Here is a 1,153,433-nt window from a genome sequence, read left to right as displayed (position 1 = left end):
AGATCTTATTCTTATTCTATCACTTATTCTAACTTTTAATCATGTCACCTTTTATTAAAAAAACATTTTCTTTCCATCCTACCCAATTTCTAATCATGTCACCTCCCTATAAATAAATAAAGAGAAAGCATATCGAAACAACAACCGAAACGAAAAATCATCTATCCATCAGTGAAGGGGCCTGCTTCACTACTTTAATTGCTGTGTTATTGTTTTTTAACTTCCTTCCCAAATTCCTCTGCTGGATCTCTATCTCTGTCAGACTCTGCTTCTTGCCTGTTCAGTCTGGGTATTTCTCCCACCTCTACCCTCTTCCACTGCCTAGTTCCCAAAATTTCTGCCCAGGCCCCTATCTCCTTTTCAAATGTCTCTTCTAACTCTCTTAATACATTTTCCTCCTGATTTAATTCATCAATCACTGTTATTTCCATTGTTCCATCACCACTTCATACAGTTCTTGATGCCTTCTGCAGGCTTTAGTACCTGCAGAAGGCATCAAATCAAGTCTGATAAAGAGCAGTCCATATGAATGCCATCTTTTTGGAACTCCAATTGAAGTCACCTGCAATAGTGGACACAGAAGGATACAGAAGGATACAGAAGACAAGGAAGAGATAAAAGGCAATTCAGAAAGTCAAAGTTCAAAGCCTTTATTGTCATTGTACGTCATGTATACAATGAAAATCCATTAGGGGAGAGGTTTTGTTTCTCCTGATCAAATTAAGATCAAGAGCTGACAATTTTTTTTTCCACAGATACTATTTATTACATAATTACTTACCCAAATCCAAGAAACTTATTTCCTCCCTCCCTCCCTTCCCTGTCAACTTTATACAACTGTAGTTTGTAGCAGGCAGATTTAAGCAGCAAAAAGATGTAAGGTTTGGGTTTTCTGCATTTTACACTTCAACTGGAGTCATTTGCCTTTGTAGCGGGTTTTTTTTCCCTCTCCAAAATTCATTCAACTGCTGGAAATACAAGAGCAGAATTATGCCAACAATGGATTAAAAAAACACTGGAAGTAAGAGAATAAAATGCTCACCTCAAAGTATCCTTGCCAACTAATAGTTTTAAATTTTAAACTGGCCTAATAGTTTTAAATTTTAACTGGGGTTTTAATTGGGGTTTTATTATTATTTTAGGGTTTTTAAATTTTAAATTTTTATATCTCGGCCATTTTGTAATATGCTTTGTTTTTAAATTTTTGTTTTAATTGTATATACTTTGAGTTTTTATCTTGGCTGTACACCGCCCTGAGTCCTTCGGGAGAAGGGCGGTATAAAAATCTAAACAAATAAATAAATAAAATAAATAATAGATATGATATAATGAGGGTCAAACTGAATTTGTATTCTGAACTTTGAAAAAGATAAAGTTGCAGAAAAATTCTATAATTTAATTAAAAGAACATCTAAGGAACCTGAAGAAAAGAGCTAAAATTTCCAACAAGCCAATCCTAAACACTGTAAGCTGAACAACAAATGTATAATTTAACAGAAATAAGCTCTAGAGTTAATCATTTCCACATAGTAGAATGGAGTTGTTTATTGTAAACAACTGTGGTTAATTTCATCACATTCACCTGATTTTAACATGAAGAATACTTTTCTTCAATATTCTTGAAGAACATCAACAACATTTTAGAGAAAGAAGGCAGGATCTTCAAAACAACTTCAATTTCCTACTTCTTTAACTAAAAGAGTTGTAAATTTGGGCCCAGTTTTATAGGTGCCTTGACACCTATAGGTGATCTTTCATGACATGACCAAAATTCCAGTCTCAATTGGGGTTGAGGACCCTCTGTATGAGGCACAGACAAAATCAGGGGCAGAAGTAGCTGTCCCATTCCATCCTCATCTGTGGTGGGTGGCTACTGGTTCGGACCGGTTCGCGAGAACCATTGGCAAAAATTTGGCCAAGTGCACAGAACCGGTAATGATGGCCGGCTGGCCATGCCCCTGAACTGGTTCCGCGGTCACCCCATCTGCCATGTTCATCACTACCATGTTCTTCGCACACGTGCATCCCATTGCCTTCCAAGTCCAGTGGGATGTGCATGTGCGAAGAACATGGCGACGAAGGCAGCAGCTTTTTCTGCCGGTACTTTTTGGCAGCCTGCAGAGAAAATGGCTGGCAAAAAAGTCTTTTCAGAATCTGCTTTGCCAGCTGCTTTCCAGCAGGGGTGGCTGGCTGGGGACCGCTGAAAACTCAGGTCAGCTTGCCTTCCAGACTCTGGACCAGCCACAGAAGGTAAGAAGGCTGGCGGGAGAGCGGGGGAGGGAGAACTGGTGGAGGGGTGATACCAGTGGCGGGTGGACTGATTTGCGTGGGGAGGGAGGGAAGAGCATGGGGATCGTGGCACCAGAGCTCTTTCCCTGCCTTTCCCCAAGACAGCATGACTTGCCAGAGAGGCAGACCGGTGCTGTGAGATGCCCTCAAGGGGATTTAGAAGCTAGTGTCAAAGGTTCGCCTCCAGTCCCTTAAGTCATGTGCCATGGTTTAGCAAACTATAAAGGCTAATTTTGTGTAATGTGTGAAGCCTAGGCCAAACAAGCCCCAAGGCTGTTTAGCGAGTAAATCCAATACACCACATGCTATTTCTGAAGATGAACATGGAAAACCACCCTATATTCTTGTGAACACCTGATGAGACTACAACCAGCTTACTTTTCTGAAAAGTATAAATCTTTCCCCACCCCAGATTTCCTTCTCCAAAATCCACAGATATATGTTGCTATGGTGATTCTTAACCATCCAAGTCATGGTTGTCCCAAAAGTGCTTTTCCAAAAGGCAACTGAACTTTTTTGGTTGTTTTCTTGGAAATGTTTTGCTTCTCGTCCAAGAATTGAAGAAGCTTCTTAGATGAAAAACAAACCATTTTCAAAAAAAGAACAAAACAAAGAAAGTCCAGTTGCCTTTTGGATCCACAGATTTATGCTTGATTTCACCATAATCCCTGGGCAAAGCTCTAAATTATAGTGAAGGGAATAATAGATAGAAACTTGTTATTCTATAGACATTTGTTCTTCTGTAATATGTACAGTATATGTTATGCTGCTGTAAAAGTATTTCCTTTTAATTGTTAAGCATTTGTAAGAACATATGCCTGCAATCAATTGCATCCTTCCTGCATTAAGATCTAAATCCTCCATAAATCCTTTTTCTTTTTCCATAAAATGCCACTCTGTTTCCTCCAGGAATTGGCACGTATCTCTTGGCTCACCTATCTCAAAATATCAGAACAATCCACACATCTTTTGTACAGTTAATAGGAGACCAAGTGGCTAATTAGGAAGACAAAAGGAGGAAAAGATAATGAAAGATAAACACTGCAGGAAGATGTATACCGGAAGTTATATTATATGACTGACTTTTACAATGTATGACTAGAGTAATAAGAATACTAAAAAGACTTTTGTGGGTATAAGAGAAGACACCGCTTCATCTCATGATTTGTAGAATTTTCTTTCCATGTCTCTTGTAAATGTGTTTGGAATTTCTTACCCACAACTTTAACTTTGATCAAAGAATAAAGTCTGTTTTATTTGGTTTTCAAGCCTCCATTTAGGTTCATTTTTGGCTTAAGTGTATTGCCAGACTTTACAATAGGAGTCTGTCTTAAACTAGGAACAAATTTAGGGCAGATGTAATTTTAGGAGTGGACATTTCTCTATTCGAAAAACGTGAATGCCAAATTGAGTATGAAGTCAAGAGGAGTTAATTCCAATATGTGTAAATATCATCCTCTGCTTCCAATCAGATGAAAATAAGTATGATTCTTTGATTTCATTGGGATTTCTGCTCCAATATAATGATCATAGGGGTTCACCTAGACAATGCAGTCATTCAGAAGAAACGTGCCCTCAGTTTATTGAGGTTATTCTGAAGAAAATATATTTAGGAATGTTAATTGTGGCAGAGATGTTGCTATATAACCTTTTTATTTTTTTAAAAAATAGCAAAGAATGTGGACTAAAGCAGACAATTACCCATGTTGTTCAGAATTTCTTGCCTTGTCTGCTCTAATATCTTGAATATTGCATAAAAAATAATATATAAACACATACAGTATATGAGTAAATATAAGGAGGTATAAGCATATATGTATATAGGAAGAAGAAAAGAAAAACAATAGGACAGGAATGGTAGGCACGTTTGTGCGCCTATGCACACCCCTTATGGTCCTCTTAGGAATGGGGTGAGGTCAATAGTAGAGAGCTTTTGGTTAAAGCTTTTAGGATTATTGGAAGAGACCACAGAGTCAGGCAAAGTATTCCAAGCACTGATGATTCTGTTACAGAAGTCATATTTTCTGCAATCTAGATTAAAGCGGTTGACATTAAGTTTAAATCTATTGGTTGCTCTAGTATTATTGCAATTGAAGCTGAAGTAGTCTTTAACAGGAAGGACATTACAATAGATGATTCTGTGAGTTAAACTTAGGTCTTGTCGAAGGCGACGGAGTTCCAAGTTTTCTAAACCTAGGATTTCAAGTCTATCTATCATCTATCTATCTTATCTATCTATCTATCTATCTATCTATCTATCTATCTATCTATCTATCTATCTATCTATCTATCTATCATCTATCTATCTATCTATCTATCTATCTATTTTCATTCCAAGATGGTGCCGCCAAAGGCTGCCTCAGTGAAATGCTCTCTAATGGTTTCTTTATTTTTAATTATTCTCTGCAACTCACTATGGATTTCTTACTCATGAGACCATCTGCTAAAAATTAAGCAACATTTCTTTAAGGAGCAGCTTTCTGTGATCTCACCGCCCTCTCCCATCTTTACAAACATGGAGGAGATTCTAACACGAGAATAAGCAATTTCCCCAGAGCCATGGATTACCAAAAAAACCAAATGGAAGAAGCGAAAAAAGAGAGGTAAAAGGGTGGAGATTTTAAACAGTTTAAAGGAATAGAAGAAATAAAACTTCTCTGCCTTCAATTTTCCTAACCAACATACGTTCACTTGCTAATAAGATGGATGAAATACTCCTCTTAAACAGATACAATTCTGACTTTTACAATTCAGCAGCCCTATGCTTCTCTGAAATCTGGTTAAATGAATCAATTGATGATAGCAGCCTGCATATCCCAGGGTTTCAGATTCAACGATCAGACAGAATTGCAAAAACATCTGGTAAAAAAAAGGGAGGAGGCTTATGCTTATATATCAACAACAGCTGGTCTCAGATTATAACTATTATATATAAGTTCTGTGATGAAAACTTAAAGACATTAATTATCAACTGCAAACCACACTATTCGCCTCGTGAATTTTCCTCATTTCTACTAATTGCTGTTTATGTCCCACCACAAGCCTGTGTAAACAAGGCATTACAAACTCTAGCTGACCAAATTATGGTGGCTGAAGCCAAATACCCTGATTCACTGGCCATTATTTTGGGAGATCTAAACAAGGCAAACTTAAGGAAAGAGCTACCAAAATACTTTCAGCATATCAATTGTCCCACTAGAGGCAAGAATACTTTAAACCATTGCTACACAACACTAAAAGATGCTTATCAGTCCTTACCATGAGCAGCTGTGGGACAGACACTCTGATCATTGCATGATTCACTTTGTACCTGCTTACAGGCAAAGACTTAAAACCACAAAATCAACAATTAAATCAATAAAGACCTGGACAGAGGAGGCAAAGTTAAAGCTACAGGCCTGCCTTGACTGCACTGATTGGAATGTTTTTGAAAGTACCTCTGCAGACTTAGATGAACTCACAGAAACTGTAACGTCATATGTCAGCTTTTGTGAAGACCTATGTGTACCCACCAGGAACTTGTGAATATACAGCAACAAGAAACCTTGGTTCACAGCTAAAATTAAGCAGCTACATCATTCCAAAGAGAAAGCCTACAGAAAAGGTGATAAAATGCTGTACAGTCAGGGCAGAAATGTATTAACAAGGGAGATCAGAGCAGCAACAAGAAGCTACTCTGAAAAGCTAAAGAATCAGTTCTCAACAAATGAACCAGCAAACATGTGGAAAACTCTTAAAAATATCACCGGCTACGGCAAACCTCCTTCCCAGGCTGAAGGAAATCAACAACTGGCAGATTACCTGAACATGTTTTACTGCAGGTTTGAAAGCACCTACAGCCACCTATCTCCACAACCCCCATCTCAGACACACCAACAACAGCCAAGCCTCCTACAGCTGACCCCATCCCATTAGGTTCACAATCCCTAGTGATCACAGAAAAGGAAGTGTAAGACCTATTTCACAGAAAAAGCCAGGAAAAGCTCCAGGCCCAGACAAGATAACTCCTTCTTGTTTAAAAGTCTGTGCTGACCAATTGGCCCTCATCTTCACCTGTATCTTCAATAAATCATTAGAGATTTTTGTTCCTTCTTGCTTCAAAAGTACTACTATCATTCCAGTGCCGAAGAAGCCCACCACCAAGGAACTGAATGACTACAGACCAGTTGCTCTAACATATGTAGTCATGAAAACTTTTGAAAGGCTAGTGCTGTCCCACTTGAAAACCATCACGGATCCACTGTTAGACCCCTTGCAATTTGCATACTGAGGAAATAGATCAATAGATGATGCTGTTAATATAGCTCTGCACTATATCCTACAACATCTTGAATTGCCAAAGACCTACGCAAGAGTCCTCTTTGTAGACTTTAGTTCAGCATTCAATACTATCATTCCAGACACTCTTCTAACTAAGCTAAACCAGCTACAGGTATCTGAACACAATTGTAAGTGGATCATAAGCTTCCTAACAAACAGGAAGCAGCAGGTGAAACTAAGCAGAATCACATCAGATACATGTACAATTAGCATAGGCCCCCCCAAGGCTGTGTGCTCTCCCCACTTCTCTTCTCTCTGTATACCAATGACCACATCTCTAACAATCCATCTGTTAAACTATGGAAGTTCGCAGATGACACAACAGTGATCGGTCTCATTCGAGACAATGATGAATCCGCAAACAGATGTGAGGTTGAACAACTAGCCTCATGGTGCAACTGGAACAATCTGAAACAGAACTCACTCAAAACTGTAGAAATGGTGTTAAACCCTTCCATACTTCCACCTCTAGACAACACAGTATCAACAGTAGAGACCTTCAAATTTCTAGGTTCTACCACTTTGCAAGATCTAAAATGGATGCCTAACGTCAAAAACGTCATCAAAAAAGCACAACAAAGAATGTTCTTTCTGCGCCAACTCAGAAAGCTCAAACTGCGCAAGGAGCTGCTGATTCAGTTCTACAGAGGAATTATTGAGTCTGTCATATGCACCTCTATAACTGTCTGGTTTGGTTCTGCAACCCAACAAGAGAGACACAGACTTCAGAGGATAATTAGAACTGCAGAAAAAACAATTGCTACCAAACTGCCTTCCATTGAGGACCTGTATACTGCATGAGTCAAAAAGAGGGTTGTGAAAATATTTACAGACCCCTCACATCCTGGACATAAACTGTTTCAACTCCTTCCCTCAAAACGACACTACAGAGCACTGCACACCAGAACAACTAGACACAAGAACAGTTTCTTCCCGAACGCCATCATTCTGCTAAACAAATAACAAGTAACTTTTATTGCAACTTTGGTCACTGTTGTTGTATTTGACATATCTAGTTTCTTAAAGAAATTTCTCTACAAGACCATGCAAAGTTCTATTTCCTTTCTTCTCTTGGAGTTTATCTTTACTATCAATCCTTAAATGTTAAATATTCCCTCAATTACAATTTCATTAACTAGAATAATCAGATACTTAAATATTTAGATAGTATAATTGGTATAATTAGTTAATAATATAGTAATATATTAATATATAATTAATTACTATAGTATAGTTGTATAATAATGTAATAATACCTTAGAATTCTTGATGATCTTTTCTTTTCTTTTATGTACACTGAGAGCATATGCACCATGTACACTAAGAGCATATGCACCATGTAAGTGTGTCCAATCACACTTAGTCAATAAAAAATTCTATTCTGTTCTGTTCTATTCTATTCTGTTCTGTTCTGTTCTATTCTATTCTATTCTATTCTATTCTATTCTATTCTATTCTATTCTATTCTATTCTATTCTATTCTATTCTATTCTATTCTATCCTATCCTATTCTATTCTTTTTTTTGTCACAACAGTATACGCAAACGTTGACATAAAAACAACAACACATTATATAAACATATATATAGGCTAAAATATGTATAAAATATAAAATATAGGCTAAAATATGTATATATATAAGCAAAAGTATTAATTTGATAGAATGAAAGGGAACAATAGGACAGGAACGGTAGGCACTTTTGTGTCTTATGCATGTCCCTTATAGTCCTCTTAGGAATGGGGTGAGGTCAATAGTGGACAATTTTTGGTTGAAGATTTTGGGATTTTGAGAAGAGACCACAGAATCAGGTAGTGAGTTCCAAGCGTTAACAACTCTGTTACAGAAGTCATATTTTCTGGAATCAAGATTGAAGCGTTAAATTAAGTTTGAATCTATTGTTTGCTCTTGTATTATTGCGGCTGAAGCTGAAGTAGTTTTTAACAGGAAGGATATTGCAATAGATGATTTGGTGTGTTAAACACAAAATTCTATTCTATTCTATTCTATTCTATTCTATTCTATTCTATTCTATTCTATTCTATTCTATTCTTCTATCTTATATTATTATTATTATTATTATTATTATTATTATTATTATTATTATTATTATTATTATTATTATTATATTCTTCTATCTATCTATCTATCTATCTATCTATCTATCTATCTATCTATCTATCTATCTATCTATCTATCTATCTATCTATCTATCTATCTATCCATCCCCCTATCTATCTATCTGTCTGTCTGTCTAGCCAGCCAGCCAGCCAGCCAGCCAGCCAGCCAGCCAGCCAGCCAGCCAGCCAGCCAGCCAGCTATCTAGCTATCATTGTCTATCTGTCTATTCCTCTATCATCTCTCTATCTGTCTATCATCTGTCTATCCCTCTATCAGGGGTGAAATGCTCCCGGTTCAGACCGGATTGGGCAATCCAATAGCGATGGGGGTGGGTAGTTCAGAGAACCGGTAGCAAAAATCCCTGCCCACCCAATCGCCCGGTCCCCACTTGCTTACTTGGCAGCTTGCTGCTTCTTTCAGGCTTGCTCGCTTTTCCTGCCTTGCTTCGGCTGCATCAGCTAGCAACTCAATCTGCCTGCCTTTTCCCTTCAATTGGGTAAGTAACTGGACCGGGGGGGGGGGAGCTTTAAAAAAATAGTTAATTGGGGTTTTTTGGGGGGAGTTTTATTTTTTTTAGACATAGCAATTTAAAGTTAAAGAAGTTTTAAATTTAACTGCTTTTATCTAAAAATATAAATAAAATTAATAAAATATTTGTGCAACTTTCTGAGATTTGGTGTGTTTCCGTAGTGTTTCACTCTAACTACACAAACACACAAAATCTCACAAAACTGTATGTGGCATTTTGTGTGTATGTGTGAGTCAGTTGTGTTGTGTTGTGTTGTGTGTGTGTAAAGTGTGAAAGTTGGTTTTTGGTACCTCTTATTGTTTTGTGTTCTTTATTATTTTTATTTATTGATATTGGCCATGCCCACCTGGTCACCTGACCACAAAGCCATGCCCACCAATTAAGCCACGCCCACAGAACCAGTAGGGAAAATTTTTAGATTCCACCCCGCCTACCTACCTACCTATCTATCAACTATGATCTATTTTGTAGGCCTTAGCACAGGGGTGAAATGTAAAATTTGTTACTATCGGTTCTGTGGGCTTGGTGGGGGGTGGGGGGGTATGGCCAACTTCTGCTGAAGAGGTTGTAAAAAAATGCTTTTAAAAGCCTGTGATGATTAGGCAACTCAGCTGGGATCGCCAGAGGGAAAAAAGCTTTTAAAGGGTTCTGACAATCCCAGCTGAGTTGGCTGATCGCCAGAACCTTTTAAAAGCATTTTTTTACAACCTCTTCAGCCAAAGAGTTTGTAGAAAAAATGCTTTTAAAGGGTTCTGACAATCCCAGCTGAGCTGCGCGATCATCAGAGGCTTTTTTTTTTACTTTTAAAAGCATTTTTTCAGCCAAAGAAAAAATGCTTTTAAAAGTAAAAAAACCAAAACTCTGATGACGCGTGGCTCAGCTGGGGTGTGGGGGAGGGATTTTTGCTACTGGTTTTCCGAACTACCCGCCACCATCGCTACTGGATCAGATGATCCAGTCTGAACCGGGAGCATTTCATCCCTGCCTTAGCATCATATTTACTTGATTCTGTTCCTAGCTGGTATCATTTCAACTTGCTGTGCCTTTGACTTGATTAGATGGAGTGGAAGCTTCTTGGCCTTAATTCTGTTCTGCCAGGATGGAATAGAGCTCCCACCTTTGCTTTCTTTTTCATCTGAAGTACTGTCCATTTATTCAGCAATATTTTGATGTTGAAAATTCAAATAATTCTCAATGGATACCACAAAGAGACAGAACAGGGGGATATAACTGAATTTGTTTAACTAAGATCTTGCCATGCAAATTAGTAGACCTTTAATAGTCCTCTCCAAATTAGCTGAAAGCCTATAAGATCACAGGAGAGATTGATTGACTGGCATATTTAAAGGTCAACAAGTTATTTTAGGGATCCTTTAATCTCTTCTCCTCCATTATTATTTGATCTTGTTTTTCTATCTCAATATTTTAATAATTTAATAATCCTTTGGTCCTGTGATCATACACTTCTGTGTATTATCTACTATTGTCGGTTGCTTTGTGATGATTTTCCTGCACCTGAATTTTCTATCAGTAGTCTAAAGATTTCAGCAATTTCCCCTTTGCTATATAGTAAAGATTTGGTCTGTAATCTGCAGTGAAATGTTTATCCTTTATATCAACTGGTCTCAGATGTTGCCTGTGTTGCCAATACTATTTGATTTAATACATAGATCCTTAAATATTCTTCGAATCAAGAAGGAATTGTGTTAGGAAGGGTCTAATCAACATTGTTGAATAGTTTGCATTTTGCAGAAAGCCAGAAAAGTTGAACAGAGATGCTCTCCATAATATAGTACAATTATAGTTGTACTATAGTACAATTCTTGACTTCAGATCATCTTTGAACAGCTTCCAACAACTAGAGTATAACTATATTAAATACAATTAAATTATTATTATTATTTTTTTTTGCAAAATTTTTATTTTTCCATAATAATTCCCACAATTTGACCAGTGTACAATACAATCATTTATCCAACAATCAGTCCTATACTCAAATTATACTCAATCAGGGCTGCTCGACTGCCACTCCCCCCTTTAATCCTTTCTTCCCTTCTCATCCTTCTTAAACTTCCCCCACCACCTTCTCCTCGCTTTCCTACTTCCCCTCCTCTTTCCCACTTCTCACTACCATCCTTTCTAACCCTCTATCTTCTCCTTCTTCTCCTCCTCCTATCTTTCTTCTCCTCCTTCTTTCCTCCCTACGTAGCTGCCTACGTACTTTCTTCCTTCTTTACTCCTCTTTCCTTACCCTTTCCCTTCGGGAGTGTTTGCCGAGCAGTCCCGACATTACACCATTCCAACTTGTTTAATTCTACCATTATTCCTGTACAATGGCAACCAATCAATTTATAGTCTTCCCCTTCCCCGCCTCATTCCCCCCCCCCCCCGAGACTTCCCAGAACAGAATACAGGGTATTGTAACTAACAAACATAATCTAAAATATAACATAAAACATATTCCATTTCACACCATCACACTATCAATTCCCTTCTTTCTTAAACTAATACATAATAATTCCTAACTTCACTCAAAAACTAATTGATATTTTAATCTGATACTTATTTTGAATATAATCAATCCACTTCCTCCATTCCAATATATATTTTTCTTGTGTACAGTCTTTCAAGTAGGCAGAAATTTTGCCATTTCTGCTAAATTTGATACTTTACTAATCCATTCTCCAATTGTAGGTAAGTCTTCTTTCTTCCAATATTGTGCAATCAATAATCTTGCAGCAGTTATTAAATTCAGAATCAGTTTTGTCTCTATAACAGTGCAATCTGAGATTATTCCTAATAAAAAGAACTGTGGAACAAACTTGATCTTCTTTTTCAAAATGTTCTGCATAATCCACCATATTTTAATCCAAAAGGCTTTAACTTTTTTGCAAGTCCACCATATATGATAATAGGTAGCATCCTCACAATCACATCTCCAACATTTTGCTTTCACATTTGGATACATACATGACAGTTTTTTAGGATCTAAATGCCATCTATAAAACATTTTATAAAAATTTTCTCTTAAATTTTGTGCTTGCGTGAATTTAACATTCCTCACCCAAATTATTTAATAATAATATTTTAATAATTTAATAATCCTTTGGTCCTGTGATCATACACTTCTGTGTATTATCTACTATTGTCGGTTGCTTTGTGATGATTTTCCTGCACCTGAATTTTCTATCAGTAGTCTAAAGATTTCAGCAATTTCCCCTTTGCTGTATAGTAAAGATTTGGTCTGTAATCTGCAGTGAAATGTTTATCCTTTATATCAACTGGTCTCAGATGTTGCCTGTGTTGCCAATACTATTTGATTTAATATATAGATCCTTAAATATTCTTCGAATCAAGAAGGAATTGTGTTAGGAAGGGTCTAATCAACATTGTTGAATAGTTTGCATTTTGCAGAAAGCCAGAAAAGTTGAACAGAGATGCTCTCCATAATATAGTACAATTATAGTTGTACTATAGTACAATTCTTGACTTCAGATCATCTTTGAACAGCTTCCAACAACTAGAGTATAACTACATTAAATACAATTAAATTATTTTTATTGATTGATTAATAAAATTTATATATCAGCCCAACTCACATAAAACAACTCTGGCCAATACATAACCATTCAATAAAACAAATTAAAAAACAACAGATATAAAAACCCACCTTAAAAGAAATATCATAAAAATGAATATACAAACCCAAGCCAAAAAGAAGATTAAAAATGGTCACTTCAGCAATAGAGCCATCTAAGTATGTCTGGTTCAATGGGGATCCCAGCTGATCACATAACCAGATCTTGAAGGACTTCCAGAGCCTTAGAAGAGATGGAGCTAATCTGTTAATTAATAACATTATATTAAATTAAACTTACTTCCATTTTTAATTAAGAGAATGATGTCATTAAATATACAGTATATAGTCTGAGTGGATTAGATCATGGAGACGATAGTTATTTTATTTAACTTTTTTTAGTTGGTTGATTGCCTGGTGGGTTCTTACATGCAAATACTTTTTTCTCTCCTTTATATGCTGCAGTCAGGAGGGAGGGAGGGAGGGAGGGAGGGAGGGAGGGAGGGAAATGGGAAGACAGGTAGGTAGGTAAGTAGGTAGGTAGGTAGGTAGGAAGGAAAGAGGGGAGGGAGGGAAATGGGAATGGGAAGGCAGGCAAGAAAGAAGGAAGGAAGGAAGGAAGGAAGGAAGGAAGGAAGGAAGGAAGGAAGGAAGAAAAGAGGGGAGGGAGGGAAATGGGAATGGGAAGACAGGCAGGTAGGTAGGTAGGAAGGAAGGAAGGAAAGAGGGGAGGGAGGGAATTGGGAATGGGAAGACAGGTAAGTATGTAGGTAGGTAGGGGGAGGGAGGAAGGAAAGAGGGGAGGGAGGGAAATGGGAATGGGAAGGTAGGTAGGTAGGTAGGTAGGTAAGAAGGAAGGAAGGAAGGAAGGAAGGAAGGAAGGAAGGAAGGAAGGAAGGAAGGAAGGAAGGAGCGAGCGGAGGGAAATTGGAATGGGAAGACAGGTAAGTAGGTAGATAGGTAGGAAGAAAGGAAGAAAGGAAGAAAGGAAGTGTAAGGTCCAAAAATGCCAAACAAGAAACTTAAACAAAGGCTTGAGTAAAATAGCATTTAATCTTGATCAAGCTTAAATGGTTAGCTGTTCCAAACACATACAAGATACATGCACGGAAGAACTACAAACAAGAGAGGGAATCCGAATCCCTTTTATATTCTTTAGGAACGTCATAAACATTCAATTCTGGCATCTTTGATTTGTGTATTCTGGAATTTGGTTTGTATATCTCTTGAAACAGGGTAGAGCCTCTTAATGAGCATCATTTAGCGTTATCTCTTCCCTGATCATCTTCTTTGTGTTCACACTTGGCTATTTAGTCCCCTGGAGGCTATTTAGCCCTCTGGAGTGGAGGGAACTCAAAAGATCAAAAATGAGATACGTTCTTAGGCAGGATGGAGAGACAGAGTTTGACAAATGCCAGATATTTTCACAAGAGATCAAATGGTGGGACATATAGTTTGACAAATGCCAGATACTTTCACAAGAGAACCCAATAACAGTCCAGGAAATGACATGCTTGTGTTATAACTACAAAGGGCATAATATATATGTCAGTGTCACAGGAAACAAACATTTATAGCATGCAGGTATACAAAGACATCATATATCATACATATATATGTTGCAAGAAACAATCAGCAAGTTTCTAATAATTCCAGTATTTCAGTATATCTATTCCTGTACAGAAGGAATAGAAGGAAGGAAGGAAGGAAGGAAGGAAGGAAGGAAGGAAGGAAGGAAAGAAGGAAAGAGCGGAAGGAAATTGGAATGGGAAGACAGGTAAGTAGGTAGGTAGGTAGGAAGGAAGGAAAGAGGGGAGGGGGGAAATGGGAATGGGAAGCCAGGTATTAGGAAGGAAGGAAGGAAGGAAGGAAGGAAGGAAGGAAGGAAGGAAGGAAATCATCCATCTTCTTTTATTTGCCTGTTAAACTATACAATCAGAGTAGAAGAAAATATGCTTCTACATTACATTTAAAGACTGTAAACCACAGCACATCTGATCTGGGGCAATATTATCCCATCTCTTTTCTTTATAATTATTCATGACATTATTTGATTTCAGAATGACCTTTTGGGTTTTATTGTTTTGTCTGAAATATACCTAAATTTGGGTGATTGATTCTCTCCCCCCCTCTTGTGTAATAATGTGTTGCGAGAGCTTTCTCTGTGATATATGACCCTGTCTGCAAGTTTTTTTCCATGCTCCTCTTGTGGTAATTTGCTAGTCATTATGACTGAGTATCCACTATAGATGAAAGCTCATTCTGAAAATATTCCCATTTCTTTATGAAAAAATTATGATGCACCACAATGATTGAAAAAGAAAACAATGCCAGTTTTTGTTTCTTTTTAAGATTCCAATATGTTAAAGTGCACCTTCTTGTTAAAAATTATATGTTGGTTGGGAATGAAAATTTATCCTGGGCATTTGCTAGTGATCTTTGCAAGGTCACATGAAATAGCTTAGAATAAGAGAAATCACTCTAAAATAAAATACTGAGTTAAAAGAATCCCCTCTGATCCCCTCCATCAGGACTCCTTTTTTCAGCATTTATAGAGAGACTGAATTGATGGTTGCTTGCTTGCTTGCTTACAGAGAGAGACTTAGTGACTGGAGCTAATAGCAGTGGGCAGGGCAGCTCAAAGTCTAACACAATTAAGCTGTAGAAAGACATGATAATATAATTGAAATTATCTATGAGCAAATATTTTACAAGAGCTAAGGACCAAATAGAATATTATGATAAAAGAGTCTGACAGAACACAATGTGCTATTAAGAAGATGAAAAGTAGGAGAAAATTGATAATGAAGTCCAGACATACCAGTCAGGCAGCTGATGTTGGATGTCAAGGAAGAAAGGACAGATGGAATGAAGGGAGGGAGGGACGGAGGGAGGGAGAGACAGAGACACAGAGAGAGATGGAGATGTTGTGGCAGAACAAATGAATAGCTATTTAACTTATAACATTATTGTAAAAAAGGCCCCCACCCAGTGGGGGGTGGAATCCAAAATTTTTTTACTACCGGTTCTGTGGGCGTGGCTTGGTGGGTGTGGTGTGGCTTCATGGGCGTAACTTGGTGGGCATGGCAGGGGAAGAATGTAGCAAAATCTCCATTCCCACCCCACTCTGTACACTGAGAGCATATGCACCAAGACAAATTCCTTGTCTGTCCAATCACACTTGGCCAATAAAAAATTCTATTCTATTCTATTCTACTCCAGAGGAAGGATACTGCAAAATCCTATTCTGTCCCCATTCCTGGGGGAAGGGTATAGCAAAATCTCCATTCCCACCCCACTCTGGGCCAGCCAGAGGTGCTATTTGCTGGTTCTCTGAACTACTCAAAAGTTCTGCTACTGGTTCTCCAGAAGCAGTGTAGGGTTTCCTGCCTGGGCAGGGGGATTGACTAGAAGACCTCCAAGGTCCCTTCCAACTCTGTTGTTGTTGTTGTTGTTGTTGTTGTTGTTGTTGTTGTTGTTATTATTATTATTATTATTATTATTATTATTACCTGTCAGAACCTGCTGAATAGCACCCCTGCCCCCACCAGTACATCAGTTCTAGTTTACCATATTTAAATAAATAAGATAACATTGAAAAGCCAGTGGGAAAACTGAGCCCAATGTCTAAAATTATTTTACCTGCAAAAATTGCTCACTCTCTGAAAGATTACATTAATTGAATGACTCATTATGGGGTGAAGTGCTCCTGGTTAGGACCGGATTGGGCAATCCAGTAGCAATGGGGGTGGGTAGTTTGGAGAACCGGTAGCAAAAATCCCTGCCCCCCCCCACCCATGCCCACCCAATCGCCCGGTCCCCATTTGCCTGCTTGACAGCTTGTTGCTTCTTTGGGGCTCACTTGCTTTTCCTGCCTTGGTTCGGCTGCTTCAACTAGCAACTCAATCTGCCTGCCTGCAATCCATCTCATTGGTGAGCAACTCAATCTGTCTGCCTTGTCCCTTCAATTGGGTAAGTAACTGGGGGGGAGAGCTTTAAATAATTGTTAATTGGTTTTTTTTAAAAGAGTTTTATTTATTTTTTAGACATAGCAATTTAAAATTAAGGAAGCTTTAAATTTAGCTGCTTTTATCTAAAAATATAAATAAAATAAAATAAAATAATAAAATAAAATATTTGTGCAGCTTTCTGAGATTTGGTGTGTTTCTGTAGTGTTTCACTCTAACTACAAAAACACACAAAATCTCACAAAGCTCTTTGTGGCATTTTGTTTGTGTGTGTGTGTGTGTGTGTGTGTGAGAGAGAGAGAGAGAGCTGTGTTGTGTGGTGTTATGTGTGTGTAAAGTGTGAAAGTTGGTTTTTGAGCTTTTTGTGGCTGTGTGAGGTTCCTGCTTGTTGCAGGGGCCATTTTGGGTGAAGTGCAGCTGCTTTTACACTGTGTGTGAGTCAGTTTGTTGTGCTATGTGGTGTGTGTGTAAAGTGTGAAAGTTGGTTTTTGGTACTTCTTATTGTTTTGTGTAATTTGTTTATTATTTTTATTATTTATTGTTATTGGCCATGCCCACTTGGTCACCTGACCACCAAGCCACACTCACCAATTAAGCCATGCCCACAGAACTGGTAGGGAAAATTTTTAGATTTCATCCCCGCTCATGCCTATAATTACTTGCAGCCATCTGTGAAAATAAAGGGCCTTTTCTGCAGTGGCCCCTACTCTGTAGAATACCCTCTCTTTGGAAATTAGAATTGCCCCAGTCCTTAGCCTTTCACAAGGCTTTAAAAACCTGGCTGTGTATCAAAGTTTGGGATGCTGTATGAGTCAAGGGCCCCATTTCCTGGCTTTATTGTTAACTGGCCAAGTAGCTTGCCCAAGTAGCATAGCCTGATTTAGCATGAGCAGCTGATTCGCGGTTGGCTTTGCCTCCCAGAATATCGCCTATCAGCTGTTCCAGACTACGGGGATTGCCACAGCCCAAAGCTGCTGCCTGTTGCCGTCTCCACACATGCCATTTTCGGCCTCCATTTGTCCCGTTTTGGCCTTCATATGCCTTATTTTCAGCCCATTCCAGATGGCGGGGATAGGCGGCAGTAATTCCTGCTGCCTGGAACAGACCAAAAATGGGGTACGCGGAAGCCAAAAATGGGACACGCGGAGGCCAAACTGGGGCGTGAGGAGGCAGAGATTGGCTGTACCAGTGATGGACGGTGATGGCGCGATGGGTGGTCCCCACAGTCTGGAACAGCTGATAAGCGGTATTCCGGGAGGCAGATCCAAGCACCAATCAACTGCTTGTGCTAAATCAGGCTGAGCTGAAGCTGACCAGGCTGTTTGCTGCAAGGAGAGGCAGATTTTGTTTCTTGTTTTCCAGAGCGTTTTATAATCTGAAAAAATATGTAATTCCCTTCATTACAGTTTCTTTGAAATATACTTTCCTTGATTGTACCATCTTTGCAAGGCCTCCTCTTAGATGGGCATTTCCTGTCCTTCCTGACACTAGTGATTGCTGAGACAAGATAAATCCAATTATTTACATTTTTGGATTGGAGGTAGGAGAAGGGCAGCATTATAATCTTCCCGAGACTGAACAGAAACTCAACATTTGGCTAAGAACTCTCCAATCAACACTTGACCACTGCTCAGCAGTGCAGAAGATGAAGTTTTAATTATCCAGTTCCCATTTCATCTGTGGGTCAGAGGTTGCCAGCCTCACTTAACTGTCCATCCCAGTTTCAACTTCTGAACCAGTTGGAAATGTACACCCTCAACAGTGCTCAATCATCCAATCTGTTCCTCGCAATTTTTCACACAATGCAGCATTAATGCTTTTACAATCATTTACCTATGGCCTGGTTGTTATTTAAGAAAACAGTAATTAGATATGTTGGGATAATTAATGGTATGCCTGCTATAGGTAGCATGAGACTAATACGTTTTTAAGGCACCAGGCATTAAGGCAGTCAGAGCCAAACAGATCCAGTTCAACCCTCCCAGCTAAGAGTTTACTTTCTAATTTCATTAAATTAAAAACAAAAAAATCTTTCTTCAAAGGCAATGGGTGTTTTGATGTGGGAATAACAGGAGTGTAATTAGCATGTTCCTAGTGAAATTGGTGTCAAAATTTGAAGGCCATTATTTTCGGATAAGTCTATAAAACTAACAAGACCTTAAGTTCTTTATTTCCAGTTTACAGCAGTTTCTCCTTCTTCCTTTTCTTTTCCTATCTCCATCTTCTCCTTCTCCTTCTCTGTCTCCATTCCCTCCTCCTTACAAAGAATATTAATTTTGGCAGGTCTAACTTATCTCACCAGCAGGGCATTGCAAGTGATAGTAGATATTTCCTAGAGGCAATCTAAAACATAAAGGGCAGTGCCCACAGTTTGACTCAACTTAGCCCTTTGCAATCCATAATTAACATCCTTGTTAATGTATCCAATTGATGTCAGGCAAAATCTAAACATGAGGGCAGTGTGGTCAGGAATGTTCCTTAGAAGATTATTGTCAAGGCCGGCTATGCTATTGTTTCTAAATTAAACATTAATGTCATTAAAGGATTCTCCCATTGGCTTCATAAATGTTGCTTTATACTGAAAATTATCTGAAGCAGGAATCAAAAATGATCTCAGCCTATTGGATTACATTAGCTTTGCTTATCCATGCTTATTTTGAAGAGAAAGGGGGGGAAAAGGAATAGGTAATTAAAAAAAAAAAGCCCTGGGGCACTAATAGTTTATTTCTATAGCCAGAAATCTTTCTTTTCACAGATGACTGCAAGTAATTATAGGTATGAATCACTCAATTAATATAGTCCTTCAATGGGTGAGCAATTGTGCACGTAAAAGAATTTTAGACTTCAGGCTCAATTATCCAGTGGTGGCTTTTGGTTTATTTAAATAGGGTAATCCGGAACTGGTCTATTTGGGGTGGGGTCTTTATTTTTATAATAATTTTATTAAATTTATCGAGGTATAAAATATTCTAAAAAGTTAAAATAGTGGGGACATGGGAGAGGAAAGGGGAAAGAGGAAAAAGAAAAGAAACTCACTGACTTCCAACTCTTTTTAGCGCAGTAGAAGAACTGCGGTGGTGCAGTGGTTAGAGTGCAGTACTGCAGGCTATTTCTGCTGGCTGCCTGCAATTTGGCAGTTCGAATCCGAGGCTCAAGGTAGATTCAGTCTTCCATCCTTCCGAGGTTGGTAAAATGACGAGCCAGATTGTTGGGGGCAATAGGCTGACTCTGTAAATTGCTTAGAGAGGGCTGTAAAGCACTGTGAAGTGACATATAAGTCTAAATGCTATTGCTATTAACAGTACAGCCTCAACTTTTTACTTTTTATATACTTATATGTACTGGCCATTTCTTTAACAACAAACCTAGCTAATCAGCAAAACCCAAAGTCAAATTTTCGTGGTTTTTTTCCATCTCAAGCACAAAATCTAGAAGTGGTTTCCAAAAAGAAATACATCTGAATGTTTCTTTCTTTAATAAAAGCAGTCCATTTAGCCCTCTCTGCTAGTTCCGTCTATTTTTCCATCCATCCATCCATTGGGGGAATTCAAGTATCTTTCCATTTTTGTGCATGAAGCATTCTTGCTGCTGTCAACTTATATAACAGCAAAGTTTCAGGTTCCCCTCCCGCCCCCCAAGTTCTCTGTCCATTAAGGCTAAAAGAAAAGTCTTTGGTTTGGGGGTATAGTCTTTTTGCCCACAAATCTAGCTGTACTAGCACCATTAGAAATGAAGACACAGGCCTGTCTTCATTTGTTCAGGTCCAGTGGTGGGATTCAAATAATTTAACAACCGGTTCTCTGCCCTAATGACTGGCTGGGTGGGTGTGGCCATGGTAGGCATGGCCAGGTAGTGTGACAGGCAGCACTCAGCCTCTCAGGGGGGTCCCTGAGAGCAAAAACGGGTCATAGGGGAGCACACTTCACCCACCCGTGCCCCATATTGGGCCTAGTAGGCCTCCCTACAGTCCCCTGGGAGTAAAAACGGACCATGTGGAGGCTGTGCCACATACCCCCATGCCCCATTTTGGGCATAGTAGGCCTCCCTGCACTTATCTGGGAGCCAAAATGAGGCATGTGGGGACTTCTGGAAGGGGAGGGGAGGGGCCAGCCAGCAATTTAATAACTGGCTTAGCAGAAATAGTGCAAACTGGTTGAATCCCATCACTGTTCAGATCTCTGTAGGATAAATGAGACCAGTCTTCACAAATGAAGTATGAAATACATAAACTGAAATCTTTGTGCTCTTCCCTTGACCAAGGATTCCTATGCATGTTAAACTCAAGAATTCTGACCAAGATTTTCTTAACTTTGTTCTCATCATGCACAGATCCAAAACTCAGCAAGGAATATTTTAAAAAAAGAAATTGGATTCTTCTTCTTTTTTTGTGTGTGTGATTTCCTACAGCTATATTGTCTCACTTACTTTGGCCATGTCATGTGGGGGAATTCATGGAAAAAGCAACTATGTTTGGAAGAATTAGCGGTAAAAGGAAACCAGTCTGCCAAAAAAATCTCAGCGGCTGAACACCATCAAAGCTGACAGCAGCCAGAGCATAAAGCAATTCAAAGAAGTGAGGCAAGGTCAGAAGAGGTGGAGAAAACTGACCCATAGAATCGCCAAGAATCAGACATGATTGAATGGATATCTTCATCATCGTCATCATCATCACATCTATATTTAATAGTGTTTCCCTAATTCAGTTGTTCAGAAAACAGTGATGCCAATTTAGTGGCACCATTTGAAGAAAAATTGGAGCTATTTAACAGTGAAGGCTAAATGAAAATTTTTCCAAAGCTTGCAATGATTTCTAGCCGATCAAAGATACATGTATTTGCAGTCTGCAGGAACAAATGACCCAGCCAAAAGGAAAACCATCTGGGGAATGTAAAATATATATTTCGGGAGCTTCTGCAAGATGAAGGCCTAGAATTTTCCAGAAGAATGGTGGAAACAAAAGCAGAATATTCATCTCAATGAAGAAAATCAGCGGATGCCAATCAAAAGAGATTAAACTAGATGAATTCACCTTGGTCATGGAGGGTTGCATTTCAATTAACTCTTCCTTCCAGCCTGAGACATAGGATGTATTTAGGATGGCAGAACAAAATAAGTTATTTAAAATTTCAGAAAATGGAAACTTTATTTATGATGGAGTTTTAAGACATTGGGACTTTTGAAGGGATTAGAGTTAGGAGGTCATCTCAGCTAAGCATTGCATCTATTTTTAATACTTTCTGATTAGGAAAGTGCATAATAATAACACATTCATTTGTAATAGCATAAAAATGGATGTTTTTCAAAAAAGACAAAAGTGTAATAGTGCACTGATGATGTTACCCAGATGTGTAATGGAAAGTCTGAAGAAAACAATCAAGCTCAGAGAGCACCAAAGACCCCTCTTTTCAATCATAAGCTACAAATATTTTCCTCTACTAAGACAATAGAATTATTTTTTTATTATTTGAGAAAGAAAAGAGATTCAGGGTTTTTTCACTATATCATTTATGTGTGATAGGTATGAATCCAAACTACAGATTTGACAAGAATACTCTAATATACTTACTGACAATACTTTAAGTGGCAGTTCTAAATTTTTCTAGGAGTTTTATGCAAGATGAGCTTCCTGCCCAAAAGTTGAACTTCAATAGTATACCGACACAGAAAAGGAAAATTGTCTGTAGCACAGCTCTCTCAAATCCCACCTTAGAATAAAATTATAGGAGAGAAATAAGGTCACATCCCTTGTAAAACGGCAATGAACATTACCCAGATAAAAAAATCCAGCCAGAGGGCAAAAAAAGTATTTGTTGAAGAATAATTCAGGTGAACAATCATTCTGGGGATAAAGGAGAGAATTGTAATATAGGCCTCAAATGTATTTAAAAGAGGATTGAGTGACAATTTTAAAACAACTCACCAATTAGTTCTTCTAATCATCTGACAGGCTGTACCTTTGGCAAGTATGGCATGCTGCAAATGAAAACACCCTTCAGATATGTAGTATTTGCTAAGTGTGGTTTTGCTGAGCAATGTATCATAACATTGGTGGTCCTCCAGATAGTATAAAGCAGAGCATTAAAAAAAATATTCCTAATATATCCTTATGCCACTGTCCAAGAAGTTAGGTGAATATGTATTTTTTTTTAAAAAAACATTTTTTTGTGCATAATACAGATATTTTTTAAAGAAACCCAACCATAATAATCAGAATAATGAAACTTATTCACAGTTTGATCTTTGGGGAAGTGAAGAATGGGGTTAATATATTTTAAGAGCATCTTTAAAAATGCCTCTGTAGTTAGATGAATTTTGGAATCAATAGCAAAATATAAGCTACAATCAGGCTCCTGTTGTTACTAACTATTTGTATTCAGGGGTGGTTTTGGGAACAAATCAACCCCTCCTTCTCACTTTTATCTTTAACAAAATGTACCCCGGGATTCTTCTGAGATTGTTATTTTTTCCACTGAATGAACTTTTATCTTTGTTTCCAAGCAGGGCCTCACTTATTTAAAGCTCTTTATTTTATTAAAGCTGTGCATAATTCTTAACACTATGGTGGTGCTCTGGCAACTGAGCATAATCTGTAATTATAATAGCAACATTATGCTGTGTGTGTGTTTTTTTAAAAAGTATTTCCATTATGGGATTGGGGTTTGGCAAGCTCCCCTTATCTTTTAATTCCCTCTTGCATTTATCTTAAGTTTTGCTAACACACTGAGACATTTCAGATGTTTTAAAACGGGGGCTCTGTAGACAGGCAGGGAGTTTGAGAGGCAGGGAAAGAAGAATCTATCAATACAGTGAGATGGTAAAGCCTCCATGGAGTATTTTTTATGAAGCCTCTTTTCAGTAGCTATCGGAATTCATTTTGACCCATGGTCAACTCATCAAGGCAATTTGGGAAGGATGAAGTCATTCAGAGGCACTCAACTCATTCAGAGATTTCCACTGAAGTGCTCTGGGGCTTTCACTTACAATGATGTCCATTAGCACTCCAAAGGACATTAACAAGACTGGGAAAATCAAGACCCATGACTCCTTTGGATTCACTCTCCAGATCTCCTATTTCTGTAGGCAGGAAAAGTCTTAGTACCATAGAATTACAGAGTTGGAAGGAACCTTGGAGGCCCTGCCATGTAACATTTCAGACCATATAACATATCAGACAAATGGGTATCTGGTGTCTTTTTAAATGCCTCCAGTGATGGAGCACCCACAATGTATGGAGTAGTATTTGATGTTGTGAAGCAAGTTAAGTGAAGCCCATTTGCTATCAGAAACTGGAAATACAGGCAGAAGATCATTAAGCCTAGAGTGTTTAAAAAACACACAATTGAAAGGCATAAAGGTTCCCTCCAGGGGTGCTATTCAGCAGGTTCTGACAGGTTCTGGAGAACTGGTAGCCGAAATTTTGAGTAGTTCAGAGAATCGGCAAATACCACCTCTGGCTGGCCCCAGAGTGGGGTGGGAATGGAGATTTTGCAATATCCTTCCCTCAGGAATGGGGATTTTGCAGTATCCTTCCCCTGGAGTGGGGTGGGAATGGAGATTTTGCAGTATCCTTTCCCTGCCACGCCTACCAAGCCACACCCACCAAGGCACACCATGCCCACCAAGCCATGCCACAGAACCGATAGTAAAAAAAATTAAATTCCACCACTGGTTCGCTCCTACACCAACAAGGGATTCTATTAAAAATGGCATCTCCATTATGATTCATTCTCTTGTCCATATTGCTGAGACATGTGATAATGTTGCAAACATCAGCTAAGTGGTCCTCCATCTTACAGAAGAAGGAGATTTAACCTGACCACCGAAGGATAACCACATGGCACACATAACCATTTCACAAAGCCCTTGAGGAGCACATTTGTTGCACTCGTTAGGGCAGGGACAGGTCTTTGCCAAACTCGATCTGGCTCAAGCCTACCAACAATTACTGGTCGACAATGGAACGGCCGAAGCGCAAACGATTGTCACACATCGGGGCACTTTTAAATGCACTCAACTTCAGTTCGGAGTTAGTGTAGCCCCCGGGTTATTCCAAAACCTAATGGAACGACTCCTACAAGGTATACCAGGAGTAGTTCCATATTTCGATGATGTACTGGTATCAGCAGAAAACTTGGAAGAATTAGGGGTCAAATTGCGGAAGGTTTTGGGCATTTTCAGGTCTGCGGGGCTTAAGGTTAAACTCAACAAATGCCAGATAGGAGTTGAATCTGTAGAATTCTTGGGTTACTGGATAGATAAGGAAGGCATCCACCCAACGGAGAGCAAAGTGCGAGCCATTAGAAGAGCTCTAATCCCAAAAAACAAAACAGAATTACAAGCATTTTTGAGGCTTGTAAACTTCTATGCGGTATTTTTAAAAGATAAGGCAACGGTAGCCGAACCGCTACATAAACTGCTAGCGAAAAAAGCTGTGTAGACTTGGGGCAGGGTTGAGGCTAAGGCATTTGAAGGAGTTAAGGATCTCTTGTCCAGCGAGAGCCTTCTTATTCAGTACAATGGGACATTGCCACTAGTACTAGTTTGTGATGCATCACCCTACAGGGTAGGGGCTGTCCTCAGCCACAGGTTACCGAATGGTTCAGAAGCTCCTATCGCATATTTTTCCCGCATGATGTCTGCAGTGGAAAGGAACTATAGCCAACTAGACCGGGAAGCCCTGGCTATAGTTTCGGGGGTTAAAAAATTCCATGAATACCTGTTTGGGCGGCAATTTGAAATATTCACAGACCACAGACCTTTATTGGGACTATTGGCGGGGGACCGTCCAACACCGGTTGCATTATCACCCAGGCTGACCCGTTGGACTATTTTCCTGGCAGCATATTCTTACAAACTGTCTCACCGACCGGGCAAGGATTTGGGACATGCGGATGCTTTAAGTAGATGCCCGTTGCCAGAGACTATTGAAGACCCGACCCCAGGGACACCCGTCTTGTTGATTGACTTTTTGGACTCTGGCCCAGTCACATCTGCGGAAGTGACTAGGGCATCTTACAAAGACATTGTCGTAAGAACTGTGATCGGTTGGGTGCAGAGGAGATGGCCCGCTGCACCGGGGGATCGTTTCAAAGAGTTTACAAAAAAGCGTTCGGAACTGTCGGTACAAGGGGGTTGTCTGTTATGGGGGGATAGAGTGGTTATTCCGGAGAAATTACGAGGGCATGTGTTGGAACTATTGCATGTGGGCCACCCAGGGATTGTGAGGATGAAAAGCCTAGCGAGAAGTTACGTGTGGTGGCCACAAATGCATGCGAAAAAGAAGAGCTTGTGGGGTTTTTTAGAGAGGGAATTTTTAAGGGGTGGGAGGGTAGGGGCGGGTAATGGGGGTAACCCGTCGGGTAGGGGGCCAGTTCCTGCACATGCTCGCGGCGGTTTTTTACTATCAGGTTCGGAGGTTATGGGGGAGGAGTTTGTTCCTATCTGTGAGGGTGGTCCTATCGACACGGTAAGTGGGAGGGACAGGTATGGCGGAAGCGAGGGGTCATATCAAGTTCCGGGAGCGCGTGCTCGATGTCTCAAAGCGATCACGCGCTCCGACCCCTTGGACTTTTCCCATTCCCCGGATGGTCAGGATCCTCAGAGCCTGGGCCTTCGGTTGATGTTGTGCAATGCTCGGTCCGTGGTGAACAAAGCCCCCCTTGTTTGTGATCTTATACAGGGGGGTTCCGCGGACCTTATGGGCATTACGAAGACCTGGTTGGGCACTGAAGGGGGCGTGCCCCTTGTTGAGATGTGCCCGCCGGGTTTCCATGCATTCCATCAGCCGAGGGCCCAGGGTAGGGGTGGGGGGGTGGCGGTTGTGATTAGAGAGAGTCTAGAGCCGAGGGAGACCACTGTACCTCAGATTGCCGGGTGTGAATCCCTCTTTGTGAGATGGGGTCGTAGGTGTCAGATGGGCTTGCTGATCACGTACCTGGCTCCTTGCTGCGTGACAGCTGCCCTGCCCGAGCTCCTGGAGATGCTGGCTGGGGTGGCAGTTGAGACCCCCAGACTCTTAGTCATGGGGGACTTTAACTTGCCATCTTCCGGCTCATCATTGACGGCAGCTCGGGAGTTCACGGCTTCCATGACGGCCTTGGATCTGACCCAAGTAGTTGATGGCCCTACTCACATTGGGGGTGGCACTCTGGACCTGATTTTTCTCTCTGGTCAGTGGTTGAGAGATCTGGACTTAAAGGAAATAGTCATCGAACCTTTGTCATGGTCAGATCACTCTCTTCTTCGCCTAGACTTTCTGACCGCCATTCACCACCGCAGGGAGGCGGAGCCGACACGTTGGTTCCGCCCCAGGCGCCTGATGGACCCTGACGGGTTCCGGACGGAGCTTGGGCCGTTTCCTGAGGGTCTGGCTCACGGCTCGGCTGAGGAACTTGTGGCGGCCTGGGAACGGGCCGCGGCGGGGGCCTTAGACCGTGTCGTGCCTTTGCGGCCTCTGACCCGGCACAGGTCCCAACCGGTTCCTTGGTTCTCCGAGGAGCTGAGAGGGATGAAGCGCCGGAGAAGACGCCTAGAGAGTTCCTGGAGGTCTAGCCGTTTGGAAGCTGATCGGACACTAGTGAAGTCCTATACTAGGACTTACCTAGTGGCATTGAGGGAAGCGAGGCGTAGCTACGCCTCCTCCCTCATTGCATCGGCAGATAACCGCCCAGCCGCCCTGTTTCAGGTGACTCGCTCCCTCCTACACCAGGGGGAGCGGGATGACCCGTTGCAGGGACGTGCTGAGGAGTTTAACGGTTATCTATACGATAAAATCGTTCAGCTTCGGGATGGGTTGGACCAAGATTGCGGTGATGCGGGTGAGATGCTCGAGGGTGGTCTTGGCGATATTGTTTGGGATGAGTTTGACCCTGTGGCTCCGGAGGACATGGACAGGTTGCTGGGTAGGCTGAATGCCACCACATGTTTACTGGACCCGTGCCCCTCCTGGCTGGTGCTGGCCACTCGGGAGGTCACACGAGGCTGGCTCCAGGCGATTACGATCGCTTCTTTGGTGGAGGGTGTCTTCCCGGCCGCCTTGAAAGAGGCGGTGGTGAGGCCCCTCCTTAAGAAGCCTTCCCTGGACCCGGCTGTTTTAGGTAACTATCGTCCGGTCTCCAACCTTCGCTTTGCGGCGAAGGTTGTAGAGAGTATGGTGGCATATCAGTTTCCCTTGCACCTGGATGAAACTGTCTATCTAGACCCGTTCCAGTCCGGTTTCCGGCCCGGTTACAGCACGGAGACGGCTTTGGTCGCGTTGGTGGATGATCTCTGGAGGGCCAGGGATAGGGGTTGCTCCTCTGCCCTGGTCCTATTAGACCTCTCAGCGGCTTTCGATACCATCGACCATGGTATCCTGCTGCGCCGGTTGGAGGGATTGGGAGTGGGAGGCACCGTTTATCGGTGGTTCTCCTCCTATCTCTCCGACCGGTCGCAGTCTGTGTTGACAGGGGGGCAGAGGTCGGCTCCGAGGCGCCTCACTTGTGGGGTGCCGCAGGGGTCGATCCTCTCGCCCCTTCTGTTTAACATCTACATGAAGCCGCTGGGTGAGATCATCAGTGGTTTCGGTGTGAAGTACCAGCTGTATGCGGATGACACCCAGCTGTACTTTTCTACACGGGACCACCCCAACGAAGCTATCGAAGTGCTGTCCCGGTGTCTGGAGGCCGTACGGGTCTGGATGGGGAGAAACAGGCTCAAGCTCAATCCCGCCAAGACAGAGTGGCTGTGGATGCTGGCATCCCGGTACAGTCAGCTTAATCCGCAGCTGACCATCGGTGGCGAGTCATTGGCCCCGATGGAGAGGGTCCGCAACTTAGGCGTCCTCCTGGACGAACGGCTGTCTCTAGAAGACCATTTGACGGCCGTCTCCAAGAGAGCGTTCTACCAGGTTCGCCTGGTACGCCAGTTGCACCCCTTTCTGGACCGGGATGCCCTATGCACGGTCACTCACGCACTCGTGACGTCTCGCCTGGATTACTGCAATGCTCTCTACATGGGGCTCCCCTTGAAGGGCATCCGGAGGCTGCAGTTAGTCCAGAATGCAGCTGCGCGGGTGATAGATGGAGCCCCTCGTGGCTCCCGTATAACACCCATCCTGCGCAGACTGCACTGGCTACCTGTGGCCTTCCGGGTGCGCTTCAAGGTCTTGGTGACCACCTTTAAAGCGCTCCATGGCATTGGGCCGGGTTATTTACGGGACCGCCTACTGCTACCGAATACCTCTCACCGACCCGTGCGCTCTCACAGAGAGGGTCTCCTCAGGGTGCCGTCAGCAATGTCGTCTGGCGACGCCCAGGGGAAGGGCCTTCTCTGTGGGGGCTCCCACCCTTTGGAACGAACTACCCCCCGGACTCCGTCAGCTTCCGGACCTTCGGACCTTCCGCCGCGGGCTTAAAACATACTTATTTAATTGTGCAGGACTGAGCTAGATTTTAAATTTCTGGGTTTTAATTGGGTTTTATTTGTATATTTTAATTAACGGGCTTTAAAATAAGTTTTTTAATTGTTTTTATTCTGTATTTATATGTTTTTAAGCGCCTGTGAACCACCCTGAGTCCTTCGGGAGATAGGGCGGTATATAAATATGATTAAATAAATAAATAAATAATAAATAAAGACATTAGCGACCGGGTAGGGAAATGCCAAGCATGTCAAGAATCAAGGCCACTACCCCCAACAGCCCCCATTAGGGATTGGGAGAAATCCCAGGGTCCTTGGTCCAGGATCCACATAGATTTTGCCCGGCCGTTCCATGAGCAGACCTTCTTAATTGTGGTAGATGCCTACTCGAAGTGGTTAGAAATTTTACTCATGAAAACCACAACAGCGGAAGTGGTGATCACAGTCTTGAGGCATCTATTTGTGACACACGGGTTGCCTGACACTATAGTGTCCGATAACGCCCCACAGTTCACGGCCACCCAGTTTGAGGGGTACTTGGCAGAAGAGGGCATCCGACATGTCCTCTCGGCACCTTTCCACCTGGCGATGAATGGACTTGCAGAACGTTTTGTACGCAGTGCCAAGGAGGCGCTATCTAGAATTAGCCCAGGAGATTGGCAATCCAAAATTGATACCTTCCTGGCAGTTCAACATAGAACTCCCTGTGTGACCACCGGCCGCAGCCCATTAGAGTTATTAATGGGTAGAAGACTCCGGTGCCCCCTAGATCGGTTAAACCCAACATACTCCCCTGATGGGTACCAAAGCACAAAGGGAAGAACCAGAACAATGACAACAGGTGAACCAGTATGGGCACATAACTATAGTGAGGGCCCAGCGTGGCTTAAGGGAACAATTGTAGGAGTGACGGGCCCAAAGTCATACATAGTGGACATGGGGGATGGCCGAGTATGGAGTATGGAGTATGGAGACGCCACATAGATCAATTACGAAAAAGAATACAAAACAATCCAGAAACCAAACAGCCAGATCTGTTGTGACCCAGGTTCCTGGACCCAGACTCCTGGACTCGGATGATTCAGAAAGTGAGGGAGAAGACCTGGCAAGCCCTGCTTCTCTTGAGCCCTCTCCCTCCCTGGCACCCACTCAAAGGGAGGAGGAGGGGCCGGCAAGGCCTGATTCTCTGGAGCCTTCTTCTGATTTGGCAACGCCCCAAGAACAGTTTTGGAGTGATGCAAGGCTGCGGAGGCATGACCGACGCGCGCAGCAGAAACAGCGTTGGGAGGAAGCCAAGTCATGATTGTCATGCAGTGACATCTGCAGAGACTATAAATAGGAGGCGGGACTTCCTGGTTTTTTGTCTTGGACAAAGCAATGAATTTGGGCGGGCAAACTATCAATGGAGGGAAGAATATATTCGTGAGTAATTCTGGCCTTATCTATAATTTCCTCGTTATCTCCAGAAACTTGGCAGGCCCGTGGGTAGACGTGGCCAGGACATGTATCTATGTAAATAAAAGGAGAAAAGGAGGCCTCTGACTGACTCTTTGCTGGGAGTATTGGGGGAGGGAAACAGAACAAGATCAATATTTGAACCAACAGCTAACTCAACCCCAAGGTGATTGGAGGACTTAGCTGAGTCTGAAGAAGTCCAGCGACGCCAACCGGCTCCTCCAGAGGACAGCAGGGATGACTCTGCCAATAATCCAGGGCTGGATGGCCCAGAGAAGGAGCTGGGAGGAAAAACAGTCCCTCCAACCAGCTCAACCCACTCCCAGGGAATGAATTGTGCAGGTCAGAAAGAGTTAGGAGACGCCCTGTCTACCTGCGTGACTACGTGGAAAAATAATATGCAAAAACACTATGTAAATATGGTGAAATGTGTTCTGGGAGGGGAGGAGTGTAATGTATTTGAATTTCAGGAGGGAAATTTGGGCGGGAAAATGCACGTTGCTGATTGGCTGATGCCTCAGCCAAAATCCTATTTAAAGAGGGGTTTTTGCCTGTTGGTTTTTGCTGGGATCACAATAAACCAAAGAGCTGTTGTCACTTGTATCATCTCCTGCCTCTTCATTGCCCAAACTTAACAATGATAATCTCTGCAGGTTCTGGGTCTGCCAAAGAAAATGTTGCTCCTTGGCTTTCTTATATGGCAAATACTGGTGTGTGTGTGTGTGTGTGTGAATGGTGTGGTAGATCCCCCATCTTGACCTAAATAAGTAGCCAAGGAGGTTGAACACCTTCTTAAACTCTCTTCCTATTAAATCTCTTCTGAGGTGGTTGATGTTGTTTTGGGCTTTAATCCCTCAATTCTCAATATATTTAATAAGACCAGGTTTATTCTTTCATGCTATCAGCTTAAAGCTGATGACATATTCTTAGGTGGAAGCTTACTGCTGAATTTTTTATGTATCTACGTATTTGAGGTGGGAAGGCTATGAGGGCCTTGAGGTTGGTTTTAGCATCTGTCTCTGTAGCTGCCTATCATCCTGTGCCATCTTGTTGCCTCTGAATATATTTAGGTAGTAACAGTCCTCACCCACAGCATCACTTCAGTAATGGGTGGCCCTTTCTTGAACAGACTAAGCTTGCCAAATTGCTATGACAACTTTTCTGACACTCCACAAAATCTAGTGATAGAATAGAATAGAATTCTTTTATTGGCCAAGTGTGATTGGACACACAAGGAATTTGTCTTTGGTGTATATGCTCTCAGTGTACATAAGGAGAATAAAATACATTCATCAAGAATAAAAAGATACAACACTTAGTGATAGCCAAGGTTACTAATAAGCTATCAAATTGTACTAGGAAACAAGTAAAAACAATATAAATAGAAAGATACAAGTCCATGGTTATAGTAATAAGTGGGGAGATATAGATACTAGTAAGGAAGAGAAGAATAATAGTAATACAGTCTTAGTAAATTATTCAACAGTGTTATGGAAATTAATTGTTAAGCAGAGTGATGGCATTCCGGAAAAAACTGCCCTTGTGTCTAGTTGTTCTGATGTGCAGTGCTCTATAGCATCGTTTTGAGGGTAGAAGTTGAAACAATTTATGTCCAGGATGCAAGTGGTCTGTTGTTCTGTTTCCCTTCCCCCAATACTCCCAGCAAAGAGTCCGTCAGAGGCCTTCCTTTTTTTTCCCCTTTTATTTACATAGATACATGTCCTGGCCACGTCTACCCATGGGCCTGCCAAGTTTCTGGAGATAACGAGGAAATTATAGATAAGGCCAGAATTACTCACGAATATATTCTTCCCTCCATGAAATAGTTAGCTCGCGCCAAATTCATTGCTTTGTCCGAGACAAAAAACCAGGAAGTCCCGCCTCCTATTTATAGTCTCTGCAGATGTCACTGCATGACAATTATGACTTGGCTTTGTCCCAACTCTTCCGCTGCTGCGCGCGATCAAGCCTTCGTAATCTTGCGTCCCTCCAAAACTGTTCTTGGGGCGTTGCCAAATCAGAAGAAGGCCGGGAGAATCAGGCTGCGGCCGGCCCTCCCTTGTGTGGGTGCCAGGGAGGAAGAGGGCACAAGAGAAACAGGGCTTGCCAGGTCTTCTCCCTCATTTTCTGAATCATCCGAGTCCAGGAGTCTGGGTCCAGGAACCTGGGTCACAACATTATCCTCACCGCAGGGCCCTTCCCCGGGCTGACGATCGGGATGCGGTCGGGCTGGGTTCTGCTCATGGAAGGCCTGCACCAGGTCAGGGCATGAACGCCGGAGGCATCTACCCAGGAGAAATCAGTCCCGTATCCCTTCCACGCGATCAAATATTGGAACGACCCTTTAGCCAGCGAGAGTCTCGCTGTGGACTTCAGATTCCTCCGACCCGTCCTCGGCGACAGTGACGGGTGCTGTTGGGCACCGAAGGGGACTCGGTGTGGCCTCAGGAACCAGAAGGGACCGGTGAAAACGGGTGGATCCGCATGGATCGTGGCAGGGTCAGTCGGTAGGCTACCGGGTTGATGACTGCCTCGACAGGAACGGGCCGGCGAATCGGTGGTCCAACTTCTTTACCGGCGGTCGGACGGGAGGTGTTTGGTGGAGAGCCACACCGGTCTCCAACTGCCAGCGGGCGTTGTTCGCCGGGAGCGGTCAGCGGACCGTTGTAGTCCTCCTTTGCCCGATTCAGCTGCTGGCGTACCAACTGTTGGACCGCATGCAATTCCGTCAGGAAGGTCTGCGTTCGGGAACAGGAGAGTCCGGTGGTGCCAGAGGAAGAGCCGCGGATGGTACCCCACATTGGCAAAGAACGGGTCATCTGAGTAGAGGTGTGCTGAGAGTTGTTAAAAGCAAACTCCGCCAGAGACAGGTAGTCGGCCCAGTTGTCCTGTTGCTGGTTGATGAAGCAACGGAGATACTGTTCCAGTATACCGATGACCTTCTCTGTACCCCCGTCGGTCTCCGGATGGTGCGATGACGACAGACATACCTGCACCTCCAACGCGGCCATCAGGCTCTTCCAGAAGCGGGCTGTGAACTGAACTCCGCGGTCCGAAACCACCCTGTCCGGTAGACCATGGGCGGAAGATGTGCTGCAGAAAGAGACGGGCTGCGGCGGCTGTGGGCAGTCCGCGGCATGGGATGAAGTGTGCCATCTTGGTGAGCATGTCCACCACCACCAGCACCGTGGTGAACCCAGAGGACGGCGGCAGGTCTGTCAGGAAATCCATAGAGATCGCCCCCCAGGGTCTGTCGGGTGTCGGCAAGGGTTGGAGGAGCCCGGGAGGGGCCCCCGTGGCGGTCTTGGCTTGCCGGCACGGTACGCAGGATGTCACGAGGCATGTATATCATGCCGCACTGGGCCACCAAAAGGTCCGTGTCACCAGGTGGAGGTCTTGAAGAACCCAAAATGTCCTGCTGCAGGGTTGTCGTGGCACTGGGTCATGACGAGGGCTCGGAGTGGTCCTGTGGGCACATATAATCGCCCGAAACTTGAGTAAGTCCTCCTCCAAGGTCCAAGGAGACGTGGGGCCCACCTCCGCTCTCCTTTGCTGCGACCAGGCGTCCTGGCGCTGCGCCTCGCACCTGGGCCCGCAAGTCCACTGGCTCCGTGCTGCGGCCAAGGCTTCTGCCGGCAGCACTGTCCGTGGAGGAAGGGGGTCCTTGGCGCAGAGGTACTCTGGCTTGCGGACAGGGCATCCGCCCTCGGTTGTGACCGCTGGGAATGTAGGTCACGCGGAAGTTGAACCGGGCAAAACAACGACCACGGATCTGCCGCTGGTTTAACTTCCGAGCTGTGGTGAGGTGCTCGAGATTCCGATGGTCCGTTCGGACCTCCACCTGATGTCGGGCCCCCTCCAGATGGTGTCGCCAAGCCTCGAATGCAGCCTTGATAGCCAGCAACTCTTTTTCCCAGATAGTGTAGTTGCGCTCGGAATGGTTGAGTTTCCGGAGTAGTAAGCGCGGGAAAAGTGTGCCACCATTAAATCGGAGCCTGTAGCAGCACCGCTCCCAGAGCCACATTGGACGCGTCGTTTCCACCACAAAAGGCCGGGCGGGTCGGGATGCCTCAGGACGGGTTCCGTGACGAAGGCTTTCTTGAGGGCTGTGAATGCTTCTTGCTGCGGGGGACCCCACCGGAATGCAACCTTCTTCCTGAGGAGCTGGGTAAGTGGAGCTGTCAGTGTGGCGAAGCCCGGGATGAAGGTCCGGTAGTAGTTGGCGAAGCCCAGTAGGCGCTGAACATCCTTCACCCGACGAGGGGCTTCCCAGCTACACAAAGCTTCTACTTTACATGGGTCCATGGCTATGCCCTCGGCGAGATGATATGCCGAGGAATTCTATGGAAGTCCGGAAGAAGACGCATTTCTCCAGCCGCATTGAGTTGTTGCTCCATAGCGTTGCAGAACCAGACTGGCGTGTCGAAGGTGGCTTTCCTGGACCGGGATGCCCTATGCACGGTCACTCACGCACTCGTGACGTCTCGCCTGGATTACTGCAATGCTCTCTACATGGGGCTCCCTTGAAGGGCATCCGACATGTCCTCTCGGCACCTTTCCACCTGGCGATGAATGGACTTGCAGAACGTTTTGTACGCAGTGCCAAGGAGGCGCTATCTAGAATTAGCCCAGGAGATTGGCAATCCAAAATTGATACCTTCCTGGCAGTTCAACATAGAACTCCCTGTGTGACCACCGGCCGCAGCCCATTAGAGTTATTAATGGGTAGAAGACTCCGGTGCCCCCTAGATCAGTTAAACCCAACATACTCCCCTGATGGGTACCAAAGCACAAAGGAAGAACCAGAACAATGACAACAGGTGAACCGGTATGGGCACATAACTATAGTGAGGGCCCAGCGTGGCTTAAGGGAACAATTGTAGGAGTGACGGGCCCAAAGTCATACATAGTGGACATGGGGATGGCCGAGTATGGAGTATGGAGTATGGAGTATGGAGTATGGAGTATGGAGTATGGAGTATGGAGACGCCACATAGATCAATTACGAAAAAGAATACAAAACAATCCAGAAACCAAACAGCCAGATCTGTTGTGACCCAGGTTCCTGGACCCAGACTCCTGGACTCGGATGATTCAGAAAGTGAGGGAGAAGACCTGGCAAGCCCTGCTTCTCTTGAGCCCTCTCCTCCCTGGCACCCACTCAAAGGGAGGAGGAGGGGCAGCAAGGCCTGATTCTCTGGAGCCTTCTTCTGATTTGGCAACGCCCCAAGAACAGTTTTGGAGTGATGCAAGGCTGCGGAGGCATGACCAACGCGCGCAGCAGAAACAGCGTTGGGAGGAAGCCAAGTCATGATTGTCATGCAGTGACATCTGCAGAGACTATAAATAGGAGCAAAACGTCAGCATGAGTCAGAATGCAGCTGCGGGTGATAGATGGAGCCCTCGTGGCTCCCGTATAACACCCATCCTGCGCAGACTGCACTGGCTACCTGTGGCCTTCGGGTGCGCTTCAAGGTCTTGGTGACCACCTTTAAAGCGCTCCATGGCATTGGGCGGGTTATTTACGGGACCGCCTACTGCTACCGAATACCTCTCACCGACCCGTGCGCTCTCACAGAGAGGTCTCCTCAGGGTGCCGTCAGCAATGTCGTCTGGCGGCGCCCAGGGAAGGGCCTTCTCTGTGGGGGCTCCCCTTGAAGGGCATCCGACATGTCCTCTCGGCACCTTTCCACCTGGCGATGAATGGACTTGCAGAACGTTTTGTACGCAGTGCCAAGGAGGCGCTATCTAGAATTAGCCCAGGAGATTGGCAATCCAAAATTGATACCTTCCTGGCAGTTCAACATAGAACTCCCTGTGTGACCACCGGCCGCAGCCCATTAGAGTTATTAATGGGTAGAAGACTCCGGTGCCCCCTAGATCGGTTAAACCCAACATACTCCCCTGATGGGTACCAAAGCACAAAGGGAAGAACCAGAACAATGACAACAGGTGAACCAGTATGGGCACATAACTATAGTGAGGGCCCAGCGTGGCTTAAGGGAACAATTGTAGGAGTGACGGGCCCAAAGTCATACATAGTGGACATGGGGGATGGCCGAGTATGGAGTATGGAGTATGGAGACGCCACATAGATCAATTACGAAAAAGAATACAAAACAATCCAGAAACCAAACAGCCAGATCTGTTGTGACCCAGGTTCCTGGACCCAGACTCCTGGACTCGGATGATTCAGAAAGTGAGGGAGAAGACCTGGCAAGCCCTGCTTCTCTTGAGCCCTCTCCCTCCCTGGCACCCACTCAAAGGGAGGAGGAGGGGCCGGCAAGGCCTGATTCTCTGGAGCCTTCTTCTGATTTGGCAACGCCCCAAGAACAGTTTTGGAGTGATGCAAGGCTGCGGAGGCGTGACCGGCGCGCGCAGCAGAAACAGCGTTGGGAGGAAGCCAAGTCATGATTGTCATGCAGTGACATCTGCAGAGACTATAAATAGGAGGCGGGACTTCCTGGTTTTTTGTCTTGGACAAAGCAATGAATTTGGGCGGGCAAACTATCAATGGAGGGAAGAATATATTCGTGAGTAATTCTGGCCTTATCTATAATTTCCTCGTTATCTCCAGAAACTTGGCAGGCCCGTGGGTAGACGTGGCCAGGACATGTATCTATGTAAATAAAAGGAGAAAAGGAGGCCTCTGACTGACTCTTTGCTGGGAGTATTGGGGGAGGGAAACAGAACAAGATCAATATTTGAACCAACAGCTAACTCAACCCCAAGGTGATTGGAGGACTTAGCTGAGTCTGAAGAAGTCCAGCGACGCCAACCGGCTCCTCCAGAGGACAGCAGGGATGACTCTGCCAATAATCCAGGGCTGGATGGCCCAGAGAAGGAGCTGGGAGGAAAAACAGTCCCTCCAACCAGCTCAACCCACTCCCAGGGAATGAATTGTGCAGGTCAGAAAGAGTTAGGAGACGCCCTGTCTACCTGCGTGACTACGTGGAAAAATAATATGCAAAAACACTATGTAAATATGGTGAAATGTGTTCTGGGAGGGGAGGAGTGTAATGTATTTGAATTTCAGGAGGGAAATTTGGGCGGGAAAATGCACATTGCTGATTGGCTGATGCCTCAGCCAAAATCCTATTTAAAGAGGGGTTTTTGCCTGTTGGTTTTTGCTGGGATCACAATAAACCAAAGAGCTGTTGTCACTTGTATCATCTCCTGCCTCTTCATTGCCCAAACTTAACAATGATAATCTCTGCAGGTTCTGGGTCTGCCAAAGAAAATGTTGCTCCTTGGCTTTCTTATATGGCAAATACTGGTGTGTGTGTGTGTGTGTGTGTGTGAATGGTGTGGTAGATCCCCCATCTTGACCTAAATAAGTAGCCAAGGAGGTTGAACACCTTCTTAAACTCTCTTCCTATTAAATCTCTTCTGAGGTGGTTGACGTTGTTTTGGGCTTTAATCCCTCAATTCTCAATATATTTAATAAGACCAGGTTTATTCTTTCATGCTATCAGCTTAAAGCTGATGACATATTCTTAGGTGGAAGCTTACTGCTGAATTTTTTATGTATCTACGTATTTGAGGTGGGAAGGCTATGAGGGCCTTGAGGTTGGTTTTAGCATCTGTCTCTGTAGCTGCCTATCATCCTGTGCCATCTTGTTGCCTCTGAATATATTTAGGTAGTAACAGTCCTCACCCACAGCATCACTTCAGTAATGGGTGGCCCTTTCTTGAACAGACTAAGCTTGCCAAATTGCTATGACAACTTTTCTGACACTCCACAAAATCTAGTGATAGAATAGAATAGAATTCTTTTATTGGCCAAGTGTGATTGGACACACAAGGAATTTGTCTTTGGTGTATATGCTCTCAGTGTACATAAGGAGAATAAAATACATTCATCAAGAATAAAAAGATACAACACTTAGTGATAGCCAAGGTTACTAATAAGCTATCAAATTGTACTAGGAAACAAGTAAAAACAATATAAATAGAAAGATACAAGTCCATGGTTATAGTAATAAGTGGGGAGATATAGATACTAGTAAGGAAGAGAAGAATAATAGTAATACAGTCTTAGTAAATTATTCAACAGTGTTATGGAAATTAATTGTTAAGCAGAGTGATGGCATTCCGGAAAAAACTGCCCTTGTGTCTAGTTGTTCTGATGTGCAGTGCTCTATAGCATCGTTTTGAGGGTAGAAGTTGAAACAATTTATGTCCAGGATGCAAGTGGTCTGTAGATATTTTCACAGCCCTCATTTTGACTTGTGCAGTATACAGATCCTCAGTGGAAGGCAAGTTGGTAGCAATTATTTTTTCTGCAGTTCTAATTATCCGTTGAAGTCTGTGTCGGTCTTGTTTGGTTGCAGAGCCAAACCAGACAGTTATAGAGGTGCAGATGACAGACTCAATATTTCTTCTGTAGAACTGAATCAGCAACTCAGATCTACAGAGGAATGATAGTGATGATAAGAGACCTGGGGCAAATCAAAGATTCTTCTGAATTGTCCCAGGTAACTTAACAGGAAAAAATGATACCCATTGCTTTTGAACAGGTTTAAAATATATTAACCTTTAGGCTGAGGCAAGCTTTAACTGTGGACAGCTTCAGCATAACTTAGTTTTGTTGCTGGATAGTTGGGAGGCTGTTGCACTCAACCATCTTGAAAGAAGTCAAGAGATGAAAAAGTAAATAAAATTGAAAGATGTATTCACATTTAATAAACATTTAAGAAGTTATGGACAGGTGTTATAGCATTATATGGGCACAGATATGTGCTGTGAAGTGCCTTTTTAGAATCCAATCCAAATTGGTGCATCACCCTAATTGCTGATTTTAGTGCCCTAATTCTCAAGGAGGCTATTTAAGAGAGCTGTAAAACTTTTTCAGAAAACGTTAAATGTTCTCTTCAGCATCTTCCTGGTCCATCAATGGCTTCCACAGATGAGGAGTATAAAGCGATCTCTGAAATAGCTGCGTTCCAGCCCATTAAGTTCTACCTAGAGTATAATCCAGATTCTGGGTGGAAATCTGTAGGAGTTCAAGATTCACAAGTACTTGTCTCAATTTGCATAGCTAATAAGGCACAGAGACTCATTTGTCTCTTTTTTTAATCAAGGGCAAAAAAAAAAGTTGCAAGAACATTGTGTGGTAAAGGAGAGCATCCAAGTACTCCTTGACTTACAACCATTCATTTAGTGGGTGTTCGAAATTACAACAGCACTGAAAAAAGTGATTTATGACCAGTCCTCATAGTTATGGCACCCTAGGTCACATAATCAAAATCCAGGAGTTTAGCAATAGACATGGATTTATGACAGTGGCAGCATCCTGGTGTCATATGATCATCGTTTGTGACCTTCCCATCTCACGTCTCATAAGCAAAGTCTTTGAAACTCTTTTCTTCCTCCCTTCTGTGTTTTCTTTTTTCTTTTTTATGGAGAATTCATTTACAGAACCAGTTGAATGGTATAAAGTCCACTGGTATCACGTGGTCTATGAAGGTGCCTCCTTTCCTGTTTTGTCCAACTTTTTAATCTCAGCAAGAAGATTCCCTTCCAGCTCTCCCTGCCTGGAGGAAGTTCATGAAGGACTATTTTGGCTTTGGGCAACTTGAAGACATCATCCAGATGTTGCCTCCTCTGGCTCATTCCTTCCCTTCATCCCAGACATTTTTGCATCAATCTACATACTGGCCAAAATTGTGGAAACCTTTTGGGAAAAGTGTATTTTCTAAAACTAGCTAATAACACCACTTTTTTTTTTTTGAGTAGTACCATGAAATTATATATCAATAGAAAGATAATTTAATCAAGAATGTAATGCAATAACTGAAGGATTTGCTATTAGAATAGCAGTTACAGGGTAAAGAAGAAAAGTGAAACATGTAGAAAAAACGAGATATACAAAAATTATCACCATAGAAAAACCAAGATATAAAAAAATTATCACCATGTCAGTTAATACTTAGTTGGGTAACCTTTAGCATGAATTATGGCCTTACAATGTCTTCCCATGGAATGAACCAAGTCTTTTAGTTCTACAGCTGTTATAATGTAAAACCAAGATTGAATGATTGCTTCTATTAACTGGGTTTTATTATGGATCGCTTCTGACTAACAAGTTTCTTTAGTCGGCTCCATAGATTTTCAATTGGGCTAAGGTCTGGGCTATTCCCAGGCCATTCCAGCAGTGGAATATGAATTTTGAAACTCCAAGAAAAGTGTATTAGCCATTAAACCTCAAAAATACACTTTTCCCAAAAGGTTTCTACAATTTTGGCCACTACTGTATTTAAGAAAAGAGTAAAGGGGATCTATGGTTCAGATGAAGCTAAAGATTAAAAAGTGAATATAAAGATTTGGAGATGATGCAGATAAACACAAGAACCAACCCACATGGGTTCCACAGGGCAGAGTAGAAGTTAGGAATAAAGGCTAATAAGGAAAAGAAAAGGGAAGTTGAGTTCGAGATACATTCCCTTCGATGCTTATATTTTCCTTCTTGCCATTTAGTGGGCATTTCACGAGCTATCTGTAAATCTTGCTTCAAAACAGCATCTTTATTCAAAATAAGGCAGGGGAATATAAATTATGCTCCCTGGATTGAATTGTTCACAGCATACATGCCAATCAACGGTGATGATATTCATTTAGCTGCTGGTAATTAATCTTTAGCAAAATGGAGTTCTGTAGTAAATCTTAATTATGACCAGATGTGTTTCAATACAGACTTTCAACCCTTCAATTGCCCAATATGGCCTCGCTTGCTTTTTGAATATAGATCATTAATTAACTCAGTAAATAATCACAGGCATACTTTAAGCATAATGAGGGATCTATTAACTCTGCTCAAAATTCTGCGGGCAGGAGAAATTGGTGGGAAAGCAAACAGTTCTTAGCACAGGAAGAAGCATCAGCGGGTGTCCCGTAGCTGCTTTCTAGTGGGTTTCAAAAGTTATGAGTCAGTGCATTGCAACTGCTTTTTTCATTGGCAGGTCAAAGATACAGCAATGGGTCTAGAATACTTTGTGTGAATTAGAACCCCTCATTTCAACCCCGAGATACAAATATTCTCCATTATTGGTTGTTGCTGTTTTTTAATCTTTATGGATGCCCAGCACTGAAGGAGGTGTTATTATCAAACAGAAGTCCATGTAAATGCATTTCCAGACTGCAATTAGATCTGGTCAAGGAGAAATAAGTAGGATATCTTGGGAAGCCATGATCAGTAAGCCAAGCAGATGGTTGTTCTATAGACCATTTCCTCATATGGTTCTGTGGAAATTTTCCCTCACTGGAAATTAAGAACCTCCAAGAAAATTTGAGGAAAATTTTTAATGGTACACACATTGTATATTTCATTTACACAAGAAACTGATTCCATTTCATTCTTTTTATGTTGTTCTCAATAGCCACATTATTTCTTACATTATCGCTGCACTACTTCCCTCCTCCTCCTTCTCCTCCTTTTCCTCCTCCTCCTCCCCCTCCCCCCTCCGCCTCCTCTCTATAAAGTGATCTCACCTTCCAATGCTATTTATGGTGTGATCTATAATTTCCGAGAGCTGCTAATCTCTTTAAATCTTCCTTGACAGACACAAAAGGCTTTCTAGAGATTGTTTTCCATACCTAATAATTTCACCTGTGGCCTTTCATGTGTTGCAAAGTCACAACTTCTAGGTTTTTCACTGACCATATTTGCTGGGGTGGCTAGGAGCTGTTATTTCAGCAGCACTTGGAGACTATGGAACTTAACCTTCCAGTGAAACATGTAAGTAGTCCTATAGATCTGTTTCAGCAAATCAGCTGTCTCTTTGATTTCAATGGAAGATTATGCAGAGTCAAAGTTATTCCTGGACAAAACTCTGTTTCTGGATGTCCATCAAGCATTTATTAAAAATCTCGTCACACAAGAGAAAGTTGGGGCCTCCGTGGCTCAGCAGACTTAGTCTGTCTGTTATTAACACAGCTGCTTGCAATTACTGCAAGTTCAAGTCCCACCAGGCCCAAGGTTGACTCAGCCTTCCATCCTTTATAAGGTAGGTAAAATGAGGACCCAGATTGTTGGGGGCAATAAAAGTTGACTTTGTATATAATATACAAATGGATGAAAACTATTGCTTAACACAGTGTAAGCCGCCCTGAGTCTTCGGAGAAGGGCGGGATATAAATTAAAAAAAAAAGTGATGAGGGTCAAAACTAAAATAAAGAAGGTGACATTGACAGTAAGTCTGTTGATCTCAAGGGTCAACGAGTTAAGAGGAAGATTAGATTAAACCCAGATTTAGAAAAGTGAAGGGAAGGGCAGTGCAGGCTATCTCAAATGTACAAGAAAGATTTTCAAGGAAGAGTTACAAAATGAGACCAGTAAGGAGAGAAAACCAACATTGAGAAGACAATTCTTCCAAGTGTGCAATCCACAGGGCTTACAGACCTTTGAAATGCTTTGTCCAAGTTTGCCTTTAAGGTTAGTTTAGCTCCAGAGTTCACTTCTTTATGAATTCTGATGGTCATAATTCGGTCACTGACAGTTGAGAAGGTTTCCACTGCTCTAGCAAGTTTCTTGCTTACACAGTAAACACCTCTCACCATTTGTTTTCTTGGTATCATATTCTGAAAATAGACAGCAAACTCCTCAGATTGGAAAAGGCCATTGTCTCACCAGTGTAGCTCACTGACACCAAAGAGGTCAGTTTCCAACATGATCATCTCATATTTGTCATTATCTAATTTACCTTGAAGCAGTGGTGGGATTCAGCCAGTTCACACCACTTCGGGAGAACTGGTTGTTAACTTTTTGAGCAGTTTAGTGAACTGGTTGTCGGAAGAAATCATTAGGGCAGAGAACCGGTTGATATATTATTTGAATCCCACCACTGCCTTGAAGGGACACAGTGGCTCAGTGGCTAAGGCTCTGAGCTTGTTGATCAGAAGGTTGACAGTTCAATGGTTCAGATCCCTAGTACCACGTAATGGGGTGAGCTCCCATTACTTGTCCCAGCTTCTGCCAACCTAGCAGTTTGAAAACACGTAAAAAATGCAAGTAGAAAAATAGGGACCACTTTGGTGGGAAGGTAACAGTGCTCTGTGTGCCTTTGGCATTGAGTCATGCTGGCCACTTGACCATGGAGCTGTCTTTGGACAGTGCTGGCTCCTTGGCTTAGAAACAGAGATGAGCACTGCCCCCTAGAGGCAGAAACAACTAGCAGGCATGTGTTGGGGAATCTTTACTTTTACTTTTACCTAATTTACCCTGACTCATTCCTCTGATATTCCATGTGGCTATCTGATGTGATAGCTTGGTCCATATAATCATCATGAGTTGGACACAACTGATTATCATCATCATCATCATCATCAATTTACAGAAATATATAGATCATAATCCAGTTAAGCATGCCTCTGCTTGATCTATTGGCCTTTTCCAAATTTGTATTTAAATGGACCTCTGAAATGACTCCTCTTCCCTGGCTCTTTGCAGGGCAATTACCCAAGACAGAAGAAGCTCTGATACTACTTTTAGTGCAAAATTGTGGGGCAGATGTTAGCATCTTGTCAGAACTGATAGGCCATTGCTGTTCAGAATTGCTTTTTTAAAAAACTGGTGGTCTCGTTCACCTTTCCAATTGCTAAAGGAGCCCCATTAGAATTTGTTCAGCATCTGAATTTTCATCTGGATGCAAACCGTATATATTTTTAAAGAGGGTTAGTATATTACAATGGAAATCTGGCATGTCCATTAAATGTTAACATGCTATTAATTTTATCTGCAGCTCCCAGAAATATCTGAATGTGGTTTGGATGAGTATGTTACAATACTGTTGCTTTTTTAGATGAGTCTCCCTTTTTTTTATGGCCACATAATCATATTACGAAGTCACATTGTGAGGTTAATTCATTTATTTCTGGCAGGATATGTAAAGCAGGGGAAATGAGAATATTGCTGCTGGGAAGGAGAGACTGCCTGTGACAATGGGTATAAGGAAATCAGTGGATAATGAGAACACCGAAACTTGGCTAATGATGGAAGAAGTGAAACATATACAGAAATATGTATATGTGGTCTTTTTTATTGATGAATCCTGATAAGGAGGGAAAAGGATGAATTAGACTCTGTGTGATGAACATAAGAGATGGAGCTGAATGTAGGTGTAATGTTTCTTGGCTTTGAAATTTGATCTTTTGCAGGTAGAAATCCACAAATGATGTACATGTTGATGCAGGTACTAAACAATAGCATCTGTGTATTACACAGAGATTCTCAGTCATCCAGGTCATGGTTATCCAAAAATGTGCTTTTTCAAAAGGAAACTGGACTTTGTTTTTCCTTTAAGACATTTTGCTTCTCATCCAAGAAGTCTCTTCAGTTCTGAAGACCAAATTTCAGTTCTGAAGAAGCTTCTTGGATGTCAGAACTGAAGAAGCTGCTTGAATGAGAAGCAAAATGTCTTTGAGCAACAAACAAAAGTCCAGGTGCCTTTCGAAAATCACTTTTGGGATAAAGATTCTAACTTGATCATTTCCAATTTAGATAATAGGTAACATTGCAACATAGTATTGCAATTTAAATCTGTGCAACATAATCCCATTGTGAAGGGTCATCTCACAATGAAACCATGTGGTTTGGCAAATACCATTTCCTTTTAAAATATGCAGATGAAATGCTATTAAAAGTAGGGCAGGTGGGAAGAGAAAAGGCTGATTCCTCTGTGGAAAGACAGATGTTGCTCCCCATTTGAACTGGTACCTGTTTTTACCTAGTGACTCTCCCTCTACTATTTTTCTTCAACTGGATTACTTGTCTTTGAAAGCATTAACTCTTTACCTGAGTAACTTTCACCACATCAATTTTCAAATAGGCTGTCTTTAAAGTTGAAAGGGAGCCCTGATTATTGCAAATCATGTCTTGAAAAAGTCTTGAATCTGAGACTTTCAGTTCAAAGTTTGTGTTGAAGTTGACCATTTCACTAAGAGATATGAGGAAATATTATTTCTGTGATGTGTGCTAAATTTTAATCTTGGCTCCTTAATAGAGAAATCAGATTTACTTGGAGAGTGGAAAAGAGCTGCGCTGTTTTGTGTAAATGGGTTAATCTGCTCTAAAAACAGTGCTTTGCCAGCTGTCCTTTTAAACATTAATGAGACAGTCACTTTCTTTAATCTGGGGAGAAAGTGAGCAGTTGGCTTTTGACCCCCAAAAACTGCATGGTTATTTTTAAGGGGTGTGGGGGAAGAAATATTGCAAACTCTAAACCTTGGAATATTGCATCTAAAACTTGGAATATTGCATCCAGTTTTGGTCGCCACGATGTAAAAAAGATGTTGAGACTCTAGAAAGAGTGCAGAGAAGAGCAACAAAGATGATTAGGGGACTGGAGGCTAAAAAAGATGAAGAACGGTTGCAGGAACTGGGTATGTCTAGTTTAATAAAAAGAAGGATTAGGGGAGACATGATAGCTGTGTTCCAATATCTCAGGGGTTGCCACAAAGAAGAGGGAGTCGGGCTGTTCTCCAAAGTACCTGAGGGTAGAACAAGAAGCAATGGGTGGAAACTGATCAAAGAAAGAAGCAACTTAGAACTAAGGAGAAATTTCCTGACAGAACAATTAATAAGTGGAACGACTTGCCTGCAGAAGTTGTGAATGCTCCAACACTGGAAATTTTTAAGAAAATGTTGGATAACCATCTGACTGAGATGGTGTAGGGTTTCCTGCCTGGGCAGGAGGTTGGACTAGAAGGCCTCCAAGGTCCCTTCCAACTCTGTTGTTATATGTTATATGTTATCCTCAATTCATGGAGTTTTTAAAAAAGAGATGCAGCTTAGCTTCTTTCTAGATATCATTGTTAGGCAGGAATTCTCAGGGCATAACTGAGGGGTTTGGTTGTTATAGGAAGTTTAAGTAAATACTTATACTTGCAAAAACTGCCTGAGCAATTTCCATGAGTTACTTACTCTGTTTCCTCAAAAATAGGACCCAAGTGGAAAATAAATCTTAGCATGATTTTTCGGGATGCTTGCAATATAAGCCCTATCCCCAAAATAAGCCCCAGTTAAGATTGTCAGCCAGATGGATACATTTAGTTTCCCCAAAATAAGACCTAACCAGAAAATAAGCCCTAATATGTCTTTTGGAGCAAAAAGTAATATAAAGACCCGGTTTTCTTTTCAGGGAAACATGGTAGCAAAGTTTAGAAAGCTCTTATCCTTGTGAAATTTGAAGAACTCGTTACAAGAAAGAAGAGTAGTTCAATGTTTACTGTGATAGCTAAACACCATATTCTCACAAGTACCTGTTCCTTTTTCAGGGAAAAAAAAGGGATATGGGAGTCTCCCTTGGAGGTTTTTAATTTAATTAATTAAGGAATCAGGTAAATTGGAATTTTATTTCATTACTCCAAAAAGAGATTTGGACTATCTCATCTAGTCCAAATAGAGAGTAATTGTTCTGGTAAATTCAGGCAACGTGTCCATGAGTTGACTCTGCCCATGTGTCTTATTGTACATTACTTTAATAACCTGTCTCATTTGTATTAAAGCAAAGTAGCAAAACATTTGTAAAAAATAAAACAAAAATATGGAGAACTCAATAAAACGAGGTGCAAAAATAGCAAATTTCTGTCAGAGAATTAAAAATAAAATTCCTGAGATTGAATGACCACATATAAAACTATGATTTTTCCTGTCTAATGGACTATGGTGATGTCTAGTTTTACTTGCTGTATTTTGAAATATATATAATAGAGTTTGAAAAAGAACAGAAAGGCAGCCAAAACAATCAAGGGTGTCTAATACCTTCCAGAGAAGATAGCATAAAAATAACCATCTGGGTTAATATTAGTGAGAGAATAACAAGTGTGTGTAAGTGAGTCATTGATGACAATTCATATAATGATGCTGAATAAAATGAGTTTTAGGATATCTATGGAGATTCTCTATTATTTGGATCAGGATTGAACTTTCTTGTTTTTTTTCCTTTGAAAACTTTTGCTTCTTCAGTTCTAACTGATCAAGAAAGTCCAACTGCCTTTTGGAAAAAGCACCTTTAGAAGTTTTAAGGTAGTCATAATAGTGCATTTTGTCAGGGTTCCAATGGATGTCCTAATTAAAACATGAGCCTGGAGCCAAGTTTCAAAAGAAATCCAGTTATTTATTAGGAGTAACATATCAGCACATACCCAAGTGAAGTCAGCTCTGTCCTACGTAATTTATGGCCCAACTATGACCATGTTTCCCCCCTCGTCCCAGGGTTTATCATAAATCACATTCTGCATTGCTGGTTCCCGTAACCTGGAATGTGCAGTATGGAATGTGCTTCTGGTTGTGACTGCCATGCTGTTCCATCAGTCTCCCCCCCTGCCCCATAGCAACTCGAGATCAGGCCTGGAATGCTTTATGAGACGCATTTGTTCAACAGAACACAGCACTGATCTATAGATATCATTACCTCAACACACAATGAAGACCACCAAGTTGGAGGTCTTTAAAATGGAAGAGCTTCAAGATGGAAAGGCTAGTCAGTCCTTAAGGATTAAGTGCTTTTTCTGAGTTACCTACAGTAACTTAAAAGCATCTCTGATGCTTTTCTCTATATCCTCTCATCTTCCTGGGTGACCTTAATCAACCTTTTATTAACTGGATAACAAATGAATGTACAACTGTACCCATCCATCATACAGAACCCTCAACCAACCAACGTTCAACCAACCAACCTCCAACCACCCATCTTACAGAACCACCAACCATCCACTGTTCAACCAACCTTCGTTCAAACAACCATTGTTCAACCAACCAACTTCCAACCACCTGTACAAAACCTCCAACCATCCAATGTTCAACCATTAATTGTTCAACCAACCATTGCTCAACCAACCATCCTTCAATTTTTATTTATTTTATTTATTTTATTTGATTTTTATACCGTCCTTCTCCCGAAGGACTCAGGGTGGTGTACAGGCATAATAAAAACCAACAATACAATATACAAGTTTAAAATACGATTTAAAAAACTTATTTAAATTAGCCCAGTGATTAAAATTTACCATACTAAAACCCCATTTAAAATTAATAAAATTTAACATTAAAATCCCGATTTAAGCCAGCCCCGCGCGGATAAAAAGATGAGTCTTGAGTTCGCGACGAAATGTCCGAAGGTCAGGTATTTGGCGTAAACCCGGGGGAAGCTCGTTCCAGAGTGTGGGAGCCCCCACAGAGAAGGCCCTTCCCCTGGGGGCCGCCAGCCGACATTGTTTGGCGGACGGCACCCTGAGAAGTCCCTCTCTGTGGGAGCGTACGGGTCGGTGGGAGGCGTGTGGTAACAGCAGGCGGTCCCGTAAGTACCCAGGTCCTAAGCCATGGAGCGCTTTAAAGGTCATAACCAACACCTTAAAGTGCACCCGGAAGGCCACAGGCAGCCAGTGCAGTCTGCGCAGGAGCGGTGTTACATGGGAGCTACGCGTAGCTCCCTCTATAACCCGCGCAGCTGCATTCTGGACTAACTGAAGCCTCCGAGCGCACTTCAAGGGGAGCCCCATGTAGAGAGCATTACAGTAATCCAAGCGAGAGGTAACGAGCGCATGAGTGACTGTGCATAAGGCATCCCGATCAAGGAAGGGGCGCAACTGCCGAACCAGGCGAACCTGGTGGAAGGCCCTCCTGGAGACGGCCGTCAAATGATCTTCAAACGACAGCCGTTCATCCAGAAGGACACCCAAGTTGCGCACCCTATCCCTTCAATCACCCATCGTACATATCCTCCAACCATTCAATGCTCAACCATCCATTGTTCAACCAACTGTTGAACAACCATCCAACCTCCAATCACCCGTCGTACATAACCCCCAACCAACTATCATTCAAAACTAGGTATGCATGCCCCTTACTTCTACACCAAATACTGCAGATCTTAAATGCAAATTGATAAATGCAAGAAGCATTGTAAACAAATTGCCTGAATTTATCCTCTTGTTAAACAATGGTACATTTGATATTATATTTGTTTGCGAAACATGGCTGAACTCATCCCTCCCTGACTCCATTATTTCAAACAAAGAGTATCAAGTTTTTCGATCAGATTGTGAAACCCGCAGAGGATTTGGAGTGGCTATCTTTTACAAAAAGTCACTGAATCTAAAAAATATTCAAGTTGCACATAAACTTTCTCTTCCTGAAACTATTGTATGCGACCTGTCCCTTAACATCACAGTTCGATTCCTACTATGCTACAGAGCCTCTGACTATGACATTGCTCATGCAAACATGTTAACCACACTGCTAACATGGGCTACCTCTTGCCCATATCCTCTCATCTTCCTGGGTGACCTTAATCAACCTTTTATTAACTGGATAACAAATGAATGTACAACTGTACCCATCCATACTACACTATACAACGCTCTTATAAACCTAGGTCTTGAACAGCTAGTAACTAACAGTACAAGACTCAACAACTGCCTTGACCTCATCTTCTGTAACAACACAAACTCAACTTATGGACTACAAATAAAAGAACCCTTTTTCAACAGCGACCACAGCATGATAGACTTTTGTCTCAATATACACCCTTACATAAATCGTCATAATAATAGTGTTCCAAACTACAATTTCAAAAAAGTCAACTATGACCTTATAAACAATGACCTCTCATCTCTTGACTGGCAAAATCTGTTCTCAACCTGTATCACTGATGAAGATCACTATAGAATTTTCCTACTTGAAGTCAATAGAGTCATTAAACTTTACATACCACAAACCACCACCAAAATAAAAAAAAAACCAAATTACCCATATCAATAAAAAAGCTTCAATCCAAAAAACAATCCCTCTGGAGAAGAAACAAAAAGGGCTATGTAGCAAATTTCAAAAACCGCTACAGAAATATCTGCAACCAAATAAAAACTGAATGCACCAATTACCACACCAAGCAAGAAGAAGACCTTCTTCGCACAAATTCCAATCGTGCTTTTTATAATTTTGTGAACAACAAACTTAAAGACTCGAGATCCAACCCACCACTAAAAGAATATAGAGCATTATATTCTTTGCTCTATATATCATCAACCAATCCATTATCCTCCACCTAGAAACAAACAACCTACTCTCTAATAAACAATTTGGTTTCAGAAAAAAAATATCATGTAACTTACAACTTCTTCAATGCAAAAACATATGGACTACAAATCTTGATCAGGGCAAATCAATAGATGCAATCTACATAGACTTCTGTAAAGCTTTTGACTCAGTAGTACATGAGAATTCTCCTAAAACTAAAATCCTACAGCATTTCAGGACTCCTCCACAATTGGATAACAGCTTTCCTGTCAAACAGACAACAAGTGGTGAAAATTGGCAATGTTCTATCAAATCCTGTTCCTGTCAAAAGTGGCATTCTTCAAGGCAGCGTTCTTGGACCAACACTCTTCATATTATACATTAATGATCTCTGTGACCATATTAAAAGTAATAGTGTTCTCTTTGCTGACGGTGTCAAACTATTTAACACCACCAACAATACAACTACTCTTCAAAAAGACCTTGACTTTGTATCTGAATGGTCTAAAACTTGGCAACTCCAAATCTCAACCAGCAAATGCTCAGTCTTACACATTGGAAAAAAGAACCTAAACACTAAATACAAGCTTGATGGACATTACCTTACAGATGATCCCCACCCTGTTAAAGACCTTGAAGTTTTCATATCCAATGATCTAAGTGCCAAAGCCCACTGCAACTACATCACAAAAAAAGCTTTAATAGTTGTAAACCTAATCTTGCGTAGCTTCTTCTCCAAAAACACTACACTACTAACTAGAGCATATAAAACATTTGCTAGACCAATTCTTGAATACAGCTTGACTGTCTGGAACCCATACCACATTTCTGACATCAATACAATTGAATGTGTCCAGAAATACTTTACAAGGAGAGTTCTCCACTCCTCTGAATACAACAAAATACCTTATGCCACCAGACTTGAAATCCTGGGTTTTGAATATTTAGAACTATGCCGCCTTTGACATGACCTGAGTTTAACTCATAGAATCATCTATTACAATGTCCTTCCTGTCGAAGACTACTTCAGCTTCAATCACAACAATACAAGAGCAAACAATAGATTTAAGCTTAGTGTTAACCGCTCCAATCTTGATTGCAGAAAATATATGACTTCAGTAACAGAGTTGTTAATGCTTGGAATAAACTACCTGACTCTGTGGTCTCTTCCCAAAATTCCCAAAGCTTCAACCAAAAACTGTCTACTATTGACCTCACCCCATTTCTACGAGGTCTTTAAGGGGCATGCATAAGAGCACAAGCGTGCCTACCGTTCCTGTCTTATTGTTTCCTTTTGTTATATCCAATTAATATAATTATTACATACTCATACTCATATACCGTATATACTCGAGTATAAGCCGAGTTTTTCAGCACATTTTTTGTGCTGAAAAACGTCCCCTCGGCTTATACTCGGGTCTATACGGCTTATACTCGAGTTTTTGTTTTTTTTTAAGCCCCTCGGCTTATACTCGAGTATATACGGCTTATACTCGAGTTTTTTTCTTCTTCTTTTTTTCACATTTTACGGGAGGGAAGCCCTGCCGGTGCAGTGAGAGGGCGGGGCGGGGGAGCCGCCAGCCTTCTCAGCTGAGGGAGGGAGGGTTTCCCCAACCGGTAGGTGCCTCATTTCCCACCCTCGGCTTATACTCGAGTCCCCAGTTTACCCCAGTTTTTGGGGTAAAATTGGGGACCTCGGCTTATACTCGGATCGGCTTATATTCGAGTATATACGGTATATGCTTATATATTGTATAGTATTACATGCTTATGCTTATATATACTGTGTCAAAAAAATAAAAACAACAACAACAAGAAAACTTCCAAATCTTTGCAGAGGAACCCCAGCAGGAGAAGAATATATTTTAATTGCAGTGTTCCTTACCTTCTACTTTCTCCTTGGGACAACTCCAGAAGCATCTGGTTGCCTGCTATGGGAAAGAAGAGGCTGGGGTAGAATGACCCATGGTCTGATCTGGCTAAGTTTTAAAGATGTTACCTTTTCTTTGGGACCACCATCAAAATATCTCTGCACTCCATCATATTGTTTTAGAATTGTTAGGAGATTTTAGGGAGGGTGAATGTCAGTCTAGATCTTTTAAATGAAATGGGGGAGAAGAATGAATGCATCACATTGTACAAATTGCTGTTCTTTTCTTTACACATTGAACAAATATATTCCTGGAACCTTGGTGAAGATACCATTTATCTGAATCATTATAATTGAAAGAGAATTGAATTTTACTCACTGTCAGTGTTGGTCACCGACTACAGACATCTTCAAATTGAGTTGTTTTCATATCTAAAAATATTGGTGGGGTTTCTTCCTCCCTTCCTTCCTTCCTGCTTACTGCATAATTATCAGCAGTAGTAGCTCTGCAGATGTTTTAAAATGGGCTTGAACTTTTTCACCTGAAATGAGAATGGAATAGTTAGAAAAAATCCTAGAAGGGAAAGAAAAACCATATGCCTATTAATTTAAGCATCTGTCAATCCTTTTTTCCATATGATCAGAAACACTTTTGAAAGACCCTTCCCCCCCCAAAAAAATATCATTCAAAAGGTGAAAAATCTTGCCCTGACTCAGTGCCATGATTAACAAACTCCAGAGTAATCAGCTGTCATTCAGGTTTGTTCTTAATAAATGTCATAGTGCTTACATTTCACAATGAATTTTTATCCATGGGTAAAATATTCAATCTTGAAGTTCACTCATTCACTCTACTGATTTATTTAATTAGAGTTTTTTTGCATCTTGCTCTTCTACCTAAAAATGTGGATACAAACTATGGGAAGATTCAGGTGACTAATTGGTCACCTGATGTCTATGGTGTCTATGAAGATGGTTGGGTGGGCCACAGTGAAGCAGAAGGAAGGGAGGTGGAGGTGAGGGTGGGGACAAAAGGCAGCCCAGCCCATAGCTGGATTGGAGATATAGGAAGAGATTTACCAAAGCCTCTCTCTAGAATCTGCCAGGTAGATTCGTTGGGATGAGAAGTAGAAAGGGGTTAATCTGGCAAGATTCTGTCTATTGGATGTAAGCAAATAAAAAAGTGAACTTTAAAGAAGAATATTTGTACTCCAGGGTTGAAATGAGGATTTTGGACTGCTATGTGGGCAGGAGTTGGGGAAAGTAACAGGAGTTTACACTGTTGCGTGGCACCTGAGTCTCGAACCCAGACAATCAGATTTCCAGATGACAAGCTCAGCATCTTTAGCTGCTGAGCCATTGCGTCCCCTAATAATCAATATATCAGCAGTCAATTATGTATTTATTATGCCAGTTCGATATTGCATATTTTTATGGGTGCATGGATGAATTCCAACTTGGGACATTTAATAAATTGTTCAGTTGGTGTCTGCAATGAGCTTGGTTATGCATTTTAGCTTCAGTATATTATTTGAAGTGTAAATATACCCTGAGACCTCAATAAGTCAATCAATCAGTCAGTCAGCATCACCCCTTATTCTTCACTGGCAGATTTCCAAATATATCTCTCTGTATCTGTATCTCTGTATTTCTGCTCTGTCTAATTTCCACCTTCATTTACTATCATACTAATAGTTCTTTGCAACAGTAATAACTAGCTGAACTGTCTTTCGCATGGACTGTCTTCAACCATTTGCATACTAAAAATTACACAATGCTTAATTAATTACTACAGTGTTACTTAATAATATGCATATTTACTCAGAAGTAACCCCCGCTACATTAAATGAACTTTATGTCCACAGACCTAAGGATAGAATCATAATCTAAAGATTTTGCTTCCAAGTTGGTTTCTGATTAATTTGACCCTGCCAAAATATGTATCATACTTTTCAGTTCCACATCGAAAATGTCACGGGCCAAATCCACTGTGTTTATTTGCAAACATATTTGCCGTTCTCTTCCAGTTAGGAAATGCTTTTTCCTTTCAAACAGATGCAGTTTATCTGAGTGGCTAATAGATGCTGAGGATGTAGGGAGGGAGGTTCTCATGGCTCCCATGTGACACCCTTCCTGCGCAGTCTGCACTGGCTCCCGTTGGTCTTCCGGGTCCAATTCAAGGTGCTGGTTATCACCTTTAAAGTGCTCCATGGCTTAGGACCGGGTTACCTATGGGACCGCCTACTGCCACCAGTAGCCTCCCACCGACCTGTGCGCTCCCACAGAGAGGGCCTCCTCCGGGTACCGTCGGCCAAACAATGTTGGCTGGCGACCCCCAGGGGGAGGGCCTTCTCTGTGGGGGCTCCTGCCCTCTGGAACGAGCTACCTCCGGGGCTTCGTCAACTTCCTGACCTCCAGACCTTTCGCCGCGAGCTGAAGACACTTTTGTTTCAGCGTGCAGGGCTAGCTTAAATGTAGTTTTAATTGGGGTTTTTAAACGGGGTTTTTAAATTGTATTTAAATTTTAAGGCCATACATTGAATTAGTTTTTTATACTGTTTTTAATTTGTGTTATATGTATTTTTTGTATTTTATTGGCTGTGAACCGCCCTGAGTCCTTCGGGAGAAGGGCGGTATACAAATTTAATAAATAAATAAATAAATAAAATAAAATGTAGCATGCTGTTCACTGCACAAAGGAAATCAGATTTTCTGATAATGTATCACAACAACCATAAGAAAGCATTGGGTGGGGAAGGAAAGAGTAATTGTAGGATGGAGTTGCATTTTTCTCTTAGCTACCTATTTTTGCAATGGATGAAACTGTATCAGAAAATGAATGTGTCCCCAATCTCAAATATGAAAGAGAAGGCGCTGGTTAATGATATACAAAATTCATTCTTTAATAATGTGACTGTGGGCATCTTTCAGAGGCACCAAACATAATGCACAGTTCTTAGAAAGACTGGTTATGCTACTGTTCTGTATGTTTAGCTCAGTGGGCTGCAGTGTAAATTTGCATTTAAGATCTAAATGGTAATTATTAGGTGCTATATTATATGAAATGTATTGAGTTTATGGCTCTATTTAAATACCTGAAAGTAGACTTTGTGAATATTAGAGCTTCTGATCGCTCCCCCACAGGTTTCTCTCTGATGCCGGCCCAATAATTTGGATGCAATAGCTATTTTTTTTTTATCGTAGCTATTAAGCTGCATTGAAATCCATTGGAACCTGTGCTATTATTGTCATTTACACAGTTATGTCCATGCATATTCTTTCAACACTTTTTGTTTAATATCTGCCATAAAGCAATACCTGATTCAGTTCAGATGCTACATCATTTTAAAAAGCACATTTATTAAGAAAGTAATTCAGCACCAAATAATACCAGACCAGGAATAACTGGAGCACCACTTAAACACCATCGGCAATGACAAAAGTGCCATCAGTCAATTGCAAAAGGCAGCTTGACTTGAACTGCTTACAGGATGCACAATACCTTTAACATTATTAAATGTCAAAATCTGCTATTGCAGATCATTGGGAAAGATTTGATAGGTGGACAAAAATGCCAAATCCAGTCTGAACATTTGGCTGACTGTACCATAATAATAATAATATCTTGAAATCCACCTGGGAACAATATTGATTTTCAGATGATATTATATATGACTTTATCAGTGAGCATGTTGCTTGAGGATGATAAAATGTGAAAAGTGCCTGGGAACTGAGTAATAGCCTTTGAAATCAAATGCTGTCAACTACTCCTCTTGAACAATAACCTGGCTTCAGAATTATGTCCCAAATGAAGACTCCTCTAACACTTCTATTATAAAAGATCAGTTTCTTTCATGGTTGGCTTGGGAATTCTAAGAACTGAAATTCATGCGTTGTAAAGCTGCCAGTCTGAAAAACACTGTAATGGATCACAAAAAAAGAACAGAGTTGGAAAAGACCTTGTAGGTCATCTAGTCCAGCCCCCTGCTCAAGCAGGAGACCCTACACCATTTCTGACAGATGGCAGTCCAGTCTCTCCTTGAAAGCCTCCAGTGATGAAGCTCCCACAACTTCTGAAGGCAACTTCTGTTCCATTGGTTGATTGCTCTTCCTGTCAGATTTTTCCTGATTTCTAGGTTGAACTTCTCCTTGATCAGTTTCCATCCATTATTCCATGTCTGGCTTTCAGGTGCTTTGGAAATAGCTAATCTGAAAAATGCATACTTCATTCCTATCACCATTTGGGTTTCTATTAGCAAAACGAAATGCAAATTGTGAACTTGATATTTAAGGAAGATTACAATTCCATCTAACACTGGTTGGCAATTCTTATCGCTATCAAATATTATATTACTATACTACCTTTCCTTTTTTTGCTTGCCTTGCTTAAGATGCATCCTCTTGTTTCACACAATTTCTTTAATTAATTTCAGATTTCTTTATTCAGTTGCCTTGGAGAAAAGATTTAACCTTGCTCATCTCCATGGGCGCTGGCCTAATTATTTTCTGTCTGACCAGCATTGGTTTTTCAGCTTCTGAAAAATGCAGGGAAACCATTATTTTATGAAAGCATTGTCATATTTTATGAAAGCATCCTTCCCTTCCACTAGAGGTGCTCTTTTAATGTGAATCTAGGAGTGGCTTGAGGTATAAAGTTCAGCATCTTTCATCTGATTGTGTCCCCTTCTACACATCCTTTCATCAATACAACACCCACAAAATGTTGTTATTAAAAGTTTCAGATTAAACTAATACTGCATACATTCAAATCAGGGCTTTGGGGTATGTGTGTCTATTTGTGCATCTTCTGATGTTAAGAAAATAGCTTGATTGAACAGGGAATTTATTCAAGCCCTCCTTGGTTCCTTGCAAAGGTGTTTTCTTGTTTCAGAAATTTGCAAAACTACTAGATGTGTAGTTTAATGCCCTCTTGTCTCCAGGTTGTTGCATCCCAGTCTGACACTTTCCACCTCTTCCTGGCAATTGAATTTCTACTGAGTGACAATCTTGATTGACCCTTTGATTGGATGTCTGACAACATCCCCAATGAGTGACAAATGGTTAGGTTTTTTGAGACTGGCACAGCTGCTGCAATTTGACTGCAAATTAGACATGCAGGAGTTGGGGAGAATGGCTTGAGTTCACAAAATTATCTGCTTTTATGTAGAAAATCATAAACTTGCCTGAGCCTTGAGTTAATGTCGATCTAAGAAATGGTAAAACTGCAGGAATTGATAATAAAATTGCTGACATCTATGGCCCTGATGAAATATAGTAAACTACCATGAAGCAATCTGCACTTCCAAAAAACAGTAATACTAATTTCAGACAGCAGATCTTGATTCTTTCAAGCTGTATCTTCCTATTGGGTTAAAGGAATAAATTGAAGGGTTTTTAGAGGATTGCAAAAGATGAGTCAATCATATGACATAACAGTGATCCTAGGATGAATGATAGCTTCCTCTATCACTTTAAACCAAGACTCTACTGTGGAAACTCAATCAGTTCCTGCTTGCCAACATTAAATTTAGATGCTATATTATTGCAGCTCAGATGAGAAAGGGAAAAAACGGTAACAGAGGGGAGAGGATAACAAATTGAAATGCTGCAAAATAATTTTAGAAGATAATCCAGCCATAGCTAGAAACTGTTCAAAATATTCCAGTGACTCTGAAAAGCACTGTGCAGCTTCCTTGACCATTGTGTGCAATGCCCACATATGATGGGAAGAAGAACTGTGAGGTGAAGCATCTTCTGGATGTAAGTTCACTGTTACGAATGAATATATACTGGATTTTCCTTGGTAGGGAGGGGTAGTGAAAGCTTTTCTTTTGGGGCTGTGGCTGGGTCACATTCAGATGTCCAACTGTTCACAGTTGTTACAGTCAGTGGTGGGATTCACAAATTTTTACTACCGTGTACTGGCGTGTCTTGATGATCGTGTTGTGTCTTGGTGGGCATGTCTTGGTGGGCATAGCAGGGAAAGGATACCGTAAAATCTCCATTCCCTCCTCACTCCAGGGGAAGGATACCGTAAAATCTTCATTCCCACCCCACTCCAGGGGAAGGATACTGTAAAATCTCCATTCTCTCCCCAATCCAGGGGAAGGATACTGTAAAATCTCCATTCCCACCCCACTCCAGGGGAAGGTTACTACAAAATTTACAGTCCTTTACCAATGATCTTGTTCTTTGTGAGTTTGGCATCTGAGGGTCTACAGATGAAAGCCTCTTTCTCAGTGATGGGATTCAAGTAATTTAACAACCGGTTCTCTGCCCTAATGATTTCTTCCAACAACCAGTTTGCGAAACTGCTCAGAAAGTTAACAACTGGTTCTCCCGAAGCGGTGCGAACTGGCTGAATCCCACCACTGCTCTTTCTACTCTTGAAGGATCTATGTGTCCAATTTAAATGATGGACCAGAAGCTTTGAAAATAATAAAGCCTGTAAATTAATTTCAGTTTCATGGTGATGTTCTTTTGATTTTTCCATACAACTTGGCTGACTATCTGGCTCAGAAACTAAACAAGGTCAAACCTGCTTGATACTTGGATGGGGGGATCTCTACAGGAAATCAGGTTTGTTGACTAAAGTAAAGTGGGAAACCATCCTGAAAGGATACAATGCCAAGACATTTCTACTATGTTTGCAAGAAAACTGTGCAGCTATGCCTATGTAATCATGAAGAACTCAGATCAGATTAAGTCTCAAGCATTTTTAAAGCCAGAATTTGAGTGCCGAAGACCAATGCTAAGGTATGAATTTAGAGATAATGATGATGATGATAATGAGGGTTCAGTCTGATAGCACATGAAATTAAAAGAAGGTTTAAGATTATCCAGAGAAACCGCATAATAATCTTAAAACATTCTGTAGTTTCCTAGTGCTTTCTTCTTTTCTTACAATGCAGCTTATACATAGATTTTCCAGTCTCTTTCATGTAGCAGAAATGCTGTATTTCTGTATTTTTCAGAGAGAGGGGGGGAGGGACGGAGGGAGGGAGAGAGGAGGGGGAGGGAAAGAGGAGAAGGAGGAGAAGAAAGAAAGAAAGAAAGAAAGAAAGAAAGAAAGAAAGAAAGAAAGAAAGAATTCAGATGGTGTCAATGTGCAATACTATATTGGGCTCTTGGTTATATGAATGTTTTCACTTAGTCAATTCCTTTGGGGATCTATTTATGGGCTACATTTCAATGTGCATGCTTTTCCAAAGAAAAAAGGGAAAAAAGATTTTATAATGAGCATTACTTGCTTTGTCTGCCTTAGGTGGGAGGGTTCTTGAAAATGAGAAAGAAATTATACTGACAACTGGAGAGAACATTCATGGGATGCCCATGAACTGATTGAGGACTGTGAAATTTCACAGTATCTATGATTCAGCACAGAGAAGACAACTGAATCCTGGAAACACAGACATGTTTTCCCTAGTTGGAGGTGAATTTTCTTGTAAGAAAATGTTGGAATCACTCATTCTGGAAGGGCTACATGAAAATAATCAAAGCCAAATTTGCCAGCTGAGAAAACTTGGTGTTTTCATTAAGTCAGGAATGCCCAATTTGTTCCAATGTTGCTTCAACTGCTGTAAATATCTAGTTTATACTTTTCAATCCACCCAGAGACCAAACTGGTACATTGAATGATGATCAGGATTCCTTGTCAGTTATCTTCCATGTTTGGTAAACAAGCCAAACAGTTCACTCTAAGCAAGTATTATACTACACCATTCCTTCCAACTGTTCAAGACTTGTCAAGAAGGCACCATTACAGTACTTTATTCAAGTTTATCATTGAATAGACTGTGCACAGGTACGATAAAATCCAGAGATACACTGAACAAATCGGATGGCTTCTGCCCTTTGCAATTGTGATGACATGCAGACAATAACGCATATGTATACCTGTCCTTTGTGTTCTGATCAGTTCACTGTAGGATCTTTTGACAGCACAATGGAATGAAATTAATGTTGCTACTTCCAAGGCAAGTTCTGTCCATATTTTAATCCTGTGTTTTATATTTTAAATGTTATGCTGTGTAGGATGCCTTATTTTAATTGTGATACTTCTGACATGAATAAAAAACAGATACTTTATTTCTAATATAGTAAACATTCTTTATTCATGTTGGAAGCATCACAATTAAAGTTGTCACTTTGTGGTAAAGAAAAAAAACAATGCTTTTATTATCACAAAAGTTAATTTTAACGCAAACTTAAAAAAAAAATCAACCATGTTCAATGCACTTGACTTTTATTCGAGTTTTCAGCAATCCAACCAGCACACAAGTAAATAATTCAGCAGGATTCATTTATACAAGAAACTTCTTTATATACAATAATATAAAGTATGATGCATCTATACAATACCCATGCAGCAGAAGCCAGAACCAGAACTCAGAAGACAGAAACACCAAAACTATATAATACAGAGGCTATACTGCAAGCACAAAGCAACTCTTATATACAAATCAGTCAAGCTAAGCCATGACCAGGCTCCAAGCCATCTGGGTCACCAAACAGTCCCCATTGGCTGACCTATTACCATGGCTATTCCAATTCATGATCTACACTGACAACTTTTAAATTTGTGTCCACACGGTTTTCATCTTTACACAAGTCAGAAGTGTAGCTGATTGTTCAGTAGGGCTGACACTTAGATAAGTAGGTATCAGGCTGATGCCACAAGTTTTTGGTCACTTTTAATGTGACTATCACTTTTAATAATGTATGACTTTTTACATACATAACATATTTTAACATAACATACATAATAACAGAGTTGGAAGGGACCTTGGAGGTCTTCTAGTCCAACCCCCTGCCCAGGCAGGAAACTCTACACTATTTCAGACAAATGGCTATCCAACATTTTCTTAAAAATTTCCAGTGTTGGAGCATTCATAACTTCTGGAGGCAAGTTGTTCCACTTATTGATTGTTCTAACTGTCAGGAAATTTATTCTTAGTTCTAAGTTGCTTCTCTCCTTGATTAGTTTCCACTCATTGCTTCTTGTTCTACCCTCTTCTTCTTCTTCTTTTTGGCAACCCCTGAGATATTGGAACACTGTTATCATGTCTCCCCTAATCCTTCTTCTCATTAAACTAGACATACCGAGTTCCTGCAATCGTTCTTCATATGTTTTAGCCTCTAGTCCCCTAATCATCTTTGTTGCTCTTCTCTGCACTCTTTCTAGAGTCTCAACATCTTTTTTACATCGTGGCGACCAAAACTGAATGCAATATTCCAAGTGTGGCCTTACCAAGGCATTATGAAGTGGTACTAACACTTCACGTGTTCTTGATTCTATCCCTCTGTTATGCAGCCCAGAACTGTGTTGGCTTTTTTGGCAGCTGCTGCACACTGCTGGCTCATATCTAAATGGTTGTCCATTAGGACTCCAAGATCCCTCTCACAGTTGCTACTATTGAGCAAGGTATCACCTATACGGTACCTGTGCATTTTGGGTTTTTTTTTGGCCTAAATGTAGAATCTTACTTTTTTCACTGTTGAATTTCATTTTGTTAAATAGCGCGCAATGTTCAAGTCTGTCAAGATCCTTCTGTATCTTGAGCCCATCTTCTGGAGTGTTGGCTATTCCTGCCAGCTTGGTGTCATCTGCAAAGTTGTTGAGTTCTCCATCTATCCCCTCGTCCAAGTCATTGATGAAGATGTTGAAAAGTACTGGGCCTAAAACAGAGCCTTGGGGTACTCCACTACATACTTCCCTCCATATGGATGTAGTTCCACTGAGGACTACACCTTGAGTGTGGTTCGTCAGCCAGTTACGAATCCATCTGGTGGTGGTGTCTAACCCACATTTTTCTACTTTATCTAGTAGTAGGTTATGGTCTACTTTGTCAAATGCTTTACTGAAGTCCAAGTAAATTATATCGACAGCATTCCTCTGGTCTACTAATTTTGTCATTTTGTCAAAGAATGCAATAAAATTAGTCTGGCATGATCTGTTTTGACAAACCCATGTTGGCTTTTTGGCAGCTGCTGCACACTGCTGGCTCATATCTAAATGGTTGTCCATTAGGACTCCAAGATCCCTCTCACAGTTGCTACTATTGAGCAAGGTATCACCTATACGGTACCTGTGCATTTTGGGTTTTTTTTTGGCCTAAATGTAGAATCTTACTTTTTTCACTGTTGAATTTCATTTTGTTAAATAGCGCGCAATGTTCAAGTCTGTCAAGATCCTTCTGTATCTTGAGCCTATCTTCTGGAGTGTTGGCTATTCCTGCCAGCTTGGTGTCATCTGCAAATTTGATGAGTTCTCCATCTATTCCCTTGTCCAAGTCATGGATGAAGATGTTGAAGAGTACTGGGCCTAAAACAGAGCCTTAGGGTACTTCACTGCATACTTCCCTTCATGTGGATGTAGTTCCACTGAGGACTACACCTTGAGTGTGGTTCGTCAGCCAGTTACGAATCCATCTGGTGGTGGTGTCTAACCCACATTTTTCTACTTTATCTAGTAGTAGGTTATGGTCTACTTTATCAAATGCTTTACTGAAGTCCAAGTAAATTATATCGACAGCATTCCTCTGATACACTAATTTTGTCACTTTGTCAAAGAATGCAATGAGATTAGCTTGGCATGATCTGTTTTTGACAAACCCATGTTGGCTTTTGGTTATTATTTTGTTTCCTTTTAGGTGTTCAATGTTTTGTTGCTTGATTATCTTTTCCAGAATCTTCTCCGGTATTGAGGTCAGGCTGATAGGTCTGTAGTTTCTTGGATCTGTTTCCCCCCCCCTTTTTTTTGAAGATGGGAACTACATCAGCTGTTTTCCAGTCCTCTGGCAGCTCCCCTGTGCTCCAGGATCTTTGAAAGTATAGTTCAGTGGTTCTGAGATCTCGTCTGCCAGTTCCTTCAGAACCTTGGGGTGTAATCCATCCGGTCCTGGTGATTTGAACTCATCTAGGGAGTCACTGAAGCAGTAGGCATGAGTTTAAATGGACTCCAGAGGATGGTAGAGGACAGGAAGGCCTGGAGGAATGTTGTCCATGGGGTCGCGATGGGTCGGACACGACTTCGCAACTAACAACAACAACAAGGGTAGACAGATGTTCACTTACCATTTTTTCCCCTATTTTAACTTGTGTTTCTAATCTGATTTTCGTGGTGCTGTTTTTGATACGTTGGATTATTTTTTCCTTTTGTGTAAAGACAGATGCAAAAAATGAGTTAAGTAGATCTGCTTTCTCCCTGTTGCTTGTTACCTTCTTGCCACTTTCTCCCAGCAATGGGCCAATTGTTTCCTTGACTTTTTTCTTGTTTTAAAAATATTGGAAGAAGCTTTTTTTTGTTATTTTTTTACTTTTGTCGCTAGCCTTTGTTCATTGTGAGCCTTAGCTTTCCTCACTTCATCTTTACAGGCTTGGGCTATTTGCTGATATTCTGCATTAGTTATTTGCTCCTCTTTCCTCTTTTTATACTTGTCCTTTTTGTCTTTCAATTTGTCAGATAATTCTTTATGCATCCATGCTGGTTTCTTTTGAGATTTATTATTTTTCTTCTTCATTGGTATGTGCTAGCCTGGGCTTTTATAATCTCACTTTTCAAAATTTCCCAAGCTTCTTGAGTTGTTTTCCCCTTGAGGATTCTCAAGCTCTTCTCTAAGTTTATTGAAATTAGCTCTCTTAAAGTCCAAGACTCTAATTTGACTTTGTTCTACTACTTGTGTTTGCATAATGTTGAATTCCAGTATTGCGTGATCACTTGCCCCCAAGGTTCCTGTAGCTTCAACACCTTCTATCTTCATCTCTGTTAGTGAGAATTAAGTCCAATATGGCTGATCCCCTTGTTCCCTTCTCTACTTTGGGAAACGAAGTTGTCTGCTAGGTTTGTTAGAAACCTTTGGGATCTTCCACTTGGTGCAGATTTTGTCTCCCAGTTGATGTCAGGGTAGTTAAAATCCCCCATTACTACTGTAATGTGCTTCCTACATACCTTAGTTAGCTGACTAGCAAAAAGTTCATCTACTTCCTCTGTTTGGTTGGGTGGCCTATAGTATAGACCTATGGCAATATCATTTCCCCCCCTTTAATATTGACCCAAATGCATTCAAGATAATTTTCATCATTGTTGTGCTCTATTTCTGTAGAGATGTAGTTATTTCTTATATATAGTGCAATTCCCCCTCCTCTTTTATTTGGTTTATTTCTTTTAAATAATTTATATCCCTCTAGCTGTATGTTCCATTTGTCGGTTTCATCCCACCAAGTTTCCGTAATGGCAACAATATCATATCTGCCCTCATTTACTTGAATTTATAATTCACCCTGATTATTCCTCATACTCTGTGCATTGGTGTATAGACATTTGAGTCCATTTTGTTTTGTTTTTTTAATTGAAAAAGTTTTACAATATTTTTTTTAACAATTATCTCCCCTCCCCTCTCCTGTCCCCCTCCCTCCCTCCCTTCCCCTTCCCCCCTCCCTTCCCCTTCCCTCCCCTCCGGAGACTTCCCAGAGCAAAATACAGGGTATAACATCTAACAAGCATACGCTAGAATACTACAAAAACCATAACCCATGATCTCTTCTCTCCCTTTGCTCCCTTAACTCCCCTTTCCCTTTTAAACAAATACACAAATACAATACATTTCCTACAATCACTCATAAGCTATTTGATACTTTTTAGTCTGATACCTATTTTGAATATAATCAATCCATTTTCTCCATTCTACTATATATGGTTCTTGTGAATAATTTTTCAGGTACGCAGAAATTTTTGCCATTTCTGCCAAATTTGAAACTTTGAGTGTCCACTGCAATTCTTTCTTCTAATAAATTAAACCAATCACTAATCAATGACAAAACAATTGCTTCATAATATAATTTCAAATTAGGCATTTTTAAACCCCCTCTTTCACATATATCCTGCATTATTTTTAACTTTATTCTACATTTGAGTCCATTTTGATTGACCTTGTATTTACTGTCTACATAACCTGTGTTGTGCCTGACTGCCCCTACTTTCTTGCCACCTGTTTGACTAGTTCATATGGTATGGCACTAACTATTAAATGCTTGGTTTTGCTTGATAGCAGGGCTGATAATCTTACCCACACAGACATCTATGTTACATGCACTGATAACCCTATTAATTTTTGATAGCTGGGGACAGAAATTTTCTGTATCAATTAATTCTCTGTCCCCACTGTTCAGTTTAAATGTTTATCCAGAAAATCTGTGAATGTATTGCTAAGTAACTGAGTCCCTTTCTTTGATGGATGCAATCCATCTCTTTTGTACAGTTTTTCATTGGACCAGTTGCAGACATCATGACTAATAAAACCAAAGCCTTCCCTTTTACACCATTCCTTTAGTCATACATTAAACTCCACTACACGCTGGCCTTTATCTTTTTGTTCCTTAAAAAAAGGTAAAGGTTCCCCTCGCACATACATGCTAGTCATTGCCAACTCTAGGGGGCGGTGCTCATCTCCATTTCAAAGCTGAAGAGCCAGCGCTATCCGAAGACATCTCCGTAGTCATGTGGCCAGCATGACTCAATGCCAAAGGTGCACGGAACGCTGTTACCTTCCCACCAAAGGTGGTCCCTATTTTTTCAACTTGCATTTTTACGTGCTTTCAAAACTGCTAGGTTGGCAGAAGCTGGGACAAGTAACAGGAGCTTACCCTGTTACACAGCAGCACTAGGGATTCGAACCGCTGAGCTGCCGACCTTTTGATCGACAAGCTCAATGTCCTAGCCCCTGAGCCACCGCGTCCCATCTTTTGTTCCTTATATACTGATAAAACCTCTGAAAAGTTAAGCCTACAACCTATACTACTAAGTTCATACCCCAAGCTCTGGAAATTATTCTGCACAGAAAGTACATCCTTTTGGAACAGATCATTTATGCCAAGATGTATAATAGCATCAACATCACAATCCTTACTGACATTCTTGACTATCTTAAGAATACGCCTCTTGTCTCTGCTGGCAGTAGAACCTGGCAGACACCTGACCTCTTTCAAAACCTCCTTATCCTCTCCTAAATTTACATCCCTTACAATTGAATCACCAATCAGAAAGTTGTTTCTCTTTTTGGATACGTGCTCTTCTTGTCTGACCGATGTGTAATACCCGATTCACATTTTCCCCTTTCCAAAGTAAGTTCTTCATCTCAGACCATGATCCCCTGCTTGTTTGAGTTATCAGTATCACAACTACCTTGACCTGTCACTTTAGTGTCCCTATTAAGGTCAGCAAGGGCACTATATCTGTTATACTGGGACACTGCAAAAGCTTTGTGTTTATGGTTTACAACTCTCACCCTGCCAGATCCCACGGTTGTCCATACTGCTCTTCTCTGCAGGATCTTTGTGGTAGAGGGGACTGATGGCATGGCAGGTCAATAGAGTGGAATGGCTGAATTGGGCACCTAATTTTTGCTTGGAGAGCACAGATTTGAGATTCTAGATAGGTAATCTGTCCGCGTAGAGTACTAATTTGTTTACAAAGAGGACAGTACCCAAATTTGAAAAGAGTACTGCCTCTCACAGCCAGCAGCTCCTCCCACTGGTTCTCTCAAGTGAAAATGGAACAACAAGGGCAGCTTCACCCTGCCTTTTTTTCTCTACTCCCCCTCACTCCCCCTCACTTAGGGCTGTTAAAGTGTTTAAAGGCTGCAGAATCTTTGTTAACTTTGAATCATTCTGCATTGATTTCAGTTTGTGCTTCAGTGTTAAGCAGTACTAAGACATTGTGTGAAAGTATCTCATTTCAGAATGCTGTAAAGTAAGTGTCAAAGTGGTTCAATTCACAACTAGAAGTGAATCAAAATGACTAACTAGACTTTTTGACTCTGTGTCTCTGCTAACACCTCTGGTCCACTAAAACTCCAGTGCAAATATCACACTAGCTACTTTTGCAATGATAAATAGTCACGGAATTGATTCCCATAGCAGTTAAGATCACCTTACAATATTAATCTAGTTTTCCTTTGAAAATTCTTGTTTAATTTTACACTGCTTATAAATCAGTGTTTAAGTTTTCTAATGACAATAAGGCAGTAAAGTTTCGCCCAGCTTTATATCTGTTTGACTTACCATAATAAAACTACTACAGGCCTAATTTATTGTAACATATTCTCATAAAAATTATACTGCAATAGCAAAAGCATAATGTTTGAGAATAGTTTTGTTTCAGCAAAATTGAGTTGGGAGAAAAGATCTAGGAAGAATAAAATTTTCAAGGCTGCAAATGACAAAGAATTTTGATAATAAAGTTGGCAATTAAGATATGGAAGAGAATCCATACGGCTCTCGAGATGACTTAAAATAATAGGCAGTGCACTACAAGCAATGTGTCAATGAAGATTTTAAGTTGTCTGGGCTTTTTTTCTTTTTTTTAGTTTGAAATGTTTTACTGCTTATCCAAGTAGCTTCTTCAATCTAAGCACATTGGTTATGGAGACCCCACATGTATCGCCCAGGACAGGGGTGGGATTCAAAAAATTTAGCAACTGCTTCTCTGCCCAGTTGCTGGGTTGGCATGGCCATGGTGGGTGTGTCCTACTTAGGAGGCCTGTTTTTCACCCTCCCCAGACTCTGGAGGCTTTCCTCGAGCCTCCAGGAGGGAGAAAATAGCCTTCCCCAGGCTCCAGAGTCCCTTGGGAGGCTGGAAACAGGCCTGTTTCCAGACTTCCAAAACTTTCAGGAGGCCCATTTTTCACCCTCCCCAGACTCTGGAGGCTTTCCTCGAGCCTCCAGGAGGGAGAAAATGGCCTCCCCTGGGCTCCGGAGGCCAGAAACGGGCTTGTTTCCGGATACCCGGAACTTCTGGGAGGCCCATTTTCCCCCTCCTAGAGCCTCTGTGCAAGTGCTGCACTTACCTGGCATCCAAAACAGGCCACATGGAGACTCCTGGGAGGGGTGGGGTGGAGTGACTGGGACTTGCAACTACCGGTTCAGCAAACCAGATGTAAAATTAGTATCCAGTGTGCTCGAACCAGTACAAACCGGCTTAATCCCACCCCTGCCCCAGGGTGGTTTCAATTCTTACCTAGTCTGAATAGGCTCATTAGGTGAGTAGGCAGAGAGCTGTTAAGGATTGCTGCTCCTAAATCCCTCTGACCAACTTGCTCAAACAGAAGAAGCTACTTGGATAAGAAGTGAAATGTTTTGTTTTTTTTATTCAAAAAGTTTTACAAAATTTCCCCCCCCCCTTTCCCCCCATCCTCTCCCCCTCCCTTCACAACCCCCTCCCCGACTTCCCGGAGCGAACACAAGGTATAGTTAAAAATAAAACAAACATATGCTAAAAAATTTCATCCCAACAATTATACCCTACAATCATCAATTCCTAACTTCCCCAAAACAATCAAAATAATACATCATAATCATTCAAAACAGTCTGATAACTCTTAGTCTGATATCTACGTTGAATATAGTCAATCCATTTTTCCATTCCTTTAAGTATCTTTCTTGCGTATTGTCTTTCAAAAGGCTGATATCTTCGCCATCTCAGCCAAAATTGGCAACTTTCAATATCCATTCTTCTATTGTAGGTACTTCTTTTTCTTCCAATATTGTCCTATTAGTAATCTTGCTGTTATTAGATTTAAAATCAATTTAGTCTCAATTACTGTACAATCCGTAATAATTCCCAACAAAAAAATTGCGGCAGGAACTTTATCTTCTTTTCAAAACATTTTGTAAAATCCACCAAATTTTTATCCAAAAGGCCTTTATGTCCTTACAAGTCCACCAAATGTGAAAATATGTAGCGTCATCACAATTACATCTCCAACATTTTGCTTGCATATCTGGATACATACACGATAATTTTTTAGGATCTAGATGCCATCTATAAAACATTTTATAAAAATTTTCCCTCAGATTCTGTGCCTGCGTGAATTTAACATTTCTAACCCAAATTTTTTCCCAAATTTCCAATAATATTGGCTCCTGAAAATTTTGTGCCCACTTTATCATACAGTCCTTTACCAAGTCCCTTTCAGAATCTATTTCAAGTAACACATTATACAATCTCTTTATATGCTCCTGAGACTGATTTCTAATTTGCTTTACCAAATTTCCCTCGTTCTGCCAAAAAAGAAAATAAGTCCAGCAGACATGACTCAACTTCCAAACAACTACAAGCAACCTGTAAAGCCAAGCCAAACATTTATTTTGACAGTAAAATGCAACAAATATTGGGAACCTACTAAATGAATCCCATATTCACAAATTAGCACTGGGCAAGGGCTTCTCACCATGTTAGCTTTGCTTTTTTGAAGATGGTGCCTTGATTACAGTAACAGCCAAAATTGTGGAAACCTTTTGGGAAAAGTGTATTTTCTAAAACTAGCTAATAACACCACTTTATTTGAATAGTACCATAAAATTATATATCAGTGGAAAAATAATGTAATCAAGAATATAATGCAATAACTTTTATGAAGGATTTGCTATTAAAATAACAGTTACAGTTTAAAGAAGAAAAGTGAAACACGGAGAAAAAATGAGATATAGAAAAATGATCGCCATAGAAAAAATGAGATATACAGAAATTATCACCATGCCAATTAAAAGTTGGGTAACCTTTAGCATGAATTGTAGCCTTACAATGTCTTCTCATGGAGTGAACCAAGTTTTTTAGTTCTGCAGCTGTTATACTGTAAAACTAAGATGGAATGATTGCGTCTATTAACTGGGTTTTATTGCTAGGTCGCTTCTGACTAACAGTTGGCTCCATAGATTTTCAATTGGGTTAAGGTCTAGGCTATTCCCAGGCCATTCCAGCAGTGGGATATGATTAACATGAAACTCAAAAAAAAAAAAAAAGCGGTGTTATTAGCCATCAACCCTCAAAAATACACTTTTCCCAAAAGATTTCCACAATTTTGGCCACTACTATAATATAGCGAAGCAGTTTTTAAATCTATCCAGAGATGGAGTACCTATGAAAATCAACTCCAAAATCCCATTTTTTTAAAAACAAAAAAAATCTGAGGTTAGGTACCCTGTTCACCACAAAAATACCCAAAAATATCCAGCAAAGTTCTGAAGGAACACAATGTGGATGGACTGCTGAGAGGACAAGAACGGGAAGGTGGGGATAAAAATGTAGATAAATTGGAACTTTCACATTGCAGTATGCCTGCTGCCAGTTGAGAAAGAAACTCTTGCAATACATTGCTGGACAACGTAGGGTCTATTTCCCTTTTTCTTTTCCCAATTAGACAGATATATACAATCTCAGCTGAGCAAAAACACCTTGGATCAAGGAGACAGGTGGGGTCTGTAAAAATACATAATTAAAACAGAGGTGGAATTCAAATTTTTTTACTACCAGTTCTGTAGGCATGGTTTGGTGGGCGTGGTGTTGCTTGATGGGCGTGGCTTGGTGGGCATGGCAAGGGAAGGATACTGCAAAATCTCCATTCCCTCCCCACTCCTGGGGGAAGGATATTGCAAAATCTCCATTCCCACCCCACTCTGGGGCCTGCCAGAGGTGGTATTTGCTGGTTCTTTGAACTACTCAAAATTTCTTCTATCAGTTCTCCAGAACCTGTCAGAACTTGCTGGATTTCACCCCTGATTTAAAATGATTTCACTAAATGCAAGTTTCTTGTAGAAACACAAGGAGGTGAAGGCTGCATCTTGTTTTTTAAAAGTTGCTCAAATAAATGTTAGTTCCTGTCAAACCTCCCCTTTCACCCTGTTTTCCTTCATGTGGCTGCCAGTGAAGCTCCATCACCATCTTTGGCTACCTACCGTTTAGTCAACCCAGCTAAATTCACAGATCAGTCCAAATACAAATGATTTGAAAACCAGACACAGACCAAAATGTGAAATCTTCACTTCGAGGTCAAGGAAGAAATTGCTACTATGTACTGAAAAATGATTTCTGTTCCCCATGAATAGGGCTACTTTATTTGGTACTTCAAAAATATGACTGGCCCCTGGATGATTGCAAAGAGGCAGAAAAATAGCCTAACAGAGAGGAAGAGAAGATTAATATTTGAGGAAAATGAGTATATTTGGGAATTTGTTACCTGCCCCTCATTAAATAGGTTTGTTGCTTTTATGTAGTCTCGGTTAAATAAATTATATTATGTATTGTTTCACACAGAATTCCCATTTACTGTATGAAACTGATGAATTGTGTAACATTTATTCATTTCAGAGATACTTGTCAGTATTTATGTCTGGCATTTGTCAGAGAAGCGATTAAGTTTAGAGATTTCAGAGAACTATTATATGGTGAGAAATTGACTTGTACCACAAGGAATTGCAGCCTTGCAGATGACATCATTACAGCTGTTTTTACACGGAAGAAAAAAATGTTTTTAAGCATGAAGACGTGTCTGGGAAGGGAACTTCCTCAACCTTTCTCCAACAAGCAGGTTGCTTCTCTTATCTAGCTGTATTTCCCAGTTGGAGAGTAAGGAAAATGACTCTAAAATAGTAATATAAAATTTAAGGACTGGCTCCTTTCAATTTGAACCCTTTCTATTCCATTTTAACTCCAGGAGCACAAGTCTTTTTATGTGAAATCTCCCTTCAAAAGGGTGAGGTAGACTGCTCCAAGGTCAGGCTGAGAACGTCCATGGCTGAAGATGAACATGGTGTCCAATATTTACACCTCTGTAGCAGTGGTGAAATCTAAATTACTTTCCTACTGATTCTGTGGGCGTGGCTTGGTGAGGGGTCATGTGACTGGGTGGGCATGACTATGTGACTGGGGGATCAAAAGACAGAAACTCACTAACAAATGTCCTGCTGGAGCAGGGTTGGACTAGATGACCTCCAGGTCCCTTCCAGCCCTGGATTATCCTCTGAAACTGCGTCTAGTGCCAGGTTTGTAGTCCTTCCTTCCTCTCCTTTTTCCTCCCTCCCTCCCTCTTTCTTTCTTTCTTTCTTCTTTCTCTCTCTCTCTCTCTCTCTCTCTCTCAAACAAACCCCCCCCATTTTTTGCCTACACCCCCATTTTTTGCCTAGCAGGCTTCAGCTTTTTTACCTTTTAAAAAATGTTTTTAACAGTAAAAAAAAAAAAACCTCTGACGATCGTGTGGCTCAGCTGGGCATGGGAGGTGGGCAAGGATTTTTGCTACTGGTTCTCCAAACCGTCCACCACCATTGCTACCGGATTGGCTGATCCGGTCTGAACTGGGAGCATTTCACCTCTGCTCTGTAGTATATCTGGTGTAGGGACTCGGTGGCTCAGTGGCTAAGATGCTTAGCTTGTCAATCAAAAGGTTGGCAGTTCAGTGGTTTGAATTTCTAGTGCCACATAATGGGGTGAGTGTTTCAATTCAATTCAATTCAATTCAATTCAATTCAAGTTTAATTGAAAAGCCCTGATAAGTCATCATTACAAGTATATATCTACATAAGACAGGAACCGGAAAATACCTCACAGGAGCTGAAGGCAACTCCTGAAAAGGCAGGAAATGCATCTCAGAATAATCCTGCCAACACAGCAGACATAACGACTGTAACATCTTCCCTTTTCATTTTATTTATTTATTTATTTATTTAGTCGAGTCCATATTAAATAATATATATAAATATAAGCATGAATTGAATACATAAAATGAATACAATTAAAGGGAATATTAGGACAGGGATGGTAGGCACGCTGGTGCTCTTATGTATGCCCCTTACAGACCTCTTAGGAATGGGGTGAGGTCAACAGTAGACAGTCTTAGGTTAAAGTTTTGGGGATTTTGGGATGAGACCACAGAGTCAAGTAGTGCATTCCAGGCATTTACAACTCTGTTACTGAAGTCATATTTTCTGCAATTGAGTTTGGAGCAGTTCACTTTAAGTTTGCATATATTGTGTGCTTGTGTATTGTTGTGGTTGAAGCTGAAGTAGTCATTGACAGGAAGGACATTGTAGCAGATGATTTTATGAGCTATGCTCAGGTCATATTGAAGACAGAGTAGTTCTATATTTTCTAAACCCAGAATTTCAAGTCTGGTGGCATAAGGTATTTTGTTGTGAGCAGAGGAGTGGAGGACTCTTCTTGTGAAATATTTCTGGACGTGCTCAATTGTATTAATATCCGATATGCAGTGTGGGTTCCAGACAGATGAGCTGTATTCAATAATTGGTCTAGCAAATGTTTTGTATACTCTGGTTAGTAATATAATCTTACTGGAGAAGAAGCCACGCAAGATTAAGTTTACAACTCTTCATGCTTTTTTGGCGATGTTGTTACAGTGAGCTTTGGCACTTAGATCATTTGATATGAGTACTCCAAGGTCCTTGACAGAGTGAGGGTCATCTATAAGGTCATGTCCTCTTAGCTTGTGTTTTGTGTTCTGATTCTTTTTGTCAATGTGTAAGACAGAGCATTTGTTGGTTGAGATTTGGAGTTGCCAATTTTTTTACCATTCCAACACAAAGTCAAGGTCTTTTTGAAGAGTAGAAGCACTGTTGGTAGTGATAAATAGTTTAACATCATCGGTGAAGAGAATGCAGTTATTTATAATATTACATAAAACATTGTAAACTAATATGTAATAAAACATTCTAAAACATTCTAAACATTCTAAAACATTGTAAAAATTCTGAGACATTATAAAATCTTACAATGCATTGCTGAATTGAAACTATATTATTAAAAACATAGCATATAAAGATGACCCACTGTAAGAGTTCCGATGATTAAAAATTTATAAAACCATATTAAACATTACAAACATTATATTATATATATTATATTATATTATATTATATTATATTATATTATATTATATTATATTATATTATATTATATTATATTATATTATATTATATTATATTATATTATATTATATTATATTAAGGGACAATATCAAAACTTTCTACAGATTAGGTCTGTCGGGTGGTCACAAACATCTGCTGCTACGAGTGACAACTGGCCCTCTTGCACCAACTGGCTCTCTTTGCACTACGGGCTTTTCCGACCTCACTGAGACCGCTGGGCTCTTCTCGACACTACTGGGGTGTCGGACGTTCGACTGCAATCAGGTATAAAAACCACTTGCTCCAAGCTCTCATCAGTATTGATCTGAGACCCCATCCCTGTGCATTCTTTATTGTCCATGGGTAAGTGTGGCATGGTAATACCAGATGCATCTGGCCTGTCCACAGGATATGTAAAATCTGGCTGCTCAGCTACGTGCAAATCTTCCCGATTGTGACGATATAGAGTGAGCTCCCATTACTTGTCCCAGCTTCTGCCAACCTAGCAGTTCAAAAGCACATAAAAAATGCAAGTAGAAAAATAGGGACCAACTTTGGTGGGAAGGTAACAGCATTTTATGCACTTTTGGCATTTAGTCATGCCAGCCACATGACCATGGAGACATCTTTGGACAGTGCTGGCTCTTTGGCTTTGAAACAGAGATGAGCATCCCCCACTAGAGTCAGGAACAACTAGCACATATGTGCAAGGGGAACCTTTACATTTACCTTTAGTATATCTGGCAACCATAGGGCCAGAGGCGCCACATTTGCAAGTTCTCCCTCAATCTAAACAGTGGTTTTAAACCCAAATTTCTGAGTTTATAGCTGCAGTGTGCATTTTGCCATTTGTATAAGAACTTATTCTAAAGCCATTGTTAAATCGATGCTGATTTCGACTGTTGAGAAAAATCTGCCCACAAAAATCTCTAGCATCCCTTAGTTTTGAAGCAATTACCATCTTGTAGCTCTAGGGGTGACCCAAAGAGGATGATAAAATGAGATCTGCAAAGATTTATTGCCAGGAGTCAAACATGTCAATTAATATGGCTGGTAACATTCATCATGTAGTATGAAAATCCAGAAACTCTTACAAATTTCAAAATGGGCAGATGTGGCCACTAAACATTCCCAGAAATGTAACCTCCTTTAAAATAGAAACCCCAAAGAGAAAAATGTATGCTGTTAAGCTTGGATGAAGCCTTGAAGAAATGTTTTGGGACAGCAATGTTTCCGACAAAGCCACTACCCCTCCAAACACACACAACTCCCTTAACAAAATTATTGCTTAAAACTCAGCTTAAAGAGCAAAGCAAAACCATGCTTGGTGTGTTCTACAGCGTCTCTCAAACTTCTCCTGCAGTCACCATGTATCTGGGACAGAAAGCTGAATACACTTTCTTCACCAAACAACCACACCTGCAAAAGAAGGTTCCTTGTAGCTATGGTTTTTCCACACCATAACTTCCAGAGCTAAAGCCTAGGTGTCGTGTCCCACTCCTCCGCTGACGGCCGGGTCAGGGAAATCCGAATCAGGCGTGCCTCTGCAGCTCTGCCAAAGTCCTAGCAAAGTCCTCAAGGCAGGCAGGAGACCAGAAAGTGACTTCAGCAAGATATGTTTAGACTTTGCCTGACTCAGAGAATGCCAGAAAGCAGGTCTTTTATATAGGCCATGGGGTGTGGCTCCATGACTCAGCACTTATCCAGGCCTGCCCCTCCCTTCCTTCTGTTGCCTCCGTCTATCAAGTCTTCTGATGCGAGGGTCACTCCAGTCTGCAGCTGTTGGCAATTGACCTCCCTCAGGCTCACATGCTGTGGAGGAGGGGGAGAGGTCTAGTTGCTCCGTTTGCCTGGGCATGGAGCCAGGGCTGGGGCCGGGAGGTGCTCCCTCCTCCGCAGCCTGTCTGGGCATGGAGCCAGGGCTGGGGCCGGGAGGCATACTAGGACATTCTTCATCGTTCGGAAGCAGATAAGAAGACCCCGGCTGCGGTGAGAGCGGGCAAGACACAACACTAGGATGAACTCCAAAGCTTAGCATAACCCAGCTTCTGAAAGCTTTGGACACAAGTTTTGTGTCCTTGGGGAGTTAAGGAGACACCCTAAAGAAAATATTCAGCAGCTTTTACAGGAACATCCGCTTCTTTCTGAAAGAGAAGAAATGAGGAAGACATGCAAGGTTGTCCATTCTTGATTCTCTTGCACGTAAGAAGAGTGGACCTTTCAAGGTTCTGCTAACTATGTCATATAACAATAAAGCAGAACTGGAGTAGCTTCTGTGGTGTCTTCAAAGACATAACGTTTGTTCATTTGACTTCTGTTGCAGTGTTGACTTCTACCACCACAATTCTGAGTTGTATCATTTGCTGAGGGACACGGTGGCTCAGTCGCTAAGACACTGAGGGTGTCAATCAGAAGATTGGCAGTTCAGCAGTTTGAATCCCTAACGCCGTGTAACGGAGTGAGCTTCCATTATTCGTCCCAGCTTCTGCCAACCTAGCAGTTTGAAAGCACGTAAAAATGCAAGTAGAAAAATAGGGAACACTTAGATGGGAAGATTAAAATGTTCCATGTGCCTTTGGCGTTTAGTCATGCCGGCCACATGACCATGGAGACTTCTTCGGACAGTGCTGGCTCTTCGGTTTAGAAACGGAGATGAGCACCGCCCCTAGTACTGGAAACAACTAGCAAGTAAAGGATACCTTTACTTTTACTTTATCATTTGCTGAGCATCCACTCAAGGAAGGTGGACAATATAGAATAAAGTGAAGAAGTGAGGGATTGTGTGCCCATCCTGATGTGGTAAGCATTGTCTATGGCTACCTGGGAACTTAAGTCAGATGTTCACCTTCCTGCCTTCCTAGCAAGAGGATACTTTACAAAGTCGGCAAAGTTCTAACAACCCACCACACTTTGCTGGAACCTAAGTTGATAATACAGCCAGTGTGCCTGATGGTGAACTTCCAACTCCTGGAGTATTCCAAGCTGAATCCTCAGATAGGAAAAACCCTAATCTTGTGCTGACTGCGGCTATTATTATGGTCTTTATGTCATTATTATCACTGTTCATTAGAAGCCTTGGAACTTAAGACTGTGCAGGCTATACATTGGTGCGGGTCAAAGGTGGCTTAGAACTTCTTCCACCTTTAATGCTTGGCCACCACATGGCCTAACTTAGGCTTCCTCAAAAATATATCAAATTCAGATTGATTTAAAGGGGCAGGGAGGCCTGTCCCCCAAATTAACTTGTTCTGGAAACATGGAGGAGAATTTATTTGAATTTTGCCACATTGGCAGATATCTTCTAAGACAATTTTCAGATGCCCTACTTCTCTGTCTTAAAAGAGGCTTAAAAAAGCTATAAAAGTTTTCTCTTTGGTTTTCCTTAGACAAATAGAGAATCAGATCTCAGGGCAGAGTGAATGGAATGGTTACAGACAAATCTGTATTGCTGCTGTTAAACAGGATGGAGATTTAAGCGAGGAGTGAATAGATCTTAATTGCTAATGTTTTCCTTCCTTTTACACAGGGCCTGACAATCAGTCTTCTCTCTCCCTGTATACTATATTTAGGATAGGGATGGAATAATGGGACTCATCAAGCTTCTGCTACTTTTATGAAGGTGAAAGGTGTTGCTTTAAAAAATGATGGCCAGGGTTGCGGATGCAAAGGATAAGACTGTCACCTCTGATACAAAACAAAGCTTCCTGTTGTTGAATTAAATTGGAGGAACTCAAAATAGGCTTTGGGAGAAAAAAAGTTAACATCCCCCTTCCTCTTTATGATGATATCTATTCATTCCCATAGAAATAGAACTTTATGAAGTCTCTGCAGAGCTAGGTGAAGAGAAGATATAATTACTATATACTATAATGAGCCACAGTGGTGCAGTGGTTAGAGTGCAGTATTGCAGGCTACCTCTGCTGACTGCCGGCTGCCTGCAGTTTGGCATTTCGAATCTCACCAGCTCAAGGTTGACTCAGCCTTCCAGCCTTCTGAGGTGGGTAAAATGAGGACACAGATTGTTGGGGGCAATAGACTGACTCTGTAAACCGCTTAGAGAGAGCTGTAAAAGCACTGTGGAGTGGTATATAAGTCTAAGTGCTATTGCTATTGCTAGCCTGGAAGAGTAGCTGTGGAAATTTAAAATTCAGCTTTGGGATGCAAACATTATTTTTCTCTTTTCTATATAGAAATGGCCAGTGTTTCCTACTTCATGAAGACAATGCCTGGAATATCATACTGTGATACTTGGATACTCATTGTTAACTGGTTCTCAGAGGTGCAATGAGTATAAAACAATGAGCAGCAAACAATTTTGCCCATAAAGAAAGTCACAATGCAACCAACACCAACAAGTTCTAACTTGTGCGCTGAGTCCCAAACAAACTATGAATACCGAGACAAAATGTTCACGTCAAAATGCATTGAGTACCTAATTCAATAAGTTTCAAAGCAGTTGAGCATCAAGGTACCACTGTATTATTCTATGTAAGAGAACTACTTTTAGTAGAACCAACAGTTTGTTATGATATGCATATAATATTTCAAAACTGTCTTTTGGTTTGGAGGCTAATTGTTGCAGTTATGGAGGCAACTAGTTCTAGAACAACAGAGGCTGAGTAGGAAATTAGACACATCTCCCCAGGAATGTATGTATCAGATTGACCCATACAGTGTAAAATAAAAGGTGAGCAAAGAACCATAAAAGTTAGACATGTTTTGGGTGATGTACACCACGGAAATTGCAAGATAGCAGATGACCACTAGATGCAGCAAAGAGATACCAAACTATTTGCAATTCAAATGTTGTAAAACTAAAATAGAGGCTAGAGTTAGTGATTAATGGTATAACATGTCTTCTCCAAAGATTTGTGGCCTTAGATGTAAGAGACACTAGGCAATAAAGTATCTTGAACTAACAGCAAGTAGTTGAGCACCAAAAAATTCACCAAAAAGTAAAACAATCATCAACCTATCCCTAACCCTCAAAATTGGTATAATGTGGAAACTGGAAGTGTCGCAGCAAGACTGGCTTGGAAAATACTGGGCTCTGATGAGTCTGGGAAAACCCAGCCAGATGAATCGCTGTCGGGGAGTCTTTGGACTGGAACTGTCCTGTAGGGATGTTGAAGAAGGACAGGCACCTCGGACAGCTAAAGAGGAACAGGCAAATTCCTTGGAAAGCCAGAGAAAACTGTTTGATCCGACGGCAGGGGGCGGCAGCAATTGCGACCGCCAATAAGCGGGGGCTCTGGAAAAATAATTGTGCAGGAGCGGAGAATTGGATGTAGTACTGGCACCGGTGAGTGATTGTCCAACTCACAGGCAATAAAGAAAAAAATTGGAAATTTTTAAAGCTACTCTGGCATGGAAATAGCAGTTAATTAGTGTTGGGGGAAGTTAATCCACAGAAGAGAGAAAGCGGAAGTAAAAATCACCAAAGCCCAAAATGGAGTTTGATATTTAAATTTTAAATGTGGATGCTGAATTTTGAGAGATTAAATTTATCACCAGAAAAAGAAACCCAAGAAAATATATAGTCAATTGTATCTCTAATATATGCTATCATCTTTTTTCCAATTTATGGTTGAATATCATTTATTTAGTCCCCATTCTTCCACCCTTTTCTTCCCCATTTATGAACATTTTGGGCTTTCAGAGTTCCTGAGCAAAATTCATTGTGAAAGAGCGTAATGTGTCTAAAGGTCATTTAAAGTCCAGAAAGACTCACATAGTAGTCAATTGTGAAAAGAAAATGTTTGCAAATGTGCAATGGAGATTCACGGGCATCAAATAGTAGAAATACAGCGATGGATCTGAAGTGAAAGGTTATACCAGCTCTGAGAGCTGTCTAAGTCTCCAGGGACAAATGAAAAATAAGAAATGAATTTTTGTTCCTTTGTTGGCAGATTTCATTGCCTGAACTTGGCATAGCAGAGACAGAGAAGGGCAGGTTTTTCTAGATGTTGAAAGACTCCAGTTATGATTACTGGGTAAATCTTTGAAAGAGCTGCTTCGTAATGTTCTCCATCTCTTCATCAAAATTCCAGTCTTGATTCCCTGGGACAACAGATACATGTGCCAACAGACGTTCAATGAGTGGGTGGTCCAGCATAGAATTTGATTGAACTGACACTCAGCCAGGCATCTGTTTTACTCAGAGTGGATGGACCTGAGCAAAAACTCAGTCTTCAGCCCTCCAGATGTACACTTTCAGAAGGTTGTTTGGACACCCACACAGGTGTCATATGGATGAGTCTACTAGGCAAATCCTTCCTTTAAATTAGACTAAAAAAAGAAAGAGAATGGACTACATTTTTGAGGGGGAAAAACAGAGCAGAGATATGATTTCTTCCTCCTCCATCATTACTACCACCATCATTACATTATGTCATTGCTTGTAATACTCTGGTATTTCTTCTGTGTGGATAGGGCTAATCCCCAATATGAATAGAATAGAATTTTATTGGCCAAGTGTGATTCGACACACAAGGAATTTGCTTGGTGCATATGCTCTCAGTGTACATAAAAGAAAAGATATGTTCATCAAGGTACAATACTTACAACACTTCATGATAGTCATAGGCTACAAATAAGCAATGAGAAAACAATCAATATCAGTATAAATTGTAAGGATACAAGCATCAAAGTTATAGTCATAAGTGGAAGGAGATGGGTGATGAGAATGATGAGAAGATGAGAAGATTAATAGTAGTGCAGATTTATAAAATTAATAGTAGATTAATAGTAGTGCAGATTTAGTAAATACTGTAGTTTGACAGTGTTGATGGCAAGAAGCGGCCGACCTTCTTGCCCTGCGAGATTCCCCTCTCTCATGGGTTTGGCCCTCCACATTATCGAGGGCCGGTGGCATGCTAAAAATAGGAGACTTAGGGGATTTTTAATTAATTGTTTTAACCGATTTTTTAAGGGGAGTTTTAATGGGAATTTTAAGGGGAGGGTGGAGATTGATGGGTTGGGGTTGGGGGAGGAGGGGAAGAATGGGTGGGGGGGAAACCCGTCGGGGAGGGAGCCAAGTCCAATGTGCGCTCGTGGCGTTAAGTCAGGTCCGAGGGTGGTGGGGGAGGGTTTCGTTCCAGCTTATCAGGGTTGTGCTATTGACACGGTAAGTGGGAGAGGCAGATATGGCAGAAGGGGGGGGCCGCATCAGGTTTTGGGAGTACGCCCTCGCTATTTGAGAGCGAACGTGTGCTTCGGCCCCCCTGCTTTTTCCCGTTCCCCGGATGGCCAGAGTACTCGGGACTTGGGCCTCCGGCTGATGTTATGTAATGCAAGGTCCGTGGTTAACAAAGCCCTCCTGATCTCAGATCTAATTCAGGAGGGGACCACGGACGTTATGGGCATTACGGAGACCTGGTTGGGCACGGAAGGGGGGTTTCCCCTAGTGGAGATGTGCCCACCAGGTTTCCGAGCATTCCATCAGCCGAGGGCCCAAGGTAGGGGTGGCGGGGTGGTGGTTATTATTAAAGAAAGCCTGGAACCAAGGGAGACCACTGTGCCTCAGATAGCTGGTTGTGAATCCCTCTATGTGAAGTGGGGCCGTAGGACTCAGGTAGGCTTGTTGATCACGTACCTGGCTCCTTGCTGCATGACAACAGCCCTGCCTGAGCTGTTGGAGTTGCTGACCGGGTTGGCAGTTGAAACCCCTAGACTGTTGGTCATGGGGGATTTCAGCTTGCCATCAACTGGCGTGGCATCCTCGATGGCCCAGGAGTTCATGGCTTCCATGACGGCCATGGACCTGACTCAATTAGTGGACAGCCCTACCCACATCGGGGGAGGCACTCTAGATCTGATTTTTGTCTCTGGCCAGTGGGCGAATGATCTGATTTTAAACGATTTAGTTATTGAGCCTTTGTCATGGTCGGATCATTCCCTCCTTTGTCTGGACTTTCGGACCGCTACTCACCACCGCAGGGAGACGGAACCAATGCGTTGGTTCCGTCCCAGGCACCTGATGGACCCAGAGAGGTTCCTGACGGAGCTTGGGCCGTTACCCGAGAATCTGGCCCGCGGCACGACTGAAGAACTAGTCTGGGAACAGGCCGCGGCTGGAGCTTTGGACTGTGTTGTGCCTTTGCGGCCTCTGACCCGGCGCAGGTCTCAACCGGCTCCTTGGTTCTCTAAGGAGCTGAGGGAGATGAAACGCTGGAGAAGACGCCTAGAGAGTGCCTGGAGATCCAGCTGTTCTGAGGCTGACCGGACGCTAGTTAGGTCCTATAGTAGGACCTACCTAGTGGCATTGAGGGATGCGAAACGTTTCCTCCCTCATTGCATCGGCAGATAACCGCCCGTTCTTACATTTCCTCCCTCATTGCATCAGGAGATAACCGCCCGGCTGCCCTGTTTCGGGTGACCCGCTCTCTTCTTCAACAGGAGGGGCGGTAGGACCCATTACAAGGGCGTGCCGAGGAGTATTTCTATATGATAAAATCGTTCAGCTTCGGGATGGATTGGATCAAAATTGGGTAGATCCAGGCGAGAGTTTCGAGACCCGTCTTGTTGAGACTGTTTGGGATAGTTTTGACCCTGTGACTCCCAAGGACATGGACAGGTTGCTGGGACATGCCACCACATGTTTACTGGACCCGTGCCCCTCCTGGTTGGTGCTGGCCACGCAGGAGGTGACACGAGGCTGGCTCCGGGGAATTACAAATGCTTCTTTGCGGGAGGGGGTCTTTCCCACTGCCTTGAAAGAGGCGATGGTGAGACCTCTTCTCAAGAAGCCTTCCCTGGACCCAGCTGTTTTAGGAAATTACCGTCCAGTCTCCAACCTTCGTTTTACGGTGAAGGTTGTAGAGAGTGCGGTGGCACGTCAATTACCCCAGTACCTGGATGAAACTGTCTATCTAGACCCGTTCCAGTCCGGCTTCCAGCCCGGATACAGTACTGAGACGACTTTGGTCGCGTTGGTGGATGATCTCTGGAGGGGCAGGGATAAGGGTTACTCCTCTGCCCTGGTCCTATTAGACCTCTCAGCGGCTTTCGATACCATCGACCATGGTATCCTGCTGTGCCGGTTGGAGGGTTTGGGAGTGGGGGGAACCGTTTATCGGTGGTTTATTTTATTTATTTATTTATTTATTTGATTTCTATACCGCCCTTCTCCCGAAGGACTCAGGGCGGTGTACAGGCAAGAATAAAACAGACGGTACAATATACAAATTTAAAATGCAGTTAAAAAACTTATTTTAAAATTGGCCTGAGAAGTAAAATATATAATAAGCTAAAAAACCCCATTTAAAATTAATTTCTAAGAATTTAAAAATTTGTTAAAATCAATTTAAGCCAGCCCTGCGAATAAAAGATGTGTCTTCAGTTCATGACGGAATGTCCGAAGGTCAGGTATTTGGCGTAAACCGGGGAAGTTCGTTCCAGAGGGTGGGAGCCCCACAGAGAAGGACCTTCCTGGGGCCGCCAGCCGACATCGCTTGGCGGACGGCACCCTGAGAAGTCCCTCTCTGTGAGAGTGTACGGGTCGGTGGGAGGCATGTGGTAACAGCAGGCGGTCCCATAAGTACCCAGGCCCTAAGCCATGGAGCGCTTTAAAGGTAGTAACCAACACCTTAAAGTGCACTCGAAAGGCCACAGGTAGCCAGTGCAGTCTGCGCAGGAGTGGTGTTATATGGGAGCTACGCGGAGCTCCTTCTATCACCCGCGCAGCTGCATTCTGGACTAACTGAAGCCTCCGAGTGCACTTCAAGGAGAGCCCCATGTAGAGAGCATTACAATAATCCAAGCGAGAGGTAACGAGCGCATGAGTGACCGTGCACAAGGCATCCCGATCAAGGAAGGGGCGCAACTGCCGAACCAGGCGAACCTGGTGGAAGGCCCCCCTGGAGACGGCCGTCAAATGATCTTCAAACGACAGCCGTTCATCCAGGAGGACACCTAAGTTGCGCACCCTATCCTTTGGGGTCAATAACTCGCGGCTGAATCAGGGTGCCGGCATCCACAGCCACTCCGTCTTGGAGGGATTAAACTTGAGCCTGTTTCTCCCCATCCAGACCCGTACGGCTTCCACACACCGGGACAGCACTTCAACAGCTTCATTGGGGTGGCCTGGGGTGGAGAAGTACAGCTGGGTGTCATCAGCGTACAGCTGGTATCTCACCCCAAAGCCACTGATGATCTCACCCAACGGTTTCATATAGATGTTGAACAGAAGGGGCGAGAGAATCGACCCCTGCGGCACCCCACAAGTGAGGTCCCTCGCGGTCGACCTCTGCCCCCCTGTCAACACCGTCTGCGACTGGTCAGAGAGATAGGAGGAGAACCACCGATACACGGTGCCTCCCACTCCCAATCCCCCCAACCGGCGCAGCAGGATACCATGGTCGATGGTATCAAAAGCCGCTGAGAGATCTAATAGGACCAGGGCAGAGGAATAGCCCCTGTCCCTGGCCCTCCAGAGATCATCCACCAGTGCGACCAAAGCTGTCTCCGTGCTGTACCCGGGTCGGAAGCCGGACTGGAACGGGTCTAGATAGACGGATTCATCCAGGTATTGGGGTAGCTGTCGCGCCACAGCACTCTCTACAACGTTCGCAACAAAGCGAAGGTTGGAGACTGGACGATAATTACCCAAAATAGCTGGGTCCAGGGAGGGCTTCTTGAGGAGGGGTCTCACCACCGCCTCTTCCAAGGCGGCAGGGAAAACCCCTTCCAACAAAGAAGCGTTGATAATCTCCTGGAGCCAGCCTCGTGTCACCTCCTGAGTGGCCAGTACCAGCCAGGAAGGACACGGGTCCAGTAAACATGTAGTGGCGTGAAGTCTCCCCAACAACCTGTCCACGTCCTCGGGAGCCACAGGGTCAAACTCATCCCAAATGGACTCAACAAGACGTGTCTCCTCTCCCTCGCTTGGATCATCCCAATTTCGTCCAGACCATCCCGGAGCTGAGCGATTTTATCGTATAGATAACCACTAAACTCCTCAGCACGTCCCTGCAACGGGTCATCCCGCACCTCCTGATGAAGGAGGGAGCAGGTCACCCGAAACAGGGCAGCCGGGCGGTTATCTGCCGATGCAATGAGGGTGGAGGCATATGAGCGCCTCGCCTCCCTCATTGCCACTAGGTAGGTCCTAGAATAGGACCTAACTAGTGTCCGATCAGCTTCGGAACGGCTGGACCTCCAGGTGCTCTCTAGATGTCTTCTCCGGCGTTTCATCTCCCTCAGCCCCTCGGAGAACCAAGGGGCCAAACGAGATCTGCGCCGGGTCAGAGGTCGCAAAGGCACGACATGGTCCAAGGCCCCAGCCGCGGCCCGCTCCCAGGCCGCAACTCAGTCGTGCCGTGGGCCAGATCCTCAGGGAATGGCCCAAGCTCCGTCCGGAACCTCTCAGGGTCCATCAGGCGCCTGGGACGGAACCACCGTATAGGTTCTGTCTCCCTGCGATGGTGGATGGCGGTTCGGAAGTCTAGTCGAAGGAGAAAATGATCGGACCATGACATCGGTTCTGTTACTAAATCATCTAATTCCAGATCATTTAACCACTGACCAGAGATATAAATCAGGTCCAGTGTGCCTCCCCCCATGTGCGTGGGGCCATCATTTACCCGAATCAGGTCCAAGGCCGTCATGGAAGCCTGGAACTCCCGAGCTGCAGTCGATAGCAAGCCACCCGATGGCAAGTTGAAATCCCCCATGACTATAAGTCTGGGGGTCTCAACCGCCACAGAGGCAAGTACCTCCAACAGCTCGGGCAGGGCTGTGGTCATGCAGCAAGGAGCCAGGTACGTGATCAACAAGCCCAACTGATTCCTATGGCCCCACCTCACATAGAGGGATTCACAACCGGCAATCTGAGGAACAGTGGCCTCCCTCGGTTCTAGATCTTCCTTAATGACAACCGCCACCACCCCACCCCTACCTTGGGCCCTCGGCTGATGAAATGCTCGGAAACCTGGAGGGCACAGCTCAACGAGGGGAACCCCCCCCTCCGGACCCAACCAGGTCTCCGTAATGCCCATAAGGTCCGCGGACTCCCCCTGAATAAGATCGCAAATCAGGGGGGCTTTATTAGCCACGGACCGGGCATTACATAACATCAACCGAAGATCCAGGCTCTGAGGATCATGGCCGCCTGAGGAACGGGTAGGGACTGAGGGGCCGGAGCACGTGATCGCCGTCAAACATCGAACACGTGCTCCCAACACTCGATACGGCCCCCCCCTCCGCCATATCTGCCTCTCCCACTTACCGTACAGATTGGACAGCCCTCTAGTCCTGGAACAGAACCCTCCCCCCCTGCCTTCAGACCAGATGTAACAATGTCGCAAACAAGCACAGGGGCTGGATCCCTCCCCGACGGGTTCTCTCCCCTACCCGTCAAATCCCTCCCCCCCTCCCAACCCTTAAAATCCCCATTAAAACTCCCCTTAAAAAATCTATTAAAACAACTAATTAAAAAACCCCTAAGCCTCCTATTTTTCGCATTTTTCTCCTCCTACCTCTCTGACCGGACACAGACGGTGTTGACAGGGGGGCAGAACTCGACCCCGAGGTGCCTCATGTGTGGGGTGCTGCAGAGATCGATTCTCTCACACCTCCTGTTCAACATCTATATGAAGCCGCTGGGTGAGATCATCAGTGGTTTTGGGGTGAGGTACCAACTGTACGCTGATGACACGCAGCTGTACTTTTCCACCCCGGGCCATCCCAACGAAGCTATCGAAGTACTTTCCCGGTGTTTGGAAGCCGTACGGGTCTGGATGGGGAGAAACAGGCTCAAGCTTAATCCCTCCAAGACGGAGTGGCTGTGGATGCCGGCACCCCGGTACAGTCATCTGCAGATGCGACTGACTGTTGGGGGCGAGTCATTGGCCCTGATGGAAAGGGTGCGCAACTTGGGCGTGTTCCTGAATGGATGGTTGTCCTTTGAAGACCATTTGACAACCGTCTCCAGGAGAGCTTTTTATCAGGTTCGCCTGATCCGCCAGTTGCGCCCCTTCCTGGACCGGGATGCCCTATGCACGGTCACTCAAGCTCTCGTTACCTCTCACCTGGACTACTGCAATGCTCTCTATATGGGGCTCCCCTTGAAGAGCACTCGGAGACTTCAGCTAGTCCAGAATGCGGCTGTGCAGGTTATTGAGGGAGCGGTTCGGAGCTCCCACATAACACCTATCCTGCGCAGACTGCACTGGCTACCTGTTGTTTTCCGGGTGCACTTCAAGGTATTGGTTACCACCTTTAAAGCGCTCCATGGCTTAGGACCGGGATACTTACGGGACCGTCTACTGCCGTCCTCTATCTCCCAACGACCGGTGCGTTCTCACAGAGAGGGACTCCTCAGGGTGCCGTCAGCCAAACAATGTCGACTGGCGGTCCCCAGGGGGAGGGCCTTCTCTGTGGGGGCTCCTACCCTGTGGAACGAACTTCCCCCTGGACTTCGACAACCCTCTGACCTTAGGACCTTTCGCCATGAACTTAAAACCTATTTATTCCGCCTTGCTGGACTGGCTTGATTTTTAAAATTTTTAATTTGATTTTATGGGTTTGAAATTTCTGTCAATTTTATAGGGCGTTATTACATTTTAAATTTGGCCATTTGAATAAGTTTTTTAAGGGTTGTTTTTTAGTATTGTATGTATTGTTTCTTTTGTATTTTATTTTGGCCCTGAGTCCTTCGGGAGAAGGGCGGTATACAAATTAAAATATTATTAAATATTTAAAATATTATAAAATATTATTATTATTATCATCATCATCATCATCATCATCATCATCATCATCATTATTATTATTATTATTATTATTTGTTTAGCAGAGTGATGGCATTTGGGAAAAAAAACTGTTCTTAGAATAGAATAGAATAGAATTTTTTATTGGCCAAGTGTGATTGTACACACAAGGAATTTGTCTTGGTGCATATGCTCTCAGTGTACATAAAAGAAAAGATATGTTCATCAAGGTACAACATTTACAGCACAATTGATGGTCAATATATCAATATAAATCATAAGGATTGCCAGCAACAAGTTATAGTCATACAGTCATAAGTGGAAAGAGATTGGTGATGGGAACTATGAGACGATTAATAGTAGTGCAGATTCAGTAAATAGTCTGACAGTATTGATGGAATTATTTGTTTAGCAGAGTGATGGCCTTCGGGAAAAAACTTGTGTCTAGTTGTTCTGGTGTGCAGTGCTCTATAGCGTCGTTTTGAGGGTAGGAGTTGAAACAGTTTATGTCCAGGATGTGAGGGATCTGCAAATATTTTCACGGCCCTCTTCTTGATTTGTGCAGTATACAAGTCCTCAATGGAAGGCAGGTTGGTAGCAATTATTTTTTCTGCAGTTCTAATTATCCTCTGAAGTCTGTGTTTTTCTTGTTGGGTTGCAGAACCGAACCAGACAGTTATAGAGGTGCAAATGACAGACTCAATAATTCCTCTGTAGAACTGAGCAGCTTCTTGTAGCAGCTTCTTGTGTCTAGTTGTTCTGGTGTGCAGTGCTCTATAGCATTGTTTTGAGGGTAGGAGTTGAAACAGTTTATGTCCAGGATGTGAGTAAATTATCATCACAGCAAAATGACAAATATGAGCTAGCTCATCATCAAGACCTGAGAGCAGAAAAACATGGGGGGGAAATGGCATGAAAAGCTGGTTGGGGAAAGGCTTTCCCTACAGCAAATTGAATGCCTCTAGGCTTTGAAATGCTCCACAGGGCCACACACATAAGAATAGTCACACCACACATTCCCAGGGTGATTGATCCCCCTCATGGAGTAAATTCATCAGATTCATTTACTTCTCTTGTTTGACTTCTGGGAATACTGGCACAACTCAAATTACTTCTCATGGATACCTGCCCATGGAAAGAACTGGGTGCCATCAACCAAGGAAGACATCAACCATGGGGATCAGGCAGAAGTTACTTCTATTCTTACACAACAGCTCTGTTCCCATTCCAACTTTTCCATTTGAATAAAAGATTCATGTCCCCCCCCCTAAATATACATCTTTTCTTCTCTTTGTCCTTTCACCCCCTCTTTATTTTGCTCAGAACACTTTGAGCAGCTGACATGAAGGAAATAAATTGGCAACAATACCTACCCACCAGCATTGTCCATATATTGACAACCATATGCTGTTTGAATAGGTATGAGTGCATGTCTTCTGTGTTTGCTCATTCATCTATCTTTGTTTCCCTGTCAATATGCTTCTGTGAGAGTTCCTCATTTTTTTGCCATCCTGTACTTCCTTCATAAATCTCTCACCCAACAATGAAACGTCCCTTTATTTATACAGTACCGGTTATACAGAAATGCATCATAGCCAAGAGAAGGGGCTCATAACTCCTCTTCTGTTGTTTAATAAAGTACTCAAAATACGTGGGAAGAATGCATCAATATTGTTAAAGTTAATGACTGAATGGTTCATAACAAAAGAAAAAGAAACAGAAAGAGGACATTTACAGGTAATGAAATTGGTGTGGTAAAGAGAGTAGGAGAGACTTCTATTTCTAAAATCCCCAGTTGTCCTGGCTAAAGGATTATGAAAGAAGATGACATAAAGTCAGGGATGGCTGTTATACCATCACAAAAATTACAAAAGACCTGTAGGTATCATTATAAAAATAGGCCTCAGAAAATAGTAGCAACTTTAACCTCCAGAAATAAAGTATGGGCTTATGGCCATACAGTGTTTTATCTTTATAAGATTGTTCCTTCTGTTGTTTGTATCCTTGGGCATTCTGACATGCATTCAGCTTGACACAGTTTGGAGCTGAAGGGGGGATGGAGTCTTCAGTCAAAACATTCCTAACTGATGAGTCAACCATAAACATCTGGCTGACCAGAAGAGGTTTGCGATGGGGGCATCAATTTGTGATGGGGGCATTACTTGGAGCCTGACATTACATTAAAATTCTCAGCAAGAGATTGTAAGGACTGATAGTTCCATGGAGAAACAAAAATGGATCATTTTTTGGCCTGCCTGTCTAATGTTTGTGGTTTTGTCTGCAGAGAGATGAATTATGTCCATCCTCACTTTCAAAAGAGGGATCAGATTTCCCTGATGCAATTTAATAATTATTTGGGCCACCTGAATGTGACTTTCAGTTGAACCTTTCTGAAAGTGTCCCCCACAACTCCCTTAAACAACTCTCATCAATAACATAACTGAAATGTTTCATATGGTGTTTCATGCACTCTTCCTCTAACTAAGCTAGCCTCTGTCTGTCATTGTCTCTCTTTCTTTGCTTTAAATATCTGCCCCTCTTTGTAGTTTTGGATTATCTCAAACACAACAAGAGTTCTCACCATGGTTGTCACTGAGGTTTTAATGTTTGCCATGGCCAGCACAATACAACATGTTGAATTATCTTAAATGTCACATGTTCTTTGTGAGGAAGGGCAAAAAAATGGATGAAAAGAATCTCCAAAACAAATAGCAACATTAATTACGTCCTATTGGCCTTTGATGTTCCCACTCCTCTCTAAGAACATTTCCATACTCCCTGCACAGAGGAGAGTGAGAAATTGATGAGTGCTCTTAGTTGTCAACTAAGTGGTATGAACACCAGGCAGTCTTCATGTATTGTTCCTCTGATTTTTCTGGTGAATCTGAATAGATTACCAAGGTGGGGGGGATATCAAAGTTTAGTGTTCCTGATGCCGAGGTGAGCTGCTGCTGATTTGGACCGATTCAGGCAAACCGGTAGTTTTGACCACTGGCTGTGGGGCCACCCACCCACCCCGATACTATCCCATCCTATATATTTCATTCTCTGGTTTGCTCACTCTACCCTCACAGCCCAGCTGATTTCTGCACCTAGTCCACTCTACTTACCACGACTGCCCGAGAAGGTGTGTTGGAAGCTGTGCGCATGAAATCAACGTGTGTTTGAAGCTGCACGCAAGTGCAGAAGGCGCGCACACACATTTTTGGTTCTGCACTAGGCAAACTGGCTGTTAAATTATGTGCAGCCCACCTCTGTCCTGATGGTTTAGAAGAGTCCTGCAAAACCCTATCCTACTCATGTGAGGCTAAGGAAGTTAAAGCACCATCAGATGTATTCATTATTTGTTCTTGTTTTAACCCTTCAGTCATTTCTGACTCTCGGCGACTTTATAAGCAAGTGCTCTCCATGCTATCCTATCAAGCACAGCTTTTTTCAGTTGTTAGATGTTCATCTTTGTATCAGTTTTCATGGTATCAAGCCAGTTTATTCTTTGTTGCCCCTTCTTCTGGGGCCATTAACCATTCCAAGCATCACTGATTTCTCCAATGAATTTGCATGCATGGCATGGCCAAAGTATATCAAATGTAGTCTTATGATTTTAGGTTCTAGTGGTGTATCTGGTTTTCATTGTTAATGGTGATTACATGTGTTAAACAGCTTTGAACAGTAAATACATCTTCAGTCCATGAGAAATACAATGCACTGTGTATATCAGGGCCTGCGTAAAACTCAAATCCTGGGGGCCAGATCTGGCCCGGGGGGCTGCCTGGAAACAGTAAAGGACCAGCCTGTGGTGCCTCTGTCAGTGACAATGGAGCTTGGGAGGGCTGCATGTGCTCTTTCTGTTAGAGCCTATGATGGAAGAGACGGACACAGCTCTTTCAGTAACAACAGCTCTTTATTAATAGACCAGTACAACCCAACAGAATGCTAGTCTGGCAGTGTCTTCTTTTATAGAGGGCTGCCAGATGGCTTAACCAATGAGCTTTAAGTATTTTCCCACCTTTTTAGAGGACCTGAGTAAAAACTATAGCACACTCCTTTTATGGTACATAACACCCCTCCCCTCCTAGAATATATTTACTTAGTTAATATATGTACATGTAGATGAAATCATGCAGGTAGGCAGGGCTGGTGCAAGCCCTAGTAGACCTGCCCAGTTCAGTTTGCTCCTGGGTGTTGACTTGAGCAGGTGGATTAGTTGCAGTCCCTGAACCTGCCAATGGAACCTCCAGGAACTCTTTGTTGGGCATGGTAGGAGGTAGAAGGCCCAACCTTTCTGGAAGTCTGCGCTGGAGTCTTGGTTCCACAGGTGGACAATCAAGCTCACAATCGGGTTTGAGTTAGTGTTAGACATTGGATTTAACAGTTTTGGATAGTCAGGGTCTGGCCACTTGTTGGATTGAGATTGGTCTGGTGTGTGAAGTGAAGAGTTTGAAATTCGGCCTCGGAGTTGGTCCAAGTGCTGATGTCAGCCTCCACTCCAAGCTTCACTCTATTTGTGTTATATGTGTGCAATTTGTATTCAGTAGTTAGATTGCAGCGTCAGTATGTTAATGTAAAATAGCCATGAACCTAAGATGTATACTATCCTATTCAGATTAACAGAAGAGGGCCCTTTAAGAGTGTCGTCTGACATAAAAGGAGGGGAGGGAGCAACAAATGTTTGAATCAGCATAAACGCCAGGCGCGCGGGCTTTCCAACGAAGCCTGCATTCCTGAGATAATAAACTGCCGGAGACCTTTGGAAGAAGATTACCACAGGGGGCGAGAAGGAGCTGGCATTAGACCAGGCCTGCCTGACCTTTTGTGGGAAGGAGGGACTAAGGAGGGGATATGGGATGTTAGCCATATTCTGTCTCAGATCCAACTTTACACTGCTGTTGTCCGGATGTATTTAGTAAAAGTACTTTTCTTTATTTTCAAATGAAGTCAAGGTGTATTCTTTCCTAAATACAATCAGAGGCAGCCTGACAGCCGATGCCACAGTCTCCTGTCCTCAAGTTCAACTTTGTAGAAGTGAGGACCAGATACTTCCACGACCATGCCAGGAATCCAGAGAGCACCTCCAGCATAATTGTGGGCATAGACCTTGTCCCCAATTTCCGAATTTTCCCTGTGGAATCAGGGTGTGTGTGTGTAATATAATTTGGATGCAATCGGTCCAATTGTGATCGGAGCCTCTGTCCCATGGGGAGCTCCGAGGGGCTTCTATTGGTGGCTGCACAAGGGGTGATATGTTGAATTAGTAAAAATTTATCAATTCAGGCCTGCCAATCCCCTGGGCCCATTCTGGCCAAAGCCTCTTTAGTAAACCTCACTAATCTTTCAGTCTGCCCATTACTGGCCAGATGAAACGGTGCCACCAATGCATGTCTGATGCCCAAGTTGGCCAAAAAGGTCTTGAATTGAATGGTTGTTAATTGCGGGTCATTGAATGAAACTAGCACATTAGGGAGGCCATGCGTAGTGAACAGTTTCCTAAGTGCCTTAATGACAGCTTCGGCAGTGGTTGAAGTCATTAGGACTATCTCTAACCACTTAGAGTAAGCGTTGACCACAATAAGGAAAGTTTGCCCTTTTACTGGCCCTGCGAAGTCAATATGCACCCTGGCCCAGGGTGCCTGGGGTGTTTCCCATGTTTTGGCTGGGGTAGCAGGTGGAGCCGGTCGGGACTCATGGCATGGAGAGCAGGTGGTGATCCATTCTGCAATGTCCTGGTCCATCTTAGGCCATAAGATGTAGCTCCTGGCCAGCCCTTTCATCCTGACAATACCAGGATGCCCCTCATGCAAAACTTCCAGCACTTCCCTCCGTAATTAGAGGGAATGACCACCCTTTCCCCCTATAACAGACAACCTTTCAAAACAGACAGTTCATTTCAGTGCAAGAAATAAGAGCGAGTGGATTCCAAAACCAGGGCTCTGGGCCAACCTCGCCACACATAGTTCAAAATTTGCATGAGTTCAGAGTCCCTAGTGGTATGCCGAGCAATCTCAGCTGTAGTGATAGGCCCCAAAATGATGTTCTGACGCAGAAGGACTTGGCAGACTGGTGCAGGGTCTTCCACCAGGGCAGGCAGGGGGTAACAGCTCTGCGTGTCGGTATGGCCCAAAGACTGTCCTGGCTGGTGTATTAGCTGGTAGCTGTAGGCTGCCAGAAATAGCAACCATCACACCATTTGAGGTGGCATTATGGCCAGAATTAAATGTTTCCCCACCAACAAACCCAGCAAGGGCTTGTGGTCAGTCACTAGGGTGAAGTGTCTTCCATACAAATAGTCATGGAACCGCTGGCCCCCAGCGACTGCAGCCAGCAGTCTCTGTCCAATTGGCTGTAGTTTCACTCGGCGGTGGACAAAGTGCAGGAATTGAAAGCGAGAGGAGCCTCCCAGCTGTTAGGAAGTTGATGGCTGAGGACAGCCCCTACCCTGAAAGCCAAGGCATCACAAGTCAGAATTAAAGGCAGGAAGTCACTGTAATGGACCAACCTGCTGTCAGATGTCAGCAAGTTCTTTACGGTGGCGAAAGCAGCCACCTCGGTGGGCCTCAGAACCAGGAAGCCTTCTTTCCAAGCAGCCTATGTAAGAGTTTGGGCATGGTGGCCTTTTGCTTTAAAAATATACTATAGAAATTTAGCAAGCCTAGAAAGGCTTGTAGCTCCTGTTTAATTTTAGGGGTTGGACCATTCTGAATGGTGGCAATTTTGGATTTGGTAGGGTGAATCCCTGACCCATCAATCATGTACCCAAGGAAGTCCACTCAGGGCACTGCAATGTGGCATTTTTCCCGCTTCACTTTAAGGTCCGTCTCCCTGCATCTGGTCAGGACAGTTCTGAACCGGGCAAATAGGGCTGGCTTATCTGTAGAGGACACCAGGACATCATCAAAGTGGGGCACCACCCCAGGGATGCTGTTGTGCCTCGCCCGCCCTCCTCTCCTCAGCCGGGCCCCTCCCATCTCCTGCTATCTGAGCCAGAGTCTGATAATGAAGAGGAACGGCTTGGCATGCCTCCAGCCCCCAGCCCTGGCACCATGCCCGGACAGAATGAGCAAACAAATCTCCCTCCTACAGCGTGTGAGCACGAAGCCAGCCACGTGCTAGAATTGCCGGCAGCAGACCAGGAGGATTGAAAGACACAGTGGATGGATCTCCACTTCCGGAGAATGGAGAGGCGACGTCAGCAAAAGGAAGGGAGGGGCAGGCCTGGATAAGTGCTGAGTCATGGAGCCATACCCCATGGCCTATATAAAGGATCTGCTTTTTGGCATTCCTTGAGTCAAGCAAAGTTTCATCTGGTTGCTGAAGTCACACCTTGGATTCCTGCCTGCCCTGAGAACTCTGACAGGAATTTGGCAAAGCTGCAGAGGCTTCGTGGCCACGCTTGATACAGACTTCCCAGACCCGGCCATTGGAGGAGGAGTGGGACACGACAGATACCCTGCAACAAACGTTCCATTAAACTTTGGAATAGTCCCGGTGCAAAGCTGACACCGAATTGCAAGTAGCGACATTTAAATGCACCCCTGTGGGTGACAATTGTCTGTGCCTCGGCTGTGCTGTCATTAATTGGAGTTGTTGGTACACTTGTGTGAGGTCTAATTTAGCAAAAGTTGTTCCAGTTACCAATGAATGCAGTAAGTGCTGAATCATGGGAACAGGATAGGCGTTCTGCTGCAAGGCCTTGTTGATTGTACACTTATAGTCTGCGCAGATGCGGACTGAGCCATCTGCTTTGACAAGCGTGACTATAGGGGTCTCCCAAAGGGCATGATCTACTGGCTCAAGGATTCCTTGGCCAATCAATTTGTCTAGTTCCTTATCAAACTTAGCTCTAATTGCAAGGGGAAATCTGCGGGGTTTAATCCTAATGGATGATACTTGGGGATCTAGGCTGAAGGAAATAGGCATTCCTTTGTACTTGCCTAGGCCTGCTGAATACATCCTTAAACTCCTTCATGAGGTCCTCAGCACCGTTATCTGCAATGGTGTTGATGCCAATCACACCCATGCCCAGGGCCTCGAACTAGTCCAAGCCAAGCAGGCTTGGCAACGCTCCCTCGACCATGGTGATTTTCAAGGGGCCAGAAAACCCCTGAAATTGTACTTGGAATGTTCCGCTGCCCACAATGGAAATGACGTTTCCTTGGTAGTCTTTGCAACAGCTGCGGTTTCAAGTCTCTTTTCCGGATGCCCGGAACAGTGTTCTTCATGGTGTTCCACACAACAATAGTCAGGGATGATCCTATGTTGATTTCCATCTCGCACTCTGTCCCTTTGATCAGTATGGTTACGTGGAACTTCTTGGCTGACGAGCGGGTCTGTCTAATGTTTGTCTGGTATGCCTCTCTGTCAGTGGCGGGAGATTTCCCTCTGCACTTGGGTTTTGATGGCCTGGTTTTCCTCTTTTCTGGCGTGGCAGTGGCAACAGATTGCTGTTTGGCTCTGAATGTGGATGGCATGCTGGCACGGCAGACTCAAGACAGGTGCCCTTTTCGGTCCCACCTTTGGCACACAGTGTCTTTGTGTCTGCATGTTACTCTGGAGTGAGGCCCTCCCCATCCTGCACACAGGGGTTGTCTCCATTCTGCATTGGAGTAGGCTCTTTTCTTGTCATCTTGGAGTCAGTAGATGTCATTTTTGTATTTTGATGACTCAGCGCTCTCCTGATACACTGCTGTGGTTTGGTGTCAAGTCGGTATGTTTCCCACTCTTTGTAGGGCTGCAGCTGATTTCTGTGAGTTTTCTGCAGCTCTGATCTCATCTAAGGCCATTTGTAGAGTGAGGGACGGCTTTGCTAACAACCGCCGTTGTAGGCTAACATCCCTCATTCCGCTTATGAGCTGTTCCAACAGCACATCCTCCAGCTCTCTGAACTCGCAATATGCAGCGGCTTTTCTGAGTGTCACTACATAGTGGTTCACAGATTCACCTTCCTCCTCCACTCTGCGGTGGAACTTGTGTCTCCGGACAAACTTCGACTGCACCAGGGCATAATGTGCCCAAAGTGTGTTCTGTAGCATGGCCCATGGTACCGCTTGAACTATGACTGGTTCAACAAGTGCCTTGGTTGTATCAAACATGTCCATACTGCAATAACTGAGGAACAGTGCTCGCTTGTGGTTGTCAGACAGTCCCAGGAGGTCATTTGCCTCCATGAAGCATTCAAAGCAATTGTAGGAGTCCCAATTGTCAATGGCTGGGTTGAATGGAGCCAGCGGAGTGTAAGCAGTCATCATGCTGGCAGATGATTCTGCAGACAGCAAACAATGCCGGTTGCTTCCTACTCCGTTGGGACTCTGGTTCTTAATCTTCCGATCCCATCCTCGTCGCCAGTGTTAGATCCAATGATGGAAGAGATGGACACAGCTCTTTCAGTAACAACAGCTCTTTATTAGTAGACCAATACAACCCAACACAGTGTTAGTCTGGCAGTGTCCTTTTTTATAGAGGGCTGCCAGATGGCTTAACCAATGAGCTTTAAGTATTTTCCCACCTTTTTGGAGGACCTGAGTGAAAACTATAGCACACTCCTTTTATGGTACATAACACCTCTGGAGCTCTATTTTCGCTGGCAGAGTGTTGCAGGAAGCCATAGCAGCTGAAGGTGGAGCTTGAGAGCCCCTTTTCACTGGCAGAGCGCTCAGACTACCACAGGCGCCCCTGACATGAGTGATGCCAAGCTGGCCATACCCTGACCTCCCCCCCACCCAAGATCAAACACAACCCTGATGCAGCCCTCAATGAAATCAAGTTTGACATCCCTGGTGTATATTCTAGTTTCAGTTGGTCTCCTCACATCTATGCATATTCCAACAACAGTTTAATATTTGCACCTGTCATCATCCTTCTTCCTCTGAATATTGTTCAGCCCACCTTCCTCTTGATGAACCTTCAAAAAAAATCAAACATCTCAGTCTATTTGCTATTATACTTTGCCTAATAATTAACTTTGGACTGATGGTGACATGGTGGCATTTGGGGGCTAATGATCCAATAGGTTATAACAAAGGAGACATTTGGTGTTACCTTGTTCCTATTAAATACTTGGAGGAAACAATACAAGATCCCATTGATTGCATAGCCGTTCAGCCCCTGAAAGAAGTGTTTTTCACATATTGCTTAAATGATCAATCAATGTCTATGTCCTGCAGTTAATTGGCACTTAGGATAACACTCTGTGTGTGAGATAAAATATTAAAGGGGAAAAACAGATTTCCAGCCGAGCAGTGATATGTCTGCACTCATAAAAAATTTGGAAGATTGACTACAGTCAGGACAGCAGGAAAGAAAAGTCTTGAGAGGAGGGGGTTGAAAGGAAGTAAGAGTCCTGGGAATAAGTAAACATATCTCTCCCTTGCATTTCCTTTCCTTCCTTCATTCATGGATAAAGTCAAGAGAGAACACCTCTAGGAAGCTGCAATAGATTCATAGCAACAGATGGTTCTTGAAGGATTTGAAGAATTTTCTTCAACATGGTGACCCTGAATGTTGTTTTCCTAGGACAGGGGTCAGCAACCTTAAACAAACCTCAAAGAGCTATAAAGTTCCTAACTGGAAGCCCCCTGTTCAATTCTGGACCCGACCAGAAGTCCGGTTCCCCCACCCATAGAGTCTCCTCCTAGCGCAGCATCCTTTTTTCTCTACCTGTCCTAACTGAAAGCTCTATCAATTGTGGAACCGACCAGTGACAGGGAGCCATAGCAGAGGGATTAAAGAGCCACATGTGGCTCCAGAGCGTAGGTTGCAACCCCTGTCCTTGGAAGATTGTGTCAAAATTTTGCACTTTCAGACAGTGGGGGGGAGCGGGAGAGAGAGGGAGGGAGAGAGAGGGAGGGAGGAAGAGAGATTGTAACAGTTATTGTAATAATTTTGGATCTATTTACCAGCAATGAGTATCTATATGTCTGTGATTGTTGGGAAGCATAAGGTTTGCACCCTATGGTCCCTTTGGGAGTCATGTGACAAGGAGGTAAGGATGTTTGGAATATTCTGAGTGGCTCCTCTTAGGATGCTCTAGTGGGATTTTTCAGGAATTAGTCCTCAATTTACCACCACAATTGAGCCCAAAATTTCTATTGCTAATTCCCTCCAAGACGGAGTGGCTCAATCCCTCAAGCTCAATCCCTCAAGCTCAATCCCTCCAAGACGGAGTGGCTGTGGATGCCGGCATCCCGGTACAGTCAGCTGAGTCCACGGCTGACTGTTGGGAGCGAGTCATTGGCCCCGATGGAGAGGGTGCGCAACTTGGGCGTTCTCCTGGATGAACGGCTGTCTTTTGAAGACCACCTGACGGCTGTCTCCAGGAGAGCTTTCCACCAGGTTCGCCTGGTGCGCCAGTTGCGCCCCTTTCTAGACCGGGATGCCTTGTGCACAGTCACTCACGCCCTCGTGACGTCTCGTCTGGATTACTGCAATGCTCTCTACATGGGGCTTTCCTTGAGGGGCATCCGGAGGCTTCAGTTAGTCCAGAATGCGGCTGCTCGGGTGATAGAGGGAGCCCCTCGTGGCTCCCGCGTGACACCTATCCTGCGCAGACTGCACTGGCTACCTGTGGCCTTCCGGGTGCGCTTCAAGGTTTTGGTCAACGTCTTCAAAGCGCTCCATGGCATAGGGCCGGGCTATTTACGGGACCGCCTACTGCTACCGAATACCTCTCACCGACCCGTGTGCTCTCACAGAGAGGGACTCCTCAGGGTGCCGTCGGCGCGACAGTGTCGTCTGGCGACGCCCAGGGGAAGGGCCTTCTCTGTGGGGGCTCCTGCCCTCTGGAACGAACTCCCCCCAGGACTCCATCAACTTCCGGACCTCCGAACCTTTCGTCGCGAGCTTAAAACTCACTTATTCATCTGCGCAGGACTGGGTTAGTTTTTTAAATTTATGGGTTTTTAATGGGTTTTTTATTATTTATCCTAAACTTTTAATCTCGGCCAATTGAATAAGTTTTTTAATTGTATTTTAATTGTATTTATATTGTAATATTATTGTGTATTTTTATCTGGCTGTGAACCGCCCTGAGTCCTTCGGGAGAAGGGCGGTATAGAAATTTAAATAATAATAAATAATAATAATAATAATAATAATAATTGAGAGTTGTTAATTGAGATTTTGCTCCATTTTACAACTTTTCTTGCCACATTTGTTAAGTGAATCGCTGCAGTTAAGTTAGTGACACAGTTGTAAAGTGAATCTTGGCTTCCTCTTTGACTTTGCTTGTCAGGAATTCTCAAAAAGTGATCAGATGACCCCGAGACACTGCAACCATCATAAATATGAGCCACTTGCTAAGCGGCTTTTGATCACATGACCATGGGAGGTTGCAATGGCCATGTGAAAAACAATCTTAAGTCACTTTTTTCAGTGCCATTATAACTTCAAATGGTCACTAAATAAAAGATTGTAAGTCAAGGACTAAGTCTAATCCTCTGCAGCCTGATCTGACCCTGCTCTCAGCTCAGTCTTCCTCTGCCAGCTTCTCCTCATACCCCAGATTCGGTCCTGTTCTGTTCCTCTTCAGCTTTTTGGACTGTTCTTCTGCTGATGTCCCAAGCCCTTTACATAATTTATCTCCAACATTTTCATTGGATTGAAAAGTTCAGAAAGAGAGCAAGAGTCATTTCTGTGACCAGTTGCCACCCAATAATTTCCTTTCACACCCTTTTTCACAACTAGATTCCCTTCCGAAAATATCAAACAGCAAAGAAGAGCAAGTGAAAGAAAGAACTTCAAATGGGAAGCTATGATCACATATTCAGACAAACACTCCAGGGGGAATTTTCCCTGTTAGGGGAGTGTTGTAAAAATAAGCTTGTGTTATAAAGGGAGGGTTTGAATACTAAACTAATCTACGCATCCAAGTGGAGAGCTAGTCAGGCTATTTGAAAGATGCAAAAGTACACTCAGTGAATAGGCCTTGAAGGCAGAGTTTATGCAGCCCTTTTTGTAAACAAAGTCACAGAAACAACAAGCAAGGGGAGGTACTTGTGCAAATGGAAGCGTTATCAGGAGAAAGAACATCACTTTAGCATGGAAAGTTCAGTCCATGTCAATGAACGCAGTCTGCTCATAGCAGAACTGCAATCTGGAGGGAGACTTTTGAGTTTCTAAAACAAATGAAGAAAAAAGAAAAGATCTTGTGCATCTAAAATTGTTCAGAAGGAACACTGTTAAATGTAAATAAATATGTAAATAGGCTGGCAGTGCAAAACTGTATTGGTAACTGTATTGGTGATATTTGACCATAACAACTAACTAAAACTTTTAAGGGAAATAATTGCAGTGTTGGACCAATTGCTAAAAAGCAGAGATGTTACCCTGCCAACAAAAGTGAATATAGTCAAGGCTATGGTTTTCCCCATTGCAATGTATGTGTCAGGGTTCCAAGGAACACCCCCAACAAAATAAAGCTCTGAGGCTTGAGGTTCCTCAAAGTTCCATTTTATTAGAGATGTCATGTTGGCACAGCTGGGAAAAACTGAAACTGAAAGCTTCCAGGTTTTCCACACCCAGTTGACAGTTCACAGCCCTGCCCCACACCCACAAGTTCATATTGTCCAATCATCTCTTCATACTCAATTGGATACAGTCTTCAGGCAGTCTATATCAGACGCAGGCAAAAGTCCTTGAATACGGAACATTGTTATGACTAATTTTCTACCACTCCAACAACAACCCCCTCCCAACTTCCCCAGCTAAAATATGTAGCAGTTAAGAAGCAAAAAGAAAATTGCCTTCCAAAATTGACAGGCTTCCCCCCCTCAGGAAAGGAACAAATCCTGGAACAAGACTAAAGTCAGGGGTTAATGCAATTAGCGCATCAACCACCTCCCCCACCCCAGGAGGACCCTTAGGTTTATCAGGGAATTTATCATGAAACTGCCTAACTAAGGTTAACTAAGGGCCTCTGTGGCTCAGACTGGTAAGACAGTCTGTTATTAACACAGCTGCCTGCAATTACTGCAGGTTCTAGTCCCACCAGGCCCAAGGTTGACTCAGCCTTCCATCCTTTATAAGGTAGGTAAAATGAGGACCCAGATTGTTGGGGGCAATAAGTTGACTTTGTATATAAATATACAAATAGGATGAAGACTATTGCTAACATAGTGTAAGCCGCCCTGAGTCTTCAGAGAAAGGCGGGATATAAATGCCAAAAAAAAAAAAAAAAAAAAGGTGTCTGCCTGAACATCCCAACTCTTCACCCACGTGGCTTCAGACAAAAGGTATCCTTTCCAATGAGCCAAATATTGCAAAGTCCCCTCTGCAATCTGGAGTCCAAAATCTTCTTCACCTCATAATGAGTTTCACCCTGCACCACAATCAGCTTTGGGGGAGCAGCAGGTTGAGGTCTCAATTTAGATCCAACAGCAGGCTTTAAAAGACTGCAATGGAAAACAGGATGAATTTTTCCCAGCATGCGGGGAAGATTTAACTGTACAATCACTGGATTAATCACTTTCACTATGGGGAAGGGGCCTAAATATTTTGGTCCCAACTTCTTACTCTTTAAACTTAAACGTATGTATTTGGTGGAAAGGTACATGAGATCTCCCACCCGAAAGGGGGCTTGGAGAGATTGTCTGCTTGCTTTTTGCATGCTTCGGACATTTCATTCAGGGCTCTTTTGATATTCTCCCAGTCTTTCTTTAATGACTCCATCCATTCATTCAGAGTCATGGAAGAAGGCTGTTTCTTGGCAGTTCTGGCATAGGGACAAATTCCATGCCGCTCGTAATCTGAAAAGACATCAGTCCCATACTACTATGCACTGCATTATTGTATACCACTTCTATGAAAGGAAGCAAATCAGCCCAATTATCTTGCTGGTGATCCACGTAACATCTTAGGTATTGTTCCACCATGGCATTAGCACATTCTGCAGCTCCGTTTGTGCTCGGAAGGAAAGTGAACTAAGCCCCTGAGATGACCCAATGGACATCAGGAACTCCCTCCAGAACTTAGTGGTTCGGAGTGTCTGGCACCTGCGCAAGTTCCACAACCAAGCCCCGCCACGTCAGCCCGAGGCAGAAGGGACCCACGAAAGCCCTTGGATGCCAGCAAAATTGCCCAGCAGGACGCTGCATTTTGTTCTGCCATTTGGCAGAAGCGTTCCAGATTCTGGAGCTTTTTTCGGGCTATAGAAGGAGCATTCCCACCAAGCCACCAGACTCTTCCTGGGGCTTCCTGGGGGCTCTACTTCAGCCTGAATGCTCACCTCTCCCTCTTTGCCCGAGGGAAGAGGTTTTCAAGCCACTTGACAACAGATTAACGCTGTCTGAGCGGCTCTACAGAATCACACAGAACTGGCGATCTGAATAGACCGCCATTAACGAAGCGGAGCCACCGGAAGTCTCTATCAAGAGCTATTGACATAATATACCAGTCTTGCAGTCGCTCTGGCGGTTCATTGGCGGTCCTGATTTCTTGATCAACGGCTTCTTTAAAATAATGCAGATCCCTCTGCAATCTCCTCTCTCTCTTCCATCTTCGCTGAGTCTTCACACCACCCAAGCTTTTGGTTGGTGCTGGGGCTCAGCACCCCATTCAGCCCCCTTTCAGGGTGCTGCTTAGTTATTTAAAAGTTTTGGGTTAATGTCAGGGTTCCAAGGAATACCCCCAATGAAATAATGTTCTGAGGCTTGAGGTTCCTCAAAGTTCCAATTTATTAGAGATGTCATGTTGGTACAGCTGGGAAAAACTGAAACTGAAAGCTTCCAGGTTTTCCACACCCAGTTGACAGTTCACAGCCCTGCCCCACACCCACAAGTTCATCACATTGTCCAATCAACTCTTCACACTCAATTGGATACAGTCTTCAGGCAGTCTACATCAGACGCAGGCAAAAGTCCTTGAATACGGAATGTTGTTATGACTAACTTTCTACCACTCCAACAACAACCCCCTCCCATCTTCCCCAGCTAAAATATGTGGCAGTTAAGAAGCAAAAAGAAAATTGCTTTCAAAAACTGATGGTATGGTTGTGAAAGTTGGACCCAAAGAATTAAGGCCTTTGAACTATGGTGCTGGAGAAGACTCCTGCGAGTCCCTTGGACTGCAATGCAATCAAACCAGACAGTCCTAGAGGAGATCAAACCTGACTGCTCTTTAGAAGGCCAGAATCTGAAGATGAAACTCAAATACTTTGGCCACCTAATGAGAAAGAAGGACTCACTGGAGAAGAGCCTAATGCTGGGAACGATTGAGGGCAAAAGAAGAAGGGGATGACAGAGAACGAGGTGGCTGGATGGAGTCACTGAAGCAGTCAGTTTGAGTTTAAATGGACTCCGGGGGATAGTAGAGGACAGCAAGGCCTGGAGGAACATTGTCCTTGAGGTCGCAATGGGTTGGACATGACTTCGCAACCAACAACAACAACCAATTGCTACTAGAATGGTTTCTAGTGAATGAACAGAGCAGAATGAAATTATAGACAATTGTAACTCAAGAAGAAATGTTGCATTTGTATGTGTGCAAAGGAACAATGGATATTCAAAAAAGATGTCACTATATCAGGTCCCAGATATTTCTGCGGGGACCCTGGCATTTTGGTGGGAGGAAGAAGGGAGGAATGAAGTGATCTGTATATGAAGTTTCTGTTTCTGTTTTCCTGCAATGATTTAGTGTGGGAGGGGTTTTGGTTAGCCTTGCTTTAAATAGTTGGTTTTAACTGAGAAGCTTCAGTTCTTGCCTAGATCTCTTGTTATCTCAAACCTTTCAATAAAAGCTCCTTTTGGAACAACTACATTTTCAAGAGTTCTGCTTTCTTGGGAAGACTGGAGAGGCAAGACCTTACAAACTAAGAGAGGTGCTCAGCTAGAACCAATAAGCACATTAGATATTCTGGTTTTCTTGGGCTGAGTAACCGAAAGGAAAAGGGGAAAAGAGAATAAAGGTGTCCTTGATTCTCTCAGAGCTTGTTTTTTTCTTGGAGACCTTTCAATACCCAAACTACGTAACATCATCCGACTCATGGTGCACCAAGGACCCCTCATTTCAACCCTTAGCTACAAATATTCTCCTTTAGTAGAGAAGAAAGGATAAAAATATTTCAATGACAAGAAAGATCAGGACGCTCAAAAGAATATCTTTTCAGTGGCAATCTAGGGCTGTGAAAATTAAACCCTGAGAAAATACAAAATGTGGATGTGGAGATGGTGAAGAGCAGCTTGGATTGTGGAAAGAGACAATTAATCGATCTTACAAAAAAAAGAAGCTGACTGCTCCTTTGAGATAACAGCAGCAAGCCAAATCTTACATGCTTTGGTCATATGTTACGAGTGAATGAAGGATTAGAAATTATCATGCTTAGTAAGCTTGAAAGAATAGAAAGGAAAATCCCCGGATAAAATAAACAGCTAGAATAAAATAAACCTCGGGAATCAGGGGTGGGATTCTACTCTACTTCTGTACCATGGGGGGTGCATTTTTACCCTCCCCAAGCTCGGAGGCTTTTTTTGAGTTTCCAGGAGGGTGAAAACAGCCTCTCCCAGGCTCTGGAGGCCCTCCAGAGGCAGGAAATGGGGCCATTTCCAGACTTCTGGAACTTCCAGGCGGCCCATTTTCCATCCTCCCAGAGTCTCCATGTGGGCTCTGCATCCAAAATAGGCCATGTGGAGACTCCTGAGAGGGGAGGGGCAGGGTGGCCAGGGCCAGCCAGTGCTTGCAACTACCGCTTCAGCAAATCAGATGTAAAATTAGCATCCAGTTCACCTGAACTGGTCTGAACCAGCTGAATCCCACCCCTGTCAGGAATGTCCTTGGAAGAGCTGCAGAGAACGATCAAGAGGAAATGTCATTTCTTCAGGCAGCCACCATAAGGCAAGTCCAACTCAGAGGCCTCTGACTAAATTACCTGAGAATTTAATTACTTCCATTTAGTTTTCTCTCATTTTGCCCAGGTCATCATAATTTTCATGCTGGAAAGACTAGGTTCACTTTAGCAGTTCTTCTTCTTCCTGTGAAATATCAGAAGATCTGGGATCGTTGGTGAATTACGCTCAAAAAGCATTCTGCTGAGAAATGGAGCTATGGATCATTCTGAGATATGAGTCATATTGATTAAATGCATCACTTCATTATTATTCTCTTCCATCACACCAAGGCTGATAAAGGCAGCACAGTCACTTGTGAACACCTGTATAGGAAACACCTGGAGATAAACCATTATTATACATCACAATCACTTAGATTGTAAATAGCAATAGCACTTAGATTTATATACCGCTTCACAAGCTTTACAGCCCTCTCTAAGTGGTTTACAAAGTCAGCCTCTTGCCCCCAACAATCTGGGTCCTCATCTTACCCACCTCGGAAGGATGGAAGGCTGAGTCAACCTTGAGCTGGTGAGACTTGAACTGCCGAATTGCTGGCAGCCGGCAATCAACAGAAGTAACCTGCAGTTCTGCATTCTAACTACAGTGCCACCACGGCTCTTATATTTCCAGTGATGTAAAGGAAACTATAGTAATAATGTGATTGCAATAACTTTTTTTACTGTGTTCACCTCTCTTATTAGATTTCCCAACTGCACTCAGTCTGATGATGCATATGTCAAAAAACCACATTGTTTTTGCTTCTGTTTTGCTGCAAAAAGACATTTCATATCTCACACAAAAGAAAATAAACTTTTCAGCTGCTTTTAAAATAGGTTTGGGAGAAAGACAACTGAGTAGATTAGCAAAAGTTTCACCTCCACAATCTGCAAATCAGCATAGGGGATAATTTTCTCAACCACTTTTAAACTAAATCTGTTACCTAGTATTTTCAAAATGGTTTTGGATCCCTAGATCAACTTGCATAAAAATCCATCTGAAAAGGTGACGTCATGGTGTTGTGATCCAAGAAACAGAGCTCCATCTTCTTGGATTGAGTTTTCACACCTGGAAGCCAGTAACGGTGAGAGCTGACCCTGGAGATGTTGGTTCTGAAGAGGGGAAATTCTTGGGGTAACAGGGAGTTGTGCGATCCTCCGTTACGGAAGATAGAACCCCTTAAATTTCATTGCGGAAGATACCAGCTGTAATGGTCAGATCTGGAGGCATGACAGCCCATTTGAATAGAATAGAATAGAATAGAATAGAATTTTTATTGGCCAAGTGTGATTGGACACACAAGGAATTTGTCTTGGTGCATATGCTCTCAGTGTACATAAAAGAAAAGATACGTTCATCAAGGTACAACATTTACAACACAATTGATGATCAATATATCAATATAAATCATAAGGATTGTCAGCAACAAGTTATAGTCATACAGTCATATGTGGAAAGAGATTGGCGATGGGAACTATGAAACGATTAATAGTAGTGCAGATTCAGTAAATAGTCTGACAGTTTGAGGGAATTATTTGTTTAGCAGAGTGATGGCCTTCGGGAAAAAACTGTTCTTGTGTCTAGTTGTTCTGGTGTGCAGTGCTCTATAGCGTCGTTTTGAGGGTAGGAGTTGAAACAGTTTATGTCCAGGATGCGAGGGATCTGCAAATATTTTCACGGCCCTCTTCTTGATTCGTGCAGTATACAGGTCCTCAATGGAAGGCAAGTTGGTAGCAATTATTTTTTCTGCAGTTCTAATTATCCTCTGAAGTCTGTGTCTGTGAATGGTGAAGGAAGCAAGAAGTGGAAAAACAGCAAAAAACATTGGTGAATAGAGATGGGACAGAGTGAATTACTGGGCTACTTCCCTAACTTGATGGAACTTAAAAGATGTAACAAGGGAGTCTCTGAAGAGAGGAAAAGTGGCACGTTGGTGGTAGAGTAGAACAGTGAGAAAGAGGTTGAAGAGAGAAAAGAGGGTGATCAAAGGAGTTGAAAGGAAAAGAAAGGAAGAAATTTGGAAATTACGGTAAAGATTGTGACTGAACCTATCAGGATTGGAAGCAAAAGATTGGAGATTGCAGATATAACAACTGAAACGATGAGGTTTGGAGTGTGGATTAGAGTGACAGCAACAGTGACAGTGCATATTAATAGGAGCAGATATCTTGGACAAAGGATTTAGAAAGTAGCAAACAGAAGAGGATTGGGCAGTGTAATGAAGTAGGAGAGGGGAGGACTTGTTTAAAATCGGAAGGAAAACCTAGATGGGGGAAATTAGAAGCCAGAGGTGTATATTGTCTATTTAGAAGCAAATAATATGGTATATGTCTAGAATTTTTCTATTTTTATTATTGTTATTACTTGTTATCCAATTGACTCTTGAAAGTATTGATATATTAAAAGATATTATATATAAATAGATAAATCTATTAACCTAAGGAATCTAGTTAATATATTGTTTAAGAGGAAAGACTGTAATGAACTTGATTGACAAAGTGAGTTGCAAATACATTTGGAGTAATTATTTCTTTTTTGTCTTGTCTTTCTACCTATACACTCTTTTTTTATCTTGAAGTAATATATTCTTGTTTATTTAGGTATTGTTAATTTAATTTAGAGTGAAAATAGTTATTGATATTGTTGGAAGATAGAATTAATTACACTATTTAATTCTTTGAGTATCCTATTTAATGAATTCTAAAAAACTATAATTGATGGTAAATTAAGCCAGCAAGGACATAAAAGGAGAGATTATTTAACATCTAAAAGTAGATAGAAAAGATAGTTTCAGGAGGAGAAAGGAAATATTTTCTTTATGGTTTTGTGGAAGAAACTTTTGGGGAAATTGGATATGACAAGCACAGCAACAGTAACCAAAACTGCAAAGAAAGTTACACAAATGACTGCCTCTCCAACAGGACAAAAATTGATAGGAGATATGTTGGGAGGTGAGAAGACAGAGACTGCAATGAATTTACAAAGTATGCAGACAACTCTAAATATGATTCAGGAGGTGCTTCTGAAGACCCAAGGATTGAGTGCAAAGAAACATGAGGAATTAAAGAACGACATGGACGAAGTGAAAGGTGACATAGAGAAACTAGGTGATAGAATGGGAGAAATACAAAAGACAATTGTTAAGAATGAACAGAGGATAAAAATTGCGGAGGAAAGAACGGAACAGACAGGAAAAAAACTGGAGGAGACAGAAAAGAAATTGATGGCCACAAATTAAGAACTTGAAGAGGCAATAATGTTTCTTGAAATGGACAAATCCGGGTTCTACTTAAGATTTCAGAATATACAAGAAAATAAAAAAGACCTCCTGAATCTTATAATAGAGTTGTTGACTGACAAGCTGAGGATGAATAACAGTGAGCTGCAAAATGGTATTGATGAATTGTATAGGGTGCACACCAATTATATATAGCAAAATAAATTGCCATGTGAGGTACATATACGATTTACAAAAAAAAAAAACACCAATTAGAGATGAAATTTACAGGAGAACGCGAGACACAATGTTGACGTATAAGGGGAAAGAGATTCTGACTCTCAAACAAATACCAGGAGGGTAAGGGAGCAAAGGTGGAGTTACCACTTCCTCTCCCAAATTATCAAATATAAAATAATGTTCTGGTGGCTTATCCCAGAGGGGTTGGCAAGACAACAAATTAGAATGGATACACCAGATAAGGCCCAGGAGTTTTACAATCAGTGTATAGCAATATATGAAGACAGGGAGAGTGGGGAGGAGATAGAAGATAAGACTCAGGAAGAAGGAAAGAAAGGAAGAAATTTGGAAATTACGGTAAAGATTGTGACTGAACCTATCAGGATTGGAAGCAAAAGATTGGAGATTGCAGATATAACAACTGAAACGATGAGGTTTGGAGTGTGGATTAGAGTGACAGCAACAGTGACAGTGCATATTAATAGGAGCAGATATCTTGGACAAAGGATTTAGAAAGTAGCAAACAGAAGAGGATTGGGCAGTGTAATGAAGTAGGAGAGGGGAGGACTTGTTTAAAATCGGAAGGAAAACCTAGATGGGGGAAATTAGAAGCCAGAGGTGTATATTGTCTATTTAGAAGCAAATAATATGGTATATGTCTAGAATTTTTCTATTTTTATTATTGTTATTACTTGTTATCCAATTGACTCTTGAAAGTATTGATATATTAAAAGATATTATATATAAATAGATAAATCTATTAACCTAAGGAATCTAGTTAATATATTGTTTAAGAGGAAAGACTGTAATGAACTTGATTGACAAAGTGAGTTGCAAATACATTTGGAGTAATTATTTCTTTTTTGTCTTGTCTTTCTACCTATACACTCTTTTTTTATCTTGAAGTAATATATTCTTGTTTATTTAGGTATTGTTAATTTAATTTAGAGTGAAAATAGTTATTGATATTGTTGGAAGATAGAATTAATTACACTATTTAATTCTTTGAGTATCCTATTTAATGAATTCTAAAAAACTATAATTGATGGTAAATTAAGCCAGCAAGGACATAAAAGGAGAGATTATTTAACATCTAAAAGTAGATAGAAAAGATAGTTTCAGGAGGAGAAAGGAAATATTTTCTTTATGGTTTTGTGGAAGAAACTTTTGGGGAAATTGGATATGACAAGCACAGCAACAGTAACCAAAACTGCAAAGAAAGTTACACAAATGACTGCCTCTCCAACAGGACAAAAATTGATAGGAGATATGTTGGGAGGTGAGAAGACAGAGACTGCAATGAATTTACAAAGTATGCAGACAACTCTAAATATGATTCAGGAGGTGCTTCTGAAGACCCAAGGATTGAGTGCAAAGAAACATGAGGAATTAAAGAACGACATGGACGAAGTGAAAGGTGACATAGAGAAACTAGGTGATAGAATGGGAGAAATACAAAAGACAATTGTTAAGAATGAACAGAGGATAAAAATTATGGAGGAAAGAACGGAACAGACAGGAAAAAAACTGGAGGAGACAGAAAAGAAATTGATGGCCACAAATTGAGAACTTGAAGAGGCAATAACATTTCTTGAAATGGACAAATCCACGTTCTACTTAAGATTTTAGAATATAAAAGAAAATAAAAAGAAGACCTCCTGAATCTTACGATAGAGTTGTTGGCTGATAATCTGATGATGAATAAGAGCAAGTTGCAAAATGGTATTGATGAATTGTATAGGGTGCATGCTAATTATGCACTAAATTGCCATGTGAGATACATATAAGATTTACCAAAAAAACAATTGGAGACGAAATTTACAGGAGAACGCAAGATACAACATTGACATATAAAGGGAAAGAGAGAGATTCTGATTCTCCAACAAATACCCAGGAGGGCAAGGGAGCAAAGGTGGAGTTACCACTTTCTCTCCTCCCAACTTATCAAATATAAAATAATGTTCTGGTGGCTTATCCCAGAGGGGTTGGCAAGACAACAAATTAGAATGGATACACCAGATAAGGCCCAGGAGTTTTACAATCAGTGTATAGCAATATATGAAGACAGGGAGAGTGGGGAGGAGATAGAAGATAAGACTCAGGAAGAAGGAAAGAAATCAGAAACAGAATTGCAGAGAGGACTGAAAGAGAACAGTGGGAAAGAACAGGAACAAGGTCGAGGACACAAATAGAAATGAGATTAAGGAAAGGAACCAGGGCTGTCAGTAGAAGGTAAAATGGAAGAAAAAATTAAATTAATTACGATTAACATAAATGGTTTAAATTCTCCAGCCAAAAGGAGACAGATTCTATCTAAATTACAAAAGCACAATACAGACATTACATGCCTACAAGAAACCCATATTAAAAGACAATATTTATTAGAAGCACCTAAATAGTAGTTATATATTTTAAAGATTGGCTACAACCAAAACAAATTTATGCTGATGAGGAAGGTAGAATTTTATTAATTGAGATAATAATAAGGCAAAAAAAGATGATATTTATGCACCGAACACTAGACAGGAGGAATTCTATTATAAATTACATAAAAAAATAGCGGAATTGGAAAGTGAAAATATTTGTTTATTGGGAGACTTTAATGTGGTCGCGGATCCAAAACAAGATTATAGATTGGGAAAGAAAATAAAAAACAGAGGAAGATACTACCGACTACTTTTTTTGACATGGTGCAAGAGCTGAACTGGAGAGAATAAAATCCATAAAAAAAAAGTATACTCTTTATTCTAACCCACATGATTCATGGCCAGAATAGATATGATTTGGATGGATTTGGAACTAAGTAAAAATATAAATGAAGTAGAAATAGCAACTAATATATGGGCAGATCATAGTCCATTGACATTAAAATGGAAAGGCAGATCTAAACCAAGAGGAAGATGGACCATAATCAAAGAGTGCTAAAAGAAAAAAAAGTATGTAGAATGGATGGAAAAAGAACTGGAATTCTTCTTGAAGGAAAACTCAAATGAGGATACAACTTTACAGAACCTTTGAGACACAACCAAGGCTTATGTCAGAGGCCTAACAATAGCATACTGGGCGAGGAGAAATAGAGAAAAAAGGAAACAACAATTGGAATTACAAGAGAAATTGGAGGAATTAGAATATAAGGTGCAGAAATCCCCAGATAAGAAAATTAGAGAGGAAAGGGGTCTGATTAAACATAAAATAAGTTTGCTTTCCCAGGAGGAAATGGTTCAAAAGCTTAAAACAACAAAGCAGATATACTTTGAACATGCCAATAAGCTGGGGAGATGGCTGGCCTATAAACTAAAAAAGGATAAGGAAAAAAGGTTAATAACACAATTACAGGACAAAGAGGGAACGTTCACCATCAGTTAGAAGAAAAAAGTATGTAGAATGGATGGAAAAAGAGTTGGATTTCTTTTTGAAAGAAAATACAAACGAAGATACGACTCTACAGAATCTTTGGGATACAACCAAGGCTTATATTAGAGGCCTAACGATAGCATACTGGGCATGGAGAAATAGAGAAAAAATGAAACAGCAATTGGAATTACAAGAGAAATTAGAGAAATTAGAATATAAGGTACAGGAATCCCCGGATAAAAAAATTAGAGAAGAAAGGGATCTGATTAAACATAAAATAAATCTGCTTTCCCAGGAGGAAATGGTACAAGAGCTTAAAGTAACGAAGCAGATATACTTTGAACATGCCAATAAGCCGGGGAGATGGCTGGCCTGGAAATTAAAAAAGGATAAGGAGAAAAGGCTAATAACACAATTACAAGACAAAGAGGGGAATATCCACCATCGGTTAGAAGAAAAAAAGAGAATAGCCCAAAATTATTTTGAAACACTCTATGTTGTGTCTTGCCCGCTCTCACCGCAGCCGGGGTCTGCTTATCTGCTTCCGAACGCTGAAGAATGTCCTCCCGGCCCCAGCCCTGGCTCCATGCCCAGACAGGCTGAGGAGGGGGCATCTCCCGGCCCCAGCCCTGGCTCCATGCCCAAGCAGGCTGCAGAGGAGGGAGCACCCCCCGGCCCCAGCCCTGGCTCCATGCCCAGGCAAACGGAGCAGCTAGACCCCTCCCCCTCCTCCACAGCATGTGAGCCTGAGGAAAGTTTATTTCCAACAGCTGCTGATTGGAGTGACCCTCGCATCAGAAGACTTGATAGACGGAGGCAACAGAAGGAAGGGAGGGGCAGGCCTTAATGAGTGCTGAGTCATGGAGCCACACCCCATGGCCTATATAAAGGATCTGCTTTCTGGCAGTCTCTGAGTCAGGCAAAGTCGAACTTATCTTGCTGAAGTCACTTTCTGGTCTCCTGCCTGCTCTGAGGACTTTGCTAGGACTTTGGGCAGAGCTGCAGAGGCAAGCCTGATTTGGATTTCCCTGACCCGGCCGTCAGCGGAGGAGTGGGACACGACACTCTATAGCCAGGAGAAGGTAGAGGAGGAAGATATAAAGAAATATTTAAAAGATAGAAATCTTCCAATAACACCAGAGGAAATGAAAGAAATGTTAAATAACAGAATTACTATGACAGAAATGAAGGCAGCTATTAAAAAACAAAATAAATAAATAAAACACCAGGACCTGATGGTATCCCCTCTGAGTTCTATAAGGAGATACATGGGCCACTGGAAGTGTTATTGCCGAATCTATACAATAAAGCCTTAGAGCAATCTAAACTACCACAGATATGGAGGGAGGCACTGATATTATTTATTTATTTATTTATTTATTCATATTTGTATACCGCCCTATCTCCCGAAGGACTCAGGGCGGTTCACAGGCAAATAAAACATTTATGTACAAATTAAGATAACCATTAAAAAACTTATTCTAATGCCAAATTATTAAAAATATAAATATAAATATTAAAACCAATTTAAAACCCCTATAAATTTAAAATCTAGTCCAGTCCTGCACAGATGAATAAATGTGTCTTGAGCTCACGACGGAAGGTTCGGAGGTCCGGAAGTTGACGGAGTCCTGGGGAGAGTTCGTTCCAGAGGGTGGGAGCCCCCACAGAGAAGGCCCTTCCCCTGGGCGTCGCCAGACGACACTGCCTAGCTGACGGCACCCTAAGGAGTCCCTCTCTGTGAGAGCGCACGGGTCGGTGAGAGGTATTCGGTAGCAGCAGGCGGTCCCGTAGATAACCCGGCCCTATGCCATGAAGCGCTTTGAAGGTGGTTACCAAAACCTTGAAGCGCACCCGGAAGGCCACAGGTAGCCAGTGCAGTCTGTGCAGGATTGGTGTCATACGGGAGCCACGAGGGGCTCCCTCTATAACCCGCGCAGCCGCATTCTGAACTAACTGCAGCCTCCAGATGCCCTTCAAGGGGAGCCCCATGTAGAGAGCATTGCAGTAATCCAGGCGAGACGTCACGAGGGCGTGAGTGACCGTGCATAGGGCATCCCGGTCTAGAAAGGGGCGCAACTGGCGCACCAGGCGGACCTGGTAGAAAGCTCTCCTGGAGACGGCCGTCAAATGATCTTCAAAAGACAGCCGTTCATCCAGGAGGACGCCCAAGTTGCGCACCCCTTCCATCGGGGCCAATGACTCGCCCCCAACAGTCAGCCGAGGACTCAGCTGACTGTACCGGGATGCCGGCATCCACAGCCACTCTGTCTTGGAAGGATTGAGCTTGAGCCTGTTTCTCCCCATCCAGACCCGTACGGCCTCCAGACACCGGGACAGCACTTCGATAGCTTCGTTGGGGTGGCCCGGTGTGGAAAAGTACAGCTGGGTGTCATCAGCGTACAGCTGGTACCTCACACCGAAGCCACTGATGATCTCACCCAGTCACTCATCCCAAAGAACTCTACAAACACACAGCAAATCAAGAATTACTGGCCAATCTCGCTGCTTAATGTGGACTATAAAATCTTCGTAATGATAATTACGAAGCTGAAAAGGCCAAAAAAAAAAGCTTAAATGATATTGATTCATATCAAAATGGATTTCTGCCAAATAGACATACAAGAAATAATACAGGGATGATCATGGACACATTAGAATATTATGACGCCCACCTGGATAAGCAGCTGGCATGAATGTTTATAGATTCTCAGAAAGCATTTGACAATTTAAACTGGAACTTTCTTATCAGCCAACTGGAAATTATGAATTTTGGGGAGAAATTTACGGATTTGATTAGAGCAATTTATTCGAAACAATTGGCTAGAATAATAATGAATGGGAAAACAACAGAGAGGATTAATATAACTAAGAGGGTAAGACAGGGAAGTCCCTTGTCACTCCTCTTATTTATACCATCCTTGGAGATACTACTAATAGAAATTAGAAAAAATCAAACAATAAAAGGATTGAAAGTCAAACAGGAGGAATATAAGGTCCAAGCATTAGCGGATGATCTGGTTTTTATCATGGAAGACCCTTTGGAGATGGAAACCATCTTGATACATGAAGTTGAAGAATTTGGTAAAGTAGCGAGGCTTAAAATAAACAAGGAAAAAACCAAAATGTTAACCAAGAACTGTACAAAAAAGGCAACAGGAAAGGAAATTGGGAATTCAAACTGCCAAAAAGGTGAAATATTTAGGAATTTGGCTTACGGCAAAATGTTTTACAATAAAGGAGGATAATTATGATAAACTGATACAACAAATACAAAAAGATTTAGATATGTGGGCCAAATAATAGCTATATTTAATAGATAGAATAGCCGCAATAAAGATGAACGTATTACTTAAATTGTTATATTTGTTTCAATTAATACCAATTAGATTCGGGAAATCATTGTTGAACATTTAAATATAATGATAGGTAAATTTATTTGGCTGGGGAAAAAAGCCTGAATAAAATATAAACTTCTGCAAGACTCCAGAACCAAAGGAGGCTTCGGCCTACCTGATTGGGAACTATATTATCAGGCAGTGGCAATAACTTGGTTAAAAGATTGGGTTCAATTAAGAAACAAGAGAATAGTAACATTGGAAGGCCATGACCTTCAATTGGGATGGCATGTGTTCCTTTGGGAAGGAAGAATTAAGACTCATACATACTTCCAGAGACATCTAGTGTAAAATGCTCTGATTAATATTTGGGATATTATAAGAAAAAAAAAACACTATATAAAAATTCCAGTTGGGATATCAATGATGGAGGCCATAATGTTGGAGGCGCAGTCACAAACAAGGGACATTCTATCACATATGGTGGACCTGCCCTAAGATTCAGAAATTCTGGTGTAAGATAAAAAAATGGCTGGAAGAAATAACTAGGCAGAAGATAGAAAGGAAGCCAGAACTATTTCTCTTGGTTATTCTGGAAGGGAAAATGGAAAAAATCTACAATATATCATATTACACATACTAACTGCGAGTAGAATTGTGATAGCACAAAATTGGAAACAGCCAGATATACAAATAGAATGAGACTATTGCCTTATACCCTGTAAGCCGCCCTGAGTCTTCAGAGAAGGGCGGGATATAAATGTAAATAAAAAATAAAAATAAAAAAAATAAAAAAATAAAAAATTTCCTCCAGACCAAATTATAATTAAATATATATATGAATGTGCAGAAATGGGCAGACTATCTATGGAAATAAAGAAGTGGGAAGACACCGAGTACTATTTAATTTGGAACAGATGGTATTACTGTCTTGAGAGTAGGTTTAAAACTTAAGGGATATTTTGTTATGAATTGTGAATAGAAGTTAATATAATTTAAATAAGGATGTAAGTTAAGATATATAGAAATAGAAATTGTGTAAGAAGGTTAATTAGGATAGAGATAGAAAAGCTGTTACTAGTATTGAAGTTTTGATGTGTTTGCTTTTGTTTGTTTGTTTTCTTTGTGTGTTATATTTTTTTTGTACTGTGTATTTTAATGTTTGGAAATTTAAATCCCTCTGAAAAGCAGGGGGCAAAATCAGAAAGCACCGAATATTAGAAACTATTAGAAACAAGGGGGGGAAAACCCAATATGAAAGTTTGTTTACCATTACTTAAAATATAACTTTTTGGTAATGTCTAACACATAATCCTGTAAATACCTGTATTTGGTTTACAGCATTCATATTGTGCTACAATATGAAAATATGTGCCACGAAATTTAAAACACCTGTCCCGACTCTTGCAAAAAAAAACAACTAGAAGTCATGAAAGAAATCCTTTTGATTACAACTTCAGCAGGAGATAAATAACAGCCTTGTGAAATTTCTTCAGTTAGTTACAGTAGGATCAAGGCAGTGATTTATTGCAATACTACATTGAAGGTTATTAAGCTGCAGTTTCTCTTTACAAAGTATTTTTTTCGGGACCAGCTTTAGCTAAGAATATCAGTATATTAACAAGCATTGAAAAGGCCAACTTTCTCTACTTTTCCTGTTGCACTCAGATAAAAATCAGTTAGCCAGTTGCAATGAGAACTGATTGATATGATTCATTGCCATGAATATTCAGTATAATTAACAAACTTGCAGTGTTATGTACCATACAAGGAGAGAGCTATAGATTTCACTCAGGTCCTCCAAAAAGTTGGGAAAATACTTAAAGCTCATTGGTTAAGGTGTCTGGCAGCCTTCTATTAAAGAGGACACTGCCAGACTAGCACTGGCTAGTTGGGTTGTAGTGGTCTACTAATTGGGTTGTACTGATCTACTAATAAAGAGCTGTTGTTACTGAAAGAGCTGTGTCCATCTCTTCCATCATCAAATCTAACACTGGCGATGAAGGTGGGATCAGAAGATTAAGGAAAAAGTGGACCAGAGTCCCAATGGAGTAGGAAGCAACTGACATCGCTCACTGTTCTGCAGAATCACCATCTGCCAGCATGATGACCACTTACGCTCCACCGGCTCCATTCAAACCAGCCGTCGACAATTGGGACCCCTACATTCTGTACACTCTGAATGCTTCATGGAGGCGAATGACCACCTGAGATTGTCTGACAACCGCAAGCGAGCACTGTTCCTCAGTTATTTTATTTATTTATTTATTTATTTTATTTATTTATTATTCGTATTTGTATACCGCCCTATCTCCCGAAGGACTCAGGGCGGTTCACAGGCAAATAAAAAACATATATATACAAATTAAGAAAACCATTAAGAAACTTATTCAAAAAGCCAAATTGTTAAAAATAGTATAAATATTAAAACCAATTAAAACCCCTATAAAATTTAAAAAACTAGTCCAGTCCTGCGCAGATAAATAGGTGTGTTTTAAGCTCGCGACGGAAGGTTCGGAGGTCTGGAAGTTGACGGAGTCCTGGGGGGAGTTCGTTCCAGAGGGTGGGAGCCCCCACAGAGAAGGCCCTTCCCCTGGGCGTCGCCAGACGACACTGCCTAGCTGACGGCACCCTGAGGAGTCCCTCTCTGTGAGAGCGCACGGGCCGGTGAGAGGTATTCGGTAGCAGTAGATGGTCCCGTAAGTAACCCGGCCCTATGCCATGGAGCGCTTTAAAAGTGGTTACCAAAACCTTGAAGCGCACCCGGAAGGCCACAGGTAGCCAGTGCAGTCTGCGCAGGATTGGTGTCATACGGGAGCCACGAGGGGCTCCCTCTATAACCTGCGCAGCCGCATTCTGAACTAACTGCAGTCTCCGGATGCCCTTCAAGGGGAGCCCCATGTAGAGAGCATTGCAGTAATCCAGGCGAGACGTCACGAGGGCGTGAGTGACCGTGCATAGGGCATCCCGGTCTAGAAAGGGGCGCAACTGGCGCACCAGGCGAACCTGGTAAAAAGCTCTCCTGGAGACGGCCATCAAATGATCTTCAAAAGACAGCCGTTCATCCAGGAGGACGCCCAAGTTGCGCACCCTCTCCATCGGGGCCAGTGACTCGCCCCCGACATACTGGGATACCGGGATGCCGGCATCCACAGCCACTCTGTCTTGGAGGGATTGAGCTTGAGCCTGTTTCTCCCCATCCAGACCCGTACGGCCTCCAAACACCGGGACAGCACTTCGATAGCTTAGTTGGGGTGGCCCGGTGTGGAAAAGTACAGCTGGGTGTCATCAGCGTACAGCTGGTACCTCACACCGAAGCCACTGATGATCTCACCCAGCGGCTTCATATAGATGTTGAACAGAAGGGGCGAGAGGATCGACCCCTGCAGCACCCCACAAGTGAGGCGCCTCGGAGCCGACCTCTGCCCCCCTGTCAACACCGTCTGCGACCGATCGGAGAGATAGGAGGAGAACCACCGATAAACGGTGCCTCCCACTCCCAATCCCCCCAACCGGCGCAGCAGGATACCATGGTCGATGGTATCGAAAGCCGCTGAGAGGTCTAATAGGACCAGGGCAGAGGAACAACCCCTGTCCATATTGCAGTATGGACATGTTTGATATAGCCAAGGCACTCGCGGAACCAGTCGCGGTTCAAGTGATACCATGGGCCACACTACAGAACACACTTTGGGCACATTATGCCCCGGTGCACTCCAAGTTCATACAGTGGTGTGAGTTCCACCGCAGAGTGTAGGAAGAAAGCGAATCCATGAACCACTATGTAGCGACACTCAGAAAAGCTGCCGCATATTGCAAATTCAGAGAGCTGGAGGATGTGCTGTTGGAACAGCTCATAAGCGGAATGAGGGATGTTAGCCTACAATGGCGGTTTTTGGCAAAGCTGTCCCTCACTCTACAAATGGCCTTAGATGAGGCCAGAGCCGCAGAAAACGAAAATGACATCTACCAGCTCCAAGATGAAAAGAGCCTATCCCGATGCAGAATGGAGACAACCCCTGTGTGCAGGGCGTGGAGGGCCACACTCCAGAGTAACGTGCAGATACAAGGACACTGTGTGCCAGAGGTGCGACTGAAAAGGGCACCTGGCTTGAGTCAGCCGTGCCAGCATGCCATCCACGTTCAGAGCTAAACAGCAACCTGTCGCCACTGCCACGCCAGAAAAGAGGAAAACCCAGGCCGTGGAAACCCAAGCACAGAGAGAGATTACTTGCCGCTGACAGAGAGGCATATCAGACAAATATTAGACAGACCCGCTTGTCAGCCAAGAAGATCCATGTAACCATACTGATCAAAGGGATGGAGTGCGAGATGGAAATTGACACAGGATCGTCCCTGACTATTGTTGCATGGAACACCATGAAGAACACTGTTCTGGGCACCCAGAAAAGAGACTTGAAGCCACAGTGGTTACAACTCAAAGACTACCAAGGAAACATTGTGGGCAGCGGAACATTCCAGATACAATTTTGGGGGTTTTCTGGCCCTTTAAAAATCACCGTTGCCAAGCCTGCTCGGCTTGGACTGGTTCAAGGCCCTGGACATGGGTGTGACCGGCATCAACACCATCGCAGGGAGGACCTCGTGAGGGAGTTCGAGACATATTCAGCAGCGGCTTAGGCAAGTACAAAGGAACGGCTATTTCCTTCAGCCTAAATCCCAAGTAGCTCCAATTAGAATCAAGCCCCGCAGGATTCCCCTTGCAATTAGAGTAACACTAACTCAAACCCAATTGTGCAGCTTGATTGCCCACCTGTGGAACCAAGACTCCAGCACAGACTTCCAGAGTGGTTAGGCCTTCTACCTCCTACCATTTGTATTGCTTAACACAATGTAAGCTGCCCTGAGTCTTCGGTGAAGGGTGGGATATAAATTCAAATTAAGAAAAAAAAAACACCATGCCCCGCAACGTGTTCCAGGAAGTTCCATTGGCGGGTTCAGAGACTGCAACTAATCCACCCGCTCAAGTCGACACCCAGGAGCAAACTGAACTGCGCAGGTCTACTAGGGCTTGCACCAGCCCTGCCTACCTGTGTGATTACGTCTGTAAATATGTACATATATTAAACTAAGTAAATATATTCTAGGAGGGGAGGGGTGTTATGTACCATACAAGGAGTGAGCTATAGTTTTACTCAGGTCCTCCAAAAAGATGGGAAAATACTTAAAGCTCATTGGTTAAGCTGTCTGGCAGCCCTCTATAAAAGAGGACACTGCCAGACAAGCACTGTGTTGTGTTGTACTGGTCTACTAATAAAGAGCTGTTGTTACTGAAAGAGCTCTGTCCATCTCTTCCATCATCGAATCTAACATAGCCACTCTTGATATGTGAAGTAGCAATGATATTTTAGATTAGCACAACTAGCGATTGAATGTAAGTTGGTCAAAGCCATCAGAAATCCATCTTAGTTGTCCGAATCCAAACTGTGCACATCTGAGATTGTTTAAATATGTTTATAGGTAGCAAAAGCAAGGTTTGCATTGTACATCATAGTTATGGTAAGTCTCAGCACATGAAAAAAATGTACAAGATGACTGAATCATGTAGATGTTTGCACCAGTGAACATCAATATTTTCATCATTGGTTTGCATTTTTTCACCTCTTAGATTGTGACAGTCTGAAAATGAAGGCAAATCAAAGCTTGCGAGCCCTTCTCCAATTTTGCATTTGCAGTTATGCTATTAATGAAAAATCAGTGTTTTTACCTCCTTAATTACATTTACCCCGAGAGTGCACTGGAGGTGGGTGGGTAATACATTTAAATAAATATTTATTCCTGCTCTGAAAATAACCTGCAATGATTTTTTTAAAAAAACACATATTTTTTGATTGGTGCTAATTTTTCTGGGTTTGATCAATATGTAATTGTGGATTTTAAATGTCAGCGACTGAAGTAAATTGATTCCTTCTGGATCTGTTTCTCCTCTGTTATAAGATGGCATTCAGAGCTATAGGACCCAAACACCTACATGGGTGCCCATGTAGGACAGGGGGTATCATGTGATATCATGTCATTTGATGTCATTGTCCCAATGGTGCAAATTCTGAACTGGCTTCACACAAACATGGAATTCTGTCTTTGGGGTGATGACAACATCATGCATGCAATGACATTTTAACATTCTTGTGACATCTACCTGATCTCTGCAGCTACATCACATATAAAATCCTTTAACAGCATGTACAGTCGACTATCAGACTGCTGATAAAATTAACTGTTGTCCCCTGCAGTTTCTCTACATTTTAAGGTCTGAATAATAGCTTCTTTCAATCTGATTAGAGAGAGTGAGAGAGCTGGGTATTGTGATAACTGGGAGGAATCATTTGTTAGATAGCAAGAGGACTGCACCTGCATTGGGTTGAAGAAAAGTGTCCTCATTCTACCTCCACATACACCGCCCCTCTTGAAGCAGAACAGCAATCTGAATTGTGCCATGGACAAATGCATCAACTCTGACCACCTATCTTTGATCATTCCACCCCTAAGAGAGTGCCTTCATTCTTGCCTTAGGATGGTATGGTGCTATCTAATGGATAGACTGGATCCCAAAGCAGGGTTCAACTGTGCTGACTTCCATGGGCCTGTTTCTTACGGAGAGAATGTTAATATTTTGCAAAATGTCCATTTCAAATAACAGTTTCAATGCCTCATTTTGTAAGAACCTATCTCAAAGGTTCATCTATAGCAGGGGTCTCCAACCTTGGCAACTTTAAGACTTGTAGACTTCAACTCCCAGAATTCCTCAGCCAGCTTTGCTTTGAAGTTGAGGTCCACAAGTCTTAAAGTTGCCGGGGTTGGAGATCCCTGATTACAGCAATGTGTAGGGAGAGGCTTTAAAATCCAGGCTGTTCTGGATGACCAATGAGCTCTTGTAATCATCATAGCTTTTACACCATCTCTGTTGAATGACTTATAAGGCTATGCATTCAGAGACCAAGTAGCCTAGGTCAGTTTCACCCAGAACCAACACATAAGTAATTTTTGAAACTATTAAAGAACCATATAAAACTATTCTGTCATTTTATATATTCTTTAATTCCAGGTCAGTTTCAAGAAATGAAAATAACATGCTCTTCACACTGCTCTTTTCAGAGCTAAGCTAAGCTTTCTCTTTTCTCAAGCTCTTAAAACAGCTTTAATCTTTGATCCGATTGGGTTGTATGTGATTTAATCTGTCTTTTAAAAAAGCTTGTGCCCCTAAACGATTTTATGAATGTGAATTGTATATAGCATGTTTTCCTCAAAAATCATATTTTGTGGGTGAATCATTTAATTATTTATTGAAAATAAGTAAAAAAAATTTTTTGTTTTTTGTCAGAATATTGGGTTTTTGATCAGTATGTATTTATAAGGTCTGCTGAGGACTAAGAAGTGAAAACTAAGGGTGTACATTTTCCATGACTGGAGTCCCTCTCACTCAACTCTAGGAAAAAAGAACTAGTAAGCCATTTCTGAATATGTTGTCCAGAAAATGGATTTCTCCATGTAGTTGCCAAAACTGACTTGAAAGCAAATCGATAGCGACTGCATTGTGTATGCTGCCTTGAGTTTCTGAATGAAAGGTAGGATATAAATCAAATAAACAAATATATATCTTCATCAGTTTTTTGATTTTAGAGGAAAACAATATTATTAACTGCAAAGTACATCAACTAGAGTTGATTAATTCAATTTTGCTTGTGCAAGCAAAGCATGAAGCCGTAAGCACCAGCCTGAAGATGACGAGTGAGACATCGTCGAAACATCACCAAGATGTTTGAGTCCTTCGGGAGAAGGGCGGTATAAAAATTGAATAAATAATAATAATAAAAAAAGATACTCTCAACCTTACATGGGAAAAGACCCAAATACGCCAAGACCTACATATCTATACCCGTGAAAACCTACAAATATATATACATATATCCTCCCATATATAAAAGGCACCACAGACAGAATCAGCAAGATCCTCCACAAACATAACATCAAGACAGCATTCTGCACAAACCAAAAAATATCCACCATCCTAAGAAACCCCAAAGACAAAATTGAGTTAGAAAATCAAGGAGTATATGAAATCCCATGCACCGCCTGCCCCACCACATACATCGGACAAACCAACAGAAGAATAAGTGCACGCATTGAAGAACACAAGAACTCAGTCAAAAAAGAGGAACCAACTTCTTCCCTGGTCCAACACCTTAAAGCCACAGGACACGATACTGACTTTAAAAAGACCAGAACTATCGCCAAAACTGAACACTTTAACAACAGAATAATCAGAGAAGCCATCAAGATAGAAAAATGCCCACACAGCATGAACAAACAAGATGATACCTCCCGCCTACCAGCCATTTGGAAACCCGCCCTTATTGACAAACGAGTCCCTAACACGAGGAATGACACCAGACCCACACTCACGAGGTCCACACAGGATGTCACCACCACACATCCACCCAGAAAGCAGACCCAAACCCACACTGATCATGAAGCATGACCAAGGACCAGAAGCCAGACCGCAGCTGCAACATTAGCCATTTCAAACCCCTCCAATCCATACATGCAGCAGACTGACACCCACTATGAAGATGTAGCACGACCACGAAGCCAAATAACAGCAATGCAGCTCACCAACTCAAATCCCCTTGCAACTCAGACTAATCTGAGCACAACCAAGCCCCCACCCAAACAGGACACACCCCCAGCCAATCAGAGCACAAAAAAACCCCATCCAATCAGAGCACAGCCAAGCTCCCACCCAATCAGTTCAAACCCCACTAGCAGTTAAAAAGGAAGAAACAGCTGCAATCTCACATATATATATGTTCTTAGGTTTTCGCGGGTGTTTGTATGTAGATCTTTGGTTATTCGGGTTTTCTCCTGCATAAAATTGGAAGTATCTTGGTGACGTTTTGACGAAGTCTCATTCGTCATCTTCAGGCTGGTGTTATCAGCTTCGTGCTTCTAGGAGCAATGTGTGATCGCAGCTGTTTCTTTCTTTTAACTGCTAGTGGGGGTTTGAACTGATTGGTTGGGGGTTTGGCTGTGCTCTGATTGGATGGTGGGGTTGGCTGTGCTCTGATTGGATGGGGGTGTGTTCTGTTTGGGGGGGCTTGGTTGTGTTCATGTTAGTCTGAGTTGCAGGGGGATTTGGTGAGTTGCATTGCTGTTGTTTGGCTTTGCGTTCGTGGTCATGCTACATCTTCATGGTGGGTGTCAGTCTGCTGCATGTATGGATTGGAGGGGTTTGGAAGAAACATGCAGCTGCAGTCTGGCTTCTGGTCCATGGTCATGCTTCATCATCAGTGTGGGTTTGAGTCTGCTTTCCGCGTGGATGTGTGGTGGTGACATGCTGTGTGGCACTCGTGAGTGTGGGTCTTGCATCATTCTTTATGTTAGGGACTCGTTTGTCAATAAGGGAAATTTGGAAACCTGCATCATGCTTTATATTACTTTATATAAAGAAGTTTCTTTTATACATGAATCTTGCTGAATTATTTACTTGTGTGCTGGTTGGATTGCTGCAAATTCTAACAGGTAGAGCTTCTGATTTTCTCATAATCAAGAGCCTTGTCTGTAGATGGAAGGAAATGAATGATCTTTTATTAATCAAATTTATATAGTCCCATCTCACACTAAGTGACCTTAAGTGGCATAAAACAATGTTAAAAGTAGTTAATTCATCCATCCTAAATCATCCTTATACTTATTTAAACTTTAAAAACTATAAAAACAAAACTAAAAAAGAAGGAATATTAGATGGAGAGATGTTAATAGCAATGTAGCTACCTTAATAATTCACCAAACTCCTGGGGTCCCTAGGATATCTCCACAAGAAGTGGTTCCTCCTCTTCTTCCTCAGAGACCAGTTTGAGGGAGAATGGGATTACTGACCTTGAACTACCAGCAGAACAGGCCTTGGCTGGGGAGAACTTACAGGCCAGTGAGGAAGAGGGGTAGGAGCTGCCTGCCATGGTGGATCCCATAGTACACAGGACAGAGAGGCAGAGGTCTGCCAGATTGCTTGGGAAAAGGACCCAGTCCTTTTGATGGGCTGAACCAGGAGCTATTTAGCAGGCAGAGAGAGGCATTGCTGGAAGTAACATGTGTGAGTTGTGGCCAGGTGTTTGTTTGTGTTTCTGCAGTTTGTGAGCTACATGGATTTAGTTTAAATTTAGTTTAAGCTACAGGGTGCCCCTGAGTGAATAATCTCTGACTGAGGGGTCCAGTTTACCTCCCAATTCTGGAAGTTGTTCCTGAAGTTACTAGGCTCCGTCCAAGGGTTAAGCTTCACCCATCATCCTCAGACTAATGGGACTTGTGAAAGAATCAATTCAGTATTGGAACAATATCTCAGGTGTTACATAAATTATCAACAAGATAAGTGGGTGGACTTGCTGCCTTTCACAGAGGTGGCTTACAACAATTCTATCCATAGCAGTACTAGATTCACCCCCTTCAAGGTTGCTTATGGGCAGGACTTTGTACCAATCCTGGAACTACCTGGAGAGAAACCAGGTAATTAGCTGATTGGGTTGAACAAGTACTTGGGAGGTGACATGCAAGGCCTTAGATGAAGCGCACCACTCTCATAAGAAACATGCTGATAAAAAAAGAACTGGGGCTAGGGACTACCAAGTAGGAGATAAATTGTTCCTATTTACCAAGTACTTACAAACTACCCACAAGTCTAAGAAACTTGGTCCTAAGTACGTGGGACCTTTCCTCATTGTACGAGTAGTGAACAGTACATTTAGAATTACCAAAGAATTTGAGGAGTATCCACCCAATATTTCATGTCAGCTTACTGAAGCCTGAACATATTTCCTCCCTCCATCCAGAACCCCCCCTCCTCCCGTTCCAATACTCATAGAGGGAGAACAATATTTTGAAAGTCAAAGAAATCTTGGACTCTAGAAAGCATAAGGGTAAAGTGCAGTACTAGTGGCTTGGAAACATTTTCCTTTAGCTCAGGCTGAATGGGTCAATTAAAGGATGTAAGGGCTCCTAAACAACTGGAATTATTCTATTCTAAATGCCCTGATAAACCTTAACTTAATCTGTGGTTTTCTTTTCTAGGACTAACGTTCTTTCTGCAGGAGGGCCGAATGTCAGCCTCCGCTCTCTACAAGTTTATTGTTTTATTGTTTTGAATAGTCTGTCTTCTGATTTATGCATTTACTACTTTGCTTGCTATGGCTGTCATGGTAATGGGGGCGGGGTAAGGAGTGCTGGAGGAGAAATGGAGAGTTTTCTTCAAATGCAGATGGAAGGCGGGCAGATAACAGTCAAGGTTATCAGGGGCCTCTGGTGGCTCAGCAGACTAAGTCTGTCTGTTATTAACACAGCTGCTTGCAATTACTGCAAGTTCAAGTCCCACCAGGCCCAAGGTCAACTCAGCCTTCCATCCTTTATAAGGTAGGTAAAATGAGGACCCAGATTGTTGGGGGCAATAAGTTGACTTTGTATATAATATACAAATGGATGAAGACTATTGCTTAACACAGTGTAAGCCACCCTGAGTCTTCAGAGAAGGGCGGGATATAAATTCAAAAAAAAAAAAAAGTTAATGGCCAGAGCATACCAGAGGGATGAAACCATCTGAAGATGTGCCCCATGTGCCACATATGGGGAACGAGGATTGGACAAGACTGACTGGACTACAGGGAGGAGGGCTTGAGGCATATTGAGGCACATGTACACTGAGAGCATATGCACCAAGACAAATTCCTTGTGTGTCCAATCACACTTGGCCAATAAAAAATTCTATTCTATTCTATTCTATTCTGTTCTGTTCTGTTCTGTTCTGTTCTGTTCTGTTCTGTTTCTTATATATGTATTCCACACCAAATACCTCAGAACTTTCTTTCATTTTGTTTGCTTTCAGTTCTTACTCAGTAAAAATACCTTTCTCTACAAACAATGGAGGTGGGGTTTTCCTTTCTTGAGTATTGAAAGGAGGCATTCCTGACATCCGGGAGGCTTTGTGTTCATGTTTTGGACTCTGTTTGAACAACTAGTTATCTGTTTGATGGCCTAATTAGCCATTGTCTGGAAATTTAGTGTGGGGCTTGTTCGTGACTAGCTTCACTTGGAAATGACTCCCTAAACTCCTGTGAATTCTACTTGTAAACCCTGAAACTTGGAGAGACTGACAGACCTAATTGGAGGTTCCAAACCTCAGGTTGGATTTCGGCTTCTCTTTTGAAACTACCCAGGCAAAGCCTTTATTCTCGAGACTGTTTTGATTTTGCCACATGTTCATTTCCTTGTTATTTGCTTGGTCTCAAGTCAATTGCTGTTCTAATCTAGCAGCTGTGGATGAGCTGAAACCTGAAACAGAACTGCTGGGAGAAAGCTCTTTTTAAACCAACATTGACATATACAAGTAGCTGAGTGGGGCAGCACAGTCCCTAGGCCTGATGACCCAATGAGGATGTGATCATCCCTCATTATCACAGTTATTGGGGTCTTTTGACAATTGAAATTCAGCAACATCTGGATGGAATCTTTTCCTTCCTTCTAGGAAAGAGAAACCATCAAATGTTTTGGAATGGGATGAGAACCATTGGTTTGCATTGTGAGCTTCACGTATGGCCTGCCCTTAACTACCTTATCCATCTACCTGTATTTCCTTCTTCATTCTACCTTTACCATTTGTGGCCTGTCCCACCCCCTTATGGATTTATTACTGTTTTACTTGTATCACATTAATTGTTTCTATAAATCCTCTGTGGAGCCTAATGTTGGTTAAAGAAAGGGACATTCTTAAGGTAAGTAAATATCTGTGATCTTCCTCTATCAGTTTAAGTGTGACATAATTATGGCCTTGTACTATCCATTAAATCAAAAATAATTGCATATTTGGCTGCCTACTCTGGGATTATAATTGCTATAAAAATTCTGTCTTCCGCTTTTCTTCTGCAAATCCTTTACTAGTAAAAGACAAAGTCCAAGCAAATTCTATGCACAGGAATCAAAATTATCTTGTTGTCTTTTTTTAGATATAAGCTTCAGCTATGATCAATTATCCTTCTTTAGCTGATTAGCTCTATGATTGCCATTATATTTTGATGTGTGATTCTTTCTATTTGTTCCTTCTAGTATGATCTTGGCTTCATGTACTACAGACGTTTATTTTTCATGGAAATTAGCAAGAGTCATTTGTATTCTAAACTTGCTAGGAAACACATTTGCCTTATCTTTTTACACCTGTCTTGGTACCACTGTACCAACACATTACATCTGTTTCCAAATCTTCTCCCAGCACATTTCTCATAACTAATAACACGGGACACCATGCATTTATCATCTTCAGAGACGATATTCTTATCTGTTCCAGATCGCACTGTGTGCATCAGTTAGCAAAGCCTGTGGACTTGAGAATATGGTATGCCTGGGGGTTGTGTCATAGCTTGAATTCCAGGATTTTATTACAAGTCATGTTCCCAAATCATTTCTTCCACAAGTGATGTACCGTGTTTAATATCCACGTCTGAGAAACTATCACATCTGAGACTACTGGAAGGGGACAATGGTTTCCTTTGGTCTTGATAATCAGTACATAAATCAGACACATGGGTTGGTTTTCAAATTGGGATAAATTTTGCTTATTTATCTCACTTTCTTTGTTCCTGCATCCTGAACTCTTTTGTGCCAAGTATTTTAATACATCTGAGAAAGAATTTAGAGTCTTACAACAGGTTATCATGAGAACCTTCACTCCATAGCCAAAAATTTGACAATGCCTCTGTAAATAGGAAAAGTATTGTACATAAAACTGAATTCAAATGAGTTCTACAAAAGATAAGGCACCAATCCTTCCATTTGGGAATAAAGACTTATCTTATTTATTAAATCAGCTTATTATTGCTACTACCAGCTCTCTCCTTTCCTGCCCATAAGGCACTCAGAAATCTGCAACAATGGAAATAAATGAATATCTCTATATCCTTTCCTGCCAACCACATGTCTGCCTTGCTAATGTGGGGTGTGTGTGTAGGTATTAACGGTTCCCCTGCATTTCTTCCAAGCCTCCAGTATAAAGCAGCTGAAAACTTTCTGTTTAATAATGAAAGTGAAAATAAAGGAATCTAGTGAGTTTGGCCAATTACTAAAGAATTTGGACGCTGAGGTAGCTATTTCTGTGGAAAAAGCTCTCGGGCCAAATATAATTTATGCATTTGATCATTTTCATGAGAAGGATACTTTCCAAATGAGTGACACTGAGATATTACAATTAAAGTGTATTCTATTCAGTGGGTCATTTTCCCCCCCCTTATATAAACATTTTCTGAGATAAATGTCCCCACTCACAGTCTACAAAACTGACATCTCATGTCTAAAATGTAATTAGTGACATCTGCACTTTATTGCTAATGAGTAATCTGTTCTCCCTATCTTTTTGCACTTATTGAAAAAAATGTTTTATCATATCCTTTTTTAATGGAAAGTTTCAAATGTTGTTCCCCAGTACAAAATAAAGGGAGAAGGATGGGTGTGAATAAAATTGAAATATAATTAAAAGGTAAAATAGAACCGAATAGAATAGAAAGTCCTACTGTCCTTATCAAAGCATTTCTAAGTTTTATTTCCATCTTCCTCTTGTCCACCTCCAGTTCGGCCATGCCTAGATTCAACCAAGAGTGTGTTGGAAGAAATGTCCATCTGGGTTCAGTTCCAAGTGGGGGGAAAGACACTGGATTCATGGAAGTTGCTTGGAAAGGTTTATTGATGAACAGGATCACTTGGCTTGAGATCTTGGACAGAAAAGGGCAGAGATGCTGAGAGTGCCTGGATTTTATACCTTCTGTTGGGCTTTGAATTTGAGCTTGTGTTCTGATTGGTTGTCAGACTCCCATGGGGCCATGCAGGGGTAACTTTGTAGGTTGTCTTTTGAGTCTCAGGCTTGGTTGACTCTTGCTGGGTGATGATTTAATGAAAGACTTTGGGCAATTCCTACTATAGCTCTGCCTGAAGGCGGTAGATCTTTGTTATGTATAATAGACTGGCCCAGGCCTTAATGGCCCAGTGACAAAGGTGGTGGTGGTGGGGCTGACTTTCTGCCTCCCTTTTAGGGGAAATATTCTGCCCTTTTAATATTTCCTAAAATATCTCATTTTCATAGGAGACGGGTGGGTGCTAACTTCCTACAGGTGCATTTGATGTATATGAATTACAGTTGAACCACTTCCTTCTATCTCACATTTTAACACATCCTGGCAGCTCAATTTAATTCCTTAAGATTTCTCTATATTCTCCAGCCTTCTCTGCCATTTTTAAAACGCTTGAGGTGTCTCCAATCCTGTTGTTATACAGAATCAAGAACAGTCTTTTAAAACAAGGACAAATCTTGCTTTTTCCACTTGCAGTCGATAAATTACCTTCCTATGCATTTGCAGTTCGCTTGCCTTTCCTTCCTTCTTTCCTGTTCTTATAGCAGATTGAATTTTGTTGGAGTTTTATCTCCATAGATAACTAACGGTTGTTTTACCCCACAGCTACACAACCCGAGGCCCTTTGAAGAGCTATATTTTAAGTTGCTGTCCTTATTTATTTATCATATTTATCATATTTATATATTTATCATATTTATATACCGCCCTATCTCCCTAAGGACTCCATTTTGTAAGCATTTCCTCTTAGCTGGGTCTGTTCCCCGAAAAGAAATGATTCTTGAACAAAACCTATTGCACAGGGACAAAGATTTCACACAAGTGCTGACACCTCCTCATCCAAGTAATCTATCTGCTTAATTAAAGCGTTTATGCTTCTTACCTGAGACATATTGCATCCAGATGTATGAATTACACTCTCATTCCTAAAATGTTACTAAACACACACACACACACACAACTCTACAACAGCTTTAAGCCAAGATATATCTTTGATTGTAAGCTCTCCAGAGTTGCTGTATCAATGAGAAATTTAATAAAAAAAATAAAAATATGGTACCCCATATTTAGATACTGAAGCTGAAGCTCAAATACATTGGCCACCAAATGAGAAGAGAAGACTCTTTGGAAAAGACCATATTTTTGGGAAAGATGGAAGGCAAAAGGAGAAGGGGATGGCAGAGGATGAGATGATTAGATAGGGTCATCAACCCAAGGAACATGAATTTGGCCAAACTCTGGTAGTCAGTGGAGGACAGGGGGCCTGGCATGCTGTGTCCATAGGGTCGTGAAGAGTCGGACACAACTTAGTGACTGAACAACAAAGCATTACTAATTTTTCTTTGGGAAATTTACAGTAGACAAAATGCTGAAATGCTTCTCATCTTCAAAAATTATGAAATGAAAGTCTCCTTAGAAACAAACTTTTAATATTTAGTGTATATACACTCACACTTTTCCCTGCCGCCTTGAAAGAGGCGGTGGTGAGACCCCTCCTCAAGAAGCCTTCCCTGGACCCAGCTATTTTGGGTAATTATCGTCCAGTCTCCAACCTTTGCTTTGTTGCGAAGGTTGTAGAGAGTGCTGTGGCGCGACAGCTACCCCGATACCTGGATGAAGCCGTCTATCTAGACCCATTCCAGTCCGGTTTCCGACCCGGGTACAGCACGGAGACAGCTTTGGTCGCATTGGTGGATGATCTCTGGAGCGCCAGGGACAGGGGTTATTCCTCTGCCCTGGTCCTATTAGACCTCTCAGCGGCTTTTGATACCATCGACCATGGTATCCTGCTGCGCCGGTTGGGGGGATTGGGAGTGGGAGGTGGTTCTCCTCCTATCTCTCTGACCGGTCGCAGACGGTGTTGACAGGGGGGCAGAGGTCGACCGCGAGGGACCTCACTTGTGGGGTGCCGCAGGGGTCGATTCTCTCGCCCCTTCTGTTCAACATCTATATGAAGCCGTTGGGTGAGATCATCAGTGGCTTTGGGGTGAGATACCAGCTGTACGCTGATGACACCCAGCTGTACTTCTCCACCCCAGGCCACCCCAATGAAGCTGTTGAAGTGCTGTCCCGATGCGTGGAAGCCGTACGGGTCTGGATGGGGAGAAACAGGCTCAAGCTTAATCCCTCCAAGACGGAGTGGCTGTGGATGCCGGCACGCCGATTCAGTCAGCTGCAGCCGCGGCTGACTGTTGGAGGCGAGTTACTGGCCCCAAAGGATAGGGTGCGCAACTTAGGTGTCCTTCTGGATGAACGGCTGTCGTTTGAAGATCATTTGACGGCCGTCTCCAGGGGGGCCTTCCACCAGGTTCGCCTGGTTCGGCAGTTGTGCCCCTTCCTTGATCGGGATGCCTTGTGCACGGTCACTCATGCGCTCGTTACCTCTCGCCTGGATTATTGTAATGCTCTCTACATGGGGCTCCCCTTGAAGTGCACTCGGAGGCTTCAGTTAGTCCAGAATGCAGCTGCGTGGGTGATAGAGGGAGCTCCGCGTAGCTCCCATATAACACCGCTCCTGCGCAGACTGCACTGGCTGCCTGTAGCCTTTCGAGTGCGCTTTAAGGTGTTGGTTACGACCTTTAAAGCGCTCCATGGCTTAGGGCCTGGGTACTTACGGGACCGCCTGCTGTTACCACATGCCTCCCACCGACCCGTACGCTCTCACAGAGAGGGACTTCTCAGGGTGCCGTCCGCCAAGCAATGTCGGCTGGCGGGCCCCAGGGGGAGGTCCTTCTCTGTGGGGGGTCCCCCACTCTGGAACGAACCTCCCGGGTTTACGCCAAATACCTGACCTTCGGACATTCCGTCGCGAACTGAAGACGCATCTTTTTATTTGCGCGGGGCTGTCTTGAATTTTATCTTTTATCAATTTTTAAACGGGGTTTTTAGTATGGAAATTTTTTAATGTTAGGCTAATTTAAATAAGTTTTTTAAATGGTATTTTAATCTGTATATTGTATTGTTTTATCTTGCCTGTACACCGCCCTGAGTCCTTCGGGAGAAGGGCGGTATAAAAATCAAATAAATAAATAAATAAATAAAACTCACTCACATGGACACCAAGAATAGAGATGTCAACCCTGAAGTGAACCTGGCTAAAGCCATCTTGGAGGCTTCAGGGTTGCCACACAGCAGTGGGAGGGGGAAAATGGTTAGATGGGATTTTGTGGCCTAATCAATAAAGTTTTCCTGTGGGAGCCAAGGACATTCTCATAGAGAACGAGCCAGTAATCCAGCAACTGGCCAGCACTTGGATTGGACAGCGTGACCAGTGACTTAGGGGGAAAGGGAAAACTTCTACTTTTAATTAGGTGAAAGCCATGGGAAATCTAAGAGTCGGTTTTCACCAGTTTGTGCCAATATGATGTATCCAATAAACTGTTCTTTGAGGAGCTAGAGTGCCTTGGAGTTTGTTTTCTATGGGTACATTACTTGGAACACTGACAGTATCCATATATGTTATTGTTGTTTATCTGTTAAGCAAATTTATTCATTCATTCATTCATTCTCTCATTCAATTTATCTCACATACGACCCTAGGTAGATTATACAATAAAAAAAAATAACATAGCAGTCAAGCATTGTAAAGAACCATCAACACAGCCTTCAGATGGATTACTCTTGAGAATATATTGAAATAGTCAGCAGAGAACACATCCTAAAGACAAAGGCCTACCATTAAAATTAACTCTACAATATTCAAAAGTTACAACTGATATCGGGAAAGATTTGCTAATAGTTGCTAGCATGATTTCCTTTTGCATAGTTTGAGCTTCTCTGGATGTTGAAGAGCTGCTGTTTGCAGCTAACTAATATATAAATAGCAACTTCATCAATATTGCCTTTATTTCAACAATAAATTCCCAGTTATAATTGCACAGAAAAAGAAATCCCAGATCAGCTTCAGTATCTGGGGATACCATTATCAGCCTTCCAGATGAACTCAGAGCTAATCCCTTTTCACTAAGTGTGAATAAACCTTTTGTAAATTCAATAGAGAACATTCCTCTAAGGGAATGCTTTTCTGCTGTATCCTATGAATCACCTGTGATGTTACTGTAACTACAAGAATCACAAATGGTGTCTATCATGAAATGGAAATCTCGCTTGCCCTCTAGAATAACATCTGTTCCTGAGATTCCTCTGGTCCTCACCCTAGCTGTATTGAGCCCTCCTGTTCTGTTTCCCTTCCCCCAATACTCCCAGCAAAGAGTCCGTCAGAGGCCTTCCTTTTTTTCTTTTCCTTTTATTTACATAGATACATGTCCTGGCCACGTCTACCCACGGGCCTGCCAAGTTTCTGGAGATAACGAGGAAATTATAGATAAGGCCAGAATTACTCACAAATATATTCTTCCCTCCATTGCTTTGTCCAAGACAAAAAACCAGGAAGTCCCGCCTCCTATTTATAGTCTCTGCAGATGTCACTGCATGACAATTATGACTTGGCTTTGTCCCAACTCTTCCGCTGCTGCGCACGCCGATCAAGCCTTCGTAATCTTGCGTCCCTCCAAAACTGTTCTTGGGGCGTTGCCAAATCAGAAGAAGGCCCGGGAGAATCAGGCCTTGCCGGCCCCTCCCTTTGAGTGGGTGCCAGGGAGGGAGAGGGCTCAAGAGAAGCAGGGCTTGCCAGGTCTTCTCCCTCATTTTCTGAATCATCCGAGTCCAGGAGTCTGGGTCCAGGAACCTGGGTCACAACACCTCCAGACCTGGCTGATATCCCCCTCCCCGAGTTGGAAGGGACTTTGGTGGTTGTCAAGTCCAACTTCCTTTCCAGGCAGGAGACCCTATACCATTTCAGACAAGTGGTGGTCCAATTTCTTCTTAAAAGACTCCAGTAATGGACCACCCACAACTTCTAGAGGCAAGCTGTTCCACTGATTAATTCTTCTCACTGTTAGGAAATTTCTCCTTAGTTCTTTTTTTGATTAATGTCAACCGCTTTAATCTAGATTGCAGAAAATATGACTTCTGTAACAGAATCATCAGTGCTTGGAATACTTTACCTGACTCTGTGGTCTCTTCCCATAACCCTAAAAGCTTTAACCAAAAACTTTCTACTATTGACCTCACCCCATTCCTAAGAGGGCCATAAGGGGTGTGCATAAGTGCACAAACGTGCCTACCGTTCCTGTCCTATTGTTTTTCTTTTCTTTTTCCTATATATATATATATATATATGCTTATACCTCCTTATATTTACTCATATATGTGTTTATACACTATATAATATTTTTGTATGATGCCTACATATATTGCTGTGACAAAATAAATAAATAAATAAATACATTAATTAATTAATTAATTAATTAATTAATTAATTAATTAATTAATTAATTAATTTCCATCCATTTTTGGTCAGAGGGAATGACCAACTCCTGTCTGGCATTGAAGTTTTTGGTTGTTGTTATTTCTCAGGACTCTTTGTTTTTAGATTTTGTTCCCTTGCAATTTCTATTTTTGGCTGTAGGTCACTCTGAATGGCCATCCATGACTGAATGTGAAAATGTATATGTCTCTCAAACAACTAAAAAAAAACCCTTACTCAAGGAGGAATATAATGCAGCAAAGTAGCATCTACTGCAAGAATCAATTTTAATCTTTGCATCTTTCTTCTTTTCCAATTTTATTATCCTTTCCGTACAGTACATTTAGCTTGTACTTACTTCTGCCCTGTTATCCACTTGTCAGAGTTTCATTTTAATTTTATTCCTTATTTTTATTTTATGCCTCCCCTGTTGCGAAACTGAGGCTGATCTCTCAAGCAGCAGGAAGGAGAGACTGCATAGTTTTTATTTTTAATTGCAATTGTTTTTAACCATCCCATGGAGCAATGTCCGCTGTCTCTGTGACAATGGCTCATCTGACATTGCCAAGGGGACGTAACAGCAAGCAAAAGTCATCCAAACTTAAATCAAGGAAGTGTAAGAGAAAACCCAAGAATATATCTATGCAGGAAGAGTTCTGAGATAAAGAAGAGCACTAAAAATTTTCTAGGCAACCCACTACAGAAGAGTAGGTGCAGCATGCCCACTCCTCAAGTGAGTTACATTCTCATATGATAAATATGCAAGGCTTGACCAGGAGAGCTAAAAGTTACCCTATTGAGCTAAAATTGTACCCTATTGAGGACAGGGTACAATTAGATATAGGGAGGCATAAAAATCTGAACCTCCACTGTCCTAACTCAGATATGGAGTTACTGCAGTGGCTAAAGATTGTTTACTAGTTCTATATATGGTAATCTCCATTTATGACAAATTAACAGAAGCGTGGTGGCTCAGCAGGTTAAAGTTATTGGATTTGTTGATGGCAGAAGGTCAGCCATCAATATTTATTTTCAACCCAATTATACCATTTCTCCCATATTACATAAAAATCCGAATCCATCCGTCCTTTCAGTTTGTTTGTTTGTTTGTTTTTTTACATTTATACCCCGCCCTTCTCCGAAGACTCAGGGCGGCTTACAATGTATAAGGCAATAGTCTCATTCTATTTGTATATTTTTTACAAAGTCAACTTATTGCCCCCCCAACAATCTGGGTCCTCATTTTACCTACCTTATAAAGGGTGGAAGGCTGAGTCAACCTTGGGCCGGGCTCGAACCTGCAGTAATTGCAGGCTTTGTGTTCTAATAACAGGCTTCTCTATTGCCTGAGCTATCCCGGCCCATGTCATTTTGTCCATCTTGGTGCAATCCAATACTTTTCTAATTATTAACTCTTCAAAGGGTGTATTTGAGCTCCTTCAACATTGTGCAAATGCCAGTCTTGCCACCGTTGTCATATGTAAAATAATATATGCTGTTTCGTATTTTGTTTTCATCATTTCTAGAAGAAACAGTTCTGGTGTATATTCTGTCTGGAAGCCTGTTACTTCCTATCCAACTATGAATTTTCATCCAATATTTTTTTTGTTTTGGAGCATAACCACTATGTATGAAAGAAGGTACTTGGATAATGGACTGACAATGGTCCTTTGAATGCCTAAAACGCCTGTTCTCAATGGAACCAATTCTTCAACACCCGGATCCAAATAAACCTTTTGTGGTCCAAGCTGACGCAAGTAATGTAACAATAGCCGCTGTCTTATTACAACGGAATACCAACAACAATCTTATGCCCTGCGCGTACGTTTCTAAAAAACTGACAGACACTGAACGCAGATGGGCAACTTGGGAAAAGGAAGCCTCTGCAGAGCGGTGGGCACTCCTCTCCTGGAGACACTTCCTTGAAGGGGGGAAGGAACTATTCGAGGTGTGGACGGACCACAAAAACCTCGAATACTTAAAAACCCCTCAAAAGCTTTCTCCCAAACAAGTTTGATGGGCTCAGTTTTTCAAACAGTTCCATTTCACCCTCAAACACATCCCCAGTGACCAAAATCTACTGGCTGACGCCCTATCTAGGAAACCGCAATTTGACAGCCAACGCGAAGAGGTAGTACATGCGATGATTCCCGATAGCGAACCAGCCAGCCAAGCACTTACTCAACAGCGATCACACCATGGTGCTAACATCCCACCAAATAAACTACTAGCGGAATTAAAATCAGCACTCGCTGACGATGCTTGGTTTAAAGAAAACATGCCAGACCTCACCTTAAGGGATGGACTACCCTGGAAGGGAACCAAGATTTATGTACCCGTCGTTATGCGGCTGGTTATACTATAGAGAAACCACGACTCTCACCTAGGAGGTCACTTTGAGTTTTTGAAAATTCTCCACTTGGCTAGAAGGCAATTCTGGTGGCCAAAAATGAAATCAGATGTCAAAGACTATGTGCGGAGCTGTGCCGCCTGCGCCACCATGAAGTCCAGACCAGGGAAACCCCCTGGACTCCTACAACCCGTGGCCAAGCCCACCAGACCCTGGGAGGAAATTGCCATGGATTTTATTGTTGAACTCCCACCTAGTGGGGGAAATACGGTGATATGGACCGTAGTGGATTTGTTCTCTAAACAGACCCACTTCACTGCGTGCAGCAGATTGCCATCAGCGAGAAAATTAGCAACGCTCTTTGTAAAACACATCTACAGACTGCATGGAGTTCCTAAAAGGATAATATCCGACAGGGGTGTTCAATTCACAGCCAAGTTCTGGAGGGAGTTCCTGCGGTCCATTGGGTCGTCTCAAGGGCTTAGTTCTGGGTTCCATCCTGAGACCAATGGTGTGGCTGAAAAATTGAACTCGATGGTGGAACAATACATACAGTGTTATGTAAATTACCAACAAGACAACTGGTTGGATTTGTTAGCATTTGCAGAAGTCGCATATAATAATGCTGTACACAGCAGCATGGGGTTAACTCCTTTTCAGATAACCACCGGCATGGACTTCGTTCCAATGCCTGAACTCCCCGTGCAACCCCCCACTTCAGTTTCCCTAACAGACTGGATGAATTCGTTGAAAAAAGGGTGGGAAAATACAAAAAAAGCCTTAGCTGTAACAGCTCAAAAATACAAAGCCCAAGCTGACAAACACAGTTCCCTTCAACCCCCTTTTCGCATTGGGGATAAAGTCTTTTTATTTACTAAGTATCTGAGGTTGAGAATACCAAGCAGAAAATTCGGTCCAAAATTTTTGGGTCCTTTCCCCATTGTAAAGATTATTAATCCCGTTACCGTCCAACTCAAACTCCTTCAAATATTGGGGAAAATGCACCCGGTATTCCATAGAAGCTTATTAAAACCTGCTAGACAATCTGGGCTGAGACCTCTACCTCCCGCCCCCCCCCTTGATAATCCAAGGTGAAACCCACTATGAGATCAAGCAAATCCTTGACTCTAGACTATACAGAGGTCAATTACAATATTTAGTCCACTGGAAAGAATATCCATTATCAGAATCTACTTGGGTCAAAAGTTGGAAAGTAAATGCAGACAATTTGATTAGAAAATTTCACAACACTTTCCCTGACAAACCTAAAAAACCTCTTGGAGTGGGAGAGGGGGGTAGAAGGGAAGTGTGGACCACCAACACTCTTCTTTATTAATACTTTGTTTTCTTTCCTAGGATATAGCTTCTTTTATAAGGGGGGACGCCTGTCAGGCCTGGAAACCATACTAGGCCTTAGGTTTCCAGCCACTGCCACAATTTTCCCCTGAGGGGAAGAAGGGGGGTTGAGGGGTATGGTAACATTCTTCAAGCGGTCAAGGTCGGATTGTGTTTGCATCTGCAGAAGGAGTGGCATGAGGAGGTTTTGAAAAAAGTGGAAGAATATTGGACCACGTGACCAGCAAAGGGGTTAGGGGGGTGGGACTCTTGGGGTTTGTATAACTGGGAAAAGAATCCAGAAGTTCAGTTTTGGAATTTCACTCATCGTGTGCCAGTTTCCTTATGCTAGTAAAGAACTCTGAAAGACAATGGCTTCTGAGTTTCTTTTATGCAGAGGAGGTTTTTCTGGAACCTTGACACTAGGTTGGCAGAAGCTGGGACTAGTAACGGGAGCTCACCCCGTTACACGGCAGCACTAGGGATTCGAACCACCGAACTGCCGATCTTTTGATTGACAAGCTCAGCTGTCTTAGCCCCTGAGCTACTGCATCCCACTAATGAGGTACTACTGGAAGCAAAAATGCCAGTTTCATGGAGAGAAGCATATATCACAGTGATAATGAAAGAAGGTACCGATCCAAATCAAATTCAAAATTACAGGCCAATTTCACTCTTAAATGCAGATTACAAGATCTTTATGACTATCATAGCAGGAAGGATGAAAGGAATACTGAATGAGATTATTCACTCTGATCAAAACGGCTTTCTCCCTTCTAGACAAATTAGAGATAATACAAAAATAGTACTGAATATATTAGAGTATTATGAGGTGCGTCCAGAAAAACAAGTTGCCCTTGTTTTTCTGGATGCGCAGAAAGCATTTGACAATTTAAATTGGAAATATATGATTAGACAAATTAGAGAAATGAAATTTGGTAACAAATTGAACAAATGATTGAAGCAATTTATTCATCTCAAAAAGCAAACATAATAATAAATGGAGAAATTACAAAAACATTTGAAATAAAGAAAGGAGTCCATCAGGGATGCCCATTGTCACCTCTGCTTTTCATTTTGAGTCACTATTGATGAAGATTAGAGCAAATTCAGAGATTAGGGGAACTAAAATTAGAACAGAAGAATATAAATTAATGGCATTTGCAGATGATCTGGTATTCTTTTTAGAAGACCCAAAGGAAACAGGACCCATATTAATACAGGAAATAGAAAAATATGGGAAAGTAGCAAGTCTTAAAATTAATAAGACAAAAACAAAAATGATAGTTAAAAATTAACTAAATTAAAAAGTTAACAACACAACAGGAAAGAGAATTAGAAGAAAAATTGGGATTACAGAATGTGAGAAAAATTAAATATCTAGGAATTTGGCTGACAGCGAGGTGTTCTTCAATGAAAGAAGACAATTACATAAAATGTATGCAACAAATTAAAATTGATTTGGAAGGATTGGGGGGGCATTAAATCTATCTATACTGGGTCAGATTGCAACAATTAAAATTAATATTCTTCCAAAATTGCTATTTTTTTTCAAACCATTCCCATAAAATTAGATAAGACATTTTTCACAGAATTGAATCAAATTATAACAAAATTTATATGGGAAAGAAAAAAGCAAGAATAAAACTATCAGCAAGAATAAAACTATCAGACCTTCAGGACAGTAGAAGCAGAGGTATCTTAGGGCTCCCAGATTGGCGACTTTATTATCAGGTAGCATCTTGGTTTGGATTAAAGAATTAAAGAATGGATTAAAGATTAAAGAATGGATCAATTTGAGAAATAAAAGATTACTCATATTGGAAGGACATGATTTAAAAAAAGGATGGCTTGCCTTCCTATGGGACAGAGAGAACAAATCTCATTCATATTTCTTAAAACATAAAATACGAGAATCTCTAATGTAAATATGGCAAGAAATTAATAAAAAAATATATGAAAATCCCTAATTGGGTTTCGAATGATCCATCCCAATACTCTGAACCTAAGTAAAATGGCAAAATACAGCAAAATTCTAGATAACCAGGGGAATCTAAAAAATAGTCAAGAATTGGAAGAACAGGGAATAAATATAGATTGGTGGCCTTACTTACAATTAAAAACAAGATAAATAAAAGATAAAGATGAATACAGTATTGAAATTCTACCAAAACAATTAGACAAAATATTGACTGGCCTGGATGAAAAATTAATAACTAAAATTTATAATTATTTATTAGAATTCGACAGAGCTGAAGACATAGTAAAAGGAGATATGATAGCCTGGGCTAGAAATATTAGGCATAATATTGAATTAGAGGATTGGGAAACAATTTGGAACAAAAATTATAAACTAACCAGATCGGCAAAATACAAAGAAAATCAATATAAAATATTTTACTGTTGGTATTTGACACCTTCTAGATTGGCAAAAATATATCCAAATTGTTGGAAATGTGGACAAAAGCACGGTAGGGGTTGGTTAGGTTTGGGTTTGGTGGGTAATGGCCCAGTTTTTAGCAATTCTGTTAATGGTAGAGCTACTTCTGCGAAAGAAGGAATGAATTTGTGGTAAAAATTTGCAAATCCTAGGAAACTTTGAAGCTGTTTATGTGTGCGTGGTGGTTGCCAATCCAACACCGCTTTTACTTTTCCTGGGTCCATTTCGATACCTTTGTTTGATATCCGGTAACCTAGGTAGTCTAGGGATTCCTTATGGAATTCACATTTGGAAAGTTTGACATATAGCTTGGCCACTAGGAGTTTTTTAAGGACTTGTCTGACCAATTTGATGTGTTGTTCGATATTGTTTGTGTAGATAAGAATGTCATCTAAGTAGACAAGAACCCCATTGTAGAGATGGGGGTGCAGGGTTTCATTAATTAGTTGCATGAAAACCGCTGGAGCCCCCTGGAGTCCAAAAGATATAACACGGTATTGGAAACTGCCCAAGGGGCAGTTGAAAGCCGTTTTCCATTCATCACCTTCCTTGATGCGGATCCGGTAATAGGCTTCCCTTAAATCCAATCTGGTGAAAATTTTGCCTTTTGCTAAGTGGTTCAACAAATCGTGCATTAGTGGTAAAGGGTATGTGTTTTGTATGCAAATCGCATTGATATTTTTGAAATCAATACACAATCTAAGTGAACCATCTTTCTTTTGTTTCAATAGCACGGGCACGGCTACAGGTGATTTTGCTGGTTCAATGAACCCCCTGGCTAGGTTAGTGTCAATGTATTTCCTTAGTTCAGACATTTCGGCTGGCGTCATTGAGTACATTTTGGGTTTTGGTAATTTTGCTCCCGGGTGCAATTCAATTGCGCAATCAGTTTTTTGGTGGGGGGGGGGGTAGGAGGTTACATTCATCCTCACTAAAAAAGTCTGCTAAATCCATGTATGCTTTAGGGATGCGGGGTTCATTACGAGATGGATTGGATATTGTGGCTATTGGTTCTCTCTGATGGTCATTCTGGATAAAGTTTTTTTTGGTAGGGGGAGCTGAGTCTATGGGTCAGAAAGCCCATATAATTTTCCTGAATCCATCCTCCCATTTGATTGTGGGTTGAAACCGGTTGCGGAGCAATGCAATAAATCTGTGAACATTGTTTAATTCAGGTGCATGTTCATGGTGTAGTTGAGCTATCCACTCTAAGGCTAGCCTCACATTCACACCATCTGAGATGGTGTTGATTAGGCTTCTCTCTGATGGGTATTGATGTCTATATTGTTCAACGTAAGCCTCAATTCTGCTGAGAAAGTAAGCCAGGTGGTGTGGATTCCCATCAGAGGTTGCTTTGAAAGCGGGAGGGGTTGGGTGAAGGGGTGGAGGTGGGTTTAGCTGGCCTGCTTGTGGTTGAAAAGGAATTTGTGGGATGGTTGTTGTTGATGGCTGAAAAGATGCTTGTGGCTGGGGGAGGGGTGAAGCCATCGTGGCTGGTTGCTGAGTTGTAAAGGGGGGGGGAATCCCCCCTGGCTGCTGAGAAGAAAGTCCTTGAAATGGTTCAGTTGGAGCGGCAAACCCCGGCCTGGGGCCCCTAGGAAAGAAAGGTGCTGAACTTGCTGGTTGCCATTGCCATTGCCTTGTTCAGGATAAAATGCCCAACCGGGAGGAATAGAAGCAGCAGGAGGTAACATAGGTGGCTGGCGGGAAAAGTCAATTAGGGGGCGGGGGTTGCAGTTCCCCCCAAGTGCCTGGTGCTGCCTGAACTCCCTGCTGTCTAAAGGAGGGAACGGAGGGCCTCCTGCGTTCATCCGAATGGCTTCGAGCTTCAGTAATTTCTCCCTCTCTGGTGGGAGGGAAGATGAATTTAGGCTAGCTAAAGTCAATGACTCTCGAGGGAGGTGAGCTGAGCTTATTTGAGGCCTCACTTCCAAACGATCAAAAGTTTCCAGGAGGTCCAACAGGGATTGCAATTTTAGGGGGTTTCTCAGGTCCCAATCCCGTGACTCTCCCGATTCTCCAGTTTTTATTGCCCTCCATTGAGATTGAGAAGAGGGAGGGGGCTCTCCATTCCGCCCTGGGGAAATGTTTTCTCCCAGGGATCTCACTTCTTGCAATTGATGGGGTGGGGTTTGGCCGGAGCAACAGCTTACCCATGAATCAGAGTCTTTAGGCTGTGCACCAAGCTGACGAGCAGGCTTTTCCACTTCAGGCTTTTGAGTCATATCTTCCGATGGGAAGTAGGTGATCTCGACCAAGTCCTCAGATTACAGCCTCTCGGCCCCTTCACTGCTTTCAGCTTGCTGGCCTTCCATCTTCGCTGGGTCTTTGCACCGCTGTGAAGGTTGCAGAGGCTGGGGCCCAGCACCCCCCTAACGGGCCCCCTGAGCGGAGGAGAGGGTACCGTTAAGCCAAAGAAAGTTGTGAGTTTTGGAATAATGTCAAGGTTCCAGAAAAACCTCCTCTGCATAAAAAAAACTCAGAAGCCATTGTCTTTCAGAGTTCTTTACTAGCATAAGGAAACTGGCACATGATGAGTGAAATTCCAAAACTGAACTTCTGGATTCTTTTCCCAGTTATACAAACCCCAAGAGTCCCACCCCCCTAACCCCTTTGCTGGTCACATGGTCCAACATTCTTCCACTTTTTTCAAAACCTCCTCATGCCACTCCTTCTGCAGATGCAAACACAATCCGACCTTGACCACTTGAAGAATGTTACCATACCCTTCAACCCCCCTTCTTCCCCTCAGGGGAAAAATGTGGCAGTGGCTGGAAACCTAAGGCCTAGTATGGTTTCCAGGCCTGACACCTAGCAGTTTCAAAAGCATGTAAAAATGCAAGTAGAAAAAATAGGGACCACCTTTGGAGGGAAGGTAACAGTGTTACGTGCGCCTTTGGCGTTGAGTCATGCCAGCCACATGATCACGGAGACGTCTTCGGACAGCGCTGGCTCTTTGGATTTGAAACAGAGATGAACACCGCCCCCTAGAGTCAGGAATGACTAGCACGTATGTGCGAGGGGAACCTTTACCTTTAGGACCTCATTATACAGTTCTAAAAGAATAGGTTTTAATAGTTCCCCCATAATTTTTTGTAAATTTCTCCTGGTAAACCATCTGGTCTTATTATTTTTTTGTCTTTGAATTGCTTCTTTTACCTCTGTCAGTGTTAAGGAATTATTTAGCAGCTTTCTCTTATCTTCCTCTAAAATGGGCATCTTTTGAATAGTGGTTAATTTTTTTCTATCTCAGTTAGAATTAGAATTAGAATTTATTTGATTTCTATACTGTCCTTCTCCCAAAGGACTCAGGGCGGTTTACAGCCAACATAAAAAACAATTTTATAAATAGAATTAAAAACGTTTTAAAAATCTAATTCAACTTGGCTAACCCCATTTAAAACTATTAATAAAAGAATGATAAAAAAAAACCAATTAAAAAGCATAATGCACTAGGCCAGCCCTGCACAGTAAAACAGAAAGGTCTTGAGTTCACGTGAAAAGGTCCGGAGGTTGGGGAGTAATCGTAACCCCAGAGGAAGCTCATTCCATAGGGCAGGTGCTCCCACAGAGAAGGCTCTCCCCCTGGGGGTTGCCAGCTGACATTGTTTGGCTGACAGCACCCTGAGGAGACTCTCTCTGTGTCAGCGCAAGGTCAGTGGGACGCTACCGGTGGCAGCAGGCGGTCCTGTAAATAACCCGGTCCTATGCCATGGAGCGCTTTAAAGGTAGTAACCAACACCTTGAATTGCACCCAGAAGACCACCGGCAACTAGTACAGCTTGCGCAGGAGAGGTGTTATATGGGAGCCACGAGTAGCTCTCTCTATTACATGCGCAGCCACATTCTGGACCAGTTGGAGCCTCTGGGTGCTCTTCAACAGGAGCCCCATGTAGAGAGCATTACAGTAATCCAGGCGGGAAGTGACGAGGGCATGAGTGACCATGCATAGGGAATCCCGGTCTATGAAGGGGCGCAACTGGTGTATCAGGCGCACCTGATAAAAAGCTCCCCTGGCGACAGCTATCATATGTTCTTCTAATGACAGCCGAGCATCCAGGAGAATGCCCAAGTCGCGAACCCTCTCCATAAGGGCCAATGACTCGGCTCCAACAATCAGCGATGGAACCAGCTGGCTGTACCGGGATGCCGGCATCCACAGCCACTCAGTCTTGGAGGGACTGAGTCGAAGCCCGTTTCTCCCCATCCAGACCCGCACTGCCTCCAGACACCGGGACATCACTTCAACGGCCTCGTTGGGGTGGTCAGGGGTGGAAATGTACAGCTGAGTATCATCAGCGTACTGATGATATTGCACCCCAAAACCACGGATGATCTCACCCAGCGGCTTCATATAGATGTTGAACAGGAGAGGCGAGAGAACCGACCCCTGTGGCACCCCACACGTGAGGCGCCTCGCGGCCGACTTCTGCTCCCCTGCCAACACCGTCTGCGTCCGGCCAGAGAAATAGGAGGAGAACCATCAAAAAACAGTGCCCCCCACTCCCAATCTCTCCAGCCGTTGCAGCAGGATACCATGGTCGATGGTATCAAAGGCCGCTGAAAGATCTAATAGGACCAGGACAGAGGAACAACCCCTATCCCGAGCCCTCCAGAGATCATCCACCAACGCGACCAAGGCCGTCTCCATGCTGTACCCAGGTTGGAAACCGGACTGGAACGGGTCTAGATAGACAGTTTCATCCAGGTACCGGGGAAGCTGTCGTTCCACCACACTCTTGACAATCTTGCCACAAAACAAAGGTTTTTTTTTGTTTTTTTAAATTTACATTTATATCTCGCCCTTCTCCGAAGACTCAGGGCGGCTTACAATGTATAAGGCAATAGTCTCATTCTATTTGTATATTTACAAAGTCAACTTATTGCCCCCCCAACAATCTGGGTCCTCATTTTACCTACCTTATAAAGGATGGAAGGCTGAGTCAACCTCGGGCCGGGCTTGAACCTGCAGTAATTGCAGGCTGCTGTGTTCTAATAACAGGCTTCTAACAGCCTGAGCTATCATGGTTGGAGACAGGACGATAGTTTGATAAAATAGCTGGATCCAGGGAAGGCTTCTTGAGAAGGGGCCTCACCACCGCCTCTTTCAAGGCAGACGGGAAGACACCCTGCATCAAAGAAGTGTTAACAATTCCCTGTAGCCAGCCTCATGTAACCTCCTGTGTGGCCAGTACCAACCAGGAGGGACACGGGTCCAGCAAACATGTGGTCACATTCAGCCTCCCCAATATTCTGTCCATGTCCTTGGGAGCCACAGAATCAAACTCATCCCAGATAACATCATCAAGAACGGCCTCCGTCATCCCACCTGGTTCTACCCAATCGGAGTCCAGCCCATCCCGAATCTGAGCAATTTTATTGTGCAGATATTGTCCAAAGTCCTCAGCACGCCCCTGCAAGGGGTCATCCCGAGCTCCCTGATGAGGTAGGGAGCGGGTTACCCTAAACAGGGTGGCTGAGTGATTATCTGCCGATGCAATGAGTGGAAAAATACTCACATTTTGCCACTCTTATCGCCACTAGATAGATCTGAATATGAGACCTAACTAGTGTTCGATCAAATTCAGAATGGCTGGCCCTCCAATCACTCTCTAGGCATCTTTTCTGGCATTTCATCTCTCTCAGCTCCTTGGAATACCAAGGAGCTGATCGAGAGCGATGCTGGGTCAGAGGCCGCAAAGGCACGACTCAGTCCAGAGCCCCCGCCGCCGCCCTTTCCCAGGCGGCGACTAGTTCTTCCACCGAGCTGTGACCTAAGTCCTCAGGAAGTGGCCCAAGCTCCGTCAGAAATCTCTCTGGGTCCATCAGGCACCACGGATGGAACCAACGAATCGATTCCATCTCCCTGCGGTGTGGGTTGGAGGTTCTGAAGTTGAGTCGAAGGAGCGAATGGTCTGACCATGACAAGGGGTTGATGACTAAATCCCCTAATTCTAGATCATTCAGCCACTATCCAGAGACAAAAATCAGATCCAGCGTGTTTCTCCCGTTGTGAGTGGGATCATTAACTAGCTGGGTCAGGTCCAAGGCTGTCATGGAAGCCATGAACTCCCAAGCTGTCGCTGATGACTCACCGACCAACGGCAAGTTGAAATCCCCCATAACCATAAGTCTGGAGGTATCAACTGCTGTCCCAGCTATCACCTCCAGCAGCTCGGGCAGGGCTGCTGCCATGCAGCAAGGAGCCAGGTACGTGACCAGCAAGCCCACCTGCATCCCCTGACCCCACTTCACAAAGAGAGACTCACATCCAGCTATCTGCGGGACAGTGACCTCCCTTGGTTCCAAAACTTCATTAATAATAACCGCCACCCCCGCACCCCTACCTTGGGCCCTCGGCTGATGAAATGCATGGAAGCCCGGTGGGCACATCTCAACAAGGGGGACCCCTCCTCTGTGCCCAATCAGGTCACCGAAATACCCATCAGGTCCGCACCCCCCTCCTGTATAAGATCACAAATGAGGGGGGCTTTATTCAACACGGACCTGGCATTGCACAACATCAGCTGAAGTTCCAGGCTCTGAGGATTCCAGCTACATGGAGAACGGGAAAAGTATGAGGGACCGGAGAGCGCAACCGCTTGCAAACAGCGAGCACGTACTCCTCAAACATGATGTGGCCCCCCACTTCCGCCATATCTGCCCCTCCCAATTACTGTGCCGATGGAATAACCCTCATGGGGTCGAACCCCAGCTTCCTCCTCAACCCCTGAACCTATAACCTCTGTACTGCAAACTCTCGCAGGGCCTAGCTGTATCCCCGATGGGTTTCCCCCACAACCCATCTTAGCCCTCCCTCCCCTTAAAAACCCATTAAAAGAAGATATTAAAAAATTCCTGAGTCTCTTCTTTGTCGCATGCCAAAGTTTCCTCCTGATCATATAAATTCTCAAAGTATTTTAATGCAATCCTTTTAATTTCTTCTTCTTTATTTTGTAACTTTCCAGCCTCATCCTGAAGTTTGTATATTATTCTACTTTCCTTTCCTTTTCTTAATTTGTATAATCACCTCCCTGGTTTGTTTGCATTCTCAAATTGGTATTGTTTTGTGTATTTAATATTTTTACTGTGTTCTGTTTGTTCTATTAGATTTAATCTATGTTTTACTAATGTTAATTCTTCCATTAGTTGTACATCACCTGGCCTTCTTTGAATTTTTTTTCTAGCTGTTCTAATTCTTTCACTAATATGTCTTGCTGTTTCTGTTTTTCCTTATTTCTTTTTGCCATATGTGCTATAGTTACCCCTCTTGTATATGGTTTTATTGTGTCCCATAGGTTCTTACTTTCATTTGGTAATATGAAGAAGGAACAGAAAGGGAAGGGAAGGGAAGGGAAGGGAAGGGAAGGGAAGGGAAGGGAAGGGAAGGGAAGGAAAGGATGAAGAAGGCAAGGCAAGGCAAGGCAGTAAGTGATATTATACTCCCAAATTATAAATTATGTCAGTTGCATCTTTATTGTGGCTTCTATCACTGTATGTTGTCTTATCATTATCAGATTATAAAATGCTTGCAAGATTTTGTTAATGTAGCCCTACAATAAATCAGACTTAACTCACCTGGTTCCTGTGTGGCTTACCTAAGAGGGCTGATATCTATCTTGCAAGTCTGAAAGTACAAACTTCCCGCGGTTTCTTTTAACAGCTTAATCCATTACAGCAGGTCCTTCCTAAGTTTCTTTCTCTGACCACTGGCAGCTTCTGCCTCGCTTTTCTGGCTGTTTCCTGGGCAATCTCTCTTCCTTCCTTTCCCCAAGGTCATTTCCATACAACCTTGGTATTTCTTTTCCTGGCTAGGAGGAAGAGAAGGAGAAGGGTGGACAAGGCCAGAGCTACTGTACACATGTTGATATTTCCTTATTTCTTTTGAACCACTGGGGGAAAATGATGACCATCTCCCAATCAGATCTGTTTCTGACCCAGGTCTTCCTCAAATGATTGATAAAAATTGGTACAGATCAAGCTGTTCAGTTCTGCCTTTGAAAATTATGAATTCTGTACATGCATATCAACTCCTGATCACAGTTTTTAAGTAGTTCAAATCTCAAACTGGGAATGAAACCAGTATTAATCTGATAATGTTTAGAAAACTCTGTCGAACAAAGTATGACCAGTATCTGGAAACTGAAAACTGAAAAGTAAAATTGACTCTCTTCCTCTTTATTAGAAAACACTTGTTTTTCTATTTTTAACCTTCAGTTAGCAACACTCTTAAAAAAGCAAATTGCAATCACTATTGTATATTCTGCATTTCACAGATGTAGAATTAATTTAAATTACTGTTGTTTTTTTCTTTACTTGTTCAATATATAAGTTTGCAGAGTATATTTGTTGTGGCTTGTTGGCCACCAGCCCCTTCAGCAGCTCAATCAGATGAGGAGGCGTGGGAGTCAGGGCCAGCATCAAGGCAACCTTAGAGCTCCGAGGAGGGAGAGGGGAAGGAACTGACAGAGATAGAGACAGAAGTGGAGCTTGGGCTGTCCATCAGCCCTCAGATGGAGAGTCAACAACCCCCAGGTCTGGAGGTGGCTGATGAGGAAAAGGAGGAACAACTGGGTCCAGTGCCTGACACGTGGATGCGCAGAAGGCAGAGGAGAGGAGAGCAGTGGAAATCTGTGGGCTGGTCCTTGGGACCAAAGAGCCACCACTGCTAGCAAAGCCCCACCCCATCCTAGGGATAAAAAACAAGGGGTGGAGATGAATAGGTGTGGCAGACAGCTATTCATCTCCCTGCTGGACAGACTTGTTAGCCTGCTGTGTGTGAGAGAGAGACTTTTTGCATGGGTTGCTGGTGCTCCTAATAAATGATTTAACTACAGAGGGTTTGTCATGTTTGGGAGCCGGGTCAGAACAACATTATATTTTAAAGTACATATTGTTTGTTCCTTTTCTTGCTAATATTAACAGTATAATATTTAGCATAATTTCCATTTGATTGCTATCTGTCCCTTTATCATGAATTCCACAAAAACAGTATCTGCTTATTGATTTTCAATAGTTCCCTAGAAGGCCTTAGGACAAACCAACCTCTTAAACCTCCTATTGGCTGAAATTCTGTGTAATTTTTTTCAGCTCAAAAATACTTCAGTATGAATGGTAGCAAACTGGTTACTCCCAGCATGTTACTTCCAGCATGATTATTGAAACTGTAAATATAATTGGTTCAAAACTTTGACAATGCTTCCAATTAATCAAGGATGGTATGATGTCCATTCTAAAAGATCTACATTGAAAGGAAGAAATTCAACATAGATCAAGAAATGTACAGGTTATCACCTTCCCTTTTTGAAGCTTGTCCCTCCTCTCTATGTGTCTTAAAACACTGAGTGTGTTATTGTGGTGGGCTTGATAAAGATTAATGTGTCATTGTTAATATGACTGTAGGTTAAAGTGTGTGTTAAAGAAATGCATATTTAGTATGATACCCATTGATTGGTAATTCTTAATTAAACTTTTGTCAACAAAGAGGCAAACAGGAACTTTTGAGGTATGAGGTCCAAGATCTTGAGATCCAAGATCTTGAAGTCATTCTTACTATGTTACTTACTATGCATTTTTTCTTTCTTACTATACTTATCAATCCACAGCTTGTGCTTAACTCTAAAGCAGTGATGGCTAAACTTTTACATCACCGTGTGCTGGCCTGCGTGCAGGAAATGGCACACAAAACCATCCACCAGATGTATTTGAAGCTTCTAAGTCATTCCTCTTGGATGAATGTGGCTAAGTTTCATCAGAATCAGCACTGTCATGCACGATTGCTTCCTACCACCACAGGAAAGGAGTCACAAGAAGCTACAACACTTATTACCTCTCTCTCCCTTAATATTCAGAAGGCCTGAGGCTACCACTAAAAATTCCATCAAAAACAGTTGCTTCACAAAATATAGCTATTTATCATTCATATCTTTGCTATCCAATCTCTAGAGGCTATCTGGGCTGCTTAAATTTAGCTTAACCTTTTGGCTATTTAGCTTTTGTTTGTCAACATTCATTGTGTGTCAAGCTGCGTTGTTGTCTATTGAAGGCAAAAATAACTTTTGAAACAGATTCCTGTGTTGTAGACTTTCTTCTATTGTTTACTTTCCTCCTCATTTCCTTGCATCCGCCATGCGTTTCTTGACCATTGAGCTCAACAAGACCAGTTGTCCAGTTGCCTTTATTGAAATAACAAGCAGCATTGGGAGGTGCTGGTGCTGGTGAAAAAAGAAGATAGAGAATTATGCAGAAGGTTCCTAAATTCTTCCTTCTGCCTTCTCCTTCCCTGGCTGAAGGAAATCAACAACTGGCAGATGACTGAACATGTTTTACTGCAGGTTTGAAAGGAAACTACAGCCACCTACCTCCACAACCCCCATCTCAGACACACCAACAACAGCCAAGCCTCCTAAAACTGACCCCATCCCATTGGGTTCACAACCTCTAGTGATCACAGAAAAGGAAGTGCAAGACTATTTCACACACAAAAGCTCCAGACAAGATAACTTCTTCTTGCTTAAAAGTCTGTGCTGACCAATTGGCCCTCATCTTCACCTGAATCTTCAATAAATTGCTAGAGATGTGCTATGTTCCTTCTTGCTTCAGACGCTCTACTATCATCCCAGTGCCGAAGAATCTGTAGTCATGAAAACCTTTGAAAGGCTAGTGCTGTCCCACTTGAAAACCACCACGGATCCGTAATGGATGTTAAACCCCTTGCAATATGCATACTGAAAAAATAGATCAACAGATGATGCTGTTAATATGGCTCTGCACTACATCCTACAACATCTTGAATTGCCAAAGACCTATGCAAGGGTCCTCTTTGTAGACTTTAGTTCAGCATTCAATACCATCATTCCAGACACTCTTCTAACTAAGCTAAACCAGCTGCAGGTACCTGAACACACTTGTAAGTGGATCACAAGCTTCCTAACCAAACAGGAAGCAGCAGGTGAAGCTAAGCAGAATCACATCAGATTCTGTACAATTAGTACAGGAGCCCCCCCCAAGGCTGTGTGCTCTCCCCACTTCTCTTCTCTCTGTGTACCAATGACTGCATCTCGAATGATCCATCTGCTAAACTACTGAAGTTTGCAAATGACACAACAGTGATTGGTCTCATTCGAGACAATGATGCATCTGCATACAGATGGGAGGTAGAACGATTAGCCTCGTGCTGCGACTGGAACAATCTGAAACAGAACACACTCAAAACCGTAGAAATGGTGGTAGACTTTAGGAGAAACCCTTCCATACTTCCACCTCTCACAATACTAGACAACACAGTATCAACAGTAGAAACATTCAAATTTAAAGATTCTACCATATCGCAAGATCTAAAATGGACAGCTAACATCAAAAACATCATCAAAAAAGGACAACAAAGAATGTTCTTTCTGCACCAACTCAGAAAGCTCAAACTGCCCAAGGAGCTGCTGATCCAGTTCTACCAAGGAATTATTGAGTCTGTCATCTGCACCTCTATAACTGTCTGGCTTGGTTCTGCAACCTAACAAGACAGACACAAACTTCAGAGGATAATTAGAACTGCAGAAAAAACAATGGCTACCAACCTGCCTTCTATTGAGGACCTGTATACTGCACGAATCAAGAAGAGGGCCGTGAAAATATTTACAGACCCCTCGCATCCTGGACATAAACTGTTTCAACTCCTACCCTCAAAACCATGCTATAGAGCACTGTACACCAGAACAACTAGACACAAGAACAATTTTTCCCCGAATGCCATCACTCTGCTAAACAAATAATTCCCTCAATACTGTCAAACTATTTACTAAATTTTCACTACTATTAATCTTCTCATCATTCCCATCACCCATCTCCTTCCACTTATGACTGTATCTTTGTTGCTTCTATCCTTATGATTTATACTGATATTGTTTCCTGATTGCTTATTTGTAGCCTATGACTATCATTAAGTGTTGTATCATTAAGTGTTAAATTTGTACCCTATGACTATCATTAAGTGTTGTAAGTGTTGTACCCTGATGAAGGTATCTTTTATGTACACTGAGAGCATATGCATCAAGACAAATTCCTTGTGTGTCCAATCACACTTGGCCAATAAAATTCTATTCTATTCTATTCTATTCTATTCTATTCTATTCTATTCTATTCTATTCTATTCTATTCCTGAAGGTAATCTGGCAAAAATGATTTATTTATCAAATTTATACGGCCATCATATCATAAGAAGTTAGTCTGGGTAGCATAAATCAGGTTCTTGGTGCCATCTCTGGGCCCTCTCTACATGTACATACATATAGATCCTGGAGGATCTGTTATTCCTTAAAATTTCAGGATTTTTATTACGTTTCATTATAAAATATACATAAAGGGGAGAAAAAGTTAGAAAAGTACGAGAAAGAAAAATTTTAAAGAGAAAGAGAAAATAATTGGTGACTTTTGACATTTTACAGTGCAGTAAAATAGAGGAAAAAGGTAACCTCAAATCTTTGGCTTTACATTTTCCAACATTTCATGCCATTTCTATAATAACAAAATCATAACCTAATTTTTTTAAAAAAATCAATTTTTCCCAATTTTGAGCAAAAAGTTCAGGAGCAGTTTCCAAGCAGAAACAAAACTAGATGAGGGGTCCTTGATGCTCTTTGACCTTGGCTGTTTTCTTGCAAGATGTTACCCAAACTAGGTAACATCATCAGTACAAATATTCTCCTTTATCAGTGTCACACAACTGAATAAATTCTTCTGTTTAATTAAGGCAATCAATCCCACATCTCTACAAACTCTATCATTGTTATCATCTACTCTTCCATTGTGGGAATTACTGTATTTTTTGGAATATAAGATGCACTCTCCCCCCCAAAAGTGGGTGAAAATTTCAGTGCGTCTTATAGACTGAATATGGGCCTGTTTTTGGCCTCTCGAACCCTCTGCATGTTACATTTTTGTCCTCCCCAACCCCCAGAAGCACTTTGCAGGCCAAAAACGGGACGTGCGGTTTCAGAAGCCAAAAACGGGCTTGTTTTTGGCCTACAAAGTGCTTCTGGGGGGCGGGGAGGGTGAAAACAGGACGTGCGGAGCCCAAAAACTATTTTTTTCTTGTTTTCCTCCTCTAAATCTAATTGCATCTTATAGTCCGGTGCGTCTTATAGTCCGAAAAATAAGATAATGGCAACTGCTACTCATGTAAAGGGACCCTGATACTACCTGACATATTTAGTCTTTCAAAAGTCAAAAGCAGATTTGATTCTCCACTCGAACTAATATTTTTGAAATCACATTGCTATCAGGTAAAGCATCCTGTGCCAAACTCTCACTAAGTGTTAACAACTAATGAGTCATAAAGTTTAACAAGGTTCAAGCTTCTTAACTGTGATGAAAAATGGAACCATTTACTGAGAGCCAATTTCTCAATTTCATCCCCCTAAAATGCTTAACTGATGTCTTTAGGTTTTTAATCCTAGACATGATAGAGAACAAAATGAATACTACAATTCCCTTGAATCATCCTGAAACTTTAATAGCCTTCTGCATTAATTAGTTTTGGATGAGAGCAAATAGGATATGTTGATTTTTTTCATACATTTCCACTGTATATTTTGAGGAAAATATCCTTTATGAACAATATGTCTTTAAAGAAGTTAACTTCTCAAAGAAGCTACCTATAACCAAAATAAATTGTTCAGGCACATTGTTGATCTATGAAGTTACCCTAATTACCCATTTGCTGTAATTTGGACCAATTTTATTTTGAAAGAGGGGCTGAAAAGGAAATATTGAAGGAGGGTTGAAAGAAACTCACAGCAAAACATAGTTAAATGTTTCACAATTATCACATTGCAATGAACATTGATTTCTTTTAGATATTTTCCGTGGAAATTTGTCAAGGGCAAGATTGATTCTCTTATTTATGGCATTATTACCTTAGCATAGCTAAACCCTATCCATGCATTTTCCCATTCTTTCTAACATTTGTCTTGCAGTGGCAAATGAGCATAATTTTGAGAACTCCTACCTAGCTGGCCGGGAACAAAGGAAGGCCTTAAACTTTTTTTCAGGCAACGTATTTTCTAAAGGGATTAAGGAGTGAATATCATTGTTATAGTAATAACTAGCTAGAGGAATTAATTGGAATAAAATAATAATACCAGAAGTACTGTAGCTCTTTTCATATTTTTCCTACCTTTTCTCTCCCTTCAGTTTTCATTGAACATGCTCTACCCAAATGTTAAGTACATTCCCAAACACAAAAGAACATCTTCATTTCTCTTCAGATATCACATTTGTGTTTGTGTGTGTGTGTGTGTGTTATCAACTCTATCAAACTCTCTAATTCATTTCCACAAGTTCTATTGCAGCCTCTTCCCAGAAAGTTTTATGGTTTCCTTAGTAGGAAACCTTCTACCTCCAAATCAAATTCCCCCTATTAATTTCTGGTAATGGGGTTGCAGAAAGCCATTCCTGAAATTCTGTGTACATAATTGACTTCACAAATTTGTGTGGCTTTGACTGCACCACAAAGAATAGACAAGGCCCTTGGAATCAGCACTGGTGGATCTAAACTTTATTTATTTTTATTTTATTTATTTGTCACAATATCATACATAAGCAAAAGCATGAAGCAACAGTAGGACAGGAACGGTAGGCATGTTTGTGCTCTTATGCACACCCCTTATAGACCTCTTAGAAAAGGGGTGAGGTCAATAGTAGACAGTTTTTGGTTGAAGCTTTGGGGACTTTGAGAAGAGACCACAGAGTCAGGTAGTGTATTCCAAACATTAACAACTCTGTTACTGAAGTCATATTTTCTGCAATCAAGATTGGAGCGGTTAACATTGTTTAAATCTATTGTTTGCTCTTGTATTGTTGTGATGGAAGCTGAAGTAGGCTTCAACAGGAAGGACATTGCAATAGATGATTCTATGAGTTAAACACAGGCCCTGTCAAAGGCAGCGGAGTTCTAAGTTTTCTAAACCCAGGATTTCAAGTCTGGTGGCATAAGGTATTTTGTTGTATTCAGAGGAGTGGAGAACTCTCCTTGTAAAATATTTCTGGACACGTTCAATTGTACTGATGTCTGAAATGTGGTATGGGCAGCTTGAAGACAGGCGAGCTGTATTCAAGAATTGGTCTAGCAAATGTTTTGTAAGCTCTGGTTAGTAATATAGTGTTTTTGGAGAAGAAGCTATGTAAGATTAGGTTTATAACTCTTAATGCCTTTTTTGCGATGTAGTTGCAGTGGGCTTTGCCACTTAGATCATTGGATATGAAGACTCCAAGGTCTTTGACAGGGTAGGGGCCATCTGTAAGATAATGTCTGTCTTTTTTCCAATGTGTAAGACAGAGCATTTGCTGGTTGAGATTTGGAGTTGCCAGGTTTTAGACCATTCTGACACAAAGCCAAGGTCTTATTGAACGGTAGCTGTATTGTTGGTAGTGTTAAATAATTTGACATCGTCAGTAAAGAGAACACAATTACTTTTAATATGGTCGCAGAGATCATTAATATATAATATGAAGAGTGTTGGTCCAAGAACACTGCCTTGGGGAACGCCACTATTGACAGAAACAGGTTTTGATTTGACCACTTGTTGTCTGTTTGACAGAAACACTGATATCCAATTGTGGAGGGGTCTGGAGATGCCATAGGATTTTAGTTTGAGGAGAAGTTTGTTGTGTACCACTGAGTCAAAAGCTTTACAGAAGTCTATGTAAATTGTAATGTAAATTGTAAAACTCCAGTGTAGCTGCAAGATAATCTTAAAATAATGTTCAGATCTTTTCTCACAGCCATTATACTATAATACAAGGAAGAGACTGACAGTTCTTAATAGGAATTTGACAGATGAGTAGCTTTGGCACTCCCAAATTGATAAGTTTTCTGAAGGGTAGAACAGTTAAGCTCTGATTCAAATCTACCTATTCATGGAGGAAAATTTATCTGAGAATTCCTTGGTTCTGCTTATTCCATACAAAGTCACAGTCAGGCTCCAAAGAAGGTAAAGAGATCAAAATATCTTTATCTCTTGCCTATGGCCTCTGTATTTATTTAAAGAAAAAAAATCATTTTTTGCAACAAAACTAAATTAGATTTTCATAACTGAAGTAAGGTGACAATCCCAACTCAACTGAGAGCTGACCACAATCTATTTTCTCTTACTTTGAAGATGGTGCTTCACATAACAATGAAATACCCCATTATTTCTCTTTCAGAAACCTAACTTGTGGTGGGGGAAACCCTTCTCTTGCCAAAATTTCTTTTTCTCTGGACATTTTCCAGAGTAGGTAAGAGTAAGCAAGCAGATTGCAAATTACATAAATGATACAAAGTGATACACTCTCTAAAATCCTGTTTTTAACAGTCTGACTAATTCATCAAAGACCTCATCTCTATCCTCAATCAATATACCTATTTTTTCTGAGTAGTTGGCTGAAATTTTCTTTTGGCAACTTTGGAAAACGTTTGTGAGAGTTCTTCAGCACAATAAAATATCGGTAAAAACTTGGCAAGTTGGTACAACTGTCCTAAGGGAGAGGTTCATGAAATTCTTATGAAAAATGTTTTTACTCTGTATTCAAACAACAACAAATTCAACAAGATGGACTTCCGCTTGGCGCTGTTGGTGATGGCGACGGTCTTTTAGACCACCAGCCTTTGGATCACGTAGAATTGCTAAGGCAGCACAAATCAGCTGCCTAGCGATTCAGAAAATCTCCCCCCCGGGAGAAGAGGGGGAGATGAGCAGACGGGCAAAGGTAGAGCTTTCCTAAAACCCCTAAAATGATTTCGGGGGTTTTAATGGTTAAGCTCCCTATTAGCCCGAAGCGCTCTGCATCCAAGGCTTCTCTGCTCCGGCAGAAATAATCACCGCGACCAAGCTCTGGGACCGATATTGGATTATAAATTTATTTTATACCGGACAAAACAGAAGCAGGAGGACTGTAAATGCAAGAAACAATTTTCTGAACTCCCTGTTGTTTTGTTGCAACTTGAAGGCAAGACCGATAATGGCGCCATTAACTTAATGATTTAACGAGTGGAAAACGAAAGTGAGAAGATTGCTACTGTTCTGGGTATAGTGCTGCCAGAGACTGTTGGAAGTCATTAAATAAAGGTATAAAAGGATAAAGGGAAGAGATTTTAAGACTGTTCACAGAAAATATAAAAAGAACTTTTGTTAATTTGGATTAAAGTGAAATGAAAGTTTAAAAGATGGCAGCCAAACAACAAAACTACCAACCTCTAGGAGTGCGGGAGTTTCTCCTGCTCATACTGTTGATACAAAAGCACTAAACTTAGAAGCACTTCAGGAAAATTTGAAGGACTTTGTAAAGGACTTTATAAATTTGCAAACTTCTTTTATTGAAGAGAAACTGAAACAGATGACAGATCAGATGTTAGAAATTCAAGAGGGAACAAAGAAATTAGGGACAGTCTTGTGCTAGCAGTTCAAGGTTTGGCAACCAATTTGAATTTGTTGGAGGAAAATGTAGAGGAAATAAAGCAATCTAACTTAAAGCTGGAAAATAAGATGGAGGAGGTTCAGGCTAAAATGGAAAAAAACAGATGATGAAATTGTATTGGTCCAGTATAGGGCTATGGAATTTGCTCTAAGAATTAGGGGATAGCAGGAAAATAAGAAGGAGGACTTGAAAGAATTTTTTTTCTGAAGTATTTGCAGAGATAATAGGAGAACAACCAGATGAAGTGGCATATCATATTGACAAAATTTACTGTGTGAATTCTTGGATTGCTAGACAAAAGCAGTTGTTAAGCAATGTGGTTATTTATTTTACAACTCAAAGAATGAGAAATGCAATTCTGCAAGCATCTTACAAGGGGGGGGGAAATTCAGGCAGCTGGGCAAGAAGTTTTAATTTTGAAAGAAATTCCCCCTAAAATGTTGAGAAGCAGAAAAGAATATGCATTTCTGGTAGAGGAGCTTAAAAAAAGGCAGATGGAATATAGACGGGATATCCCAGTGGGGATAATTGTGTATCACACAGGAAAACCACATCGTCTTAATACAATTTGGAAAGCAATATATTTTTATGTTAATGTACTGAAAGCTGGAAGCCCACTGTCACCAGAATGTAGAAGAAGGGATGTTGAAGAAATAAGAAAAAGGGAGAAAAAAATGAAGCAGGCACAATACCAAGCTGCAGTTATAGTTATGGAGGAAGATTCTTTACAAGTGTTGGATATATCTAAAGAGGGAGAAGTACTAAAAGAAGGAATAAAAGAACAAAGGATGTTGAGAGCAGCTACTAAGCGCAAGGAACTGGAAGTTAAGCTCCAACAAATTCAAGTGGCAGAGGCTACTAAAACAGAAGCTGTGGGAACAGCAAGCCCCAAAGAAAAAGCGGAGTTACATTGGGTGTTCCAGCTTCCGACTGCCAAAAATGGCAACTAGTTTTTTATCCTGGAATGTTAATGGTTTAAAGTCACCACAGAAAAGAAGGAAGATATTTCATTATTTGAAACAATTTAAAAATGATATAGTTTGTTTACAAGAAACACATATTAGAACTTTGGGCCAGAAATATTTGATTAATTCAAGGTTGGGTACACATTTTGTTGCTTCGGCTCCAGAGAAAAAGAATGGTATAGTTGTTTATGTAAAGAAGGACCTAATAGCAAAGTTAATTGAGACAGATAATCAAGGAAGATATATTGCAATTGAACTGTTATCGGAAGGGAAAAAGACATTTTTAATTGGAGTTTATGCTCCTAACAACAATAATTTTTAAAAAATTTTTTACATAATGAAATAGTACAATGGGATTATAAATCATATATATTAATGGGTGATTGGAATGGAGTGATGGATACTCGGAAAGATAAAAAAGGTCTACAGAATATTTCAAGTCGTGCAAAATTGCCAAAGGCTTTTTTTGATATGATGGAAGACTTGGAATTAAGAGATGTTTGGTGCAAATGCAGTACGGAAGAAAAGGATTTTACCTTCTTTTCTGATAGACATCAATCTTTTTCCAGGATTGATTTTATATTATTTACCAATTATTTGTTTTCTAGGGTGAAGAGAACCAAGATATGTTCAAAATTTTGTCTGAACATAGTCCAGTTTGGATTGAATTTGAGTGGGAAAAGGGAATTAGAAAATCGTGGAGACTGAATGAAAACTTGTTTAAATATGAACAAAATGTAGAAGAGTGTAAAAAACAAATGAAAGAATTTTTTATTATGAATATGCCAAAGGGTACATTTATTGAGATGGTTTGGGATGCAAGTAAGGCTTTTATGAGAGGTTTACTTATACAAATGAATAATAAATATAGAAATAGGTTGCAAAAAAAAAAAAGATTGGAATTAGAGGAGGAAATTAGAAAGAAGGAACAGTTATTTATAAATAATCCAGAAGACAAGAAAACAAAAGAATTAATAAGTATCTTAAAAGGACAGTTTAATATGATGATGGCAGATCAAATGGCAACTAATTTACAATATGTCAAGCATAATACGTTTAATAATGCTAATACGCCTGGAAGGTGGTTAGCTTATTTAATAAGGAAGAAGCAGAAATCAAATATAATTGGTAAGATAGAATATAGAGGTAAAGAAGTATTTCAACAAAATTTGATTAAAAAAGCCTTTTTAGAATTTTATACAAAATTATATGCTGGAGATTTGATTAAAGATATAGATATAGAAAGATATTTACAAGAGCAAGGTATATGTGAACTTACAGTAGAGCAAAGGGAAGAACTGAATCAACTTATTACTTCAGAGGAAATAATTTTAGCAATTAGACTTAAAATCAGGAAAGCGCCTGGAACAGATGGCTCAACGGCTGTTTACTATAAGAATTTGCAAAATGAAATGGTAGAACCATTGAAGGAACTATTTAATAGAATTCAATTAGGAGGGGAAGTGCCTCCTTCATGGAGGACGGCTTTTATTTCATTAATACTGAAGGAGTAGCAAGGTTGTAATAAACCGGAAAATTATAGGCCAATATCACTATTGAATACTGATTATAAGATTTTTGCTAAAATATTAGCAAATAGATTAATGCCAGTTATGTGTCAAATAATTCATACTGATCAATCAGGATTTATTATGGGTAGACAAATGAGATATAATATGAGATTATTATTATTTTTTTGAATTTATATCCCGCCCTTCTCCGAAGACTCAGGGCGGCTTACACTGTGTTAAGCAATAGTCTTCATCCATTCGTATATTATATACAAAGTCAACTTTTTATTGCCCCCAACAATCTGGGTCCTCATTTTACCTACCTTATTAAGGATGGAAGGCTGAGTAGACCTTGGGCCTGGTGGGACTTGAACTTGCATTAATTGCAAGCAGCTGTGTTAATAACAGACAGACTTAGTCTGCTGAGCCACCAGAGGCCCTATATATATTGTAAATCTATTGGAATATTTGGAAAGGAACAGCCAAGTCTCAGCAGTGCTCTTTTTTCTGGATGCTGAGAAGGCTTTTGACAGATTGCACTGGCAGTTTTTATTTAAATTAATAGAAAAAATGCAATTTGGAGACTATTTTATACAAGCAATTAAAGCAATATACCAGAAGCAAACAGCACAAATAATAATTAATAATAGTTTAACAGAGTCTTTTAGAATTGAGAAAGGGACAAGACAAGGATGTCCTTTGTCCCCATTATTGTTTATTTTAACTTTAGAAATGTTATTGAATAGAATACGTGGTGCAAGCCAAATAAAGGGAATAAAAATTAAACATCAAGACTATCGATTAAGAGCGTTTGCAGATGACTTGGTTGTTCCTTTATCTCAACCTAATCATTCTGCTATATATTTGAAAGAGATAATTGATCAATATGGTAAGGTATCTGGATTTAAAGTGAATGAACAGAAGACTAAGATGATAACCAAAAATATGAATACTAAACAAAAAGACGAATTGGAAAGAGTAACCAGATATGAGATAGTTAATGTTAAATATCTCGGAGTATATATCACAGCTTCGAATGTGAAATTATATAAAAATAATTATGAAGTATTGTGGCAGAAAGTACAGAAGGAAATGGAACATTGGAAGAAATTACAATTATCCTTATTGGGAAGAATAGCAGTAATAAAAATGAATGTTCTGCCTAGGTTTTTATTTTTGTTTCAAATGATACCAGTACTTAAGAAGGATGCAAATTTGCAGGAATGGCAAAAAGGGATTAGTAATTTTTGGGCAAAAAACTGAGAATAAAATTAAAGATAATGCAAGATACACGTGAAAGAAGGGGTCTAAAAATGCCGAATTTGAAATTGTACTATGATGCAGTTGTTCTTTCATTGATCAGTGACTGGTTTAATTCAACAGAGGAAAGAACTTTGAATATAGAAGGTTATGATTTGTTGTATGGATGGCATGGCTATTTATTTTATGATAAGAAAGTGGATAAGATTTTTAAAAGTCATATTCTTAGAAATGCTTTGTTAAGGGTGTGGAAGAAATATCAATACAAACTAGATTATACGATACCAATATGGGTAATTCCTAGACATACAATAGAGAATATAAATATAGAACAAAAACAAGAGGTGGTTACCTATAAAGAACATCTTTTTGTAGAAAAGGGTAAACTACAATTAAAATCTCTAAATAAACTGAGAGATGAAGGCATGAATTATACTTGGTTTCAGTATGGACAGTTGCAAGCTACATGGAGATTAGATGAGAAAACTGGTATTATGCAAAATGAGGAAAATTTGGTAAAACAAATCAGAGATCAAGGTCAAATGCATATTAAGAGGTTGTATAATGTATTGATAGAAATAGACTCTGAAACAGAATTAGTTAAGGATTGTATGATAAAATGGGCACAAAATATTCAACAACCTATAATGATGGAAACATGGGAAAAAATATGGGTTAGAAATGTCAAATTTACACAAGCACAAAGTTTAAGAGAGAATTTTTACAAAATGTTTTATGGATGGCATTTGGACCCTAAAAAATTGGCATGTATGTATCCGTATATGCAAGCTAAATGTTGGCGATGTGATTGTGAGGATGCTATATATATGGTGGATTTGTAAAAAAATCAAAGCATTTTGGATTAAAATATGGTGGATTATGCAGAATATTCTGAAAAAGAAGATAAAATTTACTCCACAGTTGCTCTTATTGGGTATAATTGAAGACTGTACAGTTATAGAGACTAAGCTGATTTTATTTATTTTTTTTATTTTTTTTTATTGAAAGAGTTTTAAAAAACAAAAACATTTTCCCCCCTTTTTTCCCCCCTCCCTCCCAAAAAACCCCCTTCCCCCCTCCCTCCCCCCACCCCCGGCTTCCCGGGTCAATCACAAGGTATTGTTGTACATAAACCAAACATAGAATAAAATTTTCCCTTCCAATCCAATTAACCTCATCCAAAGCTTTTCATCTCCCAACCCCCTCCCCATTACATAAAATAACTTTCTAATTATTCAAAGGCAATCTGATATTTCTTAATCTGATATCTATTTTGTAGATAATCCATTTTTTCCATTCAATTAAATATCTTTCCTGCGTATTGTCTTTTAAAAAAGCTGAGATTTTAGCCATCTCAGCCAAATTAATAACTTTCAGTATCCATTCTTCTATTGTAGGTATTTCTTCTTGAGACTAAGCTGATTTTAAATTTAATAACAGCAGCGAGACTTTTGGTTGCACAATACTGGAAGACAGAAGATTTTCCTACGATTGAAGAATGGACACTTAAAGTATCGAATTTAGCAGAAATGGCAAAAATTTCTGCGTATTTGAAAGAATATTCACAAGAAAAATATGTATTGGAGTGAAGAAGTTGGATTGATTATATTCAAAACAAGTATCGGACTAAAAAGCATCAAATAGTTTATGAATAATGTTAGGAATGGCATATATTAATATATATGTTTATATGGGAAAGGCAAGTTAAGGGGGTGTTGGAAGAGAGTGGATATGAGTTAAGATTTTTGTTGTATTTTAGCTTATGATTGTTAGATGTTATACCCTGCATTTTGTTCTGGGAAGTCTGGGGGGGGGGGGGTTGGAGGGGAGAGGGAGGAGGGTGGGAAGAAGTGGGTGGGAGGATGGGAACAATTGTTTAAAAAAATTTTCTTTGTAAAACCTTTTCAATTAAAAAAAAAAATTCAACAAGATGTTTGCCAGAATATGAGGAATATCCTAAACCTGCCTAGAATTGCATTATAGCTGAAAAGTTCTATCAAAGAGAACCAAACAATGCCCATCTTTAACCTATTCAGACATACAATTTACAGTGTAATGAACTGAAAATGGGAAGAACAAAGCTTTATCTATCTTCCAGTGTCAACCTCAGCATCTATTAAGAGTGGATTTTGTCAGTGAATCCATCTTAAATATCCCTCAACATTCCTGGCAATTTAGAAAACAGACCTGGTTTGTAAAAAGAGGTGCTTAGTTCAATCTGTTTTAATTACTGCTTCATTCTGAGCTTTAAATGGTCCCTATTTGTATGAGACAATGTCTGCCTTTGGCTGTTGATTTTTCAAAATGTGCCTCATAGATTATGCTTTTATTTGTTCCTTCATTTAACAAATGTTAGCATACTTATTAATATTCCTCAACAGTCAGATCTGGGTGGTGGAGTATTAATATAACATTTTTTTAAAAATGAAGTTCCTGTTCTACTTGAGTTACTCAGTAAATATTTGGTAATCTATCTTGATACGTTCCTGTCTGTCAAGGATTGTTGCTCGCTTAATGCTTCTGCTTGAGAAGCAGAAATAGCAACACGCAAAGCCACTTTCCTGTAATTTTAAATCCCTTATTTCTTAATCAGTTTGGAGGCCACACTTCCCCATATTTTCAAATCCTCTGGTGACATGAGTAATATCAAGCTGCATGGGGCATTTACTTTGGTGTAAATGCATAATGATGCTGAAAATGGGATGCAAATATGCCGGAGCTAAATTGATCCAGGGCAAGAATAAATTTTATGCGTGTTTAAATTTATATACATAAGCACACACTGAAGTTTTAATTCAAAGTGGGACAGAAGAGTCTCGCCCTGCACAATTAATTTCAAAGGATTGCTCTGCCAGTGAGATCGGCGGTGTTTAGATTTGATATGTAAATTAGTAAATAAAATTTGTCATAGGGTTACAGAATCAAGAAAAGGAAAGGATCTCCATTGCATTGTCCTAGCCCTTTTTCTAGCCAGCTGGAACTGCCCACCCTTAACCTATTCAGACATACAATTTAAGCAGGACAATATTCCATAAGCAGATGGAAGAATCATGTGGGATCTCATTAAAATGAGCTTCAGACTCTATGTCCTTCTGTCATTCTTACGTTCTAGAGCACAAGTGAGGTTCTGGGACCTTCCATATCTCCACCAACCTGCCACAAACCATTAAAGTGGTTGTGTGCAATCAGGGTGTGTGGCTCATTATCAGCTTTGGTGGAAACTGCACAGATCCATGACCAATACATCTGCAGAACCCATTGGTGCTCAGGTAATTCTTCTTCATTCTGATTGACAGTACTTTGAGGACAGTGGTTGGATTCAAGTAATTTCTCTGCCCTAATGATTTCTTCCAACAACCAGTTTGCCAAACTGCTCAGAAAGTTAACAACTGGTTCTCCCAAAGTGGTGTGAATTGGCTGAATCCCACCACTGCTTGAGGAATAGAAATATCAGAGAAGAAATTATAGAGATTCCTTTCATAATGGAGAATATTTGTTCACTTAAGAGCAGAGGTGGGTTCTACTTCCCTTTACTACTGGTTCACATCATGCCCACGCACATGCACTCACTCCGCTCGTGTGTGTGTGCACTCTTCTGCGCATGCACAGATCGTTTTTTTGAGAACAGCTTAATTCCCATTCAATCATTTTTAAAATGACTGAGTGAGAAAAAAAGCTTTCTGCACACCACAAATATATGCAGAGAATACTCCGATAGTTGTCTGAGGCAAACATCAGGATGTCTCCATTCTTCCTGCATTGCAGTGCACTTAAGCCCTATTAACAGTGTCAGGTTGTTTCTGACACTGCAATGTCACATCACACCCACAAATGGATGCCCAGAAGAACGATGCATCAGCAGACATTTTGTGACTAGCTACCTTCCATTTCTCTGAAACAGTAACATTTTTCAACTACACGGTCAGATGTTGCATCCATGTGACAGGAAGGTCCATCCAGAAGATTAAAGAAAAGCAGTGCATAAAGAAGGCTGTCCTCAAACATGAGGACACAAATCCACAGGACACAAATCCACAGGCAACCTTTCCAATAAAGAAAATAAGTGTTTGTCAAACCCAAATATAACCAAGAAAGAAAAGAGGAATGGGCAGCTTTCATACCCACCCATATTTTTAGTTCAAGGAGAAATAGATCAAAGGAAAATGTGTACCTACAACACATTTCAAGATACAGTTGCCATATTCTCTGAAAGGTCTAACATGCAAAGGAAATTAGAGGGTTCAGGAGTTGAAATATTTGTCGGAAAAGAAATTGAGAAAAAACAAAGTTAGAAGTAAGTAAGTAAGTATATTTCTTTCATTTCTTTACAATGAAATCCTTCACTGATGATAACATAAAATAATACATAATCTTGCCCAGAAAAGCCACAAGTACTGAACAAAGAAGAGACACCTCAGATAAGACCCTGGTTACTATAACTTTCTTCCCTCTGCTTGGATCATTCCCACTGAAGAGCAAAGTGTCCTACAGACCAGTAGTGGGTTTCACTTACCTTTGCTAGTGGTTTGGAACTGTGAGCTCATGCGCAGAGTGTCCATGATGACACCTGGATGGGTGAGTGGAGACTCCTACCGTTGCCACTACAGGTTCATCCGAACCAGGACGAACCGGTAGAAACCCATCACTGCTACTGACCATCGTACTCCACAGTTGCTGGATTTTCTTTATTTGCTGAAGGGATAAGAAAAATCAAATCCAGTTTTGTTTTTAGAATTATAGGCAACCAGGAAAGGGTTTTTGGAAATTTAAGTAGAGGCTGGCCATTGCCCAAATATTCCGAGACAATCAGAATTCTTATTAGAGTTGAGGTGATCATTGTGCTTCTGTGTATATTCCTGATTAAGTGCCTATAAAGAAGAAACTTCAAATTCAGCCATCATTGCTGAAGAAGGCAAGAGATGAGGATCTATTCACATCTCCAAACAAAAGAGAACATGGCTTTCTATAGCAGAGAAACTTGAGTGCAAAATGAATTATAAAAAAAGACAAAAGCACCATAGATGCCAAAACAGGAACTGACCAATTTATGGCTGGAAGAATGAGGAAGTAAGTGAAATTAAAATTGTCAGGTTGGTCTGATCTCAACCTGCACCCTTGCAGTAAATTGCATACTTGGGAAAATAACTATTGGCAGAAAGCTAATGTTCCTTAGTCATATTCCCTAAGTCCTCTGCTGATTCAAGTAAAATGAAGGTGAAAAAATGATGCCATTAATTTATAGGCTCAAAACAGATAAATCCACTCAGGAAGTAATCTGTATTATTGACGTGAAATTTCAAGGACTTTCTTGGGAGGAGGTAGTGTTCAGTGAAAGTGGACACTCCACACCACCATCAAAAAAAGATTAATTGCAAAAACTTAAGAAAATAACCAAAAAGACCTACAGTTGTTTGCAACAAAATACTGTTGTAAAACCTGACATGCTAGAGAAGGTTTCTCTGTCTTTTTGTTTTCTTTCAAATGGTCGTCTCAATTTTTTGCAGCTCAGAACTGGCAGCTCTGCACTTCCAGGTCTGTGAAGTCACATTCTAGAACAGGGGTGTCAAACTCAAAGCCTGCAGTCTGGATCCAGACCACAGGGTGTTTAGATCTGGCCCGCAGGGCCGCCCTGGAAACAGCAAAGCACTGGCCCATGGTGTCTCTGCCAGTGTGTGCCTCCATTTTCCCTGGCAGAGGGCTAGCAAAAGAAACTAAAAGCAAAACAAAACAAAAGGAGAAATGTTTCTCCTTTTGCATTTGAGCATCCAAGAAGTGAAAGGAAGGAGAAAGGGAAAGAGAAAAGACAAAAAAATATATGGGAAGATGGGAAGAGAGCAAGAAAGAAAAAAGAAGGAAAGAGGGGAAAGAAGAAGGAAGAAAAATGAAGAGAAAAGGAAAAAGAAGAAAAGGAAGGAAGGAAGGAAGGAAGGAAGGAAGGAAGGAAGGAAGGAAGGAAGGAAGGAAGGAAGGAAGGAAGGAAGGGAAGTCCTGCCTTAGCACTTGGCCAACAGCAGTCCTGCTGCCCTTGTCTCCTCCTCCTGGCCTCTCCTGGTGGTCTCCCATCTGGGACCTGGGGATGCTTTGGTTAGAAAGCCACATCTCCTTGTGTGGAGAGGGAATGGGCCTCGTTCTGACCCACACACTTTACCCTTCTGAACATACTATGAGCAACCTGGCCAAGGAGAACAAGAACAGCAGCAACAGCTTTGAGGAGGAGGTAAGCACAACTGGGCACCCCCTCTAGGAAGCAGGGCTGGGCTGGGCTGAGGTGTGGTGTCCCAGTGCCCTGGGAGGTCAAGGGCCAGGGTGGGCACTTGCCCTCCACTGCCTAGGGCTCTGGACCAGCGGTCACCAACTGTTAGTCTGTGGACCACTGGTGGTCCAAGAGAAAATTTTGGTGGTCTGTGGAGAAATCTTCACATTTTTGCCAGTCCACCCTGGTGGAGGATCTGCTGCACAAGTGGGTTGAAGCAGTGATTGCGATGGCTGGAAGCTGTGGGAGCGAAGCACTACTTGCACTTGTGCAGCATCAGCATTCCGACTCGGTATATTTGTCCAGCCAGTGGCGCAAAGCAGCTCTCGTCTCCTGCCGCTTGGGACTCAGAGCGGTAAATGGTGACTGGTCTGGAGAGCAGCCAGATTTTGCTCTCTATTGTGGACACCAGATCAGCCCCCTGCAAGCTCTCATCTCTTGAGAAATGCTAACTGAAGCGGCACAGGAAACTTCGGCCAGGCTCCTCGAGAGATGAGACCTTGCAGGGGGCTGGTCTGGCATCCGCAATGGAGAGCAAAATCCAGCTGCATTCATGATCAGACGCCGTTTACAGCTCCGAGTCCCAAGCGGCAGGAGACAAGGGCTGCTTTCTCCACCGGCTGGGAAAATATACTGAGGCAGAATGCTCATGCCACGCAAAATGAAATAGAGAAAAGGAGACAGAATGAGAGAGAGAGAAAGAGAAAGAGAATCAGAGAGTGAGAGACAGAGAATGAGAGAGAATCAGAATGAGAGAATGAGAGACAGAGAATAAGAGAGAATAAGAAAGAGAGAGAATAAGAGAGAGAGAGAATGAGAGAGAGAGAGAGCACCGCCTTCTTGGAAGAAGCACAGTGGGGGGCACAAAGGGGGATGTCTTGCATTAAGTATTGACCCCCCACCTCAATTTCATGAGGTCGGCACAGCAGGCAGTGGTCCTTCCCAGCATGCCTTGTTTCTCCGGAACATTCTGTCCCCTCCCGCTTCTGCCCGCCTCCTCCTCCTCTTCCTGGAGTCTCTGGGCTGCTTACTCATCTGGAGGGAAAACTCAAAGGGTGCTCCACCGCCTGGCTTGCCTGCCTCCCTGGGGATGTTGCCCAGGGGGATGCTCTCTTTGCAGCTCTTGCTCGAAGCCACCTGGCTCTGAAAGGGATGCATGGAGAATCAGAATCAGAGAGTGAGAGAGAAAGAATGAAAGAGAGACAGAATGAAATAGAATCAGAGAGAGAGAGAATCAGAATGAGAAAAAGAGAGAGAGTGGGGAGGAGAGAGAGAGAGAATGAGTGGGAGACAGAGGGGGAGAGAGAAAGAGAGATGAGAGAATGAGAGAGAATGAGTGGGAGAGAGAGGGGAGAAAGAGAGAGAAAGAGAGAAAGAGAGAGGCAGGAGAGAGAATGAGAGAGAAAGAGTGGGAGAGACAGGGGAGAGGGGAGAAAGAGAGGAGGGACAGTGCCTGAAGGACCCCATCCCGTCACTGGTCCAGGCGCTTCAGCAAGTGGAGGGCTGAATTCGTATTAGTGATCTGTGGGATTTAAAATTATGAACTTGGTGGTCCCTGAGGTCCAAAAGGTTGGGGACCCCTGCTCTGGACAGCCTGCACCATCATTGAGGGGTCTTCTGTGTGGCCTGAGAGGAATGGCGAGGTTTCTCTGGAGGACAATGGTCTGGCACTCTCCCTGGTCTCGCCTTCCTCCAATGGAGACAATGGATCCCCCTCAGCCCTGCCCGGGCCATTACAGGTGCCCCGCCATGAGTGATGTCAAGCTGACCATACCCACCCTGGCCCCACCCACCCTGGCCATGCCCACCTGGCCTCCCGAGGTCAATCAAAACCCTGGATTGTATACGCACAATATTGGAAAAATGAATAAACCCCCACAGATGAGAATATAATTAAAAAAATAATGGAATGTGCAGAAATGGATAGGTTAACGCTGAAAATTAAAGAAAAAAGATTTTGAATATTTTATGATATGGGAACTTATTTACAAATGGTTAGATACAGAGATCAGATGGATGGGTTTATGTGAAATATGGATTATATGAGAAAGAAAAATGGATTAATAAACATTTTGTTAATATGGAAGGCAGTATAACAATAATTGATAGTATCTACTATACTGTATGTTTGTATGTTGATATGATCATAATGATTATGAGGAGGTTTAAATTTTAACACGTTTGTTACCTAGAAAACACACTGTTCAGTTTAGAAATTGAATTTGTGATATAAAAACAATATAAAATTCAGAAGAGGCTGGTCCTTTGCTCTAAAAAAAACCCCTCAAACCCCCTGATGTGACCCTCAATGAAATTGAGTTTGACACCCCTGCTCTAGAAGCTTATTTTGTGTTACCTTACAGCACAAGTGTTAAATTTGGTGCATCACATTGCTGTCAAGTGCCGTATCACAACATTTTTCCCCCCTTCGTGGTGCTGGAGCGGGCATGGCCTGTGCATGATTCATCCAGCCCATGGGCTACCAGTTTGACACCCCTGCTTTACAGAGTTACAGATCCTTGGTTTGTGAAACAGATGTGAAACAATGTCTATGTAATTATGACTTTCTTCAGATTTGCAAGTAATCAGTTCAGAAATGCAGTAGTATTTCTCAGGTGGTTTCCAGGTTTTGAAATTCCCTACAAAAATATGTAAGGCTAGAATGGCAGGCAAATATATTTCTCTTAATTGGGAAGACTTTTTTGATTTTATCATTATTTATTGGGGTTTTTTTGTTATGTTTTGCAATTAATTATGGCTTTAAGTTTTATTTGCTATCCTAACTATCATCTGTGCGTTTCTGAATGCAAAATATCCAAGTAGGCCTGTAGCCTCATTGAGATAACAACCCAGTTCAATAACAGAAGATTTTTGATAATTTCTGTGTATGGAATCAAGAGAAAAGAAATTTGGAAATGCACTCCCTTAAAATTAGTATACTGCATATTCTTAATTTCATCTTTCATTTCTCCAATTTCATTCTTTATTTCTTTGTGATGCATTTTTGTTTCTTTGTGATTATTTGCTATTGCTTCTTGAGTCTTTGTCATTGTTTCCTGTATCATTTGTAACATTGGCTGCATGGTTTAAGAGTTCATTACCGGTTCTGATTTTTCTTTTCCCAATGCAGTCATTATCGATCTTTGGTTCGTAGGTGAAGCTGTTATGGGTGCAGGAATTGTCACTATTTTTTCACCTACTTTAGTTATAGTCACAGTCGTTATTGCTTGGGTGAAATACTCCCACTTTCACATGTAACAATGTATGGCTAGATATTCTGTTATTCATTTATTTTTCACACAATATATTCTATATTTAAATACACAAATATTTCTAATTTTTAATGCTCTTTATATCTCTATTGTCTCTTTGTAAAATTATTTTTCTTCTTCTACAATTTATATAATATATTTATAATATTCTTGACACCTCTTATATATGTTAGACTTGTATATGGTTTTACAGCTCTTGATCACAGTGCACAATACATATATTCATACAATTCTCTATTTTTTATCACTACTCTTAATTTCTTTCAATTTACGTTTTTTGTAATTAATCACCTTTGGCTATATTTCTTTATTAAATGTAAGTATAAATATGCTATTTTATATTCACTTTCTCAGATCCACCAAGTCCAGTTTGCTCAATTGTAATTATTCATATACATTAATTCAACTTAATTCAATTCATTAATTCATTCAATTCTGTTTAGTTTATCATCTGTACCCTTCCCCCCCCCCGCTTCGTCTCTTTATTGCAATATTGCATCAGTCTTATTTCCGGTTTTCCTTTCCTTCTTTTCCCCTTTGGGCTTAGTTTTTAAAAATCCACAAATCCACCAGATCGCACCTCTTATTTCTTCTTCTTCTTCTTCTTTTCCCCCTTTTCAATATATCCAGTAAATCCACTATTCCACTTTCCACAAATATATGTCAATAAAGGTTCAGTTTTCACTAGTACTTTAACTTGCCAACTTAAATTTCATTAACCAGTATTTAATCTCAATTTTCCAATTTTAGTTTTAGTCCTTATTTAAGTTTTTCAAACTCTCCATCACCTTTTATTACCTCTGATCGTTTTTCTTTGAATCTCCCGATCTCCACTTCTTATAATTTGTACGTTCTGGCTTTGGGCTCTTTACTTCTATATGCTGTTCTCGCTCTATTTTATCATTCCGATCTCCAGTCTACTCCATTTTAGCTGCTTTCCCAGACATGACGTGTAACTCTCCTTCTCACTTTACTCTTTCCATGCCTTCCCTCCGCCAAATATGCCTCGCCTCCTTCTGGGGTTTCTCGTCTGCCAAACAAAGCTATCACTTTTTCACTTTTTGCTTCCTACTCATACGGCTGTCATCGCTCCAGGCCAGCCTTAAAGACTGGCTCCCTCTCCGCCAGTTTAAGAGTGCTGCTCTTGTCTCTTGGGTGGTTGCTTTCCACTCTGGCATCTCCAAAGCTTCCTCTTTAGTTTAACAATCTCTCCAGGATCGATAATGCCCTAACCGGGCTTTTAGCAAAGATTTTTCGGGTTTCAGGAATGGAGCTCTGTTCCCTTAATTGCTCCATGATGACATCATCGTGGATAAATGAAAGATGAAATTAAGAATATGAAGGATAAAATAGGAAATATTAAACAAGTAATGTTAGAAAATGAACAAAGAATTAAAAAAATGGAAATAAAAATAGATCAAGTCGACAACAAAATGGAAATGATGGAACAGAAGGTTTTACAATTAAGTAGAGAGTTGATTGAGTCAATTGCATTTCTGGAAATGGAAAAAGCTTCATACTTTTTAAGATCTCAAAACAGTCTGGAAGAAAAAGAGCAAGACTTGGGAGAGAAAATGGCGGAGATATTAGCGGAGGTATTAGGAAAGGATAAACTAGAAATATGTAGGGAAATGGACAAAATCTACCGAGTATATACAAATTATGCACGAAGGCATAGAAAGGTGAGAGAGGTACATATAAGGTTCACCAAAAGAACAAGAGATGAAATATATATAAAAAACCAAAAACAAGAGAGGAGCCGATAATACACAAAGGTAAAGAAATTATAGTATTGAAGCAAATACCACGCAGAATAAGAGATCAGAGATGACAATATCAGTTCCTAACAACACAACTAACTAGATACAAGGTCAGGTTTCGATGGTTAGTACTGGAAGGCATACTCATAACATAACAGGCAAAGAAATACAAGGTAGATACAATTGAGAAAGCGCAGGACTTCTATAAATTACACTTCACACAGGAAGAACAACAGGAAAGTAGGGAAGAACCAGAGAGAAGAAGTCAAGAGGAAGACCAATTAGAGGAAATAGAACAAGAAAGAGAAAGAGATGAAAAAGAGCGGATAGAAAGAGAAGGAGAAGGAGGAAGGGTAGTAAGAGAGACAAGAAGTACAAAAAAACCCAGATGAAATAAAAAATGGGAGAGGCACTTAAAGTGTTCTCGGTAAACATTAACAGCTTAAATATACCAAGGAAAAGAGCTCAAATGTCAATAAATGGAGGCAGATGTGATATGCTTACAAAGGTCCACATCAAGAAGGATTATAGAAAATTGCTAGAAAATGTAAAATTAGGGACACTGTACACAACATTAGCACAAAAAGAAAGAAAGGTGGAATTGCAATATATGTCAAAGACAGAATAAAATCAAAAATAATATATTCGGATGAGGAGGACAGAAAATTAATGCTAGAATTAGAATTGGATCACAAACAAATCTTACATACGGCAATATGTGCTCCAAATAAAAATCAGCATGAATATGTCCAAAAGGTACATAATAAAATAGTGGATCTGGATTATGAAAACATTTGCTTGATTGGAGATTTTAACACAATAGTTGAATTTGAGAAAGATTATAAAAGTAGTAAAAGGAATAAAAAGAAGAAAAATACATTACCAAAATCATTTTTCAATATGAAATCAGAACTAAATCTCCAAGACGTATGGAGAGTGACACACAAGGCAGATAAACAATATACATTTTATTCATATCCACATCAATCTTGGTCCAGGATTGATATGGCCTGGACGACACCTGAATTACAAAACGGGATAGAAGAAATTGAAATTGAAATTAATGGTTGGACAGATCACAATCTAATAACAATAAAATGGAAAGGCCAAAAACAGAAAAAAAGATGGACGATGAACCAAAACCTATGTAATGACAAAGAATACAGACTGATGTTAGAGAAGGAGTTGACACTTTTTTTTCAGATAAATAAAACAGAAGAAACCTTGATACAAAATTTATGGGAAACCACAAAAGCCTACATCCAGGGACTGATGATTGCATATAACTCTAGGAAAAATAAGGAAAGGAGACTACAACACCAACGATTACAAGAAGAACTCAAAAAAAACCAAAATATGATTTACAGAAAGATCCACAAAATAAAAGGATAAAAGGAAAATGGAACATTCTAAAACATAAGATTAACTTCCTTGATCGGGATGCCTTATGCACAGTCACTCATGCGCTCGTTACCTCTCGCTTGGATTACTGTAATGCTCTCTACATGGGGCTCCCCTTGAAGTGCACTCGGAGGCTTCAGTTAGTCCAGAATGCAGCTGCGCGGGTGATAGAGGGAGCTACGCGTAGCTCCCATGTAACACCGCTCCTGCGCAGACTGCACTGGCTGCCTGTGGCCTTCCGAGTGCACTTTAAGGTGTTGGTTACGATCTTTAAAGCGCTCCATGGCTTAGGACCTGGGTACTTACGGGACTGCCTGCTGTTACCACATGCCTCCCACCGACCCGTACGCTCCCATAGAGAAGGACTTCTCAGGGTGCCATCCGCCAAACAATGCCGGCTGGCGGCCCCCAGGGGAAGGGCCTTCTCTGTGGGGGCTCCCACACTCTGGAATGAGCTTCCCCCGGGTTTACGCCAAATACCTGACCTTCGGACATTCCGTCGCGAACTGAAGACACATCTCTTTATCCGCGCGGGGCTGGCTTAAATTGGAATTTTTAATGTTAAATTTTATTAATTTTTAAATGGGGTTTTTTAGTTTATGGCAAATTTTAATTTTCAGGCTAATTTAAATAAGTTTTTTAAACTGTATTTTAACCTGTATATTGTATTGTTGGTTTTATTTTGCCTGTACACCGCCCTGAGTCCTTCGGGAGAAGGGCGGTATAAAAATCAAATAAATAATAACAATAATAATAATAATAATAATAATAATAATAATAATAATAATAATAATAATAATAATAATAATAATAATAATAATAATAATAATAATAATTTGATAACACAAAAAGAATTAGCACAGAAGATTAGGATGGTGAAACAAAATTATTTTGAGAACACAAAACTTGCCAATATGGCGAGGCTCCAGTGACGTCACCCTCCTGCTGGGTGCTCTAACAGAGCACTCCATGTTAGAAGATTGTAAAAGTCAGTGAAACAGAAAATAAATCACTGTTCACTGAGCTTAGCATAATCTCTGGGTGAAAGAGGTTATCAGAGTTGTGGAAGAGTGGCAGGTCTGACAGGGGGTTTGCTCTCAAGAGCGAATTTTCCTGGATTTATGACCCCACCGAATTCCACTCCCTCCAACTTCAGCATGCTCCTGTTTTTATCAGGAAAAAGGAGAGGAATGTCGCTTCTGCTCTAGAGGACTTATTAAATTGATTGATATTCCAAGCAGACGGGAATTTCACAAGCGTTCGATCTTTGATGCAGAATCAGCACGGCAAGTACCGACTCCCTTTTTGAAACTTGAAACCTTTCTTTGTCTTTGATTAATTGACTTTTAAAATGGCATCTAAAAGTGAAAGTAAAAATTTTTTAGTACGATGAAGCAGCGTTACTTGTGGATTGTTACAAACGGAGTTTTTTTATACTGAAAGGAGGGAAGGAGAGTTATTAAGTTTGAATTCCTGATTCTTTTGAAGACAGAATGGCAGCTAAACCTTTAAAGCCTTCTGGAAGAAGGGATCTGAACCAAGTCTTGAGGAAATATTGAAAGAACAATTAAAACTTTCTGAAGATAGGCAGAAAGAGATGATGGAGAATTTTAATGCAAAAATAAGAGAAGATATTCTTATGGCAGTTCAAGGACTGAGTAAAAAATTGAAGGATTGGAAGTGGAAATGCAACAGATCTCTCAGTCAAATAAGCATTTAGAAGACGAAATGAAAGGTGTTCAGAAAAAAGTGGATCAAAATGAAGATCAGGTTGTGATATTACAATATAAACTTATGGAAGGAGCTCTTAGAATTCGTGGTATGCGAGAAGAGCGTGGAGAAGACTTAAGAAAAATTATATCAGAAGCATTGGCTGAATTTATTGAAGTGGACCCCCAAGAGGTAGCTTACCAAATTGATAAAATATATAGAGTTAATTCTTGGATTGCAAGACAGAGAAAGCTTCCTCGGGACATTGGGGTTTATTTTGTGAAAAGGACTATGAGAAATCAAATTCTGCAAGTTTCATATCAGACAACTTTAAAAATTGGAGAACAGGAGTTGAAGGTGTTGAAAGAGATTCCTTCAAAGATGTTAGGAGACAGGAAGGAATTTGCTTTTTTTACACAAGAACTCAGATTAAGAAATATCAGATTGCCTTTGAATAATTAGAAAGTTATTTTATGTAATGGGGAGGGGGTTGGGAGACGAAAAGCTTTGGATGTGGTTATTTGGATTGGAAGGGAAAATTTTATTCTATGTTTGGTTTATGTATAACTTTACCTTGTGATTGACCCGGGAAGCCGGGGGGTGGGGGAGGGAGGGGGGTGTTTTGTTTTGTTTTTTGGGAGGGAGGGGGAAAAAAGGGGGAAAAATGTTTTTGTTTTTTTAAAACTCTTTCAATAAAAAAAAAAAAAACTTGCCAATATGGCGTATAAATTAAAAAAAGCAAAAGCAAAAAGAACAATACATCAACTACAGGATGAAAGCGGAACAGTACAGTATAGACGGGAAGAAAAAAAAGAAAATAATACAAAACTTCTTTTCAAAGTTATATAACCAGGAATATATAACAGAAGATAGTCAAACAATACATAGAGGCAATAAAAATGAATAAAATTACAGAAGAACAAAAAGAAATGCTAAATAGCCCAATAACTGCAATAGAATTGGAAGCAGGATTGAAAAAAACAAAAAATAAATAAATCACCAGGGCCAGATGAGTTGCCAATTGAGCTATGCAAAAATAGGAAAGAGTCATTAGAATGGATAATATTGGAGATTTTTAATGCGGCTTTGGAGGAGGCGAAGATACTGACAACCTGGATACTGAATCATTACCCTCATTCCCAAAGAAGACACTGATTTGCAACAAATTCAAAATTACAGACTGATATCTTTACTAAACACGGACTATAAAACATTCGCAACGATAATAGCAGAGAGGATTTAAAAAATCTTGAATAAATATATACATCCAGATCAGAATGGATTCCTAACAGGATGACAGATAAAAAATAATTTGAGGATCATAATGAACACCCTGGAATACTATGAAGTCCACCCTGAAAAACACGCATCACTGGTTTTCCTTGATGCCCGGAAGGCATTTGATAACCTGAATTGGAAATTTATCACAACACAACATGGAATTTGGGACAAAATTTGAAAAAAATGGTGGAAAAAATATACACAAAACAAACAGCCAGAGTAATTATGAACGATGAAATGACAGAAAAAGTTGATATAACTAAAGGAGTTAGATAAGGGTGCCCACTTTCTCCACTTCTATTTATTTTATCATTAGAAACACTATTGACAAAAATCAGAGAAGATCAGGAGATAAAAGGTTTAAAAATCAAGAAGGAAGAATACAAGGTTCAAGCCTTCGCTGATAATATGGTATTTATTCTGGAAGACCCATTAGAAACTGACCCCAAACTGATCAAAAAAAATAGAAGAATTTGATGAAGTGCTGGATTTAAGATTAATAAAAATAAATCTAAATTAATAACCAAAAATCTTACCAAAAGTCAAAAAGATGAATTGGAAGATAAAACTAAAATGAACATAACGAAGAAAATAAAATATTTAGGGATTTGGCTTATGACGAAGTGCTCTTCAATTAAGAAGGATAATTATGATAAAATATTAAACAATATAAAAAAGATCTGGATAATTGAAAAAATCTACAAATCTCATTATTGGGCAGGATTGCTACAGTTAAAATGAATATTTTGCCGAAAATTCTATTTCTGTTCCAAGTTACTCCAATAAAACTAGGGAAAATATTCTTCAAAGGTTTGAATAAATTAGTTACCAAATTTATATGGCAAGGGAAAAAACCTAGGATTAAACTAAAATTATTGCAAGATACGAAAGATAAAGAGAGTTTGGCATTACTAGAGTAGGAAATATATTACCAAGCATCAATTTTAACATGGTTAAAAGACTGGATGGAACTGAAAAACAAAAGAATTTTAGCAATAGAAGGCCATGATTTGCAAGTGGGGTGGCATGCATTCCTATGGGATGAAAAATACAAAACACATAAATACTTTCAAACACACGTAATCAGGAATGCACTGCTACAGATTTGGAAAAAAATAAAACAAAAACACTCTACAAGAATCTCAATGTGGCTATCCCCAACAGAAATAATGAAACACCCAAACTTATTGAATGTAGATAAGATAATTAGATATGAGAAATTGGTAAACGAACAGGGAAATTTGAGAATAAAACACGAATTGGAAAAAGTGGTAGGTAGGGAGATAGATTGGTGGACATACACACAAATACAATCAAGTTATACAGAGGATAAAAAAACTATACAAAATACAAAAAGAGCAGCAAGAATTGGATAAAATCGTACATGGAACGGAGATAAAATTAATCAATAAAATATATAAATATCTATTGCAATTCAAAATGGAAGATGAGGTGGTTAAAGAAATAATGATCAAATGGGCAAATTTTTTTGGATACAATATAGAACTGGAGAAATGGGGAAAAATGGGAATACATATAAAAATGACAATGTCTGCGGCATTTAAGGAAAACCAGTTGAAGCTGTATTACAGATGGCATCTCCCACTGGCAAGGTTTGCTAAGATGTACCCAAACAGCTCTACAATATGCTGGAAGTGCAGAAAAATATATGGAATGTATTACCATTTATGGTGGACATGTCCATCTGCAAAAAAATTCTGGGCCAAAATCAGAAAATGGCTGGAAGAAATAACTGACCAACACATAGACTGGAAACCAGAGATCATTTTGCTGGGAATATTGAATAGGAAATATAGTAAAGAAATAAGATATCTAATCTTACACATAATAACAGTTGCAAGAATAGCTTATGCACGAGAAGAAATAAAAGGTATGAAAATTCAAAAGGAAGAATATAAACTGGAAGCATTTGTGGATGATTGGTTTTTATTATTGAAGATCCATTAGAATCTATAACTGTATTGATAGATAAAATAGGAGAATATGGGAAAGTGGCAGATCTGAAAATAAATAAAGATAAACGAAGATTTTAACAAAAAATATGTTAATGAAGCAGAAAGTTGAACTAGCAGAAAGATCAGAGATGCAGATTACAAGTAAGGTTAAATATTTGGGAATATACTTGACAGCAAGATGCAGTACATTGAAAGAGAATAATTATAGTAAACTCAAACAACAAATTGTGTTAGATTTGGCAAAATGGGAGAATTTACAATTATCGATTGGAAGAATATCAACGATTAAGATGAACATATTGCCTAGAATTTTATATCTGTTCCAGACAATTCCAATTAGATTGGGAAAAGGATATTTTGAGGAATTGAATAAAATAATGTTGAAATATATCTGGCAAGGTAAAAAAGCGAGAATAAAATTAAAGTTATTGCAAGGTGAGAGAATAAGAGGAGGTTTTGGACTACCCAATTGGGAATTATATTATCAAACAGCAAATTTAATGTGGATCAAGGAATGGATAACTTTAAGGAATAATAGAATATTGACTTTGGAAGGGCACGACTTGTTATTGGGATGGCATGCTTTTTTATGGTATGGACAAGCAAAAACACAGGGGTATTTCATAAGAGAGGATTTGTTATTAAACTGGGAAAGGATTAAGAAAAGCCACTATTTAAAAATCCCAGTCTGGGTATGAGGCTTTTTCATATTCAATAACATTTAGAAAGGAACAAACTGTTAGATTCAATGAATTGCTGAATGAAAAGGGAGAACTAAAAACTATGCAAGAATTAGAAACAGAAGGTATAAAAGTGAATTGGTTTTCTTATTTGCAAATACACTCCAGATACAATAAAGACTCTAAAACAGAAGGTTTTTATAATAATTTGACTAGTTTAGATAAAATTTTGACAGGTACTGATAATTTAATTAGGAAATTGTATGGATATTTACTAGAGGTCAAATTAGAAGAAGAGATGATGATTGCGCGGGGAAAGAATTTTGGTCATGGGATTGATTTAGAGATATGGCAAAAATTGTGGATACAAAATTATAAAATGACAATGTCTACTGCATATAAAGAGAATTTGTATAAGATGTTTTACCCCTGATAAGAATTGCTAGAATGTTTAAGGACAAATCCAAAAAATGCTGGAAGTGTCATCAGATACCTGGCTCATATTACCATATGTGGTGGACGTGCGTGGAGGCTAAAAGATACTGGACTAAAATACACACATGGTTGGAAAAAATGATTAAAAAACACATAGACTTTAAACCAGAAGTTTTTCTACTGGGGATTATACTGAAACATATAGCAGAGAATTGAAATATTTGATTGTGAATGTTATAACAGCAACTAGGATTGTGTTTGCTAAAAATTGGAAAAATGAGAAATTTCCTATGCAAGATGAAATTATTTGAAAAATAATGGAATGTGCAGAAATGAGTAAACTGACATTTAAAATTAGAGAACAGGAAGATAAACAATATTATAAGACATTTATTTTATCAATGGTTAGAAGGGAAGATACAATAAAATAGGCCTGAGAAAGGTTATTATAAGGGAAAATTTTGAAGTAAATAGATTGAAGATGATTGGATGAATAATGTAAGATTAGATAAATTTATGACATGTATATGTTGAAATTGCACAAGGGATTTGTAATCAGCCCACCGACAAATTGTTTTTGGATTGAAGATGTTTTTATGTTTGTTTGTGGTAAAAAATTAAAAAACTTTTTTAAAAAAAAAGAGTAGCTTATGCACAGAATTGGAAAAATGAGAATATACCATCGGAGAAGGAAGTGATAAGGAAAATTCTGGACTGTGCTGAGATGGATAAATTAACAAAAGAGATAAAAGAATAGGAAGATATGGAATATTATGTAGTGTGGAATAAATTGTATAATTGGATAGAAATTAGAAATGGTAAATGATGAAAAAGGTGAAAAGATCATATACACACGTATAAAAATGGGTAGTGCATGAAAGAAAAGGAATTGTTGTAAGGATAGGTATGATCAGTGGTGGGATTCAAGTAATTTAACAACCGGTTCTCTGCCTAATGATTTCTTCCAACAACCAGTTTGCCAAATTGCTCAGAAAGTTAACAACCGGTTCTCCCGAAGTGGTGCGAACTGGCTGAATCCCACCACTGGGTATGATGTTAATGAAGCAGAAAGTTGAACTAGCAGAAAGATCAGAGATGCAGATTACAAGTAAGGTTAAATATTTGGGAATATACTTGACAGCAAGATGCAGTACATTGATAATGGGACAAAAAGGATAAGTATAATCAAAGGAAATGAGAGGGGGGAAATGTAAATAATAGTGGAATACCGAATAAATAAATGTAAATAATAGTGGAATACCGAAATGAAGCTGATGTAAAGAAGGAGTATATGTTTTATGGTAATGTTTGTTACGTCTAGTTGGGTTTTTTTGGCTAAAAAAATATTAATAAAAAAATTAGTATACTGCAAAGGGAATATTTTATTTATTTATTTATTTATTTTTATTTTATTTATTTATTTTGTCACAACAGTATATATAAGCATAAGCATGAAAGTAACTATATAATATATAAGCATATATATATATATAAGCATAAATATGTAATAACTATATTAATTGGATATAATGAAAGGAAACAATAGGATAGGAACGATAGGCACGTTTGTGCTCTTATGCACGCCCTCTTAGGAATGGGGTGAGGTCAATGGTAGACAATTTTTGGTTAAAGCTTTTGGGAGTTTGAGAAGAGACCAGTGTCAGTTAGTGTGTTCCAAGCATTAACAACTCTGTTACTGAAGTCATATTTTCTGCAATCAAGATTGAAGCAGTTAACATTAAGTTTAAATCTATTGTTTGCTCTTGCATTGTTGTGATTGAAGCCGAAGTAGTCTTTAACAGGAAGGACATTGCAATAGATGATTCTATGAGTTAAAAACAGGTCCTGTCGAAGGCAGCGGAGTTCTAAGTTTTCTAAACCCAAGATTTCAAGTCTGGTGGCATAAGGTATTTTGTTGTATTCAGAGGAGTGGAGAACTCTTCTTGTAAAATATTTCTGGACACGTTCAATTGTATTAATGTCTGAAATGTGGTATGGGTTCCAGACAGGCGAGCTGTATTCAAGAATTGGTCTAGCAAATGTTTTATAAGCTCTGGTAAGTAGTGTAGTGTTTCTGGAGAAGAAGCTACGTAAATTAGGTTTATAACTCTTAAAGCCTTTTTTGTGATGTAGTTGCAGTGGGCTTTGGCACTTAGATCATTGGATTGGAGGGATTAGGAGTGGGGGGCACCTTTTTTCGGTGGTTTTCCTCCTATCTCTCTGACTGGACGCAGACGGTGTTGGCAGGGGGGCAGAGATCGGCCACGAGGCACCTCTTGTGTGGGGTGCCGCAGGGGTCGGTTCTCTCACCTCTCCTGTTCAACATCTATATGAAGCCGCTGGGTGAGATCATCCGTGGTTTTGGGGTGCAATATCATCAGTACGCTGATGATACTCAGCTGTACATTTCCACCCCTGACCACCCCAACGAGGTTGAAGTGATGTCCCGGTGTTTGGAGGCCATGCGGGTCTGGATGGGGAGGAACAGGCTTCGACTCAACCCCTCCAAGACTGAGTGGCTGTGGATGCCGGCATCCCGGTACAGCTGGCTAGTTCCATCACTGACTGTTGGAGCCGAGTCATTGGCCCCTATGGAGAGGGTTCGCAACTTGGGCGTTCTCCTGGATGCTCGGCTGTCGTTAGACGAACATATGACGGCCGTCGCCAGGGGAGCTTTTTATCAGGTGCCCCTGATATACCAGTTGCGCCCCTTCATAGACCGGGATTCCCTATGCACGGTCACTCATGCCCTCATCACTTCCCGCCTGGACTACTGTAACGCTTTCTACATGGGGCTCCCCTTGAAGAGCACCTGGAGGCTCCAACTGGTCCAGAATGTGGCTGCGCGGGTAATAGAGGGAACTACTCGTGGCTCCCATATAATACCTCTTCTGCGTAAGCTGCACTGGTTGCTGGTGGTCTTCCGGGTGCAATTCAAGGTGTTGGTTACTACCTTTAAAGCGCTCCATGGCATAGGACCAGGCTATTTACGGGACCGCCTGCTGCTGCCGATAGCCTCCCACCGACCTGTGCACTCTCACAGGGAGGGTCTCCTCAGGGTGCTGTCAGCCAAACAATGTCGGCTGGCGACCCCCAGGGGGAGAGCCTTCTCTGTGCGAGCACCTACCCTCTGGAATGAGCTTCCTCTGGGGTTATAATTACTCCCTGACCTCCGGACCTTCCGCCGTGAACTAAAGACCTTTCTGTTTTACCACGCAGGGCTGGCCTAATATACTACGGTTTTTAATTGGGGCTTTTTATCATTTCTTTATTATAGTTTTAAATGGGGTTAGCCAAATTGAATAAGATTTTTAAAATGTTTTTTAATTCTATTTATAAATTTGTTTTTATGTTGGCTGTAAAACGCCCTGAGTCCTTCGGGAGAAGGGCGGTATAAAAATCAAACAAACAAATAAACAAACAAATAAATAAATAAATATGAAAACTCCAAGGTCTTTAATAGGGTGGGGGGGGGTCATCTGTAAGGTAATGTCCATCGAGTTTGTATTTAGTGTTTGGATTCTTTTTTCCAATGTGTAAGACAGAGCATTTGCTGGTTGAGATTTGGAGTTGCCAAGTTTTTGACCATTCTGAGACAAAGTCAAGGTCTTTTTGAAGGGTAGCTGTATTGTTAGTAGTGTTAAATAATTTGACATCATCAGTTTGACATCATATACTTAAGATTAGCAAAAATCATAAGCTGCAGAAAAATTCTAGCCAAGATGTCTTCAGTTCTGGAAGGGATTAGAACAGCCTTACCCAACTGGATACTAACTATATTAGGAATATTTTTTTTTAAAAAAACTGTATTTTATGCTACTTCTGTGTAGAATGCTCCATACTCTGCCACAATGCCTCAGCCTGGACTCTCCAAAATGGTTCTTTTTCTATGACTTAATTTTCTGGAAGAGTCTGTTGTTTTCTGGAGGATGCCAATTTAAGAGATGGACAATGTCTAGAACATCCTAAACAGTTCTTTCATATTCTTAGTTCCTAGTGGGAGAAGAAACCCTTGATTTCTTAACCATTTGAGGATCCTAGTCATTGTAGTCTGAGAGAAACCAAATTGGAAAAGGCTGAGACAGAAAGACTTTTCCCTCTCCCTCTTAAAGGAGGAAAAAGACTTAATAAAGTTTCAAGTAAGACCTGGTGCCCTCTTTTTCAAAAGTTTGAAGAGTTCTGGCTCGTTAAAATTTTTTTTGAAGAATTTGACTTTAATTTAACATTATGAAAATGAGTAAATAATATATAAAATGGCATTCATCCACTGCCCTTCGTGCTTTTCCCACCTCCTCTCAATAATTAATTAGGTTTTCATAATACATTATTATCATCCAACCCAAGAATACTTAAGCACTCTGGATGTGGTTCAAAGAAGTTTGTGGAACTCTCCATTCACCACCAAAAAATAATGGAACTAAAATTGTGGTCTGCATGGCTAAAGTCACGCAACCTATTAAACTCACCATGGTATGCAGATTTTCCTCAGAAAGGAACCACATTTACAAACTATAATAATATGAATATTCATGCTACTGTAGGCATGTTTTGTTATGGCTTAGTACTGATCAGTCTGAATGGGGTAGATGTGTGTGATTTTATATTTAGCTGTTCCCCTTTCTTTCTAAGACTCCATAAAGCAATAGGAAATTAATGTTATGTGGTTGTGATTCATACTATTGATTTCTTGTTTGAATGTCCCTCGACACCCAAAGTGGTAAGAAAGGGGGAGGAAGGGAGGAGGAGGAGGAGGAAGAGGAGGAGGAGGAATTTCATACTTTCTAAAAGATATAGAAATTAAAATCTACTTGAATGCCATGAAGTTCCTGATTTGTATAAAAATGGTTGTTCTCCTCCTTCTTGACCCCAAAAACACTTTTTAATATATTGAGTTTTAGAACCATATTTTCCTCTTTTCATTCTTTCCCTTCTGACGTCACAGGAACAGTTAAGAAGGAGCAAGAATGTCTGTTGGGTAGAGTCAAAGAGCTCAAGAGGTTGCTCATGACCATCTGATTGTGCCCATCCTTTAAAAAGTGTGAGAGTTTATGTAGTTGTGACTGCCATCTTGATTTTTTCAGAATACCCAAACACACAGCCCATGGATGACCCCTGGAGAGACACAGTTGAGGTGCAGGCCTAATTTTATTTCTCCCAATATTTGTGTTATTCTTTACTATTCTTGATTGATGGAACTGGTAGGGAAAGTAGAATATCCCTATTTACCCATAGCAAATTTATTCTATTATCATCTACATTAATCAAATAATTGTTTTCCATTCTGTTTCATTCATATAAATTAGGGGATTTATTTACCGAACATCTGTAAATCTGCTTTTTTTGGGAATTATAGAAATACCCATCTTTTAATATTCATACTTTTCAGACCAAGTATGTCCCAAATCTGCCACAGAAGGAAAGAATGAAGATAAGTGAAGGTACAAGTTATGTCCCACAACCTTCTTTCTTGCTCTTCTAGAGACTACCACAAACACACATATAGTCAGACCACAGAAGATAGAATCAAGACCGTGTAAAGTGGTGCACTCTTGGTGGGTGGGTGGGCTTGATTTCGGGATGTGGAAAGAGGGTGTGTGTTGGGCTGCTTCTTCTTGAGGAAACACAGTGACCCTCTGCCTCCCGTGGCTTCTCTCCCTTCTCTCTCCTGGCCAGTAATGGCCTTTGCGCTTCTTTCTTTGCCTTTACCTAGGCAAAGATTGGTGATGCATATAAAAAGGTACCTCTTCTCTTTGGGGCAAGGTAATGAGTGGCTGGGAGGGGAAAGGTGAGAGGCTATGCATGGCAATCAGTGGTGGGATTCAACCAGTTCGTCAAACTGCAAAAAAAGTTCACTACTGGTTCTATTGAACCAGTGCAAAATGGCTGAATCCCACCACTGGTTGAAACACTGCATCAAGTTTTGGTCACCATAATGGAAAAAAGATGTTGAGACTTTAGAGTTCAGAGAAGAGTGACAAAGATGACTAAAGCACATGAAGAATGGTTGTAGGAATTTGGGTATGTCTAGTCTAGTGAAAAGAAGGACTAGGAGTGGCATGATAGCAGTGTTCCAATATCTAAGGGGCTACCACAAAGAAGAGGGGATAAACCTATTTTCCAAAGGATGAGAAGGCTAGAAAAGAAGCAATGCATAGGAGCTAACCAAGGAGAGAAACAATCTAGAACTAAGGAGAAATTTCCTGATAGGGAGAACAATTAATCAGTGGAACAAGTTGCCTCCAGAAGTTGTGAATGCCCCAACACTAGAAGTTTATAAAAGAGATTGGATAACCATTTGTCTGAAATGGTATAGTATTTCCTGCTTATGCAGGAGTTGGACTAGAAGACCTACAAAGTCCCTTCCAACTCTGTTATTCTGTTATATTGACATTCTGGTCCACTTCCACTTTTCAGACTTGTGGAGAAAAAGGAATCCGTCTGATATTTCTTTGGCAATTAAATCTGCCGAACACTGAGCTCGGCATGGATAATACATGTAGAAACCGAGGGCATCTGCAAAAGATGTGATGTGGCATTGGGGGAAAATTATAAAAATAACTCCCCAGGCATACGACAACAAAAGACAGATGCTCTGATTTATTTGTTGCTGATTTTAATTTAGAAAGTGCTGCAGTGGAATAAAGCCCCACCCCCACTCCCCCCAAAAAAAAGAAAAAAGAAAAAGAACAGACACACAGACACAGATCAGCTAAGACTGACTGACACTGGAGAAAGTAGAATCCGTGGGTTATTGATCCAATCCAGAAATATTAAATAAATTCATGACTGTGTCATTTACTTTGTTAGACCCCCACTATTGTTTTCAAAAGAAATACATGGAGTCCTCAATTAGTGACCATTCTAAGTTGCAATGACACTGAAAAAAGTGACTTATGACCACTTTTCACGCTTATGACCATTGTGGCATCCCACGGTTATGTGATCAAAATTCAGGTGCTTGGCAACTGGCATGAATTTATGATGGTTGCAGTGTCCCAGGGTCATGAGATCCCCTTTTGTGACCTTCTCACAAGCAAAGCCAATGAGGAAGCCAGATTCATCATGTTACTAACATAACATAATAACTATAGTGATTCACTTAACAACTGTGGGAAGAAAGCTCATAAAATGGAGCAAAATTAATTTAGCAACAGAAATATTGGGCTCAATTGTGATCGTTACTCGAGGACTACCAGTTATATCACAGCTTTCCAAAGGTTCTTCCAATTGCCCGAAATAATTATGATAGTGTTTGTGTCTTTTTTTTGATTATGAATATTTGCATCTTTTACTTATAAATTAATAACAGCTCACAAGAAAAAGTAAAAGTTAAAACAGAAGCCAGGAAGAGGTTTTTACCCAAAAACAACTGTAATACTAAATTTTTCTTTGATCAAACACAAAACAAAAAGAGAAAGGAATTCTCACACATAAAAATCTAATTTTAAATCATTGATAATTAAGTTTCCCTATATATTATTTTAATTAAAAAAACAGCCACATTTATTTTTATCTTAGTTTGCTGGTTCAATTCCCAGAAAATCTAAGCTTCACCCCCCCCCCCCAAACCCCACACACAGATACACACACAGATGTTAAACAATGACATATTTCTGTACTGTTCTATTTTGACAATTCGATAATCCTCGTCTTAATTCCATGCTGTTGCCCAGAACTGCAAAAAATTACTAGCTGCCATAAAATGAAAACAGCCCTCTCTTCTAAAAGCCCTGATATTCATTACTATTCTTGGAAAAGAATATTCTCCTCTTATTTCTATCTACGTTTGCACACTGTAATACTATACATAAATTAATATATGCATCAATTGTAGAGTTAAGTCTACTCTGAATAAACTCAGTGAAATCTGCAGACTGTTTGAAGTAGCTAATGGGAACGCCAGAGGCCAAGTTTCAGAATCCTTTTTTTCCTAATTAAAGTGGCATTTGGCTACCACAGAACCAATTTGCATGCAACAAATCAAACAATTAAAAAAGGCCACTTAATTAAAAAAAGTTTTACATTTTGTGTTTAGAGATCAGACTGGCTGGCACATAACAAACAAGCAGGTTGTGCAAACAAGAATGAACCTTAACTGCAAAAGTCCACAGCTTGATACATGGCAGATTCGAACTAATCTGGCCTCTGTTTGCATTTTAAAAATTGCCTACTGTATTCAAATTAAAAAGCAAGATTTCAGATCTGACCATAAACAGAAAATATTTTCAGCTCTTTCCATTAAAGGTTTCTGTCTAAAAACAAACTTTGACAATAATGGGGCAAGATTGTAGCCACAAACTACAAACTGAAATATACTTGCTTGGAGGAAAAAGATGAGTGTGTTGATCCACTATTGATCAATTAGACAAATATGCACCTATAAAACCTCAGTGTTACTTAGATATGCATTGTTGAGATGCATTGTGTTGTCAAGATCTTGGCAACAGAACAGAAGATTCTCTCCAAGCCTTCATTCATAAATTGCTACAATTGCTCACTTTCAGTAAAGCACCCAAATTTATGTCTGAATTCATTTGGGCAAGTACTTCTAAATCCTTTGCTAATAATTGTTCGATGAACAGGGTGACAACTTTCCTGATAATGAAGGAAAGGGAAGTTATTCCAAATGCCTGAGTGTAAACTTTTATCCACCTTCACAAGCTCCAGTAACAGAACCTTTCACTCTGGGTTATGGGGTCTTGCGGTTTGTGGAGTCCTTGGTGCTCTCTGGGCTTGGTTGTTTTCTTGAAGACATTTCATTCCCCAATTGGATTAAGATTTTCAGTGCTAGAAGGCAGCCAATATCCAGATAAACAAGGATTAACATCAGGATTAATACCAAAGTATTAATATCAAACAGTAAACAATAACCCAGTCAAGGAACTAATGAGAACATTCCCTCCAACCAGGGGTGAAATCCAACAGGTTCTGTCAGGTTCTGGAGAACTGGTAGCGGAAATTTTGAACAGTTCGGAGAACCGAGAGCAGAAATTTTGAGTAGTTGGGAGAACTGGCAAATATCACCTCTGGCTGGCCTCAGAGTGGGATGGGAATGGAGATTTTGCAATATCTTTCATCTAGGAGTGGGGAGGGAATGAGGATTTTGCAGTATCCTTCCCTTGCCATGCCCACCAAGCCACACCCACCAAGCCACACCATGCCCACCAAGCCACGCCCACAGAACCGGTAATAAAAAAAATTGGATTTCACTACTGCCTCCAACACTGGCAAGCAAACCACTAATCTATAAATAGAGAGAAAACTTCACTCCCTTCTAGAGCTGATGATGTTACCTAGTTGGGTAATGAAACATTTGCAAGCAAACATTCAGAGAGCACTGCAGCTTTCATCATGAACAGATTGCTCACACACAGCCTTAAAAATAAAACACAACTTCCCAACTAACAACAACAACAGAAATTGTGAGCCTAAAACAAGTGTAGCCTGGACAAGGGACAGCATCAGTTCAAATTTTTCTGAACATGGAAACTCAAAAGCCTGTGCCTGATTAGAACACAAATAACAGGAATGCCAAAGCTGATAATAATAGGTAAATGAGAGACTTCCGCTGGCAACGCAGGCTTCGCGGACGTTCCTTTGGGATCGTCTGCCCTGGGTTTCGTCAAACCGTCCCTGACAGCGTAAATGGGCTGTCAAACGGTTTGGAATTCTCTCCCCCGGTTGAAGGGGGAGGGAAGAGGGGTCAGGTTTTGGGTAGAGCTCCCCGGGATCCCCTGGAATTTAACCAGGGGATCGAAGGGTGAGAGCTCCCCTTTAGCCTGACGAAACTCCGTGCCCAGGGTGCTTCTGTTTATACAGAACGAGAAGCCGCGACCATCTCTGTGTCAAGATTTATTCCTAAAAGAGAATTCAACACAGACAGAACAGAGCAGGAGGACTAGCAAGAATTTGCAAGTAATAAATCTTAACTTCAGGTCTTAAATAGCTTTCCTTTGAATTAACTTTCAACTTGAGTGGATCTAAAATGGCGTTTGCAATATACAAAGGAAAGCGAAACTATAAAGAAGAAGAGCATAACAAGCTATTTTTTTAAAATGGAATGAACAAAAACTGTTAATGATTTTTTTCTCCTTTTACCTTTTTTTTATCATAATGTTTAAGAAGAAAAGTTTATTGATTTTTTTTAGATTTTACAGTTTATGAATGGCTCTTAAGCAAACAGAACTAACTATTAAAATTTCTTCATTTCAAATATGGAATTTTTTCTTTTATTTTTTTTTTTTAATAGAGAATTTGCAAGTAATAAATCTTAACTTCAGTTCTTAAATAGCTTTCCTTTGAACTAACTTTCAACTTGAGTGGATCTAAAATGGCGTTTGCAATATACAAAGGAAAGCGAAATTATAAAGAAGAAGAGCATAACAAGCTATTTTTTAAAATGGAATGAACAAGAATTGTTAATGATTTTTTTCTCCTTTTACCTTTTTCTTTATTACAATGTTTAAGAAGAAAAGTTTATTGGAATTTTTTTTTCTCTCTTTTTGGTAGATTTTACAGTTTAGGAATGATTCTTAAGCAAACAGAGCTAATTATTAAAATCTTGCAAACTTCTTCATTTCAAATATGGATTTTTTTTTAATTATTATTATTACTTTTTCTTTTTTTTTAATAGGAACTTTTGGATGCTTATCTTTTCTTAATAAGTTTTTAAACAAGAGATTTTTACACCAATATATTAAAGATTGGAAAGTCTTTATTGCTAGATGTTAAGTTGATTGATGAGCAGATGGTGGAAAAAGTGTAAGGAAATGTGTAAGGAAATGTGTAAGATAGAAGACAAGGGGAAGGAGAATGCTTAAGATGTGATTTTGATGGTATTTTCTTTTTTTAACATATATATATAGGGTTTAATTTTTACAACTGACTTATTTTGGGTATATCATTATTTGATATATGTGAGGTATAAAGGAATGGGAAGATGGAATATTGTTTAACCCTTGGAGGATAGAAAAATTTATGGATGTAATGTTGGTATCTGGTTAAATAGAATTTAATTGTTATAATTGATATATTTTGGATATAAGTTATAATTTTAATAATGTTATTTGATAGATGTAAGGTAAATTGAAGAAATATTAATATTTGCAATGTTATTTGATTTATGTAAGTGATATTTTTGGAGATTGTAAATGTAAGGAAATGTAAGATAGAAGACAAGGGGAAGGAGAATGCTTAAGATGTGATTTTGATGGTATTTTTTTTTCTTTAATATATATATATAGGGTTTAATTTTTATAACTGACATATTTTAGGTATATCACTATTTGATATATGTGAGGTATAAAGGAATGGGAAGATGGAATATTGTTTAACCCTTGGAGGATAGAAAAATTTATGGATGTAATGTTGGTATCTGGTTAAATAGAATTTGTTATAATTGATATATTTTGGCTATAAGTTATAATTTTAATAATGTTATCTGACAGATGTATGAAATATTAATATTAGCAATGTTATTTGATTTATGTAAGTGATATTAAAGATATGAGAAGATAGAATATTGTTTACTTTTGGAGATTGGATAAAATTTAAGAATTTAAGCTGGAAATATGAATTATATTTGGGATACTGTTTAAGGAAGAAAGGTATATTATAGAAGAATTTCTGATGAATACTGGAAGATGGAATATCGTTTTGGTCTTGATCGATGAAGATTGGAGATATATTTGGTCTTAATTGATGAAGATATTTTATTGATGAACTGGAAATACTAACTTAATTGGAAGATTCTGAAGATTTTAGGAGTGGAATGGATTGATATATAATGGACTGGAAGAAGAATGTACTTTTCTGTTTTGGAAGGGAGTTAAGGTCTTAGAGAGAGGAGTGACTATGAATTTGACTTATGTTGTATTTTAATTTATGATTGTTAATTTTATACCCTGTACTTTGTTCTGGGAAGTCTCGGGGTGGGAGGGGAGGGGAAGGGGAGAGGGGAGATGAAGGATCAATGTAAAGGAATGATTGAAGATATGTAATTAAGAAATAGAAATAATTTGAAATGAAAGCGGGCTGCTCAGCTGCCATTTCAGAAGGGAATGAAGAGGAGAGGAGGAGTGAAGGAAGAAAGTAGGTAGGAAGAGAGGTAGAAAAGGGGAAAGGAGAGGAAGAAGAAAGGGAAAGAGAGGGTTAGAAAGGGTGGAAGAGAAGAGTAGGGAAAGAGGAGAGGACGTAGAAAAGTGAAGGAGAGGAAGGATGAAGAAAGTAGAAGAAAGTAGAGAAGGGAGGAGGAAAGGTTTGTTAAGGAAGGAAGTGGTAGCTGGGCAGGTCCGAATAAGTAACAAATGAAAATTTAATGACTAATGTTGAATAAGAGACTGTATATTGAATAGGTTGTTGGAAAATGAAAATAAAAAATTAAAAATTAAAAAAAAATTAAAATAATAGGTAAATGAATCCCAGAATGACACAATGACAAACCACTTTCATAGCCCTGCCAAGGAAACTTACAGAGATATACCAAGGAACTCACCAAGAATCAAGATTGATGCAAAGGAGACTTTCATCCCATATTTAAAAAAGCAAGTGGATAGAGAAATAGAAGACACAATACAAGGCTATGCAAAATGCATTGATCTGTTTCTTCAAGATCTCCTCTTGTGAACCAGGCTATTGCAAGAGCAATTTCTTGAAGGGAATCCTCCAAAGCAAAGTATCCTCCCACCTACAGTTTAACATATACTTAGAGACTGGAACATTCTAGAATTCCTAGATCATCCTTAGACTATTCACCAAATTTCAGAACTGAAGAGTTTTTTCCCATCTAATAGATAGTTCATCAAATGCATTGATGAGCATCTCAGAATTGACAGTTTTATCCAAATATGGCTCCCTGTAATGCATAGACTATAGAATAAGAGATGGGAGAACCTGGGAGCAGAGAGAAAGGGGGCATTAGACTGGAATCTCTATGTAGCCACAAGGAAACCAAGTCCAAACCTCCCCCCCTCTTAGTACTGTTGACTTTTATCTAACTCTAAGCAGGTACCCATTAGACGAGAAGATTCCTGTAGAGAGGTTTTTAGCAACAAATCAGTTAAACTATCCTTCACATTTAGACCTGGTCTTTTGTGCCTGACACAAGCAAAGCCCCTGTGGGAATTTGTACTGGCTTTTAATTAGCCTTTTGAGATTTAAAACTACAATAATCTTTGATGATACATTCTCACGTTCTGTTTGAATGCAAGTCAAAGTGGATGCCATTCCAATGTTCTTCCTTCATGCAAACAAACTTTCCACCTGGATAAACTCACCATGGAAGTTCTGTGAAAGTCAAACCAACATTGTTGAGGACAAAGTCATCAGCTGTTGCTGGTTTTTAATGAGCAAAAAAAAAAAAAGCACAGAAAAATGCAACTTCATCAAGATTAACGTTGATAGCTTTATATATTGCATTTGACCTACGGGTGTCAGGAACTAATGTTCCATAACTTGGAGTTTGGGGATAGTGAACTAATTGAAGTTTCAGCTCAAGGTACCTCATTCTGTTTAAATGCAGCCTCTTGCATTATTGGAATTCTGTTCACAGAAATAGCTATAACGGAAGCAAGCATATATAAAAAAATACTTCTGAAAAGAAAAGGCATAAAGGCATCAGAGGTGCAGTGAACAACTACATCCTCCTTATTCTGATATGTTCCTACTTTTCATCCCATTTTATAAAGAATAAACCTCATTCCTGTAATAGCTACAAGCTGTTGATCAGTGGCTACATTAAAGTGTCGGCAGCAGAGATGTGAAGTCCTCTGTGACTGGTCTTGTTTTCGACATGTACAAAGAGGCAGTTTTGATTGTATTAAAAAACCAGTGTGGGGTTTGTTCCACGAACCGAAACGTTGCAGTGCCCACCCACAAAAATTTGATCATCCTGCCTCGCTCTTCTCAGTTAAAGGAACATACTGTCTTTTGTCAAAAGAACTTCTTTTCCAGAGAAAAAGCCCAGCAAGTTTTTACATCATATTTTCTTGAGATGCTGTAATTAGCTTGAAAATTTGCCCTGACATAGTGATGCGAGTCACATGGCAAAACCAGTAATGCAAAAAGGAGATGAGGGGAAAGCTAATTATTAAATATCCTCTTCTTTAGCTGCCTGATTCACCTGGTTTAGGGATCACTTTGCTTATCCTGAAGATGCCTTTTCAAGAGACAACTGGACTTTCTTTTCTTTGAAAATGTTTCGTTTCTCATCCAAGAAGCGTCTTCAGCTCTGACTGGATGATGGGGAATGGATTTATATTCATTGCAGAATTGAACAGCCCTCTCTCAACAGAGGGGGGTGAATATGACATCATCTATCTTCAGTCTACAACACAGTCCCTTCAGCAGTTCCAAGAAGGCTCCACACCCATTTGTACCACTCAGGTGACTCCGAGGACACAGATAAACCTCCAGGTGGCCTCAACGACCGTCTAAAAAGGATGCAAATGACCAGCTGTCTGCAAAGAATATAAATCCTTCCATTCCTCACCATCCATTCAGAGCTGAAGAAGCTTCTTGGATGAGAAGCAAAACATCTTCAAAGAAAAACAAGTAAGTTCAGTTGCCTCTTGAAAAAAAAACCACCTTTGGGGTAACCATGACCTGGATGACTGAGAATCTCCACATTCTGCTTGTCTTCGTGAAGCAAGGCCAGTCTGAAATATCATCACTGTTTTCTCTAGAAGCTGGTTTGCAATAGGACCATAGGTCCAAGGGCTATAGATCAGTATAATGCAAACCGATTTGAACAGTTATAAATTCTTAATATAAGAATAGAGTGTTATTTCTTCAATTCTCCCTTGGAAGTCAGTGGATCACCTCCCAGGCCTTACAAGTATTGTTCCCAACTTTGGTGCATTTTATTATTTTTATGAAGTTTACAGCAACAGTAGTGACCTAAAGGTAGTTTGCTCTGAAAGAAAATTAATAACATGGAAGCATGTTACTTATGCACACATGCACACATCTATCCATCTCCTTGCCTGGATTCTTATGATCTTTCTGAAATCAAGGACTCTCTTCCCACTCAAGTATATTTAAATCCAGGCAACACGAATTCCTAATTGTGTTTACTTGGAACAAGACAGGGTATTAAAAGCTACCGACCAATAGCCCTTTTAAGTTCCGCTCAGTGGCTAAGAGGTTGAGCTTGTCGACCAGAAGGTCCGCAGTTCAGTGGTTCAAATTCCTAGCGCCGTGTAACAGAGTGAGCTGCTGTTACTTGTCCCAGCTTCTGCCAACCTAGCAGTTCGAAAGCACATAAAAATACAGGTATAGAGACCACCTTTGGTGGGAAGGTAAAAGTGCTCCGTGCATCTTCGGTGTTTAGTCATGCTGGCCACATGATCAAGAAGACATCTTCAGACAGTGCTGGCTCCTCAGCTTAGAAACAGAGATGAGCACCGCCCCCTAGAGTCGGGAACAACTACCACATATGTGCGAGGGGAACCTTTACTTATAAATTCTTAGAAAGATTACTTCTAAACAGGATTGGTCCTATGATTGAAGAACATCTTTCTGTGGAACAAGCAGGATTTTGACAAAATAGAAACTGGAAGACCAGGTGCTGGGCCTAACAGGTCACATTGAAGGAGGATTCCAACAAGGCCTTAAAACCACAGCATGTTTTGTGGACCTGAATGTGGTCTACAATGGAGTCAATGAGGAAGGCTTATTATATAAACTACAACTGGTCATTTTATGTCAAAAGATTATTCACCTTATTAATCATATGCTGAGCAACAGGGTTTTTCAAATAATAACAGGAGGGGAGGGAAGCAAAGGGAGAATAATAATGAATAATGGTTTACCACAGAGCTCTGCATTGGTTTTCATGTTGTTTAATCTACATATAACTGACATTCCAGATACCAAGGGATGGAAATTTACTTACGCGAATGACCTGGCTCTAGGAGCCCAAGAGAAACATATGGAGGATGCTGACAGCTCCCTCACAGAAGACCTAAAAGCTCTGCTGAACAGAAACAAGGTGTTTCTATCTTAATAATAAACAAGCAAAAAATGCCCCGAAGGGATACTTCAGTAACAGCCTGCTGCCTTACAAGCCCTTTCCAAAACACCTTGACATAACACTGGATCTAATTCTATCTTACAAGAAACACATAGAAAATACTGCAGCAAAAATTAATACCAGAAATAACATACTTAAACTCAGTAGACTTTGTGGAACTGAATAGGGAGCCTCTGCCTCTATGCTCAGAACATCAGCTGGATGAGGGGGCATGATGGCTCAGTGGTTAAAGACTTACTGGAAAGCTAACATTCAAGACCTAAGTGCCGCATGATTGGATGAGTTCCCATTCCTTGCTTCAGCTCCTGCCCACCTAGCAGTTTGAAAGCATGCAAATGCATGTAGATAAATAGGTACCACTTTGGGGGGAAGGTAATTGTGTTCCATGTGCCTCAGTGTATAGTTATGATGGCCACATGACAACAGAAGGGCCTTTGGACTCCCTAGGCCAAGAAACATAGATGAGCATCATATTCTCGAGTCAGACACAACTGGACAGGGGAAATCTTTATCTTTACCTTTACAGCTGAATATTGCGGCCCTGTTTGGATGAACAGCTGCCATAAAAATAAATTGGATGCCAGACTAAATAATACAATGCAGATAAAAGTGGTGCATCGAGACCATGCCAACCTGCTGGCTTCCCGTACTGAGCCATATTACCCCACCAGTCTTACAATGATGAGATGCTCTTCTCAAAGTGTACAAAAAAATTATTAGTAACCCACAACTGGCAGTACACACTGATGTGCCATACTTATCAATTTGAAGGCTTAAATCCAGGAAACCGCCCCCCCCCCCATTCACACACATGCATACAAACACACAGCAGTAGTTGTAATAATGCTAACTTTGATATAAAATCCCAGTGGAAACTCAACTGGACTACTGAACGTCCGGATTCCAGTAAAATATATATCTGAACCAACAAAATTAGTGGGTTTTGATGCCACCTGTCAGTGCTGGAAAACTCTGAATGGTGCTCTTTGCTCATAGTGACTAGCTGCCATGCTGGGATTATCAGCTGGAAAACCAACAGCCCATGTTCGAGACCCAAGCACTGCATGGAGGGATGAATTCCCATTACTAGCTTTCACCAACTAGCAGTTTGAAAGCATGCTAATGTGAGTAGATAAATAGGTACCACTTTGGTGGGAAGGAAGCAGCATTCCGTGTACCTCGGCATATAGTTTTTCTGCACACATAACCATGGAATATGTCTTCGGACAATGCCAGCTCTCTCAGTTAAGAAATGGAGATGAGCACTGTGCCTTAGAGTCGGACATGACTGGACAGGAGTCTTTCTCCAGCTACCAAATATTGCATTTAATTTGATAAATGGCCTAGATCAGTGATGGTGAACCTTTTAGACACCGAATGCCAGGGGTGAAACCTTCCTTACCAGCTCAGAAGTGCATGTGCCCCACGCGCATAACATGCGTGCACAGACCTTCTGTGCATGCGCAGAAGGTAAAAAATACCCAGACGAGTGGGCAGAGATTGCTCTGCCATCGCTACAGGATCATCAAACTACCAGCCACAATCACTACCGGATCACATGAGCTGCTCTGATCCAGGAGCATTTCACCCCTGCCGAGTGCCCAAACTGCACCTGCGTGCATGCCCAAACTGAAAGGCGCACGTGGGTGCGCATATGAATGTGCACGTATGGGCATACACATGTGCATGCAATGACATGCACGCATGCGCAGCAGAGACCCGAAGACCAGCTGGCCAGTGGAAGATGGTGCATCCCAAAACTGGCAGCACGGCAATAGGTAAGATCTTTTTATTTTGTGAGCTTCTGTTTCATCATTTGGCGGGAAACAGAAGCTCACAAAAGAAACTCCACGGAGATCTGATTTGGGATGACGGCACATGTGCAAGCAGAGAGGGCTCTGCATGCCATCTCTGGCACGCATATCATATATTTGCCATCACGGGCCTAGACATTGATATATAGAACACTTGTTCTATTCTTATGAATTAACATATTTTAAAAGATAAACCTGTAACTAATATATAATTTCTTGAATTCCTCAAACCAATTGACTGCATATTTCTGTCATACATGAACCATGGTATTATGTGCTCCTTCTATATGTTATTACTGTTATCCATATGCTTTATACCATCCACTAAATACATAAATAAATATGTATAGTCTGCAGAATGAGTCCAATGGTGGAGCCACGAGGCTTAACTTAACTCTTCATTGTAAATGTCCCCCTTTTTGCCGAGATCCTGATGCCTGGGCTACATCTCTTTCAGAGTTGGGATGATCTCTTTTCCTTGGTTTTCCAAGAAAAGCAATTTGCTATGCACCTTCTTGGCCTTTAAAATAGCTTTCAGGATTTGATTATTTGAACATTTTAAAGGAGTTTTCTTGCTGGTGTTTTGATGTTTGCTGTTTACCTGTTGTACACTAGCTTGATAGTTCGTGAAAACTAGTAAAAATATGAGTAATGAATAATACAGATGCTATTCAGAATATTTGGACTATGAATTGGATGTGCCTCAACATCTCATTAAAGTTTGGGTTCAGAACAGGGGTAGGTTCTACTTAACTTTACTACTGCTTCACAACAGAAGTATGTGCTTCTGCACATGCACAGAAGCTTCTGCTCATGGGCAGATCATACCTTATGATGTCCAGGTGGGTGGGCAGAGCCTCCTGCCCCTTTTGCTACCGCTTCGCAAGAACCGGACAGAACCGGGAGCAACCCAATACTGGTTCAGGATATTTTTCTGGACATGTTTCTTTATTTTCTTTATTTGATACGTTTATATAACAGATTAGTTCAGGGGTCCTCAAACACTAGGCCGCAGCCTACTACAGGGCCGTGCCCTATTTGGAACTGAGCAGTGGTGGGCTGCAATTGGTTTAACAACCGGTTTGGTGAGCGTGCCCTTTGCGCGCTTGTGCATGTACACCTGATGTACTTGTGTGCAGGGTTCAAAATACAGCAATTTGAAGTTCAGCTGCTTACCTTCTAAGGCAACCCCAGTAAGTAGAACAGCAGAGGTGCAGAAATCAGCTGTGCTGTGTGAATCAACTAAGCCAGAAAGAAGGAAATATAGGACAGGCTAGGGCAGGGGCGGGTGGGTAGGGCCGGCTGATCGTTGGAACTACTGGTTTGCTCGAACCAGTCTGAACTGGCAGCAGCCCACTACTGGAACTGGGCCGTGCAACCGGTGGGCCAAGTGTGCGCACGTGTGCGCACAGCTTGACTTGCGTGAGTGGCAGGCTAGCATGCATGCACATGCATGCAGCTCAGTGCTTGTGCAAGTTGAGCTGCACATGCATGCTTGCACACCAGTATGCCGCTCATGTGGCCTGGTTCCCCTTTCCCCTTAGCTCACAAAGAACTGCTGGATTAGATTAAAGCTCTTGAAAGAAGCTATAGTTTTAACTTCCGAAAGTGGAGTGCAAAGCTTTTCTTATTCTTATTACTATAAGCCTGGTCTCCTTTAAAAATCAAGCTTTGTTTGAGCCTGATGCACTTGATCTATTCAGTATTGCAATATTGCAGTAAATATCAATGCTATTGGTGTTCAATGGACCAATTTTTATAATTGTCACCCTTGTCCTTTAGGAGATTATTGCATAGTCATCCAAATCTATAAGGGTCATCTCTAAGTGGAGTGAGGTAGGGAATCAGCAATTTAATACATTAGATCTATCTAGACCCATCTATCTAGACCCGTTCCAGTCTGGCTTCCGGTCCGGTCACAGTACGGAGACAGCTTTGGTCGCGTTGGTGGATGACCTCTGGAGGGCCAGGGATAGGGGTTGTTCCTCTGCCCTGGTCCTATTAGATCTCTCAGCGGCGTTTGATACCATCGACCATGGTATCTTGCTGCACCGGTTGGAGGGGTTGGGAGTGGGAGGCACCGTTTATCGGTGGTTCTCCTCCTATCTCTCCGACCCGTCGCAGACGGTGTTGACAGGGGGGCAGAGGTCGACCGCGAGACACCTTACTTGTGGGGTGCCTCAGGGGTCGATTCTCTCACCCCTCCTGTTCAACATCTACATGAAGCCGCTGGGTGAGGTCATCAGTGGTTTCGGGGTGAGTTATCATCTGTACGCTGATGATACTCAGCTGTACTTTTCCACCCCGGACCACCCCAACGAAGCTGTCGAAGTGCTGTCCCGGTGTCTGGAAGCCGTACGTGTCTGGATGGGGAGAAACAGACTCAAGCTCAATCCCTCCAAGACGGAGTGGCTGTGGATGCCGGCACCCCGGTACAGTCAGCTGCAGCCGCAGCTGGCTGTGGGGGGCGAGTTATTGGCCCCAACGGAGAGGGTGCGCAACTTGGGTGTCCTCTTGGATGGGCGACTGTCGTTTGACGATCGTTTGGCAGCCGTCTCCAAGAGGGCCTTCCACCAAGTACGCTTGGTGCGTCAGTTGCGCCCCTTTCTTGACCGGGATGCCTTATGCACGGTCACTCATGCCCTTGTCACTTCCCGCTTGGACTATTGCAATGCTCTCTACATGGGGCTGCCCTTGAAGTGCACCCGGAGGCTGCAACTAGTCCAGAATGCAGCTGCGCAGGTAATAGTGGGAGCAACTCGTTGCTCCCATGTAACACCAATCCTGCGCAGTTTGCACTGGCTTCCTGTGGTCTTTCGGGTGCGCTTCAAGATTCTGGTTACCACCTTTAAAGCGCTCCATGGCTTAGGACCCGGGTACTTACGGGACCGCCTGCTGTTACCTTTTGCCTCCCACCGACCCGTACGCTCACACAGAGAGGGCCTTCTCAGGGTGCCGTCCGCCAAGCAATGTCGGCTGGCGGCCCCCAGGGGAAGGGCCTTCTCTGTTGGAGCTCCTACGCTTTGGAATGAACTTCCCCCTGGTTTACGTCAAGTGCCTGATCTTCGGACTTTTCGCCGTGAGCTGAAAACGCACCTATTTATTCAAGCGGGACTGGATTGAAATTTTATTGGGGTTATTTATATTTTAAGATTTTAAATTGTTTTAATATTTCGGCCACATTATAATATGTTTTTTAATTTCTTTTAATGTTTATATAGTATTTTTACTTGGCTGTACACCGCCCTGAGTCCTTCGGGAGAAGGGCGGTATAAAAATCGAAATAAATAAATAAATAAATAAATAAATAGATCGTCTTTTCAATAGTGTGTTGAGAACCAACAAAATTATGAAAAATTAAATTAAAGAAAAGTATGGTCAAAAACTTGTGAGATCCCACAATTTTAAGACATTAGCCAAGGTTTGTAGTGGCAATGGCAAAATGTTTGAGATTTGGGGATGTCATAAAATTCTGGCATTTTTTTAAAAAAAATTATTTTTATTACGATTTTCTTTTTTCATAACAATTGTACACATTCAACAGAACTGTGACATTATTGTATATTTTGGATCTTCCTTCCATATAATTTCTATATACATTATATACATCTAATCATCAATAGCCTTAGATATATTTTGTTTTCTATTTCTATTGATTGTCCATGTGTACCAATTTTCCTAGACTGCATAGTATTCCGAATCTTCTTTTTCTTGTAATTCTATGGTAAGCCTATCCATTTCTGCGCAATCATATACTTTTTGGATAGTCAGACTCTTTGGTGGTATGCTACTGAGTTTCCAATATTGTGCGAATGCAATCCTTGCTGCTGTTAGAATGTGCAAAATCAAATATCTTGTTTTTTTATCAAGTTTTATCTTAAACATTCCCAAGAGAAATGTTTCTGGGTTCAGTTCAATTTAGCATTTTGTTATATCCTGTAACCATCGCTGTATCTTAACCCTGTACTTTTTCGCTTCGGGGCACATCCACCAGACATGAAAGAAGGTGCCTTGATGTGGATTACATTTCCAGCACTTTGGACTTAGATTCGGGTACATTTTGGCCAACCTAGCTGGTACTAGGTGCCAGCGGTAAAGCATTTTATATTGATTTTCTTTGTAAGCAGAAGATTTGGTTAATGTTTTTATTCCAGATTATTTCCCTATTATCTAAATCTATATTGTGCCCTATATTCTTTGCTCATGCAATCATTGGTTCTTTCACCACCTCTTCTTCTAAGGAACTCTAGTAGGTATTTGTATAATTTAGATATTAATTTTCCTTCTGGGCCTATCAATAATTTGTCTAGTTGATTTGGTTACATATCAATTCCAAATTCTTCCATGTCTTTCTTATATCTGGATTGCAATTGTATTTAATGGCCACCAATCTATAGATATTCCCTGTTCCTTTAAGGTCTGAATATTTTTGAGTTTTCCCTGTTTGGCATCTTATTTAAGTCTAGTGTGTTGGGGTGGATCATCGCCCCCATAGTGGATAACCAGCCAGGAATTTTCATGTAGTGTTTTTTCCTTATGTCTTGCCAATTCTGTACCAATGCACCTCTTATTCTATGTCTGTGAAAATATGAATGTGTCTTACTTCCTTTATCCCACATGAAGGTATGCCTCCCCTTTTGTAAGTTGTGGCCTGCCAATGTTATAATTCTTCTATTATTTAAATTGACCCATTCCCTTATCCAAACCAAAGATGCCACCTTGTGGTAAAGTTCCCATGCTGGAAGTCCAAAGTCACTCCTATCTCTACTATCTTGAAGAGAGTATAATTTAATTCTTGCCTTCTTTCCTGCCCAAACAAATTTTGCGGTAATTTTATTAAGTTCTCCAAAAAAATTATGTCTAATAATATGGGGACTGTCTGGAATAAGCATAGCAATTTAGGTAGGACATTCATCTTAATAACTGCTATCCTACCTAAAAGCGATAGTTGTAACCTCCCCCATCTTTCCAAATCATTCTTTAATTTTTGAGCTAATACCATATAATTGTCCTCCTTAAGTGATGAACATTCTGCTGTTAGCCATATCCCTAAGTATCTGATTATTATTTTTTTTTACAATTTGTAAACCCATTTCCTTTTCCAATTCTTCCTTCTGTTTGGTTATTAATCTTTTAACTATCATTTTAGTTTTTCCTTTATTGATTTTAAGTCCAGTTCTCCATATTTTTCTATTTCTTGTATTAGGTTAGGATCAGATTCCAAAGGCTCTTCAATGATGAATACCATGTCATCTGTGAAGGCCTGTACTTTAAACTCTTCTCCTTTAACTTTTGTTCCTTTTATTCCTTGATTTGCTCTTATGCTATTTAGGAATACGTCTAATGTTAAGATAAAAAGGAGTGGCGACAGTGGACATCCTTGGTGTACCCCTTTGGTTATTTGGAAGGTGTTAGTGGTATCTCCATTTATTATTACTTTTGCCTTTTGAGTCGAGTAAATTGCCTCTATCATATTTTTGAATTTAGCTCCCATTTTCATATTTCTAATTTCCCTAATCATAAATTGCCAATTGAGGTTATCGAAGGCCTTTTGGACATCCAGGAAAACAAGAGCCATTTGTTTCCCTGGGTGCGCTTCGTAATATTCCAGTATGTCTATTACTATTCTTATATTGTCCTTTATTTGTCTATTTGGTAGGAAGCCATTTTGGTCGGAATATATAATCTTGTTCAACACTCTCTTCATCCTCTCTGCAATTATGTTCATGAATATTTTGTAATCAACATTTAATAGGGATATAGGTCTATAATTATTAATTCGATTTTTATCTGTACCTTCTTTCACAATTAAAGTGATGTGTGCCTCCCTCCACGATTCTGCTAGTTTTGCTTCTTGCAGAGCTTCATTACATATTTCTAATAGGACTGGTTCTATAATCTCATTCAATTTTTTATAGACCTCCCCTGGGAGACCATCCGGTCCTGATGTCTTATTGTTTTTAAGTCTTAGGATTGCCCCCCTCAATTCTTCTTGTGTTATTTCTTTATTTAACATTGCCCTTTTTTCTTCGTCTAGTGGCATAAGCCCTTCTTCCAATAGGTAATTATCAATTTTATCCTTTGCTGTTTCCTTTTCTTTGTAACAATTCATATAATAATCTTGTACTATTCTCTTTTTCTCTTCTTCATTATTTTGTGGAATCCCATCTCATCGTATAGTTGTTGAATAATTCTTTCCTCTTTCTCCTTCTTCAGCTTGTAAACCAACCACCGTCCAGTTTTATTAGCATGTTCAAAGAAATTCTGTTTAGGAAATTTTAATTTTCTTGCAATTTCTGCTTGTTCTAGTAAATTAAATTTATTTTAATTTACTAGAACAAGCAAAGTATCAAAGTATTTAATTTACTAGAACAAGTAAGAATCAAAGTTTCTTTGACTAAATTATCTCCTGGTTTTGTTTGTAGTTGGTTCTCCCATTTTTCATTTTCTTTTGTTAGGCTATTATGTTTCTTTCATTTTTCTTTATTTTTCTTTGCTGTATAAGCTATTGTTATCCCCCTTAAATAACCTTTATCATATCCCATAGATTTGTTAGGGAAGTATGATGTTTTTTGTTTTCTTTAAAAAATAATGCCAATTCCTTCGTCATTCTTTCTATGTATTCTGTCTCTTTTAAAATCCATCTATTACTTTTTTTTCTTTTGGCCTCTCCAAATTATCTCAAGGGGATTATGATCTGCCCAGGTATTTGGGGAAATTTTATTTTTTCTATTTCTATACCTAATTCCTTATTCATCCAGATCATGTCGATTCTGGACCAAGTTGCATGGGGATTGGAGTAAAATGTAAATTTATCTTCTTTTGAGTGCAGAATTCCCCACATGTCAATCAGATTTAATTCATCTATCATTCTAAAAAAGGGTTTGGGTAATATGTTTCTGTTTTTCTTGTTTTTTTTAATTACTAGTATAATTTTTTTTCATGTCGACTATCCCATTGTAATCACCCACAATACATATATTCCTGTAGCCTGTCACAATTATTTTTTCATGCAATTTTTTATAATATTCTCCCTGATTTTTATTAGGCACATAAATTACTACTAACAAAATTGGTATATTTCCTTTTTTTATTTCTATCATCAAAGTTCTTCCTTTTGGGTCTGCATAGAATTGATTGGCTATTATTGCTTCTTTGATGTAAGCCACCAATCTTTTCTTCTTCTTTTCTGCCAGTGCTGTATATAATTTCCCTAATTTATTATACTCTAAATATTTTTCATCCTGCTTTCGGAGGATGCTCTTTTCCCTAATTTATTATACTCTAAATATTTTTCATCCTGCTCTTGGAGGCACACAATATCTGCTTTTTGCTTAACTAACTTTGTGAATATTTGTCTTCTTTTTGCATTTAATCTGGATTTATGCATTTAATCCATTCACGTTTATCGATAATAATTTCAAATCTCCCATCTTATTCTCTATCAGTTGTGTGTTATATCTACTGGACCTTGTAACTATCTGGGTTCTAGTCTTAATATCTCCTATTTATTTCCCTTCCTTTTCTTCTTTACTTCTCTCTTCCCGGGCTTTTACTTTCGCTTCCTGGCTTTGCTGTGAATCTTCTTCTTGACATGCATTCTCTATCTCTTCTTTACTATTCTGATCTTTGATCAATTGGTCAAAAAGATCCTGTTGTTGTGCCTCGTCCGCTTTCCCCGCAGCCGGGCCCGTCTTATCTGCTTCCGAATGCTGAGGAATGTCCTAGCATGCCTCCCGGCCCCAGCCCTGGCTCCATGCCCAGACAGGCCGAGGAAGAAGAAGTGCCTCCAGCCCCCAGCCCTGGCTCCATGCCCAGGCAAACAGAGCAACTAGACCCCTCCCCCTCCCCCACAGCATGTGAGCCTGAGGAAGGTCAATTACCAACAGCTGCAGACTGGAGTGACCCTCGCTTCAGGAGAATTGATAGGCGGCGGCAACAGAAGGAAGGGAGGGGCAGGCCTGGATAAGTGCTGAATCATGGAGCCACACCCCATGGCCTATATAAAGGATCTGCTTTCTGGCATTCTCTGAGTCAGGCAAAGTCTACCTTATCTTGCTGAAGTCACTTTCTGGTCTCCTGCCTGCCTTGAGAACTTTGCTAGGACTTTGGCAGAGCTGCAGAGGCACGCCTGATTCGGATTTCCCTGACCCAGCCGTCAGCAGAGGAGTGGGACACGACACCTGTGCCATCTCTAAACTATCAATTTTCACCTTTTTGCCTTGCCAGGAAACAAGCATTCCTTCCAGCAATATCCACCTAAATAAGATATTTCGTTTATTTAATTGTGAAGCCAGAAAACAATAGTCCTTACATTGTTCTCTGACCCTTCTCAGGACTTGTTTTAGTGTAATGATTTCCTTTTCTTTATATATAATTGGTTCTTCTTGTGTAATGTTGTAGACAATTTCCCAGATTTTCTTTCAAGCAAATCTAATGTGAAACCTCTCTGGGCAGTTTATGGTGTCTAGCGTATTTCATTTGGATTCAGTACAACTCATCCAATTCATTAAGAATTTCTTGTTTATCTCTTTGAAGAGATTCTGCTATTATGTCTGCCATTATTTGCCTTATATCTACATCTTTTTCCTTCCTCACAGTTTAAAATCTTAAATAGAAGGATGCCCGATCCATTTCCAACTGGACTATTGAATCTTCAAGATCTTTATTGATTGCCATCAATTTCTGATCTACCAGATCTACTTTTCCTTCTGTTCATTCTATTTTGGCTTCTACTATGTTTATTTTTCTTCGTTCTTTTGGATCGCTTCCTGTATTGAATTCATTTTATTGCCCAGTTTCTGGATATTCACTTTCAATTCTCCATGACTGCTAAACAATTTTTCCTGCATTTTAATCATTGTTTCTTGCATCAACGTCAGTATATCTTGCATCATTTGCATGCGTGGGGTTGTATTAGTTTTTTCCATCTTTGATGACTCCTCCATCAGTTGTTGCTTTGAAGGGGAGGCTGTTGTTATCATTGGATATGATGCTGTTTTTTCCCCTGCCTTTAGGGTCATTGTTGTGATGCTTGTCATCTCTTTCAAAACCCTGTTTTGCTCTTCCAATATTCTATAGATTTATCCCACACTATCATCCAATTTATATTATCAATTGTTGTTTATTCCCCCATTTTACTTGCTTTGTCTTATTAAATATTAAGTATTAAGCATTCAGTTCCACTGGTAATATCTAGCCCCGTTGCAGATCAACTATAACAATAAAGCTATCAGAATTATCAGAGAAAGGTAAAAAAGAAGATATGACTATACATATAATTCACAATTAATAATCTATATATGTTAAGGAAATAAATAAGTCAAAGCTTTAAACTACTCAATTGGTTAATATATATCTAGAATTAATTCTATTTATAGTTCTAAAAGTTTCCAGATTAATAAAATAATAAATAACTAAATACAAATACCAATATATTATATTTCTGACTTCTTGCCCTACAGAGTTTGTAAAAATTATTAATTCATAAATGCTTAGATTTCCACTAATAAATATATATATATATTATATATATATATTTATTATGTAGGTCTTTGGTTATTCGGGTTTTCTCCCGCGTAAAATTGGAAGTGTCTTGGCGACGTTTTAACAAAGTCTCATTCGTCATTTTCAGGCTTCAGCTTCGTGCTTCTGGGAGCAATGTGTGATTGCAGCTGTTTCTTCCTTTTTAACTGCTAGTGGGGGTTTGAATTGATTGGGTGGGAGCTTGGCTGTGCTCTGATTGGATGGGGTTTTTTTGTGCTCTGATTGGCTGGGGGTGTGTCCTGTTTGGGTGGGGGCTTGATTGTGCTCAGATTAGTCTGAGTTACAGGGGGATTTGAGCTGGTGAGCTGCATTGCTGTTGTTTGGCTTCGTGTTCGTGGTCGTGCTACATCTTCATAGTGGGTGTCAGTCTGCTGCATGTATGGACTGGAGGGGTTTGAAATGGCTAATGTTGCAGCTGCGGTCTGGCTTCTGGTCCTTGGTCGTGCTTCCTGATCAGTGTGGGTTTGGGTCTGCTTTCTGGGTGGATGTGTGGTGGTGACATCCTGTGTGGACCTCGTGAGTGTGGGTCTGGTGTCATTCCTCGTGTTAGGGACTTGTTTGTCAATAAGGGCGGGTTTCCAAATGGCTGGTAGGCGGGAGCTATCATCTCATTTGTTCATGCTGTGTGGGCGTTTTTCTATCTCAATGGCTTCTCTTCCAAAGGATTCAACTTTGCAGTCACTCCCAAATACATCCCCACTGAAACCATTATATGCGGAGTTGAAACCAGCCTGACCAAAATCAACCCCGATGACGCTAACAAAATCAGACTCGAAATCACCAACATCCTCTGCAGCAGCAAGCCACCCAAAAGCAACTTACCCAAAGAGGAACAGACAGCACTACTTAATCTGAAAAAAGACACCAGCATAATAATCCTACCAGCAGACAAGGGCAACGCCATGGTGTTTATGAACACATCTGACAACAAACCAAATTAACCAACCTACTCCAAGACCCTGCATACAAGCCCCTAAAAACAGACCCCACCACCTACCTAGAAAAAACCACTAGATCCAAAATAAAAGCCTCCCCCATCAGCGAAGAAATCCAACAAAGAATCATTCCCAGAGAGAAATCATCCAGATGCCCTAAACTGTTTGGTCTCCCCAAGACACACAAAGAAGGAACCCCACTCAGACCCATAGTCAGCTCCATAGGCTCACCTCTACAAAACCTAGCCAAATTTCTCACCAAACAACTACAGCCCTATGCAGAATCCATCGCCTCACACGTAAAAAACTCATTCCAGTTCATAGAGATCATAAAGAAACTAAACTTACAGCCCAGTGACCTACTCATGAGCTTTGATGTCATATCCCTCTTCACCCAAGTGCCAATCAAAGAAGCCTTGACAGCTATCCAAAACAAATATAACCCCCCCAAGCACATCCTAGATCTGACCAACCACTGCCTATCCAACACATACTTCATCTATAATGGACAAAAATACAAACAAATAGAAGGAGCACCCATGGGATCACCCCTCTCACCTGTCATTGCCAACCTCTACATGGAACACTTTGAAACCCAAGCACTAGAAAAATCTGACCACAAACCCAAACTCTGGCTCAGATACGTAGATGACACCTTCATAATCTGGCCACACGGGAAAGAAAAACTTGACAACTTCCTCACACACCTCAATAGCCTACACCCCAAAATACAGTTCACCATGGAAACAGAAGTTAACAACCAACTTCCCTTCCTAGATGTCTTAGTCTACAGGAAACCCAATGGCTCCCTAGGACACACCATCTACCAGAAGAAAACACAACACAAACCGCTATCTGCACGCACTTTCACACCACCACCCAGCACAGATCAACTCCGTAGCCAAGACACTCATCTCCAGAACAAAACGCTTAGCTGACGAACAACACCTAAAAACCAAACTACACACTCTCACAAACGTACTAACATCCAATGGATTCCAAAGAAATAAGATTACCAAACTAATCCAAAAAGAACCCCCCACTAAAATCCAAGACAGGGAACAAGAAAACGGCACAGCCCTCCTCCCATATATAAAAGGCACCACAGACAGAATCAGCAAGATCCTCCACAAACACAACATCAAGACAGCATTCTGCACAAACCAAAAAATATCCAGCATCCTAAGAAACCCCAAAGACAAAATTGAGTTAGAAAATCAAGGAGTATATGAAATCCCATGCACGCCTGCCCCACCACATACATCGGACAAACCAACAGAAGAATAAGTGCACGCATTGAAGAACACAAGAACTCAGTCAAAAAAGAGGAACCAACTTCTTCCCTGGTCCAACACCTTAAAGCCACAGGACACGATATTGACTTTAAAAAGACCAGAACTATTGCCAAAACTGAACACTTTAACAACAGAATAATCAGAAAAGCCATTGAGATAGAAAAACGCCCACACAGCATGAACAAATGAGATGATACCTCCCACCTACCAGCCATCTGGAAACCCGCCCTTATTGACATACGAGTCCCTAACAAGAGGAATGACACCAGACCCACACTCACGAGGTCCACACAGGATGTCACCACCACACATCCACCCAGAAAGCAGACCCAAACCCACACTGATCATGAAGCACGACCAAGGACCAGAAGCCAGACCGCAGCTGCAACATTAGCCATTTCAAACCCCTCCAATCCATACATGCAGCAGACTGACACCCACTATGAAGATGTAGCACGACCACAAACACGAAGCCAAACAACAGCAATGCAGCTCACCAGCTCAAATCCCCCTGGAACTCAGACTAATCTGAGCACAATCAAGCCCCCACACAAACAGGACACACCCCCAGTCAATCAGAGCACAAAAAAACCCCCATCCAATCAGAGCACAGCCAAGCTCCCACCCAATCAATTCAAACCCCCACTAGCAGTTAAAAAGGAAGAAACAGCTGCAATCACACATTGCTCCCAGAAGCACGAAGCTGAAGCCTGAAGATGACGAATGAGACTTCGTTGAAACGTCGCCAAGACACTTCCAATTTTACGCGGGAGAAAACCCAAATAACCAAAGACCTACATACAAACACCTGCGAAAACCTCAGAAAACAAATATATTTATTAATATATATATATATATCCCCTATATATATTTATTAATATATATATATGTGTGTGTGTGTATACATATATACACACACACACACTAAATAGATATATTTAATCTTTTTAAATCCTCTTAAATACTTTAAAGTTACTCCATAGAAAGTAATAAGTGAAAAATATGCCTTAGATATAGAGTTCCATGAGTTGGTCCTAGGTATATATGAGTCCTTATATCTTTACCCAGTTTTAGATCTCTTCATTTCTTCTGGGTCTTCAATGCCTTGATTGTAAAGTTATTGTCTTTCTCCGTCTTTAATTAATCTTAGATTAGTCTGGTCCCTCAGACCCAAATTTCAAGAGTTCTGTTACCGCAATAAAATCCTTCTCTGCTGTCACACTTGGGTATTCTAGCCTCTCTTGCAATCATGGCAGTCCGTTGTCAGCTCTACCCACTTCCTCCTTCTCGTCCTGTCACTCTAGGCTGTCTGCTATCTCTTCTTGTTCACACTCCCACTTCTTCAGAGAGTTCCCCTGTCTTGCTGCAAAATCGCTTTTTAAACTGCTTAGTCCTTCCTTAGTCCTTCCTCTTCTTTGTCACTTTAGCGGTTAGATATATTATGCTGAATCACTGCTCCTCCCCCAGTCGCCACGCAATCTCTCCACTGGAATTCTCTTCTAACCAAAGAGCCAGGACTCACTTTTCCAAATGATCGTAAGCCTTGTGATTCTTGGAATACTCAGTCCACTCGAATGTCACAGTCTGTTATCAAAATCTTCGCTTCCCTATATTTTCTGGCTCATCATAGCCTCGGGTCTGCCATAACATGATGGCAGACACTTTCACATTGGGTTGACAGGGGTATCCTTCTCAGCAGTGGATGATCGCCTTTCACTTTCGCTGCCCTCCGGACTTCCCCTCTAGTCTGAAAATCCCTCCAGGCTCTTTGCGCCCTGAAGGGTCCCCAAAATGTGGAATATTTGGGGTTTAAGAACATTCTCTTTCCTCCGCACTACTACAATGACGCCACCCGAAGCTCCAAAATTCTGGCATTTAAAAGGGTATATTTGGTATTCACAGCAAGAATGCTTTTTAATGCCTCCAGTGGGCTCAGAACCATCAATATAACACATAAAGTTTCAATCCAGTTTTGCCAAATATAATGGAACAATATTTATCAGTGGTATCACAAAATTAAAAGCTTCTGTAATTAATATCCATCTTTCTGAGTTATAAACTGATACAAATATTTAAAAATAGTAGGAAATCAACTATTAAGTTCTTTAAAAACATACATTGAATTTCTATAGTTTTGTATGGTTTTGTAGCTTGGAATATTGTCTGTCACAAATTGTGATATGTGTCTTCACTATAGGCCAAAAACATTAATAATTTCATAGCTACACATTCTAATTTATATGTGGAAGTCCATTTAAAAAAACAGAACAATGACTAAAGAACTAGGGGAATTATGAAAAACTAAAAGGGTAAGAAAATGTCAACTATTCTGGATGAATTCTACAAAAAAGAAAATTAATCTATCTTCACTTAACCTTTTGCTGATCTTTGATAAGTTGTTATGAACAGAAGTTTAAAAAAAAGAACCCTGATGAGAGGCAAGAAATAAAGTACTGAAAACTAAAATTAAAAATATAGTGACATTTTGTAAATCCTATATCCATACCTAACCAAGGTAGAATTTTTCACCTATGCTGATTAACCAATTAATTGGCATCTCTGGGAACCATATTAAACTTGTAGGTAGATCAAAAAAGGCCAAAACTTGTCTGAGAGAATAGTCAGTGTAATTTCATAGATAAATGAGTACCTCCTTAACTGTGATGCTGGAGGTTTAGTCAGACACAAAGAGTGTCATTAGGTTAAATTTCTTGGGGGGGGGGGGAACGGGAGTTTTCTAGGTAACTGGAACTACCTAGAATCTACAGTAGTGGTCAAAGTTGTGGAAACCTTTTGGGAAAAGTGTATTTTCTAAAACTAGCTAATAACACATCTTTTTGGGGGGAGTAGTACCATAAAATTATATATCAGCAGAAAGATAATTAAATCAAGAATGTAAGTCAATAATTTTTATGAAGGATTTGCGATTAGAATAGCAGTTACAGTATAAAGAAGAAAAGTGAAACAGGTAGAAAAAAGGAGATATACAAAGTTATCACCATGTCAGTTAATAGTTGGGTAATCTTTAGCATGAATTACGGCCTTACAACGTCTTCCCATGGAGTGAATCAAGTCTTTTAGTTCTGCAGCTGTTATAATGTGAAACCAAGATTGAATGATTGCTTCTATTAACTGGGTTTTATTGCTGGGTCGCTTCTGACTAACGAGTTTCTTTAGTCAGCTCCATAGATTTTCAATTGGGTTAAGTTCTGGGCTATTCCCAGGCCATTCCAGCAGTGGAATAGGATTATCTTGAAATTCCCCGCCCAAAATTCCTTGTGTGTCCAATCACACTTGGCCAATAAAATTCTATTCTATTCTATTCTATTCTATTCTATTCTATTCTATTCTATTCTATTCTATTCTATTCTATTCTATTCTATTCTAAAAAAGGGGGGGTTGTTATTAGTCATCAAACCTCAAAAATACACTTTGGCCACTACTGTATTATTTTATTTATCATGTCCATCTCAATCTCAGATTTTATTATTGTTCTCAGTTGTTGGAAAATAATTACTGTTGTTTTCCCTACAGCATCCTTTTACTTAAGTCCCCTATACCATCTGGACTACTCCTTTCCTGGCAATATCTTTTTTGAAATGGATTGCCCAGAGTATGAGGGCAGAATGAGAGTGTTCTTAGTGGATCCTTGATTAAGGTTAAAGACCAAAACACCTCCTAACTAGCAATCAATACCCAGATCAGGGGTAGGTTCTAAATTTTTTTACTACCGGTTCTGTGGTCGTGGCTTATTTTGTGGGCATGGCTTGGCGGTCATGTAACTGGGTGAGAGTAGCTTGGCAGTCATGTGACTAGGTGGGCGTGGCCAATAACAATAAATAATAAAAATAATAAACAAAGTATACAAAACAATAAGAGGTACCAAAACCCAACTTTCACACTTTACACACACACACAACACAACACAACTGACACACACAATGTAAAAGCAGCTGCTCTTCACCCGAAATGGCCCCTACAATAAGCAGGAACCTCATACGGCCACAAAAAGCTCAAAAACCAACTTTCACACTTTACACACATACACAACAGAACACAACACAACTGACTCACACACAATGTAAAAGCAGCTGCACTTCACCCAAAATGGCCCTTGCAACAAGCAGGAACCATACACAGCCACAAAAAGCGCAAAAACCAACTTTCACACTTTACACACACACACAACACAACACAACTGACGCACACAATGTAAAAGCAGCTGTACGTCACCCAAAATGGCCCCTGCAACAAGCAGGAACCTCACACAGCCACAAAAAGTTCAAAAACAAACTTTCACACTTCACACACACACAACACAATACTGACTCACACACACACAAAATGACACATACAGCTTTGTGAGATTTTGTGTGTTTGTGTAGTTAGAGTGAAACACTACAGAAACAAACCAAATCTCAGAAAGCTGCACAAATATTTGATTTTATTATTTGATTTTATTTATATTTTTTAGATCGGGATCTCCAACCTTAGTAACTTTAAGGTTTGTGGACTTCAACTCCCAGAGTTCCTTAGCCAGGAAAGTTACTAAGGTTGGAGATCCGTTTTAGATAAAAGCAGCTAAATTTAAAACTTCCTTAACTTTTAATTGCTGTCTAAAAACCCAACTCCTTAAAAAAACCCCAATTAACTATTTTTTAATAGTTTACTTACCCAATTGAGGCAGGCAGATTGAGTTGCTCACCGAGGGGATGGATTGCAGGCAGGCAGATTCAGTTGCTAGCTGATGCAACTGACTGCAGAAGCCGAAGGAAAGCATGGCTTTGCAGCCCGAAAGGAGCAGTGGGGGAGGGGGCAAGTGGGTGGGCATCGGTGGTTGTAAGAGGTTGTAAAAAAGTGATTGTAAAAGCCTGTGATGATCAGGAAATTCATCTGGGATCGCCAGAAGAAAAAAAGATTTTAAAAGGCTCCTCTGAAGATCCCAGCTGAAGTTGCCTCATCGCAGCCCAGAACCCCTTAAAAGGCTTTTTTCTACAAGCTCTTTGGCGGAAGAGCTTGTAGAATATTTGTTTTTTAAAGGTTCTGGTGCTCAGGCAACTCAGCTGGGATCGCCAGAGGAGCCTTTTAAAACCTTTTGTTTTTACAACCTCTTCAGCCAAGGGAACTGGTTCAGGGGCGTGGCCAGCTGGGCATCGTTACTGGTTCTGTGAACTTGGCCAGATTTTTGCCAGTGGTGATTGAGAACCAGTCGGAACTGGTAGCAACCCACCACTGACCCTGATGAGAGGAAATAGATATCAAGATTAACACTAGACCAACAATGAAGAAGTAAATCATACTTCTTGCAACCTACTCAAATAAACAAGCTGTAAAAAACTGTCTAGTCAAGGACAACTTCTCCAAAAACTAATGTCAAACTATTTAACACCACCAACAATACAGCTACCCTCCAAGAAGACCTTGACTTTGTATCTGAATGGTCTAAAACTTGGCAACTCCAAATCTCTATCAGCAAATGTTCAGTCTTACATATTGGAAAAAAGAACCTAAACACTAAGTACAAGCTTGATGTACATTACCTTACAGATGACCCCCACCCTCTTAAAGACCTTGGAGTTTTCATATCAAATGATCTGTGCCAAAACCCACTGCAACTACATAGCAAAAAAGGCTCTAAGAGTTGTAAACCTAATTTTGCGTAGCTACTTTTCCAAAAACTCTACACTACTAACCAGAGCATACAAAACATTTGCTAGACCTATTCTTGAATACAGCTCGACTGTCTGGAACCCATACCACATTTCTGACATCAATACAATTGAACGTGTCCAGAAATATTTTACAAGGAGAGTTCTCCACTCCTCTGAATACAACAAAATACCTTATGCCACCAGACTTGAAATCCTGGGTTATGAAAATTTAGAACTATGCCGTCTTCGACATGACATGAGTTTATTTTATTTATTTATTTATTCATATTTTTATACCGCCCTTCTCCGAAGACTCATAGAATCATCTATTACAATGTCCTTCCTGTCGAAGATTACTTCAGCTTCAATTGCAACAATACACGAGCACACAATAGATTTAAGCTTAATGTTTAACCGCTCCAATCTTGATTGCAGAAAATATGACTTCAGTAACATAGTTGTTAATGCTTGGAATACACTACCTGACTGTAGTCTCTTCCCAAAATCCCCAAAGCTTCAACCAAAAACTGTCTACTATTGACCTCACCCCATTCCTAAGAGGTCTGAAATCGGCGTGCATAAGAGCACAAGAGTGTCTACCGTTCCTTTTCTATTTTTTTCCCTATTGTTTCCTTTCGTTATATCCAATTAATATAGTTATTACATACTCATACTTATATATACTGTGTAAATAAATAAATAAATAAATAAATAAATAAATAAATACTATCAAAATCACCCCCACCAACATTGACAGGGCAAGCCACTCCCTTCTAGCACTGATGAGGTTACCTAGTTGAGTAATGAAACCTCTGCAAGAAAACAGCTAAGTGCTGAGAATCCGATTCTAGAGTCTGTCATATAATCTACCCAGAATTGGGTTAGCACTTTAGGCCTTTGTGAGTCATAGATTTCAGGTCTAGCCTGTTAAAGTATTTTCACATGTGATTGTGACACAAAGGGCTGAATTCCCATTCAAATTGTTTTAAAGCTGGCAGTGATATAGATCAAATCATTACACCTACATTATCACCCTGCTTCTGAGCTGATCTCACTTTAGAAGTCTACATCATCATTTCTTTGATGCCTACAGAATCAAATGGTGACTAAATACCACCTGTTACAAATAACCCTCAATCAACTACCAATCAAAACTAGGTATGCACGCCCCTTACCTCTCCTACACCAAATACTACAGGTCTCAAATGTAAATTAATAAATGCAAGAAGTATTGTAAACAAATTACCTGAATTTATCCTCTTATTAACCAATGGTACATTTGACTTCATATTTGTTTGTGAAACATGGCTAAACTCATCCCTCACTGACTCTATTATTTCAAACAAAGAATACCAAGTCCTTCGATCAGATCGTGAACATCGCAGAGGTGGTGGAGTAGCTATCTTTTACAAAAAATCACTGAACTTAAAAAAATATTCAAGTTGCACATAAACTCTCTCTTCCTGAAACTATTGTATGTGACCTGTCCACCAACACCACACTTAGATTCATACTATGCTACAGAGCCCCTGACTACGACATCGCTCATGCAAATATGTTAACCTCACTACTACCATGGGCTACCTCTTGCCCATATCCTCTCATCTTCCTGGGTGACCTAAATCTACCTTCTATAAACTGGATAACAAATGAATGTACAACCAAACTAATCCATACTACACTATACAACGCAGTTACAAACCTAGGTCTTGAACAACTAGTAACTAACAATACTAGACTCATGAACTGCCTCGACCTCATCTTTTGTAATAACACGAACTCAATTAATGGACTACAAGTAAAAGAACCCTTTTCCAACAGTGACCACTGCATGATAGACTTTTGTCTAAACATACGCCCTCACATAAATCGTCACAACAATAGTACTCCAAACTACAATTTTAAAAAAGCCAACTATGACCTTATAAACAATGATCTCTCATTTCTTGACTGGCAAAATCTATTCTCAACCTATATCACTGCAGAAGACCACTATAAAATATTCAAGTTGCACATAAACTCTCTCTTCCTGAAACTATTGTATGTGACCTGTCCACCAACACCACACTTAGATTCATACTATGCTACAGAGCCCCTGACTACGACATCGCTCATGCAAATATGTTAACCTCACTACTACCATGGGCTACCTCTTGCCCATATCCTCTCATCTTCCTGGGTGACCTAAATCTACCTTCTATAAACTGGATAACAAATGAATGTACAACCAAACTAATCCATACTACACTATACAACGCAGTTACAAACCTAGGTCTTGAACAACTAGTAACTAACAATACTAGACTCATGAACTGCCTCGACCTCATCTTTTGTAATAACACGAACTCAATTAATGGACTACAAGTAAAAGAACCCTTTTCCAACAGTGACCACTGCATGATAGACTTTTGTCTAAACATACGCCCTCACATAAATCGTCACAACAATAGTACTCCAAACTACAATTTTAAAAAAGCCAACTATGACCTTATAAACAATGATCTCTCATTTCTTGACTGGCAAAATCTATTCTCAACCTATATCACTGCAGAAGACCACTATAAAATATTCCTACTTGAAATCAATAAAATCATCAAACTATACGTACCACAAATCACCACCAAAAACAACAACAACAAACAAACAAATTACCCATATCAATAAAAAATCTTCAATCCAAAAAAAAAAAAATCCCTCTGGAAAAAACCCAAAAAAGGTTATGTAGCAAACTTCAAAAACTGCTACAGAAATATTTGCAACCAAATAAAAACAGAATGTAACATAAATGTTACACCAAGCAAGAAGAAGACCTTCTACGCACTAATTCCAATCGTGCTTTCTATAATTTTGTGAACAATAAACTTAAAGAAACAAGATCCATTCCACCACTAAAAGAACCTAATGGCAAAGAATGTACTGACGAAACAGTTAAAGCAAACCTCTTTAACACATTCTTCGGCTCAGTCTTTGTAAACAGCGATGGCTCATATCTGACATTCCTCAATCGTACAAAAAATGATAACAACGACTTAACACATATAGACTTCACAGAAGATTCCGGAACCTTCCGTCGCGAGCTTAAAACACACTTATTCATCTGCGCAGGACTGGATTAGATTTTAAATTTATTGGTTTTAAATGGGTTTTATTTTTTATATTGTTTTTAAACATTTGGCCTTTTAGAATAAGTTTTTTAATTGTTATTTTAATGTGTATTTATGTGTTTTTTATCTGCCTGTGAACTGCCCTGAGTCCTTCGGGAGATAGGGCGGTATATAAATACGATTAATAAATAAATAAAATAATGTTGAAAAAGCCCTTCGCAACCTGAAACCATCATTATCTATTGGGCCTGATGGACTATGTGCTACTTCTTAAAAAAACTTTCAATTAATATAGCTGAACCCCTAAGCATAATCTTTAATAAAGCCTTCACAACTAGTTCCCTTCCAAAACTCTGGTCTCTAGCCACAGTCATCCCTACCTTCAAAAAAAGGAGATCCCAGCCTATTGAAAATTACAGACCTATCTCTCTATGTTGTGTCTCATGCAAAGTAATGGAATCTATCATAAACCAATCCATTACACTCCACCTTGAAACAAACAACCTTCTCTCTAATAAACAATTTGGTTTCAGAAAAAAAATGGTCTTGTAACTTACAACTTCTTCACTGCAAAAACATATGGACTACCAACCTTGATCAAGGAAAAGCAATAGATGCAATCTACATAAACTTCTGCAAAGCTTTTGACTCAGTAGTACATGATAAACTTCTCCTCAAACTAAAATCCTATGGCATTTCGGGACCTCTTCACAATTGGATAAATGCCTTCCTGTCAAACAGACAACAAGTGGTCAAAATTGGCAACGCTATATCAAATCCTGTTCCTGTCAAAAGTGGCATTCCCCAAGGTAGTGTTCTTGGACCAATGCTCTTCATACTATACATAAATGATCTCTGCAACCTCATCTCAAGTTATTGAGTTCTCTTTGCTGACGATGTCAAACTATTTAATACAATTAACAATACTTCTACCCTTCAAGAAGACCTCGACTTTGTTTCTGATTGGTCTAAAACTTGGCAACTCCAAATCTCAACCAGCAAATGCTCAGTCTTACATATTGGAAAAAAGAACCTAAACACTAAGTACAAGCTTGATGGTCATTACCTTACTGACGACCCCCACCCTGTCAAAGACCTTGGAGTTTTTATATCAAATGACCTAAATGCCAAAGCCCACTGCAACTACATAGCAAAAAAGGCTCTAAGACAGTGGTCCTCAACCTTTATAGTGCTGCGACCCCTTTAATACAATTCCCCACGATGTGGCGACCCCTTTAATACAATTCCCCACGATGTGGCAACCCCAACCATAAAATTATTTTCATTTTGAATTTATCGCGCCTGAAGCCGTATTGGCTAGCGATCTGAACTGCTTGCGATTGCCTTGAGGATGGAAGCATTAAAGCGGAGACTCTTTCCCTATTAAGCTTATCGTGCCTGAAGCTAGATTAGGCTAGCAATTGGGAGTGATTTTAGCTGGCTTGAGAGGAAGACATCAGAGCAAAGATTTCTCTCTTTTTTAATTCATCGCGCCTGAAGCCGAATTCAGCTAGTGATTTGAAGAGCCTGCAGCTGGCTTGTGGAGTCAACCACAATTACTGCAAGTTCAAGTCCCACCAGGCCCAAGGTTGACTCAGCCTTCCACCCTTTATAAGGTAGGTAAAATGAGGACCCAGATTGTTGGGGGCAATAAAGTTGACTTTGTATATAATATATAAATGGATGAAGACTATTGCTTAACACAGTGTAAGCCACTCTGAGTCTTTGGAGAAGGGCGGGATATAAATTCAAATAAAAAAAATAAAGAAAAACCATTGGAGCGTGATTCTTTGACTCGCAAGTATACTTCCCATATTTCTGATGGTCTTAGGCGACCCCTGGCAAATCGTCATTCGACCCCCAAAGGGATTGCAACCCACAGGTTGAGAACCGCTGCTCTAAGAGTTGTAAACCTAATTTTACACAGCTTCTTTTCCAAAAACTCTACACTACTAACTAGAGCATACAAAACCTAACTAGAGCATAAAAAACCCAAGCCAGACCTATTCTTGAATACAGCTCATCTGTCTGGAACCCATACCACATCTCTGACATTAATACAATCGAACGCGTCCAGAAATATTTTACTAGAAGAGTTCTTCGCTCCTCCGAAAACTACAAAATACATTATACCACCAGGCTTGAAATCCTGGGATTAGAAAATTTAGAACTCCGCCGACTTTGACATGACCTGTGTTTAACACACAAAATCATCTATTGCAATATCCTTCCTGTAAAAGACTACTTCAGCTTCAATCGCAATAATACAAGAGCAAACAATAGATTCAAACTTAATGTCAACTGCTTCAAACTTGATTGCAGAAAATATGACTTCTGTAACAGAGTTGTTAACACTTGGAACTCATTACCTGACTCCATAGTCTCTATTTAAAATCCCAAAATCTTCAACCAAAAACGGCCTACTATTGACCTCACCCCATTCCTAAAAGGACTATAAGGGTTGTGCATAAGAGCACAAAAGTGCCTACCGTTCCTGTCCTATTGTTCCCTTCATTATATCAAATTAACATAGCTGTTGCATACTTTTACTTATATATATATATTTTTCTTTCATGATGTGCTGTTTTTATTTATGACGATGTTTGTGTATACTGTTATGACAAAATGAAATAATGAAATCAAGATCACATTCTAGATGTATAGTAAGCTACAGCACCTGGCTTGAACCGGGCCAACTGAAAATTTACTGTACCATGCAAGTAATAAAAAATTTATTCAAGGCTTCAGAGAAAAATATTTCATCCTGTTCTGCTTAGGAGCTGAAGCCTTCCTTAATCACTGCAATAGGACATTACTGAAAGATAAAGCATTATTAGTACTTTATTAATTTCTCCTTTGCACAAATAGTTGAAATATATCAGAAGCAGCCATCGTGCATTTTGCTATAATAAAATCTCAAATCCTTAACATAACATAACATAACATAACATAACATAACATAACATAACATAACATAACATAACATAACATAACATAACATAACATAACATAACATAACATAACATAACATAACATAACATAACATAACATAACATAACATAACATAACATAACATAACATAACATAACATAACATAACATAACATAACATAACAACAGAGTTGGAAGGGACCTTGGAGGCCTTCTAGTCCAACCCCCTGCCCAGGAAACCCTACACCATCTCAGTCAGATGGTTATCCAACATTTTCTTAAAAATTTCCAGTGTTGGAGCATTCACAACTTCTGAAGGCAAGTCGTTCCACTTATTAATTATTCTAACTGTCAGGAAATTTCTCCTTAGTTCTAAGTTGCTTCTTTCTTTGATCAGTTTCCACCTATTGCTTCTTGTTCTACCCTCAGGTGCTTTGAAGAACAGCCCGACTCCCTCTTCTTTGTGGCAACCCCTGAGATATTGGAACACAGCTATCATGTCTCCCCTAGTCCTTCTTTTTATTAAACTAGACATACCCAGTTCCTTCCAGAGGAAATTGCCCAAATGAACAAACAGTTGACATTAAGAGCACTGTAGTGTTCTTAACTCAGTTAAACGTCCTCTGCTATATATAATGCACTCTGGAATAGTCTCGCCATATTATATCATGCATGGAAAGAGACAACCCAGTGGTGGTCATTGAAATGAAAAACTTAAGAAGTCTACAAGTCTTCTTTTCCCACACACCACTTTGGACTGCAATAAAGGAAGTGGGAGCACTTCATGCTTCATATTCAATCGCGTGAAGGAAATGATCTACATAGGAGAGTGACTTTGTTTAATTATTTTAGGATGTACTTACATGATTGCAGGTTGAAATTGTCAGAATTGTATCAGATGATCAGCAGTTTGTGTTCATAAGGCCTGAAAGATGTGGAAAGCAAACAGGAGCAATATGATGAAGGGATTTGGGAAAAGTATCGTTGGACCATGTCTTCCTTCCTTCCTTCCTTCCTTCCTTCCTTCCTTCCTTCCTTCCTTCCTTCCTTCCTTCCTTCCTTCCTTCCTTTTCCTGACAATCTGGACTTAAAAGTTGATGATCACAAAGGCTATCCCATTTGGAGATCCCACACATCAAATGAAGATATTTCATCTATTCTGTATCCCACCAATGATAACCTATCCCAAACTTTCTCAGTTCAGGTTCCATAATTTTTTCTGTATTTTTTTTCATAACAGCTCTGAATCAAAACTACCTTGAGTTAGTACTTTAAAATATCTCACAACATCCTTGTGAGTTTGAGAACTGTGGACCAATCACATGAAATTTGCAGCAAAGCCTATATAAATATTAACGAAGGAATGAGAATTCAACGTTGAGTGCTATGCTGAAATGTGTGTATAGTCCAATCCATGGGAAAGTGGAAAAGGAAACTAAGTAAACACCATGTTTCCTCATTATAAATACATTTTGAACTACACTTCCTTCTTCAAAACTGTCCCTAATATGTAATTAATCTTCAAACACAAAACAAATTGCTGTCTAATTTGACCATATCACTGAAATCAAGCCATAATTAATTTTTGTTGTATCTGTACAACTAAATGGATGAGGAAGAGGAAGAGTAATTCTGATTAACCATATTGGAAGTAACTTGCACATTCATCATAAACAGCAAAAGTTTAATATTTATAACCCCCCCCCAATCTCAGCTGGATCCACCAGAAACCTTTGGACATCTACCGATTAGATGGATGAAGAGGAATGTCTGCAAGCAAACATTTGACTTGTAGTTGTTTTCAATGTATTTTCAATGGCATTGCTGGAAACTTATTTAACTGAGATTAGGATGAACATTGGTTATTGATAGCACTCACCATCTCAGACTTGAAACTTTTCCTCTAAATGAAGGATACTTCTGCACCAACCAAATATATTTCAGAATGGTTCAAGGATCGATCCTATCATTCAAAACTTTGTTGACAGTACTCATTGTTAAATCACAGCAAGAAAGCTTGGCCACCCCACATTTATTACCAGCATGGTGTTAATATTTCAGAGGTACCTACCCCGTTAAACTTTCAGAAGAGCTGTGAGCATGAGAGAATAGCAAATACAAGAGAAAAATAAGTAGAAAGGTTCTCCCCTGACTCCATTCCCAAGAAGCGTTACTTGCCCCTGCTTCCAAAACAAGAAATCAAAATAAACATTAGGAGGGGGGAAAAAAACCCATTTGTTAAAATCCAAAGACATTTTTCCTGCCTTTGGTCCCAGTAAAGGTTGTCTTTGTCACTTGAGAACAGTCACAAGTTCTTCTGCCTTTTTTTTTATTCATAGAGAACAAAATTTACAAAGTCTTTTGTACATTTTTTCTTTCTTTTTTTCTTTTTTTTTTTGTATTTTTGTTTGTTTGTTTTTTACTGACTTTGAAAATTGGGAATATTCAAAATACACTTTTTTTTAACCCCACTTCATTCTTTCATTATTTACAGATATGTACAAGAAAAATGTAAGAGTCTCTCTTTTTTTTTTTAAATTTCCCCCAGTTGTATTAAAAATCTCTGCTGGTCAATGACTCCCTTTATATGGATGTTCCATGGGAAGGTTCCAGGGCCTCTGGAATGATCCCGCCCGGCACAGACTGGAATGACATGGGAATGGGGGTCTTCACAGGGCTTTGGCGAAATAGTCCTCCATTCGGCGATCTGTGTTTACACTGTATTGAGGGTATTGTGGCGGTGCTGCTCAGTGGCAGCTGCAGGTTGCTCCCAGAGGCACCGGAGAGTGTCCTGCTGCCCCCGTGTCCTGTCTGTTCAGGTAAAAAAGAGGTGACAGAAAGTTGTGTGTTCTGATATTCACGGACAGGCTCCAGGGCCTGGCTGGATGACATGCCACCAATCTCCAAGGCTGAGATTTCGATGGAGGCAGGGGACAGTTGCTTGTGAGCTAAGTCTTCATCAATTAAACTGTTCATACGCCGATGGACTTGCTCTAGGTTGACTTCTTTATCCTGCAAGAAAGGGGGAATGAGTAGATTAATCCCTTCCAAAAGCAGTTGATGGATCTTCAGAGGTAGAGGAGATTAAATGGGTATCTGGTTCCCATTTAATTTGCTCTTCTATCTGAAGTTCTATGTATTTGTGGGCTCTGGGTCTGGAGCAATATCTTTCAACCTCAGCAACTTAAAGATAGGTGGTTTTCAACTCTCACAATTCCCTAGCTGGTTGTGGTCAACCCATTGTAAAGTATTGAGATTGATGAATACTGCTCCAGACAACTGGACAGTTTGGGTTGCCTTTTGTTTTTGTTATCTACTAGAAGTACAAAGACATGGTCATGCATTGAATGAATTAGTTTTGGTAAATCACAGATTGAAACTTGACTTGTCAATGGAAGGGTGTGTGTGAGAAGATCTTTTAATCAGCTTGAGTCATCTTTTGTTCTAGAGTCCCAATTCACCATTGTACATTGATGCGGGGGCTAAAAATCCAGAATCTGGGCCCAATTAATTTTGTTTTCTTCCTCCAGTCTCCAGGTATAACATTCAAGTAAAGGCTAAGTCCTTAAATAATTGGATCTTCCATTGTTTACATGAATTATTATGAGCCCTGCATATAAGAAGGCTAGGAGAGAGGGGATGGATAGATGAGACAATCATAATCAGCAAAAAACAATAATTTAGAGATAGGGTGACCTACTACGAACAACTTTTGTCTGTCTGTCTATGTTGGAGAGTTATAGAAAGGAACTGATTTTATATATATATAGTAAAATATGTAGTAAATCTATTTAATACAATGGGTCAGAAAGACCTCCATAAAGTTTTTATATAGATCCATAAGTGTGTATATATAGCTGTTGTTTGGCTTTGTGGTGGTGCAGCTCACCAGCTCAAATCCCCCTGCAACACAGACTAAATTGAGCACAACCAAGCCCCCACCCAAACAGGACACACCCCCAGCCAATCAGAGCACAAAAAAACCTCCATCCAATCAGAGCACAGCCAAGCTCCCACCCAATCAGTTCAAACCCCCACTAGCAGTTAAAAGGAAGAAACAGCTGCGATCACACATTGCTCCCAGAAGCACGAAGCTGAAGCCTGAAGATGACGAATGAGACTTCGTCGAAACGTTGCCAAGACATTTCCAATTTTACACGGGAGAAAACCCGAACAACCAAAGACCTACATACAAACACCCGTGAAAACCTCAGAAAACACACACACACACACACACACACACACACACACACACACATATATATATATATATATAATGTATCTTATATTATATAAAAGATATGAATTACCCATATTCATTTTGAATTAAACTCAGTATAAAACTCAGCAGTCAGACTCTGCCTGTATATATCATCTCACAATATAACTAATTTATGCCCTGAGTTATAATTCTTCTTCTCAGCACATATTTAAACTATCTTTCCTTATTTTTCACCTCATTATTTCTGTTCTTTTTGCTCAACAATTATTTGAGGATGATGGTAAGAAATCTATCTCACCCAACCAAGTAACATTGAAACCCTGGAAAGAAAGGTGTACAATTCTTGTTTGGTTATTAATTGTACAACAATGTGATTCTCACCCCCCACTTCAAATTTGCTATTTCTTTATCATTTCCCAAAACATGAAGCAGTTCTAAGAAACTATGTGAAAGTTTCCGCCCCTTTTTAAACTTAATAATTATGGAGGCCTTTTGGACATATTCTTCTTGACAACTTTAGATTGTAAGCCAATTATATCTATCTGCAACAAACCTATTAAGAGTTGAAAGAGAGAGAGACACACAGATGTCAACATCTCCACTAGGATTATTTTTTTAAAAATAGCTATTTGATTAGAAGTGTGAAGCTTCAAAATTATCAAGGCAATATGGGAAGAAGGTCTTCTGTGGCTGATCTCTGCACCATTACATCTAACAAATTACTGCTTTCTGTGTCATAGGCCAGAAGCCCTATTGGGAAAAGGTATTTAACGTACTAGTATGGGAAATGGAGGACAGCTTGTGATGCCATCATTTGGAATGATAAGGATTTCCTGCTTTCTAGCGAATATAAATCACACGGCACAGCTGATTGGTGGAAATACCGCTTTGGACGAATCAGTAGCTTTTTATATTACCGGTTCACCGAACCGGTTGATTTTATCATTACAATGTACCCTTCATGAGGCTCTTAGGAACATGTCTGAATATTTGGCTTTTAAAGGGGTGGAAAAGATCTGCCCTCTAAACTTTTATTTTAGTGCCAAAATGCCCCCCCTCTCCAGAAAAGATAATTGGTTCTTGCCAGATGCAAAATTCAGAAGAGCATCAACATACCATCGCTGTATGAGGATAGGATGCCTATAAATAAAAATGCCATTTTTTCCATTCAGAATATAAATACTTTTGTTTTATCTATTCTCTTTTTCTCCCTGCTTCACCCTTAGCAACTATTAACTCTGCTTTCTATCCAAGCTTATTAGAGGTTTAGCATTATCACCATTTCAACAAAATCTCTTCAAGAATATAAGACAGATGGAATACATGAAGAAACAGTTGCAGAATTTCAAGATCCAAAACATAGTCATATCCTGTCAACTCCAAAGCTACCCTGCTTTACCAAACACGTAAAAGAATGTTATAATTCAGCTAAGGGAAAATAAATTTCCACTTTGCAAAGCAATGAAATTATAAATTGGGATTCCATATCTCTATCTCTATCTTTCTATAGGAAAATGAAATGGTACTTTTTAATTTAAAGAAATAGATAATGTTAATCAGAAAAAATCCAGTGATAGCTTGGATTCAGTAGAAATTGCTTCTAATCAAATCTACCTTTCCTGGATCCTTTTCAAGTCCTTGCAATACAATCCCTTAGTCTCCAAAAGTTGCTTTTAAAAATTGAAAGATTCCCTCTACAACTTTTGAACAAAATGGGATGTGAAGAGAATGGTAGAGAAGTAAATACTATGAATTGGATGAATAGAAACATTTTTGCTTTAAAAAAAACTGTCATGGGAAAAATTCAAATATAGGCAACAAAGGGAAGGTTAATGAAACCAGTTATATGTGTTTGCCATGATGAGTTTTCATCAAGTAGCACTTATCCCAAGGAGAAAACTTAACAGATCTGGGCACAGAACATAATACACCTTAAAGAGTTGTGTGACTTAAACACACTCACACAGACACTGATTCAAAGGAAAATGTTATGAAATCAATGGTCCAACTATTCAGTGGATGGTTCTGGATAAAAGTATTCTTAAAGGCTGAGTTCCCACAAGCATGATTGGTTGAATTAAACTATTTGGGGGTTTATAAATCCTTCCATTCCACATCATCCAGTCAGAGCTGAAGAAGCTTCTTGGATGAGAAGCAAAACGTCTTCAAAGAAAAACCAGAAAGTCCAGTTGTCTCTTGAAAAAAGCACCTTTGGGATATTTGGGGATTTGCATAACACCCTGAACTGTAAACATTCATATGGGTTGGTTTCACACAACATATTAGATAGACATGTGGTGGGACACTGTCAATGTGTTGTATGAAGTTAGCCAAATGCATCCAACCCACTCAGTGGTCCCTGGATGAGAATGAAGTCTGTTTGCATCAACTATTCATGGTTCTTTCTGCATCAAGAGGACTTGTGATGATGCATATTACTACACATAAAAAGGTAAAGGTTCCCCTTGCACCAACTCTAGGGGGCGATGCTCATCTCTGTTTGAAAGTCGAAGAACCAGCGCTGTCCGAAGACGTCTCCATGGTCATGTGGCTGGCATGACTCAATGCCAAAGGCATACGGAACGCTGTTATCTTCCCACCAAAGGTGGTCCCTATTTTTCTACTTGCATTTTTTACGTGTTTTCGAACTGCTAGGTTGATTATTACACATAGTAATAATGACCGAACTGGGTTAAAGACGATTGGGACGTTATGATGGGGGCCCGATCGAGGACCGACGTTGTTCTTGTAATGACAACGGCGGCGATAGGGTCCTACCATCCTACGTTCGTTTGTCATCTAATAGCATCGCTTTACCGGAGGAGCTTTAAATTCCATCTATTGTCCGGAACTTATTGTGACCATCTGATTGGCCAGATTAAGACTGTTACCATCTGCCGCCCTCTATAAACTCCGAAATGTACTCGCAATCGCAGCTTCTTAACCTGCGAGTTTCCCCCCTCTCGCGGGCATGGCCCTCCACTTTATCGAGGGCCCACCTTGATGACGGATTTTGGAATCCCGAGAGGTGGCATGCTTCTAAAAGGAGGCTTAGGGGTTTTTTAACTATGTGGTATAGTAAATTCTTATATAATTTATCCAGGAGGAAGGGTGGGATGGCGAAGTTAGGTTCAGAGGGATACCTATCAGAGCCATTGCTAGATCTTGTGCTGGCTCGCGGCATAAACATCATCGATTCTGAGGTGGAAGAAGAGGCTAGAGCTCATGGTCATGAGGGTGGTTCTATCTGCATGGTGGGTGGGAGGAGCAGGTGTGGCGGACGCGGAGGCCCATATCAGGTTCGGGGAGTGTGCCCGCGCTATCTATGAGCGATTGCACACTCCAGTCCCCCAGTAGTTTCCCGTTTCCCAAGTGGCTTAAATCCCCAGAAGCTGGACCTTCACCTGATGTTATGCAATGCCAGGTCCATTATAAATAAAGCCCCCCCTCATCTCCGATCTTATACAGGAGGGGGGTGCGGACCTGATTGGCATTTTGGAGACCTGGTTGGGCACGGAAGGGGGGGTTCCCCTGGTAGAGGTGTGCCCACTGGGTTTCCGTGCGTTCCATCAGGCGAGGGCCCAGGGTAGGGGTGGGGGAGTGGCGGTTATTATCAACGAGAGTCTTGAGCCGAGGGAGATCACTGTGCCACAGATAACCGGATGTGAGTCCCTCCTTGTGAAGTGGGGCCGTGGGGTTCAGGTGGGTTTACTGATCATGTACCTGGCTCCTTGCTGCGTGACAGAAACCCTGCCTGAACTGTTGGAGGTGGTCGCCGGGACGGCAGTAGAGACCCCCAGGCTTATGGTCATGGGGGATTTCAATCTGCCGTCGGTGGGGATAGCATCCACATCAGCTCGGGAGTTCATGGCTTCCATGACGGCCTTGAACCTGACCCAGTTAATGAACGACCCCACTCACATCGGGGGAAACACTCTGGATTTGATTTTTGTCTCTGGACAGTGGTTGAATGATCTGGAATTAGGGGAGTTAGTTATCAGACCCCTGTCATGGTCAGATCATTCGCTCCTTCAGCTGGACTTTTGAACCGCCGACCCCTGCCGCAGGGAGATGGAACCGATTCGCTGGTTCCGTCCCAGGCACCTGATGGACCCTGGAAGGTTCCAGATGGAGCTTGGGCCATTCCCTGAGGATTTAGTTCACGACTCGGCTGGAGCTCTGGTCGCCGCCTGGGATCGGGCGGCGGCTGGTGGTCTAGATCGAGTCGTGCCTTTGCGGCCTCTGACCCAGTGCCGATCTCATTTAGCCCCTTGGTACTCCGAGGGGCTGAGGGAGATGAAGCGCCAGAAAAGACACCTAGAGAGTATCTGGAGGGCCAGCTGCTCCGAATCTGACCGGACACTAGTTAGGTCTCAAATTCGGACTTATCTAGTGGCGATGAGGCTGGCAAAACGGGAGTATTTTTCCAACCTTGCATCAATTGCATCAGCAGATAACCGCCCAGCCGCCCTGTTTAGGGTGACCCGCTCGCTCCTCCATCAGGGAGTGGTAGAGGATCCCTTAAAGGGTTGAGCTGAGGAATTTGGACAATACCTGTTTGATAAAATCACTCAGATTCGGAAAGGGTTGGACACAGATTGGGTAGATCTGGGTGGGGTGGGGGAGGCAGGTCTTGATCTGGGATGAGTTTGATTCTGTGGCCCCTGAGGACATGGACAGGTTAATGGGGGGATTGAATGTGACCACATGTTTATTGGACCCGTGTCCCTCCTGGTTGGTACTGGCCACCCGGGAGGTGACACAAGGCTGGCTCCAGAAAATTGTGAACGCTTCTTTGATGGAGGGTGTTTTCCCTACCGCCTTGAAAGAGGCGGTGGTGAGGCCCCTCCTCAAGAAGCCTTCCCTGGACCCAGCTATTTTAGCAAATTATCGTCCTGTCTCCAACCTTCGCTTTGTGGCAAAGGTTGTCGAGACTGTGGTTGCACGACAGTTGCCCCAGTACCTGGATGAAACTGTCTATCTTGATCCGTTCCAGTCCAGTTTCCTGCCTGGTTACAGCACGGAAACAGTCTTGGTTGCGTTGGTTGATGATCTCTTGAGGGCTCGGGACAGAGGTTGTTCCTCTGTCCTGGTCCTATTAGATCTCTCAGCGGCTTTTGATACCATCGACCATGGTTTCCTGCTGCGCCGGCTCGGGGGACTTGGAGTGGGGGGCACTGTTCATCGGTGGTTCTCCTCCTACCTCTCCGACCAGTCACAGACGGTGTTGCAAGGAGGGCAGAGATCGGCCCCGAGGCGCCTCTTATGTGGGGTACCGCAAGGGTCGGTTCTCTCACCTCTTCTGTTCAACATCTATATGAAGCCGCTGGGTGAGATCATCCGTGATCTTGGGGTGAGTTGTCATCTATACACTGATGATACTCAGCTCTATATTTCCACCCCTAACCACCCCAGTGAGGCTGTTGAAGTGATGTCCCAGTGCCTGGAGGCCGTACGGGTCTGGATGGGGAGGAACAGACTCAGACTCAATCCTACCAAGACCGAGTGGCTGTGGATGCCGGCAGCCCGGTACAGTCAGCTAATTCCATCGCTGACCATTGGGGGCGAGCTATTGGCCCCCACGGAAAGGGCTGGCAATCTGGGCGTCCTCCTGGATGTACGGCTGTCTTTAGAAGATCATATGACGGCCGTCGCAAGGGGAGCTTTTCATCAGGTTCACCTGATACGCCAGTTACGCCCCTTTCTGGATCGGGCTTCCTTATGCACAGTCGCTCATGCCCTTGTTACATCCCGCCTGGACTACTGCAATGCTCTCTACATTGGGCTCCCCTGGAAGGGTACCCGGAGACTCCAACTGGTCCAGAATGCGGCTGCGCAGGTGATAGAGGGAGCACCTTGTGGCTCCCGTGTAACACCCCTCCTGTGCAGTCTGCACTGGCTCCTGGTGGTCTTCCGGGTTCACTTCAAGGTACTTGTTATCACCTTTAAAGCGCTCCATTGCTTAGGGCCGGGATATTTACAGGACTGCCTACTGCCACCAGTGCGCTCTCACAGAGAGGGCCTCCTCCGGATACTGTCAGCTAAACAATGTCGGCTGGCGACCTCCAGGGGGAGGGCCTTTTCTGTGGGGGCTCCTACCCTCTGGAACGAGCTCCCTGTGGGGCTTTGTCAACTCTCTGACCTCAGGACCTTCCGCCGCGAGCTGAAGACGTTGTTTCGAAGAGCAGGTCTAGCGTGAACATAGTTTTAAATTGGGGTTTTAAATCAGGGGTTTTAAACGGGGTTTTAAATTTGTATTTAAAAGTTTTAGGCCATCAATTGAATAAGTTTTCTATTCTTTTTTTAGCTGTTTTATATGTATTATATGTTTTCTGTTGTTTTTATTGGCTGTGAACCGCCCTGAGTCCTTCGGGAGAACATATATATATATATATGCAAATATATATACAAATATAATAAATAAATAAATAAATAAATAAATAAATAAATAAATAAATAAATAAATAAATAAATAAATAAATAAATAAATAAATAAATAAATAGTGCTGTGTTAAATCACAGTTCTGAAACTTGATTTAAGTGACATCAATGAGTTCAGCTCCTGGAAAGATTTAAAAGAGAAGCTCAGAATAATTTAGCATTATGCTACTGAAAAAAGGAAAAGCCCTCTAAGTATTGATACTGATTCTTGCAATGAGGGTCTACTAACCTAAAGTCAACTGAGTTGAGCACATGCTGACATTAACCACATTACACACTTAATTTTTCAGGAAGTGGGATCATTAATCAGCATTATGAGAAAAGCTAGCTTCCCATGCCTGGCAAGGTATTAAAATGGACAGAAATCAATGGCCTCTTAATGTTTAATGAAGCACTGAGGACTATCAGAGATTGGACTTGAATTTAAAGAATTTGCGACAATTTAATCTACTCTGATGTGCTGCCTAGAACTCATGAGACATGTAGAAAAAATTCAGTTTGGTTCCCCATAATCTGACATAAGGGTGGGTGCGGGTGTTTTGATTTGTTATGTGGAAGCTAATCCAATGGCAACGTTTCAGGGGGGTAGGTGGTGCCTTTCTGTGTGCACGTATATGATTTTCACAAAGAATTAAGCTGTTGTTTTGTGAAAGTGATAGTTTGGCAACTGATATAAATATACAACAGTCATGTGGATTTCTCTAAAAATAATCTAATTATAGAAATATTTAGCAATATGTCTATTGGTGGAATTGTTATGATGATGTATTTATGGGTTCTATGGCTTATTTAGGGTGAGATTATACACACACACACACACACACACACACACACACACACACACACACATATATGTTTTCTGAGGTTTTCGCGGGTGTTTGTATGTAGGTCTTTGGTTATTCGGGTTTTCTCCCGCGTAAAATTGGAAGTGTCTTGGTGACGTTTCGACGAAGTCTCATCCGTCATCTTCAGGCTTCAGCTTCGTGCTTCTGGGAGCAATGTGTTGCTCCCAGAAGCAACACATTGCTCCCAGAAGCACGAAGCTGAAGCCTGAAAACACATTGCTCCCAGAAGCACGAAGCTGAAGCCTGAAGATGACGGATGAGACTTCGTCGAAACGTCGCCAAGACGCTTCCAATTTTACGCGGGAGAAAACCCGAATAACCAAAGACATACACACACACACACACACACACACACACACACACACACACACACATATATATATATAGTGTGTGTGTGTATGTCCTTTATATTTTAATTTTGTATCCAGTTTTTAGTTAAACTAAAACAAGAGATTGCTTTGTTTTATAATTGTATCTATCTTGAAGAGAGTTGCAAATAACTTCTTTAATGTTTTAAAGACTTTTTTGTGCCACTTTTAAACTTTCCCTGTTGTCCCCTTTCCCCTTTTTTTTGTAATTTTATACTGTATCTTAACTTTTCCTCTTTGAAAAGAAGGGAGGGAGGGAGGGAGGGAAAGCAAGCAAGCAAGAAAGGAAGGAAGGAAGGAAGGAAGGAAGGAAGGAAAGAAAGAAAGAAAGAGGAAGTAAGGGGAAGGGAGGGAGGGAGGGAGGGAGGGAGGGAAGGAAGGAAGGAAGGATAGATACTTGCTGGCTATTCTGGGACTTGCCACTCCATTTTAAATTGCGAACAATCTCCCAAACAATGGTGTGCAAATGCTATACAGGGTGGCTAGCAACTTTCTTCTACAAAGATAAGACACAATTGTGCATTCTAAGAAATATGGAAGCTTTTTCAAACCTCTGCCAAGGTTATGTGACATGTAAGTTCTTAACTGCTCCCACTTGTTTTTAAAATGTAAATGTCTCACATGTTCTTTGTGGACTTCTAAAGAACATGGCTCTCTGAAGGTCAGCCCACGTCTAAAGTGAATGGCCTAGAAGTGACTCATTTAGCAATTTCGCATCCACCGCTTTTCTCACTACCAATTTGTTTTTACATTTGCAATGCTGTAATTCCAGTTCTTGTCAACATCTGACAGAGGAAAAAAAGGCTTTGCTATAATAATCAACCCACTGATGGGATGAAACAGAAATAATGTATATATTTATTTGCCATTTTTTGAGTCCCCACTACCCACTATTAAGCCAGCTAGATAAAGCAATTGATTTTTAATGTACATTAATTTACATCCTCATTAGTCAAGGTTTCAATACTGAGTAAGGTATAATCATAATGCATATAGGAATGGGAAAAATAAGACTCAATTATGCTCATTAATTTAGATCTGGCAACTGACTTAGTCAAACACTACTTAATGCTACATAAAATAAATGTTGCTGACTGCATTTCAGATACGGTTTGTAGGGTTTGGTTCAGTTTTTATTTTATATGTTGCAAAAAAAAATGACTTCAAAGTCTACCTTAATCTCTCTTTTCCATATAGCTACTTGGAGAAGATCAAGAAGTTATATGAAGTCCCTGCTGATAAAAATTATATGCAATATTTTGCTTTGAAATTTGCAATCCCTTTATTGACTTGGATATGTATTTCTTTGATATTCCTCTTTTTGGGATATGCAACAGTTTAAAATAATAAAACACTGTGATGTTTTTGAAGCACGAGTTTCTAAGCAAGCTGGGAGAAAGCAACAGGGGGAAATGATTTACTCTCTACAATTTAATTACTCCATTATAAAGGATCAACCAGTGTCTCTTTATTACTGCAGCTACTACTTCTAGCATCTTGCAAGCCCTTACAGCAAATTGAATGCACTGATATGTGTATGGGAATGTGCAATTTATGGACAGCCCCTCAAAGACAGAAACGTATATTAGAAATATTGTTATTATGTAAGTACATGATGTTCTCACTCATAAAACATGGGAAAAGGTATGCAGCTGGGTGGCACTTTGTTCTCTTCACCAATATTTTTAGTACATTGTATTTCATGGAAGTGGCATTCTTTTATTCTTTCCCTTTTACTATTTTTACTAAGGAGCACTAACATTTGACCTCTGGTTTGCTCTTTCACTGCAGACAGTCTGCTGGGTGTTACCATGTGTAGCAAAGTAGCATTCAGAAAGCATTTTGCTTCATGGAACAGAGCTTTGTAACCTTTTTTTCCTGGGGTGATTCTATCACTAAACCCATCACTTTTGGAAAAGCTGGTCATTATTAAACTGTGGGCAGGGAAGAACTCTAAAGTTACCATATGATCACATTTTTGAACTGCACTCTTCATGACAGAATGAAAAGTTAAGAAGGCATCTCAATTGGTCCTTTCTGTTGGTTGATACAAAGGAAGCTTGATATAGCTAATTTAAATAGCTGTGTGAAATGGTTCTATACTGAGAAATCCCAATCAAGAAAAGAAATGTATCTTTCTCAGTGAAGTTTGATATGAATTGATATGAATTCATATCAAACCTTAAAAAGAAAAATAAAGTGTTTTCTGTTAACTGCAATTTCTAACTTCACATCCAGTTTCTGAACAAGACCAGAATTAAGCCTCGCTCAGCTTTAATTATCGTTATCATGTGTCTTCATTGGCTTTATCAGAAATAATATTTTTTCCTGATATCTGCCTTGAATTTAACAGCATGTTATATATATTTAAACAGACATAAAGATATGAAAACATGATGTGCATCACACACACATGTATATTAGAGTAGGAATTAGTAAGCCCAAGGATGCTGAAATCTTGCGTGATTTTTCCATTTTCTTTATGTTCTTTATATACTGTACAGTATTCATTCAGGGCTCTGTGGAGGACAGTGAAACAGAGCTTCTGGGTGCCTAGATCATGTTTGGATTGGGTTACTAATTCTTCAGTTAAAAAGTTGGGAGAGGGCCTTCAGGTTTCATACGTTTAAGGCAAGATTCATGAGTGATGGCAGAGCACAGGCTCTATATGCAGAAAAATGAAGGTTTAATTTCTGGAAGGAATGTTCAGGAGCTCATGGGAATGAGATGCTGGAGATACCACAAATCGAATTGAAGAGCTTTTCCTACCCTTGAACCCTCCAGAGGTACCACAACTGCTTGTATGCTGGCTGAGAAGTCTAGGGCTTCCCTGGCCGAAATACCTGGAGGACACCAAGTTGAGGAAAGCTGTAGTGGATCATGGAGTGATGAATCAATGGTCTAATTGAGAACAATGAGAGGAGAAGCACAAAAGGGAGATAAATGATGATACTATCCTTGGGAATGCCAGATCATAATGATCTGTTTTGTTTGGCATGTTCAGATCTCCAAGAAAGACTTGCTTGAAAATCGCAGGGTTGAACGCCGAGGACATTTCTTTTCCACAATGGTAGGTGAGCATTCACTGCAGGCATGGAAATGGCAGACAGGGGTGGATCCTGGAGTGATTGCAAGCATCGGATTAGCTCACATGTGATTACAGAAATGCTCACCATGGTCCTGAGACCCAGCCTCACCTCACGGGCAATCTCCATGGTGGGGTAGGGTGGGGAGAAAGAAAGGGGAAGGAAGAAAGGGTCAAATAGTGTGGCTTTCTCAGTTTTTTTTCCTTTTGCACTTCAGCCAGTATCTATATCTGTGCAGATTTTGGTAAAACGTAAGGATGTTATGGAATCCTTTTTATGTATTATTGTAATGTACCAAATGTTATAATGAAGGGGAAAATCCCACAATATAACCATCTGACTTTTCTTTCACAACAAACAGACAACAGAACTGGAAAAGAAATGGTCATAAAAATGTAGGTAAAGTAGGTAAATAAATAAAAATAGAGATGGCAAGAAGTAATTATTGACCCCTTCTCCCACTATCTTTGTGACTGTAGCCAGCCCCACTGAGTTTAGCTTGATACCTACAGAATAATATGTCCAAGAACAGCTATACAACATGAAGTTGCCACTTTTGCTGTTTTAATTTTAGCTTTATTTCACTAATCTATTGACAACCGAACCTGAAGGTCTCAGCTCTGCTAGTTCTACTTGCATTCATGGACAAATGGAACCATGTATTCCACATGCACATCTGTACATGCATGCGCACACGCACAGGCACACACACAATTTGTTTTATTGTGAAAAACAAAATTTGTTTTTCACAATAAAACATTGTGGAACTAGATACTAAAAGCTCATATGACTTGTCTGCAAAGCATGGCCCTGACTGTTCCATTGTTTTAATGGGAAGGCTGCACAGATGTTAATGACAAATGTAGCATTATAAGCTGATACATTAGATTAAAATGCCTTTGACAGTTGAGCTGTTACATGGCAGGCAAGCCATTTGCTGCAATGCTCCTGGCACCATGGCAAATAAACATGAGCATCGACAGGTCCTGCATATTCCTCAACTGGGAAGTAGCAGCTGTTCTCTGAAAGGAAACATCAGTTCTTAATAAAAGATGGTTTAGATGCCTTCATATCTAGGAGCCAACCAGAGAGATGAAACCGTTGATGCACACAGTTGTTGCACTTGTGTGTGTGTGTGTGTGTGTGTGTGTGTGTGTGTGTGAGAGAGAGAGAGAGAGAGAGAGAGAGAGAGAGAGAGAGAGAGAGAGAGATGCTTTCATGACAGGTTGATCATTACTGCTTGAAATGTTTGCAAGGGAATCCTTGGATGGTAGAAAATTTCATATGTGTTCTATCAGATGCTTGCAAGTTATTCATTCGGTATATTAAAAAAAGGAACCCCCTTTTAAGAAACAGATCAGAAAGGAGAAAGGGAGATGGTTTAACCTGTCAATATGTCAGAATTAATTATTGTGGTATTAATGGATGGAATGAACAATCATACCTCAGCCCACATCTTGGACAAGAGAATAGTATAGTGTCAAAAACACATTCTCTGTACCTGTCCCCATCCCCTTAGTAGTATTTTCCTCCACAAAGAAAATTGCACTGCAAGAAGAACTCATAAAACTATCCTTGATCTCCACATCCTTCTTTGCAGTTGTCTCCCTCTCTTCACTTGATCATCTACGAATCACAGAATATACATCTTGTAATTCCTTGACCTCTCTGTGGGGTAGGAACAACCTGAAATGCTTGTGTGAATCATTTTCCTTCCTTGGTTTTCAGTGATTACTTTTCAATAATTGAAGCAGAATCATTGTGGACAGTAGATCCTCTTTTTCCCCCCCATTCCAGAGCAGAGAGACCGTTCAAGTGTCCTTTGGTTCATACAGTAGTGGTGGAAACGTTTTGGGAAAAGTGTATTTTTGAGGTTTGATGGCTAATAACACCACTTTTTTTTTTTAGTTCAAGATAATCCTATTCCACTGCTGCAATGGCCTGGGAATAGCCCAGACCTTAACCCAATGGAACATCTATGGAGCTGACTAAAGAAACTTGTTAGTAAAACCCAGTTAATAGAAGCAATCCTTCAATCTTGGTTTCACATTATAACAGCTGCAGAACTAAAAGACTTGGTTCACTCCATGGGAAAACATTGTAATGACTTGGTTCACTCCATGGGAAAACGTTCATGCTAAAGGTTACCCAACAAAGTATTAACTGACATGGTGATTGTATATCTCATTTTTTCTACATGTTTCACTTTTCTTCTTTATACTGTAACAACTATTCTAATAGAAAATCCTTCATAAAAGTTATTGCATTACATTCTTCATTAAATTATCTTTCCACTGATATATAATTTTATGGGACTACTCCCCCCAAAAAAGCGGTATTATTAGCTAGTTTTAGAAAATACACTTTTCCCAAAAGGTTTCCACAATTTTGGCCACTACTGTATGCAGTGGGTTGAAGTAAAGTTCTGCACAAATCTCACTGCTTATGTAAGTCTCCACCATCTCCAACACACGGACTGTCTTCATTGGGAAGTCATTAGCTATACATGGCTGTACATTGAGCTGTAGATGCTTGTACATGTAGCATGCTTGGCAAATACAAAAGAGTCAGTATGTGGCTATTTCCTTCTCCTGAATCCTGGAAGCAACTCTTCAGAATCCATGACACCACTGGGCAGCATTATTACATTTGTTATATTAACAGATTAACAGAGCAGATGCAAGTCCTAGCTAAACCGGAATATTTTAGGCTAATTGTCCCGGGACCGGAAAGGGGAGCACCTTTCTGAATATTTTTTCGCCGGTGCTTTGTCATAAACACATGCATGCAAGAGGAAAACGGATGTCCTGGTTTGGGTACACAACCCTAACCTGGACATTGACCACTTGGTTTAAGAAAAGTGAGGGTTTCACATGGAATTCCTTTTTTTTTCAAAGAAACCCAGATAAGTTGTTTCTGTACTTCTAAAGCTCTTGACTTTCATGCTCAAGGAAGGGGCCAAAGGCAGGGCAGCTGAGCTACTCTCTTACCCCTAAAGATGGTCTCTCCATGGCAAGGTTGAGGCACAATGGTGAGGCAATGTGGGAATGTTTGTGGTGCTGTTGCCTCCCAGGTTGTATCTGCTCTATAAATAAATACAGGACTTTAGTTGTCAGAGCTGACATTTTGGCACCTTCCATAAATACACAAACATATGGGATTTCAAAGGGGAAAAAAAAAGAAGAAAACAGGCATTATTTAATAATTTTTTAAAAACCAACAAGACCACCCTGTATTTCAGTGTCCTCATCTCCACCAGAATCTGAGTGCACCTAACACTTTCATGCCTCCATTTTGACCTCTTTTCTCTTTCTCCCCCTTTGTCCATGTTTTATGCTTCCTCCCCATAGCTGTGATAAGAATATAAGTTATGGACCTCTTTTGGTGTTTCTTGATGACAACGGTTGCTGCTCCACCACAATTCCAGGGCGGCCACCAGGCAGGCCAGGAGTAGGCCGATGGCTAAGATGCAGAAGACCCCTGCAAAGCTGTGCAACTTCAAGGCTTTCCCATCCGTCTGAGCATTGGTGTGGCTATTCAGGTCACAACGTCCCATCCGTGGCCACCATTTCTCCTTGAAGACATCCAAGTACCCTGCTTCTTGTAGTTCTAGAATCCTGTAAAAGTTAGATCAGAAGAAACCAGACGCTGAGAATGCCTACACAAAGCAAGGTGTAACAGAAAAAGTAGGAATTGAAAGTTGGCATGAATTGTAAACTGGTTTTTCTTTGTATGGTTAAAGTAAGATAAAAATAGTTCGAACACCATCAAAGTTGGAGAGTTGGACGGAGGCATCTTAATATTGGGTTGGATTAAACAATATGTTACCATAATTGATGCTGGTAGAAGCAGTATTGACAAGCAGGTGGCTTTGGAGAACCATGTGGTCAAGACACAATTCTTTTGACTTTCATTCTTGAAACCTATTCATGACCTCTCCCCATTTCAAGAAGCAAATCCCACAGATGGGTGTGCAAATTCTACTGGTTCTTAAAACTTCTGGCAGTACACAATGAGACATCTATAATCATAAATATCAACAAAGCAAGGAATGTCCCTCCTCTAAGCAGGAGTTCCTGTTTATATGCAATTATTTTTAATTTTAATTTGCTAGAGCAACGATTAGAAATTCTGATTTTCTTTGAGCACATGATGAAGGTTGACACCCCATTCTTTGGTTGTGTATGAAGGAACCCAGTTTCCTTATGAGGAACAGGAGAACAGCTCTAGGGTGCTTTCTTTGTTGGTAGGTGATGCAGGATCGCCCATAAGTATAGCAAGATTATCAATAGCTCTGCAAAATGTGGGGACATATTCTGAGATTTTTATAGAATTGTGTGTCATGTTATTTATGAATATAATGACCCATTTTACATCAAATGACCCACAGATCAGAGGTGGGTTTCAGCAGGTTCTGACCAGTTCTGGAGAACCGGTAGTGGAAATTTTGAGTAGTTTGGAGAACCAGTAAATATCACCTCTGACTGGCCTCACCCCCATCTATTTTCTGCCTCCCGAGTCCCAGCTGATCGAGAGGAAATGGGGACCTCCCCCTGGAGTGGGGAGGGAATGGAGATTTTACAGTATCCTTCCCCTGCCATGCCCACCAAGCCAATCCACAGAACCGGAAGTAAAAAAAATTGAAACCCACCACTGCCACAGATGCAGTTTTGACGAACGATCTTGACAAACTTTTGTGAGTCATGGTGTTCGCATAGGCGGAGTGATGCTGAAGCAAACATTTCATTTAACAATTCACTATACCACTGACCAAGTTGAATGGCTGTTATTCTTAGGCATGTACCACTGAGCTCCCAGTAGTAGTATTATAGGAGCACCAAAGGACACAGCTTAGCTACAGAGATGTGCTGCTTATAAATGACTGTAAATATTTTGGTTTTGCATATCTGTCACTGTAAAATACAACCCAAAACCTGGTATTTGCAGAAAACTATTTAGGTAGAGCAGATAGATTTTTGTGCATCCTGTAAAATACTTTTATTTGTCACAGTGTCATTAACTGTTACTATTTGGCTGGACTAGAACTCCTATCGAGAACAAGGGCTGAATCCAATTTAACCCCTCCCAATCAGAAAGAGAGAGAAAAAATATTTGTAAAGCCAAAATGTTTAACAATAATATGCAAATCAATTGCGCTTACTTCAATATCCTGTTGAGGGAGTCAACCCAACTTTGTTATCATGCAATTACTGCAATAACAAAATATTCAATCCTTGTTTTTACTCTTAATTTAGATTTCCTGCTTAGTTTTTGCTAATTATTAAAAGTTTTGCTCATCAGCAGGCACTGTTTCTAACTTGTTGCATTGTGCACTTAGCCTTCCATCTACCCCTCAATGGGGAGAAGTTGTAGTTGAATAAACACTGTCTCTCCTGCCTCCCTTAAGTCATCCGAATTGCTAAATTGGAGGCATCCTGAAGAAAGTATGAGAACCCAGGTTCACCTACAAAGAATTCAGGACTAAAAATGAAGATAAGGAGCTGTGCTGACCCACTTGCTCTTCTGTTACCTTTGCGAGAAGAGATCTCTGTATGGGCTGCCATGTTGGAGAGCCAGCCCATACCCTTTGCTACTGATGCTGTTTCCAATCACGGTCACAGAGCACTCATCGTCTGTTAAGGCTGCATATTCTATCACAGCCACATCCCACAAGAATGCATAGTTGCCTTTCTTGGCCTGCAAAAAAAGATGTAGAAAATAACTTTGAAAAACAAATCACGTATGCCCAAGTCTGCCCTTTTATAACTCATCCACACAAATTCTTGAGTTTTCCTCAAGTTCTCAGACACAGCTGGTCAAACTCCAGTGCTCAAAAATCTTTTTTTTTCTCCTGTTTTGAGAACTCTTTTTCCAAATCTGGTTACATATAAGGTTTTGGATGTATTTTCTAAGCTCTGGGAAGACTTCTAAACCTCACGCTTCCCTTCCCCTCTCTTCTGAAGCTGATTGCCACAGTCTGATTGGCAAAGGAAGATATGCCTCTTTTAGATGGTTCTTTTTATTTTAAGGATCGAATATGTCTAGTCTTGCCAATCCTAATCTTGTGATATAGTGCAGCAGAATGCAACGTTACCAGCTGATGACTGGAAGAACAGAGCAAGGATTCTCCCTGGCTAAGCAAATGAGAGATTTATTCAGATTACATAAACTGTCCCTAAACATCTGCCAGCATCCCAAATAGACCAGATGGAAAACCCAACAAAATGAGCTACAGTATTGCAAGGCTACATTAACAGAATTTTGCAAGTCTGAAAGTACAAATCTCCCACCATCTCTTTTTACCAGTGCCTGGTAAGGTAGGCTGGATCATTTCTAATATTCTTTCTCTGTTCCTTTATGCAGCTCTCTTATCTGACTATGCCCTAGGCAGCATTTCCAAGGTCATTCTCAAATTCCATTACTGCTTCTCCGAAGCTCTTCCCAAATGCTGGCTTAGAAACTCTAAGTTTAATTATTTAGCATTATTATTAGATTTATTTGCCACCCACCTCGCCTCGAGTTTGGAATTCATTCTCCAATTCTTGGGAAGAATAGAAAATGGAAAGCAAAAAAAAAGATATCTACCTTAATGAATGTGGTAATATAATGCAAAACTTTAATTAAAGTCGGTGGATTACTTTAATGCTACAAAGTAAAACAGCTCATCATCACAAAGCCTGAAACCAGTTTTATTTCAAACAAATAACATGTTTTCATTATCAGAAATCTGAGAAGCAGTAAGCTGTTAAAGAAAGCCTCCACTGAATGTCATGGCAAAGAACTGTATTTTCCCACTAGATTCATTTGGCTAATATTGGTTTATATTAGTACACACCTACACAGCTCATCTGCAAATGTCAGTCTTAATTGGGATTCTAAACAGCGCCTGCAGGCTGTATATTTGTAATGAATGTAAATCATTTCCGTTAAGATGTAAGAAATGTCTCTGGATGGGAATTCATGAGGAAAAAAAAAAGATCACTTCACATGGTTAAAATAATCATTGACTTCCTAATGCATTAAAGTAGTATGTTGTTAAGTCTCTAGTGAATGTACAAAGCACAGAGGAACAGATGGCCTGGAGATTCTAATGCAAATAAAGGAGGTATCATAAATGCAGACTTCCAAAGTATTAAACAAAAGTTTATATATTTTCTGAGCCTGGTCCTTAGGAGCTTGAATTTTATTCTTAAAGAGTGTGCCGCCATAAGCACAGGGGGTCTCTTTTTCTTTGAATTTATGAGTATTTTAATCAAGAAACTGAGAAAATATGATATTTTAACCAGGTAGCTTCTGCTGAAAATAACAGTCACTAAATAAGTTCTCCTGTCCTCTTTTATAAGATGTGGAACAATGCTATGATGCCACCACACTTTGTATTTTCTTGTTGAACACATCACAATCATTACTAGTGTTGGAAGAAATATCCATCTGGGTTCAGTTCCAAGTGGGGACAAAGACACTGGAAACATGGAGACTGCTTGGAAAGATGGTTTAATGGTGGTCAGGATCACATGGCTTGAGATCCTGAACAGAAAAGGGCTGAGATCCTGTGTGCTCCCTGGTTTTATGCTTTTTCTGAGCTTTGAATTTCCTGGGGCACAAGAAGAGTACCCTGATTGGCTGTCAAACTCCCAGGGGGTGGGGGTCTTAGCTAACATTGTAGGTTGTCCCTCAAGCTTGCCTGAGCCTTGCCATGTGGTGAGTTTCTGTTCTAGATGGGTTCTATTATGATGCAGATGATGGTTGACAAAGGTGGGGGGAAATGAGTGAGTTTAGCTGAGGCTTTAATGGCCCATTGACAGAGGTGGGGGGGGGAGTCAGGAAGCTGCTTTGTCTTTAAAACATGTTTCTCCATTTCTCATCCAGGGAAATATATTCTGCCTTTTAAGTATTTTCTAAAATATTTCATTCTTCTAGGAGGGGGGTGGGTGCTAAATTCTTACACTAGTATTTATGGATTAAGAGTTTACATGGTAGGGTCTACTAGTGATTTAGATAAACAACAGCAATTTTCATCTAAAGCAATATTTAAAAGCAATCTTTAAAAGATTATCTTATTGTCTAAAGAAAATATGCTCCAATGTAAATTGTGCTTCTTTGAGAAAAAATTGTACAGATTTCTAGTCCCAGTCCAGTTCATCTTGTAAACCCCAATTCCAATATTTCTTGGGGGAGGGGAATTCTAGCAGTTAAGCTTGACAGTATTGCTACCTCCAGTGAAGCCAAGGGAGACAAAAGGGTGCTCTTTATCACATGTGCCTTCTCTGAGACTCAGTTAGAATATGTGGTAGAAGAAGACCATTTTAGTCTTACAGATTAACAGAGTTGGTTTTATAGGTCATCTAGTCCACCCCCCCCACCCAGCAGGAGACCCTACACCATTTCTAACAAATGGCAGTCCAATCTCTTCTTGAAAGTCTCAAGTGATGAAGCTCCCACAACTTCCAAAGGCAACTTCTGTTCCATTGGTTGATTGTTCTCACTGTCAGAAAGTTCCTCCTTATTTCTAAGTTGAATCTCTCCTTGGTCAGTATCCAATCATTATTCCTTGTCTGGCCTTCAGGTGCCTTGGAAAATAGCTTGATCCCCTCCTCTCTGTGCCACCCCTTCAAATATTGAAACACTGCTATCATGTCTCTGGTCCTCCTCTTCACTAGACTAGCCATGCCCAGTTCCTGCAACCGTTCAAAAATCAACCTGGTTGCTCTCCTCTTTTTTTCTTTTGGTCAGTGTGGTGACCAAAGCTGGATTCAGTATTCTAGGTGTGGTCTTACTAAGGCTTTTAGATGATGTTTGCAAACATTCGGGAGTCTGTTAACTTTTCAGACTAATAAAATGCATAAACCCCAAGTTCAGGCTTTTAATCTAATTTGTTAGTCTGCAAAAGTGGTAACTGAATCCTTCTGAATAAAGGAGAGTGATAGTTTTTTTCTTAATCCCATGTATCAGCCAACAATTTGAGTTTATAGAATGCCTAGTTGGCAGTTTGAAACCCATCGCAACCCCATGGACAACATTCCTCTAGGCCTTCCTGTCCTCTACCATCCTCTGGAGTCCATTTAAACTCATGCCTACTGCTTCAGTGACTCCATCCAGCCACGTCGTTCTCTGTTGTCCCCTTCTTCTTTTGCCCTCAATGTTTCCCAGCATTAGGCTCTTCTCCAGTGAGTCCTTCCTTCTCATTAGGTGGCCAAAGTATTTCAGTTTCATCTTCAGGATCTGGCCTTCTAAAGAGCAGTCAGGATTGATCTCCTCTAGGACTGACTTGTTTGTTTGCCTTGCAGTCCAAGGGACTCGCAGGAGTCTTCTCCAGCACTAGAGTTCAAAGCCCTTGATTCTTTGGCGCTCAGCCTTTCTTATGGTCCAACCTCCACAGCCATACATTGCAACTGAGAAAACCATAGCCTTGACTATACGCACTTTTGTTGGCAGGGTGATGTCTCTGCTTTTTAGGATGCTGTCTAGATTTGCCATAGCTTTCCACCCCAAGAGCAAGCGTCTTTTAATTTCTTGGCTGCAATCCCCATCTGTGGTGATCTTGGAGCCCGGAAAAATAAAATCTGTCACTACCTCCATTTCTTCCCCATCTATCTGCCAGGAATTGAGATGGCCGGATGCCATGATCTTAGTTTTCTTAATGTGAAGTTTCACGCCAACTTTTCCACTCTCTTCCTTCACCCGCATAAAGAGACTCTTTAGTTCCTCTTCGCTTTCTGCCATTAGAGTGGTATCATCTGCATATCTGAGGTTGTTGATATTTCTCCCGGCAATCTTAATTCCAACTTTTGATTCATCCAGCTCCGCCTTCCTCATGATGTGCTTTGCATATAAGTTAAATAGGCAGGGCGATAGTATCCTTGCCGGATTCCTTTCCCAATTTTGAACCAATCAGAGGTTCTGTGTCCAGTTCTCACTGTTGCTTCTTGACCCGCATACAGGTTTCTCAAGAGACAAATAAGATGGTCTGGTACACCCATCTCTTTAAGAACTTGCCACAATTTGTTGTGATTCACATCACCACATCAAAGGCTTTAGCATAGTCAATGAAGCAGAAGTAGATGTTTTTCTGGAACTCCCTAGCTTTCTCCATCATCCAGCGTATGTTGGCAATTTGATCTCTAGTTCCTCTGCCTCTTCAAAATCCTGCCTGTACTTCTGGTAGTTCTCGATCCACATACTGCTGGACCCTAGCTTGTAGGATTTTAAGCATAACTTTACTATTATGTGAAATGAGTGCAATGGTGCAATAATTTGTACATTCTTTGGCATTGCCTTTCTTTGGAATTGAAATGTAAACCGACCTTTTCCAATCCTGTGGCCACTGCTGAGTTTTCCAAATTTGCTGACAAATTGGGTGTAGCACTTTTACTGCATCGTCTTTTAAGATTTTGAATAGCTCAGCTGGAATACTGTCTCCTCCACTAGCTTTGTTGTGTCTCAGATTTCCAAAGGCCCATTTGACTTCACATTCTAGGATGTCTGGTTCAAGGTCAGCGACTACCGCATCGTGGTTATCAGGGATGTTAAGCTCGTTCTTGTATAGTTCTTCTGTGTAATTTTGCCACCTCTTCTTAATCTCTTCTGCTTCTGTTAGGTCCCTGCCACTTTGGTCCTTTATCATGCCCATCTTTGCATGAAACATTCCCTTCATATCTCCAATTTTCTTGTAGAGATCTCTGGTCCTCCCTATTCTATTGTTTTCTTCTATTTCTTTGCACTGTTCATTTAAGAATGCTTTCTTATCTCTTCTAGCTATTCTCTGGAATTCTGCATTCAACTGGGTGTATCTTTCTCTTTCTCCCTTGCCTTTCGCTTCCCTTCTTTCCTCAGCTATTTGCAAAGCTTCCTCAGACAGCCATTTTGCTTTCTTGCCTTTCTTTTTCTTTGAGATGGTATTAGTTGCTACCTCTTGTACAATGTTGCGAACCTCTGTCCATAGTTCTTCAGGCACTCTGTCTATCAGATCTAATTCCTTAAAATCTATTTGTCATCTCTACTGTATATTCATCAGGAATATGATTTAGTTCATACCTGTGTTTCCCTACTTTTTTCAATTTAAGCCTAAATTTTGCAAGGAGAAGCTCATGATCTGAGCCACAGTCAGCTCCTGGTCTTGTTTTTACTGACTGTATAGAGCTTCTCCCTCTTTGGCTGCAGAGCACATAGTCAACCTGATTTCTGTGTTGACCATCTGGTGATGTCCATGTGTAGAGTCGTCTCTTGGGTTGTTGGAAAAGAGTGTTTGCTATGACCATCGTATTATCTTGACAGAATTCTATCAGCCTGTGCCCTGCTTCATTTTGTACTCAAAGGCCAAACTTGCCTGTTATTCCAGTTATCGTTTGGCTTGCTACTTTAGCATTCCAATCCCCCATGATGATAAGAACATCGTTTTTGGTGTTAATTCTATAAGGTGCTGTAGGGCTTCATAGAACCAGTCAATTTCATCCTCTTTGGCACCAGTGGTTGGGGCATAGACTTGGACTACTGTGATATTGAATGGTTTGCCTTGGATTCGAACTGAGATCATTCTGTCATTTTAGGGATTGTATCCTAGTATTGCTTTCCCTACTCTTTTATTGATTAGAAGGCTACTCCGTTTCTTCTGAGAGATTCTTGCCCGTAGTTGTATACCTGATGGTCATCTGAATTAAATTCACCTATTCCTGTCCATTTTAGTTCACTGATTCCTAAGATGTTGATGTTCAGTCTTGTCATCTCTTGTTTGACCACGTCCAGCTTAGCATTCATGGATCTTACATTCCAGGTTCCTATGGAGAAAAAATCTTTACAGCATCAAACTTTCCTTTCACCACCAGATACATCCACAGCTGAGTGTCCTTTCGGCTTTGGCCCAGCCGCTTCATTCTTTCTGGCGCTGCTACTTCTAGCCCTCTGCTCTTCCCCAATAGCATATTGGACATGGTTTTCCCGGTTGCAATTTATGGCTGTGAAAGTTGGACCATAAGAAAGGCTGAGCACCAAAGAATCAAGGGCTTTGAACTCTAGTGCTGGAGAAGACTCCTGCGAGTCCCTTGGACTGCAAGGTGATCACACTGGTCAGTCCTAGAGGAGATCAACCCTAACTGCTCTTTAGAAGGCCAGATCCTGAAGATGAAACTCAAATACTTTGGCCATCTAATGAGAAAGAAGGACTCATTGGAGAAGAGCTTAATGCTGGGAACAATTGAGGATAAAAGAAGAAGGGGACAACAGAGAACGAGGTGGCTGGATGGAGTCACTGAAGCAGTTGGCATGAGCTTAAATGGACTGTCCTGTAGAGGACAGGAAAGCCTGGAGGAAAGTTGTCCATGAGGTCGCAATGGATCGGACATGACTTCGTAACTAACAACAACAACAACAACAAGGAATCCACAATTTGTTTTAAAGTTTCCATTGCACTGCAACAAGTCAAAAGCAGACAGGAAGGAGACATTTATGCCTCCTCATTTTGTTTCCTCTTTCTGTCTCAAACACTGAAAATAGAAATCTTAAGTAAACATTGAGTGGCTTTTTTGAGATTCCAGTCCACTTACTGATCAATACCAGGGCATCAATTCATCTTGACAAATCTTTCCATCCTGTTCACAAGTAGGTTTTAAGAATGTCCATGTTCTCAAGGCTAGTGGATGCTAAGTGAGCATAAAACAGTTCCCTCCCAGATTCCAGACTCATTAGAAGTTCTGTGCATTCCCCTTGTTTTTATGAAAAGTCTCCATCCAAATATGCAGCCTATAAAACAGCACCATGAGTCAAGTTTTTTTTTTAAAAAAACATAGTCTACTATAAGAAGCTTCAGTAAATAGTCAAAGTTTCCATGATGATTTTTCCCCATCTATAAAAATATATCTTCTCTTCCATTTTCTAGTGGGAAAATGGCTTTGGTCTGAAAACCAGAGTTTCCAGACATGAAAAAATAAAGCTACAAAGGATGACATTTAAAACATGAATGTTACACATTAGGACTATGATCAGACAATCAAGACACATTAGGTCTAACATCAGATTTATTTTGACAATATTGGTATCTGAATTTAGATTGCCTTCTTATTCTTCAACAGTTTGCTAAATGGTTTAAAGAGGTTTTCTAAACTGTTTGCCAGGATGATAGTGAAACATTAATGTTAAATAAATATCTATAATAAATTGATGTTTGCCTTATAAAAAGGGTTTTGTTTTATAGTCTTATGAAAATTTATGAGTTTATTTATCTGATATAATAGAGAAATGCTAAATAGTCATACAGGCATGTTAACGGCCTGCTTATTCATTAAAAGTATTTCATAACATATTTTATCAGCATAATTTGAAAAAAGGAAGCTGAAATTTCCTACTTGTCTCTCTGACACAAGAGATGTGGAAAGTGGATCCTCAGCATGTTACACAAGTTGGAATATTAGACAAAAGTTATGCAAACAAAACAAAAATACTTGGAAAATAAAGAGCCAGATTAGTTTAACTAAAGTTATATTTGAAAAAAATAAATAAAAAGCACCAAACCTACTACATTTTAGAAAGTAGTATAAGGAGTATAGTAGTGTAGGATTCAGATATCCTGTTTTCTATTTTTGTGGTGTTTCTTTGAAATAAAAACTGGTACTTATTTACTCTCAGTGGCTATAAGGATATACAACTAGCTCAACTAAAATCTGAACTCAAAGGTGTTTTGGAGTAACTAATGCAGTTTGTCATCCATCTGAATAGACAAGAAGGTTTTAATCAGAGGTGGAATTCAGCTGGTTCAGACTGGTTCGGGTGAACCGGTAGTGCTGACGATCAGTTGGCCCCGCGCCCCCAGCTCTATCTAGTCCAGAGGTGGGTTACAGCAGGTTCTGACCAGTTCTGGAGAACCGGTAGCAGAAATTTTGTGTAGTTCGGAGAACTGGTAGTAAAAATTATGACTGGCCTCACCCCCCATTTATTCTCTGCCTCCCGAGTCCCAGCTGATCGGGAAGAAATGGGGATTTTGCACTAACCTTCCTTTGGAGTGGGGAGGGAATGGAGATTTTGCAGTATCCTTCCTCTGGATTGGGGAGGGAATGGAGATTTTACAATATCCCTCCCCTGCCACACCCACCAAGCCACACCCACAGAACCGGTAGTAAAAAAAATTGAAACCCACCACTGATCCAGTCCTTTATTTCCTGCTTTGTAGCTCATCTCAATTGCGCAGCACACCTGATTTCCCTTTCCCCTCACTGTTCTACTTACTGTTACTGACTTGGAAGATAAGTCTGACTTGGAGATTCTAAATGCTCTATTTTCAATGCTGCATGCAAGCACCTTAGGCGCACACTCATGCAAAGCACACATGCACACGCAAGGCAAGCGCTCACCGAACCGGTTGTTAAACAAACAGCATTCCAGCACTGGTTTTAATCCATCAGAATGACCTCCTCATTAGATCACCATCAGTTGTCTTACTCCAAATGGCTTTTCAAATGAAACCATAAGCTTCTTGGACAGTGAGAGGATGGATACCATGCCCCTGGGGCAATGATGAAGCATTGAAGGGATGGATAAAGACCATGAAGGACAGGGTCTCACTGTGAGCTTAATGGAGTTTGGAAAGCATAATTATGATACTGCTAGGTTCTCTAGACCAAAACAGAAATCACAGGCAGGATGTAGATGTAGTCAAGATATTATTCTGGAAAAGGATGGCAGTTCCCCCCCTCCCTCTGTAGGAACATCCTGTTCTACTGGGATCATATGAAGTGCACAATCATATAACAGAGAATGATCTTCAGTGGAAACATGTCTAAACCTAGGGAAGGCCATTTTAGAAGGCCTAGAAAAGAATTTCAAAAGGTGCTTATTTTATTGTAGCAATTTTTCCAAGAAAAATAATAATAATTGTATACACAATTTTAAACAGAACTATGAGATTTCTCCCATTGAAATAATTGCTCGATATGTTCCAAATTATACTCTGGATCTTGGGGCAAGTTGGAAATGGTCTGTCTCAACAGTGAAATCCTTTGAAGTCTGCTACCAGTTCTGTGAGTCTGCTACCTAGTGCATGCATGTGTGCTTGAGGCACACCCACGCAGTGCTAAAAAAAGGAACATTTTGAAGCCTTCCAAGTCTGCAAAGGTGTTCTGTCCCCCCCACCTCACCTAAGAAAACACAAGCACCGAAGGATGTCTGCCAGCAATTTATTTACAAGTTGGCCTGGTTTCCTTTGGCAGAGGAAAGTTCTGGCAGCTGCTCTCCAAGTGCCAGCCAAGTTTCTTATCAAGAGTCAGCGTGTTTACAGTCCATTGCCAGAGCAACCAGGAGTCTAAAGAATGGTCAAGAGTTACTCACGAAAATCCAAGCCTTAAATCCAAAAACTGTCGAAGCTCACACGATGCAGTTCACATTTAATAGCTTTTGTCTGTCACAAGGGCCTGATGGCAACCCCACCAGCTTTTATCCCCTGTGGTGTGTGACTCAGCGACTCAGCACTCCCTGGGTCTGCCACACCTCTTCCTCTGCTGCGCATGCCTCTCTTTCTGACGCTGTCTAGGGTCAATCCAGGATTTTTTTTGTTGTTGTTGTTTACATTTATACCCCGCCCTTCTCCGAAGTCTCAGGGCGGCTTACAATGTATAAGGCAATAGTCTCATTCTATTTGTATATTTTTACAAAGTCAACTTATTGCCCCCCCAACAATCTGGGTCCTCATTTTACCTACCTTATAAAGGATGGAAGGCTGAGTCAACCTTGGGCCGGGCTCGAACCTGCAGTAATTGCAGGCTTTGTGTTCTTAATAACAGGCTTAATAACAGGCTTTACCAGCCTGCGCTATTCACCGGCCCTCCTCGTCCTCTATCTGTGGGGGCTCTGACACGCCTTCATCCTGGCCTTCCGCCGGCACTTGAGTTGCCAGGAAGGAGGGACCTGGAGAAGGAGGCCTTGTCAGCTCCTCTCCCTCACACTCTTCTAATCCTCCTCCTCCATGAGGACAGGCTCGGGGGCTGGAGTCACAACAAAAGGTAAGTAGAACAGCGAGGAGGGGAATCCGCTGTGCCGTGCAATTTAGATTATCTAGAACAGGGGTTCCCAACCTTTTGGACCTCAGGGACCACCAAGTTCATAATTTTAAATCCCGCGGATCACTAATACGAATCCAGCTTGCTGAAGCGCCTGCACTCCCAGTGATGGGATGGGGTCCTTCAGGCACTCTCCCTCCTCTCTCTTTCTTTCTCTCTCTCTCTTTCTCTCCCTCTCTCTCCCATTCTTTCTCTCTCATTCTCTCTCTCTCTCTCTCTTTCTCTCCCTCCCACTCTTTCTCTCTCATTCTCTCTTTCTCTCCCCTCTACTCTCTCTCTCTCTGATTCTCTTTCATTCTCTCTCTCTCATTCTCTCTCTCATTCTCTATCTCTCAGTCTCTGATTTTCTCTCTGATTCTCTCTGTCTCTCTCTCTCTCATTCTCATTCTCTCTCTTTCATTCTGTTTCTTTTTCTCTATTTAATTTTGCGCAGCATGAGCATTCTGCCTTGGTATATTTGTGCCAGCTGGTGGAGCAAAGCAGCCCTCTCCTGCCGCTTGGGACTTGGAGCGGTAAATGGCATCTGGTCAGGGGAGCAGCCAGATTTTGCTCTCCATTGTGGATGCCAGATTGCCCCCCTGCAAGCTCTCGTCTCTCAAGGAGCCCGGCTGAAGTTTCCCGTGCCACTTCAGCGAGCGCTCCTCAAGAGACGAGAGCTTGCACGGGGCTGATCTGGCATCCACAATGGAGAACCAAAAGGCAGGAGACAACGGCTACTTTGCACCACCAGCTTGGCAAATATACCGAGGCGGAATGCTGATGCTGCACAAGTGCAAGTAGTGATTTGCTCCCACAGCTTCCAGCCATCACAATCGCTGCTTCATCCCACTTGTGCCGCAGCTCATCCACCAGGGTGTACCAGCAAAAATACGAAGATTTCTCCGTGGACCACCAAAATTTTCTCCGGTTGGTGACCGCTGATCTAGAAAGCAGAATATCCAACAATTCTAACTAATATATAAATTGTGCATCACAGCTGATCATCGCCCAGCTGATTGTCGGAAATACCAGTTCACCTGAACTGGCAGCATTTTTACTACCAGTCCAAACCAGTAGCACTTCACTCCTGGTCTATTTCCAGATAATTTGGAGATAGAGATTTCTGGAGCAAGTTGGACATATCTGCACAACCTTGTTATTTGACTTATTCTTCTCTAGAATAGAATAGAATAGAATAGAATAGAATAGAATAGAATAGAATAGAATAGAATAGAATAGAATAGAATAGAATTTTTTATTGGCCAAGTATGATTGGACACACAAGGAATTTGTCTTGGTGCATATACTCTCAGTGTACATAAAAGAAAAGATACCTTCATCAAGGTACAACATTTACAACACAAATGATGGTCAATATATCAATATAAATCATAAGGGTTACCAGCAACAAAGTTACAGTCATACAGTCATGTGGAAAGAGATGGGTGATGGGAACCATGAGAAGATTAATAGTAGTGCAGATTTAGTAAATAGTTCGACAGTGTTGAGGGAATTATTTGTTTAGCAGAGTGATGGCCTTCGGGGAAAAAACTGTTCTTGTGTCTAGTTGTTCTGGTGTGCAGTGCTCTATAGCGTCGTTTTGAGGGTAGGAGTTGAAACAGTTTATGTCCTGGATGTGAGGGATCTGTAAATATTTTCACGACCCTTGTCTTGATTCGTGCAGTATACAGGTCCTCAATGGAGGGCAGGTTGGTAGCAATTATTTTTTCTGCAGTTCTAATTATCCTTTGAAGTCTGTGTCTTTCTTGTTGGGTTGCAGAACCGAACCAGACAGTTATAGAGGTGCAAATGACAGACTCAATAATTCCTCTGTAGAACTGAATCAGCAGCTCCTTGGGCAGTTTGAGCTTACTGAGTTGGCGCAGAAAGAACATTCTTTGTTGTCCTTTTTTGATGGTGTTTTTGATGTTAGCTGTCCATTTTAGATCTTGCGATCTACTTGCGATCTACTGTAAGAGGGCATATTTCCCTTTGCTGTATTGTTATGTAGGCATCTACTACACATCAGGAAAGGAATGCTTGGTCAACACATACTGCTTGACATGTATACCAAAAATGAATTTTAGTAAACAATTAAATGGAAATGTACAGACAGTGCATACATTCAACTAAAATTTGCCTAGTTCTTACTTATTTCCCAGTATTTAGAGAAGCAAAAAAAATGACGATGCCATACTGAGAAAAAATTAAAATGTTTGATGGCAATGTATCTGACCCACTATCCCAGATCTGCAAATAAACTGTTCAGGAAATGCAATTATAGAAAGATGCGGTCTAAAGCTCTTTAAAGTCAAGGGAGGATTCTAACTGAATTCAAGGGTGCGAGAATCAAATTTATGATGCAGAACATTTTCAACAAGTATCTGAACATTCCCACTCGTTCTTTTTTCCAAGGAGAACCCATGTAGGCAATGTCTTACAAGCAATGTTTTCTAAATATGTAATCTGATCACGTACTGTTCACTTTCTGAATACATGCAAATGATTATCAGAGAATTAGAAATGCCAGCAGTTCACCCTGTGATTTGAAGAGTCAGTCGCACTGTCTTTATTATTCATCTTGAGCAGAAAGATTAAACTTGCCATTGAAACTTTGCCTAAAGCAAATCTGGGATCCCCCTCCAGGCAAAACCCTCTTTGGATTTCCAGGGGAAATCATACTGAGCTGCAAACACACAAAGCAACATTGATAGGTACCATGATTCGGTGAAAACCAGATCTTTAGGGGGGTGGTTGAACTAAATGGATTGACACATTACAAGATCAGGGGTGAAAGGCATGGCAAATCTTGATGGGATTTAAGACTGGAAAAATTATGCGTAGAACCTTGATTTTTTTTTATCAGCTCTTCACACATTAGAAAAAAATTGTTTTCAATGTGCACAAAGGTTAAACAGACATCTGCCTTTGCATCTCAGAGACAGCTACAGTGGGAAGCATTTTAGGGTAAGTTAAGAAAGCCCTCAATCTTGCATTTAAAAAAATGCCACGCTTTTGCAAATGTAATGTGAAATTGATAGAGCTGTTGAAGTACAGCTGGAAACAAGGAATCTTGAAAAAATGGCAGAACACCAGGGACTGTCTGATTTACCACCCTTCTTAAAATCTATCCAATAGCTGGTATGTGTAATGTGGTGCATAAATTTGGCTCTTCGTCCATTTTTCTCTAAGCATTCTTCCCAATTCTAATTATCTAAGAGGGACAGGGAAGACAAAACAACAACAACAATACAGACGTATAAAGGTGCTTCTGCTATAAACTCTTGGCCCACAGAATAAAGAATTTCTAAATTTATAGGCAGCAGGTACTTCAGATTTATTTTTTACACTGCAGCATTTTTCAGAGCGAGGATAGATATATTAAAAATGTGCTACATGTACAAGATTATAATGTGGGCAAGAAACACCAACACTTAATAGGAGTTTAAGACGAAAGACAGGGACTCCGGAAAGGGTTATCGTGGGTCACCTGGCCCCAGTTGTAGAATTTCTACACTTTCTGCAATCAGCTGACACCTTTCAGCTTTCTGCTGTAACTGCAAATCCAGACGTGCCTTATCACTCTACACAGCTGGCCAGATTGTCTGTCACTGAAAATTTGTGCTTCTTTGTGAGTCTAGGTGGAAATTCTCATTTCCAGTGTCCCATTTCCACGCTGTCTGGCATTCTCAGCCCTGCCTTCCTGTTTGATTGACATCTTAATTGATCAAGTAAACATGTCCCAAGACTTTCCCTCTAATCACGATGCATCAAATTGCAAATCTAAATGTTTTCATTCATGCAAAAAGCCCAAGAGTTTGGAAGGAAGAGAGGGAAAAAACCAAAATTCCTTTGTGCATACTTCCCCCCCCCCAACAATTCTAACACAAATTGATTTTTATTTTCAACCATTCCTATAACAGGCAAGCCACTGACCATGATACATGCTTGGCTCTATCTCTGGAATGGACTACAGTACACTGCCAACCATAAGGTGGTTTTGAGAAAAATCTAAAAAAAAATCCATTATTTTATCTTTGTGGGTTTTTTTAAAATCTTGCAATAAACAGTCCACAGCTTTCTTGAGAAAACATTGTTGCAATGATTATTATGGTTGCTGGATTGACAGCAGACTTCACCTCCCATTTTTTACTAGTCAGATTGATGTATTTTTTTTGACTTTGTTTTATTGTTCTATTATTTTACTTTCACTTTGTTTAAACTTCCTTTTTATTTTTTTATTTTTTATTGTTGTGAGCCATCTGGAGTAACCCCATGGCAAGACAGGAGGCAAATATATTTATTATTATTATTAATAATTATAATTATAATAATAATAATAATAATAATACGTAGTCCTAAACGCTTGGGAAGTATTCAACTAGTGATCTGTGATACGAAATCCAGCATAGTTATCTTGTTTGCTGTGTATGCTGTCATTTTGTGTAAATAAAATAATAATAGTAATAATAATAGTAATAATAATAATAATAATAAAAGTCAAAACTGTTTCACATTTAATATGTGAATGCAGCAAAATCGCACAAACTGATTACAAAGCTAGACACAACCAAGTTGCTAAATTAATCCACTGGTCATTATGTAAAAAATATGACTTGCCTGTATCCAAAAAGTCATGAGAACATAAAGTGGAAAAAGTTATAGAAAATGAGATGGTGAAGATGTTGTGGGACTTTCAAATACAGACGGATCATCACTTGGAACACGACACACTAGATATCACACTTGTCGAAAACCGAAACGTACAATTTATTGACATTGCGGTACCAGGAAATGCCAGAGTCAAAGAAAAAGAACTGGAAAAAAACATGAAATATCGCAACCTGGCCATCGAAACTACACGGCTATGGATGAAACATGTAACAATGATATCCATTGTGATCAGGGCACTTGGTACCATGTCCAAGAATTTTATAAGATACATCAACAAATTGCAGTTTACTGCAGTAACACCAGCAGAACTGCAAAAAAATGTGCTACTTGGAACATCGTATATCAACCAGAAGGTACTTGGTTGATACCTAGGACACTGGCAGCAATCCGTATCAACCATTAGCACCAGTCAATGGTATTTGTGACACATTTTAAATGTTCAGTTGTCTGAGTTTCATGAATAATAATAATATTCATGATAATAATAATCTGTTGTGCCTCGTCCTCCCTCCTCTCCTCAGCCGGGCCCCTCTCACCTCCTCCCGGGCCTGCTATCAGATTCAGAGTCTGATAATGAAGAGGAACGGCCTGGCATGCCTCCAGCCCCCAGCCCTGGCCCCATGCCCGGACAGAATGTCAGGAATGAACAAACAAACCTCACTCCTATAGCATGTGAGCAGGGAGCCAGCCACGTGCTGGAATTACTGGCAGCAGATCCAGAGGAAGAGAATCCACAGTGGGAGTATCCCCGCTTCTGGAGATCGGAGAGGCGACATTAGCAGAAGGAAGGGAGGGGCAGGCCTGGATAAGTGCTGAGTCATGGAGCCACACCCCACAGCCTATATAAAGGACCAGCTTGAGTTAAGCAACTTTGAGTCAAGCAAAGTCTCATTTAGTTTGCTGAAGTCACAACTTGGATTCCTGCCTGCCCTGAGAAATCTGAAAGGAATTTGGCAAAGCTGCAGAGGCTTCGTGGCCACGCTTGATACGGACTTCCTAGACCCGGTCGTTGGAGAGGGAGGGGGACACAACATAATCAATCCCTACTCCAAGTATTAATCTCTGAGTGTTTTTTGCACAGCATCAAAGGGGCTTGTATTATTCTTGATTACAACATCAAAGACCAAATCCTGCCTGCATCTTACCTTCCTGATACCTTCCGAAGGGTTTGCTACACAGTTATCAGCTCCGTTGTTCTTACTGATGGTCTTCCACAGCTCAGAAAAAGTGCTGTCTTGCTCTAAAGGGTTGGTGCCTTTTGCTTTAAAGTAGTCGTAAACGGCTGAATCTCTGACTGTGCCATAAGAGACATCCATTTGCTTGGAAAGATCCTGAAATGTTCTGAAATGCAAGAGGAATCAAAGAGTTATTGGAAGGAGGGGAAAGACGTTGGCTTTATGGACTGAAAAAAAAGTTTTCTGCAGGAGGAAAATATCAAAATGCCTATAATCAATAATTCTACTTGTTTTCTTTTGATTCCCTCCTCCCCTCTTTTTTTTTATTAAAAGAAGTGTTGTCCTGTCTTTATGTTGGTCAAGAAGACAGGGCAACCGTGAGAAGATTCTGGTGATCAGAGGCTGCACTCAACCATCTGGGGAGGAAGATGGCAAGAGTTTATCCCAAATGAAGACAATTTTTCAAGTTCTTCTAACTAGCACATTGTCTTTGTGCATAGATGTGTGTCTATGTATTAGTTTAATGTGATGAGCCTACTGAAAAAGACAGTTTTGTTTATTGCTTATTTATTTTTATTTGTATCCCACTTTTATTATTTTTACAAATAACTCGTCATTGAACATATCCAACATATCTTCCTCCTCCTATTTTCCCCACAACAACAACTCTGTGCATTACACTCTTTGTATTTATTTGTATCCCTTGGATACAATTTATTTATTTGTATCCCTTGGCGAGTACCTTGGACTGCAAGGTGATAAAACCATCCTAGAGGAGATCAACCCTGACTGCTCTTTAGAAGGCCAGATCCTGAAGAAGAAACTGAAATACTTTGGCCACCTAATGAGAAGGAGGGACTCACTGGAGAAGAGCCGAATGCTGGGAAAGATTGAGGGCAAAAGAAGAATGGGATGATAGAGAACGAAGTGGCTGGATGGAGTCACTGAAGCAGTAGGCATGAGCTTAAATGGACTCCAGAGGATGGTAGAGGACAGGAAGGCCTGAAGGAATATTGTCCCTGGGGTTGCGATGGATCGGACACAACTTCAATTTTATCCCGCCTTTATTATTTTTACAAATAACTCAAAGCAACGAATAGGTCCAACACATCTTCCTCCTCCTATTTTCTCCACAGCAACAACCTTGTGAGGTGAGATGGACTGAGACAAAGGGACTGAATCAAAGACACCCAGATGGCTTTCATGCTTAAGGTGGTACTAGAACTCATGGCCTTCTGCTTTCTAGTGGCAAAGGTTCCAAACCTTCGCCACTAGAACCAAACTGGCTGTAGATTTGCTACATTTCCTGAAGTAAAGAAGTAGGCAAATGTACCAACAATTTTAAATAGTTATGGTCAAAGAGCTCAGATTGGAAAAAGAAAAAAGGGTCAGATTTATCTATGGAAAAGGTGACCACAGATTGCCTATATCTGAAGTAGGGTCTCCTTTGATATAACTGGGTGCTTTGGAGCTTTAATCTCTGCAGCTCTGCAGCGAGTTAGATTTTCTCTTTGTACTTTATTATTAGACAGTTTAAAGAAGATATATAAACATTAAAAAAGGAAACAGGAATAAAAAAGTAAAGCACAGCAAAGGATTTGAAATGTGATGGAAATTATAATTTTCCAGTATATCATTAGTTAAGGATGAATCACTGAATATATTTTATCATTGTAGAGACTGAAAATTGCTATTAAGCTCTAGGATAAGCATGAATATCCAAAATTGCAGTCAGCACAGTATAACTAACTGCATGGTATGATAAGAACAGTAAATTCAACCTATATTATTGAGAATCTATTCAGATTTAAACACCATAAAATTGAAATATGTACTCTATGCATGGAGAAACCCAATTTTTGGATGTGGTAGAAATGTATTTATTAACTTGTAGTCTAAGAAAGCTTTCCATTCTTAGTTTAGCGTAATTCTATGTCATATTTACTTTTAAGATAGGAAATTATTTTAGACATAGAATTATACTCCTACAACTTAATTTAGCAGGGATCAAGCAGTCTTTCCAGCAAAAAGCATACAATATTCAAAGCAAATTCAGTGTACCTTGAACAATTAGATGGTTTAATAAAGTTTAATAAAAATATTAAAGCCTATAATGGGAATTCAGTATGAAAGAATTACCCAGCTTGTTCATTCTATTTCCATCAATTTTTAGAGAATGAACTGTCCATTTTAGCAATCAGGAGGTGACCATTATATTAACGATAAAACATGTTATACTAAGTATAATCTTTGGGATACATTGAATGTTGTTTCACTGAAATTCCCATAGTTGCATATCTATTACTGCATTCAGATTTTGCATCTATTTGACTTCTTCGTTTTTTGAATTATATTTCTCTAGCAGTTAATAAGGTCCAGTCGATATTATGAGTTGTATTTTATAAGTTTGCAAATTCACTCAAGCCTAAGTACTCCCCCTTGTTTCTGCGTTCTTTTAATATTAATAATAATATTAATAATATTAATAATATTAATATTAATACTAATATTAATACTAATATTAATACTAATATTAATACTAATATTAATACTAATATTAATAATAATAATAATAATAATAATAATAATAATAATAATAATAATAATAATAATAATAATAATAATAATAATAATATTTTAATTTGTATACCGCCCTTCTCCCGAAGGACTCAGGGCGGTGAACAGGCAGATAAAATACAAATATACACAATAATTAAAAACATCCCTTAAAAAACTAATTTAAATGCCCAAATGTTAAAATAACATACTCCCCCATAAAATCACAAAACTTTAAAAACCATCAAATAAAGATAAAAATCAGGCTAGTCCAGCCATACGAAATAAATAAGTTTTAAGTTCATGAAAGGTCCTAAGGTCAGGTAATTGTCAAGTCCGAGGGGAAGTTCGTTCCACAGGGTGGAGCCCCACAGAGAAGGCCCTCCCTCTGGGGGCCGCCAGTCGACACTGTTTGGCTGACGGCACCCTGAGGAGTCCCTCTCTGTGGGAACGTACCGGACGATGGGAGATAGAGGCCGGCAGTAGACGGTCCCATAGATAGCCCGGTCCTAAGCCATGGAGCGCTTTAAAGGTGGTAACCAATACCTTGAAGTGCACCCGGAAAACAACAGGTAGCCAGTGCAGTCTGCGCAGGATAGGTGTTATGTGGGAGCTCCGAACCGCTCCCTCAATAACCCGCACAGCCGCATTCTGAACTAGCTGAAGTCTCTGGGTGCTCTTCAAGGGGAGCCCCATGTAGAGAGCATTGCAGTAGTCCAGGTGAGAGGTAACGAGAGCATGAGTGACTGTGCATAAGGCATCCCGGTCCAGGAAGGGACGCAACTGGCGGATCAGGCGAACCTGATAAAAAGCTCTCCTGGAGACGGTCGTCAAATGGTCTTCAAAGGACAACCGACCATCCAGGAGCACGCCCAAGTTGCGTACCTTCTCCATCGGGGCCAATGATTCACCCCCGACAGACAGCCGCATCTGCAGCTGACTGTACCAAGGTGCCGGCATCCACAGCCACTCCGTCTTGGAGGGATTAAGTTTGAGCCTGTTCCTCCCCATCCAGACCCGTACGGCTTTCAGACACCGGGACAGCACTTCGACAGCTTCACTGGGGTGGCTCGGGGTGGAAAAGTACATCTGAGTATCATCAGCGTACAGTTGGTATCTCACCCCAAAGCCACTGATGATCTCACCCAGCGGCTTCATATAGATGTTGAACAGGAGGGGTGAGAGAATCGACCCCTGCGGCACCCCACACATGAGGCACCTTGGAGTCGATCTCTGCCCCCCTGTCAACACCGTCTGCGTCCGGTCAGAGAGGTAGGAGGAGAACCACCGATAAATGGTGCCTCCCATTCCCAACCCCTCCAACCGGCGCAGCAGGATACCATGGTCGATGGTATCAAAAGCCGCTGAGAGGTCTAATAGGACCAGGGCAGAGGAGTAACCCCTATCCCTGGCCCTCCAGAGATCATCCACCAGTGCGACCAAAGCTGTCTCAGTGCTGTATCCGGGCTGGAAGCCGGACTGGAACGGGTCTAGATAGACAGCTTCATCCAGGTACTGGGGTAGCTGACATGCCACCACACTCTCTACAACCTTCGCCATGAAGCGAAGATTGGAGACTGGCCGGTAGTTCCCTAAAACAGCTGGGTCCAGGGAAGGCTTCTTGAGGAGGGGTCTCACCACCACCTCTTTCAAGGCCGCGGGAAAGACCCCCCTCCCGCAGAGAAGCATTTGTAATCCCCTGGAGCCAGCCTCGTGTCATCTCCTGAGTAGCCAGTACTAACCAGGAGGGGCACGGATCCAGTAAACATGTGGTGGCGTTCAGCCTACCCAGCAACCTGTCCATGTCCTCGGGAGTCACGGGATCAAAGTCATCCCAAACCACCTCAACAAGACGGGCCTCAGAACCCTCGCCTGGATCTACCCAATTTTGATCCAATCCGTCCCGAAGCTGAACGATTTTGTCGTATAGATAACCGTTAAACTCCTCGGCACGCCCTTGTAGGGGGTCCTCCCGCCCTTCCTGTTGAAGGAGCGAGCGGGTCACCCGAAACAGGGCGGCCGGGCGGTTATCTGCCGACGCAATGAGGGAGGAAGCGTGGGCAACCGCAACCCTCATTGCCACTAGGTAAGTCCTACTATAGGACCTAACTAGTGTCCGGTCAGCCTCAGAGCGGCTGGATCTCCAGGCACTCTCTAGGCGTCTTCTCCAGCGCTTCATCTCCCTCAGCTCCTCGGAGAACCAAGGAGCTGGTTGAGACCAACGCCGGGTCAGAGGCTGCAAAGGCACGACACGGTCCAAAGCTCCAGCCGTGGCCCGTTCCCAGGCCACAACTAGTTCTTCAGTCGAGTCGTGGGCCAGGTGCTCGGGAAACGGCCCAAGCTCCGTCAGGAACCTCTCCGGGTCCATCAGGTGCCTGGGACGGAACCAGCGCATTGGTTCCGTCTCCCTGCGGTGGTGGGTAGCGGTCAGAAAGTCTAGACGAAGGAGAAAATGATCTGACTATGACAAAGGTTCAACAACTAAATCATTTAAAACCAGATCATTAGACCACTGGCCAGAGATAAAAATCAGGTCTAGGGTGCCTCCCCCGACATGGGTAGGGCCATCAATTAACTGAATCAGGTCCAAGGCCGTCATGGAAGCCATGAACTCCTGAGCTGCCGAAGATGCTACGCCGGCTGATGGCAAATTGAAATCCCCCATGACCAACAGTCTGGGGGTTTCAACTGCCAACCCGGCCAGCAACTCCAACAGCTCAGGCAGGGCTGTAGTCACGCAGCAAGGAGCCAGGTATGTGATCAACAAGCCCACCTGAGTCCTACGACCCCACTTCACGTAGAGGGATTCACACCCAGCTATCTGAGGCACAGTGGTTTCCCTCGGCTCGAGACTCTCCTTAATAATAACCGCCACCCCTCCACCCCTACTCTGGGCCCTCGGCTGATGGAATGCTCGGAAACCTGGTGGGCACATCTCCACTAGGGGAACCCCCCCCTTCGGTGCCCAACCAGGTCTCCGTAATGCCCATAACATCCGCGGTCCCTTCCTGAATAAGATCTGAAATCAGGGGGGCTTTATTAACCGCGGACCTGGCATTACATAACATCAGCCGAAGGCCCAGGTCCCGATTACTCTGGCCACTCGGGTCACGGGAAATTCCTGGGGGGCCGGAGCACGCAATCGCTCGTAAACAGCGAGGGCGAGCCCCCGAAACCTGATGTGGCCCCCCCCTTCCGTCATATCTGCCTCTCCCACTTACCGTAGTAATAGCTCGACCCTGACAAACTGGAACGACACCCCTCGCCACAATCCCAGGACCTATTAAGTTACCGCCGCGAACACATGGTGGACCTAGCCCCCTCCCTGACGGGTTTCCCCCCCCATCCACCCCCCCCCCATTAAAATTCCCATTAAAACTCCCCTTAAAAAAACGGTTAAAACAATTAATTAAAAATCCCCTAAGTCTCCTATTTTTGGCATGCCACCTCTCGGGGTTCCAAAACCGGTGCTCAAGATGGGCCCTCGATAGTGTAGGGGGCCAAACCCGCGAGAGAGGGGAATCTCGCAGGGCAAGAAGGTCAGCCGCTGTGAATGTCCGCATAATAAGAGTCCGGCAAACAAGCCCATCCTGGACCAATCAAGATGATAATTGATAATTCCGGCAATTCCGGGTAAGAACAGTTGAGAAATAGTTCTTAGGCGGTAGATGAATAACACCACCATGATTCAGTCAGTTTCACCAACCCCTCATTCTACAGTCCCGAGGGGTGGTTAAAGGAGGAAGGGGGAAGCTGTTACACTGTTAGGCCAGGGGCATCCACTAGGCCAGGCCGCTCAGCCGCTCAGCCATGTCTCTCCCAAAGTCCGGGGGGGGGGGAGCAGGATCTTAAAAAGGTCTTAAAAAGGTCCCCCCCCTGCAGGCAGTCCATAGACGTCTTTAGGTGGTAAAGATGATAGAGGGGACGTCCACTAGGCCCAAGGACAGCCTCCAGATGACACCAGCAAGGCGTCCATCGGGCCCACCTGCGATCTTCAAGTTATTATCCTGTTTAGTATTTTCATATTAATGAAGCCACCATTGTGTTAAGTGTTTTTCTTTTGATTTACATGAGTCAATGATGCTACTTGTATATCCAGATTCTTAGAAGTTTATCAAAGACTATCAGCCCTATAACACCAGAAACTAAGTACATGATGATGTCACTAAGCCTATTTTCCCATACTTCATAACCAGTTCGCCTCCTCCTTTTTCTCTTCCTCCTCCTCTTTCTCTTCTTCTTCCTCCTCCTTCCCCCCTCCTCTTCCTCTTCCTCTTCCTCTTCCTCCTCCTCATGCTCTTCCTCTTCCTCTCCTCTCTTCCTCTTCTTCTCCCCTTCCTCCTCTGGCACATAAGTCACCACCTTTGGTAGAATCGAGACCACCAATCCTGCTTCCATTTATAGCCACTTTTAATAAAGAATAATGGAGAAATACCTGGAAAATGCCTCAAAGAAATACATATTTACAAAAATACTTTCTCCTTGTCCCTATTAACACCACTGTGAAATGCATTCCAATATCTGTATTTTTTTTTCTTTTTTCTTTTTTCTTTTTTTGTAAGATGCTAGACCGTGTTTTCACCATGAAGGCATCTTTGTAATTATTGTTCACTAATTACATACAATTAGAGCAAAACGGCATCTTGGGGAAATACACAGATGGGCAGAAAAGCTGTTAGAATGGGAGACCAAACGGTCTCACCCCCTTCTATTACCTCCCATCTCATGTCTGCAACATTAGCAAAGAAGCAGATCTCTAATGAATCACATTCATCAGATCAACATGAATTAAACAGCTGAACTTAGACAGGAAATTGTTGTGCATTCTTCCCATGCCAACGTCTGTTCAACGAAATATATAATTGTCATGAAACTCCAGTATGAGTTCACCTTCACCCTGCACATTTGAAATATTAATTCCTTTTCTTGCATTGCTATTTATTCCTTCTTCTTTGGTGGCCACTAAAGCTGCATTCATCTTGTTAACTGTAAATTCATCTGTTTAACTATATGCATCTAGCTGATTATGTAATTAAAATCTCCAGCTAATTATTTTTTGACTGTAGCTTAGTTAATTCATACTTAGGCTTCCTCCAGTCTTTTCTCCTTTTAGAGCTTTCAACTGTGACTTCTCTGAAAGGCACAGAGTCAGTTAGCTGATTAATGTTGCTTGTATATCACTATGTAAGCAACATGTGTTTTACTAAAGGCCATGAGGGGAAAAAAATCAGAGCCCAAGAAAAATCACAGGCAAACATTCTCTCATGAAATAGAAATAAATCATGCAACTACTTGATTTTTCTCATTTATGGTTTCAATGGATTGCTTTTGATAATCAGCTCAGTGTGCATAATTTTGCACTGTAAACATCATTTGGGGGAAAAGTTAAGGTTTAAATCTGTCTTCCCAAATCATGCACTGTCCTGATGAATTATGGGAGTTAAATTTTCACACATTTGGAGGAATAGATTTTCCTACCTGTCACGAGGTGGGTTTGGAAAAAGGAGCAAGCAGGAATTTCTTGTTTTCTAAAATAAGACCTGTGCGATTTCATAGTGATTTGAAAGTTTCTGGGAAACCTGCTACCCTAGATCTGAATTTTTTCTTTATATGTATTTATTCAGTTTATGTTCTTCCTGATTCCAACTCTGAGTGGCTTAGAATAACAAATAATACAAAAGTAGCAAAATACGTAAAATTAATCAAAACTAGTACCACAGTGACTGCAAAATAATCACAAGATAACACCCCAACAACAAAGCAAATATAAACATCACAAACTTCTATTTTATCCCAAGTCCTGGGTTTTTAAGGTCCTTAAGGCTTTTAAGGGACGTGGTAGCTCAGTGGCTAAGACACTCTGCTTGTCAACCGAAAGGTTGGCACTTCAGCGGTTTCAATCCCTAGTGCCATGTAATGGGGTGAGCTCCCACTACTTGTCCCAGCTTCTGCCGACCTAGTAGTTCGAAAGAATGTAAAAAATGCAAGTAACCACCTTTGGTGGGAAGGTAACAGCGTTCTGTGTGTCTTTGGTATTTAGTCATGCCGGCCACATGACCACAGAGACGTCTTCGGACAGCGCTGGCTCTTCGGCTTTGAAACAGAGATGAGTACTGCCCCCTAGAGTAGGGAACGACTAGCACATATGTGCGAGGGGAACCTTTATCTTTTAAGGCTTTTTAGGTTGTCATCAGGGTGGGAAATGCATGAATCTTAGAGGAGACCCCATTCCAGAGGGCAGATATTGCTACAGGAAGATCTCACTTCCTGGGATCTTATGGGCTGGCCACCTTGTGAAAAAAGGCACCCTTAATAGGATATTTCCTTGTTTATTTAATTTCCTTTGTGCTTCCGAGCTTCCTATATTTAAGGTTTTTGAGAAGAACAGTCAGTATTCCTCTGTTGGTAACTATTGTTCAAAATACAGAAAGATTTTGAAAATTCTAAGGAATCAGGAGAGATGACCTGTTCTTCTAGCTGAAAATTTGGCAAGATGGTATTTATTAAATATTTAAGATAAAACAAATGCTTCTTGGTTAATTGTTGTCTCTCAGTGTTGCCATTGAAACATCTGTAAAGCCAGCTGAATAAGAAAATCCTTTCAAATATATTCATTAAGTAGAAAAATGCAACAAAATGAATAGATTTCTTGTATGTAACTTCACTTGATTCCAATCATTATTATATCATTATATCCACATACTTTCCTCCGAGTTATGATGATATCTTCAAAGTTAACATCCTATTTATTTATAAATAAATATTTATAAATAAATAAATAAATAAATATTTATTTATAGCATAAATAAATACTACATACGTTGGTTTGTTTTTCTCCTTTATTTCTTCCTAATTGTATTTCTTTTTCTGTATTGTACGTAAGCCAACCTGAGAATCAGGTAAAGTAGGTGGATGGATCAGAAATACTAAAAATAGCTTTCTTTTCTGTTCATCTTTGCCGCTCATTCATCTTTCTTATGATATAACAAAATCCAAAAACTTCACAGTAATTAATCCCTTCTCACCTGCCCAAACACAGGTTTCCTGGAAATCTGTCAACTACAATCACTGCAACAAAACCCTTCCAGCCTTTAGCACCATCAGGAGGAAGACTGGAATGCAGAGCCTGAATTATGGCTGCTTCAAATTAACAGGATTTATTTTGTTACATGAAGGCACAATGGCACTTTCTACTTCCACAAACAAGAGGCACAAGCTTCCCCACATTACATTTTACTGAAGTAAGTCATTTCAGTGAGTCTGACATAATATAAACTGCAGGCGATGAATTAAGAGGTACACAGAGTAAAATTTTCATATTCATCCATTTTGTCACTGGAGATTTCATCCTTCTGGCTTGTGGCACTCACCAATAAACTCTCATTAAGCAGGATGTCATTTATTTGTCCTGGTTCTAATCAAATTAAGTTTCTTGGCATATTTTAAGCTAGTTTTCCTCTTTAAAGTGGTGCTCATTCATCTGCCTTATATAATTTTTTGTTGTGCTGGATTCTCAGTCCTGGGTCCCGTCATCTCAATAAAAGAAAAGGAAGATAAGCAGAAAGAAGGTGGAGGAAAATCAGGCTGAATATCCACAATATTTGCAAAATGATATTGCCACAGTGGATGAAGCACCATATATTCAAACTTGTCAGTATATAAGAATTTATAAACTAGAATAGCCATAACAACAAGTCAGCCAATGGGAACTGTTTGGTGACTGAAAGCCATGTCAGACAACTCAGCACCTGGGCATGGCTTAGCTTAACTGTTCTGTATATATAAACTTGCTTCTAGTTCTGGTCCTTGCTTCTATTTCTACTTCTTGTTCTTGTCCTTGCTACCACGTTGCAAGAGCTGCATGGATATTGTATACATACATCATATTTTATATAAAGAAGTTTCTTTTATTAATGAATCCTGCTGAATTATTTACTTGTGCGCTGGCTGGATAGCTACAGACTCTGACAAAACTTTATTAGCGTTCTTTCTGTAGAGGGACTGTTGCTTAAGCCTAACTGAATCTTCTCTGCAAGAGCTATGACCATAGCAAGGCAGTTCACCTTTTACAGTGCAAGCCATATTCTTTGTCATTTACAAAAAAAAAAAAAAAAAAGAGGCCAAAAAATTATAATACAGAGCTTAAAACAAAGCTACAGATGTAAGCAATACCAATGTTAGCACTGTTCCAATATCTAAGGGGCTGCCACAAAGACGAGGGGAGGTTAACCTATTCTCTAAAGTACCTCAAGGCAAGACAAGAAACAACAGATGGAAACTAATCAAGTAGAGAAGCCACCTAGAACTAAGAAGGAATTTCTTGACACCAAGAACAATTAATTAGTGAAACATCTTGCCTCCAGAAGTTTTGAATGCTCCAACGCTGGAGGCTTTCAAGAAGAGACTGCACAACCACTTGTCTGGAATAATACAAGTTGTCCTGCTTGAGCAGGGCATTGGACTAAAAGTTCTCAAAGATCCCTTCCAATTCTGTTATTCTGTTATCTAGCTGAAAATCTCTTGGAGAAAGCCAATATATTTAGAAAAAATGCTTTTTGAAGCAGGCCTTCCCAAAGAACAAATGTCACTGAAGCCCAAATGAGCTACAAATTTTGATTCCTATCTAAAATGCTAAAACAAGCTGTTGTGACCATGAGCTGCTGCGCTAAGCCAATAGTTCATTTACTGCACTGTCATTGTCATTAATATTCTCATAGTCTAACATCATGTTCATTAATATTGTAATGGTTCAGGAAAGAGCCAACAACCAGACCATTTGACAAATAGAGTGGCAACTTCATCCTTCATTACATTTTCCTTATACCAAGCATCCTTGTGTACAAAGAGGAATAAAATACACAAAAGGCCTTGTGGAACGATCCAGCTGGCAGCAGATAAAAGGGCAGTTTGGCAGGGCTTCTAAACTAAGGCAGAAACTTGCACTGCTGATATAAACACCATAAGCACTCCTAAAAGTTAATCCACAGAGGCTTCAACAAACACTGGAATCTTTCATTTCAAGTTATCCTAGCGCTAAGTTTTTATTAACAGTCACATTTGCAAATTAGTCTGTTCTGCAGAACTGGGAATAGTTAACATACCCTAATTTTATGGAGAGCTTTACTGCCGCCATTATGGAGCTGCAATATTTCTAAAAATGCTGAAATGCTGCTATTATTCTTGGCATATGTTATAAAAGAGGCAAAGCATAAACAGAGTCTTAATGGCAGGGGAGCCAGTCAACTTATGGAGTTCTTATCAAGATCCTGCTGTGATCCTGATAGAACATGATTTATTTTTTTTACTATTTAACAGGAATGACTGCCTATTTTTAAAGGAAGTTGTCTAGCTATTTTGATTGTGTGATTGATGGCAGGGATAGGTAGCTAGCTAGCTAGCTGATGATAGACAGACAGACAGGCAGACAGACAGATAGACAGACAGATGAAAGAGAGAGATGTTAGATGATAGATAGATAGATAGATAGATAGATAGATAGATAGATAGATAGATAGATAGATGAAAGAGAGTGATGATAAATGATAGATTAGGCAGGCAGATAGATAGATAGAGAGCTGAAAGAGAGAAAGATGATAGATGATAAATAGATCATTTTTATTACTTGAGCTAAAGCATACAAAATGAAGGAAAGTATAAATTCAGAAAACAAAATTCTGAAAAAGATTAAAGGATTTGGAAAAATAGGTGATGCTATTTACACAATTAATACTATGTGGTCTTTTAGGATACACAATCATGTGTTTCCATTCTTTTGCCCATGTCATTGAGCTGTTCTATAAGAAGGTTAAAAAAGAATGATGTTCTGTTAAGATAAGGGACCTGCTGAAGTTCTTGGAATGAACAATGCAGGCCTCTGGTTTTGCAAATTTCCATTTGGAGCATTGTTAGTTTTAAATCTTTCCTTCCTTCCTTCCTTCCTTCCTTCCTTCCTTCCTTCCTTCCTTCCTTCCTTCCTTCCTTCCTTCCCTTTTCCCCCTCCTTCCTTCCTTCTTCTTCCTTTCCTCCATTCAAGTCACAAGACAGGGGCACCTTTAAAATGTTTCCTACTAGTATTTATTATAAATATTATCAATATTAAATTTCTAGCTATAATAAACAGGGTGAAAAAGAAGTAAGTGTACTTCGATATCTCTAAATACTTGAAGTGGCACACATATACTGTATACAGAACATTTAACATTTGATTAAAAAAGCACCTATTTAATGCAAAGAAAAAATTGAGTTGCATGTGAAATTTAAGATACCATTTAGGTGAACTGAGATTTGAAATTACTGAATAAATTTATATTTATTTACATAAGTACTACTGGAAATACTTTGAAATACAGCTTTCAATATTCTTGAAAACAGCCTGATAGATGAGCACTATTAAGGTTTAACCATTTTGTGCAAACCGGGCATCCCAACTAAGAACAGAACAAAAAATTATGAATGCGATCTCTTCACCCTTCTAATACAGTATATGTACTACATGCACAATAATATGAAGGAATAAAACTAAAGGAACCAAAACACAACCAACAGGAAATAAATTGAAAAAAACAAAACAAAAACATTTACAACCTTGACCTGAGTTTTGATTGATGACCGGAGAAATAGTCTATATGTGCAATCAAAGCACAAACTTTTCTAGTTAGAAACAAGGAGCCATTTTTTTCATGGGGATTCAGAATTAATTAATTTAATGGATTCTTGTTCAGAAAAAAATTGACCTTGGGCACAGGGCATGACTGAGAGTGCCATTAAAGAAGGCCTTAAGGAAAGATTATCCAGTCCTAAGAAAGAAAAGAAAAGACAGTCAAAATAATGATTTTGTTTAATATAAGATGGAACAGAGAGAAACTTGGACAAGCTGATAATTAGTTTTGATACCCCAGGGCGATGGGACACAAGATGGACAACGATATGATGTCATAATAAGAGGGAAAGGTGAAATTTCTGAGCCATTTTTGTCTATTTCAAAGATGTTCTTGAGATGTTCCTTGAGACCCAAAACTGTCCAGTAATTTATTATTTATTTATTTATTTTATTTATTATTCGAATTTATATACCACCCTATCTCCCAAAGGACTCAGGGCGGTTCACAGGCATATAAAACATCAATATACAAATTAAAATAATCATTAAAAAACTTATTCTAATGCCCAATTATTAAAAATAGAAATATAAATATAAAATATAAATATTAAAATCAATTTAAAACCCCTCTAAATTTAAAATCTAAGCCAGTCCTGCACAGATGAATAAATGTGTCTTGAGCTCGCGACGGAAGGTTCGAAGGTCAGGAAGTTGACGGAGTCCTGGGGGGAGTTCGTTCCAGAGGGTGGGAGCCCCCACAGAGAAGGCCCTTCCCCTGGGCATCGCCAAACGACACTGCCTAGCTGACGGCACCCTGAGGAGTCCCTCTCTGTGAGAGCGCACGGGTCGGTGAGAGGTATCTGGTCGCAGTAGGCGGTCCCGTAGATAACCCGGCCCTATGCCATGGAGCGCTTTAAAGGTGGTCACCAAAACCTTGAAGCGCACCCGGAAGGCCACAGGTAGCCAGTGCAGCCTGCGCAGGATGGGTGTTATGCGGGAGCCACGAGGGGCTCCCTCTCTCACCTGCGCAGCCGCATTCTGGACTAACTGCAGCCTCCGGATGCCCTTCAAGGGAAGCCCCATGTAGAGAGCATTGCAGTAATCCAGGCGAGACGTCACGAGAGCGTGAGTGACCGTGCATAGGGCCTCCCGGTCCAGAAATTTAATTTAAATTTAAACTTGATTGTTGAATAGAGAGCAAATTATTTCACCCTAGACCTGTTTTGTTTTTAGAGAAAAACAAAAATGGAGAATGACCTAAAATGTCAGAAGAAAAGTAACAATCCAATTTTGGCTGGGCCCAGGGAAAGGAATAGCTCTTCTGCCTTGATTTTTCATTCTCCCTCATCCATGAAATTGCTCTGCCCAATTATCTAGTTATGCCTTTACTTGAGCAAGAAAACACGCTCATTAAAGCAAAATATTTAATTTTTACAATGTAATTAAAGAAAAAAAAAACTGTATCCAGATTTCAAATAAAATTCAGTCCCAGAAGTAGTTTTCAGTTACTTTATGTAAATTAAATATATTCCAAAGTTAGCATGAAAGCTATTTTGTCCAAATCGGGAATATCTGGCAACTGACACATATTCTTATTTAAAATAAAAACAAAAAATTACTTTGATTATGTATGCGGATTTGTCTTTTGCCTACTTTATTCTCATTTCTTCAATCACTCAGCTTCAGAAACCTCATTTAATAAAACATTAATAACAGAGATTTTTTTTAAATAAGAAAGGCAATTGATTTAGATTCAGCAAGTCAACCGTTACTAACGGGACTGGCAAAGATGCATGTGCAATACTCTAGCTTTTAAAAGCTGGATCAATTTTTGTCCATTGCTGGTTAGTTCCTTTAATTTATTTGATCTGTCTCACTTTATCTGACAGTTTTAACAATTATCATACATTTTATGTAGAATATGTAACAGAGGAGATGACCAATCAAGACAATTTGTTGTGCTCTGCAGGAATTGGAGTCAAACAATCATCACTCCGATTTTAGGAGCAAGATTGATCTTGCGGTTTCTCTAAAGAAAATCCCATAGAGACATCTAGAACACAAATAGGAACGCAACACTATGTATAGTGTGTGTCTATAACATGGTGTGATGCTCTACAAATCTGCTGAGAAACATGGAAGTATTTACTCTGGGAAACTTGTCAGAGTCCTCATCAGCCTGGTATTATGCACAAAGTAAAAGACAAATAAGATAGCCATAAATAAGGAATTATTAACCAGTGTGAAAACCAATCAAATAGAAGAAGATTACCAGGGTTGACTGATCCCCAAACTGGCTGATCATTCAATTAATTGACTGACCAAGTTGGGCAATTTTACAAAGCAATTTCCACTAAAAGTGGTGTCTGGATGGTCTCCAAAGCTCTTAGATACTTTCATGAAGAGTCAGTCCAAAATTTTTCAATCTGATAATATCGAAGTGAGGCTATCTTTCAGTCCTTTCTCTTCTTCCTATTATAGTCCAGGAAAGTTGCCTGATATTTATCATCAGCTACATGAAGAAAAACAAATTGAAACGTAATAGAAATGCCCATGACTCTGATTAGCCAAAAGTTGGGATTCAGTATGTTTAGAGAGCTCACCTTCTCCTCTTAAGATACCTTTATCTTTTCCTTTCAGAAAGTATTTACCCTCTTTAGTTCAAATTCTACCTTGCAGTGGGGGAGAACTCAAAACTTTGCTTTTTTCAAAATGTGAATTACTAAACCTGCAAAAAGTTGGGTCATAATTGAACTGAAAAGTTCATTTCAGGCCAAGTCTGGTAGTATGTCCAGTGTCAAAGTGTGTGGAGGTTGCATCTAGGTAGTGTGATAAACTGGTAAGTAGCAAATTAGTTGAGTAAACAAATCCAGTGGTGCAAATTTAAATAATGAACAACTGGGATGGTTTTGAAAAGCAATGATACTCCAGTTGCAAAGATCTGGATAACTTAATGTAGTTTTGGAAGCCTAAATATGGTAATAATAATAATAATAATATCAGAGTTGGAAGGGACCTTGGAAGTCTTCTAGTCCAACCCCCTGCCCAGGCAGGAAACCCTACACCATTTCAGACAAATGGCTATCCAACATTTTCTTAAAAATTTCCAGTGTTGGAGCATTTACAACTTCTGCAGGCAAGTTGTTCCACTGATTAATTGTTCTAACTGTCAGGAAATTTCTCCTTAGTTCTAAGTTGCTTCTTTCCTTGACCAGTTTCCACCCATTGCTTCTTGTTCTACCCTCAGGTGCTTTGGCGAATAGTTTGACTCCTTCTTCTTTGTGGCAACCCCTGAGATATTGGAACACTGCTATCATGTCTCCCCTAGTCCTTCTTTTCATTAAACTAGGCATACCGAGTTCCTGCAACCGTTCTTCATATGTTTTAGCCTCCAGTCCCCTAATCATCTTTTTGCTCTTCTCTGCACTCTTTCTGGAGTCTCAACATCCTTTTTACATCGTGGCGACCAAAACTGAATGCAATATTCCAAGTGTGGCCTTACCAAGGCATTATAAAGTGGTATTAACGCTTCAGTGGTAACATCAGCTTTCTTTTCATTTTTCTTTCTCCTGTTCTGAAAACTGAAAAATGTTTGCGCTATGAAACCAGAATTGGCAGAGGGCTTTCTCTCTGTCAGTCCCATTAATCTTAAGGCAGAGATATTTTAGAGGGGGGAAAAATCATCCTCCTTTCAAAGCTCTTGAATCTGACAGAAGGTGCTTCAGGTTGACTCTGATGCAGATGTCCTCCTCCCTTTTTTTTTTTTAACTCAGAGAAACATCTGATGATTCAAGAAGGCAACAGGATATGCAAAAGTAGATGGAAGAGATAATTCCTTGCTAGAATGGGTGATGTGGGTTCTGGGGAAATGATGAAAAAGCACACCTATTTTCACAAATAGTGAGGGACCTGAAATGTAGGCAACATTTGCTAACCTAGTTTATGAGATGGAAAAGCTCTTTCATTGTCCCAAAGACATGTCCAACTGTAAGTCAAGATTATCGATGGCAAGTATCTGACACACAGTGGGTTCCTGATTACTCTTACTTTCTCTACAGTTAAGAACACATAAAACTATGGTTTTCAAAAATATTGGAAAATTATTGCTCTGAGCTGACTGAGAACTTGATAACTTGGATTGAAAGACAAGAAAACTAATGACAATGCAACATGCTCTGCACCCAAAAAGTGATATTGATCTATTGTACTTGCCTATATCTCAGGGTGGCAGAGGACTCTTACTGGTGAAACAAACTTTGGAAGAGGAAAAACACAGCTTAAATGACTACATTAAAAAATCAAAAGAGCCACTGCTGAAGGAGGTGGACAAGAGAACCCTCTTGAAAACAGCGAGACTGAAAGCAGAATATCAAAAGGAAGCAATTGAGCATTGCGTTTCTAACTGGAAAAAGAAGCCTATCCACAGTCAATACTTGAAGGATATTGAAGGAAAGGTAGATACAAAGCTGACATGGAGATGGTTGAGATCAGGGTGCTGAAGAAAGAAACTAAAGGCTTCATTTTGGCTGCCCAAGAACAAGCCCTGCAGACCAATTCCATGAAAGCAAAAATTCAACATATCAGTAATAACAGCAAATATTGCTTATGCAACAAGAAAGATGAAACAGTGGATCAGCTTATCAGTGGCTGCAGCAAAATCTCACAGACTGATTACCTGCAACTTCATAATCAAGTTGCCAAAGTCATACATTGGAAGCTTTGCCAGAGGCTTGGGTTCAAATGCAGCAAAAATTACTGGGAACACCAAATTGACAAAGTTTATTTATTTATTTATTTATTTATTTTGTCACAACATCATACAAAAAGATTATATAGTATATACACATATAAACATATATAGGAAGAAGAAAAGAAAAACAATAGGACAGGAACGGTAGGCACGTTTGTGCGCTTATGCACGCCCCTTATGGTCCTCTTAGGAATGGGGTGAGGTCAATAGTAGAAAGTTTTTGGTTAAAGCTATTAGGATTATGGGAAGAGACCACAGAGTCAGGTAAAGTATTCCAAGCACTGATGATTCTGTTGCAGAAGTCATATTTTCTGCAATCTAGATTAAAGCGGTTTACATTAAGTTTAAATCTATTGGTTGCCCTTATATTATTGCAATTAAAGCTGAAGTAGTCTTTGACAGGAAGGACATTACAATAGATGATTCTGTGAGTTAAACTTAGGTCTTGTCGAAGGCGACGGAGTTCCAAGTTTTTGAAAATGAAAATGAAAAGTTCTTGAAAATGAGCAAGTCAAGATCCTGCGAGACTTTTGGATCCAAACGAATAGATATCTGGCCCACAATATCACTATTGTGGAAAAGAAAAAAGTCTGATTCATTGATATTGCAATACCAGGTGATGAACATATTGAAGAGAAACAGCTAGAAAAAATACTCATTGTAATAGGATGTCAGACTCCGCTAGCTGCTTTTATTGTTTTATTGTTCAGCTAATTGCTTTATTACTGTTTTTAAGGGCTAGGTATTGTAAAGGGATGATGTATCTATAAATATGGGTTAGCTGCTTTGGCTCCCATAGATTTGGGGTGGGTGGGTGGGGCAAATGCAGAAACGAAACTTATGAATCCAAAGAGAAATGAAACCATCTGAAGATGACCATATGTGACACCTGAGGGAGAAGTGGATTGGACACAACTGCCTGACCTTTGCAGGGAGGAAGGATTTATGTGGGAACATGTATGTGTAAGACACACCTATTATTCAGAACTTGCTTTACTTCGTTGCAATCAATTCATTCTCAGTAAAAAATACCTTTCTCTACAAACAATGGAGTTGGGGTTTTTCTTTCTTGAAAGAGTTTTGAAAGGAGTTCAAAGGAGTTTTGAAAGGAGTTTTGAAAGGAGTTTTGATAGGGGCCCTTGGAACAATACCTGAAAGGCTGCCTAGATACATGGAAATTTTATTAGACCTGAATATCCTGATTTTGCAAAAAAACACCCTACTTTGGAACTGTGTATATACTAAGACGCTACCTTAACAGCTTTTAGATCCTTGGTTAGGACTTGAACTGCTAAGTTTTTACCAGTCCCAGACTGTGAATCGAATTGAAGATACCATAACCATAATAACCATCTGTCTATCCTAGATCAGCAGTGAAATCCTACTGATTTTCACCGGTTCGGGCGAACCAGTAGTGATAAAAGCTACCGATTTGGGCGAACCGGTAGTAAAAAAAAGCTATCGGTTCATCCGAACCAGTATTTCCGACGATCAGCTGTGCCACGCGATTTAAAATCACTTAATCTAAATTGCATGGCACAGCTGTTCCCCCCTTGCTGTTCTATTTACCTTCCCAAGCCTTCTTTTTCTGTGCATTTGGTGTGTACTATGTGTGCAGTGTGCGTGCGTTTGTGTGCACTGTGCGCGCAATGCACATTTTGTGCACACCATGCCTGTGAGCGCATGCAGCACACATTTGGCATGCACTGCACATGCACGTACACAACAAGCATGCGCGGCCAGAGAACCAGTGGCAAACTGGTTCAGATTTCACTGCTGTCCTAGATTCTTAGAAAGTACTTGTTAGATTCTTTATAAAACTCAACAGGTAATCCATCCTCACCTGGAGCTTTCCCTAATTTTAATTTTTGTATTATTCCATTAATCTCATCTTGTGTTATATCTTCTTCCATCAATTCCTTATATGTTTGATCAATTTTCACCACATACTTTTCTAAATAGCTTTGCAATTTTCCCCGATTAATTGGTTTCTTTGAATATAGATTCTGAAAAAAATTTCTAACCACTTCACATTTCTCTAATTTTTTATAACATCTTATACCTCTATCATCTATCAAAACTCCAATTTCTCTCTTCTCTCTTTTATCTTTCGCCATCTTTGCCAATAATTTAGAATTTCTATTACTAAATTCAAAAAAATTCCTATTTAAAAATCTCAAATTTCTTTTTACTAACTCTGTATCTTCTTCTATCATTTTATTTCTTAACATATTAAGCTCCTGAAGAATTTTTTTCTATAGTAAGCAAAAATTGATTTTCCAATTCTTTAATCTGATTTTTATCTCTTTCCATTTTAATTTTATAATTTTTATATTTCCTACTTGATAATTTAATATTCTCCTCTAAACACCGCTTTCATCGCATCCCAAACAATTTCAAATTTAACCTCCCGTATCATTTAATCTCCAACTTTCCTCCAGTTTTTAAGTATCCATTTTTATCCTTTTCATTTTTATACAATTTCGTCATATCTCCAATAGCTTCTTTTTTCTCAAAATTAAAATCTAAGTCCACCATAACTTCTGCATGATCAGAATCTTTAAAATTCCACATCTACCTTATCCACATTATTCAACAAATCTTTAGAAAGAAAAATATAATCAATTCTAGAATATGTATTATATATCTTAGAGAAAAAGTGTATACTCTCTCAATTCCTTTAACCTCTCTCCACACATCACCACGCTTTGAAGCATCCACATATTTAAAATCCCATTTTATTTGCTCCTCCACAGCGGGTGGGATTAGTACTATCTATTTTATCTCTGATTAAATTAAAATCCCCAGCCACAATTACTTTCCCTACACTTTCATTCTCCAAAATTTTGTTATTTTTCAAGAAATTCTCTTTGTTTTCATTCGTAAATATAAATTAACAAGTGTCACTTTTTCCTCATTAAGATTTCCAACAATTATTACATATCTTCCATCTTCATCCAAAATTACCTTATGTTTTCAAAGTACACCCTATCTGATATCAGTGTTGCAACTCCTCTAGCTTTTGAAGTTCCAAATGCTTTTCATATATTTGCATACCTTTTATATACATTCTATTTGAATCTTCAGATTTCTGATGGGTTTCTTGTAAAATAAAATGTCTGGCAAATCCTTTTAATCTTAAACTCCAATCTTCTTCTTTAATCTGATTCCTGTACCCTTCACATTCCATGACATTATTTTTATAACTCCCATTTAAAATATAAATTTTTTAATCCTATCCCCGCATCTTCCTTTCTGTGCCCACCACCCGACATTAAACTACCATATTTAACATATAAACAACAATAAGAAAACAGAAAAAAAACAAAAAACAAAACAAACAATAAAGTACAAACAATCTTCTTCCCCCACATCCTCATCGATTTCGCCTCTATAAAGAGAATGGGGGAGAGGGGACGTGCCAATGCCCGGGCCACTTCTTTCGGGCTGTCTATTTAAATTCATCACTCAAAAAAAAAGATAGCGATGACCCGCATTCAGCTTCGTATTTTCCAAGACTCTTATCTGCTTCTTCTCTTACTGTATCCTCACGACTCTTCTTCTGTTCAACCAACACAGGTGATATTTCTTTCCTCTTTAACCCTTTGGAGTCTTGCCCTCCAATAGCCCCTTTTTCTTCTTCTGGGATTGATGTTTCCGCGTAAGTTCCACCCATCTGAAGCATTTGATCTTTTATCTCCATTAAATCCTCCATCTCAATCAGTCCAAGCTCCCGTAAATATAATAATGCATCTATATCTGGGGTGATTGTACACATCCTTCCTTTATAAAAAAATTTCAATTGTTGTGGTGGCCTCCAATTGTATTTAATTCCATTATCCCTCAAAACTTTTGTGATTGGTTTTAAAAAAAATCTCCATGCCCTTTCTTCTCTTGATATATCCGGGAAGACTTGAATAGTCTTCCCTTCAAACTTCAAAGCATCTCCCAACTCTCTCACCTTGGCCATAACTTCCAACTTATCACCAAGATTTGCGAACCTGACAAGCACATTCCTGTTAGAACCATTTTGCCTTCTATATCCAATTCTAAAAACACTTGCCAGGTCTGCTATTGTGAACGTAAGTTGCGTATCCAAATCATTAATCCATTTCAGAACCCGCTGTTTCAATTTATCCTCCTTTTCTTCTGAGATTCCTCTGATAACCAAATTATATTTCCTCATCTCTTCTTCCAAAAGACAAATTCTCTTATCTTGCTGCTCATTTTTATAAAATATTTTACCAATTTGCCGATCTACTTTTACCTCATGCACATGCATCTGCTCCATTTCATCTTTAATCATTATCATTTCCTCTTTTTGTTTTGCAAAGTTTTCATTCATCTCTTGCTTTAAATTCTGCATTTCAGATGTCAGTTTCAATGTCAAATTATCTATACGCTCTGATAGTCCTGCTATTTTTTCCCCAATTTTATTTAAAGCTGCAGCAAGTTGCTGCGTTTCTGAAAGTTGTTGAGTCATTTTGAAAAAAACCAAAAAATTTCCCAAACTAGGATTCCAAACCAATTTTACAGAGGGTCTTAGTGAAGATCAAAGGACGACTGTCTTTTAATTGAAGCGAAGCGGCTTATTTGCACTGTTATCTCTCAAGTTCAAGGATACTCCACAAAGAAACACAAAACTTCACAGCTAACATTAATCAGCGCCATTTTTCCTCCACGTCAGCAAAGCAGAAAGGAAGACAAACCAACTTAAACGAAGCAAAATCCTTTTTTTTTTTCTGTAATATAAACAAGCTATTAATTTGCTCTCAAGAGAAAAAAAAATAAAGAAAAAATTAGCTCAGTAAAATCCTCTTACTGCCAAACAATCCAATAAAAAGTCAGTTTCTCTTCTCTTCAATTAAATTCTTCTTGGCTGAACTTCCGGAAGGCTCAAAAAAAAAAATTCTTCTCATTATCAAATTCAGTCCTTAATATTCACTCCTTAGCCTCAGCATTAGAAAAATGTTGAGTTTTATAAAGAATTTAAAGAATTAATAATACCAAGATTGCAAAAATTATTCAATGGAATATTACATGGTGGGGAAGTACCTTCGTCATGGAATAGAACGGTGATATCCCTAATTCCTAAACCAGATAAAGATTTAGAAAGGATTGAGTCCTATCGGCCCATTTCTTTAATTAATCAGGATGCAAAGATATTTACTGCTATTATAAGTAATAGATTAAATAGATTTATAGATAGATATATAAGTTATAATCAAGTAGGTTTTGTGAAGGGTAGATACATGAGTGATATTATTAGAAGAGTATTAAATATTATAGATGTAGCTGAATATAATGGTGATAAAATTGGTATAGTATCATTGGATATTTTTAAAGCTTTTGATTCTGTACAATGGGAAACAATTAAAGTAATTGTGGAGGCTTTAGGCTTTGGTAATAAGTTTATACATGTTATTTCAAAATTGTACCAAAAGAGCAGTGCAAGAGTGAAGGTGAATGGAATATTAACTGAAGAGATAAAATTAGAAGCTGGTACGAGACAAGGATGTCCCTGTCCCCAACATTATTTTTATTGGCTATGGAAATATTGACAAAATGATAGAAAAGATGAAGAATTAGAAGGATATAAGGGTATAAGATAAATTTGTATGCGGATGATACTTTAATTATTTTGAAAATGTAGAGAAAGATCTGAAAAGATATATAAGCATTTGATAGAATTTGAGGAAATGACAGGATTGAAAGTAAATTGGTCAAAGTCAGAATTATTGATGGATAGTAATGGTAATGAGTCTGAGAATATGCAAGAGCAATTTGGGATAAGGATTAAAACACATTGAAATATTTGGGTATAGTGCTTTCACTTAAGGTTAAAGAATTGAAAAAACTTAATTATGATGTGGTGATTAACGAAATTGAGAAGAAGATAGATAAATATAAAATTTTAAAGTTGTCTTGGTTTGGTAGAATTGCAATGTGTAAGATGATGTTGCTGCCCAAGTTCAACTTTTTATTCGAGATGCTACCACTAAATTTGACAGAGAAAGATATTGAAGGATATCAGAAAAAACTGGATAAATTTTGCAACGGTGGCAAAAGACCTAGATTAGTGAAGAAAATGTGGTATCAAAATCAAAAGGAAGGTGGATTAGGAATCCCCAAATTATTTAATTATTACTGTGCGTATGGTATCCGGATAGTGGTAAAAATACTTAAAGGTGAAGATAACTATTGGAGAGACTTAGAGTTAAGGGATATAGAGAAATTTGGATCAAGGTGGTTTTTAGATAAAGCAAATTTAAAATGTGTAAGTAGAAGTTATTGGTTAAAGGATTAAGTAAAATGTGGAACAAATTTGTTAAAATTTTAATTCGGATATAATCTTTTGGGGAGACAACTGAATTTGGCCGATTAAAATAATATAAAACGTAATGAAGTGATTAAAGAGGAAAATATAGGAATTATTAGAGATTGGATAAAAGTTATGGGAAATGAAAGGAGGAATAAAGAAATTATTGAAAAATTAGGGTTAAGTTGGTTTGAAAAATACAGATAGAAAATGGACAAAAAACTAAAGGAAAATTATTCGATAAATAGATGTGAAACTGAATTTGAATATTTAGTATCTCGGATTATGAAAGATGAAATTGGGCTAAAGGGACTCGTTAGTTGGGTTTATAAGATTATAAATTCTGATGAAAAATTACAAAGAGTGATGAGGACAAATTGGGAAAAAGATCTTAATATTGAAATACCAGAGTCAGATTGGAATGTGAATTGGAAGAGTAGAATTATGAGAACTTTATCTATAAGGATTAAAGAGCACAATTATAAAGTTGTTTGGAAATGGTATTTGACTCAGTAAGATTGTCACAAATGGATAAAAAATTAGTAAAAATGTTGGAGATGTGAGATGGAATTGGGGACTTATGAACATATGTGGTATAATTGTGATAAGGTTAAAAGTTTTGGCAACAATTGGAGAAAATGATATTTGAAATGATGGGGAAAGTAATAACATTGAGAGTGGAAACTATATTATTGTTGGTAATTAAGGAAATAGAATTAACAAAATATGAAAAAGAATTGATTAGAATTATGATTATAATAGGTAGAATTATAATAGCTAGATATTGGAAACTAGATGTGATTTTTAGAATAGAAGAGTGGAATTCTGAAATGTGGAAATTAGCTTTAAATGATAAAATGACATGTGATATTAAAATTAGAAGTGGTGTGTATAAAGAAGATATTTTCTGGAAGACTTGGAAACCATTTGTGGACTTTGCGCTTGGAACATTGGACGCTTCAGTACCTGTACCTCGAGAACGTGGATTTTGGCAATCATGAGGATATATCCGAAGACCCAAATCTTCCTTTTATGTATAGCACAAGGGTGTAATAATGTATATTTTTTTTGTTTGTTTGTTGTAAAAAAAGTAATAATAATAATAATAAAAAAAAAAGAAAGTACTTGTTAGGTGGACAAAAATACTAAAACTAGTAACCAACCAAAATACAGTCTGAATAGTGGACACAACAATACAGCAGAATAGATGTGCTCACCAATTTAACACTGGTCAGTATTTTGGAAGACCTTTAAGAAGAAAATAGTGACTCAATATACTTTGTTGAAGAAAAATGCTGACGATCAAACTATTTGGGATGGAAGTTTTTTTAAGCATATATATGATGCTTAAGAGTATGCCATCTTTCTCATTACATCATATATTAGTTTACAGCTTGCTGTATCAACATAGATATATATTTTCTGTTCTTATTCAGTCGTTCCTCTATGTGCTTATATTTACATTGGTATCTATTTACCGAACTGTCATTATCCGGTTAACACTATTCAGTAATTTACACTTCCTAGTTTTAACTTAATTAGATTAACATTCTGATTTATTATTTTGATTTCTTTTTTCTATCCAATCATATAATTTGTTCCGCATTTTATAGTATTCCGACTCTTCCCTTTCCTTAATTTCCAGTGTCATCTTATCTATTTCTGCACACTGTAGGATTTTTCGGATTATTATTTCTTTTCCTGGTACATTGTTTTGTATCCATCCATATGCGACAGCAATCCTTGCTGCCGTTAATATATGAAGTATTAGGTATTGCAAAGATTTGTCTATTTTTGGGTTAATTATTCCTAATAAATAAAGTTCCAGTTTAAATTCCATTTGTAATTGGGTAATTCCCTCTAATCAATTTTTATGTTTTTGCCAGAATTTTTTTTATCTTGGGGCACATCCACCACATATGGTAGTATGTGTCTAGCTTGTAACCACATCTCCAACAATTCGGTGGTAAATTTGGGAACATTTTAGCCAATCTCTCTGGTGCCAAATGCCATCTATGAAAAATTTTATACAAATTTTCTTTATAGGCTACTGCCATCGTTAATTTATAGTTTCTATCCCATAATTTGTCCCATTTTTCTAATTCTATATTGTACCTCAGATTTTTTGCCCAACTGATCATCATTTCTTTTACTGTTTCATCTTCCATTTTGTATTTTAAGAGGAAATTGTAAATTTTTGTGATCATTTTCCCCCCAATCTTAATAGAATTTTGTCTACATCCAATTGTTCTCTATGTATGCCATATTGTTTCTGGTCTTTTTTGAATCTGGTTTTTATTTGTAGATACGGCCACCATTCCATGTTTAGTCCTTGTTTCAAATCTTGGATTGATTTTAATTCCCCTTTTTCATCGAGTAGCTCTGCATATCTTATCATTTTAGTCAAGTCCGTGGTATTTGGGTGTAATATTGCTTCCATAGTTGATAGCCAGATTGGGACTTTTGTATAGAGATCCTTCTTAATTTTCTCCCAAACTTGTAAAAGGGCATTTCTTAATAAATGCCTTTGAAAATATGTATGGTATTTATTTTTCCCATCCCAGAAAAAACTGTGCCAACCAATCTGGAGATCATGGCATTCTATCATTAGTACTCGTTTATTTTGTAGCTGGATCCATTCTTTAAGCCATGTTAGCATTGCGACCTGATAATAGAGCTCCCAGTTTGGGAGACTAAAGCAACCTTTATTTCTACTATCTTGCAATATTTTAAATTTAATGCGAGGTTTCTTCCCTGACCAAACAAATTTTGATGTGATTTTATTTAATTGTTTGAAGAATTTTTTCTCTAATTTAATCGGTATAGTTTGAAACAGATATAGCAATCTGGGTAGTATGTTCATCTTTATCGTTGAAATTCTACCAATGATATTTGCAATTTGGACCAAGTTATCTTTTTTTATTGTGGTGCATTTTGCTGAAATCTGTATTCCTAAATATTTAATTTTTTTTATTCTTGAAATCCTCAGATCATAAGAAATCCTTCCTCTCCTCTCCTCAAATCATAAGAAATCCTTCCTCTCCTCTAATTTCTCAATTTGTTTATTTGTTAGGCTTTTGGTCAATGTTTTAGTTTTGTCCTTGTTTATTTTGATCCCTGCCACTTTACCAAATTGGTTTATGTCTTCAAATAATAATTGTCTGGATTCTAGGGGCTCATTAATAATGAATACCAGATCATTGGCAAATGCTTGGACTTTGTATTCTTGTGATTTAATTTTTAATCCTTTTATTTCTAAATTCTCTCTAATTTGTGACATTAATATTTCTATTAATCTGCACCAAGTGGAAGATCCAACAGGTTCCTAACAAACCTAGCAGACAACTTTGTTTCCCAAAAAGTAGAGAAGGCAACAAGGGGATCAGCCATACTGGACTTAATTCTCACTAACAGAGATGAAATGATAGAAGGTGTCGAAGCTACAGGAACCTTGGGGGCAAGTGACTACGCAATATTGGAATTCGACATTAAGCAAATACAAGTAGTAGAACAAAGTCAAACTAGAGTCTTGGACTTTAAGAGAGCTAATTTCAATAAACTTAGAGACAACTTGAAAGGGATTCCATGGATGAGAATCCTCAAGGGGAAAACAACTCAAGAAGCTTGGGAAATTTTGAAAAGTGAGATTATAAAAGCGCAGTCTAGTACAATACCAATGAAGCAGAAAAATAATAGAGTCAAGTCAATAAAGTCAAGGAAACAATTGGCCCATTGCTGGGAGAAAGTGGCAAGAAGATGACAAGCAACAGGGAGAAAGCAGATCTACTTAACTCATATTTTGCATCTGTCTTTACACAAAAGGAAAAAACAATCTCACCTATCAAAAACAGCACCACAAAAAACAGATTAGAAACACAAGTTAAAATAGGGAAGAAAATGGTAAGTGAACACCTGTCTACCCTAGATGAGTTCAAATCACCAGGACCAGATGGATTACACCCCAAGGGTCTGAAGGAACTGGAAGATGTGATCTCAGAACCACTGAACTATATCTTCCAAAGATTTGGAGCACAGGGGATCTGCCAGAGGACTGGAAAAGAGCTGATGTAGTTCCCATCTTCAAAAAAGGGGAAAAAAATAGATCCAGGAAACTACAGACCTATCAGCCTGACCTCAATACCAGAGAAGATTCTGGAAAAGATAATCAAGCAACGAATCACCGAACACCTAGAAGCAAACAAAGTAATAACCAAAAGCCAACATGGGCTTGTCAAAAATAGATCATGCCAGACTAATCTTATTGCATTCTTTGACAAAGTGACAAAATTAGTAGACCAGAGGAATGCTGTCGATATAATTTACTTGGACTTCAGTAAAGCATTTGATAAAGTAGACCATAACCTATTACTAGATAAAGTAGAAAAATGTGGGTTAGACAGCACCACCACCAGATGGATTCGTAACTGGCTGACCAACCGCACTCAACGTGTAGTCCTCAATGGAACTACATCCACATGGAAGGAAGTATGCAGTGGAGTACCCCAAGGCTCTGTTTTAGGCCCAGTACTCTTCAACATCTTTATCAATGACTTGGACGAGGGGATAGATGGGGAACTCATCAAATTTGCAGATGACACCAAGCTGGTAGGAATAGCCAACACTCCAGAAGATAGGCTCAAGATACAGAAAGATCTTGACAGACTAGAACATTGGGCACTATCTAACAAAATTAAATTCAATAGTGAAAAAAGTAAGGTTCTACATTTAGGCAAAAAAAACCCAAAATGCACAGGTACCATATATGTGGTACCTTGCTCAATAGTAGTACCTGTGAGAGGGATCTTGGAGTCCTAGTGGATAACCATTTAGATATGAGCCAGCAGTGTGCAGCTGCTGCTAAAAAAGCCAACACAGTTCTGGGCTGCATAAACAGAGGGATAGAATCAAGAACACGTGAAGTGTTAGTGCCACTTTATAATGCCTTGGTAAGGCCACACTTGGAATATTGCATCCAGTTTTGGTTGCCACGATGTAAAAAAGATGTTGAGACTCTAGAAAGAGTGCAGAGAAGAGCAACAAATTAGAGGACTGGAGGCTAAAACATATGAAGAACGGTTGCAGGAACTGGGTATGTCTAGTTTAATAAAAAGAAGGACTAAGGGAGACATGATAGCAGTGTTCCAATATCTCAGGGGTTGCCACAAAGAAGGAATCGGGCTGTTCTCCAAAGCACCTGAGGGTAGAACAAGAAGCAATGGATGGAAACTGATCAAGGAAAGAAGCAACTTAGAACTAAGGAGAAATTTCCTGACAGTTAGAACAATTAATAAGTGGAACAACTTGCCTGCAGAAGTTGTGAATGCTCCAACACTGGAAATTTTTAAGAAAATGTTGGATAACCATCTGTCTGAGATGGTGTAGGGTTTCCTGCCTGGGCAGGGGGTTGGACTACAAGGCCTCCAAGGTCCCTTCCAACTATGTTGTTGTTATTATTATTATTAAATAACAAGGGGGACAGAGGGCATCCCTGTCATACTCCTTTTTCTATATTGAAGCTTTCCGTATGTTCACCATTTATAATTATTTTTGCACTCTGGGTAAATAAATCGCTCTAATAATTTCTATAAAGTATTCCCCCCAATTCATTTCTATTAACTGGTTGATCATAAAGTCCCAGTTCAAGTTATCAAAAGCTTTCTGCGCATCTAAGAATATCAGAGGTACTTGCATATCTGGGTGGGCTTCATAATATTCAAATACATTTATGATGGTTCTCATGTTATTTTTGATGTATCTGTTGGGCAAAAAACCATTTTGATTTGATTTAATAATTTCATTTAGGGAGAGGCATGGCCAACGTCGCTGCAGGACGGTGATTCCCGGAGCTCTGGAGGTACGCCAATATCCCAGCCTTTTGGGGGTCCTTTATGGACCATAGCTGACTTGGAGAAACAGTGAAGAAGGGAGGCACAGATCGGCGTGAACAAGGAAGTAGCAAATTCCCTGGAGTGCCAACATTAGCCTTCAACTCTGTGGCATGGGGAGACAGCCATTAGAGTTGTCACAAGCTGGGGCAGCCACACAAAGAGATCAGAGCAGGAGAGGCAATTGAATGGAGTATTCTTACCGGAAAAGTGATTTTCCAACTTATAGGTAAGAAGAAAACTTATTAAAGCTTAAATAAAGTCTTCAATTTGAAATCAGTGACTAAATTGGCATGTGGAAATACAAATAGAAGAAAAATAAAAGTAAAACGGAACTTTGTAATTAAAGCCCCAAAAAGGACTTTCCATCTGAATTTAAATTTGGCTTTGGAAGAGATCAAATACTAAAAGGGACAGAAAATTGAAGGAAAACATCAGCTGCTAACAAAAGGATTAAGACAGGAAATAATAAATTTTGTGGATTAATAAGTGACATTTTGTTGCTGAAGCATTTGTGAACTGGAAAGAGACATCTGCTGGAGGAAAGAAAGTATCACATCATTCAGATCAATGTGGGAAAATCAGGAGGAGGCGCTGTTTCAACAGCTGTTGTGAGATTGTAAAAAAAAAAAAAGGACTGGAACCGATAAAGACTTAAATTGAAACTGCTTAAAAATATATTTGAATTGGACTTTTCCAGAAACAAAGAAGAAAAAAAGAAAAGAGATATTATATGGATTTGAATTTGGATTAAGTTCAAGTAATAAACATTGGAAGAAAATAATAAATATTGAATTTTGAATAGAAATGTTAAGAAAATAAGACGTGGAAAGTTGTACTAATTGACTGTATGATATAAATGGAATAAGATGAAGACAATGTTAAGGTTTAAAATATAGGAGAGGAGGTTTGAAAAATATGTATAATAAATGAGAGAATTGGGGCTGTCTGGACACTAGAGATTGAAAATAAATACAGCAATGGAGAGATATAAGAAGAAGGAGAGAGATGGAAAGGAGAAAGAGGGAGAGAGAAAGAAGAAAGGGAAGAGAAGAGGAGGTAAGGTAAGGGAAATAAGAGCAGAAGAGAAGGTTAGATAGGGAGGAAGTAGGGTGGAGGAGGAGAAAGGAAAGGGAAATAGAGAAGGAGTAGGAGAGGAGAAGAAAGGAGGGAGGGAAAGGAGTGAAAGGAGAAGAAAAAATTGCTGTGAAAAGGAAATGGAGGAAAGACAACCCAGAAAAATATCTACAGGATAAAAATTGAAATAGGAATTCAAAAAGGAATGATAGGGAATAATGAATAAAAATGGAGAAATTAGAAAATGAGGGTGAAAAAAGATGTGATTTAATAAAATGAGCAAGGAAATGTTAAGAAATGAATAAAAAACTATGAAAAAAGAATATTTTGGCAAAAATTGTAACTAAGAAAATATATTTGAATATTTTGAATTGTATAAGATAAGATATGGTCAATACTCTCTTCATAAATTGTGTATTTATGAACGGGGGGGGGGAATTAAAAAATCAATACAAACTTGTACAAAAAAATAATTTCGTTTAATATACCTTTAATCCTTTCTGCTATTATGGCCATAAATATCTTATAATCAGCATTTTTGAATCTTCTGTTTTTCGGTTTTGCTTTTGGGGATAAGTGTTATTAAAGCTTCCATCCAGGATTTTGGTATCTTTGCATTCTCATTTTATTACTCATTCACAGTCTCACTTCATTTTATGTTTGTAATAATAAATTATCTAATAATCTAATATCTAATAATTCTTGAAATTCCTTATAAAATTCAGCCAGGATTCCGTCTGGGCCTGGAATTTTGTTATTTTTTTTGTTTTTGTATTGCCCTTTTCAACTCAGCTGTGGTTATTTTCCCGTTTAGTATTTCCTTAGTTATATCTGATATAATTGGATGACTCCTCTCTCTTAAATATCTCTTAATATCATTTTCATCTATTTTTTCTTGTCTGTACAGGACTTGAAAGTAGTTTGTTGCTATGGTTTTTATTTTGTCTCTCTGAAAACGTACTGTCCCTTCTTCATCTTCTAAGTTTCGAGGACTCTAAGGGGCGTGCATAAGAGCACAAACGTGCCTATCGTTCCTGTCCTTTTGTGTCTTTCCCTATATATATATATATATATATATATATATATATATATATATATATATATATATATATATATATATATATATATATATATATATATATATATATATATACTTATACTTCCTTGTTTCTCCTCCTATATTTTTTTATACATTATATAATCTTTTAGTGTTATTCTTGTATATATTGTTTTGACAAAATTAAATAAATAAATAAAATAAATAAGTAAAAAAAATAAATAAGTATTAATTTCTTTTCCTTTTTTCAATTTGTGAGCAAGGCATCTACCCGGTTTGTTGGTGTTTTCAAAATAGTTTTGTCTAACTGCTCTAATCTTTTGCACCACTTCTTTCTGTGTAATTAAATTTAATTTGTGTTTGATAATTTCTTTGTATTCTTTAATTTCCTGATTTAAGGGTTGTTCTTGTAATTTAAGTTCTGATTTTCCCAGTTTTTCCTGAAAGTCTGTATATTGCTTCTTTTTATTTTTATTTCTTCGGGCTGTATATGCAATAGATATACCCCTCGCATTTGCTTTTAATGTGTCTCATAGGTTCTGAGTGATAGTTTGTTCCAATTATCTTTTAAAAATAATTCTAATTCTTTTTTTACATATGTAGTATAATTTTTTTTTTAGTCACCCTCTGGTTCATGGTCCACCTCCCTTTCTTCTTTATTCCTCCTTTCCATTTAATTTTAATCGGACTGTGGTCTGCCCAGATATTTGTTGTGATTTCTATTTCCAATATTTCTTTTGCTGTTTCCGGCTCCATCCACACCATATCTATTCTGGACCACGTTTGGTGGGGATTGGAGAAGAAAGTAAGGTCTTTTGTGGATTAATAGCCCATCCCAAATAGCCCATCTTCTTTCTCTCCATATATCTTATAAATTTAGTTCTTGGACCATATCAAAAAATACAATTGATAGGGTTTTCCTATCATAATTCTTTTTAGTTCCTGTTTTATAGTCTTTTTTTGGGTCTACCACTCCGTTAAAATCTCCTAGTATAAAAATATTATCAAGTTCTAGTGTTAGTAATTGTTTGTATAATTTGCTATAATATTCTTTCTGTCTTATATTTGGTGCATATATAATTGCAATGATTACTCTTTTTTGTTTTATGTAAATTTCTATCAATAATGTCCTTCCCTCTTTGTCTGCAAAATATTGTTTAGGCTTTAGCCATTCCTTTATATATGCTGCTATTCCCTGTTTTTTGATTCAGCTAATGATGTAAATAATTTTCCTAGCTTAGGGGCTTCCAAAATACAACTTTTTTCCTTTTGTATGTGCACTTCCTGTAGGCATATGATATCCATATTTAATTTTTGTAACTTAGTTATTGTCTGTCTTCTTTTTATGGGTGAATTTAATCTGTTTAAGTTAACTGAAAACAAATTCACCTCTTCTTCCATTTTACTACTTATTGCTTCTATTATCTCCTTTTGCCATCTTGTCTATACTCCTTCTCTTTCTTTTTTTTTCTTTCTTTTTTTTTTGCAAAAAGTTTTTTTAATTTTTTATAAACATAATAGTAAAAAAAATCATTGTGAACAGATTGTCAGTCAGGTACATCCTTAAACATATTTCAAATTTCATCCCCCATTGTATTCTATACAATATATTTTCTTCTCCTTAATTCAAATTAATAGTTATTGCACATTATCTAGTAAAAATTGTATTCCATCTCATGAAAGTTTAAATGAAGTCTAGTCCCCATGTTTAACTTTCCCAAGACATCATTAATAATTCTTCTGTTAACTTCTTAAATTCGACAAATTTAAACATATCTGTATTGCTTTTAATCTGATGTCAGACCATCTAAAAACCCTTTCGTAAAGCTGCCCTGCAATCACATAGACATTTCCATCTTATTTATGATTAGTCCTGAAATCACAAAGACTATTCCCTCTTATCAACTTCCTCTGCCTCTAAATAACATATGCTTAAAAAATTTCCATATCATCAATTCACAATTAAAAAGAAAAAAAACCAACTTAAAATTGAGAGGGGTGGTTACTTCTTGTTTCTCCCAATAGTTCCCTTATTATATTCAACTATTCCCTTGGAAGTTTTATCACTAAACATTTTAAATTCCTTAAATATTCTTAGAAAAAAAAAGAAAAAAAGAAACAGAAGAAGAAATAACCTATTCCTCGATATAAATTCCTCAATACTCATTTCCCTCTTTCCCCATTTTAATCTGTAATCTTTCCCTCATTCCCCAAAACATCCTTAAAATTTATTCTATAATTGTCACTTATATTTTTGCATAAATATACAATTCCCTATTAAAAGCTTTAGTATAGATCTGAGAGCAGCCATTCAGAATCCTTTCTTGAAGCAGTCGTGCGATCACACCAACCTATCCCTCTTCCTGGGAATAGTCCTGAAATCACAAAGACTATTTGATTCTTGCATTCTTCCTCTGCCTTCTTCATTCTTGCATTCTTGGAGCGGAACCGCAGAACCCCCGTCTTCCAGTTTATTCGCGGGTTCCACTTCCGGAGCCAAGACAGTTCCAGAAAAACTGGTTGGTCCATCCCTGGTATCACGATAAAGTTCAGGGTCTCTCGATGGTCTCCTATGATCATCTCTATTGGTTCCAGTATAAAATGGGCACCCCACCACTACCGACTTGTCTAATTGGCAGAAGGTGATGGGCCTACTCAAGGTTTTTAATTTTAGTTCCATCCTCTCCACCACCTCAGGGCTGATGACACACCTGGTACATCCTGAATCTAAGAGGGCTAACATTTTCCCCTGTGCTCCCAAGGACGGGACATGCAATTTAATTTGGATTGTTAGGGGGGGGGGGCCTTTCCAACTCACCAAAAGATCTTCATCGGATTTGGAAGTAGACTCGCTGTCATTGGAAGTGGTCGGGGTCCCCAGCTCTTCCGGGGTGGGAGGAGCACTCTTGACGACGTCCACTCCCCTTTTTGTGACCTCTCGCATCTTTACCGCTTCCTTTCCACCACCAGGGGTCATGTTTGGTGCCAACTTGGCCCGGCAGTCAGCAGCTCTGTGGCCTTCCTTACCACATCTGAAGCATGCAGTGGATCTCTGCCTCCTGCTGTGGCAGGACCCCTTGGGGGGGCCCTTTTGGAATTGGGTTGGGGTCTGCTTCCAGGTGCGCTCACTCCGGTTTTGATCCTTGGCCAACTCGATCTCCATCTCCACTGCCAGGGTAAACCAGCCATACAGGGTCGTAGGGGAAGCTCGCGCCCTGCACAGCACATATAGATCCCCGTTTAGGCCATCTTTATATATGTCCAAAAGAGCCACTTCTGACCACCCCCTCATGAGGGGCACCAAATCACTGAAGTCTTGGGTATAGTCGGCCACTGGTCTCCTCCCCTGTCTGATGGATCTCATCCAAATCTTGGCCTTCTGCTCCACCAGAGGGTCCTCAAATCTCATTCTTAAGGCGGCCATGAAATGGTTGTAGTTTTTCAGGAGGGGGGAGTCCTCATTATGCAGGGACACAAACCAGGCAGCGACCCTTCCACCCAAGACCTGGGTCACGCTCCTCACTTGAGCTGCCTCGGACCAGTAATCTCCACCTCAGTTGTCCATGTGGTTGCTCACCAATGCCAGAAATAGACCCAGTTCCTTAGAGTCGCCATCAAATTTCCTGGGGATTGGGGGAATTTTTGGTTTTTTCTTTTTGCATTGCAGCATCTGACCAGCAGGGGGCCCCCGGCCTCCATCAAAATCTGCGGGCCCAGGAGAATGAGTTTTTAGCTCTCGTTCTTCCAGAGTCTCGCCACTATAGGCCACCCCTCTGGTGGCTCCCAATGGTGTTCCTTCTTCTTCTTCCCCCTCCCCCCAGGGGTTTGGAGTGGGGAATTCATACCTGTCACAAGCCTCTTGTCTCTCAATTACATCCCAGTACAGTCTCACCGCCTCAGCAATTTGAAGCTCATCTCTGATTTTTTTTGCTCCTGCTGCCAGTTAGAAAGTCTTACTTTTTCCTTCTGTCTTGTAACTCCAGGTGGAAGCTCTCCTGGCTCTGGAAGTCTGCCAACACCCATTGACCATTTGGCCTTATCTCGCTTCTCCACTAATTGCAATTTCCCCAGCCATTCTGAAGAAACCTCTTCAAGTTTTGAAGGGAGCGACGCTGCAACCGTCTCTTCCTCCTCCTCCACTTCACATTCAAGGGTGGCTTCTTGCCCAGTACATACTTTTTATCAGCCCCCTCGGTGGATTCCTGGTTGGCTGACATAGTTTGTGAGTTCTAGCTTAATGTCAGATTGCCTCTGATCAATACTCAAGAAAGGATAACCCTGACTCCATTTGATTATAGAGAAAGGTAACTTTTACTGAGCAAGTCTGATTGCAATAGAAGTAAAGCTAGAACTGGAAATAGATATGGCTTACAGATACATTTCCCCTTATTCAGCCCTCCTCCCCCTAAAGGTCAAACAGTTTTAGTCCATTGTCCTTCTCCTCTCTGGCCATGTGGTACTTTGCTTCCGATGTTATTCCTCTGTCTGTGTTCTGGTTGGTATGCCTGGTATGCAGTGTTCGTTAAACCTGTGCCGTCTGTCTGTTTGAATTCTTCTTACCTCCTCCTTTCATATGGCAGCCGAACACTTAAAGGGCCACAACCCCATTAATCATGCACGTCAACAAGTAGCAATAAAACATTTAACGAAGTGTTAAAACAGTTACACACTCTACTAAATAAATAAACACTTAAAGTAATAAGCGGAGGCTGACAGTACCATACAGAATTTAATCCTATATTGTAGAAAGAAAGATCTTTTATCTCTCCAAAGGTTATACTAAATAAAAATGCAAATTTAATTTAATCAAATGTAAAATCTATTTGCTATCCACCATTAATATATCAATCAACTATTATATACAGTGCTATTTTTACCTATTTAAAGTTAAATATATAATATCTTAAGTTAGTCCTAAGTTAATATCTTAAATTAATCTTAAATTAATATATAATAAGCAAAGAAGTATATAAATCTATAAAAGAGAAAATATTTTATAACTAAATATAGGTATATAGAAATAGGGAAGAGGAGCAATTAATATATTAGAATCTATTTGACAAAAGGTATAAAGATATATTGATATATAAAATATGTAGAACATAATTAATTATAATTAAATCTCATTCCAGAGTTATCACCCGGGTAGTCTTCTTTTTTTTTTTAACTTAATCTTTATGCTTTCTAAATTCACTGCTACTTGTCATTCTCCAATATGGGAAATGGCTGCTATCAATAAATTGCACAGTCACTGTCTCTTCGCCACAGCTTTTTTGTCTCTCTTTTTTCCTTTCCAAGTACAATCTGTTGTTCCTCTGCTCTTGGTATAAATCCCACAATATTGTCTCTATTACAGCAAATCTCGAAGTCTTTAAACACGGCAGTCTTTCAGATCACCATTCACAATACACGAACACTTTCATTCTCAGTCCATTTGATACTGTCTCTTTCTGCTTACTTTTCCCCCCCTTTTCTGCTCCCACCGCTTAGGCGCCACTTTTCACACTTTGGGAGCTCACTCAGTCACTTCTTGGCAGATTTCCACAGCTTAGAGAAGTAGTACGGTGTCCTATTTTTACTTAAACTTTTACCGTCGATACTTCCTGCTGTTTGTCACTCTTTCACTTCTTGCCATTTGCTCAGGCCGTCACGCCACTGGACCTAGCCGAAGGAGCAGCTGGTCTCTTCTGTGTCAGATTTCAGGGAATCCACCCTCTGTGGCAGGGGATCACCCTTTACACTCCGAGCGTTCCCTTTTCTTTTGCTGTCCTCTACAGGGTCTAACTTTACCATTGCCAGTCTCCAGACATAAAAAATCGGGCAAAAAGAACAGAATCCTGTCTTCCTACACCACACCACCGTGACACCACCACCCCAGAAGCCTAATGTAATGTTATGTCAGTTATGTGTTTTTAATGTGTTTTTGTTTTTTGTTGTATTTTTCTTTATTTTGTTTTTAAAAGTTAAAAGTCTAATAAAAATTATTTTTTAAAAAAGAATATGCCATCTTTCTACTTTTTTTAACATTATCATTATATTCTTATCTTATGTGTTTATGTTACTTTAGTGGTTCTTCTCCGGAGCTTTTACTTTAGCTGCACTTGTGAATAGAACTGGTCTCAGTCAAAGGGTTTAACTTTTCTTCATTCTGTATAAGCCATTGAGAGTCACTTGGTTGTGTTGGGGTAGACGTTTGATAAATAAATAACTAACATTAATATTTCATGTAGCGTGCAAAGAGTAGAAAAGTATTATTTGCCCCTACTAAATGATGAGCTGGCTTTTCCCTATGTAGATGTATCAGTGTTAACTAAAAGGGTTTGAGAAGCACAAAACCTGCCTCCCAGTAGAATTTGTAATCATTTCAACCCAAGGAAACAACTGTGGAAAGCATCATTTTTCTAGCCTACCATAGCAAACCATTTTTCTTTCTTTCTTTCCCTTTCTTTCTTTCTTTCTTTCTTTCTTTCTTTCTTTCTCTTTCTTTCTCTTTCTTTCTTTCTTTCTTTTTCTTTCTTTCTTTCCCTCTCTCTCTCTCCCTCCCTCCTTCCTTCCCTCTCCTTTTAGTAACAATCCTATTGTTTCCTTTCATTATATCCAATTAATATAGTTATCACATACTTACGGTCATATATATACTTACATATTATATAGTTATTTTCATGCTTATGCTTATATATACTGTTGTGACAAATAAAATAAATAAATAAAATAAATAAATAAATACATCTGCTCTGTGAAGCCCAAGCAAACTCCCATCCCATAGCAACAAGTTCCTTACATGTGTGAAATAATGTGCAGGTAAATTATGTGAAACAACAGGCCAAACTGAGATTTTCCAAATACATGCCACAAACATTAAGGCCAGATGTTGAGCACTGTATTTTTCCCCCCATAACGAGACTATACAATTACAGCCATATGGTGGATGGGCCTCTCAAGTGCACAATTGAACAGCCTTCAATTAATTGTATCCTTCTACTTGACTAGGATTCATACAGCAGATTCAAAATAATGTTAGAATTCAGCTCTGGCAACTCTGCTCTAGATTACAGTAGAGAGATGGATGGGGCTTCCTGATTGCATAGGAAGGATCTTTGTAATTCCAATATGCTATCCCAGAAGCTTGTTAAACATATTGCCTCCTATTGCATACCCTTCTTTAAAATTCAGACTTTGGATAATAGAATGCGAAAAGACTCTTACCGAATTGGATTGTCCATCCTATTGACAGTAAGAAATGCTGCTAGGTTTGCTGTATAAGATGAACATACAATAAGAGTGAAGAGCCACCAACTCCCCATTACAATCCGCATCGCCATGGAATTGACTGTAGATTCACCACCTAAGCAAAGGAAAAAAAGAAAGAAAGAAATCTTTGGAAGCCCGTATCTAAAGATTTTTTTTTTTTAAATGGCTCAGGCTCCTTTATACCCTTTCTTAATCTACTCTCTCTGATTTATTTGCTTCTTTGATTTTGTTCTTTAAAAGCAGTCTATCATTTGCTAAGCTATGATGCCTCTGACACATTGCCACAAACAATCTAATTTACCTTCTTGAGCAAATCTGACCTGTACAATTGTGTTATGATTCTGTATTTTCTTTCTTTTTTTTTTAAAGTGTTAAATTTGTATGCCACCCATCTCACTATTATGTGATTCTGGGCATTGTATGGCAAGCAGACCCAGAAAAATACATATCACTAAATTGTCCATGGGAAATTTGACTGATTCTCTGTCATCGAATCATGCTCAACTCCTAGCAACCAGACAGGGCAGATAGATTTTCTCCATGGCAATCAGTCTCTAACTTGGTCTTTCAGCTCATCCAATGGTGCATTCATCACTGAGTCAGGCAAACTCAAACATTCTCAAATTCTGGAATTCCCTATTTTTAAAAAATGTGTATTTAAACAGATACAGATTCTAGAAACGGAAAACTCCTCCATAGACGCAAAAAATACAAATAGAACCAAGTTTCTAGAGCTGCCTTTTTAGAGAATCAGTAGAAAAGTTCAGCTTTGCCAAGATAAAAAAATACTATACAGTAGTGGCCAAAATTGTGGAAACCTTTTGGGGAAAGAATATTTTTGAGGTTTGATGGCTAATAACACCACTTTTGAGGGGGGAGTTTCAAGATAATCATATTCTACTGCTGGAATGGCCTGGGAATAGCCCAGAACCTAACCCAATTGAAAATCTATGGAGCCAAAAAAAGAAACTTGTTAGTCAGAAGTGACCCAGCAATAAAACTCACTTAATAGAAGTAATACTTGAATCTTAGTTTCACATTATAACAGCTGCAGAACTAAAAGACTTGGTTCACTCCATGGGAAGTCATTGTAAGGCCACAATTCATGGCAAAAGGTTACCCAACTAACCTTTTAACCATGTATTAACTGACATGGTGATAATTTCTGTATATCTTGTTTTTTCTATGGTGATCATTTTTGTATATCTCATTTTTTCTACGTGTTTCACTTTTCTTCTTTATATTGTAACTGCTACTCTAATAGCAAATCTTTCATAAAATTTATTGCGTTACATTCTTGATTACATTATCTTTCCATTGATATATAATTTTATGGTACTATTCCCAAAAAATGTGGAGTTATTAGCTAGTTTTAGAAAATACACTTTTCCCAAAAGGTTTCCACAATTTTGGCCACTACTGTATGTAAAAAACCTGTATGCCTAGAAGAAAAATGGATTTTTAAGCTTTCTAGGACTTAATTAATTTTTAAGTGTGGGAATAAATTTCAAACATTGTGCAGACCAGGAACTTTGTCTTGGCTAATTCAAAGGGATATTCCAGTTGTTCTGAAAAATTTACACATTTTAAATGAGTCATACTGAACTCAAATCAAAGAAATAGCTGGGAAATTTTCATTTCAACCATTTGATTCCTCCAACAGAAACCCTCCAAATTTGCTTTAAGTTTCATTGTAATTTATATCTAGAGAAGTTGGAAGTCATTGAAAACTTGATCCTGCTTTTTTCTGAAACTTGTTTGGCTTCCCATCACATTCTGAAATAGCTGATCCTAGAAAGGAAGTCTAAAACTTCATTTCAGATTCAGGCTGGCAGTTTTATCACAGTGATCATAAAGAAAATGTATTGCCAAATAGATCTTTCCCTGTGGCATAAAAATGATCACTTAGTGAGGCCAAATGGTAATGTGGATTGATGCTGCGTGGTAAGCAGCACATCAGAGACAGAAATATAACAGAAAAAACGTAGCTAACTCCCATTCTGAAGATAGGAGAGCAAATTGTGTTCAGATACATTATTTATTTTTATTATGAAGGATCTATGGCCTTATCTGCTGCTGATTTTAAACCTTTTTTAATTTATTTTTTTTAGAATTCTTATTTGGGGGGAAACAGTATTTAAATTATTGTCCTCTAAAACTGTATTTGTTATCCAGCTGAATTTTGATTACTTCACAGAACAGATGTATAATGTAAATTATATTTGGGTTTATTTTCTTGAAGTGCACAAGACGACTATATCGATTGGATAACAGGTGACATTTCTCATTAGAAGTTTAGCATCTGACTGCTTCTTCAATAAACTTAATAGTTTTGCAAATTGCATCCTAAAGAGTACAAGAATGGTTAAAAGGGAGGGGGAAGCAACTCCTTGAGTAGTTTTTCATCTTAGTTCTAATGCTGCTCTGTTTGATTTGCATGACGTATTGTCAATGAATCATGTTTCTGATGTTACAGGGGGAAGGCATCTCAGGTATGGTGATAGTTCTCTTTGCTAGCATGTGAGAAGAAGTGTGGATAATAGGCACACACAGAAGGTAAGAAATATCTGCCAGTTATTTTACCTCTGGTGGAAGATGGTGATTATTCCAAAATAGAGTATTTGCATAGATAGAATCCTGTTGAAGAGAGACTAGCTAAGCAGGGGGAGGAGTCTGGCAGGGAATTAGTCTGGAATCTTTATGTAGGCATAAGAGGGAAAGGTCCAACCTGCCTTGAATGCTGGTGAACCTTATGTAGTGTGGCCCAGGTGCAAATTGTCGATCTAAAAAGATTCCTGTGAAATAGGCATGAGCAATAAAGTAGCTAGTTGAATTCTTCATGTGAGGATCTGGTTGTTCATGCCTAACATTCATTGAAAAGGTTCAAAAGCATTGAAGGTCGGTCAGACGCTTGTGCCTGTGTAAGGATTCCAGACTAATTCCCTGCTTGATCAGTAGCTTGGTCAGTGTCTCTTCAAGAGATCCAGATTTAGATCCATAGAATTAAAAATCCTTCTGCTCCTTGCTATATCAAGCATCAATGTTATAGGTGGCTGTCTCTGCCTATGAATAAATAGAAAAAGCCCACTGGCCTGAAAACCAAGCCAAAATGACTTCCTTTTTCTTAGAGGTTATTTGGCAAAGTCTAACATGGACTGGGATGGGGAAGTAGATGTTATTTTCTCTCCTCCAGAATATACTCTTAACCATCTGTGAAGAGGAATAAATAAGATCCAGTCAAATCAATTTCAGCTGTACATCGGGGCAAAGAGAATTAATATCTGCTTATTTTACCTCTTCCTCTAAAAATATTGGGATTGAAATGTGCTTAACTGTGCCTTGATCACTCTGGTTGTCTTACAGAAATTAAGGGTTAGTGAAATAAGCACCAATAAACCCTGTAACATACTGTATATTGCATCAGAATTGCTTGCTGAGAAATGATAAGGTGTAAAAGAAGAACAGATTCTCAGCTTATAGAGTCATTTTTTTTTGTTTACATTTATACCCCGCCCTTCTCCGAAGACTCAGGGCAGCTTACAATGTATAAGGCAATAGTCTCATTCTATTTGTATATTTTTTTACAAAGTCAACTTATTGCCCCCCCCCAACAATCTGGGTCCTCATTTTACCTACCTTATAAAGGGTGGAAGGCTGAGTCAACCTTGGGCCAGGCTCGAACCTGCAGTAATTGCAGGCTCTGTGTTCTAATAACAGGCTTCTCTACTGCCTGAGCTATCCCGGCCCCAGATATAGGTATCTGCTTTTCAAAAAGAAATGCCCAACTAGATGAAATTTGCCTGGACCCACAAGAAAATATTATGCACTTCTTAGGAAGTTTTTTTTTAAAAAAAACTTTGTTTGCATGATGAAACGTTTCCTCTTACAGCACGCAGCGGATATGGCCCTTTCTCCAGTGAAAGCAGGCATAATATTTAGATTGCAAAACACTCACAGAAGTTAGGATGATCTAACATCATATAATCATCCTAAGAACCTAGAACTAGTCATACTACTGTCAACCAAGCAGTTTATTTCTCCCAGTGGCCATTCAAATGCTTCTTGGGTGCTTCCAAGAAGGAAATGGAGACATGTTCTTCTCCTGCCATTGTTCCTTATTAGCTGATATTTGGAGGTCTGAATCTTCAAGACCAACATCCCTTAAGAGACCTGGCTCCTATGCATTGGTCTCATCTTCTTTAGCCTGGCTAGGTGGCTCAGTGGTTAAGATGCTGAGCTTGTCGATCAGAAAGGTCAGCAGTTTGGTGGTTCAAATCCCTAGTATAGGTCTCCTATGTGAGCAGGGGGTTGGATTAGATGGGCCTCTGGTGGCTCCGACTGCTAAGACAGTCTGTTATTAACACAGCTGCTTGCAATTATTGCAGGTTCAAGTCCCACCAGGCTCAAGGTTGACTCAGCCTTCCATCCTTTATAAGGTAGGTAAAACGAGGACCCAGATTGTTGGGGGCAATAAGTTGACTTCGTATATAATATACAAATGGATGAAGACTATTGCTTAACATAGTGTAAGCCGCCCTGAGTCTTCGGAGAAGGGCGGGATATAAATGCAAATAAAATAAATAAAATAAAAAAATAAAAAAACCTCCAAGGTCCCTTCCAACTCTGTTACTGTCATTCTTCTTTTAATGCCATCCAAGGGAGTGCCCATTATCACAGGTTGTGGCAGTGGATTTCACAGCACAATCATGCAGTATCTGTTTCAAACTTTCTTTCAGCTAAACTGGATGATGCTTGCTTTAGACTTTTCCAACTTCCGTTACGTCCTTTTTCAAATATAATGCGTCACAGCATTTCAGATGTAGATGTAGTGCAAAGCGACATATTTCCATTGTTGAATGTTAATCTGAGGACTGTTTGTAAATTTGCTCTAGCTTCTACTTACCATTACTTTTGTATACAGAAGCACCATTAAGTTCAGTTTTAATTGCATTTTCTTTATTAAATTTATTTACTGCCCATTTCAGATTGAAACAACTCTCAAGCCACACTCCCTCAAATTGGATTTGTTCCCCCTCAAAAAGTGATAGGTCAGCATTAACATCTGTTTTCCACAACTTCAAAGGGTACAATCAACATAGATCCTATACCTGATTGTGGTTTTCCTGATCAACTAGATCAGGGGTGTCAAACTCAATTTCATTGAGGGCCGCATCAGGGTTGTGTTTGACCTTGGGGGACTGGAGGCATGGCCAGGGGGGGACATGGCCAGTTTGACGTCACTCATCAAGGCTCCATTTTGGCGGTGACGGCCTCTTGCAGCCCTCTGCCATCAAAAACAGAGCTTAAGGAGGCTGTGTGTGGCCCACCCGGGCTTCAATTTTGGCAGCAACAGCCTTCTGCTGCCCTCTGCCAGTGAAAATGGAGCTTGGGGAGGCCTCATGTGGCCTGCCCAGGCTCCATTTTCCACCTCCTGCAGCCCTCTGCCAGTGAAAAAGGAACTTAGGTGGACCTCCTGAGCTCTTTATTCCTGGCAGAAGCAATGTGGGCCGGTCCTTCGCTGTTTCCAGAGAGGGCCTGTGAACTAGATCTAAGCACCCCATGGGCCGGATCTGGCCCCCAGGCCTTGAGTTTGACACCCCTGAATTAGATTGACTTCAGATATGGAAACTGAGGAGATGCTATATCACAAACTCAGTTGGATTTTACAGGACTATTCTGATAACCTGGAACTAGAGTTATAAAAATTGATTCAAGATACATTTAAGCATTTCAACCTTATTCTGTGAAAATCCATGAGCACTTAACAAGATTTAAAACAAAAAATTAACAAAAGCTATCACCGCAAAAGACAACGTATTAAAAATGCAAGTGCGTGGCCAAATAACAATGGATTTTTTTCCCCCCTGTGGCAGCATCCCCCATCTTGTATGGATTTTTATCAGTCTTTTTTTCTGGTGAGCTTGAAAGATCATTGAACTATTGCATGTGCTTCTTTAAAACAAAAGAGAAAAACATCCAGTATGATAGGAACAACCAACCACTCTAAGGATGACATAATTCGACAAGTGTGTCAAGATACAGAAGTGTAAGGAGTGTGTTTTATGTGCTTTTGAAATCGGCTTCAAAGGCCTACTCAGATGGCCTCACTACCCCATAAATCACAATCTATTCATCAAGCTAGTTGCTTGTCAGGGTTTATTTGTCCCACAAATTAAAAGTCAAGTAGAGAATGACCATCAAAGTGTCCCAAAAGTGTTTATTTTCCAAAAGGCAACTGGACTTCTTGGTTTTATCTTTGAAAACATTTCACTTCTCATCCAAGAAGCATTCTTCAATTCAGTTGCTTTTTGGGAAAAAAACACCTTTGGGACAACCGTGTCCTGGTTGATTGAGAATCTCCATAGATATTTGAATATCAAGGTGGTTTCTGCAGAGAGCAACTATGCAAATGAGTACCTTGTTGAACAAATGCTCCGTACACAATCCAAATGGCGCTGTGAAGAGTGGAGGAAGTGCAGGCGCCAGACTGAGAGGAGTTCTGGGCTCTGACTGCTTGGATTCGGTTCAGCACGAAGATGAGGACACCGACTACTGGGATGGCAGCAGCTATGCAAGTCCACACAGCAAAATCGAAGGGGGCAAAGAGAGAGAAGATGTTGATTTTCTCCTCTGGTTTCTTGATTAAAATGCCTACAGAATAATCCATGTAGCGCTTGCTGAAGTCGACCACGCTTTCTCTTTCAGGGGTGATGGTGATGGCAGAGATGGCCAGGTCAGCTCTCTGTGAAGACAAGAGAAGGAGCGGTGAAACCCCTTGCTATGTTCTGACCTAGGCTTCCCCAGCAGCATGAAGCCGAGTCTTCATCTCGATAAACCCCTTTTATTTAATTTGCAGTGAATTCCTCTCCAGCAAAATCTTTCCTCTCCCAGTCTTTCAAGATAGTTCGCAATTACCAACCTTTATCAGGCTTGGAGAATGGCCAGGCTGATATTTTTCAGACTCCACAGTGTAACAGACAATACTTGGCAAGAATGCAGGAATAGATCAGTGGTGGGTTTCACTTATCTTTGCTACTGGTTCACTCGCGCACTCCACTTCTGTATTTGATGACGTCCAGGCGGGTGGGTGGAGCCTCCTGCCGCTGCTGCTACCAGTTTGCCTGAACTGGGGCAACCTGGTAACAACCCACCACTGGAACAGATCTTCACCCAAATGAACTAATTGTCCCCTGCAAACTCCCCTTCCCTTTGCTCCTCTTTATCCCCTATGGGAGGGACCATTCACCATCCACCTGTGGCTTTACTCCCTTGTTCCTTAGCTGTTCCCTTCTCATGGCAGCTCTGCGCATGCACACACTGGGAACAGGATCCAGTTGTTCTTCTGCCCACTGATGTCAGACTCCAAAGGCAGCTGACAACTGTCAGAAGGCCCTGGCCCCATCTCTGCCTTTGATGCAGAGCACTCATAAGAGCCATCAACTCCAGGACTAGCCCATGTTCCTCCCCAACCTCCTCACTGTCCAAATCTGGGGGGCCACAACATGCTGGTTAACTCAGCCACCTCAGGGAAGCAGAAGAAGGATTCTGCTGCAAAGTATACTGGGACAATGTCTACCGCCAGCAACCATCAGGCTTTGCTTCAAGAATTTATGACATGGTGTGGCATGAACATAGTTTATTCAGTCAAAACCTTTGGACACTTAGACATATCCCAATGGTATAAAGAAATCTGCTACAAGGGATACTGTGATGGGGAAATAAAGGAAAGGAGCTCCTCTGAAGTCACATATTCCCTCTGGAAGCTTCAAATTGTCTAGCAGACAGAAGGATGAGATTGTAATTGTTGTTGGTTTCTCAGTGGACAAGAAACAGGTAACATAGGAGGTAATGCCACTTGTCGGCCAAATCCTAGAAATATTGCAATACAAGGAAGAGCGGAGTCAACCTATTCTCCAAAGCACCAGAAGGTAGGACAAGTTGCAATGGATGGAAACTGTTATGTATTCATGTTTGTACCTTTAAATATTTGAGCGGGAAATCAGCACGTTGCTGATTGGTCAAAGCCTCCAGCAGAACTGTATAAAAGGAGAGGTTTTTCCCCCAGCCTGTTGCTGGGTTCACCCTATATTAAAGAGCTGTTGTCACTACCCTGGTCTCCAGCCTCGTTACTTCCAGAACATAACATTGGCGACGAAGGTGGGATCTCGAGGCTGAGGAGAACCAGAACCGAGCTGAAGCACGATAGACCCGAACCCAGCAAACCCAGGGCAGAAAAGCGGAGATGGCCAGTTACACTCCGCCCGCACCGTTTGACCCGGCTAAAGAGAAATGGGAGCGTATATGACCCGTTTGAAAGCTTTCTAAAGCCAACGAACTGCACGGAGTTCAGATAACCGAAGGGCTTATTTCCTAAGCCACTGTGGTCGGAGGTCATCGATATCGCGGAAGCCCTGGCAGAGCCAACACCGTTGCAGTCGGTGTCATGGCCAACTTTGCAGACTTTGCTAAAAACCATTTCGCCGCTGCGCCGTCCAAATCGTGCGGCGGTTTGAATTGGAGGCGAAGGCAGATGGAGGCGAATCCGCCGGTGACTACATGGCGCCCTAAGAAAAGCGTCAAGGACTGCGGATACCGCGACCTGGGCGAGGTGCTCCTCGAGCAACTCATCCGGTCAAGAGACATCCGTTTGCGGCGGCTGCTAGCAAAAGCAACCTCACACTGGCCAGCGCTCTGGGCGAAGCCAGAGCACATGAATGTCCACCCAAGCGGCAGAGACACTGCAGAAGCCGGCCCCACAAAGGCGGCGCAAAGGCAACTCGGTGCACCAGGAGGAGGTTCAGACCGAATCCGACGGTGAAGACGAGGAAGGGTCTGCCGCACGAGAAAGCGACAAAGGGGACCGAGGCGAATGTGGAAGCTGCGGGGGTCAACACCAGCGCCAACGCTGCAAGTTTAAAGACGCGACGTGTCGGCGGTGTGGGAAGAAAGGGCACCTAGCTCAAGTTTGTCGAGCGGCCCAAGCTTCCCGCCGAAAATTCAAATCGGCCAATCAGAGCGCGGAATCGGCAAGGCGACCCGCGATTGGCTCAAACAAAAAGCGCGGATTCAATCAAACAACTGTGGTCATAGGCGCGCCGACCAAAGTGGAGAAGAAGATCTTCACCAAGCCAAAGATAGAGGAGTACGGTGCCGGCTTGAAGTAGACACGGGATCAGCGATCACCATCATGTCCTGGGACACTTTGGCGAAGTCGCTGCCGTCCGTCGCGGCGCCACCTGCAAGCACAACGGCTACGAGTGCACGACTACCAGGGAATCGCATCCTGTTCGAGGGACCACCTCCGTCCGAGTCGAGTACGGTCCACATAAAAGACCCTGCCCATCACGATCGTCGAAGGAACTCTGCCCAGTCTGTTGGGACTAGACTGGTTTCGTGCCCTGGGCATGGGAGTGACTGGCATCTACAGAAGTGACTGTAACCTGAAAGACATTCTCTTTAACGAGTTCAAGATGTCTTCAAGGACTGCCTGGGCAAGTACAAGGGACCCCTATTTCCTTCAACTTAGACCCCAGGTAGCCCCCATTAGGCTTAAGGCGAGGAGAGTCCTTTGCCCTAAAACCAAAAATCGATAAGGAGCTGGATAAGCTCATTAATCAGGGATTTTGGTGCCAGTCGATCACGCAAAGTGGGAGGCGTAATCGTCACCCATAAAACCGGACGGGTCAATTAGAATTTGCGCTGACTACAAGGCGCGCTTAACAAAGCCTTACAGAAAAGCGCTTACCCGGTTCCCGTGGTGCAACACTTATTGCACTCTTTGGGGCAAGGGCAAGTCTTTGCAAAGTTAGACTTGGCCCAAGCCTACCAACAACTGCCAGTAGGCGCCCGCACAGCCGAAGCCCAAACGATTGTGACGCTGGGGGCCTTCAAGTGCACCCGATTGCAATTTGGGGTCAGTGTGGCACCAGGGCTGTTCCAAAACCTGATGGAACGACTACTGCAGGGGCTCCCAGGGGTAGTTCCCTACTTCGATGATGTCCTAATTTCAGGGGAAAACATGGAGGAATTGGGGAGGCGGTTAAGAAAGGTCTTGAGCATTTTCCGGACAGCGGATTAAAAGTCAAGACAAACAAATGCCAGATAGGGTCGAATCCGTCGATTTCTTGGGCTACGGATAGACAAGAAGAATTCACCCTACTGAGAGCAAGGTTAAGGCAATTAGGAAGGCTCCAGCGCCCAAAAACAAAGCAGAGCTGCAGGCATTCCTGGGATTGGTTAATTTTACGCGGTCTTTTAAAGAACAAAGCAACCGTTCTTGGAACCGCTGCATAGGCTCTTAGGAAAAATACTGTTTGGTCTTGGGAAAGTCAGAAAATAGGGCTTTTGAAGCAGTAAAGAACCTGCTCTCAAGTGATAGCCTGCTCATCCAATATCACGACTCATTACCCTAGTGCTGGTTTGCGATGCCTCCCTTATGGGGTGGGGCTGTACTCAGCCATAGACTTCCAAACGGCACAGAAGCCCCTATAGCTTCTACTCTAGAACGATGTCCTCCCAGAGAGGAACTACAGCCAATTAGACAAAGAAGCACTAGCCATTGTGTCAGGGGTCAAAAAATTCCACGAGTATGTCTTTGGGCGGAATTTTGAAATCGTGACTGACCACAGACCGCTACTAGGGATACTGGCTGGCGACCGCCCAACGCCTGTGGCACTTTCGCCACGCTTGACCCGTTGGACTATATTCTTAGCCGCTTATTCGTACAAGCTGCAGCATCGACCAGGAAAAGAAGTGGGGCATGCAGACGCGTTAAGCCGATGCCCACTACCAGGGGCGACCGTAGGCCCCACTCCGGGGACGCCCATCCTACTTATTGACTCATTGGACTCTGGCCCAGTCACATCTAAGGAAGTGGCTCGGGCATCATACCGGGACATTGTGTTAAGGACTGTACTCGGTTGGGTACAGAGGGTGGCCGCTGCGCCGGGCACGGTTCAAAGAGTTTGTTAAAAAACGAGATGAGCTCTCGGCTCAAGGGGGGTGCCTGTTATGGGGTGATCGTGTAATAATTCCTGATAAGTTAAGGGGAAAGGTATTGGACCTCCTCCACGAGGGTCACCCAGGGATCGTAAGGATGAAGGGGTTAGCTAGAAGCTATGTATGGTGGCCACTCATGGACGAGATTGCTGAGAGGGTAGGGAAATGCCAAGCTTGCCAAGAGTCAGACCTCTACCCCAACGGCCCCAGTCAGAGAATGGGAAAAGCCCCAAGGGCCTTGGTCAAGAATCCACATTGACTTTGCTGGCCCTTTTCACGGCCAAACATTCCTAGTGGTTGTGGATGCATTTTCTAAATGGTTGGAGATCATAATCATGAAATCCACTACGGCCGAAGCAGTAATCGCAACTCTCGCCACCTATTGCAACTCACGGGTTGCGGACACTCTGGTGTCCGACAATGAGCCCCAATTCACGGCAGCCCAGTTTGAAGAATACCTGGCAGAGGAAGGCATCCGACATGCCCTCTCTGCGCCTTTCCACCCTGCGTCGAATGGCCTTGCAGGCGTTCCGTCCGGGCGCTAAGGAGGCATTGTCCAGGCTCAAGCCAGGTGACTGGCAAACAAAATAGACTTTTCCTAGCCGTCCAGCACAGAACCCCAAGCACGCCACCGGAAAAGCCCAGCCGAATTGCTAATGGGACGGAAACTCCGGTGCCCACTTGACCGCTTGAACCCCATTACACACCGATGGTTACAAGGCGAACTAGAAGACAAGGGAAATGAGCATAGGCGACGGGTGTGGGCCGAAACTATGGGGACGGCCCTAGTTGGTTCGCAGGACAAATAATAAAGATAACCGGCCCAAAATCGTCGTGGTAGAGCTACCCGACAACCGAGTGTGGGCGCCACATAGATCAGTTAAGAAACGAATAACTGACCAAACCGAACCAAATGAAACAGATCATGACCAATACCAATTTGAATCCACAGCTGACAATGACCGGGAGGCGCAAGACTTAGCTGAGGTCCCAGAGTTCCAGCGCCATCAGGTTCCCGAGGAAGCAGCAGGGAAAGTTCCAAAATTAATCCAAGGCCGTATGGCCAAGAAAAAGTCGGCCAATAATCCGGGCCGTTGGCCCAGAGAAAGAGCTGGGAGGAGAAAACAGCCCTCCGACCAGCTCAAAACACCACCAGAACTGAACCGCGCAGGTCAGAAAGAACTAGGAGACGCCCAGGTTATTTGCGTGACTACGTCGAAAAATAACATGTAAATAAATATGTAAATAGAGGCAAAGTGTTTTCTGGGAGGGGAGGAGTGTTATGTATTCATGTTTGTACCTTTAAATATTTGAGCGGGAAATCAGCACGTTGCTGATTGGTCGAAGCCTCCAGCAGAACTGTATAAAAGGAGAGGTTTTTCCCCCAGCCTGTTGCTGGGTTCACCCTATATTAAAGAGCTGTTGTCACTACCCTGGTCTCCAGCCTCGTTACTTCCAGAACATAACAGAAACTAATCAAGGAAAGAAGCAACCTAGAATTAAAGAGAAATTTCCTGACAGTTAGAACAATTAATCAGTGGAACAGTTGGCCTTTAGAAGTTGTAGGTGCTCCATCACTGGAGGCTTTTAAGAAGAAACTGAACAACCATTTGTCTGAAATGGTAGGGTCTCCTGCTTGAGCAGGAGGTTGGACTAGAAGGACTCCAAAGCACCTTCCAAAGCTGCTGTTTTGTTATTCTCTCTGTTATGTTAGCAGTTAGTCATTCCTGCTTCTCTATTTGCTATGTTCTTCTAAAACTGGCCTGATGCAATTCCAAACTTGGAAGACTGACTTGTTTCAGAAATGCAACAGGCTCCATAATGTAGGAAGGCAAAAACCATTTCCGACCTTCTTTTCTTTTCTTTTTTTCATTCTGAGATAAAAGGGTTTAGCTATTAAAAGCCAATCAAATAATGCAGCCCAATTGCCAGAGCAATTCTCAGATTGTATTTTTAAGATTGCTTGTTTGAATGCTGTGCCACTAAAAATAACTTCCTTGTGCAAAGAAAAACAGCACATAAGGCAGAAGATTAATTTAGAACACTTCTCTCTGTTACAGTCAGTTTTTGAATAAGCGGCAGGGAAGAGGTTTTAAGAAAAAACTTACATTTCCACTCTCAGCCTGAATAGGAAACTACACCCCAAGGTTTCCTAATAGCAAGATGACTTTAAATGCAAAACTTCTATTATATATGGACATTGACATTTAAACAGTTCAGGTACACTTGAGTACAGGTAGTCTTCGACTTATGACCACAACTAGGGCCAGAATTTCTTATGCTAAGGAAGGCAGTTCTTAAGAGAGTTTCACTCCATTTTAAAACCTTTTTTTTTGCCAAGGTTGCAAAGCAAATTAGTGCAGTCATTAAGTGAATCATGCCATCATTAAGTGACTCTAGCCTTTTCCATTGAATTGCTTTGTTGGAAGCAAGCTGGGGGTGGGGGGTGTTGCAAATGACAGTCTTCTGGCCATGGGCTGTTGCAATCATCATAAATACATACTGGTTGCCAAGCACCCAATTTTAATCACACACAACCATGGGGATGCTGCTACTAGGGCTGTATGTGTGAAATCATAAGTCATAAGTCACTTTTTCCAGTGCCATTTTAACTTCGAAATAGCTGAAAGCGTTTAGTTATTAAAAGCCAATCAAATAATGCAGCCCAATTTGTGACTAAAAAATGGTTATAAGTTGAGGACTATCTATGTTTTTTGTTTTTTTTTACATTTATATCCCACCCTTTTCCGAAGACTCAGGGCGGCTTACAGTGTGTAAGGCAATAGTCTCATTCTATTTGTATATTTACAAAGTCAACTTATTGCCCCCCCCAACAATCTGGGTCCTCATTTTACCTACCTTATAAAGGATGGAAGGCTGAGTCAACCTTGGGCCTGGTGGGACTAGAACCTGCAGTAATTGCAGGCAGCTGTGTTTTAATAACAGGCTTCTTACAGCCTGAGCCACACCGCGGCCATGTTACCATTGGCCATTTATAAAATCATTGAACTCCCTTCAATGCACACAGTGGCATCCTCCAGAGCAGGGGTCTCCAATCTTGGCAACTTTAAGACTTGAGGACTTCAACTCCCAGAATTCCTCAGCCAGACTTCAATTCTGGGAATTGAAGTCCACAAGTCTTAAAAGTTGCCAAGGTTGGAGACCCCTGCTTCAGAGAAAATGCTCTTTTAGGAACCCAGGTCTAAAGCCAATGCGAGTCTTCAGTTCTTTAGCCCTGATGACAATATTCCAGTCAAATAGAAAAAGCAATAAAATTAAAACATGCAACTTCCTAGATGAATCTTGAGTCCTATCTTATGTCCATTTATTTACTTTCTGCTATATCAATTCACAAAGGGCGCTGTGATAAGAAAGGATTAGAAAGAAGATGCAGAGGCAACGTACCTCATGACAGGTCTGCAGAGGTGACAAGGGTGTCATCAGTGAGAGGTCAAGATGGCAACGACAACCATGCAATTAGAGTCTCACATTTTTTTGTAACCTCCAACCCACACACAAGGGGTCACTTGTATGCTCCTGTCTGCCATCTTGATTTCTTTGGACACTTCCAGGGTTGGACTGCTGGGGATTCGCAGGGGTTCGGGAGAACTTCTAGCTAAGATTCTGTGCAGTTCAGAGAATCCCCAAATTCCACACCTGGCTGGGCCCATCCACCTCGCCCCACCCCTCCCAAGAGTCCCCACACAGCCCTTTTTAGATACGGGTAAGTGCAGGGGACGCGTGGAGGCTCGGGGAGGGCAAAAAACAGGCCTACCGGAAATTCGTTTTTGCTCTCCTGGAGGCTTGAAGAAAGCCTCCAGAGCCTGGGGAGGGCAACCCCCCCCCCCCCCGCTGTGGTGCAGGAGGCCACCATGGCCATTCCCACCCAGCAACCAGACAGAGAACCCCTTGCTAAAATTTTTGACGCCCACTCCTGGACACCTCCCCCCATTTCAATATGCACTGGAGAACATTTTAATGTGTTATGTGTCTGCTGCGCCAGAGTTTGTAAAAATTTTTTTGTGATTTTGTGATAGAATAAGAAACCTTCAGAAGACACATAGGCAGATTTGCAATGGCCTTGAAAGGGACAGAAAAATATGAATATTTCATCATAGTAGAGTAATCTTTAGCTGTTTTCTGATTGGATGTTTTGGTTTCACATTTGCATGCTAAACTTTTTTCATATAGAAATTCTGGATAATAGGAGAGCATTTCAGTCAGTAAGCAAGCGATTTGGGAACGATCACATTACTGAATATCAATGTCTATAGTTAGGTTTTCTTATTGGCAGAGAACTGTAGAACATTTTCTTCTATTGCTATGACGATGTTCAGCTTTCTCAGAAATGAACCATTTGCAACAAAATGTATTCTAACATTTCTTTGCTGGAATGTCTTCTGCCTTATTTTAGTAGCATATTCTTAACAGTCAATGCCACTGTCTTGGACTCAAATGTGACCCAATCACTTTGTGATTTGTTTTCTATATTTTTCAAGTCTGTTTTTTTAAACAAACAAACAAACAAACAATATTATCTTCCTTGAAAGAGAAAACTGATCACTATAAAATAGTATTACCGTAGGGGGAAAAACCCATAAATGAAAGATAGTTTGCCACAAAATGGAATGTTTTTTTCACAAGAAAACCATATCAGAAAATGTTCCACTGCTCATCTATGGCCACTAAACATTTCCTAAAACCTAAATAATAGCTAAATATTCTTATGTGAAAGAATTTATGTATAAATATAACACATCAAAAATTTCCCAGAGATGAAGAGTAGATAGATTTCTAAAATTTAACTGCTGGGAAAAGGTAATTAAAACTGTGGAATTCGTGCATAATATAATACCAGAGAAAATGGTTTGATCATAGGACTTTTTCTTATCTTCATTTCTATTGATATTACTAATCCTGAGTTGCAGTGACCACTTCTTTAACTACCACTGTTAATGAGGAATGTTTTATTTTTAGGACAGGAAAGACAGTTCAATGTAGAGGGAAAAATGGTTTTTTTTAACCCTCCCCTAAAAGAAACAGAATTCATATATTATGGGGCATACCTTGTTAATCAGTTCACCAATCATGCCATTCCAGGAGCTGTTATGGAGCTGTTGTCCATATTTTCCATCAGGAGACTGATAGATCTCATACTTGAAGCCCAAATTCTTGGAAAGGGCATCCAGCACATCAATGGAGAAGCCCTTATAACGTTTTGGTTGCCCAAGGATATTCTCAGCCACCATAACAAACGGTTCTTCCTGAGAACAAAGCAAGACTGATCTTTAAAAGAGACTTACAACACTACAAAGCAAAAATAGCTTGACTCACAATTTTGATGGCACCTCAACAAGCTGTGTTGCCAGGTCCGGAGAATTGAAGCTTCATGTTTTGTTTTTGTTTTTTTTCAAGAATACAATAATTGTGAATGAAGAATGAGAATTCCTCCAGTTATTGCTAATCCAGGAATGAATATCAAAGTGGCTACACCTGAGGCATGTTTAACTTAACAATGGTGGTTACAAGAACAGAGAGAGTTTCACAATCAAGTGTTGCTTTCAAAATTAATCAGAGAAAGGTGTTCATTTGTCAAACAGTTGATTTTATTGTCAGTGCAAACTCCGCCCATTGGTAGTGACAACCCACCTTTAGATGGGCCAGTTCACCTTCTGACTGGAGAGAGATATGATCATGACCTTGAACAATTTGAGAGGGAAAAGAGGATAAATGATGCAGGAGAGCCTACACTAAAAAAAAATCTCAGGGGAGCTCCTAAATCAGCTTAAACTATGATCTGAAGGAAGATCCAAAACCAAGAGAAGCACAGGAGAGAAGGCATAGCTAGACAGGAAGGAAGCTTACATCCCTCACTGCTGACACATACCTGCTGTCAGCTTGTGTTTGACATAACAAGTAGACAATCAGTGGAACTATACAATTCTGACAAAGAAGGAAAACCTATTGAGATCGGGGTGGTGTTCAATAGCAACCATAGATGTTTAAAAACTGAAGACATGAGCAAAACATTTCTATCTAAGTTCTCCTGACAACATCATGAGCAACATCAATTGCTCACATATCTTTCAACAAATGTCCACTTTTCATTATTGGAGTCTTTCTTCATTTCAGGAACATCTGTGACTAGGAGGAAACTGAACCTGATTCTGTCACCAACCACACTCAAGAATTGTGAGTTTCTAATTTCCCAGATGGGAAGCAAAATTATTTGAGGATCAGTTTTGGGGATCAGATAAATTCAGGGACTGTAGAACAACTTTGCTTTACAGACAATCTGCACAGGTAGGCTGACATACGAATGAAAATTTTGCAATAAAATGATAAAAAGGCGAAGATGTCCTTTTTTGACAGCTTGGCGTCTCCTCCCAGTCAACAATTTTTTTTCTGAAGAAATTCTGAAGGTCTTCTAGGAAAAAGCTGAAGCTAATTCAACTACAACATTGGTAGGAAATGTATACCACTGATGGTTCTTTGCTCTTTCTACTCTAGGACTCCATCACTAGATTAAAGGTGGATATTTGAGTTTTTACTGCAGTTATTTCTCTATTTTGATCAGGATCCAGAAACTGGACAAAACAGAAGAAAAATATCAGGAGATTTGATGAGGTACTGGAAATTCAGAAACAGACTCCCCATTTCTGCAGATAAAAGTCTGGGGAGAGAAAATGAGTCCTGCATACATTTCTCTCATCCTTATATATAAATTTTTATACACATTTTATAGCATAGTTATGCTAATATTGCTTTATAATTACTATAATAGTTTCTTAACAATTGTGCTGAGGTTAAAGCCAGCAGGACTGACTAAACAAGATATTGTATTTTAATACCAGATTTATAATTTGAAAAGCGTAATATGTGAATCAGCCTAAGTTCCATCTGCCATTGTCAAACGAGCGAGAAGAAAACTTGCTTGCAGTTGAATGTAATGCCACAGAGCTCCTGCCATAACTGAAGGGGTCAGACTAGCGACTAGCCTTGTGGTGCAACCAAAACAATCTGGAACTGAACACACTCAAAACCGTAGAAATGGTGGTAGACTTTAGGAAAAACCCTTCCATACTTCCACCTCTCACAATACTTGACAACACAGTATCAACAGTAGAAACCTTCAAATTTCTGGGTTCTATCATATCGCAAGATCTCAAATGGACAGCTAACATCAAAAACATCATCAAAAAAGAACAACAAAGAATGTTCTTTCTGCGCCAACTCAGTAAGCTCAAACTGCCCAAGGAGCTGCTGATCCAATTCTACAGAGGAATTATTGAGTCTGTCATTTGCACCTCTATAACTGTCTGGTTCGGTTCTGCAACCCAACAAGAAAAACACAGACTTCAGAGGATAATTAGAACTGCAGAAAAAATAATTGCTACCAACTTGCCTTCCATTGAGGACCTGTATACTGCATGAATCAAGAAGAGGGCCGTGAAAATATTTGCAGATCCCTCGCATCCTGGACATAAACTGTTTCAACTCCTACCCTCAAAACGACGCTATAGAGCACTGCACACCAGAACAACTAGACACAAGAACAGTTTTTCCCCGAAGGCCATCACTCTGCTAAACAAATAATTCCTTCAACACTGTCAGACTATTTACTGAATCTGCACTACTATTAATCGTTTCATAGTTCCCATCACCAATCTCTTTCCACTTATGACTGTATGACTATAACTTGTTGCTGGCAATCCTTATGATTTATATTGATATATTGATCATCAATTGTGTTGTAAATGTTGTACCTTGATGAACGTATCTTTTCTTTTATGTACACTGAGAGCATATGCACCAAGACAAATTCCTTGTGTGTCCAATCACACTTGGCCAATAAAAAATTCTATTCTATTCTATTCTATTCTATGCTTGCTTAAGGAGGGGACAGGGCTATTTCACTGCACAACACAAAGGGCAGAATGAAAGCCCTTCTCCATTTCATTTAGGAAATCCCACTCAAAGGAGAATTAAATCTTACTTCAAAGCAACATGTCTGAAGGCTTTAAGGCTGTGATGGCAAATCTATGGCACACGTGGCAGAAGTGCACACAGCACCCTCTCTGTGGGCACACGAGCCGTTGCCCCTGTTCAGCTCCGCCACGCATATGTACGTGCCTTCCGCTGGCCAGCTTGTCTTTGGGTCTCTGCCGCGCATGCACGGGAGGGGGCGTGCAGGGGTGCACATATGCATGTGCAGGGGGTGGGGCACACACACATTTTGGGGTTCTTGCGTGCATGCGGGCTTTGGGCACTTGGCCAGGAAAAGGTTAGCTATCACTGCCTTAAGGGGTAAAAGAGAGACAAACTTTATCCATGAGTCAGGTAGGCAGTCATCAGGCTGTGGTCTCCTAGATGGAGAAGTCACTAATCAGATATATTCAAGAAATGCTGGGAAACTCATGCAGAGGATAAGCATCTGCTGAAATTATTTCTTAACCCAACTCTAACTACAAGGGCTAATATTGCATTTGCATTCACTCTTCCTGCTGTCACGTCTCTTGAGGTCTTATGACCAGCAGATCCTGAGGGAAAATGAATGCAGAGAAAGAATGTCCATGCCAAATCACCAGCCACTGATGGGGTCATTAGTGATCAAAGATAATGCTTCTCTCGCTTCATCATAATGTTTATTTTTTACTCTACTGTTTTAAAATTGTAAATTTCTCTAGACATCTTGGAATAAGAGTGAAATATAAATCTAGCAATAAACATGTGATATAGACATATGCTGCACACAACCATTGCAAGATTTTGTTTTACTCAAGGTGTTACTTTCCTGAGTCTCACCTTGGAAAAAACACAACACATTATTCTACAAATGACAACAGATAAATGAATTTTTTTAAAAAAAATTAAAAAGATACTAGCAAGTATAATTTTTGGACATTTTACTTTCTCCGTTCAAACTTGGTCATACCAAGACAGTCACCACTTTCAGTGTTAATCCTTGTAAGTCGCTGCCCAAACGCCGTTCTTGCAAACTCCCATTCAGTCCCTTCTTTGAGTCCCACGTTGCCAACTGCAAATGGAAATAAAACTGGAATGAGAGGAAAGCAATGTGTATTTCTCTAAAGTATATCTGTGGTGTACAAAACAGGTACAGCAAAAGGAGCAGGCCAGAGAATTAAAGAACATTCCAGAAGTCTTAGAACCAGAATTAAAAACCTTTGAGCTCTGACTTGGTGACTCATTTTATAAGTGACTGAGTAATGAAGAAACACAGAAAATGTGGTGTTGTTTATTCACTCAGATTATATATCAATAGAACTTTTTCCATTCGACTATGTCCCTACTGATATTACTAATTATGAGCCCCACTGGCCAGTTCTTAACTGCAATTGTTAATTGTTAATTTATATTTTTAGGACAGGAAGACAGTCCAGTTCAGATTACATATCAACAGGACCCACCTGAGTTTCTGATAAATATTTTGTGCCCACAATATGCAAAATTGTCCCAATTCCAAAAGGTGCATGATGCATTTCCATGTAGTTTTGTGGCCAGGAGAGAAGTGATATTAGAATCACCTTCTGGTCTTCTATCCTAACATTAACCAGATGTTGCTGGGCTTAGTTAACCTAGAAATCAGCCGTGATTGACCAGGAGTTGCATCTACAGTAGTAATGACATTATCAGACAACTGAAGCTTTCTTCTTAGTGGTCACATGAACAAATCCATGAATCTTTCCTGATAACTGCACACACATAGTGTTCTGACCTAGGTTCCCTTAAAAAGCAGGAAGCAGAGTCTTGGTCCCAGAAAAATCTCTTTTATTTACACAACTGTGAATTCCTTTCATTCACAGTCAGCAGGTTTGTCCAAACTATTTTTCAAAGAAATATTTATCAACATAGACCTTATCTCGCTTGGCAAGCTGCCACGTAACTAGTTTCCAAACGCAGTACAAGGCAAAACTTGGCACAGGGTCTCTCAGAATCATGGAACAAATGAATCATTTCCTGCAAAAGCCCACTCCCTGTTTGCTTCTCTTTTGTTTCCTGTGGGAGGGGCCAATCACCTCCAAGGCTTGGCTTTACTTCCAAGTCAACCCTGCTTTCTTAGTTTTTCCTTGTCTTCTGGCAGCTCTGCGCATGCGCACACTGGGAATGGGCTCCAGCTGTTTCTCTGTCTCACTGCTGACTAGCTCCCTCTCTACCTCCGACGCAGAGCCCTTGTCTGAGCTTTCCCCAGCTGCCAGGACTGGCCCATGTTCCTCCTCAACCTCCTTACTGTCTGATTCTGCTTCCAGCTCCTCTGGTCGCTGGCAGGCCACAACACATAGCTAACTTCTTCTGGAATGCTTTTTCAACTTCCCAGTTTATTGCAGCACCATGCTATTCCATGGTGATCTACAGAAGTCCCCAGCTTAGCTTTTGAGCCAAGACAAAGTCAGCAAGGCACTGTTTACCTGCAATTTTAAGTGGTTAAAATACATTAAAGCATTGTACTCCTCCCTATTTACAGTATCAGAAATACCACTGTGAGATACTATTTGCTAGTGATCACATTCAATTGCCTTGCCTCTCTCAAGCACTTCTTACTGACAGAACTCCATCTCCTTATTTTTGTTCCCATAAAAAATTTTAAGGCAGTGCCTCATTACTCCATCAAAACTGATTGGAAACCTCAGTCAAATTCATCCAGGTTCACACTCCCAAGGTGATGCTGGTTTACTGCAACACAAGTTATAGAATCAAAGAATTGAAAGGGAAATAAATTGGAAACCATAACTATATCACCAGAGGGAAATTTTGATACAGGAATAGAATCATACAGTAGGAAAGACCATGAAATATAATGTCTCACTGTGGAATATGGCCCACAGAATTAACTTCATTTCTGTGGGCACAGGATAAAAGAAAGAGAGAGGGAAAGGGAAAAAATGTAATATGTTCAATTAACTTCATAAATTAAGACTAGCAAGAGTATTAAAAGCCTTGTGCAATGAATCTGAATTTAGGATTAGGATGCAAGAGTATTCTGTGCTTACCAGGTCTGAACTGGAATTAGTCCTATTTTGTCCTCATATTTTACATGAGGACAAAATATTTTACATTTATATTTGATCTTTTTTTTGACACTTTAGACTTTTGAAATTAAAACCAGAATCAGTGACAGGCTCTAAGAATTGAGTTAAGACATGTGGAATTACTTCTGGGCAGTTTCCTTCCCTATAAACAGAAATCTTGCCAGACTAAAGCAGCTCTTTTATAGATATAGTCTGAGAACTGCTAGGGAGAAGAATCTTAACTCGCTTTCTCCTGACCAAACTATCTAGGCTGGGGTGTCCAACCTTGGCACCTTTAATACCTGTGGACTTCAATTCCCAGAATACGGGCTGGGGAATTATGGGAGTTGAAGTCCACAACTCTTAAAGGTGCCAAGGTCTGACTCCCCTGATCTAAGCATTGCTGCATCTTTGTCTTCTGCAATGTGGTCCTTCCCTCTCCTCCTAGGAATCCAGACTACATTCCACCCCAATCAGGGACAGATTGAGGATTAATAGGAAACCCAAATTATTCAGCTTATTTTAGTCCATACAATTTATTGTTAGAATTGGATCACACCTGGCTCTTATCTTCCAGACAGTGTAGAATACTCAGTTCCATGCAATGTGGAATTCAACTATAAGGCAGATACATTGCAGACAGTTGAATCTCATTAAGTCCCCCTGAATGGCAGATATTATTTAAGGTTCTACATATTAAGCCAATCATATGCCATGTATGCAGAAACAAGGAAAAGTCTTTGCCCCATAAAACTTATGGGTTGCTGGAGAAGACTCTTGAGAATCCCTTGGACTGCAAGGAGATCAAATCAGAAATCAACCCTGATTGTTCTTTGGAAGGACCAATCCTGAAGCTGAAGCTCCAATATTTTGGCCACCAAATGAAAAGAGAGGACTCATTGGAGAAGACCCTGATGTTGGGAAAGATGGAAGGAGAAAGGAGAAGTTAGATAGTGTTGTCAATGAATTTGGGCAAACTCTGGGAGATGGTGCTGGATTGTGGTGGGGCAAAGGCTGGTATGTTGGGGTCCATGGGATCATGAAGAATTGGACATGATTTACAACTGAACAACAAAAATATAAGACTTGTACCACAGTGATGATTCTTAGCTAACACAATGAAAGCAGGATTTGTGATTATACAATTATACTTCACTAGCTAGTCTCAAAGTAACACAGAAGCCTATTCTTCAGATGATTTTCTTCCCCATCATGGGTCGCTCCCAACTTTCTTACTCGCATGCAATCCAAATAAAATGTGAAAGTCTTCACCTTTCTGAGAACTTTTTATTCTATGAGGCAAAAATAATAACTTTCAGCATCTGCCATATGCTTCTTTATCCTTCAATGCATCGTCCTAAAATTTGAACACATTTTCCTAAAAATAATAAGAGCTTGATGCATATGAAGGCACGACACCAGCTGTGATTTCACATAGTGGTGTACATAATTATTATTATATATACAACAACGTAGAATCACAGCTGCCAGTTCTTTAGCTGGTGTTGGTCTTCATTTGCATCATCAGTCAATTGCAAAAAGCAACTTTCCTTGGAACAGCTTACATTTTGCAATGGGACCTTTAACACCATCTATCCCAGGTCATTGAGAAGGACTGGATAGGTGGATAAAAATGCTGAAAGCTGTCTTGGTTAACTGTGTGATGAACCATAATAGTAATACATATTAATTAATTAATCAAAAATTAAAATCTTCACTGTGAGATTTGCAAGTACAAACTGATAATTGCCACAACAATTATCTAAACTATGAATAATTGCTGTAGAAATACCAAGGGGTAGTAGAACAGGAGACAAAGAATTGAAGAAAATGGGAAAGCATCAAGATCTAAAAATCAGAGTGGAAAGATTGTGGCATAAATTGGCCATGATGGTCCCAGTGTGGACTCTTTTTTTATTTTTATTTTGTCACAACAGTATATATAAGCATATGCATGAAATAATTATACAATATATAAGCATATAAATAAGCATAATTATGTAATAACTATATTAATTGGATATAACGAAAGGAAGCAATAGGACAGGAATGGTAGGCACATATGTGCTCTTATGCACGCCACTTACTTACTTACTTACTTACTGGGAACCATACCAAGAAAACCTTGGACGGCATTTAGAAAATCTAAGCACTGACAACATTTCCATCCAGGCTCAACATCTGGCTCAATTGTGCAACTAACCACATAATGTGTAGTTGAAAAAACAACAACAACACAAGTTGCCTCTTATCTCTAAAGAAAAAGAAAACTGACTTTGCTCCCTGAAGATCTCTAGCAGGGAACAGGAGTCTATTAGGAGTGATCTTCGTATAAATCCTTCATCTTACGATCAGCAAGGAGGAAGGTATAAACAAACCGTATATCACAGAAAATACCACCAGTCTCCTGTGACCTCCTTCAGGGAGACTGAACTACAGGGAACAATGGGCACCTCTAAAATGTTTTATGGTTTGGATGTTCAGTTCAATATAAATTCATCAAGTATTACCTTCTGTATTAGCTGTTTCATTTGTCATGGGGTTTACACACCACAAGCTGTTAAGAGCCAGTAAAAAAAAATAAAAATTAAATCCTGCAGCCAGTTTTGTTCAGTTTTGTTACCCCTATCATGCAGAAAATCTGAAATTGAAAGAGGAAAAACTAAGGGTGGGCTGCTGGGGATTTGCAGGGTTTTGGGAGAACCTCTAACTAAGATTCTGTTCAGTTCGGAGAACCCCCAAATCCCATTCCTTGGCTGGCCCTGCCTACCCCTCCCTTCCCTGGAGTCCCCATGTGGCCTGTTTGGATGCAGGTAAGTGCAGGGCGCACACGGAGGCTTGGGGAGGGTGAAAAACGGGCCTACCAGAAGTTCAGGAAGGCCAGAAACAGGCCCATTTCTGGCCTCCAGAGGGCGTCAGAACCAGAGGAAGCATTTTTTGTCCTACAGACAAAAGCCTCCAGAGCCCAGGGAGGGTAAAAAGCCCCCCCCCCCCCCCCCGGTGGTGCGGGAGGCTGACTACCACCCAGCAAGTGGGCAAAGAACCCCTTGCTAAATTTTTGAAGCCCACCCCTGGGAAAAATGTCTGCTTTAAACTCTTACTGTTCTTTTTTGTCTATGTGATGCATGGTTTATTTAGAACATATGTATAAGTGCATCTTCTTGGAGGTAAGTCTCACAGTGGGGTTTCTGAGCAGCCCTGATTGAACTGTGTTTTTCACTCCATAAGCTGCCTGTTCATGTACAGTGATCATGAAATAGGGTTAAGTACTTTCTTAAGCTAATCAGTGTGGGTAAGAGTATGAGAAGGAGGGAGGGAGGATTTAAGGAAGAGAGAAACATTGATGGGTTCAGAGTAATCCATATGATTACAAAAAACTCACAAACTTCTCCAGTGGATCTCTGTGGAGATTCTCAATCATCCAGGTCATGGTTGTCCTGAAGGTGCTTTTTTATTTAATTATTTAATTAATTAATTACAAACATTTTGAATACAATGTATTGTCAGGGTATATCATTTACAAAAGAGAGAATCAAAAAAAGATATTAACACATACACTGGTAACAATACTAATGATATAACAGAATAGTTTTGGCCAAGTTTTCTCTTTATATTAGCTTATTTATAATTCTGTTAATTATATTGGCATATTTATAATGATAAACCATCTTCATATTTAATTCATATATAGCCATAATCTTTCTTCATCTAATTTCTACCTCTTATCTCTAACCACTCATAAAATCTATTCCATATCAAGTAATATTCTCTGTATCTTCTTTGTCTTTTATTTTTAAAGTCAATCTGTCCATCTCTGCACAGTAATATTTTCCGAATTACATCCTCATCTGATGGAGTGTTCTCATTTTTCCAATATTGTTTAAATACAATCCTTGCTGCTGTCAATACATGCAAAACTAAATATATAGTCTCTTTATCATAACTCTCTGGCATTATACCCAACAAAAATATTTCTGGTTTCAGATCTATATGTTGCTTCATCATCTTTTCCAACCAAGTATGTATTTTATTCCAATATTTTCTTGCTTTCATACAAATCCACCACATATGACAATAAGTACCTGGTGTCTGATTACATTTGGCAGACATATTACTAAACATTTTTGCCAATCTTACCAGTGGCAAATGCCACCTATAAAACATTTTATAAAGATTTTCCTTATCTGCATTAGCTATTGTCAGTTTATAGTTTGTACCCCAAAGTTCTGAAGGTGCTTTTTCCAAAAGCAAAGAACTGAGGAAGCTTCTTGGATGAGAAGCCAAATGTTTTCAAAGGATTAAAAAAAAAAAAAAGTCCAGTTGCCTTTTGGAAAAAGCACCTTTTGGTTCACAAGTGGATCAACACTGAAAGAGAGATGTCTATATCACTAGACATATGAGTGAAGGAAAGCTTAAGGCTATTGTATATTGGTCAGGTTTACTGAAAGTATTAATTGTAGTTAAAGTAGGAATTGATAAGAAGCTGTTTTGAAGCCAGTTACATATCCAGATTTATTACTGCCATTATTGGTCTGTGAAAAAAATCCAGATCTTCTCCATGATGCCATAATAATGTGTCTTGTCATTCCCAAAATGAAAAAAACAAGTCCATTCAGTCTTTCTCTCATTACCTACTGCTCCTTTTTCCTTATCTCACAAAAACATCTTGAGCTCCAGAAGCTCTTACATTTAATGTTATTTCCCCCCTCCTCTTGAACAGAGGGAATCTTTCCTAAGTTAAAAAAAAATAAAGACCCGGTTGTTCCAAACAATTTTATTCCAAAAACTGGAATAAAGGAGTACTGGAACTCAGCAAGTTTAAGTTAAATTCTCTGTTATGTTTCATTCAAAAGCAAGAAAGCAGCTACAGTTTGCTTCTTGCATATGAAAATGGCTTCATAAATGAAGTCTAAAGCGGAGGAACATTTTTTTCAAAGGCATTTGAATTGTTTCCCTTTATTTCACGCCAGCCAGCAAACTAAACCAAACAAGGCCAAAAAAAAGAAAAGAAAAGAAAAGAAAGACAGAAAATGTAGGTAGAGAAATATTGTTCAGTCTGTTCAAAAATGCAGATATGGTTAATAAGTAAAATAAGAAATAAAAGCTTTTACATTTTTGAGAAATTTGAGCTGCCAGCTTCATAAATGTGCTGAGTTTCTAACAAGCCACGTGTGGCTTGTAGGATCAATTAATTTTGCAAGCAGATAGACTTGTTTTTGACTACTTGTCTGTCAAGATCACTGCCTGAAAAACTAATTTCTGGCTTGGTTAAATGAAATGAGAATGTCCTGTGACAATTCAATAAGATTGCTACAGTCTTTGTTTTTCTTTTCTGTTTTTCAACATTAGCTATCCCTTTTCCCAAGATTTGTGAAGCCAGATATAGTTTCTAAATTGAATGATGACAAACTACTGCTCTTGCCAATGGTAGATTGCATTTCATAAATAGCCATTGTTTAGAAAATATAGTTGCTAGAAGATAGCAGTATTTATTCTTTACTCCATCATTCTGGAACTGTAACTTGTAAAGTTCTGAGGCTATAATTCCAACTGTTTTCTGAATGCACTGTTTAGTTTTGTGTTATTTTATTGATTGTATTTTAATTGCTCAATGACCAAAATACAGTTTGATCAGTCTTTCTATTATTTTATACATTGTTCTGATTTTTTTTATTCATTCATTCAATTGTTCGTTCGTTTGTTCATTCATTCATTATTTATTTATTTATTTATTTATTTATTTATTTATTTATTTATTTATTTATTTATTTATTTATTTATTTATTTATTTATTTATTTATTTATTTATTGCGTTTCATATGTTTTTCTTATGGTTGAGTGTTTGTGATGGAGATTTTAATTGAAGTTATTGTATACGCCACCCAGAGTCACATTTTTGTGAGGTAGGTAAGTATATAAATATGCTAAATAAATAAATGACATTTCATCATACGTGAACTTTATATTATTTCTAGAGATTACTAGAAGTTCCTAAAAGGCGTATCAAGGCATATGATGGGGGAAAGACAGGTGAAAAGGGTGTCCGGGTCAAAGTGAGAATTACATATGCTGGAAAAGCCATTTCAGCAAGACAGTGAAGATTGAAATCTGTCTTTCTATTCTACTGTCTGCTGAACTGTATGAGAAAAAGACACATCTTGAAGTAGAACTAGTTTTCTACATTTTTAACAGAAATAAGCAACATACATTATGTACTGGTACTGAATCCTTTGGAGTTATCCAAGTTTAGTTTTCCATGGAGAAAGGAAAAGTTAATAATGTTAAAAATAGAAGATTTAATATCTTATCTGATTTATCAGTGTTTCTTTCTATTCATTCATATCAAGGATGCCTGACATATGTCAATGGATGGTGTGTGCCAACTTTCCTGTGGCACATACACACCAGTGGTGGGTTTCACTTACTACTGTTACCAGTTCGCTCAGGCATATGCACTTACTTTGCTCGTGCATGTGCCACTTCTGCGCATGTGCAGAGCGTATTTGATGATGTTCGGGCAGGTGGCTGGAGCCTCCTGCTGCCGCTACTACTGGTTCACAACCCACCACTGATACACACCTGCATTCCCAAAGTGGGTAGAGGCAAGAACTAAACTGGGCCAGGTTTTGGAGGTTTTTAAGCAGGGGTGAAATGCTCTCAGTTTGGACTGGCTCGCCCGATCCGGTAGCGATGGCGGCGGGTGGTTCAGAGAACCAGTAGCAAAAATCCCTTGTCCCACCCCCTGCCCCTGCTGAGCCGTACCATCATCAGAGATTTTTTTTTACTTTTAAAAGCAGTTTTTCTTCAGCTGAAAACATGCCTTTAAAAGTAAAAAAAAAAAGCCTTTGATGATCCCATGGCTCAGCTGGGATCATCAGAACCCTTTAAACTCTTTTTTTTTAACAACCTCTTTCGCCGAAGAGGTTGTTAAAAAAAGGTTTTAAAAGGCTCCTCTGGCAATCCCAGCTGAGTTCCTCATCACCAGAACCTTAAAAACATGTTTTCTACAAGCTCTTCAGCCAAAGAGCTTGTAGAAAACCTTTTAAGAGGTTCTGGGCTGCGATGAAGCACTTACCTAATTACTGATGTAAAGCATGGCTTTCCCAGACTGAAAGGAGCAGTTTCAGCAGACAGGCAGATTCAGTTGCCAGCTAATCCATCTCCTCAGTCAGCAACTCAATGTGCCTGCTTTCCTGGCTGAGGAACTCTGGGAATTGAAGTCCACAAACCTTAAAGTTACTAAGGTTGGAGACCCCTGAGCTAAAAAATATAAATAAAATAAAATATTTGTGCAGCTTTCTGAGATTTGGTGTGCTTCTGTAGTGTTTCACTCTAACTACATAAACACACAAAATCTCACAAAGCTGTATATGGCATTTTGTGTGTGTGTGTGTGAGTCAGTTGTGTTGTGTTGTGTTGTGTGTGTGTAAAGTGTGAAAGTTGGTTTTTGAGCTTTTTGTGGCTGTGTGAAGTTCCTGTTTGTTGCAGGGGCCATTTTGGGTGAAGAGCAGCTGCTTTTACATTGTGTGTGAGTCAGTTGTGTTGTGTTGTGTGTATGTGTGTAAAGTGTGAAAGTTGGTTTTTGGTACCTCTTATTGATTTGTATACATAACATAACATAACATAACATCAGAGTTGGAAGGGACCTTGGAGGCCTTCTAGTCCAACCCCCTGCCCAGGCAGGAAACCCTACACCATCTCAGTCAGATGGTTATCCAACATTTTCTTAAAAATTTCCAGTGTTGGAGCATTCACAACTTCTGAAGGCAAGTCGTTCCACTTATTAATTGTTCTAACTGTCAGGAAATTTCTCCTTAGTTCTAAGTTGCTTCTTTCCTTGATCAGTTTCCACCCATTGCTTCTTGTTCTACCCTCAGGTGCTCTGGAGAACAGCCCAACTCCCACTTCTCTGTGGCAGCCCCTGAGATATTGGAACACTGCTATCATGTCTCCCCTAGTCCTTCTTTTTGTTAAACTAGACATACCCAGTTCCTGCAACCGTTCTTCATATGTTTTATCCTCCAGTCCCCTAATCATCTTTGTTGCTCTTCTCTGCACTCTTTCTAGAGTCTCAACATCTTTTTTACATCGTGGCGACCAAAACTGGATGCAATATTCCAAGTGTGGCCTTACCAAGGCATTATAAAGTGGTACTAGCACTTCACGTGATCTTGATTCTATCCTCTGTTTATGCAGCCCAGAACTGTGTTGGCTTTTTAACAGCTGCTGCACTGCTGGCTCATATCTAGATGGTTATCCACTAGGACTCCAAGATCCCTCTCACAGGTACTACTATTGAGCAAGGTACCACATATACGGTACTGGTGCATTTTGTTTTTGGCCTAAATTTAGAACCTTACTTTTTTCACTGTTGAATTTCATTTTGTTAGATGGCGCCCAATATTCTAGTCTGTCAAGATCTTTCTGTATCTTGAGCCTATCTTCTGGAGTGTTGGCTATTCCTGCCAGCTTGGTGTCATCTGCAAATTTGATGAGTTCCCCATCTATCCCCTCTCCAAGTCATTGATGAAGATGTTGAAGAGTACTGGGCCTAAAACAGAGCCTTGGGGTACTCCACTGCATACTTCCCTCCATGTGGATGTAGTTCCGTTGAGAACTACACGCTGAGTGCGGTTGGTCAGCCAGTTACGAATCCATCTGGTGGTGGTGCTGTCTAACCCACATTTTTCTACTTTATCTAGTAGTAAGTTATGGTCTACTTTATCAAATGCTTTACTGAAATCCAAGTAAATTATATTGACAGCATTCCTCTGGTCCACTAATTTTGTCACTTTGTCAAAGAATGCAATAAGATTAGTCTGGCATGATCTGTTTTTGACAAACCCATGTTGGCTTTTGGTTATTACTTTGTTTGCTTCTAGGTGTTCGGTGATTCGTTGCTTGATTATCTTTTCCAGAATCTTCCCTGGTATTGAGGTTAGGCTGATAGGTCTGTAGTTTCCTGGATCTGTTTTTTCCTTTTTGAAGATGGGAACTACATCAGCTCTTTTCCAGTCCTCTGGCAGCTCCCTGTGCTCCAGGATCTTTGAAAGATATAGTTCAGTGGTTCTGAGATCCGTCTGCCAGTTCCTTCAGAACCTTGGGGTGTAATCCATCCGGTCCTGGTGATTTGAACTCGTCTAGGGTAGACAGGTGTTCACTTACCATTTTCTTCCCTATTTTAACTTGTGTTTCTAATCTGTTTTTGTAGTGCTGTTTTTGATAGGTTGGATTGTTTTTCCTTTTGTGTAAAGACAGATGCAAAATATGAGTTAAGTAGATCTGCTTTCTCCTGTTGCTTGTCATCTTCTTGCCACTTTCTCCCAGCAATGGGCCAATTGTTTCCTTGACTTTTTCTTGTTTTTAACATGTTGGAAGAAGCTTTTTATTATTTTTACTTTTGTCGCTAGCCTTTGTTCATTGTGAGCCTTAGCTTTCCTCACTTCATCTTTACAGGCTCGGGCTATTTGCTGATATTCTGCCTTAGTTATTTGCCCCTCTTTCCACTTTTTATATTTGTCCTTTTTGTCTTTCAATTTGTCAGATAGTTCTTTATGCATCCATGCTGGTTTCTTTTGTGATCTACTATTTTTCTTCTTCATTGGTATTGTGTTAGACTGTGCTTTTATAATCTCACTTTTCAAAATTTCCCAAGCTTCTTGAGTTGTTTTCCCCCTGAGGATTCTCATCCATTGAATCCTTCTCAAGATCTCTCTAAGTTTATTAGAGATCTCTCTAAGTTTATTATTTACTTTGTTTATTATTTTTATTATTTATTGTTATTGGCCATGCCCACCCAGTCATCTGACCACCAAGCCATGCCCACCAATTAAACCATGCCCACAGAACCGGTAGGGAAATTTTTTAGATTTTACCCCTGTTTTTAAGCCATGAAATAAGTGCCTTCAGGCCAGTGGTGAAATCCAATTTTTTTTTACTACCGGTTCTGTGGGCATAGCTTGGTGGGCATGGTATGGCTTGGTGGGCATGGCAGGGGAAGGATACTGCAAAATCCCCATTCCCTCCCCACTCTGGGGCCAGCCAGAGGTGGTATTTGCCAGTTCTCTGAACTGCTCAACATTTCTACTACTGGTTCTCCAAACTGCTCAAAATTTCCATTACTGGTTCTCCAGAACCTGTCAGAACCTGCTGGATTTCACCCCTGCTTCAGGCTCTGAAAGAGCTAAAACACCCATTTTCTCTGCATTCACACAAGATCCACTCAAGCTCCAAATTACGCAAAAGCCAACATGACCTCACACAACTAATTTTAATTGCTCCCACTTTGTGGGATTAAAGGGGACATGGGTGGGTGTTCATCGAGAAGATCATACTTTTTAATACCCGTATTGTTCATGATTCAGATTAAGAAAGAGACCAATTAGATTAAATAGGGTTAAACAATACATTCTCTTAGTAAGCTTTTATAGCTGCTGCTGAACATCCTTCCTTCTTGGATATACCAGAACTTGTTAAGGAAAATTTCTCTCTAATTGAAACACAAATAATGTGAGGGAAACAATCTAACTTACTTCACTAATTCCCACATTTGTGAAGTGATTCATAAATTTCAACAAATTTACTTTAAACATGCATGGCTAGTAACTGATTTAATCTTTTCCTCCCTCCTTCCCTCCCTCCTTCCCTCCCTCCCTTCCTTCTACCTACCTACCTCTCTCTGTCCTTTAATTCTTATAAATAGAATTTCAGCATTTTGAAGACTGTCTGGTGGTGCAGTATATCACTATTATATTGTATTATAAAGGAAGGGTGTCAGCCTCCACTTCTATATTGCTTGCTTGCTACGGCTGCCATTGTAAGGTGGGGAGGGGGGAGTTGCCTTGGTCATGGAGGAGGGGGGAAGCGAGGTGGGGGAGATGTCTTGTAACAGGGAGTAAAATTGAAGGAACTTTCCCTCAGCATTTTTTCTGCAGCTGGGAGGCATGCCGATAACCAGTCAAGGTCAACCGTCCGGGCATACCAGAAGGATGGGGCCACCTGAAGCTGCACCCTACATGACTCCCTGGGGGAATGTGGATTGGATAATCCTGACTGGATCCTTGTGGGGAGGGTTTTGGGGACGTTTCCTATATGTGATTTTCGCACCTATTGCCTCAGACTTTTTTTTACTTTGATTGCATTCAGTTCATACTCAGTAAAAGTACCTTTCTCCATGAAAATAAGAGTCGAGGTTTTTCTTTCTTGAGTACTGAAAGGAGACATACCTGACAAAGGGTAACTATCCATACATGGGGGAGAGTAACTATGGCTTAGTTACACCAAATGAAATAAAAAATATATGAAAAATGGCAAAAATAAAACAACGAAAGGACATGTTTAACAGTTAATAGCCACCAGAAGAAATGAAGAAAAATGACACACTGTGGTGAAGTATTAATTCCCATCTTTTGTTAAAATGACACAATCCTCTTTTAATATATTTAATTGGGGGGCAGAGAATGTATTTTGAGGTAGCGTTATCCTTCCAAATTAAATATATTAATACATTCATGGTAAGAAGAAAAACCAGGGCTAGAAAATTGAGGGCAAACAATTAGTATCCTTCAAGACTGAATGATATGTAATGCCAGAGCTTCATTTAATCATCTTCAGAATAAGAAAGATTCTGAAGCACATTAAGAGGAATGTAGGCCTTCCCAACAATTTGTTCACAGAAATTAGTGGCTGTTTTTAACGTAACAGGCTCTAAAACTCCTTTTTTAGGTTGGTGAGGTAAAAGAGTGTTGTGTTTAATTTGTCCTTCAGAAACAGAATCATAGTTTAAAAAGACATTGCATGAGATAAAGAGATACCAACAAATCCACACTGATAATAAAAGAGTACAGGTAGTCCTTGGATGACAACAGTTCATTTAGCGACCATTCACAGTTACAATGGCACTGAAAAAAATGACTTGTGATCGTTTTTCACACTTACAGCAGTTGCACATCCCCATGGATGGTCACGTGATCAAAATTCAGATGCTTGGCAAGTGGTTCATAGTAATGACATAGTTGCAATGTCCCATAGTCATGTGATCCCCTTTTGTGACCTTCTTAGAAGCAAAGTCTAAGTAATCCAGACGTCTCGTCTGGATTACTGCAATGCTCTCTACATGGGGCTCCCCTTGAGGAGCACCCGGAGGCTTCAGTTAGTTCAGAATGCGGCTGCGCGGGTGATAGAGGGAGCCCCTCATGGCTCCCATGTGACACCTCTCCTGTGCAGACTGCACTGGCTACCTGTGGCCTTCCGGGTGCGCTTCAAGGTTTTGGTAACTATCTTCAAAGTGCTACATGGCATAGGGCCGGGCTATTTACAGGACCGTCTGCTGCCACCAAATACCTTTCACCGACCCGTGCGCTCTCACAGAGAGGGACTCCTCAGGGTGCCGTCGGCTAGGCAGTGCCGGCTGGCGGCCCCCAGGGGAAGGGCCTTCTCTGTGGGGGCCCTCATCCTCTGGAACGAACTTCCCCCAGGACTTCGTCAACTTCCTGACCTCCGAACCTTTCGCCACGAGCTTAAAACACATCTATTTATTTGCGCAGGACTGGACTAGATTTTAAAATTTTAATTGGTTTTAATGGGTTTTATTATGTATATTGCTATTTTAATTATTCGGCCATTTGTAATAAGTTTTTTAATTGAGGTTTTATTTTGTATTTATATGTATATTTTTTATCTGGCTGTGAACCGCCCTGAGTCCCTAGGGAGATAGGGCGGTATAAAAATACGAAGAAATAAATAAATAAATAAATAAAGTCAATAGGGAAGCCAGATTCACTTAATAAATTAACAACTGCAATGGTTCACTTAACAACTGTGGCAAGAAAAGTCATAAAATGGAGCTAAGTTCACTTGACAAATGTCTCACTTAGCAACAGGATATTTTGGGATCAATTGTGGTCATAGGTTGAGGGCAACCTGTATTACAATTTTGTAATATATTTGTATTATGCATTGTATATTGTATAAATTGTAATATAATAATTTGACTGGTTTTATTTTTGAACCTACCTATCCTATATTGATTTTTCAAGCTTATATTTAAGTAGTAAGAAGTACACAGGGAAATGAATTTTATGTTGGATGTCTAGTCTGGAAACCTAGAATTCAATTATATTCATAGAAGCATGGAGGATACGCTACTCCTTATATCAGGCTAATAAAACTTGTGACCCAACGTGTCAAAGCAAGAGAATCAAAGTCATGGGGTGCACTGTGAGGAACATCACTATCTCAAGCCCTATTTTAAGTTTTTTATTTTTTTTAACAATCTCTGGCATACAAAAAAAATTAAACCAAAGGAGCAAAAGAGATTTATTGGGCCAACACAAATGATAAGCAGGGTGAGCTTAACATTGTGGGTCATGAGCTTGTTTTAATTCTTGCTGCAAGGAAGACAATGTTGCATGCCATCACAATCCTGCTGGCATCTCAAAGTGAGATAATTGGGGTTGGCTCGTGAGTGAGTGCTTGGGGAGGTCACCCCAGCTTGTCTCAGGTGACATCCAATATACACTGATTAGAAGCAGCATTCAAGCAGAGGTAAGCACAAGTTGTTAAAATTAGACCTAGAGAGTTATAAATATGTCATGTACAACTGTGTAGAAATAAATTGCTTCAATTAATGTAGCCTTCAAAGGAAGCATGCCAGCGAAATGCTGATGGAAATAAACAAGAAATTAGAGAAGGGCATTGGTGGTGCTCCTAGTATGGACTACATGAGAAGGGAGAGATCATAATAAGAAGGAGAAAAAATGAATTGTGATGCACATTTAGCAGAGACAACAATTAGAGTGTCCATTTCTCACAAGATACAAAACTAAAGAGATGATTTATAACTAGGGAAAAAAAGAAACATGATTGGTGAAGTGGGAATAAAGAGGAAAACTATACAGGAAAGAACCTCTAGACCACTGTTTTTCAATCTTTGCAACTTCCAGATGCGTGGACTTCAACTCCCAGAATTCCCCAACCAGCATAGGGGATTCTGGAAGTTGAAGTCCACATATCTTAAAGCTGCCAAGTTTGAGAAACACTGCTGTAAGCATCACCCTTGGGGGATGGAAGAAAATTCGACCTAATTCAAGATCAGAATCAGAATAGAGCTGAAAGGGACCTTGCAGGAATGTCAGCCTCTGCTCGCTACAAGTTTATTGCTTTATTGCTCTGGGTAGTCTGTCTCCTGATTTATGCATTTATTACCTTGCTTGCTACGGCTGTCATGGTAAGGGTGGAGGGTAAGGAGTGCTGGAGGAGAAATGGGGAGTTTTCTTCAAACCTGTTCTGCAGTTGGGAAAGCGGGCTAACAGTCAAGGTTAACGGCCCGAGCATGCCAGAGGGATGAAATCATCTGAAGATGCTCCCCACTTACCACTTAGGGGGAATGTGGATTGGACAAGACTGACAGGGAAGAAGGCTTGGGGCATATTTCTTATATGTGAATTCCACGCCAAATACCTCAGAGCTTGCTTTCATTTTGTTTGCTTTCAGTTCTTACTCAGTAAAAGTACCTTTCTCTACAAACAATGGAGTTGGGGGGTTTCTTTCTTGAGTATTGAAAGGAGGCATACCTGACAAGGAGATCCTATACCATTTCAGACAAGAGACTATCCAGTCTCTCCTTTAAAACCTCCAGTGATGAAGCACCCACAACTTCTGAAGGCAACCCGTTCAAGTGGTTAATTGTCCTCACTTTTAGGAAGTATCTCCTTAATTCCAAGTTGCTTCACTCCTTGATTAGTTCCCATCCATTGTTTCTTGTCTTGCCCTCTTGTGCTTTGGAAAATAAATCGACCCACTCTTCTTTGTGGCAGCCTCTCAAATTCTGGAATACCACTATCATGTCACCCCTAGTCCTTCTTTTCTCTAGACTAGCCAAACCCAAATCCTGCAACCATTCTTCATGTTTTAGTCTCCAGGCCTTTAATCATCTTAGTTGCTCTTTGGACTTTTTCAAACGTCTCAACATCTTTGTTTGTAATGTGGTGACCAAAACTGAATGTGTTCCAGGTGTGGCCTTAAAGGTAAAGATTCCCCTCGCATATATGTGCTAGTCATTCCTGACTCTAGGGGGAGGTGCTCATCTCTGTTTCAAAGCCAAAGAACTTCTACCTTTGGGTTTTCCTGCCCAGGTGTAAAACCTGGCTTTTCTCCACATTAAATTTCATTTTGTTAGATAGGGCCCATTGTTCAAGTCTGCCAAGATCTTTTGGGGTCCTGAACTACTTGTCTTGGTGCCTCTTGAAATATTGTCCATTATTGGGTGAATTAATTCCTTTGGAGCGGAAAAAGTGACTTTTGTAACCAAAATGGAATAAATACAATGTCATCTTTAGCAGTTATCCTTGAAGTTAAAGATAAAAAACAAATGTTGAAGTTTAGTTCAGTCAGTCATACTTTATGAACAGCATACAATCATATTGCATGTTTGAAAAATGACCAACACTTATGGTCCCTATCAACAAAGAAGCCATATGGGAAACACAGAAGCGTAGAGTTAAAAAAATGCCCAATATATTGACATGACAAGATTTTGATCTCACTCAGGAAAAATCACCTGGGAAATAGAAGTCCATGTATCAAAGTGTGTGGCTCTTCTCAGCCAATACATGATGTAAGTGTGTATTATCTATGTTATTTCAAATTACTCAGTGAGACTCATTTACTCATTTCCACCACACAGAAGGAAAGAACATATTGAATGTTCACAGATCCTGAATAATAGTTATTTTGGCCTAGTTAAAATTGTTTAGCTTTAGAAACATGATCTCTACTGTCATTTCAACCCAAGAAGAAATGAAATTTGAAATCAACAAGCAAAAGAATGATCCCCACATGAAAACTAGGAGAATGGCTCAATAATTCTATTTCAAAAAATTTTAACGATGTGGGATCTGAAAAATCATAGTTAAGGCTGATTTCTAATTACAGAAATATGGCTTACGCACATGCATTGGCTTTCAAGAAATGTAGCTGGACATTCTGAAAAAATGTTGGAGTAGTTTTACATGGCACATGTATTTTGAATACAGTTTATTATTTGATTTCCTCACCCCCCTAAGAATGTGATCCACTTAAGATATGGAGCAAAGTGAAACAAAGATTTCATTCTGATCCATGGCAAAGTTGCAAAACTAGCACAATTTATTTTTCAGACTTAAGAAAACTCTTTCATTAAGTTCTCTCTGCTATGGACAGAATCAGGGGTAGGCTGCTGGGGGTTCGCATGGGTTCAGGAGAACCTTTAGTTAAGATTCTGTGCAGTTTGGAGAACCCCCAAATCCCACTCCTGGCTGGCCCTGCCCCACACACCCTGCGCCACCCCTCCCAGGAGTCCCCACACAGCCCATTTTGGATGCAGGTAAGTGCAGAGTGCGTGTGGAGGCTCAGGGTGGGCAAAAAAACGGGCCTACCAGAAGTTTAGGAAGGCCGGAAATGGGCCATTTTTAACCTCCAGAGAGCCTCCAGAGCCTGGGGAGGACATTTTTACCCTCCTGGAGGTTCAAGGAAAGCCTCTGGAGCCCGGGGAGGGCAAAAACGCCCCCACCACCATGGTGCAGGAGGCCAACTAGGCCACACCCACCATAGCCACGCCCACCCATCAACCAGGCAGAGAACCCCTTGCTAAAATTTTTGAAGCCCACCCCTGGACAGAATGCACACAACATTCTCTCTTAAACTCCAGGTAGAATCCAATCCAACTTCATTCTAGAAGGATTCCTCCATAATTATGAATGTCCCTGAGAAAGTTTTCTCATTGACCCAAGAAGATTTGGGCTAGGATAGGACAGAGTTCTTTTTCTCACCAAAAGTGATTTAGAGCCCACATGTGTCTGCATCTCAGACCTATCAAGTTCCTCAGTTTGTCTAAGCCCACAAAAACTCCAAGCTGCTTTCCCCCTTCAGATCAGGATGGCTCCTCCACAAAGGAAGGAGAGGTGCTTCTTGGTGGTCTCTGAGCTTGGTTGTTTTCTTGCAGATCATCAGTGCTAGAAGAGAGCAGAGTTTGAGTGGTGGTGGTGGTGGTGGTGGAGAAGGAGGAGGAGGAGGAGGACGAAGACTGTAGTGTCCTGCTTGGTTGTTTTCTTGCACTTATTTCATTACCCAAACTGTATTGTGCACAAATGATGTTTCTTAGTTTGACTAATGAAATATCTGCAAGAAAACAACCAAGCTCAGAGAGCACCAAGGACCCCTTATTTTTAACCCTGAGCTACAAGTGTTCTCTTTTGAAGGAGAGGTCCCCTTTTTACCCCATTTGCTTACCTTGAGATGGAAAATGTACAGAATTGTAAGGCAGTTCGGCTCTTTCTCAGCAATGCATCAGAGATAATATTCTACTTTCAAATTTGATGCTTCAGTGATGGGTTTTATTATACTGCCAGCGCTGAGAGATTTGCAGCCAAGGCCCACCTTGTAGGATCCTTTAATTGACCTATCCCAGGACTAAGCAGAGCTCAATTAAAACATGTGTAATTTCCCTCCTCTGCTGCCACAGTCAATGAGTACACTTTCATGGCACCCTTTCAACCTTTCTTTTGGGCATGCTCTACCTATCTGACAAAGAGCTTGTATAATAATTAAATTTGGAGTAATTACTTTTCAGACTGATCGGTGACAGTCTATTGTTCAGGAAAAATGAATCCCCGGAGTCTTCTAACATCATTTCAGTTCCTGATTCGAAATGAGATTTTCAAAGAATGTAATTTATAAGAACTAAAATCCTTAATGCACACTAATATAGGTTTCTTTTGCCAGTAAAAACCTTTGGAATAAGATTATTTCCTGGAATAATGAGTTATCTGGGCCATCTGAACACAGCATAATATACCTCATGGTGACATTCATCGCTGATGCTGGGCTGATGGTGGAGAGAAGCATCTCAAAACCAGTCCTTTAATTTTCTGAACTTTGCTGACTTTTCTACCCCATCTTCATCACTCTGGTTTTGAAAAGACACCAGTTCAAATTTTGGGATTCATTATTGCATTCATCTTTTTTTAAAAAATTCCAGAATCATAAAACTAGTAAGAATCTTAAAACTAGCAACATTTTATTTACACTTGCATACATATTTACATAAACTACCCTAATCTTTGTGAAGAAGGGACATTTAATTGTATTAATATAGATTGTTACAACCTTCCTTATAAAACATTAATTCACTAATCTCTCTGTCTGTCTTGCACGTGCTGTCTCTCTCTGTATATAAACTATAGACATAAACATATAAAACATAAACTATATTGACATATTAAGAATTAACATGGCAAACTCAAGCTTTTCTGACATGAACTCCTTCCTTCCTTCCTTCCTTCCTTCCTTCCTTTCTTCCTTCCTTCCTTCCTTCCTTCCTTCCTTCCTTCCTTCCTTCCTTCCTTCCTTCTTTCCTTCCTTCCTTCCTTGTAATAGAGGAAAAAATTGTATGTGTTATCTGTCACTCTTTCATTATTAGTTTGCTATTTTGCCAGTGATGACAAGGACAGTTATTTTTTATTTCATCTTATTGAGACCATAAGTGGGACACGCTTACATGAAAACAAGCAAAAGTGTCATTCAAACATTTCTCTTTTGCCCAAACATCAGTCTTCAAGTCCCTATCAAAGAGTACTTCATACTTTGAATAAGGCAGACCTGTATTTAAGATGTCTCAAGTAGATAGCTAAAAGATGAGAAGTACAAACCAGCATTTCAAATGCGCACATCATTCAAGTGACAGTAATCAAGGCTAATTTAATGTGCGTGAATGATATACCAGCTAATGTGTTTACAGGCAACCTTGAAATCCTTTCAGTTAGAAAACAGCTGTATTTAGATAGTCAATTATCCCAAGGTTTTATTTGGGACTGGGCTTCTTTATCCCATCATAAAGAAATATTATTATAAATACTGCAGGAAGCTTTTTACATTTGAATTTGTGCTCTCCATTCAGCTGAACAATAATAAAAAAGACAACTGAGTAAGGTTAGTAACACCTGATTTAAAGAAAATAAAGAAGAACTGCCATAGAAGCAATCTGTGGGTGTCTGTGAAAGAAATCAGTGGGACCCTTGAAGGCCTAAAGGTAGAATCAATAAAACAATTTTTTTGACATAACTGCTAATGCAGTTTCTTTTTCCTCTTTTCCAACTAATGTTTTCTTTATTTACGTAACTTCTTAGTGAATAATCAGAATCATGTTAACATTTTTCTCAATGCTTTATTCCCCCCTCCCCCACCCCCGTCCCACTCTTAGGTATCTGACATCTATGAAACTCTCAGAACAGTTGTCCCCAAAATGGTTCAGCCCGGTACAGAAGCCAATCAGAGCCCGACACAAATAATGGACTTTCGCAAAACATTTATTGAAGCACTTCAGCAAAAGGGTCCCAGCCTCTAAAAGAGCTGAGACCTGAACAACAGCAAAACATGATCTTTTATACAATTGATTTTCAGAAATAGGGAAGTATAATTTCAGAAAGCTATTATCTTTGAGGGGTTCTACCTTGCTTTTTAAAAGGGACGTGCTGGCTCAGTGGCTAAAATGCTGAGTTTGTAGATCAAAAAGGTTGACAGTTCAGCGGTTCGAATCCCTAGAGCCGTGTAACAGGGTAAGCTCCCATTACTTGTCCCAGCTTCTGTCAACCTAGCAGTTCGAAAGCACATAAAAAATGCAAATAGAAAAATAGGGACCACCTTTGGTGGGAAGGTGTTCCGTGTGCCTTTGGCAATTGAGTCATGCAGGCCACATGACCACGGAGATGTCTTTGGACAGCGCTGGCTCTTTGGCTTTGAAACAGAGATGAGCACCGCCCCCTAGAGTCAGGAACGACTAGCACATATGTGTGAGGGGAACCTTTACCTTGCTTTTAGTCTGTGTCATTTTGTTTATGGAGCTTTGCCTTGCTTAAGCCCTACGTGTCCTTTTGCCCATACCTGTGGTTTCTTGTTGCCAAATCTTGTAACTTCTTATCTAATTTTGAGTACACGGTGTTACTTTTCCTCCATTTCAAACTGATACGTTATTCAGTTACATTCCTCTAACTTACCACTCTCTCCCAAAATGTGGAATATTGTTTCTTAGTGGGTGATCCATCACAGTTTAGGGGCTGTCATCCACATTTGCTTTTAAGGCAAGTTTCAAATGTTATATATTAAAATGACCTACAATGTGTGTTATTTTAAAAAATGTTAATCCTTCACTGAATTGTTCATATTATTCTATGAAAATTGATTTTTTATAACTTTTATATGACTTCATTTGTGATTTTGGGGTAGTCATCTCTTAGGATATTTTAGCTAGCTGCTCAGAGTTGCTTTGCAGCAGGATGAGCAGCAGAAACAAATTTAATTAAAAAATAAAAATAGTTAATTTAAAATCAAATTAATACTAAGAACAATAACAGGTAAAGGCCATGTATGGATACTATTTAAAGTGCATTCTAGAAATTAGTTTTGTTTTCCCAGCCTTATTTATAATCCCTCTTCACCATAGAGTTTCTCAATCTAGTAGGAAAAGTTCTGGTCATTCAGTTCAAGTTAATCAATGTTATTGTTCAGGAGATCATGAAAGGGGGAGAAATTAACAGTGAATGCTTGTTTCATCTTTAAGAACCATATATATGGGGATGAGCACACTTCTGGAAGGTTCTATTTAAAAGATATGAAGGCTGTCTAGGGACAAAGAGAGGATGGAGCCACTCCAAATGTATAAAATGTGGAACTATGAAAACAAAGTAAATTCACAGAATTAGTCATCCTCTCACAGATTAACCTATGATTTGAAATAGGGGTCTCCAAACCTGGCAACCTGTGGACTTCAACTTCCAGAATTCCTGTCAGCTATATTGAATTGAAGTCAAAAGTCTTAAAATTGCCAAGTTTGGAGACCCCTGATCTGGAAAGAGTGGATTAACTACTCAGGTTTGAGATTAGCAAGTAATGTTGCCTGAACACTCCAATTTCTTCAGGGATAACAGCTGACTGCAGACCTTGAAGGTTTCTTCTCCAGAGCTTGAGATGAGATGGATGTCTGAAGCTGATCTTAGAGCCATTGATCTTAGAGTGATGACCAGTCAAAATCAGACATGTCCTCTCAAAAGAGGGTACATATTGCCTGCTGGAGCATCTAATTGTATGTGTTCCCTTAAGTGGTTAAAAAGGGGGTAGTGAACCCCAAGCAGACCCAGTTCCAAGACATTCATCAGGCTGGTTATAATATCTGATGGCCTATGGAAACAAACACGCCTTGAAGAAGAAAGTACCATATTTTTTTTGGAGTATAAGATGCTCCAGAGTATAAGACACACATTAGTTTTTGGGGAGGAAAACAAGAAAAAAAATTCTGCGTCTGCCTACCAGCATCGATCAGTATTCATCTGGCTAGCATCCTTGCAGCAAATAGCAAACATCCTGGTCAGCTTCAGCACGTTCTTGCAGCCTGATTCAGCATGAGCAGCTGATTGGCGGTTGGATCGGCTTCCCAGAATACCCCCAATCAACTGTTCCAGGCTGCGGGGATCGCCACAGCCCATTGTCGCCTCCATGCATCACGTTTTTGGCCTCTGCACACTCTGTTTTTGGCCTCTGTATGTTGAGTTTTTGGCCCATTCCAGGCAGCAGGGATAGCCGCTGCCGCAATCTGGAATGGGCTAAAAACATGATGCACAAAGACCGAAAATGCAACATGTAGAGGTGGCGATCAGCAGCGATGTGCTGTGGTGATCCCCACAGCCTGGAATGGGTCTAAAATGGAGCGTGCGGAATCTGCACTGCAGAGGCCAAAATGTGACGCGGTAAGACCGAAAACGGCTGATGGGTGGGGGCCAGCGGGTGGGTGGGGCTTCGGCAACACTTGCTGTATAAAATGCACAGATATTTCCACCCACTTTTAGAGGGTGAGTGTGTACTCTGAAAAATACAGTAATAGTTTTGAACTATGGTAATTGATTTCTGAGAAGACCAAAAATAAACTAGTGGATTATCAAACAAATCAACTCAGAGTTCTCCCTTAAAGCACAAATGATCAAGTACAGATTACCCTACTTCAGATACATTATGCAAGCAGCTACTGTAGGTCTTTGGAGAAGGCTCTGATAGTGGGAAAGTTGGATGGAAAGAGAATAAAAGGATGATCAGCAGCAATGATGCACATTGGTGATACGTGCATCATTGGATGGCTTCAAGGACTAGGTTGGGGTGCATAAATAACTATAATGCAGCACATAGAGCTTGAGTTCACTTTCTTTCCAAACATAATTTCTAATAAATTACTCCTAATTTATTTAGTCAGGAGCCACCTCTTCACAAAACACACGAAAGCCCTTAACTACTTCAATACTAGGCAATGGATATTTTTTGTAAATGAAAGATGCAACAACTGCATTTTGTTGGGGAAAGCAAAATTGAAGGAAATCATGTCACTGCAAAACTGTGCTTTGACACCACCAAAGCCCCAAATACATAAAATAACTGGAAATGGGAGGAAAACTTTCCTAAAGAAAGAGAAGCAATAGCTATTTTAAATAAGATCTGGAATGAAATATTTATTGGCCAGCTGCAGTTTTGTAAATTGGTATGAATGCTTTGTGCTTGCAAGCTGATACAAAAACAGAAAAAGCTCTTAGCTCCCCCTCCCTTTCCTATTCTTTCTCTCTCAATTAATTAAAGTATGTTGACTATAGAAAGACACTGAAAGCATTTGACAACGTAATCCACAACCCAGCACAAATATGACAAGGACAATCATTTCGTTTAGAAGGGTATAACACTGCCTTGCAGACATAAGTGTCCTAGCCATTTTATTGTGGAGGGATGGTCTGTAATGGTTTCATAGCTTTGGACAGTGGACAAAAGCTACGGTTCTTATAGCAAGACATTTCTATACATATAAATGGGAGGGGAGGGAGAGGGAGAGAGAGAGGGAGAGGGAGGAAGAGGAAGAGGAAGAGGAAAAGAGATGTTTAACTTTCAAGCAAAGACGATACTGCAGTCATTATGATACTGTTGGAATGAGTGTAATTTTCAGCATTCCAGAAAACCAGGGGTGAAATCTAAAAATTTTCCCTACCAGTTCTGTGGGCATGGCTTAATTGGTGGGCGTGGCTTGGTGGTCAGATGACTGAGTGGGCATGGCCAATAACAATAAATAATAAACAATATATTTATTGTTTAAAGTATAAAGTATAAACAAAGTATACAAAACAATAAGAGATACCAAAAACCAATTTTCACACTTTACACACACACAACACAACACAACACAACACAACATAACTAACTCACACACAATGTAAAGGCAGCTGCACTTCACCCAAAATGGCCCCTGCAACAAGCAGGAACCTCACACTTTACACACACACAACACAACTGACTCTCTCACACACACCAAAGCTCACATACAGCTTTGTGAGATTTTGTGTGTTTGTGTAGTCAGAGTGAAGCACTATAGAAACACATCAAATCTCAGAAAGCTGCACAAATATTTTATTATTTTATTTTACTTATATCTTTTAGCTCAGGGGTCTCCAACCTTAGTAACTTTAAGGTTTGTGGACTTCAACTCCCAGAGTTCCTCAGCCAGCAAAGCAGGCAGATTGAGTTGCTCACTGAGGAGATGGATTGCAGGCAGGCAGATTCAGTTGCTAGCTGATGCAACTGATGTAAAGCATGGCTTTGCCAGCCTGAAAGGAGCAGCAATAAGGTAAGTGTGGATGGGACGATTGGGTGGGCATGGGCAGGGGCTTTGTAAGAGGTTATTATAAAATGATTTTAAAAGCCTGTGATGATCAGGAAACTCATCTGGGATCGCCAGAGGAAAAAAAAGGTTTTAAAAGGCTCCTCTGACTATCCCAGCTGAAGTTGCCTGCGCAGCCCAGAACCTCTTAAAAGGATTTATTCTACAAGCTCTTCGGCCGAAGAGCTTGTAGAAAACATGCTTTTTAAGGTTCTGGTGATGAGGAACTCAGCTGGGATCACCAGGGGAGTCTTTTAAAAGCTCTTTTTTTACAACCTCTTCGGCCGAAGAGGTTGTTAAAAAAAGAGTTTAAACGTTTCTGACGATCCCAGCTGAGCCGCGGGATCATCAAAGGCTTTTTTTTTTTTACTTTTAAAGGCATTTTTTCAGCTGAAGAAAAGATGCTTTTAAAAGTACAAAAAAAAAACAACCTCTGATGATGGTGCGGCTCAGCAGGGGCAGGGGGCGGGACCAGGGATTTTTGCTACCAGTTCTCCGAACCACCAACTGCCATCGCTACCGGATCGGACGAGCTGGTCTGAACTGGGAGCATTTCACCCTTGCAGAAAAAAGTCTTCAAGTAAAGACTTTGAAGCAAGTTCTTTTACTAGGATAGGTAAACTGGCTACTCCTACTTTCCCACACAGGAGAAAGTGGCAGTGCAGAAGCCTTCGGCCTAGTATGGCTTCCAAAGCTGACAGTAATAGTGCTTGATTAAGTTGGTTTCATTTTGGTTCTATGAGTACAATCTTGTCCTTAGAAAGAAAAGGAATGGATTATCTTGTCTTCTTCACCAATCCACCAAAAGGAAAAGTTCTTCCAGGCCTTTCCTTTTTCAAAGGCTGATTCCCTTGATTTTATGGAGATGTCAGAGTCTCAGCATCATTACACATTAGATAATGTGTAAGGACACTCAGGGGTAGGGGTCTCCAACCTTAGTAACTTTAAAGCTTTGCTGGCTGAGGAACTCTAGGAGTTGAAGTCCACAAACCTTAAAGTTACTAAGGTTGGAGACCCCTGCTCCGGGGGATGCAGTGGCTAAGATGCTGAGCTTTTCGATCAAAAGGTCGGCAGTTCAGTGGTTCAAATCCCTAGTGCCGCATAACAGGGTGAGCTCCTGTTTCTTGTCCCAGCTTCTGCTAACCTAGCAGTTCGAAACCACGTAAAAAATGCAAGCAGAAAAATAGGGACCACCTTTGGTGGGAAGGTAACAGAGTTCTGTGTACTTTCAGCATTTAGTCATGCCAGCCATATGACCACAGAGATATCTTCGGACAGCTCTGGCTCTTCGGCTTTGAAATGGAGATGAGCACTGCCCCCTAGAGTCAGGAACGACTAGCACATATGTGCGAGGGGAATCTTTACCTTTAAGAACACTCTTCCACAAGATAATCAAAGGACAATTGCACCATGATTTTGGAACTTTGGTCTATGTCATTATTTCTCAGCCCTGGCAGTTTTCAGGTTTATGGATTCCAACACCCAGGGGCACTTCCAGAGTAGGCTGCAAATCATGTCTCAGAGGGAGATGACGCCCCACAACCACCACCATTCCATGGGCAAGGCTGATGAGCTTTTATGATTGCACCAGGTTGCTATATCACTTATGAAGGAAACATTTTCTTTTGTGTTACATTTGTTTTGCAAATGGGGAACTTCCACTTGTAAACAGAAGCTGATTTTAATTTACTTAGCAAAGGGCTAAAAGATGTGAACTATTCTGTACCAGTGCGCCACCACAATGGCAGGGGTTATCAAAATGTTGCACACACAGTTTTAGTCCTCTTCTCTTTTTTTTTTTGCCTGAGTTCATACAACTCAATAAACAAACACCAAGCAAATCACATGTAAAGTAGCTTTTACACAAACCATGCAGTTAACTGCAGTAGAAAGGTGAGGTGTGAATTTGGATCTTCTGAAATAATCCTAGTTAGGAATAACACTAACTCTTCAATGAGCTGTCAGGAACTTGAAACTGTTCCAATGCCAGACTCTTGATAACTTGACTTTTCAAGTAAGCCTTATCAGCAACCAAATATACCATCAGGCAGAGTTAGGCAAGAGGAACACAATTAGCTAGAGAACTTTCTGATACACAATCACTCAACATAGGACAGCAGCTATAGTTTCTAATGGCTTCTGCAGTAACCTTGGTTCCTATGAGATGACAACGTGCCCCTGCTTAAATAACTTAATCATGCATTTTATTTCATTTTGTTGGTAGAATGGCTTATAATACCCAATACCTCTTTGGAGGACACACTCTATATCACACCACCAAGATAAAGAGCTTTAGAGACAAATATGCTAATTTTCCATCTACAGTACACATTGTTTTTCCCCTTGTGAAGCATGTAGCATTACGATATGAGGAAGTATCTTTCAGGAACAATTCAAAATAGAAAACAAAAACAACAACAACAACAGCAACAACACCATATTGTGTTACATGAATAAATCCTATAAAATGAAGAAAATGAAATTGGGACAGGTGCTTGTCCAAAAGGCAACTGGACTTGCTTGATTTTTTTCCCCCTTGAAAATGTTTTGCTTCTCATCCAAGAAGCTTCTTCTTCAGGACTTAAGGAGTTTCTTGGATGAGAAGCAAAATCTTCTCAAGAAAAAAACCCCAAAAAGTCCACTTACCTTTTGAAAAGCACCTTCAGGACAATCATGACTCGGGTGATTGAGAATCTCCAGAGACACTGGCCAGTTCATGAGTTCCCCAAGAGACATTTGGCCACAATAAGCATGTTGGGTTAAACAGAACTTTGGCCTAATCCAGCAGAGAAATTCTTAGCAACAAACACATTGGCTTTGGTATTCCTTGGAGCAAAGAGCAAGAATGAGGTTCCTGAACCTAGCAAGCCAGCCCTCAGTTGAGACTGAAATGTCTGTTTACCGTTGACTCACACAGACCCCAGAGATTTGTTTTCTATTATGTCCAGCAGCCGATATAAACAGGTAATCAAACTGAACAAGATATGGCTTTTTTCCCCCAGGTGAAGTTGTTGTGCCAAAAGAGAGGCATCAATGTAAATTATTCAGAGGGTACTACATTATGTTTTACAGAATTTAAATTTAGGACGTTACTTTAATTTAAAAAAAAAAGTTTTTCGTGCAAGTTCATCCCGGCCAAGAAGCTTTCTAACGATAATGTCTTGTGATTTCTTCTTTTCAGGTTTCTTTTTCAAACCACAAACCTCTGGAAGCAAATCACCTGGTAAATCTAGACCTCAGTATCTCAAGGATAGGCTTTCAAAGATACTTCATTTCAGTGGTTATAGTTTATTTTATTTTATTTATTTGCATCCTCCCACCTTTTTCCTCCTTTAATTGGATTTTGTATTAACTTATTTATGCTTTTAATGTAAATGGTTTTATTTTTTGTGGTTGAAAGCCTCCCAGATATATCCTGAGGTAAGATGGGCGGCCTATAAATTTTATAAAGAATATATTCTTTATAAAATATATAAGAATACACACACACACACACACACAAATAACTCAAGGCAGCAAAGACACTTTCTGCCTTTTACTTGCCCCACAACAGCAATCCTGTGAGATAAATTGGGTTGAGAGATGATCATCAAGGTCATCAAGCTGGGTTTCAAGGTCATTGAGCTGGGTTTCATGGCTAAGGAGCAGGATTTGAACTCATGGTCAGCTTGGCTTCTTAGAAGAGAAGCCCTAGGCTTCAATCATCCAGGTTAGGGCCATTCCCATAACCCAAGGGGTCATCCAGGCCAGGTTGGAGCAGGAATGTCTTTTCTGATGTAAAATGCTAATCAGAGTTAGGAGGAACCACCTGGGAGACATCTCATTAAGCTGTCCAAGGTGCTGATAGGTTGGTTGAAATGGCACCTTGGCAACTGCTCCCCCCCCCCCCCCCGAGGAATAGGTGAGCTTGTTATGCAGAAGATAAAGGCTGTGGAGGGCCCAGAATGGAATAGTCCCTGAGCAGTTGCAGTCCATAAAAGCCCTTTGGGGTTTGGTTTTTCAACCACCCCTGACCATTTCTGACTCTTCCCTGCTGCAAAGGTTTTCAACCACCTGCCCTCTCGGAAATGTGGATGCCAACAATAATTTTCAAAAAAGCTAAAAGGTAACAAAAGTTACACGAGGTAAAACAGCTTAAAATTACATTTTTTTTGTTTGTTTTTTGTTTCATTTGTTTACAGGTAGTCCTCAATTTACAACAGTTCCTTTAGTGACCATTGAAAGTTACAATGGCATTGAAAAAAGTGATTTATGACTGTTTTTCACATTTACAACCATTGATCAAAATTTGGATGCTGGCTTTAGACCCCAAAATGCTTTAGATGGCATTTAGACCCCAAAAAGTTGTCATGTATGTATCCTAATGTACAGGCTAAATGTTGGAGATGCGATTGTGAAGATGCCACTTATTACCATATATTATAAAAAAGTTAAAGCATTTTGGATTAAAGTATGGTGGATCATGCAGAATATTTTGAAAAAGAAGATTAGGTTTACTCCGCAGTTCTTTCTACTAGGAATAATTATGGACTGTACAGCTATAGAGACTAAATTGATTTTGAACTTAATAACAGCCGCAAGACTTTTGATTGCTCAATATTGGAAGAAAGAAGAATTACCTACAATTGAAGAATGGACACTCAAAGTATCAAATCTGGCAGAAATGGCAAAAATCTCTGCTTACTTGAAAGACTATACACAAGAAAAATATATTTTAGAATGGAAAATGTGGATTGATTATATTCAAAATAAGTATCAGATAAAAAAATATCGAATAGCATATGAGTAAATTTAGGAAATATTTTGTATTAGATATATTTCTGAAGGAGAGGGGAATTGAGAGTGTGATTAAGTGTGGAGTGACTAGAGATTATAATTTAGGAATTATTTTGGATTATGATTGTTAGTTTTGATACCCTGCATTTTGTTCTGGGAAGTCGGGGTGGGGGGTAAGGGGGAGGGGAATTGGGAGGGGGGTTTGAGGGTAGAGATGGAGTGATGGTTAATGTACAGGGATTATTGAAGATGTATAAATGTAATTAATGTTTTAAAAAAAAAAATTGGATGCTGGCAACTGGTTCATATTTATGACAGTTCCAGTGCCCCAGGATCATGGGATAATCTTTTGTAACCTTCTGACAAGCAAAATCATTGGGGAAGCTAGATTTATTTAATAACTATGTTACTAACTTAACAACTGTAGTGATTTCTTGCCACTTAACAACCGTGGCAAGAAAAATCATAAAATGGGGCAAAATTCACTTATTAAATGTCTCCCTTAGACATTTTGGGTAGAAATTTTGGGCTTAATGGTGGTCGTAAGTTGAGGACTATCTGCATTTGTATCCTACCTTAATTATTTTTGCAAATAACTCAAGGTGGTTAAATGTTGTATATTCAGGACACCTTCCTCCTCCTATTTTCCCTACAACAAAAACCTTTTGAGGTAGGTTGGGCTGAGAGAGAAGGACTGGCCCAAAGTCAGCCAGCTGACTTTCATGGCTAAGATGGGATTTGAGCTACAATCTCCTGCTTTCTAGACAGTGCCTTAATCACTAGACAAAATATATACAGACCGACAGACAGACTTTGGTCTAATGGTTGTCAGAGTTTCTTGCAAAAATCAAATCCAGAAGCATGCGCAGATAACTGATTCAGCTGGATTCATTAACTTCTTTATTCGCATAATAATATATGAAGTAAGTTTACAATACCAACAGCAATTCACAGTTTCATTTCAGCAGAGCAGACAACATGCACAGACTGCTTGGTTTCAGTTTCAATTCTCTGTATAGAATCAGAAGCTGCAGACTAAGATATGCCCTGGTTCCAGGCTGACTTTATTACCATGTCTTCCCAGTCAATGAATATTCTAACATGGTTAAGGAACTGGGCTGATAGGTAGATAGACAGACAGACTGTGCCTTAAATGGTTAAGGCACCGGGTAGGCAGGCAGGCAGGTAGGTAGGTAGGTAGATGGATGGATGGATGGATGGACGGATGATAGATGACAGACAGACAGACAGACAGACAGACTGATGAGAGACAGAGAGATAGTACCACGTTGCCAGTCAGTTTTGAAGTACAAACTGCTGATTTTTGTGCAAAATATCTCATTTCTATTAGATATTCTATGTCCCCCACACCTTCCATGGTTTTAGGGCAGCTAAGCAAGTAAAGCTCAATTGCCAAATGAATAGCCCTCGATTCTAAATGCAGCTAAAATCTACATCCTTCCCCAAAGTAAGTCTCATTTAACTCTAAAGGGTTTCTATTGAAATAAGTATTTATACAACTGAACTATCAAAGAACGGAGACTCCATTCAACCTAATTTTTTATGGTATAAATGTGTGAAAGGGGAAGTTCAGACCTCACATTACTCTTGAGTTCTTACGCAAGCAACTGCCTCAGCCCTGCAGTAATGCATATAACTCAATTGCTTTTGAAGCTAATTACTGCATAAAGCATCTCATCTAACTCTAAATGCTATGCAACTATTCCTTTCAATTTATTATATATAGAAGGCTCTGCAGATAGAACGGGAGCATACTTAACCACACTCGAAAGAAGCATATATTTAATATTACATGTAATAACAGCAGCAAGAATTATGTATGCACAAAAGTGAAAAAGCAAAAATAGCATTTATAGATGAAAATGTAATAAAGAAAATACTAGACTGTGCCAAAATGGATAGGTTAAAAATGAGAATTAAGGACAAAGAGGAATCAGAGTATTATTTAACATGGCACTTATTTTATAAATGGATAGAAAACAGAAGCAGAAGTTAGTAAATTTATAATTAAGAATGATTAATAGAATAGTGTTAAATGTGTGTGTGTATATATATGCATAACATTATAAGCAATATTACTGTTACTATTATTATTGGATTGTATTTGATTACAGATTAAATTGTATAGAATGACAAAAAGAAAGAAAGAAAAGGGATTAATTGAAGGAAGTGGAATAAGATGGCAATTGGTTTCTTCCTATTTATATCTGTTTCCTGCATTTGGCTATTAATTGCCATTTATAAGATTAACAAGTTACATATAGCATGGATGTATATGTCAAGTAAAGAAAGAAAAATAGCTTATGGAAAACACAAAAGTGTTGAAATATTGTATATGAGTTGTCATCGATCTGATCTATGCCCATGTATAATTGCTGTCTGCTTTAGACTTTCAGTTTAGGTGCTATACTAGACTTTCTTGCTGACTTCAATTGCTTAAGAAAGGATTTTTTGCTGATATTTAAGGACATAAAAATCAAAATGGAACAGGAACAAAACACGAGGGTTTTTTTTTTTTTTTTGGTATTTTAATATGGAAAAATTCCAGGCACTTAGCACTTATGTTCGAAAACTATTAAACATGTTGCAAAGTATGATTGAATTTGATTGTAACTGTTTCAAACTACTGATTGCAATTCTGATGTATCTGATGCCTTGCAGACATAATGTAACATTCGCTACAAACATTATATTGCATTTCTATAATTCATGATTGATTCAACTGCAGTTCTGAAAACTTTACACTCAAAAGCTTATAAATAGACTCCACTTTTTGATGAGCAACTTCAACTGTTTGTCTCAACTTCAGTCTTTTTTGCAAGGCAAAACATCTCTGGAAGATCCTGTTGCTGGCCGCTTTGATGTAGCTCTGTAGCTACCCTTCAAGTTTGCTTCTTTGACGGACCCTGAAACTTTCTGTCTTTGCTTTAAATTCTCCTTTATTCATGCTTTACTCATTTTTTCTTTTCTAAGTTTTTTCACTTAGTTCCATGATGGCCAACCTATGGCACACGTGCCACAGGTGGCACATGGAGCCATTTCTGCGGGCCTGCGTGCCATCATCCTAGGTCAGCTCCCCCACACATGCCAGCCAGCTGATTTTCCAGTCTCTGCTGCGCATGCGGGAGATGTCTGTGCATGCCCATGCCGCCCCCTCCTCTCCCAGGAGTCTCCACACGGCCCGTTTTGGATGCCAGGTAAGTATAGGGCTCGCATGGAGGCTCTGGGAGGGTGAAAAATGGGCCTATTGGAGGTCCAGAAATGGGCTGTTTCCAGCTGGAGGGCCTTCAGAGGGCGGGACGAGGCCATTTTTGCTCTCCTGGAGGCTCCAGGAAAGCCTCCAGAGCTTTGGGAGCCTCTAGACGGCGAAAAACAGGCCTACCAAAAGTCCAAAACAGACTGTTTCTGGCCTCTAGAGGCTTCAGGGAGGTCTGCTATGCCCAAAACAGGGGGTTGGGGGGCGCGCATGTGTGTTGGGGTGGGGGAATGCGGGGAATGCATGCACCTGCATGGGGGGGCGGGGCAGCGCAGGGGGGATTGACGCTAACATGTGCAGGGAGTGGGGCATGTTTGTGGGGCATTGCATTACGGGTATGGGCATGGACCTGAGGAAAAAAAGCTATCACTGATTTAGTTTATGCTGGTTTTGCTATTTATTCTTGGCTGGTTTCAATCAGGATTCCGTAAAAATCCTGTTTCTATCAACAGAGTTAAACTGCAAAGCCCTCTCTGTCAAGAATCTATTATTGTATTTAACTTATACAAAATCTTCAATGGCTTCTCATCTACCAGTACAAAAAATTCTTATCTACCACAAATCACTGAAATCATCATCTCTGATCTGAGATAATGGATTACCTGTTAATTACCCTTTTTTATGTATAGAAGATGACAGATTCAATTGATTGCAAGTAGATATATAGAAGTTAATAAATTCTAGGCCTGCTTTGCAGGGAGGGAGCATGTTTATTGTTGCAATATACTTAGGAGTATTTAACTAGGGGGGAGGACAATACACCATTCGCAGATGGTGTTGACAGGGGGGCAGAGATCAACCGCTAGGCAACTCACGTGTGGGGTGCCACAGGGGTCGATTCTCTCGCCCCTCCTGTTCAACATCTATATGAAGCCGCTGGGGGATATCATCCATGGTTTCGGGGTGAATTGTCAACTGTACGCTGATGACAGTCAGCTTTACATTTCCACCCCGAACCACCCCAACGAAGCCGTTGATGTGATGACCTGGTGTCTTGAGGCCGTTCGGGTCTGGATGGGGACGAACAGACTCTGACTCAACCCTTCCAAGACGGAGTGGCTGTGGATACCAGCGTCCCGGCACAGTCAGCTAATTCCATCATTGACTGTGGGGGGCGAATCGTTGGTCCCCAGGGAATCGGTGAGCAATCTAGGCATTCTCCTGGATGCACAACTGTCTTTAGAAGATCACGTGACGGCCGTTGCCAGGGGAGCTTTTTATCAGGTTCACCTGATTCGCCAGTTGCGCCCCTTCCTTGATCGGGACTCCCTATGCACAGTCACTCATGTCCTCGTTACTTCCCGCCTGGATTACTGCAATGCTCTCTACATGGGGCTCCCCTTGAAGAGCACCAGGAGGCTCCAGCTGGTGCAGAATGCAGCCACGTGGGGGATAGAGGGAGCCCCCCGTAGCTCCCATGTAACACCTCTCCTGCGCAGGCTGCATTGGTTACCGGTGGTCTTCCGGGTGCGATTCAAGGTCCTGGTTATCACCTTTAAAGTGCTCCATGGCATTGGACCGGCATACTTACGGGACCGCCTGCTGCCGCCAATAGCCTCCCACCGTCCGATGCGCTCTCACAGGGAGGGCCTCCTTAGGGTGCTGTCGGCCAGACAATGTCGGTTGGCAGCCCCCAGGGGAAGAGCGTTCTCTGTGGGGGCTCTGGCCCTGTGGAATGAACTACCCGTGGGGCTACATCTTCTCCCTGATCTTCGGACCTTTAAACGCAAGCTCAAAACTTTCTTTTTTCATCAAGCAGGGCTGGCCTAACGTTTTTTATTGAGGGTTTTTAGTCGGGCTTTTAGAATTTTTAGAATTTTACATCCCTATTTTAATTATTTAGTGCATTGAATCAGTTTTTTAACCAATATTGTATTTTTTTTTTTGATATCTATCTTTTATTTGTGATGTACACCACCCTGAGTCCTTGGAGAAGGGCAGTATAAAAATTTGAATAATAAATAAATAAATATGCATATGTGTTTTTTGTCTTTTCTAATGCATTTTTTAATGTTTTGTCTAATTTTGGTTTGTTTCTGTAAAAAAAATCTTTTTGGAGCTTCAATTTTGATTTTCTGTATAAAATAGAAAAAATGTCCAAAAAAATTCTGTTTCTGTGAGTGATAATTCACAGGTCTCAGAGTTAACATCCCCAGGCTATAGAATCAATATCCATGTAGTCTGTGAGGATAATGGAGCACATCTAAATTGTGTTTAGAGACCAAATGTAGGAAATTATTCTTTTAAATGCTATTGTTTAATTGTCATTGTATCTTTATTCTGCTTCTACATTATTTCAACCTTCACTTTTAGAATACTAGTGTCCATGTTTGTTCTTTCTTAGAACATACCAGCAGTCATCCAGGTGACCTAACTGGAAAGTGTCACCATCCATCAAGAGAAGCCACTTTACCTGTCCATGCCCAAGGTTAATCATCTATATGAGGGGAGGGTGAATTACTCCCTGAAAAAACTCTTCTATGTGATTTACCTGGAACAGGCGTTGTTGTTGTTGTTGTTTTGAAGCCATGAATAAACACAACTGTTTCATTCCCAAGGCGGACTGAAGCACAGTTGTAACCAGAAATGATTTTGGGAGGGTAGCTTTTACTTACATAGCCTAACATTCTAGTCACTATGGAAAACAGTGAAATATTTTTGAAAATATAGAAGTGTTCTGTTCTTGCTTTGGAAATTGACTTAATGGTCTTACTAATTCAGTATAATAGCTGAGGGTGTTTTAGATTTTTAATCTCTCTCCCCCCCCCCCCACATCTCTTTCTCTCTCCTTCCTTCCTTCCTTCCCTCCCTCCCTCTCAATTCTATTTTGAATTGTTTTAAAATTGTAATAATAAGGTGAACTAATTAAATAATAAGGAAATAAATGTGAGTGATCACCTATGCGCATAGGCAACAGAATGGCACATACCTCTGAGATGATATAGTGTTTTTCATGGTTCACAGAAACATCACTGTTTTTCCTACACAGAGACATTCATTCTACTTCTGTTTCTGAAGTATCATAAAGGTTCTTATTTAAGACACACACTTATACTGCTGTCCATCTTTCAGAAAGAACTCTAGGCAACCAACCAATAAGCATAATGCACTAAAAATAAAAAGACTGCTTCAAATCATTAAAGCGTATTGAGGCCGTGATAGATTTCACCTTCATTAGTCAATTTCTCCATGCTATTGAATGAAGCATCTCAAAGATGCAACAAACTTCAACAATCTCACTTGTTTCCAGAAATAAAGAGTAGTAGCTTTGAGTTTTCATTACTCTAATATTGTAAGATGATTTCCCACTCTGGGGAAGCATCTCCAAGGAGCATTGCAGATTTTGTAGCATGTGAGAAAAATGTCTGTAATTTTACCAGACACCATCACACACACACACACACACACACACACACACACACACACACACACACATTCGTAGGTTTTCACGGGGTATATGTATGCAGGTTTTGGTATGTTCGGGTCTTTTCCCGTGTAAGATTGGAAGTATTTAGGCAATGATTCGATGAGATCTCACTCATCATCTTCAGGCTTTGGCTTTGTTCTTATGTGAGCAAAGTGTGGATTTAAACTGCTGTTTCTCTATAAATACTGGGGGGGGGGGATGTTTTTTTAATTGCAGGCCTAGCTGTTGCAAGCTGATTGGCTGGCTGTGTTGCTACATATTGATTGGTTAATGGAGTTTTTTTGAATAGCTGGCCTAGCTGTTGCAAGCTGATTGGTTGGCTGTGTTGCTAATTGGTTAATGGGGTTGATGTTTGTGTGGGAAGTAGCATTTTGGGCCCTGGTCTGGTTCCGAGTTTGAGGTCCTATTATGTGTTGATGTTTGTGTGGGGAGTAGTATTTTGGGGCCTGGTCTGGTTCCAAGTTCGAGGTCTTGTCATGTGTGGATGTTTGTGTGGGAAGTAGCATTTTGGGCTCTGGTCTGGTTCCGAGTTCGAGGTCCTGTCGTGTGTTGGTGTCAATTTTTGTAGCTGGGATTCGTTTCTTGACTAGTGCTAGTTTCCAGATGTTTGGTAAGCGGGAAGTATCGTCATGTTTATTCATGTTATGGGGGTGTTTCTCTATTTCTATGGCTTCCATAACTATTCTCTTGTGATAGTGTTCAGTTTTGGAGATTAATTTGGTTCCTTCAAAATCAATGTCATGTCCTGTTGCTTTGGAGGGGGTTTCTTTATGGATTAGTTTGGTAATCTTATTTCTTTGGAATCCATTGGATGTTAGTACGTTAGTGAGAGTGTGTAGTTCAGTTTTTAGGTGTTGTTCGTCAGCTAAGCATTTTGTTTTGGAGATGAGTATCTTGGCTACGGAGTTGATCTGTGCTGGGTGGTGGTGTGAGAGTGCATGCAGACAGCAGTAAACACACAAACAAGAAAACAGCAAAGCCCTCCTCCCATATATAAAAGGCACCACAGACAGAATCAGCAAGATCCTTCACAAACACATCAAGACAGCATTCTGCACAAACCGAAAAACATCCACCATCCTAAGAAACCCCAAAGACAAAATTGAGTTAGAAAATCAAGGAGTATATGAAATCCCATGCACCACCTGCCCCACCACATACATCGGACAAACCAACAGAAGAATAAGTGCACACATTGAACTCAGTCAAAAAAGAGGAACCAACTTCTTCCCTGGTCCAACACCTTAAAGCCACAAAACATAAAATTGACTTTAAAAATATTGCCAAAACTGAACACTTTAACAACAGAATAAACAGAGAAGCCATCAAGATAGAAAAACGCCCACACAGCATGAATAAACGAGACGATACCTCCCGCCTACCAGCCATTTGGAAACCTGCCCTTATTGACAATGAGTCCCTAACATGAAGTATGACGCAAGACCCACACTCATGAGTGCCACGCAGCATGTCATCACCACACATCCACACGGAAAGCAGACTCAAACCCACACGATGATGAAGCACAACCACGGACCAGAAGCCAGATCGCAGCTGCATCATTAGCCATTCCAAACCCCTCCAATCCATACATGGAGCAGACTGACACCCACAATGAAGATGTAGCATGACCACGAATGCGAAGCCAAACAATAGCAATGCAGCTCACCAACTCAAATCCCCCTGCAACTTAGACTAACCTGACCACAACCAAGCCCCCCCCACCCAAACAGAACACACCCCCATCCAATCAGAGCACAGCCAACCTCACCATCCAATCAGAGCACAGACAAACCCCCACCCAATCAGAACACACCTCCACCCAATCAGAACACAGCCAAGCTCTCAACCAAACAGTTCAAACCCCCACCAGCAGTTAAAAGGAAGAAACAGCTGTGATCACACATTGCTCCTAGAAGCACGAAGCTGTAAACACAAGCCTGAAGATGACGAATGATACTTTGTTGTAACATCGCCAAGACACTTCCAATTTTACGTGGGAGAAAACCTGAATAACCAAAGACCCATATATATATATATGGGTCCTTTGGTTATTCAGGTTTTCTCATATATATATGGCTTGGTCTACTGCTATTTCTAAAAGAAATGTACTCAGCTTTCGAGCTTTCTAAATGATGTGCCCCATTTTTAAACTATCCTCATTACTAATTATGAAATTCAGAGGGGGAAAAAATAGCAATAAAGACGAGATATCTAATAGTAAAAGCACCAGATATCTCAAGGGAGATCTCTTAAAGCATTTTGCTCCAACCAAGAGAATCAAAAGCATCATCAGAGACCACATCTGCATGCTGCTTTAGAAAGTTAGAAGCAAACTGGGAAGGCTGATCTAAAGAAACAAGCGATATTTTTAGAAAGAAAGGCTTAAAATGTAGAAATGAATAGCCAGGGATAAATGCTACCATTCAAAACAGGAATGTTTCTCTTAAAATACAGCATATGCTTAGTCTGCATACCAGGGGGTGGCTTGAGAATGGGTTGAAAAGACTGACTTTTTAGAAGACAAAATTTTGTGTGGAGGGGCACAGAGGTCCATGGAACTGTGAGGCTGGCTAGCCTCTCAAGACTTCCCCTCTGCCTATAATACTCCAATGTTAAATGTTCATCTAAGGATTTTTTCTTCCTTTTTTGATTTTTAATTGTCATTATTCTGTAATTTTAAATTTTATAAGCCTAGTTTATTTTTTAATTATTGCAAGGAATTTCTTAAAATACATGTTTAAAAAGAAAACCTGTGAGCTTGTTGCATATTCCTGTCCTGTCTTGCCCACCAAATATTAAAATAGTACTTAGTAATAAAATAAGAATTGTGCAAATCTGTCCAATCCTGTCTCAGGCTCATACATTCTGACAATAAAAAAGTCATACATTACTTGGCTTTTCCTTTTCCAAATTGTAATTTAGAAGGTCAATGTCACCTGGACTTTATGTTATGGGAGCTACTGCAGTGACAACTGATGGATTTCCAGGGGATTTTCATATCCTTAACAGAGGTTACAAGGCATTGCACTAGAAGGAGAATGAATCTAATTCTTATGTATATATTATCAATATGGAAATTTCCAAAGCATTCAATACTGTTAGGATGCTCATGACGCAGAAGACCATGACAACTTTCCTCAGAGTTTTCTTCCTCTTCTAAGTAAAATTGGTGTTAAAGACTAGGTCCAACTCTGATTAAAGTGATGTATTGCTAAAAGCCGAGCACAGGAGTCTTCTCAACTAATGGTTAGCACCTGCTTGGAGTTAGATAAGGGTCAATGGAATTCAAGGGAGGTTGGACTTAATCTACTTGTGGCTACATAGGAATTCTAGGCTGATCCCTCTTTTGACTCCACCTCCAGATTCTGCCACTCCTTCTCCTACATTGGGTGAGGAAATGGTGGAAGGTAACCTTCCTACTCTTCATAAATTATATGGCAAACCTTCCCAGAAAAGTTTCTTTCTCCTGGAAATGTTACCCATTATTTAGCACCCCAAAAAAATAAAGCCAAAAGAAGGTTTGTATGGCTCAATTCTTCCATAAAAGTTGCATACAAAACACCTCCCAACTTTTAAAACATTAGAGTGGCTCCCATTATAAAGTCCACCCCATGGAAAGAAACAAGGTCAACTTGGGACAATGGAGACCCACATAATAATGTCCATAAATAGAAAAGCCTTATGCAGCTGCTCCTCTGAGTCTCAAAGAGAAGCTAAATAGAGGCAAAAATGCATAAACATAGGCAGACCTTATAGCAGCTTTCAAGCTCCAGGCAAAACAAAGGTTATAACAAGTATGGTTTATTCCATACTCTGAGTCAGGCTACAGGTTATTTAGTTGCCTTTAATGCATGCAGTTGCATATAACTTTTAATGCATTTAATATTTAATATTAGAAAAACATTAATTCTCTGCCCTAGCACTTTTGGGAATGGATAGTTTGCAGTGGCCAGCAGAGTGTACAGAGAGCTTAAATCTTTCCTTTCCAACTATTTATTCCTGCTATTAACACCCACGTAATGATCTGGATCCCTATCTATCCTTTTATAAGTTGGGAGGGGAGAGAGAGTGGGAGGAGGCAGGAGGAGAAGATTTGGGCAAATATCTTAAAAAGAGAGGATTAACTCTTCTTCAGTCTGATATGTCATGTCAGAAGGAGTCATAAGTGATGAAAATACTAGCAATGAATAAACACAAAACTAGATAGATATAAATTTTTCCAACATTTTCATTTTTTTTATAAATAAAATCATACTGCAAAAAAACCCAGCATGTCATTCAGATAAACTAAAGGGGGAAGAAACAGAAGAGGAAAGAAAAATTACCCTTCGAACATCTTTCCCAAATGTTTCACTGTAGCTCGTTCCAAGAATTTCGAACTGGACATAGGGATTGGCACCATCTTCTTGGAATTCCATAATGCCTGTCAATCCACTGATATGACCCTAAAGAAAGAGTTTCACCTAGTTGAGTGACAGAAAAAAAATGATGTTTTTCCCTCCCCAGGTTTTTCTTTCAAACCATCTGTGTTTTAAATATTTAGTGTAGGTGTCCAAGACTTTGCTTTTCTCCCTTGGGATCAAGAACTAACTGACTCGCTTGGCCTATATCTCTTGGAAAGGAAGATCCATTTGATTACCTTCTTGATCGTCTCCAACATGGATCGGCCTCCATTCCAAGGTTTTGTTGATTTTCTCATGCAATTCAAGCTTGCCATGCTGTGCCATTTCCGGTCTTCCAACTTTCGGTGGAAAGCATTGGCCAGCATGAGGACACTGTCGTAGAGATAGAGGTTGGAGACCTGTACATGGAGACAAAGCAAAACAGTCGGTACTCAATTGCTGAAGGCCATACTGAAAAGGTGTAGCACGATGGAGAACGTGATATAAAGCGAATGCATTACAAAAATAAGTCTGCTTTCTAAGTAATTATTTACTGATTTCTTCTTTTATCAGAGGAAACTGTAATGTACTCATCGGGGACAGGATCAGCAATACAAAGCTTCAAACCTAATTTTCTTTCCCAGTTTCAATTGACCTTCTGTGCAGATAGTTCTAGTCCTCTTCTTTAAACAAGGTCTGTGTCTCTTTTAAAACAATGTTCAATGTGTGCTTAAAACAAAACTAACTGTCTTCCTGGAGAATGCTAAACCCAAGTATAAGGGAAGTCCATGCAATGCCTGACCTTACATTACTAGCCTTGTACTTTCCTAAACTAGCAATGGAGGGCAGTGCCCAGTGATCCATGGACAAATGCGAACAATCAGATCTGGGTAGATTAATTAAGGAGACCTTATAAAACATTTCTATAGCAGGATTTGGGTCTGGGAAAAGGAAGAATATTATTAGAAAATCAGAACAGGTAAGGCTAATCTTAACCTGCTTCTCTGGTAGTGTAAAAGAAGAACAGGCAGAGGTGGAGGTGGAGTGAAGTACAGCATCAGCTTGGAGTCATTAAAAAAGGGTCCCCTCACACATGCTAGTTGTTCCCGACACTAGGGGGCGGCGCTCATCTCCGTTTCAAAGCCGAAAACCCAGCGCTGTCCAAAGATGTCTCCGTGCTCATGTGGCCAGCATGACTAAATGTCAAAGGCGCACGGAACACTGTCACCTTCCCACCAAAGATGATCCCTATTTTTCCGCTTGCATTTTTTACGTGCTTTCAAACTGCTAGATTGGCAGAAGCTGGGACAAATAACAGGAGCTCACCACATCACGTGGCACTAGGGATTCCAGCCTCTGAACTGCCGACTTTTCGATTGACAAGCTCAGCATCTTAGCCACTGAGCCACCGCGTCATTAAGTTAAGTCATTAAGTTAAGTCATTACTTATAATTAATTACAAGTCATTAAGTTCCTATAAATGATCCAAATTCAATCCCCTTGAATTCCAATGATGCTTACTTGGCACCAATTTAGTGCTGAACTAAATCTAGTGTGGACTAGATTTTTGTGCATGAGCTTGGTCAATACACAATAGATGGCCAATAGATCTTTTAAACTGCAACTGGTCCTGATCCTTTGCAACTGACAAGTGGGGTGAAATGGAATAGGGAGAAGATGAGATGAATGCTAGGAAGACATGTCTTCTAAAAGCCGTTCACACAGCATCTTCTTGCCATAATTAACAGGACGTGAGATTGAAAGCAGAGGCCAGATCACTGCACTGGTTAAAAAAAAACATGTACCGAATGTAGAAGCCTCTAGTAGACATGGCAGCATCTTTGGTTGTAATATTTTGGGTGTGTCTAAAACATTTGGCTAAATGGATATTACATGTCACCAAGATTGTTACTAAATCTACTGCCACCAACATTGATAGGGCAAGTCACTAGTATATAAAAATAAGAGCCAACCCCATTTCCTTCTAGCACTGAAGATGTTGAGTAATAAAGCATATGCGAGAAAACCACCAAGCTCAGAGAGCACCAAGGACATCACAGTTTCAAAATGTTTCAAAAGTTCAAACCTTTTAAGAATTATTTTTAAAAAGCTTCGAGGGTCATATTCAATTGCCACATGTGTGCAGTGTACTATTGATCAATAAAGACTCTTTCAGTGTCTTTATTGATCAATCAAACATTAATAACAGATCTACTGAATCTTTGGAAGAAGGCTTGCTTGGAAACTTCTTAGAATTTTCAAACAAAACAAGACAGGTTGTGCCTTTACCAACAAATCAAAGTTTGAGGATGCAACTTTCTGATTTACCACCTCCTTTCTTTCATCTGCTTTCTTGCCAGCTTGTCATTCTTAACTGCCAGATGCTTTGTTATTTAAAACCTAATTTATGTTTTCTCTTTAGGACAGTGTCAGATTCTCTCCCAGATGGCTTTGGCATATGTGTTTCCATGTTGAGTAGGATTTCCCCTGATGTTACAGAGAGGGAAATAGTAGTTCCAGGAGTTCTAAAGGATGGTAAGACAAGTTTGATGTATAATTTGGTAGGAAAGACTAAAGAAGACAGATGCTTTCAACTTTGCTGGTAGAAAAGCATAAGGTTATAATTAGAAGACACAACTTTGAATTGTGTGAAGCTAAACAAAACAGATTACAAAACAAATCTGAAAGAGAAATGAAAATAATGAAAACAAAATCTGTTGTGATTAGTTAACTCAGACTAATGTATAGTTTTCAAATTATCCCAAGAAAAGAAAGAATGAATATATATATGCATCTCTCTGGGTTTATATGCATGTATATTATATATAATTCAACTATCAACCTACAGTTTCCAGCAATTGACTGGAAGGCCAGGCTAGAGGGAAACAGATTGTAAAAAGCAAAAATAAAGGATGCTAAGGGATTGTTATTACTGAGAATAGAATAGAATAGAATAGAATAGAATAGAATAGAATAGAATAGAATAGAATAGAATAGAACATAATTTTTATTGGCCAAGGAATTTGTCTTGGTGCATATGCTCTCAGTGTACATAAAAGAAAAGATACGTTCATCAAGAATCATAAGGTACAACACTTGATAGTCACAGCGTACAAGTAACAATCAGAAAACAATATCAATATAAATCGTAAGGATACAACCAACAAGGTTATAGTCATAAAGTCATAAGTGGAAGGAGATGGGTGGTGGGAATGATGAGAAGATTAATAGTAATGCAGACTTAGTAAATAGTTTGACAGTGTTGAGGGAATTATTTGTTTAGCAGAGTGATGGCGTTCGGGGGGAAAAACTGTTCTTGTGTCTAGTTGTTCTGGTGTGCAGTGCTCTATAGCCTCATTTTGAGCATAGGAGTTGAAACAGTTTATGTCCAGGATGTGAGGGGTCTGTAAATATTTTCACAGACCTCTTTTCCTCAATGGAAGGCAGGTTGGTAGCAATTGTTTTTTCTGCAGTTCTAATTATCCTCTGAAGTCTATGTCTGTCTTGTTGGGTTGCAGAACCAAACCAGACAGTTATAGAGGTGCAGATGACAGACTCAATAATTCCTCTGTAGAACTGGATCAGCAGATCCTTGGGCAGTTTGAGCTTTCTGAGTTGGCACAGAAAGAACATTCTTTGTTGTGCTTTTTGGATGAGATTTTTGATGTTAGCAGTCTGGTTTAGATCTTGCAATATGGTAGAACCTAGAAATTTTAAGGTCTCTACTGTTGATACTATGTTGTCTAGTGTTGTGTCTATTATTGATACTGTGTTTTGAGAGGTCAATATTGTACGTGTGTGTAAAATATGTAGTTATCTCCTCCTTTGTGGTTGATTCACTGTTAGAAACCTTTTGCAACTCACCTTGATTCACTTGAATGAAGTAGCATAAACACGTTGCCAATGTATAAAAACAAATGAATAAAGGGATGGTTTCTACATTAATATTGATAATAGTTCCCTCTGCAATATTACCATTTTTTGCCTTTGACTCAGGTGCACAGAGATAGAGGATATAGCGGTGCATGTATATGATGCTATATCTATTGTTGTCAACATTTTATTGAATCATTTGGAACAACAGGGAACATATATAAGGTTGTTATTTGTGGACTATAGTTCTGCCTTTAACATCATTCTACCCAACAGGTTGTTTCTTAAAATGTCCAATTTGGGTATAAATCAGAGGATTTGTTTGTGGATAAAGGATTTTCTGACAAATAGGCCACAGTCAGTAAGGATGAGATCTCATCATTCTTCTACTCTGTACTACTAAGCACAGGAGCCCCCCAGGGTTGTGTGCTAAGCCCCTTCCTTTATTCCTTGTATACACATTGCTGCAGCCCATTGTATAACACCAAGGCAATTATTAAATTTGCGGATGGGGCTCATTAATAAGAACAATGAGTCTGCTTATAGAAAGGAAGTACAAGGGCTGACATTGTGGTAAAAAAAATAAACTTATGCTCAATACCAAAAAACTAAAGAACTTATAATTGACTTCAGGAGAAAGACAGATGTACATTTACCATTGTACATAAATGGTGTGGAGGTGGAGAGGGTTGGTAGTTTTAAATTTCTGGGCATTTATATCTTGGAGGATCTCTCATGGACTATGAATGCTAACATGCTTGTGAAGAAGGCACAGAAGAGGCTGTACTTCCTGAGAATGCTCAGAAAGATAAATCTATCTCAGCATCTACTTCTGTCCTACTATCGCAGCACCATTGAGAGTGTCCTGACATACGGCATGGTATGGGAGCAGCTCTGCAGCAGACATAAAAGTTCTACAGAGAATTATTAAAAGTGCCCAGGGGCCGGTTTAGCTCACGCTGGTAAAAGCCTGTTATTAAGAACACAGTAGCCTGCAATTACTGCAGGTTCGAGCCCGGCCCAAGGTTGACTCAGCCTTCCATCCTTTATAAGGTAGGTAAAATGAGGACCCAGATTGTTGGGGGGGCAATAAGTTGACTTTGTAAAAATATACAAATAGAATGAGACTATTGCCTTATACACTGTAAGCCGCCCTGAGTCTTCGGAGAAGGGCGGGGTATAAATGTAAACAAAAAAAAAAATCATTGGGCTCCAGCTACCAGCCCTGGATGACATCTTGCATCTCACTGTTTGAGGAAGTTGCACAACATTCTCAGAGACTCTTCCCATCCTGCTTACAATCTTTTTGAACTGTTGCCTTCTGGCAGAAGATACAGAACAATTAAAACTCGGAATACACATCTTCTGAATAGTTTTTATCCCAGAGCTATAATTGCACTCAGCAATGAACTAAAGGGCCACCATCAGTCAGCTGTTGGACAGCATTACTTGGTCTGCTGTGTGGATGCTTGGGTGGTTGAGGGGTGGGGAATTTTTGGTGGGTGGGGGTATGTCTGGGGATAGTCAGGTATGTTGGGCTTGGTCTCTAGGTGTTATGTGAATTTTGCTGTATGGGTATACTGTGTACATACATACAATGACAATAAACTATTAAATTAAATAGGTGCCCTGTCGCCATCTTCAGAAGTAACCTTCACCATTTTAGCTACTGTACTAACCTAAAAAAGTAAAGGTTCCCCTTGCACATATGTGCTAGTCGTTCCCCACTCTAGGGGGTGGTGATCATCTCCGTTTCAAAGCCAAAGAGCCAGCACTGTCCGAAGACGTCTCCGTGGTCATGTGGCCAGCATGACTAAATGCCAAAGGCACATGGAACACTGTTACCTTCCCACCAAAGGTGGTCCCTATTTTTCTACTTGCATTTTTATGTGCTTTTGAACTGCTAGGTTGGCAGAAGCTTGGAAAAGTAATGGGAGCTCACCCCATTACGTGGCACTAGGGATTCGAACCGCTGAACTGCCGACCTTTCGATCGACAAGTTCAGCATCTTAGCCACTGACTTACCATGTTCCTAGTTACTTCTAGGTAGCTAGAAGTTTAACTAGAAGTAACTAGAGGGTTACTTCTGAAGACGGTTACTTCTTCTGAATTTCTGAACTTCGGTTGTGGCTCCGGCCCCCGGGCCTGGCCTCCTGGAGCCGGATGACTCAGAGAGTGAGGAGGAGGAGCTGGCAAGGCCTCCTTCCCCCCCCGGACCCTCCTCCTCCCTGGCACTGTCCCAGATTCCAGCTGCAGGCCAGGAGGAGGAGGAGGAGCTGACAAGGCCTCTTTTCCCTGACCCCCCTCCTCCCTGGCAACGCCCCAAGAACCAGCTGCTGAGGATCAATCTTGGCTAAATGTGAAACAGCGACGCCGAGATAAGCGTGCGCAGCAGGGGAAAGGGTGGGGCAGGCCCAGGGAGTGCTGAGTCCTGGAGCCACACCCCACAGGGGATAAAAACAGGGAGAGTGCTCCGTAGGCCCTTGTGTTGGACAAAGTTATGTACTACTGGCTCTTTGACTGCTTTGGACTGAAGTCTGGGATTACTTGTGAGTATTTTAGATCATCCGGCAGATTCCTGGTTGCCCCGGCAATGGTCTGTCGGCACGCTGCTACTTGATAAGGACTTGGCTGGCACATGAAGGAACGTTGGCAGAACTTTTGTTGCCAGAAGGAACCTGGCCAAGTGTAAATAAATTGCTGGCAGACAGCCTCAGCTGGTGTATTGTTTTGGGAAGGAAGGGAGGGGACAGAACAACTTCTGAAGAAGGTTACTAGAAGTTTAACTAGAAGTAACTAGAGGGTTACTTCTGAAGAAGGTTACTAGAAGTTTAACTAGAGGTAACTAGAGGGTTATTTTTGAAGAAGGTTAATTGTTCAGAAGTAACCCTCACCATTTCAATACTAACCTACTGTACTGTGTTTTTATTCCTTACTTTTCTGATGCTCTGAATGAAACCCCACAATTCTATTTCAGACTGAAGGTCAATTTAATTACCCCCCATTTCTTGAGATTCAGTGAGATGCCTGACAGCAACTTTCTTCTGTAATGCTACGTTCACAATCCCGTATTGTTGTTTGGGCAAAAAAATAAAATAAAATAAAATCCTTTCCCTGATGTCATCAAGGAGATTAAATTGGTTGTTTCCCAAACAAACATCTCTCCATGTCGGCAATAATATTTGCAGCATCTCAGCTTTGTTGCCAGAATGAGGCTATTGTGAAGAGGGAACCAATTCCTCCCCCCTCAAAACTCATTTCTTTGAGCAGCAGCACCAATTCCAATTTGCTGGACTTGCAGGCAGACCATAATCAGGAATTCATGTGAGTTTGCTGCACTATCCTGCAGTGGCTGTCCAGGTGGTCTCAAGCATGAGAAAAGAGGAAATTAAGGAATTATCTTTCCAGCAACATGCTTGAATTGTTCAAAAAGGAACCCAAAAGAAAACAAGGTCGCTGCTTTGCCGCGGGTGGGGGAGTTCTTTGACAGTCCTGCTGAGTCTTCCTCTTCATGCTTTGGAAAGAGATACTAATTTCATATAAATGAAGTGAGGCAATGGGCTTTTTCCATCCCCTTCTCCTTCCTTTCTGTTTACTTTTTTTAACACCTGAGAAAACTTTTCCACCTGCACTTCATTGGAATTATTATTGTGGTTGTCGACACAATCTAAGCCAGTTTTGGGGAAAACTCTTCAAGCAACAATGTTGTTCTGACCTAGGCTTCCCCAGCAGCACGAAGCCAAATCTTTGTCCTGAAAATCTCTGTCATCAATGTGGATTTCAAGTCAAGAGCTCTTTAGCAACCAGTCCCTCAAAGGCCTCAGTGCTAAGCACCCAGAAAGTCCTGCTAAATAGCACAACATGTCTGCTTGGGCATTTAGACTCCTCACTGTTGTGAAGTAGCATCGATCTCCATCTTTCTCTTCTGATTTCTTAGGTTGTTCTAAAGCCTCCTCAGTTGAGCTGGGAGGCTATGAAGAACATTTCTGTTCTGACCTAAGCTTCCCCAAACCACAAAGCAGACTCCTTGTCCCAAAATAATCCCTTTTATTTAATTTACAGTGAATTCCTTTCCAGCAAAGTGTTTCCTCTCCCACAGTCTTTCAAGATAGTTCACAATTACTGACTTTTATCAGGCTTGGAGAGTGGCCAGGCCGATATCTTTCAGACACCACAATACTTGGCAAGAATGCAGGAATGAACTTATTGTCCCCTGCAAACTCCATTCCCCTTTCGCTCTTTTTTTATTCCCTCTGGGAGGAACCATTCATCGTCCACCTGTGGCCTTACTCCCAAATCAACCCTTGTTCTTTAACTGTTCCCTTTGTCTGGCAACTCTGTGCATGAGCACACTGGCTCCAGCTGTTTGTCTGCCTCACTGATGTCTGCCTCCAAAGGCAGCTGATACAGCATATAGCTCTGGCCTCCTCTCTGCCTCTGACACAGAGTCCTCATCAGAGTCTTCCATAGATTCCAGGAGTAGCCCATGTGGCTGGCGGGCCACAACAAATAAGGATATACTGAGACAAGGTTGAATGAAAAAAACATGGTGCAGTTCCTCTCCGTAAATATATCTTGGGTCTTGGAGTACCAGCACCAGCAAGGAAGGTGGAGGTAGCCCTTCCTCATACTCCAATAGCAGGCTGGAAAAGGCCGGGAGGTAAGATCTTGGGGTCTGTATTTGTTCCTAAAGCTTCAGTAGAAGAATCTGTGTTGCTCCACTGAAGAATATGTTGTTCTGTGGTTATGTTTGTTGGCATGTCTACCTGCTCAGAAGTTCATCTGATTAATATCTTCTTTCCTTGGAATTCGTGTCTGACAACAAAGTCAAGTTGTGATGTTTGGTCTCTCTTCAAAGGACGTACCTCCATTGAAATGATGTTGACAAATCCAGCAAGAGGCTGTAAACCAAAGTCAGAGGAGCTACTTCTGATAGTAGTAGTCCATGTGTGGGTGCCCATTTCTATTTTATGACCCTCAAAGTACCCCAGGAACTGTCAACATGTGACAGCAAAGTGATAACTATGATTTTTCTTTGTTGTTCTAATTCTTCATTCCCTCTTGAGCATCTCCAAAAATGCCACCTGATTATAAATATCAATGTGATTGAAGGGAAAAACTCATAAACACAGATTGAATGGTCGTGTTTCTGTTTCTCACAAAGCATTTGTAGGCCCTAATAGATAATAATTGAATAATTGGTTAATCCTATCAATTTTAGCTTTAAATCCTGTTTCTAAGATGAATCGGCTTGCAAGATGCATGCAATTGTTGAATGATTTAAAACACCAGGATCAAATACCACTCCAGGCAATCTGATACCATATGAAATAATAGAGGCCCATCGTAATAATGAAGGAGCAATATTTGCAGCGTAATTAGCTTCTGATTGCTGCCTGGCAATCAGTGGAGGTTAAATGATCTGTGCAGATGACTCGCCATGGTGAGAAAATGGGTGTTTTTAGGGTAGAATATTTTGTTTCCCTGGATTATAGTTCTGCAGAGTCTGTTGGCATGCTACCTCATTATATTTCACGGCATATGGACTGGTGGTGGAAAAACACTGACAATTGTCCTATAGAGTCTGATGGTTTTAGGCAAAATGTTGATCTGGTCTTAATTATTTGAGCTCAGAGTCTCTCCTTCAACTTCTCCCCTTAACAAGTCCCATCCTTTTTTGTTTGCAAGTTCTCCATTTTCCCTGGCATTGCATCTTCTTAGCCTCCTTCATACAATGCATCACCTTTGTTTTTCTAACTGCTGCCAATTAACAAAACTCAGACAGAAATAACTTGAAAATGTCTACTTGTCTTGATAAATATGGACCGGTACCAGTTCATGGTCTGTTGAGAACTGGACTGTGCAAGTGGCGGGCGAGTGTGTGAGGCTTCATTTGCGCATGTGCATGCCTAATACCATCCTCCCCACACTGCCACTGCTGTCAGTCCATGGAACCAGAAAGGTTGGGGACCCCAGCTCTTTTCCACAGCCCCCACCCCTTCTAGCACTGATGTTACCTAATTTGGATAATGAAACATCTGCAAGGAAACAACCAAACTCAGAGAGCTCCAAAGACCCCTCATTTCAATATATAAAGCTATAAAATTCACATATAGAGGTTTAGATAACTGATCTGGGAGGAAGAGAGTCAAAAAAAGCTCCTCCCTAGGAGTTCTCAGAACACATATTTATTGATGCTAGTAGTCCACTTTAGTTTGTCAAGATTGCTGACTTATGGGTGAGGATCAATAAAGGAAACTGCTTTGAAGAACCTCTCAACATGCCTTGCTTGGTTTTTGAGACTAACAATGAATTATGGGAAACAAACATTTCAGTGCAGCCAATGAATTAGGCTGTAAAAGAAAGGGAGGGAGGGACAGACCAAATTGCACAATTACAAAACAAAATTCAAATAAATTTAGTCTGGTCATATCTGAGTAATTTGATGGCATGGACATGTTCAAATAGGAGCATCTTCCACTGTGGCCAAGACTGCCTACCAACTAGAAGTCAATGGCCAGTGACCTTGTGGGCATCCAAAACAGAGATGGCAAGATACCATCAACAAAGATATGCAAGTGTGGGCCTGCACCCTGGAGATGCAGCTGACCATGCAAAGTGGTGTTCAATGATCCGAAAAGCAGACCTTGCATCTGCAGGAATATGTTAGGAAGAAGATATCTGAGTACTTTGACAGATACAATTATTACACATCTATTTTCTGCTACACTGTCCACTCTCATTTTTAAGTCTTGAGTGATAACACCTCTATCACGTCTTTCAGAAGCTCTTCCATAGTTTAACAGATTACCCTGTCAAGAGTTTTCCTTGATACTCAGTTTTTATTTCCTTTTCTCCTTTACACACAGTTATATCCCCTTAAATAAGCTCACTCTGTCTCTGTTCTTCATATCCTTCAAATAAGGAACAACTTTTCAATAACTTATGGTTGTATATCTAAACTCATCCATACAAAATCAATATCCTTCTAAAATTAGCAAAGATTTCTGGAGATCCCAGGTACAGATTTAGTCATAGCCAAATGTGAGTGTGTTTATATGTCTATATGTCTATAGACATACATAATAATTGATACAAACATTCTGGTTTTAATTTTTAATCTCAAACTTTGTCATTTTTTTCCACTCAGATGTTTCTTCCTTTGAAAAAGAAGGAGAAGTGAAAGAGTTGAGACATCAGAATGACCTAATTTGGGAGAAGCCAAATCTCAGGACCAGAAGCATACCAGAACTGAGTTTCACAGCTCTTGAATGTACCAAGGTGGTGTCAAGAGCTTCTTTTATTTGACCATTGCTTGAGACAATGTCTAGCTTACTGTCAAATGTTGCTTGAATATTTCAAAATATTTTCTGTTTGGACCAGAAAATCTGATTACTCTGTCTTCTGCCCTTAACCACTGGTATGAAATATGTGCCTTCTCAACCCTGCAGTGAACTTCTGATGTTTTTTGCCTAATTATTCTCATAAGACTGACTATTTCAATACTTGGGAGAACTTCACTGTTTTGCAATCCTTTTCTGGCAAACTTCTGCAAGATTTGAGACCCGTTGCTTTTCTTGCCTCACTAGCAAATCAACTCATGACACCTTTCTTTGAAGAACTGGAAACTAGGAAAGGAGTTATGTCATCTAACCAAAGAAGAATTCCTTTTCAACAGAAAGTGGCTATAGAAAAGACCATAGAGAAGTAAAATTGAACTGCTAAGATGTATACACACAGGGAAATATTATATCACTTAGAAGGGCCATCACAGTACTTCCGAAACAAAAGCTGTGTTGGAAAAATAAAATTGGCCATGGTTTTATATACTGTTACTGTCCTGAAAGAACAAAAAGTCAAGTATTGCTGTTCATCAATAATATAGGCAAGATGATCAACATGGATAAATGTCAGGGACTTTCTAAGCTCAATACTTTCCCAATTTAATAAACCATGGAAGTGGCTTACTCTGTTATGGGCCACTGGTATTGTTCTTCCAGCAACTCTTTCAAATCTCAGCCTAAGGGGCTTTTGTGATGAAAAGTTGAGAAAGACGACTTGCCTCAGCAACTAGCTGTGCTACCACCATTGCACTAACAGAAGTCACTCTTAATTATTTTGCTAGTGAAATGATGATCAAGGCCAAGGTTGATGGCCCTGGCCCATTTGGGATGCTTTAGCTGAAGTAGAAGGACCTTTAGTTGTGCTACAGAAGCAAGATTGTACTGGTCATTAATTCTTACAGATCAGAGCAAAGAATTGCTTTGATCTATGCAATCTGTTTGCAAGGAGGAGACTGGATGTGGTAGATACCCTAGGGCAGCTCAAAAAAAAAAAGAAATAATGTTTGCATGGAACAAGAAATAAATCATGGAGATGATTAAGTGGCATGTTGAAATATCTTTGGGCAAGCTTTTAAAGCAGTAGTCCCAGTACGATACTTTACACAGAAAAAGACAGATAGTTTTTGTCTGAATAGGGCTGCCAAGTTGTAGCCTTCAGTTTGATGTTATGTCCGAACAGTGACAGATAAGATCTATCTCTGTCCCTCCTGGGCTGGTTATTATGCTGGATTGGATCAGGAAGACCCAGTTTCAGCTCTATCCATGGAATCTCCACAGATGTCTTTGGCCAATCACTCTCTGCCTGCCCAATGGGGTTATTTGGAGACTTAAAGTTGGGGCTGGAGTATGCCCACCCCCCGGAAAGGAAAATCTGAGATAAAAATCTATCATTCAAGCAAGCAAATAAATGATATGGACCAAAAGATAGTGGTAAGTGCCACATAGCTTAATCTATTGACAACGGTAAAACATGAGCCTTTTCATATTTAATGGGGAACAACTTCTGATAGCCTCTAGAGGCTGCTTGGGATTGGAGCCTCAGGCTGTACAACTATTTCCTAGAAGTTACTCAGATGAAATTTGTAATTGTAACATGTTCTTGTAGCAGTCCAAGAATGCCGGAGCTTCCTAAATTCAAAGTAAATACGCTGTTAGATGGAAATGAATTATGGCTTGATACGTGTGTTGCTTGCTGTGGGGGAAGCACTGCCTCAGCAAGCAATGAATGTTAGTAAAGAAGAAAAGAAACAAAACCATGATAGCAGCTTCACTTATTCCCATGAGCTCAGATCTCCAAATAAAGTCCCAGCTTTTGGACTAAGGGACTGAACATTTTCTCAAAGACAGACAAGTTATTCTTTGGGTGCTATATCGTATTTTATAGAAGAGCTTTCCCTGAGTTTTGTTGGTACTTGCCTTGATGACATTCATTCTATTCATGGTTAAAATATAAGTTTCCATGAGAAAATTGTGGGAGAGTCATATTTATAATTTGTCAGGTAATGGTTGGTGGTTTCATTGCTACACATTTATGAATTTTATATCCAGGTGATACATATTTAATGCATTATGTTGTTAACTGATTGGAATCTTAGTTGATTATGATAATTTGAAAAACTAGTAAATAAAAATAAAGCATGCAAAGACAAATACTAAAATGATTCACACTCTATAGAACTATTAAGACATGCTTAAGATATACATTGTTTTCTGTGTTATTTTTTCTTCTTCTGACAATGGCACCACCAAATACAAAATTCCTTTCTTAAGGAGGTTTTCCAGGATAGTTCACTTTTCTATAGTTTTAAAAATATGGCATGTTGACATGGAAGTAAATGTCCAAAAATCAAACGCTTTAGAAGTTCCCAATTTTCTTTAGAATCACATCTGCCATCCAAGAATTCCAAATGATGTGAATACATTTTCCTTTGTCCAAATCTACCAAACAGAGAACCATTTTCACTGTTTCCAATGAAATTCAGTAAGAGCTAAGTTTCAATGTAACCCTTGAAGAAGAAAAAAACTTATATTCCTTTCCCATGACCTATGCATTTGAGGATATGACATGAATGGATACCACTGGCAAAAGAAGCACAATTTGTTTTGCACAAAAGACCATCCCATGGAAGATTCAAGGGGTGAGGATAACCCTTTCTTTCCTTTACAATGTTGCAGTGTAGCTAGCAGGGTCACACATCATGACACTTTCCTAAGGGAAAAAAATTGAAGGGATGGGTCATTTAGATCCTGAGATCTACTACTGACCTGAAGCATTTGAAGATAACCTTCCTGTGGGTCACAGAGGAGGGATGATATCCTGTGGTTATTTCTCATGCACCGCTGATTGTTCTCACGTGTTGCAGGAAAGATCTGGCGTATGACGGTCATTCGTCCAAGAGCACTGTGTACCAGTTCTAAGATTTCATTGTCACTGATTTCCTAATGGGAAAAAGGTTCATTAGAAATGTCCACCTCTCAGGAATATGTCCCTGTCCACACATTAAGTTTTGAACTAAGATTACCTCTGCCATTTATAAGAAATTATTATCTGGATGAAATGTTAAGAGATGCCTCAATGTTATTTCCATGATAACAAAATAAGACACTTGTCCTCACCATGATAACTTTCTTTATTGGTTTGGGGCATTTATTGCGGTGGGTGGGGTTCATGCACTGTACCAATAGATAAATGATGACTGCTGTATAAAGATACACAAAGATGTTTAACGTTAAAGATCTTATTTATTCATAACATGGACAACTGATTAGCAGAAGACTGTAGGGAGGAAGAGGAGGGAGGGAGGAAAGGAAAGGAAGGGAAGGGAAGGGAAGGGAAGGGAAGCAGACGTGGTATTCAGCTGGTTCAGACCGGTTCACCTGAACTGGTAGCGGAAATCGTGGGTGGGCCTGTCCACCCGCCCCAGCTCTATGCCATCCTATTTAGGCATGTTTTTGAGGCTGGTCACATGCATGGAAGGTGCGCACAAGCAAAGTGCATGTGCGTAAGGCAGAGCACATGTGCAGCAGGCACACGCACAAACTGGGCTCATGTCCGGGGCGAACTGGTAGTAACATAACGTGAAATCCACTGCTGAAGGGAAGGGAAGGGGAGGGAGAGAGGGAGGGAGGGAGGGAGGGAGGGAAGGAGGAAGGAAGGAAGGAAGGAAGGAAGGAAGGAAGGAAGGAAGGAAGGAAGGAAGGAAGGAAGGAAGGAAGGAAGGAAGGCATCTGCAATTTTTCACCAGTTAAATACCCGCAGATAGCTCAATTCATCCTACTCAATTCAAGGTGACACTATTACAAAGATCTTTAAAGTTGGTCCTCTGTCAACAAGATTAAAATAGCTTTTTAAAGAATAAAATAATGAACAAATTGTTTGGGAAAGGGAGAAAAAAGTCTGAAAGGAGAGACTGGGTTGTGTATGATAATCCATGGTACCAATTTAAATATAAATCCATTCCATGTATTTAAATGTATATCCATGCTATTGATTTAAATATAAATATGCCATCATTGAAAAAACAGCTGAATGCTAACTTCAGACAACCTCAACCGGTCAAATGCTATCGATGATTTTATTTGAGGAAATTCAACTCGTGTTTGACCCATAATTATCCTTTCCAAATGTATGTGTGCACTTGTCCTTCTTGTCCCAAGATATCATTTTGAATTGCCCCATAATGAACTCTATTCATGGCCTCGATTGTGACATGTAAAAAGGAGCAGTGAATCCATAGAGAAGCAACAGTCCAATTGACAGATGTGTTCCTTCTCCCACACAGCTTATTTCCCTAAGCAGGGCACAAGGGAAAGGATCCCTCCACCTTTTCAAAACCACCACGTGCCCTGGCTTCAACTACCATGGCCAACAGGAAGGAATACTGAACCTGTACACATCTGCAAGTCCAGGGCCTATTTGTGTTTCCTTGGTAAAGGTTGCACTAGAAGACCTCCAGGGTCCCTTTTACTCTGTTATTCTGTAACCTGCATTCTGCATTCTTTTATTCTACTCCGATTTGGCTTTTTCCTAAGGTTCTATGAACACATAGACATAGGCACACCCCCACCCACACCCATTATTGTACACACATGAATCCATTCCTATGACAAAGCCAGATTATCTCTACTGATCTTGCATGAACTAAATACTGATATTTGATATTGCAGGATGCAATATCCCCAGGAGTTTTGACTCTTCCACCAGGGGAATAGTATCCGTCCCCTCAAAAATAACCTCCTGAACAAAACAACATCATACACCACTACTCTGTTTAATTTTACCACACATGCATTCCTGTATGCAAATGCTCTATGCAAATTGGATTCTTACGGGGAAGGATTTCTAACTTCAAACTGTTCCCATCTCCCTATTACTCCAACTTACTACTAATTCTGTTGCTCAGAATCATGCAGAATGAAATCCCATGTATGGGGAACATTATTTGTTTGCCAAGTATATCAATAAACAAAAAAAAATAGTTATAGGAGACATAAAAAATATAGATGATATGGACAACCTGGCAATCAACCTCCCAGAGGGATCTCAAGAGTTGAGGAGTTTCAAATTATCCCGTTGCTCCTTCCAAGCCTCCTTCCTAACCCAGCTATCACCAGCTCTTTCTCTCTCTTTGTATGTCTGATTACGGGCAAAATAATAAGCAGTTATGGAAAATAGTTTCTCAGTAGGTTTGCAAAGACATTTGTTTTCTGACAACCTCCACTATGTAATCAGAAATGCAGAAAGGCAGGACGTTTCCCCCCAAATGGAAGTGGGGAGGTCCTTATGCAGAGGAGGGATTAATTGCTGGGCCATAATCAGCAACTCACTGATCTTAAAAATCACTGCTTTGCTGACTTTTAATGTAATTTATGCTTCAGAGTATTTTTTTAAAGTGTGTCTCTGTGTGTTTCAATTTGTTTTCATCAGAATTCTAGCACAAAAATTCAGTTGTAGCCCCAGAAATCTAGAAGTATTGCATCATTTGATGGAATGAAGTGAATTCTGCTCATGTCTTGGTCACCTACTGTAACGCACTCTACATAGGGCCACCTGTTAGGCACAAACAACCAGATCCACACATGACGTGTTCAATTAACTACTTTATTGCTTTATGCCTGTTATGCATGTATATGTTTATGTATCTATATAGAGGTTGACTCAGCTTTCCATCCTTCTGAGGTGGGTAAAATGAGGACCCAGATTGTGGGGGGCAAGAGGCTGATTCTGTAAACCACTTAGAGAGGGCTGTAAAGCACTGCAAAGCAGTATATATGTCTAAGGGCTATTGCTATATGTCTATCTATGCATCTATGTGTCTATATTTCTGTATCTCTGTATTTATATGTCTATATATCTATGTGACTGTATGTCTATGCATCTGTGTCTATGCACATACATGTCTATGTGTCTGCATCTATATGCCTATTTGTCTATATATCTATATGTTTATGCATCTATATGTCTGTATGTAAAAGTGTCTATATCTGTATGTGTCTATGCACCTATGTGTCTATGCATGTATACATTTATGTATCTATGCATCTATATGTCTATATGTATAGAGAGAAACATGCTACCTTAAGAGAAAGACCTGAATTAAAAAGCTATACTGAAATCCAACTTTAGTTGTTGCCGCATCATAGAAGACTAACCCCTTCTTGAAAAGTGGTGTGGCGGGGGAGGGGGGAAGAGTTCAAAACCTCCATAAAGACATTTTTCAATATCCTTCCTGGAGAAGAATCACAGAGAACAGTCGCACTCCCCAGGTTATGCCAAATTAGGATTGGTTTGGCTTGATGCCACGTGATTTATAATTAATCTGCTGGGCGTGGGGGGCGGGGGAGAGGGCTCATGTTAGCACTGAAAGAGAATATTAAAAGTTCTCCACGCTTAGAATATTGAATAGAAGGATTAGTTTTCAGAGGCTGGTACTCCAGGTCATCCGCCTATTTGTATATTTATTTATTTGCACAGAAAGGAATGTAAATTATTGCGCTAGCAACGGCTTGCTAGGGGGCGGATATTTAAATCTACTTTAGCAGCAGCGAGTACCATAACACAAACTGCAAAATGAGACAATTATGTTTCGCATTAAATTCCCCATCTTCCTTAGAGGTAATGATAGAAAAAAATATAAATTTTAATGACATTAATAATTTACTTGGCCACAAAGAGTTCCCGGAAAATCTGTTCCTGAGGGGAAAAAAAGAAGACGATGATTAAACTTTAATAGTCTTGGGGACAATGAGGTGGATGAAGGATCTGGTGATTCATATGCTGTGTTTACAGCAGGGTTAGAGCTGAAACCACCAGGGCTGAGTTCCCTACACTTGCTTCTGTGGGTTTTTAAAGAAGCAACCTATTTCTTAAAGATGAGAAATAGTTAGCAGAGTTCGGTACACATAAAAATGCTTTATGCTTACTCACCAAACAGTACCATAATAAAATACTAGGAGAGGGAGAGAAAGAGATGATCTGGGAGTACTAGTGGACAATCACTTTAATATAAATCAGCAGTGTGCTGCAGCTGCCAAAAAAGCTAATGCAATCCTAGGCTGCATTAACGGAGGGATAGAATCAAGATCATGCAAAGTGTTAGTGCCACTTTATAATGCCTTGATAAGACCACACTTGGAATACTGCATCCAGTTTAGTTGCAATGACATATAAAAATAAATGTTGAGACTCTAGAAAGAGTGCAGAGAAGAGCAACAAAGATGATTAGGGGACTGGAGGCTAAAATATATGAACAACAGTTGCAGGATTGGGTATGTCTAGAAGGGCCAGGGGTGACATGATAGCAATCTCCCAATATTTGAGGGGCTGTCACAAAGAAGAGTCATTGTTGTTGTTAGTTGCAAAGTCATGTCCGACCCATTGCAATCACATGGACAACATTCCTCCATGCCTTCCTGTTCTCTACCATCCTCTGGAGTCCATTTAAGCTCACACTGACTGCTTCAGCCACCTGCCACCTAATTCTCTATCATCCTCTTCTTCTTTTGCCCTCAATCATACCCAGCATTAGGCTCTCCTCCAGTGAGTCCTTCCTTCCCATTAGGTAGCCAAAGTATTTGAGTTTCATCTTCAGGATCTGGCCTTCTATCAAACCGGTCAGTCTTAGAGGAGATCAACCCTGACAAAGAAGAGGGAGACAACCTATTCTTCAAAGCACCCAAAGGGAGAACAAGAAGTAACGGATGGAAACTAATCAAGGAGAGAACCAATCTAGAACTAAGGAAAAATTTCCTGGCAGTTAGAACAATTAAATCAGTGAAGCAGCTTGCCTTGAGAAGTTGTGGGTGCTCCAACACTGGAGGCTTTTAAGAAAAGTTTGGACAACCATTTCACTTGTCTGAAATGGTATAGTATCTCCTGCTTAGACAGGAGTTTGGACTAGAAGAACTCCAAGGTCCCTTTCAGCTCTGTTATCCTGTTATAAATGTTAAACTTTTTTTTTTGAGCACAAGACTGTATAACTTGGAAGACCTAGCATTAATTTCCATTCATCCCTTTCACAATAACTCAATCAAAGGAATATCAAAAAATCAAACTATCAGAACTCACCATGGACTATTAAAAATAACTTTAAAAAGCAAAGTAGCTGTTAAGAAGGAAGGGGAATTAATTGAATGTTCAATTTCTTAATTGAACATTGAGAGAAACATAGAGAATTGAGTGAGACCAATTTGTATGAAATAGACCAGTGGTCTTCAAACTTGGCAGCTTTAAGACTTGTGGACTTCAACTCCCAGAATTCTCCAGCCAGCATAGTATAGCTGGCTGTAGAATTCTGGGAGTTGAAGTCCATAAGTCTTAAAACTGCCAAGTTTGAAGACCTCTGCAATAGACTCTGGCTTTGACTGTGTCCTGGATCCCAGCTGATGATATTTAACCTGGCTATGATACAACGTCAGAAAGGAAAGCTTTAACTCCTAAAGAAAAGCTGACCAGAATTGCCAGTGAATAGAGAGTATCTGCAGACTGCTCCGAGAGGCAACACCACAATTTCCTTCTGCAGACTAAACTGTAAAGCCACATAATATGTCACGGGACATTTTCACGCTCTGCTTCCTTTCATCCATGTAGAAGAACAAGGAAATTCTATGGTGTCGTGCTGTGTGTTTCACAGTGTTCAATCCGAAGAAGCAGAAGGGGGGGGGGGAAGCTGCTTTCTCTTCTTCAGATACATGAAGAAATTAAAATGCATAGCTTTGTTGAAGAAAAGCAGCGGAGGACGAGAGAGTAACATGTTAATTTATTTTAGAGGCTTCAGTTCACTGTCAATTTCTGTAGTCTGTAATGCTGGGCCAGTGCGCTCTGATTAAGAGTCCCTTGAAAATAATTTGCAGAGCAGTTACTGAGGCTTACTCAGGTCTAAGGAGGAATTTAAAAGTTTCATTAGACTATCCGCATAGCTGACTGTGACTAAAGTCCTATGTAGATCTTACTTGGGAATAAGCCTTACTAGAAGCAGACACGGATTGCACTGCTTTGTACAATTTCCCTGGTATTACAATTCACTGCTCTCGGCGCAGGAACGTTACATCATTCATGCCCCTTAAGAGCACAAACATTTTGTATTCTGCTCAGATCATGCTGGTCAATGTTCAACCTAAAAACAGTGTGCATAATTTCAGCTGCCTGAGAAAAAAAAAGATTTTTTGTGTTGCTGGAAAAAGGTGACTAGAACGTAGAATAACAGAGTTGGAAGGGACCTTGGAGGTCTTCTAGTCCAACCCCCTGCTTAGGCAGGAAACCCTACACCACTTCAGACAAATGGTTATCCAGCATCTTCCTAAAAAGGTCCAGTGCTTCTCTCCTTGATTAGTTTCCATCCATTGCTTCTTGTCCTACCCTCAGGTGCTTTGGAGAATAGCTTGACTCCCTCTTCTTTGTGGCAGCTCCTCAAATATTGGATGACTGCTATCATGTCTCCCCTAGTCCTTCCTTTCATTAAACTAGACATACCCAGTTCCTGCAACCGTTCTTCATACGTTTTAGCCTCCAGTCCCCTAATCCTCTTTGTTGCTCTTCTCTGCACTCTTTCTAGAGTCTCAACATTTATTTTTATATGTCATTGCGACTAAACTGAATGCAGTATTCCAAGTGTGGCCTTAACAAGACATTATAAAGTGGTATTAACGCTTCACGTGATCTTGATTCTATCCTTCTGTTTATGCAGCCTAGAACTGTGTTGGCTTTTTTGGCAGCTGCTGCACACTGCTGGCTCTTATTTAAATGGTTGTCCACTAGGACTCCAAGATCCCTCTCACAGTTACTACTGTGAGCAAGATACTAAGAGAGAATGTAAATTGTCCTCGGTTTACAACCTGTCACTTAGTGAAGATTCAAAATTCCGATGAACCTCCCTTTGGGACACTTAGGATCTGGATTTGAAGTTCTGATGGCTGCCATCCCAGAGTTTGGGCACTCAGCAACTGGGTCATATTTACAGCCGTTTGCCACACCCCACAGTCATATGATTGTGTTTTATGATGGTTTTGCTGAAAACTGACATTAACTTTCAATTTGTGTAAAACCATGCCCAGAGTGAACCATGGCTTGGGCCCTGGGTACTTACGGGACCGCCTGCTGCTATCTCATGCCTCCCACCGACCCGTACGCTCTCACAGAGAGGGACTTCTCAGGGTGCCGTCCGCCAAACAATGTCGGCTGGCGGCCCCCAGGGGAAGATCCTTCTCTGTGGGGGCTCCTACTCTTTGGAATGAACTTCCCCCTGGTTTACGCCAAATATCGGACCTTCGGACCTTTCGCCGCGAACTGAAAACATATTTGTTTATTCGCGCGGGGCTCTTTTAAATCGTCCAGATTTTAAATTTAAATTTTTAAAGTTTTAAATTGGGGTTTTTTAGATTTTATATATTTTAAATTTCTTGGCCAAATTGTATAATAAGTTTTTTAATTTATTTTTAATTTTTACATTGTTTATTTTTATTATGGCTGTACACCGCCCTGAGTCCTTCGGGAGAAGGGCGGTCTAGAAATCTAATAAAATAAATAATAAATAAATAAAATAATTGGTTCGCTTAACAAGTGCAGAATCACTTAGCAACCATGGTGATTTGCTTGATGAAGCATAAAAAAGATTCTAAAATTGGATCATCATGTAAGCAACCCATTTTACAATTGTCACAAATTATAGACAGGCTCCATTTCAGTTATAACTCAAGGACTACCTGAAAAAGTATTAGTAGATTAAAGCACAATCTGTGCTGTGGTGTGTAATTAAATTAAATATAGGTATTTAGGAAAGACTTCCATCTCACAACCAGATTACCTTTAAAATTGGTTGTTATTTACTTGTATGCTTGTCTGTTTTTTCCCACAGGCAGCTGAGGGGAAAAGAAACATTTATCTCTCTAAAAGATATTTCAAATTATTACAGGAATTGCATTTTGACAACAAGGCCGATTAAGGCTCATATGCACTGTTTTCATCTGCATTAGCCGCACAAGAAGCAATGGGAGTTGAAGATACCTACTGTCTTCAGGGAGGCCTATCTCACATGTGAACATGAATTTTTAGCCGAAAATCATAGCCACCTACGTATTTATTAACTGGGAATGACATCAGACGAGGGGGAAATAAAGCCTTTGGCACAAAAACGATGTATGGGGCTTTGCATGCGTAAAAGTAGAAAGTGACACTATCTAGTCAGTGGCAGAAATAGCAAAAGAAATAGTTATCCATCACCATCCCAAATGGACAGCACGGTCCCTGATGGCCAAAATTACAAAATCAGGTGCTAAAATGTTGCGCTGCAGAATTGGGGAGAAATGAGAAGACATTAAATCAAGGATGCATTGGAAGCCAGAGAGAAACAAGTATGGAAAAATGACCCCAAGATAGTACAATTATATTCCCATTTTCACATTTCAGCTGAGTTGGAGGCTGTCAGGAAAACTAGCCCAAGATTGTTGAATTAACTAATCATGATATGCATATATAATGGTATGTGCTAATATTTGTGACAATATTTTTGACAATATTTCATGCACTAGGAATGGGATAAGGATATGAGACATAATGGAAACATCTGAATTATTACTCTTTAATGCATTCCATTTTCCACTGATTGCCTCCCCAAACAATAACATAATTTTCAAAACAAAAGTTTCAATGCTTTTTATCGATGTGTTGATTCCCACATTCCTGGTCTTTGCATAGAAGCTGCAACTTCTTGGCTATGCTCTTGTTTCTCTCATAAGCCTCTGTTCACCAGAATCTATCCAGCATCATAGCATATAAATTGTCCTCAAGGAATAAGGCTAGCAGATACTAAAAGCTGGTACACAGATGCATATTCATCACTTGAGTGATGACTTGATGTCTGAATGGACCATTAGAGATGGAAGACCCCAGAGGGTTTTTTTACAAAACCAGCACAAAATGCTTTTAAATAAACAATTGCATTCTGCTTTCATTTGCCACGTGATAGACATGCCTATGAGAACTCATGTAAATTAAAAGTTGTTCCAAAATATGAAAGAAGAGCTCATTTAGAGGACTGTGCCAAATGTTTTTTGTTGTTGTTTTAAACTCAGGGAAAGAAAATGTTCCAAGTTGGCTGAGTTTTATCAGAACAAACCCTATAATGGAACTAATTATTTGATATTGTACATAGAACAAACTTCTCATAATATTTTGAATGGACCAGCAGGAATTCAAAACAAACATTGTGCTCTTTTATTTCCAAAAAAATGTAAAATTTTGGCATTGCCACCTTTACTTCAAGCATATAGAGAAGGCTTGGCCAATATGGATGCACATATGAGAGATTCTAGATTAGGCTGTTATGGCTTATTTTCCTGAATTTTGGTATTTTCAATTTAGCAATCAACCTATTGTAATATAATGTATAAAATAATGCAGCTAAAAAGAACAGATCACCTATTATGGAAACAGACAATAAAAGAGCAATAATATGTGCATATCACCCCAGTATATATTAATTTTGATATCCTTGATATGTCAACAATGACATGAAAGTCCCAAAGGTGATTTTTTTGAAAGGCAACTGGACTTTGTTTTTCCTTGAAGACATTTTGCTTCTCATCTAAGAAGCTTCTTCAGTTCTGACTCAAAAAAGACTTGAAAAGCACCCTTTGGACAGCCGTGACCTGGATGACTGAGAATCTCCATAGACAGTGACATGGAAGTGTTATTGATTACCCTACCCAAAATTCAATATCATTTGCAAAGATCTGTAATGTTTATATTTCAATAGAACAACCACATAGCTTTGTAATAAACCAAACCCTTAAAAACTGTATTGTTGGCATTTATCCAATTAAAAAAAAATCCTAAGTAGTATTGTAAAAACTGATGTAAAACCATTACCTTCCCAACCAATTTGGGCTCGATGCAACTAAATGCAGATCTATATCTTTTCATCTGCACAATCAAGATAATAAAAACAGAAAGTATATAGATAAAACAGAGGAATGCATGTCCCTGCTGAACCTGAGAAAGAGGGCAATTCTTCGGTCAATGGATATAATAAAACATAAACTCGAGTCTCCTCCATTTCATCCTGACTTTGGACTGTACACTTTAAGGTTAAAAAAAAAACATTTAAAAAGATTGAGAAATTATCCAGAGTTTCATTACCTAAAAGCCTGAAAGTTCCCTTTGACAAACTTTCATGCCAGTCAGTCAATTTATTACAGTCTTAGACCAATACAAGGGCTAGACTGGGGTAGTGGTTAAAGCTTCAGCAAGTCACAGGTTTACTTAGGGGTGATCTACTGAGATCCTCTAGCAATGGGTTTGCTACCCCGTTGCTGGGTAGGCATGGGCATGGTGGGTGTGGCCTGGTCAGCCAACTGCACCATGGTGGGAGGAGGGCATTTTTCACCCTCCCCAGGCTCTGGAGGCTTTCCTTTAGCCTCTGGGAGGGTGAAAACAGCTTCCCCCAGGGTCCGGATGCCCTCTGGAGGCCAGAAACAGGCCTATTTTTGGACTTTCAAAACCTCCAGTAGGTCCGTTTTTTGCCCTCCCAGACCCTCCACCCCTGAATATACCTGGAATGATGAATGGGCCGCGTGGAGACTCCTGGGAGGGGTGGGGAGGGGTGGGGTGGGTGTGGCCAGCAGGTTGGTATTTGGGGGTTGACCGAGCCCCAGTGATCCTTTTATTTATTTATTTATTTATTTTTATACTTGTATACCGCACCATCTCCCGTAGGACTCAGGGCGGTTCACAGGCATATTAAAATACAACAATAATAAATAAGCAATTTAAAACCCAATTAAAACAAAATATTTCAATTGCCAAATAACTAAAACGGTAAAAACCGGTTAAAACCCATTAAAATAAATATTTTATTCTTAGGCTAGTCCAGCTCGTTGAAATAATAAAGTCTTCAGTTCACGCCTGAAGGTCCGGAGGTCTGGGAGTTGCCGTAACCCTGGAGGAAGCTCGTTCCACAGGGCCGGTGCTGCCACAGAGAAGGCCCTCCCCCTGGGGGTCGCCAACCTGCATTGCTTGGTCGACGGCACCCGGAGGAGGCCCGCTCTGTGGGAGCGCACCGGTCGTTGGGAGGCTATCGGCGGCAGGAGGCGGTCTCGTAGGTACCCCGGTCCTAAGCCATGGAGCGCTTTAAAGATGATGACCAAAACCTTGAATTGCACCCGGAAGGCTACCGGCAGCCAGTGTAGGCCACGCAGGATAGGTGTTATATGGGAGCAACGCGGTGCTCCCTCTATCACCCGCGCGGCCGCATTCTGGACTAACTGGAGCCTCCTGGTGCTCTTCAAGGGGAGCCCCATGTAGAGAGCATTGCAATAGTCCAGGCGAGAAGTGACGAGGGCATGAGTGACCGTGCGTAAGGCATCCCGGTCAAGGAAGGGGCACAATTGGCGAATCAGGTAAACCTGATAAAATGCTCCCCTGGCGACGGCTGTCAAATGATCCTTGGGTAGAGGATCACCCAAACCCTGCTGAACCCTCAGGAGGCACAAAATAAATTGGGTGACATTGAACTGGTCACTTTCTTTCAGCTCAAAAAGGAGTAAGCAACAGCAAACCACTTCTATTGGACTTGTCCAGCCAGTTGACAGAAGTCGACAGCAAGTTGAAGGCAAACACACACATACACACACATACAAAAATAACCCCAAAACTAATGAAGGGTGTCCACGAGACAGTTGTGAACAGTACAAATCTATCTTAAGAAATCAATCAATACAAACTGAGACAGAATTAAAATACATTTATAAAACTGGAAGAATCCATGAGTAAAATCCAAATAGAGCAATCCATGTCTAGGTTACAAGTGTATAATATCTAAAATTACAAAAAAATTGTGACGACAATAACAGTTTGATAAAATGCATCTATGAGCATGATCCAGCTCAGTACTTTGTATACATTTTTATTCTTTTTTAAAATTTGTAATCTACCCAGAGTTATTAATGAGTTGGATGGCCTCAAAATTGGATAATAAACAAATATCTAATTTGTTCTTCCTTAGGGACAAAGAGTCAATGCATGTTGCAAAATCTTGCCAAGGCCAACTCACATGAACTGAAGTGCATTTGCAAAATTTTATCTCATCTTATATTTAAAGTTTATTAAATTTCCTCCCTCCCTCATTTTCACTTACGTCTTGTTTTCAAGAATAGCAAACACCAATAATTATACTTTCTATAGATTAAGCCATTCACATATCCTGCCTCCCTTTGTCCTTTCAATTTGTTGTGCTTTTAACTATACATAAATCCCAACTGCTGCTCAGTTAATTATATCCCAAATCTTCTTTTTAAAATATGGAAATATCTATGTGGAAGAAATAAAAGCTGGCTTACTCCTTAGAGAGATATACACTGCTCAAAAAAAATATAAAGGGAACACTTAAACAACACAATGTAACTCCAAGTCAATCACACGTCTGTGAAATCAAACTGTCCACTTAGGTAGCAACACTGGTTGACATTCAATTCCACATGCTGTTGTGCACATGGAATAGACAATAGGTGGAAAGCATAGGCAGTTAGCAAGACATCCCCAGTAAAGGAGTGGTTCTGCAGGTGGTGACCACAGACCACTTCTCAGTTCCTATGCTTTCTGGCTGATGGTTTGGTTGCTTTTAAATGCTGGCGGTGCTGTCACTCTAGTGGTAGCATGAGATGGAGTCTACAACCCACACAAGAGGCTCAGGTAGTGCAGCTAATGCAGGATGGCACATCAATGTGAGCTGTGGCAAGAAGGTTTGCTGTATCTGTCAGTGTAGTGTCCAGAGAATGGAGGCGCTACCAGGAGACAGGCCAGTACATCAGGAGATGTGGAGGAGGCCGTAGGAGGGCAACAACCCAGCAGCAGGACCGCTACCTCCGCCTTTGTGCAAGGAGGGACAGGAGGGGCACTGCCAGAGCCCTGCAAAATGACCTCCAGCAGGCCACAAATGTGCATGTGGCTGTTCAAACGGTCAGAAACAGATTCCATGAGGGTGGTATGAGGGCCCGACGTCCACAGGTGGGGGTTGTGCTTACAGCCCAACACCGTGCAGAACGTTTGGCATTTGCCAGAGAACACCAAGATTGGCAACTTCGCCACTGGTGCCCTGTGCTCTTCACATATGAAAGCAGGTTCACATTGAGCACATGTGACAGACGTGACAGGGTCTGGAGATGCCATGGAGAACTTTCTGCTGGCTGTAACATCCTCCAGCTTGACCGGTTTGGCAGTGGGTCAGTAATGGTGTGGGGTGGCATTTCTTTAGGGGGCTGCACAGCCCTCCATGTGCTCGCCAGAGGTAGCCTGACTGCCATTAGGTACCAGGATGAGATCCTCAGACCCCTTGTGAGACTATATGCTGGTGCGGTTGGCCCTGGGTTCCTCCTAATGCAAGACAGTGCTAGACCTCATTGGCTGGAGTGTGTCAGCAGTTCCTGCAAGATGAAGGCATTGATGCTATGGACTGGCCCACCTGTTCCCCAGACCTGAATCCAATTGAGCACATCTGGGACATCATGTCTCGCTCCATCCACCAATGCCACGTTGCACCACAGACTGTCCAGGAGTTGGGGGATGCTTTAGTCCAGGTGTGGGAGGAGATCCCTCAGGGGACCATCCGCCACCTCATCAGGAGCATGCCCAGGCATTGTAGGGAGGTCATACAGGCATGTGGAGGCCACATACACTACTGAGCTTCATTTTGACTTGTTTTAAGGACATTACATCAAAGTTGGATCTTAACTGGGGCTTATTTTGGGGGTAGGGCACTTTCAGGATCGTGAAAAATCGTGAAAAATCATGCTAGGATTTATTTTTCGGTTGGGTCTCATTTTCGGGGAAACAGGGTATATGGATAGTTAATTTTATTCTTGCCTCATGACCTGCTGACTGGTAGCTTAGAGGTAAACTTTACAAATGTTTTCCCTTCCACGATCATGAATCTGAATGAAGGATTCTGTATACATCCTCATGTAACACACATTTCTCCTACACTTGCATTTCATTTGAAGGGAGTAAATCTCCACAGCTCGACACGACACCTACACTAATCCTCTACAAATGTTGCAGGGGCTATAGAGTGCACTATATTTATGCGAGTATAAATATCCATTTCCTCTGTGTGTTTTCCTGATTTCTTTTGAACCAAACTATTACAGCGAAAAGAACCAGTTCCATAAACATCACAGAGACAGGAGAAGATTCAAAATGACTTTTTGGAGGAAACAATTTTAGACCACTGCCTTTTAATTTCCATACATTATCCTTATCCTTACAAAAACAATGTATAATTTCTGCTAAAATATATGACTGCCTTCCTCCCCAATGATTGTTAAAAAAAAATGAAGAAGGGCAAAACAGTGAAGAAAGACCTCTGGAATGAAACTTGAGCTTCTCTATATGATGCATTAGCATGAAATAATAAACATATTTCTCTTACAAAAACACAATACAACTACCATGTTCTTAACTTAGACAAATGAGATTTCTTCTAAATAACCAGAACAACCTCCTGGAAAGGTCAGAGCTAGTATTCATTCTTTTTATCTGTACCAAAGATATCTGTACCACTGTATCTGTATCTGCCTGTACCAAAATAACAGAATAACAGAGTTGGAAGGGACCTTGGAGGTCTTCTAGTCCAACCCCCTATTCCATACAATTATGGAAAAATGGCTGTCCTGTCTCTTCTTGAAACTTCCAGTGATAGAGTACCCACAATTTCTGAAGACAAGCCATTCCAATGATTAACTCTTCTCTTTGTCAGGAAATTTCTCCTTAATTCTAGGTTGGATCTCTCCTTGATAAATTTCCATCCATTGCTTCTTGACCTGTCTTCAGGTCCTTTGGAAAATAGGTTGACGCCCTCCTCTCTGTGACAGTTCCTCAAATATTGGAACACCATGTCACCCCTAGTCCTTCTTTTCATTATATTAGACATATTCAATTCCTGCAACTGTTGGTTTTAGCCTCAGTCCCCTAATCAGCTTTATTGCTTTTCTCTGTTCTCTCTCTATAGTCTCCACATCTTCTTTGTATTATGTTGATCAAAACTGGATGCAGTATTCCAGGTGTGGTCTTACCGAGGCATTATAAATTGGCATTAGCTTCAACATTTCTGTTAAAGAAATAACAGTTTCTGAACATCTGATGGCCAGTCAGCTCCCCACCAGGATGAAGGTTTATTGGAAGATACTGGGAGCTAAAGTTTGTTTTGTGAAAAAGATGAATACAAAGATTCATCTTTTTGTTGGGAGATGTTCATAATAATTAAAGAAAAATTATCTTATTAAATGAGCTTTCATTTCTGTTGAAGCTGTGGGAGAAAGGGAAAAGATACCAGGAACAACAGGATGAATAGAAACAAATCAAAGTGGAAGCTGTCCCCGTTCTAGCAAAACATCACCCCCCGTAATAAGAAGGGCTCTTTTGATCCAACTTCTCAAAAATTGGATGGCTGCCCAGCAGTTCCCATTCTGAATGAAAATTCAAAGAAGAACTAGCTTTGGAAGGAGAGATTTCTGGAAAGCAGTGTAGATGTTTGAAGAAATAACAGTTTCTGAACATCTGATGGCCAGTCAGCTCCCCACCAGGATGAAGGTTTATTGGAAGATACTGGGAGCTAAAGTTTGTTTTGTGAAAAAGATGAAGACAAAAATTCATCTTTTTGTTGGGAGATGTTCATAATAATTAAAGAAAAATTATCTTATTAAATGAGCTTTCATGCCATTGCAATTAAAAAACCTAAGCTAAGCAGATTGTTAAAGGAGTACTTAATAATTATACACTATTTGATGTCATAGTAACAAAATCCAAGAGAACACAATCGTAACAGCTTCCTTGCATTCTATACATTAATAAATTCATATTCCATATCGATCCTTGAATGCCTGCTTAAATAGGATAACAGAATAACAGAGTTGGAAGGTACTTTGGAGGTCTTATAGTCCAACCCACTGCTCAAGCAGGAGGCCCTATACCACTGATTAATAATTCTAAAGAATCATACATTCACAGATCTTCTCAACAACAACAAGCTCGTAACTCTTATTTCTGGAAATAAAAAAATCTTATTTCAGTTCTACCAAAGCAGAACTCTAACAGACAAAGCTCATTTCAACTCCCATCATATTGTACCTCAGATAGGTGGGACCTCTTCATACAGTTTCTCCACCAGCCAGATTCAGATAGGAGATTTGGCCTCCAATGACATACACGGGAGATTCATGGGACGTGGTGATTCTATCTCACCTACTGAGAGCTCAAAATGAATATGCTACGATTTGGAAAAGGGAATGCAGAACTGAGATCACTATGGAAAGTATCAATTAGTTTGCTGCCAGCAAAACTGAAGAAATACTTGGCTGGAAACAATTAGATCAGGGGTCTCCAAACTTGGCAACTTTAAGACTTGTGGACTTGTGAACCAACTCCCAGAGTTCCTCAGTCAGCTAAGCTAGCTGAAGAACTCTAGGAATTGAAGTCCACAAGTCTTAAAGTTGCCAAGTCTGGAGACCCCTGAATTAGATGGATGGAGAAAAGAAACCATGCCATTGATGCATAATTTTCTTACCTCATTTACGTAGACCCAGTGACTATCTTTAGAAGCCAGGTTAGTTTCCACAGCCTGGAGAGGGAGAAAAGATAGGGGGAGAAAAACAAGAGAATAAATAATTCAAATAGAATGCGGTAGATCTGCAAAAATCACACATACTCTGGGCTACAATATGCTTAGAATATTTTATTTCTAGCAGATATAATAGGTAAATTAGGAGCTAGCTGAAGGATGTTACACAGGTCATAAAACTTGCATGGGTTCTTCCAGAATGATACCCCACAGCCTCAGAACCCTAGAGATCGAACAGGAATCTCAATTTAGAAGAAAAGACATAACACACTGTTTTTATTCGTAGCACAATCTTCTTGCACCCACTTTATATTTTTTTAAAAAAATGGATCTTCCAAAATAGCCAAGAAGATTCTTTTTCAGATGGAGTCAATGCCACAGAGTGGTGGGGTTTGGGCTTCAGAAAATGAAATTCTGCTATCACTTCAGTTGAAACACTAAAAGGATCTCATTCCCCAAGTATTATGCAATCCCACACCTAATGCAGGAATTAATCAACGCTTTAGCAAGGAGCTGACACTTTTACATCCTTTTATGTACCTAAAGTGAAGTGCTAATCAGAGAATTTATCCAGCATGTTGCAAAAATTGTAGAGTAGCTGCCTTCCTAGGTCTGGTACCATTCCCTGGAGCTCATCTAACTATATTCCAAGACATCCAAGCAAATTTTGAGCAATTTATCTCCATAACTCTGACAATCCCTTAAACCAGATAGTTGCCCCAAAGAGACTTGGCTAAGGAAAGAGAATGGAGTGGGGTGGATGTGGATGTGGAACAGAATATTTCTTATTTCCAGTTAGGGAGGGACAGATCATTTTCTTTCTTGTATTATTTCACATTGTTTTATTCACCATAATCCCACTGAATGCTTTGCCATTGAAAAGAAGCACACACACAATACACTTTACATTGCTTTGCATTTTCTCCTACATGTACAGTACCTTTTCTCTCAACCTATCAATTTTTGTATGCCTTGCTTTCCCATCCCAAAGTGTTTTCCACATAGAAGTAACCAACCCAAAGATTATCTATAGGCAGTCTGGGAATTAAAGTTTGGTGTTGCTTCAATATGTACAACAGGCAAAATTCTCCAGCTTTCCCCTTGCTAAACTTGTATCCGACTGTTCTGTCATTTCTTGTTTCATCTCATTTCTCTGGCTTTGTTCTTTATATGACAGTTCAGGATCCCTTGCTACCATTGTTCAGGAGAACAAGAAGGAGAAGCTTCTTGTACAGTAATATTGTACTGCAAACTAGGGCATACAAAACCTTTGCTAGACCAATTCTTGAATACAGCTCATCTGCCTGGAACCTGCACTATATATCAGATATTAATACAGAGAAATTTCATGAGAAAAGTTCTCCACTCCTCTGCTCACAACAGAATACCTTATGCCACCAGGCTTGAAATTTTGGGCTTAGACAACTTATAACTACACCGCCTTTGGTATGACCTAAGTGTAGTACACAAAATTATCAGCTACAACGTCCTACCTGTCAATGATTACTTCAGCTTCAACCCGCAATAATACACAAGCACACAATAGATACAAGCTTAAGGTAAATCGCTCCAAACTCAATTGCTGAAAATACAACTTCAGCAACAGTGCCTGGAATGCACTACCTGACTCTGTGGTTTTTTCCCAAACCCCCAAAATTTTAACCTTAGCCTGTCTAATGTTGACTCACCTTATTCCTAAGAGGTCTGTAAAGGGGGCGTGCATAAGTGCACCAACTTGCCAAACCGTCATTGTCCTACTGTCCCCATTTATCTGTATCCTTATCCTGTAGTCATAATCATGTTTATACTTATATTTGTTATCTTACACGTGTTTGACAAATAAATAAAAATAAAAAATAAATTTTAAGATTTCCTACATACAATGGCAAAGGACAGATTTAACCTCCTTATAGCAAGGAAACATTTTAAATTACCAACTCGTGGTGGCATGTTTTCCTTCTTTAAATCTTCCAAAGCCAGAATAGCCCAACTACTTTGAACATAAGGCAACCCTTCTTCCAACCCACTGCATGAACATGTGAACAAACAAGAAATTGTGTATACAGGCAGCCCCTGACTGACAACCATTCATTTAGCCACTGTTCAAAGTTACAACAGCACTGGAAGCAAGAGATTTTTGACTGGTCCTTGCATTTACAATCATTACGACAAGTGATCACAATTTGGGCTGATGACAGCAGACATGTATTTATGATGATAGCAGTATCCCTGGGTCATGTGATCACTATTTGAGACCTTCCCAGCCAGCTTCCCACAAGCAAAGATAATGGGGAAACCAGATTTGCTTAAGAACTGTGTGAGTCACTTAACAATTGCAGTTCAATGTTTAACAGCTATGGCTGAAAATGTTTTCTGGCACTGAGGTTTGCAAAAAAAAAGTTTGCAGGTACAACTCACTTAACAACCACCTTGGGAGAGGCATGGCCAGTGTCGTGGGCGAGACGGTCACAAACCCCGATGTCTCCGGGGTTTGTGCCGATATCCCCCCGCCCGGGGGTCTGTCCGAACTTTGGATCGGACCATAACTGCCTTGAAGGAGCAGCGAAGAGTGGGGGAGCCGCTGGAGCGAACGGGGAGATGGCAAACTCCTCATAGCTCCGGATCTTTTCCCCTGACCCAGCGGGGAGGAATGCAGCACCATAGTCCATCATGGCAGCTGCACCAAAGCCACAGTGGTCACAAAATCGAGCAGGAGGGACAAGCATTAAAAAACAAATTGTTGAAGTTGGGTGAGTTATGATCCAAAGAAGAAATAGTTTTAAAAGAGGCACAAGTCTTGGAGAGAACTTTTAAATTGGCAGCTAATAAGTGAAAGTGGAAGAAACTAATTAAGAGAATACACATTCTGGAAGTGAAAGAGCAGAGACGGGGCTTGGAATGGAAGTAGAACCACAATTGAATAAGGAAAACAAAATAAATTCTTTTTTTTTTTCAACTAAGCACGGTTTGGAGATCCCTAGAAGTCTTAATGGACTATATTGGAAATTAAGAAATAAAAGAAAAGAATAAACAAAATTATTGAACTCTTTTTAAGCGGAAATCTCAAATCCCTCTATTCTAAATCTATGGACTACTAAAGATTAAAATAGGAGATAAGAATTTGAAAGACAATTAAGTTTAAGAAGACAATTAAAATAGAAGAAAAATGAAGGAACCTCCACATGCCAAAACTTCTGAGAAAATAGGAACTTTGTTACCAAAATGGCTACTTACTATTTGTGAGCTGTAACTGTTTCAAAAGGAGACATCTAGAGGCAGAGGAAGACAGCTAGAGTCGAATAGTTTTCTTGTGACTATTTTATTTATTTATTTATTCGATTTGTATACCGCCCTTCTCCTGAAGGACTCAGGACGGTTCACAGCCAATAAAATTACATATAATACAGATTAAGAACAGTATAAAAAACTTATTCAATATATGGCATAAAAACTAAAATAAGAATAAAAACCCCATTTAAAACTACATTTAAGCTAGCCCTGCGCGATGAAACAAAAGCGTCTTCAGCTCGTGGCGAAAGGTCTGGAGGTCGGGGAGTTGACGAAGCCCCGGAGGCAGCTCATTCCAGAGGGCCGGAGCCCCCACAGAGAAGGCCTTCCCCCTGGGGGTCGCCAGCTGACATTGTTTGGCCGACGGCACCCTGAGGAGGCCCTCCCTGTGGGAGCGCACAGGTTGATGGGAGGCTACTGGTGGCAGTAGGCGGTCCCATAAATAACCCGGTCCTATGCCATGGAACGCTTTAAAGATAGTAACCAGCACCTTGAATTGCACCCGAAAAACCACCGGGAGCCAGTGCAGGCTGCGCAGGAGAGGTGTCACATGGGAGCCTCGAGGTGCTCCCTCTATCACCCGCGCAGCCACATTCTGGACCAGTTGGAGTTTCTGGGTGCCCTTCAAGGGGAGCCCCATGTAGAGAGCATTGCAGTAGTCCAGGTGGGATGTGCCGAGGGCATGAGTGACTGTGCAGAGGGAAACCCGGTCTAGAAAGGGACGCAACTGGCGTATCAGGTGAACCTGATAAAAAGCTCCCCTGGCGACGGCCATCATATGCTCTTCTAACAACAGCCATGCATTCAGGAGGACGCCTAGATTGCGGACCCTCTCCGTGGGGGCCAACGACTCACCCCCAACAGTCAGTGATGGAATCAGCTAGCTGTACTGGGATGCCGGCATCCACAGCCACTCGGTCTTGGAAGGGTTGAGTTGGAGCCTGTTTCTCTCCATCCAGACCCGTACGGCCTCCAGACACCGGGACATCACTTCGACGGCCTCGTTGGGGTGGTTGAGGTGGAAATATACAGCTGAATGTCATCAGTGTATAGATGACATCTCACCCCAAAACCACAGATGATCTCACCCAGCAGCTTCATATAGATGTTGAACAGAAGGGGCGAGAGAACTGACTCCTGTGGTACCCCACACAAGAGGTGCCTCGGGGCCGATCTCTGCCCTCCTGCCAACATCGTCTGCAACCAGTCAGAGAGGTAGGAGGAGAACCACCCATAAACGGTGCCCCCCACTCCAACCCCCCCGAGCCACCGCAGCAATACCATGGTCGATGGTATCAAAAGCCGCTGAGAGATCTAATAGGACTAGGACAGAGGAGCAACCTCTGTCCTGAGCCCTCCAGAGATCATCTACCAACGCGACCAAGGCCATTTCCATGCTGTAACCAGGCCGGAAGCCGGACTGGAACGGATCCAGATAGACAGTTTCATCCAGGTACTGGGGGAACTGTCTTGCCACCACACTCTCAACAACCTGCGGCTGTCTGTTGGGGGCGAGTCACTGGCCCCAACAGAGAGGGTACGCAACTTAGGCGTTCTCCTGGATGGACGGCTGTCGTTTACAGATCATTTGGCGGCCGTCTCCAGGAGAGCCTTTTACCAGGTTCGCCTGGTCCGTCAGTTGCGTCCCTTTCTGGACCGGGATGCCTTATGCACGGTCACTCATGCTCTCGTCACTTCTCGTCTGGATTATTGCAATGCTCTTTACATGGGGCTACCCCTGAAGTGCACCCGGGGACTTCAGTTAGTCCAGAATGCAGCTGCGCGGGTGATCGAGGGAGCTCCTCGTTGCTCCCGGGTAACACCGCTCCTGCGCAGTCTGCACTGGCTACCTGTGGTCTTTCGGGTGCGCTTCAAGGTTTTGGTTACCACCTTTAAAGCGCTCCATGGCTTAGGGCCCGGGTACTTACGGGACCGCCTGCTGTTACCGTATGCCTCCCATCGACCCGTACGCTCTCACAGAGAGGGTCTCCTCAGGGTGCCGTCCGCCAAGCAACGCCGGCTGGCGGCCCCCAGGGGTAGGGCCTTCTCTGTTGGAGCACCTACTCTCTGGAACGACCTTCCCCCCGGTTTGCGTTTAATATCTGACCTTCGGACCTTCCGCCGGGAATTAAAAACTCATTTATTTGTTCAAGCGGGACTGGACTGATTTTTAAATTTTTAATTTTTAAATTTTAAATTTTAAATTTTTAATCTTTTGTAATTTTATATGGGGTATTTTAGGTTGGTCAATCTGACGGTTTTAATTCGGCCACTATTGAATAGGTATTTTAAATTGATATTTTTAACTTTGTATATTTACTGTTTTTTATCCTGGCTGTACTCCACCCTGAGTCCTTCGGGAGAAGGGTGGTATAAAAATTTAAATAAATAAATAAATAAATAAATAAAACCTTCGCCACAAAACGAAGGTTGGAGACAGGATGATAATTTGCCAAAACAGCTGGATCCAGGGAAGGCTTCTTGAGGAGGGGCCTCACCACCGCCTCTTTTAAGGTGGTAGGGAAGACACCCTCCACCAGAGAAGCATTGACAATTCCCTGGAGTCAGCCTTGTGTAACCTCCCAGGTGGTCAGTACCAGCCAGGAGGGACACGGGTCCAATAAACATGTGGTTGCATTCAGCTTCCCCAGTATCCCGTCCATGTCCTCAGGAGCCACAGTATTGAACTCCTCCCAGATGGAAACCTCAAGACCTGCCTCCTCCACCCCGCCCGACCCTATCCAATCTGCGTCCAGACCTTCCCGAATCTGAGCAATTTTATCATGCAGATATTGCCCAAACTCCTCAGCACGCTCATGTAAGGGGTCCTCCACTGCTCTCTGACAAAGGAGAGAGTGAGTCACCCCAAACAGGGTGGCTGGGCGGTTATCTGCTGATGCAACGAGAGCAGAAAAATATGTCCGTTTTGCCACTCTCATCACCACTAGATAGGTCTGAATATGAGACCTTACTAGTGTCCGGTCAGATTCGGAACGGCTGGCCCTCCAATTACTCTCTAGGCATCTTTTCCAGTGCTTCATCTCTCTCAGCTCCTCAGAATACCAAGGAGATAGTTGAGATTGGCACCGGGTCAGAGGCCGCAAAGGCACGACGCGATCCAGAGTCCCAGCAGCCGCCCTATCCCAGGCGGCGACTAGATCTCCAGCCGAGCCGTGGGCTGAATCCTCAGGTAATGGCTCCATTTGGAACCTCTCAGGGTCCATCAGGCACCTGGGACGGAACCAGTCGAGTTGAAGGAGCAAATGGTCTGACCATGACAGGGGTTTAATAACTAAGTCCCCTAACTCCAGATCATTCAACCACTGTTGAATGAGACAAAAATCAAATCCAGAGTGTTTCCCCCGATGTCGGTGGGACCATTCACTAACTGGGTCAGGTCCAAGGCCATCATGGAAGCCATGAACTCCCGAGCCGACGTGGATGCTTCGCCAACCGACGGCAGGTTGAAGTCCCCCATAACTATAAGTCTGGGGGTTTCAACCGCCATCCCGGCGATCACATCCAACAACTTGGGCAGGGTTTCTGTCACGCAGCAAGGAGCCAGGTATTTGATCAGCAAACCCACCTGCATCCCCAGGCCCCACTTCACAAAGAGGGACTCACATCCGGCTATGTGGTACAGTGACCTCCCTCGGCTCTAAACTCTCGTTAATAATAACTGCCACTCCCCCACCCCTACCCTGGGCCCTTGGCCGATGGAATGCGCGGAAACCCGGTAGGCACATTTCTACCAGGGGAACCCCCCCCTTCCGTGCCCAACCAGGGTTTCATGAAGATTGGTGTTGCTGGAACTACACAACAGTTTTAGAGGAGAGTTACAGATGGTGTGTCTTTGGATTACAAAATTAAGCAGAGAACTTGTTATTTAAGCAAGATTTCCAGAGGCAAAGAAAGATTGTAAGAATGGAATAGAGGTTTATTCCCACGAAGAAAGCTCTGTTGATGTAGGCACACGACATTTCTTTGAAAGGAACTAATAGCCGCTTTTAGAATTATGTAAAGGATTTAATCAGAAAATGTTAATATTAATATTAATGTTGTGATATTTATAATGAAAATAGAAGGATCTGGACTTGAGGGATTTAGTCATCGAACCTTTGTCATGGTCAGATCACTTCCTCCTTCGCCTGGACTTTCTGACCGCCACTCAACACCACAGGGAGACAGAACCAATACGTTGGTTCCGTCCCAGGCGCCTGATGGACCCGGAGAGGTTCCAGACGGAGCTTGGGCCATTTCCTGAGGGTCTGGCTCACGGCACGGCCGAGGAACTTGTCGCGGCTTGGGAATGGGCCGCGGCGGGGGCCTTAGACTGTGTCGTGCCTTTGCGGCCTCTGACCCGGCATAGGTCTCAACCAGCTCCCTGGTTTTCTGAGGAGCTGAGGGGGATGAAACGCCGGAGAAGACGCCTAGAGAGTTCTTGTAGGTCCAGTCGTTCAGAGGCTGATCGGACACTAGTTAGGTCTATACTAGGACCTACCTAGTGGCAATGAGGGAAGCGAGACATTGCTACGTCTCCTCCCTCATTGCGTCGGCAGATAACCGCTCGGCCGCCCTGTTTCGGGTGACTCGCTCTCTCCTTCAACAGGGGGAGCGGGATGACCCGTTGCAGGGACGTGCCGAGGAGTTTAGTGGTTATCTATACGACAAAATCGTTCAGCTTCGGGACGGCCTGGACCAAAATTGGGTAGATCCAGGCGAGATGTCAGAGAGCCGTCTTGTTGAGACTGTTTGGGATGAGTTTGACCCTGTGGCTCCCGAGGACATGGACAGGTTGCTGGGTAGGTTGAACGCCACCACATGTTTACTGGACCCGTGCCCCTCCTGGTTGATGCTGGCCGCACAGGAGGTGACACGAGGCTGGCTCCAGGGGATTACGAATGCTTCTTTGTTGGAGGGGGTCTTTCCGGCCGCCTTGAAAGAGGCGGTGGTGAGGCCTCTCCTCAAGAAGCCTTCCCTGGACCCAGCTGTTTTAGGTAATTACCGTCCGGTCTCCAACCTTCGCTTTGTGGCGAAGGTTGTAGAGAGTGTGGTGGCATGTCAACTACCCCAGTACCTGGAGGAAACCATCTATCTAGACCCGTTCCAGTCCGGCTTTCGGCCCGGATACAGCACTGAGACGGCTTTGGTCGCATTGGTTGATGATCTCTGGAGGGCCAGGGATAGGGGTTATTCCTCTGCCTTGGTCCTATTAGACCTTTCAGCGGCTTTTGATACCATCGACCATGGTATCCTGCTGCACCGGTTGGAGGGATTGGGGGTGGGAGGCACCGTTTATCGGTGGTTCTCCTCCTATCTCTCTGATCGGTTGCAGACGGTGTTGACGGGGGGGCAGAGGTCGGCCCCGAGACGCCTCACTTGTAGGGTGCCTCAGGGGTCGATTCTCTCACCCCTCTTGTTCAACATCTACATGAAGCCGCTGGGTGAGATCATCAGTGGTTTCGGTGTGAGGTACCAGCTGTACGCTGATGATACTCAGCTGTACTTTTCCACACCGGACCACCCCAACGAAGCTATCGAAGTGCTGTCCCGGTGTCTGGAAGCCGTACGGGTCTGGATGGGGAGAAACAGGCTCAATCCCTCCAAGACAGAGTGGCTGTGGATGCCGGCATCCCGGTACAGTCAGCTGCAGCCGCGGCTTACTGTTGGGGACGAGTCATTGGCCCCAATGGAGAGGGTGCGCAACCTGGGCATCCTCCTGGATGGACAGCTGACTTTTGAAGACCATTTGACGGCCGTCTCCAGGAGAGCTTTTTACCAGGTTCGCCTGGTTCGCCAGTTGCGCCCCTTTCTAGACCGGGATGCCCTATGCACGGTCACTCATGCTCTCGTGACATCTCGTCTGGATTACTGCAATGCTCTCTACATGGGGCTCCCCTTGAGGAGCACCCGGAGACTCCAGGTAGTTCAGAATGCGGCTGCGCGGGTGATAGAGGGAGCCCCTCGCGGCTCCCACGTAACACCTCTCCTGCGCAGACTGCACTGGCTGCCTGTGGCCTTCCGGGTGCGCTTCAAGGTTTTGGTAATGATCTTCAAAGCGCTCCATGGCATAGGGCCGGGCTACTTACGGGACCGTCTGTTGCCACCAAATGCCTCTCACCGACCCGTGCGCTCTCACAGAGAGGGACTCCTCAGGGTGCCATCGGCCAGGCAGTGCCGACTGGCGACACCCAGGGGAAGGGCCTTTTCTGTGGGTGCCCCCACCCTCTGGAACGAGCTTCCCCCAGGACTTCGCCAACTTCCTGACCTTCGAACCTTCCGCCGCGAGCTTAAGACACATCTATTTATTTGCGCAGGACTGGACTAGAATTTTTAAATTTTTAAATGTTTAAATTTTAAATCTGGTTTTAATGGGGTTTTATTATTTATATCTCTATTTTAAACATTCGGCCTTATGTAATAAGTTTTTTAAATTAATGTTTTATTCTGTACATATATATGTTTTATATGGCTGTAAACCGCCCTGAGTCCCTAGGGAGATAGGGCAGTATAAAAGTGTGAACAAATAAATAAAATAAATAAAATAATTGAGATTTTGGGAAATAGAGGGAAAGATATTAGAATAAATTGGGATAAGAGGGAAATAAGTGCTATTATGTTCTGGGAAAATTATTATTATTTTTGTTTCTTTTCTTTCTTGTTTTTATGAACAAGTAAGGTAATAAAATGATTTGATAAAAATTTCTAAGGAAACAATTAAACATATTGGGGGAATAATTGAGAATACTTAGAGATTACCCTGGTAAATGTCAATTTTTTGTTTGATACCAAATGGATTAGATGAGAAATTTTAAGTATATGATTACTGGTTTAGAGGCAGAGGAAGATGATAAGAGAAGAAGGAAATTGTCCATGTGATTTCTGGGCAGTTTTAAGAAAATGATTTTAAATGGTCTGACCTCTGATTAGTAATGTAGATATAAAATTGAGGTTGGTGAAATGTTAAAAAACTTAAATAGAAGATTTATTAAGGAATTTATGGGGAAGATAAAAACTTATTAAATAGAAATTTTTTTAAATATATATTTTTGATTTAGATGCAGAGGAAGATGGGGGGATGTGTCTTTGTGAGTTCAGGACCACTCCTATAGAAGAAAGAAATTGTTTATGTGATCTCTGGGCAATTTTAAGAAAGAGTTTTTAGATGGTCTGACCTCTGATTAGTAATGAAGATATAAAGTTTTGATTGGTGAAATTTAAAAACTTGATAGAAGACTTATTAATGAAGTTCAACTGATTAGATAGAAAAATTTTAATATATGTTATTGATTTAGAGGCAGAGAAAGATGTTTGGGGAGAGTGGTCTTTGTGAGTTCAGACTACTCCTATATAAGAAAGAAACTGTCTATGTGATCTCTGGGCAGTTTTAAGAAAGAGTTTTTGGACGATCTGACCTTTGATTAGTAATGAAGATACAAAGCTTTGATTGGTGAAATTTTAAAAAAACTTGATAGATTTATTAATGATGTTTTAGGGAATTAAATCTGGGGACTAGATTTCTTTTAAATATCTTTCAGAATAGGTTGAATTTGATTTTTTTTATTAGATTTGTGCAATAAATAATTAAAGTTAAGAAGAAGAAGAAAATACATTGTATTATATTATAATTTGGGTAATTTAATATGTTTTAAGATGTACCTGACCAATGATTTGTTCACAATGATCTTTTTTAATATGTTTATAAAAAATAAAAAATATTTTGCAAAAAAACAACAACCACCTTGATTAGCAATGGAAATTCTGGTCCCAAGTCAAGGTCTACCTGTATAAAGCAAGCATGGTTCTGCTGGTTTCAAATGCAACTCTTAGCTCAGCCTTCCCCAGGATCAAATGTGTTAAAATATAATGTTCAGAAGTCCTAGCCAGCATGTCCAATTTCTAATACAAAACTCTTGAGAGGGAAACGTATCTTGCACCATGTAATCCGAATATCTTGTGAGGGTTTTTTTAAAAATAGAAATATTTTGGAGTGTATAAAAAATTGCTCAGTCACCCATATGTTTTGTGTACACAATCATTTTTCATAAAACCTCCCAAGGCTCCCCTTTTCACACTGGACTAATGGCCTGCAACATTTCCATCAAAGAAGCAAAACTTCGAGACAGATTGCACATCAGAGGGTGCATACTTTTCAGCTTTTATTTACTTCCCCTTAAAAATCACTGAAACACCACATTTCTGCAAATGTAGTGGAAAAAGAAACATAAAACAAATGGACAGCTGATTTCCCCTTTGTTGTACCTCCGGCAGATTTCTGCAAGCAGACTGTTCTCTTATTTTTCTTGGGGGAAAAAAAGCTCATTAATTGTACTCCATTAATACAATTGCCTAAAAAAATCTGTTATTGAAAGTCAGAGGAGTGTCTGGAACAGAATGCGATGAAATGTTGTGGAGACACATTTGAAGCCAATAAAAAGATAAGATTCCCTTGAGTTGAGTTTAACCCTGGTGACTCCACAGACACAATTATGCAACAACATGGAAGTGCTTTGTCATGGCTTTTCCCCTGCATTTGTAAAAACATACTCAATCCCAAAATCTTCTTAAGCTCTCCCACTCAAGAGATCTAACTCTATCCATTTTGAAACCAACCAAGGACAGATGGAGGGTGCCACCTGGTGTGGTCACACATCACTGGAATCAGAGGTCTTTGGCTTACGTTGATTTAAAGGGTGAGTAAATACATTACATATGTGACAAAGAGTTATGTTGTTGTCCTTCTTCTCTAATAAGTAAAACACTGAACCCTCAATAAGATCTTCTGAGGGTTTTGTGGCCTCTTGCTTTACATGAGTTCAAAATGTACTCATGATGTACAAGAGATTATCTTTAAACAAGATAAGAATTAAGAATTATCTTTAAACAATGGCAATTATCTTTTTTGATGCCCACACTTGATCTAAATAACAATTCTCAGTTTTCTTTGTGTATTTATTAGTTTTTGTAATATGCCCCACTGCAGGAGTTTTTAGTTTTTAGTTTAAGTTATCTGAAGGATTGAGAAAGTTGATTAAAAATTAGAGAACATTCACAGAGACTTTTTAAAACTCTGTAGAAAACATTTATTGCCGGACAATAAACTAATTTGAGCACTGCTTAATCTCATTCTTAAGTATAGTAAGAGTTCAGAGCAGGTGAAGATAGCATTGATTATGTTGCAAAATATAAAACAAAGGGGAATTCTAGATGTGACACACGTTAATTTAAATTTTTAGAGAATTGAAAAGAGATCTGGTTTTAGTCTGGAGTCTTCTGTGATCACCCCTCTCCCCCTTGGTCTTTACAAACACAGAGGAAATTCTAACACAGGAAGAAGCAATTTCCCCAGAGCCATGGATTACCAAAAAACGAACAAACAAACAAAAAACAAAAACAAAACCAAATGGAAGAAGCAAAGAAAGAGAGGTACAAGAGTAGGAATTTTAAACAGATTAAGGAATAGGAGAAATAAAAATCTCCAAAAAAATCTCCAAAAAAAAAAAAAAGGAGAATAAAAGGAGAACAAAAGGAGTGTACCTTACCATCTGTTGATATTAGTCAAATAAAACACAAACAGAACATTAATCATGCCAAGTAGAAATTCCAACAAAAATGCCAAATGCCCTCAAACAAAAGATGCCACTGCAAATAATGCCCAAAATGAAGCAATAAAATTCTATAAATGTAGCATTTTATAAATGTAGCTATAAATATAATGATTCAATAAAAGAAAGTGAAGAAATCAAGCAATGCAAACTATGCATAAACTATGCCCACTTATCCTGCCTGAAAATAAACAAAACAATAGACAACCTACTACAATCTGAAACTACATTTATCCATCTTTGTTCATCTTGTCTTCCTAAATTAGATTACCTAAATTGCATGTCTGATAAAATACAAACCATAGATACAACTATAAAATCACAACAAAATATCATTGACTCCATTCAAACAAACTTAGAAAAAAATATCATTGACTCCATTCAAACAAACTTAGAAAAAAGAATACTAGCATGTTTAGAACCACGTTACACAAATCTTGAAAAAAAAATTACAGCACAAAAAAATGGAAACACAGCTGATCAAAATCTTTTCCCAATCCAACAAACATTACCTTTTACGCAAACTAAACCACAAACATCTACCAATCAACCAAACAACATAGCAATATTAGTAAAAGATACCATTGAGAGAGAACAAAAATGTCAAAATGCTATATTATTTGGACTAGATAACACAAATGAACCAGATATCGATAAAATACGTAACATCATTTTAAAATACCATACATCCACCTTCAACCCTAATGAAATAACCGAAGTCTCCAGAGATGGACCTGAATTCAAAAACAGTGATGGCTCAGTGGCACCTAAATTCTGTAGAGTCATCTGCATAAATGAGATCAGCAAACGGAAGTTCATTCAAACTATAAACACAATTGCCAGAAACAACCCCAGCCTCAACAAACTTAGAGCAAGACCTCGCCTATCATTTCTGCAAAGAATTCGCTCCCGTGAACTTCGCACAGAACTCAAATGATGACAAGAAGAAGGAGAAACCAACCTTTACAATGACTACCATGCTGACTGCATAAAATGAAAAACCTATAATCAATTAGCCAACACTCAACTGCACTTCAATCAAAGCATCCAACCATCCATCTCACTAAACTTCAAAACTTCCGTCATACAGAACCCTCAACCAACCAACGTTCAACCAAGCATCCTCCAAGTACCCGTCATACAGAACCACCAAACATCCACTGTTCAACCAACAATCATTCAACCAACCATTGCTCAACCAACCATCCTCCAACCACCCATTGTACAGAACCTCCAACCATTCATTGCTCAACCATCCTTTGTTCAACCAACCGTTGCTCAACCAACCATCCTCCAATCGCCCGTCACTCATAACCTCTAACAAACTATCATCCAAAACTAGGTACGCATGCCCCTTACTTCTTCTACACCAAACACTGCAGATCTTAAATGCAAATTGATGAATGCAAGAAGCATTGTAAACAAATTACCTGAATTTATCCTCTTGTTATACAATGGTATATATGATATTGTATTTGTTTGCGAAACATGGCTGAACTCATCAGTCCCTGACTCCATTATTTCAGACAAAGAGTATCATATTTTTCGGTCAGATCAAGAAACCCGCAGAGGAGGTGGAGTGGCTATCTTTTACAAAAAGTCACTGAATCTTAAAAATATTCAAGTTGCACATAAACGTTCCCTTCCTGAGATTATTGTATGCGACCTGTCCCTTAACATCACACCTTGATTCTTACTATGCTACAGAACCCCTGACTACGACATCGCTCATGCAAACAGTTAACAGTTAACAGTTAACCACACTACTAACATGGGCTACCTCTTGCCCATATCATCTCATCTTCCTGGGTGACCTAAACATACCTTCTATTAACTGGATAACAAATGAATGTACAACTGAACCCACCCACACTACCCTATACAACACTGTTACAAACCTAGGTCTTGAACAACTAGTAACTAACAATACAAGACACAAAAACTGTCTTGACTGTTGCGCCTCGCTCGCTCCCCGCGCCACAGCCGGGCCGCTCTTATCTCCTGCCGGACGCTGATAGTACAGAAGAATGTCCTGGCATGCCTCCAGCCCCCAGCCCTGGCAACATGCCCGGACAAACCGAACAAACAAACCTCCCTTCAATAGCATGTGTGCCTGAAGCCAGCCACGAGCTGGGATTACCAACAGCTGGAGACAAAACGATGCAATGGATAGATCCACGCTTCTGGAGAATGGAGAGGTGATGTCAGCAAAAGGAAGGGAGGGGCAGGCCTGGATAAGTGCTGAGTCATGGAGCCATACCCCATGGCCTATATAAAGGATCTGCTTTCTGGCATTCTCTGAGTCAGGCAAAGTCTAATCTGGATTGCTGAAGTCACACCTTGGATTCCTGCCTGCTCTGAGGACTCTGATAGGACTTTGGCAGAGCTGCAGAGGCACGCTTGATACGGACTTCCCCGACTCGGCCGTCAGAGGAGGACTGGGACACGACATTGACCTCATCTTCTGCAACAACACAAACTCAATTTATGGACTACAAATAAACAAACCCTTTTCCAACAGCGACCACAGCATGATAGACTTTTGTCTCATTATACGCCCTTACATAAATCGTCATGATAATGGTATTCCTAACTACAATTTCAAAAAAGCTAACTATGACCTTATAAACAATGACCTCTCATCTCTTGACTGGCAAAATCTGTTCTCAACCTTTATCGCTACCGAAGACCACTATAGAGTTTTCCTACTTGAAATCAATAGAATAATTAAATCTTTACATACCACAAACCACCACCAAAACCAGAAGAAACAAATTACCCTTATCAATAAAAAAGCTTCAATCAAAAAAAAAAATCCCTCTAGAGAAAAAACAAAAAGGGCTATGTAGCAAATTTCAAAAACCGCTACAGAAACATATGCAATCAAATAAAAACTGAATGCACCAATTACCACACCAAGCAAGAAGAAAAACTTCTGCGCACAAATTCCAATCGTGCTTTTTATAATTTTGTGAACAACAAACGTAAAGACTCAAGATCCATCCCACCACTAAAAGATTCTAACGGCAAAGAATATAACGATGAAACAGTTAAAGCAAACCTCTTCAACAAATTCTTTGGCACAATCTTTGTTAACAGTAATGACTTATACCCGACATTGCCCAATCGTACCAACAATGAGTACAATGACCTAACATATATAGATTTCACAGAAGATAATGTTGAAAAAGCTCTTCGCAAACTGAAACCATCCCTATCTATTGGACCTGATGAACTATGTGCATACTTCTTAAAAAAGATTTCCACTACTATAGCAGAACCCCTAAGCATAATTTTTGAAAAAGCTTTCACGACCAGTTCCCTTCCTAAACTTTGGTCACTTGCCACGGTCATCCCTATCTTCAAAAATGGAGACCCCAGCCTAGTTGAAAATTACAGACCTATCTCTCTATGCTGCATCACCTGCAAAGTAATGGAATCTATCATCAACCAATCTATTACCCTCCACCTAGAAACAAACAACGTACTCTCTAATAAACAATTTGGTTTCAGAAAAAAATTATCATGTAATTTTCAACTTCTTCACTGCAAAAAGATATGGACTACAAATCTTGATCAGGGCAAAGTAATAGATGCAATCTACATAGACTTCTGCAAAGCTTTTGACTCAGTAGTACATGATAAACTTCTTCTAAAACTTCTTCTAAGATCCTTCTTCTAAGATCCTATGGCATCTCAGGACCCCTCCACAATTGGATAACAGCTTTCCTATCAAACAGACAACAAGTGGTCAAAATTGGCAATGCTCTATCAAATCCTGTTCCTGTCAAAAGCGGCATTCCACAAGGCAGCGTTCATGGACCAACACTCTTCATATTATACATTAATGATCTCTGTGACTATATTAAAAGTAATTGTGTTCTCTTTGCTGATGATGTCAAACTATTTAACACCACCAACAATACAGCTATCCTCCAAAAAGACCTTGACTTCGTATCTGAATGGTCTAAAACTTGGCAACTCCAAATCTCAACCAGCAATTTCTCAGTCTTACATATTGGAAAAAAGAACCTAAACACTAAGTACAAGCTTGATGTACATTACCTTACAGATGACCCCCACCCTGTTAAAGACCTTGGAGTTTTCATATCAAATGATCTAAGTGCCAAAACCCACTGCAACTACATCGCAAAAAAGGCCTTAAGAGTTGTAAACCTAATCTTGCATAGCTTCTTCTCCAAAAACACTACACTACTAACTAGAGCATATAAAACATTTGCTAGACCAATTCTTGAATACAGCTCGACTGTCTGGAACCCATACCACATTTCTGACATCAATACAATTGAACGTGTCCAGAAATATTTTACAAGAAGAGTTCTCCACTCCTCTGAATACAACAAAATACCTTATGCCACCAGACTTGAAATCCTGGGTTTAGAAAATTTAGAACTACGCCGCCTTCGACATGACCTGATTTTAACTCATAGAATCATCTATTACAATGTCCTTCCTGACAAAGACTACTTCAGCTTCAATTACAACAATTCACGAGCACATAATAGATTTAAGCTTAATGTTAACCGCTCCAATCTTGATTGCAGAAAATATGACTTCTGTAACAGAGTTGTTAATGCTTGGAATACACTACCTGACTCTGTGGTCTCTTCCCAAAATCCCCAAAGCTTCAACCAAAAACTGTCTACTATTGACCTCACCCCATTCCTAAGAGGTCTGAAAGGGGCGTGCATAAGAGCACAAACGTGCCTACCGTTCCTGTCCTATTGTTTCCTTTCATTATATCCAATTAACATAGTTATTACATACTCATACTCATATATATGCTTAAATACTGTATAGTTATTTCATGCTTATGCTTACATATACTGTGTGACAAAATAAATAAATATAAATAAATAAATAAATAAAACTCCTCTGCCTTCAATTTTCCTAACCAACATATGTTCACTTGCTAATAAGATGAATGAAATACTCCTTTTAAACAGATACAATTCTGATTTTTACAATTCAGCAGCCCTATGCTTCTCTGAAACCTGGTTAAATGAATCAATTGATAGCAGCCTGCATATCCCAGGGTTTCAGATTCAACAATCAGACAGAATTGCAGAAACATCTGGTAAAAAGAAGGGAGGAGGCTTATGCTTATATATCAACAAGAGCTGGTCTTAGGATATAAATATTATATGTTAATTCTATGACAAAAACTTAGAAACAATAATTATCAACTGCAAACCATACTATTCGTCTCGTGAATTTTCCTCATTTCTTCTAATTGCTGTTTATGTCCCACACAAGTCTGTGTAAATAAGGCATTACGAACTCTAGCTGACCAAATTATGGAGGCTGAAGCCAAATACCCCGATTTACTGGCCATTATTTTGGGAGATCTAAACAAGGCAAACTTAAGGAAAGAGCTACCAAAATATTTTCAGCATATCAATTGTCTCACTAAAGGCAAGAATACTTTAGGCCATTGCTACACAACACTAAAAGATGATTATTGGTCCGTACCATGAGCAGCTGTGGGACACTCTGATTATTGCATGATTCACCTTGTACCTGCTTACAGGCAAAGACTTAAAACCACAAAACGAACAATTAAAGCAGTGAAGACCTGGATGGAGGAGGCAAAGTTAAAGCTACAGTCTTGCCTTGACTGCATTGATTGGAATGTTTTTGAAAATACCTCTGCAGACTTAGATGAACTCACAGAGACTGTAACATCATATGTCAGCTTCTGTGAAGACCTACGTGTACCGACCAGGAACTTGCAAATATACAGTAACAACAAACCTTGGTTCACAGCTAAACTTAAGCATTACGTCATTCCAAAGAGGAAGCCTACAGAAAAGGTGTTAAAATGCTGTACAGTCAGGCCAGAAATGTATTAACAAGAGAGATCAGAGCAACAAAAAGAAGCTACTATGAAAAGCTAAAGAATAGGTTCTCAACAAATGATCCAGCAAACATGTGGAAAACTTTTAAAAATATCACCAGCTACAGCAAACCTCCTTCCCAGGCTGAAAGAAATTAGCAACTGGCAGATGACCTGAACATGCTTTACTGCAGTTTTGAAAGGAAACTACAGCCACCTATTTCCACAACTCCCATCTCAGATGCACCAACAACAGCCAAGCCTCCTACAACTGACCCCATCCCATTGGGTTCACAACCCCTAATTATCACAGAAAAGGAAGTGCAAGACCTATTTCACAGACAAAAGCCAGGAAAAGCTCCAGGCCCAGACAAGATAACTCCTTGCTTAAAAGTCTTGCTGACCAATTGGCCCCCATCTTCACCTGAATCTTCAATCAATCGCTAGAGATGTGCTATGTTCCTTCTTGCTTCAAACGCTCTACTGTCATCCCAGTGCCAAAGAAGCTCACTATCAAGGAACTGAATGACTACAGACCAGTTTCTCTAACATCTGTAGTCATGAAAACCTTTGAAAGGCTAGTGCTGACCCACTTGAAAACCATCACGGATCCATAACAGATGTTAGACCCCTTTCAATTTTCATACTGAGCAAATAGATCAACAGATGATGTTGTTAATATGGCTCTGCACTACATCCTACAACATCTTAAATTGCCAAAGACCTACGCAAGGGTCCTTTTTGTAGACTTTAGTTCAGCATTCAATACCATCATTCCAGACACTCTTCTAAGCTAAACCAGCTACAGGTACCTGAACATACATACATACATACATACATACATACATACATACATACATACATTTATTTGTTTGTTTGTTTGTTTGTTTGTTTGTTTATTTAATTTCTATACCGCCCTTCTCCCAAAGGACTCAGGGTGGTTTACAGCCAGATAAAAACACAATTATACACATAGCACACAAATTAAAAACCTTTTAAAAATCTGATTCAAATTAGGCCAAATTAAAAACTTAAAAAACAATAATAAAACTATAATAAACCCCTGTTAAAATTACTATTACTTTAAGCCAGCCCTGCGCGGTAAAACAAAAAAGTCTTCAACTCGCGGCGAAAGGTCTGGAAGTCAGGGAGTTGTCGTATCCCTAGAGGCAGCTCATTCCAGAGGGCAGGTGCCCCCACAGAGAAGGCCCTCCCCTTGGGGGTCGCCAGTCGACATTGTTTGACTGACGGCACCCTGATGAGGCCCTCCCTATGGGAGCACACAGGTCGATGGGAGGCTATTGGTGGCAGCAGGCAGTCCCGTAAATAACCCAATCCTATGCCATGGAGCACTTTAAAAGTGGTAACCAACACCTTGAATTGCACCCGGAAGACCACAGAAAGCCAGTGCAGCTTGCGCAGGAGAGGTGTTATATAGGAGCCTTGAGTTGCTCCATCTATTACCCGCACAGCCGCATTCTGGACCAACTGGACCCTCCGGGTGCTCTTCAAGGGGAGCCCCATGTAGAGAGCATTACAGTAGTCCAGGCAGGAAGTGACGAGGGCATGAGTGACTGTGCATAGGGAATCCCGGTCTAGGAAGGGGCGCAACTGGCGTATCAGGCGTATCTGATAGAAAGCTCCCCTGGCGACGGTCGTCATATGCTCTTCAAAGGACAACCATCCATCCAGGAGGACGCCTAAGTTGTGAACCCTCTCCATAGGGGCCAATGACTCGCCCCCAACAGTCAGCGATGGAATCAGCTGGCTGTACCGGGATGCCGGCATCCACAGCCACTCAGTCTTGAACGGGTTGAGTTGTACAGAGAACAGAGAACAGAGTTGTAAGTGGATCATAAACTTCCTAACAAACAGGAAACAGCAGGGAAAGCTAAGCAGAATCATATCAGATACCTGTACAATTAGCACAGCCCCCCCCCCAATTCTCTTCTCTCTGTATACCAATGACTGCATCTCTAACAATTCATCTGTTAAACTACTGAAGTTCGCAGATGACACAACAGTGGTTGGTCTCATTTGAGACAATGATGAATCTGTACACAGACGGGAGGTTAAACAACTAGCCTCGTGATGTGACCAGAACAATCTGGAACTGAACACACTCAAAACCGTAGAAATGGTGGTAGACTTTAGGAGAAACCCTTCCATACTTCCACCTCTTACAATACTAGATAACACAGTATCAACAGTAGAGATCTTCAAATTTCTAGGTTCTATCATATCACAAGATCTAAAATGGACAGCTAACATCAAAAACATCATCAAAAAAGGACAACAAAGAATGTTCTTTCTGCACCAACTCAGAAAGCTCAAACTGCCCAAGGAGGTGCTGAGGAATTATTATTATTATTATTATTATTATTATTATTATTATTATTATTATTATTATTATTATTATTATTATTATTATTTATTTATTTGATTTTTATACCGCCCTTCTCCCGAAGGACTCAGGGCGGTGTACAGGCAAAAATAAAATAAACAATACAATATACCATCTAAAATGCAGATTAAAAAACTTATTTTAAAATTAGCCTGATGGGTTAAAATATACTAGACTAAAAACCCCATTTAAAATTAGTTAATAAAAATTTAAAATTAATAAAATTCAGTTCAAGCCAGCCCCGCGCGAATGAAAAGATGTGTCTTCAGTTCGCGACGGAATGTCCGAAGGTCAGGTATTTGGCGTAAACCCGGGGGAAGCTCGTTCCAGAGTGTGGGAGCCCCCACAGAGAAGGCCCTTCCCCTGAGGGCCGCCAGCCGACATTGCTTGGCGGACAGCACCCTGAGAAGTCCCTCTCTGTGAGAGCGTACGGGTCGGTGGGAGGCATGTGGTAACAGCAGGCGGTCCCGTAAGTACGTATTGAGTCTGTCATCTGCACGTCTATAACTGTCCGGTTTGGTTCTGCAACCCAACAAGACAGACACAGACTTCAGAGGATAATTAGAATTGCAGAAAAAACAATGGCTACCAACCTGCCTTCCATTGAGGACCTGTATACTGCACGAGTCAAAATGGAGGCCATGAAAATATTTACAGACCCCTCGCATCCTGGACATAAACTGTTTCAACTCCTACCCTCAAAACGATGCTATAGAGCACTGCACACCAGAACAACTAGACACAAGAACAGTTTTTTCCCAAACTCCATCACTCTGCTAAACAAATAATTCCCTCAACATTGTCAAACTATTTACTAAATCTGCACTACTGTTAATCTTCTCATCATTCCCATCACCTTCCACTTATGACTGTATGACTGTAACTTTGTTGCTTGTATCCTTACAATTTATATTGATATTGATTGTTTCCTGATTGCTTATTTGTACCCTATGACTATCATTAGGTGTTGTACCTTAGAAATCTTGATGAATGCATCTTTTTTTTATGTACATCGAGAGCATATGCACCAAGACAAATTCCTTGTGTGTCCAATCACACTTGGCCAATAAAAAATTCTATTCTATTCTATTCTATTCTGTTCTATTTTATTTTATTCTATTCTATTCCATGCAACTTTCTGTACAATGAAGAACACTTAGTGAAGTAAAATGAATGAAATGAGGCCTGGCTGCCAAAATCTGGAACCCCCTTCACAAATTTAATAGCATGAATCTAAAAGGTTCCGTACCCGCCTCCTGCACAAAAGCACAGGCTACAACTGGGTGGACTGGCTTCATTTACCAAGCACAAAAGGCATTTGTATAACTTCATTAAGATATAATTTAATGTCACACAGTCGAGGTTTTGCATTTAATGCAGTTTGCACCACAGACATACTACCTCCCTCCTTCCCCTTATTTCCTTGCTAGCTTTATTGTATGGCAAATCTTGTAAAGGCAAAATCTCGTACATGGACATCTTCCAAGCGTGTCAATAACATTTCATTTTACAAGGCTTGAATGTCACGTATTATTTATGTGCATGTTGCCTACTGAACAGCTACACACTACAGCGCCGTTGACAAAAGTTAATTGCAGAACTGTCAGCGTGGAGCTATTCTTTACAGCTCCACACATTTACCATTAACTAAATAACCTTCCACGAAAGGTATATTTCCGCTAGATTGGAAAGGAAAACCAACATCTCCAAACAGAAGAACTGGCTGCAGCTTATACGCATAGGGATCATGCAGAAGATGCAAAGCAAAATAGATGGATTATGACTTAATCAAGATTTCATTAAAGATTTGGTATATTGAAGTAGATCTTTTCCTTCACGTTGCTTGAACTTCATGGGCGGTTCATCCCAGAGGACACAGGGGGCCTTGGTCTCTCTGAGCTTGGTTGATTTCTTGCAGGCATTTCATGACCCAACTAGGTACCACATCAGTGGTAGAAGAGAGCTTGGCACCAGTCCTTTCTAGCCTTGATGATGTTACCTAGTTGGTAGGTAGGAGAAGAAAACATCCAAGCTCAGAGAGCACCAAGGGCCCCACAATTCAGTCTTGGATCTACAAATAATCTCTTCTACCAGAGGACACAATCAACTATTCTCAGAGGATGTACACTGCAGTGTCCTAGATGTATCTAAATGTACCTATCATGGCAACTAGAACAAAGTTTATTAAAACTGAGACATTTCATTGCTCAACGAAGTAACTTCCTCAGTCAAAATGAAAACTTTGCGTAGTCAGAGAGTCGTTAAAATGAAGACTGCAGGGGGTTTCTCCCCAAAATGAAAAGCAACATGTAAATTATAAGTGTCCTAAATGGTTCTTGGTCACTGCATAGACCCTTCTGCTTGATCATGACTGTGAGGAATTTCACCTTCTACAGAAACACAGCCAGATGCTGGTGTTGTGGCCCCTCCAGTGGCCCCCCAGCGGCCAGCAGAGCTGACAGCAGATTCTGACAGTATGGAGGTTGGGGAGGAACATGGGCCAGTCCTGGAGTTTGGGGAAGGCTTGGACAAGAGCTCTGAGTCGGAGGCAGAGAGGGGGCCAAGGCCATCTGGTAGTTCTTTGCTACCTCCACAGCCTCCAGAGTTTAACATCAGCTAGGCAAAAGAACTGCAGGAGCCTGTTCCCAGTGTGCACATGTGCAGAGCTGCCAGAAGACAGGAACAATTAAGAAAACAGGGTCGACTTGGGAGTAAGGCTTGGAGATGATTGGCCCCTCCCATAAGATATAAAAGAGTGAATGGGATGTGAGTTTTTGCAGGAAGCAGTTAGTTCATCTGGTCAGTAAAAGCTTTGGGAAAGTTCTGTTTGACTCTGTGTTAAGTTCCTTCCTAGCAAACCTTACTAGCAATACTAGTAAAAGATACCATTGAGAGAGAACAAAAGCGTCAAAATGCTATATTATTTTGACTAGATATTACAAATGAACCAGATATTGATAAAATACATAACATCATTTCAAATTACAAATTATCAACCTTCAACCCTAGTGAAATAACCAAGTCTCCAGAGATGGACCCGAATTAAAATACAGTGATGGTTCAGTGGTGCCTAAATTCTGTAGAGTCATATGCAAAAATGAAACCAGCAAAAGAAATTTCATCTATACTATAAACACAATTGCCAGAAACAACCTCAGCCTCAACAAACTTAGAGCTAGACCAGACCTATCATTCCTACAACGTATTAGATCCCGTGACCTTCGTTCAGAGCTCAAACGACGGCAAGAAGAAGGTGAAACCAACCTTTACATTGATTACCGTGCCGACTGCATAAAAAGAAAATCCTACAATCAAATAGCCATCACTCAACCACACTTCAATCAAAACATCGAACCATCCATCAATCAAGGCATCCATCCATCTGACAATCGAAACATCCATCACCCATTCAATCAACTGTCGATCAACCAACTAACCTTCAACCACCCATAAAAAACCTCCAACCATCCAATGATCAACCACTCATTGCTCAACCAACCTTCCTTCAACCACCTGTTGTGCATAACCCTCAATCAACTATCAATCAAAACTAGGTATGCACGCTCCTTACCTCTTCAACACCAAACACTGCAGGTCTTAAATGTAATTTAATAAATGCAAGAAGTATTGTAAACAAATTGCCTGAATTTATCCTCTTGTTAAACAATGGTACATTTGATATTATATTTGTTTGTGAAACATGGCTGAACTCATCCCTCCCTGACTCCATTATTTCAAACAAAGAGTATCAAGTTTTTCAATCAGATCATGAAAACCGCAGAGGTGGTGGAGTAGCTATCTTTTACAAAAAATCACTGAACCTAAAAAAAATATTAAATATAAGTTGCACATAAACTTTCTCTTCCTGAAACTATTGTATGCGACCTGTCCATTAACATCACACTTCAATTCTTACTATGCTACAGAGCCCCTGACTACGACATCGCTCATGTAAATATGTTAACCACACTGCTAACGTGGGCTACCTCTTGCCCATATCCTCTCATCTTCCTGGGTGACCTAAATCTACCTTTTATTAACTGGATAACAAATGAATGTACAACTGAAGCAATCCATACTACACTATACAACGCCGTTACAAACCTAGGTCTTGAACAACTAGTAACTAACAAACAAGAGTCAACAACTGCCTTGACCTCATCTTTTGCAATAACACAAACTCAATTTATGGACTACAAATAAACAAACCCTTTTCCAACAGTGACCACTGCATGGTAGACTTTTGTCTCAATATATGCCCTCACATAAATCGTCATAATAATAGTACTCCTAATTACAATTTCAAAAAAGCCAACTATGACCTTATAAAAAATGACCTCTCATCTCTTGACTGGCAAAATCTGTTCTCAACCTTTATTGCTACCGAAGACCACTATAGAGTTTTCCTACTTGAAATCAATAGAATCATCAAACTATACATACCACAAATCAACACCAAAATAATAAAAAAAAACAAATTACCCATATCAATAAAAAAGCTTCAATCCAAAAAGAAAAAAATCCCTCTGGAGAAGAAACAAAAAGGGCTATGTAGCAAACTTCAAAAACCGCTACAGAAATATTTGCAACCAAATAAAAACTGAATGCACCATTTACCACACCAAGCAAGAAGAAGACCTTCTGCGCACAAATTCCAATTGTGCTTTTTATAATTTTGTGAACAATAAACTTAAAGAATCAAGATCCATCCCACCACTAAAAGAATCTAACGGCAAAGAATGTAATGATGAAACAGTTAAAGCAAACCTTTTTAACACATTCTTTGGCTCATTCTTTGTTGTGTTGAGTGATGGCTCATATCTGACATTCCCCAATTGTACCAACAACGAGTACATATAGACTTCACAGAAGATAATGTTGAAAAAGCTCTTTGCAAACTGAAACCATCTTTATCTATTGGGCCTGATGGACTATATGCAAACTTCTTAAAAAAACTTTCCACTAATATAGCAGAACCCCTAAGTATAATCTTTGATAAAGCTTTCACGACTAGTTCCCTTCCCAAACTTTGGTCTCTAGCCACAGTCATCCCTGTCTTCAAAAAAGGAGATCCCAGCCTAGTTGAAAATTACAGACCAATCTCTCTATGCTGCGTCACCTGCAAAGTAATGGAATCTATCATCAACCAATGTATTACCCTCCACCTAGAAACAAACAATCTACTCTCTAATAAACAATTTGGTTTCAGAAAAAAATTATCATGTAACTTACAACTTCTCCACTGCAAAAACATATTGATTACTAATCTTGATCAAGGCAAAGCAATAGATGCAATCTACATAGACTTCTGCAAAGCTTTGACTCAGTAGTACATGATAAACTTATCCTAAAATTAAAATCCTATGGCATTTCAGGACCTCTTCACAATTGGATTACTGCTTTCCTGTCAAACAGACAACAAGTGGTCAAAATTGGCAATGCTCTATCAAATCCTGTTCCTGCCAAAAGTGGTGTTCCTCAAGGCAGCGTTCTTGGACCAACGCTCTTCATACTATACCTTATCTCAAGTTATTGTGTTCTCTTTGCTGATGATGTCAAACTATTTAACACCACCAACAATACTGTTGTTGTTGTTAGTTGCGAAGTCATGTCCGACCCATTGCGACCCCATGGACAACATTCCTCCAGGCCTTCCTGTCCTCTACCATCCTCTGGAGTCCATTTAAGCTCATGCCTACTGCTTCAGTGACTCCATCCAGCCACCTCATTCTCTGTCGTCCCATTCTTCTTTTGCCCTCAATCTTTCCCAGCATTAGGCTCTTCTCCAGTGAGTTCTTCTTTCTCATTAGGTGGCCAAAGTATTTGAGTTTCATCTTCAGGATCTGGCCTTCTAAAGAGCAGTCAGGGTTGATCTCCTCTAGAGCTGACTTGCAGTCCAAGGGACTCTCAGGAGTCTTCTCCAGCACCAGAGTTCAAAGGCCTTGATTCTTTGGCACTCAGCCTTTCTTATGGTCCAACCTTCACAGCCATACATTGCAACTGGGAAAACCATAGCTTTGACTATATGCACCTTTGTTGGCAGGGTGATGTCTCTGCTTTTTAGTACGCTGTCTAGATTTGCCATAGCTTTCCTCCCCAGGAGCAAGCGTCTTTTAATTTCTTGGCTGCAGTCCCCATCTGCGGTGATCTTGGAGCCCAGGAAAATAAAATCTGTCACTACCTCCATTTCTTCACCATCTATCTGCCAGGAATTGAAAGGGACGGATGCCATGATTTTTGTTTTCTTAATGTTGAGTTTCAAGCCAACTTTTGCACTCTCCTCCTTCACCCGCATCAAAAGACTCTTTAGTTCTCTTCTACCCTTCAAAAAGAATTTGACTTTGTATCCCATTGGTCTAAAACTTGGCAATTCCAAATCTCAACCAGCAAATTCTCAGTCTTACATATTGGAAAAAAAGAACCAAAATACTAAGTACAAGCAACTACATAGCAAAAAAGGCTCTAAGAGTTGTAAACCTAATTTTGCGTAGCTTCTTTTCCAAAAACTCTACACTACTAACCAGAGCATACAAAACATTTGCTAGACCTATTCTTGAATACAGCTCACCTGTCTGGAACCCATACCACATCTCTGACATTAATACAATTGAACGCGTCCAGAAATATTTTACAAGAGTTCTCCGCTCCTCTGAAAACAACAAAATACTTTATACTAGCAGACTGGAAATCCTGGGATTAGAAAATTTAGAACTCCGCCAACTCCGACAAGACCTGTATTTAACACACAGAATCATTTATTGCAATGTCCTTCCTGTTAAAGACTACTTCAGCTTCAATCCCAATAAGATAATAATAATAATAAGATAATAATAATATAAAAAAATAATCAATCCCCAAATCTTCAACCAAAAACTGTCTACTATCGACCTCACCCCATTCCTAAGAGGACTATAAGGGGCGTGCATAAGAGCACAATAGTGCCTACCGTTCCTGTCCTATTGTTTCCTTCATTATATCAAATTAATATTATTGATGCATATTTTTACTTATATATTTTCTTCAATACATGTTGTTTTATCTATGACAATTGTTTGTGTATACTGTTGTGAAAAAATAAAAAATAAAAAAAGACAAGAGCAAACAACAGATGTAAACTTAATGTTAACTGCTTCAGTCTTGACTGCAGAAAATATGACTTTTGTAACAGAGTTGTTAATGCTTGGAACGCACTACCTGACTCTGGTCTCTTCTCAAAATCCCAAAAACTTCAACCAAAAACTGTCTACTATTGACCTCACCCCATTCCTAAAAGGACTATAAGGGGCGTGCATAGGAGCACAAAAGTGCCTACCGTTCCTGTCTTATTGTTTCCTTTCATTATATCAAATTGATATAGTTATTGCATACTTTTGCTTATATAGATGATTATATGTTGTGTTGTTGTTTTATGTTGATGCTTGTGTATACTGTTGTGACAAAAAAAAACTTGATGGAAACTATGGGGCAAATTTTTTTTAAAAAAAGTTTGGCCTTGCCCTGCATGTGGCAATTAGTTCTCTGGCAATTAGTTCTCCAAGGGAGATAAGGTGGGTGTTTGTACAGCCTTTCACACTGGGAATGACAATAATTCACAGCTGTATGAATAAAAGAGGTTTGCCCGGACTAAGATTGTGCTGTATACTTTCTAAGGAAGCCTAGGTCAGAACAGCTGGATTGGCAATACAAGTCACCAAGCCTTTAAACTGACTTTACCCCACAAAGCAGAACTACTTCCTCCTGAGATACTTGGCTCTTCCTGCAAAGTATTTAACAGATGCAATAAAAACTCTACAGATTTGCAAATCTAAGCAGGTCAGAGTATCCCCAGGATTGTTGGAATAGATTTTTTTCCCCCAAGCAGGAATATTGGCTTTGAAGAATTGCAAAACTCCTGGCCAACCTCAGGAGTATGCAAATTCTGATATATTATTAAGAGTCAGGACAGGCCATGCCAATCAAAAAGAACATTGACTGAAATTGTCCGTTACATATGCTATTTAAAGAACATGTTTTTAGGGAATTATTTATTTATTGAAATAAGAACCTGGGGCTTTTCTGATAATTGATAATTAAGCTGATTATTTTGTTGATGAGAGAATTGTTGTTCCAATTACCTCCAATGGTGATTTTATAATGATTTTGAAAATACCCCCTGGTCATGTTCTTTAAATTAATTGGATGACAGGTAGCCATCAGTATAAATTACTACTCCACTTAGTTTTATGGCTTTGGGTCTTGTTATGAGTTCCCACGGCTGTACAGCTTGTAAAGATCAGAATGGTTTTGTTCCACCCACAAAACTAAAACCAGTTGTGGCTTCCAGAACTGGGCTGCAGCCTCTTTGGTGGGGATGAAATCTCTCTGAAAGAACAGGCCCACAAAGAGGAGTCTTCCCAATTGTCTTCGGGTTCTAGGGTGGTACCAATAACAAACAAGTGTATTTGCACAGTTATGTCCAACAGCCAAATCTGATCATTCCTTCCAGTAGAAGAATTAGAGAATTAGCTTTGGAAGTCAACAAACAGTGGCTCAGTCCTGGGAAAGTAGACATTGTAACAAAGTTATTAGGGTTGATTACTTGTGCAAGAGCCTAGCTCAGCATCAACTGGTTCTGATGTTAAGATGAGCAAAGGAAGATCTTTTAGAGCTGTGCTCACTTTCCTAGCTCCATTGGTGGAACCAGTGGTGAAATTCAATTTTTTTTTATTAACGGTTCTGTGGGCATGGCTTGGCGGGCATGGTGTCACTTGGTGGGCATGGCAGGGGAAGGATACTGCAAAATTTCCATTCCCACCTGACTCCAGGGGAAGGATACTGCAAAACCTCCATTCCCTCCCCATTCCAGGGGAAGGATAGTAGAAAATCTCCATTCCCACCCACTCCAGGAGAAGGATAGTGTAAAATCTCCATTCCCACCCCACTCCAGGGGAAGGATACTGCAAAATCTCCATTCCCACCCCACTCCAGGGGAAGGATATTACAGAATCTCCATTCCCACCCCACTCTGGGACCAGCCAGAGGTGGTATTTGCCAGTTCTTTGAACTACTCAAGATTTCCACTACTGGTTCTCCGAACTACTCAAAATTTCCACTACCGGTTCTCCAGAACCTGTCAGAAGCTGCTGGATTTCACCCCTGGGTTGAACACATTGGAAAATCTTCTCTTGGATGATCTCAAGTTATGAACAGGTTTTCTTTTGCTCTCAGCTGCTTTTAAAAAAGGAATCAAGGTCTTCCAATTAGCCAGCCTTTTTCATTTCAAATTGGTTAATAAGGCATTGACCTGTTTTTATCACCTTGTTTGTGTTGAGTTTTTTTTCTTCATTATTTGCTGTCCTGAGTACATTCTGGGCAAAAGCACAGGATATAATTGAATGATGATGGAAAAGAACCAGACAATCCTGAACATTTTAAAATGGTATGAACCAGTTTGAGACAGTTCTCTTTGTAAGGGTGTAAAACCATTCCAAAAAAAGGAAGCCATTTTGAAAAGGAACTTATTTTCAAGGTAATCAATGGGTATTCAGTTCTAACAATAAAGCCATATTGTCCATATTCACTGGAGCCTTACCCTGACTGGCAAAGACGAAGAAGAAGGAATATCCATAATTTATCCAACAGCAACAGAAAATGAGTTCTAATTTTTATACTATATATAAAAAGTAATACTACTGCTCTGTGGGAAAATTATTATTATTCATATAGAAAAATCATTTTCAAAGCAGTAAATTCTAATGATAAATGAATAGAATATATTACGGTCACAGGTCTGAGTTCAAAATGAAAAAAAAAACATTTAAAATAAATAAGAATAAAAGCACAAAACAGGATAACAATGTTATGATTGGTGGTAGATTCATCACTGGGCACTCGGATTATGTTCCATTTTCAGGCAGGAGAACAAAATCTAGCTGTTTACAGAGGAAGTAAGTCGTGGTGATGTGATCACATTAACGACATCAAAAAGATCAGAATTTTCCAGATGTTTCACTAGTAACAAGGCAGGGCCTAGGATTCTTATAGATTATATATGCAGTGCAATGGGACCTAAGTGGTCATTTCTATAGTCTCTTGTTTGCAGAGGCACAATCATAACTCATGGAGAACATTTTTTTTATATTGAACCTCCAAAACTGCTGTGGCGAGAATACTGATGTGTGCTAAAGTTAGTGCCCTTCAGAATTTGGAAACAGTTCTGAAGTAGAAGTAGTCATTGACTCACCATCACAATTGAGCTCAAAATTTCTGTTGCTAAATGAAACAGTTAAATGAGTTTTGCCCTATTTTACAACTGTTCTTGGCACAGTTGTTCAGGGAATCAAATGTTAAGTTAGTAACATGGTTGTGATGGTTGTGAAAGTTGGACCATAAGGAAGGCTGAGCATCAAAGAATTGAGGCCTTTGAACTCTGGTGCTGGAGAAAACTCCTGCGAGTCCCTTGGACTGTAAGGCGATCCAACCAGTCAATCCTAGAGGAGAGCAACTATGACTGCTTTTAGAAGGCCAGATCCTGAAGATAAAACTCAAATACTTTGGCCACCTAATGAATGAGAAGGAAGGACTCACTGGAGAAGAGCTTAATGCTGGGAAAGATTGAGGGCAAAAGAAGAAAGGAACAACAGAGAGTGAGGTGGCTGGATGGAGTCACTGAAGCAGTAGGCATGAGCTTAAATGGACTCCAGAGGATGGTAGAGGACAGGAAGGCCTGGAGGAATGTTGTCCATGGGGTTGTGATGGGTCAGACATGACTTTGCAATTAACAACAACAACAACATGGTTGTAGAGTGAATCAGGCTTCCCTACTAACTTTGCTTGTCATAAAGTTGCAAAATATGATCCTGGGACACTGCAACCTTCATAAATATGATCTAGTTGCCAAGTGTCTGAACTTTGATCATATAACCATGGGGATACTGCAAACAGCCTTAAGTGCGAAAAACCACTTATAAGTCACTTTGTTCAATGCCTTCGTAACTTTGAACAGTCACTAAATGAACTGCTTTAAATCGAGGATTACCTGTATATGGGTCTTATTGGTTTGACTGCTCAGAAAGTGAGCTTGGATGGAGCAGACTGGTTAAGGAAAAGTAGGAAAAATTATAGATGTAGATGTTACTGAAACTATAACCTGCTTATGGACAGTAGGAGTTTATGTAGTAAAGCCAGGCCACTTTGTCAGATTATTCATGACAGAGACATGGTAACAAGGTCAGCCAATGAATAGGCATAGCAACTAAATCAGCCAATTGGGAGCTGAGACAGACTGGAGCCAGGGCATCTCTTAGTCTGCAGCTTCTGAGTTTGTGCAGAGAATTGAAACTGAAACTAAACAAGTCTGGACTTGTTTGCCTGCTCTGAGATCTAAAATGATACTAGTTTGAACTTGTGTGCTCTGCTGAAATGAAACTAACTGTTCTCTCCTGCCTTGTGTTTTGCCTGAACTTGTCTGTTGATCTGAACTGAAATGAAACTGTTCTCTGCTGTTGGTATTGTAAAACTTACTTCATCTGTTATTATTTACATAAAGAAGTTAATGAATCCTATTGAATCAGTTATCTGTGTGTGCTTCTGGATTTGATTTATGCAAGAAACTCTGATACACTTCATATTTAATCTTAAATCAGTTTCAATCCCAATAGTTGTGGCAGCAAAAAGAAATGCTGCTTCCTGAGTTCATAGTTCTTATAATGTGCCCAGCCATCCCAGTTACCACCCATTACAGCATATTTCATCCATCTTTTGCAGATGGCATTTACTGTTTGTTCCCTTAATATTGGGGCATTAAACTTTTACAAACATCAAGAAGGGGAATATTGTAGAGCATTCTTTTAAGAAATTGTGCATTTAAGCATTCACAAATCTTTCCATTGTACTCTTTTAATTGAATCAATTTGTTTTCAACAGTTTTGTCAGTTAACAGAGAGCTTTAAAACCTAACAAAAGAGAAGGAAACAACTGTTCAAACTTAGTAACTGATGAAAATAAGGAATACTGTACAGTGAGAACTTCTCCCATTCCCACAGGCTTTTCAGATTCTGCCAACTTAGATTCATCTGGGAGTTGTTCCTCAAAATTGGATGCAATAATAAGAAAAAGTACAGTATTGTCATTATATTATTCCAATTTTAGAGCACTCTAAATACAGAGAGTTTATCTCTCTCTCTTTTTTGTAATGCATTGGCACCATGGAACTCATAAAAAGTTCCAGATGGCCTGGATTACATTAACAAACCATGAGTTACAATTAAGAAAATGCTATCCTCATTCTCATTTACAGGTATGGGTACAGCCAATCATCTCTCCTTAAGGTAAATACACGCAGGAATCACACATGCTACAGCCACTTTGTGTATATTTCATGTAAATGGCTAGCTCCTTGGAGGAAAATGTAAAATAGGCCATTAAAAAAAACCCAAGGAATTGTTTATTTATTTATAGCCCATCATTATTATTTTTAGAAATAATTCACTTTCCTCCAAGGTGGCGCAGTGGTTAGAGTGCAGTACTGCAAGCTACTTCAGCTTATTACTAGCTGCATTTCAGCAGTTCAAATCTCACCAGACTCAAGGTTGACTCAGCCTTCCATCCTTCTGAGGTGGGTAAAATGAGGACCCAGATTGTTGGTGGCAATGTGCTGATTCTGTAAACCACTTAGAAAGGGCTGTAAAGCATTGCGAAGTGATATATAAGTCTAAGTGCTATTGCTACTCTTATTTTCTTCACAAAGCTAACCTGTGAGGGGAGCAAGGCACAAAGAGAGAGGGAGGGAGGGAGGGAGAGGGAAAGAGAAACAGAGAGAGAGAAAGACTAGCCTAAGATCACCCAGCTGCTTTTTGTAAGTACATAGGGACTAGAATTCACTGTCTCCTGATGATTGGCCCAAAGTCACCCAGTCAGCTTTTGTGCCTAAGGCAGGACTAGAGTTCCCTATCTCCTGGTGATTGGCCCAGTCACCCAACCAGCCTTCATGCCTAAGGCAAAATTAGATCTCACCATCTCCTGCTTTCTCCTGGATAAAACTAACCATAGCTGAGGCAGCCAAAGAGGTAATAATCAGGTTTCAAAATAGTTCATTTGAGTAAGTGGAGGTGGTGGAAATTCTCCTGGATTTAATAGTGCTTTGACATTTCTCCTAGAAAAGCAAACATCTTGGTTTAGTATCTCCACTACTTCAAGTTGCATCGTCCCAGAACTCAGCAGGCAAATTGTCAGCCTCAGTGCCATTCCTTAATCTGTTTTTAAAAGATTAGAGTGTTTTAAGCCAAGAAGCACTAACACAGCAATCTTTTATCATTCTAATAAGGTCTTTATAACATAATCCTTTTCCTTCCTTCCTCCCTCCCTTCCTTCCTCCCTTCCTTCCTTCCTTCCTTCCTTCCTTCCTTCCTTCCTTCCTTCCTTCCTTCCTTCCTTCCTTCCTTCCTTCCTTCCTTTCTCAAGAGCTAGGAGAAAAGCTGCCTGGGAGCTCCGGGTCAGCTGAAAACAGGTTCAGTTCTTGGGAAGACGCTCTCTTTTCAGAGCTCCCAGGCAGCCTGGAGGTCCTGTAATGAGGCAGATCCGGGCTAATGCCATTGCGATCCTGACCATAGCCTGCATCCTAGGCACTAGGATCCTAGTAAGTGTGGCAGGACAGCATGCCTCATTTGGCCACATCCAGCTGGTTTCCCAGCAGCATCGGCATCGGCGGCGTTAAGAGTGGGCAGAGAAAAGAAGAGTCCGGCAAAGTCACCCTGAGTCCTTCGGGAGAAGGGCGGTATAAAAATCTAATTAAATAAATAAATAAATAAATAAATAAAGTCGAGCTCTATAAAGAAGAGAGGACTGTCCCCCTTCTGGTAAATGCAGCTTTCCCCTCCTGGCCTCCCGGTGCCCGCCAATGAGTTGGCGATTCCTGCAGCTGCCTTACTGCAAAAACAGATGCTGCACAGGTGTGGGGAGGTCGTGGGGGGAGGGAAAGGAAAGGAAGCATACGGAGTATGGAAGTGTCGGCCAAGTTTGCAGGGAGATTGGCCGAGTGGATGCTGCTGGCAAGAAGGAAGAGCTGGAGTGGTAAAGTGGGGTGGGCAGCTTATTCCCTTCCCCGAAACCCTGCCATGCTTGCCTGCCTTTAACGCTGCCTTCTCAGCGGTCCCCCAGACCCCTTGCCTTCCCCTCCACCTCGGGTCCCACTGCTTGCATCCAGCCCATGACGGGGAACACTTTCTTTGTTCTCCCACAGCACCTGCTGCTCAGATCAGGGGTGTGTGTGTGTGTGTGTGTGAGAGAGAGAGAGAGAGAGAGAGAAACAGAGAAACAGAGAAAGAAAGAAAGAAAGACAGACAGACATGAGTGATGTCATGTTGGCCATGCCCACTCAGTCACATGCCCACCAAGCCACGCCCACAGAACCAGTGGCAAAAATTTTTAGATTTCACCCCTGAACTAAACTATGTTTTTCCTTGAAGAAGAAGACATTTTACTTCTCATTCAAGAAGCTTCATTAATTCTCATGAAGCTTCTTGAATGAGAAATGAAAACTCTTTCTTCCTTAAGGAAAAAAAAAACATAGTCCAGTTGCCTTTTGAAAAAGCACCTTTGAGACAACGTCACAGATATCATCACAGGATAAAAGGCAACTAATGCTGCTTTTGGCAACTGACTGATGGGGATTTTCTCCATATTGTTATTTCCCACAATAGCCATCCTGTGAAGCGGGTTGGACTGAGAGAAGGGACTTTAATGACCAAGGAAACCTAGCATTCAGAATTGTCTGGTTTGTAGGCCAGTATCTTAACGACAGTATCAAATTGGTTCTTGGTTGCTCTTGCAAATTATCATATTTTGGATTGCCTTGGGTTAGGATGGGCATTCCTTGAGGCACCCACACAAACTTCCTTTGAATCTGTGTTGATTCCTGCAATTGCCTGGACAAGCCACTTGTCCAAAGTCACTTGTCATTGCCTTCTTCCTAGGGCTGAGGGAGAAGGATTGGCCCAAGGTCCATGGCCCAAGCTGGCTTTGTGCCAAAGATGGCATGAGAACTCTTGGTCTCTTGGTTTCTAGCCTGATACTTTCACCTCTTCATTGGTTCCCAAATGTCCTTACAGATTGTCCTATTCTGGGGCCACATAAGTCCACCTTTTCAGTTGCTGCCCCTTCTTCTAGAATAGCACCCTGTCCTATCTGAGATTTAAAAAACTCAGTTCTCCTATCAAGGAGGGGAAGCTGGTTTGTTGTATCTGAATTGGCAGTGTGACTCTCTTTTCATTATTATTAATAATATTGTTTAGTTGTGACTCCTGGTTCCATAGGAATACTTCTAGAGATTGCTTTAATTGATGGTGGGATTTTAATCCAAATTACCTCTTGGGGAATTGTATATTGCTCAGAGTTGGCAGATGGAGTGCCCTATGAGCCTTGCAAATAAACAAACACACAACAGCAACACACCAATGCACCATGCCACCCTCCCAACTTCCACAGCAAATTCGTATGCAGAATGCATGGTGTCTGGAGAGTGTTGATTACCCAGATAGTTACAAATCATCTTGCTGGGAACAAGAAGTGTAAGATTACATTTTCCATAGCCTGCTAAATCTCAGTTAAAGGACGAGCTGCATTGCAATTATAGCTTGCTACACCTTCCTTGAATGATCTTCCTGTGCTTCTACCTTGACGAGCATTCAGGAGTCCCTATTGTAAATGATATATGAAACACTATGCACTGAGCTATTACCGTATGTTGAAATAGAAAAGAAATGTTCAGGAAATATTTGGCTCATCTAAATGAAACTTTAAACCGTTAGAAGCTGCTCTGTTTGATAATATACACAATACTTACGCATACATTCATGCCACGTCCTTCGTGTGTGAATTGTAGCATAGGTATTAAGCTCATTCAGAGAATGACCATCAGTTGACAGTCCAAATGAAACACATGTTCCCCTACTTTTAATACAGCTCCTGCAAGAATTATAGCAGTAAAGGAACCATCTGCTCTCTGTCATTTTATTCATATAATAATCCAACCCTCCAAAGAAACAGATTGCACATTACCCCTTTTAAAAGAAGAGGTGAATATATCCTCTTGTTTATTATGGAAAATGTGTGGTCATAAAAATCAGCAGTCATAAAAGATGAAATTAAGGGATGCTGTAAAGATTTCATGAAGTCAAAATACCTCAAACTGCACTGATGTCCGATTCCATAGGCGTTGCTGTTCCAAGTGGCTAATTCACCCTCAAAAGTTAATCTCTATATTTGCGTAAATATGAGTTCTGTTATTGTTCTGTTTTCTCTCATGGATGTTTCAAAATCTAGGTCCCAAAGGTGCTTTTTCAAAAGGCAACTGGCCTTTCCCCTCCCCCCTTGAAGACGTTTCACTTCTCATTCTGTTTACAACACAGTCTTTCAGCAGTTCCCAAAAGGCTCCACATCCATGCGCACTATTCCGGTGACCCTGAGGGCACAGAAAAACTTCCAAGTGACTGCAAGGAATATAAATCCTTCCATTTTCCACCAATCTCCACCATACACCATACAAAGAATGTTCTTTCTGCGCCAACTCAGTAAGCTCAAACTGCCCAAGGAGCTGCTGATCCAATTCTACAGAGGAATTATTGAGTCTGTCATTTGCACCTCTATAACTGTCTGGTTCCGTTCTGCAACCCAACAAGAAAAACACAGACTTCAGAGGATAATTAGAACTGCAGAAAAAATAATTGCTACCAACCTGCCTTCCATTGAGGACCTGTATACTGCACAAATCAAAAAGAGGGCCGTGAAAATATTTGCAGATCACTCGCATCCTGGACATAAACTGTTTCAACTCCTACCCTCAAAACGACGCTATAGAGCACTGCACACCAGAACAACTAGACACAAGAACAGTTTTTTTCCGAAGGCCATCACTCTGCTAAACAAATAATTCCCTCAACACTGTCAGATTATTTACTGAATCTGCCCTACTATTAATCGTCTCATAGTTCCCATCACCAATCTCTTTCCACTTATGACTGTATGACTATAACTTGTTGCTGGCAATCCTTATGATTTATATTGATATATTGATCATCAATTGTGTTGTAAATGTTGTACCTTGATGAAGGTATCTTTTCTTTTATGTACACTGAGAGCATATGCACCAAGACAAATTCCTTGTGTGTCCAATCACACTTGGCCAATAAAGAATTCTATTCTATTCTATTCTATTCTATTCTATTCTATTCTATTCTATTCTATTCTATTCTATTCTATTCTACAGCGTATTGTTGTAAACCGCTTAGAGAGGGCTGTAAAAGCACTGTGAAGTGGTATATACCGTATTTATCGCTCCATAAGATGCACCTGACCATAAGACACACTTAGGTTTAGAGGAGAAAAACAAGAAAAAAAATCAGATGGAGCCTGAGATAGGTGTCCTCTCATGTGCCAGCTCTGCCTATTGATTCCTGCAGAAGAAACGGGCAATGACAAAGACAGAAGAGGCGGGATTCAGCACTGTAAAAGGACCCCACCCCCCCGTGCCTGGGACACAATATTCACTCCATAAGATGCACAGACATTTCCACCCACTTTTTTTGGGGGGGGGAATGTGTTTTATGGAGCGAAAAATGCGATAAGTCTAAGTGCTATTGCTATTGAGTCAGAACTGAAGAAGCTTCTTGGATGAGAAGTAAAATGTCTTCAAGGAAGAAAAAAAGTGTCCAGTTGAGTTTTGAAAAAGCACCTTTGGGACAACCATGACCCGGATGACTGAAAATCTCCATAGACATTTATCAAATCCAGCCTTCCAGTTGATGACATGCTTTCCAGAAGCATATAAGAGCTAGCTTTTATATTTCAGAAGGAATTAACTGGTTGCTGGCCTGTAATGGAATTTCTTTTAGGGGTCATTGGCGACTTCGCACACATGGGATAGACACTTGTCACAGCCTATTTGGAAAATTTACAGCTGATAGAATTTTTGGTTTGCAGCCAAGTTTATTCAAATGACCATGTGTGGCTCCCACTGAATAAGATGTCAAAGAATAAGATGAATCACTGACTGAGATGTCAAAGAAAGAGATGGGCTTAGATAACTGATTTAAAGTTGTACTTTTCTGCTTATTGCCTAGTATGGATGAAAGATTGGGTGGCTCTGAGAAATAGGAGATTATTGGAGCTGAATGGACATGATTTGAGATTTGGATGGCACAGCTACTTATAGCATGATAAAGATAAACTTAATACTGATTGTCAAAATCATTTTGTAAGGCATGCCATCCTGAAAGTTTGGAATAGACATCAAGCAAGATTGACTCCTAAGACTGACCCCAAGAAGTTTTGTTTTGTTTTTAGAAGAGAAATGATAGTTGCACAAACTTGATTGACCTATGCTGATTTATAGACGCTTTGGAAGGTGAGCCTAAATTAAAAACCAGAGAAGGAGTAGAAGTGGAAGGTCATATTTGTCAAATGGTTGGATTACACTCAGTTGACAGAGAGATTAAGAACAAGAAATTTTGTTTTTTTATAAATGAGAAAAAGTGATTTTGAATTGTATTTCTGTATTCATGCTGAACATGTTATTGCTAAGATGTATAAACGTTTATTGAAAAAGAATATGGAAGATGAATATGTTAAAGATTTTATGATTAAATGGAGAATATAAATAAGGATTTGAAACATATGCTGAATTACAATCAAAGGAGATTTTTTATAAGATGATGTATGATTGATATTTAATACCCTGATAAATTGTCAAAGATGCATAAGGCTGTATCAAATATATGTTGGAAATACAATCAACATAAAGGTATTTTTTGCCAACTTTGGTGGACATGTAAGAAAGCTAAGGAATATTGGGGTCATATTTATACTTTAATTCAGAGAACTCTTAAAATAAAGGTATAATTGAAGCCGGAGTTTTTTTTCTTTTAGAGGTTTGATGGATAAACAGCTTGAAAAAAATGGGACTTTTATATATGACAACAGCAGTAAGACTATTTATGGACAGATATAAGAAGGTTTACAAAGTCCACAATGCAGAGGTGGTATTCAGCAGGTTCTGACCAGTTCTGGAGAACCGGTAGCAGAAATTTTGAGTAGTTCAGAGAACCGGTAAATACCACCTCTGACTGGCCCTGCCCCCATCTGTTCTCTGCCTCCTAAGTCCCAGCTGACTGGGAGGAAATGGGGATTTTGCAGTAACCTTCCTCTGGAGTGGAGAGGGAATGGAGATTTTACAGCATTCTTTCCCTGCCACGCCCACCAAGCCACACCCACAGAACCGGTTGTAAAAAAATTTGAATCCCACCACTGCCATAATGGAAGAATGGATGGTGAATTTAATAGAGTTGGTGGAGATGAAAATGCTTTGATTAAAGAAAAGACTTTTGTCTAGCTTTGCTTCTAATTGAAAACTATTTTTGGACTTTGTGCTTGAAACTAAGATATGACTTTTTAACTCTGGGATTTGACAATTACAGTTGTTTATGATTATAGAAATACTGTGTATTATTCGTTAATTTTAGAGTGAAAGATTAAAAGAAGACACTTGGAAGAATGAAACTTTAGTTCTGGGGACCAACTCAGATTGGATCCTGCAATAGATTAATGTATTTTATATTTGTATCTGTACTGAAGAAGGTTAGAAATTATTATTTTTCTATATTTTTCTTCCCTTTTCTTTTTCTGCATCTTCAGTTTTGCTTTTTTTCCCCCCCTGACCTCCTTTTCCCTTTTCCCTTTCTGTTACTTTGTACTTTATCTTTTGTTGAAACTTAATAAAGTCTTACAGAACCACTGAATCCTTCAAGATGTTTTCAACCCCACAAAAATAGTACATTTGTTCTTGGAGTTCATCAATTCCTCTAGAAGTTTCCCCATTTTTTAAAAACCTATCATTTTTCAAATATTTATCTCTTTTTTTTTGTTTCACGCATGATGGATTTAAGAGGCAGATTGCAATCCCAATTCACTTCGTGCCCATCACAATCTATCTACATACAATGTATTAACAAGGGAGATCAGAGCAGCAAAAAGAAGCTACTCTGAAAAGCTAAAGAATCAGTTTTCAACAAATGAACTAGCAAACATGTGGAAAACTCTTAAAACTATCACCGGCTATGGCAAACCTCCTTCCCAAGCTGAAGGAAATCAACATGTAAATAATAATATAAATGTAAATAATAATAACAGCTGGCAGATGACCTGAACATGTTTTACTGCAGGTTTGAAAGGAAACTATAGCCACCTATCTCCACAACTGCAATCTCAGATACACCAACAACATACAAGCCTCCTACAACTGACCCCATCCCATAGGGTTCACAACCCCTAGTGATCAGAGAAAAGGAAGTGCAAGACCTATTTCACAGACAAAAGCCAGGAAAAGTGCCAGGCCCAGACAAGATAACTTATTCTTGTTTAAAAGTCTGTGCTGACCAATTGGCCTCCATCTTCACCTGAATCTTCAATAAATTGCTAGAGATATGCTATGTTCCTTCTTGCTTCAAATGCTCTACTATCATCCCAGTGCTGAAGAAGCCCACCATCAAGGAACTGAATGACTACAGACCGGTTGCTCTAACTTCTGTATCATGAAGGGCTAGTGCTGACCCACTTGAAAACCATCACAGATCCATAATAGATGTTAGACCCCTTGCAATTTGCATATTGAGCAAATAGATCAACAGATGATGTTGTTAATATGGCTCTGCACTACATCCTACATCTTGAATCACCAAAGACCTATGCAAGTGTCCTCTTTGTAGACTTTAGTTCAGCATTCAATACCATCATTCCAGCACTCTTCTAGCTAAGCTAAACCAGCTACAGGTACCTGAACACACTTGTAAGTGGATCACAAGCTTCCTAACAAACAGGAAGCAGCACGGGAAGCTAAGCACAATCACATCACCACAGGGGCCCCCGAAGTGCTCTCCCCACTTCTCTCTGTATACCAATGACTGCATCTCTAATGATCCATCTGTTAAACTACTGAAGTTCACAGATTACACAACAGTGATCGGTCTCATTCGAGACAATGATGAATCTGCATACAGATGGGAGGTTGAACAACTAGCCTCGTGGTGCAACTGGAACAATCTGGAAGTGAACACACTCAAAACCGTAGAAATGGTGGTAGATTTTAGGAGAAACCATTCCATACTTCCACCTCTCACAATATTAGACAACACAGTATCAACAGTAGAGACCTTCAAATTTCTAAGTTCTACCATATCGCAAGATCTAAAATATTGCTAACATCAAAAACGTCACCAAAAAAGCACAACAAAGAATGTTCTTTCTGCGCCAACTCAGAAAGCTCAAACTGCCGAAGGAGTTGCTGATACAGTTCTACAGAGGAATTATTGAGTCTGTCATCTGCACCTCTGTAACTGTCTGGTTTGGTTCTGCAACCCAACAAGACTTCAGAGGATAATTAGAACTGCCGAAAAAAGAATTGCTACCAACCTGCCTTCCATTGAAGACTTGTATACTGCATGAGTCAAAATGAGGGCTGTGAAAATATTTACAGACTCCTCACATCCTGGACATAAACTGTTTCAACTCCTACCCTCAAAACAACACTATAGAGCACTGCACACCAGAACAACTAGACACAAGAACAGTTTTTTTCCTGAACGCCATCACTCTGCTAAACAAATAATTCCTTCAACACTGTCAAACTATTGACTAAGTCTGCACTACTATTAATCTTCTCATCGTTCCCATCACCCATCTCCTTCCACTTATGACTATATGACTGTAACTTTGTTGCTTGTATCCTTACGATTTATATTGATATTGATTGTTTATTGATTGCTTATTTGTACCCTATGACTGTCATTAAGTGTTGTACCTTATGATTCTTGATGAACGTATCTTTTCTTTTATGTACACTGAGAGCATATGCACCAAGACAAATTCCTTATGTGTCCAATCACATTTGGCCAATAAAAAATTCAATTCAATTCAATTCAATTCAATTCAATTCAATTCAACTCTACTCTACTCTACTCTACTCTACTCTACTCTACTCTACTCTACTCTACTCTACTCTACTTTATTCTACGTCTTTGGAGTGCAAAATCACTATTATGTTATCTTAACTTTCAAATCTATGATTTTTCTGTAATGTATCTATGATTTTCACTGTTGCTGATACTTGAAATTGCACATTTGCTAATGTGGGTAAGTGCCCTGAATAAATAGCTTGGCTAAAAGTATTGTTCCCCAGAAGTATATACAGTACCTTAGAATTTAAAACACAAAACACATATCTACTCCTATCATTTATTCACTTTTGAGCTCATGTTTCCATGTTTCTAATGTTTTTGAAGTAGCTTATGACAGCAGGAAGTAGAAAAGAGAGAGGCGAGAAGATTGTATCTGGACATAAAGTAATGCCAAGGGAAAGAATAAAACCTAAACAAATAAGAACTTGCTACCAATACTTTAAAAAAAAATCCTCATATTTAGAATTAGTTTCTTAAGAAAGATTTTCTACAGAAAAATTTAACGGAACACAAAGCATTAGCAGCAAAGCTTTATAATAACTAGTGGAGAATCTGCTATATTGTTGTATTATCAGGCAAATGAATGGTCTACAGAGATCACCGCAGATGGGGACTGCAGCCAAGAAATTAAGACACTTGCTCCTGAGGAGGCAAGCTATGGCAAATCTAGACAGTATACTAAAAAGCGGAGAAATCACCCTGCCAACAAAAGTGCATATTGTCAAGGCTATAGTATTCCCAGTTGCAATGTATGGCTGTGAAGGTTGGACTGTAAGAAAGGCTGAGCACCAAAGAATGGAGGCCTTTGAACTCTGGTGCTGGAGAAGACTCCTGCAAGTCCCTTGGACTGCAAGGCAATCAAACCAGTCAGTCCTAGAGGAGATCAACAGTGAATGCTCTTTAGAAGGCCAGATCCTGAAGATGAAACTCAAATACTTTGGCCACCTATTGAGAAGGAAGGACTCACTGGAGAAGAGCCTAATGCTGGGCTCTCAACGATTGAGGGCAAAAGAAGAACAGGACAACAGAGAATGAGGTGGCTGGATGGAGTCACTGAAACAGTTGGTGTGAGTTTAAATGGACTCCAGAGGACAGGAAGGCCTGGAGGAACATTGTCCATGGGGTCGCGATGGGTCAGACACAACTTTGCAACTAACAACAATAACAACAACAGAGAACAATGGTTTCTTTGGCTAGGAAATGGATATGAGCCCCACCCCCTACATACAACTGAGCAGGGGAAAGCTTTACCTTTTTTATTTAATTTAAAAATAGTTCCTAGAATCTTGAACATCCTATTCTGAGCTGCCTCCTGTCTCGATATATATACCTGTGTTTCTCAATCTTAGCAACATTAAGACGGGTCGACTTCAACTCCCAGAGTTGAGGTCCACCCATCTTAACAACATTGTCAAGGTTGAAGAACATTGTTTTATAATCTCTTGAACTTGCTCTTCCTGAGCCAACTTCCTTTGGGTATACTCCAAGGCGTAGTTCTACACTTTTCCTTATCTTTTTCCAGTATTGTCTCTTGGTAACTCATTCATTGCCACAGTTTTAGCTATCACTTAGTCAGCTACTCCTTTTCTTCCTTTACCTATACAAGGGGAAGTTTTAATTTGGGATGAGAATAGAAACAAGCCCACAGTTCCCACTTTAATAGCTCCAAAGGCATACGTCTGAAAGAGAAGTGAAGATATAGAGGACCTCTTGGTTAGCTAACACTAGAATTGCTGTGGATGCCTGTTTCCGATCATTTATCTGGACAATCTGACCCCTCTTGAAATGCTATTTCCTTTGCCCATGACTTATGCACTTAATGAAGGGAAATTAATGAGTCAAAATGAGTCAAAATGAGGGCTGCATTTTGACTGCATGAGTCAAAATGAGGGCTGTGAAAATATTTACAGACTCCTCACATCCTGGACATAAACTGTTTCAACTCCTACCCTCAAAACGATGCTATAGAGCACTGCACACCAGAACAACTAGACACAAGAACAGTTTTTTCCCAAAGGCCATCACTCTGCTAAACAAATAATTCCATCAACACTGTCAAACTATTTACTGAATCTGCACTACTATTAATCTTCTCATAGTTCCCATCACCAATCTCTTTCCATTTATGACTTTATGACTATAACTTGTTGCTGGCAATCCTTATGATTTATATTGATTTATTGACCATCAATTGTGTTGTAAATGTTGTACCTTGATGAATGTATCTTTTCTTTTCTGTACACTGAGAGCATATGCACCAAGACAAATTCCTTGTGTGTCCAATCACACTTGGCCAATAAAAATTCTATTCTATTCTATTCTATTCTATTAATTTACAGTAAAAGGAAATTTTCAGCAGTGCTATCTGCAAAAAAAAAAAAAAGGAGAGTTTAATATAGGAAGAACAAATGGCCTTTTCATGCAAGAGTGACTGCAACCACTGTAAGGAAATCTGAAAAGACATCACACCTTTAGAACTAGAGAATGTATGAGCCAAGATAGTATGCTGCAATAAATAAAGCAAATTGCCAGGTGTATAATTGGAGCTGAAAGATACGGTGGAAATTCAACTGTCAAGTTGAATGCTGAGCAATTATCGCTCAAGAATTGGGTTGGATTTGCATGTCTCCTTTGTGAGCCAATTCACTCAGTTTTCGGCAGGTATATATGCAACGAGCACAGCATCAAAAGATACCATAGAAATAGGGCAGATTCTGTGATATTTCCTGGACAGAATTAGAGATTAATATTTCTCTAGATCCTCATCTGAATTTTTGACAGCTTTCCAGATTGCCCGAAGCTTTCATTAAACCCTCTTACACATCATACTTACATGAACAAGTAATACATTTTCCTTTGCTACCTGTATTCTCATGGTATCTCCACATTTTAACACCTGAGCATTTTCACATTTTCATATTTGTCATTTTTCATAACAAAGCTTCTATATCTTCTTAACTCAGCTCTTCTGTACCATGTCAAAAGACATATGACAAAATCCTGAGATTGGGTTGTCAAACAAAATCTCCTGTTCGAATATACATCCATGTGAATCCCTCTAGAAGCTAACTGACAACCTCAAAATCCATAAAAGTGTATCTCCACAAGGTCAGAATAACTAAAGGAACATTTAGCGGCAAATGAATGGCTGGGTAATCAAAACATGGTGATATTTGAATTGACAGATGACTTTTGATGGGACTGAACTTCTCAGAATCAGGAAAGGAAAGGTCATATTTAAATTCCTTCTAGAAATGGTACATCTGCCAAATCTCAATATCATATACTTCATTTTTTTTTAAAACGAAGGGAGCTGGAATATCATTCTGTGTTCCTATTACATTGACTTCTTCTAGTTTGTGTTCGGAGGCAGTTAATCTGCTGCTTGATCTAAAGATTATTACTTGAATCAGCAACTGACAAACGGGATCTGGAAGGCAAGATGGATCACCTAACCTTTTCTTGTGATGTGTATAGATGTTATTCCTCCTTTCCTGAAAAAAGTCTGCCACCTATTAATTTCCGTCAAGTGGATCTTCCCACCTATATCATACACTGAGTGGGCTCTCTATTAATGTCAACTTTTCAAATATGGGTTGCAATCCAGTTACAGTCTGAGCACTAAATGGTGACAACTCTTAAGAGTTTTATTTTTTTTCAGACCCTCCTGCTCACATCTCTGCCAATCTTGTCTTTCTCTTGCAATCTTCCTTGTTGCATGTCATCCTGTTCTCTAAAGGTCTCAGACAGTGGTGAAATCCAATTTTTTTTACTACCGGTTCTGTGGGCATGACTTGGTGGGCATGGTGTGGCTTGGTGGGCGTGGCAGAGAAGGATACTTCAAAATCTCCATTCCCATCCCACGCCTGGGGGAAGGATACTGCAAAATCTCCATTCCCACCCCACCCTGGGGCCAGCCAGAGGTAGTATTTGACAGTTCTCCGAACTACTCAAAATTTCCGCTACCGGTTCTCCAGAACCTGTCAGAACCTGCTGCATTTCACCCCTGGTCTCAGACCTTTTGATGGGTTGAAATTTGAAATGTATTTTGAAACAGTTGTGTACTCCACTGTACAGCTGGCATTCCAGCTGGGCTGCTTCCTTTCAACTCAGACTGAAAGAGGTGCTATTGCAAATACTGGGGGTAGGGTAAAGGTATACCTTATGTATACCTTTTATTAACAGATACAGTATACACACATAAACATATCTAGGAGAAGACAACTGGTTCTTCTACCCCATCCTGGGTTAGGATATCTTCAGTCCCTCATGAGTTTGTTCTTGGCTAGATTGTTTTTTTAACTGCTTTCTTTTTTTAAAATTTGCATTTAGTTATCTGTTTTCTCTGCTTCTACTTATCTGTTTTGATGGTCTAAATCGAACAAATTCAAGAAGTGGTGAATATGATTGTGCTTTTTTGTATTGTGTTTTGCATCTAGTTGAACTTAAAGGTTGATTTTTATTTCACTTGGGATGAAAAAGGTATGTTTCCTATAGTCTTCTCTTTATGTCCCCGCAGACTCAAACTTGCACTATAATCCTAGCCACTATGTGAATACCAGGATTACTTCAAACTCAAAGAGCAGTTAAGAAAATCAACTAGCTGTCGGAGTTGCCACTGAAAATGGAATAACCATGACAAGTATTCCACTCCTTGATCATGTAATTTCATATAATTCACTACTACACCAAGTGGCAGCTGCTAGCTAACCTTGTCTGATACTAAACAGCTAAGTAGGGTCAGCCATAGTTCAGGCTTAGCAGTTATATCACATACAATACTGAACATCTGCAAGTGAAGAGCAAAAATTACTGACACTGAAGATCTCCAAATAAATAACATGGTTAGTACAAAAGTCAGGACCTTTTGCTTCTTTAACTTGGATATTATTATCTTCATTATTATTTCAATACAGGAGAAGGAGGGGGATTTTAAGCATATATTTTAAAAGCGCAGATAATTATTAACAAATGGTTGAAGCTCCGTGAAAGAATAAGACAGCATGGAAGGAATAATGCTATTTCTTTTTAAGAAATGGTAATTATTACAGCTAAGTGAACTCCAACCTTCTGTTCTCTTTCAGCTCCTGCTGATGCTGCATTTATGTCAAGGGAATATTCTCTAGTTATTTTCTTTCAAGTTAGCTGGTTGCTTGGAATACGAGCTGGCAGGCAGCAAAGTCAAGTATAAGTGCTTTGGCACAAAATCCAAACACACAAACAGAGATATTGTGGGACCCTTTGGGGATTTGATTCAAGTTGCCTCTAACTTTATCTGTCTTGCCATTTGTTTTAACACTGTGTTGCTTATGGCTTAATGCTCCAGAGTAGGTCTATCCCACATTAACAATCCCAGCTAACTGGAAAAGATGTCCTTGAGATGACAGGCAAAAGCAGGAAAATATGCCTTTATCCTGAGCTTTCCAGATCAGCTGAAACAAGAAAATCAAATGAGTCTGTTCCCTCCGCAGAATAATTTTCTACTGGCCTTAAATTAAAGAGAGTTAAAGATTTAGTATAGGGACATGGTGGCTCAGTGGCTAAGACACTGAGCTTGTTGATTGAAAGGTCGGCAAACAGGGTAAGTTCCCATTACTTGTCTCAGCTTCTGCCAACCTAGCAGTTTGAAAGCACGTAAAAAAATGCAAGTAGAAAAATAGGGACCAAGTTTGGTGGGAAGGTAACAACGTTCCGTGTGCCTTTGGCATTTAGTCATGCTGGCCACATGACCACGGAGACGTCTTCGGACAGCGCTGGCTCTTTGGTTTTGAAACGGAGATGAGCACCGCCCCTTAGAGTCGGGAACAACTAGCGGATATGCATGAGGGGAACCTTTACCTTTAAAGATTCAGTAGAGCAGGGGTGGGCAATTATGGCCTCTTTACTTCAATTCCCAGAATTCCTGAGCCAACATTCTATTAGCACACCCTTGCTGGTCAGGGAATTCTGGGAGTTGTAGTCCACACAGCTTAAAGTAGCCAGGCCTGAGAAACTCTGTGTTAGAGTGAAACCCAAACGATATGATAGAAAGAATCAACCAACCAACTGTATTGGGGGGGGGGGATCTAAACTCACTGTTGCTGATGTGATTTCAATCTTCCTATCATGGCTGGTCTATTTTCCCAGTTGGGGATAAAATAACTACTTAGCACAGAGGCCTCTTTATCCCTTCAGTGCAGCTTAGGAAACAGGTTTGTCTCTCCCCACGCCACCCCCTCCCCACCAAGAAATAATATTGAAGAAAGGGATGTTATTATCTCTCCTTCCAGGGTTTCCCCGATCTGGATTTTATTTTAATGTTGGGGATAGGATGGATGGATGGATGGATGGATAGATAGATAGATAGATAGATAGATAGATAGATAGATAGATAGATAGATAGATAGATAGATAGATAGATGATAGGTGATAGATGGATGGATAAGATTGATGGATGATAGATGGATGGATGGATGGATGGATGGATGGATGGATGGGTAGATAGATAGATAGATAGATGATAGGTGATGGATGAATGCATAGATAAATGATAGATAGATAGATAGATAGATAGATAGATAGATAGATAGATAGATAGATAGATAGATAGATGATAGGTGATAGATGAATAGATAGATGGATGGATGGATAAGATGGATGGATAAGATAGAAAGATAGATGAATGGATGGATGGATGAATGGATGGATAGATGGATGGATAGATAGATAGATAGATACATAGATAGATAGATAGAGAAGACAGACAGCTGACAGAGAGACAGTTGACACACTCTCTCTCTCTCTCTCTCTGAAAAATTCTTTATATACTTTCCCCATCTTACTTCTTACTTAGAGCTCTCTCGTGCACACTAATTACCCTGTGCACTGTACAGACCAGTGGTGGGTTTCACATATTCTTACCACTGGTTCACTCGCTTCATATGCATGCATGCCTTCCGCACATGTGCCCAGCCTTCTGCACATGCGCTTTGCGTGCGTATACGTGCGCCTTGTGCGCATGCGCCCAGCCTCAAAAACATGGCTAAATAGAATGGCATTACGCCATTCACCTGAACCGGTCCAAACTGGCTGAATACCACCTCTGGTACAGATCACAGAAACAGAACAAAAAATCACCATTCCTTCCCTCCTACAGGTCACAGTTCAAACCATTCAAGCACATTATTAATAAACTAGAACCAAACAATGATACAGTACTGCATTTTGTGAGGAACTAGGTGTCAGGTCATGACTATGCAAGTCAGCCACCCAGCCTGAAGCAGATTTCACAAGCAATAAGAAACAACAAAGCAATGTGCTAATATGAGAATCAGACCCTGCAATAAACCAGGATGTCTATTTTGCCCCCAAATCTACTCCAAGGGGACAGCTAGAGGCCCCAACAAACACACACAAGATTAGAAACTCTTTCACAAACTCTTCCTCTAAAATGATGTACACCATCATATGCCAGCAGTCTCTTCTGTATTCCAAGTAGAACAAACAGACCACGCTTTGGACAAAAGAATTAACACAAATTCAACATCACAATAAGGACAAAGTTGTATCACAGCACTTCAGCCTCCCTGGACCCCCTTTGGCAGACCTATAAGAGAACATTTTGGAAAACGAGACTTTATTAGCATCACTGTAAAGTTACATCAAAAGGTTTTGGGCAATCTCAGATTGCCTCACAATCACAATGTGTGTTTTTGTTTGCAGGAGACTGAAAAACATACTGGTAAGAAACTAACCCTCTGCCTAAATTCCTGAAAGATTATAATATTTATTTTTTAAAATGCCACCATGGACATAAAGACATGCAGGGAACGAGGGAAAAATAGAAAACAGTTGTATAATTTTTACTCTCATATTTTGTACTGTGCTACATTTTAGAGGAACATGATTGCTGCCTTTCCTCCTGATTAGGAAGAGCATGACATTTTCACTAGAAAACAAACCACACTCCAAGAATATATTAATGTCTCCTGCTTCAATAGTTAACATTTTCTCTCTCCTTACTCAAAGCATATTCCCCAAATAATAATGTGAACTGAGTTTACAGACCTTTGAAGCTTAACTGGGTTGTTTCTGGAGTTGGTTTTGCTAGCAGTGTGGTCTCATTTGAAGTAAAAACAGGCGCTACTCAAAAGCTACTGAGCAAAGGACATCTCACCATCCATCTAATGCAGATTAAATGCTGTTTTCTGTGAATGCTATTAGGTTTGAAGTACCCTGTGTAGCCTATTTGCCTGTAATGCTCCAATCCATCTCTTGAGCCCAGCTCCTATGCTTTTCATAAAATAAGCATTAGCTATTCTATTGGCATCCTTCAGTCTCAAAAGACTATGGTATTGTGCTCTGGAAACAGCATCTAGTGTGGCTAAAAAGGCCAATTCGAGAGTGGCAATCCCTTCCATACTGAAGGCAGATACATTCTGTCCCCTGCCCAGCCCCCAGATTTTGCTGGTTTCGGGACTGCCTCTTTGCCTCAGCCTACCGAACAAATGTGTCTTCGAATTGGAGAAGGCCATGCTGCGTCTTTAGCCTCCAAGCTGAACGATCGGAGGTTAAAGTTTCCTAGTTGTTGTTTTTTTATTGAAAAAGTTTTAACAAACAAAAACATTTTCCCCCTTTTCTCCCCCTCCCCCCCGCAAAACCCCCTTCCCCCCTCCCTTCACCCCCCCTCCGGCTTCCCGGGTCAATCACAAGGTATTGTTATACATAAGCCAAACATAGAATAAAATTTTCCCTTCTAATCCAATTAGCCTCATCCGAGTCTTTTCATTTCCTAACCCCCCTCCCAATTACATAAAATAATACATCCTAATTATTCAAAGGCAATCTGATATCTCTTAATCTGATATCTGTTTTGTAAATAATCAATCCATTGTTTCCATTCAATTAAATATCTTTCCTGCGTATTGTCTTTCAAAAAGGCTGAGATTTTAGCCATCTCAGCCAAGTTAGTAACTTTCAATATCCATTCTTCTATTGTAGGTAACTCTTTTTTCTTCCAATATTGTCCAATCAACAGCCTTGCTGCTGTTATTAATTTCAAAATCAATTTAATCTCAGTCACTGTACAATCCGTTATAATTCCCAAAAGGAAAAATTGCGGCAGGAACTTTATCTTCTTCTTCAGGACATTTTGAATAATCCACCAAATTCTTATCCAAAAGGCCTTAATTTTCTTGCAAGTCCACCAAATGTGAAAATATGTAGCGTCATCACAGTCACATCTCCAACATTTCGCTTGGGTATCAGGATACATACATGATAATTTTTTGGGATCTAAGTGCCATCTATAAAACATCTTATAAAAATTTTCCCTTAGATTCTGTGCTTGTGTAAACTTAACATTTCTAACCCAGATTTTCTCCCATGTTTCCAACATTATTGGTTCCTGAATATTCTGTGCCCATTTTATCATACAATCCTTTACCAAATCCTTTTCCGAATCTATTTCAAGCAACACATTGTACAATCTCTTTATATGCTGACCATCAGCTATTCTCATGACATGGAAACAGCATCTAGTATGGCTAAAAAGACCAATTCGAGAGTGGCAATCCCTTCCATACTGAAGGCAGATACATTCTGTCCTCTGCCCAGCCCCCAGATTTTGCTGGTTTCGGGACTGCCTCTTTGCCTCAGCCTGCCGAACAAATGTGTCTTCGAATTGGAGAAGGCCATGCTGCGTCTTTAGCCTCCAAGCTGAACGATCGGAGGTCAAGGTTTCCTAGTTGTTAATGTCCATTCCCAGGGCCTTTAGGTCCCTCTTGCAGATATCCTTATATCGCAGCTGTGATCTCCCTCTGAGGTGCTTTCCCTGCACTAATTCTCCATACAGGAGATCTTTCGGAGTCCGACCATCAGCTATTCTCATGACATGCCCAAGCCAGCGTAGACGTTGCTGTTTCAGTAGTGTATAAATGCTAGAAATTCCGGCACGTTCCAACAACGTGCTATTTTGAACTTTGTCCTGCCAGGTGATGCCAAAAATACATTGGAGACAGCGCATATGAAAGGTGTTCAACTTTCTCTCCTGCCATGAGTAAAGGGTCCAAGACTCACTGCAGTACAACAGTGTGCTCAGGATGCAGGCTCTATAGACCTGGATCTTTGTATGTTCCGTCAGCTTCTTATTAAGCCATACTCTCTTTGTAAGTCTAGAAAATTTGGTGGCCACTTTATCAATACGTTTATTCAGCTCAGTATCTAAAGACAGAGTGTCAGAGATAGTTGAGCCAAGGTACACAAAGTCATGGACGACCTCCAGTTCTTGTGCAGAGATTGTAATACAGGGAGGTGAATCCACGTCCTGACCCATGACTTGTGTTTTTTTCAGGCTGATTGTTAGTCCAAAGTCTTGGCAGGCCTTGCTAAAACTGTCCATAAGTTTTTGAAGGTCTTCAGCAAAGTGAGCAGTGATGGCAGCATCGTCAGCGCAGAGGAAATCCCATAAGCATTTCAGCTGGACTTTAGATCTCTCAATCTAGAGAGATTAAAGAGTCTTCCGTCTGATCTGATCTGGAGGTAAATACCCTCTGTTGCAGTTCCAAAAGCATATTTCAGCATGATGGCAAAAAAGTTCCCGAATAAAGCTGGCGTAAAGACACAGCCCTGCTTCACTCCACTTCGAATACCAAAGGAATCTGATGTTAAGCCATCAAAAACTACAGTGCCCTTCCTTTCCTCATGAAAGAACCTGATGATGTTGAGGAGCTGAGGTGGACATCCAATCTTGGGGAGAATTTTAGTCTCCCTGCTAAACAAGTCAAAAGCCTTCGTAAGATCTATCTATGAAGGCTACAAAAAGTGGCTGTCTTTGTTCCCTGCATTTCTCCTGCAATTGTCTAAGGGAAAATACCATGTCAGTAGTGGACCTGTTGGCTCAAAAGCCACACTGTGATTCTGGATAGACTCTTTCTTCAAGCACCTGGAGCCTCTTCAGTACAACATGGGCAAGCAGCTTTCCTACAACACTAAGAAGAGAGATGCCTCAGTAATTGTTATAGTCACCCATCACCTTTGTTCTTGTACAGTGTGATGATATTTGCATCCTTCATGTCTTGTGGTACTCCACCTTCCCTCCAACAAAGACAGAAGATTTCATGCAGTTCAGTGGGAATGTTCTCTTTGCAGCACTTCAGAACTTTGGCAGGGATGCTATCTTTCCCGGGTGCCTTGCCAGAGGCAAGGGAGTCCAGGGCCATGTTTAGTTCTTCTAAAGTTGGTTCACTGTCAAGTTCCTCCAGGCAGGCATTCAATGTTATTTAATGCATCTTCAATTACTACACTTTCTCTGGAATATAACTCAGAGTAGTGCTGCACCCAGCATGCCATCTGCTGTGCTCGGTCCTGCATAACCTCACCTGTAGCAGACTTCAGAGGGGCAGATTTCTTCTGTGTTGGACCTAAGGTCTGCTTGATGCCATCATACATCCCTTTGATGTTGCCTGTGTCAGCTACTATCTGAATCCGAGAGCAAAGCTGCAGCCAATAATCGTTAACACATTTCCTGGCGGTCTTTTGGACTTTGCTACGAGCAGCTCGCAGAACCTGTAGGTTGAGCTCACTGGAACAGGCTTTATATGCAATTAGAGCTCTCCTTTTTTTCTTGATGACTGGCATCAACTCTTCCAAATAGGCTTCAGACCAATCTGCTGTCTTTCTGGTCTCCTTACCAAATACTGACAAGGCGGTATTATAAACAGCATTCTTGAAATATTCCCGTTGTTCAAATGCATTTACTTCAGCTGGGCCTGGAAGAGTTTCCTTGAGAGCTTGTGCAAATTCCTCCACTTTGCCCTGATTGCGGGTCTTACTGATGTCAATTCGTGGTCTTCCTTCCTTCTTTGAATGATACAATCTCTTTGTTTGCAGTTTAATTTTGCTGCATACCAAGGAGTGGTCTGTACTTCACTCAGCACCCTGAAAGCTGTGTGTGATTGTAATATTGGGGAGGTTGGAGTGCCTGGTAAGAATCAAATCGAGCTGGTGCCAGTGCTTCAATCTTGGATGTCTCCAGGAGACTCTGTATTGAGGCTTTGTTTTAAAGTATGTATTGCTAATGCAAAGACCATAGCAGCAGCAAAACTCCAGCAGGTGTTGCCATTTTTGTTCATCTTCCTGACGCCGAACTGACCTAAACAAGTGGGCCAAGAACTATAATCAGCTCTGACTCTGGCATTAAAATTGCCAAGGATAAACAGTGGTTCTTTCTCAAGGATTTTCTTGATAGTAGCAGCCAGATCATCGTAGAATTTGTCTTTGGATTCTACTGAAGATGATAATGTTGGTGCATATGCGCTAATAAGAATAACCAGCCCTGCTGATGAGTGGAACTGCAAGGACAGAATTCTTTCACTTCCTTCAGCAGGTGGAGTAATGGATCCTAGTAGGGAGTTTCTGACCGTGAAGCCAACCCCATATTCCCTAGACTCGTTTGATGGCTTTCCCTGCCAGAAGAATGAGAAGTTTCTCTCCTTAACAGACCAGAGTCTAATAGTCTTGTCTCTTGAAGGGCAATGATGTCCATCTGCAGTCTGCTCAACTCCATGTCAATGGCAGCTGTCTTACGTACTCCCTCTATCTCTTGTAAATCATCAGAGAGGCCAAGGGTCATTGTCCAAACATTCCAGGTGCCCAACTTTAGGGCTAAAGTTTTCTTAAGTTTGTTGCATGGTGCAAAGTTATCGATCTGCTTGTCGGCTTTGACCCTAAATCCCACGCACCCTGTGAGGTTAACAGACCGTGGCGGGGCAGCACCTTACTGGCTGGGGGCTAACCAGCTTAAGGTGGGTGGTAGCTGCCTAATGAGGTACAATGACCTCTCCCACCGATCAAAGTGGCCCCTGGCATCACGCTCTATGCCAATCAAGCAAAGACTTATAACCGGTAACTGCCACTTCCTGTGTTGTTTCAATGCTGTGTGCAAAGCTGGAGTGTCCTCTCCAGAGCACGAGGCCTGGGTAGATTAATATGGGGGATAGACTGTTACCCAAGCAGCAGATCCCTCCTCTCCATGTTGCTGAAATAGCCAATGTAACAGCAAAGCCGATATGATTAGTTCCAGCTACGTCACAGGAGTTACCAGAACATGATTGTACACAGTGATGAACTGCTTCTGGGACTCCGGCTCTGGATTTTGCCTCGAGGTTGATTCCTGAAGCCTTTTCCAGTAGTAGATATAGCCACAAGGCAGTGGAGGTTTGTAATCAGAGTTTCCATTCTCCTAGAAGATGGTTCTGCTGTTTTATCTGCCGTTGGGGCATAAAGCCCTCTTCCGCCTTCAAAACAGTTGACCATCTTCTCCTGTAACCCTGGAAAGAGGCACATGAGGTGCTACCAGCCGGGCCAGCTGGACCAAGGTTTTTTAGAGAGGTATTACTCCTCTAGCACTCCTCCTCACTCCAGGACTCCTGATCCAGGTTTTGCCTCGAAACATTAGCACCCTTGTAATAGATTACGTTTAGTCCCCAGGAATGATATTTTCTTCCTAGTCTTATTCTATTTATTTATACTGGGATAAATTTGATGTTTTCTCTAGGGTTTTTCTGTGTGGTTCTGAGAACATAACGAAACGCATCATGAATAGCAGAGGTTTTATTTGGCACATTTAAAATTGAGGTGAACCATGCAGATCACAGGATGGTATGTCAAAAAAATCCACCATTGGTGGACTATACTATTAGGACAAAATTAGATTGGGTCAGGTTTTCAGCTCCCCAGGTTTTTTAATTTTATTTTAAAGAGACTAAATGATATAAAAGTCAGGGGAAAGAAATAGATATGTTCAAAACAATTGATTAGATCTCATGGCTCTGAGATCTGCAATTGAAATGTATTCCCACACAGAGAGTTTGCAGACTGCATCCCTCAGTTATCTGGAGCAGATGGCAGCCCCTTCTGTCTAGTGGCTAGACTCTGCCCTGGGCAGCCATTTTTGTCTTGAGCTGCTGGGCTGCTATGTTCTCCCTTCATTAGTTATTGCTGTTTTCTGTATAATCCAATAAGGGTCCTGTTCAGTCAATGATCTATGCTCAACCCTAGCAGCTCACATGCCATTCAACACTTATCTTTTCCTCTGGGCATCCTTTCAATTTCTGCCCATGTATGCATGCATGCCCCCCTTGTTTTCCCTTCCTGTAATGGAGTGTGTAATGGACACAGTGGCTCAGTGGCTAAGATTGTGAGCTTTCAATCGAAAGGTTGGCAGTTCAGCGGTTCAAATCCAGGGGTGAAATCCAGCAGGTTCTGGAGAACCAGTAGTAGAAATTATGAGTAGTTCAGAGAACCGGCTGGCCCCAGGGTGGGAGTGGGAATGAAGATTTTGCAATATCCTTCCCCCAGGAGTGGGGAGGGAATGGGGAGTTTGCAGTATCTTTCCCCTACCACACCCACCAAGCCACACCCACCAAGCCATGGCCACAGAACTGGTAGTAAAAAAATTTGGATTTTACCACAGTTCAAATCTCTAGTGCCGCTTAACAGGTTGAGTTCCCGTTACTTGTCCCAGCCTAGCAATTCGAAAGCACATAAAAAATGCAAGTAGAAAAATAGGGACCAAGTTTGGTGGGAAGGTAACAACGTTCCATGCGCCTTTGGCATTTAGTCATGCCAGCCACATGACCACAGAGACGTCTTCGGACAGCGCTGGCTCTTCGGCTTTGAAACGGAGATGAGCACCACCCCCTAGAGTCGGGAATGACTAGTACATATGTGTGAGGGGAACCTTTAATGGAGTGTGTGGGGGAGAAAGGGAAGAGAGGCTGCCCAGGAAACAAGCAGAGAAGAGAGGCAGGAGCTCCCTGTGATTAACGGTCAGAGGAAGAAACTTAGAAATGGCTCACCTTAATTGATTTGATAGTTAAAACTGGTGGTGGAAAATTTGTACTTTCAGATTTGCAAAATTCTTTTTTTTAAAAGGAATTTTATTTTTATTTTTAACAAACAAACATACATAAAATCATCATCAATCCAAATACATTATGTCGATGGGTTGATCCCCAATCCTGTGTGCCCATATACATTCCAATTAGTTTATCTAAACTTTCATTTTATCAGTATGATATGTATCTCAACTATAATCAAATAATTTCTAATTAATTATAACGTTTCAATTTCTCCCTTAAAATCAACTTTCCAAATTAATATTACACATCTTCAAGTCCATTCCCTAAAAGCAATTATATAGTTTAAACATTTCCATATATTCTAACCTTTCTTAATTCCTTTTAACATAATTCCCCTTCTAACCATTGATAAAAGAGATCCCATATCTTATAGAATTGTTTATCCTCTTGTTCTCTAATTTCTAAAGTTAATTTACTCATTTCTGCGCACTCCATCATTTTCCTAATAATTTCATCTTGCAATGGTAATTTTTCATTTTCCCAATTTTTAGCAAACACGATCCTTGCTGCTGTCAAAACATTTACAATCAAGTATCTCAATTCTCTACTATATGTTTCGGCTATGATTCCCAATAAAAAAAACCCTCTGGTTTAAGATCAGTATGTTTCTTTATCATCTTTTTTAACCATGTGTGGATTTTAGATCAATATCTTTTAGCCTCTACACATGTCCACCATATATGGTAATATGAACCAGGAATCTGATGACACTTCCAACATTTTCCAGATTTTTTCTTAAACATTTTAGCTATTCTCGTCGGGGGTAAATGCCATCTATAGAACAACTTATACAAATTCTCTTTGTATGCGGTAGACATTGTCATTTTGTAATTTAGAGTCCAAAGTTATTGCCATACCTCTAAATTAATCCCATGTCCAAAATTTTTCCCCCAGGCAATCATCGTCTCTTTAATTTGTTCTTCTTCTAATTTAAATTCTAGCAGATATCGATATAATTTCTTAATTAAGTTGTCATCAGTACCTGTTAATATTTTATCTAAATTAGTCATATTGTTATAAAATCCCTCTGTTTTTGAATCTTTATCATGTCTGGAGTGTATTTGCAAATAAGAAAACCAATTCATTTTTATACCTTGTATTTCTAATTCTTGCATTGTTTTTAGTTCACCCTTTTCATTCAACAATTCACAATATCTCACAATTTGTTCTTTCCTGAATACTTTTTTTTTATTCAAAAAGTTTTACAGAAAATTTTTCCCCCCCTTTCCCCCCACCTCCCCTCCCCCCTCCCTTCACAACCCCCCTCCCCGCCCCCGACTTCCCGGAACGAGCACAAGGTATAGTTAAAAATAAAACAAACATATGCTAAAAAAATTTCGTCCCAACTTAATTATACCCCTACAATCATCAATTCCTAACTTCCCCCGAAAACAATCAAAAATAATACATCATAATCATTCAAAAACAGTCTGATAACTCTTAGTCTGATATCTACTTTGAATATAGTCAATCCATTTTTTCCATTCCTTTAAGTATCTTTCTTGCGTATTGTCTTTCAAAAAGGCTGATATCTTCGCCATCTCAGCCAAATTGGCAACTTTCAATATCCATTTTCCTGAATACTTTTGAATATGAAAAAGCCTCAATAGTTGATACCCAAACTGGGATTTTTAAATATTGGCTTTTTTAAATCTTTTCCTAGTTTGACAATAATGCCTCTCTTATAAAGTGTCTTCTAAAATAACCCTGTGTTTTAGCTTCCCTATACCATAAAAAAGCATGCCATCCCAATAGCAAATCGTGTCCTTCCAAAGTCAATATTCTATGATTTCTTAAAATTATCCATTCCTTGATCCACATTAAACTAGCTTGGTAATATAATTCCCAATTAGGCAGTCCAAAACATCCTCTCACTCTCACATCTTGGAGCAGTTTAAGTTTTACCCTTGCTTTTTTACCTTGCCATATATATTTCAACATTATTTTATTCAAATTGTCAAAATATCCTTTCACCAATTTAATTGGGATTGTTTGAAACAGATATAAAATTCTAGGCAATATATTCATCTTAATAGTTGATATTCTTCCAATCAACGATAATTGTAAGTTTCCCCATTTTGCCAAATCTAACACAATCTGCTGCTTAAGTTTAAGATAATTATTTTCTTTCAGCGTACTACATCTTGCCATCAGGTAAATCCCCAGATACTTAACCTTATTAGTAATCTGCATCTCTGATCTTTCCATCATTTCAACTTTGTGTTTTAGTAACATTTTTTTTGTTAAAATCTTTGTTTTATCTTTATTTATTTTCAAACCTGCTACTTTCCCATATTCTCCTATCTTGTCAATCAGTATATTTATAGATTCTAATGGGTCTTCAATAATAGAGACCAAGACTTGCAAGATTCTGTTAATGTAGCCGTACAATAAGTAGAACTTCTTTCTTCTAGTTGTGTTTCCTCTCTGATTTACCTAGAAGGACTGACAGTTCCTTGCCCACCATGCTACTATTTTTTCCCCTTCACTTTCCCCACATCTTTAAGTTGTAGCATAAGAATATGGCTGGTTCATTTTTGCGAAGCCAAGCTATCAATTCTTTTTTGCTACAAAGATCCCATTGACCTCCAGAGGAACAGGAAAATGAAATAATGACCTGGCTTCTTGCTTTGATTATGTGTAGCAATGGAGACAAAAGAAAAGAGAAGAGAAAAGAAAAGAAAAAGAAAAGAAAAGAAAAGAAAAGAAAAAGAAAAATGAAATTAGGTCTTGTAGCAGCTCTCACAACCCTGTTCCCATCTTACTTCAATCTGGACTGGATTTCAAGAAATAGCTGGGAGCAGCATAAGAGACCAGTACACAATTGCCCTTAATACCACATAGATCAAATAACACACACAATGTAGGTTCACGCAACTGCTATGAAACTGGGAGGTCTTGTAATTCAGATCTGACTTTTTGCCTTGGGCACAAACAGAAGCTCCCGACTCAATGAAAGTAAAGGCAACCTTCAATTGAGCTTAACAACAGCCTGGCAGCTTTCTGCCATTGCAGAGGCATTTTTGTTTTTCACTTTGCAGTCTAGCATGGCTGTGCATTCCCCCATCCAAGTAATGACTAGTTCAATCATTTGAGATGCACCAAGGTTGGCTAGGTGTTGCTACAAGTATGGCTGAGTAGATAGAGAACAGAAGAAAAACATATGAGACCTGACTCTGTGGTCTCTTCCCATAATCCTAAAAGTTTTATCCAAAAACTTTCTACTATTGACCTCACCCCATTCCTAAGAGGACCATAAGGGGCGTGCATAAGCGCACAAACGTGCCTACCGTTCCTGTCCTATTGTTTTTTCTTTTCTTCTTCCTATATATATGCTTATACCTCCTTATATTTACTCATATATGTGTTTATATACTATATAATCTTTTTGTATGATACCTACATATATTGTTGTGACAAATAAAATAAATAAATATTATCAAAGAAAAAGGCAGAAAATATGTTTCAATTACACCTTCCTTGGTGGGAGGGAGGGGGAGGGAGGGAGGGAGAGAGCACGAACTGTCCCTGCTTTATGGAATCAGCCCAGATCAAGACCTAGCTTGTACGCGATTAAAAAGTGTCTCCATGAAACTGCTAATGTTATATCACTATAATCTAGGACACACACCTATTATAGTAACATTTTCCACTGAAATTTCTATAGATTTCATAAAGCAGAAATTCAGATCAGTTCATCAAACATTTGTCTGTTCCAAATCTCTGAACGGAAAACATTGTTATACAGTATTAAGTGGGAGGAGGGGAGTGTTATTCACTATTTTATTCACCTCTATCATATCTCTCATTATTTATTCCCTAGATTCAAATAATATAATCAGGAAAAATGGACATTTTCAAATGTGATGCACTTATATTTATTTGTATTCCTATGAGCACCAATGCAAAATAGGTAAAGTTTACAAAGCATGATTAACATAATATTTTACAGTTACTGTAAAAGATAAGTGCATTTTGTATCTAATAGCTGCCACAAATGAAAAAATAAATAAATAAAGAGATGCTTATCATTCTCTCTTTTGTGTATAATTTTCCCCATATCTTACCTAATTTGTTTGCATTCTGAGAAGTGAAAAAGTAAATTATAAGATTTTTGATCATCTGGGTACATAAAGATACATTTTACCCATGAAGTGGCTTGCTTTTAATGAAGTAACAGATACGTATTATGGTAGTTAGTCCCCAAACTTCATATGTCCTGGAAACCTTTAAACATTAGGATGAACAATAGTACAATGAAATGGGTTCAGTCAAAATCCCTTTATGTAATTCATTCATTCATTCACTCACTCACTCATTCATTCATTCATTTGTTCATTCGTTCATTTGATTTATATAGCTGTCTATCTCACAACAGATAATCAGGGATATCCACACAGCTCTGTAGCTTGCATGCAATATTCTACATCCTATACCTGTGATGGTGAATCTATGGCACATGTGCCAGAAGTGGTACGCAGAGCCCTCTCTGTGGGCACATGCCCATTGCCAGCTGTTCTTCTGGCCAGCTGGTCTTCATGAGCACTGGAGCACCAGAAAATGGCCTAAAAACGGCCCCCAAAACGGCCCAGAAAACGTCCAAAAAGGGCCAAAAAACAGGCTGTTTTTCAGGCCGTCTTTGGGCTGTTTGGGGGCTGAAAAATGGCCCCCAAATGGCTTGAAAATGGCCAAAAACCAGCCAAAAACAGGCATGTGCGTGCTGGCCAGCTGGTCTTCAGGTTTCCAGTGCTCCAGCGTGAGCACATACACCCGCGTTCCGGAGTTTGGCCACTCGGTGTTGAAAAGGTTCGCCATCACTATCCTATATCTTGTAGATGATGATGGGATTGAGGGACCCCCAACATCCATCCCTGGTGACTTTTCATGTAATTAAGTAGGATGATTGTCAACATTACTGTTTTGTATCAGAGGCATTTTCTTTGAAGACTGTGTCATTGAAGTGAAGTAAATAGACTTTGAATGCCCAGCATTGCTAGGAATTGGGCAGTATATACATTTAATAAGTTATTTTATTAGACACATTATTTTGGTTTTTTTCCAATTCAATTCAATTCAATTTGAAGTTGTGGTATGTATTTCCTATATAGTGAGGAGCTTATCTCTAAAAACGAAACCAGGTTTAACCACAATAATCAAGCAATGACCTGCGTTTTTGCAGGAAAGCTTTGCATAGAAAAAAACCTGCAGCTTGTACTCCTTCCACTTGCTACAAAAGTCACTTTTTTTTCTACAGAGAAGTCAGTGGTAAAATAAACATGTCCTATTAGTAAATCACACCTATTGCTAATTACTAGCAGAAAAGATTTACCAATTTCATGCTTTTCCCTAATCTTTTAAAGTGGAAACACTAAATTACTAAAAATGTATTGCTGTATGTATGTATCTATGTATGCATGTAGGCATATGAACTTCAAATATATATACCCATAGTCAGCTCCATAGGCTCACCTCTACAAAACCTAGCCAAATTTCTCGCCAAACAACTACAGCCCTATGCAGAATCCATCACCTCACATGTAAAAAACTCATTCCAGTTCATAGAGATCATAAAGAAACAAAACTTACAGCCCAGCGACCTACTTGTGAGCTTTGATGTTATATCCCTCTTCACCCAAGTGCCAATCAAAGAAGCCTTGACAGCTATCCAAAACAAATATAACCCCCCCAAGCACATCCTAGATCTGACCAACCACTGCCTATCCAATACATATTTCATCTATAATGGACAAAAATACAAACAAGTAGAAGGAGCACCCATGGGATCACCCCTCTCACCTGTCATTGCCAATCTCTACATGGAACACTTTGAAACCCGAGCTCTAGAAAAATCTGATCACAAACTCAAACTCTGGCTCAGATATGTAGACGACACCTTCATAATCTGGCCACACGGGAAATAAAAACTTGACAACTTCCTCACACACCTCAATAGCCTACACCCCAAAATACAGTTCACCATGGAAACAGAAGTTAACAACCAACTTCCCTTCCTGGATGTCTTAGTCTACAGGAAACCCAATGGCTCCCTAGGACACACCATCTACCAGAAGAAAACACACACAAACCGCTATCTGCATGCACTCTCACACCACCACCCAGCACAGATTGACTCCGTAGCCAAGACACTCATCTCCAGAACAAAATGCTTAGCTGACGAACAACACCTAAAAACCGAACTAGACACTCTCACTAATGTACTAACATCCAATGGATTCCAAAGAAATAAGGTTACCAAGCTAATCCAAAAAGAACCCCCCACTAAAATCCAAGACAGAGAACAAGAAAACGGCACAGCCCTCCTCCCATATATAAAAGGCACCACAGACAGAATCAGCAAGATCCTCCACAAACACAACATCAAGACAGCATTCTGCACAAACCGAAAAATATCCACCATCCTAAGAAACCCCAAAGACAAAATTGAGTTAGAAAATCAAGGAGTATATGAAATCCCATGCACCGCCTGCCCCACCACATACATTGGACAAACCAACAGAAGAATAAGTGCACGATTGAAGAACACAAGAACTCATTCAAAAAAGAGGAACCAACTTCTTCCCTGGTCCAACACTTTAAAGTCACAGGACATGATATTGACTTTAAAAAGACCAGAACTATCGCCAAAACTGAACACTTTAACAACAGAATAATCAGAGAAGCCATTGAGATAGAAAAACGCCCACACAGCATGAACAAACGAGATGATACCTCCCGCCTACCAGCCATTTGGAAACCTGCCCTTATTGACAAACGAGTCCCTAACACGAGGAATGACACCAGACCCACACTCACGAGGTCCACACAGGATGTCACCACCGCACATCCACCCAGAAAGCAGACCCAAACCCACACTGATCATGAAGCACGACCAAGGACCAGAAGCCAGACCGCAGCTGCAACATTAGCCATTTCAAACCCCTCCAATCCATACATGCAGCAGACTGACACCCACTATGAAGATGTAGCACGACCACAAAGCCAAACAACAGCTATGCAGCTCACCAGCTCAAGTCCCTCTGCAACACAGACTAAACTGAGCACAACCAAGCCCCCACCCAAACAGGACACACCCCCAGCCAATCAGAGCACAGCCAAACTCCCACCCAATCAGTTCAAACCCCCACTAGCAGTTAAAAGGAAGAAACAGCTGCGATCACACATTGCTCCCAGAAGCACGAAGCTGAAGCCTGAAGATGACGAATGAGACTTTGTCGAAACATCGCCAAGACACTTCCAATTTTACATGGAGAAAACCCGAACAACCAAAGACCTACATACAAACACCCGTGAAAACCTCAGAAAACAAATTATATATATATATATATATATATATATATATATATATATATATATATATATATATATATATATATATATATATATATATATATATATATATATATATATAAAATATTATTCAAACATGTGTGTGTGTGTGTGTGTGTATGTGTGTGTATGTGTGTTTGAACAATGAAACTGCTTTCTATTTTGTTTCTTTTATATTATTGGCTCTAGTAATTTCTTCAAGATCATGAATTCAGTCATAGAGAAATTGCTATATTAATTCCATCATAATATGCTTAATTTTCACTTGTGCCATCAAGTCATTTTAGTAACCACATAGATTTTCTCCCTGAAGATCTGCCCCAAATCTGATCTTTCAGGTCTTCCAATTGTTTGCAAAACTTAGTGCATTATTTTTTTACCCATCAGGCTTCAGTACAGCCTGATTAGCACAAGCAGCTGATTGTTGGTTGGATCCCAAAGTTCAGCTGTTTCAGGCTGCAGGGATTGCCATAGCCTATTGCCACCTCTGTGTGCCCCATTTTCTGGGGGGCCAGCAGATGGGCAGGGCTATATTTGGTGTATAAGATGCACCTAAATTTTCACCACCTTTTGGGGTGGGGGGGGAAGTGTGTCTTATACTCCAAAAAATACAGTAGTAATAAATATTGTAACATTGAACGATGGTTGCCTTTTTCCATGAGAGGACAAGTACTTGTGATTCAATATTGTACTGCTACTGCAAATGACCTGTTTCAAACGTAGCAGGCACAAGCCTGGTTGCTTATCTCTTCTTTTTAAACAAACTTGATTTTCCTCCAAACAGCTCAGCAAAACGTACCAATAATTTTCAGGTAGTTTTCCAACCTAGCTTTCTACAAGATGCTGTGCTGACATAGATACCAGTTTACATGACAAATAGTTCAGTTCAATGCATCATTAAACTGATGCATTACAATGAAGTGGTCTCTGTAATGTAAACTTTATTCCACAAATTAAAAGAGAGGAAGGGAGGATGCCTGCAAAGTAGGAAGGAAAATTACACTGACCATATAATTAACAAGGACAGCTCATGTCCTCTAGCAAGCCAGGGCTTGTGTATTAATTTCTGAACTGTATACAGTAGAAGCTCATGGAAGATATCAACCATTCAACCCAGCTATCAACCAGCCTAGAAAATTGACTCTGAGGAGTCATGCTTGTTACTCAGTTTCTCATCTAACAGAGAAGTGAGTGTTCAAACATTCACTGACCCTCCCTTATCTATGAGCCTTACTTGATCATGAGGACCAAATGCTTCTTGCAAAAAAATAAAATAAAATATAAAGAACTAGCTCTTCCTGATATTTACTGAACCTATAATCAACATTAAACCATCCTAGAGTGAGATAAATAAGCATTTAAATGGCAGAGAGTAGCAGAAGTGCCTTAGATTCTTATTTTTACATTTGTTCTTCCAGAATAAAGATGTACCAGGAGACAACCTGTACCATAAAAGCTAACACTAATGTCAAGCTAGAAGACTTTGGTAGGAAATTGTAGAGAATCATCATCTTCTCTTTCTTACATTGTCTAGCATATATGAATGTCCTGGTAAATTCGCGTTCTATTAGGCTTTCCAAATGATGGAGATACAAGAATGCAGAGGTGTAGCAATCTAGGAATATAGTTGAAACTTAGCAACAAATAATCACCCTAGAGGTTGAGGGGATTGGGGACAGCTTTCTCTTCTTCCCAAATAGAGGGTTTTCAGTGCTGCTTCCACCCCACCAAAAAGATATTGTTGCACTTAGCCAACAAACCGAATGGATATAATTGCTTGGTAGGGAGACATTGTCAAGATCATTCTTTGCACCAAAATTATTTATCAGCATATTTAAGAAAAAAAAAACCTGGATCTCATCATCCTATTATTTGACAGTAAGTTCTAGTCCCATCAAAGGAACGAAGGCAGCTGGGCCAGTCACTTTCTCTTAGCCCCAGGAAGAGAAATAGCAAGCCACTTATATAAAACTTTGCCAAGAAAACTGCAGGGACCTATCTAGGCAGTTGCCAGGAGTCAAAAAATGACTCAAGGAAAGACCCCTCCTCTCCTGAAAATCCTACTTCTAATTCTATGCTTTATGCCCATGGTTCTAAACCTTGACTTTAAATACCTTTTGTGGCCATAGACCATGGCTGCAAGCCCCCAAGATCTAACTCAAGATTTAAGTCATTCACGGACTCCTTGTGACAACATCACGGCCCCCATGGGTCTGCAGATCACAGATTGAGAACCACTGCTCTATCTTAAAACCAATGCTAGCCCTAACTTTAATATAAAATCCAACTTTAAACCTAATGTTAACCTTAAATTAACTCCTATCTTAATCTAGATTGTGCATAGCATTAAACCATAAATCAAAACTAAATTAACACTATTCCCTAACCCAGAATAGAATGCACAGAAATCTAGCTCTAAATATAATCCTAATATTACAATCTTATTCATGACTAAAATTATTTCAGGTCAATGAAATTCAATACAAATGCTTGCTTTTGTAACAAACAGTTCATACAAAAATGTGCATCTTTACTGATTCTATTATTTAGAATTGAATTTTGCTGATTATTAGTATTATTCTCCCATGTTGCATTATTGGTTTTTTTAATGGATTATTATAGTTTTTTCTTTTGCATCTGTTCAAATAATTGGCCCAGAAAAATAAAATAGAAAACAAATTAAAAATAAAATAGTAACATAATACATTAATTGAATAATAAATTTCCATGTAATGAACAATGTTAGCAAAATAAAATAAAATAAAATACCCAATTTAAAAAGATATCTAGAAAATGATTTTTGAAGTAAAGGACCAATTGCCATTCTAAAAGTAGCAGGTTCCATAATATACACTAAAAAAAGCTGGGGGAGGGCTTTATTTCAAATTATTTTTCAATTACGAAGAAATCAAATTGTTCATGTTCTTTTAATCTAATATCAACAGTCTCACCAAGTTATCTTGGCTCGCTTCCGTCAGTGTTTATGAAGGTTATAGCAGTATTTTCCTACTTGTAGATATAAATCATATTTATAGTCTCTCTCAATTACTTGAGCTGTTCAGGAATGTTCTACCAACAGTGGGAATATATTATGTGGCTTTATGAGCGACTGTTTGTTTAGAAACAAGATACGTATTATGGCAGAGGATTCTTCTCAAGAAATCTCATTTACAAAGTCTCCTTTTCACATGCTAACGAGCTTGCAGCAATTATTTATGCCTTCATTTCCATAGGCTTATCTACTGCTCCAATCTCTGACCAACTCTGAGCAGTTTACTGTTGTACCACTATTAAATAATACAACACAAAACATGTGCAGCTAATCTAAACTAACAAACATGTGCAGCTAATCTAAACTAACAAACATGTGTAGCTAATCTAAACTAACAAACATCACATCCTAGACATAAACTGTTTCAACTCCTACCCTCAAAACGACGCTATAGAGCACTGCACACCAGCACAACTAGACACAAGAATAGTTTTTTCCCCGAAGGCCATCACTCTGCTAAACAAATAATTCCCTCAACACTGTCAAACTATTTACTAAATCTGCACTACTATTAATCTTCTCATCATTCCCATCACCAATCTCTTTCCACTTATGACTGTATGACTGTAACTTTGTTGCGGTAATCCTTATGATTTATATTGATATATTGACCATCATTTGTGTTGTAAATGTTGTACCTTGATGAAGGTATCTTGTCTTTTTATGTACACTGAGAGCATATGAACCAAGACAAATTCCTTGTGTGTCCAATCACACTTGGCCAATAAAAAAATTCAATTCTATTCTATTCTATTCTATTCTATTCTATTCTATTCTATTCTATTCTATTCTATTCTATTCTATTCTATTCTATTCTATTAACATCATTAAAGATAATAACAGTCTCTTCCAATGCCAAGGATAGGAGTCATACATGGAATACACACATGAAGGAGGAAATTCTTTCAACTTGTATTCCATTCCTATTTATTCAAATAGTCTTGTTCTTATTCAAATATGCTTATTCAAATAATCACGTTTTAATTGCTTTTCTAAATCTCAACTGGGTTGGATCAAGTGGAATCTTAAGAGGCAGGGAGGGCACTGCCATTCCAGAGAAAAAGGGCAGTAATCCAAGGCAACCTCTCCTTCCAACGAATTCTGTAGACATTCCTTATAAGAGAAGACTCAAAGGAAGCCTTGTTTTCGCCATCAAATTGGGTGAGCAGAAACCATTGGGAGCAAGCAGTCCAACAATCTTGCATGTCCTGGGCCATGAAGGACTTTAAAAGTAGAAACCAGCACCTTGAATTAGACCCAGGAACTAACTGATAGCCCCTGCATCTCTCAAATGTTTGCAAACTGCTGAAAGAGTTGCTTTCTGAACCAACTGTAGTTTCTGAGTGTGCTTCAAGGACAGCCTCACGGGGAGGATGGACATTCACAGGATATACAGGTGGTTTTGTATCAATAACACACAGACAATATAATATGGCCTCTGGCATAAATTATAGTAAGCTGTCTAAGGATCTCTCTTGCCAAATTATGTTGGGTGGGTGGGTGGGGTGCATGTCTCTGTCTATATATCTTTATCTCTGTCTGTGTCCATCCATCCATCCATCCATCATGGCTGGGGAATTCTGGGAGTTGAAGTCCTCAAGTCTTACACTTTCCAAGGCCGCCTGCCTGCCTATCTTCCTCTCTGCCAAAAGTTCCTATGTTACTCTAGCCCCAGGCCTGTAAAAACTATCTTCTAATGTAAATTTTCTGAGAGTGAGATTTCCTGAGATGCCTGCAAACCTCACTAGTTTGTCACCTATTTTCCATCACAGTCCCATCATTGTATTTTTATATGCAATTATATAGATGCAGAAAAGAAACAATGGCAGAAACATTGACATCGCGGATATGGTGTTAGACGGCATCAATTGGAATCCAATCTCATGCTCCTGGGTTGGTATTGTGGAGAAAAGAATGGGTGCATTGCCATGTCCCAATCCTGTGTCATCATGTGCTTGGTTTTTTGTCCAAGCATATGGATAGATAGAATCATCTCTCAGTAATTGGATAATTAAGAGATTTATTAGGAGAATTAGGAGATTCATTCCCACCAATAACACGTGGGATCTTCATTGGCTGCTGTTGAAATTCTAGCTCATCATCCTAAACTGTGTGTTATCACTCAAAAAACAACTGGAAAGCTTCCTCATGGACCATCCCATTCCTGGTCTTCCTTAAAACCATGATATCAAGATGAATCTCTTCTGGTGACCTTCCACCTTTCCTTACTTAGTTTCTTATTTATCAACAGTATTTATCAATAGTTTCTTTAACTGCATGCACAGATTCTCAAAGTAATATAAGAGAAGAAGAATATAACAAAAAATGTCAACAAATTAAGGGGTGGGGGAAGCAAGGTGTTCTTTTAAACATCAAAATACCATTACAATTCATTGAAGGTATCTAGAGCTCAACTTGTCGCTCTTTGATGCCAAGATGGGTTTCCTTTGCATCAGAGTAACAATGTATGGGAAAGGAAAACAATAAGATTAGATGATACTCAGAGACTCCATCCTCTTCTAATTGACAACAAGGATCACAACCAACCAGACAATATTTGTGTATGGGAGCATCAAGAGAATAAAATGCTTCCTGAAGTTTTGCTGACTCTCAATAGAATATTCTCTCTCGCATTCATTCATCAAGCTTGCGTAGTCATCAAAGCCTGAAGGAGTTTTGGGTTGCAGCCATATTGTAAATGAACCCATACCTGTTATTATGTAGTGTGAGACATTTAAGTAGCATCCAGATTGCTGAGGATAACAGCTCTTCCATTTGTGCTGTAATAAAACACCTATTGATTTTAATGGTACCATTCAAACAGCACTTACTACTTGACATGAATAAGAATTGTACAATCTGGATACATTCCGTTTCCTGGAAATGTTGTACTTCATTGCCCTCTGATATGCTCCAATCTTTGTTTCAGATTCAGTTGGTTTTTTTAAAAAAACAACAACAAATCCCCCAATTTCCTCATCTTTATCCACTCCGTAAATTTTAACCAGTACATCAGTATTGCCTCTATGAGGATAATTTATTTAGATTTACAAGGACTAAGGTTCAAGAAATACTGACATCCTTAAGAGTTTTAGAAAATGATTTTGTTTCAAAGCCATCAACTATATGGTTCTTTTTGGGAAATGAGACTACTGACTGGTTTTGTTGTAGTAAGAAACAAGTGTTTGAGATGAGGCTAATGTGCATTACTCTAACACAATGCCACAGACTATGGAACTATGAAACACAAAGATATGCACTGCACAGACAATTTCAACAAGACTTTTACACTTAAGGTGAATGTGCACATTTAAATCCTTTCTTATGTCGCACAATTCTGTATGAGCAAAAATTCTTGTCATGCCTCCTGAGTCATGTGCTAATTTTACAGGTGTTGTTGTTTATATAAATGGACCACAATGTCGATTCATATAAAAGACTGCAAAGCCAACAAAATTTCACTTGATCATGAGGTTTAGTTCATAGGAGTGCTAAATGTTTTGTGTAATTTGGAATTGAAAGTGAATGCACCAAGTTGGAAACAGGAAAGAAGAAGTTTGTCTCCAAGCCTTGTTGGAAACTACATGTATACTATGTTTCCTGGAAAATACGATCTACCCCGAAAACAAGCCCCAGCCCAATTTTCATGCCTGTGCCTAACATAAGCTCTAACCTATAATAAGCTCTAGTTAAGCTCCATCCACCATCTGGCTGTACAAGGTGGGATGAGGTGTGGGCATAAAAATCAAGCTAGGGTGGAAGTGGGGGGTGGAGCTGCCCCACACACCTAGTACCGTTACTTTAGAACCATGGCAGCCAGACCTCCCATGCCCCAACCACTGTCACTGCCTGACTTCTTCTGTAGCCACTTGTGAGTGGCTGCCATATGGCACATCATGCTGGTGCCGACGCTCACGGCAGGATGCCATGTAGCTTGTCATGCCAGTGCCAACGCTTGCAGTAGAATGCTGCAAGGCTCATCACACCAGTACTGATGCTCATGGCAGAATGCCACGATGCTGGTCATGCACTTGAGAGTGCACTGCCACCACACAGCCTCCTGCTACAAGCAGCAGCACTGGTGCAATGAGCCACATGGGGTCCTGCTGCAAGCGGCTGCAGAAGCCGGGCAGTGGTGAAACAAGTGTTGGGGCATGGGAGGCATGGCTGCAGTGGCCCTAAGATAAGCAGATAAGACATCCCCCCAAAATAAGACCTGGTGCTTATTTTGGGGCTGAAAAAAAATAAGACCGGGTCTTATTTTTGGAGACACATGGTATGCAGAAATAAAGAAGGGAGCATTTGTTCATTGAATTTTTTCTTGTTTGCCTAGACATGGTACTACTTGTAACCTTGAAGACAATTAAATTAGTAGCAGTTGATCATCAGAAATGCTGGATGTTCAGGTATTGTTAAGGAGCAGAACTTGTGGATCTCATGGAAAGTGAAATGGTTGTGCCTGAACATCCATGAAGAGGTAGCTCAAGATAGCACTGAAAGCAACCACACAGGTCTTCAAAAAGATATGGATGCTTTAATGATCTCATGCTGCATTCACACTAACATATAGTATGAAACACTACCATTGAATCAGGGGTGAAATCTAAATTTTTTTGCTACTGGTTGTGTGGGTGTGTCTTGGTAGTTGTGGCTTGATGGTCATGTGACTGGGTAGGCGTGGCCAACTTGATGTCACTCATGTCACTCACTGTTAGAGCCAGGAGCTCCACATTCTGACACAGAAGCACATTCTGTCTTTCACACAATGTCACAGAAGCCAGGAGCTACACCAAAGCATATTCTGCCTTTCTGAAGCCCCCAATGCTTTGAGTTTCCCTCTCAAGTGCCCAAGTGAACTTTGGAGCCTTCTCTTGCCCTGCTCTTCATACCAGAGGGCTGTGCATCCACCTGCCAATCCTCTATACAAACTGCCCACGCCGTTTCTCCAAAGGCACAACCTCCCCCTTGCAGGGCGATCCAAAGAGGAGAGGGGGATGCTGCAGAAAAAGCTGCCCTGAGTCAGCCAGCTCCACCTGATTTACTCCCTGAGTCTCGCCATTCTCCTGCCCCCCTCCCCCCACTCAAGCAGCGGCTTCCCTGCTCAGCCCCAACAAGCTATCCATCCCTGGTACCTGCACCAGCATCCGGAGAGAAGCAGAGAAGAAATGCCGCTGCTTGAGTGGGGTGGGGGTGGGGGTGGCGAGGAGAACCCAAACTTCTGGCAGCGGCGGAGGCGGCTTCTGAGCAGCCCTGAGTCAGCCAGCTCCACCTGACCTATTCCCTGAGTCTTGCCGTTCTCCTTGCCTCCCCACCCCCCTCAAGTAGTGGCATTTCTTCTCTGCTTCTCTCCGGATGCTGGTGCAGGCACCATGGATGCATAGCTTGTTGGGGCTGAGCAGGGAAGCCACTGCTTGGGGGGGGGCGAGTAAGCTGCTAGCTCCTTCTCTGCAGCCCTGCCATGCTTACCTGCCTTCCATGTGGGCTTCCACTTGCCTGCCTTCACAAACTGGACACCAGGACACCAGGAAGGCAGCGTGGAACACAGCGTGGAAGGCAAGCAAACATGGCAGGACTGCGGGCCGTGGACCAGTTTGGGGGTGTGGCCAACCAGCCCCAATCTCCACTACCTACTCACCCGAGCAGGTCCAAACTGAGAGCATTTCACCCTTGCTTTGAATGCTTTTTAGATCCCTACAGATGTTGAAGAAATTCTGAGGATGGCCAGGACTGAGATTGCTTTGGACTGCTGCATTTGAAATTAAGCTTCTATCTCATTTTAATTGTTCTAAAGTAGTTCTATAGTTGTTCTAAAGTTGTTCTATGGTGACTTTGGATCAGGGATTTGCTGTGAAAGATGGATCAGAAACATTGATATGTACTGAAAGATCAAAATGATATGATGCCTGCCTACATTATATCATATATATTCTTTCAAATGCATTTCCATATTTGATTACAAATATATCTCATTATATTAATTCTCCGCATCTTCCAGAAATATTTGCCATTTAATTACTTAATCAAGACTGCATTTCCCTACACCCTGAGAGGTAGAAGGCATATCTTTTTAAATACATAAACTTTTTGCTTTTATATACTCATTAAGGATTGAAGGCTCTTATCTTTCCTTCTTTGTTGAAGAATAAATTGAAAGTGTGTGTCCAAAAGAGCACCAATGTTTCCCCTTATAAAAATGTCAGGGTGGGGGGGGACATTTCCCAAAAGATTTACCTAGCTTTTAAAAAGATGTAAAGGGAAGATAATTCATTTGGTTTTGTTTCCAGAAGAAACATGACCCTGGTTTTTAAAGAGCTCTGTTATCTCCCTGATTGAAGATTATCAACTAGAAAAACATCTCAAGGTAACTTTCTATCAAGTCCACCACTGCAAAAAAAATAAAGAGAATGATGTTTTTAGGACTGGGTAGATAAACAAAATCACACCCATGTGTTATCATACAAACTGAAGCATACATTCAGATCTTACATCAAGGATCAGGGGTGGGCTGCTGGGGGTTCGCAGGGGAGAGAACCTCTAGCTAAGATTCTGTGCAGTTCAGAGAACACCCAAATCCCACTCCTGGCTGGCCCCTCCCACCCCGCCGCATCCCTCCCAGGAGTCTCCATGCAGCCCGTTCTGGATGCAGGTAAGTGCAGGGCATGCACGGAGGCTCATGGAGGGCGAAAAATGGGCCTACCAGAAGTTTGAGAAGGTTGGAAATGGCCCTGTTTCCAGCCTCCAGAGGGCCTCCAGAGTCTGAGGAGCCTATTTTTGCCCTCCTGGAGGCTCGAGGAAAGCCTCTGGAGCCTGGGGAGGGCAAAAATGTCCCACCCCCGCTGTGGTGCAGGAGGCTGATTAGGCCATGCCCACCATCCACCCAGCAACCAGGCAGAGAACCCCTTGCTAAATTTTTTGAAGCCCACCCCTGTCAAGGATATAGATTAAGTTTGAGTGATACAAGTCTAACATGATGAAACTGAGTTTAAGTCTCAGGGCTTCAGATGTTTTGAGCATGAAGCTATTCATAAATGAGATAATAACAGCGTGTTGATAAGGAAGACAGACAGGCAAAAATCTGAAGCTAACCCCCAGATTGCAAGAACACTAGTGAGTGGTCAGATGAAGAGCCCCAAGCTCACACTATAATTGTCAAGGTCATACATTCAATTTTGCAGCTACTAAGATTGTTGGATGAGCAGGCACTAAAACAGCCAGGGAAGTGATTGAAGCCTGGGAAACAGGCCCCTCATCAATCAACAGGAGTGCTGATTTATCAGCACTCAAGTACTTAACAGGTGAAGGCTTGTCAGCACAAGGAAATAACAGCCAATGACTTAATAGCCAGCCATCAACACTCCAATCAACAAGTAAAAAGTCACACACAACCAGGTACCACATAAATACTACACAAGAGAATAGCCCAAAGCATACATACTGCTAGAAAGAAGTTCCCAGAGGATGGGTTCCAACACAGGTTGAAAGCTCAGAAGACTAAACCTCTGGATCTGGAGACTGACTCAGATTGAATCCTAATGAAAATGCACTCACTTGCCTTGGACTTTCATTTCTCTGAGAAGTTTCTTACATGTTATGGTCAAAAAATGCAAAGGGGACTTTATGAGTCAGCCATGATACAGGTTATTCTCCTTTTAGTGCTGAGCACATTGGTGATCCTCGAAGTATTTTTCAATTATATTTAAGAAATGCAAGGAGTAAAGAACAAAGAAGTGATCATATGCATAAAGAAAAGCCTACTGTCAAAATGAGGAATTGGATCAACTGCAAATTACCTTCCTTTAACTATCTTGGTTACATTATACATTTTAATGCAGCATTTAGGAAACTTAAAACAATGTTGATATATGTACTCTGTCACTTCTAAAAATTCAACTTATTATACACCATAATTAGCGGTGCCTAGGGAATTACGTAGAGCCATTATTCCATGCATTTTAGCAACCGTTTAACAGATTTTATTTTTCCTTTCAGAAAATGTTCATTATTTAAAAGTAGAAAGACCACACCATTGTATTCAGCTTTTATTTTTAGTTTCTTCTTCTTTTTACTCATAGAATGTGTGACATTTTAAGAGAAGAAAGTTTGAGGAAAGCAAAGTCACAGAGACCATGTGCAAACAGACAATTTCTTTTAAAAACTATGACCTAATTGCTAAAAATTATGTGTATCTATATTGATATGCTACAAAATGGAACAGAACTTCTAAATGATAAAGACAAGCCCCAAATTACTCAATTGTTCAGAGTAAAAAAAAGCCTCTGATGGTTCAACAGGCTAATGGAGTCTGTTATTAACACAGCTGCCTGCAATTACTGCAGGTTCAAGTCCCACCAGGCCCAAGGTTGACTCAGCCTTCCATCCTTTATAAGGTAGGTAAAATGAGGACCCAGATTGTTGGGGGCAATAAAAGTTGACTTTGTATATAATATACAAATGGATGAGACTATTGCTTAACACAATGTAAGCCGCCCTGAGTCTTCGGAGAAGGGCGGGATATAAATTCAAAAAAAAAGAAAAAGAATGAGGCAGTTGTTAGCTCTGCATCTTATAACAAAGGATTCAAATAATTCTATTGGAGAACGTTGGAAAAAAAATTTGGACTAGCCTGATCAGAATTAAATTAATGGAATAGTTTTTGAAAACTTTGTGAAGAAACTTCAGTAACTCTTTAAAGACTCGTTCTTGTTCTTTTTATCACATCATGTCTCTTCATTTACATTCAACAATAATTTCAAGCTATTTACAGGAAGGTTTAAAAAAACAACCATTCCTTGACATTTCAATCCAAGAACATATGACAAGAACAGAATCTAATACCAGAAAATACCAGCTATAGGAATCCCAATCTTTTGTTGCTGTTAGTTGCAAAGTTGTGTCTGACCCATCACAACAACGTTCCTTCAGGCCTTCCTATCCTCTACCATCCTCTGGAGTCCATTTAAGCTTATGCCGACTGCTTCAGTGACTCCATCCAGCCACCTAGTTCTCTGTCATTGTCTTCTTTTTTTGCCCTCAATCTTTCCCAGCATTAGGCTCTTTTCCAGTGAGTCCTTCCTTCTCATTAGGTGGCCAAAGTATTTCAGTTTCCCAATCTTTAAGAGAGACATAATCAATGGTGGGATTCCTCTGGTTCAGGCTGGTTCAGGTGAACTGGTAGTTAAATTGCTGACTGGCCCCTTCCAGGAGTCCCCACGCGCCCCATTTTGGCATCCAGGTAAGTGCAGGGAGGCCTCCTAATCATTTTTGGCTGACACAGTTCTTCACAACTTCTCAACTTTTTAAGACAAGAAACATACTTAGAGAAGTATTTTTCAATTATTTAACTAACCTTCCCACACACAGTGTGGGCAAAGAAAAAGAGTGTGGTCCCATGATTCCAACTGTGTCCTGTTTGTGATGTCAATAAATGTATTACAATTTTCAGAGGAATAGAGTTACGAAGTTGACAAATGAGCACAATACAGTGTTTTTTTTTAAAAAAATCTCTTTTAGTATGTATTCACAAAACACAGATATATTCTCCCTACAGACCTTTCTTTTCTGTCAGCAGGAGAGGCAGGGGTTGGGCTGTAAGACAAGGTCCACAAATACTTAACTTCAGATCCATGGGATCTATGGAAGGTTTTTTGGACAAACTCAGCTTATCACCCAGGCTGGTTATTCTGAGGATAAAATTTGAGAAGGGACATTATTTTGAGTTCCCAGAGATAAGAAGGATTACAAATCATAAACATGAGAAGATTGTAGGGGAAAAAAAGCAAAACTACAAGATAACTTCCTGTCAACTCACATAGCCTTTTTAATAAATTACTTGAATAGAGCTGATCTTTGGCTCAGCCCAAACTGTCTGCCAGTCAAAAGAAAGAGGTAGGCTAAATTCCTTGACCATAAATTGATGAACCTGACTGTCAAGCTAGTAAAATGCATGAAATATTTCACAAAAACTTCCTCTGAATAACTAAGAACATGGAGTGTTGAGTGTTAGAGTAAATAAAAAGGCAGGGTACAAATTCAATAATAAATAAAACTAAATGTTTAGTCCCTTTCAATAAAACAGAAATGATCACTATTTTTCTTCATCTGAAAAAGGGAATCTGGGAATCATTAAGATCTATAAGTTTGCTCCTAAAGTACAATTTCAAGAATTTTTACTCTTCCTTCTTCCTTGGCACACTTGACTATTGTGAAGGCTTCACCAAATACTGTACATCATGTATCATACAATGTGCTACATTATCTACCCCTATGGACAGGGCACTGTCCAAGGTATCCTATAGGGAGAAGTATAGTTTATGAGAAAAATTAATATTGTTTTCTTTGTTGCAGTGATTCGGTATTTACCACACTGCCTAGCTCTAGTCTCAGCATATCATCCTGGAAGTCCCATGCTACTTTTGCAACAGTCCCTCAGTCTTCTGCACATCTTCTTCCTAGTCCAAAGATTTCTCACTTTTTTTATTTTATTTATTAATCGTATTTATATCCCGCCCTTCTCCTGAAGGACTTTCTATTCCTTTGTCCATATTACTCCTATGTTGGTCACCCACACTTTCTTTCTCATATCCATTACAAGCAAGCAAAATGGAAGGAGGAAAGGAGAGGAGAGGGATTAGCAATTGAGACAAGGTTGAAGGTCATCTCAACTATTTCCTAGGCCAAAAAAACATTTTGGAAAATTCAAGGTAGAGGTACAGTCAATGATCTTTATAGCAAAATCTCAAATAGAGTTTGATAAACAAAAAATAAATGCTACCGTGTCCAAAGCATCCAGACATGATGACGTGCATAAGATATGGAGTTATTATTACTTTCCATTGGAGGAAATAGGGCCAGATTTCTGTGGTATTTTTTTAACCTCTTCCACACTGTTCTGTATATACCTTACTCTCTGTCTGTCTGTCTCTCTCTCTCCCATTCTTTGCAATTGTTTGAGGACACATTCTTTTTTGCTACCAAATTGTCTACCTATTGACATATATCTCTTAGAATGTTTTCTGGGGCTTCAGCTGCAGCAACACCTGAAGAGGTGGGATTCAGCTGGTTCTGTCCAGTTCAGGTGAACCAGTAGTGGCGACTGCGGGAGGCTCCGCCCACCCACCCAGACGTAATGCACGAGCAAAGAGCATACGCAAAAGGCCGTGTGCATGTGCAGAGGAGGTACACGCATGCTCACATTTGCAAACAAGTAGGGAAGATAAGTGAATTCCACCTCTGAACACCTGGCTTACCTTATCTGGAGCAGGAAGCTGGTACTTAGATTGCAAACCAACAGAAAATCACCCTTTGAAAGTCTTTGAAAATATTTGAAAGCTTTTAATAAGATGCTTTTAATAAGATCCTGTGAGTCCCTTGGACTGCAAAGTGATCAAACCGGTCAGTCCTAGAGGAGATCAACCTTGATTGCTCTTTAGAAGGCCAGATCCTGAAGATGAAACTGAAATACTTTGGCCACCTAATGAGTAGGAAGGACTCACTGGAGAAGAGCCTAATGCTGGGAAAGATTGAGGGCAAAAGAAGAAGACAATGACAGAGAACTAGGTGGCTGGATGGAGTCACTGAAGCAGTCGGTGTGAGATTAAATGGACTCCAGGGATGGTAGAGGACAGGAAGGCCTGGAGGAACATTGTTCATGGGGTCACGATGGGTTGGACATGAGTTCTAGACTAACAACAACAAGATGCAATATGTTTCTATTGAAAATATTCCATAACTAGAAGAATAGGACACAGTTAATATTTTTGAATGTCATTATGATACATCTCAAAGTAAGGAAATTACCCATGGAGAAATTTTCCTCAATATTCTACAATGTTATTTGATTTTTTCATTTTTTCCCCCATTTTTTGCAATACAAACATAAGTAGAGGTATGTCTGGAGAATAGAATTTCATCAATAACCATGCACCAAGAAATAATCAGTATTTATTCTGGTTTTAGCTTTATCATATAACTGTCCACACATGTACGTGATATTCCATATTTTGATCAAATAGTCTTATTGTTTCTTCTGAGTCTGGCTTCCCCAACGTTTTACATGCCTTTAGTAATGCATATGAATAAATGCAGGTCCCCTTCTGGAAAAAAAATGATCAAAATGATTTTTTTTGGGAAGATAAGTTACTTCTGCTGAATAATTCATCTACAGGTACAGAGTAAATAGTGTTTTGGATTCAATTGCACAAAATATCTTTTGATGGACCAAAGGCCTAAATGGAGCTCCTGTTTGAAACTTTCATAGGTCTGCAGGCACCAAAGCGCCTTTCTGGAATTCAATCAAAAATTCTGCACCGCTAATTAGAAAAATAAACAAAATTTGTGTCCACATATGTTCATAAAACCATTTCCTTGATGATTAGGGGACTAGAGGAGGTTAAAACATATGAATAGCATAGCTGACTGGAGAATTCTGGGAGCTGAAGTCCACAAGTCTTAAAGCTGCCAAGTTTGAAGACCTCTGGTCTAGTTTAATGAAAAGGAGGACAAGAGGTGACATGATCAATATCCCCCCCAAGTTTTTTTTATTTTATATTACTTATACATATCAATGCATGAATAGTGGGATACCTGGGTATCATACATTTTGATAAGGTAAAGGTAAAGGTTCCCCTCACACATATGTGCTAGTCGTTCCTGACTCTAGGGGGTAGTGCTCATCTCCGTTTCAAAGCTGAAGAGCCAGCACTGTCCGAAGGTGTCTCCATGGTCATGTGGCCGGCATGACTAAACACCAAAGGCACACAGAACGCTGTTACCTTCCCACCAAAGGTGGTCCCTATTTTTCTACTTGCAATTTTTACATGCTTTCGAACTGCTAGATTGGCAGAAGCTGGGAAAAGTAATGGGAGCTCACCCCATTACGCAGCACTAGGGATTTGAACTGCTGAACTGCCGACCTTTCAATTGACAAGCTCAGCATCTTAGCCACTGAGCCACCTTGTATACATTTTGATACAAATAGACAATATTACATTTCATTTTCATTGTTTCATATTATTTAAACATAATTAATACAACCGCCCACCTCAACCTCCCTCTTATTATTACATATATTTTGTTTTATACACACACACACACACACACACAAACACAAAACAAGTGTTTCAATGTACAATGCTAATATCAATCATAATATCATTTAAACATATAGAGTAAATCCATTCATGGTCTTTCCGATCATCCAATCCATGTAATTCTGCTATTAATACACATACTTCCATTAAAATATATTCTTTCATTATCTAATCACTCATTAATTTTATCATTTCACTACTAATTATAATATTTTTATGCATGTTTAATAATACCATCATTTAATCTCAATATTAATCTCATTTAATGATCAATATTTGAGGGGCTGGTCAAGGAAGTCAAACTATTCTCCAAAGGACCAGAAGACAGAACAAGAAACAATGAATGGAAACTAATCAAGGAGGGATCCAACCTAGAACTAAGGAGAAATTTCCTGACAGTGAGAACAATCAACCAATGGAACAATTTGCCTCCCGAAGTTGTGAGTGCTCCAATACTGGACAGTGTCTAAAATGGAATAGGGTCTCCTGCTTGAGCAGGGGGTTGGACTAGAAGACCTTCAAGGACCCTTCCAACTCTATAATTCTGTTATTCTCCATTTTTAGAAAAACCCATCCAAACAACCAATGCCTGCACGTCTCACTCATTCTTGACTCTTCCCCTCTTCAAAATGAATGGAATTTATTTACAGTAAATGTATTTCTTCCTTTTGTATAGTTGGATGTCCAGATGTTCTTCCTTGATAATGGCTTGAGGGCGGCATAAAATAAATGAGACAAAACAGGAGGCATGGCCAGCGTCGTGGGTGAGACAGTCGCAAACCCCGATGTCTCCAGGGTTTGCGCCAATATCCCCCCGCCCAGGGGGTCCGTCCAAACTTTGGATCGGACCATAGCTGCCTCGAGGGGGCAGCGAAGAGTGGGGGAGCCGCTGGAGCAAACGGGGAGATGGCAAACTCTCCATAGCTCTGGATCAATTCCCCCAACCCAGAGGGGAGGAATGCAGTGCCATAGCCCATCATGGCAGCTGCACCAAAGCCGTGGCGTCCACAAGAGCAAGCAGGAGGAAAAAGCATCAAGAAACAAATTGTTGAAGTCGGGTGAGTGATGATCTCATGAAGAAAAAAATAAGATTTTAAAATAGGCACAAGCCTTGGGGAGAACTTGTAGATTGGCGGCTAATTGAATAACAAGTGAAAGTGAACGTCAATTTGGAGAATACACATTCGGGAAGTGAAAGAGAGAAGATAGGGCTTGAATGGAAGCAGAGCCCCATTTAAATAAAGAAAAGGAAAATAAATCTTTTCCAACTAAATAATGGGTTGGAGATTCTTGGAAGTCTCAACGGATTATATTGGAAACTAAAGAAATAGGAGAAAAAAGTAAAAGAAATTATTGAAATTATTTTATGTGAATATCTCAAATCCCTCTGTTTTAAATTTATGGAATATTAAAGATATCAATAGGACATAAGAATTTGGAAGATAAATAAATAGAATTAAGGAAAATCTTGGAGAATTGACCTCCACGTACCAAAGCATTTGAGAACAAAGAAACTTTGTCACCAAAATGGCTACTTATTATTTGTGAGCTGTAACTGTTTCAAAAGAAGACATCTAGAGGCAGAGAAAGATAGCTAGAGGATTGGTGTTGCTGGGACTACACAAGAGCTTTAGAAGAGAGTTTCAGATGGCATGTCTTTGAACTATAGAAATTGAATTCCCTATTTAAACAAGAATCCAGAGGCAAAGAAAGTATGCAAGAATGGAATAGCAGACTATTCCCCATGGAGAAAGTTCTGTGGGTGTGGGCACATGACATTTTTTTGAAAAGAACTTATAGCTGCCTTTATAATTAGAGGCAGAGGAAAATAGCAAGAGTCAAATAGCTTTCTTGTGACTATTCCCATGAGGATTGACGTCGTTGGGACCACACAACAGTTTTAGAAGAGATTTCTAGATGGTGTGTCTTTGGATTATTGATTTAAGTGGAGAATTCCTTATTTAAGAAGAACTCAGAGGCAAAGAAAGTAAGTAAGAATGGAATAGTGGACTATTCCCATGGAGAAGGCGCTGCTGATGTAGTCACACGACATTTTTTTTAAAGGAACTAATGGCTGCTTTTAGAGTTATGTTAAGAAATTTATTTTAGAAAATGTTAATATCTATATTAAAATATGAGTGACAACTATGATAAAAATAATTGAGGTTTTGGGAAATGGAGGGAAAAATATTAGAATAAATTGGGATAAGAAGGAAATGAGGGTTATTATATTGAAGAAAAAATTCTCTTTTTTTGTTCTTACAAATAAGTAAGGTAATGAAAGGATTTGATAAAACTTCTAAGGAAACAGTTAATATTTTGGGGAAATAACTGGGGGAAATAATTAGTGATTAACCTTGCAAATGTTAAATTTTCTGTTTGATATTAAAATGGATTAGATGGAATACTTTAAATATATGTTATTGATTTAGAGGCGGAAGAAGACGAAGGGAAGAATGAAACTATGTGATCTCTGGGCAGTTTTAAGAAAGTGATTTTAGATAGGATGACCTCTGATTAGTAATGTAGATATAAAGCTGAGAGTGGTGAAATTTTAAAATGTTAATAGAATTTATTAATGATGTTGAAGGGAATTAAGCACGGGGACTAGACTTCATTTAAATATTTTCCTGACTGGGTTGAATTTGATTTACTTCTATAATCAGATTATGTGCAAATAAATAATTGAATTTAAAGAAGAAGAAGGAAAATACATGGTATTAGATCATAACTTAGGTGAAACTTGATATGTTTAAAGATGTACCTGACCAATAATTTGTTCACAATGATTCTTTTTTATTATGCTTATAAAAAAAATAAAAAAAATTGGCAAAATAAAATAAAATAAATGAGACAAAACAATAAACCAGAATCTTTAAACCATAACTTGGTAATGCTTATCTTGCTATATAGCCTAGAGCCCTTTATAACCTAACCTATTGAGCTTGGTCAAAAGTATTTTATGCCTGCCTCGACCATATTTATTTATTTTGTTAAAAAACCTATAGTGAAGAATGACTGCTTTGTTTCTGCCTTCCTTGTCCAACATGCCAAAGAAATTCTTTCACTGCCTGGCAGACATCTGTCACAACATTTTCTTGCTTAGGGTGTTTTTTTTCCAGCTTTGGCCAGATTAGTTTACTAAAAGATTCAAATCCCAAATATGGAAGGATGCTGAAAGCCACCCAGTCATGATATATTTTATACCACTGTGTCAGAATGAAGCTGGGGGCTCCTTTTAAGTCTTTGCTCATTGCCAAGAATTTCAATCTGGACAGAAAGCACACCTTTTTTTCTTCCATGTAGAATGTGCCTTAAAGGTTCCCCTTGCACATATATGCTAGTCGTTCCCAGCTCTAGGGGGCGGTGCTCATCTCCGTTTCAAAGCCAAAGACCCAGTGCTGTCCAAAGACGTCTCCGTGGTCATGTACCAGCATGATTAAACACCAAAGGCACACGGAACACTGTTACCTTCCCACCAAAGGTAGTCCCTATTTTTCTACTTGCATTTTTACGTGCTTTTGAACTGCTAGATTGGCAGAAGCTGGGACAAGTAATGGGAGCTCACCCCATTACATGGCACTAGGGATTCAAATCACTGAACTGCCGATCTTAGCCACTGAGCCACCGCGTCCTCTAAAATATGCCTTATCTATTGTCAACTCATGAAGCTTCCCTGACCTGATCCCAAGTTGCCATAGGCAGGGGGATGGGAAATCACGCCTCACAGCTGTACCAAGGAATTTACTCCTCAGTCATAACAAGATATATTTGGGCTGACCAAGTCAAGGCCATCTTCGTGGATACAGAAATGCCTGGAAGGGAGTGACTTCTGCAACCCGCGAAATCACCTCATTGGGGAATGTGACCGGGTGTCACACTTTGGAGGGAGGGGGAAACAGGGTCAGAGGCAAGGCTGGAAGGTGGTGAAGCTAGTGTTGGCTTCCCCTAGGTAATGCTGACATGGTGCTCCTAATAAAAGACTGGATTTTTATTTTATGGTTTGATACTCTTGATTGCGTTAGGGCCCTGGTTAGAACCCCGACATCTATTATTTTTCCACTTGGAAGTAAATCATGGTGTGTCACCAATATCCACCTTTCACTCTCCAAGTCAAGTAGGTGTCAGTTTTGGAAGACAATTTTCTTTTTTGCTTCTTAACTGCCACGTATTTAGCTGGGGAAGTTGGGAGGGGGTTGTTGTTGGAGTGGTAGAAAGTTAGTCATAACAACATTCTGTATTCAAGGACTTTTGCCTGCATCTGATGTAAATTGCCTGAAGATTGTATCCAGTTGAGTGTGAAGAGTTGATTGGACGATGTGATGAACTTGTGGATGTGGGGCAGGGCTGTGAACTGTCAGCCGGGTGTGGAAAACCTGAAAGCTTTCAGATTCAGGTTTTTCCAGATGTGCCAACATGACATCTCTAATAATTTTGAATTTTGAGGAACCTCAAGCCTCAGAGCTTTATTTCATTGGGGGTGTTCCTTGGAACCCTGACATTAACCTAAGTCCCGTAAATAACTAAGCAGCACCCCAAAAAAAGGGCTGAATGGAGTGCTGAGCCCCAGCACCAACCTAAACCTTGGGTAGTGCGAAGACTCAGCGAAGGTGGAAGAGAGAGAGGAGATTGCAGAAGGAGCCATGGGAGCACATGCTGGAAGGTTTATCGAGCGACTGCAAGACTGGAATACTATGTCAATAGCTCTTGATAGAGAAGTTCACCCACACCACAACCCCTCAGCTGAGAGGTCCCCAGGGACAACTTTGGCTAGACATCCTCCGACAAACCCTACCGAAACCCCTCCTGTTCAATCTACAGGGGTGATCCAATTGTAGACAAGTTCTGCACCTGCAACCACACCCCGCCACATCAGCCCAAGGCAAAAGGGACCCACGAAAGCCCTCGGATGCCAGCAGAATTGCCCAGCAGGCAGTCGAGACTTCTCCTCCCCCTGGAGAAAGTGAAGAGACCTCGACCAAAGACCTCCCACCCGGCCCGGCCCGCAGTAGCAGCCACAAGATGACCCGATGATAAGTGGGACCATCCACCCCTTTGTGGTCAAAGTCAAGAGAGGTAGCAGCAATAATAGACACTAGCTGCACCACTTTATTTCGTTGGGGGTGTTCCTTGGAATCCTGACATTAGGTTTCAGTGATGGACACAATAATGTATTTAGACTTGAAATACTCGGCAAATTTATTTGTGTATGCCACGACAAAAGGAAGGCAAATGGGCTCCTCATCCTCCTTTTTCCTAATGTTGGTAACTTTTTCATTATTCTCCACTATTCACAAAGCCACAAATTTAGACTTAAAGATGGCAGGAAAATATCTTTCTTATTTATTTTCTAGGAATCATAGTGAATTATGAGCAAGAATGTGAGGCTTTGACTGCGTTTGTTCACCACTGGCCAGCTTGATTCACAGTAAAGAACTTTTGAAAGTGAGTGTAAAACAGTGTATTATGAGATGCAAAAGGAAATTCTGGTTGCCATAATGTCAAAGTGAAGGCATGGAAAAGATTCACAGGGCAAAAATGGCAATGGGAAACCAGAAGGTTAGGAGAGAGGAATGGAGAGACAGAGGGAGAGAGAGAGAGAGAGAGAGAGAGAGAGAGAGAGAGAGAGAAAGAAAAAGATACAGAAAGACAGAGACAGAGAGAAAGAAAGATACAGAAAGAAAGAAAAAGAAAGAAAGACAGAGAAAGATACAGAAAGACAGAGAGACAGAGAGAAAGATACAGAAAAAAAGACATAGATAAGCAGCTGCTCTCTCTGCAATAAGTGATTGGTTTAATTTAACAGAGGACAGAATTTTGAATATAGAAGGTTATGATTTGCTATATGGATGGCATGCATATTTAATTTATGACAAAAAAGTGGATAAGGCCTTTAAAAATCATGTGCTAAGAAATGCCCTTCTGCGTGTTTGGAAAAAATACTCTTATAAATTAAATTATAAGGTTCCTATATGGGCGAGTCCTAGACATACAGTAGAAAATATAAACATAGAACAGAATCAGGAAATGATTACATATAAAGATCTTTTGTATACTGAAAGAGGTAATTTGCAGTTAAAATCTCTGCAAGTATTAAGAGAGGAAGGGAAAAATTATACTTGGTTTCAATATGAACAACTACGTGCTAGATGGAAGGGAGATCAGAAAATTGGTATAGAGCAGAACGAGGGAAATTTGGTAAAGCAAATTAGAAATCAGTCTCAGGAGCATATAAAGAGATTGTATAATGTGTTACTTGAAATAGATTCTGAAAGGGACTTGGTAAAGGACTGTATGATAAAGTGGGCACAAAATTTTCAGGAGCCAATATTATTGGAAACGTGGGAAAAATTTGGGTTAGAAATGTTAAATTCACGCAGGCACAGAATCTGAGGAAAATTTTTATAAAATGTTTTATAGATGGCATCTAGATCCTAAAAATTATCGTGTATCTATCGAGAAATGCAAGCAAAATGTTGGAGATGTAATTGTGATCACGCTACATATTTTCACATTTGGTGGACTTGTAAGGACATAAAGGCCTTTTGGATAAAAATTTGGTGGATTTTACAAAATGTTCTGAAAAAGAAGATAAAGTTCCTGCAATTTTTCTTGTTGGGAATTATTACGGATTGTACAGTAATTGAGACTAAATTGATTTTAAATCTAATAACTGCAGCAAGATTACTAATAGGACAATATTGGAAGAAAAAGAAGTACCAACAATAGAAGAATGGATATTGAAAGTTGCCAATTTGGCTGAGATGGCGAAGATATCAGCCTTTTGAAAGACAATACGCAAGAAAGATACTTAAAGGAATGGAAAAATGGATTGACTATATTCAACGAGATATCAGACTAAGAGTTATCAGACTGTTTTGAATGATTATGATGTATTATTTTGATTGCTTTTGGGGAAGTTAGGAATTGATGATTGTAGGGTATAATTAAGTTGGGATGAAAATTTTTAGCATATGTTTGTTTTATTTTTAACTATACCTTGTGCTCGTTCCGGGAAGTCGGGGGATGGGGTTGCGAAGGGAGGGGAGGAGGGGAAAGGAAAAAACTTTTGTAAAACTTTTTGAATAAAAAAAAAAGAAAAAAAAAGAAAAAAAGACATAGACAGAAAGAAAGAGACAGAAAGAAAGAGAAAGAAAGAAAGGAAGAAAGGAAGGAAGGAAGGAAGGAAGAAAGGAAGAAAGGAAGAAAGATACAGAAAGTGTGTGATAGAACAGTGTGATGAAAGGAAGGGACATCCAGACAGGAAGGAAGGAAGGAAGGAAGGAAGGAAGGAAGGAAGGAAGGAAGGAAGGAAGGAAGGAAGGAAGGAAGGAAGAAAGGAAGAAAGGAAGGAAGGAAGAAAGGAAGGAAGGAAGGAAGAAAGATACAGAAAGTGTGTGATAGAACAATGTGATGAAAGGAAGGGACATCCAGACAGGAAGGAAGGAAGGAAGGAAGGAAGGAAGGAAGGAAGGAAGGAAGGAAGAAAGGAAGGAAGGAAGGAAGGAAGAAAGATACAGAAAGTGTGTGATAGAACAGTGTGATGAAAGGAAGGGACATCCAGACAGGAAGGAAGGAAGGAAGAAAGGAAGAAAGGAAGAAAGGAAGAAAGGAAGAAAGATACAGAAAGTGTGTGATAGAACAGTGTGATGAAAGGAAGGGACATCCAGACAGGAAGGAAGGAAGGAAGAAAGGAAGAAAGGAAGAAAGATACAGAAAGTGTGTGATAGAACAGTGTGATGAAAGGAAGGGACATCCAGACAGGAAGGAAGGAAGGAAGGAAGGACGGAAGGAAGGAAGGAAGGAAGGGAAAGAAAGAGAGAAAGACAGAGAGAGACTTGTCAAGTTATTATGTAATTCTACTCTGGGGAAAGGAAAGGATTCAAAAGCAATTTGTAATGCAATACAGCAAACTGCCATTCAAGGAGATTAAAATGTAAAAAATCCAATAGATTTGTCCCTGGGAAAACAAGTTTCTGAATCCCATTTAATAATATCCCTAACCCTAATTTTAGTGAGCTTGAAGTGCAAGTAATATTTATGACACAGGGAAAACAAAAACAAAACCTGTTCATTGTCATTTTTGCTGTGCCTTGTTTGATTCAAATCTGTATATTTGACAATCTCAGCATGAACTCATGGTTTGATTCCAGGAAGAATTGAGAATAGAATTTTCACACCTTTGTAATCCAGGAATAGGAAAGGAATTCGCTTGGTTCATGTTAATATCAACCAATATAATTTATGTTGCCTGAATATATACACCTCCTGCAACACAATTATCTTTTGAATTTTCCAAGCTTCTGAATTTTGCAGTGTGGTGCTCCAATCACAACTGCATTTAAAAAAATGTGAAGAGTGAAGAAAAGAGCATGCCTGCCTTAAGAAATGCTGCATACAAAAATGGATAAGACAGGGGGAAAAATCAAAATTTCCTGGGTTTCTCAAAAATAAAAGAATGTAAATGGATACAAAAATTATATACAATGAACTCATTTTTTTAAAAAAATGGAAACAGCAGAAAACAAGACATAATAGTTTCAATAAACAGAGCCAAACCTTCCACAGAGGAGGAAGGCATTTTTCATGCCTTTTAAGAAAGGCATGAAAAAATTACTTTGAAGAATCTTTTGTGTTTCTTAAGATGATTTTCCTGGGTAATAGCACAGTGTGATGAAAGGAAGGGACATCCATCACGTGCCAGGAAAACACCATTTTCTAAAGCAAGGCTATTCTGAAGGGAAAACAAACCATCTGGTCAATATAGAGATTGTGTTGGCAAACAGCCTCAAGGAAGAGACAAGAATCCTTTAGACTCACACCCCATAAATGTGACAGCACTCATTCTGGATTGTTTCCCTTTTTCTTTCTCTCCATACTGAAGAAACAGAATGGTGTTTTTTTTCTGACATAAATCCTGCCCTTTGTGCCTTTGTGCCTTTGTGGATGATGTTGCAACGTAAGTACAAAGGAGCAGATTTTGTGTCATGACATCATCTAGCCCATTTCATTTTTTAAATCACATCCTGAATAGGAATGAACCTCTAAGACTTGGTCTTGTATTCTGTTGGACAAAAGACTCTTTCTCGTGAATGCTTCTTTTTTCTTGAATTGTCCATCATTGTTTGTTACCTCGGGACAATTTTTCTAGCTTTGTTGAATATTGTACGCAAAGAATTTCCCTCTCCTTTTTAAACCTTTCCAAAGAAGCCATTTTAGTGGTACTTGCAGGCATATTTGGTAGTTTAGCTAAAGGGATCAGCCAAATGCCATTTTCAGCCCATGTTTCAAAATCGATATTCTCAGAACATTCAAAGTCATATTTTCTACATTCAGTGTCAGGGTTCCAAGTAATACATCCATTGCAAACAGAACTCCAAGGCATGTTGATTCCTCAAAGAACAGTTTTACTTGGAGACATCATCTTGGCACATACCAAAGGCAACTCTGAGAGTTCCCATGCTTTCAACCTCATTAAAAAGTGAAAGTTTCCCTTTTCCCCAAATGTCACATTGCCCAATCTGGTCGCTGGTTGGTTGCCTGGTTACTACTTTCCTCCTCCTCTGGCCAGCCAGCAGTTGGAATGTCCTTGACTCATGAGAGAACTATTTTGTTTTGGATTACAAAACCCCATCTATCTCTACACCCCCCAAAACCTCTGCCCACAGACCCAATTGCAGAGACTCCAGCCTTTAACATTCAGGATGGAACTCAGTCTTGTCAAATATTTATTTATTTATTTATTAAGAAAATGTAAATGGCTGCACAACTCATTCACGGTGACTCCGGGCAGCTTACAAAAATAAAGTCCCAATGCAGCAGACAATAAACCCTCATCCCCTGGGCACAACAATCAGCCCAACTACTTGATGGGCTCCATTAATATCCTAGGGCCCCCAGACCCATTGGCAAAACTATGTCTTCAAGGACTACAGAAGAGTGTCAAAGTGGGGGCCAATCTTATCTCTGCAGGGATGTTCGCACCAAAATCCAGCTGCTCAGCAAAGGCTGTGACTGTGGCTTCTTCAGCCCGATGCCTAAGGCCTTGCAAATGGGCTCCTGGGCCAGCATGTCAGAGCTGGCTCGTGAGTGCTGCCCAAAGCTCTTGCCAGCTGACAGAGCAGCCAAGGAGCAGCTCCCAGCAAGTTTAAAAGGACTTTTCCTTGCAGCAAAATCAGGCAAAAGGCTTTAGTAAAGGAAAATCTCAGGAATTAGAGGAAAAACAGATCAAGGCAGGGAAGACACGTCTGTCCAAGCCAGACCAAGTCGATCAACTGGAGCCCAGGCAGGAAGAGGCAGGCTTTAAGTTTAGCAGACTCAGTCCTGGCTAACAGGTGGAGTCTACCCATGTCTGACTGCCGTTCCCCAGAAGCAGGAGAAGAACTCTCCTCTTGGTTGCAATAGGTGGGCCTCCTTAAGAGAGAGACACAGAACATTCTCTATCTCCTCACTCTGCTGGGTTGGGGTAGAGATGAGTGGGAAAAGATGGTCATACAAATGAATAGTTGAGGGAGGAGGAGGAGGAGGAGGAGGAGAAAGGGAAGGGGAAAGGGGAGGAGGAGGAGGAGGAGAAGGGGAAAGGGAAGGAGGAGGGAGGGAGGGAGGGAGGGAGGGAGGGAGGGAGGGAGAGATAGCTGATTCTCAAAGTTCAATATGGCAAAAGCAGGCTAAAATAAGATTTTAGGCCTTCCCTGCATTTATCTTGCTTGCTAGCATTCAGAACACCAGAACCAACTTTAAAAAATAGAGCAGGTGAAGTGAGTAAGCCGGTGTTTTATTATTTGGAGCATGTCTAACTTTCAGGGAAGAAAAAAGACAAAATTTTTGTGATCTTAAACCAGTTGTTTATCCTGCTCAGCCATGAAGATTCACAGAAACTATGGTCCTGTACTGTTTCTCCAGCTCTCCTATCATATTTTATAACTGAAAATGAGGGGAAAAGCTTGCTTGATCTTGAAGAAAAAATACAAGGCAAATATAAACTTGGACCTGACTAAGAATTCTCTTTAAATCCATTGGACAAAGAAAGTCACATGTTTAAGACCCACTGATTTGGTTGAAATTTATTGTAGCTAAATCCAATCTAATGCAAATAAGCATCAATTGATTTTCTTTAATAACATCTTCAAAGAACTGTCTGGTGGAGGCTCAGCCAGTATTGAAAAGAATAAGGCAAATGATTTGCTGAGCTTAAATTTTCTCATTTTTGGTGGAGCCCAGCAGATGTAATTAGCTAATTTGATCAGCTAGGCATTTACTCAGTAGACTGTCAATGATGAAGGAGGGAGGGAAGGAAGGAAAGGAAAACAGTAGAAATAACCATAAGAAATAATAGCAAAGAAAGTTTGAAAAGAACAGTATGTCAACTCCTGCTATTGACATTTTAAATAAGCCTAAATACCAACCATTTTCTCATTCTTCTGTAATTAAATCTCAAGATAATCTGCAATCATGGCCTACTAAGTAACATTAAGAAAATACAATTAAACAAGCTTTGCCTTTTAAGGTTTTCATCTGCTAAACCATGAATTCATTTCTTCCCCCTCCCTCTAGCAAATAAAGCAATTGTTGTAGTTGGCCATTACTTCTGTTTTTAAAGGCCCTTCATAGAAATATGCAAAATTAAGTATCACTGGAATTACCTTATGTATTCAAGGGCATAACTACAATTCGTAGCACAAATTTGATGAATCAGGGTGTTTTTCAACAGAAATCTCTATTATGGATCTCTAGCAAATCACAATTCTATATGTTTATCATTGTATTTCATTATGTTTGCACTTAGGAAAGCACAGATCCACTGGACACATGAACTTTGTCAAATTTTCTTATTTGAGTACTCAAGTTGCTGATTTTAAAATCACCAGTAAGTCTGAATGAACCAAGTTTTGGGCCCTAAACCATGGACCCAGCTGCATGTTGGTGGGTTAAAAAGGTGACAGGTTCAGTCCAGAGTATGTGAACATTCATCAATTGGCTAAGAGATAAGTCATTTGTAAGAAATGTAGTGGTCAGTATGATGTATGGGAGAGGTATTTCTAACTCGTCTGAAGACTGAAGATATTTGCTCCTTGAAAATTAGGCACCCTCTAGGTCCATGATGGCAAACCTATGGCACGTTTGCCACAGGTGGCACGTGGAACCATATCTGTGGGCATGTGAGCGTTGCCCTAGCTCAGCTCCAGCTTGCATGCACATGCTGGCCAACTCATTTTCGGGCCTTCCAGGCCCACCAGAAGTTGGGAAATGGGCCATTTCCAGCCTCCGGAAGGCCTCCCGGCGGGGAGGGGGAAGGCCATTTTAACCCTCCCCAGCCTCCAAGAAAGCCTCTGGAGCATGGGGAGGGTGAAAAACGGGCCTACTGGGCCCACCTGTAACCTTTTTGCCGTCGCATGCCAAAAGTGGGACGAATGCATGGGGGTCACGCACATGCATGGGGGGTGGGGCATGGTAGGGCATTAAATTATGGGTGTGGGCATGTGTGTGTGTGCGACCCCCTCATGCCCCACCCCCCCGTTTTTGGCACATGATGGCAAAAAGGTTAGCCATCACTGCTCTAGGTCAACTGTATAAGGACTGTAAACCTCATTTTCTTGGGAGAGATGACGAAATCAACATTAAATGACACCAGTAATGGGATTCAGATAATTTAACAACTGGTTCTCTGCCCTAATGATTTCTTCCAACAACCAGTTCACCAAACTGCTCAGAAAGTTAACAACCGGTTCTCCCAAAGTAGTGGGAACTGGCTGAATCCCACCACTGGATGACACCAACCTGACTCTTATCTCTGCTGCCTCTTGTCTCCCACCCACTTTCTGGAATGTGCTCCCTCTTTCCTGGCAAAATGCCACTTCACTATAGTCAACTACTAACTCTTCCCCCTTCTCAGGGACCATCCCTTAGGGAAGGGAAGGGAAGGGAATATAGAATAGCCCTCCTGATGTCTGCTTATCATTTGTGTTTTAACTATACCATCTTCCACCAACATCCAAACACCTAAGCATTCAATAAACAAACTAATGAGCTGCTTTAAATAGCCCAAATACTGTGATGGTCATCTCTCAGCTGCATCAAGTACGATTACATTAGCTTGTCTTTCTTGATACCTGAGCGTGGTAAGCAAAAGACACGTCGCATCTACAACTGCTTAACAGCCAACTGTTAAAATAAAAGCTCAGAATCTCTTTCTCTGTGTTAGTAGAATTAATTGAACAAGTCAATTGGCAAGACGGTGCAGCAGTCCTAAGAAATGACATAATTGCTTCTTTTGGAACAGACAAAAGTTAAAAGACTTGTTACTAAAGGGCAGTGAGTCCCATTCGGTGGTTAATTAGCAGTTCTAGTGAACTGCACCATTAAGCACTGTAAACATAATTCCCAACCTGATCACTTTGTGACATACCTATCCGTAGGAAGTCAATTACACTGAATAGTAATATTGATTGCCCCATGTTAATTAAAACTGATAATCATTCCTGAAATTTAAAAGGTGATTCACTAACCATTTATGTCAGATTTAATAGGAGTACACTACACTATTATTATCAGTTTAAGCAGTATGACTTTCCAGCAAATGAATACGCAAACATGAAGTCTAGGAGTGGAGTTTGACCAGGGACTTTAAGAGGAAGACACACTCCATATTTTTCATTCGGTTCATAGCATATATTTGGTTGAAGATGAGGGCTCAAGAACAGAACAGGAAGAAAGTATCACTGGAAGTGTCCTAAGAAATATAAATGACAACACTGACCTCATTTAGAATAGATTTTTTTTTATTGTCCAAGTGTGATTGGACACATAAGGAATTTGTCTTGGTGCATATGCTCTCAGTGTACATAAAAGAAAAGATACGTTCGTCAAGAATCTAAGGTACAACACTTAATGATAGTGATAGGGTACAAATAAGCAAGCGGGAAACAATATCAATATAAATAGTAAGGATACAAGCAACAAAGTTACAGTCATAAGTGGAAGGAGATGGATGATGGGAACGATGAGAAGATTAATAGTAGCGCAGACTTAGAAAATAGCTTGACAGTGTTGAGGGAATTATTTGTTTAGCAGAGTGATGGCATTTGGGAAAAAACTGTTCTTGTGTCTAGTTTTTATGGTGTGCAGTGCTCTATAGTCTCGTTTTAAGGGTAGGAGTTGAAACAGTTTATGTCCAGGATGTGAGGGGTCTGTAAATATTTTCGCAGCCCTCTTTTTGACTCATGCAATATACAGATCCTCAATAGAAAGCAGGTTGGTAGCAATTGTTTTTTCTGCAGTTGCATTTGTTATGCACTTGCATTCCTGCCTACAAGATAAATAAACAAAATGAAATGTCTATGCATTTCCAGAAAGGCCAGCTCTTAAATGGTGCTTGAAGAAACCATGAGAAGATTAGGAGAGGACCAATTAAATAAGAGAAAATGAAGGCAGGGGGAAAAAAAAAACCATGAAATGTGCTCTCTTCCAGAACCATGGATCCTGCCTGGGACACAGCAAGACGTATCAAGTCTACTGTAAACATTTGTTTGTTTGTTTGTTTGTTTGTTTGTTTGTGTCAGAGTGTTTACAGTGTGACTACTATTTTGAGACCACCCAGGAGCAAAATACAGGACACAGAGGTTTTGTCATTACAAATAGTGGTTTATATATAAGACCTCTATATACAAACATACACATGGTTATGGCACATACCGGACAAGCAATCAGTCTTCTTCTATTCTACATGGAGAACTACAATGCAGGTAGGACACAACAAGGAGAATGATACAGGAGGCGAGAGAGAGAGACGCCCTCTAAGGACCTCCTTTATATAGACAGCTTCTTAAAGGGCAATAATCCTGCTGACTCATCCTCAGTCTTAAAAGGCTGGTCAGCTTTAAATCATCATTAACCTGACAGTTTGTTTGTTTGTATAGCCACCAATCTCAAACAAGTGATTCTGGGTGGCAAACAATCATAAAATCAAGTCAAGTCAAAACACCATATTTTAAAATACATACTAGGAAACGGGGTCCCTCACACACTCAAGCTGAGACACACAACCAGATTCAAATATCCGAATATCAAGAGGGAGGATGTTCCAGAAGGCAGGGTCTACAGGAGAAAAAGCACATCTCCTGGTCCTCACCAGTTAACATTCCTTGGCTAACAGGACTCAGATCATTTCCGTCCTGCCGGACTGGATTGGATAGGTTAAAAACAACTGGAAACAGATGGTCCGTCACTCTGGTAACCTAGACCCAAGCCGTAAAGGTGACAACCAACCTTGAATTGTACCCAGAAACATATTAGCAACCAATGAAGCCCATAAAGCAGTGATGTTGCATGGGATGAATAACTGAAAATATTCCCTTCTCTTCCACGGGGAGACAAATTATATTGCTAAGAGCAGCTACCAGAGGATTACTAGAGTCTTTGAAAATACAAGAAAGCCTGGGCATCTCAGATGTTCCCGTCTGTCCTTCAGTTCATGGAAGGACATTAGAAAAGGGGAATGTTCTAGGATAGTGATAGTTAACCTTTTCAGCACCAAGTGCCAAAACTGGAGTGTGTGCATGCACCGGGGCACCGGAACCTGGAAGACAGCAGCTGGCCGGTGCGCATGCGTGTAGTGGCCAGATGCTCTTCTGAGTTCCATCGCACTTATGCATGCCTGCCAGATGGTCCGACATGCATGCGCACTAGCCAGCTGCTCTCTTCTGGGTTCCAGTGCTCTGCTGCGGAACTGGGAACCCAGAAGAGAGCAGCTGGCTAGTGTGCATGCACACTGGACCAACTGGCTGGCATGCAAATACACGACAGAACCCGGAAGAGCCATCAATGGTGTGCATGCACAGAGAGGGCTCTGCGTGCCATTTTTGGCACATGTGCCATAGGTTCACCATCATGGTTCTAGGAGAATGACTGTTTACTGCACATTAAATCATTCACACACATACACAAACTTTATAAAAACAGAAATAGTATTAGCTCATATGTTCTTCATCAGCTACACACCAATGTTCATACCAGAGGAAACAAAACAGAATAAAACAAGCTTGAATTCTTTGTACAGAAAGGCAAGTATAACTTAATAGAAATAACAGAGACCTGGTGAGATGATTCACTCGAGCGGCATACAGTACAAACAATACAATGGGAGGAGCTGGGCTGTATGTTAGTCAGGAAAGTTGAACCTCAGAATGAGCTGAGATTGGCAATGATGCCAAGAATGACTGAAGGACTCCTTTAGAAATGTTCCAAACAAAAGGGGAAAAATGTGTGCACAAGCTACTCAGGCAGAATGTAAAATGCTCATAGGTGACACACAAAAGACAGATTTTGTGTGCCTCCTATTTTGCTACTGTCTTCTCCAACAAGAAGATCTGTTTTCTAAAAGTTGTGAAGAGCAGGATGGAGGACCGTAACTGAAGCTTTAGACTGGCAGAAACATAATCAAGTAATCTGTCTATGCTAAAACCTCCAAAGCAAATGTGTAAAGACTGATCCTGTAGTAAATTAATCATTCTTCCCTCAAATCAAAGAAGAATGCTTCCTTTCCAAATATGAAATCAAGCCTCCTGTTGCCAGCCTTAATTACAGATCATTTTAACCTGGAGACGCACGGCGCTTTTTAAATATAACGTGTTATTGAGAGAGTTGGGTAGATAATGCTCTGAAGTTTTCAATAGTGTATTTCCTCCAAAACAAGGCAGCCATATCCTCCCATTCATTTCAATCCATTATTTCAGATTCATCAAGTGATAAAGGAGTCATGTTGGTTTCATTTGAGAGCCACCATTTCCACTGACAAGCAGTTTCTAATTGACAGAACCCTTTGAAAAGGCAGATAAAAGGCAAAGTATAGTGGAATAAGCGTGCTTGAGAGATCTTTAAGTAAAAAGTAAGATGGGAAAAGTATAATAAAGTGTTTATCACGCACAGAGAGACAACTCTCTCTCATCTATCTATCTATCTATCTATCTATCTATCTATCTATCTATCTATCTATCTATCTATCTATCTATCTATCCATCCATCCATCCATCCATATACTGTACACATCAGAAATTGTGTTTCAATGATACAAAGGAACATTTGCTTTCACTTTAGAGGACCCCACTTACTGACTTTTTGACATTATGATTACAGTGGTGGGATTCAAATAATTTAACAACCAGTTCTCTCCCCCAATGACCGGCTGGGTGGGCGTGGCCATGGAAGGCATGGCCAGGGGGTGTGATAGGCAGCACATGGCCTCCTGCACACCCCCAGGGAGTAAGAATGGGCCGCGGGGGGGTGCACTGCACCCCCCGCACCCCGTTTTGGGCCTAGTAGGCCTCCCTGCAACCTCCTGCAGCCTCCCTGCAGCAAAAACGGGTACGTGGAGACTCCTGGAAGGAAGGGCCTGGGCCAGCCAGCAATTTAACAACCAGTTTGCCTGAACCAGCCCAAACTGGCTGAATTCCATCACTGATTATGAAGGACCCCCCACAAAGTACTTACAATCTGGTTCTGGAGTTCCAGCAGTGGCACACACTCATCAAAAGTCACATGATAACATTTTGCTTTACAAGCTGGTTGTATTGCATGATGCAAATTTACAACTTTTTTTCCCTTTTGGACCCGTTCTTTCTAAAACGTCCATAGGGCTATATTGACTCACTTTATAACCCGTGGTGGGTTTCAAATTTTTTTACTACCGGTTCTGTGGGTGTGGCTTAGTGAGCGTGCCATGGTGGGCGTGGCAGGGGAGAGATACTGTAAAATCTCCATTCCCTCCCCAATCCAGGGGAAGGTTACTGCAAAATCCCCATTTCCTCCCAATCAGCTGGGACCTGAGAGGAGAGAATACATGGGGGCAGGGTCAGAATTTTTATTACCGGTTCTCTGAACTACTCAGAATTTCTGCTACCGGTTCTCTAGAACTGGTCAGAACCTGCTGAAACCCACCTCTGTTTATAACCACTCAAAAAAGTTGTAAAGTCATGTTGGTCAAATGGGTGCCTCAACTTATGTCTGTCATGACTTATGATCAAGATTCCAGGCTCTATTCGGGTTGTAAGTAGAGAACTATCTTTAGTCAGCTTACTAAGCAATCTAAAAAAAATATACTCTTCTACTAAACAAAGTCTCTGCATTGATATGTGCAAAATCTGTTTTGTACAAACTGCTCATTTTGGGGAACTCACTAGCAATCTCTCTCCTATCTTGAATTCAGCATAGTGAAGACATCCTGGGCATGACTGGGCATGGTCTTCCTCCAACTCATGGCTTTTTTGGTTTCTCACCTTTTCAGGTCTTCGCTGAAGACGTAAAACTATTCAACACCACCGACAATGCTGCTGCCCTACAAAGCTACCTTGACTATGTGTCAGAATGGTCAAACAATTGGCAACTCCAAATCTTAACCAACAAATGCTCTGTCTTACACATTGGCACCAAAAGTCAGAACACCAAATACAAACTGGGTGGATACGACCTCGTAGATGACCCTCACTCTGCAAAGGACCTTGGAGTACTCATTTCAAACGACCTAAGCCCCAGAGCTCACAGTAACAACTTTGTCAAAAAGGCATTAGGTTTAATCTTGCGAAGCTTCTTCTCCAGTAACATTGTACTGCAAACTAGGGCATAAAAAACCTTTGCTAGACCAATTCTCGAATATAGCTTGTCTGCCTGTAATGTCCACTGTACATTGGACATTAATTGTCCATACAATTATCCATACAACAATTTGCTGATTTATTCTAGTGTAATATAATTCACACTTGCTTACTTAATTATTTGGATAACCTGTTATCCTAAAGCAATTATTACAATAAGAGATTAAAAAAATACAAATTATATCATGGTATTTCCTCAACTCAGGTTGACCAAATAATTAAAAGATGCTGAATTCTCTCAGGTTTTAATTTTTTTAACAGTGCTTCTTCACCTGAAAATCCCCAAAGAAAAGATTTATTTAAGCAAAATTCTGCAAGAAATATGTACTCAATTTGAAAAGGATAATATCCAATTCCAACCTCTCTTGCAATATTCTGAGTTATTTTCTGGCAGGCCCAGCCTGCCTCTAACCCACTATGGCTTAAATTGCACGTGAGATTATATTCAGGTATTGGAGCTCTCTGTTGTTTAAAATAATATCCAGGAACCTTCTACACCTGAAATAAGTATATGCAATATTAGAAATTCACCAAGGCAATAGATTTTACTGTTAAATTTCAAATGCAAAATCTGAATAGTTAATTTGACTGTCAACTGCTGCCTCAACATTACACGAGTTTGATCACTTGATATTTGCTGTATTAAATGTGAATTATCACAAGTTCTCAACAACAACCATCAAATGCAAAAATGTGTGTCAGGTATTCATTAAATGCTCAAACTCAAAACATACTCTATTAAAGACTGCCATGTTGACAACCATTGCCTGTCACTTATCTTACTGTCAAATATAATTACATTCTAATTATTCAATACTATTAAATATAACATGAGATCAAACAATAACATTCAGAACCACTGAAGAGATCAAGTTTATTCATTCACACAACTTAACATGTTGAAATTTTATCTCCTGATATTGTTCTTATGCTAGGGTGTATGTATGAAGTAGAGATTAAAGAAACAAGCGAATACTACTTCAAAAGGGAAAGTCAAGACAATCTTAATGTGCCCTCTGCAATGGTAAATAATTCCTGAAACCATAGAGTCCTTAGTGCTCTCTGAGCTTGGTGGTTTTCTTGGAGATGTTTCATTACCCAACTAGACAGGGGTGAAATCCAGCAGTAATGGAAATTTTGAGTAGTTCGCAGAACTGGCAAATACCACCTCTGGCTGGACCCAGAGTGGGGTGGGAACTGAGATTTTGCAATATCCTTCCCCCAGGAGTGGGATGGGAATGGAAATTTTGCAGTATCCTTCTACTGGAATGGGTTGGGAATGGAGATTTTGCAGTATCCTTCCCCTGCCATGCCCACCAAGCCACACCACTCCCACTAAGCCACACCCACAGAACCAGTAGTAAAAAAAATTGAATTTCACCACTGCAACTAGATAACATGCTCAGTGCTAAGTAACATCAGTGCTAAGCATCATCATCATTATCATCAATCAGGTAATATCATCAGCCACTAGCTAGCACTGATGATGTTACCTAGATGGGTTATGAAATGACTGCAAGAATACAACCAAACTCCAAGGACACAACAGTTCAACTCTGAGCTATAAATATCATCTTCTTATCAATTCCTAAACCATTAAATCAATGCACCTACTACTACTAGGCTCCCACATTGATTTTTTTTTACCAAAAAGAAAAGTAGATATAACCTCCATGTAAAAATAACCAACAATCCTTATTTATCTCCAGTACAAGCAGTTCTGAAACTAAAACATGACCCCCCAACTTAATCACATTAACAAAGCATTTCATAGTTATAGCAAATAGTTGGTTTAGTGCACAAAGATCCTTCCAAATTCTAAGGAAATTAATAAGGCATCCCAAGTGCCTGAGCTTAGACCACTCTCACATTTCATGAAGTGCGATAATGCAAATGAAGGCTAAGCCTTCCAGAGGCCTGATAAGGTGCTAATAAACCTTAGCAAAGTTCTGATTACATCTGTCTCACTCTATACCTGATTCCATTTTCTACAAAGGTTGTTGAATCAAAACGTTTAAAGTGCTAAAATGAGCAATTCATACAGGAACACCTGAAGAATCAGGGAGGCATGGCTGAGTGCAAGGCTTCTCTGCTGCCCATTTACCACAATGACACGTTATATGAATAATTTTGCTTCAGTCTAATTCACTTTCTCCTGAAGAAATATTTAGGCAATGGGACTTTTTGTTGACTTACCCAACTTCCATTTAATGGAAGCAGCCTTTCTTTGCACTACTTGATATTATCTTACCTAAATTCTAATGCTGAACTGTTGTGTATTTTTCATCCAAATTAGGGATTTACAAACTCAACATTTCATCACTGAATCTCCCCATACACATGCACATGCACACCCACAAATCCTTATCTTTGCCTTTCTCTCTGTTGAATCCAGCTCACTATAACAACTAATGTTCTTCGCAGTTTCTACGGCCAAGCAAACAATTCAATTGTACCTCCCTTCTCAGAAGAATCACTTTCTATTGTGGCATCTGCTTTTTCTGGGTAGGAACAAAAAATTCCCTTTGCTTCAGGGGTGAAATCCAACAGGTTTTAAAGAACAGGTAGTGGAAATTTTTAACAGTTCAAAGAATCGGTAGTGGAAATTTTGAGTAAACACCACCTCTGGCTAGCCCCAGAGTGGGGTGGGAATGGGATTTTGCAGTATCCTTCCCCTGCCACGCCCAGCAAGTCAGGCCCACCAAGCCACACCATGCCCACCAAGCCATGCCCACAGAACTGGTATTAAAAAAATTGGATTTCACCACTGCTTTGCTCCAAGTTTTACCTTTCGGAGGACTGGGTTCAGCCATGGGGAAATATTGGACAAGAAGTGCTGGCAACAGGACTTCTGCTGCTGAAGGACCTGAAATGATCAGAGATCCTCAGCTCCTGGACTTGTTTCCCAGGGAGCTATAATAATTTCAAGTCAACACTCTTGCACTCTTTGAATATAGTGATCATAGGAGCACATTTTCATGAGTTGTTGGCAAGATGCTATGAAATGGAGGAGGAGGAGGTTCATCTTAAACAGGAAATATAATCCAGTTACTTCCATTTTTAAAGCCTATGAATATGTGCCTTTTCATATTATATTCAATGGAAAATAAATGTTTTTTTATACTTCTGGCAATGAATATTTGCTTTAAGCATAGCTTTCTAAGCCTAAATGCTCTTAAGATGCATAGCTCCAATTCACATAAGAATTATTGGCTATAGCTTAGGAATTTGCCCTCAATGCAGGAAAGGGAGACATTTTCTAAGGATATGAGCTTGAGTAACGTCTGGGATGATGTACATTTCCTGGTTCAGTCCTGGTTCAGTCCTACTCAGATACTTCTTTGTAGCTGAGTCTCCCTTTGCACCAAATGGAAAGGTGCCCTTATTCGCAGTTGGCAATGCCAACTACTTACTGAGACTCTGAAAATATACGGACTAGAATAGATTTCTTGAAGGACAAGATTCATTCATATGGTAATTTGGTCTTCTATCTAGGATCTTTTCTAAGCTTTTCTAAATCCCAAGGTTTACAATACTGCAAATAACACAGATTATGTAAACACCATTTGCTTGTTTGATCAAACAAATAAGCAAAATGTGATGCCTTCAGGACACAAAACTCTTTTTTCTCAAGTCTAGACAGAAGCTAGAGTAGAGGGAGAAAAAATTAAGTGGTCACTGTAAGAGTATTTATAGTATTTGCAGTTTTATAGTATCTTATTTTGTTGTCTATAGATGTTATATAGTTTGGTCTTTTTATATTGTAAGCTGCCTAGAGTTACCCCATGGGTGTCAATAGATTTAATTAATAAATAAACATAGATAAGGTAAAAGTAAAGGTAAACATCCAGATGTAGGTGTACTTTTAACTGGGTGACTTTTGGTGGCTACCAATAGTATGGGGATGGATGACTCTTGAGGAGAAAATAACCATGCTATCTTCAATTCTTGGAAGGGAGGTATGATATACAACTCCTTACCTAACAAATAAGTAAATTTCTGCAAGATTTGTGGAAATTCTACTCCATCTCCATTGGAGTGGAATTCATTCATTTACCTTTTCCCATATTAAAAATTCCTTTCACAACTGTGCCTTTGAATGCACAATGTTTTAGACCTTAGAAGCCTTCTAGTCCAACCCCCTGCCCAGGCAGGAAACCCTACAAGATCTCAGACAGTTGGTTATTCAACATTTTCTTAAAAATTTCCAGTGTTGGAACATTCACAACTTCTGCAGGCAAGTCTTTCCACTTATTAATTGTTCTAACTGTCAGGAAATTTCTCCTTAGTTCTAAGTTGCTTCTTTCCTTGATCCCCTTATCCAAGTCATTGATGAAGATGTTGAAGAGTACTGGGCCTAAAACAGAGCCTTGGGGTACTCCACTGCATACTTCTCTCCATGTGGATGTAGTTCCATTGAGGACTACATGTTGAGTGCGGTTGGTCAGCCAGTTACGAATCCATCTGGTGATGGCGTTGTCTAACCCACATTTTTCTACTTTATCTAGTAGTAGGTTATGGTCTACTTTATCAAATGCTTTTTTTTAAACAGATCCGTCTGTTAAGCTACTGAAGTTCGCAGATGACACAACAGTGATTGGTCTCATTCGAGACAATGACGAATCTGCATATAGACGAGAGGTCGAATGACTAGCCTTGTGGTGCGATCGAAACAATCTGGAACTGAACACACTCAAAACCGTAGAAATGGTGGTAGACTTTAGGAGAAACCCTTCCATACTTCCACCTCTCACAATACTAGACAACACAGTATCAACAGTAGAAACCTTTAAATGTCTAGGTTCTATCATATCGCAAGACCTAAAATGGACAGCTAACATCAAAAGCATTATCAAAAAAGGACAACAAAGAATGTTCTTTCTGCGCAAACTCAGTAAGCTCAAACTGCCCAAGGAGCTGCTGATCCAATTCTACAGAGGAATTATTGAGTCTGTCATTTGCACCTCTATAACTGTCTGGTTCGGTTCTGCAACCCAACAAGAAAAACACAGACTTCAGAGGATAATTAGAACTGCAGAAAAAATAATTGCTACCAACCTGCCTTCCATTGAGGACCTGTATACTGCACGAATCAAGAAGAGGGCCGTGAAAATATTTACAGATCCCTCAGATCCTGGACATAAACTGTTTCAACTCCTACTCTCAAAACGACGCTATAGAGCACTGCACACCAGAACAACTAGACACAAGAACAGTTTTTCCCCGAAGGCCATCACTCTGCTAAACAAATAATTCCCTCAAAACTGTCAAACTATTTACTAAATCTGCACTACTATTAATCTTCTCATCGTTCCCATCACCAATCTTTTTCCACTTATGACTGTATGACTGTAACTTTGTTGCTGGTAATCCTTATGATTTATAATGATATATTGACCATCATTTGTGTTATAAATGTTGTACCTTGATGAAGGTATCTTTTCTTTTATGTACACTGAGAGCATATGCACCAAGACAAATTCCTTGTGTGGCCAATCACACTTGGCCAATAAAAAATTCTATTCTATTCTATTCTATTCTATTCTATTCTATTCTATTTACTGAAGTCCAAGTAAATTATATCGACAGCATTCCTCTGGTCTACTAATTTTGTCCCTTTGTCAAAGAATACAATAAGATTAGTCTGGCATGATCTGTTTTTGACAAACCCATGTTGGCTTTTGGTTATTACTTTGTTTGCTTCCAGGTGTTCGGTGACTCGTTGCTTGATTATCTTTTCCAGAATCTTCTCCGGTATTGAGGTCAGGCTGATAGGTCTGTAGATTCCTGGATCTGGTTTCCCCCCCCCTTTTTTTGAAGATGGGAACTACATCAGTTCTTTTCCAGTCCTCTGGTAGCTCCCCTGTGCTCCAGGATCTTTGAAAGATATAGTTCAGTGGTTCTGAGATCTCGTCTGCCAGTTCCTTCAGAACCTTGGGGTGTAATCCATCCGGTCCTGGTGATTTGAACTTGTCTAGGGTAGACAGGTGTTCACTTACCATTTTCTTCCCTATTTTAACTTGTGTTCCTAATCTGTTTTTTGTGGTGCTGTTTTTGATAGATTGGATTGTTTTTTTCCTTTTGTGTAAAGACAGATGCAAAATATGAGTTAAGCAGATCTGCTTTCTCCCAGAAAGCACACACAGGTAACTGATGCAGCAGGATTCATTAACTTCTCTTTATATACATAGTAACACATGAGACCTATATACAATACCAATGGCTGATTCTTCCAATGTGCTAGTATCCTGTTTCCCCAAAAATAAGACATCCCCTGATAATAAGCCCAACTGGGCTTTTGAGCACATATGCTAAAATAAGCCTCCCCCCTGAAAATAAGCCCTCCCCAAAAATATTTAAACTCAGAGCTGGAAATCAGGTAAGACGGCAAGAGGAGCCCAGTCTTGCTTTATGCACCCCAAAATAATAAGACTTCCCCAAAAATAAGGCCAAGCGCTTATTTTGGGGTTCAAAAAAAAATATAAAACAGGGTCTTATTTCCAGGGAAACATTGTAGTTACAGGCAAAACACAGGCAGAGGAAAGAAGAGTTTCAGTTTCAATCAGCAGACTAGTTTTGGAGGTTAAACTAAGCCACACCCAGGCTCCAAAACTGTTTCAGTCACCAATCAGCTCCCATTCGCTCTTAGTTGCTATGCCTATACATTGGCTGACCTTCTTACTAAGCCCTGTGCCAGTTCATGAATATTCTGATATGTTTACCATTCATTATGAACACCGATGGCACATTTGTGTAAGAAACAATTTATATTTAACCTCCCTTCCATCCCTCTCTTAGTTTTCATCCCTTCTCTTCCACTCTGACTATCAAAGCTATCATAGCAATTATTTTTTTCAAGCCTCCATTGGAGAAACTCAGGATGGTTCCTCATCCCCCAGCACAGAGTCTCTGCCATGATCAGCAATCTTTCTGCAATTAAATGGAAACAAAAGCCAAAGTGCATCAAGCGAAGGCTAGGGAGTTCTTTTGGGTTTATTTGATGGAGGCTGAGGAGCAGCCGCTCCTTGCCAAGGAGAAGATGGCCTGCTGTTTGCCAAGACAGCCTTGCCAGAGAGGGCAAGAGAGGGTAGCAGCACTTGCTGCTTTGCTGTAGCAAGCATGATCGATGTGGGGGGGAAAACAGCCGGGACAAAGAAGAGCAGAAATCATGCAACAGGCAAGGGAAAAGGAAGGCTAAAGAAAGAACTTGTAGAAGGGAAATGAGAGAAAGCAGTAGGAAACACTGGTAGGAGAGAAGAGGGAGAAGCACAAGGAAAGAGATAGTGTCTGTGTACATCTGAAGGAGGGAATGAGATACTCTGTACTTCAAAATGATACACTTATATCTATCTATCTATCTATCTATCTATCTATCTATCTATCTATCTATCTATCTATCTATCAGATAGATAGATAGATAGATAGATAGATAGATAGATAGATAGATAGATAGATAATAGATGGATAGATAGATAGGACAAAGTATACCATAAACTACTTCTTTGTAAGCTAGAAAAAAGTGGGATAGATATCTTTGTCACCAGATGGATTCGCAACTGGCTGACAAACTGTACTCAATGAGTAGTCCTTAACGGGTCTAAGTCTACATGGAGAGAAGTAAGCAGTGGGGTACCACAAGGTTCCGTCTTAGGCCCAGTACTCTTCAATATCTTCATAAATGACTTAGACGAGGGAATAAAAAGAGAACTCACCAAATTTGCAGATGATACTAAGCTGGCAGGAATAGACAACACCCTAAAACATAGGCTCAAGATCTAGATGGATCTTGACAGACTTGAACACTGGATCCTATCTAACAAAATGAAATTCAATGTAGAGAAAAGTAAAGACCTACACTTAGGTAAGAAAAACCAAAAGTACACATATAAACTTGGTGAAACCAGGCTTAATAGCAGTGACTGTGAGAAGGATCTTGGCGTCTTAGTGGACAACCAACTAAATATGAGCCAGAAGTGTGCGGCGGCAGCCAAAAAAGTCAATACAATCTTAAATTGCATTAACAGAGGGATACAATCAAGATCAAGGGAGGTACTAGTACCATTCTATAAAGCCTTAGTAAAACCACACCTAGCGTACTGCATCCAGTTTTGGTCACCCCACTATAAAAAATGTTGAGACTCTAGAAAGTGTGCAGAAAAGAGCAACCAGGATGATTAGGGGACTGGAGACTACAACATATGAAGAATGGAGATATGATAACAGTCTTCCAATATTTGAGGGGCTGCCACAGAGAGGAGGGGGTCAAGCTATTTTTGAAAGCACTTGAAGGCTAGACAAGGAATAATGAATGGAAACTGAGCTATTCAACCTGGAAATAAGGAGTGAGAACAATCAACCAATGAAACAGAAGTTGCCTTCGGAAGTTGTGGGAGCTTGATCACTTGAGACTTTCAAGAAAAGATTGGACTGCCATTTGTCAGAAATGGTGTAGGGCACTGTTGGCGAACCTTTTGCGTTCTCGCGTGTCGCCCGCGTGCCGGAAGTGGCACACAAAACCATCCTGAGGCAAATGCGCGGCCTTGCTGGCTCCCATCCCGTGCTCAAACACTCGCCGGCCAGCTGGCCATCGTGCATGCGGTGCTGATGACCCCCGAAGTGTGGCGATCCATCGCGCATGCGTGTTGGCAAACCTATGGCATGCGTACCACCTCACGCATGAGTGTTGGTGAACCTATGGCATGCGTGCCGCCTCATTCATGCGTGGTCTGCCGGCACCACATGTGCACGATGGCCAGCTGACCGGCATGCGTTAGAGCACAGGAATGCGATGAGGAGCCGGCGAGGGCACGCATTTGCCTCGGGATGGTTTTGTGTGCTGCTTCCGGCATGCATGCCATAGGCTCTCCAAAACTGGTATAGGGTCTCCTGTTCTTCCGGAACACTCACTCACACACACACACACACAGAGAGAGAGAGAGAGAGAGAGAGAGAGAGACTAACAAGCTGATAAGGGGGGTGGAATGAGCAAACAACCATGCTGAAATCCAAAACAGCTCCATCAGAAATGTCTTTACAGATAGTCCTTGACTTACAACCATTCATTTAGCGACCAGTCAAAGTTACAACGGCACTGAAAAAAAGTGACTTACAACCATTCCTCACTTACAACCATCAAAATTTGGGTTTTGGGCAACCAGGATGTTTGCCAAGACCCTGGGATAATGTCCCAGGGTCACGTGATGGCCATTTGCGACTTTCCTAGAGGATAAGCAAAGTCAGTGGGGTAAGCTGGAATCACTTAATCACTCTGTAATTCACTTAACAACTGCAGTGATTTGCTTAACAACTCTGGCAAAACAGGGTCATAAGATCACTTAGCAACGGAAATTGTGGTTATAGACTACTTGTACTTTGAATGGAAAATCTCATAAATCCAGAAGGGAACAAAGACTGGATAGCAACATGTTGCAGTTCTGAAAGTAAACGACATCACACCCTTATTGTTGGGTTCTACTGCTGCTTCCACAAAGACAAGAACATTTAAGGAAAGAACAAATGGGAAGAGAAGCTGGATGTTGTTGTTAGTCGCGAAGTCGTGTCCGACCCAATGCGACCCTTTAAATGGATTTCTGCTTTTTATTACTTGGGAATAGACACGGCATCCAAATTAAGTAAAACGCAAGAGCAAAATAATTGCCCTAAATAAGAAGTTGTTGTTAATCGTGAAGTCGTGTCCAACCCATCGTGACCCCATGGACAACATTCCTCCAGGCCTTCCTGTCCGCTACCATTCTCCGGAGACCAGTTAAGCTCATGCTGACTGCTTCAGTGACTCCATCCAGCCATTCATTCTCTGTCATCTCCTTCTTCCTTTGCCCTCAATCGTATTAGGGCATATTAGGGTCTGAAAGCATTAGGCTCTTCTCTAGTGAGTCCTTCCTTCTCAATAGGTGGCCAAAGTATTTCAGTTTCATCTTCAGGATCTGGCCTTCTAAAGAGCAATCAGGGTTGATCTCCTCTAGGACTGACCAGTTTGATCGCCTTGCAGTCCAAGGGACTTGCAGGAGTCTTTTCTAGCACCATAATTCAAAGGCCTCGTTTCTTTGGTGCTCAGCCTTCCTTATTATGGTCCAATTTTCACAACCATACATTGCAACTGAGAAAACCATAGCCTTGACTATACGCAGTTTTGTTGGCAGACTGATGCTTTTCAGTATGCTGTCTAACTTTGCCATAGCTTTCTTTCCTAGGAGCTGGATAGGGAGGACCAAATAAATTATTGGAACATCTTTGGAAGTCCCAATCGCTCTTCCCTGGGTGAAGAGCATTGGTTCAAGCAGGTAACTCATATTAACTCATATTAAATCAAACCTAATTAACAAATATTGATAAAAAGGGGGAGAAAAGATTTCAGTTGGGTAGAAGATATTTTGGATGATACTAGGTTTAAATTTGCAGAAGCAATTTTATATTATTTTAAAAGCTTCATTATCACTATTTATAGTCGATGCTTAAAAAGCATAGAACTTAAACTGTGTGTATCAGCTTCCTCTCATTCTTGCAACAAGTCGCATTGGTGTGATTTCCGAATATGTGCGAATAAACATGTTACAAATAAACACTTAAAGGGCAATTTGGAGAGAGGAGGCCTCAGCAGAGAAAAAGAAACTGCTTTCATGAAATGGCGGCTGTCAGCAGTTCTGTTCAGCATGCGCTGTTATTGTATTGGAGGATTAAAAATAATTTAAAATCTAAAAGGAATTTTAACAATGCTGGCCATCTGTTGACATTAAGGCAAAATCTTTTAGACTTCATTTGCATGCACCTGAAAATTGTAAAGTCCTCAAAATTTTGGAATATTAAATTTTCTCCTGGAATGTCATTTCAGCAAAGCTTTGTTTTCTACTCATTTGATAAATTAGTGGCCTCTCACTGATTATCCCATTCTGTTTTCTCTCGTACACCCAAGGACAGTGCAGTTACTCTGTTGGAAGACCAAAAGAACAACAATGACAACAAGAGGAAATTGGTATGGTCTTTGTGAAATCAAATTATGCAAATGCAAATCCTAATCAAAGCTCACTGCAGTAATTACTTATTCAGTATGTACAGGAGGAATTCCTTCAGGAAAAATAATAGGAGGGATTCCTACAGACAAAACAATGCACTCATATTTATAGTTTTGGGGAAAGGAGGAGAAAATGATACCTTCATACATATGCATAGGTAAGAGGTGATATACTCATCGTTAGCAAGCCTCAGATACAGATTAACAGATATAGACTTGGAAGGGACCTTATATGTTATCTAGTCCAACCCCCCACTCAGCAGGAGACTGACAAATGGCAGTCCAATCTCTTCTTGAAAGTCTCAAGTGATGAAGCTTCCATAACTTCCGAAAGCAACTTCTGTTCCATTGGGTGATTGTTCTCACTGTCAGAAAGTTTCTCCTTATTTCCAAGTTGAATCTCTCCTTGTTCCATTTCCATCCATTATTCCTTGTCTGGCCTTTGGGTGCCTTGGAAAATAGTTTGACCCCTTCCTCTCTGTGGCAGCCCCTCAAATATTAGAACACTGCTATCATGTCTTCCCTGGTTAAGTTACTTCCCCTCCTTTCTACTGTTGTTATCCTTGAGAAAACGTTATTTTCTTAATAAAAAGAAATCTATCAGTAACATTGCCATAGCAGTTTTGATAAAGCTTATTGAAACCCAAAAGCATACCGAGAACAGAGGTCTTCAAAGTTGCCTCAATTATCACACATTCCTTCTATGTTTCTATCTTGCTAATATGCTTCCAGTTCTCTTGTTTTCCTTCACTTCTTCTGCTGGTTACTTCATCTTACACATTTGTCAGATGAGTTAAGAAGGCACAGCAGAAGAAAACACACTTAAGACAACGCCGGAAAATACTGCAGGAGTTGCTGATAGAGTGTTACTGCCAAAAAAAACATTGTCATACTTGCAAATCATACAATGGTTGAGCTGTATATGAACTAAGGATATCTGCCCAAAGATAACTAAAATGCATCCTGAACTTTTCTTCAAAGCTCCAGACCAGCACTCCATTTCCAGTGGGGGAATTTCAATTGGAGAGATGAAATATGCTCTTAGAAACATTCTGCCACGGAGAGACGACTTCCGGTATCCAGCGGCAACGGACGTCTGGAAGGCTTCTCCTGCCTCCAGCGCCCGAATCCGGCCGCCGCCGAGGCCCTCAGGGGCCAGGTGTTCCGAAAAGGACACCTGCCGCACGGACGGCTCGCCAGGGGTCTCCCAGCCGACATACAGGACTGTGGGGACCGATGCTGGCGCGTCCTAGGCTTGGCGGGGTTTGGAGGCCACAGGCCGCGGCCATTATCTTGGTCGTCGCCTGGGCCGCTGTGCCCGGTGACACCGGGGCATTGGATTTATAACTGCAGCAGCCTGGTGGTGAACAGGGAACGGAGAAGAATTGAGGAGGAGAAGGGAAGGGAATATCGGTAAATGTGAGTGGACTGCTCCGGAGTGCGGGGGGGTTTTTTTTTTCTCCCCTGCGGTTGGAAGGAGCACGAGTTATTCTGGAGAGAGGAGAACTTAAAATAAGAAGATTACCGGTTTTGTGGAGCTCTGGAGAGAAGAGGTGATGGAGAAATTTAGGAGGGAAGGTTTGAGGCCCCCCTCCTTCTGGGGAACAGTGGTGGCGCCCAGCTTCCGCCTTCACTATGAGAATTTTGATGACATCACTTCCTTCGGCTTCCTGGTTGACTAACTGTACTCTGGACTCGTTGCTCCTGTGAGTGCCCCTGGTGGATCCGGAGGAAATTACAAGGATACTGTGCCTGCCTGAGGATTTTGTATTTTTTTTCCTTAATGGCAAAAGGTCAGAGACCAACCGCTGGAGAGATGGAGACAATTTTGGAAAAGTTATCTAATATGGACAAGAAATTCGATGAAATAAGAGCAGAAATTGTGACTATCCAACAGCATTTACAGGATACTCAACAAGTCTCAGCAGAAAACAAGCAGAAAGTGGAAGGTTTGAGGGTGAGATGCGGGCAGTGCAGAAAAGAGAGGAGACGACAGGCAATGCTGTGCTTGGACTACAGATGGATAAAATGTCTTATTTCCTTAGGTTTCAAAATTTGGAAGAAGTGGACCAAGAAGACTTGAGAGATGTTGTGACTAAATTGTTGGGAGAATTTCTTGGGAGAGGTGTTGATTTCATGAATTGGGATGTGGATCGAGTTTATAGAGTTAATTCAATATGCACGCACGCATGCAGTTCCCAGAGAGGTTCATGTCAAATTTGTGAGAAGAGAGACGAGAGATGAAATTCTTAGAAAACATAGGAGTGGGGCACTGATTTACAGGGGCAGGGAGATAGCCATTCTGAGGCAGATTCCCAGACAGGTACGTGAAAAAAGAAAGAAATATTATTTTTTGTCAAGCAAATTGTACCAGAAGGGAGTGGGCTTCAGATGGCTGATGCCAGAGGGATTGATGATTTTCCGGGAGGGCATTACGAAAAAATTAGTACAATTATGGAGGCTACGGCCTATGTGGAGGAACACAAAGCCCTCCTGGAATCAGATGATCCAGGAATTGAAGAAGGGGAGGTTATAGATCATGGGGCGGAAGCGGCTGCCGCTGTTGCGGCCCTGGAGTTGGGTCAGGCTGAACCCAGAGTTCTGAGATCCAAAATTAGGAAGTGATAAAGATATTTGGGATTGTGTTGGTTTTCCTTATTCTCTTTTGTACGATATTCTGTTTATTCTTGACCCTTCTTTATTACGTATTTAAAATTTGTAAACTTAGCTACTTCGTGTCACCTGCTTGCCATATGGCTGTTGTATGTGTTAAAAAATTTGAGTAAAATTCTTATTTTAGATAAGAAAAATGAAAATTTACCATACCTGATATGTATTTGTATAAACCTTTTTTGACTAATAAAAACTTTTTGAATAAGAGAAACATTCTGCCACCTTCTAATTTGCAACCCTTTATTTCCATTGTCCATGTCTTACTGAGTTTTCGATAATTATATTGTTGGTGTTCATATTCATATTCCTTCTAGGTCCATGATGGCGAACCTATGGCACGCATGCCATAGGCAGCACACGGAGCCATATCGCTGGGCATGCGAGCTCAGCTCCGGTATGCATGTACGTGCCGGACAGCTAATTTTCAGGCCCTCTTGGCCCACTGGAAGTAGGGAAACATGCTGTTTCTGGCCTCCGGAGGGCCTCCGGGGGATGGGGGTGGGGAAGGCCCATTTTCTTCTCTCCCCAGGCTCCAGAGCCTTTCTAGGAGTTGGGGGGGGGAAAACAGCCTTCCCCATCTCCCTGGAGGTCCTCCGGAGGCCATAAATGGCCCATTTGCTAACTTCCGGTGGGACTGGAAGGCCTGTTTTTCACTCTCCCCAAGGTCCAGAGCCTTCCTAGGAGTCTGGGGAGGGTGAAAACAGCCTTCCCTGCCCACCTGGAGGCCGGAAATGGCCCATTTCCTGACGGTGGGATTGGAAGTCGGCAATTGACTTTGCAGATGACCAGATGACTTCAAAGAATAGAAATCTTTACATTCCCCATCTGTTCATTAGAACTGAAGAAGCTTCTTAAATGGGAAGCAAAATATTTTCACAGAGAGAGTTCAGTTTCTTCAGATAATCTGCTCTGGCCAGGAACTGAAAGGAGAATTGAAAGAGCAAACACAGAACAAGCTTCTCCTGAGAGAGTGCAGAGACCAGCAAGCCATCATCAGTCCTCAGCAGCCATAAAAGCAACTGGAATTGTGCCATATGCTTTACCTCAAGAGCAGCTAATTATTTGTACTTGAAAAATGCTTCTCTGTGCAAAATGAGGATCACTCTCTCTGTCTCTCTCTCTCTCACACACACACACAACCTCACTGTACTTTAGTCCTTATTAGCATTGCACCATTATGTCAGGCTAGAATGCTGTCTCCCACATAAAGCATAACACTGCCTAGCTAGTCAAGGTTATTCCCAACTCATGATTCAGGTGAAATTGGACCCAGGGACAAACGTAGCTCAGTCATCTAGTGGGGATCATATAATCAAACTCCTGCTTTCATTGCCAAGTTTTTTAGGGGTATTCCAGTGGTGGGTTGCTCCCGGTTCGGTCCAGTTCTTGCTAACTGGTAGAAATGGCATCGGGAGGCTCCTCCCATCCACCCTGACATCATCGACAATCTGTGCATGCTCAGAAGCCCGCTCCCATTGCAAACCGGTAGTAAAGGTAAGTGGAACCCACTCCTGGGGTATTCTCAAGTATTTTTAGTTAAGTGATTTACAATGTCTTATAAACGCACCCACTTCTGTTGTGGCGATCTTCCTTTGTAAAATCATGGCACAGCCATGATTAGATGGTGCTATTATTTTCTTTGCATTACTTTTGGAAATGACCAGTAAGAGGAGTGAGTACCTTTTCATCTGAAATACAATGATTTGGAGCTAAGAGAAATATCATTTGCAATATTTCTTCTGTGATCTCACGAGAACCTGCACTTATGAAACATTTATTAAGCAAGAGCGCCCTCTAGTGTGTCTCCCTGCATGAGTAGCCTTCAGCGTTTTAGACTGAAGGTTTCCTTGTCTGTTTTGTCAACTGATCAAGAACAAGAGCCAGGCTTCCATAAAATCGGTATAAATTCTCTAGCAATGTCCAGCTGCTGGGGAATACCACTTTACAGGAGACATTTTTCATCCTTATAAAAGAACAGTAAGATTTAAGAAGTCCAATGAAAACAGAACGAAGCATACTTTGGAATGTACATCCAAACCTCCTAGACATGGTGAGGAACTTAACAAGCATTGGTATTTTCATGAGTTTGGGCTTCATTGAGATGGTATCAAATTACCTTAGGTGAGCAAGGGGCTTACAATCATAGAATCATACAGGCAGAGAAACTATTCAGGATCTGAATCCAATCTCTGCTCAATTTAGAACCCCACTGCAAATCTGATGCTGCCCAGTCTCTAGATCAGTGATGGCGAATCTATGGCACGGGTGCCAGAAGTGGCACACAGAGCCATCTCTTTGGGCACACCAGCCATTGCCCATTGCTCTTCTGAGTTCCGACGTACACATCTGTGCCAACCAGCTGGTCTTCGCATGCGTGGGAACGCCGGAAATCAGAAGAGCTGCTCCCTGGCGCACATGCATGTATCAGGAAGCTGAGCTTCTGGTTTCCAGTGCATGCATGCACCCAGAAACTGGAAGGCCAGGTGACTGGCGCCCATGCACATGCCAGAAACTGGAAGCTCAGCTGGGGAACTGTTCTTCCAGTTTCCGGCGCTCCCCCATGCGCATGCACACGCTCCCATTTCAGCACTCGGTACCAAAAAGGTTCACCAATACTGCTCTAGATAAACTCTTCCAATGAAGGAAAAATCATTGTTCTACAGTCTAAATGCTCTTACTTTTAAAAAGACCTCAAGGAGTTATATTCCTGTAGCTTAACTTCGCTACTGCATTCAATAAAAACATTTTCCTCTGGAATGAGACGTGGTAAACATCCAAATATCTCCATTGAAACACTGCAAGTTCAAGAATAGTTCATTCTACAATATTTCTGTTCTATATACATAAATCTGTAGTAGTGAAGGACTTGTCTCAACAGTAATAGTCCAAAATGTAATTTGGTTAATATTACCATAATTCTTGCATCGCGTTGCAGTTAGTAAGACCTCAAGGATATAGGCACCGTGTATGGAAATACAAGGGCCACCATTCATTTGTTTACTTGTTGCTCTTCCTGACTGATTGAAGGCACCAAGTTGGGATTGCCCTAATAGTCAAGACAATAAGAGGGATTAGTATCTCACAGGACTGAACAAAAATAATTGAGAGTGACTAAGATCAAATTCAATCCGCATGACTTTGTGGATGTCTGCTCAAGAACTGAGAACAATATGTGAAGTTATTTCCGGATAATTCCTTTATTGTTGTTCACCTCCAGACAGAATCTTGCCAAACTGAAGCAACTATCTGTATATTCTGTGAACTGCTAAGGAGGGACCATTTTACCTCTCTTCCTGTTTACCAGACATTCAATCTCCATTGCCTATTTGCCCTTTGGGAAACAGCCTCTCCCTCCTGGGAGTCCAGACTACATTCCACCACATCATTTGTGTAATCTTGATGACAATGCAGAAATTGTGTTCCACTGCTTTCTCCTGCAATGTTTTTCTTATTTACTACTACAGCCTAAAGCCGTAAGAATTTCCTAGTGATTTCCTAGCCATTTTCTAACCAGATCTGACTCTGATCAAGCTGTTGTCATTGTTTCAGTCAAGGTCATTTGTGTTTTCAACTGACCCCCCAAAAAACTTTCCTCTTCTAAGACATTATCCATCTGCTGTTTTCTCATGAAATATCTCCTGCACTGATTTGAGATCCTCTCTTTAGTTCTTCTGCATCCTAATATTGTATTTTCTTCGTTTTTTCTAGACAGATGCTCACAAAACCATGAATGCTTAGGAATTCAGGACTCTGGATATGAGGCATAAATAGCTTTCTCCTCAAGATCACGAGAATATGCAAACTCTTCCCAGTCAAAAAATGTAAGTTAATTTCAGAAGGAAGAGAAGCAGGCAATTAACATCTTTTACTATGTCATGCAAGTTATGCAGCAATAACAGGATCATTGTTCTTGCTAAAAAAAATGAGATGTGCTGCAGTAATGGAAGACATTTTTTAGACTAGTCTTGATTGCTAGGCATTATTGAGTGAACAATAAGCAGGTTAAGCTTTGTTCTGCTCCTTTCAATTTCAAAAGGCAAGTTTCAAAATATTTGGATTATTTCCTAATATTTTCTCCCTTGCACTTTTTTCATTCCTCCCCTCTTTGGAATGTCTCTGTCTAACTCTGGAGATGGATGTTTCTCAACAACTGTGTGTGTGTGTGTGTGTCAGTGGTGGGTTGCTACCAGTTCTGACCGGTTCTTAAGAACCATTGGCAAAAATCTGGCCAAGTTTGCAGAACTGGTAACGATGCCCAGCTGGCCACGCCTCAAACTGGTTCCCTTGGCCCAAGAGGTTGTAAAAACAAAAGGTTTTAAAAGGCTCCTCTGGCGATCCCAGCTGAATTGCCTGATCACCAGAACCTTTAAAAACATGTTTTCTTCAAGCTCTTCAGCCGAAGAGCTTGTAGAAAAAAATCCTTTTAAAAAGTTGCGATCATCTGGGCTGCGATGAAGCAACTTCAGCTGGGATCGTCAGAGGAGCCTTTTAAAATCTTTTTTTTTCCCTCTGGAGATCCCAGATGAGTTTCCTGATCATCACAGGCTTTTACAATCACTTTTTTACAACCTCTTACAACAGTCCGTACCCATGCCCACCCAATCACCCGCTCCCCCACTTACCTAATTACTGCTCCTTTCGGGCTTGCAAAGCCATGGCTTCTGCAATCAGTTGCATCAGCTAGCAACTGAATCTGCCTGCCTGCAATCCATCTCCTCGGTGAGCAACTCAATCTGCCTGCCTCAATTGGGTAAGTAAACTATTAAAAAATAGTTAATTGGGTTTTTTTTAAGGAGTTGGGTTTTTAGATAGCAATTAAAAATTAAGGAAGTTTTAAATTTAGCTGCTTTTATCTAAAACAGGGGTTTTCAACCTTAGTAACTTTAAGACTTATGGACTTAAACTCCCAGAGTTCCTCAGCCAGCTTTCCTGGCTGAGGAACTCTGAGAGTTGAAGTCCACAAACCTTAAAATTACTAAGGTTGGAGATCCCTGATCTAAAAAATATAAATAAAATAAAATAATAAAATAAAATATTTGTGCAGCTTTCTGAGATTTGGTGTGTTTCTGTAGTGTTTCACTCTAACTACACAAACACACTAAATCTCACAAAACTGTATGTGGCATTTTGTGTGTGTGTGTGTGAGAGAGTCAGTTGTATTGTATTGTGTGTGTGTAAAGTGTGAAAGTTGGTTTTTGAGCTTTTTGTGGCTGTGTGAAGTTCCGGCTTGTTTCAGGGGCCATTTTGGGTGAGGTGCAGCTGCTTTTACATTGTGTGTCAGTTGTGTTGTGTTGTGTTGTGTGTGTGTAAAGTGTGAAAGTTGATTTTTGAGTTTTTTGTGACTGTGTAAGGTTCCTGCTTGTTGCAGGGGTCATTTTGGGTGAAATGCAGCTGCTTTTACATTGTGTGTGAGTCAGTTGTGTTGTGTGGGTGTAAAGTGTGAAAGTTGGTTTTTGGTACCTCTTATTGTTTTGTATACTTTGTTTATTATTTTTATTATTTATTGTTATTGGCCACACCCAATAACATGATTGCCAAGCCAGTCTCACTGAGTTACATGACAGCCAAGCCACGGCCAGTGTCACATGACCATCAAGCCATGCCCACAAAATAAGCCACGCCCACAGAACCAGTAGTAAAAAATTTAGAACCCACCCTTGGGATGTGTGTGTGTGTGTGTGTCCCAGATGTGTGAGAGAAATCCCACAGATTTGTCCCAAATGAGCTTCCAGTGAAGAGATATTTCAAATCATTTATATCACTGAACCCTGCTCCCCCTGCAGAATCTCTCTGATCAGAGCAACAAAAGTATCTAGTACTTTGCAATGGAAATATTAGCAATCTAACTGCATTCTGGGTAGCAGACAAGTTGAAAAATGTGAACTGAGTAAGTTTGTACAAAAATGTCAACAAAAATCTCCCCAGCCTTAATTTCATATGACTTACTACAATTGTTCTTTTTCTGTTTTTGGGGGAAGGGGGCTGGTACATGAGGAATTATTCATATTACTCATGCCTATCCAAAACTGCACTATGAATATATAGAATATATAGAATTATAGAATTATTTTCAAATTTGGGGGAACAAAATTCTCTTGGCAGTGTTGGAAAAATGTTTTATCTGGAATAACAATAATATCCAATTAAAATATTCATTCCAGGCTTACAGAAACAAAGTTCCCCTCGCACATATGTGCTAGTCGTTCCCAACTCTAGGGAGAGGTGCTCATCTCCGTTTCAAAGTCGAAGAGCCAGCGCTGTCCGAAGATGTCTCCGTGGTCATGTGGCCGGCATGACTAAACACCAAAGGCGCACAGGACGCTGTTAACTTCCCACCAAAGGTGGTCCCTATTTTTCTACTTGCATGTTGCTAGGTTGGCAGAAACTGGGACAAGTAATGGGAGCTCACCCCATTACATGGCACTAGGGATTCGAACTGCTGAACTGCTGATCTTTTGATCGACAAGCTCAGCATCTTAGCCACTGAGCCACCATGTTCCTTTTCACTTCTCTAAAACCTGATATCGGATTGCTGACCCTGCATTCAGGAGGATCTCGGATGACCAGTACAGTGGACAACATAGAGCCCAGCTCTGACTCGGCTCCCATTTCAGACACACCTGCAACCTTTGTGGTTGTGAGAAGATAATGATAGTCAATGAATGACAGGCAGGGGAGCACCAGAGAGATCTTTGCTGAGTTGGTAGAAACAAGTGGAAGTATCTCTGCTGATGATTTAACAGCAGGAAATTGTCCAACTATATTGACTGTTGATGCCAGACCTGATACTTCTTATTTTTAAGTATTTCTTAAAATAATGGTGTAAAGTTGATTGATAAAACCTATCAATCTGCATTCCCACATGGAATTTTAGAACACCGAGGAAACCATACCATATTGATTTTTGAGACCAGCTGTTTTCCTAAAAAAAGGAAGGAAGGAAGGAAGAAAATAGTGCAAGGACTTATTGTTGAAGTCAATAACACTGCACCAGGAAAGTTAAGAACTGAATCCCATCCACAAACACAATCGCAAGCATTTTATTAAACTTAATCTTAAATGTTAGACAAATGTTTCCTATGTAATATTGCATCGGTCTCCTGAGTTGCCAGCTGTCTTCAAATTTTTACTTTTAATTTTCCAATTTTATTAACTCTAACAGACACTCTGCATTTTATTCACAGACTGATAGCAGAAAACTGGTTTCACCCCTTTCTCAATTGAAAGATGAGTTCTTTGTTTGAGTGAATGATAACAATGAAAACATTTCTGCTGCAATGTGGCTTCCCAGGGCTGTTTGAAATACCTGGAAAACAGATGCCAGTAATCTGGGGACTGATTTCATTCCCTCTTTCATCTTTTGAAACAGGGGACCTGAAATCAATGTTCTCATTTATGTTCAGTCAATATTTCTTGCCAAAAAATCTGGTTGGAGGGTAGCTGGGTATTTCTGGCAAAAGGCATACACCATGGCATGTGATCGCCATTAAGTCAGTTACACCCTATTAAACAGCACTATGATTAAGTAGTCTTTGAGAGACAATAACATCTCTCAGACCATTGGCTTTCTGGTCTTGCCAATAGAAAACTCCCTGTTATGAGCATTTGCTACACCCCATTAAGGACAAAACCTTCATTCGCTTGTGTCTGCTCTTCAGAACTTCATCTAGGGCAGGCTTGTCTTTTGACTTCCAGCAGGATTTCCTAACTTTTGGGTACCTGATCTTGGATTCTATAATTTGCCATTTGCTGCTTTGTAAATACAGGGCAAGAGAAGATGGGCTCCTTTAAAATAGCCACTCAAATACATAAATGTGCTGTTGTCTGTTTGTGAGCATGAACATGTAAGAAGCTACAGAAAAGCATAGCCACTTTCTTTCCCCCATAATCCCCCTTTTCCATTTACTCTGGCGTTATCTGGGTTTCTATTACTTTTTTGTCATTTCCCTCATTTAATTTTCCATTATTTAAATTGTTTATCTATCCTCTTTTATTCATATCTCTTTCCTAACCATACATAGAATCTTTCCCATGTCTTGAAATACACCAATTCCTCTCTTTTTTTTATTCTTAAAGTCAATCTATTCATTTCCGCACAATCTAAAATCTTTTTTATTACTTCACCTTCTGACGGGATTTTCTGTCTTCCAATTTTGCGCAAATACAATTCTTGCTGCTGTTATTACATGTATAAGTAAATACATATCTTCTTTGCTATATCTTTCTGGCAAAATACCCAATAAAAAAAATCTCTGGCTTTAATTCTATAGGTTTTTGTAACATTTCCTCTATCCATGTCTGTATTCTAGACCAGTAATTTTTTACTTCTGTACATGTCCACCACATATGGTAATATGATCCTGGTAAATGCGAGCATTTCCAACGTTTAGCTGATTTATCTTTAAACATTTTTGCTAGCCTTTCTGGTGGCATGTGCCATCTATAAAACATTTTATATAAATTTTCTTTATATGCAGTTGCCATTGTCAATTTATAATTCCTTTCCCATAGTTGTTGCCATTTCTTTAATTCTATTGCATAACCAAAATTGTTTGCCCATGTTATCATTGTCTCTTTTATTTATTTATTTATTTTTATTTATTTATTTTGTCACAACAGTATATATAAGCATAAGCATGAAGTAACTATATAATATATAAGCATATATATGAGTATAAGTATGAAATAACTATATAAATTGGATATAATGAAAGGAAACAGTAGGACAGGAATGGTAAGCACATTTGTGCTCTTATGCTTGTGCCCTTAAAGACCTCTTAGGAATGGGGTGAGGTCAACAGTAGACAGTTTTTGGTTAAAGCTTTGGGGATTTTGGGAAGAGACTACAGAGTCAGGTAGTGTATTCCAGGCATTAACAACTCTGTTACTGAAGTCATATTTTCTGCAATCAAGATTGGAGCAGTTAACATTAAGTTTAAATCTCTTGTATTGTTGTGATTGAAGCTGAAGTAGTTTTTAACAGGAAGGACATTGCAATAGATAATTCTATGAGTTAAACACAGGTCCTGTCGAAGGCGGCGGAGTTCTAAGTTTTCTAAACCCAAGATTTCAAGTCTGGTGGCATAAGGTATTTTGTTGTAATCAGAGGATTGGAGAACTCTTCTTGTAAAATATTTCTGGACACGTTCAATTGTACTGATGTCTGAAATGTGGTATGGGTTCCAGACAGGCGAGCTATATTCAAGTATTGGTCTAGCAATAAAAACTTCTTCATCTTCTAGTCTAACTTGCAATAAGTAATTATACAATCTTTTAATCATTTTTTCATCCTTTCCAGGCATTATCTGATCCAACTCTGATTCCCCCAATTTAAAACCATATTGTTTCAAATCTTTATCATATATTGATTGTATTTGCAATCTTGTGTACCAATCAGTCTCAATCCCTTGTTTTCTAAGTCTTGTTTTTGTTTTAGTTCCCCCTTCTCTGTTAAGATGTCCTTATACCTTACAATATTGTTCATGTTAATCATATTCGGATGTGTCAATGCTTCAATTGTTGAAAGCCACATTGGTATTTCCATATAAATATTTCCATTGGTATTCACGCTCTCTCATACTGTTAACAAGCCATTTCTTACACAATGTCTCTAGAAGTATCCATGTATCCTATTTTTTCCATACCATAAGAACGGGTGCCAGCCTAGTTGGAAATCATGTCCTTTCAAAGTCAATACCCTTGTATTTCTCAGTAAAATCCATTCTTTAACCCAAGTTAACATCACTGCTTGGTAGTAAAGTTCCCAGTTCGGTAGACCAAATCCTCCTCTAATCTTAAAATCTTGAAGCAATTTGATATTAATTCTTGCTTTCTTTCTTTGCCATATCCACATCATTTTAGTCAAACTCTCAAAATATTTCTTCTCCAATTTTATCGGGATTGTTTGAAAGAAAAACAAAACTCTTGGCAGTACATTCATTTTGATTAACGCTATTCTTCCCATTAATGATAATTGCAGATTTTTTCATTTTTCCAAATCTATTTCAATTTGGCTTCTCAGTTTATAGTAGTTATCTTCCTTCACTGTAATACATCTTGAAGTTAGTTGGATGCCCAGATATTTCACTTTCTTCACTATTTGAATACCTAGCTTCTGAATTAATTGTTTTTTTGTTTTTCTCTCATATTTTTAACTATAATTTTTGTCTATTTATTTTCAATCCAGCTACTTCTCCATATTCCTCTATTTGTTGCATTAACTTTGGGCCAGTTTCAATTGGCTCCTCCATAATAAATACTAAATCATCCACAAATGCTTGTAGTTTGTATTCTTCTCTTTTAATTTTCATTCCTTTTATTTCTTTATCTTGTCTTATTTTTCTGTTTAAAATTTCTAGCGTCAAGATGAATAACAATGGAGATAATGGACATCTTTGTCTGGTTCCTTTTCTGATATCTACTTTCTCTGTCATTTTGCCATTTATTATTACCTTTGCCGATTGGTCTTTATATATAGTCTTAACCATAAATCTATCCCCAAAGTCATCTTTTGTAATTGTGTGGTCATAAATTGCCAATTCACATTATCAAATGCCTTCTGCACATCTAAAAATAACAATGTCATTTGTTTCTCTGAATGTGCTTCATTAATATTCCAATGTACCCAATATAATTCCTATATTATCTCTAATTTGTCTTTTGGGCAAAAAACCATTTTGATCTGAATGTCTAAATTCATTTAGCAACCTCTTCAATCTTTCCGCCATAATTGATGCAAATATTTTGTAATCTGCGTTTAATAGTGAAATTGGTCTATAATTCTTTATTTGTTGTAAATCTGTTTCTTCTTTTGGTATAAGAGTTATATATGCTTCTATCCATGAGTTCGGCGCCTTGGCTTCTATTAATAAATCATTAAATACTTGTAACATTTTATCGCTTAGCATATCTTGCAATTCTTTATAAAGTTCTACTGGTAATTAATCTGGTCCTGGGGTTTTTCCATTCTTCTGTCTTTTTAATCCCTTCCATCAATTCCATCATTGATATTCTTTCTTCTAGTGCTTTTTAAAATTCTTCTGGTATTTTAGGAATTATTGCTTTATTTAGATATTTCCCTTCTGGTATCTGCTCTTGCTGATATAATTTCTTGTAATATTCCTCAATTATTTTTTTCTTTTCCTCATTTCAATAACATATCTTTCCATCTTAATCTAGTAGTTGAGTTATCAACTTTCTTTCTTTTTCCTTTTTTATTTTATAGGCCAGCCATCTTCCTGGTTTATTTGCATTTTCGAAAAAAAATTGCTTTGTTGATTTTATTTTCCTTGCCAGGTTTTCATTCTCAATTAAGTTCAATTTATGTTTTTTCAAATACATTAGGTTTTTGATTTTTTAATCTTGAGGATTTTTTTGCAAATCTTTCTCTAATTTCTTATATTCCTCCTCCAATTTCTTTTATGTTTTCTGTTCTTTTCCCTTCATAAGTCATTGCCAAGCCTCTTATATATGCTTTACTAGTGTCCCATACGTTTTGCAATGATGTATCTTCTTTTCTATTCTCTTTGAAGAAAAATGTCAATTCTTTTTCCATATATTGTATAAAGTCTTTCTCATTTAATAAGTTTTGATTTAATGTCCATCTCATTCTTTTTCTTTGGCTTTTCCATACCATCATTATCGGATTGTAGTCTGCCCATATATTTGCCTCTATATCAATTTTATCTATCTTAGATATTAAGTCTGTAGACATCCACATCATATCTATTCTTGACCATGACATATGCCTATTTGAATAAAATGTATACTGCTTTTCCTTTAGGTTTCTTTTTCTCCAAGAATCTTGTAGACTTAATTCATCTACCATTGTAAAAAATGTTTTCAGAAGTGTCTTTCTTGGTTTTTTATTCACTTTTGTAGATTTATAATCTAATTTGTTATCAACTATTGCATTAAAGTCTCCTATTATGCATATACCTTCATATTCATATTCTAGTATTTTTCTGTGTAGTTTTGCATAAAATTCTTCTTGATTTTCATTTGGAGCATATATTCTCACAAGTAATGTTTTTTTTATAGTTCATTACAATTTCTACCATTAACACTCTTCCCTCCTCATCTTCAAATATTTGTTTGGATTGAATTGTCTGTTTGATATAAAATACCACTAACATCCCCAATTTCGTTCACTCTAAGTTTTTTACCTTGCTTTATAATATGAACTTCTTGTAGGCATATAATTTCTAGTTTTAGCTTCTCAAATTTGTTAAATATCTTCCTTCTTTTTATTGCCAAATTTAATCCATTATGTTCAGGGATATTACTTTAATTTCTTCTTCCATTTCTTATTTATTTACTTGTTTTGTCGATCTAGTCATTCTTATCTCTCTTTGTTCTTTAACTTCTTTTGCTCTTGCTCCTTCTCTTATAGCTCTCCCCTCTTGTTCTTTAGTCATCTCCCTTGGCTGCTCTTTCTTCTCTTCCTGTCGTCCATCTCCTTTTTCGTCTCTCAGTCTTTCTTGTTCTTGCAGACCTATGTGTTGTTCATAAAATATCTCTGGTTTTTCTATTGAATCTAATCTGTATCTTTGCTCTTGCCAGTTCACCAATATTCCTTCTGGAATCAGCCATCTAAAATTTATTCCTCTTTTTATCAAATGTTTTGTGAGAAATTGAAAGAAGATTATAAATATAAATGTACAATTATGAAATGATAGATTGGATAAACTGAAAAAAAAACTGAAAAGGAAGTATAGAATATTAAAAAACTGGAGTTGCTTGGTTACAACAAAGAAGAAAGAAAGAAGAGAGGAATAGAGGGTAAAATAGAGGAGGTGAAGGAGAGAGAAGAATGGAAGAAAGGGGAAGGAGAGGAAGACAGGATTGGGCATAAGAGTAGGGGAGAAGGTGAGAAAGGAGAAAAAGAGGAGAGGAGTGGGGGAGAGGAAAGGGAAGTAGGAAGGAGAGGAGGACGAAGGAAGTAGGAGAGGCGGGGAGGGAGGGAGGGAAAAGAGAAGAAGGTTTGTTGTGAAATGAAGGGAAAAAAAGGGTAGAAGAGCAACCCCAAATGTGATTAAAATGTTTTATCGTTGTGCTTTCTTCAGAAAAAATATGTATGATTATTTATGGACAAGAGAATGTACACAATTAATAATTGCAACAATGAATAGAAGTAAACAACAACCAAAAGAACATTTTCAATGAGTTGGATAAGAGATTTTGAAAGCTCACCTGGAAGAAAAATCCTAAAGAGAAAAGGAGATTTCTTAGTTTCCCCCTTAGTGAAGCAAAGCATCGTTCTGATTAAATTGTTATATAAAACAGTGTCAAGCAGTATCAACTTTGCAAGTAGGTTGAGTAAGGAGTCAGAGGATTTGATGAAACTGTCCATGGTACCAAGACTTCCAAATGCAGCTCTCTGTAAAGTTTATGGTCCAGAATTTAAATTCTACTCTTTTCTCTGGCACCTTTAACAGACAGACTGCAATTATTGTAAACTATTGTTTTTTTTTTGGATTCAGACAGGCTCAAAATCCAATATTTAAATTAAAGTAAATTCCTCTCAAGGTTTCATCATATCCTAGTTCTCTAGCATGAATTTCATTCTTTAAGGTGCAATGCATGAATGGCCCTCTTCCTTTCTTTTTAGGTTAGAACTGTGAGAATTAAATACTCATACCACTAACTGTAGTGCAGTTCATTATGGACATGCTGTAAAGTACAAATATTGATTGTCCTTCAAGCAGATATGAATTTGGTGTGAGAACTCGATGCATTGCCCAACGATTAGATATGCCAATCAACTATTACCAAAGGTCTCCAAGGCTTCCAGTAAGGTTTATTTTCTCAACTTCCTGAATACAACTTGTGATTGTTATGAAATAAAACTGTCAAGCTTTAAATATAAGAAAAAATTAATACTCTGTTGTCCGCTGGGCATTTGCTACTTTCTCTGCTACAAATCTACTGCCAGTAAATTAAATGCCACAAAACTGCTTATTATCTTTTCTTCTGCTCAGCTTCTTCAGATGTGCTCTTTGCAACTAATTTTCTTTCCATCACCAGCCTCCAGAAGAAAAGAGAAGGGGAATAATTATATCAAAATTCATCTGAATTCTTTAAGTCTTTCAAGTAACACCGTCCCCGCTCCCACACCCACCAAAAAATGCTGAAGATGTTTGGAATAAGCTTTTATTCTCAAATTTTTCTCACTAACAAGATTTAAACCACATGTAAGATGGGGAAAATTTGATTTTCTTTTAAGAGAATACATTACATAAAAGCTAACATTTGGTTTTAATTAACATTTGTGTTATTTATTTACCTGTTTTACTGGATTGTTGTAAACCACCCAGAGTCACTTTCCATCAGATGAGTGGCCATATAAAAATTTGATAAATAAGTAAATGAATTTGAATTTTTCCAAGGGGAAAATTAAAATAATCTCCTATCCTTCCCTCTCATAATCTAAGTTACATCAATCTAGATTCTGTTAGACCAAATAACGTAGAATAATCACCATCTTGACACTGGTTTCTAACTGCTTTACTTTATAACTACCCTGATAAGGTAGGTGTCAGGGTTCTGAGGAATGCTCTCATTAAATCATGAGCCTCGAGCCAAGCTTCAAAAGAAATCCAGTTATTTATTAGGGACTTCATGTCGGCACATTCCCAAGTGAAGCCAGCTCTGACCCTATGATATTTACACCCCAATTATGACCCTGTTTCCCCTCCCCCCAGGGTGTGTCATCAATCACATTTGCCAACGGAGCAATTTCACAGGTTGTAGAGGTCACTCCCCTCTGGCTGCTGTGGGTAACCCTGGGATAGAGCCTTGAGAGAGATAACCATGGAATGTTCATCTGTCTTTGGCTGCCATGCTATTTCACTGATTTCCCATCCCCTTGGTCTATGGCAACTCAACAGCAGGCCAGGGATTTATTTTATTTTATTTATTTATTTATTTGTCACAACAGTATATATAAGCATAAGCATGAAATAACTATATGATATATAAGCATATATATATAAGCATAAGCATGAAATAACTATACGAATTGGATACAATCAAAGGGAATATTAGGACAGGAACGGTAGGCATGCTGGTGTTCTTATGCATGCCCCGTACAGACCTCTTAGGAATAGGGTGAGATCAATAGTAGATAGTCTTTGGTTAAAGCTTTGGGGATTTTGGGAAGAGACTACCGAGTCAGGTAGTGTATTCCAGGCATTAACAACTCTGTTACTGAAGTCATATTTTCTGCAATCAAGATTGGAATGGTTCACATTAAGCTTAAATCTATTGTTTGCTTATGTATTGTTGCGATTGAAGCTGAAGTAGTCTTCAACAGGAAGGACATTGTAACAGATGATTCTATGAGTTAAACTCAGGTCATGTCAAAGGCGGCGGAATTCTAAATTTTCTAAACCCAGGATTTCAAGTCTGGTGGCATAAGGTATTTTGTTGTAATCAGAGGATTGGAGAACTCTTCTTGTAAAATATTTCTGGACACGCTCAATTGTATTAATGTCCAAAATGAAGTATGGGTTCCAGACAGGCGAGCTGTATCCAAGAATTGGTCTAGCAAATGTTTTATATGCTCTGGTTAGTAGTGTAATCTTTCTGGAGAAGAAGCTACGCAAGATTAAGTTTACAACTCTTAAAGCCTTTTTTGCGATGTAGTTGCAGTGGGCTTTGGCACTTAGATAATTTGATATGAAAACTCCAAGGTCTTTAACGGGGTGAGGGTCATCAATAAGGTAATGTCCATTGAGCTTGTATTTAGTGTTCTGATTCTTTTTTCCAATGTGTAAGATAGAGCATTTGCTGGTTGAGATTTGGAGTTGCCAAGTTTTTGACCATTCCGACACAAAGTCAAGGTTAGGATTAGGGGCCTCTGGTGGCTCAGCAGACTAAGTCTGTCTGTTATTAACACAGCTGCTTGCAATTACTGCAAGTTCAAGTCCCACCAGGCCCAAGGTTGACTCACCTTCCATCCTTTATAAGGTAGGTAAAATGAGGACCCAGACTGTTGGGGGCAATAAAAGTTGACTTTGTATATAATATACAAATGGATGAAGACTATTGCTTAACACAGTGTAAGCCGCCCTGAGTCTTCGGAGAAGGGCGGGATATAAATTCAAATTTAAAAAAAAGGTCTTTTTGAAGGGTAGCCGTATTGTTGGTAGTGTTAAATAATTTGACATTGTCAGCAAAGAGAAGACAATTACTTATAATATGGTCACAGAGGTCTTTAATGTATAATATGAAGAGTGTTGGTCCTAGAACACTGCCTTGGGGGATACCGCTATTGACAGGAGCAGGATTTGATAGGGCACTGCTTATTTTGACCATTTGTTGTCTGTTTGACAGGAAATGTCAGCCTCCACTCCAATCCTCACATCCTTTTGTACACTTTATATTCAGTAGTTAGATTGCAATGGGTTTTTTATGTGTAATGTAAATAGCTCATGGACTTAAGATGTATTACTATCCTATTCAGGTTAAGTGGAGAGGGCCCTTTAAGAGTGTCGTCTGATATGAGATCAAGGGGAGGGGAGATTGATGGTTTGTAATCAGCAAGAATGTTAGAGCGTGGGCTTTCCAATGGACATTGCATTCCTGAAATGATTAACAGCCAGAGACTGGCGGAAGAAGATTACCACGGGGGGCCAAGAAGGAGCTGGCATTGGACCAGACCTGCCTGACCTCTTGGGGGAGGAGGGACTAATGAGGGGATATGGAATGCTAGTTGAGTCATGATGTCTCTATTCTTCCATTGTGGAGTGATTCAGATCTAATAGAACAGAATAACCAAGTTGGAAGGGACCTTGGAGGTCTTCAAGTCCAACCCCCTGCTCAAGCAGGAGACCTTACACCATTTCAGGCAAGTAGTTGTCCAAACTCTTCTCAAAACCCTCCAATGTTGGAGCATCCATAACTTCTGAAGGCAAGCCATTCCACTGGTTAATTGTTCTCAATGTCAGGAAATTTCTCCTTATTTCTGGGTTGGATCTCTCCTTGATTAGTATCCATCCATTGCTTCTTGTTTCACCTTCAGGTGCTTTGGAGAATACATCGACTCTCTCTTCTTTTTGGCTAGCCCTTAGATTGGAAAACTGATAACATGGTTACTCCAAGATTTTGCAACTTTCCATTTTCAGGCAAAAAAAAACAAAAACGGTTTCTTTGGACTTGCTACTTTTTTTTTTTTTTTTGAGAAGTGATGGTAGAATTTTCTCTTTTTCCTCGAGAAATTCAGAAAAATCATCCATAAAATTTCTCCCCCCCCCCACCCAAATTAGGCAAAGACGTTCAAAAGTTTTTTTAAAAAAAGTATAGCATTCAGAACCAAATATACTGTATCTTCTTCAGGAGATGCATTATAATATTGTAAATCCAGAGGAAAAAATTGAAGAACAAAAATCACAGCACAATGCTAAAAACTTGTATGTCTCCCTTTATAGTTTCTTCTTTGTCTCTTCTTTGGTTGCACTAAAATCTTACCATATTTTCTGATTCTTGCTTGAGATCTGACAGGTTCTATCTCTATCTTGCAAGATTCACACAATGACATTCTTCCAATATTTTGCTCATTTTTAATGATTTATAAAGCTATTTCATTAGGACTTTCATGAATATCATTACTGACTCCTGTGTTATGTCTTGCTAATATTTTTAATGTTTTAGAATGTGTTTGTAAAGAATTTATAAAGATACTGTTGCTTGCTTTTCTCAGAAATACAACAAAGAAGTAATTTGTATATTTGTTAAAAATATATATTTTTTGTTAAAAAAGTATTTGTTAAAAAATAACAAAAAAAGCTTCTTCCAACATGTTAAAAACAAGAAAAAAGGAAATGATTGGCCCATTGCTGGAAGAAAGTGGCAAGAAGGTGACAAGCAACAGGGAGAAAGCAGATCTACTTAACTCATATTTTCATCTGTCTTTACACAAAAGGAAAAAACAATCCAACCTATCAAAAACAGCACCACAAAAAACAGATTAGGAGCACAAGTTAAAGTAGGGGAAAAAATGGTAAGTGAACACCTGTCTACCTTAGACGAGTTCAAATTACCAGGATCGGATGGATTACACCCCAAGGTTCTGAAGGAACTAGCAGATGAGATCTCAGAACCACTGAACTATATCTTTCAAAGATTCTGGAGCACAGGGGAGCTGCCAGAGGACTGGAAAAGAGCTGATGTAGTTCCCATTTTCAAAAAAGGAAAAAAAAAAACAGATCCAGGAAATTATAGACCTATCAGCCTGACCTCAATACCGGGGAAGATTCTGGAAAAGATAATCAAGCAACGAATCACCGAACACCTAGAAGCAAACAAAGTAATAACCAAAAGCCAACATGCGTTTGTCAAAAACAGATCATGCCAGACTAATCTTATTGCATTCTTTGACAAAGTGACAAAATTAGTAGACCAGGGGAATGCTGTCGATATAATTTACTTGTACTTCAGTAAAGCATTTGATAAAGTAGACCATAACCTACTACTAGATAAAGTAGAAAAATGTGGGTTAGACAGCACCATCACCAGATGGATTCATAACTGGCTGACCAACTGCACTCAACATGTAGTCCTCAATGGAATTACATCCACAAGGAGAGAAGTATGCAGTGGAGTACCCCAAGGCTCTGTTTTAGGCCCAGTACTCTTCAACATCTTCATCAATGACTTGGACGAGGGGATGATGGGGAACTCATCAAATTTGCAAGCTGGCAGGAATAGCCAACACTCCAGAAGATAGGCTCAAGTTACAGAAGGATCTTGACACACTTGAACATTGGGCACTATCTAACAAAATGAAATTCAACAGTGAAAAAAGTAAGGTTCTACATTTAGGTAAAAAAAAAATGCACATGTACCGTATATGTGGTACCTTGCTCAATAGTAGTACCTGTGAGCGGGATCTTGGAGTCCAAGTGGACAACCATTTAGATATGAGCCAGCAGTGTGCAGCAGCTGCTAAAAAAGCCAACACAGTTCTGGGCTGCATAAACAGAGGGATAGAATCAAGATCACGTGAAGTGTTAATACCACTCTATAATGCCTTGGTAAGGCCACACTTGGAATACTGCATTCAGTTTTGGTTGCCATGATGTAAAAAAGATGCTGACCCTCTAGAAAGAGTGCAGAGAAGAGCAACAAAGATGATTAGAGGACTGGAGGCTAAAACATATGAAGAACAGTTGCAGGAACTGGGTATGTCTAGTTTAATAAAAAGAAGGACTAGGGGAGACATGATAGCAGTATTCCAATATCTCAGGGGTTGCCACAAAGAAGAGGGAGTCGGGCTGTTCTCCAAAGCACCTGAGGGTAGAACAAGAAGCAATGGGTGGAAACTGATCAAGGAAAGAAGCAACTTAGAACTAAGGAGAAATTTCCTGACAGTTAGAACAATTAATAAGTGGAACAACTTGCCTGCAGAAGTTGTAAATGCCCCAACCCAACACTTGAATTTTTTAAGAAGATGTTGGATAACCATCTGTCTGAGATAGTATAGGGTTTCCTTCCTGGGCAGGGGGTTGGACTAGAAGGCCTCCAAGGTCCCTTCCAACTCTGTTGTTATTATTAACAATAACTAAAATAATTACCACTAATTTATGAATGGATAAACATTGCTCCACTTTTTTCCAAATTAAATATATTTTAGATATGTTATAAAATAATAAATCATGATTAGAAAAGAATAGAATAGAATGAACTGGCAGGTACCTTGGAGGTCTTTTAGTCCAGGCCCCTGCTCAAGCAGGAGAACCTTATACTTATAAATCTATAAACCTATACCTATAACTACATAACCTATAAAGAGAAGAGCATTCATAAAAAAGGTCATATAGTGATATTAGAAAGATCAAGGGGGGAATTATTTATAGATTAATCTTTGCCATTAAATGAACATTGGTACTGGGCATAACAGTACCTGTAACAGCATAACCAAAAAAAACAAAAAAACAAAAAAACAAAAAAACAAAAACAAAAAACACACAGCGTTTCTTACTTCTCTTCATAATCTCCTAATAAGGAATTGCCATTAAAGCCCAAATTAAAGACATACAAATGATGAAGATTTAAGGCTGATTCTTGCTAATATATTTTTCGCCAATAAATCACTAATATAAGTAACCATCTGTATGGCTTTGTCTTTTTTTTTCAATCTGCAACCATAATAGAAAGATGAAGCTGCCGTTGAAATGCGACAACATAGTTAACTCTCTGAGAATCTACTTCCAAACACAGTAGTAATAAGGCACCCCTGTGCATCTTCCCAACTCTCAACGGGGGATTAACAATGCTTTGCTGCTATTTTTACTTACCTAAGTCTCAAAGTGCAATTTAACAATTGCCAGATATAGCTGGAACTGAAGAGAATCAACTTCCCTTTGAAGCCACTGCTTTTGATTTCAATGGGCTGTCTTTTTCTCTTCCTTGTGTTTTGAGTGGAAACGATGTGACTGATCCTATCTAACGCTGTTGATGGGTAAATCCTGCAAGGACTTCTTAGGGCAATAGCGAAGACCATCAAGTTTTTATCATTTTCCTAAACCAGAACCGGACTTTCTCAGGCTCAGTTTCATAGTAGAAGTGCTTCAGATATATCAAGTGAAAAGGCAGAGTTTAACTTCAATGTGCTTACCATACAACCCTACATTAAGAAAGGTCCTAAACTTTAATGCCAAGCAATTTATGCAATGGAACTCCTGCAGTTCAAATCTTGTCTTTACTGTGATTTGATTAGATGATGTTAAACAATCCTTTTTTATTCAATCTGCTACTGGCAACAAGTGCAATATATAAAGTTTACTACAACAGCTTTCCACAACTTGTGGAATGGAAGGTAGACCTGTGAATCACCTCTAGGTCTCTTCCAATGCTTTCCATGGAAGAATTGAAGGAGATAAGTCAATTGCTAGAATATATTCTTGAATCATTTGTCCTTCAACAAAGAATGTTCTTTCTGCGCCAACTCAGAAAGCCCAAACTGCCCAAAGAGCTGCTGATCCAGTTCTACAGAGAAATGATTAAGTCTGTCATCTGCACTTCCATAACTGTCTGGTTTGGTTCTGCAACCCAACAAGACAGACACAGACTTCAGAGGATAATTATAACTGAAGAAAAAATAATTGCAGCCAACCATTGGTAGCATTGGTCAACCAACCATTGAGGATCTGTATACTGCACGAGTCGAAAAGAGGGCTGTGAAAATATCTACAGACCCCTCGCATCCTGGACATAAACTGTTTCAATGCCTACCCTCAAAATGATGCTATAGAGCACTGCACACCAGAACAACTAGATAGATGAACAGTTTTTTCCCCGAATGCCATCACTTTGCTTAACAATTAATTCCCACAACACTGACAAATAATTTACTAAGAGTCTATTACTATTATTCTTCTTTTCCTTACTAATATCTATCTTTTCCCACTTATTACTATAACCATGTTTCTTGTATCTTTCAGTTTATATTGTTTTTATTTGCTTCCTAGTACGATTTGATAGCTTATTAATGTTGTATCTTTTTATTCTTGATGAATGTATTTTATTCTTCTTATGTACACTGAAAGCATATACACCAAAGACAAATTCTTTATGTGTCCAATCACACCTGGCCAATAAAGAATTCTATTCTATTCTATTCTATTCTATTCTATTCTATTCTATTCTATTCTATTCTATTCTATTCTATTCTATTCTATTCTATTCTCGATCTCTTCCAGTGTTATTTTTCACGACTGTCAAATGATGTAATTTAAAAATAACTTTTCAATGATTAGCAAAACGCAGATGAATGTTTCATATGTGAAAAGAGGAATTTGAGACCTATATGTCAATATAGTAGGGACGCGGTGGCTCAGGGGCTAGGACGTTGAGCTTGTCGATTGAAAGGTCAGCAGATCAGCGGTTCGAATCCCTAGTGCTGCCGTGTAACGGGGTGAGCTCCCATTACTTGTTCCAGCTTCTGCCAACCTAGCAGTTTCTAAAGCACGTAAAAATGCAAGTAGAAAAAATAGGGACCACCTTTAGTGGGAAGGTAACAGTGCTCTGTGCACCTTTGGCGTTGAGTCATGCCGGCCACATGACCACGGAGACGGCTTGGACAGTGCTGGCTCTTCGGCTTTGAAATGGAGATGAGCACCGCCCCCTAGAGTCGGCAACGACTAGCACATATGTGTGAGGGGAACCTTTACCTTTACTTATGTCAATATAACCCTGGCAAGATTGAGTAGCTTTGGGTTTTAAAACCTTCTAAATCCAGATATTTTCCACCTTGACAGTGACAGAGCCCTAGATGGAAATGGTGAACAATTTTGGGATCTTTCTGAATCAGACCAGGTGGCATCTGTGTCCAGGATAGCTTCTTCACAGACGGGCTTGTGTATCAAATGTGCTTCTTTCTGGATCAGGAGGCTACAGTTATGGCCTGGGTCACCTCCCCAATGGATTACTACAATGTGCTGTACATGAATACCCTTGAAAACCATTCAAGAGATCTAGGGTCACCAAGAATTCAGTTCTGGGAGTTGAAGTCCACACATCTTGAAGTTGCTAAGATTGAGAAACACTGGTCTAAGGGCTGGGGCAGAGTACCTATTTGGCTCCTGCAGGTGCTGACCTCTTCTTCTTCTTTTTTGTTTTACATTTATATCCCGCCCTTCTCCGAAGACTCAGGGCGGCTTACAGTGTGTAAGGCAATAGTCTCATTCTATTTGTATATTTACAAAGTCAACTTATTGCCCCCCCAACAATCTGGGTCCTCATTTTACCTACCTTATAAAGGATGGAAGGCTGAGTCAACCTTGGACCTGGTGGGACTAGAACCTGCAGTAATTGCAGGCAGCTGTGTTTTAATAACAGGCTTCTTACAGCCTGAGCCACAGCTCTATGGTTGTTACTGTTGTTACTGGTTGTTACTGTTGTTACTATGGTTGTTACTGTTGTTGCCACACCAGGCCAAGACCTGTCACTTATTAAGTTTGATACTAATCCATCTCAATCAATGCTATCTGACCACTCTAGTGGAAGCATTGCGAATATCTGGCATAGCTTCCTGTGACCTGTGACCCTTTCCTGATGAAAATCCAAATAAGCACGTGCAGGACCTTGGCACTGTGACCAGGTAACAGATTAACAGAGTTGGAAGGGACCTTATAGGTCATCTAGTCCAATCCCCCACTCAAGCAGGAGACCCTACACCATTTCTGACAAATGGCAGTCCAATCTTTTCTTTAAAACTTCCAGTGATGAAGCTCTCACAACTTCTGAAGGCAAGCTGTTCCATTGGTTGATTGTTCTCAGAAAGTTCCTCCTAATTTCTAGGTTAAATGTCTCCTTGGTCAGTTTCCAGCCATTATTCCTTGTCTGGCCTTCAGGTGCTTTGGAAAATAGCTTGACCCCCTTCCTCCTCTCTGTGGCAGCTCCTCAAATATTGGAACACATGTCTCCCCTGGTCCTTCTCGTCACTAGATTAGCCATGCCCAGTTCCTATAACCGTTCTTCACACGTTTTAGTCTTCAGTCCCCTAATCATCCTGGTTGCTCTCCTCTGCACTTTTTCTAGAGTCTCAACATCTTTTTTATAGTGTGGTGAACAAAACTAGATGCAGTACTCTAGGTGTGGTCTTTCTAGGGCTTTATAGAGTGGTATTAGTACCTCACTTGATCTTGATTGTATCTCTCTGTTAATGCAATTTAGGATTGCATTAGCTTTTTTTGGCTGCCACAGCACACTGCTGGCTCATATTTAGCTGGTTGTTCACTAAGACTCCAAGATCCCTCTCAGAGTTACTGCCATTAAGCCTGGTTTCACCCAGTTTATATGTGTACAAAGTGCAGTCAACATAATCCAGAAAGCACACAGAACTTTATGTAGAATTAGGATAAGTCTTAGAAAAGATCCATAGATTTGGGTTTGAGCAGAGCTGGTTCCAATAAAGGAGATAAGGTAGTATTTCTGTGGTAAGGCATGGTCCAGATTAACAAGCTCTGCCTATTCAGGAATTGGGTTCAAGGCTCAAAGGAGAAGAATGTCCCTGTTGTGCCATGTATGATGGTTCTCAGAGCCTTTTATATGAGAGATTTCAATCCTTCTGCAGATTCTTTTTGTGCTAATTAGCTGGGTTTCCAGAATAAGGGGACTTAGGTTTCACAAGGGTTTCATCCAGAGGTGGTATTCAGCAGGTACTGACCAGTTCTGGAGAACCGGTAGTGGAAAGTTTGAGTAGTTCAGAGAACCAGTAAATACCACCTCTGACTGGTCCCGCCCCCACCTATTCTTTGCCTCCCGAGTCCCAGCTGATCAGGAGTAAATGGGGATTTTGCAGTATTCTTCCTCTGGAGTGGGAAGGGAATGGAGATTTTACAGTATCCTTCCCCTGCCACACTCACCAAGCCACGCCCACCAAGCCATGCCCACAGAACCAGTAGTAAAAAAAAATTGAATCCCACCACTGATTTCATCATTTTTTAAATTTTTTTAAATTTTTTAATTTGCATTTATATCCCGCCCTTCTCCGAAGACTCAGGGCGGCTTACGCTATGTTAAGCAATAGTCTTCATCCATTTGTATATTATATACAAAGTCAACTTATTGCCCCCAACAATCTGGGTCCTCATTTTACCTACCTTATAAAGGATGGAAGGCTGAGTCAACCTTGGGCCTGGTGGGACTTGAACTTGCAGTAATTGCAAGCAGCTGTGTTAATAACAGACTGTCTTAGCAGTCTGAGCCACCAGAGGCCCATTATATAGCTCTTCCTAGTCTATGAGGAGACAACCAAGGGAAAGATTCTACACACCCCAATCAATCATGGTCACAAGTATCTTCACACAAAACGATTTGTTAATCCTGGGTGGCAGGATTAGGGGTAGCTGACAGCTATGGAAAGTCAATAACTTTCTAAACAGATACAGAAAAAAAACCTCCCCTGATAACCTGATAAAAGAGGGGTTTTGAATTCTTAGAGTGAGCTACATTATTTTGTCTTTCTAGTTTTGCTTCTGGCTTTTGCGTACTGATTATCTTGCAAAATGGATTTTTCTAATAGAAGCACAAAAGTTGTATGGAACACTAACAGTGTCACAGATTTAAATTAATTATTTTAATTTAAATATAAAATATTTCATTAATCTCAATTTAAATGTTTAAATTAACATTTATATTATAGAATTCTATTTTACATGGCTTCTCCTATTTCCACATCTGTGGTATTACTGCCAGCACAGCATGTTGTTGTCTGCTCATAATCTTTGCAGTGTCTGTATATTGTGCATGAATTGTAAGTCTGTCCAAGTCTTCTTGATGTTGAAATACTTTTTCTTGAAAACAATCAGTCAGAACACATTTATCCGCTATTTTGTGTTTCTAGATTTTTCAGAATGGAAATATTTTTCTGGAGTACAGTAGTTCTTGACTTGCAACAGTTCTTTTAATGATTGCTCAAAGTTACAACAGCACTGAAAAAAGTGACTTACGACTGTTTTTCACAATTACAACCATTGTAGCATCCCCATGGTCACATGATCAACTCTTGATCAACACATGATCAACTCATGGTCAGACACTTGCCAAGTGACTCATATTTATGATGGTTGAAGTGTCCTGATCAGTAGTGGGTTTCAAATCCTGGTGCTACCGGTTCGCTGTTGGTAGTGCACGGGCACACTCGCTCACTTCACAAGCCTGCGGCGTTTCTGCGCATGCACAGAGGGTTTTTGATGACATCTGGGTGGGTGGGCAGAGCCTTCTGCTGCTGCCACTACTGGTTCGCTGAACCAGGGTAAACCAGGAGCAACCCACCACTGATCCCGATGTCAGGTGATCACCTTTTGTGACATTCTGACAAGCAAAGCCAACGGGGAAGCCAGTTTCACTTAACTGTGTTACTAATTTAATACCTGCAGGGATTCACTTAACAACAGAAAGGTTGTAAAATGGAGCAAAACTCAACTCAACAAATGTCTCACTTAACCACAGAAATTTTGGGTTCAATTGCGGTTGTAAATGGATGTATTCCAACCACATACTTTCCATGTGGTTGGAAAGAAGAGAAGAGAATGACCAACAGTGAGATGGAAGGATTCAGTATCATTGGTGATGGCTGCATTTTTGGAAGAGCTTTGGGATCACTTTAGGGACAGATCATCATGGAGGAAACCTTTCTACGTGGTTGCTAAGGACCAACAGCAACTTGATTAACCAATCGAGAAAAAAGATAAACATGACCGAAGATTGATAAACAACAATTTATATGTGTGAGTCAGAGTTTTCCAGAGTAACCATACTAAATGTTAAATAAGAAATGAGAGTGACTGCCTAAATTAAAAGCCACATTTCAGGAATTATGGAAAAGTAAATGAGATTGAGTGTCTCTAAAATAAAAGCCAGATTTCCAGAATTATGAAAAAATAATTAAACTCCTCATTTCTCATTGGAAAAAATATGTTTTTAATTTTGATTTCCTTTTTGATTATTTCCAATTTAGCACTGGAGGTTTTAGCACTGTTTTATGTATTTATAAAAAGCAAGTGATATATTTATTTATTTCTCAGCCCTAAACGCAATGAAATAATTGGTTTTCTTCACAATAAAAGTTACGATATTAGCCTCCTTTATCTATTGAAGTGGGAACACATCTACGCATTAGAGTTCCCATTACTAATTATATGAAAATGAGATGCTGAATAGAATAGAACAGGAATTTGTCTTTCGTGCATACCCTCTCAGTGTACATAAAAAGAAAAGATACATCCATTAAGAATCATAAGGTACAACACTTAAGGATAGTCATAGGATACAAATAAGCAATCAAATCATATTAGGAAACAGTCAATATAAATCGTAGGGATACCAGCAGCAAGGTTACAGTCATGCAATCATAAGTGGAAGGAGATGGGTGATAAGAACGATGAGAAGATTAATAGTAATGCAGACTTAGTAACTAGTTTGACAATGTTGAGGGAATTATTTGTTTAGCAAAGTGATGGTGTTCTGGAAAAACTCTTATTGTGCCTAGTTGTTCTGGTGTACAGTGCTCTAGAGCATCATTTTGAGGGTAGGAGTTGAAACAGTTTACGTCCAGGACATGAGGGGTCTGTAAATATTTTCACAGCCCTCTTTTTGACTTGTGCAGGCCTAGATTATTGATTGTAAGAATAAGCAATATGTACTAATGTAGAGTTACGTGTGCCAAAATGTTTTAACAAATTTTCTTTGAAAGGCAAAAAACAAAACAAAATAACAACACAAAACCCTAGGAATTCATACCAATCTAAAATATGATCCAATTATGTCAGACCCATCATCCTATTAACAAGATCTGCATTAAACCTTTAAGAGGTGTGTTTTGCAAGGTACACTGAAGCTCAATCAATATCTAAGGTGACCTCATGCTGGATTTCTAGCTGTCTGAAAAATGTTATGAGCAATTAATGAAAAATTGCCAACTATGTGGATATATCTAGGAAATAAGAGCCAAAAATAAATAAATATCATAGTTCCCACTAGATTCTACAAAATAGTTCGACCAACAAATATGCAGAGTAGTTTAATTTCTTTTCTCCCTGGAAAGATTATTAATGTAAAGGAAACTTTTCTGATGGTTACTTTTCTATGGGAACAAGAAAAATCTGTATTTTCAGGAAAACATATTTGTATGCTATTGAGCTTTTCACACAATTTTGCTATTTGTTTGCTGGAAAATGTGTGTATTAGGAAAAAATGTATATAAAGAAAGTTGCACAATTAGGAGCATTGTGTTCAGAAAGCCATATTCAGGTCACACATGCTTTTAATATGTTAACACTGGGGAAAAATAGATGGATTTTCATATGCATTTGGGTTGGGTTTTTAAAAACCAATATAAGCTTAAACAAAAAAAATGATTTAACTTAAACAAATACAAAGATGAAAGAAGAAACAGATATGCTGTTTCTACTACATATATATAAAGCCTTTGTTTATTTAGCAAGGGAAGAAAGGGGGGGAAATGTAGATAGACTGGGCTCTGAATATGTCCATTCATGGACAGGCAAATTTTGTATCTATGCTACTGTCTTCCTTTTACTTTGTGGTAAACGGAACAGCTTTGTTGTCATACACCCAGGTGGGGCATCTTCCAAAAAATGAGTACTTCCCTTGTCTCTTAGGGCTCCCCAACATATTAATAAAGGTAAAGGTAAAGGTTTCCCTCACACATATGTGCTAGTTGTTGCCGACTCTAGGGGGCGGTGCTCATCTCCGTTTCAAAGCCGAAGAGCCAGCGCTGTCTGAAGACGTCTCCGTGGTCATGTGGCCGGCATGACTCAATGCCAAAGGCACACGGAATGCTGTTCCCTTCCCACCAAAGGTGGTCCCTATTTTTTCTACTTGCATTTTTACGTGCTTTCAAAACTGCTAGGTTGGCAGAAGCTGGGACAAGTATCGGGAGCTCATCCCGTTACACGGCAGCACTAGGAATTCGAACCGCCGAGCTGCCGACCTTTCGATCGACAAGCTCAACGTCCTAGCCCCTGAGCCACCATGTCACCAACATATTAATAGCTCACCCCAATTCAGCTAGTCCTTGACTTGTGATGACAATTGGGATCGGAATTTCCACTGCTAAACAAGGTGAGTTAAGTGAGTCATGCCTGATATGACGGAAGGGGGGGGCCACATCAGGTTTCGGGGGCTCGCCCTCGCTGTTTACGAGTGATTGCGTGCTCCGGCCCCCCAGAAATTTCCCGTGACCCGAGTGGCCAGGATAATCGGGACCTGGGCCTCCGGCTGATGTTATGTAATGCCAGGTCCGCGGTTAATAAAGCCCCCCTGATTTCAGATCTTATTCAGGAAGGGACCGCGGACGTTATGGGCGTTACGGAGACCTGGTTGGGCACCGAAGGGGGGGTTCCCCTAGTGGAGATGTGCCCACCAGGCTTCCGATCATTCCATCAGCCGAGGGCCCAGGGTAGGGGTGGAGGGGTGGCGGTTATCATCAAGGAGAGTCTGGAGCCGAGGGAGACCACTGTGCCTCAGATAGCTGGGTGTGAATCCCTCTTCGTGAAGTGGGGTCGTAGAACTCAGGTGGGCTTGTTGATCACGTACCTGGCTCCTTGCTGCGTGACTACAGCCCTGCCTGAGCTGTTGGAGTTGCTGGCCGGGTTGGCAGTTGAAACCCCCAGACTGTTGGTCATGGGGGATTTCAATTTGCCATCAACCAGCGTAGCATCCTCGGCAGCTCAGGAGTTCATGGCTTCCATGATGGCCATGGACCTGATTCAGTTAATTGACGGCCCTACCCACGTCGGGGGAGGTACCCTAGACCTGATTTTTATCTCTGGCCAGTGGTTTAATGATCTGGTTTTAAATGATTTAGTTGTGGAACCTTTGTCATGGTCAGATCATTTTCTCCTTCGTCTAGACTTTCTGACCGCTACCCACCATCGCAGGGAGATGGAACCAATGCGTTGGTTCCGTCCCAGGCGCCTGATGGACCCGGAGAGGTTCCTGACGGAGCTTGGGCCGTTTCCCGAACACCTGACCCACGACTCGACTGAAGAGCTAGTTGCGGCCTGGGAACGGGCCGCGGCTGGAGCTTTGGACCGTGTCGTGCCTTTGCGGCCTCTGACCCGGCGTCGGTCTCAACCAGCTCCTTGGTTCTCCGAGGAGCTGAGGGAGATGAAGCGCCGGAGAAGACGCCTAGAGAGTGCCTGGAGATCCAGCCGCTCTGAGGCTGACCGGACACTAGTTAGGTCCTATAGTAGGACCTACCTAGTGGCAATGAGGGTTGCGGTTGCCCCACGCTTCCTCCTCATTGCGCCGGCAGATAACCGCCCGCCGCCCTGTTTGGGTGACCCGCCGCCTCCAACAGGAGGGGCGGGAGGACCCCCTACAAGGGCGTGCCGAGGAGTTTAACGGTTATCTATACGACAAAATCGTTCAGCTTCGGGACGGATTGGATCAAAATTGGGTAGATCCAGGCGAGGGTTCCGAGGCCCGTCTTGTTGAGGTGGTTTGGGATGACTTTGATCCTGTGACTCCCGAGGACATGGACAGGTTGCTGGGTAGGCTGAACGCCACCACATGTTTACTGGATCCGTGCCCCTCCTGGTTAGTACTGGCTACTCAGGAGGTGACACGAGGCTGGCTCCAGGGGATTACAAATGCTTCTTTGCGGGAGGGGGTCTTTCCCGCGGCCTTGAAAGAGGCTGTGGTGAGACCCCTCCTCAAGAAGCCTTCCCTGGACCCAGCTGTTTTAGGGAACTATCGCCAGTCTCCAATCTTCGCCACGGCGAAGGTTGTAGAGAGTGTGGTGGCATGTCAGCTACCCCAGTACCTGGATGAAGCTGTCTATCTAGACCTGCTCCAGTCCGGCTTCCGCCCGGATACAGTACGGAGACAGCTTTGGTCGCTGGTGGATGATCTCTGAGGGCCAGGATAGGGGTTACCTCTGCCCTGGTCCTATTAGACCTCTCAGCGGCTTTTGATACCATCGACCATGGTATCCTGCTGCGCCGGTTGGAGGGGTTGGGAGTGGGAGGCACCGCTATCGGTGGTTCTCCTCCTACCTCTCTGATCGGACGCAGACGGTGTTGACAGGGGGCAGAGATCGACCCAAGGTGCCTCATGTGGGTGCCGCAGGGGTCGATTCTCTCACCCCTCCTGTTCAACATCTATATGAAGCCGCTGGGTGAGATCATCAGTGGCTTTGGGGTGAGATACCAACTGTACGCTGATGACACCCAGCTGTACTTTTCCACCCCGGGCCACCCCAGTGAAGCTGTCGAAGTGTTGTCCCGGTGTCTGGAAGCCGTACGGGTCTGGATGGGGAGGAACAGGCTCAAACTTAATCCCTCCAAGACGGAGTGGCTGTGGATGCCGGCACCTCGGTACAGTCAGCTGCAGATGCGGCTGTCTGTCGGGGGTGAATCATTGGCCCCGATGGAGAAGGTACGCAACTTGGGCGTGCTCCTGGATGGCCGGTTGTCCTTTGAAGACCATTTGGCGACCGTCTCCAGGAGAGCATTTTATCAGGTTCGCCTGATCCGCCAGTTGCGGCCCTTCCTGGACCGGGATGCCTTATGCAGTGTTACTCATGCCCTTGTTACCTCTCGCCTGGACTACTGCAATGCTCTCTACATGGGGCTCCCCTTGAAGAGCACCCGGAGACTTCAGCTAGTTCAGAACGCGGCTGCGCGGGTTATTGAGGGAGCGTCTCGGAGCTCCCACATAACACCTATCCTGCGCAGACTGCACTGGCTACCTGTTGCTTTCCGGGTGCGCTTCAAGGTATTGGTTACCACCTTTAAAGCGCTCCATGGCTTAGGACCGGGCTATCTACGGGACCGCCTACTGCCGGCTTCTATCTCCCATCGTCCGGTACGCTCCCACAGAGAGGGACTCCTCAGGGTGCCGTCAGCCAAACAGTGTCGACTGGCGGCCCCCAGGGGAGGGCCTTCTCTGTGGGAGCTCCGACCCTGTGGAACGAACTTCCCTCGGACTTCGACAATTACCTGACCTTAGGACCTTTCGCCGCGAACTTAAAACTTATTTATTTCATATGGCTGGACTAGCCTGATTTTTATTTTTATTGGATGGGTTTTTAAAATTGTGTTATTTTACAGGGGAGTATGTTTTTTAACATTTTGGGCATTTAAATTAGTTTTTTAAGGGTTGTTTTAAATTATTGTGTGTATTTATATTTTATCTGCCTGTTCACCGCCCTGAGTCCTTCGGGAGAAGGGCGGTATACAAATTAAAATATTATTATTATTATTATTATTATTATTATTATTATTATTATTATTATTATTATTATTATTATTATTATTATTATTATTATTATTATTTTATGTACTTCTTTTGCCACAATTGTTAAGTGAATTGCTGAGGTTATTAAGAGAATCATGTGGTTGTTAAGTGAATCTGGCTGATTGCAAATTGTGATCATGTTGTTCTGACTTAGGCTTCCTGAGTCAGTAAAAAGCACCCAATTGGTCCCCAAAAAACCTATTTTTATTTCAACGGCTGTGAATTCTGTTCATTCACAGCCCGTGATGTGTCACAAAGAGTTTGTAAAGAGTCCGACAGAAGTCTGCCACAGTTCTTCAGGATAAGGCTGATAAGCACCCACCTTTATCTCCCTTGACACGCTGCCAAAGACCTAATTGGGAATTAGCTTTGCAAGCCCACACGGAGCACAGAGTCAAAACGGGGCTTCAGACTTTAAACCGACCAGCATGAACAAAGTTGCTTCCTGCAAAGGCTCACGTGCCTTTGCTCCTCCTTTATGTCTTATGGGAGGGGCCAATCATCTCCAAGCCTACTCCTGAGTTGCCCCTTTTGTCTTAACTGTCCTTGCCTTCTGGCAGCTCTGCGCATGCACACACTGGGAACAGGCTCCTCCTGCTCCTCTGCCTTGCGGATGTCAGACTCTGGAGGCTCTGGAATCAGCACATAACTCCCAGATGGTCCTGGTCCCATCTCTGCCTCCGATGCAGAGCCCTCGTCTGGGCCTTCCCCAGAATCTAGGATTGGCCCATGTTCCTCTCCAGCCTCCTCATAGTCTGACTCTGCTGCCAGCTCTGCTGGCTGCCAGCGGACCACAATACATGTGTCCTCAGGATTCTGCAACCATCGTAAATACAGGCAATTTGCCAAGCACCCGAATTTTGATTGCGTGACTACAGGGAGGATGCAAGAGTCACAAATATAAGGTTGCAAGTATCTTTTTTCAATGCTGTTGCTAAATGAATGATTGTAAGGCGAGGACCCCCTGTATCCCATACTGTATCATAGAGATCTATGCCTCTCTGAAGACCAGCAGTTGAGAGACCTACCCAGTCATTGTGGTGATAGAAAGGCTCCCTTCATTGCCTTTTTATTGCTGGAGCAATGACGAGATTAGGCTATAAACTGCTGCTGCGGACATTCTGTTTCCCACAGAAACTGACAAGCAGTCACAATTAATGCTGCTTCCTTTTTGAAATGTATGATGAAATGTCAGGTGTATTTGTCCTCTGCAGCACAAGTGAAAGATCTGTATTTGTTCTATCACTTGTCTGAGTTTATTTTTGTATGCATAACATTATCTCACTGCATAACTTTTTGTGTCTATGTATACATGGGTCTTAAAGTCAGTGTTGGCTCCAGAAGTGTTTTTCAAAAGTGTTTTGCCATTGCCTCCTTCCTAGGGCTGAGAGAGAATGACTGGCCCAAGATCACCCAGTTGGATTCTAGACATTTAGGGTCTTCCCAATTCTAGCCTGCTGTCTTAACTGTTACATCAGACTGTCTCTTTAAGACACTTTGAATCGTATCTCATTATAAGGCCCATAAATCTCAGTGTCAGAATAAACAATGAATGGCAAAAACATGCATTTCTCCTTTAAAAGAAATAATGTGACACATCCCTTCAGCCAAAAAAAAAAAAAAAAAGCACCAGCTATTGTATAGCTATAACAATTTCCAAAGGTATGGGTCTTATTGACCCAGAAATAAGCAAGTATGTATATAATTCAAAGCTGCTTTTTAAAATATCTCACTTTTCCATATTCAGGCTGCTATTATTATTATTTCAAAATGAAGACTCTTATAATAGGAGCAAAACATTAAGCAGAGAAAGGTTGCTGCTTTTAGACGAAATCTAAACAGATTTGAGCTAACAACCCAAATGCAGATGCCAGACACAACTTGGAGATTCTTAGAAAGTCATTAGTAGTTTCAACAGTCAGGACAAGCAGCAAAACAAAAAATTTATTGAGCCACTAGCATATGGGCTACTTTCACCTTTACAGGCCATAAATTGTAGAGACATAAAATAGATGACTCAATTTAAGACAAAGTAACCAAATGTCAGTAAGTACGAGCTGGGGTATGTAATAAATGATTTATAATACTACTCCTATAGAAAAGAATGCACTACATCAAATGTATTCCCACAAATTATGCTAAGCAGAATATAGAGAGCTACCCAAGAAGGAAGAGGAGCCTCATGAGAAGATATTTCTCAACTCTAGCTGATGTTAAAGTTTGCAAAAGAATCTTGCAAAAGAGCCACTTCATAAGTCTTTATGTCAGCAAAGCCCATTTTACATAGTTTAGATTGTCCCCTGTAAGTAAGAGGGTTTTCAGGCCTGGAAGCCATATTTTTTGTTGGATCTTCAGGCCTGCCACATTTACTAGAGTGGGAAACTTGGGATGGGGGGTTGTATGGAGCCAGGGTGATATATAGTTATAATAACATTCCTTTCTCAGAGAGTCAAGGACGTCCTGCCCTGCACCTGGACGGCTGGAACTGGGAGGCATCTCCAGTTGGGATGGTGAATTGATTGGGCCATGTGATGGGCATGTGGATGTTGGGTAGGGACTTGGACTTTCCTTTGGGTGGGGAAAACCTGGAAACTTTCAGATTCGGGTTTTCCCAGATGTATCAATATGACATCTCTAATAAAATGGAACTTTGAGGAAACTCAAGCCTCAGAGTTTTCTTTTGTTGGGGGTGTTACTTGGAACCCTGACATCAACCCCAATCTCCTTTAAAATTCAACCAGCTCCCCAGATACTGGGGTGCTTTCTGGGGTCCTGAGCCCCAAACATCCCCAAAACTGGGGAGCATGAAGACTCTGAGAAGATGGAGAGACAAGGGTTTTAGAATAGAATAGAATAGAATAGAATAGAATAGAATAGAATAGAATAGAATAGAATAGAATAGAATAGAATAGAATAGAATAGAATAGAATTTTTTATTGGCCAAGTGTGATTGGACAGACAAAGAATTTGTCTTGGTGCATACGGTCTCGGTGTACATAAAAGAAAAGATACCTTCATCAAGGTACAACACTTACAACACTTAATGATAGTCATAGGGTACAAATTTAACACTTTAAATGCTTTTCAAATCTGTTAGGTCTTTCTGAAGGGAGAACAATGATCTTGAGAAAGTTGAGCTGATAAGTCAAAGTACAATAACCAACAATTCCAACTTTGAAAATAGTGTCTACAATCCATCCTCATTTTCAACACAGTTCAAGTCATACCACAGAGTTAAGATAAAAGAAAAATCTAAAAGTTTGGCATGCAAAAAAGCTACCGGCAGTGTGAAATTTTTAAACATTGCCAGTCCAAGAAAACTGACTCTTGCTCTGGGACTCACCGAGGTTCTCCTATTCCAGATCTAACTAGCCTTGATTCCCTTTAGTTTTCACACCATGTCAAAATTGCAACCTGCTGAGGAACTCAGTAGCAAAGTTAAAAACAAATTCTGAACATGGAGAATTGGAACATATTTTGTTTCATTTCAAGAACTATACTTGGTTTCATTTCAGAGAGGAAAATCAAAGCATCAGCAAGCCTCTATGACCAGGGGATTTGAAATTCACCTCAGCAATTCGATATTGATTCTCCTGATGTTCCTCCTTTGGAACTTTTCAGGCAGGCGTGGGCTGCTGGGGATTCGCAGGGGTTTGGGAGAACCTCTAGCTAAGATTCTGTGCAGTTCAAAGACCCCACAAATCCTACTCCTGGATGCCCCCCACCCTGCCCCTCCCCTCCCAGGAGTCCCCGCATGGCCTGTTTTGGATGAAGGTAAGTGTAGGGTGTGCATGGAAGCTCAGGGAGGGCAAAAAGATGGGCCTATTGGAAGTTCAGGTAGGCCGGAAACGGGCCTGTTTCTGGCCTCCAGAAGGCCCCCAGAGCCTGGGGAGGCCATTTTTGTCCTCCCAGAGGAAAGCCTCTGGAGCCTGGGGAGGGCAAAAATGCCCCCGCCAAGGTGCAGGAGGCTGACTAGGCCATGCCCACCATGGCTACGCCCACCCAGCAACTGGGCAGAGAACCCTTTGCTAAAATTTTTGAAGCCCACCCCTGTTTTCAGGCACTACATCACATTAAGAATTTTAAAATCAGTGTTTCCCAATGCTGATAACTTCCAAATCTCTGCACTTTGGTGCTTGCTATTCCTTTTAAGGAAGCTGTGGCTGAGAATTCTGGATTCTAAAGTCCACCCAAGTACTTGAATGTTGTCAACATTGAGAAATAATATCCTACACTTACTTTGAATTTGGTTTGCTGAGAAATCTGAAAAAAAAATTCCAAAACCCAGCAGCTACTTTGGAATTTTAATGAAAAGTTCAGAGGAGGTAAAACATTATCTGAAGCAAAGAAAAGGAAAAAGAAAGCTTTCTGAAGCATACCTCCTTAGACAGCATGGGGTGGAGTAATTTCAAAAAACAGAAAACCTGCAAGGGAGCAGAGTTGCTAAAGTGAAAATCAAGGACAAGATATACCAGAAAAATAAATACAAGTAAGGAGAGAATATTGGTATGGAGACTTTAAAGGGCAAAGACAGTTTGGAAGCTAGCTTTGGGAATGGGATGAATTTGGCTTTAATTTTCTTGCCAGAGCCTTCCAAAAGGCAACTTGGAGGAGGAGACCTTGGGAATTGATAGTTTCCTCCCTAGACATTTTGCTGAAGGAAAGTCCAACCTTCTCATTGGCAAATGAGTATCAATGAATGGAGAAAGGAATGGATGGCTAAGACAGAGCAGAAAAACAGCCAAGCAGCCCCTTTGATTTGTTTCCTCACCCACAACTACTGACAGAAATCATAGTTTCAACTGGATGATAATCAGATGAGACAGGTGTTCAGTTGCATTATAAACTTCAGTATTGAAATATCTAAGTTCCAGAAGTTTTGTTTTGTTCTGCCATGTCATGTTTCTGATCAAGAGGAAGAAAAACAGATGTGATTTCAACTAGAGGTAAAACAGTTTTGCATAATGTTCTTGTTAGTCCATTTTCTTCCATTCAAGGCAGCACAAACACACACACACAAACCACACATCCATCCATCCATCCATCCATCCATCCATCCATCCATCCATCCATCCATCTATAACACTTTTGTTTAGTTATACTGTAGTTCTGAGTTAACACTGGGTTAGTACATAGTCTTAGACATTTCCACTCTCTTTAATGGAATTCAGTTACTTTGAAATTTATCTCTGTGGCATCGCACAGGGATATAAAGATTTAAATTGGCCTCTTTACGAAAATATATTTCATTTGACAGTCTTTGAAGTTATAAAGAGATAGCAGCTTCTCTATTAACTGTAGAGTTAAAAAGAAAGGGAATAACTCTTCTGAACTGCCAAGAACTAGGAGAATTTTGATCAGCTCTATTCTCTTTTGAAAGGAAGCATTTGATTTACATATCTAGGATCTGCATGACTTAAGGATGAAATCTAGCAAGTACATCTTGTACCTGAAGGTTATATTGTGACCCATCAGTGGCCAGCAGGGCTGGCAGCAGAGTGGAGGTTGGGGAGGAAAGTGGGCCAGTCCTGGAGTCTGGGGAAGGCTCAGATGAGGGCTCCTAGTCAGAGGCAGAGAGGGGGCCAAGGCCATCTGGTAGTTCTTTGCTACCTCCTGAGTCTCCAGAGTCTGACATCAGTGAGGCAGAAGAACAGTGTGAGCCCGTCTCCAGTGTGCATGTGTGCAGAGCTGCCAGAACTCAGGAACAATTAAGAAAACAGGCTCGACTTGGGAGTAAGGCTTGGAGATGATTGGCCCCTCCCATAAGATATAAAAGAGGAGCAAACTGGATGTGAGCTTTTGCAGGAAGCAATTAGTTCATCTGGTTGGTAAAAGCTCTGGAAAAGCTCTGATTGACTCTTTGCTAAGTTTGGCCTTGCCCTGTATTTGGCAATTAGCTCTCTGGCAGCATTCAAAGGGAGATAAGGTGGGTTTTTGTAAACACTCCCCTGATAGACTGTTTGAGAAGCCTTTCAGACTGGGAATTCATAGCCATTTGAACTAAAGAGGTTTTTCAGGACTAAGGTTGTGCTGTTTACTTTCTAAGGAAGCCTAGGTCAGAACAGGTAGTCCCCTACAAAGGTGTCTAAATAGATAGATAAGCAAACCACTTCATACCAGATATATCTTACATTGGGCAGTTGTGCATTGTGATATTTTATGCTGAAAGAACTACGGTACAAAAGTCAGCATCCGGGACTAGCAACGATGATGGGAAATACAGTTCAGCAAATGGAAATCAGATTGGAAACTAAAGAAATAGAAGCAAAGACCATCAAGATATGATCCTTTAGTCATGCACATCTTCAGAACAGTGGTGGGTTTCAAATTTTTTTACTACCGGTTCTGTGGGTGTGGCTTGGTGGGCATGGCAGGGGAAGGATACTATAAAATCTCCATTCCCTCCCCAATCCAGGGGAAGGTTACTGCAAAATCCATATTTCCTCATCATCAGCTGGGACTTGGGAGGGAGAGAATAGATGGGGGCGGGGCCAGTCAGAATTTTTACTACTGGTTCTCTGAACTACTCAAAATTTGCACTACCGGTTCTCCAGAACTGGTCAGAACCTGCTGAAATCCACCTCTGCTTCAGAAGGTCTCCAGTCCCTTTTTTAAAAAAATTCCGCCACTGATCCTTAAGAGGTATAATATTGAAATCTAACTCCCTAAACTAATAAACTCCTTCCAAACAACGTCAAAAGCTTACCAGGTTAAAACATGCTTCTGAAGGGGTGGTAGGACTTTGTCAAGCTCATTTTAAAGATTATGTAGCTCTTTGGGGATGTTTCCTGCTTTAAAATGGTAATAAAGTATACTTGTAAGAGTTTATCAAAATGTGTTTTAAGCTTTGGGCATCAGGATCACTGGCTATTTGATTCTGCACCAAGGACACCCTGTTTTTTGAAGATGGAGACCTTGTTTTGATGTTCCTCTAAGTCTTTGAACATTTTTTTCTTTTTTAGTAAATTAATGTCTATTTTACTAAATCCCTATTTTCTGAAATTTGCCCCTTCATATTTATATACCTCCATACAAGATTGTTTGCCTCAACATGCACATCCAGCTTGCCAAAGGCAGGCAGGAGAGTCAGTTTATTTTAAATTTATTTATTTAAAACATTTGTACAGCTACCCATTTTATATCACACTCAGGGCGTCTCCCATGCCAGGAGTTTTATTCAGCATAAAAAGATGAGCATAAAATAATTACATAGTAGCTTGAGTAAGATGTTAAATAATTAAAGCCATGTTGCTGGATTGGAGAGGGGTTAAATATTTCATTTTGAACAACAGCAGAAAGTGCTGTAAAGTATTATTTTACTTTTAGATGAAGCAATATTAATCAGCAACAAGTTAATTAATCATCACCATCTCTGTTATGCAGCAGGTACACCAAAGTCACATATATGAATATTCTAAAGTAGCACGTTAAAACATGATTTCATTTCTTTTCTATTTAGCCATCTGAATTAGTCAATATTCTGCATGGATTATCTGTTATATCTTTGAGGCATAACAAAATAGCCTAAATTTTTTTTTAAAAAGGACATAATCCATCAGTAAAAATAAATTATGCCCTCGCCAAACAAAAATGAATCCATTAAGATTCTTGTTATTGTTGCTTTTATTTAATAAAAAAGAAGGAAAAATAGCAAAAGGGAAAAGAGTGGTAAAAGAGTTCATTGTTAATAAAGAATTGCTAAGCAACAGTACAGACATTTCAATTGAGCTCCCATAATTAGCTAAAATAGAGCTTGAGGTTGAGAAGCTACTAAATAGAATTTGGAAATACAGACTAGTGTGCTCCTTAAACTCGATAGATTTAAACTATTTTTATGGTTATGCTCAGCCCAACAGACATTCAGAAATAACTCTGTAAATCAGCGACGAAGACCCTAAAGTTAAATCCTCTGTGAAATTAGTAGCATTTCTCTTGTTTTTCTCTCTTCTGGGTTTTTTCCCCTGTATTTTACTAACATTGGCCTATTATAAAAGTTTCAAGAACTGGCTTTTTAAACCTAGCCTCATATGAAAGATATGCATATTTTATCTAGCACTGTCTTGCTCACAAGTACAGACCACCTGTCAGAAAAAAAGATTTCTATGGACTTGGAATGCAAAAGTACCAAGCATTCAGAGATTTATGCTTGCTTAAGAACCATGGTTGTTAAGCTGGATTCACCAAGGAGCAAAGGACAAAGACCTGTAATTTTGCTGATTTTTAGCCAATCATGCAGAGATCGTAAAAGAAATTATTTTGGATTATTTAGATATTAGTGACTCAAAGAAGAGAATTGAGATCTTCTGCCTGGATTGGAGATTGGATCATTCGTTTGTCTTTTGCAAAAGACGTATAGGACATAGTCTGAGCCATGTCGGTGCAGTGGTTAGAGTGCAGTCATGCAGGCTACTTCTGCTGACTGCCGGCTGCCTGCAATTTGGCAGTTCAAATCTCAACAGGCTCAAGGTTGACTCATCCTTCCATCCTTCTGAGGTCAATAAAATGAGGACCCAGATTGTTGGGGGCAAGAGGTTGACTCTGTAAATTGCTTAGAGAGGGCTGTAAAACACTATGAAGTGGTATATAAATCTAAGGACTATTGCTATTGTTATTGTATACACAGGAACACATTTTTGTCAATAAAAGAGCAGCAGATGCCCAAAGGAACATTTCCAACTGTATACCACAGAGATCTTCAAACTTGGCAGCTTTAAGACTTGTGGACTTAAAGCTTGTGGACTTAAAGAATTCTGGAAGTTGAAGTCCACAAATCATAAAGCTGCCAAGTTTGAGGACCCCTGGTATACCATATTGGTTCTTGGAGGGGAGGTAAGATGCTGAAGAATAGAATAGAATAGAATAGAATAGAATAGAATAGAATAGAATAGAATAGAATAGAATAGAATAGAATTTTTATTGGCCAAGTGTGATTGGACACACAAGGAATTTGTCTTGGTGCGTATGCTCTCAGTGTACATAAAAGAAAAGATACCTTCATCAAGGTACAACACTTACAACACTTAATGATGGTCATAGGGTACAAATTTAACACTTAAATGATATAACACTTAATGATAATCATAGGATACAAATAAGCAATCAGAAAACAATTAATATCAATATAAATCATAAGGATTACCAGCAACAAAGTTACAGTCATACAGTCATAAGTGGAAGGAGATGGGTGATGGAAATGATGAGAAGATTAATAGTGCAGATTTAGCAAATAGTTTGACAGTGTTCAGGGAATTATTTGTTTAGCAGAGTGATGGTGTTCGGGAAGAAAGTGTTCTTGTGTCTAGTTGTTCTGGTGTGCAGTGCTCTATAGTGTTGTTTTGAGGGTAGGAGTTGAAACAGTTTATGTCCAGGATGTGAGGGATCTATAAATATTTTCACGGCCCTCTTCTTGATTCGTGCAGTATATAGGTCCTCAGTGGAAGGCAGGTTGGTAGCAATTATTTTTTTCTGCAGTTCTAATTATCCTCTGAAGTCTATGTCTGTATTGTTGGGTTGCAGAACCAAACCAGACAGTTATAGAGGTGCAAATGACAGACTCAATAATTCCTCTGTAGAACTGGATCAGCATGTCCTTGGGGAGTTTGAGCTTTCTGAGTTGGCGCAGAAAGAACATTCTTTGCTGTCCTTTTTTGATGATGTTTTTGATGTTAGCTGTCCATTTTAGATCTTGCAATATGGTAGAGCCTAGAAATTTGAAGGTTTCTACTGTTGATACTGTGTTGTCTAGTATTGTGACCTCCCGTCTGTATGCAGATTCATCATTGTCTCAAATGAGACCGATCACTGTTGTGTCATCTGCGAACTTCAGTAGTTTAACAGATGGATCGTTGGAGATGCAGTCATTGGTATACAGAGAAAAGGGAAGTGAGGAGAACACACAACCTTGGGGGGGGAGGGGCTGTGCTAATTGAAGAAGATGATGTTATACAAACTCAGTTGTGAGCTTGTTTTTTGCTGAGGGACAATGACCCTTTCAGTTTCATGGATAACTGGCATTCAATCCAATCACCACACCACCACCACCCAAAAAAATAAAGTAAGAAAGAAAGAAAGAAAGAAAGAAAGAAAGAAAGTGTCTATGAAGATTCTCAATCATCGAGGTCATGATTGTCCCAAAAGTGCTTTTCCAAAAGGCAACTAGACTTTTGTTGGTATTTTCTTTTTAAAAAACCAAGAAAGTCCACTTGCCTTTTGGAAAAGCACATCTGGGACAGAAAGAATAAGAAAATAAACAACTTCTGTTTGTAGTGATTGGCTACCCAACTGAAGCAGAAAGGGCCAACTTCCAAAGATGCAACCTCCATGAAGTATAGTAACACTGAAAGAGTGGAATTTCTTCCGTAAAGAAACGGATAATGGAAGTTATGTGTTCCCTACATCCTAGGGAGCTGTGATTCTCTGTTTCTGTTGAGACTAGATATCAAGTAGCCCAAAAACTGGAATCAAAACACTATCAATATTTTAAAGCAAGGGTGTCCAAACATGGCCGCTTTAAGACCTGTGGACTTCAACTCCCAGAATGGCTGGCTGGGGAATGCTGGGAGTTGAAGTCCACAGGTCTTAAAGTGGCCAAGATTGTCACTCCTGCTTTAAACAAAGCTAGCATCCAACCCTGGCTAGAACAAATGGATTAACTGGCATGGATTATTTTAAAGGGGAGGAGGAAAAAATCAAATCCTTGGGGGAAAAACAACATACTAGCATTGATCATTCAGGCCGCTTTCATAAAGAGTGTCCTTGGAACTCAAATGCCATTTGCACAAACATTAATATACTGCAAAGCTTTTTAATTTGATTGCTTTGAGATGAATAGATGGGTCAATGCCAAATACACTGATCTCATCCGCTGAATGGAAATTGCAGCACAATACCAGCCGATTAAAATGAAGTGACCCAGATTGACCACTCTGCACAGCTCCCTCCAAAATTAAAAGCAGCTTCTATGACTCAAGAGGCCTGTTGCCTTCGAGACGAAGAAAATGAGGCTGGATCCAGACTCCCAAATATTTAACTTCGGAGGGCAGGAGTAGGATTTAGTTGCAGGTTCAGAGTTTATGCTTTTTCAGATCTAGATGTCAGTTTTCCTCCTCTGGCTTATGGCATTTGACTCTTCCATTTTATGCTTATAAAACTAAAAAGAAATGTTGCTCCTTGGAAACTGAACCACCCTCTAATCATTTTGGCTGCCCTGTGTGCTTTTAGTGGCTTTGCTCTCTCTTTTCTAAGATGAAGTGAGTAGAACTGCAAATGAGGAAGGGAGGGAGAGAGGGAGGGGAGAGGAGAGGAGAGTGAAGGAAGGACTTCCCTTCTCTGCTTCCCCTCTGGCTTCTAGTTTCAATTTCTTTCCTAATCATTTAAGCAAAAAAAAAAAAATTGCTTCCTCCCTCATCCTCAACAATTGCCCTTTGGATTAACCTTTTCACTGACCTAGTCAACCAAGTAGAGAGTATGGTTTCTTGTGTGTATCTTAAAATGAATCACTTGATATTATATTTTTGCTCTCAAACATCTCCTCAACTGACTTTCAACTCACCCAAAATGCCACTCTGGTGACTTCGCAATTATCCATCGATCGATCGATCCATCGATCGATCGATCGATCCATCCATCCATTCATCCGTCCATCCATCTGTCCATCCTTTTCTTCCCCTCCACCTGTGCTCAGTTCCAAAAGACATAGTCTTGCAAAAAATCTCCCACTCAGATGATGGTTGATTGAATCAATCTTGATTGCAGATTGCACCAATCTTGATTGCAGAAAATATGACTTCAGTAACAGAGTTGTTAATGCTTGGAATAACTACCTGATTCTGTGGTCTCTTCCCAAAATCCCCAAAGCTTCAACCAAAAACTGTCTACTATTGACCTCACCCCATTCCTAAGAGGTCTGTAAGGGGCATGCATAAGAGCACAAGCGTGCCTACAGTTCCTGTCCTATTGTTTCCTTTCGTTATATGCTTATATATTGTATAGTTATTTCATGCTTACGGTTATATATACTGTGTGACAAATAAATAAAATAAATAAAAATAAAAATAAAATGGTTCTCATTTCCTTAGCCTTTTAGAAATGTGAGATTGCAAGAGACTATTAATAGGGTGAGGCAGCTGCTCCAGAGAGGGAAGAAACTCAGACAGCAGGTCTAATGTGAATGGAGGTCCTGCTAGAGGCGACCTTCTTCACTGCTGTGACCCTGCTTTGTCTGTAACATTCTCGACCAAGGAGCACCTCCCTGGCCTTGTTGCTCTCTATGGCTTCCCCAGGGAGAATGAAATAGAACAGGACCACAGCAGGAATGACAGCTGAAGTCCTAAACACTCAGTTCCAAATCATGAAAGCTCTGGGGGATTTACCAAGTGGCATCTGTTGCCACATTTCTGCAGATTCCTATGAAGAACTCACATTCACATTCAAAAGAAGAAGCCATCAATGTAATGTTTATCAGTCAACCGCTGGGTGTATATTTCTTCTTCCCTTGATTTCTGTAATTTCAGCCAGGGAAAAAAATGTGATGATAGGAAATAAAATAAAGGTAAAAAAGGAAGGTGTCTGGTTCTTGATGGACATTTATATGCAGTGAAGCTGAGAAAGCAAAGCAATCTTTATTGCATCTGACCTCACATCCATGCAGAAGTGTAGAACGGAATTCTAATGTTAACTTCAAAGCTCACACCAGACTTGGTGCTTTGGCAAAGAATCTCTAACACACGCCTTGTAGGCATTTTCGGAGGGAGGGAGAGAGGAAGGAAGGAAGGAAGGAAGGAAGGAAGGAAGGAAGGAAGGAAGGAAGGGGAAATGAAGACAGGATCAAAATTCAGAAGCTTCTCAAAAATAGTTCATCTGAATTCTGAGCCTTATTTATTGTAATGTGGGGTATGAACTCTAATGAAACTACACATTCCCCTCCTAATGATTCTTGACTTAGACACTATGCAAGGTATATTTTTTGCAAGAAGTAACAAAGGAAACAAACCCTCACCCAATGCAAATGCCTGACATACTTAGACTTTTCTTCTTCTTCTTTTTCTAAAAGGGGTAAGCAAAATGCACAAACCCAGATTACAAATTTCCAGCAATGTTATAGCCCTTTGGCTTCGGGTGAATGGACAGGTTTTTCTTAAATAAACACACTGAGCAAGGCCTAGTTTTAGAAAATGCAATATACTGTATACATTTTAACTTGACTCATTCTATGGATGTGCTTCTTTGTAAACTAGACATGAGGAACATAGGAAAATTCTTCCCACCATGTCAGACTTCCTAACTCTGAATTATCACGACTGATGAGCAAATTTTTGTAATTGTCATGACCACCTTTCTCTATTAAACATGTTTCCAGAGTATTAAGATAGATTATCAAACTTTTAATGGCATGGACATTAATTTCTAGATGACAGACATGGGGCCAGTTATTTATGATTTAGTTTGCTGGTATTGGCTGGCATATTTCCTTACAGAATTTATGGGAGAGAGCAATTAAATGGCCTTCCTCTCTCTCAATTGCCTTTCTGTAAAAGCACCAATATTCCTAAAGTGGTCCATTTGTATTTTTATGTTGATAGAATTGGTCTCAACACAAGGCAGGGGAGGATAGGTCAACTTGCTCTTATAAACACATTTGTGTTTTATTTTATTTCCACTTAAATTAATATTTGTTAGAATTACTGGACGGTGGCCTGGATCCCAATGACTACTTCAATTATCATTTGCCTGCTATTACAAGGTACTTCTGATAACTGAGGAACAGACATAACTGCAGAAAAATGAGGATTGCTAATGTTCACTTGACACAACTACTATATTATTTCTAGGAAATCAGGATATGGTATCTTTTTAGCAAGCAAGCAAGAAAAGCTTACAGGAACTTTCCTTGCAGGGTTTCTGGAAAATGATTTGCATACGTATTCAAACAAATATGACTGTTTCTTGGAGTGTAAACAGGGAATATACAAATCTCATTTCAGAGAGAGATACCTATCTAAGTGCAAATTGTTGGGGCCTCCTAGGAGACATGCCAAACATTTATGAACTGTGGCTGTGTGACCTTGTGTGCGAGATGAAAGATTGTCATTTTATTCCTTTTAAGCGATAAAATCTACAGCAGGAGAAATGGAACTTCAGAATAACTACAGTACAGTACTTACTATTCTTCCATACAATGACATTTTGTGTATTACCAATACAGGAAGAAAATCTATTTTCCAATTACAGTAATACTATGGCCCTTTGGAATTCATAGGATATCTCCACAATGTGGACACAGCCAAATGTTCTCGCTGCCATGGAGAATAGTAAGGCAGCTGGGTTCACAAATGCATTTCATGGTGAATCTTCTCTAAGACTGATCAGGATTTTCATCATAGCCACCTGTTCCAGCACAGCAACCATCACAAAGCAAGATCCCACATAACTGATCTTAGAAAGGTGGTTTGACTTTGAAGTGGTACCATTGAAAGCTGGCTTAAGAGTTGCTGGGGTATTTGTAGAAAGGCGAGAGGAAGAAGAGGAGAAGGATAAAGAGGAGGAGGAGGAGGGGAAAGGGAGGAGGAGGGGAGGGGGGAGGAAGAAGAGGGAAAACGGGAGGGAGAGGGGGGAAAGGAGGAGGAAATAGGGGAGGAGGAAGAGGAAGAGGAGGAAGTGAGGAAAAGGGAGGAAAAGGAGAGGAGGGGAAGGGGAGAACGAGAAGGGAGAGGAGGGGGAGTGGAAAGGGGGGAGGAGGGGAGGAGGAAGAGAGGAAATGGGAGGGAGAGGGGAAAAGGAGGAGGAAGAAATGGGAGGGGGAGGAGGAAGAGGAGGAAGGGAAGAGGAGGGGGAGGGGAGGAGGGGGAAGGGAGAGGAGGAGGAGGAGACAGAACTGTGAAGAAGACTGTGAAGAATATTTCAAAGAGGGGCTTGTAAAGTACATTTGACTGAAGGGTGCCCTTGTTTTTGAAGCAGATGTGTCTTTTGAAGGTAAACCTGCACATGAAGTCTCTGGCTGTCTCACGTAGAAAAACAGCAATTACTTCCAAAACAACATACAAGAGTCTCAAATAATGCTCAACGTGAAGGCTTTGTTTATTCAATGTGTCTTGGCAAAATACCCCTTTCAAGTGAGGTTTGTGCGGGCATAGCGGTCACTTTCTGTTAAACTATGCAGCATCTTTTCACAAGGCAAAATCTTTAGCCTTTCTAAAGAAACCAATTGCTTCAAGCTTTATATAGCCAATGGTACAGGGGTCCAGATTTAGTTGCCTATTTTTTTTCTTGGCATTTATTTAATGTAAAATCTAGCCCCTTTGCATGTATTTCTATCATTGTTTTAGGATAAGAAAATACTCAAGCCATGAGATAATAACATGAGTTCTTGTTAAAAAACTAATCAGTCATTGTTTATTAGCTTTCTCAAATATTCAGGTAAATAATACTTAATTCACAGACAATTATCCCATTTTTTAAATGGCAAAATAATTTCTGTGCTATTTGCATTTCAAACATATTTATGTATTCTGTGACCACAGATATTCTACAGGTCATATTCCACCTTCATGCCCGAGAGTGTATAAATACAAGATATAATTTCAGTATTTATACAGTCTATTAAAAAAAGAAACTTATTTACAGAGGAAAGACATGAATACGGTAGTTATTAGCCTACCTGTATTTTCTGACAAAGAATGAGCAAAAAGGGAAACAGCAATGAATTACTTGATTACTTTAAAGTTCTTCACTTTTTGAATAACGGAAAATGCTCATAAACTGGATGGATAGATGACACCAAAGAGGTGGTCGCAGTTGTCTCAGCCAAAGGGACACAATAGGTGGACTAACTAGATGTAATGGTTTCTTTTTTCTTTTAAGTTATGCATCATAAGATATATTACAAAGCTGATTCACCAACTGAGCAACACACACTTCACTGCTGTGAAAAAAATATTCCTTGTATTTACATAATATTCCACCTTTTATGGGCTTTATAAGCATATTTATTTCCATAACAGAAGAGGAAGATCAGCTGGCTGAAGTGGGCTGCATTGTTAATCTGAGGGGACAGCCAGGTTTATGTTATGTATTTGAATTTTGTAAAAGTTTTTTATATTTTAGACAGACAACACAAAAAACATTTTTTTCTGAACAAAATATCTGCCAGGTACATGTCAAATCAAATTTGTTTTTTTCCAACCCTCCTTCCATGCCCTCAATATATTTTCTTTCATTTTTCCTTTCCTTGTTTACAATCTTCTTAGAAATCTAATTGCCTTTTGCCCACATCTTTAATCATTATTATACTTCTTTTCTCTCCTTTTCTCTATTCCCTCAAACCCTTTTATTCCCCCTTAGTATATGTTCTATTACATCTTCCAGTTAAACATCATCATTAATTATATCTTTGTGTATAATAACATTTTGTAAGTTATTTTGTATCATCCAGGGGAAAGAAAAAGGAGAAGAGAACAAACAGAAATTCACTTTGGAAGATTTTACAGAATAATTTTTCCAATATCATGATAACTAAAGATCTATCTTAATTAACTTTAACTTTTCTCATATTAAAATCCACAACTCATTAATTAGGTATTTTTTTTTCCTTTCCCCCACTTATCTTTTTCTCCTTCCTCCTCTTAAATTTCTTCAATCTTTTTATTTGTCCTATATTTCCATCTACTCTCCTTTTCTTCCCTTCCCCCATTTTTATCTTTTCTCCACTAATCCCTAAGTAATCTTTTAGCTTTATATTTTTTTCCTCACTTTCTGCCACTTCGTTCTTTCCTTTCTTTCTTCTTACTTTTGCCCAATCTTATTTGCAATATTTTTCTATTTAAAGTTCTTATCTTCCTCTTAATAATTTCTTTTTTCTTATTACTAATCCCAATGTAACCTTCTGATTTCTCATTATACATCTTATCCTCTCTCTCTCTTTAAAGTCATTTAAATTTCCACCCTTATTTAAACATTCAACATCAACATTTTTTTGTGTCTTCCAATCCTCTTTCTTGCTGCATGATTTCTTTATTTAGTGTAGATTTCAGTGCTGCTCCAACTTCCTCTGGTTCTTGTTTTCCATATGGTCTTGTAATTATTCCTTTTATTTCTTGTCTAAAAGTCATATCCATTTTTTTCATCATTTCAATTATTCCCTGCGCCATTCTGTATTTTCAAAATTGTATTTCTTTTTATCAACAAAGTCAAAGTCAGATAGCACACACGAAAAAAAACTCCCTTTCGTTTTCTCACCAGTCTTATCTTTTCAGCAGAGGAGTTTTCCACAGCAAATGCTAGTCAATGCAATTTCCCCTTCTGCCTGAAAGTGTCTTTTAAGAATCCACAACCTAATCAACAATTAACAAAAGTATACATTTTGTTTCTTCTGTTTAAAACCGTCCTTTGTCCAATTTCATCTTTTTATATATTCCACTTAGTTCCAATTTACTTCAATTTAAAGTCAATGTCCAAATTTATTTAGTTCCAATTTACAATAGAAGAGAAAGGTCAAGAAATTTCCACATCTTTTCCAAATGTCCCATCTTCTTCTTCCTTTCTTCCCCCTTTCTTTGTTCCAATAATAAGCTTTAAAAGTCCCAAATTTTTCCAACTTTATTTAAAGAGTTTGTTCCTGACCCCCTTTTATTGAGAGGTCTCCACTTTAATTTAAAAGTTCCAGGTTTTTTCAGATCTTAGGATAGTGTTTCTGTTTCTCTTAATTCTATAATTTTTATATTCCTTCTTAGTTTAGCCGTGTTCCACTACCAAAAAGTTTTTTCCTCAGATATCAAATAGAATATTTTCATGTGAGTTGGTGTTTACTTACTCACCCGGCTTTGACACTTTGCTCAAATCACCGCTCCTGTTCAAATTCTTTTCTGGTTGCCCCAGCTTATTGATGGCTGCCATAGCCCCTGCCCCTGCCGTTGAGTCAGAGAGGTTTTCTCTGACCTTCCAGGAACATGCCAGTTCCTCTCAATCAAATGAGGTACCTCTCCCTCTTCCCCATCCCTACAGGACGGTTCTAGTCTGAAGACCCCTCAAAAGCGGTTCGTCGGCCCTGGGAATTTGCAAAGCTCAGCAGAGCTCACTCTTCTCCATCCATCCTGCTGCGATGCTTCCAGTTTCTCCCTTGTATTTGAATTTTGGAGGGATCTTTTGGAGGGGAAATGCATGTAGTTGATTTGCTGGTGCCTCAGCCTGAATGGTATATAAAGAGGTGTGCTCCACTGTTCCAGTTGCTGGGTTCACACCATACATTAAAGAGCTGTTGTTGCTGATGACCTGTCTCCTGCCTCCTCATTCGCCCAACACAACAGTTTACTTTTCCTTTTCATCCAATGCTGGTGAAATAGTGGTTATTCTGAACTGGTGACAGAGAAAGATTAAGTGAGGGGCCAATATTTTTGTCTGTTGTATCCACACAATATAAAGGCATTATTTGGGTGCCTTATTTGTCTGGATAACAGAACAGTGTTAGAGGAACAGAGACATTTAATCAATTCAAGTACTATATCAGGTATAATACTGTTGAGAGAGGGGGGGGAGGGAGGGTTAGATAGATAGTGGTAGATAGATACCGGTAGGTAGGTAGGTAGGTAGGTAGGTAGGTAGGTAGGTAGGTAGGTAGAGGGGAAGGAGGGAGGGAGGAAGTTCTTCCCCATCTTCTGAATCCCATTTTACAGCATGGGAAATCTTCTTAGAAATTTTGTAATAAATCTAGATGGACCCAAAAATACCTTTGATATTTACATGGTGGACACATTCACAATCTTTAATATGTCAACATTATAGAAACATTAGTTATTATAGTCCATCATCTTATATCCAAAAAGGCTCCTGACATCAATTATATTTCCCCAAAGAGTTTATCAGACTCACTGAGCACTGGCGGACACCCTGCTATGAACTAGAGGTTGAGTCTACATATCACATTCTTCTGTTCTTCTGTTCTTTATTTTGGAGCTGATCACTAATTAATAATTGTTACTTCTTTTTCCATTTCAGAAGTTATGTTGTATGTAGGATTATTCTTTGTCTCTCCAAAAAGAGACCATCATACTGTCTACTGCATGGATCCTTCCTCTTAAATGCATAGAATACACTGTATGAGCATTAGGAAGCCAATTCTAAGCTTTTTTTAAATTTAGTAACCGATGTGTTATAAAGATAGTAATCTACCTCTTATGGTAGATTAACTTTGTCTATAAATACATGACAGAAATGATAAGGCAGGGTAATCTTTCATTCGTAGATATGCATATATGTATGTATATATGCACACCCAAGCTGATGACAAGGAAATCTGCACTGGCACAAAATCCTAACTTGTTATGCTTAATGGATGCATATATGTGCAGACCAAGCTATTCAAAAGCTATTAAGAGAGATTGAGGCCATTTTCAGATCACTTGGCCTTGATCTGGCTAGCAGAGCTTTTTAAAAGTTCATCCCAATTTGAGTATTATTTAGGCAACGTCAGAGACAGCAAAGTAGGCTGGGAAAGAAAGGAAGGAAGGAAGGAAGGAAGGAAGGAAGGAAAGAAGGAAAGAAGGAAGGAAGGAAGGAAGGAAGGAAGGAAGGAAGGAAGGAAGGAAGGAAGGAAGGAAGGGAATTCAAATATAGATACCTCAAGGAGGGCAACACTGAGATTGATCTGTGCTGACATTGAAGAGTGACAATAACCAGACTTTCAAAGGTATGGATGCAGAAATTAGATTTGAAGGAAAGAAAAATTGCAGGCTTTAAATTCAAGACATGACACACTGTGCCTCCTATTTCTGGTCTTTTTCTCCCGCTCTAGGAAAGACAAACACTCTGCAAATAACATGCCACACAAACCCACACTAACAGACTGATGATCTCTCACACAGGCTGCATTTTCACATTAAGGTGCATTTTTCTCTATAGTAATAAAAAGGACACCACTCTATTTGGTTGTTCAGCTTGTGGATATTCCTGCTGCAGAAACGTCATTGAGGACAAGCCTGCATAAAGGGTTTTTCAGGAGTAAAAGCAAAAGATAACCAAAGTGACTCACAACCTCATTTCCATCCTACCTCAAGGAACCAGAGGGTGAATCCAAGGTAGAGTGGCAAATGGCTTGGATTTCTTACAGCTCAGCCTTTCTGGACTGCAGCCAGAAAGAACAAAATGACAACTGTACTAAACTTACAGGATGGAGCACTGATATTTCACCTGTTTAAATACCTGAATGCTTTGTTGTTGTTGTTAGTTGCGAAGTCATGTCCAACCCATCGCAACCCAATGGACAATGTACCTCCAGCCTTCCTGTCTCTACTATCCCCCGGATTTAAGCTCATACCAACTTCTTCTTTTGCCCTCAATTGTTCCCAGCATTAGGCTCTTCTCCAGTGAGTCCTTCCTTCTCATTAGGTAGCCAAAGCCATCTTCAGGATCTGGCCTTCTAAAGAGCTGTCAGGGTTGATCTCCTCTAGGAGATCAGTCCAAGGGACAGCTTCCTTAATACCGCTTTGTCTATTAGCCCCGCTCCAAACGCAATGTGTATGGTAAAATTTTAAAAACTGCAAAACCTTACACAGCCAGCCAGTTTAGGAGAGGGTGAGCTCTGGTTGACACATGAAGGGAAGACAAATATATTTCTGCAAGGAGGTAACTCCAAACCACAACCATGTTTTTGGCTGCAAAACTTTCTGGACATGCCCTTGTCATCATCAGGAGTCGAGCTCAGCTTTACCAAAAAGCCAGTAAATTAGAAGTCCAACATGATATATCCAATTAAATCAAAGCGGATTTAAAAATAAAACCAGTCATTTGGCAACTTTTCAAAGTTACAACAGCACTGAAAAAAAGTGACTTATGACCAATCTTCACACATATGACCGCCACAGCACACTCGTGGGCAAAATCTGGGCATTTGGCAGCATCTTTGGGTCACAGGATCACCATTTGCCACCTTCCCAGACTGAAGTCAATGAGAGAAGCCAGATTTGCTTAACAACCATATGATTCACTTAACAACTGTGGCAAAATAGAAATAAAATCAGTTATAACTCACTTAACTTGGTTAGTACCAGAAATTCTGGTCCCATAAATCAAGGACTACCTGTGGCAAATTAATTTAAGGACAAACAATGAACCCCTCATTTAGCCATTAAGATGGCATTCCTAACTCTAAAGAACCATCACATGCTTCTCAGTGCTTCTCAGACACCATAAAAGGAGAAACCCTTGAAGATGACTGAAGAAGTTGTTAGATGAAGGCTGTGGGTTCTCCAACACTGGCAGTTTTCAAGAAGAGACTGGAAAGCTATTTGTCCCAAATGGCATAGTGCCGTGATGGTGGCACACAGAGCCCTCTACGCCCTCTACGCGTAGCTCCCATGTAACACCGCTCCTGCGCAGACTGCACTGGCTGCCTGTGGCCTTTCGAGTGCACTTTAAGGTGTTGGTTACGACCTTTAAAGCGCTCCATGGCTTAGGACCTGGGTACTTACGGGACCGCCTGCTGTTACCACATGCCTCCCACCGACCCGTACGCTCCCATAGAGAGGGACTTCTCAGGGTGCCGTCCGCCAAACAATGTCGGCTGGCGGCCCCCAGGGGAAGGGCCTTCTCTGTGGGGGCTCCCACTCTCTGGAACGAGCTTCCCCCTGGTTTACGTCAAATACCTGACCTTCGGACATTCCGTCGCGAACTGAAGACCCATCTTTTTATTCGCGCGGGGCTGGCTTAATTGGATTTTAAAAGGGAATTTTACCAATTTTAAATGGGGTTTTAATTGACGATGATTTTTAATATCAGGCTAATTTTGAATAAGTTTTTTAAGGGTATTTAAATTGTGTATATTTGTATTGTTGGTTTTATTTTGCCTGTACACCGCCCTGAGTCCTTCGGGAGAAGGGCGGTATAAAAATCAAATTAAATAAATAAATAAATATGGGCATGCATGCGATCGCCAGCTGCTCTTCCAGGTTCTGTTGCATGCATGTATTCCAGACAGCTGGTTTGGTGCACATGCACACGGCAGCCAGCTGCTGTCTTCCAGGTTCCAGTCCATGCATGCGCTCCAGCCAGCTGGTCTTCACATGATGAACCGCTGGCTGGCACGCATGCACACGCATGCGCACGCCAGAACCCGGAAGAAAGCAGCTGTTGGGTGTTGCATGTGGGTAATGGAAACCTGAAGTGCATCTGGCCACCATGTGCATGTGTACCAGCTAGGTGCTCTCTTCTGAGTTTCAGTGCTCTGGCATGCACATGCATCTTCCAGGTTCGGCACTCGGTGCCGAAAAGTCTAACGATTTCTGATATAGGGTCTCCAAGGGGTTGGACTAGAAGACCTCCAAGGTCCCTTCCAACCCTATTATTCTAGATTCTATATTCAGAAAGAAAGCAGATCCTGAGACAGCTTAATTTCAGGAGACACCTTGGGAATGTAAACTCGGTTTAGAGAAACTGAGCACCGAGATTAAATAGGCCCTCATCGATGACATACATTCACAGCTATGTTTTTTCAGTTTGCTGCGTCTGAACTGCTTGAAGAATTTGCAGTTTCAGATCTGTTTGCAAACATAGCCCAGAGAGAGATACTTTAATAGTTCACGGTGGAATTAATTAGGACATAAATAACCAAATACATCTACATTAATTACCATCATTTGGATATTCAAGCTCATATTATGCAGTTCATAGAGGTCTGTTCATTTCTAGGCTGGTAACCTAGGCTTCCAGGTTAATTTTCTTCCAGCAAATATTTTAGGTTTAGCTTTAGTTACTGTATTTTTCCAAGGAAGAAACTCTAGCTTATATTTGGGCCTTTGACATTCTTAGATATTTTGTCTTATTAAAGGGTTTTGTTTGCATTTCATCTACATTAATTTAGATTGTTTAGATTGTTTGTAAAACTGGCATTAAATCATATAAAGTGCCAATTACAAGCAAAATGATTAAATAAAATTTCACTGTGCCATGGTTTGGAATAAAACACTCATTGGCATTTACACAGTAATTCTTCTGCCGACATTTTTAAAAAGTATTGGTACATTCCACAAAGAAATTGCAGGCCTCCTGTAATTTGGTATAAGAACCTTCCTTTTATGGAAATTCATAAAATATATGTATCAAACAGACCTGCATGGGAACAAGAGACGTTATAGTTGAAGTGAAATAGGACAATCCTTCCATGTGTAACATAAGGTTGCATACAGTACATGTTTTAGTGTAAGCTATGAAAAGCTATGAGAGTTCAATTAGCTAAATTCACAGATTTAAGGTGCTGATACAAAGGAAGAAAACATATAAGATACTATGACTTCAGGAAGGAAAGAGGGAAGTGAAGTTTAAGCACAGGGATTAGTTGGCTAATATTCTCTCCCAATAATTCACTTATTCCCATAAAGTATCAAGAGCACCACCATTCTAGAGTACGGACATTCCATCCACTTCAAGATAAATAAGAACCCTTCACCCCCAAGCAACTACAATGCCACATAACTGGTAAGCAAGACTTGAATACCGATAGAAGAAAATATTTGCAACTCAGTGTTAAACTGTTGAATTGGCACTGTTTACCGAGCTTGGTGGTTTTCTTGCAGATGCTTCATTACCAAAGTAGGTAGCATCATCAGTGCACTGACGTTGTTATCTACTTTGGGTAAGGAAATATCTGCAAGAAAACCTGCAAGCTCAGAGAGCATCAGCGACTTGAATAGTTACATACTCTAAACTCTGCCTAAATCCACTTTGTTTTCCTGGAAAAGCCTAATTATTTATTCCCCTGGCAATATCATATGTTCTAATCACCCCAACTGTGATGCATTGTGATACACACGCTTTACCGCTAAATATTTATTTTCAGTGAAATAAGGTAACTAAGTATAAGTATAAATAAGGTAACATAACTCCTTGTACATGAGTACTTTCAGATCTGTAATGTACCTCCAACTGAATCGTGAAGTATTTACAGAAAAACTATAGTTTTAGAAGGTTCTTCAATCCCCAGATAGGAGTGTTATTGAAAATCTGGAGATTTTATTTTATGGTATATGGGAACGGTGGTATGGATGGATGGAAAGGAGATAGGAATATTTAGTTACTAAGCATAATCAATAGATAAAATAAGAATATAAATATGTAGAATTTAATGTTTGTCATTATTGCATGGATTATTGTCAGATGAAAAACACCACAAATAGCTGTTAAATGATATAAGCTTTTCTTTTTCCTTTTTCTATGCTTTTAATGTAAAAAAGTTCAATAAAGTATATTTAAAAAAAAAAGAAAATCTGGAGATTTTAATGTGTTGTATTGGCAAAAAGTATTAACAATACTTCTAAACGGGAAGAATTCAACAAAAGTGAATGAGGGGGAAAACCCAAGAGCAAAACTAAAAAACTCCCAGCTGCCATAAAGGAAGTCTTTGAAAGCTGTTATTTCCTGCAAAGGAAGCACAAGAAGTACTGATTAAAAGGGCATTCACAAGTTTGTTCACTATTTTCATATGTAAACAACTGTGCATAAGTATCCCACTTTTAAAGGTTGGGAAAGTGAATATGGTGATTGTCATTTTTCCTTAGGTATTTTTGTTGTTGTGGATTTATTTCCATGGCTTTTGGGTTTTAATTCTGTTAGCTACCTATAGTTGCAATTCCCGAACTGAGCAGCCAGATAAGGTGAATCTCCTAAGTAAATAAGTGAAGAGAGTCAACCTTTAGCTGGTCAAGATTGAACTCCTGACAGTCAGCAGAGTTAGCCTACAATACTGCATTCTAACCACCGTGCCTCCAGGGCTCGTATCAGAATGGAATGTGCAATTCTCCTTTTATTGTGACCCAGGTTCCTGGACCCGGACTCCTGGACTCGGATGATTCAGAAAGTGAGGGAGAAGACCTGGCAAGCCCTGCTTCTCTTGAGCCCTTTCCCTCCCTGGCACCCACTCAAAGGGAGGAGGAGGGGCCGGCAAGACCTGATTCTCTGGAGCCTTCTTCTGATTTGGTCAGATCCAGGAATAAATCAGGGGAGAATGGCAGCAAATGGTTCCAAACTATTAGAATGCTCATTTTTTTGTGGGCAGATATTATTCAAACAGCCTTACAGAAACACACGTCACTTGTTGCCCTCAGAATTACAGCAGGCTAATTCCGCTCAGAACCCTGAAAATAATGCAGGTTGTCTTCAATTTACAACAGTTTATTTAGTGACCGTTCAAAGTTGCAATGGCTCTGAAAAAAATGACTTACGACCGTTTTTCACATTTATGACCATTGCAGCATCCCCATAGTCCCATGATCAAAATTTGGTTGCTTGGTAATTGATTCATATTTATTTATTTATTTTAAACTTTTTTATTGTTTTATTGTGATACACCATCTGACAAACACACAACATCTAACATATAAATATTTCCTATTTTTAAACAAAGTTTCTTAGTGGTCTTCTTTCGCTTTTACACCTTTTCCCCATATCTCATTTATTATTTTATTTTCTTTCTTATCCCATTTTCTTTATTTACATTACATTATCTAATGCTAATAGCTCTACTTTTCTAGATTCTTATATATTTATTATTTACATATTGTACATTTCTAATTTCTCCCCTTTATTTTTTTCCTTTATTTCTAATCTCAAGCCATTCATACCATTTGTTCCAGATTATATAGTAATCTGGTAACTGATTCATATTTATGACCGTTGCAGTGTCCCGGGGTCACGTGATCAACTTTTGCAGCCTTTTGACAAGTAAAATCAATGGGGAAGCCAGATTCATTTAACAGCCATGTTGCAATGACTCACTTAACAACGCTTGCAAGAGATGTTGTGTAAAAAGGGGAAATGCTCACTTAACAAATGTCTCACTTACTTAGCAACATAAATTTTGGGCTCGGTTATGGTCGTAAGTCAAAGACTACCTGTATTACAAAATAGATGCGGAAGAAATGTAACATTTTGAGAGAATTTTCAAAGTGTGCTGTTCTTCCATGGAACAATTTGAAGACAATTAACAGGTTGCTGTTCAGTTCTAATCCTATAGTGGAAAAGGTCCTTTTTCAGTCTGGGCCCTTTCCTGTCCACTCCTCAGCTACTGATGGAATAAATTTAAAGGTTACATCATTCACTCAGGCAGAAACAAGGTTTAGATTGTTCATGATTAATTGAATAGCCAGAATTATCTGAATACTGTCTGCAGTATTTTCCATCAACACTCCTACATCACTTGAAATTTTCTATTAAAAATGATTACAAGCAGAGTAATAAAATAGTAATTTGCATGTGTTCGGATTAACTTGATTGTCTGCGTTCAACAGATTCCCACCACTGGAGATTCTAACGTGAAAGATAAATTTATCTCAAGTGCAGCTTTATTTATAGTCTTTGCTCTAAGTACCTGACACAATTTTGCCCTTTGCATTCAAAACCAATTATTATTAAATTTAAAAGCTGTCAAACATCTGGATCATTACAGGCATGATGTTCTTGGTTAAATAGAAAGAACAATGGCTAATAAAGCAATTTACAAAACACAGGCAATTATATGCTGGAATTCAAGGTTAGGCTCTGGAGACCAAAAAGCCAGCTACGTTGCTGGTCAGAGACGGGATGGGAGAATAGCCAGGAAAATTAGAGCTGGAAAAAAGGAAACACATAAATATCACAAATACATATATAAAAGTGGGGGTGCTAAATAAAGTTTAAATAAAGTTAAACTAGATCCAAGAATCCAATTAGCTAAAGGGCATTATTGATGTCTGATTGCCAGATTTCCCATGAAATTCAAATGGAATTATAGTTGTTGTTTTTTTAATAAAAGGAACAAGAAAGACAAAAAGGCTGGAGAGTGGATATGGCAGTACCTGGAGCCAGCAGAAGCAAAGAGAAAAGAACTGGAGAAAAATCACAAAATACAAAGACCTCCAAATAAAAGTGGAACGATTATTGCAAAAGAAAGCAAAGACTGTACCAATAGTAATAGGAGCTTTGGGTGCAATCCTAAAAGAGCTGCAGCACCACTTGAACACCATCGACACTGACAAATTCACCATCAGTCTATCACAAAAGGCAGCTTTAATCAGAACAGCTTCCATCCTATGATGAAATCTGTAACACCATCAAACATCCACGTCTGCCTATTGAGGTCCTTGGAAAGGACTCAGTAGGTGGATAAAAATGCTAAACATTTTTAATGTTCAATCTTAAACATCTGGCTGACTGTGCAATAAATCATGATAATGGAGATATTAGTCACATGCTTCAATTTATTGTTTTAAATATCTAGCTCTTTTCATTTTTTATCTAAGCTAGAGGATGGATTTTTTAATGATATTAATTAATTAATGATATTAATGATAATGATATTTAATGATATTACTATCAAGCCACCAAGAGTCCCCTGGGATTGCAATTGGGGGATAAATATAATGACTATATATAATACAATGCCAACTTCCTGAAGGCCATTCGATGGAACCAAGGGACAGCATTTCCTGTAACTCTTTCCTGGTACCTAATGGTGACATGAATTATTGCAGCCCAGATATGGCATTCATACTCTGAGTAAACCTAGATCATCTTCCTTAATCTGACAATATCACTCACCTCCTAATTAAGTCACTGAATTTGAGAACTCATGCAAGTCATAGAACTTTTGCTTCTCATGAAAAGTCTAATTAGTCATATCCTATTCTCCTGCCAAGATGCTACTGACCTTTAGGCAAAGCATTGGTGCTTCTCCAAAGCTTCCAAAGTTTATCTATTCTACTCACTTTACAATGGAGAACATTCTGATAAACATCAAATCACAGAACTAGGTTTATTTATTTTTTGCTCCTTGCTGCTTCGACAGAGCACATATGTAAGCAGTAGATTGTCAGCAGTAGATTGCAACAACTGTGACTTAGTGTCGTATGTCAATGAGTTCTAGGTTATACTAATACTTATTCAGTTCTCTGGATTTTATTTTAGGCTTCCTCTGTTGCAGAGTGTTTTGATGGAGCAGAAAAATATACATATATCAATAGTGAATTGGACCATTTGATCCCAATTTTTATTTTAATCTCATTTTAAACAGAGGAAATCTCAAATCTTAAATTCAGTCTCAAATTCATACCAAATTGAGATACCACTTGAATTGTGTTGCTACCCTTCAGAAACACACTGAATACTGTATTTCCCAATCTTTCTAGTATCACAGACAAACATGTCTTAGTCATATCATCCAGCCCCAGATTTTCCCTCATTTCTAAGGCTTTAGAAGCAGAGATGACAATAATACTAAGCAGAGATTCACAGTAAAAGCCATGTAGCCTCCAGCCCTCTCACTTAGCTCTCCATAGAAAAAAAGGAAAGGGAGCAAAATTTCCATTTTTTTAGGATCTAGATAGTTTAAAGATGACTTATCTATTAACATTTTGCTGATGTCTGGCTGTTACATAACCCTCATTTTTGGTTCTTGTTGAGTTCTTTCTCTGAACAGCTCAGCTGCTGATCCCCTCAAGAGCCTTCCTGGTCTTTCAAAGACAAAAGATACGTTGTACCAAAAGGATATTCCGTCTAGCTATCATTTCTGCAGAATAGCTCCCAGGCCTTTACGGTGTGATAGAAACTGAACCAGGTCACCCAGACTTCACAAGAATGGGACAATATCTTTTTTCTTTTTCCCAAACCTATTAAAAATCCATTTTATCTCAAATGTCACACTTCAACCCGAGTACAAATGCTGTATTTCATTCCCCCAGTGATTGTAATAGTGTGCAGGTGGCTCACGGGTTCATAAATAGTATAGAGTTAAGTAACCTGCTAACTTCCATATGGCCTATATGATTGCCAAATTATCCCCTTTAGCATATTTCAAAGGCATACAGCCTTTAAAAAGATTACATAGTTCCATTATTCAACTTTTCATCTCCTAAAGCTTTTCTGAATCAATCAAGATTCAGTAACAGAAGATTTTTGAACAAATTACTTCTTAATTCAGCTCAGACGTATATTCCTGCAGGGATCTGGAAAAATATCAGGATCATTAGCCTAATAATTCCTGTAATAGCCCTTTTTCTCTGGGGAAGGTCTGAGCAGAATGATAATTTAGTGCATTACCCTTTAAACTTCACATCCTGCAGGGCTGTTGCCTTTCTGACATGTGAATGGCAAACCTGAATATTAGCAGAAGTTATGTATTTTAGAGGGCAGCAGTTGGAAGCACATAATGAAATATTGCTGCTGGAGTGAATAGAAATATATAGCACAGTCCTTAATTTATCTGGGTTCTTTTCAGCAAGCCTAAAAGGCAGCTTAGAAGAACATCCTTTGATATGTTGAAGACCACAAATATATAAGGAAAGCAATTTCAAAGCACCATGGAAAACCTTAAATTAGCTGAAATGGTGTCAACAACTCACTTTGATGTTTCCAGTTAAGGATGGAAGAATCTAGCGCATGCGCAGAACCAAACTCAGGGCCCTTCGACAGGACAGTGGAGAACATTGTTTCCAGAAAGATACTTGTACATCTCTCTTAAGTTTTCCAATACCAAAATACAACATGCAGAGTTTGTATTCTAGAATATATTGTCATAATTCTCAGAGTACAATAATACTTGTGTCTGTTGGGCCCCAGGGCCCACAGAAGGCCTTAAATATACATGCCTGTAAGATCAAAATAACTCCCGTTTTAGTCCAGCGAAATTTTTCTCATGAAGGCCAGCAAAATCCACTCAGATACTCACAAAAACAAGAAATGGAGGCACACCCTCTGCAATTATTGCTCCCTTACACAACTGTGTTAATTAGAGGTAGGTTTTTCACAACTCAGATGTAACCCTGAGTCTTCAAAAACTCTAGATTGGTCTCCCTTTGAGATATTTAATCCCGTTAAATTAGTGGCCATTGCTATATTTTGATATAATGCATTCCAGAGGTTAATAGTGCAAAGTATACTACTGAAGTAGGAAGTAATGTTTTCTTTGTTCTAAATTTCCTTCTAATCCGTTCTTTGGCTGATCTTGAAAAGCTAAGCAGGTTCATACCTGGCTGTTATTTAGAGTGGAGACCATAGCAAAACAAACAAAGAAAACAAAACAAGCAAATAAAAAAGTTATAGGTAAGACTGGGAATTTTTTTTTTAAAAAAAGACATCTCAGAAGAAAGCAGTGAAAAATCATTTCATATTCTCTATTTAAAAAAGCAACAATCTACATTTTGCAAGCACAAATAAATGAGGCAACCGCCAATTGGTTAATGAATAAAATGTTAAATATAGGTTCAGGCCCTGGTAAACCATAACAATGTTTCACGTTTGATAAACCATAAAAAAATAACTAGAGAACATTAATATTATATCTCTTTGTATTAGACCTATTGCATTTATGTGAACTTCGTTTTTGATTTTTTAAATTGCTCAAAATCAATTTCACCAAAGAGAGAGAGAAGGAAAAAATACCATTCAATGAGAACATTATTCCACATGGTAATGATAACTAGATTGTTATCGAATATGAAACATAATATTACATAATATTATATTATTCAAACTAAGCAAAGCAGAAACTAAAAAAGAATGTATTTAGACAGTTTTCTGCACTCTGACCCTTTTCTATTTTATGAGCTTCCATAATTCTTAATTCTCATCACCTCAAAAAGAGCAATTAACTGTTCCTCATAATTTCATGTGAAGATTAATTAGCTGATGATCTCTGTCAAAAATACATTATTGATTCATTTATAAATGATAAAATTCATTAAAATATTAATTTATCTAGAAATTACTTTTCCCATAGGGGTAATTCATCAGATCCACTAAAAATATATGAAATATCAGTCCATTTCAAATCATACATACTTCTTTGCCTACTACGTCAAACTTATGGCAAACTCATCTTTGCCTACTATGTCAAACTCAAATTTAACAACCACAACAGTGATGAATGTGAGGTAAGCTTTGCTGAAGAAGGTAAACACCAGGTTAGCTTAAATAAGTATACCATAAATAAGGGAAATGTATAGAACCATTTTCAAAATAAGCTGAGCAAACCCCATAATCACTCCTAACAATGAAGGGTATCCAGTTGTGCTCATTTATCAATCACATGAACATGGATACAAGATAAGATTTTCCTTATATTTGCAATTTTAAAGCTATTAGAATGGTGAGGAACGTCAAAAAGAGAGGAGAAAACTCAAAGTGTGATTGGCAATCTGCCTAGGAGATACTGTACACAACTCCTTGTACATAAGTACTTTTCAAAGTTCCCAAGTCTACATTTTATTTATTGTTGCACAGCAGATGATTTAGCATTTACCCAACTAGAAAGCACGGCATCTCAAGGTTGAACTGGAGAAGTAGAGATGATCTATGATCATTTCTCTTACGACTTTCAGTTAAGAAAAGATTCCAGAAAGAAAGCACTAACCTCATTGATGAACGTTTGTGCTCCCCTTGGGCTCAGAAGTAAGATGGCTCTCCGTAATGTATCTCGGTAGCGGTTCAGCTCTTCTGTTTTCATGGAAGTAAAAAGGCTGGCAAAAACCCTGCTGATGTTTCTGTCTACTTTTTGTAAAGACACGTCAAGTCCTAGCTTTGAAGCCTGATCCAGAAATCCTTGTAGGCCACGAATATCTGCCAAAGAGAAACAGAAATCACTCTCAGAAAAAGAACATAGCTCTAAGCAAAGAAGAAGCCATAACAAAGGTAAAAAAAAACAGAGATGTCCCTTGGCTTGTCAAAGAGGCTTCTTTTAACCTGCTGGATTTTACTCTGAATAAACCCCAATCTCATTAGAAATCCCTCATTTGAAGGTAGTGTGACATTCCTGAATTAGAAAACAAAACACAACTCACAGTCGTAATTGAATACTTTTTCCGGGTTTAACTTCATTCCAGAATCTACCCATCATTTTTTCTGACGGTGAGCCCAAAAGTTCAAGGCCATTTGAGAAATTCTTGGATGGCCCCAATTAGCTTCATGGCTTGGTGTGTCATCATGCTTGGTAAGTCTTCACTAAACATCCTTGTCAGGCCTGGAAACCATACTAGGCCTTAGGTTTCCAGACGCTGCCACATTTTTCCCCTGAGGGGAAGAAGGGGGGGTTGAGGGGTATGGTAACATTCTTCAAGCGGTCAAGGTCGGATGGTGTTAACATCTGCAGAAGGAGTGGCAAGAAGAGGTTTCAAATAAAGTGGAAGAACGTTGGACCATGTGACCGGCAAAGGGGTTATGGGGGTGGGACTCTTGGGGTTTGTATAACTGGGAAAAGAATCCGTAAGTTTCAGTTTTGGAATTTCACTCATCGTGTGCCAGTTTCCTTATGCTAGTAAAGAACTTTGAAAGACAATGGCTTCAGAGTTTTTTTTATGCAGAGGAGGTTTTTCTGGAACCTTGACAATCCTATTCGCTCACATTCGCTCTTCTACTTTATGCCATCAGCCCCCTTTGATAAATTAATTTTATTTTGGGGTCCTTGGTGCCCCAGCTTGGTTGTTTTCTTGCAGACCCTTCAATACCCAGACTAAGTAACATTATCAGCCCAGTAATTTGGGTAATCAAATGTCTGCAAGAAAGGAACCAAGCTCAGAGCGCACCAAGGATCCCTTATTTCAACCCTGACCTACAAATATTCTCTTTTTTTTTCATAAAAAAGTTTTATTTTTACAATCATATCAAACAGCTCATCCAATGTACAGTTATATACAATTAGTCGGGCTTGCCCAGTCACCACCCCCCTTTTTAACACTCTTCCCTCTTCTACCTTCTTCTACTTTCCAGACCTTCCTCTCCTTCTCTTATCTACATCCTCTCCTCCCTCCACCCTACACCTTCCTTCTCCCTCTTCTACCCCTCTTCCTTCCTCTTCTCCTCTTTCCTACCTCTTACTCTCTCCTCTTTTCTCCCTCCCCATCGTTCTAAAATGGTAACTGGGCAGACCCGACCCTACATTAATTATATTTATACATCTTCAATAATCCCTGTACATTAACCATCACTCCATCCTTTACCCTCAACCCCCCAATTCCCCTCCCCCTTACCCCCCACCCCGACTTCCCAGAACAAAATGCAGGGTATCAAAACTAACAATCATATTCCAAAATAATTCCTAAATTATAATCTCTAGTCACCCCACACATAATCACACTCTCAATTCCCCTCTCCTTCAAAAATATATCTAATACAAAATATTTCCTAAATTTACTCATATGCTATTCAATATTTTTTTATCTGATACTTATTTTGAATATAATCAATCCACATTTTCCATTCTAAAATATATTTTTCTTGTAAGTAAGAAAAGTAAACAGAAATTTTTGCCATTTCTGCCAGATTTGATACTTTGAGTGTCCATTCTTCAATTGTAGGTAATTCTTCTTTCTTCCAATATTGAGCAATCAAAAGTCTCGCGGCTGTTATTAAGTTCAAAATCAATTTAGTCTCTATAGCTGTACTATCCATAATTATTCCTAGTAAAAAGAACTGGGAGTAAACTTAATCTTCTTTTTCAAAATATTCTGCATGATCCACCATACTTTAATCCAAAATGCTTTAACTTTTTTACCATATATGGTAATAAGTGGCATCTTCACAATCGCATCTCCAACATTTAGCCTGTACATTAGGATACATACATGACAACTTTTTGGGGTCTAAATGCCATCTATAAAACATCTTATAAAAATTTTCTCTCATATTTTGCGGTTGTGTAAATTTAACATTCCTCACCCAAATTCTTTCCCAAGTTTCCAACATTATTGATTGCTGAAAATTTTCTGCCCACTTAATCATACAATCCTTAACCAATTCAGTCTCTGAGTCTATTTCTACTAATACATTATATAACCTCTTAATATGCTGTTGGGCTTGATCTCTCATTTGTTTTAACAAATTATCCTCAGTTTGCTTAACACCTATTTTTTGATCTAATTTCCATCTAGCTTGTAATTGTCCATATTGGAACCATGTATAATTTTTCCCTTCTTCCCCCATCTTTTCTCTGGATTTTAATTGTAATTCCCCCTTTTCCATACAAAGAAGTTCTTTATAGGTAACTACCTCCATCTTTTGATATATATTTATATTTTCTATCATGTGTCTCGGGATTGCCCATATTGGAATCTTTCCATCTAATTTATATTGATATTTCCTCCAAACCCTCAATAATGCATTTCTAATTATATTATTTTTAAATATTTTATCTACTTTCTTATCATATAATAAATAGGCATGCCACCCATATAACAAACCATAACCTTCTATATTCAAAACTCTTTCCTCAGTTAAATTAATCCAATCAGTAATTAATGATAAGACAACTGCTTCATAATACAATTTTAAATTAGGCATTTTAAGACCCCCCCTTTCCCTTGTATCCTGCATTATTTTTAATTTTATTCTTGGTTTTTTGCCCATCCATACAAAGTTATTAACCCCCTTTTGCCATTCCTGTAATTTGATATCATTCTTAAGTACCGGTATCATTTGAAACAAAAATAGAAACCTGGGCAAAACATTCATTTTTATAGCCGCTATTCTTCCCAGCAAGGATAGTTGTAACTTCTTCCAACTCTCCATTTCTTTCCATACCTTCTGCCACAATACCTCATAATTATTTTTGTATAATTTAACATTTGAAGCTTTAATATATATTCCTAAATATTTAACCTTTTTAACAATTTCAAAACGTGTAGTTCTTTCTAACTCTTCTTTTTGTTGTATATTCATATTTTTAGTTATCATCTTTGTCTTTTGCTGATTCACCTTAAATCCAGATACTTTACCATACTGACCAATTATATCTTTTAAACCAGTAGCTGGTTGGGATACAGTAACAACCAAGTCATCTGCAAAAGCTCTTAATCTATAATCTTGATGTTTAACTCTAATTCCCTTTATTCGATCGGAACCACGTATTTTATTCAGAAGAATTTCTAAAGTTAAAATAAAAAGTAATGGGGACAGGGGACATCCCTGTCTCGTCCCTTTCCCAATTTTAAAAGTTTCTGTTAACCCACCATTTACTATTATTTGTGCTGTTTGCTTCTGATATATTGCTTTAATTGCATGGATAAAATAATCCCCAAATTGCATTTTTTCTATTACTTTAAACAAAAACTGCCAGTCCAATCTATCAAAAGCTTTTTCAGCATCCAAAAAAAAGAATGCCGCTGAGACTTGGTTGTTTCATTCCAAATATTCAAGTAAATTTACAATTTGCCTCACATTATATCTCATCTGCCTACCCTTAATAAATCCTGACTGATCATTATGAATTATTTGATTCATCACTGGCATTAATCTATTAGCAAGTATCTTGGCAAATATCTTGTAATCAGTATTTAAAAGTGATATAGGCCTATAATTCTCTGCTTTAATACCATCTCGATCTTCCTTCGGTATTAACGAAATAAAGGCTGTCCTCCATGAAGGGGGAACATCCCCTCCCATTTGAATTTTATTAAATAACTCTTTAAGTGGTTCAACCATCTCATTTTGTAAATTTTTATAATAAACAGCTGTTAATCCATCTGTACCTGGTGCTTTACCGATTTTAAGTTGCTTAATTGCTAACAAAATTTCCTCTGAAGTAATTAATTGATTCAGTTCTTCTCTTTGATTTTCTGTAAGCTCACAAATATTTTGTTGTTGTAAATATCTTTCTATCTCTGTATCATCAATCATATCCCTAGTATATAACTTACTATAATACTCTAAAAATGCTTTTTTAATCAAGTTCTTTTGATAAACTTCCTTACCCCTATATTCTATTTTATCAATCGTTCGTGATTTCTGTTTTTTCCTTATTAAATAGGCAAGCCATCTTCCTGGCTTATTGGCATTATTAAACGTATTATGTTTTACATATTGTAAATTAATTGCTACTTGATCTGCCATCAACATGTTAAACTGACCTCTTAATATATTTACTGATTCTTTTATTTTACTATTTCCTGGGCTATTTATCAATAACTGTTCTTTCTTTTTAATTTCTTCTTCCAATTCCTTTTTCTTTTTCTGCAATTTATTTTTGTATTTAATATTCATTTGTATAAGATTTCCTCTCATATTGGCCTTGCTAGCGTCCCAAATCATCTCTATAGATGTCTCTTTTTTCATATTCATAATAAAAAATTCTTTCATTTGCTTTTTACATTCATTTACATTTTGTTCATATTTAAACAAATTCTCATTCAACCTCCATGATCTCCTAGCCTCCTTTTCCCGATCAAATTCAATCCAAACCGGACTATGATCAGATAGAGTTCTTGAACAAATCTTAGTCTTCTTCACTCTAGAATACAAATCATTAGAAATCAAAATAAAATCAATCCTCGAAAATGATTGATGCCCGTCAGAAAAGAAGGTAAAATCCCTCTCTTCTGTATTATGTTCTCTCCAAATATCTCTTAATTCCAAGTCCTCCATCATTTCAAAAAAAGTCTTTGGTAATTTCGTCTGGCTTGAAATCTTCCTTAAACTCTTTTTGTCTTTTTGAGTATCCAACACACCATTCCAATCACCCATTAATATATATGATTTATAATCCCAAAATACTATTCTTTTATGTAAAACTTGAAAAAATTTTCTTGTTGTTGATTCGGAGCATAAACTCCTATTAATAATGTCTTCTTTCCCTCCAACAAAAGTTCAATAGCAATGTATCTTCCTTGCTTATCCACCTCAATTAATTTTGCTGATATATCCTTCTTTATATATATAACTAAACCATTTTTTTTTCCAAAGAGGAGGCAACAAAATGTACTCCCAGTTTTGAGTTTATCAAATATTTCTGGTCTAAAGATCTAATATGTGTTTCTTGTAAACAGGTAATGTCATTTTTAAATTGTTTCAAATAATGAAATACTTTCCTTCTCTTCTGTGGTGAATTCAAACCATTAACATTCCAAGATAATAGTTTAATTGCCATTATCGGCCAAAGGAAACTTTTGGAACACCAGCCGCAGATCACATTTTGCTTTAGGCCTTGCTCCTCCCACTGTTTCCGTTGTAGTAGTTGCCAGTTGTTGTTGTGCCTTCATCTCTTGTTCCTTGCGTTTAGCAGCAGCTCTTGTCAGCTTTTGTTCTTTAGAATCTGAACCCGTCGTAGGTATTTCCAACACTTGTAATAAATCTTCTTCCATCACAATCTGTTCTTGTACCTGCTTCACTTCTCTTTCCTTCACTTCAGCCTCCCTTCTTCTAGCTTCCAATGGGGGAAGACTTCCAACTTTTAATGCCTCAACATAAAATTCTCTTGCTTTTCCAACTGTATTGAGACGATGTACTTTCCCTGCATAATATACTATTATACCAGTTGGAATATCCCATCTATATTCAATCTGACGTTTTTTAAGTTCATTCACCAGGAAGGCAAATTCCTTCCTAGCCCTTAACATTTTTGGTGGAATTTCCTTTAATATTAAAATATCTTGACCAGCAACCTGTATCTTCTCCCCCTTATATGAGGCTTGCAGAATCTGATTTCTCACTGTTCTATTTGTAAAGTAAATAACAACATCCCTTGGCAACTTTTTTTGCCTTGCCATCTAAGAGTTCACACGATATATTTTATCAATTTGATAAGCCACATCTACTGGACTAGCTGCTAATATCTCAGCAAATGCTTCAGAAAAAATTTCCCTTAAATTCTCTTCTTTATTTTCTTTCAAACCACGGATTCTTAAAGCAAATTCCATATTTCTATATTGTATCAAAACTATTTCATCATCTGTTTTTTCCATTTTACTTTGAAATTCAGCCATTTTATTTTTTAATTTTGAGTTAAATTGCTTGATTTCTTCAACTTCCTCTTCTAATAAAATCACATTTGTTGCCAAACTTGTACTGCAATTACAAATCCTTCTTTAACTTCTTTATTTCCCACTTGAATTTCTAATATCTGCTCTTTCATTTCAGACATCTCATCAGTTATTACTTTAAATTTTTCTTGTATAAAGTCCTTCAAATTCTCTTGTAACGCCTCTAAATTCAATGTTCTAGTCTCTGCTGTATGAGCTGGAGAGGCACCAGCTGATGAGATTACAGAACCCTTTGTTACAGTAGACTTTAATTGTTTGGCTGCCATCTTCTATAAAATTATTTATTTATTTATTTATTTCCAACTTAATATTCAGTTTAAATCTTCTTAACCTCTGAAAAACACAGTCTTTTAAAGCAATATTTAAAAATCTCCCCTAAATTCTATCAGCAGGCAGCAAGGAGTTAAGGTAGCAAATAGCATGCAATTTACTAGCGGCAGACAATATTCTCTTTTATTGGTATTATAATTTTATTTTAGTGGGCATTCCCTGCAAACAGGAGTGGTGCAGAATCCATGCCCCTTATTTATATCTCATGCAGATAGCTAAATTTCCAACTTGTACTATGGAAACGTTCCTCTTCAGGACACTGGGGTTGCCAAACCACAATAGCACCTCAATGCCAGACCTGAGAAAACAGGTGAATTCATTTTCAGCATGACTAGGATTAGTGTGGAAGCTTTATGTTTTAATGAAAGCAGACAAACCCTCAGGAGCTTCAAGCATTTTGACACATGGGAAGGAACTAAAGCCTATCAGCTCTCATTAGCACACTTGCCAGCCACAAAGACAGAGGTGGTATTCAGCCGGTTCACACCGGTTTTGGCGAACCGGTAGCGGCGATTGTGGGTGGATCTGCCCAGCTGCCCTGGCTCCAAGTCATGCTATTTAGGCACGTTTTCAAGGCTGGGTGTATGCGTAGAAGGCAAGTGAGAAAACAAAGTGCATGTGCAGAAGGCCGGGCGCATGCACGGACAGCGCACACGCGCACAAAGTGAGCATGCGCACGTGGGGCAAACCAGTGGTAAAGGTAAGTGAAACCCACCCTGTACAAAGAGACCTGCCCTTGAGGAATTTGATGGAGAGTTGTGCTAACCATGTCCTATTTTTTTTTATCTGTATAAAATTTATAGGCTGCCCAGCTTACCTCAAGGTAATTCTGGGTGGCTTACAATCAATTGTGAGTTTATGGCATCTTCCCATCTTTTCCTTCATGCTGAAGTTCCTCAGAACAACACAGGCTGATTTCAACTGTGCTTATCAATTATCACTACAGAATTTTGTTTTTTTTTTAATCATTCTGAATTACTATGCCTAAACCCTAAAGTGCATTCATTTTTATTTTATTTTTTTGCAACAGTCACACATTGCCACACTCCTTTTCAGTAGGTAATCACTGCAACTAAAGAGGAGGCAATCACAAACAAAGTAAAACCAGGGATTATATGCAGGTTACTGAAGACCAATGATAGTACTTTTCAGCAAGAGAAAACAGGGATTTTCAAAGCTGCCACATGTTGGTATTTGAAACTCTATGGGCCTCCCTGTGGGTTTCATTATGCTTGGGGTGACAAACTTTAAAAAGCCCAATTGGTTGGAACAAATATGCAGAGAATTACAGTATTATGGATTAAATATCAGAGAATTCTGATTACCTTCATAGCTGTTTTCTATACATGTTGAAATATTAATAAATTGGGTGCATTTTACTAACTCAAATACATGTTGATTTTGTATTTTTGTTTTCTATATTCCAATGCTTATTCTGAAAGTGAAAACCTGCTTGTGAAGGAAGATGAATGAAGAGGCTGACCTTTTAGAATAAATTCTATTTTCCCCTAACCTGTTGGTGGGGAAACTACAATATTGGAAGCAAACAGGCTATTTGAAATGAGGCAAGCATTAACTTTTGAACTTCAGTGCTTGTACATTTAGAGGGAAAGTATTTTGACTTTGCTTATAAAAGAACAAGCATTTAAATGAAAATCCAAGACCCACCAAATTTCAGAGCAAGAAAATCACATATGACAGGGAAATATTTCCAAGTATTAATGATAATGTTAACATTTTTAATCTACAAACCTAAATTATAAATCTGGGATGATCAATGTCCTTCATTTAGGTACAAATTACAGTCCCCCAAACCAGCCTTAGAATTTCTTGCACTCAAAGTCTGACTTGGTTGTTCAGAAACAAAATACACAGGATTCTGTAAACTGTCTCAAGAAAATACACAGGATTCTGTAAACTGTCTCAACTGTTCCTGCAAACCAAGCAAGACCAAACAGGTATAAATCAGGAACTTCCACTAAATCAGGAATTTCCACTAATATAGCAGAACCCCTAAGCTTAATCTTTGAAAAAGCTTTCATGACCAGTTCCCTTCCCAAACTTTGGTCACTAGCCACGGTCATCCCAGTCTTCAAAAAAGGAGACCCCAGCCTAGTTGAAAATTACAGACCTATCTCTCTGTTGCGTCACCTGCAAAGTAATGGAATCTATCATCAGCCAATCCATTACTCTCCACCTAGAAACAAACAACTTACTCTCTAATAAACAATTTGGTTTCAGAAAAAAAATTATCATGTAATTTACAACTTCTTCACTGCAAAAACATATGGACTACAAATCTTGATCAAGGCAAAGCAATAGATGCAATTTACATAGACTTCTGTAAAGCTTTTGACTCAGTGGTACATGACAAACTTCTCCTAAAACTAAAATCCTACGGCATCTCCGGACCCCTCCACAATTGGATAACAGCTTTTCTGCCAAACAGACAACAAGTGGTCAAAATTGGCAATGCTCTATCAAATCCTGTTCCAGTCAAAAGTGGCGTTCCCCAAGGCAGCGTTCTTGGACTCTTCATATTATATATTAATGATCTCTGTGACCATATTAAAAGTAATTGTGTTCTCTTTGCTGATGATGTCAAACCATTTAACATCACCAACAATACAGCTACCCTTCTAAAAGACCTTGACTTTGTATCTGAATGGTCTAAAACTTGGCAACTCCAAATCTCTATCAGCAAATGCTCAGTCTTACACATTGGAAAAAAGAACCTAAACACTAAGTACAAGCTTGATGGACATTACTTACAGATGACCCCACCCTGTTAAAGACCTTGGAGTTTTCATATCAAATGATCTAAGTGCCAAAGCCCACTGCAACTACATCGCAAAAAAGGCTTTAAGAGTTGTAAACCTAATCTTGCGTAGCTTCTTCTCCAAAAACACTACACTACTAACCAGAGCATATAAAACATTTGCTTAGATCAATTCTTGAATACAGCTCGCCTGTCTGGAACCCATACCATATTTCTGACATCAGTACAACTGAACGTGTCCAGAAATATTTTACAAGAAGAGTTCTCCACTCCTCTGAATACAGCAAAATACCTTATGCCACCAGACTTGAAATCCTGGGTTTAGAAAATTTAGAACTCTGCCACCTTCGACATGACCTGAGTTTAACTCATAGAATCATCTATTACAATGTTGTTCCTGTCGAAGACTACTTCAGCTTCAATTGCAACAATACACGAGCACACAATAGATTTAAGCTTAATGATAACCGCTCCAATCTTGATTGCAGAAAATATGGAATAGGAAGGGAGGGAGGGAGGGAGGGAGGGAGGGAGGGAGGGAGGAAGGGGAGAGGAGAGTGAAGGAAGGACTTCTCTTCTCTGCTTCCCCTCTGGCTTCTAGTTTCAATTTCTTTCCTAATCATTTAAGCAAAAAAAATTGCTTCCTCCCTCATCCTCAACAATTGCCCTTTGGATTGACCTTTTCACTGACCTAGTCAACCAAGTAGAGAGTTATGGTTTCTTGTGTGTGTCTTAAAATGAATCACTTGGTATCATTTTTTTGCTCTCAAACATCTCCTCAACTGACTTTCCACTCATCCAAAATGCCACTCTGGTGACTTCGCAATTATCCATCCATCCATCCATCCATCCATCCATCCATCCATTCATCCATCCATCCGTCTGTCCATCTCTTTCTTCCCCTCCACCTGTGCTCAGTTCCAAAAGACATAGTCTTGCAAAAAATCTCCCACTCAGATGATGGTTGATTGAATCAATCTTGATTCCAGATTCCAACAATTGCAGAAAATATGACTTCAGTAACAGAGTTGTTAATGCTTGGAATACACTACCTGACTCTGTGGTATCTTCCCAAAATCCCCAAAGCTTCAACAAAAAACTATCTACTATTGACCTCACCCCATTCCTAAGAGGTCTGTAAGGGGCGTGCATAGGAGCACAAGCGTGCCTACCGTTCCTGTCCTATTGTTTTCCTTCGTTATATCCAATTAATATAGTTATTACATACTTACGCTTATATATTGCATAGTTATTTCATGCTTATGCTTATATATACACTGTGTGACAAAATAAATAAATAAAAAATAAATAAAAACATAACTGTGAAACAGTACAAATGCCAAGACAAACTGACAATAGAGTCTTCAAGGAGGAAGAATTTATGAAGATTGGATTTAAGCAGCATGACTTTGGTTTTTCTAGAAGTTTTTACAGCTGATGCTTCTTTTGACCTTTATCTGTTACGGCTCAGTTCTGTTTTGAGTAATTCCTGGAAATTTGAGTTTTTATCTTTTAAGCTGTACTTGCAGGGTTCTCTTCTGGATGTCTTCATACCTAGGTCTACATTCTCAGGGATTTGGAAGAATTCCAAATCCTTCCCTCTTGAAGACAGCTGGAGGCAAGCTGGATACTACCTGTCTTCAAGTTTCTCCTTCAATTCCAACCACTTTTGAGCCAGATCTGAAAGTTTCCGCTTCATCTGCTTTTGAAAATAATGATTCCTGGACAATTCCTCATGCAATTAATCTGATTCCTAAGACAAATGTGAATTTAGGTTATATTTCAGAACTTCAAATGCAAGTACAAAATTGCCAAACTCTTTAACAAAGTAATCAATGGAAGGAGATAAGATACATTATATGAAGCCCTGGGAAGCAAAATATTTCATTGCTGTGGGGTCGTATAAATGTGGAGTGGACAAATATTCCTGTTTGGGGTTGTTATGGTTGGTTCCTAAAAGGATGAAGATTTTGGAGTCTGTTAGGTATGCAGTGAGTTTCAATCTTGTCCATTATCAATGAAGAGAACTCATGGATTCTGGTTATACTGGTTATAAATGGGAAATAATTCAGTAGCTGGAAGATTCTTTTCAACACATTTGCTAAAAAGAGCACTGTGAGAATAGTCCTCATCTTAGGAGTAGACACCTCTTCCACTCAGATGAGTGAAGAAAATGTAATCCAACTTCTTTCTTCATTTGAAATAAACTGACTTGTCCACCATGATATAGATATAACAAATGGTTGACTTCCTTTTCTTTTTCTGGAAGTTGTGAAATGTCTACCAACAGAGTGTTGACAGTCATAAAAGTTAACCATCTAGCCTTTGTTTGACTTGTACCAGCTTCTGAATAATTCTCATTTCCATCATTAAATTTACAGCACTTCTTTCCAGTTCATTGGGTGATACTCCAAGTACCAGCCTCTGATAAATATTTACCTAAGAGATAAACATCCTGCTTGTACCCATTTAAATGGCTACATTTTTGCATCTGTCTTATGTATTTCTTGTCCTTGGGGGAAAGTATCAAAGGATATCAATTCTTCCCAGTACGTATTACATTTTCATTGTCCTACCAGCTCACTGATTCTCTATTTACCTTTATACATCACACTTTATCTTATTGGCATTTATTGTTAGTCCAAGTGGACGACTCCAATTTTCCAAGCTAATGAAGAGTATCATTATTACCTCTTGGGCCTCTGACATGATTTACGTAAGCTAAGTAACTTAACTTTAGATCAGGACAACTTCCAATATAAATAATTGGTTTGAAGGTTTAGGATATACTTTTAAAAAGCTGTCTAGTCCTATCACTATAAAACAAAGGCAAAGTTTGATCACAAAGGGCTCCATTTCCTATGTATTTCCATAAAATGGCTTGAGCTTTTAAATCATATTGTTTTCTAAAAAATTGTAAACTAACAAGGGACCTGATACATCAAGGGTATGACAAAGTACATTAATGGGTGTTTATTTAATGCTGCCATGATGTCTTCTGCTCTGTAGGAATGGGACAGGCTCAATCCTGCAAAAGAAGGAGACAGAAAAGTAGGTATAATTGGGGGTGGGGGGATATTTCAAATGCTTGGACTTCCAAATTTTCTGAGTATTTTCTTTTTCTGAGCCAAACTATTAGTTCCATTAATGGACAATCGCTTAAACATGAATCAGTGGTGTGCTGCAGCAGCCACAAAAACTAATACAATTCTTGTTTGTATAAACAGAAGCATAGACTCAAAATCATGTGATGTATTAGTACCGCTTTATAACACCTGGCCACACCTGGAATACTACATCCAGTTTTGGTCACCACATTACAAAAAAGATGTTGAGACTTTGGAAAAAGTGCAAAGAAGAGAAACTAAGATAATTAAAGGTCTGGAGAGTAAAATATATGAAGAACAGTTGCAGGATTTGGATTTGAATAGTCTAGAGAAAAGAAGAACTAGGGGGGACATGATAGCAGTCTTCCAGGATTTGAGAGGCTGCCACAAAGAGGAGGGGGTCAACTTATTTTCCAAAGCACCAGAGGGCAGGACAAGAAAGATGGTCCCTTCCAGCTCTATTCTGATTGATTTTCCCTCTTCCATCTGTGACTGAATCAAAGACTATCTGAGGGATCGGCCACAAACAGTGAGGGATTGGTCTGTCATATTCACCTCCCTGAAGCTCAGCACTGGCTCCCCACAGGGCTGTGTACTCAGTCCCTACCTGTATTCACTGTACACACAAGATTGTGTATCGTCTGACCCATCCACTGTGATCATTAAGTTCGCAGATGACACCACCATACTGGTTCTTATTACAGGTGGAAACAAAACAGCATACAGGAGGGAGGTTCAAAAACTATCCACATGGTGCTTAAAAAACAACTTGCACCTGAACATCAGCAAGACCAAGGAGATGGTGTTGGACTTCCAGAGGAAGAGAGAGGAACCTGCCTCACTTTACATCGAGGGGAGCTGTGTAGAGAGAGTCTCCTCTTTTAAATTCCACCTCAGCAAAGACCTTACCTGGAAAAACAACACGATCCAGGTGCCCAGGAAGGCCCAAGAGAGACTCCATTTCCTTAGGGTCTTGCATAAAAACAGGGTGGAACAACTGATGACTTCCTTTTACCGGTCCACAATAGAAAGCGTCCTCACTTATTGCATCACAGTATGGCATGCCAGTCTGACAGCCGCGGATAGAAAAACATTACAGAGAGTGGTGAGCACAGCACAAAACATTGTGGGCTCTCCCCTGATACCACTAGATGAGATTGCTAGGGCTCGCTGCCTTAGATGGGGCTACATGGGGCTCCCCTTGAAGAGCACCCGGAGACTTCAGCTAGTCCAGAATGCGGCTGCGCGGGTTATTGAGGGAGCGGTTCGGAGCTCCCACGTAACACCTATCCTGTGCAGACTGCACTGGCTACCTGTTGTTTTCCGGGTGCACTTCAAGGTATTGGTTACCACCTTTAAAGCGCTCCATGGCTTAGGACCGGGCTACTTACGGGACCGTCTACTGCCGGCCTCTATCTCCCAGCGTCCGGTGCGTTCCCACAGAGAGGGACTCCTCAGGGTGCCGTCAGCCAAACAATGTCGACTGGCGGCCCCCAGGGGGAGGGCCTTCTCTGTGGGGGCTCCTACCCTGTGGAACGAGCTTCCCCTTGGTCTTCAACAACTACCTGACCTTAGGACCTTTCGCCGCGAACTTAAAACCTATTTATTTCGTATGGCTGGACTGGCCTGATTTTAAATTTTAAATTTTTAATTGAATTTTGATGGGTTTTAAATTTTTGTAATTCTTATGGGGTGTAATGTTATTTTAAATTTTTTTGGCAAATTTGAATCAGTTTTTTAAGGGTTGTTTTAATTATTGTGTATGTTTCTGTTTGTATTTTATTTGCCTGTTCACCGCCCTGAGTCCTTCAGGAGAAGGGCGGTATACAAATTAAAACATCATTATTATTATTATTATTATTATTATTATTATTATTATTATTATTATTATTATTATTATTATTATTATTATTATTATTATTAGAGTGAAGAAAATCTTCAGGGATGGCTCACACCCTGGTCAGCACTTCTTTACTCTCCAACATCTGAAAGGAGATATAGAAGCATAGCCAGCCACACAAACAGGCTGAAGAACAGTTTTTATCCATGGGCTGTCAGACTCCTGAATGCGAAATAACATAATAACTATGTAGTATGATGGATTTGCAGGGCCAGCACAATGTGTAACATGTTCACACTGGTGTAAGAGGACTGGGTGTTTGTTAATATGACTTATTGGGTTAGAGATTTTCTGTGAGTTGTATTGTGTTGGGGTGGGGGGTGCACTGAGGGAGGTCCACCAATCTCATTGTACATATATTGTGGAGTGAAAATAAAGGTTATTATTGTTATTATTGTTATTGAGATAAAGAGATTGAGGTGTCATTTATTATCCCAGTCATGAGCAAAACAGTCACATGTGGACTTCAGAGGGCTCTCTTCATTTGCTCTCAGCTGCCCCCAAGTTGGTACAGTGATATGTTTGGCTTTTCTTCCTAGTTAGAAGGGAGAACTTGAAAGGGCAAAGCACGGGGGTGTGTGTGTGTCCAATTTCAATATCCTGAAAGTGAGCGCCTTACTTCAACAACAAGTTAAGTTTTTGTATTGAGAAAATGCTCACACAACTCCAGAAAGACAATTTCTACTGATAAGGTAGGGGTGGTTGATGGTAATTCTTGCCTTGTATCAAGTAGTACAATTCTATGTATCTTGACTATTTGATCATCCGGAAAGCTTCTTTATTCCTGAACTTGGAGCCTGAGAGCAAAGATTGCTTAATAGTTTGCTTTAGAGATCTTACTGGAATCTCATTTATTTATTTCCCATCCAAGTACCTTTCCTCCCCCAGATCAGCCAACGTTTGTTATATAATAGTAATCCAAACTGATCTCAGCTTCTACCATGTTCAGTCAGTTTGCACTGATAAAGAGAAAAAACGCAACATGTGATTTTCCAATGCAGGATATTGTGTTTTCCTACAGCTGCTTTTGTAGAATCATTGATCTATTTGCACTTGCTTTGATCTGCCTTTCCTTTTCTGTTTCCAGCATTTTGCAATAACTGCCTCTGCTGTAGCTGTTTGTGTGTGAGAGTGGCTTGTGATGGCTAACCTTTTCTGGACTGAGTGCCCAAAGCGCATGCATGCGGGCAAGAATGCATGCATGCATGCCCGAATCCCCAAAATGCAATGCGCGTGTGGCCCCTGCACATGCCCCCTGACCCCTGACCCCATGCATGTGCATGCACCCCCCATGCATGTGTCCTACCCCCATGCACATGCATGCACCCCCGCACCTGCCTCCTGCGCATATGCTGGTTTGCAGGAAGCATGTGCACATACACAGTGGAACTGAACTGGGGTGATGGCTTGCATGCCCACAGAGAGAGCACTGCATGCCAGCTGTGGCACACATGCCATACATTCGCCATCATGGGTCTACAGATTTTCCTCACCTGATTAATACAGAAAGCAGAGTTGGAAGGGACCTTGCAGGTCTTCCAATCCAGCCTCCTGCTCAAGCAGGAGACCCTATACCATTTCAGACAAATGGTTGTCCAATTGCTTCTTAAAAACTTCTAGTGACCCACAACTTCTGAAGACAAGCTGTTCCACTGGTTCATTGTTCTAACTGTCAGGAAATTTCTTCTTAGTTCTAGGTTGATTCTCTCCTTGGTTAGTTTCCACCCATTGCTTCTTGTTCCACCTTCAAGTGTTTTGGAGAATATCTTGACTCCCTCTTCTTCGTGGCAGCCCCTCAAATATAGGAACACTGCTATCATGTCATCCCTACTCCTTCTTTTCATTAGACTAAATATGCCTGATTACTGCAACTATCCTTCCATAGGGCAAATGAAATTTTATGAGAATAAAATCCTCACAGGGGTTTGCTGCACTAATTTCATTATTATTGAACAAGCAAATTAATCAGTATAAGTGAGAATTTAGAAGACAGGTTATTTTTACAGGGTACAAACAGCTGTCTGGGATCTCCACTATCAGAACAGATCCTTTATAATTCCTAACCCAAGCTTTGGTCTCTGAAATGAAATCACTGTTGATCTTTACAATACAAACAGCAACATTTCCACCAGGGATGACTCATGTCTAGGCACAGGATCAGCATAACAGCACTGAAAACAATTTACTCACAATATTGTTTCCCTCCTGCGGCCTGGGGAAAAGCCCCCTGGCAATTTTCCAGTTCAAGGAAGTGAAGTTACAATTTCAAGGGAATTCAATGCACTGCTTACTCAAGATTTATGGAGGCTGAGCTGGGTTTAGTCACACAAAAGATACAAGTAATGTCTTCTCATACTGGAGAATTCCTACTGAAAAAGTTTGTGGCTGGCATTCATTTATTAATCTAGGTTTATGTGGTATAAAAAGGTAAAGGTTCCCCTCACACATATGTGTTAGTTGTTCCCGACATCTTCGTTTCAAAGCCGAAGAGCCAGTGCTGTCCGAAGACGTCTCCGTGGTCCAGTTAGCCGGCATGACTAAACACCAAAGGCGCACAGAATGCTATTATCTTCCCACCAAAGGTGGTCCCTATTTTTCTACTTGCATTTTTTATGTGCTTTCAAACTGCTAGGTTGGCAGAAGCTGGGACAAGTAATGGGAGCACACCCTGTTACGTGGCACTAGGGATTCAAACCACTGAACTGCTGACCTTTCTGATCGAGAAGCTCAGTGTCTTAGCCACTGAGATTATTGTTTTTTTGTGCGAGCAAAATGATTCTAAGTAAATAAAGTCACCAAACAAATTTTGTTGCAGAAACTGAAATTCTTGTACATGGGGGGTGGGGTATTAAAATGAACAAGAATGGCAGGAAGAAAATGGTATGAATTTTTACTTCAGAGCAAAGGGTGAGGGGAAAAGAAGATATATATAGAAGACAAAAAGAAGAAATTAGGGCAAATCTTTGGTCTGTATGACTTGACAATTCTCCTCCTCCTCCTTGCCTCCCACCTCCTCCTCCTCTTCTTTCTCCTGATATGGTTGTTTAGTAGAAAAAAAGGACACACTATCCCACAAAACCTTTGCAAAGAATAAATTCCAGATTGCACAAGGTGGTCCCCCCCCAATCTTGGTACACTTTACTAGATCACAGTTGTAATTCAACTTCAAGCAGCATTATACACAGAGAAAATAAACCACCTTTTGCTTGATTTCATAAAATGGTGATGGTTTCATAAATCTTCAATCAGGAGCAGACATGCATTTAAACTAACTTGAATTCTTTATAGCTTGAACAGAATACACAGGGATTATTGTAATGGGAAGTTCTCTTTCTATTTCTATATTTGAAACAAAATATCTCATTTATACTATTACAGTCAACATAAGGCAATAACTTACATACATTGCAGTTACGCTGTTAATCTTTGGATAAGGGCAATACTATGCCTCCTGGGCTTTAGTGCCTGAGGATATTGTAAACTGAATTCTTCATGACTCTTATTACCACTCAAAGAAAATGGTCTATTATGCCAGGGAACAAAAAATATGATTTTTTTTCAGCTGTTAGTGAACATGCAAGGCCAGTAAATAAGATTATGGATTTGGAAACTCAATGCCCCAAAGATTACAGAAGCAGAGACTAGCACTGGGTGGGCATGAGAAAGGGGTTCCTCCGGAAAATAGAGATTAAAATACTGGCTAATGAAATACAATTTGGCAAGACAAAGGCTTTGTGAAATTTGAACTTTGATGGACAAATACTTGCGCAAAGTGGAATAGTGGATTTATTTGACTTATAGAAAAGGGGGGAAAATAAAAAGAAGAATAGTAAGAGGTAGCATCTGGTGGATTTGTAACTGTACTAAAAGCTGAGTTTGAGGAGGAAATCTGAAATAAGACTGATGTAATATTGCAACACATAGGATAAAAAAAAAGTAGAGATGATAAACTAAATGGAACTGAATGAATTAATGAACTGAATTAAGTTGATTGTTAGAATAACATCCCAGAAGAAAAAGATGAAGACTTGGGAAAGAAAATGGCAGAGATATTAGCAGAAGCATTAGAAAAAGATAAACTAGAAATAAGAAGGGGAATGGATGAAGTTTACCGAGTATACACAAACTATGCAAGAAGACACAGAAAGACCAGAGAGGTACACATAAGGTTTACTAAAAGAGAAACGAGAGATGAAATATACAAACAAACAAGAGAGGAACCGATAACATACAAAGGTAAAGAAATTATACTATTAAAACAAATACCACACAGTATAAGAGATCAGAGACAACAATACCAATTTCTCACAACACAATTAGCAAGATATAAGGTCAGGTTTAGATGGTTAGTGCCGGAAGGCATACTCATAACATGGTAGGCAAAAAAATATAAGGTAGACACAATTGAAAAAGTGCAGGATTTCTTTGAACAACACTTTGCACAGGAAGAAGAACAGGAAAGTAAGGAGGAACTTGAGAGCAGAAGTCAAGAGGAAGAGATACTAGTGGAAATAGAACAAGAAAAACACAAAAAAGACAAGAAAAAGAGTGGATGGAAAGAGAAGGAGATGGAGGAAGGGTAATAAGAGAGACAAGAAGCACAAAAAAGGAGGAACAAATAAAAAATGGGAGAGGCACTTAAGGTGTTTTCGATAAATATTAATGGTTTAAACACACCAAAAAAGAGAGCTCAAACCTTCAACAAATTAAAAAAAAAACAGATGCAGATGTGATATGTTTACAGGAGGTCAATATCAAAAAGGATTACAGAAAATTGTTAGAAAATGTAAAATTAGGGACATTGCACACAACATTAGCACAGAAAAAGAAAGGTGGAATTGCAATATATGTCAAACATAGAATAAAATCAAAGTTAGTATATTCAGACGAGGAGGGTAGAATATTAATGATAGAATTAGAATTGGAACATAAACACATTTTACTCAAAGCAATATATGCCCCAAATAGAAACCAGCATGAATATTTTCAAAAGGTACACAATAAAATTGTAGATCTGGATTATGAAAACATTTGTTTGATTGTAGATTTTAATGGAATTGTGGAAGTCGAGAAAGACTACAAAAGTATCAAAAAGAATAAAAAGAAGAATATATTACCAAAATCAGTTTTTAGTATGACAGCAGAATTAAGTCTTCAAGATGATTGGAGATAGACACACAAGCTAAACAAAGAGTATACATTTTACTCATATCCACATCAATCCTGGTCAAGGATTGATATGGCCTGGATGACACCGGAGCTAGAAAATGGCACAGAAGAAATTGAAATTGGAATTAGTGTTTGGGCAGACCATGGCATAGGGCCGGGCTATTTACGGGACCGCCTACTGCTACCAAATACCTCTCACCGACCCGTGCGCTCTCACAGAGAGGGACTCCTCAGGGTGCCGTCAGCTAGGCAGTGCCGTCTGGCGACACCCAGGGGAAGGGCCTTCTCTGTGGGGCTCCCACCCTCTGGAACGAACTCCTCAGGACTTGTCAACTTCTGGACCTCCAACCTTTGTGAGCTTAAAACACACTTATTTATCTGCGCGGGACTGGATTAGATTTTAAAGTTATGGGTTTTAAGGGGTTTTTATTATTTATACTATTTTAAATTTGGGCAATAGAATAAGTTTTTTAATTGTTGTTTTTTAATCTGTATTTATATGTATTTTAACTGCCTGTGAACCGCCCTGAGTCCTTAGGGAGATAGGGCGGTATATAAATTTGAAAAATAAATAAATAAAAATAAATAAAATAATCCAATAATAATAAAATGGAAAGGCCAAAAACAGAAAAAAAGATGGACGATGAACCAAAAAATATGTAACAACAAAGAATATAGAACGATGTTGGAGAAGGAATTGACAGTATTTTTTCACATAAACAAAAAAGATGACACCTCAACACAGAATTTATGGGATACAACAAAAGCCTATATCTGGGGATTAACGATTGCATATAATTTTAGGAAAAATAAAGAAAGGAAAATACACACCAAAAATTACAAGAAGAATTGCAGAAAGCAGAATATGATTTACAGAAAGATCCACAAAATAAAAGAATAAAAGAAAAATGGAACATTCTAAAACATAAGAGCAATTTAATAATACAAAAAGAATAGGCACAGCAGCTTAGGATGGCAAAACAGAATTATTTTGAAAACACAAATAAAACTGGCCTATGGTTAGCGTACAAATTAAAAAAAGAAAAAGAAAAAAGAACAATACATCAACTCCAGGATGAAAGTGGAACAATATAGTATAGACGGGAAGAAAAAAAGAAAATAATACAAAAAGAAATATATAGCAGAAGATAATGTCAAACAATACATAGAGGCAACAAAAATGGATAAAATCACAAAAGAACAAAAAGAAATGTTAAATAGCCCGATAACTGCAATAGAATTGGAAGCAGGACTGAAAAAGCAGCAAAATAGTAAATCACCAGGACCAGATGGATTGCAGATTGAATTATACAAAAATATGAAAGAGTCGTTATAATCGATATTATTGGAGATTTTCAATGAGGCATTGAAGGAGGCTAAGATACCAACGATATGGACGGAAGCAATCATTATCCTCATTCCCAAGGAAGACACTGATTTACCACAAATTCAAAATTACAGACCAATATCTTTATTAAATACAGACTACAAAATATTTGCAACAATAATAGCAGAGAGGATTAAAAATTTTTTGAATAAATATATACACTCAGACCAGAATGGTTTTCTCACAGAATAAAAAATAATATAAGGATCATAATGAACATTCTGGAATACTATGAAGCCCACCCAGAAAAAACAAGTGTCACTGGTTTTCCTTGATGCCCAGAAGACATTTAATAATTTGAATTGGAAATTTATCAAAACACAAATGAAATATATGGATTTCGGGACTAAATTTGAAAAAATGGTAAATATAATGGTATATATAAAACAAACAGATAGAGTAATTATAAACGATAAAATGACAGAAAATTTTGAGATAACTAAAGGAGTTAGACAAGGGTGTCCACTTTCTCCACTTCTATTTATTTTATCATTAGAAATATTATTGACAAAAATCAGAGAAGATCAGAAGATAAAAGGCTTAAAAACCAAAAAGGAAGAATACAAGGTTCAAGCCTTTGCTGATGATATGGTATTCATTTTGGAAGATCCATTAGAAACCGGCCCCAAACTGATTCAAAAAATTGAGGAATTTTGTGAAGTAGTGAGACTCAAGATAAAAAAAAAAATCTAAATTAATAACAAAAGATCTCACCAAAAGTCAAAAAAATGAATTGGAAGAAAAAATCAAAATAAATGTAACCAAGAAAATAAAATATTTAGGGATTTGGCTTACAGCAAAGTGCTTGTCAATTAAGGGGGACAATTATGATAAAATACTAAATAATATAAAAAAAGATTTGGATAACTAGAAAAATCTACAAATTTCATTATTGGGCAGAACCGCTACGATTAAAAAAGAAAAAGAAAAAGAACAATACATCAACTCCAGGATGAAAGTGGAACAATATAGTATAGACGGGAAGAAAAAGAAAAAGAAAAAGAAAATAATACAAAATTATATAATCAGGAATATATAGCAGAAGATAATGTCAAACAATACATAGAGGCAACAAAAATGGATAAAATCACAAAAGAACAAAAAGAAATGTTAAATAGCCCGATAACTGCAATAGAATTGGAAGCAGGACTGAAAAAGCAGCAAAATAGTAAATCACCAGGACCAGATGGATTGCAGATTGAATTATACAAAAATATGAAAGAGTCGTTATAATCGATATTATTGGAGATTTTCAATGAGGCGTTGAGGAGGCCAAGATACCAACGATATGGACGGAAGCAATCATTATCCTCATTCCCAAGGAAGACACTGATTTACCACAAATTCAAAATTACAGACCAATATCTTTATTAAATACAGACTACAAAATATTTGCAACAATAATAGCAGAGAGGATTAAAAATTTTTTGAATAAATATATACACTCAGACCAGAATGGTTTTCTCACAGGAAGACAGATAAAAATAATATGAGGATCATAATGAACATTCTGAATACTATGAAGCCCACCCAGAAAAAACAAGTGTCACTGGTTTTCCTTGATGCCCAGAAGACATTTAATAATTTGAATTGGAAATTTATCAAAACACAAATGAAATATATGGATTTCGGGACTAAATTTGAAAAAATGGTAAATATAATGGTATATATAAAACAAACAGATAGAGTAATTATAAACGATAAAATGACAGAAAATTTTGAGATAACTAAAGGAGTTAGACAAGGGTGTCCACTTTCTCCACTTCTATTTATTTTATCATTAGAAATATTATTGACAAAAATCAGAGAAGATCAGAAGATAAAAGGCTTAAAAACCAAAAAGGAAGAATACAAGGTTCAAGCCTTTGCTGATGATATGGTATTCATTTTGGAAGATCCATTAGAAACCGGCCCCAAACTGATTCAAAAAATTGAGGAATTTTGTGAAGTAGTGAGACTCAAGATAAAAAAAAAAATCTAAATTAATAACAAAAGATCTCACCAAAAGTCAAAAAAATGAATTGGAAGAAAAAATCAAAATAAATGTAACCAAGAAAATAAAATATTTAGGGATTTGGCTTACAGCAAAGTGCTTGTCAATTAAGGGGGACAATTATGATAAAATACTAAATAATATAAAAAAAGATTTGGATAACTAGAAAAATCTACAAATTTCATTATTGGGCAGAACCGCTACGATTAAAAAGAATATTTTGCCAAAATTTTTATTTCTGTTCCAAGTCATTCCAATAAAATTAAGGAAAACATTCTTTGAAGAGTTGAACAAATTAATTACTAAGTTCATATTAAAGGAAAAAAATCTAGGATCAAATTAAAATTATTGCAAGATACCAAAGCTAAAGGGGGGCTGGCTTTACCAGATTGGGAATTATACTACCAAGCATCAATTATCATATGGCTAAAAGATTGGATGGAATTGAAAAATAAAAGAATTCTAGCAATAGAAGGTCACAATTTGCAAGTGGGGTGGCATGCGTTCCTTTGGGACGACAAATACAAAACACATAAATATTTTCAAACACACATAATTAGGAATGCTCTGCTACAGATTTGGAAAAAAATAAAACAAAAACACTATACAAGAATCTCACTGTGGCTATCCTGAACAGAAATAATGAAACACCCAAATTTATTAGATGTAGACAAGATAATTAGATATGAGAAATTAATAAATGTACAGGGAAATTTGAGAACAAAACACGAACTGGAAAAAGCAATAGGTAGGGAGGTAGATTAGTGGACATACACACAAATACGATCAAGGTACACAGAGGATAAAAAATCATACGAAATACAAAGAGAACAGTAAGAAGTGGATAAAATTGTACATGGAACAGAGTTAAAATTAATCAGTAAAATATATGAATACCTATTGTGATATAAAATGGAAGATGAGGTGGTTAAAGAAACAATGATCAAATGGGCAAAAAACTTTGGATACAATATAGAATTGGAGAAATGGGAAAAAATGTGGAGAACAAATTTAAAAATGACAATATCAGTCGCATTCAAGGAAAACCAGTTGAAAATGTTTTAGAGATGGCATCTTCCACCAGCAAGGCTTGCTAAAATGTACCCGAATAGCTCCACATTATGTTGGAAGTGTAAATATATGGAACGTATTACCATTTATGGTGGTCATATCCAACAGAGAAAAAATTTGGGGTTAAAATTAAAAAGTGGCTGAAAGAAATAACTGATCAACATATACACTGGAGACCAGAGACCTTCCTGATGGGAATACTCAACACGAAATAAAGTAAAGAAATAGGATATCTAATTCTACATATAATAACAGCTGCCAGAATTGCATACGCACAGAAGTGGAAAAATGAGAATATACCAATGGAGGAGGAAGTGATAAAGAAAATCTTGGACTGTGCTGAGATGGATAAATTAATGAAGGAGTTAAAAGAAAAAGAAGAGTTGGAATATTATATAGTATGGAACAAATTGTATAATTGGCTAAAGACTAGAAACAGTAAATGATGAAAAAGGTGAAAAGCTTATATATACACGTATATAAAATAACAATGTATGAAAGAAAATGAATAGTTAGAATGATAGATAGGATAGAAGCAGGGGTGAAATGCTCCTGGTTTGGACCGGATCACCTGATCCGGTAGCGATGGTGATGGGTGGTTGGGAGAACCGGTAGCAAAAATCCCCCCTCCCCCCTCATGCCCAGCTGAGCCGTGCAATCATCAGAGGTTTTTTTTTTTTTACTTTTAAAAACATTTTTTCTTCAGTCAAAAAAATGCTTTTAAAAGTGAAAAAAAAAGCCTCTGATGATCGTGCGGCTCAGCTGGGATCATCAGAACCCTTTCAAAGCATTTTTTCTATAAGCTCTTCAGCTGAAGAGGCAGTAAAAAACAGCTTTTAAAGGGTTCTGGTGATCAGGCAACTCACCTGGGATCGTCAGAACCCTTTCAAAGCATTTTTTCTACAACCTCTTCGCCCAAAGAGGTGTAGAAAAAATGCTTTTAAAAGTAAAAAGAAAAAAGTTGGCCACGCCCACCCAGTCTCATTACCCCCCCCCACCAAGCCACGCCCACAGAACTGGTAGTAACAAATTTTACATTTCACCCCTGGATAGAAGATATACAGAAACAAGGGAGAATGGGACAAAAAAGAAAAGTATAATTAAATGAAACGAGAGGGGGAATAAGGATGTAAATATGAGAAGAATAAGGAAACGAAGCTGATGTAAAGAAGGAATATATGTTTTATGTCGATGTATTGTTGTTGTTTTTTGTTTGTTCTTTTTTGTTAAAAAAATAAAAATAAAAAAAAGAGAGAAAGGAGTCCCTTCACTGAAAAATGAAATAAGTACATTGAAGAACAGTGTTCCATAGCACAGCCAAAGTCACTGATGGGACATTTACAGTGGATGGTTTTGTTTTCTAGAAGCATAAAAACTAGATGCACAGCCAACTAAATCCTATTCCCATGATGGCGAACCTATGGCATACGTCCCCAAAGTGGCACATGGAGTCATGTCGCTTGGCATGTGTGGCGGTGCACGTTCCTCTTCTGGGTTTCTGGTGTGTATATGCACGCACCGATCAGCTGGCCTTTGTGCGTGCAGCAGTGCCGGAAACTGGAAGAGCTGGTCTGTGAGCCAGGAATGGGGATGTTCAGAAAGAAGGAGTACCAATGGGAATTCTCCTTTTACAGCATAATCGGTTTCTGGGCAGAGTCTCCCTTGACATCACCCACTGGAAGAGAGAGTTCCGCACACAGAAGAAGCACAAGTTGGTTATTCAGGCCAAGATCGCCCCTCCCATTTTCTCTGCTTCTCTCTCTCCACAGAATTGTCTCTCCTCCTTTTGGAGACTGTGCCCGGAGACCGATGACGCTCAAGCAGAGAGAATTCTCATTGGTGCTGCCCCTCGTCCTGCCCTCTCCCAACTCAAAAGTCAGAGATAAACACTTCCTCTCCCCAATGCAGAACAAGCGGTGATAGGCATGTGCCTATGTGAGGCAGTAATTGGAAGACTTGCTGGCTGGTGCAAAGCTCTTATTCCTGGCTGTAGCCCTGATGAGCGCACGTGCATGTGTGAAGTACTCCTTTTTTGGCACTCGGTGCACATCACTGCCCTACTCTCATTCAACTGACCAAACAGCTTGCCTCTATAGCTACCTAGCTATACATACACACAGGCACACTGTTCTATAGGCAGTTGATTAAACAGCTAATTTTATTTCAAAGCAATCATACACCAGGGAGAAAGAGGGAGGAACTCTCTAAACAATAGAATCCGCCTTTCGCATTTAACACAAAAGAACCAATCACAGATCTCTTGCTGGATTTCAAGTATTCTATATTTAAATTATATAAAAGGAAACCATCTCAGGAAATCAATTACCATCCAAAAATTAAATAGACATAGGCTAAATTTGGAATTCCCTGAAGAACTATTTCTATTCAAGGCACCCATTTAATTCCCCCACACTGCAATAATTGTAGTACTTCCAAAGCAATAAATCTTTCCTTCTGCATATAATAGCCTTTCAGCCTCTCCCTCCCCCCCCCCGCCCCGTCTTTCTGTTGCTGTTGCTAATCCTTTTAAACATTGTCAAGGACACAATATAAAGTAAGGACAATGCTCATCCGGGCACAAGCATGCAGGCATGTTAATTTTCTCAAACAGCAAATGCCAACATAAACCTAGTAAAAATAAAGCCACTGAAAAGCAAGAACATGCCAGCACGCAATAAAGAAATGCAACATTCACAAAACTTCAGAAACATCAGGAACCAACAACTTTAATAGGTGAGAAAAAGTTGAAAGAAAGTTAGGGGTGCTCATAGTCTCTCAAATGCAAATTGTCTAAGAAGGAGAGAAAAGACTTTAAAAAGAGACAGCAGAATATCTGGAAGAGCTGGAGGAATAGAATAGCAGAGCACAGCACAGCACAGCACAGCACAGCACAGCACAGCACAGCACAGCACAGCACAGCACAGCACAGCACAGCACAGCACAGAATGAATAGACTGCTATATTAGAATATTAAAAGATATATATTAGAATAATAGAAGTCCTAGACTTACAATAGTTCATTTAATGATCATTCAAAGTTACAATGGAACTGAAAAATGTGACTTATGACCGTTTTCACTTTGCAGCATCCTCATGGTCATATGATCAAAATTCAGACGCTTGGCAATTGGTTCATCTTTATGATTGTATCAGCTGCAGTTAAGCTTCACTTAACAACTGAGGCAAGAAAGGTTGTAAAATGGGGCAAAACTCACTTGACAAATGTCTCACTTAACAACAGAAATTTTGGGATCAATTGCGGTCATAAGTTGAGGACCACCTGTACAATACAACACAATCACAGAACATCAAGATTTAAACATAACAATTGAAATCCATAGACTAGACTAGAATAGAATAGAATAGAATTCTTTATTGGCCAAGGGTGATTGGACACACAAGGAATTTGTCTTGGTGCATATGCTCTCAGTGTACATAAAAGGAAAGATATGTCACAATGAGTTGCCTACAAAACAGAATGCCTACAAAATTTCAAAATAATAATAATATTAAATAACAAAATCTGCCTATTCTAGGTCCTTGGGAAGGATCCAATCTAAACAAATCCAATCTAAACAAGTAGCTGGCTGTGTGACCAACCATAAACACACAAAAAAGTCTGCATAATGGAGGTGGCTGTACCTGGACACAGCAGAATAGCAGAGAAAGAGAAAAATCAAAAGACAAAATACAAAGACCTGCATATAGAAGAAGTCTGTGGCAAAAGAAACCAAAGATAGGACCAACAATGACAGGCAACTTGGATGCAAATCCAAAAACATCCTGAGCACCATTTGAACACCATCAGCATTGACAAAACTCCCATTTGTCAATTACAAAAGGACAGCTTGACTTGGAACAGCTTACATCCTGTAATGATACCTGTGACATTATTAAAAAAACATCATCTGCCAATCTTAATGCCTTGGAAGGACTCAATCTGGTGGAGAAAAATGGAAATCCAGCCTAACCATCTGACCAACTGTGCAACAAACCATAATATGTGTGTGTGTGTGTGTGATATATATATATATATATATATATATATATATAAATATATATATATATATATATATATATATATATATATATATATATATATATATTTTTATATTTATATTTATATTTATTTGTTTGTTTTCTGAGGTTTTCACGGGTGTTTGTGTAGATCTTTGGTTATTTGGGTTTTCTCCCGCGTAAAATTGGAAGTGTCTTGCCGGCGTTTGACGAAGTCCCATTCGTCATCTTCAGGCTAGGTGTTTACAGCTTCGTGCTTCTAGGAAAAGAAGCACGAAGCTGTAAACACCTAGCCTGAAGATGACAAATGGGACTTCGTCGAAACGTCACCAAGACACTTCCAATTTTATGCGGGAGAAAACCCGAATAACCAAAGACATACATATATATATCAATCAATCAGTAGGTTTAAAAAATATCTAAGAACAAATGGATGTCCAAAATTTTTTTAAAAAAAACCTGGAGAACTAGTGTTGTGAAAACACTATTTAGTGCCACAACTTTTAAAAAAACATATGCATTGCTGGGCTGAATAGAAAATCTGCCTGGGGAGCTTCTCTGTGTTTCTATTTCCCCAGAGAGGTACAGTGTAATTGGAAATGCTGCTTTCTAAGATTTTGATTAAACCCACCAGGAAGCAAAGTCTAATCTGATTCGCGTTCTATTGTGGAGGAGCAAGAGAAGCTATCAACTCAGAATTGTTTGGATCTGACCAACCGTATTAGTCTCCTCCACTGTAGCAAACTGATGACACTCTGGCTTGTGCATAAGGGTAGAAGAGCCAAAGCCTCCATCTGTGACAACATCAATCAGCATTGGATATGTTCAGAACAGGAAGCATGTCTCAGTTTTCTGCATAAGGGAGAAAAACAACCAGGAATGTCACCATCCTCTGGTGACACAATGTACCGATGTTTCAAAGAGCTTGAGTTCTTTAAAAAGAATACTCCGCATGAAACTCTCATGATAAAAGAGCATTTCCTGGTGAAGAGGTTCTACCTTCTCTGTGTCGTGTCCCACTCCTCCACTGACGGCCGGGTCAGGGAAATCCGAATTAGGCGTGCCTCTGCAGCTCTGCCAAAGTCCTAGCAAAGTCCTCAGGGCAGGCAGGAGACCAGAAAGTGACTTCAGCAAGATATGTTTAGACTTTGCCTGACTCAGAGAATGCCAGAAAGCAGGTCCTTTATATAGGCCATGGGGTGTGGCTCCATGACTCAGCACTTATCCAGGCCTGCCCCTCCCTTCCTTCTGTTGCCTCCGCCTATCAAGTCTTCTGACGCGAGGGTCACTCCAGTCTGCAGCTGTTGGCAATTGACCTTCCTCAGGCTCACATGCTGTGGAGGAGGGGGAGGGGTCTAGTTGCTCCGTTTGCCTGGGCATGGAGCCAGAGCTGGGGGCTGGAAATACTTCCTCCTCTTCAGCCTGTCTGGGCATGGAGCCAGGGCTGGGGCCGGGAGGCATATTAGGACATTCCTCCGTGTTCGGAAGCAGATGAGTAGACCCCGGCTGTGGTGAGATCAGACGAGACACAACACTCTGATACCAGACAGGAGGAGTGGCCAAGGAGAGGTAGGAATGGAGGACAATTGTTCCACAACTCCGCAGTTATCTGGATTAAAGATGGCAGCACTGAAATCATAGTAGGGTCCATCCCATTCAAACTAACCCACTGCACTCATGGATTCTGATTAGATGGTAATTGTTGGTTGAGCTATAGTCTAAGACAAGACTGTCAAATTCCCGCCCCGTGGGCCAGATGCATCATGAGCTGGCCACACCCATGCCCATTTTAGTGAAGGGGAAAAATGTCCTGATACATCACGTGACACCGCTGTGACGATGTGAGTTTGACACCCTTGATCTAAGAGATGCCTTGAGTGTCCTCCATAAGGGGAGAAGGCCCTTTGACCTCTAGAATCAACATTCAAAGGAAAATCTGAGAGTTCAAAGATAAATTGGTAAGTTTTTTAGAGGCCTGAATTGAAGCCAAAAGAGCAAACAGTAGGAAAACAAGCAAAACAAGCAAAACCAGCATCAGAGCCAAAACTGCATCAAAATCACGGGCCACCAAAGCTCTCTTCTACATAATCAGTTGTTGAGTTCTTTTTTTTCCTTATGCCATTGCCTTCCCAGAACTCGATGAAGTGTTGTTTTAAGATGCACAAATGTCTTCTTTATTATAAAATCTGATGGAAGGACACAGTCTGCCATTTTAAAAAGTCCAATGCCCTCTTTTCAAAGTTCAAATCGCTCTTTGGTGTTTACTTCCATTCAATCTATTTACGGCTCTGCCAAAGTACAACTGTGATTGACAGCACTTTGGGTTTTTAATTTTAGTTTTTATAAATTGTTGCAGGAAAGCATCTTGTTTTGTAATAAGCAGCTAGGATATACTGTCATGATTATCTAGGATTTTGAAATTAACAACATTTGAAAACAAAGAAAAGAAATTTGTAGTCTGTGAAAAGAATTCTGCTTATATGAAAAACTTTCTTCTTCCATCTTTTGTTTGTTACCTTATCACAAACTTATTCATAAAACCTGTTCCTAAGGCAGGATCAGATTTTAAAAAGTGTGTGTGTGTGTGTGTTTCTTTCTCTGTGTGTATGTGTGTATCGCTATAGGGAATTCCATATTATATCTTATGATCATTAGCAGGGTACAATTGCACAATTAACTAAATGCATTCGTTTATTTGAATTAAGACCTATTTTGCCACCCAAGCAAGCGATCAAGGCAGCCAGCAGAAGTTAAAGCCTAGGAAAATAGTAACATTCATATTAAAACCAATTAGTGAATAAGAGATGGATTAAATACGTTAAATTGCAAAACAGATGCAATTAGATAGAGGAATATAAAAGTACATTTACAATGGAGTTGATTCATCGCCTGGGAATGCTGTATGCAGAAGAAAACCTGTCTGATATGACAGATAAATGAATCTTGGACAAGGAAAGCGAGTTTTGTCTAAAAACCAGCCAAATAACATACGAAGCAGTTTGATTTCTGAGCCAAACAGAATGCCGAGTGGTTGATCTGTTAATGAGAAAAATAGATAAACAAGAGCAAACTGTTTTGACTTTTTGATGAAAAATGGCATACACCTACATAGAAAGCAAGCTAAAATGACAAAGTATAATTTGAAAAATCAATAATAGATAGATTGAGTGATTGATTGATTAAATGTCATCAAGTTGTTTCTGACTCCTAGCAACCACATAGATTTTCTCTGTGATGGTCTATTCCTTCACAAAAAAGCACTTGACCATGCAATAACCAATTTCAGCAAGAAAAAAAGATTACAAAAAATATTTGAAAGCCATCAATAATAAAGTCTCATTTTTTGTGTGGAAAAAATGGATCTACATGGCTGCTAGGAGTCAAAACAATAACCAACCAATCAATGAATCAAAATGATCTGAGACTAATCCAAAATTGCTTGCTAGTTTAGACCAGCATGACTACCCTGTGTTCCCCGAAAATAAAACCCAACTGGAAAATAATCCTAGCATGATTTTTCAGGATGCTCCTAATATAAGCCCTACTCCCAAAATAAGCCCCAGTTAAGATTGTCAACCAGACAGAGGTGTTTAGTACTGTATTTCTCCCAAAATAAGACCTAACAGGAAAATAAGCCATAATGCATCTTTTGTAGCAAAAATTAATATAAGACCCGATTTTATTTTGGGGAAAACATGATATATCCTGATCAATTACATTCTTTAAGAGCTGTAGGTTCAAATTATTACCTTTTACAGAATTAATATTAATACAGAGATTCACTGGAACAAAAAATAAGCATTCTCAGTGATGAACTGGGCAAGAATGTTTATATATTTTCTTGAAGATATGGGAAGACAGAAGAAAATGGAAACAGAGTCCTGTTTCTGGATTAATTGTTTGGTGAGGCAAATGGATCTGGTTTTGTCATCCAATGTTCTGCATAGTTCTGGTCAAATATTTCCTGGAAAGGACCATGCATTAGCAAAGAAGATATAGAATCCATAGTCATGTTTAATTTTTTAAAACATATGTATTTTGTAAATGTATTTTACCAAAAAGAAAGTATAAATAACTAGTAGAAAATTGTAGAATCATGATTGGCAAAACCTGCATCACATTTTGGAGACTATTTAGTGTGCAAGTCAAATATTTAGATGTTTTAAATCTATATATCAGTTTTGATTTATGAAAGCTTTCTTCACTGGAAAATATAACTGTTGCTTATAGAACTCAATAGGAGATTTCTACACTGTTCTTTGTCCTTAACAATTACCCTGAATGATGACTGGCCATTTATCTTCAAACATTAAACTACTTGAAGCCACTAATGGGCAATCTTTTATGTTGACAACACAATCTGTAAACAAATGCCATACTAAACTATAAAAAAAAAGGAAAATCAACTTACTGAGTCATCCAAAGAAATAAGAATGAGAAAAGGGGAAATTTCAAATAGCTTCAGGGAAAATATAAAGATAAATTTGGGGAAAATGTGTTGTCCAAATGGCTGGTTTACAGTCTGTATCACTTTTATTGCTCAAAAAGAAGTTTTTGATGTTTTATTGTAATGCATTATTATTCTGAACATACAAGGTTTCCAGACAGATCTCATTTACTTCAACGCTTTTATATTCAACTTCCATTTTCTGACAATAATCAGTCACTCAAATTGCAAGAACCCTAAAGACTGTACAGGTTTGCTCACTGACAATTTTATTTATCTATTTTTTTTCCTTCCTCCATGATGCCAGGTGCTAAGATTCAAGCTGTTTACATGGCAATTATGCAAATAATGAATAAACTCTTTCTTGAAGCATAGTTGAATAAAATTTCACAAAGAAGAAGCAGAAAGAAAATAGGGAACCAGAACCAGAACAAAACCTTTAAATCAAACTAGTCTTGCCAATTTAGAATCTTTGGACTGGAACATCAAACTTTAAGCTTTTCTCCCATTTGAAGGGGGAAAAAAGAGGTTAATTAAAGCTCTAATCTGATCCAGTTTCCATATTATATTCTAATTCTCCTTCACTGAGCATCCAAAATTGGGCAGAACGACTATATTTAATCTCAGTTATTTCTCTCTTAATCCAAGAGGAAAAAATGGAACATCCAAAATAGAGAATCTAAATTAAGAGATACTATATTATAATCCAAAGGTAGCGTATTATAATGCGGTAGCTCAGGGGCTAGGACATTGAGCTTGTTGATCAAAAGGTTGGCAGCTCAGCGGTTTGAATCCCTAGTGCTGCTGTGTAACGGGGTGAGCTCCCGTTACTTGTCCCAGCTTCTGCCAACCTAGCAGTTTCGAAAGCACGTAAAAATGCAAGTAGAAAAAATAGGGACCATCTTTGTTGGGAAGGTAACAGCGTTCCATGTGCCTTTGGTGTTGAGTCATGCCGGCCACATGACCATGGAGACGTCTTCAGACAGCGCTGGCTCTTTGGCTTTGAAATGGAGATGAGCACCGCCCCCTAGAGTCGGCAACGACTAGCACGTATGTGCAAGGGGAACCTTTACCTTTACCTTACATTATAATCCATGCCTGATGGTATTTATTTTATTTTATGTATCTATTTTATTTATTGCCTGAAGTCTATAATTTTGTGATGAGACACTGCAGCCATCATTGATACATGCCAATTGCAAAGAGCCTGAATTTTGATCACGTGACCATGGGAATCCGGCAAGAGTTCTATGAGTGAGTCCTGGTTATAAGTCACTTTTTCCAGTGCCGTTATAACTCCAAAAGCTTGATAAATGAATGATTGTAAATTGAGGACCATCTTTAATGTTGACAGTGCTTTCATTAACCATTCCAGCAAAAGGAATTTACTGTAAAACAATAGTAATAGTCAATGGTGAATAATGCCATCTGAAAAATCTCAATATTTTCTTATTAAATATAACTTTCTGTGGGAAAATAACAGCAATTCTGATTCCAAAGGCCATAATCTAAAAACAGCACCCCTAGACTTGGAAGTAGACACTAAGCATCTCCCAGTACAACTGTACAGGTTAGAGAAGAAGGTTGCCATGGTTGACTTCTCATACATCTCTGCTTGCAACCAGACAATAGAAACTAGGAAGGGGGTAAGGGCAAAAGAGTCATGGTGGTGCAGTGGTTAGAATGCAGTACTGCAGGCTACTTCTGCTGACTGTTGGCTGTCTGAAATTTGGCAAGTTCAAATCTCACCAGGCTCAAGGTGTCAGGGTTCCAAGTAACACCCCAATGAAAAAACATATTAGCACATCTGGGAAAACCTGAATCTGAAAGCTTCCAGGTTTTCCTCACTAAAGGAAAGTCCAAGTTCCTTCCTCTGCACCCACAAGTCCATCACATGGCCCAATCAAAGCACTGTCCCAACTAGAGAGGCCTCCCAGTTCCAGCCCTCCAGGTGCAGGGCAAGATGTCCTTGACTCAGTGAAAAAAGATGGTTATTATGGCTACATATCACCCATGCTCCATAAAATCCCGGTAAAATCCGGCCGGATCTATCTGGCTCACATGAACCGGTAGGGCCAGCAGCAGGAGGCTCCGTCCACCGGCTGGGACATCATTACATCCCATTTTTTTACCCCCTGCACATGCGCAGAAGGCTCTGTGCATGCGCAGAAGGCTCTGAGCATGCACAGAAGAGGCGCACATGCTCACATTTCCGAACTGGTAGTGAAGGTAACTGCATTTCACCAGTGTGATCCTCCTTCCCAGTTTCCCACAGTAGGAAATGTGGCAGGCCTGAAGGCCCAAGGCAAAAGATGGCTTCCATGCCTGACACAAGGCTGGCTCAGCCTTCCATCCTTCCGAGGTGGGTAAAATGAGGAGCCAGATTGTTGGAGGCAATATGCTGAACTCTGTAAAGTGCTTAGAGAGGGCTGTAAAGCACTGTGAAGTGGTATATAAGTCTAAGTGCTATTGCTACTTATCTAGGATGTTTTTCATGCCTAAACCTCAGAATGTCAAGGTTCCAGAAAAACCTCTTCTGCATAAAAAAAAACTCAGAAGCCATTGTTTTCCAGAGTTCTTTACTAGCATGAGGAAACTGGCACACGATGAGTGAAATTCCAAAACTGAATTTCCGGATTCTTTTCCCAGTTATACAAACCCCAAGAGTCCCACCCCCCTGACCCCTTTGATGGTCACATGGTCCCACGTTCTCCCAGTTCATTCGAATATCTTCTTGCCACTCTTCCTGCAGATGTGAACACCATCCGACCTTGACCGCTTGAAGAATGTTACCATACCCCTCAACCCCCCTTCTTCCCCTCAGGGGAAAAATGTGTCAGCGTCTGGAACCCTAAAGTCTAATATGGTTTCCAGGCCTGACACAGAACTAGCTTCTTCTGTACCTATGTGGAATGATCAGTAAAGCTATACTCATAGAAAAACAATGTCCAGATAGAGGGAATTAAAATTAGACAATATGAGTATAAAGTTAGAGTTTTTGCAGACGACTTAGTGGTTACTTTAACAAATCCTATAAATTCAAGTATATCTTTGTTGGAAACAATTGATAAATACGGAATGGTATCAGGATTTAAAATAAATCAGAATAAAACAAAAGTGATAATCAAAAATATGTCTAAACAAAAGAAACAAAAATTAGAGGAGATAACAGGATTTGAGGTGGTAAAAAAGATTAAATATTTAGGGGTTTATATTAGCTCATCGAACAGGAAACTTTATAAGAATAATTATGAGTTGCTATGGCAAAAAGTTCAGAAAGACATGAACGCCTGGAAAAAACTGCAGCTATCGTTATTGGGGAGGATAGCGGCTATTAAAATGAATGTGTTACCTAGATTTTTGTTTCTGTTCCAGATGACACCAATAATCAAGAAAATCTGGAGGAATGGCAGATTGGGATTAATAAATTTATATGGCGAGGTAAAAAGGCAAGGGTTAAAATGAAAATACGTTGGGAATTATAACGGATTATACAGTGACTGAGATTAAATTGATTTTGAATTTAATAACAGCAGCAAGGCTGCTGATTGGACAATATTGGGGGAAAAAAGAATTACCTACAATAGAAGAATGGATATTGAAAGTTACTAACTTGGCTGAGATGGCTAAAATCTCAGCCTTTTTGAAAGACAATACGCAGGAAAGATATTTAATTGAATGGAAAAAATGGATTGATTATTTACAAAACAGATATCAGATTAAGAGATACCAGACTGCCTTTGAATAATTAGGATGTATTATTTTAGAATGTATTGGGGGAGGTTAGGAAATGAAAAGACTCGGATGAGGTTAATTGGATTAGAAGGGAAAATTTTACTCTATGTTTGGTTCATGTATAATGAACCTTGTGATTGACCCGGGAAGCCGGGGATGTGTGTGTGTGAAGGGAGGGGGGAAGGGGGTTTTGAGGGAGGGAGGGGGGGAAAAGGGGGAAAATATTTTTGTTTGTTAAACTTTTTCAATAAAAAAAGAAAAGAAAAGAAAAACAATGTCCCAGGAGTTTCTTTTGCCACATATGCCAATGAGACAGTTGACAACGGCCATGCTGGTCCTCTGATGTCAAACCATATAGGGCTATATAGGTGAATACCAGACCTTTGAACTGAACCAGAAGCAAATGGATCTTGACAGACTTGAACACTGGGCCCTATCTAACTAAATAATATACAATGTAGAGAAAAGTTAAGTCTTACACTTAAGCAAGAAAAATCAAAAGTACACATATAGACTGGGTGAAACCAGGCTATGGCAGAAATGGCAGTAACTCTGAGAGGGATCTTGGAGTCTTAGTAGACAACCAGCTAAATATGAGCCAGCAGTGTGCAATGGCAGCCAAAAAAGCCAGTGCAATCCTAAACTACATTAACAGAGGGGTACAATCAAGATCAAGGTAAAGGTAAAGGTTCCCCTCGCATATACGTGCTAGTCGTTGCCGACTCTAGGGGGCGGTGCTCATCTCTGTTTCAAAGCCGAAGAGCCAGTGCTGTCTGAAGACGTCTCCGGGTCTGGATGGGAAGGAACAGGCTCAAGCTTAATCCCTCCAAGACGGAGTGGCTGTGGATGCCGGCACCCCGGTACAGTCATCTGCAGATGCGGCTGTCCGTCGGGGGCGAGTCATTGGCCCCGACGGAAAGGGTGCGCAACTTGGGCGTGCTCCTGGATGGACAGTTGTCTTTTGAAGATCATTTGACAACCGTCTCCAGGAGAGCTTTTTATTAGGTTCGCTTGATCTGCCCTTCCTGGACCGGGATGCCCTATGCACGGTCACTCATGCTCTCGTTACATCTCGCCTGGACTACTGCAATGCACTCTACATGGGGCTCCCCTTGAAGAGCACTTGGAGACTCCAGTTAGTCCAGAATGCGGCTGCGCGGGTTATTGAGGGAGCAGCACGTAGCTCCCACGTAACACCTATCCTGCGCAGACTGCACTGGCTATCTGTGGTCTTCTGGGTGCGCTTCAAGGTTTTGGTGATGACCTTTAAAGCGCTCCATGGCTTAGGACCAGGATATTTACGGGACCGTCTTCTGCCGGCTTCAATCTCCCAGCGACCGGTGCGTTCTCACAGAGAGGGACTCCTTAGGGTGCCGTCAGCCAAACAATGTCGACTGGCAGCCCCCAGAGGGAGGGCCTTCTCTGTGGGGGCTCCTACCCTGTGGAACGAGCTTCCCCCTGGACTCCGACAATTGCCTGACCCTAGGACCTTTCGCCGCGAACTTAAAACCTATTTGTTTCATCTCGCTGGACTGGCTTGATTTTTTAAAATTTTAATTTGATTAATTGGGGTTTTAAATTTTTAGTAATTTATAGGGTATAACTGTGTTTTAGTTTTGGCCAATTGAATGAGTTTTTTAAGGGTTGTTTTTAATATTGTCTGCTTTCCTGTATTTTAACTGGCTGTTCACCCCCCTGGAGTCCTTCGGGAGAAGGGCAGTCTATAAATTAAATTATTATTATTATTATTGTTATTGTTATTGTTATTGTTGTTATTATTATTATTATTATTATTATTATTATTATTATTATTATTATTATTATTATTATTATTATTATTATTATCATGTGGCCAGCATGACTCAACGCCAAAGGCACACAGAACGCTGTTACCTTCCCACCAAAGGTGGTCCCTATTTTTTCTACTTGCATTTTTACGTGTTTTCAAAACTGCTAGGTTGGCAGAAGCTGGGACAAGTAACGGGAGCTCACCCCATTACACGGCAGCACTAGGGATTCGAACCGCCAAACTGCCGACCTTTCAATCGACAAGCTCAGCTGTCTTAGCCCCTGAGCCACTGCGTCCCTAATCAAGATCAAGTGAGGTACTAATACCACTCTATATAGCCTTAGTAAGACCACACCTAGAATACTGCATCCAGTTTTGGTCACCACACTATAAAAAAATGTTGAGACTCTTGAAAAAATGCAGAGAAGAGCAACCAAGATGATTAGTGGACTGGAGGCTAAAACATACGATGAACAGTTGCAGGAACTGGCAACATAGCGTGTCTAGTGAAGAGAAGGACCAGGGAAGACATGATAGCAGTCTTCCAATATTTGAGGGGCTGCCACAGAGAGGAAGGGGTCAAGCTATTTTCCAAGGCACCCAAAAGCCAGACAAGGAATAATGGGTGGAAACTGAACAAGGAGAGATTCAACCTAGAAATAAGAAGAAATGTTCTGACAGTGAGAACAGTCAACAATAGAACAGAAGTTGCCTTTGGAAGTTGTGGGAACTTCATCACTGGAGGCTTTCAAGAAAAGATTGGACTGCCATTTGTCAGAAATGGTGTAGGGTCTCCTGCTTGGGCGGGGAGTTGGATTAGATGACCTACAAGATCCCTTCCAACTCTGTTAATCTGTAGCGAATCCGGAGCCAATACAGGATCCACAACAGAGGTGTTCTGTACTCTTGTTAGCTATACCTATCAGAAAGAGGCTACCCTGTTTTGCACCAACTCCAGTTTTCAAGCAATTTTCAAGGGCAGTCTGATATAGAGCATAGTGCAGTTGTCCGGACAAATTGTGCTGAAGCCATGAGTTGCTGTTGTGAGAATTATCTGGTACGATCATAAGCAGTAGAAATAAAAGGAAACAGATCTCCCATGCAGTGGGTAAGTAATAATAATTGTTCAATTATCACTTTTGAAATAGCCTAGCTAGTTTGCTGAAACAAAAAAAAAAAGTATCCCATGAGTAAGAATCTCTACATTCATACAGTTCTAAATTAATTTCTCCCCTCAATACAGCTTGCAAGTTATTATGTAATATGCCCTTTGTAATAATGCATTCAGCAGCTTTAACAGATGCAAAATATTAATTACAGCATAGGAGTTATTCCCAAGCTAATGTTTCTGTTGAGAACCGGATGGTAAAAGAAGTGCTAGTTGAACATAATTTTTAGGACTTGTTTATGACATTCTGAAATAAAATAAATAAAATAAAATAAAGTACAAACTGAATTAATCTGTATCTTACATGAAAATAGAATTCAGTCTAAATCCACCAGTTTCAAAGGAGGTAGTGAAAAAGTAAGCACTCCTAAACAGCACACAAGTTCAAAAGTGCTTTTAAAATAATAAATGTAAAGTATTTTGAAAATGGGGTGCAATGACTCAGCGATTAAAGATGCTGAGCTTGTCAGCTGGAGATCTGGAAGCCAGGGTTTGAGACCCAAGCACCGTGTGATGGAATGAGCTCCCATTACTTGCCCTGGCTCCGGACCACCTAGCAGTTTGAAAGCATGCAAATGCAAATAGATAAATAGGTACTGCTTTGGTAAGAAGATAACATAATTCCATGCATCACAGCCTACAGTTATACGTGTGACATGACCATGGAAAATATCTTTGGGTAATACTGGCTCCCTGGAAAATATCTTTGGGTAATACTGGCCAAGATGAGCACCGGCCCTAGAGTTGGACATGACTGGAGGGGAAACCCTTATCTTTTATTTTGAAAATAGAAAGTATATACTGTAATTTATACTTGATGCTACATTGATTATATATATGCTGCAAGATGAATTACAGTACAGGAGGTTTAGATGCTTCAATTATATTTTTCAATCCTATCAGTCTAAGCATTAAAAATATGCACTACAGATACCCTCTATTACTTTCAGAAAGTTCCTTTTAAAAAACAGATCATTTTGCTCACAAATGAGACAGAATTTGGAAAACCTACACAACAGAAGATGGAAAAACGGAAGCCTTAACAGAAACAAACACCTCTGCAATACGGTTTTCCCACTTACTAGCAAGTTGCAAACAAAGTTAGGAAAACGTAAGATCATTATTTCACCAGCACAAGTGTTCTCATGGCCTCCGGCTTCCTAATTGATTTTTTATGTCCTGCACATCACAAAAATTCAGTTGAAATAATTAAAAGAAGGGTTACTAAAGGTCATAGGATATATAATCCAACTTCTAGAAGGCCACAAATTCACCACCTCTGGTTTAAAGGTTCTGTCAGTGTCTGCTAGCTGCTTTTATTGTTTTATTGTTCAGCTAATTGCTTTATTGCTGTCTTTAGGGCTAGGCATTGTAAAGGGGTGATATATCTTTAAATATAGGTTAGCTGCTTCGGCTGCCATGGATTCAGGGAGGAGGAGGGGGCTAACGCACAAACAAAACTTATGAATTAATACAGAAATGAAACCATCTGAAGATGACCGCACGTGACACCTGAGGGAGAAGTGGATTGGACATAACTGCTTGACCTTTGGAGGGAGGGGGATTTATGTGGGGACATGTATGTGTAAGACACACTTATTATTCAGAACTTGCTTTACTTCGTTGCAATCAGTTCATTCTCAGTAAAAGATACTTTTCTCTACAAACCATGGAGTTGGGGTTTTTCTTTCTTGAGTTCTGAAAGGAGGCACGACTGACATAGGGGCCTTTGGAACAATACCCGAAAGGCTGCCTAGATACATGGAAATTTTATTAGATCTGAATATCCTGATTTTACAAAAAAACACCCTATTTTGGAACTGTGTATATACTTAGATGCTACCTTAACAGCTTTTAGGTCCTTGGTTAGGACTTGAACTGCTAAGTTTTTACCAGTCCCAAACTGTGAATCGAATTGAAGATACCATAACCATAATAACCATCTGTCTATCCTAGATCAGCAGTGAAATCCTACCGATGGGGAGGACAGAATTCCCAAGGAATACTGGGACTTTCGGGAGGTATTTAGTGAGAAGGCCTCTGACGCGTTGCCCCCTCATAGGCCCACAGACTGTAGCACTGAAATTCTGCCAGGGTTAAAGCTTCCTACACTAAAATCCTATCCCATGACACAGAAGGAATTGGGGGAGTTACGGAACTTTATTGATAAAAATCTGGAACAAGGATTTATACAACCAGCTAGGCAACGAGTGGCTGCTCCGGTGATGTTCCGAGAAAAGAAAGATGGGTCCTATCGCCTAATGGTTGACTACAGAAATTTAAATACTGTTGTGTAGAAAACATGTATCCTATGCCACTTATGAAGGATATGTTGGCCCATTTGTTAAAGGAGAAGTTTTTCACCAAGCTGGACTTGCAGGAGGCCTACTATAGCGTGCGCATTAAAGAAGGAGATGAGTGGAAAACTGCTTTCAATTGTCCCCTGGGCTGTTTCCAATTCCGGGTGCTCCCGTTTGGCTTACAAGGAGCCCCTGCAGTGTTCATGCAGTTGATAAATAAAGTTGTCCATAAGCACCTGTTCAACAGGGTCCTGGTTTATCTTAACGACATCCTTATCTACACAGAGACCATGGATGAACATATAAAACTAGTGAGAGCGGTTCTCAAAAAATGGTTGGCTGCAGAACTATATGCAAAACTGTCTAAATGCGAATTTCATCAAACCAAGATTGATTATTTGGGATACCGTATATCTCCGGAGGGACTGGAGATGGATCCAGGGAAGGTCCGCGCAGTGTTGGAATGGGCACTTCCGCGTACTCGCAAACAGTTGCAGAGTTTTTTGGAGTTTACCAATTTTTATCGCCAGTTCATTCCTTCATTTGCAAAGATTGCCCTACCAATCATTAATCTCTTGAAAACAAAAGGGGATGAGAAGCCTAAACCGTCCCTACCACTAGAATGGTCAATGGAGTGCCAAGCGGCATTTGAGAAGCTGAAACGGCTGTTTGCTGCCGAACCGATCCTAAAACACCCTGAAACAGAGGCCCCATTTGTGGTTCAAGCAGATGCCAGTGACATTGCGGTGGGGGCAGTCCTGCTCCAAATGAATACCGAAGGAAAGTTGCAACCTTGTGCGTATACATCTCGGAAACTGACAGTTACTGAAAGGAGGTGGGCTATATGGGAGAAGGAGGTGTTTGCTGTTCGCTGGGCTCTTCTGATGCGGAGACAGTTCCTGGAAGGGGCTAAACACCCGTTTGAGGTATGGACTGATCACAAGAATTTAGAAGCCTTGAAAACGCCCAGGAAACTGTCACCAAAACAAGCCCGGTGGGCCCAATACTTTAACCGTTTAAACTTCTCCCTGCATTATATACCAGGAGGAAAGAATTTCCTGGCAGATACCCGTTCGCGTTTACCACAATATAATAGTGCATGCACAGATGTGGTCCACCCTATTATCCCAGTACAACAGCTTGCAGCCCCAGCAGTTACTCGAGACCAGTTAAAGACAGATGCATCTTTGCCAAATGACCTAACCAAGTTTTTAAAGGAGGCTTTAAAAACTGATGTCTGGTTTCTAGCCCATGCAAATGAATGTACCCTCTGCGATAATCTGGCCTGGGTGGGGGTAAAAATATATGTCCCTGCTAGCATAAGGGAGATCATACTACAGCGTTGCCATGATGCCAAGATGGCTGGACATTTTAGATTTGTGAAAACCCTACACCTATTGAAGGGACAGTTCTGGTGGCTGGGTCTGAAGAAAGACATTGAATCGTACATAGCGAGCTGTCCCGTATGTGCAGCGGCATTACTGTGGAACCGGTGGGTGGTTAGAAAATTTTACTCCTAACAAAGATACAAAAGTGGGCGGTAGGTATAAAAAGGTTGACTACCCCTGTTCTAAATAAATACCAAGATTGTCCTAAACTAAGATTGGTACATATTCTGTGTATGTTCAACTGCATTAGGAAGTCTGTGCAACCACTCCAACCAGAAGGACCAATTAATTGCTGTCAGTTGGGCAAATACTTGTAGTTGGAGTGTCTTTCTGTTGTAACTATAAAGTTCGTAGAGTCACAGATTGCACTGCCCTTGAGGAAAACGTGCCCAGGTTATGAAAAAGCCTCTTACAATTTAGTAATATATTATAGTCTGTGAATTTCAGATGGGAAGTATGTCAACATATAATACCTTTAGTCCAGACTCCACCCACCCACCTGGATGTCATCACGTCCCATTTTTGATGCTCTGTGCATGCGCAGAATGCCCTGCACATGCATGCACTCACATTTGCGAACTGGTAGCGAAGGTAAGTGAATACCACCCCTGCTTTAGCCTAGATGCAAGGGGACATACAATTGTCTGGCTGGGGAATTCTGAGAACTGAAGCAACATGTCTTAAAGTTGCCAAGGTTGGACATCCCTGATATAATGTCAGTCGGTCTTTCTTTTTTGTTCCCTGAAATTGCAATGAAGAAAATTGAATAACATTAGGACCAACTATGATCTCATAAACCATAGTGCAAGTTTTCAGATTCTCCAGATGTTTTAACTGAATTTTATAATGAGACCCTTCATAAGCCACACATGCATAGTCAGGAACAGTTTATGACAGGGATCTCCAACCTTGGCAACTTTAAGACTTGTGGACTTCAACTGTCAGAGTTCCTCAGCCAGCAAAGCAATTCTGGGAGTTGAAGTCCACAAGTCTTAAAGTTGCCAAGGTAGGAGACCCCTGGTTTATGAAATAGCTATTTAAGTCTGGAAAGAGATGAAGCTGCTTTAATGATTTAAAACGAAGCCTTTTTTCTGCACATAGTAAAGCACCTCCTTTGAAACATTTACACAGCCATATCTTATAAGGAAAAGCAGAACTGAAACCAAAACTCTAAAAATAAGACAGATGTTGTCACCTTAAATGCCTTCATCTTGGAACTCAATCTCAAAATGAAACTAACCCCATGAGCACCAATCTGGAAATAAATCTTCTTTTGGCATAAACTCGAATGAAATTTTTAGTGTGAATTGCTCAGTTTCTGCAAACGCCCCAGTGATTTTAGAATGAGGAAGCAATGGCTCCCCTACATCTAAAAAACTCTATTTGGCTGTTTCTAAAAACTGTTATTTACCCTTAAGAGGATATAAAAATAGTTCTACTGACTGCCTTGTTGTTAACAATCTAAATCCGAAAACAGTTCACAATTCAGGAAACACATATAATGCAAATGGACCAGTGGTGGGTTGCTCCCAGTTCGGTCAGGTTCTATAGAATCGGTAGTAAAACCGGCCCACCTGCCATGATGTAATCATGGGTGAACTATGCATGCACAGAAGCTTCTGCGCATGTGCAGAATTGCGCACGTGCACGCAAGTGAAGCAAGCACACATGTGCGATCCTGATGCGAACCAGTAGTAAAGATAAGTGGAACCCACCCCTGAAATAGGAAAACAAGACTGTGCATTTACATTACATGGGAACTGGGCAGCTTTTAACAGGTAGTGACAAAGTTGCATATTTTGCCATTAACTCAGATCTACTGACCATAATATGCCCAAAATTTCCTCTACTTAGTAATTATTTCCTGATAATAACAGAACAATTGATGTTGCAAGAAACAAAACTTTAATTAGGAGAGACTGGGATCCATGAGGTTCTGATCTGTGGCTGCAGATATATAAATATTCACACGTTGGATTTTCAGATCGTGTACATTTCATTTGTATCTGTGTGTCATATTTGTTCCATGTATTGTTGTTTTCTGTCAAAGACCATGCTGGCTGAAGGCCAGCACTTCTAGGTAGAATTAGATTGGGGAAAGCTGTTCTGCATATAAAGAATTTATTTACAGGAAGGACTGTTGAAACTTCCTACAGCAGCAAATGATACAAAAAGGTTTTGGACTATATTGCACTAATGGAGAAATTAGCAACAAATAAGGGGAAACACCCCCCCTCTCAATTGATAAAGGTTTATTTAGCAAAAATAAATAATCTACTAAATGTTCTACTTCTTGGGAGAATTCAGTCTTTATTGTCAGTGCACAACATGTGTACAATGAGATTGGCTGAACCTCCCTTATTGCCCCCCCCACAACATAAATACATACCACAGTGAAAGAAAGAAAATCCCTAACCCAATAAATCAGAGGTCTTCAAACTTGGCAGCTTTAAGACTCGTGGACTTCAACTCCCAGAATTCTCCAGTCAGCTATGCTTAAAGCTGCCAAGTTTGAAGACCTCTGCAATAAATCATACTAACAACACACAATCCTCTATACATATATGTGCGTTACTGGAGATCTTTAACCAGAGATTAGACAACCATTGGTCTGAAATTGCACAGACAGTCATGCTTGAGCAGTGGGTTGGTCTGGATGATGTCCAAGGTTTCTTCCAACTCTGTTATTCTGTAATTCTAATATCTAGACCCAATCAGTGAATGAGAGAGAACTTTATGGACTTTCTCAAAGAAATTGATTCTTAGCCCATCATGAAAACAGACTGGGAAAAAGAGATCCCATTTTATTTAATTCGCTCAACTCAACCTTCTCCAGCCTCTAATTCTTGACATGAAAGCATGGAAGGTCCTTAAAGAAAGCCTATATGAATCTTTATCTTGAAAATTCATTCTTTATAGGTCCAAAAAAGATAGACAGAAAGAGTTTTGCTTTCTATTTTCCTTCTGTAAAAAGGTAAAGGTAAAGGTTCCCCTTGTACATACGTGCTAGTCTTTGCCGACTCTAGAGGGCGGTGCTCATCTCCGTTTCAAACCTGAAGAGCCAGCGCTGTCCGAAGACGTCTCCATGGTCATGTGGCTGGCATGACTCAACGCCAAAGGCGCATGGAACGCTGTTACCTTCCCACCAAAGGTAGTCCCTATTTTTTCTACTTGCATTTTTACGTGCTTTCGAAACTGCTAGGTTGGCAGAAGCTGGGACAAGTAATGGGAGCTCACCCCATTACACGGCAGCACTAGGGTTTCGAACCGCTGAGCTGCCAACCTTTCGATCGACAAGCTCAACGTCCTAGCCCCTGAGCCACTGCGTCCCCTCTTTCCTTCTGTAAGAATATTTAAAATAATCATAAATTGAGTATTCTCATTAAATTTATTTTGGGATGGTTACATTGAATAGCATTTTCTATCTTTGTTTAATTCCTGGTATTAGGACTAACCACTAGAAAGAATGTATTGGTAGTAGATTGTAGTTATTGGGTTTTGCTTGCTCTTATTGGCATTTTTCTTTATAATTTCAATTATAAAGAGAATTAAATGTCCACCCTAGTGAAATTGCTAAGACTTGTATTTGTGTGTGCTTATATCTATGCACAGTCCAAAATATAAATGGTTGTTCATTCTGATATTTAATACACTTAAGCATCCATTTGCCACAATATTTGCAACTTTTTACAGGTTAGGGATAAACCTAGGGGTGAAATCCAGCAGGTTCTGACAGGTTCCAGAGAACCGGTAGTGGAAATTTTGAGCAGTTTGGAGAACCAGCAAATACCACTTCTGGCTGGCCCCAGAGTGGGGAAGGAATAGGGATTTTGCAGTATCCTTTCCCTGCCACGGCCACAAAGCCACACCACACCCACCAAGCCATGCCCACAGGACCAGTAGTAAAAAAAAAAGGATTTCACTACTGAATAAACCATATGTATAATTTAATGTAAAACATAATATAACATAAAGCAATATAATGCAGTGCTTACTTATGGCTCTCATTCCTAAACAGCAGAGAAATTTAGTGCAGGTAGTTATTAAAAAAACATTTAACCTCATTCTTGCTAAACTCTTTGCAATAAATAAATCTATAAAAGCAATATAGAAAAGTGTCATCTCCCCCACCCCCCTTAATATTTCCTTAGGCTGGAAGACTTTTGAAAGGTCAGGCTGATTCAGCTAAGTCTCCCACTGTGACATTATAAGATCTGGATGTCTTTTACATTTACACTATACAGCATCAGTAATAGGCAATCTTATAATTGAAGACATTGATGTTGATTTCTCAGGGGGAAAAATCTTGACCTTCAAAGAGTTTAGAAATACATAGAGAGCAGGGCCAGAAGGAGGTTGGCCATGAGATGAAGATGAGAGACATTTAGACATTTGTTCAGAATTTACCTCCCGTAGCTCCATTCCTCATTTTCATCTTTGGTGAGAGATCTCAAGCTTTACCTTCAACTTTTCTTAAAGAAATCAGGTTTTTATTTATTTATTTTACATACTGTTATTTTTTTAAAAATAGCTTAAGGTAGCAAATGTACACCGTACTCCTCTTTTACCCACAGCAACCTTGTGAGATGAGTTGAGCTGAGAGACAATGACTGGCCCAAGGTCCCCTAGGACAGGGGTCTCCCACCATGGCAACTTTAAGACTTGTGGACTTCAATTCCTAGAGTTCTGGGAGTTGAATTCTGGGAGTTGAAGTCCACAAGTCTTAAAGTTGCCATGGTTGGAGACTCCTGCCCTAGCAAGGATTCAGGTCTACAGTGGGACTAGAACTTTTTATTTTTATTTTTTATTTACATTTATATCCCGCCCTTCTCCGAAGACTCAGGGCGGCTTACAATGTATAAGGCAATAGTCTCAACTTGCCATCTTCTGGAAAATACCCCAAAATCTCTCAGATGGAGTTTATGCCTAAAGTGGGACTAGAACTTACAGGTTCATAGTGATTTGCTCAAAGTCCTCCAACAGTATTCATGGCTAAAATAGGACTAGAACTCACCATCTCCTGGCTTCTAAACAGGTTCCTCCTGCCCTTATTTTGTTTTGTCCTGAACTCCTAATTCACCTCTACTGATTAATCAGAAATCAGTGAGAACTCTGCCAAGAATGTTATGCTTTGTTTCTGTTTTGCTTGGCAGTCAGGTGTAGCTGGTCAGATGCTTATTTATTTAAGATTTATATCCAGGTCAGGAAAGATCTCACTACACTTAGAGATAAAATTACGATCACTGTCCCAATATTCTTCTGGGATCTAAGCCAGGGTAGCCACATGGATTTTGAGTTTGGCCAGATAGCACAGATTTCCAACTATATTAGATACTTGCTTTGTTTAGCTGAGTCCCTTTTATGTTTGACATATTCACTAAAGGTTGCCAAGATCCAGTAGTGGAATTATAGTGATTAATAGCAGCAGAAGTTGCTCAGTGAGTGGGAAGCAGTAGACAAATCACAAGGAGAAACCTTTCCAGACCACAGACAGACAAGCACCAGTTTCAACTTTTCTGGAGGTACCAGCTTGTTTTAAGAAGATTTTTCAGGTGCAAATAACCACGAACATTCACTGAGTTTAAAGCAGAGAAGAATTTATTACGGTATTGCTACCTATACACAAGTATCTAGTCAACTAATGGTCAAAACTAAATTGGCACTAGATAAGGTTAATAGAATTCGGGGGGGGGCTGGACTTGGCTCTCTTATGGCAACTTAAGGACTCTAAACTGATGACATATTTAACCCCATCTTTCAGCTCAGCCTGCTCTTCTCCTGCAGCTTTACATATCAATGCAAACCAATCAGCAGTCCAAGTCTCTCTTTAAAACTTTCATTGATTACTAACTGCCTGTGATCTCAGGGTTTTGTTATCTCTTTTTATTGCCATCCCTGTGACAAAGCAAAACCAAATCCATGTTTATTATGGTCAAAGATAAGGAGAGTGGGATGCAAGGAATTTAAAAGCATAAAAAATACAAAAATAAAGTGACATAAAAAGCTAAAAAGTTAAAAACAAACACCTGAAAAAGAATCTAAACAAAGCCCAAAAGGAAAGGTAAAAGCATGGATATAAATCTGGAACCGAACACACTCAAAACTGTAGAAATGGTGGTAGACTTTACGAGAAACCCTTCCATACTTCCACCTCTTAAAATAGTAGACAACACAGTATCAACAGTAGAGACCTTTAAATTTCTAGGTTCTACCATATCGCAAGATCTAAAATGGACACCTAACATCAAAAACATCATCAAAAAACCACAACAAAGAATGTTCTTTCCGCGCCACCTCAAAAAGCTCAAACTGCTCAAGGAGCTGCTGATCCAGTTCTACAGAGGAATTATTGAGTCTGTCATCTGCACCTCTATAACTGTCTGGTTTGGTTCTGCAACCCAACAAGACAGACACAGACTTCAGAGGATAATTAGAGCTGCAGAAAAAACAATTGCTACCAACCTGCCTTCCATTGAGGACCTGTATACTGCATGAATCAAAAAAGGGCTGTGAAAATATTTACAGACCCCTTGCATTCTGGACAGAAATTGTTTCAACTCCTACCCTCAAAATGATGCTGTGGAGCACTGCACACCAGAACAACTAGACATATTGGAAAAAAGAATCCAAACACTAAGTACAAGCTTGATGACCCCCACCCTGTTAAAGACCTTGGAGTTTTCATATCAAATGATCTAAGTGCCAGAGCCCACTGAAACTACATCGCAAAAAAGGCTTTAAGAGTTGTAAACCTAATCTTTTTTTTTCATAAAAAAGTTTTATTTTTACAATCATATCAAACAGCTCATCCAATGTACAGTTATATACAATTAGTCGGGCTTGCCCAGTCACCCCCCCCCCTTTTTAACACTCTTCCCTCTTCTACCTTCTTCTACTTTCCAGACCTTCCTCTCCTTCTCTTATCTACATCCTCTCCTCCCTCCACCCTACACCTTCCTTCTCCCTCTTCTACCCCTCTTCCTTCCTCTTCTCCTCTTTCTTACCTCCTACTCTGTCCTCTTTTCTCCCTCCCCACAGTTCTAAAATGGTAACTGGGCAGACCCGACCCTACATTAATTATATTTATATATCTTCAATAATCCCTGTACATTAACCATCACTCCATCCTCTACCCTCAACCCCCAATTCCCTCCCCTTACCCCCACCCCGACTTCCCAGAACAAAATGCAGGGTATCAAAACTAACAATCATAATCCAAAATAAATCCTAAATTATAATCTCTAGTCACTCCACACATAATCACACTCTCAATTCCCCTCTCCTTCAGAAATATATCTAATACAAAATATTTCCTAAATTTACTCATATGCTATTCGATATTTTTTTATCTGATACTTATTTTGAATATAACCAATCCACATTTTCCATTCTAAAATATATTTTTCTTGTGTATAGTCTTTCAAGTAAGCAGAAATTTTTGCCATTTCTGCCAGATTTGATACTTTGAGTGTCCATTCTTCATTTGTAGGTAATTCTTCTTTCTTCCAATATTGAGCAATCAAAAGTCTCGCGGCTGTTACTAAGTTCAAAATCAATTTAGTCTCTATAGCTGTACAATTCATAATTATTCCTAGTAGAAAGAACTGTGGAGTAAACTTAATCTTCTTTTTCTCATTTGTTTTAACAAATTATCCTCAGTTTGCTTAACACCTATTTTTTGATCTTGCGTAGCTTCTTCTCCAAAAACACCACACTACTAACCAGAGCATATAAAACATTTGCTAGACCAATTCTTGAATACAGCTCGACTGTCTGGAACCCATACCACATTTCTGACATCAATACAATTGAACATGTCCAGAAATATTTTACAAGAAGAGTTCTCCACTCCTCTGAATACAACAAAATACTTGATGCCACCAGACTTGAAATCCTGGGTTTAGAAAATTTAGAACTACACCACCTTTGACATGACCTGAGCTTAACTCATAGAATCATCTATTACAATGTCCTTCCTGTCAAAGACTACTTCAGCTTCAATTGCAACAATACACGAGCACACAATAGATTTAAGCTTAATGTTAACCGCTCCAATCTTGATTGCAGAAAATATGACTTCAGTAACAGAGTTGTTAATGCTTGGAATAAACTACCTGACTCTGTGGTCTCTTCCCAAAATCCCCAAAGCTTTAACCAAAGACTATTTACTACTGACCTCACCCCATTTCTAAGAGGTCTGTAAGGGGTGTGCATAAGAGCACAAGTGTGCCTACCGTTCCTGTCCTATTGTTTCCTTTCGTTATATCCAATTAATATAGTTATTATATACTCATACTTATATATATGCTTATATATTGTATAGTTATTTCATGCTTATGCTTATATATACTGTGTGACAAAAATAAATAAGTAAATAAAAATAAATAGACACGAGAACAGTTTCTTCCTGAATGCCATCATTCTGCTAAACAAATAAATCCCTCAACACTCAAACTATTTACTAAATCTGCACTACTATTAATCTTCTCATCGTTCCCATCACCTTCCACTTATAACTGTATAACTGTCACTTTGTTGCTTGTGTCCTTATGATTTATATTGATATTGATTGTTTCCTGATTGCTTATTTGTATCCTATGACTATCATTAAGTGTTGTACTTTAGAATTATCGACGAAGGTATCTTTTCTTTTATGTACACTGAGAGCATATGCACCAAGACAAATTCCTTGTGTGTTCAATCAACTTGGCCAACTTAAAAAAAAATCTATTCTATTCTATTTTTAAAAAGCATGGCAAACTGAATCTATATAATAGAAAACGTTCTATAATGAGATTTTAGGTGGTCATTAAAACTGATTTGTGTCAAAAGGTGATCATTGGCTCCATGGGAGTCCAACCTATTTTAATTATAATATTGAAGAGTAATGCTTTAGGCTGTGCAGACATTTAGATTAAGACTCAGTTTCAGGGTATGCTACATAATTGAGGTGCTGTTGCAACTGATCTCCAGGTAAGGTTTTTGGCTCTTGCCAACTGCCTAAATCATGATAGACAGACACTCAGAAAGTTCTTAGACCAATTGAAATACCTCTGAGTAGAATTGTTAGGCTTGTGCTTTGGGTTTCTGGACAGACTGAGGCTTTGTACATGTATCAAGGATCAAAGGCTGAAATCACAGGAAAAAAGCAAACAAAACATCTAGAGAAAGGATCCATGCAGGAAGGAGAAATATAGAGGACCCAGCACAGAAGGCCATATGCAGGGAAGATATAGTCTCTCAAAGCAAAGCAAATAACAACTGGTTTCTGGGCACACTCCTGCAGATGCTTGAGAAGGCTGTCAGTCCTCTCATTTGGAATGGCTCCCTCATTCAATTTCAGGGGGGAAAAAGGAATCTTATTAAATTATATCATAACCAAGTCTCTTGTTTTGTTTTCCTCCATAAAATGGATAGATACTCCTAATAGGAGGGGAAAAAAACCCTAATATTTCTCAAATGCGATTAGATGCATTAGAAATCTTTCAAAGTTGCGTTTAATCCTATTTTTCCTTCCCTCCACCCTGGAGGAGAATGGAGCACAAGTATAGAATATTTTAAAGGATTTCCAGGAAGAATAAAATTGGAGATGGATGCATCTGAAGACAACTAATGAATAAATATGTCGCTTCTATCACAAAGGTTATGTAAATACACCAGGATTTTTGCCTAGAAATAACTCATCAGAGGCAAATGGATTGGAAATTGAGGCTTTTTAAAGATACTTCTGATGGGCTACACTGTGCTTGAACTACAGGCTCTACCCTCAGATATGAAGCAGGCTAGCAAGAGATGTTCTACCAAAACGAAAATTTGCTTTTGAAGTAGGTAGACATTTTCAAAGTAGTACAATACAGCACTGATGAACCGCAATTTCTTAAGCCCAATTCAATGTCATGATTATGAAAGTGAGTGATTTCATATTAGGAATGCATGTCACCACATTGCAGCATTTTGCAAAAAGTGTGTGTGTGTGTGTGTTTAGGTGAACATAAAGGAATTGCTTGGCAAAAGTAGAATGCATTTTCTTACAGTCAACTTTTAAGCATCAGAGATTTTTACTTTGGACTTAGAGGAAAAAAGAGGCACCTTGTTATTTTCAAATATAAATTAAGAAGAAATTGTGCCAATTGATGAACATGGAGGGGAAAAAATGAAAAACCAGATTAGTTTAGGGTGGAATTTGTTGTGGGAATTCAATGGTAAACAATGGTCCCAAAGAAGATTCTGGATTCTCTTGCTTGGTATAAGGAGGTGTTGTGGCTCCTGCCCCCGAACCTGGCCCCATGCCCGAAAGTGCCTTGGAGCCGGGCCTGCTGCCAGAAAGTGACTTGGAGCTGGGCCTGCTGCCAGAAAGTCACTTGGACAGTGAGGGGGAAGGGCTGTCAGGGCTTACCTCGGAAGCACCGGCCTCCCTGGCTCAGCTCCAGGAGCCAGAAGCAGGCCAGGCTAAAGAGATAACGAAGCTTCCTTCCTCTGATTATTTCCACACACCCATGCCACACCTGCAGACCCAGCTGACAGCAATCAGCCTTGGCTGAATCCTAGGTTTCGTAGGCAGGAGAGAAGGGAACAACAGAAGCAAAGGAGGGGCAGGCCTAGGAAGTGCTAGTCATGGAGCCACACCCCACAGGATATAAAAGGCAGCAAGAGCTGGTGTGTCTCTTTGTATCAGGCAAATCCATGGATTGACTAGAGCTGAAGATTGTGACTCACCAGCGTCTTGGCAGCTAACGAGGGCTCTTAGCAGACGTTGGCACTTTTGCTGCCAGAGCTGATAAAAGCCGGCTAATTAAGCCATCGTTCGGATGGAGGCGAGGAGGACATAACAGGAGGGTCCAAATTCTTCTTTACATTTAATCATCTACACCAAAGATGTCCAAGCTTGGCAAATTTGTGGACTTCCATTGATAGATGGCTGGGGAAATATGGGAGTTGAAGTCCACGAGTCTTAAAGTTGCCAAGGTTAGACACTCCTGATTTACACAATGAATAAAATTGGCAAAGCCAAAAAAGAGTTGTAGACTGGACAATCTTCTATATATATATTTAAAATGGCTGTGTGTTTCAGCATAACTCTGGAATGCCTCGAGCAATTTCAACCAACTTGGTACACAGATGACTTATGCTCTTGGAAAGAAATATTGTGGGTGTAAGACACCCCTAACACCACTCAGGGTGTGTGTTCTGTTAAGATACAGCCTGTTGTGCTTTACTATGGCTTCTACTGTGCCTTAAAATGGCTTCTACTGTGCAGCACAGTGGAGTTGCCATGATAATGGCTTCACAGTACTCCACAAGGGGGCTCCCTCTGGTAAGGGGGAAAATCCAACATTAGAAATTACATTTGGTCCAGACATTTTCAACAAGTCTTTGATTATTCTTGAGGACAAATGTAGAGCTATGATCAAGATCAGAAAAAAAAGTATACCAAATGATCATGGATCAACTAGCAAAACAACAAGGTGGTATCATTTTACTTGGGGGCACAGGGAAAACATTTTTAACTAATTTAATTCTCACCAAAATCAGGGCTGAGGGTGAAGTTGCTCTTCCTGTCTAATACAAGATTGGGATAAATAAATACCCAGACAATGCCGGGTTATCAGCTAGTATGTTATAAAAACTACTTCAGGTGCTCCCCACACCCAAGCCTGAAAAAAAAGCAAGAAATCCATTATTAGGGAGGGTTAGGAGAAAAATTACAATATTTAAAAACTGGAGTTGTTGCAGAAAATTTCCTTCACTGTCTACTTAATACTGTAGCTGATCTATTAGGGGTTTGGGAATTCTCTGTATGCACAACCTATCAAATTAAGCCATGTTCTTGACTCTTTGGAGCTAGCTTTTCAATGCAGGGTTAAGATTTTTAGGAGGAAATGCATTGCCAAGTCCTGAATGAAGCATTGACATTATTCATGCATACTGAGATATGTTGTGAACACCATGGACAGCTCCACAGAGGGAACCTAAACAGCATATCTGAAAATGAAGTAAATATGGAACACCTGAGTAAACTGCATATGTTCTGGGTCTTGTAATCTTGTAATTTATGCACAATTATTAGTTGTGGCTGGGTAATAGAATGCTTGTTTAAGGAAAATCATCAAGAAAATATTAAAGTGCAAAACAGCAAATAGATATGGGTGATCTTGGGGTAAAAGAGTTATATGTTTAAGCATGTTATCATTTCAAGTTTCTTAACCTATAATATAAAATTAGCTTCTTGCATTTTTTGAGAGCAGATGTTAGAATATTAGAACTATCAAACCCAGAAAAGTTTCACATAATGTCTAAATGTCTAGATCATTCATTAAAAATGTGAAATTACACATAGTACACCGTACATTTACATAATGATCCAAATTTGCTGGCTGCATCAAGTGGTAATAATGGGCTCAGGGAATACATTTTGAAAAACTCTGCTTGTTCTGGGCTTCAGTACTATAGTGCTGAAACGTGACAGATGTATGTATTCTACATTTATCTTCATTTTTTTCCTGTTTAATGTTGACATGTCTCTTAGTCCCATTGCAATATATAGTTAGTTTGATCTGAGAATTCCCTTTGCACCAGAGAGCAAAAATGTTCAAAATAGGAAAGATAAACAGGGCATCTTTGAAAAATATGGACCCAAAATTCCCAACCTTTTGCAGTATTTAGCATGGGACAAAGTCTGGCAAAATAGCTATTTTGTCAAAACAACAAATCCCAAGCTCCTTAATATTAAAAGGGGGTGTGCATAAAAGCACCAGCATGCCTACCATCCCTATCCTAATGTTCCCTTTAGTTGTATTCATTTTATGTATTCAATTCATGCTTATATATATTATTTAAGATGTATTTGACTAAATAAATAAATAAATAAATAAATAAATAAATAAATAAATAAATAAATAAATAAATAAATAAATAAATAAATAGTTATATATTTAGCAAGGACCACTGCAGATGTATTTGATTAACATTATGATAGAAGGTTTGTGGAAATTTTAAAAATGTGACTTGAACTCACTGTAAAATTTCAAGAATAAGGAACAATAGTTGTCAAACAATAGCTTTATTAGAAGAGCTCAGAAGTTTAATTCGCAAGGGCATCTAACTGGGTTAACACAAGACCTGTTTTGCAACACTAGAAAAGGATCAAATGTTAGTCCTGTAGTTTCCAGAAACTTAAATTTAACCTCAAACAATCCCAGTCATGAAAAACGTTAAACTACTACTTTGCAGTCAATTGTGTGGTGGTGGCACCTCATTGCACTGCCCTGCCATGTTTTACATATCAGTTCCTCCAAGAAAAAGAGTTGAAGAAAATATTTGGTAATCTTTCTAGTCCCCTTGACTAAATACCTTTCTGAAAAGCCAGGACCATCTACACACTTCTTAAACCTGGATTGGCTGTAGTGGCCCAAAGCATCTACTTTTGCAATCTGGGATACTATATGTAGAACTACAAAACCCAGGCAAGACTCTTTGCTTCTAATTGTAATCTTGTAATTAAAATGGCAGACATGTTGTAGATGTATTTATAAAGGTATGTTTATGAGCAAGGAAAAATTATTTGTAAATAATATAAATGTCAGGCCCAAGAAATCAGGAACCAGGGTTGTTCAAATGAGTACAAGTTCATTCCACAGTTCCTCTAAACAAGAATCTGAACTATTTACAGTCAAGGAGAATTGGGGATAGATAAGAATTCAAGGAATTCAAGGAGAGATGGACTTAGATCTCTTGTGGGTGCAAAGGCATTCCAAGCTGATGATGCACTTGATCCCTTCCTTGCCTCAGCCTGCTCATCTCCTACATCATTTAATATTAAGCATGGATATGTCTTCTTATTTGCTTTTTTGAACAAGGGGGTTCAAAACCTATTGTTCCTTCTTCATCAGCTCTGTTGAGGTGGCATCAAGAAAGCTAAAGGCTGCAATGTCCTCAGCCTTGAAAAGCAAAAGGCTTAGCCAAGAAGGATTTCTATTAGACAGAACCAGGTAATTGTAATGCAAAATACAAGCTTATATAAAGTATTGTTTTTTGTTCTCTTGGTTATCAGTTTGTAGCCAATTGTGTAGAGGAGATTTGAATACTAAAAAGTCATTCTTACAACTCCCACAACCGTCTTTGCTGGTACTTTATCAACACAGAAAAATTCTACTTCAGAGTAAAAGTGGTAATTGCTGGAGGAAATTTCTCTCTCTCTCTCTCTCTCTCTCTCTCTCCCTCCCTCCCTCGCTCCCTCTTTTGCCCACTCTCCCCCCTCCCCCTCTCCCCCCCTCTGTCTCTCTTCCTCCCTCTCTCTTCCTCCCTCTCTCCCTCTCTCTCTTTCTTCCTCTCTCCCCCCTCTCCTCTTTCTCTCCCTCTCTCTCTTTCTCCTTCCCTCCCTCCCTCCCTCCCTCCCTCTCTCTTTCTCCCTCTCTCTCCTCAAGATTCAGTAAATGAAATTTATCTGGTCAAAATAATAAAACATATGCTGGGAGCAAGACAATTAAAAACAAGAAATGCAGCCTAATTATATCTAAGCTGTGTTCATAACTTAGTGAACACAACCACATTATTAGAAAATTAACCCTGGTGGTACTTTTCACAAAGTGCATAATTTATTGTTTACTTTTTCAGCAAAGGTTCTGCTGTCACCTTTGTTAGAACGATCATGCATTTCTACTCTCAAAGAAGTCTGTATTATTAATTAAAATCAAAATCATAATACTGCTGACAAGTTTTAAAGGCAGGATGGGTAAATATTTCAGATGTGGACCTTGGCTCTTCAAACTGTAGAACAGTTGGAAAACGGTAGATAAAGTATCCAAGATGTATTCAGATTTGGTTCTGTTAAAAGACAGCATCTCAAGATGTAGATATAAATAGATCTAGCAACAAAATGCAAGTGATCATTGTCATTGCCAGATTCCAAGGTTCACAACTCTAGAGGTGTGATCTACAGAATGAAGGATCCTTATCACTTAAAGTATTCTGCCAACTGACACATAATTGGTGCTAACCCAAAAAAAGTCCATTATTGAAACTATTACAGCAAAGTTCTATATATCTGATAAGGTGTTTAATTTATATCAGGCGTGTCAAACTCTATTTCATTGAGGGCTGCATCAGGATTGTGCTTGACATCGAGGGACCAGGCTGGGAGTGGCCAAGGTGGATGTGGCCAGCTCGACGTCACTCATGTTTGGGGGTACCTGTGGCGGGCCGAGAGCTTTGCCAGCGAAAACAGGCTCCTGAGCTCCGTTTTTGGCTACGACGGGCTCCTGCAACCCTCTGCCAGCGAAAACAGAGCTTGGTACGGCTGCCTATGGCCCTCCCAAACTCCATTTTCACAGGCAGAGGCACCACAGGCTGGTCCTTTGCTGTTTCCAGGGTGGCCCTGCAGGCCAGATCTAAGCATCTCACAAGTCAGATTCATCCCCCGGGCCTTGAGTTTGATTTTTATCATCTCCATTCACTGTATCTATTATCTTTTCTGCATTCCGCACCTGCAGAAATTAGATCAATATTGAAGTACTACTCCGACTCAGTTGGGGACAACTGCAAATGTAATGAATGGCACAGATCATGCCTTTCCTTCCATCAGGAATCAAAACATTAGAATTCCAGCTAAACTACAGAGATCTGTCCCAGAAGGATTGGATAAGTTACATTACTACAGTACAATGGTGACATTTTTTTCTTACCCAAGAGTCTTGAAAATCACTAGGCAAAACAAAATGGATTGGAAGTTATTGTCAATACTTGTTGTGTCTTGCCCGCTCTCACCGCAGCCGGGGCCTGCTTATCTGCTTCCGAACGCTGAAGAATGTCCTCCCGGCCCCAGCCCTGGCTCCATGCCCAGACAGGCTGAGGAGGGGGCATCTCCCGGCCCCAGCCTTGGCTCCATGCCCAAGCAGGCTGCAGAGGAGGGAGCACCCCCCGGCCCCAGCCCTGGCTCCATGCCCAGGCAAACGGAGCAGCTAGACCCCTCCCCCTCCTCCACAGCATGTGAGCCTGAGGAAAGTTTATTTCCAACAGCTGCTGATTGGAGTGACCCTCGCATCAGAAGACTGGATAGGCGGAGGCAACAGAAGGAAGGGAGGGGCAGGCCTTAATGAGTGCTGAGTCATGGAGCCACACCCATGGCCTATATAAAGGATCTGCTTTCTGGCAGTCTCTGAGTCAGGCAAAGTCGAACTTATCTTGCTGAAGTCACTTTTTGGTCTCCTGCCTGCTCTGAGGACTTTGCTAGGACTTTGGGCAGAGCTGCAGAGGCAAGCCTGATTCGGATTTCCCTGACCCGGCCGTCAGCGGAGGAGTGGGACACGACAATACTGCAGAAATACTAACTATATTACAACAGGATGTATATCCTCAGTGGTGATTAGCTACTAATCAATTTATAATAATTCTGACATTAGAAGTTAAATACAGGGCGTTCAATAGTGGAATAAAAGACAAAAAAATCAGTAACTGAGTATAAAGAAGATAAAAAGAATCAATGTTGTTCCTTGGATATAAAAAAAATTTCATAGATTTATACAGTAATATCAATGTTAACATAAGTATAACTCTTTTTTGTAGCTAAATCTTATACTAAATTTCATTCATTAAAAAAATTCATTGGAACCAGTCTAGAATGGCACATTAAAAAGTCTTACCAACAGAAGAGAGTTTTGTAACTCAAGAGTTGTGATTTTCTTAATGTTTACTTGCAGACATTTGATTACCCATCTAGATAATATCAATACGAAAGTAACTTTTTCATACACATACTTCTGTACCAATGTATTCCACGTCTTTGAAGACTTCTGAACTGGGCAGCTTAGAAGCATAATAAAATCAAATCACAAGACTCAGCAACCACAACAAAAATCCTACAGATAAATAAGCAAAAACACATAATCAACTTGTATTGATTCAGGTTGGTGGGAAAAATTTATGAGCACTAAAACTGTGAATCACTGCATTAAAATCTTCTTTCATATTTTAATTTAAATAGGTTAAAATTCTAGGACAGGAGGCTCCTATTCTTAAAAAGATGGAGGAACCAGCTACATTACATGTGGAATAGCTGTCTTTTAAAGAGTTTTAAGAAGGAATAACTAGATTCTTTTTTAGTGAATCTACACGTTCACTCTTTTCCCCAAGTTCTTATGATAGGATTTTGGGTTTGGATTATGTTAGATCTGACGATGGAAGAGACGGACACAGCTCTTTCAGTAACAACAGCCCTTTATTAGTAGACCAGTACAACCCAACAAAATGCTAGTCTGACAGTGTCCTCTTTTATAGAGGGTTGCCAGCCACTTAACCAATGAGCTTTAAGTATTTTCCCGCCTTTTTGGAGGACCAGAATGAAAGCTATAGCACACTCCTTTTATGGTACATAACATCCCTCTCCTCCTAGAATAAATTTACTTAGATAATATATGTACATATTTACAGACGTAATCACACAGGTAAGCGGGGCTGGTGCAAGCCCTGGTAGACCTGTGCAGTTCAGTTTGCTCCTGGGCATCGACTCGAGCGGGTGGATTAGTTGCAGTCTCTGAACTCGCCAATGGAATCTCCTGGAAAACGTCGCTGGGCGTGGTAGGAGGTGGAAGGCCCAACCCTTCTGGAAGTCTGCGCTGGAGTCTTCGTTCCACAGGTGGGCAATCAAGCTGCACAATCTGGATTGAGTTAGTGTTAGACATTGGATTTAATAGTTTTGGATAGACAGGGTCTGGCAGCTTGTCAGATTGAGTTTGGTCTGCTGTGCGAAGCGGAGAGTTTGAAATTCGGCCCCGGAGTTGGTCCAAGTGCCGATGCCACAATCTCCCTTCCTCAAGCTCAACTTTGTAGGAGCGAGGACCAGATATTTCCACGACCATGCCAGGAATCCAGAGGGCACCTCCGGCATAATTGTGGGCATAGACCCTGTCCCCAATTTCAAATTTTTGAATTTTCCTGGTTGAATCGGGTGCGTGTGTGTCAGCAATATAATTTGGAGGCAATTGGTCCAATTGAGATTGGCATCTCCATCCCATGAGGAGCTCTGAGGGGCTTCTATTGGTGGCTGCACAAGGGGTGATATATTGTATTAGTAAAAATTTATCGATTTGGGCCTGCCAATTCCCTGGGCCCATTCTGGCCAAAGCCTCTTTGGTAAATCTCACTAATCTTTTGGCCTGCCCATTACTGGCCAGATGAAACGGTGCCACCAATGCATGTCTGATGCCCAATTCAGCCTCGAAGGGATGCTTGAAGGCCTCGAAGGGAACGGCTGTTAATTGTGGGCCATTGTCTGAAACTAGTACGTTGGGGAGGCCGTGCTTAGCGAACAATTTCCTAAGTTCCTTAATGACCTCTTCGGCAGTGGTTCAAGTCATTAGGATGATTTCTAACCACTTAGAGTAAGCGTCGACCACAATTAGGAATGTTTGCCCTTTTACTGGCCCTGCAAAATCAATATGCACCCTGGTCCAAGGTGCCTGGGGCATCTTCCATGTTTTGGCCGGGGCAGCACGTGGAGCCAGTTGTGACTCCTGGCACGGAAAGCAGGTGGCGACCCATTCCGCAATGTCCTGGTCCATCTTAGGCCACCAGACGTAGCTCCTAGCCAGCCTTTTCATCCTGACAATATCAGGATGCCCCTTGTGCAAAACTTCCAGCACTTCCCTCCATAATTTAGAATAGAATAGAATAGAATAGAATAGAATATTTTTATTTATAGACCGCCCTTCTCCCAAAGGACTCAGGGCGGTGTACAGCCAAGAATAAAATACAGGAAAAACAACAATACAAAACTAAGAACAACCCTTAAAAAAACCTATTTGATATGGCTACTTATAGATAAAATATTACCCTCTAAAATTTACAAAAAAATTAAAACCCATAAAATCAATTTGATAATTTAAAATTTAAGCGAGTCCAGCAAGACGAAATAAGTAGGTTTTAAGTTCGCGGCGGAAGGTCCTAAGGTCAGGTATTTGTCGGAGTCCAGGGGGAAGCTCGTTCCATAGGGTAGGAGCCCCCACAGAGAAGGCCCTCCCCCTGGGGGCAGCCAACCGACATTGCTTGGCTGACGGCACCCTGAGGAGCCCCTCTCTGTGAGAGCGCACCGGTCGTTGGGAGATAGACATTGGCAGTAGACGGTCCCGTAGGTATCCCAGTCCTAAGCCATGAAGCGCTTTAAAGGTAGTAACTAACACCTTGAAGCGCACCTGGAAAACAACAGGCAGCCAGTGCAGTCTGCGCAGGATAGGTGTTACATGGGAGCTCCGAACCGCTCCCTCAATAACCCGCGCAGCCGCATTCTGGACTAACTGGAGTCTCTGGGTGCTCTTCAAGGGGAGCCCCATGTAGAGAACATTGCAATAGTCCAGGCGAGAGGTAATGAGAGCATGAGTGACCGTGCATAGCGCATCCTGGTCCAGGAAGGGCCACAACTGGCGGATCAGGTGAACCTGATAAAAAGCTCTCCTGGAGACGGCTGTCAAATGGTCTTCGAAAGACAACCGCCCATCCAGGAGCATGCCCAAGTTGCGCACCCTTTCCATCGGGGCCAATGACTCACCCCCAACAGACAGCCGTGGCTGCAGGTGACTGTACCGGGGTGCCAGCATCCACAGCCACTCCGTCTTGGAGGGATTAAGTTTGAGCCTGTTCCTCCCCATCCAGACCCGTACGGCTTCCAGACACCGGGACAGTACTTCGATAGCTTCGTTGGGGTGGCCTGGGGTGGAAAAGTACAGCTGCGTGTCATCAGCGTACAGTTGGTATCTCACCCCAAAACCACTGATGATCTCACCCAGTGGCTTCATGTAGATGTTGAACAGGAGAGGCGAGAGAATCGATCCCTGTGGCACCCCACACATGAGGCGCCTCGAGGATGACCTCTGCCCCCCTGTCAACACCATCTGTGTCCGGTCAGAGAGGTAGGAGGAGAACCACCGATAAACGGTGCCTCCCACTCCCAACCCCTCTAACCAGCGCAGCAAGATACCATCGTCGATGGTATCAAAAGCCGCTGAGAGGTCTAATAGGACCAGGGCAGAGGAGTAACCCTTATCCCTGGCCCTCCAGAGATCATCCACCAACGCGACCAAAGCCGTCTCCGTACTGTACCCGGGCCGAAAGCCGGACTGGAATGGGTCCAGATAGACAGTTTCATCCAGGTACTGGGGTAGCTGACATGCCACCACACTCTCTACAACCTTCACCGTAAAGCAAAGGTTGGAGACCGGACGATAATTTCCTAAAACAGCCGGGTCCAGGGAAGGCTTCTTGAGAAGAGGTCTCACCACCGCCTCTTTCAAGACAGCGGGAAAGACCCCTCCTGCAAAGAAGCATTTATAATCCCCTGGAGCCAGCCTCGTGTCACCTCCTGCGTGGCCAGCACCAACCAGGAGGGGCACGGGTCCAGTAAACATGTGGTGGCATTCAGTCTTCCCAGCAACCTGTCCATGTCCTCGGGAGTCACAGGGTCAAAACCATCCCAAACACTCTCAACAAGACGGGTCTTGAAACTCTCGTCTGGATCTACCCAATTTTGATCCAATCCGTCCCGAAGCTGAACAATTTTATCGTATAGATAACCGTTAAACTCCTCGGCACGCCCTTGTAATGGGTCCCCCTGCCCCTCCTGTTGAAGGAGAGAGCGGGTCACCCGAAATAGGGCGGCCAGGTGGTTATCTGCCGACGCAATGAGGGAGGAAACGTAAGAACGTTTTGCATCCCTCAACGCCACTAGGTAGGTCCTGATAAAGGACCTAACTAGTGTCCGGTCAGACTCAGAACGGCTGGATCTCCAGGCACTCTTTAAGCGTCTTCTCCGGCGTTTCATCTCCCTCAGCTCCTCGGAAAACCAAGGAGCTGGTTGAGACCGACGCTGGGTCAGAGGCCGCAAAGGCACGACACGGTCCAAAGCTCCAGCCCGGCCTGTTCCCAGGCCGCAACTAGTTCTTCAGTCGTGCTGTGGGCCAGGTTCTCGGGAAACGGCCCAAGCTCCGTCAGGAACCTCTCAGGGTCCATCAAGTGCCTGGGACGGAACCAACGTATTGGTTCCGTCTCCCTGCAGCGGTGGGTAGCGGTCTGAAAGTCCAGACGAAGGAGAAAATGATCTGACCATGACAAAGGTTCAATAACTAAATCATTTAAAATCAGATCATTCAGCCAGAGATAAAAACCAAGTCTAGGGTGCCACTCCCAATGTGAGTAGGGCCATCAATTAATTGAGTCAGGTTCATGGCCGTCATGGAAGCCATGAACTCCCGAGCGATCGAGGATGCCGCACCAGTTGATGGCAAGTTGAAATCCCCCATGACCAACAGTCTAGGGGTTTCAACTGCCAACCCAGCCAGCAACTCCAACAGCTCGGGCAGGGCTGTTGTCACGCAGCAAGGAGCCAGGTACGTGATCAACAAGCCCACCTGAATCCTACAACCCCACTTCACATAGAGGGTTTCACACCCAGCTATCTGAGGCACAGTGGTCTCCCTCGGTTCCAGATTCTCCCTAATAATAACCGCCACCCCGCCACCCCTACCTTGGGCCCTCGGCTGATGGAATACTCGGAAACCTGGTGGGCACATCTCTACTAAGGGAACCCCCCCTTCTGTGCCCAACCAGGTTTCCGTAATGCCCATTTAGAGGGAATGACCACCCTTTCCCCCCATAACAGATAACCTTTCAAAACAGACAGTTCATTTTGGCGCAAGAAATAAGGGCAAGCAGAGTCCCAAACAGGGGCTTGCCATACATAGTTCAAAATTTGCATGAGTTCTGAGTCCTTAGCGGTATGCCGAGCAATCTCAGCAGCAGTGATAGGCCCCAAAGCAATGTCCTCATGCAGGAGGACTTGGCAGACCGGTGCAGGGTCTTCTACCAGTGCAGGCAGGGGGCAACGGTTCAGCGTGTCGGCATGCCCAAAGACTTTCCGGGCCGGTGAACTAGCCGGTAGCTGTAGGCTGTCAGAAATAGCGACCACTGCACCTTTTGAGGTGGCATTATGACCAGAGTCAAACGGTTGTCCGCCAACAAACCCAGCAAGGGCTTGTGGTCAGTCACTAAGGTGAAGTGCCTGCCACACAAAGTCATGGAACTGCCAAACCTCAGTGACTGCAGCCAGCGCCTCTCTGTCCAATTGGCTGTAGTTTCGCTTGGGGGTGGACAAAGTGCAGGAATAGAAAATGAGAGGAGCCTCCTGAGCCACCTGAGGACAGCCTTAATCTTCTGATTCCATCCTCATCGCCAGTGTTAGATCCGATGATGGAAGAGACAGACACAGCTATTTCAGTAACAACAGTTTTTTATTAGTAGACCAGTACAACCCAACAGAGTGCTAGTCTGGCAGTGTCCTCTTTTATAGAGGGCTGCCAGACGGCTTAACCAATGAGCATTAAGTATTTTCCCGTCTTTTTGGAGGACCAGAGTGAAAGCTATAGCACACTCCTTTTATGGTACATAAGAGATTAACTTTGGTTTTACATAGATATTTAATATTAACTCTACTGGGAACTCTTTGGAGCTGAAGTCAGCAAGACAGATAGTTTCTGATCAGATTTGTATGGCCCTAATCTTTGAATCTTTTGCTGTTAGGCTCATGAATTCTTTGCATTCCTAAAAAGAAATGTATTGATTGTGATGCTTACAATATACACTGAGCCAGAGGTGGGCTTCAAAAATTTTAGCAAGGGGTTCTCTGCTTGGTTGCTGGGTGGGTGTGGTCATGGTGGGTAGGGCCTAGTCAGCCTCCTGCACCACTGGGACCCTCCCTGGCCTCCAAAGGCTTTTCTTGAGTCTTTGGGAGCCCCAGGCTCCGAGGCTCTCTAAAGGCCAGAAACAGGCCCATTTCTGGCCTTCCTGAACTTTCGGTAGGCCAGTTTTTCACCCTCCTCAAGCCTCTGTGCATGCCCTGCACTTATCTGCATCCAAAACGGGCTGCATAGGGACTCCTGGGAGGGGCGGGGTGGGGCAGGGCAGGGCAGGGCAGGGCAGGTGGGGCCAGCCAGGAGTGGGATTTGGGTGTTCTCCAAACTGCACAGAATCTTAGCTAGGTGTCTCCCGAACCCCTGTGAACTCCCAGCAGCCCACCCTTGCACTGAGCCTCCCAAAGGTGCTTTTTCCAAATTCCATGCTGGCTGGGGAATTCTGGGAATTGAAGTCCACAAGCCTTAAAGGTGCCAAGGTTGGACATTCATGCCCTAAACAATCACACAGGCTCTTGACAATTGCTGTGGTGACCAGATGAGCCCCTTCCCCAATCTTCTTCTAGATCACCTTATCTCAAGAAAGCTGAATTACAGAAAAATTTCAATTTCATCTCCCACAAAACTGACTTTCACAGTCACTAAGCTGTACCCTGTTGAGAGATGCTTAAAGGTGCTGAAGAGCAGAAACAAAAATAGGAACTACCAAGATTTGCAACCGGTTCCTGCCAATTTTTAAAAAAACAACCCAGTGCGTTATAAATATATCCCATTCTCCAGTGTAAATGAATCACATCCTTTTCAAAGCAAGAGAGCTAATGACTTTTTTTTCCCTTTTGGCAAAGAAATTAACAGATGAGGAAATTAATTGAAAATTAGGAATGGATGCTCAAGTTTACTTCACACCCTCATGAGCAGAAAGAAAATGAATCTCTTGTAAATCATTCAGAATTAATCCTATTGCTTTGAAGCCCCAGCATCATATATTTAGAAGAGGAATGTCTTTATTCTATTTCCAGTTGCGTAATCCACAAACTCAATTTCATGCAGCTGAGGGAATTTGGTGTCATCTGCTACAATTGGGTTTTAAAATATTAATTCCAACTCTGACACTTCCCTTTACATAATACAAAACCTGGAAACCTTAATGGTATATTGATACAAATCCAGACAATCTTGGTGAAAACAAGCACACAATGAAAGTTGAATAAGGCCAATCAGAACACTACTTTTTTCTGCATCTTCTGACTCATGGAAACAAATCGGGTCGCGATGATTAGTAAAATTATCATCAAGAAGCTCAAATAATAATCAATTTATGTCCTCATAAGGAGTTTAGTTCTTTTTTCAGTACTAAGAATTAGTAACTTAGAATATACTGCCACGTGACCCACTGCCCTCCTAGTACAGCCATACCTCCAAACTATATAATGCATTCTCAGTCTGAGATAATCCTATTTTTTAAGCAACTTAAATGCATCCTCACTGAGACATTGGCTGAATTTTAAGAGAATATCAAAAGAAAAATGGCAAAATCAACATGCATGCAGATATGTTCTATCATATCGGTTCTATCATATCGCAAGATCTCAAATGGACAGCTAACATCAAAAAAAAAAAAAAAAAAAGGACAACAAAGAATGTTCTTTCTACGCCAACTCAGTAAGCTCAAACTGCCCAAGGAGCTGCTGATTCAGTTCTACAGAGGAATTATTGAGTCTGTCATTTGCACCTCTATAACTGTCTGGTTCGGTTCTGCAACCCAACAAGAAAAACACAGACTTCAGAGGATAATTAGAACTGCAGAAAAAATAATTGCTACCAACTTGCCTTCCATTGAGGACCTGTATACTGCACGAATCAAGAAGAGGGCCGTGAAAATATTTGCAGATCCCTCGCATCCTGGACATAAACTGTTTCAATTCCTACCCTCAAAACGACGCTATAGAGCACTGCACACCAGAACAACTAGACACAAGAACAGTTTTTACCCGAAGGCCATCACTCTGCTAAACAAATAATTCCCTCAACACTGTCAGACTATTTACTGAATCTGCACTACTATTAATCGTTTCATAGTTCCCATCACCAATCTCTTTCCACTTATGACTGTATGACTATATGACTATAACTTGTTGCTGGCAATCCTTATGATTTATATTGATATATTGATCATCAATTGTGTTGTAAATGTTGTACCTTGATGAACGTATCTTTTCTTTTATGTACACTGAGAGCATATGCACCAAGACAAATTCCTTGTGTGTCCAATCACACTTGGCCAATAAAATTCTATTCTATTCTATTCTATTCTATTCTATTCTATATAGAGTATATTAGAACTGCTGATTATCACAGAGAGAGGAAAACTTTTAAAAAAGCAGAATTACAGAGTTGAAAAGGACCTTGGAGGTCTTCTAGTCCAACCCCCTGCTCAAGCAGGAGACTCTATACCAGTTCACACAAATGGTTGTCCAATCGCTTCTTAAAAACTTCCAGTGGAACCAAATTGTTCCACTGATTATTTGTTCTAACTGTTGGGAAATTTCTTCTTAGTTCTAAGTTGTTCTCTCCTTGATTAGTTTCCACCCATTGCTCCTTATCCTGCCCTCAGGTGCTTTGGAGAATACTTGTCTCCCTTGGCTTAGTGGGTAAGATTCTGAGCTTGTCGATCAAAAGGTCAGCAGATCAGCGATTCAAATCCCTAGTGCCATGTAATGGAGTGAGTTCCCGTTACTTGTCCCAGCTTTTGCCAACCTAGCAGTTCAAAAGCATGTAAAAAATGCAAGTAGAAAAATAGGGACCACTTTTGGTGGGAAGGTAACAGCGTTCCGTGTGCCTTTGGCATTGAGTCATGCCGGCCACATGACCACAGAGACATCTTCGGACAGCGCTGGTTCTTCGGCTTTGAAACGGAGATGAGCACTGCCCCCTAGAGTCAGGAATGACTAGCACATATGTGTGAGGGGAACCTTTACTTTTTACTCTTCTTTGTGGCAGTCCCTGAGATATCGAAACACTGCTCTCATGTCACCCCTGGTCCTTCTTTTCATTAAACCAGACATACCCAATTTATTAAAAGTTAAGATATTACTGATCAGTATGGATAACTAAATAATGGACTGCACCAAAACTGTTTCTGGGGTCAATAGCAGTAAATTTCATCAAGAAAAGGACTTGGCAGCAGAGAAATAAAATTATTTCCCTTTTTCCTGGCTTTGAACAGAATTTTTGAACTTTTACAACTACATATATTTTATATATGTAGTTAAATAAAAGCATCCATGAAAAGAAGGACCACCAGAGTTACTACAGAGAAGACCTAAGAAAAATTGTGAAAACTGTAGAAGAATTGATCAAACCTTCATCAGCATTCTTTATATATACAGATTACTAGTTTGGAATGTGTGCTGTTATTTAATGCTTAACCAGATTTTTTTAAATCCAGATGTGAAACTAACCTTATTTTACCTCTCATATTTTTATTTTAGAGCCAGGATGCAATATGTGACAGATCTGTGTTCCAGGAGATTTCGAACAAGACATCAACACACCTAGGAATTGGCTGAAAGAAATTGCTTTACTCAGGCTTCCAAAGTGATGCTTAACCACTCAATTGCACTGCACTTTGTCAGAATATTTTTGTCTTAATCTCTCCTTATTTTATCCTCTCTCTTTCAAGCATTTGAAATGTCACACTTCTCAAAGACCTGCAACTTTGTCATTTCTTTTTTAAGATAGTGTTTTGGAGACCATATGTAATGTTCCTTACCAGATTTTTATCAAACTGCCCAAACTGCCCAGTTAAGACAAGACACACTATATAATTGAAAGAAACATTTGCAGGCAGAAGGATTCAGCAAGCAATTAATTTTTCTAAATATTACTTTTAGCTACGCTTGTGTTTCACTCCCTGAGCAATGCAATGCAGTTCCTTCCCTTTAAAAAGGCAAATGCTGCTTGATTTATGTCTTCAACTTACCTTTATGACCTGGAATCAGGTTCACCAAGAAGAACTCAAAAAGAAGAAGCTATCAAATGGCAACTGCAATAAACTGAGTGTGCTTTTGTAAATAAGAAAGGGAAGGGGGAAATTGCACAATCAATTCTACCTCTATTCTGTCTTTTATGTCAAAACTGGCAAAGCTTGTGAATCCTGGCTAGGTCACCATGACCACCATTCAAGAATTAGGATTAAAGATCAAATTTGCTTAAGGACAGTAATTGGGACTGGCAACCCCATCGCTCAGTGATGCCATTTGCACAGCAGTGTCAATCTTGCAGTTGAGATTGATGAAGGGAGAATTGAAAACACTTAGCTACCCTTCCCATATTTAAAGAAATCTATTTGGTAAGGACTTCTTAGAAAAGGACCTCTTGCACAACACACAACAAATTTATCTTTGAAGCTGCATGAATGTCCAGAAGCAGCTTGTAATAAGGCTGGGAGTTACATGTTCAAAGGAAAGGTCAAACTTTCCACTGGTGTACCTACAGAGATTTAAATTTGGTCTTTGAAACTTGGCTCAGGTTAAGCTTCAATGAATGGAAAAAAAATAGAAAGTCTGTAAAATGGCTAAGTCCTTTTTTTTCTGCAAACAATAGACTGAAGTGTGCCCCCGAACCTTTTGAAAAAGTGGTTCTCTGCCACCGTATTTTGTAAAAGCCATGAGATATTGTACATAATTGAAAAGTGAATCTCTTTCACTTCCAGATTTCTTAACCATTGGCCTCCAGAGGAACTCTCAGGGGCCAAAGAAACCATAACTCGCCTCCTTTGACAAGAAAAGCAAAATGTTAAGAAAATAGCTTTTCCACATTCTCCAATGCAGGATAGTAAAAGCATCCAAAAACAACAACAAAAGCCACACAAGTGATCATCTATTTGTTAAAATAAAACAAAGGGATCCTAATACAGCACCGTATCTCATCCACAAAACGGAACATATGCTGCTCTATTGTAGGAATACATTTAATCCTTCAGAGGAACATTGGGTGATGAGCAAGTAATTGATTACATGTCTAATGAGCCCTGACACTTGGAAGCCTGAGCGGCAAGGGCTTGCCACTGTGCAGTCAAGCTTCTTCTTCTGAAGATGAAATCAATCAAGGAGAGGAGAAAATCTCTTGGGTTGGCTCAAAAGCTCATAGAATAGAATAGAATAGAATAGAATAGAATAGAATAGAATAGAATAGAATAGAATAGAATAGAATAGAATAGAATAGAATTCTTTATTGGCCGACTGTGATTGGACACACAAGGAATTTGTCTTTGGTGCATACGCTCTCAGTGTACATAAAAGAAAAGATACATTCATCAAGAATCATAAGGTACAACACTTAATGATAGTCATAGGGTACAAATAAGCAATCAAATCATACTAGGAAACAATCGATATCAATATAAATCGTAAGGATACCAGCAACAAGGTTACAGTCATACAGTCATAAGTGGGAGGAGATGGGTGATAGGAACGATGAGAAGATTAATAGTAATGCAGACCTAGTGAATAGTTTGACAGTGTTGAGGGAATTATTTCTTTAGCAGAGTGATGGTGTTTGGGAAGAAACTGTTCTTGTGTCAAAGTTGTTCTGGTGTGCAGTGCTCCATAGTGTTGTTTTGAGGGTAGGAGTTGAAATAGTTTATGTCCAGGATGTGAAGGGTCTGTAAATATTTTCATAGCCCTCTTTTCCTCAATGGAAGGCAGGTTGGTAGCCACTGTTTTTTCTGCAGTTCTAATTATCCTCTGAAGTCTGTGTCTGTCTTGTTGGGTTGCAGAACCCAACCAGACAGTTATAGAGGTGCAGATGACAGACTCAGTAATTCTTCATGTTTAGGAACAGTTGAAAATTTGCCCTTTTTGTTTACCTCCTTCAAGCCACTCAACACACAAAGGGATCAGAATAGGGACCAATATTTATCTCTGTACCCATGTGTCCACTCACATGCTGATTCTGTGAATGCTAAAGAGCACCCAAAGTAACTCCATAAAGCCAGGATGAGGGCGGTATAACCAGAGGTGGGATTCACTTACCTTCCCTACCGGTTCTCAAATGTGAGTGCGCATGCACACATGCTATGCTTGTACGTGCCTCCTCTGTGCATGTGCATGGCCTTCCGTGCATGCTCTTTGCTTTCACACTAAGTCTTGGCAGGTGGGCAGAGCTTCCCGCAGTCACCACTACCGGTTTGGCTGAACCAGACAGAACCGGCTGAATCCCACCTCATAACCATATTATCTTAAATCTCCTTGATCCCTCAGTGGCTTTCAACAGTGATGGTTTCCTTCTGAACTGACTACGGGGACTGGGAAGCACAATTCCACAGGGGCTCCCCTTTATCCATAACCAGTTTCATGAAGTCAAACCCTTGGTTTTCTGGAGTGTCTCAACACTCAACATTCTTAGTCCTTTTATTTAACATCTATATGGGATTGCTGAGATAGAAGAAACTCTCTGATCAAGGCAGTCTGAAAGTATAAGTAACTATTTTAACCTGCATGAATTATTCCATGGCTATTAAGGAGCACAGTTTCAACAATGTGGAGTACAGATTTGTGATATCTATTTGGAAGGCAGAATGTTGTTTTTATTATTTGTAATACTGCATCATGGTGGTGCAGTGGTTAAAATGCAGTACTGAAGGTTAATTCATTCCTCACTCTAGGGGTTCAATCCTGACCAGCTCAAGGTTGACTCAAACTTCCACCTTTCCAAGGTCAGTAAACGAGGACCCAGATTGTTGGGGGCAAGAGGCTGACTCTGTAAACCACTTAGAGAAGGCTGCAAAGCACTATGAAGTGGTATATAAGTCTAAGTGTTATTGCTATTATTACTTTATACTCAGTTATGGGATTCAAGTAATTTAACAACCGGTTCTCTGCCCTAATGATTTCTTCCAACAACCAGTTTGCCAAACTGCTCAGAAAGTTAACAACCGGTTCTCCTGAAGCGGTGCGAACTGGCTGAATCCCACCACTGTTTATACTATTCCAACAGCTAAAATACAGCAATTCCCATTGCTGGAATTTGTATTTTGGCAGGTCTCTTGTAAAAAATTTTGGCAGATACTTTCCACCCAAAATACATACAGTACCAGGCTTAAAATTAGTGGTTTTATTTTATTTGTTTCCTCCTGAACAACCTAACCATCTTTGTTCTTATCGCTGTGCACAAGAAAGGGCTCAGGCTGCTTTATCTCCTGAACGGTACTTGTTAAAGTTACAGCTTCAAAGGTTGTTGTGATCAACAACAGTGAATTGATCTGTCTCTTTATGCTTCACACTCAAGATAAGATATATCACCACTGCACAATACAAATTTGTTTTTCAGCTTTCAGTTCAGTACATGAAGCTTCCCCCTTAAATTGACTTGAAGGCACCCCAGAAAATTAATTCAGGTGACCTTAATTAATTAATGTCAAAATTATCTTAATTAATCTTAATTAATTAATTAATTAATTAATTAAGGTGACCTTAATCTACCTTCTATTAACTGGATAACAAATGAATGTACAACTGAACCCATCCATACTACCCTATACAATGCTGTTACAAACCTTGGTCTAGAACAACTAGTAACTAACAATTCAGGACTCAACAATTGCCTTGACCTCATCTTCTGCAACAACACAAACTCAATTTATGGACTACAAATAAAAGAACCCTTTTCCAACAGCGACCACAGCATGATAGACTTTTGTCTCAATATACGCCCTTACATAAATCATCATAATAATGGTATTCCAAACTACAATTTCAAAAAAGCCAACTATGAACTTATAAACTACAACCTCTCATCTCTTGACTGGCAAAATCTGTTCTCAACCTGCATCACTGCAGAAGACCACTATTAAGTTTTCCTACTTGAAGTCAATAGAGTCATTAATCTTTACATACCACAAACCACCACCAAAAACAGAAAAAACAAATTACCCATATCAATAAAAAAGCTCAATCCAAAAAAAAAATCCCACTGGAGAAAAAACAAAAAGGGCTATGTAGCAAAGGGCCTCTGGTGGCTCAACGGACTAAGTCTGTCTGTTATTAACACAGCTGCTTGCAATTACTGCAAGTTCAAGTCCCACCAGACCCAAGGTTGACTCAGCCTTCCATCCTTTATAAGGTAGGTAAAATGAGGACCCAGATTGTTGGGGGCAATAAAGTTGACTTTGTATATAATATACAAATGGATGAAGACTATTGCTTAACACATTGTAAGCTGCCCTGAATTTTCAGAGAAGGGTGGGATATAAATTCAAATAAAATTTTTTTTTCAAAAACCGCTACAGAAATATATGCAATCAAATAAAAACTGAATGCACCAATTACCACACCAAGCAAGAAGAAGACCTTCTGCGCACAAATTCCAATCGTGCTTTTTATAATTTTGTGAACAACAAACTTAAAGACTCAAGATCCATCCCACCACTAAAAGAATCTAACAGCAAAGAATATAATGATGAAACAGTTAAAGCAAACCTCTTCAACACATTCTTTGGCACAGTCTTTGTTAATAGTAATGACTTATACCCGACATTCCCCAATCGTACCAACAATGAGTACAACGACCTAACACATATAGATTTCACAGAAGATAATGTTGAAAAAGCTCTTTGCAAACCGAAACTATCCCTATCTATTGGATCTGATGGATTATGTGCATACTTCTTAAAAAAGATTTCCACTAATATAGCAGAACCCCTAAGCATAATTTTTGAAAAAGTTTTCACGACCAGTTCCCTTCCCAAACTTTGGTCACTTGCCACGGTCATCCCTATCTTCAAAAAAGGAGACCCAGCCTAGTTGAAAATTAGAGACCTATCTCTTTTTGCTGCGTCACCTGCAAAGTAATGGAATCTATCATCAACCAATCCATTACCCTCCATCTAGAAACACACAACCTACTCTCTAATAAACAATTTGGTTTCAGAAAAAAATTATCATGTAATTTACAACTTCTTCACTGCAAAACATATGGACTACAAATCTTGATCAGGGCAAAGCAATAGATGCAATCTACATAGACTTCTTTAAAGCTTTTGACTCAGTAGTACATGATAAACTTCTCCTAAAACTAAAATCCTACGGCATCTCAGGACCCCTCCACAATTGGATAACAGCTTTTCTATCAAACAGACAAGTGGTCAAAATCAGCAATGCTCTATCAAATCCTGTTCCTGTCAAAAGTGGCGTTCCCCAAGGCAGCGTTCTTAGACCAACACTCTTCATATTATACATTAATGATTCTGTGACCATATTGCAAGTAATTGTATTCTCTTTGCTGACAATGTCAAACTATTTAACACCACCAACAATACAGCTATCCTCCAAAAAGACCTTGACTTTGTATCTGAATGGTCTAAAACTTGGCAACTCCAAATCTCAACCAGCAAATGCTCAGTCTTACATATTGGAAAAAAGAACCTAAACACTAAGTACAAGCTTGATGGAAATTACCTTATTGATGACCCTCACCCTGTTAAAGATTTTGGAGTTTTCATATCAAATGATCTAAGTGCCAAAGCCTACATAGCAAAAAAGGCCTTAAGAGTTGTAAACCTAATCTTGCGTAGCTTCTTCTCCAAAAACACCACACTACTAACCAGGGCATATAAAACATTTGCTAGACCAATTCTTGAATACAGCTCGACTGTTTGTAACCCATACCACATTTCTGACATCAATACAATTGAACATGTCCAGAAATATTTTACAAGAATAGTTCTCCACTCCTCTGAATACAACAAAATACCTTATGCCACCAGACTTGAAATCCTGGGTTTAGAAAATTTAGAATTGCGCCGCCTTCGACATGACCTGAGTTTAACTCATAGAATCATCTATTACAATGTCCTTCCTGTCAAAGACTACTTCAGCTTCAATTGCAACAGTACAGGAGGACACAATAGATTTAAGCTTAATGTTAACCGCTCCAATCTTGATTGCAGAAAATATGACTTCAGTAACAGAGTTGTTAATGCTTGGAATAAACTACCTGATTCTGTGGTCTCTTCTCAAAATCCCCAAAGCTTCAACTAAAGACTGTCTACTATTGACCTCACCCCATTCCTAAATGGTCTATAAGGGGCGTGCATAAGAGCACAAACGTGCCTACCATTCCTGTCCTATTGTTTCCTTTCGCTATATAAAATTAATATAGTTATTACATACTCATACTCATATATATGCTTATATATTGTATAATTATTTCATGCTTATGCTTATATATACCGTGCGACAAAATAAATAAATAAATAAATAAATAAAATTAACTGCAGTTTAAGAGTCATAAGAAGTTATTATTTGACCCAATGAATACCATTATTTGTTCTTTTTGAGTTATGTGTAACAAAAAAAGCTGACAGAGTACAAAGTTAACAACTAGAAAGTCTGAGTAAAATATTTGCCTCCTCCAGGAAGAGATGGGAAAATTACTTGAACTCCTGAAATCTGAGCCTGTCAACACTGACTCCGTTATGCTAGAAAATCAGGTAGGCTTGGTGACTTTGAGATTCACAGTTTTCATGATCTAGAATTCTCTGCAATGCCATCAGAGCTGAGAAATTCTGGGAGTTGAAGTCCACACATCTGGAGCTTGTGTGAGGATGATTTCTTCATGAGAACCATGACATGGGTGGTGCATGTTCAAAATCTCATAAATTTCTTAGATTTCTTTAAAATTACATGCCTGAGTATCAATGGTATAATTGCCAAGGCCAAAAACCTGAATATCTGCAGCAAATATATCCCCTGACACTCCTATAGTCAAGCAAAGAGTTGTGAAGGACATGTTTGCAAACCGGCAGTAGAGATGTTCCATTCTGACCTCTACTGCGGTTTTCCATTTTTATTGTAAGTGTTCAGATCACAAAAATGAGGTCTCCCATTGTAATACCCCAATCAGAAGTAGGAACACTTCTGCTAAACACACCTGGAAGATTGGAAGACAAAAGCTCTGGTTCCGGCAACTGACCCAGATTGGATCCTGCATTATCCTGGGACACAGATATTCAACTTCATTAGTGAACAAATGTCACTGTATAAATCACAGATAATATGGATGTAACAGCTAAAACATTTTTTGCAGACTTCCAGGGATGGAAGTCTACAAAAATGATGTCAATACCTTTACAAGGAAGAGCTTGCTCAAAATGGATGGATGAAGCATTTACATTTTTAAAACCTTTTAAAAGCAGAACTATAGAAAGGTTTAGGGTTTTATAATATCTAGAACATCATAAAGTGGTCCAGGACTCATTTAAACAATATTAAGATTGACCTTGTCATTTCACCTCAAGAATTTAAAATGTACATTTTATTTTTCTCTTCAAAGGGAATGTAAGTGGATTTTCCTTCAAAAAGCTGCTCTAGAGAAATCTTTTTCCATTTTAATGGAAAGATGAACGCTAACTGCAAAAGATCTTGTTGCCCAACATTCTAATCACAAATATTTCTGCTTTTTAAAGGCTGATCTTCAATTCAGTGGTCTGCATCTTCTATGGGTTGTGGCCTTTAAAGCTCGTTGATTTTTTTTCCAATGCTGAGTTTCCACAGTACAATTGAACCAAGGATTATATCTGAAAATTGAACAAAGTGTTTTAGTGGACATTGGTCTTTAAACTCAATAATTTAACAAAAACTGGCTGAATTTTTGTTGTTGTTCAGATGGTTGAAGAGAACTAAAATAGTAAAAAATATCAGCAAACTTTGAAAAAGAAAGAAAGAAAAAGTCAAAGTGAGAATTGCTCTTATCAAAGCAGATTATCTCTAGTATTTTCAAAACAACTTTACTGTTAAAATCACCCCAGGGAACAAAACCTTTATATATATGTTAATGCATCAAAGCAAGGTCGGTAGCAAATTCTAGGTTAACATGATTTCAGAAGTCATAGGAAGTCTTCAAATAGGAGACTTTGAGAGAAATCGGATGCTGATGCCAGAAGATATTCAACATTTGTGAAGAATGCTTGCCACTTAATCACCAGCTTCAGACGCTGATACAAAAGATACCAATTTATTATCATACCATATACTGTATTATTTTAATTGCTTCCACTATAGAAAGCCTGAGTAAAGGATGGTAAAAATAAATCCTTAAATCCTGCTGGTTCTACTGTTGCTGATGATCCACAACATTGTAACCACAGAGTAAGATGGGTGGCATATAAATGTAATGTGTATTTAATAAATAAATAAATTTATAATAAATAAATCTAACAGGAAATTGTTGCTGAGTCACTTCTCACGGGATGGAAGTAAAAACGTAAGCTGCCCTTCTCCCTATTTTAATGTTTCCCATCACTAAATGTCTGTCGGAATCCAGTTAGAAATTACAATTAGACAAAAATAATCAAGGCATCCCATTTATTTGGAAGTTATGCTTACCTCTTTCTCATTGTGATTCATAGTTAGTTTGTTCATGTAATAGTTTTTATACATACATAATCATTAGGGCTAACTTCCTGGGAAGCAACTATTAGGAATTTAAGCCAATTGGTGGTTTATCTTAAGGAAGATCCACATCATCATCATCTTTTAATGACCCCATAATCCATAATGAACTCATAATCTGGGATGGAGTCTGGGCAACTGAATGGAGCTAGCAGAGTGTTTAATGGCCAGATGCCCTTCCTGTCACCAATGCGGAGTTTTGTTCAGCAGATATAGTCTCATTGTGCCCAGAGAGAGAAATATCTGCCTCTACCTAGGTTTGAACCCACAGCCTACTGCTTGTGAAGCGAGAGCTCCACCTCTAGGCCACCACACCACTCCTTAAGGAAGATCCACATATCCTTGGCTTATTTATACTTAGATTTGAATCTAACCAAAAATGGTTTGCCAACCTCTTTTCTAAATACAAAAAGTAAATAAACAATACATAACAGGATATAAATGCCACTGATAACCTTCATGAACTTTAACAATGATGTTAGAAACCACATGGGCACCCAAAATGCAGGAGATCATGATTATTTGCTGCACAGCCTTGAATCTCACAAATGAACACTTGAAAAGGAATGAAGGGACATCATGAGCCTCCTGTAAAACAAGACAGACTTTGGGGAAGCTGGACCACATTATTTTCTGCCATTCCTTCCTTCTCTGAATTCCTTACCTTCGTTCAACTCTACCCTTTCATCTATATCTGAAAAGGTTAGCAAGGTTTTGATTAACCTTGCTTTTTTTTTAAAACAATTATCATATTATTTCCTTCTACTATTCCATCTTGGAGAAGATCCAATTTTAACCTTTTTCTACATTTCTCTTTTTGGGTTTCTTTGTAGTTTATAAACCACAGTGTCAATAAGTAATTTGCTCAACATAATGAACACTGGTTAGGGCGGGTGTCAGCAACCCATGGCTCTAGAGCTCTTTGATCCATCTCCTGAGGCTCCCTGCCAATGCAGTCACGCAACCTGCTCTCTGCCCCGAGAAGGTGTGAGCCTTTCCGCAGAGCCAAGCAGATGAAGCACCACTAGCATTTTCTCCACATTGCCTGTGACTGGCTGCTTTTTGTGATTCCGCGTCCTTCATGGGCAGCTCAGCACCAGCCGTGGTCCCTTTTGTGTTGGCTCAGGAAGGAGGGGAACGGTGAGGAGCCATGGGAGGGAAGAGCTCTGGCTCTCCTGCACAGTGCGGCTGGCTATTCACCTGAGCGCAGAGTGGCGGTGGTGGGAGGAGGAGTCACCGTTGCCATTGCTGCTGCTGTGATCCCGGCCCAGGTTGTGCACATGCGCGAGAGATGAGAGAGAGAGAGAAAAGGGGAGAAAAAGAGAGAATATCTGCCTCTACCTAGGTTTGAACCCACAGCCTACTGCTTGTGAAGCGAGAGCTCCACCTCTAGGCCACCACACCACTCCTTAAGGAAGATCCACATATCCTTGGCTTATTTATACTTAGATTTGAATCTAACCAAAAATGGTTTGCCAACCTCTTTTCTAAATACAAAAAGTAAATAAACAATACATAACAGGATATAAATGCCACTGATAACCTTCATGAACTTTAACAATGATGTTAGAAACCACATGGGCACCCAAAATGCAGGAGATCATGATTATTTGCTGCACAGCCTTGAATCTCACAAATGAACACTTGAAAAGGAATGAAGGGACATCATGAGCCTCCTGTAAAACAAGACAGACTTTGGGGAAGCTGGACCACATTATTTTCTGCCATTCCTTCCTTCTCTGAATTCCTTACCTTCGTTCAACTCTACCCTTTCATCTATATCTGAAAAGGTTAGCAAGGTTTTGATTAACCTTGCTTTTTTTTTAAAACAATTATCATATTATTTCCTTCTACTATTCCATCTTGGAGAAGATCCAATTTTAACCTTTTTCTACATTTCTCTTTTTGGGTTTCTTTGTAGTTTATAAACCACAGTGTCAATAAGTAATTTGCTCAACATAATGAACACTGGTTAGGGCGGGTGTCAGCAACCCATGGCTCTAGAGCTCTTTGATCCATCTCCTGAGGCTCCCTGCCAATGCAGTCACGCAACCTGCTCTCTGCCCCGAGAAGGTGTGAGCCTTTCCGCAGAGCCAAGCAGATGAAGCACCACTAGCATTTTCTCCACATTGCCTGTGACTGGCTGCTTTTTGTGATTCCGCGTCCTTCATGGGCAGCTCAGCACCAGCCGTGGTCCCTTTTGTGTTGGCTCAGGAAGGAGGGGAACGGTGAGGAGCCATGGGAGGGAAGAGCTCTGGCTCTCCTGCACAGTGCGGCTGGCTATTCACCTGAGCGCAGAGTGGCGGTGGTGGGAGGAGGAGTCACCGTTGCCATTGCTGCTGCTGTGATCCCGGCCCAGGTTGTGCACATGCGCGAGAGATGAGAGAGAGAGAGAAAAGGGGAGAAAAAGAGAGAGAAATGAGAAAATGATGGAGGGAGAGAATGAGAGAGAGGAAAGAGAGAAATAAATGAGAGAGAGAGAGAGAGAGAGACAGACCCATTTCCCACAAAAAACACTGGGAGTCACAAAACCTGGGTAGGCATGGCTGGGGATGTGTGTCGTATGACTGGGTAGGAGTGACATTGAGTAGGCCACGCCCACCCAGGTTTTGTGGCTCCCGGTGCTTTCTTTTCTGTGGGAAATGGGTCCAAATGGCTCTATGAGTGTTTAAGGTTGCACACCTAAGGTTTTTCTGGAACGCTGACATTGAAATTAAAATTGAAAAAGCTTCTTGGGTATGAAGCAAAATGTTTTTTTAAAAAAAGGTGCAGTTGCCTTTTGGAAAAAGCATCTTTGGGTCAACCGTGACCTGGATGATTGAGAATCTCCATAGACAAGGTATCTCATCCATTAAACAGGGAAAGTGAAAAGAACTAACACTGTTAAGTGTTACATACCTGGATTTACATGCCCGTATTTATCTCTTTTCAACTCTATGCTATACTGGTAAATTTTTACCCAGTAACTTATATTCTTAGCAATCCATACAAATGTTTTAACAAGGCCTCCCCAGAAGCAGATACAGGGACCAACTGGGAGCCATGTTTTCCCAGGATTCTAAAACAGGGTATATCCTTCAGAGGTGACTCTGAAGCTTAAGCTTCCTTTTGAAAATAATGATCTACATTCCAACTGATTCCACTGCTTACCAAATTGACTGCCTAGCTATAACGCATGCTGGCTTCGACAGGATGCAAATGCACATTTAGAAGAGTCATCCCTTGCATAATTTCCATTTATTAGTGGCTGTTTTTGTGCAAAACATGAAAACAAAAGTCAGCCACAAATTGAATTAGAACTTATTGCCAATAATAGACCCATAAGTATTTTCCAAGGTTCCTCTGAACCATTTAGCGGGTGACTAACATTATTAGGAACAGCCCCCAGGGATTAAGAAAGCAGATAAAATATAAAATGTCTGCTCTGAAAACAATTTATCAATCGAATTGTGCTAATGCAGTTCAGTAGTGGCTTACAATAATACTTATGCCACTTGACTGCCATCAACAGTCAAGGCCACGACAACTTTTGGTTAAAGGAATTTAGAAAGCTTTAAACATAATACCCTGCTAGGCACATACTTGGTGCAATGTTAAAAACATGAGCTGACTTTTTAAGAATCTCTCAAACTTTTTTTTCCTGATTTGTTTTTAAACCCAAGATTTTAAGACACACACACACAGAGGAAAAACTCGAAACCAGGAAGCAGTCATCTCATCCTAAGCCAACATTTTGACAAAGAGATTCTGTCAACATACTTATATTCATGGTTTTGCAGAGCGAAGCATAACATAATTGAAGCGCAGATTAGAAGGAAGACATCAGATAAGGTGTTATCTGTATTGCATTTTCTGTCTGCAGATAAATGCCACTTGCCACATAAATGCCACATAAATGATCTTGAATCAGTTGCATTGGACAAATTGCATGTTTCTGAGGAAGGATAATCTTTGTCGTCTTCCACCCCGGATCATGTCCAACTGAAGCAATGGCTGACAGCCCCTCTTCCATGTTGCTCCATAGGAATTAGTGTTTCAGAAAGTGATAAAGAGCCATCTGTATCAAGGGTCACTGATAGTCTGATCCATTAATCTGTCCAGTCCCCTTTGAAAGCCATCCAAATTGACTGCGTTCCAGTTGCTCAACAGATGTGATGCATTTGGCCAATCTGGATTTAGTTCCAATGGATGCTCTCGAGTGCTAATATTGTGTGAGAGGGAGAAAAACATCACACAACTTTCTTCATCCTCCATAACATAACATAACAACAGAGTTGGAAGGGACCTTGGAGGCCTTCTAGTCCAACCCCCTGCCCAGGCAGGAAACCCTACACCATCTCAGTCGGATGGTTATCCAACATTTTCTTAAAAATTTCCAGTGTTGGAGCATTCACAACTTCTGAACGCAAGTTGTTCCACTTATTGATTGTTCTAACTGTCAGGAAATTTCTCCTTAGTTCTAAGTTGCTTCTCTCCTTGATTAGTTTCCACCCATTGCTTCTTGTTCTACCCTCAGGTGCTTTGGAGAATAGTTTGACTCCCTCTTCTTTGTGGCAGCCCCTGAGATATTGGAACACTGCTATCATGTCTCCCCTAGTCCTTCTTTTCATTAAACTAGACATACCCAGTTCCTGCAACCGTTCTTCATATGTTTTAGCCTCCAGTCCCCTAATCATCTTTGTTGCTCTTCTCTGCACTCTTTCTAGAGTCTCAACATCTTTTTTACATCGTGGCGACCAAAACTGGATGCAATATTCCAAGTGAATATTCCAATATTCCATGCCAGGAATGAGTTTAGATATATCTGGTATGACTCCCAAACTCTCAAAATACTTAAGTGAGGCAGTTGGATGTGCGGATTTTGGTGGGTGGTAAGATTTTTCTGGAAAGTCGTGCTGGTTGAGAGAGGTTGTTGACACATTTCTTTTTCTTTGTTGACTATTAAGGAATTTTCCTTTAGTTTCTATTCCCAATTAGAATTCATATCTGTTTATTCTAGTTTTTCCTTGTAAATTTTCCTCAGATTCATCCTTAATCATGCCCTTCATGCCCTTTGAATCATTCTTGACACATGGTGATGGGACCAGATAGACCCCTGCAGCTTTCTTGGTGACTTTTTTCAGAAGTGCCTTCCCTTGCTGTCTTCTCCTTCTCCTTCTCCTTCTCCTTCTCCTTCTCCTCCTTCTCCTTCTCCTTCTCCTTCTCCTCCTCTCATGGATTTCCTTTTCTAGCCTACTGCCTTAAACACTACACCAAACTGGCTTTCTGTGACTCTCTTTATAGTTTTAAATCCTGCTCTTTGGTTTTGGTTTCTTAAACTATCAGCAAAATAAAGAAGTTGGAGATCACCAGGAGTATCAGAAGAACTCTGGGTTACAAATGGACCAATCTGTGGTGGGATATGAGTCCATGCACACTTATACAATATACATGGATATACACAAAATACACACAGTTATATGTTGTTTCAAGACCTTTGTTTGCCAAGAGGAGCATCAGTTAAATTTAACTATTCAGGAACTGTCTGATAGATATTAAGTTTCTTTATAAGAAACTCTATGGAACTGCAAACAACTAAGATGTGGGTCAGTGATTTTGTATCCCAGATGAACAACAGCAAGTCTTTTTGGTAGAAGGAGGTTTCCGTTATCTGCCCTCCAATTTGGCCAATAGAAAAAGCTCCAACTGCAGCAATGTGGAAACCTTTTCGGAATGTATTAACAATGAACAGTAGGACCCAATATTCCTAATGTCGGCTTAAAAATCAGGTACAGAATGAAAGCCTATCTAGTTGATGCTATGAAATGGTATTATTAAATAGACTGGGAGTAGATTGAATGACTCTTTCCTAAATATGGGACTTTGCAAGAATTATGGTGTCCTTATCATCTGATAAATCTCCTCCCAGCTGCTAGATGATAGATAAAGGCAGATAGATAGATAGTTGTACACAATAGTCCTTAATAGTAAGTCAGAGCTAAATTCTGACTGATTTATTTTTATTTTCCATTGACATCAAAGCACCATCTGTTGCATATTCACATAACAGAGATTAAAGATTAATCGCTGTATTCTCCAAGCATATGTGAATACATCCCCCTTCTCCTATCAGATTGCAAATGAGGGAGTGTGCTGGGATTCCCATCGTCATCGAGGATGGCTATTTCTTAGAACAAAAGATGAAAGAGAGCTGAGGAAATTTGCTAGGATCGTCTATTGTAAAATTAGGTTTCATTTCTACAAAAATGTCAGCCTGAGAGCTAATTCTACAACCCCCTTTGATCTCTCTGGATATTAAAATTAGCGAGCGATTAGACTGTGACGTAGCTACTGAACACTCTTAGAAGGCTAAAAAAATAGGCTGTTAAACCAGTGAGAACTATAGAAGAGACAATTTGTAGCTTAGGGCTAAATGGTGAGGTCCTTGGTGCTTTCTAAATTGAGTTGTTTTTTTGCATATGTTTCATTACTAAACTAGGCAATATCAATTTGATGCTCTCACATAGGCAGTTCTCCAAAGGGAAAAGGCATTCACAGGATCTTTTCTTTCATCAAAAATTATAAAATCAGCATTGTTGCTCTACCTCTTTCATCTATGCATGCAATATCACAACACAAATACAATAGGGATAGAGCTTACAATGCAATATTGTAACTCTGCTTTTGTCATTTGTTCTTTTAACTGTGGTGTGGATCTATGGTGTGGGACTAGAACTCACCATCTCCTGGTTTCTAACCTGGTGCCTTCACTATGTCGAAAATTTCTTTCCAGCAAAATTATTTCATTATTAAAATGAATAATGAGAAGGATGTTGCCATCTGCACATCAATATATATAATCTGTTTAGAAGTGATTATTAACTGATAATTTGTAACAATTCCCACTGATTTCTTGCTTTGTGGGTCAAGATGATCTGCTATACTGCAAAGAAGCCGTTTAATTTAGCACTACTCTAGTGACCATGTACAACAAGACTACAGAAGTTGTATATGGATAAAATAAAATTAAAAATAAGAAAAGTTCACCAAATATCACATATAAAATTGGGGATTTATACTATATAATACTACCAAACAAATCACACCAAAACATTAATATTTTCTTCATCTGCTACTCAAAAATTGTCTACATATTACCAAAATGTTGTTTTAGATATACTGTATATATAGTCCTAGAGGAGATCAACCCTGACTGCTCTTTAGAAGGCCAGATCCTGAAGATGAAACTCAAATACTTTGGCCATCTAATGAGAAGGAAGGACTCACTGGAGAAGAGCCAAATGCTGGGAACAATTGAGGGCAAAAAAAGAAGAATGGGACGACAGACGAGGTAGCTGGATGGAGTCATTGAAGAAGTTGGCGTGAGCTGAAATTGACTCTGGGGGATGGTAGAGTACAGGAAGGCCTGGAGGAATGTTGTCCATGGGGTCGTGATGGGTCAGACATGACTTTGCAACAACAACCAAGTAATTTGATAAATGAATTCCAGAAAAATATATGTTTCAAGAATTCAAGCTCCTTATAGCAAGTCCCACTGTATTACCCCAGCGCAGTAATAACAGATTTTCCAAGGAAACATCTGAGAGGTTGGTTGCTTCAACTTTTGATAACAATCATAGAGAGGAACATTGAAGAATTAATCATGAACCAAATCCAAGGAGCATGTCAAAGGATTAGGCCCACCCAATGATGACCCTATGCATTAGAGAGCCTTTTCTTATCTCCACTAACAGTCACACTCCAATCTTCGGTCTGTTTTGGTCATTTATAATAGATGACAGCACAATCTGCCATATTTTTGGCCCGAAGCTTTTGCTGTCAAATTCCCTTCAACATGAATGCAACAGGACTGCTGATTCTCTGTCCAAAGCAAGACTTGATCCTGTGCTTTGCATTTTGGTTTGGCTTTATTCTTAATTGGGTACAACCCTTAGTTTGTGCCAGCCATTTCAATTAAGTTGAAATATTGGTTCTATAAAAGAAATGCATTGATAATACTATTCTTTTCCATGTGCAAACAGCAGGAAATTGAGGATTAAAACCAGGGGTGCTATTCAGCAAGTTCTGACAGGTTCTGGAGAATTGGTAGCGGAAATTTTGAGTAGTTTGGAGAACTGGCAAATATCACCTCTGGATGGCCCCAGGAGTGGGGAGGAAATGGGGATTTTGCAGTATCCTTCCCCTGCCACACCCACGAAACCACACCATGCCCACCAAGCCATACCCACTGATTAAAACTACAGAAAGATGCATTGTTAAGGACATCATGAATCCAACTAAAAGAAACAATATGATCAATTTCGTCTGTGGACTAAAATCACTTAATATTTCCATGTATAGATACAAAGTTTTCTTCATTTTGCAGTTCATCTGGACTAATAACCTACAGAGTTTTAATCTACCCTTTCCTTTAAAGAAAAGCCATGTCCTTTATCTACATGCCACTGAATTATAGAAAGATGGCTGAAGTTGCATTGGACTGTTTATTGATACGGAGGGCAAACTGAACTTAAAGCTATATTTTAAGGAGATCATATGAAAGTAGCTTTTTTAAAAAATTAAAACACAACTGAGAATTAATGTGGTTTTCCCAGATGGCAACAGAAAGGATCAAGGGTGGGATCCTACCGGTTTAACAACCAGTTCACTAAGCGTGCACATGTGCAGTTTGGAGAAAACTCACCTGCATTGCTGCTGTCAAGGAAAACAGCTGAAACAGCGTAGCAATCCACTCTGCTGCACTGATCAGCTGGGCTTTGGGAATGGAAATATAGATGAGTGTAACCCAGGGGAGGGAGGGTAGACCCACTTCAAAATTGGAGTGGACCGGTTTGCTCACAGCTGAAAGTCAGAGATAACGGTTCACCCGAACTGGTCCATATTGGCAGAATCCTACCACTGTAAAGGATTCTCTTTTGTTTTCCCAGAGTCTCCTTCTCAAGTAGGGGGTTGGACTAGAAGATCTTCAAGGTCCCTTCCTATTCTGCTATTCTGTTAATAAAATAATAGGTTAACTTGGATATTTACTGCATGGAAGTTGGAGGTGGAGATTTGAACCAAATAGCATGAATATAGATTAAAAATAGCAGCAATCCCAAGTGATCCCTGCTCATGCATTTCGAGCATGAGTTAATCAAGCAACAACAAATCCTCTCTGGGAAATGAGTCATAGTTAAATATGAATCAGGGACCTACGGAATCCTTTAGTTACTTCTGAGCAACAGGCTTCCCAGAAAATTGCAGCAAGTTACATTTCACATTAATTGATCTTGATTATTCTACATTCTTTTTTTTTCCATAAAAAAGTTTTATTTTTACGATCATGTCGAACAACTCATTCAATGTACAATTATATGCAATTAGTCGGGCCTGCCCAGTCACCACCCCACTTTTTAACACCCTTCCCTCTTTTACCTTCTTTTACTTTCCAGACCTTCCTCTCCTTCTCTTATCTACATCCTCTCCTCCCTCCACCCTACACCTTCCTTCTCCCTCTTCTACCCCTCTTCCTTCCTCTTCTCCTCTTTCCTACCTCCTACTCTCTCTTTTCTCCCTCCCCACCGTTCTAAAATGGCAACTGGGCAGACCCGACCCTACATTAGTTATATTTATACATCTTCAATAATCCCTGTACATTAACCATCACTCCATCACTAGCCTCCACCCCCCCCCTCCCCTTACCCCCACCCCGACTTCCCAGAACAAAATGCAGGGTATCAAAACTAACAATCATAATCTAAAATAATTCCTAAATTATAATCTCTAGTCTCTCCACACTTGGTCACACTCTCAATTCCCCTCTCCTTCAGAAATATATCTAATACAAATTATTTCCTAAATTTACTCATATGCTATTCGATATTTTTTTATCTGATACTTATTTTGAATATAATCAATCCACATTTTCCATTCTAAAATATTGGAAGAAAGAAGAATTACCTACAATTGAAGAATGGACACTTAAAGTATCAAATCTGGCAGAAATGGCAAAAATTTCTGCTTACTTGAAAGACTATACACAGGATTATTCTACATTCTTTGACCCATCATCTAATCTAAAAACTGTACCCCAAATCCAGGAAAGTGAAGCCAAGTTGAACGCTACTTCTAAAATTTCAGATAACTAAGTAAGTAGAAAGTAATAGTCCTTGGTGGTCCTTTCTTATAAAAATAATCACAAAGTTTTCTGCTTCGAGCACAGAAGGCAGAGAGAGGAAAGCCGAAACCTACTCAGGCAGAGAGAAACATTATTTTTGTGTCAAAGCAAACCATGATTAATGGGAGCTGAAACAAACCAGCTACTTTTAGTATCAGAAAAATGCTATAAAAAGCAGGCTGAATATGACATCTTTGTTTCTGTCACTGAAGTTTAGCACATAAATATGCCAGCAATGTTAGGATATTGGCTGATGAGTCAGATCATTGCACATAAACATCTTCTAAATGTATGCACATGAAAATTTTAGAGTTACAATATTATGCATTACACATAGATCTTTTTTCTTTCAAAAAATACCTAGCTTAATATAGCTTGAAATTTAATTCCATGCTAAGATGGAAACCAATAATTTAAATACATTGAGAGCATTCTGGGAGACATTATGTTATTTGTGGAACAAAGGTTAGAGTATAATGAAACTGCAAGATTAGGCTTCAGCTGACATGTAATCAGCAAGCAAGACAGGGGGGGAAATGAAATCAAAAGAAATATCAAATGTATAATAAATTAATTCTTTAAAATCCAGGTAAGATGTAGAATGCAGAACTCCATCTAAAACCTTGCTTTGGGGAATTATCCATCTAATTGCACTTCATTACCCAGAGGAGATGCTTTTTTTAAAAGGTAGATTGTCTTTATAATTATAAAACATGATGCCTGAGGCTACAACATCAGATCTTTTGTTATCAGCATCTAACAACCCACCTTATACATCATCTCATGCAAAATAATTAGTGACAGCAAGAATAATGATCCCAGAACTAGATGACTGATATAAATCCTCCCTTGTGGTCCTTTAACAGGTCAGACAGCTCTGCATGGTGCCCCCATTACAATAAGAACCTTCTGTCATCAATACTCCCACATTGGTGAAAAGCACATTGAACATTTGTTAGGGGTAACTGTTATTTTACACTATATAGAAGACTTCAATGACTTTATTGTGGTCTCTTTTCATCCCAAACCTTGGGCTGTATCATCCTAGAGCAGTGTTTCCTGGAGCTTTACAATGGGTAGACTTCAACTCCCAGAATTCCCTAGTTTAAATCATGCTGGCTGAGAAATTGTGGGAGTTGAAGTCCACCCACTTTCTCCTAAAGAAAGGCAATTTGGTCTAGTGGTTAAGGCAGAAACAGTGAAAACAGTGAATTCTAGTCCCGCCTTAGCCATGAAACCCAGCTGGGTGACTTTTGGTTGGTCCCTCTTTCTCTCTGCCCAACCCACCTCACAGGATAGTTTTTGTGAGGAAAAAAGAAGGAAGAAAACCAGGGATGAAATGCTACCGGTTTGCACCAGTTTGGGCGGACCGGTAGTAATAAAAGCTACAGATTCGGGTGAACCAGTAGTAAAAAAAATGCTACTGGTTCGTCTGAACCGTTATTTCTGGCAATCAGTTCTCCCATGCGATTTATATTCACTAGAAACCAGGAAATCTTGCTTTCTAGTGAATCTGAATCACACGGCACAGCTGTTCCCCCACCCACCCACTGGTCTACTTACCTTCTTAAGCCTCCTTTTTCCACGTGAAGCGCACATTTGGCACACACTGCGCATGCATACACAGTGTGCATTTGGCATGCACGGTGCATGCGTGCGCTGCACATGTGTTTGGTGCATTCTGTGCATGCACACGCAGCGAACCAGTGGCAAACCTCTGAGGATTTCAACACTGAAGAAAGCATACTTATTATGTTTGCCGCCTTGAGTTATTTGTAAAAATAATAAAGATGGATATAAACAAACAAACAAAACATAAAAACAGATGGAATGGAAGCAAGGACAGACTTGAAGATCTGACAAATGCAGGAGGGTTTTTCAAAAGCCAGCTTTGGAAATGACACACTCATTCCTGGGTGGAACAGAAATGAACAGCAATACCTGATGAAGTCCAACGGGACATGAAACCTCAACCCATGAAATGTTAAAGGGCAGTCTGTAAAAGAGGGATATCCTTAGCTTTGAGGAGGAAGAAAAAGCTATGTTACTTTGGTTAGATGGCTCCCTGTTGTTGCATACTGTACTTTCTCCAATAGCCCCCAAGTGTTGCATACAGTTAAGGAAAACTTGTCATGTCCCACTCCTCCGCTGACGGCCGGGTCAGGGAAATCCGAATCAGGCGTGCTTCTGCAGCTCTGCCAAAGTCCTAGCAAAGTTCTCAAGGCAGGCAGGAGGCCAGAAAGTGACTTCAGCAAGATATGTTAGACTTTGCCTGACTCAGAGAATGCCAGAAAGCAGATCCTTTATATAGGCCATGGGGTGTGGCTCCATGACTCAGCACTTATCCAGGCCTGCCCCTCCCTTCCTTCTGTTGCCGCCGCCTATCAATTCTTCTGAAGCGAGGGTCACTCCAGTCTGCAGCTGTTGGTAATTGACCTTCCTCAGGCTCACATGCTGTGGGGGAGGGGGAGGGGTCAAGTTGCTCCGTTTGCCTTGGCATGGAGCCAGAGCTGGGGGCTGGAGGTACTTCTTCCTCCTCAGCCTGTCTGGGCATGGAGACAGGGCTGGGGCCGGGAGGCATACTAGGACATTCCTCAGCGTTCAGAAGCAGATAAGAAGGCCCCGGCTGCGGTGAAAGCGGACGAGACACAACAAAACTTGCAATTGGCTGCAGATCCCAGGGCAATACCTGAAAGCATCTCCCTGAGAATAAAGATAGGTAAATTTTATATGGGAACCAATGAAAATGACAGCAACGTGGTAGAAGTATTTGTTTTCTTTTGTTCAATGTAAGAAGAACCACCATGCTATTTCAATAATATAACTATGTAAGGACACACTGTTCCAGCAGTAGCATAATTAGCACCAACTGTAGATACAAAAATTCATTTGAACATTATTCATTGGTGCGGTTTTGTTTCTGCCTTGCAAAATGAATGAGTTCCTTCTTTATACCAGAGTGAATTTCAAGCATGAACTTTATCTTCCTAGACTCAATATTACATGTGGACAGAGATTATAATCCTGAAGTAAAGTAATGTGGGCTACTTAGACATAAGAATATAAAATAAAAAGGCTCAATCACTGGAGGCTTTTAAGAAGAGACTGGACAGTCATTTGTCTGAAATGGTATACAGCCGTGATGGTAAACGTATGGCACGCATGCCCAAAGTGGCACGCAGAGCCATGTTGCCTGGCACACACAGCATCGCCCGTTCCTCTTCTGGGTTTCTGGCGCCCATGCACGCACAATGATCAGGTGGCTACTTTGTGTGCGGCAGTGCCAGAAACTGGAAGAGCTGGTCTTCCATTTTCCTGTGTGTGCATGTACACCAGCCATCTGATCATTGCGCATGCATGCACACAAGAAACTCGAAAGACTAGCTGGCATGCTTGCCAGAAACTGGAAGTTCATTTTCAGGCTCATGCATGCGCCCTGGGCAACTCCTCTTCCAGGTTGAGGCCCAGACGAGCGCATGTGCGCTCCCTTTTCGGCACTCGGTGCCGAAAAGGTTCACCATTACTGGTATAAAGTCTCCTGCTTAAACAGGGAGTTTGACTAGAAGACCTCCAAGGTCCCTTTCAATTCTGTTCTATGGTCTATATCAGGGCTGTCAAACTCTCAGCCCACGAGCCGGATGTATCACGCGCTGGCCATGCCCGGTTTAGCGAAGGGGAAAAAAGTCCTGATACGTCATGTGATGCTGCCGTGACACCATGAGTTTGACATCCCTGGTCTATATGATAGACCTGAAGTAGAGAGACATCACAATGACATCAAAGGTACACACTTTTGAGGCCCTCCTTTTCAAAGTTGCAAATCTATGATTGTGAAAGTTGGACCTTCAGAAGGGCTGAACAAAGAAAAAGTCTTTAAATTGTGCTCCTGAAGAATAGTTAGAAAATAACTTGAACCAAAAGAAGAACAAATAATTCAGTGTTACATGAAATGAACCAGATTGCACGCTTGAAATACTAATAGCAATAGCACTTAGACTTATATACCGCTTCACAGTGCTTTACAGCCCCCTCTAAGTGGTTTACAGTGTCAGAATATTGCCCCAACAATCTGGATTCTCATTTTACCAACCTTGGAAGGATGGAAGGCTGAATCAACCTTGAGCCTGGGGAGATTCGAATTGACAAACTCCTGGTAACCAGCAATCAGCAGAAGTAGCCTGCAGTACTGCATTCTAACCACTGTGCCACGATGGCTCTTAATAACAAAGTTCAAATTCTGGATACAGAATGGGAAGGGAGAATCACTGAAGAAGCCCCTGATGCTTGGAAAAATCAAGTGCAATTGGAAAAAGAAGTTAATAGAAGATAAGGTGGCCATATCCAACTCCTGACAATACCAGCAAGACCTTCCGAGAACTCAAGAAGTCATTACTGAGAGATAATCCTGGGAAAATGTCCACCAGGTCATTAAAAATTGCCAGCAACCAAACCACCTTCATCCTTCAAATATTCTCTTGGAGCTGATATATACAGGAATAAAAATCTATTAACAGGCTAGAGTTATGCCTCTTATCACTTTTCTTATATCTTGCACACAAAGGAAGCTACTAATACATTTACCACATAACTGAAGAATTTTTTTTCTTACTTTATCACATCTATCAATTATGTCTACCAGTTAACTAAAATAAAACACACTTAATTCACTAGCTGTTTGAAATAGAATATTCCATTACAGTGACATATGGTCAGCTTTTTCTGAAAATGTTTAAATAAGAATGTGTATTTATATAAGCCCATACATTTTTTGGGAGGAAAGATCATTTCCTCTCTTTTCAAAACATTTTTTTCACATTTTACTACTTGTTGTATTTGTTCTTTTACTTGTTTAATTGAAGAAAAAAATAGTTTAACCTATCATCTTCAAGCAATTTAACATTGTATTCATTTTAGTAAAAAAAAATAATTGATACTGATTTATAACCCATCTTCACCATGAGCTAATTTTGTTTAAAATCACTGGTAATACTAGAACTAAAATACAAATATATGGTACATTTTGTAGAATAAACTGAATGATAAATTGAGGCAGTGAAGTAAGAAAGTTAAATTGCTACACTGAATATAGCAAATTTTGCAAAAAAATCCCTCCGAGATATCACCTCTGAATTCAAACCTGCAATTACACAATTATTCAAACAATAAACTTTCATCAGCAACTGTGCTATGTGTATTCTGAAAAATAATATTTTTAAAAAATCCAATTGCCATATAATTAACTTCATTTGAATGATAAATCATATTGTGTGAGTCTCTGTCAACCCAGATGTAGCCTCAAGGAAAGACTGTGGAATATACCTGCTGATATCCCATCTTGCCATGATTTTCAGAAGTGGTTGGCTCTTGCTAAGAACAGGTATACCAAGTCCCAATTAAATCAAGACTCATTTTTCATCATAGCAGGATCAAAATACCATAAAATAAATAAATACTGAGGTGCAAATTGTCAGTTATATCCCATGTAATGAGATCAGAGACAGAATTTAATTTAGTTCACTTATAATTTTAATAATCTATATTTCTATTTTATATAATTAAATAATTTGGTTTAATGAAAAGGACTGGGGTGACATGGTAGCAGTCTTCCAATATCCAATCCAGGGGCTGTCACAAAGAAGAGAGAGTCATCCTATTTTCCAAAGCACCAGAGGGTAGAACAAGAAGCCATGGATGGAAACTAATCAAGGAGAGAAGCAACTCAGAACTAAGGAGAAATTTCCTGACAGTGAGAACAATTAATCAGTGGAACAACTTGCCTCCAGAAACTGTGAATGCTCCAACACTGGAAGCTTTTAAGAAGAGATTGGACAACCTTTTCTCTGACACTGTATAGAATCTTCTGCTGATGGATGGATGGATGGATGGATGGATGGATGGATGGATGGATGGATGGATGGATGGATGGATGGATAAATAGATAGATAAATAGATAGATAGATGATAGATAGATAGAATTTTCCTTAAAGCAAATATATCATCTCCTAGGATTGCACTGGTGTTGTGTGACTCCAGAGAAAGGTGGAGCTGCAAACAGATGCTATGGAAGTCCCTTGCTGTTTTAAAATATCTTGTTGCCTTCACTTGCAAAGCTCTAATTATTTCACAGATTTGGAAGGGGGGGAAACTAATTTGTTCTAAGTATGCTTAAGTGGTAACAAATACCAACAATACTTCATAAATTATCTGTTTCAAATAGTGCCAGTTCTAATTTTAGAAAAGAGTTTACAAGAATGGCAAGAAACAGTTAGTCAATTTATATGGAGTGGGAAATAATCCAGAGTTAAGTCCAAAATTTTACAAGACTCAAATGTAAAACTGTGTTACAGAACAAGCTGTTTCTCATGGTTAACCAAATGGATACCCAAGAGTAAGAACATCAAAGCAGGACAGAAGTAACCTGGCTCCATAGATATTAAGGTACCCAAAAGAGGAGAAAAAATGGAAAGGACACATTAGATAGATGATAGATAGACAGATGGACAGATGGATGTGGATGGGCGGGAAGGCAGGCAGACAAGACAGATATATTCATGCTTTCTGAATTTATTTTTTTCTATCTTCTATTTCTACTTTTTTTGTTAGTGTTTTTCTTCTACATATTTCCTGTGCCATATTTTTTCATCTTTCCTTCTTTTTTGTAAAATCTGTTAATAAAAACTATTTTAAAAAACTCATTTCTTAAATCTGTGGTCTGAAGCTTAATTTCAAGCCCCCATCAATCTATGAATTTAAAAGAAGTCTGCTTTAAATGGGTGAATCAGGAAAAATAAGGAAATTATTTAATACTCAGTTTAATCTTTATCCTTAGCAAAGGTTGACAATTTTAAGTCATTGGCAATTCTTGAAAAATCACAATTTTTGCCCCATTTTAAGAGAAATAAGGCAATTTTACCTCAGGTTGCACCATTTCTATGTTCACAATATGGCCACTTTATCAGTCAGGAAGCCAATAAAATGCAATAAATAATATTCTTTGGTGATTTCATAATTACTGTATTTTTAATGCAACAAAAGGAGTAGAAACGGGTTTCCAATTATTTTCCATTCTTCCACCAAGAAGAAAGCAGTAGCCACACTATCTCCAATTCCCCTTTATTACAGTCATTATTTCTTTGCAAGGATGTACAACTTTTGTCAACTGCTCTAACAATGACATGAAACAGTGAAAGGTATAGAAGGAGAAAAGATTTTGTCTGTTTTCCAAAGATTGTGCCTGTAAATGGAAGAAGTCAGAACAATGGATGTCCTTCCCCCAATAGGTTAAAACAGCTTCCCAAATTGTTTTTCTATTAATACCAAGACATGGAACAAAAACCAACAGAATTCTGAACGTCCTTTAAAGTGCCTGCAATTACTAATACTCATGTGCCAGCATGTTTCTTTCAAATATTTTTATACCACACTTAATTTCTCTCTCTCAATGAATAGTCAGCATTTGTGTTAGGCTTTTTCAAAGGAGCCCACATAGTTTATCAAAGGCTATAGGTCAAATCTTATTTGCTGGATAAATTTACATTCTTCTGCCGATCTCCAGAAAAAAGGGACAGGGATTCTTCTAAATCCATGGGCTTACAGTTGTAACTTCAAGCCCGTCTTTTGACTTTTCATAGGGCCTCTGGTTGTCTCAGTCCCCAACACTGAGAATTCAGCAGTCCTACCAGGGCACATAGGCTTCTACCCGATTATCCTTACATAGATACACCTATCTGTCAACTCTCTCACACATTTAGGATAGACAGACAGACAGACAGACAGATGAGATATAATACAATACGTTATGATACATGATATGATGATATGATAAACAAAAAGATAGATATGATAGACAGATAGGGTAGGTGATTAGACAGATTATATAAGAGAGAGAGAGATGTGTGTGTGTGTGTGTGAGAGAGAGAGAGAGAGAGAGGAGACAGACAGACAGACAAACAGACAGACAGATAAATTTTTTTCAAGAAACTGGCCAAGTTTATATATACACCAGAAAACTAACACAGGTACTGTAGTCTTCTACTTACAACCATTTGTTTAACAACCCTTCAAAATTACAATGGCCCTGAAAAATGTGACTTATGCCTGGTCCTCACTCTTACAACTATCACATCATCCCCATGGCCACATGATCAAAATTTGGGCATAGAGAATGTTTAAATGTTTTGTATTTATGATAGTTGCAGCATCCCAGGGTGAGACGAACATCACTTGCAACCTTCCAGACAAGCAAAATCAATGGGACATTTAATTCACTTAAAGGTGATTTGTCTAACAGCTGTGGCAAGAAAAGGTTGTAAAGTCTCACACAACTCATTCAGCAACTGGCCTTGCTTATCAACAGAAATTCTGGTCCCACTTAAGTCGAGGAATATTTGTACCCATCAGGGGTGGGTTCTACTTACTTTACTACCGGTTTGCAACGGGAGCATGCGCGCGCTTCCCTTCCCTGGAAGCTCATAAAGCTCATGTTGGTTTCCAATGTAAAAGAGCTACAAAGCTTTAGGAATGGAGACAATCAATCAGAAATAGCATCCATGCTCTTTATCCCAAACACCCACTTGTATGTTACAGCCCTGCAAATTAGAATAGAATAGAATAACAGAATTGGAAGGGACCTTGGAGGTCTTCTAGTCCAACCCCTTGCTTAGGCAGGAAACCCTACATAACTTCAGATAAATGGTTATCCAACACCTTCTTAAAAACTTCCAGTGTTGGAGTATTCACAACTTCTGGAGGGAATTTGTTCCACTGACTAATTGTTCTAACTGTCAGGAAATTTCTCCTTAGTTCTTAGTTGCTTCTCTCCTTGATTAGTTTCTATCCATTGCTTCTTGTTCTACCCTCAGGTGCTTTGGAGAATAGCTTGACTCCCTCTTCTTTGTGGCATCCCCTGAGATATTGGAAGATTGCTATCATGTCTCCCCTAGTCCTTCTTTTCATTAAACTACACATACCCAGTTCCTGCAACCGTTCTTCATATGTTTGAGCCTCCAGTCCCCTAATCATCTTTGTTGCTCTTCTCTGCACTCTTTCTAGAGTCTCAACATCCTTTTTACACCATGGCAACCAAAACTGGATGCAGTATTCCAAGTGTGGCATTACCAAGGCATTATAAAGTGGTATTAACACTTCAGGTGATCTTGATTCTAGCCCTCTGTTTATTAAGGCATTTAAATCAAGGCATTTAAGAATGTGTTCCATAATGCTAATTTTTGCCATCAGTTACCCAAAAGCCATTTCTTGGAGCCATGACTATTCTTGATTTACACTATTTAGTCTCCAGAAGCACACTACCATCTGAAATTCCATAATTAAGAAGTTGAGCAGTTTTCTCTATTATCTTTTCTGCTCCTTTATTCCTGCCTCCCCATTTCCAATCTCCCATTTGTTACTGTTCTCCACAAGCACAGAAGTAATTTGTTACATCAAGGGCTTCTTTTTGCAACCTTATTTTTACCTTTTTTTAAAAAGACAATCCAAACCAAACAAAATTATCACTTCTAAAGGGTACAGTCCTGTTTTCCACTTTACAACCGCAATCCATGACCTTATAACTGACTTGACATAGCATAAGAGTAATGACATTTAAAGTCCCTTCCAGAAAAGGAGGAAACTAACTGATTCCTTGTGACTGCAAAATAAGATTCTTTGTACATTAAAACCAGGATGCTAATGACAAATAATCACTCCCCGGACCTGCTGGTCTTCACAAAACAAACTGCTTCAAAGAAACGATTGAGACCTTCTTAAAACTAGCTGTCAGATTTAGGTTAATGTCAGAGTTCCAAGTAACACCCCCAATGAAAGAAAACTCTGAGGCCTGAAGTTCCTCAAAGTTCCATTTTATTAGAAATGTCATATTGGCACATCTGCAAAAACCCAAATCTGAAAGCTTCCAGGTTTTCCACACCCAAAGGAAAATTCAAGTCCCTGCCCAGCACCCAGTTGTCCATCACATGGTCCAATCAAAGCATTGTCCCAACTGGAGATGCCTCCCAGTTTCATCTGTCCAGGTGCAGGGCAAGATGTCCTTGAATCTCTTTGAAAAGAATGTTATTATGACTATATATCACCCTGGCTCCATACAATTCCCCCTCCCAGTTTCCCACAGTAGGAAATGTGACAAGCCTGAAGATCTAATGAAAAATATAGCTTCCAGGCTGACCCCAGCTTTCTTAAACTTGAATCATGCACATTTTGCCCTCCTGTTGCAACCGGCAACTGAATGCTTGAACTGACCCACCTATTGTGAGGTTCAATGAGGCAAGATGAATGTTTTGTCTATAATGGTTTTGCGCATTGCCAAGCACAAATTACCACCGGATGCTGTAAGTCAACAAAACATTCTGCAAAAAAGAAATAACCTTCATTGAGAGGAATTCAGAAGATGGTAGGACGTGGCTCCAGAGAGGACATGGTGGGAAGATTGATGCAAGAGGTCGACCATAGAGTCCTCATGTGCCAAAGTAAAAATTAAAAAGAAAGGGGGCATCATTAAGACAGGCCTAATTTTGCTTCTGTTCTTTGCTCACAGCATATTGAGCAGAAGGTGATAGAAAGTTTCAGTTTCATTTTGAACCCACCTGATTCCACAATAACTCTGATGTCTTGCTGGTAGAAAATAAGTTATATCAAGAAAAAGAAGAGTTGGAAGGGACCTTATAGGTCATCTAGTCCAACCCCCTGCCCAAGCAGGAGACGCTACACCATTTCTGACAAATGGCAGTCCAATCTCTTCTTGAAAGTCTCAAGTGAGGAAGCTCCCACAACTTCCGAAGGCAACTTCTGTTTCATTGTGTCAGCCTCCACTCCAATCTTCGTATACTTTTGAATGATTATATCAGTAGATAGATTGTGAAATGTTTATTTCTGTATTATAAAACTATTAAGGAAATGAGATGTATCATAGCACCGTACAGGGTAAGGGACAGGAGCCTATTAAGAGTGTCGGCTGACATAACAGTGGGGGAGGGGTGATTAACGACTGAGTGTTATCAGCGCAGGCTTTTCTAACAGACACTGCATTCCTAAGATGACTGACAACTAGAGACCTGTGGAAGAAGATTACCACGAGGGGCCGAGAAGGAGCTGGCATTGGACCAGACCAGCCTGACCTCCTGGAGGAGGAGGGACAATTGGGGGGATATGATATGTTAGCCATATTTTGTCTCAGATCCAACTTTACTTAGCTGCTATCAAGACTGTAAATAGTAAAAGTACTTTTCTTTATTCCAAATGAAGTCAAGGTGAATTCTTTCCTAATTATAGTCGGAGGTAGCCTGACATTAAGTTGGATCTCAAATCATGTCTACCAACCAGGATTGCAATCGCAATACCGAGGGGGGAGAAAACCCAAATGTGATGGAAGGCCAGCTGCCGGCTGAGCTGGGGGAGGCGTCCGGAGGAATTTTTGCTGACACTTTTAACCCTGAGCTGGAAGATTGCAGAGCTCGGTGGATTGAGCAATTAAAGCTGGAAGAGGAAAGGTGGAAACCAAGTACCGAAGAGCCTCAGTCTGGAGTAACAAAAAGGGGGGGAAAAAAGACGGTGAGACTTTTGGATTGGCAGGAAGAGAGAGAGATAAGAGACAAACGCCAGTTGGAGGAAGCATTTCGTCTTTTCCGTGAGGTGAAAGTAAGACAAGCAGCTCGCCAAAGGTATGAATCCCCTATTCGGTCCTCCAGGTGGGAGGGAGAAGAGGAGGAAGATAAGACAAAGGGGCCAGCTAGAGGTGATTCCCAGGGCGGTGAGATTTCTGAAGAGCCAGAGCCGGGAACCCTCTCCCCAGAGGAAGCTGAATTGGATGGGGTCGCGCCACCTGCTGATCAAGCAAGGCTGCAGGGAAGGAAAAAGCCAAAAATTCCCCCCATATCAGAGAAATTTGATGGAAATGCGAAGGAGTTGGGACTGTTCCTGGCGAAAGTGAATGACCACATGATAGACTGGGGGGAAGATTATTGGTCACAGGCAGCACAAGTGAGAGCTGTGACCCACAATTTGACCGTTATATACCAACCACTCCCCCTTACTGCAAAACTACGAGCATTTTATGACTGCACTGAGGAGGAGGTTTGAGGACCCCCTGGCAGAGCAAAAGGCCAAAGGTCGAATGAAAACCATCAGGCAAGGGAGGAGACCGGTGGCTGATTATAACCAGGAGTTCAGTGATTTAGTTCCCTTGATGAGAGGGTGGTCGGAGGTGACCCTTGTGGACATTTTCAAAGATGGTCTGAATGGAGATCTCTACGAACTGTGTCGAGCACGAGCCTCTCCAACTACGCTGTATGGCTGGTACACCCTGGCAGCAGAGATGGAAATCGAACTAGTGAAGGACCGTGGCAGAAGACAGCACACTGGAGGCCATCCTTGGCCGTTCTCCAGGAGGCACCTATAGGGCGTCCCTAGATTGGAGGGAGGAAGACCACGTTCGTCTCGTGCTACAGATGTGGAAAGAAGGCCACCGAGCAGCCGACTGTAGGGTTAAGTTGATACCAAGCGCGACCTCTGGTGGTGAAAAGGAACCAGTGAAACCAGCGGCTAAGGCGCGTAAACCGGCAAAAGTGGGGAGGCGTTGCCAAGAAGGGCACGCCCATCAAGGAGGATGGCGGCGTCGACCGATACTGACGACAGCAAAACCACATCAGAGTCTGATGAAGACCTTCTGGTGAGTTGGGCACGGGGCCCTTGGACATTCCAGTCAATCTACATGTACCCTCTTCGGGTAATAAGGGGAACTGCTAGCACTACTCGATTCTGGATGCACTAGATGTATGGTCAGTCCCGAACTAGTAGAAAAAATGGAACTAAGATTGAGAACCCTAAGTAGGCCCATAGCGTTTGCCCAGTTGGATGGCTCTGTGGCAGGGGAGGACCTGCCCATTTCGTAACAGAACCCATAGAAATGATAATAGGAGACCACTGCGAAATTCTGAACTTCATAGTAGCCCCAGGAATGGACCAACCCCTGTTGCTAGGCCTGTCATGGTTGCGGAAATGGAACCCCCATATTAACTGGAGAACGGGAGTCCTACGTTTCCGTTCCAAAACATTAAAAGGGAAAAAGGGGGAACCCAAGAAGGGATCTACCGTGGCCATGCACCAGGATACGTTGGGGGCAATGATCGAACGGATAGACGGGGAGGAGAGGATACCCAAGGAATACTGGGACTTGCGAGAAGTCTTTAGTGAGAAAGCATCAGACGTACTTCCTCCCCATAGGCCTATTGACTGTGCCATAGACATCCTTCCGGGGGTAAAGCTTCCAAAACCAAAAGCTTATCCCATGACCCAAAAGGAATTGGGGGAGCTACGTAAATTCATAGACAAAAACCTAGAGCGGGGTTTTATCCAACCGGCTAGACCTCGCGTGGCTGCGCCAGTGATGTTCCGGGAAAAGAAAGATGGCTCCTTTCGTCTTATAGTTGACTATAGGAATTTAAACGCGGTGTGCGCCGAAAACATATACCCCATGCCACTCATGAAAGATATGTTAGCACATTTAGCGAAGGGAAAGTTCTTCACCAAACTGGACCTGCGAGAAGCCTACTACAGAGTTCGTATAAAGGAGGGGGATGAATGGAAAACCGCTTTCAACTGTCCACTAGGATGTTTCCAGTTTCGAGTACTACCCTTTGGACTGCAGGGGGCGCCCGCAGTTTTTATGCAACTAATAAATGAAATACTCCATCAGCATTTGTTCAAAGGAGTTCTTGTCTACCTTGACGACATACTTATCTATACCGAAACAATGGAAGAACATATTAAACTAGTAAGAGCTGTTCTCAAAAAGTTATTATCTGCAGAACTGTATTGTAAGCTATCCAAATGTGATTTCCATCAAACTAAAATAGACTACTTAGGGTATCGCATTTCAGCTGATGGGTTAGAAATGGATCCAGAAAAAGTGAAAGCTGTCTTGGAATGGGCCCCCCCACGCACACGCAAGCAACTGCAAAGTTTTTTAGGATTTGCAAATTTCTATCGTCAATTCATCCCCTCCTTTGCTCAAATTGCTTTACCAATCACCAACCTCTTAAAAACTAAAGGAGACACGAAACCCAAACCATCATAACCTCTCGAATGGACAATGGAATGTCAGGCAGCTTTTGAAAAATTGAAACGACTCTTTGCCGCTGAACCTATTTTAAAACACCCTGACATGGATGTTCCTTTTGTAATACAAGCTGATGCCAGTGATGTAGCAGTCGGAGCCGTTTTACTCCAAAACAATGCTGATGGTAAACTACAACCCTGTGCTTTCACTTCTCAAAAATTGACTGAAACTGAAAGACGATGGGCTATTTGGGAAAAGGAAGCATTTGCAGGTCATTGGGCTCTACGAACGTGGAGACAATTCTTAGAGGGTTCAAATCATCCTTTTGAAGTTTGGACTGATCACAAAAATCTGGAAGCCCTAAAGACTCCTAGAAAACTTTCACCTAAACAAGCCCGCTGGGCTCAATATTTTAACCGCTTTAATTTCACTTTACATTACATTCCTGGGGGGAAAAACTTCTTAGCGGATGCTCTCTCACGTTTGCCCCAATACAATTGCACTCGCTCCGAGGTGGTTCGACCAATACTTCCCGTGCAACAGTTGGCAGCCCCGGCTATAACTAGAAGCCACTCAAAAGCTGAACCCTCACTCCCAGATGAACTGACCAAGTCGTTTAAAGAAGCTTTAAACACTGATGACTGGTACTTAGCACATTCCCATGAATGCACACTCCGTGATGGACTAGCTTGGATTGGAACAAAACTATATGTTCCTCTATCACTCAGAGAAACCATCCTACAACGATGCCATGATGCCAAAATGGCAGGGCATTTTGGATTTGTGAAAACTTTGCATCTTCTTAAAAGACAATTTTGGTGGCCAAGTCTTAAAAAAGACATTCAAGCATATGTAGCAAGTTGCCCTATTTGCGCATCATCCAAAAGGCCTCCGGGAAAACCTCCTGGACTACTTCAAACGGTAGCCAGGCCAGGAACCCCATGGAAAGAAATATCCATGGATTTCATAGTGGAATTACCTGAAAGTTCAGGCAATACTGTTATATGGGTTGTGACTGACCTTTTCTCCAAAACAAGTCCATTTTATTCCATGTTCAAAATACCCTCCTCAAAGACTCTAGCAAGTTGTTTGTACAACACATTTATAGACTCCACGGAGTTCCTGATCGCATCATTTCAGATCGAGGAGTTCAATTCACTTCTCAATTTTGGAAAGAATTTTTACGACTCATTGGCTCCGCCCAAGGATTAAGCTCCTCCCATCATCCCCAAACTAATGGAAGCTGTGAACGTTCGAACTCTGTACTAGAACAATATCTACGATGTTATGTTAACTACCAGCAAGACAATTGGGCAGACCTCTTACCTTTTGCTGAAGTTGCCTACAACAACTCAATTCATAGTAGCACGGGATTTACTCCCTTTAAAATAGCTTCAGGTCAAGATTTTGTTCCTATCTCGGAACTCCCAAAGGAAGAAACTACTGTTTCCTCTTTGTCAGAATGGATAGATCAAATACAAAGCACATGGAAAATGACTCGCAAGGCGATCGACGACGCTCACCGTGCGCATAAAAAACAAGCAGATAAAAAAAGGTCCCCTGAGAACAAATATCAAGTGGGCGATAAGGTTTATCTTTCCACCAAATATCTTCAAACCACTCAGAAATCTAAGAAACTTGGACCCAAATATGTGGGACCTTTCCCCATAGTAAAAGTCATCAAGCCCGTGACAGTACAACTAGATTTACCAAAAACACTTAGGAGAATTCACCCCGTTTTCCATGTGAGCTTGCTGAAACCTGAACACACGTCTACTTTCCGTCCTAACCATACACCCCCTCCTATACCAATTCTCATAGAGGGCGAACAACACTTTGAAATAAAAGAAATTTTAGATTCAAGAAAACATAGAAATAAAATTCAATATCTTATTGCTTGGAAACACTTCCCGTTATCCCAAGCTGAATGGGTGAACAAAGAAGATGTTCGTGCTTCGGAAAAGATAGCACAATTCTATAAAAAATATCCTCACAAACCCTAACTTCTCTTTTTTCTTTCTAGGACTGACGTCCTTGTTGCAGGAGGGCCGAATGTCAGCCTCCACTCCAATCTTCGTATACTTTTGAATGATTATATCAGTAGATAGATTGTGAAATGTTTATTTCTGTATTATAAAACTATTAAGGAAATGAGATGTATCATAGCACCGTACATGGTAAGGGACAGGAGCCTATTAAGAGTGTCGGCTGACATAACAGTGGGGGAGGGGTGATTAACGACTGAGTGTTATCAGCGCGGGCTTTTCTAACAGACACTGCATTCCTAAGATGACTGACAACTAGAGACCTGTGGAAGAAGATTACCACGAGGGGCCGAGAAGGAGCTGGCATTGGACCAGACCAGCCTGACCTCCTGGAGGAGGAGGGACAATTGGGGGGATATGATATGTTAGCCATATTTTGTCTCAGATCCAACTTTACTTAGCTGCTATCAAGACTGTAAATAGTAAAAGTACTTTTCTTTATTCCAAATGAAGTCAAGGTGAATTCTTTCCTAATTATAGTCGGAGGTAGCCTGACACATTGGTTGATTATGCTCACTGTCAGAAAGTTCCTTATCATTTCGAGGTTGAATCTCTTCTTGATCAGTTTCCATCCATTATTCCTGGTCTGGCCTTCAGGTGCTTTGGAAAACAGCTTGACCCACTCCTCTCTGTGGCAGCCTCTCAAATATTAGAAGATTGCTATCATGTCTCCCCTGGTCTTTCTCTTCACTAAACTAGCCATGCCCAGTTCCTGCAACAGTTCTTCATCTCAACATCTTTTTTTATAGTGTGGTGACCAAAACTGGATGCAGTACTCTAGGTATGGTCTTACTAGGGCTTTATAGACGGGTATTAGTACCTCACTTGATCTTGATTGATTGTATCCCTCTGTTAATGCAATTTAGGATTGCATTGGCTTTTTTAGCTGCCGCTGCACACTGCTGGCCCATATTTAGCTGACTGTCCACTTGTTGTTGTTGTTAGTTGTGAAGTCATGTCTGACCCATCGCAACCCCATGGACAACGTTCCTCCAGGCCTTCCTGTCCTCTACCATCCTCTGGAGTCCATTTAAGCTCATGCCTACTGCTTCAGTGACTCCATCCAGCCACCTTGTTCTCTGTCGTCCCCTTCTTCTTTTGCCCTCAATCTTTCCCAGCATTAGGCTCTTCTCCAGTGAGTCCTTTCTTCTCATTAGGTGGCCAAAGTATTTCAGTTTCATCTTCAGGATCTGGCCTTCTAAAGAGCAGTCAGGGTTGATCTCCTCTAGGACTGACTTGTTTGTTCACCTTGCAGTCTAAGGGACTCGCAGGAGTCTTCTCCAGCACCAGAGTTCAAAGACCTCGATTCTTTGGCACTCAGCCTTTCTTATGGTCCAACCTTCACAGCCATACATTGCAACTGGGAAAACCATAGCCTTGACTATAGGCACTTTTGTTGGCAGGGTGATGTCTCTGCTTTTTAGTATGCTGTCTAGAGTTGCCATAGCTTTCCTCCCCAGGAGCAAGCGTCTTTTAATTTCTTGGCTGCAGTCCCCATCTGCGGTGATCTTGGAGCCCAGGAAAATAAAATCTGTCACCACCTCCATTTTTCCCCCAACTATCTGCCAGGAATTGAGATGGCCGGATGCCATGATTTTAGTTTTCTTAATGTTGAGTTTCAGGCCAACTTTTGCACTCTCCTCCTTCACCTGCATCAAGAGGCTCTTTAGTTCCTCTTCGCTTTCTGCCATTAGAGTGGTATCATCTGCATATCTGAGGTTGTTGATATTTCTCCCAGCAATCTTAATTCCAATTTTTGATTCATCTAGCCCCGCCTTTCTCATGATGTGCTCTGCATATACTGTAAGTTAAATAGACAGGGTGATAGTATACAGCCTTCCCAGACTCCTTTCCCAATTTTGAACCAGTCAGTGGTTCCATGGCCAGTTCCCACTGTTGCTTCTTGACCTTCATACAGGCTTCTCAAGAGACAAATAAGATGGTCTGGCAGGCCCATCTCTTTAAGAACTTGCCACAATTTGTTGTGATCCACACAATCAAAGGCTTTAGCATAGTCAATGAAGCAGAAGTAGATGTTTTTCTGAAACGCTCTAGCTTTCTCCATGATCCGGCGTATGTTGGCAATTTGATCTCTAGTTCCTCTGCCTCTACAAAATCCTGCCTGTACTTCTGGTAGTTCTTGATCCACATACTGCTGGAGCCTAGCTTGTAGGATTTTAAGCATAACCTTACTAGCATGTGAAATGAGTGCAATGGTGCGATAGTTTAAACATTCTTTGGCATTGCCTTTCTTTGGAATTGGAATGTAGACTGACCTTTTCCAATCCTGTGGCCATTATTGAGTTTTCCAAATTTGCTGGCAAATTGGGTGTCCACTAAGTGTCCACTTAGTGTCCACTAAGACTCCAAAATTCCTCTCCCAAGATAACTGAATGGAAGACAGAACTAAAAAGACTGAGCAATAACAAAAAATAAAATTTATTTATTAAATTTATAAGTCACACAGAGTTGCTGGGTCAGGCCTGGAAACCATACTAGGCCGTAGGTTTCCAGACGCTGCCACATTTCTCCCCTGAGGGGAAGAAGGGGGGGGTGATGGGTATGGTTACATTCTTCACGCTGTCAAGGTTGGATTGTGTTCGCATCTGCAGAAGGAGTGGCAAGAAGAGGTTTTGAATAAAGTGGAAGAACGTTGGACCATGTGATTGGCAAAGAGGTTAGGATGGTGGGACTCTTGGGGTTTGTATAACTGAGAAAAGAATCCAGAAGTTTCAGTTTTGGAATTTCACTCATCCTTATGCTAGTAAAGAGCTTTGAAAGACAATGGCTTCAGAGGGTTTTTTTTATGCAGAAGAGGTTTTTCTGGAACCTTGACATGCTGTTTCGGTGAGACGAGTGGCATATAAATTAAAGAAGAAATAAACAATAGTGCACAATCGACTAGGCACTAGGCACAAGTAATGGGATGTTTGAATGACAGGAAGAAGAACCATAATCTAGGCATCAGTCTGATGAACGAAACTTGAATCTGAAGAAGGAGTAGAAATGGAGGAACACTATAGGAGAGTCAGAAGGTGGGTGTCAGCCTCCTCGCTACAAGTATATTGTTTTATTGCTCTGAATAGTCTGTCTCCTGATTTATGCATTTACTACTTTGCTGCTATGGCTGTCATGGTAATGGGGTGGGGGGAAAGGAGTGCTGGAGAGTTTTTTTCAAATATGTTCGACAGTTGGAAAGCAGGCTAACAGTCAAGGTTAATGGCCCGAGCATGCCAGAGGGATGAAACCATCTGAAGATGCACCCCACGTGCCACCTAGGGGGGGATGTGGATTGGACAAGACTGACTGGACTACAGGGAGGATGGCTTGGGGCATATTTCTTATATGAGGCCAAATACCTCAGAGCTTGCTTTCATTTTGTTTGCTTTCAGTTCTTACTCAGTAAAAGTACCTTTTTCTACAAACAGTGGAGTTGGGGTTTTTCTTTCTTGAGTATTGAAAGGAGGCATTCCTGACATTGGAGTCAAGGACATCCAGCCACCCTTGAAGTCCATTCTCTTATCCGCTGTCAATTTGCATTGACCATTAGTAGATCAAATTCTTGTATAGCTAGCGTGGAATATAATTTCAGTGCTTTAAAACTCTATCCTTATTCCTGGTTTTGTGTGCCTGACAAACAGTCAAAAGGGATCCTCTCCAGATTTCAGGAAAGTGAACATGAGGGATGGATGGGTACTTTCAGACTTGCAAGATAGAATAGAATAGAATTTTTATTGGCCAAGTGTGATTGGACACACAAGGAATTTGTCTTGGTGCATATGCTCTCAGTGTACATAAAAGAAAAGATACGTTCATCAAGGTACAACATTTACAACACAATTGATGGTCAATATATCAATATAAATCATAAGGATTGCCAAAGATTCTGTCAAGGTAACCTTGCAATAAAGAACTCTAAAGATAGAGTTAATACTTATGGCTGTGCCTGTTGTTTGGACTACCTCAAAGGGCTAACAACTTCTTCCCATCCTATACCATCAATCAACTGCTCTGTCTGAGAACTCGGTGTTAACAAGTCTGCAGGATGGAGACATACAACTTTGTACAGATGACACTGCCTGTTTCTAGATTCAGTGGTGATCATAAAGATATGCAGCTTTAATTCAGGTTTCTGCTTACCGTACTCTAGTCTCTTTCCCAACAATTAAGCTCACTTTTCACAGAGAAATAATGTAGTGCTTCAAATTAAAACACATCCTCTAATAATCTAGTTCATATTAAAATACTTTCCAGCAAAAATAAATCAGGCAGATTGCATTTTCCAATAGAGTGTCTTGAACATTAGGAAAAAAATTGATGGAGGAAAACCTAATCCATGCGTAACACTATCATTTCTAACAGAAGACATTTCAAATGGATCCTTCCTAATCTAACAAACTTTTTTATGACAATCAAAACAACTGAAAGGTCTACTAAGATAGGAAAACTTTTACAGAGTCTGGAGTTTCACATGAGTAAGAGAGTCTGCTTCTACAGTAGTAGAAAGGTTTGGTACGCATTTTAATGCAAAAGAAAAAAGAAAAAGAGAGCCAGTTTTCATTCCTGTTGTTTTGTTTTTTTCTGGATAATTTTGAATATCTTGGAAAATTTCCCAACTGAAATTGTGAAGAATTACTGTTATGGATAGACAATTCCGGCTTAATTTTTAACCACATCCAGTCATTTTAACTTTCGCTTATTGAGGGCATCAAAGCTTTGGTTAAAACATCTGAACATTTCTTACGCCAGTGATGGTAAACCTTTTAGGCATAGAGTGGCCAAACCAGAGTGGCCAAACCGGAAGGTGTGTGTATGTTTGTGCGCATGCACGTGTGTGCGCCAGCGTGCCACAAACCCGACAACCAGCTGGCTGGTGCGCACGTGTGTGTCAGAAACGCGACAACCAGCTGGCTCAGCTAGGGTGATGGCACATGTGCCCACAGAGAGGGCTCTGCATGCCACCTCTGGCATGCGTGCTATAGGTTCGCCATTACGGTCCTATGCTTTTTGGGGAATTCTGGAAGTTGAAGTCCACACATCTTAAAGTCCCAACATGTCAGGAGTCATATTAAAACAGCTGAGTAGGAGAGGAGAAATGTAGCACAGAGGTGGCAATTCTGTTATGTCCTACAGCAGAGGTGTCCAATCTTGGCAACTTTAAGGCTTGTTGATTTCAACACCCCAGAATTCCCTAGCCAACTTGGCTGGCTGGGGTATTCTGGAAGTTGAAGTTCACAACTCTTAAAGTTGTCAAGATTGGACACTCTTCTCCTAATGTATCTAGATTGGGTGTGTGTGTGTGTGTGTGTCTTTTTTCTTCATATTATCTCAAGTGGTATGAAGTTTTTTTAAAGATAAATTATATTATATGTAAAATGGACTAGACTTGGACAATCTACTTCAATGGTCTGTGGCTTGCTGTCCATAAAAGAAACTGCTGCATGAAATTTCAAAGAAACATTTATCGGTATGTGCTTACTAGCTATTTAAGAGGCCAACAGTGAAACTGAGTTAGAATAGTATAAGATCTGCACTGTCGACTTCAATTGGAAAACCTGGGGTGTAACAAGCTACTCACCATAAGTAGGGACAAAGTAATGGCTCACTGTGCTGTCCATATTTTATTTTTATTCCAGTTGAAAAAGCCAAGCAAATATACAATAGATAAAGTAAATACAGTAGTTTTATACGCCTTCATTCTATGTGAACAAAAAATAAGGTTCCTGATTTTTATTCCATTAAGACTACATACCTGTAAAACATGGTTTATTATCTGCTATAAAATATGGGTTTTTCGAAAAGCCATTATTATGTCTCCCAATGATTGTATGCCACCTTGCAATATTTGGTGCAAAATATAGATAGATGCAACCTGGATAGATAGATAGATGCATAATATAGATAGATGCAACCTTATCCAGACCAGTGCAGATCCATTTCAGTTTCTAAGATTTTTGCTTTATTGATTTGTTTTTCTATCAGGTACAATCTACAATGATTGATGTACCGTATTCACAATTTGTGCAACCCTGAATCTGGGTATCCACATTTCAGATGGAAACTCTATTCCTTCCTCACCAATAGCCACTTCTTATAAAAGGAACCTTCTTAAAAAAATTGGGGAAGGCCCACTTCAATTCTTTCTTATTTCATGTCAAGGTCAGGCCTTTCAAGGAACAAAACAGAAAGCAGTGGTGGGATTCAAATTTTTTACTTCCGGTTCTGAGGGCATGGCTTGGTGGGCATGGTGTGGCACGGAGGGTGTGGTGTGGCTTGGTGGGCGTGGCTTGGTGGGCATGGCAGGGGAAGGATATTGTAAAATCTTCATTCCCGCCCCACTCCAGGGGAAGGTTACTGCAAAATCCCTATTTCGTCCCGATCAGCTGGGACTCGGGAGGCAGAGAATAGAGGTGGTATTTACCGGTTCTCCAAACTACTCAAAATTTCCATTACCAGTTTTCCAGAACTGGTCAGAACCTGCTGAATACCACCTCTGACAGGAAGCCCTAAGCATCTGCAACTTGGGCTCCTAATCCTTCAAAGGAGAGCAAAGGAAGAGCTGAAGGTTTTGGCTCATTCTGGGAGGTTCTGACGACCAAACAAAGGGGGGATGCTGGCAGCTGCATTTCTTTGCACCCCATTCCAGGTAGAAATGCAAGAAATAGGAAAAAAATACCTCTAGTTTCCCTTCATTTTTTTTTAAATTTGAATTTATATCCCGCCCTTCTCCGAAGACTCAGGGCGGCTTACATTATGTCAAGCAATAGTTTTCATCCATTTGTATATTATATACAAAGTCAACTTTATTGCCCCCAACAATCTGGGTCCTCATTTTACCTACCTTATAAAGGATGGAAGGCTGAGTCAACCTTGGGCCTGGTGGGACTACTTCATAATCCAGATGTCATTCTATATGAAAAGTGCTTTAGTGCTTTTAAGATCACTGCCACTGCCTATTGTCTCTCTGCATAGTTTATATTTGCTTTATTTAAAGGCTCCATTAATGGGACAATGGCGTTAATTAGTCCCATTCAAATAAATGGGGAAAAGTGATCTCGTTGGAAACTAAAATTCCCTTAACAATGTGGTAATTACCTTATATTAGCACAGTACTTAATGTAAGGAGAAGCTTGCAATACTGCATTTATATTAATTCAACCAAAGAGGAAGCCGTAGGCAGAGGGGGAACAAGAATTATCAGTAACTTATCAAGTCCCTTGGAATTATATTTGAGGTCAATACAAATCTTTCAAAATAAACAGTTAAAAGGGTGGTGATCTTGTAAAGCTCTGCCTTTGCTCTTCAAAGTGTAAGTTCTTTATTTGGAAAATAGTGAAGTAGGGCAATTATCAAATATAGAATAACAGAGTTGGAAGGGATCTTGGAGGTCTTCTAGTCCAACCCCTTCCCCAGGCAGGAAACCCTACACCGCTTCAGACAAATGGTTATCCAACATCTTCTTAAAAATTTCCAGTGTTGGAGCATTCACTATATTTCATACTACTGTATTTCATACAAATATATTTCATACTACTATCCATGATTTTTCACAGTGAAGGCTTGGAAAAATATCTCTCCTCTGATACCCAAGCATTTCTTTTCCATTAATATTTTCAATAATGGATGCACACACACACACACTTACACACACACACACACACACACACACACACTCTCACACACACACACACATGCAGTGGATCACTTGGCTAGCTGCTGCAAGAAGATTGCACAGACTTTGCAAACAATGGAATGACAAAGTAGCAGCAATGGTGCATTGGAAGACCTGCAAGAAATACCATTTGCTTGCAAGCAAGAACTGGCGGGACCATAAAACAGAATAAGTAATAGAAAATAAATAAGCTAAAGTGTTTTGGGACTGTAGAATTCAAACAGACAGGCACCTGTCACAAAACACTCCTGACTTTTGTTGATAAGAAAGAGAAAAGAAAATGTGGATGGTGAACATGGCAGTTCCTGAAGGCAGGAATAGAATAGAATAGAATAGAATAGAACAGAACAGAACAGAACAGAACAGAACAGAACAGAATAGAATAGAATAGAATAGAATAGAATAGAATAGAATAGAATAGAATAGAATAGAATAGAATAACAGAGTTGGAAGGGACCTTGGAAGTCTTCTAGTCCAACCCCCTGCTTAGGCAGGAAACTCTACACCACTTCAGACAAATGGTTGTCCAGTCTCTTCTTAAAAACTTCTGGTGTTGGGACATTCACAACTTCTGGAGGCAAGTTGTTCCACTGATTAATTGTTCTAACTGTCAGGAAATTTCTCCTTAGTTCTAAGTTGCTTCTCTCCTTGATTAATTTCCATCCATTGCTTCTTGTCCTGCCCTCAGCTGCTTTGGAGAATAGCTCGATTCCCTCTTCATATGTTCTTCATATGTTTTAGAACCTGCCTGAAATTCCTCAATGGAACAATTGGCACCGCTAGATCTTTACTAAATCAGAGCCTTCAGACACCTAGTCCAGCCAGGGATGAACCTTCATTGCATACAAGGACAAAACATTGGCTGCTTTCCATCTGAGTGAGGATGGCAATTTGTTCAAACCTGCTGCCTCTTTAATGGACCAGTTAATGAAAGGGTAAAATATGGGCTTGATAAAACAACTGTGAGATGGATTCAGAATGGTCAGAATGACTGCATCTGGACAATATTTCTAAATGGTTAAACATTATTTTAGGGAGCAGAAGTAAGTGCAGTTCCAGAGGCTTTGGTCTGGATCCTGGGCTTTTCAACATTTCAACAGAAAACTGCAGAAAACCAGAACAGTTTGGAAATGAAGGAGAAGATTTTGTAAAAAATTTAGGCAGACATAAATAATGGATGCATATGGAGAGAAGGAAGGAAGGAAGGGATATTGTCATTGGTAGATTAGGGTTGATGAGATTACATGTTGTCATATATCTCATTTAAGTTCAAAGTTCAAATAAATTTAACTGATAGGTTAAATGATAGGAAGATGTTTACTTTTCTAGCATGTGTTATCTAGAATGCTTAGGCATCTTAAATAAACTGGTATGCCTTATTGTCAGCAGGACAAACAGTTTAGGGTCTCCTGCTTGGACTAGATGACCTACAAGGTCCCTTCCAACTCTGTTATTCTGTTAAAATATCTCCCAAGATATTTTTTTTCATGCTTTGTGGAGAAAACTTTGATGCCCACTTTAAGAAAACCAAATATTTTGGGTAAGTTTCTTGGTAAAATACAGGCCTTTGAGGAACAAAGCTTGGAACCACTGGGACAAGAATTATTTGGAGATGGGGTTGCAAATTGCTATCTGAAAAAGGCACAAATAAAAATCATGGAGCTGCTACTGTGTTGAAAATTCTGAAATCCTTAATCCTGGGAAGATTAAATTTTGAAAGGATGGAAGGGAAGGAAATGATTTTCTCAGCTTTCAAAACTTTTGCAGAAAAAATTCTCTCACAAATAACCTATGCACCAAAAATATGAAATTGAAAAGGACTGAAACATGTAAAGTCCACCCAGTATTTTTTTTTAAGACATTTAAGGGTCAGGTTGGTTCCAAGACTCTAATTTAGGACTTTTGTTTTACGATAAGATACTCTAAGTGTAGCTAGCTTCCAACAGATATTGGCTCTGCGCATGCGCAAGATGGCGCGGCGCTGAAGATTCGGCTCCGGCGTTGAGAGGCCCCTCCGATGCTGGCGATGCCTCGGCCGCCCGTTTAGCTGCTTGCTGTCCCCGGCCCGGTAGATCTTACCTCTGGCAGCCATGGGAGAGGTCTCCGGACTTTTTCACATACATGCCTGCTGAGAACGAGGCCGGGTAGGCAAGCGGTGGACCTGGGCGGCCATGTTTTAGGCTCGGAGGTGGGGCGATGAGTCGGCGTTTTTCTTTGGCCGTTTCTCGGCCGATTCTTCTAGCCGGCTGGTCTCTAGTCTCTGGCTCGTTTCCCAGCCCATCTTCTGATCATGGATTCCGGACTTCTCGGGTTCTTGCCTCTGCAACTTGGGCCTACAGCCCCCTGGACGATCTAGATGATAGCGGAGGTATTACATCTACCCTTATTATTGCCATCTGCCTTATTATTGCCATCTGCCTCGCTGCCATGGCTTTTTGGCTTTCTCCCTGCTGCCGGACTGTGGACTTGGCAGCCTTCACATCCTCCAGCCTCTCGGAGAGGTTTAGCCTCTTATATGGGCTTCGCCTCTTGGAGGGAGAGGTCTGGAGAGACCTGGCCTCTGGAATGGTTAGGATTTATTCCTGGCCATGTCTGGAGGTGGTTGTTGGAGGACTGCGGGGAGATGATGGAGGCATCCCGGAGTTGTTCCCCTGTGACCAGTCTGTGACTGTGATAACATCACCCATGCCCCCCTCGGCCTTTTGGGATTTCTATGGCCGTTTTTGGTCCTATTAGGACTTTCTGGGGGAGACAAGGGATCTATTTGGGGACAGAGGAAGACGGAGGAAGACATGGCCAGCGACCGGAGTGCCACTTCCCCTCACCCCCGGTTCCAGGATGTTTGGACTATGCACCGGACAGATTACCACCCAGACTGTCATTCGGTGCCAATTGCTGTTCCATTCTTTGTCTGTCCTCATTCTGGACTAGTACCATCTGTTATCACCTTGCCATTCAGAGATGGAGCCTCTATACTGCCGATTTCTATCCTCAGCTGCTATGCATTATACTTCTTGTGAACTCTTGCGCCTGCGAGGTGCCCCCGCCTCGCAGGAATGGCCCTCCTCACTACCGAGGGCCGGCCTCCATGACGGGTCTTGGGACCCACAGAGGTGGCATGCGAAAAAGAAGAGCTTGTGGGGTTTTTTAGAGAGGGAATTTTTAAGGGGTGGGAGGGTAAGGGCGGGTAATGGGGGTAACCCGTCGGGTGGGGGGCCAGTTCCTGCACATGCTCGCGGCGGTTCTTCTTTATCAGGTTCGGAGGTTATGGGGGAGGAGGGTGTTCCTATTCGTGAGGGTGGTTCTATCGACACGGTAAGTGGGAGAGGCAGGTATGGTGGAAGCGAGGGGTCATATCAATTTCCGGGAGCGCGTGCTCGATGTCTGAAAGCGATCACGCGCTCCGACCCCTTGGACTTCTCCCGTTCCCCAGATGGTCAGGATCCTCAGAGCTTGGGCCTTCGGTTGATGTTGTGCAATGCTCGGTCCGTGGTGAACAAAGCCCCCCTTATCTGTGATCTTATACAGGGGGCTCCGCGGACCTTATGGGCATTACGGAGACCTGGTTGGGCACTGAAGGGGGGGTGCCCCTTGTTGAGATGTGCCCGCCGGGTTTCCGTGCATTCCATCAGCCGAGGGCTCAGGGTAGGGGTGGGGGGGTGGCGGTTGTGATTAGAGAGAGTCTAGAGCCGAGGGAGACCACTGTACCTCAGATTGCCGGGTGCGAATCCCTCTTTGTAAGATGGGGTCATAGGTGTCAGATGGGTTTGCTGATCACGTACCTGGCTCCTTGCTGCGTGACAGCTGCCCTGCCCGAGCTCCTGGAGGTGCTGGCTGGGGTGGCAGTTGAGACCCCCAGACTTTTAGTCATGGGGGACTTTAACTTGCCATCTTCCGGCTCGTCATCGACGGCAGCTCGGGAGTTCACGGCTTCCATGACGGCCTTGGACCTGACCCAAGTAGTTGATGGCCCTACTCACATTGGGGGTGGCACTCTGGACCTGATTTTTCTCTCTGGTCAGTGGTTGAGAGATCTGGACTTAAAGGAAATAGTCACTGAACCTTTGTCATGGTCAGATCACTCTCTTCTTCGCCTGGACTTTCTGACCGCCATTCACCACTGCAGGGAGACGGAGCCGACACGTTGGTTCCGTCCCAGGCGCCTGATGGACCCGGAGGGATTCCGGACGGAGCTTGGGCCATTTCCTGAGGGTCTGGCTCACGGCTCGGCTGAGGAACTTGTTGCGGCCTGGGAACGGGCCGCGGCGGGGGCCTTAGACTGTGTCGTGCCTTTGCGGCCTCTGACCTGGCGCAGGTCCCAACCGGCTCCTTGGTTCTCCGAGGAGCTGAGAGGGATGAAGCGCCGGAGAAGACGCCTAGAGAGTTCCTGGAAGTCTAGCCATTCGGAAACTGATCGGACACTAGTGAAGTCCTATACTAGGACTTACCTAGTGGCATTGAGGGAAGCGAGGCGTAGCTACGCCTCCTCCCTCATTGCATCGGCAGATAACCGCCCAGCCGCCCTGTTTCGGGTGACTCGCTCCCTCCTACACCAGGGGGAGCGGGATGACCCGTTGCAGGGACGTGCTGAGGAGTTTAACGGTTATCTATACGATAAAATCGTTCAGCTTCGGGATGGTCTGGACCAAGATTGCGGTGACGCGGGTGAGACGGCTGAGGGTGGTCTTGGTGACATTCTATGGGATGAGTTTGACCCTGTCGCTCCCGAGGACATGGACAGGTTGTTGGGGAGGTTGAATGCCACCACGTGTTTACTGGACCCGTGCCCCTCCTGGTTGGTGCTGGCCACTCAGGAGGTGACACGAGGCTGGCTCCAGGCAATTACGAGCGCTTCCTTGGTGGAGGGAGTCTTCCCGACCGCCTTGAAAGAGGCGGTGGTGAGACCCCTCCTCAAGAAGCCTTCCCTGGACCTGGCTGTTTTAGGTAATTATCGTCCGGTCTCCAACCTTCACTTCGTGGCGAAGGTTGTAGAGAGTATGGTGGCATATCAGTTTCCCTTACACCTGGATGAAACTGTCTATCTAGACCCGTTCCAGTCCGGCTTCCGGCCCGGTTACAGCACTGAGACGGCTTTGGTCGCGTTGGTGGATGATCTCTGGAGGGCCAGGGATAGAGGATGTTCCTATTAGACCTCTCAGCGGCTTTCGATACCATCGACCATGGTATCCTGCTGCGCCGGTTGGGGGGATTGGGAGTGGGAGGCACCGTTTATCGGTGGTTCTCCTCCTATCTCTCCGATCGGTCGCAGACGGTGTTGACAGGGGGCAGAGGTCGGCTCCGATGTGCCTCACTTGTGGGGTGCCGCAGGGGTCGATCCTCTTGCCCCTTCTGTTCAACATCTATATGAAGCCGCTGGGTGAGATCATCAGTGGCTTCGGTGTGAGGTACCAGCTGTACGCTGATGACACCCAGCTGTACTTTTCCACACCGGGCCACCCCAACGAAGCTATCGAAGTGTTGTCCCGGTGCTTGGAGGCCGTATGGGTCTGGATGGGGAGAAACAGGCTCAAGCTCAATCCCTCCAAGACAGAGTGGCTGTGGATGCCGGCATCTCGGTACAGTCAGCTGAGTCCTCGGCTGACTGTTGGGGGCGAGTCATTGGCCCCGATGGAAGGGGTGCGCAACTTGGGCGTCCTCCTGGATGAACGGCTGTCTTTTGAAGATCATTTGACGGCCGTCTCCAGGAGAGCTTTTTACCAGGTTCGCCTGGTGCGCCAGTTGCGCCCCTTTCTAGACCGGGATGCCCTATGCACGGTCACTCACGCCCTCGTGACGTCTCGCCTGGATTACTGCAATGCTCTCTACATGGGGCTCCCCTTGAAGGGCATCCGGAGGCTGCAGTTAGTTCAGAATGCGGCTGCGCGGGTTATAGAGGGAGCCCCTCGTGGCTCCCGTATGACACCAATCCTGCGCAGGCTGCACTGGCTACCTGTGGCCTTCCGGGTGCGCTTCAAGGTTTTAGTAACCACCTTCAAAGCGCTCCATGGCATAGGGCCGGGTTATTTACGGGACCGCCTACTGCGACCGGATACCTCTCACCGACCCGTGCGCTCTCACAGAGAGGGACTCCTCAGGGTGCCGTCAGCTAGGCAGTGTCGTCTGGCGACGCCCAGGGGAAGGGCCTTCTCTGTGGGGGCTCCCACCCTCTGGAACGAACTCCCCCCAGGACTCCGTCAACTTCCGTACCTCCGTACCTTCCGTCGCGAGCTCAAGACACATTTATTCATCTGTGCAGGACTGGCTTAGATTTTAAATTTATAGGGGTTTTAAATTGGTTTTAATATTTATATTTCTATTTTTAATAATTGGGCATTAGAATAAGTTTTTTAATGTTTATTTTAATTTGTATATAAGTGTTTTATATGCCTGTGAACCTCCCTGAGTCCTTCGGGAGATAGGGCGGTATACAAATATGAATAATAAATAAATAAATAAACAATACAATTGATTTTTTTTTAAAAATCTAGTACAGCACAATTCGCTCACAGAATGTTCAAGAATGATGCATCTGTTTGCCATTTGGAATAGGAAAATAAGATCAAATTAAAATGATTAAAAAATTATATACATGGACATATACATATGCAGGCACATGCACACATATTTTCAACATGACATGTGAACACATTTTCAACAAGAGATATTTTCATCATGAGGTTTTCTCAATGGTGCTTATGAATCATGTATTCATACTTTTCAGAAATTAGGATAGTTACAACACACAACTTGGAAGCCTCTTGAGGTCTTGCCAACTGCTAATTTTAACCGAGTTTTTTGGACTGGTAATATAAAAACTGGATGAAGATGAAATTTACTGCAGTCACTTTTTAATACTGCTGGTCTAATTCACCCTTTGCTTTCAGCCTGATATGAAAAGGGATGGAGCGCGTCTGTGCCAGAAATGTCTGAGTATGTAGAGGTCAAAAAGGTATAAAATCTTTTTGACCTCTACAGTATACTTTATTAGAGGTGGACCAGGAGAATTAAAAACTAAGCTTCAATATGTAAAGGTTGTCCAGAAGGGACTTTGGAAAAAAGCTAGGCAAAGCTCTTTCCATGGGGCCAAGTAAGGTTGAGTGGTAGGATGTGAAAACACAAAATATTCTCACACTGTTCCCATCCCTCTCAGATGTTCCATATCTTCAATCATCTCTGGTGGCCTCTTAGTGTTTGTTCAGCCAACATTCACCCTTTAATTCCAGTCAGCTTCCCTTAATCTTGGATTTCTTTTCTTGTTTGTCCTATCAAAACAATCTTATTATCCTCTAAAGCAGGGGTCTCCAATGTTGGCCACTTGAAGACTTGTGGACTTCAATTCCCAGAATTCTGGGAATTGAATCTACAAGTCTTTAAGTGGCCAAGGTTGGAGATGCCTGGTCTAAAGCTCAGTTCTCCTTTGCAATAACTTCCAGCATGGTTTAGAAACAGACCAGATTTTGTTTCCTGGCTGCCTTCAAAATGTAATTTCAAATTTATTTATTTATTTATTTTATTTATTTATTTTATTTCTATACCGCCCTTCTCCCGAAGGACTCAGGGCGCTTTACAGCCAACATAAAACAGATTCATCAATAAATTAAAAATAATTTTAAAAATCTAATTGAATTAGGCCAAGTTCCATTAAAACTATTAATAAAACGATAATAAAACCCAAGTTAAAAGCTATATTACAATTAGGCCAGCGCTGCGCGGTAAAACAGAAAGGTCTTGAGCTCTCGTCGGAAGGTCCGGAGGTCGGGGAGCAAACATAACCCCAGAGGCAGCTCATTCCAAAGGGTAGGTGCCCCCACAGAGAAGGCTCTCCCCCTGGGGGTTGCCAGCCGACATTCTTTGGCTGACGGCACCCTGAGGAAACCCTCCGCACAGGACAATGGGAGGCTATTGGTGGCAGCAGGCGGTCCCGTAGATATCCCGGTCCTGTGCCATGGAGCGCCTTAAAGGTGGTAACCAACACCTTGAATTGCACCCGTGAAGTGCAGCTTGCGCAGGAGAGGTGATATATGGGAGCCATGAGTAGCTCCCTCTATTATCCGTGCAGCCGCATTCTGGACCAGTTGGAGCCTCCGGGTGCTCTTCAAGGGGAGCCCCATGTAGAGAGCATTACAGTTGTAGAAAGTAAATGAACTTTCCATGACTCCTTTGTTGTTTTTGGGGCATGACCTTTTGCCAAAACACAGGTATGGAGATAGATGAGATATAGATTTGCACCTCAATCTGTTGGGGTTGAGATTTTTCTTCTTTTCTCTTTTTTACTTTTAGAGTTTTCTATATTCAAACTAAGTGCCCTGGATATTTATCTCCACTGAGTTCATTACGAGGTACGCTCTTGAAGATCAGCAGGCATTGTCAGACTCAACGGAATTATGATCTTACTTTGGAAGGCAATTAACATTGTCATTTCCTAGTTCCCGAGTGTTAATATTTTGCTCTGTCTAATAACACCGCAGCTCAGAATTTAAACAAACTAAGATAATATTCTCCTTCTCTGCATGCTAATACATACATAATGCATACTAATCCAGATGATGTTGCTCTCTTTTCCTGATTCCATTCATATTTTCAGATGGCTGTCACAACAGTGGAAAATGAACCTATTTCTTTCCCAATGATTTTTTTTATGCTAAGAGTGATGCATTTTTTAGGGGGGGAGATTACACAATCAGTAATAGGACCCTAATTGTTGCCAATTTTGTGGATGAGATTTATTTCAATCCAGCAATATCATCATCATCATCTAGCATGAAACAGAGTCATGGAAACCTTATTTCCTAGCAAGTGCCATTCTTCAAAGACCAGCTGGTCCAAGCTAAGCCACATAGCCAACTCTCCCTATACCATTTCTCTTTCTATTATTGGCTAAAGAAAGAACCAAAGAAAGTTGAGGTGTTTCACTTTGTATACAGATAATCCTCTTCTTACGACCACAATTGAGTCCAAATTATCTGTTGCTAAATGACAGTTGATAAGTACGTTTTGCTCCATTTTATGACATTTCTTGCCATCCAAATTTTGATCACGTGACCAAAGGGATGCTGCAATGGTCATGTGAAAAACAAATTTCAGTGCTGTAGTAACTACAAATAGCCATTAAACCAAGGCAAGACCCTCTAAGACAAGGACTTCCCCTGAGCCTGAAGGATGGGTAAAATACGTCATCAGTTTGGAATTCCTTCACATCCACAAGAGATCTAATTCCAGCCCACCTCGAATTCCATTGACTCTTATCTACCACTAATTTGCCTTCATTGTTAGTACTTCAGGTTCTTGTTTACAGGTAGCATGGAATAAACCTGCACTCATTTGAATAAACTTGGTTCCTGATTTCTTGCACCTGACAGTACCTGTATTTATACAAATTTAGTTGTCACTGAAAGATTCTTGAAAGAAGGGTAGCTCCAGTCATCTCTTGAGGTCTTATGCCACATATGAAAGCTATAGGATGCTGATTGACATATATTTGAAAGTAATGGCCTTCATAAAAATGGAACCAGGGAAATCTGCCAAGGGCCCCAATATCTACAGCTACAACATCGCCTAAAATACCATATTTTGTTTCTTTCAGCTTATTATTTTTATGCTTTCTTTACAATAGTCAGCACTGGAACTCCATACTGGTCCCCTAATTTAATGGCTTTTAATTATGCTTGGATTCCAGCTCTGAGCATTCCCAATTAGGGATGTTTCCAACTGGAATTCTGAGTAATGTAATCATCACATGTCTGGAAGGCAGAAGAGTGAAGAAACATGAATTTGATCAAATGGACTGCTTTAATATTTCTTATAGCAATGAGCAGAGTTAAAACAGTTCAGAAGTAAGGCTCCAGATAGCTCTTGTTAGGGATTTATAGCTAAACATTTGTTTTTAGTGTATGAATCTAGAGAACCATAAACACATAAGTAAAGAGATAAATAGTCTAGCTATTTCAGAGTGCAATTACCTGTTAGAGGTGGATATGGATTACGAAATAAAAAGACCAACACAAATGAGAAACTCTGCACTTAATTTAAAAAAAATGCAAAGTGCTGAAGCAGTAATCAAAACTGGAATGCATTACATCATATGTACCATCAAATTTCAGATCAAATTAACCCAACTAAGACCAATAGATTATTACAATTATTTTGTAATAATAAGAGTAATAAAATTGGCTGTGTACTGAATGGTGGAAAAGGTAGTTTGTTTTAATTAAGTTAGAGTACCGGTAGCATTGCTACCTATAAATGGGTATAGATCTGAGTTAATCCTTCGATTGGCAGTAATTGGCAGTTCCTAGAAGAGAAGAAGGATCTTGAACCTAAAAGGCTCCCAGAATTAAACCAAACATTAAACACATGGATTCCCACCAAACCATCTGGTATTTGCAGCCAGACAAGCCATCTGCTTCTTTCAATGAAAAATGTTCAACCCTGGAGTAGAAAGGAAATATATTTCTCTACATTATTCCTGGTCTGCACCTAACTAAATTACAATATTGGGATGGACAATATTTGGGATTCAAAGATGCAAAGCAGCAACAGAGTGTGTGGGTGTTCTGATAACCCTTTTCTACAACTCTTTAAAGCAGCTGCATCTTCTCCTTGAATTGCAGAGGCAGAAAGTTTGGTTCAAGGTGTCAATTTTACAGCTATGCTCACCTCTGCTCCAAAGAACCCCCCACCAAATGCAAAGAGATTATGCAGCCCTATGAAACACGCAGTTTTAGGCTACTGTACCTGTGGCAGGTTTCACCTCTCCCTTGTGGCCTGGTGGAGGGTAACAGAATGATGCTAAGATCTCCACAGTCCCTTTCAGCCCTATGATTCTCTGATTGCTTTGTACAACATCATCAGAAAAGGCAGAGCCCCCAGTTTTAGCCCATCACCCACAATTTGGAAGGGAGGGAGTGCTCATCTCTTTATTACATCTATTTCTATACTCTACCCACAGTTCTCAAGCTTCTAGAGCAGGGTTCACCAACCTTTCAGACCTCAGGGATCACTAAATTCATAATTTTAAATCCCGAGGACCACTAATATGAGGGAGTCGGGCTGTTCTCCAAAGCACCTGAGGGTAGAACAAGAAGCAATGGGTGGAAACTGATCAAAGAAAGAAGCAACTTAGAACTAAGGAGAAATTTCCTGACAGTTAGAACAATTAATAAGTGGAACGACTTGCCTGCAGAAGTTGTGAATGCTCCAACACTGGAAATTTATAAGAAAATGTTGGATAACCATCTGACTGAGATGGTGTAGGGTTTCCTGCCTGGGCAGGGGGTTGGACTAGAAGGCCTCCAAGGTCCCTTCCAACTCTGTTGTTATGTTATGTTAATATAATTTTTTAAAAAAGTTAAATAGTATTTAGTGCAATATAAAAAATGCAAATAATTTTTCTGCGGACCACCAAAACAGACCATGGACCACTGGTTGGTACCCCCATTTTAGAGGGTGTTACAATGATAAGCTGGACAACATATCCTTAATCAAAATGTAAGATCTACAATAATATTGGAGTAAACAGTTTTAGTTGCTCCCATCTCCCATGCCAGAAAAGAAGAAAAAGGAAAACATTTAAATGACACATCATGTTTTATGCATTCTGACAGAGTTTACACCTTCAAAGCAGGATCACTTAACCACCAATTGCTTAGTGACTATTCAGTGTTACGATAGACTCACCCAAAAGTACTTACATCCTATTTTTGAAATTCCAACTGCTCCCCGTGATTATGTGATCGCATTTGGGGCACTTGGCAACCAGCTCACATGTTTATGGCTATTTGCAGTGTCCCACGATCACCTGACCAAAAATTTTGTATGTTTTCTTTTTTTACTGTTTCTGACATTTATTATATCTGGCTTCCAGCAAAAATAACCCATCTGTTAGATAAAACAGATTCACTTAGCAACCGTCATGTTTGCTTAATCAGCACAATAAAAGTCATAAAATTGGATGCAACCATGTGATAACTCACAATGACTAAAATGTAATTCCAGCCTCAAGTATGGTCATAAGTCAAGGAGTACCTGTAACCCAGGGGTAGTCAACCTTTATATCTACCGCCCACTTTTGTATTTCTGTTAGTAGTAAAATTTTCTAACCGCCCACCGGTTCCACAGTAATGCGCCGTGTATCGTCATCTGTGCATGCCTCTCGTGCATCGTGGATTGGGTTTGGGGGGCGCCAGCTACCAGCTCTGCTTGTCTATTACAGCTGGGTGGTGTGGGGGGAGATGCGCGAGCTATTCTGGGACGAGGCTCTTTTGTTTGCGGTCGCACTATAGCGCCATTTAGTTTCACTTACGTAACGTGAACTAAACTTACGCACGGGCGATGCAAATAGTATATTTTCAGAAATTTAAATTGTCACGGGGAGTTTTATGAAAACCTAATGAAAATGTTTTTAAATAATGCTATGAAATTTTTTTTAAAAAGTCAATTAAATTAAAAAAAAGGAAAGTGCTTCAGTATCGGACAAAACCCCTACCGCCCACCAACAAAGCTGGAACGCCCACTAGTGGGCGGTAGGGACCAGGTTGACTACCACTGCTGTAACCTCTTTATTCTCTCTCACTGTGCAAGAAAATGGAAAAGAAGCAGAAATGCTTGAGACTCCCGCCTAGTATAGTTCTGGTAAGTCATGCCCAATGCATTTTTACTTGAACCTCTTTCTTTTCTTTGAACTCTTTCATTCTGGATGTGTTTCAGGGCTCCTTTAACCCTCTGAACTAAACATTACTGGAGGTTGCAGCAAATAAAAAAATTGTAGTTCTCTTGAACAAAGTTACAACCAAAATAAATCTTCTGAGTAAATATGCATAGAATTGGACTTCAGAACACAAGGGATATATTTCAATTGAGCCTAATCATTCTGTTATTTTGCAGAGATATAGTTCTGTTTTTATTGCCTGTTGGACATAATGAGCTTTTCTTTTAAGCTAGCACAGAACCAGACTGTTTATAAACTAGTTGATTTTTTGTTATTATTCAGAAATCTGCAATTTAAGCTTATTTTTACATTACTAAGAATAGTTCCATTTTAAACTTTCTTTCCTTCCTAATTATACTGAATCATTGTTGCACAATAAAACAAATGAGCAATATTGGCAAACAAGGCAGTTTCCAACCTGTCCTTGTGCAAACACATACTTCTGTACTCTAAATTATCTCTTTATATCCCCAGAAGGGAACAAAAATATTCTATTCACACAAACATACACACACAGAGACATCTTTTTGTCTGTGTACCAAATCAAGCAGTATCATTTCGCTATTGTCATCAAAAAATCTAAATTGTGACAAGACAAAGCCATTGTGCCCATTATTGCAAAACAGAATTGAATCATCATTAGCTGGAGTCAATGAAATATGCTCTTTAAGCAATCATAAAGTCTTACTACTGCTAGAACAAACTGATTTCCAGTTGAAAGTGTGTAGGTTTCTAAAAAATGAACCAAGGAGAGAACCAATTTAGAAATAAGGTGAAATTTTCTGACAGTGAGAACAATTAATCGGTGGAACAGCTTGCCTCCAGAAATTATGAGTGCTCCAACACTGGAGGTGTTTAAGAAGAGACTGGACAACAGTTTGTCTGAAATGGTATAGGTTCTCCTACTTGAGCAAGGGTTGGACTAGAAGACCTCCAAGGCTCCTTCTGACACTATTCTGTAATTCTGTAAAAACTATACTACACTCTTGTCCATCATAATCAAAGTCAACAAACCAGAACACGTTTCATCAATCTTCTTTCCTGCAACTCCCATAAACTACCACACAGCATGGTGAAATTATTTGCAAAGACCACTGTAGAACTACCGTAAGCTTTGTAACATTGGTGTATTTAAATAAGAACCCTTTTTCTAATGAAGTTTCACATATCAGCTGTCCAAGACACAACAAAAATGGAAAGGACTCTTTCACACTCATATCTTACACCAGCAGTTACACTTCTTTCTAGGCTCTCCAGTTACTGGCCTTCTCTCTGGACTGGGCCCATAACCTGTCAGAGAGTTTGCAGTGTGACTAGTATTATAAGATAAACCCAGGAGCAAAACACAGCACACAGAGCCTCTAGATAATTAACAGTGGTTTATATACAACTAAATATATAAATACATATATGTGGTAGATACCTTGTCATACAGCTATGGACACAAGGAGACTAATGAGATTCATGATGAGAGAGAGATATATGCCCTCTAATGGTTACCTATATATAGACACCTCTTAAAATGGTAGCAGTCTTGTGTGGACCCCACCAGAGTCTTAAACAGACGTTTCCAAATGCTGAATCATTCCCATTGCATCAGCTTTCAGTTACTTTTTTTAAAATTTACATTTATATCCCGCGCTTCTCTGAAGACTCAGGGCGGTTTACAGTGTGTAAGGCAATAGTCTCATTCTATTTGTATATTTACAAAGTCAACTTATTGCCTCCCCAACAATCTGGGTCCTCATTTTACCTACCTTATAAAGGATGGAAGGCTGAGTCAACCTTCCACTTACAACCTTCCATCAGCTTACAACTATTAAATCTACATTCCCTGACACACATCTTAAATTAAGTCAACACATTCCATATTTTAATTCTGCATCGACTGTCCCAAAACTGCAACTCTACATAAATCTGTGTTTTACTGGGTAGATCAGACATGCTTTCAAAAAATTTTTTTAAAAAAAAGCTTATGGCTTAGGACTGTGGGAACCCAATTTGAATTCCTACATCATCAAGTCTGCCAGATATGTGTGTACAACACAAGTTTCCATGGTCTAAATAGCAGCAAAACCCTCTCTTGCTCTTGCTGCTATTTCGGAGCCAGTTGCATTTGAGTAGTTCAAATCAGGATGTTTTCCTCAATTGAACAGGAAGGTTGCAAATTATGATCATCTGACTGTAGGACGTTGCAACCATCTTAAAAGCAAGAATTGTGATTACATGAACTTGGGTGGTGGCACAACAGTCAGAACTTTGAGGATGGATTGTAAGTCACTTTTTCTAAGTCTGCTGTAACTCAGAACCATTGTTAAATGAATGGTTGTAAGCCGAGGACTACTAAACCAGGTAGTGGTGAGCTAAAGCAAGCTTGCACCGGCTCACAAGTGCTGATTGTTAAATTTTCTAGTATTTTGCAAGCCGGTTGAGAGCAGAGCAGAAGCCAATGCTTCTGGAAGCATTGGCTTCTGCTCTTCCATGGCTTCCATGGCTAGCAGCATAGTGGGACAACAGCAATGGAGCCTGAAGAGATAGTGCTTAAACATCTATTAGTACACCACTGGCATTTGGAAACACCAGCAGTTACATCTCTTACTAGGCATTAGTTTTTCAAAACTAAATTGCAACAGATTATTGAATAAACAACATTCTGTCTCATTGCTACATTTAACTGAGATCTTTCAGATGGTCCAGCCTTCTCTAACCGAACCCTGTAGACAACTGAGGTAACAGCCCATGAACCAAAACTGAGGAAGAATTAGCAGGAGATGCGGAGAAATGCTGTCCCTACTATATCAGACCTTGAGGGTCCGCCAAGAAACAGAAACAGGGTGAAAAAAGTTGTAACAAGAATCTTGCAATTGTGGCTCATAGAAAATTAAACTTTTGAAGGAATCATCAAAGAGATAATGAAAAAGAAGCACATAAGTAAGGACAGACTGATGTTGCCTTCCTTAATCTTGCATTGCATGCAATATATGAACCCTGCCAATCAATGCAAACAGTTTATTAATATTTTACTGAAAAAGGCTCTGATAAATCAAACTTCGGCTATCTTGATAAGATGTTGCTAAGCAACTTGCAGGATGGGTGAAAATTAGTTTTCACAGCAACCTTTCAGTCAAGGGAAATCAGAAAAGTTTCTCAATTCAAAAGCTATTTTTCCACCCAAAACTTACACAAAAAACCCACCGTTCCAAAATGTGTCTTTGGTCTACCTTCTTCAGATAACAGCAAAAGATATTCAGAAAAAAAGGAGGTGCAGAAAAAAGAAATAGAAAATCTTTTGAAATGAAACATGGCACTTACCATAATCACTGTCGTAGAAGACTATAAATTTTTGCCATCTCAGTTCAGTGACAAGCTTCAGCATCACGTCGTTGAGCCGAACAGGGGGCCGGGCTGCTAAGGTGTATTCCTCTTCCTCTGGGCTAGGATTTAGGTGGCATGCTGTCCGTGGAGAACCTCCTGTGTTGCGTTGGACAAAGAGGTGAGGGATGTGCATGGCATCTGTCAAAGACTGCAAGGCATTGGCGGAGGCACAACCAGTAGAAGTCACTAAGGCTAAAATCCCCAGGGTCATCAGGTCACAGGCTGGAAGAGAAGAAGGAAAGGAAGAGGATCGTCAGTGAGGTCAAAAAAGATGCAAGTAGTTGCTTAATTTGGAAGCGTCCTGTCTATAAGTGAGGAAACTTAGAAGTTACTCTGTGAGTCTTTCTTGGTCTTTGGAGCTTGACATTTAAAAAGGGTATGCAGTGATACTTAGAGCTGAAGCAAGTTATGCATTTATTTTATTTTGTCAATCATATATAAGATCACAGGTAAAAGTATAAACATAATTTGGATACATGAAAAGAGTAAGTGAAAAAGGAATATTAGGACAGGGACGATAGGCAAGCAGCTGCCTCTTGTTCAAAAATGCAATCTATGGCGTTTCATATTACACAATGAGAGTTTTAAATTGCTTAACTCCTGGTTTCTAGCCTGGTGCCTTAACCATTAATCCTATTTTACTATTGGTGAACTATCGAGTGCCAGTTGCAGTCTGGCAGTATCCAAATTGAATTAAACTTACAAATTACTATTAAATAATATTAAAAGGACAAAGTTTTAAAAATTGGAGGTCATGCATCCCATCACACTTAAATGTTATAAAGTCTACCAAGAAGTCCACCAGCTTAGAGTTGTGACAGCTTGACAAACCCTCACAGGATATGAATAAACCATCATTTAAAGCCAGAAAGACTGAAAACAATTAATCGAGCTAGCTGGTATTTACTGGTCTTAAATGTATTTTGGTGCAAATACGTTTTATCTCATAAAACAGCTAGATTCTTCCTTTGTCCGAAGCAATATTGAGCTGGAAGATATCTGAAACATGGAAAATTAGAATCCAGAATTTTCTGGAGCTGCTAAATGCCAATCAAGATTATGATCAACCCTTTCATTTTTCCCTTTGTTCAGAAAAATAATTCTACTAAGAATATTACAATTCCATCCAAAGTTTTCAAATTAATACATTTTCCCCATTTTTTCTTCAGAGGGGGTTAGATTGTGCAGCAAAAACCCGAAACCTTTTTCCAGCCTCATAGACCACTTTCAAAAGAAGTAAAGGGAGCTATTCCTTCTCTAAAATATCAAAGTAGATACTATATTTAATACTGAGTTGCATGGAAGAATAATTCTTAGAGAATGTACATAAAAAGACTTCTAGGAAACCTGACATTATAAATTAACATCACAAGACTTTGTGAAGTATTATTTGTTATTGTTAATGAATCATTAATGTTTTAAGATGTTAGTGGATAAAATATTTGGAGGCCAATTAATAATGCAGTTCAGGATATGTAAAGACATTGGGTTGTCTTTCAGCAGCTGGAGAGAACATAAACCTTAATCTCTTTACATTTTAGATTTTAGACTTAGTTTCTTGTATGCCTCCCAGAATCACTAACTTGTGAGATGGGGGGGGGGTGTTATATAAATTAGATAGTATAAATATATAAAGTTGGCAAAAGGTTTTCACTGCATCTCATTGAAGCCTACCCAGAGATAATTGGAGACCTGAATAATGATTTTAGTCAAATATATATTTAACCAAGTTAAATAACACTACATTGATGTTTGGGATATAAAAAATGCTCAGAAAAAATATTAATCTTGGGTCCACCCAGAAGCAGAAACCAAAGACGTGGATTTTTCTTTTATTTAGTACATTTGTGCAAGGAAGGAAGAAAAGCCCTTGGAAAAGCCCTTTTCACATCTTCATCAGCTTCGTTATTTAAATTTACTGATTTTTTAAAATACATATAGAGAGATGTTCTTCTCCTTTTCATCCCAAGATATGAGTCTGTAACATGAAAACACTACATCATCAAATTCAGGGTTAGGATAGGAACAGTTCTGATGTACTCAGTGGTGGGATTAAAATAATTTAACAGCCGGTTCTCTGCCCTAATGACCGGCTGGGTGGGCGTGGCCATAGTGGGCGTGGCCATAGTGTGTGACAGGCAGCACTCAGCCTCCTGCACCCCCATGGGAGCAAAAATGGGCTGCAAGGAGGGGAGCACCGTACCCCCCATGCCCCATTTTGGGCCTAGTAGGACTCCCTGCAGTCTCCTGGGAGAAAAAAATGGGCCATGGGAGGGGGCACCACACCCCCATGCCCCGTTTTGGGCCTAGTAGGTCTCCCTGAAGCCTCCTGGGAGCAAAACAGGATGCATGGGGACTCCTAGAAGGGGCAGAGAGGGGCTAGCCAACAATTTAACAACCAGTTCGCCTGAACCGGCCCAAACCAGCTGAACCCCACCACTGGATATACTCCTTGGTGGAAAAAGATTAAAATATTATGTAGCTAATAAATTTAATCTCATAAGGAGTGGACATAAAGATAAGGGAGAAAAAACAACAACCTAGGATCAGAGTGAATGTAGATGGCTATTTTGCCCAATCAGACTTTTCTATTTATCAATGGAGCAGAGATAAAATAGAGCAGAGATATAAACCTTTTTATATTTTCATTTTAGAACCACAGTTTCCTTCCTGTATCAAGTAACATAAGGATTTTAAGGGGATATTGTCGGGTTAATATTCCCTCACATATGTGGCATTTGGCTCAGGGATCAGCTAGCTAACAGAAATAGTTCTTTTAGCAGATCATGTTTCTCTTGAGTTACAACAGGCTGATGGCAGAAATAAATCTGGCATTTGACAAGTAGGCAATTTGAACTTAAAGCTGAAGAAAGTCCCTTCCAATTTGTGACTTTATAAAGGGTTAAAAATGAGATTTAGGAGTGGTGTAACAGTTTCTGGAAAGCCAAATAAAATAGCTGATAGAGAAAAAGTGACTACAATTGATCTGGAAATAACCCTTCTTGGAAAATATGTAAGAGCAAATCTCTAGATCTTGCTGTGGATTTGCTCCCCTTAAAAAATCACTTGATTTCTCCCCAGATCTCTTTGCATATCTGCCTTACCCTCAATCCCTGCCTCTTAATTCTTGAAGTTACAATTCTCAAAGCATTTTAGCAAAGCAGCAAATTTGCTGGGAAACTGAAGGAAAATAATTCATTGCCTTCAAACATGTAAACCTATAAGCCTGATACTTTATCAAATATGGATTGCACATGTCACAGCTATTTACAAATGTATGCAAATGTTTAGGCATATCTCAGCCTTCCTCCACCCCAGGTAGACCAGAATGATTAACATGGAAAAACTAGAACTCTCCTTTATTAAGATGGACTACTGAATATTAACAGTGTCTTGCAAGCTTGGCTGTGCTTTATTTTTTCTCCTTCTATCCTCGTGAATGTATTTGCCTGAGACACTTCCGAATATTATCTTCTTCCAGAACTTAAAGAAGTGTCATACGAAGTGTTAGTACCACCTTATAATGCGTTGGTAAGACTACCCTTGGAATACTGCATGCAGTTTTGGTCACCACAGTATAAAGAAGATGTTGAGACCCTAGAGTGCAGAGAAGAGCAACAACAATGATTAAGGGCCTGAAGACTAAAATAAATGAAGGATGGTTGCAGGAATTGCATATGTCTAGTCTAGTGAAAAGAAGAACTAGGGGCGAACACGTAACAGTATTCTCATATTTGAGGGGGTGCCACAAAGAAGAGGGGATCAACCTGTTCTCCAAAGCACCAGAAGGCAAAACAAGAAGCAATGGATAAAAGCTAATCAAGGAGAGAAGCAACCTAGAACTAAGGAGGAATTTCCTTACAGTGAGAACAATTAATGCTTGCCTTCTGAAGTTGTGGGTGCTCCATCACTGGTGGTTTTTAAGGAGCAGATTAGACAACCACTTGTCTGAAATGATATAGGGTCTCCTGCTTGAGCAGGATTAGAAGATTTGAATGGATTACTTATTACTTTATCTTTTCTATCCACCTAGCTCTCAGGAAAGGCTCTTATTGCTGGGAAAGACAGAAGGAAAGGAAAGAAGAGGGCAACCAGCATAGTTATAGTGGCGATTGGTACAAATTAGGGATAGATTACCATGGATCAAATTTTATCTATGCAGCTACTAGGAATAACTTGATGGCACATAATCAGTCACTTGCTATTTATTTGCAATTGTCTTAGTAATGCCTGTTTGTCTGAAATAACACCTTCCAAATATTTCTGTTTCTCACATAAAAGGCTTTGTATTCTTGCTTTTGAATTTTCTCCCCTATGCCTTGCAGAATTTTTCTAGCTCAGAAATATTCTTAGGTTTTCTTGCATGCCATGCACACAGAATTTCTCCACTGATCTCCACTGATTCCAAAAAGGTTATGAAGCAGATAAATCACTAGAATGCATGCCTTCTGGTTTATGTTGGTTAAAATAGTTTATCCATAATTCAGGACATGAGTATTTAAGACTGCAATCCATCATACATTCATTTTCTAGGTAATGAATATATTAAGGTTGAGTAAATATGCATAGGATTATATTTCATGTCTCTTTTTCTAAACATATTTACATGAAATTAAATCCCACAAAAACCAATGCAGAGGATTATTAGATCAGGTTGCAAGTTTCTTTAGAACCATTGAAAGAACATTGTGCTAATGTGTGCAGGGTTTCGGCTAAATTGCTAATTAAGAACAAAACTTTAGTAAATTTATTTCAATGAATTAAAGTCACTTCTGAAAATCTTAAATAATATTCATGTATAATATGATTTGGCCCTTGGAAATTTCCCAGCAGGAATTAAATTTGCTGGATTTGGATGGGCCTTGTGGTTCTTTTGGACACTTTCAGTATGCTGTGTTCATGGGGTAACAGTGATTAGCAGAAATGCCTCTGAGGAAGTATACCAAGTGTAGTTAATTCAGAACTCAGAAATTAAACAGGCCCAACAAAAAAACTGGAGAAATAATCCAAATGGGAAGGTAGATTTGAGAGCAACAAGAATACAATTTCACTTCAACTGCATCTGAATTGAAGGGAACTTCCATGGAGTTCTGAAACCAAATAACACTGTATATCAGGGATATTAGGGATACTTGAAACCTGCTACTTATTCTCAGTATCAGTGGTGAAATCTGAACTGGTTTGCTATCGGTTCACTGGCTGCACATGTGCACTACATGCCAAGCATATGCTTTGCACACATGTGCAGTGTGCACCAAAAGGAGGCTTGGGAAGGGGGGATCAGCTGTGCCAAGCGATTTAGCTTAGCTAGAAAGCAGGATTTCCTGCTTTCTAGCAAGGCTAAACCCTGCAGCACGGTTGATCGTCGGAAATACCGGTTCGAAGGAACCTGTAGCTTTTTTTAGCTACCGGTTCACCCGAACCAGTAACTTTTTAAACTATTGGTTCAACCGAAACAGTAGCTAACTACTTGTTTGCCCGAACCAGTAGCTTTTTTTAACTACCGGTTCGACTGAACCGGTATCTTTTTTTTAATTACCGGTTTGCCCAAACCAGTAGTTTTTATCACTACTGGTTCCCCCAAACTGGAGCGAACCGGTAGCATTTCAATCCTGGTCAATATATGTGTGTTTGTGCATAATATACAAACATGTGTATTATGTGAAGAACATCAGAAAGAGCAAGATGCTGTTTCCTAACACAAGCCTTTTATTAGGACTCTGTGACTAATTGAGCTGAAGCTCTACCAAGGCCTACACAACTGAACAAGACTAAGGAAGTAAAAGCTACACAGATTTCAGTAAGATTCATCTTTAATGCTCATCTGGGATAAATACAGACCATTAGAAACTGCAAGAGAAATTTCCCCAGCCTCTTCTTGAGAGTTCCTGAAGTTAGAGTCCCTCTGAATACCCTAAGATGTGTCTTCCCAGATTTCCTTCTACTTAGGCTGAGTTGCTATTTACAACATATGGCATCCAACTGACAGACCCACGGCTATCTCCTCCATTCCTTCCCAGCCTCCCCATAACTCACAATCAGGAATGGCCACCAACGTTCCCTAAATCCCTTCTTCCCCTGTGCCTCTTTACCTCTTAACCACAATTGTCTTTTTGAATATGGATGGGATGTCCCATCTCCACAGGGTTACTCTTCCTTCAGATTTCATACCAGTCTATCTCACAGTGATACAGTAGGTGTACATGCTGCTGCTTGCTAGGCAGGGAAAAAAATCTAAGATTGGATCATAAGTATTATATCTGTCAGGGTGCTGAGGTGCATCACTGCCGAAGACCATTATAACATTTTTTTTGCAAGAAGTCAAAAGAATCATCAAACTATATGTACCACTAATAACCCCCAAAACCAGGAAAAATAAATTATCCATAACAATAAGGAAGCTTCAGACCAAAAAAAAAAAGCCCTCTTTGGTGCAAAACAGAACTGGCTACGTAGCTAACTTCAAAAGTCGCTACAAAACCGTAGGCTGATAGATAAAGGCAGAATGCATCAGTTATCACAGCAAACAAGAAGAAAACCTAATATGCACTAAATCCACCCAGGCCTTCTCAATTTCGTAAACAACAAATTTAAAGACTCAAGATCCAGGACCAAACGGGAAAGACTGTAATGATGAAATTATTAAGGCCAGCCTCTTCAATACAGTTCAGTCTTTGTAAACAGCATTGATTGCCCTGATGGATTACTTGCCTACTTCCTAAAGAAGCTCTCAACCACCATAGCAGAACCACTTAGCATAATCTACGAAATATCTTTCAGAACCAGCTCCTTACCAAACTTATGGTCACTAGCCACAACCATCCCTATCTTCAAAAAGGGTGACCCCAGCCTAGTTGATAATTACAGATCAATCTCATTATGTTGTGTCACCTGCAAAGTCATGGAATCAATCATAAATCAATCCATTACTCTCTACTTAGAGACTAACAACCTACTCTCGAACAAGCAATTTGGCTTTAGAAAAGAAATTTCCTGCAATCTGCAACTATTACACTGCAAAAACATATGGACTTCAAAATTCGACCAGGGTAAATCAATAGTTGCAATTTTATATAGACTTCTGTAAAGCCTTTGATTCAGTGGTACATGACAACCTACTTCTAAAACTAAAATCTTATGGCATTTCTGGATTCCTGCATGAGTAGATAGCTATGTTCCTATCAAACAGGCAGCAAGTAGTCAAAATAGGGAACACCTTATTTAACCCTGCACCTGTTAACAGCAGTGTCCCCCAAGGCAGCGTTTTAGGACCCACACTCTATACTTTATATAAATGACCTTTGCAATCATATTATAAGCAACTGCATTCTCTTTACGGATAATGTAAAACTATTCAACACCACTGACAATGTGGCTACTCTACAATGCTACTACAAAAAGACCTTAACTATGTGTCAGAATGGTCAAACAATTGGCAACTCCAAATCTCAACCAACAAATGCTCTGTCTTACACATTGGCAAAAAAAAATCAGAACACAAAATACAAGCTGGACGGATACAACCTAACAGACGACCCTCATTCTGTCAAAGACTTTGGAGTACTCATCTCAAATGATCTAAGTGTCCGAGCTCACTATAACAGCATTGCTAAAAAAGCATTAAGAGTTGTTAACCTAATCTTGCATAGCTGCTTCTACAGTAATATTGAACTGCAAACTAGAGCATACAAAACTTTTGCCAGACCAGTTCTTGAATACAGCTCATCTGTCTGGAACCCGCACAGCATATTGAACATTAATACAATTGAATGAGTCCAGAGATATTTCACAAGAAGAGTCCTCCACTCCTCTGCTCGCAACAAAATACCTTATGCCACCAGAGTTGAAATTTTAGGCTTAGACAACTTAGAACTTTGCCGTCTTCAGTCTGACCTAAGCATAGTACATAAAACCATCTGCTTCAATGTCCTACCAGCCAATGATAATTTCAGCTTCAACCAAAACAATACAAGAGCACACAATAGATACAAACTCATGGTAAACCGATCCAAACTGGACTGCAGAAAATACAACTTCAGTAACAGAGTTGTCAATGCCTGGAATGTAATAATAATAATAATAATAATAATAATAATAATAATAATAATAATAATAATAATAATAATAATAATAATAATAATAATAATAATAATAATAATAATAATAATAATAATAATAATAATAATTTAATTTGTGTACCGCCCTTCTCCCGAAGGACTCAGGGTGGTTTACAGCCAAAATAAAATACAGCAACAAAACATACAATACGAAAAACAAACATTAAAAAACTTATTCAATTTGGCCCAATATTAAAATACAATCAACCCTATAAAATTAATAAAAATTACAAACCCATAAAATCAGCTAAAAATTTAAAAATTCAAGCCAGTCCAGCAAGACAGAATAAATAAGTCTTAAGTTCGCGGTGAAAGGTCCGGAGGTCAGGTAATTGTCGAAGTCCAGGGGGAAGTTCGTTCCACAGGGTAGGAGCCCCCACAGAGAAGGCCCTTCCCCTGGGAGCCGCCAGCCGACATTGCTTGGCTGATGGCACCCTAAGGAGTCCCTCTCTGTGAGAACGCACAGGTCGCTGGGAGATAGAAGATGGCAGTAGACGGTCCCATAAGTATCCCGGTCCTAAGCCATGGAGCGCTTTAAAGGTCGTCACCAATACCTTGAAGCGCACCCGGAAGACAACAGGCAGCCAGTGCAGTCTGTGCAGGATGGGTGTTACATGGGAGCTCCGAACCGCTCCCTCTATCACCCGCGCAGCTGCATTCTGGACCAACTGGAGCCTCCAGGTGCTCTTCAAGGGGAGCTCCATATAGAGAGCATTGCAGTAGTCCAAGCGAGAGGTAACAAGAGCATGAGTGACCGTGCATAGGGCATCCCGGTCCAGGAAGGGACGCAACTGGCGAATCAGGTGGACCTGATAAAAAGCTCTCCTGGAGACGGTCGTCAAGTGATCTTCGAAAGACAACCGCCCATCCAGGAGAACGCCCAAGTTGCGCACCCTTTCCATCAGGGCCAATGACTCGCCCCCAACAGTCAGCCGCGGCTGCAGCTGACTGTACCGGGGTGCCGGCATCCACAGCCACTCCGTCTTGGAGGGATTTGAGCCTGTTCCTCCCCATCCAGACCCGTACGGCTTCTAGACACCGGGATAGTACTTCAATAGCTTCATTGGGGTGGCCTGGAGTGGAAAAGTACAGCTGCGTATCATCAGCGTACAGTTGGTACCTCACCCCAAAGCCACTGATGATCTCACCCAGCGGCTTCATATAGATGTTGAACAGGAGAGGCGAGAGAATCGACCCCTGTGGCACCCCACACATGAGGCGCCTCGGGGTCGATCTCTGCCCCCCTGCCAACACTGTCTGCATTCGGTCAGAGAGATAGGAGGAGAACCACCGATAAACGGTGCCTCCCACTCCCAAACTCCCCAGCCGGCACAGCAGGATACCATGGTCGATGGTATCAAGAGCCGCTGAGAGGTCTAATAGGACCAGGGCAGAGGAATAACCCCTATCCCTGGCCCTCCAGAGATCATCAACCAACGCGACCAAAGCCGTCTCAGTGCTGTAACCGGGCCGGAAGCCGGACTGGAACAGGTCTAGATAGACAGTTTCATCCAGGTACTGGGGTAATTGACGTGCCACCGCACCCTCTACAACCTTCGCCATAAAGCGAAGGTTGGAGACCGGACAATAATTTCCTAAAACAGCTGGGTCCAGGGAAGGCTTCTTGAGGAGGGGTCTCACCACTGCCCCTTTCAAGGCAGCAGGAAAGACCCTCTCCCGCAAAGAAGCATTTGTAATCCCCCGGAGCCAGCCTCGTGTCACCTCCTGCATGGCCAGCACCAACCAGGAGGGGCACGGGTCCAGCAAAATGTGGTGGCATTCAACCTCCCCAGCAACCTGTCCATGTCCTCAGGAGTCACAGGGTCAAAACTATCCCAAACAGTCTCAACAAGACGTGTCTCGAACCTCTCGTCTGGATCTACCCAATTTTGATCCAATCCATCCCGAAGCTGAATGATTTTATCGTATAGATAACCATTAAACTCCTCAGCATGCCCTTGTAATGGGTCCTCCCGCCCCTCCTGTTGAAGGAGAGAGCGGGTCACCCGAAACAGGGTGGCCGGGCAGTTATTTGCCGATGCAATGAGAGAGGAAACGTAAGAACGTTTCGCATCCCTCAATGCCACTAGGTAGGTCCTACTACAGGACCTAACTAGTGTCCGGTCAGCTTCCGAACGGCTGGATCTCCAAGCACTCTCTAGGCGTCTTCTCCGGCATTTCATCTCCCTCAGCTCCTCGGAGAACCAAGGAGCTGGTTGAGACCTACGCTGGGTCAGAGGCCGCAAAGGCACGACACGGTCCAAAGCTCCAGCCGTGGCCTGTTCCCAGGCCGCGACTAGTTCTTCAGCCGTGCCGCGGGCCAGATTCTCGGGAAACGGCCCAAGCTCCATCAGGAACCTCTCTGGGTCCATCAGGCACCTGGGACGGAACCAACGCATTGGTTCCGTCTCCCTGCAGTGGTGAGTAGCGGTCCGAAAGTCCAGATGAAGAAGAGAATGATCTGACCATGACAAAGGCTCGACAACTAAATCATTTAAAATCAGATCATTCGACCACTGGCCAGAGATAAAAATCAGATCTAGAGTGCCTCCCCCGATGTGGGTAGGGCCGTCCACTAATTGAGTCAGGTCCATGGCCGTCATGGAAGCCATGAACTCCCGGGCCGTCGAGGATGCCACACCAGTTGATGGCAAATTGAAATCCCCCATGACCAACAGTCTAGGGGTTTCAACTGCCAACCCAGCCAGCAATTCCAACAGCTCGGGCAGGGCGTTGTCACACAGCAAGGAGCCAGGTACGTGATCAACAAGCCCACCTGAGTCCTACGACCCCACTTCACATAGAGGGATTCACAACCAGCTATCTGAGGCACAGTGGTCTCCCTCGGTTCCAGGCTTTCCTTAATAATAAACCGCCACCCCGCCACCCCTACCTTGGGTCCTCGGCTGATGGAATACTCGGAAACCTGATGGGCACATCTCCACTAGGGGGACCCCCCCCTTCCATGCTCAACCAGGTCTCTGTAATGCCCATAACGTCCGTGGTCCCCTCCTGAATTAGATTTGAAATCAGGGGGCTTTGTTAACCATGGACCTTGCATTGCATAACATCAGCCGGAGGCCCAAGTCCCGAGTACTCTGGCCACTTGGGGAACGGGAAAAATCTGGGGGGCCGGAGCACACGATCGCTCTTAAATAGTGAGGGCGTACCCCCAAAACCTGATATGCCCCCCCCCTTCCGCCATATCTGCCTCTCCCACTTACCGTGTCGATAGCACAACCCTGATAAACTGGAACGAAACCCTCCCCCACCACCTTCGGACCTGTTAACTTGACGCCTCGAACGCACATTGGACTTGGCTCCCTCCCCGATGGGTTTCCCCCCCACCCATCCTTCCCCTCCCCCCCAACCCAAACCCGTCAATTCCCACCCTCCCCTTAAAATTCCCATTAAAACTCCCCTTAAAAAATCGATTAAAACAGTTAATTAAAAATCCCCTAAGTCTCCTATTTTTGGCATGTACTATTCTGTGGTTTCTTCCCCAAATCCCCAAAACTTTAGCCTTAGACTGTCTACTGTGGACCTCACCCCATTCCTAAGAGGTCTCTAAGGGGCATGCATAAGCGCACCAGTGTGCCTACTGTCACTGTCCTAATGTTTTCTTTTATTCGTATCCTTTTCATGTATTTATAATTATGTTTACACTTATATCTGTCAGAAAATACATGCTTGACAAAAATAAATAAATAAATAAAAAATTATCCAGCAATTGGCCTCCTGATGTTTCAAAAACAACTTCCAACTGAAGAAATCAAAATTCTCCTCATGACTCAGCATAGATTAGTGCTTCTTGAAAAGGTGGACAGGAATTATTTTTATGTAATAACAACAATATAAATTCCATCCAAATTGTAATTGAGATTCCTGTCTAAGGTGAAGAAAGAGAATTACTGTAATTTTAGCCGTACTTGTAAATCCAAAGGCCTATCATTTCATGCCTGTATCTTCGAGGGTGAAGAATAGGCCATGGCACTTACTACTGCCAATGGCAGGACTTTTGTATGGGCTCTCATCTCTCCAAACATAAAACCTTTCAACCTTTTCAGCCCACGGATTCAATTGCCTAGCTTCATTGCTTGTTTGGCTTGAATGAATTTCCTGCTTCTGTTCTGCTGCTCTGAGCAACCATTGGCAGACATGAATGGATATAGCAAAGCTCAAGAAAAGAAAGGTTTCTCTTTTTCAGAGAGTCAAATTCCACTGTGACCTAGTGTAGAGATATTTGGAAATGTACACTTAAATGATGTAACCTCTAGATCGAGTTTCCCAAATCTTGGGGAGCTTTTCAAGGGGTGGAGTTCATCACATAGCCATGACTAAAGACTCTGGATTTAAATCTGCATGTTTATCCAGTCCCCAGATTGAGGGAGATGACTTAAACACTGCCCAATTTCATATCCTCCAACCTATCTAAAAGCATCTAAAAGAGCCGAGGTGGTACAGTGGTTAGGGTGCAGTAGTGCAGACTACTTCAGCTAGCTGCAGTTCAACAGTTCAAATCTCACTGGTTCAAGGTTGACTCAGCCTTCCATCTTCCTGAGGTGGGTAAAATGAGGACCCAGATTGTTGGGGGCAATATGCTGACTCTGTAAACTGCTTAGAAAGGGCTGTAAAAGCACTATGAAGCGGTATGTAAGTCTAAGTGCTATTGCTATTGCTATCTTAGGAGATTCATAGAAGAAGTTCTTCCCTGCCAAGATGCATCTAAATATAATCTATCATGTCTCAATATGTCATAATTTCTCCAAAATTAGGAATGGCTTTACTCACAAACATATAGCTCTGTCTTTTTCTAAGCTAAGCCCTCCAGTTATTTGGAACTAGAGATTCAAACTTAGAAGTTCCATCTTCATCTGAGACATTTCTTCATCAGCCAAAAATTCATGCCTGGATGTTGCATATCATGGAAAGTTAACAGCAGGATCACATTTCAACAAGCTACCTTAATATTTTCTACAGATTCTAGATGTGTATAGGCACACATGCACAATCCTTAGGCCCTTTTATAAACTGGGGGAGGGTGAAATATTTCACTTTTTTATATTTCAAGGAAGTTTCTCTTGAATGGGAACCTCAGCATTTGCTATCCAATGTTGCTTCAGGTGAAAAGTTAAAGAACTGATTTTAACCCCATGTTTAAAAACCAAGAAGTGAGTGAGTTAAGCAGAATTTCTTAGGTAAAGGAGCTCTAAAATGACCAGCATATGGTGTTCCTCTAACAAGCCACCATATGGACAAAGAAAATATTCTGAATTTATTATTTAAAAAGACAAATAGACAGTTCAGTTTCCCTGGGGAACTAAGGATATCTCTGGCCCAAACCACAATGACCATATGGCCAAGTCCAATAATGTTGAGTAACTTGAGGGATAATACTTCCTGTAAAATGCTACAGGAGGAATTTTATCTCATTTCCTTGCTTCTTCAAATTCCTGATTAAATCTGAATGCATGCTAAAATTCATTTTAGCACTTGTCAAAAAACATTAGCACGGCCTGCACTATTTACCTGCACTTGACACTTATTTGCCACAGAAAAATTGTGTTCTCTATGCCATCTGTCAGCCCTTCCCATCTGACATTTCCAAACCAAGTGGTACTTGCAAGAGAACTTTGCAGCCACACAAGCCTTACAAACAATTGAAAAGCAATTTTGGAAATTTGGCTCAGAGCTCCACTTCATTTCACACCTTCTTACCTCAGTGACATTCATCCTTTATGCTCCAGCATAGATGGTTAGGCTTTCAAATGCAGAGTTCTGAAGTTCTCTGTTGCAGCTCTTGAAATGTTTAATCTTGTACAGGCAATTATAGTTTCAGACTTACACATGGGGGGGAAAAGTATTGGATATTGGCCCAACACTGTGTCTAGGTATGAAGTACTCATACTGAGCAACCCATATGGTTTCATAAATCCTACCTTTTCAATGTGCCTTTTTTATTTCCCACTGAGATAAAAAAATAACAATTGTCATTGTTAATATTACTCACAAATCCCTGGCCATTCTCCCAATTTACCACAATATGTCCCATATCTCTGATACCTGGCATGGATGCTAGATATCCTATTTTACTTCATTAGGTTTAAATGACATATTCCAACTTTTTCCCCAAGACACTCTCAATTGTCTTTATTTTTATTTTAAATAATGACTTGTTAAGCGACTTGTTAAAATGGTGTTTCAGCTGCTCAGAATTCTGGCCTTGCTACATATATAGTAATATGTCATCAATATGGCACCCAGAAGATCTAACACAGGGATTAGTACCAACATAATGCCTGAAGTTGGTGTTTTACTGCCAGAGGCCACATATGTATCATCTTCATGCATTGAAAAAAATAGTCTGTAAGGACCTGCCTCTCCTTCTTTCCCAAGAAAATATACGCTCTTGAAACACAGTATTTCAAAAGGAATATTTTATTGAAAAGAAGTGATAGCAGAACAGGTGAAGCAGACTCTATATCCCCGCCCAAACTACACAGTTAGAAATAGGGCTTTAGAATCCCTCCCATCCGAATGTGGATTTACTCAATCCACAGGTGTGAAGATTTTATTGTAACTGCCATCTTGAGAAACAGATAAGGAGCTGTTCCTAGGATCTTCTTCTGCTTTCAGCAAACTGAAACAATCCACATGACCCTTCCTCCTTATTACATTCCAAAGAAGGTGAGAATACTGCAGGATGCTTAGACGCCAGGAAAAAGGTTATAAAAATACAGCTTATCCCCATGCTCCCAACTCCTCCATTTGAATGGCAGTATCACGTTAGGGATCTGACATGGTCAGAATTCCACAATATTATCTCTTGCAGAATTCGGGCCAGAAAAATATTTTTGAGATGAGATGTGAACTTTCACTAAAATTTAATGATCTTATAGGATTTGGACCATTGTTTTTTTATAACCAGCTTTGTTTATGTTGAAAAAACACTTTCTTTTTCAGCCTATCCATTGACTAGCTTTGTTGAGAGGAGAGCATGAAGGCGACAAATAGCTAGAGAGACAGACAGGCAAATTGTAAGAAACATCAGTACTCGAACTACACTACCAAAGCAAACATGTTGGCTTACAATTTTCAAACCACGCTTGGTCATCAGCCTCTCATGAACTACATTCCTACATTTTTCTTTGGAGAAATTGTAAAAATACAAGTGTTTGTCCAGAGCCCAGGCCTTGAAATTCAAACTGTTTGTCATGCCTGTGTCTCTTCCAACCAGAAATAAGCACTGGTTCGCAATTAAGGCTACAGCTTTACTACTGCTTTTGAAAAAAAGTCAGAAAGATGCTAATCTTTCAGCAAGCAAAGGGAAAGTCAAAATGTCAAACACGTCTTGCAAAATTAAAAGGTAATGGAAAGAAAAACCTAAATGGCTGTTTCACTGGATTTTAAGCAGGTGAATAAAATGAATAAGTCCCCTTAATCAACTAAGGAAAGGAAACAAGATTTGGTGAAATAGCATGGAAGCTTTCATTTCATTTACTGCGGTTGATTAATAAATGGCTCTTGTCCTCTGGCAGGCCGAACACAATTCTTGAATATGCTCACATGCCAAAGGAGAGAGCTGCCATTGGCATCTTGCACTCAATGCAGTGGCGCCATCAAGCTGTCAAGGGATGTATTGGATGATGCAGAATCTCAAAAGAGAGGTGCATCAAATCCAGACTAGTGATTCGAGAAGCAATATTGTCCATGGTGCTAGGAAATTCCTTTATTAAACAGAAAGTAAACCCCAAAATGCAAAGATCACTGTTTCCCAAAACAGCCAGAGAAACAAAAACATCCAAAGCTTCCTTCTTTGCTTACCAACAAGTGGAATTTATAACACACAATGCACTACAGGGGCCTCTTCCATAATTCTCTTCTATGAGGCCATTCCTTCTACTTAGTTCTTCTTGTTTTCTCCACCAGTTGCGCAGGTTAATTACAAGGTTCTTACAAGACAGGGTTTGAGACTATGCACTATTTTCAACCTGACATAAGATAGATACAGTACATCTTCATGTCCTCCAAATTTCAGACTATAAAAACAAAAATAAATGAGAAAGAGAGATTGTATGGGTTGGAGGTGAGGAACCAGTTCTCCTCAAGATGATCCCAAATGCCACTTGTCTCACCCCAAACAGTCAATGGTAAAAGATGCTGGCAGTTGTAACTTAGCACTGTGGAAGGCCACTGAGCTTTGAGGCCCTTGTGAATTTAAAGGAAGCATAACTAAGGGGGAATGTGATTCCAAGACCAAGCCTGTAGCCCGTCACTAAAGCCCAAGTCCATGTCTTTTGCAGCCAAATTATTAACGAGACAAAATAAACCATCAAATTCCTACAATGATTAAGTCTAAAGAAGAGAAGATAAGAGGAGAACAGTAAACAGTAAAATGGGAAAAAAAGAAGGGTTTATCTTTCAAGTCTAGCCTAGCAAAAAGAATGACCAGAAGTGAAATGATAGCAGTTTCCAATATTTGAGGGTCTTCCACAAAGAAGAGGGGGCGTCAACCTATTTTCCTAAGCACCTGAAGGTAGGACAAGAAGCAATTGATGGAAACTAATCAAGGAGAGAAGCAACCTAGAACTGAGGAGAAGTTTCCTGACAGTGAGAAAAATTAGTATCTGTGGAGTGACTTGCCTCCAGAAGTTGTGGGATTCCATCGCTGGAGGTTTTTAAGAAGAGATTGGACAACCATTGGTATAGGGCAGTGATGGCTAATCTTTTTGCCATTGCGTGCCAGGAGGCAGGGGGCAGGATTGTGCGCGCACATGCCCACACACATTCTATGCACCCCACCCCATGCATGGGCGCACGACGCCCCCACCCACCCCCGCTCCTGGCACACGATGGCCTGATAGGCCTGTTTTTCTCTTTCACCAGGCTCCAGAGCCTCTCTATGAGTCTGGCCTTCCCCACCCACCCACCCATAGGGTCTTCGGAGGCCAGAAACTTCCTGTTTGCCAACTTCTGGTTAAACAGGAAGTGATGTTTTTTGCTGTCCCTAGAGAGGCTCTGGAGCTCGCGTGCCCACTGATATGGCTACCCATGCCATCTGTGGCATGCATGCCATAGATTTGTCATCACGGGTATAGGGCCTCCTGCTGGTATAGGAGATTGGACTAGAAGGCTGCCAAGGTCCCTTCCGAGTCTGTTATTCTGTTATTCAACAGAATGTGGACCACATTTGAGGCCTTTGTTGTTGTTTTTTGGTGTCACTAGAACTCCTATCTGTGACAGACTCTTGGAAAACCGAATGAATTGAACATGTACTTCAATAAATGCAACTCCAACCAGCTATTGAGCAAGAATGCTTCAAAGAGGCCCCAACCTTCATTAGTTCCCTATTATTGAGCCTCAGAAATTCCTCTTACCCTTTTCAAGACGGATAAAACTGAGCAAACCAAGGAAACAAAAATCACATGGATATCTTTAATGCGAGTCAGGGATAAACACAGAACCTTGAAAACTGTAAGGGGAATTTTCCAGCCTTATCCAAGATAAAATTGTTCTTTTTTTTTCTTAAGAGCTACAACAAAAATCCTTCTGAAAGCTTCTAATGTGTAAAAAAAAAATCTGTTCCTCTCCACCAATAATGCCATTAATGCATTTGTTTTCTAACACATTTTTTTTAAAAAAAGTGCAATACCTAGAAGCTAAAAAAAGTGCTTCTCCCTCATTTAGAAGGTGGCAGATTTCAGTTAAACGTTAAGAGAAAATCTCAATCGCAACAGCAATTTGACAGGGCAGTTAATGATTTAAGAGAGGATTGCTTCTTCCTCACTGGATAACTTTAAGTGGGGACTGATACTCAGATTGCTGACTTTGTTCTAATTCAGTTTTTTCCTGCAATGAACAGAATATTAAGCATGTCCCAATGTATTGATTGTACATAATTACTACAAAATAAAGAATTCTCTATACTGCATAAATCTGCAGATGGAGTGATATGTCATGGCAAGCAACTTGGTGCTCCATTTTTGTGGCATCCTTCGAATTAGCTGCAGTGTGAAGCTGTCCATGCTTCGATCAGACAGATGCTGATTAAGAAGTGACACACACACTCACACATGGTTTGGGGAACCTGTAGAGGTTTTGACACTTAATCAAAAATACAATAATCTACTCAAGGCAGAAACAACTGTTAAGAGATCACAAGGAACAGTGCCAGGAAAAGAAACAGAATCATGGAGCTGGAAGAGACTTTGGAGGTCTTCTAGTCCAACCCCTGCCCAAGGCAGGAGACCCTATTCCATTCTGAACAAATATCTGTCCAATCTTTTCTTGCAAACCTCCAGGGAAGGAGCACCTACAACTCCAAGAGTCAATCAAAAAACTCTTTTTTGCTACTGGTAGAACTAACACTTTTATGTCTAACTGCTGGAGTCTTCCTGATATTTGCCTAGTTGACTTTTCTATTTAGGATTCTCCTTAACCAGCTTTCTGTACCTGAGAATTGCCAAGAGGCCTCAAGCGTGAGTTCCATATCCTGTCCCCTTGAACTGGGCCATTCTGCCCATGAAAGCCAGAAATCTACCTTTACAGCTTCTTAAGGGAAGAAAAGTCCTAGAAGATCCCTCAACAGTGTCAGACAGGTATTGGACCTGTGTTCTTGAGTGGTCTGGCAGAATCAAGCATCAAATCTGTGGTATCTTAAAAGAATCTTGCAAGGAACCATCAGGGATCCATAAAGTCAATTAAATCTGATGCCAAAGTTTTGTATGTCTTTTTCTGCAGTGCTCGGTTTACAAACTTAAAAGAAATTCTCCTTTCCACAAAAAAGCTAGAACATCCATACTAGTTATACTAGAATTAGTAAAAGAATAGTTAAAGAGCAGTCTCTACCACTCAAGCTCAACTCAACCACCTGAGCACTATACTTAGCTCCAGCTGCAACTTCTAGAGCAGGTACAAGGTATCCTACATTACAGATGATCCTCAACTTACAATCATTTGTTCAACAATATTTCAAAGTTATAACAGCCCCAGAAAAAGTGACTGACAATCTATATTCTATACTCACACTAATAACCACCTCTGCACTCATCTGATCACAAGTGGGGCCTTGGCAACCAACAATCACCATCCATCTCAGAGCAACAGGGCCAAAGAATAGCATGGTCAAGATGGTCAATCTTCCTTGAGAGATCCTGCAGATTCAATATACTTGCATTTTCTCAAAAGAAGTCATTCTTCAGGACAACCAAGGATGATTCTATCCTTAACACTAAGTAGGACTGAAACGGCAAAAATAATTGGCTTGTTCTGAGAACATCTGTAACTGCATTGATCCTGCCTTGGCAATACCTTGGCTCCCAAGGATTATTTAAACCTATTATGATATTTTTTTTAGATACAGAGAGTCTTGTTCCATGATTACACAGCAAGTTCCATCTCTTTTTAAAGCTGGTGGTTTTAATGCAGATATTTATTTACCAGTCCCTGAGTCTACCTAGTTCATCCTAGTTGACTAGTTTAAATAAATTAATATGGGCAAAGAATAAGATATTATGTGCTATGATGGATGGCCACAGGTGTCTTCTCCCCAACCTCAGTCCTTGATTTAATTAGAGAAAATGCAAAATGCATGAGTAAAGTAATCTTATTCTAGAAATCCCTTACCAATTTATCCAACAGGCAATTGTACAAAGTTTTGTAACAAATTTTCCTAATATTTTTTGTGCATAAAAATGTTTTTACACAGAAGAAGGTGGCATGTGTTCGCTTGTCATTATCTTAGCAATTTTCATTCAACAAAACTTTTCCATGCCATGGCACGTCCATTTTGACAGATTGTTCCAATCTGTCTCTACCAGATTTTTTAAACACCAATTGTAATTAATGTGAATGTTATGAGAGTGTTGGGACTCCATTCCTTGCCAGCTTTGATTTGCACAAGTGGTACAAGCTGGGCAAGTTAAATTCCTAGGGTGACTGTCACTTGTACAATTCCATATTAATGGCCACCTGGTTTGACAGGATTTATCTCTATAAACCACTTGAAGCTAACCTTTAGTTAATGAGCATTGGGCTTTCAAGCTAGTAGATGTACAGTACAAGCAGAAAGTCCAGAACACAAGGTTAATTAGAGGTGGTTTTTTTACAGATACAGAAAATCTGTAGTTATAGCATAGAGCCAGCAACTGCTAACTATAACATCTGAGCCACATAATTAACAGCCCGAGATTGTTTCCTATCTGTTGGCTCCAATAGAGGGAGATCTGGCTGTATTTTGGTGGAAGGTGGACTGTGCATTGCTACTTCAAGGGAACTGCCTGTATGGGCTCTTTGGTGTTCTCTGGGCTTGGTTGTTTTCTTGCAGAAGTTTTGCAGATGTGCAGCACTGATGATGTTACCTAGTTGGGTAATGAAACATCTGTAGGAAAACTAACAAGTGTCAGCATTCCAGAAAAACCCCTCGCCAAGTAAAAACTCTGAAGCACACATCTTTCAAAGTTCTTTTACTAGGATAGGTAAACTGGCACATCTGAGAAAATCCGAATCCGAAAGATCCGGGTTTTCCCTCAGTAAATCAAAATTCAAACACCAACCCCTGATTCCCCTGCTGATCACATGCTCCAATCGCCAACTGTCCCATCTCGAGACATCACTCTGACCACTCCTTTTCCAGATGCAGGATTGGCCTGACCTTGACGTGCAGGAAGAATGTTATTATGTCTAATGGCAACCCACTACTAAATCCCCCCTCCTACTTTCCCACACATGAGAAAGTGGCAGCACGGAAGCTTCCGGCCTAGTATGGCTTCCAAAGCTGATAGGCGTTCCCCCACCCCCCGCCCCGCAGAAGAAAACACACCCTGAAAAATAAAACAGACAAAATACAAAAGATAGGGTTAATGCCCTGTACACACTCTCTTAACCCTCTCTCCCCACTCCTGGAGAACCCTTAGGTTTCTCAGGGAATTAATCATGAAATTGCTTTACATTCACATCCCAACTTTTCACCCATGTAGCTTCAGAAACAGGTACCACTTCCAGTGGACCAAATATTGTAAATGACCCCTGTATGGTCTAGAGTCAAGGATCTTCTTAACTTCATAATAAGTCTCCCCTTGTACTATCAAATGAGGTGGGGAGCAGCTGGTAAAGGCCATAAGTTAGATCCTCTTGCTGGTTTCAATAAGCTACTGTGAAACACTGGGTGCACTTTCCCTAATATTCAAGGGAGGCTAAGTTGGACAGTCACTGGGTTAATCACCTTCACTATAGGAAAGGGATCTATGAATTTGGGTCCAAACGTCTTGCTAGGTAACCTCAATCTTAGGTATTTGGTTGACAAATACACCTTATCTCTTGTTTGGAAAGGTGGTTGGAGAGACCGGTGTTTGTCGGCCTGGTTGTCATGGAGTACATCCTGGGTTTTGGTAACTTGGCTCCTGGCTCTAATTCGATAGCACAATCTGTGGGCCGATGAGGGGGGGAGGATGTTGCATTCCTCCTCGCTAAATGCTTCGGCCAAGTCTGTATATGCCTTAGGAATCTGGGGTTCACTTGGAGGTCTGTCTGACCCAGTGCCTGCTGTTTCTGGCAGCTGGCCTTCATGGGTTGGCCGTTCCTTGGGAGGAGGGACAGGGGACAGTGGGCCGATATCCATTACAATTTTCTGGTATCCATCATCACACTTAATGGTGGGGGCCCATTTGTCCAGCCAAGCCAGGCCTAGTATGATAGATTGTGACATCTTTGGGGTTACTATAAATTGTATAAGTTCATGATGTCTTCCAATTTCTAGTCTAATCAGTTCTGTAATCTGGGTGGCTGGGACCTCCCCAATTAATGTCCCATCCACCTGGTGAAATTTAATTGGGTGCTTTAAGGCTCTTGTTTTGATCCCCAATTGTTTTACAATTGGAATTCCAATTAGACATCTGGTACAGCTTGTATCTATTATGGCCGGTAGTTCTCCTTGCTCCTCCGTCTCTGGCACTACTAGTCTCACTTTAATAGAAAAGGGGGGATGGATGCACTCACCATTGGATCTTTTTCCCTGCTAGCCTTGTCGGAAGGGGCTTCTTCAGCTGGAGGTTCCTCTCTCTCTCCAGTGGAGAAGGGAATCTCTACAGCTTGTCTGGCAAATCGACTGGTGTCTGGGCCCTTCCTTGGAGCCCTTTTCCCTCGGGTAGCTGTGGCTGGACGTTGTTGTGAAATTTGAGCAGGGGCCAGGCACTCAGAAGCTCGATGTCCCAATTGTCCAGACCGATAGCATTTAATCAACCCTGCCGGCTGAGGGGGGAAATCTTCAGCAGGCCTTGAAAGGGGCCATCTGGCTAACATTCTCCAAGGAGGCTTTTCGGCTGGTGTTTTGCGGTGGGGATGAATTTCTCGGTCCAGAACTATGGACATGGTTAGGTTAGGTTAGGTTTATTAGATTTCTATACCGCCCTTCTCCCGAAGGACTCAGGGCGGTTCACAGCCAACATAAAAACAGAATTCACAATAGTCATAAATAAATTAAAAACAATATAAAAATCTAATTAAATTTTGGCTAACAATTAAGAATCTTTAAAATCAAATAATAAAACCCCAATTAAAGACAACACATTACACATTAGGCCAGCCCTGCGTGATGAAACAATAGGGTCTTGAGCTCGCGTTGGAGGGTCCGGAGGTCGGGGAGTGATCGTAACCCCGGAGGAAGCTTGTTCCAGAGGGTAGGAGCCCCCACAGAGAAAGCTCTCCCCCTAGGGGTCACCAGCTGACATTGTTTGGCTGACAGCACCCTGAGGAGACCCTCCCTATGGGAGTGTACAGGTCGATGGGAGGCTACCGGTGGCAGCAGGCGGTCCCGTAAGTCCCCAGCACCTCCCGGATCCCACAGGCTGTTCTGAATTCTTGATTAATGGCCTCTTTAAAATAGTGTGAAGTTTGTGGTCTGGCCAATGCCCCAGGTTCCCTGCAGCCCGTCTAAAGTCCAACACAAAGTCTTTTATGGGTCGATTACCTTGCTTCATCACCTTAATATTGGCTTCACATTCATTGTTATTGTCTGGGTCTTCAAATTTGGCCTGGAGCAGTGCAACAAACCCATTGGCATCATTTAATTCTGCAATGCCTTCATTATGCAGCTCGGCTATCCATTCAGAAGCCTCTCCTTCATTCAGCCCATCAAAAATTGCTGATATCAAGTCCCGCTCTGATTCATATCAATCTCCGTACTGATCTATATGAGCCCAGATCCTGCTGAGGAAGTAAGCCAGTTTGGCAGGTGTGCCATCAAACATTGCTCTGAAGCGGAGTGGAGTTGGTTGCCCAGGGGGAAGGGGCTCGGTGGCAGGCAGTTGAGGTAGAACCTGTGGTAAAGCTGCTGAAGGTTGCTGGGAGACCCCCCTGCTGAGGGAGAGGGGCAGGCGACGACGGAGCTGCTCACTGGGCTGAAGAGGGGGGTGAAACTCCAGCTGGCTGCTGGATTAGCCCCCGCTGCATTGCTGGGATCGTTGGGCCATACTGAGGCCAGCGGTATCCCTGGAAAATTGGAGCAGATGATGCTGGATGCCACTGGCACTGGACCCACCCCTGGCCAGGGTAGAATCCCCAGCCTGGGGGGATGGATTCAGCAGGAGGTAGCACAAAGGCAGGCAGGTGAGGGGGCTCTGCAGGGGGGTGTTGCATTCCCCATGCCAGGTGTGTCTGATGTCTCCCAGCTGCATAATATCCCTGCTGTGCTGGGAAGCTGATTGGTTCACCCCTGGCTGGGTAGAGATGTGCCTGAGTCCCACTAATTCCTCCTCCCAGTCCTGGAGGGGGGAAGATGAACGTAAGCTATGCTAAGCTCCATCTCACTTGAGGAGGTTGGGGGGGTGCATCGCTTCCCACTTCTTTCCATTCAAAGCTCTCAGGGGGCCCAGTCAAGGATCAGCTTCCCAATGAAGGCAACAGGCTCCCATCCCGGGACTCTCCAGATCTTATAGCTGTCCCCGTTCTCCACTCTGGCTCAGAGGGCAACTTTGTTGGGCTGGGACCAGCATGATATCCTGGCAGTCTTTCCTCTGGTCCCCTTTCAGGAGTTGGATCAAAGTGGCAACTTTTCGGGAAATCTGACTCCTTGGGCCAAGTGCCTAGCCTTTGGGCCTCCTCTGTAGCCTCAATGGCAAGCACCACTTCTTCAGAAGGAGAAAACTGGGTGTTGATAAATCCTTGAGTATCTGTCCCCACTGCCCCCTCTGTGGTCTCTTCTTTCTCCTCCATCTTCACTGAGTCTTCGCACCACCCAAGGTTTTCGGTGGATGCTGGGGCCCAGCACCCCTGACAACCCTCTTTTGGGTTGCCGCTATGCTTTAAAGGAGATTCAGATTAATGTCAGCATTCCAGAAAAATCCCTTGACAAGTAAAAACTGCGAAGCATGCATCTTTCAAAGTTCTTTTACTAGGATAGGTAAACTGGCACATCTGGGAAAACCCAAATCTGAGAGATCTGGGTTTTCCCTCAGTAAATCAAAAACTCCAAAACCACTGCTAACTTCTCTGCTGATCACATGCTCCAATCGTCAACTGTCCCATCTCGAGATATCACTCTGACCACTCCTTCTCCAAATGGAGCACAAAGCACTAAGCATCCCAGTTCAACCCTGAGTTACAAATATTTTCTTCTATTGGTACCTGTTTGTTCCAGGACTTTTGGTTCTCACCTGGTCAACTCTATTCTTTACACTTAATGTCAAAAGGTAGTGACTGATTTGATGCCTCTTTTCATCTGAGGCAATGTTGCCTACCACTACCATCTGAGGCTTGTGTGCTATCAATGTTGTTGTTGTTGCTGTTACTTGCAAAGTTGTGTCTGACCCATTGCAACCCCATGGACAATGCTCCTCCAGGCCTTCCTGTCTTCTACCATCTGCAGACCTCTGCAGACCTGGATGAATTCATAGATACTGTAACATCATATGTCAGTTTCTGTGAAGACCTATGTTTACCAACAAGGAACTTGCGAATGTACAGCAATAACACAGCTAAACATAAGCAGCCACGTCGTTCCAAAGAGGAAACCTACAGAAAAGGTGATAAAATGCTGTACAATCAGGCCAGAAATGTATTAACAAGGGAGATCATGGCAGCAAAAAGAGACTACTCTGAAAAGCTAAAAAATCAGTTTTCAACAAATGAACCAGCAAACATGTGGAAAACTTAAAAATATCACCGGCTATGGCAAGCCTCCTTCCCAGGCTGAAGGAAATCAACAACTGGCAGATGAACTGAATATGTTGAAAGGAAACTACAGCCACCTATCTCCACAACTCCCATCTCAGACCCCATCCCATTGGGTTCACAACCCCTAGTGATCACAGAAAAGGAAGTGCAAGACCTATTTCACAGACAAAAGCCAGGAAAAGCTCCAGGCCCAGACAAGATAACTCCTTCTTGCTTAAAAGTCTGTGCTGACCAATTGGCCCCCATCTTCACCAGTATCTTCAATAAATCACTAGAGATTTATGTTCCTTCTTGCCCTTCACGGATCCGCTGTTAGACCCTTTGCAATTTGCATACTGAGCAAATAGATCAACAGATGATGCTATTAATATGGCTTTGCACTACATCCTACAACATCTTGAATCTCCAAAGACCTATGCAAGGGTCCTCTTTGTAGACTTCAACTCAGCATTCAACACCATCATTCCAGACACTCTTCTAACTAAGCTAAACCAGCTACAGGTACCTGAACAGACTTACTGAACAGTAAGTGAATCACAAGCTTCCTAACAAACAGGAAGCAGGAGGTGAAGCTAAGCAACTTAGCTAACTAAACTTAGCTAAGTTAAGTGTGTGCCTTGGTAAGGCCACACTTGGAGTATTGCATTCAGTTTTGGTTGCCACGATGTAAAAAAGATGTTGAGACTCTAGAAAGAGTGCAGAGAAGAGCAACAAAGATGATTAGGGGACTGAAGGCTAAAACATATGAAGAATGGTTGCAGGAACTGGGTATGTCTAGTTTAATGAAAAGAAGGACTAGGGGAGACATGATAGCAGTGTTCCAATATCTCAGGGGTTGCCACAAAGAAAAGGGAGTCAAACTATTCTCCAAAGCACCTGAGGGTAGAACAAGAAGCAATGGGTGGAAACTAATCAAGGAGAGAAGCAACTTAGAACTAGGAGAAATTTCCTGACAGTTAGAAGAATCAATAAGTGGAAAGCTGTGAATGCTCCAACACTGGAAATTTTTAAGAAAATGTTGGATAGCCATTTGTCTGAAATGGTGTAGAGTTTCCTGCCTGGGCAGGGGGTTGTACTAGAAGACCTGCAAGGTCCCTTCCAACTCTGTTATTATGTTATGTTAGAATCACATCAGATATCTGTACAATTAGCACAGGGACCCCCCAAGGCTGTGTGCTCTCCCCACTTCTCTTCTCTCTGTATACCAATGATTGCATCTCTGATGATCCATCTGTTAAACTACTGAAGTTCACAGATGACACAACAGTGATCAGTCTCATTCGAGACAATGATGAATCCGCATACAGACTGGAGGTTGAACAATTAGCCTCGTGGTGCGACTGGAACAATCTGGAACTGAACACACTCAAAACCGTAGAAATGATGGTAGACTTTAGGAGAAACCCCTCCATACTTCCACCTCTCACAATACTAGACAACACAGTATCAACAGTAGAAACCTTCAAATTTCTAGGTTCTACCATTTCGCAAGATCTAAAATGGACACCTAACATCAAAAACGTCTTCAAAAAAGGACAACAGACTGTTCTTTCTGCGCCAACTCAGTAAGCTCAAACTGCCCAGGAGCTGCTGATCCAGTTCTATAGAGGAATTATTGAGTCTGTCATCTGCACCTCTATAACTGTCTGGTTTGGTTCTGCAACCCAACAAGACAGACACAGATTTCAAAGGATAATTAGAATTGCAGAAAAAACAGTTGCTACCAACCTGCCTTCCATTGAGGACCTGTATACTGCACGTGTCAAAAAGAGGGCTGTGAAAATATTTACAAACCCCTCACATCCTGGACATAAACTGTTTCAACTCCTACCCTCAAAATGATGCTATAGAGCACTGCATACCAGAACAACTAGACACAAGAACAGTTTTTCCCTGAACGCCATCACTCTGCTAAACAAATAATTCCCTCAACACTGTCAAACTATTTACTAAATCTGCATTACTATTGAACTTCTCATCATTCCCATTACCCATCCACTTGACTGTAACTTTGTTGCTTGTATCCTTACGATTTATACTGATATTTTTTTCCTGATTGCTTATTTGTAGCCTATGACTATCATTAAGTGTTGTAAGTGTTGAATCTTGATGAAGATATCTTTTCTTTTATGTACACTGAGAGCATATGCACCAAGATAAATTCCTTTTGGACTCCATCCAGCCACCTTGTTTTCTGTCGTCCCTTTCTTCTTTTGCCCTCAATCATTCCCAGCATTAGGCTCTTCTCCAGGGAGTCCAAGGGACTCGAAGGAGTCTTCTCCAGCACCAGAGTTCAAAGGCCTCAATTCTTTGGCACTCATCCTTTCTTATGGTCCAACTTTCACAGCCATACATTGCAACTGGAGAAACCATAGCCTTGACTATATGCACTTTTTTTGGCAGCGTGATAGTTCTGCTTTTTAGTATGCTGTCTAGATTTATCATAGCTTTCCTCCCCAGGAGCAAGCGTCTTTTAATTTCTTGGCTGCAGTCCCCATCTGCGGTGATCTTGGAGCCCAGGAAAATAAAATCTGTCACTATCTCCATTTCTTCACCATCTATTTGCCAGGAATTGAAAGGGCTGGACGCCGTGGTTTTAATTTCTTAATGTTGAGTTTTAAGCCAACTTTTGCACTCTCCTTCTTCACCTGCATCAAGAGGCTCTTTAGTTCCTCTTCACTTTCTGCCATTTGGGTGGTATCATCTGCATATCTGAGGTTGATGATGTTTCTCTCAGCAATCTTAATTCCAACTTTTGATTCATGATGTTCTCTGTTCTTTCTCATGATGTTCTCTGCATATAAGTTAAATAGGCAGGGTGACAGTATACAGCCTTACTGGATTCCTTTCTCAATTTTGAACCAAATCAGTGATTCCATGTCCAGTTCTCACTGTTGCTTCTTGACCTGCATACAGGTTTCTCAAGAGACAAATAAGATGGTCTGGTACTCCCATCTCTTTAAGAACTTGCCACAATTTGTTGCGTTACCAGGTAGGAATTGGTATTACCAGTTAGGAATTAACATAAATGCTTCTCTTATCTCCCTGAAGGTACTTGAAAGCAACCAAAAGTATTTTGATTACATCTTTCTTCTTACAGATGCCTTATAAGCATCTTCAAGATTGAAGTAGCACAAATCATGCTGCATGGATAGTGTTTTTTTTTACTACCACTAATCTAGCATGTTAAAATAATTACAGTTTTCTAGAATGTAGATGCAAAGTGAAAACAAAACCATTTACAGATAAGTAGGAGTGAACATGGGAGACAGATAGATATGAGAGGCCACTTATCTATCACTATTCCATCTGTTTTTTATGAATTGCATCAAGCATTCTATCACTTTCCCTTCTAGCCCAAGTGACAAGAAAAAAGATACCATGTGATGTTTATTCCTGAGCAAAGAGGTAGGGGCAAGGGAAATGTGGTTCAAATAGGACATCAAGTGGAGGAATGGTTAGAAATCCAGAAAGGATCATTTTCATCCAGTTTAGACCTGGCACTCTAACAAAAGCAGAGTAAAAATCTTACCTTCTCAGGGTTCAAGTGAGACTGTGTAGACTGTGTACTCATATCCAAAGGTTTTCACACATGCATGCACTATATAATGCCTGCATAAGAAATGTGGATGTGGGTTAAACCCATATATGCAATTGTGGCTTAAAGTTGCCATCTCTGAGAAACCAACCCAGTTCCTCCAAACTTTCCAGGGGGTTCCTGAGGAATTTAGACATATCCATTTCTCCATTCTAGCTAATTTTGACATTGCAGTTAAGTTTATGAAGGACAGAATTGCTGCAGTATTGGAGTTTTAAACTCAGAACACTTCCAGCTAGCTGTTGCTAGAGGACCAATAGTTGTTTTATTTATTACCTCAATTTAAAACATAATGAAAATCATGATAGAACGATACTGATACAAACAAAAAGACTTTCATAAAAGGGTTTAATAGAGGAGGAGGAGGCACTCTTTTACCACAAATTGCCAAAAAAGCATTAAGGGTTATAAACCTAATCTTCCGTAGCTTCTTCTCCGGTAATATTACACTACTAACCAGAGCATACAAAGCATTTGCTAGACCAATTCTTGCATACAGCTCATCGGACCCACACTGCATATCGGACATGAATACAATTGAACGTGTCCAGAAATATTTCACAAGAAGAGTCTTCATTCCTCTGCTTGCAACAAAATACCTTATGCCATCAGACTTGAAATTTTGGGCTTAAAAATTTAGAACTATGCCGCCTTCAGTATGACCTAAGCAGAGCTCATAAAATAATCTGTTACAATGTCCTACTTGTCAATAACTACTTCAGCTTCAACCACAACAATACAGGAGCACACAATAGATACAAACTTAAAGTGAACCGCTCCAAACTCGATTGCAGAAAATATGACTTCAGCAACAGAGTGGTCAATGCCTGGAATGCACTACGTAGTCTGTGGTTTCATCCCAAACCCCCCAAAATTTTAACCTTAGACTGTCTACTGTTGACCTCACCCCATTCCTAAGAGGTCTGTAAGGGGCATGCATAAGAGCGCCAGTGTTCCTACTGTCCCTGTCCTAATGTTCCCTTTGATTGTATTGATTTTTTGTATTCAATTTATGCTTATACTTATGTATATTATCTAATATGTACTTGACAAAATAAATAAATAAATAAAAAATGTTTAAAATCTCAAGAAGTAATAACCTCCTTAAGGATGGTTTATTTTTGGAAAAGTGAGGGATTCCATAGGAGAGATCAAGGAGATAAGAAAGAATATTGATTTATAAATTCAATTACCAAATTGTACAACAATGTATACAATGCATTGCAGGGGTCTCCACCTTTGGCAACTTTAAGCCTGGAGGACTTCAACTTCCAGAATTCCCCCAGCCATCTAGCTGGGGAATTCTGGGAGTTGAAGTCCTCCAGGCTTAAAGTTGCGAAGGTTGGAGACCCCTGCAATGCATGACTATGTACAGAAGGCCACCAAATTCACATGGTGTCTAGAAGTTACAAGCCCTGAGGAATTATTCTGGTGTTGGAGGATCGTCACCAAGAAAAGCCATTTCTAGTTTTTATTTGTATGACTTGAAAAGGTACATCAGAGATAATCCAAGCCATTTCAAGTCCAAGCCATACAAGTGGAACAAATGGGTGACTATTCATTTAATCCATTCAAAAAACATTTGTGTTCTACCTTCCACAAAGCAGCATAAACATTATTTTTTCCACATTACTCAAGATGCAAATGAGGTCTCTCCTGGCACCAATCTGGAGGCCTAAAAATCATTTGTACAAATATGTCTCAATTTACTGAACTCCCTTTTAAAAAATCATGCACTCATCTTTTTCCCTATGTTCTATTCTACAAATTCAAATGTTTAGAATTTCCTTGGAACACCGAAGATGTTTACTCTTACATTACCCACTTAAGATGTAATCGTACAATGTAACTGTGGAATAAGCTGGAACAGTGAAGCAATAGTTGGTAGACCACATCCATTTTACTCTCCCAATGATTCTTAGATTTCCAAAGATAAATATTTTGGGACTAATGTGTTGCTGTGTGAGCTCTTCGTCTGACAGGCATTTGTCAGGAACTCAGAACTATCTGGTTGCTGAAAAATGTTTTTTTTCAAGTTTTTTATTTTTTTATTTTTTACAAACAAATCAATGTGTGAACAGTGTGGCATCTGCCTGTCATACATTCTAATACGAATAACAGATGACAGATTGCAACTTATTATAATTGTGTATCATTATTAGAAATATATAAATTGATTGAATGTAATAATTATGATTAATTCTACTAGTTTTATTTGTTCTGAAAAATGTTTTTTAAGTGGATGACCATTGTAACCACTTGATGCAGTAATTCTTATTGCCTAGTTTTGCCGTCTCTATTCCTAAGATCTAAGCAGATGGCAGTTAGAAGAGATTTGGAAAGTGAAAAAAATATGTTTTATAAATGAAGGCTATAAAGTTTTTTTTTAAAAAAGCTACCTGAACTAAGATGGTATGGCTAATTGGGAAGGGAGCAAGAAGAAAATGTATAGGATTCACTGGTGGCTTTTTCTCTGTTGACTGAAATACATGTCAAGACTTGGTCATACATTTAGGAACCATAGAAAGACTTGGTAGCTGGTTTCATCCACTTGAATGAGCAGTAACTTTCCTGAGCCTTACACTATGCTAATTTCCAAGAACTTTTATATGAGTTCTCTTTAATAAAATTCAATATCACCACTAGATGAGAACAAAAAGTTGGTGTTCTGTATTTCTTACTAAAATTTAAAAGGGTCATTTGACATTTTGAAGTCCAGATCTGATGCATGGTGGGGTTGATAATATTCTAAATGTCTAGATCCAAGCAAAATTATTGTCTCCCCTCCCCATAACCATAGTTGAAAAGAAAGAGATTTAAAGTTAAAAGTAGTCCTGTAATCAGTAAAATAAGGATTATGGTAAGAAGTATAAAATCTAAAGATCTGGGAAGATAATCTAAATTTTCTAACGGTTAATATTCATTGAGCAGTAAAACTGTTCAGTGAAACTACTGACTGGGGAAGGGTAAAGTATTATATAATCTTTTCTAGTTCAAATATATTAATAGGAATCTATTATCAAAGGATTAGAAACAAGAGAATAAGAAATGATTTCCTTCACTATGAATGAATTCACTATGAATTCACTATGGATTTCAGAGAGAACCTATCTAGTGGGTTTTTACTGACCTTATATAAAACAGGATTGTACGGCACTTTGGATCTAGAAATGTGGTTTGTGGAGACCAAATGAACCTAAGTAATGACTCAGTGCTTTAAAGAATTTCAGACAAGTGCTATATTAGACATTACAACTACCAACACCCTAGCAGGGTTGAAAGTATCTCTTGCATTTGAAACTGAAGCACTTGCCGCTGTAACACAAATACACATGAACTAGGAGTATTGCAATTTGGCAGGTTTTTTTAAAAAAAGATTTCAGCTACAGTTTGCAATTTGAAGGCACAGAAAAATGTGTACATTGGAAGAGATAAGAGAGAAAGTATATATTAGGAGTAATGAGCACAAAAATGCTAATCAATTTTGGCACTTAAAAATGCAGATTTTAAAAATTGATTAGAATTTTGATTAGAAAATGAGACAGAAATGAGCAAGGATGAACTTACGGCTGAAAAAAGAAAAAAGAAAAATTGAGCCAGATCAGATTTGACAGGAATCCACTTGTCCCGCTCCTGCATCATAAAGTGAAGGCTTCTGGTACTTCATCAGCATTGCAAATAAGTCTGTAAAAAAGCACTAGACTACAAGTTGATGTGTGTATGTGAAAATAGTTTTGTGCCCAAGGGTAGCCCACTTTGTACAATCTTGCATTTCTCAGCACCTGGAGGAGATCTATGTTTTTATTTATTTTGTACAGATAATGAATTGAGGTTCTTTTTATAAGCCTGGATGAATCAACAAGGACTTCTTCCAGGGGTGAAATGTTACCGGTTCACATAGGTTTGGGCAAATCAGTAGTGGAAGCGGGTGGTTCGGAGAACCAGTAGCAGCAACAGCACAAGGCTCCGCCCACCCGCCCAGATGTCATTACTTCCTAGTTTTAACCAGGAAATAACCTGTTTTTTACCCTCTGCGCATGGGGTCCAAAATCGCATGTGACACATGCGCACACTTCCGAACCGGTAGGAAAGATAAGTATATTTCAACCCTGAGAAGAACCCATGTAAAATCTATGAAGAAGTCAGGGGTGAAATCTATTTACCTTACCTACCAGTTTGAAAGTGCACGCATGTATCACGTGCAATTTTGGACTCTATGCGCAAAGCCTTCTGCGCATGCGCAGAGGGTAAAAAACAGGTTACTTCCTGGTTAAAACCAAGAAATAATGACATCTGGGTGGGTGGGTGGAGCTTTGTGCTGCCGCCGCTACTGGTTCTCTGAACAACCCACCAACGCTGCTGCTGGTTCACCCAAACCGGTGAAAACCGATAGCATTTCACCCCTGATTCTTCTGCCAAATCAATCTGCACAAGTTTCTAATCTATCAGAGTAGAGTTGGAAGGAACCTTGGAGGTCTTCTAGTCCAACCCTCTGCTCAAGCAGGAAATCCTATACCATTTCAGAGAAGTGGCTGTCCAATCTCTTCTTAAAAATTTCCAGTGATGAAGTACCCACTATACATCCCAGTGCCTCCATTAAACTGGCCACTCACAGGAACAGAACTCTGAATGTTTAACCTGCCTGTTGAAGGTAAAGGTAGCCCACCATAAATCCAATAAGAAACATATGAAAACTTACACTTTCTGCTACTGTAAAAGAAAAGAAAGAAACATGTTCACGGCTTTCTTCAAATGTTGCAATAGGCAAATTTTAATCACATCCCTTTTAAAGCATTTCCATAGGGTGGTGACACCATAAAAAAAGGGTGTCTCCTCCCTTCCTGTGGTTCATCTTTCTCCAAAATCATTCGTTCCAGAAGTCCTAGTTGGCCTGGCAATTGACCTTGATAATGGTCAATTTTTCCTAAGTCACTGGAAAAACACCATGGAGGGAAATCCAGCATAAATTAAAGACTCCTTAGCTATGAAATACTCTATTCAAGGGATCCTACTTTTGCTCTGATCTTTCAGATAAGACCGTCAATATGTGGAGGTCAAGGCCATAGGAACATAGGGAGGCTTCTACAAGGCTCTGTGGCCCAAAATTCATCATCAACCACATCTGGCCCAAAATTCATCATCATGCACATCTGCATTCTTGCATATTTTTTCCTAAGGCAACATCTATCTATTTTGCATAATAGTATATATTTTATTGGTGTGATTTTGGAGGATATCTTTGTTTATGGATAAGATGGCTGGGTCCTGCCTCAATCTCTTACATCAATGAGGCACTGGCCTTCTCTATTTAAAGAGTCCATACTGATCTGAAAGGAAATCCTTTCAATATGAAGGTTTCATGAAATTCTGTTTATTTATTTATTTTTTATTTATTTGATTTGATTTTTATACTGCCCTTCTCCCGAAGGACTCAGGGCGGTTACAGCCAACATAAAACAATTTTATAAATAGAATTAAAAAACATTTTAAAAAAACTTATTCAAATTGGCTGACCCCATCTAAAAACTATAATTGAAAGATAATAAAAACCCCAATTAAAAAACGTAGTGTATTAGGCCAGCCCTGCGCAGTGAAACAAAAAGGTCTTGAGTTCACGGCGGAAAGTCCGGAGATCGGGAAGTAATTGTAACCCCAGAGGAAGCTCATTCCAGAGGGTAGGAGCCCCCACAGAGAAAGCTCTCCCCCTGGGGGTCGCCAGCCGACATTGTTTGGCTGACGGCACCCTGAGGAGACCCTCCCTGTGTGAGCACACAGGTCGGTGGGAGGCTATCGGTGGCAGCAGGTGGTCCTGTAAATAACCCGGTCCTATGCCATGGAGCGCTTTAAAGGTGGTAACCAGCACCTGTTGTCCTCCAAGCTTTAAGGAAATATCCAGATATACCAGCAATTGCATGATAAGTGCCTTCCCGTGATCTCTGAAGATTTAAAACATAGTTACAAAGACACACTACAGCATATTTTTCAGTTAAACCTGTTTATGTTTGTATCAGAATTAATGTTGCTTGTAGCCCCAAATGCAAATTATAATGGCCAGGTAGGATAGACACATAGACACAGACATCAATCTATCTATCTATCATCCATCTATCTATCTGTCTCTCTCTCTCTCTATATATATATATATATAATATTCCTCAGGAAAATAGAACATCAACAAAGAAGGAAGGAAGGAAGGAAGGAAGGAAGGAAGGAAGGAAGGAAGGAAGGAAGGAAGGAAGGAAGGAAGGAAGGAGGGAGGGAGGAAGGGGAAGGAGGGAGGGAGGATATGATAGTACTCTGTCTTATATGGTCTGATGGCAAGGCAATTGGCATACCTTTAATTTTATTTTAAGTAGTTGAAAGTTGCAAAAGGCAAAAACAATGGTCACATATTCACACAAATAGACTATTATACCCACCCAAATATTCTATTTGTCTTCACATGGAATCCTTTGAGAACTTTGATCAATAAAGGTTCGGTGCACAAGGAAGGCACAATTAACAAGCCTAAATCCACTCCAACCTCTATGCAGCCCACAAAGGGTAGGATTTCTTAAGTTATGAACCATTTAATCATTTTTCCTTCTCAGCTCTTTGTTAAGGCAGAGGAAGAACCTGTTATTGAAAATTCTGCAATTCATAAAAGCCCTAATTTATGTCACGATAAAAAGAATATTATGCAGGAAGAAAAGACAATGTATACTTTTAATGAAAATGATTCAACCTTGCTAAAGCTTTATGGCATCACAATTAATTCTATCATTTGTCTAATTTATTGGGCCGTTTCAAGGCAATGACAAAATTGATGTACAGTTTGAATTGTTAAATAGGAGGGCAATGATAAAGGAATGCTACGGCAGTGGGAGGGGGAAACACCCACAAATTAAACACAAATTAATAAGTCATTAAGAACCAGTTCCTGTTGATATGAAGTTTTGCATCTGCATGGAAATACTTATCCTTCTCACTTTCTCTTTAACTCCAGATACATCATCTCATCATCATCAGAATGACTATTAATTTTACCAAAGATTTATATCCAGAGAGGGCACGCAAGGTGGCTACTTCACATAAATCAATGTGTGGATTTTAAACACCCAAAAACAATATGTGTGTAAAGAATATAAATTGTGTGGTATAGGGTTGTTTGTTACAGGTAGCCCTTGACTTACTTACAACCACAATGGAGGCCAGAACTTTTATGGCTAAGCAATGTGGATCAGGGGTGAAATGCTCCCGAATCGGACGGGATCACGCGATCCGGTAGCGATGGTGGCTGCTGGTTCGGAGGACCGGTAGCAAAAATCCCTGGCCCCGCCCCCCCTGCCTCTGCTGATCCACACCATCTGCAGAGGTTTTTTTTTTTATTTTTAAAAGCCGGTTTTGCTTCAGCCGAAACAAGCCTTTAAAAGTAAAAAAAAAGCCTCCGCAGAATCTTACTTGTACTCTTACTTGTAGAAAACATGTTTTCTACAAGTAAGAGTAGAGATTCTAAGGCACTTACCCGATTACTGATGAACTCATGGTTCTCTTTCCAGCCCGAAAGCAGTTTCAGTTTCAGCCCAGACAGAATCAATCGCTCAGCTAATCTATTTCCTCGGTGATCAACTGGCTGGCTTTGCTGGCTGAGGAACTCTGGGATTTGAAGTCCACAATAAAATAAAATAAAATAATAAAGTAAAATATTTGTGCAGCTTTCTGAGATTTGGTGTGTTTCTGTAGTGTTTCTCTCTAACTACACACACAAAATCTCAGAAAGCTGTATGTGGCATATTGTGTGTGTGTGTGTGTGTGTGTGTGTGTGTGTGTGTGTTAGTTGTGTGTGTAAAGTGTGAAAGTTGGTTTTTGAGCTTTTTGTGGCTATGTGAAGTGTGAAGTGCAGCTGCTTTTACATTGTGTGTGAGTCAGTTGTGTTGTGTTGTGTTGTGTGTGTGTAAAGTATGAAAGTTGGTTTTTGGTACCTCTTATTTTTTTTACTTTGTTTATTATTTTTATTATTTATTGTTATTGGCCACACCCACCAAGCCACGCCCACCAATTAAGCCATGCCCACAGAACCGGTAGGGAAAATTTTTAGATTTCACCCCTGATGTAGATGTTAAATGAGACATGCCTGATTTTACAACCTTTTGGTTGTAGTCATTAAGCAAATCACATGGTCCATTATGTAAATCTGGCTTCCTCCCTTTGCAACCCAGATTGCAATGGCAATCACATGACCCCAGGACACTACAACCATTGTAAATATAAGTTTCCAAGTGCCCAAATTTTGACCACAGGATGTCTGCAACAATCAGAAGTTTGAGGACTGGTTATAAATTATTTTTTCAGCACTGTCATAACTTCAAACATTTGTCAAATAAATGGTTATATGTTGAGGACTACCAGCCACATCTCCAAGGAAATTGGATGATTTCTTCAAGTGAATACAATGAAGGTTTCTACAGACATGGCTGCACCATGGGTTCACCTGTGTCCCTCCCAATCTCTGCATGGAAGAGGTAGAAACCAAAGCCCTAGACCAGGGGTCTCAAACTCAATTTCATTGAGGGCTGCATCAAGGCTGTGGTTGAATGTGGGGGGCTGGCTGGGCATGGCCATCTGGGTAGGTGTGGCCAACTGGGTCGGTGTGAGCAACTGGATGAGCATGGCTAGCTTGAAGTTTACAGAAAATCCCCACACACAAATCAATATTCACATTTTGATTCCCACCACTGACTGGAGCACAAAAGGGGAGTTATCAGAACTCTACACCACAGAGCTGAAGGTCTGCCTATCTGCAAAGATGCAAAAGGAAAAGAACTAAAACACATCAAGGAAGCCTTCAGAACATGTGGCCATCCCAAATGGGCCATCATCAAATCTCAAAAAAGGTCCTACAGGAGCTTCCATAACAATGAAGAGAACAATAAAGAAGCAATGTTGTCATTCTGTATGTTGCAGAAATATCGGAAAAGCTCAGGAGGATCTTCAACCAACACAACATACGTGCACATTTCAAACCCAAGAATACACTAAGGCAGAAGCTTGACAACCTCAAGGATAAAACAACAAGTCACAAACTGAGCAATGTGGTATATGCAGTACAATGCAGTGAGCCATTTGCAGATCTGTACATTGGGGAAACAAAACAACCACTTCATAAATGCATGGCACAACATAGGGGAATAAACCCATCAGGTCTAGATTCCGCAATCTATCTGCATTTAAAAAACAAAGGCCACTCTTTTGAAGAAAGAAAAGTCCACATTTTGGACAGAGAGGACCACTGGTTTGAAAGAAGGGTCGAAGAGGCCATCTATGTCAAAATTGAACAGCCCTCTCTCAACAGAGAGGGAGGGCTACAGCACCATCTATCTCCAGTCTACAACACAGTCCTTTCAACTGTTCCAAGAATGCTCGACAGACATCTGCACCACTCAGGTGACCCTGATGACACAGATAAACCTCTAGGTGGCCTAAACAACTCACTAAAAGAATGCAAATGACCAGTCTACAAATAGTATAAATCCTTCCATTCCCCACCATCTAGTCAGAGCTGAAGAACCATCTTGGATGAGAACTGAAATGTCTTCAAAGAAAAACCAGCAAGTCCAGTTGCCTCTTGAAAAAGCACCTTTGGAACAATCATGACTTGGACGACTCTCTATAGATGTTCTTCAAGTGAAGTTCCCATGTTTATATGACCTCTGGAGAGGAGATGTTATTGTCTTCCATTTGAAAAACTCACCCTTTAAATCTCCCAGCTGCAACTATCACTTGCTATCTCCCTCTGGAGGTGTATCTGCACTCAGAAATTTTGAGAGTTGAAGTCCACACATCTGGCTGGGGAATTCTGGGAATTGAAGTCCATGTGCTTTAAAGTTGCTGGGTTTGAAAAATATTTACCTATTTGGTTAAATGGGGTTTAGCAAATGGTACAGGACTTATGGTGCCGCCTGAAGTCCCATCCTGATCTTCACTCGATTGCCTGCCAGTGCCGATGCCGGTGCCAATGTTGCTCACGGCCAGACCCGGCCAGGAAGACGGCCTGCTGATGAGCTTCAGGCCAGTGCTGTCCCGATGTGTCCCACCATTCTCCTGGCCTATCGCCGCCGTCACTGCCCTGTTTTTCGGGCTGGTCGAAGCTGCTAGGAAGGCAGCTGTCATAGCCTGTCCTTGCTACTTAAGAGTTTTCAAGGCAAAGAAGAACTTGGAGATTAAATGAAAATTTGTTTAGATATCAGGATAATGTAAATCAATGTAAAAAGCAGATGAAAGAATTTTTTGATTATAATTTGAATAATGAAACATCGATAGAAATGGTTTGGGATTGCAGTAAAGCTTTTATGAGAGGTGTATTAATATATCTTAATAATAGACAGAGAAATAAGCAACAAAGACAGCGTAGGTATTTAGAAGAGGAAATTTATAAGAAACAACAATTATTAATACATAACCCACATGATCAAAAACTTAAAGATGCAATAAAGTTACTACAGAATCAATTTAATATGATAATGGCTGATCAGGTGGCAACAAATATACAATATGCCAAACATAATACTTTTTGTAACGCAAATAGACCTGGTAGGTGGTTAGCATACACTTTAAGGAAAAGACAAAAACAACGTACTATAGAAAAAATAGAATACAAAGGTAAAGAGAGATATCAACAGGATAAAATTAAAAAAGCTTTTTTAGAATATTATACAAACTTATATCTTAAAGATAATATATCGAATAGGGATATTGATAAGTATTTGAAGGAATATAAGGTTAAAAATTTAACTTTAGAACAAACGGATGAATTGAATCGGCCTATAACCTCGGAAGAAATTATTTTGGTAATTAAACAATTAAAGATGGGGAAAACTCCTGGTACGGATGGGCTTACAGTTAGTTATTATAGGAATTTACAGGATGAGATGTTAGGTCCACTTAAGGAATTATTTAATCAGATACAACTAGGAGGGGAATTCTCATGGAGAACCTCTTTTATTTCATTGATACCAAAAGAGGAACAGGATTGTTCTAAACCTGGGAATTATAGGCCAATCTCACTTTTAAATAATGATTATAAGATTTTTGTTAAAATAATAGCTAATAGATTAATGTTGATTCTGCAGCGAAGAATTCATAATGATCAATCTGGATTTATAAAAGGGAGACAGATGAGGAATAATGTTAGGCAGATTATTAATTTACTGGAGTACTTAGAAAAGAAAAATTTTATTCCAGCAGCATTTATTTTTCTCGATGCAGAGAAAGCTTTTGATCGATTGCATTGGGATTTTTTATTTAAATTAATAGAAAAGATGCAATTTGGAGATGGTTTTTTAAGAATAATTAGGGCAATTTATGGAGAGCAAACAGCACAGATTATAATCAATGGTAGCTTAACAGAACCTTTTAAGAGGAACAAGACAGGGATGTCCTTTATCACCATTATTGTTTATTTTAACTCTAGAACCATTATTGGATAAAATACGAGAAGTAAAGGAGATAGAGGGAATTAGAGTTAGACAGTATGAATATAAGTTAAGAGCTTTTGCAGATGATTTGGTGATTACTTTAACAAACCCTATAAATTCTAGTAAATCTTTGTTGGAAATAATTGATCAATATGGGAATGTCTCAGGGTTTAAGGTAAATCAGAAAAAGACAAAAGTGATAATAAAAAATATGGCCAGACAACAGAAAGAAAAACTAGAGGAAGTAACAGGATTTGAAATTGTAAAGAAGGTTAAGTATTTAGGGGTTTATATTACGTCATCAAATGTGAAATTGTATAAGAATAACTATGAGGTTTTATGGCAAAAAGTTCAGAAGGAGTTGATTGTTTGGAAAAAATTGCAATTATCTTTGCTGGGAGAATTGCTGCTATTAAAATGAATGTTTTACCTAGATTTTTATTCCTCTTTCAGATGATACCAATAATTAAGAAAGATAAGAATCTTGAGGAATGGCAGAAGGAATTAACAAATTTATATGGGAAGGTAAAAAGCTAGGGTTAAAATGAAAATAATTCAAGATTCTCGGAAAGGGAGGTTTAAAATGCCTAATTTTAAATTATATTATGAAGCAGCTGCTCTCTCTGCAATAAGTGATTGGTTTAATTTAACAGAGGACAGAATTTTGAATATAGAAGGTTATGATTTGTTATATGGATGGCATGCATATTTAATTTATGACAAAAAAGTGGATAAGGCCTTTAAAAATCATGTGCTAAGAAATGCCCTTCTGTGTTTGGAAAAATACTCTTATAAACTAAATTATAAGGTTCCTATATGGGCAAGTCCTAGACATACAGTAGAAAATATAAACATAGAACAGAAGCAGGAAATGATTACATATAAAGATCTTTTGTATACTGAAAGAGGTAATTTGCAGTTAAAATCTCTGCAAGTATTAAGAGAGGAAGGGAAAAATTATACTTGGTTTCAATATGAGCAATTACATGCTAGATGGAAGGGAGATCAAAAGATTGGTATAGAGCAGAACGAGGGAAATTTGGTAAAGCAAATTAGAAATCAGTCTCAGGAGCATATAAAGAGATTGTATAATGTGTTACTTGAAATAGATTCTGAAAGGGACTTGGTAAAGGACTGTATGATAAAGTGGGCACAAAATTTTCAGGAGCCAATATTATTGGAAACGTGGGAAAGAATTTGGGTTAGAAATGTTAAATTCACGAGGCACAGAATCTGAGGAAAATTTTTATAAAATGTTTTATAGATGGCATCTAGATCCTAAAAAATTATCGTGTATGTATCCAGAAATGCAAGCAAAATGTTGGAGATGTAATTGTGATGACGCTACATATTTTCACATTTGGTGGACTTGTAAGGACATAAAGGCCTTTTGGATAAAAATTTGGTGGATTTTACAAAATGTTCTGAAAAAGAAGATAAAGTTCCTGCCGCAATTTTTCTTGTTGGGAATTATTACGGATTGTACAGTAATTGAGACTAAATTGATTTTAAATCTAATAACTGCAGCAAGATTACTAATAGGACAATATTGGAAGAAAAAAGAAGTACCAACAATACAAGAATGGATATTGAAAGTTGCCAATTTGGCTGAGATGGCGAAGATATCAGCCTTTTTGAAAGACAATACGCAAGAAAGATACTTAAAGGAATGGAAAAAATGGATTGACTATATTCAACGTAGATATCAGACTAAGAGTTATCAGACTGTTTTGAATGATTATGATGTATTATTTTGATTGCTTTTGGGGAAGTTAGGAATTGATGATTGTAGGGTATAATTAAGTTGGGACGAAAACTTTTAGCATATGTTTGTTTTACTTTTAACTATACCTTGTGCTCGTTCCGGGAAGTCGGGGGGGGGAGGGGGGTTGCGAAGGGTGGGAGGAGGAGGGGGGGAAAGGGGAAAAAAAAATTTTGTAAAACTTTTTGAATAAAAAAAATAAAAAAAAAAGAGTTTTCAAGGCAGGAAAAGTTCAGGCAAGTTGTCTCCTTCTCAGCTTGAAACACACAGAGAACATGCACACATCTCACAATGCCGGGATCTTCTGCAAGGAGACGGTGTGTGAGCACACACTGTCTCCTCACAGACGATCCTGGCATCATGAGGTGCATGTGCCTGTTTTTTTGAGGCCGAGAAGGAGGAAACGACTTGGATGAATTTTTCTGCCTCCCTCTCTTCTGATACTGGCCAGGCAGGTAAGCAGCACCCTGACCAGTGGGGCAAGTATCCTCCCAGCGGGGCCATGCTAGCTGGGACAGCGCTCTCTCCCCCCTGGCTGGGAACCATACGGCTATGCGGTTCCCAGCCAGGGGGAAAAAGTGTTCTCCTAGCTAGCATGGCCATGCAGCTTCTCAGCCAGCATTCAGAGGCAAGCAGGAAGCTCCAGGAAGCACAGAAATGGAGCTGCGGTGCTGGTGGCAAAGCAAGACAGGCAAGCCCTGGGATGGGGGGGGCAGCTAGCTACATAGGCTACAAGCGCCACGTGCAAGATGTGGTGGCGGCAGAGCTAGCCAGGCAAGGCCAAAGATGGAAGGGGCGGCAGCGCAGTGCAGCCAAGGCTGGCTCAGGAGTCAGCATATGACTGAGTTTTCTGTGGCGGCAGGAAGGCTGGAGGGGCTGGCCTGGGAATCAACTTGATCGGGACTTGTGCCGCAGGGCAGGGCGGGGCGAGGGGTGGGTGAGCCAGCAATTTAACAAATGGTTCGGTTCGGTGTGCTCTGAGGCCAGTAAGTTATAGTGACCAGATGTCCCGCTTTTGGTGGGACAGTCCCGCTTTTTCATAATTTGTCCTGCATTCGCATTTCAAAAAAGTCCCGATTTTTTTTCCCACTCCCATTCTGAAAATGGGAGGCGGCAACGCAAGAGGAGGAGGAGGAGGCGGAGAAGGGGGAGTGGTGGAGAAGGGGGCGTGAGATCGCCCGCTGCCTGGAAGAGCCGAGAGGAGAGCCGAGGAGAGCCGAGCCTGCCTGGAAGAGCCGAGAAGCAGCAGCCGCTCCTCCTCCTTCAGCCAGGTGGCAAGAGTCAGTGCGCATGCGCAGCCCCCCACTCCCCACCCCCGTCAATGGTGTCCCGCTTTGCCATCGCTGAAATCTGGTCACTTTACAGTAAGTAGTGGTGGGAGGGGCAGGGTGAGGGGCGGGTGAGCCAGCAATTTAACAAATGGTTCAGTTCAGTGTGCTGTGAGGCCAGTAAGCAGTGGTGGGGAGGGGAGGGGCAAGAGGCGGGGCAAGCCAGCAATTTAACAAACGGTTTGGCCGAATTGCCTAGAACCGGCAGAATCCCACCACTGCCTGGGACACTCCAACCATCCTAAATATGAGTCAGTTGCCAAGCATCCAAATTTTGATCACGTGACTCTGAGGATGCTGCAATGGTTGTAAGTATGAAAAATGGTCATAAGTCACTTTTTTCAGAGTCATTGTAACTTTGAATGGTCATTAAATGAATGGTTGCAAGCCGAGGACTACCTATGAAACATAAAATGAATATATGGGTCGTTAAGTAGAGTACAGTGTGTCTCCTGGGTGAGAGAGACATTGGAGGCCTCACCTGTCCCAGCCTTCCCAAGGTCTCCCCCACCCATGCTCTACTTCCTGTCCCTAGGGTCCTTTTCTCACTCCCAAAAGGTTTCAGAAGCTTCTTCAGCACTACAGAGAATCTCTCTAAGGCAGCAAAATGAAGGGGTGTGTCCGGCAGCCGCCATTTTGTCCCCACCTGTTTGCGGATGGGGCCTGCCCTCCTTCCACAACCTGAGGTCAGAGAGCTTCAAAATGAGGATGTGAAAGAAATCTAAATCCATCCAATATGCTTTTATTTATTTATTTTTATTTTATTTGCATTTATATCCCGCCCTTCTCCGAAGACTCAGGGCGGCTTACACTATGTCAAGCAATGCTGAGGGGCAAATAACATGGGTTTTGTTATTTGTTAACTAACACAGCTATCTTGTATTTTAATTTGATTTATTTTCCCTCTTTTAAAATGATGTTCAGATTTATTAGCTTTTAACATTCCTAAAGTGATAAACTAGCTGGAGACTACCTCCAGATAAGAAAAGTTTGTTAGTACAACTTGGGTCTGGCTTATCTCTTTCGTGAACTCTAAGCAACCCTTTTCCTTACAATTACCCACCCCTTCTGGTGCCAGACCTCATTTTAATGAACGTGTGTGATATTATGGGATACGATTATGTAACATGTTTGATTACACGTAACTGATTTCCTATGTAAAGGGGAGGTTACTTTTATTCTGTCCAATCAACTTTCCTCTTGCATTTTCTTTGTTGTGTTAACTATAAAAAGGAGGGAAGCATGTTCTCTCTCCTATTTTCATAGAGAGACCCACTTTATTAGGGTACCCTAATAAACTGCTTTTAAATGATCTTCCAAATCTGTTGCTTATTGGAAAGCAGTTTAGGCAGAACCTAGAGCCAAGAGCCTAGAGCTTTCAGTGCTGACTGACTGACTGACAATAAATAAATAAATACCAGTAAATAAATAAGTTGGCCAACATCTCCAGACAGAGTAGCACAAAATTGAACTGGTTTACCCTCAGCCTGAAAATTACATAACTAAATATATGTGCACGCATAACAACACATGCACGCACACACTGGGAAAGCATTTTGAACTGACCCATCAGCTTCCCCTTTGGAAAGGAGTTATATTTATTAAAAAGGTACCTTACAGAAAACCGTAAACTATGAAAGTTAGCAAACTAACCAGCTTCTAATCTTCCAGCAGGATTGCTTTTAAAAGCCAGTGACACACAGGATGACATCCAAAACTTCACCTTTCTAAAACACCATTAATCGTTTTTCTTTCTTTGAAGCCCTGGGGAAAATTGACTAAACTGCTGGCAAGATCCAGCAGCCTTCAGAGACTTGAAGGGGCCTGAAGCTGCAAGCAAATGAGGCAAAGAAAGGATATTCTCGAACCGTGATGGTGAACCTATGGCACGTGTGCCACAGGTGGCATGCGGAGCCATATCGGTGGGCACATGAGCGTTGCCCTAGCTTAGCTCCAGTGCACATGCGCGTGCTGTCCAGCTGATTTTCGGGCCTCCTGGGCCCACCGGACGTCTAGAAACAGGCCATGTCTGGCCTCCGGAGGGCCTCTGGGTGGGTGGGGAAGGCCATTTTTGCCCTCCCCAGGCTCCAAGAAAGCCTCTAGAGCATGGGGAGGGCAAAAAATAGGCCTACCGGGCCCACCTTACCATCATATGCCAAAAGTGGGGGGAGCATGGGGGGGTCACGTGCGCAGAGCGGGGTGGGTGGGGCTCATTTAATTATGTGTGTGGGCACACACGTGCGCAAACCCCCTCCCACACTCCCACCGCTTTTGGCACACGGCAGCAAAAAGGTTAGCCATCACTGGTCTAGAGCCATCTCTCATATCAGAAATGTGTGTAATATCATCCTAGACCTAAGACATGCTGGTTTATGTGGACATCCAGTTTCTAGAAGAGTTTTAATCTCTGGTTTGTCTTAACCAGCAGCCCCACAAGCGTGGGCATGAGAAATCTGGTGTCTTGGGACTGCATTGTTAAATAAAATAAATAAAAATTAAAATAAAATAAAAGACATGGGTTTCTAACTGCAATTTCAGATAAACATTGATAGTAGCCAAGTGTATGTTCTCTTGCATTTACATGTCACTGTTCCTTTTTAAAAAAATATTTTTACTAAAAAATTATAGTTGAAAGAAATAATAACCAATACAAAAAAACACAAACAGGAAAATACCAACAAGGAAAGGGGTATGTGAAAAAGGAGGTGGGGGGGGGGGAAGGAAAAGAAAGAAGTAATTTCTCCCTTCATCCCAACAAATAAAAACAGCTTTAATAACTTATCATAATCGCATAGTTCATCTCTTAAATTTTTCTAAAAAAGGAAAGAAACACCAAATGCTTTCTCAGTCGTTCTTTCTCAGCAAACATCCTGTAAGGGTAACCAGGTATAATTAGAGATTTGTACTTTCAGTCTTGCAAGTTTTTGTTAACATAATTTTATTTTAAAAAGTGGAATTAGCCCATCAGGTCATGTTACCTGTCAGGTCAGGTTTCAGTTGTTGTAATGAGAAGGTGGAACTCCCACCAGAATCACAGTTCATTTATTCCATTTATACTCTCTGTTGGAAAGGACATTCCAAGCAGTTTACGGTTAAAATAGTAAAAAGTAGTAGTGGTAATAGTAGTAGTAAAACAAAATATGGTTTATAAAACTATAAAAAAAAAACAATAGGGAGGTGAAGATCTAACCATATGTTCATCAATATCTTGTCTATATATGTCTGTGTCTTTCTGTGTATAGAGAGAGAGCTTCTCCAATTAGCAAATGGCTTAAAAAGCTACAACTAAAAATACTCCAATTAATATTATTAACAATACTAGCAAAATGATAGGATTCCAAACCAGGGTGGCAGTAGAAAGAGGAGAACTAGAAGCGATTTATGGGATAATCTTTAACGACTGCCTTCCTTCCTTTACGCTTAAAGCAGGAATCTCCAACCTTAGTAACTTTAAGACTTGTGGATTTCAACTCCCAGAATTCCCCAGCCAGTTACTTGGTAAACTGCCTCTCCCCTCACTTATTATTCAATGTTGAAAAAGGTGGAGCAGGATGCATAATTAACACAACACACAACTTGGTCTTCAGATGGCTCATCTATCTATCTATCTATCTATCTATCTATCTATCTATCTATCTATCTATCTATCTATCTATCTATCTATCTATCTATCTGTTTGCCAATTGAGCCTTTTGTAATTAAATTTGCCACACAATTTTGGATGCGTTTCACCCATCCAACACATCTCAACACGTGGCTTGGATCAATTGCTTCTGGTTGGTGTGGTTTTAACATAGCGTGATTGTACCCTTTTTAACATTCAGGACAAGATGTTCTCAATAAAACTGGACTTCACCAAGCTTTGGCGGCTGATTGGCTAGTGTGGTTTCCTAGCAACAAAAGTCAACCGAGATGCATTCATAGCCTTGGATGAGATAAGCAGCTAATAGCCTATTTATGCCCCAGAATGTGCTAATATGTTGGGAAACAGATACAGTTTCAAGGTAGAGAAAACCTCAATTGACACGGCTTTGTCGTTTGACTCTTCTCCAAATCATTTTAATGTAAAATCATCTCCTTTGGAGTAGATCCCTCTAAGGTCTGGTGGCAAGGACCTGGTGGAAACGTGATCTTATCCCAGACTCTGCTTGTTGAGCTTTAATATGTGAGAGGCATCACTTGCTCAAATTGTTCAGCGCCATGTTTGCACAAATGAAACAACAGAAAAAGTTGCAAAGAGCAAGCGGATTGGCTGGTTTTTAAAAGGTCTAAATCAAAACGAGGATAACGCAAATAGAATAGAACAGAACAGAACAGAACAGAACAGAACAGAATAGAATAGAATAGAATAGAATTTATTGGCCAAGTGTGATTGGACACACAAGGAATTTTGTTTTGGTGCATATGCTCTCAGTGTACATAAAAGAAAGAAAAGAAGTAATTTCTCCTTCATCCCAACAAATAAAAACAGCTTTAATAACTTATCATAATCGCATAGTTCATCTCTTAAATTTTTCTAAAAAAGGAAAGAAACACCAAATGCTTTCTCAGTCGTTCTTTCTCAGCAAACATCCTGTAAGGGTAACCAGGTATAATTAGAGATTTGTACTTTCAGTCTTGCAAGTTTTTGTTAACATAATTTTATTTTAAAAAGTGGAATTAGCCCATCAGGTCATGTTACCTGTCAGGTCAGGTTTCAGTTGTTGTAATGAGAAGGTGGAACTCCCACCAGAATCACAGTTCATTTATTCCATTTATACTCTCTGTTGGAAAGGACATTCCAAGCAGTTTACGGTTAAAATAGTAAAAAGTAGTAGTGGTAATAGTAGTAGTAAAACAAAATATGGTTTATAAAACTATAAAAAAAAAACAATAGGGAGGTGAAGATCTAACCATATGTTCATCAATATCTTGTCTATATATGTCTGTGTCTTTCTGTGTATAGAGAGAGCTTCTCCAATTAGCAAATGGCTTAAAAAGCTACAACTAAAAATACTCCAATTAATATTATTAACAATACTAGCAAAATGATAGGATTCCAAACCAGGGTGGCAGTAGAAAGAGGAGAACTAGAAGCGATTTATGGGATAATCTTTAACGACTGCCTTCCTTCCTTTACGCTTAAAGCAGGAATCTCCAACCTTAGTAACTTTAAGACTTGTGGATTTCAACTCCCAGAATTCCCCAGCCAGTTACTTGGTAAACTGCCTCTCCCCTCACTTATTATTCAATGTTGAAAAAGGTGGAGCAGGATGCATAATTAACACAACACACAACTTGGTCTTCAGATGGCTCATCTATCTATCTATCTATCTATCTATCTATCTATCTATCTATCTATCTATCTATCTATCTATCTATCTATCTATCTGTTTGCCAATTGAGCCTTTTGTAATTAAATTTGCCACACAATTTTGGATGCGTTTCACCCATCCAACACATCTCAACACGTGGCTTGGATCAATTGCTTCTGGTTGGTGTGGTTTTAACATAGCGTGATTGTACCCTTTTTAACATTCAGGACAAGATGTTCTCAATAAAACTGGACTTCACCAAGCTTTGGCGGCTGATTGGCTAGTGTGGTTTCCTAGCAACAAAAGTCAACCGAGATGCATTCATAGCCTTGGATGAGATAAGCAGCTAATAGCCTATTTATGCCCCAGAATGTGCTAATATGTTGGGAAACAGATACAGTTTCAAGGTAGAGAAAACCTCAATTGACACGGCTTTGTCGTTTGACTCTTCTCCAAATCATTTTAATGTAAAATCATCTCCTTTGGAGTAGATCCCTCTAAGGTCTGGTGGCAAGGACCTGGTGGAAACGTGATCTTATCCCAGACTCTGCTTGTTGAGCTTTAATATGTGAGAGGCATCACTTGCTCAAATTGTTCAGCGCCATGTTTGCACAAATGAAACAACAGAAAAAGTTGCAAAGAGCAAGCGGATTGGCTGGTTTTTAAAAGGTCTAAATCAAAACGAGGATAACGCAAATAGAATAGAACAGAACAGAACAGAACAGAACAGAACAGAATAGAATAGAATAGAATAGAATTTATTGGCCAAGTGTGATTGGACACACAAGGAATTTTGTTTTGGTGCATATGCTCTCAGTGTACATAAAAGAAAGAAAAAGAAAAAAAATACCTTCATCAAAGGTACAACATTACAACACAAATGATGGTCATAGGTTGCAATTTAACCCTTAATTATAGCAACAAAAAGTTATAGTCATACAGTCATAAGTGGAAAGAGATTGGTGATATAATATGATAGAACAGAACAGAACAGAACAGAATAGAATAGAAGAGAAGAGAAGAGAAGAGAAGAGAAGAGAAGAGGTATTCTTCATATTATCACCACAATTGAGCCCAAAATTTCTGTTGCTAAGAGAGATAAGTTGTGAAGTAAATTTCATTCCATTTTACAACCTTTCTTGCCACAATTATTAAGTGAATCACTGCTGTTGTTAAATTACTGTTTCCCTGAAAATAAGACCTGACCGGAAAATAAGTCCTAGCATGATTTTTCAAGATGCTCATAATATAAGCCCTACCCCCAAAATAAGCCCCAGTTAAGATTGTCAACCTGATGGATGCATTTAGTACCGTATTTCCCCCAAAATAAGCCCTAACCAAAAAATAAGCCCTAATGCATCTTTTGGAGCAAAAATTAATATAAGACCCAGTCTTATTTTCGGGGAAACACGGTAGTAATACAGTTGTTCAGCGACTCTGGCTTCCCGATTGACTTAGCTTGCTGGGAAATTGCAAAAGAGGTTCACACAGAGCTGGGCTGCTGCCGATTCAGGCTGGTTCAGGAAAACTGGTAGTTCTAACCAGCGGCTGAGCCTGACTACCCACCCCAGTGCTATCCCATCCTATATAATTGCCATGTGTTTGCTGCTGCACACATGCATGGTAAGGCACATGTACAAACGAAGCAAGTGCACACGCACTCTCATGTTTCTGGTTCTGGGTGAATTGGTTGTTACAGTATGTGACGCCCATGTGACGGTTCACATGACCATGGGACACTGCAACTCTCATAAATATGAGTCAGTTTCCAAGCATCCAAATTTTGGCCACATGACCACAGGGATGCTACAACAGTCATAAGGCATGGAAAAATGGTCATATAAGTGACTTTTTTCAGTGCCCTTATAAATGAATGGTTGTAAGTCAAGGACTACCTGTATCTTTGACCATAGTTTCATGTCTTTTTCCCTGTCTGTCTATTCCTCAAAGTAAAGCCCTTTGATTCAATTTGAAGGAAAAATAATTATTACACATATGGTTTCTCTCCACCTCCGTCTTCATCTTCACCTCCACCCATAGACCTAGAACACTGTGAGTCTGTTTAGGAAGCAGAAGAAAGAAACAGCTGTTTATTCCTTCATCCTCCATCTGTTTGTTCTGCTCAGGTTCACCCAGGGGTATACAGGGGTATCCATGTGTAGGAGACATACTAAAATAGATAGGATCATGGGGCTCTGATTGCAATCTTAGATTTTGAGACCTCCTCCCCTCTCCCTCTGGATGTCCCCAGCCTCACCCTTACAATTAATTTCTTCCCCCTGCATAATTTACTGGTATTGTATCCCTATCTCTAAGAGGAGGAGAAAATGAAAGAAATGAAAGAAACAAGTTGAGAGAAAGTTCAACAACCACTCCCCAATATTTTATCTTTATAAAGTTTTTATGGACCTAAGAATGAGTTAAATAGACCCACTGAGAACAACCAACTCAACTTCTTTAGTAGACCAGAGAACTAACTCCAATTCCAGACCAGCCAGATCTGGGTGGCAAAAATCCAGATGACCATAAAACAATAGCAGGGAGATTGTCCAATTTTTGTAATCCACACTGGAAATCTTAATCAATGGTTGGTACAGAAGGCAGGAAAGACCTCAGTTTTTCCAGCTATTGCGGGAAAAGAACATTGGTGCAGAACATGTTCAAACTCTTAGCTCATGGCAACAGGGCTATTAGTGGTCAGCGTTCATGTAATGTTCGAGACTAGCCTTCATCACTTTAGTGTTCACCAATTGGGTTGGCGACTCACGATCATCATTCTCAGCCAATAAAAGGGAAGTTTCTTTATAAGTTGTGATGAAGGAGCACAATTTCTTCTTCCTTTCCTGGGGGCCATTAGTCCACGATTTGATACCTCCCTTTAAAACCAGGGTGAGATTTGGCATACAGCATGGGGAGTTAACTTTATATCCCAAAGCCAAGCTCAGCAACATGCCTGTTTTGACTGCAGTGTGAAAAGATGTAAAGACTCTTGAGTGTGACTGTCACTTATATGTCTTTGGGTGTTCTGACCTAGGCATCCTTAAGTAGCAAGAAGCAGAATCTTAATCCCGGTAAAAACCCTTTTATTTACACGACTGTGAATTATGTTCATTCAGAGTCAACAAGGCTTTACAAACAGTCTTTAAAAGGCATATTTATTAACACACCTTATCTCACTGGGAAAGCTGCCAGATAACTAGTTTCCAACTGCAGATAGGCAAAACTTGGTACAGAGACTTTTAAAGTTACATACAGACCTTTTCCACTTTGGTAACAATTGACTGAACAAATTGCTTCCTGCAAAAGCCCCGTCGCCATTTGCCCCTCTTTTGTTTCCTATGGAAGGGGCCAATCACCTCCAAGGTGTGGCTTTATTCCCAAATCAACCCTGCTTACTTAGTTAATCTTGTCTTCTGGCAGCTCTGTGCATGCGCATACTGGGAACAGGATCCAACTCTTCTTCTGCCTCACTGATGTCTAGCTCCCTCTCTGCCTCCAATGCAGAGCCCTCGCCCAAGCTTTCCCCAGCCCTGGCCCATGTTCCTCCCCAACTTCCTCATTGTCCAACTCTGCTGCCAGCTCCACAGGCCCCTGGGGGGCCACAACACTGGGTGACTTCGTGGAGGACAGAAGTACCAGTGGTCCAGACACCTATTTAGATATTGCATTTTCTTCCCAATATTTTCCAACGCATTATTTAAGCACTCTACTCTTTTAATACAGACCTTATTCAAGTCACCTGGTCAGCTGTTTTCAGCTTCAGATCATTTAAACACCTCCTTCATAATTCAAATTTTCACTTGACAAGACAAGGATTTAAACAGATAACAAGGATCAGTGGAAAACGATGGAGGAGACTTGCTCATTCAATACAACATCAACTCCTGGGACTGATATTTCAGAACACTGATGGATGTGCGCTCAACCGAGAGAACAAAACATATAATTTATACCACCATGTTTTCCAGTTAAAGCAAAACAGAGCAATTTTGTCCTGATAATAGATTTTGCTTGAGTGTATACAGAATGGAAAAATTGTCTTTTATCCACAGAATATAGCCCTTGTACAGCAGTAGTAAGCATATGCATATATATGCATGTGTGTATATATATATATATATATTCTATAGATACTATCATGTTATGTTTCTCTGCCACCTATCTAAATACACAAATATTCTTTAAAGATTCCTAGTGTAACTGATCTTTCAACAAGCATAGCAATTGGCCAATGTTCAGAAAAGGTTAAGGCAGTATTGCTGAATTTGCATTAAGTCTGTCAAGTTTAAACAAGAAGCGCAACTAGGATGAGTAGCTGTATTTCTATTGCAAAGGTACGTTAAAATAATATTTTGCAAGTCTGAAAGTATTTTCCCCCTTCTTTGGTTTTGCTCCTGAGAAAACTAGGGAGGGTCCCTTTAACAGTAACAGAAGAGTTGGAAGGGATCTTGGAGGTCATCTAGTCCAACTCCCTGCTCATGCAAGAAACCTGTAGTAGGGATTCAAGTCATTGAACTGCTGAACTTTCTGATCGATAAGTTCAGTGTCTTAGCCACTGAGCCACCTAGTCACCTATTGAGATTTTCCTTCTGAGGGCTAAGATACCTTTTACATGATGATCTGTGGCTCTTCCTTCTGTTTCTCAGGGTCAAACTTGATGGACCACTAGGTCTTTTTCTGCCGTTAGTTTTTTATGTTTCTATTCCCAAATAAGGAATGTAGTGGCCTAGTGGTTAAGACTGCCACTGGAGACCCAAGTGACTGGGTAAGCTCCAGTTCTTGACCCAGGACCTGCTAACCTAGCAGTTGGAAAGCATTCAAATGCAAGTAGATAAATAGGTACCACGTCAATGGGAAGGTAACAGCATTCCGTGATCCTCAGCATATAGCCATGCTGGCCACAGGACCAAGGAATATTTCGGACAATGCTGGATCCCTTGGCTAAGAAACAGATATGAGCACTACCTCCTAGAGTCAGACATCATTAAACAGGTGAAATCTTTATCTTTTTATTCTCATATACAATTTTAGCTTCATGTTGCCCAAACCCTCATTTGTCTCTGCAATCAGTTTCATGGGTTGTTTCTTCTCTAACAAGCCAGGGTTTCAAGTTGGCTTGCTGACCGAAATAGTAAATTTTTGTCCAGAGACAAAATATTGTGAACTTTTAACTTTTTTTTTCTCATGGGAAATCTGTTAAGTTTTTTAAGCACCTGACCTAATACAAATCAGAAAGCTGTCATGTTACTTCTTACCAATGAATCAGAATCACATAGAATATCTTCTGCAAAGTAGTTTAAAGATCAGGATAAATGACCTCCTAAATAAGAGAATACCATGATCATGCTGGTTTCCTGTATCCTACTGCAATTATCTCCCTCCTTCTCTGACACTCTTCATTGGTTCATTGAACAAACTACATTGGTTTATTGGTTCATTGAAGAAGCCAGGCTTGTTTAATCAGCAAAATCTGGAACTGGCATGATTCTGAATCTGGTATTTCAGAGGCCAGTGTGCAATTCACATCATTTACAAAAAGATATCAAATTGGACATCATCATGGTTTTTTTTTTTTTACAGGTTGCCTATAATCTTTTCCCATCAATGATGTCAGTGCAGACATATCGTTGTACCCCATGGAAAACAGCAAAGAGCGTTGAAGGGAAGGTACGAACACCACTGCCAAACACCGCATCAAAAATTGAAACATCAGAGAAGACAAGATTATGGCTGTATCGGACCATGGTTGCAAAGAGCGAGGAACTTTGGCAAGGGAGAAAAGGCACTCGCAGTCAAATTCCAACTTGAAATGAAGCAGTGCCTTGATAAATTCTACAACGCATTGCTCCGTGTTCCTGATATTCTCTCATTTGCAGCCAATTTAGGAACGCTGTCATGCCAGATGAGAATCAGGGTAGCATAGTGGTTAAAGATGCTGCATAATTTCAGTTTTTACCTGAGGCACAAAGTCCTTTGGCCAGTCACTCTTGCTCTGCCCTAGGAAGGAGGCAATGGTAAATAAGCCCCTACTGAAATATGGCCATGAAAATCACAGGGCCTTGTCCATGTCAAGACTGACACTGAGGAACATACATAATGCTGTAACAAGCACATAACGGGCGTTATTGGATACTATTCTCTTCGCACAGAACAGCTTTGTTGCTGTTTTCCAGTTGTTGATTTCGAGCATCTACGATTCCATTTGGCTCCTTTATTTGATTTCACAGACTTGTCCTCTCCAATTATATGACCAAATGGAGACTGATTTCTTTTCTGTTATTTCTCACCCTTTACTGGGCTTTCATTCCTTCACCAGACTTCAGTCAGACTCCTGACTCCAGGGGGGGAAATAAAAATAAAACCTCTATATAAACACCGGCTGACTGCAGGTTGTTGGGGTGAAACCTTCCAGGACACAGAAAGAAAGTAATCCATCTGGACATTAAAGGGCCAGTGAATGAGTAGGCAGAATGGCATTAGACATTAGGGGTGTGTGTGTGTGTGTGTGTGTGTGTGTGTGTGTGTGTGTGTGTGTGTATGTGTGTGTGTGCATCCACACGCTCTCAAATCAAGCCTTGTCTGATTTTTTAATGCAGTCTTGGAGAACTAATCTCCATTTTAGTGGGAATATTCAATGTTTTCTGTAGCTCTTTTCTCCCCTCTAGTGGTACATGGAAGTTTTTCAGCTAAACGAAGAGAACATTGCTTTAAATACTATTTAGAACAGTTGTATTTAATGCCAATTTACATCCTGGGGTTTATAATCTGGTAACATACCTCAGAAGGCCTATTGTTACAAGGTGCCCTTGCATGCCTTCATTAGTATAAGAGAGAGGTCTCTTCTTTTGGCCCAACTCCCATAATCCTGGTTGGGGAAAGGAAAACTTTGACAAAAAATAGAAGCCGAAGGAAATGATTGCTGCATCACATGTTGAGTGGGTGAGAGAGTCTTTATATCTGCTGAATAGGGAATTCTGGGAGTTGCAGTCCCATCCATCTTAAAACTACCAAGACTGAGAAACACTGCTTTAAGCTCAACAAAAAGAAATTTATTTTCAAAGCTGCCAAAGCAAGATTATTGGATTATGGTGTTTGTTTTTTGTTTTCTTTAAAAAAACCAAATAGGTTGCAGGTTGTACAAAGGATCTAAACTTGTCCTGAGCCACAAATTGCCAGAAATTCAGCTAATGGTGTAGTAGATTGAACTCTTGTTTACTCACTGGCTCCAAAAGGACTTAACTCAATAGTTTATTAAAGATGAGGTTGCAAGTCTCCATGTAGGAGTAGAGTAAACGAGTCTAAAAGACAAGGAAAATGGAGTGGGTTTGGTTTGAGTGACAAAGCAAGTATGGCTTCTGCTATATTAAGGATTGGACAAGAAATTCACCTTTGCTTCAAAAAGTCGAATGTCAGAAACCAGCATTGCCTCCCTCCCTTGAAATGAATGTGCAAAATAAAAATCCTTTGAAAGATGAAATCTACAATGGAAAGGGAATAGAAAAGGGGCCCAGTGCCACACTCACAAATTCTCCCCACTGTGGTTTGGGAAGAACCTCTGGTCTATCCACCATGAGGAACACTTGCCTTCTAAACCAAGGATGTCCAACCTTGGCCACTTTAAGACTTGTGGACTTCAGTTCCCAAAATTCCCCAGCCAGCTGGGGAATTCTGAGAATAGAAGTCCACAAATCTTAAAGTTGCCAAGGTTGGACATTCCTATTCTAAGCAGAAGCTATGGACAATTCTAGTGAAGCACCTCATTAGATGGCGTAATTAGATAACATTCACTTGCGTATCCCATCTCAGAAGCATCATGGCTCCATCTTACTGTAAAGTATCTTGGGATTGTTCTGTTGACCAGAGATCCCAGAAACCCGAGTGGGTTTAGATGGGGAGAGTTTATCCTTAATTGACTGAAAAGTCGCAAGAATGTTCTTTCAATGCTATTACTGAGAATAGAATAGAATAGAATAGAATAGAATAGAATAGAATAGAATAGAATAGAATAGAATAGAGCTGGAAAGGACCTTGGAGGTCTTCTAGTCCAGCCCCCTGCTCAAGCAGGAGACCCTTATACCATTTCAGACAAGTGGCTGTCCAGTCTTTTCTTAAAAACCTCCAGTGACGAAGCTCCCACAGCTTCTGAAAGCAAGCTATTCCACTGGTTAATTGTCCTCACTGTCAGGAAATTTCTCTTTAATTCCAGATTATCTCCTTGATTAATTTCCAACCATTGTTTCTTGTCCTGCCCTCTGTTGCTTTGGAGAATAATTTGACCCCCTCTTCTTTGTGGCAGCCCCTCAAATATTGGAATTCCGCTATCATATCATCTCTAGTTCTTCTTTTTTCTAGACTAGCCAAACCCAAATCCTGCAAAGGTTCTTCATATGTTTTAATCTCGGAATAATCTGAGGATGCAAAATTGAATTACCCAAATAAAAGACACCAGCCTTTCTTGGTCCTTGTGTGAATGGGGAGTTCTGAATCTCACATAAGCTGCTTTGAGCGCTTCATAGGAATTTGGGTGTGGCGGGGGGGGGGGTGGGGGGGGAGGAGAGGAAGCAGCAGGACAACTAATAAAGTGAATAGCTTTTGAGATAACAAAAAATTATCTCAACTGGACCATCTGCTTTTGTGTCAAAACAGGGAGAGGACTCCTAAGAAGGCTTGTAATCCTGTTGCCATCAAACTGTGTCTGCCAAGTGAAACGTGCTTATTAAATATCAGTTAATGAGAAGTACAGGGGGAAAAGAATCTGCCTGAAACTTTTAAATGAGATGAATAATAGCAGAGGGACAAGGGGAATATACGGCCATACGGTGTCGATAAGGACATTTGTTTGAGAGGAAGGAAATATTACATTTCAATTTGGGATGTTAATCAATTTTACTGCAACAATCACACACTGTGTAAACAGAGGGACTAGCCTGTCTTACTTTTCATGGCTTCCATGACCTTGCTTGTCATTTCAATCAATGCTACAATTTAAAGTCTTGATTAAGCATTATCTGAGTTAGAACTCAATGGTGCAGGAAAACACACACTCCTATTTTGTTTCCCCCTGCTGTTCTTTGGGCTTAACACCCATGGCCTCTTATAGGAGTGAAAGACAAAAGTCACCTGGCACAGGGGTCTCCAACCTTGGCAACTTTAAGACTTGTGGACTTCAACTCCCAGAGTTCCTCAACCAGCAAAGCTCTTTAGTACAGGGGTCTCTAAATTTGGCAAATTTAAGACTTCTGGACTTCCTCCCAGAATTCCCTGGCTGAGGAAGTCATGGCCGGCTGAGGAATTCTGGGAGTTGACGTCCACAAATCTTAAAGTTGCCAAGGTTGGAGACCCCTGATCTGGCAGACAGCACCGAAAACAGACAAACACAAATTTGATCCCAGAAATACATATTCGCAAACATCCTTCCTGGCAATTAACTTCAATTCTCCCTGCTATGAAACGTATCTGTACCTCTTTAAATCTAGTGCAGGGGTGTCCAAACTTGGCAACTTTCAGACTTGTGGACTTTAACTCCCAGAATTCCCTGTGCTGGCTGGTGCATTCTGGGAGTTGAAGTCCACAAGTCTGAAATTTGCCAAGGTTGGAGAGCACTGGTCTAGTGATAAGTCCATTATTTATTTATAATTTAACCACTGCCACAGAATTATTGTACATGACAGAAAACAATCCATTGCAATTGATTTATTGTCACAGTGAAGGCATGATATGCTCAATGCATTGAACCCTCTGTGCCTTCATCTATACATGTAGACTATGTATCTTTACATCCATCCATTTATCCTAACTGCATTGCAATTTATCTGCTGCTGACCTTCTGGGTTATTAATACTTCTTTGCTTAATTGCCAGGTTTAAAAAAAAAAAAACTCTGCACACGTGTTCTGCTTTATAAGATTGCAATATATATGCTGGAACTCACACACAAACACAAGGAGTGGTGGTGATAGACGTAGGTCATTGAGAATAACAAGGCTTAAATCCTGTGGGACTTCAGATCCAAGTCTTGGCCAATCAACCAGACACTGTGATCTGGTTGAAGGACCAGATCTAGTACTGCCTAGTGACAGCAACATTAGGAAGAAGGATGAGAGGCTTAAGAGAAGTGTAAGGTCACACTTGGAATACTGCATTCAGTTTTAGTTGCCATGATGTAAAAAAGATGTTGAGACTCTAGAAAGGGTGCAGAGATGAGCAACAAAGATGATTAGGGGACTGGAGGCTAAAGACTGAAGAATGGCTGAAGGAACTGGGTATGTCAAGTTTAATGAAAAAAAGGATTAGGGGAGACATGATAGCAGTGTTCCAATATCTCAGGGGCTGCCACAAAGAAAAGGGAGTCAAGCTATTCTCCAAAGCACCAGAAGGCAGGACAAGAAACAATGGGTGGGTGGAAACCAATCCAACTAATCCATATCTCAGGTAACTGTGTTCTCTTTGCTGACGATGTCAAACTTTTTAACACCACTGACAATACATCTACAATTCAAAAAGACCTTGATCATCTAACCGCTTGGTCTAAAATTTGGCAACTACAAATCTCAACCAGCAAATGCTCAATCTTACATATTGGAAAAAAGAACCCAATCACTAAGTACATGCTTGATGGACATTACCTTACAGATGACCCCCACCCTGTCAAAGACCTTGGAGTTTTTATATCTAATGATCTAAGTGCCAAAGCCCACTGCAACTACATAGCAAAAAAGGCTAAAAAACAACTCTTGTTAACTTAATTCTATGTAACTTCTTTTCCAAAAACACCACACTACTGACCAGAGCATATAAAACATTTACTAGGCCAATTCTTGATTACTGCTCGCCTGTCTGGAATCCATACCATATTTCTGACATCAATACAGTTGAGCGTGTCCAAAGGTATTTTACGAGAAGAGTTCTCCACTCCTCCGTAACCAATAAAATACCTTATTCCACCAGACTTGATATCCTGGGTTTAGAAAACTTGGAACTCCATCGCCTTCGACAGGACCTGGGTTTAGCTCATAGAATCATCTGTTGTAATGTCCTTCCTACCAATGACTACTTCAGTTTCAACTACAATAACACAGGAGCTACCAACAGATTTAAACTTAATGTCAACCGCTCCAGTTTGGATTGTAGAAAACACGATTTCTGTAACAGAATTATCTGTGCTTGGAATGCATTACCTGACTCTTTGGTCTCTTCTCATAACCCCAAAAGCTTTAATCAAAATCTATCCACTGTTGACCTCACCCCATTCCTAAGAGGACTCTAGGGGCGTACATAAGAGCACAAACGTGCCTACCGTTCCTGTCCTATTGTTTCTTATATATACTTATACTTCTTTGTTTCTCCTCATATATATGTTTATATATTATATAATCTTTTGTGTTATGCTTGTGTATATTGTTACGACAAAATTAAATAAATAAATAAATAATCAAGGAGAGAAGCAACTTAGAACTAAGGAGAAACCAGGGCCTCTGGTGGCGCAACAGGCTAATGCAGCCTATTATTAACAGCAACTGCTTGCAATATTGCAGGTTCAAGTCCCACCAGGCCCAAGGTTGACTTAGCCTTCCATCCTTTATAAGGTAGGTAAAATGAGGACCCAGATTGTTGGGGGGCAATAAGTTGACTTTGTATATAGTATACAAATGGATGAAGACTATTGCTTGACATAGTGTAAGCCGCCCTGAGTCTTCGGAGAAGGGCGGGATATAAATGCAAAAAAAAGAAGAAGAAAAGAAATCTCCTGACAGTTAGAACAATTAATCAGTGGAACAACTTGCCTCCAGAAGTTGTGAATGCTCCAACACTGGAAGTTTTTAAGAAGATGTTGGATAACCATTTATCTGAAGTGGAGTAGGGTTTCCTGCCTAAACAGGGGGGTTGGACTACAAGACCTCCAAGGTCCTTTCCAACTTTGTTATTTTATTCTATTCTAGGTTGTAGGAGGAACTGGAGAGGATGTGGAAAGTCAAGGCCAAAGTGGTCATAGGAACACCTATGGCTGTGATTCCTAAACTGGGCAAGTGGCTCCAAAAGATTCCAGGAATGACATCAGAACTCTTTGTCCAGAAGAATGCAATGCTAGGAACAGTTAAGATCCTGTGCAGAACCCTCAATCTCCAGGTCTCTGGTAGAGGATCTACCATTGAGGGCGATACAAGCCAACCATACAGTAATGGTTAAAATTGTGGAAACCTTTTGGGAAAAGTATATTTTCTAAAACTAGCTAATAGCACAACATTTTTTGGGAGTAGTACCATAAAATTATATATCAATGGAAAGATAATGTAATCAAGAATGTAATGCAATAACTTTTATGAAGGATTTGCTATTAGAATAGCAGTTACAGTATAATGAAGAAAAGTGAAACAGGTAGAAAAAATGAGATATAAAAAATTATCACCATGTCAGTTAATTCTTTGTTGGGTAACCTTTAGCATGAATTACGGCCTTACAACGTCTTCCCATGGAATGAACCAAGTCTTTTAGTTCTGCAGCTGTTCTTATGGGAAACCAAGGTTGAAGGATTGCTTCTATTAACTGGGTTTTATTGCTGGGTCGCTTCTGACTAACAAGTTTCTTCGGTCGGCTCCATAGATTTTCAGTTGGATTAAGGGCTATTTCCAGCCATTCCAGCCTGGAAATAGCCCTTATGAAACTCCCAAAAGTGATGTTATTAGCCATCAAACCTCAAAAGTACACTTTTCCCAAAAGGTTTCCACAATTTTGGCCACTATTGTAGTTATGAGAAGAGTTTATTATATTATTTTTTTTATTTTAAACACACAGGCATTCTTTTCTTACTAATAATCATTTATCTGGCCTGATCATACAGTTAACAAGCATTATGTTGAATATAAAAACAATGTGAATTTAGTCTAGGAGAGGATTACCATCACTGTCACTAATTCCACGTTCTCAGAATTATAATATTGAGCCTCCAGTCTTTGCAATTTCAAATTAGGGTACGATATAGGAAAAAGATCTGGACAGTAGAATGAAAAGTAAATTTAATTAACAATTAAATTCAACTTCTTCTATTTGATTATATGTACAGCCTCAGTAGATTTAATACTCATTAAAAGTATTAAATACTTTAAATTTCTTTGTAGAAAGAATAATCCATCCAGAATACATTTATTCAGATCAAGGGAAAATATCTGATGAAATAGCATGCAATTTTAACATATCCGAACAAATTAGAAATCCCAATTTGGGTCCCCCCCACTTTCTGTAACTGTCATATATTCAACAACTGAATAAATTGCATCAATTGTGTAAGATTCTATTTCCATTTGTATTACAACAAGCAAGGTGCTAATATTCTTGTTAATTTTATTGGAGAGCTAATAGGAAGATCATGTCGAAAGTGCATGGCTTATTGTTACAAACCAAAACAACTTGTGTATTAAATATATCAATTTAGCTTAAACTGAAATGCTAGAAAGCCAGATAAATAAATCTGGGATTGAGGATGCCAGAGGCTGAGCTGGAAGGTGGGGTTGAACATGTCATCAGTTTAGAGTCATTGCGTTGTCCCAAAAAACCTAAGTCCAGCCCCACATGAATTCCATTAACCCTTAAAAGTAAAGGTTCCCCTTGCACATATGTGCTAGTCATTCCTGACTCTAGGGGGGCGGTGCTCATCTCTGTGTCAAAGCCAAAGAGCCAGCGCTGTCTGAAGATGTCTCCGTGGACATGTAGCCAGCATGGCTAAATGCCAAAGGTGCACAGAACTCTGTTATCTTCCCACCAAAGGTGGTCCCTATTTTCTTACTTGCATTTTTATGTGCTTTCGAACTGCTAGGTTGGCAGAAGCTGGGACAAGTAACGGGAGCTCACCCCGTTACGTGACACTAGAGATTTGAACTGCTGAACTGCCAGCCTTTTGTTCAACAAGCTCAGTGTCTTAGCCACTGAGCCACTACATCTCTTATCTAGAGCCAATGTAGCTTTGACTATTAGTTGACTAGATTCTTGAATTAGAGATAGCAATAATAAACTTTTCTGTGCTTTGATCTCAACAGATGCTCCTGGTTATTTGTGCCTAACATTAATCTCAATGACTCTAAACTGATAACACTTTTGACCCTGCCTTCCAGTTCAACTTCTTCCTCTCCTAAACGTAATCATAATTGTAATGTGCTTTCTCTCACAACCCAATTTTAGCTCCTGTACCAAATATATCACAATTCCAACATTTAGGATAAATTTATCTTTAACTCAATTTAATGGTCTCCCCACAGAAGAGACATATAGGAAATCCCCTTATGAAACTCCACACTGCCCCATGACATGAGTCTTATGGAAACTACATTCCTTATTCTTTTGAATTGTCAACTCTACAGGGAGATTCACCACAAGTTGATTGTCCCAAAAGTGATCTTTTCAAGAGGCAACTGGACTTTCTGGTTTTCCTTTGAAGATGTTCCGCTTGTCATCCAAGAAGCTTCTTCAGCTCTGACTGGATGGTGGGGAATGGAAGAATGTTCAACAGTGAAGAGACGCAGGGTAGAAAACTTCCTGCAGAAAGCACAGTTCCACAACACAGTCTTTCCAGCAGTTCCAAGAAGGGTCCACACCAGAGGTGGGTTTCAGCAGATTCTGACCAGTTCGGGAGAACTGGTAGCGGAAATTTTGAGTAGTTCGGAGAACTGGTAGTAAAAATTCTGACTGGCCCTGTCCCCATCTATTCTCTGCCTCTCAAATCCCAGCTGATCGGGAGGAAATGGGGATTTTGAAGTAACCTTCCCCTGGATTGGGGGGGGGGGGAATTGAGATTTTACAGTATCCTTCCCCTGCCACACCCACCAAGCCATGCCATGCCCACCAAGCCATACCCACAGAACTGGTAGTAAAAAATTTTGAAACCCACCACTGGTCCACACCCATTTGCACTATTCAGGTGACCCTGAGGACACAGACAAACCTCCAAGTGGCCTCAACGGCTCTCTAAAAAGAACGCAAATGACCAGCTGTCTGCAAGGAGTATAAATCATTCCCTTCCCCATTATCCAGTCAGAGCTGAAGAAGCTTCTTGGATGAAAAGAGCAACATCTTCATAGGAAAACAAGAAAGTCCAGTTGCTTCTTGAAAAAAGCACCTTTGGGACAACCATGATCTGAATGACTGAGAATCTCCATAGCCACAAGTTGATTATTTAAAATTTTATCTAAATTTCCAGGTCACTGCAATAATTGTTATTTGCATTATATGTTTGATAACCATAAATTTATCATGCTAGAAGTAGCAAAATTCGGCTACATTATATTAAGCTTCAGCCACAAATGGCTGCCAGTAGTCACTGATGTTATGGGTTAACTTTGCTTTGTTTTGCTAAATGTCAATGACCATAAAAAATTATTTCCGTTCATCCCTCTGAATTAAGGATTCACTTCTATTTAACTTTATTTTATTCAATATGTGAATGAAAATCTGCAGAAAACACCAATAGGATAAGCTAGAATGAGAAACTGAAAAACGTCCCACAGAGGGAATATTTCTACCAAAATTCAACTCACATGTATCCATGAATTGACCAAAATCTGAATTCTTTTAGTTCAATATTTACTTTTATTCCTATGGCAATAAGAGAAAAGTTATACTAATTTACTACCTCTGATGAGTAACAGCTTTTTAACATGCTGACCTCTATTTGTGTGGGATGCAAATTGACATGTAATTCATTGAAAAACAAGCAACAAATAACTGATAAGTTACAATTATTTAGCCAATGGAATCTATTAGGAATTACAATTCTTGTAGTTATTGAAATTGTCGTTTCGAGGATGCAGCTTAGACTAAAACAGTTCAAACCACAGCTTGCGAAATAATTAATGCACCCATCATTTATAATTTCCCCCTCATTTAATAACTAAATAAAACTTAGGGTGATATATAAACAAGAATCATGGTTTTTCAGTAATTTCATACTGTGCTTATAGAAACAACCAGAATGACAAGTTGGAAGGTACCTTGGAGGTCTTCTAGTTGAACCCCCTGCTCAAGTTAGAAACCCTATACCTTTTCAGACAAATGGTTGCCCAGTCTCTTCTTGAAAACTTCCAGTAATGGAACATCCACAACTTCTGGAGGCAGGTTGTTCCACTGGTTAATTGTCCTTACCGTAAGGAAGTTTCTCCTTAATTCCAGGTTGCTTCTCTCCTTGATTAGTTTCCATTTATTGCTTCTTGTCTGGCCTTCAGGTGCTTTTGAGAATAGGTTGACCCCCTTTTCTTCGTGACCCTTCACATATTGGAACACTGCTATCATTGTCACCCCTAGTCCTTCTTTTCAGTAGACTAAACATATCCAATGTTTACTTGTTGCCAACAATAACAAATCCTTTGAAAGGTAGGAGAAAGAGCACCTATTGTCCAAGACCCCGAGCAAAACTAAACCATCAAAGTGGTGCCCAAATCTAGTCTACGGCCTGAGTCATGAACATGTTCAACACTTTATCGGCTTTGTTGCTTTTATCCTTACGATTTATACTGATATTGTTTTCTGATTGCTTAATTGTAGCCCTTAAGTGTTGTATCATTAAGTGTTAAATTTGTACCCTATGACTATCATTAAGTGTTGTAAGTGTTGTACCTTGATGAAGGTATCTTTTTGTTTATGTACACTAAGAGCATATGCACCAAGACATATTCCTTGTGTGTCCAATCACACTTGGCCAATAAAAAAATTCTATTCTATTCTGTTCTGTTCTGTTCTGTTCTGTTCTGTTCTGTTCTGTTCTATTCTATTCTATTCTATTCTATTCTATTCTATTCTATTCTATCCTATCCTATCCTATCCTATCCTATCCTATCCTATCCTATCCTATCCTATCTCTTGGAGACCCAGATAGCCTGACCCAGTGGCCTTTTGTAAGGAATTAAAGACCTGGGGTCTTCCCATAGACCTTTTGAGCAGAAGGTTAAGTGAGCCCCATTGCTTGGTTTATTCAATTACTCTTTTAGTGATGCCGAGTGGAAGGATTTTTAGATCCTGTGCATGTGTTGCATTGCAGGGTTGATTGCTTGTTGGCAGGGAGGAAGGGGGGCAGGATGACCAAGAGAGGCTAAACAGTGAACATGAGAGACAGAGCTCAGGCGATGAGCAAGGACCACCCTCTCCTGATCCTCCAGTACAGAGAGTGGAGAGAAGGCAAGAACTGCGCAGACTGACCCAATGTCTTGGGAGGAGAGTGCCCCGCCCCTCTTCATAAGGCACACCTGGGGACTGAGACTTAAGGAGATGGTATTTGTAGGGAGAGGCATTTGTCGGGAGCAAATGCTGAATACGTGGAATGATGAGTGCCATTACCAACGTTTGAAGTCTTCTGGATTTCTTGCTTTCTTTCTGGCTTCCTGGATTAATTGCCTTTTTCCTTTGCTTCCTAGACTCATTGACTTGCCCTGCTGGGTTTCTTGTTTTGGAGCCATTGTGTTCACAGCGTTGTGCTGGACTACTTGCAGCCAGAGGCTGCTGGAGGTGTGAGTGTGTGGGTGACATCACTTTGCTCTGGGACTTGCCAGAAATGTGGGAGCGTTTGGGGAAATTTGGAGCAATAAAGGGGCAGTTTGAATTGTCCACTGACTGTGTTGCCTCTATTCCATGCCCTGGGTCATCACAAACCCTCTGAATGCCACTTAAGAGTCATTGAGATGAGCGGCTATATTAACTGTATGTATAATACTGCATTCAGTTTTGGTCACCACGATGTAAAAAAGATGCTGAGACTCTAGAAAGAGTGCAGAGAAGAGCAACAAAGATGATTAGGGGACTGGAGGCTAAAACATATGAAGAACGATTGCAGGAACTGGGTATGTCTAGTTTAATGAAAAGAAGGACTAGGGGAGACATGATAGCAGTGTTCCAATATCTCAGGGGCTGCCACAGAGAAGTGGGAGTTGGGCTGTTCTCCAAACCACCTGAGGGTAGAACAAGAAGCAATGGGTGGAAACTGATCAAGGAAAGAAGCAACTTATTTATTTATTTATTATTTATTATTTAAATTTTTTTATTTAAATATTAAATTTAAAATTTAATTTTAAAATTTTTTTAAAATTTTTTATTATTTAAATAAAAATAAATAAATAAATAAATAAAACAAAGCAGTCGCTAAGTCAACTGTGCTTACTTACATTTACTGCAGTTTTCCTTTGCTTTATAGACCTGTGAAGGTCATAAAGACAAGGATTGGTCACAAAGTCACTTTTTCATCAGTTACAACTGCGAATGGTCACTGTACGAAGCCACTAAATGAAAACTATCTGTAAGTGCTTCTTGATCCCAAGTCGCAGCTCAGTTACAGAAGACCCTCTAGAGCAGGGGTCTCCAACCTTGGCAACTTTAAGCCTGGAGGACCAACTGGCTGGGGGATTCTGGGAGTTGGTCCTCAGGCTTAAAGTTGCCAAGGTTGGAGACCCCTGCTCTAGAGAGGCAGAGATGTCAATGGAAGGCTCCCAATTTTTTCTGTTCGCATTTGTAGACTTTAATGGATCAGAAAGTAAGTTAGAAACAAGAGGACATATTCATGAACTCAGGAGCGGGCCTCAACTTGAATACTACCTTACATTTACTGCAGTTTTCCTTTGCTTTATAGACCTGTGAAGGTCATAAAGACAAGGATTGGTCACAAAGTCACTTTTTCATCAGTTACAACTGCGAATGGTCACTGTACGAAGCCACTAAATGAAAACTATCTGTAAGTGCTTCTTGATCCCAAGTCGCAGCTCAGTTACAGAAGACCCTCTAGAGCAGGGGTCTCCAACCTTGGCAACTTTAAGCCTGGAGGACCAACTGGCTGGGGGATTCTGGGAGTTGGTCCTCCAGGCTTAAAGTTGCCAAGGTTGGAGACCCCTGCTCTAGAGAGGCAGAGATGTCAATGGAAGGCTCCCAATTTTTTCTGTTCGCATTTGTAGACTTTAATGGATCAGAAAGTAAGTTAGAAACAAGAGGACATATTCATGAACTCAGGAGCGGGCCTCAACTTGAATACTACCTTACATTTACTGCAGTTTTCCTTTGCTTTATAGACCTGTGAAGGTCATAAAGACAAGGATTGGTCACAAAGTCACTTTTTCATCAGTTACAACTGCGAATGGTCACTGTACGAAGCCACTAAATGAAAACTATCTGTAAGTGCTTCTTGATCCCAAGTCGCAGCTCAGTTACAGAAGACCCTCTAGGGCAGGGGTCTCAACCTTGGCAACTTTAAGCCTGGAGGACCAACTGGCTGGGGGATTCTGGGAGTTGGTCCTCCAGGCTTAAAGTTGCCAAGGTTGGAGACCCCTGCTCTAGAGAGGCAGAGATGTCAATGGAAGGCTCCCAATTTTTTCTGTTCGCATTTGTAGACTTTAATGGATCAGAAAGTAAGTTAGAAACAAGAGGACATATTCATGAACTTAGGACTAAGGAGAAATTTCCTGACAGTTAGAACAATTAATAAGTGGAACGACTTGCCTGCAGAAGTTGTGAATGCTCCAACACTGGAAATTTTTAAGAAAATGTTGGATAACCATCTGTCTGAGATGATGTAGGGTTTCCTGCCTGGGCAGGGGGTTGGACTAGAAGGCCTCCAAGGTCCCTTCCAACTCTGTTGTTATTATTATTATAAATAAATAGCAAGGATGAAGTACTTTCCTTTTAGGGATTAATAGAGGGCTGAACAAGAGCTGAAGGCTCAAGGGAGCAAACATGGATATAGTAGATATTTTTCTCCTCTTTTGACACCCCAATATATTCTACCTCCTTCTTTTCTTCTCCCTTTTCTTCCTTTCTCCAACCCAAGCAAGCTGCTATAAAAGAGATAGATTCCCCATGCTGCATAGAGAAACTATTCAGAACTACAAACTCATGTTTCTTCCTTAGACTTTGCTTTCAACAGCTGCATTCAATAATGCAGTGAATACCAAAGAGCTGATATCCCTAAGATTTTAAGCAGCACATGTCACATTGAATTGGATTACTACAGGTGGTCCTTGACTTACAACTGGCTACTTAATGGCTATCAGGCCTCAGAAAAGGATCTTTAGAACTTGTAAAGCACTTTTATCCATCGCCATACACTGTACACATATACACAAGCCACAGTCATTTGATCCTGATCTGGGTACTTGGCATCCTGTTTACAATTACAATCAGTTGCCAAGTGCCCCAGGATCATGTGATCACCATTTGCAATCTTCTATGCCAGCTTTCCCAAAAAGTCAGTGGGGAAACCAGCAAGAGATTGCAAGCTGTTTCTGCCTGCTGAGAAGACTTTCTCTAGTCTCTGGGTGCTGGCTAAAAGAGCTCCCTGCCAAAAGATTTCAGCTCTGTGCTGCCTTGGATATTGACAACCAAAATCTAAGCAAGCAAGGAACTCAAATCCTTATTTCTCTGCCTCTCCATGCCTACAGACCTGCAGGATTTCAGAAGGATTTCAGCTGCATTACTACTTCAATTGCTCAAATCCAGGCAGACACCAAGCTGAAATCCTTCACAGGCAGCTCTTTCGGCCAACCTCCAGAGACCAGAGACGAGCCAAAGTCCAAACAGGATTTTCAGTTCCTGACCAAAGAGGCAGTGCAGTACGGTATGTGGGATGTTTCCATGAGTAGGGAGACCCCGGGATGTCAGGCGAGGCCACATACAAATTTGGCCAGGAGGATTTTCAGCTCCTGAGCAGACAGACACTTGCATGAAGCATCGTCTAAGATCCAACGGTCTTCACCACTCCCTGAGAGGCCCCGAGCTCCTTACCTAGAACTCCATCCACTTAACAACTCATAAGGTCACTTAATGACAGTTTCTAGGATTGCAGTTGTTGAGCAAAGCAGATGCATGATGTTTTGCTTAATGACTGCTTCACTAAACCACTGAGATTCTGGCCCCAATAGTGGTTGTAAGTCAAAGACTACCTGCATATACACATGGAGGGAGCTCATATTCATGTTTTAATACTTACTTAGTTATTAAATGCTTTAAAAATCAGCTCCTTGGGACATGATGGAGTAGTAAAGTAATACAAATGAGACTATAACTATCATACTCATTAAAACCTAGTATTGGCATTATATTCTAGCAGCATAAAACAGCACACAATTTGCCAAAGCTGAAACCAACCAAATGTAATAGCTTAAAAACCACTCCTCAGAGATTAACACATCAAATCTAACAAAATACTTCAGATGCTAAAATGTTTAACATGTTTTTTTTTTCTTTGCAACGCTTGTTCCTCCTCTGACTGAAAGATCTAAGTCCTTTGGGAACATCTTAATGCTTCAATTCCAGGAAGAATCTTACCGAAGGAGAACCTGCTCTCTCTTTATTTGTTGAACCCAAAAAACTGCACAGCACTTGGTAGCTTGCTGGATTAATCCTACATGCATCCAGCAACCCAGAGACTTCCTAAAATATTGCTAAATATTGGGAATGGATCAGGTTACCTGGACCTGAGTTAATGCATATTGTTTCCAATTAAATATCTATACAAAATTAGGTCTATGAAAATATTTAGAGATCCCTCACATCCTGAACATAAATTGTGTCAACTTCTACCCTCAAAACGATGCTATAGGGCACTGCACACCAGAACAACTAGACTCAAGGACAGTTTTTCCCCGAATGCCATCACTCTGCTTAACAACTAATTCCCTCCACACTGTCAAATAATTTACTAAGACTATATTACTATTATTCTTCTCTTCCTTACTAGTATCTATCTCTTCCCATTTATTACTATAACTCTGTGCTTGTATCTTTCAATGATATTGTTTTTATTTGTTTCCTAGTAATCTGGTAAAAAGAAGGGAGGTGGCTTATGCTTATATATTAACAGCTGGTCTCAGGATATAACTGTAATATACGAATTCTGTGATGAAAACTTAGAAACATTAATTATCAACTGTAAACCATACTATTTGCCTCGTGAATTTTCCTCATTTCTTCTAATTGCTGTTTATGTCCCACCATAAGCCTGTGTAAATTATGGAGGCTGAAGCCAAATACCCTGATTCACTGGCCATTATTTTGGGAGATCTAAACAAGGCAAAATTAAGGAAAGAGCTACCAAAATACTTTCAGCATGTCAATTGTCCCACTAGAGGCAAGAATACTTTAGACCATTGCTACACAACACTAAAAGATGCTTATTAGTCCTTACCACGAGCAGCTGTGGGACACTCTGATCATTGCATGATTCACCTTGCACCTGCTTACAGGCAAAGACTTAAAACCACAAAACCAACAATTAAATCAATGAAGACCTGGACTGAGGAGGCAAAATTAAAGCTACATGCTTGCTTTGACTGCACTGATTGAAATATTTTTGAAGATACCTCTGCAGACCTGGATGAACTCACAGATACTGTAACATCATCTGTCAGCTTCTGTGAAGACCTGTCTATCAACAAGAAACTTGCAAATATACAGTAACAACAAACCTTGGTTCACAGCTAAACTTAAGCAGCTACATCATTCCAAAGAGGAAGCCTACAGAAAAGGTGTTAAAATGCTGTACAATCAGGCCAGAAATGTATTAACAAGGGAGATCAGAGCAGCAAAAAGAGACTACTCTGAAAAGCTAAAGAATCAGTTCTCAACAAATGAACCAGCAAACATGTGGAAAACTGTAACAATATCACCGGCTATGGCAAACCTCTTTCCCAGGCTGAAGGAAATCAACAACTGGCAGATGACCTGCATGCTTTACTGCAGTTTTGAAAGGAAACTACAGCCACCTACCTCCACAACCCCATCGCAGACACACCAACAACAGCCAAGCCTCCTACAACTGACCCCATCCCATTGGGTTCACAACCCCTAGTGATCACAGAAAAGGAAGTGCAAGACCTATTTCACAGACAAAAGCTAGGAAAAGCTCCAGGCCCAGACAAGATAACTCCTTCTTGCTTAAAAGTCTGTGCTGACCAATTGGCCCCCATCTTCACCAGTATCTTCAATAAATCACTAGAGATTTATATTCCTTCTTGCTTCAAAAGCACTACTATCATCCCAATGCAGAAGAAGCCCACCATCAAGGAACTGAATGACTACAGACCAGTTGATCTAACATCTGTAGTCATGAAAACCTTTGAAAGGCTAGTGCTGTCTCACTTGAAAACCATCACGGATCCGCTGTTAGACCCCTTGCAATTTGCATACCGAGCAAATAGATCAACAGATGATGCTGTTAATATGGCTTTGCACTACATCCTACAACATCTTGAATCTCCAAAGACCTAGGCAACGGTCCTCTTTGTAGACTTCAACTCAGCATTCAACACCTCATTCCAGACACTCTTCTAACTAAGCTAAACCAGACTTACTGAACAGTAAGTGGATCACAAGCTTCCTAACAAACAGGAAGCAGGAGGTGAAGCTAAGCAACTTAGCTAACTAAACTTAGCTAAGCTAAGTGTGTGCCTTGGTAAGGCCACATTTGGAGTATTGCATTCAGTTTTGGTTGCCACGATGTAAAAAAGATGTTGAGACTCTAGAAAGAGTGCAGAGAAGAGCAACAAAGATGATTAGGGGACTGGAGGCTAAAACATATGAAGAACGGTTGCAGGAACTGGGTACGTCTAGTTTAATGAAAATAAGGACTAGGGGAGACACGATAGCAGTGTTCCAATATCTCAGGGGTTGTCACAAAGAAGAGGGAGTCAAAATATTCTCCAAAGCACCTGAGGGTAGAACAAGAAGCAATGGGTGGAAACTAATCAAGGAGAGAAGCAACTTAGAACTAAAGAGAAATTTCCTGACAGTTAGAACAATCAATAAGTGGAACAACTTGCCTGCAGAAGTTGTGAATGCTCCAACACTGGAAATTTTTAAGAAAATGTTGGATAGCCATTTGTCTGAAATGGTGTAGAGTTTCCTGCCTGGGCAGTGGGTTGTACTAGAAGACCTGCAAGGTCCCTTCCAACTCTGTTATTATGTTATGTTAGAATCACATCAGATATCTGTACAATTAGCACAGCCCCCCCCCCCCGTGTGCTCTCCCCACTTCTCTTCTCTCTGTATACCAATGATTGCATCTCTAATGATCCATCTGTTAAACTACTGAAGTTCACAGATGACACAACAGTGATCAGTCTCATTCAAGACAATGATGAATCCGCATACAGACTGGAGGTTGAACAATTAGCCTCGTGGTGCGACCGGAACAATCTGGAACTGAACACACACAAAACCATAGAAATGATGGTAGACTTTAGGAGAAACCCCTCCATACTTCCACCTTCACAGTACTAGAGAGTATCAACAGTAGAAACCTTCAAATTACTAGGTTCTACCATATCACAAGATCTAAAATGGACACCTAACATCAAAACGTCTTCAAAAAAGGACAACAAAGACTGTTCTTTCTGCGCCAGCTCAGAAAGCTCAAACTGCCCAAGGAGCTACTGATTCAGTTCTATAGAGGAATTATTGAGTCTATCATCTACACCTCTATAACTGTCTGGTTTGGTTCTGCAACCCAACAAGACAGACACAGACTTCAGAGGATAATTAGAACTGCAGAAAAAACAATTGCTACCAACCTGCCTTCCATTGAGGACCTGTATACTGCATGAATCAAAAAGAGGGCTGTAAAAATATTTACAGATCCCTCACATCATGGACATAAATTGTTTCAACTCCTACCCTCAAAACAACACTATAGAGCACTGCACACTGGAACAACTAGACACAAGAACAGTTTCTTCCTGAACACCATCACTCTGCTAAACAAATAATTCCCTGAACACTGTCAAACTATTTACTAAATCTGCACTACTATTAATCTTCTCATCGTTCCCATCACCCATCTCCTTCCACTTATGACTGTAACTTTGTTGCTGGTATCCTTACAATTTATATTGATATTGATTGTTTCCTGATTGCTTATTTGTATCCTATGACTATCGTTAAGGATTGTATCATTCTTAAATTTGTACCCTGTGACTATCATTAAGTGTTGTAAGTGTTGTACCTTGATGAAGGTATCTTTTCTTTATGTACACTGAGAGCATATGCACCAAGACAAATTCCTTGTGTGTCCAATCACACTTGGTCAATAAAAAATTCTATTCTATTCTATTCTAAATGTATCTTTTTATTCTTGATGAATGTATTTTATTCTCCTTATGTACATGAGACCATATACACTAAAGACAAATTCCTTGTGTTTCCAATCACACTTGGCCAATAAAGAATTAAGTTCTTAAAAAAATAGCATTGTTTTCTGACCTTTTAGCTGGAGACAATGCAACCTGATTGAAGCTTCTTTAATGTTTCTCTACATATGGGACAATAGAGAAATCTCATTATTATAATTATTATTGTAGACACTCTCTCTGGGCAGAGTTAAAGAACAGGAAAAGGGTTGATCTAATAATCCAAAACTTTATTGTGAGGTTTATGTTTTGTTAACTGTAGAATCGGTAAAGAAAAACTTTTCAAACCCCGATGCAAGAATTTTGCTTAAATTTGAAATCAAGAAGCAATGAGTGGAACCAAGAAGCAACAGATGGAAAGCTGTCAGAGAAGATCCAATTTGGAACTAAGGAGGACTTTCCTGATAATGAGAATTAATCTATAGAACAGCTTGCCTTCTGAAGTTGTGGGTGCTTCATTGACTGAAGGTGTCAAGAAAAGATTGGACAACCACTTATCTAGGATGGAATAAGGACTTCTGCCTTGGCCAAGGGGTTGGATTCAAGAGTCCTTCCAGTCCTGTGACTCTATCCTTCTATGACTGCACAAGTATGCAATATATATTTTCAGCTTTCAACAGAAAACAAGGCAACATCAAGATTTACCCATAACTTCAAACGACAATTATATTTTGAGAAAGAATTTTTCAATTAAACCAAATACAATTTCTTACAGATTGTTCAGGAATAACCTGATGGCCACATGATGGCTAAAAAAGAGACCACATTGTATAACTCAGCAATAAAAGGAATGTTTAAGAAACACTCTACTTCTTTTAACTTGGTCAGCAGCTGAGTGTGCACACCACACGTTTTGGATTGATGAGTTAACATTAAGAGAAATTTAGCCAAAATGCACATTCTCCTGGGTAGGACAAAAAAGGGGGTATTAAATGAAAGTCAATAATTTAGGAAAAGGAATCCTACTTCCCAATTTTTTTTTTTCTCCCTATCTACTCTGTTCTGCTGAATGCATTCTACTTTTCCTTGTTCCAGAGAACATCTTAATTATTGTGGATTAAAAAGTAATTGAGCAAACATATGAAGGATATTTCTCTCTAAGAAAACTTTTTAATCTCTCATGGTGGTAGTTACCAAGGCTGAAGCAATAGTCTTCATGCAAGATCCAGCAGACTTTCAGAGTTTTAGTGCTGGACCAAGATAGGTCAAAGCTAAAGTCTAATCTCTAAACAACTATATTGGGTCCAGACCTGTCCCTATCTCTCTGCCCAATTTACTTCATAAAGTTCTAGCAATAAAAATAAAATAAAAGTTGATATCCCTCTTCCCCTTGTGCATTTTAGGATAGAAATGCAATAATATGTACATTTAAAAAAACATAGCTCTAATTCTGAATATTGAGTTTGAGCATTGCTTCTGAATTATGGATTTATTAAATGTACATTGCTTTAATAGATCTGTTTGTTGTGATTAATACATAAAACTGTCTAAAATTCCACCTGTTGTTCTGCTTCTCCCCCATGTGTCTGGAAATTGGGGTGGGGGGTGGGGAAATGGCCACAGAGAAATGATGTTTGCTACTAAGTTATGACGCTTGATACTTTCAGACCCCAAATGCAGATGAAGGATGAACTAAAGAATGTGGGAAAACGAGAGAAGATGAGTAAAGGAAGATTGTTACACTGGAAACATTTTTTTCCAGTCCACATGCTTCAAAATTGTCATATCACACAAACACGAAGAATGATCGAGGGCATAGCTGAGTTTAATAGCTTCCCACAAGTCAAGATGAAAGTGGAAATGAGAGATTATTATCCGAAGATTGGAGAAGAAATTTTGCTCATATCTAATGACAGGCGGGTCATTAGCCAGATGTGGTTTTAGATTCATGGGGGAGGGGGGATGACAGATAACATCTCTTGTTGATTGGGCAGTGCTCTTTTCTAGAACTCCAACTTCTGCTTTCCTCCTGTTTGCAAGATTGTGTTGGCATCTTGACTTCGCAGCAAGAGAAATTGGAATCCAGTTTGCTGAAAGACACCCAGCGGCACAAGGATTTGCTTCCTACACTGGTCTGAATCCAGAGATCTCCATGCCCAGAAGAGCAAGGTGTATGATTGTTTGAAAGGGGACACACAAACATGGAAATGAGGAACCAAAACTAGTGAGAACTGGAACATTTATACTAGTTTTTAAGTTACAAACTATGAAGTTCAGTGTTGAAACTCATTGATGGTCTAAACCAGGGGTGTCAAACTCATGGCCCGGGGGTCGGATCCGGCCCATGGGGTGCTTAGATCTGCCCTGCGGGGCTGCCATTGAAACAGCAAAAGACTGGCCTGCAGTGCCTCTGCCAGCAAAAAATGGAGCTTGGGAGGGCTGCACATGGCAAGATTTGTTCTTGGCTACGACCGCCTCCTGCAAGCCTCTGCCAGAGAAAATGGAGCTTGGGAAAAATGGAGCTCAGAAGAAAATGTGGCCCTCCCGAGCTCCAATTTTGGAGCAGAGCATTCAGGTCACCAGAGGCAACCCTAACATGAGTGACATTGAGATGGCCATGCCCACCCTGGCCACTCCCCCCTGCCTCCCACCCCCGAAGTCAAACACAACCCTGAAGCAGCCCTCAATGAAATCAAGTTTGACTCCGCTGGTCTAAAAACTTTTGTTCCCCATGCCCTGTAATTGTTCTGTCTTTACCCCTGCTGTTTCATAACAATGTTGTCCCCCTCTAGCTATTTGTGTGTGTGTGTGTGTGTGTATGTGTGTGTGTGTGTATGTGTGTGTGTGTGTGTGTGTGTGTGTGAAAATTAAAAGCTTTCCAAAGAACATAAGAATTAGACAATAGAGAGACAAGGAAGGGAGGGAGGGAGGGAGGATTGGAAAGAAAAAGTAAAAAGAAAGAATAATTTCCTTTCCAGTAAGATAAATGTAATTACAACATTATCTCTTCCTTACTATAAAGGTTAAGCTAAAGGTTCCCCTCGCACATACGTGCTAGTTGTTCCTGACTCTAGGGGGCGGTGCTCATCTCCGTTTCAGAGCCGAAGAGTCAGTGCTGTCTGAAGATGTCTCTGTGGTCATGTGGCTGGCATGACTAAATGCCAAAGGTGCACAGAACGCTGGTACCTTCCCACCAAAGGTGGTCCCTATTTTTCTACTTGCATTTTTTATGTGCTTTCAAACTGCTAGGTTGGCAGAAGCTGGAACAAATAATGGGAGCTCGCCCTGTTACGTGGCACTAGGGATTCAAACTTCTGAACTGCCAACCTTTCGATAGATAAGCTCAGCATCTTAGCCACTGAGCCACCCTGAGTGTCCTTTTTCTTCCTTACTATAAGATTGCAAAAAACAACTTACTTTTTCTGTCATCCAGGTGTTTTTTTTTACTAATCATCAAAACCACAAATCATAAATGATTTTTTCTACTGCAAAGATAAGTGCATTTTATTTATATGAACATTTTTATCCATGTAGATAATTGGTTTCTTTCCCTCTGATCAAAGAAATTAACCTAGCCATCTCTGCAAATTCCATCACCCTTATGGACAAGCACTGAAGTCCTCCCAGGCTTCATTAACTGGTCATGCAGAGAACTTTCTCAACCCTTTTGGTTTAAAATCAAGCAAGTTAATAAACAAACAAACAAAAACAACAGAATCTTAGTATATTCCCTTTAAAAAACTGTCTTAACCATTCCCATCAGGAAGAATCTTCAACCATTCAACCCCCTGCAGACAAATCACCCTTCCCTTTAGCCCCGGTGCCAAAAGTTCAACTCTTTGTTTTTTTCAATAGTTTTGTGTTAGAAGGCACATCATAGCACACATTTGAAGAGGCACCACAGAGACTTTAAAAAAAAAGTTTGTCTCCTTTCTGTCAGTTTTGGAAGCCATTTTTTTCTTTTTAGCTTCCTAACTGCCACATATTTTAGCCTGGGAAATTGGGAGGGTTTTTTTTTTTTTGTTGTTGTTGGAGCATGGAAGATTAGCCATAACAACATTCCTTATTCTGGGACTCAAGGACATTTGCCTGCACCTGGATTGGAGTGACTGAGGATTGTCTTCAGTTGAGCCTGAAGTATGGATTGGACCATGTGATGAGCTTGTGGTGTGGAGCCAGGATTGTGAACTTTCAACTGGGTGCGGAAAACCTGGAAGCTTTCAGATTCGGGTTTTCCCAAATGTGCCAACATGACCTCTCTAATAAAGTGGAACTTTGAGGAATCTATTGCCTTGGAGTTTTATTTTGTTGGGGGTGTTTCTTGGAACCCTGACCTTTCCATCTTGTCCTCTGCACGATGAAGCCAATTCACATGAAAAAGTGTGCCAAGGTTGCTGTAAAATAACTCTAAATATTAGGTTGGTGCCACATTCCTGAGCCAGCCAAGTAACATTACTCCACAGACTCTATTAACTTTCTATCATATCCAAAATTCCAATCTATTTAAGATTCAATTTCACACTTCTCCTTTCCAAATCAGGGCCTGCCTTACTTTATTTTTTTACTGTTAATTGTAAATATTTGTTTCAATCTGCAAAGGGTCATGGTTTGTAAGCACATTTACAAACATAAAATGTTGCTTACAATAATGATAAAAATGTGTTTTCTGTTTTTAACTATACCCTGTGTTTGTTCTGGGAAGTCGGGGGGGGGAGGAGGGTGGTTTTGGAGGAGGGAGGGAGGAGTGGGAGGGAGGGGGGAAAAGGGGGGGTGAAAATTTTTGTAAAAACTTTTTCAATAAAAAAAATGTGTTTTCTGGAAAAGAATGCTGGAAGTTTATTTAACTAATGTGGAGGTAACAATAATATTCTGATCCAATAATTGGATCAGTGATAGGATTCAAAAATGTTTACTATTAGTTCTGCTTGGTGGACGTGGCTTAGTGGGCATGCCTTAGTGGGCATGTGACTGGGTGAGCATGGCTGGGTGGTCATGTGGGGGTGGTCTGCAGAGGGCCGGTCAGAGGTGGTATTTGCCTGGTCTCCGAACTACTCACAATTACCATTACCGGTTCGCCTGAACCAGTCTGAACCAACTGAATACCACCTCTGGATTGGATGTAGCAAATATTTCATCATTCCATAATACATTGTCTAGAATTCTAATTGGTCCATAGTCTAAAAATCACTATAAATTGAGTTACAAAAATCAGCATTAAACCACCTCTAAAACCATGACTACTGTACAGGACTACAATTGTTAAGACAAGCAATTCATCCAAGAGATGGTTAGATTCCCAAGAGGAAACAAGTGAGAAAGTGTACTTTTTAAAAATTATTTGATGAATAATTAACTGTGGAGTACTAAGTCACATCCTTGGTGGTAGGGTGTTGCATTTTAATATTTTTATTAAATTTCTGCATTAAATCTGCAGAGGGCAATTATTACTTTAGTTATTGATTCAGATTTTATTTGTTTTTATGTCTAAGCAGTATATACAAAATACCACTTGGAAAAAAAGGTGTTTATCAAAATATAGCAGTTAAAGTGTCATTTCTTAACTCAGAAGCAAACATTTAACAAACTTAACACGACTCAAACAAGGTTTAGATTTTAAAACAAGCAAAACTTGAAATTGCATTGACATTTTTAACTAAAGCACACATGTACATATAATAAAGAATATCAAGTATTGCTTTAAGGCTGAAAAGCTGTGATTCTAGAAGATTCAAGGCAACTTTAAGGTTACTTGAGAGATAAATAATTAATCAGTTACACTACTTAAAGATTTGAATGTTTTATTAATTAGGAACTAATTTATCCTTATCTGTGACAATAATAGAAACATAACTTGATACAAATTGGGAAAATGTTCAGAAAAATAGATGTTCTCTCCCTCTCCCTCCCACCCTGCAACACCTGGTCTTCTGAAGTCAGTAAAATAGAAGGAAAACAAGTTGCAAGAAAAGTAAAGAGGTAGAAAAGATAGGGAGATAGGAAAGGACTTAAGTCCGAACAACATTGGCATAGTGAAAGTTTTCTTTAAATGGAAAATATTCCAAGCTAGTCACATCCAAATGGCATCCTAAAAGCCCTTGGGAGAAAATCAGGCAGAGTGAGTCACCTCAATCTCGGGACCCCAAAAAATGCAGCTCCTCCCTGACAGAGTATGGCCTTGGAATGAATTCTCCATCTTCTCCACTGAAAAGTGGGTGGAGGCTTCACACAGAACTCCTCCAAGGACCAAGTTGATCCAAGTTTAGGTACTAAGACAAAACCTCAGCTGTTTTTAGCATGTTATAGAGGTGGGACCTTCTTAACTTTCAGGAGAAGCTCTTGTACAATGTTGCGAACCTCCATCCATAGTTCTTCAGGCACTCTGTCTATCAGATCTAATTCCTTAAATTTATTTGTCACGTCTACTGTATATTCTTCAGGGATATGATTTAGTTCATACCTGAGTGTGCCTGGTGCTTTTCCCTACTTTCTTCGGTTTAAGCCTAAATTTTGCAAGGAGAAGCTCATGATCTAAGCCACAGTCAGTTCCTGGTCTTGTTTTTACTGACTGTATAGAGCTTCTCCATCTTTGGCTGCAGAGCACATAGTCAATCTGATTTCTGTGTTGACCGTCTGGTGATGTCCATGTGTAGAGTCATCTCTTGGTTTGTTGGAAAAGAGTGTTTGCTATGACCATCATATTATCTTGACAGAATTCTATCAGCCTGTGCCCTGCTTCATTTTGTACTCCAAGGCCAAACTTGCCTGTTATTCTGGTTATCTTTTGGCTTCCTACTTTAGCCTTCCAATCCTCCATGATGATAAGGGCATCATTTTTTGGTGTTAATTCTATAAGGTGATGTAGGGCTTCATAGAACCGGTCAATTTCATCTTCTTCAGCACCAATGGTTGGGGCATAGACTTGGACTACTGTGATATTGAATGGTTTGCCTTGGATTCAAACTGAGATCATTCTGTCATTTTGGGGATTGTATCCCAGTATTGCTTTTCCTACTCTTTTATTGATTATGAAGGCTACTCCATTTCTTCTGAGGGATTCTTGCCCTCAGTAGTATAACTGATGGTCATCTGAATTAAATCCGCCCATTCCTGCCCACTTTAGTTCACTGATTCCTAAGATGTCAATGTTCAGTATTGACATCTCTTGTTTGACCACATTCAGTTTACCTTGATTCATGGATCTTACATTCCAGGTTCCTATGGAGAAAAAATCTTTACAGCATTGGACTTTCCTTTCACCACCAGATGAGCATCCTTTTGGCTTTGGCCCAGTCACTTCATTCTTTCTGGCGCTAGTAGTACTAGCCCTCCGCTCTTTGGACACCTTCTGACCTGAGGGGCTCATCTTCCGGCATTGTATCTTTTTTCCTTTTTGTACTGTCCATGGGGTTTTCATGGCAAAGATACTGGTTGCCATTTCCACATTTTGTCAGAACTCTCTGCTATGACCTGTCTGTCTTGGGTGTCCCTGCACGGCATAGCTCATAGCTTCATTGAGCTATGCAAGCCCCTTCACTATGACAAGGCAGTAATCCATGAAGGGGATGATAGTCATAGGCTACAATTAAGCAATCAGGAAACAATCAATTACAGTATAAATCATAAGGATACAAGCAACAAAGTTACAGTCATAAGTGGAAGGAGATGAGTGATGGGAACGATGAGAAGATTAATATTAGTGCAGACTTTGTAAATAGTTTGACAGTGTTCAGGGAATTATTTGTTTAGCAGAGTGATGGTGTTCGGGAAGAAACTGTTCTTGTGTCTAGTTGTTCTGGTGTGCAGTGCTCTATAGTCTTGTTTTGAGGGTAGGAGTTGAAACAGTTTATGTCCAGGATGTGAGGGATCTGTAAATATTTTTACAGCCCTCTTTTTGATTCGTGCAGTATACAGGTCCTCAATGTAGCAATTGTTTTTTCTGGAGTTCTAATTATCCTCTGAAGTCTGTGTCTGTCTTGTTGGGTTGCAGAACCAAACCAGACAGTTACAGAGGTGCAGATGACAGACTCAATAATTCCTCTATAGAACTGGATCAGCAGCTCCTTGGGCAGTTTGAGCTTTCTGAGTTGGGGCAGAAAGAACATTCTTTGTTGTCCTTTTTTGATGACATTTTTGATGTTAGGTGTCCATTTTAGATCTTGCGATATGGTAGAACCTAGTAATTTGAAGGTTTCTACTTTTGATACTGTGTTGTCTAGTATTGTGAGAGGTGGAAGTATGGAGGGGTTTCTCCTAAAGTCTACCATCATTTCTACGGTTTTGAGTGTGTTCAGTTCCAGATTGTTCCGGTCGCACTACGAGGCTAGTCGTTCAACCTCCAGTCTGTATGTGGATTGATCATTGTCTCGAATGAGACAGATCACTTTTGTGTCATCTGCGTACTTCAGTAGTTTAACAGATGGATTGTTAGAGATGCAGTCATCGGTATACAGAGAGAAGTGGGGAGAGCACACAGCCTTGGGGGGGCCTTGTGCTAATTGTACAGGTATCTGATGTGATTCAGCTTAGCTTCACCTTTATCATCATTAGATAGTGATAAAGAGGTAGGGCCTTCTGTAGCTTGTTGAAGCCATCTAGTGGCCATCCATAGATTTTAGCCAAGATTAGATCTGGAAATTGCATCTTCCTAAGGAAGATGACTTGCATTGCTTAAAAGCTTCTTCCCTGATTATAGAAGACGTAACAAGCTGAAGTGGAACTGTTGACAGCTGAGGTTCACGAATTATGGTAAAGCAACATTGATTAGCCAGGACAACCTGAGTTTGAGGGAAGCTGCATCTCCTGAGGAAAATTATGTTGATTTACTCCTTATTTTCAAACATTATGGACCATAAAACTTTATTATGTAATTATTGGTCAATCCATTTTTCCAGGATTTTTGAAACTCAGACTTATTTACCAAAGACATTCACGATAAGATATAATTTACTAGCAAAACCGTAGATGAATTTTGCATCAACTAACCAAGGGAATTATTCAGTTGTGATCAGTCGTCCGACTGACTGAACTACAGGTTCAGCTAAAGTTTACCAGTTTTTTTCCTTGAAATTGGAATATATGCCTACGCTTATTAGAACAGATGGTTGAAGAGAGACAGACCAAGCCAGGGGGAGGAGTCAAGTGGGGAATCAGCCTAGAATCATTAATAGGCACAAAAAGGCAAAGTCCCATCCATTTTCTAAACCTTATCTAATCTGGCACAGGTGCAAACTGCCAGTCTGAAAAGATTCCTGTGTTATAGATATAGAACAATAAAGTAGCTAATTTGAACTCTTCATATGTGGGTCTGGCTGACATAGATGCAGCCACATACAAAGTGGTGGGATTCAGCCAGTTTGGGCTGGTTCAGGCAAACTGGTAGTTAAATTGCTGGCTGGCTCCACCGCTTCCCTTCCAAGGGGCCCCACGTGCCCCATTTTGGCTCCCAGATAAGTACAGAGAGGCTGTTAGCCTCCGCATGCTACCTTTATTGTTTTATTACTGTTACTTAATTGTTTTATTGCTGTCTTTTAGTGCTAGGCATTGGGAAGGGGTAATGTTTCCTTAATTAAGGGCTAGCTGCTTCAGCTGTCATGTAATGGAGGGTGAGGGGAGGGGGTTAAGGCAGAAATGAAACTTAACTTGCTACAGATAAATAGAATGTATTCAAAGTCTAGAAAGCGGGCTGATAACTCTCGCAGCTAACGGTCCATGCATACCAGAGAAATGAAACCATCTGAAGATGACCCTCATGTGACACCTGAGGAAAAAGTGGATTGGACACAACTGCCTGACCTTTGGGGGGAGGAGGGATTAATGTAGGAACTTGTATGTGTAAGACACACCTATTATTCAGAACTTGCTTTACTTTCATTGCAATCAGTTCATTCTCAGTAAAAGATACCTTTCTCTACAAACAATGGAGTTGGGGGTTTTCTTTCTTGAGTTTTGAAAGGAGGCATGATTGACATTAAGCAAGTTTGGAATCATCAGCCATCCAGGAAAACATACCGTGGGGGCTGAGAAAATAAAAGAAAGGAATGTTGGACACTGGAAGCGACCAGGAAGAGATGGGGGGGCAGCTCATTGCACAATCAACAGACTGACTGGGAGACCTCAGAGTGGTTGGATAAATTGCAGCTTGAAGAAAAAAGGGAGAAACCCAAATGGTCCGTGGGGGTTGGAAGGTTGCCAGAGCCAGGAGAGGCCCTTCCAGGAGTTACAACAAGAAGGAGAAAAAGAGGACACCTTGTCCGGCAGGAAGAAAAAATGAAAGAAGACCTTCAAATTGCACAAGCTGTGAGGCTGTATAAAGATGCTATTGAGAGTCGAAGAGCTTGTGAGAGGTATGAATTATCTACTCAGGGTGTCTCTGGAAGGGAGGAGAAGAGTCAAACCTGGGGGGTGCTGAAGAGGCTGCTTACACCAAAGAAGCAGCTAGAGACGAAGAGGATGCAGGTCAGTCCCCGGGGATCTTAGCATCCAGTAGAGGCCTGGTTCCCCCTTCTGGGCAGGCGTCGCCACGCAGGCAGAAAAAGCCAAAGATTCCCCCTCTTCCTGGAAAATATAGCAGGGAGTCAAAGGAACTTGGACTTTTCCTAGCTCAAGTTGGAATCACATGCAAGATTGGGGAGAGGATTTTCTATCTGATGCGGTTCATGTGAGGTGCGTGACCAGAGCTTTGGAAGGGGTGGCATTAGATTGGTTTGTGACCCTTCATAATGAGGACTTCCCCTTACTAAGTAATTATGACCAGTTTATGGCAGCCCTCAGAGCCAGATTTGAGGATCCTTTGGCTGAGTGAAAGGCGAGAATCCAGATGAAATTCATCCAGCAGGGGAGAAGGCCAGTAGCAGAATACACCCAAGAATTTCGTGAGTTGGTACCTCACTTGAGCGGGTGGTTGGAAGTTGCTTTGTTGGAAAACTAGAAAGATGGCTTGAATGAAGAAATTTATACGAATTGCCAGGCGTGTGAGGCTCCCCATACCCTGCACAGCTGGTATGTTCTGGCGGCGGAGGTGGAGATCGACCTGGCCAAATATCGCATCCCGGGCGGTCGCATCAGGAGGCAGGCCCCTCTCTTGCCCCATAAGGGAGCTCCAAAAGGTACTGGGGTTACCGCCAGCATGAAACAGAGTTCTACGGCATGTTTCAGATGTGGAAAGGAAGGCCATCGGGCAGCCGATTGTGTGGCCAAGTCGGCATCCAAGGTGACTCCTGGTGGTGGAAAGGAGTTGTGAAGGCTTGAGAGGTCGCCTAAAGCGGGGCACAGGGGGTATGATGCACCCCCCCCTCCGTGGCCCATTTTCACTCCCAGGAGGCTGCAGGGAGGCCTACTAGGGACAAAACAGGGCACGCGGGGCACGTCTCTCCCCCCCCCACACTCTGTTTTTGCTCCCAGGAGGTGCAGGAGACCGAGTGCTGCCTGTCACACTCCCTGGCCACACCCAACCAGCTGGTCATTAGGGCAGAGAGCCGGTTGTCAAATTACTTAAATCCCACCACTGTATAGAACAATAAAGTAGCTAATTTAAACTCTTCATATGTGGGTCTGGTTGTTTATGCCTGACATAGATGCAGCCACACACACACACACACACACACGCATATATATATGCGTATATGAGACTGTGCGTATGTATGGGCAAGAAATAAAGGGAATAAACATGTATATGTGTTTATGTATTTTAAGGCTTGATAAGTCCAATCTCTTGGACTCCAAAACCTTCACAAATACTTGAAGGGTGTTTTATGGCTGCCAGAAGCGAATGTTCCTGGTGGCTTTTTTCCACTACTAGACTTCTCCATTTGTCAAAATCCACTTCTCAGATGACCTCTCACAGTGGTGTTAAGAGTTTTAAGACACATTTTCCAGCTTTAATCCACCTGATAGTAGATTTGAAATTAAAATGGGTTTGATTTTTTTTAATATGCTGCTATTAATTTATTTTTAAATATGGTAAAGGTAATTGGATAACGTACTTGGGATTTTTACTTGCCATTTCCATAGGCAGTAATTAAAATGAGGTGTTATTTTATGGGATTTAGCTTTTCTGGCCTTTCCTGGTGATTTTAAGGAGAGGGAGAATAAAAATAATTGAAGCCAAACAAAACATGTTTTACTACTCCTATCAGTCTGTAGAGAATCCCATTGCATGAGAATTAGGAGTATTATTGTTCATTGGACAAAATAATTATTTGAGCCCTTGGCAACAAGCATGCATTTACAACAGTTGCAGTGCTCTGGGGTCATGTGATCTCCATTAGTTGGTTTCTAAGATGCCAAGTCAATGTGGAAGCCAGATTCAACTTCACAATCACATGATTCACTTAAAAACTGCTCAAGAATTTTGACAAACAGATCGTAAAATCAGGTTCGTCACACATAGCAATTGTCTTGTTGGGCAATGGAAAACCTGGTCCGATTTGTGATCATGGGTCAGGGGTCTGCAAACTTGGCTCTTTTAAGACTTGTGGACTTCAACTCCCAGCAAAGCTGGCTGAGGAACTCTGGGAGTTGAAGTCCACAAGTCTTAAAAGAGTCAAGTTTGCAGACCCCTGTCATAGGTCAAGGGCTTACCTGGAGTGGTTTTGTACTTTATGTATGAGATCTGCTTCACAGATGGATCACTACAATAATTAGCAGTGAACGGACCATCTAAAGACACTGGAGAAGCATCTTTACTTGCCAGAAAACTAGAATCACCCACGTTGGGTTTTTTTTGTTCAGTCTAACAAGGGAAAATTAAGCAGTTAAGCTCCAACTGAAATAAAAATGACTGATAATCACCACCAGCTGTAAAATTCCAGGAAGAAGTTATTGATTTAATTAATTATTAGATTTACAGGGCCACCCAAGTTCCAAAACGAAACCCTGGATGACATAGAATTTGTAGCAGCATAAAAACAAGGAGCTAGAAAATGAAATGCAGTAAACAACCAGCACAGAAAATAGAGCAGCAGAGAAGCCGAATAATGGAAGTAGCAAAAATAACAGAATTCACCAAGGCCAACCGACATGTACCTCATACATATGTGTCACTCATCCTGCATTCTGACTTAAGACCCAGAGGGAAGCATTCAGAGACTTAGAGTAGAATCAGGGCCAAGTTTCCTTAAGAAAACAAAACTTGCAGTGCATAGAACATCTTTTAGAAGATGCTAAATATAATCTTGGACCACATAAGAAAATTCTCATTTAAAAATAAACTAATAGAAGAAGAAAAGAAAAACAGGTTCAGAATTCCCACAGAAGAAGTGATGGCTGAGCTATAATAATCTCAGATATGAACAATTTACTTGCAATGCCAGTAAACACTAAATATGAACGATTATCAACACATGATTGTATGTAACACAATAAACTTTTTTTGATGTGGGACTATCAAACTTTGGCATTACCCAGATATTTTCACCATGAAAAACACAAAAGAACTGAATAATAGAGTTGAAAGGGACCTTGGAGGTCTTCTAGTCCAACCCCCTGCTCAAGCAGGAAACCCTCAACCATTTCAAACAAATGGTTGTCCAATCTCTTCTTAAAAACTTCCAGTGCTGGAGCATTCACAACTTCTGGAGGCAAGTTGTTCCACTGGTTAATTGTTCTAACTGTCAGGATATTTCTCCTTAGTTCTAAGTTGCTTCTCTCCTTGATTAGTTTCCATCTACTGCTTCTTGTCCTGCCCTCAAGTGCTTTGGAGAATAGGTGCCTCAAGAGGCAGTAGTTTGTGGAGAAAAGTTGGAGATTCAACTAAACGTTGCATTTACCAATGTGTAAGACAACCCTAAGTACTAATTTAAAAAAAAAAACAAAGTCCAGAAAACAAACATAGTTCTGCACAAACCAAATGAGTAAAACCTGATAAAAACAGATCTTGCAAATAGACCTTCTTTGCAGAACTACCGCCACAAAGGAAGGTCTCCTCCAACCCCTCTGAGATACCCCCTATTACCTAGCTGAGACTCTAGAAAAAATGCAGAGAAGAGCAACCAGGATGATTAGCAGACTGGAGGCTAAAACATATGAAGAACAGTTACAGGAACTGGGCATGGCTAGTCTAGTGAAGAGAAGGACCAGGAAGACATGAGAGCCATCTTTCAATATTTGAGGGGCTGCCACAGAGAGGAAGGGGTCAAGCTATTTTCCAAGGCACCCAAAGGCCAGACAAGGAATAATGGATGGAAACTGAACAAGGAGATTCAACCTGGAAATAAGGAGAAATTTTCTGACAGTGAGAACAATCAACCAATGAACAGAAGTTGCCTTTGGAAGTTGTGGGAGCTTCATCTTTGGAGGCTTTCAAGAAGAGATTAGACTGCCATTTTTCAGAAATGGTGTAGTATCTCCTACTTGGGCAGGGGGTTGGACTAGATGATCTATAAGGTCCCTTCCAACTCTGTTATCTAATCTAATCTAATCTAATCTAATCTAATCTAATCTAATCTAATCTAATCTAATCTAATCTAATCTAATCTAATCTAAAACCTTTGCAAGTAAATTAAAACCTCTCCCCTTTGCTTTTTGTTTCCCCTTCTCTTCTAATCGATGTCTTTTGACACCATTGTAACCTATTGCTTTTATTATTGTATTGTGTAATTTTATTGCAGACTGCTTTCAGATGCATTTCTATGGGAAACGGAATAGAATTATATTAAAAACATAAATAATAGGCTTTTGTCTGTTTCAATCACAGAATTGTAGAGCTGGCCCCACTCTCAATAACAAAGTTTAGGGAGCCTGAACAGTGTGGCTTGGAAGTTTCCAGCCTTCATTCAAATCAAAGTTGGAGCAGCTTTCTTCTAGGACTGCAGTCACCTGAATGAAGTGGTGTGGGACAATTGGTGGCTATCTCTGGAGGATGGGTGGAGATGAAAACAGCTGAAGTCACAGCAAAAATGGGCAGAACCACAACTTTTCTCCATTTGTTGGTTTGGATCAAATAACCCTTTCTTTGCCTTGGAGATTCTCTATCATCCAGATCATGGTTGTCCCAAAAGTGCTTTTTGCAAAAAGCATTTAGACTTTCTTGGGTTTTTTCCTTGAAAATGTTTCACTTCTTATCTATGAAACTTCTTCAGTTCTGACTGAATAGTAGGGAATGGAAGGATCGCAAAGGACTGCAAATAATATAAATCCTTCCATTCCCCACCATTCAGTCAGAACTGAAGAAGCTTCTTGGATGAGAAGCAAAATGTTTTCAAGGAAAAAGCCAAGAAAATCCAGTTGTCTTTTGAAAAAGGTCCTTCAGGACAATCCTTTCTCTTATTTTTCTCTTCCCCATCCATTGTTTCTCTTTCTCCTGCTATGCAGGCAGCCACACCACCCACTGCATCTCCTAGCCATGAGTCTGATCAGGTTGCCAACTGAAAGCCATGGCTCCTAATGTCCATGTGTGATTTAGATGCATTGCCTTTCCTATTTTGAGGCCAGGTGGTAGATGATATTCCTGCAAAAGCTATCCCTGCCTTTGTAGCTGCTAACAAAGAAGATTCACCAATACTTTAGCTTTTGCTGAAAGGATACATTAATACAGGTCTGCAAAGACTGGCTTCCAGCCCTGCCTAATATGTACTTTACCGCTAAAAAAAACTGAATGGCCAACAGGCACCTATGGCTAAGTGGCAGAGTGTATCTTATCTCTCTTGCACACTTTTCTTTACACCCATTTACCATATTTTTTGGAGTATAAGACACACTTTTTTCTCCCATAAAAGAGGGTGAAAATTTGGGTGTGTCTTATATACCGAATGTAGCCAAAAACGCAAGGTACGGAGGCGGCAATGGTCTGTGGCAATCCCTCCAGCCTGGAACAGATGATTGGGGGTATTCTGGGAGGCTGATCCATCCGCCAATCAGCTGCTTGTGCTGAATCAGGCTGCAATAATGTGCTGAAGTTGACCTGGCTGTTCGCTATTTGCTGCAAGGATTGTCAAAGTTTGCAGTAGCAATCTACATCCAGAAAGCCCACACAAGTAACTGATTCAGCAGGATTAAATAAATTCTCTTTATATATAATATAAATATACAATACCAAAAGCAGGTTTTCCAATACAAGCAAAACACATGCAGAGGAGAGGAATTTCAGTTTCCGTATTAGTTTCAGGGATCAACACAGCATGCAGCTTTAGAACAGTTGAGCTAAGCCACACCCAGGCTCCTTGCTGTCTCCTTCCTTGTTGCTCACACAGCAAATACTGTTTCAGTTTCCAAAGAGCTCTCAACTTCTCAACAGACAGATGAACGGACTCTAGCCAGATGAATACTGATGGATGCTGATATGCAGAGGCAGAATTTTTTTTCTTATTTTCCTCCCCAAAAACTAAGGTGCGTCTTATACTCCAGAGCATCTTATATTCTGATAAATATGGTAGTTTGTAAACTGGATGGAAATTAAATTCGTAAACACCTTCACAGAAGATTGTATGCTTGAATTGACCCTATGTAGACACTTACCCATTCTCTGACCCATTACATGGACATCAAGTATTGAAAAAGACACAAAAAAGACATTTCTCTGTGTCCCATCTATATACATCGTGGTACAGCAACGTGCAGCTTCTGCTGAAGTCATTAAGTGCATACTATGAGGCAGAAACAATTTGCTCCTTTGATGTCCTTTATTGATTATGCACCTGCTTTTTTATTTAATTAGTTAGCTTGGGCACTTAGATATCCAATACATATAGATAATAGATGGGCGACCAGACTGGAGAGCTTCTCTTTGCAAGAGCAATTTGCCAAATGACTTTCTAAGAACAGAGCTGAATCAGATGCTTTATAAGGCCTCTCCCAACTATACAGTCTTCCAAACTTCTAGAAGCAGGACATGACCATCTCTAGAAGCATTAAGAAGCATAAGGAGCAGTTTATGCAGAATCTGAGAGAGCCCAGGAGTGGTGGAACACATACGCTGAAGAAGATGCAGGGGAAAAATGTGCTTGAATCCTAAGGGAATACACCTTCCAATCTACTCCCATTGCTTGAAATCCAGAGAGAAAATTGTCCAACGTCAATAATAGCACGCCACAGTAACTACAGTAGTAGCCAAAATTGTGGAAACCTTTTGGGAAAAGTGTATTGCCTAAAACTAGCTAAAAACACCACTTTTTGTGTGTGTGTAGTACTACAAAATTATATATGGGACATGGTGGCTCAGTGGCTAGGATGCTGAGCTTATCGATCGAAAGGTCGGCAGTTCAGTGATTCGAATCCCTAGTGCCGCATAATGGGGTAAGCTCCAGTTACTTGTCCCAGCTTCTGCCAACCTAGCAGTTCGAAAACACATAAAAAATGCAAATAGAGAAATAGGGACCACCTTTGGTGGGAAGGTAACAGCGTTTTGTGCGCCTTTGGCATTGAGTCATGCTGGCCGCATGACCATGGAGACTTCTTTGGACAGCGCTGGCTCTTCGGCTTTGAAACGGAGATGAGCACCGCCCCCTAGAGTTGGGAACGACTAGCACATATGTGCAAGGGGAACCTTTATCTTTACCTTTTTATAAAATTATATATCAATGGAAATATAATTTAATCAAGAATGTAATGCAATAACCTTTATGAAGGATTTGCTATTAGAATAGCAGTTACAATATAAAGAAGAAAAGTGAAACACGTAGGAAAAACTGAGATATACAAAATCACCATAGAAAAAATGAGAAATACAAAAATGATCCCCATAGAAAAAATGAGATACACAAAAATCATCACCATCTCAGTTAATACTTAGTTGGGTAACCTTTAGCATAAATTACGGCCTTACAATGTCTTCCCATGGAGTGAACCAAGTCTTTGAGTTCTGCAGCTGTTATAATGTGAAAGCAAGATTGAAGGATTGCTTCTATTAACTGCGTTTTATTGCTGGGTTGCTTCTGACTAACAAGTCTCTTTAGTCGGCTCCATCGATTTTCAATTGAGTTCAGGTCTGGGCTATTCCCAGGCCATTCCAGCAGTGGAATATGATTATCCTGAAACTCCCCCCCCCCCAAAAAAAGGGGATGTTACTAGCCACCAAACCTCAAAAATACACTTTTGCGAAAAGGTTTCCACAATTTTGGCCACTACTGTATGAATGAATTACTCCTTAACTGCCTTGTTTCTATATAGTGCCACAAGAGTATTATTGTCACAGGAATTTTACTCAAGATTCAGGGCATTTTGTTCCCAGGAAAATCTTTTCGAACAATCAGAATGTCTGACTAAACCACTGTCTAAGATCAAAACATAAAATTAAGTTATGTTCCAGAAATACAGTCTTTCAAAGTGATCCCTCAGTTCAATACAACGGTATGGATTTCAGTGATTAAAAACAAACAGAGCCTTAACGCATAATCTATATTTTTCAAAGAAAGTCTTAACTGCTCTTTAAATTTCATCTTGTGCTTTATCTCAAATTGGAGAAAAAATAAAAACTGTGGGGGTGCAAATATGGGGTATTCAGTGAAACTGCACAATTGTTTTGAAAGCCTCTTATTTGCATTGTCCTGAGGGAGTCCACTAGCCCAAATGCTAGGAAGCCACAATATTTTCTATATTCCCAGCAAACCCAAAAGAACCTTGCGAAACCACACAATTTTCTTCTTTGGTGCGACAGCCTCAGTCCCTGAACTACAACAGTAATTTAGGTAAAGGAAACGACTCTTTCATGAAAATCACCAGCTCTCTGTTAAAACCGGTTTTAATGGTAAAGCATCTTGGTCATGTTTAACAGATTAACAGAGTTGGAAGGGACCTTGTAGATCATCTAGTCCAACCCCCAGTCCAAGTAGGAGACACTACATCATTTCTGGCAAGTGGCAGTCCAGTCTTTTCTTGAAAGCCTCCAAAGATGAAGCTCCCACAACTTCCGAAGGCAACTTCTGTTCCATTGGTTGATGGTTGTCACTGTCAGAAAATTTCTCCTTATTTCCAGGCTGAATCTCTCCTTGTTCAATTTCCATCCATTATTCCTTGTCTGGCCTTCAAGTGCCTTGGGAAATAGCTTGACCCCTTCCTCTCTGTGGCAGCCCCTCAAATATTGGAAGACTGCTATCCTGTCTCCCTGGTTCTTCTCTTCACTAGACTAGTCATGCCCAGTTCCTATAACTGTTCTTCATGTTTTAGCCTCCAGTCCCCTAATCATCTTGGTTGCTCTCCTCTGCACTTTTTCTAGAGTCTCAACCTCTTTTTTATAGTGTGGTGACCAAAACTGGATGCAGTACTCTAGGTTGGTCTTACTAAGCCTCTATAGAGTGTCTTACAAAGGCTTTATAAGGCTTTATTTTTCCAAGAGCTCCATGTGTCATTTAGAGTGGCCAGCATTTATTTATTTATTTATTTATTTATTTGATCGTAGTTATATACCGCCCTATCTCCCGAAGGACTCAGGGAGTCCTTTGAAGATCACCTCCTCTCAACGTATCTCCTTGGCTGCATTAATCAAACCAGGCCAGCAAAATGGATCATGTACAGTGACCATGAGTGTGGTCAAAAATGTCAAGTCACGATGGTCACAGATAAAAACAAGAAGAGCTTTCATCAAACCATTATGACCATCTTGAGTCTTGTGACCGCACGCTGGTAACATAGAATAACAATTTCATGTTTTTAATGTTTTCATCCATCTTAACAATAAAGTGTCTTTTCTTCCCAATTGTTGCATTTTACAATAGATGCAGACTCCATGCTGCTTTGCTGAAAAAAAGACAATATCCAGAGTCAATCTGGACTTCAGAGCAGGCGTGAAATGCTCCCGGATCAGACGGGATCATGCGATCTGGTAGCGATGGTGGCTGCTGGTTCGGAGGACCGGTAGCAAAAATCCCTGGCCCCACCCCCCTGCCTCTGCTGAGCCACACCATCAGCAGAGGTTTTTTTATTTTTTATTTTTAAAAGCTGGTTTTGCTTCAGCCGAAACAGGCCTTTAAAAGTAAAAAAAAAAGCCTCAGCAGAATCTTACTTGTACTCTTACTTGTAGAAAACATGTTTTCTACAAGTAAGAGTAGAGATTCTAAGGCACTTACCTGATTACTGATGAACACATGGCTCTCTTTCCAGCCCAAAAGCTCTAGTTTCACTTTCAGTCAGACAGCATCAATCGCTCAGCTAATCTATTTCCTCGGTGATCAACTGGCTGGCTTTGCTGGCTAAGGAACTCTGGGATTTGAAGTCCACAATAAAATAAAATAAAATAATAAAATAAAATATTTGTGCAGCTTTCTGAGATTTGGTGTGTTTCTGTAGTGTTTCACTCTAACTACACACACAAAATCTCAGAAAGCTGTATGTGGCATATTGTGTGTGTGTGTGTGTTAGTTGTGTGTGTGTAAAGTGTGAAAGTTGGTTTTTGAGCTTTTTGTGGCTGTGTGAAGTGTGAAGTGCAGCTGCTTTTACATTGTAAGTCAGTTGTGTTGTGTTGTGGTGTGTGTGTGTAAAGTGTGAAAGTTGGTTTTTGAGCTTTTTGTGGCTATGTGAAGTGTGAAGTGCAGCTGCTTTTACATTGTGTGTGAGTCAATTGTGTTGTGCTGTGTGTGTGTAAAGTGTGAAAGTTGGTTTTTGGTACCTCTTATTGTTTTTTATACTTTGTTTATTATTTTTATTATTTATTGTTATTGGCCACGCCCACCAAGCCATCTGACCACCAAGCCATGCCCACCAATTAAGCCATGCCCACAGAACCGGTAGGGAAAATTTTTAGATTTCACCCCTGCTTCAGAGGATTAGCAAGTCAATGGAGGTGATGAGGCAGGGCTATTTGAAGGTCACACTTGAAAATCAAAAAAGTGTAGAGCGCTCAGATTCCTGGCCCACGCTAGACAAGGGGATTACAATGCCAACTATTCTTAGTTGCAGTGGGTTGGGAAAAGCTATCACTGTTGCTTTCTCACTGATTCTTTATTGTTAGAATTTGCATTTCCCTATTATAAACTCTGCTGTTGTTGTTGTTTTAAATACCCCGTTCCTTGAGTAGGCTTTTTTAAACAGGCCTTATTCACCCCTAATTTCAATAGGATGGAATAAAAAGCCACTCACAAGAGTTACAATGCAAGATAAAGCAAGCCAAAGTCAATGGGCCCTTCAAAATAGGCTGTGCACACATTTATGAGTAAATTCTCCATTGATGTCTTGCCAGGTTCCCATAAAATCCCAATATTTGGCAAAGGCCATTCCTTTTACCGTTTTAACTTCCCTTGGCAGAATTTGTCATGTTTTAATTGAAAGGAGAATGCAAAGTTCATCTTCATTAGTTCATGTATACAGCTTCATCTCTTCATAATATAATTTCCAGGGCAAAATGTCTCTGAATAGGTTGGGAAACACTGGTTTATTCAGGATAGAACTATGAAAAATGGCATGGTGGCCATTAAGTTCAGCACAAGGTCTTCAGGACAACAAGCCATGCATAAAGATTCACTTTACCTGCAACAACTTGATATTTATAAAGTAACAAAGGTGGGATAAAAACTAACTAAAAACTAACAAATCATTAAAATAAATTAAATGAAGGAGGGCAAAAATTGAACTGTCTTCACTAACAGCCATTGGTAGACCATGCCTTCATGATTTTCTCTAAACCTTCCTTAAAATCATCCAATCCTGTTGCCAATGCCATAGATTGTACCAAACAATTCCATCAATTAGCTAATCAGAAAAGGTCAACAAATTAACTTTCACTGACTCTTACTCTCCATTCACATTTCCCACACTTACTTGAATAGAAAGGCAATAGGAAACCAATTAGATACATAAGAATAAAAGAAAGTATGGGAAAGACAAAAAAGGAGACTCTTCCTTCCTTCCTTCCTTCTTTCCTTCCTTCCTTCTTCCCTCCCTCCCTCCCTCCCTTGACCTTCCTTTCTTCAACTTTCTTGACCGTCTTTCCTTGACCTTCCTCGGTCTCCTTTGACTTTCTTTGACTTTCCCTCTTTGACTTTTCTTGACCTTCCTTCCTACATCTTCCTTCCTTCAACTTTCTTGACATTCCTTCCCTCCTTTCTTCCCCTTCCTTTTTTCCTCCCTCGACTTTCCTTCCTTCACCTTCCATCCATCCATCCTTCCTTCCTTGCTTGCTTCCTTCCTCACTCTTAATTCTTCTTCAGTAAATACTCCCCCCCTCTTCAGTAAATACTCCCCCCACTCTTAATTCTTCTTCAGTAAATACCCCCCTCTAGCTGATCCTGTGATTTCTGGAAACCATAGGAGAATGTCTGGGCCTATTGCTAGGAAACTCTCTTCCAAGTCTGACACAGAACTAAAATATTTGAATTTGATAGTGTTCAAGCATAAACTGAATAATCATGTCAAAATATAGTCTCAGAATACCTTGAAGACCATAGTCCTGCAATCAAACTACACATTCAGGAAATAGTCAGATCAGTTTATGAAAATAAGCAGTTCATAGTCTGAATGAACAAAGTTGAACTATCTTGAACTTCATTGCCCAGGTGGATTGAAAGCCCTTTTTAGTATTGTAAAATAAATTAATGCAGCACTGACACATTCCTAATCTACATACTATTTAAAAGATAAACTTTTTCCTTATAGTGCCGATTTCCAAGCATATGAAATATCTTTTTTTTTTTATTTTACATTTATATCCCGCCCTTTTCTGAAGACTCAGGGCGGCTTACAGTGTATAAGGCAATAGTCTCATTCTATTTGTATATTTACAAAGTCAACTTATTGCCCCCCCAACAATCTGGGTCCTCATTTTACCTACCTTATAAAGGATGGAAGGCTGAGTCAACCTTGGGCCTGGTGGGACTAGAACCTGCAGTAATTGCAGGCAGCTGTGTTTTAATAACAGGCTATCTTACAGCCTGAGCCACCACGGATCTTCTTCCTAAAACAATATTTATTTCATTTTACAAAGTCAATTCACCAAACTGGTAATGAGGCCAGTCCTAAAAGTGCTCTGTCGCTCATTAAAATCACAGTTTCTTCTAGAAGGCAGATTTAAAGACTGATTTTGTCTTTAAATCGTTCACTGGATTTTGGGGAGACATAAAAGTTTTAGCCATGAATTTCAAAGTTTCAAAGAGATGAATGTTCAATGTTCAGAGTTTTCTTCTGTCGCAGCTCCATCTTTGATGCCCAAGAGTCAACTTGCCTTTTAGTGCTGACTTAGGTACAGGGAAGTCTGTACTGATAAAAATCCATAAGATCACACATTTTCTCTGACTAGCCACGATGTAAAAAAGATGCTGAGACTCTAGAAAGAGTGCAGAGAAGAGCAACGAAGATGATGAGGGGACTGGAGGCTAAAACATATGAAGAACGGTTGCAGGAACTGGGTATGTCTAGTTTAATAAAAAGAAGGACTAGGGGAGACATGATAGCTGTGTTCCAATATCTCAGGGGTTGCTACAAAGAAGAGGGAGTCAAACTCTTCTCCAAAGCACCTGAGAGTAGAACAAGAAGCAATGGGTGGAAACTAATCAAGGAAAGAAGCAACTTAGAACTAAGGAGAAATTTCCTGACAGTTAGAATAATTAATAAGTGGAACGACTTGCCTGCAGAAGTTGTGAATGCTCCAACACTGGAAATTTTTAAGTAAATGTTGGATAACCATCTGACTGAGATGGTGTAGGGTTTCCTGCCTGGGCAGGGGGTTGGACTAGAAGGCCTCCAAGGTCCCTTCCAACTCTGTTGTTATGTTATGTTATGTTATCAAAATAAATGTTTTAGGCATTTCCTAGAAAGCTAAAATCAGCTGATCAAAAAAGCTAAATTTCTAAAGCTAAAAGCATCAGAGGAAGCTTTCCCAAAGGAAAGACAGAACCAAAATTATAAGAGATCGTATCAATCTTCCTCAAGTTTGTACTCTTAAAATACCGGGAACTAGATTACAGAAGGCTTCATTACAGGGGTGGGATTCAGAAATTTTAGCAACCGGTTCTCTGCCCAGTTGTTGGGTGGGTGTGGCCATGGTGGGTGTGGCCTACTTGGCCTCCTGCACCATGGGGTGGTGGTGTTTTCAGCCTCTCCAGACTCCGGAGGCCCTCCAGAGGCTGGAAACGGGCCCATTTTTGGACTACTGGTACTTCTGGTAGGCTAATTTTTTGCCCTTCCCAGGCTCTGGAGGCTTTCCTTGAGTCTCTGAGAGGGCAAAAATGGCCTTCCCCAGGCTCCGGAGGCCAGAAATGAGTCTATTTTCAGACTTCCAGAACTTCTGGTAGGCCCATTTTTCACTCTCCCAGAGCCTCCATGTGGGCCCTGCACTTACCTGGCATTCAAAACAGGCTGTGTAGAGACTCTTGGGAGGGGTGGGGCAGGGTGGGTGGGGTCAACCAGTCCTTGCAACAACCGGTTCGGAGAAGCAGATTAAAATTATCATCTGGTTCGCCCGAATTGGTCCAACCTGGCTGAATCTAACCCCTACTTCATTATGACATTACCACGTTTTTAAAAAGTTACATCTTATTCATATCAGAGATCCAGAAACAGCATCTCCATCAAGGAGAATCTTTTTGGCAGGAAATCACAAAGTGCTAATTCATAGTAAGATTTTTTTTCCCCCATGGAAACCAAGTAAGCAGGCTAAACTCTCTAAATATAGCTATATAATAATGTGGACTGAAACATAGAAAGAACTTTTTTGGGGCCGCAATGTAGAAATTGAATTGGCTATTTCTCCCAAAACTTGCAGGGTTCAGCAGAATTCTACAGAAATTCCAAACCTATATTTATTTCCTAGCAATGGAATGTGTTTTGATCACTTTGCTAGCACATGGAACTGTGCAGCAATAATTATATGCTGCAGATGATTAAAACTGTCCTAAATACATACAGAAAAATGACTTTATTTTGCTTGGAGCAGAACTGTAGCATATATATATACATACATACACATATATATATACATACATACATACACACACACACACACACACACACACACACACACACACACACACACACACACACACACACACATATATATATATATATATATATATATATATATATATATATATATATATATATATATATATATATATGTTTTCTGAGGTTTTCGCGGGTGTTTGTATGTAGGTCTTTGGTTATTCAGGTTTCCTCCCACGTAAAATTTTACGTGGGAGAAAACCCGAATAACCGAAGACATACATATATATATATATATATATATATATATATATATATATATATATATATATATATATATATATATATATATATATATACACACACACATACATACGTATAAAATTTGAAGCATAACTGACACGCTGGTTTGTTTCCTGGTATAATTCCTAGTGTAAATCTTCTTAATTTCATTTGCTGCCCTTGGAACTCCAACCTCCGTTGTATTCCATAAATATTTAGACAGTTTCCTTCTAACTTCCCCCCTTTTTGAATACTGAAGCAGGCAGCAGAGAATAAAATGAACTATTGCAATAATGGAATTTAGGACTGGCCATGAATACCTAAAATCCTCTATTTGTCAAGCAATGTTAACCGGAATTAAAGAAATCGTTACTGAGCTCCACAGGACCCTACTGTGTTTCTTAATGAGTAGTAAAGCTATACAATGATGGTAACAAATACGGTTAATCAAATAAGCTTTAATGTTTTAACAACCAGGAAAATCAATAGTTGAACAAATCCTAGACTCGAAGGAAAAAATTTAAGAAGTAGGAGGATAAAGATAACTTTTATGATGGAAGCCTGATTTCTACTACAATCCCTGATCTTAAGGTTCTTATCATATCCTATCATATCTTAAGGTATTTATCATATCCTAGAAATATTTCCCCATATTTTCATCCAGGCAGCATTTCTCAAACTTGGCACCCTTAAAACATGTGGACTGGAACAAGTTGACTGGGGAATTATGGGAATTGAAGAATGGGTATGTCTAGTCTAGTGAAAAGAAGGAGTAGGGGGATGACATGATAGTAGTGTTCAATATTTCAGGGACTGTCACAAAGAGAAGGAGGTCAACCTATTTTCCAAAGCACATGAAGACAGAACAAGAAGCAAAGGATGGAAACTAATCAAGGAGAGAACCAATCTAGATCTAAGGAGAAATTTCCAGACAGTAAGAACAATCTATCAGTGGAACGCAGTGGTGGGTTGCTTTGGTTTGCCCCGGGTCAGGCGAACCGGTAGTGGCGGTGGGAGGCTCCACCCACCCACCTGGATGCTTCTGCACATGTGCAGCAGCATCGTGTGTGCACACAAGTGCATGTGCACCCACGAGTGAACCAGTAGCAACAAGTTTTGAAACCCGCCCCTGGTGGAATGGCTTGTCTCCAGAAGTTATGGATGCTCCATCACTGGATGTTTTCAAGAAGAGTCTGGATGGCCATTTGTCTGGAATGGTATAGAGCCTAACTTTTTCTGGACTGAGTGCCCAAACCAATTGCACCTGAACCCCCAAAATGCAATGCACGTGCAGCCCCCCCATGACCCCCTCCACCCCCCGTGCATGCGCAGCAGAGACCCAATGACTAGCTGGCCAGAGGGAGGCACAAGAGCATGTGTGACAGAGCTGAACTGGAGCAACAGCTCACGTGCCCACAGAGGGCACTGCATGCCACCTGTGGCATGCATGCCATAGGTTCACCATCCACGGGTATAGGATCTCCTGCTTGAGCAGAGGATTGGACTCCAAGGTCCCTTCCAAGTCTATTATTCTGTTAAGTCCACATGTCTTAAGGTTGCCAAGTTTGAGAAACTGTGATGTAACGGATTTTGGGACAGTATAAAAAGGCACAGCTAACATAAAACATGCCACCAGTTATTAAAATCTAGCAGACGCTTTTCTTCTGGTAATCAGTTGAAAACCAAGAACCACTTTATGTCCAAAAGGAGATCAAAAGTCCATGGGATGGGGCACCAATCACAGGTAAAAGTGTTGATTTAAGGATCTTTTTCTGGAATGAATTTTAGATTTTTTCTGGAATGAATATATATTTAGCTTGAAAATGTCCTAAGTTTATCTGGCTTCCAAGGAAGTGGTTTTGCATTAACACTGTTGGCACCGAAGGACTGGGAGGCTTCCCAGTGCTTCACACCAAGCCAGTTGCAGTCTTGAGATGACAAGCATGCACAGCGTGACCCTCATCTACCAAGTCAGCAAATGCAGGCTCCACGTTCACACTCAGATAGGGTTGTTGGCCCTCCAAGGTTCCTCTGCTGCCAGCTGGCCAGACTGAACCAGAATCTCCAGATGTAAAAGCAATGGTTCACCAATCAGAGCAAAAACAAAGGGACGCTGCCCTCCAAAATGCCAGCATTTGTTCTACCTCCCTTGGAAGCTGCTAAGAACCATTGTCCTTGTTTGGGTTCAAGCAGCCATTGCTAACAACAGCTCACAACTTCTCAGGAAGGGGATGTGGGTGTGGCTTTCTGTATGGGATTTCTGTTGCTGAACATATGCACAGGGGATGGAACCGGGTATTGAGTAGGGGCAGATAATCCTGGATAAGGGCTATTTAAGTGACTGCTAAGAGTCAACATTGCTCTGATGTCAATTCTTCATCACTACCACCACCATATCATACCTATCTGAATGTTCAACAAAATAAGAAGTAGAGTTCATCTTTACTTGGATCAAACACACTGCGGATAAGCGGGGGAGACACCTGTTATTTTTTCTTCATCAAATAACCCTCATTTTTGCAACCTAACTTGGGACATCCTGTTCAGGATTTAACAGAGCTTGCAAATCACAGCTCTATCCCTGTTTTGAGTTAAACTTCAAAATATGAAGAGAGAAGTAGAATCTTAATGGTCAGGGAAATTAACCAGACCAGAAAGATTTCAAGTAAAAATGAGAAAACTTTGGAGACCACATTACAAGAATCGGCAAATAGGACAAAAGATAATACGGCTCCTATTGAAATGGTTACTTGACTCTCCTTACTCTCAGTTTCAACTTCAGCTTACACCATGAAATCCTCATTCTCTCCCTCTCTCCCTACCTACTTACCCATCTGCCTATCTACCTATCTATCTCCACCTCAAAAGGGCAGAATGGAGGTTCCCAACAGGATCTAGATTGAGAACAAATATGGCAATTTTCTAAAGCAGCAGCTTGGCTTCAAAAGTGACCAGTTGTCAAACTGAAGCACTGTAGTCTTCTTCTCTAGACCCTCCACTGATGAGAGGCAACAGGCTGCCCCTATGTTTTCCAGTATGGCATTAAAAAAAGTCCCCATCAAATAAATCCCCAGCATGAAGGGACTTTGCTAAATGCCTGCTGCCATTTTCATTAGTTATTGAGAGGCAGATGTCAAAATACTGTACCAGGTTGATGGTCTCCTAAATTATTCCAATGGGTTTCAACCCTGTGAAATATGCTGCTAATAGAGAGAACAGCGCTATTTTATTATATATTAAGGCAGCAACCATACAATTTTATTGTATATGAAGGCAGAAATTACTCTGGTTGTCACTTTTGACACACACACACACCCAAAAATTGCAATGGAACTAGAAAAGTGAGGCAGAAGGCAACACAAAAACTTTGTTTAGAATACATGACTAACATATTTGGGCTTCTTTAGTTCAGAAAGAAGATAATTGATGAAGGACACAACAGGTATATAAAATCATGAGTGGAATGGAGAACATGGACAACAAGAAATGTTGGATGAAATTTTGGCTTCTCACAAAAACAAGTGATGGTTTTATCATGTGGACAGAATGAAAGATGCTGGAAGATGGGAAGGGAAGGTGAATGAAAAGAATGAGAAGAAAAGGAAGACCAAGAAAGCTGTGGTTGCATGGAGTTGACAAGATCCTCAAAAAGAAAGAAGTGAGAATTTAAGAAAACAAAAGGTAAGGTGGATAATGTTGGAAGCAAGAACAGAAAGGCGCAAAAACTTATAGAAAACAGTGTTGGTAGAAACAAATGGTGCAGTTCTTTTTCTCTTCTCTCCCACTATAATTTTATTTTCCATAGTTTGTCTGAACTTTGCAAAACGTTGCTTACATTTGTACAAGTTTTGTTCTCAAGCATTGAGTAGAAGTGATTGGGCAGGGAGCCCATCAACCTTATCAGGGGTGAAATCCTCTGAGGTCTGCTACCATTTCGGTGAGTCTGCTATCAAGTGCTCGCTTTACGTGCACATGCACACTTCATGCACATACGCACTTGAGGCACACCTAAAGGTAAAGGTTCCCCTCGCAGATTAGTGCTAGTTGTTGCCGACTCTAGGGAGTGGTACTCATCTCTGTTTCAAAGCCGAAGAGCCAGTGCTGTCCGAAGATGTCTCCGTAGTCATGTGGCCGGCATGATTCAATGCCAAAGGCACACAGAACGTTGTTACCTTCCCACCAAAGGTGGTCTCTATTTTTTCTTTTTTCTTTTATTGAAAAAGTTTTAGAAAACAAACAAACATTTTCCCCTTTCCCTCAAAACCCCTTCCCCTCCTTCCCCGGCTTCCCGGGTCAATCACAAGGTATTATCCTATTTTTTCTACTTACATTTTTACGTGCTTTCGAAACTGCTAGGTTGGCAGAAGCTGGGACAAGTAACGGGAGCTCACCCCGTTATACGGCAGCACTAGGGATTCGAACCGCCGAGCTGCCGACCTTTCGATCGACAAGCTCAATGTCCTAGCCCCTGAGCCACCTTTGAGGCGCACCTATGCAGGACTAAAAAAAGGAACATTTTGAAGCCTTCCGAGTCTGCAAAGGTAAGTAGAACAGCAAGGGGGGGGGAATCCACTGTGCCATGTGATTTAGATTAGCTAGTGCCATGTGATTTAGATTAGCTAGTTTATTTATTTATTTATTTATTTATTTACATTTATATCCCGCCCTTCTCCGAAGATTCAAGGCGGCTTACAGTGTGTAAGGCAATAGTCTCATTCTATTTGTATATTTACAAAGTCAACTTATTGCCTCCCCAACAATCTGGGTCCTCATTTTACCTACCTTATAAAGGATGGAAGGCTGAGTCAACCTTGGGCCTGGTGGGATTCGAGCCTGCAGTAATTGCAGGCTGTTGTGTTTTAATAACAGGCTATCTTACAGCCTGAGCCACCACGGCCATGTGATTTAGATTAGCTAGAAAGCAGGAAATCTGACAATTCTAGCTAATTGCATATCACAGCTGATTGTTACCCAGCTGATCATCGGAAATACCTGTTTGCCCAAACTGGTAGCATTTTATACTACCAGTTTGGGAGAACCGGTCTGAACCAGTAGCATTTCACTCCTGAGCCTTATGCTGGCCATTCATAACCCTAACCCTAACCAGGTCACTCAGCCATCAAAGAAAACATGCGCTTTTAAATCCTGCCACAGGGTGCTGCAAAGAGCTGTTCCTAATTAATCTTTTCCTTTAGCTGGTTTCAAAAACTGCAACAGCCATCTTGCTCAGCTATTTTCCTTCCCAATAATAATAATGGCTTTGCAAGAGGTGTCAAAGATGTCTACTAAAGGGTGCTTTCCGGTTTTGTCTTTAAGATGCACCAAGAGAGGTGCAAACAACAGTTGACACATATCCAGAGTTTTCATATGTGCTGACTATCAAAACAGCTCAACAAAGCTCAACAAAGAAAGTTCTTTCTCCGCAAACTCAGAAAGCTCAAACTGCTCAAAGAGCTGCTGATCCAGTTCTACAGTGGAATTATTGAGCCTGTCATCTGCACCTCTATAACTGTCTGGTTTTGTTCTGCAACCAACCAAGACAAACACAGACTTCAACAAATAATTAGAACTGTAGAAAAAACAATTGCCACCAAACTGCCTTCCATTGAGGATCTATATACTGCACGAGTCAAAAAGAGGGCTGTGAAAATATCTACAGACCCCTCACATCTGGACATAAATTGTTTCAACTTCTACCCTCAAAATGACACTACAGAGCACTGCACACCAGAACAACTAGGCACAAGAACAGTTTCTTCCCGAACGCCATCACTCTGCTTAACAACTAATTCCCTCCACACTGTCAAATAATTTACTAAAACTGTATTACTATTATTCTTCTCTTCCTTGCTAGTATCTATCTCTTCCCACTTATTATTATAATCATGTTACTTGTATCTTTTAATTATATTGTTTTTTATTTGTTTCTTAGTACGATTTGATAGCTTATTAGTAACCTTGACTATCACTGTTGTATCTTTTTATTCTTGATTAATGTATTTTATTCTCCTTATGTAGACTAAGAGCATATACACCAAAGACAAATTCCTTGTGTGTCCAATCATACTTGGCCAATAAAGAATTCTGTTCTATTCTATTCTATTCTATTCTATTCTATTCTATTCTATTCTATTCTATTCTATTCTATTCTATTCTATTCTAATCATGTATGAACAACCAGGTCCATATGCAAAGGATTCAACAGACTGTCCCTGTTCCAATTGCCCCTCCCTCCTCCAATATAAGAGGAGAGAGGATAAAAAAAGGAACTTATTTAACATAAACAATCTCTTCCCTGAAATGTCTCAAAACTTAATTCCTAAGTTTCTCATTTGGTTTTATAACCCATGTCCAAAGAAAGGTAAATCAGATAACACATTTCCAGTTATGCTTTTAAGGATATTTGTAAACACAGGTATATTCTGAAAATAATAAAAATAGAATGTGATATACGGGTGTCTTAGCGGGAAAGGATTTTTCTACTATACAATTAACTGTTCTCCCTTTCCAGCTATTTTAAAGATGCTATGAGTAAAATTAAGCAGATAACATTCATCAGCTAAATGCTGTAATTCGGGGAAGCATCATTTAAGGTTGTGCATGCCACTGTGATTTTTATTATTATTATTTATTCTTGGATGCAGAGTGCAAGAAGCAAAAACAAAGACTACAAGCTATTAGTTTTACTGAGTCTCATAATGACCACAAATTACTAGAAGTACAACATTGGAGTCCCAGAGTTGGGACTGAATCTTTACTTATTATCATCAGTAATTGCCGTAAAGTATTGAACAGATCCTTTGAAGTCAGAAGAGCCAAGTGCCTCAAACCTTTCACCAACAGAAAATTAGCCATGTGTGTTGGGGATTATGAAAGTCATAGCCCAGCTCTTCTGCAGAGTCTAAACTGGGAAGGGCCAATCTGAAATGATTCCATGTGGCATAAGTATGATTTGGATTTAATAAAACTCTCACTTCCCTTTGACCTCCCAAATCAATTCAACCTATTCTTCTGGGACTGGCTAATTAAACTCTCTTCACCTACTGCCAAAATGAATGTTTATTTCCATCAAAATTGTTCTGAATTTTCTCGGACTCTTTTAATCTTAACCAAACCTTGCTCGTTTGGACTACATTATTTGCATCTATCCTTTTGTCTCTATACAAATTATTCACTAGCTTCAGCCTATCCTCATTTTTGCAACATTCCCTTATGTATATTTTTCTTCATCCAGAGTCTCTTTTGCTTCATCAACCCACCAAACATCTTTTTTCTTATTTCCCTCTAGGGCTGCATTGCTATTATCCTTCTCATCTTCTCATCTATCCCACTACCTTCTCCTATTGATTTCTTATGAAATTATTACTTATTGTTTGTATCTTATGATTTATGATCTGTGACTTATCACACACACACACACACACACATCTCTCTCTCTCTTTGAAGGAAGCAGTTAGGTCTTTGCTAATATCACATAGATTTTTTAGGGATGGGATGACTTAGCACAAGATCAAAAGAATGTAGTCAGAAAAGAGGAAAACGCTAGAATGCTCCTGCAAAGTGGTATGTACATATTTTAGATACAGAATGTAAAAAGAAGCCAGAAATTTTAAATGCATTTTATATTTCAGATGCTGCAGATCACGCTGCTGAAGAGAATGTCGCATTAATTTGGCTAATATGAACTGGACAAATGATCTAGCCTAGGTCACATACAGCATTTCAAGAAATTGCAGCTTCCTGCAATAAGAGCAGCAGAACTGCAAAAAACTGAGCTACTCGGAACATCGTATATCTTAAAGATATTTTTAAAGATACCTCTGCAGACCTGGATGAACTCACAGATACTGTAACATCATATGTCAGCTTCTGTGAAGACCTATGTGTACCTACAAGGAACTTGCGAATACACAGTAATAACAAACCTTGGTTTACACCTAAACTTAAGCAGCTACGACATTCCAAAGAGGAAGCCTACAGAAAAGGTGATAAAATGCTGTACAATCAGGCCAGAAATGCACTAACAAGGGAGATAAGAGCAGCAAAAAGAAGCTACTCTGAAAAGCTAAAGAATCAATTTTCAGCAAATGAACCAGCAAACATGTGGAAAACTCTTAAAAATATCCCCGGCTATGGCAAACCTCCTTCCCAGGCTGAAGGTAATCAACAACTGGCAGATGACCTGAATGAGTTTTACTGCAGGTTTGAAAGGAAACTACAGCCACCTATCTCCACAACCCCCATCTCAGACACACCAACAACAGCCAAGCCTCCTACAACTGACCCCATTTCATTGGGTTCACAACCCTAGTGATCACAGAAAAGGAAGTGCAGGACCTATTTCACAGACAAAAGCCAGGAAAAGCTCCAGGCCCAGACAAGATAACTCCTTCTTGCTTAAAAGTCTGTGCTGACCAATTGGCCCCATCTTCACCCATATTTTCAATAAATCGCTAGAGATGTGCTATGTTCCTTCTTGCTTCAAACGCTCTACCATCATCCCAGTGCCGAAGAAGCCCACCATCAAGGAACTGAATGACTACAGACCAGTTGCTCTAACATCTGTAGTCATGAAAACCTTTGAAAGGCTAGTGCTTTCCTACCTGAAAACCATCACGAATCCGCTTTTAGACCCCTTGCAATTTGCATACCGAGCAAATAGATCAACAGATGATGCTGTTAATATGGCTCTGCACTACATCCTACAACATCTTGAGTCTCCAAAGACCTATGCAAGGGTCCTTTTGTAGACTTTAGTTCAGCATTCAATACCATCATTCCAGACATTCTTCTAACTAAGCTAAACCAGCTACAGGTACCGGAACAGACTTGTAAGTGGATCACAAGCTTCCTAACAAACAGGAAGCAGCAGGTGAAGCTAAGCAAGATCACATCAAATACCTGTACAATTAGCACAGGGGCCCCCCAAGGCTGTGTGCTCTCCCCACTTCTCTTCTCTCTGTATACCAATGACTGCATCTCCAATGATCCATTTGTTAAGCTACTGAAGTTCGCAGATGACACAACAGTGATTGGTCTCATTCGAGACAATGACGAATCCGCATATAGACGAGAGGTCGAACGACTAGCCTTGTGGTGCAACCAAAACAATCTGGAACTGAACACACTCAAAACCGTAGAAATGGTGGTAGACTTTAGGAAAAACCCTTCCATACTTCCACCTCTCACAATACTTGACAACACAGTATCAACAGTAGAAACCTTCAAATTTCTGGGTTCTATCATATCGCAAGATCTCAAATGGACAGCTAATATCAAAAACATCATTAGAAAAGGACAACAAAGAATGTTCTTTCTGCGCCAACTCAGTAAGCTCAAACTGCCCAAGGAGCTGCTGATCCAATTCTACAGAGGAATTATTGAGTCTGTCATTTGCACCTCTATAACTGTCTGGTTCGGTTCTGCAACCCAACAAGAAAAACACAGACTTCAGAGGATAATTAGAACTGCAGAAAAATAATTGCTACCAACCTGCCTTCCATTGAGGACCTGTATACTGCACGAATCAAGAAGAGGGCCGTGAAAATATTTGCAGATCCTCGCATCCTGGACATAAACTGTTTCAACTCCTACCCTCAAAACGACGCTATAGAGCACTGCACACCAGAACAACTAGACACAAGAACAGTTTTTTCCCGAAGGCCATCACTCTGCTAAACAAATAATTCCCTCAACACTGTCAGACTATTTACTGAATCTGCACTACTATTAATCGTTTCATAGTTCCCATCACCAATCTCTTTCCACTTATGACTGTATGACTATAACTTGTTGCTGGCAATCCTTATGATTTACATTGATATATTGACCATCAATTGTGTTGTAAATGTTGTACCTTGATGAACGTATCTTTTCTTTTATGTACACTGAGAGCATATGCACCAAGACAAATTCCTTGTGTGTCCAATCACACTTGGCCAATAAAAAATTCTATTCTATTCTATTCTATTCTATTCTATTAAGAAGGTATTTGGTTGATACCTAGGACACTGGCAGCAATCCATATCAACCATTAGCACCAGCCAATGGTATTTGTGATGTATTTTTGAATGTTCAGTTGACTGAGTTTCATATTTAATCAATAAAGTAAATACTAATAATACTAATACTAATATTAATACTAATATTAATACTAATAATACTAATAATACTAATAATACTAATACTACTACTACTACTACTACTACTACTACTACTAATAATAATAATAATAATAATAATAATAATAATAATAATAATAATAATTCAAATTTACAGACCTGGTAATACATGCATTGAATGCTTAGTTTATAAAGATCTGATTCACACCGCCACATGCTAGAGTTAGATGTAGCCACAATATGCAACTTGTTTCCAGCAAAATAAAAGTGTTAAATCTCATCCTTCTGCTGTGTGAAGGGGGAGGAACCCATGAACCCATGGCTTAGACTTGCAATATCCAATCCTGATTTATTATTGCATCTGAGCCAGGTGCAGAGATCCATCATAAAGCCTACAGTCAACACTGTGGTGCTGCAGCAGAATAATGTGCATTTTTCCCAAGGACAACTCAAATACTGTTCTCTATTAAATCAGGACTGCTTCTTTCAGTTGGTTCTTGTCTACAACCTTAATTATTTAAAAAAAACAAAATCAGAGTGGGATGGATAATGAAAGTAGGAAAATACTCAGACAATATCGTGTATATTTTAAAAAAGGAAGATAATCTATAAAGAGAAGGGTAGCAGAAGCCAAGTTCTATTTCATTTGGATATTGAAAGAAAAAATTGGCAAATATTTGTAATCCGGAAACATAGAAGTCTGGGTTTGATGGCGATGTCTTCAAAGGGTGAACCCAGTCCTTGGGTATTGACTAAAATGTTTGAGTTGCAGGAAAAAATATCCTGTATTTCTTTATCTTCAAAAGCAAAGATTATATATTAGTTGATATTTAGCAGAAATAGGAATATTTTTTTAAGAAGAAGGGATAAATATCAGCATATACTCTAGGATTTCTGTTTTTGGATTGGTTCTAAACAGTGGTGAGTTTCTACCGGTTTGCCCTGGTTCAGGTGAACTGATAGCAGTGGTGGGAGGCTCCGCCCACCTGCCCGGACATCATCATGGATACCCTGCACATGTCAGAAGGTTCTGCAGATGTGCAGAAGTGCCGCATGTGAGCGAAGCAAGCGCATGCACACATGCGTTCACAGTTCCAACCGGTAGCGAAAGTAAGTGAAACCCACTACTGGTTCTAAATGCTAGGATTAAGATTCTGAATGCTAGGAATAAGATTTTGAAGTTATATCAGAGCTGGTCCTAGGACCGCCCAGAATCTCAGCACTGATATGGTTAAGTATGTTGGAAGAAAAATCCAGGTCCAGTTCCAAACAGGGAATAAAATGGAGGCTGCTTAAGAAAGAAAGGTCTGTTTATTGATGAGCCAACACAACCAACACAAACACACACACAGTGCAGTTCTGAGACAGCTGACCAAATGGAGTTGAGAATGAGGTTTTTTTATACCTTCTTGATTTCTATGGGATCATGTAGGAGTCATGGTTGGCTCTATAGGCACAAGGGGAAATGCAAATCCTAGATGTTTGTCTGAGCTAATCTTGTCAACCTTTAGCTTGCCTAACTGTGTTGCTTATCTGGAGTTTCTGTCTGACCCAGACTTTCTGAACGGATTACCAAATCTGCATTTCTAAAAAGCTGGCTTCCTCAGTTTCTGCTTGGGGCAGGGAGACTGGGACTGGTTTCTGCCTCCCTTAAGATTTTCCCCCATTTCTCCTTTAGGGGAAACATTCTATCCTGCCTTTTTAAATATCCCCCAAAATATTTCACTCTCTAGGGGAGTGGGTGAGTGCTGACTTTCTACAAGTAATATTTATTTTACTCATTTCCCTAGTACCTGTTTAAACAATTCACCATCTGTCATGACATTTCCTGAAGATACCTTCACCAGACAGATGACTCCTTTTGTCAAAAGTTATTCAGTTCAGTTCCAAGAAAGAATGGTAATTAAGAAGTAGGAAAAATAGATGAGAGGATGGATGGATAGATGAAGAGAGAGAGAGAGAGAGAGATGATAGATAGATAGATGATAGACAGATAAAGAGATAGATAGAGACAGACAGACAGAGATGGATGGATGGATGGATGGAAGGATGGATGGATAGATGGATGTTGAGCTGAGAGAGAGGCCATGACTCAAAGTCATACAGCTGGTTTTCCTTGCCTAAAGCAGAACTGGAATTCAGCATCTTCTGATTTCTAGGTTGCTGCCTTCACCACTAGACCAAACTGGTTCTAAATGGTATCAGATTGCAGGGATCGGAGGATATTGTTTCTGTCTTTATGGAACCTTGAGTCTACTTTTTCTGCTGCCAGGAAGCAATCTGTGTTGAGCTTTTGAATGATTTTTACTGCTGCAAGTCCTTTAAAAGTAGCACTTTAAACATCTGAAGAGTGTTCTCACTCATCTCATTTAATCTAAATAACTTGAAATGTAGATTATTGTTCATAGGCAAAGACTTATGAATATACAGAAGTAATTTTCATCTTTAAAAAGCCCCAAATCCCCAAAACATGTTCATCCAGTAGCTTTATTTTACTGTGAAGGTTAGGCAGAATAGAAAAAAAAAACTACCAACACCTTTGCATGATGTCAGAAGAGCTAGCATAACATACCGATATGGATGTAAATGTGAGTGAAGAGCATTGCTAGGTGAAGTTAAGGGGCGTGCATAAGAGCACAAAAGTGCCTACCGTTCCTGTCCTATTGTTCTCTTCATTATAGTATTATATGCATACTTTTACTTATATATACTTTTTCTCTCATGATGAATTATTGTTTATGTTGATGATTGTATATACTGTTGTGACAAAATAAATAAATAAATAAAAAAGTTCGAATCAGAATTGAAAAAGAGAAGAAACCTGTGAATTGTCTTGAATGGAAAGAGGATTCATGACTCACTCTAATAACTGTATCGGACATTCCCATTTGGAAGACCAGACCAGAAATCAACCTCCCTTTTACTGAGATAGGCCAGGGGTGTCAAATTTGATTTCATTGAGGGTCGTGTTGTGATCCAGGCCCAAGTAGGTAGTAGTAAACTCAGTCAGTCTAAAAACAAACAAACTTTATTAGAACAGCTGAGAATTAACTCATTCTCAGTGTAATCCAAACGAAAACAAAGCAAATTCTTCCCAACACAAATCCTCAGTCTTATCACCAACCTTGGTCTTAATTAGGCAAACTGGCAAAGGCCTTTCTTGGCAAAAGTTCAAGAGCAGAAGACGCCGATAAGAAACAAATGTAACAAGATGAAGCTATCAACTTTGTTTTCCGGCAAAGAGCCCAAACGCCTTTGCTGGTATTTTAAGCCTTATGGGAGGGGCCAATCATTTCTTGGCCCTGCACCCGAGTCGTCCTCTTTGCTTTAGATGCTTTTGCCTTCTGGCAGCTCTTCTCATGCATGCATTAGGAACAGGCTCCTCCTGTTCCTCTGCCTCACTACTGTCAGCCTTTAAAGGCTCTGGAGTCTGCACATCACTCTCCAATGGCCCTGGCCCCACCTCTACCTCCGACACAGAGCCCTCATCTGGGTCTTTCTCAGCCTCCAGGACTGGCCCAGTTCTTCCTCAGCCTCATCGCTGTCTGACTTGGTTGCCAGCTCCGCAGGTTGCTTGCAAACCACAACAGGCCGCATCAGGTTATGTGTTTAACCTTGGGGGCCAGGATGGGTGTGGCCAGGATGGGTGTGACCAGCTCAACATCACCTCGGGATGCCTGTGGTGGTCTGTTTTCTGCCAGTGAAATGGGTTCCATTTTCAGCTGTGACGGCCTCCTGCAACCTTCTGCCAGCGAAAAAGGAGCTTGGGAGTGCCACCCGTCCCCCTTGCAAGCTCCATTTTCGGCTGTGATGGCTCCCTGCAACCCTCTGCCAAGCTCCATTTTTCTTGGCAGAGACACTGTGGGCTGGTCCTTCATTATTTTGGGGGCAGGCCAGGGGTGGGTTCCAAATTTTTTTATTACAGGTTCTGTGGGCGTGGCTTATTTGGTGGGCATGGCTTGGTGGTCATATGACTGAGTGGGCGTGGCCAACTTGAAGTCACTCAGGGCAAGGTGGGGTGACACCTTGCTGTGAATGACATCAAGTTGGCCCTGCCCATTCAGTCACATGACCAATGCTGCAGAGACAGGGCGATTTCTCCCGGGGGACAGCCAGAGCTTCGCTGCCTCCTCTTTTCCTCAGAGGAGCTGCCTCCAAGTCCTTGCGAAGGGTCACACACAAAACGCCTCTGGTGGCTCAACAGACTAAGCAGTCTGTTAGTAACACAGCTTCTTGCAATTACTGCAAGTTCAAATCCCACCAGGCCCAAGGTTGACTCAGCCTTCCATCCTTCATAAGGTAGGTAAAATGAGGACCCAGATTGTTGGGGGCAATAAAAGTTGACTTTGTATATAATATACAAATGGATGAAGACTATTGCTTAACACAATGTAAGCCGCCTGAGTCTTCGGAGAAGGGCGGGATATAAATTCAAAAACAAAACAAAACACAACACAACACACACAATGTAAAAGCAGCTGCACTTCACCCAAAATGGCCCCTGCAACAAGCAGGAACCTTACATAGCCACAAAAAGCTCAAAAACCAACTTTCACACTTTACACACACACAAAACACAACATAACTGACTCACTCACTCTCACACACACACAAAATGCCACATACAGCTTTGTGAGATTCTGTGTGTTTGTGTAGTTAGAATGAAACACTACAGAAACACACCAAATCTCAGAAAGCTGCACAAATATTTTATTATTTTATTTTATTTATGTTTTTTAGATCAGGAGTCTCCAACCTTAGTAACTTTAAGGTTTGTGGACTTCAGTTCCCAGAGTTCCCAGCCAGCAAAGGTAATGAGGTAAGTGAGGAGGGGGGATTGGGTGGGCCAGAGGAAAAAAAAGATTTTAAAAGGCTCCTCTGAGGATCCCAGCTGACTTTGCCTAATGGCAGCCCAGAAGCTCTTAACTCAGCTGGGATCGCCAGAGGAGCCTTTTAAAACCTTTTGTTTTAACAACCTCTTTGGCCGAAGTGACCCCCCAGGACACAGATAAACCTCCAAGTGGCCTCAATGACTCTCAGAAAAAGTGCTAACGACTGCAAGGAATATAAATCCTTCCATCCTCAACCATTCATCCAGAACTGAAGAATCTTCTTGGATGAGAAGTGGAACCTCTTCAAGGAAAAACAAAGTCTAGTTGCCTTTTGAAAAAACACTTTTGGGATTACCTAAGTAATATCATCAGGGGACGCAGTGGCTCAGGGGCTAGGACATTGAGCTTGTTGATCGAAAGGTCGGCAGCTCAGCGGTTCGAATCCCTAGTGCTGCCGTGTAACGGGGTGAGCTCCCGTTACTTGTCCCAGCTTCTGCCAACCTAGCAGTTTCGAAAGCACGTAAAAATGCAAATAGAAAAAATAGGGACCACCTTTGGTAGGAAGTTAACAGGGGTTCCGTGTGCCTTTGGCATTGAGTCATGCCAGCCACATGACCATGGAGACGTCTTCAGACAGTGCTGGCTCTTTGGCTTTGAAACGGAGATGAGCACCACCCTCTAGAGTCGGCAACGACTAGCACGTATGTCCGAGGGGAACCTTTACCTTTTACCTTTAAGTAATATCATCAGTGCTAGTATAAACAAACCCTGATGGTGTTAGCTAGTTTGTGTCATGAAATGTCTGCACGAAAACAACCAAGCTCAGAGAGCACCAAGTACCCCTCATTTCAATCCTGAGCTACAAATATTCTCCTTTATTGGAAGATTAAATATATTGTTTTTATTCTAACCAGGGAAATATTGTCATAATCTAAATGGTTAACAATTCTGGTAGAGTATAACAAGAGCTACTTCTAAGGATAGTGACTCAAAAGAAAATGTGAAAAGATTAGGGGAAAAAAATACTTTTCAGGAATACTGTATAGACCAGTGTTGATGAACCTTTTCAGCACAGAGTGCTGAAATGGGAACATGCGCACGGGAGAGAGCACCGAACCCGGAAGAGCAGGTCCCTGGCGTGTACGCATTCACGCATGGGAGTGCTGGAAACCGGAAGATCAGTTCCCCGGTGCACAGATGCACGCCAGGAAGCTGAGCTTCCGGTTTCTGGCATGTGTATGCATGCCGGTCACCTGGTCTTCCAGTTTGTGGTGCATATGCACACACAAAGACCAGCTGGCTGGCGCTCGTGCACGCAGCAGAAACCGGAAGCTCAGCTACTTCTGGCAAGCATGCCATAGGTTCGCCATCATGGGTATCGACAATACCGTATAGAGAAAAAACTGAAAACTGAAGCAAAGCATCCCATTTGCTTATTCCAATATATCTTCATAATCTCAATTACAGTTCTTTTAACATTTTTAGATAACTATAAGAGAATAGTAAATTATGTGGGTTGAGCTAATCATATAGCCAGGCATGCACATTTCCAATTCTATAGAAATAAAGTTGAATGAATTTAGAATGTAACCCAACCAAAATATTATTTCACTTCTTCCATTTTTGGTACAGTGTGTATTTTAAGTTCAGATGAAATGAAAGAATGGCAACAATGCTGAAAATCAGAGATTTCATCCACAGGAAAAGGCTCTTGCTTATTTAATTAGGGGCCTAATTCAATGTTTTATTTCACATACTACACAAGAAACTGTGTAGGAGCTGTTGTTGCAGAGTGGTTAGAATGCAGTATTGCAGGCAAACTCTGCCCACGGTTCTGAATTTCGATGCTGACTGGCTCAAGGTTGACTCAGCCTTCCATCCTTTATAAGGTAGGTAAAATGAGGACCCCGATTGTTGGGGGGGGGCAATAAGTTGACTTTGTATATAAATATACAAATAGAATGAAGACTATTGCTAACATAGTGTAAGCCGCCCTGAGTCTTCGGAGAAGGGCGGGATATAAATGCAAATTTTAAAAAAATGCAAATACTTCCTTTATGAGAAATATTTGATCCTCACATCCACCCCCCATTCTCTCTCACACACACACACCTCAAGCCTTTAAATTGGACTGACTGGAATCAAATTGCCATCTGAATATCTTGTGTTGGTACTCGCAAGAACAGGGGGACCCATTTATATGACTGGGAATGTTCCTTCAAGTCCTCAAAATCCAGCCTCATGATGAGATACGGGCCTCCATTTTGCATTGGTAAAATGAGTGGCCAACATACCTGGCTGGATCTGCAGTCCTCCATGAAATTATTCAGTGAAAACTTTTGCATGCTGTTCTTCAACTTTGCAAAGAGATACCTTCAAAGCAGCGGAAAAACATTGAAAACACTGGGGGGTTTGAAGCAGCTTGTCTGAAAGCATTAAGCAACCACATTCTCCAGGAGGACCTCAAAGGGCTTTTCCTCTTTTTTTGTGTGTTTCTCTGCAAGTGTGTTTGCAGAGCTGTTTCCCAAGTGGCCACGCATGCACACCCAATCACAGGCCACCAGGAAGCTCTTCAAAGGAGCTGAGCTAAGCCAAGCCTTCCACGTGAGTCAGCCTACTGCAATGCTCCAAGAAGGATTCCTCGTGGACATCCACCAGCTTTGTCAAGCCTCCTCTGAATGTTTTGCACTATAAATTATTAGCAAAATTATTTTTAGATTTACCCTCCAAAAGCCATTCAACATCGGAGATAAGCTGGGCTCAAAACAGAGCAACTCTGTTAGGTTAAGTTTCATCAGCCAGTAACGGCTGCCTAGCTATTGATCTAATTCACAGCAAAATAATTGAACTTTTAAAGGTGAACGTGGGAGTATTATGGCTTGTCACATGACCTATTACAGCCAACCAGTCCCTGTGAAAGGTTTCATGTACTATAACAATTGATATTGATTTATTTAAGTTTTGTGAGTCCCCAACGTACAGCCTTAGGGCATAACTCTGCTTCCATTTATTTTATTTTATTTTTTGGGATGAAAAGTATATTGTGCCTTTCCATGGAGTTTTCCTTCACTTGACTTATATGTCCTGAGCTGGAAACAATTCTGAAACAGGCTTCGTTCAGGTTAGCATATCTCTGAATCTAAACTGGATTTAAAAACCTTTTCAATTTCTAATCAATGCACCCTAGAGGTTTTTCTTATTTTATTTCATTTACGTTTAGAGCGATTTTAAAACCATTGCTTTTCAAAGAGAAGCAATGAGACTCATTTGCACAGCATTCGGCTGGTTGGTCTGCTGGAAATGGGACATCTCAGTTCAAATCACACAGGTCAGCCAGTAACTCATTAGAGAAGAAGTCTTCAAACTTGGCAGCTTTAAGACTTCAGCTCCCAAAATTCTCCAGCATAGTTATTGGCCCCAATGGAAAGGGTGCGCAACTTGGGCGTCCTCCTGGATGGGCGGCTGTCGTTTGATGATCATTTGGCGTCCGTCTCCAGGAGGGCTTTTTACCAAGTACGCTTGGTTCGCCAGTTGCGCCCCTTCCTTGACCGGGATGCCTTATGGACTGTCACTCACGCTCTTGTCACTTCCCGTTTGGATTATTGCAATGCTCTTTACATGGGGCTGCCCTTGAAGTGCACCCGGAGGCTGCAGTTAGTCCAGAATGCAGCTGCGCGGGTAATAGTGGGAGCAACTCGCTGCTCCCATATAACACCGATCCTGCGCGGCTTGCACTGGCTTCCTGTGGTCTTTCGGGTGCGCTTTAAGATTTTGGTTACCACCTTCAAAGCGCTCCATGGCTTAGGGCCCGGGTACTTACGGGACCGCCTGCTGCTACCTCATGCCTCCCACCGACCCGTACGCTCACACAGAGAGGGTCTTCTCAGGGTGCCGTCCGCCAAACAATGTCGGCTGGCGGCCCCCAGGGGTAGGGCCTTCTCTGTGGGAGCTCCTACGCTCTGGAACGAACTTCCCCCTGGATTGCGTCAATTGCCTGATCTTCGGACCTTTCGCCATGAGCTGAAAACACATCTATTTATTCAAGCGGGACTGGCTTAATATTTTTTAATATCTTTAAATAATTTTAAATTTTTTAACCGGGGTTTTATTATTTTAGGGTTGTAATTTTAAATTTTAAATTTTAATTGGCCATTTTCTAATATGCTCGGTTTTAAATTGTTGTTTTAATTGCATATTTCTTATTTTTTATCTTCTGGCTGTACACCGCCCTGAGTCCCTAGGGAGAAGAGCGGTATAAAAATTTAATAAATAAATAAATAAATAGCATGGCTGTCTGGAGAATTCTGGGAGTTGAAGTCCACAAGTCCTAAAGCTGCCAAGTTTGAAGATCTCTGCATTAGAGGTTGTAAACCGCATCATCCCTCCCTTTTCTGAATGGGATTTTGATTGCAGCAATGGAGAGAAATGACCGGACAAACAGAGAGAGAGGAAGGGGGAAAAAATTAGAAGAGGGAGAGAGATAACATTAATTTTACATGACATTAAGTATACTTTTTCCCCTTTGAAAATCATCAACATTGAGACCAAGAGAGAAAAATGAGATGCTTCGTTATCTTCTCCATATAAGATTAGAACTTTAGGCCATTTAATTAAACTGACTGATATACACTTAGGGACAGACAAAAGAAATTACGGCTTCACACCATGCATTCTAAACACAGTAATTTGTCACCATAAGGTGACAAGAGCTGATACATTCACCTCTAGCTTAGGCAGCTTTGGAAAGGATTAAACAAATCCATGCCGGCTAACAATCTCACTAGCCATCACAGCAAGCGAAAGCAAGGTGAGCTCAAAGAGGTGGGCTTCTTGGAGAAGCCAGAAGGGTTCTGTTTCCTTCACTGCTGTGCTAAGTGTGTGTTCTGGCTGGCTGAAAGTCCTTTGAAGTGGGTCAAGATCAGGATCAAGTCAGCAGGAACCGGTAACGAAGTAAGCTGTTCTTGAGGGATTTCAAGGAAATAAGATTCACCAGGGGTCAAGGAAAGGGCCATGAGCACCAGGCATTGAAAAGGTTCCAAGACATTCTATTCATTCTATTTATCTGCATATTCTGGTAGAAAGAAATTCCCTGAGGATGGGCTCCAGCATGAGTCCAAAAGCTCCAGGGATCTGGTCCCAGTGATCCACCCAGATTGGATCCTGCAACATTATCCTGGGACACCTATATTTGCCTTCATTCACTCTATTTATTGTTTATAGAGCATTCTATGTCATTCTATCCAAGGATGAAATCTGAGGTTCTTGAGAAGCTTGTTCACAAGGAAAGTTTTTAAGGAGTCTTTTTACTCTCAAGAAAACTTTCTCCTAGGCGTTGGACATTTTTCCAGGCTTTTTCCAGAGACTATAACTGGTCTCTGTAGAATTCAGAGCTAGCTCAAATCTCCCTTCCTACCCAGATGGGATACCCTAAATTGTGTTTTTTCAAATTATGAAAACACCCGTGGTGGGATTCAGCCGGTTCTGTCCGGTTCGGACGGATTGGTAGTGGCGACTGCGGGAGGCTCTGCCCACCCACCTGGATGTAATGCATGAGCAGTGCGCATGCACTCACATTTGCAAACCGGTAGGGAGGGTAAGTGAATCCCACCTCTGGAAGTCATGCTGTGCAATTAGCAGAAATAGTAATAACAAAACTAATCTTAAACATTTTGAACTCGGTACAAAGAGAAGAATTGTTTGAAAAATCAAAGGCAAACAAATAGAGGCTGAGCGTTGACAAGGTAGATTCCACTAGTGATGGCAGAATCATGAGCCTACAAGAACTCAACATGGCAGCCACTGAATGACAGTCCAGATGAAACAATGTTAATCGGATTATGAAACTTCTGAACCAACTCAACAACAAAGGACTGTATTTAGCACAGAAAGTCCCTGGAGTTGAAGTGGGATATCATGCTTTATGAGAAGACATTATAACCTTCCAGCAGTAAAAAAAAAAATCAGTCCAGATTGCATGGACAGCATCAAAAGGCACCATTCTATGTAGTGAAATGATCTTCCATTCTTAGGACAATCTGCCAAACTGAAGGTGACCTAGTGAATCAGTTACGTTAATGTCCCTAGGCATTCAAATCAATCTGAGCAAAGGTAACATTTAAGGGGAAAACCCCACTCAAATAACCGTTAGTCATCAATTGCTGCTTCCAAAGTTTTTTTTTTCTATTTTGGTCAATCTATTGGGAAGAAAAAAAAATGCATCCTCCGTGATTCATTTTGAAAAAGCCCTCAGTTATATGCAAAAAGGAGGAAGTAGGAATGCTAAGGAAATCACACTGATTCAAAGGAGGTTGAATGAAAGTAAAGGTTGCTTGTCAGGCCCACGTCCAGAGATGAGGTAGCAAAATCCAATCCAGTTCGATCGTTCATTTGCTTGCTCCTGATGGACAGAATCTTGCTAGACTAAACTTATAACTTTTTAATCTTATTAGATATACCCTGAGATATTCTAGATTGTGGGTCTCCTGAATCTCCCCACTCCCTCCCCCCATACAACTCAAAACTGCACAGTCTCTTAATCGTGTTGGCTGGGGAATCCTGGAAATTGACATCCACCCATCTTAAAGTTGTCCAGGTTGAGAAATACTGCATGTGGGAATCACTATTACTGTGTTTCCCCGAAAATAAAACCCTGTCTTTTATTTTTTTGAACCCTGAAATAAATGCTTGGCCTTATTGCCGTGCGCTCAAAAGCCCGATTGGGCTTATTATCAGGGGATGTCTTATTTTGGGGAAAACAGGGTATTTATTGTATTATTTCTTTGCTATAGTCCTTCAGGTGGAAGGCCTGATTTCTTTCTGAAAATATCAAAGGCTGCATTTGAATTTTGTCCCTTTTAAGGTCTTAATTTCAATCAGAGCCTAATATATAGATCCTGTTGAAATAATTGTTAAGCCAAGCCCAGAGACAAGACAGTGAGAGCCGATCAAGTTCAATCTTTTATTTGCTTACATCTAATGTCTAATTACATCTAATGTAATATAATATAATATTACATATAATATATTATAATATAATATAATATAATATAATAATTATATTATATAATTTTTTATTATATATTTATTATATATATTATTTTATATATTTATATATATATTATATATTATATATTATATATATATATAATTTTATATTATATAATTATATAATAATTATAATACATATAATATATTATAATATAATATAATATAATAATTACATAGAATAGAATAGAATAGAATTTTTTATTGGCCAAGTGTGATTGGACACACAAGGAATTTGTCTTGGTGCATATGCTCTCAGTGTACATAAAAGAAAAGATACGTTCATCAAGGTACAACATTTACAACATCTAATGTAATATAATATAATATCAAATGACATTACATCTAATGTCATTTGCACCTCTATAACTGTCTGGTTCGGTTCTGCAACCCAACAAGAAAAACACAGACTTCAGAGGATAATTAGAACTGCAGAAAAAATAATTGCTACCAACCTGCCTTCCATTGAGGACCTGTATACTGCACGAATCAAGAAGAGGGCCGTGAAAATATTTACAGATCTCTCACATCCAGGACATAAACTGTTTCAACTCCTACCCTCAAAACGATGCTATAGAGCACTGCACACCAGAACAACTAGGCACAAGAACAGTTTTTTCCCGAAGGCCATCACTCTGCTAAACAAATAATTCCATCAACACTGTCAGACTATTTACTGAATCTGCACTACTATTAATCGTCTCATAGTTCCCATCACCAATCTCTTTCCACTTATGACTGTATGACTATAACTTGTGGCTGGCAATCCTTATGATTTATATTGATATATTGACCATCAATTGTGTTGTAAATGTTGTACCTTGATGAACGTATCTTTTCTTTTATGTACACTGAGAGCATATGCACCAAGACAAATTCCTTGTGTGTCCAATCACACTTGGCCAATAAAATTCTATTCTATTCTATTCTATTCTACTCTATTCTATTCTATTCTAATGGATAAAAACTTGCTAGTCTAAAGCTATAACTTTTTTACCTACTAAATATATCCTGATGGATTCTAGGATGTAGAACATAGATTCATAAGGCTGGCAGAGACCTTGGAGCAGTGGTGGATTGCCCTCAGTTCGGACCGGTTCTTGCGAACCGGTAGTAAAACCGGGGGGGAGGCTCCGCCCACCGACCCCGACGTCATCAGGAAGCTTCTGCGCATGCATAGAAGCAAGTGCACGAGTGAAGCAAGCGTGTGAGCGTGATCTCACTATGAACTGGTAGTAAAGATAAGTAGAACCCACCCCTCCCTTGGAGGTCTTCTACTTCAACCCCCAGTCCAAAGCAGGAATCCTCATCCTATCATGGATAGTTGTCCAATCTTTTCTTGAAAATATAGCTCCCTTGAACCTCTTCCCCCCACCCTTCCCCTATCCAGCTCAAGAATGCTCAGACCCTTAATCTGAGTCTCTTTCTGGGAAGGCTCTGAGCTAGCAAAATGTACTCCTCTCTGCTACTGCAGGTGCACAGTCCAGCACACTGCTCCCCTCCTTTGCTTGCAGAGAGTAACTCATCTTAGATTTGACAAATCAACTGTGGACCATTTTAACTGGAGTCTGAATTGGGCAGATGCAGCAGCCCTCCAGCAACAATCCAAGAGATACACAAAGGTGCACTTCCAGAACCAAAGAGGGCCATAAATTCAAGGAGAGAAAAATGGCATTATTTGAATAATTTAATAAAGAAGTGGCTAGATCTTTCTTCATCTCTCATCTTTGGACACAAATGCAGTATGCATACTATAACATACATGATAGACATATGCCCTGTATTGGAGATCTTCTACACCACACACATTAGACAGAATGCCAGGTCTGTCTGTAACAAAAACAAGCTTCGTCTACAATTTAATCATGGATGAGCCTCCTAATGGAAAGCTTCAAACAATTAAGAGGCTTCCTAAGATACTTGCAAAGCTCTCTTCATTATGCAAATAAGGTGACTTGAGATGAGGATGGTCCATATAAAAGGCTGTTTATTGAGCTGGTCTCAAATGGCAAACTATACTTCAATCCAGACTTCTGTCTCAGGATCCTCAAATTGGGTGACTTGAAGGAACCTGGAGTACCCATACAGCAAAGAGAATAAATTAAAACTTTCTGAGTGAATTGAGATGGCAGTTCCCCAGATGAGAACTTGGTCCACCGAACTGGAAAACATCAGTCTGAGTAAGGATGGAGGGTTGCTTTGTTGAGCAAAAATTTAGACTCTTCCTTGCTACATCATGTACCGATAGAATTGCTTTAGTATGTATGGTGTTTAAAAAAGGAACATATTTTCTCATGGCTCTTTCCTCCAATTCTCAGTCTATTTAAATGTGCTAAAATGTTTGCTGTTTCCTTTCAATCCCCCAAATTTCCTTCAGACACCACTTTATATCAGGAATCCTTAAACCCAGATTTTGTTCATTCCCTCCACAACTAAGGAAACCAAATTAATAACTTTGCATTAAATCTAAACTGGGGATTAAATCTAAACTGGGGATTAAATCTAAACTGGGGATCTAAACTAAAATCTAAACTGGGGATTAAATCTAAACTGGGGATTAAATCTAAACTGGGGATTGCATTAAATCTAAACTGGGACTTAAATGGCACCTTTAAAGTAAATGGTTATGCTGGGTTGTAAACTTTCTGAATCTAGCCCAGATTTTTCCCTTTATTAAAAGAGAGGAATAGAACGGTGCAGCCAGACTAACACTACAGCAGGGGTGTCAAACTCTTTTTTTTTTATTTCTTTTTGTCACAACAGTATACACAAACATTGTCATAAATAAAACAACATATCTTGAAGAAAATATATATATATATAAGTAAAAAAAATATGTATCAACTATATTAAATTGATATAATGAAGGGAACAATAGGACAGGAACGGTAGGCACTTTTGTGCTCTTATGCATGCCCCTTATAGTCCTCTTAGGAATGGGGTGAGGTCAATAGTAGACAGTTTTTGGTTGAAGATTTTGGGATTTTGAGTAGAGACTATGGAGTCAGGTAATGAGTTCCAAGCATTAACAACTCTGTTACAGAAGTCATATTTTCTGCAATCAAGTTTGAAGTGGTTGACATTAAGCTTGAATCTATTTTTTGCTCTTGTAATATTGCGATTGAAGCTGAAGTAGTCTTTTACAGGAAGGATATTGCAATAGATGATTTTGTGTGTTAAACACAGGTCATGTCGAAGTCGACGGAGTTGTAAGTTTTCTAATCCCAGGATTTCAAGTCTGGTGGTATAAGGTATTTTGTTGTTTTCGGAGGAGCGAAGAACTCTTCTAGTAAAATATTTCTGGATTCGTTCTATTGTATTCATTATTTATTTATTTTATTTATTTATTTCGATTTTTATACCGCCCTTCTCCCGGAGGACTCAGGGCGGTGTACAGCCAAGTAAAAATTCAATATATAAACATTAAAAAGAAGTTAAAAAGAAATATTATAATGTGGCCGAAATTTTAAAACCATTTAAAATCTTAAAACATAAATACCCCAATAAAATTTCAATCCAGTCCCGCTTGAATAAATAGGTGCGTTTTCAGCTCACGCCGAAAGGTCCGAAGATCAGACAATTGACGTAAACCGGGGGGAAGTTCATTCCAGAGCGTAGGAGCTCCAACAGAGAAGGCCCTTCCCCTGGGGGCCACCAGCCGACATTGCTTGGTGGACGGCACCCTGAGAAGGCCCTCTCTGTGTGAGCGTACGGGTCGGTGGGAGGCACAAGGTAACAGCATGCGGTCCCGTAAGTACCCGGGTCCTAAGCCATGGAGCGCTTTAAAGGTGGTAACCAAAATCTTGAAGCGCACCCGAAAGACCACAGGAAGCCAGTGCAAGCTGCGCAGGATTGGTGTTACATGGGAGCAACGAGTTGCCCCCACTATTACCAGCAGCTGCATTCTGGACTAGCTGCAGCCTCCGGGTGCACTTCAAGGGCAGCCCCATGTAGAGAGCATTGCAATAGTCCAAGCGGAAGTGACAAGGGCATGAGTGACCGTGCATAAGGCATCCCGGTCAAGAAAGGCGCAACTGGCGCACCAAGCACAGTGGAAGGCCCTCTTGGAGACGGCCGCCAAATGATCGCCAAACGACAGTCGCCCATCCAAGAGGACACCCAAGTTGCGCACCTCTCCGTTGGGGCCAATAACTCGCCCCACAGCCAGCTGCGGCTGCAGCTGACTGTACCGGGTGCCGCATCCACAGCCACTCCGTCTTGGAGGGATTGAGCTTGAGTCTGTTTCTCCCCATCCAGACCCGTACAGCTTCCAGACACCGGGACAGCACTTCGACAGCTTCGTTGGGGTGGTTTGGGGTGGAAAAGTACAGCTGAGTATCATCAGCGTACAGATGATAACTCACCCCGAAACCACTGATGACCTCACCCAGCGGCTTCATGTAGATGTTGAACAGGAGGGGCGAGAGAATCGACCCCTGAGGCACCCCACAAGTAAGGTGCCTCGCGGTCGACCTCTGCCCCCCTGTCAACACCGTCTGCGACCGGTCGGAGAGATAGGAGGAGAACCACCGATAAACGGTGCCTCCTACTCCCAACCCTTCCAACCGGTGCAGCAAGATACCATGGTCGATGGTATCAAACGCCGCTGAGAGATCTAATAGGACCAGGGCAGAGGAACAACCCCTATCCCTGGCCCTCCAGAGGTCATCCACCAACGTGACCAAAGCTGTCTCCGTACTGTGACTGGCCCGGAAGCCGGACTGGAACGGGTCTAGATAGACAGCTTCATCCAGGTACCGGGGAAGCTGCCATGCAACCACACTCTCTACAACCTTCGCCACAAAGTGAAGGTTGGAGACAGGACGATAATTTCCCAAAATAGCTGGGTCCAGGGAAGGCTTCTTGAGGAGGGGTCTCACCACTGCCTCTTTCAAAGCAGCGGGGAAAACCCCTTCCATCAATGAAGCCTTTATAATTCCCCGGAGCCAGCCTCATGTCACTTCCTGAGTAGCCAGCACTAGCCCGGAAGGACACGGGTCCAGTAAACATGTGGTCGCATGTAGCCTCCCCAGTAACCTGTCCACGTCCTCGAGAGCCACAGTCCCAAACTCATCCCAAATAACCTCAACAAGACGTGCCTCTGCCATCCCACTTGGATCATCGCAATTTTGGTCTAGACTATCCCGAAGCTGAACGATTTTATCGTATAGATAACCGTTAAACTCCTCAGCACGTCCCTGTAGGGGGTCATCCCACCCCTCCTGATGAAGGAGGGAGCGAGTCACCCAGAACAGGGCGGCCGGGCGGTTATCTGCCGATGCAATGAGGGTGGAAACGTAGGAACGTTTCGCCTCCCTCATTGCCACTAGGTAGGTCTTAGTAAAAGATCTCACTAGTGTCCGATCAGCCTCGGAATGGCTAGACCTCCAGGTACTCTCTAGGCATCTTCTCCGGCGTTTCATCTCCCTCAGCTCCTCAGAGAACCAAGGAGCCAAGTGAGATCTGCGCCGGGTCAGAGGCCGCAAAGGCACGACACGGTCCAAAGCCCTCGTCGCGGAGATGTCAGAGATGTGGTATGGGTTCCAGACGGATGAGCTGTATTCAAGAATAGGTCTAGCAAATGTTTTGTATGCTCTAGTTAATAGTGTAGAGTTTTTGGAAAAGAAGCTGCGTAAAATTAGGTTTACAACTCTTAGAGCCTTTTTTGCTATGTAGTTGCAGTGGGCTTTGGCATTAAGGTCATTTGATATGAGAACTCCAAGATCTTTGACAGGGTGGGGTTTCGTCAGTAAGGTAATGACCATCAAGTTTGTACTTGTTGATAGGATTCTTTTTTCCAATATGTAAGACTGAGCATTTGCTGGTTGAGATTTGGAGTTGCCAAATGCTCTATTTCATTCAGGGCCACATCAGGGTTGTGTTTGACCTCAGGGGGGGCATGGCCAGTTTGATATCACTCAAGGGCGCCTGTGGTAGCCCGAGCACTCTGCCAGCGAAAATGGGCTCCTGAGCTCTGTCTTTGGCTGACGCGACCTCCTGCAACCCTCTGCCAGTGAAAACAGAGCTTGGGAGTCCCACCCCCTGGGCTACATGAGCTCTGTTTTTGGCTGAAATGACTTTCTACACCCCTCTGCCACTGTAAAAAGAGCTTGGGAGGGCCGCACACAGCCATCTCAAACTCCGTTTTCACTGGCAGAAACACCGCAGGCCAGTCCTTGGCTGTTTCCAGGGCAGCCCCGCAGGCCAGATCTAAGCACCCCATCCCCCCCCCGGGCCCTGCATTTGACACCCCTGCACTACAGCATTCTTTAATAAGCCAGGATTGCTGGCTTTAAGTAACACATGAACCAGCCTTTCAATCAATAAGCCGAAAACCATCTGCATCATAATTCCTTGGAAATTTCAATCACACGAACCATTTCATGATCCAGCATTCCTGATCTCCTTTAATTCTTTGATAGAGATTTTTGTAGATGCTTCCAGGTACACAGATTCATTTACTTCTCTTCCCTAAGAAAAGGCATTCAGGGCCCTCCCGCCTCAAATAAAAGTCTTTTTCCCTCCTCTTTTAACCCGCGGAACAATCACAAAGCAGCCAAGGGGAACATCATTTTGCAGACAAAAGGGGGAAAATCTGCATTTTTTTGCCTAAGCTTTCTTTTGTCAATAACAAAACTGTACACACAGCTCTACTTTGCCAAGTCTGTATTTGCACGGTGTTTATTCCAAGAGATAATACTCTGTTTCTCCAAGGTATATAAGAAATGCGAGGATAATATGAATGATCAACTGCAGAGATTTCATGCCAAATTTGCTATCCAGCAAACAGTATAAAAAATTGGAGAGAGAAAAGCTTTCTCCAAGCAGCTCAGGTTGCAGTATCTTTCCCCCAGAAAATGAGGAGTAATAACATTTGTAATATATTTACAGATACAACCTGAAGCTCTGCATCCATGAGTTATGAAATAAAATACTTAACTAAGATGGAAAACAGCATTGATTCAATTTCAAATCAGAAATAATAATTGTTTGTTCCGGATCGCAGAGGGCAACTTGAGGGGTGGGAGGGACCGAACCGAGCAAGGAGTAAAATGTCAGTAATGATCTGAGGTTACGATAAAATTTCCAGAGAGGCAATCTGGGAGTAATTGCATTTGTGGTAGCTATAGAAACTAGAAAGCTCAGCTGCACTGACAGATCTCTGTACCCCCAAACTGGGTAGCTTAACAAATGCTCAGTTAACACAAGGCCCGATTGGCACAATATTTTCCTTCCACTTAGAAATGCCATCCTAAACTTTTTGGCATGTGGGTGTGCAGCGCCGAGCTATGAGGCACTGTGACCATGTGAGATATAAGAGATACATCTTCTCCATGGCTGCACCTGCCTTGCGTACCTGCAGCATTTCCCTAGAGTCCATAAGATCCCATCGCGGTTGAGCTGTGCCAAAGAGGTAAATGCTTGTCTTTTTCAAGGAGGCCCTGAGGAAGAGGGAATGGTGGAAGTGAGGTGCTTCCAGTTAGCACATCTTGGTTTTCAGACTGTGATTGAATTTGGTTTGATCGCTCCCCAAGGTATTGCTGTTTTTCCTGACTCTTCTTTTTCCTGACTCTGTTATTATTTTGCTCTCTGAAAGGCCAAATGTGTTTGAGGCAGCATACAAGGAAGTAAGTAGTAGGTGGGTGGATAGGTGGAGAGATGGAGAGAAGGAAATATAGATAGAATGGATAATGGGAAGAAAGAGAAACAGAAGAAGGGAGAAAGAAATAGCTTACATGGATGGATGGATGGATGGATGGATGGATGGATGGATGGATGGATGTCAGGTAGGCAAACATGATTGACGCCATGCACAGAAAAAGAATGAAGACATACATTCATGAATGTATTCAGTTGATAAAAAATAGAAGTGACGGCAAGAGATCTGAAGAGAATGTTTCCATCATTCTCCATTTTAATATTATCTTTGCTTATGGACAAATATATTCAGCAGAAACAGAGCCAACTAGCCTGGAGGGGTATGGATGAAATCCCATATCAGACAATCTAGGATCCACTATTTTTAAGTGATTCATGGAATATGAGTCAGAATAAAACAAGAGATGGCTATTTATGGATAGGCTAGCACAGTGAATGTGTCATCCCTGCTAAATAAAGGAACAGTTAATAACAAAACAGATCAGATTAGATCATCTCAGATATCAGCTCTCACAACCAAAGACCATCTACCTATCCAAGGGGAATGAAGAGAAGATGGGTTGAGGATTCTAGAGAAACAACCCATTGAAGATGCCTAAGAATCCTGTATCTAACATACTCCAATTTCCTTCAGGAGGCTAGGACAGTGATAGTTAACCAATGAGGGAGCGCCGGAACCCGGAAGAGAGCAGCTGGCTGGTACACATGCACATGACGGAACCCAGAAGAGCAGCTGGCAACGGTGCTACCTCTGGTATGCGTGCCATAGATTCACCATCACTGGGCTAGGAGAAGCTGCAATAAATCTACGAGTAAATCAGAACTATTCCGTCTTGCTAGTGTTATTGCACCTACTAGTGAGACCTCTTGAATCATTCAGGCCCAACTCTTATGAGCAGGACTCTCTTCCTTTGAGCCATGTCTTGGAGTGGCAAAGGTGCAGTGTCTGTTGTTTTAGAACAACTAAAACTTCTCAATCCCTAACAATCCACCCTTGGCCATTTCTCCTCATATTCTGTCGCATCCTACTTTGATCTTGAACTGATAAGCTTGTGTGGAACCTTCCTACTGCTGAGATACAGTGTTGAGCTCTGCTTCCTATTGGTGGACAAGAGACAGCCTATTGACCCCATGCCATTCTGGGTTTGGTTTGGTTTTACCTGCCTCCTTCCAGACATCATCCTTGGCCTAGTTGTGAAGCATTCACCTGGTGAATGCTTCACATAGCAGCAACAATTGCTTACATGACTTTCCATTAGTTATACTTTTACCCTTGAAATTGCCCACAAGAGATTTGAAATGTATCCTCTGTAAAATTCAGTTGTTTCTATTCAAACCTTAAAAATCCCATGTGAAACTTCTACAGTAGGTTTAGAAGTAGGCTTCCTAGTGCAAATACTGTATTTTTTTGGACTATAAGACACACTTAACCGCCCCCAAACATAGATGGAAATGTCTGTGTGTCTTATAGAGTGAATATTGCAGTGGGAGGAGGGGTTGGTGCAGTGCCAATCAGCTGTTCAAGGTGGGATCACTGCCACCCATTCGTGGCAACGGTGCTACCTCTGGTATGCGTGCCATAGATTCACCATCACTGGGCTAGGAGAAGCTGCAATAAATCTACGAGTAAATCAGAACTATTCCGTCTTGCTAGTGTTATTGCACCTACTAGTGAGACCTCTTGAATCATTCAGGCCCAACTCTTATGAGCAGGACTCTCTTCCTTTGAGCCATGTCTTGGAGTGGCAAAGGTGCAGTGTCTGTTGTTTTAGAACAACTAAAACTTCTCAATCCCTAACAATCCACCCTTGGCCATTTCTCCTCATATTCTGTCGCATCCTACTTTGATCTTGAACTGATAAGCTTGTGTGGAACCTTCCTACTGCTGAGATACAGTGTTGAGCTCTGCTTCCTATTGGTGGACAAGAGACAGCCTATTGACCCCATGCCATTCTGGGTTTGGTTTGGTTTTACCTGCCTCCTTCCAGACATCATCCTTGGCCTAGTTGTGAAGCATTCACCTGGTGAATGCTTCACATAGCAGCAACAATTGCTTACATGACTTTCCATTAGTTATACTTTTACCCTTGAAATTGCCCACAAGAGAGATTTGAAATGTATCCTCTGTAAAATTCAGTTGTTTCTATTCAAACCTTAAAAATCCCATGTGAAACTTCTACAGTAGGTTTAGAAGTAGGCTTCCTAGTGCAAATACTGTATTTTTTTGGACTATAAGACACACTTAACCGCCCCCAAACATAGATGGAAATGTCTGTGTGTCTTATAGAGTGAATATTGCAGTGGGAGGAGGGGGGTTGGTGCAGTGCCAATCAGCTGTTCAAGGTGGGGATCACTGCCACCCATTCGTGGCAAACGGTGGCGAACAGGCGGCAGCAAATGGGTTGCAGTGAATGGGCCGCAACAGCAGGGAACAGGCCATGGTGAATGGGAGGTGGTGAATGGGTGGCAGCGGCGAATGGGGGGTGGCAGCAGCGAACGGGCGGTGGCGGCAGAGGCAGATTTTTTTGTTGTTTTCCTCCTCTAAAGTTAATGTGCGTCTTTTAGTCTGGAGCATCTTATAGTCCGAAAAATATGGTAAATGGCAAGTGGTACAAAGATCCCAGTCAATCATTAATAGATGTTCTGTGTCACAGAACAATGTATTGAAAGTAAATTTTAAGAATTGTCACTTTCATTGTTCTTTTGCAAAAAAATAAAGTGCAATAAGAGCTGCCTAATGAAGCAAAACATTGCGGGAACATTTTTAAACATTCCCACTGCAATTGGAAAGGGAAAGCAGCAGAGGACGAAGAGCTCCTGACTCAGCAGAACTAGTGATAATAGAGAAAAACAGAACTTTTTATGAATCCATATGGGGGCCGTACACACATTACATTTTGGGGATTCAGGCACGCACACTTTGGGCACTTGGTCTGGAAAAGGTAGAGCCATCACTGACCTAGTATATGACCCATCACAGAAATGCACTCATTACCAAAAGACTAGTCAAGTGTGCAGACCACACATTGTTACATGCTGTTGAAATGGCCAGCCATAAGGTTCTTTCTCCTCTAGTTACAACATTCACAACTGAACTAGCACGATATGTAAGATGGAGATGTTGCTGTATTTGGTAATTTTAATTTAAATTAATCAATTAAATAAATAAATAAATAAATAAATAAATAAATAAATAATGCGTGAAGACTGACTACCTTTTTTGTCTGGTGAGCATTCATAGAGAAAAGGACTTATCCCAGGGGTGAAATCTAAAAATTTTCCCTACTGGTTCTGTGGGCGTGGCTTAATTGGTGGGCATGGCTTGGTGGTCAGATGGCTGGGTGGGCGTGGCCAATAACAATAAATAATAAAAATAATAAACAAAGTATAAAAAAACAATAAGAGGTACCAAAAACCAACTTTCACACTTTACACACACACAACACAACACAACTGACTCAGACACAATGTAAAAGCAGCTGCACTTCACACTTCACATAGCCACAAAAAGCTCAAAAACCAACTTTCACACTTTACACACACAACACAGCTGACTCACACACTATGTAAAAGCAGCTGCACTTCACACTTCACACAGCCACAAAAAGCTCAACTAACACACACACAACTAACACACACACACACACACACACACAATGTGCCACATACAGCTTTCTGAGATTTTGTGTGTTTGTGTAGTTAGAGTGAAACACTACAGAAACACACCAAATCTCAGAAAGCTGCACAAATATTTTATTATTTTATTTTATTTTATTTTATTGTGGACTTCAAATCCCAGAGTTCCTCAGCCAGCAAAGTCAGCCAGTTGATCACCGGGGAAATAGATTAGCTGAGCGATTGATTCTGTCTGGCTGAAACTGAAACTGCTTTCGGGCTGGAAAGAGAGCCATGCGTTCATCAGTAATCAGGTAAGTGCCTTAGAATCTCTTCTCTTACTTGTAGAAAACATGTTTTCTACAAGTAAGAGTACAAGTAAGGTTCTGCTGAGGCTTTTTTTTTTTACTTTTAACCAACCGGCTTTTAAAAGTAAAAAAAAACAAAAAACACCTCTGCAGATGGTACGGTTCAGCAGAGGCAGGGGGGGTGGAGCCAGGGATTTTTGCTACCGGTCCTCCGAACCAGCAGCCACCATCGCTACTGGATCGCGCAATCCGGTCCGATCCGGGAGCATTTCACCCCTGACTTATCCAGAGGAAAAGATCCATGGAACTAATGTTCAATAGTTTTGACAAAATATTTGAAACTTCTAGTTCTGTCCTGCTTATACCATCACATATATAGTTGCTATGGCAATCAGCAGTCTGTTGAAAGTCAAGGAGATAACACCAGACAAGAAATGCTAACCAAAACAAAGTCTCTGAAAGAAATTTACAGGAGTGGTTTTAGTTTTAACAGTAGTTAAAATTTATTTCCACATATCTTATAGGATGCAATGTATCTGGCAAAAATTGTGCCATTGTCAACAATCTTTCATCATTCTGCAGTCAAAGTAACCAGAGGTGGGATTAACATACTGTGGTAACTGGTTCATCCAGCAAAGGAAATGTGAGCGTGCGGCATCAGAAAGCACAGCAATTTGCCCCCGCACACCATCCATACGTGTGTTATATCAAACAACACAGCAATTTGCTTATACACGCTGTCTGCACATGCATGTGGCATCAAAAACCCAGCAATATAGGACAGGATTGAGCCCAGGTCGCCACTACCGGTTCATCCAAACTGGTCTGAACCAGCTGAATACCACCTCTGAAAGTAACCCCATTCAAACACTATTCCCCTCTAAACTGATTTTATTGTCAGAAGCCAACTCAGTATGTCAGGGGCGAAATCCACTGTTTTGATGAGACAACTATCTAATGATGATAAAACTGAGATTATTGACATTCTGTCAATGGCTACAAATTAAACATTTTCCTTTGTTTTGGTACTGTCTTACAGGTCTATAGTATGCATATATGCATAGATAAATGTGTACATCTGTGTGTTTTTGTGAATGTAACTCATGTGTATGCATATAGTCCAGCTTGCTAATATAACATTAAGGTTTGCAAGTAAAAAAAAAAAAACACAATAAAAACATTAATATTTGGAAAGATGCCAACAGTTAATCTATATCAAAGCTCAGGAAATTAATGAGTGTTATATGCAGCCAAAGCTTCAGATGAAATATAATTATTTACAAACAAATAAAAAGAAATGGTCCTTGCTGCCAAGCTTACCATTTAGAAAGTCATGAAAGGAGGAATAGGATCATACAAATTCAGGATGCTATATGGAACTTAAAATGGCTAAATATAAATAAATATAAATAACTAAGAAGCTGTTCTATTCAAAGATCATAATAAAATTTGGTTCGATCTGAACCACCAAAATGTAAATGCAAGATGTAAATCATCTTATCCCAGACCTGTATAAAATTCTTAAAATTTTAAACAGACCCTCTAAAAATTACTGCCAAACTGGACTTTTTTATACAACTGAATGGGAACAATATGATACCCTGTTTCCCCCAAAATAAGACATCCCCTGATAATAAGACCAATCAGGCTTTTGAGTGCATAGCAATAAGGCCAAGTGCTTATTTCAGGGTTCAAAAAAATATGACAGGGTCTTATTTTCGGGGAAATGCGGTGTATATATACATACATACATACACGCATACATACATACATACATATATGAGGAATAATCCTTTAATTAAATAATTTACAAAATATTTTGCTGGGAAGGGAAGGGGCCCAAGCCACTTGTGTGTGTGTTGAAAATAATCTGTTTGGAGAGTAAGGTAGCCCTTAGTGTTAAAACAACAATGCCTCCCTGTTGTATATTCCAATGTTTATGAGACTTGAGTAGAGAAATTGTGAAATTCAGCATTTCTTAGTTCCTCTGCTAAGCTGAATGCCTCGCCCTCCCTGTTCCTGTCTCAGCCCAGTGGGAGAGCTGCAAGGGGATCTCTGGGGAAGCAGCCCATTTGGGCTTTGTCTGAGGGAAATGATGGCCTTGTTTTCTTCCTAGTAAAATGGTTGTTGGATAACCTTTAAAGCATGACCAAAATCAATTCTCCTGAAATTGGTTAATGTCAACTATTTACAGAAAAACTCAAGTCTTCCTTGATTCAAACCTAATCTTTGGCGGCTTCAAAGTTTTTTTTTCCCCCAGTGGCAATTCAGAAGACGTTTGCCACTGTCTTCTTCCATGAAATATTGTCAAATTTTCTGTATAGCCAATAGCTCTGGAATATCTTGATGGTTTCCCATTCAGCATTAACTAGGTCTTGCCCTACATAGTTTTGGAGACCACCTGCCATCAACTAACTGGCTAATTAAGGGCAACCTACAATCATAATTCTGCAACAGTCTTACATATAAACTTTTAGTATTCCCTCAATGCTTAGGTTTATAATCTGTGGTGTGGAGGATTAAATATTTTATTATTATTATTCATGAGAACTGGGTCATGCCCCACAAATGAAGAATGAATGATGCTCCATCAACCTCTCATTCTTGAGGGTGCATTATTATTCAAGTCATGGTACCAAAACATCTGCCAATTGCTTTTATGTATGTAAATGACCTTCCAAAATATTGTGAAGTCATAATAATAAGGGCAGCCAAGGCCTAAAGTCCATGGATGATATTAAGCACTAAATGGCAGTCACCAACATCCTATTGCCAGCCCAAAATTCAGTAAAGTGAAAGCACATAAGGAACAGTCTGGACTAAGTAGAGATTTACAATCTGATATTTGATTGTTCCAGTCCACTGAGTAAAACACTAGTAGACATAATTGAAAAAAATCAGACTGAGTTAATTTTAAGGCACAAAGTTTGCTTCTGAGTTTTTAATTGAGCCAAAAGAGCCAGCCAGAATCCAGGTCTTTCCTATTCTGGGTAGGACATCCAGCATCTCAGCCCCATGGAGTCTAGTTCTAGTTCTTCAGTGGTTGAGGAGGTCAAGATGTCTTTGAACGAACACCAAATCCATCTTGGTCAAGTTTAATCTCATCTGGTGTTTATTTGTCTTGCTAAAAATTTATCTCCAAATGAAAATACTTTTTCATGCAAAAAAATAAGCTGAACTGTATGTTCGGTTTATGTCACAATAAATTGTTTAGTCATTAAGATTCTGAAGGATGTTTTGCCGATTGTTTTACGCACAAGTTGATAATGTCTCAGCACCTTTATTTGTTTAACTATGAGTAATTCCATTTGTATTTTGTGTTCATGTCTTTCAATAATAAATTAGCTGCTCAAAAATTGGAACCCTTTAGATTGTATGTTAACTTTTTATCATCCTTCTTAAATCATGCAGTTTCCTGTTTATGTGAAACGGAGAAGTGTGTCTCAATCAAAGCAATTCTTAACTTTCTGAAAGCCTATAAAATCCTGAGGTAACATTTCCATTCAGCTGAGCTAATGCCAACTTCAAATCTCCTTCTCCATGCAAGGAAAATTTATTCCATTCTCAATTTTATGTGACACCAGCTAGATTTTTCCCCAAATCTAGCTTTTGATTTCCCTGATCTCTTCCAAGATTTGCAGGTAAAGACCTCAGAACAAAAAGCCAGATTAGTGGTGCCAAGTCAACAGAAGAACCTTTAACACAATAGTGAAAACGATGGTCTATGTGACATGGAGGCTAAAATGTTGGACTACCTGAAGATGGTGGGACATGGTGGCTCAGTGGCTAAGATGCTGAGCTTGTCAATTGAAAGGTCAGCACTTCAGCAGTTTGAATCCCTAGTGCCGCGTAACAGGATGAGCTCCCGTGACTTGTCCCAGCTTCGGCCAACCTAGCAGTTCGAAAGCACGTAAAAAATGCAAGTAGAAAAATAGGGACCACCTTTAGTGGGAAGGTAACAGCGTTCCGTGCACCTTTGGCGTTTAGTCATGCCGGCCACATGACCATGGAGACGTCTTCAGACAACGTCTTTGGCTCTGAAACGGAGATGAGCATCAGCCCCTAGAGTCGGGAACAACTAGCACATATGTGCAAGGGAAACCTTTACCTTTACTTTTACCTGAAGATGAAGTTGGGTTCAAGTCCCGTTTCCCCAATCATGGCAGCTCCCTGAGTTACTTTGCTTGGGAGAGATTAAAACCAAATTGCCTTGAGCTCTTGGAGAAAATGCAGGAGTTAAAATAAAACAAGGGACTTCCAGTGCTTTGAGGGTTACTACAATGAAAGGTTTGAAATGGCAATTTTTTTAAAAAATTGTGGGTTTTTTTACATTTACACTAATGAGCACCTCTGAAACCTAAAGATGGACCTTAAACACACCTGAGATTCTGTCTAGACATGATAAGTATCCTAAAAGAGAATTACTCCTTTCCCCCAAATGCTGCAGTTCCCCCCCCCATTCAACTTGGACATGTTCCTGCAGTTTTCTTGATGAAGATGAAGGAGGAGAAGGAGAAGGAAAAGGAAGATGGAGACAGGAAGAGAGGGACGAAAGGAGAAGAAGGAGAAGGCTGGGAAATGCATATACAAAAGAACTTTCAAATATCCAAGTACAACTTTCAGGGTTCCGATGGATGCCCTACTTAAATCATGAACTTCGAGCCAAGCTTCAAAAGAAATCCAGTTATTTATTAGGAGCTTCATGTTGTAATTTATGCCCCAATCATGACCCTGTTTCTCCCTCCCCCCCCCCAGGGTGTGTCATCAATCACATTCACTAATGGAGCAATTTTGCAGATTGTAGAGCTGCCCCTATAGCTGCTGTGGGTAACCCTGGGATACAGCCTTGAGAGAGTCTGGAATGTGCACCTGTCTTTGGCTGCTGTGCCATTTCATCAGTTTCCCATCCCCCCTTGCTTATAGCAACTCGAGAGCAGGCCATGGATGTCAATGTACATTTTTTTTAGTTTTTTTCTGCAGTGGCTGCTGTTGTTTCCCTGTTAATTTGTAAACTGATGCAGAAAACAGACTGAAACAACCTTATGATGTGCAAATTGAAAATTGTGATCACAGATATTAAACCGGATGTGAGAGATACTTTACCTCTTGTCATCTCTGCAGTAGACGCTTTCCTCAGAGAGCAGTGGGGAAACGAGGATGTTTTAAATTACAGACGTCTATAAGTTTGTCCACCTTGGCAAGCAATATGTTCTCCTTTAATATAAATTAAAATCAATAGGTCCAGATACTTTCCCACCCAGCATGATTATATTATCCCCAATAGAAGTAACACTCCATGCATTGTTACAGCCTCCACACACACAATACAGATAGTCCTTAACTTATGACCACAATTGAGCCCAAAAATTTATATTGATAAGTGAGACCATTCTTAAGTGAATTTCATCCCATTCTTGCCACAATGATTAACTGCAGCTGTTAAGTATGTAACAAGGTTGTTAAGTACACAACCTGGCCTCCCCATTGCCAGAAGGTTGCGAAAGGGAATCACGTGACCGCAAACCATCATAAATATGAGTCAACTGCCAAGCATCTGAATTTTGATCACATGATCATGGAGATGCTACAACAGTCACATGTGTGAAAACTCATCATGAGTCGCTTTTTTCAGCGCTTTTGTAACTGAATGGTCATAAATGAACTGTTATAAGTTGTGGGCTAACTGTACTTCCTTGAAAATCTTGTGCTTGTCTCACAAGCGCAGTGTCAGTCCTGGAAGCCATCTTTTTTGTTGGATCTTCAGGCCTGCCACATTTCCTACTGCGGGAAACTGGGAGGGGGGATTGTATGGAGCCAGGGTGATATAGTGTAATAATAACATTCCTTTCTCAGAGAGTCAAGGACATCTTGCCCTGCACCTGGGAGCCTGGAACTGGGAGGCATCTCCAGTTGGGACGATGCTTTGATTGGACGATGTGATGGATATGTGGGTGTTGGGCAGGGACTTGAAGTTTCCTTTGGGTGGGGAAAACCTGGAAGCTTTCAGATTCGGGTTTTCCCAGATGTGCCAATATGACATCTTCAATAAAATGGAACTTTGAGGAAACTCAAGCCTTGGAGTCTTCTTTCATTGGGGGTGTTATTTGGAACCCTGACACGCAATGCATTACATCCTCAAAGTCCAGGTGATCTCTGGAAACCTCCACAAACTTGGGAAGTGAACAGAACATTTCGAACCATCACACACAGGAAGGAGAAAACATGGGTGGATATCCAATTTCACAGTTACATTTTCACTCCCGCTTCATTCTCTTTAGAACAACAGGTGACAATCCCCCCATGTTTTCAGTTGCAGCTCCTGTCATGCTCTGCCAGGTTGTCTGAAATCCCCATCAGTCAAGAATGGCATAATTTACATTGTGAAATGACTAAAAAGTACTAGCAGATGGAAGACTCTAAGGCTCGGTGTGCTTTATTTTATATTTGTTTATTGGCACTGAATCCCATCTTTCTGTTTGGAAAGAATGCTCAGCAAATGTTACACAGTGGGAGGACTTGAGAAAGTCACCTTCAGAGGTGGTATTCAGCCGGTTCGGACTGGTTCACTCAAATCGGGAGCGGAAATCATGGGTGGGCATGCCCACGCGCCCCGGCTCTATGCCATCCTATTCAGGCACATTTTTGAGGCCAGGCGCATGTACAGAAGGCGTGTGCACAAGCAAAGCGCATGCACGGAAGGCTGTGCACATGTGTGGAAGGCAGGTGCATGCACGAACATAATCCGAAACCCACCGCTGGTCACCTTCCCCATCCAGCCAAGTAAGCTACTGAAGATGTTCTGAAGAATATCTTGAGAAGATCCTCTTTTGTAGAAGGCCCAAAAAGGTTCTTAATAAAAGATGAGGTCTCTTCACAGGTCCAAATGTGATTACGGTTTTAAAGGCAAATGCTAACACCACCAGTTATGCAGAGTAACCAGCTGGCCATTAATAAAGATCTTTTAGCATCAATTTTTTTATTTATTTATTAAATCTGCATTCCACTTTTCAGGATACAGGGTGCTTCCTTCTCTGGTTTTTCCCTACAGGGACAAACTAGCAAAGTGGATTGGACTGAAAAAGAGACTGACTGGCCCCAATCACCCCAATGGCACACTCGACCTTGCATCTCCTTTCTCCTAAATCCACAAGAACTGCATTTTCCAGGCTCTCTGATCATCAGGCTGTTGCGCCTTATATCAAATGTGTAAGATTCTAGTCCATGGTGGCTTTAAGCACAGCTGATTGCAATATTTAGGGCAGTAGCAAAGTAGGGATGAATATTGATTAATCTGATTTTAAGATAAAGGGGTAGCAATGCTGACATCACTTTTGTTTTTGGCATATCTGAAATACAAACTCATATAAATAAAAAAAATAGCCTCTTGGTCGGGTAAATGTATAGGAACTGACTAGAATGTTCTGACCTGGCTCCCAAACATGATAAACCCTCTAGTTAAATAAATGTTCCCTTTATTAGGAGTGCCTGCAACCCCCGCAAAAGTCTCTCTCTACACAGCAGGCTAACAAGTCTGTCCAGCAGGGGAATGAATAGTTGTCTGCCACACCTATTCATCTCCACCCCCTGCCTTTTATCCCCAGAGCTAGGGTGAGGCTTCGCTTGCAGTGGTGGCGCTTCCATCCCAAGGATCAGCCCACGGATTTCCACTGCTCTTATCTCCTCTGCCTTCTGTGCATCGACACCTCAGGCACTGGACCCAGCTGTTCCTCCTCTTCCTCATCAGCTACCATCAGACCTGGGGGCTGTTGACTCTCCATCTGAGGGCTGATGGGCGGCCCGGGCCCGGGCCAGGCTCTGCCTTTGTCTCTCTTTCTGCCAGCTCCATTCCTTCTTCCCTATTGGAGCTCTCAGACTGCCTTGATGTTGGCCCTGACTCCCACGCCTCCTCATCATTTGATTCGGCTGCTGGAGGGGCCAGCAGTCGACAGGCCACAACATAGAAGCAGGCTCTAGTTCAGTTTGGCTGATTGAAGAATGCTAAAAATTTAGTTATGGGCCCAAAATAGGTTTAGCGTCATTATGTAGTAAGACAACTCAAAGAACTGAAAACATAAATGATCAATTTGCTGCTGTGAAGTTGGCTATTGCACAATACTGGAAAATACTGGAAAAACAGAACCACAAATCATTAGATGTCTGATGTGAAAATTTGTTATTATGGGAAAAGATTACTTTTGATTCCATTAGAGGAAAAATATCCTTTTTGCGAAACGTAATAGTCTAACTTCTTTAACGCAGATTATACAAAATTCGTTGGAGTTGTGGTTTGTTTTTAGATCTTTTTAATGTGTTTGTTAACTGCTGCGATATTTTTGAATTTTAATTACCCTTATTTAATTCTCTATTATTGTTTTTACTGAATAAAAGGGGAGAGGGAGAATTATATCTGGTTAATACTTGGATGAAGAACACCCACCAGGTTAAAGGCTGGGAAATTAAAAAGAAGACGCTGAAAGAGCAAATCACTTCCATCCTGCTGCCAATAAAACTACACAGAGGTCAGCAAGATTCAAGGTCATTCAATTAAGGGTTGTCTGCTTTCTGGATAATGAATGGATGGATGGATGGATGGATGGATGGATGGATGGATGGATGGATGGATGGATGAATGAATGAATGACAGAGTAAGTCTTTTCTTAAGGGATCCAGGTGAATCATTGATGCAAACAGCGTGAATGTGCAGATCAGGCTTCATAACTAAAGAATGGCAAACTCGCTCTGCTCCTGCAAAAGAGATCACTGCAAAGCTGTGGATATTTTACATTTTTTAAAATAGTTACAGGGGGACTTTAAACCTGGACATTTTAAGCCTAGATTTTTTTTTCACTGCCACATATATCTGCCTGTGCTTGTTTCTCAGCAGGGTCAGGCATTATACTGTTATGCTTTGTCACCAGTGCTCACTGCAGGAGAGGCCTTGATTTTAAGATGCAGGAGACGGAGTCCCTGCTTTTCACAGGAGGGCATGGAAGCTTTGTTTCTTGCCAGATTCTTTTTTTATTTATTGAATGAAGTTTTATTACACATATATTAAAACATTGGACACGGTGTAACCGTCCTAGCATTCTCTTTGCCATATATACTAAGATGAAAGATAAATATCATATATACCTTATTACTGTTCTGCAACCCAACAAGAAAGACACAGACTTCAGAGGATAATTAGAACTGCAGAAAAAATTATTGCTACCAACCTGCCTTCCATTGAGGACCTGTATACTGCACGAATCAAGAAGAGGGCCGTGAAAATATTTGCAGATCCCTCGCATCCTGGACATAAACTGTTTCAACTCCTACCCTCAAAATGACGCTATAGAGCACTGCACAACAGAACAACAAGACACAAGAACAGTTTTTCCCCAAAGGCCATCACTCTGCTAAATAAATAATTCCCTCAACACTGTCAAACTATTTACTAAATCTGCACTACTATTAATCTTCTCATCGTTCCCATCACCAATCTTTTTCCACTTATGACTGTATGACTGTAACTTTGTTGCTGGCAATCCTTATGATTTATATTGATATATTGATCATCAATTGTGTTGTAAATGTTGTACCTTGATGAAGGTATCTTTTCTTTTATGTACACTGAGAGCATATGCACCAAGACAAATTCCTTGTGTGTCCAATCACACTTGGCCAATAAAAATTCTATTCTATTCTATTCTTATGTACAATTAGTCTGTTCAGTATTTACATATCTATCCTTCTTCTATCTATATTACTTACACATTTGTTTTATCCGTTATCATTCTATTGTAGTTACATACAAAACTTTAATTCTCCATTTTATGAATTCTAGTCAGTTCTTGTTTTTCAATCCTCTTTTCTGTTCCAACCATTAACATTTATTCCATATCTTGTGGTATTCTGACTCGCCTTTATTTCTCAATTCCAAGGTTAGTTCTACCCATTTCCACACATGTCAAAAAAAAAAAAATCACTTCACCTTCTAGAGGAGTGTCCTTATTTTTCCAATTTTGGGCAAAACTCATTCTTGCTGCTGTTATAATATGCATTATTAAGTAAGTTACCCCTTTACTGTATTTCGTTTCCTGCCAGATTCTTGTTGCAACCTTTGTACACACACACACACACCCACAAGCACAAATACAGGCCTCTGCTAATGTGGCCAACATTTTCCTGGCAGAGTTCTTAAGTCTTGGAGAAACTGTGGCAGCTTTAACTTTACCATGTCTGCAGATAGAAAGTGGAAGAATTCATGAGTGCCTATTGGACACTTGTGATATCTGCAGCACACTTGCCAGAAAAAAGGAGAAGATGTTGGTCGTCTTATTCCCAACCCATTGACATTTTGACAGCTCGGGAAGAAAACAAACCTCTGCCAAAAAAAAATGCCTCCCCCCCCACATCAGCCTGGGGATCAAAGGGTGGGTTTCTTGTGCTGCCTTTTAGTTGTTTTCTTGCAGACATTTTATTACCTAACTAGTTAACATCATCAGTGCAACGGGTAATAAAATGTCCGCCCTGAGCTACAAATGTTGTCTTCTATTGGAAGTCATATTTTGTTGTGACCCAGGTTCCTGGACCCGGACTCCTGGACTCGGATGATTCAGAAAGTGAGGGAGAAGACCTGGCAAGCCCTGCTTCTCTTGAGCCCTCTCCCTCCCTGGCACCCACTCAAAGGGAGGAGGAGGGGCCAGCAAGGCCTGATTCTCTCGAGCCTTCTTCTGATTTGGCAACGCCCCAAGAACAGTTTTGGAGTGATGCAAGGCTGCGCAGACGTGACCGGCACGCGCAGCAGAAGCAGCATTGGGATAAAGCCAAGAAATGATTGTCATGCAGTGACATCTGCAGAGACTATAAATAGGAGGCGGGACTTCCTGGTTTTTTGTCTTGGACAAAGCAATGAATTTGCGCGGGCAAACTGTATCAATGGAGGGAAGAATATATTCGTGAGTAATTCTGGCCTTATCTATAATTTCCTCGTTATCTCCAGAAACTTGGCAGGCCCGTGGGTAGATGTGGCCAGGACATATATCTATGTAAATAAAAGGAGAAAAGGAGGCCTCTGACTGATTCTTTGCTGGGAGTATTGGGGGGAGGGAAACAGAACATATTTTCACACATCTGGGTACCCCACTTTTTGTAGCCACATTTGAGGATTCTGTCCCTTTTATTTTGGGTTCTAAATGCTGCATCATACCAAAGCCACAATAATCTAATGGATTAAAATAGCACAATCTTACTGTAGTGGTATTGAACAGCAGGTTTCTAGTCCCTTGGACTCCATCATAAAACTGGGAGACAGCAATGCTGGAAAATCTAAGCCCCAGAGCTCACTGTAACAGCATTGCCAAAAAGGCATTAAGAGTTGTTAACCTAATTTTGCGAAGCTTCTTCTCCGGTAACATCGAACTGCAAACTAAGGCATATAAAACCTTTGCCAGACCAATTCTCGAATACAGCTTGTCTGCCTGGAATCCACATTGTATATCAGATATTAATACAATTGAGCGGGTCCAGAGATATTTCACGAGAAGAGTACCCCTCTACTCATTCCTCTACTCACAATAAAATCCCTTATGCCACCAGGCTTGAAATATTGTGCTTGGACAATCTGGAACTGTGCTAAGCATGGCCTGTCCCTAAGCATAGTGCATAAAATTGTCTGCTACAATGTCCTACAACTGTCAACTTCTTCAGCTTCAACATCAATAATACTCAGGCAAACAATAGATACAAACTCAAGGTAAATCGCTCTAAACTCGATTGTAGAAAATTTGACTTTAGCAACAGAGTGGTCAATGCCTGGAATGCTCTACCTGACTCCGTTGTTACATCTTCAAACTCTCACAGTTTCAACCTTAAACTGTCTACCCCATTCCTAAGAAGTCCCTAAAGAGGGCGTGCATAAGCGCACCAGCATGCCTACCATCCCTGTCCTACTATCCCCATTTATTTGTATTCATTACCTGGGCTCATGTCCATGTTTATACTTATACCTATTATCACGTACATGTTTGACAAACTAAATAAAAAAATCGTTGATTTTGCACAAGTTTGTGTACCATCAAACAACATGAAAAAGAGTGCATACTGTATATGCAGTCCTATAAAAACAGTTATTCCAGTTCCTAGATATCAGGAGTTTTTTTATTTATTTACAATTCCAGGAACAATTACTAGCTTCAGTTGCAAGATTTCCTTCATATAGTCATTGTTTGAGTTATAACTTTCAGTCTCCGCATCCCTGTTGCAAGTGAGGCTGCCATAAACAACTGTAACTGAGCGTGCTTTGAGGTGTTAACAATTTAAGTATTTCTTATGTTAGCACTTTATCTTTCCCTTGCATTTTCTACAGTAGCACAGCAGTCATTTGTTTACTTCCTTGAACGCCGATTGTGTTTTCTCTTCTCTTCCTCTGATACATCCAAGAGCTAAAGCAGAACCAAATACAAGAAACAAAAGAAAAATGGGAGATAAGCTTATTCAAGAATCATTTTGTTGATGTTTTGCTTACCATCTCTACATACTGTGTTTCCCCGAAAATAAGATGCTTTCTTATATTTTTTTGAACCCTGAAATAAGCACTTGGCCTTATTTTCGGGAAGGTCTTATTATTTTGGGGCACGTAGAGCAAGATGGGCTCCTCTTGCCATCTTACCTGATTTCCAGCTCTGTCTCCATAACCCTAACCAGAGGAAATAGTGGGGACCATCTGCCCATGCTTTTAAATATTTTCGGGGAGGGCTTATGTTAGGAGAAGGGCTTATTTTTGGAGGAGGGCTTATTTTCAGGGGAGGGCTTCTTTTCGGGGGAGGGGTTATTTTCAGGGAAACATGGTAGTCTCTCCAAGTTCCTCTCCATAACTGTCAACAAAGGAGGAAGGTCTTCTAGGAAAATACAACCCAAAGGATCATCTCGACAGTGTATGTCAACCTTGGCAAGTTGAGGAAGTGTGTACTTCAACTCCCAGACTTGAAGATATCTTTTAAATGACCTCTTCATTCCTTGCGGGGTAGAGTCTGGGCTACCGAATGGAGCTGAGTGTTTACTAGCTGGATGCCCTTCCTTTTGCCAATGCGGACTTTTGTTCAGCAGATATATTTGCAGTGTGCCCAGAGAGAGAACTATCTGCCTTTACCTAGGATTGAACTCACAGCCTCCTGATTGTGAAGTGAGAGCTCCACCTCTAGGCCACCGCACCGCTCCCCATGCTGTCTGGGGAATTCTGGGAGTCGAAGTCCACACATCTTCAATTTGTCAAGGTTGCGAGACACTGCCTCAACCAGTGTTACTGGTTACAAACGGGGGTGTCTTTTGGGGAGTCAAAATAGTGTCTGCAACTATTTGGAGATTCCCCCCCCCCACCTCATAGTCCTGGCCTCAAAAGACTCACTAGAGGCAAATTCCTCTTAATTTTCCTAAAACTGCAGTTCTAGAACTTTTGTTGCCTCCTGGTGCAACATATGCTGAGGAATTGAAAGCTTTTTGCAATAAATATAAGAGTCTTAAGTATTATCGCTGTGGTTCCCAAGAACCACCCCCAGCAAAAGATGCAGAGTTCCCTTCCTAAATTCACCGGGAGCTTCAAAAAACCAGCTGTCAAGTGCAAGAAACAGAACCGTTTTATGATACGAATGCAAGCTCTCCCTATAATGGAACAATTGTCTCGATGCCATTAATTTTTATTTTACTACCAATCACTGTAGCAACCAGAAGCTGAGTCTCTATAATGGTATTGTTTCTTCTGCTGAAAAAAGTCAAGCAAGTGACACAACAGGCAGTCCCTTGAATGTTTTTCCTTCTACTGTACATATTTTTCTGCCCCTCTGAAGCCAAATCTTTACTGAACTGTGGGAAAATATGAGAGCGTTTAGCAAGGCCACATCAGTTCTGTGTCAACAGAAGTCATTCCATTGGAAAGCCTCCAGGCAAAATTAGCAGTAAGTAAATCAGCCCTTGCATGGGGAACATGGGAGAAATTTATGTTCTCAAAGAGAAGATCCCAGGAGACCGATGGGGCATTAACGCATGTATTGTGTATGTGTAGCTGGGACTCCTTAGGAAGAGCTGAATTTCTGAAAATCTCTTCCACAAAAAAACTGGCCGAAAAGAATGAAAGGGAGAAGGGGCCGCTTTCAGTGGTGGATTTCAAAATTTTTTGCTACTGATTCTGTGGACGTGGCTTGGTGGGTGTGGCATGGATTGGTGGGCGTGGCAGGGGAAGGATACTGTAAAATCTCCATTCACACCCCATTCCAGGGGAAGGATACTGTAAAATCTCCATTCCCACCCTACTCCAGGGGAAGGTTACTGCAAAATCCCTATTTCCTCCTGATCATCTGGGACTCAGGAGGCAGAGAATAGATGAGGGTTGGGCCAGGCAGAGGTGGTATTTGCCGGTTCTCCGAACTACTCGAACTATCTCAAGCATGATAAAATCTATACACACTACTTTCCCATTTCTGCAGAAAACTGTTCAGAAGGTGGCTACATCACAGCATTCAGATATTACAAAAGCGAAGAGGAAAGGGTACAGGAAGTCACCACCATAGCAGTGACTTTTGTGCACACACACACACGGGGATGGGGGAGAGATCATTCCAAAAGTCAAGGGGTCTACTATTATATTGCACATCTTCGGAAACACTTATTTCTATAGCCAAAGCCTTGCAAATAGGCTGTCTCCCTCCAACCCAGAATCAGTCCTGGGGTGTATTGTTGTTATTGTTAGTTGCGAAGTCATTCCGACCCATCGTTACCCCATGCACAATGTTTTTCCAGGCCTTCCTGTCCTCTACCATCCTCTGGAGTCCATTTAAGCTCCCACCTACTGCTTCAGTGACTCCATCCAGCCACCTCATTCTCTGCCGTCCCCTTCTTCTTTTGCCCTCAATCGTTCCCAGCATTAGGCTCTTCTCCAGTGAGTCCTTCCTTCTCATTAGGTAGCCAAAATATTTGAGTTTCATCTTCAGGATCTGGCCTTCTAAAGAGCAGTCAGGGTTGATCTCCTCTAGGACTGACCGGTTTGTCTTGAAAGAAGAATAAATATTCATACTTCCCAGAATAATCCCTACCTACCTACTCTTCTCAGAGATTTTAGACACCAGCGCTGAGCTACCCAAAGCTGATCTCAAAAAGTTAAGCAGAAAGAGACTGAATTAGAATTGGGAAGGAGACCAGTAGGAAATCCCAGGGAAGGAGGGTAGACCTTGGAAGGAGGAGGAAGAGAAAGTGGATATGGAAAACTATAGCCATACTGTAGGCAAGAAAAACATACATGCATTTGTGTTTAGGTGATAGGTAGGTAGATAGATTGATGATAGATAGATAGATAGATAGATAGATAGATAGATAGATAGATAGATAGATAGACAGACAGACAGACAGACAGACAGACAGACAGACAGACAGACAGACAGACAGACAGACAGGAGAAAGAGAGGAGTGAGAGAGAGAGATGATATATATGATTCTGGACAGCATACAATTGAAATAAACATAAGAACAAAAAGAATAATACCACAATTTAAATAAAAGGAAAACAATATAAAGGCATATAAAACCTTTCGTAAAACTTACAGCACATAACCCCATTCATCAAGGCAACCCATACAATCACTGCCCCACACTCCTTTCATGAAATCATGTCTTCAGGGCCTTGCAGAACCTTACCAAACAGTTTTTTTCCACCTATCCCAGGAATTAGAAGCTTGCCTTCCCTTTGACCTGGTGCCTGGGAAAGGAGGCCTACGCAGGGCGAGGCCAGCCTCCCATTTTGGCATCCCCCTTGCAAGGCAAGAGAGGGTTAAGCAACTTTTTTCCTCCTGGCCCCCAAAGACAGACCCCTTTGTGGACACGCACAGCGGGCCGTTGACGGGAGCTACAGATTCTTTACTGAAGTTGCCCAGCAAACGGCAATGTCTGCTTCAGGGGACGTTGCCAGCCTCACACAGCTGACTCCATCTCTATGGTAACTCTGTTGCTGGGTTCTTTCAACAACAAGCCAGTCCTTGTCCTGACATCAAAAAATGCTGAAAAGTAAAATTCAGCCAAGTTGGGCAGTGACCATCAGGGCTTCACCCTGTAAAAGCGTCTGTTATCCTTTGCTTTTTAGATCAGCTCTGGGCCCAACAGAGCACCCACTTACTGCAACGCCAGCAAAATCTGAATTCCAAGATCTGAATTTTGCTGAGGGTTCAGGGGCAACAGAGCAAAAGAGGCCAGATCAGGAGGCAGCTCTGCTCCCTGATCCTTGTTGGTAGCCTTTGTCTTGGATCTGGCTTTTGAGGAAGGCTGGTGGTTTTTTTCATGTGGCTAATTCATAAGGCACAAATCCATTTCTTTTCACTGACCTTTCACTGGGTCTGAAAACCATATGGTGGAAATGAAACGGGAACAGAAATTCACAGCGTATCCTCCACCGTTTCTAAGCTGCCACTTGGCTAAACCAAGTGTTCACTGTTTTGTAGAGAAGTTAAAATCACGTCTACTTACAAAATGTTCCCATCACAATTCACACAAGTTTAGTTGCTGTGTCTTCCGCTGAAATAATTCAGTTCCTTCATTTGGTATCAACACAGCTGTGCACTAGACCTTGTTTTTTGAAATGTACTTCGTGCTTTCTGAGCTTGGTTGCTTTCTAACTGCTAGTTGAACTACTGAAGTTCGCAAATGACACAAAAGTGATTGGTCTCATTTGAGACAATGACAAATCCGCATATAGATGTGAGGTCGAACAACTGGCCTTGTGATGCGACCGTAACAATCTGGAACTGAACACACTCAAAACCGTAGAAATGGTGGTAGACTTTAGGAGAAACCCTTCCATACTTCCACCTCTCACAATACTAGACAACACAGTATCAACAGTAGAAACCTTCAAATTTCTAGGTTCTATCATATTGCAAGATCTAAAATGGACACCTAACATCAAAAATGTCTTCAAAAAAGGACAACAATGTTCTTTCTGTGCCAACTCAGAAAGCTCAAACTGCCCATGGAGTTGCTGATCCAGTTCTACAGAGGAATTATTGACTCTGTCATTTGCACCTCTATAACTGTCTGGTTTGGTTCTGCAACCCAACAAGAAAGACACAGAATTCAGAGGATAATTAGAACTGCAGAAAAAATTATTGCTACCAATCTGCCTTCCATTGAGGACCTGTATACTGCATGAATCAAGAAGAGGGCCATGAAAATATTTACAGATCCCTCATATCCTGGACATAAACTGTTTCAACTCCTACCCTCAAAACGACGCTATAGAGCACTGAACACCCGAACAACTAGACACAAGAACAGTTTTTTCTGAATGCCATCACTCTGCTAAACAAATAATTCCCTGAACACTGTCAAACAATTACTAAATCTGCCCTACTATTAATCTTCTCATAGTTCCCATCACCAATCTCTTTCCACTTATGACTGTATGACTGTAACTTTGTTGCTGGTAATCCTTATGATTTATATTGATATTGATTGTTCCTGATTGCTTATTTGTACCCTATGATTATCATTAAGTGTTGTGTCATTAAGTATTAAATTGTACCCTATGACCATCATTTGTGTTGTAAATGTTGTACCTTGATGAAGGTATCTTTTCTTTTGTGTAACTGAGAGCATATGTACCAAGACAAATTCCTTGTGTGTCCAATCACACTTGGCCAATAAAAAATTCTATTCTATTCTATTCTATTCTATTCTATTCTATTCTATTCTATTCTATTCTATTCTATTCTATTTCTTGCAGATGTTTCAGTACCCAACTAGGGAACATCATTGGTGCTAGAAGGGAGAAGGATTTGTAGAGAGGAAGAGGAGGAGGAGGAAGAAGAAGAGGAGGAGGACTGTGGGGTCCTTGGTGTTCTATGAGTTTAGTGGTTTTCTTGCAGATGTTTCATTACCCAAACTAGGTAACATCATCAGTGTTGTGCAATATATCCTAAAACATTTACTAATTCCCTTGTCATTTAAAATATTGAGTGTCATTACAAATACAGCTGGACCCTATTTTGTTTTTCCCTATGGCTTGTTTCATAATTTACAGCAGGTTTGTGGGAGGGGTGCATTAGAAAGTTTATTCTATTTTTAATCTGCTTAATAAGTAGAGTTCTTGGATGAAAAGAATCCTAAAATAATACACAGGCAGTAAAAGTCAATAATAATTATTGGGGGTTGGGCAAGGGGAAGAATCTCACAAAAAATGAAGCCTCTCCATCTGGATTCTCCATCTAGTTTTGTTTGGTGAAATCCAAAAAACAATTTTTTTTTTAGAATAGAATAGAATAGAATTTTATTGGCCAAGTGTGATTGGACACACAAGGAATTTGTCTTGGTGCATATGCTCTCAGTGTACATAAAAGAAAAGATACGTTCATCAAGGTACAACATTTACAACACAATTGATGATCAATATATCAATATAAATCATAAGGATTGCCAGCAACAAGTTATAGTCATACAGTCATAAGTGGAAGGAGATTGGTGATGGGAACTATGAAACGATTAATAGTAGTGCAGATTCAGTAAATAGTCTGACAGTGTTGAGGGAATTATTTGTTTAGCAGAGTGATGGCCTTTGGGAAAAAACTGTTCTTGTGTCTAGTTGTTCTGGTGTGCAGTGCTCTATAGCGTCGTTTTGAGGGTAGGAGTTGAAACAGTTTATGTCCAGGATGCGAGGGATCTCGCATTTTGGGATTTGTGTCCCAAAAAGAAAACATTATAGATCCTCTTCAGATTAGCCAAGATAAACATTTGCACCCTGCTTTTTAAGTTCATCTGCCGCCTGAATCCATTCATGGCTGTTTGCAGCATCCCGTAGTCATAGAACGATGATTTATTACATAACAGAGTAACAAAGTTGGAAGGGACCTTGGAGATCTTCTAGTCAGAAGAAGACCTCCTTCCAGTCCACTTTTGCCCCAAACTTCTGTTTACTTCTGATTTTCAGAAAAAGCATCCTACAGTGAACAATAAGCTTACTTAACAACCATGGAGTTTGCTTAACAACTGCAGTTCACAGGGTGATTGCAGGGTCCATTAGGGTCATAAGTCAAGTACTACCTGTATATAAAATATTAGCTAATATACATCTACCGAAATGTATATGTAAATTCTCAGTCATCCAGATCATGATTGTCCCAAAGGTGCTTTTTCAAGAGGATACTGGACTTTCTGGTTTTTCTTTGAAGATGTTTCACTTCTCATCCAAAAAGCTTCTTCAGAGCATCTCGAATGAGAAGTGAAACACCTTCAAAGAAAAATCTACCCACCTTTCTTGATTGCTGGTGGATGAAAAGAGACCTAGTCCAGAGATATTTCACAAGAAGAGTCCTCTATTCCTCTCTGCTCACAACAAAATATCTTATGCCACCAGATTCGAAATTTTGGGCTTAGATAACTTAGAACTTCGTTGTCTTTGGTCTGACCTAAGCATAATACATAAAATCATCTGCTGCAATGTCCTACGAGCCAATGAATACTTCAGCTTCAACCAAAGCAATACAAGAGCACACAATAGATACAAACTCATGGTAAACCAATCCAAACTAGATTGCAGAAAATACGACTTCAGTAACAGAATTGTCAATGCCTACCTGACTGTGATTTCTTCCCCAAATCCCCAAAACTTTAGCCTTAGACTGTCTACTGTAGACCTCACCCCATTCCTAAGAGGTCTGTAAGGGCATGCATAAGCGGACCAGCATGCCTACCATCCCTGTCCGAATGTTTTCTTTTATTTGTATCCTTTTCGTGTATTTATAATTATGTTTACACTTGTATCTGTCATAAAATACATGCTTGACAAAATAAATAAATAAAATATATAAAACAATGCAGCTAAAAATAATCTGGGCATGCAGACACATTCAATTGCTCCTAGACTTAGACTACTTCTAAGTAGACAATGCAGTAATTGTTGTTCACTTGCTGAGTCATGTCTAACTCTTCATGATGCCATGGACCACAGCATGCCAGACTCCCCTATTCTCCACTGTCTCCCAGAGTTTGACCAAATTCATACTCATTGCATTGATGACACTATCTAACTACCTAGTCCTCCACCATCCCCTTCTCCTTTTGCCTTCCATCTTTCCCAACATCAGGATCTTCTCCAAGGAGTCCTCTCTTCTCATTTGGTGGCCAAAGGATTTGAGCTTCAGCATCTGTTCTTCCAAAGAACAATCAGGGTTTGATTTCCTTTAGGATTGACTGATTGGATCTCCTTGCAGATCAAGGGACTCTCAAGAGTCTTCCCCAACGCCAATGCAGTGGAAGACCTGCTACGTTGTGCATGCATTGCAGCAACCCAAACAATAACATCCCAATTAAATATAGCAGCAATGACAATGGCAGCATTTCAGGAGACAGAGAGGTACAGTGAAATCTGTGATTGATAGCTGCAACCTCAAGTTCCATACCTTTCCCTTCATCAAAGTGAGATGCTGCAATCAAGTTAATTGAAATGTAAAATCCAAAGCAAAATTTCAAATTATGATGGCATGTTCCCATTAAGAAAATACGTTAGCGTTCGACATAGCTTTATCCAGTTCAGAGACAATAATGCATTCCCATAGTACTTTTGGCTCCATTAAAAGCAGTCCAGAAAGCAAGCAAAGTTATAGGATAAATTTGAATGCCGGTTATTAATGCCCAAAGATGTCCTTCAAACTCTGCAGACAGCAGACAAAAACTCAAGGGGAAACAGGGCACAGTTCTTTTCCATCCTCTGGAAGCATTATTCAAGATTGGCTCCAGAGGACAATCTTTGGATCACATGCAGCTGGTCCATAGGCCATGATCTAAGAAGAAGATCTAACAGCAAGAGATTGAGAATAGGAGCCATGAAGGAGAACCAACAATTTATCTTCCAAGCCAAGTTCAACTCCAATCCAAATTTTCTAGCTTGGTTAGCCCGGAAGTTCCTGGGTAGGTAGATAAAGTTGGAAGCCAGAAGGATGTGTTATTTCGGTCAGATCTTTGAAAGAATCTCTATACCTAGCAGTAATAAATCCAGTTCTAAAATTTTACATTGCTTGGAATATGGATTCCCTCCCCCCCCTTTTAAACCAGTAGTCTATTTGGTAGAATACAAAAAACATGGATTCATAAATTGTATTAAATCAAGGATCTCCAAACTTGGCAACTTTAAGACTTGTGGACCAATTCCCAGAATTCCTCAGCCAGCCATGACTTCCTCAGCCAGGGAATTCTGGGAGGAAGTCCAGAAGTCTTAAATTTGCCAAATTTAGAGACCCCTGTACTAAAGAGTTGGATAAATCAGGGTCAACTAAATTTGCGGAATAGTAAGCCATAAATCATACCAATGATTTCTGAACAACAATGGATGCAGAGCAAAACTTTGCAATGCTTCTAGAAATTCGACCAATTTAAATTGGCTGTTTCCAGTTCTTCCAAACTCTTTTACACCTCCTATACCAACAACCTTTATTTAGAAAGGAAGAGACCAGTATTTGAGTGGGTAGCAATTTCAACCAAGTAAGTGAGAATCAAAATAATGCATTTCATGTTTCCTAAAGGTCATCGTGAGATGGCTGCTGCACATACATTCAGATTTAATCACCACCTCTTCCAATTGCAAAACAAAGCTTCCTGTTAGCACACAGATGTTCAATTCACACAAGCCAACCTTCCAGTGGTAACTGGAACAGTAGGAAGCAGCTGGTCCAGAATGCAGGGGAAGGCTTGCTGGAGGCTTAGAATGCCCAAGCAGTCAAAAACAACCAATGGCATCGGTTTGACCCTTCACCAAAAGTACCTAGCCTGCTACTGTAAAAAGTACAGAAGAATCTTTGGAGAGTGGCCCTGGTTGAGAGGTAGTTCAAACACATTGAATCCTAGAGTCCAGGTTTCAACCTGTGGCTTAGATTGTGGAATGACAAAGCAACCTATCCCAATAACTATTGAATACAATGGTCTATCCAGTGGTTGAATTCAAATTTTTTTACTACCGGTTCTGTGGGTGTGGCTTGGTGGGTGTGGTGTGGCTTGGTGGGCGTGGCAGGGGAAGGATATTGCAAAATCTCCATTCCCTCCCCACTCCTGGGGGAAGGAAATTGCAAAATCTCCATTCCTACCCCACTCTGGGGCCAGCCAGATGTGGTATTTGCTGGTTCTCTGAACTGTTCAAAATTTCTGCTACCGGTTCTCCAGAATCTGTCAGAACCTGGTGAATTTCACACCTGGGTCTATCTCCACCTATCATTTAATGTGATTGTTGCTAACATAAAAAATAGGCCCAGTTATCCTTCAATCTTCCCAAAGTCAACTTTTTCTTGTCCAAATGCAAGAAATCTTCCAGATTCAACCTCCAAGCAACTGTTATTTTTTTAAAAAAACAGTAAAGATAACTTTGATTTGCCAATATTTAATATTGGAGCCGATTCTTGCCATAAGGAAGACCTTAAAGTAGAGGTCTTCAAACTTGGCAGCTTTAAGACTTGTGGACTTCAACTCCCAGAATTCTCCAGCCAGCTGTGCTGGAGCTATACAAGTCTTAAAGCTGCTAGGTTTGGGGACCCCTGCATTAAAGGATCTATCTCAAAGACAGACTCAGGATGAACGGAAATAAATTGTTTCAGGATATGAAGGGGATGCTTTCCTAATTTCTATCATACAAGATGTCCTTGGCATCCTTAGTAACTTTCGCACACCTGCTGATGGGTTTACCTCTATTCTTTTCTGTACCGCTGTCTTTATTTGAAGAAAGAAAAATAAAATGAATTGTTCAAAGCAGTTTATTTTGTGTATGTATGGGAACAATTAAGTGGCTGTCTGTTTACTAATGGAAATTGAAATGCTTCTTAGAATATCAACACTGACAACACAATTCCTCCAAGAGATGTCTAAATATTGAATATACACATAACAGCAATACATTAATAATGCTGAATTGCATTGGTTCGGCCGTCAGGCACCACATTTTAAGGAAAGAGATTGACAATATGGTTTGTCATGATGACAAACTATGCCCTAAGACAGGGATGTCAAACTGGCAGCCCCAGGGCCAGATGCATTACACACAGACCCTGCACCTATCCCAGATCCATGAATGGGAAAAGCGTCATGAAACGTCACAAGACTGTGACATGACGCTGCGAGTTTGACATCCATGTCTTAAGAGGAACATAGATAGTCCTCACTTAACAACCATTTGAAATCATGACACACTCCCCCAAAGATACTTATGACTCAGTTTAGAAGTACTCTAGAACTACGTTATGGTCCTATTTTCCCTCTCACTCTAGAAAAGCAAATCAAGATGAAGTAAGCATATAAAGACATCCTTAAGATAATTCTTAATGATCACAGCCAGCAAAAGGTAGAAAGCAGAATTAGGTAACCAGAAAGATTTTCCTTAATACAACTCCCCATTCTTCCAAATTTTTGATGCCATGCAATTTCTATCCCCTCTAAAGATTAGAGATTGCCACCTTTGCTTTCTAAACATTAATATTCTGGGTGGTGAGAATGAAATGTAGGAGATGACCAGACTGAGCCCAAGGGAGGGATTAAATACTTCATAAATCATTAGTCCCTGCGTACCTTGAACACCTGTCTTATCTCCCGCTCATTTCCCTTGACCAGCAGTAGTCAGATTCTTGTAGAGAACTTAAATTTGCGATAAATCTTTAGATTATATTTTTAGATTATAAGAGCCGTGGTGACGCAGTGGTGAGAATCAGTACTGCAGGCTACTTCTGCTGATCACCGGCTGCCAGCAGTTTGGCAGATCAAATCTCACCAGGCTCAAGGTTGACAGCCTTCCATCCTTTTGATGTCAGTAAAATGAGGACCCAGATTGTTGGGGGCAATAGGCTGACTCTGAAAACTGCTTAGAGAGGGCTGTAAAGAACCATGAAGCGGTATATAAGTCTAAGTGCTATTGCTATTGCTATATTCATTTGAACTGTCAGAATCTGATTTTTACGGCGCTTGACACAAAAGAGGTCCTTCAGCTCTTGAAATGGGCGTAAGTCTGGCCTAAGAAATAGGGGATCCCAAATGAAGAGATCTCAACGATTATGGGTACTCCTGAGCAACAATTGCTGTGTCTGGTTGCCAACAGAGATAACAACCCTCTTTTCAGAGCAATGCTGTAATCAGCTAAAAATATGCATACATTCCTCTTGCAAAAGGCAACCCACATTAGCTCTGAGACACGACACTCGACTCTTGTTTTTCAGTAGCATCAATTAGCAAACCATGTTAGGATTTGCTTTTCATAACGGCACTGAAACAATAGCCTGGAATGATATAATATAAAAATGCACTTGTATACGCTTGCCCGTTTGGCTTTATAAAGTCCTCCCTATGATAATTAGCATATTTGCTAAAGGTTTGTGCATGAGACCACAACCAAGTCATCAATGTTGGTTTTCCCACCTGTTTCCTCCCCCCCCCGCCCCGCCACATTTCTACACCATTGCTTTTTTAAAAATTAAAAACAACATAATGATTATCTCCAGCACTAAATCCCCAATCTAGAGAACACTTGGTTGTTAATCCAGTTGTAAATAAGTATATATCTCTTAACAGTAACAGAGTTGGAAGGGACCTTGGAGGTCATCTAGTCCAACCCCCTGCTCACGCAGGAGACCTGTACTAGGGATTCGAACCGCTGAACTGCCAACCTTTCTGATCGACAAACTCAGTGTCTTAGCCACTGAGCCACCTAGCCAGGCATCTCAACTAACAGGTCAGTGTTTCCACCAGATTGAAGGAAGTAGAGATGGTGTGTTCTACAGACTGTCCTTGAAGAGAATCTGGAAGCTTTAGCTGGTTATGAGAATGAGCGGCATGGGTAGTTATGTGTGTTTCCAGAAGATGTTCTGACCCGGCCTTTGCAGAAGCAAGAAACAGATTTCCCGCAAAGAAAAACCTCCTCTTTATGTACACATTGGGAATTCACTGCATTCCCTAACAGAAAGTCCAGGCAAGAGTCCTGTAAGAAGTAAACTGAAACAATAGTCCTTATCAGCTCATTATGATAAATGCAAGGTTGTGAGCCCCCAGCCGGGAGGCTGCAAATTAAGTCAGAGAAATAGACAAACCTTAGTTCTGGCAAGGCAGTCTTTGTCCCATGAAACACACGAGGAGCAAACTTTCCAAAAATGACAATGGTTGTCTGTGACAACCAAACCACTCCCTTTTCCTCCTATTTATTCCCCAGCCAGGGAGGGGCCAGTCAGCATCCAGGTTTGTTTTGCTTCCTGAGCCAGCTCATTGTCCTCCATTGTTCACCTCTCTTATCTGCTCTGTGCATACATGCATATGGAACAGGCCCCAGCTGTTCCTCCTCCTCACTCATCTCTGACTCCAAAGGCAGCTGCCTCTCTGGCTGGGAAATGTCAGACAGCCCTGACTCTATCTCTGTGTCCCACGCTGAGCATCCATCAGAGCCTTCCCCAGGCTCCAGAACTGGCCCAAGTTCTTCCCCAACCTCCTCATCGTCTGAGTCTGCTGCCAGCTCTGTTGGCAGCTGGAGGGCAACAATACTAAAATGGAACATGTTACATCTCTGCCTCATGAGCTGCATTGGTCTGTTCCAGGTGATGATGTTGACCTTTAAAGTTGCACATGACATGGGCCATCCCCTGCTCATCCCACCAGATCCAGCAGAGACTCATCGTTGACTAGGGAGTTTCATTGGGGAGGTCCTAAGTGATGGGCTTTTTCTACTGTGGTCTCTGCATTATGGAAAATCCTCAGTGGTGAGATGTAAAATTTGTTACTGCCAGTTCTGTGGGCGTGGCTTGGTGGTGGTGACCAAGGTGTGACTGGGTGGGCATGGCCAACTTTTTTTTTTACTTTTAAAAGCCTTTTTTCTACAACCCCTTTGGCCGAAGAGGTTGTAAAAAAATGCTTTTAAAAGGCTTTGACGATCCCAGCTGAGTTGCCTGATTGTCAGAAGTTTTTCTTTTCTTTTAAAAGCTTTATTTTTTGCCTTTAAAAGAAAAAAAAGCCTCTTATAATCAGGCAACTCAGTTGGGATTGCCAGATCCTTTTAAAAGCATTTTTTCTACAGCCTCTTTGGCTGAAGAGGTTGTAGAAAAAAATGTTTTTAAAAGGCTCTGACGATCCCAGCTGAGCCATGTGATCATCAGAAGCTTTTTTTTTTACTTTTTAAAGCATTTTTTCGGCCGAAGAAAAAATGCTTTTAAAAGTAAAAAAAAAACCTCTGATGATCGTGCGGCTCAACTGGACATGGGGGGGAGGGCAGGGATTTTTGCTACTGGTTCTCCAAACCACCCGCCGCCATCACTACTGGATCGGGCAATCCAGTCCGAACCGGCAACATTTCACTCCTGAACATCCTTCTCCTGAAGTGAGACTGGCTCATCCCCATTATTATTATTATTATTATTATTATTATTATTATTATTATTATTATTATTATTATTATTATTATTATTATTATTATTATTATTATTATTATTATTATTTATTAATTAATTAAAATTTTATACCGCCCTTCTCCCGAGGGACTCAGGGCGGTTTACAGCCAAAATAAAACTACAGCAATATACACATAAAACCATGAGTTAAAAAACTTATTACACAAATGGCCGAATTAAAACATTAAAATAAAACCCCATAAATTATAAAATATTAAAACATTAAAACTAATTAAAATCCTATGCCAGTCCTGCGTGAACAAACAAATAGGTCTTCAGCTCGCGGCGGAAAATCTGAAGATCCGGCAGTTGACGAAGTCCAGGGGGAAGTTCGTTCCAAAGGGTGGGAGCCCCCACAGAGAAGGCCCTCCCCCTGGGGGCCGCCAGCCGACATTGCTTGGCGGACAGCACCCTATGGAGTCCCTCTCTGTGCGAGCGTACAGGTCAGTGGGAGGCATTCGGTAACAGCAGGCGGTCCCGTAAATACCCTGGCCCTAAGCCATGGAGTGCTTTAAAGGTAGTCACCAAAACCTTGAAGTGCACCCGAAAGACCACAGGTAGCCAGTGCAGACTGTGCAGGAGTGGTGTTACATGGGAGCAACGTGTGGCTCCCACTATCACCTGTGCAGCTGGATTCTGAACCAACTGGAGCCTCCGGGTGCTCTTCAAGGGGAGCCCCATGTAGAGAGCATTGCAGTAATCCAAGCGAGAGGTAACCAGAGCATGAGTGACCGTGCATAAGGCATCCCGGTCAAGGAAGGGGTGCAACTGGCGAAAAAGGCGAACCTGGTAAAAAGCCCTTCTGGCGACGGTCGTCAGATGATCTTCGAAAGACAACCGCCCATTCAGGAGGACGCCCAAGTTGCGCACCCTTTCCACTGGGGCCAGTGATTCGCCCCCAACAGTCAGCCGCGGCTGCAGCTGACTATACCGGGGTGCCGGCATCCACAGCCACTCCGTCTTGGAGGGATTGAGTTTGAGCCTGTTTCTCCCCATCCAGACCCGTACAGCTTCCAGACACCGGGACAGCACTTCGATAGCTTCGTTGGGATGGCCTGGGGTGGAAAAGTACAGCTGCGTATCGTCAGCGTACAGTTGGTACCTCACCCCAAAGCCATTGATGATCTCACCCAGCGGCTTCATATAGATGTTGAACAGGAGAGGTGAGAGAATCGACCCCTGTGGCACCCCACATGTGAGGGGCCTCGCGGTCGATCTCTGCCCTCCTGCCAACACCGTCTGCGACCGGTCAGAGAGATAGGAGGAGAATCACCAATAAACGGTGCCTCCCATTCCCAAACTCCCTAACCGGTGCAGCAGGATACCATGATCGATGGTATCAAAAGCCGCTGAGAGATCTAATAGGACCAGGGCAGAGGAGTAACCCCTGTCCCTGGCCCTCCAGAGATCATCAACCAACGGGACCAAAGCCGTCTCCGTACTGTACCCGGGCCGGAAGCCAGACTGGAACGGGTCTAGATAGACAGATTCATCCAGGTATTGGGGTAATTGACGTGCCACCACACTCTCAACAACCTTCGCCACAAAGCGAAGGTTGGAGACCGGACGATAATTTCCTAAAACAGCCGGGTCCAGGGAGGGCTTCTTGAGGAGGGGGCCTCACCACCGCCTCTTTCAAGCTTTGCAGAAGTCCCTCAAGACCTGGTTGTGATAGTAAGCCTGGGAGCCCTGTTGAAATATTGAGATAAGCTCCTGAATAATTAATACTTCCTCTTAGTCCAATCTCTTTTAATTCTGGTTTGTGTGTGCGTGTGTGCTTTTTATAATTTAAAAGTTTTTTAATATGAATTTTAATCTGTATCTGTTGTTTTTTACTTTGTTGTATGCCAGTCAGAGACACTTGACTGAGAGATGGGTGGTTATATAAATATGGTTTATAAGTAAAATCAGTGACTACTTAAAATATTTCATTCTCTGTTACGGTGCTTTAAGCTAAGCTAAGGTGTTACCAATCCTTAATATCAATACCCATAAATATGGTGATTGTTTCGAGATCTGTGTTAACATATATAATTTTGCATGTGTAAAATTCAAACTTTTGTCCTCTCTTTTTACATTTTGTCCTCTTTTTAGAGTCTGCTTCCTCTTTTATTTATTTTAATAATGCACAACAAGTCAAGTTAATGATTGGCCTTGACAAGGAAGGAGAAGGCATATAAAAAAAAACATCACACTGTCCCAATGAAACTACCACAATGTTAATGTCCCTGTGTAAGACATCAGGATGCATATGGGCCAGTGGTGGAATTCAATTTTTTTTGCTACCGGTTCTGTGGACATGGCTTGGTGGGCATGATGTGGCTTGGTGGGCATGGCAGGGGAAGGATACTGCAAAATCCCCATTCCCTCCCCAGTCCTGGGGGAAGGATATTGCAAAATCTCCATCCCCACCCCCACTCTGGGGCCAGTCAAAGGTGGTATTTGCTGGTTCTCTGAACTACTCAAAATTTCTGCTACCAGTTCTCCAGAACCTGTCAGAACCTGCTGAATTTCACCCCTGATATGGGCAGAGTTGGCATCATAATCTCATTGCGTATACAGCTCGTGTGTGTATGTTGTCACAGCTTGTCACAAACACCAGCATAAATTGGGGAAAAAAGCACAAACATATGTTTTAGATTTATAAACTATACTGGGAAGATGAGATGCTTAAACCTTATCTTAAACCAAAAGTGGATGGATAGAAATACCTCAACAAGGAGCATATATTTCATGGGCTGATCCTAAGAAGATATTTTTACTAAACTTTACTTGATTATTGTAATGTACAAGGTGACACAATCTAATTTAATGAAGGATATTTTTAACAAAGAATAATCTGACAAATCAATATAACAATTCACTCCGAGGTGTTTTCAAATGGCTGTTTTGAATCCAGAGAAAACACTGAAAGCCATTGATGGTGATATAATGTGAACAACCTTTTTTTAAATTTATTCATACACTCAGAATCTCTGGGCAGCATTTCAGTTTAATTTTTAGGAATACAGACACATATACGCACCGGGGTGAAATTTGATTGGATCAGACCAGCTTGGGCGAACCAGTAGGGACGATTTGAATTGGTTTGCTGAACTGGTAAAAATCACCCCTGGTTGGCCCCGTCCACACCCGCCTGCTCGCCGCTCACCTCTTCCGGCCACTGCAGCCTGATCCTTTAAGGTAGTCCCCAGGAAGGAGGGGGCCAGGGGGGACCATAAATGGAGCAGCAGCTCTGCTGTGAATGGAGGGAGAAAGTTCAGCTTCTCTCTGCCACAGCATTCACTATGAGCCCTTCTTGTGCTCATACACACATTTTTTCCTACTAGGTTCTGTGGGCGTGGCTTGGTGGTGGGGTTCATGTGGGCATGGCCATGAGTGACATTGAGTTGGCCATGCCCACTCAGTCACAGGACCCACCACCACCAAGCCACACCCACAGAACCGGTAGGGAAAAATTTGAATGCCATCACCGATACACATACTCCTCAACAGGTAGATCTGCTCAGCATTGGGGAAGAAGTGTGGTGGAGAATTTGCATTGGGTTATAAATTACACATCAAGAGAGCTGAATATCCTTTCTCCTAAAATTCCCGGTTGTACATCCTTCACAAACTAAAGCAAGAAAGCCAGTTCCCCTATTTAATTGGCTTTTCAACGCCACCTTTCAATCTCAAAGAACCCTGAAGGTGACTCAAATAGTAAAATACAATTAAAGGGTTTTTTTCTTTGACCAGCGGACAGCCAACATAGCTCTAAGGCAGGGGTGTCCAAACTACGGCCCGCGGGCCAACTGCGGCCCGCGGGTCAGTTTTTATTGGCCCGCAGCAAATTCTGGAAGTATAATTTAATATGGCCCTTTTAAGGCCAAGTAGGCTCATGCTCCTCCCCATGGGCGGGGAATAATGAAGGGAGGGGGCAGAGGAGGCGGCAAGCGGGAAAGAGGCTGCTGGCCGTGCCTGCCCCCAGCAGTTCTACCCTCGCCTTCCTCGGGCAGGGAATAACCTCCCCATGTCGGACACGCGTGGCGGCAGTGACAGCCATCGAGAAACAGGTGAGGAGGCGGCAAGCGCGAAAGAGGCTGCTGGCCGTGCCCGGCCCAGCAGTTCTATCCTCGCCTTCCTTGGGCAGGGAATAACGAAGGGAGGGGGGGAGGAGGCGGCGGCAAGCGCGAAAGAGGCTGCTGGCCGTGCCCGGCCCAGCAGTTCTATCCTCGCCTTCCTCGGGCAGGGAATAACGAAGGAGGGGAGGAGGCGGCAAGGGGGAAAGAGGCTGCTGGCCGTGCCTGGCCCAGCAGTTCTATCCTCGCCTTCCTCGGGCAGGGAATAACGAAGGGAGGGGGGGAGGAGGCGGCGGCAAGCGCGAAAGAGGCTGCTGGCCGTGCCCTGCCCAGCAGTTCTATCCTCGCCTTCCTCGGGCAGGGAATAACGAAGGGAGGGGGGGAGGAGGCGGTGGCAAGCGCCTTGTGTGTCCAATCACACTTGGCCAATAAAAAATTCTATTCTAGTCTATTCTATTCTATTCTATTCTATACTATATACCACTTCACAGTGCTTTTATAGCCCTCTCTAAGTGGTTTACAGAGTCAGCATATTGCCCCCAACAATCTGGCTCCTCATTTTACCCACCTTGGAAGGCTGGAAGGCTGAGTCAACCTTGAGCCTGGTGGGATTCAAACTTGCCAAATTGCAGTTAGCTGGCAGTCAGCAGAAGTAGCCTGCATACTGCACTCTAACCCCTGAACCACCGTGGCTTACAGAAGTTCCCTTCACTCTGTAGCCTGACAAGAAGTTTAGATGAGGTGAGTGAATGTTACACGGTCCTTCCTCCTTTCCATTTTTCTCTAGTCTTGTTGGGACTACAGAATTGCATCTGGCAGTATCTTAAAGCAGGAATCTCCAACCTGTGGACTTCAACTCTCAGACTTCTGGGGTTGAAGTCCACAAGTCTTAAAGTTGCTAAGGTTGGAGAGCCCTGTCTTAGACTACTGCAGGCTGACAATTCAATCTGATTGCAGCTTCACAAATCTTCTGGGAAGATTTCAGAATAACAGAGTTAGAAGGGACATTGGAGGTCTTCTAGTCAACCCCTGTGCTAGGGCAGGTGACCCTATGCCATTCTGGACTAATGGCTGTCCAATCTTTTCTTTAAAAGCCTTAAAAGCTTTAGTTTAAGCCTGAAGGCAAAGCACAGACCAACCTGTTGGATTGAGCAACCCATCAATATGTCTTAGACCCTTTGGGGTCATTGCCACTAGTTTTAAAATGTTTTCTTTCTAAATTACATTCCAGTTTCCTTTCTCCCAACAAACAAAGCAGAAATAACTATCTTTTAGAAGTGTTTTGTGGGTTCACATGCTGGGTCCAACAGGGAAATTAAATTAAGAACATTAAGCCCAGAGTTACTCAACAGTGAGATGGGCGACCTATACATTAAATAAATATTATTTCACCAATACACAAAGAATGTAGCCAATATAGGCCATTAAATGGATTATTCCCCATCCAACATCTACCCACCCTGCCCCATTCTATTCTGCTGGAATGTTTTGAACTTTCGTAAAAGATTTCGCAAAAGAGGAAAGAATGAAAATACCAGGACATTTCTCCTGGCAAAAAACAAGTCGTAATCAATGATTAATGATCAATGTTCTCACTTGAGAGTCATTGCAGACTTAAAAGCAATATCCACATTGATTTCTAATATGGAGAAGGCTTCCCCTTTAACAAAAACTACACAAGCTAATGATTATGTAATAATTAAACAGCAGCCATCTAAAATGTACTAATGCTATAAGAAGTGCTTATCCTACTGTGAATTAAGTTGTCACCACCATTTTTTTTTTTAGGGAAAGGAAGATGCTGATCTGGATTAAGAAGAAACAATCGCAGATTCAGGCCATTGTTTCTCTCGATAGTTCTTGCGACAATCCTCAACCTGGAATTACAACAGTCACTCTCCACAGATAGAAAACTACCACCTCTCTGTACAAGAAAGATGTTTCTCTCTTCTTGTTGTTCAGTACCCAAGTCCGACTCTTTGTGACCCCACAAAGCACAGCAAACCAGCCCCCCGACCGCCACTGTTTCCCCGAATCTGCCCAAACTCATGCTCACTGTGTCAATGTAACCAGTAGTGGGATTCAAGTAATTTAACAACCGGTTCTATGCCCTAATGATTTCTTCCAACAACTAATTTGCCAAACTGCTCAGAAAGTTAACAACCGGTTCTCCCGAAGTGGTACAAACTGGCTGAATCCAACCACTGAATGTAACCCTCTCTGCTTTCCCCTTTTCCTTTTGCCATCCATCTTTCCCAACATCAAGGTCTTTTTCCAATGAGCAAGGTATTCTCTAGTTGTATATTATCAGCTGACTTCAAACCTGAATTTGATTGGCTCACCTCATATACTGTACCAGTGCCAAAACTGTGGATGCTAGAGAAAGTTCCATCAAAACAATTTTCTAAGCCTATACAACTTGTCCAGATAAAGTTCTGAAGATTTTCTAGTCTCATCTAGTCTCATCTCATCTAGTCTCATCAATATCTGAGGGGTTGCCTAAGAGAGGAAGGGGTCAAACTATTTTCTAAAGCACCTGTAGGCCAGACAAGGAATAATGGATGGAAACTGAACAAGGAGAGATTTAACTTGGAAACAAGGAGAAATTTTCTGACAGTGAGAACAGTCAACCAATGGAACAGAAGTTGCCTTCGGAAGTTGTGGGAGGTTCATCACTGGAAGCTTTCAAGAAGACACTGGACTGCTATTTGTCAGAAATGGTGTAGGGTCTCCTGCTTGGGCAGGGAGTTGGACTAGATGACCTACAAGGTCCCTTCCAACTCTGTTAATCTGTAATCATCTGATCAGTTCAGTATTCTGACTTCTAGCCTGTTCATTTCTATAGGTTATTTTTCCCTCTGGCCTATTTGATCGTTACTCACCAAAGTCAAAAGAGATCCTTACAAACCTTCTTTGGCTCTGGCTCTCATGCCAGAATCCACCAAATCTGAGGCCCAAAAAACATTTAGTCCTTTGTTTTGAAACACAAATCTACAGCTGACAGCTGAGTGTCCTCCAGGTGCTTTCATCTACACCCCCAATAAGTACAGAGAAGGCAGCAGGACACGGCTGGGAGATGAATATGATGAATAGGTTCCACTTTCAGAAGAGACTCAAAATATTTTTCTCATACACACCGGAGTGTCTTTCTTTTTTCCTCACCTCCTGCTGAGTGGGTATAAAAGAGGGGATCATCCACAGGTGTCAAGCGTTCTTTTAAAAGCATGACAGAAAAATCAACAATGATAGATAGATTCCGCCCTCTGGCAACCAGGTGTCCCAACCTTTAATTGTGAAGTTTTTCTTTGCGATGGCTGGTCATGCCAACAAACTCTCTGCCTTAGGATGGATGTCAAGTACGGGTGGCAATTTATTTATTTTTTGGGTTGGGAGAGGGGGGATAAGAACAACCTTCAGAAGACTTCTTGAGGTTGACCTTCCGAACAAACTTGAAAAGTGACATTTCACAGTAAAAATCTGCACTGCAGCATAACGGATTAAGCTTCTCCGTCTTATTTATAATTGTGCCATGCAAACTCAGTGCAAACACAAATGTAGCTGATCAAGTATTTTATCTAGAAGTTCAACTCTTTTTTGCTTCCTGTGCACGATGCAACCCAACTAATCAGAGAAAGAAACCAAACGAAAAGAATAGGGACATCATTTCTGTGCAAGCACATATTCGGGCAGGCACAAAGCATAATAATTTGCAAAACCTTCAAGCTACCTTGAACACAGATGAAGTTTTACATGCTCAACTATCTCTAGAATAACCTTTTCAGTATCCATGCTGCTTGGTTGTTTTCAAATGCCACTTTCACAAAATAAGCTGAATTGGAGGACGTTCTTGTTTGCTTTCATGTTTGGGAATAGAACTTGAAGTAGATCCTTTGTCGGTGGGTTCTACAGTAATGAGCAGATAATTATGGCACAATATCAGAACCTCACATGGCAAAGGACTGCAGTCTTTTTCCTGCCTCTCCCCCCACCACCTTTTAAAGATCGTAAAGAGGTGATGAATCTCTACACATAACATCTCCTGAGCTAAATTAAGCTCGGAAATGCCTTCAAATGGATGTTGACTCATTCATTCTATATGTTATCACCCAGCAAGGTGGCAGCATGGAATTGATTTTGGCTGGGGTTGAAAAGCAGAGCAGAATCCATCCTTATTAGGATGATAGATCTCAAGGAAGAGCTGACTTGTTGGAAAGGTTTTTTAAAAAATATATTCCAGAAGAAGACCATACCTGATGGATTAAACCAATCCATATAGACGAGAGGTCGAACGACTAGCCTTGTGGTGCAACCAAAACAATCTGGAACTGAACATGCTCAAAACCGTAGAAATGGTGGTAGACTTTAGGAGAAGCCCTTCCATGCTTCCACCTCTCACAATACTAGACAATACAGTGTCAACAGTAGAAACCTTTAAATTTCTAGGTTCTATCCTATCACAAGATCTAAAATGGACAGCTAACATCAAAAACATCATCAAAAAAGGACAACAAAGAATGTTCTTTCTGCGCCAATTCAGTAAGCTCAAACTGCCCAAGGAGCTGCTGATTCAGTTCTACAGAGGAATTATTGAGTCTGTCATTTGCACCTCTATAACTGTCTGGTTCGGTTCTGCAACCCAACAAGAAAGACACAGACTTCAGAGGATAATTAGAACTGCAGAAAAAATAATTGCTACCAACCTGCCTTCCATTGAGGACCTGTATACTGCATGAATCAAGAAGAGGGCCGTGAAAATATTTACAGATCCCTCACATCCAGGACTTAAACTGTTTCAACTCCTACCCTCAAAACGACGCTATAGAACACTGCATACCAGAATAACTAGACACAAGAACAGTTTTTTCCCGAAGGCCATCACTCTGCTAAACAAATAATTCCCTCAACACTGTCAAACCATTTACTAAGTCTGCACTACTATTAATCTTCTCATTGTTCCCATCGCCAATCTCTTTCCACTTATGACTGTATGACTGTAACTTTGTTGCTGGCAATCCTTATGATTTATATTGATATATTGACCATCATTTGTTTTGTAAATGTTGTACCTTGATGAACGTAGCTTTTCTTTTATGTACACTGAGAGCATATGCACCAAGACAAATTCCTTATGTGTCCAATCATACTTGGCCAATAAAAAAATAAAAAAATTCTATTCTATTCTAAAACCAATGGATCTGTTTCGATATTTGTGGCAGAGTACATAATAAACTTTATAAACTTTATTCATAAAGTTTATTTTACTCTGGGGTAGGACAGAAGGCTCACTACAAGTACTAAAGTTAAACAGAGGCGACGATATCGTGACTATTAATTCTGAGTTTATTTTCATTCCTTTTTCTCTGCTTTTTTCAAATGGCCACATCCCTTTCTGGATTGCGATTCCTGAGGCAGGTAGTCCTTGACTTAGGACCATAATGGAGTCTGCCCAGAAGTCAATGTAAAGTGGGTCACCCATGTGATTGGCCCAATTTTAAAACCATGTTTGCAGCAGTCATTAAGCAAACGGCATGGAGACATCAAGCAAACCCCTGGCTTGCTCTGGGCTGCTTTTGCAAAAAGAAAAAAACAACAACCCAGAAGTAAATGCTGGTTTGGAGCAAATGTATTGTAAAACATGGCCATAGACTGTGGGTCATTGGAAAGGGCATAGATGCAGCCAATTACTGAATGCCTGAGATGCAACCACATGACTGCAGGGTGGCACGGCCATCCAAACTTCAGAACCAGTCATAAGTACTCCCAGGGAGGCACATCATAACACTGAATGGTTGTTAATTAAGGATTACCTTTATATCAGCGGTTCTCAACCTGTGGGTTGGGACCCCATTGGGGGGTCGAAGGACGATTTGCCAGGGGTCACCTAAGACCATCGGAAATATGGGAAGTATACTTGCGAGTCGAAGAATCGCGCTCCAATGGTTGACTCCACAAGCCAACTGGAGGCTCTTCAAATCGCTAGCCAAATTCGGCTTCAGGCGCGATGAATTTAAAAAGAGAGAAATCTTTGCTCTGATGTCTCCCTCTCAAGCCAGCTGCAATCACTCCCAATCGCGAGCCTAAACTGGCTTCAGGCACGATAAACTTAATAGGGGAGGAGTCTCCGCTTTAATGTCTCCGTCCTCAAGGCAATCGCAAGCAGTTCAGATCGCTAGCCAATACGGCTTCAGGCACGATAAATTCAAAACAAAAATAATTTTATGGTTGGGGTCGCCACATCATGGGAAATTGTATTAAAGGGGTCTCAGCACTATAAAGGTTGAGAACCACTGCTTTATATCATTTAAAGCAGGGGTGTCAAACTCAAGGCCCATGGGGCAGATCCAGGGTGCAGGGTCACAGGGCGGATCCAGCCTGTGGGGTGCTTGGATCTGGCCCACGGGGCCACCTTGGAAACAGCAAAGGACTGGCCAACGGTTCCTCTGCTGGCAAAAACGGCGCTTGGGAGGACGACACACAGCCCTCCTGAGCTCCATTTTCGGCTGTGATGGCCTCCAGCAACCCTCTGCTAGCAAAAATGGAGCTTGGGAGAGCCACGAACGGCCCTCCTGAGTTCCGTTTTCCCTGGCAGAGTGCTCAGGCCACCACAGATGCCCCAAACACGAGTGACATTAAGCTGGTCACGCCCATCCTGACCATGCCCACCTGAACACACACACACACCCTGAGGTCAAACACAACCCGGATGTGGCCCTCAGTGAAATCGAGTTTGACACCTCTGGTTTAAAGGCTGGGGAATCCTTCAACTCAGTGAAACTTCAGCACTTAGTTGTAAGACTATATAAAAAGTTTAGAAAGTGACGAGTGAAGTTGATGGATTATTCCATTTAAAATGATTTCCCTCCCAAATTTAGACTGTTTTGCAAAGTTAGAGTCTTGCAAAGATGAAAGGAGGAGGGAAATTTAACTTAATTCAAAATGGGAGAACAGAATCCTCTCCAATCACTGAGTGAGGCAGTGCATTTCATTTTACTTTGAAGAAAGCTGGCCTTTCTCCCCGTCTTAAAGATCCCTGTATCTTCACCATAAGGGTTCTTTGAATGCGAGTCCACTCTTCAGTTTTGTGTCAGTTTTCAGAAATCAGTGGGATGGCAGATGGAATAAAGAAGAGAGATCATGAAACAATGTGAATTCCAGAGGGATCTTTTTCAAGCAAAGTAGCTTTTGTAGTTGCTCTCCTCTCTCTCTCTCTCTCCCTCTCTTGCTCTTTCTCTCTCTCTCTCTTTCTCCCTCTCTCTCCCTTTCTCTCTCGCTCTCTTTCTCTCCCTTGTTCTTTCTCTCTCTCTCCCTCTTGCTCTTTATCACTCTTTCTCTCTTTCTCTTTCTCTTTCTTTCCCTCTCACTTTTTCTCTTTCTCCCTCGCTCCCTTTCCCCCTCTCTCTCTCTTTCTCGCTCGCTCTCACTCTCTCTTTCTCCCTCTCTCCCTCTCTCTTTCTCTTTCTCTCCTCTCACTTTTCTCTTTCTCCCTCGCTCCCCCTCTCTCTCTTTCTCTATCTCTCTCCCTCTCCCTCGCTCCCTCTCTCTCCCTCTTTCTCTCTCTTTCTCTCCCTCATTCGCTCTCTCTCTCTTTCTTGCTCTTTCTCTCTTTCTCCCCCCTCTCTTTCTCTCTCCCTCCCTCTCACTTTTCTCTTACTCCCTCTCTCCCCTTTTCTCTCTCTTTCTCTCTCTTCCTCTTTCTCTCTCTCATTCTTTCTCTCTCTCGTTCTTTCTCTCTCACTCCCTCTCTCTCTCTTTTGCTCTTTCTGTCTCTCTACCTCTTTCTTTCTCTCTTTCTCCCTCTCCCTCTCCCTCTTTCTCTCCCTCTTTCTCTCTCTCTCTTTCTCCCTCTCTTTCTCCCCCCCTCTCTCTCTCTTTCTCCCTCCCTCTCTCTCTCTTCTTCTCTCTTTCTCTCTCCCTCCCTCTTTCTCTCTCCCCCCCTCTCTTTCTCTTTCTCTCTCTCTCTCTCCCTCTCTCCCCCTCCCTCCCTGCCTCTGTCTCTCTCACCTTTGTGGAGAACAATAAGAGCTTCTGCAGTAGTTCTTTAGTAGGAATGGAGCAATGCAAGATTAATTGGGTACCTTGAGACAATGGAGGAAAACAAAGCAGTTGAAAGAAATATGTAATGGTGAAAAATGGAAAAAGATTAATCTTCTTTGCTTGTCTATCCATCACCGGAGTGAACCATGCAGGCCTACTATAGCATTGCAAAGCGTGTTCTTCCAAATGTATTCTTGGATCTTGGAAAGAGCCTCATGCTCATTTGAGGGGGGAGGATGGGATAGCTGGAATCAGCCACAATTTCTGGGTTCCATTTGCTCTGAAAAATCCCTTTTCCTCATTTCCATTCCTGAATTGTGGGGAGAACTCTAATGCATTAAAACATTTTTAAAGGAGACTGAACAGATGTTCCCAAATCAGATCATGGCCAAGCAAGTAAATTCAACACAAGACCAGATTTAGGTAAATAAGAGCCAATCCAGCTGCAATCTTTGGTATTAACCAATTTTTGAACACCAAGAAGAAATACATGTTGTGTAAAAAAAAAGAAAAAAAGAAATTTATTTCAAATAAATACAGTAAATAAGTAAGTATAGGTATTGTATAAGTATAAGTATTATGACCACAACTGACCCCAAAATTTATGTTGCTAAGTGAGAAATTTGTTAAGTTAGTTTTGCCCCATTTTATGACTTTCCTTGCCACATTTGTTAAGTGAGTCACTGCAATTCTTAAATTAATAACACTTTTTTTTGTTTTTGTTTTTATTTACATTTATATCCCGCCCTTCTCCGAAGACTCAGGGCGGTTTACAGTGTATAAGGCAATAGTCTCATTCTATTTGTATATTTACAAAGTCAACTTATTGCCCCCCCAACAATCTGGGTCCTCATTTTACCTACCTTATAAAGGATGGAAGGCTGAGTCAACCTTGGACCTGGTGGGACTAGAACCTGCAGTAATTGCAGGCAGCTGTGTTTTAATAACAGGCTTCTTACAGCCTGAGCTACCACGGCCCTTAAGTTAAGTGAATCTGGTTTCCCCATTGACTTTGTTTCTCAGAAGATTGCAAAAGGAGATCATGTGACACCAGGACATTGCAACCATCACAAATGTCAGTTATCAAGCATCTGAATGTACACAACGTGACCATGGGGATCCGGCAACGGTCATAAGTGTGAAAACGGTCATAAGTCCCTTTTTTCAGGGCTGTTGTAACTTTCAAACGGTCACTAAATGAACTGTTGTAAGTTGAGGACTTCCTGTAAGTAGCTGGACTACTTTTGAGGCATAGTTTCATACAACCCTGGCTGCTCCTGCCTTTCTTTTAACTACAGTATTATTACTACTATTAACAGTAGAAGCAAATGAAATACATGTGTCTATGAGATCTTGAATATCACTGATTCTTTTCCATTATGTTACCGCCTTTAAAGCACTCCATGGCTTAGGACCCGGGTACTTACGAGACCGCCTGCTGTTACCTTATGCCTCCCATCGACCCGTACGCTCTCACAGAGAGGGCCTTCTCAGGGTGCTGTCCGCCAAACAGTGTCGGCTGGCGGCCTCCAGGAGTAGGGCCTTCTCTGTTGGAGCACCGACGCTCTGGAACGAACTCCCCCCTGGCTTACGTCAAGTGCCTGATCTCCGGACCTTTCGTCGTGAGCTAAAAACATATTTATTCATTCAAGCAGGACTGGCATAAATAGTTGATTTTAAATTGGGGTTTTAGTAATATTTTAAATTTTTAAATTTTTTAAATTATCAGCCGTTTAGTAATAGTTCATTTTAAATTCTTTTAATTGTATATATTCTGTATTTTATTTTGGCTGTAGTCCTTCCCTGAGTCCTTCCCTGTAGTCCTTCCCTGAGTCCTTCAGGAGAAGGGCAGTATAAAAATTTAATAAAATAAATAAATAAATAAATATACAGCTGCTCTGTGGACCTGAAGCTCCATTCTGTTTTCACCCGACACCTCTGGCTCTTTAATTTCTATTACGTCAATAGACTAGGCCAGGGGTGTCAAACACAATTTCATTGAGGGCCACATCAGGGTTGTATTTGATGTCGGGGGGCTAGGCTGGGTATGGCCAGAGTGGGTGTGGCCATTCCTGTCGGCGCCTGTGCCCAAGTGTTCTGCCAGCAAAAACAGGTTCCCGAGCTCCATTTTCGGCTACCACAGCTTCCTGCAACCATATGCCAATGAAAACGAAGGTCAGGAGGGCCGCATGCAGAGGGTTGCAGCTGTGGCAACCAAAAACAGAGCTTGGGAGCCCGTTTTCGCTGGCAGAAGCACCGCAAGCTGGTCCTTTGCTGTTTCCAGGGTGGCCCCACAGGCCAGATCTAAGTACTCCACGGGTCAGTTCCAGCCACTGGGCCTTGAGTTTGACACCCCTGGACTAGGCTAATGTTTCTCAACCTCTGCAATATTAAGCTCAGGGATGGGATTCAGCTGGTTCAGACTGGATCAGGCAAACCGGATGCTAATTTTACATCTGGTTTGCCAAACTGGTAATAGCAAGGACTGGCTGGCCCCACCCAGCCTGCCCCACCCAGAAGTCTCCACAAGGCCCATTTTGGATGCCAGGTAAGTGAAGAGCCTGTGTGGAGGCTCTGCGAGGGTGAAAAATGGGCTTCCTGGACGTTCCAGAAGTCTGGAAATGGGCCCATTTCTGGCCTCCGGAGCCCAGTGGAGGCTGTTTTTGACCTTCTGGAGGCTTGAGAAAAGGGGAGTTTAACCCTGGGGAGGGTTAAAAACGGGTCTCCCAGAAGTTTCGGAAGTCCTGAAATGGGCCTGTTTCCAGCCTCCAGAGGGCCTCCAGAGCCTGTAGGAGGATGTTTTTGCCCTCCTGGAGGCTCAAGGAAAAGCTCCAGAGCTCAGGGAGGGCAAAAACGCCCCCTGCTGTGGTGCAGGAGGCTGACTAGGCCATGGCCACCATGGCCACACCCACCCAGCAACTGAGCAGAGAACCCCTTGTTAAAATTTTTGAAACCCACCCCTGGCTGACAGGTTTGCAGGACCTCAGTGGTCAAACATCCAATGGATCAAAGGGAAAGTCTCATCCCCACTAAGAGTAATCTAAGTCCCACAGAGACCTAAACTTGATCCATAAAGCCATTACCAGCATCTAAATTTTGGTTCTTGGGAGAGGGGAAGTTGGTTTGGCTGATTTGAATCTATTCCCACACCCTGGCTCACACTACTACCCAAGGGAAAGGTGACAATGCACAATCGTAAAAGATGGTTGAGCTGAAATAGACTACTGAGCTCGGAACAAACCTACAAATATATCTACATCTACCTTTGTGGTTTATTATCCAACAGGCTTGTATGTGAAATTAAATCAAAATTGCCCTGTAAGACCAAATTTGTCTTGGGAAAATATATAACAAAGTTAGTAAGTTTTAATGCAGAATGAGCAACGTGAAAGCAAAAGCATTGGAAAAGGAAAGAAATTAGTGGAAGATTAACATTTTAAGCAGGCTCACAGTTAAAAGAGTGAGTAAAGAGAGATTTTTAACCATGAGATAATGTCAAAGAAAATGTGGGAAACAGGTTTATATGTAACCTGTAAACCAGTGGTGGGATACAACCAGTTTAACAACCAGTTTGGTGAGTGTGCATGCATCTAACACGCTTGCACACAGCGTTCAAAATACAGTAATTTGAAGCTCAGCTGCTTACCTTCTAAGGCAGCCCCGGTAAGTAGAACAGCGGAGGAGCAGAAATCAGCTGTATCGCACAAATCAACTGAGCCAGAAAGAAGGAAATATAGGACAGGATAGGGTGGAGCCAGCTGATCACCACCCGAACCAGTCTGAACCGGCTGAATCCCACTCCTGCTGTAAACCCAGTGGTGGGATTCAAATAAATTAACAACCGGTTCTGTGCCTTAATGATTTCTTCCAACAACCAGTTCACCAAACTGCTCAGAAAGTTAACAACCGGTTCTCCCGAAGTGGTGTGAACTGGCTGAATCCCACCACTGTGTAAACCCAATTCATTCATTTAGCTCAGTATCATCACTGTTTTTTTTTTCCAAAACATGGAACATCTTTCCAAAAAACTTTCCAAGCAAAACTAAAACAAAATTATGAAATAAACAATCCAAGCAATACCAACCTCAGGCCTACTTTCAACAGCTCTTATGGTTTCTGCACCCAAGACAATAATGCACATTATTATTTTCACTGATTACCCTGAAATGAAATTGTGGTTCTGGGGAAAGTTTAAAGACATTTTAAATTCATGTAGCAATATTCAGGATTCCCAACCGGCTTGTTTTTGAACCAGTCTGGCTGGCATTTTGTTGATCCCATTTGATTTTCCAAAGGAAAGTTCAAGGTGGGATTTATGGAATTAATTGGAGAAGGGGGGTAAGTTCTCTTACAGATCAGCACAATTACCATATTGATGAGAGAGTAAGCCAGATTTTTCCTCAAATAATTCCTTCTGAATTAAGGCAGGGTAATAAGAATTGAAGAACTTGTTAAAAATAAAGTAATGAGTGAGATGTTCAAATGGTGTTCAAATAGTGACTAATCTCATCCTATGTAAGTTTGGCTGACTTTGAAGCTAGCTGTTCTTGGGGCTGTTTCCTTGGTGAATTTAACCCTTTGTGTAAGGCCCAAAGAAAATTTCGGTCTCTTTCCTTTCCTGTTCAGTTCTCCTCCCTTTACAAAATCCAGTTTGATCACCATTGGGATATTTCTTTTCCCTCCCAATGTGGCTATCGTCCATTTCCTCCTCCTCTGCTTTTTATTTTAATTATATAAATATGCAAAACATATAAAGTCACTAGCTTATTAAAAAGCAGAGATATCACCCTGCCAACAAAAGTGTATATAGTCAAGGCTATGGTTTTCTCAGTCGCAATGCATGGCTGTGAAAGTTGGACCATAAGGAAGGCTGAGCGCCAAAGAATTGTGCTGAAGAAGACTCCTGTGAATCCCTTGGATTGCAAGGCGATCCAACCGGTCAATCCTAGAGGAGATCAACCCTGGCTGCTCTTTAGAAGGCCAGATCCTGAAGATGAAACTCAAATACTTTGGCTCCCTAATGAGAAGAAAGGACTAACTGGAGAAGAATCTAATGCTGGGAACAATTGAGGGCAAAAGAAGAAGGAGATGACAGAGAATGAGGAGAGAACTAGGGATGAAATGCTCCCAGTTCGGACTGGATCACCTGATGGCAGGGGGTGGTTCAGAGAACCAGTGGCAAAAATCCCTGCCCCCCTCCATGCCCAGCTGAGCCGCACAATCATCAGAGGGTTTTTTTTTTTACTTTTAAAAGCATTTTTTCTTTGGCCGAAAAAATGCTTTTAAAAGTAAAAAAAAAGCCTCTGATGATTGCGCGGCTCAGCTAGGATCGTCAGAGCCTTTTAAAAGCATTTTTTCTACAACCTATTCAGCCGAAGAGGTTATAAAAATGCTTTTTAAAGGCTCTGACGATCCCATCTGAGTTGCCTGATCGTCAGAGCTTTTTAAAAGCATTTTTTACAACCTCTTTGGCTGAAAAAATGCTTTTAAATTTTTTTTTAAAAGTTGGTCATGCCCACCCAGTCACATTACCTCCACCACCACCAAGCCACGCCCATAGAACCAGTAGTAACAAATTATACATTTCACCACTGGAGAGAACCAACCTAGAACTAAGGAGAAATTTCCTGACAGTTAGAACCATTAATCAGTGGAACAACTTGCCTTCAAAAGTTGTGGGTAGTACAAGAGTGGAGTTTTTATGAAGAAATTGGGCAACCATTTCTCTGAAATGGAATAGGGTCTCCTGGTTGTGCAGAGGGTAGGACTAGAAGATCTCCAAGCCCCTTCCAACTCTTTCATTCTGTTATTCTGCTATGTAAATGTTAATAGGTAATAAGATTATTTAGCTTTTTCATTCATAACTCAATATGACTTTGAAAGACTGTTGCAGATTACATCAAAAATGTTTTGCAATAAGGGTTTCTGTCTTGAACTGATTATTTTATATTAATGCTTCCACAATATTATGATTTATTATTATCTGTGTATGCTAAAAAGCAAATTTAATAATGACTAAAAAGAAAAAAGAAAAAGAAAGGGAAAGACTATTTAGTTGTGAGTTTGTTTGGTTTTTAATTTGCTGCTTCTGTTGGAAGAATGGAAAAATAAGTTGTGTGTTGTATGTATTTGTGTGCGAGAACGATCATTTTTGGTATATGGAAAAGGAGTTCCATTGAAGTACATTATCTTGCAGGAATAATCATCCATCCATCCATCCTTAGAACATCTGGGATTACAACTCCTAGGTCTAACTTACGGGTACTTACGGGACCGCCTGCTGTTACCTTATGCCTCCCATCAACCCGTACGCTCCCACAGAGAGGGTCTTCTCAGGGTGCTGTCCACCAAGCAATGCCGGCTGGCGGCCCCCAGGGAAAGGGCCTTCTCTGTTGGAGCACCTACCCTCTGGAATGAACTTCCCCCCGGTTTGCGCCAAATATCTGACCTTCGGACCTTTCGCCGGGAATTAAAAACTTACTTATTCATCCAAGCGGGACTGGCCTGATTTTTAAATTTAAATTTTAAATTTTAAATTTTTGTAATTTTATATGGGTTATTTTAGGTTGGGTCAATTGACGGTTTTAATTCGGCCATTATTGAATATGTTTTTTAAATTGTTATTTTAACTTTGTATATTTTATTGTTTTTATCTTTGGCTGTACACCACCCTGAGTCCTTCAGGAGAAGGGCGGTATAAAAATTTAAATAAATAAATAAATAAATAAATAAATAAAAACTTTTCAGTTGTAGTTGCTCAACAAGCTGGGGAATTTTGGCCTTTGTTTACTTTAGAATAGAATAGGGTAGGGTAGAATAGAATAGAATAGAATAGAATAGAATAGAATAGAATAGAATAGAATAGAATAGAATAGAATAGAATAGAATAGAATTCTTTATTGGCCAAGTGTGATTGGACACATAAGGAATTTATCTTTGGTGTATATACATACATAAGGAGAATAAAATACATTCATCAAGAATAAAAACAATACAACATTTAGTAATAGTCAAGGTTACTAATAAGTTATCAAATTGTACTAGGAAACAAATAAAAACAATATAAATTGAAAGATAAAGCGACATTGTTATAGTAATAAGTGGGAAGAGATAGATACTAGTAAGGAAGAGAATAATAATAGTAATACACTCTTAGTAAATTATTTGACAATGGGCCATTAAGGCCTGTGTCAGTCTATTCTACATAACAAAGATCTACCTCCTGTAGGCAGAGCCATAGTAGGAATTACCCTCACCCAAGATACAACAAAGATAAAATTAGCCCTCTACCAGTAGTGAAATCCTAATTTTTTACTACTGTGTTCTGTGTTCTTTGTGTGCGTGGTGTGGCTTCATGGGTATGGCTTGGTGGATGTGGCAGGGGAAGGATATTGCAAAATCCCCATTCCCACCCCACTCCGGGGCCAGCCAGAAGTGGTATTTGCTGGTTCTCCAAACTACTCAAATTTTCCACTACCACTTCTCCAGAACCTGTCAGAACCTGCTGGATTTGAACTGCCCTCTACCCATCTAGCAACAGAACTCACCACCTGGGCACCTGGGGAGATTGCATCACCCAGCAAGGCTCAACCAAACTTAGCACACAGACAGACTACAGAGTTGCCCCTGCATGGCCCCATGGGAGTCTGACAACCAATCAGAACATAAGCTCAAATTCAAAGCCCAACAATGGGCGTAAAACCAAAGCACTCTCAGCATCTCTGCCCTTTTCTGCTCAGGATTTCAAGCCATGTGATCCTGTTCATCAATAAACCTTCTTTCCAAACAGTTTCCATGAATCCAGTGTCTTTTTCCCCGCTTGGAACAGAACCCAGAAGGATATTTCTTCCAACACTTCTTTTCCTCCCTTTAACCAGAGTTGGAAGAGGAAGACCAACAGACAGAAACCATCTTCCCTTCACCTAGTTGAAAAACAGAGATCCCTCAAGGCCAGAACTTGAAAGCCAGTCTGAAGATGCTCAGTGCTCATCCTGTTTACCAAACTGCAATGTCCCAAATCACAGCCTGGAAAAGGAAACCTTTAAAACAGAAGTGTTTTTAGCCATTTGGTTTTATTTTGCTAAAGTAGCAGAATGTACAAACAACACGCAACAGCAAAGAAACACACTTGAACCTTAAACTTGCCGGGATCAAAAGCAGAGACAGGCCTAATGGATGGGCTCATTCAACATGGTGACTAGGCTTCAGAGAAAGATGACATTTGAAGGAAAATCCATGAGGCTTACCTTGAGCGCAAACAAATAAAAGAGAACCAATCTACTGTGGTTACTCACTGACCTAGAAGTCTGTCTGGGTTAAATTCCTTCTTTGAATCTGGGAAAGTTTCACTCCAAAAGTTGCTCTCTTTTTTTTTTGCATAGTCAGCTGTAAGGACATTCAAAGGAACAGAATCGTTCAACAGTTCCATTCTTTGCTATTTAACCTCAAAATGCATGTGAGTGAGGATGTTACTCTCTAGATTTATTATCAATGATGGGTATGTTTCTGATCTAACAGGACTCAAGGCACATATTCCATGAACGAATATTAGTTTTGCAATAAGAAGCTCATGATCTGAGCCACAGTGAGCTCCAGGTCTTGTTTTTTAGTAGATAGCATACTAAACAGCAGAGACATCACTTTGCCGACAAAAGTCCATATCCTCACATCCTGGATGTAAATTGTTTCAACTCCTACTCAAAACGATGCTATAGAGAACTGCACACCAGAGCAACTAGTCACAAGAACAGCTTTTTTCCAAACACCATCACTCTGCTAAACAACTAATTCCCTCAACGCTGTCAAACTATTCACTAAGTCTGCATTACTATTACTATTAATCTTCCCATTGTTCCTATCACCCATCTCCTCTCACTTATGACTGCATGACTGTTAACTTTGCTGCTTGTATCCTTACGACTATGATTTGATTGCTTATTTGTATCCTATGACTATCATTAAGTATTGTTCCTTATGATTCTTGATGAACGTATCTTGTCTTTTTATGTACAGTGAGAGTATGTGCACCAAAGACAATTTCCTTGTGTGTCCAATGACACTTGGCCAATAAAGAATTCTATTCTATTCTATTCTATTCTATTCTATTCTATTCTATTCTATTCTATGGTTTTCCTAGCAGTATTCTATGGCTGTCAAAGTTGGACCATAAAGAAGGCTGAGCGCCAAAGAATTGATGCTTTCAAACTATGGTGTTGGGGAAGACTCTTGAAAGTCCTTTAGTCTTCAAGAAGTTCAGATCAGTTAAGGAAATCAACCCTGATTGTTCTTTGGAGGGACAGATGTTGAAGGAGAAGCTCAAATACTTTGGCCACCAAATGAGAAGAGAGGACTCCTTGGAGAAGATCCTGATGTTGGGGAAGATGGAAGGCAAAAGGAAAAGGGGATGGTAGAGGAGATGGTTAGATATTGTCATTAATGCAATGAACGTGAAATTGGGCAAACTCTGGGAGATAGTGGAGGATGGGGAGTAGCTGATGTGCTGTGGTCCATGGGGTTGCGAAGAGTCGGACATGACTTAGCAACTGGACAAAAATTATATTTTATGCTCCTCTAATCTTGGAAAATGATATGAAGTCTTTAAAAACATGTGTTATATATGTAATGCTGTGAACAGTGTAAAGTTCTTTGGTAGATTATGTTAAGACTGTTGTAAATCATTTTGTCTCATTTCCAGAAATTGCATTTTTAAAGGATTTCAATTACAGGGGAACTTTCTAACTGGATTAAATTCCCAGTAATTAACACTGAAGGTGAACAAGTTATTAATTGCAAGAGATAGCAGGAGGATTGTCATTATTTCCAAGTCACAAGATTAATCTAGTATGAGATTTCTTTGTTAAAAAAAACAACCCCAAATCATGGGAGAAGTGGATTTAAAAAGAAAAATATCCAAAATTAATAGAATTCTAATGGAAATTAACTCTCAGAAGGCAATCTGCAAAATAAAACCAGTGAGGCTGCAGACATCCAAATATAATTAGAAGCTGGAGCTTTTTCTTACCCGGTGGAACTATGCAAATAATATTTTAAAGTGAGATCGGGATTAAAAGGCTTTCTTGGAATTTTCACAAAATGACAGGCGACAGTTTGGTTTGCAGGGAAATCAGATGGGAAGGTAGGAAAACATTGGAGGAGAACATGCCAGTATCAAAATATTTCCAAACTCCACCGTTAACAAAATAACCAAGTACTCTCCTACAGTGTGATACATAAAATAGGAAGGAAAAGAGATGTACAGGTCATTCCCCCACTTACAACCATTTATTTGGTAATTGTTTGAAGTGATAACTGCACTGAAAAAATAGTGACTTAAAACTGGTTTTCATGCTTAGGACTGTTGCAGTATTTCCATGGTCATGTGATCAAATGCTGACCATGGCAAGCATTGCTATCATGTCAGCCCTAGACCTTCTTTTCACTAGACTAGCCGTACCCAATTCCTGAAACTGCTCCTCATATGTTTTAGTCTCCAGTCCCTTAGTTGCTCTTCTCCGCACTCTTTCCGAACTCTTAACATCTTTTTTATAATGTGGTGATCAAATACATTTAGGAATAAATGGAGATTCTTCCTCATCTGCAGCTTATGCTTTTAAGAATGGTTTTAGAGATTCTGTTTTGGAAATGTATAAACCTTCTGCTTTACTATATTCATTGGAATTAATTACCTGAGAAGTACTGTACTGCGAATTCTAATTTGTTTTTCATGCTTTAATTTTTGAAAAACTAATTTCTAATTTGAAAAGCTGCAAAATGTCAATTACGTGATGTCACAGTGGCAATTAAAATATGAAACAACAATTAGATTAAAACTAACAATGAGCTGGATTTCATCAAAGCTTTCTATTTATTAATTAGCATATACAATATTAAAACTAAGTAGTACATTAGTCTTTAAAGCACAACAAAAGGAAAATATTCTCTAAAAAACTATTTATAAGTTTTGGAGGTCTTTTCTATAAATTAAAAACCACATAGCTTAAATCACAATTCAGTATAAAAGATCTGATGTCTGAAACAGCTGGTACTGAGTGTGTGGGTATTTAAAATAACACTTTGTATTTTGGTGTTTTGGTTTTTAAATATAATTAAAAGATCTAGAGAAAATGAAGATGGTTATGATCAGTTTCTTCTGCTTGATTGCATGAAGTGGTAGAATTATATCTGCTAGTTTTATTATTACTATTTCAATATTTTTATTACTGAATTTCACTCTGCCATTCTGTCAAATCAGGAGTGTCCAATCTTGGCAATTTTAAGACCTGTGGACTTCAACTTCCATGCTAGCTGGGGAATTCTGGGAGTTGAAGTCCACTAGTCTTAAAGTTGCCAAGGGTGGACACCCCTGATTTAAACATTCAAAACAGCCATTGACAACCAGGATGAGTCAAAACTGTGACCAGCAAAACAGCTGCTAATATTGTTGTTGTTTAAAGCAAATGCATCAAAGCAGCATTGCAGGTGATAGCAGCTCTCCAGCATGGCTGTTCTCTGAAAAGGCTGATGATCCTTGGAGCATCAAGACATCCAGAGAAGCTGAGAAACCACCTAAAGAAGACAGTGGCAAACCACTTAGGGATTGGCACCAAGAGAGCTACAGCCAGCATATCCCAGGGTTTCAGATTCAACGATCAGATAGAATTGCAGAAACATCTAGTAAAAAGAAGGGAGGAGGCTTATGCTTATATATCAACAACAGCTGGTCTCAGGATATAAAACTTAGAGACATTAATTATCAACTGCAAACCATACTATTCACCTCGTGATTTTTCCTCATTTCTTCTAATTGTTGTTTTTGTCCCACCATAAGCCTGTGTAAACAAGGCATTACGAACTCTAGCTGACCAAATTATGGAGGCTGAAGCCAAATACCCTGATTCACTGGCCATTACTTTGGGAGATCTAAACAAGGCAAACTTAAGAAAAGAGCTACCAAAATACTTATAGTATATCAATTGTTCCACTAGAGGCAAGAATACTTTAGACCATTGCTACACTAAACACTAAAAGATGCTTATTGGTCCTTACCACAAGCAGCTATGGACACTGATCATTGCATGATTCACCTTGTACCTGCTTACAGGCAAAGACTTAAAACCACAAAACCACCAATTAAATCAGTGAAGACCTGGACAGAGGAGGCAAAGTTAAAGCTACAGGCCTGCCTTAACTGCACTGATTGGAATATTTTTGAAAGTACCTCTGCAGACTTAGATGAACTCAAAGAGACTGTAACATCATATGTCAGCTTCTGTGAAGACTTATGTGTACCCACCAGGAACTTGAGAATATATAGCAACAATAAACCTTGATTCGCAGCTAAACTTAAGCAGCTACATCATTCCAAATAGGAAGCCTACAGAAAAGGATAAAATGCTGTACAATTAGGCCAGAAATGTATTAACAAGGGAGATCAGAGCAGCAAAAAGAGAGTACTCTGAAAAGCTAAAGAATCAGTTCTCAACAAATGAACCAGCAAACATGTGGAAAACTCTTAAAAATATCACCAGCTACAGCAAATCTCCTTCCCAAGCTGAAGGAAATCAGCAACTGGCAGATAACCTGAACGTGTTTTACTGCAGATTTGAAAGGAAACTATAGCCACCTATCTCCACAACCCCCATCTCAGACACACCAACAACAGCAAGCCTCCTACAACTGACCCCATCCCATTGGGTTCACAACCCCTAGTGATCACAGAAAAGGAAGTGCAAGACCTATTTCACAGACAAAAGCCAGGAAAAGCTCCAGGCCCAGACAAGGTAACTCCTTCTTGCTTAAAAGTCTGTGCTGACCAATTGGCCCTCATCTTCACCCGTATCTACAATAAATCACTAGAGATGTGCTATATTCCTTCTTGCTTCAAATACTCTAATATCATTCCAGTGCAGAAGAAGCCCACCATCAAGGAACTGAATGACTACAGACCAGATGCTCTAACATCGGTAGTCATGAAAACCTTTGAAAGGCTAGTGCTGTCCCACTTGAAAACCATCACGGATCCACTGTTAGACCCCTTGCAATTTGCATACCAAGCAAATAGATCAACAGATGATGCTGTTAATATGGCTTTGCACTACATCCTACAACATCTTGAATCTCCAAAGATCTATGCAAGGGTCCTCTTTGTAGACTTTAGTTCAGCATTCAATACCATCATTCCAGACACTCTTCTAACTAAGCTAAACCAGCTACAGGTACCTGAACAGCCTTGTAAGTGGATCACAAGCTTCCTAACAAACAGGAAGCAGCAGGGGAAGCTAAGCAGAATCACATCAGATACCTATACAATTAGCACAGAGCCCCCCAAGGCTTTGTGCTCTCCCCACTTCTCTTCTCTCTGTATACCAATGATTGCTTCTCTAACCATCCATCTGTTAAACTACTGAAGTTCACAGATGACACAACAGTGATTGGTCTCATTCGAGAAATGATGAATCCGCATATAGATGGGAGGTTGAGCGACTAGCCTCGTGGTGCAACTGGAACAATCTGGAACTGAACACATTCAAAACCATAGAAATGGGTAGACTTTAGGAGAAACCCTCCCATACTTCCACCTCTCACCATGCTAGACCACACAGTATCAACAGTAGAAACCTTCAAATTTCTAGGTTCTACCATATCACAAGATCTAAAATGGACACCTAACATCAAAAATGTCATCAAAAAAAGACAAAAAAGAATGTCCTTTTTGCACCAACTCAGAAAGCTCAAACTGCCCAAGGAGCTGCTGATCCAGTTCTATAGAGGAATTATTGAGTCTGTCATCTGCACCTCTATAACTGTCTGGTTTGGTTCTGCAACCCAACAAGATAGACACAGACTTCAGAGGATAATTAGAACTGCAGAAAAAACAATTGCTATCAACCTGCTTTCCATTGAGGACCTTATACTGCAGAATCAAAAACAGCTTTGAAAATATTTACAGATCCCTCACATCCTGGGCATAAACTATTTCAACTCCTACCCTCAAAACGACACTATAGAGCACTGAAAACCAGAACAACTAGACACAAGAACACTTTCTTCCCGAACACCATCACTCTGCTAAACAAATAATTCCCTCAACACTGTTAAACTATTGACTAAATCTGCACTACTATTAATCTTCTCATCGTTCCAATCAGCCATCCCCTTCCACTTATAACTGTAACTTTGTTGCTTGTATCCTTATGATTTATACTGATTTTGATTGTTTCCCGATTGCTTATTTGTACCCTATGACTATCATTAAGTGTTGTACTTTAGAATTCTCGATGAACGTATCTTTTCTTTTATGTACACTGAGACCGTATGCACCAAGACAAATTCCTTGTGTGTCCAATCACATTTGGCCAATAAAAATTCTATTCTATTCTATTCTATTCTATTCTATTCTATTCTATTCTATTCTATTCTATTCTATTCTATTCTATTCTACTCTACTCTACTCTACTCTACCAGGACCATGCCACTATGAGGCATAGAAAGCATCTTTGTTGAGATGGCTCCATCTTGCCTCCAATTCCATTTGCATTAAGAATTTTTTTTTTAATAAATAAACATCTGAGCCAGATTGGAGCTTTCTCATCCCTCTGGAAGTCTGATGAGGTTTCTTCCCTTAAATGCCAAAGGGAGTTAAGTCTTGAGATTCTCTCTCATATTTTCTTGCTTTCTTGAGTAAATTAAAGTTTTATGACATGGTTTCTGCAAGGTCATATCCCTGAACTTTCTAGATTAGTGATGACTAACCTTTTCTGGACTGAGTGCCCAAAAGTGCGCATGAATGCATATGCATGAATCCCCAAAATGCAATGCGTGTGCAGCCCTGCGCATGCATGCATGGCCCCGCACATGCACCCCACCCCACCCTGTGCATGCCTGCGCAACCCAGCAGATGTGTGAACAGCCCCCCGCATGTGCTCTGCCCCCACACATGTGTCAGAGACTCGAAGACTAGCTGGCTGGCGGGAGGCATGCGCACGTGCACAACAGAGCTGAGCTGGAGTGACAGCTCATGTGCCCACAGAGAGGGTGCTGCATGCCAACTATGCTCTAGACTGTCTCTTCTCCCATGTGAAATTGAAACAATGGTACTATGCGAATAAACTTCAGACTTGCTCCCCTCCCCAAGTCTTACAGTGAAAACTTGCTGATGAGTCCACCTCTCTTCTTGCTGGACAATGATTGATTTTGTGCAGCATGCTGGGAAATTTACTGTCCTCTTCAACCTGGAGCATGCTATCTATTGGTAAGGATGAGGCTATAAGGGAATTTCAGATGGGAGAGATGCAAAAAGCATGTGGCATGGATATCTGATCACTTCCTCACCTTTCAAGGTGGCTCTTCCAGTGATTACATTTCCCCTTAGAACCCAGAATATATTTTCCTTCAACCTGGTTGGTATCTCAATTATACAACATTAAGAAGTCTTAGGGCCATTGGCTGGTCTAAGGAATTTAAAGAAGGGCCCAAACCTAACCTCTCCCTTCATACTGACAAGAGAATGAGTTGGAGATATTCATGTTGGGTTTCCTTCTCATTCCATAACAGAGTGGTTTGTGGCACTTTAAAGGGTCATCAACTTATTTCTGTAGAAATTCAAGATCGCAGTCACATCTTCAGGCCTGTTCAAGTGGACTGATGAACTGGACTGTCAGCCACAAGAAATCATTCCATTTTAAGGGGCCACAAGAAAGTAGTAAGATATATATTAGCCAGTAAAACAACATTACTCTAATGGCTTTCGCTATATATTTGTGAACAAAGAGGGATTGCAAAAAGAGGCCAGTCATCAAATAGGTTTAATGAAGAAGACTATGTATATCCTTGGTGCTCTCTGAGCTTGGTTGTTTTCTTGCAAGAATCATCAGTGCTTGGAACACTTTACCTGACTCTGTGGTCTCTTGCCATAATCCCAAAAGCTTTAACCAAAAACTTTCTACTATTGACCTCACCCCATTCCTAAGAGGACCATAAGGGGCGTGCATAAGAGCACAAACGTGCCTACCGTTCCTGTCCTATTGTTTTTCTTTTTCTTCTTAATATATATATATATATATATATATATATATATATATATATATATATATATATATATATATATATATATATATATATATATATATATATATGCTTATACCTCCTAATATTTACTTATATATATGTTTATATACTATATAATCTTTTGTATGATACCTATATATATTGTTGTGACAAAATAAAATAAATAAATAAAGATGTTCCATTATCAAACCAGGTAACATCATCGATGCAATGACTATGTTAGCCAGTTTGGGTAATGAAACATCTGCATGAAAACAACCAAGGTCAGAAACCACCAAGGTCCCCCCTCATTTCAACCCCGAGCTACAAATATTCTTCTTTATCAGGAAGAGGATTTCATTCAGCAGGAATCTGAGTCTATGGACATTTTCAAGGATGATTGCTTATATCACCTTTCCTCAACCTGGTGCCTTGTAGTTGCATTGAGTTTCAACCTCTGTAATCCTCCAGGCAGAAAGGGGGAAAAAATCTGGTTCATCCTCCCAATCTCTTCCAGCAAATAAATTAAAGTTGACCTTTTCTAACATAGAGGGAATTTGAAACGTAGCGATACAGCTTTTTTTTTTTTTTAAGAGAGAGATCAGAGGTTACTGCTTCGCAATGCTGATAAGGTTACGAGGGATTCTGGAAGCAGCCAAGATAACAAAATGAATCAGTCAGAATGTACTGATGGAAGACATCACTTTCGTCCCAGTTATATTTCACAACTGTTAAATTAAAAACAACCTCAAAATGTTAAATTTATCTGTTGTGTCATCCCCTATTTGGTAAGAATTGTTACAACTATATATATATATATATATATAAAAAGGAGGAATAGCCAAGAAAATGGTAAATGTAGAACTGAATAGAAAAAAAGTATGAAGCTAGTACATTAAAATGTACTTGAAATATATGAATGGAAAAGGTCAAAACAGGACTATAATCATGGGCAAAAATTTTGCAAGTTTGCAAAAGTGTTGCAGCACCTTGAATATTATACATGAGCCTCTTACATAGCAGGTAATTTAAAAAAAAAAAAAGATAATATGTCCACTAAATATAGTGCGCTGTAAACCACAAATGACAAGTTTGCTGCTCCAACATGCTTATACTTCAAAATCAATTTTTCATTGTATTTACATGGAGATGTTGATATTTTATACAGTATATTCTATTGTCCTTTCACAGAAAAATAGCGGTAACATTCATATTTAGTACAACCAGTAATAGTTTAACAGGGCTAGATAACTCCTTGCAAGAATTTAGATTTATATTTTGAAATGTATCTAAGTAAAACATTAAAAGAAGATGGTTAAGCATATCTTAGACTTTGAAATATAAGCATGCTTTATTTCACAATCGTTTCAAGCTGTTTTCTGACCCTATCTTACTATAAATAAATCAATTTCTAAACCTTTAGAAGCCCTTGTATCAGAAGTCAAGGTGAACCTTGGAAAGCAACCTTTAATTTAATTGATTTGCTAAATGGCACGGGGAAAGAAATTCTAGGCTTATTGGTAATGAAAAGTGGGACTTGGCAGAATGAAAGCATCCCATTACATCAATCCCAGAAGCACAGCTCCCTTTCAAACTGGCCTCTTGGTATGGACCACTCAGTAATCAATATTCATAACTATTCTGAGATCCATCATAACAACGATATCAATCTTTGTTGGTGGATACAGAATGGATCTTCTTTAGAACTTTAAGTCAAGAAGCAATCAAACACTTCTTTGACGAGCGAAGCACATTTCCAGTGACTTCCAGAAGTCCAGTGACTTCCAGAAGGACCAATATTGCAATTTTGTTTGGGTTCAAGCCAATTTGACTTTTGTGGTGTCTGTCAGAGAATACCACTGGACCAAGAGAACTGATTTCACTGCACCACAAGTTGCCACTTCTTTCCTCAGGAAAGAAGGTCCCTGCAATAGCTGGAGTTTGTGAGAGACTTCACTGCGTCCTGGCCCCAATCCAGTTTCAGGGGTGGGCTGCTGGGGGTTCACAGAGGTTCAGGAGAACCTCTAGCTAAGATTCTGTGCAGTTCGGAGAACCCCCAAATCCCACTCCTGGCTAGCCCCGCCCACCCCTCCCCTCCGTGGAGTCACATTGTTGCCTGTTTTGGATGCAGGTAAGTGCAGGGCATGCGCAGAGTGAAAAACGGGCCTATTGGAAGTTTCCGTTTCCGGCCTCCAAAGCCTCTATCTCCCTCCCAGAGGCTCAACAAAAGCCTTCGGAGCCCGTGGAGGGCAAAAGCGCCCCCCTTGCCATGGTGCAGGAGGCTGACTAGGCTACACCTACCATGGCCATGCCCACCCAGCAACCAGGCAGAAAACCCCTTGCTAAAATTTTTGAAGCCCATCCCTGTCACATTTCATAAGAGTTAACATGAAAAAAAAACCTGCTGGGGTTGGTGAAGAAAAAAGGTTGCATCAGCTTGGCCTATTAAAGAACTTGTCTGTGTGTTTTAGACAAGTTCTTTAATAGGATTAAAAAGAATGAACAAAGAATTCAGAAAATGGAAGATAAAACAGAAGAAATGGGAAAAAATATGGAAGAAATAAAAGAAGAAGACATATAGATTTTAAACCTGAACTGTTTTTATTAGGCATAATACCAGAAAAAAAAATTGATAAGCAAAGTATACATTTAATATTGCATGTTTTAACAGCAGTGAGGATTATATTTGCACAATATTGGAAAAATGAAGAAACGCCGCAAAATGAAGAGATAATCAGGAAGATACTAGATTGTGCAGGAATGAATAGACACTGAAAATTAAACAGAAGGAAGGAATGTTGGCTTACCTGAAGATTCCTTCTATGTGTGCTGCATGAGAATCCAAAGCAATGGGTGTTAACTTCATCTGATTGGCCAGAGACTGAGTTGAATTTGTTTAAACACACCTCCTCTTCCTGCATAACTCCAGTTTATTAACGAAGGTCCAGAACTTGAGAAGACAAAATCAAATTTAATCTGGAATGAAAACAAGGCTATCCAGGCTCCTGAACTCAACGGAACATTGGGAGGTGTTTGGACTCTCATGCAGCGCACATAGAAGGAACCTTCAGATAAACCAACGTTCCTTCTCCTGTGCGCTGCTTAGAGAGTCCAAAGCAATGGAATATATCCAAGCTAAATATGCCTAGGACAGGGAACAGAAGAGTCCGAAGTCTCTGCAACAGGAAGAACCTGTTGAAGCACTCGTTTCCCACATGCAGCCTCGGCCAAGGCAAACTGGTTCATCTTGTAATTTTGAATGAAGGGCGAAGGAGAAGCCCACATGGCCGCTCTGCAGATGTCTAGGATTGAGGCCTGAGTGGCCCATGCAGCCGCACTTCAGATCAAATGGGCAGTGATGTGGCCTGGTAGGCGTTGTTTCTCCTGTTCATAGACCATAGAAATGCAGGCCTTGATCCACCTGCCAATGGTGGATGGAGTTACTTTAGTGCCCAGGGATCTGGGTTGAAATGAAATGAATAATGATTCCGTTTTCCTAAAGGGAGCCATTCTGTCAATGTATTTATGCAGAGCCCTGCGTACATCCAAAGAGTGCCAGCAACGGTCTCTTGGATATTTGGGATTAGGACAAAAGTCAGGTAAAATGACTTCCTGTGCTCTGTGGAACCAGGTATTTATTTTTTGGAAGAAACTTTGGGTCTAGATGAAGGATGAGTCTGTTGGAATGAAAAATGCACAAGTCCTTTCTCACTGAAAGCGCTGCCAGTTCTGAAATTCTGCGAGCAGAAGTTATTGCTATAAGAAAGGCGACCTTGAAGGTCAAGAATTTGAGACTGGTGGAGCTCAATGGTTCAAATGGTGATGATGTGAGCATCTGAAGGACAAGACTCAGATCCCAGGAAGGATATCTATGGACCAGAGGGGGGTGCAGGTTGGAGTCCCTTTCAGGAAACTATGAACATGGGGATGTTGCAAAAGAGTGGTAGCCCCATTGCAAGACAGAACTGTTGCTAGTGCAGCAACATGTCAATGTAGTGTGTTAGTGGCTAATCCTCTGTCCAGTCCTTCCTAGAGGAAGTCCAGAATCTGTGGGACCAATGCAAATGTGGGGGTTATTCAATGTCTGGAGCACCAGCGATGGAAGGAAGACCATGTGGCATCATATATACGAGTTGTCGATGGACGTTGTGAGGCCAGGATGGTAGAGATCACTTTCCTGGAAAAGTGGTCCTTTCTCAGCATCTCCCGTTCAAGTGCCAGGCGGCCAATTGGAACCATTGGGGTTCCAGATAGAGAATGGCCCCCTGGCATAGAGAGATCTGATCTGGTGGAATTCTCCAAGGGGGAATGATAGACAGACTCATGAGGTCCGTGAACCAGCTCCGTCGTGGCCAGTAAGGGGCTATGAGAAGGACCTCCGCTTCCTGCTGTAGGATCTTTCAGATGACCCTTGGTTAGGAGGGAGGTTGAAGGGAAGGCATAGAGGAGGCTTCAGGGCCACTGGCATCGAAGGGCATAGGTGTCTTTGGCTGCTGGTGTCCAGAACCTGGTGAAGAATCACAAAAGTTGTGTGCTGATCGGGCTGGTGAATAGGTCTATTAGTGGCAGGCCAAATTTGGTTGTTATGAGAAGGAACAGGTCTGGATGCAACTGCCATTCTGACTGATCGATGGTAGTTCTGCTCAGCGAATCCTCCTGTGTGTTGGAGACTCTGGATATGTAGTCCACCTGTAGAGAGAGATGTTTCTCTGCCCACAGGCCCATCTCTGCTGCTCATGCATCAGAAGGTGGGAGCAAGTACCTCCCTGATGGTTCACATGTGCTTTTTTCATCACATTGTCTGTCAGCAGTAATACGTGGTGACCTGGTAGTTGGTTCTTGAAGTGCCTGAGAGCCAGGTGGGCAGGTCTCAGTTCTAACCAGTTGATGTCATTCTTTAGGTCCTTTGGTGACCATCAACCCTGGGTCACTTGATCTAGGAGGTGAGCACCCCAGGTGTAAAGGCTGGCATCCATGGTGAGGACCAGATGATGATGTTCCTAAAACAAGCAGCCCTTCTCCAGGGCTAGGGACAGCCACCACTGCATGGATTTCATGACCTTCTGGGGAACCAGAATCCTGGTATCGGTGTTGCTGGTGCCTGCTCTTTGGCTTGACAGAAGCAGCCATTGTAGAGGCTGTGAATGAAGCCTTGCCTACAGCACAATCGCCAGAGAGGAGATCATTTTTCCCAGTAATTGGGAAAGCAACAATAGGGGAGCTCTTTTGAGGGTCCTTACCTTTTTTACCGTGGCTCTGATGTTGGAGAGGCGGATCCAAGAAAGAAAGACTTGGCAGGTCTGTATGTTGATCCATGCGCCCAGATGGACAATGTCGGTTGATGGCACAAGGTGACTCTTTTCCATGTTCAAGGAGCGTCCGTGAATCTGTAGCATGTGAATTATTACCTGGAGGTCCTGCATTGCCTGTTGGAAGGCGATGCAGGATTAATATGTTGTCCAGGTAACACTGCATTCTTATGGGAGTCACTCGCAAGAGGGCCGCCACTGCATCCAGAATTTTGGTGAAGGTGCATGGGATGGAAGAGAGTCCAAAGGGCAGGGCCCGGTATTAAAAGTGGGCACCCACATAACAGAACCTGAGGAACCGCCTGTGAGCTGGCCTGATGGGAACATGCAGGTAGGCTTCCCTGAGATCGATGGATGTTAGAAAATCTCCCTGTCTGATGCATCCCAGGATAGAATGCAGGGATTGCATCTTGAATCGCTTGTGCTTGATGTGCAAGTTTAGTTGTTTTATGTCCAGAATGGATCTGCTTCCTCCGAATTTTTTCTGCACCAAAAAGAGAATCGAATAGAAGCCAGATCCCTGGTGAGGTGGAGGTACCGGTTCCATGGCCCTGATAGACAGCAGGTGCAGAATCTCAGCTTCCATTAGAGCTCTCTTGCTGGGGTCTCTGGAAACAAAGCATTGAATGAACCTCCTTGGGGATTCGGAGCTGAATTCTAGGGAAAGTCCTAGTGTGATGGTTTGAAGTACCCAGGCATCGGTGGTCGTGCTTTGCCAACTGCTGGCAAACATGGTGAGGCAACCGTCGATGGGATCCTGATCCGAACAGTCATTTGTTCCTGCAATAGGGCTAAAAGCCAGATCCTCAGAAGGGGCGTCTGGCCTGAGATTGTCTGGCTCTGTCCCAAAAGGACTGTCTGTCTTGTGCTCTATCTGAAGATGGCTGGAAAGATCTTTGATAAGCCCGGGCTTGAAACCCAGGATCCTGAGCATGAAAAGGCTGCCTGCGATAAGGGAAGGTGGATCTTCTGTCTTATTTCCTGGAAACATAAGGAACGACCTTCCTCTTATCCTTTCCCTCAACTAATATAGGATCCAGGACCTCCCCAAAAAGGGAACCACTTTTGAAGGGGGAAGCCGCCAACCTCCATTTGGTCTTCATGTCCGCTTGCCAATGTCTAATACATAATAAGCGTCTGGAGGTGAAGTTGGATGCAAGCGCTCGGGATGCAAATTTAGCTGAATTGAGAGTGGCATCTGTGGAGAACTTGGCTGCTGCAATCAATTTGTTGATATCCTGGTATAATCGGGAATCATCCTGAGGAGCCCTTGCCTGTATTTGTCTGAGCCAGATCAAGGACGTTCTGGCGAAGAATGAGGCTGCCGTAGCTGATCTAATAGCCCATGCAGCCTCTTGATGAGTCTTGCGGGTGGAAAGTTCTGCCCTCCTGTCTTCAGTTTGGAGGCCTTCTGCTGCATCTGAAGGCAAGATGTTAGAAGAGGCCAAGGTGGCCATGGGAGCATCTATGGTTGAAACCTTAAGAAGGTCTTTGAGCTCCTGGTCTGTCATCTACATCTTTTTGTCTGAACCACTGGGAGCAGAGATGGCTCCAGGTTAACCCCACTGACGCTGTATGACATCAATAAAGAGCTTAGGCAATGGTATTGCCTCCTGCTCCAAAACAGGTTCGGTGAAAAGGAATTTGGTGGGATCTGAAGGGTCCGGAGCTCGCTCCGAGTGCCTTATGGCAGCCCCCATATTGGCCGTGGTTTTGGCCTTATGCAATAAGGTGTGAAAAAGCTCATGATAAAAAGCCCTGCAGAAGTAGGTTTGCCGGGGGCAAGTTCATCATCGTCAGAGAGGTTGTAGCCTGTCATGTCCTCATCACCCATTAGTGATGCCTCGCTATGGTGAGAGGGAGTAGAAGAACGGGCTCTCTGTACATGTTCCCTGGATCGTTAGCTCTCAGAACGGAGGGCTCTTTGGTCTGGACTGCTAGATGTGGACGGAGTCAGGATGCCCCTTTGAGCAAAGACTGCCTCAATGCTTTGAGAAACAATTTGCATAATGAGATTGCAGATTTCCTGAGCAATGTCCGGGTTGCTGTCGTCCTCTTGGCGGATTCCTGCCACAGTAGGAGTGAAGGTGGCAGATGGTGGAGTAGGCCTGACCTGATGGGATGGTCCTGGAAGTTCCCTAGAAGCCTCTCCAAATACTGCACTGACCACTTCCTGGGTTTCCCCTCTATCACTCGGGATGTTGGGAGACCAACCAGGTTGATTCAGCTGGGGCTGAAGAGAGATTCCAGCCTGGAAGGCTGTGCCTAACCCTCTACTGTCCTTATAAGGAGCAGGATCTTCCCTGCAGGACTCTGTCATTCTCTTAGCTTTGTCAAATTGCCTGTACAGGGCATGTTGCCTTCTTAAGGCATCCTTCTCTGCAGCTGCAGAGTGTGGAGGGGCGCGCATGAAGATTTGAATCTGGTGGAGGGTCCCTTTGAACTAGATCTGCTCCTTTGAGCAGGAGCCATTGAGGATTGGTGCCCAAGGGAAGAGGAACCAGAACCCAGGAAGAAGACACCTTGAAATAGAGGCCTGGTTGATTAAGAAGAAACCCCTGCTCTTTATCCTAAAATGAAAAGCAGAAGAAAAGGATCCATAAGCACCAAGCCGGCACGACGGCTTGTAAGCGTTATGGGGTGGGGAATGGGGTGTGTGATCCAAAATGGCGCGAAGATGACAACACAGCTTCTAGGCGCATATCTACCATATGTCGTGTCCCACTCCTCCACTGACGACCGGGTCAGGGAAATCCGAATCAGGCATGCCTCTGCAGCTCTGCCAAAGTCCTAGCAAAGTTCTCAAGGCAGGCAGGAGACCAGAAAGTGACTTCAGCAAGATATATTAGACTTTGCCTGACTCAGAGAATGCCAGAAAGCAGATCCTTTATATAGGCCATGGGGTGTGGCTCCATGACTCAGCACTTATCCAGGCCTGCCCCTCCCCTCCTTCTGTCGCCACCGCCTATCAATTCTTCTGAAGGAGGGTCACTCCAGTCTGCAGCTGTTGGCAATTGACCTTCCTCAGGCTCACATGCTGTGGAGGAGGGGGAGGGGTCTAGTTGCTCCGTTTGCCTGGGCATGGAGCCAGAGCTGGGGGCTGGAGGTACTTCTTCCTCCTCAGCCTGTCTGGGCATGGAGCCAGGGCTGGGGCCGGGAGGCATACTAGGACATTCCTCAGCGTTCGGAAGCAGATAAGAAGGCCCCGGCTGTGGTGAAAACACCATAGTATAGGCAGGGAGAGCTTGCATCCGACACCACAGATCATTTCTCTATCCCCACTAGCACGAAGCCAACACCACAGCTTCTCCTGTGCTCCACCGGTCGCAACTTACAATTTAGAAGTCCCAACGATCTGCGATCTTGTGTTCTGGCGATCCCACGTGAAGTGATGGCCAGAGAATCGGGCGAAAATGCCGCTGCTGCTCTAGCTCAGCGCAAAGCATGAGTCTCTGCAGTCCGGACTTCACAGCAACAAAGTCAGAATTTTAAAGATTTTTTTGAAGATTTTTTCCTAATTGTGCTGACTGAAGAGTCCAGGCAATGGAGCAAAAGAGGATAAGTCTCTCTAGGCCGACTGAGTTAATAAACTGGAGCTATGCAGGAAGAGGAGGCATGTTTAAAAAATTCAACTCAGTCTCTGGCCAATCAGATGAAGTTAACACCCATTGCTTTGGATTCTCATGCAGCACACATAGAAGGAATCTTCAGGTAAGCCAACATTCCTTCCTTCTGTTTAATTTTCAGTGTAAATCTATTCATTCCTGCACAATCTAGTATCTTCCTGATTATCTCTTCATTTTGCGGCGTTTCTTCATTTTTCCAATATTGTGCAAATATAATCCTCACTGCTGTTAAAACATGCAATAAAACATGCTTTGTACTCTCTAAGCAGCACACAGGAGAAGACACAGAATATTATCAAACATGGAACTTATTTTACCAGTGGCTGGAAAAAAAGGGTGGAGATTAAGAATAGAATATGTGTTGTTAAACAAATTAAATATCCCGACAACATGGTGTTTATTAAGCCTTGGACTGCTATGCAATTCTGTATTTTATTAATGAGCCATGGTGGCGCAGTGGTTAGAGTGCAGTACTGCAGGCTACTTCTGCTCTGGCTACCTGAAATTTGGCAGTTCAAATCTCACCAGGCTCAAGGTTGATTCGTCCTTCCGAGGTGGGTAAAATGAGGAGCCAGTTTGTTGGGGCCGAGCAAGGGCTGTAAACCGCTTTGTAAACTGCTTAGAGAGGGATGTAAAGCCCTGTGAAGCGGTATATAAGCCTAAGTGCTATTGCTTTATTATGTACAGTTTATACTTTGCAATTTTCTAAAAACAATTTAATCCCCTTTTTGTCTTGGCCTGTATAGGACAGCTGCACTTCTTTACTATCAGCCATTTTGTACAGTGATTATTGGCACATTTCTGCACTACAATACTCCTAGGCTTAATTAATGCACTATTCAGCTGTGATTTAATTGCTCTCTCCGTACTGGTAAAACACACAGTGTTTACAATTAGTAAAGGCAATAATTAAGTCTGATTTGTTAACAAATAACTAGATATGCTTAGTAAAAAGAGTAGTTGTTTTTTTAATAAAAAGGAGGGGGTGACATGTAATTCTTGAATATGCAATTTTTGATATGTAATTATTGAACATGACTTTACATATCATGCCAAGTTCTGCATTCGAGATGCTTGCTGTGACAATTTCAAGCAAATGGGATTTGAGACATACTTTTCAAAGCTTTGAGATTTAGTGGCTGGCATGCTTTTTTTCTTATTGCTTCATTACGTTTTGGTTAAACCTAGCGGAAGAGTCTGGATCTGTTAAGCCATCAGTTCAAGAAGTAACTTATTCTTCTTGAATCAGTAACTATTCATTCCTCTGACCTTCAGTTGCCAACAGTTGAAGTCCTTCTCAAATCTGATGTCTTCCTACAAATCTCTACAATTCCTACCTACTACCACTTGAAGTCCATCAACTTGGGGAGACCATTGAATAGTATGCAAATCCAGGCATTAATTCCAATCTAAATTTGCAATGTTCTTACATTTCAAAGAGAAATCAAAGGTTAATTCATTCTCTAACATTGCCGTATGCAGATGGAAATCCGGTCTGTTTTTCATCCTTCTTATCTTACTAAATACAGAATTTTATTAAATAATTTCCTCAAACAGAATGCAATATTTATATTATATAATATATTATATTATAATATGTTATATTATATTATATTTAGACCCTGGTTATGGATCCTGTTAATTTAACTGTATTGTTTTTTAAATACTTTTTAATATGAGGTTGGGGTTTGTCTTTTGTAGTTTTTAAATTGTAAGCTTGCTAGAGGCATGCAGTTGGGTGGTAACATAAATTGAGCTAACCAATAAAATAAATAAATATTCAGCTATCTATTTGTTCTCTTCTCTCTCTTTCAGTTCCCCCTCTTCCTTTTTCTTTCTCTAACCACTTTCTAATTTTGCACTATATACCAAGTCAGCATAATATGCCACATTATCCTATTCAAGATCACAACACATCTTGATTAGATTGCACCATAAGGAAGAGTGGGATCAACCTATGTTCCAAAGCAAGGCAAGACAAGAAACAATGGATGGAAACTAATCAAGGTGAGAAGCAACCTAGAACTAAGGAGAAATCTTCTGACAGTTAGAACAATTAATCAATGGAACAGCTTGCCTGCACAAGTAGCAGGTTCTCCAATACTGGAGATTTTTAAGAAGAGACTACAGCAGTGGCCAGAATTTTGGAAACCTTTTGGGAAAAGTGTATTTTCTAAAACTAGCTAATAACACCACTTTTTTTTGGAGTAATACCATAAAATTATATCTCAATGGAAAGATAATTTAATCAAGAATGTTATGTAGTAACTATTATGAAAGATTTGGTATTAGAATAGCAGTTACAGTATAAAGAAGAAAAGCGAAACACATATAAAAAATGAGATATACAGTACAAAAATTATCATCATGTCAGTCAATACTTAGTTGGGTAACCTTTAGCACGAATTACGGCCTTACAACATCTTAAAGTCTTTTAGTTCTGCAGGTGTTATAATGTGAAACCAAGATTGAATGATTGCTTCTATTAACTGGGTTTTATTGCTGGGTCGCTTCTGACTAACAAGTTTCTTTAGTCGGCTCCATAGATTTTCAATTGGGTTAAGGTCTGGGCTATTTCCAGGCCATTCCAGCAGTAGAATATGATTATCCTGAAACTCCCCCCAAAAAGTGATGTTATTAGCCATCAAATTTCAAAAATACACTTTCCCCAAAAGGTTTCCACAATTTTGGCCACTACTGTAGAGTGGATATCCACTTGTCTGAAATGGCACAGGGTCTCCTGCTTGAGCAGGAGGTTGGACTAGAAGACCTCCAAGGTCCCTTCCAACTCTGATATTCTGTTACCTCTGACACTTTTTAGTAATTATTATTTTTAAGACATCTGTTAATATAATCAACATTCCTACCCTTCAGTTTTTAAGATCCAAATGGCTCCAATTTCAAAGAAAAAAAATATGGCAGAATTTCAAGTTTTGCAGACATTCAACAAATGCCTGAGAAGATGGAAAAATTCTAATGGCAGAGTTGAGAGGAGAAAGATTTTAAAACAGCCTAGTGATGGCTGAGCATGCTCAGAGGGCATGAAACGGAGACTGCTAGAGAATCTAAAATAATAACAACAACAACAACAACAACAACAACAACAACATCAACAATAACAGCACTTGAAAAACATTGAAGGAAAATGTGATGACAACTTGACATGGGCATGGCTTAAGCTGGGAACCATCAAGAAAGAAACGGAAGGATTAATACTCGCTGCTTAAGAACAAGCACTACAAACTAATGCCATGAAAGCAAAGATACAAAAATCTATCGACAATCCAAATTGCCAACTTTGCAACAACAAAGTCGAAACTGTTTCACATTTAATATGTGAATGCAGCAAAATCGCACAAACTGATTACAAAGCTAAACACGACCGAGTTGCTATATTAATCCACTGATCATTATGTAAAAAATACAACTTACCTGTATCCAAAAAGTCATGGGAACATAAAGTGGAAAAAGTTATAGAAAATGAGAAGGTGAAGATCTTGTGGGACTTTCGAATACAGACAGATCATCATTTGGAACACAACATGCCAGATATCACAGTTGTCGAAAACCGAAATGTACAATTTATTGACATTGCGGTACCAGGAGATGCCAGAGTCGAAGAAAAAGAACTGGGAAAAAAATGAAATATAGTGACCTGGCCATCGAAATTACATGGCTATGGATGAAACATGTAACAGTGATACCCATTGTCATCGGGGCACTTGGTACCATGTCCAAGAATTTTATAAGATACATCAACAAATTGCAGCTTCCTGCAATAACACCAGTGGAACTGCAAAGAACTGCGCTACCTGGAACATCGTATATCTTAAGAAGGTACTTGGTTGATACCTGAGATGCTGGCAGCAACCCATTAGCACCAGTCAGTAGTATTTGTGATGCCTTTTTGAATGTTCAGTTGACTGAGTTTCATGTTTAAAGAATAAAGTAAATAATGAGGATGAGGATGATGAGGATGGGAAACAGGATTGAGTGTTTAAATATGTGTGCTTGGGATCGATATTCTCCCAAGGATGTGTCTAATTCCTTAAATCCATCAAGGTCACCTTCTCGCTCCAAGCTCCAGATTCTTTTTGCTTGTCTTACCAATGCTCCTTCCTGTTCCTTTCCCACAAAATCGTTTTCTCTGAACTGAAACTTTTCTTCCTGCACGTCCATAAACAAAGCCAGGTTTTCTCCCTATCCAGCGGAACAGATTTAGGAAGGTGACTCAGCAGTTATTTTGCCTGTTGGTTCTGGAGAGGTGTGTCACTACACTGATGAAAAGAAAACTGCCTTTTTTTCATGAAGAAACTGGTCACTTACATAGCATTTGCTGATTTGGGGGGAAATAAACCACAGACTACTGGTATGGAGGCTGTGGGAATAAAACAGTATTTCTCAACCTCAGCAACTTTAAGATGTGTGAACATAAACTGTTTCAACTCCTACCCGCAAAACAACACTATAGAGCATTGCACACCAGAACAACTAGACACAAGAACAGTTTTTTCCCGAAGGCCATCACTCTGCTAAACAAATAATTCTCTCAACACTGTCAAACTATTTACTAAATCTGCACTACTATTAATCTTCTCATCGTTCCCATCACCCATCTCCTTCCACTTATGACTGTATGACTGTAACTTTGTTGCTGGTAATCCTTATGATTTATATTGATATTGATTGTTTCCTGATTGCTTATTTATACCCTATGACCATCATTAAGTGTTGTACCTTTTCTTTTATGTACACTGAGAACATATGCACCAAGACAAATTTCTTGTGTGTCCAATCACACTTGGCCAATAAAAAATTCTATTCTATTCTATTCTATTCTTCAATCCCCAGAATTCTGGGAGTTGAAGTCCACACATCTTAAAATTGCTGAGGTCGAGAAATATTTCTCTAAAAAAAGAAGTGCAAGAATTATTGAGATAAACTCCAGGAATCAGGTAGAAGCTCTAAGAAAGATAGGAGAAAATGCATAGGTAATTAAAATATACCAACAAAGGCTATTCAGCAGGGGTGTCAAACTCAAGGCCAGATCTGGGCCAGATCCGGCCTCGGGGTGCTTAGATCTGGCCAGCCCTGGAAATAGCGAAGGACTGGCCCACAGTGCCTCTGCCAGAGAAAATGGAGCTTGTGAAGGCCACATGTGCCCCCCCTCCCAATTCTGTTTTCACTGGCAAATGGTTGCGGGAGGCTGTCGCAGCCAAAAACAGAGCTCAGGAGCCCGTTTTTGCTGGCAGAGCGCTTGGGCCACCATAGTTGCCCCCAGTGGTGGGATTCAAGTAATTTAACAACCAGTTCTCTGCCATAATGATTTCTTCCAACAACCAGTTTGCCAAACTGCTCAGAAAGTTAACAACCGGTTCTCCCGAAGTGGTGCAAACTGGCTGAATCCCACCACTGGGTGCCCCCCACTCTGACACAAGTGATGTCATACTGGCCACCCCCACCCTGGCAACCCTAAGGTCAAACACAACTCTGATGCAGCCCTCAATGAAACTGAGTTTGACACCCCCAGCTATACAGTTATACATCCCAATGTCAAATATATGAAGATACATAAGGATTACAGTAATTTTGAGAGCCAAAGGTCAGGAGAAAGACATCTGCAGTTTTGCCTTCTGCCTTTTATTATTTAATTGAACTGATCTATAATTGGGTGAACACTAAACTAAGAAGAGGGAGAGCCAACCCACATCCATAAACCTCAGCAGAAACTTATTAATTTAATTCAAAGCTTCAGCTAATGGAAAATCAATAGCAGCCAACCTGTGTAATATCAAGTCCTTCAAGAAGCAACTCCCTTTTAATTAAAAAAAAAAGGTCCACATTTGCAATGATTACCAGAAGGTCAGAAGGAAGAGAGAGATGAACGTTTCAGGTCACAAAAGGGAAGATGTAGCCTGCTTCTGAACCAAGAGCCTTCGCGCCACAAAAATCAATTTGGAGAAGAGAAAACCAGCACAGTATCTAAGGATATAAAGCAGAAGCTGAATAAAAGCCTGACTTTTCTTGAATCATGCATGAGGAACAATGGCTGGTGGGGTATGAATGAGAGAAATTTACCCATATTTTCTTCATTCGTCATCCAAGCGAGAGCCAACTTTGCTTTCTTTCCCAGAAAATGAAGAGAGCTAGACATACACAGGCACAGTTCAAAAGTTCCCTAGCCTTGCTGCCATTGAATCAGCTTGGAGTGAAGCCTGAAAAGATGATTGACACAGATATGTAATGCAAAAGTATGCCTTCAAGGCAATTGCTAGACACAAGTGTAGCTGCTGGAGAGCCACCATCCCAGGCAGGAAGATGGGTCTAACAGGGAATTAGCATGGACTCATTAAAAGGTAACAGTAAAGGTTCCCCTCGCACATACATGCTAGTCATTGTCGACTCTAGGGGGCGGTGCTCATCTCCATTTCAAAGCCGAAGAGCCAGCGCTGTCCGAAGACGTCTCTGTGGTCATGTGGCCGGCATGACTAAACGCCAAAGGCGCACGGAACGCTGTTACCTTCCCACCAAAGATGGTTCCTATTTTTTCTACTTGCATTTTTACGTGCTTTCGAAACTGCTAGATTGGCAGAAGCTGGGACAAGTAATGGGAGCTCACCCCGTTACACGGCAGCACTAGGGATTTGAACCGCTGAGCTGCCGACCTTTCGATCGACAAGCTCAATGTCTCATGAGTCCATTGACAAGCTCAATGGACTCATTACATAAACACAAAAGGCAAAATCTGATTAGTGCCTTGCATGTCTTTGATGTGGGCAAGGAGAGTATGGGAATGCCTCTAAAACAGTGCTTTTCAATCTCAGCAACTACCAGAGGTAGTATTCAGCTGGTCCGAGTGAACCAGTAGCAGAGATCGTGGGTGGGCCTACCCACCCACCCAGGCTCTATGCCGTCCTATTTAGGCACAGTTTTAAGGCCGGGTGCATGCGTGGAAGGTGTACGTGTGAAGTGAACCAGTGGCAACAAAATGTGAAACCCACCACTGATTTCAACTCGTAGAATTCCCCTGTGCTGGCTAGGGAATTCTGGGAGTTGAACGACACACATCTTAAAGTTGCTGAAATTGAGAAGCACTGTTCTAAAAGAAGAAATGCAAGAATTACTAAGATGGGCAGCAGGAAACAGCCAAAAGCTCTAAGAAAGATAGCAACACAGAGTCAAAGAGTAGTTTTTCCCAGACATATCTGTCAGTCTGGGAAGATTCCTGTAAAATGGGCATAGAGCAATAAAGTAGCTAGTTTGAAGTCTATTTATGTGAATCTGGTTGTTCGTGCCTGACACTGGCTTATCAAAGATAAACAGATTCCTCTGTCCAAGATTTTGTACAGAAGCAAAGGTATCTTATCTTACTCCCACTCTGCACTCTTCTAAAAAAAAACTACAACGATGTGCAAGCACAGAGAAGAGCACTTAAGCAAAAAACAGCACTGGAACACTTTGAGAGTTGATGGCCACCTGTGTTCCAAATTCATAAACAAAATCTTCAAAACTCCATTTTTTTGACTATAGTGACTATTAAGCCCCATGAACATTTTATCTGCTTTCACATAAATGTATATAGGTACATACTTAGGGAGAGATTGCGGGGAGTGAAAAAAGCCTATGAAGACGTTCTAGAAAACACATCTATATTAAAATATTCAGAAGAACGAATACATCAGAATAATTGTCTAGGTGAGTCATATTAACAAGACAGATAGCCGCTTTATCCCTTGCTACCTCCGTAGAGGAGAAAGGTGAATAATTTGTTGTCTTTTCCTCACATCCCATTTAGGCTCTACCAAAGGACTCAAAGTTCTGACAGATGCAATACTTCATGACTTTTTAAATCTGTAGATGCATGAGCTGGGAATGCGTCTACACTAAGACAGTCAAACTCCTCAGCAAATTTTAGGAATTGCAGGTGTTGGCATCTAGGGAGGGAAAACAGAGATGAGAAAGCGTTAAGAAAATTACAGTTGACTTGAGACAACATTGGAAAATTAGAAGCAGAACCATCTACATTTAGCCTGCACAAGAGGCAGCAAACAATACCTCATTTCAGAAGGTCAATGACTGTATGTAAACATTTAGGGACCATCGCACACATTCCTTTCCTGAACTGAAGGGACCCATGTATTTATACTGTAATTTTAAAGGCTGGATGTTGACAACCTATACACTGGCTTCTAATGCAATGCTACAGAATCCACTACCTTCCCTTTTTCCTCTGGATATGTCTTTTAAAGGAACTGAGTGGAAAAAAAAGGTACATAAAAAGTAGAATCCATGGAAGAAAACATAAATAATGCAGCACTGAAGAATTTCTTGTTAGCATTCAATACTGACCCAAACCTTCTATTTTAGTTTTTTACTTTATTCTCTGCAGGATTGAGGATTTCTTTAGGAGGCATTTTGAATTTTCTTGGTTAGTAAAAGAGGGCCAGCAACAGAGGACAGAGAGAATGGCCTTGAGGGGTAGGAGGAACAGCCGCTACCAAGACAACAATCAGATAAAAGGCATTTGAGTCTAGAGCAAGACTGTAGCATGGCTACATGCCTTATATATATTCCCTAGTTCTTGCAAAGTTGGGTGAGGGGAGTACACAATAGTGAGACGGGTTCTGTCAAGCCCTGGAAATCAGAAGAACCAGGCACTTTAAATGAGTATAAAGATTTATTGCAAGGTTAAGCTCTCTACAAGACTCTGAACTACTAATGGTCAAAGCAAATTGGTGGTAGACAAGAATCAAAAGAATTCATGGTGGGCTGGACTTCGATCTCTTGTGGGTGCAAAGGGACTCATAACAGATTATGTGTTTGACTCTCCCTTGGGCTCAGCCTGGTCATCTCCCATAGGTTCCTCAAAAACCATTAAGTACAGCCACTAAGACAAGAAACCACTTCTGATTACATATAAAGACCTTTTGTATACTGAAAGAGGTAATTTGCAATTAAAATCTCTGCACGTACTAAAAGAAGAAGGGAAAAATTATACTTGGTTTCAATATGAGCAACTACTTGCTAGATGGAAGGAAGATCAGAAAATTGGTATAGAGCAGAACGAGGGAAATTTGGTAAAGCAAATTAGAAATCAGTCTTAGGAGCATATAAAGAGATTGTATAATGTGTTACTTGAAATAGATTCTGAAAGGGACTTGGTAAAGGATTGTACGATAAAGTGGGGACAAAATTTTCAGGAGCCAATATTATTGGAAACTTGGGGAAAAAATTGGGTTAGAAATGTTAAATTCACGCAGGCACAGAATCTGAGGGAAAACTTTTATAAAATGTTTTATAGATGGCATTTAGATCCTAAAAAATTATCATGTATGTATCCAGATATGCAAGAAAAATGTTGGAGATGCAATTGTGATGACGCTACATATTTTCACATTTGGTGGATTTGTAAGGATATAAAGGCCTTTTGGATAAAAATTTGGTGGATTTTACAAAATGTTTTGAAAAAGAAGATAAAGTTCCTGCCGCAATTTTTTCTGTTGGGAATTATTACGGACTGTACAGTAATTGAGACTAAATTGATTTTAAATCTAATAACAGCAAGATTACTAATAGGACAATACTGGAAGAAAAAGAAGTACCTACAATAGAAGAATGGATATTGAAAGTTGCCAATTTGGCTGAGATGGCGAAGATATCAGCCTTTTGAAAGACAATACAAGAAAGATACTTAAAGGAATGGAAAAATGGATTGACTATATTCAAAGTAGATATCAGACTAAGAGTTATCAGACTGTTTTGAATGATTATGATGTATTATTTTGATTGTTTTCGGGGAAGTTAGGAATTGATGATTGTAGGGAATAATTAAGTTGGGACGAAATTTTTTAGCATATGTTTGTTTTATTTTTAACTATACATTGTGCTCGTTCCGGGAAGTCGGGGGGGGGGGAGGGGGGTTGTGAAGGGAGGGGGGAGGGGAGGTGGGGGGAAAGGGGAAAAAAAATTTCTGTAAAACTTTTTGAATAAAAAAAAAGAAACCACTTCTGCTCAGAAGGTTGCAATCAGTAGCTTGTTGCTCATCAGGTGAAGCCAAGTTGCTGACTAATCCAGAAATAGGATGGAAGTAACCTTGCAGGTCTAAAACCCGTAACTGTTCTGCAGATTTCAGAATTGAAATATTGTTCGGAACCCTTATTTTAGAGAAGTCCTCATTCTGGAATCATTTCCTTCTTAGTGTATTTGAAATCAATTTGCTGAACATCTCTTTTTAATCTTTGTCATCACATTGTCACACATTTATTGGGGCTATCCATGAAATAAATAAAAGCGTCACTTTGGTTTAAAACTTTAAAGTCACTTTTGCAAAGTGCATCTGACTCTTTTCCCTTGGTGGTGCCCCGTGAGCATTGCTTATTGCAAGAAACCAATTCTGACAACTATAAATAAATCTCATATTAATGTTTCTGAAAAGCACTCAAGGAAAGGCATGCAGCCTTTAAAGCGCTCATACCAAAGGTGCTCCATAGTTTTCCAAATTCTCCTCTTATGCTTTTCACCCAGATATACAGGATTATTTGACCTGATCCTCGACCTGATCCTCGTTTCCCTGCTTGACCCAGTGCCAGGATGGACCTCTACCATTTCAGGAGGAGAAAAATGGATAGTTATGGAGCAGGGGTGAAATGCTCCTGGTTTGGACCGGATCAGCTGATCTGGTAGTGATGGCGGCGGGTGGTTCAGAGAAGCGGTAGCAAAACTCCCTGGCCCCGCCACCCATGCCCAGCTGAGCTGTGCGATTGTCAGAGCCTTTTTGTTTTTTTGCTTTTAAAAGCATTTTTTTACAGCCTCTTCGGCTGCAGAGGTTATAAAAAAAATGCTTTTAAAAGTTAAAAAAAAAGATCATGCGCCACAGCTGATCCCTCCCCCACATGCGCTGTTCTACTTACCCATACTTCCTTTTGGCATGCACTGCGGGTGTGTGCACCTTGCATTTCGTGCACGGTGTGTACTGCACATGTGTGCACAGCACGCATGCGCAGCCAGCAAACAGCTAGTAAACTGGTTCAGATTTCCCCATTGCTATGGAGGAATCTTGTCCAGATTCCCAGGTGGGAGAGGGTGCATTCCAGAGGAGCAAGAGACAGCAAAGTTTAGACAGTTTGTGTGGGAGAAAGAGGATAAAGATGTTTCCTTCATAATAGTTCCCACAGAACATGTTTTATGGAGCATATTGTCTCCTTTAGTTTAGTAAAACTTCTGTCTATACATGAGGAACAATAAAGCAAGTGGCTTAGAAATTCTTAAAATGTCTTTCTTGGTTTTTGAGGTCATACAATAATGACTTTCTCAGCTTATTTCTAGTCAGCTAGGAAGGCAACTTCCACCCAACATTTCCTTCCCTGTTTTAAAAGTAGTATTCCCTCTGCTGTGCTAGCAGGTTCACACTACCCACTGCACTTCATTGCCTGCTCAAATGCCTTCATTTTTGTTGGCTGAGGGGTCCTCTATGGATGCCCCTCTCTGCCTTTGACAGCCACAAAACAACCCTGAATGGGTGGTCATATGGGTTTGTTTCAGAGGTAGGTTTCAGTAGGTTCAAAGTGTGGACAGACCACAAGAACCTCGAGACCCTAAAGACCCCTCCTAAGCTTGAGAACCGGCAGCGGAAATTTTGAGTAGTTTGGAGAACCGGTAAATACCACCTCTGGCTGGCCCCACCCCATCTATTCTCTGCCTCCCAAGTCCCAGTTGATTGGGAGGGAATGGGGATTTTACAGTATCCTTCCCCTGCCACACCCATCAAGCCACACCCACCAAGCCATGCCACATTCACCAAGCCACACCCACAGAACCGGTAGTAAAAAAATTTGAAACCCACCACTGTGTTTTTTTTTGCTCTCCTGGCTTCAGTGTGGGAATGAAATAGCATCCTTTGTATTGTGGGTTTGCCTAATTAACAAAACTGTTAGGAGTTTTGTATGGCTCCTGTCTTCCCCGTGACACAAGGACTCTAAACCTTTGTGTTTTTCTCATCAGGGTCCACAAGACTTTCTCCCAAGCATTTGGTGTTAACCACAATCCTAACTGCTGGCCATCACTCTGGCCAAAACAAAGACAGATGATGTAAAACACCTAAAATGATTTTTAAGCTAGCTGATACATGGGAGACAGGCAGCTGAAGTTTGCAGAGAAGAAAAACTCATAGGTCGAATGAAACTTTTTTCTTCCACAAACTAGCAAGTAATGTTGCCATTGTAATCTCATTCCTTAGTCGTTAAGCAAAAAACCAAAAAAAAAAATAATTCAAGAGTTTCAATGAATATTAAATTAAACAGCTCTGAATTAATTGCAACAAATCTAAGACCTCAATCCAAATGCAAGGAATTGCTTGTGGTCACAAAGGTTGCGGATATTAATGGCAGCTTTCTGCCCTTTTAATAGGTACAACGTAAAATCCTTAGAAAATAATCATTCCGGAGCTTAGGAATACATCCCATGTGCACACCCATGAACACAGCCTTTCAGAATTGGCATGAACAGACATTAATTGGCATTGGGGGTTTTGCAGTTCGATTCGTAATTCCTTGATTAAAATTAGTTATTTGGGGTGTTTATTCTTGGGAAGTAAAGTGAAGGGATGTATTTATAGCCAAAAAGCTAAAGAGACGTGTCTCTATACCTCTCCTAAAATATTTTCAAATATACAAGAAGAATATTTGCCACAAATATTTAGGAGCCTGAACTAAAAGGGACATTTTGATTCTTATTGCTATTGTAACCATTGATCCTTAATAGAACAGACATATTTCTAAATGAGTTTACACACTTGTAAATGGAAAAAGAGTTCACATACTCCAGTCCAAAGCTGCCATTCTTAGCTGCTTACTCCATTCATTTGTTTAATTCTTCCAAGCCCTATGTCAGCGTTCCAAAAAAAACCCCAACTCCAAGTAAAAACTCTGAAGCAAGCATCTTTCAAAGTTCTATTTACTAGGATAGGTAAACTGGCACATCTGGGAAAACCCGAATCTGAGAGGTCTGGGTTTTCCCTCAGTAAATCAAAACCCCCAAAACTATCCCCTGACTCCGCAGTTGATCACATGCTCCAATCACCAACCATCCTATCATAAAAATTCAATAAATAATAAAATAATAATAATAATATCGAGACAGCACTCCGACCACTCCTTCTCTAGAGGCAGGATTGGCCTGACCTTGACCGACAGGAAGAATGCTATTATGTCTAAACCCCTCTACTAAATCCCCCCCTCCTACTTTCCCACACATGAGAAAGTGGCAGCACAGAAGCTTCCGACCGAATATGGCTTCCAAAGCTGACAGGCATCCCTCCCCCCCCCCTGCAGAAAAAAACACACCCTTGAAAATAAAACAGACAAAAGACAAAAGATGGGGTTAACGCCATGTACATAACCTCTTAACAACGCCCCCCCAGGAGGACCCTTTGGTTTCTCAAGGAATTTATCATGAAATTGCTTTACTAGAGTATCAGCATTCACATCCCAACTTTTCACTCAAGTAGCTTCAGACAACGGGTACCCCTTCCAGTGGATCAAATATTGTAAATGACCCCTGTATAGTCTAGAGTCAAGGATCTTCTTAACTTCATAATAAGTCTCCCCCTGTACTATCAAAGGAGGAGGGGGAGCAGCTGGTAAGGGCCTTAAGTTAGATCCTCTTGCTGGTTTCAATAAGCTACTGTGAAAAACTGGGTGCACTTTCCCTAATATTGGAGGGAAACTAAGTTGGACAGTCACTGGGTTAATCACTTTCACTATAGGGAAGGGACCTATGATTTTGGGTTCAAACTTCTTGCTAGGTAACCTCAATCTTAGGTATTTGGTTGACAAATACACCTTATCTCCTTTTCAGAAAGGTGGTCGGAGAGACCGGTGTTTGTCGGCCTGGTCCTTATATTTTTCCGCCGACTCAGCCAAAGCTTTCTTAGTGTTCTCCCAACGCCTTTTTAATGAGTTCATCCATTCTGCAAGGGACATGGAAGTGGGTGGCTCTCTAGGCAACTCAGGCATTGGCACAAAATCCATGCCCATATTTATTTGAAAAGGAGTCAACCCAGTACTACTGTGTACTGCATTGTTATAAGCCACTTCTGTGAACTTCTGCCCAGTTTTCTTGTTGATAATTTACATAGCATCTAATGTATTGTTCCACCATGGCGTTCACTTTTTCAACAGATCCATTAGTCGATGGGTGGAAAGCTGAGCTAAGCCCCTGGGATGACCCAATGGACCACAGGAATTCCTTCCAGAACTTAGCAGTAAATTGGACCCCACAATCTGATATTATTCTCCTTGGAACCCCCTGTAGTCTGTAGATATGCTTCACGAACAGTTTTGCCAGCTTCTTGGCTGAGAATAGTCCATTGCAGGCAGTGAAGTGTGCTTGTTTGGAGAATAAATCACCTGGTTCCCTCTGCTGTTAGGAGTTTGACTACGAAGTCCATTGCAATCTCCTCCCAGGGCTTTGTGGGTTCAGCCACGGTCTGGAGAAGCCCAGGGGGCTTCCCTGGTCTTGACTTCATGGTGGCACAGGTGGCACATATTTTAACATAGTCCTCTACATCGGCCTTCATCCTTGGCCACCAGAATTGTCTTCTAGCCATATGGAGGGTTTTTAAAAATCCAAAGTGGCCCCCTAGTTGAGAATCATGACTCCGCTGTAGCACTCTGAGTCACATACTGCTGGGTACATAAATCTTACTCCCCTTCCAAGCCAATCCGTCTCTTAGGGTCAGGTCCATTAGGTTCTCCTTGAACCAGGCATCGGCTGAGAGTGCTGATTTTAGCTCTGCTGTCAACTTGTCTTCGGGGAGGTCGGAACCACGGCACATTTGTGCTGTAGTGCGAGCTTGGGCCACTGGTTGGGTTTCAGAGATCCTAATCCCGGTCCTAATTTGATGGCACAATCCATGGGCCGATGAGGGGGGAGGATGTTACATTCCTCCTTGCTAAATGTTTCAGCCAAATCTGTATATGCCTTAGGAATCTGGGCTTCACCTGGCAGCCTGTCTGACTCAGCGGCTGCTTTTTCTGGCAACTGGCCTTTCTGGGTTGGCCGTTCCTTGGAAGGAGGGACAGGGGCAGTGGGCTGATACCCATTATGATTTTCTGGTATCCATCTTCCCATTTAATGGTGGGGGCCCATTTGTCCAGCCAAGCCAGGCCCAGTATGACAGATTCTGGCATCTTTGGGGTTACTATAAATTGGATGAGTTCATGATATCTTCCAATTTCTAATCTAATCAGTTCTGTAATCTGAGTGGCTGGGACTGCCCCAATTAACGTCCCATCCACCTGGTGAAATTTAATTGGGTGCTTTAAGGCTCTTGTTTTGATCCCCAATTGTTCAACAATTGGAAGTCCAATTAGATATCTGGTAAAGCCTGTATCTATTATTGCTGGTAGTTCTCCTTGCTCCTCCGTCTCTGGCACCACCAGTCTCACTTTAATTGAAAAGGGGGGGATGGGTGTACTGACCATAGGTCGTCTTCTCTGCTAGCCTCATCCAGAGGGGCTTCTTCGGCTGGAGGTTCCTCGCTCTCTTCAGTGGGGAGGGGAACCTCTACAGCTTGTCTGGCAAATTGACTGGTATCTGGGCCCTTCCTTGGAGCCCTTTTCCCTTGGGTAGCCATGGCTGGTTGTTGCTGTGGAACTGGAGCAGGGGCCAGGCACTCAGAAGCTCAATATCCCAGTTGTCCACACCAATAGCATTTAATCACCCCTGCCAGTTGAGGGGGGGAGACTTCAGCAGGTTTTGTAAGGGGCCGTCTGGCTAACACTCTCCGAGGAGGCTTTTCGGCTGGGGTTTTGCAGTGGGAGTGAATTTCTCTGTCCAGATCTATGGACATGGTGTGCCAGTTGTGCAGTTGCTCGGGCACCCCCCCGGATCCCACAGTTGCTCGGGCACCCCCCGGATCCCAAAGGCTGTTCTGACTGATGGCCTCTGTTCTGATTAATGGCCTCTTTAAAATAGTGTAGAAGTTTGTGGTCTGGCCAATGCCCCAGGTTCCCTGCAACCCGTCTAAAGTCTCATACAAAGTCTTTATGGGTCAATTACCTTGCTTCATCACCTTTATGGTGGCTTCACTTTCATTGATTTGATCTGGGTCTTCAAATCTAGCCTGGAGCAGTGCAACAAACCCATCGGCATCATTTAATTCTGCAGCACCTTCATTGTGCAGCCTTACCTTCATTCATCCCATCGGAAATTGTCGATACCGATTTGATTCGTATTGTTCTCCATACTGATCTCAGTTTGGCAGGCATGCCATCAAATGTTGCTCTGAAGCAGAGTAGCATTGGCCGTGCAGGTGGAATGGGCAACAAGCAGTTGAGCTGGAACCTGTGGTGGAGCTACTGCAGGTTGATGGGAGGCCCTCTGCTGAGGGAGAGGGACCAGTGCTGAGCTGCTTGTTGGGCTGCAGGGAATAGAGTTCCAGCCAGCTGCTGGATTAGCCACCACCACCACCACCCCGCAGTATTGGAATCGTTGGGCCATACTGGGGACAGGGGGATCCCTGGAAAACTGGAGCAGATGATCCTGGATGCCACTGGCACTGGACCCACCCCTGGCCGGGATAGAATTCCCAGCCTGGGGGGATGGATTCAGCAGGAGGTAGCACAAAGGCAGGCAGGCAAGGGGGCCTAGCAGAGAGTTTCTCCCAGCTGCATAATATCCCTGCTGTGCTGGGGAGTTGATCGTTTCGCCCCTAGTCGGATAGGGCAGTGCCTGCACCCTGCTAATTCCTCTGCCCAGTCCTGGATGGGGGAAGGTGAACATAGGCTATGCTAAGCTCCATCTCACTTGAGGAGGTTGGCGGGGAGTACGTAACTTCCCATGTTCTGTCCTCCTTCGCTTCCGTCCGAGTGATGGCTTAATTAGCCAGCACTATCAGCTCTGGCAGCAAAATAGCGAGCATCTGCCAAGTGTCTCTGTTATCTCCCTCGACGCCAATGAGTCACCCAGGAACAAACTTCAGCTCTTCGTTACTCAGTTGACTTGCCTGCTACGAAGAGGCACAGCAGCCCAGAGCCATCCAACTGGGCAAACGCTATGGGCCTACTTAGGGTTCTCAATCTTAGTTCCATTTTTCCTACTAGTTCGGGACTGACCATACATCTAGTGCACCCAGAATCGAGTAGTGCTAGCAGTTCCCCCTTATTACCCGAAGAGGGTACATGTAAATTGACTGGAATGTCCAAGGGGCCCCGTGCCCAACTCACCAGAAGGTCTTCATCAGACTCTGATGTGGTTTTGCTGTCGTCAGTATCGGTCGACGCTTCGCCATCCTCCTTGATGGGCGTGCCCTTCTTGGCAACGCCCTCCCCCACTTTTGCCGGTTTACGCGCCTTAGCCGCTGGTTTCACTGGTTCCTTTTCACCACCAGAGGTCGCGCTTGGTATCAACTTAACCCTACAGTCGGCTGCTCGGTGGCCTTCTTTTCCACATCTGTAGCACGCAAACGAACGTGGTCTTCCTCCCTCCAATCTAGGGACGTCCCTATAGGTGCCTTCTGGAGAACGGCCAAGGGATGGCCCTCCAGTGCGCTGTCTTCTGCCACGGTCCTTCACTAGCTCGGATATACTGTGGGGTGTGGCTCCATGACTCAGCACTTCCTAGGCCTGCCCCACCCCTGCTTCTGTTGTTCCCTCCTCTCCTGCCTACAAAACTTAGGGTCCAACCAAGCCTGATTGCCATCAGCTGGGTCTGAAGGCGTGGCCTGGGGGGGGAAAGAGTCAGGGGACGAAGGCCTCATTATCTCTTCCACCTGGCCTGCCTCTGGCTCCTGGAGCTGAGCCAGGAAAGCTGGTGGTCCCGAGGTAAGTCTTGACGGCCCTTCCCCCTCACTTTCCAAGTCACTTTCTGGCAGGAGGCCCGGCTCCAAGTCACTTTCTGGCAGGAGGCCCGGCTCCAAGTCACTTTCTGGCAGGAGGCCTGGCTCCAAGTCACTTTCTGACAGGAGGCCCGTCTCGGGGGGCGCAGACACAACATCCTTCTTCCATCCACTCAAAATGCTCAGGGAGCTCAATCAATGATCAGCTTCACAATGTGGGCAACAGGTTCCAGTCCTGGGAATCTCCAAATCCCACAGCTGTCCCCTTTCTCCACTCAGGCTCATGGGGTAACTTCGCTGGGCTGGGAATGACATAATATCCAGGCGGTCTCTCCTCTGGTCCCCTTTCTGGATTTGGATTGGACTGGCAACTTTTTCAGGAATCCGACTCCTTGGGGCAAGTGCCTAGCCTTCGGGCCTTGTCTGCAACCTCAATGGAATGTACCTTTCTTCAGAAGGAGAAAACAGGGTGTCGATAAATCATTGAGTATCTGTCCCCACAGGCCCCTCTGTGATCTCTTCTTTCTCCTCCATCTTCATTGAGTCTTTGCACCACCAGAGGTGTTGGTAGATGCTGGGGCTCAGCACCTCTGACAGCCCCCTTTTGGGGTGCCGTTATGCGTTAAGGGAGATTCAGGTTAATGTCAGCATTTCAGAAAATTCCCAACTCCAAGTAAAAACTCCGAAGCAAGCATCTTTCAAAGTTCTATTTACTAGGATAGGTAAACTGGCACATCTGGGAAAACTCAAATCTGAGAGGTCCGGGTTTTCCCTCAGTAAATCAAAACCCCCAAAACAATCCCCTCACTCCTGAGTTGATCACATGCTCCAATCACCAACCATCCCATCTTGAGACAGCACTCCGACCACGACTTCTCCAGATGCAGGATCGGCCTGACATTGACTGACAGGAAGAATGCTATTATGTCTAAAGACAACACCTCTACTAAATTCCCCCTCCTACTTTCCCACAGATGAGAAAGTGGCAGCACAGAAGCTTCCGGCCTAATATGGCTTCCAAAGCTTACACCCTTAATAATTGGCAGAAATTTGACAATTGTAAAATCTGTTCTATAGTTCTCCCTTTTAGGATCAGACCTCATCATGCCTCCATGCCTCACTCCCACAACCCAAGACTTACTCAGTTCTTACACACATATCGTCTTTTTTCTTCCTACACCCCAATTAAGTTGCCCACTAGGTTTTCCTAGACCAGCCCCACCAATATATCCTGGTCTCTCTATTTCCTCTTACGACATTAGCATAACTGCTACAACTTTATGCAAACTATCATTATGATATGTCAGACATGAAGATTTTATATGATTACTTATTTTAATGAGGAAGCTTGTGAAGTGTTATAAGTAACAGAGACCTTTGAAGACCACTGGAAAGGATCTGAATTTTGTCTGCTTGGCGTCACTGTATGTAATTCTAAATATATGTCTGAAGTTGTGTGGTTTTGAAAAATTCAAAAGAGATGGAATATAAATTTTAATACTTTTCCCTCACCATGCCCTCCCTCCATGATCCTAAGCAAACTCCTTCCCTCTTGAAGATCCTATCTGTCTAGGAAATGAAGCCCCTGCTGTTTTAAATGCTGTTTTCCTTTCAATGAATAAAGCTGCCTTACAAAGTCCTAGAAATAAATGAGAGCTACAAAGACTTCACAGTCCTATTCAAGGGGAAATAGAATATCTTACAACCAATAGTAGGATCCAGGTTCTTCTACTGAGTTCTCTCTAATCTCAGATCTATCAGTCATCGATCTCAATCACAACCAAATTGCCAAAGAAAAAAAGAACTAGGTTGTATCTCATCTCATCTACAATACAATGTTCTATAATCCACAAAACTGCAACAGTCGAGTTACTACAAACCTGAGCATTATTTAAAAATACATTGTATATCAAATGCCATTTCTCTCATTTTATGTCTGTGTAATGTAAAAAGCATGGGTTTTTTTTATTCAGTAACTGCTCATTCAATGTACTGTATTTTCCTATATTGTCCTTCAGCTATACATCTTCAGAGCCTCCTGTTGTTTGTCTATATCCATCTTTCAAGGAGCATTTATCGTATGCTTTTAATGTCACCACACAGCTATGACATAATCAAATTACATGGCTGTCAATTATAAAACTTTGGTTTCTTGAAGTTGCAATCTTGGATTGGCAGTCCATCGTTCCTCCGATTATTATAAGGACAAAAGCTTTTCTCTGGGAGCTGCTTAATGCATTTGTAATCCCGCTGTTGCGTTTGATTCAACAGCCACCAGTTCTTCCTGGGCATTCTGCCAAGCGAAGTTACCCTCCTGCTTAGAGTCGGTTTGAATCCGGTGCTTAAGAGCAGATTCTTGATAGCAGGTTGAAAAATGAGGTCCAAAAATAAAAGAGAAGTCTGCACCAGAGAAGCTGGTTGCAATTAAATGTGGGATGAAATCTCCCTTCCTTCTGGAGGAGGAAGAGGAAGAGGAAGAAATGTTCAGGGAAGAAAGCGGCCTTTCTCAGAACTTCTGAGGATGGTTTAACTCAGGCAGGAGTATTTCTACACATGTATCAAAATCCAATGAAACTTTGCAGCTGCTTCAAGCCACAACCAGATCTTTCTCAGCAGCCTTTCTTTCTCATTTGGAACAATTTGTGTTCCCAAACAGAAGGAAGTCTCCTCCCCGTTGCCAGTTCCTCCACCCATTTCTCTTTCTCTTCCACAGAAATTACAGTAGACATTTGTGAGCAACCAAAGGAATATAGAACTGGAAGTACATCGCTCAAGGTGTTAAGAATATTTGCCTTGAGCAACTATTCTTAGTTCTTCTCTTCCAGATTGATGACCTGAGTGATTTCAAGCAGAAATTTAACCTGTGTATGACACCTAGCTCGGGGCAAAAGGGAGAAAGCGCAAGAAGAAAGTCATATTATTTCAGGAAGTCTAAAATGACTCTCGGAGATCACTTACCAAAAGTGTACTTAATGGGAGGCATAACAGAGAAATGGACAACCTGCACTTTTTTTGATCCTATGTTCTAGTACATGCTCACCTAAATACTGATTCTGATCCTGCACATACCACCAATCTCATTTAATAAAGTATTTATTCTTGCAGAACACTCCTTAAGAAGACCAAGTGTTTTCCCAAAAGCTACCTTTATGCTTCTCTATATAAAATTATTGTTATTATGTCCCTCAAATAAGGAAGAGTCATTCAAAAGTCCAAGATTCAAGAGTCCAAGAAGCGTAACATTTTGCCTTTCTTTGTCTTTATCAATAGAAGCTTCCTTCTCCTCTACCTTCTCTTGCAGCCTTCCAATCATCTTGTTCTCCTTCTTATACCTTTGAAACAAAGCCTTCTCCTCAAACTGGTTGGATCTTTCTTTCCCATTGATCAATTGATGATGGGCCATCAAGTCACTGTCAACTCCTAGCAACCACATGGAACTTCTTCGTAACAATGTGTCCCTCCCCTTCCAGGTCTTCCAATAGTGCACCCCATTCTTGTCCAAAGGCCATCATTTCCCCCTTCCTCTCCATGAACCCTGCACCATCACCCTTGGTATTCTCTTGGGCCATCCTGTTTGTTCTAATGGTCCTTTCTCCTATTCCCCTCTTGGACTGTTTAATCCATCCACAACTGCCAAGCTTTTTCTATGCTTTTAATTGCACATTTCAGACTAGTTTCTGGAGGAACTGGAAAGATACCAGACCCATTAGCTGTCTGAAGATGTCTCACATTACACTTACAAACCAAAGGCAAGGTTGTTGTTGACAGAGTCCCACCAGTTAAGGATTTTCCATGTTTTGTCTGCTGCACATATCCCTTCTTGTACAACATGTACTGTGGAAATGTGCTGCAAAATCCTAAAATCTTTTGCCAATCTTCAGAAAGTAGGCCATCTCCCTCTCACTTTCTGATGAGGTCATTCTGTATCCATTTGGCAGCACTGCCTGACCTACCCTAAACCTCACTTCCAAGCTCCGTTTCACACAGCCAAGCTGAAGAAACAAGCATGGGACACGACAAAACATCGCAGGAATGTTAACACAGTGATCAGAAGACTTTTGGGCTTCTCTTATTGTTCTGCAAAGTTCTGTAAACTTAGGGTGGGAGACAATAAACTCAGAGCTGATTGGCTGACATTTCATGGTTCCTGATTAACCACCGCAGGCTAAGCAACGGTTGCCTAAATGTATAGCCAATCCAACTCCTGATTAAATCCATGAATAATGGGGGTGGGGAGAGAAGCAGATGAGTCGCAGGTTGGCTTTAAAACGTTTTGCAAATTATTTGCAAAAGGAACAGATGGCAATTTCATATTGCTTACAATTCTTTAATTTTTTTCTCTCATTTGATTAAATTTCTCACTGAAGTGAATTTAAAAAGGTGTCCACCACCTGTTTTGTCCCTTCTTCTTATATTTCAAATCCATTGAACTCTACAATTTTCTGCTTTAACCTGGGGGTGGGGTGGTGGTGTTCCTATTTGTAATAGAAAGAAGGACTATCCCTTTAATAAATACAATCAAAGAAGGGGAATTAGAAGCCACATCAAGGGTGCTTGACATTTGCCACAAAGAAGTGATTCCATTTTCCTTATTTTCCTCTTGCTTGGTCTCAGGTCACAACTTAACAAGGGTAGTTCTTGCCCAGTACCCTATCTCAAATCACCTATTTTCAGATTGCTGTGTAAATGGTCTGTAGGGCAGTTGATTAGCTGAAAAATCCAGTGTGCCGCCCACTCAGATTAAAGGGGTTGAAAGGATTTATCCACAGATAGATATTACATAATGCCTTTACTTAACATGGATATACACAGTTTTTAAAAAACGCTTTAAATTTTTCTTCCTTGGTGGGGAGCATTTTCTGTATGAGGCCTGCTGTTATTAAAGGCTCAGATAGTGCTAGAAATGAAGCTTACATACATGCACAGAGATTACATCCATCTGCCTATTCAGATGCTCAGTCACCATAATTACAGACAATTGTTTGTTTGATGTAGGAAAAGAGCAGAGACTGGGGGTGGAGTCAAGAGAGGACTCAGCCTAGAAACATTATATTCCCACAAGTAATCTAAGTCCAGCTCCCCTTGAATTCAATTAGTCTCATCTAGTGCCAATTTAGCACTGACCATTAGTTGACTAGATCCGTGTGTATAGGCTTAAGCAATAAATTTTCTGAAGTGGAAATTAAGTGTGATCTGTATTCTTCATGCCTGACAGCTGTGCTGTTAAGACTAACTAATGCCAGTGGACTAGTACCATATTTTTCAAAGTATAAGATGCACCTTCCCCCCCCCAAAAAAAAGAGGGTGAAAATCTGGGTGTGTCTTATATTCCGAATGTAGCCCTGCCCAGCCTCTCAAACAGAGATTTCAGAGGCTGAAAAAAGCCTCTGAAAGAAGCTTCAGAAAAAAAGCCTCGGAGGCTTTCAGAGGCAGGAAAAGAAGTTTTTTCTGAAACAGAGTTTCAGAAGTTTCAGAGACAGAAAAAAAAGCAAGGCACAGAGCTCACAACCAACAAACCTGTTGCTAAAATTCACCTCTAGGAACAGCTGATTGGGGGTATTCTGGGAAGCCGATCCACCTGCCAATCAGCTTTTTTCTTATTTTCCTCCCCAAAAACTAAGGTGTGTCTTATACTCTGGTGCCTCTTATACTCCCGTGCGTCTTATACTCCGAAAAATATGGTAAGTTCCCAACTACAGGAACTGATGAAAGTTGAGGGGTTTACTGGTTGAGGAAAACAGTAACCCAAATGGAAATTGTATCGTTATAGGTAGCTTCCATTTTTTTAACTTCAGGAAAAGTTTGGGGTGGATTCTGCACTGTGTGCATGACAAGAGCTTTTGTCAATTGTAAAATAAAATCTCTTCCTGTTGGCATTTATTGTGCAACCAAAGTTATCTCATATTTTGCTCACTGTATCCCATGCAAAAAGAACAAGTGCACAGCAGTAGGAACACAACAAGAATCTGAACAGAATGTAGCACAAGGGGGATAAGACACAGGAATCAATTTAAAAAGTTTTCCTGTAGTTCATATTAAAGCTATTCCTTTCCAACCAAACACTTTTTACAAATAAAAATATCCCTGTTGTATTATACTATTTTAAAGCAAACATACTTAAAATCAAAGCAAACGAAAAACAAACTTGGTGCCTCTATTACCCTGTTTCCCTGAAAATAAGACCCAACCAGAAAATAAGCCCTAGCATGATTTTTCAGGATGCTCTAAATTTAACCCCTATCCCAAAAATAAGCCCCAATTAAGATCGTCAATCAGATAGATGCATTTAGTACCGTATTTTCCCAAAAATAAGACCTAACACGAAAATAAGCCCTAATGCATCTTTTGGAACAAAAATTAATATAAGACTCGGTCTTATTTTCAGGGAAACATGGGTAGGAACTATATTGTAATAAGACATTTAGGACTGACGCTTCATTTCTGTGAAGCACTGGGTAGAAACAAATTCAAGCTGAATGCCAGATACAGTCCTGATGTCAACTTTAGACTGGTTGAAGGAACAAGTGCATGATGTGAGGACCTTCTTGGTCACTCAGCAGGTGGAAAGTACGGTCAAGATTGTCCTTACTCAGAAAGACTGTGGCAACTGCAGGACTACCTTGGCTAGAAGCCCACCAACAATAACTCATCTCTTCTCTACAGGGGTGAATTCAAAATTTTTCCCTTGTGGACATGGCTTGGTGGGCATGGCAGGGAAAGGATATTGCAAAATCTCCATTCTAACCCCACTCTGAGGCCAGCCAGCGGTGATATTTGCTGTTTCTCCAAACTATTCAAAATTTCTGCTACCAGTTCTCCAGAATCTGTTAGAACCTGCTGGATTTCACCCCTGCTTCTCCACCATATTAGAGTACAGCAATCTGCTCGGGATTACAATTGAAGATGATCTGGAAACTACTATTGGTGCAAAATATAATGGCTAGCGATGTTATTGTGTTCTGTGGATTATTTTTTTAAAATGTTTAAAATGTTGAATGTTATTCTTATACATAGGGCAATACTACTGAATTTTAGCTCAAAGCATGAATTCTGTACTTTTGTGTTACTGTAAATAGCCTGCAACTGGATAATATATAAGTATTGTAAGATAAATAACTAAATAAATCTTTTTAAAATCTCGTGATAATTACACCTTCCAGCATTTAGGTAGAAAGAGTGTAAGCTGTAGCAGTGACATTCTTTACTGTCACATTTTTATAATCTAAATACATTCTGCAATGTTGCCCTAAAAAGCTAACTTCGTTTTCTCAATTGAAATACACCTAAAAAAACCTTTCAAATTGTCATCCTTTGGTTCTCTCCCATTGGAAAGATTAACTGATTTTGGTGTTGTGTTTGTGCTAATGACATTAGCAATATCCTAAAAGCTAAAACACCAAATTGAAAGCAAAAGTGAAAAACAATAACATTCTTTGAAGACCAGTTTATCTTCTTGAATATTATTTAAAATAACTGATCCTTGTTGGGTGAAATAACATGCAGTTTTCAAATGTAAGCTCTTTAGAAAACTTCTAAATTATAGTGAATTAGAATTTTTCCCACAGGAGAAGCTATAAAGTTATTTGCCAGAATAGCAAAGAGGTGTTTTTCCCCCCAATCTGATAAGTACCAAGCTTTCAGAGAAGAAGAAGAAATAAAGAAAAATATCAAATAGTAGGTGGATACATTTTTTAAACTTGGCTTTGAAGAGATCAATATTAAATGGAAAATTTAGTAACACCTTTATTTAGCAAACTAAATAAAAACACTTGGCTACAACATTCTTAATATTATTTATGTTTTTAAACAAAAGCTAAAATATAATTTAAGTTACCTTCTGACAATGTTTTATTTTAAAGATCAAGCATCTTGTACTTTAATAGTCAAAAGGAAACAACACTAATTGAGACCTCAATTATGATTTCCAGATTTTGAATCTCTGTTTTATGATAGTGCTTTCATTCTAAGAGATAATCATTTCAATATAAATTGTATTAAAGCATATTTTGTTCTTCTTTTAACTCACAGATTGATATGATGACTGTTATGTGCCAGAGATGGTGGGAATCTCTCATTTTAACCCCAGAGTAAATAGAATAGAATAGAATAGAATAGAATAGAATAGAATAGAATAGAATAGAATAGAATAGAATAGAATAGAATAGAATAGACCTTGAGGTCTACGAGTCCAGCCCCCTGCTCAAACAGGAGAACCTATACCAATTTAGATAAGTGACTGTCCAGTCTCTTCTTAAAAACCTCCAGTGATGGAGTGCCCATGATTCTGGAGGCCAACTGTTCCACTGGTTAATTATCCTCACTGTTAGGAAGTTTCTCCTTAATTCCAGTTGCTCTTCTTTGAACTTTTTCCAAAGTCTCAGCATCGTCTTTGCAATATGGTGACCAAAATTGGTTGCAGTATTCCAGGTGTGGTCTTACTAGGGTTTTATAAAGTAGCACTAATATTTCATGTGATCTTGATTCTATGCCTCTTTCTTTTTTTATAATATATTATATTTCTCTTTACATACAATATGTGCTTGCATATACAACCCAGGATTGTATTGACTGCTGCTGCACATTGCTGGCTCATAGTCATCCACTAGGACTCCAAGGTCCCTCTGTTGTTTTGAAGACATGGGACAAATGCACCAAGACAAATTCCTTGTGTGTCCAATCACACTTGGCCAATAAAAAATTCTATTCTATTCTATTCTATTCAAATCTGAAAAAGAATAGCTGTAGCCTATTGACTCAAAACAAAAAAGCTGTAAAAAGAGACATGGGTCTAAGATACCTAACAGCAGGATTTTTGAACCTTGTAAAATGGAAAAGCTTATATGAATAGCTTCAAAGTTTCCTGCAATGGGTTATCTCACCTTTCTGAATCTAAGAAAGTAGAGAGAAGACAAAGTCTAATCATTAAACCCAATAAATACAATCGCTCACTATTGCTGCTAATGGGTTCCCCAGAAGGATCTGAAGTTGGTTGAATGATTGAGAATTTGGGGAAGTGAAATCCAACTGAGGAGGTATCCTGTTGGAGGAAGCCACAGTGGAGGACATTACTTCAAAGGCTGTGAACTTCCAGAAACAAATGTTGGCCCAACTGTGGACCTGAACCTTGCAGACAAGGTAGGCTTGGTTTAATGTAGCATAATAATGCATGGTCTCCAGGGGTGAAATCTAAAAATTTTCCCTACCGGTTCTGTGGGCGTGGCTTAATTGATGGGTGTGGCTTGGTGGTCAGGTGACTGAATGGGCATGGCCAATAATAATAAATAATAAAAATAATAAAGTATACAAAACTTGGGAGTCTACCTTCTTTAAAAATACAGGCACCGGTCTACCAATTGCCTTTTTTTGGGAGGCACCAGTCTACCTTCTTTAAAAATGCAGGCACCGGTCTACTAGCTGCCTACAGCGCTGATCAGCTGTAGTATGGCCCTTTGATGCGCCACGGCAGTCATTTAAGGCCATTTGCAGCTATATCACCACCGAGAGCTTCAGGGACAGAGAAGAGGAACAGCGAGGCATGGGTGATGTGGGGGGGCAGAGATTTTTGCTACCGGTTCGCCGAACTACCAGCCCCCATCATTACCAGATTGCGCGATCCGGTCCAAACCGGGAGCATTTCACCCCTGATGCTTTCCCATTCTTAGTACTGAAAAGACCTACCACTACTGCCCCCCATTATCTATATATATAAAAATGGCTGTGTGTGTGTGTGTGTGTGTGTGCGTGTGCGTGTGTGTATGTTCCAGCATAACTATGGAACACCTTGAGCAGTTTCAACCAAACTTGGTACACAGACGACTTACTCTCTGGAAAGAAATACTGTGAGGGTAAGACACCCCTAACACCCCTCAGGGTGTGTGTTCTGTTAAGATACAGCCTGTTGTAACTTAAAATGGCTTCTACTGGACTGCCTTAAAATGCCCAGTGGAGTTGCCATGGTAACGGCTTCACAATACTCCACAAGGGGGCTCCCTCTGGTAAGTGGGAAAATCCAAGATTAGAAATTACATTTGGTCTGGACATTTTCAACAAGGCTTTGATTATTCTTGAGGACAAATGTATGGCCATGATCAATAAAACATTACTGTAACTCAGCCTGCCTGCACCACTATGAGACCGACACAACATACTTCACACATTACATACGAGAAAGGAACTATAATGTCAAACAGCTTAGTACATATATCGCGGACAAGAAGCCACTTCTAAATCAAGATCAAAAAAGCATACCAAATGATCATGGATCAGCTAGCAAAACAACAAGGTGGTATCATTTTACCTGACGATTTTGGAGGCACAGGGAAGACATTTTTAACTAATTTAATTCTCACCAAAATCAGGGCTCAGGATGAAGTTGCTCTTCCTGTCTAATATAGGATTGGGATAAATAAATACCCAGGCAACAGCTAGTATCACATAAAGAAGTGAAGATATTTCTGATCCTTCCAGTTAAAATGTCTTTAATGGACATTCTTTACATCTTGAGGCTTTTCAAAAAAACTCCTAGATTCTACCAGTTTTAGCCTCTATGGATTTGGAAGTCACCAAGATACTCCACAAAGCTAGATAACCAGTCGTATTATTTTAAGAAATCACAAGTGTACTAAAGTTTCTGGACAATAAAAAGGTAATTCTCAAACGAACCAAATTTGAAGAAAGAAAACATGACGTTTCCCAACATCATTGTCATAAATATATATTAGTAAAATCATTCCAGACAAGATTTTTTCCCCTCTATAAACCATGCAATTAATAAAATGGATTATTTTCGCTCATTTATATTCAGATGCAAAATATCAGGAAATGCAAGAGATTTCTCATCCAGAATGTGTTTTGCAGACCTTTTAAAAACTTAAGTGTGCCCTTTTCCATATGCCCAGCACTCCTGCAGCAGTTTTAGATAATGGATGCTATTGAAGTCTAAACTTGCTGACATCTTTCTCTGCATCAGAAAAAATAAAGAAATTGCTTTTAAATAAATGATAGTAGTTTTATTTATTTGCTTTATTTTGATTCCCTTGCAGTATTTCTTTATACAAGTTATATTGTGTTCAAACTTTTTTTTTTTTGCTTCAGCTCTATTCAATTCATCCAGCCTGCCATTATCAGGGAAAGCATCAGTAGTCCTGCTGAATATCCCTGGTTACATTTGGCCAAACCAAGGAAATTCACACATTTTTTTATTGCTTCAATTCCTGTGCTTTCCTCTTTAATTTCTGGTGGAATCTCCATGGCTGACCATCAACACACACTCTCGGGATGACTCACAGATGTCTTTTAAAGATAACCCAACACTTAGAATATGTTTCTAGCTAATTTCCCTTCCTTTGGTACAATTGTGTAAATTTCCCCAATCCTGAATTTAATCAAGCTGAAAATACAGGGAACAACACTTTTTGATGTTTATCCAGATTAGTCACTGAAAGCTCATTCTCCCAGGCCTAGAAGCGCATAATGAAAAGGGCTGCCAGCAACCACGCCGGCTTGTAAAGATGGAGGGAGAGAACTGGATAAGTGAGCACTTAAGGAGGTTTATGCGACTCCAGGGACCAAAAAGGAATATTGTTCCAACACCCTGAAAATCTCTGTCATCAATGCGGATTTCAAGTCAAGAGCTCTTTAGCAACCAGTCCCTTAAAGGCCTCAGGGCTAAGCACCCAGAAAGTCCTGCTAAATAGCACAACATGTCTGCATGGGCATTTAGATCCCTCACTGTTGTGAAGTAGCATCGATCTCCATCTCTGTCTTCTGGTTTCTTAGGTTGTTCTGAAGCCTCCTCAGTTGAGCTGGGAGGCTATGAAGAACATTTCTGTTCCGATCTAGGCTTCCCCAAACCACAAAGCAGACTCCTTGTCTCGACAAAACTCCTTTTATTTAATTTACAGTGAATTCCTCTTCAGCAAAGTCTTTCCTCTCCCATAGTCTTTCAAGATAGTTCACAATTACTGACTTTTATCAGGCTTGGAGAGTGGCCAGACACCGCAATACTTGACAAGAATGCAGGAATGAACTTATTGTCTCCTGCAAACTCCACTCCCCTTTTGCTCCTCTTTTATTCCCTCAGGGAGGGGCCATTCATCATCCACCTGTGGCCTTACTCCCAAGTCGACCCTTGTTCTTTGGCTGTTCCCTTCATCTGGCAACTCTGTGCATGTGCACAATGAGAACAGTCTCCAGCTGTTTATCTGCCTCACTGATGTCTGACTCTGAAGGCAGCTGATAACTGGCATACGGCTCTGGCCCCCACTCTGTCTCCGATGCAGAGCCTTTCCCAGCCATCAGGACTGGCCCATGTTCCTCCCCAACCTCCTCACTGTCTGAATCTGCTGCCAGATCTTCTGGCCACTGTGGGCCACAACAAGTTCCAGGCCCGCCTCTTTAGATGTTTCTACACCATGACCTTCAGCTCTGACACCCAGAGTTCCTCTGGGCCTGCACAGGTAGTCCTTGAGTAATAACCACAATTGAGCCCAAAATTTATGTTGCTTGCTAAGCGAGAGACTCGTTAAATGAGTTTTGTCCCATTTTATGACCTTTCTTGCCACAGTTGTTGTTAAGTTTGGGCAATGAAGAGGCAGGAGACAGTCTTTGGTGACAACAGCTCTGTCGTGTCCCACTCCTCCGCTGACGGCCGGGTCAGGGAAATCCGAATCAGGCTTGCCTCTGCAGCTCTGCCCAAAGTCCTAGCAAAGTCCTCAGAGCAGGCAGGAGACCAGAAAGTGACTTCAGCAAGATAAGTTCGACTTTGCCTGACTCAGAGACTGCCAGAAAGCAGATCCTTTATATAGGCCATGGGGTGTGGCTCCATGACTCAGCACTCATTAAGGCCTGCCCCTCCCTTCCTTCTGTTGCCTCCGCCTATCCAGTCTTCTGATGTGAGGGTCACTCCAATCAGCAGCTGTTGGAAATAAACCTTCCTCAGGCTCACATGCTGTGGAGGAGGGGGAGGGGTCTAGCTGCTCCGTTTGCCTGGGCATGGAGCCAGGGCTGGGGCCGGGGGGTGCTCCCTCCTCTGCAGCCTGCTTGGGCATGGAGCCAGGGCTGGGACCGGGAGGTGCCACCTCCTCTTCAGCTTGTCTGGGCATGGAGCCAGGACTGGGGCCGGGAGGCATACATTCCTCCGTGTTCGGGAGCAGATAAGAAGGCCCCGGCTGCTGTGAGAGCGGGCAAGACACAACAAGCTCTTTGGTTTATTGTGAGAAACCAGCAAAAGCAATTGGCAAACAGCCCTCTTTATATAGTCTTTTGGATGAGGCACCAGCCAATCAGAAACGTGCTTTTTCCCGCCCAAATTTCCCTCCAGAAATTCAAATACATAACAGTTGTTAAGTGAATCACTGCAGTTGTTAAATTAGTAACATGATCGTTGAGTGAATCTAGGGTCCCCATTGATTTTGCTTGTCAGAAGGTTGCAAAAGGGGATCACATGACCCTGGGACACTCCAACTGTCCTAAACATGAGTCAGTGGCCAAGCATCCAAATTTTGATCACAAGACCACGAGGATACCACAACAGTTCTAAGTGTGGAAAATTGTCATAAATCACTTTTTTCAGTGCCTTTGTAACTTTAAATGGTCATTAAATGAATTATAAGTAGAGGTCTACCGTATTATATTGTTTTCTTATTTTGCTTTTATTGCTTCCCTTATTTACGAATCATTCTGATTCCTCACAGCAGGCAACAAAATTAATTGCAGTTAAAAACACCATCCCCTAAGAAAATGAAAAATAAATATAATAAGCTCTCCATGATATAAAAATGTAAAATAATAGTGAAAAAGTAAATATTCACCCCTCAAGGACCATAATACCCACAGTCAGAATAACTCAAGAAACCCAAATCAATGGTGGCAGAACAAAGCAAAACAAAACAATAATAGGAAAACAAAAATAAAACAAATAGGGATGGTGAAAGATCAGATCCCAGACTCCATTTGTGTTGTTGTGAAGGAACGCTGCTCAGTGTCTGGGGCAGCCTACAAATATTGCAAGGAAATAAAATTAAAATACAGCAAATTCCTTCATTCATTTTTGAGGAGACTTTGAACAAGTGGCTTTATTATTATGACAGACCTGTAGTCATGTTTGTTTTAAAGCAGGGGTCTCCAACCTTGGTCCCTTTAAGACTTGTGGACTTCAACTCCCAGAGTCCCTCAGCCAGCAAAGCTGGGAGTTGAAGTCCGCAAGTCTTAAAGGGACCAAGGTTGGAGACCCCTGTTTTAAAGGTTCTTACGAATTTTATTAGGCATGTATGTGGGTGCGTCTAGATCAGCCAGAGGAGTCTGCAAGCACATGATCAAAGACGGTCCCCTTTTCACATGAGCCACTAATTCATTCTCAAATAGCATAATATTAGCCATGCTGTCTGTGATGATCAGCTTTGAAGTCCAACATACCTAGAAGACTCCAATCCAAGCTAACAAATACTTTAGATCAGGGGTCTCCAACCTTGGTCCCTTTAAGACTTGTGGACTTCAATTCCCAGAGTTCCTCAGCCAGCTTTGCTGGCTGAGGGACTCTGGGAGTTGAAGTCCACAAGTCTTAAAGGGACCAAGGTTGGAGACCCCTGCTTTAGATTGAGACCACAGGAAAAAGAGACAAATCTCCTCAAAGGGAAATCCCATTTGGGACAAAAGGGAATAGATGATAGAGATAAAGTTTCTGAAGAACTTCTCCATCCCAGGATGGCACCTGATGACTTATGTAGCATTGCTTGGCCATTTTCATAGTGCACAACCAAAATTAGGTGGCATGAGATTAGAGAAGATTAGCAAGAGTAATAACTTTTATGTCTATGGAAACAAAGCCAAGGCAAGCTCTCTTCCAAATTTTATCATAGAGGAAAGTAAGAGAAAGGACATGAGGATTACATGGGGTTAAGAAAAGGGGGGAGAGATGGAGGAGGAGGAGGAGGAGAAGCAGCAACAGGACAAGAGGATGAATGGGATGATAGAAGACAGGGAAATAGAGGTGTGAGCTGAGATTTGGAAAGGAAAGGGAAAGGAAAGGAAAGAAAAAGAAACCCAAAGGTGGAAACAAGCCAGCAATAAAAATGTGAATGCAATTGGGACTTGGTAATGTTCTCCAACTGAACTACGATTCTTCTTTTTAATGTTACTTCTTTACGCATTCCCACTATATGATGGATAGCTTTTCCAGTGGCTCAATTAAAAATACTAACACTACGTACAAGCAGTGGGTGTGCAAAGGGTTTCATTTTTCATGCCAAATGTTTAATTTCAAGCCTTTCTATATGCTTCACAAGGCAATTTCTAGAACAACTAACCAAATGCCCAAAGTTCTGCAGCCAAATATCATCATCAAAGAGGCTACTATTTTGCTTAGGCTGTCGATAAAGCTTAATATTCCTCAATGCCAAGATATGATTAGAAGAGCTCTATCATGGCAACACTACTCAAGCTTTCTTATTGACCATGCTCTTTTTGCCTCCAAATAATCATAGAAACATGAAATCATAGGGCTGAAAGGGACCTCAGAGGTCTTCTAGTCTAGCCCCCTGCTCAAAGCCATCCCTTATGCCATCCCAGTCAAATGGTTTTTCAGTCTATTTTTGAAAACCTCCAGCAATGGAACATCCACAAGTCCAGGAGGCAAGCCATTCCATTGATTAATTATTGTACAGTTCCTATCAGGAAATTTCTCCTTAGTTCCAAGTTCTCTCTTTGGGTCTATCTTTTCTCAAACTAATGCATCACCCCTCCCAGCCCCATGTTCTTCTCTTCTTCGGAGACAGAGAGAGAGAGAGATTTCCAAATTATGAATAAATGTTTGTTCCCAAGGATGACAGCCCTTTGTGTATTATTTGATTATTTCGCTTGTTAATTATTAACACTGCCCACATATTTTGTACTTCCTAAAAGGAGTGTACATTCTGTGTAGTGCTAAACTAATTACATATCAGTTTCTGTTGTTACAATCATTGTACCTAACACAATGATTTTGAAAGATGCTACATTCTATGAAACCTTTCAAACATAAGAAGGAGTTGTCTCTATCTTTCTCTCTCTTTCTCTATCTCTTTTTATCTATCATCTATCTATCTATCTTGAAATAACCTTGATTAAAATTGTCAGGTTGGAAACATACAGAAAAGGCCTTCATCCTGCACTGGATAGACAATGGCTAAGATGATGATGGTGGTATGTATCATCGTGATGATAATGATGCACGAGGAAAGATTACTGTAATTTATTTCTTGTTTTTTTCTCCACAGACTAATACACAGTTAAAAAACACAGTTAAAAGAAAGAAAATATACCTCTGTTCAGATGTTGATCCCAATAAGAAAAGTACATATTTCTTTATTTAAAAAAAAAGGTATTTCCAAAGCCGTCTTGAAAACTCTCAAGGTAAATCACAACTTACAAACTTTAAACATCACAGACTGGAAAATTAAAAGCAAGAGAACAACTATCCTGTAAAAAAAAAACAGATGGTGGGGCAACAATATTAAAACTGAGAAGATTGAAAAAGTTTTGCAAAAGCCTGCCAAAAACTAAACACTGAACATGCTCTCAGATCTTATTTAGGGAATATGTTCTATAGCAAAGGCTCTATCATCTGTTTCTACCTTGCAAAACTTGGGAAAAAAATATTATGGGACACATAGAAGGGTGGGTGAAGCAACCACAAACAGATGGAAAACTTGAATAGGATAAAAAGGTATTTTGGATATTGTTCCAGAACCTTTAGATTTAACAAATGACAATCAATACCTCACCTTACAACCAGGGACATATTCCTCCTTCCTGGATGATATATAAGAACACAAAAAGAGAGACTAGTGGCCATCTAGACCAGCATTCTGGATCCCCTGAAGGCCATTGGGTACATTTGGAAGCTCTCAAGTTGACCTGGATAAAGATGGCCCTCTCTCATGATGCTTCCAAGCACCAGCATTTCATGGCTGGAATTTAGGAGATAGCAAAGAACCATCTGTATTTGTAGCTCTTATAGCCTGATCCCTACAAAGCACTCCAGTCCTCTTTGAAAACCATCCAAATTGTCTACCTTCACCCCAATGGCTGGCAGCAGATTTCACAGCAGAACTACATGCTACATGAAAAAGCATCTCCTTCTTTCAGTCTGCTCTTAGTTTCAATGAACTCAGAGTTCATATACTGGATTGACATTCACATTGATTTCCACTATTTCCTCTTCACAACAAACTAAAGCATCCAAGCACCATTGTCTTTCCTTGAAAGGAAAACTGCTCTACACCTCTAGTTGTTTAGGTTGACTTTTTTGCATTCTTCCTTCTCCTTGCCCATTCTTTGCAACTTAAAGGGCTTCTTAAAATGTATTTCAGGCTAACCCAAAGTGGGATAGATCTTATGGCATGATCATAATGATGCAGAGCTTAGCATTCAACCCAAAGATAGTCAATTTCTCCCAATGTTTTGGAGTTTTGCCTTTGACAGTCCAAGGGAAGCAAAGTCAACCCTTATTTTAGAAAAATTAATCAAAGCATTATAGAGTAGCTATAAAATTACAAGTACCGTCAAACTAAATTCTCTGCAATGTGTTTTAAAACACATCACCAAGAGATAACTGTCCAGAATCTCCTGAAAAACTTCTCGAAATGAAAAGAAAATCCCACACAACTTTCAAAGGGAAACTGTTGTACAAATTATACCATTAAGTAGTTATTCCTTATATTTAAATGAAATCTAATCTAGATAGTTGCAACTTGTTACACTGCCTTTGTATTCTATTTTTTGTGGCATGGGAAAATAGTTCTCCATGGCAGAGATGACCATCCTGTCTCCATTTGGTTTTCTCCAGATGAACATTTCCAGTTCCTTCAACCTGTCTTTATGAAGCCTGACCTCAAATCCCTCTATCAGCTTTGTGACACACCTCTGAAGCTGTTCTAATCTGTTCATATCCTTCTGGAAATGTGATGCCAGAATCCTACACTGAACTCCAGGTGTGACTAGAGTAGAAGAAAGAAAGAACTTCACACAAGTCTGATATCTTCTACCATGCTGATTCACACAAGACTGATATCATGCTAATGCAGCCCGGGACAGGTTCAGCCCTTCTGTGCTACATTCCTGGATCATGTTCAGCTTGTTGTCAATGTTCACACCCAAGGCCCTTTTCTGGCATACGCTTCCAACTATGAATCTTCCTGCATGGAGGGCATGTAAGTATGGCCTATAGCTATATAATCTCTTACATTTCTTCTTGTTGAAGGATAAATGAAAATCAGAACCCCAGATAATCTTGGAAACAGAAAGAACATTCTTCAGATGAAATATAGGAGCATGTTTTTCCTATCACTGGGAGCACCTTCTCATTTCTATGGGCCACCCTTAAAGGAAGTCCCAGGGACAAAATACCCTCTTACAAATACTGCACCAATTTTTTAAAAAAGTTCTGCATTATTTTCTCTGCTGCGCTAAGTTAATAAGGTGATCTATTAAAATGTGCTGAAGTATTTCTCCTATATTATTATTCTACATAATGAATATTACCTTAGTAAATATTTAAACTTCCTAAATCATTTTTAATTGCTAACTTTCCTCCCACTGGCCCATATTGGCAATAACCACCAATTCAGAAAAAAAAAATCTATTTGGATTGCAGCTAGCCCACCAAAGAACTCCCAAAGACATCAATCTTTCCCTGAAAGTCATGCCTCCCCCTGAGATAATTCCAGGTTTATTTGAAGAGGGTCACTCCCTCCCATATGCTCTGGGGGGCAGGATCAAATAGACTCCGATTTGAATTCCTGCAGAAGAGATGGTTTCCTTCCATCCCTAGTTGCAGAATGACAAGCCAGAAAGCTTGTCAGAGCTCAGAGAAATAACATTTGAGAAGGGAGGAAAAACAGGATGAATATATTAGATTCCATAGGTTGCAAATATCAGTGGGGTCCTAATGTACACCTTCTTTTCTTTTTTCCTGAAAAAGCATAGGTGGCAGGATGTCCTATCTCTATTACAGAAAATGGACCTCTCCATTTTATTTATAGCTGAGTCTAGTCATTCTAAAGTGGGATGTGCCAGAGTCATCTCTGAGGGTGGGATGCTATGTGAATGAGTGGGAGGGCAGGAGAATTCTTTGTGGGAATTATATTCTGCCGTACAAATGTTTTGGTGCCAAGAAAAGAGACTCTCTTAGTGCAGTGTTGAACTGTAAAGTTCTTGATGCACTTTGATAGTGATAAGGATTCCGACATGTTCCTAGCTGGAACATCTGAAGGCAAGACAAAAAGCAACAGATGGAAACTAATCAAGGAGAGAACCACCCTAGAATTAAGGAGAAATTTCCTGACAAAGAGAACAATTAATCAGTGGAACAGCTTGCCTCCAGAAGTTGTGGTGGCTTCAACACTGGAGGTTTGCAAGAAGAGATTGGACAACCATTTGTTCAGAATGGTATAGGGCAATGGTGAAATCCCCCTGGTTCTATCCGGCTTGCCGAACTAGTAGTGCCAGTGGCAGGAGGCTCCACCCACCTGCTGGGATGTCATTACGTCCCAGTTTTTTTATCATCCCATGCGCTCCTGTTCCTGAACCAGTAGTGAAGGTAGGTGGATTTCACCACTGTTATAGGGACTCCTGATTGAACAGGGGTTGGATAAGAAGACCTCCAAGGTCCCCCTGACTCTGTTATTCTGCCAGCAAACAACCAAGCACAGAGAGCACCCAGAACTCCACTCCAAGACGGAGTGGCTGTGGATGCCGGCACCCCGATTCAGTCAGCTGCAGCCGCGGCTGACTGTTGGAGGCGAGTTATTGGCCCCAAAGGATAGGGTGCGCAACTTAGGTGTCCTCCTGGATGAACGGCTGTCATTTGAAGATCATTTGACGGCCGTCTCCAGGGGGGCCTTCCACCAGGTTTGCCTGGTTCGGCAGTTGCGCCCCTTCCTTGATCGGGATGCCTTGTGCACGGTCACTCATGCGCTCGTTACTCTCGCTTGGATTATTGTAATGCTCTCTACATGGGGCTCCCCTTGAAGTGCACTCGGAGGCTTCAGTTAGTCCAGAATGCAGCTGCGCGGGTGATAGAAGGAGCTCCGCGTAGCTCCCATATAACACCGCTCCTGCGCAGACTGCACTGGCTACCTGTGGCCTTTCGAGTGCACTTTAAGGTGTTGGTTACTACCTTTAAAGCGCTCCATGGCTTAGGGCCTGGGTACTTACGGGACCGCCTGCTGTTACCACATGCCTCCCACCGACCAGACGCCTCACAGAGAGGGACTTCTCAGGGTGCCGTCTGCCAAGCAATGTCGGCTGGCGGCCCCAGGAAGGTCCTTCTCTGTGGGGCTCCACCTCTGGAACGAACTTCCCCCGGGTTTACGCCAAATACCTGACCTTCGGACATTCCGTCGCGAACTGAAGACACATCTTTTTATTCGCGCGGGGCTGGCTTAAATTGATTTTAACAAATTTTTAAATTCTTCGAAATTAATTTTAAATGGGGTTTTTTAGCTTATTATATATTTTACTTCTCAGGCCAATTTTAAAATAAGTTTTTTAACTGCATTTTAAATTTGTATATTGTACCGTCTGTTTTATTCTTGCCTGTACACCGCCCTGAGTCCTTCGGGAGAAGGGCGGTATAGAAATCAAATAAATAAATAAATAAATAAATAAATAAAAATGTTTGGCTATGCTACATGAATAAATCTCATAAAGGTAGTCCTAACTTAATGAATGTTCAAAATTACAACAGACCAGCTGTGGATTTCACTTTTAGTTACCACCAGTTCTCCATGCGTACGCACAGTCGCTTCATGTGCATGCGCCCGGCCTCAAAAACATGCCTAAATAGGACGGCATAGAGCTGTGGTGGGTGAGTGGACCTATCTGTGATTTCCACTACCGGTTTCCCGAACCGGTCCAAACCGGCTGAATACCACCTCTGCAACAGACCCCTCCAAAAGTTACAACACAGTTCAGCGGTTTCAATGATGCCCACATTTTGGTTGTTTGGCAACCAGCTCTACTTTAAGGCTGGTTGTAGAAGTCTGTGGTCACATGATGAGATTTAAAACTCTTTTGCCTTTTCTCCTGGTTTCTGACAAAAAAATACTCATAGGAGGGCATTGATTCATTTAGCAACTGCCCAAAAAAATCAGGTTGGTCACATGGGTGCTTCAAGTTATGACTGTAATGACTTACAATGAAAATTTGGGTTTCCCTTAGGGTCATAAGTCAAGGACTACCTGTGGTAATTTACAAAGGAAGAGGTAGAAGGCCGCAGGGCAGACCTACAGATGCTTCCTAGAGATTATGAAACAGTCAAGTTGATTACACTGAAGATAATCCAATTATTAGTATTCAATCACAAGCAAAATGCTGCATCTCCTATTGTGGAACCAGCGTTTGCCTCTTCCTTTTAAATTCTATGTCTCTGTGATAGTATCTGTGTGTCAAAGCACACTAGCAGTCACCTTGGCTGAGTTTGTGTAGCTCGGTACACATTACATAACTACACATTCTTTTCATCCTGACTCAAAGATGGGAGAGAGAAGGCACAGAAGTTTAAATTCAAGGCATACCCGATCCCTTTGTGATCTACTCCCACCTACCAGAGGAGAGGTCATGACAAAGTCATTTTCTTCCTGTCTGGCAGAATGTGCTGCAGGCAACTTCTGTATGTAAAAATAAAATGGAGAAAGAACTTAATCTGTCCTAACAGGTACTTGGAATAATAAACCAGCCAACAATGTTTAAGCATCTTAGGGATATAATGGAATGGCTTCAGAGCCCCGACAACATTTAGCTCAAGTGACAGGTTCACTGTGTCCTATTCAGAGCCACACTTTTCCAGAGAAATAATGTTTTGCTGCTGAAGAAAAGAGCTGCCACAAAATGGCAACCCAGCTTATGGAAAGTAGAATCTGATTCATCCCGAAAAAGAGTAGCTTGCTTAAAAAGAGATTAACAGCAGAAGGAAAAGCTTAATAGTGAAATAATAAGAAAGGTGTCTGAAAAAACATGCATTTTCATGGGATTTTCTTTTAAAGTTGGCAAATGGTGGTAGAGGTGGGACACTATAAATAAAAAGAAGTGGTAACAGGACAATATTGAACCTGAGAAACTCACATATAGGGTACAGGGTATATAGGGTACATCCAAACCACCACTACAATCAGTGTAGTGATTGCCTCCAGAAATTGCAGGCGCTCCATCACTGGAAGTTTTTAAGAAGAGACTAGACAGTCACTTTTCTGAAATGGTATAGATTCTCCGGCTTGAGCAGGGGGCTAGACTAGAAGACCTCCAAGGTCCCTTCCAGCTCTATTCTAATAACCTCTTTGATATTAAGTCATTGTTTATATTTGAGTTCACCCATAGTTTGCAGCTTCTCTAGTGTAGTTTACGTTCTTGGAAAATTAAGAACAGCAAAACCCACAAACTTCAGACTGGGAAATGAGTAAATTAATCTGAGAGTCATACATTTTATCCTAAAGGAAATCAACCCTGACTGTTCTTTGGGCAGAGACTGAAGCCGAAGCTCAAATACTTTGGCCACCAAATGAGAAGAGCGGACTTCTTGGAAAAGACCCTGATGTTGGGAAAGATGGAAGGCAAAAGGAGAAGAAGATGGCGGAGGATGAGATGGTTAGTGTCATCAACACAACAAACATGAAAATTAGATAGTGGAGGACGGGGGGGAGGGGGGCTGGTGTGCTGTGGTCCATGGGGTCTCAAAGAGTCAGAGATGACTTAGTAACTAAACAACAAAATTAGATTTTAATATGAAAGCTGACACTCTTTCTGCTTCCCCAAAGGATTCCCATATTTTACCTCTTAATGCTGCAGTCTGAAGTCCAATTATCAAACAGCCAAATCGTTTTAGTTTATGTGGACTTCTAAATCTTACAGGACCGTCTGCTGCTACCGAATACCTCTCACCGACCTGTGCGCTCTCACAGAGAGGGACTCCTCAGGGTGCCGTCGGCCAGACAGTGCCGGCTGGCGACACCCAGGGGAAGGGCCTTCTCTGTGGGGGCCCCCACCCTCTGGAACAAGCTTCCCCCAGGACATCGCCAACTTCCCGACCTTCGAACCTTTCGCCGCGAGCTTAAGACACATCTATTTATTTGCGCAGGACTGGACTAGATTTTAAATTCGAATTGGTTTTAATGGGGATTTTATTATTTTTATTGTCATTTTTAAATATTCGGCCATTTGTAATAAGTTTTTTAATGGATGTTTTAATTGTATTTATATGTATATTTTTATCTGGCTGTGAACTGCCCTGAATCCCTAGGGAGATAGGGCGGTATAAAAATACGAAAAATAAATAAATAAATAAAATAAATAAATAAATAGATGTGCAAAAAATTGGGAATACAGAATGTAATGGGTGTTAATTGAAAGCTGATCACTGTACTATATAGAGATTAGAAAATAAATAAAAAGCTCCAAATCAATGGTTGGACATTCGCTTGAGGTTAAAAAGTTCTCCGATTCAGTCCATGGCATGTCAGGTTTATAAAAGAGATTAGCAGGAGAAAATATGGATTGAGAAATCCTACCTCTACTCCAGATATGTCCTAGTCAGCAACTCTATAGCATATTTTGTCTACTGTTCCCTCTGGAAGCCACAAAAACAGTTGTGATTAGGGGTGGCCTGCTGAGAGTTTGCAGGGGTTTGGGAGAACCTCTAGCTAAGATTCTGTGCAGTTCAGAGAACCCCCAAATCCCACTCCTGGCTGGCTCTGCCCACCCCGCCCCACTCTTCCCAGGAGTCCCCACGTGGTCTGTTTTGAATGCAGGTAAGTGCAGGAGGATCGGGGAAGGTGAAAAATGGGTCTACCGGAACTTCAGGAAGGCCAGAAATGGGCTTGGAAGCCTGGGAAGGCTATTTTCACCCTCCTGGAGGCTCAAGAAAAGCCTCCGGAGCCCAGGGAGGGCAAAAATGCCCCCCATGGTGCAGGAGGCTGACTAGGTCATGCTCACCATGGCCATGCCCACCCAGCAACCAGGCAGAGAACCCCTTGCTAAAATTTTGAAGCCCACCCCTGGTTGTGATTTACAACCTGCGAATGATTTGCACACTCTGGGATGCACCTGGATCTAACTGAGGAGGATGAAAATGTAGTCATGCACATTCTGAAATTGGGAAAGACTGCTTTCGGTTGTAAGGCACACTCAGCCATCGGTACTTCGAAGAAGCCATTGAGATGCTAGCCTCTGAAACTTCTGAAGTAGTATCAGAAGTGCAGCTCTCTAACTTTCCCCCACGCACACAATATGGAGTATTGCCTTGCAGCTCAGGAAAACCAAAATACAGGCACTAGGCAAAATGAATCATTTCATGTTGACAGGAAGACAACAAGTTTGTAAATACGAGTCTCTTTGGCATGTGGATAAGCTTTTAACATTTCAATTGTCTCACGGATCATCCGCTATCTCTAAGGAGATGGTATCTAAACTTTTGCATGCTGAAGTGTCACTTTAAAGCTTTCCGCTGGCAGTTCACACAGAGGTCAGCATAAAGGCAAAGGATGTCTCTCATCTAAGGCTTGCCTGGGGACTCAGTCCTGCTTGAAAGGCAGTGACACCCCTTACAGATGCTGTACAGTTACTGCCACAGGACAGGATGCAGTCAAATATTCATGAATCCCATCGAAATATGAATATGCTCTATAGAACATGGGGCAGAGTTTTAAATTCTGTCCAGCGTAGTTTCAGATTATTGTTATTTTTAAGACTTATTCCCTAATGAGGTATCATGGCAGGTTTTACAGTCTTTCTGGGTTTTTTTCCTTCTCAATCTAGAAGAGGGCCGTGAAAATATTTACAGACCCCTCGCATCCTGGACATAAACTGTTTCAACTCCTACCCTCAAAACGACGCTACAGAGCACTGCACACCAGAACAACTAGACACAAGGACAGTTTTTTCCCGAAGGCCATTACTCTGCTAAACAAATAATTCCATCAACACTGTCAAACTATTTACTGAATCTGCACTACTATTAATCGTCTCATAGTTCTCATCACCAATCTATTTCCACTTATCATTGTATGACTATAACTTGTTGCTGGCAATCCTTATGATTTATATTGATATATTGACCATCAATTGTGTTGTAAATGTTGTACCTTGATGAAGGTATCTTTTCTTTTATGTACACTGAGAGCGTATGCACCAAGACAAATTCCTTGTGTGTCCAATCACACTTGGCCAATAAAATTCTATTCTATTCTATTCTATTCTATTCTATTCTATTCTATTCTATTCTATTCTATTCTATTCTATTCTATTCTAGATACCTAGTGGCATACAAGAAGGAGTATCCTTTCCAAAGATTATGTGGGAAGCCACTATGAAGTACTTCCCCAAGTTTCTATATTCTTCAGAAGAGCAAGCAGCTTGCACAGACAGCTTTTTTTTTTTTTTGGTCTTTAAATGACCCCATAATCCCTTGCATCAGAGTGGATTCGGGACAACTGAATGGAGCAGTGTGTTTACTGGCCGGATGCCTTTCCTGTCGCCAATGCAGAGTTCACAGCAGATATTTATTCATTGTGCCCAGAAAGATAAATATCTGCCAGTACCTAGGATCGAACTCACAGCCTTGCACAGACAGCAATGCATCAGCAGAATTAAATCAGCATCAGCTCTATTCAGCGAATAACCAGCTATATGTCACACCAAAAGCTATTTAGTCCGTCATGCCCTATCTTGAATTGCTCAACCAATGTTTTCGGGGAAGCCCACAAACCTGAGAGAAGGATTGTTGTTTGCTGTCTTTTTTTTTCTTTTGCCCATCTGATATTCCATTGAATGAATTGATTAATTATGTGCCATCAAATTGGTAACATTTAGCAATCATATACATTTTTTCCTAGCTGGCTGAGGAATTCTGAGAGTTGAAATCCACAAGTCTTAAACTTGCCAAGGTTGGAGACCCCTGCTGTAGAGAACAATTTGAATGTTTTGCAGGGACAGTGCCAAATGAAGACGCTTGGCTCCCACTCAGAAGGTTGAGAGTTCAATCCTAGGTAGCAGCAGAGGTTTCTCTCTCCTGGGGTGCAAAGAAAAAATATTTGCTGCAAATTCCACATGGTGTCAGGAAGTAAGTGCTCAGTTCCATGACTCCATGACTGAGAATCTCCACAGACTTTTAGCTATGCAATTTGGGATGAACATCCTTTGAATGGGGTGGGAGTAGGAATGTATTTCCAGAGGAAAAATTGCAGACTCCAGGAACTTCTCAGGTGACCCTGAGGACATAGATAAACCTCCAAGTGCTTCAAGGACCCTCTGAAAGGATGCAAATGGCCATTGTCTGCAAAGAATACAAATCTTTCCATTCCTTACTAGCCTGTCAGAGCTGAAGAAGCTTCTTGGATGAGAAGTGAAACATCTTCAAAGAAAAACCAGAAACTCCAGTTGCCTCCTGAAAAAGCACTTTTGGGTCAACTGTGTCCTGGATGACTAAGAATCACTACAGATGCTCAGTTCCAACAGTCGCCCCAACTCTACCCCAATTAAGGGATTACAGGATTGTAAAAAGGGAGTTTAGTACCAAGGAAACAATAGTTGTGATATTTGATAGGCATGGGCTATAAAGTCATTATAGCGAAATAAGAAATGCATTTTAATAAAAAAAAAAAAACCATTGAAATCAATAGGTCAAAGCCTAATTTCAATGTTCCTTTTTCTTTTTTCATTATCTCAATAAAACCAAAATGGATGCAAGAAAAGGAGTTGTGCATGAAATCTGTGTCAAATTATTTATTATGCATAACCCTAATTAATCTCAATTTTTAATACCAGACATATTGGAGAATTCTTCGTTATAGGTCAAGTGCCTGTTCTGAATATTTGTAGCCAGCGTGCTAATAAAAAGTTATTAAAGAACAAGAAAATGTTAAGGGAGATATGCCTTGCTATTGGAATTGCCAAATATCAAAAATTACAGCAGTGCTAAAGAAAATGACGTTGGAAAAGCAGGTGGCACTGGGTTATTTGGAGGACTTATGAAATTTTCAGAACTATGCATAGATGAGAAGGGACACGGTGGCTCAGTGGCTAAGACACTGAACTTGTCGATTGAAAGGTTGGCAGTTCAGCAGTTCAAATCCCTAGTGCCATGTAATGGAGTAATGGAGTGAGCTCCCCTTACTTGTCCCAGCTTCTGCCAACCTAGCAGTTGGAAACCACGTAAAAAATGCAAGTAGAAAAACAGGAACCACCTTTGGTGGGAAGGTAACAGCATTCTGTGTGCCTCTGGCATTTAGTCATGCTGGCCACATGACCATGGAGACGTCTTCGGATAGCGCTGGCTCTTCAGCTTTGAAACGGAGATGAGCACCGCCCCCTAGAGTCGGGAACGACTAGCACAAATGTGCGAGGGGAACCTTTACCTTTACCTTTTATGCATAGATAAATCCAGCACTGAGAATATCCAGAAACTGTACACTCACAGATTGTAGAAAAGCCCTCTTGTAGAGGAAGCATCAGCAGAGAGCCAGTCACCAAGTTTTCAATGTGTGTTATTATACACAGTGCCGTATTTGAATTTTGCTTCCCATCAGCTCCAACTGTTTTGCCACAGTTATTAAGTGAATGATGTGGTCATTAAATGAATCCAACTTCCCCCGTTGACTTCACTTATCAGAAGCCAATTGGGAAGGCCACAAATGGCCATCATTTCCCCCTGAGATGCTGCAACTGTAATAAACAAATGCCAGTTGTCAAGTGCCCGAATTTTGATCATGTGCCCAGGGTAAGATGCTGAGACAGTCATTATCGAGATTGTGAGTCACTTTTTTCAGTGCCGTTGTAACGTTGCACAGTTGCTAAACGAACAAGTTGAGAACTATCTTGTGAAGAACCACTTTGAGGTATTTATTCATCCTGGACATTCACTTTCGTATTATCACCCATTATCACCCTACCTCTTCTTGTTGTACCAAACACAATTTCCACCACAACCAGTTTACTATCACTTCTGTATAACAAAAGGAACTTATGCACATGTTGCCTCTTTTCACAGGCATTTAGAGATCTTAAAATGTCTCCACCTTCCCATCTTTTGTAAACAATTTAGCATGGTAGTGAAATTCATCTACTTGCTCCAGAATGTCCTTATTTTAGATGTAATTGGTGTCCATTGAAATGAATTTGAGCTCCAGCAGGTTCATTCCAACAATGGGTTTTTTAAACACCTTTGCAAAACATTACTTAATAGGAACTTTGTGTTTCCATCTGATATTTTCCATCCAACGCCAGGGAACACAGTAAGTCTTGCAAAACTTTTGAAAGATGCTTTGTTTCATTTGTGCTGTCTGGCAATGTGGGATTAACCTTCCAGAGCTGCATTAACACTTTGATCTCATGCTAACAAGCTCTTCCAAAAGCTCGAAAGTGCCAGTTTGCCTATTTACAGTTATCTGAAAGGTTTAAAATGGATAAAAAGACTTATGGTTTAGAGCAAAGTAAGTCAGAACTTAAAAACAATTGTGTGCTGATGACGAACATGTAATTGCTAAAATGTACAAACTTCAGTTGATAAATGAAACAGAAGGAAAAATAAGTTGAAGAACATAGTGGGCTTAGAATTTTGGTTATAATACACCAGTGGATCAATGGGAAAATATGTGGCTGAAAGGGTTGAAATTCACATTGTGTTATGATCTAAAACAGAATGTTTATAAAATGATGTTTCATTGGTACATGATGCCAGAGAAATTATGTTGATTGCATAAAGGCACTTATAATGTATGTTGAAAAGGTGAACAATGTGATGGGACATTCTGTCATGCTTGATGGATACGTAAAAAAGCTACACAAATTTGGATCCAAATGCTAGTTTGATACAGAGGATTTTAAAGATTAATACTCAATTGAAGCCAGAACTTTTCCTTTTAGGATTAATGGATAAACAGAAAAAAAGCCACAGAAGATTATTTCAATATATGATAGCAGCAGAGTGATTATTATATGCCCAGAGATGGGCAGATTCAACGCTACCTGCTATGGAAGAATGGTTGGTGAAGTTGACAAATTTTGCTGAAATGTATAAAATGACTTCTTTGATTAGAATAGAATAGAATTTTATTTTTTTTTATTGGCCAAGTGTGATTGGACACACAAGGAATTTGTCTTGGTGCATATGCTCTCAGTGTACATAAAAGAAAAGATACGTTCATCAAGGTACAACATTTACAACACAATTGATGATCAATATATCAATATAAATCATAAGGATTGCCAGCAACAAGTTATAGTCATACAGTCATAAGTGGAAAGAGATTGGTGATGGAACTATGAGACGATTAATAGTAGTGCAGATTCAGTAAATAGTTTGACAGTGTTGATGGAATTATTTGTTTAGCAGAGTGATGGCCTTCGGGAAAAAACTGTTCTTGTGTCCAGTTGTTCTGGTGTGCAGTGCTCTATAGCGTCGTTTTGAGGGTAGGAGTTGAAACAGTTTATGTCCAGGATGCGAGGGATCTGCAAATATTTTCACGGCCCTCTTCTTGATTCGTGCAGTATACAGGTCCTCAATGGAAGGCAAGTTGGTAGCAATTATTTTTTCTGCAGTTCTAATTATCCTCTGAAGTCTGTGTTTTTCTTGTTGGGTTGCAGAACCGAACCAGACAGTTATAGAGGTGCAAATGACAGACTCAATAATTCCTCTGTAGAATTGGATCAGCAGCTCCTTGGGCAGTTTGGCTTCCGACCCGGTTATAGCATGGAGGCGGCTTTGGTCGCGTTGGTGGATGACCTCTGGAGGGCCAGGGACAGGGTTGTTCCTCTGCCTTGGTCCTATTAGATCTCTCAGCGGCCTTGATACCATCGACCATGGTACCCTGCTGCGCCGGTTGGAGGGATTGGGAGTGGGGGGCACCGTTTATCGGTGGTTCTCCTCCTATCTCTCTGACCAGACGGTGTTGACAGGGGGGCAGAGGTCGTCCTCGAGGCGCCTCACTTGTGGGGTGCCTCAGGGGTCGATTCTCTCCCCTACCCTGTTCAACATCTATATGAAGCCGCTGGGTGAGGTCATCAGTGGTTTCGGGGTGAGGTACCATCTGTCGCTGATGATACTCAGCTGTACTTTTCCACCCGGACCACCCCAGCAGGCGGTTGAAGTGCTGTCCCGGTGCTTGGAAGCTGTCCGGGGCTGGATGGGGAGAAACAGACCCAAGCTCAATCCCTCCAAGACGGAGTGGCTGTGGATGCCGGCATCCCGGTACAGTCAGCTGCATCCGCAGCTGACTGTTGAGCAGTTAGTGGCCCCAAAGGAGGTGGTTCGCAACTTGGGCGTCCTCCTGGATGGACGGCTGTCTTTTGATGAACATCTGGCGGCCGTCGCCAGGAGGGCCTTTTACCAAGTTCGCTTGGTTCGCCAGTTGCGTCCCTTCCTTGACCGGGATGCCTTATGCACGGTCACTCACGCTCTGGTTACGTCTAGGCTGGATTATTGCAATGCTCTCTACATGGGGCTGCCCTTGAGGTGCACCCGGAGGCTGCAGTTAGTCCAGAATGCGGCTGCGCGAGTAGTAATGGGAGCCGCTCGTGGCTCCCACGTGACATCGCTGCTCCGTAGCTTGCACTGGCTTCCTGTGGTCTTTCGGGTGCGCTTCAAGATTCTGGTAACTATCTTTAAAGCGCTCCATGGCTTAGGACCCAGGTACTTACGAGACCGCCTGCTGTACCCTTTGCCTCCCACCGACCCGTACGCTCTCACAGAGAGGGTCTCCTCAGGGTGCCGTCCGCCAAACAATGTCGGCTGGCGGCCCCAGGAGTAGGGCCTTCTCTGTGGGGGCAGTGACGCCTGGAACGAACTTCCCCTGGCCTCGTCAAGTGCCTGATCTTCGGACCTTCCGTCGTGAGCTCAAAACATATTTATTTATTAAAGCGGGACTGGCATAATTATTGATGAATTTTAATTGGGTATTCTTATATTTTTAAATTTTAAATCTAAATTTTAATAATTCAGCCTTTTAAAATTTGCTCTTTTTAACTGTTGTTTTAAATTGTATATATTTTGTTCTTATTCCGGCTGTACACCGCCCTGAGTCCTTCGGGAGAAGGGCGGTATAAAAATCTAATAAACCAAACCAAGCATCAGCAGAGAGCCAGTCACCAAGTTTTCAATGTGTGTTATTATACACAGTGCCGTATTTGAATTTTGCTTCCCATCAGCTCCAACTGTTTTGCCACAGTTATTAAGTGAATGATGTGGTCATTAAATGAATCCAACTTCCCCCGTTGACTTCACTTATCAGAAGCCAATTGGGAAGGCCACAAATGGCCATCATTTCCCCCTGAGATGCTGCAACTGTAATAAACAAATGCCAGTTGTCAAGTGCCCGAATTTTGATCATGTGCCCAGGGTAAGATGCTGAGACAGTCATTATCGAGATTGTGAGTCACTTTTTTCAGTGCCGTTGTAACGTTGCACAGTTGCTAAACGAACAAGTTGAGAACTATCTTGTGAAGAACCACTTTGAGGTATTTATTCATCCTGGACATTCACTTTCGTATTATCACCCATTATCACCCTACCTCTTCTTGTTGTACCAAACACAATTTCCACCACAACCAGTTTACTATCACTTCTGTATAACAAAAGGAACTTATGCACATGTTGCCTCTTTTCACAGGCATTTAGAGATCTTAAAATGTCTCCACCTTCCCATCTTTTGTAAACAATTTAGCATGGTAGTGAAATTCATCTACTTGCTCCAGAATGTCCTTATTTTAGATGTAATTGGTGTCCATTGAAATGAATTTGAGCTCCAGCAGGTTCATTCCAACAATGGGTTTTTTAAACACCTTTGCAAAACATTACTTAATAGGAACTTTGTGTTTCCATCTGATATTTTCCATCCAACGCCAGGGAACACAGTAAGTCTTGCAAAACTTTTGAAAGATGCTTTGTTTCATTTGTGCTGTCTGGCAATGTGGGATTAACCTTCCAGAGCTGCATTAACACTTTGATCTCATGCTAACAAGCTCTTCCAAAAGCTCGAAAGTGCCAGTTTGCCTATTTACAGTTATCTGAAAGGTTTAAAATGGATAAAAAGACTTATGGTTTAGAGCAAAGTAAGTCAGAACTTAAAAAACAATTGTGTGCTGATGACGAACATGTAATTGCTAAAATGTACAAACTTCAGTTGATAAATGAAACAGAAGGAAAAAAATAAGTTGAAGAACATAGTGGGCTTAGAATTTTGGTTATAATACACCAGTGGATCAATGGGAAAATATGTGGCTGAAAGGGTTGAAATTCACATTGTGTTATGATCTAAAACAGAATGTTTATAAAATGATGTTTCATTGGTACATGATGCCAGAGAAATTATGTTGATTGCATAAAGGCACTTATAATGTATGTTGAAAAGGTGAACAATGTGATGGGACATTCTGTCATGCTTGATGGATACGTAAAAAAGCTACACAAATTTGGATCCAAATGCTAGTTTGATACAGAGGATTTTAAAGATTAATACTCAATTGAAGCCAGAACTTTTCCTTTTAGGATTAATGGATAAACAGAAAAAAAGCCACAGAAGATTATTTCAATATATGATAGCAGCAGAGTGATTATTATATGCCCAGAGATGGGCAGATTCAACGCTACCTGCTATGGAAGAATGGTTGGTGAAGTTGACAAATTTTGCTGAAATGTATAAAATGACTTCTTTGATTAGAATAGAATAGAATTTATTTATTTTTTATTGGCCAAGTGTGATTGGACACACAAAGAATTTGTCTTGGTGCATATGCTCTCAGTGTACATAAAAGAAAAGATACGTTCATCAAGGTACAACATTTACAACACAATTGATGATCAATATATCAATATAAATCATAAGGATTGCCAGCAACAAGTTATAGTCATACAGTCATAAGTGGAAAGAGATTGGTGATGGGAACTATGAGACGATTAATAGTAGTGCAGATTCAGTAAATAGTTTGACAGTATTGATGGAATTATTTTATTTATTTATTTATTTATTTATTTATTTATTTATTTATTTATTTATTTATTTATTTTATTTGATTTTTATACCGCCCTTCTCCCGAAGGACTCAGGGCGGTGTACAGGCATAATAAAACCGACAATACAATATACAGGTTTAAAATACGATTTAAAAAACTTATTAAATTAGCCCAGCAATTAAAATTTACCATACTAAAAAACCCCGTTCAAAATTAATAAATTCAACATTTAAAAACCCAATTTAAGCCAGCCCCGCGCGAATAAAAAGATGAGTCTTGAGTTCGCGACGAAATGTCCGAAGGTCAGGTATTTGGCGTAGACCCGGGGGAAGCTCGTTCCAGAGTGTGGGGCCCCACAGAAGGCCCTTCCTGGGGCCGCCAGCCGACATTGTTTGGCGGACGGCACCCTGAGAAGTCCCTCTCTATGGGAGCGTACGGGTCGGTGGGAGGCGTGTGGTAACAGCAGGCGGGCCCGTAAGTACCCAGGTCCTAAGCCATGGGCGCTTTAAAGGTCATAACCAACACCTTAAAGTGCACCCGGAAGGCCACAGGCAGCCAGTGCAGTCTGCGCAGGGGCGGTGTTACATGGGAGCTACGCGTAGCTCCCTCTATTACCCGCGCAGCTGCATTCTGGTCTAACTGTAGGCTCCGTGCGCACTTCAAGGGAGCCCCATGTAGAGAGCATTACAGTAATCCAAGCGAGAGGTAACGAGATGAGTGACTGTGCATAAGGCATCCCGATCAAGGAAGGCGCAACTGCGAACCAGGCGAACCTGGTGGAAGGCCCTCCTGGACGGCCGTCAAATGGTCTTCAAACGACAGCCGGTCATCCAGGAGGACACCCAAGTTGCGCACCCTATCCTTTGGGGCCAGTAACTCGCCTCCAACAGCCAGCCGCAGCTGCAGCTGACTGAATCGGGGTGCCGGCATCCACAGCCACTCCGTCTTGGAGGGATTAAGCTTGAGCCTGTTTCTCCCCATCCAGACCCGTACAGCCTCCAAACACCGGGACAGCACTTCAACAACTTCATTGGGGTGGTCCGGGGTGGAAAAGTACAGCTGAGTATCGTCAGCGTACTGCTGGTATCTCACCCCGAAACCACTGATGATCTCACCCAACGGCTTCATGTAGATGTTGAACAGCAGGGGCGAGAGAATCGACCCCTGTGGGACCCCACAAGTGAGGCCCCTCGCGGTCGACCTCTGCCCCCCTGTCAACACCGTCTGCGACCGGTCGGAGAGATAGGAGGAGAACCACCGATATACGGTGCCTCCCACTCCCAATCCCTCCAACCGGCGCAGCAGGATACCATGATCGATGGTATCGAAAGCCGCTGAGAGGTCTAATAGGACCAGGGCAGAGGAATATCCCCTGTCCCTGGCCCTCCAGAGATCATCCACCAATGGACAATTATTTGTTTAGCAGAGTGATGGCCTTCGGGAAAAAACTGTTCTTGTGTCTAGTTGTTCTGGTGTGCAGTGCTCTATAGCGTTGTTTTGAGGGTAGGAGTTGAAACAGTTTATGTCCAGGATGCGAGGGATCTGCAAATATTTTCACGGCCCTCTTCTTGATTCGTGCAGTATACAGGTCCTCAATGGAAGGCAAGTTGGTAGCAATTATTTTTTCTGCAGTTCTAATTATCCTCTGAAGTCTGTGTTTTTCTTGTTGGGTTGCAGAACCGAACCGGACAGTTATAGAGGTGCAAATGACAGACTCAATAATTCCTCTGTAGAATTGGATCAGCAGCTCCTTGGGCAGTTTGAGCTTACTGAATTGGCGCAGAAAGAACATTCTTTGTTGTCCTTTTTTAATGATGTTTTTGATGTTAGCTGTCCATTTGAGATCTTGCGATATGATAGAACCCAGAAATTAGAGAAAAGACACCAGCTATATTAATTGCTGACTGGAATCCTGCTATGGACTCTTTGCATAATTTTTTTTAAAAAATGACTTATGACTTGTGGTTTTTTTGATGATCGGAAAAATAGATTACAGAAAGTTGAGCATCACAGAGTAACTTTACAGAGATCAAAATATATTTGTACTTGTAACTGCTGTGAAGAATATCAGAAGCCATGTCTTTATTTTATTTTTTATTTTTTTATTGTATTGTATTTTTCTTTAACTTCTCGTCCTGCACTTTTCACTTTCTCTTTGCTTTCTCTTTTTTATGCTTCCTTTCTTACTGTCTATTAGATTATGTTGGTTATTTAGACATTTATCCCTTTATTATGAGCCATCCATGCCGGCACAGATATTGGCCCTTCCTTACCTTGCATTTTGTATGAGCATAGGCCTAACACACATTACAGTAGTGGCCAAAATTATGGAAACCTTTTGGGAAAAGTGTATTTTTGAGGTTTGATGGCTAATAACACCACTTATTTTTTTGGAATTTCAAGATAATTATATTCCACTGCTGGAATGGTCTGGGAATAGCCCAGGCCTTAACTCAATTAAGCAATGTCGGCTGGCGGCCCCCAGGGGAAGGTCCTTCTCTGTGGGGGCTCCCACACTCTGGAACGAGCTTCCCCCGGGCTTACGCCAAATACCTGACCTTCGGACCTTCCGCCGCGAACTGAAGACACATCTTTTTACTCGCGCGGGGCTGGCTTAAATTTTATAAATTTTATAAATTTTATAATTTTATCGATTTTAAATTTCTTACTACTAATTTTAAATGGGGTTTTAGTTTTTTATATATTTTAAAGTTTCTAGGCTAATTATAATAAGTTTTTTAACTTGTATTTTAAATTGTATATTGTATTGTTTGTTTTTACTTTTGCCTGTACACCGCCCTGAGTCCTTCGGGAGAAGGGCGGTATAAAAATCAAATAAATAATAATAATAATAATAATAATAATAATAATAATAATAATAATAATAATAATAATAATAATAATAATAATAATAATAATTGAAAATCTATGGAGCAGACTAAAGAAACTTGTGTCATGGTTCCAGAAAAACCTCTTCTGCATAAAAAAAACTCAGAAGCCATTGTCTTTCAGAGTTCTTTACTAGCATGAGGAAACTGGCACACGATGAGTGAAATTCCAAAACTGAGCTTCCGGATTCTTTTCCCAGTTATACAAACCCCAAGAGTCCCACCCCCCTGACCCCTTTGCTGATCACATGGTCCCACGTTCTCCCAGTTCATTCGAATATCTTCTCGCCACTCTTCCTGCAGATGTGAACACCATCTGACCTTGACCGCTTGAAGAATGTTACCATACCCCTCAACCCCCCTTCTTCCCCTCAGGGGAAAAATGTGGCAGCGTCTGGAACCCTAAAGTCTAGTATGGTTTCCAGGCCTGACAACTTGTTAGTCAGAAGCGACCCAGCAATAAAACCCAGTTAATAGAAGCAATCATTCAATCGTGACGTCTCGCCTGGATTACTGCAATGCTCTTTACATGGGGCTCCCCTTGAAGGGCATCCGGAGGCTGCAGTTAGTCCAGAATGCGGCTGCGCGGGTGATAGAGGGAGCCCCCCGTGGCTCCCGCATGACACCTATCCTGCGCAGACTGCACTGGCTACCTGTGGCCTTCCGGGTGCGCTTCAAGGTTTTGGTGACCATCTTTAAAGCGCTCCATGGCATAGGGCCGGGCTACTTACGGGACCGCCTGCTGCTACCGAATACCTCTCTCCGACCCGTGCGCTCTCATAGAGAGGGACTCCTCAGGGTGCCGTCAGCGAGGCAATGTCGTCTGGCGGCGCCCAGGGGAAGGGCCTTCTCTGTGGGGGCTCCCACCCTTTGGAACGAACTACCCCCAGGACTTCGTCAGCTTCCGGACCTTCGGACCTTCCGCCGCGAGCTTAAAACACACTTATTTATTTGCGCAGGACTGAGTTAGATTTTAAATTTACGGGTTTTAAACTGGGTTTTATTTTTTATATTTTTAAATATTTGGCGTTTAGAATAAGTTTTTTAATTGTTTTTTACTCTGTATTTATGTGTTTTTAAGTGCCTGTTAACCGCCCTGAATCCCTCGGGAGATAGGGCGGTATATAAATATGATTAAATAAATAAATAAATAAATAAATCTTGGTTTCACATTATAACAGCTGCAGAATTAAAAGACTTGGTTCACTCCATGGGAAGACATTGTAAGGCCGAAATTCAAGCTAAAGGTTACCCAACTAAGTATTAACTGACATGGTGATAATTTTTGTATGTCTTGTTTTTTCTATAATGATAATTTTGTATATCTTATTTTTTCTATGTGTTTCACTTTTCTTCTTTATACTGGAACTGCTATTCTAATAGCAAATCCTTCATAAAAGTTATTGCATTACATTCTTAATTAAATTATCTTTCCATTGAGATATAATTTTATGGTACTACTCCCCAAAAATGTGGTGTTATTAGCTAGTTTTAGAAAATACACTTTTTCCAAAAGGTTTCCACAATTTTGGCCACTGTATAGTAAACCTAACAATCTCAACATGCCATCATATAAAAGAGGAACCATGGTTTTACAGGGTGTTTACTGCAGTATTCAGAGCTTTTAAAAAGTTAATTATCTACGCTCAGCACATTGATTCAAAACTGAATCAATGCCAGCTTCTTTGAAAAGTCCTTAGAGACACACGAGAATTTTTCTGAGGTTCCTGCACTTATGTGTTCAGGTGTGTAAATTTTTCCCCTCCATCAACCTTGTTGAGAGCTGAAGAGATTTCTTAGAGTTAAAATTTGACCTCTGAAAATAAAAAAAAAATCTACTTCATCTAATAGAGCACATTAGCTAAGAACATCACAGGAGGCAAAATCCAGTTGATTTATAGTTCAGATTACATCTCTGCCTGAATGCCACAGGAATTTAGAACAAATCCTAAAGTATTGTGAAGAAGAGATAATTTAAACTCAAAAAGATCTGCAAGGAAAAGCTGTTCCATACCAGAAAATGTAAGTGGTGAACTGTTGTTGGGGTGCTCCCATCTTTTGGTTGTGGGCCAATAAACTGAGTGTGAATCCAGAATGAAGATGAACTACCTGGTGGAACATGGGCCTGGGAATTCAGCAAATTTCTAACTCTGAATGGGATGCCACCCTACAGAAAAACATCAGCAGATTTGCTGCTTTGAGGGCTCAGTTCTGCCATTTATAGTCTCTTACATTTTCTCAAGGTCCTGGAATGCTGGTGACCAGCAATGGCTGGCCCACCAAATGTCTCCTGGACAGGGAGGGTTGACAACAGATGATTGACATCTTTCCTGCTAGTCTTTACTATTGCATACTTTATGTGGGTCTGTTCTTTGAAATGACTCAGTAACTGAATTCAGCTGGTGCAGATTGTGTGTAGAATTTTGGTGCCTGAAACAAATCCTACAGACTGTATAAAACCATTCCTAAAGAAACTGCATCAGTTGATTATAAACTAACTAGTTAAGACTTCCAAAATATATATTTATAGCCCTGAACAGCTTAGGGCCTTGATACTTGGGTGGATAGCCCCCAAATATGTTCCAAGTAAGTATATATAAAAAGCACCAGAGGGCAGGATCAGAAACAATGCTTGGAAATTAAACAAAGAGAGAAGCAACTTAAGGAGAAACTTCCTAACAGTGAGGACAATTAACCAGTGGAACAGCTGCTCTCCAGAAGTTGTGGGTGCTCCATCACTGGAGGTTTTTAAGAAGAAACTAGATAATCACTTATCGGAAATAGTATAGGTTCTCCTGCTTGAGCAAGGGGCTGGACTAGAAGACTTTCAAGGTCCTTTCCAGCTCTATTCTATTCATTCATTTATATCTGCTCGGAAGCTTCCTCAATATTCTACACTGGAAAAACCAGATAACATTGGACAAGGCATCTGTGGTCTTACCCCAGCTCTTACCTGGCACCAGATCAGTTCTTAAAATCATTGTTTATTTTAATGATTGATGGCCTCAGTCCCATGAGATTCTAATGGTATGTAAAATAAACATGATTGCAAAATAATAATAATAATTATTATTATTATTATTATTATGCAAATAATAATAATGGAATTCTTAGTGGAAGCAAAGTATGAAAATATGCATATGCCTACTGAATAACTCGGTAGTCTGTGATGTGATTTTGGGAGTGGAATGGGGGTGGGAGAGAATGAGGTTTATGATTTAAACTTTAATGAATCCAAAATTATCTGCTCATCTTTTATTATAAATCTAACTGGAATAGGGCTAGACAGCTCATTCTACTTTCAGTTGGTGTCAAATTTGCATGTATTCATCCATAACTCTATTGTATCTTCTCTCCATTGTCAGCAGATATTTTTAAACTCTCCTTGAAGTTTTATATGTGAATATTTAAATACAGCGCTAATAGTTTCTCTCTCTCTCCAAAAGTGTATTTATAGATACTTTAAAATTTATATTTCCAGATATATTTTACCTTAAAATGCATCTCAGTAGATAGATAGGATAGGGGTAGGGTGCGCAACTTAGGTGTCCTCCTAGATGAACGGCTGTCGTTTGAAGATCATTTGATGGCCGTCTCCAGGAGGGCCTTCCACCAGGTTCGCCTGGTTCGGCAGTTGCGCCCCTTCCTTGATCGGGATGCCTTGTGCACAGTCACTCATGCGCTCGGAGGCTTCAGTTAGTCCAGAATGCAGCTGCGCGGGTGATAGAGGGAGCTTCGCGTAGCTCCCGTGTAACACCGCTCCTGCGCAGACTGCACTGGCTACCTGTGGCCTTTCGGGTGCACTTTAAGGTTTTGGTTACGACCTTTAAAGCGCTCCATGGCTTAGGGCCTGGGTACTTATGGGACCGCCTGCTGTTACCACATGCCTCCCACCGACCCGTACGCTCTCACAGAGAGGGACTTCTCAGGGTGCCGTCCACCAAGCAATGTCGGCTGGCAGCCCCCAGGGGAAGGTCCTTCTCTGTGGGGGCTCCCACACTCTGGAACGAGCTTCCCCTGGGTTTACGCCAAATACCTGACCTTCGGACCTTTTGCCGCAAACTGAAGACATATCTTTTCATTCGCGCGGGGCTGGCTTAAATTTTATTGATTTTAAATTTTCTACTACTAATTTTTAAATGGGGTTTTAGTTTTTTATATATTTTAAAGTTTTAGGCCAATTATAATAAGTTTTTTAATTTGCATTTTAAATTGTATATTGTATTGTCTGTTTTTACTTTTGCCTGTACACCGCCCTGAGTCCTTCGGGAGAAGGGCGGTATAAAAATCAAATAAATAAATAAATAGATAGATAGATAGATAGATAGATAGATAGATAGATAGATAGATAGATAGATATAGATTATATAGATATAGATAATACATATATAGATGAGATATATAGATATAGATATAGATGATATAGATATAGATATAGATGATATAGATGATATAGAGATATAGATATATATTCAGCCATAATTGAGTCATGGAAGATAGTGCAAAATCTAAGTCATAGTGCCATAAATCAGCCATCCTTGGTTTAGTCAGATCAAGAACTGGAGAAAGTTGTTCAAAAAGACTCCTAAAAATGAAGGTTAATAGGGAGCAACTTTCTTGCTCAAGCCGAAATGGAAAGATATGTCAAACCTCCACAAAAGAAGAATGGATGGGGAAAGTGATGGGCAAAATTGACTGTTTTAATTCCAAAAAAGACAATACCTTTCTTTGTTTCTACCTAGAAATGGCTACTGGACTTTGTGCTTGAAAGATTTTTAAAAATGACATTTTGATTTTGGGTTTTGCAGATTAAGTTAGTTTGTCATTATAGAAATGGCTAGTACTTGTAAACAGTTGGGGGCGCAATTCTATTTTGCATTTACTACATTGAAAAAAGTTGAAGGTCAATTTTTTTCTTTCCCCCTTTTCCCTACATTTCTCCTTCCCCTTTCTTTCCCTTTTCTCTACTTTCTTTATTTTCATTTGCATTTAATTTGATAATCCTAATTAAAAAAATTTAAAAGGCAAAATATGGAGGAGGGTCTTTATCCTAGCTAGCCAAAGTTACTGGGGTTTAGAAAATCTGACTAGGCCCAAGTCCTTGAAAGGGAAGAAGAGATAAACATGCCGAGCTTTAGTCATCACTGCTGAAAATCTTTCTAAGTGATTGCTAGGAATCAAAATGACTTGATGACACAGAAACAATCAATCAATCAATCAATCAATTTTAAAAGAATAAGAGTTGAAAGTTTAGTTTAGTTTAGTTTAGTTTAGTTGGAAGTTCAGTTTAGTTTAGTGTCATTGCACCTCATACAACAAAGTTAAGTGCCATCTTCAGTGTATATTATAACTATAAAAATAAAAAACAAACACACATCCTCCACATTCTATACCACTGAACTGAAAACCCGATGTTGCATTAATATAGGACTATACAGTAGAATTCAGTATAGTTACTGCCCTGGGATAGAAGCTGTTTTTCAGCCTATTGCTTTTATTGAGATGGATCTTTAAGAATGTTTTGAACTTTCTTAAGGCAGGCTCTTCCTAAGAGGGGAGAGGGCAACCAGTGATCCTCTGGGCAATGACGTTAACTCTCTGGAATGCTGTCCTATCTGCCACTGTGCAATTGGCAAGAGACTGTGCAAGGGACCCTGGAGGTCTTCTAGTCCAACCTCCTCCTCAAGTAGGAGATCCTATATCATTTCAGACAAATGGCTGTCCAATCAATCAATCAATCAAAGGTTTAGAAAGACAATGCAGATCATGGATGGAACAACCCTTCCTTATAAGCACCCTTTCAGAGCTGGTGCTGGCTTTCATTTCCATGTTCCTCTGTCCTTTAGCTATCTCCTTGTTAAAACTGTGCACAGCATCTGATTTACAATTTGGCTTATCTCACCCTTTTGCTCCCAGTCCTGCTGCTGAACAGAAAACAAAACTGTGACCTTCTTCATTACTGTGCAGTTCTTGGTGAAATTTCACCAGAGCTCTCTGCAGCTCTGGGCAGGAGGAGAAATAATTACATTCTGATCTGCACTTTAATCTGGGAGCTCATTGGATCAGTTTGTTTCAGAACTCACAAAGGTCAAATTGCACAAGCATTGCTAAACTGGAATGGAGACACTTTGGGTTTGAAAGAGCCTTGTTCACTGAATGGGTTCACATGGGTTTATTTTCAGGGCTACTGAGACAATAAAATGGAATCATTTCCATGGTTGTCACCATCAGCAGTTGGAAGAAAGGCTGGGATATAAATATGATTTTATTAAGAAGGAAAAAGGAATCCCTTCTAATTATACAAATCTGTTATAGAATTGCTTTCTTAGCACAACGTCTTGCCAGCCACAATACAGAGTTCCATGTTTGAAAATATGCATCTCTCTTAAGACGCATAAGCTTCATCAAGGCAATATAACTTCTTGCCATTTATGGAGAATGTTCAGCAAAATGAAAAGTATCAAGACTATGAAATCAATACCCTCATTAATCAACCTACAACAGCAAAAAAACCAAAACAAACCCTCAAAAATAAAAAAGAGACTTGCCACAGGGGAGGAAATCAACTTGAAATAACATTTGGAAAAGTCCAAGAAAATGAACTGTTGTTTGGCACCAGAGGGATTTTGACAGGCAGGACACCCACCCAAAATACCTCCTCTAATCTTGAAGGCAGAGCCAAGTGGGACAGGGCCTCCTGAGACCTACTGGTCCATATGCTAAAGATAAATTGGTGATAAAATTCAGGGTCCTTCCTCCCAAGTCACACACACTCTTAAGGTAAATAACAATTTCATGGTGAACTGAGTTTAGAGATAAAAGTATCTGGAGATGGATCAATTTTTGAAACCAGAAGAGACACATATCTCCAGTGATTTTACTGGTTAGTAATCTAAGTCAGGGATGAACTCCAGCAGGTTCTGACAGGTTCTGGAGAACCGGTAGCAGAAATTTTGAGTATTTTGGAGAACTGGCAAATACCACCTCTGGCTGGCCCCAGAGTGGGGTGGGAATGGAGATTTTGCAATATCCTTCCCCCAGGAGTGGAGGGAATGGGGATTTTGCAGTATCCTTCCCCTGGAGTGGGGTGAGAATGGAAATTTTGCAGTATCCTTCCCCTGCCACACCCACCAAGCCACACCCACCACGCCCACCAAGCCATGCCCACAAAACCGGTAGTAAAAAAAATTGGATTTCACCACTGATCTAATTGCTTTTTAATGGACTGACCACAATTTCCAAGGCACTTCCAAAGAAACTTCCATAGATTTTTAGTTGTCCAGCGAAATTAGTAGACCAGCGAAATGCTGTGGACATAGTATATTTAGATTTCAGCAAGGCATTTGACGAAGTAGAGCACAACCTACTTCTTGGTAAGCTAGAAAAATATGGGATAGACAGCCTCACCACCAGATGGATTTGTAACTGGCTGACAAATCGTATGTCAACTCGCAAAGCTTCCCTAACCTGCTCCCAAGTTGCTATAGGCACGGGGACTGGGAATCGAGACTTGCAGATGCACCGAGGAATTTGCACCTCAGTCAAAACAACACATATCCTAGCACATGTTAGCCAGCCAAAGTCAAGGCCATCTCCACAGAAACTAGTAACAGCTGGAGGGAGTGATTTCTATGACCCGCAAAATTGCTTTGTTGAGGAATTTGACTGATGACCCACCTTGTGGGGAGGGGGAAAGAGGGTCAGAGGCAAGGCGCTGAGTGGGGTCAGAGCTGGCTTCATTAGGTCGACATGACACTCCTAATAAATAACTGTTTTTTTCTTGAAAGCTGGCTTGCGAGTCCCGCTTTTATTAGGGCATAGGTCAAAACTCTGACAACCGTATTCAACAAGTAGTCCCTAATGATACTACAACTACATGGAGGGAAGTAAGCAGTGGGGTACCACAAGGTTTTGTCTAAGGCCCAGTACTCTTCAATATCTTCACAGACAACTTAGATAAGAGAATAGAAAGAGAACTCATCAAATGGCAGATGACACTAAGCTTTCAGGAATAGCCAACATCACAGAAGACAAGCTCAGGATCCAAAAAGATCTTGATAGACTTAAAATAAAATTTAAGGTGGAGAAAAGCAAGTTTTTACACATGGGCAGGAAAAACTAAAGGTGTAAGTATAGATTAGTTGAAACCTGGCTCAAAAACAGTAATTGTGAGAGGGACTTTGGAGTCAATCACTTAAACATGAGTTAGCAGTGTGGAGAAGCAACCAAAAATGTGAATACAGTCCTTGGTTGTATAAACAGAGGCAGAGAATCAAAATTATGTGCAGTATTAGCATCACTTTATAAAGCCTTAGTAAGGCCACACCTGGAATACTGCATCCAGTTTTGGTCACCACGTTACCAAATGGAAAAGGGGCAAAGAAGAGCAACTAAGATGATTAAAGGCCTGGAGACTAAAACATATGAAGAACGGTTGCAGGATTTGGGTTTGGCTAGTCTAGAGAAACGAAGGACTAGAGGTGAAATGATAGCAGTACTCCAGTGTTTGAGAAGCTGGCACAAAGAAGAGGGGGGTCAACTTATTTTCCAAAGCACTAGAAGGCAAAACAAGAAACAATTGAGAAGCAACCTGGAATTAAGGAGAAACTTCCTAACAGTGAGAATAATTAACCAGTGAAACGGCTTGCCTTCAGAAATTATGGGTGCTCTATCACTGGAGGTTTTTAAGAGATTGGAGAGTCATTTGTCTGAAATAGTATAGGGCAGCAGTTCTCAACCTGTGGGTCGGGACCCCATTGGGGGTCGAAGGACAATTTGCCAGGGGTCGCCTAAGACCATCGGAAATATGGGAAGTATACTTGCGAGTCGAAGAATCGCGCTCCAATGGTTGACTCCACAAGCCAGCTGCAGGCTCTTCAAATCGCTAGCCGAATCCGGCTTCAGGCGCGATGAATTCAAAAAGAGAGAAACCTTTGCTCTGATGTCTCCCTCTCAAGCCAGCTGCAATCACTCCCAATCGCTAGACTAATCTGGCTTCAGGCGCAATCAACTTAATAGGGGAGGAGTCTCCGCTTTAATGCCTCTGTCCTCAAGGCAATCGCAAGCAGTTCAGATCGCTAGCCAATACGGCTTCAGGCGCGATAAATTCAAAACGAAAATAATTTTATGGTTGGGGGTCGCCACATCGTGGGGAATTGTATTAAAGGGGTCGCAGCACTATAAAGGTTGAGAACCACTGTTATAGGGTCTCCTGATTGAACAGGGGATAGGCCTAGAAGACTTCCAAGGTACCTTCCAGCTGTATTCTAATTGATTGATTGATTGATTGAAGGCAAGATAGTCGTTTGAATTCCGAAATCACAATAAATAACTGTAGAAGTTACACTCTGGCCAGGAGTGTGCAAGGTCTTTGCTTGCATTCCCTATCTAACTGTGAGTGTTTGTGTTTATGCATGCATAGAGATATTTTGGGAATTAATCTGAACAGTAATCCCAACTCTCTTCTTTGCCTCCTGACTCTGAATTTTGAGAACTAAGCCTTTGATGAGAATTTAGGAAGGCTTAATATTCGTGCTAAGCTATGAAAAGTCTCCAGTGAAATGTTCCATGTGAAAAGGGAAGGAAAATAAGACATGAAACTGCATATAAAACTGGCCTATCATTTTAGATTATTTGAATAAACAAACAGGCCATTCAACTCAGACTAGTAACTGAGAAGGAAGGAATACACTCCTAGCTGAAAACTCTCGGTTTCCCCTCTGCAGCACAGATGTTAGCAATTGTAGTCCAATGCATTAGGTATCATAGCATTGTTGGCATAAACTCTCAGCATCCAACAATAGAAACCAATGTTTGCAATTATCCCTGTGTTTAGGAAAATGCAGATTATGGAAAATGGCCAAGGCATCTTTATACATGTCAACTTTAGGTCAGTCTCTGGTCTTTCTTAAGAGCCTTAAGACCTGGGTCTGCCAGTTGGCCTGGAAACCCAATTGTGGGAGCTTCACACTGGAGGTGGTTAAATTTTAAGGTGGTTAAAATTTAATTTCCCGCTCTCCCTCACCATCCAGCTCCTTCCTTTGCTACCTTGTGTTAATCATTTTATCTGCTGTGTTATTTTAGAGATGATTATTTTACTGTTTGGGATTCATACCAAGAGATCACAAAGTCACACCCATCCTTTGCAGTTATCATACAAAATAAGTAATCTTCATCACACCAGCTCCACTTACAAGTATTCATGGACAATGCAACCTCACCCATTGTGTCTGTTCATCCCATCATGTGAGGAGCTAGACCAACTGCCTTGTCAGGAAAAGAACCTTCTCCCCCAAATTGTCCTCACCTCAGGTTCAATTCAGCCATGGATCCAGTGATCAAGTTGGAAAGAACTGTCTTTGAAGACTGATGTAATGAATGTTTGCCAAAAACAAATGGAGAATAAATACTTGCAGGTTTTTTTTAGAATTTCACAATTCAGGGGCTATAGTTCTAACAATGATAGGTTGGTTCTAAACCAGGCAACTTTAAGATGGGTGGACTTCAATTCTAGAAGCCAATACATGTTAAAGTCTAGACCCTCCAAAGAGCAGAAAATAAAGACATCTCTAGAGAACTTGGGAGAATAGTTTGGTTGCAGTGGTGGGATTCAAATAATTTAACAACTGGTTCTCTGCCCTAATGACCAGCTGGGTAGGTGTGGCTTGGTGGTCATGTGACTGTAGGGTCATGGCCAACTCAACATCACTTCGCCTTAGCTGGTACAATTAATAAGGGTTAACCAGAGAGGCAGTTTCTGTAAGCAGGGCAATAAAGATTAGGCTAGAAACACCACCAGAATGTTTCCTTCCTGCCTTCCTTACAGGATTAGCCTTGTAAAGTGGAAAAAAAACAAAATAAGATTTCTTCCAACAACCGGTTCTCTGAACTGATTAGAAAGTTAACAACCGGTTTTCCCAAATAGGTGCGAACTGGCTGAATCCCACCACTGCTTGGTTGTATTAGTAGAGTTGGTGAGGCAGGAACCAGCAGATTCTAAGCTAGAAAGGGATATTATGTAGATATATCTTGCCCCTCCCCCCAAAGCAACTTGGCAAGCATCTTTTACTTCCAAAGGGCTGAGGAAGCAGCCAAGTGTTAAAGCCTTAGAGCCTGGATATAAAAATCTCAGCTGTCTTGGGCAATCAGTTGTTGCTTTGAAGGCTTGACTCCCCTCCACAATAAACTTTTTAACCTTGTCAAATCTTGAGAGTTTTCCACCTATCTAGGTGAGTGCTGAATTAAGGGTTGCACATCTGTAGTTCAGGGGTGAAATCCAGCAGGTTCTGACAGGTTCTGGAGAACCAATAGTGGAAATTCTGAGCAGTTTGGAGAATCAGAAAATGCCACCTTTGGCTGGCCCCAGAGTGGGGTGGGAATGGCGATTTTGCAATATCCTTCCCCCAGGAGTGAGGAGGGAATGGAAGTTTTGCAGTATCCTTCCCCTGCCATGCCCACCAAGCCACGCCCACCAAGCCACACCACGCCCACCAAGCCACGCCTACAGAACTAGTAGTAAAAAAAATTGGATTTCACCACTGCTGTAGTTTATTGCCAAACCCAGGTGTGAAACCTAACAATTAGACCACCTCCTTAACTTAGGCTAAAAGTTACAGGTCGGAAAGGAAATCTCCTTGTGCTCACAAACAGGCTGACTCTCATCTTTCTGAATAATAATTTTGGGAACAATTTTCAACAATTGAAACCAGACATAATTTGCAGTTCTCTGCTTTCCTTTCCTCTTCCCCCCCCTCCCTCTCTGAGCTAGACGGAAACCCATTTCACTGCTTCCTTAATGGGAATCAATCTGGAAAACTGTTAGGAAAAAAATGTAGTACTGGATGGCTGAGAGCGGTGACAAAGCTGTATTTTAATAACAACAAAGTTACTCAATTTCATGCTTTATTTTGCATTCATTGCACTCTGCCTTTGGTCATATTTTCAGACATTTTTCTGTATCACACAATAACACACCCAATTAAACTTTACTGTTCATTAACTATGGAAAAATGGTTTATCAAAAGCCACATGGACTGTTTCAAAAACACAACAGGTGCTTAACTTTTAATTATGAAAGGCGGTTCTGAACCATTTGCCAGGGAGGACATAAATGAAGAAGTAGTAAGGCGCAGAAGACCACCATAGATGAGCTAGTAGGACATTTATAGATGGCTATCTGCTTAACATTGAGTCCATGCCCAGCTTTGGAGAGCAGCCCTAACACACAATACAAAATCTGGCACAGTCCTCAGCCCAAAGGAAGTAGAAATCTGCATTATGGGTCAACAAAAGAATGGCCCTCCAAGCATTCCTGGCAGCAATTACTATGGAAATTAAGAGGCAGAATTTCTCAGGGCTGCCTTCTCCACTGTGTCAACCCCAAACAGCCACCTTGGGAAGGATAAGAGGAAGATGTGGCAGATTTAAATTTAACACAGTCATAAAACAGTTATTGCGCCACTGCATACCCAGACAACTAGACACAAGAACAGTTTTTTCCTGAATGCCATCACTCTGCTAAACAAATAATTCCCTCAACACTGTCAAACTATTCACTAAGTCTGTATGACTATTACTATTATTCTTCTCATCGTTCCCATCACCCATCTCCTCCCACTTATGACTGCATGACTGTAACTTTGTTGCTTGTATCCTTACGATTTATATTGATATTGTTTCCTGATTGCTTATTTGTACCCTAGGAGTATCACTAAGTGTTGTACCTTATGATTCTTGACGAATGTATCTTGTCTTTTTATGTACACTGAGAGCATATGCACCAAAGACAAATTCCTTGTGTGTCCAATCACACTTGGCCAATAAAGAATTCTATTCTATTCTATTCTATTCTATTCTATTCTATTCTATTCTATTCTATTCTATTCTATTCTATTCTATTATTTATTTTATTAGATTTTTATACCGCCCTTCTCCCGAAGAACTCAGGGCGGTGTACAGCCAAATAGTAAAAAAACTCACAACATAAACATTAAAACGAAACTAAAACCAAGCATATTACAAGAATGGCTAAAATTTAAAACAATTTAAAAACCCTAAAATTTATAAATAACCCCAATTAAAAATTTAGTAAAGCTTTTAAGCCAGTCCCGCTTGAATAAATAGGTGCGTTTTCATCTCACGGCGAAAAGTCCGAAGATCAGGCACTTGACGTAAACCAGGGGGAAGTTCGTTCCAAAGCGTAGGAGCTCCGACAGAGAAGGCCCTACCCCTGGGGGCTGCCAGCCGACATTGTTTGGCAGACGGCATCCTGAGAAGGCCCTCTCTGTGTGAGCGTACGGGTCGGTGGGAGACATAAGGTAACAGCAGCCAGTCCCGTAAGTACCCGGGCCACTGTGTTCCTAATATGCAATGAAGATTCTTACCAGATTGTTGCATTCAGTGACTGATAACCTTAAGTCAAGCCATGGAAAGTTGAGGGTCTGAAATATTGGGTTAGGGTTAGGGTTAGGGTTAGGGTTAAGGCAAATAAATCAAGCAGCCCCAATCCAGTTGCACCAGGCAGAGGAAAAGAGAAGCATGGAAGGCCACACATATTTTGGTTCATGGTAATCAGGAGGAATGGCTCGGTTCAAATGTGAACAAAAGATTGAGTAGGAGAAAGCTTTCCTCATGATTAGGCAGCCCTTCAGACTAAACAACCTAATGGAGTTTTGAAGGACAGGAAATCATGAAAACAACCTTCTCTTTCTAAGTCTTTAAAGCACCAGGCTTACATTCTATGCAGTATCTATAGAAGATGGCCGATCCTTTGGGACAATGGGAGGCTTTAGGAAGCCTATATCCCTGCATACCTCAAAGGCATTTTTAGGTGACCAAATCCAATGTTTTGCCCAGCTTTGTGATTTAGGATTAAAATTTGACCAATCATAAAAGTTTGTTGAAATGTTTTCATTATTAACAATTTGAGAAACAAAGAGAATGTTGCCAAATTGTAAAGCCTCCTGCGGAGTAAAACACAGGTAGCTTGACTTGAGATTTGTGTCCCTGCAATGACAACTAATTAGGACTGTGACTATAATTTACATAAGAACACAGTTGATTGTGTGGAATACTTGACTGTGTGTGATAATAGGCTTCTCCCACTCAACTTGCATTGTTCAGTGGTGGGACTTTCCCCTCCCCAGCGAATCAATGGAGAGATGCCATCACTTGCAGAGAGGGGAAAAGTTGGCAGCAATGAACATCTGACAGATGCCTTGGCATCATAACATCTCAGCTATAGCGACAAAGGCAGATGCCATGTTGGAACTGCCAATAAAATGTAATCACTTAACAACAGCTCCATCAGTCAACTGACCAGCATCCTGAACTAACCTAAACAATTAATTCACATTGCAATAATATTCAAAAGGGACTGAGAAGTATTATTAAATGAAGAAAAATATAATTCCTTTACGACAGATACTTTTTTTCCCTCCAATTCAGCATCCTTCCGAATTTTCTTGGTGACTGTAGAATATTTTCATAATAAAAGTATATGTTATCAATCTGGGAGAAGAATGGTCCCTTAGAAGCTAAGTAATCTGAATTATTACTGTCCAATTATTAATATTTTAGTACATATCTCCGAGGAAAGGAACCACTTCCATTTTGCTGCCAAAACCCCTACAAGTATATCACCACTGAGTCACCAGTAATGAAATACAACTTTGTCTTTTTAAAAGCTACCATAGTTCCTTTTCCCTTTTGGTCTTAACACTTCCAGTTTAACCACCAAATTAATTATCTGTGCAGTATCAACTACCTATACCAGTGATGGATAATCTTTTTGCCGTCACGTGCCAAAAGCCGGGATCTCACGGGGGGGGGGGGTTGCGCACGTGCCCACACCCATAATGCAATGCATGCGCACATGACTCCTGCGTGCTCCCCACGCATGCAAACGTGACCCCCTGCAGCTCGTTTTGGGCCTAGTAGGCTTCCCTGAAACCCCCATGGAACCAAAAATGCCATGCCACACAACCCTGCGGCCCATTTTGGTGCAGGGGGTGCCACTCCCCCTGCACTCCCCCACCCCCATGCAGGTGCAAATGACCTCCTCGCCTCTGTGCATGCGTGCGCAACTCCCGCGTGCGCCCTGCCCCTGTGCCAGAGACAGCTGGCCAGCAGGAGGTGCGCATGCATGCGTGGTGAAGCTGAGCTGAGCAATAGCTCACATGCCCACAGAGAGGGTTCCATGTTCACCATCACAGACTATACCTTTTAACATCCTTCCAATGGGGGCTTCTGTGAAGAAACCTTCCCCAACTTCAAAGCGCTCCATGGCTTAGGACCGGGTTACTTACGGGACCGCCTACTGCTTCCAATTGCCTCCCACTGACCTGTACGCTCTCACAGAGAGGGACTCCTCAGAGTGCCGTCCGCCAAGCAATGCCGGCTGGCGGCCCCCAGGGGAAGGGCCTTCTATGTGGGGGCTCCCACCCTCTGGAATGAACTTCCCCCAGGACTCCGTCAACTGCCTGACCTTCGGACCTTTCGCCATGAGTTGAAGACTTACCTATTTATTCGCGCAGGACTGGCATAGAAATTTTTAGTAGCTTTTAATATTTTGATGTAAATTATATGAGGTTTTTATGGTTTTAACTGGTTTTAATTTGGCCTGATATCTAATAAGTTTTTTAATAATTGTTTTATTGTGTATATAGTTATTGTTTTTATTTTGGCTATGAACCGCCTTGAGTCCTCCGGGAGAAGGGTGGTATAAAAATCTAAATAATAAATAAATAAATAAATAAGCTGAGAACCTTCCCAGTGTGTTGAACAACTCCCTTCATTACTTCAGTTCTAATAATTTGTAAACTATCATCGCTTCCAAGGGCTGAACATCATGTGGCTGTGACAACAAATTGCAGGTTAGCATGATGTGTCAATCTGAGAATTTAGCTGAGATGTTAAGATGGTCTGGAGGTCAAGTCTGATTCTTGGTGTGGATGACTGCAGAGAGAACATTGGCAAAGGAACGCAAAACTTGTTCAGACATAAGAAAGGTAAAGAAATGTGCTCAACGCATACATTTAATAAATAAATAAAACAACAGCTCAACTCTGGGAATGGAGGGAGCATGAAAATAAGATTCAAAACAACTCTGCCTTCATTTTGTATGGTATAAGAAGCAGATGGAAACTCTGGCAGGTTTTTAAAAAATTATTTATTATACCCTAAAACGGTAAAGTGGATTTCAAGTCGTTCTTGTAGTATGTTTTCTGATCTAGTTTTATCTGACAGGTTGTCATTTGGTAGCATTATGAGAGATTACAGCTTTGCCTTCTTCCAAAATTATTTATTTCAGCCTCCCAGGGGTTATGGAATTCCCTGGAATTCCCAAGTGATCTATCATCTATGTAGTAACTGGCCCAATCCTGCTTAGCTTCTAAGATCAACCAAGTCATTCAGAACAATAAATGTCTTTGCACAGAAGATGTGACTTAACTTAACTTAACTTAACTCATATATATGCTTATATATTATATAGTTATTTCATGTTAATGCTTATATATACTATATATAGACAAAAATAAATAAATAAATAAAAATAATTTCTCCAGCTGTCAAATTCTGTGATTCTATAACATTGTTCCTTCTTTAGCATTTTCTTGCTTAGCATAAACCTTGGTCATATGTCATATTGTACATAGTTGTCAGTTGAAGTTCTCAGTCTGGTCCTCTTTGGGAGCGGGAAATACTCTCTCCTGATTGGTTGTGGGCTGATCAGCTTCTCTATAAAAGGAGCTGTATCAGCTGGGGAGCAACAGTTGCCTGACAGGCAGTACTGAATAGAGAGCTATTAGAAATCACTCTGGCCTCACCTCCATTCTTCATCCAGAACATAACATCATAGACTTACTTAATGTCATTATTGAACTTAATGACCATTCTTAACGACTTTCTCCAAAATGATCTGTCCCCAGTCTGGTCCTACAGACCTTCCAATGATGTACTCTTCATCTGCTATAATCTTGCTGATTGTCTCCTCCTTCTCTTTCCTTCCATCTTTCAAAACATGATGGACTTTTCAAAGTAGACCTTTTCGACGTCTTCACATTATGGAGCCAAGATATGATGGATCAAGACTGGTCCTTTGTGCCTCAAAGGAGAACTATGGATTTATATGTTCTATGATTTGTTTGGATTGCTATCATACTCTTTATCTATACATTCCTCTCAGAAAGCATGGGCAATATGCTGAAAAGTAAACAATCTGGCTTGCTTTTGATATGATATGTGTGTGTGTGGGGGGCAGTTTTTGGTCTCCATTGAGAGCATATGTGATTTTTCTAATTTACAGCTCCATTTTGTCCTGGAACCACCAACCGTTTTCCACATGAAGGTTAGTTTAACTGATGGCATAATTTTCTAACTCTTTAATGAAAGAAAAGTGTTGGTTGGTTTGCCAGATTTAGACAGGCAGACGGCTCAGCATTACTTCGCAGTGAGCTGTTTTCTAAGTATGAAAGCACCCAAATCTCCAGACGCACAGAGCTGCATGAAAGCACAGGCTTCTTACAAAATGTTTCAAACACCTTTGCCAAACTCACCTCCAAAATGCCTTGTTAGATAGCAGCAGCAGGATACAAGTCAAATAAATAAACGAGCAAGCAGAAATCCTTTTACTTCTGAATTCTATAGTATATTCTGCCTTTTCATCACTTCACTGTGTGAAGTGAATGTTCCACCAAGGATGTGGCTATGCAAGGGTTACAATTTAGTACTCTTTGAAAAAAACTGAAAATAATCTTCTAATTCAATGTAGCAGAGTATTAAATTCTTAAATTTTATTCATATATATACATATATATATATATGAATGAAAGAGACAGAGGTGCAGTCATGTTAGACAGCTGTCTTCTTATTAATAAAGAAAAGGTCATATTCCTTTCTCCTAATTTATTAATATTTTACAAATAAATGTTTAAAAAGAATATGAATGTTTTATTCCCTGTGCAAAGTTGAGCCTTAACATTTGCTCTATGATAACACTTCAAGCTTAATATTACAAGAATAAAAGGTTTGCCTGTTTTAAGAGGGCGTGTTTTCATTCTGCAAACTCTGATGCTGTTAATTTAATTGCACACATGATGGGCAATCACGATTTCCACCTCCCAATATTTAGACTGAATGTTTCAATATCAACATGATAGATGTATGATGAAGTGGATTTACTTTATGGAATTACAAATTGGATATATGAGTGAATGTAAAAAAGATGGAATGAATCCTTAGATAGTGCACTCACTATCAACCTCCTTTTTTTACCCTTTTTCACTACTGTAAGACATTGACACTACTGATTTTTCACTAAAAGTAGAAACTTGAGATTGAATATTCCAAGTTTTCACAACAAAATCTCATTAAAAATGATAGATTTGAATAGTTCCACACTACTGATAGGAAGGGAGCAGCAACTAAGAAGGGGTGAACATAAAAATGAAAAGAGCCTGAAGCAAGAAAGGACAAATCAGAGATTTTTACAATTTTTTACAATTTTTACAAGAAGAATTCGCCACTCCTCCGAATACAACAAAATACGTTATGCCACAGACTTGAAATCCTGGGTTTAGAAAATATAGAACTCCGCTGCCTTCGACAGGACCTGATTTTAACTCATAGAATCATCTATTGCAATGTCCTTCCTGTTAAAGACTACTTCGGCTTCAATCACAACCATACAAGAGCAAACAATAGATTTAAACTTAATGTTAACCGTTTCAATCTTGATTGCAGAAAATATGACTTCTGTAACAGAGTTGTTAATGCTTGGAACATATTACCTGACTCTGTGGTCTCTTCTCAAAATCCCAAAATCTTTAACCAAAAACTATCTACTATTGACCTCACCCCATTCCTAAGAGATCTATAAGGGGCGTGCATAAGAGCACAAATGTGCCTACGATTCCCTGTCCTATTGCTCCTCTTCATTATTCCAATTAATACAGTTATTACATACTTATGCTCATATATATGCTTATATATTGTATAGTTATTTCATGTTAATGCTTATATATACTGTTATGACAAAAATTAAATTAAAAAAAATAGTTGAAACTAATCATTTGAACTTTGGCTACAGGACAATGAGAGAAGTCAAGAAGAATCCAGCTGGGTGGTTATTTTATTATTGAATTGCATACAGGTGAAACTCAAAAAATTAGAAAATCGTGCAAAAGTTCATTTATTTCAGTAATGCAACTTAAAAGGTAAAACTAATATATGAGATAGACTCATTACATGCAAAGCGAGATAGTTCATGCCTTGATTTGTCATAATTTTGATGATTATGGCTCATGAAAACCCCAAATTCACAATCTCAGAAAATTAGAATATTGTGAAAAGGTTCAATATTCTAGCCTCAAAGTGCCCCACTCTAATCAGCTAATTAAGCCATAACACCTGCAAAGGGTTCCTGAGCCTTTAAATGTTTTCCCAGTCTGGTTCAGTAGGAGTCACAATCATGGGAAAGACTGCTGACCTGAAAGTTGTGCAGAAAACCATCATTGACACCCTCTATAAGGAGGGAAAGCCTCAAAAGATAATTGCAAAAAAAGTTGGATGTTCCCAAAGTGCTGTATCAAAGCACATTAATAGAAAGTCATGTGGAAGGGAAAAGTGTGGAAGAAAAAGGTGCACAAGCAGCAGGGATGATCGCAGCCTGGAGAGGATTGTCAGGAAAAGGCCATTCAAAAGTGTTGGGGACTTTCACAAGGAGTGGACTGAGGCTGGAGTCAGTGTATCAAGAGCCACCATACACAGACAGATCCTGGACATGGGCTTCAAATGTCGTATTCCTCTTGTCAAGCTGCTCCTGAACAACAAACAACGTCAGAAGCATCTTACCTGGGCTAAAGGAAAAAAGAACTGGTCTGTTGCTCAGTGGTCCAAAGTCCTCTTTTCTGATGAGAGCAACTTTTGCATCTCATTTGGAAACCAAGGACCCAGAGTCTGGAGGAAGAATGGAGAGCCACACACTGCAAGATGCTTGAAGTTCAGTGTGAAGTTTCCACAGTTTGTGTTGATTTGGGGAGCCATGACATCTGCTGCTGTTGGTCCACTGTGCTTCATTAAGTCCAGGGTCAACACAGCCATCTAACCAGGAGTTTTTGGAGCACTTCATGCTTCCTTCTGCAGACGAGCTTTATGGGGATGCTGACTTCATTTTCCAGCAGGAGTTGGCACCTGCCCACACTGCCAAAAGTACCAAAACCTGGTTCAATGCCCATGGGATTACTGTGCTTGATTGGCCAGCAAGCTCACCTGACCTGAACCCCATAGAGAATCTATGGGGCATTGCCAAGAGAAAGATGAGAGACATGAGACCAAACAATGCAGAAGAGCTGAAGGCCGCTATTGAAGTATCCTGGTCTTCCATAACACCTCAGCAGTGCCACAGGATGATAGCATCCATGCTATGCTTCATTGAGGCAGTAATTGATGCAAAAGGGGCCCAAACCAAGTACTGAGTACATATGCATGCTTATACTTTTCAGAGGTCCGATATTGTTCTATGTACAATCCTTGTTTTATTGATTTCATGTAATATTCTAATTTTCTGATTGTGAATTTGGGGTTTTCATGAGCTGTCAGCCATCATCATCAAAATTATGACAAATCAAGGCATGAACTATCTCGCTTTGTATGTAATGAGTCTTTCTCCCTTGATCCCATTCTTAATAGTTAATGATAGAGATTTCAAGAATATGGCAGAACTAGGTAGATGAATAGGTTTTATTATTGATATCAAAGAAGTCATGTGTAGAGCATATGGATCAAGTCCAATAGGTCGGTATGCATGTTTCTGTGTGTCGGTTCCAGGGTTTAAATCCTATGTATTGTGTGCCACCTGCCTGAATTAACAGATCCCTAGCCATTATTTCCCTAGCTTTGGATCTGGTCACGCTGACACAACAGCTCTGTCTGGCTTCTCTTCCCACTTCACTACCATCAGGTCTTGCAATTAAGCATACAAGCTATATTAAAATCAAAATCATGAAAGTAGCAAGGCGTTCCATCCTCAGAAGATGTAACAAATAAATATTTTAAAAAACCCTTCTTGTTGTCTCTACCCATTATGAAATTAAGGAATGTGCATGCATCTCTGTCAGACAGCTGGTCTTCGGGTCTCTGCTGGGCATGCATGTGGGGTGGCCACATGCACATGTGCGGGGAGAGGGTGCATGTGGGGGGATGCGCATGTGCAGGGGATGGTTGTACAGGCAAGGGCCATGCGTGCATTCATGTGGGGGCAGGGGGCATGCACAGAGGTGCATACGTATTGCATTTGGGGGGGTTTGGACACACGCACGCTTTGGGCACTCGGTCCAGAAAAGCTTAGCCATCACTGGTATAGACTCTCCTCCTTGTGTAGGGAATTAGACTAGATGACCTCCAAGGTCCCTTCCAACTCTATTATTCTATGTTCTCCTACATTACTAATTCCAAGTACTTCATGCTTGTTTGACGTTACAACTTCCAAAATTACCTCTTGATGTCCACCAGTCAGTTCCTATGGCCAATTTCCCCGTGAGCTCCAGCCAAGAAGTAGTTTCCCAGGCTACTGTCTTAGCTGTACTTCCAAAGGGAACAGCAAAATCCATCAAAAATAAATAAGCTCTAAACAGCTAGGTGGAAACTTTGGCCACTGGTACAGGATTAAAGTATTTCCCAACAGGGTTCTTGAAACTGTAATAGTTTTCTCTGCTCAGAGCCAGGTGTTACGCAGGAAAGATTAATTAATATTTTGGTTTGGGTTTTGCTCCACCTGGAACTCACAGGGCTTTATACCAACCACAACAGAGCAATCTGGAAACTGAGAAGAAAAGCAAGGATGCTCTCGATAGGGCCGAGACTTTTCTCTTTAAGAAATATTTCTGCTCAAAAAATGTTCCAAGAACTGGTGGGAAACCACAAACCTGTATTTATCTTTGGAAAAGTCAAGAGTATTTATGATTCCACCATCTCAAAGCTCCTGTGTGTGCGTTTTCAATTACAATTTTTGCTAGTGACTCTGCTCTAGCAGGAGGGTACATTGATAAGCCAACTTTGACCATTTCTTCTCATCACTGCCTCATCTTCTATTTTCCAGTTTTAACTGCCAGTACAATTTTATAGAACAAGAATAAAAGATGATATTCTGATTTTCTAACAAAGGTCTATTCAGCTTCGCTTCTGAATAATTTTGGCTTTCAACCTTGCTCATTCATGGCTAGAGTTTACAAGGGTTTACATATTTCTTATGAGCAAGTGATAACTCGTACAAGACTCAAGGTGCAGCTACGTACAAACTGGACCCAGGGTTCAACACTAAAGAACAACCACATAATGCCTTATTTGGCTCCCATCCCTGTCTTTCATAAGTAGTTGATTTTCACTCTTATACAGGAAATTAAAATGCTGTGCTTTTGTGACAATGTTCTGGGGACAGTTTTATTAGAGAACTATAATTATTATTCTAGTTCAGATTCACAGAGACAAGCTGATGAGTAAAATTAATGGAGAAATTATGGTTTGAACTGCCATTAAATAAACTGGCCTTGACTACAGATTCTTCCAAATCAAAGTATACAGATTTGCATAGAAATATTCTGCAGAAGAGTGGAAGAGATAAATATCATACTGTAGGAAGAGAAATGCACTGTCATACCAAGAATAAAGTACTGAAGTTCAATTGTCCAGAAAGATCTTTTGAGATGATAGACAGACAGACAGACAGACATAGAGACAGGCAGACATAGAGATAGATAGATAGATAGATAGATAGATAGATAGATAGATAGATAGATAGATAGATAGATAGATAGATAGATAGGCAGGCAGGCAGGCAGGCAGGCAGGCAGGCAGGCAGAGATAGATAGATAGATAGATAGATAGATAGATAGATAGATAGATAGATAGATAGATAGATAGATAGATAGATAGATAGATAGATAGATAGATAGATAGATAGATAGATAGGCAGGGAGGCAGAGATAGATAGATGATAGATAGATAGATAGATAGATAGATAGATAGATAGATAGATAGATAGATAGATAGATAGATAGATAGATAGATAGATAGATAGATAGATAGGCAGGCAGAGATAGATAGATAGATAGATAGATAGATAGATAGATAGATAGATAGATAGATAGACAGACAGAGACATACTGTATACACATACACACATATAAATACACAGATATAAAGAGATAGATAGATAGATAGATAGATAGATAGATAGATAGATAGATAGATAGATAGATAGATAGATAGATAGATAGGCAGGGAGGCAGAGATAGATAGATAGATAGATAGATAGATAGATAGATAGATAGATAGATAGATAGATAGATAGATAGATAGATAGATAGATAGATAGATAGATAGACACACAGAGAGAGAGATATGGATGGATGATGATGGATGGATGAATGGGTGGATGGAAAGGGACAGACAGACTTCTGGGAGAGAGAGGTATAGATGTAGATGTATAGAGGCACAGACAGACAGAGATAGAGCAGAAAGAGAGAGAGAGATTTGTTAGAATTATGTTTCATTGAGATAAGTTTGGGATAGAAAACACTTAAAAACTAGTGTAACATATAAATAAGCTTACTATTTAAAAAGACGGTTTAAAACAAGCAAACTATCCAGAATCTCCCTCAGCAAAGGAAACAAAAGATAGAAAAGATGAAACCATCTATCTGTCAACAATACCTATGCCCTGCACACCCATCTCCCAGAGAATGTCCAACATACTGTAACCCCATAATTACTGGGTGAATGTGCAAGATAGTCAAGATGGTGGGTGAAACTGCATGATTGAAGCATGTCTTTAACATGTATTGGTAGGATTTTGATTGTGTGGTTGTGCTATCAGTCAGAGATGTTTACCTGCCCCTCAGCTATCCTACCCATGGCCATCAAAAGGTTGCCCCCTTTCTCCATTAGCTCTGCTCCCTTCTACATCTTTGCAAAAATAATTCATGATTAATTCTCCCAAACTATTTTTCAAGTGAAAACAGGATTGACAACCATTTAGATGTTAACAGAGCAAATTGGCATCCAGAATCTCTTAACTTCATAGATACTCAAAGGGAGAAAGGAAAATGTAAATGATTTAGAAATTCCAGGCCATGATAACCAAAGGGGCTCCAACAAGAGAATAAAGTTTGGACTTTAAAACCGAGTTTCCTTCAAACATTAAACTAGTTGTACCCATTTCTTCTCAGAAAATGGATTTTTTCCTTATTCGTTCATAAGTTCATAATGCTTTGGATACTCACATATTCCTGTCATTTGTAAAAGAAACAATCATTTTTATCTATAATCATTTTTATTTTGTGTAAAATTTCCAGACAGGAAAAATTAAAGAGCCAAAACTTCTATTCAGAGAACTTAATAAAGGCTCCGTTTCATATATTAATCCTCAAGAGTTACAGGCCAAATGTTTATGAAGAGACTTACTGGCTAATTCTCACTCTGATAACAGAGTGCACAACACTGATGTTCACTGCAAACTTTACACAGCATGTCAATATTCCAATATTGGGTGGTATTAAGAGTCTACTTTGAGACCAAGGAAGGGGCTTCCAGTTTTGAACAAGTAAATTTAGAACTCCAGCAACTTTTTCCAAAGACAGCAGCTAATTACTGCAGGTTTGAAAGGAAACTACAGCCACCTATCTCCACAACCCCCATCTCAGACACAGCAACAACAGCCAAGCCTCCTACAACTGACCCCATTTCATTGGGTTCACAACCCCTAGTGATCACAGAAAAGGAAGTGCAGGACCTATTTCACAGACAAAAGCCAGGAAAAGCGCCAGGCCCAGACAAGATAACTCCTTCTTGCTTAAAAGTCTGTGCTGACCAATTGGCCCCCATCTTCACCCATATTTTCAATAAATCACTAGAGATGTGCTATGTTCCTTCTTGCTTCAAACGCTCTACCATCATCCCAGTGCCGAAGAAGCCCACCATCAAGGAACTGAATGACTACAGACCAGTTGCTCTAACATCTGTAGTCATGAAAACCTTTGAAAGGCTAGTGCTTTCCTACCTGAAAACCATCACGAATCCGCTTTTAGACCCCTTGCAATTTGCATACCGAGCAAATAGATCAACAGATGATGCTGTTAATATGGCTCTGCACTACATCCTACAACATCTTGAGTCTCCAAAGACCTATGCAAGGGTCCTCTTTGTAGACTTTAGTTCAGCATTCAATACCATCATTCCAAACATTCTTCTAACTAAGCTAAACCAGCTACAGGTACCGGAACAGACTTGTAAGTGGATCACAAGCTTCCTAACAAACAGGAAGCAGCAGGTGAAGCTAAGCAAGATCACATCAAATACATGTACAATTAGCACAGGGGCCCCCCAAGGCTGTGTGCTCTCCCCACTTCTCTTCTCTCTGTATACCAATGACTGCATCTCCAATGATCCATTTGTTAAGCTACTGAAGTTCGCAGATGACACAACAGTGATTGGTCTCATTCGAGACAATGACGAATCCGCATATAGATGAGAAGTCGAACGACTAGCCTTGTGGTGCAACCAAAACAATCTGGAACTGAACACACTCAAAACCGTAGAAATGGTGGTAGACTTTAGGAAAAACCCTTCCATACTTCCACCTCTCACAATACTTGACAACACAGTATCAACAGTAGAAACCTTCAAATTTCTGGGTTCTATCATATCTAAGATCTCAAATGGACAGCTAACATCAAAACATCATTAAAAAGGACAACAAAGAATGTTCTTTCTGCGCCAACTCAGTAAGCTCAAACTGCCCAAGGAGCTGCTGATCCAGTTCTACAGAGGAATTATTGAGTCTGTCATTTGCACCTCTATAACTGTCTGGTTCGGTTCTGCAACCCAACAAGAAAAACACAGACTTCAGAGGATAATTAGAACTGCAGAAAAAATAATTGCTACCAACTTGCCTTCCATTGAGGACCTGTATACTGCACGAATCAAGAAGAGAGCCGTGAAAATATTTGCAGATCCCTCGCATCCTGGACATAAACTGTTTCAACTCCTACCCTCCCAACCACGCCACAAAGCACTGCACCCCACCACAACCAGACACAAGAACAGTTTTTCCCGAAGGCCATCACTCTGCTAAACAAATAATTCCCTCAACACTGTCAGACTATTTACTGAATCTGCACTACTATTAATCGTTTCATAGTTCCCATCACCAATCTCTTTCCACTTATGACTGTATGACTATAACTTGTTGCTGGCAATCCTTATGATTTATATTGATATATTGATCATCAATTGTGTTGTAAATGTTGTACCTTGATGAACGTATCTTTTCTTTTATGTACACTGAGAGCACATGCACCAAGACAAATTCCTTGTGTGTCCAATCACACTTGGCCAATAAAATTCTATTCTATTCTATTCTAATTTTGGTCACTGTGGGTAGACCTTGGTCAATAATAGAATAGAATAACAGAGTTGAAAAGGACCTTGGAGGTGTTCTAGTCCAACCCCTTGCTTAGGCAGGAAACCTTACACCACTTCAGGCAAATGATTGTCCAACATCTTCTTAAAAACTTCTAGTGTTGGAGCATTTACAACTTCTGGAGGCAAGTTGTTCCACTGATTAATTGTTCTAATTTTCAGGAAATTTCTCCTTAGTTCTAAGTTGCTTCTCTCCTTGATTAGTTTCCACCCATTGCTTCTTGTCCTACGTTCAGGTGCTTTGGAGAATAGCTTGACTCCTTTTTTTTGTGGCAGCTCCTGATATATTGGAAGACTGCTATCATGTCACCCCAAGTCCTTCTTTTCATCAGACTAGACATACCTAATTCCAGCAACCATTCTCTATGTTTTAGCCTCCAGTCCAGAGGTGGGTTTCAGCAGGTTCTGTTGTGTCTCGTCCGATCTCACCACCACAGCCGGGATCTGCTTATCTGCTTCCGAACGCTGAAGAATGTCCTAGCATGCCTCCCGGCCCCAGCCCTGGCTCCATGCCCAGACAGGCTGAAGAAGAACAAGTATCTCCAGCCCCCAGCTCTGGCTCCATGCCCAGGCAAACGGAGCAGCTAGACCCCTTCCCCTCCTCCACAGCATGTGAGCCTGAGGAAGGTCAATTACCAACAGCTGCCGATTGGAGTGACCCTCGCGTCAGAAGACTTGATAGGCGGAGGCAACAGAAGGAAGGGAGGGGCAGGCCTGGATAAGTGCTGAGTCATGGAGCCACACCCCATGGCCTATATAAAGGATCTGCTTTCTGGCATTCTCTGAGTCAGGCAAAGTCTAAACATATCTTGCTGAAGTCACTTTCTGGTCTCCTGCCTGCCCTGAGGACTTTGCTAGGACTTTGGCAGAGCTGCAGAGGCACATCTGATTCGGATTTCCCTGACCCGGCCGTCAGCGGAGGAGTGGGACACGACAGGTTCTGACTAATTCTGGAGAACTGGTAGTGGAAATTTTGAGTAGTTCGGAGAACCAGTTGTAAAAATTCTGACTGGCTTTGCCCCCATCTATTCTCTGCCTCCCAAGTCCCAGCTGATTGGGAGAAAATGGGGATTTTGCAGTAACTTTCCCCTGGATTGGTGAGGGAATGGAGATTTTGCAGTATCCTTCCCCTGGAGTGGGGTGGGAATGGAGATTTTACAGTATCCTTTCCCTGCCATGCCCACCAAGCCATACCCACAGAACCAGTAGTAAAAAAATTTGAAACCCACCACTGCTCCAGTCCCCTAATCATCTTTGTTGCTCTTCTCTGCACTCTTTCTAGAGTCTCAACATCTTTTTTACATCGTGGCGACTAGAACTGCATGCAGTATTCCAAGTGTGGCCTTACCAAAGCATTATAAACTGATATTAACACTTCATGTGATCTTGAGTCTATCCCTCTGTTTATGTAGCCTAGAACTGTATTGACTTTTTTGGCAGCTGCTGCACACTGCTGGCTCATATTTAAATGGTTGTCCACTAGGACTCCAAGATCCCTCTCACAGTTACTACTATTGAGCAAGGTACCACGTATAGTATACCTATGCATTTTGTTTTTCCATGTTGCTGGTTTCATTTTTGCACCCCAGACTTAAAACATGCAAGAGGCAGTAATGCATACATTTTTTGTAGGCAGGCCCAAACGTTCTTTAAACGATTATCAAATTTGCAATATATTATATGGATGGCATATATCTCTTAATGGTGCTGGCATATCTCCCTTTCTTTTAAATAATCTTAATGTCGGCTTTGGAAGCCATACGAGGCCGAAGGCTTCCACACGCTGCCACTTTCTCCTGTGTGGGAAAGTAGGGGAGGGGGGTGGTGGTACAAGGGATTATTAGACATAACAACATTCTTCCTGCCGGTCAAGGTCAGATTGGGCTCGCATCTGGAGAAGGAGTGGCTGGAGTGATGTCTCGAGATGGGACGGTTGAAGATTGGAGCATGTGATCGGCAGAGGGGTCATGAGGGTGGGGATTTTGGGGTTTGTATTACTGAGGGAGCAACCCGGATCCCCAGATTCGGATTTCCACCAACTGTGCCAGCTTACCTATGCTAGTAAAAGAACTTTGAAAGACGTTTGCTTTGGAATCTTTTCTGCCAGGAGGGTTTTCTGGAACGCTGACACTTAAGTCTTTAAGAATTACTCTTCAGGGGTTTTCTTTAAGCGAAGAAAAATTAAGTAGCAAACAACATACCATTGAAATGGCTTTCTTATTTTTTTCGCCTATGATAAAATTCTTGATGTCTGCCATAATGGCATTCAAGAATTTTTCCATCTCTCTTTATCCACATACGTTCTGCTACTACACCTTGCAGTAGAAGAATTTAAACAGTAATAAAATATTGCTGCTCCACACTGCCATTTTTTAAGTTGACAAATATGCACTGTAACAAGTCTCGTCCTCATTATGGGGCAAAGTCAGTATTACAGGGTGATAGCATTAAAGAGGTTACAGGGCTATGTAAGTTAGTGAGAATTTCCCCAATTCACTGAAAAATATCTCTCCACTTTGGCAAACTTTCAGCATGTCACTGATTACAGAACAGAGTGTTTCAAAAGCTATTTTGCTAAGAAATAAAATATTCTAGGAATCAACGCTTTGATCTTGTGCTCTCTATCTCTCAAGGTTTACAAAGACACAGACCAGACAACCACCTCTCAGGAACAGTTTAATTGGTTTTTCTACACATTGTAGAGGGTTGACTAGTGATCCATGCTGTACCTACAATTCGATGTCCTACATCTTAAAGTCAGAAACATCAAAATTTACAATGTCCAAATTGTCAACTTGCTAGAAATGAAAACTTAATTTCTGAATTCCTTGGACGCACAGGGAATTAACACAGAAATCCAGAAAAGATTTTTCTTAAATGCTACCCACACCATCAACAATCACTAAAGCAGATCATCATACATAAGCACTGAAACTAGAATAAACATTCCAGTTGGTAGAAGCTGGTCAGCATCTTGGATGCTTCCATCTTGGAAACCAACGCTTCTGATGGAGGTACAAGAAACTCTCTTCATTTATATATATATCACCTTTCAACACAATACAGGTTGTGCATTGTATTATACAACATAACTTACAACTAAAATTGAGCCGAAAACTACTGTTGCTGAGTTTTGTCCCATTTTATGATCTTTCTTGCCACAGTTGTTAAGTGAATTATTACAGTTGTTAAATTAGTAACACATCTGTTAAGTGAATTTGGCTTCCCCATTGACTTTGCTTGTCAGAAGGTGACAAAAGGACCTCTGGACACTGCAACCATCATAAATATGAAGCAGCTGCTAAGTAACTGAATTTTGATTACATGACTATGAGGATGCGGCAATGGTCGTAAGTTTGAAAAACAGTCGTAAGTCACTTTTTTTTCAGTGCTGTTGTAGCTTTGAATGGCCACTAAACAAACTACTGTAAGTTGAGGACTACCTGTAGCAACTATCATTTAAAGGCAAACAAAAGAAACATTTTGGGTCCATTCAACAGGGAAGTTGGTAGTGGGAATTCTATGGGATGGAGAAAAGAGACCAGCTGAACAGACTTCTGGAATGGTTTTACTTCACTTCCACTCCCTTCTTTCAGAAATACTTCTCACAGGACTGCCGATAGTCCTGAAAGTCCCAGAAGACAACTGAAGAGTCCAACCAAGCATATTTCTTCTTCCCATAGGACAACTGGTGATAACACAGTGGTAGGATTCTGCCGGTTCTAGGCGGTTCGGCCGAACCATTTGTTAAATTGCCGGTTTGCCCCGCCCCTTGTCCCTCCCCTCCCCACCATTACTTACCGGTGTCACGGCACCATTTGTAAAATTGCTGGCTCGCACTCTCCTCCCGCCTGGGAGCACACCCAAACCGTTTGTTAAATGTCTGGCTCAGCCACCTACCACTCTGTTCCCCATCTCGGACTGCCCACCTCGGACTGCCCTGACCGCTCCAGCAGCAGAAGGCAAGTACAGCCAAGTGCTGCCCCTGGGGAAGTGGGACTGGGAAAGGTGGTTGGCCTGCGCCCGCCCGGCTGCCGACCATGACCTACCCCCATCCAAGCACCTCACTGGCCACGCAGCCGCCGACCGAAGCCTGCCTCCATCCAAGTGTCTCGCTGCCCACCCAATCCAAGCCTCTTGCTAGTCATCTCTCTAGCCAGCGATTAAAGCACTTCGCTGGCCACATGGCCAGCGAGGAGTTTGAATCGGCTGACTAGCAAGAGGCTTGGATGCAGGCAGGCTTCAGTCGGCGGCCGCGTGGTGCTTGGCTTGGGTGGGCAGCAGCTTGTGGCCGCTGCCCACCCGATCCATTCACCTCGCTGCCCACCCGAGCCAAGCACCATGCAGCCGCCGACCGAAGCCTGCCTGTATCCAAGCGTTTCTCTAGCCAGAGATTAAAGCACCTCGCTGGCCACGTGGCCAGCGAGGAGCTTGGATCGGGTGGGCAGCAAAGTGTGTGTCAATCGCCTTGGCCTGCCGCCCACCCAGCAGGACTGTCCTGCGTCTGCCTCCCACCCATGCAGCACCAGCCTACCCTAACCCATCTGAAGAAAGAGTAGTGGAGAGAAAGAGGGGGGCAGAAAATGATGAAGGAGAGAAAGAGAGATGAAGGATAGAAGAGGGAGAAAGATGAAGAAGAGAAAGGGGGGGAGAAAGATGGAGAGAAAGATGGAGAGAAAGAGAGGGAGGGAGAAGGAGAGATTAAGGAGTGAAAGATTGAGAGAAAGAGGGGGGAGAAAGATGAAGGAGAGAAAGAGGGAGGGAGAAAGAGATTAAGGAGAGAAAGAGAGAAAGAGGGAGGGAGAAAGAGATTAAGGAGAGAAAGAGAGAAAGGGGGAGGGAGAATGGATTTGTTCTGGTAATTGGTTTAACGAGCATGGCACTGAAAAAGTGACTTATGACCGTTTTTCACACTTATGAACATTGCAGCAAACAGTCATTAGGGCAAAGAAGCTATGTCACATGACCATCTGGACATGCCCACCCGGTCACATGAAGCACTGCAGTTGTGACATGAATGACATGGTTATTAAAAATGCTGCAACAGGGATAAATGATGACCGGTCATAAGTGTGAGGATTGATCAAAAGTGCGAGAACCTGTCAGAAATTACTTCTTTCAGTCCTCTGGGTAGTCCCTATATGTATAGGGACTACCCAGATGGCTGAAAAAAGTGATTTCTGACAGGTTCTCACACTTTTGACCAGTCCTCACACTTATGACCGGTCATCATTTATGCCTGTTGCAGGATTTTGTGCATAGGGACTACTCAGAGGGCTGAAAAAGTTATTTTTGACCTGTCCTCACATTTTTGACCGGTCCTCACACCTACATCTGTCCTCACATTTTACATTTTGCACCATATCTTGTAACCGTGGTGAAGAGAAGCAGTTGTGAAATGAGTGACATGGTTGTTAAAAATGCTGCAATGGGCATAAATGTGAGGATGGTCATCAGTGCGAGGACCGGTCAGAAATGACTTTTTTTTAGCCCTCTGAGTAGTTTCTATGCCCATAGCCAGGGCCACCCGGTCACATGAGCAGCTAGCCACGCCCACCCAGTCACATGACCACCAAGCCACACCCCAAAATAAGCCACGCCCACAGAACTGGTTGTTAAAAAAATTGAATCCCACCACTGTGATAACAGCTCAGTGGGGGCAGATGAGGAGTCCATCTGAGTAGAGATTCAGGGTGTTGATCTTAGCCTTGTAGAAGTTCTATTGCCAGTTCTATTACTGGCTCCTACTCTTTTTTCTTATCCGAGGAAACCTATAAATCAAACAAAACTCAAAAAGGCCTCTCTTATCTCCAGAAGAGGCCATTTTCCATTGAAGTAAAGACTATTCACCAGCCAATTATTGTCTTACCACAGGAGGGTGGCAGCAAATACGCTAGAAGGAAATAATGATCCCTCGGAACTGTGTTTAAATGATTATACTTGAAACTAGAAATGGGACAATAGTTACTTATAGCTAAAGGTCATTATAGCCCTTTTTATCAATATGAAATGACTCCCTTCACCCCAAAAAGCAGACGTGTGTTTATTTCTACAAAAGTAGTTATTCTTACATTACAGGGGGGTGGGGGGTGGTTGTTGTTCTTTTGCTGTATAGATATTTTTAAAAATGTAGTTTTGGGAACATAATCCAGTTCAAAATATAATAAATAAATAAAATATTCCCATTTTACCTCACAACCTTCATCCAATTCAAATGACGACCAGCCCGTGAGAAAACTGAAAAAGATGGAAACCTCTCTTGTTTTTAGTTCTTTTTGGTTCCTTTCCTAGCTGACCTCATCCAATCTCCAGACTAAAATGCCAATACTTTTTAAGGTTCTTGGCAGAGAATCATGCAATTTATGCACCGGTTCAGAACACCTGAAAGTCGCACTGTGGCTATTTCCTCATACACATCTTAGTTTGATCAGCCATTTAAGTTATTTCCCAATCTTTGCTGGCCTGCAGGAGAGATATTTGTAATGGAACCTAACACCCTAGACCAGGGGTCACCAACCTTTTGGATCTCAGGGACCACTAAATTCATAATTTTAAATCCCATGGACCATTAATATGATCTGCCTAATGACTGGCTGGGTCGGCGTGGCCAACTCAATGTCACTCATGTCGAGGGGTGCCTTGTTTTTTGTTTTTTTTAATTTTATTTGCATTTATATCCCGCCCTTCTCCGAAGACTCAGGGCGGCTTACACTATGTCAAGCAATAGTCTTCATCCATTTGTATATTATATACAAAGTCAACTTATTGCCCCCAACAATCTGGGTCCTCATTTTACCTACCTTATAAAGGATGGAAGGCTGAGTCAACCTTGGGCCTGGTGGGACTTGAACCTGCAGTAATTGCAAGCAGCTGTGTTAATAACAGACTGTCTTAGCAGTCTGAGCCACCAGAGGCCCCTATTCGCCCCTCCCCTCCCCACCCGGGCTCCTTAGGGCCCCAACAGGAAGCAGGAGTTGGAGCTAAGAGAAAGAGTTGGCAAAACAGTTCAGTTCAAATTGGATCTGACCGAGAAGGAGGCTCAGTAGAAGCACCTCACGGAGGACTAGGAGCATAGGTTTTCCAAGCAGCGGGAAGACCTGCAGGAGTGCAAAGCCAGGTACAGACGCCTGGAGGCTCAGTGGGCTGAGATGGTCAGCCAGTTCCAGGCCATGAGGCAGTCCCACTGGAACAAGGCCCTCCGGCTTTTCGCCACCAGTGACATTTTCCTTTAGTCTTCGCCCAAAGCCCCGCACCAGGAGGCTGAAGCAGACCCCAAGTCGGAATTTCTGCCCCCTCCGCCCCACACAAAAAGACCCAAAAGGGGTCATTGCACAAACGTTCATTGCACGTATCTGTCCCAGGGGCCATAGTTTTTTTTAAAAAAACAAGTTTTTATTGATTTTTCAATTCTCCACCCCCCCACACACACATATACATAGTTTATGAACAGAGTATTGGCCATATCATATCTTATACAATTTAACATATCCAAATACATTTCACTTTATTTCAATTTCTGCCAAAGTATTATTTTTCCATATTTTAATCGGGTCTTAATATTTCCATGCTCGATTATATAAAGCACATCTTCCTTCGCCCTCCAGTTCTAATTTCTCCATTTTTACTAATATTTATTCTCTTTTATAATTTTTAGGTATTTCAATTTTTATCCTGATATATTCAAACATATTCGGGGTTGTCTTTCTTCCATTTCATCTTTTCCATTTTACAGCAATCTTTTTTCTCCTCATTCCTCTCCCTCCCTTCTTTTATCCTTCCTACTTTCTTCTCTCGTCTCCTACTCCTTCTCTACTTCCCCTTCCTTTATCCCCTTCCTACTTTATTCCTCCCTATCTAACTTTATCTCCTACTCTTATTTCCCTTCCCTTTCTTCCTCTCCTCTTCCCTTTCTTCTTTCTCTCTCCCTCCTTCCCTCTTTCCGTCTCTCTCCTTCTTATCTCTTTCTATTGGTGTATTCATTTTCATTTCAATATTTTTAACAATGGTGTCCAGACAACCCTGATTTTCCTATTTATCAAGTATATTTCTCAACATTCCCCTCATATGTTTTAATTATTAACATTGTCTTCATCTTATTCCATTTTTATCTAACAACCTTTTAATTAGTACAATCTTCCATCTCTTATTTTCTTTAAATTCTTATTCACAATTCAATAATTATTTTTCTCTTCCAATAGGATACATCATTTACTAACATTCCAATTTTATTCCATTTTACATCTCAGTTTCAGTTATTTTCACTTATACACATACTGTCTTTCATATCTCATCTGCTGGATTATTTTTCTTTAAACAATATACTTCTTTTTTACTTCTTCTCAGTTTTATATCTTAATTTCAATCGATTTCTTTATTCTTTTCCATATTTATAATATATTTCTTTACCATCCACTATAATTTTCTCACATTCCATGCATTCTCAAACAATAAAACCTATATCCCATTATATCTTTCACATTTCATCTACTTCTCCATTTTGCATTAAACAGCATATTTCTTCTTTTTTATTTCTTACATTCACTTCATTTCAACCTTCTTTACTTCCCTTTTACAATAATATATATATTTCTTCTAAATTACATCTTGCCTAAAATTTCTACAACTATTTTAATTTCTTTTCTGCTACTCATTTTTCTACTTCTTTTAACCATTTTCTTTCAGTCTCTCCAAAATCCCATTTCTTAGTATTTTTCTCCCTTTCTCCCATTCTCTTATCTTCTTTTTCTCTTTCTTATTTCTTCCTTTCCATCTCCTTTCTCTAATTTTTATTCTTTTGGTTTTCCCCTTCAATCTTTCCCCACTTCCTCCTCTTCTCTTTAGTCTGTCACTGCCAATCCCAGTGTAATCATCTATTTTTTACTCTTTTAATTTCCCCCCTCAATCTTTTCCCATTTCTTTTTTTCTTTTCTTTTTTGAAATATCCTTCCCCCTCTCCATTTCTATTCCATCACTGTCAATCCCAGTATAATCATCTATGTTTTTATCTTCAATTATTTCCTTTTCAGCTGTGTATTCTTGTTGCTCGTCTCTTCCTCATAATTTCTTCATCTTTTAATTTCTTAGTTTTTAACCACATCTCTGCTTCTTTGTTTCCCTTAAAGGATTCTCTCACCATTTGAAGCATCTCCCTTAGTTCCTCATACTTGTCCTGCCAACTCTCCATATTCTCAATTTAAGGAGAAAGGATTTTTAAATTTATTATTTTAACTTATATATAGTTCAAATTCAAGTCCAAATATTGTCTCTTTTTTTTCTTTTCAGTTCAGATGTTTCTTTAAGCCGTTCCAATTCAAATCTTTAATCTTCCCAATCCCTTTTTGAAGTTATAATGCAGCTGTTTAAACAATCACTCCTCCAGCTTTTCCCATGAAAGCCTAAGCAATACAATGTTTTTTTCTCTCTCCTCCACCCAATGTTTCTCTCCAATACACAAATCCCTAGCAACAAAATATTGCTTGTTAATCCACAAAAATAATTACTCCGTCTTCCTCGATTAAGTCCTTTTGTTAGTAAAAGACGCTTTCCCTCAATTTTCTTCTTCTTTTAATATTTTTCTTCCAAATTTTAAATCCAGATGGAAAGTTATTTCTTTTAGGGCTTTAGTCTTAGAGTTCCTCTTTGCTTTTTGTTTCCCTTCACTTTAAATTTCTGCGTGCCAATTAGCTGCTAATTTCAAGTTAGAAAGTCTTTTCAGCTTTAAAATTATTTTTCTTCTTAACTGTGAGTTGGCCAATCACACAGCTGGTAACAATACTCCATTCAAATCACCGCTCCTGTTCAATTCTTTTGTGTGACTGCCTCGACTTTGACAGCTCCTAATGGCTGCCTTTCCTTGCCACTGGGTCAAAGGCTAATGCTGGTGCTCCAGGGAATTTGCAATTTCCCTGTTTGCACCGGCCGGTGCCTCCTTTCTTCATTGTCCCTCCAGGACAGCTATGGTCCATAAAGGATCCCCAAAACAACTGGAATTTTGGCGTTTTCGGCACCGGGGCATGCCATCCTGTTGCGACGCTGGCCACACCTCTCCTCCAGGGGCCATAGTTTGAGGACCCCTGATTTAGTGCAATATAAAAAATGCAAATAATTTTTCTGTTGACCACCAAAATTTTCTCGCGGATCACCAGTGGTCCACGGACCACCAGTTGGTGACTGCTGCCCTAGACAATAGAGAATTGGCATTCCAATATAAAAATGACTTAGCTTATTGGTAAAATGCCTTGTGAAAAACGAGATAGTCAGATTCACTCACATAATTTCACTCAGAAAAAAAAATCCTTTACTGAATGGCATACACACATCCACAGACACAAAAATTTACTTACCTTTTCCTTCCTTCCTTCCTTCCTTCCTCCCTTCCTTCCTTCCTTCCTCCCTCCCTCCCTCCCTCCCTCCCTCCCTCCCTTTTGTAGAATGGTTACAGGAACTGGGCATGGCTAGTCTAGTGAAGAGGACCGGGGGAGACATGACAGCAGTCTTCCAATATTTGAGGGGCTGCCACAGAGAGGAGGGAGTCAAGCTATTTTCCAAGCACCTGAAGGCCAGACAAGGAATAATGGATGGAAACTGATCAAGGAGAAATTTAACCTGGAAATAAGGAGACATTTTCTGATAGAACAATCAACAGAAGTTGCCTTCGGAAGTTGTGGGAGCTTCATCACTTGAGCCTTTCAAGAAGAGATTGGACTGTCATTTGTCAGAAATGGTGTAGGGTCTCCTGCTTGGATGGGGAGTTGGACTAGATGACCTATAAAGTCCCTTCCAACTCTGTTAATCTGTTAATCTTTTTTTCTTCCTCCCACCCTCCCTCCCCACAGAATCTGTGAATTAACAGGGCACTACACTGCAGTGTTGGTAAATGCTTCTCATCTCTAGATAGAATTAGATTTGTAAATTTCTGAGCTGCAAATCTATTGCCCAGATAATTGATCAAAATCTTGATGGGCCTTTATAATGAATTGTATCAAATGAGGTGGATATTTGAACACCCAGTTAATTTTTTAAAGATGAAAAGGAAGCTTCCCTGTTTGATATTTAAAACACCACCTCAGATGTTAAGGAAGGTTGATATTGGAGGAAGCAATTACAGAGTCTCCAAAACTGGGATTAATTCACACTATCCTTTCCATTACCAAGGCACCAGCAGTAATTTTAATGACTTTTAACAACTTGTTTCCTTTATAAACAGAATTTACTTGTCCTGCTACAAATAAGGTTCTCAAATATTAAGGTCATGCATGGAAGTAAGGGCTTGGGACAAAGGAATATGCATAATCTCAATAAACTAAGAAGATTAAGATTATTATTGCTAATTACAAAGCTTTTGATGTTTTAGAAAGAAAATCTTGCTGAAAAATAAAAGACATAATGAGCTTTTTATGAACATATATGAATGCAATGTGTAGCATCCAAAGCAGTGGTAGGCTGCTGCCAGTTGTAACAACTGGTTTGCCCAGCACCAAAAATTTGAGAATGCGTAGCCTTCTGCGCATGTGCACAGCTTCAAAAACATGGTGATATAGGATGGAATAGCACTGGGATGGGTGGGCAGGCCCACCCGTGGGTCACAACCAGGGGTGAAATGCTCCCGGTTTGGACCGGATCGTTCAATCTGGTAGTGATAGCAGCGGGTGGTTCAGAGAACCAATAGCAAAAATCCCTCCCCCACCACATGCCCAGCTGAGCTGTGCTTTTAAAAGTAAAAAAAAGCCCCTGATGATCGCACGGCTCAGTTGGGATCGTCAGAGTCTTTTAAAAGCATATTTTCTACAACCTCTTCAGCCAAAATGGTTGTAGACAAAATGCTTTTAAAAGTAAAAAAAAAAGTTGGTCATGCCCACCCAGTTACTTTACCCCACCACCATCAAGCCACGCCCACAGAACTGGTAGTAACAAATTTTATATTTCACCATTGGTCACAACTACTGGTTTGCCCAAACCAGTCTGAACTGGCAGCAGCCCAGGCTGCTATTTTTAAATATTCCGACTGACTAGAGAATTAGAGAAGATGGCTTTAAATGTGTACAGGAAAACATCCCCTTCGTCAGGTTCCTTCGTGCTAATGAAATTCTTTTCAAGACTCCTTACAAATCTGCTCTTCCTATCTAAACAGAAGCCATCTGGCATTTAGCAGGATAATGAAATCTCAAAATTCCTGCCAGTTCCATATAAGAGGTGGTATGGTGCAGTGACTAGGAGATTAAGGTAAGACTGCAGTAATGATTTCAGCTCATCCTCAGCCATGGAAATTCACTACTGGACCTTGGGTTTTTCTCCCCACACAAGATATTTATGGAGCAGATAACATGAAGGGAAGGAAGCTCTCTTGGGATGGAAATCTAACCAATGAGCCAAATGAATGAAGATAGCCTCCTGTTTGTGCTACAAGAATGGTTTTGCCTCTCCCAAGCAGAAGATTAACTTTTTTAAAAAGTAACTCATTTTAGCAGGCTGAAATAAGACTGCTGGATTTCCAAGGAGAGGCTGACCTGAGAGCATAATCTCTGCATACAGTTGGTTCACAAAGACCTCCAAGCAGGATTGAGACAGTCTCATGGTCATAAGCTTAAAGATGCTGAGACTCTAGAAAGAGTGCAGAGAAGAGCAACAAAGATGATTAGGGGACTGGAGGCTAAAACATATGAAGAACGATTGCAGGAACTGGGTACGTCTAGTTTAATAAAAAGAAGGACAAGGGGAGACATGATAGCAGCCTTCCAATATCTCAGGGGCTGCCACAAAGAAGAGGAAGTCAAGCTATTCTCCAAAGCACTTGAGGGTAGGACAAGAAGCAATGGGTGGAAACTGATCAAGGAAAGAAGCAACTTAGAACTAAGGAGAAATTTCCTGACAGTTAGAACAATTAATCAGTGGAACTACTTGCCCTTAGAAGTTGTAAATGCTCCAACACTGGAAGTTTTTAAGAAGATGTTGGATAACCATCTGTCTGAGATGGTGTAGGGTTTCCTGCCTGGGCAGGGGGTTGGACTAGAAGGCCTCCAAGGTCCCTTCCAACTCTGTTGTTATTATTATTATTAGCTTCATGGTTCACACCTCATGGTCATAAGCTTCACAATTAACCATGAGCTTCATGGTCTTGTGGTCCCGAGCTTCATGGTCAACCTGGAATGTCAGGACTGGCAACCTGAGTCAAATGAATCAAAATTCTAACAAGAGATTTATTTTCTTTTCCTTCAGGGATACCTCAATGTGTCAGACAAAAAGAAAGAACAGATACCGGAGGCATAAAAACCACCAGTTCAGTCTTCACCCCTGTATATAAATCACCAAGAAGCACATTTTATCCATTTTCTCCCTGATCAAATCAGCAATTGAACAAATATATTTCTAACACAGGTATCCCTGATCTCCATCAAGGTGCAGTATTAAAAAAAAAAAAAGGTAGAAGAATCACAGCAAAAACTGACTCTGCTTCCCAGTGTCCTTAAAGAAAATTGTTCCAGGATCATGGTGGTGGCACAGAGTGGAATGACAGGTGTAATATCTCATTTGTTCCTATTTTGCAAAGGAAAAACCCAATTCAAAGTATTTTTTGCATTGTACCTGGTGAACTGCTGCAGTTATACATATGCTATTTCCTGCAGACCCAGGCAGACATGACAGTTAAACAGAAGTCTGACAGCCTTAACTAAATGCATCAGGGGGAAAAAAACAACTCGTTTAGCATGTTATCCGTTTTGCCTAGAATGAGAAACTGATAGCAACATCAAAAATATTCTGGCTTCTGTTTAAGGGACGGGTCTCCGAACTTGGCAACTTTAAGACTTGTGGACTTCACCTCTCAGAATTCCAATTTTAATTACTAATCCCAGTGTGGAAGATTGGGGTTTATCCATAAATATTAAGAAAAGGGATGAAGGGAAAACGAAGCTTAAGAAATTGAAGGAAGACTGGATTGCAATTTTTGGCAGCACATCAACCAAGGCAGAATAAATGAAAAGTGCCATCCATTTTACATGAACACATTCTATTTGTGTGGCAAATCGTGTCCCAGTCACAGCACGGATGAAATCAAATATCATTACTTAGACTTGAGCACCACTCACTCTTAACAATCTTTTTTCTATTCTGTTTATTTGTCATTTCAAAAATTCAGGCCTTACTATGTGATGCTTCTGGGGAAAAAAACTATAAATTAACAACAATCAATGAAAAAAAATAGAAAAGATAAGCTGCTCTCTTTTTTCCCATTAAATCTACACATTCAAGTGCTTATAATGCACAAATCAGCCCTCTGGGAAGAATTAATGAATTTACGCAATGCAACTTAGGGTAATTAATTTATTCCCTTCACTGTCATATTATTTAGATACACCTAAAGATCAAGCGGGATGATAAACCAGAAAATGGCACCTTTCTTTCTAAAAGCTTTTTTTAAAAAATATTTTTGACAGCTTTGTCACTGAAGATATAATCAACAGCAACTAAAGGCTATAAACAAGATTGTACAGTACAAATCCTTCCAAAGGCAACTTTGTCAAACTTTACATTTTCAAGTTCACACACATACATGAAGAGATAAATATGCAGGGAAGCTCTAAGCGTGAATTTGAATGGGGTTTTCCTCATATCGAATCAACAGTTCTTGAAGTGGTGTAGCATTAAAAAATTGTTAAAAATAAACATTCCAGCCATTTTCATACACATGAATTGTAAGTCAAACGTCTCTACCAATATCTTCTGGAGATAATAAGAAAATGACTTCAGCAACTCGATGCTTGGAAATATTGTAAAGAATTTTTGATATAGGACATCATGTGTGTTTGGTTTTCAAAATGGTTTTTATTTTTCTTCTTCTTCTATTTTTAAGAGAATGCCAATCATAAAGCATTCATTGACTAGGTGACTAGGTGGCTCAGTGGCTAAGACACTAAGCTTGTCAATCAGAATGGTCAGCAGTTCGGCGGTTCAAATCCCTAGGACAGGTCTCCTGCATGAGCAGGAGGTTGGACTAGATGACCTCCAAGGTCCCTTCCAACTCTGTTATTGTTAAATTTAGATAATATTTAAGCATGCATGGTCAATCTCTCCAAAAAAACTTATATTGTAAACTACTGGAAGTTTCTTCTGAGTCCAGAAAGGTATTTTGAATTGGAAACATGAGACTGTTTTCCAGGAAGAGAGTAAAAAGAAAACCCTGCAATGGAATATGTGATTTTTAATTTCTGCATATATTGCGTACCTTTAAAAGCCACACACACACATTTATCATTGGTGTTTAATGTTATATTCCATGACAAAAAAAGAAAGTTTTACAAGAATGTGTTAGAAAAGACAGATGTTTGGCTATTCAAAAGGGGGAAAAAAGGATGCCTTGACTGTTGTTTAGGAAGACAAAATACAAGACAAAATAAATCATTAGATTAGACAAATTAATCAATTTTAGTTTGTAATCCTGTTTCTTCCAGTCTTGCAGTCACTCCTTGCTCTTTGGTAATGAAAAGAAGGCTCCATTATCTACATAGCAAACTTCTGTACAAAACAGGGGTTTCCAACCTTGGCAACTTTAAGACTTGTGGACTTCAACTCCCAGAATTCCTCAGCCAGCAGAGCTCTGAGGAATTCTGGGAGTTGAAGTCCACAAGAGTTAAAGTTGCCAAGGTTGAAGACCCCTGGTACAAAAGACAAGAGAAAGCATTGCACCAAACCTGGTTGATTAGAGAAACCTGTAGGAGATGATCAGTTTGCACCTAAGGAAGAGGCCAAACATATCATTAGCCATGAGTCTCTTCATACCCAGAAAAGATCTAAGTCCAGCCCACCTTGAATTCCATGGACTCTTATCTACTGCCAATTTGCTTGGAGACTTAGTAGTTCAGATTCTTTTTTTTTATTAAAGAGTTTTACAAATAATTTTTTCAATACATCCCACTCCCCTCCCCACACCCATCTTCACACACACACCCGACTTCCCAGAGCAAAATACAGGGTATAAGATCTAACAATCATAAGCTAAAATACACTAATTATCCACAAATTCCCATCCCTCCCCTATAACCTCAACTCTCCTTCTCCATAATAAAGAAAAAAAAGGAAATGTTCATTCATAAGATATTTGATATTTCTTCATCCAATAATTGTTCTAATTGTAGTCAATCCATCTTATTCATTCCAGTATATTTTCTTGTGGGTATTCATTCACCACTTCCAACAGTTCAGTACTTATAGCATCCATACCCAATAACATCAATTACTAAATAAACATTATCTTCTTCTAGATTTTTTTTATATAATCAACCAAACTTTAACATTTTATAAAATTTTCTCTCTTAACTTTTTAACTTATATACAATTAACATTTAACCCAATTTTTTCCTCCCCCATATTTCCATATCAATGAATTACCAAATACTTTATAACCATTTTGTCATATAAGCCTTAACCCATTCCATTTCTTTTTTTTAAATTTTTTCCCAACACTTTATATGACCCAACATCTGTTTTTGTCCAACATAACTAAGTCCACCATATATAATAAAATAACATCAATATAATATATCTCCCACATTTAAATTACAGATTAAGACATATACATCCCAATTTAATTTCCAAATACCATCTATAAAGCATTTTATATAAGAAAAAAAATTTTCCCCTGAGTTTTATACTTATCTAATTAACTACTTACTAAAGCCAATTTTAATTATCCTTTCTACTTTTTATATCCAAAAATTTTGCTGTGATTTACCCTTTCCCATAAAAAGAAGCTCTTTTCATTTGAAATTGTTGCTTCTTTACTCCTTGTTCTTTACCTTTAGTAATTGCAATCATTCTTTGCTCTTCCCCTGCTGCTTTCAACCTTTCTTCCTTAGTCACAGCCTCTACTTTAGATTGTATTTGCTTTGCTACCTTCTCACACTTTTTAACCACATCCACTTCTCTTCCCATTTTAACTTCTAGCAGTGGTGGAGTTCCAGCCTTCAATACGTTAAAAAATCTGTATAAAAATCTCTTGCTTTAAACACCGTATTAAGTCGATATTTCTCTCCTGCATAATTTACTGTTAGTCCAGCTGGAACGTCCCATCTAAACTGTATCTGATGATTTCTAAATTGGTCCACCAAAAAAGCAAACTCTTTTCTATTTCTTAAAATTTTTGAGGGAATTTCTTTTAACACTAATACCTCTTGTCCTAATATTTGAGTTTTATTTTTATAAGAAGCTTGTAAAATCTCAGTCCTAATCTTCCTAGTTGTAAAATAAATCACTACATCTCTTGGTAACTGTCTTTCTCTTGCAACCCATGAATTAACATGATAGATTTTTTTCAATTTGTGTTTTAAGATCTACAGGTTTCTGTCCAATCATCTGTGCAAAAACCTCTGCAAAGACATCTTTTAAATTCTCTTGCTTATTTTCTTTCAAACCTCTCACTCTCAATGCAGATTCCATTATTCTATATTGCAACAAAACTCGTTCTTCATCTGCAGTGTCTACCTTAGTCTGAAGCTCCTCTATTTTATTTTTTAAGTCCAAATTAACTTGATTAACTTCTTCAACTCTTTCATCCAGCTGATTTGTATATTCAAGAAAACTTTTAAATGCTGCCACCATATCTTCTTTTATTTCTTTGTCCTGAGCTTCAAGAGTATCTTTAACTTTCATTACTTTCTCTTCAATTTCCTTTTGGTCTATAGCAAAAATTTGAGCCTTTAGAAATTCCTTCAACTCTTCTTGTAATTTATATATTTGAGCTAACGAGGCACCAGTTTCCTTAAAAACAGCAGGCTTTAATTGCACAGAAGCCATCTTACTTAAACTTTATACTTTGCAACAAAGTCAAATCTGTTCATAAATTCCTTATTTGGGTTGGGTAAATCAATTCTGCAATCCTTCAACTTTTCTCTTTAACATTTCTTCACATAAGTATAAAATCCAGCAAGTTTAAACAGAGTTAAGGGCGCTAACGATGCTAACGAGGACTTCCTTAACTTTCATTTCATGCCCTATTAAGCAGAGGCACCATTTCCTTTCTTCTCAAGTACTGTTCAAAGATCGAGTTGAGGTCTGGTGCTTACATCAGCCTGTCCTCTTGCCTTTGCTCCGTCTGCGTAAAGTAAATTAAGATTGATCTTTATCTTGATAGCAGAGATGGTCACGGCATTTTGTTCTGCATTAATAAATTAATTAATAATAAATTAATGCAGAGGATCCTAGATCCAGAGCTTTCGCCAGGCTTAAATAGGGAGCTCTCACCCTTTTTGCCCCTATAATTTTTTCTGGGGCTCTCGGGGAGCTCTACCTCCGCCTGGCAGCTCACCTTTCCCTCTTCTCCCAAAGGAAAGGTTTCCAAGCTGTCAGACTATCTGAACGACTTTAACGAGATCACGGGGCTGATGGTCCGAAAGGGCCATCTCCAATGCCTGCGGCGCCACCGGAAGTCTCCAGTAGTTCAGATTCTTATAGAAAGCATGAGCTTGCAACAAATCATTATATTCATTTGAACTGCCTGGACTTCTGATTTTCCCGTGCTTGACAGACCACAAGCAGTAGGAAAAAGGGGGTGGGAATTGCAGCCATATTTAATGCTGATTATGCATACTTCACAACCCCCTCCAGTCCTAATGAATTAATATATTCATTAAATAAGCAAGAAAATCTCAAAATTCTGGGGCAATCTTCTTCCATCTCCTTTTTAAAGATTTGGTCAGCTCTGGATGGCCAAGAAATTCGTCTTGCAAAGCAATGGAGTCCCTATGTTTTTCCAAGTAAATACTTACCTTTGCAGTGGCTAAGACGCTGAGCTTGTCAATCAAAAGATAAGCAGTTCAGCGGTTCAAATCCCTAGTGCCACGTAACAGGGTGAGCGCCTGTTACTTGTCCTAACTTCTACCAACCTAGCAGTTCAAAAGCAGGCAAAAAATGCAAGTAGAAAAAATAGGACCACCTTTGGTGGGAAGTTAACAGCATTCTGTGTGCCTTTGGCATTGAGTCATGCCGGCCACATGACTATGGAGACGTCTTCAGACAGCACTGGCTCTTTGGCTTTGAAACGGAGATGAGCATCGGCCCCTAGAGTCGGCAACTACTAGCACGTATGTGAGAGGGGAACATTTACCTTACTATACAAACTTTAACAAAGTAAGCAGATTAAGTGGAAAGGAATCATTCAGAAGAACTAGTATACAGTTAACTTTGTCCTATATATAAAAGTAATAATTATCTCTACATACTTTACAGATAAATTAGGCTGGAAAGTTGGGTAGGAATGCGGGGGTGGGGACATAGTCAGAAATATAAATGGCAAAGTGCCTTTGTTTTTGCTAAGAAAAGAAGATGGATATCTTCACAAAGACACCAGGAATTGGACCAGATATAAGGAAGAGTTATTTTTTCAGACTGTCAGGTCACAGCTACATCAAACCTTTAAATTTTAGAATTATATTTTTATAAAGCAACCATAACCAGCAAATGTATTTTTTTTAAAGAAAAAAATTTGAACTTTTCTAGACATTATGTATGCCAATTATTATGTAAAAGTATGTATGCAACCTCAAATTAAGGAGAAACTTCCTAACAGTGAGGACAATTAACCAGTGGAACAGCTTGCCTTCAGAAATTGTGGGTCACTGGAGGTTTTTAAGAAGAGACTGGACAACCACCTATCTGAAATGGTATAGGGCTGTGTTGGTAAACCTATGGTGAAGGCAGAACCATCCTGTGAGGAATCTGCAGTCTTGCTGGCTTGTCCACGTTCCTATGCACACACCTGTCAGCTAGCCTTCACGCACGCGGGATCACTGAAACCTGGAAGAGCATGGTTCTGTCGCACATGCGTGAGCTGCCACCTGAACTTCCAGGTTTACATCACATGCATGTGCAATGGCCAGCTGTTTGTCGGGTGTGCATCCGTGCTGAAAACTGAAAATTTGGGTACTGGCTCGCTCATCTGCTCTTTCGGGTTTCAGCACTCCTGTGCACACGAAGGCCAGTGAGGCTGGGTTGGTCCAGGCAGGAGGCTTTTGCGTGCCATTTCCAGCAGGCAGGCTGGCACACAGTGATGTAAAAGGTTAACCATCACTGGTATAGGGTCTCCTGCTTGAGCAGGGGGCTGTACTAGAAGACCCCCAAGATCCCTTCCAGTTCTATTCTGATTGATTGATTGAAGGCAAGATTGTTGTTTGAATTCCAAAATCACAGTGAATAACTGTAGAAAGACACTCTTGCCAGGAAATTAAGGTCTCTGCTTGAAAAGGAGGGATGAGAAGAGAGTTTTATTTCAGGTTCTAAAAGCTTTGAAGTGGAGTCAAGGGACTCCAATTTGCTTCCAGTTCAGATGCCCAGAACTTTACTGCCTCTCTTCTGACTGACCTAATGTTGTGCTGAAGAGCCTCATGAAGCATCTGAGAATTTTGAATTTCAGGAAGACTGAATGCCCTTGCACAGGACTCTGGAAAAACATGATGGTGAAGGAGAGTGGAGGAGGCCAGTTGTTGGTCATGCCAAGAAACAGACCTCCAAAAGAGAAAATGAAAAGAAAAAACAGAAGAACATCTGCAGATTAAGGCAGTTGGATTATTACTCTTTGGAGAAAGCTATCTAGACCCATTCCAGTCCAGCTTCCGACCTGGATATAGCACGGAGACAGCTTTGGTCGCGTTGGTGGATGATCTCTGGAGGGCCAGAGACAGGGGTTATTCCTCTGCTCTGGTCCTGTTAGATCTCTCAGTGGCTTTTGATACCATCGACCATGGTATCTTGCTGTGCTGGTTGGGGGGGTTGGGAGTGGGAGGCACCGTTTATCAGTGGTTCTCCTCCTATCTCTCTGACCGGTCGCAGACGATGTTGACATGGGGGCAGAGGTCGACCGCGAGGCACTTTACTTGTGGGGTGCCGCAGGGGTCGATTCTCTCGCCCCTCCCGTTCAACATCTATATGAAGCCGTTGGGTAAGATCATCAGTGGCTTCGGGGTGAGATATCAGCTGTACGCTGAAGACACTCAGCTGTACTTTTCCACCCCGGGCCACCCCAATGAAGCTGTCGAAGTGCTGTCCCGGTGTTTGGAAGCCGTACGGGTCTGGATGGGGAGGAACAGGCTCAAGCTCAATCCCTCCAAGACGGAGTGGCTGTGGATGCCGGCACCCCAATACAGTCAGCTGCAGCCGCAGCTGACTGTCGGGGGCGAGTTATTGGCCCCAAGGGAAAGGGTGCGCAACTTGGGTGTTCTCCTGGATGCACGGCTGTCGTTTGAAGATCATTTGACGGCCGTCTCCAGGAGAGCCTTTCACCAGGTTTACCTGGTTTGCCAGTTGCGCCCCTTCCTCGATCAGGATGCCTTATGCAGTCACTCATGCTCTCGTTACCTCTCGCCTGGATTATTGCAATGCTCTCTACATGGGGCTCCCCTTGAGGTGCACTCGAAGGCTTCAGTTGGTCCAGAATGCAGCTGCGCGGGTGATAGAGGGAGTCCCACGTAGCTCCCATGTAACACCTCTCCTGCGCAGACTGCACTGGCTACCTGTTGCCTTTCGGGTGCATTTCAAGGTTTTGGTTACCACCTTCAAAGCGCTCCATGGCTTGGGGCCTGGGTACTTATGGGACCGCTGTTACCTCATGCCTCCCACCGACCCGTACGCTCATACAGAGAAGGACTTCTCAGGGTGCCGTCCGCCAAACAATGTCGGCTGGCGGCCCCCAGGGGAAGATCCTTCTTTGTGGGGGCTCCTACTCTCTGGAATGAACTTCCCCCTGGTTTACGCCAAATACCTGACCTTTGGACCTTTCGCCGCGAATTGAAAACACATTTGTTCATTCGCGTGGGGCTGGCTTAAGTTTTTTCTTAAACTGCTTAAATTTTTAAATTCTAAATTCTATTCATGTTTTAAATTGGGGTTTTTAGATTTTAAATATTTTAATTTTTCGGCCAATTGTATAATAAGTTTCTTAATTTAGTTTTTAATTGTACATTGTTTATGTTTTATCCTGGCTGTACACCGCCCTGAGTCCTTCGGGAGAAGGGCGGTCTAGAAATCCAATAAATAATAATAATAATTAAAAAAAATACATATTGTGTAGTAGTGGAATCAATCACCTTGTGAGAGCATTGGATATACCAGCAGATATTTGGGAATTATTTTGGGAAAACAATGCTCAAAATATAGATCGGAGCCACAGATCCAGCAGATCCTTACACCCCCATCAGTGACAAGGAAGTAAAGCTACTACTTTATATTAAAGAGATGGTTGTAAGGATAACTGAGATGCTGAAATGCATGAAGCACTCCAGACACTGGAAGCATGCTATTGTGGGTACCAAGTATCCTTCAAATATTTTTTTTAGTGTTGCTTATCAATGGGTTTTCTATAAATGATCCAGTGCCAGGAATGCTGAACTCACCACTGTAAGTGATTCAAGTCAACCAATGGAGGTTTTGAAACTGGGTAGAAAAAAAAACACACTTCGCACTTCGGTTCTCATCCACCAACGCAAAGTCCTTGTTAGGTGCACATTCACACTGTTTACTTGCCAGGCTACCTCATTCAGCTGAGCGGAGGTGCTACCACATCAAGAAATGAAATGTTTTGCACACAGATGGCACACTAGAAATATAGAAGTTGTCTCAAAACACCCAGGCTGGTGTTTTCTAAGCTGCTTGAATCTGCCAAGGATTAACACTGGAAACTTCAGCATATATATCACTTGTTAAGCCCCAGATCCCACCAATGGTTTGATGAAGCCACGACTTCAGTTCCTCTGTTAATCAGTGTCCTTACGTTCTCATGAGTTCAGGAAAAAAAATTGATGGCAATACTTTTTAAAGGGCATCCTAAAATATAGGACAAGGAAAAGAAGTTAAATTTGTTTATAATTTTAATCAAATAGAGAGAATTCTCGCCTTCATGGATTACTGCCTTGTCATGGCAAAGGCTGGTCAGTCCTAGAGGAGATCAACCCTGACTGCTCTTTAGAAGGCCAGATCCTGAAGATGAAACTCAAATACTTTGGCCACCTAATGAGAAGGAAGGATTCACTGGAGAAGAGCCTAATGCTGGGAAAGATTGAGGGCAAAAGAAGAAGGGGGCAACAGAGAACAAGGTGGCTGGATGGAGTCACTGAAGCAGTTGGCATGAGCTTAAATGGACTCCAGAGGATGGTAGAGGACAGGAAGGCCTGGAGGAACCTTGTTCATGGGATCGCGATGGGTCGGACACAACTTTGCAACTAATAACAAGAAGAGAGAGTTCTTCTCTGTATTAAATAATTGTTTTTTGTGGGTGACTAACTTATAATTCACTAACAAGCTTGAAGCACCTCTGAAAGCCTCACCAAAGGCTTTGAAATTATAACACTTGAGACCACAAGCATTTTATTCAATCAATGCTCAGGGGAATAATCAGGGGAAACCACCCTTAATTCACGCCAGTCCAAACAGTTGAGTTATCAAGCAGCGACTGACATATACAAGAGATGTAGAACTTCTTCGTACTGCAGTTAGAATTTACATCTCACAAAATGCACAATCCCTTCCAGTTGCCAATCAGCAAATGCTGTTGAACAAATAAAGTGCACATTTTAAAAGATGAGATGAATCCACTGTTATAATGGCCTCTTCCCCAAAAGAGTTGAAGACTCTGGAATCAAAGTTTATAATCCAAAGTGGGAGTAATGCTTATTTGCTTATACACCACTCTCCTGCTGATTAGCTTTTAAAGTCACTGCAGAACAGCCACAATAAATCCCACAAAAAATACCCCTACAAATCTTAAAGCGGAGATGTTTTCATCATTCAATCTGGATCAAACGTTCTATGTTGTACTGTACTATAATATTGTTATTTTTTAAAAAACCAATGCCCCAAAACAGAGCAACGATTTCCTTCTCTTTACAGGGGATGGTAATGGCTTCTGTTTATCGGCAATGTCATTAAGAACCCCTGTGTGCAAAATGGGTTTTAAGCTTCAAAAGCTTTTGCTAAAAGCATTGAACGGGATTTGAAAAATCAAACACTGAATGTCAGTTGAAGTTCTTAGTGGAAAAGCAAACTCCCCAGAAAGCACAAATATTATAGCACTTGAAACAGCGAACTTCAGACAAATAAAAGCTCAATGATCTGGAGACATTATTAAAAATACTCATGGCTGCTCTTCAATATTAACTGTAAAGTGCAAAAAGTTGCTGCCAGGGTTCCAAGTAACACCCCCAACAAAAAAAGACTTTGAGGCTTGAAGTTCCTCAAAGTTCCATTTTATTAGAGATGTCATATTGGCACATCTGGGAAAACCCGAATCTGAGAGATTCCAGGTTTTCCCACCCAAAAAAAAGTCCAAGTCCCTGCCAACACCCACATATCCATCACATCGTCCAATCAAAGCATCGTCCCAACTGGAGATGCCTCCCAGTTCCAGCCCTCCAGGTACAGGGCAAGATGTCCTTGATTCTCTGAGAAAGGAATGTTATTATGATTATATATCACTCTTGCTCCACAGAATCGCCCCTCCCAGTTTCCCACGGTAGTAAATGTAGCAATCCTGAAAATCCAATGCAAAAGATGGCTTCCAGGCCGGACAGCTGCTTGGTTTCCATAGTTTGACATTTCAGTCATTTTCTGAATAATACGCCCAGGCATAGCAAATGTTCCATTCGACTTTCTTCCAATGGTTGACCCAAGAATATTTACCAGAGGATCCTTGAACATTTCTGGCTTTAAATGGCTTACGTGAGATTAGTACTTTCAGATTGAAAACTATAGTTTTAGATCAAGCAAGAGATTTCATTTAATTCTTCTAAAACTATGAAAAAAGGCAATAAACCCTAGCATAGGGGCCAAAACATTATTTCTGCGAACACCCTGGAAACCCTAAACTTCAAAAGAAACTGAAGGTGCCCCTCTTGGTTTATCACTGTAATATAAAACTTCAAGAAAACTGAGAAAGTCTAGGATAACATCCCTTCTGAGCACAGCTTATAAGATCAAACAAACATTTAACTATCCACATTTTTCCAATTTTTTAATGCCCAAACAAGATTAGCATCAAATAGAAAAACAAAAGAAGAAATGCCTTAAAGGTGTTCTGATAAGGTAGATCTTCTGATGCAATCTACTCCCAAATGGGAAATACCAAATTCTGGAACTTCACTGTCTCATATGAAGGGCATCCAGGCTGCCAAATTCCTGTTCTGTGTGTCAGATTAACTAAAACAAGTTAATACGGAATTAGGTGCACTTGTATACAAAGCAAAGTAATTCCTTCTAAATTAGCTTGAGAGCATCAGGTGGCCTAGGAAAAATATAAATAATACAATAGGTATTATTATGATGATAGGCAGACTGGCACATTGCAAAGATCCATTACATGTTGCTCTCCATGCTAAGATTATTTTAGCTAAAAACCAACACACTGGATGCTGATGTATTCCAAAGCAAAATAGCAACCTTCAGCATAATTTTTATTTGAAATAATATATCTAGGCCACCATAGATAGAAGCCGAAATTCCCCTTCCAATAAGTATTTTAACTTTACATCCCCACAAAGTATACCACACGGCCTAACTACTGTAAGGATACTTTATATTTGTTATTGGAAATTATATGTAATTCATTTTGTCTGTAGCACAATTGAAATTTGGGTTCCTCTTAGCATAAAGTGATAAAGTTCTAATCCACAATACTTTGTAAAATAAGGATAGCTCTTCCAGAAATTACAGTAATTCTTCATTTTACTTCATAGTTAATATTGTGGTGGTTATTGCTATGGCTATTCATGTACTGGTTGGATTTCAACAATGACCCTATAGATTTAAAAAAGGTTTAAGATGTAAAACCAATGAAATATTGCAAATTACTACCTGACAAGTTAAGTTTTACTTAATTTTTAGTTTTTATTTAATTTTATTCAAAATTATAGTGCTTAAAAAAATAGTGTTTTTTTTCTCTTCAGTTCTTTCTTTCCCTTTTCTGGTTTGTCTTTTCTGTATCCCCTTTCTCAAAAAATGCTAAAATAAATAAGTAATTTTTTTTTTTAAATTCTTTCTAAAAAGACAGCACTGTTTTAGGCAGCCATCAGCAATTCCTGATAATTCTCCAAAATTGAATGTGTTGCCTCCAAAATTTAAAATTTGCCCTCTCTGTGAAGAGAAGTTCAAACCTTTCTGTTTTTCTGGGTCATGTAGATGAGTTCCAAAACTATGTTAAAGTTTAAGAGATTTAATGTCTGCAATATAATGAGGAGTCAAGACCTTTTAATATTTAATGCAGCTGGTACAACAGTAACATGGCCAAATCATGATAATTTATAGCAGCCTGTATAGTTAATAGGAGTCTGGGATGAGTAACATAACTATATACCTCCTTCAACAGATTTATAACTTAATATATAATGCAGCATATGATTGTTACAAATTAAATAGGCATGAATCTGAAGCATATGCCATTTTGCTTCCAAAACAAGCTATCAGTTTCGGAGTATTTATATATCATTAGAGTAAGTAGAATAAGTATGTACTTTATTCCAGTCAGAAAAAGAGACATCTCATTGAGTAAACTTCTGTTCAATCTGTTTTTCCCTGGTTCATACCTGTAAGAGGTGAAAATTGCATTTTCAAGGGTTGGCCTTTAAATATGAATGGAGAATAGAAACTCAACTTAGCCACGAGTGGAAAAAAAATGTATTAGGAAATAAGAACATCTTTTTCAACCTTAACTGACTTTTGTCTATTTAAGCTGATTGGGAAAGGCTGGATGGCATTAGAAAGGAAGAAGTATATAATAACAGAGTTGGAAGGGACCTTGGAGGTCTTCCAGTCCAACCCCCTGCTTAGGCAAGAAGCCCTACACCACTTCAGACAAATGATTATCTAACATCTTCTTAAAAACTTCCATTGTTGGAACATACACAACTTCTGGAGGCAAGCTGTTCCACTGATGAATTGTTCTCACTGTCAGGACATTTCTCCTTAGTTCTAAGTTGCTTCTCTCCTTGATTAGTTTCCACCCGTTGCTTCTTGTCTTGCCCTCAGGTACTTTGGAGAATAGCTTGACTCCCTCTTCTTTGTGGCAGCCCCTGAGATATTGGAAGACTGCTATCATGTCTCCCCTAGTCCTTCTTTTCATTAAACTAGACATACCCAGTTCCTGCAACTGTTCTTCATGTGTTTTAGCCTCCAGTCCCCTAATCATTTTTGTTGCTCTTCTCTGCACTCTTTCTAGAGTCGCCACATCTTTTTTACATTGTGGCGACCAAAACTGAATGCAGTATTCCAAGTGTAAGGTGATTTAAAAGTGTCATCAATTACCTGTTCTTCCCCAATTAACATTCATTTCCCCTCCATAACCAAGGACGTTATTGGAAACACAAACATTTCCCCTCTTAAAATTCGTATTTGAAAAAAGTGTCCAAGGATCTTTTTCAGGAAAACAATAGAAACACTCAGCAAAACAAATTAGAAGGCACAAGAAAGATTTTTTTAAAAAAATCCTTCACAATCACCAATTCTTCTACAGAAGGAATTGCTAAAATATGTAATCTTCCCTCTTAGATGCATTTTTTTCTGCGGCCCTTTTTTCTCTAGCCAGTATTTTCTGAGACCAAAGTAAGAATTTATAAGAGTACACCTAATAGTCTTGCTAACTACCAACACAGTTTCATTGTACAGTTAAAAGTTGGCATTACCTGATATCACAAGTGATTGATCATAAACATAAACATATATACCAGGTATGCTGGGCAGAATGTGTCAAGAAACCTGTTCTTGATAAGGACAGAAATTCCTAGTTTGAAACCTGCATTGCTCACACAATTTGTTATTTTCAATATTTTAATAATATACATACATACATACATACATACATACATACATACATACATACATGCATGTATTGAAACGATTATAAAAAAACTTTTTAATTGAGTGGTGCGGTGACCTAGCCTCACAATCAGGAGGCTGTGAGTTCAATCCTAGGTAGAGGCAGATATTTCTCTCTCTGGGCACACCGAGAGTATATCTGCTGAATATAATTCCATATTGGTGACAGGAAGGGCATCCGACCAGTAAACACTCAGCTCCATTCAGTTGCCCAGACTCCACCCCACAAGGGATTATGGGGTCATTAAAAGAATATGTTTTTTTTTAATTGTAAGCAGCCTAGAATCATTGACTGAAATGGGCAGCTATAGAAATTCAAAAATAAATAAGCACTAGCAATAAAGAGCCCATCTGATACAAGGAAACATCTGTAGTGGAAGTTTCTGAAAATACAACAAATGAATATTGTTTCTTCAGATCCACAATTTTCTGGGGAAACTACAGATCACCCAACTACTGAAATCCACCACCCATCAATAACAGGAAATGGATTAGATCCTACGGCAGACACCATTTTTGTCTCTCTGTGTACTTTGACAATTCCATTACATACTCTAATGAATTCATCTACAATATCAAAAATCATCATAACCAGCTGTCATTCAATACAATGTGTGTCATAATTTTCTAACTACAAATTACTGTTCTCCTCTACATTAGTCAATCGCTAGACAAATTAATACCACAATATATAAATGACTTTTTCCTATTTCATCTGATATGGTGTAGGTAGGATTGTCAGCCCTCACAGATACACAAGACAGGAAACACAACTAGATGAGCTAAATCTACTTTATTCTAAGGATACAGTGACAGAATCTTGCAAGTCTGAAGGGACAAATTTCCCAACATTACGTTTATCTACCTGATCCATTAGGCCAGGTCCTTCTTAAGTTTCATTCTCTGTCCATTAAAATCATAATAATGGAGCTACACCATGGCCATAAACAGTATTGAGTAGAAGACCAATTGCCCAAATTGGCACACAAGACATTTATAAGCTAAGGAGAATAGGACAAGAAAATCCTGCTGATAATGTTACCTAGTCTGGTAAAGGTTCCCCTCGCACATATGTTCTAGTTGTTCCCGACTCTAAAGGGCGGTGCTCATCTCTGTTTCAAAGCTGAAGAGCCAGCACTGTCCGAAGACGTCTCTGTGGTCATGTGGCTGGCATGACTAATTGCCAAAGGCACACAGAACACTGTTACCTTCCCACCAAAGGTGGTCCCTACTTTTCTACTTCCATTTTTTATGTGCTTTCGAACTGCTAGGTTGGCAGAAGCTGGGACAAGTAATGGGAGCTCACCCCGTTACGCAGCACTAGGGATTCAAACCGCTGAACTGCCAACCTTTCGATCAACAAGCTCAGTGTCTTAGCCACTGAGCCACCATATCCCTTCTACCTAGTCTGATAACCATTGCCAAAATCGAAAACCCCAGCTACAAGTATTTTCTATTATTTCAAAGTATTGAGTACTGTTTGAGGCCATGGTATAGCTCAGTTACATCAAGGATCATTATGTGAGTTTCTTCATTTAACTTCCATTACAAAAAGCTAAAATGTATAGTATGCTGGTTTACTTAAGCTGTTGAATTATGAGATGCAATGGATCATCACGTGTTGAAGCCAACGTGTTATCACAAAAATCTGTTTTTATGTATTCATTTCCTATGAACAAAAAAAGCACCTAAGAGCTATGCTTCTTCTCTGTTTTCCCAACACACCCTGCAGAGAGACTGAACAGTGCCAGGCTTGGTAACATATTACTTTTACTGTAATGGCTTGATTTGTTAATTATCTGGAATTTCAATTGACTACTTTATTTGTTTTATTGCTTTAATAAGCATTGTATTGTTTGGAATATGCCTCTCAGCTCTTCCTGACTTCAGTTCTCTTGAGAAGAGCATGAAATGTTTGTAATAATATTCTTGTTCCAGAATGGGGCAAATCAATGCACTGGTTAGATGTTTACTCTCTAGGAAGTGTGACTCCTCTGAAAACTTGATCAGATTTCCTATTAAAATATTTTTGTTCTATGTTAAAAATTAAATTATTTCTTAGAAGGGTGTGTGGCTTTTTCATGAAGGTTAGTTTATCCCAAATAAAGCAGGAAAGTTCTGAAAAAAATGAGTAGCATCTCGATGGATCAATTCTGGTAGACTTTGTCTTTTAGAGAAGAGACAGTCTGAGGTCTCTCCCCATTCCTTGAATGAAAATCAACCAAAATAGCAACTGAAACTGGTGATCAGTCAACAGTGTGTGGAGTACCTTAGATAGTGGAGACCTAGCTGCAAAGGTTCTTTTTCAGGAAGCAACTGGACTTTCTTGTTTTTTTCTTTTGAAGATGTTTCACTTCTCATCCAAGGAGCTTCTTTAGCTCTGACAGGATAGTGGGGAATGGAAGGATTTATACTCCTTGCAGACAGCTGGTCATTTGCATCTTTTTAGGGGGTCATTGAAGCACTTGGAGGTTTAACTGTGACCTCAGGGTCACCTGAGTGGTGCTCCTGGTTCCTGTAGTCTGCAGTTTTTTCCCTCTGGAAATCCATTCCTACTCCCACACCATTCAAAGGGTCTTCATCCCAAATTGTTGGATGAGAAGAGAAACATCTTCAAAAGGAAAAAACGAGAAAGTCTAGTTGCCGCCTGAAAAAGCACCTTTGGGACAACCATGACCTGGATGATCTATAGACTTCTAGCCGCATGGTGCACCAAGTTGTTTTCTCCAAGTTTCTCCTTGCTTCTCACTGTCAGTTTTCTCTATACGTTACAAACTGGCAGCGCTATCTTAATTTCTTAACGTACATTCAAAAAAACAAGAAATCACCACCAACATCTCCAGGAAAAGCTGGGAAACATTTCTCTCTAAAATCCTGGAGAACCATTGGTGGGCAGAGATGATGACCCTATTAGATCACTGGCTTCCTATATTCCTATTGCAGGGATTAAAAAAAGATCCCACTCCAATGTTAATCTAATATTCTGCCTTGCTTAGGGCCTAATCATTCGAAGTACAATGAAGACCTGGAATCAGACTTAAAGATTGATATAGGACAGTGATGGGTAACCATTTTGCCATTGCGTGCCAAAAGTGGGGGGACTGCAGGGGATTTGCACGCGCACATGTGCCCACACCCATAATTCCATACCCCCCCCCGTGCCCTGCCTCACCGCGCATGTGTACGTGACCCTGCGTGCTCCCCCCACTTTTAGCACATGACAGCAAAAAGGTTACTGGTGGGCCCAGTAGGCACATTTTTCGCCCTCCCCAGGCTTCAAGAAAGCCTCTGGAGCCTGGGAAGAGAGAAAATGGCCAAGGCCTTTCAGACGCCAGAAACGGCCCATTTCCTGACTTCCGGTAGGCCTGGAAGGCCTATTTTTCACTCTCAAAGCCTTCCCCCGCCCCTGGAGGCCCTCTGGAGGCCAGAAATAGCCTGTTTCCCAACTTCCAGTGGGAAAAAATCAGCTGGCCAGCACGTGCATGCGTACTGGAGCTGAGCTAGGGCAATGCTCACGTGCCAACAGATATGGTGCCATAGGTTTGCCATCACAGATATAGGATGTATCAATAAATATGATAAGATAAAGGTAAAGGTTCCCCTCGCACAGATGTGCTAGTCATTGCCAACTCTAGGGGGCGGTGCTCATCTCCATTTCAAAGCCGAAGAGCCAGTGCTGTCCGAAGATGTCTCTGTGGTCATGTGGCCGGCAAGACTCAACACCAAAGGTGCACGGAACGCTGTTACCTTCCCACCAAAGTGGTCCCTATTTTTCTACTTGCATTTTTACATGCTTTTGAAACTGCTAGGTTGGCAGAAGCTGGGATAAGTAACGGGAGCTTACCCCATTACACGGCAGCACTAGGGATTTGAACCGCTGAGCTGCCGACCTTTCAATCAGCAAGCTCAACATCCTAGCCCCTGAGCCACCGCGTCCCCCATAAATATGATATATATTGATAAATATGGCACTGTCTGTTGAGTAAAGAAAGAAGAAATTATATTTTATCTACTGAAAATGCTGTAATACTCTCCAAAAGATCACCTAGAAGTTTTCTGAACATTCTGGAGCAATTCATGAATTGCCTTTGATAAATTGTTCTTAGAAGTATTGCAACCACTCTATTATTTCAGAATAACTATTTTTTAAAAAAGATGTGTTGAGATGGGCTGTTTTTCTCTCTGAACGACACAAAGAGACTCATGTTTCTCTGTTGTTCAGAGACTGTCTGGCCTCTGGCTCTGCAATGAACTGTTAATCCACCCATCACCCTTACTTCAATTCCTTTCTTTTTTCTAGAAACTCTTAAAAACACACTAAGAAAACACAATTAACTAAAATTGAAGGACTCAAGGCTAGAAATGTTGGATTTCAGCAAGTCCCTCATTCCTCACTTCATCTTTTTTTTTTTTTATGATCCAATTTTTCCTAATGGCACAAGGAAGTGACCTAAAGGCAAAAAAAAGGAGGAAGGGCGGTGAAACTTTAGGTATGGAGCAAAAACTTCTTTCAGTAGTATTTATTTAATCCTGGCTGAGCACCCCGACACATCCCAATAAAGCTAAGCAGGTTTAGTCCAGGTTGGAACTTGAATAGGAAACCAAGAAATCCCAGAACTGTAGAGTAGACTGAGAAAGTTTTTAAAAAATCAATCCATGTGTCCTGGATAGTAATGATAAACTACCTTGTGCCAAGAAAACAAAATGGATATATACTATTTGTGTGTGTGTGTGTGTGTGTGTGTGTGTGTGTGTGTGTGTGTAGATAGATAGATAGATAGATAGATAGATAGATAGATAGATAGATAGATAGATAGATAGATAGATAGATGATAGATAGATAGATAGATAGATAGATAGATAGATAGATAGATAGATAGATAGATAGATAGATAGATAGATAGAGTGGTGGGATTCAGCCAGTTTGCACCACTTCGGGAGAACCAGTTGTTAACTTTCTGAGCAGTTTGGTGAACTGGTTGTTGGAAGAAATCATTAGGGCAGAAAACCGGTTGTTAAATTATTTGAATCCCACCACTGGATAGATAGATAGATAGACAGATAGATGTAGAGATACAGACATTCAAAAGTATCTCGTCTTTTATCTTTGTCACCTTGTGTAACACTTGCCTGTCCCAGAATTTCTTATTAAGATTAGAATTATGAAAACACAGGAAAAAAGATAGAATTTAGCCAAATTATATAATTGTGGGGTCTGAGCTCGATTGTTTTCTTGAAGATGTTTCATTACCCAACTAGGTAACATCATCAGTGCTGAAAACAGTCAAGCTCAGAGAATATCAAGGATCCCAATAATTCAACCCTGAACTACAAATATTCTCTTCTGTTTGGTGCAATCATATAATTCTGTATTTTCACCCCTTTGAGTAAAAGTAACAGGTTACAATAGGAGAGACATAACATGAAGACACAACCATCTAATCACTTATGAATGGAGAGGTTATTTATTTTATTTTATTTATTTATTTTGTCACAACAATATATGTAGGTATCATACAAAAAGATTATATAGTAAATAAACATATATATATGTATATATGTATATATATATATATATATAAACAAAAAACAAAAAACAATAGGACAGGAACGGTAGGCACGTTTGTGCGCTTATGCACGCCCCTTATTATTATTATTATTATTATTATTATTATTATTATTATTATTATTATTATTATTATTATTATTATTATTATTAATGGAATGAAAAGGCATTTTCCATTCACCTCCAACATCAGTACTGATAATTATTACAGCAATAGATTGATTTTATCTCTGAATGCCCCAAATCCATTACAAAGCCAGGCATTTGCTGTAAAAATAGTTTAAAAGTGGTTCTTCACAAGGCAAACATGCCATATAAAGTACCTCTTGACAATGTTTTGTAAAGGTCTATATTTTGCTATTTATGCCAGAATAGATCAAGTGAAAAAAATGATTAATATACTGACCTGACCTATTGTTATTCATTCACTTTTATGCCACTTTTTGGCCTGAAGACACTCACAGATTGCTTAAAGACATTTTAAAAAATCAGTTATAGAAATACAATAATAAATCAACAGGTTAAAAACATCTAAAAACGAAATACATTATTTGGAGAATACTTTAAAACCAAGCACCAACCCAAAGATATTAATTTATTGGAGTATGTTGTTATCCTACGAAAAAATGTTTTATGTAATTTTCAAAGAGGAGGGAAAACAATAACAACATCATTTGGATCCATGCAAATTATTTCCTTCTATTTTTTATTCCTATGCCCTATATAGATGATATCCTCAGAAACATATCTGCAATTCAGAATTCAGAGCTGATTTCCTTATATACTTGACATCACTGTTCAGCATTCTATGGAAAAGACAAAAATTGTTCCATTCAAGTGAAACTTGGTAGCTGAGCAGCTCAAGAGATCAACTATTTTTGCACTAATCAAATTATCAATATTTTGGCTAGTAGGACCATATTACTATTATCCTTCTCATCTTTCCTATTACCTATTTCCTTAGCTTCTTATGATTATAACTTTGTTGTTTATTTTATTTATTTATTGTATTTATTTATTTTGTTAAACACAACAATATATATTAGTATAAGCATGAAATAACCACACAAATTGAATACAACCAAAAGGAACATTAGGACAGGAACGGTAGGCACGCTGGTGCTCTTATGCATGCCCCTTACAGACCTCTTAGGAATGGGGTGAGGTCAACAGTAGACAGTCTTTGATTAAAGTTTTGGGGAATTTGGGATGAGACCACGGAGTCAGGTAGTGCATTCCAGGCATTAACAACTCTGTTACAGAAGTCATATTTTCTACAATCAAGATTGGAGCGGTTCACTTTAAGTTTAAATCTATTGTGTGCTCATGTATTATTGTGGTTGAAGCTGAAGTAGTCTTCAACAGGAAGGACATTGTAACAGATTTTATGAGGATTTTATGAGTTATGTTCAGGTCATGCCGAAGGCGTAGTTCTAAATTTTCTAAATCCAGAATTTCAAGTCTGATGGCATAAAGTATTTTGTTGTGATCAGAGGAGTGAAGGACTCTTCTTGTAAAATATTTCTGGACACGCTCAATTGTATTAATGTCCAAAATGAAGTGTGGGTTCCAGACAGGTGAGCTGTAATCGAGAATTGGTCTAGCAAATGTTTTGTACGCTCTGGTTAGTAGCGTAGTATTACCAGAGGAGAAGCTACACAAGATTAGGTTTACAACTCTTCATGTCTTTTTGGCGATGTAGTTGCAGTGGGCTTTAACACTTAGATCATTTGATATGAGAACTCCAAGGTCTTTGACGGAGTGAGGGTCATCTACAAGGTCATGTTCATTAAGCTTGTATTTAGTGTTCTGATTCTTTTTTCCAATGTGTAAGACAGAGCATTTGTTGGTTGAACAGAGCATTATGTTGATTGCTTTTATTTAGTAACCAGTTATGATTTATATTGGTTGCTTATTTAGTATCCTATGATTATCACTGAGTGTTGTATCTTATGATTTATGATGATTGTATTTTATGATTAGGATCATGATTTATTATTTGTTGCTTATATGTACACTGAGGGCTCATGTACTAGAGACAAATTTCTTATGTGTTCAATCACACTTGGCCAATAAAGAATTCTATTCTATTCTATTTAATGCTGAGGTTGGATTGCACAGTCAAAGAATAACTTTTGTAGAACATTTTCTGTATTCATATCCTAAAGGGCCTCCCCATCATTTTCCGCTGTCCATGGCACAGTCTTCAACCATTATTGTTAATCAATGAACAAAGGCTCAAACACATTTTCATCACAATGCTTTCCGGTATCTCTGCTTCGGCTTTATCCAGAGTCCTTAACACTTCAAAGCCTAACTTTCAAAATACTTTGGTGCCTAAAATATCATAGATTGATTCAATGCTGCAGGTGGAAAAGGGAAAAAATTAATTTAGTTTACATTGGAACAAAAACACCTAAAAGTCCTTAAATGAACTGGAATTCAACATTTTCAAATTTTGTATGCATTATTCAACAGAATGGGCATATACCCAAACATATGTATGGTAGGAAGTGCATGCAGCAATATGTCATATTTGCTTATTACATGTGCTTATTAAAAATATCAAACTGTGCAGCAATCAGGATGTGAAAGAGAAAGGTGATTTGACATATGTGTGGGTGTGGATGGGACATCAACCAGCATCCATCAAATGTGTCATTTCCTGTGGAGCCACAGTTCTTCTAGGAATGGTTCATTGACATTTCTATGTAGTACTCCAAATCACACTTACCCACTGAATTCTAGATCACTACACAGTTGTATAAAATCATGACAGCAATGTTAAAAATGTTCTACGTTGCCAAAAAATATAAATGACACATACCTAAAACATTGGTCTAAGATTAGGTTTAGATGGTACCGTATTTCCCTAAAAATACGACCTACTCTGATTTTTACATGTGTGCCCAATATAAGCCCTACCCCCAAAAAAATAAGTCCTAATTAAGACCCCACCCACTTCAGGGTGCACAGGTAAAAATAAGGCTAGGGTGGGGATGGAGATAGAGCTGTCCTACCACTTACTTTCAGACAGTTGCACCCAGACCTCACACACCCTGAGACCTGACACCTGCCTTGCCAACCTATTTCTTCCGCAGCCAGCAAGACCAGCAAGGCTTTCCTGAAGGCCTCTGCAGCCAATAACAGAGCTCCAGATTGATCCGGAGGTCTGTTATTGGCTGCAGAGGCCTTCAGGAAAGCCTTGCCAGCCGCAGAAGGAGTTCTTGAAGGCCTCTGACAGCGAAAAGGAGGCCAGGGGTGATGCACGCAAGTGAGATGAGTCAGCGGATGACATCCCCCCCTGAAAATAACACCTGATGCCTTTTTTGGTGCCAAAAAAAATAAAATAAGACAGGGTCTTATTTTGGGGGAAACACAATATCAGTCCATCTGACAAAATGGTCATCAGCTGCCAGGCAAAAGAGACAGGCAGAGCCCAAGTCGACCATTAAGAAGCAAATTCTGAGAAAATGCCAGAGAAATAAACACAGGACTGGAGATATCATGTGAGACCATAAATAATGCATGTGCGCAGCAAGGATGTCAACCATTAATTCACAATGGCAAAACAACACAATTAATAAATGAATCATTAATTCAACTGTGGCAAAACAACACAAGTGACTGATCAGGAGAGGAATAATTTCCCAAATAAACAGGGGAGGATCTGGAACAGAATATGCAGCAAGGCATTCTAACCCTTGGAAAGAGTAATTACATGGATGGGCACACAGTGTAGACTAGAAGAAAGCCTGTTTTTGACATTGGTCCAGGGATGAAATCCAGCAGGTTCTGACAGGTTCTGGAGAACCGGTAGCGGAAATTTTGAGCAGTTCGGAGAACTGACAAATACCATCTCTGGCTGACCCCAGAATGGGGTGGGAATGGAGATTTTGCAATATCCTTCCCCCAGGAATAGGGAGGGAATGGAGATTTTGCAGTATCTTTCCCCTGCCATGCCCACCACACTACGCCCACAGAACCAGTAGTAAAAAAAATTAGATTTCACCACTGCATTGGTCCCTCAGTTGTCTATCTCTGCTGGGACTTAACCTATATCTGTTCCCATCAATTCAGAGTATCTCATTTACAATACTGGATAAATGTTTATTATAATGTCATGACTTTCAAAAATACCTACTGCTATTGGACATCAGTGTTTTATTGTTTTGTGGGTCCAGAGCCTTATCCAAGAAGCTGCCATTTAAGAGCAGCTTAAAATCATTTTATATTAATGAACTGAAAGCAAAGGGGAATGGCCATATACTTAAAGAAGAAAAAACACTCAAATTTGCTGTTGAGTTCAAGGTTCTGGCTAGATTTCACAAGACTTTGATGTGGTATCCATATGTCCTTTCACATGCCTACCTCCTATCAAAGTCAAGTTCTGAATAGCATTACTGAATGTAGATTGAAAAGAATATTTACAGTAGTTATGTGAAGCCCAAGTCAAGCTTTGCCAACTCTGCACTGTTTTTATACATTACCTCAAAGTACATGATCCCCTCCAGTTTTTCTAAGAACATGATGGGGATTCAGCAAGCTTGCTATCCTGGCTATAAGCAGGAGATGAAATATACTATAATATCAGTGCAATAAGCAGTGAGATGCTGTCTAAAATATATCATTGCTACCTGAAGCAGTATCAATCACAGCCACAGAATATATTGAAAGAGAAGGAAATTAAAGTCACCAGCTTTTTTCCCCAGATATTCTGAAAACATCAGGTTGGTTTCATAACTCTCCTTTTTGGTAAGAAATGCCAAAGTTGATGACGCATTGTAATAAAATGGCTATATATCTCGAGCAGAAATTTTCACCGACACACATTTTGCGGTGGGGAAGAAATGTCCTTTAAGCTCCCTCTCCAAATGACTGTGAACACACAGAGCTCTTCTTGACTGACCCTTTTAAGAGGAAAATCCATTCTTCTGGTGACATTGCTGCAGTTTCCATAATACATATTGACATTATGCAGGCATGAGTTTGCAGGCATACAAAAGAGAAAAGGAGAAGCCCACCATCAGCACCTTCTCCCAGTCTAAAGAAAGTGTGAAGTAACTAATCCTCCAGCACAATCCTTCTGGTTAATGTTATGTGCATTTCAAACTCCGGTAAGGAAACAAAAATTTTCCTTGCTATGCAGCAATGCACTGTTCTTAAGGATTGTATGCCCTAATTAGCAGGCAATAAAAAGGGGGTTAATAAGAAAATTCAAAACTTCCAACATAATTTATTACATTATTTTTCTGGATTATGTCCACCTATAAAGCTAACATGCCAACACAAAAAGCACTGCAACCCTAAGATCACAATGCAAAGTGTGTCCTTATTATAAAAACAATCCTAGAAGACTTTGGAAAGACTGATTGGAGACTGCTGTCCATGGTCCTGACCAGCTTAATGGCTTTTGTTGGTAGATCAAGATCACACAAGGCAAGGACAAGTCTCAAGGAAGTTAATTCAACTACATGCACCATTCAGATAATCTCAAAAGATTATGGCAACTGTAGTGCTAAGTAGTGGGTTGGAAGTTCCACATAATCATATGACACTTATGGGTTCATCTACTTGCTTCCAAGAGAAGCAAGTAAATATTCTACTCTGCCATTCAGAAATTAAGACTGGAAATATGTTCATGGTAGGCTGCACAGTTTGTACTTCTTGACAACGCCTTAGCAAGTGCAAGTACAAGAAACAGATATTCAAGGTCAACCTATTGTAGATGTCATTCCTTCATCTGACTCTTCTTGGGGTGAAACTTAGAAATCAGAAGCTCTAGGCCTGCGCATAACATAGCTAGAATAATCAGAATCAGTTGCCAAAATGAAGCTACTCAGAAATAAAATATATTCTGATTCGCACCTTACTTTCAACTAGCCTGCAACATCCAAAGAGATATTCCAACCAAACTGACATTTCTTCATTTTTCTACAGTTTCATTTTCAACTTGACAGGAATAATATACTTTTGACCATGGTGGATTTGGCCTGATTGCTACTAGGATGGGAAACTTCAGAACTGTAAGATAGATTGAAAAGTTAAAGAACACCCAGAAAAAGATGGAGGCCAATGTCCTCTGTCCATAAGTCCTTAAAAATTTGGCTATACACCTAGGGCCCTGGATTGGATGATCTACTGAGCTCTTGTTGGTCTGGGGAAGACATGGGATTGCTTGATTAGAGAAGGGGTCTCCAACCTTGGCAATTTGAAGATTCATGGACTTCAAGTCTTCCCTATGCTGACTGGGGAATTCTGGAAGTTCACAAGTCTTCAAGTTGCCAAGGCTGGAGACTCCTGCATTAGGGGACAGCAATATTGTCAGTGTTATTCTGGGTGTTCATCATCCTTTGCCTTTTTTTATTGTCTATAACATTTCACAGGTAAGCCACCCAGAGTATTTAAATGAACAAACAAATTCCTGTCAAACAGACAACAAGTGGTCCAAATAGGGTCCAAATTTTGCACCTGTTAATAGCGGTGTCCCCCAGGGCAGCGTTCTAGGACCAACGCTCTTCATAAATGACCTTTGTGATCATATTATAAGTAACTGCATTCTCTTCGCTGATGATGTTAAACTATTTAACACTACCAACAATGCTGCTATCCTTCAAAAAGTCCTTGACTTTGTGTCGGAATGGTCAAAAAATTGGCAACTCCAAATCTCAACCAACAAATACCCTGTCTTACACATTGACAAAAAGAATCAGAACACAAAATATAAGCGGACATGACCTTTTAAAGGACCCTCACTCTGTCAAGGACCTTGGAGTACTCATATCAAATGATCTAAGTGCCAAAGCCCACTGTAACAACATCGCCAAAAAGGCATGAAGAGTTGTAAACCTAATCTTGCGTAGCTTCTCCTCTGGTAATATTACTGTTGTGACCCAGGTTCTGGACTCGGACTCCTGGAGGAGGAGGATTCAGAAAGTGAGGAAGAGGAACTGGCAAGGCCTGCTTCCCCTGGGCCCTCTCCCCCTCTGGCACCCACCCAGGAGGAGGAGGAGGGGCTGGCAAGGCCTGATTCCCCTGAGCCTTCTTCTGATTTGGCAATGCCCCAAGAACAATCTTGGCTTGATGCAAGACTGTGCAGACGTGACCAGCGCACGCAGCAGAGGAGGCGTTGGGACAAAGTCAAAGAATGATGAATCACGGAGTGACACCCACAGGGGCTATAAAGCAGGAGGCGGAACTTCCTGGCTTTTTGTCTTGTACAAAGCAATGAATTTGCGCGGGCAAACTGTGTCATGGATAGAAGAATCTGTTTGTGAGTGAATCGTGCTTTATCTAAATTTCCTAATAAATTGGGAAAAGGCCTTTGACTGACTTTTTGTGGGGAGTGGTGGGAGGGGGAAACAGAACAATTACACTACTAACTAGAGCATACAAAACATTTGCTAGACCAATTCTCAAATACAGCTCATCTGTCTGGAACCCACACTGCATATCGGATATTAATACAATTGAGCGCGTCCAGAAATATTTCACAAGAAGAATCCTCCACTCCTCTGATCACAACAAAATACCTTATGCCACCAGACTTGAAATTCTGGGTTTAGAAAATTTAGAACTATGCCGCCTTTGGTATGACCTGAGCATAGCTCATAAAATCATCTTCTACAATGTCCTACCTGTCAATGACTACTTCAGCTTCAACCACATCAATACATGAGCACACAAAAGATACAAACCTAAAGTGAACTGCACCAAACTCGATTGCAGAAAATATGACTTCAGTAACAGAGTTGTTAATGCCTGGAATGCACTACCTGACTCCATGGTCTCATCCCAAAATCCCCAAAACTTTAACCTAAGACTGTCTACTGTTGACCTCACCCCATTCCTAAGAGGTCTGTAAAGGGGCATGCTTAAGAGCACCATCGTGCCTAGCGTCCCTGTCCTAATGTTCCCTTTAATTGTATTCATTTTATGTATTCAGTTCATGCTTATACTTATATATATTATCTAATATTTACAAGACAAAATAAATAAATAAATGTAGCTTATGAAAATCAAGCTTGGCTAGAAGATATGGAATAGACAGAGCATCACTCTTTTGAACCTACATTCCAGAACTGATGCCATTGCAGACTACGTGCCAGGCAAATATAATCAAAATGGAAGACTGACATTTAAAAAGCAATGGCAAAAGGATGGGATTTTTTTTTAATATTGTGGGTCCCACTGGAAAAGACTGATCAAAGCAGATATTTGATAATAAATGAAAGACTAAAGTGACAACCTAGCACAGTTAACACATTGTGCACCTGACCTATCTGGGCCAGGAAGCTAAGCAGACTTCGGCTTGATTAGTACATGGATGGGGCCATCAGGAAATCCTCAGGGTATAAGTTGGACCAGGAAGTAAAAAGAGGGAAAAAATCCCAAAGAATATTCAAAGCACTTTCATCTGTGACAAAGAAAATACATCAACTGATTTTCCAAAGCTCTAGAAGGCAAGACAAGAAACAATGGATCGAAACTAATCAAGGTGTCAGGGTTCCAAGTAACACCCCCAATGAAAAAAAGACTTCGAGGCTTGAAGTTCCTCAAAGTTCTATTTTATTAGAGATGTCATACTGGCACATCTGGGAAAACCCGAATCTGAAACCTTCCAGGGTTTCCGCACCCAAAGGAAAGTCCAAGTCCCTGCCCAGCACCCACATGTCCATCACATGGTCCAATCAAAGCACCGTCCCAACTGGAGATACCTCCCAGTTCCAGCCATACAGGTGCAGGGCAAGATGTCCTTGACTGTCTGAGAAAGGAATGTTATTATGACTATATATCACCTAGATCCATACAATCCCTCCTCCCAGTTTCCCACATAAGTAAATGTGGCAGGCCTGAAGATTCAGTGCAAAAGATGGCTTCCAGGCCTGACACAAGGAGCGAAGCAAACCTAGAACTAACGAGAAATTTCCTGATAGTTCGAACAATTAATCATTGGTATGGTTTACCTTCAGAAGTTGTGGATGCTCCATCATTGGAGGTTTTTAAGAAGAGACTGAACAGCCACTTATCTGGAATTGTATAGGGCCAAGTTGGTGAACCTATGGAACATGTTCCAAAAGTGGCACGCAGAACCATCCCGCAGGAATGTGCGGCCTCGCTGGTTCTTCTTCCGCGTTCCTGTGCACACATGCATGCTGGCCAGCTGGCCGTCACATGTGTGTGAGCGGCAAAACCCAGAAGAGCGGCATTCCATCGTGCATGCGCAGGCTGGCACCCGAACTTCTGGGTTTATGTCGCACGCATGCATGATGGCCAGCTGTTCATCAGGCGATGTCCGTGCTGGAAACAGGAAGTTCAGGGGCCGGCTCACGCATGAGCAATAGACCACCGCTGTTCCAGGTATCAGTGCTCCCATATGCGCGAAGGCCAGCGGGACTGCACATTCCTTGCAGGATGGTTTTGTGTGCCATTTCTGGTGATGGTAAAATGTTACCCATCACTGGTATAGGGTTTCCTGCTTGAGCAGGGGGCTGGACTAGAAGACTTCCAAGGTCCCTTCCAACTCTGTTATTCTATTATCTTGATGCTAAGAAAACTGCTTCTTTGTGACCATTACTACTTAAGGGAAATGTTAGCATTATAAGCCTACATCACAAAAAAGCAACCAAATGTGAAAACTACAGAAAAAAAATATATGATCAAAGTGCAATGTATAGATTACTGTCATACATATTTATGAGAAGAAAGTTTCAGGACAGCCTTTCTGGGAATGAAATCCCGATTGCTATGCTTCATAGATCAATCAGCAAATAAAAATTGGCAAGCTTGAGACAACCCTTTCTCCCCCCCAACCACCTTTTTTAGCAAGACTGGAATTGGGAAATGTTGGTTTCTGTGGTTCCCCACCCCTCCTTCAGATCAAAATTCGCATTCCAAATCTCTCATCAAAACCCCCACGTGTGTTACACAGTTTTGGTTTTACTTTTTTTACTTTTGCTTAAACGTGAGCCATTTTATCCATTATGCATGATATTGTGGTATTGGTGACAGGAGTCTAGAAGGTTATATTTCAGACAAGTGAGAGGAATTTTTTTTACATAAAAAATGCTCTGTTTGTGGAATAGGCTGTAATATCTCAGTTCAATTTCAAAAGGCCAGGATTCTCCCTTGTTATTTCCTCATATCTCCTGATTACATGTTATAATTAGCACAAAGATGACTCCAGACAGTAAACTGTTCCAAAACTCCTCTCATCTTGCTTGCTTTCTGGGCCTAGCCTGGGTTTTTCAGTCCCTGTCTTCATTCTATATTTCCTCTGTAACTACTTTCCCTTTGATGAAGTCCTTCAATCTCTGATCCATTCTCTTGCTTCATTTTTTTCTCTTGATAGCTTCTATTGGCACATGATTGTCTCCTTAGATCCAAAGTAGATCCTAACTGATTCAGTTTTTGCTTTGATCTTGGAGTCCTAGTGGACAATCACTTAAATATGAGCCAGCAATGTATGGCAGCAGATGCAATTCTAGGCTGCATTAATAGATGAATAGAATCAAGATCACATGAAGTTCTAGTACCACTTTACAAAGCCATAGTAAAACCACACTTAGAATAATGCATCTAGTTCTGGTCACCATAATAAAAATATGTTGAGACTCTGGAAAGAATGCAGAGAAGAGCAACAAGAATTATTAGGGGCCAAAGGCTAAAATGTACAAAGAGTTACAGGAATTGGGTATAACTAGTCTAAGGAAAAGAAAGACTAGGGGAGACACGATAGCAGTGTTCCAATATCTGGGCAGCTCCTACAAAGACAAGAGAGTCAAACTATTTTCCAAAGCAACAAAAGGCAAGAGGAGAAACGATGGATGGAAACTAACCAAGGAGAGAAGCAATCTAGAACAAAGTAGAAATTTCTGGAGGATTTCAAAAAGAGACTGGACAACCATTTATCTGAAATGGTATAGCATCTCCTGCTCAACCAAGGGGTTGGACTAAAAGACCTCCAAGGTCCCTTCCAACTCTATTGTTCTATATTCTACGTTGTTTTGTTTCTGATGGCTTTTCCTCCCTGTCCCCAAGAGAAACAGTTTCTTGGTGACAGAAAAGTAACAGTTGTGATAGCACTTCTCACCGAACTAAACTGGAGTTGATCTTCCATTTCGTCATGTGTCTTCTTCATTAGCTTGTAGTTCTAATATGAACAAGAGGCTGCCCTTGTTCTCATCCAGGCTTAATTATATGAAACCGATTGAAGCTTTAGCCAAAAAAAAAAGCCTCAAAAGGAAAATCAAAATGCAATCCATGTTCTAGCCATGTTAATGATGTTAGAGATGGAAGATTCATCTGCGCTAAAACCAGTCTGATTTTGATAGATCACTTAAATATCATCACAATATGAAATAGGAGCTGGTATAAAGAAGGACCTATTACAGCTAAGACATTGTCAATATAAACAAAGAAGCAGGATGAGGCTATTTCACCTTAATCTAATCAGATGGATTCTTCATCAAATGAAGAACAAATGGCCATACAAAACACACACCAGCTCACATCCCACTTCTTCTTCCGTTTATTATTCCTAAAATCAAGTAATAAATTATTATACCTGAGCAGAAGCCGCTCTGAAAAAAGTAATCAAGATTAGCACATTGCTTTTTACACCAAAGAGCAATCACTCCCAGAGCCAAATTCTTCCCAAGTGCATTTATCTTTTGTATAAACTACCCTTTCATCCATAGAGATTTGTAACAAAGCTTCACAAGCTGTAGTTAAGAGCCTTTGCACAGATTCCAACATGGGAGTAGGCCATCCAAAAGAAGCTCATCTGTTTAAATGAACTAAGAACTACAAGGAAGAAAGGTTTATACTCACAGTTAATTTGCTGATCAAATTCTACAAAAAGGTGTTAACCCGGGCTGGAGAAAACTTAGATTCAGTTTTTCTACTGCCCTAAATATGAGAAAAGTGTGTTGTTCAAATTCAGGGGTCCCCAAACTTGGCAGCTTTAAGACTTGTGGACTTCAACTCCCAGAATTCTCCAGCCAGCATACTCTTAAAGCTGCCAAGTTTAAAGACCTCTGCTTTAAACAGAAATGGAATGCCTGCCATAAAAATCAAGAAAAGTCAAAGCTTTAGCTTAAAAAAACCCAGCAATCCTGAGGAACTACAACACAAGCTGAATTGAAGTCCACATAGTTTAAAGTTGCCAAGAAAAGCACTGGACTTGTGATGGTGCTTTTGGGGAATCTATAAGAGGGTTACAGAGGAGTCAAGTTCAAGGTAAAATAGAAAAGGGAAATTCTTCAGGAATAAAGATTGGGATGAATCTGCTTTAACCAATCAGGGGGCTAGAGTTTTAAAGAAGGTGAAACCTGAAACTTATTATGTCAAGATGTGATTGTTTCAGGAAAAGTTGCTTGTAATGCATAGAGATTGGCGAGCTCTGTTTTGGTTTCAGATTCATTTGGAGTTCATCGAAGGGTGAAGAACTGGTTTCACTGGACTTGATCTACAGCATTGCTTTTCAAAATTGAACAATTTAAGATGTATGGATTCAACCCCCAGAATTCCCCAGCCAACTCTATATAACTAAACAGCTTTTTTTTTTTTACTCCAATGGAAACATCCAAGTTAAAACTCTGAACAAATGTATGTACGTGAATTGGCTTTCTATCTATTAATGGAAACCGCAATCAATACCGTTCCATTTGTCGAGCATTACATTTATTTTTCAAAGAACTGAGTTTCTGGACTCCTGTACTTCATTATATATTTTTATTTCTGTTTCACACATACCTTTGGGTTTTTTTCCTCATCTCTGTCCTTTTCCTTGTTTTTATATTAAAGCGTTTTTTTTTAATAAAGGACAAGAAGAAAAATAGATCTCTAAATATTTATTTTCATGCTTTCAAACTTCATGAGCCAAATAACACGAAGCACTTTCATTTTACAATGCAATTTTTTGTATCTCCATGGGACTTGAAGAACCCATTCTGATCAAACCATTATCATTTTTCTAGCATCTCTAGTTTTTCCACTTTTCCTGCTATTACGTAATGTTTTTGTCTCTTGTTTGTTTAGATAATAGGTTCTAAAATTAGTTTCTCAATGACTACCATCTTCCTAATTGACATCCCCTACATTTTTCACTGCATTTTGCCAAAGCTATTCCGGATTTATTTTTATTTTTTTTTGCTACATTACTCCTCATAACTTCATGCAAGGAGATCAGGCTCAACAGGTGTGGTTTTTCGTTTTGTTTTTTGGTTTCTGCCAGCTAATACTACCCTCAGATTGTTAAGAAGAAAACTAATCTAGTTCTCATGATGATAAAGATTTCTCAAAATGTGGGATTTTTTTTCCTGCTCTTTACTGCCTAGAGGAGGTCGACTTTTCAGAACTGCAGTGTATTTGTTTCTGTTCTCTGAACCTCAACCAACTTCTCCCCAAAAAAAGAACTGCTTGTTACTCATATTGGGGTGTCAGCTGTTTCAATCTACAGAAAGGGAGGGAGTACAAATCCAAGGAAGGATGGCATAAATAAAGACATTCAGGGAGTACAAATCCAAGGAAGGATGGCATAAATAAAGACATTCAGGGAGTACAAATCCAAGGAAGAATGGCATAAATAAAGACATTTTCTTTCTTTTAAAAGAAGAAAGAAAAAAGAAGAAATGAAGATAAGGGTCATAAAGGAAAAGATAAAGATTACCCTTGCACATATGTGCTAAACATTCCCAACTCCAGGGGGTGGTGCTCATCTTCGTTTCAAAGCCAAAAAGAAAGCGCTGTCCGAAGATGTCTCCGTGGTCATGTGGCCGGCATGACTCAATGCCAAAGGCGCATGGAACGCTGTTTCCTTCCTATTTTTTTCTACTTGCGTTTTTTACGTGATTTTGAACTGCTAGGTTGACAGAAGCTGGGACAAGTAATGGGAGCTCACCCCATTGCGTGGCACTAGGGATTTGAACCGCTGAACTGCTGACCTTTTGATTGACAAGCTCAGCATCTGAGCCACTGAGCCACCGTGTCCCTATCATAGTTCTCCTTAAAACTTTATCCATTCATTATATGATAAAATGAGCTCTCCTGGGTCAAATTCAGAGGTGGTATTCAGCAAGTTCTGACCATTTCAGGAAAACTGGGAGCGAAAATTTTGAGTAGTTTGGAGAACCAGTAAACACCACCTCTGACTGGCCCCGCCCCCATGTATTCTATGCCTCCCAAGTCCCAGCTGATCGGGAGGAAATGGGGATTTTGCAGTATCCTTCCCCTGCCATGCCCACCAAACCATGCCCACAGAACTGGTGGTAAAAATTTGAATCCCACCACTGGATGAGTTGAGAAACACACACAAAATGTAACTAGCCCAGGAATGTTACAACAGAGTTCTGCTCATGACCTCTTCATCAATAAAATGCTGAGCCATATTGCCTTAGATAAGGGGTTTCCAACCTTGGCAACTTTAAAACTTGTGGATTTCAACTCCCAGTTGAAGTCCATAGGTCTTAAAGTTGCCAAATATGTTAAGCAGTGCTATAAGCTATGAAGTTCAGTGTTGGTCTCTTCCACTACAAATTTATCCGATCCTCTTTGGAAACTAATCCTTGGGATGGCTAACCATACCTTTGCCATATTCTAGCAATATACCTGATGATAATGTTCCTTTTATAAATTCTGGATTGCCAATCATCTAGCTTTATTGGATGACTCCAGATTCTGCTGTTATGAAATGGTTCCTTTGATGTACATGTAAAATTATGCATGTTTCTTTCCTGCCCTCCTTATTTTACCCTCAGAAACTCCACATGTTGTAAGCTTTTCTCATTCAATACTTAATCTGGCCTGCTGATAATTTAAGTATCCCTTTCTGCACCTTGTTTTTAATCCTTTCTCATTAACCTCAGTAATGCAATTCATTATTTTCACTGCATAGGCTGCTTAAATATCCATTTCCTCAATTTTCTATAACTTTTTGCAGTTCTGCTTAATTTAAAGTAATTGCGTAACGTTCAATTCCCTATCAGTTCAAAAGTAATGCTCTCAAACCAGTGTCTTGGGGAACCCCAATGTTTTTACACCCCTCCCAAAGAGCTGCTGATCCAGTTCTACAGAGGAATTATTGAGTCTGTCGTCTGCACTTCTATTACTGTCTGGTTTGGCTCTGCAACCAAACAAGATAAGCACAGACTTCAGAGGATAATTAGAACTGCAGAAAAAAAAATTGCTACCAACCTGCCTTCCACTGAGGACTTGTATACTGCACGAGTCAAAAAGAGGGCTGTGAAAATATCTACAGACCCCTCACATCCTGGACATAAATTGTTTCAACTCCTACCCTCAAAACGAGACTACAGACACTGCACACCAGAACAACTAGACACAAGAACAGTTTTTTTTCTGAACACCATCATTCTGCTAAACAACTAATTCCCACAACACTGTCAAATAATTTACTAAGACTGTATTATTATTATTATTCTCTTCCTTATAGTATCGATTTTACTTATTACTAATAAGTAATATACTTATTACTATAACCATGTTGCTTGTACCTTTCAATTTATATTGTTTTTATTTGTTTCCTAGTACAATTTGATAGCTTATTAATAACCTTGACTATCACTAAGTGTTGTATCTTTTTATTCTCGATGAATGTATTTTATTCTCCTTATGTACACTGAGAGCATATACACCAAAGACAAATTCCTTATGTGTCCAATATAGTTGGACAATTGGCCAATAAAGAATTCTATTCTATTCTATTCTATTCTATTCTATTCTATTCTATTCTATTCTATTCTATTCTCCCTTGTTTCCTACACTTTCGCTACAAGTAGTCCTCGCTTATATGACCACAATTGGACTAGAATTTCCATGGCTAAGCAATGAACTTTGTTAACTGAACCATGCCAAATTTTATGCCATTTTATGTTTTTTGTCATGGTTGTTAAGTGAACCACTTCAGTTGTTAAGTGAATCATTCAGTCATTAAGTGAATTTGACTTCCCCATTGACGTCGCTTGTTGAAAGCCATCTGGGAAGGTCGCAAATGACAATCACATGACCTTGTAATGCAATCATCATCATAAATTCATGATGGCTGCCAAATGCCCAAATTTGAATCACATGACCATGGGGATGCTACGATAGTTGTAAGTGCAAGGACTGGCCATAAGTCACCTTTCAGTCACTAAATGAATGATTGTAAGTTGAGAATTATCTATAGTCATAGTACTGTAAGACTTATTCTATTATCCAGCAACTACTACTTCTGTGAGTAAGATTTCTATGGAGCTAGTTCAGAAAATCCAAACCTGAATATTGTACCAATTACATTTATAAGACATTACACTAGATCTTAGGAAAAAAATATCCTATTTAAATAGAAGCAAGTAAGTACATTAATCCGAATCTGTCTTCTTTTAGTGTTTGTCCTTAAAACCCTGGCCTAGCAGTCCCATTTCATTTTATAAAAAGCTATTCATTTATGAATGTTGTGATTTATCTCCATGAAATAAAGCCAGCACAGCACTGACTGTAGCTAGTTTTAGGTCATATATAAGGGCATGTAGGAATGCTATGCCTAGAACAATAGACCTCTTTGTCAAGGTTCAGTTAGTTTACTGAAAAGATTCAGGCTAACTGCTCTGAACAAGCATCATTATCAACGGACTGTACAAAACCTAAGTGTTTCCTTTATATACAGATTAGTGCCCAAGGAAAGCAGGATCTGATTAGTTATCATTCTGAATTATCATTCTCACTCAAAGCAAGTAAGCAGAAAACAGTGTGATTTCAAAGAAGATGGGGTGGGGAAGCTGCTTATCAAAATTCAGTGTTAAATCTAAAAGAATACTTTTTCATTTATGGGCTTCTGCATGAAGGTTTTAAGCAGAAAAAAAGGCATTTCAAAAGAGGGTTTTTTAAAAAATGTCTACAGCAGTGCTCATTGGAAAAGGATTAACAACAATTTCCTGAAATCTAACTGTATGGCGGCAAGTCTACGCAAACAATACATCACATTCAAAACTGTACTTTTTCTGCAAAAGAAATAAAAAAAATTGCACAGAGCCTACGCATTTCTGCTTCCTTCTCCATTTTTTTAGAGTGATATTTTCTCCACCTGGAGAATAGACAAGAGCAGCACAAAAGCTGAGCCAGGATCATGTGAGTTAATATGCTATGGCTGCCCTACAGAAAATGTCACAGGGAGGGGGGTTCATTTTTCTTGCCATTCTCTCTGAAATTCCGGCCGTTTGAACAACCTACACTGAATGATCCTTGCTTTCCATCTTGGTAAATGCCGTGTCTTGGAATAACCATGCAATACTTTATAAAACAAAAGTGTAATCTATCCTCAGAGGGATCAACAGAACAGGGGGATGAAAATTAATTATTGTATTTGGCAGGAGCCATTTACTTGATCCTAGTTAATAGCCCCAGTAGCTTCTCTCCAACTGATACAAAATAGCTCAATTAAGCATGTTGCAGGAATTGGATTGATGCACTCTTCAAAGGTTAAGGGACCTCATTTTGAATGCTCTTTTCCTGATATTACTGACCTCAAAGGTTAAGCTAATAAATCTGCTTTATGAGAATCATGTCTGTCTTGTTTAGGCAAGCTGACTGATTGTGACAAAGAGATACACAAATACACAACATGCACACAATCCCCCAGTTCTGACAAGCAAAAGAATGCAGGGGGAAAGGGAAGTAACATTTAACACTTCTTGTTATGTTGACCACCCTATCATATTTATTCTTTTGAACACCAAATCCAAGAAGGATACAGATAAATTGGAATGGAATCACAGCCCTCACAAGCTCCATTTCACTGGCAGAGGGTTGCAGGAAGCCATGGCAGGTGAAAACGGAACTTGAGAGTCTGTTTCCTCCAACAGAGTACTCACACCACCCCAGGTGCCCCCCCCCGACAGAAGTGACATTAAGCTGGTCACGCCCACTCTGGCCGTGCGCACCCTGGTGCGGCCCTCAATGAAATCAAGTTGGACACCCCAATCTATCCCATGCGAGGTGCTAAATCTGGACAGCTGCTTCCACCTCCAAATTGTATGACAACCAATCCTATCTCTTGGATCAACAGTTTTCTACAAAATATTCCCAAACCTGGCTGCCCAAACCTGCACACTGCTATTCTATGTGGGCAGGGGCAGGGAAGTGATATCTGGGAGAAGAGAGAAGAAATGATATTTAGAAAGTATGGATAACACCACACATGGACCATTTCAACAAGAATGCAAAACGCTGGGTACCTAATTAATCTCTGCCAAGACTGCTTTAAAAATGGGTGGAGACCAGGGGTGCTATTCAGCAGGTTCCTACAGGTTCTGACGAATTGGTAGCGGAAATTTTGAGTAGTTCAGGGAACCGGCAAATACCACCTCTGGCTGACCCCAGAGTGGGGTGGAGTGGGGTGGGAATGGAGATTTTGCAATATCCTTTCCCCAGGAATGGGAAGGGAATGGGGATTTTGCAGTATCCTTTCCCTGCCGTGCCCACCAAGCCACACCCACCAAGTCACACCACGCCCACAGAACCGGTAGTAAAAAAATTATAAACTTGTTGTAAAAATCAGCATTTTGTCTGCCTGTGATGAAGTAATCGCAGCTATGAAACCTTTCACACAACATAGAGAAGTTTCCCTGAGCAAATTGTGTCTGAAGGAGCCAGCAGGTGTGTGTTTATTAGCTCTGGGCCCTTGAAAGATGATATATTTGCTGTGGGAAATAAAAGTTGACAAGCTTGGAGAAGAAGTTGGCTTTTATTTCAAACACTCGTACATGCATATGAGCTTCAGGCTGCATCTCCTCAACAATCCCTAGCTCATTATGAACTATTTAAGAGATTTCTCTATGCTACTGTAGGCACTTCAACAAATGCCTGCCCTTTCATGTGAATCTCAACTTGGCACCGAACTTCCTTTTTTCCCCCAACAGGTATTTAGCCTTATTTAAAAACAAAACTCTTCTTCTAGCAGTATCAAAAAACAACAAAAAATAACCAAGATTCTGTCTTTATCACTGGGATTTGGTTACCAAGGCAATCAATCCCCAGTGATGTCAGCTGGTTGACAGAATGATGTATTATTGAGTTTCCTACCACCACTAAAAAAAAGGTATTTAAAAAGTGCTGTTCATCATATTTTGACTGATGCATCTCATTTTAAACACTTTCTTTTCTGCTCCTTGTTGAAAGAACTGGACGTAAAAGCTATTATTTATTATTACTAGAAGAATGAGGAAGAATGGAAAAAAGACTCTCACCGATACACTAACATCCTAAGGGGTACAAGTTTCTAAATGGGTCTTTGATACTATAAACAAAATCTGACATGGGCTGATTTGAGGAGCTATTTAGATGGGAATCTCTGCTCTTGACAGAAAATGCAAGAAGGAAAGGAAGTGGAAACCCGGCAGCTAGGAAAGAATAACAGAACAACAGAGATGGAAGGGACCTTGGAGGTCTTCTAGTCCCTGTTTGACCAAGGGGTTGCCCTTGCTCAAGCAGGAGACCCTATATCCGTGATGGAGAACCTATGGCATGCATGCCGGAGGTGGCAATCAGAGCTCTCTCTGTGGGCACACGCACCATCACCAGCTGCTCTTCTGGTTTCTGGCACACCAGCCACCTGGTCTTTGTGCGCATTGGAGCACCAGAAACCTGAAGACCAGCCAGCCAGCACACATGCATGTGCTGGAAACCCAAAGACCAGGTGGCCGGCGCATGCATGCACACTGGCCAGTTGGTCTTCGGGTTTCCGGCGCTTGTGCATGCATGTTCTGGTTTGAATACTCAGTTCCAAAAAGGTTCACCCTCACTGCCCTATACCATTGCAGACAAATGGCTGCCCAGTCTCTTCTTAAAAGCCTCCAGTGATAGAACACCCATATTTTCTGGAGGCAAGTTGTTCCACTGATTAATTGTTCTCATTGTCAATAAATTTGTCCTTAATTCTAGGTTGCTTCTCTCCTTGATTGGTTTCCATTCATTGCTTCTTCTTCTGCCCTCAAGTGCTTTGGAGAATAGCTTGATTCCCTCTTCTTTGTGGCAGCCTCTGAGATATTGGAACACTGCTATCATGTCTCCCCTAGTCCTAGAGATTATTAACCCCTACAGATTGTTGGATTCTAAAGCCAACAGTTCTTGCTTTCCCATTCCCTTTCTCCAACAAGTATATACAAGTATGTACAACAGCCATGATGGCACAGTGGTTAGAATGCAGTACTGCAGGCTAACTTTCTGCTCACTCCTGGAGCTCAATTCTGAATGGCTCAAGGTTGACTCAGCCTTCCATCCTTCCCAGGTCGGTAAATTGAGGACCCAGATTGTTGGGGGCAACAGGCTGACTCTGTAAAATGCTTAGAGAGGGCTGTAAAGCACTATAAAGTGGTATATAAGTCTAAGTGCTATTGTTATTGCTATATAGAAAGAATGGATCTGATAGAACGGATCATTACCTGACCTCCAGGGCTAAAAATATCTATTGGATATTCCTTTTAGCCATGATGTATTCTATGTGTTGTCACTGTTTTTCAATCTGTAAAAAAATATTTCTACACACAAGTAATTAATCCCCATTTCCAAGTATGAGAAATGGAAGGTACCAAGGATAAGGCTGACTTTATCATGGCATAGCACACATTTTCTTGCTCAAAGTCAAGTTGGTTGTCTTTTTCACAGCCACTTCTTTTTATAGTTAAATTTGTTCACTGAACTGAGTATACTTTTCCTTGAAACTTTTCTACACACTATATTGTTGGTCTTTGACTGCTCATACCCCATATGGTGGCTTTTAAAAGCTTTGTGAAATGCTTACCAAGCATCCTGTGTAATTAAAGTATTTTACATCTTGAAAAATATCGCTCCCCTCTTCTTATTATTACTATCGACACTTAGGAAACTAATGTAGACTTGGTTCCTGGAGAGAGATTTCGAAGAGCTATTGTTGCTTTGCATTACCTAAAGCAATAAAGTTCCAGTTTAGATATTGTCACCCAGTTGCTTTGGAGAGCACAATAATGGCAAGCAAAGAAGGTATGAAATGGCACCCTTTGTAGGGCTGAGCAACTGCCCTAAAATCAGTCAACATTCCCCACTGACTTCTCTTGAATGCTGGAGCAAAATAAAAAAAAATTGGATTGTGCACCATTGTCTACACTAAGAAATGTCATTCCAAGAATTATCTTAATGCAATTGCAATCCTCTTTTTCCTAGATGATCAGAAAAGCAAATAGGAAATGTCAGATTGTCTTGCAATGAATGTTTTGAGATAGAGCAGAATAGAAAATTTTCTCGGAGGTCACCTACTGTAGCTGCCTTCAAAGGCTGTTGAAGGAAGAGCCATGGAGAGTCACCTTGTAGCTGAGATGGGAAGCATAAAATTTAATAAATAATAAATTAAAGCAACATACCACTCCTCATTCAATGCAAAGGCAGCATTGACTCTGTTTTGCCAAGGCAGATCCATGCTCATTTCACACCATTTCAAAGGCCATTAAATTATCCGAGTACTGGCAGAAACTCTATGAAGAATCTACCTCTTGTATGGCATTACAAGAAAATAAAATCTATTCTCTGCAAATATATATATATATATATATGCTCCATTAGATCACCTAATTCCATTTGCCTGGGGCAGATATCTTCAATATCAACCATCCTTAACACTGTGTCATTCATCCCCTGTTGCTGAAAAGCTATCAAAAATATTTTTCAAAAAAATTCCCCAAACTAGTAATCCTATTTATTCAGGTTTATCTTGCTGAATAACTAAAACTTTAGCTGATTATCTGGTTGACGGGGCTGACAAAAGCTGGCTGTTGTAATTTCCCAGGCATCAACTCCCGCCAAACCTCTTGAGGGGCAGCAATAGATCCCAATGATTAAGTGACATTGCATTTTTGAAGGAAAAGATACTGTGAAAGAAATTGTCAAAAAATGCCTTTTACTGAATTTAAGTGTGTGCATTCCTGGACTCAACACTCTTTGTTATCAGAGCTGGTCTGAGCTGCTTTAACACAGATTTTAAACAATGAAATGGGAAGAAATCCAATGCCCGTGGAAAACAGAACTTCAAATGAAGCTTTTCAAAGTAACCCTTCCCTTCTAATTAGGAGTGTGGTGTTAAATTATCAGAAAGATGCCATTATATAACATGTTAGATGATTTCCCAACATTAATAAGCATAATTTTTAGAGGGTTTACAAGGCACATCAAACAAAACACTTGTGAATCATAAACTTTTTTTCATAAAATGGGGGAAAAATGACCGTCTGTTTAGAGAACAATCAACAAAAATCAGAATATTTTTTCTACATACAACTCCACTCAGTTCAGCTATGTCAATTAAAATGAGAGGGTTTTTTTCTTAAAAAATTCCCTACACAATCAAGATTACTGAAGTCAGAAATGATTACTCAGTGCAACATGCTATATGCCTTTCATCTATTTTTATTTATTAAATTTGTATGCCATCAATCTCCTCTACAAGGAAATTCTAGTTGTTTACAGCAGGGGTGTCAAACTCAAGGCCTGCAGGCCATATCCGGGCCACAATGAGGCCGTATCCGGCCCACATGGCCACCCTGGAAAATGTAGGGTCTGGCCAGTGGTGGGATTCATGTAATTTAACAACCGGTTCTCTGCCCTAATGATTTCTTTCAACAACCAGTTTGGCAAACTGCTCAGAAAGTTAACAACCGGTTCTCCGGAAGTGGCGCGAACTGGCTGAATCCCACCACTGGGTCTGGCCCACGTCACTTCGGTGTGGCCCACACCATCCCGGCATGCGTGTGTGCACATGCACAGGCCCAGTTCTCCATCACCACATACAGGGCAAGAAAAGTAGTCTGTGGGGCTACAGTAAAAAAAATAGTTCAGACCTTCCAACCTCATGAGATCTTTTTTTTTTCATGAGAAATTGGAAGGTTATTAAATTTTTTACCATAGTCCCACAGACAACTTTTCTTGCTCTGCACGTGGCGGTGATGAAGGGAGCTGGAAAGCAGGTTAGTGAAGGAATGTGGCTGTCCTGGGGGGTGGGAGCACGAGGGTTTGGCCTGGGTGGCCTGGGTGAAGGGCCCTCGGGTAAGCCTGGTGGGTGGGACAACTCCACACCCCCTGCCTTGCTTCGTCTTCCAACCCCCCTCGCCTCACTTTGTTCTTCTTCTTCATTCTTTGCCACTTCTCCTTGCTCGCCACCATAATGGAGCAGGAGGCTGAGCAACGCATGGTGTGGCGGCCATAGAGCAAGGTGGGGAGAGGTTGAGGACAAAGCAAGGTGGGGGGCGGAGCTTCCCCCCACACCTTGCACTGGCTTACCTGAACGCCCCGCCATCCAGGCACTGAAGTGCCGCAACTGCTGCTGCAGCAAGACAGAGAACAAGAAAACTCTCCAGTCTCTCTGTGTGTATGTATGTGTGTATGTGTATAAGAGAGACAGAATGAGCCGTGCTTCCACTGGGGCACCCAAGCTGCTGGTGGGGTTGACAGGAGCCATCTGAGTGGCCATGATCCCCTCCTCCCCAGCCAGCCAGCTCTGCTTGATCTCGTCATTCTTCTCCTCATCCTCCCCACTCAAGAAGCAGCATAGCAATCTGGCCAAGAAGAGCGAGTCTGACAGGAGCAGTGGGAGCTAGCCAAGCCCATGTTGGCCACGCCTGCCCCGGCCACACTCATCCAGTCCCTCCAAAGTCAGCCACAACCCTGACGTAGCCCTCAATGAAATTGAGTTTGACACCTCTGGCTTACAGATTATATCCAAATAACAAATTGAAACCAATTTCAGATGTTTGAAAGAAAGTGTTTTGAGTGTTCAAATGTAATTGTACATAATATGAAGAACCCAGCACTGATGAAATATAGTTCACGCATGTGATTTAAAGCCGCTTTTCAGAATCAATTGAAAAAGGTGATATGATCATTATGTCTTTCAGCAACCTTCTTAAAGCACCTGTGTCTTTTCCTTGGAACAAGAGCATGACAAAAGATGTAGCTGCTTTAAGAAGCTGCAACCCATGCTACATGAGTGCCCACCAACCCTGATCCACCTTTTTTTCTAATCTAATATAATTTGCATTGTTCTATATTAATTTTTCATAAGCTGAAGGTCACAACTTTGTCTAGGTTGACTTGTTGAACTTCTAACTGGAGGATATATTTCATGCCACAGGTGAGGAACCACTTACCTACAGGAAAAAAATACCATGTTCCTGCCACATAAACTTCAATTTAAAGAAAAGAGCAGATTAAATTGATCACAAAATAATAATGATACTGATACTCTGAATTTTCCAGAAATGAAGATTCGGTCATGAAGTCTCCCAGGTACAGAGTCCAATGTTATCTCCCCCCCCCCTGAGATATTTATCTAAAGGGACTTAGAGCAGGGCTTAGATATCACTGGAGTCCCACAACCACATATTACAGAGTGGTGTGACCAAGTTGTCAGAGTGGTCAGCTAGTTCCTACCCAATCAATTGAAAGTGACTGTTGTAAAAACTTCTCAGTTGCAATGAATGGCTGTGAAAGTTGGACCATAAGAAAGGCTGAGCGCCAAAGAATTGAGGCCTTTGAACTCTGGTGCTGGAGAAGACTCCTGTGAGTCCCTTGGACTGCAAGGTGATCAAACCGGTCAGTCCTAGAGGAGATCAACCTGACTGCTCTTTAGAAGGCCAGATCCTGAAGAGGAAACTCAAATACTTTGGCTACCTAATGAGAAGGAAGGACTCACTGGAGAAGAGCTTAATGCTGGGAACAGTTGAGGGCTAAAGAAGAAGGGGACGGCAGAGAACGAGGTGGCTGGATGGAGACACTGAAGCAGTTGGCATGAGCTTAAATGGACTCCAGAGGATGATAGAGGACAGGAAGGCCTGGAGGAATGTTGTCCATGGGGTCGCGATGGGTCGGACACGACTTTGCAACTAACAACATTGTAAAAACAAAGAAAGACAGAAGAGAAGAGAAAGGGGAAAAACTAGAAGACAGTTTGAACATGGTTTCTATAAAATAGGCTTCCTCCTGAACCATCACAGTTGCCAAATTTATTTTCATTATGGCTTCCTAGCTTTCTTCTTTAAATATTATTAAGGACCCCTCTGTGTTTAAATAGACCTAATAAAACTAGCTAGAGTGTCACTCTATTTTTCTCAATGCTGCTCATCCCATTCTGAAAACCAAAAAGAGATGGTATAGTTATAAAGCATTTGCTCAGATATACAATCTATTCCTTATGTATACAATATATTGATCATATTAACAAGCCTATTTTCACATCCATTCCACACAAACCAGTGATGGATAGAACATGTCACAAACGGGCCACAGGACTAAAGTAAATTAACAGTAAGTGCAATTGCAACCACTTCAGTATCCATGAAACATTCAGCAAAGTTCTTGTATTTGTTTCAGCTCTTGTGTGCAGAAAAATCACAATCAAATCAAATTAAACAAAAAAAAACCTTTTATAAAAAAATTATCCCCTCGAATTAAAGTTTTTAAACAGATACTTGATATCGAACAATGCTAAATACGGAAAGATGCTCAAAATAGATAAAGAGAAATAGATAAGAGTTGCTTGCCAAGAAAATTCTTGCTGCAGAATAGAATAGTCTCTAATTCCTTTTTTGTAAATCATGATTAACACACACACTCACACACATCACACGGCCTTCAAAACAAAACAGAATTGAGGAAAGAAACTGTGCCTTCAAACAAGAAAAAAACAACAGAACAATAGCAATGTAATGCTACTATTCTCCTAAGAAAAAATGCCAGTTTTGCAAGTACTTTTTGTGGTCTGCCCAAAAAATTACAGCAAATCTGAAATTAGAAAAATAATAAAAAATATTTTAGACCCTTATAATCTGCAGAAGTTGTGAAGCTTCGGTTTTGTGCAGAGCTGGATTCTCTTTTCAACATCCAAGCAATAAATGCAAAATAAAAAAGAAATTTTCTTAATCTAGGCATCTTCACAACAGTATTACAAAATGCAGAAATTCTGCTCTTTTAATAAAAGTTTTGTTTTATTACTTTCATGCATAGATCTTCCTTATGGTGGTATCTACTACCAAGCTTATGCAATTTCTAAATTAGAGACTCAAGTACTCTAATAAAATACAGATGAAATACTGATTTAATTTTTTATGATAAAGCACCTGAAAACTCAACACCATCTCTGGAATTAAATATTTTGATGAAAGCTAATTATCTATTGAGGTCCTAACATGCGACATTAAATATACTCTTTGAAACCATACAGGATTCTTTTAAATACATAATTTAAAAAACTGCACACTTTGCAAATAGTGGTTAAAAAAAATAGTGTGCTACATAGGCAACTTTGGAGCATCTTATCTCATATAGAAATTTGTTCTTGCAGGGCAAATATTTTTTTAAGGGTTAAAAAAAAGAAATGGGAAATTATTAATTTGTTAAATTAAATAAATCACTTTTTAGAATTAGAATAGAATAGAATAACAGAGTTGGAAGGAACCTTGAAGGTCTTCTAGTCCAACCCCCTGCTTAGACAGGAAACCCTATACCATTTCAGACAAATGGCTATCCAAAATTTTCTTTAAAATTTCCAGTGTTGGAGCATTCACAACTTTTGTAGGCAAGTTGTTCCACTGATTAATTGCTCTGACTGTCAGGACATTTCTCCTTAGTTTTAAGTTGCTTCTCTCCTTGATTAGTTTCCACCCACTGCTTCTACCTCAGGTGTTCTGGAGAATAGCTTGACTCCCTCTTCTTTGTGTCAGTCCCTGAGATGTTGGAACACTGCTGTCCTGTCTCCCCTAGTCCTTTTTTTCATTAAACTAGACATACCCAGTTATACTGGGATATACCCTATAATCCAAATTCAAGTTGGGCTTCCCTAAAGTTGCCTGTCATTTTTAAAACTCCTCAATTTATTTAATGTCACATTAATGATTGTTCAAATTCACAAGTGAGGAAGAACAAAGTTCTCATCAAAAGATATCCCATTTATTTAAGGGAATGATAGCTTTTCTAATGAGTTGTCAGAATGATTTTATTGATTATTAAGACAGTTTCATAAGCTAAAGCCTACAAATGCTATTTTCTGAAATATTAGAAAGGCTGCAAATACTTAATTATATTTCTTATTTCAAAACTGCTCGTCTCCTTCATATGTTATGCTGCATCCTGTTTTAATAAGAAGGGAAAAGTATAGATATTATTTAGACTTATACATTATTCTTCCAAAGTTGAGAGGGGGAGAACAAAAAGCCAGATCTGTAGAAATAAGCACAGCCCACCTTGAAATCAACCAAGTTGATTACCCTGGCTCTTTAAAGGGGAAGATTATACAATCATAAAGCACACAACCCATATTTACACACTGGAGAAGGATCAGAAGCATTAGTTCTCATTTTCAACAATCCATGTTCCACTTCAACTAGGAATTGTGGCCTACTTCTACTATGGCTTGCCTGAACAAGCCAACTTTGAGGTTTTCCTTGTTATTCCAACAGTCCATTTGATTCAGGCTATCTTTGGTCAGAAAATAGACTCTGATATTTTCCTACCAGCTCAATTCATCAAGGGGGTTGAGAATTGACCAACCTTCCCTGCTGCTGATCATCTTCCAGTGACCTTCTCTGATTCTCTATTCTATTGTATTCTGTTTAAAATATTTGTATGCTATTTCCTATGCTAAAAGAAAACCTTCCATGCAATTAGCATTAAAACAAGAATTTACAGTTAAAAATGAACATTAAAATAGCCTATAAATCATTTAGGCATAAAACAATAAAGCAATAGCAAAGATAAAACAGATAGAGAAGCACAAACATCTCAGCAGCTATGTTGCTGTTGTTGTTAGACCTGGAAGAAGAAAAATATCTTTGATGCAAAAGAGATAATTAAAAATTTGCCAGGCGTAACTCCAAGTTAGGGAGCCATCCTTGAATAGATCTGCTTCAGGGTAGTTACTTGGCACAATTCAGGTGAAAGCACCCAGTGACCTCTCAAATGAAGGATAGGTAGGAAATTCCTTCAGAATCCATAATTTCATAGGGCTTCAGACCATCTTGAACTAAGGATTAATTAATTGGGAGTCAGTGAAATTCAGAAAGAACTGATATGTTGAGAGTTTGTTTGTTTGTTTTTTGCCATATCCCAGTCAGGACACTTGACACAGTATGGTCCATTTCTGTCTTCTTCTTAATTCAGCCCCTCTGCATTTCTAGTCAGTTGCCTCAGCCCAAAAGGGGGGCAGAGGTCGACCGCGAGGCACCTTACTTGTGGGGTGCCGCAGGGGTCGATTCTCTCGCCCCTCCTGTTCAACATCTATATGAAGCCGTTGGGTGAGATCATCAGTGGCTTCGGGGTGAGATATCAGCTGTACGCTGACGACACTCAGCTGTACTTTTCCACCCCGGGCCACCCCAACGAAGCTGTCGAAGTGCTGTCCCGGTGTTTGGAAGCCGTATGGGTCTGGATGGGGAGGAACAGGCTCAAGCTCAATCCCTCCAAGACGGAGTGGCTGTGGATGCCGGCACCCCGATACAGTCAGCTGCAGCTGACTGTCGGGGGCGAGTTATTGGCCCCAAGGGAAAGGGTGCACAACTTGGGTGTTCTCCTGGATGCACGGCTGTCGTTTGAAGATCATTTGACGGCCGTCTCCAGGAGAGCCTTTCACCAGGTTCGCCTGGTTCGCCAGTAGCGCCCCTTCCTCGATCGGGATGCCTTATGCACAGTCACTCATGCTCTCGTTACCTCTCGCCTGGATTATTGCAATGCTCTCTACATGGGGCTCCCCTTGAGGTGCACTCGGAGACTTCAGTTGGTCCAGAATGCAGCTGCGCGGGTGATAGAGGGAGTTCCACGTACCTCCCATGTAACACCTCTCCTGCGCAGACTGCACTGGCTACCTGTTGCCTTTCGGGTGCATTTCAAGGTTTTGGTTACCACCTTCAAAGCGCTCCATGGCTTGGGGCCTGGGTACTTATGGGACCACCTGCTGTTACCTCATACCTCCCACCAACCCATACGCTCACATAGAGAGGGACTTCTCAGGGTGCCGTCCGCCAAACAATGTCGGCTGGCGGCCCCCAGGGGAAGATCCTTCTCTGTGGGGGCTCCTACTCTCTGGAATGAACTTCCCCCTGGTTTACGCCAAATACCTGACCTTTGGACCTTTCGCCGCGAATTGAAAACACATTTGTTTATTCGCGCGGGGCTGGCTTACGTTTTTTTTAAACTGCTTAAATTTTTTAAATTCTAAATTCTATTTATGTTTTAAATTGGGGTTTTTAGATTTTAAATTTTAATTTTTCGGCCAATTGTATAATAAGTTTCTTAATTTAGTTTTTAATTGTACATTGTTTATGTTTTATCCTAGCTGTACACCGCCCTGAATCCTTCGGGAGAAGGGCGGTCTAGAAATCCAATAAGTAATAATAATAATAATAATAATAATAATAATAATAATAATAATAATAATAATAATAATAATAATAATAATAATAATAATAAAATAAAAATAAAAATAAATAAAAAATAAAAATCTCATTTCTCCAGCTCAAATCCATTCACTTCAATCGGCTTTTCTGTAACTGCTGTAGGCTAGAAACTCCCCTATTTTCTCTCTGTCTCTCCAACTCATTACGTTCAACTTTGAACCATGATTTATGGACCTCTTCCTGCCCTGATTCAGATGCTACTTGGGTAGACACAACTTCAAACACTCTTAGCATAGCACATTAAAGGTAGGTTATCTGCTGGACAAGACAATAACATGCTCTTTATTGCGTTCTGCACAGCTTCACCCAACTCTCAGTGAGCCGAAGCCATCAGCAAACATACTCAACACTGACAAAAGCAATAAACAGAGCCTCCTTCTATTCGCCTGATGAACACTATTATATCTTCTTCCTACTTTACACAGGATGCTAGAATCTGAAATTACGACTAAGGTCCACCATCCAACCCATCTGCAAAACAACAAGTGAAGGTAGCATGATGTTACTCACAGGTGATTGACACACAAATCCCAGTATGGGAATCATTGTGCACAATAATGGGGCTTCCTATGATCAAACTGACTGAGATAATGTATGAGAATAACAAAATCATGGTGTGAAATGCAGCTATTTTGACATGATTGAAAATGTTTGAAGGTTTTTTGCCTCAGCCTCTGGCATTTAAATGCTTCCAGTGATTAGATTGATCCAGGCTTGGTTTGCTCCATCAGTAAGAGAATCTCTTTTTTCCCACCACAGGAATATGTGCAGAAGAGACAGGAAACAGGAGAAGTATGAGGCTGCAAAGCCAAGAAGGTGGTGGAAAACTGCCAGCTAGGCTGGAAGGAGGAATCAAGCAAGAACCGAGCCTGGAGTCATTGTACAGCTGCAAGTGGCATAAACTTGACTTGACCCTAAGATCCGTGAAACCTTATCTGGTCATTTCCAGGAAAAAGCGAACAGTCTGGGGATATTCTTGTAATATAGGTGATAGACAATAAAGTTATTGGTTTTAGCTGATCACAAGTGGCTCTGGCGGTTTCAAATGACATAAGATGCAACAGGCTGCAGCAACCCACTTTATCTTGAAGAAGTCGAAACTAAAATTTACCCCCACAGAAAATTTTCCTTGCTTAGTTTATTGCTCACCCACCATACAAAATAATGCTTGGTTTCTTGGTTTGCATGTAGCTGAAGAAGAGAGAAGAATTGGATTAGAAAGAAAAATTTAACGATTAGATTAAAATCTGCCAAAGCTAAGCAAGTGATCTGCCTCTGAAATTGACTTGAGTGCAGTATTACAAACCAGCTACCTCCTAATTTCTCTCTTCTTTGCCCTGCCTCCCACATTTAAATCTTTCCTATAAAGATGCATGTACTAGATTATTTTTAGTATCACTTCTGGGAATTTTCATGTCTAATTTACATTACTTATTTCCTATAGAATTTACATATCAGTTTTTCAAAAAATCAAAAATGTGTCTTTCATTCATTTGTTCTCCTCTAAAATCCAAGGAAAGTAAATGAGGTTAAAGCCCTCCAGACCAAAAGCTCCCAAATCTTCAGTATTATCCCAGAAGGGAGGGGAAATTTCAGGTGGTCCCTGCCAGATTCACAGAAGAAACTCAGTGGGGAAGCTGGCAGGAAGTTTTTATTTATTTATTTATTTTATTTATTAATAGCTCAGGCTGTTAAGAAGCCTGTTACTAGAACACAGTAGCCTGCAATTACTGCAGGTTCAAGCCCGGCCCAAGGTTGACTCAGCCTTCCATCCTTTATAAGGTAGGTAAAATGAGGACCCAGATTGTTGGGGGGGGCAATAAATTGACTTTGTAAAAAAATATACAAATAGAATGAGACTATTGTCTTATACACTGTAAGCCGCCCTGAGTCTTCAGAGAAGGGCGGGATATAAATGTAAAAAAAATAAATATCCCGCCCTTCTCCGAAGACTCAGGGTGGCTTACAGCGTGTAAGGCAATAGTCTCATTCTATTTGTATATTTACAAAGTCAACTCATTGCCCCCCCCAACAATCTGGGTCCTCATTTTACCTACCTTATAAAGGATGGAAGGCTGAGTCAACCTTGGACCTGGTGGGATTAGAACCTGCAGTAATTGCAGGCAGCTGTGTTTTAATAACAGGCTTCTTACAGCCTGAGCCACACCACGGCCCTTGAGTCAGAAATCATCCACTGCTTTTTTGCCCTTGAGTCTCCATTTAAGTAAAGAATATCTATGAAGCAATTTTCCAACTGGTTCTATAGTTTAATCTTACATTTGATGTTTAAAGTAATAGGTTGTTACGTACATAGGTATGTAAGCAAATCAGGAAAACGGCAGTTATGGAATCACTTCAGGGGTGAAATCTAAAAATTTCCCCTACCGCTTCTGTGGGCGTGGCTTAATTGGTGGGCGTGGCTTGGTGGTCAGATGGCTGGGTGGGCGTGGCCAATAACAATAAATAATAAAAATAATTAACGAAGTATAAAAAAACAATAAGAGGTACCAAAAACCAACTTTCACACTTTACATACACACAACACAACACAACTGACTCACACACAATGTAAAAGCAGCTGCACTTCACACTTCACATAGCCACAAAAAGCTCAAAAACCAACTTTCACACTTTACACACACACAACACAACAGAATCATCAGTGCTTGGAATACTTTACCTGACTCTGTGGTCTCTTCCCATAATCCTAAAAGTTTTATCCAAAAACTTTCTACTATTGACCTCACCCCATTCCTAAGAGGACCATAAGGGGCGTGCATAAGCGCACAAACGTGCCTACCGTTCCTGTCCTATTGTTTTTTTTCTTTTCTTCTTCCTATATATATGCTTATACCTCCTTATATTTACTCATATATGTGTTTATATACTATATAATCTTTTTGTATGATACCTACATATATTGTTGTGACAAAATAAATAAATAAATAAAATAAATAAACAACACAACACAACTCACACACACACAAAATACCACATACAGCTTTCTGAGTTTTTGTGTGTTTGTGTAGTTAGAGTGAAACACTACAGAAACACACCAAATCTCAGAAAGCTGCACAAATATTTTATTTTATTATTAAGGTTTGTGGACTTCAATTCCCAGAGTTCCTCAGCCAGCAAAGCCAGCCAGCATTAATCACTCAGTGATGAAATAGATTAGCGAAGTTAGATTAGTTCTGTCTGGTGCTGAAAATGAAACTGGAGCTTTCCAGCTGGGAAAAAAGCCATGAGGTTGATCAGTAATCAGATAAGTGTCTTAGACTCTCTTAAAAGGAGGTTTTCTACATGTTTTCTAAGGTTCTGCTAATGAGGAACTTTTTTAAGGTTCTGCTAATGAGGAACTCAGGTGAGATCCCCAGAGTAGCCTTTAAATTTTTTTTTTAAGTTTAAAGGCTCTGCCGATCTCAGCTGAGGGGCGGGATCCTCAAAGGCTTTTTTTTACTTTTAAAGGCATGTTTTGGCTGAAGCAAAACCTTCTTTTAAAAGTTAAAAAAAAACCTGTGCTGATGGTGGGGCTCAGCAGAGGCAGGGGGCGGGGCCGGGGATTTTTGCTACCGGTCCTCCGAACCAACAGCCGCCATCACTACTGGATCGCACGAGCCAGTCCGATCCGGGAGCATTTCACCCCTGAATCACTTCCATCTCAAATTGGGGTTTGATATTTTTTCAAGTGGGATCTTTTAGCCACAGTCCCTTCCTATCCTTTTCACCAAGCTTGTAATGCCTTGATCATCTGATATAATAATAATAACCTTTATTGTCACTGCACAACATACGTAGAATGAGATTGGTGGAGCTCCCTCAGTGCACCTCCTCCCCAACACAATACAACTCACAGACAAGACAGAAAATCCCTAACCCAATAAATCATACTAACAAACACCCAGTCCTATTGCACCAGTGTGAACATGTTACACGTTGGTCCTGAAAGTCCATTGTACTATGTAATTACATTATTTTGCATTCAGGAGTCTGACAGCCCACGGATAAAAACTGTTATTCAGCCTGTTTGTGTGGCTGGCTATGCTTCTATATCTCCTTCTTGATGGTAGGAGGGTAAAGAAGTGCTGACCAGGATGTGACTCATCCCTGTTCATACTAGTATATAAATGAGCACTTTTCTTTGCACATAATGTTGCACAAGCACCTAACCTGAGAGCAAAAAATATCTACAATGGTGTTCGTTCAAATCTGGAATTAGCCAGCTGTGGTTTGGAAGGCCACACGATAGCTAACAATTGTGTTAGCGCCTTAAGGGCAAAAACAGCAATATAAAAACACAGGAGTAAATTTCAACCTGGTACTGAATGAGGATATTGGTTCCCAGAGTTCAGAAGCCGTTTTGATGTGAATAAGAATCACCTCCCATTATTATCAAGATGAGATATTTTGCAGCTGACTTGCTAACTGAGAAGATTAAGAAAACCCACTTTTGGGAGAGGATGACAAACATCGTTAAGATCTTCAGGATATTTTAGGTTTTTTAAGGAATCATTGGTCTTCATATTTTCCATTTGTCACAAATGATCTTTCTCATTTGATCTTCCCCTCTCCTGTAATGGAACCCTGTTTGGGACCAGTTCAAGTTCTAACCATTGCCACATTTAGTAAAGAAAAAAAACAAGTTGTGGTGAACTCTGCATGTCTCCTATGTCTCATAGTTCATAGTTCAGAACTCTGCATGTCACCAACTCAGGAAGCTCAAACTGCCCAAGGAGCTGCTGATCCAGTTCTACAGAGGAATTATTGAGTCTGTCATTTGCACCTCTATAACTGTCTGGTTTGGTTCTGCAACCAACCAAGACAAACACAGACTTCAGAGGATAATTAGAACTGCAGAAAAAACAATGGCTACCAAACTGCCTTTCATTGAGGACCCGTATACTGCACGAGTCAAAAAGAGGACTGTGAAAATATTTACAGACTCCTCACATCCTGGACATAAACTGTTTCAACTCCTACCCTCAAAATGATGCTATAGAGCTCAAAACGATATACCCTCAAAACGATGCACACCAGAACAATTAGACACAAGGACAGTTTTTTCCCAAACGCCATCACTCTGCTAAACAAATAATTCCCTCTAACTATAAAACTATTAACTAACTCTGCATTACTATTACTATTAATTTTCTCATCATTCTTATCACCCATCTCCTCCCACTTATGACTGTATGACTGTAATTTGTTGCCATATCCTTATGATTGATATTGGTTCCTAGTATAATTTGATTACTTATTTGTACCCTATGACTATCATTAAGTGTTGTATGTTGTATGATTCTTGATCAATGTATCTTTTCTTTTTATGTACACTGAGAGCATATGCATCAAAGACAAATTCCTTGTGTGTCCAATCACACTTGGCCAATAAAGAATTCTATCTGTCTATGAGCCCGGCTTTTGCCTTTTTGGGCCTGCTTTTCTGAAGAATCATGGGAACGATGCCCATCACAGGAAAAGTGAGTTTCATTTCAGCTGAGATTCTGACAAAGTAAAGGAAAAGACTCAACTGCCAAGTCAAATAAATGACTTTTATCCTCAGTTCTGTCGTTGTGATGCTCAAACCTTGGGAGGCTTGTAACTCTTGCATATTTGCATATATTTTTAATCACTCTGCTTGTCTGACAAGTGGCACAATCATGAGTATGAATAATCTTAGATATTTATTAAATAGTTTTATTTTTGTTAGCACCTGCCAGCTTATTTCGAGCGAGTGTCAGCTTAAACATCAGCAACTACCACCGACATACAGCAGTCAGACAGGGCCCAGCCCACAGAATAATGTAACCTGCTCAGAGCTTCTGATCAGATTTCATACAACCCATCATTCTTCCTCTTCAATGAAGGCACTAACATACCCTTCTCACTCGTTTTCCTTGTTCATTTTTGAGGGGCAAAATTTTGACGGGCCAACCACTTGCAATTATTTTATTTCTCTCTTTCAGATAGCTCTGACCGCTTACTAAAGAAATTTGAAGAGTGCAAACTGATGACTAACTCAGGAAATGAAAAGATTGTCCCAGCCTTTCATATCTCTCTGCTTGGCTGGCCTTCTTCCTCCACAACTCCTGTCATCTATTTCTGGTCTCACCAACCAGTTGGGTTTCCCCATCTCATTCATTCATGGATTTTGAATTACTGCGATGCTGTTTTATAGGAAGGGAATTTTCTAGGGGAGGGGAGAGTGCCAAATCATTTTTACACACTATAAACCTTGGAGTCTCTCTCTCTTCTCCAAGAGTGATTTGGCTGCTTTGCATTCAGCTCCATGAGTGTGGAAAACTTTGAACTGGAGCATCATGGTTTTCAGAGAATGAAAACCTGGTGTTTCTAAGCTGTTTAACATTCTGGCCGTTGGGTCTATTTGTTCCAATTTGTTCTTCCTGTTGTCCATCTCATTTGACCTCCCTACTATTTAATCTGATTGTCTGTGACAATCTTTGTGATCATTTTGCAGTCCTCAAACCATGGGAGAGTGAACAAGGAGAAGGGCAGCCAGGTGGAAGAAAGGGACAGTGAAGAGGAAGATTGACACAGCAACAAATGGCTACATTCACAACCCAAACCAGCATTAAGAACCTTCTAGCAAGGCAGCAATTAGCAGTTCTAGACAGAACCATTATTTATCTGAGCCACCCAAGGCCATCCAAAGAACTGGCAAGGATCCATTAACTCAGAAAATTGAGAAGAAAAAGCCCAGAGTTTAAACTCTGGAGCAAAGACCTTTATACAAGTTTTGCTTTCTGTGCACAGTAAAGGACAAACCATCTAGTGGTTATTTATGGCAGACCAACTTCCTTCTGGTCTGCAATAAAGAGGCTTTCAAACCATGTCAAGCCCTAGAGATTTCTGGCATCTCCTGTATCAAGGACTGAGAGTCCGGAGAGTTGAGTATGGGTGAAGCCTGACCCACACTCAGATAAAACAAGACAATAGTCATGCATAGAGAAAACAAGTGAAGTAAGTTCTACCCTTGTGAGATGGTCCATGAGAAGAAAGGTTAAAAAAAAAACAGGTGGAAAGGTGAAGTGAGAAAACCAAAGGGGATATAAACTGTATAAACTACATTGTAAAACTGCAAACAACCACTTGTAACCATCCCAAATCAACTAAGATAACATAAGTGGTTATAAATGGTTGCCCTGCAGTAGACTAGAAAAACAGAATTACAAAATAACAGAGTTGGAAGGAACCTTAGAGGTCTTCTAGTCCAGCCCCCTGCTTGAGCAGGAGACCCTATACCATTCCAGACAAATGGCTGACCAGTCTCTTCTTTAAAAGCCTCAGTGTTGGAGTACTCACACCTTCTGGAGGCAATCCATTCTACTGGTTAATTGCTCAGGAAAGCTGGCTGAAGAACTCTGGGAGTTTAAGTCCACAAGCCTTAAGGTTACTAAGGTTGGAGACCCCTGTTTTAGATAAAAGCAGCTAAATTTGAAATTTCCTTAACTTTTAATTGCTGTCTAAAAACCCAACTCCTTAAAAACACCCAATTAACTATTTTTTAATAGTTTACTTACCCAATTGGAGGCAGGCAAATTGAGTTGCTCACCAACGAGATGGATTGCAGGCAGGCAGATTCAGTTGCTAGCTGATGCAACTGATTACAGAAGCCATGGCTTTGCGAGCCATGTAATTAGGTAACTGATTACAGAAGCAGTAATTAGGTAAGGGGGGGGGCAATTGGATGGGCATGGGTGGGGACTGTTGTAAGAGGTTGTAAAAAAGTGATTTTAAAAGCCTGTGATGATCAAGAAACTCATCTGGGATCTCCAGAGGAAAAAAAGATTTTAAAAGGCTTCTCTGACAATCCCAGCTGAAGTTGCCTCATCGCAGCCCAGAACCTCTTAAAAGGATTTTTTCTACAAGCTCTTCAGCTGAAGACGAAGACATGTTTTTTAAAGGTTCTGGTAATCAGGCAGCTCAGCTGGAATCGCCAGAGGAGCCTTTTAAAACCTTTTGTTTTTACAACCTCTTCGGCCTAGGGAACCGGTTCAGGAGAGTGGCCAGCTGGGCATCGTTACCAGTTCTGCGAACTTGGACAGATTTTTGCCAACGATTCTTAAGAACCGATTCGAACCGGTAGCAACCCACCACAGACCAGTGGTGAAATCCTCCCTGATTTGCCACCAAACGCACACTTCGCACCGAAAAAGGAGGCTTGGGAAGGTAAGTAGAACAGTGAGGGGGGGGGAAACAGCTGTGCCGTGTGATTTAATTTGCTAGAAAGCAGGATTTCCTGCTTTCTAGCGAATTTAAATTGCACAGCACAGCTGATCATAGGAAATACTGGTTCAGACGAATCGGTAGCTTTTTTCACTACCGGTTCTCCTGAACCGGTGCGAAACAGTAGCATTTCACCCCTGATGCATACACAATAGGAAGAGACACATTTTCCTATTTTTTCCTAGACATCACCAAAATGTCCATGTATTTTATCCCAGAGATTTGGTCTTTGAAATCCATCATTTCAAAGTCATATCACTTATTTCATGAAAATTATTCTCATGGTTTATTATCTGATGGAGCTGATGACATCCTTCCCAAAATTGCTCTCAACAAATATTGGTTATTTCCTTCTATTGGCCTTCGACATGCCAACGGCGTATATATAGCCAGCTCATGACTGACTGCTATAAATGAAAAATAAATTAAGTAAGTAGTCTCAGTTTGTTCACCCTATCCATCAGTATTTTGACACTGATATAAACAAGACTACATTATCCAGTCATAACTTCTGTCCATCTCACAGGATGTGCCTAGAGGGGAAAGAAACTGTTGACATTAATTTCATTTAATATTAGTTTCATCGGGGATAAAACCTGACACTTTCTCCACCACCAAGCATAACATTTTTTGAAGGCAATGATAGACAGAACTCATTTTAAGTGATCAAAGCATCAACTATACTCTGTCATGGTGAGTGATCTGGAGCCCTCAAATCAATCCTGACACTTTATGATACCAAAACAAAACAGAATATCCACTTGTGCCCAGATACGGAGATGAGCAGCATAGCGAGACGAACTAAACAGGATGATGGTGAATAGCGCTTTTAGCAAAGAATTTCAAAATGTGGAGCAGAGGGGAGTATTCTCAGGGACTTTTCCTATACAGGAAATTCAAGCTAGTTGTAGAAGAGAAACATGTGATGATTGACAGCAGAACGTAGAATCTATTGTATATAAATACGAGTGATATTTTTTCCCTGCATACAAATATTCTGCTCTACAAGGAATGAAGAGGAGAACTCCTACATGCCTTACTCTTGTTGCAAATCTTTCACATCTCCTTTTTCCTTGAAGTGAGAAGGAACTTCCAGACAGGAATAAAGAAGATTGTAAAAACCGTTCTGGATATTACATTGATTTTTTTTTAAACGTAACAAAGTTATCATGAATAAGTACATAGATAGATACGAATAGAGGAAACATTAGGCCAGAGGCAGTAGGCACGCTGGTGCTCTTATGAAATTATATTATGATATATTATGATATATATGAAAGATAGCCATCCTATCTCAGTTTGGAATTATGATTTTGGTTATAGTTTTAGGCAAAATCTCCATCAGGTGGAAGCAACTAAATCCACTTGTGAATCGTTCAAGTTAACTACTTTATAGTGCTTATCTATTGTTCTTGTTACAACTTTGCTTGTCTTCCCTTAGAAACAACCAGATAAGGTCCCAGGGACTTGAAATGGTGATAATCGAGCTTATGCCTCTTGCCGCTGCATAAAGACTCAAGGCTAGTTCCCTGCTTGACTCCTTCTCCCTGCCTGACTAGGAGTATCTGAACAATCTCCTTCAAATTAAGACCGACTCCTGGATGACTTCATGGCTGAGGACAACTGTTGGCTACAATGAATGGAAACTAATCAAGGAGAGAAACAACTTGGAATTAAGAGGAAACTTCCTAACAATTAACCAGTGGAACAGCTTGCCTTCAGAAGTTGTAGGTGCTCCATCACTTTAAGAAAAGACTGGACAGCCACCTATCTGAAATGGTTTCCTGCTTGAGCAGAGGGTTGGACCAGAAGTCCTCCAAGGTCCCTTCCAGTTCTATTCTGATTAAGCCATCATATGGCTTTATCAGCTGCTATTGTGTACAGAAATGAGGTGAAGCCATGCCCTTTGGGACTGTCCATACTAATTGCGGAATAGTTCCCCACATCATTGTTCTTAAGTTCTCCAACCTTTATATCTCTTGTCTGTTGCTCAAGTACCTCTCTCATTCCTTTTGCCCACCTTTATCTTATTTTATTTATTTATCAAATTTATATGCTGCCCATCTCACCTAGAGGTGACTCTGGGTTGCTTACCATCAATAAAAGCAACAGAATAAAGTATCAAAATAATATTAATACTAAAATTGACCTAAGGATTGACAAAATTGGCAAGGAAGAGATTAAGTTTTACTAATTAACAATTTTTAGTTTTACTGATGTTTAATAAATATCAAGATCTATGTATCAATATCTGCTAACCTTTCTTTCTTTCTCTTTTGCTTTCTTTCCTTACTTTCTCTATCAACTATCAACTATTCTTTCATTCTATCAACTATCTATCATCAACTATCCTTTCTTTGTATCAACGATCTATTATCTATCATCTATCATCTATCTATCTGTCTATCATCAACTATCCTTTCTTTCTATCAACTATCTATCTATCATCTATCAACTATCTATCTATCAAGCTCAATCCCTCCAAGATGGAGTGGCTGTGGATGCCGGCACCCCGGTACAGTCAGCTGCAGCCCAATGGAAAGGGTGCGCAACTTGGGTGTCCTCTTGGATGGGTGGCTGTCGTTTGACGATCATTTGGCGGCCGTCTCCAAGAGGGCCTTCCATCAAGTACGCTTGGTGCGCCAGTTGTGCCCCTTCCTTGACTGGGATGCCTTATGCACGGTCACTCATGCTCTTGTCACTTCCCGTTTGGATTATTGCAATGCTCTCTACATGGGGCTGCCCTTGAAGTGCACCCGGAGGCTGCAGCTAGTCCAGAACGCAGCTGCGTGGGTAGTAACGGGAGCCACTCGTTGCTCCCATGTAACACCGCTCCTGCGCAGTTTGCACTGGCTCCCTGTGGTCTTCCGGGTGCGCTTCAAGATTTTGGTTACCACCTTTAAAGTGCTCCATGGCTTAGGACCCGGGTACTTACGGGACCGCCTGCTGTTACCGACCCGTACGCTCACACGGAGAGGGCCTTCTCAGGGTGCCGTCCGCCAAGCAATGTCGGTTGGTGGCCCCCAGGGGAAGGGCCTTCTCTGTGGGAAGCTTCTCTGTGGGAGCTCCTACGCTTTGGAATGAACTTCCCCCTGGTTTACGTCAAGTGCCTGATCTTCGGACTTTTCGCCGTGAGCTGAAAACGCACCTATTTATTCAAGCGGGACTGGATTAAAATTTTATTGGGGTTATTTATATTTTTAGATTTTAAATTGTTTTAAATTTTTCGGCCACATCATAATATGTTCCTTTTAAATTTCTTTTAATTTGTATACAGTGTATTTTTACTTGGCTGTACACCGTCCTGAGTCCTTCGGGAGAAGGGCGGTATAAAAATCAAAATAAATAAATAAATAAATAAATATCATCTATCATCTATCATCTATCTATCTATCTATCTATCTATCTATCTATCTATCTATCTATCTATCTATCATCAACTATCCTTTCTTTCTATCAACTATACCTATCAACTATCTATCTATGACAGTGGTGAAATCTGAACAAGTTTGCTACTGGTTCACTGGCCGTGCATGTGCGCTGCATGCCAAGCATGTGCTGCGTGTGTGCAAGCGCAGCTCACATCAAATGCATCCTACACGCACATGCGCAATACACACCAAAAGAAGGCTTGGGAAGGTAGGTAGAACAGCGAGGGTGGGGAATCAGCTGTGGCGTGAGATCTTGGGAACCTTTTTGAAAACTTTTTAAAAGCATTTTTTACTACCGGTTCGGGCAAATAGGTAGTAAAAAATGTTTTAAAAAAGTAAAAAAAAAAGTTCCAACAATCACAGCTGTGCCGCGCAATCATCAGAACCTTTTTTTTTTACTTTTTAAAGCATTTTTTTACTACCTATTAGCTGGAACTGTTAATAAAAAAAATGCTTTGATTTTTTTAAAAAAAAAGTTCCGACAATCGTACGGCACAGCTGTAATCTTGGGAACCTTTTTTTTTATCTTTTTAAAGCATTTTTTTTACATTTTTTTACTACCTGTTTGGTGAACCAGTAACAATTTTTACTACCGGTTCAAGTGAACCGGCCCAAAATGGTAGAATTTAACCTTGATCTATCATCTATCTATCTATCTATCTATCTATCTATCTATCTATCTATCTATCTATCTATCTATCTATTATCTATCATGTATCCTGAGTGGCCTGTTCACTGTTTCTACTGTTTGACATTAAATCAGCCAGGAATCCCCTTCTCTATTAAGCCTGGAATTTTGCCCAGGAGCCCTTAGTCTGCATGGGGACAGGTACTCTCCTCATCCAAAGCTACCTCAGTCAATTTTAAAGAAATGAGATCTTTACTGGGACTCATGGCTCCTCCCCCCAGACCAATTTATGAGATCAGCAGAATCAAGCAATAAAGGGTTTTTTCTTTTTCTCTAACTGGCTATTTCATGCTACATCAGGTCTATTTGTCAAACCCTGGCACAATTGTTCAATTGAAAACAAACCTACGAACGCTGTCTGCTAGATTGTTCTGGGTTGGGGAGAAAAGAAAAGCCCTTGACAAAAGCCATTTCTTCAGCTGAAGAAATGAACCTCTACCCAGTTTCCTTTCATGGTGAAGAGAGGCTGAGCTGTTAGGACACTTTCTTTAATGGTGATGAAATTATCTGAGCAACAAGCATTATCTCTCTCTTCATTTCCTCACTTTTGAAATGACTCCTCCACAGACGTGTCTTGTAGTTCTTGCAACCGACAATGGTGAAGGCTTGGATTTACACTGTGCAACCTAACACCAATAATTATGTGTTTTTGTGGCTACTAGTGTCTGTGATTTTCCTCAAAAGGGCTCCCTGGCACACTTCCTAAAGGGGTTGCCTTAAGGAATGTGAAGGGTGTGCATTGGCAGATGTCCAGCTTGCAATCCAAAGCACCTGAAGGCAGAACAAGAAGCAATGGGTGGAAACTAATCAAGGAGAGAAGCAACCTAGAACTAAGGAGAAATTTCCTGACAGAACAATAAACCAGTGGAACGGCTTGCCTTCAGAGGTTGTGGGTGCTCCATCACTGGAGGCTTTTATTTATTTTATTTATTTATTTCAGAAAATTTATATTGCCGCCCACTCACCCAAGGCAACTCAAGATGGCTTACATGGATATAAAAACATCATATAAAAATAATAAAATAAAATAAAATAGCCCCCCCCCCAACCAGGGGTGAAATGCCCCCGGTTCAGACTGGATTGGCCGATCAGGTAGCGATGTCAGCAGATGGTTTGGAGAACTGGTAGCAAAAATTCCCCCCCCCCCCGCCATGCCCGCCTGGTCACCTGCTTGCCCACTTGCCGCTTCTTTAAAAAAATGCTTTTAAAAGGTAAAAAAAGGCTCTGATGATCACAGCTGAGCTATGCCATCGTCAGAGCTTCTCTTTTTTTTGCCTTTTGAAAGCATTTTTTTTTACAACCTATTTGGCTGAACAGGTTGTTAAAAAAATGCTTTTAAAAGTAAGAAAAAAATCGCATGCCACAGCTGATCACCCTCCCCTGCACACTGTTCTAGTTACCCCGTGCTTCCTTTTGGCGTGCACTGCACACATGCACCCCTCACATTTGGTGCATGGTGCACATGTACAGCCAGCAGTAAACTGGTTCAGATTTTACCACTGCCCTCCACCCACCTCCATTCCGGCGACAACGCATATTCATACAAACCATTTAATGGGCTCCATCCCACTCTGGGTTCCCCAGGCCTGCTGGAAGAACCAGGTCTTCAGCACCTTCTGGAAGGGTGTTAGAGTGGGGGCCAATCTACCCATGTTTCCCCCAAAATAAGACTGGGACTTATATTTTTTTTGCCACCAAAAAAAGGCACCAGGTCTTATTTTTTGGGGGGGGGATGCCGTCCACTGACTCATCTCACTTGCGCACATTGTCCCCAGCCTTTTTTTTTTTTTAACTCTCAGAGGCCTTCAAGAATTTCTTCGTCTGGCAAGGCCAGCAAGGCTTTCCTGAAGGCCTCTGCAGCTGATAACAGAGCTCCGGATCGATCTAGAAATGGGCCGGCAAGGCAGGTTTGCCAGGCCTTGCAAGGGGTGGCTACAACTGTCCAAAGGTAAGTAGTAGGGCAGCTCCTGTGCACACTGGGTGGGGTCTTAATTAGGACTTACTTTCGGGGTAGGTCATATTTTCAGGGAAACACTGTAATCTCTGGGGGAATGATGTTCCAGAGAGAGGAAGCCACCATGGAGAAGGCCCTTCTTCTGGGTCCCACCAGTTGTATCTCCCTAGGGGATGGGACCCACAACATTCCTTGCCTTCCTGCTCTAGTTGCTCAGGTAGATGTGACCAGCAAGAAACCGTCCCTCAGATAACTGAACTCAAGCCATGAAGGCTTTAAAGGAGACAACCAGTACCTTGAGTTGCACCCAGAAGCAAATTTTAAGAAGAAATTGGACAGCCATTTGTTTGAAATGGTATAGAGTTTCCTGCTTGAGCAGGGGGTAGAATGAGAAAACCTCCAAGGTCCCTTCCAAATCTGTTCCTCTATTATTCTGATATGTACATCAAGATCCAGAGGAGGAAGCTGCTGCAAGTTATCTGAATGAACATGTTGGAATTGGATAGAACATTTTTAAAAGCATGCTTACTCTGCTTTAAACAGTAATTTCCAGGTTTTCTAAGGCACGGAGACCCTAAACTGATTAGCTTTACCCCAACTCCATCCATGAGCATCTTCAAGGGAAGCTAGGCTGACCTATGAACATCCTGATGTTAATTTCCAAATGCTATCAGCAGCAATGGGTTTCCAATAGTCTTACCACTGCTTCACATGCGTGCTTTTCCGTGCATGCGGCTGGCCTTTCACACATGTACTTTGCTCACTCATGTGCCTTCCGTGCATATGCCAGGCCTTGAAAACATGCCTAAGTAGGATGTCATAGAGTTGGGATGGGTGGGCGGACCCACCCGCGATCTCCTCTACTGGTTCACTTGAACTGGTACGAACCAGCTGAATACCACCTCTGGCCATCAAGCTCTGGCTGCTACCAGATGTCTCTCACATCGCACATATCAACAAATCCCACACTGTGGATCTGAATGTACAAAGTCACATGTCTATATGACTAGGTATTTTTCATATAGGACTCAAGGCATTGCTATTGTAATAAAAATAAATGAACAATCTACAATTATAAAATGCCATCTGCATCTAAAACATCTACAGTGGTGCTTAAAAGTTCGTGACCTTCTCTGAATATTCAATACTTCTATATCAATATTCCTTAAAACATGATCTGTTCTTCAATATGTATCTTTTTCTTCAATAGGTAAATGAGGAAGTATGATATTGACAACTCTTTTGTTTAATTGGGTTCTCTTTATCTAGTTTTAGGACTTGTGTGGAGAACAGATCATCCATTTTCAGTCCTATTGATGCAGAAATATTGAAGATACAAAATGGTTCATAAACTTTTAAGCACCAGTGTAGATTTCAGACACAAGGCAAGGCATTCTGAATTGAGGACAGTTATTTCTAGCTTGAAATTCAAAACATGGTCCATGCCACTATTTATAAATATACTCTTCTGATTTTTATTCCCCCACTTGGTAGAAACTGTTCTATATGTGTAGAATAATTGTTACTTTCTTCTCTTCTTTCTCCCCTCCAGTCATAATTGCAGTTATTCAATTATACTATACATTTCCATTTTGGTGATTTATGATTCATAATTTTTACCCCTCAAAAATGTTACTGTTGTTTTACCAATGCTTGGCCTACAATTTAAAGGAGGGAGCAAACGTCTAAATATAAATTGGATGAATAAACTGGATGGCTTGGATGAATAAATGAAATGTGAACATTACCCATAAACTACCTTCATATTATTTCTAAAACTCTGCCATATTAAATTGAAAACAAATCATGAGACAAAACTAGACAGCAAAATTAACATAATTAAATAATTTGGAGGTAGAGAGAAAAGAATGGTCTCTTTTCTATTTTTACCAGTCATATTTTGTGATTTGCCTCAATCAATCTTTCTCTCTTTTTTCTTTTCTTTTTTTTTGTAATTTTTTTTATTTTTTAAATTAATCTTTTTCTGAGAAGCGGAGAAAGCATCCGGCTTTTTAAAAAGACGAGTATTGAAAGGTGTTTTTTTTTTCCATTTATAATTTAGTTTAAATTAAATTTAAAAATGCATGTTTCCTCTTAGAACAGCATTCTCCTCATTAGCTACATTCGAAGTCCACTATTTGAAGTGCTGTATCTATAACAAAGTGGCATGGAGTGAAAATTAGCAAAATTTTATTTCTGCTAGCTATTTAAACTATCAGAGACACAGAGGGAGATTGTGACTGCACGCACTCACCTGCCTGGACATTGTCACGGATGCTCTGTGGATGCGCAGAAGGTTCTGTACATGCTCAGAAGCGCCGTGCACACACTCACAGCTCCAAACCAATAGTGAAGGTAAGTGGAACCCACTACTGCATGCACTGCCTCTCTTACATACAGTACATATCCAATGATTTCCATCTTTTCTTTTTAGGCAATCCCCCTTTCCCCAAACTGAAAATTTCGACCACTTTCTGTAGAGAACACTATAGATCAGGGGTCTCCAACCATGGCAACTTTAAGACTTGCAGACTTCAACTCTGGCTTGGGTAGGCATGGCAGGGGAAAGGATACTGCAAAATTCCCATTCCCTCCCCACTCCTGGGGGAAGGATACTGCAAAATCCCCATTCCTTCCCCTTTCCCTTCCCCTTCCCCACCCCACTAACCTGCTTTCCAGCTCCATTCTCCTGTGCAGGGCAACAAAAGAAGACCCAGCCGATCAGCTGCGAGGCAGCAATAGACCAGTCATGCCAATCAGCTGGGAAGTAGCGAATAGATCAATTGGTGCCCCAGCCTTACAGGCTAGGCCTCCCTGCAGCCACTTGGAGCCAAAATGGGGGGTGGGAGGACTCCTGGAGTGGGCAGGGTGGGCACGGGTGGAGCCAACCAGAGGTGGTATTTGCCAGTTCTCCGAACTACTAAAAATTTCCACTACCAATTTGCCAGAACTGGTCCAAACCTGTTGAATACCACCACTGATCCCCTCCCTGCAGACGAGTTAGGTTTGCAATTCTCAGATTTCCTATCAACATGGTCAACACCTCTTGAGGAAACAAGACAGACACAAATTATTAATTCCATTGCTGGAGTCCTTCTACAACATTTGTTGTCACAGCCTGTCCTAAATAGTATGGTAGGAAACGGTAATATGAAAAGGCAAATGAACATCATAATGGCTGAAACGCTCTCTTCATTCTCTCGGATATTCTGCCCCTTGCCAAATTTTATCCGGCTACAAATTCCAGTCTGGTCTATTCCATATTTCAGCAGGACAGACTTGTTCGCTCCATCCCGTTGCAAAGCAACCAGCTCGGTGGGGAATCACATTTTGCAGACCAGATGGTCAAAAAGTCAGATCTTTGACTAAATGATAATGAATGGTATCAAGCATTCTGAACAGCAAGGCCTCCGCATCTGCATCTGGCTGGACTGATAATCATAAATGACATTTTGTGTTGACTGGCTGGGGAAACAGACGCAGGCATGATTGCTTTGAAACAAAATGATACCAAACATGAAGCAATGTGCTTCCAAAGGATTAGGTTTGTAACGTTAAACCAATTCCTCCATGCAAGGGATTTGGGGGGTTTTGTTTGTTTTCAGTTCATTCCCGTTTTGATTTCTGAGAATAAAAATGCACCGGTTGTGAAATGTGAGTGGAATGTGGTGTCTCATTGTGGTTGCTCATTGGCAGGCATCAAATCAAATATGGCCAAAGGGTAAATTATTATTACAGGATAAAATAGTCGTCATACATTCTCAGCCCAGATTTCCCCGAAAGCAAGAACCATTCTTCTCTTTAAATTATGATCCTCATGGGCAGAGCATAACCTTCGCAATTCCTGCTAAGATTCTCAAAATTTTAAGTTTAACTCTCTCTTTTTTCTGGAGGGGGAAAAACGCTGTCTGTGTCATTGTGGGGCTGAAATCTTCTTCATTTCTCTCGTATCTCAAGACCTAAAATGGAAACCTAACAAAATCCCATCAAAAACGTCATCAAAAAAGCACAACAAAGAATGTTCTTTCTGTGCCAATTCAGGAAGCTCAAACTGCCCAAGGAGCTGCTGATCCAGTTCTACAGAGGAATTATTGAGTCTGTCATCTGCACCTCTATAACTGTCTGGTTTGGTTCTGCAACCCAACAAGAAAGACACAGACTTCAGAGGATAATTAGAACTGCGGAAAAAACAGTTACTGCCAACCTGCCTTCCACTGAGGACCTGTATACTGCACAAGTCAAAAAGAGGGCTGTGAAAATATTTACAGACCCCTCACATCCTGGACATAAATTGTTTCAACTCCTTCCCGCAAAACGATACTACAGAGCACTGCATACCAGAACAACTAGACACAAGGATAGTTTTTTTCCCAAACGCCATCACTCTGCTAAACAAATAATTTCCTCTAACTATAAAACTATTAACTAACTCTGCATTACTATTACTATTACTATTAATCTTCTCATCATTCCTATCACCCATCTCCTCCCACTTATGACTGCATGACTGTAATGTGTTGCCGTATCCTTGTGATTTATATTGATATTGTTTCCTAGTATGATTTGATTGCTTATTTGTATCCTATGACTATCATTAATAGTCATTAATGATAGTCATAGGGTTCAAATAAGTACCTTATGATTTTTGACGGATGTATCTTGTCATTTTATGTACACTGCGAGCATATGCACCAAAGACAAATTCCTTGTGTATCCAATCACACTTGGCCAATAAAGAATTCTATTCTATTCTATTCTATTCTATTCTATTCTATTCTATTCTATTCTATTCTATTCTATTCTATACAAGCACAAGGTTCTCATATTTGAAAGGACTGCCTTAAATACTTTCACATCTGTCCTGGCCTGTAAGATTAATTTCCTTCCATTAGCAACAGCAGGAACTGCTGATAACATGGTGTAGATCATTGAACTGATTAGGTGTATCTTATCCAGAAAGAAAAAAAAAGTCTTGCTTCTTAATCAGGAGCAAGCAACCTGTTTCAGTGTCCAATAAATTCATCCAGGGTGACTTTCAGTTGCACATAATGGACAAGGGGTTGGAATTGGAGGCAAGGGTGCTCCAAATAAGAACTCGAATGAAACCAGTTTGTCTCTATTTCCATCTACAAAACGCTGCAAAATGGGATATTTTCAGAACCTACCTTCATCCCATTTTTTAACTTGGTTTCCACGTCTCACTCTCATTTTTGAGTCTTATTTTGCCATTTATTAAAGAATATATATTGCATTGGGGGAGGTTAGGATTTGATGAGAAATGCAGGAATATAATTAAGTTAGGAGGAAAAATTTTTAGCAAATGTTTGTTTTATTTTTAACTATACCTTGTGTTTGTTCCGGGAAGTCGGGGGCGGAGGGGAGGGGTTTTGAAGGAGGGGAGGGGAATGGGGAAAGCTTTTTTTTTTGTAAAAACTTTTTCAATAAAAAAAAGAATATACGGGCACAGACCCAACAAAAAATGAGATTAAGATACAGAACATCAAGCATAGAGGTCCATTCAAAGCTGAGACTAAGTATGTCCTGACTATGTTCGGACTTCTCAGATCATCATTTTTATAATACAGAATTCAGCCCTTTCCACTGGTGCTTGTTAAAATTGATCTGGATAATTGCTGATTAGGAATTAATTAATTGAGTCCATCACCTAAAGTTAATAAATAGGACATTTCAAAACTACAGTACATGTGCAATTATTTCAATATCAGCATCTGGGTATATAATAATAATAATAATAATAATAATAATATTTTAATTTATAGACCGCCCTTCTCCCAAAGGACTCAGGGCAGTGAACAGCCAGTTAAAATACAGAAAAACAGACAATATTAAAACAACCCTTAAAAAACTCATTCAATTGGCCAAGACTAAAACACAATTACCCCCTATAAATTATTAAAAATTTTAAAACCCCAATTAATCAGATTAAAAAATTTTAAAAGATCAAGCCAGTATATGCATAAAGATTCTTGATAGGGAGTATTATTATATTTTATTTTATTATATTATATTATATTATATTATATTATATTATATTATATTAATTATATTATATTATATTATATTATATTATATTATATTATATTATATTATATTATATTATATTATATTATATTATTCACTATATCTTTAATGGAAGAGCATTTAAGTGGGTCAAATAGGAATGGGATGAAGGCATATGTATAAAGTGAAAATATTTGAAGATGGAGAAAAAGAGGTATGTGAATTATATCATGAGTTACATCAGTGAGATATATATATATAGCAGAGGTGTGAGATCTTACACCTTTGTGCATCAAGACTAATGGGCTAGAGAAGGAACTCAGTGCAAAGAAATCAGGAATTTAGACATTTTTGCTATAGTAAATATAACTCAACCTCCTACGTATCAGGCAACTACCAGGTGCTATTCAAAAATCACCTGCCTTAAGAAAGACTTTGTTCCTTCCCTTCTTTCTGTAAATTGTGCTCTTACACATTTTAGTTATTGCTTCTGTCTTTCCATATATTCTTTTCCTTAAAACTCATCTAATTGTATTAGACTCAATCAGTTCTTCGATTGATCACTGGTTCTTCCTGCCGATGCACTAGCAAGTACTAATGGATTGGATTCTTTCTCCAATGTGAGCCTCTTCAAAAGTCTGCAGAAGGTTCAGAGATCTGCTGAAGTAGATCTATGGGATTATTAACAATACAGTAGAAAGAGGAAAATTATGTCTTGCTGAAAAAAAATCTTCTAAGACAGTATACATCAGTGATGACTAATCTTTTTGTTGTCGCGTGCTGAAAGAGCGCGTGCATGCCTGCACCCATAAAGCAATGCACGTGTGACACCCCCCGTGCCCCGCCCCATGCACATGTGCATGCAACCCCCCCCCACACGCTCCCACGCTTCCCCACGCATCTTCAAAATGGCCCGTCCCATTTTGGGCCTAGCAGCCCTCCCTGCAGCCTCCTGGGACCAAAAACAGGCTGGGGGGGGGGTGGCACGCCCCCCCACGCTCCCCCAGGAGGCTGCAGGGAGGCCTTCTAGGCCCAAAATGGCCATGGAGGGGTGCAGTGACAGCCCCCCCCACGGCCCATTTTTGGTCCCAGGAGACTGCAGGGAGGGCTGATAGGCTGAAAAGAGGCTGCGTGGGGGCATGCCACACACCCCTGTGTTCCCCCCACCCATCTTGCATGCGTTCATGATGCCCTGTGCATGTGTGCATGATCCTCACGTGCATGCATGTGTGTCTCCCACATACACCCCACCCCCCTGCATATGTGTGGCAGACACCTGAAAATCAGCTGGCCGGTGGGAGGTGCGCACGCATGCGGGGTGGAACTGAGCTGGGTGATGTCTCGCATTCCCACAGAGAGGGCTCCACCTGTGGCACGCGTGCCATAGGTTCGCCATCATGGGTATACATTTGTCTCCAATGATATGCAGGGGTAACCTTGGGAGACAGGGCAAAGAGATGCAATCAAGGGAAGGATCAGATAAAAGGCAGATAAGTCCACATCAGCAAGACGTTCAGTAGAGACACTTGCTTGTAAAGGAAATGGGGAGGGAAGAGAGAATTGTACTTTCAGACCTGCAAGGTTCTGTTAACAAATAAAGTTGCATTATCTGGTTGAATTGCCCGTCTGGTCTACCTTGTAAAGCTGACAAATATAGCAGCCCACTGCCTTGATCTAGTGCAATGTACATTTTGAACCAGAAAGAGAAAAAATTGGTTATGCACTCATGTTTGATTTAATGAGAACGCTTACTTTCAACCCAATGACTATTTTTACCAATGTGAATTTAGTCTGCAATAAAACGACGGGCTATTTAACAGACCTTTAATGCATCAAGAAAGAAACTTCAGAGATACACACAGAATGATCTTACAAAGCTCCATAAAAGCACGTTTCATGCTCTTCCATTCAGGCACAAATCTCCCGAGCAATTGCAATGCCTAAATAATCCAAGATTTTATAAGCCATGAAGCACCAGCCAGAGTGACTGCGGAGAAAAGAAACAGCATTCACCAATAAACCCAGGTGACGTTATATACCAAATAGAAAAATAAAGCATTAAAGAAAAGGTGTGTCAAGAAATTCAAAAGGTTTAGTTACAATACCCTGCATTCTGTTCTGGGAAGTCTCAGGGTGGGGGGAAATGGGGGGGGAGGGGAAGATTATAAATTGATTGATTGCCATTGTACAGGAATAATGGTAGAATTAAACAAGTTGGAATGGTGTAAATTCGGGACCGCTCGGTAACCACTCCCGAAGGGAAAGAGTAAGGAAAGAGGAGTAAAGAAGGAAGAAAGTAGGTAGGCAGGTAGGTAGGAAAGAAGGGAGGGAGAAGAAAGGATAGGAGGAGGAGAAGGAGGAGAAGATAGAGGGTTAGAAAGGATGGTAGTGAGAAGTGGGAAAGAGGAGGGGAAGTAGGAAAGCGAGGAGAAGGATGGTGGGGAAGTCGAAGAAGGATGAGAAGGGTAGAAAGGATTAAGGGAGGGAGTGGCGGTTGAGCAGCCCTGATTGAGCATAATTTGAGTATAGGATCAATTGTTGGATAAGTGATTGTATTGTACACTGATCAAATTGTGGGAATTATTATGGAAAATAAAAAAAATTTGCCTTGGAAAAAAAAAAAGAAATTCAAAAGGTAGAGCATTCAACTGCTTCTCTCTTTCCCCTGGAGAATCCTAAGGCAGTTTACTCCCACATTGGTTCCACAGAGAACTGAAAAATTGGCAATTTCAGAAGAAACATATAATGAATAAAGCCCTTTTTCTAGTCACCAGAAACTTTCCTCTCTCAAGTAATGCTGCAAAGTATTTTGAAAACTGGGTTTCCAGCAATGGTGGGTTTCAAAAAATTTTACTACCGGTTCTGGGCATGGCATGGCTTGATGAGTATGGCTTGGTGGCACGGCAGACTGCAACATCTCTATTCCTTCCCGATCAACTGGGACTTGGGAGACAGAGAATAGATGGGGGCAGGGCCAGTCAGAGGTGGTATTTGCCAGTTCTCCGAACCACTCAAAATTTCCGCTACTGGTTCTCCAGAACTGGTCAGAACCTGCTGAAACCACCTCTGCTCCATTCCCTCCCCACTCCAGGGGAAGATACTGCAAAATGGTGTAGGGTTTCCTGCCTGGGCAGGGGGTTGGAGTAAAAGACCTCCAAGGTCCCTTCCAATTCTGATATTATTATTATTATTATTATTATTATTATTATTATTATTATTATTATTATTATTATTATTATTATTATTATTATTATTATTAAATCTCCATTCCCTCCCCACTACAGAGGAAGGATACTGCAAAATCTCCATTCCCACCCCACTCTGCGGCCAGCCAGAGGTGGTATTCGTTGGTTCTCCAAACTATTCAAAATTTCCACTACCGGTTTACCAGACCCTGTCAGAAATTGCTGAATAGCACTCCTGGTTTCCAGATTCCTGAGTTTGTAAGATAAGGGGTCTCAAAAACAGTCTCTTTTACAGCAATTGGCCAAAGTTCCACTAAAAGAGTTATATAAAACTTTAAAACACCGAAAGCAAAATTAAAAAGAAAACTGATATAAGTATATAGTCAATGTGGTTAAATCATGGTGAAGTTTACAGAGAGTAAAACAGAACATGGCTAATTTCAAAGAAACTTGGTCATGTTGGTCAGCTAACATCAGACTAGATCTGAGTGGCCTGAGAATTTAGTTGAAAAGTGATTTATAAAAGAGAGAGCCATGAATCTTTATAAAATAAACAGCGTTTCACAATATGAACCACATTTCAATCTCTCCATTGCCACCAATTTTCACAGCTGTGAATAATGAGACCCACACATGTAGAGTTATAACTAGCTACTTCATTGTTCAATATGCCTATTTCACAGGAATCTCCACCGACTGGCAGCTTTCTCCTGGGAAAACTAGATGAGGCTCAAAGGCATTCAGGGAAGGTTCGATCTTGCCCTCTGGTGTTTACACAATGAATCCCGACTAATTCCCTACTTGATCCCTCCTCCCAACTGAGATGATTACTCTCCAACAGAGATGCACTTTAGGATTTAAAATTCAATTTGGTTATTTAAATATTTTGTTTATCCAAACAAACACAGCTCTAAGTGAGGGCCATCTGATCTAACAATTCTTCTATATCTATGGTGTGTTGCTTTTGGCTTGACACCACCTGCTTATAGACCATCATCAAAACTGCATTTGGGAAAAGCTGCAAATTCCAGTAAAGTATTCTTCTTCAAGAAAATTCAGAACTACCAGCCCAAGATCAGGAGGCCGGACCCACCAGGAAATACAATAGCTTTAACCATTATGGAGAAAGAAAATAAACAGAGCTGTGCACAGGTCTCCAGTCTCATCTCAGCAGCTTCCTGGTGGACGACCATGTTAGGAACACAATGTGCCATCTGGAAGGCGGTCCTTAGCAATTTAGACTGTAATCTCTCTAAGGGAACAAAAATGATCTCTGGGCTTAACTAGGCTACAAACAAGAGCTCTGCACAAGCTTTGGCACAAAACAGTTGGTGTAAATCATGTATTTCTGGAGTAATAAAAGGATTATAGGGATGTTGCTGATATTTGAGCATTATGGACAACATAATCTTAGTTTTAGTGCAATCAAACTTCAGTGCTTCCTTTCCTACATTTGTTACATCTTTATTGCATCAAAACCACTTTGGATGTGAAGTTGAACCTCCATCAGATCTCCAAGGCCTGTGCAGTCTAACGGAGATCATTTTCTTTCTGGAATAAGTAAAATTTACTTGAATCAAATGTCTCAAAATCCCAATTCCTGACAAACTGTTGCCCCAAGCTTGACTTAAAGTCTTATTATCACTTATAAGAGAATTTTTTTGAAGGAAATAGAAGAGGAATCTGGGTCCATATTTGATCCACCACGTTTCTATATCTTTTGTTACAAAATGTCCTATATCTCTATGGCGATACTAACTTTTAAAATTCTGCCAATATTATTAGCACTCTTGGAAAATCAATAATCTACATAATGTCAAATTTAAACAGAATGCAGATCAAGGGTGGTATTCACTTACCTTCACTACTGGTTCGCAAATGTGAGCATGTGTGCACGGGCGCATACTTCATTCACATGCGACACCTCTGCACATGGGCAAGACCTTCTGTGCATGCACACAAAATGGGACGTGATGATATCCAGTTCGTGGGTGGATATCCAGTTCGCCGGAACCAGATAGAACCGGCTGAATACCACCACTGATGCAGATGTTCGGATGCAAATGGGCATGGTTTGCCTACAAAATTTATGAAGATCTTTGCTTTTCATATGTCCCACTTGCATAATTTCCCAGAGTTTCCCAACTCTGCACGTCAGAAACAGGAATACGCCTTTCTTTCTCTATCCAGGTTCTTTCTGGTATTCCACCCTGATGAGGATCATCACCTTAGTTCTAAGGCAGCGGTTCTTAACCTGTGGATCGCGACCCCGTTGGCGGTCGAATGACAATTTGCCAGGGGTCGCCTAAGACCATCAGAAATATGGGAAGTATACTTGTGAGTCGAAGAATCCCGCTCCAATGGTTGACTCCACAAGCCAGCTGCAGGCTCTTCGAATCGCTAGCCGAATTTGGCTTCAGGCGCGATGAATTAAAAAAGAGAGAAATCTTTGCTCTGATGTCTCCCTCTCAAGCCAGCTGCAATCACTCCCAATCGCTAGCCTAATCTGGCTTCAGGCGCGATAAACTTAATAGGGGAGGAGTCTCCGCTTTAATGCCTCCGTCCTCAAGGCAATCGTAAGCAGTTCAGATTGCTAGCCAATACGGCTTCAGGCGCGATAAATTCAAAAAAACAGTTTGCCGCTTTTTTCCCCCACTTCTGCGGCTGCTGAGGTTGGGGTCGCCACATCGTGGGGTATTGTATTAAAGGGGTCGCAGCACTATAAAGGTTGAGAACCACTGTTCTAAGGAAACTAATTTTACATTGTTTGAATGTTGCTAAATGTCTCTGCAACAGGGGTGAAATGCTCCTGGTTCAGACCAGATCAGTCGATCCGGTAGTGATGGCGGCGGGAGGTTCGGCTGAATAGGTTTTAAAAATGCTTTTAAATGGTAAAAGCAAGGCTCCGACAATCCCAGATAAGTTGCCTTATCATCAGAGCCTTTTTTTTTACTTTTAAAAGCATTTTTTTAACAACCTCTTCAGCCAAAGAGGTTGCAAAAAAAAAATGTTTTTAAAGGGTTAAAACAAGGCTCTGACGATCCCAGCTAAGTTGCCTGATCGTCAGAGGCTTCTCTTTTTTTTACTTTTAAAAGCATTTTTTCTACAACCTCTTTGGCTGATTAGGTTGTAAAAAAAATGCTTTTAATAGGTAAAGAAAGGCTCTGACAATTACAGCTGAGCCGCGCAATCGCCAGAGCCTTTTTTTCTACTTTTAAAAGCATTTTTTTACAACCTCTTCAGCGAAATAGGTTGTAAAAAAATGCTTTTAAAAGTAAAAAAATAGATTGCGCCCCACAGCTGATAACACTCCCCACGCGCTGTTCTGCTTACCATGTGCCTCCTTTTGGCATGCACTGCGTGCGCGCATCTCGCATTTGGTGCATAGTACACACTGTGCATGTGCAGCCAGCGAACCCGAAGTAAACCGGTTCAGATTTCACCATTGCTCTGCACGTTTTCATTATAAATACAAGCAACATTTTTCAGGTCTCATATGATGTGCATGATTAATGAATCCTTATTTAAGACAAGGATGGGTTCATTTTAATGGCTTATTAAATACCTTTAGATTTTTAATTCAAAAGGGAAGATATATGGCCTTCATGATACTACAGGAAAAGTGAGAATATTTCAATGCCCATAAGCTTTACACCAGAAGGAAAAGGAAAGTTACTGGGCCAAACTTCAGCTCCACTGACAGATCTGTTGGTTTGTGGCAGGAATGCACAAGTCCCAAGTTCAGCCAGCAGTTAAAGGATAGCACTTAATAGGCTAGGAAATCTCCCGTGCCCAAAAACCTCGGAAAATTGCTGCCGATTAAGATAGAATATAGTCTGTTAGCTGGACCAGTGATGTGATTCAGCAGCATCCAAGATGATTTCTTATCTATACCAAAAAAAAGACCTCTACATTCCCTAGCAAATTTGCCTGGAACCAAAACATAGGCAGAGCAAGCAGATTTGACTTGCAGATTGCTGCACTTGGTAACTGATTCACCAGTAATGGAAGGTTTCATTCGGATATGTTACATTATTCCATTCCATGTTTGGTACCTCATGGCCTAATGAGAGGAAAAAATGATTCATCTACAAAGGGTAATAGTTATCATGCATTAACCCCATGCATCTTTGTGAATTCACAAGCTCTTGCTGATGATCTCCACTAGTTATGCTGCATAGTTCTAAATCTGTGCATGTTTTTTAATTAGGAGATCAGGACTGACCTCAAAATGCATCACCCCAAATGCAGAAACAAGTAAATATAAGTCAAGAGTCAAAGTTTGAAGAATTGTCCCAGGTATATAAGGACATTGACATGTTGTCGTGTCCCACTCCTCCGCTGACGACCGGGTCAGGGAAATCCGAATCAGGCGTGCCTCTGCAGCTCTGCCAAAGTCCTAGCAAAGTTCTCAAGGCAGGCAGGAGACCAGAAAGTGACTTCAGCAAGATATGTTAGACTTTGCCTGACTCAGAGAATGCCAGAAAGCAGATCCTTTATATAGGCCATGGTTGTGGCTCCATGACTCAGCACTTATCCAGGCCTGCCCCTCCCTTCCTTCTGTCGCCGCCGCCTATCAATTCTTCTGAAGCGAGGGTCACTCCAGTCTGCAGCTGTTGGTAATTGACCTCCCTCAGGCTCACATGCTGTGGGGGAGGGGGAGGGGTCTAGTTGCTCCGTTTGCCTGGGCATGGAGCCAGAGCTGGGGGCTGGAGGTACTTCTTCCTCCTCAGCCTGTCTGGGCATGGAGCCAGGGCTGGGGCCGGGAGGCATACTAGGACATTCCTCAGCGTTCGGAAGCAGATAAGAAGGCCCCGGCTGCAGTGAAAGCGGGCGAGACACATGTCAGCTCCAGGCCTTCCAGAGCCATTTTATACTCTTATTTTTACAGACTTTGCTCTGTTTTCATGGAGAAGGCCTAAGAGCTAAACTCATCCTACCCAGATAACTCCACCCCGAGTCATGATGGCTGGGAATAGTAACTGTTGTACTGTGAAATATCTGGTGAGCATCAGGTTGAAGTAGTTGGACATGAATCCAGATCAGAGGTGCTATTCAGCAGTTTCTGACAGGTTCTGGAGAACCTGTAGTGGAAATTTGGAGTAGTTCAGAGAACTGGCAAATACCACCTCTAGCTGGCCCCAGAGTAGGGAGGGAATGGAGATTTTGCAATATTCTTCCCCCCAGGAGTGGGGAGGTAATGGGGATTTGTAGTATCCTTCCCCTGTCACACCCACCAAGCCACGCCCATCAAGCCACACCATGCCCACCAAGCCTTGCCCACAGAACCGGTAGTAAAAAAATTTGAATTCCACCACTGATCCAGATGTAGACCTATTAATGAAAGATATAAAAGTTAGAAAAGTCAGACCACTACTACATCCCTGAAGAAAAACAGAGGGGTATTACTATTCAAATATATATAATTATAAGTGAGATGGTGAAGGGAGGAGATCATGTAGAGCAGAAGAGATTGACTGAGAAGGTCCTACAAGATTCTTCAGAAGGAATCTAGCCTATTCTTCACAGACATCTTTAATAAATCACTAAAGATGTGTTATGTCCCTTCTTGCTTCAAACGCTCTACTATAAACCCAGTGCTAAGAAACTTGAATGACTACAGACCAGTTGCTCTGACATCCGTAGTTATGAAAACCTTTGAAAGGCTAGTGCTGGCCCACTTAAAAACCATCACGAATTCACTGTTAGACTCTTTTAATTTGTATACAGAGTAAATAGATTGACAGATGATGATGTTATGGCACTGCCATAAAAGGTCCTTTTTTGTAGACTTCAGCTCGGCATTCAATACAATCATTTCAGATATTCTTCTGACTAAACTGACTCAGATAGCAGTGCCTGACCACACTTGTAAGTGGAGCATAAGCTTTCTAACAGATAGGAAGCAGCAGGTGAAGCTAGGCAAAATCATATTAGATACTTGCACAATTAGCACAGGTGCCCCCCAAGGCTATGTGCTCTCTCCATTACTCTTTTCTCTATCTACCAATGACTGCATCTCAAAGGATCCCTCTGTTAAACTACTGAAATTTGTAGATGATACAACAATGATTGGTCATCAAAAAAGCACAACAAAGAATATTCTTCCTGCACCAAGTCAGAAAGCCCAGATGGCCCAAAGAGCTGCTGATAAAGTTCTACAAAGGAATCACTGAGTCCTCATTTGTACCTCTATTACTGTCTGGTTTGACACAGCAACCAAAGTAGACAGACACAGACTTCAATAGACAGTTAGGACTCCAGAAAATATAATTGCAACCAGCCTGCCTTCCATTGAGGACCTGCATACTCCAAGAGTCAGAAAGAGGGCTGTGAAAATATCTACAACTCCTCACATCCTGGATATAAACTGTTTCAAATTCTTCCCTCAAGATGATGCTATAGGGCATTGCACACCAAAACAACCTGACACAAAGACAGGTTTTTTTCTCCATGCCATCGCTCTGCTAAACAACTAATTCGAACAACATTGTCTATGCCCTGGGATGCCAAACCACCTAGTAGGACTCTATTACCTATTATCCTTCTCATCTTTTCATCTTTCCCATTACCTATTGCCGCTATAGAAATTGCATGATTTATGTTTATTGCCTTTATTTAGTATCCTATTATGATTTGTTGTTTATTTAGTATCCTATGACTATCACTGAGTTTGTATCTTATGATTTATGGTGATTGTATTTTATGATTATGATTTATCATTTGTGGCTTGTATGTAAACTGAGAGCTTATGCACCAGAGACAAATTCGTTGTGCGTCCAATCACACTTGGCCAATAAAGAATTCCATTCCATTCTATTCTTTCAAAGTTCTATAATTTGCCATGTATGGCTATGGAGAAATAGTTTATTCATTTATTTTCATCTATATGGGAAAATTAATTAATAGTAAAGTGATCAAGGACCCATAACTAGTGAGAAGCATGAGGCTTCCGATGTAATTTCTCCTCTTTTATATCCCAGATTTTGTTTGTGAATGAAATAATAAATTGAAATAAGAATATTTCTTATTTCCATCTCTAAGAGCATTCTTACTCTGATATTTGAAGAAGTTGCAGTTTCTCAACAAGACCACCTACCAGTAAATGGAGCGAGGCAGCAGAGGACAGGTGCCAAAAAAAAAAGTAAAAAAGGCAGCTTCAAAGACATAATTAGCTGCCATGTTGACTATTATGGAACATTTCAGCTCAGGAGGAAAGATCTCTGCAGCCAGGTTTCTATATGGGACAAGTTATAGGTTGAAATATTTTTTAATGATAAGAAATCAATATTTGCTATTCTTCAGGGGTGGTATTTACTTACCTTCGCTACCGGTTCGCAAATGTGAGAGCATGCGACACCTCTGCGCATGCACAGGTCCTTCTGCACATGCACAGTGTCAAAAATGGGACATGATGTGTCCGGGTGGGTGGGCGGAGCCTCCTGCAGCCGCCACCAGTTTGCCCGAACTGGGAAAGGACTGGCTGAATACCACCACTGCTATTCTTGTTCTTGAGTTCCTATGAGTAGATCCCATTAATCCTAAAGTGCCAACTTTTTGAAGACATTGGTCAGAAGACGTTAAATCTCGCTGAAAGATCTTTCTATCACGCTCCTTCTAGGGAGCCCTCTTAGTGGCAATTTCCTCCAGGGACTGAAAGAACTGGGCACTGTCATTTCTTTAAGACCAGCACAATGATTACTCTTTAAATCATCTTTCCATCCCTGGACTTCATCATTCATGCTGGAGGAGACTGGAAATCCCAGCACACCCAGAAAACTCAGTAAGCTCAAACTGCCCAAGGAGCTGCTGATCCAGTTCTACAGAGGAATTATTGAGTCTGTCATTTGCACCTCTATAACTGTCTGGTTCGGTTCTGCAACCCAACAAGAAAAACACAGACTTCAGAGGATAATTAGAACTGCAGAAAAAATAATTGCTACCAACCTGCCTTCCATTGAGGACCTGTATACTGCACGAATCAAGAAGAGGGCCGTGAAAATATTTGCAGATCCCTCGCATCCTGGACATAAACTGTTTCAACTCCTACCCTCAAAACGACGCTATAGAGCACTGCACACCAGAACAACTAGACACAAGAACAGTTTTTTCCCGAAGGCCATCACTCTGCTAAACAAATAATTCCCTCAACACTGTCAGACTATTTACTGAATCTGCACTACCATTAATCTTCTCATAGTTCCCATCACCAATCTCTTTCCATTTATGACTGTATGACTATAAGTTGTTGCTAGCAATCCTTATGATTTATATTGATATATTGATCATCAATTGTGTTGTAAATGTTGTACCTTGATGAACGTATCTTTTCTTTTATGTACACTGAGAGCATATGCACCAAGACAAATTCCTTGTGTGTCCAATCACACTTGGCCAATAAAAAATTCTATTCTATATATATTTTACAACATTTCTGCTGCTGAGATGACAGATAATGGCAATTCTCCCCGTAGCATTGTCCTTTCTCTAATGACAAAAAAGAAGTTCTATGTTTAGAAACATCCTCTTTTTTCTGTCTTAACTGAAAAAGGAAACTTTGCTTCCTTATCACTACCACTTGTGAACAGCTGGCTGGGGGTAGAAACAGTCAAAGGTCTACCTTCAATTCTCTGTTGGCCAGTACAATTTTCCAGCTCTGCTCCCAGTGGTTCTCTATAGATTTTCTGCCTTCTTTCCAATCAGGGGAAAAATACATACCTTAAAACTTGAAACTTTTGCATTATCATTTTGGTTTTATTTCCATCATCATCTGCTGAATGCTTAAGAACCGTTATCCTTGAAAGATTAACACATTTGTCTGAATGCCAAACTACATGTCAAGATGATCTTTGCATTCAACAAGCTGATGACTTTTTTTAAATAGGAACTGTAGGAGTGGAAAGTTCATAATTAACAGAAGCAAAACAGGGTATGAGAAGGAATTTAACTCTTTCCCCTCCCTGATTGTAATTCTTTTTCTTTTGCATTGTGTATTAACTTACAGGGGCCCTTCCCCAGGGTGCATAATTTAATGAAAGATGCAGAATTAAGGCATCCTGAGTCTTTCAAGTTATATTTTAAGGTGTGTGTTGTTGTTTTTTTAATGTAACTGTTGCGGTTGCTAAGGCAGTCTCTTACAGAATTTTGGTTCATGTGCCTGGGATGAAATGAATAACCTCTGAGTTAACTCTCCCCTTCTCTGATTCCTGCTTTGATTTCCCAATTCATTGAAAATCATGTCCTCATGACTTCTTAATCAGTTAACTGTGCTTTGTTGAGTCCCCCAGTATGACATATTTTGTTCATGGTTTCCTAAACAAAGGTTATGACAAAACAGGAAGCAAAGTACATTGTCATATCTCCCAGGCTAGTTCTAGGCAACTGATGTACCTTTGGCTAACAAGCTAGTTTGCCAAAACATTGAATTTAGAGAAAGAATTAGACCTAGATGTGATGGAATGTGCCAAGGAGTTGGATTCCCAGGAGGGAGGGGGTGTAGAGGAGTAAGAGGCATCTCAGTCCAGATGTCATTTGGAGGGCTAAGACAGCTCCTTTCAGTGGTGAGATTCAAATAATTTAACAGCTGATTCTCTGCCCTAATGACCGGCTGGTTAGGCATGTCTGGGTGGTCATGTGACTGGGTGGGCATGGCCAACTCGACATCACTCACATCGAGGGGCACCTTGCCTCTCCCAGCCTCTCCTCACCACATCACGCCTGGCAATGCTTCATTCCCATCCTCCCAGCCACTCCTTGTCATGCCCAGCTACTGGCCCTGCCACTTAGCCGGGTGAGCGGCCAGGTGGCTGGGTGAGCAGCCAGACAGCAAGGCGAGGAGTGGCTGGGAGGGGAAGGGTGAAGTGGGGCCAGGCCTGGGGAGGCATGCTATTCAGCCAGTTTGCCAAACTGCACAAAAAGTTAGTTACCAGTTCTACCGAATCTGTGCAAACCAGCTGAATCCCACCACTGGCTCCTTCCTAATAGTTCACAGAACATATTCCAGATGCTGATAGTATAGTCCTCATTCTGGCAAGATTTGGTCTATGGTTATAAAACAATAAAGAACTCAACTTGGAAGAAGAATCACCTTCTGTTGGTCTTGGTTTTTGGGACGGACACTAAGTTACAGTACATCAGCCTGAAACCTCTTTCTTTAAAATCTAATTGTTTTATATGAGACAACCTTGGTCAAGAAGACACAACACTGCCTGAAATCTAGTTAACCAGGATTTCCAGGGATTGTCTTGGAAAAGGATGATGTTTTAGCATTCTTGCCCTTTTCTTTTCTTTTCTTTTTAAATAATTTTTATTAAACAGGTTTTTTAAAAAAACAAAAAAATAATTTTTTTACAATTTTCTTCTTTTCCACATTTTTACATCCGTAAACATTTCTTACACATCCATTTTTCTCCCTAACTTCAATTTACCATTTATACATATGATTCTAATATTGATTTATATACGTAAAGATAACCATGTACTCAATTTCAATCATACCTTCTGTGTGAGTTCCATTTTCACTTGTTTGTTACCACATTTCAACTCCTATATCTTCCTCATTTACTCGTTCCTTGCCCTTTATACCTCTCCTCTAATCATTCATATCATTTCTCCCATACCATGTAGCATTCTGTTTCCTCCTTTTCTTCTGTTTCTTTTGTAATCTTGTCCATCTCAGTGCACTCCAAAACTTTTATAATCAAATTTTCTTCCGTTGGTGTATTATTATTTTTTCAATTTTGTGCAACTATTATTCTTGCTGTTGTTGTAATATGTATAATTAAATATTGTATTTTTTTGTCATATATCCCTGGAAGATCCATTTTGTTCTAAATCTATCCTGTATCTGGATTGTATCTGCATATATGGCCACAAATCAATGTCTGTACCCTGTTCTTTTAGTTCTTGTCTTGTTTTCTGTTTCCCTTGACCATTTAATAAATCTTTATATCTTTTAATTTTGTCAATATCCAATACGTTCAGGTAAATTAGTGCCTCCACTGTTGATAGCCAATCTGGAATTTTAGTGTAATGATTCTTTTTATCCTTTGCCATATTTGTAGAAGCTCATCTCTAATTAAATGTCTTTGGAAGCAGCTATGTTGTCTGTTTTTTCCATTCCATAAGAAGGCATGCCATCCTATCTGTAAATCATGCCCCTCTAATGTTAAGATTCTTTTATTCATTAATTCAGTCCAATCTTTGATCCAGGTGAGTGTTGTTGCCTGGTAGTATGTCTCCCAATCTGGGAGCCTGAAGCCTCCTCTTTCTCTACTATCCTGCAATAATTTTATTTTAATTCTCGATTTTTCCCTTGCCAGATGTAATTCACTATTAATTTGTTTAAGTCTTTGAAGAAATTCTTCTCTAATTTTATGGATGCTACTTGGAAAAGAAACAGTAATCGTGATAGAATGTTCATTTTGATCGATGCTATTCTTCCTATGAGAGATGCGCTTCAGAATTTTTTCCAAACTTCCAAATCTTCTTTTCCCATTCTGAAGTGCATTCCTGTTATTCTATTTTTTTTAAAAAAAAATACAATTTCTACATGCCACCCTAACTGGCAATTATTACCTCCCTTCTGCATTTAACTGAATATTCAACTTACAAAAAGCAAGAACTAGCAGAAACTGGCAAATTAATTTTCAGATAGTTTGGAGTGTCACGATATTTTTGGAAACTGCTACATCAAAGCTGCATTTTTCAAATCAGGACTAAATTTTGGTGAAGGCTCTTTTATTCTTTCAACCACCTGTAGTCCAATCATTAAAATTCAGAAACCCCTATGTGATACTATTTGTTTGAAGCATAAGCAAACCATATTGGCAAAGTAATGATGCACAGACCTATTTCATCCTTCCTTGCAGTGATCTCAAAATAAATAGCTTGCAGCTGCATCTTTTTGCTGAGATATCTGTCTTCCAGACCATGAATATGTTTCATTTCCTAGTTTTACAAGTAATTAAATTATTTCTGCAATTAAGGCTTGGGTCCACTATTCACTGCCAAGACATTTCTTGTAACCATCTGATATTTGCAATCACATACATAGAGGATATCAATAACCAATGCAAGAGCTAGTGTCATTTATTGTTGCTAAGGGAGTACAAGAACCATTGAGTGGTTTAGGAATTGCTGGAGTTTTAGCTATCTGGACTGTGTTTTTTGTTGCTGCTGTTTTGGGGAAAAAAATTCTGACTACAGAAAATGGTATGACTTTCAGTAACTGATTCTTTAATATTAACTCCCGCGTACTTTATTGTGATCACAGTACTTGGAAACCCAGTCTGGATTCCTGGAATATTAGTTCGCATTGCAATAGTGGATGATACCACTGGACAAGACGTGAACTCTTTTTTAGCAGGAATGTCCACTGACTCAAGCAGCCACTGTATGAGAAGGAAACAGAAGTATTTTGGTGCAATTTTGGCTCAAACATCAATTGGCCTCCCCTTTTTGCACAAAGACATCATTTGTTGAATCCTGGTTTGTTGAGCATATCGGTGCTTAATTAGCCATGGCTTAAATCTCATGCCAGTTGAGTTCCATGTATAAGGTAGCAGAATGGATAAACCAGGTCATTGATTGAGCCTAAGAAAGTCTACTTAAACTTCATACATTCCAGAGGAATTTGGACATTCACTGTAACTCAGAATCTACTTCTGTTTCCCATAATCCAAACCAAAAGAGTGTTTGGTAACAGCCTAATTGTCAGCCTCTATGATGCTTGCTTGCTTTTGGCTGCCATTGCAATGGGAGTGGGGAGGTAATGTAGATATTTGGGAGTAGGGAAGTGAGCTGGTGGAGATGTCTCGAAAAAAGGAGGAAACTTCTCACTGTCTTCATAGCAACTGCAGAGAGAGCTGATAACTGTCAAGGTCAACCGTTCTGGCATACCAGATAGATGGGGCCATCTGAAGAAGCACCCCACATGACACCTTGGGGAGATGTGGATTGGACACTCAACATGGGTCCTTGGAGGGAGAGAGTCGGGGATGCTTTCAATATGTAATTTTCGCGCCTATTGCCTCAGATGTTGCTTTTCTTTCGTTGCATTCACTTCATACTTGGTAAAAGTACTTTTCTCTACAAACATGGAGTTGGGGTTTTTCTTTCTTGAGTTTTGAACGGAGGCACAACTGACATTAATTCAATCTAGCTCCAAGGTTGTCTTTTCCTATTTATGTTATGTCAAATATATTATACACCAATTTGGTCTTAAATGGAGCCACCTAAGCAGCTTGGTTATATTAAGGCTACCAAAACTGGCCCAACTCTAGGTGGCCACTTGGGAGCAGCTTAGACCAGGCGTCTCCAACATTGGCAACTTTAAGCCTGGAAGACTTCAACTCCCAGAATTCTGCAAAGCTGGCTGGGGAATTCTGGGAGTTGAAGTCCACCAGGCTTAAAATTGCCAAGGTTGGAGACTCCTGGCTTAGACTATTGTATGGCTGCCATCAGGTGGACATTTGCAGCTTTGCAGCCAAAGGATAACGAAATGCTATGGAAATTTAAAGTAAATGGACCTTTCCAAACAATGGCAAAAACTGAAATAAATGCTTCATTGCTCTATTTGAAAACATTTACAACAAATTTATCATATACCATGATCTATATTTTTATTATATCCCCAAGAGGAAAATGATTTCTGCTGAATGCTTCAAAGACCTGAGTAGGTCCAGGCAAGCTGATGAAATGAGTAAAACGACAAGCAGTCTGTCATTCTACTGTGCAAACTGCAGGATTCCTGTATTTTATTGGTACTCAATCAAGGTAATAGTCACTCCAATAGATTCTTGTAACTTGTGCTCAGGATTCAGTGTTCTGTCTAGAAGCATGAAGAAACTTGGATTTACTATTATTGGGCCTCTGGAAGCCATTTTCTTATGCTAAATTTATTCATTCCACAGAAAGTTAAAAAACCTCTCCTTTAAAAAGGACAATCAGGAAAAATACATAGTGTTTGTATATATGTTTGTATATATGTACGTATGTATGTATGAGGAGGGATGGATAGTTGTTACAGAAATGAGGAATGCTTCTAGAAGTTTCCTTGTCATTGCTATAATTTAAAAACAATTCCATCTGGAGGTTAATCAGAAATATGGACTGAACGTTAAATAAATTACAAACCTCGTATGCACATTTTCCCATGCAAACGTCCGCAGCCAAAGACACAAAGATACAGATAGTCCTCAACTTATGACCAGTCCCTTAGCAACCAAATTCAAAATTCCAATAGCTGCATTCCAGTCATGTGATTGCATTTTGGGCACTTGGCAGCTAACCCAGTCTTAGCTTAGTTGGTAGCTAAGACTGCAATTTATGAAGTTTTTGCTGGAAACCAACATTTACTTCAGGTTCTGGGCAAAAAATACCCACTGCAGACAATGGATTTATTTAATGACTGACATGACTTGCAAGTGTAATTCCAGGCTCAATTATAGTTGTAAGTCAAGGACTTCCTATATGGGATGTGTTCAGATAGCATTACCAGACCAAGTCAAGATCAGGTGGTCAAGGCAAGGCAAATCTCTAAAGCAAGGATGTCAAACTGGATTTCATTGAGGGCCACATCAGGGTTGTGTTTGACCTTGGTGCGGGGGTGGCCAGGGTGGGCATGGCCAGCTCGACGTCACTCCTTTCAGGGGCGCTTTTGGTGGCCCGTACACTCTGCCAGCAAAAACAGACTCCCAAGCTCCGTTTTCACTGCCAGAGTTTTGCAGGAGGCTGTGGTAGCTGAAAACGGAGCTCAGCAGGCCATTTTCACTGGCAGAAGCTGTTCACTGTTTCCAGGGTAGCTCCATGGGCCAGATCTAAGTACCCCACAGGCTGGATTTGGCCCCCAGGCCTTGAGTTTGACACCCCTGCTCTAGAGAGTCCTTTATTGCTCAAAGTAAATATTCCAACAACCGGTAAGGTTCCACCCCTAGAGAAGGTAACCACTCTCAGTCCCCCAAACAACAGCTGATATAAAACAAAGAAAGTCCACAGAACAGGAGCACACTGACGAGCCAGGTCCAGGGTCCCAAGTCCAGTCCACCCAGCTAAGCAAGTCTGTTGTGTCTGCGCCCCCCCGAGCCAGGCCCCCTGCCAGAAAGTGACTTGAAAAGTGAGGGGAAGGGCCGTCAGAACTTACCTTGGGAGCACTGGCTATCCTGGCTCAGCTCCAGGAGCCAGAAGCAGGTCAGGTGGAGGAGATATAGAGGCCTCCATCTCCTGACTCTTCCCCCCCCCCAGGTCACGCCTCCAGACCTAGCTGATGGCAATCAGGCCTGGCTGGACCCTAGGTTTCGTAGGCAGGAGTGGCGGGAACAACAGAAGCACGGGTGGGGCAGGCCTAGGAAGTGCTGAGTCATGGAGCCATACCCCACAGGATATAAAAGCAGCAAGGGCTGCTATACCCCTTCGTGGCAAGCAAATCAACTGCTTAACTAAGAGCTGGAGTACTGTTTGTTCCTGGGTGACATCATCGGCATCAAGGGAGATAACAGAGACACTTGGCAGATGCTCGCTAGTTTGCTGCCAGAGCTGATAGTGCCGGCTAATTAAGCCATCACTCGGACGGAGGCGAGGGGGGACAGAACAAAGTCCACAAGGCAAATTTAAGGCACAAAACCAAAGTAGTCCTTAGAGCAAAGGCGAAATACAAGGAATTAGAGGCAGTTGGCAAGGCAAGGCAAAAGGCATGAGTCAAAGCTGGGGGAATGCAAGCCAAAACAAACAATTGCTCCTGGCAAAGACTAACTCCCCATGGCTTCTCTTTAAAGTCAGTCTGCCCCAGGTGTTCCTTGTGAGGAGGGATGGGGCAACCTCCTCCTGAGTAGCCTTGTAGTCCTTCTCTGAGCTTGCCTACACTCACTTGTCTATGCCTGATAGACAGCTATGATGAGTGGGGGAGGCAGTTGTTCCTCATCAGAGGGGCTCAGCCGCCTATCAGCACCACTGCCTGTCAGCAGCTGATCCTCCCCTGTATCTGTGAGAGCAGGCAGCTCTCTCTCTCTGGTCGACCACCTCCCCCAATGCCTGAGGGGCCTGGCCTCTCCAAACATGCCAAGATGTTGTCTCTCGTCCGATCTCACCACCACAGCCGGGGTCTGCTTATCTGCTTCCGAACGCTGAAGAATGTCCTAACATGCCTCCCGGCCCCAGCCCTGGCTCCATGCCCAGACAGGCTGAGGAGGGGGCATCTCCCGGCCCCAGCCCTGGCTCCAAGCCCAGACAGGCTGAAGAAGAGCAAGTATTTCCAGCCCCCAGCTCTGGCTCCATGCCCAGGCAAACGGAGCAACTAGACCCCTCCCCCTCCTCCACAGCATGTGAGTCTGAGGAAGGTCTATTACCAATAGCTGCTGATTGGAGTGACCCTCGCTTCAGAAGAATTGATAGGCGGCGGCGTCAGAAGGAAGGGAGGGGCAGGCCTGGATAAGTGCTGAGTCATGGAGCCACACCCCATGGCCTATATAAAGGATCTGCTTTCTGGCAGTCTCTGAGTCAGGCAAAGTCTAAACATATCTTGCTGAAGTCACTTTCTGGTCTCCTGCCTGCCCTGAGGACTTTGCTAGGACTTTGGCAGAGCTGCAGAGGCACACCTGATTCGGAATTCCCTGACCCGGCCGTCAGCGGAGGAGTGGGACACGACACAAGGCAGATGTGCCATCCCAGTTCCAATTCCTCCTTCCTCCCCCGAACTGGGCTCCAACGGGGCCATGACAAGATCTAGTTGCACAATTTGTCAAGATTAGTTAGTTTTTTGAGTCTTGATGAATTTGTCCCATTTCATTCCATAATTGATAGGATCCAAGAAGACACAAACAGATTGGAGTGGTGGTTTTTTTCCCAGGCGTTGTATCAAACTGAAAAACACACGGCTCTTTATTGGCCTGATTCACACATTCCATAGCAAACCACAATGGGGCATGCACATCAGGGGTGGGTTCTAATTTTTTTTGCTACCGGTTCTGTGGGCAGGGCTTATTTTGTGGGCGGGGCTTGATGGTCATGTAACAGTGGGTGTGGCTTGATAGTCATATGACTGGGTAGGCGTGGCCAACTCAATGTCTCTCATTTCAAGGGGTACCTTGCCTGGCCCCTCCCCTCCCAGCCATTCCTTGTCACACCCAGCCTCAACCTATCTATAGTTCTGCAAAAATATTGTTCACCTTTTTGCAACTTTATTATCTACATACTATAGATCAGGGGTCTCCAAACTTGGCCACTTCAACTCCCAGAATTCCTCAGCCAGCTTACTGTCTTAAAGTCTTAAAGTGGCCAAGGTTAGAGACCTCTGCTATAGATGCACTTTCATGGACCACTGAAAGGAGGAAATGGCTCACATGCTTTGCCCAAGAGTGTGATAGGCAACAGGCTTTTAAGGGGCTGTTAGAAAAAAGGGGGGAGGAAGTATTTTCCAAAGCACCAGAAGGCAAAACAAGAAGCAATAGATGGAAACTCAACAAAGAGAGAAGCAACCTAAAACTAAGGACAAACTTCCTGACAGTGTGAACCTATATAGATTTCAGTCATAATTTCACATATAAAATAGTCATTCATGTAATACAACCTGCATATTGTTCAAAACAATCATTAGTATTATGGCTGATGTTTGACAGCAAGCCTAAAATCTCCATTCCCTCCCTACTCCAGGGGAAAGTTACTTCAAAATCCCATTTCCTCCCCACCCCACTAATCTGTTCTGGGAAGGAATCAAACTCCCTCCTCTTCATTTCCCAAATAAAATATCCCAGATATTTAAGGAATAATCAAGCTGCTAGCAAGGAACCTGCCTGGAATTCCACATTCCTGCCAGCTGCATAAAGGAAACTTTGTAAGCAGAAAACAGCTACCAGAAGTTCGGCTCCATTTACAAGCAGGCAGAAAACTCATTCAAGACAGGATACTTCACAATGGAAATCGCCCAAACCTTTTTAGAAACACAAAGCCCAGGTTGCACAAACCCCAAAACTTCAGAAACATTGAACCGTATAAGAATTCCTCCTCTTATCCAATTTGTTGTTCAGCTGACTCAGAATGGAGCTTCTAGCTGCTCTGTCAATTTAAAACGACAGCGTATCCCCCCACCCTTCTTCTTTACCAAGCGATCTCCTGGCTGAGAAGCAGCCGATCAATTTAAAGAGACGGTGTCTTGGTTTTTTTCTCCTCTTCTTTGACAGTGAGTCTTGATTTTTTCCTTCTAGCCGATCAACTGGGAGTAGGGAGGCAGCAATAGATTGGGGGAGGGGCCAGGCAGAATTTTTACTACCGGTTCTCCGAACTACTCAAAATGTTTACTACCGATTCTTGAGAACTGGGAAGAACCGGTAGCAACCCACTATTGATGCACATTTTTGAAATCTGCATTTATTTTACATTATTAGTATGCTATTTCATAAGATTCTGGGCAGCTAACAACCATAAACGCATAATCAAGGCATCATAACTCTAAAATCCTTTAAAAAAATCATCATTAACTGCAAAAACATAGAAATGGAATAAATTATCAGCAGGCATGAAACCATAAACAACAGGGTCTGATTAGCTATCAACATCCCAATTGAATTATTCTCCAAAGATCTTACGAAAAATAGAAGATTTAATCTCTTTCCAGAATATCGTATGGGAGGAAACTAAAGTTTCAACTGCCTTTCCCCCCAAGAGATTATAGATTTATCTTCTGAAATAGAAGGCCCCACACAGAAATATTCTCCTCCAAAGAATACCACGCAAATCTTTACGCACCATGCAAAGTCCTTCATTGGGCTTACATACCCATTCTCACTTACTGTGATGGGTGAATCCATTCAAAAGCAGTGAAATGTGAAGGTTGTAGGTTAAAGTCAGATGCTAAAACTCTGGGATTCTACCTCTCTGCTGGAAATAATCGCAGCTTCTGTTTATTGACACAGAATGAGATAAATAACTTTCCTTTACCTCAGAATCTCAGTTAGGTTACTTTCTTCCCAAAACCCAGAGCTTTTTTTAGAATTTAAAGTATTTTCTTTCCCTCTATTCTTCCATTCAAAAGATGCTCAACTGCATCCCCTTTAAGCTGTCTGGAGAAAAACAGCACTGGCAAATGACAGCATAGAGTTTTGATGCCTTTGATTTGTAAGCAAGAATATATATATATATATAATCCATACATGCAGCAGACTGACACCCACTATGAAGATGTAGCACGACCACAACCATGAAGCCAAACAGCAGCAGTGCAGCTCACCAGCTCAAATCCCCCTGCAACTCAGACTAATCTGAGCACAACCAAGCCCCCACCCAAACAGGACACACCCCCAGCCAATCAGAGCACAAAAAAAACCCCCATCCAATCAGAGCACAGCCAAGCTCTCACCCAATCAGTTCAAACCCCCACTAGCAGTTAAAAAGGAAGAAACAGCTGCAATCACACATTGCTCCCAGAAGCACGAAGCTGAAGCCTGAAGATGATGAATGAGACTTCGTCGAAACGTCGCCAAGACATTTCCAATTTTACGCGGGAGAAAACCCGAATAACCAAAGACCTACATACAAACACCCGCGAAAACCTCAGAAAACAAATATATATATATATATTTGAACAAATATATATAAAAATATATATTTTATATATAAATATATATATATAACAAATATATATAAAAATATATATAAAAATATATATATAAAATATATATATATATATATTTTGAACAAATATATATATATATATATATATATTTCTGAGGTTTATTATAAAAGGTTATTATAAAGAGGTTTATTATATATATATATATAACCCGTTTCACTGTCCGGAGTCACTCTGGTGGGCTTATGTAAAAGAATAAATGTAAAACCATTAAAATTAAAATTAAGACTATCCTTTCTTTTTCCTGCAGCTAAGATAAATGCGGCTGCACAAACATGAGGAAGGATTGTAGTAAGCATACCAATTTGACTACCTCCGGATGTGTTGGACTAAAACATTCAATCCACATAGCCAGCATGGTTATTGGAAGTGCTAGCTATGGATGAGGAGAGTTGGAACACCACACATCTGCTGAGCAGAGTATTTTCTAGGCAGGGACTAAGGAAAGGCCAGTCTACAGCAGGGGTCTTCAACCTTGGCAACTTTAAGCCTGGAGGACTTCAACTCCCAGAATTCCCCAGCCTGGGGAATTCTGGGAGTTGAAGTCCTCCAGGCTTAAAGTTGCCAAGGTTGAAGACTCCTGATCTACAGGAATCTTTCATCACTGTAATATCTGACCCATAGGGTCCATGATACACTTCCCAATTTATCCTCTGGACACTATTCTCACCAGAAGACTTTGCATCTTCTCTGATAGTTTTACTCTGAGTGTTTTTTTTTTTTTTTTTGGATGACTTGTTCCCCCATTCAGTAAAAAAAACAAAAACAAACGCTTTAGTCTTTACATAGGGAAGATGGAGCCAATAGAATAAGAGATGACGAAAATAAGCAAAACTAACATAGGATGAGCTGGTGGAAGCGACACCATCAAGAGACAAAGTACACCTCCCCTGCATCAAGGACAAACAGGAAACTGGTTTTAGTTTTAAGCAAAAAACCCATATACAGTGTTAACCTAGAGAAACATGGAACTGATAACAACCACATTTTTGTCCTTGATTTCCAGATTTTTTTCTGCACAGACTTACGTCAATTAAGATTCTCAGTCATGTAGATAGAGTTGTCTAGAAATTGGGTCAAGGCAACTGGGCTTTTCCTTTCTTTCTTTCTTTCTTTCTTTCTTTCTTTCTTTCTTTTTCTTTCTTTTTTGTTTGAAATGTTTTGCTGCTTATCCAAGTAGGAGAAGCTGAAGAAGCTACTTGGATAAGCAGCATAATGTTAAGGGAGGGAGGGAGGCAGGGAGGGAAGGAGGGAGGGAGGGAGGAAGGAAGGAAGGAAGGAAGGAAGGAAGGAAGGAAGGAAGGAAGGAAGGAAGGAAGGAAGGAAGGAAAAGTCCAGTTGCCATGACCAAATATACAGATTTATGTCTATACATCCACTCAATGGAATCCAAATTTAGTTCCTATTAACTATGGGGCAAAAAAGGTTCATGATGGTTTCTTGCCAGCAGTGTTTTTAGCAGTTGGCTGTTGCTTTCTCTTTCCTTTTTCCAGTTTCCACATTTAACCTACAGCCTTGTCAGCCTCCCAGCCAGGTTTTTAATCAGGTTAACCCCACTTAGCTTCCTATATCAGCCAAGGTCATTTACATGAAGAACATAACATTCTTAACAAAAAGTTACAATGTAGACAAAGTTAAAAAGACAGAGAGAGCTCCCTCAAACCACCAATCATCCCAGGGATGGGGTACCCCTCCTGGATATCCATGGCAGTTCATAGAGCCTGGTCTTCATGCTCTTCTGGGAGGCCAAAAGTATGAGGACCAGCCTGTTCCTATAGTTTCCATAGGATGGAAAGGGCAGAGAAGGCGGTCCTCCTAGGGTTGATGTAACTTGGATGAGATGAAACTTTTAACGAAATTACAAAGTGATAGCACTCATTGGAATTTGCAACTGGATGGCTATAAAGGGAAAGAATAGAATAGAATAGAATAGAATAGAATAGAATAGAATAGAATAGAATAGAATAGAATAGAATAGAATAGAATAGAATTTTTTATTGGCCAAGTGTGATTGGACACACAAGGAATTTGTCTTTGGTGCACATGCTCTCAGTGTACATAAAAGGTGACATCTATTATTTCTCAAATTATTTGCATTTAAGCAGCAATAACATTTAGAAGAAATGTCATTTTAACACCTACTTTTTAAAAGAGATCACTGTGAATGGTCACCCTTTCCTCCCTACTGGAGAGGGTTAGGATAGAGGGAAAGTCAGGAAGGAGAGCTACAATATGCACCAAAGGAAGAATGGCACCAAGACTTGCAATGCCCCCAAGTGACAAATTCTGGAATATGACAGGAAACAAACATTTTGGGGCAGGGAAGGAGGAAATCAACTTATCTCCAATATGCGAAATGATTTTTTTTTAAAGGTTCCTTCAAAGCTGAGAGGAATCATCCCTTTTTGGATCTCTTTCAGCCTTCCCGAAAATCAGAGGAAGGTACTGCAAGTAAAGCATGAAATAAGTCTAAATATTATGATGCCATCAGATTCTCCCTCTGTATTTATTCAAGCCACGGAATGCAGTCCACAGCTTGGCTGTCTGAATGTCAATGGCGCAGAGAGCCTATCTTGAATCTGAATGAGCCTTTTGGTGAAGTAAGATGCTATGCAAATGATTTCCATTAGCAGTGACCTCAGCCAGTCCAGAAAGCCAGCCAAAAAGATAAATTAAAATAAGATTATCAAAAGCCAGCCTAATGAATATGTAAGACAAATGTTACGCACAAGCACAGGATACTGTAGGATACCCATTTTCAGAAGTTCTTGCTTTCTACTCCATAGCAAAAGAAAAGCACCACCGTGAATGGTAACATGCAGTGAATTGACTATATTTTGCCCACTCAATGGCTTGTGAAACAATAGTCAGTTACTATTTCCAGCAATAGTGGATGATGCTATTTCAACCCCTTCTCAAGATTAGCTGATGCTTCTTCAACTGATCTGCAGGCAGTTGGTGACTAGAAATGTGCTTGAGAGTAGGGACTTAGGAGATCTGTTTAAGAGTGGCCATACCGATTTGAAGAGTAGACAAATCTCTGTCCGCCTAGAATTGCAGTTTGTGGATGCTTGAACTCAGCTGTTGGACTTCTTTGGATGCATAAGGAAACAGAGATCTGGGCCACCATCCTCTGTAAATGGTAAGCAGGATGACACTTCTGGGTTGTCCTAAGACCCAGATCTGACAAAAACCATGGAAGTTTGCCTTCCAATCTTTGCTAGACAGAAGGAAGAAGATAGAAGAGATAATACAGCTCTCAATTCTCAGGCCATCTTGACGAAGAAACCCTGCTAAAGTAGGATACTACCATTCTATATGCAATATCGGGGCACATTTGAGATACTGAGTCCAGTTCTGATCACCATGATACAAAAAAAAAGAGGGGCTATTGCAGGGAAGAGGGGATCAATTTATTTTCCAAAGCACCTAAGGGCAGGACAAGAAGCAATGGGTGGAAGCTAATGAGAAGGAGATCCAACCTGGAAATAAGGAGGAATTTCCTTACAGGGAGTGCAATTAATCAGTGGAACAGTTTGCCTCCCAGAATTGTGAATGCTCCATCACTGGAGATTTTCAAGAAAAGTTTGGACAACAATTTGTCTGGCAGAATATAACCAGGGGTGGGATTCAGCTGGTTTGGACAAACTGGATGCTAATTTTACATTTGGTTCGCTGAACCAGTAGTGGCAAGGACTAGCTGGATCTGTCCACCCCATCTCTCCCCTCCCAGGAGTCTCCATGCAGCCCGTTTTGGATGCCAGGTAAGTGCAGGGCCCGCACGGAGGCTCTGGGAGGGTGAAAAACAGGCCTCTCAGAAGTTCTGGAAGTCTGGAAACAGACCCTCAGGAGGGCCTCTGGAGCCCGGGGGAGGCATTTTCGCCCTCCCTGAGGCTTGATGAAAACCTCCGGAGCCTGGGGAGGGCGAAAACACGCATACCCGGCTATGGTGCAAGAGGCCAAGTCGGCCATGCTCACCCAGCAACTGGGCAGAAAACCAGTTGCTAAAAAATTTTAATCCCACCCCTGGGTATAAGACTCCTCCCTCGAGTAGGGAGTTGGACTAGAAGTCCTCCAAAGTCTCTTCCAGCCCTAGGATTCTGTGATTTTAAGTAAAGAATAGGCTAAAGTACCCCAGGCAGTTGCCATTCCTTGTCTTGCCATGACAACACAGATGTGTTTCATTCTTCCATTTCTTCCTCCTTTCCTGCCTCCCAGATGTCACCTCTTCTAAAGACCTCTGTCAATATAAGGCAGCCTTGGCAGATGGCCTTGGCTCTCCCTCGGGCAGCTGCTGCTGAGTTCAGTCGATATACAAAATCTTCTGACAAGGGAGAACTGAGGGTGCATCAGGGATTTATCAGCCAGCAAATGCGAACCTCTCCTAGACTCTTCACAGCGCTTGCTCAGTACCATGTTCCATTTATTACTACCTTTCAACAGAAAACCAAGGTTCTCTTCTAGCAGGTAGATTTAAAGGCCTCCCTGGAAATGGAAGAAACTGGGACTACGATGAAAAAAAAAGGGGGGTAAAAGCCAAGATTGCTGGAGGCTTGCAAATCAGCTCCCTATCTCACAACCAGGCAACAACTTAATTAGGTAAAAACCAACTTCTGTTAGCAACGGTCTCCTGATCAGAATTATAAAATCAAATTAAGACCAACTTCTTTTTACAAGGAGAGCCAATGCAAGGGAACAATTGAATTCACATAAGTAGTCCTAAAAATTCAACACAGAAGTACCAAAGAGAGAGAGAAGCCGGGAGGGTATTTTAATTAAAAACAGATTGGGGAACACCAGTTTTTTTTTCTTGAGACTTCCTTTCCATTTGCAGGTGAAATGATTTAAAGGGGTATTTCTCAACCTTAGCAACTTTAAGATGTCCAGGCGTCAACCCAGAGTTCCCCAGCTAAAGTGGACCATTTTCGGAGAAAAACTAAAACAATCCTGAAGAAAAATGTCATATTTTGACCTGGATTTCCCCATACTGCACAGAGTAGAGTAGAGTAGAGTAGAGTAGAGTAGAGTAGAGTAGAATAGAATAGAATAGAATAGAATAGAATAGAATAGAATAGAATAGAATAGAATAGAATAGAATAGAATAGAATAGAATAGAATAGGTTTATTGGCCAAGTGTGATTGAACACAAAAGGAATTTGTCTTGGTGCATATGCTCTCAGTGTACATAAAAAGACAAGATACATCCGTCAAGAATCATAAGGTACAACACTTAATGATAGTCATAGAGTACATATAAGCAATCAAATCATACTAGGAAACAATCAATATCAATATAAATCATAAAGATACAAGCAACAAAGTCATGCAGTCATAAATGGGAAGAGATGGGTGATAGGAACGATGAGAAGACTTTAGTAATAGTAATAGTAATAGTAATAGTAATAGTAATAGTAATAGTAATAGTAATAGTAATGCAGCCTAATGTGAATTGTTTGACAGTGTTGAGGGAATTATTTGTTTAGCAGAGTAATGGCGTTTGGGGAAAAATTGCACTCTGATACAAGGATTAAGGGCACATTTTTACTTAGAGTAAAATCCTGTTCAGTGCTTGGGATCTCTAAGGGCGATTGGAGATCAAGAGCAAAAGGTTGCTCGTAAAGAAATGGAAAATCTTTTTTCCATGCATTTTGTAATTTAAGACAAATGTCCTTAGATCTTTTTTTTTCCCTCCTCCCCATCTCTTCTCAATTATATCCTTCTTTAAATCAGAGAAGGTTCGTGTAATCCAATTCTTCTGGGAAACCAATTAAACCATCCTCGAGAGCAGTGATGGGATTCAAAAAAATTTACCACCAGTTCTATGGGTGTGGCTTGGTGGGCATGGCAGGGGAAGGATACTGTAAAATCTTCATTCCCTGCCCACTCCAGGGAAGGTTACTGCAAAATCCACATTTCCTCCTGATCAACTGGGACTTGGGAGGCAGAGAATAGATGTAGGTGGGGCCAGTCAGAGGTGGTATTTACCAGTTCTCCGAACTACTCAAAATTTCCGCTACCAGTTCCCCAGAACTGCTCAGAATCAGCTGAATACCACCTCTGCTTGAGAGGTGGATGTTTTCAAATTGTGGTGTTGGTGAAGGCTCTTGAGTGTCCCTTGGACTACAAGGAGATCAAATCAGGAAATCAATTCTGAGTGTGGAAGGACACACCCTGAAGCTGAATCTCAAATTCTTTGGCCACCTAATGAGAAGAGAGGACTCATTGGAGAAGATCCTGATGTTGGGAATGGAAGGCGAAAGGAGAAGGGGATGGCAGAGGATGAGATAGTTAGATCAGGGATGCTATTCAGCAGGTTCTCACAGGTTCTGCAGAACCGGTAGTGGAAATTTTGAGTAGTTTGGAGAACTGGCAAATATCACCTCTGGCTGGCCACAGAGTGGGGTGGGAATGGAGATTTTGCAATATCCTTCCCCTGGAATGGAGGGAATGGGGATTTTGCAGGATCCTTCCCCTGCCATGCCCAGCAAGCCACACCACACCCTCCAAGCCACACTCACAGAACCAGTAGTAAAAAAAATTGAATTTCACCACCAATGATTGAATTATCATTGACACAATGAACATGAATTTAGGCAAACTCTGAGAGACAGTGGAGGACAGGGGGGCCTGGCACGCACTGATCCATGGGGTTGTGAAGAATAGGACACAGTTTTGTGACTGAACACCACCACCACAAGAGATGAATGTTCAGCCTCTTTTTCAACATTTTTTCGAATTGTCACAGGATTTCTTTACAAAAAAACCCCCACAGATTATATTTGGGATGTTCCTGTCGATTCACTCTTCCTTCATTATCAAATTTCTGAGCTTTATGCTTTTTAAAAGTAAATATGAAAATTTCCACCTGACAATGACAGACCTTCTGGGAGATGCAAGGAAAAGGGAAGTAGAAAGACTTCCAGAATAAGAGAGGATAATAAGCTAGAAGAGAATGGACTTGTTTTCCGAGGGCAGCAGACTTTTCAAAACATAATGAGATCTAGAGGGAGATGAGCTTAAAGACCCAGAGAAGTCAAGAGCTCATTCTGGCAATGATTGACTGAACAAAACTTGCTCTGGAAAGTATAAGGAAACAAAAGGAAAAAAAGAGTCCAAGAAAGTCACAAGACCATGACATTCCGTAAAATTCAGAATTCATTCGCTGCCAGCTACACCACCCGCCCACAAACACGTGAAAAATTTTCATTACCAGTGAAGATACCATTACAAGGTGGTCTCTGCATGTTTCTCTCTGTCCCACTGAATCCAGCAGGATGGGCATGTTCTGAGAGCTGCATATTGAAACAGGTCTTCCCTGTTGTAGCATGAGCCTTCCAAGAACCCCATCCAGTAGTGGGATTCAGCCAGTTCGCACCACTTCAGGAGAACCGGTTGTTAACTTTCTGAGTAGTTTGGTGAAGTGGTTGTTGGAAGAAATCCTTAAGGCAGGGAACTGGTTGTTAACTTATTTGAATCCCACCACTGACCCCATCCCCTTGGAAGATCCAATCTTGCTAGTATTCCTAGTAAGTCTTTGAAGGCCTGACGGTTTGGTGAACCCATCACTGTTTATTTTTTATTTGTCAATCATCTATAAGATACCAGGTAAAAGTATAAACATAATTTGTATACATGAAAAGAGTAAGTAAAAAGGAATATTAGGACAGGGATGGTAGGCATACAGATGCACTTATGCACACCCCTTATGCCCCTTACTGTGTTTTTTTGTGTGTGTGTGTGTGTATTTTATGATTAGAGTTGGATTTGCCTTCAGCTGCCAGTATTTCAAGAATGTCGTTTTTGTGGTTGTGATGGGTGGCTATATAAACTGAGGTAATAAATAAATAAAAGTGCCCAAAGTACAAAGTGCCTACCATGTATCTGTAGAAAAAGAAGTCAAGAATCAACAGCTGTAAGAAAACAAACAAATACACAGATGCACACACACCCACGCCACTCTTTTTTGCTGGACATTCATAGCAGCTTCCAGGACCAAGTTGGCTTTGTGGCCTTTGATAAAGCCTCCCTTGAATCAAACACAGTTCCTAAAGACTGCATGGATCCATCCATATCCCTCTCCTTCTCCTCCTCCTTCTTCTGAAATTTTCTTCTGCTCTCCCATCCAGGGAGAGATCAACTGTAATCACAGGCCTGGAATTCTTCTAGTCCAGGGGTCTGCAAACTTGGCTCTTTTAGGACTTGTGGACTTCAACTCCCAGAGTTCCTTAGCCAGCTTTGCTGGCTGAGGAACTCTGGGAGTTGAAGTCCACAAGTCTTAAAAGAGCCAAGTTTGCAGACCCCTGTTCTAGTCCAACTTCCTGCCCAAGGAAAGAGATTTTATACCAATGATGGCTAACCTTTTCTGGACTGAGTGCCCAAAGCGTGCCTGGACCCCCAAAATACCATGCATGCATGGCCCCTGAGCATGCGCCCCATCCCCCGGTGCATATGGGCCCCCGCACAAGGCCCACCCCCCATGCATGCACATGTGGGCTCCCGTGCACGCCCCAGCTCTTGTGCATGCACGGCTGAGACCCAAAGATCAGCTGGCTGGCGGGAGGTGCACACACATGTGCGGGAGAGCTGAACTTGGGCGACAGCTCACATGCCATCAGACATGGTGCCGCGTGCCACCTCTGGAACATGTGCCATAGGTTCGCCATCAGTCTTATACCATCCCAGTAAAGTGGTTGTTCATTTTTTTTCTTGAGAAGCTCCAGTCCTGCTTACTTCTTAAGCTGAATCAGAATTGACCAATGCCTGCCTGTCAGGCTGCCTCTGATTATATTTAGGAAAGAATACACCTTAACTTCATTTGAAAATAAAGAAAAGTACTTTTACTAAATACATCCGGACAACAGCAGTGTATGTTGGATCTGAGACAAAATATGGCTAACATTCCATATCCCCTCATTAGTCCCTCCTCCCCATAAGAGGTCAGGCAGGGCTGGTCCAATGCCAGCTCCCTCTCGCCCCCCGTGGTAATCTTCTTCCGCAGGTTTCTGGCTGTTTATCTTCTCAGGAATGCAGTCTCCGTTGGAAAGCCCGCCCGTCTAACGTTCATGCTGATTCCAAACCATTACTCCCCCCCTCCCTGATACATCTTAAGTCCATGAGCTATTTTACATTACACATAAAAACCATTGCAATCTAACTACTGAATATAAATTGTACAAAGGGATGTGAGGATTGGAGTGGAGGCTGACACTGCCACTTGTTGTGACCTCTTGCAAAATAATTATCTACGCAAAATATTAAAATCACTGTCCATGATCCAGAGTCTTGTACCAAGACTGTTGTTTATTTAAAGCCACAGTAAAACAGTCCATGTCTCCCTCCTCAAGTTTTATGAGACAGCTAAGCCACTGTTTGGGGGGTCTGTTTCTTGGCCAGACTTCTGTGGCATCCAGCAAGCTACCATCTAGCAAATATCATCTGAATGTTGCAGCTGACTAGACACCAACAAGAGAAAATATATGTTGCAAGGAGGGTGCCAGACAATGATTAATGGGGAAGAGAGAAAGACAGGCACAATTTTGGCTAAAAGCATGATTTGGCTTTCACACTCTGTAGACAACACAGGAGTTGCTCTCCCTTCTTATGTTTCTCTTTTTGCCATTGCCCTTCCTTGCTCAAGCCCGAGAAACAGTCTGTGACTACCAACCAAGGAGCAAGAAAAGAAAAAAGAAAAGCAAGAGTTATATCAATATATACATACATACATATATATGTGTGTGTGTGTATCGCATTTTCAGCCAGTTTCAAACCAAAAATGCAATGCACAGAGGCCAAAAATGGGGCATGCAAAGGCCAAATACGCAATGCACGGAGGCCAAATATGCAATGCGCGGAGGCAGCGATCGACGGTAATGTGATATGGCAATTCTTGCAAACTGGAATGGGCATAAAACAGAGCATTTGGAGGCTGGAAATGCGATGCAAGGAGGCCAAAAATGGCCGAAGCGTGGGGGCCAGCAGGTGCCTGAAATAGATGTATTTTATTTTAAAAAATGGCAAATATGACAGTATAATAAATATGATAACATGATAAAAAATGATAAATATGATAAAAAATGACAAAGTTCAGCTAATCGCTGCATCTGCTTATTTTGTTCTCTGTGAAATGTTTACACTCTTATAACTTCAGTGTAGCCAAAATGACAAAGAAAGCAAGAGAAAGCCATGGGTAAAGAAATCATCTCACCTTTCAGTATTCATTTAAATCCCCTTTGACTAATACTTCTTTAGATTCACTGAAAATAAATTGAAACTATGATAATAGAAGGATAAACCACTAGACAAAAAACTATGATATAAGCAGCTCTTCCTCCGCAGCTAAGGGACCTGGCAACCTCAAAACAAAGGAGAATAGAGGAGGAAACAGACAGCTTTGTGCACTAAAAGGGAACAAATTATTTTCATGGAACAGAACACGCCACTCCTAATTTTGTACAAATGTAGATCAGATCTGTTACCAACCAGGCTGTTGGCCAGGAGCCCAGTTTGATGATTTTGTTCTCCTTAGAGATTCACAGCTTGGATGGTCTGCCGGATTCAGCCGTTGCACCTGGATGTTGAGTTTTAGCCGTGGAGAGAAGTGTGTCTTTGCACAGCCAAGCCTGGGGAGCCAAATAGGCTTATTGGCGAGGCATTGAACCAAGCCACGGAAACACCTGCCTTATTTGCATCCCGCCATGGGCTTCTGGAATTGGCACTCTTTCTTTGGACTGCAGTAAGACATTCTTCATTGGATACTTGTGAAAAAGTGTTCCAAAACTTCAGAAAAACCTGGAAAGCCGCAGTGGAACTTTTGTTTAAGGAGGGAAGTGTTAAACTCTTATTTATTCTGCAGCCTTCATGTCAACTCGCGAGGCTTTTCCAACCTGCTCCCGAGTTGCCATAGGCAGGGTGATGGGGGGATCAAGCCTTACAGCTGCATCAAGGAATTTGCACCTCAGTCAAAACATATCCTAGCTGGCCAAAGTCAAGGCCATCTCCACAGAAACCAATAGCAGCCAGAGGGAGTGACTTCTACGAATGAAACACCAAATTGCTTCATTGGGGACTGTGACTGATGACACACCTTGGGGGTGGGAGGGGGAAACAGGTGCTAACTGAGTGGGGTCAGAGCTGGCTTCACTAGGTCCATGCCGACATGGCACTCCTAATAAACAACTGGATTTTTCTTAAAAACTGGTTTGAGGCTCCTCCTTTTATTAAGGCATTGGTCGGAACCCTGACACTTCAGCTGCTTGAGGTTTTTGCATGAAACAAGCTGGAAATGGAGGTGAAGCATCCTACACATTGGCTATCCAAGTGATCTGATGCTCATTTATGCCATGGACCTCCCCTGGTTAGTGCCTCTGTTTCTTTACTGCTGATAGGGCAGTAAAAAGAAAATAGTCATTTTCCATTTTTCTAGTAGTCACTTGGTCTAGAAGACAAGAGGAGATGAATTCTTGCCAACTGCGACTATTTAGAAAATGAAAGTCATTCCTTCCACTTTTCCATCTGGAGATGAGAAGGGGTTGACCTGCTAACCTCCATAGGACATCAATTCCCTACTTATAAAGGAGAATATTTGTAGTTTAGGGTTGAATTGAGGGGCCCTTGGTGGTCTCTGAGCTTGTAGACACTTTATTACCCAGAGTAGGTAACATCATCAGGGCTAGCATTGATGATGTTACCTAGTTTGGCAATGAAACATCTACAAGAAACAACCAAGCAGAGAGAGCACCAATTCCCTACCTAAGTGAAACACTGACATGAACTGGCCTTACAACTATAAACTATAAACCATTAAAATTTAAATTAGAATTAGAATTTGGATTTCCTTGGTTGTTAGCAAATCCTTTCCAAAATAAGTATATTTTAAATCAAACCATTAAAATGGGAGGATTAGAAACTTTCTACACACAAACCATTTGATGTGATTCTTCCTTTGGAAGTGTGTCAACCTCTTTAGAAAGGTGGACAGTCAAGAACTTGTATAATCAAACATTAGGGCTACTATAGATCTGTAGGAATCATCAGCAAGCACAGGATTCCACCCATTACTGCTGTCTGCAGTCCTTTAAAGCAGCTGTATCTTTTTCCCTATGCACTCTAAGTTCAAAGGCAAGCCCTATCAAATATGCCCTACAAGCAGAGCTTCCAGAAGTCAAAGCAAGCCATTTAATGATAACATTAAAGGCTTAAGCTGATGAGATGGAGATCTCTGACACTCATGCTAGAGAAAACCATTTTGTAAATAAGAACCCACGAGTGAAAACTTTCAAAAGAAATGTTCAAGAGAAACAAGAGAAACAACCAGCATATCAAAAATGCACAAGATCCCCAGGATTTAAATCTAGGAAATATTATTTCTATAAGGCAATATACTATGTTCTGGGGTGCTGTTAGATAGAGACCATCTATCTAAGAACTCTTTTATAATTCCCTACGGTAAATGTCTGACATTCACCTAGGAAAGTTTGGGAGGTGGGAGAGGGAGAGAGATTAAACACAGTACGTCACCCAAAGCCTTCATAGGTACAAAGTATTGTTTTCTTTTTCTGGGGATTTAGACATTGGAAGGCGGGAACTTGGAGGCTAGCAACAGAACAATAGCAAAATAGGGAAGCCATGATCATCATACACCATTATTGGGCACTGTTATTCATTCAGAGTTCCAAAGTTAATTTTGTCTAGACTATTTAATAAGCATATGGCAGGAACACACTTTTCTTTCATTTTCTTCAGCAGTGGTCTGAACATGTCCCCAATGGCACTCAAAAGGCTCACTACATCTCAACTTTCTTTTGACCCTTTTTTGAAGCAAAAAGAGAACTTACATTCTTTCATCCCCAACTATTTAGCGTAAATGCAGAAAAGCTGCTGTATGGTTTGTTTGTTTTTCAAACAGCAAACTTTGTGCACAACTTCCCTTATTTCCTATTTCTTGGGGGAAGTTCTGAAGAATTCTAAAAAGCAGTTTGAACCTGCTGCCCCAGATCTGGGGACCAACATCAAAAGTCTTTTGTTTTCAAACACAAAAGAGGGATGTGGGGACAAAACAGGGAGCAGTCTGTTAAGAAACATCCAGGAAAATGCCACAAAAACAAAACCTTTACATCTTAAAACTTTACGTGAAATCAGAAAGGATCATGGCCATTAGAGGAAGCCACATTTTTCAACTCAACAACGGAAAAAGATCCAAAAAATATTTATTGCACCACCAACAGCATCAACCACAGAAAATAGAGTTATTCACTGGCTTATCACAAACACACACACACACACATGTACTGTCTGCATAACGGGGATATGGCAGCTGCATTTGTAGACAGGATAACATTAGAGGATAAAATTGTGTCATTTTTCCATTCCTTACTTTTAGTTCATTCCTTTGAGATCCATTACCTCTGAAGAGGTAAATGGTTATTGCTTCAACTCACATGTTATATTATCTATTGAATCTGAAAACCAGCAATTGGAGAAGATTTTTACATGCTCAGGTTTCCAATATGGAATATTTTCATCCCCTCCCTATGAAAAAATCCATCACAATGTTGACGTAACTACTAAATGTATGACAGTGATCTTTCACACTCCAGATGTCCATGGCAAATCAACCAAGGACATTTATAACTCAAGATCCACTTATAAATTCCTGCAAAAATGTTCTCCTTTTTCAGAGTTTGGCTTCCATAGATCAAACAGGTGTAATCTTGATGGTCGCAGATGATGCGGCCAAAACATTTGCTCAGGCATGCCAATTAAACCCAGGATGAGCCAGCAGATACTCAGGTGATGGATTATTTTAAGACTGTCAGTCATCATCATAGTAGGACACTCCACCACCAAATAGAAGGTAACCATCTGTTAAAGCATACTAGTTAGTCTTCTCGCTGATTTTGTCAATAATTTCTCCTGTATACAAAGATACAATTTCTGTAGCCATAATCTGAAGTGGTCCTTTTTGGATTGCTACCAAATCTTATCAGAAAGGAAATGTGTCAACCTCCATCCCAAAAACACAGGTTAATTTATGCTGGTTTTGTATAGTATTTAGAAAATGATTTTTGTATCTTTGGCATGCTGACAACTTTTAGGAAAGACTGACAGAGAACCTAAGAAGAGTTTGCTTCCCCATGGTGTGTTAATGGCAAATCCTAGACCTCCTTTATTTCCATTTTGGTCCTCAAAATCGGTTCTACATTTGGAAAGGGTTTGGGAATGTCCAATGATATAAAGAATTCCTTTGACCAGGGATGTCAAACTCAATTTCATTGAGGGCTGCATCAGGTGGGCGTGGCCAGGGTGGCCATGGCCAGCTTGACATCACTCATGTCGGGGGGCGTCTGTGGTTGCCTAAGGGCTCTGCCCTCTGAAAATGGGCTCCCAAGCTCTGTTTTCGGCAGGGATGGCCTTCTGTAACCTTCTGCCAGCTAAAACAGAGCATGCAGCCCTCCTGAGCTCAGTTTTTGCTGGCAGAGGCACTGCGGGCCAGTGCTTTGCTGTTTCCAGGGTAGCCCCATGGGCCATATCTAAGCATCCTGTGGGCCAGATCTGGCCCCCGGGCCTTGAGTTTGACACCTCTGCCTTAGACTCTAGACTTGCCAAAAAATACCTTGCCATTTCTGAGTTTTCTTGTGCAGATACATTGAACATATCCCTCGCTTGCTCACTCGCTCACTCTCTCTCACACACACCCTCATCCATTTCATCCCTCTTGAGTTGGCCTGGGTTCCTAAAGAGGAAGATCAAACTCACATGAGTTCCAGAAGGCCAAAAGGACATCACTAAAAAGACACCCTTTCTCTTCAAAAATTATAGATTTTTCAACTCCAATTCTGGGAGTTGAAGTCCACAAGTCTTTAAGTTGCCGAGGTTGGAGACCCCTGGACTAGAAGACCTCCAAGGCTTTCCAGCCGTACAATTCTATGTTTGACCCCTAGAAATCTGTCACTGTTCCCTTCCCTAATATGGTTGCTAGCCATGAGAAATGGGTCTGCTCTGAACATGGCAATCCCTCTCGGTGAGTCCTCTCAACTGAGGAAGGAGAGCACTGACATTCTTAGAAACAAGGCTCTCTGCCAGCTGAGTTTTCCCCAGCTATTCATTGTCTTTCGCTCACCTTCCTTCCCTGCCAGCAAGGCCTTTGAAGGCAGGGTAGGCAGATGGTTAGCAAGTCATGGGTACATACCAATATTATAAATAGGACTGGCTCAATGACTGTATTTTCAGTACGTTTGAGAAATGAAGCAATTGGGGGCTTCCCACTGCTGCCGTCTAGATATGCAAAACCATTAAGTTAATGCTTCCCACCTTCACTCTGCTTCCTTTAATCCATTCATCCGTTCCCCGTGTTTCACCACACTCTTCAAACAGGTTTTAGTTTATTTTTTTCTGTGCTTTTCTCTGTATTGTTCATCTCCTAGCAGAGTCACAGGCCAAACACATTCCGCCTTGCTTTCTCAACTGCAAAAAAAAAAATCCTGCTACAAACAGACTGGAGAAGTAAACAAAACTGATTCACAAGATCCAAAGCTCCAGATCTCTGGATGTATAATATACCTGGTCCAGATAAAAAAAGCAGGAGCTTCCGCAACTACACATGAAAAGGAAAGCATGTATTTCTTTTTTTTTAATAAAGTTTTTATTTTTATTTCTCATAAACATATTTGAATGTACAGTCTCTTACCCATTGTTTTCATTCATCCTTATCATTTTACTTTCATTTCATTTTTCATAGTTCGGAGCTGCTCTTTTACCATTTAGCCTCCTTTATTTTCCCACAAACTCTCCTCTTCTTCTCTCTTTCTCTTCCTTCTTCCATCTCTTCCTACTTTCTTCATTCCTCCTCTCCTTCCCTTCCCTACTTCCCCTTCCCTTCCCCCACTCCTCTCTCCTTCCTCCCTCTCTAACCCTCTCTGTATGTATTTCTATATGCTTCATTATTTGTTAGATTATCTCCCACCTTCAAAAACGTGAGAAGGCTTCCTTGGGAATCTCCCTTCATTTTATTCCATACACTCACAGAGCTACTGGATTTCTCATTACAAGCTGGAATGCAATATCTCTTGAGTCAAGTTCAATTCTTGAGGATTTTATGAACACATCCATGCAATTTTCTCAACATTGTGAGAGGTTGCTTTCCCCTAGGAATTTGTTGTTTTATTTCCCAGTCTAATCTTGGTTGTTTCCCATCCAAGTATTAACCAGGCCTGATCCTACTTAGCTTTTCAATCCTGGCAAGGTGGTGGCTAGCTAGCTAGGTTTCAGAGTAATACAGCACCTGTGTTGAAATTAAAGAGAGAGACAGATTTCAGGATGCATGCCTGCTGGCTCTCAAATTCTTTTAAATAATTCAGAACATTCTAGTAAACTGATTTCCTTCCAGTTGATAATCAGGATATAGATAATTACATCTGATTTCTGAATACCACTGATGAGTAACCTAAAAGGATGATTTCCAGATAATACAACTCTACGAACCAGTCATCCTGCATTGGGATTTAGAATTGTTTTCAAAATACTTTTGATGCTAGGATAAGGCCAGATATATCAGCCACAATACAGATTAATATTAAATCTCCAGCTATTATTCTGTACTTTTATCCAGAAGAAATAAAAGGTCACTAATATTGTACTATAAACAAATAATCTTCTTTGAACCAGGCATAATTTATTCTGTAGATACAGCATGATTTCTAACTAGCTATTACTCTGAGGAGACCTAGTCCTTCTCATTTTTCTTTGAAGATGCCTTCAGATTTGTTAACAAACGATATATTCAATCAATCCTTAAACATTTTTTTATTGTTATCAGTACTAGAGGTGGATTTTTATCTTATCTGAAACTATCTGATATTACTACTTGGTTTAATTTTTTTAAAACAATTAGTAAATAGTAGTAATTAGTACCTAATTAGTAAAAGTGGTTTATATCCTATTAAAAGTGCCTCATAGAAAAATAATTTTAATAATGCTACAACACATTAGCACCATTCTAAAATACTGAATTAAATAATGGCAATTTACAACATGAAAAATTCATTTTCTGTCATAACAAGCCACTAAATATCCAACTGTATTAAATTTCAGAATCACACTTTTAAGATACAATATTTTTCAGTGTATAAGATGCACTCCCCCCCCCAAAAGTGGGTGGAAATGTCTGTGCGCCTTATACAGTGAATGTTGCTGAAGCCCCACCCACCTTCTGGCCCCCACTCTTTGGCTATTTTCACTGCCGCCGTCACCACTACTCCCCACTGCCTGGAACCGGCTGAAAATGTGACGTGTGGAGGCCAAAAATGGGGCATGCTGAGGCCAAAAATGGGGACTGCAGAGACCAAAAACATGATGCACAGAGGCTCAGTGGCAATGTGCTGTGGTGATCCCTGCAGCCTGGAATGGGTCTAAAACGGAGTGTACGGAGGCCGAAAAAGCAATGCACATAGGCCAAAAACGCAACATGTGGAGGCAGCGTTGAGCTCTGGCGATCCCCGCAGCCTGGAATAGCTGATTGGCACTATTCTGGGAGGCCAGTCCAACCACCAATTATCTGCACGTGTTGAATCAGGCTGAGATAACATGCTCATTCAAAGGATTACTTCATGGTCATTGAGGAGTACACTAGGCATCTGTTGAATAAAATTGTTTGGTTCAATCCAAGTTGGACTCTAAAATCCTGAAGCAGTTCTATAGAGGTAACTGAGGCTGGATATCTGGGAAGAGTTTGGTCTTGTTAGTGTTGAGGTTGTGGAGTGTGTTCTTAGAACTACTAGCTTAGTGATGTTTAACCTTTGTGTTGTCACGTGCCAAATGCGGAGGAGTGCGGGGATCGCACGTACATGTGCCCACATCCATAATTCAATGCCCCCCTGTGCCCTGCCCCCCACACGTATGCAGAACCCTCCGTTTTTGGCATGTGACAGAAAAAAAGTTACTGGTGGGCCTGGTAGGCCCATTTTTGGCCCTCCCCAGGCTCCAGAGGCTTTCTTCGAGCCTGGGGAGGGCAAAAATGGCCTACACCACCCCATCACCCCGAGGCCCTCAGGAGACCAGAAATGGCCCATTTCCTGACTTCTGGTGGGCCCAGAAGGCCCATTTTTTGCCCTCTCCAGGCTCCAGAGGCTTTCTTCAAGCTTGGGGAGGGTGAAAATGGCCTCCCCCACCCCCCCAAGGCCCTCTGGAGGCTGGAAACTGCCTGTTCCCTGACTTCCGGTGGGCCCAGAAGGCCCAAAAATCAACTGATGAGTGTGCACATGCATGCTGGAACTGAGCTAGGACAATGCTCTCATGCCCACAAATATGGCTCCACATGCCACCTGTGGCACGCGTGCCATAGGTTTGCCATCATGGTACTAGCTTGACCACCGGTATTTTAGATCCATGTCCCACCTGGTGGACTAATATTTCCCAGGAAGTGAACATCATCCCACCGGAGGTTGAGGGAACATCATACACCTGGAGATCAAATTAGTCTCAACCCTGGTGGTCTTCCATAAGGTTTTGAAGGCTTGCTTCTGTCTGAGAATGGGGGTTGGTAGGTAAGGCCATCCTGTAGGATGGTTGTTGTGTTGTGCTGTGTTTTGAACTCAGCTGCCAAATAGTACTTCTTGGCATATTGCGATACTGTTGAGATATCATAGTTTTTAACTGTTGTTCACAAAGCAGAATCAATATGTTGAGATGGGCCATGTAAATTGAAATAACCAACTATTCCTGCCAATTTAGATACTTGACCATACTTGGAAATTTTGAAAATAAAGTTCCCTCCAAAAAATAATTCTATACAATACAATAATTAAATATTCTTTTTACTTTCCTAGCTCTCAAAAGCTCCGAGATTGCATTTCAATATTTATTCTAGAATGTTATCTATTTGTGAGAGTAGCGGAAAAAAAGTATGTCTTGATTTCACCTGTAGTTCTCTTCAAACATTAAGAAAGTGTTACATTTTATCCAAATGGAAAAACAGTACCTTATGGTTTAATTCTGCTGTTTCTTCAAGTAATTTAAACCAAACACCAAGACAACTAATTGCCATTTCTCTCCAAAGAATAAAATTGTCATGAATAACTTTTAACATCTGTCAAGATTTAGTTCCATGGAGTTAATTTTGCAAATGAAAAAAAAATGTTACCTAAATGTGAAGAACAGTACAAAGGACCACAAGTCCAATGCATAAATAAGACATACAAATGCACACACACAAATACCACCCACAAACACAAGTTATTTATGCAGATCACCTACCAGGGCTGAAATCCAGCAGGATCTGACAGGTTCTGGAGAACCGGTAACAGAAATTTTGAGTAGTTTGGAGAACTGACAAATACCTCTGGCTGGCCCCAGAGAAGGGTGGGAATGGGGATTTTGCAGTATCCTGCCCCTGGAGTGGGGAGGGAATGGAGATTTTGCACTATCCTTTCCCTGTCACACCCACCAAAACCACGCCCACCAAGTCACACCACGCCCACCAAGCCATGCCCCCAGAATTGGTAGTAAAAAAATTTGAATTTCGCCACTGTCACCTACCTATCTGCTTCCATGTCACACTGTGATAATCCCAATTGGGATCTTCCAAGAAACAATCAATTTCCGATCATCTGCATTGAAGACATACTGCCAACCTCTAGACATTCAGCTCTAGATCTAAATCTGACATTCCACATTGGCAAAAAAAAATCATCTTCTAGAATTATGATTCATTCTTCATAAGAGCCTCAAGATCAGGTGTTACAGAGGAAGAAATCACCTCTATTCGCAAGAGAACAGTTGTTACGACAGGACCATTGTAGAACCCCACAATCTAAAATGGAAATCTAAATTGTCAATCACAAAGAATCATAAATCTTCCTGAGCAAGAAGAAAAGGCATAATTCTGTTCAGGACATGGCCATACATCCCAAACTCCCAACTTCACATGGCTTAAGTAGATAGCTGGGCTTTAATACAAAGCTTTTCATACACTCAATATGAGATACCTTGATAAAAGTTTTGCAGCAAACTGGGATGAATCCTTCTTATGCTGGAAGCAATTCATTTTTCCTTCCATCTTTGGATGGACTCTTTTCTTGGGGCAAGAAAGTCTTTAGGACAAGAGTTATTGCCTGTTGGCATCTCTGTCCTAACCATCGGTCCTTAGCTTAGCACCAGGGGTGGGTTCTACTTTACCTTTACTACTGGTTCACAATGAGAGTGTGTGGGCTTCTGCGCATGCGCAGATTGCCAAATATGACATCAGAGCAGGTAGGCGGAGCAGCCCACCACTTTTACTACCAGTTCTCAAGAACCGGACAAAACTGGGAGCAACCCACCACTAGGCCTAGTAATGAGTTTATTTAAAATATTGGAACCCCACCTTTCTGTCCAAATATCTTAAGCAAGATTAATAAAGAGGAAAAAAGAAGGAAACCTCACCATTACAAGGTATGACAGAAGAGCCTAGAAGGATGAAGTGATGATGATAAAAGCAAAGAAGATGGGAGATAATATGGAAAGTGAAGACAGATAAGGATTTCTTAAACAATAGCAATAGCACTCAGACTTATATACCGCTTCACGGTGCTTTACAGCCCTCTCTAAGCTGTTTACAGAGTCAGCCTATTTGCCCCCAACAATCTGGGTCCTCATTTTACCACCTCGGAAGGATGGAAGGCTGAGTCAACCTTGAGCCTAGTTTGATTCGATCTGCCAAATTGCTGGCAGCCAGCAGTCAGCGGCAGTAGTCTTCAGTACTGCATTCTCACCACTGCGCCACCCTGGCTCTTCAAGACTTCATAATTGTTGTATTTTATCTACCCTCCCAATCTGTTCACTTCCATCAGCTTCTGGGCAGATGGGGAATAAGGGAAAAGATCCATTTTCTGGGATGCAAAGAGGCAGGGACCCATTTACAAATGTTGTGCTCTGTCAGGCATCTGTGCACGGCTGCCAGCAGATGTTATTGTAATTATGATTAAAATGCTACAGAAATTATACTAATCCAGCAAGTCATGTTAGTAAATTTATTTGCTCTGAACGGTAAAACTGAATGAATAGCATAAAGCAAAGCCTTTTCATACCAGATGAGAGAAGCAAACCCATAATTAAGATACAATTTAAGCCGCCCAGAGTCATTTTGTGATAAAATGGGCTGCAAATAAATTTAATAAATAAAGAAAAATATATAGATAAAATAAAATAGGACAGCTCAATGCAGGAAGATCTATGATGGATAACCTCTGGCCTGGGTTGACAGAACCACATAAAGTGTATGTCTGCACTCACATTTTTTTTAACCAATGGAAGGGACCTTATAGGTCATCTAGTCCAACCCCCCACTCAAGCAGGAGGGTTGTCTACCTTGCAGGAAAAGAACCTGAGCTGGAGTTAAAAGAGGGATCAGCTTAGAATCTCTATTTAGCCACAAGTGAACTAAATCCAACCTTCCTTGAACTCCATCTAACTCCAGCAGCTGCTAAATATTAGTTGAAAATATTTCTGTGCATAGGCACAGAAGCAATCAATGCCTGAGAAGCAATACATTAGTTGAATTGTACATTGACATGGGGATCTGACCTTCTGCGCCATCTGAAGATTTAAGCTAAAAATGGTTTCTCCACACAGTCTCTGAAAAAATGCTTAGAGGTATTTTCCCTTTGGTGCTCTGCCAAGCTCAATCAACACTGCCAGGTATGGAATGAACTTGTAGAGAAAAGTTTTCAAACAAAAAATAAGAAAGAAGGTTTAGCCATCCACCCTCAAGCTCGCTTCCCAGAAAATTCTACTCCTTCCTAGGAAAATAACTGAAGAAAACCCCCATGAGCTGGTCCTTAGGTTTAGCTGTCACTCAAAGGAAACACATTAGTGGGAACTAAGGATTGATTAATTTTTCTTTTCCCGGAAGTCCTCCCACCACCACCAAAAGCTTCTAAGGACTACCCAGCTGGATGGGGGGAAATCCATCTATTGAGCATTTAATATCATTTACAGAAACATCCATGTTAGATGCTAGACATCACCCAAAAGCTGATTTCTGCTCTCTGAGTCTATGAATGAGTTTAAACAGTGAACTAAGATACAATATCAGTTTTCTTTTATTTCTTTTTTCTTTTGGTATCTGGAGTGCTGTGATCTAATTAAACCAGCGCTTTACAGCAAAGGCTTTCAGGTATCAGATTTTAGTCTCTTCTATCATCTGCTGTCAGAGCTTTTTAAATAGAAAATGCTCAAGACTAAATCCCAAAGAGATGTTCAACCTGCCAACATTTTACATTATAATTAACTGTCATCTTGCCAGATTTTTGAGATGGATTTAATCTTGCATAATTTTTAATAACCTTTTTAGTCTCTGATAAAGAGAACCAAAGGTTTGCATACTTGAAATGTAGGTGTTAGTCCTGAGCAGACTTCTCCAACTATTTCCAGATTCAGAGACTCTGAAATTTTCACGTGAGTCAAAGATGCCACAAAGATTAAACTCTTTCTTCGCTTAAAAAAAAAAAAGGAGCCACCAGTAACCTCCTCCATTAAAATTTCCAGAGACAGGTAACAGAAAGCAGGTCTGACCAATGTTAATTGAACAAGAATAATAGTATTTCTTCTTTATTTCCAAAAAAATCCAACAGTGTGGCTATTTTCTTGAAGCTACCAATATAGATTGTACAAATTGTATGTTCTTTTAAATACAAATATTTGGGGATGTTCTGTTACTATATAGCAAGAAAGCAATAATTCTAATGGTGAAGTCTATTCTTCTCAGTTTTTAAATTTTATTAACTTCTTTTTTTGAAAAAAAACATAGCACTCTTTTTTCAAGAGTCCCATAGTAGTTCACCCTTAAAACCTCCAGCAACAGTTACCTACAACAATACATCATTATGAATCCAAAAAGGAACAAACACATGGCCCACAACGCAAAAATATTGGGCAATGGCATCTCTTACCCACCAATGTACTGGCTGTATTTGTTTTGTGGTGAGCTGAATAGTGTCTCCACAAAGAATGAGAAACATCTCTTTGAGGTCATCTCTAAAGGACCATTGGATTTTCCTATCTCCTTATCTCTACCCGTTTCTATATGGAGCACTACTTTTATTCCTGCAACACCAAAATGGTTTGTGATCAAGATAATGCAAACTTTTTGAGTAATCGTGATAGGCCTAATATGGGCCATTCAGGAAACAGAGAGGCATATTTCCCTGCTACACCCTAACAGTGAAAGGTTAGAGGGTAATGGGACAATTCCATTGAGTTCCTCTTCAAGGGAAAGGCAGGATATCCACTGAGTATCAGGCAGTAAGCAACAAGCAGACTATCAACAGAATAATTTTACCCTAACAAAAATTCAATAACTTTTTTTTTGTCATTCTTTTTTTTTTATTCAAAAAGTTTTACAGAAAATTTTTTCCCCCTTTCCCCCACCTCCCCTCCCCCCTCCCTTAACAACTCCCCTCCCCCCCCCCCCGACTTCCCGGAACGAGCACAAGGTATAGTTAAAAATAAAACAAACATATGCTAAAAAAATTTCATCCCAACTTAATTATACCCCTACAATCATCAATTCCTAACTTCCCCCGAAAACAATCAAAAATAATACATCCTAATCATTCAAAGGCAGTCTGATAACTCTTAGTCTGATATCTACTTTGAATATAGTCAATCCATTTTTTCCATTCCTTTAAGTATTTTTCTTGCGTATTGTCTTTCAAAAAGGCTGATATCTTCGCCATCTCAGCCAAATTGGCAACTTTCAATATCTATTCTTCTATTGTAGGTACTTCTTTTTTCTTCCAGTACTGTCCTATTAGTAATCTTGCTGCTGTTATTAGATTTAAAATCAATTTAGTCTCAATTACTGTACAGTCCGTAATAATTCCCAACAGAAAAAGTTGCGGCAGGAACTTTATCTTCTTTTTCAGAACATTTTGTAAAATCCACCAAATTTTTATCCAAAAATCTTATATCCTTACAAATCCACCAAATATGAAAATATATAGCATCATCACAATTACATCTCCAACATTTTGCTTGCATATCTGGATTCATACACGATAATTTCTTAGGATCTAAATGCCATCTATAAAACATTTTATAAAAATTTTCCCTCAGATTCTGTGCCTGCGTGAATTTAACATTTCTAACCCAATTTTTTTCCCAAGTTTCCAATAATATTGGCTCCTGAAAATTTTGTGCCCACTTTATCATACAGTCCTTTACCAAGTCCCTTTCAGAATCTATTTCAAATAACACATTATACAATCTCTTTATATGCTCCTGAGACTGATTTCTAATTTGCTTTACCAAATTTCCGTCGTTCTGCTCTATACCAATTTTCTGATCTTCCTTCCATCTAGCACGTAGTTGCTCATATTGAAACCAAGTATAATTTTTAAAAATTCAATAACTTTTTTTTTTTTTTTTATATAAAAAGTTTTTATTGGTCAAAAAAGATTTATGCAAATACATATCAGGTATGGTAAATTTTCATTTTTCTTATACATGATAAGAATTTTGCTCAAAATTTTAAACACATACAACAGCCATATGGCAAGCAGGTGATACGAAGTAGCTAAGTTTCAATCTTACATACACAATAAGGAAGGGTCAAGAATAATCGGAATATCATACGAAAGAGAATAAGGAAAACCAACACAATACCAAATATCTTTGTCACTTCCTAGTTTTGGATCTCAGAACTCTGGGCTCAGCCTGACCCAATTCCAGGGCCGCAACAGCGGCAGCCGCCTCCGCCCCATGGTCTATAACCTCCCCTTCTTCAATTCCTGGGTCATCTAAATCCAGGAGGGCTTTGTGTTCCTCCACGTAGGCCGCAGCCTCCGCAATTGTACTAATTTTTTCGTAATGCCCTCCCGGAAAATCATCAATCCTCTGGCATCAGCCATCTGAAGCCCACTCCTTCTGGTACAATTTGCTTGATAAAAGTAATATTTCTTTCTCATTTCACGTACCTGTCTGGGAATCTGCCTCAGAATGGCTATCTCCCTGCCCCTATAAGTCAGTGCCCCACTCCTATGTTTTCTAAGAATTTCATCTCGCCTCTTTTCACAAATTTGACATGAACCTCTCTAGGAACTGCATGCGTGCATATTGTGAATTAACTCTATAAACTCGATCCACATCCCAATTCATAAAATCAACACCTCTCCCAAGAAATTCTCCCAACAGTTTAGTCACAACATCTCTCAAGTCTTCTTGGTCCACTTCTTCCAAATTTTGAAACCTAAGGAAATAAGACATTTTATCCATCTGTAGTCCAAGCACAGCATTGCTTGTCGTCTCCCCTCTTTTCTGCACTGCCCGCATCTCACCCTCCAGACCTTCCACTTTCTGCTTATTTTCTGCTGAGACTTGTTGAGTATCCTTTAAATCCTTTTGGATAGTCACAATTTCTGCTCTTATTTCATCCAGTTTCTTGTCCATATTAGATAACTTTTCCAGAATTCTCTCCATTTCTCCAGCAGTTGGTCTCTGACCTTTTGCCATTTAAAAAAAAAAAATTTTCAAAATCCTCAGGCAAGCACAGTATCCTTATAATTTCCTCCGGATCCACCAGGGGGCACTCACAGGAGCAACGAGTCCAGAGTACAGTTAATCAACCAGGAAGCCGAAGGGAAAAAATTCAATAACTTTTATATGACTCTCCCATCCCGCCTTTTGGGTAATTAACTCAAAAAAATCTTCACACCACCAACAATTCCATTTTAATGCCTCTTGCGCTAACCTACATAAGAATATAGAGTTGGAAGGACCTTGGAGGTCTTCTAGTCCAAGCCCATTTAAACAGGAGAACCTAAACCTGTGATAGCGAGCCTATGGCATGCGTGCCATCGCCAGTTGCTCTTCCGGGTTCCGCCACACACATGCCCGCCAGACAGCTGGCCTGGCGGGCATCAATACTGGCCAACTGCTCTCTTCCAGGTTCCAGCATTCCGGCGTGTGTGTGCATGCTCCGGTTTTGGCACTCAGTGCTGAAAAGGTTAACCATCATTGCCCTAAACCATTTCAGACCAATGGTTGTCCAGTCTCTTTTTAAAAGCTTCCAGCGATGCTTCTGAAGGCAAACCATTCCACTGGTTTATTGTTCTCATTGCAATCCAGTAGATAGAAAGAAGCACTTGAATCTTCCCCAGGATTTCATCATTAAACTGATTAAACCTTTCCTCAAGTTCAGCTCAGCTCCTCAATACTACATGGACTTGTTCTTATAGTTTTCCTTGGTGGTTGGCCAGGGGCTTCTCCAGGAACTATTTTGCATCTCCCTATTCAATCCACACTCTTCTGTGGGGCCTCCCCTCTAAATCTGATCCAGCTTAAAACATTTTAGAATGAACTACAGTGTGCCACCTCACTGGCTAAAACTAAAGTTAAGGATTTTAAAAACCACCCAAGTTCAAACAGATGCCTCAAGGGCAGCACTGGAACCCAAGTGCCCAGGATGTTTCATTTCTTTCATTTCCTCCCTTCAAGTTCCATAAGATGAAAATTAAAAAGAGGGATATTTTTAAAAAAAAAAAAAAAAGCAGTTGCTGAAAGAATGACTCTGGATAAACTTGTGCTGAGGAAAACTTGGAAGATGTCAGGCAGCCCAAATTGCAATTTTTAGATTAATACTTCTGGGTCCTTCTTATTCCTAACCGAAGTTCATTAGCATTCCAATATCTTGGTGCATATTTAATTTAATTTTGACGTAAAGGAAGAATTGGGGAGATTGTGGCAACTGAGAGTTCATGGGCAGAGGAGAACCAGGCTACACAAAAGGGTTCACTGAGGTGGAAAAAAAACAAGGCTTCTCTGGGAAAATTAAGGGTTGAACAGACGGAGTTTTGCCAGCTATTCAAAGCCCACCAGCTTAAATCTAGCATATCAAGTAGAACAGTCAACATGATTCAAGAAGTCTGATTAAGCACAAGATATTACAAGCTCCCTTTGGGTGAGACTTGACAGTTCCCCAGGGAAAAATCCATGCAAGTTTTCTTTTTGTTTTGGGTTTTTTTTTTTTTTTTTTGGCAGTGGCATGGAAGTCATTTGCTACTGATGCCTTCAAGGCTGAGCACTCTGTTAAAAAAAATCCAATTCCAATACCAGCTTCCTAAATACAAACAGAGAGAGAGAGAGAGAATCTTCTACACTAAAGTTATAAAAAGAGGAGCTAGCAGGAAATAATGGGATAGAAACCTTGAAAACTGCAACCCTGAAATAGCTTGGATTTTTGATCCTCGCACTTATGTCCAGTGCAGTGTCCCTCTGGTAAAAATTTGGGTGCTTTGCAGCCAGTGTGTGTTTATGATAGTTGCCGCATCACAGTTCAGAGGTGGTATTCAGCAGGTTCTGACCAGTTCTGGAGAACAGGTAGTGGAAATTTTGAGTAGTTCGGAGAACCAGTAAATACCACCTCTGACTGGCCCTGTCCCCATCTATTCTCTGCCTCCTGAGTCCCAGCTGATTGGGAGGAAATGGGGATTTTGCAGTAACCTTCCCCTGGAGTGGGGAGGGAATGGAGATTTCACAGTATTGCCATGCCCACCAAGTCATGCCATGCCCACCAAACCACACCCACAGAACCGGTAGTAAAAAAAATTTGAATCCTACCACTGTCACAGTTGAAACCTGCCCTGGCAGATTCCAATGAGCAAACTCAATGGGGGAATCTGGAATTTGACTGCAGCAAAAAAGGGTTATAACATTGGGTATGACTCATTTAATAGCGCATCGCTTGTAAATGATGGAACCTCTGGTCCCAGTTATTGTTGTAAGTTACCTGTACACATCACACATCACACTCTTTTTCAAAATTACAGCTGTTTTATTGTTATTGTCATCTTAATGGGAAACGTATAAACGTTTTAAATAAACATTCAGTAAATTTTCAAAACGGGCTTGGCTAATTAATCTTCTCCCATGTCTTCCTCTCGGAAAGAGAGATAGCCACAAAAAAAATGGAGCCACCCTTGGCAGCTGTGAATCCCTACGTAAGGAAACAACAAGCTAAATAAGCCAACCAAGAAGCAGCAATACTGATTTTCAAGGCAAATGTCTCTTTTAGCGCCAAAATTGGAGCAGGACACCTTTTGCCTGTATAATACTTGTTGTCTTCTACTCAAGCTGTTTTCCTTCAGAAGAGTTTGACTGCAACTGCCATCTGTTCTAGAAAAACAGAGGAAAAAATTTCCACAGCTATTCTTTTTGTGAGTCTCAAAATCAGGCTCTACCATCAAAAGTATATATTGCAGAAGAAACAAAGGCCTACTTCAATGCTCTTATTCAATGAAAGGCATTGGGTGGACTGTCTATCAGCCTAAGTCTTGTTATTTAGACTTAACCATGAGCGACCTCAAAGGATCCATACCCCACCATTCATTCATAAATGGCTATGTGCGTGTATGTTCCAGCTCTGGAACACCTCGAGCAATTTCAACCAAACTTGGTACACAGATGACTTACTCCCTGAAACAAATACTGTGGGGGTAAGTCACCCCTAACATCCCTCAGGGTGTGTGTTCTGTTAAGATACAGCCTGTTGTGCCTTAAAATGGCTTCTACTTTACAGCACAGTGGAGTTGCCATGGTAACGGCTTCACAGTTCTCCACAAGGGGGCTCCTCTGGTAAGGGGGGAAATCCATTATGTTTGGTTTGGACAATTTCAACAAGGCTTTGATTATTCTTGAGGGCAAATGTTTGGCCATGCTCAATAAAACATTACTGCAACTCGGCCAGCCTGCACCACTACGAGACCAACATGACGTACTTCATGCAGATTACATATGAGAAAAGAACTGCAACGTCGAGCAGCTTAGTGCATATATCGCAGTCAAGAAGCCACTTCTAAATCAAAATCAGAAAAAAGCATACCAAATGATCATGGATCAGGTAGCAAAACAACAACGTGGTTTCAGTTAACTTGATGCTTCTGGGGCCACAGGGAACACATTTTTAACTAATTTAATTCTCACCGAAATCAGGGCTCAGGGTGAAGTTGCTCTTCCTGTCTAATATAGGATTGGGATAAATAAATACTTGGGCAATGCTGGGTTATCAGCTAGTTCCCTATAATCAAACCCAGAAGTAGTGTAAGTTCTTAATTTGCCAGACAATGGAATTTTCTGTCTCTGATACAGGTTCTATCACTGCTTCTAAAAGGTGGGGAGGATGGGGGACCCAAGCACTGAATATGCCGATCTTCAAAAATATAATAATACTAACAGTAATTGCACTACTCAAGTATATAGTCACGTTGTCAGACCTTGGACTTTGTAAAAAAGAAATAAAACCCAGACACACTTGCAGCTCTGCTTATGGTGTCAGATTACTTTATATAATTATGATGGTCACTTTCATAAGAGCACATGGTTAGGAATGGGCTCTAGTCAATTTTCTCTCATCAGTCAGTTTTCCCAGATTCTGATGAAGAATAATAAGATGGGGCTGTAGAACTGTAATGAAATTAAAATAGAGGTAGTGTATTTGGTACTTTTGAAATGTTACATTGCTTCACAAGTAGATCATGTGTTATCAGAGTCAATGAGGAAATCAGCAATGAAACTGAACCAAAGATACCCTTTCGAGGCAAAGAAAAAAAATTTTCTTCTTAGTCCAAAGCATGAGACAAAAATACATAAATCATGCCCTCCAAATATGGGAGATCCTTTCTATAATCTCATGACAAACATGCACATCCAGTGAAGGACAAAGGTAGGACAACTTATCACTCGCAAGACGTCATGGTGGTTTGTGATGAACGAGCACAATTAGTGGTTTGGTCCATTCTAATGGCCTAAATTCCAGTAGTATCTTAAGATGCATATTCACAAGAAGCTTTTCACTGGTTCCTGCTTGTTGACCAACCTACATCAACTACAGAACATACTTTGTTCTTGGATCACTAGATCCAACACAGGTTGTAAAAAGGGACCAATAGTGGAGACCACATAGTTCAGTGTGTTGAACTGTTGACTTGGTGATCTTCACCAATCTTGGCTGTTTTCCTACAGATATTTCATTACCAGAGGAGAGAGGGAGGAAGTGCTCTAGTAAATAAACCTTCTCCCTGAAGATGTTACCGAAACTGGTAATTAAATATCTACACAAAAACAACCAAGTTCACAGAATACCAAGAACCCAGGAAAGAGGCCCATACTGGTGTCTTTCTTAGGTTATTTCTCTATAAAAATGCCTTCTCCAAAAATCAGGGAATTGTTCTCCTTAGCAGCTAAAATGTTCGTCTTCAGATACACAGTTTCATAACTTAACTTATTTTAGATAATATGGAATCTAGACTTTTAGAAAATTCAGAAAGTAGATCAAGGTCTTTGTATAAAAATCGTATTTCCCGAAAGGAAGATATCCTGAATTTAAGACAACAGCCTTCAAAAGAAAAAGTGTATTAGACAGGAGAACAAAACTCACTTGGTTCCATCAATGTATTTTCTGCAAATCAAAAATGACCTTCACATTTTCAAGGTAAATTATTTGTGGAGTGGGGTGGAATTACTTTCTTTGCAACCTGAACTCAAGGAGATATATAGTCAGATAAAACACATTTGTACATGCAGGGAGAAGGGTGGGGGGGAAGACTCTCTGAGCCTCAAGAAATATTTCTCTATGGCCTCAAATTTGGTGAGACAAGGGACTCCTGTTAGATCAGGAGAATAGAAAGTTCCCATATGTAAGCTTTTACATGACTTTAAGCACTTAGAGCATTGAATTTCTATATAACCTGAAATAGGTTCAGTATAATAATGGGACAGAATGGATTGACTAAGGATCCTTTGGAGAAAATACAGCAGGTAATTTCATGTAATTATCTAAATCACAGGCTCCCTGGGGGTGAGGAGTCTAATCTGGTTGGCTCAGATATTTCAAACAAATGTCCATGTCCCCTCCAATAAGAAAAGGGAAGCTCAGAATATGACTTTTCCAGTCCCTCTGCTTTCCTGAAAGGTTCGGCACTGTGAGGAATAAGATTCAATATGTTCATGCTTGCCTTGACATCTCCAAAGATAGGTTTTTTTATCATATATAAAAATCAGTTCCTACATTTGAGTTCATCATCATAAATTGTACCCCAGTTCAGAAAGATGTTCCACAGAGCTGTCCATTAGCCTTATTTTTTCACTCTTATATTTACTTCTGGATCATTTAAGGCAGCTGGGAAAAGTTTATCAATACTGCTTTAAGCTGATGATGCTGTATTTTTTATCAGAAATACCAATTGGCCTCAGGAGAGTACAGGAAAGCTTGGTCAGTACCATACTGATGATACCATATTTCTGACATCAACACAGTTGAGCGTGTCCAGAGGTATTTTACGAGGAGAGTTCTCCACTCCTCCATAACCAACAAAATACCATATTCCACCAGACTTGAAATCCTGGGTTTAGAAAACTTGGAACTCCGTCGCCTTCGACAGGACCTGGGTTGAGCTCATAGAATCATCCATTGTAATGTCCTTTCTACTAATGACTACTTCAGTTTCAACTACAATAACACAAGAGCTACCAACAGATTTAAACTTAATGTCAACCGCTCCAGTTTGGATTGCAGAAAACACGATTTCTGTAACAGAATTATCTGTGCTTGGAATGCATTACCTGACTCTTTGGTCTCTTCTCATAACCCCAAAAGCTTTAATCAAAATCTATCCACTGTTGATCTCACCCCATTCCTAAGAGGACTCTAAGGGGCGTGCATAAGAGCACAAACGTGCCTACCGTTCCTGTCCTATTGTTTCTTTCCCTATATATATACTTATACTTCCTTGTTTCTCCTCATATATATGTTTATATATTATATAATCTTTTGTGTTATGCTTGTGTATATTGTTATGACAAAATTAAAATAAATAAAATAAAAATAAATACTGCAGCAGTGGGTTTCACATTATGTTACTACCGGTTCGCCCTGCACACACATGCTCACTTTGTGCATGTGCGCACCTGGTTTGTGTGCAGGCTGCCTTCTGCATATGCACCCGGCCTTCTGCACACGCACCCGGCCTTCTGCGCATGCACTTTGCTCGTGCGCATGCCTTCCACACATGCGCCCAGCCTCAAAAGCATGCCTAAATAAGATGGCATAAAGCGAACCAGTCCAAACCAGCTGAATACCACCTCTGATTCTGTGCATGGAGGGGATCCAAGCTGAACATTCAGTGCAGGATTGAGCAAATATCTGAAGCTTCTTTCACATTGAAAGGAGCAAGTTGCCCTCAACCAATTGGAGAAAAAGGTTTTGGCACACCTTTTATGTGAAGCTCCATTAGGTTTACACCAAATTATTCTCCTGTAGCAATAGAGCAACCCACATTCCTGAGGGCAACACTCCAGATCCTCAAGTCCCACTCCAAATTTGTCTTCTAGTTGAAGGCTGATTTATCCAAGGTGGCTTACTCAAGATGTGGGGGTGGGTTGGGGGGGTGAGTCTTAATCATTGCTTAAGAACCAACTTCGGTGTAAATAGGTCTGAGTCCCACTACTAATTGTCTGTAACTTTCATTCAGCATTAAAGATGAGTTTGTTGGATCAACTGCAGAATCTGGGCCCCTGTTCAGAATGTTTTCAGCCTATGGACTATAATAATGACAGAATCCTTCCTAAGCATTCCTGAATATCGAACAACAAAATGAGATAAATCTTTAATCGTTTTAAATGATAAGGAATCTGAGTTTGGCTGCAAGACCATCTCAGAGCCCTTTCTCACCCTCACTTTAATGTCCTCCCTTGTCTTCTTCAGGAAGGCAGGTTTACCAAGACACCTTAAGGGGAGTTTGTAGGTCTTTGTAGTTCAACAGTAGCTGAAACAATGAAACAAATTCTATTGCACTGTGAATTTTGTGGATGTTGAGGAAATACGCTTATCATGTCCTTCTAATAAACTTGCCAAGTAAGCCAGGTTAATCCTTCTCACCTATTTACTTGCAAAAAGACAACTAGTTGCCTGCCTATGAAGTAGCAAAATTTGTTCTGCACAATCAGTTTTTGGCACAGGAGTTTGAGCTAAGACCCTACAATTTCAAAATCCTCTCATAATCCTCTCATATCCTCTCAACAGTATATCACGGAAACACCAGAAGCAGCTTTGATGACAATGCTGTAAACATTTACCTTGAAGTCAACTCTGTGAGTTCAATGGGGTTTAATTCTGAGCAGACACCTAGACGATTTTGACATACTTTCCTAAAAAGGACTGTTAAGTCACTCATTCAGACACATCAAAGCAAGGCCAGGACAAAATGAAAGGGCTACAGATGTCTTCACCGTGGTGGCCCTTTAACAAGTCTGAGTTGGAGTTCAGAAGTCAACAGGAGGTAAAAACAATCATTCCCCCCACTGAATATCAGCTTCAATGGCACCATCCTGGTTAGCAAAACAACCAAGACATCGTCAGTTCTCAAGGAAGATGGGAAAGCTTTCCACTGTTCCTGGCAGGTGCTTGGAAAATATTAGACAAATAAAACAGATTAAAAGTATGAGTGTTATATGCAGCCATATGTTCCTTCCAGAGAGACAAGTCTGGATGCCGCATAATATGCCCCAATGAAACCAACAGTCAAACATCTCCAGGGGAAAGGAAATGATTAAGTGTCTACAATGCAAACTTATTTGGGGGTAAAGTCCAGTAAAGGCAGAGAAGTTTGCTTCTGAGCTAGACAGATGCTGGAATGATTAAATTCCTTAAAAACACATCACTGAAGATTTCATCTTGCAGGGCAATACACTAAAACCAGCTTAAAATTAAAAGAAGGCATTTGGGTCTTTCATAACCTGAGCGATGTGCTTTTTTTATACTCAACTAGTCCTTGACCCACAACATAACTCAATTGTTTTTCAGTTATGCCAAAAGACTCCTCGGCATTTCTCAGGAATCCATCAGTGCCTTGCCAAATGAAAACGATGGACAAATAATTCTGGAAGAAATCTTCACCAACAACTATCTGCAGGAGTCATAACTGACTTTCTAATACTGTACATGTTAAGCATGAGCTAATCGTGATTAAGGTAGCCCTCCAGCAAACATGCCCCAAACAATTCAAAGCATTTTTTAATCAATATCCAAGCTCTCTCTGTTTTGCTTTGTTTTTAATATTGATTTACAAAATGAAGTTGATGGGGGGGGGAATTAATTCTTCCCCTGCCTTTGGCTCCTTAAACCAATTCTTTATTCCCCTGCAGGGAATGAAAAACCAATATAAAAGGAAGCTGGAATAGCTTCTACTAAAGCAGGACCTGTTTCTACTAAAGTTTACTTGGAGGATTGATTTAGCCTCATATTCCAACCAGTCATAAGATTTAGGTAAGCCACTCTGTGGTTACAACCAAAACAAATCTTGGCTCCAAAGGTGTAAACATCTAGGATCTATTCATAAATGATCATGGTTCTGAGTTCAGAGCATGCAGGAAGGCTAATGACAAGTGAATCAGCAAGATGAGATTCCGAAGAGCTGGCATGTCAGAACACATCCCAGAATTTCAAGAGTTCAATAGGAGAAAATCCATACTAATTAACAAAAGCTTCATTCATTCACTTCTCAGTATGGTTTAAACATGCAGATGCAGGTTTTGTCTGTGGATACATTTAAAACGCTCCCTTGCTACTAAAAGGGCTTTATGACAGAAGCATTTGTAGGCAAGTCCATTTCTTCCAATGCATAAAGCAGAGAGCGAACATGATGAATTCTCTGTGTGTTTGCTCTGGACTTCTGGGAGGTGAGAAAGATCATTTTGCAGAGAGAGAGAGAGAGAGAGAGAGAGAGAATGAGAATTGGAGTTCCAAATACAAGCAATGTCAGCTGAACCGAATGACAGTTGGGCAGTCCGCAAAAGAGAAATCTGCAGAACAGCCATTCTGAATATTGGGCAACCCTGAAGCTTTCTTTTAGCCATGCTGGCTGGGTCTTCTGGAACCAGCAGTCCTAGGGTGGTAAGGCCTTACAGCTGGAACATTTTCTATTGGTTAAGGTCCTACAAAGAATGTTCTTTCTGCGCCAACTCAGTAAGCTCAAACTGCCCAAGGAGCTGCTGATCCAGTTCTACAGAGGAATTATTGAGTCTGTCATTTGCACCTCTATAACTGTCTGGTTCGGTTCTGCAACCCAACAAGAAAAACACAGACTTCAGAGGATAATTAGAACTGCAGAAAAAATAATTGCTACCAACCTGCCTTCCATTGAGGACCTGTATACTGCACAAATCAAGAAGAGAGTCGTGAAAATATCTACAGACCCTTCACATCCTGGGCATAAACTATTTCAACGCCTACCCTCAAAACGACGCTATAGAGCACTGCACACCAGAACAACTAGACACAAGGACAGTTTTTTCCCGAACTCCATCACTCTGCTAAACAAATAATTCCCTCAACACTGTCAAACTATTTACTAAATCTGCACTACTATTAATCGTTTCATAGTTTCCATCACCAATCTCTTTCCACTTATGACTGTATGACTATAACTTGTTGCTGGCAATCCTTATGATTTATATTGATATATTGACCATCAAGTGTGTTGTAAATGTTGTACCTTGATGAAGGTATCTTTTCTTTTATGTACACTGAGAGCATATGCCCCAAGACAAATTCCTTGTGTGTCCAATCACACTTGGCCAATAAAATTCTATTCTATTCTATTCTATTCTACAGTGGGACACTTTCTGGAACTTCTCCAAAGACATACTATTAGCCACCCAGACAAGACCTAAATTTTACAAATAAATGTTGCAAAACTTAAATTTTACAAATAAATTAAAGATAAATAAAGAAACCACCAAACACAAGTAGCCTTATGCACTTCAGAATCAACAATACCAATCAACAGCAGGAATCTACTGAGGCTCTTACCTTAGACCTGCATAGATCAACTCCACCACCTCTTGTAAATTATCAGCCTTCTCTGTTTTCCAAACAGGCCCCCACTCAACCTAGAGTCAGAAGCCATAGGGCTCCCTAAGCATTAGTATCAACAACTTATGGGAAGAGCCTACACACAGACATCTACCACGTAAAGAGATATCCATTGAGTTTCAGATCACAAATGCTTCCATCATTATGGTCATGTGGTGTGGTCTGATGTTGCTTAGAAGGGCACCAGGACTGGGAAGCTAAAGCACCCCTCAGAAGTTTATTACAGGAGCTGAAGCCAAGGACTCCTTTACAAGCTCAGTAGACTCACGACTACTGCTTCTATTCTTTTGACAGTTCTTCATTCATTAAAGGAGGAGATGGATGGAAGATAATGGATGGAAAGAATAATAGAACTATAGTTTAGTTTGTGATGGATCATACTGTCAACCCTCTGTACAACAGCAGGAAAGAAACCAGAAGGAAATTGGAACTGGCAGAGACAGTTGCTTCCCACCTATGGAAAAAGAAACCAGGATAAAGCAATTCTTTGTCCTCTCAACTAAGCACTGGGTTCAGGCTTTGATCATATTTGGGTCTGCAGAAGATCCTATCACACATCCTTCTTTTTACCCAACCTGCTGTGAAGGAGGGGGAAACAGCCCATAAAAACAAAACCAACAAATGTATGCCCAAGAAATTTCTTCTCTTCTTTAAAAAGTAGCATTTCCCCAACCTGCCATCTGCCCTCCAGCTTCAAAGCTTCCATTCAAGGCCAGAATATACATTTAGAGGTCTACCACCCATGAGTGGACAGTTTGAAACAACACTTATGAGGGTCCTTGGAAAATTTTTGTAAAGCTTAATGAAGTATCCCAGAACAGATTAAGGAGGTGGTCTTAGATCTTTCTTTTTGTAGGCTTTGCACAGTCTGCCTCCTGCTCTAGCTAATAGCTTCTCCCTCTGATGTAGAAAGAAAACAACATAATTAAATGTATATAATTATATGCCAAAGAGAACACTGAAGCTCCCATGCGTTTGATGCACGTTCTGCTTATTTTAAATCCCGGGGAGGACAGAATGGAAGAGGGGCTATGGGAAGGCTGCAAAAGGGAAAAAAAGAGAAGATGCTTTGGGAAATGTTCATTTAACTACCCAAACACTAAATATAGAAACAAATTCTGATACAAGCTACGGGAGCCTTCCTAGCTGAATGAGACTCTCTGAAATCCAAGATATTCACATCCACCATAATGACTGCATCATGTTTGGAGGTGGGGGATGAAAGATCTCAAGTTATTATCAGGGTGGTCAACTGCAAGATGCTTTATCTGATGTTATCAAGAGGCTTCCAAGAATGGTTCAAAGAGCCTTGACCTAGAAAGCCCTTATTGGCTTGGTACCTGGATTACTAAAGGTTCACCTGCATCAGGTGAGCCTAACTCATTCGGTAGTTCAGCTCAGATAAAGTTGTTGAGATCCAAAGGGAAGGAACAACAACAGCACACGTTCCTATGTTCTGGCAGTCTCCTTCAAAAGTTCAAACGGCGGGTGCTCTCCCTGACAATGACCCAGAAGCCCCCTGAAGGTCAACCATTTTCTCAGATTTAAATTGAAAAGAATGTAAATAATGCACCTTTCTCAAATAAGGTTTCCCCGTTTCAACCGAATCAACTTGGTCAACCACTAGAAGGTGTCAGAGGGTTAGGCTTTGGTACCTCTCCTCTGCCCTCTAGTGAATACTTCAATCTTTGCAGCTCAGAACTTTTATTCCTATGAATATAGCCTAAGCATGAGAACCACTCTAGAAATACTCCACCTTCATAAAAAATATATATAATTGGCTAAATTGGGTTAAACCAGGAACAATCCATTCAAACATACATGAATTTTGACATGGAAGACTACCTCCACCTCACTTCATATATTTTTCCCAATGCATCATACCTTGATGAATCATTCTCAGGAGAAAATAATAACATTGCCAAGACATATAAGTAGGCTTCTTTTTCTAAGGTAATTACTTCAGAAATTCACTGCAGCTGGAAGAATGCAGGTGATAATCAATCTTGACTTATTCATCAAACTTTGCTGTAATGAAGAAGCCTTCCGTTTGTAAAAGTGAGCCAATTAATTTAGGATTGTTTTCTATTGTAAAAAATCTAATTTGAAACCATTTATCTAGGCAGTATCTATGCAGCTACTTGTCAGCTCCTGTAAATCTGAGAACCGTTTGCAACCAATCATTTGCGTGAGGTATTTAATCCATTATAAATCGGCATGGAATTATGGAGCGCATTTGATTAAGTAATAACAGGGACGGCAATGATAATAAATTGGCACTTTCTTAACACTTTCTTCTCTTCTTCTTACATCTCCTAAGGTTGCCAACTGATCAGGGGCTGCGCGTCCTATCATCCATTTAAGGTCAGGTAGAGAGCAATTATATCTATCATGGGTTATCTTTATTACTTCTGCAGCTCCATAGAGAGATTGCTGTTTAGAAAAATGTCCACATCGTTCATACACATCACCTCCCAAATCAAGGCCAAGAAAATATGGGTTTGCAGCCTGTTTCTTCTTCGCCATCTGCAAATATGGGCGTATACCTCTCTTTCGAAAGCTGCTGCCCCTCTCTTTCATCCCCTGTGCCTTTTTTAAATCCAACCACCAGAACACCGTCTTCTAGGTGCCTGTTTCCCAGAACAAAGCACCCTGTTCATCCACCCCCATCAGAAGCACATCCGGGATGGAGAGAAAAGTCAACCCTGACAACAGTCTTCCTTTGTATGCCTCCCTTGGGCTTTCTCTCTTCGGCTGGCCAATAGAAAGACAAGATTGACAGATCCACAAAGCAAGACAGTGATCAGAGGACACACGAAGCTGTAGAGAGGGGGCTTCCTGCCCCATACACATGCTTTTTAACAAATATATCCATTGGCCATTGAAAATATGACACCGTGTTGCAGGAGACACATCAGATGAGGGTGGGCACAAGGGGGGCAAATGCCACAGATCACAACACAGACCCCCGTTCCTCACTTTGTTGGACCCATGTCCAAAACAGGCACCAATACAACAATCACAAACTCTTCTGGAATCAACCAACTAGAGCAGGGGGTCTCCAACCTTGGCAACTTTAAGACTTTGCTGGCTGAGGAACTCTGAGAGTTGAAGTCCACAGGTCTTAAAGTTGCCAAGGTTGGAGACCCCTGAACTAGAGGGAACCCTTGTTCACTTTCTCTCTTGCAGACCATGCCTCTGTCTCTTCTATCCCAATGCCAACCTGCCAGTTCACTCTCAACTTTAATTGCAAAGAAGCCCCTCATGGGGAAATGGAGTGCCAAGTGTGACTTCCTTTGAACGACCTGAACGACCTGAAAGCAAGCCCACCAGAACAGGTGGCAAACCACCTTCTCAAGAGTCCAAACAAATGTGCATCACATTTTTCCTGGCAAGCTCTCCAAAACAGGGCCTCTAGTTCATTCCTTCCTTTCTTCATCTCCCTCTTTTGGTCGGCGACCCCAACACCTGGAGGCTGCGCTGGAGCATTCCCACGCTCTTACTACTGATCTCTCCGTGGGGCATAACCAGGCAGAAAAAGACAAGAGCTGCGGCGCAGCGGGGCATGGCATCGCTGCGAGGCCGGGGCTCCTCTCTCCCCTCCCCCGGGTGGCAAACCCACCAGGCCATTGGCCACCCCCAAGCAGGTCAGACATTCGGCCACGCAGAGGATGCGCAAGAGCCCAGCGCCGCCCCCCACCCCCCAACTTCTCTGCGATCTCCGCTCTCCTTTCTTGGGCAAACAGCGCCCACCTTTGGCCGAAAAGGCACTTTCCAGGCGCAAAACCCTCGGCCGACATTCCACCCGCCGCGCAAGGCGGGCGACGCGGGCTGGGTTGCCGCAGGAACGCCCTCTGCGAGGAGACCACCGGAGCGCTAAGTGGCAGCGTCGGGGCGAGGAGCGGGGGCGGGAAACAGGGCTTCCCGGCAGGGAGCAGGGCTTCCCGGCACGCGGGAGCGGCGCGCGGACGGTGCTCTTGCGCAGCGGCGCTTACCTTCCTGCACGGCGTGAAACGGATTGTTGGCTTCTATCAGCTTGATGGTGTAAGTGATCTTCTCGCTCTGCAGGATGTCATCGTTCAGGCTGAGGTCGGCCACCGCCTGCTTGAAGATCTCGTCGTCCTTGGCCGCGTTGCCTTCGAAGATCGCACCTGTTTGGGGCGGGGTGGGTAGGTGGAGGGAAAGAGTAACGTCCTGGTCACTGTTAGCAACTTGTGGTGGGGATCAGGGGAGCCGAGCCCCCTCCCCTCCCTCGGATTTCCTCCCCTTCTCGGAAGAAGACACAGCTTCCATCTACTTTTCCTGACATAAGTGGCGAGTCCCCACGTTATGCCCCTTTCCCCCCCCCCCCTCCTAAAAATGGCATTCGCTCCTCTGCCAGTTGTCCTGCATTGGGACGTCCCAATGGCTAAGGTTTGACTTTCTGCAGTTACGACGACTTCGTAGGAACTTATCAGCCTTGGTTGAGACTAGGTCCTGGGTCGCTGGTCACATATCAGGTCATAACGACCTAGCATCTCCAACCAAGCTTGAGATAACCCTTGTTGGCAGCGTTTAATTTCCCCCTCTCGTGCCAACTCAACCCTTGGGGTAGTCTGCCAGCGGAGACCTTGAGTTGATTCAGCAACCGGGTTAAAAAATACTGGGTGGCTTCGGCCAGCTTTTTGTGAAGATATAGACTAAAGTAGATTCACTTCTTAAACCATGGTTAACAGAACCACGGGAACCAGATCAAGCCTGCAAACTCCGAACGGCCCACAGGGTGGCAGCAAAGAGCTGCACCAACTCCCAGCGTGGCTGCCACCTAGCACTTATCCTGGATCTTACAGCTTTGGCCCAGGTTTCCAGGAACTGGGTTTTTCCCCCTGGTACTCGTGGAAACCTGGGATTGACATCTAGTCTTGGGTCCCTCCTGAGGATGGGGCAGAGCAGAGATGGTCCCCTTGGTTGGACGGAAGAGCGGGGAGATTATTCCCCGCAAGGCCCTCCTGATGCTTTGGATCGCATCTCCCACAATTCCCAGCAGGGCCCCTCAGGTGGGAGAAAGCAGAGCTCGGGAATGAAGCTGGCGTTGAATTAAAGCGATTCGAGCGGGAGACCAGCGGCTCTTTGCGGGAAGGTAAGAGGTGGGGGAGTGCAGAGAGCGCTTTTCTCAAAGTTTCCTGCTCGGAGAGAGGAGGAGGAGGGCGCGCGCCTGAAATTCAGAGAGATGCCCCTCCGCATCCCCGCCACGGACAACCGCAGCTGCTGCAGTCTGAACGCAGCTCTTTGGGTGCCTGGTTCAGCTTTTTTTTTTCCCAGGGAGGGATCAGGGAAGAGGCGCGATGCTTTCTCGAGGATCCTTCGGTCTCGCTCTTCTGAGATCCCGGGTTTTGAGGAACCACCGTTTCCCCCTCTCCAGTTTTATTTCTGGAATGGGCGCCCTCACCCTGAACCGAGATTTTTCCCTCCTTCTCGCTCTCCCTTCCAGCTACTTTGGCCTCCGGGAGAAGGCAAGAGAGGCGTGGCAGGGGAAACCTACCCGGGACCCTCTGAGCTGGACCGTGCAAAACTCCATTTCGCGGCGACCATTAGGTGGCAGCAAAACCTTACAAGCCCCCCACCCCCACCCGCGCGCCTCTCTGCTGCCCCGCAGAGGACCGCCGGATGGCTGCAGCCCAAGTCAAAAGCAGAAGACAAAGGCTCCTCGTTGCTTCTCCTCCCCACCCACCCCGCGTTCTCCCGGCCCTCAAGGATGGTCTCCAGCCCTGCGCCAGGAGCTGGTTGCCCTGGAAATTTCGCTGTCAGCCACCCTAGGAGTGGCGAAGTGGGGGAATCCTTCCTAACCGCAGACTGCCCCAGGGCTTCTGTTCTGTCCCTCTGAAACAAGCAAGGAGCGTGCCTGCGCTCCTCCGTGCGCGGAGCCATCAAAGGGAGGTTTTGAGCCACGCCGAGAGTCCGGAGCTGGGAGTTTATCTATGGCTAACACCCACGCCTCCCACTTTCTGCGGATGCGGAGAGAAGCCTCCTGCGTGCCCCGCGGACGTCCGGTGCTCCGGCAGTCCGTTCCTTGGGGGAGAGCGCATCACTTGGGGTTTATTTTACAATTCAACAGTTCCCTTTTTACCCCCTTGGTCTTGGCGCCTCCCAACTTTCTCCAACGCCTCATTTAAGGGACTAGGCTTGCACCCCGCCTTTCAAGGCGTCTGCCTTCTTCACAACAACCCTATGAAGTAGGTGGGCTGGGAAAGAACGATCATCCAGCGCGCTTTCATGGTCGAGGATGGGTTTGACAGCGCAATCCTCATCCGGCCCCAGTATCCCGTTCATTTTCTGATGGATGCAGGATATGAAACGCATTTTCCTGAGGGGGACACGAGGACACGGGGGACTCGGCACAACCACCCTGGGAGGTAGGCTGGGCTGAGAGGGCTGATTGGCCCAACGTCATCCCGGGCGCTCCTCTGACTGAGCCGAGCGCCCACCTGCCTCCCCCTCTCTGTCGGCCAGTCCCCGGGCGCCGGAAGTGGCGTTGGGGATCCCCCCACAGCAGAATCGAGGTCCCCTAGCCAACACACGAACCTCCCCCTCCCACCTCAGCCCAGCCGGGGGGTGGTTTAACTCCAAAGTTGAAGGAAGGCGGTCCAGCGGGTTCGGCAGCGGCGACGTCCTCCACCCCGGAAAGTCGAGAAGCCAAAGGAGCAGCCACGCGCAAACAGGTCTTAAGGCGCCCGCAGGCTTTGCGGGAAGGGAAGAGACGCGACTGCATCCGGCAGCTCCGAGCGAGAGTCGTCTCCAGAGGGATGGGGACCCTCCCGCGCGCCCGGCACATCTTTCAACCCTCCCCTAACTTTGCCACAAGGTCCATTGAGGGAGCTGTGGTTTGCGGGTGGGGTGGGGGGAAACCTCTCTCTTTCTCTTTTTTTTACGCCCCCCACCTCCATTCAGCGCGGCTATCTTCGCCGCTTTGCACCCTAACAGATACGATTAAACCCCCCCCATCCGCGTCAACCTTTCGTATTAATTGATCCTTCACTAGCCTGCCTCTCCCCGCACGCCCGCACGTCAGCGACGGCTCTTGAGCTTTTCTTTCTTTCTTTCTTTCCTTTTTTCTTTTCTTTTTTCTTTTTCTCTTACCGATATGGATGATCGAGTCGGCTCGCACGGAAAGACATTGAAAGATCCAAGGGAAAAGCCAGACCATCAGTACTTCCATTTCCAAGCTCTGTCGAAGCACATCAGCCCGGATTTGGTCTGGGAAAAGCCAGAGAGATGGAAGGGAGGGAGACGGAGAGGAAGGGAGGGGGAGAACGCGAGAAAGAAACGCAAGGTTGGGGTGTTTCCCCCCAAAAAAAAAAAAAAATTCAAAAGGATTGTCAACCTCTCCCCTAGCCCTAAGTAATCTCCAAGCGCAGCAGAGGAAAAAAAGTGGGGAAGGAAGAAAATGGGGGGGGAAGAATCAGCGAAGAAGCGGCTGTAAACAAGGAGAGTAAGATCTGCTTTTCTTTAAGTGGGAGGGGGGCAAATCAGGCTTGAGAAGACAGGAGCCAATGGTTAAATCCAGGTTTGGTTAGGAGACGACGGTGCCCGGCGGTAAAGCCCTCGACTTCTTCAGCGGCAGCAGCAGCTCTGGAGCACTCGTGTGTCTCCGAGTGTGAGTGTGTGCGTGTGTCAGAGCGCGCGCCCGAGCGTATGTGCCGGTGCGCGCGCGCGTCTCCGGGCCCCGGCAAACTGCGGAGGCACCCCCATCCTCCTCCTTTGCCCCCCCCTCCCCCCCTCCCGCGGACCACGTGATTGCAGAGCCTCACTACTCAATATAGTCTGGGCGCAAAAGCGACGGAAAGGAGAGGAAGGAACAGCTCCCGTAGAGATCGGGGCGGGGGTGGTGGTGGACGGGGGTGGGCTGGAGAGGAGGAAGCAGCAGGACTAGCCAGGCCAGGAGAGGAGAGGAGAGGAGAGGAGAGGAGAAGGCAGCTGGACTGGGCACTGAGAGTCTATCTCCCGGCTAGAAAGCCAGGCAGGTGGCTGGATGCCAGCGCAGGAGACCCCTTGGCAATCCCCCCATCTCCCCCACTTCACGCCGTTCTCCACTCCTTCCCCCCCACCACGGAGAAGACGAGATGAGGAAGAATGCGTTGGAGCCCAGCCCGGAGCTGCAACGAACGGCGCCTCTCCCCGGCGGCAGAGATGTCAACCTGGATTTCCGAGCGGCGGCGGCGAGGCAGCAGCGGCGGCGGCACCTGAGGATGCCGTGCCCAGGAAGCCTGGCTTGAGCTGAGCCCTCTTCCTCGTCTCGCCCGCTGAGCTGCGCCTTACACTCAGTGGGGAGGGGGGGCAAAAGGCGAACGGCGGGCCGAAGCGATTCCCCTCCCCACCCCCCGCCATCCTAGGGCAAAAGTTGGAACCTTGCCGGGTGATGCATTTTCGGCCCACGTTTCTAGCTTCCCGGCCGCTTTAGTGTTTGGCTTAAGAGAGTCAGAGGCTGGAGATCGTCCTGGGGCTCTCGGACTGCCCCTCCATCGCCTCTTGGACCTCGACTTTCGGTACTTTTAGGTCGCCCAGAGGAAACGCGAAAGCGAGTTACTCTGACGGCAGGGTCCCCGGCCACTATGCCCCCTGCCCGCCTGCGCTTCCTAATCGCCCCTCGGCGGCCTCCACCTTCTTTCGCGAGTAAAATGAGCAGACCCCTCCCCCCCCCGGGCAACTCCCGGGGAAAAAAAACGGATACGTGCAAAGTTGGCGATGCCGCCGCTTTGGGAAACCAGCCCCTTCCTAAGACCTCCTGCCTCAGTTGGACAGGCTGAGACTTCAGAAGGCCGATTCATCCCCTTATAACAAACACTCCAGTGATTGCAGGGCCCCCTGAACGTGAGAAGCCTTTAAATAACGCCGCTCCCGGAGCCCGAGAGAGCGAATTCGTTCAGGAGCCGAGAGGGACGTAACGCGAGACAGGGGAGTTTCGCCAACATGATTAAGAGGCTCCCGAGGTGAAAGCGCGCGTGGGTGGCGGTTAGAGGGTGACGGGCAACCCCGGGGGTCAGATCCGCAAGTGGGAAGATAAGCCCGGGAAAATGCTCATCTTGCTTGCGTGGGAAATGCAGGGCCCGTGGCTGATCCGCGGGAAATAAAAAAAAAAAGAAACAGCCGAGCGCGATCCTCCGTAAGAGTTTAATCCGTGGCGCGAAGGGCGATATGAAATCACTCTTTGTCGAGAATAATCTAATTGCGTTGGATGCCGTCCAGAAGCGCCTGGCCAGCCTCCTACTTTTCATTGTCTGGTGTGCAGATTCCGGTGTCAAAGTGGAATAAACACAGCCGGCGGATCTTCAGCTGAAGCTTCTCTCGTGCAGGTTTGCTGCCACTTAATAGATGGAATTATGAGCTCGCAACGGCGTTTAACGCCTCGCTGAGCAATTAGCTAGGAAACAGCCTACAGGTTTCCTCCTTTCATCTCTAGTCTAAAGAACAACAACCAGAGAAGAAAATCAAGCGAAGAGGATGATGTAGCTCAGAGGTGCCCAACCTTGTAACTTCAAGACCGGCTGACTTGTGGTTGGGGAATTCTGGGAGTTGAAGTCCACAGGACTTAAAGTTGCCAAGGTTGGACACCCCTGGTCTAACTACATAAAATTTCAGTGGCGAAGAACACCCCGCAACTGTTAAAATTGATGGGATCTGTCTCCTTCTCAAATAAGGGTTGTGAACCCCACCCTGCAGTTCTCGCATCTGTCCCAGGATTTCATAGTGACAGTGACACTCTTACACCAATTCGCATTGACTGCAGTTCCTATTGCTGGATGTTCTTTGTGGATACAGCCCTTCAGTCTCTGGCTTCTCAAACCCAACACTTGAAAGAGATGCTGGTAAGGTAGGCCAATTCAGAAGTCCAAGTACCTACGTATGTTAATTAGCAGATGTGGCACACATCACCTATGTGTTTTTAAATCTATACAGCTAGAAGGGAGGGGGGGTCTTTACTGGGCTACACATTTTTCCTGCCCAGTGCTGCAGTGAGAGTCAGTGGGGATCTTTTTGAAAATTACAGCTACAGAGATAAAAAAATGGCTGATAACCTCAAGTATTCAGGAGGTGCTTAGCCAGATTGATTGGATGGATGGATGGATGGATGGATGGATGGATGGATGGATAGATAGATAGATAGATAGATAGATAGATAGATAGATAGATAGATAGATAGATAGATAGTTTTTTTTTAAATTTACATTTATATCCCGCCCTTCTCTGAAGACTCAGGGCGGCTTACAGTGTATAAGGCAATAGTCTCGTTCTATTTGTATATTTTTTACAAAGTCAACTTATTGCCCCCCCAACAATCTGGGTCCTCATTCATTTGTTAATCTTATACACTGCCCTAGAGTCAATTTAGTTAAGGTAGCAGGCCTTAGAAACTGGGAGACTGTGAGTTCTAGTTCTGTCTGAAGCACAAAGCCAACCGGGTGACTTTGTTATTCTTTCTCAGTCACAGGAAGGAGAGAATGGCAAACCACTTCTGAAAAACCTTGCCAAGAAAATTGCAGGGAGTTGTCCAGGAGTCAAAATCTAACTGGAAAGCACCCACATGAAAACAGTGAAACGGAACCAATTGCCAGCTGTGAATGCCAATCCATAAACCACAGTGCCCTAGGGAAGAATTCACTCTAATCCAGTGCCTGAGGGGACAACCGAGTATTCAGAGCTGACAAAAGACCAACAGGGCTGAAGCTATCAGAATCTGGGGAGGGGCAAGTTGTTCTACAGGACAGGGGCCGCAGCACAGAAGGTGTTGTGTCTCGTCCGATCTCACCACAGCCGGGGCCTTCTTATCTGCTTCCGAACACGGAGGAATGTCCTAGTATGCCTCCCGGCCCCAGCCCTGGCTCCATGCCCAGACAGGCTGAAGAGGAGGAAGTATCTCCAGCCCCCAGCTCTGGCTCCATGCCCAGGCAAACGGAGCAACTAGACCCCTCCCCCTCCTCCACAGCATGTGAGCCTGAGGGAGGTCAATTGCCAACAGCTGCAGACTGGAGTGACCCTCGCGTCAGAAGACTTGATAGACGGAGGCAACAGAAGGAAGGGAGGGGCAGGCCTGGATAAGTGCTGAGTCATGGAGCCACACCCCATGGCCTATATAAAGGACCTGCTTTCTGGCATTCTCTGAGTCAGGCAAAGTCTAAACATATCTTGCTGAAGTCACTTTCTGGTCTCCTGCCTGCCCTGAGGACTTTGCTAGGACTTTGGCAGAGCTGCAGAGGCACGCCTGATTCGGATTTCCCTGACCCGGCTGTCAGCGGAGGAGTGGGACACGACAGAAGGCTGCTTGCTGGGTCGCATCACATGGCTTTGTTTGACAGATGTTGGGGCATGCCAACTCTATTGGGCCTGGTGTGATGCAGAGAAGAAATAACAATGCACTATTAAAAAAGTTCAGTATTCTGATGGCTGCCATTAAAATAATTGCCAAGTTCACTTTGAAATCCCCCCACAAGAAGTCCTGCTGCGCTCCTACATTGTGTTGGGGGTGGGCTGCTGAGAAGGATGAGCCAAGAATGCAGGGACTTCATACCAAGGGTATCTATTCCCAGGAGGGTCACCCAAGGCATGAGGGACATCACACCTGCCAAGCTAATGCAAGCATATTGGGCAGCAGTGATAGAGGTAGTCCTTAACCTACGACCATTCCACTAACGACCATTCAAAATGATAATGATGCTGAGAAACTTACAACTGCACTTACAATCATTGCGGCACCTCTGTGTGGTCACACAATCCAAATTCAGATCCTTGGCAATTGGCATTTATGTTATAATGATTGCAGCATGCCAGGGTCACGTGATCATCCTTTGCAATCTTCCCAAGGGGCTCCCAACAAGCAATGGGAGAAGTTGGTTTCATTTCATTTTTGCTTTAACAGCAGTGACAAAAAACGTCATAAAATCAGGCGTGACTCACTTAATGACCACATAGCTTAGCGAGTCCAGAAATTCCAGTCAGAATTGTGGTTGTAAGCTGAGGACTACCTTTAAAGGAAATTGCCAGAGGAAATGTCAAGGTTCCAAGTAACACCTCCAAAATAATACTCCAAGGCTTGAAGTTCCTCAAAGTTCCATTTTATTAGAGATGTCATATTGGCACATCTGGGAAAACCCGAATCTGAAAGCTTCCAGGTTTTCCCCACCCAAAGTCCCTTCCCCAGCACCCATATGTCCATCACATGGCCCAATCAATGCACCGTCCCAACTGGAGATGCCTCCCAGCCACAGTCCTCCAGGTGCAGGGCAAGATGTCCTTGACTCTCTGAGAAAGGAATGTTGTTATGACTATATATAACACCCTGGCTTCACGCAATTCCCCCCTCCCAGTTTTCCACAGTAGTAAATGTGACAGGCCTGAAGATCCAACGAAAAAAATGGCTTCCAGGCTTGACAGGAAGCTTTTCACTTTAGTGATAATGGCAAAGCTGTCCATTTATGCTACACAGGAGAACGGTAAATGGCCCAGTTTTCTGAGAGCAAAAAAAATCACATGGATTTGGTCACTAGGTGTCAAAATGTCTTGATAGTCCACAATGAAACTAATCGCTTTGAATCACCACTTCTTGGACCTCTGCTTTGCACCATTTTACAATCTGGGAAAATGCTTCCCCAACCGTCAGCTTGTTGTTTTTGTAGCAGAACTGGTAATTCTCAGTGTTCAGAGACAGCCCAGAGCATTTTTTAAAAAAATATATCCATGGCCACATTACCCATTTAAAGCAACGGGTTGTCTCCATCTCTCCATCACTTCTTATCAGCTGAAAACACAGCTTACTTCCAAGCAAAATCTAACACTGTTGAAGAAATCACTACCCCTTCATAATCAATAAATGTATGATCTGTGGCCATATTACATTTTAAGTTAAGCCATTGATAATACCAGCTACTTTATGGTAAAAGCAATTTGATCTATCCAGGATCTTGATAAGACTCAAGGGAGGGTCCGTAAAATGAAATGTTCTTTTGAACCCCCAATATTAGCCCTACCGCAATGCTTTTGAATGAGCGAGCTGAAGGGATTGAACCTGTGGAGACATGTAAAGCAATCAGGTATATTGGCACCTGAGACAACTTCAATGTATTCTTGTTCTGGAGAAAAGACAGGAAGAACTATTAGAATCCACCCATCTCATTCTTCCAGCCATTTGATCTACTTCAGATGTTCTTTGCTCTATGTTTGGGGCCTGGGAGAATGGGCCCCATGGCTCCCTACACCTAAAAAAAATGATATATCCTTGACACTATTGCATTGTTTCTGTTGCAAAAAAAAATAATCTTTGTTTACAGCAATTTCTCCTTTTTGGATTTTTGGTAGCATTAAGATCTAATGTATGAGAAATCCATTTGAACTGAAGCACAGCTTTGCCAACACACAACAGTGCAGGATTTATTGTGCATCAGTCTTCTTTCTTTCTTTCTTTCTTTCTTTCTTTCTTTCTTTCTTTCTTTCTTTCTTTCTTTCTTTCTTGAAGCTTTGCCCTTGGAGAGTTTAGCATTACTTTGTCGCCCTTTCACTCCTTGCAAAAATGATAGAAAAATTGGATGTCTTACCTGCTTAGCGCAATCCTCTTGACCAGATTTCCATTTTCAGAATAAATGTGAAATGAGAAGATCCACTGGTATCAAATAGATTTTGCTTCTGTGTGAGGCAGATTGACTGAAAAATTCACACTGTTCAAATTCATGGATGCTTGTAGAAAAAGTGAACTGAAAGGGTTTAACCTGTGGAGACAAGGAAGTCAGCACCTGGGACAGCTCTGTTGTATTATTTTATTTATTTTAATCAGACACACCTCAAAGCAGTCTCCACACATTGGTTTCTACTTTGCATGTAGTATTTAACATGGTTGCCATTATAGTTATATAATATTTCATATTATATATGAAATATTATAGTCCTGATATTTCATAGAATATGAAAAGGTAAGAATTGCATGAATTATTGTCCAACTGAACTAGGATTCCCTGAGAAGGAAGAAATGATCACATGGATGAAGAGATCCCATTCCAGCCTAATCAAATTTGGGGACAGGCAGCTTCTGCCAGCCTGAGGACTTTATATGGTATGTTGAAGTCTTCACCACAAAAGCAGGTGGGCCCTGGGGCAACCTGGGGATGAATTCTCCAGATGTTTCATTTATTTATGATTATCTGGAGCCATGCAGCAAACTCAAGAAGCAAGAGCACGCAGAGTTCAAAAAGCTGTGTGAGATTCAAAACATAATCTTCAACATGGAAAGAATAACAACCATCTAACAGACTAACAGAGAGGGATGGGACCTTATAGGTCATCTAGTCCAACCCTCCTCCTCCGCTCAAGCAGGAGACCCTACACCATTTCTGACAAATGGCAGTCCAATCTTTTCTTGAAAGTCTCAAGTGACGAAGCTCCCACAATTTCCGAAGGCAACTTCTGTTTCATTGATTGATTATTCTCACTGTCAGAAAGTCCCTCCTCATTTCTAGGTTGACTCTCTCCTTGCTCAGTGTCCATCCATTATTTGTTGTCTGGCCTTCAGGGGCTTTGGAAAATAGCTTGACCACCCTCCTCTCTGGGCCAGCCCCTCAAATATTGGAAGACTGCTATCATGTCTCCCCTGGTCCTTCTCTTCACTAGACTAGTCATGCCCAGTTCCTGTAACCGTTCTTCGTATGTTTTAGTCTCCGGTCCCCTAATCATCCCGGTTGCTCTCCTCTGCACTTTTTCTAGAGTCTCCACATCTTTTTTAATGTGTGGTGACCAAAACTGGATGTAGTATCCTAGGTGTGGTCCAGGGGTGAAATCTAAAAATTTTCCCTACTGGTTCTGTGGGCATGGCTTAATTGGTGGGCGTGGCTTGGTGGTCAGATGGCTTGGTGAGCGTGGCCAATAACAATAAATAATAAAAATAATAAAGTATAAAAAAACAATAAGAGGTACCAAAAACCAACTTTCACACTTTACACACACACAACACAACTGACACACAATGTAAAAGCAGCTGCACTTCACACTTCACATAGCCACAAAAAGCTCAAAAACCAACTTTCACACTTCACACACACACAACACAACATAACACAACACAACTGACTCACACACAATGTAAAATCAGCTGCACTTCACACTTCACATAGCCACAAAAAGCTCAAAAACCAACTTTCATCCTTTACGCACACACAACACAACACAACACAACTGACTCACACACAGTGTAAAAGCAGCTGCACTTCACACTCACACAGCCACAAAAAAGCCCACACTTACTAGGGCTTTATAGAGTGGTATTACTACCTCACTTCATCTTGATTGTATCCCTCTGTTAATGCAATTTAGGATTGCATTGGCTTTTTTAGCTGCTGCTGCACACTGCTGGCTCATATTTAGCTAAATATGACTCCAAGATCCCTCTCAGAGTTAGGGCTATTCAGCCTGGTTTCACCCAGTCTCTATGTGTCCTTTTGGTTTTTCTTATCTAAGTGTAAGACTTTCCTTTTCTCTACATTGAATTTCATTTTGTTAGCTAGGATCCAGTGTTCAAGTCTATCAAGATCCATCTGGATCTTGAGCCTATCTTCTAGGGTGTTAGTTATTCCTGCCAGTTTAGTATCGTCTGCAAATTTGGTGAGTTCCCCTTCATCACAGTCAGTTCATTATATGATCTCCAATCTATTCTGCAGATAAAGTTGTTAACTTGCTGTGACTGAGCTTCTGCAATCCTTATTCCAATTTTAAGCTAAGGGGAAATTTTTTTTTAAAAAAAGTATCTTTTCAGGATTCAGATAGTCATAAATATGCAGGGAAGATAGGAAGTCTCTAATCTCCCATGACATGCTTCATTCATGGAAGTTGCTGCCACTCCATCTTTGTGGACTTGCCTAAATCCAAATCCAATTTGCTATTTTTGTATCAGAGGAAGCTCGCACCCATAGCCCAAATCCTAACATTTGGTGTGATCAAGAAAGGAGCAGTTATATGGAGCCCACAAATATCTAAACTGCTAGAAACATGGGCTGATTGCATGTCTGTTCTTCTCTTGATTATGGTAATTCAGAAGGGACTCAACAAAATTACAACAATTATGATGTTCATATATTGTTTTGGGGTTAACACAAACTCTTAAAAATAATTGTTAAATGCTTGGGATGAAAAACCATCAAACACAGGCCTCTGTGGCTCAGACTGGTAAGACAGTCTGTTATTAACAGCAGCTGCTTGCAATTACTACAGGTTCAAGCCCCACCAGCCCAAGGTTGACTCAGCCTTCCATCCTTTATAAGGTAGGTAAAATGAGGACCCAGATTGTTGGGGGCAATAAGTTGACTTTGTATATAATATACAAATGGATGAAGACTATTGCTTGACATAGTGTAAGCCGCCCTGAGTCTTCTGAGAAGGGCAGGATATAAATGCAAAAAAAAAAAAACACATTCTAAAGACTGAGGTTGCTTAGTGGCAGTGGTGGGATTCAAATAATTTAACAACTGGTTCTCTGACCTAATAACCAGCTGGGTTGGCATGGCCATGGTGGGTGTGGCCAAGGGGTGTGACAGGCAGCACTCAGCCTCCTGCACACACACTCCGGGAGCAAAAACAGGCCTTGGGGGGGGCATGCTGCACCCCACTCCCACCCCCGCGCCCCATTTTGGACCTAGTAGGCTTCCTTGCACATACCTGGAAGCCAAAAGGGGTGTGCGGGGACTTCTGGAAGGGGCGGGAAGGGGCCAGCCAGCAATTTAACAACTAGTTCGGCCAAACTGGTTGAATCTGACCACTGCTTGGTGACTACTGAAGGCTCAATGAACAAGGAAGAATTAGAAAGAAAATCAGAAATTAGATTAGAAACCATTTTTTTTAAAGAAGGGAGTATCGCTAAATGTCTATGGAGATTCTCAGTCATGCAGCTCTGACTGAAGAAGCTTCTTGGATGAGAAGCGAAATGTCTTCAAAGAAAAAACCAGAAAGTTCAGTTGCCTCTTGAAAAAAAGCACCTTTGGGACAGAACAACAGCTCTCTACCCTCAGTCATTCTGTTTCAGGTGCTTCTTGGATTTCTCATCTGGAAATGGGAATTGATGCCCAAGCCACTTGCATTAAAGGGTGTTAAGTTTCATCCCAGGCATCATTCATATCAACAGGTCTTGGTGTCAGGATCTCCATCAGAGGCCTGGTGCCTTGCTGGCATCCTGCCCTCCGAGGGGAAGGGAGGCATTTGGGCCAATCCACACCTGTGTATCTAATGGTGGGAAACGGGGAGGTGGAGCTGACATATGAGGAAGACCAGAGTTGTTTGCACCATCTAGGCCAGGGGTCTCCAACCTTGGCAACTTCAAGACTTGTGGATTTCAACTCCCAGAGTTCCTCAGCCAGCAAAGCAAAGCTGGCTGAGGAATTCTGGGAGTTGAAGTCCACAAGTCTCAACGTTGCCAAGGTTGGAGAGCCCTGATCTGGGCATCTTCAAGGCTGTTTGCCCTGGATGTGAAATTCTAGCAGCCTAAACAACCAGGAGTTTCCCACCACATCGCAGCGATCCTGGATTGGGTGGCAATGGACTGGAAATTGTGGGGATGGATGGGGAACGATGGGTTTGGCTGTATTAGTGAGTGGGAACTTCAGATTCTGCCTCACCTTCCTGCAACCAGCATCTTTAGTAAAAGTTCTTTTCACTTCAATCCATTGGAGTTGAGAGTCTGCTTTCCTAAATGATTGTTCTAGGGCAAGGGCAGATATGACACTTGGACTTATTATATTTAATCAATCAGTAATTGATAAGATATTGTATCAAGAAACAAAGGTGTAACAGTAAGACAGTTGGAAGGGACCTTGGAGGTCATCTAGTCCAAGCCCCTGCTCACGCAGGAGATCTGTACTAGCAATTCGAACTGCCGAACCGCCGACCATTCTGATCGACAAGCTCAGTGTCTTAGCCACGGAGCCACCTAGTCAGGTGGATTGATCTGGGAGCAATTAGGGTTAATTTTGGAGATGATTTGGGATTGATGACATGGTAAATTTTCTACGGGTTGATTACAATAACATTTTGTTAACAGAGGGTTTTAGAATTTCAATCTTGTCTTTATTTTATTATTAATAATAATTCCTATTACTTTTATATAATATGTTTATTGTTATTGTTTTTCCTGTTAACTATTAAGTTATTAATATAATACATAGATGACAGGCTAACAATTTGTAAACAAATTTAGAAGTTTAAAATTATTTTGGTCTGTTTTGCAAGAGGTGGGAAATTAACACTGTCCTGTTACATTAATCAGCACTCCGGTAAGGAGGATATTATGTGTATATGTTAGTCTTTTTTCTCTTTTTCTTCTTTTTAAGACAGTTTTTCTTTTTAATGTCTTGTTTGTTGTGTTTCTTATTCTTTTGTTTTGTTTTTCTTTTAAATATTTTGGTGTTTTGTATATTTACTCTCTTTGAATAAACTAAATATTATATTAAAAAAAACAGGTCTTGGTATAAACCTGTTATAATTTAGCTCTAGTGGAATAAAAGATTCCATGAAGTCACCTCCATAACTCTGCTGAAGACCCCCTTCTTCTAATTTTACGATCCTTTGGGTAGTCCTGCTACCACAGACAAAAAATCCTGCCTACTTCAACTCAGCATCTGACTCGGAATAATGTGAATTCTGCTTGGTGTTCCCGTTCAATGACTTAAGAGTTGTGTCTAAGAGTTGTCAGAAGTGACAGGATCCCTTTCCTTTTTATCCTTATTCCCATCACAAGCATTTTTACTTATTAGCTACTCAGCGTTTAGCGTACAGTATCCTTTTATGTCTCTTGCAATTAAAATCAAAATTATTGTGTTTACAACACTTAGATACCTTTTTATTTTTGCAATCAGCAGGAAGTGAAGGCATAATTACCACAAAAATTACCCTTGTATTAGGTTTCAGAACATGAAATGGGAAGTCTATTTTTAGTTGACGATAAAGCACACACTAACCAAGGTTTTCATGAAGTTCACAGGAGCCCTTTGAAACCATGAATAAAAGAACCAAGTATTTCTAGGAATGATAACCCAGATGTTTCATTGATTAAGAAAATTGATATGACCTGCCAGCTTAAGCAAATGACTCTGGATGGGTAACAATACAAAATCTGAATAAAATAATGATAACACAATTAAAAACAATACATTCAAAACAAACTCCCCATTCCAATTGTGCCTATGTGGAGCTCCACTATTATTAGGCAACTGCTCCCCAACTGTGGAATAGCACATGCCTTAATTTAACAACATCTGGAAGGCTATTGGTGAAGAAGATGAGTTCTCAACCCTCCTATCCCAGAAGTCCCTTGGGTCTTCTTCTCCTGGGCATGACTTCTGTTTTGAAGCAGCAGCTTGGTAGTTCCTGCAATCATCATCAATCTTCCTAAGGGCAACTCAGTTGATGTTGTCCATCTACCCTGATACGTGTCTATTCTTCTCTGGATTGGTAACTCAGAAAGGAGTCACCAAAATTACATTTTGTAATTACCACACTTCAAATACTGTACCACACCCAGTTTCAGTTGCAATGATGTCAAAAAGATGTTGAGACTCTAGCAAGAGTGCAGAGAAGAGCAACAAAGATGATTAGGGGACCAGAAACTACAACGTATGAAGAAAGATTGAAAGAATTGGATATGTCATAGGGCCGGGTTACTTACGGGACCGTCTGCTGCTACCGAATACCTCTCACCAACCCGTGCGCTCTCACAGAGAGGGACTCCTCAGGGTGCCGTCGGCCAGGCAGTGCCGGCTGGCGACACCCAGGGGAAGGGCCTTCTCTGTGGGGGCTCCCACCCTCTGGAACGAACTTCCCCCAGGACTCCGCCAACTTCCTGACCTTCGAACCTTTCGCTGCGAGCTTAAGACACATCTATTTATCTGCGCAGGACTGGACTAGATTTTTAAATTTGAATTGGTTTTAATGGGGATTTTATTATGTGTATTCCTATTTTTAATTATTCGGCCATATGTAATAAGTTTTTTAATGGATGTTTTATTTTGTATTTATATGTATATTTTATCTGGCTGTGAACCGCCCTGAGTCCCTAGGGAAATAGGGCGGTATAAAAATACGAAAATAAAATAAAATAAATAAATAAAATGTCTATTATAATGAAAAGAAGGACTAAGAGTGACATGATATCAGTCTTCCAATATCTAAAGGGCTGCTACAATGAAGAGGGGGGGTCAACCTATTCTCTAAAGCACCCAGAGGTAGAACAAGTAACGGATGGAAACTTAATCAAGGAGAGAAGCAATGTAGAACTAAAGAGAAATTTCTGTATAATGCTTAACTATGTGGCTAGAGGACTCAGATCTTCATGTCTCCTGCCCCAAGATTTAGAAAATAGGCCAATGTCACAAAAGAAAAACAAAATCAAATTTTATTTTTTTAAATGTGCTATCAAAATGTTCCAGTTTTCTAAAATGCAAACATTCTATGCTGAACGTCAATTGCAAAGTGATTTGGACTATTGATTTGGCCATCAATCAAACAGAAAAATTCCCAGAAAAAATGTAATACTCCCAAATATGCCATTAGTTTGCTCCGAATAATTTCTTGCTGCCATAATTGTCTCCACTGAGACAACTCTTCAGCATCTCATCTGTGTTCATCATTCTTACTCTGTTTTCAGACTCCAGGCTTGACAATATGGAACAACATTCAAACCCTGAACTGATGCAGACGACTCTTAGATTTTACTGCCGACTCATCTCAGGTAATGATACCTGGGCATGACCTTGACAGATGAAGGGAAGAGATGCTGCCTAGGGAAATCAGATGAAAGGGGTGGAAGCAGGGGTGGGATTCAGCCAGTTAGGACTGGTTTGGGCGAACCAGATGCTAATTCTACATCTGGTTCACCAAGACAGTAGTTGCAAGGACTGGCTGGCCCCACCCGCCCTGCCCTGCCCCTCCCAGGAGTCTCCATGTGGCCAGTTTTGGATGTGAGGTAAGTGCAGGGCCCACGCGGAAGCTCTGGGAGGGCGAAAAATGGCCCTACTGGAAATACTGGAAGTCCAGAAACAGGCCTGTTTCTGGCCTCCAGAGGGCCTCCAGAGCCTGGGGGAGGCTGTTTTCGCTGGAGGAAAGCCTCTGGAGCCTGGGGAGGACAAAAACACCTGCCACCACAACCACCACCATGCTGCAGGAGGCCGAGTAGGTCATGCCCCCATGGCCACGCCCATCCAGCAACCGGGCAGCGAACCAGTTGCTAAAAATTTTCAATCCCACCTCTGGGTGGCAGCCCACCACTGAATAAGAGTCAAAGAAAAAGAAACTTGGATCTGTCCTAATCATCAGGCAGTAAAAGGAGACAGAGGATTATTTGTACTTTCAGGCTTGCAAGGCTCTGTTAATATAGTCTTATAATAATCCTGTCATGTTTCCTGCCTGATCTTCTTGAGTGGGTGTGACACCCCATCTTGCCAGACCTGTACCCGACTACTTATCTCTCTCTTTCTCTTGTGTCTTACAACTTTGACTGTGGATTGGACTATGTGGACCTCTTCCTCTGGGTCATTGGTCTCCCTGTTTCATTCTGCATTGGTACTCTTTGTATCAGGGGTCTCCAACCTTGGTCCCTTTAAGACTTGTGGCAAAGCTGGCTGAGGAACTCTGGGAGTTGAAGTCCATAAGTCTTAAAGGGACCAAGGTTGGAGACCCCTGCTCTGTATGGTACCCTATGTATCGAGTAAGCTCTCACCATCCCTGTATTTCTCCCGACACTTGGGTGCACTGCTCAGCCAAGCATTCTATCGGCCTCCTTAGTCATTTGAAGCATCATTGTCAGCTGCTATTGTGTGATTGCTCAGCCTAGAACAGGACAGTTGTAGCAGCCAGGGAGATGACTTTGGAGAGTCCATCCTGAAGTCATTCAGAAAGCCACAGCTGCAGAAGCACGTGTTATGCCCAGGGAGGGAGGTGCATATTAGAAAATCTGGGTCTCCCCTCCTCCTCCTCCTCCCGCCTCCTAGGAGTATCAGAGAAAACTTGTAAGATTCAGCTGATCTCAAGGAAATATTCCTCTAGCTTCCTGCAGTCATTTACCTGATCACTGTGTCTACCGCAGAGGCCTGACTGCAATCCTAGATAGTCTGAAACCATCACCATATAATACAGATGCTGTGGGATAAGTAGATGAACCCTACCACATCTGTGCTGCAATCAGCCAGGTGACCAGCAAGATTTTTCTGCAGCTTTTGCTGCCATCTGGGAGTTGAAGTCCACAACTCTTGAAGGGACCAAGGTTGGAGACCCCTGCACTAGTGACCATCCCCATTTTTGCAGCCTAGAAATGTTAGCCCCAGATGGAGATATTTCACATCCAATCAACTGCAAAAAGGAGGAGCTGAAACATTTTCCTTCCAAGTCTTAATCTTTCACTATTTTAATCACTCTAATAAATATACGTCTTAAGGGACTAGCAGATTCCTGCTGATCCAGAAACAAGCTAATCTAAAGTAGCGTTTGATGCTTCTAAATTTGCGTGTAGCTATCTATAGAAACAGCAGCACAGACATGCACAACAAGCACGTATATAATACCTAAATATGCATTGTACATTTTGTCACAATGCCTCTGTCCAGCTCAAGAGAAATTGCAGAGTGTCTATCCAAAAAAGTACCTGTAAATTCATTGGCGTTTACTCTGATATAAGGAAGGTTAGAGTCAGGGTCAGGGTCAGGGTTAGGGTTAGGGTAAGGGCTGTGGTGGCTCAGTGGCTAAGACGCTGAGCTTGTTGATCGAAAGTTCAGTGGTTCAAATCCCTGGTACCGCATAATGGGATGAGCTCCCATTACTTGTCCCAGCTTCTGCCAACCTAGCAGTTCGAAAGCACATAAAAAATGCAAGTAGAAAAATAAGGACCACCTTTGGTGGGAAGGTAACAATGCACCTTTGGCATTTATTCATGCCAGCCACATGACCATGGAGATGTCTTTGGACAGCGCTGGCTCTTTGACTTTGAAACAGAGATGAGCACTGCCCCTAGAGTTGGGAACAACTAGCAAATATGTGCGAGGGGAACCTTTACCTAAGAAGGTTAGGCTTACTTTTCCACATATGAGAAAAAGCGGAGTTGCCTGGCTTGGTCCTCATTCTATTCTAATAGCAAATGGAATCACACAGAACAATGTCTTTTACTCAAAAACTCTTTAGGGATGTCATATTTAAAAGCATTTACCTGAGAGAAAATATCATGACATTCAGTATTGTTAGTGACCTGCCCAGGCTAGTAATAGGGAATTGTATCAGAACCCAAAAAACAAGAATGGAAAAATTGCAGGATTCAAGCATGCTATCAAAAATCCAACATGGGATGAAAGCAGATTGAGGGAAGAGAGGAAGGGTGCAAAGAGATGTTGTAAGAAGGAAACAAACAATCTGGCTTGATAAAGGAGGCTTTCAGCAAGAAGTGCAGGCAACACAATGAATTTGGATTGTTGTGAATGCAGGGGGGAAAGGAAGCAGCCAGAGAATTTTGCATGTCTGAATGAGGGCCAAATGGCATTTACTTAGACGTGCAAAGGAAAGGAGTGAAACCTCAGCTGCTCTATTAAAAGAATCGCTCAAGCTGAGCTCAGCCTTGGCTCCAGGTGACATTAGGTCTCATTTTCCTGAGCAGTTTTACCGAGACCAAAGGTGCTTTTCCAAAAGGCAACTGGCCTTTCTTCTTGTTTTTTCCTTGAAAAAGTTCTGTTTCTCATCCACAAAGCTTCTTCGGTCCAGAACTGAACTGAAAAAGAATCTCCATAGACAGAATGTCATTTCCTTTCCATCAATCCATGGGTGGGCTGCTATGGGTTCACCCAGGTTTGGAAGAACCCATAGCTAACATTATGCCAGTTTGGAGAGCCTCCAAATCCCGCCCCTGGCTGGCCCCGCTCACTCCGCCCCACCCCACCCCTCCCAGGAGTCTCCATGCAGCCCATTTTGGATGCGAGGTAATTGCAGGGCCTGCGCGGAGGCTTGGAGAGTGGGAAAAACAGACCCCCCGGAAGCTCCAGAGGGCCTCCGGAGCCCAGGGAGGCAGTTTTCACCCTCCCAGAGGATTGAGGAAAGCCTCCAGAGCCTGGGGAAGGTGAACACACACACACACACACACACACACACACACTATGGTGCAGGAGGCCAACTAGGCCACGCCTACCATGGCCACGCCCACCCAGCAACCAGGCAGAGAACCCATTGCTGAAATTTTTGAAGCCCATCCCTGCATTAATCTAGTCTAAGCCTTTGGAGAGCCTGCTGGTCTCCCATCCAAATACGTATCGGATCCCATCCTGCTCAGTATTTTGAGATCAGCCAAGGCCAAGAGGTAAAACAAGGTTCGGAGAGGGAGTGATCAACAAGCAGAAGATCAACAGTCATAGCCCTAAATAATTAGGGGGGGTGCGGTAGAAATATTCGAGCTGTAATAGAACAATTTCTCATTGAGTTGGGTGGGAAAATAAACATGTAGGTTTTGCTCTTAGTTCAATGCACCTTCACTTGCTATTACCTCTGGTTGCAGAGATACCAAACTACTTCAAACCTTTGCTCTGAAAAAATCAGCCTTGCTTGCAATATGTCAAGAGGCCATCACCTTGCCTCCTTCAGTTCCCAGAAACAAGTTAGTTGAGATCATTTCTCATTACTACAGATTTCCTCTGCATACTACTTTCCATCTCAAAAAGGCAGACTCTTCACTAAAACTCCAAGGTTGCTCACAGTTCAGGGAGCCAGAAAGAAGGAAGGAAGGAAGGAAGGAAGGAAGGAAGGAAGGAAGGAAGGAAGGAAGGAAGGAAGGAAGGAAGGAAACCTCCATCATTCTCAAGCCGATTAGCAGTGTTTCAGAGATGTAATTGTATCTAATGCGTAATGTGTAGTTTGGCCCCGAGCCATTACAAACCATTAACTGAACTTTCACATCACTTCAGACATGAATTGCTTACGCTAAATTCTTCCCCAAAGTTTGAACCAGAAGTGTAAATCCACCAAAAAATCTATTTTAAAAAGAGACAGCTCCCATAATTTAAAATCTGTCCAATTATTTTAAAAGTTATTTATTGCAGCAGTAAACACACATTGCTTATGAAAAACCTGCAAACTACAGGCCTTTCTCTGTAGTTGCTGAGTTCTCTCCACCCATCCTTGAATCAACAGAAAACAGTTTCAGCATGACATTTGTTATAGAGACTGCCTAAACGTTGTAGGTAGGAGGAAAAACAGCATTAAAAAGAACAGAATATACTATAGAGTTGAACAAATATAATCTAATTTATGAATAATCCCAACTCCCACATTTAAAAACAAATTTCTATCTTTTTCTTATTTACTGTACTATACTGATAAGGTATTCTTCTCTGGAAATTCAAGGTGATGTTCCATCTATTTCTTGAGCAAGTCAGATAAGCTTAACTGTGTTAAATCACATTTGTCTCCCTTCAAGCCGACCCTGGTTCTGAAGATGTACATCAAAGCATTCAGAAAAATATTAAAACTTTGGAAGCAAGATGCAGTAGAAAATATCCTTCATATTAAAGTGGCAGCTATATCATTATGTCCTTATTGTGATCACTATCCATAAATAATAATTTGATTTTTACCTGTCAAGATGGCTAAAAACAAAACATGGAATTATTAAAAACTCTGCATTTGCATCAGCATTTTCCCTTTGAGAAAATGCCTACTAGATTCAACGGAGCTTATTTTTAAGTTGAAATAGGGAGTATATTGGGAAGAACCGTAGGTGAAGAAGACTGAACCAGACAGTGCAGCTTCTGACAGTAGGGGATTATTTTGGTGCAGTTTGATGCTGTTTCTGTATTAGGGAAGGGAATATATTCAATCCAAAATGCAGTATTTGCTGTAGATAAGCGTTATTTGTGAAGGTTTCCAGTGTCTTTAGCCCCGTTTCTCAACCTCAGTAACTTTAAGATACAGTATGTGGATTTCCATTCCCAGAATTCTCCAGTTGGGGAACTCTGGGAGTTGAAGTCCACATATCCTAAAGTTGCTAAGGTTGAGAAACAGGGCTATAGACCAGTGGTGGGATTCAAATAATTTAACAACCGGTTCTCTGCCCTAATGATTTGGTCCAACAACCAGTTCACCAAATGTCTCAGAAAGTTAGCAACCGGTTCTCCCGAAGGGGTGCGAACTGGCTGAATCCCACCACTGCTATAGACACTGGAAATCTTCACAAATAATGCCCTTTACGCAGCTCTGAAAAAAATAGAATTCATCTCAATTCTCTTCATTTTATTATTTTGTCCTTAAAGCAGTGTGTGTGGCAGATAGGGCCATAAGATCTGCACACCTTCTGTATTTCAGCAGTGATGTTCAAGCTCTCCATCCAGAAGGAACTCAGTAAATAAAGCCACCAAGAGTCACCTGTGTGTGACTTGAACAAATTTAATAAATAAATGGTTTACTCTCATCTATCGAAGACTATCTCAGGTTAAAGTCCTATATGCATACCACATAGTCAAGTTGCCCTGACTGTTCGTGACTTTATTCTTAGGTACACTAACTGAGAATACCCCCCAAAACTGATAGTAGCATCTGTACACTGAAAAGGTATACTATAGAGCAGGGATCTCCAACCTTGGTCCCTTTAAAACTTGTGGACTTCAACTCCCAGAGTCCCTCAGCCAGCAAAGCTGGCTGAGGAACTCTGGGAGTTGAAGTCCACAAGTCTTAAAGGGACCAAGGTTGGAGACCCCTTGTCATGTCCCACTCCTCCTCTGATGGCTGGGTCTGGAAAGTCTGTCTCAAGCGTGGCCACGAAGCCTCTGCAGCTTTGCCAGAGTCCTCTCAGAGTTCTCAGGGCAGGCAGGAATCCAAGGTGTGACTTCAGCAATCAGATTAGACTTTGCCTGACTCAAGGAATGCCAGAAAGCAGATCCTTTATATAGGCCATGGGGTGTGGCTCCATGACTCAGCACTTATCCAGGCCTGCCCCTCCCTTCCTTTTGCTGACATCGCCTCTCCATTCTCCAGAAGTGGGGATCTGTCCACCCTCCAGCTGCCGGCAATTCTAGCTCATGACTGGCTTCATGCTCACATGCTGTGGGGGGGGGAGGTTTATTTGCTCAGTCTGTCTGGGTATGGTGCCAGGGCTGGGGGCTGGAGGCATGCCAGGCCATTCGTCTTGCTCAGTCTGTCCGGGCATGGTGCCAGGACTGGGGGCTGGAGGCACGCCAGGCCATTCGTCTGCACTATCAGTCTCTGGCTGAGATAGCAGGAGATGAGAGGGGCCCAGCTGCGGAGAGGGGGGCGGGCGAGGCACAACACCCCTGCTATAGAGAGTCAGAGATCAAAGCAAGAGAATCACAGACCCAAACATTTAAAAATCAAGAAAGATATATCATATCAGTGGTGGGATTCAGCTGATTTGGGTGAACCGGTTTTTAAATTGCTGCCCCTCCCCACCCCTTCCAGGAGTCCCCACACACCCCATTTTGGCTCCCAGGTAAGTATAGAGAGACCTACTAGGCTCAGGTAAGTATAGAGAGACCTACTAGGCAGCACAACACCCACCCACCCCCACCCCCGTAGCCCATTTTTGCTCCCAGGAGGCTGCAGGGAGGCTGAGTGCTGCCTGTCACAGCCCCTGGCCATGCCCACCGTGGCCACACCCACCCATTAGGGCAGAGATCGGTTGTTAAATTATTTGAATCCCACCACTGCATTATACCATAGTGAAACAGGTTCTAGGAGTTAAGAAAGCATGAGAACACATTGACTCCAGCAACACAGGTCAACTTCTTGTAGACTGTGTCTGTTTATGTGTTCCTGTGACTTCTTTGTCCTGGCTGTTTCTAATTTGAATAATTTCAGGAATTTTTGTTTTCTCCTGTGGCTTCTCTCCCCCCCCTCCACCATTAAAATTGGATCCTAAAGTTTTCAACATGCATATATCTTTAGTCTTGTGGACCCAGTGAGGTTTCAAATTATTCTTTCTTTGGGTCAGCAATCACATTTGTGCCAGAGCTGGAAGCTTCTTCTGCATGCTCAGTTTTCCCCCTGATATGCCAGCTTTTCTGAGCTTCCTACTCCAGCTCTGGCTTTGAAAAGGAAAAGAAGAAGAGCTAGTAGCCAGCTTTCATCTCTGAGCGTATGCTTAAGGGCACTCAATTGTTCATTATCTATTCTTTCTGAACATGGAGAGTTGCCTTCTCAAGTAATCCATTGATCTACTGCCTGACAGTGGTTTTTCAGGGTTTGAGTTAGACCATCATCCTGCGCAGATTTCTCTGCAGATGCCAGGGGTTGGAAGCCAGAACTTCTGTTCTCAATGTGGACCTGTGAGAGACTGTGGGAAGGAAGCATTTCAAACAGACTTCTCCTTAATTAACTTGCTGTATGTCTGGCTGGGAATTTACTGCTAGAGTTTTCAACACTAGCATTAAAGATGCATTTCTGAAATCTGTATGGTTCTCATTTCTTCAGCTTGATAGCTCTGGGGGAAAGTGAGGGAGGAACAGAGCTATCACCACCACCAAACTGTCTTGTAACTTCAACATTCTTTGGAATTCTAGTTTTAAAATCATGGACTCTTCCAGTCTTTTGAAAACAGGAAAGATCCTGAAAATTCATTTTTTTCCCCCAGGGAAGATTCTGTTGCATTTCATGCATTAATAACAGGGCTCAGATATACATTGAATATGTTGAGAATACCAAAAACATTCCTCTAGAGATTTTTGTTTTCTTCTGGGTAAGCTTGCTCTTCGTGAAGCTCACTGTGTACATGTTGCTTTCAATAATGGATGCAATGAAGACTTGCTAATAGAAACCTTAATTTCACTTGTTTTTTGTCTCACTTAAGAATATTTCAGAATGGGCAGAGAAAAAGCTGTGGGATTTTGTGCATTTTTTAAAGTGAGAAATCTATGCTGCATCTTACCCACATACTCCATCTCAAATTGTAAGAAAAATACCTAGGGGTAGGAGATGATCAGGCTGAGCCCGAGGGAGGGGTCAAATGTGTCATCAGTATTAAATCTCTTTGTGCACACAAGAGATCTAAGTTCAGCCCACCTTGAATTCCGCTGACATTTCTCTATCACCAATTTGCTTTGACTGTTAGTAGATCAGATTCTTGCAGAGAGTATTAGCATGCAATAAATCCGTATTCATTTTTTACTGCTTGGACTCCTGGTTTCCTGCACTTGACACTAGGCCTTCTGGTTTTGAAGAGCTTGTAGCCAGATGAGATTCCTGGTGTCCAACCCTAAGTAAGTTCATCAAACAACCTCACTGTGTCCTTTTTCATGGGGTTATTTAAGACAACATGAAAGCACGTTGGTATACTCCACAAGTAAATTTCAGAGAAAAAGGTTTGGGTTCAAATGAATGAATAATATTCAGCAGTGGCATCTATCAAGGTGAGCCAATATTAATAGCATAATGCAATTTATGCCATGAATTATATAGTTCATATTACTTGCTTGTTAACATTGTGACACATGAGCTCTTTTCTTTACTTGTACTGGATGTCTACAACATGAAGAATTGCCCATCCAGCATACTTTGAGATGCACACTCACACTAAATTCACAAAAAGCCTTTCCCTGGGTTTGCTTTAATTGTTTGCTAGTGTGCCACATCCTCAGAATTACTTTTATTCTTGTATTGTTAGATCCAACCCAGTCTCTGGGCCTCTATGGCTCAGACTGGTAAGACAGTCTGTTATTAACAGCAGCTGCTTGCAATTACTGCAGGTTCTAGTCCCACCAGGCCCAAGGTTGACTCAGCCTTCCATCCTTTATAAGGTAGGTAAAATGAGGACCCAGATTGTTGGGGGCGATAAGTTGACTTTGTATATAATATACAAATGGATGAAGACTATTGCTTGACATAGTGTAAGCCGCCCTGAGTCTTCGGAGAAGGGTGGGATATAAATGCAAATTAAAAAAAAAAGTCTGGTTTTTAAAAGGAACAACCCAAGTTTTTTTTCTTATAGAAATGCCCTTTCAAAAGTAATCATATTACTTCCTTCCAGTAGATAAAGGGTTACTTTCAGATACAATTTCAGTAGCTGGGATTATTTCAGATGATATGGAACCTGCGTTGTAACTTTCTCTACATAGTGGTGGCGGATGCCATGACTCAAGAATGTCATTGGCAGTGTACATTGTGTTGCCTGTGCCATCACTGTGATCTCATTGTGCGTTGTCATAGATACCGCTTATTTCAGCTGAAGCACAAGGTGGAAAGGAGATGGTAAACTCTACAAATCAGCTGCATTTAGAACTATGAGCTTTGACCAGTTTGACTAGCAAATTAAAGCAATTATAGCTTTCACCAATTAAACAATATGAATCCCATTTAAATGATGGGGAACAATTTTTAATCAGCTAGGATGCAAGTTAAGAGATATTTGTGCTTTCAAATGCCATGCCTTCAATCTGAAAAGCAGCCATTAACTTAAATAAGGGAATGGCCATATTTATCTTAGCCAAGTGACCTCCGTGTACATCTCAAATATATTGGGCCAGAGAGCTTGTACCTAAATCCCTGTTCTGAAATTGATAGATACACAGCTCCATCAGCATCTGCAGGAGGGTTAAAACCTGCAAGACTGCAGGAAGGCATGGCATTGCAATCCAAACCCTTCCCCCTCAATATGTGGGTATAAACAGGAAAGGACTTAGATTGTGATGAACACCAATGGAAAGGTCCCACACCAATTCACCCAATTATAATTGGAAGGAGCATTTTGGTCTTAGCATCCAATTCTTTGCTTGGGACAGGAAACCCAGATTTCTATGAATTTAGCAGAGTTTTCTTTAGCAAGATTTATTAAGATGACAGAGCAATGATGCAAGAATTCCAACACACTACATGTGACCTTAACAAAAAGGTGATGATGTTGATGATGCAAGAATTCGAGCAAAAACATCGATTTTCAGTATAGAACTAATATGAGCTCAGTGGAGACTTTAATCCTATTTTTTTCTTGTCCTGCTCCTCTGAGAGGGGAGGTAAAGCTCTTCAGTAATAATTGGGAAGTCTGCACCGCTGGGCAAGGTTGAATAGGAACCTGCCGAACATCCTGTCTTCTCACTTGTATCTATTCCATTCCTATATATAATCTCATACCCTAATTTACACTTAAATCATGCAAGAGATTCCATGCACAGAAGGCATTCTCAGTTTTACCAGATCATCCTTCAACTCACAGAATGAATGATCCCAGGAAAAGATGTGTTTCATTAACAGCCAGGTGTGCCCTCTGAGGCAGGGGTCTCCAACCTTGGCAACTTTAAGACTTGTGGGCTTTGCTGGCTGAGGAACTCTGGAAGTTGAAGTCCACAAGTCTTAAAGTTGCCAAGGTTGGAGAGTCCTGCTCTGAGGCACCTTTTGTCTTCTGTTCTGAAGTCTTGCACAGCCTTAGTATATTTCATTCCATTAACGGGAGCATTAGAGATTGTTTGACCAGTCTCAGGCCATTGTACAGAATGTGTCTCACCTACCATGGACTCCTAGTAGAATAATGCAATCCTCCCACGAGGCAGGTAAATCCAACTAGCCATCTGTCTTCAAGCTTCTGTGGATCCCACATAAGAAAGAAACTGACTCCACCCCCTCCCAAAAACAAAATCTGCACTATTTCCTCAAAATGAGTTTTGCTTGCTTCGAGATGTCTACAGATGTAATTTGAAATGTCCCTTTAGGCAAAATGCAGTGATAGATATAAGTGCAAGCGTTTCATGGCGTAGCACGAGAAACCTTCCATTCCAGTACAGAGAGGGCATGGATTGCATTCTCCCTCCCATCCACCAAGTGGTTGTGCTGCAGCTTAGAAATGATACCATGCACTCTTGAGAGCAATGGAAAAGGTAATTAAATGAAATAAACAAGGGGCTCTAATTCCAACGGAGAAGATCCACGCTGCCAATTCAAACATCCTTATGACGAGAGACGATTCAAACAAATTTTTCTGTTAGCCTCTTTCTTAATAATGGACAGCTCTCGAAACAAGTGCCCTTCTATTCCCAGCTTCCAATTCACTGCACATTTGAAATTACTGCAGAATTTAAATCTATTGGTCAAAACAAGAGCCGTTGGTTTACTTGTTCATGTCGCATTCTGTCTTTTGTTTGAAGAGCTGGCCACAATTAGCAGAATGGCATAATCTTGCAACGATCCCTCTTCTCCCTCGTGATACAGGAGGTGTGACAAAGCCTCTCCATATGCTAGTTTAGCTCTTAGGGTCTCTGCTTAGTTCATTCCTTGCCTGCAAGCCTGAACAGGGTTAGATCTTGATCTGTTGCTGTTCTGACCTAGGCTTCCTTAGAAAGTGTACAGCACCATCTTTGTCCCGGCAAACCTCTTTAATTCATACAGCTGTGAATTATTGTCAGTCCCAGTCCGAAAGGCTTCTCAAACAGTCTTGCAGGGGAGTGTTTACAAACACTTGGAATCCTGCCAGAGAACTAATTGACACACGTAGGGCAAGGCCAAACTTAGCACAGAGTCAAACAGAACTTTCCCAAAGCTTTTACTGACCAGATGAACTAACTGCATCCTGCAAAAGCTCACATCCTGTTCGCTTCTCTTTTATATCTTATGGGAGGAGCCAATCATCTCCAAGCCTTACTCCCTGTTTTAATTGTTTCTGCCTTCTGGCAGCTCTGCACATGCACACACTAGGAACAGGCTCCTGCCGTTCTTCTGCTTCACTGATGTCAGACTCCGGAGACTCCGGAGGCAGCAAAGAACTACCAGATGGCCTTGGCCCCCACTCTGCCTCTGACTCAGAGCCATCGTCCGAACCTTCCCCAAACTCCAGGACTGGCCCATGTCTCCTCCCCAGCCTCCTCGCTGTCCGAATCTGCTGCCAGCTCTACCGGCCATTGGTGGGCCACAACAGTTGCTATGCAACAAATCCTTGCACAAGTTGTTTTATCAGACTGGTTGTTAGGATCCAGATACAGTTTTGTGATCTGCACTTAATTAGAATGGAGATGGGGTTAGCTGCTGAAGTGTCTGACTTCCTGGGTAGTCCACTGATATCATGAATGAAAGCATCACCTCATTGGATAGAACAAGTCAAATTCTGCTATGGGGTTAGCATATACTGGGCTCAGCTGTAAAAGTGATACCTGATCTTCTGCCTAGTCTTCTTCCTAATGTTTAATCCCCAAATAAGCCTCATTAAAAAAATCAATGTAAGTTGATTTTAATTTCTTTTTTTAAAAAAAAGGAAATTTCTAGCCAGGTTCCCTTTTTTTCCTTGTAGATGACTGCCTCAAGCTTTGTCAGGAGTAAATTTAGGAAACAGCTGGATAAATACAGCTAGAAACTGTATTGGTACAATACTTCGGGAAAAGTAGGCTCTAGCAATAACACTTAAACTTATATACCACTTCATAGTGCTCTACAGAACTTTCTAAGCAATTTACAGAATCAGCCTATTGGTCCCAACAATGTAGGTCCTCATTTTACCAACTTCAGAAAGATGGAAGACTGAGTCATTCTTGAATCAGTCAGGATTGAACTCCTGGCAGTCAGCAGAGTTAGCCTGAAATACTGCATTTAAACCACTATGCCACCATGGCTCCTAAAAGTAGCTGGAACAGTCAACAGTTTCCAATTAAAGCAAGGAAGTTAGTCTGGAATTTATATGTCAAATATGGCAGTGCTGTCCTACTGGATGAAATAGTCCTCGGTGTTTGGACTAGTTGTGGTTTACCATCCATTTTCAAGATTTATAGCACCTGGCAGTAAATCTATGCGTACATATAGACTGCACTACATAAGTACCGTATGTCCTTTATTTCAGAAAACTGTCTTTTAGAGTTATGCTATTTAATTATTTATTTTCTTGGTTTCACTCTTGAATTTCCATTTGTACAGTCATGTTATAAACATGAACCATTAAATTTCTTTTTTGTTTTTATCTTTATGAATCTCTTTCCGATTTGCCCCTTTTTCAGAGTTGTCCTTTATTCTTTTTTCCCAGAAAATATGGTCACTACAGGTAGTCCTCAGCTTGTTCATTTAGTGACCATTCGAAGTTACAACATCACTAAAAAAAAAAGTGACATATGCCCATTTTTCACACTTGCAACTGCTGCAGCAATCCCCATGGCCACATGATCAAAACTCAGATGCTTGGCAACTGATTCATATTTATGACGATAGCAGTGTCCCAGGGCCATGTGATCACTTTTTGCAACCTTCTGACAAGCAGAGTCAATGGGGAAACCTAGATTCACTTAACGACCATGTTATTAATTTAACAAGTGCTGTGATTCACTTAACAAAAATGTCATAAAATGGGGCAAAGCTCACTTAACAAATGTCTCACTTAGCAACAGAAATTTTGGGCTAAATTGTCATAAGTTTGAGGACTACGTGTACATCTATGTGTCACCAGTAAATACAGATACGACCACAATGGAGCCCAAAATTTCAGTTGGTAAGTGAGTCAGTTGATAGATGAGTTTTCCCCCGTTTTACAACCTTTCTTGCCACAGTTGTTAAGTGAATCACTGCAGTTGTTAAGTTAATAACATGGCTGTTAAGTGAACCTGGCTTCCCCCTTGACTTTGCTTGTCAGAGGGACACATGGTCTCAGCACACTGTAATGGTCAGTTGCCAAGTGCCTGAATTTTGAGCAACGGGGCTCCTGCAGCAGTCATAAGTAATTTTTTTCAGTGCCATTGTGACTTTGGACAGTCATGAAATGAACGGTTGTAAGTCAAGGACTATTTGTACATAACAAATGCTTTGGACTACCATCTTTAAATAAAACTGTGATTGGGCTATAAACCGTGAAATAATAGGGGAGCTGACTCTGTATGGATTTATAAATCGCGAAAAGGGCCTTTCTCTTTGGTAGTAACCAAATGGAATTGCTTTTCCCAGGTTACCTATTACTGGTGCCAAATTAGCTTTCTTTTTATTGTCAGCTCAAATCCTTCTCCTAACATAGAGCTTTAGTAATGCAATTATGGGTGCACACAAAGAATGAGAAATGTTTCAGTTTTAAAAAAAAGCAAGAAGAGAGGAGAAATGGGACTCTGACTTCAGCCCCAACTCAGGTTTCAAACTTGCAATAATTTTAAAAGCAATCCACATAACAGATTCTAAGCGAAGCACAGCAAGTAATTTAAGAAATCTCCATCTTTTTTATATGTCTGTTGTGTAGAAGCTGTTAAACAATTATTTTCTGCAGCCAAGAAACATGAAACAAAAAAAACCCAGATCTGTGAAATATTGTCTAATAATGCCCAACATTTCACTTAATTGGAAACCAAGCAAATATTCCAACTTCCAACTGAGTTTCCAAGGCAGTCTGCTTTAGCTCATACACTCTAATTTGACAAGGGATATGAGAGTAAACAAACAAAATTAATAAAGTTGAGCAGAATCGAGGCTACATTATTTCTAGTGTAACAAGAAAATAGTTTTAAAGTTTCACAGTATAAAGAGAATGCAATAATATTTAGCATTAACACAACACATTTCCAATCTCAAGACATTATAGATTCATCCAAGACTTTTTCCAAGTGTTAAACCATTATAATTCTGCCCATAATATACACAAGGCCAAGTCTATTTATTGAATTTCTCACACTGTCTTTCCTTCTTAAAAAGTTCATTCAGCTATTTCTCAAGCCAGACCAATCTCATCATTATTATTATCTCATCAAATTATCTCATTATTTATTTTATTTATAGTCTGCTTTTATCATAAACAATTCAAAGCGACAGTGTATCTAATACTCCTATTTTCTCTACAGCAACCACCATCTTTATTACAGAATATTAAAAAGAAAGAAAGTAATATAACAAAAAAAGAAAAAAAATCAAAGAGAGAGCTAAAAGTGCAAGGGAAAAAAGTAAAAGAAAAATAGAAAATGAAGCTTCTGATCTAGTTTAAAGCAATGATAAGTACAATTATAAATTTACCTCTTACTCTGTCCTAACAACAAAAAGTTCATCTTTTCATAATCTATCCTGCTTAATCATCAATGTTATAATCATAAATACATTTTTTTCTGTTTTATGCAAAAAAACCACAAAGGTTTTCCAGCCAGCAACAAACATAGATATTGCCATTTCTCGGATCAAAGAAGTTAATTTAGCCATCCCAGCAAATTCCGTCGTCTTCACCAACCATTCCTCCATTGTGGTAGTACTGAATCTTTTCATCTTTGTGCATAAAATAATCTCACTGCAGTCATCATGTAGAAAAACAAAGTTCTGTGGTTTTTTCCCAGCTGTTTGTCCATCAACCACAAGACAACTGCTTCTGGTTTCAATTGTATATCTATCTATAAGATCCTACGAATCAGTGTTAGTATTTGAATCCAAATGATTCCATTGAATTTGAATTTTCTAGATTTTTTCTAGATTTTTTTACATGCCTACCAAACATAACACAATGTCCCTTCTTGTTGTTCACATTTCCAACATAAATTTGAAGTGCCTTTATACATTCTAGACAATTCCTGGAGTGATATACACTAATGGCACATCATTTAATAAAAATTCTCTTTAATATTATACCAGAGTTTCAAACCTTTCATATTTGTGTGTTTATATTGATTGAGACAGAATACTAAATCTGCTCGAAATTAATGTTTAGAGTAGGTTTGTTAGAACTTCCATTAGTTTAATGTACAATAAAAATTCATTTTCAAACAAATGAAACACTGTCTATGGAAAGTGAATGTCAAACCTAATGGATATCACTAGAGTTTTACAAGATGGTACATTTTACTGATATGGGTTTTCTTTATTAGCTCTTTAATATAATATAGATAATATTACTTGATGAGAAATGATGGACCAGCAAGATGAGAAGGATGCAACAAAGTTATCCTATAAGCTTTTGGTCCATAAAAATGATCAATATTGTTTTTCATTTTGTAGTGATAATAATCATACTACAAAATTAATCTAAACTAAGAACACTTGACCACATTCTGTAAATATCATACTCTGACATTAAAATTTGAAGGTAAAATCCAAAAATGAGAAGCAGAAGTTGGCCTGGGGAGGAGGAGGGGGGGAGAGGAAGAGGAAGAAGGAGAAGGAGGAGGAGGAAATAAGCATCTTTAGAAAGAATTATTTGGAAAGATTTCTGTTTCTGTCCTCACATCATTTATGGTTAGCATATGGAGTTATATTATCTCACAAAGGCTGAGGCACAGTCTTTGCATTCTGGTGCATTCTCTTAGTATCTGATTTTTCTTGATTTGTTTTGTCCAGGACACAAATTTCCTTTTTTTAATGTCAATTTTATATGGTGTTTGATCGTAATTCAGCATATGGTTTGCTAATATTTGTATAACATAAAAATTTAATTTGATATTTTAGTTCCTATTAAGCTGTAACTCTTTTTTCTCTTTAATAAAACAAAATGGCTTGTACATTGTAGTTTATCACTGTAATCGCATCTGCAACACAGCTTTGCATATTCTTTCATATTAGCCCAACTGTGGCCTTTGACCAATGCTTCCAAACCATTCAATGCAGAGAGTGAAATAGGGACCTTAAGTCTAAAATTAGTACCCTGAAATAGTCTGGTTGATATAAACTAGTTTTTCTCAATCTCAGCAACTTGAAGAGGGATGGACTTCAACTGCATGCTGTCTGGGGAATTCTGGGAGTTGAAGTCCATCGTCTTTAAATTGTTGAGATTGAGAAAAACTGATATAAATGATTTCTATGCTAGCTTTGCCTCTAAACTGTGCACCTTTCAAAAGTGATGGACCACCATTGGTAACATCTCCCAGCCAAGATGGCTCTGCTGGCTAAGGATGATGGAAATTGCAATTCACCACACTCAGAAGTTGCAATTCTGGGAAAGCTAATAGCAGTGTGCAAGTTCCTGTTTCAATGAGATGTGCTGGAAGGTCAGTTTTTTTCGGAATGCGCAAGACTTGCTCAAACGCCATTAAAACTCGACCGAGAGAGCGATCGAGAGAGGGAGAGAGGGAGAGAGAGAGAGGGAGAGAGATCATGCTGTTTGCTGACATCCCCTTGAAGTAATTCATGCTGGCAGCACCAAAAGTGATCC

General features: G+C 40.8%; 1 protein-coding gene across 1 annotated transcript; it reads right to left on the bottom strand.

Annotated features, from left to right (window-relative positions):
* Positions 1 to 225,850: 225,850 nt before the first annotated feature.
* On the bottom strand, positions 225,851 to 1,122,637 carry GRID1 (glutamate ionotropic receptor delta type subunit 1). The gene is made up of 16 exons (XM_058188407.1): positions 1,122,518 to 1,122,637; positions 1,119,397 to 1,119,552; positions 697,304 to 697,588; positions 569,249 to 569,454; positions 392,192 to 392,245; positions 375,405 to 375,578; positions 361,680 to 361,841; positions 361,366 to 361,485; positions 319,750 to 319,851; positions 315,881 to 316,078; positions 306,234 to 306,558; positions 299,772 to 299,910; positions 260,292 to 260,487; positions 243,984 to 244,150; positions 241,830 to 242,070; positions 225,851 to 226,503 (listed from the first exon to the last, which is right to left on the bottom strand). The coding sequence occupies exons 1-16, from the start codon at positions 1,122,594 to 1,122,596 to the stop codon at positions 226,075 to 226,077; spliced, it is 3,033 nt and encodes a 1,010-aa protein (XP_058044390.1). The 5' UTR covers positions 1,122,597 to 1,122,637; the 3' UTR covers positions 225,851 to 226,074.
* Positions 1,122,638 to 1,153,433: the final 30,796 nt, after the last annotated feature.

Source organism: Ahaetulla prasina, chromosome 6 (assembly GCF_028640845.1).
Source record: "Ahaetulla prasina isolate Xishuangbanna chromosome 6, ASM2864084v1, whole genome shotgun sequence".
NCBI classification, from domain to species: domain Eukaryota; kingdom Metazoa; phylum Chordata; class Lepidosauria; order Squamata; family Colubridae; genus Ahaetulla; species Ahaetulla prasina.
This window is presented reverse-complemented; position numbering and strand designations above follow the sequence as displayed.

Coding starts and splice junctions, on each gene's coding strand:
- GRID1 (XM_058188407.1), bottom strand. CDS start 1,122,596: ATGGAAGTACTGATGGTCTGGCTTTTCCCTTGGATCTTTCAATGTCTT. Junction 319,852..361,365: donor TTGGGAAAGATGTTCGAAGG/GTAATTTTTCTT, acceptor TTCCATTTGCAG/TTGGCAACGTGGGACTCAAA. Junction 316,079..319,749: donor TGAAAGTGGTGACTGTCTTG/GTATGACCAAGT, acceptor CTTTGTTCTCAG/GAAGAACCGTTTGTTATGGT.